The 1,041,533-nt window shown below is 47.4% G+C and overlaps 7 protein-coding genes, 1 long non-coding RNA gene and 1 pseudogene across 16 annotated transcripts; 4 read left to right on the top strand and 5 right to left on the bottom strand.

Annotated features, from left to right (window-relative positions):
- Positions 1-1,936: 1,936 nt before the first annotated feature.
- On the bottom strand, positions 1,937-20,613 carry LOC115499806 (adhesion G-protein coupled receptor D2). The gene is made up of 18 exons (XM_032595637.1): positions 20,532-20,613; positions 18,721-20,271; positions 17,864-17,998; positions 17,222-17,345; positions 16,665-16,770; positions 13,895-13,950; positions 13,116-13,242; positions 11,768-11,871; positions 11,406-11,508; positions 10,990-11,143; positions 10,321-10,454; positions 10,119-10,234; positions 9,137-9,257; positions 5,088-5,129; positions 4,916-4,969; positions 4,717-4,831; positions 4,086-4,144; positions 1,937-3,789 (listed from the first exon to the last, which is right to left on the bottom strand). Exons 2-18 carry the CDS (start codon positions 18,815-18,817, stop codon positions 3,652-3,654), a joined length of 1,785 nt encoding a protein of 594 aa, XP_032451528.1. The 5' UTR covers positions 18,818-20,271; positions 20,532-20,613; the 3' UTR covers positions 1,937-3,651.
- Positions 20,614-22,293: 1,680 nt separating this feature from the next.
- Positions 22,294-24,867, bottom strand: LOC116738422 (adhesion G-protein coupled receptor D2-like). Its single transcript, XM_032595526.1, has 5 exons — positions 24,804-24,867; positions 23,419-23,513; positions 22,986-23,049; positions 22,446-22,658; positions 22,294-22,313 (listed from the first exon to the last, which is right to left on the bottom strand). The coding sequence occupies exons 2-5, from the start codon at positions 23,452-23,454 to the stop codon at positions 22,294-22,296; spliced, it is 333 nt and encodes a 110-aa protein (XP_032451417.1). The 5' UTR covers positions 23,455-23,513; positions 24,804-24,867.
- A 28,487-nt stretch (positions 24,868-53,354) lies between these two features.
- On the top strand, positions 53,355-112,658 carry PSMB7 (proteasome 20S subunit beta 7). The gene is made up of 8 exons (XM_030294112.2): positions 53,355-53,442; positions 53,884-53,977; positions 54,705-54,802; positions 56,234-56,374; positions 62,518-62,633; positions 83,238-83,296; positions 109,325-109,476; positions 112,418-112,658. Exons 1-8 carry the CDS (start codon positions 53,381-53,383, stop codon positions 112,527-112,529), a joined length of 834 nt encoding a protein of 277 aa, XP_030149972.1. The 5' UTR covers positions 53,355-53,380; the 3' UTR covers positions 112,530-112,658.
- A 988-nt stretch (positions 112,659-113,646) lies between these two features.
- Positions 113,647-200,837, bottom strand: NEK6 (NIMA related kinase 6). 3 transcript variants are annotated; one of them, XM_030294111.1, is made up of 10 exons: positions 200,724-200,837; positions 160,003-160,120; positions 148,783-148,923; positions 147,415-147,477; positions 142,664-142,774; positions 138,189-138,297; positions 137,620-137,727; positions 126,936-127,030; positions 118,722-118,835; positions 115,149-115,259 (listed from the first exon to the last, which is right to left on the bottom strand). In XM_030294111.1, the coding sequence occupies exons 2-10, from the start codon at positions 160,090-160,092 to the stop codon at positions 115,149-115,151; spliced, it is 942 nt and encodes a 313-aa protein (XP_030149971.1). In that variant the 5' UTR covers positions 160,093-160,120; positions 200,724-200,837. The 3 variants fall into 3 exon arrangements, with proteins under 3 accessions (XP_030149969.1, XP_030149971.1, XP_030149970.1); XM_030294110.1 differs by lacking the exon at positions 200,724-200,837 and adding an exon at positions 167,457-167,555; XM_030294109.1 differs by lacking the exon at positions 200,724-200,837 and having other exon boundaries at positions 113,647-115,259.
- On the top strand, positions 129,572-132,848 carry LOC115499878. Its single transcript, XR_004344349.1, has 4 exons — positions 129,572-129,811; positions 130,216-130,438; positions 130,625-130,800; positions 131,026-132,848. It is a non-coding gene; the product is annotated as an uncharacterized LOC115499878 (long non-coding RNA).
- Positions 200,838-347,378: 146,541 nt separating the features above from the next.
- LHX2 (LIM homeobox 2) lies at positions 347,379-367,077 on the bottom strand. Its single transcript, XM_030294379.1, has 5 exons — positions 366,958-367,077; positions 365,246-365,448; positions 363,845-364,248; positions 357,985-358,190; positions 347,379-348,070 (listed from the first exon to the last, which is right to left on the bottom strand). The coding sequence occupies exons 1-5, from the start codon at positions 367,075-367,077 to the stop codon at positions 347,783-347,785; spliced, it is 1,221 nt and encodes a 406-aa protein (XP_030150239.1). The 3' UTR covers positions 347,379-347,782.
- Positions 367,078-439,486: 72,409 nt separating this feature from the next.
- Positions 439,487-951,586, top strand: DENND1A (DENN domain containing 1A). Of its 7 annotated transcripts, none has more exons than XM_030294533.1 (24): positions 439,487-439,536; positions 483,014-483,084; positions 570,088-570,132; positions 594,582-594,631; positions 606,074-606,193; positions 683,809-683,878; positions 688,997-689,077; positions 693,650-693,703; positions 709,127-709,237; positions 729,998-730,098; positions 746,674-746,719; positions 771,894-771,995; positions 797,306-797,431; positions 884,288-884,392; positions 884,771-884,858; positions 886,738-886,778; positions 889,065-889,136; positions 890,380-890,436; positions 899,237-899,368; positions 923,187-923,243; positions 929,896-929,984; positions 944,222-944,350; positions 947,093-947,351; positions 948,507-951,586. In XM_030294533.1, the coding sequence occupies exons 2-24, from the start codon at positions 483,043-483,045 to the stop codon at positions 949,698-949,700; spliced, it is 3,171 nt and encodes a 1,056-aa protein (XP_030150393.1). In that variant the 5' UTR covers positions 439,487-439,536; positions 483,014-483,042; the 3' UTR covers positions 949,701-951,586. The 7 variants fall into 7 exon arrangements, with proteins under 7 accessions (XP_030150393.1, XP_032451555.1, XP_032451556.1 ...); XM_030294532.2 differs by lacking the exon at positions 439,487-439,536 and adding an exon at positions 439,550-439,775; XM_032595664.2 differs by lacking the exons at positions 439,487-439,536; positions 923,187-923,243 and adding an exon at positions 439,544-439,775.
- On the top strand, positions 854,623-854,771 carry LOC115500218 (annotated as a pseudogene).
- Positions 951,587-952,918: 1,332 nt separating the features above from the next.
- On the bottom strand, positions 952,919-974,885 carry CRB2 (crumbs cell polarity complex component 2). Its single transcript, XM_030294446.1, is given in 24 exon segments — positions 952,919-954,163; positions 955,845-955,962; positions 956,510-956,629; positions 957,445-957,659; positions 957,661-957,861; positions 957,863-957,962; positions 957,964-958,222; positions 959,075-959,240; positions 959,773-959,855; positions 959,858-959,972; positions 959,974-960,281; positions 960,371-961,160; positions 961,162-961,247; positions 963,948-964,061; positions 964,259-964,444; positions 964,873-964,882; positions 964,884-964,932; positions 964,934-965,011; positions 965,128-965,215; positions 965,218-965,250; positions 965,253-965,321; positions 967,182-967,403; positions 967,406-967,504; positions 974,789-974,885. Coding segments are annotated over 24 exon segments (3,831 nt in total). The 3' UTR covers positions 952,919-953,938.
- Positions 974,886-1,041,533: the final 66,648 nt, after the last annotated feature.

Below are 1,041,533 nucleotides of genomic sequence, written 5' to 3'. Positions count from 1 at the left end.
CTCTGTGCACGTTAGAAAAAGATGCCGGGGCACACAGCTTGGCAGTGGCTTTTATGCAACGAAAGCATCCCTTTCCCTCCCGGCACCTTCAGAAGGGAAGTAGGTGCTCTTTTTCCTGCCTCTGGGGAGCATCAGGTCTTTTGGGAAGGCCCTCTTAGTCATCTCACGTTCCTGTGTGATCCATCGTGTCCCGGGGCCGGGTAAGATGGGGAAGTGAATGATTCTGCCCCTGGCGGGGACAGGAAGTGTTCACAGCAGCGGGGTCATCCATACTGGGTTTTGAAGGTTTTGAAGGTCCACCGGCTAGACAACAGTTGGGGGCAGTGTGGGCAGAGGCAAGAGTTGGAGCAAAGGGATGGAGGGGTGTCAGCCACGGGTGTCTGGGGACCTAAGCAAAGTTACTCTGGCTGGAGAGTAAAGAGAGTGGGTGGTGGGGAGGGAGGGTATGGAGCAGGAGGAGGGAAGACCCGAAAGGACTCCTGGGTGCCCACCCCTGGACCTCTCCTCCTGCCAGTGCATATGATTAGTTGGTGGGGAGGCAGGAACCTCCTGGAAGGCGGCAGAGGTCTCTGCAAAAGCAGGCTGTAGAGACCAAGTGCCTGCCCAACTCAGAGCCACCTCCTTGCTTCCCTGGCAACCCTGCTTCTGCACTGGGGCAGCAGGTGGCCGGGCTGAGCGCCCTGTTCTGTGGACCTTCGGTGGTGGTACCCAGCCTGCCCCGCCCCGCCCCTCCCCCCTGCAGCACCGCTGTGTCTTCCTGGAGCAGGCAGGACGGCCTCTGTCTCCCCCTCCCTCTGAGCCCGCCGTCTTTTATCTCTTTCTTTGCCTGGGGTGGGGGTGGGGGGTCCTTCAAGGGCTTAAACATCATCTCCATGCAGCAGGTTCTGCGGTCCCACGGTTCCCTGAACATCTCTGAAGACAGCTGACATTCCTGAGTGCCTACCGTGTGCTGGGCCCAGGGACTACCACACAGGACTGCATTTACCCCTCATGTCACCTGTGGGGTGGGCCTGATGTCCCCCATTCTGCAGATGATGGGCTTTGGAAGGTTCGACAGCCCCCCGTCCCCAGAATGAAATAACCAGACCTCTGGCCTTTCGTGGTGGGTCCACCACCCCTGGACAGACAACCCAGGTGGGGCCCCGAGCGGAAGTAGCACATAAGGTGGAGAGAGCAGGGAACAGCTTGTGCCTCCCTGGGTCTCAGGGCTTCTCACGCAGCCCTGCCCTGCCTCCACTCACATGCGTCTGGAGTGGCTTCCTGCCTCCTCCAGGGAGGCTGCTCTCCCCCGCTCCTCCCTCCTGGGCTGTGCCACATCCTCTGGCCCCAGGAGCATTTGAGCCAGGCTGAGGGCAGGAGGGCAGTGTTAGCAGCCCCTGGGCCCCTGCTTCACCTGGCTTCCAGCTCAGGGCCCGCCCTGGCACAAAGCCCTAACACATCATCACTGCTGCTCACCTCGGCCCCCAGCCCAGCTCTAAGAAGGGACCCGTGGCCCGTGGCCACAGAATCAGTGGTGGCAGGACCTGCTCCCACAGCCAGACTCCAAGTCCTCCTGCAGGATGACCCATCGTACCTGGAGCTGGTCCCACCTGCCCCCTGCCTTCTCCGAGCAGTCTGCCTGGGTGACTCCCACTCACAGTGACTGCCCCCGCCCCCTGACCCCCATGTTACCCAGCCGGGAGACTGTCTCTGGCCTCAGTTTCTTCCTCTGTACAATAGGGGTGATAGCGTTCATGGGGCTGAGGTGACGACTCACAGCTCTAAGGTGGTCAAGGGCTCAGTACCAGCCAGGTACACAGTAGGTGCTAATAGATGTTGGCTGCACCTACCCTGTTGAAGCTGGGGCTGTCTTGAGACCAAAAGACAAAGTGGCAGCTTCCCTTGTCCCACCCTTCTCCCAGGAAGCCTGGCAGGGTGACCCCCAGAGAGGAACAGGTCACAAGAGTACCCTTTATTGCTAGAGATACCACAGGGCTGTCAGAATTTCAAGGCAGGTGGGGAGGGTCAGAGCGGGTAACAATCTTGGACAGAAAGTTAGGGGGACTGAGCTGTGGGACCTGGCACAGCACCCGGGAGGGGTTGGGGGGGGGGCTCCTGAGGGAGAGGCAGTAGGTGGTGGCGGAGGCTGCTGTCTGTCCCCGGGGGGGCCCCCAGTTGGGCCTTTTAGAGGCTTGGAGTCAAGTCCGCATGCACTCTCTCTAGAAACCTGGGAGGAAAATGTTGGGCTGAGCTGGCAGATAATCACGGTGGGGACCCCTGGAGGGGAACTGAGGCTGGGGGAAGACCTTGGTGGGGATTCTGGACTGGGGAGACCCTGGGCAGTCTCCCGCAAGCCCTCTACGAGCCTCGGTTTCTCTAAAGAACACCTGATGCCCAGAGGGCTCCCTGGTTTCAGGAGGGGCGGTGGCCGGCAGGTATCGCGAGGGACACGGAGCTGGCAGCCTTCACTCCCCGGCACCTCGTGTTCAGGCCACCTGAGAAGGTCGCAGGGTGCGGGGTGGGGGTGGCGAGGGCGCCCGAAGGGCGGGGCAGGTTGGGGGTCCGGAGGAGGGCGGGGCCGGCCGCAGGGCGAGGTGGAAGCGGCTCCGTTGCTACGAGCGCCCTTAGCAACGCACCCATTCAGCAGAGACAAAGGCGCTGTCACTTGAGCGCAGAGGCGCCGCTGCCGCTCTTGTTCCCACCCGCGCCGCGCCTGCGAGGGTGGGGGGAGGGGCGGGATGGGGGCGCCGGCGGGCCCCGCGGAGGGCCTACCGCGCGCTGGCCTGCAGGGGGCGCCTCCTGCGCACTTTGCAGAAGGGGAGCTGAGACTCCAGGGGACGGGGACACCAGCTAAGGGTGGAGGCCCGCTGGGAGGCTGGGGTCCTAGAGACTTGGGTTTCAAATGTGCCTCCGCTGACACCTCTGTGACTGCCCCTGTGCCTCACTTTCCCCATCTGCGGGGTGGGGCCTGACCCCAGCTCTGACACTGCTCAATTTCCTCATCTGCACGGTGGGAGGATGGTTTCCCCGTGTCCCCGAATTAAAGGAGTCAGCAGATGCCGGGCTTTATAAAGCCCAGAACCCAGCTCTGGTTAGGGCTGCACGAACATGCCTCTTGCCCATGCCGGAAGGAATCCCTTGGTTGGTTTGAGGCTGGGCAGTGCCTGGCGGCCCCTCCTACCTATGTAGTCTTAAACCTATGTTTTAAGACTGAGGGAACTCAGGCTCAGAGAAGCTGACAGTGACCACAGGCCCCTCAGCTCGCCTAGGGCCAGGCTGAACTCCCCAGGCTCAGTCCTCTCTCCTTGAGCTGCGCCTGGGATGGGCCCAGCCTTGCCCCGCTGCCCCCAGGCCCCCCTCACCTGTCCAGCTGGGGAAACAACCCAGAAGGAAAGCGCTTGCCTCTCACCGGGTTTGGAAGTCATTTCAGGGCACAAGGCATCAGGACAGGGGCTCTGAGTGGGATGTGGCCAGGAGGCTGAGGGGGGTGGGGGAGGCAGACAGAGCGGGTGCACAGAGGAAGGCGGGCTCCTTGCGCACTGGCCCTCCTGCAGCACCAGCTCTGGGAAGGGTCCCAAACCCATTCCCTAAGTACACCTCTCCCAAAGAGCACCGTGTCTCCGGGCCAGGCCTACAGTGTGCTAATGGAAGACTTCAGGCTTCCACGAGGCGTCAGGTGTGGCTGCTTCTCAAATCCCTTCCATCCTGGTGCAGTGGGGCTGAGGGGGTGTCCGGGTGCCAAGGGGAGAGGGGGGACCCCCCTGAGATGGGAGCTGTACCTGATGCCTTGAATGCTGTCAGCTCCACAGCCTGAGGACAGAGGAGGCTGTCAGGGGGGTGGGCCCCTACTCCTTCTGCTCCCCCTTGCCCTGGGGGCCCTCGGCTCCCTTGGTGATGACTCCCCCACTACCCATGGCCTTGGCATTCAGGTTCTGCCAGTGTGCAGTGAGCACCTCCCATTGGCTCCCAGTGCCCTCGCACCTGCTGAGGAATGGGGCCCCTTGGATCCCCAGAGGAAGCCCCCCCACCCCCACCCTACCGTAGTCCCTGTGGGACATACTTGCTAGCCCCTTGGCAAAACCCTGCCACCCCTGTCCCAGCCTCACCGGTCTCTCAGGTTCTGCAATGGAGGAGAAGGTTGTGGAGATTCTGGGGCTGTGGGTCCCTAGCCGGGGAAAAACACTCGAGTAGGTGAACTTTTAGGAGGCTGAGGCAGGAAGCTCTTTCTCTGCTCTCCTGTCCTGGACAGGACCTCATTATCAAAGACTCTAAGGTTCCACTCAGACTTATTCCACAGATTAATGATGGAGAAACTAAGGCCCAGGGAGGGAAGGTAACTTGCCCAAGTGCACACAGCAGGTAAGCTAGGAAGCTCGTATTGAAACTCCTGGCCTGGCCTTACCCCCGTGCCCTGTCACAGGGCCCCAAACCTCATCCACCCACCTGACTTTGGGAACCCCTAAACCCCATCTGCGTGGAGACCCAAGGAAGACGACCCTGGGCAAACCCTGCCTCTGGGCTAGGAAGCAGGGGCCCCTGTTCCCTGGTGGTGTGGGAAAAAATAAGCCATTTCTAAGCTACCTTCCAGGCCCCGTGTTTGCAGAATTCCCTGGGCCTCAGTCTCCTTGTCTCTCAGATGGGTTGACAGGATCTGCCATTGCCTTCTCAGCTTTACCTGAGCACTGGGGAAACTGAGGCACTGGGTAGTACTCAGACTGGAGGGTGGTGTGGCCTTACCTCTAATAGCCAAGTGTCTTCGGGCTGGAGCCAAGGCTACAGGGTTGTTCTGAGAGACCTCCCAGGGACCAAGGGACCTAGGGTGGGACCCTGGGCCTATGGGGCTGGAGCAGACCTGAAAGAAAGGGGTGTCAGCACTGGAATCCTGGCTGTGAGTGGGACCTCCTGGCTCCCAGGATCCCCACCTGCCTGCACCCACCATAAATGCCTCTGTTGCCTTTTTCTCAGTCATCCTCTGCAGGGCATTCCGGACCTAGGGGATGGGAATTTGGGGTCAGTCCTGGGACCCTCCCCCTGACCCCCTGGCCACAGGTCCCCAGCAAGTAAGCCCTACCCACCTCACCCCCCGGCAGCCAGCGCCCTTGACTCACCTCCCCGTTGTAGGCAGCGTAGACCAGGAAAATGTATGGCCCCTGGGGACAGACCCAGGATGAGGGTGGGTGTCACTGCCTGGGACCCCCTCCCTCCCACCTGGCCTGGGGCCGCAACAGAAACACACCCAGAGATACCCCGAGACATTCAGAGATGCAGGCTGATGATCACAAACCCTGCTGACCCACTGTGCCCTCCTGCACTTGGGAGGGGGCATCTGTGACATTCTACAGCAGAGAGAACCAGAAGGGGGCTTGCCCCACTACCCCCCATACCTTCAGCCTCTGGCCATCAGGCAGCCTCTTGTCCTCTATGCCTCTGTCCCCTGCCACCTGCCCCATCCTCATGGCTGCAGGAGTGGGTGGTGGGAGGGGGCACACCTTCCTGTAATCAAGGCTAAATCAAGTCCTGGAACAGCAGACCTGTGAATGCATTCTGACTCGAGCCTCTAGCTGAGTGTCTCTCCCAACCTCCTCCGTGTCAGAGGCCTGGCCTCCCACTGTGTGTGAAGGACTCAACACAGTGGCCGAGTCATAGCTGGCTCTTACTCCCCACGCATGGGAGGACCAAGAGGTCTTGGCCACTCACAAAGTAACTTGGGGTTACAACCCTCATAGCAGCTCCATGATGGGGGTGGGGGTGGGGGTGGATTAATCCTATTTGATGGGGAGGGACCCTGGGGCCTGGGGCAGGAGACAGAGCAATGAGTCCCAGGCCCTGGAGTGTGGCTAAGCAGAATGGAATTTAGAGCCTGGGCCTTCCTGATTCTACCTGGATAGGCAACAGCCCCTGTCCTGAGGTCAGACTAGAGCACACGGGTTGGGGTCCAGGGAGCTCCTTGAGGCCTCAGACAGACCCTGGCATCTCCCCCCCACCCCCCACCGGCCCCCACAGCCAGCCTATCCTCTCACTGCAACTTCTGCACTGCCTTCCCCGTCCTGTCTCCTTTTACTGGCTCCTCATACCCAAAGGCATCTTTCCAGACTCCAGCCCAACCACACCCATGCCTGCCTAGCGTCCTCCCAGGCTCTCTGGTGCCCCCGGGATCATGTGTGAGCTCCTTACAACGGCTCAGGGGACCCTGTGCGGTCTGGCCCCCATGTCTCCTCCTGTCCCATTTCTCACCAGCTCACGTGACCCCCGCTCACGTCTCCATTGGATCTCCCCATGCTCCCCTGACTTCATTCTTTCCCCTCACCGTGTCTGGGTGTTAGCTGAGAATCATTCTCTCCAGGGAGCACCCTCTCCGCCTCCCCATGAGTGGCTCCTCTGTCCCCACACTGCCCCCACGTTCCTCTGGTCTCTCAGCCTCAATCATGCCAGGCTGTCGGAGTGTGGTTTTGGTGTTTGTCTCTCCCTCAGGCTGAGACCTCCAAGGATAGATTCTTTGATTCTGTGCACAACTATCCTCTTTAGTAAAGAACACAGAGCAGGTGCGGACTGGCTGAATGAAACCGATCCGCTCCCGTTCACGGTGCTCCCGGTGTGTGCCAGGTATTTGGCTTTGCCCTTTGCAAGTATCCTCTCAGTTGAACCCCACAATGACCCCATGAGGTGGAGAATATGATCCCCCTTATAGAGATGTGGAAACTGAGGCCTGTTTCAATGTGTCGGGGTCCTCTAACAAGACTCAGCCCAGGTAAGTGTGATCCAGAGCTGGTTAAAAGTGAGGCCCAGCTCTCCCACCACAAAACCCGACATGGGAGCCACAAAGAAACAAATCAGCCGTGAAGAGCAAACGAGGCCCGGCTGAGCTCAGTCCCTGTACCCCAGGCTGCTCCTTGCTCAACTCAGTAGGGAAGGAAGGCGGTCCTGAGGGCAGGTGCTGCCCGGTGTATGCCCCAGACAGAGAGAGGGACGGTGGCAGGTGGGCAGGGAGAGGAAGACAGGGAGGGAGAGCAGGTAGATGGAGGAGAGGGGAGAGGAAAGGCAGGCCTGGGGAGGGAAGCTGGGCAGGGACCTAGAGCCTGACCGGGGGACCTGCCAGCAGATGGTCACAGGACATCAGGGTGGGCCCAGGTCTCACGCCATCTGACCCCGCAAGGCAGCCTGTCCCCTCCTTCACCGGGAGACCTTGGTAAGGAAGGTCTGAGGCTGACTGGGAGGGGAAGAGAGGTCATGCTCAGAGGCAAAAGCTAGAAGGGTCAGGGGTCAACAAAAAGGGAGACAGCGAGAGGCCCACGGAGGGAGGGCCGGGTGGGATCCAGGCCAGAGGGGGAGGGGCTGTGATGGAGACAGCCTGAGACAGAGAAGGAACCTCAGAGAAAGTTCAGAGACGGAGACATGGCTCCGCCTCTGCCCACCTGAGGGCCACGCAGGGACGAAGCTACAGTGGTCGCCATGGCGATGGGCCGCTGCTGCCCTGGATGCCACTTGGGGGGCAGGGTGGAGGGCTAACCGGGCAGTGGCCCAAATTCGAACCGGGGGAGCTCCAGGAGCGTGGGGCTTGTTGTGTCAGGGAAGGGGTGTAGCACCGCCCCTGTCCCCTGGCCACTCAGGCCCACGCAGGTCTCTGGGAGCTGTGCTTCTTTGGGAATAACTGGAACCCCAGTTTTTCTTCACTTTCTGGGCCCCTCTCTTGGCATGGCCTCCATTCTCCCCCAGCAGTGGCCCCGTCTTTCCTCTCTCCACTCCCACACCTGGCCGAGAGTGACGAGTCCCCACGGCCCTGGGGGAGCCGACACCATGGACCGGGACCCTGGTAATCACCACCCTCTGCACCCTTCCTCGCTCCCTGCCCCCTCCCACCCTCCACACTTCACTCCCTGGCCTTGGCCATGGTCAGCTCCACAGGAGCATGGCATTTTGCTGCTTCCTTTCCTGCCCTGTCCCCTGTGCCTGGAACGGTGCCTGGCACCTGGTAGGCATTTGGCAAATACCACGTGGATGGAAGAAAAGCTGGGTCAGAGCCCTTCCTGACCTCAGCCCCACACCCTGCCCAATCTGGGCAGCTCTTCCAGGAACAGACCAGGCCCACGTGCAGAGGGCTGAGAACACAGACTCTGGACTTGGGCCCCAGCACTGCTCCTTCCTCCTGCGGGGCCCTGGAAATGACCTCATGGGGTCTCAGTTTCCCCATTTGTAAGGCTTATTCGGAGATAGAAGTACGAACCTGGCCCGGGGCCCGCAACACTGAGGCACCCCAAGTGGTTGCTGACAGCCTCGGGCCCCTTCTCCCAGGAGAGGACAGAGGATCCCCAGGATGAGCTCCAGGTCCCATGACTCTACAGAATTCGTACCCGATTTCCTGAGCTTGCTTTGTCTCTCCCTGGGTCACCCCACTTCTCAGCCCTGACAGGAGCTGGGAGGAGTAGGTGCAGACAACAGGGAGGGGTGCTGGGGGTGCAAGGGAGGCCGAGGGCAAGGGCAGGGGCAGGGGCAGGAAGGGCCCTGCTTGGACCCACCTCCCTCCCAGCACTCGGTCCCCCGGGCCGTGCCTGTCTGTGTCCATGTCTGGGTCGCCCACAGGGTTGCAAACCCCCTGAGGACAGGGACCCAGTCTGACCCCTCTCCGTGGTGGCTCCCGGACACGGGACCTGACAGGCACCCAGGAGGGTTCCTGCAGCCCCACTGTTACTGCCTCACCTAGGCGGGCTGGGCACTGTCCTCCTAACCAAACCCTTTTCTGAAGTGTCGTCCTCACCAATGCAGCAGCTGATACTGTCCCACAGCGGGCCACCCGCTGACCCCGAGGGGAGAGGTCACCAGTGTCCTGCACCCCTTCCTTGGCTTCTTGCCGAGACCCAAAGAGTCTCTAGTACCAGCCAGGGGGCTGGAACTTCTGCCGCATCCCTGAGTCTCTGGACCTCAGCTTCCTCAGCTGTGAAATGGGCCTCAAATCCTTCCCAAAGAGGCGCTGCCTCTTTGATTTGAGGCTTTGTTCCCACTCTTGCCCTCACCCTCTGGCCTCTTGACAATGCCCCTGGTTGCCGTGGTGACTCCCATGACGGAGAAGACACTCCTTCCCCCAACTCTTGACAAACCAGTCACTCTGAGCTCCACCGCGTGTCAGAGCCCTGGTCCCAGATGGTCCGGGGCCCGGAGGTACCTGGAAGGAATTGAGGCCCACGGCGGCGTAGGCCCAGGCTGGGCTGAGGTGCACCAGCGTGCCGACCAGCCAGGTCAGGCCCAGGACGGGCAGCAGGACCAGCACCGGCTTCACTGTGGCCCTGCAGGAGAGCGGTCGGGGCTGAGGGACGCCAGCGCGGCCCGGGGGCCCTGCAGGGTGCTGGGGAGGGCTGCAGCTGGGAGGTGCCTGGAGAGGAGCCGGAGCTACACATCAGGAGCCGCTCCTGACTTAGGTGTAGCTGGAAGCTTCGGCTGGACCTCCTGCCCCTTCTCAGACCCAGAAGTGGTATGAAGTAGGGTAGCGGCACTTGGGAGACGGGGTCCCGGTCCCAAACCTGGCTCAGAGGAAGGGCAGGGCAGCCGTCCCGAGGGACGGCTGAGGACTGGGCAGTGGATCCAGGGGGCGTGGAGTCTAAAGAAGTCTTCCCTCCTCAGGGGCCCCTGGGGCTCCCTGGGTTTTCGGGGACCTGCTGACTTAGGCCGCACTGCCTTTGGCAGAGAATGGGGGGAAGAGGAGGGTCAGGGGTGTCCTCCTTCCGGCAGGATGTGGCCCTGGAGAGTGAGGGGCATTCTTGGCAGGGGTAGGGACCTAAATCCTCACTCTGAACCTGAACTTCTGGGGACTGCCTGAACCCTGGGTCTCCCCTACCTTGTCCCTACTGGGTCATCAGTGCCATCGGTACAAGGTGAGCCTCCAGGACAGAGGCTTGTGTCTATATCCCCTCCCACTCACATACACTCAGGATTGATTACCATCCCCCCAGGGGACATGCATGGGCACGTGCTCACACGTGTCCACACGCATGAGTGTGCAGGTACGCACAAGCTGGGACACATGTGCACACACAGGCCCGTACATAGCCTTGCACACGTGGCCACGTGACCACGTACCGCCACCCTGGACTCACACATGCTCACACCCGACGAGCCTCACATCTGGCTGCCCCACTTCTGGCCCTCACCATATCTGGATCGTGATTTGCTGCCGCAGGCAGGGCTGGGGACTCAGCATGCGGGCGCGGCGGCGGGCACTGGACACAGTGACCATCACTACGCGGACCAGGATGCAGGTGTTGGCCTGGAGACCCGGTGTCAGTGGGTGAAACGGCTTCCCCCTTTCCCAGTATGACCCTCCCCTCCAGGCCCCCAGGCCTCCCTGCTCACAGTCAGCACGAAGAGCACGGGCCCCACAAAGGCCCAGATGGTGTCCGTGTGCACATTGAGCCAGCAGTGGCCAGCGGCCACATAGTCGTCAGGGGACATGGCCACCGTGATGGCCACGATGGCCACGGGCACGCCTAGGGGAAGAATAAATGCCCTCAGGACCTCGCCACGCATTCTGTCCTCTCCAGGACCTGGCCTCCAACCCAGAGCCGCAGCCCACAGCTGTCCCACGGGTAGCAGGTGCACTGGCGGGCACGGGGAGCTCTGGGAAGGGGGCTGGGTGGGCCCGATCCTTCTGGGGTGGCCTTGGAGCCCTGAGTAGCTGGGGAGCGGGAGAGCGAAACTGAGCTGAGGGCTCAGGCACGGGAGTCAGGGGGGATGGAGGGTGGTGACTGGCACGGGGGTCAGCGGGCCACAAATCGGGGAGACAGCGCTAGCAGTGGGGGGTTGAAGTGGTGGGAGTGGAGAGGGTTAAGAAGGGCTGGGGCTGGGTAAAGCTGGAGGGCGACTGGGCTGAGGAAACTGAGCTTGCGTCAGGGATGGGGGTGCTGGGCGCCAGGTGGAGATGGGGATCGGGTGGTGTTGGGCTGTGGTGGGGTGGGACAGCAACAGAGGCCATGCGAGGCAGAGTAGGGAACAGAGCAGGAGTGGGGAGCAGAGGGGCCTCACCCCAGCCCGTGGCGTAGTAGAGAGTCATCCTGGGGCCTGGGCGCATGCGCACGGCCACCACCTTGCTCCACAGCAATAGGCCCTCCACCAACATCCAGGAGAATGCGACCAAAAAGAGGAGATGCATTGCAGCTGTGACGGCCACACACGCCACCTGTGGGCGGGAGGGTGGCAGATCCCTACCAAGGCCAGCAGTGGCCGCAGCCCTGCCCTGGGTCCCATGCCCATGCCTGGCATTGCCAACCCAAAGAGGTACCGGCGGGGAACGTCTCGGGGAAGTGCCCTGGGCCCAGCTCCACCATTCTGGCCGTGTCCCCACCCACCCCAGGAAAATGGAGCCAAGTGACGATGCGGGGGCGACCCAGGAAAGATTGGCCCCCCCCCTGAACTCACAAGCACGCCTGCCGGGTGCCCACCTTGTTGGCCTTTGCCCACTCGCTGGCCATGAGGAAGCCCTCGGCAGAGGCCAGGGAGAAGGTGAGGTTCTTGTGGACCGTGGCTCGCTCTGACCTGGGGACCCTGGACAGGCAGGGGTCGGTTAACAAGGACACCACCACCAGCCCCCACGCCCCTACCAGCCCCTGCCTGCTGGGGTCCCTGGGGGTGGGCTAACCACGGGCAGAGACGGCAGCTCCACGGGAGGCCCACAGCCCTAAGGGGGGCCCTGGGGCAGGCTCTTCCGGGGCCAGGGGGAGACGTGCCCGGAGGAGGCCCACGGAGGCCCCCATGGGTGGGCTGGGCCCCGGGGTGCCGGGCTGCTGTGCTGAGCTCATCTCACCCAGCTGCCAGGAAGAGCAAGAAGGCGGTGGCCAAGGCGCAGAAGGACACTCCGCAGCCCACAAACGACAGCGTCCTCAGCAGCGACTCCTCCCCGGGGCTTCTCTGTGGGAGGGCCGGAGACCCCAAAGTACAGCGAGCCCGTCACGGCCCTGACCTGCCCAGACCAGGCCTCGCCCTGCCCTGGTCCGGCGAGGCTCCCCAAGGCTCCCCGTCTGCAGTGAAGCAGGGGTGGGGACAGCACCGGCCAGCCAGGCCAGGCCTGCACACGGCAGGCACTTAATAAGAGAGCGTTTGCATGGCCTCTCCTGCTGGCCCTCCCTAAACTGGCCCTCATGGGTCCGGCTTTCGGCTTTCGCTGCAGCCGCTAAGAGCCGGCTCGGAAGCGACAGACACACCCACTGGGAGCAGACTTCGTGTGACCGCCCCCCGCTGAGGAAGGGGCCTGGAGCTGACAGGCAAAAACGGCCATGCTCTGTTTCCACAGGGCAAATGTGTCGGCGAGCACGCTTCTCTGGCGTGCTCCCCAACACACCAAGTGACCCCCGCATTCCTGAGGCTCTGGCCCTGCCTCACTCAACCTCAGAGTCCCTTGGCGGCTCTAGTAATGCACCTCCCCCGCTCTCCTCCGGGGATTTGGGAATTTGTAAACGCTGGGCCCTCCCAGGGGCCTCCCCTGGGTCAGTCTCCTTTCACGTCTGAGGTCCGAGTTCGGCTCAGCCGTGGCTTTACCTACAGGCTCTTCGCCTCCAGCTGAGACCTCTTCAGCCCCGACACCCACCGGTCCCACGGCCCTGCACCCTGCGGCCTGTCTAAACCTGCTACCTGCCTGTGCCCTCTCCAAGATGACTCCCTTGTCCCCCAGCTGCCCAGGCCTTTGTGCTGGGCCACCCCCTCCTCCCCCAGTCTGCCCACTGTTCCCCAGTGCAGGGCCCCTGCCCTCTGCCTAGGCGACTGGCCCACAGACCCCTCTTTGCTCTTTGCTCTGCCAGCCCACTCCTGGCACCAGTGGGGCTCCCTCAGGGCCATCCAACACCTGCTTAACATGTCCACGTTCGTACTCTGCCCATCGGGTCTCCTCTAGGCTCTGTGCCACCTGACCCACGCCACCTTGCTCCTCCGCCTTCTTCTACTCCAGGACCTAGCACTGGAAGCTCCAGACAGTCAAAGTTCTAGAATGTGTCCAGCCTGCCTGTCAGTCTAGCCTCCTTGCCTTTGCTCAGACTGGCCCTCTGCTTGGAATGCCTTTCTGTTCAGTTCTTGGTCATCCTTTAAGACTTGGTTCTGACATCACCTTCGCCCACTCCACCCGCCCAGCCCTACCCGCCCCCCCTCCCCCCGGTACTCACCTGGACGTCATACACCTGCAACAGGACAGCAAAGTTGGTGCTGTGGTTGCAGAAGCACGCGGTAGAGTCCCGGTACAGGGTGGCCACAGAGCAGCCGGTAGTGGCCCAGGAGCCCCCTGTGTCTGGGCTGGGGGAGGGGAAGGAAGAGAAGGGCTCCTGAAATGGGGTGGACATGGGGCTGGGGGTAGGTGGCAAGCAGGGGAAAGCCTCTCTCCAAAGCGTGGGGCCCATCAATGCTCTGCCTCTAACCAGCTTTGTGACCTTGGGCACGCCTCTGCTCTTCCCCGGGCCTCAGTTTCCCATCTGTAAAGTGTACTTAACGCTCTCAGGGATGGTAGGGGGATAGGGCTAATACCGGCGATTACCACTGATTAACTGCATAACTTACTAAGCAACAGTGATTGATGTTCGGCTAAAGATACAGGGCAGGGAGCTGGGGCTAATCTCTGAACCCTCCTCTGCTCCTTCAAATGCCCAAGGGTCATGGCTTTGGATAGATGTCAAGTCTAATGCTTATTTGATGGATGAATCTCTTCCCAGGCATCCCACAGAGTGAGCCTGCATATCTCCTATGATGGAGTGCTCATTACCTCCTGGGTCACAGATTCTCTTGCTCCGGTTTGTCTGGAGCTGCTAGGTAAGAGGTTGAGGCCACCCCCATAAGAAAGGTGGCAAATGGAGACCAAAAACACACCTCACCTTCAAGAAGAATGGATGTCTTAAAAAAAAAAAACAAAACCCAATTGTCTTATTTAAAGAACTTGAAAATGGCAACTCACCTGCTGCTGAAGTTCCAGAAGGCACAGACAGGTTCCACCAGTTTCTGCGGGAAGGCCTAAGGGCAGGAAACAGGGGTAGAGCCGGTGTGTGTGTGTGTGTGTATGGAAGGGGGAGAGGGTCCAAGAGGATGCAGGGGGACATTGAGGCCTCTTTGAGTTTGAGGGTCCAGGGGTTTGCCCAACGTGGGTCATGGGTGAAGAGGTGGGAGAAAATGCCAGCAGGGAAGCAGAGGGGAGGAGGGGTGAGTAGGCTTTCATGCTAATATTGAAATGTTTCATGCATAATATTGAAATACTGGGAGCAAGCTAAATGTCCATCTTTTGGGGAGCGGTTAAACCGTGGTGACTCTTCCCTCTTGGGATGCTCTGCACCCAGCAAGAGGAACAAGCAGGTCTCAGTCTACTAGCAGGGAAAGAGCTCTGTTATACGTTGTTCAATAAAGACAAAAGCTGCACCTCGTTATACATGGTATGAGCTCATTTGCATAAAAAATACATATATCCGGTCTATATAATTGTGAAAACACACACACAAGGCCTGGGATTAAATGCACAGCTAATTTAACAATGGCTAGGTCTCAGTTTGAATGTGTTATGATGAACATGCCAGTTCTTTGGTAATTAAACAACGACAACAGTGTAGATTTTATGTCATTAAGCAGTGAGGAGACATCAGGCAACTGGTGGCAACAGCCCCAGTCCAGACAGGGAAAGCAGCCCGAGCTTAGGACTTGGGCTATTTGTCCCGACTGGAAAGAGTAACAGCAATGTCACCTTACTAGACTATGACACTGTGTGTCACATTCTTCATGTTTTTTATTGTGGGCGATCATCCTAGTAACCTAGGAGACAGGTATAAATTCATGTAATTTCCAACAAGGAAACAGCTTCAGAGAGGGAAATTAATCTGCTCAAGATCACACAGCACAGAGCTGAGGCTGGGTCCTGACTTGGTTATGCTCTTTCCAATAGTCCATGACGATGCCTCCAGGGAATGTAGTATTTCTTGGGTTGACTGAATTATCACCCCATGTATTCATTCGTCCATAATATTTTCCCCGGGGTCTCAGATACTATGTTGGGTGCTGGGAACACAAAGAAAACCTGCTGTTTGCTTTTGAAACGGATAATCATTACACTGCCGGTAGCATTTTCAAGTGGTATAAACGGAAAAAGCAGTGTGACTGTACAATCAAAAGCCAAAAAATTATGTATTTGTGTCCAGGAGCCCTATACCTGGCCACATATCCCCAGGAAACAGTCACCAGAATCAAAACGTATTATGAGTTGGAGTGCCCGGGTGGCTCAGTCTGTTAACCATCTGACTCTTGGTTTCAGCTCAGGTCATGATCTCACAGTTCATGAGCCCGAGTCTCACATCAGGCTCTGTGCTGACAGCACAGAGTCTGCTTGGTATCTCTCTCCCCCCCTCTCTCTCCCCCTCCCCCACTCATGCTGTCTCTGTCTCTCTCAAAATAAATCAATAAACTTAAAAAAAATTTTTTTAATGTATTATGAGTGAGGATTTTCACAGGGTTAGGCAGGGTTACTTGTTAGAAAAAAAAAAAAAAGCTGCAGATACTCAGGACTCATGACCAAGAGATGGGCATGTTCATTTTGGACCATCCCTGGGGAAGGTGGTGGAGCTGGACTTGACCTCAGTCAAGGCCTATACATGCTAGGACTAAACAGCAATGAGAAAGGATGTCTGTGACCAAGACAGTGCCAAAAACACCAGCAGGGAAAACAAGGGACATAAATGTTTACATGGCTCGGCTGAAAGAGGAAGGACTTTGATTTTGCAAAAGCAAAAAAAAAAAAAAAAAAAAAAAAAAAAATTATGGTTTTAGGAAAAATTTAAGAAAAATTGCAGGCATTAGGAAAAACAAATTATGGTACATCCATGTAGTGGAATCTTACTCAGCAGTACAGAGGAGCAAATTATTGAAACAGGCAATAATATAGATGATTCTCAAAAACACCAGCTGACAAATGAACCTTGAGCACAGCATGCACTATATGATTCCATTTATGCGAAACTTTGGAAAAGAGAGACATAATCTATAGTCACAAGAAGTAGATCACTGATTTGGGGAGAAGGCTGCCTGGGGAGGGGCCCAAACAAGCCCTTTGGGAATGTGGAAATGTTCTTTACCTTGACTGGGGCAGTGGTACCTAAGTGTGTATAATGCTCAAAACCCATCAGGTTGTCTAGTTAAAGTGGATGTTTTAGTGTCTGTAGATTTATCTACTTCAATCAAATTGGTTTTTAAAGTCTTGGGATGACATACAAAAGACTGATAAGATGTGGTGTGGTGTGTGTGTGTGTGTGTGTGTGTGTGTGTGTGTGAGTGTGTGTGTGTGTCCAGGATTAGTGGTTGTGGGCAAAGCAGACTTTGGCTTTCTCTGAAACTACTGTTTCAAAAGCAGGAAGGAATTTGTGTATTTCATGTAATGAAATTAAACATTTCTTGGCCATCTTTCCATGTCAGTTTATGGAAAAATACCTCATTCCTTATATGACTTCTGCTGACTGTTCCGCTGTGTAACCCCACATGACTTTTTGAGCCATCCCCTCTTGGTGGACATTTAGGCTATTTCCTCTCTTATGAGCACATTGCAGGGTCCTTGAGGACAATGGGATGGCTTGTGAGTTATTTTTCTTGAACATTTTTAGACTTTGGTTTAAATGAACAAATATTGGGGTATGGGAAGACCAAATCAGGATAAGTGTACCGGTGGTGGTGGTTCCCAGAAGCACCCCCAGTACCTGGGTCTGGTGTTGCAAGTGAAAGGTCACGGCCGTGCTGACCTCCCCGGTTTCATCCCATACCTCAGAGGAGATGATGGCTGACCCCACCTGGGTGCTTAGAAACCTGTGGGGAGAAGGGGAGCTTTTAAGGGCACCATATCAGTTGGCTGTGCGGCAGAGGTCATGGATGGCTGAGGTCATCTCATCAGGCCCCTGTGTGGGAGATGACACCCTCTGTGTCCAAAGAAACACCAGGAAATATCCTGTGCTTGAAATTTGGGCATCTGGGTTCCAGTCTTGCCTTGGGGACTTGGTGGTAAATTCAGTAAGCCCTGTCTTCTCTCTGAGTCTCAGCACTGACGCCAGGACCCTAGACAGTAGTTGAGCCAGGTTCCAGCAGCATATCTTTGGAAGGCCCAGAGATGTGCGTGTCTCGGGGATGGGGAGGGTTTGGCTCTGGTTGCTAAGGGCAGAATTACCTACCAGAATGATGGCTCTGGGATGGGATGGAGGCCTGGCCTTCCCTGGGGAGGGGATCCAGACCCTCAGCAGCCTACTGGGTAGGGCCCACTAACCTCTGCAATTTGCTTGCCTCTTCTGAGCTGTCAGGGGCCTGGGGCTCCAGGCCAGGCTCCCCTAGGGTTTGCCGGAAGACACTCGAGCTGAACCAGCTGTGGATCACGGTGACTCCAGAGAGGCCTGGCTGAGTGGGAGGAAGCCTAAGACCCCACCCTGTGACTGAGCAAGCACCACGGGTTGGCCCCGAGGGAGATGCTCTGCCCACCTTACGATCAGGGAAACTGAGGCTCAGAGAGATTAATTGACTTCCCAAAGATCACCCGGTTAATAAGTGGAGAAACGAGAATTCCAACCAGCAACAGGGCATGCACTTAACCTGGCAGCTCTAAAGCCCTTTGCCTCATGTCCTGATTCCCCAGCCCCGGGTGACAGCAAGGGTGGCGGCTCCCTCCACCACCCACTTCTAAGAGGAAATGGGTGGGGTTCAGCGGAGGAGACCAAGTGAACACCTACTATGTGATAAGCACTTTTAACCCCACAGCAGCTTACAAGGCAAGTACTAGCATGACAGTCTTCCAGATAAGGAAACAGGCTGTGAACAGTGAAGTGACTTATTCAAAACGGCAGAGTTAACCCAGGGCTAACTGGCGCTAACCCAGACCCCAGCAGGGCCCCACCACCCCCTCACCCTCACCCACCTTTCCCGAGGAGGCGCTCCACTTCACCTGCGGGGATGCGGATGTGGCCGGGCCCCTCCGGATGCCCACCGGGCACCGTGAACACATAGCCCTCCGTGCCAGCCTCCGTCAAGCGTAGACTCCGCACCTCCAGGCCTGGGATCAAATGGGGTTGGGCGGCTGGACCTTCCAAGGGAGGTCTTTCTGCAGAGCTGGCCTAGCCGGCAGGGGCTGCCCCCCCTCTCCCCACCACAGGCCTGGGCCACTATTCCAGCTCAGAGAGGTTCAGCGACTTGCCCAAGGGAGATCTGACTTCTTCAGGTCTAGGGGAGGGGATCACTAGAAGCAGGCCCCTGGGTGGGGGGGGCAGGACCTGACTATCAGAAACCACTGGGTGCCTGGAGGACACAAGTTTTGCCAAAGTTCCCCATAAATGATCTCCCCCAGTCAATCTACAAACACTCACTGAGTGTGTACTTGGGTCTGGCCTGAGATCCAGAAATGACTCAGAAATACCCCTGGCTTTCAGGGAGCTTTGGCAAAAACGAAGTAATTACCACAAAATGCAACAGGAGATATTTCCAAGACATAGGGGTAACAGCAAGAGGAGGAACTGTCAGGAGAGAGCTAAAACCAGGCAAGGCATCCTAGAGGAGCTGATGCCCAAACAAGGTTCTGAAGGCTATACGGGAGTTTGCTAAGAGGTCGAGGAAGAAAGGGCATTGTGGATGGAGGGCGCAGCACAGACAAAGGCAGGGGACAGAATGGAGTGTCTGCTGTGGTGCTGACAGCTCCCAGTGACCAAAGCTGAGAAGAAATGTCTGAGCCCGGGCCCCCCCAGGGCCCAGATGTATGGGACAGGTGCACAGCAGGCTCACCCACACAGCGACGCTGGATGTGCATTCGGGGCCGCCCAGGGGTCAGCGTGGTGCTCAGCAGGGGCGCCAAGCGCTGTAGACTTGCCACCAGGGCCATGGGTCCGCCAACCACCTGGGAGGAGCCACATCTCAGCCCCTCCTGCTTTGCACCTGCGGCTGCCAGCCGCGACCGCTGTAGTTAACACATTCTCAGAGATCTGTGAAGTGGCCTGCCTGCTCCAGACCCTCGGTGGCCCCGTAGGGCCTCCAGGATCAAGTCCTGGGTCCTCAGGCTGGTGTTTGAGGCCCTGCCCGATCGGCCTCCTCTGACGCCTCCAAGCCACGTCATCCTCCAGCCCAGGCGAAGGCCTGGTAGTCCTCTGTGCCTGCTGGCCGGTTGTTTGCTAGCTGGGCACACTCTGCAGGCAGGGCCGTGCCTCCCCCTCCTTTGATCTCACTCTGTGCTAGACCTATAGAAGGGACTCGACCTTTCGGTTCCAAAAGGGAAGCCATGTGGGGGTGAGGCCAGGTGGGGGCGGGGGGGGGGGGCTTGCAGTAATGGAACAGCTACTCTAGGCAGGGTGGGTATGATCACCTCTGTTCTTCAGGGAGGAACACCAGGGTTCAGAGTCCAGCTTTTCCTAGCCTACCACAGTGCCTCAGTCCCTCAGCCAAAAATGGGTTTATACCCTTCCCAGGTTGGGCGCTCGCTGCCCAAACAGGGGAACCGTTCTGTGGAGCCGGCCTCCCACACTGTGTCATCTCCACCCCGTCCCCAAGCCTAGGTCCCTGTTCTGTCCGCCGAGGCCACAGAGGCACCATCTCTGCTCCTTCTGCCCCAAAGGCTTTCAGGTGATGTCTATGATCCCTTGTTCTCTCCTTTCTCTAGGCCAATCACTCCCAAGCCTACAGCCACTTCTGCCAGGACGACGTTTCTAGCACCCATGCCATCTGGATAGCATCTCTCTATGCTCTCCTGAGCGTCTGGGCTGTTTTGGAAGACAAGATGGCTGGATACTCAGCATAGAGGACCTGCCTCTGAAGGTGGTCAGCAGAATCTTGGATATGGGGGGGATCCTTATGGATTCCTGGCTCTTATTTTCAACCACAGAAGCTATTATTCACGAACAGTTGTATGTGGAAGTTCAAGTTACATCATAGGTAAAAGAGGAGCTTCTCTCGAACGCAGAGACGGACCCAGCGATGGGTGCTGACTCACCCACGGCTACACAACAAGCTGGTGGCAAGGACGGCAAGCCCCCCTGCCCCACCCAGCCCTGCCAGCCTCACCTCGCTGATTGAGAGCCACGCGCCAGCCAGCTGCTCCTCCAGGACCAAGCTGGCCACAGACATGATGCCCTGGCCTAGCTGCTCCCAGGGCCCTGTTAAGGGCTCTGGCTCCCCAGCCCCGAGGGCTGTCACTCTCTTTAGGAAGTGCACGACAGCCAGCAGTGCAGCCGGCCCCAGTGGAGCTGACTCCTTTGCCAGGACCCTCTCCAGGATACCCAGGAAGCTGGAGGCCTCAGCCAGTGACAGGTGTCCAGGGGCTTCAGAGAGGGGGTCAGGAAGCAGCTGTGGGCAGAGGAACCACTTACTGCCGGCCTGGCTGTCAGGAAGAGATCTCCCAGGGATCACACTTGGGCCCCACTAGGGTCTTCTTAGTGGGCACGTGTCTAACCCAGCTCTCCAGAGCTCCAAAATAGGGAATACAAACAACCTTAATCCCTGAAGACACATTTGGTGGGTGTCCCCTTTATAGGTGAGGAAACTGGGCGGCAGGGAGGTGACCCATAGTGTCCCCAGACTCTTCAGCCCCCAGGAAGGGGGCTCACCACTACGGTCTTGGCCAAGGCATTGACTCTGCTGATAACATCCTGGCCAGGCCACGACTGGGCATCCTGCAGCCGCTGGTAAGTGTCTGCAAAGGAGGGGATGCCAGGCTGGGTCCTGAGCAACACCGCCCAGAGGTGCACCACCCACCATTTGCTGCCGAGGGAGGAAGAGCATGTCGATAGCTGTGCGTCCGGAGCCTTACACAGTGTTCTAGATGGGGAAACTGAGGCATACAATGGCAAAATCATTTGCCCAAGGACACACAGCTGGGGTTCGTCCCCAGGTCTGTCTGGCCCCGCTGTCCTGTGGTTTGAACTCCGTGGAGACCCTGAGACTTTGAGAAGATTCTAAATTCCCAGTTTGTGCCAAGTGCTCACTCCCTCTCACCCTACACTGGTCCATGCCCAGTTTCCCCTTCAGCAGAGCCCTGGGGACTGCCAGGGCGCACCTGTCCGGTAACAGCAAAGGAAGAAATGTGGTTGAAGGCAGAGCAAAGAGCCCTCGGTGCCGGATCCTGGGTTCCACGTAGGGCACTCTTCTGAGGGCACTGGCAGGGATGGGAGAAGTGTCAGCGCTTTATCCTGGTTCTCCAGCAGTCCCTGGAGTCACCTGTTCGGGCCTTGAAGGCACCTGCACACCTTAGGGGGCCAGGACGCGTAGCCCCGGAGTTAGGGGGCGACGCGGTAACCCGGGTGAAGGACGCTGCAGCCAACACAAGGCTGGGCAAGGCGGCCAAGGGTCGAGCCTACTCAGGCTACTGGGACTGAGCTTTTTGCCCGACGTCTGGGCGGCTTGGGGGAGCGTGACCAGAGCTGGGCGTGGCCAGGTTCACAAGTGGTGGGCTGGATCTTGAGCTCACAAGGAAGCGCGCAGAAGCCAGGGGGCGGGGCGTTGAGCCGAAAGGCGGGGCGGGGCCTACGAGCCAGAGGGCGGGGCGGGCCATACCTGGACAGAGCAGGCGCACCCGCAGGGGCGGCAACAGCGAGGGCGTGACGTCCAGGGCGCCCAGGTCCCAGCGGAAGAGCAGGCCGCCGGGTGGCGGCGCGCAGGCCCGTGCCCGACGCAGCTGCGCGGGGCTCAGGGCCCGAGCCCACAGGTGGAAGTCGGTGAGGTTGCCGCTGAAGGCATCGCGCGCCGAGAAGCCACCGCCCAGAGAGTCCTGATCCTGGCCCAGCACGAGGATGCCGCCCGCTGGCACCGGGTGGCCCGCGCCCAGTCCCCGCGCTCCGGCGCGCCGCCGCCCGTCGGCAAACAGCGCCCAGCGCCCGCCGCGCTGCTCCCACGTGGTGCACACGTGGTGCCAGCGGCCGTCGGCGCGGAAGGCGGCGCGGAAGGGCGCGTGGTGGCCGCGCACCACCAGCGCCGCGTGCACGGCGCCGCCCGGCTCGGCGAAGGCGCGCAGCTGCAGAGCGTTGGCGAGGGAGGGCGCGGCGAGGGAGAAGAGCGAGCTGGCGTCGTTCGAGACGCTGGAGGAGGTCCCACGCACGGCGCGGCACGCGGTCAGCGCCCCCAGCGCGGGCAGGGGCGTCCGCAGCCGCGCCGCCCTGTCCGCGGTCCGCTCGCGGAACACCAGCGCGGCCGTGGGGAGCGCGCCTGTGGGGACACGCGGGCCGGGACCTCAGTGTCCTCAATCTGCGCACTGCCTCTGACCACCCACTGGCGGAGCTCCGGGGCCCCTCCTGGGCTTTCGGGTGTCTCCCAAACTCGGGAAGGAAGAAATGGGGGCTCCAGTGCCCATACCCAGGCGGTCAACCCTGCGTTTCAGTTCTGGACGAGGGAACCTGAAGGTGCGACGGGGACTTCTGGGCTCCATTCGGTAGGACTGTCACTGTGAGCTCCGGTCTCTGGAGCCCCCCCCCCCCCCCCCCGCCACCTCCTCCTCCCCACTTCCCCGGCCCTGGGCCCACACTCACGCCTCTGGGGGGGTCTCCGCAGAGGGGCCTCCCTTTGGCCCACCCAGATGGGGTTGGGCAGCCATGGAGCAAGGACCTCAGCTGGGGGCGCCAGTGCCAGGTGGCCAAAACGCTGCTCACATGACTCTTGAGCCTGCCACCAGCTCAGCTGCTGCCCTGGGAACTTGCACACCCCGTCTGGGGTCTCCACCACCTCACCGGGGTCCACTGGAGCTGCAGGGTCAGAGGAGACACAGTGTGGGAGAGCAGTGTGTGGGCCTGTGACCCTTGGGGTGGGCTGGGCGTGGTGGATACTGAGCTAGGAGTCATTTGGGTCCGAATGCTCTATGACCTGGTGGGTCTAGTCCTTTTGTTTTGTCATCTGTATACTAGCAAGAATAAAATAGACACAAGTGAAACCTTCACCCCATGGCCGGGGATGGTGGGGCTGAACTAAATGGCATCTCCTCCCTTCCTTTGCCTTAGAGGCCAGTGCACCAGGTGGACCACAGGCTGGCGGAGCTGGGGAAAGGGGAGCCTCTCTGGGGCCCTCATACCAACCTGGGAGCCAAGAGCTCCTTGCTTCACCTGGGGAGTTGGAGGGTGTCCCAGAGAGACTCCTTATCTGAGAGAGAAGAAGACAGGTTGGGGCTGGGTTGGGTCCCCACCCCAGTGTGTGCAGTTAATGGGTGCTCTGGCAGGGTGCACTGGAAGCTGCAAGCTCTGCAGTCAGACCTGGGTTCAAGTCCCACCCAGAGTGTGATCTTGGGCAGGCGCTTCACTGCCTTGAACCTGTTTCTCCCGCGTGAGGAATAAACAAGCTGATGAGTGAATGCAAAAGGTGTCGCACCAGTGGATGCTTTTAGTCTGTTGTTATGCCAGGGGCTTATCCTGTGTGACCTTTGCAGTGGCCTCAGAGGTGGCCACTTGGAACCCAGCAGCTTTGAGTCTCCCTTGGCTTCCTCCCCCACATCCCCCCACCAAGTTCAGGTACCAGGAGGTAGAGGAGGCAGTAGCACCAGGAAGCCATTCTGGATCCAGCAGGGGCCAGTGAGGGACAGCAGGGGTCACAGGTGTGGCCAGTGTGGACTGAAAAGGAAAAACGCAAAGGAAAGTAGCTCAGCGTCCTGCCTTACTACCCGCTCTGTCCCCTACGGGGTCATATTCCCCATGTTTGGCTCCCAGACCTCACTGGGCTGGGAGCCCAGGATGGGCTGGGCACATCTATGTGACATTTACTTGTACAAAAGGATGGTCTCCAGGAGCCCCTTCTAGGACCACAGCTGGGAAACACTGTAGCCCTGGTGAGCTGGGAACGGCAGGGGGTCAGGGGGAGGGAAGGCCAGAGAATGGTGGGAACAGAGTGTAGGACCCTTGTAGGTCTCCTTGTGTTCTTTTGGGCTCATAGCTTGGCATTCAAGGTTCTGCTTAATGAGGCCTCTGCCAAGCTTTCTGGCCTCACCAGTCTCACTATCCGCCCCTGCAACCACCTTTCCCCCTACCCCCCAAGCTGCTCCCATTCCCCCATTTCTCCAGGCAGCAGCTCTTCTCCAGAGCTTTGACCATCCTGTAGCTCTTGCCCGGACTGGCCTTGCCCCCTCAGTGGCACCTCCTACAAGATCAGCTTGTGATCCCTTCATCTGCTCAGCACCCTGGCCAGGCGCTGTAGTGAGCTGAGGATACCCTAATTGTGGGTGGTTTGGGCATTACTCTTAAAAGTCTGGGGGGCTTCAGGCCTCCTGGGTCTCTGCTCCAGCAGTGGCCAAGCACAAATGGGTCTCAGAAAACACTGGAGATGAAATAATGCTCCACTGTGTCCTGCCAGCTGGCCTCATGCCATCTGGAAGTCTGAAGCCGTCACCAGTGATAATTCATACCCTTTCCCCCTTTCCAGATAAAGTGCCTAAATATGAAAATCAAACACATCCCAGCATGGGAAAACATGGGGGTTCACACTTTGGACTCTGAATAGCACCAATTTATTGTCGCTTTTCCCCTTTTTAAACAGCACCTATGTCCGCCCTCCTCCACCCCCCCAACCCCCACTTTAGTGGGTGGGAATGGTATGAGTCTGGTCCAAGACTGAGGCTTGGTGCCTAGTCTGTGCTGGGCACACAGTGCGGGCTCAATAAATGCTGATTGTCTCACTCCCCTGTTCACTCTGCCTGTATTTGCCCCCACATACTCCTGGCCCCCCCTTCCTTGCTCACCAAATACTCGTTGGCACCCAAAAGGGAGATGCGAGGTCTGGCCGCCGCCACTGCGTGTCCCTTCTCGGCAAGGGGCCAGTGGGGAATCCCTCTTGGGCTGATGGGCCAGGACCAGGGCCTCCCCTTCACCCGCGCTGATCCCTCTCCTCTTCAAAGCCCGGGTCCTCACCTGCTTCTTCTGGCCCGGCGCCTACGGTCGGCTCACTCGCTGCGAACTGTTTCTGGGACGGAAATCCAGCAGCGGAAATCTGCTAGCTCTCTGCCGTATGGTGGAAACCTCGGGTGCGGGGCGGGGCCGAGGCGGTGCGGGGGCGGTACTAGCAGACCCCGCCCCTCGACCCCAGCCCCGCAGTCAGGGACACCTGCCTTCTGGGCGCGCGGAGGGCAGGGCAGGCGCCCCAGCCGCGCGAGCAGTGGGAGGGCACGTGGGGCGGACCGCGGGGAGTTCCCCAGTTTCTGGACTGGACCCGCCGTGCCTCTCCCCCCTTGAGTAGAAGGGGCCACCTTGGGAGGCTTGGATCCCAAATAAATTTGTGGATCCTTTGAACCAATCCCATCTCAGGCTGGACCGTGGGAAAGGAGGGAGCGTTCAGTAGCCTGCGCTGGACCCCTGCAGGCCTCATTTCCTTTACCTTCAACCCACCGTGAGGAGGGGCCACCATGAGGACTGAGGGCTCTCCCCCAGGTTGGACAGCTAATGAGTCGCAGAGCCCAGCCTTGAACCTGGGTCTTTCGGTCTTCATCCAGGCCATTCAAAACGTAAGGGCAAGGTGACAGGAGAGGCCCTGTGTGTGTGTGTGTGTGTGTGTGTGTGTGTGTGTGTGAGGTGGGGGGAATTGAAAAGTTTTGGCCTCTGGGGGCAGAGCCTGGGACAAGTGGTGGGGCCAGGAGCAGGGAGAGAAGCTAAGGGGACGGGGGGAGGGACACAGAGGTGGAGCTCCCAGTAGGAATGATGTGCATCTGGGACCCGTGGCACTCTCCTGCCTCAGTAGCAGGGATTCCTGCTTGGGAGGGAGATCAGACAGATCCAAGATCACCTCGACTGACCTGAAGCACGTTGCCTAATTTCTCTGAGCCTCAGTTTCCCCATATGTAACATGTGGATAATAGTACACAAGTCATGGGGCTGCTGTGTGATTTAAGTGACTGACAAAGCCTGTGGCTTCTACCTGGTGCGAGGCATACAGTCCGTTTAATATCCTTGTCAAAACTTACCTTACAGTTGTTAAAGTAGCCTGTTGGCTGGGGTCCCTGGGTGGCTCAGTTGGTTGAGCATCGGGCTCTTTTTTTTAAACTTTTAAAAAAATGTTTATTTTTGAGAGAGACAGAGAGACAGAGCATGAGCAGGGGAGAGGCAGAAAGAGGGAGACACAGAATCTGAAGCAGGCTCCAGGCTCTGAGCTGTCAGCGCAGAGCCCGATGCGGGGCTTGAACTCACGAACCGTGAGATCATGACCTGAGCCGAAGTCGGACTCAACTGACTGAGCCACCCAGGCGCCCCAAGCATGGGACTCTTGATTTTGGCTCAGGTCATGATCTCAGGGTTTGTGATTTTATATTAAATATAAATATATATATTTATATAAATAAATAAATAAACTTAAAAAAATAGCTTGCTAGCAACATGATGGTTTATATTTTTCCAATTGTTTTTATTGTGGTAAAATACATATTAAAAAATTTACCATCTTATGATGATTTCTTTTTATTTGTTTTTTTTTTTTTTTACTTTTATTTTCTTAAGTAATCTCTACACCCAATGTGGGGCTTGAACTTACAGACCTGAGATCAAGCGTTGCATGCTCTACTGACTGAACCAGCCAGGCACCCCAATGGTTTCTTTTTAAAAGAATAGGGAAGGGAATCAAAATGGTGATATATTTGTCCAGTGTGCTCTTCCTCCAGCTTTCCCTAGGCTCGAGAATTTTCAAAATAAAAGTTGGAAGATAAGAGGTCCCCATTGGGGCAGAGTTCTGAGCACTTCCCAGGTTCCTGGGCCTGCAGACTGTCTGCAGAACTTGACTCTCTTGTGTCTTTGTGGCCCACTCACCACCCCCCTCCCCCACACACCCAGGGGAAGCGGAGATGGTGGGCCCTCCCACATTTGCCCTCTCTCATTCAAGGCAAAGACTCTTGGGGCCCCATTTCGCGTATGTGCAAACTGAGCCCAGAGAGAACACTGGGCTTCACGTAGCAAGGAAGAGGTGAACCCAAGGTCTGCCTCTTAAGTCCACCCTCGTTCTCTCGGTGGGTGCAGTGCGCTTTGTATCGACCCCAATTCTCCCAGCCTCCTTTGCATGCCTCCTGTGTCTCCTAACCTTCCTGTCACATCCCAAATCTCTCCCCATTGCCTAAGTTACCACCTTACCAGCATTGCTAACTCCCCTGCCCGGGGACTCTGAGCCAACTCCCTCCCTTCAGTGGGGTCACATTTCCTAGGAGTCACTCCTGGAGATGGCCAAGTACTAGGGGGCGAGAGTGGGCCTCCTTGGAGCCTGAGCTGTTGAGACCAGTTTGGGCCACATTCTAACCTAATCTCTCCTCCCCAGAGCCTGGGTATTGTCCGACTGGCAGCCTAGGGCCATTCATCGCCTTTACTGGCGGGTGGCTCTGACAGGCCTCTTGTCTCGGTAGACAGGGCCTGGAGGCTGTGAGTGAGTGAGAGCCACTGGAGTCCCTGGGCTCATTGTCTGTGTAGATGGGGTGAGGGGCAGTGGAGCTGCCGGAGGTGCTCATCCTGGGGCCTGGCCCTGCTTTGGCCCCTCAGCCAAACTGTCCATAGTCCACGCCTAGGAATTTTGGAGGGAGGAGCCAGCAGCCGGGACGTTTTCACTTCGGGGTTGCCACAAACCCAACAGAATTGGAGCTTAGCCATCAACCAGCTTTTCCGTGACCTGGGCAAGTCTCTGTACCCTGTATTTTCTCACACAGAATGTAGAGAATCACCCCTTCTTCTCAGGGACATAAAGGGTGGCTATGAGAAGAGAAGTGTGAGTATCAGAACTGGGGGAGCCCCACAACCTGCCCAACTGTCACTTTTCTCCAGGGGCGACTGGCTCCTGCTCTGTAGATAAAAGTGAGTCCCTTCCCCTGCCCCTATCCCCCTGCTAGCCTGGGTCCTGAGAAACCGGATGGGCCCAGGACCAGCCTTGCCTCCCCTCTTGCCCACTCCAGCCCCTTCTCCACTCAGCAGTCAGAGTGAGCTCTGCAAAATGTCCATCTGCTCCTGTCCCTCCCCTGCTCAAAACCTTTCTGTGGGTCCCTGATGCTCCAGGAGAAAGTCCAACCACCGCGTGTGGCTAACACTATCCATCTCTGCCCTCCGTCCTCCCTCACTGGGCCGCTGCCCTGTTACACTCCAGCCTGTAGCCAGAGTGAACATCTTTCTGTTCACACCACCAGACCTTCACACATCCTATTCCCTTTGCCCAGGAATGGGCAGGAGGGCCCCTCCTCCAAGGCCTTTGTAGCTCATTTCTACTCATCCTTCAGGTCTCAGACTTTCTAGGACGCTTTCCCTGCCCCCAACGTTAAACTGTTTCAGAAGCCCCCAGGTCCCGATAAATGCTGGGGAACTGACTGCCTGTCTGCTCCTCCTCACCACCTCCCCCTCCCCCGCCCCCCAGCACCCGGGCCAGAGCCTGCCAGAGTGAGTACTTTGTGTTTGTTGAAGGACTGGAGGAATGATCTAACAGATCTAGACACACCCAGACGGATGCCTTGTGACTCTAAGATTGGTGGGTGTGTGCTTGGGGGGTTGGTGTGGGGGGCAGTGGGAAGAGAATTCTGCTTTAGCGGACCCCCACGCCAGATACCCACACCACTCATTATGGCTGCTAGAGGGTGAAACAGCTATTTCTTGGCCAAGCTGTTTCCGGCCCATTCTCAGCCAGCGTGAAAAGACAAGCTCCTCCTAATCCTGTCCCACCTGTCCCCACTTGTCCCCACCTGTCACTGGGGTAGCTCCATAAGCCAGAGGCAGCTGATGAAGTGGCCTCGAGCAGGGAGTCAAGACCCCTCCTTGCCCCAACCTCCGTTCCAGGCCCCCCTCTGCCACTGACAAGCACGGGGACCCAAGTGACCATGTCTCTGCACTTGCTCTTGGTTTCCCTCTCTTGTAAAGTTGGGCTTCTTGCCCCAGCTTAGAATGCGCATGCATATCTGTGACATACTTGGTCTGGAGACTGGTATGCAGCAGGCGCTCCATAAATACCTGTACGTATTAGGGGAAACCAAGAACCAGAGACAGAAAGTGAGCTGTGGTCGCGTAGCAAATCCACGGCACAGCCTAGCCCTCCCCTTTCCTCACACAGCCCACCCCACCCCACCCATCTGTTTTCTCCAAGTGCAAAAATATTTTTACCTCTATCTGACGTGACAGTGCTCCAGCAGGTGCAGAGTTTCTTTTGGGGGTGATGAAGGATTCTAAAATTGACTCTGGTGACGGTGGCACAATTGTGTCAATGTACTAAAAACAATTAAATTGTGTACTTTAAGTGAGCGAATTGTGCGGCATGTGAATTATATCGCGATAAAATGTTATTTAAAAAAATATAATGTGCAAGAAAAAGTGGCAGACCAGGAGTCAGAAGACCTGGCTCCTAGTAGCTGCATGGATTCTTGGCCCCGTTCCCTTCCCCGGTGACTTGGATCCTATGCCCCACTCTGGCTTCCTGCCAGCAATTTGTAGGGTAAATTGGAAAGTTGAGTCGTAATATGAGCAGAGTTGAAACGAGCATCAACAGTGTGGCCATTTCTATAAAAATGAATCTCTTACTCTCCAAGATGACTGGCTAAAGAAATGAACAAATACTTTACCAAAGAGGAAAAAAGAAAGTGAAAAATACATGGGGAAAAATTTTCCTCCTCAGTTTTAAACAAAAGAGTGAAAACAAAAGCAACTTTAAGGTATCGTTTTAAAATGGTAAAATTGGGGGCACCTGGGTGGCTCAGTCGGTTGAACGTCCGACTCTTGATTTTGGCTCCTGTCATGACCCCAGTGTCGTGGGATCAATCCCCACGTTGAGCTCTGCACAGAGTGTGGAGCCTGCTTAAGATTCCCTCTCTCTCGGGGCGCCTGGATGGGTCAGTCGGTTAAGCGTCCGACTTTGGCCCAGGTCACAATCTCGCGGTTAGTGAGTTCGAGCCCTGTGTCGGGCTCTGTGTTGACAGCTCAGAGCCTGGAGCCTGCTTCAGATTCTGTGTCTTCCTCTCTCTCTGCCCCTCCCTAGCTCGCTCGCTCTCTCTCTCTCTCTCTCTCTCTCTGTCAAAAATAAATAAACTTTAAAAAAATAATTCTCTCTCTGTCTCTGCCTCTGCCCTCTCCCCTGCTTGTGCACACTCTCTCTAAACAAACAAACAGCAAAGCTAAAAAAATAAAAATGGTGAAACTCTGTGCTGGCACAGTTGTAGTGAAATCAATATCCAAATACTGTTACACCATGTAAAATAGCACACTCACTCTTGGAAAGTGATAGACTAATATATTAAGAGCACCAAAAATGTTAAAATCTTTGACCCAAGCAATTCAATTTACGTTTGGGAGAGACATCCAGCTAAATGAAAATGCTTCATGCATGAATATGTTCATCATAGTAGTACGTACAATATTGGAAACGTCGGCAGCTCGTGTCCAACAGATACATTATGGCTTATCCACTTGAAGAAATACTTATTGTCAAACCATTAAAAAGGAGAATTACAAAAACAGTGTACAGATAAGGAAATTACAAGTGACATAAATTAAAGGGGGAAAAGTAGGTGTTAACTTATGATAAAGGAGCCAAGAACATTCAAAAGGGAAAGGAGAGTCTCTTCAGTAAGTGGTGCTGAGAAAACTGGAAAACCACATGCCAGAGAATGAAACTGGACCACTATCTTATACCATATACAAAAATTAGCTCAAAATGAATTAAAGACTTGAACATAAGGCCTGAAACCATAAAACTCACGGAAGAAAACATAGGCAGTAAGCTGCTTGACATCGGTCTTCATGACGATTTTTTGGATTTTACACCAAAACCAAAAGCAACAAAGGCAAAAACGAACAAGTGGAACCATATCAAACTGAAAAGTGTCTACCCAGCGAGGGAAGACATCAACAACACGAAAAGGCAATCTGCTGAATGGCAGAAAATATTTGCAAACTGTATGTCTGATAGTTAATCCAAAATACATCAAGAACTCTTACAACTCAGTTGCAGAACAAACAAGCAAAAAGCAACCCAATTAAAAAATAGGCCGAAGATCTGAATAGACGTCTTTCCAAAGGCATACCGACAGGTGCAACAGACACGTGAAAAGACAGACGCTCAAATTCACGCATAATCAGGGAAACGCAAATCAAAACCACAATGAGATATCGCCTCGCACCTGTCAAAATGGCTATTACCAAAAAGACCAGAAATAAGAAGGGTTGGCGAGGGTATGGAGAAAAGGGGACCCTTGTGCACTGTTGGTGGGAATGCAACCTGGTGCAGCCACTGGGGAAAACAGTATGGGAGTTCCCCCCAAACATCAAAAATAGAACTACCATATGATCCAGCGTTTGAGTTCTGGGTATTTCACTGAAGAAAATGAAAACACGAACTTCAAAAGGTACCTGCATCCCCGTGTTCATTGCAGTGTTATTTGCAATATTACAAATCATGGAAACAACCTAAGGGTCCGTTGGTAGATGAGTGGATAATGAAGATGTGGTGTATGTATATATATGAAATATGATTCAGCCATAAAGAATGAAGTCTTGCCATTTGGGAACTTGAGAACATCATGCTAAATGAAATAAGTCAGATAGAGAAAGACAAATACTATGTAATTTCCCTTATATGTGGAATCTAAAAACCAAACTAAGCCAAACCACTGAGCTCACAGACAGAGACAACGGATTGGTGGTTGCCAGAGCTGGTGGGTGGGGGTGGGCAAAATGGGTGAAGGGAGTCAAAAGGTACAAACTTCCAGTTCAAAAATAAATAGTTCAGGGGCGCCTGGGTGGCGCAGTCGGTTAAGCGTCCGACTTCAGCCAGGTCACGATCTCACGGTCCGTGGGTTCGAGCCCCGCGTCGGGCTCTGGGCTGATGGCTCAGAGCCTGGAGCCTGTTTCCGATTCTGTGTCTCCCTCTCTCTCTGCCCCTCCCCCATTCATGCTCTGTCTCTCTCTGTCCCAAAAATAAATAAACGTTGAAAAAAAAATTAAAAAAAAAATAAAAAAATAAAAAAATAAATAGTTCATGGGGAGGTAATGTACAGTACAGTGACTCTGATAATATTGTAGTGCATATTTGAAAGTTGCTAAGAGGATAGATCTTAGAAGTCCTTATAAGAAAAAAAAATCTGTATGTACAGTAATAAATGTTAACTAGATTTATTGTGGTGATCATTCTGCAATATAGACAAATATTTTAAACCACTGTGTTGTACCCCTGAAACTAATATAATGTATGTCAATTTTACCTCAATTTTTAAAAAAAGGAAAGGAAAAAGTAGGAAGCAAAAATTATGTGTTGTATAATTGTAACCAAGTACAACTCTAAGTAAACTCGTAGATATTATTGGAGACCAACGTAGCATTTGTGTCCTCCTTTGTTTTCAACATGTTCTTTCTCCACCTCCCTTGCAGCCACAGATAGTCATGTTCCCATTAAGATATAAACCAAAGTCTCCTGGAGGAATTCAGAAAAATCTTTTGGCTTTTCTGATAAAAGGGATTATCACTGTTTTCACCATCCTCTCCTCCTATTCTCTTCTGTCTGGAATGCAGGTGAGGTGCCTGGAGCTGCAGCAGCCTTTTTGTGACCATGAGGCCCCAAGCAGTTGAAAAGCAACCTATCAAGGATGATAGGAACAGCAAGATTTAAAAATCCTGGGTCGATGGCATCATTGTGCTGCCTCCCAACCTAGAAACCACCTACTGTCAGTCTTTTGTTATACAAGGAAAATAGGCCACCATTTCTTTATTTTTTTTTAAATTTTAATGTTTATTTATTTTTGAGAGAGAGAGAGAGAGAGAGAGAGAGAGAAAGAGAAAGAGACAGAGCGTGAGCAGGAGAAGTGCAGAGAGAGAGGGAGACACAGAATTCAAAGCAGGCTCCAGGCTCCAAGCTGTCAGCACAGAGCCCGACACGGGGCTCGAACCCATGAACTGCGAGATCATAACCCGAGTTGAAGTCGGATGCCCAACCAGCTGAGCCACCCAGGAAGTCACCCAGGAAGCACCGTTGTTGTTAGTTGCAACTGAGAGCATTCTTAACTGATACGTGGACAAAGACGTGAAAATACACTGGATGGTGTATGAGATTTGCAGGTAGATAAACGGATTCAGATCCCACTTCTTCCATTCTGTTTTTGTATCTGTGAGTTCAGGCAAGCCACTTTGCCTCTGAGCCTCAATGTCCTCAGCAATGAAATGGAGCTAAGGACACCCACCTGTGGTCTTTTCAAGGCCTTAGCTATGACAAGGCAGATTTAGAAATGCTTAGTGATATCCATGTTTAGTCTTATCAAACCTAAAACGTCTGAACTGATACAAAAACAACAAATGAGCTCATTGTGGTAGGAAGCGGAATTTGTCATGAATTTTCTCCCTCTTCCTTCCTTCCTTTAAGGAAGGATGAAGGAAGGAAGGACGGAAGGAGGAAGGGAGGGAGGGAAAGAAAGAAGGAAGGAAGGAAGAGAGGCAGGGAAGAAAGGAAGGAAGGAGGAAGGAAAGAAGGAAGGAAGGGAAGGAAGGAAAGAAAGAAAGGAAGGAAGGAAGGAAGGAAGGAAGGAAGGAGGAAGGGAGGAGGGGAGAAAGGAAGGGAGGAAGGAAAAAAGGAAGAAGGAAGGAAGGAAGGAAGGAAGGAAGGAAGGAAGGAAGAAGGACGGAAGGAAGAAAGAAAGAAAAGAAGGAAGGAAGAAAAAAAGGAAGGAAGGAGAGGAAGGGAAGGAGGGAAGGAAAGAGGAAGGAAGGAGGGAAGGAAGGAGGAAGGAGGAAGGAAGAGAGGAGGGAAGAGGGAAGGAAGGAAGGAGGGAAGGAAGAGAGGAGGGAATGGAAGGAAGAAAGGAAGGAAGGAAGGAAGAAAGGAAGGAAGGGAAGGAAGGAAGGACGGAAGGAAGTGGAAGGCGAAGGGAAGAAAGAAGGAAAGGAAGGAGTGGAAGGAAGGAAGGAAGGAAGGAAGAGGAAGGAAGAGAGAGGGAGAGAGGAAGTAAGGAGGAGGGGAAGGACAAGAGGAGGAAGGAAGGAAGACACTCCTTCCTCCCTCCCTCCCTCCCTCCCCCCCTCCCCCTCCTTCCTTCCTTCCTTCCTTCCTTCTTCCTTCCTTCCTTCCTTCCTTCCTTCTTGTCCCAAATAATCTTTAAGGCTGCTCTTGCTCTCTGGTTTCCAGGCAGTGACCCCACCTTTGAGTGGAGTGTCTGGACCTGAGACAGAGGTCTGGCTTTCGGTCCTGTGTGAAGGTAGCGGTAGGTGGAGCTCGAGGCTCATGGCAGAGCTGGGCCGGGGCGCTGGGCTCTTCACCTGGTCCTGGCAGGCGGGCGGGCACTGGGGAGGCTGAGTATCACGGCTGTGACTCGAGGTAAAAATAATCAGGGAAGGACAGCTGCTTCCTTGTCAGCAACCAAGAGGGAAATAAAGCTCATGTCCCCTCCAGCGAAAACCTGCTCTCCGGGTCCCCTGGCTCCTGCCACCAACTGCTCGAAGTCTGCGTGCCAATCCAATTTGAACGCCTGCGATTCACCCCAGAGACGGCTTATTTTAACTTCATCAAGCACAGAGAAAAACATCCAGACTGGAGTAAGTGGGAGGGAGGAGAAGCCGCTTGGGGGCCTAGGCCGGGAACGGGGCCCAGCGCTTCTGCCCCTCCAGCGGGTAGACTTGGGGTCCCCTCCTCCTGACCTGGTTCAACAATTGCCCATGTGGTTAATTCAGCCGAGGCTCAGTGTGCGTGTCGTGGGTGTTCCCTGAAATCAAGGGGGTAAGTTAACCACACGGCCCAGCTCAGAAGTTCGTCTCTGATGTCCTCAACCTCCTGTCCTGTCCCCTCTCTTCTCCGGTGCCCTCTCTGGGGCTGTAGCGGAAAGCCCAGATGTGCCGTATTCTCTCAGGCCTCCGTGCCTTTGCACGGCCGCCGTGCCTTCCACCTGAACTGCCTTTCCTATTTCTCTGTCCACAAGTTCTAGAGAGTTCCCAGTCATTCCTTAAGACTCTGCTTGCTTGGTGTCACTGGCTGCTTCCACGCCCCTCCAGGCAGATTGAGCTGTTCTCTGTGGGTCCCCCCAGGATTCTGTTTTAGCAAGGAAGTGGGCTGTCTCCTCTCCTTCCTTCTTGTCCTTTTTATCCATCTCTCTTCTCCTTGTTTCCGGCAAACATACGCAGCCTCTCCTCTCCACCAGGCCCTCTGTTAGCTGCTTGGGACAGATGCGGATCCCAGCCAGTCCCTGCCCCCAGGTGGGGTCTCTGGAGACAGTTGTCAGCATGAGGAGAGGTGATCTGTGGGGGCAGCCACACAGCCGCCTCCAAATGACAAAGTGAAGGATAGTGTTTGCGTTTCTCGTTTTCCTCCTTTATTATTATTATTTTTAATCAAGGGATGGCACAAGCAACATTTCTGACTTCTGCTCTGATTACCAGGGACTCACATTTTAGTTTATTCATTACTCTCTTGTTTTTATGAGCATGCAGTGCCTTATTAATGAAAATAATAACAAAATAACAAATATTTAAATAACAAAGTTTAAATACTATGTATCAGAAAACCCAGTACATTAAATAAAAAATTAAAAATTGAGATAATAATAAAAGAACTGTAATTTAAAATTAAAATTTTTTTATGTTTATTTTGAGAGAGAGAGAGAGAGAGAGTAGGGGAGATGCAGAGAGAGTGAGAGACACAGAATCCGAAGCAGACTCCAGGCTCTGAGCTGTCAGCACAGAGCCCGACACGGGGCTCGAACCCGAGAACTGCGAGATCGTGACCTGAGCCGAAGTTGGACGCTTAACTGACAGAGCCACCCAGGCGCCCCTCAAATTAAAAAAAAATTTTTTTTTAAATGTTTATTTGTGAAGGAGAGAGAGAGACAGACAGAGCACAAGTGGGAGAGGGGCAGAGAGAGACAACGGAGACCCAGAATCCGAAGCAGTCTACAGGCTCCGAGTTGTCAGCACAGAGCCCGACACGGGACTTGAACCCACAAACCGAGAGATCATGACCCGAGCAGAAGTTGGACGCTTAACCAACTGAGCCACCCAGGTGCCCCCCAATCTTTTTTAATGTTTATTCATTTTTGAGAGAAAGAGGGAGAGCGTGAGTGGGGGTGGGGGGGGGGAGAGAGAGAGAGAGAGAGGATCCGGAGTGGGCTTTGCACTGACAGCAGAGAGCCCAATGTGGGGCTTGAACTCACGGACCATGAAATTACGACCTGAGCCCAAGTAGGACGCTTAACTAACTGAGCCATCCAGGTGCTCCTGAAAGTAATTTTAAAATTAAGGTTTACTTTTTTGCCTGGCTTAGTCTTGCTTGCCCTGCCTCCCCAGGGCGGCATTTAGTCTGCATGCATGGTTAGGTTAGGAAAACGCAGTGTCCTGGGCTCCAATGGGATGAAGAACTTACCTTCTGCCGCCTCCCTGCTCTGGGGTAGGAATCCGGGGCTTGTTGATCTGTGACCCCCCCACTGCTGAGCCTGGGGGGTCAGTCGTGCAGGGACAGGACTCGGGGCTGGACAGACGTTGTCTGTTCTGCAGGTCTGGTAATTTGGAATTTCTGGAAGTTGAATTGTTTCTCAGGCCGCATCGGAATGGCCTGGCATCCGGGAGAGAGTGTTAGCACAACCCAGGCTCAGTCTTGGGGGGTGTGGGGTGGGAGATAAGGGGATGGGGAGGGTAGGTGCTGCTGAGGCAGGCCTTTCGGAGGGTAGGTAGATGGGGTGAGAGGCAGAAGGTGGGATCCTAGGTGTGTGTGGGACTGGCAGGGAGGGAGCGATGACAGACTGGGAGATAGAAAAGAGGGAACTGGTGTGGTGGCTCAGAGAGGTAAAGCAAGTCACCCAAGGCCGCACAGCTGCAGTGGCTGAGGTGGGCTTTGACCTCAGCTCTGTCTGACTCCAACACCCACACTCACCTCCCGTGAGTAGTGGGCGGGGCCAGCTTGAGACACGATCCCTGGGGTTGACCTTGGAGTCCTCCACACCTTTGTCCTCTTGCCTCCACACACTGTGGCTTCCAGATGGACCTCCTTGCAAGAGGTCAGGCTGACCCCAGTGGGTTCCTTCAATGGTGTCCACACCTGAAAGGTTGGATAGGGAAGCTATCCCGTGAAGACCGCCACAGAGTAGGGTGGAGAGTGCCCAGCCTGGGGGTCAGGCCAACTGGGAGTCCCCACGTGCTAGCTGTAGTAGGCACCCATCGCTTCCCGGGTGCCAGCACACCCCCTTCTTCGGGGAAATCCCCCTCCCCCACCATTCATGTGACCCTGCTCTGGCTGCCTCTCCTCAAAAGCAAACAAATGAGGAACACAAAACACACCAACTGTAGGCTTGGGCCACGGTTTGTCCGTTTCTCTGGTCGTGTGTGGAGCTGTGGAGTGAAGAGAGCAGGGGCCCTGACTCGGAGTTTCTGAGTAGGAACAATGTGAAATCAGAACTGCTTGTGGCCAGGTATCACGGGGTTAAGTTTGGCTGCCTCTAACAAAAATTGCAAATAAAAGTAGTTTAAACATGCAAGGGTTTGTTTGTGTGTCATGTATAAGAAGCCTTGTGGTGTCCAGTCCAGGGCTCATATTACTGGCATGGACATCCAGCCTCATGTCATGGCCCCAAATGGTTGCCAGAGCTCCAGCCATTACACCCATGGTTTAGGCAACAAGAAGGAGAAAGTGGAGAAGGGCAAAAGAGGTGCTCCCTCCAGCGGAGTCAGCTTGTCTTCCCTTAGGCAACCTTCCCTTAAGTACCATAGAATACCTTCATTTACATATCGCTGGTCGTAAGGGAGAAATGTTATTTATCACCTGGACATTTTACTGTCCAAGTAAAACCAGGCTTTCATCTCTGCCAGTGGCTACATTTCTTGTCGTATCCATATGCAGGGGGAGGGCATAAAGCAAGCCAAGAGGAGGGCGCTCATGAGATGGGAGACAGAAAGGAACAACCACACAGAGAGGGAGGGAGGGTGGAAGGGAGAGAAAGGTAGAGAGACAGGCAGAGAGAGAGAGAGAAAGAGCGAGGCTGAGGGACTCACTGAGTCCCTGAAGGCAGCCCCCTCCTCGGGCTTCCTGGTCTCCTGCTCCAACACATGCTCCTTTTTCTCAAGTGAGGTTGTACTGAGTCTCTGTCACTTGTAACTGGAAGAGCGGGCAAGGATTTACCTTTTGTGAGCCTTGATTTTTTTTGTTCTGAGAAATGGGGATCCTATTGCCCACGAGGCGGAGCTGTGACAACGACTAATGGTGGCAGTGCCCACCAAGCACACAGCACAGGGAGCCCTGCCCGGGCATCCCGTGACCTGGAGCACCTGCCGTTTCTCCTGTTACTTCCTCCTGTCCAACTCCAGCGATCCTGCACCACCAGGGTTTACATGGAAACTGCATCATGTCTGACCCAGGGAGCTGGCCAGGCTCGGGTGAGTTTTCTGGACGCCTGCGTAGTGTGGGGTGAAAACTGAAGAAGCCAGGACAACGGAGAGAAGGGAGGGGCGGGGCTGGAGAAGTGCCAGGGGCAGAGAAAGCCACTGCCACCTTGTTGTAGGGGCATTGTCAGAGCCTGACACTGGGTGCCAGGGTGCCAGGCATCGGGGAGTCCACTCTGAGCTTGGACACTGTGGTGGACCCTGTCCAGGACCCTTTCCTGCTCCTTCTGGGAACAACACCTGATTTGGGGGGAGCCCCTCCCTTAAAGGTAAGCCTCTGTGCTGTTGGGAAGGGCTGATCCTGCTCGGTGCTCCGTGGGTGGTATATTTGTTTTCTAATTACTGCCATAGCGAATTACACAAATTTAGCTGCTCCGTATAACACAGATCGATGACCTCACCGTTTGGTGGGTCAGATCTCTAGGTTGGCTCAACTGGCTCCTCTGCTCTGGGTCTCACAAGGCCAAAATCAAGGTATTGGCTGGGCTGCGTGTGTTTCTGGAGGTTCTGTGGGTAAATCACTTGCAAGCCCATTCAGGGTGTCAGCCAGATTCTGTTCCTATGGTTGTGGGACTGAGGTCCTTCTTCCTTGCTGGCTGTCATTCAGAGGCTGGGCTTTGTCCTGGAGAATCATTGTGTGTGTGTGTGTGTGTGTGTGTGTGTGTGTGTGTGTGTGTGTATGTGTGTATATATATATATATACATATATAATATGTATATAAAATATATGTAAATATATAGAAAAAAATATACATCTAAAACATATAAAATGTGGAGAGAGAGATAGAGACAGAAGGACAGATTTACTTTAAGGAATTGGCTTGTAGAGGATTATTGAGGCTTGGTCAATCCAAAATCTACAGGGCAGGCTGGTGGGCTGGAGACCCAGGAAAGAGTCGTAGTTCAAATTCAAATGTAGTTGGCTGGCAGAATTCCTTCTTGCTCTGAGGAGGTCGGTCTTTAGTTCTATTAAGGCCTTCAACTGATTGGATGAGGCCCACCCACACTACAGAGGACAATCTGCTTTTTTTCAGGCTCCACTGCTTTACATGCGAATCTCATCCAAAAACACCTTTACAAAAACATCCCAAATAATGTTTTGCCCAACATCTGGGTAAAACTTGACACATAAAATTAACCCATCATAGAGCAGTACTTAGGTTAGTGCTTAGTTGAATAACCAACGATGGAAATCAGGCTGGGGAGGGCATCTTTAGAATTCTGCCTCCCACAGGGGGGCATATAACCCAGGTTTATCCAGTCAGGGTATGATTCTATGTCCCCGGCCCAGGAGATGGATTGTAGGACAGACACATGACCCAGGTAGCTCACTGGGTCTCCTACGAGAATTGCCGGAGGAGTCATTGCAACTGGGGCAGCCAGACTGGGAGAATGGTGCTCATCTCTGCCACGCTTTAGGGAAAAGTCAAGTGAACGCAAAGCCAAGCAAGAAGAGAGCAAAACCAAGAACAGGAAGAAGTTCTTGAGGCTATTATTTGTGTGCTGAATCCAGCCATCTCTGAAGTCGGCACTGATCAGTGTTGCTGAAAACCGATTCTCCCAAGCCAGTTCACCGCCAATCAATTAACAAATGATTACATCTCTAAAGAAACAGGCAATTGGCCAAATGAATCGAATGTGTCTGTTAAACAAAAATTATTTCTTTTCACTAGGGCTTAGAAGCACGTCCATGACCCCTGTAGCCAGAGAATTAGCTCCTGGCATCCTGCTGCCTCAGTAGATGGGACATCTGGTGACTACGGGATTGAGCTATGCATCACGAGCTGGCATTTCGCGTCCTCAAAGTCTTAGGTCCGGTGGGTGCAGTGGCACCACCTCATCATATATGAAAATTGTACATTAGTGTTTGGGCTCAACCAGGTTCAGAGGACAGAGCTCTGTGACTCTGAGGCCCGGGCCTGGGGCTCGCGAGGGCTGCTGTAGATACTCACCCTTCAGGCCTCAACTCCAAGCCTCCTGCCCCCCTCTCATAAGGACTCTATGACTACACTCCAGCCGCAGCTCCTTTCCACTTGACCTCGAGGCTTGGCCACTGCCCTACTCTGGATGCGGGCTCACGAGGGCAGGTCACTGGGCTCAGCCTCTCTCAGCTGGAGACCGAAATGAACAAGTCTGCCTCTGATCCAGCAACGCTCACAGAGCATCTGTTGTATGCCTGGCACTTCATTTGCTTTTGCCAATCTGGGGGGCAGGCTTCTCATCTCCTTTGTGGGCATGGAAGACTCAGAGAAGCCAAGCGGCTTGCCCAAGGTCACACAGAGTGGAAGTAGCAGGTTGGAAATGAGGTCCAGGGGACTCAGGCCCATAGACGGGCCTCAAGGATGTCAGCCTCTCCTCATCTCCGAGTCATTTTTCCAGGGCCCCCAATTTTAGAGTTCTAGCTCAGTTCCCTCTGAGTTCCGCAGGAGTCGGCTGGGGGCTCTTGGGAACAGAAGACATTAGGTTTCCTGTGCTGGGGGCCCCCTGCCACCCGGCCCCCAAACTACTGTCACCTTTTAATAGATTTCTCAGGGAATGAGTAATTTGTTGCTGGTGCCGGCTTGGCATTCGGCAGGAAGTCCCTGCAGGCCTGGAAGGTCAGCATGGAGCCACTCAAAGGCAACCGCTGGAGGAAGATAGTGGGTCAGTGCTGGCCGCTTAGCACAGCTGTGCCGCCAATTACTGCCCGGCCTGCTTCCTGCCGCAGACGTGCCCAGGGCCAGGGCTTTGAACCCTCGCAGGGAGGCCAGCTTCCAGTAAACAACCCAGGGCAGCGGGCAGATTGACAGCAGAAATGCGGGCGGCCGGCCGGCCACTGGTGCTGCTCACTGCTTCTGCTGGCAGATGGACAAGACCACAGTCCCCTGGGGGTCCCCCGGTCAGGGGCTCGGGGGCCGTCAGAGCGTCTGAGCCTCACTGCTGGGTAGACAGGCTCCTGCCACGTCCAGGGGGATTTCTAGGCCATAGTTTCTGGGCCACCGAAGATGAATTTTTTTCTGGGTCGGGAAAGGAGCCTGGTCTGGGACCCCTTCCCAGCCACCAGCCTGGGAGCAGGGATTTGGAGAAAGAACTTGCAGACGGACAGCAGCTTTCCTCTCTCCCCAGGAAAGCTCCAGAAAGATCTGGGGTGCAATGGTGGCACTGCCAGGCTCTCCAACACCATCTTATTTGGCAGCTAAAAGAAAGGAGGTGCGCTCACTGCACGACTCTGTTTATGTGAAGTTCTAGAATGTTTGGGTATTAGAAAGTGATGGTCTCTTTGAGGGACCGACTGGAGGTAGCAGGAGGGAACTTTCTGGGCGGGGAGTGGAAGTGTTCATATCCATCTTTGTACTCTAATTAACATCCTTCAATGCACAAGCAGTAAATAGATGGATGTGAAGTGATATATGTGGGCTGGTGCTTGTCGCTAAGCAGCCACCTCAAGGCAACTGGCCCTATCCCCGTGGGATGGGACCATTAACTAAAGCCCCGGCTGTTGACACTTCGGAGAGAGAACTTGGGGTGCCCACCAGCCCCCGATGCTTCACTCACTGTCTGCCATGCTCCTTCAGGGCTCCCACGGGTCCAGAGGTGAATGGCTGTTTCTGTGCCCATGAGGCTGGATGGACCTAGCACGTGCTCCGTTGAAACATTCCATTGTGCCAGAGAGCAGACAGGGACTAAAACTTGTGGGGAGCCGTTTTGAAAGGGCTCCAATGGCCAAATTTGGGGCAATGGAAGATCAAAATGATGAAGAACGTGAATGGGTTATGACATAGGATAAAAAATAAATCCTTGAATTTGAAAAAAAAAAAGAATTAAAAAAACCCCAAGGGATTCCTTACAAAAGAGGGTCAACTAAGGAGCGATGGAAACAGAAAATGGCATCTTATAGTGAACAAAATCTGGGCAGAAATCATCAGTGGGTGTTACCACCAGTGGGTGAAAGACTACTGGGAATAGGGTATGCACGCAGTTTTCAAAGAATTAACCCACAAATTGGCATTCTAATTATGTAGAGGAGAAAATCGTTTTACAAAAAGAGAAATCTGACAGATACCACCTCACCCAAATGGTTAAACCTCAGACCACTAATTTTGGGGGGCACCTGGGTGGCTCAGTTGGTTAAGCATCCAGCCCTTGATTTTGGCTCAGGTCGTGATTTCATGGTTCGTGGGATCAAGCTTCCCATTGGGCTCCATGCTGAGTGTGGAGCCTGCTCGGATTCTGTCTCTCTCCTCTCCTGCTGCTCCTCCCCACCCCCCTCAAAATAAATAAATAAATAAATAAATAAATAAATAAGCATTAAAAAAACCCACCAATACTGGGATAAGCCAATATCTTCTGCACCCTGAGAAAGGACACATCACTTACGAAGAACTCCTTCCAAAAAATGCTTACATGCCAAAATCATCAGACAAGTCTATGCCGAGGACCATCCTTCAGAACCACTGACCTGGCCTCTTCAAGAGAGAAGAACAAAAAGCCTGGAGACTGTTCCAGATTGAAGGAGGCTAAAGGGTCACAATGACCAATTCAATGGGGATCTCTGATTGGGTCCAGATCACAAAAGTCATAAAGGTGACACTGGGGAATATGCAGACTAAATATTAGATAATTATATTGAAACCTTATTAAATTGCCTGAACGTGACAATGGTAATACGGGGTTTTTCGGTCTTTTTTTTTTTTTTTTCTCTTCAAATCTTATTAGGGAATAAGTGACAAATATAATTGTGTATATCCAGAGTGTACAGCATGATAATTTCATTACATATGACAAAATGATTACCAGTATCAAGGAAATTAAACACATCCATCATCTCCCATAGTTAACTTATGTGTATGTGTGGGGGGGGCGGGGTCAGAGTGCTTACCATTTCCTCTCGGCAACTTTTAAGTATGCAAAAAATGTCTACATATGTATCCTTCCCCAAGGAATAATTACAATACTTAGCTTTCAATTCATCAATGTTTACTACCCATTGACAGTGTGCCCAGTGCTGTGCTGGGTGCCGAAATAGAAACAAAAAGAGAGTATCTGCTCTCAGCCCTCAGGGACCCCCAACCTCACCGGGAGACCACAGCTAGATTCCCAGGCTCCAAGCCAACCCCTGGTCCCAGATGAGATTAGGGTCCCCAGCGATCCAAAGCTATCTGCTCTGTTAGCGGGGGTTGAGACTAATCCACTGGTCTCTAAACTTCTTCTTCTTCCTTTTTTTAAAGGTGTGTGTGTGTGTGTGTGTGTGTGTATGTGTGTGTGTGTGTGTGTGTGTGTATGTGTGTGTGTGTGTGTGTAAGTAATCTCTACACCAAATGTGGGGCTTGAACTCACAACCCTGAGATCAAGTGTCACATGCTCCATTGACTGAGCCAGCCAGGTGCCCCATCCAAACTTCTTAATTTCTTGTTTCTTTATCTACAACATGATTTCCACTTGGGAAAATAAATATATATATATAAAGTATATATTTATATTTATATTTATATTTATATTTATATTTATATTTTATTTATTATATATATATTTTCATATAAAATTAAAAGCTAATGAGTGTATGACAACACATCTAATATTTACAAGGATGCATTTTTTCCCTTCCAGTTTTATTGAGATATAATTGACACGTAATATTGTACAAGTTTAAGGTATCCAAATAGTGATTTGAGATATACATATATTGAGAAATGATTCCCACAACTAGTTAACACCCATCACCTTATGTAGTCACAAATCTTTTTTATCTTGTGATGGGAACTTGTAAGATTTACTAAGTAGCTTTCAAAAATAGAATACAGTACTGCTACCCAGAACTCATTTATCTTTTTTTTTTTTTGATGCATCATTGACATACAATGTCATTCGCTCCAAATATTACTTTCAGGTGTACAACCTAGTGATCTGACAATTCTATACATTACTCAATGCTCACCAAGGTGTCCCCGTATGATATTATTACAGTATTATTGGCTTTATGCTCTATGCTAGACTTTTCATCTCTGTGACTTATTTATTTTATAACTGTAGGTTTGTGCCTCTTTATCCCCATCACCTATTTAACCTACCCTCCACACCCCTCCCCTCTGGGAACCATCAGTTTATTCTCTGTATTTAAGAGTCTGTTTGGTTTTTGTTTGTTTGTGTTTGTTTTGTTTTTTAGATTCCACATATAAGTGAAATCATAGGGTATTTGTCTTTCTCTCTCTGACTTGTTTCACCTCGCATAATGTCCTTTAGGCCCATCCATGTTGTCATAAATGGCAAGATTTCATTCTTTTTTATGGATGAGTGATATTCCATTGAGTATATATACTACACCTTCTTTATCCATTCATCATCTATCGCTGGACACTTTGGTTGCTTCTATATCTTGGCTATTATAAATAATGCTGCAGTAAATATACAGATGCATGTATCTTTTCAAATTAGTGTTTTTGTTTTCTCTGGGTAAATACCCAGTAGCAGAATTACTGGATCTTATGGTATTTGTAGGCATTGTGGTTTTGCAGGAGAATGCCCTCGTTTTGAGGAGAATCCTGTAGAAGTATTCTGGGGACAACTGAATTCAGTGTGTGATATTTGACTGGCTCCTGGATCACAAAAATCATAATGGATGGGTTGTTTTAATTAAAAAAAATTTTTAGGTGATCTCTATGCCCAACGTAAGACTCAGACTCATGACCCCAAGATCAAGGGTCATACACTCTACTAACTGAACCAGCCAGATACCTGCATAATGGTTGTTATTGAGATAACTGGGGAAATTTGAAAGTAGATTGAATAATAGAGAGCAATACTGCATCCACACAATGGTATTGTGGTTAGGTAGGAGTATGTCCTTGTTTTTAGGAGATTCATGCTCTAGTTTTTAGGGGTGGATCGTTGTGTAAAGTTGTGTAACTTTCAATTGGTTCATCGGAGAGACGGGGAGGGGGGATTGTTCATTGCATTACTCATGCAACTTTCTGAAGGTTTGAAAAATTCCAACATAAAAAGTTGGGGAAAAATAATGGCTATGTAGAGAATTTGAAAAAAAATGCAGAGAGGCACAAGGAGTAAAATGGGAATAGCCTGATATCCCACCAGTGAGGAATTATAGCTGTTAGTAACATGATTTTTTTTACATACATAATGTACATATACGTTATAAAGTTGGAACCACGTATACTCTGCTCACTTCTCACTCTTTCTTCTGTCATTAAACATGCATTGAAAACACATTTTTTAATGGCCTCTTATGTTCCATCAAAAAATATTCAGTTACTCTCCTGTTGTTTGACATTAAAGTGGTTTCCAGATTTTCTTTAGATTATTGCTATATATTATAATATAAAGAATCCAGTATAATATCTAATATGTGTAATCCACTATCTAATATATACCCAATATATAATACATTATAAAATTCAATATAATCCATTTTAAATAACGCCACAATGAACATCTTTGAGGATAAGAGTCCACATAAGAGTGGAATTTTGGGGTTAAATGCCCTGAACTTTTTCAAGGATCTTGAACTTAAAAAAAATCCAGCTTTCCTGAGGTACAATTGATACACCAGAAAAAAAAAACTGTATAGATTTAATACACACCGTTGGATGAGTTTGGACATGTGTATGCATACATCTGTGATGCCCTTAACACAATCAAGGCAATAAACGTATCCGTATACCTCCAATAGTTTCCTTTTTTTCTTATGGGGTGTGTGTGTGTCCCAAGGACACTCACCGTGAGCGCTACCCTCTTAACAAATTTTGAGGTGCACAATACCGTGTTGTGAATCGTAAGCGCTGTGTCATATAGGATTCTGAACTATTTGGCAAATGGCTTTTCAGGAAGCTTGTATCATTTTACACTCCCACTAACAAACTACAAAAGTTAGGCACATCATTGCTAACACTGAGTGTTATTATTAGAAAAAATGTCTTTGCTAGATTTGATAGTGACAACAGCACAGTCAGTGAGAATGGTCCGGTGGACACATTTTGGTCCTTCTCTTGCCTGACTGTCATCGGGACCCTCCCTCCATCTCCAGCCTTCTCTCCCGTCGTGGTGGCTGTGATGTCATTCTCCCCTGGTCCCCGCCTGCCTCCCTGCCTGTGCCTTCTCTCCCCACTTCACCTGTGCCTCATCTTTACTTGCCTGATAAATTACTGTCCCTGGCCTCTGTCCTTGGCTCCCCTCTCTCCCTCTGCCCACCCTCCTGTGGCATCGTATCTACACTCGGGACTTGCACCACTTTCTCGAGAACTCTTGTACCTCTCCCCAGCCCAGCCCTCCAAGGCAAGATGTCCTAAGGGAACCCACGTGGAAATTCCTGCCCCCCAAGTCAGAGCCCTGGAGAATGTCACTATCTCCAACCTCTGACCACATCCTGTCTATCCGACTTTCTGTAGTATGTCTTGAAACTGTTCCCTTCTTGCCAAGGTCACTGCCATCACTCAAGTTCAGGCCACCTTCGTCTCCTCCCTGCTCTCCTACTTCCGGCCTCTCCCTGTCCATCCATCTTCTGACCAGTTGCCAGGTTGATTTTCACAACACGCTGTGTGATCGCGTCATCCCCCTGATTAATACCAGAGGAGGGGCTCCCAGGTCCCGCCTGCCTTGGTTCCTGCCGAGTGTCCAACTCCCCTGCCCCCAACCCCTCTCATTTAATGCTTCCCCACATGCCCGGCTCTTTAATGCCTGCACAGGTCTGCTCAGCCTGTCCCTTCCTTCGGGAGTGCACATTCTCTTCCTCCTGCCACCCCAGCTAGCCAGCTCCTGCTCCTCCTCAAAGTTCTGTTCACACTCCCACGTTTTGTTTAAAGGACTCGCTGACGCCTTTCCTCCCCTGGGGGAGCTGCCCTCTCTTTCTTTGTACTTCTTTGTACCCTGTGCAGTCCCTATCAGAAACTTCTGGTCTTTTAACTCTCTTATTCATTTCTGTATTCATTTTTCTTGAGGGCAGAGTCTTTGTGTTCCTGTGCCCGGCACAGTGCCAGACACAGAAGTGAAGTTTGTTCAAGGAATGTCTGAATGAATGAATGAATGAATGGGGTAGCATTTGCCTCGCTGTGGAAAGGCACGGCAAGTCTAGGACCGTAGAGAAGATACAGAGGAGGATGTGCCTCGGAGACACATTCAGAGGTAGGCTTAGCTGGAGAAAGCATCCGTCAGCTGTGGTCCAGCAGCCCCAGGATGCCTTGTTTGGGTGACATGCTCTGCTCAAACTCTCTTTGTCAAGTAAGCAGCCCCTTCTCCCAAGAGAGGACGTGCTGCTTCTCTGCTCACAAGCCTGCCATGGCTCCCCAGGGCCCTCGGGACACGCCCAGGCTTCAGAGCCAGCCTACCTGTCCCGTATAGTTGGAGCCCACCCAGCTTACTATCCTCACCTCTCCACCTCACCCCTGCCCTGTGGCCACACCCACCTACCTGCTCTTCTGCAGACCTGGCAAGCCCTATAACCTGCCCCCCCCCCCATGCCTTCGTATGGGCTGTACTTCTCTTTGGAAAGCTCTTCCCTTCTCTCTACTCTCTTCCTCAAAGACCTGGTGTCAGCTTCACCTCCCCAAGGAGGCCTGCCCTCACTGACCAGGTACTCACATCTACCCGAATCTCCTCTGTGATGCAAACAATCCCACTTTCTGCAGCCCACACTCCAGGGACCCACGTCTCAGCCTTGACTCTCCCTCCCTGTGGTCATGGGCCTGTCCCTTGTCACTCTGAGTCTCAGTTGCTCTTTCTGTTCCTTCCCACTCAGGGCATCCCCCCTGTGATTCCCGCCCTCATGGTTTATTAAGAGAATCAGATATGTTGAAAGGAGAGGCCGGGACAAGCCTGGGTTCAAATTCTGGTTCCTTTGCTAACCAGCTACGTGACCTTGGGCCAGGCACCTCCTCTCTCTCAGCTTGCAGTTCCCCACCCTTGCGCTGGAAATCTAACAGCACCACCTGGGTAGCTGGGAGGATTAATGAGGTTGTGGCATGTAAAGTGCCTAACAGAACACCTGTCCTACATCTGGAAAGCTCTCAATGGGTGTTGACCATGATGATTAAACCAGGTAGAGAAAGGATTTATAATAAATTCTAACGTGCTACGGTAGCGGGAGGTATTCGCTGATTTCCCAGAGACTTGTACAAGCTCCAGATGGGAAAAGGGGGGGGGGGGTGGTGCCCACTCCTGCTCACCGTCAGCTGGGGGGTCACTCCACAAGGGCTCATTTCATTCTCTGGGGTTAGGTAGTGAAACACCCATCCCAGGCCTTGTTTACAGTGATTGGGATTTTGTGGGTCTCCTCAGGGCACCCCAAATCCACTAAGTGTCCCAGGGGAGTCTGGAGTGGGTGGCGGGAATCCACATGGCTGGGACACGGCCGTGGGCCCGCTGTGCCTTCCCACTGGGCGTCTGTGGCTGGGCAGCGAGGTTCGGCACCTGGGCGCTGTGCCAGGCGCCCTGAAGCCTGGAGCAGCTGCTCTAATTCATGCAAAGGAAGGCGCCCAGGTTTGCCCTGTCTATTTATGGCTTATTTATGAAGAAGGAAAAACAAGGGCCCAGTTGCCTTAGCAACCAGGAGCATCATGGGCTGCTTTCCCTGCAGTGGGAAATTGGCCAAGACTCCCGGTGGGGGGCACCCCCGGATGTGTGTGTATCCTGACAGAGGATGGGGGTGAACCTTCTAGGGCCTGTCCCACTCTGGATTCCTAGCAGCCTACAGGCCACCTCCAGAGGCCCCAAGACAGGGAGGGTGCTTGCCAGGCCCTTGGAAAACCCGGGGTGATGCAGGGGGCCACGCACAGCTGAACTCTCTGTGGAAAGGCACGCTCTGGTCTCTCGGTCTCGGTGCTGACTCCTGTCCTGTGGGTGCCCACCCTGCTGCCTCAGACCCTCTTGGGAACGTCTTCTGGCTGCGATCTGATGCCCCTAAAGGGCACTTAGTGCAGTGCACTGAAGGTGTAGTTCCCAGACCAGCACTCCTTAAGGCTGTGATCTGGCCAAGAGCCTGGCACCAAGGAGGGGCTTTAATAAATACTGAATGAACGCATAAATGAAGTGCTTTCATTCAAAGTGCATGGTCTTACTCAGGACGCATGAGGTAAGGGAAACATTGTAATGTTCTCTCATTTTACACATGGGGAAACTGAGATTCAGAGACATGAAGAGACCAGCCTGAGATCACACAGCTGGGAAATAGCTGGGCTGGATGAGAATCCTTGGGGAGGAAACCTTGCTTTTGCTCGGGCAAAGCCCCAGGGAACATGGGAACTTGGGTTCCAGCTGAGCCATAATCGAAGGGAGGTGTGGTTCTGTGTCTGGTCTGGGGCTGAGAGGCATGTGGTTTATATCTTGACTGCCAGTTGTCAGCTGTGCAGCCTTGAATCATTGGCTTCACCTCTCTGGGCCTCAGCTGTTTCATCTGTAAAGTGGGGCAGTGATGCCCGGTCCTTGGGGACCTCTAGCTCCCCGAGAGGGCAGGGACAGTATCTGTCTCCTAATCGTCTGTTTTTCCAGTGTTGGCACAGTCTCAGCGCCTGGGATGATCAGGAGAGATCCTGTGTACAAAGCAGATTGGGTGTTCTCAGGGAAGGTGGGTTGTTAACTATATTACTAGGGAACTGAGGCACAGAGAGCTTGATGGTTCCCCTGAGATCACACAGCCAAATCCAGAGCTTTACTGGTCTGTCAAGTTTTGGGGCCCTTGCTGGGGATTAAGTGGGACTGTGTCCACACCCTGGGGAGGGCATTCTGGACAGGGTTGCAGTCCCAGGGGACAGCAGTCATGTTGGACAGGGAGGCTGAAGCAGGGGTTTCTGAGTGCTGGGGACCGGGAGCTGCCCTTCAAACCACTGAAGGGACCGAGGCCCTGTCACAGGCTGAGTGGAGCTTGCCTGGCCTTGGGCTGAGCCTCTCAAAGGCCAGGCCCAGGCTGCCTGGAGGCTCTCTGTCGCCCTCTGCTGGCTCCAACTGTCTTTGCTGGGCCACCTCCAGAGGCCCCAAGACAGGCGATGCCTCCCCTCCAGCTGTCTGAGAGCGATAAAGGTACCTAAGAGATCCACGTAAGAGGAATGCCCCGGGACAAACCGAGATCACAAATCATTTCCATATCCTTTCCTGGCTCCTCTGGGTCGCACCCAGACTCTATGGCCACACAGGCGCCCTGCCACCGCCCTCTGGGGGCTGCGGGCTGCTGTGCTTCCTTTGCCGCAATCGCATTCGAGTCATCACTGTATCTGGTGATTGACTGCCCATCGTTGACGTTCCCTGGCGTGTAGAAGCATCGCACACTTCTGCCTTCAAGTCCACAAAGCTCTCCCTGTGTGAATGTCTGTCTGTAAACTCGCCCCACCTTTATTTATTTATTTATTTATTTATTTATTTAGAGACAATGCGAGTGGGGGAGGGGCAGAGAGAGAGAGAGAGAGAGAGGGAGAGAGAGAGAGAATCCCAAGCAGGCTCTGTGCCATCAGCACAGAGTCCGATGTGGGGCTTGAGCCCAAGAACCATGAGGTCATGACCTGAGTCAAAATCAAGAGTCGTCACTTAACCAACTAAGCCACCCAGGCGCCCATAAATTTCCCCTTGTTAATAGGACATCAGTCATACTGGGTTAGGAGCTACCCTAATGCCCTTTTTCTTGTTGTTTTTTTAATGGTTATTTTTGAGAGAGAGAGACAGAGAGAGAGTGCGAGAGGGGGAGGGGCAGAGAGAGAGGAAGACAGAAGTTCGGAAGCAGGGTCTGCGCTGATAGCAGAGAGCCAATGTGGGGCTCAAAACCCAATGTGTGTGTGTGTGTGTGTGTAGGGGGCCTGGGTGGCTCACTTGGTTGAGCGTCCAACTCCGGCTCGGACATGATCTCACAGTTCGTGAGTTTGAGCCCCATGCCGGGCTCTGTGCTGACAGCTCAGACCAGGCTTCGGATCTTCTCTCTCTCTCTCTCTCTCTCTCTGCTCCTCCGCTGCTCACGTTCCATCTGGCTCTCTCTCAAAAATAAATAAACATTAAAAAAATTAAATAAAAAAAAAGAAAAGAAACCAATGCGGGGTTCATAAGATCATGACCTGAACTGAAGTTGGATGCTTAACTGACTGAGCCACCCAGGCACCCCCCTAATGACCTCTGTAACTTAATTCCCTCTGTAAAGGCCCTGCATCCAAATTAGGTCACATTCTGAGGTATTGGGGGTTGGGACTTCAACATAAGAATCTAGGGATGACAGGGGCGCCTGGGTGGCTCAGTCAGTTGGGTGTCTGACTTTGGCTCAGGTCATGATCTCACAGTTCGTGGGTTCGAGCCCCACATTGGGCTCTGTGCTGACAGCTCAGAGCCTGGAACCTGCTTCGGATTCTGTGTCTCCCTCTCTGCCCCTGCTGATGCTCTGTCTCTCCCTCAAAAATAAAGAAACATTAAAAAAATAAAAAATATATATAAAAAATAATCTTGGGGTGACAAAATTCAGCCCCTAACATGCGGAGAGGAGGTACATCTGGTTCATCTTGTGTTCATTCCCTTGAGGCTGGGCCCAGGGCAGGAGTGAGAGAGTTTGATGGATATTGTAGAGGCGGTTCTAGGATTATTTCCTGACTCCCACGGCGTCCAGGGCATGTCAAACTGTCCTGTCTTGGTCTTATGGTGATGAGTCTCTGTCGTCAGGAAATGGACTTCTCTAGAGCGGAGCTCAGATCTTCTCATTTTTGACAATCACCAGGGGATACACTCAGACTTTTTCATCAGCAGATTCCTGTGGAGGTAGGTAGGTGAGGCTTCATTTTCCTAATTCCACACAAAGGGCCCAGAAAAGTAATGAAAGAGAATTCAATCTTTGACAAATATTTATTGAACACACAGTTGTGACAGACTATGTCACTTCATTCCACAGTTACCGAGGCTGTCGCTTACTTGCTATGAAATGAATGTATTAATATTAAGTACTATTTATTGAAAAGCTGCTATATGCCAGGGATACAAGCTATCCATGTACAATTTTCAATTCTTACAGCAGCCTTTTACAAATCAAAATAAAATTAATCTAACATAAAATGCACCGTGCAGTTCGGTGGTTTTTAGTATATTCACAATGTCATGTAATCATTCCCACAGCCTAATTCCAGAACACTGTCATCACTCCGAAAAGAGACTTTGTGCCTCTCAAACAGTCACTCCCCATTTTCTCCTCCCCCCATTTTCTAGCAACCACTAATCTAGTTTCTCACTGGAAACTAGTGATTTGCCTAGTATGGATTTCACAGAAATGGAACCATACTACATGTGATTTTTTTGTTTTTGTTTTTGTGCTGAGCTTCTCTCACTCAGTGTAGTATTTTCAAAGTTCATTCCTGTTGTAGTATTTACCAATGTTTCATTCCTCTTTATGGCCGAGCAATATTCTGTTGTATGGATGTACCACATTTTGTTTCCAAATGATGGGCATTTGGGTGGTTTCTATTATTTGGCTATTATGAATAATGCTGCTATGAATGTTTGTGTACACGTTTTTGTCAACATATGCTTTTGATTCTCTTGGGTATATACTTCAGAGACAAACTGCTCAGTCTATGTTTAACATTTTGGGCAACCGCTGAACTGCTTCCCACCAGGCGTGTATGAGGGTTCGGGGTTCCCCATAATCCTCGCCAACTTTTGTTATTTTCTGTCTTTTTAATTATAGCCATCCTAGCGGGTGTCCATGGTGGTTTTGGCTTGCATTTCCCTAATGACTGATGATGTTGAGCATCTTCTCATGTGCTTCTTGTTCATTTTCACAGCAGTCTCTTGAGATAACTGTTATTTCCATTTGGCAGCAGAGGAAAGAGATTCAGAACTGAGAGGACTCGCTCAGTGTAAGGAGGACGTGGCACTGTGCCTGGAACTCGCGTGTGTCTGTGTCCTAAGCCCCCACGGAGTCTGATCAACAGTAGACACAGCTCTTGTGTGGTCAGCAGGAGTCTGGTCTCCCGTGCCACCAACTTGGACAAGTCCTTTCCCGGCCCCCAGCGTTAGTTACTCCTCCGCGCCACTTGGGGCGAAATACGCCAAACACGTCCGGGCTCCTCTAGGAGTCCAGAACGCTAAGATCAATCGCCCAGGCGCGGAGTTTGCCCCGCCCCTTCAGGCCAGGTCGCCGCAGGCGCCGGAAGTGCCCTGCTCTTTTTTGCTAGTTCCAGCCCGTGTTCCGGAAATACTTTCTCGGGAAGATGGCGGCTGTGTCGGTCTATGAGTCCCCGGTCGGAGGTTTCTCTTTTGATAACTGTCGCAGGTGTGGCCATGCCCGGGGCCAGGTTCAGGGCGGGAGTGGGAGTGCGGTGCCGGGGTCGGAGCCGGGCCGCGGTCTGATCTGGGAAGTCCAAATGAAGGGTGAACGGCGGGGCCTGCGGCCTGCGCCCCGCGGCCCGTGTGACTCAGGGGAATGAGGGCCTGAGAGTGGGTTTCTCGTAAAGCCGAGTCTGACTTTCCGCTTGCCCAGCGCACCCGGCCAGTCCCCATCTCTGCCTCCTTGGGCGAGATGCGACCTCTCTCTGACGCTTTGCATGCCGAATAACGCGACACTAGTCCTGATCTTGAGAGGATTCGGTGAACAGAGGGATGGAAAGCGAATAGTAGCTTTTCTCTTCCTGAGTTCCCTATTAGACATTCTTCGTGCCAGTGCGGCGCAAGGTGGTCCTGCCCTTCGACGCTTTATTCTCTGCTTTGCTTTCAGAAATGCCGTCTTGGAAGCTGATTTTGCGAAGAAAGGGTACAAGCTTCCAACGGCCCGGAAGACTGGCACGACCATCGCGGGGGTGGTCTATAAGGTGAGCAGGGATAGGCCGGCAGCAGCAGCAGTGACAGCTGATTACGGGATGCAGGCCACTTGGCCTCCTTTCGCTTCTCTGGGCTCTGTCAAGAAGGGCGCATATTTCAGAGAACGTCAGGAAAAGGGCCTTTGGGATTTGTCGGGAGGTTTTGTGCTTTTATCAACAGTTTATATTCTTTTCTCACTTTGCAGAATTTTTGACAGGAGACCAATACTTTTCTGTCTTAACGTACTGCTTTGGGAAGCAGGGTGATATAATGGGAGAATACAAGATTTCTGGTCAGACAGGTGTATGTAGCCATTTAACTTTTATGCTGCTTCCAACTTTGGGCAAGTCACTTCTCACACCCACGCTTTCCTGCCCATCAAATGAACAGAGTAACTCCTGCCTTAAATTGTTGAAAGGGTCGAAAGAGAGAATGGTTATCGTGGTTAAAGATAAAGGGTGGCATATTTTATTTTATTTTATTTTTTTAACTTTATTTATTTTGAGAGAGAGAGAGCGAGCTTGCACACATGCGTGAGCAAGGGAGGGGCAGAGAGAGAAGGAGAGAATCCCAAGCAGGCTCCATGCTGTCAGTGCAGAGCCGGACTTGGGGCTCCATCTCACCAACCCCTCAAGGGTTTGGGGGAAGCAGGGGACGGCTAACATTGTTTTCCCTAGAGTAGAGAGGTGTGGGTTTGTATATGTGAACTTGTTTTAAAATATATGTTTTTAAAAATAGGATGGCATAGTTCTTGGAGCAGATACAAGGGCAACTGAAGGGATGGTTGTTGCTGACAAGAACTGTTCAAAAATACACTTCATATCTCCTAACATTTAGTAAGTATCAGTTAGTTTGAATAGCTCTTATATTTTCAAACTTGCCAGAGCCAACATGGAATTTACTGTGTTCCTTACTAAAACCTGTTGTTTAACTTGTATTTCCTTTTTATCTCCCTTAAATGGTATTTTCATCTGCCTGTCACCTGAGCTGGTTATCCTCACGTTCTCTCTTTGCTTTAGTCTTTAATTCGCTTGGTCCCAGTTCTGTTTCAGCTGTTCCGTCTGCTAAAGCTTTAGTTCATATGCTTGTTTCTCAGCTGGACTATTGCATTTGTCATTTATCTGTTTGTTTGTTTGTTTGTTTGTTTGTTTATAGCAGATTAAAATCCCCAAATCGTTTTTTACCTTGAGAGAGAGCTCAGGGGAGGGGCAGAGAGAGAGAATCCCAAGCAGGCTGTGCAGGGTCAGTGCAGAGCTTGTTGTAGGACTTGAACTCACAAACCATGAGATCATGACCTGAGCCGAAGTCAGCTGCTTAGCTGGCTGAGCCACCTGGGTGCCCCTGCATTTGTCATTTAAATGGCCTCTTTGCCTTTGGTCTCTTTATTATCTGTCCTTTTGCCATATTGAATTTTGTAAAACACAGATCTGATTATGTCCTTTTCTTCTTTACAAACATTTCAAGAGACTTTTCACATTTCCACACTGCTTTCAGAATAAAATTGAAACTCTGTAGCATGATATTTAAGATCTTGCACAATGTCACAAAAATTTACCTTTTCAGCGTATTTCGCTGTCATCGTCTTGTGTTCCAGTTACAGCCAGACCGTCCCTGTTCGCTTCATCTCTGAGCTCTTTCACCTTTGCTTTTGCCAGTCCCTCTGCTTAGAATTGCCCTTTCCTCTTGTTTTTGCAGTGTTTCTTATTTGATCCTTTCAAATCCAGCTCATATGAAACCTCTTCTCAAAGACCAGAATTAATCGCTCTCTCCTCCAGTTTCCCATAGCATTTGTGCTATATCGTATTATATAAGGTATTATAAATTTTGCCTACTTTTGTTTCCTGCACTCAACTTTGCAATCAAGTCCTAGGACTGTTTCATATTTTCTTTATTCTCAGCACTTTGTAATGGCTGGTACCTGGTGGTAAATGCTTGGTGAATGTTAAATTTTAAGGTTTTTAATATGTCTTGCTGTTTGGTACAACTCAGATATGTTTTCAGGAGTAGTAAAATGCTCAGTCTGGTAAGAGCACAGAAGCTAATGATTTGCAATGTTCTGTTGAGGCACAGAAAATATATTTGCATATAACAAGATGAGTGTTCTCAGTTTCACATTTATATAAGATTAGAGTAGTTAACAGTGCAGAATATGCGCAAAAACATCTCTCTGTGTACCTAAACTTGATGGAAGTTACCCAAGAAGCTCCACTTCTAATTGAGCCCTTTGGTAATTGAATTTCATCTAAGTTTCTGATTGTATTTTTTAGTTGTTGTGGTGCTGGGACAGCTGCAGACACAGACATGACAACCCAGCTCATTTCTTCCAATTTGGAGCTCCACTCTCTCTCCACTGGCCGCCTTCCCAGGGTTGTGACGGCCAATCGGATGCTGAAGCAGATGCTTTTCAGGTAAGATTCCAGGATAGGCATTTCTATAGCATCTTTTTCTTATGTCTTAGGTTTTTGGCATCTGGGAACCTAGAAACTACAGAAAAAGCATTCAGGTATACACATTTTATTCTAGAAATCAGTTGTTAACCATTTTAATTTCAGAAGGCTTTTGATGATGTATTTGAATTTATGGCGTCTGTTTTTTTCCCCCATGAAGGTAACACATGTGACCAACCAAGTCATTTCCTGAGGCATAGGGTATTACTGGATTACAAACAGTCCTCTTTTGTTTATAGAAAGAAAGTTACCTTTGAGTTCATCTTGTGAACACAGACACAGACAGTTGGTTTTTTTCTCTCTCTTGTAGGGACAAAGTAGCAGTGAAATAAAAAATTGTATTTGTAGTTGGCTGTGAGTGGGTATAATAACATTAATATTAACCCACATTTACCTGTCTCTTTGTGCTGGGTCTTATGCTTCGTGCTTTATGCACGATCTCCTTTTATCCTTGGAACTCTGAGATAGGGACTGTTAACATCAATATTTAAGTGAAACTGAGGCTTACAGAAGTATAGTCACTTGCCTGATCTGACCTTCATGCCATGCTGACTCCCACCCACAGCTCCTCTCAGTTTTGTCTCCTTTTTTTCCTTAATCACATCATCACTTTACGTTTGTGTAGGTCTCCTGGTTTTCAAATCCTAAGTCTCTTTTCTCATTTGCTTCTCATTTGCTTCTCGTAAAGAGAAGAGAGGCCGTGTATTAGAGCAGAGCTTGGAAACAGCCTGAGCATTTAGTCATGGGTTAGAATACCAGCTTCTCTTTTGGAGACCTGCATTACCTTTAATAGATTCTTTCTCTTTCTCTCTCTCTCTCTTTTTTTTTCTTTTTGAAGTTGATCAGAGGCCTTTATTATTCTGGTCCTCCTCATTCATTAAGCAGCTTACAAAAACCATTTTCTTTATCTCTGCTCCGAGCAGCAGCAGCTGTATCGAGGCCTGCAAGATTAAAGGGAAGCAGGAATAGAAAGCACAGATTGTAAGCTGCCAGCACACAGGCCATGTACTGCTTGTAGAGAAATTATATTTGGGTCACAGTGTCTTTAAAATTATAGTGGTCAATAAATCTAAATTGGGGAGATTGGAATTAAAAATCTGGATTTCTGGCTTTTTTAAAAAATGTTTTTATTTTTTCTGGCTTCTTTTGAAAAAATTCAGAAAGAGGGTGGGATGATAGGTGGCAGTAATCTTCTGGAACTGAGTGGCAGATGTTGCCTTTAGAAGTGGGAGAAGTGCTGTGGTCTGTCGGTCCTTGCCTGGTTTCACTTCCTGCTTGCCTGGCCCTTGTCTTTCTGTGAACTTGTGGGTCTTTGTCTGTGAGTCTAGCATGGCCCTGGGCTCTCAGCACGTGGCTGTGAGGCACAGCGTAGCTGTGTAGCAAGGGCTGTGGCATAGTTCCCATTTTACAGGTGGGAAGACCAGGACTTAGAAGTTTATGGGTAGGAAGTCTAGTCGTATCTACCTAATCCGTGCTCTGGCTGTACTGAGCCCTTATGTCAGTGATTTCCTGTTGTTTATGTCCATGGTCGTCGTTGTAATCCTGGAGAATTATCGCTTATCAAATAAATTTTCCCAGTACAGTGGTGAGAACTTGTTAAAGCACATCTGTTATCAAGAGTTCTGAAGACCTTTGTGATTTTGATTTTAAATTTAAAGCTCCCTCTGGTGGTTTGTGTGGTGCATTACATTTAAAACAATTTTTAAACTTGTAAAATTGCAGTTAATAGCAAATGTTCCAGATTCTTTCCAATCATCTCGCTAAACCTAGCAGATGTTTCTGTTAATCTCTTTAGAGTGTTTTAGGAATTCTAAATTCACTTTTTTCAATGTTTTAATGTTTTTAGTTACTTTGTAAAATTTGCAAAATTTTAGTTACTTTGCACAAATTAAATTTTACCAAAGTTTTGAGAGGAACATTTAAAAATTTAACCAGGATGCTTGTGGTTCATTATATCTTCTTACATTTTTGTTGCATTACATAAAATGAGTTACAAAAAATAAAGTGGTATAAGGGTATTTGACTTTAGAGGTTTTGGTTCAGGTCTCGTCTAAAGCACTTAGAGTTGTGTGACCTTGGGCTGTTCATCTGACCTTTCTTAACCTCATTTTCTTCCTCAGTAAAATGAGGATAATAGTTTCTGACTCTGACTTGAGGAGGAAATGAATAAAGAAGCAAGGCTTACAATAATGCCTAGTACAGGGCCTGATGCACAGTTAGATCCCCATAAAATTCAGAGGCTGAGAAAGAGAACAAGATGTAGTCAAGGTGCTATTACTGTTCTGTTTTTCCCAGAGTGACCCATTTCTGTGTAGGTGAGTTGGTGAAGAAAGGGGGTTTGATAAATAGAAGTGGACATCTTTTCCCTCATTTAAGCAGTTTTTTTATTTTACTTGTATGGTGGCTGGATGTATTACTGTTCCTTCTGAGCATGAGCCTCCTAGTTGAATCTAATAGAAGTCTTTGTGGTTCTGTATTCTAGAAACTCTTTGAATATATAGAGACTCTTTTATTTATTATATTAGTGGTGCTTTTTTTCTTAGGAAAGAATAAATATACATTGTAAAAAAGTTGGAAAATACTGAAAAGCCCAAAGGAAAAAATAAAGATTTTACAATTCAGGGAGAATCATGTTTTGGTTGGGTGTGTGTACTCCCACTCTTTTAAGTTGTTTGTTCACCCATTCATTTGTTCCTTCTTTGCTTCCTTCCTTATTACTAGTGTGTGTTCACAGTAAAACTTAAGACAGAAGATAAGAGATAAACTAGAAATACAAAAATTATCTGAGTTCCTACTACCCATAAGCAATTGGTGCTAGCAGGTTACTGTATGCCTTTCAAGCTTTTTTTCCATTTACTAATACATATTTTGTTCCATAAAAATGGGATCATAGTTGTATATTCTATCCTAGAATACAACCTAATCTTCCCATCTGCTGGTTCATGTTGCATAGTTTCCATTTGGAGCATTTCAAAATGAATATCACCTTTGAAACAATTTTTGTAAAAGTAACATGCGATGATTATAAAAAATTGCTACAGTGGAAATGTGAGAAGAAGGAAGTAAATGTCACGTGATGTTTCGTTACTGAGACACAGATATTGTAAACCTTTGAGAACTATTTCTTCCACACGTTTTATACTGTTGCTTATGTGCTCATTTATTACCAAAATGAAATCCTGTGTGTGGTTTTGTAACTGACCTGTTCTCATAATAGTATATGGTGATTGCTGTTCCCAGTAGTAGAAGGGTTTTTACCTTGAGCCCACAGAGGTGTTCTGGAGACCTGTAACCCTCCCAAAACAGTAGAACCTGTGTGTATATTGTTATGGGGTCAGGGTTCCACAATATGAATCCGTTTTTCAAAGGGGTCTATGACCCATCAGTATTAACTTTTGGTGGTATCGCAGTATTCCATTCTCTAGATGTGCCATAATTTAACCAGTTTTTGAATTTTAACAATATTGCTCGTTTTAAGGTAGTCCATGAACCTTTGAAACATAGAACCTTTAGGTACTTACTTGTGTGATTGATTTCTCAGGCTGTATTCTAAAGTAAATTCCTAGAAGTGGATTATTGAGTCAAAGGTATGCATGTTGAACATTTTGATACATACTGCCAAAACCACCCTTTGGAAAGGTTGTACTAAGTTGCACTACCATCAGTAGTGTAGGAGAAATAGCCAAACTATGGAAAGAGCCCAAATGTCCATTGACTGATGAATGGATAAAGAAGATGTGGTATATATGTTCAATGGAATATTACTCAGCCATCAAAAAGAATGAAACCTTGCCATTGAAATCTTGCAACCACGTGGATGGAGCTAGAATGTATTATGCTAAGTGAAATAAGTCGGTTAGAGAAAGGCGGATACCATATAATTTCACTTGTGGAATTTAAGAAACAAAACAGGTGAACATAAGGGAAGGGAGACAAAAGAAGAGAGTTGGAAGCAAACCTTAGGAGACTTTTTTTTTTTTTTTTTATGTTTGTTTGTTTTGGGGAGTGGGGAGGGACAGAGAGATGGAGACACAGAATCCAAATCAGGTTCCAGGCTCTGATCTGTCAGCACAGAGCCCGATGCGGGGCTCGAACTCACAGACTACGAGATCATAACCTGAGCCGAAGTCGGTCGCTTAACCAACTGAGCCACCCAGGCGCCCCAAGAGACTTTTAACTATAGAGAACAAACTGAAGGTTGGTGAAAGGAGATAGGTGGGGGATGGGCTAGATGGGTGATGGGTATTAAGGAGGGCACTTGTGATGGGCACTCGGTGTTATATGTAAGCGATGAATCACTAAATTGCACACCCTGAAACCAGTTTTACTGTATATGTTAACTAGAATTTAAATAAAAACTTGAAATTAACAAAAATAGTGTATGAGAAAACGTCACACAGATCTGGATCGTGTAGTGTTCTGTTGCATAGCTATATACATCCGTTTGTTTAGCTAGTTCTGTTTCTGCTTTTTTGGCATCATAAACTGTTGCAGTAAACATCCTTGTGCATTTATTTCTGTGTATCTGTCTTAGTATATCCTTAGAATTTGATTCCTGGAAGTAGCGTTTCTGGGTCAGTTTTTGAGGATTACAATAACTTGCCAAAGTATTTTAGATTCTTTTAAAGACATCAGACAGAGGTTATATTTAGCTTGGAAGGGAACTAACTGATTATTGTTGACTTTATGTAAACACTGTGTCTGGTAGGCAGTTGGGGTAGTGGGTCAGGCACTGGACCTTGCTGGGGGTGGTGGGTCTGGTAATTCCCCCTCCTTATCCCAGAGCCCAGAGAGCTAGTCTTGACCCTGCTATTACCTCATGTGGCTTAGGACTTGTTTCTTTTCCTCTGGCTGGGCCTCTGTTTTAAGACTGTTTTAAAATCCTTTCCTGCTCTGTAATTTTTCACTTCTAACTGGAAGATTCTTTTTTTTTTTTTTTTTTAGATTTTATTTCTTTAATTTCTATACCTAGTGATCAAGATCAAGATCAGGAGTCACACGCTATACCAGGCGCTCCTGGAAGATTCTTTCTGAAAGAACAGTTTGGTAGTCAGGCATGGGGGAAATATTGGACTTGACTATTCTGGTTACCTAGAGCACTTCGTGATGAGTAGTTATGTCTCAGACAGTCTATAGTTAGGGCTTTGATTGGTTCTTGTGTTTATTTGTATCAGTTTTAACAATTATATCATTAGGCAAATTCAGCATGTGCTCATTTCATTTTTCTTCCCAAAGAGCTAAAGGCACATAGTGGAGGGCTTTAAATCTAACACATTTATCTAGCATAGCAATTCTAATGGTAAAAAATGGAACAAATACAGGGAAAGCAATCTGTAGAGGTAGAAAACCAACCAGATAAAGGACACAGAGGAGGAGATAAGTGCACAATTACACGGAGGTAGGGTGGGGTGGGAAAGGTATCCCCTGCCATGTTCCTGAAGAGGCGTAGCTTCGTCCTGTGGGCAGCAGCAGTGGGTTTTATAGGGTATTGTGGAGTTATTCCGCCGTTCACTTCCATGTATGATGAAATATTTTTCTCTTACCCAATATGAGCTTATATCTATGATGATAATTTTGTGGGTTTATTCAAAAGAGAAGGTGTTTTGACATGAGCCATCTTCCTGTGAGGCTGCGGTGAGGTGAGGTTGAGAATTTGAACAGCTTGAGTTTAGCCGCTCCTCAGAGTTCACTTTGAAAGTAGCTTATCTGCTAATCACTGAGAGGTGTGATGGGAAGGGTGCCGATAAATTTTGGAGTAAGCCAAGCTTGGCTCTGAGAGATTGGGCTGGCACTTAAGGTCTTTGGGTTCGTTTTCTCTTCTCTAAAGTGAGAATGATCCTCTTTTAAAGGGAGTTCTGTGACTAAGGAAATAGGCACGTCGGAGGGCCTCACACAATTGAGTCTGTATGGGCTGATAGTGGTGTTCCAACTCATGTTCCTTCAGTCCACATTTTGTTCCCATCAAACAGTAACCACTTAATGAAACAGTAGCAGTGTAAGAAAGCCTTTTGTTGTCTGACTTCTCATACAGCTTTTGGGTAAGTTACAGTGATGCATTGTAGACTCATTTTTTTTTTTTTTCTTATACATACTCTGATCACCAGGTATCAAGGTTACATTGGTGCAGCCCTAGTTTTGGGGGGAGTAGATGTTACTGGACCTCACCTCTACAGCATCTATCCTCATGGATCAACTGATAAGTTGCCTTATGTCACGATGGGTGAGTGTAACATTTCCCTGATGTTTCAGAATCCTCTTATTTGCCAAGGTGGTCTCTTAAAGAGCTGGGCTATTTCCTATTAGAGGAGCCAGGGCAATATAGTGCTTTGATTCATTCTGCAACATTTATTGAGTTCCTCCTATGGGTTAGGCCCTGTTCTAGGTGCTTGGGATATAGCAGTGAACACAAGTTAAAGATTCTTGTTTGCAAGGAGTTTGTATTTTAGTGGGGGTAGACAGACAGTAACAACAACTGTTATGAATATATTAATATTTTAGAAAGTGATAAATACTAGGAGAAAAAGTTATGCAGGTGATTCTGTACTACAGTTACACAAGATACTACCTTTGGGGGAAACTGGGTCGAGGCCGTATAGAAACCCAGTGTATTATTTCTTATATCCGCATGTGAATTTACCATCATCTCAAAACAAAAGGTTAAAAAAATTAATGCAGGGTAAGGGGGCTTTGGAGTGTGGGAGTGGAAGTCAGAATATAGTATTAAATAGAACAAAGTAGGTCTCAGGGTCAGGTTCCAGCGGAGAGAAGTTAGAGTGGAAGCCTCGTGGTGGGAACACGTCTAGTACATGCATTGACTTTTTTTTTTAAGCGAGGGTGATTGGGGCCCCTCTTAATTTCTGAGAGATCAGAGGCATTTAATTCCTCTCTGAACCTTGATTTCCTCACCTGTGAAATGGTATCATTAATATCTGCCATATACACCAGGTTGTAAGGATTAGAAGTAATGTATATAAAGCATCTGGTCAAATGCCTGGTCTATAATAGTGGTTACTCTTTTCAGACTAGCTTTCTACATTTGTATTTAGCTCTAAAGGCTAGTCAAGAGTATTTTTTTTTTTTTTAACGTTTATTCATTTTTGAGAGACACAGAGCACTAGTGGGGGAGGAGCAGAGAGAGAGGGAGACACAGAATCCGAAGCAGGCTCCAGGCTCTGAGCTGTCAGCACAGAGCCCGACACAGGGCTTGAACCCACAAACTGTGAGATCATGACCTGAGCTGAAGTCAGACGCTTAACCGACTGAGCCACCCAGGCGCCCCGAGAGAAATTTTTGCTTTTAATGATCACACACATGTGCGTGCACACACTTACACACAAAGGAGTGATAAAATTGGGATTTTCAAATTACGACTTTTACGTTAAATTTCTGAGTCAATTTGTGTAGGTGCAGAAATTTGAACAGGTCATGTGTAGCTGGTATTTTTCCAGCTGTTGTTTACCTCTTATGTTTTTTGTCTTGGTATCTTGGCTCTGAAGGGCTAGGAGAACTGCCTTGAATAGTTTGGAAATTGCCAGTTTGAGACCTTGCTATTCCATCGTGCTCTCTAGCCTCTTAGAAGGTTTTTAGACAACAGATGTTCCCTGTTTGCTGGGGAGAATGATTTACCCCCAGATACCATCTGGGCGAGTCTTTGTAATTATTTTAAAATGAAGATACTTACAGTAATTTTAGAATTGTTCGGAACTGCTTTATTCAAATATATTTGTTATCTCTATCATAGTACTGTTTTTATTTCTCCCTGTTTGATTGATTCCCTTAAATGGAGGTAAAGATGAATTAGCTCTTTCTCTTAAGTAGTTGCTTTTCTTCTTTTTTTTAACTGTAAAAGAATTTCACACTTGCAGAAAAGTAACGGTAATGTACAATGGACAGTCATATGTACTCTTTACTCATATGTGTCAGTTAACACTTTAGGACACTTGTTCTCGCTTTCTCAGACCTTATTACCGTTAACTTTTTGTGTGGAATCATTTGAGAGTAAGTAGCAGACACCATTATCCATCTCTGAATCCTTTGCCTTGTTCTCTTACGTTACCTTGATAAAATCATCACATTCAGGAAATTTAACGTTGTTACAAAGCAGGTTCAGTTTTAAGCTGGGAAAATTGGTTTCTTTTGCTTTTGAACTGTAGTAATTTGTCTTCCGAGCCCAATCCCGAATTCAGGAAAAGTTGTTGAAAGTGAGCAGTCAGGCGGTTGTGCCGCATGTACTCTCCCTCCTGGTCGACAGTGAACTTGCTCTTCCACGTCTAGCGTGTCTCCAGGGTGATGCTCCTCAGCCTGAACTCAACGTGGCCTACTTCTGTTGAGAGATCTTTGCTCTACAGAGTCTGCTTTTGCTACCGTGAAAGACCAGATTAAGGAGCAGACATTTGTAACATCTGATGAATACACGAGTAAATGATTACTTTGAGCTGCAGTTTGTTCATCTGTTCATTTATGTGCCAACTATTTCTTGCCTTCTCTGTCTAGGCACTGTGGCTGGCTCCACAGATAGAGATGAACGTGTGGATCTTTGCCCTCGGTATAGTCGCAGTGTAGTGAGGGAACCAGATGTATGAACTGACAAGGGCAGTAGGTAGCAAGGCCAGTGGAGGCCCGAGGGAGAAGGGATCACATGGAAATGGGAGGATCTCAGGAAAAGCTTTGCTTCACATGAACAGAATCTTAAAAGAAGCATAAGTTACCTTCATTCATCTATCAGATACTTACTTAGCACTCAACGGTGTGCTGGGCACTGTGCTAGGTGCGGGTATACAGTGGTCAGCACAGCACCTGCCTTCAGAGCTTAGAGCCTCATGTGGGAGACAGGAATTTAAAAAGTAAGTACACATTCATCTGAAAGAATGCGCTGTGCTAAGTGCCCTGGAGGAAAAGAACAGTAATACGAGAAAGTAACAGGCAGGAATATGTGGATAATGGCTGTTTGGGAGGTCCTTACTGAGCAAGTGACATTAAAACATTTTCTAATGATAGTAATTTACGAACATGACAAAACATTCAAGTGGGAATATTACATGAAAAATAAGTGTGTTTCGTATTCCTCCTCCAAAGTAACCACGTTTAAGGTTTTTTTGGTGTTTTTTTCCAGATAATGTTTTTTTTAAAAAATTTTTTTTTTTCAACGTTTATTTATTTTTGGGACAGAGAGAGACAGAGCATGAACGGGGGAGGAGCAGAGAGAGAGGGAGACACAGAATCGGAAACAGGCTCCAGGCTCTGAGCCATCAGCCCAGAGCCTGACGCGGGGCTCGAACTCCCGGACCGCGAGATCGTGACCTGGCTGAAGTCGGACGCTTAACCGACTGCGCCACCCAGGCGCCCCATTTCCAGATAATGTTTTATGAAACCGCTTCATGTATCTGTATCAGTCTGTCACTATTAAAGATACACAAATGAAGTCATACCAAACACACTGTTCCCTTATTGTTAACTTGTTTTGGAGAGGTTCTTTATCAGCACAAAAGAAGTTCTTTGTCATGTAGATCTGTATCACAATGACAACTGCATAGAAATGCATTATATGGCTGTATCAGGACTTAACCTATTCTAATGATGCATATTTCTGCACTTCAGATCAATTCCTAGCAGTGGAATTTCAGGATGAGGGTATGTGTATGTATTGTTCCTGGTCCTCTGTGGCAAGCGACAGAATTACTGGATCATTTAAGGAAAAGAGAAATATGTTGGAAAGGATAGTAGGTGGCTCATGGAATAGCTGGGAGGGCAGGAGCTGGATGTGGGGCCGTGAGCAGTGTCAGAAATCCTTCTGTGGCATAGGCTGCCGCAGGCGAGCACAGAGTGCTCCAGACCATGCTGGGGCCACAGGTGCTGCTGGGGCCTGGCTCAGCCTCCCTGACTCTTCTGGAACGGATTCTTGCTGACATCCCTTTCACCACTGCCGGAGAGTTCCTTATTGGCTGGGGAGGGGGGGGGGGAGGACGGGGGGCAGGGATGCTTCTAATTGGTGAAGTTTGGTCACTCGCTCCTAACGGGGTGGGGTTCCCCAGAATAGGACGGGAGTCATACTATACACACTGCCACTGCTCAGCCCAGCAAAGTGGCAAAGGGCCATATAGCTCATTGTGCTTTTTGAGAGCTGTTGCCAAATTGCCCTCCGAAAAGATGGTACTAGTTTATATTCCCACCAAGAGAATGAGATTGCCGTTCTCTTAACAACCTTACCAACACTGGGTATTTGTGCCAGTCTGATGGGTGAAAGATGGGAAGACGTAGCACATAAGCAGAGACCTGAATGGTAAGTAGAAATTTGCCAGGAATTCCTGCCCTGCTCCTTGTCCCCAAGGAGAGACTTCAGGCCCTGTGTGCACTAGGGACCTGTACGGTAGAGGAACTAAAGGGCCAGAGTTTGCTGGACGGGTGAGGCAAGTGCTCTGGGTGGGGGGAGTGCTCAATGCAGGGGGCAGAGCTGAAGCTAAGACCTTCTGGAAGGTGGAGTAGAGGTATGACTAGAAAGCTAGGCCCGAGAGGGTCTCAGTGATAGAGGCCAAGTTGTTTGGCTTTTGTCCTGGAGGTTCCCATCTAAAGTTTTCACGCCAGAGAAGGATGGGATAAGGTTTGCTTGTTAGAGCAGTCTTACGGCTGTCGGAAGGAGGATTGGCATGAGGGAGTCTGAGGCAGAGATGGAGATTGTGTCTGGCCAGAAATATTGAGGGTGTGGCGGGGTTTGGTGACAGTAGCGGTGGCCACTGTCTTTACAGCGAGCCCTCGGTAACCAGCTGACCATTAGACCAGATCGCAGGCGTCTGGCTTCCATCCTCTCCTGACTTCTCAATGCCGGTTCCTTCCTGGTTCTTGACTGCAGTGGCGCAGTTAGCTCCTTCACCTGGGGTCACCTCCCTTCCAGTTGGGCTGTAGGCCCCTTTTCCTGTCTCGTTTCCTGTTCCTCCTCTACCTGTCCCCTAGGCCTTTGTTGTAACAGAGGCACCTTGTACCTCTCGCCCTCCCCTGGGCTGGCTCCTACACCCTGCTGTTGTAGTGCTGCCTTCCTTCCGAAAGGCCTTTTCTGCCCCCAGTGTTCCTGCTGCTCATCCGGGGTCTAGCCCAGAAGCCAGTCCCTCGTGACTGCGCCAGGCTGGGTTAGCAGGTCCCTCTCGGGGCATTCCAGGATTCCCGCCTTGTCTGCTCGGCCCAGCTCTTGTCCCTTCCGCGCATGCGAATGTTTGGCGAATGTTTGAAATCTCTCAGAGCATAGAATCTGTCTTGCCTCCAGTGTCTTGCCACCCAGAGTCCTGTGTGACTCAGTGAATATTTGATGGCGAAATAATTTTCTGATTCGCTAACTGGCTTGTGTCAAAGAGTATCTGAAACTTAGCGTTAGAAACCTTAGCTACTCGTTATTTTTGATGAACAGTTTCCAGTACCCTTGGAATGGAGTTGATTTATGATTTAGGTTGTGGTGCATATGGGGGGCCTGAGGTCCGCTGTGAGAGAATGGCACAAAGCATTGGGGTAAGGTTGTTTTTTTTTTTTTTTTTTTCCTTTAAAACTCAGTATCATTTCACATTTAAAGTGTCTTTGTGCCAGAGTCTCCTAGCGCTCTAGTGCTGTCACATTATTTTCAGTTAAAATTCTATGCGAGGGATGCTGCAATTGCTGTTTTATTGACGAGAGGCCTGAACTCAGATTAAGTGGTAACTTGCTTGTTATTGCGGCAAAGCTGGGATCTGGACTCTTCCGGCTCAGGCAGCCCTGGTACAACACGGCTGCTTTGATTTTACCTCTTACAGATGTTACTTCATTAAGCTATTAAGCCTTGCTTCTGAATACTGAAAATACCTCTACAGATTCCCAAAGGGCATTTATTTGTTTTGCCTATTTTCGACTGCCTGTGTGCGGATTTTCTATCCTGCATATTAAAAACGGTATTTGCTGAAACCACTTTGTAGCATCAAAGGAAAAATTTAAAAATTATACAGTTTTACCATCCAAGACAGCATGCTTTTTATTTTTTTGATTTTTATTTTTTCCAATCCAAGTCCGTTGTGAAGAGGAATGCTTTAGCAGAGAATACAAAATAAAACATAGTTTTTGTACTGCCCTGGCTTGGTGTTTGTCATTTTTTAAGTTGCTTTTAGCCATCGTTCCCTTTGGAGCAGGGCTGGCTCGCGTCTCTCCCTGTGGCGATGGCAGGTGCGGCACTGCCTTTCTTCCTAACCAGCCAGTTCTTCTGGCTTCCAGTCGTTGCTGTCGTCTTCCCTCCCTCCCTTCTCCTTTCCTTAGTTCTTTTTTTTTTTTTTTTTTTTTTTTTTGAGAGGGTAGGGAGCTGGATGTTGAGGGAAAAACCCCACAATGGCCAAAATTTGGTGGATCTTGTTTTAATTCATGTTACAGCAGGGGCAGGACATGGATTGAGGGTCCTGACACACTCCGCCCCCCACCCCCCAAACCCCGTCCTCCCCAGGCACAGTTGAAAAATTTGCATGCAACTTTTGTTTTTAATGTTTGTTGATTGCGTGAGAGAGAGAAGGAGTGAGAGAATCCCAAGCAGGCTCCACGCCATCAGTGTGGAGCCCGACACAGGACTTGAACTCGTGAACTGTGGGATCGTGACCTCAGCTTAACTGATTGAGCCACTGAGGTGCCCCTGAAAAATTTGTGTGTAACTTTTGACTCCCTCAACACTTAAGTACATAGTAGCCTATTGGTGACTGGGTAGCCTTGCTGATAACGTAAACAGTCCAGTAACACGTATTTTGTATGTATTATGTACTGTGTTCTTTTGATAGAGTAAGCTGGAGAAAATGTTATTAAGAAAATCTTAAAGAAGAGAAAATACATTTGAAGTGCTGCCCTGTATCAGAAAAAAATGCACGTCTAAGTGGACCCATGTGGTTCAAACCTGTTGTTATTGGGGGTGAGCTATAAACCAAACGTCAAACTACAGACACAATAGAAGGCCTTCCTGAACGAGATGTCCCACGCAGCATTAGCATCCACTGTGGAACTGAGGCTTTTCCTAAGTGTAGCTTAAGTGAGAAAATGAATATTTCATGGAAATTCCCATGTTTGAGTTAAGTTACGAGTTTTTTATTACGAGAAATAACAAAACTTTGTAATTAATCTTCTTTTTTTTTTTTTCCCCTGAATGATTTGACAGTAAGAGCTGGAAGCTACAAATTACCCGTAAGACAAGGGTGTCTAAATTTTGTCTACCCATGGGCTTGCATTGGCCACTAGCCAGGTGCCTGAAGGCTACTCTTAATTTACATGGAATAGAAGACACCTGTCTTGTCTTGTGCATCTTTAACATGTTGGCACAGCTTAGTGAGCACGGAGTCCAGGAGCTCCTCTCTGAGGTCTTGCTTTCCTCAGGATTTACTTGGGAGAAGAATGTATCCAATTCCTTGTGGTGTGGCCCTTGGACAGCTTCTGTCCTAAAACCTCTTGTGGACGTGATGTTGACCGTAATGACAGCAACGTTCAGTCAGCAGCTTACCCGTTGCATTGCCGGCAGCTGTCGTGAGATGCTTTACTGATTGAATCTTTGCGACATTGTGAAGCGGCTACGATCGTCCCTGTCTCACAGGTGCAGAAATCGAGGCTCAGAGAGGTGTGCTCACGGCAGACAGCCAGGGTGTGTGTGAACTGGGATGGGGACCCCAGCCTCTGTGACTTTTCTCCCTTGGCCGTATTATTGCTGTGAATGGTGTGTGGCATGTGGTCCAGACCAAATGTGATTTGGTGCATTCTCAAAGAAGAGGAGAGGGCCCCTTAGGTTTTGTTTAATTATTATTTTTTTTAAGAGAATAATTTGCAAGAGACTGCAGGTGATTGATTAGTGTGATTGTTGAAAGCCAGGCAGGATTCTTTGATTTTTCTTTATTAAGAAAGGGAAAAGGGTTTGGGTTGTATATTATTTTATAGACAAAATGGGGGCTCTTTTAATTCTCAGATTAATTAGCTTTTTCTTTTAACTTGCCAGCTTTTCTTTATTAGGCAAACTGAAGTACTGTCAGGAGAAGCTTGGGGACCATCTTTTGCTATTAGTTTGGCAGTGTTCCTTGTAACGGCATTGGCAAGGTATATAAAATTTTTATTTTTGCCCACTTATTCACATAAGAATTAATATGAATACAATTTCAAGCATGACATTCCTGGAAATGAGGCCCTTGGACAATTTAGGAATACTAACTTAAGGAATAAACATTGGTATGCACCATTAGGGAAGACTTGGGGTCACTGCCAAGGCCATCCAGGTAAAATTTGATCTCTAGGTAAACTGGTTGTAGGATTTCCTAATTACTGGAATGTACCTCTCAAGCCTCAGTTTACAGAGCCCCCTAGCAATTAAAAAGATTTGGGACAGGGTAGTAAACGTACTGGATGTCTCACCTTGTGGGCAAAAAAAAACGAGTCTTAGAATTAAGTTGGAACATCAGTAGGGAATTCAGACCTGCCATTTTCTCCGTATTTTTACACTAAAGTGCAACCTTTGTGCAGACATTTTGATATCTCTGCATGACTTGATTTTGAAAATTTTCCTGCTCTGGATCAAATTAGTGCACTGCAAGATGACAAATGTTTCTTCTTTTTTTTACTTTTTTTATTGAAAAGAATTTTTTTTTTCTTCTTAACGTTTATTTATTATTGAGAGAGCATGAGCATGGGAGGGGCAGAGAGAGGTGGAGGCACAGAATCTGAAGCAGGCTGCAGGCTCTGAGCTGTCAGCACAGAGCCCGACGCGGGGCTCGAACTCAAAAACCGTGAGATCACGACCTGAGCCGAAGTTGGACGCTCAACCGACTGAGCCACCCAGGTGCCCCTACTTTTTTAAATTTTTTAAACTTTATTTATTTTGAGAGTGAGAGAAAGTGCAAGTGAGGGAGGGGCAGAGAGATAGAATGAGAGAGAGAATCCCAAGCAAGCTCCACACTGTCAGCATGGAGCCTGATGTGGGGCCCGAACTCACAAACTGTGAGATCATGGCCTGAGTCGTAGTGGGATACTTAACCAACTGAGCCACCCAGGTGCCCCAGCAGTTGTTGCTTCTGTGTTCATTTTCAACTCTTAAATCAGGTGTGGACTGAGCATCACCGCATGTGGTTCATAGGCCTACGTAAAAGTCGTTTCGGAGGCCGTGTGGACTTCATGGCTCCAGCATTGCTGGGGAGTCTTTTCCTAATAGTGTGGGCTGAGTGACTGTAGGGGTTCCACAAACATGAGTCTCTGTCAGTTCTAGACTGATGCTCAGACCCTGCTTTCCGCAGGTCAGGGGCTCTGCAGTGGACGGCACCCCATGCTGTTGGGGGCTTTGTCAGACAGCTAGGGACTTCTCAGAGCGGCATTTCTGTAAACCACCTGAGGCATAAGCTAGAATCCTAGAGAAAGGCGGAGCCCCTGGCTCAGTCCTAGTCCTCCTTGTCCAGGGCTGCTCACCTAACCTTTCTGAACCCCAAGTCCCTCATTTCAAAAAAGAAACTGCATTTTTTTTTTTTTTTTTGACTTGGGAAGGTCCCAGGGTTATGGGGATGCTGCAGTGTCACGTTGTGTGTGAACACTCTGTAAGAAACCATGTATTTTTCTGTGCATCTGGTGCTCTTGACATTGTTTTTCGAGGTAGTGTGGGAGTCCAGTTGGGTTCAGATCTAAGTCCGACATTTACTAGCTTTTGACCATGAGCATTGATTTCATCTGTAGAATGGGGGTTAGAGGAGCTCTCCCATGGGAAACCATACATAAAACATTCTTCGTAGCCCAGTGAAGGTGTTCAGTGCACGATATCTTGATTATTTTAGTGCTAATACATTCCCTGTGTGCAGTTCTGTACACTAAGATTTCTCTGGCAGTTTTCCTTCGATTAAGTACGGTGCATTTCAGAGGATTTAAAATGTACAATGCATGGATTTTATATTTTAACATTTGTGCTGCTGTGGAATACCAGGAAACGAAACCACTGGAAACCAAAGATTCACGGAAGTGGGATCATGCATCTTGATTCCTGGTTACTGTGAAGGTGGTATATGAAGCCAATAGATGGTGCCGTTATGTAAGAAAAAGAGAAAAATGTTTACTTCTAAAATTCATCATGTTGTTGCAGGGGATGTTATCTAGCCAGCCCTCCGCAGCTCTTAATCTTTTCTAATTAAAGTGGACTTTGTTCTTGGTTCCGTGTAAAAAAATATTTAATGTCTCCTCTAGGTAAAATTGAATTAATACATAGGGTGCTATTCCACCTGTTTTTTTCCTGCTCTGACATTTTACCGTCAAAGTCTTTTCTGACTTGAGTTCAGTCCTTTGTCTACCCCCAAGTCAAAGCCCTTGCCGGCAGTACTCTTCAGAACAGTGAAATGCAGCCCTTGGAGTTTTAATTTCTTTGCTTTAAACCCTGCTGCAGAGAGAGTGAGGCTAACTAATTCATCTTTACCTGCTCTTGTTTCAGAAGTGGGCCAGAATTGGCCCTGCTACAGGAAAGGGCCTTTATTCTCTTATAACCTAGTGTTCGATGGTCTTTTACTTATGAGACAGACTAAGCGGAAAGTCATTTTATGCATCGGAACACTTTTCACTGTGGAGTTCATTAGAGCAGGGATTTGCTGTCAGCCGTATCTGTCGTGACTAGCTGTGTGACTTTGGGTAGGTTCCTTCACTTGTCTGGACTTAGTTTTTTTCAGTCTATAAAATGGAGGTAAAACCAGCTCGTCCCCAGATGGACTAAGTGAGAAAATACATGTAACCGTGCTTTGCACATTTTTCCACCCTGTAGGATTTCTTATTTGCGCACAGGCTCTGTGGACCAGATAAACCTTTCCTGGTGATTCAGGCCGGGTGTGTCTTACAAATGATTAAACTCTGTGGTCCTTGGTCCTTGAGGGTCTGAGGGACATGAAAACTTGAGAAAGGCCTGCAAAGTGGGACAACCTGTAATTTGGGAAGTTGTTTTGAAACGTGGACCAGAGTGAAGGATGCCTGTGAAAGACCTGTCCGTTCGGACTGCCTTGAGCTCCTCCAGCAGGAGGGAGGAGTGGGTGCCCCACACCCACGGTGCTGAGTGAGCTTCGGTGTCCTGAGGGGGGCCTAGTGCTGCGGGAGACGGAGTGAGAGAGGCCTGTTTTACGAGGATTTCATCCTCCGTCTTATCCCCGAAGCATAGAGTTAGGTGGCTCCTGTGTTGGAAGGAGAACCATTTCCATCCTCATACCGTGGCGTTTCTTAAAAATACATTAATGAAACTTTCACTTTTGAGGCCTGGATGCCCTGATTTTAGTCTTTTCTTTTTTTTTTTTTTTTTTAATTTTTTTTTCAACGTTTATTTATTTTTGGGACAGAGAGAGACAGAGCATGAACGGGGGAGGGGCAGAGAGAGAGGGAGACACAGCATCGGAAACAGGCTCCAGGCTCTGAGCCATCAGCCCAGAGCCCGACGCGGGGCTCGAACTCCTGGACCGCGAGATCGTGACCTGGCTGAAGTCGGACGCTTAACCGACTGCGCCACCCAGGCGCCCCGATTTTAGTCTTTTCTTAAGAATTCGTGTTTTTAGCCTGTCAGGTCAGTGAGATGTTGCAGTTGCAGTTATAAAAAAAAGTCCCTGTTTCCTTCAAGTGGCATTTTAAATTACTTACTTAGAGTAAAATTTAACTCCTTTTTGACTATATCTAGAAAAGGAACTGCATTTTTTTGGGACATTAGTTTTTGAGTGAAAATGTCATTGGATGCTTTAAAAATCTATTTCTAAGCATATTAAATGGAATAATATTTTTTTTTTTTATTCATTGGGAATAAAAGGTAGACTCTTTGACATTGAGGTACATTTGCTGATGAAAAGGAAGCATTCTTTCCCCTCACGAGGGGTTTAAATGTAATACTCAGTGCTTACTCAGGAGTGAAAAACATCAAATTAAACTGTTTATGCTGACAAAGGACAAATCTGGATTTCAGCAACCCATGCAAGATTGTCTGATTGCTTGGCCTGCCTCGCCTGGAAGCTTTTGGCCAGGACTTATAATGAAATGCACGCATACAATTAAACCCATTTCAAGTCCGTGTCTTGGGTTTTCCCGAGCGATGTGAGGTGCTCCACTGCTCTCTAGTGGCTGAATGTGGTCCCCTAGTGCCAACATTGCTTTATATTCATAAATCAGCTCTTCATACATTGGCAGTGTTGGCCTCCAGAGCAGGCACTAACACCGGGAGACTAGTCCTTGTAGACAGGAACGGAGTGAAAAATGATCCCAACCCATGGGTCTGCAGAAAGCACCGAATTCTACCCGGGACGAGTAGCCAGTTGACAAACAATGAGCAAGTGTGAGTAAGCACTCTGTCTGGGAGATCTGACACTGATGGATTAGAATGTTCTGTGTGTTACTCTCTTATCGCTGCATACATCTTACACCTTGGCAGGCCACGGTGGCAAACAGGTCCTTGGGCACTTAAAACAGACCGCTCCTTAGCAGAAGGAGCAGCATTTTTCCTGAAAAGCTCTGGTTAAATTGATTTGGGGGAAAAGCAGTAGAAATCCATTTCCGGCTGCCTGTCAGAACTTCATGACTTTGAGAAAAGAAATTTTGAAGACCTCTGTTTCCATTAAAACTGCCAACCCTGGAACTTGTTGAGGATGATTATATAAAATAGCTCCTGGAGGACGGGGACTTTGTCTTAGAGTAATTACAATAGCTAGTTTTTATTGGGCTTTTCCTGAGTGCCAGGCCTTCTGCTTTCTGTGTCCTTCAAGCTTCCCAGCCACGCAGTGAGGAAGATCCATTCTGCCGTCCTCTCCGTTGTACGTTGTACGGGGGTGGAAGCTAAGGCCGGGGCGGCGTGGCTGCCATACTTGCAGCTTTCGGGCGACAGTCGCACTGGGCTCCGAGTGATGGTGCGTCCTGGAGCAGCTTGGCCGCCTTGCGGGGCGGGGCTCTCAGCGCCTCAGTGATGTGCTGGGGCAGACGGTGAAGTGCCGGAATTGTGCCCCCTCCTGCACAGCAGTGTGCCCTCTGATCCCGCTGCCTGGCGGGCTCCTGGGATGGTTTGTTTGAAGGAAGGAGGGGAAGTCGCCCTTCTGAAACGTGGAGCCACGAGACCTGGGCTTGAATCTTGGCTCCACTTCTTATTGACTGTATTGCTTTTGCTAGTTGAGCCTGTTTCCTTGCCTATAAAGAGAGGAAATACCTACATCGCTTGAGTTCAGGGTCTGGGACCTAAAAGGCTCTCAGTAAATGCTTTCCCCTTTTCCCGTCTGGGATTTTGTGAGCATAGACCTTCTTAGAAAAAAGCAAATTCCGCCTGCTGGCTTTCAGTTCCTTCTAAGAGTTGGACTTAGAGCATTGGGTTTTAGAAAATTCTTTCAGTCTTTAATTTCTTCAGCATGTCTAAAAACATAGATTCTAGAATTGCTGAGTTTGATTTCGTGCTTTAAAGAACACTATGAAAATAACATCTCATGGCTTTTTAACAAAATTCTTCTGCCCTCAAGCTCTATCAGTTCAGGTGTTTTTGAATATACAGGACAGGTAAAAGTTATCGATAGTAAAATTTTCTTGATACCCTTCCTATTTTGTCCTGAATTCCTTCTGAAAAAGTGAAGGTCGCACTCACTGAAGTACTAATGCTGATAAGCTAAGATCAGAAATACCTTCAGAGGTTTCAGAAAATGGAGACTAATTTCATTGTTCTTTTTATTAAAAAATTTTTTTTGAATGGGCTTGTTTTAAAATAAATAGAACAGGTTCTTGAGTGGCATTGCTAAACAGTGAACGGCATCTGTTTAATCATTTAAAACATTTAACTAAAATTTCAATCCCATTTGAATTTCCAAGCAAAACTACACAAATTAACCATACCCAGATGTGTGCTAATCATTCTGCTGAAATCCGAAGAAAAAGCAATTTAGAAAGCATGCTTTTTTTGCAGTGGGGAGCTAAGAAAATATAGCTGTTTCCAGGCTTACTTGTTAATCTCGATTTCACGCGTTTGGTTTTGCTACGTAAGAGGCCACGTGGTGGAATGGAAGGAGCATCAGAACGATCCGGGTTCAGAATCCCAGATTTGCTAATCAGATTGGTTATGTGATGTGGGCAAGTTCCTCACCTCCTAGATTCTGTCTCCCCTTTTGTAAGATGGGACTGCTCTGATCTGCCGTGTCTGAAGAGCAGACAAAACCAACGGGACTGTGCTTTGAAATTTTTTAAACACTATGTGTACTGTGTTATTGTGGTCTGTTTAGTGATTTGTGTGCCACAGTGTAGACTTCTGGATAAGTGGGAGCTGGCTTGGGGCTGATCTGCTCAGAGGACTTCATGATAAAGATGCTTTTACCTTGAAGGCCGTACTGAGGAGGCCCTCCTCAGGACGGTGGTAGACACGGTGTGTATATTTGTTTGAGATGATTGATTGCTGTCGTTCCTTGGAAGTATTGACTCCTGCATGGATTGACCTTCAGGCCCCTGGACACAAATTTCAGGAATCAGCTGCATGCTGCTGCTCTTAGCGTGATGGTGGCAGCTGGCAAGATCTTGGGGTTTTTGCGTTTGCTTTTTGCTTTTTCCATCCCTGTACCATGTCACATTCTTACTTCCTCCAAGTTTATACCTTAAAAAAATTGTAAGTAATGTCTGGTCTTTTGAAGAAAAATAAGAAAAATATGAGTAAACAAAATAGTATCACTCAGATATAAGCATAATATTTCGACTTATATTTTTCTAGATTTGTGTAATATGTGTCATAGAAGCTTCTGTGTTAACATTGCTTTGGAACATGTTTTTCCCCTCTTGAATATTTTATCACGGACATCTTCTTATTGCCAAAAAAATATTGTGTTAATGACTGTATACATAATATTGTTTATTTTTTCCTATTGTCTGATTGTTTACCTCTAGTGTTTTGTTTTGTTTTTTGTTCTGCTAATCTAAACAGTGATCTTTTTATATGCATAGTTTGGGTACTTATCCATTTATTTCTTTAAAATAACTCTAGCAGTGGAATTGCTGGTGGAGATGTATAACTTTATCCTTTCTGATTGATGTTTCTAAGTTGCCTGATAAAAAAGTTCTGTTCATTTTTGCTTCTACGAGTGTGTTAGATTTGCCTGTTTCACAACACCTTTGTCAGCCCTGGGTATTATTTTTTTAATCTTTGTTAAATGTAAAAGTAAAAAAAATGATTATTTAATTTAAATTCATATTTCTTTGATTACTAGTGAACTTGAACAGTGTTTCTAAATGTACAGGCCTGTCACATTTTTTCTTTTTTTGTCAACTGCTGTGTCCTTTTTTCTGTTGGCGTATTGGTGTTCTTTATCTGTGAGCCCTTTTTATTTATTGATGCCCTACATGTTGCATATATTTTCCTGAGTTTCACAGCCTATATTTTACATTGTTTACAGAAGTTGGTCCCCCCCCCCCCCCCACGCCCCCAAACCAGTGGCCTGCTGTTAATAAGAGCAGATACTTCATTTTAAAAGATTGGCTGGAGGTGTGGCCCCTTGGCATTTTTGCCTGGGACCCCCTTCTCCTGGAGGTTAGCAGTGTGGATGGCCCCCACTGTCATCTTGAAGCGGGTTAGGCCCCGACAGTCAGAGATGGGGAGCAGACCTGCTTTCCGGGACCCCACAGGGCATCTGTGGTGGGAGGAATTCTTTTAATGGCCACCAAATGGGAGCAGCCGGGGTGCAGTGGTGCCCACCTGGTGGCTGCAGTGGATCAGGGAGCGCAGGGCAGTTCCTGGCCCCCTCAGGCGGAAGAGGGCTGCGTTCTGTATCCTTCCCCCATCCCTGTCTCCACAGCTTGGCTGCTGGGTGGTTTGGGAGTCCCAAGGGGTTGAGCAGGGAGGAGGTGGGAGGTGAACTAGGGACATATGGTGGGTGCAGGAGGTGAGTCAGTGGATAGGGAGCCACCACTATGTCTTGCACCATTCTCTTTTCTTTTTCTTTCTTTCTTTCTTTTATTATTTATTATTTATTTATTTGGAGAGAGAGAGAGGGGGAGAGAGAGAATCCCACGCAGACTCCTGCTTGTCCGCACAGAGCCCGAAGCGGGGCTCGATCTTACGACCGCAAGATCATGACTTCAGTCGCTGTCAAGAGTCGGACGCTTAACCAACTGAGCCACCCAGGTGCCCCGCACCATCGTCTTTCTAAAAGCTGGTCACTGATCGCACCTCGTTTTCTGTTTTTTGTTTTTTTTTTTTTAATTTTTTTTTTTTTAACGTTTATTTATTTTTGAGACAGAGAGACAGAGCATGAACGGGGGAGGGTCAGAGAGAAGGAGACACAGAATCTGAAACAGGCTCCAGGCTCTGAGCTGTCAGCACAGAGCCCGACGCGGGGCTCGAACTCACGGACCGCGAGATCATGACCTGAGCCGAAGTCGGCCGCCTAACCGACTGAGCCACCCAGGCGCCCCTCGTTTTTCTGTTTTAAAGAGCTTCGTTCTGGAAGCAACACTGGCTACTCAGCAACTGTGGGTGGGCTGCAAAAGGCAGCCTTGGTGGAGGTTGCTAAGGAGCAGCTACATGGAGACTACGAATGAGACAGGCTGTCTAGTAAAATGCAGGAGCCCACGGAAGGCATTTTACCCCTGTGGTATCACAGAGGTTTGGACCAGACCAGGACAGATAATATGACATGGTTTTGTGGGTGTAAAGCCTTTTTTTCCTTTTGAACACTGAACTTGCTTCACATCTGAGTTTGTCTTATATTCACCCCAGTATGGTAAATTAGGCAATAAATGTCTTTTCCACTTTATCAAGGCATTTATTGCTATCATCACTCCTTCAGGGCCAGCTCAGAGTTTTCCCCAGCTCCTTCATTTGGACAGGTGTCCTCAAATCAGCCTGGCTTAATTCAGCAGATTCTATTTAGTGCTTGCTGTGTGCCTGAGACTGCTAGGGATGGGGGTGCAGATACGAACCCTCGTGGTGGGGGTTGGTCAGGGAAAGCTTGTGGGAAGAAGCAGTCTCTCGGCTGGGGTTTGAAAGGTGACTAGGAATCCTGTAGACCGTCAAGGGGGCAAAGGGCATAGCATGTGCCAAGGTGGGATTGGCTTGAAGTGGTATAATTTAGGAAATTACTATCAGTTTTATGTTGGTGGGATGTCAAGTGTATGTGTCAGGGCTGAGGAGGGGGTCGAGGGAGACAGAGACCCGATCGTAGAAGGTCATGCACGTCTGCTCTGGCCAGTTGTGGTAGGAGAGGGTGACTGCCTCAGGTCACGCCTGAGACAGAGTCCTGCCGTGTGTTTATTCTGTAATGCCAGACAAGAAGCTTCACCGCTTTAGTGGGGTGACTGAATGGCATGACGTGATGCGTAGCCCATGGCGGGTGCTCAGTGTGCCCTGGTTTCTTCCTCCTTGGCTGCCTTCTCCTCCCTGCTGTTAGATAAGCTCTTTGAGGTCAGGCCTCACACCTCTTGCTCCTTGAACCCATCCTGCATTTGTGGAAAGCATCCTCCCTCTGACCTGTGTTTCCTTCACCTGACATGCCTGCTGTCTGAAGCAGAGGCCCTCGTCTCCTGGCCTTTCTGTTCATGCATTCCTGAACGGGAAGCCAGGTACTTCTGACTAATTGTCTAAGGTGACCTTGGTTTTGGAATAGAAAACCCGTGTAAATGCTCCTTAGAAGATCGTTTGCCTTGGTTTTGGATTTGGAAGTGCCACGTTTGGGTAGGTTGATGCTGAAATAATGGAATGTATCAGGGCGTTACTGTGGCTTAAAAATGGGATATAATATTTAAACGTTTTGTCGGTCCGTGGCTGCTATTCTAGTGTGGCATTAGGTGATTTACTGTATATGGTTTTAAGCGGCATGGAAGCAAGATCTAGGAAACCTGAGTGAAATTATTGAAGAATACTGGTCTCCTGGAGTTTAGCATCTGTTTTTTCTTTTGAATGGCCAGCTTCCGTTCCTTCCCCCAGTTGCATTGCCTTGAAATTATGTGAGGATTTGCATCTTGTTCTCTGGCCACTTTGGGCAATTGCAGTCATTTTTGAAATTCTGACTTCAGTTTTCTAAATAGCCGACACACGTTCAGGGTTTCCTAGAAACCTGTTGACAGAAAGTCCACGGCTCTCCGTCTCCGAGCGCTTCCACGGATTTCTGAAAAGGGGGCGCCAGAGTCCTCCTTTCCTAAAAAGCTGGGAGCAGGAGCCAATTTGCAAGTGATGTAGAAATTGTTTTTAATGTTGAATTTCCCTTTCTTCTCAAGTTTATTTGGAGTCTGCTTATCTTTGATCTCCGGAGCAGCAGAATCAGGCAGTTTAGCAAGCTTCTGCCTTCCAGAAGACTTCTCCATACCATGCCTGTGCTCTGTAGGTTGGAGTGTGTGTGTTGGGGGCGTGGTGTGAAAGGGGAAGTGGAAATACAGCGGGATAAATACCCCCGTGTCCTTTCTACATTGACCTCACCTGCAGCTTCCAGCTCTTGAAAAAAAAGTCATCCTCTCTGATAATGTGAGAAGCATCCCCACACTGAAGAGACTCTTATTTGGGCAACAGTTTAGACATAGTACATAATTTCTGCTTATAGAAATTTTGCCTGCAGCATTGTTCCCTAACAGGAAAAATAATATTTTTGATAAGGGAAGAATTACTACATTGAGAGGAAAGTACTTTTCATTCTTTAAAATATTAGATGAAGCTAAACAGAAGGAAATATATGTGCCCAGGAAAAATTAGAGTAAAATTAACCTGTTTATTATGGTGAACTGCCAAAGAAAGGGTGACCTGAGAGAAAAAGAACAGGGCTGGTAATTTTTAAGGAAAAATGTCTTTTAAGGTAAGCTTCAGCTTAGTTTTCTCTTATACAGTAATTGATTACAGTTTTCCACAAAGTTGTTAGCTTTTAGGTTCCCTGCCCTTCCCTGTCTTTTCCTAACGTTTATTTCAGGCCTCTGGTACATTTACCCGTAGCTCTTCAGAGGGAGATGCTTGAGCCAGATTGGATTAGGCAAGGCTGCTCTTGGGCACATTTGGTGTCTAGAAATGTTTTCTTCCGAGATTTTCTTATTTGCAGTTTTCTTGTTTCTTCATGAGAGCTGGCCTCTGTTTTCCGCACAGAACCAGCTTGTCTTTTTACTGAAGTCCAAGACTGGCTCTCACCTGGGCCTTAAAACTGGAGTTACTTTTTCTTCTTGATCCCTGAATCTCAGAGTAGACGAGTGACTCACAGAACGTTGGTGGACTTTGACTCTATTTTCAGGTTTTCAAGGACATGTTTATTAACGAAATTCAGAGGCTTGGCTTTGGTGAATTTGCTCTTGCTTATCTGCTGGTTTTATTTGGATGCACTGGTTTTATAGCTGTTTAATTTCTCTCCTTTCCAAAGGGCTTTTAATATCTCTTTAGATCCCCCCCCCTTTTTTTTAAGGAGAAAAAAAATGGTAAGAGGGGAGAATGGGGTTGCCTTTTGCTCCCAAGCCTAAATGAATAGTCATTGCTTGTAATACCGGTCTACACTTGACGCTTCCTACTGCTTTAGATGTGATGTATCCGGTGCTGGGAAGGTAATGATCCTCAACCACAGCAATATTCCATAACAGGAGTATCTGTCATATTCATCGGGATTACCATGTTCGTTGATTTGTGTCTGTAAATCTGCTGTTTCTACCCTTTAAATTTGATCTATAATTGGACCTCCTTAAATGGTTCAGATAAGGTAGTCTGTATTTTCTCAATGCAGCGTGGCTGTCAGCTTCTCCTTTTTCATTATACATTCAGCAGACTTGATAAAATCAGCAGGACACCTCATTTGAAACTGTTTAATCGCTGCCTTTTTCCTTTGCTAAAACCATTGAGGTGGTCAAGCGATGTACACAAATCATTTTAAATAGAAAATATGGTTTTCTCTGTGACCCAGCTAAATAGATAGTGTTATGCAAAACAAGTTAAAAAGTAATAAATGCCAAAAAAATCTTCTAATTGGAGTAAAAAATTGTGGGCAACTCTATCCTCTCTCCAAAAGTACAGTATCCTGAAATATTGCCAGGACTCTGTAAAGACAAGATGATGGTTTTCTAAAGATTCTCTGGTTTCTGAACAAAGCAAGTTTAAATTTTCAAATAGTGCTGAGCTGCCTTTTACATTCATTCAAAGGGGGCCCACGCTTATTTGTAATGCCTTTATATCCTACTTTTGTAGGGAGAATTTGCTGTCTGTTAATATCTATGCAGCATAACCTTTCAGCCATTTGCTATTGTGATAATAAATTTTTGTTTCTTTGTCTGTCATTTTGTCTACTCAGCTGTTACTCTTCAAAGTGCGAACTAAAAATAATAGCTCCAAATAAATGCCACATAATAAAGTGTTTTACAGTTGAAGCCGGAATAACCTGGTGGCTGCGGCTCGCAGGCCTATTACCATTGCCGGTGCTGTGGTTTCTTCCCCGTGTGTCAAGGTGACTCTACCAGGGCCAGCTCATTAAAACAATCTATTCTTTCTAACTGGCCTGGTATTTAGCGCTGTACCCAGCAGCCTGCCAAGGCACAGTTGTGGAGCACAGGTCTCAACAGCGTAGGATGTATGAAATTATGTGCCATTCACTTTTTTGAAAAAATACAAATTCCCCATAACCTCATTTTCATGCTTCAGCGTTTTATTGTGAATAATTTACAATTACTCCTGTCAGTGGTGGATGTTGGGCCAGTTGCGGGTTTACCCGAGATAGTGGTAAGTGTGACTTCAGGCTTTTGAAGAGCATTGTTTACCTGGTTTATGTGGCCCTGTAGGATTAATATTTACACCGCGCTTGAGTGGGACGCTGGGCGTATTTTGCCATTTTTGCTGCCCCAAAGTAAACTCGACGTGGAGAAGCTGGGAGTTGGTAAATACACTAAAAATGCATCTTTTTTCTTTCAGGTTCTGGTTCCTTGGCAGCAATGGCTGTGTTTGAAGATAAGTTTAGGCCAGATATGGAGGTATGTCGGTCCCTGCAGTTTTCTTCTCTTTCACGTGTTTTTCCAGTTGTATGTTGGACATTTACAGATCGATTGCCAATTCCTCCAGAGCTCCTATAGCACTGCTGTTAGCTGGAACGCTCTTCGGCGCAGATAAGCATATTTGCTGAGAAGACAGGTTGGTTGCGAGAGCCTCGTTTTGGAGTGGCCCTGCCGTGCCCTCCCTCAGGCTTGGGGAGCCAGCACCCCTCAGCTATTTGCTCTGGCCTCTGGGCTGTCCGGGAGTCTTCTTGGCTGTAGATGCTGCTGCACCGTGGAATGTTTTTGTGTGCACTCAGCTTTCTGTGTCACGGTATCTTAAAATGACAAGTTTTTTTGTTTGTTTGTTTGTTTGTCTTCTCACCGAGAACAGAGAAACCGTGTATATCTTTGCATGTCACACAGACCTGGTCTGAAAATGGAGGCCGCTTAAAAAGTCCCTATAGATGGTTCTGCATCTGGCAGAAGATGGGGACAAGATCGCGTGTGTAGTGGACCATGCTCAGAGGGTGATCAGGCTCTGGTGTCTCTAATATATTTTTAGGAGGTTCCGTATTATATTTTCTTTGGTGGTGGGGGAGGGTGGTACCTTCTGAATGGCATTCCACCTGTCTGCCTTAGTGATAGATGTACCCACCATTAAGCAACTTCCCTGTCTCCCAGACCTCCAAGAACAAACCCACAGGTCTTCCATTGTCCCTTTCGAAGGAGTGTTCCGTATGCTTGTGTGCATGGGAACGCATTATTCCTCCACTGTGCTTTGTCCCTGCCGCTCAGCCAGCTTGTGGGCACAGAGGTCCTGAAGGCAGCCTTCACTACCTGCTCTTGGTCTGTTGATAGTTGTTAATTTTGTGACAGGGAGTAGCAACTTGTTTTCGACAATTTAGTAGGCTCTTTATACCCTCTTCTTTAATAGGTAGGCATCTGCCGTTTCTGCCTTCGCAATATTGTTTTCTTTAGATACCAGAAGATGTCTCTGGGAGTTGCTTTTTGACAATGCTTTATGCCTAATCATCTTCGGAGAAGATTGCATGTTAGAACTTTTTGATTTTTCCACCAGCTCATTGTCATCAGAGCACCAGCTGTCATCGGAACCCTGAAGCTCTCTCTCTGCCCTTTAGGTTTGGGCCAAGTGCCCTGAGAGCCAGAGGATGTAGGGTTATGGATGCTGCCCAAGCAGGACAGGGGTCTCCTGCCAGAAGCTTTGTTGCCCTTGGTACGTGACGTTAGCACACACAAGTGACTTCGTCACAGATCGCTAGATTTCTCCCCTTTGTTGGACATCTGCTGGAATTGAAACATAATGACTAAAGATAGGATTTAGCTAGGTGTTTCGTAGTAAAGATAACAGAGTCTTGCTCCAATTAAGGATAGTAAGCAGGTCTAAGTATCAACTATAAATGAGATTAGGATTCTGTTCTCATTTCTCAATGTGAAAATTTATTCCCAGATCAGCATTATTTTCTGTTTGGGGTTCTTAAGTACTGAGAAAAAATAAGATGTACTAGGTCACTTAAAAAGAAAAAGAAAAAAAGGTCTCCCAGTCTCCAGACTAAAGGAGAGGACTTCCTGAGGCTTCACAAATCTATTAGAACTAACGAAGGTATGGGGAGAAAGACTCTGATGATTTTTGTTTAGAAAATCACCTCAGTAATGTCAAGCCCTCCTTTAAACCACATTAATCTTTTCAAATTTTCTTGAAAGCTTTGTCTATTTCCAATTGATTGGAACCTTCATATGTTAGAGAAAAATGGGAACCGCAGAAAAAGTTGAAAGCATGAGGTATATTAAAAGTGACTTTAACCCTCTGCTAAAGTAATTTTACATTATTTAGAGTTTGGATTTGAAGTGATTCAAAGGCCATGAATTTAATATTGATGTGATTCGAGGAAGTAAAGGGAAATGTGGTCATCCCTTCAATAAAATTTGTGCTATTATCACTCTGAAGAATGTGTTCCTTAGATCAATTTTGTATGCATCTCAGACCACTTAGTGTTCTGTATTAGCTATGAGACCTTCAAACAGCCTGACCAGATTCCCATTTCAGATTGATTAATTAATTTCCCAATTTCAGGTGACTGGTTTTGTTCACTGAAGTTGTTGAAACTTGACACAGATGGACAGTGAACAGAATCACTTCATTGTGAAGAAGGTAGTAACCTGTTTCCCCAGTGAAGTGGGTTTAAATGTAAATAGAAAGCAAATAATAGTATAACAACTGTCTGTGGATAGTATTTACTCTAACGGGACGTTAACAGATACCAAGAGAATTTATTATAGAGACTGAGCAGCTGACTGCTGGCCACCTTGCTTTGTTTTGATGGAGATTATGTGATGTGGTTTCAGCGGAGGCTGAGACTGCCAGTCAAGGTTGAGAGGATGAGTTTTAGTGACTTCTTTGCTATGAGAAAGAATTCAGCAAGGTGTCATTTCTGGTTTGCATAGAGCTCGTGGAAACATTTTGGTTTCAGATTTCCCAACTTTATTTTCCTTCTTTCCGGGAAGGCTTTCTGTCTCCGTGACAAGAAGCCTTCCGTGACTTTTCTTTCTTGCCTGTCTAGAGATTGCAGGCTCGGGTGGCTAAATCCGCTTATTTCCTTCCAGTATGAGAAAGGATTATGGACATGTCTCACGCAGAGGCCCAGGAGAGCGTTGCTGCCTCTCAGAGTGTACGTGGATTGCTAGGACGGTAGCTGTTCTACACGTCACAGAATTGCGTAGGGAAGGGGCCATTTTAGGCTAGCATAATTACGTATTTTTTGCCAGACAGTCGTTTTTAGTCCAGACTCATTGAACAAACTCTTGGCTTTTTTATTGTCAAAACAAATCAATAAGAGGTACTCCATAGCCCCCCTCTCCTTTTTTTCTTTTTTAAAACTACAGACCTGTGCCTCGGACAGTGCTGGTCCTAGACTATAGTATTTGTAGGCTGAAAGCCCCTGTCTCCTCAAAAACCTCGTGTTCTTATTGCCTTTTGCTACACGGTCCAGCGTGGTAGCCAGCAACCCCACATAGCTACTGAGCATTTGAATGTGGCTAGTCTGACTTGAGAACACACTGAGTGGAAAATACACACCAGATTTCAAAGACTTAGTATAAAAAGATTGGAAAATAAATTTCATTAATAATATTCTATTGATTACATATTGAAACAGTGCTACTTTAAGTATATTGGGTTAAATAACAAATTACTAAAACTTAATTTCACCTAATTTTACTTTTTTTAAAATGTAGCTAATAGAAAATATAAAACTACATAGGTGGTTCACATTATTTCTGTTGGACAGGGCTGGGATAGCATTGTTTCTTGAACTTGTCATTTGCACATCACATTTAAGGTTTCTGCCATATCCAGGTGCCACCTGTACTACTACTACTGTTATTATTTAAATATTTATTTTTTTAGAGACAGAGACAGAGTGTGAGTGGGGGAGGGGCAGAGAGAGAGAGAGAGAGGGAGAGAGGGAGGGAGACACAGGATCTGAAGCAGGCGACACAGGATCTGAGCTGTCAGCACAGAGCCCGATGAGGGGCTTGAACTCACAGACCACAAGATCATGACCTGAGCTGACGTTGGATGCTTAACTGACTGAGCCAGCCAGGTGCCCCTGTGCTATTATTTTTCTTGAAAAATATTTTAAAAATGAATTCACTGTTTTACAAATTGAGACATTACCATTTACATGTAACAAAATGCACAGATCTTAATTAAGTGTACAGTTAGAGAGGTTTTGGCATTTGGGTTTTTGTTGTTAAGGTTTGTTTATTTATTTTGAGAGAGAGCGTGAGCAGGAGAGGGTCAGAGAGAGAGAGGTAGAGAAAGAATCCCAAGCAGGCTCCACGCTGTCAGCATTGAGCCCGATGCGGGGCTCAATCTCATGAACCGTGAGATCATGACCTGAGTCAAGATCAAGAGTTTGGGATGCTTAACCGACTGCATTACCCAGGCACCCCAGATTTTGGCATTTGTGATTCATTTCGTTTCTTGTCAGTTCCCTTTCTCTTCTTCCCTACAACCACTTCAGTTCACCTTTTTAATATAAATTTAGTTTTTAAATATAGTTTGTATCTGTGAAATCCTGGGTTTGATGTGTTGGTTACTTTTCCCCCCAAAACACATGAAAGTGAGTGCACACTATTAATAGAAATTAAAAGTGTATTCGTGGCATCACCCATCGTGTGTCAGCCCAGGGGTATGAATATTAAACTTTGGGAAATGTAGGGCTACATTTCCACTCCACCACAGCCCGTCTTGGCAGCTTGCTGTTCTTTGAATTTTTTTTTTTTAATGTTTATTTATTTTTGAGAGAGCGAGCGCAAGCATGAGTGGGGGAGGGGCAGAGAGAGAGGGAGACACAGAATCTGAAACAGGCTCCAGGCTCTGAGCTGTCAGCGCCGAGCCTGACGCGGGCCTCGAACCCACGAACTGGGAGATGATGACCTGAGCCGAAGTCAGACGTTTTAACTGAGTGAGCCACCCAGGCACCCCGGCTTGCTGTTCTTTGAGTACAGGGTGTACATGCTTGTCATTGAATCTTCACTGCTGGTGTCAGCCAGCAATGCATGCCCTCAGTTGCTTCTTCCTTTATTTGTGTCCTTGTCCTCCGTTGTACACACCTGTCCCATTGTTTTATGGCTGTTTTCAGGGACATCTCCCTCACTTGCCCTTCATAGGGGGAGATCCTTGAGGGCAGAGGTCATGAAATCATCTCTGTTCTTCAGCTTCTTATGTTCAGTAGGTGTTTGTTGAGTTGAGACAGAATAACCCTGCACTAAAGTAAAATCTGAGTCATCAGAAACCACTTGGGAAATTGAGGGGACTTTCTCTTCTTCCGACCTGGAAAGTGCTGAACGTTTGTTTGAGATAACGGAGGAAGATAACTACTACAGTTCTCAAATAACATACAGCGTTGGGCAGAGTCAACAGAGCAAACACCCCATTAAGTACACAGGCGACACAAAGATGGAGCAAAGGGCAGATGCTCATTGGGAAATTATAGGCCAAAAAGCAGAGCAATGAAACCCAGCTGGGATTCATGAATGGCTAAGACAGGCCTCTGCTGTTTCAAGTTATCTGAGCCGATGATTTGCCTCAGGTAGAAGCCCTGGTTCGTGGTTGCACAGAAGCTGTCAGCTAACCATGTGAGTTTAAGGGACAAGTAGAGTCTTTAAAAACCTTCAAGGTACCTGGGTGGCTCAGTCAGATGAGCGTCTGACTTCAGCTCGGGTCATGATCTCACAGTTCCCGAGTTTGAGCCCCACGTCGGGCTCGCTGCTGTCAGCACAGAGCCCACTTTGAATTCTCTGTCCCCTTCTCTCTGCCCTTGCCCCACTTGTGTGCTCGCTGTCTCTCTCAAAAATAAATAAACATTTAAAAAATTAAAAAAAAAAAAATCCCCAACCCGGTTGTGACCCTGACACTGCTTTTAGTGGTCTTGCAATTTTCGTCTTCTCGTCCTTCTCCTTGCTGTTTGTCTGGAAGTCCTCTGAGGGCAGGAACTGTGCTTCTTCATTTCTCTTTCCTCACACCTAGCATGGTAACTGGTGCATGGTGGGCATTAAACCAGCATTTGCTGAGTGAGTGGTTCAAAAGGTGTCAAAAACTGCTTTACTTCATCGTTCCCAGATTAACCCTCCTTTGATGCGGTTTGATAACTTCACCTTTGGTGTTCGTAGTACTCAGCTGTGATAGAAATGAAAGCAGAAAAAAATTGAATTACTTGTGATAAATTCCCGCTTTATTTTTATCAGCAAAGGTGCTTATTTGCTCTGTATTAGCAGGGTAGTGGATCTTGAAATGTGTGAGTTGACCTAATGACAAGGGGTCAGTTACGTTAGAGGTTTTTTTGGTGATGATGAATTGCACGGAGCCGTTCCCCCAGATTTTTTTTTTTTTCTATTGTTAAAGCTGGGATAAGAATTAAGCCCCTGATCCTGGTTATTACCCAAGGCTGGCTAGACAGGAAAAATTGTGATAACCACACTGTGGCCTTTTAAGTCCATTTTCCAGTTAAGTATAAGGGATTTGACTGAAATACCTGGAAATAATGGTGTTAGCTTTGTGAGGGTATGTATCTTGAAAATTGTTACAATTGCTGAAATAAAAACATTTTATTTTAGGGCGGGGAAGGAATGAAAGGAATCCATCAGATAACTTGGGTTAGTTTTCTTTCCATCCCACTTCTTTGTAAGAAGGAATGTTTTCATTTTGCCCAGTGAGAAATTTAAACTCTTGAAGATTATAATTCATTAAAACGAGTAGAAGATTAATATTTAGTCTGTCAAGATCAATACTGTCCCCTCTTTGCACTAATTGTCAGAAGAGCGTGCGAGGGCCGCTGAAGGGTAGCGGTGTGCGGCAGGACCCTCACATCACAGGGAGATGATTCAAAGGCAAACTGTCCTGCACCCTCTGGTATCGACTTGCAAATTAGCATCTGGAATCTAATTAAACAAGCTTAATGAAAGTAGCAGCTGAATGCTGCTGGAAAAGACAATCAGCTTTTTTCCCCCTCTCTGATACATATTCTGTACTATTGAAGTTGGTCACCAAACACATCGTGTGAGCACAGTTAAAAAAAATTAGCATTTATTTGAAGAATAGAAACTGTTTTTCATTCTGTTATGCATTTGGCATGCTCTGGCGTCCCATGAGAGCCATGCCACAGCAGATAGTGCACAATATTTATAAATCCATGACAGGCAATAATAGCAACTTGAAAAATTCTTTTGCTAGAATCTCAAGTTGAGAGCTGCCAAAAGCGGAGAGGATCAGATCTGCAGTGGCAGCTGCTGTGCCCTACAGTTAGAATTCTAGACTTTGAAGATGCTCAGCTTAAAGAAATGAAGACTGCAGGCTTAGCCAATTTTTGCAGGTTTCTAGAGCTCTGGCGCTCTGCCTTTTGAAGATGAGTTGCTGAAGCTCCTACCACTGCCTGAGGCGTGCTAACACCAGCAGGATCTTTTTTTTTCCCCAGTCTTAGTGTGTCTTCAGTTTTAAGTAGCACATGCTTAGTCAGTGCCAATTCTGATGGTCCTTTCTCTGGTCACAATACCGAGGGATGAGCTCTTACCCTGTACCCTTCAGAGGGAAGCCGCGAAGATAGATGGTGACGTATACAAGTGCCACTTCAGCCGTCTGATTTATGGAGTCATATTTCATCGCTCGGCAAGTGCTGGCCTCTAGAGAAGCCCTTATAGATTGCTAAAGATGTGAGCAGCTATCGCCCTAAAGGCTTGTGGTTACCTCACAGACGTGATGCCAAACACCTAGCTACCGAAGAAACAGAATTAATCTGTCATTGCAGGCAGCTATAGATCCACTTTAAATAATGAAAGAGTTCATACCAGTATGGTGTCCTGACAGCAAATCTTGGAAGTAACTATAGTTGGGTTTTTTTTCTTTTTTAAGTCTGGTAGTAGAAAGATACTGAAGTTACAGATTCGTTTGTCCTTTGCAGATGGACAGTAGTGTAAGTGAGCTGCATTATTTTGATTAAAAAGAAGAATTTCTTCAGTTTGGCACATAGACGGGTCCCCAAGGAACACATGGAGGATGGGTTCAGTGTGGTCAGGTGGAAGGGGGCAGAGTTGCTTGGGAGCTAGAGGATTGGGCTGTGAGCCTGTCTCCACTGTCCTCAGGGCATGACTCTTGAGTAAGCCACAGCCCGAGACTGTTCATCTAGAAGATGGGGATCCAGAGACCTGCCTCGAGGTCGCTGTCAGGATTAGATGTGGTCTGTAAAACACCTTATATGGTGGCTCACACAAAATTGGCTCTAAAATATGGCAGCTGCTTCTGTCTTTTAGTTACTCAGTGGTAGGATACAAACCTCACATAGCAACGACTAGATACGATTATTTGTACTTGCATCAGGCTTGGAGATTATAGCAGAATATAGAGGCGATTTCTCTTTCCCATCTAGAAGCTTAAAATCCGAGACAGACTTATGGGGAGGTCATAATGACAGTAGAAGAAGCCTGCTCAACACATACCACGGGCTGTGGAAGGATTTGCCTTTCTGCGGTGACGGGGGAGGAGGTGATGAAGATCCAGTAATCACGGTAGCCGATGCTCGTTGAGTGTTGGCACACTGTGCCAGACTTTTCTAACCGCTTCCTCGGCATTCTCTCCTTTACTTTTCAATAACTGTGCGGGGTCTGTACTTTGTTAGCGCTGTTTTGTGGAGCGGAACATGAGGATGTGGGGAGGTCAGATACCTTGCCCCGGGTCACACAGCTAGTCAGCGGTGGAGTCACCATTTGAATCCCGGTCGGTCTGTCGGTCTGGCTTTAGAGCCCTCCGGCGCGATCCGTCACTGTGCCATTCTGCCTCTTTGCTAGGCTTGAGATTCTCTGACAACAGAGTGGGGAAGACATCTTACTCCAGGTGAGCAGAGGTCTGGGCTGCTCGGGCTGTTCCTTTTCTCTGATGAGGTCTTGTGAAGACGGCAGGAAGCCAAACAAATGTCAGTGGAGGTGCGTAAACCTCTTCGGTGAGCTCAGCGATTGGAAGGAGCCCAGGAACAGAAAGACGCAAGGAAGTTTAGAAATCCAGAGATATTGGGATCTATAAAAAAAAGTCACTTGGCTGTGAAAAATATATTTTCTTCCTCTTTGAATTCATCGGACTTTTTCATCTTTTAACCCTTCTTCACCCCAAATACCCCGTGACTGGCTTTCTTCCCCCGCAAGTTTTCAGATATTTACAAGGGAGCTGTTTTCTCTATATAGGTAGCGTTTAGCTGGCATAAGCCTCTTCAGATTTAGTAATGAGACCAAGAAGTCCTTAAATATTGGTGAATGGCATTTGTCCATTTGAGGCAAATCATGAATAACTTGAACAAAAATAAAAAAAAAATAAGCAAGAGTATCATATTTGAATAATGAGGTGCTCTTTTTTTTCCCAACTGCCAAAACTTTTTAATCTTCGTCAACAATTGTTCTGTCCTCCGTCTTATTTCGGTTGCATCTGTGCGACTCTGAGCTCAGGAGCCCTGACAAGCGGCATATGAATTCTGTATTCATTAGTGATCTTGATCCAAATGCCTCTGTCCCTGCCACGGGGGCTCAGGTGTGGAAGCTGCTGGCTAATCCCGCCAGCTGACATTCAGAGGTTTAATGACTCCATGGGTAGGTGACCACTCGCTGGGAGGGTTGCTGGCGGAACCCACACAGCAGACAATGGAGATCAAGGAAGACTATCAGTGTTTAGCCGAAGCACCTTCCTGTGCGACTTGAACCCTGTTGGCATCAAACAGAGTTTTAAGTAAATGCAAAATTAAAAAAAAAAAAAAATCTGACCTTCGCTAGCTCTTATAAACAATGGTTTTTCTGTCCTGTATTGATATTGATGGGGTTTAAGACTGTTTTTCTTGTTACACTTTAATGGGTGTCAGCTTAATGAGCTGAACTTGACGCACTTTTCCAGATTTTACGTTTGTCTGGTTGCTACATCTGTTTAGGGGTCTTATGTATGTCTGGGAAAAATATATATAGTTAGAGCCTAAATTCTTTCATATTAAATGCTTTTAAGGATCTGTGCTGACGTTTTTGTTTACTGTGATCTCTAGCTTTGAAAAAAAATACTATTAGAATGTGAGTTCTTTGACTTGTGATGTGTCACAGGATGTTTTGACTCTTCTTTATTAGGTCCTGTAGTCTAAAAATGTTGGATGCCGGGGTGCCTGGGTGGCTCAGTCGGTTGAACGTCCGATTCTTGATTTCAGCTCAGGCAGGTCGTGACCCCAGGGTGGTGGGATTGGGCCCTGCATTGGGCTCTGTGCTGAGATTGGAGCCTGCATGAGATTCTCTCTCTTTGTCCCTCTGCCCCTCTCCCCCACTCATGCTCTCGCTCTCTCTGAAATAAGTAAATGAGATAAAAATGTTGCAGGCCTTTTTTTAAATAGTAGCTTCTTCAAGACATAATTTACATCTGTACAGCTCAGCTACTGTAAGTGTACAGTTCCGTGATTTTTGGGCTGTTCACAGAGTTGCACAGCTATCACCACAGTCACTTTGGGAACATCTCCATCACCCGCAGAAGAAATCCCATCCTCATTAGTAGTCACTCCTCATTTACCCTCAACCTCCCCAGCCCTGGGCAATAACTAATCTACCTTTTGTCTCTATAGGCTTGCATTTTCTGGACATTTTGTATAATAGGAATTATACAACATGTGGTCTTTTGTGACTGGCTCCTGTAACTTCCAATGTTTTCATAATATTTCATCCATGTTGTAGCATGTATTGGTACTTCATTCCTTTTTATGGTTTAATACTATTCCATTGTGTGGACATAACCACATTTTATTTACCCATTCATTCGTTGATGGACATGTGGATTGATTTTACTTTTAGGCTATTATGAATAATGATGCTATGAATGTTTGTGTACAAGTTTTTGTGTGGGGCATCTACTGTCTTTTCTCTTGGGTATACATACCGTGGAGTGGGATTGCCGGGTTGTATGGTAACTCTACGTTTAACCTTTTGAGGAACCATCAGACTGGTTTCCAAAGTGGGCTGGGTCACTAGATGTGCATTAGTTGTGTCTTTATTGTTGAATAAAACATGTATTAATGTTCCTTAATAATTTTGTCTCTGGTTGTATTTAATGTAAAGCATTAGGTTTTTTTTTTTTTTAGAGATGTCAGAACCCAAAAATATAATCCCCAGGGCCCTGTGTAGAATTCTTAAGTAGCAATTTCCAGTGGAGTTAAACAGTTAATTTTAGAAATAAACAGATAGTGAAGTTGGCGTTAGATTCCATGGGTGATTAGGAGAATCACTATTAAACCTTTAGATGATAAGGAGACCCTACTGATGATTGTTAAAGCTTCTTACCAGATCAGATATGTTGAGTTGTCCCCCGTTTACAAAGTGAGTATGTTCTCTTAAGTTGGGGCACACTAGTGAATCTAATTTGCAGAGGCACAAAGGGACTTCTTGAGTTAAGGTTACTCCCTTGGATCTTTTCCTTTTGTGATGTTTTATAAGGCAGATGGAAGTTTGGTCTTACTCCTGATGATTCAAGAGCAGGACTTTGCTCCCTATGGTACAGAGTTTGGGATTTCACAAGTAAATGCTTCTCTCCCCCTGATTCTGTGGGATTCTTTAGTCTCCCTTGACTTAGGAATGGCCACTTCAGTGTCCATTCATCTGGCTGAGTCTGTTTGTCCTCCTCGCCTCTCTGTCTTCAGACCCTCAGTTAATGGTGGTGGCAGGCCATCATGTCCACCGTCACCGTTTTTCTTCTGTCTGTGATACAAGTTGAAGTTCAGAGTGGAATATTTCTGGGAAGGGGCAAAGGAAATTTTAGAAAGGGTGTCTTAATTTTTTCCCACTTAGTTTCAGGAAATAAAAGGGGATTGGATGGGAGGAGGCCCAGAAAGAAAGGTGTAGCTTACCAAAATCTCCGGCGTGCTGGGAATGGGCTCCTCTGGGGGTCAGGCCTCTAGGCTTCAGTAGTCCGCAGATCTTCAGGAAGTGATCCTGTGTAAAATGCAAAGTCCTCTACCTCCAGATCTTTGAGGCCGTGTGGAGAGTACTGCAGGTGCCACACTGCCACAGTCACTGGCTTGGAGAATTCTTTGTTGGTTTTCTGCCAAAAACATTTCTGTGCAAAAATTTTTCCCACTGTGCTTATGTACACTGAATTTCATTTTCTTGTAAAGTCAATATGTAATCAATCAGCAGGTACTTATTGGGCACCAGCTGAATGCGAGACATTACACGACACTTGGTGCTGCGATCCAGAGGTAGGATTGCAGGAGGCTGTTCTGTATGATGGTGGAACGTTCTTATACAGCTATGGGCAAAGTAGATTAAAAAGGAGGGATTATTTTACTCTGTGGTATATAGGTAATTATTTATGATGCATTTCTTTGGAGCAGGTGTTCCCATTTGAAATGTTTTCACTTTACATATTTCCTGTAACTGAGAAAGGCAGGGGGAAATATTCCATACAGGAGAAATATTTCAGAGTATATTGCTTGCTGCACCTGTGGCAAAGATCCAGCAGGCAAAATGTAACTTCTTTGTGACCAGCAACTCTTCAATCAGAGAGAGGCAAGAGCTAGTTTCTAATGTTGAATAGAAATAAATGTTTGGTGACTTTCAACTGCATGGGTAGAATTAATAGGAAGTTATTATTGTTAACACAGTATTCTGGATCATGTTATCAAAGAGAAAAAATGAACTTCTTTATCCGTCTCTTACCAAATTAAATGGTCTTTGCTAACTTGGGTCTCAGGGACATAATTTAAGACACTAAAAATGTCCCCTTTATCTGGGTTGTCTTTTTCTGTTACTCAAGCCAAGACTGGACTGCCATAGCTCCTTGGAAAAAGAAATAAACTCTTTTATTATTTTTATTATTCACTGATTTCTTTCCATCCTGGAACTCTTATTTTATAAAAATTTTGAATCGTAGCTACTTACTGAACAGTGGCTTTCAGGAGAAGAGGGGGAAACTCCCCTGAATTTCACTGTCAAGTAAGGCTGTGTGTCAGGAATCCAAGAGGCTGTCTGTGGTTAGAGGCTCGTGGCTCTTAAACAATGGATTTCCACTTTTCTTGTATATAAGTTAGAGGAATATAAGAAATGAAATATGGGACTGAGTGTTATTGGATGGTAGCTTAGAATCTTATAAGTTTTGCCTTGGCAGGTAATTTGGCATAAATTGTTAATGTAAATCTGGGTTAGTGGTGAAGACGTTATTTTAGTAAAAAAGATAAACTGCTGATTAATTCAGCATAGAACTCAATTACAAATTGAAAGTGTCTCTGCGGGACTCCCGGACCCTAAAGACAGCAGATGTTGAATTGATACTCCAGCATATTTCACAGTGGTATGAAATATTAACATGGTTTATTATACTTGTGTGGTGTGTGATATCAGACAGGGGGAGAGGTGGTGGGCTTGTGGGTGTGCAAAGCAGCCAAACATTACACATTCGCTCATATACACTCAGTGTGATTAAGAATTTTAGGAAAGTTTCATCTTTTTTTTTTTTTTTTAAATGAAATAGCTCTGTGGAAAAATGAAGTGTAAAAGAACATTTGGGGCTAAATATTTAAATGTGGTACCTGTGTACATTTACGTTATACATGTAAATGAACATAAAACAAAGATGGTAAACTTACACAAGATATTTAAATGTTTTTTAAATTTTTTTAATGTTTATTTATTTTTGAGAGACAGCATGCGAGAGGGGGAGGGGTGGAGAGAGAGGGAGACACAGAATCCTAAGCAGGCTGCAGGCTCTGAGCTGTTAGTACAGAGCCTGATGCGGGGCTCAAACTCACGAAGTGTGAGATCACGACCTGAGTTGGAGTCAGATGCTCGAGCAGCTGAGCCACCCAGGTGCCCCAGATACTTAAATGTTAAATGGGACCACTGTGCACAAGAGTAGGGGAACTTGAGCAGTTGATCTGTCAGCTTTCATGGGCTGGGAGGTTTTCATGGGCTGCTGTCCTAGTTTTACCTTCTGATCTAGAGTGGATGGGAATTTAATAATGCCCCTGTAATTTGCATGGGCACAGAAGTTTTGTTTCACACTCTTCATATATCTGTATCAACTCAAGGGGGAAAATCAGCAAATATTATGTATCGGAAGATCTGAATAAATGGAACTGCCAATATTTGAAGAGATTAGCAATTTTTAAGAGGCGTGAGAGTAAAGTTGGCTTAGATGAGATATCTCAAAGCCATTACTACAGTTATGACAGGTTTTTTGTTTGTTTTGTTTTTTTGCATCACAGCCTAGTCTAGGTTTTGCTAGCTGAAGTAAAAACTGTTCCAAAAATAGCCAGATGATTATGGTCAGAACGAATATACCCTGGATACCTTCTGTTGTTATGAAGGCTTTAAAAAATGGTGCTTTCTCAAAAACACCAAAATTGGCAAAGGCGGAAGGGTAGTGCGGGAAGAAACGAGAAGTTTCTGGGTACCTACGTCATCAGAAGGACCTCTTTTATATCCCCATTGAGTCACCGTGAGAAACCTTGGAAAGTATTGAGACGCGGGCCTCATTCAGAGATGCGAAGGGTGGCCTTATGTTCCGTTCACCTAAATCGTATTTTGATCTCCGAATGGGTGCCAAGCTCTGTGCCTGGGTATGAGCCATGGTCCCTTCCTTAGCGACATTTATAACTTAGTGGGGCGGACAGGCCTGCGAGCCACTACTGAAAGTAGGGCATGGAAAGCACAAGAATGCAACATCTAAGGGGGGCACAGAGGTAACACAGGAGGGGAATTGGTGGGATCTGTCTCGGTACTTTAAGATGACCTCAAAGCACATGTGACTCCTTGCTTGAATTTTTTCGTCTTGGGGTTTGAGGAAGAGGTGGGACAGGGAGCCTGCAGAAAAGGAGAGACCATCCAGCCAAGGGGCATCATGTCACGTACAAAGGTGCAGGGTAGGGAGAGGTTCCTGCTGTAACTTTTTCTCAGTTGTATAACCCCGGAAGTTTGGACAGCTGAAGATATTTGGAAATAGGAAAACGAAACTCCAGACGGTGTCCAGAGTTGTCTGGGCGGTCATTTCCTGAGTCAGTGTGGCCTTTTAATTAGCATCCGCTCTTCAGTGTGGGATAAGGCCGAGCCTAGCATCCCTGTCCCTGCGTGTGAATATTTAGTGTAGAAAGCTGCCACGTTCCATTAGAGGTGGTTGTGCTTCGGCAGTGGGTGCAGGAGCTGCGTAGACTTTTCAAATGTCCTTTGAGATTTACGTGGCAGTGTAATTGGGAGATGCTGGTACTTAGTGTGTTGTGCATGGTGGAATGTGAGATTACCTGCCGTAATGAGACCCCAGCAGCATACCTCAGGAAGGTAGTTAAAGTTTTAACCTTAACGGGTAATGTTACTTGTGGGTTTCTGTGAGGTAATTTATACTGCTCTCCCCTAACCCTGAAACTGTGTGGAAACAAAAATAAGAAAATGGTATGAAGTTGTGCTAAATTGATATTTTAAAATTCTACCCGGTAGTACAGATTTTGGAAACTGTTTGCGGCGGACAGCGTGTAGAGCAGAGTCGCGCTTGGAGTCGTTGTCACCCTGTCATAACGTTGGAATATGGTTTTTCTAAACTTGGAACTGCGGTGATACCAGAATATTGAAGAGATTTAAGGACTCACTGACTTTGATTCCTTGACAAGTACAGTGATTTCTTTTAACTGAGGTAAATTGAGTAGGGGTGACAGAGGAGCAAAAACGAGGCACGATGGAAAGTGCATGTCTGGGCGCGAAGATTGATTTTTGCCTCTTGTGTAACCCCTGGAACCCCAGTGTATGAAATCCAAAATCCAGGCTTGAAATGGGCTTAACTCAGTACTTGAGGGTACTCTTAGGAGGACCCTGGTTTGTAAATTGCACTCAGCTTAACAAAAGTTTGTTCTCTTATCCTCTGACTACTACTTGCCCTGAAATGTCAAAAGAAAATGAAACTGCGCTTGCCTTTCTTGATCAGTTTTGGTTAAGATTTATAATCAACCCGTGGCCTGATGGGAAAATAAAGTTAAATGCTATCTTTTTTTGATATACTGGGTGGTTGGAAAACAATTTGACTCATTCTGTTTGCTGAGAGGTTTTATCCATGTAGGCAAAGGAAAACCTTTGAATGTAGTACTGATGTGGTGAATCGATAGGCTGTTGTTTTGGAGTTTGAGGAGTGTACATTCTGTATTAGAGAAATTCATCAGGATTTTCTTAGTTTTACCAATTGTTAACAAGCACGATGAATTGCTGGAATGATTGAGTGGCATTATGTAAGCTTGCAGCTTTGAAGAATTTTAGAAGTGAACTATTTTAAAAAGGTGAACCCGTGAGCGGTCATCAGTTACACCTAAGGATTAGGCGAGCATCATTATTGATTTTGGAGACCAGTCGTTCTGAGGTTCTCGTCTTGAGTGAAAAAAAAACATGGGCTTGTGAGTCCGACAAAACTGTGTAGAATCTCAGACCTTCTGTTGTTGGCCATGTGCCTTTGGGTTAGTCCTTTTCCCGGTCTGAGCCTTTGTCTCCTGGATTTGTAAATTGGACGTAAGGATTGTTTCTACCTTAAAGGGTTATTCGGAATAGTAAGTGGAAGAATGCACTTGGCACGGTGCCTGCACACAGTAATGTAAGTTCTTTTACTGTTTTCTTTTAGGATATAATTTCTAATGAAATACAATAAGTGAAAATGTGCTACTTAGTACAGTTCTTATTGACATGGCAATAAATTCTGTATGGAAGGTGTTCATGTGAACACAGGGTTTTATGGCATCATTTTGAATTTCATTTTTAGTATAATGGTTACTCATAATTGATTTGCTCCGAACTGGGGGTTGAAAAAGCAGAGTACTGAGTTACGATCCGTTGCCCATTGCATCAGTAGTTCTGCACGAGTTAGGCTTTTGGTAGCGGTGTTTGTGAACATTAGAGAAAGGGGGAGAATTAGATCAGGTTAGCATCTATCATGGATTTCCTGCGTATCAGGCACTGTGCTAGCAGTTTCTCCTGTGCATAGAGTATGTTGGTTTAATCCTTATGACCACCCCGGTGCCAGATGGTTTTAGGCCTCTTTTGCAGATGAGGAAATTGGGACTTAAAAATGTTGACTTTACCACCAGGGTCACATAGTTCATAAGTAACAGGACTTGGATCTCCTGGGTCTTCATTTTCTTAAATTCTTTGCCGCGGCTCCTCCCTCCCTCCTAACAACCTTAAGTAACTGAGAGGGTATCTGAAGGCCGTGTGTGCCTGGGATCCCGGGAAAAGGTGATCAGCCGGGAGCCTCACGGAGGAGCGTCTGAGTTGGTAGCTCCGCACGATCTCCACCCACCTCTTGCCCCATAACTCCCCCCATCTGCTGTCTGCTTTACTTAGGTCTGTTCACTTTTACTTCCTTATAACTTTACTTTGCACACGGCCAAAACCTCATGACCACGATTTTCCCTTAGAACTTCACATTCTTTTGGCTCTTGCCCCCACAGTTGACGAACCCCCATACTTTTTCTGCCACACTCCAGAGGCCAGACAAGCATACTTGGAGAGCCCCTGCCACCAATGAAGTGGCATCTAAAAGTTGGCAAATGTTTTGTTTTTTTTTTCAGAACAATAGCTTTTACTGGCTCTACCATTATCTTGTCTGTTTTTGGTGACACCTGTTAGGGGTGCCTACCGCAGGAGCTTACTGGTGCCTAGAATATATAATTTAAGTTAATCATTGCCTCCCATCAACCTACCAGAAAAACGGCTGCCAGGAAGTTATAAAAGGCCTTTCTGTGGTGGCCGAGTTTGTTGAGAGTTGGGTCAGTGCCCGTGACTGATGCTGGAAGTCCGGGCGGCACCCTCCACTTCCTGTCTCCTGCACTCCCACCTGACCACCATTTCCTCTTCGCCATGCCAGCCTCCCAGTGCTGTTGATGGTCCCTCTCCCTGCCCCTGCCAGCCCACCGCCATCTCACTGAGAACGCTGTAATCACCTGCTCCACTTTCGCCTGCTTTGGCCTCTCCTCCCCTCCTGCTTCTGGGTTGCGGTTTCGTAAAGCTCAGACCTAACTACATCATTTGCCGGCTTAAAATTCTCCACTTCCTCTCACCACCTCACATGCAGGGCCCGTGAGGTTCTCTGGCATTCAGCCACACTGAACTACCTACCTGACCACACCTTTCTCCTCCTCCCCACTGTCATGGTTTTACTCCTTCCATCACTTCTGCCCCTTGGCTTGGCTATCATTTACTTGTATGTCAAGACTCAGCCCAGTCTTCATCACCTGAGCCCCATGACACCTCTGTACCTATAGCTCTCCCATCAGGCCTGCCTCTTAAGACTTCTTTACCACATTGTAGTGAGCTTATCTTCTTTTATAAAAATTTTTTAATATTTATGTATTTTTGAGACAGAGACAGAGTGTGAGTGGGGGAGGGGCAGAGACACACACACACACACACACACACACACACACACACACACACACAGAATCCGAAGCAGGCTCCAGGCTCTGAGCCGTCAGCACAGAGCCCAGCACGGAGCCCAAACTCACTAACTGCGAGATCATGACCTGAGTAGAAGTTGGATGCTTAACCGACTGAGCCATCCAGGCCTGTAGTGAGATTATCTTCTTGTTTCCCTTCTCAGCTCTACGCTTTGGGCAAGGTCTTTGCTCAGACCTTATTTCCAGTGTTTAGCACAGTGTCTGCGGAGCATAGGAGTGTCGGCGTTAGTAAATGTTTGCTGAACCAAGCTGACCCGTACATTTCTTTCAGAGGTTTTGCATCATTTGAAATTTGCTTCGTACGTGGTCATCTTTAAACTTCCTCAGACAAAGGTGCTCTGTATTACGATGGATCTCCTTCTAGTCCTTCATAATCCTTGTGAGACTCTAGAAGCAGGATTGTGCTATAACACAGGCCCTGTAATAACCTTCCCACATGTGCCCTGCACTCTGCAGTGCTTTCTGTCCTCCAGACTTTGGAGGTGGGAAAGGCTCAATGTGAGTGTGGCTCTTGTTTTTTATCTTTGTTGTGACCCAAGGAACAAATTCAGTTCATTTTCCCCCCTCTGTTTTCATCTGCAGGAATTTATTGGCAGAGTTATCACTGACCACTGGAGAGAGAGAAATATTATGAAGATCTTATTACTACCTGGGGCAACTTGGTTTTCATTTGGAGGATTGTTGAGCATATTTCTTACTCTTTCTTTAAATCCAGTCTTGTTTTTTTCTCTGATTATATTTGATTCACTGCAGCCTTGGAAATATATATTTGTATACACATATGCTGTGAACGCTGATTTCTTCTTCTTGCAGAAAGCAATATGTTCCTGTCTCTCTTGGTCCTTTTCCCTCTGGAAGCTTAGGTGTTTTTCCTTCCATTCACAGTCTCAGAATCCAGCAAGACCTCTTGCTCCCCACTGATTTTCCTGAGGCGGGATAGGAGCACCTAGGCTTTGGTGATGCAAGGCACTGACCTGGCACCCATCCCTGACTCCCAGTCAGACAAGGCCGTGTGCCATGAGTGCGTCAGCCAGCCTTTCTGGAGCCTCAGTTTCCTCTGCTCTCAGGCGACGATGAGGAGGATTAACTAAGTAACGTAAACATTTGGCTCAGACCCAGGGACTTGGTGGGTTCCCCTGTTTTCTCACACCCTGGCCTCTCCTTCTACCCTAGAACTTGCTAACAATTCTGTTTGTAAAGTCTGTGCGTCGGGGACGTTTCTGTCCCTTTATTCCTCCCAGCAGCCCCTGGACAGAGGCATTAACTCTGTTCTTCCAACAGGCACCCCGTGGCTCCCAGAGTTCAGTGCCGTGTCCGTCAGTGACCCAGCTGTCCTGGCTTTTCTCTTTCCGTAGTGGCAGCTTCTGCCCCATTTTGGCTCTGCAGCCTCAGACCTCTCTTCTCCTGGCCCTGAGTTGTGATCAGGCTCTTGCATCCTTCAGTGATCTGGGACAGGCCAGCTTGGCAGTGGCGTTGTTGGTAGTTCCTTGAATGTGAACACCCCTTCCCATCCCTGCTGAAAACCTCTGAAATCACTCCTGCACTCCCCGCAGGTTGGTCCTTCCCTGTTTGCATCACCCGGGTCCTGGGTGCCCAAACAGCTGTGGGGGAAAGAAGTGGCAGCACCCTGTAGACCTTAAAGACACAGTCACTGCCTCGCTCCCCACCAGCTGCACCTCAGTTATGCCTGACAACCCGCAGGATCACACCGGCGGGCCGGGCCCCGTGGACCCCAACAGCTCGAGCCACAACCAAAACTTGGACACCTTTGCTTTTGTCACATAGCCCAGTCTGAAAAAAAATTAACCTTTTCCACCGTAAAATATGTGGCTACACGTGGGGTACGTCACATCTGTTACACAGTGCGGGAAGCATTCTGCTTGTGAGGGGGGGACTGTTTTAAACACTTTTTTGAGCTCTTTAAATTTTATTCAGCCATCAGCCACAAATGACTCCTTCAGGCCGCATCAGTGGCATAGGCAGAACCCCGGCGTGTCCACAGGCCACTATGGAACGTTACGTTTCAACCTCTTCCTCTCACGTGTTTAAGGGTCTTTGAGTGCTCTTGTTCCCTGGTCCCCAGTTGGGACTGGTGCACTTCTGGAACTATCCCTTTTGGTCTGATCTGTCTCATAACTCATTTCATCTCTGAGTTTGGCAAAGCCACGAATGCGTTTGAAGTTGGTGTTTCATGTTTTCATTCGTCAACATCCGCACCAAGCCCCATGCTAGCAGCCTGGGATCCGGGGATGGAGACGGGGTGATTTTGGTCCTTTCGTTTGAACCCAGGCTCTCACCACACACCTGGACTTGTAATCTTTTCGGCTGCAGATCATCAGAGCAATAGCAGTTTTTGCCGTTTCGAGAAAATCGAAGTGACAAAAGATAATGCAGGTTTCCCAAGATGAATTTGGACTGCTTCAGTTCTCTTTGGCTAAAATTCTTAGTTTTTAGTAAAGGAGCAAACTGTCATGAACTAAATGGTCCTTGCAGATTTCCTAGCAAACAGGAAAAGTGATGGAAGCTGTGAGAGAGTTCAGCTGTGTCGCCATCCACAGCTCTCCCCGGAGCAGAGGTAGGACAGCCACTGTCCCCTGACTCCCGTGGGACGGTGGGGTGGAGGGCAAAGGGAGGCACCTGCGGTACCCCAAAGCCAGGAGAGCCAGGGCAGCCCTGTTCTTCGTGAAGAAGGCTGAGTGTTTCTTCCTTTTTCATTCAGTGCCTCAGTCACACAAACGGGCCAAGTTTCCCAGCAAATAACTCATTGCATTTCTTTCTTAATTCTTAAAAAAGTTCTAGGTCAAGTCAGCTGTTTCGGATGGCTTGCCATCACAGGTACTCTCACACTCCAAAGCCATATCTAAAAGTAGTGTGCCAGGGTTTCCATCAGATGCACATTTAATGTTTCGCCCGCCCCTAATGCATGTAAAACGCTGCTCAGCACGCGTAACTGAATGGTAGAACGTAGAGGGTTTATTTAAAGGGTAGTAATTTGATGCTGAACTGTCCAGGGTGCCCATTGGCTGGGGCACCTGCATTTTCCTCTGGCGACATTCCCAATCTAAAAATCACTTAAGTGAGAAGAGAAATTCAATTGTAGCCGTAGGCAAGGATAATGTGGAAAAGTTTCTTTGCAGTACTATTTTGGACCTGCACCATAGTGGATGCCGAGGTAATCTATCAGTTTGTGAGTGTCTACAAAATGCAACTCTCTAGATAACAGGTTTAAAGTAAAGATTTAATACAGTCTCCATCTCCTATGATGTTGCAGTGACAGTTTAAAACTCATTCTCTAAATCTCAGCAGACTTTATAGCTAGCAGTGGGCCAATATAAAGTTTAATGGCATTACAACACATAAATCATCTTTTAAAGATGCTACTAGTAGCTCCAATATTAAATGCAGACAATCGCCTGTGTTATAAATAATTTATCAAACACCATTTCAGATTAGCCTTCCATGCTGAGTTATTTATTTTAGCCTTTTCTGTACGATTCCTAAGGCACTTTTTGAAAGATCCATTACTGGTCAGTTTAATGAACTTGGGGGTCTGTTTTGTCCCCTCAAGCACTCGGGTACAGCTGTGGTGACCATTACATGGCCGACGTGGACCTCTTTGTGCCTTTTACAAGTGCTGCCCATTTGTCATGTAGCGGTAAATGGAGCTGCACATTGGAGTCGAGGGACACATTGCACGATGCAGTGATGGAGACAAACAGATAGCTCTATAAAGTGCTGCTTGTCACAGCTGACTTGTAGTACAGTACATCACTCTTATTGTAATCTCATTTAAGAAGCCGGGGTGGCCCGGGGGACTGATATTCCCAGTTAGTTTGGTCTTTGTAGCCATAAAGCAGGAAGTGCTCCTTTTATATTCTCTGAACTTTTAGGGAGTGTGCTTTTTGCTTGGATTAATTATTACAGGAACTTCTTCACAGAACTGGGTGCAGATTCGTCAGCAGGTTTGTTTGGACCTCCTTCTCCTGGCCTGGGGTCTGGTCCAGGCAGTTGCTGCTTAGAGATAAACGGTCTCTGTGCTTCCAGGAGCCCTCTGGCTTGCTTCATTAAATAAGTTACCTTTTATTAAGCAACAGCTATATGCCAGACACTATAATAGGTGCTTTCTATACCTGATTTCTAATTCTTGCAGAAGTCCTGTGGTAAATCCTAATTTGTCATCACCGTACTACAGGGAGGGGAGAGTAAACTCAGAGAGGTGAAGTGACTTGTCTATGTTTGCATAGCAGTAAGTAAGAAACGGGGTTCAGACCCAGTCTTTCTGCCTCCACCTCTGCCAGATTAACTTTTAATCACCAGGTGGTGGTGTTTTGGCCGAGGGTCTCAAAGTAAAAGGAAGCAGCCATTGGGCCAGAGGGCCATTTTTCCGGAAGCCAGGATGAGTCCTACTGGTTGGTGTGCACACTGAATCCAAGTTCCCCTGTGACTAGCAACGTAAATCCATGAGCAGCTGGCTGGGGGAGGACGCCGGCCTGGCAGTGGGAAAGAGCATGGCACCTGGGCCTGACCAGCTGGGGTCACGGGCTCTGCAGGGTCCTCGTCAGAGCCCCTCTGTAGCAGCTGTCCCTGGGCAGATGCTCCTCAGAACTCAGGTTACCCCATGGCTTCCAGAAAAGGGAGCTGCAATTTCTCTATGAAGAATGAATCCTAAAGGAAGAAACGGTGCTTCCTGCATTTATTGTGGGCCAGAGATGGATAAAAATGTGGTGTTTTCCCCAGCTCTTGCTTTTAGTTTGTGGTTCTTCTCGATGGTATTCTTAAATATTTGGTAGAACTTGTTAAAGACAAGAGTTGTTTAATTGTGAAACTCCACTATAAAGAAAACACAGTATGAATATGCCCAGTAGCATATTTGCATATGTGTCTAGAATTCTGAGTATGGAAATACAGTGGTAAAAGACAGTCTTCGACATACGAAGCATTTCCTGGAACATAGTAGGTGTCTTTTAAATATTTGTTGAAGACATTAACTGTGTAAGTATCGGGTAGACAACAAGTCCTTGGTAATTTTCACCCTGTTTGCCTTTTGACAGGTTTTGGTGGGGGTGGGGAACATGGGAAATAAGACATGGCTTCTTAGTACTGATCTCTACCATATTATTACAGTATAGAAACGTGTAAGGCGTGGTCTGTGGGCAAGGGAAACAGTGCTCCCCCACCAGTTGTGGAAATGACCACTGGAGGAACTGCTAGTTGGCCCAGAGATTAGTTGGCAGCCACCATCCTTCTCTTGAACATCCCCGGCTTCCAAAGATCCTAGGTGATTGAGGAGTGACATCCCCCGAGTCAGGGAACTGCTGTCCACTGTCCCTAAGTCACCAAGCAGTCCCCAGCCCCCAGCTGAGCAGGTTACTTGTGAGCTGGTGTGGTGCTGTGGCATTCTGGCTCTGAAGTCCAGTGGACCTGTTTTACTGGTTACTAGCTTGGTGACCGTGGGCAGGCCATTCACCCTCTCAGCTATAGTTTCTTTTCAGTACTAACTTCAGAAGAGGGTGAAGGGCAGAGGTAAAAACGATGATTGGCCTGACTCAGCACTTGACACGTTGTAGTTGGTGCTCAATAAAATGTAAGGTTCATTCCATTTCATGGCAGCTTCAATCCTGTGTACATGAGATGGGGGTGGGACTGGAAATAAGATTGCAGGCTTGTGAGATTTTCTTCCTTAAGGAATTATCTTCTCTAGAATTGGTGGGGAGGAGAAGAATTTAAAAGGCATATTTTCTCAATTTTTAAAAGCCTTTTATACTTAGACAATAGCACACACGATAATTTATCAATAAATCAAGCTATACATAGTACATTTTGTACATTTTTAAGTTCATCTATTTACATTACAGAATAGTTGCAGAATAGAGGCAGATTCACCTGTGATCTCTGCACTGTCGCATTCTGGTATCTGTGTGCCCAGTTTAATTCATGGATATTAGATATGCATGCCTGATATCATGGGTAGATCTCCGTTTCCTCGGAGTCTTCCCCCATCCCCGTCCCCAAAATCTGCATTCAGCCCTGAGTGCTGCCAGTAGGGTTTGTGACACCCACCGGGTGCTGTTGGCTGGCTCGAGGCACCGGCAGCAGTGACGAGAAAAGCCGTGATGACAGAGCAAAGGAAATCCTCAACAGAGAAGAGAAAGGAAGAGGAGAGGGTTGGTCAGGAGCAGGGGAATAAGGAAGGTGCCCTACACACACGCGCATGCGCACATGTGCAAATGTAGCCATTTAGTAAGAGAAACAAGTTGGAATGAGGCTTAACGAGCAAGTGCGTTAAGTTACTGGTTGGTTTTTGCTGTCTGTTTGGTAGCAGCAGCCATCTCCCTAAGATGCTTGCTTTGCTACCACTTTCACTGGCTTTTGGCGTGTTGGGAGCCCCAGGAGAGAATTCCTGGTTAGAGGATCCTCTGTGAACGGATTCTCACGGGGCCGTAAATGCACAAGAGATAAACCAGCTCCGTTGGTCCCACACGGGTGCCACTCAGGAAGTGAAAAAACCTGGTGGCGTAAAGATCCAAATAACCCCTCCGCTCCTCCTGCTGGGTTGCTGAGGATCCCACTTCCAGCAGAGCCCTCTCTATCCTTCTCCGAGTCTGTAGAGGGCGCTCATGTCACTGGAATCCCACTTCCTGGCCTAGGGCAGGCAGAGGAGCAGGAGCCCTGAGTGCCTCAGATCCTTTCGCAAGGGAAAGTCAGCAATCTGCCCTTCGGCGATCTCAGGACGCCTTTGGGGCAGGGAGTGATATTTCTCAAAGGGTGGTATTTAGATGAGCTCTTTAGTTCAGCTTGCACGCTTAGGCACTCACGTGCTGGTGGATTAGGAAGGGGCAGCACAGGTTAGAGTCCCTTCCTTGGGAGAATGGTTCGTTTTTGTCCTTCTTGCCTGAAGAACTTGTATTTGATGTTCTCCACGTCCCACTGTGCTGCCTCCATTACCTGCCTTCTGTTTTACTGCCTTGTTTTCTACATGCCAGGCACGTGGCCTTTCAGCCCTTCCCGAAGCTTTGCTGACCCGGCTGGTGTTCCCACGGCTCCTTCTCAGTTATCTGTTAGCCCATATCACACTTGCCTTGTAGTTACTTAGGTCTCATACCCCCACCGGACTCTAAACCCCTACAGGGCAGAGACCTTGGGGCTTCATCCATCTCTTCAGCCCTAGCTTCTAGCATAGGACCTGGCGTGTGAGAGGCCTTCTCGGGTAAGAAATGAATTAATCCACTTAAGTAACTGTTGGTGACTTAGACTTGCTTCTAAAATGAGTAGAAGAGAGAGTGATTCAAAGAAATGAGTCACTTCAGTGAATTCGTAGGCTCTTTATTAGAAGGCAGTAGATTTTCTTGGGTAAGAGGTCCTGCCCTTGGCTTTGCCACCATTTTTCTAGAACTATAATGTTTTGGTGTGTGTCCTACCACCCCCCCCTCCCCATGATACTGACTTCTTCATTATGTTACCTGGAGGCAGGTTCCAACCATTATTGCACACTTTTGACCAGGGGTTAGCAAACTACAACCCATGTGCTAAATCTGGCCCACCGCCTATTGTTAATAAAGTTTTATTGGCACGCAGCTACACACATTTGTTTATATATTGAGTGTGACTGTTTTGTGCTACCATGACTGAGTTGAGTAGTTATGACAGAGACCGTAGATCTACAAAACCTAAAATATTTACTTCCTGGCCTTTTACAAGAACAGTGTACTGACCCCTGTTTTAGATGACTCGTTGCTGTCTGCCAGCCCACAGTCCTCGGTTATGCAGGGATTATCTGATGTGAAGCAGCATGTTGAAGAAGGGGTACGTGCATAAAGGGTTTGAAACACCTGGTTCCAGCACTTGCCATTCGAGGAACATTCAGCACATTGTTGTGGTACTGTGAGATCTCTTCTTCATCTATAAAACGGGCATGGAAAATGTCTGCCTCACAGGTGATTCTGTGCCCTGCCTGTGAAAGCACTCTGTGGATGTCCGAGCAGGCCCTCAGAGCAACCGTGGACATTATTGCTGCTGTTCTCTTTCTCAGGAGGAGGAAGCCAAGAAACTGGTGAGTGAAGCCATTGCAGCTGGCATCTTCAATGACCTGGGGTCTGGAAGTAACATTGATCTCTGTGTCATCAGCAAGAGCAAGCTGGACTTTCTCCGCCCGTACTCCGTGCCCAACAAGAAGGGGACTAGGTGAGTGAAGGAGATGAAATTCTGCCTGTGGCCCTAACTTCCTTGGCCACTCTCAATCTCTCCGTGGCATTTCAACTGGGTTTTCTTGACTGTTAGCCACGTTAGGTTTAAGTAAATCCAGTGTCCCTGGGCCGGCCTTACACAACAGACCTGTGAGTCATTATTTGCTTTATTTGCTGTCAGGTGTAGAAAAGTGATTTAATTTGAAAATGTTGGTGGGAGAGGGAGAGCAGGGCCCAGGAAAGAGCCCTACCCTGGAGGGTTGTGGGGGAGAGGTTCGAATCGCCTGGTGTTCTTTCTCTGGTCTCTTAAAGAAGCCCCTGAATTCTGTATGAAATTCTGTGAGAAGCAATTTTTTGGGGAAACCAGCCCATAGCTTTTCTCAGAGTGGTCCAGGAGTCGCAAGCAGTTATAAACCATTCGTTAGGAGTCTCTGAAAGTCTTGGGAGCTGACTGGTGCCTCCTGCCCTCCAGGGAGCCCTGTCCTTTAGCCCGTGGCCGTGTGCCGAGCAGGCTCTGTGTGTCGGTGGTGCGGCCCGGGCTCGGACTGGGGGACAGGGTTCTAGACGATTTGCTGAATAGAAGTGGAAGGTTTCCAGCCCTCGTGGCTGGAGCATGCAGACGAGCTGCTCATTTGCGGTCTCCAGTGGCCGTCCGGCCGTCCTCTGGCTCCCGGCCTCTTCTGTGGCCTGCGTGGCTCACGACGTGGCTCCTGACCGCTGCTTCCAGCCGTGTCCGTGCGAATGCAGCACGGCAGGATTTATAAACTCGACCACTTCCGTTTCGCCCCACATCTAGCCCAGAGTGTGGCAAGCACCTTCTGGAATGCTTACTTTAACGCTCACTACTCATACCCAGATTCCAAATCGGGATTAATTCCAAGGAAAGAGTAGAACATTGAGAACCAGCACTGCGTTCGGCATTGTGGGAACTCCCGTGTGCTCATGGAGGGTAGGGCAGCTCAGCAGCAAGAAGTTCTCGCTCAGGGGTTGGAGAAATAGCGTTGCCTGGCGTGTGACTTTGGGCGTGTCAGTGTCCCAGTCTTTGAAATGATGGAGATAGATTAGGTGATCTCTAACGACCTGTGGGGTACCTGGCGCCGTACTGGGGGAGCTGGCTTTGCCAAGCTCCCTGATGGACTGCCTCCCCCATTATTTGCAAGATGCTTCGTGAGCTGAACAAGTCCATGGCGAAGAGTTCGGGGAGGGGGCGTGGTTACACTCCATCCAGACTGAACGGTGTCCTGGGTGAGGATTCCGGAAGCCATGTTTGAGCCACGGAAAAGTATTTGTGTTGGACAAGGAACCTGTGCTCAGCAGTAGCACATCTTAATTCTTGGAGACGCTGGCTTTCCTCTGGAAAGGAGACTGAACAAGAACAGAAACAAAATGATCCCGTCGGCTGGTGGTGAAGATTCAGTGAGGTGGTGTGAAAGGTGCTGGGCCCGTGGCAGGTGTGGGCAGCCTGCTCTCTAGACGGAGCTTGCCTGCTCTCTAGACGGAGCTTGCTCGCTCCTCGGTGCCTGGGCCCTGAGGCAGGTGCCATGTGGCGTCAGGCCCCGTGACGACAGTGTGTACTCTGGGATCTTCCCGTCACCTTTTCTGCCAGTGGCTGATTGCTGGGGCACTCCCTGGGGTAGGGGAACCTCTCCCAGAGTGGGCAGTCCGGGGGGAGAGCGCGGGGGCAGAGCCTCAGGCCTGAGCAGGTGCAGACCCGGCCCTGCACCTTCCTCTCGGCTCTGCCCCCAGCCCTCCGCAGCCCTGCTCCGGGAAGGAAGCCCTCTCTGCATGCCGACACCGGGCACCATGACCAGGGTGGCGGGGCGGCTCCCGCGGCCAGGCCTCCCACAGATGTTGTGCTTCGGAGGAGTTGGGCGCAGCAGCCACGTGGGGCTCTGGCTCCAAGAGGACAGGCTGCCAAGGGCCGGTCTGGGGGAGGGAGCCACGTCTTCACACCGGCACGGGCGGGTGGGACACATCTTTAAAAGGTGCTTCTGGTCCCTCCTTGGGACCCGAAGGTTTGGCAGAAACGCGGCCAGCCATTCTTTGCTGCTCAGGCTCCTCTGACGTCACCCACTTTTTTCTGCTTCCTGCTCCCTGTTTGAGCACAAGTGCCCATTCGAGGGGGTGATTTTCGAGGAGCACGTGGTCATGGCACAGCTAGCAGCCTTCTGTTAGTCCGTGCCAGATTGACAGAAATAATGTCCCAGCTGGGGACAGACCAGAGGAACAGTTGGATTTGTACTGTTTGACGATATTGTAATTCCTGGCCCCAGTGTGAGAATTAGCAGCTCAAATGTGGATCTCACAGACCGCTTGTGCTCAGAGAAACCGCTGTCGACTCAGAGAGAGGTGTGGGGAGTGTCGTCGCGGTGATCCGCCACGCCGCCACAGGCAGCAGGCCACCCTCCTCGTGGCTCAAGGGTGTCGTCCACAGTGACAAGCCCAGAGTGCGGCTGTGGGCCATTTTTATACTTAAAATGTTCTTGAAGTGTTCAAGAGAACATTTAAGTCATCCTTTTTTCTATACAAGAGAAGGGTGATGGCGGCTTAACAGATCTGCTTCCCGCTGATACTGAAAGGTGCTCTTGGGAGGTTGATGCTCGAAGGCAAATGACCAAGTGTTTTCCAGCATCTTCTGGGGATGGTAAGGTGGTGGGGAAGGAAACCTGAGTGCCCATTAAGTGCCAGGTGCGCTGCAGGAGTGCTTTTAATGCACATCTCTCCCAGGCGTCCCTATTTTGTGGCACTTGAGCACCGAGGAGAGCGAGCCTTGGGACGGCTGAATGAATCCCCCCCCAGGCTACAGAGCAGGGAGTCAGGAGAGCCAGCCTCTGCGTCCGGGCTGTTCGCCACCTTACCTGAGCGCGTGTCCCTCGCTCCGGCCCCGTGTGGGGCCCCTTGAGGAGATCCTAACTCGGCCTTTGTTTCTGTCCCGTTAGGTTTGGCCGGTACAGGTGTGAGAAAGGGACCACCGCAGTCCTCACGGAAAGGGTCACTAGCCTGGAAGTCGAGGTGCTGGAAGAAACCGTGCAGACGATGGACACTTCCTGAATGGTGTCCGTGGATTGGGGTGGCGGGGTTACTGCTCTACCGGATGGGGGGCAGTGGAGGCTCCCCCGTAAGACATTCATTTGGCAGTGTGTGCTGATGAAACCCAATAAAAAATGAAAACCAAACTGAGTGGCTGAGGTCTGGGGGTCGTGTGGTTTTTTTGGCCACCGAGGCTCAGTGACCTGGCCCGAGTGCCAGTCTGCGTTCAAGCAGGCGTGAGAGCAACGTAACCCTCCTGAAAGCGGATGAGGCCTCATCCGTTGCAGAAGTCAGATGGACCTTTCTCCCCACCCCTTGTGCTACTTCTCTTTCTTCAGGGCGGTCCCAGGTTTTTTTGTTTTGTTTTTTTAGGGTGAGGGCGGCACAGCCTTTTACCTCAGCAGCCAAATAGGAAGAAAGTAGAGACGATCAGTTCTAAGTACCCAGAAAATGCAGGTAGGTTAGGTGGACGGTTTGCTTCTCCGTGGCTGTGTACAACTGGGTGCGCTCCACTTGGGCCAGTTTCACGAAGTCAGAGGAACGCTTTGGGGCTGTCGGTAATGAGTAGGATGCCATCATTTCACAGGCACTCAGGCCTGCTGAATGGTTGAAATCTCACGCCTCCAGAGCGTTCTGGAGTAGGCGGTGTTGCTCTCATAGTGTTGGACGTAGATGGCATGCAGAAAGCAAGTTCATCTGGGTCTGAGGCGGATTCTGCCAAGGGTGACACAGTAGAGGCTCAGAGCCTTAAAGAGTAGGTGTTAAAAAAACCTGTGTGGAATCAGAAAAACCTTCAGTGGTAGAGGCGAGGCGGAAGATAGGGCTTCGACTCTCCCCTAGAGATGGCGTGCTGGGATACACAAGAAAGAGTCCCGGCACCAAGGTCTTCCAGGAGGAACCCACTCTCGGTCCAGTCCCCCCTTGTTAAAACTGCAGAGAGAGGGGTAGGGAGAACAATGCAGTTACTTAGGGCAGCGTTGTGGCTGACCATTGTCAGAATTATCTGGGGAGCTGAAGAAAATTCCAAGATTACTCAGAATGCCTGGGGTCGGAGAAATGTTTTTTAAAGGCGCCTCAAGAAATGCTGACACACGAAGCTGTTGTAAAATTACGAATCCATGAATTGTACACATTCACAGAAGTGACCCCTCTTACCCCATTTTATTTCAAACATGGAGAACAAGTACAAAGCAAAGGTTGCATCTGAAGAAAATGTCTCAAACCCGACAGTGTTACAGTAGAACAGAGTTCACACATGGAAACAGAGCAGTGGCCCAGCCCAAGTCCTTTATCCCCAGGGAGGCCTGGGCCCCTGGTCAGCAAGTTGGCTGCAAGCGGACCACCTGACCAGAACGCTAACAGAGCGGGCGGGCATGTCTCTATCTAGCTGGAGGGCTGAACTGTCACCAAGTCAGCGGGTGACAACTTAGACCATTTGAGGATTAACTTGAGTATAAGCAAACGATTTCCTTCAGAGCTTGAGTTTTCCTTAAGTTCACATTTATAAATTAGTCTTCACAGTTAATCCTATTTGGGAACAAATAAATGAACATAGTTCTGGTTTCCTACGCATAATACAGCTGTATGTTAACTCTTACATGGTCCGTGGGTCAGTTTTGTGAAGGGGGGAGTGGCAACCATTTTGGGATCGTCTGCAAGGCGATGATGCTAGGTAACTTGCAGATTTTATTTCAAATTCTGTCAGCAACGCTGAAGGTAGATAGTCTTAGTCCCAGTTTACAGATGAAGAAATTAAGGCTCAGGCTAAGGAAGATGCCCAGGGTCGCGGCAGGAAGTTGCAGAACCAGAACTTGCACAGAGAACAGCCCAAGGGCATGTTTTATATTTGTTTTTTTTTGTTTTGTTTTTTTTTTGTACCCCATGCTTCCTTCCCACAGAGGACAACGCTTAACACTGATTGTTAAGTGACCTGCCAGCACTGAAGCAGGTGACGGAAGTGCCTGCTACATGGCAGGTGTTCAGGAGAAGGCGGCTGAGCCGGACTGCATGGAAGGCACACGTGGCTTCCCAATATTATTTGCCTTCTGAAGCTCTGTGCCAGATGCTGAGTTCTCCTCATCGTCATTCATCGAGTTATAAACATAGATAAAATATTAGGAAAATCACTCTGCTTAAAAAAAAATTATTTCCACCTTATCCTTTTACAACAGAGCAAGCACACAGCTTGATTTTTTAAAAAAGATTCTAAGAGCTAAACCGAACTTGCTACTAACCATTTTGAAAGGCTCACTACAAATCACACGGTCTCCTGCAACCCCCCTGTTCTTACAAACCTTGACAGGTCACTGAAGGAATTATCCTCAAGATTCACATTACAGTCCAGACACATGGGGCGCGTCAGTGGCTCGCCCAACCACTCACCCTTGGTAACAACCCAGCTGAGATTGTCCACAAAAGTTTAAAGAAAGGACTTTCGAATTTGACCACCAGTTAACGTGTGACCAGTGCCCCTCCCCCCAGCTGCTCTGCGTTCGGCATCTGCTGTAAAGCCCGGCCCCCTCGGGGAACCCGCTGAACCCTCTTGTCTTAGTTGATCTAGGCTACCAGGCGGCCACTTTGGAGAGAAGACTCAAGTAAGGCAAAGTGGTGCGGCTCTGATAAGGCACGCCGCGTCCACGTTCAGGTGCTTGAAGTCCACACGTGCATCTGTTTGGCAACCTGGTGCACATATCCGATGTCCGGTCTCTGGTTGGGGTCGGGGTAGATGCACATACTGACCAGTTCTCGCAACTGTAAGAGAGAGAACGCTGCGTGTTATTTGTAAGGAAGCAGCAGCCTCTTGAGGCTCTGCCGGCACTTGACCTGTCTCGACTCCTTCAACCCTCGCGGCTCTGGGGGGGTGAGGGCTGGCACTTCCGGTAAGTGACGGGTGTGCAGGCACGGCCACCGCGGAGAGCCAGCCGAGACCAGTCCTGCGCCTGTCCGGCCCTGAAGGCCATGCTCCGAGACCTCGCAAGCGGGTATGTCCAGACAATCGTGAACTTCCAGCTGCCCATGCTACTGTGTGCGCGCGCGCGTGTGTGTGTGTGTGTGTGTGTGCGCGCGCGCGTGCTGTCGGTCATGCGGATACCCAAACCAGAGGACAAAACTCAAGGCGAGGGCTTATTGATGATAATAAATGCATTAACATGCAGCAGGGCTGCAGTCTGCCCACCCCCTGGCCTCTTTATTGTGCTCATGAAAGACAGAGCTTTTAATTATACAGACACCGAAGGCTGCTCCTGCCTCGGGGTGGGGGAGGGGCGCCTTGAGCCTCTGATCGCCTCGTTCTTCTGATAGCCAGAGTGCCAATTATTTTAATGGTAATTAAAATAATGACCTTAAAAAGCCTACGTCTCAACTTGCATCACTGGGCTCGCTGCAGTTTTAAATACCTAGTGCTGGAGGGGCTGGCCGGCCCTGGGGTCGGGGGCAACGGCGGAGAGACTCTTGGTTCTCAATAAGGGGGCTCGTGCGGACTCAGTGGCCACGCTGAGGGAGTCTGGGGAGGGTGGAGGGGTCACGCGGAGGCCCCGGGGCTACTGTACGTGCTCCACGTTTCACACCTGAGGTGTTTCGGGGTGCAGACGAGGTTTTTCCGGGTCAGGCATTGGGAGCATCTCCTCCGATCCGCGTGCCGCCGTTTTGGGGTTCCGCTGCTTTCTCGGCACCGGGAAGCCCCCCGGACAGGCGCTGAGGCCGAGTCTGCGGTCAGCCCAACACGCCTGGAGTCTGAGGCTGCCCACGACAAGCACGTACTTTTCAGAGCCCGACGGCAGTCAGGGGAAGGTGGCGGCTGGCCCCTGACAGCTTAACGTACCCAAGAAAAACACATCAGGGTAAAGTCATTGTGACTCCCAGTTACTCCTCTGTGAGTGGACTGTGAGGTTGGCAAGAAGAGCAAGTTTGGTAAACTTCAGAAATCAAGAGAAACAGACAATAAAGTGTCTTTATACCCATTTCTAAGAGGTGATGTAAACTTCAAAAGTGAGGTGTACTGAGTGACTCCGGTGCTAAGAAGCATCTCTCCTTAACACACTGCCTAGAAATGCTGGGTGTACGAGGTGAAAGCCAGATGCCCTGGGGAGTACGAGGTCACGGAGTTGGAATGATGGACTTGGGAGGGAAGGGTGCTGAGGGCTTTACTCAGCAGATTCATTCATTTCAGCTTCTGTCTGGAAGGCAGAGAGAAGTTGTGATCTCCAAATTGCAAGCCTAAGCTTCTAAATGGTACAGAGTTCCAAATTTGTTCATTTACTTATTTTTTAAAGTTTTGAAAATGCTATTTGTTTATTTATTTATTTGAGGGCGGGGGGGGGCGGGGGGGACAGAATCTGAAGCAGGCTCCAGGCTCTGAGCACAGAGCCCGACACGGGGCTGGAACTTGTGAACCGTGAAATCATGACCTGAACTGAAGTCGGATGCTTAACTGACTGAGCCATCCAGGCACCCCTCCCAATTTAAAACGGTAAGAAAAGAGGGGCCCCTGGGTGGCCCAGATGGTTAAGCATCCAACTCTTGATACTGGGTCAGGTCATGATCTCGCGGTCATGGGACTGAGCCCCTTGTCGGGCTCCATGCTGAGCATGGAGCCTGCATGGGATTCTCTCTCTGCCCCTCCCTCTCCCTCACACACACACACACACACACACGCACACACTCTCTCTCTCTCTCTCTCTCTCTCTCTCAAAAATAAACTTAAAAAAAAAAAAAGGTAAGAAAAGAAAAACCAAATGCAACTATTAACTTGGTTAAGAAATCTAATTTTTCCTTTCCTGCCAACTTCCACTCCAGAGCACTTTGACTTCTTCCAACGATACGTAGAAGAATTCTGTAAACCACTGAGGCAAAGGCCATGAGACTGTGTACTGAACAACCCAAGGAACGTGTACTCCTGGTCCTCTCTCTCTCCTCTGGGAGTGTGCAAAGCCAGTGAGCACGGCCTTAAGTACGAAGGCTGCCAAGAGAAGGGTGGCTGACGACCCTTTTGGCCGGCCTGCCTGGACATGGGGTTCAAGCACGTTGGGAGACCTGGTCTCTGCAGCTCAAGCCCCTGGGAGACCAGGGCTGCCCCTTTCAGAACCTTCGGGATGGGGATCGCAGCGAGCTGCACAGGTGGCACCTCATCCCAGCTGGACACCTGGGTACTGGAGACATGTGCCATCAAGATACGCTGGCACAGTGGTTGGGGGCGGAGTCTCTGGGTTCAAATCCTGCCTCCACCGCTCGCAAGTTACGTGACCTTGGGAAAGTTACTTTAACCTATCCGTGTCTCGGTTTCCTCAGTAAAATGGGAGTTGGGAAGCGGGGAGGACTCAACGGTAAGTCATAAACGTGGGCTGTTACCGTGACAGTAGCTTCCGGTCAGTGTTAGCCTGGTGCTAAAACTGAGTGCATCACGTGCATTACCCTCATCCCTACGCCGACCCTGTGAGGTAGAGTCTAGGATCGTCGCCACGTTACAGACGAGGAAACGGAGACTCAGAAGGGACTCCCCCGAGAGCGGTGAAGGGAGCGTGCAAGTGAACACATCTGTCTACGCCCTCAGCCAGGCTGTGTCGTAAACCTGCCCTTTCATCTTCACATTTGATTCACAAAGGTGAAATCTTAGCCCTATTTTCAAGAAGACAGACCTGAGAAAGGGGACACTCAGCCAGTAGCTGGCACGACCCAATGCCAGACCTGTCCGTCTGCACCCAGAGCAGAACGCTGACGGTAAGAACCCAAGGTGTGACTCAGGTCTGTGACAGCAGGGAGACCAGTCCGCTTGCCGTGGCTTCCGGTCGTGGGAGCAGAGTAGCAGCCGGCCGGCCGGGCTACGGGGCAAGCCAAGGCCCCGCCGCCTCCCGCCTCCGCATCTGGTTCCTGTTGTCCAACACCACGTGGAGCCCGTCTCCGCGACCCGCAGCAGCGAGCGTCCCACTCAAGCACCGGGCTGGGAGCCAAATGGGCAGAAGTGTGCCCACGGGGCCTCCCCGGCCAGCTCCTGCTGGATTCGGTGCCGGTGGGCAGGCCACAGACTGCTGCTGGGGGCCCACACTGGTGTCTATGAAACCTCTCCCGTAAAACTAATCTACTTTGCCCCCTCGCTGAGTCGCTTTCCCAGAAATGTCCACCCGGCGAGGTGAACCCCCGCTCAACCCCACAAGATGCCTCTGCTCGTGAGCCACTGCTGGCCATCGGAGTCCCCAGGTCTGGTGACAGCAAACCCACCTTCTCAGAGTAATGTTCTCCAGGGAGAGGTGGGTAGTCACATTGCTCGATCTTCTGGCAAAGGGAGAAGAGATTCATCTTATCTCCATAGAAGGGGCTCTGGAGAGCTGCCATCTGCAAGGGGAGAGGGTGAGAGGCATGAGTCTGCAGCCCTGAGGTCCGAGGACAAGAGGGACCGCTCCGGATGGCTGTACGGTCCTTCTCTGGTCCTTGCTGCGACTGTCGGGCAGGCTGTCTTCACAACCCCGACGAAGCTGGGGTTCAATAGAAAGCAGCAGTTTTAACGTGATCCTTGTCTTATAAGCAAAGCAAGCGGCACAAGGTTTCAGTGACAAAACCCGAAGGGCAACGAGGCGGGGGGAGCCGCGTGCAGGCACACCCCGCCTCACACCTCAGCTCCCAAGGCCTGAGTTTTGGCCGTGCGTGCCGCGCCGGCAGACGGAAAGAGGCTCTGCTCACCGGGATCGGGGCCCAGCAGGCCCGCTCTGGTACCCTGTCTCCTACTTCTAAGAAGCAATTCCAAAGACACCCATGGGAGGATGTCCGAGGAGTACATTCAGGGAATTACTTACCCGAGGACTAGCGTGTTGGGGGTGGGGGGTGGGGAGGTAAGGATTTGGTTTGCATGCTGGCTATTTCGCTAGCTGCGAGTTCAGGGTTCTCGCCCAGACATCATCAGGGAGGAGGGGCGGGAGGAAGAAGGCTGGCCGTTGGCCGCCGACGGCAGGGGCCTGGGACCCTCCGCTCGGCAGAAGCTCCAGGGTGGAAGCAAGTGCCCGGCTCTGTGCTCTGCCTGCTGCGTCTTCTGTCTTCTGCCCTCTGGTCTCTTCGTCCATAAGACGGAAAGACGCTCCACGCACAGGGCTGTGGTGAGGCGTAGCTGGCACCAGAGGTGCCAGGAGCTGAGGCTTCCCGGACTCCCCACCCCGACCGTTCAGGGCACTGCTGGCGGGGTGTCTTTAGAGGGGGTACGTGGGAGCTACAGGCGGCTCCGTCAGGCAGCCGCGTGGCGGCCCAGCGCAGGGCCCGCCGGCCCCATCTGCTGATTAATCCACGATGGGATTCAAGTGCTTCTTGTCACTCCCACTCACTGTCGCCTGCCGCCGAGAGACGGCCCAACGCCTCCCGCTGATGAAGTGCCCTTGGGTAATTGTGCCTGCCTGTCCGTTTGGCCTCGGTTCCCTTCGAGGAGCCGGGCTGCCAAGGCCACTCTGTGCAGACTCCTTGGCCGGGGCACTGGGCTACCCAAGGACTCCTCACTTGTCCTCGGGCCCCGGAGGACAGGCCAGCAAGCGCGATCTCAGGGCAGGAAGGAGCCCATGGGTGCTGGGTTTATGGGTGCCCACTAGCTTTAGTGTCCCGGTCTGCCCCCCATCCTCTGTTCACCCCCGTGAACAGGTCTGGCGGCCCCCAGGGCAGGGCGGCCTCCTTCAGGAGGGCCCAGGGGGCTTCAGACCCAGGCAGCATCCTTGGGTCTACACACGGCCTTTGGGGAAGCAGCCGAGCGTGACCTGGAGACTGGTTTCCTCTGACCCCGGTCCAGGCGTCCGCCCGGGACGGCACCTGTGCGCCCAAGTGCCTGGGCCACGCTCGAGCTTTCAATGGACGTTTAGGGCCGGCCTCACCCCTCCTCCCGTGACCAGGGACTCCGACCCCCCCTGAGGAGGGCTGCGGGGAGTGGCCCTGGTCCTCGGCAGGGAAGGCTGTGTACGTGGAGGCCCTGCCCGCCGCGGGCTCCGCCAGCCTGACGGGGAGCTGGCTTTACCACTGAGTGTGCAAAATGGCATCGCTCGGGTGATGCGTTTCTAATAGTTAAAATGAGAGCCTCGGGTGCAAAGGGTTAATTGGGCAGCTTCAAAAGGACATCTGTTGCCACAGCGGAGAGCAGCTGAGGCTCCGGGGCGGTCACTCGGGGTGATCTCCGTGCCCCGCGAGTCGTGGCTAGATGATTAAGACAGATTTTCCTGGAAAGTGTTTCTGCTCAGAGTAGAAAGGACATTTAAAATGTTGGTCCACTAACACAGGCCCTGGCTTTCCATGTGTTGGAGCTGGGAGGCTGGCGAAGCCCTTCGACGAGCCAACCTGGTCTGCACGAACCTTGCTGTTTAGGAGTCCAAAAGGGCCCCAGAAATTGGTGGCCTTCAGCGCAGCCCTGCCTCCTTTCCGGCGCCCTCCCACACAGGCCTGACCGGGGTCGGCAGCGGCTCCACCAGGGAAGCCCTCCCCCCTGGCCTCCCCGCTGACAGCGGCTTCTCCATCCACACAGGCAGATTCTAGTGGCAGCGACGTCCCCCCACCGCTGCCCCTCCAGCTGCGGGCCCTGGGCCTTCCACCCAGATCAGGGCACTGGGCTGTGAAGGAACCTCGGGCTGCCTGAAAGGCTGGGATTAGAACGATTACCCCGAACGACGAGATCCTCGCACCGGCGACCACCCACGTCTGCACGGGCGCCGCGGAGGAGGAATCGCCGTTTGGGGCCGATCCTGGGTGTCTGTCAGGGCTGCCGGAGCCGTGGCTCTCAGCGCTGCTCCTCAAATGCAGAACTGTCCCTCTGTGGCGTTATCGGGATGACACATGACCGGGGACCTGGGAGAGTGCCGGCACTCGCCCCCGCCGGGGGAGCTCGGAGAGACTGGTGTGCGATCTGAGATGTCACAGGAAGAAGGGCAGCTGCCTTTGACTCCTGCTCTGTCGGGGCCTCCGACACCCATCTTGTCACCTGGTGTCTCCCAGAGGCCAATCACCAAGCGGTCTGCGGCCCTGTTCCGCCACGAGGTAAAGGGCAGCCGGAGCGCGCTCTGGGTCAAGCCATGATTCCAAACGCGCCTCTGTGCCAGGGGCGGCTGATTCTTAGTCCGTTTCCCCGACTGCTTTCTTGCTGGGTCTCAGTCCCTTGAGGCTGCTGTGAGAAGGTCCCCCGCCGAAGATCCTGAGGCTGGCACCGGATGAGCCCATTCCTTCAGCTCGTGCTTCAGAGCTGAGCTCTCGTGTAAATAAATAAATTCCGCAGAGCCCGGGCAGTCCGCCGGACTGTAGTGAAAACAAAGCCCCGGGCCTTCTAACAAGGCCAAGCCCCAGCATCTCTGGGACAGAGGGGAGGCTGCTGAAGTCACCTGGGGCTCCTGGCTCCTCACAACCTGGTCTTTCGTCTCCCAGGGGCTCTGGGCAGAGGCCCGGGTCCCTTTCTCCACCAGGGGCGCCTACTCCAGAAGGCCTGCCCGTCCTGCGTGGCCAGGGCCTGGCTCCTGTCCACAGGGGAGTGGGCTCTGACAGGCAGCCTGGGGACAAGCGCCCATCCTGGCCACTTTCCTGCTGTGTGACCCTGGGAAGTCTCTCCACTTCTCCGAGCCTCAGTTTCCTCCCACAGAGCCAGGCAGGGACTGGCCTAGCGTGATTTCCCTGATTCACCCCAACGTCCCGGGCGGCGCTGGCCTGGCGGGGCTCCCCGCTGCTGAGCCGATTGGCCGGTCTCTCCTGGTGCCGACCTTTTCAAGACAGATCCCGGTTTGCGCCCACTCCTGGGGGACACAAGCCGGTGCTTTGTGGCAGCTCCTCACTAGCCACGGGTCAACATCAGCATCTTAAAGTGACCTCAGGCGTTCCTCCCTGGATACGGGGATGCCGTGAAAGGGGCATGGTGGGCTGAATAAAGGCTCCCAGAAACGTCTGTCTCTTAATCCTTGAAGCCTGTGAACGTGTTACCTTAAATTCCAAAAGGGAGTCAGCAGATGTGATCGAATTAAGTACCCCAGATGGCAGGTTCTTCTGGGTGGTCCAAGTGGGTCCTATATGTAACCACAAGTGTCCTTACGTGAGGGAGGCCGAGGGGGATTTGACTGCAGAGGAGGAGACGTGTCGCCAGAGTGCTATGAGGAGGGGGTCACGAGCCAAGGAATGCAGGTCACCTATTTTCCATGGAAAAGGCAAGGAAATGGGCTCTCCCTAGAACCTGGAGAAGGAACCAGCCTCACCAACACGTGCTGTCCACTGAAATCGATTCTGGATTTCCGGCCCCCAGAACGGTAAGCGGATAATGTTGTTTTCGACTTCGTGATAACCTGTTACAGCAGCCAGAGGAAACTCACACGGGGGGCTTTTGAGACTTCCGGTCCATGCTGGGGCTCCGGGAAGGGCAGGCCTGGCCGCATCGGGCAGGTTTTCTCTCGCTCTGTGCTGTCACCCCAGACCTCACGCGTCCCCCGCCCCCACCGGGCTCAGGTGTGTCCCTCCGGAGCCACGCCGAATCCTCAGATGTGGTCTGGAGGGGCTGCGTGGGCGCGGAGCCTCTGACAGCTCCTCTCGCCGGCGCTCCTGGAACCCACCACAGGCTGCTTAGCGGGAGCTCCAGCCGTGTCTGCGGGATGCTTCCTCCCAATTACCAAGCCCTGGGCACAGATGCATCTCCCTCCCTGTCTGCTGGGAAAACATCCGCTCCCCGCGGGGCCGGGGGTGTGGGGAGAGGGGTGGTGGCCCGCAGCAGAGCCCCTGCCGCCTGACATCCTCCGAGAGGCTGGCCACGGCTGGCCACATCAGCCACACTAGCCCTCTTCTGTGCGAGGCCCAGGTCCTTAGATCAGTGCCCGCTGTCCCCAAGGATGTCAATGCCCGAAGGACTTGACTGATTTCATTGACCTCCCACTGCCAACACGTCCCTCCCTGGCTGCCAGCTGTGCGCCGGCCCCCCATGCTGCCGACACGTAAATCAGCTCGGCCGAACGAGAGGCTGGTGCTGGTGAGCCACGAACGCGGACGCTGCCTTGTTTAGACGCGCGTTTAGGTGCCGCCGAGACCCAGAGGACCGCCTACCGGGAACCCACGGGCCGAGTGTGGCGGGCCTGGGTGGGCATCGGCCTCCAGAAGCCGAGACAAAGGCTCGGGCAGGGAGCAGGGCGGCTCTGTGCCCGGGGCTTGGCACAAGCACAGGGAGCCAGCTGCCACCCTCTGGCCCCGGGGAGATGAGCCTGCCGCCTGCCGCACCCACCCTGGGCTCACACCCTGGTCGGTGGCCTGCGTGTCTGTCTGTTTATGTTTGCAGACCCTCGGGGTTCACAGAGGCAGGAAGCGGCTTATGGAAATCCCAAGCCCGGAATGGACAAATAAGAGGACCAAACCATCTGGACCAGGGACAATATCCACGAGGGCAGGGGGATAAAGCTGAGTCCTCCATGGAAAAGGGGGCCAAGCTGCACTCTGGTTTCCTGCTGGCCAAAGCAAAAAGGGAAACGTGGCCAGTTGTGGGGTAGATACCAACTGATCGGCCCGCACTGGGTCAGCAGCTCCAGGCAGCGGGTGGGGGGGGGGGGGCAGGGGCGGGGGATAATGAACTTCAGTGACCTGCCTGCCATTGCCAGAGGGCTTTCTCTGAGCCACGCTCTGTTGGTGCCTCACAGCAAGGGACGGTGTGACCCCATTTTGTACTGGGGCGACGGAAGCTCCTGGAAGGAGACGCTGACTTGCCCCAGGGCCTTCATGGGGTGAGGGGGCAACTGAGCTCTGAACGCAGGTCCTTCTGCCCAAAGTGGCCCCACACCAGGATCCTGCGCGCTCTCACCCAAATTACCGTAGCCACGTGAGTTAGCTGCATGCACGCGTGCGCACAGCCGGATTCAAACTCGCACGCCCTGCCCCCTGCTACGCGGAGGGCATCTGCCTGGTCCTGGGGAGACCGGGAGCGGCAGCCCGGCCCTCTGAAGACTGACCCCGGGGTGGACGACGCCCGGTTAGTGGGGGGCTGGAACCCCCTCCTCAGAGGGGCAGGGGGGCAGGGCTGTGGGTACAGGAGCACGGAGCCCGGGGAGGGTGGGCTTGGCTTTGTCACTGGCCTTAGCCCTGGTGGCCCTGGTGTTCACCTGAAGAAGAGACTGTACTTGGAGAGATGGCTGGAGAGACCCCGAAGTCATGATTCATCTTGGGAGGCAGATACCGGTGCCAGAGATTCTGAGACTCCGGAGCTTTGCCCACCTGGCTTTCATTCATTGTAGGCAAAATGCAACCGAACAAGCCCTCTGGGGCCATTACGAGTGTGCAGGCACGTGGGGCACCCAGTAAAAGCGGGTTTCTTTCCTGTCCTGTCATCCTTGCTGAGGAGAGTTCCGACTTTCATCTCTTTTCTCTTGTTGCTAAAGACGCCAATTCCCCTCCACATTCCCTCCCGCACCCGCTGTCCTTCCCAAGGTCACCGCCCACCCCCCTGCTCAACCACTCTGACTCCCAAACCCCACGGCAGCCGGGCTGTGGAGGCAGACGGGGACGGGGAAGGATACAGAACGCAGCCCTCGTCCGCCTGAGGGGGCCAGGAACTGCCCTGCGCTCCCTGATCCACTGCGGCCACCAGGTGGGCACCACCGCACCCCGGCTGCTCCCGTTCGGTGGCCATTAAAAGAATTCCTCCCACCACAGATGCCCTGTGGGGTCCCGGAAAGCAGGTCTGCTCCCCATCTCTGACTGTCGGGGTCCGACTCCCCCTCAGACCTTCAAGATGACACCGTGGGTGGCCCACACTGCTGACCCCCGGGAGAAGGGGGTCCCAGGCACAAATGCCACCTGGCTTCCTCTTTAACCACTAGGTTGCTTATTTAAAATTTTTTTTTTTTTTTTTTCAACGTTTATTTATTTTTGGGACAGAGAGAGACAGAGCATGAACGGGGGAGGGGCAGAGAGAGAGGGAGACACAGAATCGGAAACAGGCTCCAGGCTCTGAGCCATCAGCCCAGAGCCCGACGCGGGGCTCGAACTCCCGGACCGCGAGATCGTGACCTGGCTGAAGTCGGACGCTTAACCGACTGCGCCACCCAGGCGCCCCTAGGTTGCTTATTTAAAATGAAATGTCTGCTCTTAAAAGCATTTGAGTGGCTGCGAAGTTTCAGCCTTGCAAAGGGATCAGTTGTGACCTCAGAGTCTCAATCGGCAACGTGGGGAGGGGGGCACCCTACTGCCAAAGGCCCTGACCACAGAGGCAGCCACGGTCCCCACGTGGATCAGCAGTGGGCAGCTTTTTCCTTAAGTTCACGCCCGAGGACTGTGAGGTCAGTTCCCAGAGGCAACAGTCCCAAGGAAGCCAAGAAACCAGTCTCCGGGACACCCACACGCTCCCGGTGGCCCCTGGCTGCTACCTTGAGCGTCGCCGCCCTGGCGGTCACGGGCCACGTCAGCGTGATAAGGGGCCTCTTCAGCTTCTCACTTCTGAGCCAGACCCCACATGTGCTCAAGTCAGCTCCGGGGAAAGCAGAAAAATAATCAAGGTTCCAATTTTGAAAGCAAACCGTGCTTCCTGGTCTCATGGCCCTTGGAGGATTGTCAAAGCCTTTCACATCTGTTGTTGCATTTATCTGGACGGTGACGGTGCAGGATGGGTACTATTCCCATTTTACAGATGGAGAGGCGGGCTCAGCAGGATGCACAGAATCCCAGAGCTGCCCAGCACGACGGGGCCAGGGCCACGGTGCTGGAGGGTGTGGCTGCCAGCGTGAAGACACGGGAGGGCTCAGGCCCCCTGCCCTCCCACTGGCGGCTGCAACAGCTTCATGGCTAAGAATGGCTTGTGCTCCCAGACCCCCGGGGTGGCTGGCCGGAATGAGCGGGAGCTTCTATTTGTTCATGGCGTCTCATGTCTGGGCCTGCCAAGACTCAGAAATACTCCCGTCCTTCCATCCAGATTGACCACCACATCTGGAAGTGGCCATTTGGTGGCTCCATTTCATGGCTCACGGGAGGGAACAGTGGTCTTTGGTGAGACCCATATTGCTGAGCCCGGGAGAGTGTGGACACCCTCTGTGGCGAGGGCTTCAGAAGCACGGGCCAGAGCTGACCCCTTCTGTCCCCAACAGAAGCCTGAGGCATGGGTGAATGTCAAACAGTGGACAGGAGCACCCTGGTTACCAGGGAAACTGGGGCAACCAGACCCCCTGCCTGTGCCACAAGCAGACGCTGGACTCTGTTTCTAGTCTGTCTCCCTCTGAGCTGCCCAAGGGTGGCATGGAACCCAGTCTGCCACTGGTCACACATCTAACAATGTCCTCCAGCCCAACGGTGTTACTCAGGCAGACGATGGGCTGAGTGGGGTGAAGGACAGGACCCAGATGGTGCCCATGTCACAGGTGGACACCGTACATCCCTGGGTTCCCACCTTGAGCTGGTCGGGGGAGCCCTGCCCCGGCTGGGTCCCTGACACGCATGCCTCCCTGAATGCCGCTGAGCCGTGAGGCAGACACTCACCTCATACAGCAAACAGCCCAGAGACCAGATGTCGGACTTGAAGTTGTAGCCATTCTCGTGGATCCTCTCCGGTGACATGTAGTACGGCGTCCCCACTGCAACACAGGAAGACGGAAGAGGGGTGGGTGCTTATGCTCTGTGCGGGGAAGGACGTAAGGGGGAGGGGAAGGTGTGGAGGCTGGGGAGAGATCCAGCCTTGGTCTCCCCGGGCGCCTGGGCAGCCCCCTCTCGCTCTCCGCCTGTCCCCCCTCAGCCAGAGGAGACGCTGGACAGGACTGGAGCTCCCACACCGGGTAGGGTGCTAAAGCCCCTGGGGACAGGGACCTCCTCAGACCTGAGAATCAGCCTGGGGGCTGGGCAGCTGGGGACAGTGTTTCTGCCAAGGGCCCGGGGGTGTGGGACGCAGTGGCCAGGCTCTGGAAAGCAAATGATCAAATGTCCTTTAGGGTGAGTGCTTGAATCCTAGAAGAGTCCAGATTTCTCAACAGTGGGAAGGAAAAAAAAAAAAAAAACAAACCCAAAACCTGTTAATGCTGACCTAACATTCGTGTTCCTAACAGTCCCCCAAGAGGCATACCCACTTTACAGATGGGGAAATGGAGGCTCAGAAAAGCGGCGGGACTACGGTTCAAACACAGATCTTTAGGCTCCAGGAAGTGAGCTCTTAGCCACTACCCTTGGCTGGCACCAAACGGCATGTCCAGACTTGGGGTTGGCCAAGATGTCTTAAATCAAACCGAGGACAGAAAAGATAGTAACCATAAAAGAAAAGACTGATAAATTGGACTTCACTAAAATTACGGACTTCAGTTCCCCAAAAGACCATTTAGAGAGTCAAGGCAAGCTGCAGGCTGGAAGAAAACAGCGCTTCCACACATATACCCAACAACGGCCCCATACACAGAATATTTTAAAGCATCTATAATTCAGTAAGTAGAAGACAAACAACCCCCTCTCTCAAGTTAGCAAACGACTTGAAAGGGCACTTCACAAAAGAGAATTTCCAAGCGGCCAATAAGCACACGAAATGGTATTTTTCTCATTACTCATCAAGGCAACACAGATTAAAAGCACAGCAAAGGGGCGCCTGGGTGGCGCAGTCGGTTAAGCGTCCGACTTCAGCCAGGTCACGATCTCGCGGTCCGTGAGTTCGAGCCCCGCGTCGGGCTCTGGGCTGACGGCTCGGAGCCTGGAGCCTGTTTCCGATTCTGTGTCTCCCTCTCTCTCTGCCCCTCGCCCGTTCATGCTCTGTCTCTCTCTGTCCCAAAAATAAATAAAAAAAAAAAAAGAAAAAAAAAAGCACAGCAAATTACCACCATCCACCCACCTGAGGTTAAAGTTAAAAAGACAGATATAAACCAAGCCTGATGATGTGGGGGGGCAACTGGAACCCTCGCGTATTGCCGATGGGGACAAAAAAATAGTACACCCACCTTGGAAAACCATCTATCGAGCCCCGCGTCGGGCTCTGGGCTGACGGCTCGGAGCCTGGAGCCTGCTTCCGATTCTGTGTCTCCCTCTCTCTCTGCCCCTCCCCCGTTCATGCTCTGTCTCTCTCTGTCCCAAAAATAAATAAAAAAAAAAAAAGAAAAAAAAAAAGCACAGCAAATTACCACCATCCACCCACCTGAGGTTAAAGTTAAAAAGACAGATATAAACCAAGCCTGATGATGTGGGGGGGCAACTGGAACCCTCGCGTATTGCCGATGGGGACAAAAAAATAGTACACCCACCTTGGAAAACCATCTATCGAGCTGAAAACGCTGCTGATGCCATAACCTGCCAGGTCTGTTCCCAGGTCAATGTCCAAGAAAAATGAGTGCTTCTGTCCATCAAGAGCCACGATCAAGAATGTGCGCAGTGGCTTTATTCACGATAGCCAGAAACTAGAAACAAAAGCCAATCGACGCTAGAATGGATAAACTGCTAACGTGGCCTGTTCACACAATGGAACAGTAAACATCAACAAACAGGAGCCACGAAACTGATCGATCTCGCAGACACGGTGTTGAGTGAAAGCACCCGTGACAGAAGGGCATGCGCTATCCGATTCCATTTTTATCAAGAACAGGATATGTATATACGTGAGAAGTCAGTTAAAAAGCAGAGGGGGCACACCCCTGACGATGCGGAATTAATTGTACAAAGATGAGAGGGTTTCCTGAGAGGAGGTGAGCTCCTCATCACCAGAGGCATGCAAACTGCAGCAGAGGGGCTGCTTTGGCGGGGCGGAGGAGGGGCCCAGAGTCAGGATTTGTAAACAGATCTGTGGTCTGAGACTCTGATCCCAGTCCATTCGGAGGATGACTGTCCTGGATGCTTTGCGATCAGACCTTAAAGGTTGCTACTCAGAGAACATTTCCACTGGCCTGCAGATGCCATCTGGACATGATGGTGGCTGCTGCTGCTGCAGCCAGAGTCTGTGTAAGGAGCCGGAGTCCAGGGGCGCCTGGGTGGCGCAGTCGGTTGAGCGTCCGACTTCAGCTCAGGTCACGATCTCGCAGTTTGTGAGTTCGAGCCCCGCGTCGGGCTCTGTGCGGAAGCTCGGAGCCTGGAGCCTGCTTCGGATTCTGTGTCTCCCTCTCTCTCTGCCCCTCCCCCCCCCCCGCCCCGTTCATTCTCTCTCTCTCTCAAAAATAAATAAACTTTAAAAAAAAAAAAAAAAAGGGAGCCGGAGTCCAGCTTGGCAGAGGCTGAGCCTGACATGTGGCTTGTGACCTGCGATGGAAGGATGTCCTGCGTCACAAAACATGCGCGACCCTGAGGAAGAACAGGCCTTTCAGTGAGCTGGAAAACGACAGGCGCCCTAAAGCAGGGGCCCAGGCTTCAGAAACTCATGGGCCAAAGACATCCTGGGGCAACTTTGATTTTGCCAGGTAAGGTGGTTTTAAAAGTACAAAACCCCAACTGCCAGTTAGTGGCACTATTATTATAAAAAGAGAAGGCGGTTTAACACTAGAATAAGTGGGAGAACTCACAATCTCAAACTCAAGGACGGTCCTTTACGTTGAAAAGTTTAGCTGTTTGAAAACTTGATTACCTTCTAGCGTTTTCTCAAGTCATTAGAGACGGATGAGGACTTACCATGGCCAACTTGTAAAGGCTGTGAACAGTGATGGGAAGCCCTGCTCTGGGCTTGAGCGCCCTGGGGCAGGACCTTGTTAACCAAAGGGTCCCGGTGCCCTGTGCAGGACCAGGCCCCGGGGGGCATCTTCTAAGTGCCTACTCACACAGTCAATGAATCCGTCCTCGCGTCACTGTTAACACCTTTTTCTTGCAGCCTAATGCACTGCCTGTTTAATGTACTGCCGTGGAGGAGCCTACTGGTTGGTGCTGTATGTGGACACCAACACCCTTGGATGGCAGCAGTCCTCAGCAAGGGCAGCAGCCATCACTTAAATGCATGTTGGAGAGATGGCGTCCTATATGCAACCTCTTCTGGTCACGAGGGAGCAAAATGAATGGGCAAATACGAAGTGGATGACAAGCTCTCAGGCCAGACGGTAAGGGACTCCGGCACCAGGAAGGCTGTGGATGGAGGTCAGGGGCCCTGTCCCTCAGCGAGGGACAGCAGTGTCCACTCCTGGCCACATTTCACCCCTACTCCTGACCCAGGCCCTGGACGCTGCGAGCACAGGCTGGTCCTGACGCCTCTTGCCACCCTCAGTCTTGTCCTCTGCTCATCTTAGACCCACCTGGGCCTCTACGGGAGCAACTTGGGACAGATGCCCTGCAGCGTGGCCAGGCCCACCTGAAAGAGAAGACTTCGAGTGCCCGGCCCCTGCTTGAGACCCTCATACTGCCACCCCAGCCCAACCCTACCTGCTCTTCAGTTCACCTCTGTGCCTTTGCACATGCTGTCCAGGTAAGCTGCCCCTCCCCCAGCCAGGGAAAGCTAGCTGCTCGGTGAGGCCTGGACTTCTGGGTTGTCCCTCTTTTCTGTCACCACTTTCTCCCTCCTCGGGCCTGCCTGTGGTGAAGGCCTTGGGGAACGTGGGGAAAGAAAGGTCAGGGAGCACCACTTCTCCCCCATGCTGCACCCAACCTCCAACCTCTCCATGGCTCCTTCTGTTTCTGCCCGTTTCCACAGTGTGGGGGAAAGGCAAACACCCAGATGAACCTGGACTTTCTTCTAAGATGCCAGTGCTGCAGATTCCATCCATCTGCCTGTCCGTCCATCCATCCATCCATCCATCCATCCATCCATCCATCCATAATCACCCATCTATTGTCTGCTTATCTACCCACCCATCAGTCTATCTATGGTCTGTTCATCTATCCATCAGTCCACCCATTCATCTGTCCTGCATCCAGTGTTAACTGAGCCTTGATGTTGTGCTGGGCCCTCCCAGGAGTGGGCCCATCAGGAAGTAGTGAGTTTCCAGTCCCCGAAAGTGTCCAGAAGGACACAGAGAAAGGCTGGGGTGACCAGGAGCTGCAGCTGAATCACTTGTAGAAACCTGTTAAAAATGTGGACCCCGGCCCATCCCCAGACCTGTGGGATCCGAATCTCTGGGGCCAGCGCTCGGGACACGGCATCTCTCCCTAGCTCCGCGGAGATGCTGACACATGTCACAGTCTGGGGGGCTGCCCCCCCCCCCCATGGTCATGCTTTCAGATGCCAAGACACCTGTGGAGCAACCAAGCTTACGAAGTGTTAACTTAGGGAAATCTGGCCTGTCCCCGCTGGGCACTGGGTCCTCGTGCCCCCACCCCTGGGCAGATTCTCCAGATCTCTTGACCCCACCTGTGAGCCTTAAAGTTGGGGTGCTCAGCTTGCGCCGGGTGAACACAGCACCTCTTCCTGTTTTGTCAGCTTTTCCTGGGAATAAGTCTGTAAGACCTGCTTTCTATACTGACAACAGATACTCAAACGGAACGAAGCATAATGCACAACTTGCATGAGTTTTAAAGATAAAATGAGACACTTCAAAGAAATCCCAAGCTTGCGGCTGGCCCTGGAGGATGCATCCCCAAGCCCCAAGGGAGTGGTGATTCTGGGGAAGACTGGGAGAAGCCGACAAGAGGAGGGGCCCTGAAGGCCACAGCCGACTGGGCCCCCAGTCCTGCCCCAGGGGCCCCTGGTCACTGCCAGCAAAGCAGCAGCGCAGACTCTGAGACACTCAGGCGGGCCCCAGCCCCTTTCCAGCAGCCTTCCCATTGGAGCCCCAGCCCCGCCAGATCCCAGCCAGCCCCCACCCTCACTCCTCGCAGTGGGGGACGGAGCTGGCGTATGAAACAGGAGCCTAACAAACCCCGACCTTCCCCGCGTCTTTGCCTAGAACTCCCGGATTTCAAACCGGGTGGATATCAGAGGAGAACGTGGGACCTCAAAGCGGAGGCTGATTAAAGGGGCCGCATCCCAGAGATGCGCCACTCCTGTCAAAACAAACTTTGCCGCGTCTGGAGATGCTTGCCGTGTTTGAAACGTGTTCATTAGATATGAAAAAGGCAAAGATTTCACATGAAGGAGACGCTGGCGTCTGTGGGCTGCACTTCTTCCCCACTCGGCAGTTTTGAAAATGGCTGGAGAGATGGGGGTCCCCGCCCGACACCCACCCGCCAGGTGTGACCGGGGGCTGGGACCCCGTGTGCAATCGTGGCGGCAGAGGTGGGGACCGCATGGACTCGAGGCGGCACGCGCTTCAACCCCTCAGCAGGAGGGAACTGAAATTCTCTCTCCCAGCCTCAGTTTCCCCAGTGGTGCAACAGAGGGGTTGCACTTGAGGGTCCCCGGAGGCCTCCGCTCCACCTCGTGGAGCCTTGGCTTCTCTCTCTGGAAAACGGGGACAGGACAACTGACCCACAGGGGCAGGTGGAGGGGCTCTGGGAGGCCCCCTCGGGCCCCAAGAAGGAGAGGTGGACTGCAGCCAGGAGGGCGGGGGAGGGGGCAAAGCGAGCGAGCAAGTGAGGGAGTGGGGGAAGAACACAGGAGGGAGTGAGGACCAGATTCCGGAACCCAAGGAGTGGCTGGCTCCCTCCGGGCTGGGCCCTGTGACCCCCATTTCCATCTCACTGTGACCTGTCTTGTGAAACTCCCTCCCCACCCCCAACATCCAACCAGGCCCCCACATCCTGAGAGTGCTCCCCTCCCCTCCACCCACCGACTGGCTTGGCCCTCCCTGTCCTGCCTATTCCCACCCTTCCTCTGCCCCAAGGCGGGGGCCCCTGCCCCCCATGCCTGGCTGGCTTCTTATCCCCTCAAGGGAGAAAGGCCAGGTCCTCAGCCTGGCATTCGAGGCCTCTCCAGACTGTCCCTGCTCCTCGCGACACTGGATCTTTGGGCAGCCACATAGGCACCTCCCTGCCACTCCGTGCAGCACCCTGTTATCCAGGTGTTAGGGTCTCACCCAAGACGGCCCGGGGGTGTCGGATGGGAAGGCGGGCGGCCGCGCTTCGGGCTCTGGCTGGAGCACCCTGTGGGCACCGCGAAGGTGCCCACCTGGCGGCACCCGGGCTTCCTCCTTTGTTAATGGACGGGGATGCTCCCCTCCCCCAGGGAGGCTGCAGCACTGTCGCCCGTAACACCCGGGGTACAATTATTAGAACTGCACTAGGACGGGGGAGACTCTAAGTGGATTCCGCAACCCGTCCCCCCTCCTGCCCCCAGGCTGTAAGTTCCAGAGAGCAGGGGCCTTCCTGGTGAACGGCCCGGGGCCGGCCTGGCACAGAGCCGGCCAGGTGAATGAGCGGACAAACAGGTGAGCTGCAGTTTGCTTCCCAGCCAGGATCGCGTCTTCCTGTGCTGTCCTCTTGAGACCCTCTCCTTCCCTCTCTGGTGTCAGCTCAACCAGGAACAGTCTGTGCCCTGAAAAATGCCAGGGTGTGACAGACAAGCCAGGTGCCCCTTGCCAGCCAGGTGTGATCTCCCGGGACCTCCACCAGATCAGAGTTCAGAAACCAGATGTACCTGCCGAAGCAGGTTCTCTAGGCCAGTTACTCCCAAGCGTCCTGGCTGCTGGAACGGGCAGGAGGTGGCCCAGGGGACGTATCTACACGAAGCGGGGTCCCCAGGGGCGCTTGGCTGTGAGGTCCGTGTGCCCACTCAGCAGCTGTTCCCCAGGGCCCACCCGGTGCCAAGCGTGGGCACGCTCACGGGACTGTCAGCATGGCAAGGACCGGAGGCCATCCTCCCTGCCTGCAGCCCTGCCGGGAGGGTAGATGAGCTTCTCCCCTGAGTGGCTGGGCACCCACTAAGCTCATCTGGACTCAAGCCCATTTCCCAGGATGCCGTGGCTGTGCCTGGAGAGGAGCGGACACCTCAAGGAGCTCTAGTCCCTGCGGGCCAGGTGACTACAGGGATGTGGTATCCCTCCCTCTGGGCCTCAGTTTCCTCATCTGTCAAATGGAGATAATAAACCTCGTTTGGGATGACTTTTTAAAAAGCCACACATGTTTCAGACACCTTTTAAGCCTTGTCTTCTTTGTTAACTCACGTCTTCAATGAGGTCGGTGACTACAGAAAACGGAAGCAAAGGGGAAGCCCTGGGAGGATCGGGCACGGCCCCGGACCCCCCCCCAGGGCTGGTCAGGGCACAGTTTAGAGACAGGAGCCCGGCACCCAGCCCGTACACAGGGGCCCTCAGGGGACAGTTTTGCCTGCCCCTTCCCACACCACCCTGGGACTGGCTGTGTCTGGGGGCCTCCTGAGAGCAGGGAAGGCTGCGGGATCCCATCTCCAGCACCCAGCCCTGGGCCAGGGCGGTCGGCCAGGAGAAGGGAGAAGGAAGGAAGTTCTGCCCTGTGGTCAGGCCAGGGGTTGACAGCCTGGGAAAGCCAGCGTGCCCTGACCGCTGTACCTGTCTGGGCTGCCCCCACTCGGACCCTGCGAGGTGGCTGAGGCCCGGCACGCGCCCTGGGCACAGACTGCCTCCCTGCCCACCCCTGATCCCAGCCTGCGGCCGCCCTGTCACTGCCGCCGAACAAGCAGGGCCTGCTCTCCCAGCCCTACAATTTGTCTTGCAGCTGCCGCCGTTGCTCGGAGCCAGACACTTGCTTGTAGCTTGTGAGCTGTGTATGGGCAAATCTTTCATTTTTCTTTCATTACGCCGGCGTGTACTGTCACTTAATTTTTATGTATGCAATCCTTCCTGACAAATATGATCTGCTGCCTGGTAATTCGTCTGACGCTCATTCTGTTCCGCGCTCTAATTACGGCTCCTACTCCTGACACCGAGGCAGCCGCTCTGCCACCGCTGGGTACCGCACCTGTCAGCCCGGCCATGGCATGACTAATGCCCTTTCATGCCAGCCTCGTGTTAGCAAATACAGAGGTGGGGAGGGGCCCGGGGGAGGGAGAGGCAGAAGGGGATGCGATTTGCATAAGCCTTGCCAGGGGGTCAGCAGCCTCAGGAGAGGAGGTAGTTGCCAGGGTAACGTGGCTCCCGCCACAGCATCCCCACATAGTAGGTGTGCAGGGACAGCGGATACATAATTCATACTCACGCGCGGGGCGTGAAGGAGCCCTGACCCCCGAGTCCCTTTCTGAGTCACGATGCAACGGCAATTAGTCTGATATCTTGCCGGAGCAAATGTGTGCAGGAGACTTAGCTGTGGCAGACCCGCACTGTGGAGAGGGGGCCTTTCTCCCACGTCGGGGGGGTGGGGGGACTTCGGGCCCTGGGTTTCAGCTCTGCGCCGTCTTGTGGTGGAGCCCAGCCCTCGGTTCTGAGAGTGGTCCTGGGGGCAGGGCCTCGCCAAGCCCCCTGCGGCCTCTCAGCTCCCAGGCGTCCCCTGGACACGGGCACAAGGCCCCAGGAGGGCTCCTTCCATCCACCACTGGGCCCAGTCGCTGCTCGGAGGCCTCGGGAAGACCCCGGCCTAGCAAGCAGCCTTTTCCCCAGTTCCAATTCCTTCTCATTAATATAATAAGTGCACCAGTCCGAGTCGATAAACTCACACTGTCGGAAGAGCCCGTATTTCTGCCCGTTCCTAATGATGTGATCTTAACTGGCTCTGACGAGCGCGCAGTCTCCTCCGTGGAGGGACCGAGAGGAGGGACCTGACTGACAGGGGACAGAGGCAGTGGCTTTAACTCTTCTCTTTGACAGTTGCCCTTGAATGTCTGGCCTTTTGAAGCTCTTAAACCAGAGAGGTAAACAGTCCCAAACTCACCGAAGCACTGATTTTCATAAGGAAGGGTCTGAGGGGGCCAGGGAACAAGGCTTCCTCTCGGCACGGCAGGCTGGGGGGCTCTGGAGGGAGAGCCAGCACGGCTTCCACGGCCCAGCCCTGGTCTTCTGGAGGAAGCGTGGGCTCCGGAGGAGAGGCCCGTGTTCGAGTCCTGGCTCTGCTGCTATGTGACTCAGAAGAATCCTTCAAGCTCCCAGGTTCCAGATTCCTTGTTGGCACAAAGGAAGGGTCCTGTGGACCCTCACGGCTATTGGAGGTGTGAGTAAAGTGTCATAAACGCAGGGGACGTCCTTTCAAGCCCTGCCCACACCCCACATTCAGACACACACACACACACACACACACACACACACACACACACACTCGCTCAGGTCGGAGCTGCTGATCTCTTAGTGCACTTCTCCTGATCGTGTGCTTTACCCCGAAAGCCTCTAAGCCATCGGGACCTGTATGAACAGTGACAGATTCCACCAGGAAAGTATGTCTCCGGGAGAACACCTCGCTGTCACCAGAAGCTGCTGTCTGTACTCACAGCATGCCGCAGGCACTCGGGGAGAGGGTGGGGGACACACGGGCTGGGGCCGCGGAGAAAAGAGTGGTTCCCAAGGGAGGGGGTCAGCCTTCACAGGGCAGGTAAGCGTCAGGAGCACCTTCCCCGGCAAACGCCACCTCCAAGAACCAGGGACAGGCTCGCTGGGACCAGGATGCCCCTGCCATATCTGCATCCTTCCCACCCAGCCCTGGTTAAATGCGGATATGCCCTGCTGTAAGGCACAGGGGACCCCCAAGTCTGTGTTCCACTGGGGGCCTCCCGGTTTCTCTTTCCTAATCAAATGAAAACTCCTCATCCTCCAACATTCCACGTTTCATACCCAGTCACATACTCGGTGTATGGATTCAGAACTGGCATTGCTTCATGGAACCCGAAACCCACGCATGCCCAAGTGTATCCCCAAGTCCAACCCTCAGGTGCTCTCCCAACTCCCGGAACGGTACCGGCCCAGCGAGCCTGGCGCTTAGGCGCCCCCGTCTGTGGCGCCCCCGTGCACCCCGCTCTCCGGCTCACCCGTCCCCTGCTCCCTGCACCACAAGCTCCCCTGTACCCTTCACAGTCCAGCGACAATGTCACCTCCGGCTGGGTGAGACCCTGGTAACCTGGTCCCTGTGGCTTCAAAACTGCCATGTAAAAGCCAAAACCTGAAAGAGCGCCAGTGTCCCCCACCAGGAGCACTGGACCGAGCGTGGGGCATCCATGGGACGCAACATGACGGGAGAAAGAGAAAGACGGGACCGCCGTCCCGGACGGGCTCTGCCGTCCTTTCCTGGAACGGGCGGCGAGGCAGCGTGAGGACGCAGGGGACCCCCAGCCGAGGCCTCTCAGTTCGCCCCGCTCTGGGTCACTGTGGTGAAGAGGTGAGTAAAGACTGGGGCTCAGGAAGGTATGTTCCTGCCTTAACGGACCAAAGGCCCTGTGGGGTGAACATTCGCATCTCCCCGCAGGGTCGCCCAGGACCGCCAGCCGCTGCTGGGATGTGTGCACAGGCCTCCTTACCTAGGGAGTGGGCTGCGGTGGTCTCGGAGCTGAAGAAGCGACCCAGGCCGAGGTCACCAAGCTTCACGACGCCCGTGGCCGTGATGAACACGTTGGCAGGCTTGATGTCTACAGAGGAAGAAGGCAGCTGGTGTGGGGGCAGAAGTTGGGGGGGTGGCGGGTAGGGCAGGACCCACAGTGTCGAGCATCTTGCGGGTCCTCGGGGGAATCAGAGAATGGGCACGTGCGAGGCCCTGGGCTGGACTCCCGGACTCCCCGAAGGCCAGGCAAGATGCTCACACGCCCCTGTCCGGGGAGTACAAAGTGGTCCAGCTTCCTCACGGATGTCCCCAGACCATTCTCCCCAGAGCAGGGAACGCTGCCTCCTGGGCCCCAGGGGTGCCCAGCACCCCACCCCCCCCCCCCCGCGGGCTCTGGGGGGAGTGGCGGTGCCCGGACCCCGCGGGCTCTGGGGGGAGTGGCGGTGCCCGCACCCCGCGGGCTCTGGGGGGGAGTGGCGGTGCCCGGACCCCGCGGGCTCTGGGGGGAGTGGCGGTGCCCGCACCCCGCGGGCTCTGGTAGACGCGTACCTCGGTGCATCACCCGGCGAGAATGCATGTGTTCCACGGCGCTGCACAGCTGTGCGAAGTACTTCCACACCGTCCTCTCGGGGATGAGCCGCTTCTGCTTCTTAAAGTACTGCAGTGGGGAAGACAGACAGGCCTGGGGGACGAGCCACAAGGGAGGTGGCCACGGGGCAGTGCCCCTGTCCTGTCCCCAGTGGTAGCTGGCACCTGGCACGGGGGCGGGTGGTCAGGCTGCTGAACAAACGATACATCTGGAACAGAGGGTGCTGTGCGCCCGTCTACACTTCAGCCCCAGACGGCCCTCCGTGGCCACCGGTCCGCCCCCACCCAGCGCTGACCTCCCTGCGGGTGGAGCAGGTCTGGCCCAGAGTGAAGGTCCTAGAGGACTTTGCAGAATGGATGCCTGGTCTGCATCTTGAAGGCTTCTCTCAACCACACTTTTTCTGGCATTTTCCGGACACATGCCCGCCTCCCACACAGCCTGATGGGGAAGCTCCTTGCTGGAGCAGACAGGCACGGAGTCTGTCTGCCCCTCGCCCCAGCTTGGCCCAGAATGGGGGTACCCGATGCCTGGTGGTTAAATCCCAGCTGCCCTGTCCCCGAGAACTGGCAAATCTCAGTGCAGCAAGGAAATGGCAGGGCATTCTTGAAAGGACCCCCCAGTTTCAACAGGCACTAATCTACTTCAAAAAACATATTTAATGCTCCAGAAAACAGAACGAAACCCAAAATGCCACCCAAGCTGCACTGAGTGAGCCGTAGGTAACCAAAGGTCCCGGAAGGAGCACACGGGGAAGAGGTCCTCACCCATGTCCCTCCGGGGAGTCTCCTGTGAGCCAGGCCTGAGGGGTGGGGCGGGGGATGGGGCAGTGACTCACGCACACCGGTAACCTGAGTACTGGGTTTTTGTCCAGAGGCTTTTTGCTTCAGAACAACCACCTTTTCCAAAGCAGCCAGAGGCGAAGCCATAGGCCCATTTGTTCGGGCAGCCGCTCGGGTGCAGGGAAGACAGTGGCCGCCCCAGGACACGCTCCCGGCCTAGGGAAGGGAGTTTGTGGCGGAAGACAGGACCTGGGCTCACACGGGTAAGCACCCGCCTTGTGCAGCCACTGTGCTGGGCCCTCGGCAGGGGTGACCGCACCCATCTTACACACGAGGAAACCAAGGGCCACACAATAGCTGGTAAGGGGCAGTCACGGCTCAACCCCAACCTCCCAGGGCCAAGCTCTTAACCCTAATTAACTCTGAATGACACCGGTAACCACCGGATGAGGGACGGAGCTCAGAGAGGTTCAGGAACTTGCCCAAGGTCACGCAGCTGGAGTGCCAGAGCTGGGACTTGATCTGGGCACCTCCGACAATGGGACGGTCATGGCCGAAAGCCCCTGGCCTGGCAGTAAAGCCCCATGAGTCTCTCCCGAGGCTCCATTCTGGGACAGGGACCTCACGGGTGAGCTGCCGAGGCTCCCAGCACAGACCGCTGGCACAGGACCCCACTCCCCTCCACGCTACCCCGGGTCTCCGTGGTGGGTTGGGCTGGAGCGTTGTTTATGCTGTGATGTTGGTTAATCCTCATTACAGCTTTTAAGCTCGGCTGAGAATGGTGCTTTTCTAAATGTCACGTCCTATAAGCGCCGTGTGACATTTAGCGGGAAGGCGCAGAGTCTCTGGTGGGTTTTGGGGTGGCGGCAACTCTCAGCTTCACTGTCCGTCATAAATAACGTCGGCGCTGTGGCGGTGGTGGCACTGCTTGGCCTGAGGCTGCGGGCCCTTGGGACACAGGGCCTAGGCCAGTAGCCTTCAGGCTAGCCCAATGGGGCGGCTGTGGTGCAGCCCGGCCTGGGGCCCCGGCAAGGTCCCCAGTTCCCCTCAGTACCCAGAGGCAGCCAGAGAGTGGGAAAGGCCGCTCGGGGAAACTGAGCTCCCACCAAGTCCCAGGCGTCGTGAAGAGCGTATTGCAGATGGGGAAACTGAGGCATAAGGCCCCCTTCCCGCCAAGGGAGGAGGGTCTAGCAGGTGTGTCTGCCTCCAGACCGAGGGTGTCTCTCCTGCCCTGCCTCTCCCGCTTGCTGGGGGCAGCACCCAGCCAGGGCCCTGCAGGGGAAGCGGCTGGCACTGCAGCAGAGGGAACAGGAACAGGCACGGGGGAGGGCCCTGTGACCGAGGGAGAGGAGGTACCGTGTCAGGAGGGGAGGGCTCCTGAGATGGGGCCGGGAGGCCGCCCCCCAGAAACCCGGCGGGTATGTGACCAACTTGATCTCTGGGCTGGTGTGGGCCCTGAGGAGGCCAGGGAGAAGGGGAGGGCAGCTGGGGAGGGGGCACCCCACCCCCCAGGCCAGGCACAAGGTGCCGGACACCCACATGCCTCCCTCCTCTCTTTCACCCGGAAGGAGCCTGCACCCAGCCCCGCACCCAGCACCCCCACCCCCCACCCCGCAGTCCCTCACGCACCCCCAGGACAGAGATGGAAACCGGGCTTTGTGGGCAAGGGGTTTGATTTGCCCAGTCGCCAACCCCCGGCTGTTTGATTCCAGCCCCGCTCTGCTGACTGAGACGCTGCAAGGGCCCTGGGGTCTGCAGGGGCTTCAGGGTGCAGCACCCTCGCCATGGGCCACGTCCCAGGGCCCTTCCTCTGTCTCCCCTCCACCTCCTGCTCACGGATTCCACTCCTACCCCCCACCCCACCTTCTGCTGGGCACCTAGTCTTTCTTCTAGAACACCATGCAAACCATGTCTACTCCCCACCATGAGTCCCGGGAAGCTCCCTGCTGACCTTGGGGCAAGGTCTCGAATCCTGGGCCCAGACGGTGAGGCCCTGGGCGGCCTGACTGCCCCACCTCCCCCCGCACTCCCTGCCTCCACCTCACCCAGTACTTTGTGGACTCTGGACTGCTCATCCCACTGGGTTCTTGCAAGCTGTTCTGCCACAACACCCCCCTCCCCCCTGCGCTGTCTCCTTCAGGTCTCAGCTCAGGCCACCTCCTCCAGGAAGCCTTCCTTGGCTCCCACAGGTCCTGAACTTGGCTCGTTCAAATGGACTTGTGACTTTTTGTTCATGGGTCTGCCCTCCTGTTAGAAGGCAAGCTCCCTGAGGGCAGCACCCACGCCTAGGTCTCGGCACCCAGCGGGTGCTGGATGCGTGCGTGTTCCGCAAGAGAACGACATGTTAAGGAGAAACACGGGGTGGGGGGGGTGGGGGGATGAAGGAAGAACTAAGACATGATAGAGCACATCTGTTCCCACCAGGGATCTGTGTGGAGATTAACATCCCGGCAAACACATTAATATGTCAACGAAAATATAAAAGCAGGTGATAACAGCTCAAGTAATGCCGCTTCCCAATGACGCCCGAATTCCTAGGAGCCAGATTTCAGAAGAGCAAGCGCTGAGCAATTGCTCAATCCCCGGCGCCTGGTGGGAAAGACGGAGAACCCATGTCTGGCCCCTTTTGCAAGTGTCGCCGGGAGCAAGGTGGGGGCTCCGGTGTAGCTGGCCTCGCTCAGAAGCAGATGGACTGGGCTGGGGGAAGGAGGCGGTGGGGGCCCATGGCCAACAGCCTGCAGGCTGGTCAAGCCAGCAGGGAAGTCAGGGCCTTGAGGGAGGAGCACAGAGCGGGGCGGGGGGCTGAGGGCTGGGGCTTGGGGGTCCCACAGAGAGGCTGTGTGGCCTCAGGCAGGCGACTAAACCTCTCTGAGCTCTGCTGAGGACGGTGTGTGCTTAGTGAGTGATGTGTGTGCTCAGCACGGTTGTGGCTCACAGGAGGCGCTCCAGCGATGGAGCTGTGATGGTTCCTGAGTCCAGACTCTCGGTGGGCCTGGGCCTGGGCCTGGGCCTCAGGATGGGGGGCAATGGGGGCAGGGCAGTATGGGGGCTGCCGTGGGACACAGAGCAAGAGCCAGACCTGGTAAGTCATTCAACCTCTCAGAGACCCCCGCCTCAGCCACTGCATGGAGTGAGGTGTCCCTCCAGCGCCGGAGCGGCCCCAGGGGGATCACTTGGGTGCTGATGCCTGGAGGCCCTGGCTAGGAAACAGAGAGCGGCGCCACACAGGCACGGCGCTATCCCCCGTGTTACTGGGTATCCTCGGGTAAGTCTCTTAGCCTTTCTGGGCTTAGTTTTCCCTTTGGAAAGTTGGACGCACAACACCTTTTCCCAGATTCTGTGAGCTGGGGTCTGACCTAACATGGGGTTCTATCCCTGTCTCTACCGTGAGGCAGCCTGTGGGCAGCCTGGGGCAGTGGGGACAGCCAGAGGCGTGCTTTCTGTCCACGGCTGACCCTCTCCCAGAGCCTGAGCGGGCACCCTCCAGGCCACGGCTGAGGCCTGTGAGGCACTGGCCAGGGAGGCTGAGTGGCCCTGGTGGACAGCCTCCACCCGAGGCCACAGCAGCAAAGACTCCAGGCCGAGGGGCTGCCTGATCCTGGGCTCCCTGTGTCTGGACGGCCCCCGGGGCCGGCCTGCCTGCCGGCCTCACTCACCTTGATCATCTGCGAGAGGTCACCCGCATCGGCCAGCTCCAGCACAATGTTCAGCTCGTTGTCCTCAATAAACGAGTCCAAATACTTGATGATGTTGGGATGGTTTAGTTGCTGTCCAAAGAGAGAGAAAGAGGGGGAGGCAGAACCAATGAGGGCCGGTCCAGCCTTGCGCCTGCCCCGTGCTGGCTCACAGCACGTATTCATTAGCAGGGCCCTGGCTTTGCTACACAGGGGAGTGTCTTGGGGGAAAGGCCTGTGCTTGGGGATCAGGCAGACCCAGGCAACACTGGGAATGCCCTTCTGCATCTCTGAGTCTCAGTTTCCCCATCTGTACAATGGGCATAATGTATTCATGAGTAGTAGTGAGCATTAGATGCGCCGAGGCCTCTAACACAATGTCTAACTTGGTGACTGCCCGGACCTGAGACTCCATGGACACCTGTGGACAGGATCCTCCTCCTCCTCCTCCTCCTCACCACCGTGACCCTCGGCAGCAGGGCCGGGCCCCCACCGCCCTATTGCTGTGCTCAGCAGGCCTGTGCTGGTGCTCCCAAGTGCGCCCATCTCCCTTCTTCCTCCCTCCTCTCATTTTGACACATCCTTGTGAAATCCTGAAAAAAAACCCAACAGTTCCTGGCGTGCTCCGTGCTGAAGCCCTGCCTCTGGCCTGACCACCATGGCCCACGTGCTTTCCAGACAGGACAGCTCCCCACCAGCTGGAAGTCAGCCCCCGCCTGGCTAAGAGGGGACAGACCTTGGCAACTTTTTATAACTCAGACTGACTGTTTCCACCAAATGATTCCAGAGTCTGGGAAAGCAGAGGGGACTCAAATATTCTGCCAGGGCTTGGTCGGCCAAGTCCACGGGGGCGGCTGTCAGCAGACAAGCAGAGGCCACCGTCGCACACATTTTCTAGAAGACCTGGTAGTTGCTGTGAGAGGGGTGTGGATTTGTGCTGTGTGCTGACCTGTGCCTGTCTTCGGATTCTAAAATGAGGGGGACCTTGGCAGACATCACATGGCTGTGCTATCTGCCATTCGTTCTTTTCCCAAGCCAGGTCTGGGTGCGCAGACACCCCTCAATCAGAAGTCACAGGTGGCCTCTGTCGCTGGCCATGTGTCTGCCCCTCCCTCAACTCCACTCTATCCTGATGTCCACTGCCTGTCCGAGCCCTCAGGCCCCCTGTCCTGGGCCTCACCCCCTTTGTCAGCACAGCAAACAGCATGATTATAGTCTTAGCCTCTACATTTAGGGCTATGATCCGTTTCAAATAAATTTTTATGTACAGTGTGAGGCAGCGGTCAAGGCTCACTTCTGTCCCTTTGGACGTCCAGTTTTCCCAGCACCTGGATTAAGAGTCTTTCCTTCGTCCACTGAACTGTTGTGGTGCCTTCGTCAAAAGTCACCTTTACCCGGATTTTGTTTTGAGGCCTTCCCGGAGCGAACGCTGGCCATCACATCAGCTGATATTTTCCATTTACCAAGAAAAAAATCAAAGCGAGTGGAATGCTGGCACTTGATCAAGTTGAAAACGCTTTGAAGTCTCGAATGCACCTTATGACGTGCCAGCGCTGTTGTTATTATAAACGAGAGTCCCCTGCTCTTTCAGCCCACTCTTGGAGCTCACCTCCCCACCTCCCCGGGGGAACCTTACATCCTCCCAGGGAGGCCTCCCCGACACCCACCAAGGTCATCAGCAGACTGGGCAGCACAGTTTTTCAAATGACTTGGAAAGACTGGAGGGGGTTTGGGTGGGAATGAAAGCTTCCGTCAAGGGGGCTGTTACCTCGAGGTGCTGGCTCCTGGGGGGAGGAGGGGGAGGCCTCTCTCCCTGCTCCCAGGGCAGGCCTGAGGAGGGCAGGTGACGTAAGGGCTCCCTCGAATACCCCGCCAGGCTACAAAGGTACAGGCTGGGGCGAAAAGGGACCCCCAGAGGTCAGCTGGGGGCAATCCCCGAGGCCTGGAGAGGGAAGGGACTGACTCTAGAGGACGAAGCTCGGTCCAGAACCTGGTCCAGTAACCGAGGACTGCTGTCCACCCAGAGTCCCCTTCTGAGCCTGCAGCCTGTTGGGGAGCTCAGGCGTGTCTCAAAGGGGACACACCTGGGCCAAGGATGTAGGAAGTGCTCCAAAGATGCGAGTGGTGGGGTTTCATGCTTTGTGAGCGGGGGAGGGGTAGCTGCTTTGGCTTCGTGTATCTAGGGTTCAGGTAATAACACCTCAAGATTCATCTCCAGTGCAACTCCTCCTGGCAGCATCGGCCACCCTCTCGCTCTCTGGCGTCCCGACAATCCACGCCCATGTCTCTCTCTCTCTCACAACCTGGAGCTCCACAGGGTGGGGCTGTCCCCGAGGTCCCGCGCCATGCCTGGCGGTCGTGCTGGCTGCCGAGGGATGGACGACGGACAGATGGCCAGACGGAAGGAAGGCAGAGGTGACAGTAAAGGGCTCAGGTCCCCCCCCTTGAATCTCTGCCGCCAGGGGCTTTGCTCCGTCCCACTCGTGGCCCCGCTGGGACATGACACGGCAGTCTGTGAGGATCTGTCTTCCCTGCTGGCTGCAACCTCGTGCCCAGCACTCAGTGCTGCTCAAAACTGTGCTGACTATATGAACACATGATCTCTGCCCGTGTTCCGACAGGGTCCGCCTTCCCGCCCCACGTCTGGGGGGGCCTCTGCACTGGGAGGTTTTGGGGTTCGGGTCCTGGCATGAATGACATGAATGATGTTGCCCAGTGGGCCCTCTGAGAACTGTGGTTCCCTTTGTTTTGCAGGAAACACCTCGCGCCCTGGCGCATCCTGTTGACTTCCTCTGGGCAGGCGGGGAGCTGGATCGGCGTTCTGGAAAAGGGCTGGCGGTGAGCGGCAGAGGTTGTGACCACGATGACAAGGGCTGCCTGTGACCGAGCACTTACACACAACAGATGCTACACTGAGCCCTTCCAACCCATTTTCTAATTCCCCCGGCACCTGAGGACAGTCCTGTTATCATCACTCCCTTCTACAGATGACAAAACGGAGGCCGCGAGTGGTCAACAGCTTGCCTACAGCCACACAGCTAGTGAGTAAGGGGTATGCCCATTTCCAGAGCCATGGTCAATGGCACACGGCCACACTGCAGCCTGAGGAAGCCCCCGGAATAGGCCCAGGTCGCACCAAGCCTCACCTATGACTTCACTGAAGCCCAGGGACCCAGAACAAGCCGGCTCAGGACGAGCACACGTACAATTCCTTACTCGTTGTGAATGGCACATGTGCATTCTTGGCCACAAGAGAGGAGAGAGGGTGGGTGACCATGACAGCAGGTCCCCAGGGCTGGGAAATCAGTCTGAGTCCTGAGACCACACCCGGGTCCCAAAGTCGACTGTTAACGTAAAACTTTAAAAAGGTTATCCGAAGGGGATTTTTGGACCTGTAACAGTTGGAGTTAAGGACACCTCCCTGTAAGCCTCCCTGGGACCCATCATAGGCAGGGTCACAAATCACATCAGGCCGCATCCCCCCCCTGCTCTCAGCCGCTTCAGGGGCCTCCCCGTTCCCACGTTCGAGTCCCACATCCCAAGGGTGGCGTCCGAGGCCGCCACCACCTGGCTCCCCAATTCCACACTGCGGGGATCCCCCAGCCTTCCAGAGTCTGGGACGGGACCCTGCCCTCCTTGGGCCCTGGGTCAGCCGGCATCCCTCGCACAGTCACACCGGCTGCCTGCCTGCTCCCTGCTGCCTGGAAGCGGCTGAGGGCAGCCAGGGACCAGGCCTGAGAGCCCAGGGCAGACCCGGCGATATAAACCGCTAACCAGAAATCCCGCAGTGGGGCTTCCGCATCGTTGCGACCAGCAGCCCCACTTTACCGGAAGGTGTGGAGCGAGCCCTCTGCCTCCTGAAAGGGGAGGACCTACTGTGTGCTCCACTGTGCTGGGCCCTCCTCGGATATTATTTTACCTCATCTTCTCCAACTGCCCGTATCCCGTGAGGCAGGTATTCTCACCACTGAGCAGATGGGCAAACTGAGGCTCCCGGAGGCTAAGGCAACTTGCTTAAGGTCACACAGCTTGTAAATGAAGACATTAGGATTTGAACCTAGGCTCCTGGGCCTCCGATACATGGAACATTCCTCCTCCTCCACCACCTGTGAGACCCCAGGCAGAATCCCAAGCCTGGGGAGTAGGGAGGGATCTCCAGGAGAAAGCAGCCCTAGTCTGGGGGTGAGTCTAGTCCAGAGAGTTCTGTTGTCTCTGACTCTGGGGAGACCAAGGAGGAAGCCAGCGGGGAGGAGAAAGGAAAGGACACAGATACCACCACCCCCGCTCCCCAGCCTCCTGTTTGGGTAGGTCTGGGAAGAGCTAATAGGATGAAAACCCTCCAGCACCAGGAGCCCCGGGCCAGACAACTGGCTGTGAATCCTCTCCTGCATCCCGGGCTGGCCTTGCTGAGTCACCCCGGGTGGGGGCATCTCCTGGGTGGCAGTGATTTGGTGCCCTCAGGGGAAGGACTTTGGTGCCAGGTGCTGGTGTCCATAAACAGAATCAACGTGGGGCAAGGACGGCCAGTCTGGGGGCGCCATGAGGCCTGGGCAGAGGTGAGGTGGGGCCCATGCCCGCCCAATCATGAGAAAACAAATGGACCACTAACCCTCAAAAGGGTGTTGTTTCTGAACCTAACCGGCTGCGGTCTGTGACAGCCAACAGGTGGCCCAGGGTGGGGACCAGGCCACCGCAAGGAAGCAAGGGGCTCCTGCTCAGCCCAGGGCACTCACCTTTAGGAGGCCAATCTCCTTGACGCAGTCCTGCCTGGCTTTGGCGTCCATCATCTCGAATATCTTGGGTGAGAGGAAAAAGAGAGAGAGTGGTCAAAACCAAGCTCCCGGGACCCCCACCGGGAGCCACAAGAATGGGAACTCCCACCCTGGCTCTCCCACCTCCTCGCCGAGGGACGCCATAAACACAACGGCTGTTTACCGGGTGCCCATCCTATGCTAGGCGCTCTGGGCTGAATCCTCCCGTGAGGCAGGGGTTACTGGTGCCGACTTATAAAGACCGAGAAATGCAGTGACTTGCTGAGGTCACCCACTGGTAAGTGGGAGGCCAGGAAACGTGCTTGGAGCCTCAGTCTTCACCTCTGGAAATGGGGCCAAGAGCCTGGCCTGACCTCCCAGGTGGTCACGTGGGCTGAGTGAGAGGGTGTATGCACAGCACCTGCCACCGCACACCCCCCCCCCCCCCCCCCGCCACCCCGGGGCCCGTTCAGTGCCCGTTCGCCGTGGGCCCTCAGAATACCTTCTGACTCCCGGCAACAAACAGAAGGTCCCCACTACAAAACCCGACATGGCACAGAAAAGCAGGACAAAGAGGGCCAGGCGAGCCCCTCCTTGGAAGACAAATCAGAGCAGAAAATGGGCCTTTTCTAAAGAGAGGAGCCCGCCTCTCCTCCAGCGACCCGGAGCCACATGTGCGGTTTACAGACCAGCAAAGAAACCATCTGTCGCCTGGGTCCCCACCCGTGGCTGCGTCTGCGTCCCCTCCTCTGCCCAGGCTGTTAGGCTCATTCTCGAAGGACAAATGAGCAAACTGAGGTGTCGGGAAACTCTGCTGGGGGATTTAAAGCCACCTTCTGTGGCAACGTGCTGTTCAAACGTGCCCAGTGGCTCTCACTGAAACGCATCCTGGCAGGACTCTGCGGCTGCCAACCCATCTGCTTGAGCCCCCTCCTCCATTTCGGGGGGACACGGAGGTCAGGAAAGGCTCTCAAACCCAGAGGCGACCAGCAAGTGCTGAGTCGGTGTGGGTCAGAGGCTGAGCTCCCCCTCAGCTCGCTCTGTGGGCTCGGTGAGATGGATACTCGCGCCTCTGCGGTTCTTCTGATCTGAGAAATGGGGTGACCGCCCTCACCCACAGGACTGTTCTCAAGACACGACCCGGTATACGGTGGTGCTCAATGCATGCTCATTTGCCTTTCCCTCTAAGGCTCACGATGAGCCTTCATCAACAGGAGCCCACCTAATCCTTCCCACAGCCCAGTGAGCTGGGTGCCGATTTCAGAGGAAGGGTCGAGGACTGGCCGAGGGCCACAATGTTTAGACACAAAAGCTGGCTCCCGTGATGTGGGTTTGACCCCATGGGCTCACCTGCACCTTCTTTAGAGCCACCGTCTTCCTGTCCAGCAGGCAGGTGGCCTTGTACACCTCGCTGAACTGTCCTCGGCCTATCTTCTTCTCGATCTGGAAGTCTGCCAGCGAGCAGCGAAAAGACAGGGTGTTCGGGTGCCTCTGGAGGAGACAGACAGAGGGGTATCAGTAGCCAGGCTGTGGTGAGAGGCCGGGCCCTGGGCAGCTGGGGCCCCTTCCAGAACCCGGCAACTCCAGCAGTGCTCCTCCAAGGCCACGGAGAGACTTTGAATGCCAACCTCACTGTCAGAGACTCCATCGGCCCCCTGGGTGCTGTCCACACCACAACACCCCCCACTCTGTAGATGAGAATCTGAGGCTGCTGGTTTCCCCCATGGCACTTAGCACCACCCCTCATTACCTGATCCCACGGTCATCTGCTTGTTTCTGTCCCGCACTCCCAGAAAGCTGACTCCCTGGGGCCAGGGCCTCGCCCACCTTGTTCACTCCTGAAGCCCTTGTGCCCAGGCTGGAGCCAGCAAGCAGAGCAGGTGTGAAGGAAGTGACCCACCAAGATCACAGCTAGGGCGAGGCCCCTCTGGGTCTCACTGGCCCCAAGGCCCTCCACGTGTCAGCCCCAACGCTAACCCTACAAGTCATTGTAAGATGTGACTTCCCCTCCCGGGGTAGCCAATCCCATCCAAGAGATGAGAAAACCAAGATTAAATCTGCAGTCTCACCATTCCGAGCCCCTTCTTTGAATAAACAGGCCCCTTTATGGCAACATGAGGGATCCAGACACTTCACGGTGACTCTCCAGGGGCCAGCACAGAAACCCACAACTGAGCAGTATGACCTGCCCAGGGATGGTGCTGCCCAGTGAGGCAGCAGTGGCCACGTAGCCCCTTGCCACCCCCCCCCCGCCCCCTGCAACACATGTGCAAAGTGCTCTGGGGAGGAGAGGAGGGGGTGCCTTCTTGGGCCCTGGAAAGGGGAAGAGGAGGGGAGGACGGCGAGGATGCCTTGGCTCTGGTCTGCCCCGCGCTGGCCTGCCAAAATACGTCCTCCTCCTGCTACCCGCCCCCTCGCGCCACTCTGGGACAGGGGGTCACCGCCACTGGGGACCCGCCCCGGCTGGGTGGCGGTGTGAGGACAGGGTCTCACATATAGAAGGGGGACAGAAACATCTGTGGAGTTCATTTTAGGGGGTGAGGGTGAGGCAAGAGGCACAGAGAGCCCCACCCAGGCAGGAAGGGACAAGTGTCTGAATTTTCTGATGCGAAAAGGCCTCTTCCAGACTTGGGCCGGAAGCATCCAAGAGGGTGGAAGATCAGGAACTTTATTGGGCTGCCTTCTGGAACTCTCCTTCACCCGAATACCAACTTTTAGACAAATAAGCCCCGGAAGGAGCCTGCGGAGCCCTGTGGGGCTGGCATCCGTTTCAGTACGTCTGCTCTCAATCAACCTCGAGTTTTTCCTTCTTTTTCTTTGCTACACGAATGTGTTCAGTTTGAACTGTGAAACAGGCGAAGACAAGGAGAGCACGCCATCACGGCGAGGTGAGTAGAGTTAGCAACCTGTTATGGTAACTCAAAGTCCTCGCCCGACAACCACCCACGAAGCCTTTAAGACCCCATGTGCTCTGCCCACCCACATCCTCACACCTCTGCGTCCTTGCTATTTTATGACTTTCTCTTGGTCACTTCACTCCTTCCACACTGACTATCCTTTTTTGTTCTCGCTGGGCCTTCTGCCTGGAATGTCCCTCGGACGCCTCACTGTTTCTCTCCCTTCCACACTTCCGACTCTTCCCCCTTTGTGTTCACCTTCCAGCATTCCAAATCCCATATTTTACTTAGTTATCTTCTTTGTGTCCCGACCACTAGAAGGTATGCCCCGCAAAACGATGTGACATGCTGTAGGCACTCAATAAATGTTTGTTCAGTGAACAAATATTCACATATATGGAGATGGTGTACTTTCGAAAAACACAAAATCGTGGGGTGCCTGGGTGGCTCAGTCGGTTAAGCATCCGACTCTTGATTTCGGCTCGGGTCATGATCTCACAGTTTGTGAGTTCGAGCCCCGCACAGGGTTCCTCGCGGAGAGTGCGGATCCCTGCTTGGGATTCTCCCTCTCTTTCTGCCCCTCCCCCACTCACACGTGTGTGTGTGTGTGTGTGTGTGTGTGTGTGTGTGTGTGTGTGCGCGCGCGCGCGCTCTCAAATAAACTTTAAAAAACTTGGGGCGCCTGGGTGGCGCAGTCGGTTAAGCGTCTGACTTCAGCCAGGTCACGATCTCGTGGTCCGTGAGTTTGAGCCCCGCGTCGGGCTCTGGGCTGATGGCTCAGAGCCTGGAGCCTGTTTCCGATTCTGTGTCTCCCTCTCTCTCTGCCCCTCCCCCATTCATGCTCTGTCTCTCTCTGTCCCAAAATAAATAAAAAACGTTGAAAAAAAAAAATTAAAAAAAAAAAAAACTCCACAAAATAGTGTGAACGTTTTACTCTAAGACTTGCTTTCCCCTCTCTCAGTAACTGATGGATATTGTTCACTGACAGTGATTTAAATAACTGCCAAATATAGTCCACAGTAGGCTTGTTTCTAGTCTCTCATCACTACAAATAACGTTGCGATAAACATCCTTATGTAGATCTCCTTATGCCTATTTTCTGGGTTGCTCACTGGTGACCTTGGGCAATTATACAAGCTGCTGGGTCTCAGTTGCCTTGTAAGGCAGAGGTATAGAAGCATGCCTGTCTTATAGGGTTGCTTTAAGGATCACGTGAGATTGCTGAGTACCACCCCCAGCACACAGTAGGTGCTCAGTGGTTTTTATTACTGACAAGTGGGGGTGGATCAGGAGAGAGGGGCCCTGAGCTGCTACTCCTCACCCTGGCCTTTCTGAACCTGCCCAGACCCAGCTCTGTGCCAAGGAAACCCTAACAGCACCCGCCTGCCAGGAGTGAGCGATGGAAGTCCGAGGCTCACAGCCTGCTGCCTCCTTCCCTCAGCAAGGTAACGGTGGGGCCAACCTTGGCTCTGAAGTCTTGAGGCATAATTACCTCTCCTGGTGAGAGATTTGAAGATGCTTCCTAGGGGGGCGCTGAGCAGAAGGCAGGGCTGGTGGAGGAGGAAGACCACAATCTTATCCACCATATGCCAGTGCCTGTCTAGTAAGTTGTTGAGTAACAATTAACCTACTTATATACAAAGTGCCCATGTAAGAAAGTACAAGCATTTATTCAGCACTTACTGTGTGCCAGGTACCGTGCAGAATACTGCCCACGACCCTGTGAGTAGGCATCACTGTTATCGCCATTTGAGGAAATTGAGGCTCAGAGGGGAGGCAGTGACCAGCTCCAGACCTCGCAGTGAGTAATGGGAGGGATTTGAACCTGGGACCCGAGACTCCAGAGTCCACGCCCTTTGCGCTATGCTGTGTGGCCTCCCAACTCAGATTCCTCCTCGGCTTTTCCTTCAAGATCCCGTGACTGGCCAGGTCTAGGCTTCTTGCTTCTTGCTTCCAGTCACCTGAGCCCCACCCGTCCCCCAAACAGGGGCCTCTCCAAAACTGTGCCCCTTAGTCCCCTCCATGTCCCCTGAGCTGAGGCCCTCACCTGCCCAGAGCAAGTGCTCAGGGCACGTGTGTCCAATGACACAATGGAACGGGCTCAAAGCAACCTGGTGCGCTGCGGGACTTGGTGATGCAGCCACTGTCACTTGTGAGTGCAGCTGAAATCACACACCCTCAGAAAAAGTCACCTACAATGCATCAGTTACTGTACTAGCTGCCTACACAGATTTTGTGACTTAAGTCTCCTCACAGCTGGTCAGTGGGGAGCTGAGACCTGAACTCCCTGACCACAGAGAGTCAGCTGCACTGAGAGGTGACATGGGCAGGGCCCCTCCCCTCTCCAGGCCTCAGTTTCCCCCCTGGGACAGCGAAGAGTTTGGAGGAGGTGATCTCCTAGGGTCCTTGCTCTGCAAACACTAGGTGAGAAGCCATCGCAAGTGGCTGGAGTCCCCAGCACTCTCTTGTCCACCCCAGAGATGTGCCCTGAAGGCCATGCTGCCCAGAGGAAACTCCCAGAGGACAGAGGTGACATCCCGGCTGGCATCCAGAGACTCCAGATGCACATCTGCATATGCGATGACCCAGATTTGCATTTCCTGTCACAACCCATTCGACCTAATTAGAGGAGTGAGCTCCTGTGTGGGGGTGGGGGAAGGGGTGGGGGGAGGGGGGTGGGGGGTGGGGGCAGGTTCCTCTGGCAGCAGCACAGCCTGTGAGGGGGACAGTCTGGGCAGGCTCAGGGCCACCACCATCCTTACAGGGGTGGGGATGGGGCCCTGTCCCCAGGGTGGCCTCTGTTCAGGTAGGGGACACCGCAGGCCACACGGTGCAGTGCCCGAGCCAGGAGAGCCCTGACTCAGATTTAACTCAGGGGATGTGAGCAGAAGAGGAAGAGGTGAAAGGAGTCGTGGCCCCATAAGGCCAGACCTCTCTCAGCCACCGCCAAGGCTTCCTCCCCTGCTGGGGCAGCCCTCAGCCAGCTTGCTCTTGCCCTACAGCTGAGGTCCTCCACAACAGGGGGACGTTAGCGATATCAGCCCCAAGATTCCTCGGAGGATTCCAGATGATGTTGGTGCCAACCATCCAGGGAGCTCTGAGCTGCTGGGCAGACCGGGGGGCAGACCGGGGGCTGGTGGCGAGCAGCTTGCACTATGGAGACGTCAAGGTAATACCCCAGCCCTGACGGCCTTTCTGAAAACTGCTCGTCTAATAATCCTCACTGCCCCCCGTTACATCTTGGACCCCACGCTGGCTCCTGGGGAAAACAGGCACCAGCCCTGGAGCACGGGTTGGCAGAGGGGTGACCCCTGCTCTGGCTCCATCAGCTGAGACACGGACACTAGGGTGCAGAGGCTGGAGTTCCCATCCCAGATCTGCCACTTCCTGGCCGGGGGCCTTGGAGAAGCCCTCTGGGCCTCAGTTTCCTCAACTGGACAATTAAGGTAATAATAGTGCCTCCTTTAGAGGGCTGCTAGGGGGTAAGAAAGTTACCGAATGAAGGCTCTTGGAAGAGCGCCTGGCACGTGGAAGATGCTATAGGGTTGTTAATGTCATTACTGGTATTGGCATTGCTCTGTCCGAGGTGTGGACCTCGGACAAGGTCGGCGCCTGCCTCCTAGGGGGCTGGGGACGAGCTGAGGCAGCGAGGTCGTGGCTGTTGTTATCACCATCACCATCACCATCATCCCCAACCCACGGAAGGTCTGCACTGGGCCTATTTCAAGCTGTGGGCTCTTTGGCTGTGAAAACTACAATGAATTTTAAAATAGGAGAATAAGATCAATGGTATGCCATTTCCTTAACACCCACCATGTCAGACGCCACGTTGGGGGTTTAAAGTATACCATCTTGGGGCGACTGGCTCAGTCGGTTAAGCATCCGACTTCCGCTCAGGTCGTGATCTCAGTTTGTGAGCTTGAGCCCCGCTTCGGGCTCCACACTCTCTCCCATTCTCACTGGTCCTCGCTCATTCATGCTCTCTCTCAAAAAAAAAAAATATATATATATCTATCTCTCTCTCTCTCTCTCTCTCTCTATATATATATATGCACACCATCTCAGTCTTCACGGCCCCATTTTACAGATGAGGAAACTGAGGCTCAGAGAGGTCACTTACCCATCGTCACCTGACTGCAGTAAAGCAGTGAGGTGGACGTGCCCCTGTAGCCTTCTGACTTCCTGGTCCCCTACACGGGTCGTCCAGGACTGTTTGCCAAGGGACTGAGCTAGACCACAGGCTCGCTCGCCTCCCTTTGGAGGGCTATTCTGTGAGCCACTCACTGGGAAAATGTGGCTGGAAATTCTGACTCCTCACCCCCCTTCCCCAGGGTGGGAGCCCCTTACTTCTCCCCCAGAGGAGGAGCAGATGGGCGGAGAGGCCAGGAGGCGGCGGCAGGGGTGCTGACCCGCTCTGGTGCTAGCTGCAGTGAGCCCGCGGGGGAAACACCATCTCAGAGAGAAGAGCCTCTGGGCGACTCCCTGGGCAGCAGGACGCTCGGCTGAACCAGGAGTCCCCTCTTTCCCTGATCCCATCCCTCCCCCAAGAAATACCACCAGCCTTCTCAGGCCAAGGCCAGAGCGGACACCCCAGGACAGCCCCTCCCCAGAAAGCTCAGAGAAACCCAGGCTCTCTTCTGCAAGTCAGATCAAATTAGGCCACAAACACCTCCCACCCTGCGCTCAGTTGAGTTTAAAATGTTTGAACCACAATAAGCCTCAGCCATCGACAAATCCTTAAAAAAAAAAAAAAAAAAGGAGCATAAAATTACACGTTAAAAGAATAAAAATGCATTCGCCCAATTAATTTTCTGAAATCTCATTAAAAAATTTAGCCTGACTAAGTCAGACTTCTGACCTGAATTTTAATCATCTTTACACTGAATGGGTCTTTTTTTTTCCCTGATATTTGCAATGCATCATTAATTTTAAGGCAACTGTTTCTGTGATTTTAAAAAGCATACTTCATCAGAATGACATTTCCTGTAAACGAATTTCACCTTTAAAGACATCTGACATTGTGTGTAGGGAACTTCTAATGGGTTCAGTATACGTGTATACGGTGATGTGTTTTAAATCTGTGTTACACAGAAGAGGGGCGTGATTTACAGAGAGTCCATATTGTCAGGCTCTTCACGAGGCCATCCCTGCTCAGCTCTTCACAATCTGGCTAATTTCAAGCCCAAAGCTCATCTTCCCTCTTGCAGATCTCGTGACGAGAAGAAGGGGTGCTGTGGGGCCCCAGGACCCGGGGTGACTCCTGGCTCTGCCCCTCAAGAGCAAAACGCACACGTTATTTACCTCGATTTCCTTCCCTGCGAAACAGAGTTCTGAATAAGACCTGGTTCTCTGAGTTGGGAGGAGGATGGAATGAGGTCAATGCCAGGTGTCACTACTGGCACCATGGCCACCATGACTGTCCCAACCTGAAAGTCTAGACTCTGCTCCAAGGGCCACAGGCGCGTGGGAACAGTGAGCAAGATGCCCAAAACTTGGAAGTCACCTGGTAACAAACCTAGAATCATCTCAGCTGCGGTGCGTCCCCCAGGACAATTCCCACTAACTGAGCTCAGAGAAAGCTGAGCTTAAACATACATAAAAGAATCTGGGAACCAGCCCCGATGACTAACGAGCCAAGACTTGAAAGGGGAAAGGCATAGAGAGCGTCAGTCATTCCACCACGAGGTTGGATACATCCTCGACTTCTCTCTCCCTCACCCCTTCAGTTACCAAGTGCAGTTGCCTTTCCCCCCCGGAAGTCTCTGGAATCTTTTCTCGCTGTGTTCAGCCGTTTAAGACCGAGACAGGGAAGGGAAGGGAAGGCAGGCTTCCTCCTATTTTCACCTTACTTGTGCCTTGAGCGCCAGCAACCGGTGTTCTTTCAAAAACGCAAACTCCCCTGTCCACCTAAGACCCTTAATGGGCTCATCATTCATTCACTATAGACTCAATTTCAGATGACACAGCCTTTCATCAACACCAGGAAGCATTGGCATTTAAACACCTGCCTAACCTGACTGGTCCTGCACCTTCAAGAGTGGCTCCTTCCTCCTCCTGGGACATCCTCTCCGTCCTGCCCCACACTCCTGATCTTTGTCAGCCCACACATCATCCCTCTAGAGCTCCCCCGTCCCACCCCACCCTCTGGGCTCCCTCAGCATCTGCCCATCCCTCCGTGGGGCCTTCCACCTCTCGTACGGACTGTCTCTACTTCTGTGTGGGGCTCCTTAGCAGACCCAAGGCAGAAATGAGACAGGTCCTTGCTGAATTTATGACACGTCGGCAAACACTTCTTGAATTTTAAAAGCTGTTAATATTTGGCCATTAAATCTTACCTAACTACCAACACTGCTTTGGGAAGATTTTTATAAAGATTTTGGCCTGTGTGATTCAGATCTAAGAGGCAGCAGTCTATCCATCCCGTGAAAAGTAACGCGCATTCCTCTTTCTCTGAATAGGGCCGAATGTAACTGAACTTGGCGTGCCCCAAGCAGGTTTGCAAAGACTTTCCAGATGGAAGACACATTAACCAGGGCTTTCTCAGACAAGAGCACCTTTCTCCTTCTTGGAAATTCACGTGGTTCTTAGTGGGTCAGCTATGTTTCATTCCTGACGAAAATGGTCTGCAGCACACTGGTAAAATCATAAAGCATCGGGACATTAAAGCTCTTTTTCTCAACTGCATTCATTCGTTCATTCATTCATTCACTCATTCATTCATTCATTCATCTGAAATCTCAATGATTTCACATGTGATTCCACTGGGTTCAGCAAACATATTTTCATAAGCTGACAGCTCTCACAGCTAGAAAGCTCCTTGAAATGACAAACCATTAGCCTGCAGCACAGAAAGTTAACGAAACCAGTTTGGAGTGTTGGTTAAGTTGTTCTTTTGACACTGTAGGTATTTCCAACTCTGGGCTCCTGAGTCGTGAAAACTAAAATGAATGTTAAAATATGAGAATAAAATCAGTGACAGGGGCGCCTGGGTGGCTCAGTGAGTTAAGGGGGGGGGGACTCTTGGTTTCAGCTCAGGTCGTGATCTCACGGTTTGTGAGATTGAGCCCCACACCAGGCTCTGTGCTGACAGTGAGGAGCCTGCTTGGGATTCTCTCTCTCCTTCTCTCTCTCTGCCCCTCCCCAACTCACACTCATGTTCTCTCAATAAGTCAACTTTCAAAAAAGAGTAAAATCAGCGACACACATCTCCTTGACACCCACAATGTCAGACGCCATGATGCTTTAAAGTATACCATCTCACAGCCCCATTTTCCAGATGCGGGAACTGAGGCTCAGACAGGTCTTTTACCCAATGTCACCTGGCTGGTGACGGATGGAGTTGGGAAGTGAGCCCCACCTGGTCTAGAGCACAGTATTTTTGTCACTGTGGGCCCTGGCTCCTTCCTCTAAGGATGATTTCAGGGAAACAGCAGGGTGTCCTGCCCCGAAGGAAAATGCCTCTGTGGTCAATTTGAGGAGTTTCTATGGCCCGAAACTGGCAAGATTCGGGCCATGATGTCTCCCCAGCTGGTGTTTAAATACCGGTGCTTCCTGAGTGGAGGAGAGAGGAAGCGTCTGTCTTCATTCCCGCCCGAACCTGCAACAGTGCCGGTGTGAACACGGCTGTGGACCCCAGTTCTGCAAACCCGGCCAGATGCTGGTGGGTGTGGGGGCACCTTCACCGACAGCCGCTGCCCAACGACGAGTAATCGCGTCTAATTACACTTAACTATGTCATTACCCACTCCAGCATGTGCGACGAGAGGCCCGGACGCTGCGGCCGCCGCAGCCCGCCGCCGCCTCGCCTTGTTCGTGAAATAATTACGGGGCTCTCTCCTCTGCCAAATGAGGCTGTAATTAACCCTAATTGCTCAAAATGCAACTGGCTAATTCTGGGAGATTAATCAAGGGGGACTCAATTGTTAGTGAATGACTTAATATGACAAATTGCTACATCACCCGAGGAGGCCCCACGGCCCCCAGCCATCAGTGAGATGTCCTGGTGGACTCTGGACCAGCCGTGTCCATAGGCCTTTGGGCTTTCTGGGATCTGCATCCCCAAATTCCACGTAGGAAATGGGCCCGCATCCCGTCCAGTAATGGGAACGAAGTACGAACAGTGTAGATGTGCTTGGACAGCCTGCGAGTGCAAGAGCATGGGTACACACACACACACACAGACACACACACACACACACACACACACAGCGTCTACCAGTTCACACATCTGGCCTCTGCGTGAACCTATAAAGGTGCTCCCTCCCTTGGGCTGACGCAGCTCTACCCTGGGAAGCATGGCTTGATGGGAGCTCGGGTGTAGAAGGATTTCAGACCCGTCTGCCTCCTTGGCCAGGCGCCTTTGTGCAGCGTGCACCTGTACAACTGCACATGGCAACCCTGGCCAAGCAGGTCAAACACCAGCCCACCTGAAGTCCTCTGACAAGAACTAGGCAGTTAGTAAAGGCTGGTACAAGCCTTCCGTGCCTCAAGGAGGTAGCTGTCTCCGAATCTCCCCCTGATTCAGGTCTCACGGCTTTGGGGAAAAAGCCAACCCTGGACCTGACTTTTCATCATTCCAGGCTGTGCACCAGACCCTACAGCACCTGGCCCTGGCTCTCTGTCCCCCCTAGGCCTTTGTATACCACTTCCTCAAGAAGCCTCTCTGGCCATCTAGTTTGGATCGTGTGCCTTTTTCGAGCTCCATGGGCCCCCGAGTTTCTTCTGCCTGGCTCATCTTTCTCCCCCAGGAGGCTGTGTGCTTTCTAGGAGCAGAACTGGGTCTGTCGCACACACTGCCAGGCAGGGCTATACTACACGTATCTGTAGTTCATTCAGTCAGCAGGCATCGAGGGGCTCCTCTGTGCCTGGCCTGGGATGATGTGACCAGTGATGCCTCGCCCCAGAAGGTCCTCTGTTTAGGAAGGGAGACAGACTCAAGAACCAGCTCCCCAGCGGGACGCCGTGGCCATAACCCAGCACCCGTGCGGCACAGAAGAAGGAGTGGGGTGGAGCCGGAAGGCTTCCTAGAAGCAGCAGCATTTGGACTGAGGCCTGGAGGAGTTGGGGAGGGCACTCAGGCCCAGGGAACAGTGTGCACAAAGGCACAGAGTGTGAGGGCGGCTCGGAACCCCAGAAACTGTCTTCAGGGAAGCTGCAGGTGGCTGCCTGGCTCTCCAAGGATCTACATCAAGGCCGAGGCAGGTGTGAGGAAACCAGCGTCCTGAAGCTCTGCTGCTTCTCGACAAAGAGGCCGAAGAGGGCCAGGGCACAGCTAAATCCAAAAGGAAGGCCGGCCTCAGCTCAGAGCGAGGAAGCACTTTCTGACCCCGCGCACAGGCTGCCCCAGAGCCCCTCACTCTCTCCTTGGGGCCTCCACAACATGGCCTTTCTACCCAGCGTGGATCCCACCGAAATAAAGCTGTTCCAGGCACACGGCAATCCCAGGGACAGACCAGAGTCCGGCACAGAGAAGGCTTCTCTGAGTGCTGCTGACTGAAACAAGGGCTGAGCTGGTGGGCAGTGAGCCCCACTCCCACCCCTGGATGCATTCGAGAAGCGACTCTGTCTAGTGGCTGCTGAGGGGCGTCCTCCAGTGCCCGGGATGAAGCAGCCTCAGGGATCTGTGTTCCTCGGTGAATCCCCAGTGCTCTGCAGACAAAGGAAGAGGCCTCACCTGTGGGTCAGGAGGGTGTGCGGGCCCCGGCGTGTGGCAGAGGTTGTTCGGGCTCCCTCCGTGGGGCATGTGGCTGGGCTGTCCGGCCATCCTGCATGCCAGCCTCACAAGACACAGGCTGCAAAAGAAAATGAGGGCTTTCTTAGACACACGCCTGTTTGCTTTCTCTGCCGGATGGCACTGGGATGAGGCGGGACTGTCAGATTTTACATTTTCCAGATAGACCAGCCCGGGTGCTGGGCGGCCATGCAGCCCAGCAGCGCCTGGGCTAAGACTAGATACCCGACGTGACACGCTTTCCCTCCATTATCCTGTCTGACTAGGTCGCTGGGGTTATCTCTCCCCACTGGATAGAGGAGGTGGAAACACGCTCTGTGCAGGGAAAAGTCTAAAGGTGGCCCCCCTGCCAGCCAAGGATGTGACAGATTCAACCCCACAAGTGCTAGGCTCCAAAGCCTTGTTCTTTCCACATTACTGTCCATCCCGTGTCTCCTGGCAGAAAGTTACAAAGCCCCGTCCCCCATTACCACCCCCACAAAAACCCAGGTTGGCAGCCTGGGTGGTCAGGAGAGAGACCGTGAGCCAGACTGCATGCAGCGGCTGCAAGAAGGACCCAACCTCTCCATCCTCGCTGGGCCCTGATGCACAAAGCACTGGGAAGGCCAAGGCCATGGGGGCCCCTCACAGTGCCGCATACACCTCGGGGCAGGCGCAGAGCCCTCTGTACAGGGGAACCGCCCCTTCTACCCCCAGGGGTTGGGCTGCCACGTCAGAGGCCCCCAGGAGAGTCAAGGACGCTAGCCACAGCAGCTGCTCCTGATTAAGCACCCACTAGGTGCCCAGGCCTGCGCTAAATGCCATCTAAGAATCACTCCCAATGTCCCTTCCACCCCCAGGGTCACAGGCAGCCTCTGCTGGCCTCCCTAGCAGAGGCCTGCCTCGGGGGCAGGGACCAAGGCTGAGGCACACAGAGGCAGCTGTACAGCCGGAGGGGAGAGCCAGCATCCGGCTACCATGAGCCTCCTGGATGCAAGGGAAAAAGCCCTCCTTGGGAGGGAAGCCTTTCCTCCACCCACAGGCATTTCTGCAGCGCCTTGTCTGTCCAGGGCCAGGCCTGCGGAGGATGAAAGGGGCTGACGCCCAGGAGGCACCCGTCACACTGCAGGCATAAGGTGAAGGCCCCCGAATCTGGCTGCCTCTACTTCTACCAGACCCCGCCCTGGCTGTCCCACCGACTCGACACATCCCAAATAGAGCCCCTGAGGACTGGCCCAGGCTATTGGAGCAGCTTCGTCTATATCCTCTGGAGAGCCAGAGTCCCTAGGAATCAATGACCTCAGTCAATGACCAAGGGGTCCAGATGAAAGTCAGTGCCCTTGCCTTGGGTCAGGATACTCTGAGGTGTAACCCACACTCCAGAGCCCTGGGTGGGGCCTCCCCCGCTCCCTTATGGTCTTCCTCACTCGGCCCTCTCCGGGTCTGCTACTGGGGAACCAACCTAAGACATCACTTTCTCCCCGGACACACTCTGCCTCTCTCAATCTTGAACCTGGTCATCTATACCAGCCAAATCCCAAACGGAGAGCCTTCCCCTGGTCTAGTGGCTCAGCAAGCTGCGGTACATACCTCCTAAGTAAACACATGCCCCCGTTAACAGGGGTGTCTGGGCTGCGGGAAGGGAATCTCTTCCTTCCTCCCCGCCGTAGGTTTTTCCAGCCACAGTGGGTGGCATCCAGTCCTCCCAGGCTCAGGGATGTCTGTGATGCCTTCTGATCTATCAAAGCATGTCCACCAAGCCCCAAATGACCCACGATGCTTGCCTCCCCAGCTCTGCCCCCGAAGGGACCCCCGGCCACTCTAGAGCCTGCACACTGGCATGATGGGGTCCAGTGCCCATGCTTCCTCTGCCCTCCAGACGGGCCCAGCTCCTCCCTCACACGTTTCCTCAGCTGTTTCGGGGGGAAAGCCGCTCTCCGGCACACCAAGTAGACGGCAGAAATCAAGGCACCCAACTCAGGCTAGCAGGGGGAGCCTCCGGCGGCGGAGAGGGCATGCAGGGTGGGGGCTGCGTCCCGCCAAAGCACAGTCCGTGCTGTCTCCTGTCCGTGAAGCTGCCAAGACGGAGCCAGTTTTGACCCACAAACATGGCATTTTATGTGATAGATGTCTTGCTCCCTTTTTTCTTTTATCTCGAATAGGCAGCAGGGGGAGGGCACCGTGGGGGTGTCTATACCTCTGAGGCCTCTCCCCCCATCAAACCCCTCCCTCTGTCCCAGCGCGGGACTCACCTCCCACCTGGGTCCCCGGGTCTCCCAGTGCCTGTGCCCCGCTCACTGAGCCCCGCTCCACGTGGGCCACGGAGGCTTCCGGAGATGGGACCACAGCCCCCTCGGCATCTCCCGGCCATCTGTGCCTGAGCTCCCACACCGGAGCGCACGCCCCCAGGGTGACAGGGTGAGGACCAGGAGGAAGAGCCCCAGGATAAACAGACAAACACGAGCAGCTTCCTGAGGCAGCGCTGTTACTCAGGGGGGTAAACGTGTGCAACAATAAACCGGATTTGGAGGGAACAGAATGTAAAATGCGCATGCATTTTAAGATAAAACCGGAGACTCCTGCAGGCTCTGCGGCTGCTCGGGGCTGCACCCCCAGACCCCTCAGGGTGACATGTTCACCGTCCTCTGCCCTTAGGGAGACCTCCAGGGAAAGGTTGGAGAAGAACTGTCTTCAGCAAGAAGGTTCTGTCTTTATCTTAGAAGGTGCCAGAGTGGCCTAGAGGCCAGGTGCACGCATGTACTTGCTCATCCGCCCACCTGCTGACTCCGGATGCCCCTTCCCTCATCACACCCCACCCAGCCTATGGGGGCCCGTGGGCCTGGGTTTGCATCTCAACACTGTCACTCACCAGCCAGGAGCCTGGGCGCCACACTGGGCAGACGCTTAGCAGGCGTTTGCCTGGGTCATTCCTGCCCGCCCCCGCCCCACCTCGTGTGGTATTAACAGCGCCCTCCCAACATCCGCACCCAGAGGCAGCAGACTGCACGCTCTCAGGGCTTCTCGGGAGACCCCAGACTTCACACGGGGCTCCGGGGGCACTGTCCAGGGGTCCCTGGCCTCATCAGAAATAAGAGTAATTAATAATGATCAGTCAACGATTATGTACCCTTCTTATGCTAGGCCTTGCTCTATACACTTCACCTCTTAGCCCACCTCATTTTAACAACTCCGTGAGATAGGGTCTATTATTGTCCCATTTTTCAGAAGAGGAAACCGAGGCACAAGAAGGTTAAGAGATTTTTCCCAGATCCACAGCAGTGCAGCCAGGACTGAAACCCACGGTGGCATCGTTGCCCAAAACCACCACGCTGCACTCCTCACAGGCTCTCAGTGGCAATTCATCATCTTTCTTTGTTACATACCAAGTTGAAAACTTCCTATGTCGTCCCCCCACCGAACAAACAGTCCCCTCAAAAACAGGACCTGTGCTGGGTGGGCAGGGGTGAGGGGCACGAGGGGCCATTTCCCCCACAGGGGCCCCACAGACAGGAGCCCCCAGGGTCCATGCCCTTTGGGACAGCACCGTGGTGACTCAGCTCTGCTGTCCCCGGTACCTTTTCTGCCAACCCCCTGGAGCTTTGGTAAATTACTGTGCCTCGGAGCGGTTCTGTCCAGAACCTAATGGAAGGGCGGCTCCATGTCCTCCCCAGTGAGGAAGAGGGGCCTTTGTTCTAGGAAAGAAGCAGCCAAGGGGGACTCTGCAAGCCACAGAGTCCCAAGTGTCAGAGAGGGACACTACACAGGGGAAGGAGGGAAGAGGGAACGCGGGAGGGGAGAGGTGGGGAGGAGAGGAGGAGGAGGAAGGGGGAGGAGAGAAGGAGTAGGAAGGGAGGGAGGGAGGTAGAGAAGGAAGAGGGGATGGTTGGGAGAAAGGCATGGAAGGTTCTCTGAAAAGAACCTTCAGTTTTTTCCGGTGGGCCAGATCTTTCCCTTGCATCCTGGGGCTGTTGGGAGACCCATTTTATAGATGAGGACACAGGCTCAGAGAGGGGAGGCTGGAGGTCATGTGGCCAGTAAGCTGCATGGGGAGATTTACTCTCACTGACTCCAAAGCCCTTCCTGGGTCCAAGATAGCCACTGCCTCTCGCTCTCCAGGCGTGCTGGATTTCAGAGATTTTGCATTCTGCCCGTCTATACCTCAGTGGAAACCCAACCCCTTCACCCTGGAAATTCCTGCCAAAAACTGCTTCTTAGGGAGTGTTGATGCAGAAAGGCCGAGGCACACAGACACAGAGAGCAGGGAAAGTCCCCCAGCACTCATGGGCATCTCATGGGCATCTCTGGGTAGCACAGGGAGCAAGCTGGCTGCCTGTGCCTGGTGGCTCCCGCCAAGTTGCAGAACAATGAGGCCCAGGCAGCCAAAGCCCAAGTCAGGGGCCAAAAATCCGTGGAATGTGAGACCCAGGCACAGACCACACTGAGGGCCACCTAAAAGAGGGCCTTTCTTCTACAGGAAGCAAGGGCCTTTCTTCTACAGGAAGCAAGGGCTCTGCATTTCCAAGGCAGGGGGGATGCACAGTGTGGCTCCCAGCCTGGGTTCTCAATGTGTGTGCGTCTATCAGGTGCCCGGGGACCGAATCAGGATGCATCTAAGGGTTTAAGCAAGGCCTGCTGGGGAGTCCAACTGCCTAGGTTCAAATCCTGGCCTGGCTTCATTTAACCACGCAGTGTCTCAGTTTCCTCATCTGGAAAATGGGGCTAATAAGTAAGATGTTCCTCTTAGGGTCACTGAGAGAATGAAACGTGTTACCAGATGTAAATGCTTACAGCAGAGCCCGACACAGGTGAAGGCCCTCTGAGATGCCAGTCGCTCCCAGCATGGTTATCGCTAACCCTCACTGGGCAACAGAGGGCTGAGTGATCACCTCCATGTGACAGACACGGGAACTGGTGCTCAGAGAGGGGTAGGGGCTCGCCCAGGGTCACGTAGCTGGTAAGTGACAGAGCTGGGGCTCTTGGCCCCCAGATCTTGCTCTTTCTGCCTCACTGCACGTCCTCCTTAGGACCACTCTGGAACAAATGCTTTTATCACTCACGTGAAGCGTGGCTACCTTCGCAAAGCCCCCCGAAACTCTCCTCCAAGCCCTGGCCTTTGGACAAGGCTCTTACTAATGTGGGGCCTGGGTTTCATCTGGGCGCTCCCTGGAAGGGATCGGCTTCTGGGCTGGGCAGTGAGGTTTCTCCAGTGGCCTCTCTGACCAGGACTGTCACCTGGACCTTGCCTCCCAACTTCTGGAAACTTCACCTAGAAGAGTCGTGTCCCTCCTTACCCTACTGACAAATGCCACGCCTCGCGAGGCTGGCAGCTCAGTGGGGCCCTTGCCCTCCCCGTGAAAGATGACTCAAGACTCCAGGTAGGCTCAGGAAGGCTCAGGGCGAGGCCCCGGCTTGGGGCGGGTTCAGGGGGGTCTGTGCACGTGAGGATCTGTGTGTTGGGGGTCTCATGGTGGTGCATTCCTACACTGTGTGGGCGCAAGTATGTGTTTATACCCCACTTTGTTCCCAGACCCTGAGGCAGAAACAGCGTGTCCTGCCTGCTCTTCTCAAAACGTGTGCACGCAGGTCGGGTCCTCCTGATGACCGCGAGACTTTGAGCCCGGCCACATTCTGGGTCTGTCAACTGAGGCAGGGGCGTCACTGCCCCTCATTCGGGGGTGGGAGTGGTGAAGGCCAACGCGGCTCCCCGGCTGCCAGGCTCGGCCAGGCCCTCAGCCTCCGAGGCTCAGCCTCCACCGGAAGCCAGCCCCCACGCCAGTTTCCCTGAGGAAGGCCCCTCTCGGACCTTCCAGCGGAGTGAACAGCTTTATGGGTTGTTTTCCCAATGCAGGAAAATATCGCTGTGACTTCCCACCCTCCCCTTTCCTCCCTGAACAAGTGACCCAACACCAGCGTGGGCACCAGGGACTTTCCGTCTGTCCAGCAGGCTCCCGGTGGCGGAAGCCCAGGATGGATGCCCACCGCCCGAAGCCGTCGGCCAACCCAGAGAGGAGAGACGCCACAGGCCAGCACTGCCTAACACACCCCTTCACTTACGGAGATCCGAGGCCCAGCCAGGAAACGCGGCAGCTCGCGGAGCCTGGCCGCTGGTGGGGTCAAGGCTAGACCAGCTTCAGCACCACAACACCCACTTCGAGCTCCTCCCCTGAGCTGAGTCACCTGAACAGCTCCCAAGAAGCCCAAGAGGTGCCATCACCCCCATTTTGCAGATGAGGAAACTGAGGCTCTGAGGAGAAACAGCCCTTGCCAGAATCTACACATCAGAGAATGCTGCCATTTAAACGTGCTCCTCAGACCAGCAAGGCCGTGAACAACCAAAGAAACTCCACTGACTTCATGTCCCAGGACGAGGCCTGGGGCCATAAGGAATGTCCTACCCACGCAGACCGGCTGGTGGGGAGAACATAACAGCCGCCACTAATGGAACATGTGCCGTGTTTGTACCCGGCCCGTGCCCAGTGCTGTGCGTACCCTGCTCCCTTACAGCAACCTTACGGCGGCTGCTATAATCTGCATTGTGCAGAAGAGGACACACAAGTTCAGACTGGTTAAGTGATGAGCCCAAGGTCACATAGCACACAACAGGCAGAACTGACCCTTGAAGCCAAGTCTGTGTGACTCCCCTGGTCCATACTGCCTTGGGAGAGTGAATGAATGAATGCGTGAGTGAGTGAGTGAGTGAGTGAGTGAGTGAGTGAGTGAATTCTGGCCCAGAGGTTTGGTTCTGGCTGCTGTGTCCTTCCCCCACCCTGGCCTCACTTCTCTTCTGGTCTCGGGATAAGCAGACATTACCCATTCATCATTTGACAGGAAGCAGCCAGATCTCAGGCCAGAGTCGTGGGGGCCTGGGAGCCATAGGGGATGAGCCACAGATGGTGTCTGGTTTCCTGACTGGTCCTATGTCCCCTCACTCCCCCCCCCCCCCAAAGCCACACATGCCGCTCCGATTCCTCAGCTCCAGGACCAGTAGAAGACTGTCTTCTCTAAGACACGGGACCGCGACCAGCCCCGTCCTTCCAGGATGGCAGGACCTCTGTACAGCGTGGGCCTGCAGAACCTAGAGGTCGGCAGCTGATCTCCTGCCTCGTAACCCAACCGCCAGCCCACAACAGGAAGGTTCCCTCCCCTGAACACACAAATCCCAATCTGCTGCTTCCCACCCACAGCTCCCCAGGCCAAGGCCCACGTGCCTGGACACGGCATTCCAAGTCCTGCCCGGCCGGCATGGGCCTGCCCTCCTGCATTTCCCAACTCCTCCACCCCACCCCAGGCCCCCGAACAGAAGGGCCTCCCCTTCCCGACCACATACCCGTGTGGCAAAGTCCCACCCGTACATCAGGACCAGATCCTGGGTCCTACTCAGACTTGACACTTCCTGGGAGGTCTTGGTAAAGTCTCACCTCAGATGTCTCCATCCATAGAGAAGCAACAGTCGAACCCTGAAGAGCGGGCACGCAGGGGCAGTGGGGCGCTACCAAGGCCCCCCTTCCCCATCTGCTGGCGTCTAACTGATTTCTTGGTCATTCTCTCTTCCTCCTCTGCTGGCCTCTCAAACAGGAAACCCATCTGTGTGGTCATCTCTAAACCATCAGTGTCTCGCCCAGGGCCTGGCGGAGGGAGCAGGCTAAATAAACTTCTGACCAGCCAGGGCGGGGAAGCCGGTGGTTCCTCCCACGCTCCTGAAACCCAAGCAAGAAACGTGCGCCTTGGTGCGCAGGGCCCCCCTGTCTCCGATCAGACAGAAATCACCGAGCCACTCAAAACAGACCTCTCCTCACACTGCAGGGCTTCCCAGAGCCTTTTTAAAATTGAGAAGGTTCCTAATCACCTTTCATTTCCTCCTGCTTGTTTAATCAAACTCGATTCTGGGGAGAAAAAAAATATATATAGGAGCGGGACACATCTCGTCCTTCAGTTAAAGGAGCAGTGAGGCAACTCGTTTCTGTCCAGGAAGGCCTTTGGCTCCAGGACCTGGTGAAGGCCATGCCTCATCCCACCCGCTGGGAAGAGGAAGACACTTGGCACTTCCTCTGGGCCAACGCGGCACCTCAGCACATCCCCGCTGTGAGGTCTGCAATGAACCCGTTTCACGGAAGGAGAAACCAAGGCACAGAGAAGTGCCCCACCAAGCCCCGGCCTCCAGCAGGATGGCAAGTCCTGTGTTTGAACCGAAACCTAACTCTCTCCAAAGTCTGGGCTTTAATCTCATTCGCTTGGGGCAATCCTTGGAGACCACCTCGGAGCTGGAGGAAGCTGGGATCTCACTCACTCACCCCTTGGGCAATCCCACCATCCCAAGGACCCCTGCCCTTTAGATAAATGACTTCAGTCTCTCCTCAAGGCCTTCGCAGACTCTGCTCCCCCTCCCTGGCATGAACTGCCTCCAGGCAAACCTGGCTCCTGCTTCAGAACCCAACCTGGGCTACCTCCTCCAGGTAGTTTTCCTGGACTCCCTCAGTCAGCTACTCCTTGGCTCCACAGCCTTTGTCCTCGTGTTGTCGCTGCCTGTTCACATGCTTTTCCCTCCCCAGGTGAAGATTTCCTTGAAGGCAGAGACCAAGCCACTCATCTCTGCAGCCCCAGCAGGCCACAAAGGGAGGGCCAGGTAAATGGCTCTCATCTAGTCCGTAAACGCCAGAGGCCAGAAAGGAGAAGCCTGAGGTCCTGGGGCCAGCTCATCCCAGGGGCCACTAGCAATGGATAATTTCAGGGAGAAATTCCTCTACCCCCATCTCCTGTCTCAGACCATAACTACTGCCCTGACAACCCATAACCCAAGGAAGAAACCCAGTGGAGCGGCCCCCAGCTTCGGTGTTTGGGAAAAGCGTGCCCTGGGAGCCACCATAATCCCACCCAGGGATTTCCACACGTGGGACGGTCTTGACCCCCTTGCCTTGCCTTATTTGGTTTCCTGCCCCCGTCTTAAGGTTTGAAGGGAGAGCTATCCCCGGTGGGAGCATCTTCTGCGGAGAACTCACTGCTCAGACATCAGACACGAGCCCAGGCAGCCGAACTTCACCCGGGAGAAATAAAAGAATTTTTTCTGCCTCCCTCATAACCTCAGGGCTTCTGGCAGAGCCCGCGAAGACGCAGTGTGAAACCTGGTATTGACAACTGCCCTCCCCCGCAAGCTGGGTGGTGGCACAGGTCATGCCGGGCTGGAGATGGTGCTGACCCCGCTGGCAGCCCCCACCAGGCGGACGATCAAGTGAGCAGCAGTGACAGAGGCACAGCCAGGTCGGGTGCCCCAGGAGTCCAGGCCCCAGAAGTCTCTCCTGCCTGCCTCCCTGCCACTTGCTGTGCACACCCTTGCGGCAAAGGTGGAAGCAGGAAAGAGTGAGGGCTTCCCCGTAGCTGGAGACAGGGCAGAGGCCAGTACCTTGCAAAGTGGCTCCTGAGAAGCTCGGGAGAAGTGCTGCTCAGCTCAGGGTCGAGGGTGGGTGTGTGCAGTGCAGGGGCCTCTGGGCATCTGGGAGGCCTCTCTGTGCCAGGGCGGGTGAGGGAAGAGGGGCCGGCCCTGTCTCGGTGTGGGACTTCCCCTGCCCGAGACTCCCATCCCCAGTCCCTGCCAAAAGGAAACTCCCCCACCACCCGCTGCTCCAGAAATAACTCCGCTGCCACCTCCGTGGTGAATGGAACTTGTCACAGCCACCGGGGAGCCCTATGCTCACCAGGGACTGGAATCTGATGGCAGCGGCCACCAGACAGTCGAGGAAAACACAAGCGTGCCCCAAACCAGCAGGCTGGGAATGCAATCAGAATGCACTCTGGGATCGCCCAGTCCTGCTCCCCTTTTACCTTCCAGGAAACTGAGGCTGGAGGACAAGAGGCTGGCTAGGGCTGTGAGCACAGCAGTGGCAGCATGTGGCCAGGACCTAGCCTCCCTAACCCCTTCCATACCCTACTATGCTCAGGCAAAGGGATGTGCTCTCCAGGCTCTTTATGAACCCCTTTCCCCCAACCCAGAAACAGGCACACTGCCAGCAGACGGCAGGATTAAACCAGCCTGGGCTTTGGGAAGGACAAGGTGTCCCTTCCCTTGTCCCTTGCACTCCATCCCCACCCGTCCCTGCTGGGGCCCAGCAAACACTAAGAAGTATAAAAGTTCTTGCTGTCCCTTGAAAAGCCTAACCCTTTCTAGTCTCTTCCTTTGTAAGCTGGGACAAAGATATTTGTTGCCTGAGAGAGGAGAGCTTTGGTAGGAGGTGGCCCTGCTTCGGAGTCCTGGGTCTGCCATGTCCCAGCTGCGGGTACCCCAGCGTTACCACCCTGGGCTGCTGGAGGGGGCCGTGATGTTACATGAATCAAAAGTACTTAGCCATGGGCCCGGCACATAATAGACACCCAATCAATGGAGTTACTATTGATTATTATTACATCCTTATTCAGGACCCATACTCTCCCACCAAGGCTGTGGATCCTGGAGCTGAGGACTCAGCTTGTCCCTGCCTTCCCTTCTTCCATACGTCTTCCCAGCTGCTCTGTGTGTGCAGGGTCTAGGCTGATGGCCGGTCACCCTGAGGTGACTCAGACAAAACCCTGCTGCCTTTATAGTCTCCACAGGAGAGAACCCCCGAAACACAGAAGCAGATCCAAAGGCCAGAAAAGAACATGAAAGGTACCTCCAGGAAAAAGACTGATGCATTCTCACTTTGGGCCAGGCAAGGTCACGGACAGCTTTCTACAACAGGTGGAGTATGAGGTGGCCTAGATGGATGGGCAGGTTTAGGAGCAGAGGGGAAGGGACACAGCGGGATCAAGGGCACGGAGGCTGGTGGACCTGAGCAGATGTGAACTTGGGAAGGCTCCAGGCCGGCCCCGGACCTCGGTCTCCAAAAAGCACCCCTGTGGCCAGCACCTGCCTCCTCCTCCAGAACAAGAGCCACCTCTACCCTGGGCAAACTACCCCCCCCCTCCCCCCACCAATGCCCCATCTGCAGCTCGACCGCTGGGACTGACACAGGCATATGGCAGCTGAGGCCCCAGAGGGCACACGGAGCCAGATCCTGGCACCATGGCTCGGCCACCTGCCAGCATACCTTCCCCGCCGGCCGGGCCCAACTGTCGGGCATATGCCAGGTGCTGGGCCCCTGGGTGGCCGCTGCTGGGTCCAGGCCAGCCTTCCACAGGCCTGTGGGGTAGACTCTGTGCCCAGGCCCTGATGCGTGCAGCACTCAAGGACCGTCCTCCATAACCTCGCTATGGGGGTGTCATCGGCCTTGACTCACAGAGGAAGCTCCAGACTGGCTGGACCAGGTCCCCGAGTTGGGCACTGTCTGATGTTTTTCTTCTGCTTCTGGGATCCTGTCTGCTGGAGAGGAATTCTCTCCAGGGCAGAGAGCTGCCTCTGAGGGGAGAGTGTGCTCCTGTCCCTCGGGACACAGCACAATGCCCAGGGAAAACAGATTCACACTGTGTGAGCCAACCCCAGGGAGCCTTCCTCTTCCTCCTGGGCCTGAGGTGGTGAGAGACCTCCAGAAGTCTAACTCAGCTCTGCTCAGCCCCTGTGCCCTCGAACACTCATGTTCACTGCTGGTCGCTCCCCACGCCTGTCCACCTGGGACACGGAAGAGGGGGCAGAGCGGTGCCGGGGGGCGCCGACGGGCGCCGACAGGTGCACCAGCCCCTCTGTCAGCTGCAGGGCCTCCTGAGCTACCACGTGCCTCCGGCACCATCTCCACAAGGCTGAGCTCCACTTCTCCATCCAGTCCTGCCACCCGGCATGGAGTTATTGGCCAAGAGACAATCACAGCTTCTGGGGCCATACATACCTTCTGGGACAGGTGAGGTCCCTGCGCCTTCCTGTGTCAGGATCCTCGCTGACCCAAGCAGGGCCTGGGAAACGCAAGGCCATTTGTGACCCATACAGGTGATTTCTGCTCGGAGCGGTGGCATGTGGCATGGTGGCTGGCCGGGGAGGGGGTGTCGGGGTGGGGGGAGGCTAGGGCCTGGGACTCTCCCAGGACTGCGTGGCCTTGGGGAAATCTCGGCCTGTGTCTGGGCCTCAGTTCCCCACCTACAACATAGTGGGTCGGCTCCACAGTCAAGGGGTTCTTTCTGTGCTGACGCTTTGTAGGAGGTTGACGGAGGCCTTGCTGGTGTCCCCGGCTGAGCTCAGGGATCCTGTATCTAATCATGTGTGTAGTGCTGGGAGGAAAACCAGATCTTCTGGGTCTGGAATTGCAGAGGGGACACCCTGTCTGGTTCGAGAAGACTTTCAGAAGCCCCCTGAACACTGCCCTTCCCCACTCACGACAAGCCACAGCATATGGGGCATGGCTCACACACCCTCCCCCCCCCCCCCCGCCCCGGGCTCCCAGACACACAACCACGGAGGTGAGTACGTATGTGGGAGGATCACACACAGAGTACCCCCTAAGTGCGGCGTGCTGGGCCTGGTCCTTCTGGAGTGAGAGCTGCACACACTCGAGCCACTCGTGTGCTCATAAAATAACCCTGCAAGGCAGACACTGCATCCATCTGACAGTTGGGAGAACTGAGGCTCAGAGGTCACGTGGCTTGCCGGAGGCATCCCAGCTGGAGAGATGCCGACCCTGGATGAAAAATGCAGGCCTGAATCCTCGCTCACCTGGACATCCCCTGCAGTGTATAGACTAGGTTCCTGCCCTCAGGGAAAAAGGCAAATGTGGTGGAGAGGGGACGAGAGCAAAGTGCTTATCTAACGTTGCAAAATCACAAAAGGGGCCACTGCTTCTAACTTGAGCCGATCAAGGGGGCTTCAGGGAGGTGGTGGCTCTTGGTCCACCTGGGACCAGAGGGCCAGGGAGTCAGGAGGCAGCCCGGCACAGGCTCTAGAGTCAGAGAGAGCGCCAAGTTCAAATCCTGTGCTGCCTCTGTCCAGCCACATGAGCTCCAGGCCAGTCCCGAAGTCACCTCGTTGTCGCTCCCTCCTCTGTAAACAGGGGGCTGGGGAGGACCCACTTCTTAGGGTTGTTAAATGAGGACATGCAGGCAAAATACCAGCCTAGGACTATCAGGACCCTGGAACACACAAGAGCTCAATAAACGTGGCTGTCGCTATTACGATTACTCGTTATCATCGTGAAAAGAACAGTGCTTGTTCAACAGCAAACCCTTCTGGCAACTCGCTCTGCAAACCAACTGTTCACAATAAGGCCAGTCTTCATTCTCCAGGGGACCCCAGTCTCATGGCCAACCGGGCCCCTGGGCCTGCGGATGTGGCTGGAGGCACCCGTGGTCTCTGGGGGATCCCCCCTTTCCGGAAACACGGGCGAGGCCACGCTAGCTCCTGCGGCATTCTCTCGGAAGCTGGGAAGTGATGGCAAAGCGTTTCACAAAGTTACCAGGACGAGGAACCTGAGCCGCCCCCCTCCCCCAACCGTCTCAATAAAATAAATCTTGGCCCGCGGCTGGCGAGAGACCCTATATATTTACATGACGATCGTGCCTCATGATCACAGGGCTCGTGGTTCCGGCAGGCGGCGTGTGGCAGGGACGCCGGCGGTCCTAGGAGACTCACTATTTTCCGGCGACTTTTATTGTCCATTATATCCTGGCGTTTACAGGGCTCTGCTCCGGGCCTGGCAGGAATATCGCACACAGTGGGGCCGGCAGGCCTTAATATTGCAGTCACCGCACAGCAGCTGTGTCTCCGGGGCTCATCCATCCCGCCCAAGTCTCTGGGTGACACCAAGACCCCCAGGAGCCGCAGGGGCTCTGGCGGGACAGGGCTGGGGATGTGTCCCAGGCACAGCTATCACCCCCCACACGCACCCCCAAGCCATCTGCTTGGCTCCAGTCTGGGGTCCCAGGCCGGGGACACTGCTAACTCTGTGGCCTTGGGCCTGCACAGGGGAGGGTGCAGAGGGGCGCTGGAGCCACTGCTGGCTCGTGAGGGCCGCTGGCTACATTCTCAGGGATTTCGGGAGACAGTTGCTATCACTTTGGTTGCTTGAAATCAAACACGGGAGGAAGATTTACACCGTGGAATTTGGCAAACACTAGGCGCCGGGACTCTGGACAAGTGCCTCCCTCCACCCGCTCCCAGGGAGCTGTTTGTTCAACACTTGGCAGCGGACTTGGGGAGGGAGTGACCCAGTGGGCCACTGTGGGGTACGGGAACTTCAGAGTCAGGTGTGGATCCTAATTTCCTCAACCACTTGCCGTGTGGCCGGAGAGGAGTTATTTCCCTTTCTGAACCTCAGCTTTCTTCTTGGTAAAATGGGGACATACCTAAGTTCCCAGGGCCGCTGCGAGGCTTAGAGCACCTTATGGGAAACCCCCCTGTGTCGTGCTTAATACGTATCAGGTGCTTAATAAACAGTAACTTTTGTCACTTATTCATTCAACACCTACCTGAGCACCTACTCTGTACCAGACACTGGGGTGGGGGTGGGGGATACGTAAATGCCCCGGGGGGGGGGGATAAATATTTAATTCTTCACATCCGGACAGTTCTTGAACGTCTGCACAGGGATTTATACCCACACCATCTTATGAAGCCGCATGACAACCTGGAGAGGTGGGCAGAGCGGCATTTCTGAGACAGGGGCTCAGGGGTGGGCATGATTTGCCTGAGGCCCCTGTGTGGGGGTAGCAAGGTGGGGCTCAGCCTTGAATCCCCCACCTCCTGCTGCAGGTCCACCGTGGCACCCATCTCCGAATTCCCAGGCTCAGCCGGGCTGGCCCCCCGATGGTGCCCGGCTGACCTCAGAGCGAACCCACACACAGAAGACAGGAGAACTAGGAGCGAGGCGACACCGGTCCAGCATCCTGGCCGCTAGTCTCGGCTCCACGGCCTCCCTGCTCCAGGCCCTCCCCTCTGGGCCCCAGGATCTCCATCAGAAGGTTGACAGGGCTGCACTCGGGATGCTGTTGGCCCTGACGGGCCAGCATCTGTCTCCAGGCTTCCTGGCTTGGCCAAGTGTCCCCTCCTGTCCACAGCCAGAGAGGACTCGGGCGTGTCAACACCTCTTATGCTCCAGCTGGGTCCCAGGTAAGCCAGGGCCTTGTGGGTGGGAAGAGAGAGTGGAGTGAGACGGCACAGGACTCCGACCCAGCTACCCTGGGTTTGCTAACTCACCCTGCTGGGCAGGGCTCGCCTACCCATTTCATAGGTGAGGAGAGTTAAGTTCGGAGGGGTGACCCCAGGCTGGCAGCATCCAGGGCTCAGGGCTGGGGTCCCCAGCAGAGATCAGGAGGCCGCCAAGCCCCCCGGTTCTGACGCCCTGGAGGCCTACGGGTGTGACGCTCCTGGCTACCCTGGACTCAGCCCAGAGGGACGGCAGAGCATTTTGCCGAAACAGGGGAGTGAGAAAAAACACAGGCAACACCGATGACTCAAAGAACCTTTGCAACAGGAGGTGGGCGGAGGTGGGTGGCATGCCTGGTGGGCTTCAGCTCACTTCCTAGAAGGATGTGTCACCAGCTTTTGCGCCCGTCACACGACGGTCAGCATGGACCTGCATTCGGGTGGTACCTCCTGGCCCGCCCGCCCCAGGGCCATCACAGGCTGGCAGGTGGGGGCCGTCCACCTGTCAAGGGACGGAAACTTCTCATTCCACAGATGGGGAAACTGAGGCCCGGGAAGCGGGGTGGGTGGGCTGGCTCAGGGATACACAGTAGGGACTGAAGTCTTTAAACTCCTTTACCAAAAGGGTAATTTTTCTATTTGGGGAAACAGGAAAGGAGAAATCCTCTGGAGCTTCAAAAGAAAAAAAAAAAAAAAAGGGAGAAAAAAGAACTAGCAGCCGAACAGAATTGCAGCAAGGCCCCCAGCCAGCCCAAAGAGGTTTCCGAAATTCTGTGCAGTCTGAAGTTTTGCGGGCTGAAGGGTCACGCGATTTCCTTTGCAAGAGGCAGAGTTGAAAAAGTCTGACTGAGGGTGAAGGGGGAGGAGGGAAACGTCCACGGGACTAGAAATCATGAGTTTCAGCCTGGCTGCCCCAGTGACTTGCTGGATGACCGCAGACGAGTCCCTTGCCCTTTCTGGGCCTCAGTTTACCCTTATTCATTTACCACGTGCCAAGCCTTGTTCTAACGCCGCTCAAGTGACGTGAATCACCCCTCATAGGTACATTATTATCTCCGTTTACAGAAGGGGAAAACTGAGGCATAAGAAGGTCAGGCACGCTTGCTGGTGAAGGGCTGGGATCTGGAGCAAGGTGATGTGGTTCCAGAACCCACGCTCCCAACGACAAGGCCCTCTCGCCTGCAGCATGCTGATCTCCAGCGGGCATCCTGCTTTTAGGGGCTTTGCATCTGGGGCTTGGATGCCAGCAGGCCTGTTTCTGAAGACACTGGGCCATCCTCCTCAATCTCGGCTGCCGTTCTGAGCTGCTGTCTTTTCTGTGACCTCTGATTGTGTCTGTTTGCTCAGCAGCCTTTATAACCACAGCCTGGGGCTTCGGGAGGCTCCCAGGTCACTGCAGCCATCGACTCATCTCTTTGAGCCTCCCTGGGTGCCGGGAGTCGGAGCAGGAATGGACGGCCCCGCTCTGATGTCCATTTTGGAGTTTTACACACAGGTCGGCCTCTGGGACCGCGGGAGGGAGACTTGCCATTCAGGCATCCAAGAAAGAGGGAAAAAACATCTATTCATAGCCAGACAGAGCCCGCTCTGTGGAAATGATGCTACCGACGTGACAGGCAGCCCAGCTGTGTAAGAGATTCCCGAAAAGCCTGACCTGGGAACGTCCACGTGGAAGGCTCAAAGGCTTGGGTGGTCACCGAGCTTATAAAATAACGCCTGGATGTTCAACCATGAAATTCCTGAGGGAATCAGGTTCTGACCCAAAACCTGTCTTCCAAAACAAAATTCTTCAGACGACAGACATTTTTTGGCTTAAGCAAGCAGACTGCTGATCTGTTTCACCCTGATCTCTAACGTAAGGAATACTCAGGCTACGAACAGCCACCGTATCATGTGATCCTACCCCAGGCCACACACCACGCCACATATTTCGTCCACTTGCTCATCCCCACAGGGCGGGAATTACTATCTCCATTTTGCAGGTAAGGAGACTGAGGCTCGGAGAGGAAGATGTTTGCACAGCTGGGAGACCGCGGAGGTGGAGGTTTGAAATCCGGTGCTAGCCTGGAGCGGAGGGAGCTGGGGACAGACCCAGCGGAACCTGCTGTATACATCACCAGGAGGCCTGGCACACGTGGAAGAGGAGAGAGAGAGTTCTCCACACCTCCATCCCTCCACAGGCCTGGGAATAAGTCCTGCAGAGGGAATGGGGCGGGAAGGGCCGCCGTGACTGCAGTTAAAACGACCAGCGAGGCTGCCTCAGTCCTGCCTTTTCAAAGACACCGGAATCCATTAACTGAGGACGTTGCGCTGAGTACCCAGAAAGTCCCCCATACCACGTTCAAACTGTTGCACGTCCGTGGCAACTGCTAGCCCAACGTGTGCTATTGCCACACTTCTGTTTATTCCTGGGAGCAGGAGAAACTCTGAATCCATTCGAGAGCTCATGTCTCATCAGAGACCTCAGAAGGGCCCCAAGGAAGCCAGCAGTCCACATCCTATATCTTCAAGACCGGAAACCAAGGAACCGAGCAGAGAAGTGTCCAAGGACGTTCAATCATTTGTTCACTCAATTTTCAAACATGTACTATGACCAGCCTCTGTCCTCAACGGGGCTCCTTGTTTACAGATAGGAGTCTCACAGCAACACCTACAGCCCAGCGACATCACTGTTGTGTGTGCCCAGGGTGTGGTGACCCAGGGAAAGGTATGTGCAGTCTGTGTGTCCCATCTCAGAATGGGAAGCAGCTCTGAGCAGAGGAGCAGGGGGAGGGCACTCCAGGCAGGGAGAACAGCAGGTGCAAAGGCCTGAGGGCTAGGCAAGTCTGGCATCAGCTGTGGGACAGAGGCCCAAATGACAGCAGTGGCCTCAGGTCCACAGCAGAAAGTCTAAAGCAGGACTGATGAGGGCCCGTGAGCATCTGCACACAGGGCTCATAAGGGCTGCAAAGCCAGACCCCCTTCCAGTGCTCTTCTGCACACCCCTCTGCCTCCCACGGCACCAAGCCCAGGTATAATTTTACTCAGTGCATCACGTGAGGAATCAAAGCCCCACATGTGGTTTAGCGGCACCTTCCCTCCGCCAATGCTACTGCACACACTTGACCTCCTCACGCCTACCATGGTTAGCTCAGGTAACTGTGTCCATCCCCAGGAGCCAGGAAATGCCTACAGAACCTTCCTCTCAAGGGACTATGTTGGGACCAGGTCTCAAGAGTGCTGTGAAGTGTACTTCAGGCCCCACAATACTCTCTCTTATCTGGCTTGTTTTTATTGAGCGCCTACTGTGCACCAGGCTCCGTGCGAGGCACTGGGAAGATTCACAAAAGGGGGTTACAAGCCACTAAGTCACACAGCCATCTCCTAATCGTTCGGGGCTAGAATCATTACTCCAATTTCACAGTGGGGGCGATGCAGAGCTCAGAGAGGCCCTGGGACTTGCTTGAGCGAGATCACTGGCGAGGAGGTGTCAGGGCTGGGATGCTAACCCAGAAACGTCTGACCACAGAGCCTGTGCCAAACTAGATAAGGGTCCCTGGAGGAAGAGAAGAGACTGGATCCCTCCTCCCTGCCACACAGGCAGCCTTTTATCCACAAAGCAGGCAGAGGCTTCGCTGGCGGTACTGCTGGGAGTGGCGGGGCCCTGTCATTGCCGGGAGGGGCCCCCTCCACGCCAAAAGCACAGCCAGGCTTATGCAGAGCACTGGGGGGGGGGGGGGCTCTCGGTGCCAAGGTGTCCTAGCAGGTGCCACTGAAAGACTAGATACTGATGGCCTGTCTTTCAAAAAGTTGAAGTGAACCGATCCACTCATGTGTGGTGCCTGCATTAAAGGACAGAAAGAAGTCTAGGACGCAGAGCACAGACTCTGGAGTCAGAGTGCAGAGTGGCTAGGTCCCCTCCCATGAGACTGTCCAGTAGGGAGGGTGTCACACGACCTGGCCCTGGCTGTGGCGACGGCGCTCCCTCCCTGGACCTGGGTCCTTGAGTGCATCTGTCCCCTCCGGCAAGCACGTCAGCAGGGACGCTGGGGCCACCTGGGTCCTGCAATCACAGGCGGCCCTAGAAGTCCATCTTGGGGACCCTGTTTTAACTCAAACAGCGGCAGACACTCCCAAGTATGAACACTTGGCAATGCCCTATCCAGAACAGGCCTTCCTCCTCACCCCCTCAAGTCCCTGTCCCAGGCTGAACAGTGTCCTCACAAAACTCGTGTCTACCTGGAATGTGGGAATATGGCCTCATCTGGGAATAGGGTCTTTGTGGATGTCATCAGTGGAAGATAAGGTCACACGGGATAGGGTGGCCCAAACCCAACGACCGGTGTCTTTATAAGAAGAGGGACACACAGGGAGAAGGGCATGTTATGACAGAGGAAGGGACTGGAGTGATGACTCTATGAGCCAAGGGGCGCCAAGCATCGCTGGCAACCACCAGCAGCCAGGAGAGAGACGTGAAACACTCTCTCCCTCGGAACCTCCAGAAGGAACCAACCCCTGCCAACACCTTGATTTTAGGCTTCTGGCCCCAGGACTGTGAGAGACTAAACTGCCGTTGTGATAAGCCCCCAGTCTGGGGTGATTTGTTATGGGGGCTCTGGGTAACTCACCCACTCCCGCCTCACCCCCAAGCATGGCCGCTGTTCACAGGCCACCAGCTCCCCAGCCTCCCCAAGCACTGAAGACTTCCTGGAAGACTCCAGGCTCAACTTCTGTTTCTCAGGCTGCAGAGGAAATAAATCAGTGGTTCCCAGGTCTGGGGATTTCACAGGCCTGTAGCGTTTCCCCTAAATTCTGAAGATGGACCTTAGAAGGTTGCCAACTTTTTTTCTGGCACCTACGATAAAATTCCCACCTATATTATCACCGTCCTGCGTGAAAGAGGACACCTGACATAAGAAAGTAGTTGATGCCAGGCCTGTCTTTAAGTTTTCTCATTTCCTATAGATGGGTGAGAATCTCACACAGCCCCGGGCCTGGCGTGGATCTGGCACTGGGGAACCGGCAAACTCAAGCCAGCATGCCCTCCCGAGTGATTATTTTTATTCAATCCTGGCCGAGGAGAAGTGCGGCTGGCCTCCCCCACTCTCCTCTGTGGACGAAAAAGGTTTTCTCCCTCTCAGAAATTTGCCCAATATACCCCAGTTAACCTGTGGGTCATTCCAGACTGGGTGATCTCCCAGCCCCAGGGAGGAGGCATTCCAGGCCAGTCAGTGAGGGAGGGTCCTAAGGAAAAGAAAATACAAAGGAAAAAGCAGGGGAAGGAGAAAGAAGCCCAGACCCTTCTTTTGAAAAGAAAAAAAAAACCAAAGCGTGAAATTACTCAATGTACAGACATCACGGGCCGGATGACTCCAGCTCTCTTCAAAGACACCTCGTAAACCCGCACCCGGCCTCAGAGGGAAAGGCCAGGTGCCAGGCACTCCAGAAGGAGCTTTTCGAAACATCTGGCCCTGGCGGCTTGATGACCCAATGGAAGCCAGTCACCCTGTGCTTCATGAACGTCGCACCCACGTGTGCCACGTGGTAACCCGTGAGGTGTGCTGGGAGAGCCGTCCAAGGGATAAAGCTTTGTATGAGCGTGAGGAATGCTTCTTTTCCAGTAACTCAAGAGCGCTAATTCCCCCGCAGAAGATGCCCCAGAAGTGGAGAAACTTTTGCCTGGAGTGCTAGGATTAACGGCCATGCAGGGGTGGCCTTGCCGGGACAGTCTCGGGCACAGGGCGGCCAACCTCAGATGATAAGGTCTGATGCTGTCGCTTTCCGGGCCGGAGCCCATCGCTCCCTCCCTCCCATTCTGCAAGCCCCAGCCAGGGGCAGGGTGGGCCCCAGTTCTCAGGAAGCCAGGAAACACACTCTCTTCTGGGCGAAAGGCCCAGATTCCTTGAGCGGTCACAGGACACGCTTTTTCAGAGCTGATCCAAAGCCACAAGCGCAGACTGGAAGTTTCTTTGGGCAGCGTGAACCTGTGGGGACACAGACAGGCACACCTGGAACTCCAGGCTGAGAGCCGGCCAGTGAGCAAGGCCCCAGCTGGCGGCGGACTGGCCGGGGCTCTACGGACCTCAGTTTCCTTTTCATCCCATTGTCATGCATCAAGCATTTCTTGAGAAGCCTACAAAGCCAAGTGCTGTCTGAGGCACAGACCCTACCCCCCCCCCCCCCCCCCCAGAGGGGTCAAGTGGTGGACACAGACATTGGACCGCAGTAAGCGCTACGGGGGAAGTGTAGCTGAGGAAGGGGTCAGGCCATGCAAATAAGGACATGTGGCTTCACACGGTCCCTGGCACAACTAATTCAGACTGGGTAGCAAACTGCTTAGCATGTAATCAGCACTCAGATAAGCCAGGTCCTCCCGTCCTCCCACTGCCCAGGTAGAGCACCCGAAGCCAGAAAGAGGTGGGCTGGTTGGGTGCTCGGGGACCAAGTGGGTTTGGGGCCCTATCTAGCCCCACATTTCCTGGGGAACCAAGGGGCCGCCCCCCTACCCTGCCCACCCTGGCAGACTCCCTGCTTTTTCTGCGTGGGAAAGTTCTGCCTCTGACATCATGCCCACAGTAACGGGTCAAAGCCAACCCTTCTCTAGCCAGCAGGTGACTGTCCTTCCTGAATTTGAACCTGGGCCCCATCACTTGTTTGCTGGGAAACCCTGGCCAAGTTTCATTCACCTCTCTGAGCCTCGCTTTCATGATCTGAAAATGGGGAGGAGACCTACCTAAAAGGCTCGCTTGTTCAATGACGTGGCGTAGATCAAGTCCGCAGGGTGTGACTGGCACACAGGAGGTGCACCTGCCCCATCTCCGCCCAGCACTGAGGGGAGGGGGTGCTTACAGGAGGGAGGGGCCCTAGGCCACGTCCAGCCCTGAGGGAGCTCGGTGTCCGGAAGGAAAGGCCAGACAGAGGGACCAGTGCTCTACTGGGAGCGGAAGTTCACACACGTGGGCAGACCAGCCTCAAGGCTTCTCTGCTGGGTGTCTTGGCCACAATCCTCACCTCCCTGAATCTCAGTCTCCCCAACTGAAATATGGCTTCTGGAGATAATAAAAATGAGACCCTAGATACATGAAGTCACCCAGTCAGTAAGTGACACATTTATCTCCTCACCCTCCTCTGTCCACTCAACATAAAAACACTCAGACTGCATCCCCAGCAGGTGCTAGGCCCTTTGGTGGGCGGGGGGGGGGGGGCTGAGCCCCTTAATGGTAGGCAGAACCCAGTCTCCTTTAGAACCACCTGGCTCCGTGGGATGATACCCAGCGGCTCCTGGGCTAGCCCGGGCTCACCCTCCTGGGAATCTTGCCTCCGTGGAAAACTACACCTGGACAGATCCCAGGAACAGCCAGCTTCTCCGCTGGGCGCGCCTACCGCACCACACTGCCTTACACCAAACCTGAGGCTGTGAGCGCCCCTCACTGCACGGCTGACGTCGGCTGCCAGACGGGCCGACTCCCAGCGGGCGGGGGGGAAGCTGTGGCCCCCAGCCCGCCCCTCAACACACACCACATGTCACAGAACGCAGAACTCAGGAGAACTTTGCCTCTTTCACGGCTTTGCCTCTGACTTCTCCAGATCAATCAACCGACCAAGCAATCAATCAATCAAGGGAGGGTCAGAATTCAATCACAGTGACAACACAACTCGATCCCTGGGAAACACGTTAGAACCAGGGATCCTGCAGATTAATGAGACGGCCTGGAAATCGGGAAACGAATGTAGTTAGGGACAGACAGCTCAAATGGGCCTGGCCCTTGGCTGATGCACTGGCATGAACTCCGACTTCTCTCATCCCCAAGAATCAGAACTGCTTCTCTGACGGGGAGGAAAGAAATGACAAGCAGAAACAGGATTTAGGGAAAATAACACACCCATGGCACCTTCCCCCCCCCCCTTCCCAGAGCAGTGCTGCAAGCTTTACATATTTTATCATTTATTCTCACGTTGTCCCCAGCAAGTCCTAGGCGTTGGCCTTGCCTTTCACAAGAAAGCTGTGAGGGAGGCTGGGGTGCGGAGGTGAGGGGCCTCCCGCCAGACACCCAGCAGGAAGGGTTGGGGTGGCGGGTGGGGAGGTGGGGGGCTGGGGTCGAGTCAAAGGGATGGGACTGCAGCCTCAGGCGGCTGAGAGGCTCGGAGACCATCCACACTGTCGTCCACGCCGGCGCCTCTTCACCCCCTCCTGGTCTTATCACCTACCCTCACCAAGCCATTTTCCACACACGCCGCCAACACCACCACCCCTCCCGTGTCAGCCTTCGAGGCAGCCAGGTAAAGCCATCACTCCAGAGCTTAGCATCGAAGGCCTCCTTGCCTGTCGGACCCCAATCCCAGGTGGCACCTGTCATCCACCACGTCGGCCCCAGAGAGCGTCTTCTGGTTTCCCGCAACCCCTGCTTCCCACCCCCAGTGCTCCACCCAGCATGCCCTCTCCACCCGTCTATCCCCTGAAGATCCTCCCAGGTTATCAGCACACGGGCTCCCAGAGGAAACAGATCTGGGTCCAAATCCTTGCTGTGTGACCTTGGAGAAGTCCCTCTACCTCTCTGAGCCTGGGATTCACTTACACAATGGAGCTGTTTAAAGGTGAAGACTAGCTGATGATAGCAATGTGAACCCCTGAGGGGTGCTCTGATGAAAAAGTACTAATAGCAATAAGAGGAGAAGCTGTTTAGGAAAAGATAGCTGATGATTCTATAGAAATAACACGCTGTTAAGAGAACTGGCACTGGCAGAGGAGGTGCTGGGCACAGGGTGGGGGGCCTCCACCCCTGGCTGGGTGGAGGCCTAGGGGCAGAACTTTCCCCCCTGAACACACCCCAGTGACACACAGGCCCCAAGCTCACTCTGAGCTAACCAGGGACCAAGAGATGCCTCAGTGTGCTGCAGGGTCATGACTGCTTTGTAATTCTTCTGCGTTCCCTCTGGCTGCTAGCCTTGCCCTATGGCTTTCGTGGGCCTTGGCCTCACCCCAAAGCCAGGTATCAAGGGCCAACCAAGGAGACTCAAAGGGCACAGAGCTCATGGTCCCTCCCTTTACTGATGAGAACAGAGAGACTGGCCCCCCTCCCCCCGCAGCTGCCCATCAGGAAGTCGCTCCTGACATCTTGAAGCAGCTCAAGCCACGGTGGAACATTATTTCTAACCTGCAGCCCCAACTGCTTTGCTCCCTGACACAGGGTCTCCAGGTAGGATCCCAGATTGCCGACCCCGGGCCCCATCACTTGTGCCGTCTGCTCTCCTCTGAGAGGCTCACGGCACTTCCTGCCCGGGAATGTGAGCAGGAAGCGGGGCTGAACCCGCCCGGCTGCCTCTTTCCTCCTGAGCCCAGGCTCTTAAGACCTAAGGAACCAGCCATTTGTGGGAGTTTGGTTTTTCTCTCTTTTTCTTTCCTTTCCCCTCTAAGCAAAACTGCGTGGCAGCCGCTCCTGCCTCTGTCCCCAAGGCAGTTCGAACGGGCCCATCTTGTCCTTGCAGCAGTGACGGCGGTAATTCCGTTAATGGGAAGCAAGACGGATGGTTCATGGTGCCCAAAGTGCAGGAGGCAAGGAATCGGGCCGCCCCCGGGGGGGAAGGAAAATGTTGCCGGAACACACCCTCCTTTGGGGCCTTATTAGGTCTTGAAAGAGCTGCCGCACTCGCTAAAACCTGCTTTTGCCAGCAGAAGCCTCATTTTACAAATACACAACAACAAAAAAACCCGTAAATGGGAAGAAAACCCTGCAGATTAGGCTCCCCTGCTGCAGTGAGGCGGCGCGCCCGCTCAGAGCTCAAGTCTTTAGCCTCGTCGTCTCCGGGTTTAAATAAATAGGTCTGATCGCCGGCTCACCATTTCGTGAATATGGAATATACGGCAGTTTCCTTGCTGTTTGAGGGCTGTCTGCTAATGGAGGAACGGGACAGTCCTGGAAGCATTTCCTTTGAAAAGGCCTGTCTGTCCCTGATGTCAGGAAACCCTATCGCCCTGGTTGTCAGTCCGGGGAGGACCCTTGACACCTTATCTTATCACCTACCCTCGCCTCCATTCCCCAGGCCCGGTCCCCAGGCCCACGCTTGCCAGGCCCTCATCAACTGCTATAATTTCTCTGGTCTTCTGCCCTGAGGGTCAGGGGCATCTCAAAAGCAATTTCACTGTGGAAAGGGTGTCCATTTCCAAAAGTTCGCCAGGACCCACCCTCCTCCAATTCAGAATCAAGCCGCTGAATTGTTCTTTGGGCTTCAGTTGGTCCAAGCGCAAAATGAGGGTGGAGGGTGACGCCGGCAGGAGACAGCGGCGGTTGATAACACGCTGAGCAAGTGGAGGCAGGCAGCTGGGGCTGTGTGACCTTGGCAAGCTGAGGAACCTCTCTGGGCCTCAGCCTCCTCATCCCTAACACGGGGCTAACACTACCCGCCTCACAGGCGTGGAGGAAAGAGTAACTGCGATCACTTCTCAGGCCAATCTGAGCGTTCTTCTCGACCACGCCCTCCTGCGGCAGCCAGCACGGCCTTGACACATAGTGGGTGCTTGCTGAACATCTGCTGCTCTGGGTGGAGCACGTGGTTTTTGACGCCCAGAGAAACAAAAACACCCGTCCGCACTAGAACACAGTGGTTTAGGATGTGTGCTCTGGGAGCCAAAGGCCTGGGTTCAAATCCTGACTTGGTAACAGACCCACTGTGTGCCCCTGGGCAAGTGACTCAGCTTCGCTTGGCTTCCCTCTCCCTGTCTGTAAAATGGGACCAAAGAGCCTGGCTCACAGGGTCACCAAGAGGAGTCAGTGCAATAATACGTGGCCAGCGCCTGCCCAGGTTGGCCCTGGTAACCAGCAGCCCTGAGACCGAGCAGTTCAAAGTCTTGGGAATGCCTGAGGGAAAGTTCCCACATTCTAGCTGGGAAAACCACTTTCTCAAAGCAAGCCCCGTGATGCCATCCCAGCACCTCCCGGGAGAGCTGGGACCTAGAACAACAGGCAGTATGTGAACTCTCAGGAGACTGCCCTTGGAGGGAAGAGAGAGGCTGCAGGAGCATCACCCCAGGAGGGAGCCTCATGGCGGGGATGGGGGGGCACCCTCACCCCTCCCCACACCACAACTCCCATTCATCTGCCTCCAACACTCGGAGGCAGTAACACTGGACATACTTGACTCATTTCTTGCTTGTGACGGCTCTCCCCAACCAGAACGCCAGCCCCGTTTTGTCTCTTTTGTTCATTATGCCCCTTAGAACAGTGCCTGGCTCTGTTGGATGGATGAATGACGAAACAAAGCAAGGAAGGGACGAATTCTTCCGGGAGGGCAGCTCTGGGCTGAGTGATGGCTAACGTGGTCCCCGTGTGCAGAGGAGCTCCTGAACATCACAGGTGACACCAAACTACAGTCCTCGCCCCACACAGGGTCGCTTATTGTCAATACAGTAACAGTCTCCAACTGCTGAATGGCTGTTATGTGCGTTGCTTACCTCACTGGGTCAGGAAAACTCCCCCAGGGACAGGAACTGAGATCTCCCCCTCGCTCTGCCACGTGAGAAAACTGACGCCCCCGGTGGGAAGCAACAAGTCAAGGAGAGTGGTGAACAAAAGGCGGGGGTGTGGCTCATATCCAGGGTGTCCAGGTTAACCCCCCCACCTCCCTCCTCCGTATCTGGACCTAAGACCGCCGCACGGCTGGCTGCTCTCGGAGGGGAAGAGCTGGAGCGAGAGCCTCGGGACCTGCTCCCTGCCAAGAAGGGTGTTTGCTCAGAGGCAGGAGCTGACAAGCAGCAGGGTCTGGCTCCTGTCCCGTCCCCGTGCACACGCAACGGATAGTGGAGGCAGAAGACTCAGCCAGGTGGTGGCCCCGGCCACCCAGCCGAAGAGCACTCACTGGCTTTAGGGGTCAGCCAGGCCTGGGTTCAAGTCTCAGTTTCCAAACCATGTGGCTTATAGCTTTAGATGGTGGCCTCAATCTCTGAACCTCAGTTATCCTCACCTGAAAAATGGGGCCAGCCCAAAGTTGTGGGGATTAACTAAGGTAACACGGATAAAGCGTTTGGCCACGCTGCCGGCACACAGTAGGTACTAAACGATAAGCAATAGTTAACTTTCCCAAGCCTCCCTCATTCGTGTTTTCAAGAGTGGCCAGATGTCCACATCTTGTAGCTGCCAGGCCCCCCAGTTTCAGGGCTGAGAACAGCGTGGGAAGCTGGTGGAATCTGAGCTCCCCACCCTCTCTGATCTCTGGGGCACCACCTGCTTGGCATTCTTCCTGAGCGAATGGGTCAGGACCTTGTCATTTGGTTTCTGACCCTTGTCACTCAAGGATAAGAAGGCGGAGGGGATGGGTTTGTCGGTACGATAACATCTGGCAACAACATGAGGAGTGAAATCGGGGAAGGGGGTGGCATTTCCAATTGGCTCGTGTCCATGTCTCTGGTGTGGGCTTGGCAAGAGAGGCCCAGGGTGAGGAGAGGGACCAGCTGGCCAGCTGATAGCACTCACATTGCAGGCCAGTGGTCTGCAGACAGCACCTCACAGGGGAGCTTCTCCCCCGGGTAAGATCCGGCCCCAAGCCCGTGCGGGGACGATACAGGGGCCGTGCTGTTGAAATTGGTGTCTCGGTGGGAGGAGGCTGCTGCCCTCCCACTGGGGCCAGCTTTGCACGCACTGCACGTGACCAGTGCAGTCTCGTCTTGCCCCGCCCTCGGAAGGGAGCCCCGTGCTTGGGAGTTTCATACTTGTGTCCGCTGCCTTTCAAGTCTTCACTTTACCTTTGAACTTGTGTTTTTTAAGTGAAGTCTGGTGGAATAGTGGTGCACGTCCTGGGGGCTTGGGGCCCGAGCCTACAAAGACTTCCGCTCCTGACCCCTAACTCATAACCCCTGCCACCCTCCACCCCTGGCAGGGGCCCGAGTGCAATCAGGGGGTCAGGTGTGCCACAGGGTAACTGCAAGGGTCTGTCCTTGCCCTGTGAGTGTCCCTGTGCCCAAGGAAGCACGGCATTTAACAGCCAATAAAAACCACCGTGACGGATGGAGAGAGACTGACAAGGAACGGGTTTTTTTCCTGCTTTTTAAACAAGAAGACCTGCATTTTCACTTTGTGCTGGGCTTCACAAATTATGTAGTTGACCCTACCTTCCATTTATACGAACTTCTGACTCCTATCCCCTAGCCTGGAGGCCCTTGGGGACATCCCTAGGCCTCCACAGAATTAGAAGACACCACGTGGTCTGCGACGATCACTGGCCCTTCCCTCACCCCTGCCCCCAGACCTTCTTTTTGGAACCCCTGTAGTTGGTCACTTACTGCTGTCTTGTGGACCAGGCCCAGTTTCCAGGGCTGGGGATGTGACGATCAACAGGATGCCGAGCAGTAACAAAAACAGGCAGGGCCGATGGTGGCACAGACAGGTGGAGGGAGCCTCGTCCAGCGGAGCCTCAGGGAGGCAGGGAAGGAATGGTCCGCACAGGCGCACTGCCTCCCGAGGTGGGGAGTGGCCTCTGGGAGATGGCAGGAGCCCCTCATCTGTAGGGTGGTGACCCAGGGCTTACCTCGCAGGGCTGTCGGGAGACCCAGGGGCTACTGTTTTTAGCGCCCCCGCGTCGCACTGCAGGGACAGGGTAAGGCTCAGGTAAAGGCTGGGGCCCAGGACGGACTGCAGACAGCCCCCTCCTGAATGACCACAAAGCCAACAGAGAAAAGCATGGCAGAGGGGCAGAACTGCCACTTCCTGCGTCCCCGCCTCGTGCCAGGCACTTGGCCTGGTGGCTCTGCTGGCACAGTCGCCCCTGCTGGGCTAGACATTTGTTCCCAGGGTTTCTACTCCGGCCCGACATGTCACAGACGTCATCTTTCTTTCTGTGATTCAGAAAGTCCAGTCGGTACCAGGTGGCAGTGGCAGCTTTTCCGACAGGACTGGTCACGGGCGGAGCAGAAGACACAGTGACTATGAGCTCAGACTGCAGCCAGCCTGGGTTTGGTCCTGGGCCCCTCCAGCTGTGGAGTCTAGGGCAGATCTGACCTGCCTGGGCCTCGGTGTCCCCTAGGTCACGTGGGATTATCAAGAGCCTCATCCTCGTGGGGTTGCTCTGAGGATCAAATGAAATGACATCGGTGAAGGGTATGGCTCACAGCAAGTGCTCAATAAATGTCAGCCACTGCTATTGTCACGAAACCCGAAAACATCAAATCAAAACCCTGAGCGTCGCGTGGTGCTTCCCAGGATCGCGTGAATCCGCTCCCTCCTTTCCAGCATCTGCCCCGACTCTGCTCCAAGACTACACTCTCCCCCCATTGTCATGGCGCATCAGTCCATAAATATTTAAACAACATGTCATCAGATTATTATAACATATGATCTATAGCACTGATGTGCTGCAGTTCTGCACATTTGGGCTTCGTTTTCAGAATATCGAGACATAAAATATTTATGTATTTAGCCAACCACGAGATCTCACATTCTGTCTCAAAATGCTGGGTGGCGGCAAGATGCGGAACTGAGACGCAACGTGTGAAGGAGATGCCTTGTTCTCACGTCGGTTCCTGGGGCATCTGGATTGTTTCTGGTTCATTCCAGGGCCTGTGAACGGTGGCTGGCTGGATTTGCCACAGGAAGCGGGGGGCCAGGACCAAAAGACCCCATCAAAAGGCAGTGAGAGTTCAAACCACAAGGCACTGGATCATTTTCATTCAGCATCTCTATGGGTCTGTGCATAGTAGGTGCTCAGTAAACGACCACAGGGAAATGAATTCACCTGTAGCCCACACCACCACCCAGTGGGCTGGCACCCAGTGGGGATTTGGTAACATTTGCTCTTCTGTTTCATTCTGTCCCCAGTGCCCAGCACCAGTCCAGGCACAGAGTGGGACCCGGCAAATGTTGCCAATGAACAGCAATGGAAAGAATAACTCGTGACCAGATAAATCACTTAATTAGCTAATAAATTAATGAGGGATAATGACTCCCTGTCTGCTGGTCCGGATTACACAGTGTGAGACCTTCCTCCTGAGAAATAAAGGCTCTCCAGTAACCCGTAGTGGATAGGCAAAGGGTTTTTTTCTGGGTAATTAAATATCTCGATTGCTAACATTAGCACATCACAGTGACCATATGTCCTAGAATTTTCAGCACCGTGCAATTTCAAAGATGCCGCCCCGTAAGCCATTCAAGCATCCATGAACTTCTTACATACTAGCGACCAAAGAGCATCTTCCACACTGCCTCTCTTGTCCCCAAATGTCACTAAAATGCTTGTACAGACCACTGCCCTTTTGAGAGTTTGGAAACTGTGCTCATCATGTGCCTAAGCTCTAGATGGGTGATATCTGAAGGCCTGGGATGCCACAAAAGCATGTGCAAACCAAAGTTGTTAGCTTGAAGTACAAGTATTTTCTGTGCATTAGTTCCCAGATGCTGTGCTGTCACCATTAAGAGTGGGCAGCCCTCACCCTTGTCCCCAGCCTCTCCACAGAGAAAAATCCAGTCTTCATTTCCTCTTGGGTTAGCTGAGGAGGCTGGCATTTAAAACAAACACAAAAGGCCACTAAAATTCCTGGGGGAGATGAACGAAGGAAATGCATACACACTGAGTCAGGCACACCAAGTCTGCACTTGAGATGCTAGTGTAACTAAATCCGGCTGGACTCAGCCGGACCCGCCAAATGTATGGGGGGGGCTCCCTCTTCCCCAGCTCCCTGTATGTCTGCCATGTGGTCCCCGGCGGTCCCGCAATCTGGGCACCCACCCTGGTGGCCTGCCAAGGCCACACCAGCTAGGGAATCACTTCCTCTTTCAACTCCCAACCCCCCGTTTTTTGGGCTGGGTGAACTGTGGACTCTGCTCATTTGCTGCACAGCAGTGTCTGTGCCCAGAGGTGGCTTGGTAAGGTTAAACACCTCCCTTTCCCTAAGCAAACCCCGAAAGATAAGTGCTCTGAGAAAAAGAAGTATGCCTGATAAAAAATGTAGCTTTGGGGCGCCTGGGTGGCTCAGTCGGTTAAGCGTCTGACTTCAGCCCAGGTCACGATCGCGCGGTCCGTGAGTTCGAGCCCCGCGTCGGGCTCTGGGCCGATGGCTCAGAGCCTGGAGCCTGCTTCCGATTCTGTTGTCTCCCTCTCTCTCTGACCCTCCCCCGTTCATGCTCTGTCTCTCTCTGTCTCAAAAATAAATAAACATTAAAAAAGAAATTTTAAAAAAATTTAGCTTTAAGACATGCACCCACTCAATCCAACCCAATGCTGCTCCTATACGGGCATCAAGAATGGCCCCTGCAGAGAAGGAGCAAAGAAAAAGACCCCAATAACTCTGGGAGGTACAAGCCCTCTATAAGTGTAGGTTTCTCCCTTGGAATAATTTGAGCCTTTCTCTAAGAAACCTTTTCTGAACAGAGAAGGGTCAGTTGGACACAATTCAGCCCTTGTCTGTCCACTGGGAGAAGCAAAGTTTGCTAACAGGTTTAGTAACTTCACACAGACACTCTTCAAGGATCCTGCCACTTGCTCACTTGAAACTTTCCATTCATTCAGTAAATATCCATTGAGCACCTAGCCAGGCCTAGTGCTGGGCACGGGGGATACAGTGGTGGTTCGCAGGTCAAGTCTTACCCTCATGGAGCTTACGTTCCAGTCTGGGAGGGAAACAACAAACACAGGAAATCAGGAAGGGGTAGGGGTCCCGAAGAAAAATAAGGCCAGGTCAGGGAAAGAGGAGTAAAGGAGCAAGGGACTCATTTTGACAGGATGGGGATAACAGGGTCACTTTGGAGAAGTGACTTTTGGGGCGTCCTCAATGAAGGCTAGGAGCAAGTCAGGGGAACACTGGGGCGGGGGGGGAGGGGGAGGATTTCAGGAAGGGGGGACAGAGGGCAGTATCTGCTTGACCCGTCTGAGGAAAGGTTTAAGGAGGCCACATGGCTGGAACATAGCAAGCAAAAGAAACACTGCTGAGCAGCGAGGCTCCAGAGGGAGCAGAGCCCCACTGCCCTTCCAATAAAGGCCACCCCCCCCCCCCCCCGCCAAGGTCCCGCAGGCCTCAGCAGTGTCTTTTCCCACCATTTGCTCCTTGCCACATGCTGTTCCTTCCAGCTGCCTAGGAGGCCCTCTCCCAGGCCCTGGACCTGGCCACCAACTCACAGCCCACATGACAGGCACTTCCAGATGGCAGCCTCTGCCCTCTGACTCTGCAGACCAGACCCCGATGCGGCCGGCTTCCATCCAGCACACATGCTGATGGTAATTAACTAAGCACATATATCCTGGATTCTCAGTGTCTGTTTCTTCGTTCACACAGTGGGCATAATGACATCTACATCAGAGAACTGCTGGGAGGACCAAATGAGTTAATCCTCGTAAAGGGTGGGGCGGGCACCTGGGTGGCTCAGTCAGTTAAGCGTCCGACTTTGGCTCAGGTCACAGTCTCGTGGTCCGTGGGTTCGAGCCCCATGTTGGGCTCTGTGCTGACAGCTCAGAGCCTGGAGCCTGTTTCGGATCCTGTGTCTCCCGCGCTCTCTGCCCCTCCCATGCTCATGCTCTCTCTCACTCTGCCTCTCAAAAATAAAATAAACATTTAAAAAAAAAATCCACGTAAAGGGTTAGAATGGAATGACACATACAGTAGGTGCCAGGCCTATGGAAGGGGTCAAGAGCTGGGGAAGTGGCAGAGGTCTCTGATTTCACACTGCTGGGGGTCTGCCCACAGCCCACGACCCCATCCCGCAGCCCACCCACCCACCCACTCACCCTGTGGTCTACCTGCCCTTCACCCCAGCCCTCTGAGACCTCCAGGCAAACCTCGAGTTTCCCTCAAGGCTGGCTCGGATGCCCTCCCTCCTGGAAAAGGGTTCCTGCTTCCCCAGAGAACGAGCCCCGGAAAGATGCCTACTGCAGATGTTCACCAGCACCCAGAGGAGCTCGTGACACAATCTCTGTCCTTACCAGGTTGTTAGAGGCTGTGGGGTGGGGCCCTGAGAGGGTCTCTGGGACCCAGCTCCCAGAATAAGGCCTGACCCAGACATTGGGATGTATGACTCGAATCAATGAGTGAACGGACGGCCGCATACCAGCCGGCACAGGCGGGTCTGGTTAACCAGAGTCCATTCCACCTGCACGACTGTGCACGGGTCTGTGTTTCTGCATCGGACTCCTCGCCCACAGCCCAGGCTCAAGCACCATGACCAGAGCCTTGGCCTGAGAAGCAGGACAGCGTCCATGACCTTGGGAACTGGTCACAGTCTCTCGGGGCCTCAGTCTCCCCATCTGTAAAATGAGAGGCTTTCATGCTTTTATTTTTAAGCATCGGAACCTTGTGAACATTTTTTCCACGTAACATAAAGTTGACCATTCTGAAGTGACCAATTCGGTGGCGTTTAGCACATTCACAGTGTTATGCAACCACCACCTCTCTCTGGTTCGGAAACATTGTCATCACGCAAAAGGAAACCCTGTACCCATTAAGTGGTAGTTCCCCATGCTCCCCTCCCTCAGCCCCTGGTAACCACCAATCTGCTTTCTGTCCCCACATGGACTTATAGATTATGGGTGTTTCATATGAGAATCTTTTCTTTTTTTTTTTTTTTAACGTTTATTTTTGAGACAGAGAAAGACAGAGCATGAACAGGGGAGGGTCAGAGAGAGGGAGACAGAGAATCTGAAACAGGCTCCAGGCTCTGAGCTGTCAGCACAGAGCCCGATGCGGGGCTCGAACTCACGGACCGTGAGATCATGACCTGAGCCAAAGTCGGACGCTTAACCGACTGAGCCACCCAGGCGCCCCGAGAATCTTTTCTTAAAATGACTCCTGTGCGAAGCCTCCTTATGTAAAACAGGTAACGGGGTTAGTGCTGTGGGAAGACAGGTCTGCCCTGCGCGACACCCCCCCCCCCCCCCAGCTAGAGTCCCTCTCCCTTGGTGACCCTTCAGGGAAGGCTCTGATCCCAGACCCCTTTCTTTTCACAATTCTGGTTCTAATGTTGGATTTCTTTTTTTTAAACTTTTTTTGGAAGTTTATTCATTTTTGAGAGACAGAGGCAGAGCATGAGCAGAGGAGGGGCAGAGAGAGAGAGGGAGACACAGAATCCGAAGCGGGCTCCAGGCTCTGAGCTGTCAGCACAGAGCCCGATGAGGGGCTCGAACTCAGGAACCTCGAGATCCTGACCTGAGCTGAGGTCAGACGCTTAACCGATGGAGTCACCCAGGTGTCCCTCTTTTTTTTTTTTTAAATGTTTATTTATTCATTTTTTGAGGGGGAGGAGGGGCAGAGAGAGCTGGAAACAGAGAGTCCCAAGCAGGCTCAGCACTGTCAGCGCAGAGCCCCATGCAGGGTTCGAAATCACAAACCGCGAGACGGTGACCTGAACCGAAATCAAGAGGGTGTCGTTTAACCGACTGAGCCACCCAGGCGCCCTAAAGTTGGATTTCTAAGGCAAGTCCCCCTTCACCCTCCTCCCTGCCAAACAGTGTCCAAGAATCAAGGGCCTCAAGCCTGGTGCTACTGGCCCATTTTCCCAATGAGGGAGTAGAGGTGCAATATTCCAAGGTGGCTCCGGAGTCCGCTGAGGCTCTCCCCTCCCCACACACAGTACGGCAAGGTCTCAGGTGTGAAGAGCGTTTGTGGCCCACGGAAGCTGCCTCAGGAGGGGCGGCCACTTCCGTGGGACAAGGACCCCCCCCCCTTTAGGGACAAGCCAGCCCGACAGAACCCCAAATGGCTTAGGAGGGAGCGCCAAACACGCACGGCCTCTCCCCGCCCCCACCCGGGGCCCGGCCTCGCTGTGCGGACCCTCCGCGAGGGCTCCCTGCCCCCGGGCCCGGGGCTGTGACAGCCGCTTCTGTCAGCACAGACCTCTGATGGGGCCCGACGCTGTGTAAATAATTAACAAAACATCTGCCTTGCTTAATAACACACTGTGGCTGACACAGCTCTCGGGGCCTCCCGAGACCCTCCGACTCCAAGAGGACGCGTCAAAACCTTATAAGGCTCCCTTTCCGAGCCTCGTGGGGGGGTGGACGGAGGGCAGCACAAGACACTGACTTCTACACGTTTTCCTGGGCCGCCCAGAGCACCCGGACTTAAAGCCCGCCTCGGTCCAAACCGCGCGTCTCTTCCCGGTCTATTTTGAGGGTCATGATCACGGGGAAGTGCTTCAGCGGCCCCTGACACTGCTTTCAGCCTCACTTAGGGCCTCAGTAGGCAGGGGCGCTGAAAATGCTCCGGACAGAGAAACAACCTTCCTGGCCCAGTGACCCCGGCCCGGTGACCCTAGGAAACAACTAGTTTCTCACCTCCCATAAAATCTCGGGGTAGCACTTCTGGGGTGCCACCCATGTGCTGAGGGGTTTATATCCATTGTTTCCTGTAGTTCTTCCCTCAAATGTTATGAGGGACAAATGTCCTGATATTGTCTCTGTTCCCCAGTTGGGGAAACTGAGGCTCCGGGAGGTGAATGGCTTGCTCTGGGACTCCCACCTCGCTCCATTTGGTGCCAAAGCTCAAGTCCTTAATGTGATCATGGGTTAGTGCCTTCCCCTCCTTGGGCCCCAGTCTTCATTCTGTAAAATGGGCGTGTGGTTCTTCTCTGGACTGCTCTGGACTCACCAGAGCTGAAGGTCATTTGCAAGGCAACGGGTACCCCTTTGCACGTCTCTTCCTGACAACTCCCAGTTTCAAAGACTTTGGGGACAACAAGGAACAAGGCAGGGCAGACCTTGGGGAGAGGGGTGGTGGACAAATTCCAAGTCTGCCACTCACCTGCAGTGACAAGGGCTCTGAGGCACCAACCCCATATCCTCAACTACAACTTGGGGGCTTTGGGGAGCTCTCCTCTAAGGCGCCAGCTCCGTTTCTCAAGGTCAAGCACCGCCCCACCCCCAGCCTAATTTTGAAGTGTGGGGCTTCAACAACTCGAGGAAATGCAGAACCGCAGGCTCTCAATGGCAGCTTCCCTCCCCCTTCCCCTGCAGAAATTCCTTCACACTCTATGGAATTCCTACATAAAGCCCCTTTTTCTCTTCTATGAGGTCACCATCACACAGATGTCTAAGAGAAAGAAAGATCGGCTCCATGCGGATCAAGGCGGTTGGAACTGAATGCATTTCAGATCCCGACTGCACCACCTTTCAATTCGGCTGGCCCCTCGCTCGTCCGTCCCCCAGAATCCAGCCAAAGCAACCAGTTGGGTTTGGGGTGCGGTGATCCTGCCGGTGGATGCCAAGAGGCCCAGCCAGAAGACCGGGCCTTTGCCACCAGACCACCCGAGCAGTCGTCTGTGGAAAAATCCAGAATTGGAGACAGCACAGCAGAGGCTGTATATGTGGGTCTGTTTCCACACAAGCAAGTCCGTTGGAAGGACAGATGTCAAACTGCTAGATCACACTCCACGTTCAAGTTCCCAAATTGAACGTCACAGGAAATTACACCACCAACTGATTTGCCCCAATGTCCGCTCCTGTCTGGAAGCTGAGTTTGAGAAGGCTGTTGGTTTAATTCAGTCTGGGCCAAAGGAAGAGACTGCGAGTATGTCACCCAGCTCAGACAAGAATGGGTGAAGCCACTGACCTGATTTTTTTCTTTTTAAAATAAAAATATTTTCGGGGCACATGGCTGGCTCAGTCGGTAGAACATCTGACTCTTGATCTCGGGGTCGTGAGTTCAAGCTCCACAATGGGCATATGGCTTAACTTAAAAAAATACAAGTCTAAAAAAAAAATAAACATAAAACATAAAACCTTTTCTCCAAAGGCCATCTTGTCACTACCCAAAAGTCAGACATTAGAAGATGGTCACATACCAAAAAGCCACTGAAGATCTTTGGCCAATCCTGGTCATCGTCTACCACCCACGCGTTTCGAAGCCATTTCCCAGACCCCCCGGGAGGTGCTTAGACCACCCCAGATGACGCCCCACACACATGCCAGGAGCAGCCTTGCTCCCCAAAGCTCCACATTCTGGTCACCAGCATTCTGGCAACCATCCGAAGTGACGGCCAAAAGAAAGGCCCGTGGTATGTGCACACCGCTTCCTAAGAATGACATCAGCAAAAATAAATAAATAAATAAATAAATAAATAAATAAATAAATAAATAAAGATAAAAATGTAGGAACAAGGACTATTTTTACCTCCCCAAATCGCAGGCCAGACGGGAGAGAAATCCATCAATGCCAGAAATGTGGCTGAGCCTTCGCACAAGATCTATTATTTCACACCTTAAATTAACGCATCTCAAAGCAATTTGCAAATGTTCATCAATGTGCAGAACACGCTCAGAAGGGAGAGGAATGCCTTTTCCTTCCCAACATCAAAGGACACTTGCAGGGGCCCCACACACCCCAAGCGGCACAGGTCCGCACGCACAACATTCCTTTCAAGAACAGCATAGTATAAACCGTGATAAAAAGGAAAACGAACAAGGAAGAGAGACAGGCACGGGGCTAAAATGGCAAGTGACAAGCAGCCTACACGGAAATGATCCTGTTGTCAGGTGTTCAGCATTGGGAGTCGGGGCCCTGGGGGTAACGCGCCATCACTGGGGGTCCAGCTCTGGGCTCTGCCTGAGGGCAGTGCCCCAGCTTGCTCCCTCCCCACACAGGCCCAGAGATGCCAACCCATGTTTAATCTCGGATGACTCACCAGGGTCCTCCACTCCCCACCCGCTAACTCCCTTGCTTGGTCTGACCCGAGAAGAGGAAGGGAATATTCTTCTCTTTTCGACAATTGTTTTGACACTTCCCTTCTGAAACCAATCTTTGGCACTTCATGAGCAAAGAAAAAAATGTGAACTGTAGACCTTTCTCTCTGACAGTCCTGGCCCTGGGCGTGGGTCATCCACAGCAGAAGGGCAAGAGTGGACAAGGAAGGAGGGCAGCACCTTCAGGAAGCCCTGTCCCGGAAGGCTGGAGCCGGCCGACGAACCCAGCCCTGAAGGAACCTGGAAGACAGTGACCATTACTTTCCAGGTCCAGTGGGAAGACTGCTGGCTCTGCTCAGACCAGCCTGAATTCAACTCCAGGGTCAATCGCATGGCAGTCCACGATCCTCGGCACGTTATTTAATCTGTGTCCCCAGTTTCCTGTAAAATGGGCATCAAGATAGTTCCCATCTAAGGGTGCCTGGGTGGCCCCGTCGATTGTGGGTCCAACTCTTGATTTCAGCTTAGGTCATGATCCCAGTGTCATGGGATTGAGCCTTGTGTTGTCAGGCTGCATGCTGAGCGTGGAGCCTGCCTAAGATTCTCTACGTCTCTCCCTCTGCCCCTCCCCTGCACAAATGCGTGTTCTCTCTCTCTCTCTCTTTCTCTCTCTCTCAAAAAAAAAAAAAAAAAAAAGTTTTAAGTATTCAAATAGTTCCCATCTCATAGTGTTGCTGAGTGGATTGAGGGAAATAAGCCTAAAGCTTTCAGTATCGTGCCTGGCACACAGGAGACCCTCAATAAATGGTGGCCCCTAATTGTAGCGCTACCTACAGAAAATTATGCACATCGTTTCATCTCTTTGAGCCTCAGTTACCTCATCTGTAAAATGGAGATAATAACCCCCTACATCCTCATGAAGGTTAAATGAATAGATGTGTGAAAACACCGAGCACCCCGTCCGCGCACCTTCAGAGGACAGGCCTGAAGTCAGGCAGGCGACAGGATCCTGCCTCCACCTCCTTTCAGCAGTCCCAGGACACAGGCTCGACCTCTCTGTGGCACAACTGTGATCAGGGCACCGTAGGGGGCTCCATGAGCATGGCTTCCTTTCCCCCTTCCCTGCCCCCTCCTTGCTCGGAGCCACTGGAAACGCCACCGGGCAAAACCAGGAGCTTTGATTCTTCAAACCCTCTTGAAACCCCAAGCCCAGACCAACCTGGGCCACCGCTTCAGTCTGAGACTTTGTTTTGTGAGGACAGAAACTACTTTTTAGTCATTTCCGAAGCAGACTGGGACGGCAGTGGCTGACAAACCACAGGGACCATTTTAAATCCTGGGCCTTTTCTTCTGGGAAGTTAGGCAAGAACCTTCCCAAATGTTTGCCCGTGGGGCTCTCTGCCAGGGAGTGACTCATCTACAGCTCCCCACAGGCATATTTTATTTGGGGGTGGGGGATGGAGGGAGGGCCTGGCCTTGAGGGGAGAAGGAGAGGCAGCATTTCCAGCAAACCCAGAAGGTGTTTTCTTCGTTTTTTGGGGTTTTTTTTTTTTAGGACAAAAAAGAAAAAGAATGTGGGTCTTTTTGTTTCCTTCCAGGTTTTGTTTGCTAAAAGAGACGTCCAAAGTTCACTCTGTAAGCTGCTGCTTGGAGAACGGGCGCTTCCAGCCGGCTCTACATCCCTTTCAATGAAATTCTTCTTCCATTAACACCACGGATTTTTAAATGTGCCTCCAAGATTTGCCTGCGCACGACATTTTCCCCTCAGAGAGGCAAGCTGAGTTCTGAAAACGCAGGGGAACTAGGGCGCTCCGGAGTTTCTGAAGTTGGCCTTGAAGCAATTGAGACCTTCAACTGCAGAGATTTTCAACATTTCTAAAGCCCCCCCAAAAAACCGTCCCTCAAAGCTGCAGGACAGACCTTGGAAACCAGCATCCCCAGCGTGCTGTGCTGTTTCTTACTGTCTTGGGGACTCACACTTGGAGCCCGGGCTCAACAAATGGATCAACTGGACGAGTATTCATCTACTTAGCAGAGTAAGCAGAGACAGAGAGACCCCCGGATACACAGACTAGTATCCTGGGACCCCTAGTCTCCCCAGGGTCAGGCCCCCCAGGCACGGGGGAAAGGTTAAAATCTGCCAGGGCCGGAGAGGGGCGAGAACAAAGCCAGGAGACCCAGAAAGAGTATTTAGGAAGAAGTGAACACACGTCCTCCGACACTAGGCCAAGTAGCTCTGCCAGACCCACCATAGCGCCAGCCCAGCCTGGGCACCCGGGGGCCCCATGCAGGGTCCCGACAGCGGGCCCCACCAAACGCCTGGCTCTGAGGCTTCCCTCTCTGCCAGGCCCAGCCTGGCTCCACCGGTCTGACCGCTGGCCCTCATTCACCACACAAGGCCCAGCACCCACCAGGTGCCCACCCCTGGCCTACTTCTCTCCATGGGCTCCCTGGCATCGGGGCCAGGGGATGACGCATCGTGCAAAACGCCTTGTGGGTGCCAAGGGGGGCCCTCGGCCTCCATAATAAACACACTCCCACACTCCTGGACACAAAATACACATCCACACGCACGTCTGTACACTTTAGTCCTCAAAGGCTCACAAATGCACACAGAAACCACTTGTGAACGCTCACACACGTGCGCGCACGTACTCCCCGAACCCACACAACTCCTTCACAAAAATGGGATCCCACGTGAAGCGCTTGGCACACTCCTTGGCAAACAGTAAACAATAAACGTCCAAAAGGGGGCCACGCGCGCGTCCCCCGCACTCCTTCACCGCAAACCCCACCACCCAGACCCTCCGCCGTGCACGCGCACACTCGGGCGCACACCCCGAGGGGCAGACGGACACACGCCGCCCACGCACGCTCGGACGCACGGCCGCCGACACACTCGGGCTCTCGCGTACACTCGCGTCCCGGCCTCCCGCGTACACCCCCGCCCGCCGTCCCCCGCCGAGTCGCGGCCGCGCGCGCGAGCACGCGCACCCCCCTCGGCCCGGCTGCGGGTGACTGCCCCGCCGCCCGGCCCCCGCCCCTTCCCCGGCCCGATCCCGCCGGGCCCCGGCCCCAGGCCACTCACCGGCGCGCGGGCGGCTCGGCTGCCGGCGGGAAGAGCGGCGCGCGGACCGGCGGGCGGCCGGCCGGAGCGGAGGGTCCCACACGAGTCGGCGGCGCCGCGGCCGCACGCCCGTCCGCTCGGTTCCGCCGCCGCCTGCGCGGGCCCGCGCGCGCTCCCGTCCCTCCCCACCGCGGGGCCGCGCCGCCCCCTGCGCTCGTGCGCGCTGCCGCCACGCTGGCCCGGGGGGCGCCCCGCGGCTACCGCCCGGCGCCGGGACCGCTCCGCGCCCCCGAGCCGTTTGGACCGCGGGTGATCCGCTCGGCCGAGCCGCACCCCGCGCCCTACTTCGAAGATGGGGAAACTGAGGCCCAAACTCTCGCAGCGAGTCAGGCCCAGCAGACTCCCCTCCACCCCTCCTCGGGTTCTAGACGTTTAGGATTAGGGTCCGCGATCAGAGGACTCGTGGACCCCTCCCATCCATTCTTGTGTACCCATCACCTAACGTTGCTCCCTTCACGGCCCTGGGCATACTGGCCAGTCAACCAGCGCTTATTGTGCGCCTACTGCATGTGGGCACTGAGGTAGGCTCCAAGGATATCTTGATGTGGCGAAGGTGCTGCTCCCTGCCCTCAAAGTGCCAACATCTCCTCATCTGGAGCTCCCCACTTCCTGTGGACCCCAGGACTAGTAAGAGTCCATGTGCAGAGCTTTCTGGGAGAAGGCTCTACTAATGAATGCTTAGGAGACAGAGTCTCCATGGGGTCCCAAAGGTTGCTGCTCAGTTCCCTGCTTCACTTCCTAAGGGAACCCGTCTCCCCCACCCCACCCCCCATCCCCAGAGGGGACGCTTCTAGCTTACACGGTTCCTGTTTCCACACTGGCTGCTTCTCCTCCACATGCAAAACTGTGCTATGTTCCCGAGGAGGACTGGAACCAGGGACTGACACTGACTGCCTGACTACTGTCCAGCTTGGTCACAACACAGTGCTGGGCACAGAGAGGATTCCCCAGTATTGCACCTGGCTGTGATCTGTAACAACAATGATACCAACCGAGTACCCACTGTGTGCCAGTCTTACGACCGCACCGCCATTCTGTGAAGGAGGCATGAGGCTGCTTTCGTGCCCATTTTACAGAAGGGATACATGAGGTTTAGAATAGAAGCTGAAAGAAACAAATTCTCTTGCTTAAAGTCACCCAGATGGTAAGCGGTTGAACAGGTAGCTGGGCCACAGATTGTCTAATTCCAGTGCCTGCTAATCTAGGCAATCCTACCGCGTGAACAACATAGCCCTGGGCTGCTGGTATAAGAGAGGACAGATGGGGAGGCAGCTGGCCCAGAGGACCCAGCTCAGTCCCAGCCCTTCCACAAACCAGCAGGAGCAGAGTGGATCATTCGGCACATTTGTTAGCCGTTTAGTTGGGGACCCATTTACAACCTCACTTCGCATGATATACGTGACAGTAAATATCAGGTAGATCGAAGAGGTAACTATAAGCAATAACATTGCAAAAAGTAATAGAAATAAATAGAAGTTCTGAGACCATGTGTTGCAGGGTTACTAGCAGATCAGTGGTATTGACCACATCCACTCAGCAAACAGTAATTGCTTCATTCAATCACCTGACGCCTATCTCTGCGCACCTGATACCGGTCAGGTACTATTCTAGGCCCTGGGATATGCTTGGGAACAAAATATAGCCCTGACTCTCCTGGGGCTTCAATCTGGGGGTGGGGCATGGGGAGAAGAAATTGCTAATATGCATGGTGTGGTTAATAAGTTTGGTGGAGAAAATAAAATAGGAAAGGGCTAGGAGAGCACAGGGGTGCTTTTTCATAGAAGGTGCTGGAAGAAGGCCTCTCTGATGAAGTGATACTTGAGCAGAGGGGAGGTGATGAGAGGTCTTCTGTATGTAGGACAGGCCCGAGGTTCCAAGAACAGTCCTGGTAGGCTACAGGACAACCTGAAATTTCCCTTGGAAGGAAACTTTGAGAGCAGTGTCAGACCGCCAGGAAGAGAAGCCCTGGTGTAGGATTTTGCAGTTTGTAAAGCCCTACCCCAGCCTCATGGAGCCCCTTTAACAGGTACTCCTAATAGCCTCATTTTCTAATTAGGAAACTGAGGCTCAGAGAGGTCAAGCAGCATGCCCCAGGTCACACAGCACACAGCCAGCTGCAATCAGCAGAGATGGTTCACACCTCCCGCGAGCTGACGCCAATGCAGAGTGTTAGGGGGATAAAGAAGGCTTGTGCACCTCCCCGCCCCCTTCCTGCCCTCTTGGACTATAATTCAGGAGCTGGCAGGGTGGAGCATTCACTGTTTTCCCGGCCTTTCTCCTCCTCACCCATTTCCTTCCCTCTGGCATGGTCCCAGCCCCAGGTGATAACGCTGAGGGCAAAAAAAGCAGGTCAAATTCAGCCCAGAGACCCTCCAGATTCCCTGCACTCCCCCCACTATGTTGGCCAGGGTAGGGGGTAGAGGGAAATGGGTGCAACCTGAGCCCCATTCGACTTTTGTTTTTAACTCAAAGGATTTTTCAGCGAGTCCCCAAATGAGTCACCGTGAAGAGGTGCTTCGCAAAATGACTCCCAGAATTAGAATCAGCATCTCCCTGCACACGCTGCCTGACACCTCCTCCCACGGTGGCATTTGTGAATCTAGTCTGGGAGAAAGCCTCTCTCTGTTCACCCCCGAGAGTTTCAGGATTAAGCCCATGTCGTTTCATTATTTCTGTGCATTAGGGGAAGAGAAGCTACCATTGCTGGCCCCTTCTCCACACCCAGCTCTGCATGAGGCATTTCATTCTCCCAGCGCGCCTCGAGATGGGGGCCGTGCTCTCTGTTTTACAAATGAAGAAACTGAGGCTCAGGGTAATAGAGTGGTTTGAACACAGCCAGGATTTGAACCCGGGTTTGCTGTTGTTGTCAGTATTTGGGGAGGGAGCAGTGGGGGACGAGAGAAGGCCTGAGAGACTAGAATCAGAACCAGGCCCTTTGGACACAAGGTTGTCTTGCCGGCTTCCCAACGATGGGAATTTTTGGTGGGGGGACAATCTCGGTTTTCCCAGGAAGTCTCAACTCTGCTTATTGTCTGGACGAGATTACTGTTAACAGCATCCCTTTTCAGTCCGAGAATGTCTCGGTTCGGGTGATCGACGTTAGGGTCACCTGGTTGTATGTAAACGTCACTGCATTGGGGGTTTCAGTTTTTACATTATATGCGGTGCAAAATGGGGGCCCCTTGTCTGCGGGGCCTTGTCCACATCCTGATGACTGCACTTCCGACGTGGGAACTTTCTAGGAGTAGCAAACCCAGCTGGCTGGCGAAGGAGTCAGGGCTGTGTGTCAGGACTCTGTCCCACCCCAGCTCTGCCACTTACTCTGTGTGTGACCCTGGGCCAGTTTCCCAGCTGGCAAAGTGAAGGGCGGATCTCCAAAAGCCCTGTAAACTTTGACCTTCTAGGGTTTCCCATTGCCCGGTGCATGCTGGGAAACCAACTAACAATTTTGGTAAGGACCAGGAATGCAGGGAGCTTCCTTCCCTTCCAGGCCATCATACGGTTCACTTTTTTTTTAAACAACGTACCTCATTTTTAGCTATTTTAAGTTTTAAAATAGTGTTCTAATTTATTTTTTGAATAGCTAATACCCACAGCTCGAAATTCAAAAGGTGCCGGAAAGGTACGCGGTGAAAAGTTTCCTTTCCTTTCCCCTCCAGCTACCTCCTTCTTTTCCCTGGAAGTAACCAGTATTGCCAAACACACTCTGTTCCCAGGCGGTGTGTTTTGTGTGGTTGTGTGTGTGTGTGTGTGTTTTCTCATTTTTCATACAAATGATAGTGTCTGGTCCACACTGCTGTATGCCTTGTGTTTTCTTCACTTCCTTGGAGACTGCTTGCTATCATTTCGCAAAGAGCTACTTCCTTGTTTATGACTGTGTAGTACTCCAAAATATTTGCATTTCATCCCCCTTACATTGGCATTTGCTCTGTGTACTGTTCTAAGCACGGTGGGAGATAACAGAAGTTTTGGTCATGGCTCCAGCTCCCAGGGACTTACAGTCTGGTTGGGAGACAAGAAAAACCGAAAATACTGGCGGACGAAGAAGCACAGGTTCTCTAATGATTCCCAAGTTCATTTGTGAGGTTTGGTTTTGGCGCTAATTTGTTTCCAGCTCCAGGTATGGATAGGGCTGTTGGAAGAGCCCCGACGTGGGTGCTTTAAGACTTGAAAACTCAGGAGTGCAGATTTAGGCATTCTGCTTCTTCATTCTGGGCCTCGGTGTGCTCATCTGTACAATGGGGGCAGTCGCCCTCTCTGCAGGACGGTGGTAGTCACGTGAGATCGTGTTCCTGAAAAGGCTTGATGAAGAGTGAAATGCTCCCGGGCCGGAGGGGCGGGGAGCCTGATGCAGCTGTAAGGAACTGAATATTAAGTGAGGCTAGCGTGCCTCTTCCTGGCCAGAGAGAAGCATCTGATTAAGCTTTTTGTGCTTTTCTGATCCTGTGATAGGAGCTGTTAAACAGTTATCTCCTTCCATCTTTGGCAGTGACATTCGCCAATTCCGGGTGTGCTACAGGCCAGTCCCGGAAGACCCCACACCCAGAAGAGGCCCTGGAACGTGGAAATGACATAAGCCAACAATCTTAAATTAAGGCATGGAGGGCTGTTGGGGATCACATCCCTACTCTCGTAACAGATGGGACTGGTTCAAAGCCACCCCAGCAAGAGGCAGAGTTGCACCCAGGGTTGTTGCCACACCCCTGCACCTCCCTGCAGTTTCCTCCACCACCTTCCGTTACTTGCCGTTTCAAGGAACAAATTCAAATGCTACTGACGAAGTGACAAGGGGCAACAATCCAGCACCATTAATACTAGTGTGTCCTTTAAAAAATTTTTTTTAATGTTTATTTATTTTTGAGAGAGTGGGGAGGGGCAGAGAGAGAGGGAGACACAGAATCCGAAGCAGGCTCCAGGCTCTGAGCTGTCAGCACCGAGCCCGACGTGGGGCTCCAACTCATGAACCATGAGATCGTGAGGTCATGACCTGAGCCAAAGTCAGATGGTTAATCAACCAAGCCACCCAGGCTACTAGTGTCCCCTTTGATTCTCCAAAGTGACTTAGATCAACAACCAAGTATATGGCCCCCTTGTTATTCAGCTCAAATGGGTCAATTACTGTCCAGGTGAGTAAATCAATCAACACCTGCAGCGGGTACAGAGTCAGGCACTGGTGTGGTCCACGCATCTGTTCTGTGACGTAGGTAACAGTGTCCCCAATGAGAAAGTTTACAGAAGAGAAAACTGATGACGTTCGCCAGTGTGTCTAAAACACGGTTTAAGGGGGCATCTGATGGTTGCACAGTCTGTGTTCCCACCCACTCGGCTTTGAACCCAGACAGCAGGTCCCAGGCTGGCCGTATGTCTCACCCAGGCATCCAGGCATCCAGTTGGCTCTGGGTGCCAAATGAGGGGTCCAACTATCCTTCTAAAAGCATGTGGCTAAGGTGAGCCTCCTCTGGGCCCTCCCCTGCATGCCTAGTTGTGCTGGCCACTCTCAGAGCAGACAGAGGCAAGGGGCCCTCTGGATTTAGGGCCGATGACACCAGCCATCCATCCATCAACCCCAGATCCCAGGCGTGTAGGGAGTGTTCCTAAGGAGGAGACGAGCATTCGGTTGTTGCATTTCTCAGCCCTGCCCCTCCCCACCCCCCAGTTTTCTGGGAACAGGTACAGTTTTTCCAGGCATCAGGACATGCCAGGCTTGTCTTGGGGACACAAAGAGGAGGAACCAGTGGAGACTGGAGACTGGCAACTGGGAGTGAGGACAAAAAGGGCAGGGCAGGGAATCAGAAAAGGGTTGATTGAGAAGGTGCTTGCCCGAGTCTGAACCTTGCCACTCCCTACCCACATCCTCAGACCGGCCCTCTGTACGAGGAATGGGGGCAGCAAGGGGCTAACCCGTCACTGGGAAAGAAAATCCATTTTCCCTCATCCGATGATATTCTGAGGGACTTGGTTTTGGGGTGGCCATTGCTGTTTGGGGGTGATTCCCCCGAGGCAGGATACATGGGTAGAGGAGCACACCAGTGGAAAAGCAGTCAGTCTGGGGATTCCAGAACCCCTGAAGAAAGAGACATATGTGGGCACTGCCTGGCTCAGGAATGCAGGCTTTGGGCACTGAAGGGAGTCGCTCTGGCAGACCCCCGGGATAGGCAGCCATGCTGACCCCACGCCTTCTGCCCGAAGCCGGTTGTCAAATAGCACGACCTGGTCTCATTTCTCAGCCCCCCCAGAACTGGGCTGGGGCCAAGGGGCTTGGCAGAAACCCAACCTCGGAGCCAGTCAGACCAGGGTTCGAAGCCTGGTTTGCCACCTGCTAGCCATATGGCCATGAGCAAGTCCCTCACTAACCAGAGCCTCAGTTTCCTCAGTGGGAGACTGGAAGTGATGACCTCTTTCTCATCAGGTCATGATTAGGCGAGGATACCAAGTCATCACGTGGCTGAAAATAATATTAACGTCAATGGTTTATCAGACTTAAGACCTAGCGCTTTACATTTTAATTTTTTTTTAACTTTTATTTATTTTTGAGAGGAAGAGAGAGAGAGTACGAGCAGGGAAGGGGCAGAGAGAGGGGGAGACAGAGAATCTAAAGCAGGCTCCACGCTGCCAGCGCAAAGCCCGACGTTGGGCTCGAACACATGAACCAAGAGATCGTGACCTGAACTGAAGCTGGGTGCTCCACTGACTGAGCCACCCAGGCGCCCTGTACTTTACCTTTTACATGTGTCATTTCATTTCATTATCCCAACAAGCCCTTGAAATGAGTGCCAGCGTTATCTCCTTTTCAGATATCCACACAGCTGGGGATTTACCTCAGTTTCTACACCAGACCAAAAAAAAAAAAAAAAAAAAAGGCTCAGAGAGGTAAAGTGACTTGCCCAAGGTCACACAGCCAGGGGGAAATAGTGAAGCTGCAACTTCTAATAGATATGCAGATATATTGAGCTGGCACAGCTAACCCCAGACTCTCATCTGTAAAATAAGCGTAATGATACCATGAATCACTTCCCACTTCTGGCAAATCCCATCCTATATGCCTTTATTAAAAAAAAAAAAAAAATCCCTGATTTGTAGCGCTTGCCAATTTCCATGGTGTAAATACTCCCACCATGGCTGATTTAAAGCTACCGACAACAGCCTTCGCAGTTCCCAAATACTGAGCCACCGGTTCTTAAGGATCAGCTCTCGCCAGCCAGTGCAAACCTGGCCAGCACATTGCTGGTCCGATATATCCCCCTCTCCAGGTTCTAAAGGGTGGCCCTGGTGTCAGTGCCTTAATATCCAATTTTCCTCTGTTAGGGAAGAAGGAAGGTAGCCAGCCTGTACTGAGTACCTACTGTGTGCCAGGAGCTATGCCCCTACATCCAAACCTAGGACCTCTTTTTATCTTTGCAACAACCCCTCAATGAAGGTATTAGGATCTCTGTTTAATAGATGGGAATGAGTGAAGCTCAAAAGAGTAACATCCACTGGCTAAGGTCACCCAGAAAGTAAATGGCAGAACCAGGATTCAAACCCAATTTGCCTGCCTGACCAGACTCTCCCTTCCATCCTTCCTTCCTTCCTTCCTTCCTTCCTTCCTTCCTTCCTTCCTTCTCCTCTCTCCCTTTCCTCCTTTCTTTCTCCCTTTTTTCCTCCCTTTCTTTTTTCTCCCTTTCTCTCTCTCTTCCTTCCTTCCTTCCTTCCTCCCTTCCTTTTCTTTCTTTCCCTTCTTTCCTTCTTTCTTTTTTTCTTTTTCAGACTCTCTCCCCTGAAGCAGGCTGTGTCCAAGTAGATCTGGGTCTGACGTGAACAGGTCATTGCCCCTTTCTGGGTCTCAGTTATTGTATCCATACGGAGAAGGAATTGGGTGGATCAATATCTAATGATCCTTTCTGGCTTCAGTGAGTCACAATTTTAAGATTCCAAGTGGGATCTCAGTGGGGATGGGTGCTCATATCAATGGGCTGAATGCATCCCTGAAGAATTGTTCCCGTTAACCAGGGAGAGACGCATGCAGGAAGGGCATAGTGCCAACACGTACCTGCGATACGTGTACTTGGGAATCAGGGTGGTGTTATACAACCAACTTGGATCTGAACCCCAACCCCTCCGCTTCCTGGCTATGTGATCCTGGGCTAACAGCTTCACCTCCTGGGTTGTTTTTGGTGCTGCTAGAAGCCTGCCCTGTTGTCCTGGAAGCCTAAAGGAGCCATGAAGGGTCCCAAAGTGGAATCCTTTGCTGCAGGTAAAAATGGCAAAAATCCTCCGTCTTTATAAACTACCACGACTCCTTCCCTTCTCCAGCCCCCGTCTCCCCAAGTGGATTTTAGCAAAAGCCAATGCTCTTTGCTCCCCAGTCTGGAAGCCCAAACCAGCTGAAAGCAGAGGGGAAGGCCTGAGGTTTCTGTTTCCAGCGAAGGCAGAAGCCAAGTCCCTCCCCCCTCCCCACCCCCGCCAGTCTGGGCCCACCTCCCTCTGGCCTGCACCGGCTGGCTGGTCTTCTCAGGTTTCTGAAAGCCTGTGTTCCCAGAGGAGGCATTAAGGATGGAGGAATGCAGACCCGGGTGTGACGGTTGAGGGGCTGTGCTGAGAAGCAGTCTGGAGAGAGAGCCCCCCCAACCCCGCCAGCTGCGCCCCAGCCCAGCCCCCACTGGAGAGGAGGAGAAAGGAAGCGGAAAGGAAGCCAATCCAGCAGGCTCTCAGAGGAGTTCCTGTGCTCTGGGTTAGGAATTCTTGTGTGGGGAGGGGTGGGGAGTCGGGAGGGCTCAGACCAGTCGGAGAGAATGAAGGAATTGGTTAATCAGGGGGCTTGAGACAAGAGCGGACAGGGTCCTGGTCAAAGGCGCTTGATGGTGAATATGAGAAGGGACGAATATTTACTGAGCAGCTATTGCTTTCCAGGCATCAGAAAGCCTCTTTACCCGGGTAACCCAGCTATAAAATTGGGCCCTCTTGCTCCCAGCCCACGACCCATCTCAGCAGGGAGTCACATCCAAGAAAAACACGAAGCAAGCAACCCGCAAGCAAATGCATAGGATTTAAAAAAAAGATTATCCAACCCAAATCCAATTCCCAAACTCTGCAAGGCAAAGCGGCTCTTTACTGAAGCCCTCTGGAGCACGGCGGGTGGAGACACACGGAATCAGCACGTCCTGCTGGGAGACTTCCTAAAGTCAGCTCCAGACAGCACGCCCTCTCTCCAAAGTTTGCTTCTCGGAGCTCCTGCGGATGTCTCTCTTCACCTCTGCCTCTCCCGGATTTCTACACTCCTCTGTCACCAGGGGGTCACGGATTCTGGTTTCCTCCGGACAGCCCTGGCTTAAGTCTGTTTATTACTAACAGCGCCCCCTTGCATGCTCAAAAGGGTCCTGGGAGAACAGTAAATACCCCGGCTTTCCTCCTCACTCCCTGCCGACCTCCGGTCAGCCAGGGCCCCTCTGCCTGGCAGGCTTGCAAGCAAAGGGCATACCTTAGAAGGCAAGGGAAGGAACGAGGTTCTTCTGCCAGCACTTTTATTGTCTTGTCTCCAGCACCTGAGTGTTTTCTCGTTTATTCCATACAGTAGTGACCTCGCCAATCAGTCTGCATTCTCTCGATGAGAAAATTTAAGGCCCAGAGCTTAACACTTGGTCAAAGTCAAACATCCAGTGTATCCCAAAGTGGAGACTCAGACTCAGCTCTGCGTGAGTCCAGACCCCTTATGTTTCCCATGAGATCAGGTAGAGTGACTGGAAGGAGAGGATCGGCGTGGCACATCCTTAATTTCCAAGAGAGGAATCAACAAGAAACCAACAAGCTCCCTCATGCTACATACAGAGACCCTAAGGCCCAGAGAGGGTTTGTGCCTTGCTCAAGATCACATAGCGCGTAACGACAGATCTTGAGCTAGAACCAGGCACACTTAATCCCAAAACATACCTGGTTTTTCCTGAGCAGACAAGAAGGATTGGTGCTACTCGAGGAGAAAGCCAGAGAAGCCTCAGTCACCAGTGTTTCCACCCCCACCCCCAACCCCCACCCTGTGTTGGTCCCACCCATACAACTAAGTATCTGTCTTAGTTTCCTTGTCCAACAGACCTTTCTGGAGTCACTTGAAGGAAGTCTTCTCCTGGCCTGCCCTTGACGGCCCCTCTCCCGGAGAAAGGAGCCTGCTCCCAGACCCCAAGCAACCCCACAGATCGGAGGAGATGTCATGAGGGTGGGAATAGTGTTCACACCCTGGAAGCTCTCACTGCAGTCCCCATTCGTCAAAGTCACCAGTGTGGAATGCCACATCAGAGGTGTCTTGGGTAACCATGTCACCCAAACTTAATATGGTATTTAAGACCCTCTCTCCCATATGTATTCTATGCTCCAGCAATTCAGTTCTAAGTGGACCCTGTTTTTTGTAGTCATCAGGCCTTAGCACATGCTGTTCCCTCTGCCTGGAGTGTCCTTTTCCTTACCTGTCTGAAGAACTCTTATTCATCCATCAGGATCCACATCAAATGCCCCTTCCTGGGGCATTAATAATCATACTGAGGGGTCCTATGGATTATTTACAACAAGTATCCTTCTGATTGGTCAGTGACCAGGACAAGTAGGTTTTTAAATATTAAGGATCTTTCCCAGCCTTTCCCTCTCTGAAGTCTTCCTTGACCCTAGACAGGGTCATCCTTCCATCTCCCAGGGTCCCTTGTACCTCCCTCTGCTGTAGCCCTTCTCCCCCTGGCTGGCGTGGTTGTATGTGCCTCCCCCCTACATGGTGAGCTCCCGAAGGGCAGGGACACTGACTGGTCATCGTGGTGTCTCCTTAGGTCATGCCAATGCCCAAGTGGCCACGCTAGCCCTTCGGGTGCAGGTGCTGATCCCTGGAGGTGACTGCCAGGAGCTGGAGGAGCACCAGGACACTTCGAATTGTCCCCGTTTTTGACAGGAGGTGCATCCTACGGGCTCTCACATCGTGTGTGCTCTCACATCAGCCCACCCCTTCTAGCTGACAGGAGTTGGTCCCACTTTACAGGTAGAGAAACCGAGGTATAAAGAGATGAAGAAACTTGGCTAAGTAAGTGATGGGCCTGGGATTTGAACCCTGGTCTCAACCTAAACTGTCTACTCTTTCCGTGCAGTTGCTGAGTCCCAAGCAACCTTGCGTGGAGAAGGGCATGCTCACAATGGGGAACTGAGGAGCATACACTCACTCTCCCCACCTGCAGCAGCCCCAGGCCAGGGGGGGTCACAGAAGTGGGACTGACCCTTTGCTGTGAGCCCCCCATCACAAGCCTCTAGGTCAAGCTGGCTTTGGCTGCCCTTAACATACATTCCAGACAAGGATTCTAGGAAACGGTTTTGCAGAAGCCGTGGGGCTTTCCAACGAACCAAAGGCACAAATGACCCTCCCACAGGGTCACATTTGCACGGAGCCCTTAGAAGATCTTCTTTGTCCCAGATGCCACCCACATGTTCAGCTCTGTGTTGCTTTCAAGGGGAGTTCAAGGTGGCTTGGTGGAAGCAGCCCCAAGCCTTGGGTCATGGCATCTGAGTTCAAATCCTCACTCCAGTGTTTAACTTGCCCTATAACCTTGGCAAGCCACTTGACCTTTCTGACCCTTACTGGCTTTGTAAGGTGAGGGGTTATTGGGAAAATTAAACGTGGTGATTAGTACCAAGTGCCTGGCATGGGGCTGACGTTTCCCCTACAATGGGGATTGACTGGGAGCCTAGAATATTCCCGTCTTTCCAGAGAGGGTCCCTAGTCTCCTTCCCTCCAGTCTCAGTAATCTACAAATTCCCCAGGTAAGAGCACCACACCCCCTTCCTTAACATAACCAGGTTTGACCTTCAGGCTTGTGGGTGGGGAAAGCACAGTCTTTTTCCCTCTGTCCAGAACACTCTCCTTTGAAGCCCATGTGGGAGGCCCCGGGCCTCTTTTAGATGAGATTTTGCTTGAGAGAAAGTCCCTGTACTCCAAGAAACAGAAAGCAGAGTCTTGTCACCTCCACCTCCATGTGGTTTGGACAAACTTTTCAGTATCTGGCTGAGCTGCAAACGCAATATATGAAAATTCCAATTTATTGAATACAAAAGTCACGCCTGGGGATTCACTGGTGGGTTCATTTAAGTAGTCGGCTCCCCTACTTACATTGTAAATGGGTCTCCCTTTATAGAATTGCAAACCACACACAACTTCTCAGATGCCTCCGTAGAGTCAAATAAAGTAGTCTTCCTGAAGTTCTACTGCATGCTGGAAGGTACCTGAGCAGGCATCTCAAGTGAACGCTTCTACCCTGAGCTTCACCGATGATGAAGCCAGCACACATCCAGCATCTCACCTAACTCACCAGAGGAACTATTATCTCCATTTTCTTTCTTCGCCTTCTCCTTCTCCTTTCTCCTCCTCCTCCTCCTCCTCCTCTTTCTTCTTTTAATGTTTATTTATTTTTGAGGGGGGAGGAGGGAGAGAGAGACAGGGAGACAGAGGATCTGAAGCGGGCTCTGTGCTGACAGCAGAAAGCCCAATGCGGGGCTCGAGCCCACAAAAACCATGAGCTCATGACCTGAGCAGAGGTCCAATGCTTCATGGACTGAGCCACCCAGGCGCCCCTATTATCTCCGTTTTCCAATCTGAAAAACCAAAGCCCGCACAGCGGAAGAAACTCACGTCAACTCCCACACAGAGTTAGGACCCAACAGGACTAGAGTGACCTCTCTCCTTTCCCTGTGAACTCGTCTCTTAAGGCAGAGTTTGCAACCTTTCCTCCAGCTCCCATAGAGTTGGTTTCTCTTCTCTGGGTTCCCTGCAACCAACAAGGTGAAGTCTCAACTCCTGAGAATGACAAGCTGCGTTCTGACATCTACCGGTTTCTCCAGCCCCAGCGTCATCTGTGTTCCAGCTTCACAGAACACCCCTCCTGGCCCCCAAAATGTGACTTAGAATTATCACCCATGTGAACACTTCAAAGCTGCTAATGTGGATGGGGAAGGGTGCCATGGGCATGAAGGTCATAGATGGGTGCGTGTGCACCAGGGCTGGGCTAGGATGTAGCAAGCTAGACGCCCAAGGCGCAAAATGTAAGGAAACGGTTTGTCGATAAGTTAAACACAGAATTAACATATGACCCAACAATTCCCCTCCTAGGTATGTACCCCCAAAGAACTGGTGTGCACAGCGGCTCTATTCACAATAGCCAAACGGTGAAAACAGTTAAAATGTCCATCAACAGATGAGTAGGTAAATGAAATATGCTATATCCATACAATGGAATATTATTCAGCCAGAGAAAGAAATAAAGCGCACCGATACAAGTGACCACACGAATGAACCTTCAAAACATTCTGCCAAATGAGAGAAGCCGGTCACAAATGGCCACATATTGTGTGACGTCCAGAACAGGCAAACTCATAGAGACACAAAGCAGATGAGTGGTTGCCGGGGGCCGTAGGAGGGGCGAGATGGGAGTTTCCTTTGGGAGTGATGAAAATTGTCTGGAACTAGATGGTTCCACAACAGTGTGAATGTAGTCAAAACCACTGACATGTACACTTTAAAATGGTTTCAGTGGTAAATTTTATGTCGTGTGTATTTCACCACAATAAAAAGAAAATGTAAGGAAGCAGTCACTCTTGGGTGCCGACCCGTCCCGCGTACCCTGTGCGCACACGTTTTGCGCCTGGGTGCCTCAGCCACCCATTCTCACCCTGGTCCTGGTGTCTGCAGTCTTCTCCGTGGAAGAGAGAATTCTGTGTTTGCTCTGTAAGTTCTCTGCCCACCACCGCCCCTGAGAATCCTTTCTTTGGCAGTCCCGTTCATGGGCTGATGCAGAATAAAAACATTTGGTAAGCAGACTCAGAGATAGGGAATTCAGAGCAGGGATTGCCTGGGAACAGCCAAGAAATAGTTATTGGAGAGAAAAAAGAAATTATAGAGAAAGAAAACAGAGAGGGGGAGGAAAGAGAAGAATTATGAGGCTCAGTTTTTAGAAGAGCTTTAGTGAGATATAATTTACATACCATACAGCTCACCCATTCAAAGCGTACAATTCAGGGGTGCCTGGGTGGCTCAGTCGGTTAAGCAGCTGACTTCAGCTCAGGTCATGATCTCACGGTTCGTGGGTTCGAGCCCCACGTCGGGCTCTGTGCTGGCAGCTCGGAGCCTGGAGGCTGCTTCAGATTCTGCTTCAGATTCCCTCTCTCTCTGCCCCTCCCCTGCTCACACTCTGTCTCTGTCTCTCTCTCAAAAATAAACATTTTAAAAAAGTGTACAATTCAATAACTTTTGTATATAAAAAGGGTACAAACTGCCAGTTATAAGATGGATGTCTGAAGTACAGTGTGGTACCTATAGATCATAATACTCTATTGTATACTTGAAAGTTGCTAAGAAAGTAGATCTTAAAAAGCTTTAACCTCCCTCCACACACACACACAGTAACCAAGTGAGGTGATGGATGTGTTAACTAACCTGACTGTGGTACTCCTTTTGCAATATATTCTTGTATCAAATCATTGTACCTTAAACTTACACGATGTTGTATGTCAATTACATGTCAATGCAGCCGGAAACAAAACAAATTTTAAAATGGTTTTTAGTGTAGTCACAGATAGGTCAGCTGTCACCAAGGTCAATTTTAGGACATTAAAATTTTTTTTTTAATGTTTACTTATTTTTCAAGGAGAGAGACAGAACGTGAGGGGTGGGGGGCAGAGAGAAAGAGAGACACTCAGAATCTGAAGCAGGGTCCAGGTTCCAAGCGGTCAACACAGCACCCGATGGCGGGACTTGAACTCACAAACCATGAGATCATGTCAGACGTTCAACTGACTGAGCCACCCAGGTGCCCCAATTTGAGGGCATTTTTTATTACCCGAAGAGAAACCATTTTTCTCTTCCTTCAACTCTTGGTTACTGCTTCAAGGGATCAGGGTCAATGTCTGCCTGTGGGAATGGGACATCTCTGGAAGGAGGAGCTGAGGCTAGAGCCGGGGTGGAGCATGGCAGCAAAAGGCCCTGAGCAGACACGAGGTACAGGGACACGTGGTTCAACCACTGAGGACAGCAACCTTAGGATCGTTAGCAAAGGCGAAGATTCACATGTCTAAAGACCTAGCTGTTCTACTCCCGGTTTAAAACCGAGGGGCTTTTGCATTTGTGCAAGAAAACGACGTAAGTGTGATGAAAGGAAAAGGAAACAACTTTAGTATCCCTCAGCAGAGCAAAGAATCCTTCTACTGTGGAACATGTGCACGGGGGCTGTTACATGACAAGAAAGTGCATGACTCCCTGTGCATGTAGCAACACTTTTCAAAAACATGGTGTCCCATGAAAAAAATCAAGTTGTGAAAGACCGTATGTAGTCTAAATACTATATGTGCATTTTGTCATACATTTTATCATACAAAAGCAATCATATATAATTTTTAACTTCTTTTAGACGGAGAGAGAGAGAAAGAGAGAGAGAATGTGGCCACACGCACACGTGAGCAGGGGAGGGGCAGAGAGAGGGGGAGAGAGAGAGTCCCAAGCAGCCTCCACACTCAGCACGAGCCTGATGCACAGCTCAATCAGTCCCATGACCCTGGATCATGGCCTGAGCCAAAACAAAAGTTAGATGCTTAACTGACTGAGCTACCCAGGCGGCCGTTAACTTTTTATTTTGAAACAATTTCAGACTTAGGAAAAGGCTGCAAAATAGAACAAAGAATGTCTGTATACTTTCAGATTCCCTAAGTGTTAACATTTTACCATGTTTTCTTTGTCAGCGTCTCCTCACTATATAAACACATATATGTGCTTTATCATTCTTACCCCTCTAATCTCTGTAGGGGTATAGATATAGATACATATATAGATATATACACATACATACATATATACATATACATGTAGGAGGCATGCACAAAGAAACACACAAGCATATTCTTTTCCTCTGAGCTATTTGTCTTTTGTCTTGTTTTTTAAAGATCTGATTTTTAAAATAATCTCTGCATCCAACGTGGGGCTCAAACTTACAGCCCCAAGATCAAGTGTCTCATGCTCTACTGACTGAACCAGCCAGGTGCCCCTCCTCTGAGCTATTTGAACGTCAGGTTTACTGAGATATAATTTACATATGATTAACGTATGCCTTCTAAGTGTAGGATTTGAAGACTCTTGAAAATAGAATATGGTCTTATAACTACCACCACAGTCAACACACAGAACATTTCTGTCACCCCCAAACTCTTCCATGCCCCCTTGTAGTCCTTCCCCCCCCAACTCCCCCTTATAGAAATTTTGAGTTTCGTTAAGTCTAGAAGTTCTAGAAGTTTTATAGTATTATATTTTATGTCACTCAAGGAATTTTCCTCTTTCATCTAAGTTGTCAAGTTTATGGTCATAAAGTTAGGCATAACATTCCCTGATTATCTTTTCAATATTCTTAGCATCTATAGGAATGTACTTGCTTCCTTTTTGATATTGCAACGTGTGTCTGTCTGTTCTTCCTGATCAGTTTGGCTAGAGGTTTATCAATTTGATTTACATTTTCAAAGAGCCAGTGTTTGGTTTCATTTACCTTCTCTATTGTTTTTCTGTTTTCTATTCAGTGATTTCTATTCTTATCTTTGCTTTTTCCTTCTTCTTGCTTGCTTTGGGTTTGATTTGCTCTGTTCTGTCTAGTTTCTTAGGATGAAAGCTTAGGTAATTGATTTTGGAACTTTCTTCTTCTTGAGTATATTCACTTTGGAGCACTTGGGTGGCTCAGTTGGTTAAGCATCAAACTCTTGATTTTGGCTCAGGTCATGATCTCATGATTCATGAGTTTGAGACCCATGATTCATGAGTTTGAGTTCTGTGCTAACAATGCAGAGCCCGCTTGGGATTCTCTCTCCCCCTTTCTCTGCCCCTCCCTCGTGTGTACCCTCTCTCTCACTCTCTCTCAAAATAAATAAACTTAAAAAAAAAAGAAAATGAGTATATTCATTTTTAATACTATAACTTTCCCTCTATTATGCGGCTTTAGCTGCATCACACAGACTTTGATATGTTGTGTTTCCACTGTCATTCTGTTCCAAATATTTTATAATTTTCTTTGTGATTTCTTTCCACCTATTATTTGCTTATGCATACAGGTATATTAAAAGTCAAAACAAAATCCGTAGACGAAAATGATACACAACAGCTTCCAGATGGGGCTTATCCCTGGGAGTTGAGTGACAGATGGAAATAGGATAGAAGAAGCGATAGATATTAACAAAGCTCACCAACATTTCAGTTCTTCTTCTGAGCACGTGAAATGATTACACTTCACTGACCCTTTGAAGTTGTACAGGGACATATGACTTGCTTTAGGCAATGAAACGTGAGCAGAAGTGACATATGCCGCTTCCAAATGGAAACATCTAAGAGCAAATGTGTGAGTCTTCGTGCTCCCTTCCCTGCATGGTGAGCCTTGGAGTCTCTTGTTGAGATCACAGCATCATAAAATGATAGAGCAGCCATCAGCCTGGGGTCCTGGGAGACTACAATAAATACAGCTCTCTCCAGGCAATCCTCACTGGATATAGAGAACAAGAGAGAAATAGACCTTTGTTAATTTAAAGCTACTGCGGTTTGGGGATTGTTTGCATAACCTAGTCTTTCCTGACTAATAAGGGAGCTTTGATGGGGTAGTTGGTGCGTGAGTGTTTGTCATAAAATCTTCTGTAATTTCTGCACATTTTAAATATTTAGTTTTTGAAAGGAAAGCAATATTAGGGAAAGAGGGGAAGTAGAAGAGGAGGAGGAGGCTACTGGGGTGTTGGGCTCCTTTGTTCTAGCTGTTTCTCTATCTCTAGCCTCTGGGTTTGGGCGAGTCGGGGGAGAGGGGCCTGACTGATTGTTTCTTCAACCAGATCATCATCAGGCCACTTGTCACATTATATACTTATTCGTACGTTTATTGTCTCTCACCCTGTAGAAAGTGAAGTCCTTAAGACCGGGGACTTGACGACCCCAGCATCTAGAACAGTGTCTGGCATCCAGAAGCAACTCAGTACCTGTTTGTTAAAAGAACTTATGCATAAGGTTGATTCCGCTGGTCATCTCTGCCCAGAGAGGACACAGAACTCGTCTTTACATTCCTTCTCACTTCCCTCAAAGCGAACATACAGTGGAGTTGATGGAAGTGTGAGCAGCTGTTTACTCAAAGGCTCGTATATAAGTTCCAAAGCCATGTTTCTGTGCAACGTGTGTGTGTGTGTGTGTGTGTGCGCACGCCTGCATCTGTCTGGGCTTGGGATGAGGGGGTTGTGTAGACATCTTCTTCTACTCCATCCCCTGGCCAGGAGGCAGGCACAGACAGGGCCTTCCCCACAACCTCAGGGAAGAGCCTGGAGCTTGGCTTTCTCCAGCGGTCGCAGGGAACGTGGGCCTCGCTCCCAGGGCTGTTGTGAGCTCCTCTGGCAGCCCCTGCCCTGGGACTCAGCTGAAGAAGTTCCCTGGCCACTTGGGCCCAGAGACGCTCCGGCTCCACCAGCCCACGCAGAAGCCTGAACTCGTGTAATTAGACATAATGACACATGGCGGGAGCTTCCAGCATCTCATGCTCTAATGACACATCAGCCTCCCAGCCCATCTCAGGGGCCAGCGAGGCTCTAATTAGGTCTGGCACCAGCAGGTGGGAGAGCCAAGGGGTGAGGGAGCAAGGAAAGAACCTTGGCCTCGGAGTTCATCAACCTGCGTGCCGAGTCCCGTCGGGCTACTTTTTGACTAGGAGGCGCTGGGCGAGCCAGTTCATTTTCCCAAGGTTTCATTTTCTCATCTGTAAGATGGGGCCGTAAATTCATACCACACAGGGCGGTGGTGAGGAGGGTGAGTCCTCCCCAGGGTGCTGCTGGGGGACTGGGGCTGGACTGCGGTGGGAATGGCCTGTGTTTTGGGGAGGGTCTGGGTGCAGGGGAAACCGCCAAACCTCCCAAGGCCAGTTTGGCCAAAGTTAGTCCTCCAAAGGCTCGTTGAGGGACCACTGCCCCATATTACCAAATCGTCCGGTTTCCCAAAAACTTGTTTAAGAGATATTCTTTTCAGTTGTGTTAAGCGTACGTTTTTCTGTTAAAAAAATTTTTTTTGAATGTTTTTATTTATTTTTGAGACAGAGAGAGACAGAGCATGAGCAGGGGAGGGGCAGAGGGAGAGGGAGACACAGAATCCGAAGCAGGCTCCAGGCTCCGAGCTGTCAGCACAGCGCCTGACGCGGGGCTCGAACGCATGGACTGTGAGATCATGACCTGAGGTGAAGTCAGAAGCGTACATTTTTCTAATGGATCTAGTCCCTTCCTGGCAGCGTGTCAGGGGTTATTCAATGTGACCAAAGCTAAGCATCGTAAGACCCACACTCTTCTAGTTTATTCTTCTTTTAAGATAATATCCTATGAATATTTTTTCATTGTATCACAGGGGAAATTTTCATTTTAGACTGATTTTGAAAAAATCCCTTAAGAAGTCCTTTTCTGTTTTCTCAGGCCTCTAGCATCTGGGGGATTCTCTTGCAGATTTTGCTAAATAGGCAACTCCACAAATTGTCCAACTGCATTGCTTTGCTCAAAACGTGTTTCTGTTCATTATATTTTTCGATTTTGATTTCAATTTTTATTAAAATTGTACATGCCCTGTGTTCTGCAAGACTTACAGTGCAGCGTCCTATCTAATCTCTTTGCCCTCGATTCCCAGCCACCAGAGGCAACCGCTTTCAACAAGACACAGCAGTTTCTGTTTCTTTTACTTTTGTGCTTCTAAATAACATGCTCATATTGGGTTTTTTTTTTTAATTTTATATGAATTCATTGTTTATTGTTGAAAAATCCTTTATCGAATTAAATGTATGAAATATCAATGTATATACAAAGGGATCTCACACATAATATATACCATCACCTTTAAAAAGGCGGGATGACGGGCACCTGGGTGGCTCAGTCAGTTAAGCGTCCGACTTCGGCTCAGGTCATGATCTCGCGGTCCGTGAGTTCGAGCCCCGCGTCGAGCTCTGTGCTGACAGCTCAGAGCCTGGAGCCTGTTTCAGATTCTGTGTCTCCCTCTCTCTCTGACCCTCCCCCATTCATGCTCTATCTCTCTCTGTCTCAAAAATAAATAAATATTAAAAAAAATTTTTTAAAGGCAGGATGTAAGTCATAATAATGGGTTCTTTCTATTCCCTTTTATTTCTTTTTCTTAGTCCTTTCTGTTTGCTTGTTTAAGTAAACTCTACACCCACTGTGGGGCTCAAACCCATGACCCTGAGATCAAGAGTTGCACATTCTACTGACTGAGCCAGACAGGTGCCCCTGTTCCCTTTTATTTCTTGATTTTCAGTTTTATTTATTTATTTTCATTTTTTTTAAAGAAGTTTACTTTTTAATATTTATTTATTTTTATTTTTGAGAGAAAGAGAGAGAAAGAGAGCAAGCAGGGGAGGGGCGGAAAGAGAGAGATACACAGAATCCAAAGCACGTTCCAGGCTCTGAGCTGTCAGTGCAGAGCCGGACGCGGGGCTGGAACTCACGAACTGTGAGATCACGACCTGACCTGAAGTCAGACACGTCACCACCTGAGCCACCCAGGTGCCCCTTGATTATCAGTTTTAGATTGAATTTACTGCATTTTCTACTTTAACAAATAAGAGTTTCCTTCCCATACGATCCCCTTCCCTGCTTCTCCTGGTAACATCTTCCTTATATGATCAGATCATAGTTTTGGGTTAGATAAATATTCACAGTTTATTTTGTGACAATGTAAATGTTATTGATAGCCCAGCCACGGAGAGTGCTATGATTGCATTTACTTTCTTGTACATGTTTCTGTTGCTCCTGGAGTTATTCATCGTCCTGGTTTTTGCTTGCTTGGTTTCAGGGTGTCCATCCCGATTAACCCCAAACTCTCTACCAGGAGATGCGATCATCACACAACCCTCAGCTTCCTCTTTTTCTCAGAGATATACACCAGCAGTCTCCTTTAGCACTTTTACAAAGTTGTGCTGCGTGGGATTAAAAAAGAATTTTAAGGGTGCTTGGGTGGCTTAGTGCATTGAGTGTCTAACTCTTGATTTCAACTCAGGTATGGCCCCAGGGTCATGGGATCGAGCCCTGCATTGGGTTCATAGCAGAACGTGGAGACTGTTTGATATTTTCTCTCTCTCCCTCTGACCCTCACCTGCTCTCTCTTTCTCTCTGTCTCTAAAATAAAAACAAAATAATTTTAAGATACTTCAAATTAAGGAAAAGATGCAACAATGATACTAAGAACTCCAAACGCCCACCCACGTTTCACCAGTTGCCCCATGATATGACTTATAGAAAGTGAACCAGCCCAGCGTCCTTTCCTCCATCCTGCCTTGGGTTTCACACTCTTGATGTTTTAAAGATAACAGGGCGGTCATTTTGCAGAACGTTGCTCGGTTTGGGTTTGTTTGTGTTTCCTGGTAATTACTCCAGGATTGTGCATTTCAGGGCAGGGCGCCACAGGAGAGACACTGTGCTATCTCACTGCCCCTGTCAGGTGCCACTCAATGTCACCTTGTTCACACTGGTGGTATTAACTTCAATCAATTCACCATTTGACCCGGTTTCTCCATTGCCGAGAGCTTGTGTTATTTTTGTATGAACGAGCTTCTGGGTGGGGATACTTTAGCACTATGTAAACATACCACTCCTGGGTCGCCTGGGTGGCTCAGTCGGTTGAGCATCTGACTGCGGCTCAGGTCATGATCTTGTGGTTCGTGAGTCTGAGCCCCACGTCAGGCTCTGTGCTGACAGGTCAGAGCCTGAAGCCTGCTTCAGATTTTGTCTCCCTCTCTCTCTGTCCCTCCCCTGCTCACACTTTGTCTGTCTCTCTCTCTCAAAAATAAATTTGAAACATTTTAAAAATTGAAAAAAGAACCCCACTCCTTATTTCACTTAGGCCCCTAGGTTTAGCTTTCCTTGTGGTCACTTACTTGAAATCATCATCACGATCATAGCTGCCAAGAGGTGATTTTTCTTCTTCTTTTATTGTTTGGTATTTTCTTGTAAGGAAAAGCCTTCTCTTCTGCCCATTTGTTCATTTGTTTGTTCACAGCCGTGTGGATTCGTGGATTCCTGTTTTGTTTGATGGGCTATGCTCTATCGCTCATTTGTTTTGATATTTGAATTATATGAGGTTTGGTCCCAGCTGGTTCTTGTGCCCTTTCAACCTGTCCCTTTGATCTCCGGGCACTCCTTCACTTTCTGACACCAGGCGCATCTTGTACTACTCTGGCCCCACCTCAGAGCCAGCCATTCCTCCAAAGGCTTGATTTCTGTCTAGGGGGAGGACGGTATTTGGAAAACAAGATCTCGGTGCTCAGTGTGCTTGTTACTGGAATGTTGCTTCTCCCAGACCTTTTTGGTGAACAAGCTGGAGAAAAACACATGCACACACATGTGGGCATACACACACACACGCACATATGCATACGCATGCACACACGTGTGCAGCCCACACCTGCACATATACACACGCACACATATGCACACACACACACACACACAAACACACACTTTAAAGGACACGTTCTTGCTAACAGCTCCAATTCCAATCCAACACCACAGGGTTCTTCAGTGTCCTCCTTTCCACATTCACGCCTCCCTTGTCAGCGAGAAACCTGCCTCCTTTAACCTGCGGTGGTTGACTCATCTGCTCCATCCCCTGTCTATACCCGTCCTCTGACCCTCCAGGCTGTGGTCCCACCCGATTTTAACTCTGGCCTCACCAGGGCCACCAGCACCTGCCCGGTGACTTTCAATGGGATGCACTGAGAGAGGAAGGCAGGCAGGAGGAAGAAAGAAAGAGAAAAATAGGCCGACAGGCATGGGATGGTTTTTATAGCTTTAGCAGATTGCAGGGATTTATAGGAATGTTCACATTGTCTCTACCCCACCTCCCCGATGGAAAGAACTAGAACAAAGACTCAGGGGAGAATGGGCCGCACCCCAGGCTGCGCGGCAGATCCCAGAGATGGAGGGTTCTGAGGGCCCCAGACCCTGGCTTCTGGTGGCCCTTTGAAGGCCTTGCCAATTCATCTCCTGCACATTGTTAAAGAAACAAATTTTAAGTCAGGCTAAGTGTGGCTAGCCCCAAGAATTGGTGATATGGCAAACCAATTCTCTGCTGAATTAACTCAGTCTAGGTGGGGGGTGGGGGGCGAAAGGTGGTCGTTCCTCACGCACTCTCGGGTCCCCCCCCCTTTCATCCAGAGTGCTTCTGTTCATCTGTGTTTAAACTATGGGGCCTCACTATGATCTTCTTAGGTTTAGAAAGAAGATTGAGCCTGGACGCAAGCCCCACTGGGCCTCCAGCTTGCTGTGTGACCCTGGGCAGGCTCCCTGCCTTCCCTGGGCCTCAGCTTCCCCTTTGGGAAAGGAGAGGTTGGGTTCTAAGTTCTGTGCATCTCTGCCTTGGCGTGTGGCACACACAGCTGGGGACCAGTGGAGTCCTCTTTGGCCATCAGTTCCCAGGGCAAAGGAGCCACCTTCCTTCCCATCCTCCTCCCCCCCTCCCCTCCCAGGAATAGGGTGGCTGGCTGGGCCTGGGCTTGTGGCCAAGGGGAAGCGCAGACAATAAGCCAGAGTCACCCTGACTGCCTGGGGCAGGTTGTGCAACTTCCCCCGGCAAATAAGACTTTGGCCCCAGGACTTTGAGCTCTGGGCAGCCCGCTCCCCTCCCCCAGGCCACCCAGCTTAGGGGACAAGGCTGGGGGAGTGGCCAGGGTGCTTTCGGAGTCCCAGGGGCAGCCAGGCGGCTCTGGGTTCGTGAAGAGGGTCTCAGCAAGAGGGGTCGGCCCACATGCTGTGGGAGCCGGAGGAGGAAGCCGGCCAAGGGGAGGCTCTGTGTGAGGGTGTGTGTGTGCATGTGTGTGTGGGCGGCAGCTCCTGCGGGCTGGGGGGAGGCCTTGCCTGTGATGTGGTGATCCCCATGGTCACGGTCATCAGGGGAGTTATACTAGAATGGTGGGCCCGGCTGGGTGCACGGGAGTAAACGCACCAGTCTGCATGTGTTTGAGGGCGCCTTGGTGAGCCGATGTACGCACGTGTTAGCTGTGGTGTGCGTGCACGTTGTGGGACATATGCTGCAGATTACATACATGTGAGATGACGCACACCGTCGTGATCCCACGGGGCCACGTGAGGGCTGCGTGGCTCTGAGTGTGTACTGATGAGTGCGCATGTGAGCGTGGATCCATGTATGTGTGCACGTGTGGGTGGTCGTGTCTGCCCGTTAGGGGTACACATGTGTGCGTGTGCTTATGCATGTGTTAAGTGCCCGGTTGCTGAGCCCGCGGTCTCTGGGGTGGGGGGTGACGGTCTGTAGACATGTGTGGCCTCTGGGGCACGTGTGTGCGTAGGAAGTCTGGACGCTCATGCGAGTGCTCGCGTAGGACACATGTCCCCGGGGTCTTGGTCCAGCTCCTCACCTGCTTCACCCCACCGCCTCCCACCAACCTGCCAAGGATGCTGTGTGCTTCCAGTGGGTCTGCATCCCGACCCCCAATTTCCCTCCCTGTACCATGGAGGGCGAGGTTGGACTAGAGCTATCAGGCTCTCCTTACTTTGGGGGGGTTTGTGTAATCACCCCAAGGAACACGCACAACATGAGGGCGTCGAGAGCCCAGGAATCCTGGGATTTACCTTGGCCCCTGGGTGAGGGGAAGGAGGCCTCAAAGGAATAGGTGAGGCCAAGGGCCCGGAGCCTGGGATGGGGCACTCCCAGAAAGGGCCTGAGGGGACCTGCTGGAGCCACCCTTCTGACCAGGCCCTGCTGTGGCCTAGAGGCAGGGGGCTGCCTGGAGGGACCTCTACCCCGGACTCCGGAAAGGAAGAAGGGAGTAGGGGGATCACGGCCAGGGGACCTCTGTGAGCAGCCCCCAATAGGAGCCTCAGGGGGCACTGGTTGGGAGGCAGGACTACACCCCTCCACTCACTCAAAAGAGTCTGGCCTGGCTTCTTTGCTCCTTGAGGAGCGGGCCCCTGGGTGGCTGTCCTTTCACAGAGAAAGCCTTCATTCCCCTCAGAGCTTTGGCCCGAGTTTTAAAATTCAAGGCTTTGGCCTGAGTCCCAGGGAGGATCCTGAAGCTGGAGGAAAAGTTACACTTGCTGATACACAGGTCTGTCCAGGCTCTCTGCAGGGGTGGCAGGACGGGGTGCTCTTTGCCTCCTTCACTGTTTTCTTTTCTACCCCGGCTCCCAGCCAGTCCTCCCAGCCTTCGTGCAGACGAGCCTTTGTGCAGGGCAGCAAAGAGGAAGCATCTCAGCATCCTGGCACACTCCGTCTGTCACACAAAGGGCAGGGGTACCACTAGAGAGTTCTGTTTGCTGGGAGCAGGTTCACTGCAAAGAGCTCAAGGGAGCTAGAGTCCTGTCCAGTCCTGGTGTGGCACGCCTGCCGGGCTCGGACCCTGACCCCAACCACCCAGGACAGGGACCCTGGGCTTGGACAAGAGGGAGGAGATTCCATGGGAAGGAAAGTCCTAGAGGTCTCCTGCAAAAGTCAGGTCCAGTGGGAGACAAAAAACAAAACAAAACAAAACAAAACAGAAACCACTCTAGGTATTTTGAACAGGGGAAATTTAATACGGGGGATTGATTCCACTGGAGAGGAAAGAGCTGAAAAGCCCTACAGCAAATGGGAAGGCAGTCTAGCTAGGGCACGAGCTACTACCACTCCAGGCCGGAGCAGCACAGGGAGGAGATGATGATTCCGCCCAGGGGTGGCTGAATCATGGCGGGGATCGCCGTGGGGCTGAGCCACAGGAGAATGGGTGGTTCTGCGGGAGCTGAAGACAAGGAGGCAGCAGTCAGCGCTGGAACCCTGGCTTCCCCCACCCTCCAGTCCCGTCCCAGCACTTCCCATTGGCCCGGCCTCGCAAGAAGCCAGTTGGCAAAGGAGCCTGGGAAAAGCAGGCTGCGGGAGACGGGCAGTCACGAGCGAGCGCAGACGGACAATGCCCAGTACTTCCCCATGTTGCGCTCTGCAGGGGCTGGGAACTCGGGAAAAGCAAAGACACAATTGGCACCGTCCCCGAGACTGGGGATATGACTAAGTTTTGATAAGAGTTCGATGGGCTTCGTGCGTGCACACACACGCACACGTACACACACCTGCCCTGGGCCGCATGCCCCCTGAACGTTGGATTCACGCTGTCCCCACCAGAGCCCAATGAACTCAGGACAAGGCCCTCACACCAAAGTCGAGGACACTGAGGCTTTCGGAAGGGAAGTGGCTTCTCTCGGGCCCCACGGCTGGAAAACGGCCGAGCCAGGGCTCACACCCACGTCAGTGTGACTCCAGGGACCCAGGGCCTAGGAGGAAAGTGGTAAGTCTGCCGTCCGGTGCTATTGTTGGGAGCAGATGCTGACAGACAACCAGCCTGGGTTGGAGGCACTGGGTAAAATTCTCAGGAGGAGAGAGGCGTTGAACCGGGTGAGACGGGCTGGGGAGAGAGCCACGGATGGCCGATTGGGGAGCATCACGTGAGTGGCAAAGAGCAGGACTTGGGGACCCAACAGGCTGGGTCAGATCTGCCCTGCCACATACCAGTTGTGTGACTGGATCTCTGTGCCTCGGTTTCCTCATCGGTAAAATGGGCATAATAGTGATAGTCCCTGCTCCACGGGGCTGTGTTAGAGCTGAAAGTTGGAGAAGTGTTTGCTCCTACTATGTGTTATTCTTATTTCTGTTTTATAGGTGAGGAAATTGAGGCTCTGAGAGGTAAATCAGATGGCACCACTAGGAAGTAGAATATGACTCAAGTCTGTGCTGAGTCTGTGTCACCCTCTCCCACCCCTTCCTTCCCTGCCTGGTCCCCCAGACTGCTTGCTCACCCCCTGTGAGCACAACCCATCCCCGCCGTGATGTGAAGTGCCCTTCTCCTCGTGTCTCCCTCTGATCAGTCACCTCCTCCCTTTGGCCTCCAGGCTTGGAGGTGCCACCAGCTTCCCGCTGTCGCTCATCTGTGGGTAGCAGCACTATCCCCCGCTGGGTTTCTTCTAACCTTCTTGCCAGTCCCTGTATTGACTTCCTTCTGTTAGAAACCTAGTGTTTCAAGAGCACCTGGATGGTTCAGTCGGTTAAGCGTCTGACTTCAGTTAAGCGTCTGACTTCGGCTCAGGTCATGATCTCACGGGTCGTGAGTTCGAGTCCTGCTTCGGGCTCTGTGCTGACAGCTCGGAGCCTGGAGCCTGCTTCGGATTCTGTGTCTCCCTCTCTCCCTGCCCCTCCCCTGCTCACGCTCTGTCTCTCAAAAGTAAGTAAATGTTGAAAATAATTTAGAAACCGAGTGTTTTGGTTTTCCTGCAGAGACCCTGCCTGGTACAGTAGTCGCTGTTTGTTGCGGTTTCCTTGGACCAGGGACGCTTCCAGGTGCCTTTCAGAGGCTAATGTCCAGGTTAGGGACCCTCACCACTTGACGGAAGAGGAAGCAGGGCAAAGGAGAGAGGAAGCCGTGTGCCTGCGGTCACGAAGCTAGTGAGAGGCAGGACCGGGGCCCCGAGTCAGGAGGTTGAGATCCAGAGCCCACGGCCTGCCCACTTCCCTGCCTGCCAGTGGCCACCCTAACTGCTAGGTGACTGCCTAGGTCACCTCTGTGACCTCCCTGTCTGGCTGCTCTGCCCCACGCCAGCCCTCAGAGACACGACTGTGGATGGTATCTCTGCACGTCCTCTCCCGCTAAAGACCACCAGGGTCTGCAGGTGATTTCACGTCCTTCACGTTCGGTGGCCTCCTAGCTCTCCCTCCTCGTGGTGGCACCCCTTCCTGCCAGGCTCTTCTCCCCGCCCCGTGCCACTCCCGGCAGGCCCCTCCAGGCCAGGACCCTCGATGACTCACCCACGCAGGGCTTTCACTTCCTCCTCGGATGAGGCTCTTGACCTGCTGCAGCTGCAGAAAGGAGGTGCCTCCTTGGAGGCTTGAAGGCCAGGAGGACGAGTCATGGGCCCTGTTGAGAGCTCTGGGCCCAGGCCTGAGGGGCTGGAGGGCTGTCTCTGCAGAGGGCAAGGTGGCAGGAGGGCTCCTGGGGCTCCCTGTCTGGCGCTGGGCTGGGCGAACTCTCTCCAAATGACCAGTCTTCTACACAGGCTGGCACACAGGGAGATTGGTCTAAGAACGTTTAAGCTGGAATTACGCCTCTCATCCTTACTGATGGCATTCAGTATACCCATAAACAGAAAGCCCAGTACCGTAGGGAAGCCTTGGAAATACTTCTGGGATCTCTTCACACAGTTTACCAAAAGTGTTTACACAGAAATACTTCCTCATTACCACCTGGCTTCCTCTCTCCCTTTAAAGCACTCTCTAACTCCCAGCTGCTCCAAGGAGTGGGGAAGGGCAAGGCTGAAAAGTAAGCCTCCTCGGTGCAGGTGCGTTATCCAACTTCCGGGGCCCCCATTCCTATCCTGGTTAAATGACCCTGCTGTGGAGTCAGACCTCCATTACACTCCTGGTCATTTTCTGACCGTGTGACCTTAAGGAAGATGGTCATCTTCTCTGAGCCTTGGTTTACTCATCTGTAAAATGCAGCTATTGATAACAACTACAGCATCGTGTTTCTGTAAGAATTCGATGAGCTCAGCCAGGCAGAGCACCCGGCACATTGTCAACATTGAAACGCTCGGTAAATGCCAGCTGTCACAATAAATACTCCTGTTTACGATGAGGGTCTACGGGCGCCTGATCCCGTCTGTGCTCGCGTGTTTGGGCCTGTGTCTGTCTACGGGGTGGTCAGGGAAGGCTTCCCAGAAGAGGTGACACTGGCCTTGTGTCTTACAGGAGAAAGTAGGGGAAAGGGTAAGGCCAGACGCCGTTAGAGTGTGGGGAGTGCGTTGGGGCAGGAGAAGGGACCGGGCCGAGAGTGGCCTGGAGGGGAGGCCTGAGCTCCTGGGGCCTCCACGCTGCAGCCTGGCTGGAACCGACTGTTGGATCTGGGTGGGTGGGGGCTGCCCCAGCTCGGTCTCTGAAATGCTGGCAGCTCTCACCCTTCTGCCCCCTCCCGTTTCTGGGCCTCCACTTCCTTCCCCTGCACAGACCACAGAGGCGTTTCAGAGGAAGCTGCTACTTATTTTAGCAGTGATCCCTGGACACCCCCACCCGCAGCTGCCCCTGCCCCTCTGGGCCCCTGAAGAGGCACCAGGCTATTCTTCTGAGTCACAGCCCAAAGCACTTATGGGTGAGGGTCAGGTCCCACCCCTTCCCCGCTGCAAACTGGGCACTGGAAGACATGGGTTCAAGCCCCGCTCTGACGCTAACTTACTGGACGATGTCCCGGTCCCTTTATCTTCCAAGCCCCAGGTCCCCATCGGGGCTCTGGGACCTGCGGCGGGGGGCGGGCACTGACTTCTGGGCAGAAAGGGGGGTGGGGCTGGATATGCCCTGGAAGAAGCAGAGAGAGGGTCTCAGGCAGGTCAGGTTTGGGGAGCCAGAGCTTATATTTTGGGGGTCTGTCTTTAAGAAAAACAGAATCACAGGGGCGCCTGGGTGGCTCAGTTAAGTGTCCGACCTCGGCTCAGGTCATGCTCTCACGGCTCGTGGGTTCCAGCCCCGCCGTTGGGGTCTGTGCTGACAGCTCAGAGCCTGGAGCCTGCTTTGGATTCTGTGCGTGTGTGTCTCTCTTTCTCTCTGCCCTTCTTTGCTCACATTCTGGCTCTCTCTCTCTCTCTTAAATTTACATAAACGTCAAAAAAATTAAAAAAGAGAGAAAAACAGAATCACAAACACAGATTTGCTTATGAAAGTGAATTTCTATTTAGTGAAGAGGAGCCCGAAGTTTTTTTTTTTTTTTTCAGCATCCTGCAAATCTGCCTTTGGAAAGGCTCCTCCAAATCCTCAGGAGACAGTGGGGAGGGAAACTGAGGCAGAGAGAGAGGACGTCACAGGCTCTGCACAGCCACACAGCTGGGGAGTGGAAGGCTAGCCTTTGAACCCAGATTTGTCAAAAATCAATACCCACATTTTACCCCCTACCCTCAGCAGCCCCTCGTAGCGCCACTGAGGTGAGGAGGGCATTAGGGAGGAAGGATGAGAGACTGACAGACTGACAGACTGACAGCCAGGGCAGGGCAGTGCTGGAGAGAACACAGGGCTGTGGTCGAACAGACTCTGACCCAAGTCCCAGCTCTGCCCCTTTCTAGCCATGTGACCTTTCTGGAGTCTCTGTGTCCTCACGTGTAAAATGGGGTGACAGAAAAGCAGTTGTGGGTCCCGCACAAGGCAGTTCTATTTCTGTCTTCACCTGGATCTCGTAAGTTCAGCCTGAACCACGCTGATAATGCCAATGGCTAAAGCTTGTCTAGCGCTCACCTTGTACCAGACGTGGCTCTGAGTACAGCTACTGAACTTCACAACAGCATGATGAGGTAGGTGCCGTGATCACTCCCATGTTCCAGATGAGGAAACTGAGGCCCTGAATCCATACCAGGCTCTGGGCTGGGCGCCAGGCATGCTGTTGTGACGCGGGGATGGTCTTTGTTCCTCAGGACCCCAGAACTCCAGAAGGATGCCGGTAAGTGTAACATTTGGGATCTAAGGGAAGTCTCGAGGGAGCAGAAGGGAAGGAGACGTTCCTTGGGACCAGAGGCTTCGTGCAGGACCTGGCATTTGAGCAGAGCCCTATGGATTGCTAAAGGAGTTTTCCACATTGATCATAGTGGGGGGGCATTGCGGGCAGAGGGAACAGCACATGCGAAGTCAAGAGGCAGAAGGATGTTGGTGGGGAGGGGACAGGAAGCAGGAGCTTGTGGATCTGGGGGGAGTTTGTGGGCCAGGAGCAGTACGGAGGAGGCTGAAGAATTAGCTCCCTGGTTTCTGGTTTTCTTCTTGGGTTCCAGCCCCCGAGCGGCAGCTTCAGTCCTGCGGGACAAGTGTCTGCAAGGGGCAGCCCTGTGCGTGTGCAGGGCAAGTGTAGGACATAGAGTCTCAGTCGGGGGGCAGTCCCTGACATCAGTCTTTGGGTTGGGAAAGCCCGTGGCAATGACCCTTTGCTGCCTTCCCTCCTGTTCTTCTAGCTTTGACAATTCAGAAGCCTTCACCGGTGAAATGAAGCAGGAGAAGATGTGGTCCTTAGGGTCACCCCACTGACCAGCTCCTCTCTTCCCAGCTCCCTGACCCCTTGTCCAGCCATGAGTCCACACGTGCGATGTTTACCCGGAGCAGATGCTGTTCATGCATTGCCCCTATTCTCTCGTTCTGAGGTCCCCTGCTCCGTAATGACTGTCCCCACTGCAAAGGGGGATACCCCCTATCCCGTCCCCAGCCGTCACGTCTCCACTTCCCCGCCTGGAACTTTCTCTGGCACCGCAGGAACCAACTTCCCACAGGGTACCCAGAAACGCCAGGGCCGGAATGTCCACGGGGGCAGCCTTGACCCAGTGATGGATGGTGGCCAGTGACCAAACACTCCAGCCTACCGGTCACCGGGTAGGACGGCTCTAGGCACACTGCTCACAGTCGCTCAGTGGACCCCCGGGGGGGCCGAGCCCCAGGTGCCCACTGGGTAGCCTGCTCCCTTTTCCCCCTTTTTGACTTTCCCCTCTTCCCCGTCACACTTTCCCACTCACCCCTCCTTCCCTAGATTAGCGCCTCCCGGAGAAGCCACGTGCTCCCATCGTCTGCCCCATGTCCCCCCACCCCGCTCACCTGCTCTCGCGCTTGTCCAGACAGCAAATATGCACGGTACCCACTCTGCCGGACCCTCATGAGATAAGGGAGGCACAGCCCTGCCCTCGAGAGCCCGCTAACTTGTGTAGATGGACACGGGCTCCTGGGGGCCACGACCTGTCCGCCAGGTGGGCTGGGACAAGAGGAGGGTAAGTGGTGAGCTAAGCCACTTCCTCATCCAGTCATGGGTCCCCACCCTTGGCTCTCTCCTGTGTGTAACTTTCCAAGGAAGCTTCCGGCAGCCTGGGCTGTGCGCGGCAGGCAGGCAGGAAGAACAATAGTTAACATTTGTGCTCACCTCACTCGAACTGCTTCACACATATTAAGCCCATTCATCTTCCCCTCCGCCCTGGGACGGATACTCTTAATCTGAACTCCATTTTGCAGATGGGGAAAGTGAGGGACCAAGAGGCTCCCCCGAAGTGGTACAGGTAAGAAGTAGAGATTTTGGTCCAGGCAGCATGACCTCGAGAGCCTGTGGTTCGGCTTCTGTGCTCTACTCTTTGCGGAAGGAGGGAAGGCAGGACGGGTGTCGGTTTGATGCAGAAGGGAGGATTCAAATGCACGTGAGGGCCTAGGCAGAGAAGGCAGGTCAGCACCCCCCAAAAATGCCTGGACCCCCCCCACTTCCACACCAGTGTGCTTTAGCATGAATGCCACGTACACGCAAAGACAAGTCTACACAAAAGTGTGTGTTTCGCTAAATGCCGCCGTAGCCACCCAAGTGTGTAAATATGTGCACGCCCTCCGCACCCAGAGGCTTGTTCACACACACGTGCATGCATCTGGGCGTCCAGAGGCCACCACACACACACACACACGCACACACACACACACACACACAGGTTTGCACGTGTGCACAGGCATCGGCACGCATGCACATCCACACACATCGGCACACGCGAATACAAATTAGCGGTCGCTTCGAATTCTTTGCTTAAAGAAAACTTGTGACTGTATTAAAAATGTAGGACACATTGGCCAAATAATTAAAGCGAGGAGCGAGGCAGTGGGACTTCTCACCACTCTCTCGGGGCCGCCTGTGCTGGGCTGTGCTCAGCGTGGCTTCGTCCTATATATTTGAGGAAGAGGCACTTTATTACAGTAATTTATCACCCCCATAAATGTGGCTCCTCTGTAACGCGGAATAATTTGGGAAGAAATATGTGTTAAAAATTAAAAATGCAGTCGGCATGCGCCCCGGCGGGTCTGCAGGGAGACATCGCCGCACCTCCGGTAACTGCCCGTGTAGCTCTAATACCTACAACTTCCATTATTTAAAGTGTGATTATATTTTTCCTGCTTGGAGCTTTGTCAGCTATAAATAAAAGATAAGGGTGAATTGTTGCGGGGCCTAGTAAGCACTTCCATTATTGGTACTTAAGGGGGCTTGGGGATGGAGGGAGCGAGCAGGGGGTGGGGAAGGATGGGAGGCCACCTGGGGGGTACCGCCTGGGTCTGGAAGGCGAGTTGTGGGCATGGGTGGGCCCAGTCCTTTCTCTGGTTGAGTTTTCCACTGGGTCCAGAGCGACGTGACCCCACGAACCTGGGTTCTGTTGTCCACCGTGGACCACGGTGAAAGCCATCCACAGAGGTTGCCGCCTGCTGTGGCTCCCTACGTGCCGACCCGCTCCTGTTCTCCCCAGGGACCCCACGACCATGGGACACCCAGGGGAGAAGGATGTCACCCACTTGAAGAGAAAGGGATTCATCCACTTGAACGTGTTTGTTTTTTCACAACCAAGAGTTGTTGCTTTGAAGTGAGTCCAGACCGTGGCCGTGAGAGAAAAAGGATTCACAAGAGAGTATACGTGTGGGGGATGCCTTTATTAGCCAAAGCAGGTCCTTGGCCTCTGAGCCAGAGAGCTGTTCTAATTAAAAAGAGAGAATGGGGCGCCTGGGTGGCGCAGTCGGTTAAGCGTCCGACTTCAGCCAGGTCACGATCTCGCGGTCCGCGAGTTCGAGCCCCGCGTCAGGCTCTGGGCTGATGGCTCAGAGCCTGGAGCCTGTTTCCGATTCTGTGTCTCCCTCTCTCTCTGCCCCTCCCCCGTTCATGCTCTGTCTCTCTCTGTCCCAAAAATAAATAAACGTTGAAAAAAAAAAAATTTAAAAAGAGAGAATGGGGCGCCTGGGTGGCGCAGTCGGTTAAGCGTCCGACTTCAGCCAGGTCACGATCTCGCGGTCCGGGAGTTCGAGCCCCGCGTCAGGCTCTGGGCTGATGGCTCAGAGCCTGGAGCCTGTTTCCAATTCTGTGTCTCCCTCTCTCTCTGCCCCTCCCCCGTTCATGCTCTGTCTCTCTCTGTCCCAAAAATAAATAAACGTTGAAAAAAAAATTAAAAAAAAATAAACAGAGAGTAACACGCCTCTAACAACAATCAGATGGGAAAACAAATGTGTTCGTTTTGTCACAAGGAGAAAGGGAGCAAAATAAAGCTAAATGAAAAAGAAAAAACTGGAAATCATCTCTTTGTCCCGTTTCCCCAAGTCTTGCACGTTTCTCTAAAGTTTTCTCACTTCCCTAAGCCTCTGTTTGCTCGTCTGTAAATTGGGGATGACAGCACCCATCTATCTCCAGGGTTATTGTGGCAATTAAATAAGGTAACATCTGTACAGCATTGGGACCGGCTGTCGCCATACCCCAGTTAGAGCTCCGGCCGTCACACTCTTTGGTATTTACCAAAACGATTTGAAAACTTCGCTCCGCACAAAACTTTATAGCAGCTTTATTCATGACGGCCCAAACCTGGAAGCGACCAAGATATCCTTCAGGAAGGGAAACGGATAACCAAACTGTGGCCTAACCAGACAGCAGACTATTACTTGCAGATAAAAGGAAATGAGCTACAGGAATGGCACATTATTGTCTTATGGGTATGGAGTTTCATCTTGGGAAAGCGAAAACAGTTCTGGAGGCAGTGGGGAGGCTTGCACAACACTGTGACTGTGCTTACGGCCACTGACCCGTACACTTAAAAAGAGTTCAAATGGAAACGTTTAATGCTACGTATATATTTTTTAAAAATTTTAGCATTTATTTATTTTTGAGAGAGAGAGAGAGAGAGAGACAGAGCATGAGTGGGGGAGGGGCAGAGAGAGAGGCAGACACAGAATCCGAAGCAGGCTCCAGGCTCCGAGCTGTCAGCACAGAGCCCGACGCCCCACGGACCACGAGATTGTGACCTGAGCCGAAGTTGGACACTCAACTGACTGAGCCACCTAGGCGCCCGTTATGTTATTTATATTTTACCACAAAAAAAAAAAAAAGAAAAGAAAAAGAAAAAAGAAATGGGCTGTCAGGCTATGAAAAGACCTGGAGGAATCTTAAATGTATGTTGCTAAATGGAAGAAGCCAGTCTGCAAAGGCTACATGCTCTATGATTTCGGCTGTAGGACATTCTGGAAAAGACAAAATGGCGGAGACAGTTTGGGACGGGGAGGAGAGGGAGGGTTGAAGAGCCTAAGTTCAGAGGATTTGGGGGCAGTGTCACGGTACTGCAAGATTCTGCAGTGATAGATGCACGTCATTACACATTTGCCAAAACCCGTAGGGTGCACAACACAAGGGGTGAGCCCCTACATAAACTACGGACTTCAGTTGATAATGATAATGCATTGATACTGGCTCATCAGTGGTGGCAAATGTACCACAGTGAGGTTAATATCAGGGGAAGCGGGTGGGGGGATTATAGGAGAACTCTGTGTACTTCCTGCTCCGTCTTAAACCCCAAACGGCTCTGAAAATCGAAATCTAAATATTTAAAATTCAAATGAAAAATAGGGGTGCCCAGATGGCTCAGTCGCTTAGGTCTCCGACTCTTGATGTTGGCTCAGGTCATGATCTCGAAGACGTGAGATGGAGCCCGTGTCCAGTTCCATGTTGGGCGCTTGGGATTCTCTCTCTCTCTCTCTCTCTCTTTCTACCCCTCCCCCACTCCTGCTTGCGTTCTCTCGCTCTCAAAATAAATAAATAAACTTAAAAGAATAAAATTCAAATAAAAAATAAAAACTTAGGATTAAGGGGCACCCGGGTGGCTCAGTTGTTTGAACGTCAGACTTCGACTCGGGTCCCGATCTCACAATTTGTGAGCTTGAGCCCCACATCGGGCTGAGTGCTGTCAGCTCGGAGCCTGGAGCCTGCTTCGGATTCTGTGTCTCCCTCTCTCTCTGCCCCTCCCCTGCTCCCACTCGTGCTCTCTTTCTCTCAAAAATAAAATAGAACCTTAAAGCAAACAAGCAACAACAACAAAAAACCCTAAACACTTAAGATTAACCTTAAAGCTCTAAAAATTAATTTTAGTAATTGGACGGAAGTCATTTTCTCAGTTCTCAACACCACGGAAAGCAGCCTGGAAGCCATCTTAGCAATCATTCCGCCCGGTGACTTCCAAACGCTTTGTTTCTTTTTCCATCCCAACATTTACAGGGCCCCCCAATACACTTACAAAGCCTACCGTGACCAGAGCACGTTGGATGGGAGCAGCAAACAGGTTTGGACTGGCTCAAGCCACATCCTGCCTGCTGGGGCTCCCTGACAGTAACTGTCCACAAGCCCTCGAGTTGGCCTGCGTCAGCCAGGCCGGATCAGGGGAATTCGTCTGAGCTCCACAAACGGAAGCAGCTGATTCAGACCCTTTGGAGCTGGTCCTGGCTGGTTGCATTTGTCCTAAACCAGCTCAAACCACTTGCAATTGGCTGAAATTAGCCCCCAACCTAGAGCCAAGGGGTATGCCCCCAAAAGGAGCCCCAAAGGGAAGAGAAGCTGAGATTCCACTTGGGGTGATCAAACAGGAGTCTGGGCGCAGGTCAGGCTGCATCAGACCTGTCGGGACTGATGAGCCCATTGCTGCTGAGGCCGAAGGGAGAGGCTCTGGCGGACACAGAGTTCCTCGCCTCCCTCCCCAGCCCCTGGAGCACCTCCCTGGGTGAGTGGCTCTGAGGAACAGAGGCCGGTTGGGTTGGGCTGGGGAGAAGATCAGGCAGGTGAGGAGGAGAAAGAGACTCTTCTGAGAAGATGGGGGGAGAGGAGGTGCAGTGGGGCCCAAGGGAAGGCTTTGTAAAGAAGCAAGACCCTGGAGCTGATCTGTGCGCGGATGGGCATGGACTGGCAGGGAGGAAGGTGCTGCTGATGGAAGGGAAAGGGAGATAATGAAGGGTTCCAGTCCTTGAAAAGGTGAGAAGCAACAGGACCGGGGGCACAAGTGGCAAGATCAGCCTCTGAGAGGAGAAGGGTCACAGCCTTTAGGTGTCAGGAGGGAGGCAGCAAAGACCAAGGCAGATACAATAGGTCCACGGGATGGGGCGGGGGAGACTAGGGTGGCAGTCACATCTCGTGGCACCTGTTCCTTCAATGACATTTGGGACAAGGTCACCTACTGAGAGCTAGGTGGGTGGCAAGGGGGTGGCGAGTTTGAAAGGAGAGAAGATAGGGCATGGTCATCCCAGAGAAGCAAAACACAGGGGGCTCTGGGGGGCAGCTTGAAGGGCCCATTGGAGGTCTGTGGTCACGAATCTAGAGCGAAACCCGGCAGCTCGGGGTGTGATTTTCTCCTACAATATTCACTGACATGCAATAGCACAGGTCTCCAGAGTCACAGGTCTCCAGAGTACCCAGTAATGCGATGGTTGGGCTGAATAAGACCAGAAATGCCAGGAGGGAACCACTGGACGGAACCAATGGCAAATGGCAAGGGAGCCAATCGAATGGATGGCAGTCCCCACAAGAATCCCAGAACCATGATGGGGTGGTGCTTGAGCAGTGAGGCAAGTGTCGGTGTGGGGTGTTTATAGAGTGGGAAACTGAGGCCAGGCTGGAGAGGAGACTTATCCGAGGTCACACCGTTATCTGTGGCTGCGGAAGAAACTTCCGGTTTTTATTTTTTTTTTTATTATTTTTTTTTTTAATTTTTTTTTCAACGTTTATTTATTTTTGGGACAGAGAGAGACAGAGCATGAACAGGGGAGGGGCAGAGAGAGAGGGAGACACAGAATCGGAAGCAGGCTCCAGGCTCCGAGCCATCAGCCCAGAGCCCGACGCGGGGCTCGAACTCAGGGACCGCGAGATCGTGACCTGGCTGAAGTCGGACGCTTAACCGACTGCGCCATCCAGGCGCCCCAGAAACTTCCGGTTTTTAATCACGTCTTACGTCATTCACTTGTTTAATCGCTAAATTCCCGTTGAGTGCCAACTATGGGCTAGATGCTCTCCACACTGAGGCCAAAAGATCTGATTCCCACTCTCAAATGACTCACTGGATGTAAATATGAAATTAATTCATCATTTTCTTTTTTTTTTTTTTTAATTTTTTTTTTTTTCAACGTTTATTTATTTTTGGGACAGAGAGAGACAGAGCATGAACCGGGGAGGGGCAGAGAGAGAGGGAGACACAGAATCGGAAACAGGCTCCAGGCTCTGAGCCATCAGCCCGGAGCCTGACGCGGGGCTCGAACTCACGGACCGTGAGATCGTGACCTGGCTGAAGTCGGACGCTTAACCGACTGCGCCACCCAGGCGCCCCTATCATTTTCTTAATGTAGTATGTCTATCATTAAATAGTAACATGCACATTGTTAAACAAAACCCAGCACCGTTATGGCTTGTGTGGAGCTTGACGTATAGTGACTTACTAGTGGGATGTTGGGCCAGGATCTTGGCTTCATATCTTTGTGTCTCAGTTTCCTCATCTGTAAAATGGGGATCTTAATAGTAGTCGCCCCACCAGTGGAGATGGAATGAGTTAATAGTATATAAAGGGCTTCAACATAGTATGCTCTCAGTAATGTAGCTATTTTTGCTCTGTGGTAATTTGAATACACGTATATCCTAGATTCTCAAAAGACCTGTTGCGGCAGCCATTGTGGGTGTTGAACCCATATCCCCTGTGCACTCTCTTTTCCCAGACGTGGTGATGGTGTCCGACACAAGCCTGAGCCCTTCCTCTTGAACCCGGTGCAGAGTTGGTGAACGTGGGCCAGAGGCACTGAGTGGTTAACACCTCCAGGAGCACCCTTTAGCCAAGGGTGCGTGGGAATGGGACACCCTTGGGTGTGCCCCTTGGGTCAGACATTTCTTGGGCATGTTCTATTCTGCCAGTCCCCAGTGAGTCTGAGGCTCAGCTGCCCACAGTGGGCATCTGTTCATTAATACACACATTATCGGCCTTCCTTCTCTGTGTCCCTTCCCCATTCTTTATTGCTATTTCTGGGGATCAGCTTTAATTTTTTTTTTAATGTTTATTCATTTTTGAGAGAAAGAGAGAGAGAGAGAGAGAGGGAGAGGCAGAGAGAGAGACACACACAGAACTTGAAGACAGCTCCAGGCTCCACACTGTCAGCACAGAGCTCGATGCGGGGTTCAAACCCACAAACCATGAGATCATGACCTGAGCCGAAGTCCGACACTTGACTGACTAAGCCACCAAGGCTCCCCTGGGGATCAGCTTTAAAACAAGCTAGCTGCTTTACTCCATCCTTGTCTCAGATCTGCTCCTGAGCTCAACCAAAGACAGTTGTGATACAAATGGTCCTAGGAAGTAGACTCTCGGGATGGGCCCCTGGGACTGAATCAGTCACCAGCCAGTTGGCACCAAGGACCACATTGCTGGTAGGGGCAGAGTGGTTCCAGCCCCTGGTGTGCAGATTCTCTCACCTGACTGGGTGAGGAAGAGGTGCGGGTGGGAGAGAATGCCCTGGTTTATCTCGCGGCCCTAGCACCTGAGAGGAGGGGAGCCGGGGGGGGCCGCTGGTAACTCAGGACTGCAGAGTTGTTTAGGTGAGGTTAACTGCCGTGAAAGCCCTGAAGGAGGAAAGTGTTGGTCAGCCCGCTATCAACCTAGGACCCGGTGCGAAAGCCAGAAGCCTGGGCGCTCAACTAGACCTTTCATTCCCAAAGCTGGAGGGCAGACTGTGCCGAAAATCAGACCCAAGATCTGAACCGGAGGAGTAGAGAAGGCACGTGGGGGGCTAAATTCTCAGCCCGGCGGGCCTTCTGTGTTGAAGTCAGCGAGCTGATAGAGAGAAGCGGGGGCCGTGAGATCTCGGATGGGAATGTTCGTGTGGATATGCTTGATAAACCTGAGCCTTGGGGCTGGGAGAAGCGGCTCCTCCTCTTTGCTAGAGCTTCCCGTGGGTGAGACACAATGCCGAGGCCTCACCTGCACCTGCGCTGGACGGTGTGGGCCCCTCCACAACACCCCCGCCCCGGCTTCTCCTCCTTGTGGTCCACACCAATAACTAGGTCTCAGCGTGGCCTGAGGGGGTTGGGATTGTCTCTTTAGGAGGAGGAAATGGACTCTACCAAAAGAACGGCCAGACCTGGCTGATGCGTAGTGGCGGGAACCAGGAGACCACCCCCAGGAGTGGGTCCTGAAGGTCCTGTACCAGGGCAGCGAGGCTGTCAGGCTGAATGGGGAGATGACTGATATGGGAGCACTCTCCCGTGACTCAGCGCATGAGCCCATCTCCTGGTGCCGCCGGGATGGCTTCCAATGGCTTAGATACGAAGTCAGTCCACAGTACATGAGATGGAGATGATGAAACTGTGGTGGCAGAGCACCAAGGGGGGACCAAAAGGCTCCGAGAGGTGGACGTATCACAATGGGCATAGTACGACATAAGACCAGCGAATTCACCAATGTGCTATGCTGGGCGTACCGAGGCAACGCGTGGAGTGCTGGCCTAAGTCCATCTCGCAGCGGGCCTCGTGGGTCCGCAGACCCACCCGTGGTCATTTCCCCAGTCCCTGCGTGGGGCATTGGCTTGGACACGCTCAACGGCTGGCAGAGCCCTCAGTGTGGTTCCTTACCCTGTGGTGTAAAAGGCCTCCTCATAGGGAACGTGGAGTGGAGGCCCCTAAAACTGTCCCCACCCCAGCCAAGATAGTAAATCAGAGCCATACCACATTCTGGGAGGCTGGCCGAGATTAGAGCCGCTCTCAAGGACGTAAAGAATGCGGGAGTGCTGGTTCCTATCAGATCCCCATTTTGTTCGGGCGTACAGCCCCTGTAAAACCTGAAGGATCACAGGAGATGATGGGGAATTAGCACAATCTCAACTACGTGCGGGAGCCTCGATCTCACTGCCTGCCGGTCGCGTCGCCTCGGGCACTTAGTACGCGCCTACTGATCTGCGGAATGTTACCTTCCACCCCCACGGGACACACGGGAGGGGCAGAAGCACTTCAGAGTCACCTGGGGCAGAGGGCGGTGCGCATTCAGTGTCTTACCCTTGCTTGCTCTCCCTGTCACCGAGGTTATGGGAACTCTCCTGCTCTGTCACCACAGAATCCGAAGGGATCCTGATCATCTGAACCGGGCTCGCTTGGCGCCTGCGTCAGCCTAACTAAGTGGAATCCACGTTTCCCAGAATTCCGCTTCCTGCATCTCTGGGGTAGCTCGGGTCGCGAGAAGGACGGTTTGAGAGGTTTAGCTAAGATGGGACTGAAGCCACGGACATGTTCATTTCACGCCTGGAAGGTGATGGCTCAGCGTGAGACGCGGCTGCGACCCCGTCTGTGGTCACTTAGCCGCTGATTTATGTTGTCAGGGGGTAGCAGCCGTGTCTCCAGCTTTGCCACCTCTTGCCACTACGTGTGCCAGCCCTACTTCAGGTGCTGGGGATGTGGCAAGACAGGACACGTTCCTGCTCTTACTGAGCGCACAGTCTCTCCGAGGTCAGTGAAGGGGGTGGAAAGTGCTTCAAAAACCGGTTCTTTGCAGCAACCCTGTGCTCTTAACCCTCCTAGGATCTAAATGACCTCCCGGGACAGTATGATCCTACCGTTGGGGTTACGATGACCAAGGTCATCCCAGCCTTTCCATCTCTCCCTCTCGGTTTCTATCTTTCTCTCTCTTCTGGGTTTGCATCTTGAAAGAGAAGAGTCTGCAAAGACACCCTCTGAACCGTTAGCAGGGGTCACTTTGGAGAAGTGATTTTGGGAACAGGGTTTTCCTGCTCCTTTAACACACCATGGAGGCAGAGAAATTACATAATGTGCCCGAGATCACACGGCTGGCAGTTACAGAGCAGAGCGGAGGCCTTGTCCCCCTGACTGCTTCACACATCCCAGTTCCTCCCATGACCAAAGACAGTCCTTTGCGCCTCTCATCCCTTCCGGCTCAACTCGGCCTCCAGACTTCCAACTCGGACTTTCCCCTGAAATCCCCTTGTGCCCTCACTGCCTTTGCCGAGGCTCTGCGGTAGAGGGACAGAATTAGAACTTGCCTCGTGGTGGGAGGTGGTAGCAATGGCTGCAGAAGAGAAGTGACTTTCAACTTCTAGGAATTGACTCTGACAATCAGATCGGGCAAGGGGCTGAGTCACCGGCAGGCCCCTCCGGCTGGGTTTTAATCAGGTCAGATGGTGCAGGGCGTGGGGGCGGGTGGGGGTGCAGACGGCTCGGTTCCGCTTCCTCCCGTAGAGGCCCAGGCCCTTTCTTGCAGTTTCTGTCTCTTTGATGGGGAGGACTTGCCCAGCAGGTGTCAATCCAGGCCACCTGGGTGGGCTAAATTTAGGTCCTAAGATGTCAAAGCTGTGAGGACCCAGTATCTTGTTTTGCAGGTGAAGAAGCTGAAATGGAGAGAGGTCAAGAGACCTGCCCCAGGCCCCACAGCTGGACTCACAGCTGGAACTCAAACCCAGGCCTCTCCAAAAGTCACCACACCAACTCCAGAATGAGTGCCCTTTCCAAACACCCACCAACCTGGGCTACCGTCCTGAGGCCAGCCCTGCCTTGGGGTTGAGGGTAGGGAATGGAGCACTGCTCTGTGTCTGAGACCAAACACTGTTTTGGGGGCAGACATCTGGTTTCTAATTCTGGTTCTGCAATTTACTGTATGACCTTAGGCAGCTTCTTCATTTCTCTTGAAAGTAGGCATCATGGATATTGTTGGATTCAAGACACAACTGCAACCCAATTGCCTCGGACATAGTAGATAGGCAATGAATGTGAATTCCGTTTTCTTTATGGAATGATTTCCTAAGTGACTTTGGTGGAATCCTGGGGCTCTTTGACAATATCTCAGGGGTCCTGGCTGGGTGGGACCAAACAAACGGTCCCCACCCCCATCTTTCTTCCCTACCCCCACTGCCACGAATGTATGTCCCCCATGAACCAGAGTATTTCTGTCTTTATCTGTCATATGGTTTGAGTTATGCCTGAAATTTTTTAAATGAGTCTGCTACTAAAAATCTGGCCATCCTCCACGGCCTTAAGTTTGCAAACTCAGAGAGGACCTAGTGGAATCGCAGAGAAATAAGAATCACAGCGCTATTTTAACGTTCATGCATTTGGAACCTGCATTAAGGAATGTTGTGTTTGATTGTTGGTTTCCTGGGGCGGCAGGAGGCTGTGGCCACCTTGTGGGTTCCCACTCAAGTGCTATGGCCCACTTCCTTTCATGCTAATGGAACCCACATTTCAGTTGACCACCGGGTGCCCCTATGATTCACAGAACCCCTTCCCCACCACAAGGAGGGAGGAAACGTGCATTAATATGAACAAATCACAGTGGTTCCATCCTTCTTGCCAGTGATCAACTAGGGTGTGGGTGACAGGCCTGTGACAAGACTCTGCCCATGAGACAGGAGGAGATGTTTATGGGGGAGGAGGCTTCTGGAAAAAGATGTCCCTTTTGATTAAAAACAAAAAGCTACGTGGAGAAAAGCTGTCCCCTTCTTCTGCCTGCCCATGTAGCTGTGTGGCCACCTGACCTTCAGCACCCATCTGAGACTTGAGGGCACAGGCCCGAGGACAAAGTGAACCCCCAAGAGCATCTGTACTAATCCCCAATTGCTACAAGAATGCCACAAAACAACCATTCCCCAAACCCAGTGACTGACAATAGGCATGTGTTTGCGTGCTCACAGGTCACAGGTCAGCAGGTTCACCACGGTTCAGCTAATTTAGGCTGGGCTGGGCTGGGCCACTCTGCTTCAGGCTGTGGGTCAAGTTCCAGTCTGTTCCGCATGTGTTTATTCTGGGGCCCTATGGAAGGGGCCGCAGCAAAACCAGGGACAGCTCTTCCCCCAGCAGATCACAGGAGCTCAAGGCCAAACCAACTGGCACAAGCACATTTAAGGCCTTGGCTCATGTCATGCCTGCTACATTCCAGTGACTAAAGAAAGCCACAGGCTGGGCCCAACATAGCGGGTCGGGATGTACATTCTCCCCGGGGGAAAGAAGGCCAGTAAATACTTGCTGACCAATACTACTCCAGCCTATCACAGAGGCATGCACCTGAAAATGGCCCTGTCTCCCTGCGGCTTCCTCCTCTGTGACACAGGAAATTCTGCCAGCTGAGAATGGCCAATGGAAGCCAGGGTGCAGGGAGCAGCTGTGTGGCCTCCTAGGGAGAATTAATTGTGAGAAAACGTGGATTCTGGAATAAGTGACGGGGCCTGAGCACAAAGCAGAGTCCCAGAGTTGAGGCAGTGCCTGGAAAATGGAAGCCCCCTAATTCCACTCTCCTAGCGAGGTATGTGCTACACCCAAGGGAGAAAGACATCGTGTGGGTTTGAACTAACAGAACAGCTTCGCTGGGGTGCCTTGCTGGCTCAGTCAGCGGAGTATGTGATTCTTTTTTTTTTTTAATGTTTATTTTTTGAGAGAGAGAGTGGGAGAGGGGTGGAGACAGTGGGAAACAGGATCAGAAGCGCTGACAGCACAGAGCCCGACGTGGGGCTCAAACTCACAAACCGCAAGATCCCAACCTGAGCCAAAGTCAGATGCTTAACCAGCTGAGCCATCCAGGCACCCTAAGCATGTGGCTCTTGATTATGGGGTTATGACTCCAAGCCCCAACTGGGTATATACAGCTTACTTAAAAAAATAAAAATCATCATCTCTTTCTCTGTGAAAGAACAACTTCATCAACTTATGCATCGCGTTAGGACTTAAGCACTTTTACTCCGGGGACTTCCTGACTGACCAGAGTGTTTGTCACAGACCTGGGAGCTGCCTGGGCCTCAGGCCCTGGAACCTTCGGTAAGGGTCTGAAGCTGGTCCAAGACCAAGGCAGAGTCTAGGTGGAGCAGAGCCTGGTGTGGGAGACTGAGCGCCTCAGAGGACGGCCAAGGTGCCCAGCAGGCCCTGAGAGGTCCACCACACAAACAGAGGGGCGGAGGCCAACTGAGGCCGATGCCGCCCGGTCAGATTCGTGGGCCCGTGGAAGGCCCCACTGGAGGACAGCCAGAACTACCCAGGGGAAGTAGCAGGCAGGGGTTTGTGCTGGACCAGAGGTCTGGGCAAGGATGTGGGCCTGGGGGGGCTGGGTGTGATCTCTTTGTACCCATAGGCTGGTGAGACCTGGACAGACTTATGTCTTGGGCTGAGGATCCCGGGTTCAGTACCCACGTCTGCTGTGTCTCTAGATCCCCTGTGTCCAGCCCCGGGTCAGAAGAGAGCGGGCAGTGGGGAAGTCTGCTCAACGGGCAAGAAAATAATAACACGAACAACAAGAAACTTAACAACAGCAGCTGCTTCTGTCCACAGGGTGTGGACGGTGTCCCAGGAGACCCTAAAAAACACCTGGGCCACTTGATGTCTTACAGGCCCAGGTGTTTCCCTGCCTCCCTCCCCGCGCTGCCTGGGGTGCCCCACTGATTCCAGGCGGGGCTCCGGGGGACTGGCTGGTCCACAGGGAGCTCAGCCAGTCCGACCGCGAGGCTCAGTGACAGAGAATGTGGTCAAGTTTGTGGCTTCAGTGGCCAATCACAGGCACTCTGGTGCGTGCCCCAAATTAGTGAGATGTGTGTGGTGGAAGGGGTGGGCGGCATGTCTCGCTGGGCGTGATCGGGCACCCAGGGGCCACACCGGCAGAGGTGAAGCCTGGTGGTGGCAAGAGAAGAAGGGAGGAGGGTGGTGGCTGGTGAGGAGCGGGGGACCTTTGGGGACTTTAGGGAAGTCAAATGTGTCATGGTCTACTGTGACCAGCCGGGCCCTGGGCACTCTGCCCACGTGATCTCATAACCGCCCTGCTTTGCAGGCTGTCCCCGTTTCGCAGATGAGGAAGCTGAGACTCGAGGAGGGAAGTAGCTTGTACTGGAATTCAGAGAATGCTGATCGGCCAATCATTCAAATTTCAAGCCAATCTCTGAGAGGGTCTAGCTGGGTGGGCAGGTGTGGCAGACACCCTCTGTGGCCCTCCAGCCTCTATCTCCTTTTCTGAGACCTGCACCTTCCCCGGGATGGCACCCCACAGGCCCTGTTAGCTGCCCACTTCTCTGGCCCCCTGATGACACCAGGGGTGAACGCTGACTCAGGCTGGGCCAATCAGCTTCTCTCTTTTGCAACTTAGCACTGAGGGTCAGTGATGCTGGGCTGCCTTTTGGTTAGCTGTTCGAAATGAAACATAAGGCAGGGTCAGACTGGCTGTATTTGGCCACGCGTTCATAAAATGGCAGAGAAAAGACACGATCGTAGAGAATCTGAAAGCTGCTTAGGGGAGAGAAAGGGAGACAGGGAGGTTGGGGAGGGTACCTGAAACAGAGGAGCCAGGCAAACGGGGGGGGGGGGGCCAGAACCCAGACGTTAAAGCCCAAAGAGTTAGAGCAAGCACCGAGCTGCCGTCAGCCTAGAATCCACAGATGCTCTGTAAACCCGCCCTCTTGTCAACTACAACCAAGCATTTGTTGGCAGTTTGTAGCATTTGCCAATTTCCGTGGTGTAAATATTCCCCCCGTGGTTGATTTCAAGCTACCGACAGATGTCCCGGGGAAGAGACAGCTGGAAAGACAGCCAACTCCATCCAGCACAGCCAACCAGGAAATGGGGATGAGGACTAGGAGCCCTGGCAGGTGGCCTGGAGAGACCTGGGGCAGGAAGGGAGGGGAGGGGGTCAAGGTAATACTCCCAAAGTATCACTGCAGGAACTTGGCAGGGGTGGCAGTTCCGTTTAAAGGAGCCAGAAAAGACAGCAATACCTGGTTTGCCGTGGGCCTGTGTTTGTGCCCCAGGGGACCACACTCGTGAGGCCTCTGTCTGGCAAACAAGGAGACAGTCCATTTCTCAGAACTCTGGGCTGAAAGCAGAGCTACACTAGCAGCAAAGGTGGGGGAGGTTTCATTCATTCATTCATTCATTCATTCAACAAGCAGTTAATGAGCTCTGACTATGCACCGGGCACCAGAGTTATAGCAGAGAACAGGACAAACACTGATTTTCCCTTCCCTCAGGGAATTTGGAGTCAGATAGAGGATGTGGGCATAGAAATAGGCAGAGAAAATGCACTGTGAGAAGGGCTGGAGGGGGTGCACAGAGCCCTGGGGAGCCCTAAGAAGCAGCATCGAACCCCCAGTGGGGAGGGAGCATCAAGAGAGGCTGTCTAGGGGAAGGGTCTGTAAGCTGAGGGCTGCAGGAAGCATGGAGGAAGGGGCCCAGGGCAGGAGAAGGGAGAGGATTCTAGGCAAGGAAACAGCCTGTGCCAAGACCCCAGAGGCGGGAGGAATGAGTGCCATTCAGTCTGGTGGGAGGGTGGGGAGAAAATGACAGAGTCAGCAGGGGCCTGAAGGAGTGGTCGAAAGGCGTCAGGGGCTTTCGAGCTGAGGGCTGCTGTATCAGATACCCCTTCCCCTCAAGATTCTGGCTGCTCTGGAGGCAAAAGAGGGTCAGGGAGACTACTTACTAATGTCCCAGCAAGAGCCAGCTGGGGCTTGAGCTGAAGAGAAGGGAGACTGACTCAAAACATATTTTGGAGGTACATGGGTGAATGTAGGGGATGAGAAATAAGTCATCAAGGATCCCGGCAAGATGGTTGGTCTGAAAAATGGAGCGATGGTGGCACCATTTACCAAAGTGTGTGTGTGTGGGTGGCGGAGGGTGGGGGGACCTGGGAGAGGAATGAGTTGGGGTGAGAAGCTTATTATGGGGGTGTTTTACCATTTTTTACACTAAGCTTTTTCCTTCCTTTGGAGAGCTTTTCACCTTGGGAGTCTTGATGGGAGCAGAGACTTCTACCAATGCAAATGCAGACAGAGTCCCTTGTTCAAAAATTATGAATTTCAAAAGATGGCAAGAGCAGACCAGTAAACCAAGCACAAGGCTGTATAGGCCACATGTCCTTGGAGTTGGCCTGACAGAGGCACTGATTTTCCCAGCATGACTTGCAGCTCAGGATGATATTTCAATAGATGGTTTTAGACGAACCATGGAATCAGGTGAAGACACCTAGGGATAGAGGGCCACAGAGAACCCAACACAGCCGTGGGCATTCAAACATTCAGAGGTCCGGGGAAGACAAGAATCAAGGAAAAAAATGAGAAGGAGCCAGAAATGTAGAAAACAGAAGGGTGTGGCATGATGGAAGGCGAGGGAGGGAGTTTTTCAAGCCTGAACTATTCAACAACATTGAATGCCTGCTGAGAGGCTGAGGGATGCTACCATTGAGGGATGCTCCATCAAGGGGTGGAGTTGAGGGTAAGAGGATGAGGTCCTTGGGGGCACCGTTTATCAAATGCTAATGTGCACAGACTTGTCTTGGGGTCTTGTCAAAATGTGAATTCTGAGCCCTCAGTTCCAGGGAGGGGCCTGAGATTCCACACGTCTAGCTCCCAGGGGGTGTTGGTCTTGGACCACACTTTGAGTAGCAAGTCCTTAGGGTAGCGGTTTGGCTGCATAGGAGAGACATCTGGAGAACTTGACCAGCATGGAGCACACCCTAGATTCAGAATCAAAGTCTCCAGGTGTGGGGCCAAGGCACTGGGAATTTCTAAAGTTCCACAGATGATTCTAATGTGTAGCTGGAGTTCCAAGACTCATACTTAGGAGTTCAGAGCATAAGGCAGTGTTTGAGGCTTAAGCTAGCTCTTCTTTGAATCCTTCCAAGTATATTATTATTATATATTTATATTATGTATATAATTATTATCATTATTATTATTTAATACTATTGTTCTTAAAGTTACCATTTATTGCCCATTCATTGAGCTGAACACTTTACATTCATTACCAACATCATTATTATTTTTGTGATTTCATTTTATTTATTTATTTTTTTTTTTAATTTTTTTTTTCAACGTTTATTTATTTTTGGGACAGAGAGAGACAGAGCATGAACGGGGGAGGGGCAGAGAGAGAGGGAGACACAGAATCGGAAACAGGCTCCAGGCTCTGAGCCATCAGCCCAGAGCCCGACGCGGGGCTCGAACTCACGGACCGCGAGATCGTGACCTGGCTGAAGTCGGACGCTTAACCGACTGCGCCACCCAGGCGCCCCTATTTATTTATTTTTAATGTTTATTTATTTTTGAGAGAGAGGGAGAGAGAGAACGTGAGCAGGGGAAGGGGAGAGAGAGACAGGGAGACACAGAATCTGAAGCAGGCTCCAGGCTCCGAGCTGTCAGCACAGAGCCCAATGTGGGATTCAAACCCATGAACCATGAGATCATGACCTGAACCAAAGTTGGATGCTTAACCAACTGAGCCACCCAGGCACCCATATTGTTGTTATTTTAAAAATAGGAAGAGTTAATGTTTATTGCAGGCCTGTCCTAGACCAGACACTACGCTAAGCGATTTGCATACATTATCTTATTTCACAAATGAAGAAACTGAGGTTCGGAGAGGTTAAAATACTTGCCCATGATTCCATAGCTAATACATGGTGGAGACAGTTTGCAATCTCAGATCTGTCTGAATCAAGCCTATGATATTATCCATGATTGTATAAAACTGCATTTCTCAAATGTTCCTGATAATAAAGATGATCATCTGACATTTGTTAAAAAATACAGATTTCCGGGGCCCTCCCTTGGAGAACCTGGTTTATTAGCTCTGAATTAAGACTCAGGTCTTTATATTTATTTTATTTTATTTTTTAATTTTTAAAAAATATTTATTTTTGAGGGGGGGGGTGGGAGGGGCAGAGAGAGAGGGAGACACAGAATCCGAAGCAAGCTCAAGGCTCCGAGCCGTCAGCGCAGAGCCCGACGCGGGGCTCAAACTCACGGACCCTGAGGTCATGACCTGAGCAGAGATCAAGAGTCAGACACTTAACTGACTGAACCACCCAGGCACCTCTCAGGTCTCTATATTTTGATCCCCAGGAGATTTTTATTGTCAGGCAAGCTTGGGAAACCCTGCTATCACACCTAGTGATAGGACTGTAATGAATTCTTTTATTGTTGACAATTATTTGTTCCCTTCCTGATAAGAGGATGGTATAGCCACACCCTGGCCCTACCCCCTGGTAGGCTGGAACATAGTTCTTGGCACCACTGCCAGGCTTGGCAGTGTGAATTACTTTGACCACCGGAAAGTAAGCAGTATGGCCTCTAAATGTCTAGCACAAGCTTTGAATACGGTTGTATGGTTCAGCTTGCTCTCTTGCACTTTTGTCCTCTGCCATGAAAATGACCTGTCCCAGAGAAGGGGCTATTTCTTCAGCCTGGCTTCCAGAACAAGAAGTCATATGAGGCAATGCTAACTTGCAGTCCCCATGAGAAATAAAGATTTGTTATTGTGACCCTTTGAGATTTGGGGGGAGTTTGTTACACAGCACCGCTGACTAATACGGTATTTATTTATAATACTATACAATAATAGTGGCATCTGTTGAGGACTTCTTATGTGTGAAGCACTTTATTTATGTATTTCATCTCTAATCACAGCAAAAGCAAATTGTAAGCTAGGGATTATTGTCTCCACTTTAGACACGAGGAAACTAAACTCAAAGAGGTGAGGTGACTTGTCCAAAGTTGGGAGCAGCAAAGCCACTGCTTCCAGGGCTCTTTGCCCATAGTGAGTCTTCTTGCCCCCTCCCCGTCCCCCTCTTTTCCACCTCTCCCCTCTGCTTTCCACCATCATCAGTCTCAAGTGCAACCTGTTGGCAGAAACAGACATGTGCAATATGTAATTCACTTTAATTAAAATATATTTTAGTGGATTTTTTTTTCCTCTGGGACATAACTAATTTTGATGGGAACCCATTGGATTTTAATGGGAAACCTATTAGAGGAACATATTGTGATCTTTAATGAAGCTGGGTTGTGTGGAGAACCACCTACAGGTAATTAGAAACCCTTCAGGCCCTTGGGGAATAAGGTGAAACGAACTTCGGTTTGTTTAAGACAATTAATGCAGACAATGATCTGGGAACGAATTAAATGGTCCTTGATTAGGAGCAGCTGTGCAGGTGACGTCCTCAGGAAAATGGGACACGCAAGTGGGGCTTTTAAGAAAGAGTGATTATTGGGGCGCCTGGGTGGCGCAGTCGGTTAGGCGTCCGACTTCAGCCAGGTCACGATCTCGCGGTCCGGGAGTTCGGGCCCCGCGTCGGGCTCTGGGCTGATGGCTCGGAGCCTGGAGCCTGTTTCCGATTCTGTGTCTCCCTCTCTCTCTGCCCCTCCCCTGTTCATGCTCTGTCTCTCTCTGTCCCAAAAAAAAAAAAAAAAAAAAAAAAAAAAAAAAAGAAAGAGTGATTATTAATGCTTATCTGTTTATATTGGCAGCCAACTTCACCAGGCTGTCAGTTTGATCAAGTGGCTCCATCTCGCCCACCCCACCTCTTCACGCTACCTCCCCTCATTGATAACTTCTGGGTCTGCCAGTGTCTCAAGGGAACTGCCTGCCTCCGGTAGCAGATGGGTGCGTCCACGTCGGCAGGCTGGGAGCTCCCACTCTCCCGCCGGTAGATGCTTCCATACTGATGGGCACTTCTACATCGGTGGGATTGGGAACCTCTGTATCCTCAAGGATGGCTATTTCTACAGTAGTTAGAATGAGGACTTCTATGCCTATTTGCATGAATGTTTTGTATTTGCAGCTCTAGGATACTTTGTACCCCAAAAGGACTTTTTGTACTCCAAAAAGGAGGCATTGCTCCAAGTCTGGGATGGGCTCGTTCCTGCTGGAATACTGAAGAAATCCACATTGGAGGAAATAATAAACAGTGGTTTGTACTGCAGAGAGGAGCATGTTTCCCCTTTGCCTTGGCTGAGGGCCCCTCTGCACATGCAGGGAGGATGCATCTTCACTGGAAGAATGGGAAGGCTGTCTGGAAGAAGAGACATCTAAATTGGGTCCGGGTGGGAGTTAGCAAGAGGGCACTTCTATATTGACAGGAATGGAGCTCACAGCTGTGGGTGCTTCTATGTACATCAAAAGTATCTGCAGTGATTGGGTGGGAGTGTCCCCATGGACGGGAATGGGTATGATTATCTTGAAAGAAAGAACCGGTGAGTCTATACTGGCAGGGAAGGGTGCCTCACACAGGTAGATGGGGCACGTCGACACTCACGTGAATAGGAATCCCTACATTTGCTAGAATGAGCGCTTATATAGATGCGCACGTCTACATTAGCAAGGATGGGCCCTTCTATGCTGACAGGGCTAAATCCCAGAAAAGAATGGAGATTTCGTACTGGAAGAGATGGTTGTCTCTTCATCGGTGAGCATGAGCACTCCCACACTGCTCTCTGACATTTCCTGGCCCCTGACCAGTACAACCAGAGCGATTCCACTGACTTCTCCGAAGTCCCAGACCATTCCCTCAACTTAAGGCAACTCAGCTCACAGTCCAGGGCCACTTTGTCCAGAGGTAGAGGAAGTGGCCACACTGTGGGTGGCACAGGACGGGGAGAGATAATGGAGAGAGGAAGCAGGACCACTGGTCACCTACCTGCCCAGGAGTGGGTTAGGAAGGGAAGAGCCCAGAGTGGATTCCAAGCAACTTTCTGGTACTCAGAACTGATGAGGCCGGGAGGGTGGCAGCCAGGACCCCCCACCAACACCAATCAGCCCCAAGCCCCTTCCCCAATCCCCTCACAGCTCAAGCTTCTGGCAGGGGCTGCTGTGAGATTCCCCATGCAACCCTGACACGGGGCTGTAGCTAAAACATTGGTCTGGCAGTTTTCCCTCTTTAAGTTGAAGTGTGATGTTGGCAGGCAGTGAGCTGTGGTGGCAGGCTGCCAGAGGGAGCATGTGTTGGAAATCCTTGTTCCACGTTGCAGCAATCTGGGGCTCCCCCACCCACAAACTGCTCCAGAGCCAGCCAGCCATGGGGGCCAGAGCCTTTCCCTGATGGGGAGCAGCCACCGAGGATAGGGAGGATGAGACACAGGATTAGAGAAACCAGGAAGAGAGGAAGACGTGAATAGAAATGGAGCCACAGAGAGACACAGAAACAGAACCACAGCCAGAGACAGACATAGAGAGACACATGGAGACCCAAGGTCAGAGCGATCCAAGGAGGACAGAATTGAAACAAAATAAGACGCTTGGGAGATTGGATAAAAATGATAGACTGGGTCCAGTCCACTCTCCTCAAATCTCCAGTTACAACAGAAAAAATATATGTATTGATGTAAGTGTATATACTATTGTAACAGTTGCAGAAAACAAGAAAGCCCTCAGTGGATCAGAAACTCTGTGCAATTCCTGAAAGATGGAAAGTAGACAGGCCTCGATTGACAGAAGAGCCCATAGCCCCAAACGCACAAGGATAGCATTACTGTGCAAAGTGGGGCTGGTTCCAGGAATGCTCCGAGCTCAAAGTCAACAGGAACACAGGCTATCCAGAGCAACAGGGGAGCCAGTGCAATAATCAAAATGAGCAACTGAGAGCTGCATTTGGAGCAGACAGGCTGGCCTATTCCTGCCCAACTGCCCCCCCCACACGCCCCCCGCCATTGCTCGTGCTGAGCAGCTGACAGCAGGGGAGTTTACCCATAAGCCAAAGCAGCGAGTGGACATATTTAGCTCTGAGAGTCAGGGACATGCCCTGGGGAATCTAGTGACACACTGGGAAGTGGGAAGAAGACCAACTTCCATCACATACCACTGACAACACTCAGCCACAGTGATCACCAGAGACAAGCTCTTGTGCAAAACTATCCTTCAGAGAGAGCAAATAGAGCAAATCACCACAAGGGAATAGACTTAAGGGGGCAAACACACAAAAAAGAAGACTTTAAAGTAGTATAATTACCATCCCTGGGGAGATTGGAGAAGATATCATATCCATAAATTGAGAACAGGCTGTTACTAAAATGAAGCACTGAGATCTTGGAATTTTAAAATAATTGTTCAAATTTAAAACTCAGTAGGTTGGCTGAATAGTACAAAATACAGCTAAAGGGAAAACTGGAATAAATTCAAAGACATGCAGCCCCTATACCACTTCTAGGTGTATGCTTAGAAAAACTTTTACATGTATGTAAGGAAATATGTGAGTGTTTACTGTCGAATTGTTTGTATTAGCAAAAAATTGGAAACAATCCATAATCTAACAGAGAATGGATAAGTAAATTGTGGCTTGTTCACACTACAGAATCCTATGCAACAGGTTAAATAAATTACCTGGAGCTACATGACTCCACAGGGATCAGTTTCTTTCTTTTTTTTAATGTTTTATTTATTTTTGAGAGAGGGAGAGGCAGAGAGAGGGGGCCAGGGACAGAGGATCTGAAGCGGGCTCTGTGCTGACAGCAGTGAGCCTGATGTGGGGCTTGAACTCAGGAACTGCAAGATCATGACCTGAGCCAAAGTCAGATGCTCAACCTACTAAGCCACCCAGGTGTCCCAGAGATCAATTTCAAAAATATAATGCAAAGTGAATAAAAAGTAATTTCAGAATGATAGATTGGTACACTGTCATATAAAGTTAAAATATGAAAACAATAGTATATGCCTTTTCTATGAATTCAGTATAACATTGATGGTCATATTTCAAGAAAATGTACATTAAAATTGGAACATGTGTATCTAAAATATATAAAGAACTGTTACAATGTGATAGTAAGACAAACAATCCAATAACAATGGACAAAAGATTTGAATTCCACAAAGGAAGATAAATAAATGGCAATAATCACATTAAAAATCCCTAGCTTCATTAGTCATTACAGAAATACGAATTAAAATAGTAATGAAGCACCACACACACTATAGTTAAAAAGACTGGCAATACCAAGTGTTGGCAAGAATATGGAGGAACTGAAACTCTCGTAGGTTGCTGGTGGGAATGATGCAAAATGGCACAGCCACTTTGGAAAACAGTATGTTAGCATCTTATAAAGTTAAACACGCACTTACCCCATAATGTAGCAATTCCACTTTCGTGTATTTACCTACAGAAATTAAAACATATGTTACACAAAGATCTGAACACAAATGTTCATAGTTGCATTATTCAGAATAGTCCCAAACTGGAAGTAATTAGAATGTTCATCAACTGGTGAATGGATAAATGAATTGTTGTACAGACATACTACTCAGCAATAAAAAGTAATTAAACATGAATAATGCATGCAAAAATGTGGCTGAATCTCAGAAATATTATGTTAAGTGAAATAAACTGAACATAAAAGAGTATGCACTATCTGATCCCATATATGAAATTCTGAAAAAGGAAAAGCTATAGTGACAGAAAGTGGTTGTTGTCTAGGGCCAGGGTAGAAGCAGGCAATCAACTGCCAAGGGGCACAAGAAAACTTTTTTGGGTGATGGAATTGTTTTATATCTTGACTGTGATGGTGGTTACACAATTTCATACAAATATCAAAATTCATCAAATGGCACACTTAAAAATAAGTGAATTGTATAGTATATAAATATACCTTAATATAAAGGTAATTTAAAAATCATAAAGACAAAATTCAACATAGTTGTTACCTATGGGGAGAGAAGAAGAAGAAAGGAATTGGGAAGAGAACACAAAAGAACTTCAACTTTATTGATAATATTTTATTTCTTAGAAATAGAAATGTAAAGCAAATATGGCAAAATGTTAAGATCTGACAAATCTGGTGTGTACTAATGTGTACTAGTTTGTTATATTGTTTATTCTTTATACTTTTCTATATTATTGAAATATTTCAAAATTGTTTTTGAAATAATGGATTAGTGAGTTAAAAATAAGCTGAGGAATTCACTAAGACAGTGGTGTAGAATGGCCAAGAGATATGGAGAATGAAAAAAATAGTTAAATGACATAGAAACTAGATACTGAAGTGTCAACATTTTTCTAGTACTTAGTAGGAGTTTCATAAGCAGAAGGTGGGGTTGGGGAAGATAATCAATCAATAGGAGATCATTTCCCAAAGCTGAAGACAGGCAAGAGACTTGAAGTTGAGAGGATCAATCAAATGCTAAGCAAGATAAAGGGAGGGAGAAAGACTCATTCCTGACACACAGTTGGTAAAATTTCAGAAGGAAAAGTCTTAAAAGACAGAGGAGGGACGGAGGGCACTGCTTATTCTCAGAGGAATAAGATTCAGACTGGCAAATGATTTCTATTTGGCAACACTGGAAAACAATGGAAAAAGAGCTTCAAATTTCTGGAGAAAATTGTTTTGATCCTAAGATTCTGTGCATAACTCAACTGGCCTTCAAGAGCGAGGGAGGATCAAAGATATTTTGGACAGAGTGTCTCTGAACAAATATATTATTCACAGACTCTCTAAAAGAATTACTCAAGGATGTACTGCCATAAAAGAAAAATAAAATGAATACAAGACCAAAAAAGACATGGGGTATGGGAAACAGCGATTAAAAAAAAAAAAAAGCAGTATAAGCTAACTAACTTGGATGCAAATTAAATAAATAAAAATATTTTAAAAAGCAGTAAAACTTTGTAGTCAAGTCTAAATTTTTATGCTTAATATAACAGCAGTAGCAGCATCAACAGAATAACAGCAATAACAACCCAGGAACTTGCACTCCAGGTGATCTCAATGTAAGGTGTACTCAGGAGTGGGGGTGGGGATTGAAAGTGTTTTTAACTTGTTCAAGGAGAGGATATAGATCTAGACATATATAGAAAAGTGCAAGTTTAAATACGTGTTAAGAGAAGGAGATTTCTCTTTCTGAGTAGGGTATAGTGGCTAAGGCAAGTCAGCCTCTCACTACATTAGCTAGGAAAAAAAAGATAGATTACAAAATCAGACTATTAAAAACATCACAAAGCTGTGGGAATGAAGACTAGATGAGCTAAAACCCAGAGCAGGAGGAGCCCTTTCTAGAGGAGTTGGTGATCAGCCTTGGGAATATTTCCCAATTCTATGCTTGTCTGAGGATCCTGTTTGGCTCAGGCTGAGAGGCTTTACTGAAGCAAAGAGAAAACAGCAAAGCTTTTGGTGGTCTTGTACCACCAGTGTGGTAGGTGGAAACTGTCGAAGCCCACAATGCACTGTCCCCACAGAACATTTCTTGAGGTCTGGGCTGTGTGGGAGGCTGACTGGCTAGACCAGAATCTTCTTAAGAATTATGTGAAATCTGTGGTTTCACAGTACTTGGTCCCAATAGAGAGAGGAGACTGCCTCAAACACTAGTGTTCTATCAAGAGGTCAAACCTCCAGAGAGAAGAATAGGATCTCTCAGGCATGTAGGGATGAGGAGACAGACCTTCCAGTCTCTCAATCAGAAGCTCAGGAGGCCATACCCAAAAAACAGAAATAAATCAGAGATAGGCTGAGACTTTCTAAACTCAGGGGGCACCTGGGTGGCTCAGGCGGTTGAGCATCCGACTTTGGCTCGGGTCATGATCTCACGGTCCGTGAGTTCGAGCCCCGCATCCAGCTCTGTGCTGACAGCTCGGAGCCTGGAGCCTGCTTCAGATTCTGTGTCTCCCTCTCTCTCTGACCCTCCCCCATTCATGCTCTGTCTTTCTCTGTCTCAAAAATAAATAAACATTAAAAAAATTTTTTAAGTCAACTCAGCCCTCATCCAACTCAATTCCTCATTGTATTGAACTGATCAGCTTCCATCTTGTCTAACAGGGGGATGGGTAAGCCTTCATCTGGAGCATCTGTGATTGTTTTATACACAGTGTGTGGCATAACATTTTTAAAACAATTGTTAAACATGTATAAGGGCAGGGAAATGTGACCAATAATCAATGGAAAATATAAACAATAGAAAAAAACTCATAGATGAATGAAATATTGGAATTATCAGACAAAGACTTAATAACTATGATTAATATGTTAAATTAAATCATTGAAAAAATGGGAAATATGAATGAGAAGATGGAGAACTTCAAGATATTTGAAATTAATAAAAATAATCAAATGAGGGGCGCCTGGGTGGCGCAGTCGGTTAAGCGTCCGACTTCAGCCAGGTCACGATCTCGCGGTCCGTGAGTTCGAGCCCCGCGTCAGGCTCTGGGCTGATGGCTCAGAGCCTGGAGCCTGTTTCCGATTCTGTGTCTCCCTCTCTCTCTGCCCCTCGCCCGTTCATGCTCTGTCTCTCTCTGTCCCAAAAATAAATAAACGTTGAAAAAAATAATAATAATCAAATGAGCATTCTAAAATAAAAATATGAAAACTGAAATGAAAAACTCATTAAGAGATGCATGTGGCTCAGTCAGTTAAGTGTCTGACTTAGGCTCAGGTCATGATCTCACAGTTCATGGTTCGAGCCCCATATCAGGCTCTGTGCTGATAGCTCAGAGCATGGAACCTGCTTTGGATTCCGTGTCTTCCTCTCTCTCTCTATTCCTCCCCCACTCATGCTCTGTCTCTCAAAAATAAATACACATTAAAAAATATTTTTTAAATAAAAACTCATTAAATGGGCTTAACAGCAGTTTAGACACAGCTAATGAGGCAATTAGTGAAGTGGAGAATAGGTCAGAAGAAAATATTCAGATAGGTTAGAGGTATGGAGAGAGGCAAAGAATGCAATACACAGAAAAGAGACAAAGACACATGAGATACAATGAAAACAGGGAGTCTATCTCCCTTTTCTCTATTTTTTAAAAATATTTTCTTAAAGTTTTTATTTATTTTTGAGACAGAGAGAGACAGAGCATGAGTAGGGGAGGGGCAGAGAGAGAGGGAGACACAGAATCTGAAGCAAGTTCCAGGCTCTGAGCTGTCAGCACAGAGCCTGACATGGGGCTTGAACTCACAGACTGTGAGATCATGACCTGAGCTGAAGTCGGATGCTTAACCGACTGAGCCACCCAGGTGCCCCTCCCTTTTCTCTATTATAACTGTAGTTCAAGAAGGAGAGAAAAGAGGAAATGAGGGAGAAAAGATATCCAGAGAGATAATGCCTAAGAACTTTTCAAGACTGGAAAGTTAGTAGCCCCCAAATACAGGAAGTTCAGCAAACTACAAGGAGATTAAAACAGGTAAACCACATGTAAGGGCATTGATATCATCTCAAAAACAGAAAGAGACACAGAAGGGGAAGACACACATTACTACATTTCCATCAAAGAATTACAGTAAGACAGCTGACTTCTCAATGGAAACCACAGAAGCCAGAAGGCAATGGAACGAAAATTTTAAAGTATAGAAGAAAAAAGAACCTGTCAACATAGAATGCTATCACAACAAAAATAGCCTTCAAAACTGACATTTAAAATAAATAAAAGTAAAAAAATTCATTGCCAGACCATTTGTACTATAAGAACTACTGAAGAAAACTTTTCAGACTGAAGAAAGCTTTCTCAGACTAGGAAAGTAAGCTCAGATGTGTGTATGAAACTACAGGAAAGAATGAAGAATGAAGAAAATAGATAAACATAAGGCTAAAAACTCTTTATAACAACAATGAGGTAAATGTGTTTTGACCTTAGAAACTATATAAGGTAAAATATATGACAACAGTACCAAAAAGATCAGGAAGAGGTAAATAGAGTTAAACTGCTATAATTTTCTTACATCCTTCAGAAAATGATAAAAGGATATAAGAAAACTACAGCAGTTTGACTCTATTTACCACTTCCTGATCTTTTTGGTATTATTGTCATATATCTTACCTTTACATAGGACTAACCTAAGACCTGAAGCTATGGAACAATATCAAATGGTCTAATATACATGTAACTGAAATTCCAGAAGTAAAAGAGAGAGGAAAACCAGGTCAGAAGACATATTTGAAATGATAACAACTGAGAATTTCCCAAAATTAATAAAAGACAACAAACCACAGATCCAAGAAGCTCAGAACACAACAAGGAGGATAACATTTTTTAAAAGAGAGTTACATCATATTCACACTGCTGAAAATTAAAGATGAACTGAAAAACCTTAAATCTTAAAGGCAGCCAGAGAAAAAATCACATTACATACAAAGGAACAAAGATGGGAATCTAGCAGACTTCTCGCAGAAGCCACATAAGCCAGTAGCGCTTAGAATGTCATCATTAATGTTTTAAAGAAAAATAACTAGCAACCTGGAATTACCTACCTAGTGAAAATATTTTTCAAATATTCCAGATAAATTAAAACTATCCTTCTCTGAAGACAATAAAAGTAGAGAATCCAACAGGAACATAATGAAAAACTATTATAAACTGATAAGAGAATTCAGTAAAGAGGCAGATATAAAAACAACACACAAAAACCCATAGCTTTCTGAGCCATTGGTACTAACCAATTACAACACTTCCCAGGGAAAACCCCACTCACAATAGTATCAAAAAATAATAAGTGTCTAGGAGTATAAAGCGCCTGGGTGGCTCAGTTCGTTGAGCATCTAACTCTTGGTTTTGGCTCAGGTCATGATGCCAGGGTCATGGAATTGAGCTTCGTGTCAGGCTCCACACTCAGCATGGAACCTGCTTAAGATTCTCTCTCTCGCTTTCTCTCTCTCTCTCTCTCTCTCTCTCTCCCTCTCTCTCTCTCCCTCCCCCCCCCCCTCTCTCCCTCTGCTCACACACACACACTCTCTCTATCTCTCTCAAATAAAATTTTAAAAAATTCCCAGGAGTAAACTTAACAGGGAATTTGTTCACATCTATGAAGAAATGTACACAACTTTATTGATGTAAATAAAGGAAGACTTAAAGAAAGACACACAGCATTCCTAAAGGGGAAGGCTTTATGTCACCAAAAAAAAAAAAAAAAAACAATAAACAACAACTCCATTTCCCTAAGTTAGTTTATAAATTCAATGCAATCCCAATTAAAATTCTACTGGAATTTTTCCAACTGATTCTAAGGTTTATTGAAGGAGGAAACATGTACAAGGATAGTAAAGAAACTTTGTAAACTTTATAAAGAGAACAACAATGGAATCTTTAAGTATAAACTATACAAATATAAAGTTATAGTTATTAAAACATTATGGTATTGATGAGGGAAGATATGAATGAACCAACAAAACACACGGGATTTAAAAAATAATCATAAAAGTTTTAGAAGAAAAAGCAAAAGAATATTTTCAAAATCTTATGGCAGGAAAACCCTCATTAAAAACCAAACCAAAACCAAAACCAAAAGTAAACCTAAAAGAAAAAGATAGATATGGCAAAACATATATAAAATTCTATATGTACCCTAGGGCTCATCTAGAATACGCAAATAGCAAACATCTCATGGCTTACTGATTTTCCACTTGTGGCAGACATCATTAATCAATCTCAGAACAATTTCCTGCTGAACCTATACAAGTTTTCACAGTTCTGTCCAAAAGAGTACATTGGGCAGCTATTACCAGTTCCTTATACTTGGCATAAAAAGTGAAGCCATCTGACACCCCAGGGTTATATAATTCTTCCCTATGGATGTGACTTATAGGGGTATTCATGAACTTCTCAGGATAAAAGCCTTTTGTCCCCAGATCATCCAGGAGTACAGCTCCCTCAGAGCTCTCCTTGGTGCTGAAAAGTAGTCTCCATTTGCCTGTAGGTCCCTGGATCTTGCCACTTCCTACCCTGCCATCACTGTTCACATGGTCCAAATTTCCTATAGCTGCCAGAGATGTACCTTGTAAATAAACAGGACCCAGACTATATTAAAGGATGAGTAAAGAACAGTTTTGAAATAACTAATTCTGAAAGGGAAGTGTTAGAATTTGTTACAAGGTATGATCTAACAAAACCAGAACCCAGGTAATTGTGGCAGTCAGAATCAGAGAAACTTTGGTGAACATTAGAGCATCCTACAAACTATGAGTGACGGTGTGCATGTGGGGGAGTGAGAATCTAATGTTTTCAACCTGAAGCACACCTGAGACAGAGTGAAGATGAAGCAGATCTCAGACACAGGAAATCAGAACCAAATTCAGGCACTGGGAAAGGTGAGTGACAAAGAATTATATGGACATTGATTAAATTCAATTGAAACGATCCTTATTGGCTAATGGATACTTATTTCTTCATGATTACTTCTTTATCATGTGGCTCAAAGACCCAACCCTCTAATCACATGGCTTGACTTTCTGGAATGCTCAGTGCCCATCCTAAGTCTTCTCATTAGCATAAACTTTCTTGGGGTCTATAAGTCACCTCATTAGCGTAAGCCATCAGGTGATTTCTGAGGGGCCCATCATGAATAACAAAGATACTCCTATTACCCAGAAAATTCCAAGGATTTGGTGGTACCTCCCAGGAACGAGGGACAAAGACCAGCCAAATTCTTTATTACACTCTGCCTGTACTTTTGTAATTATCCTTATATTTAGCTCCCTTTAATTTACCTGATTTGAGGGTGCCATCTCTTTCCTACTGGGACCTTGACTAGTACCATAAATGAAACTAAAGTTAAACACATCCCTTCCAGCACTTCCATTGGCAAGAATTTAGTGACATGGCCATACCTAGCTGCAAAGCAGCCTGGGAAATATAGTCTACAGCTGTGAGTCCATGTGCCCACCTGTAACTCTGCTACAATGGCAGAAAAAAAGGATGTGTTTGAAGGAATAAATAGCAGTCTGTCACATTGCCTAAGCATTTTAAACATCTCAAAATCTTTGCCTGTTTGATAAGCAAAAAATGGTATTTTGTCATTTTATTTTATTTTATTTTATTTTTTATTTTAGAGGGAGAGTGGTAGTGGGGAAGAGGGGCAGAGGGAGGGAGAGAGGGAGGGAGGGAGGGAGGGAGAGAGAGAGAGAGAGAGAGAGAGAGAGAGAGAGAGAGAACGTTAAGGCAGACTCCAAGCTCAGTGTGAAGCCCAACGCAGGGCTTGATTCCATGACCATGGGATCATGACCTGAGTCCAAATCAAGAGTTGGATGCTGAACTGACTGAGCAACACAGGTGCCCCATATTTTGTCATTTTAATTTTCATTTTTTGTTCACTAGAAAGGAAAAACATGTTTTCATTTCCTATTGACCATTTGTCTTTATTGTACAATGATTTAGTTTTCAGGTCTTTGGTCCATTTTCCATTGACTTTTTAGAGAGTTTTATTGATCAAATGAGCTCTTTAAAGTTTAAAGATAACTCTTTTTCTTGTCAAAGGAACTTTAAAAAAATGTTAGTTCAAAACCGAAATGAAGAAAGTAATAGACAAATCACAAAAAAGACAAAGTTCACTAAGCCTCACATAAGGTAACTTCTTCCTGGTGACTTATTCCTCATGGATTCATACACACTTTGTCTTCGTCTCTCTCTCTGCTAGTTCAGGTCTCCACGTGGCCATTCTAAGTGCCATCACCTTGGAGCAAGCAAATTAAAAATATTGCTATGGGGGCGCCTGGGTGGCTCAGTCGGTTAAGCATCCGACTTCAGCTCAGGTCACGATCTCGCGGTCCGTGTGTTCGAGCCCCACGTCGGGCTCTGGGCTGATGGCTCAGAGCCTGGAGCCTGCTTCCGATTCTGTGTCTCCCTCTCTCTCTGCCCCTCCCCCATTCATGCTCTGTCTCTCTCTGTCTCAAAAATAAATAAACGTTAAAAAAATTAAAATTAAAAATAAAAATAAAAATAAAAATATTGCTATGTTCCCTTCTTTCCAGAAGGTACAAATCTCCTCCTGTTCAGATTGCACCTAACTTGCAGCCTATTTCTCAAGCCCAGGAGACTGTCTTTACTGTAGAGGTCCAGTGAGTGTTAGCTCTTTCGGGGGTTTTCAAGCTGACCACTTCTGGAGAATTCTGGTTAGCCCAGTCACCAGGCTGGGACTTCACAAAATATGATTCTAATGTCTTAATTTGTATTCCTCCCTAAAGTAGAGCCAGAGTCAAGGACTTGGGAACCAAGAGTTTCATGCTGAGGTAATATCACAAAACTGGAGTAATGGAGAAGGGGAGTGGGAAAGGGGTAGGAAACGCCAGGGAGGGGTTGCATTAGACTGGACAAGTGACAGAGTTTTCTGGGAAATCTCTAAGGAAATATGTAGAATACACACTTGCAAATGGTCTCTCTAAAAGACAGTAGAGACATTTGTCCACTGGCTTCCCTCCCCCTATTGGCAGAAGCTGACCGCAAGACTGTTAACTCCCCTAGACTTCCCAGCTGCCTTGGAAAATCCCTAAGTGGCCACCATAGCTGCATTTGAACTTAGAGTTGGGTCAAGCGGATATGGTGTGGGCCACAAATAGCATGGCTCTGTTGCATTTTTTTTCAATATGTAAATACTTCAACCACATACTATGAAAAATACACTTGTTATATTTTGGGTGGGCCCATTCCCAAAGTGGCTGGGACCTCAGCAATATGGCGGTGGAAGGGCTAGAAGCTGGACCACATGGAGAGGGTCTCCAGGTGGCACCCAGTGAATCAAACTCAGACAGGGAGTGGGATGCAGAGTGCGAAGACATGTAGCTCCAGGCAGTAGTTTGACAGGCTGAGGCTGCTGATACAGCCCTCAAGGGCTGGACGGCCTGGCCCAAAGGTGAGACCGGTGTCCCAACCATGCCCTATCAGAGCAAGGTATCCACAGGCAGGCAAGGGAGTGTGTGCAAGGATGTTCCTCGTAGCGTGGCTAATTATAGCATTTCAAAAAGATATGCTGGGCAAGCAGAAGGCACTGGTTACAAATTACGATGCAACCATTAAAAATAAAGCCAATTTGCATGAATTGCAGAAGACAAGGGACAAATTGAATTTCACTGGACAAAACCCAGACTGTGGGAAACTCTATAGGCCAAACAGCCAGCGTTTCTTAACAGTCAGATTTTAAAGAGAAGGACAGGGAGGAGGCAAACCTGTAGGTGAAAAGAACTTCAACGACATATCAATTTTTTTTTAAATGGCCAACTTAACTACAGTGTCTAAGTATTTCCACTTGGGTGACAAAACCACAGAGAAATGCAAAGGAGTGATTGACATAAAATAAGGACAGTGGTTATTTTGGGGTGTAAGGAACAGTTGTGGCCCAGCAGGGCACAGGGAGGCATTAGGGAGGCTGGCCAAGTCCTCTGTCTTGAACCAGGTGGTGGTCACAATGGTGTTGATCATAATTCATTAAGCTATACATTCATCTTACTGTGGCTTCTGTCTCTATGTTTTATTTTTATAATAAAAAGGTGGGCTTTTTCTGACCTGTGTTTTCTTTTACCTTTCTGTATTACCTGACTCTTACACAGTGAATCTTTTTGTTTGCATTGAATCATTTAAATAACTATTACTTTTATTTCTTTAAAGCCAATTTTATTTTAGGGGGAAAAAAAGAATAAAGCACAGACAGTCACCATGCCAAGCCCGTGCCACCTGTCCCCAAGTCCCAACCAGCCCTGTCCTCCTGCCCTCATCTCAGCTGTGTGGTTCTGGCAGGCACATCCTCACTCCCCGGCACTTCATAGTGGCCCATGTTCATGGAACACTCACTCAGAGCCTCACCCTCTGGCACTGGCTTCTTCACTCTTCATGTCTCCAGTGACAGGACCTCCAAGGTGTCAAGAGAATGGCACACCTAGAGCATGGAAGCTGTGTGCCCCCTCCACCTCACACCTGCAAACACAAGTAAAGTATTTTTCCGTCAGGGGTTATAGGTGCACTCAATATGGATTTCTTCCAGGAGTCCAGTAAGGACCTGGAAGAGTCTCTGAGACTGGAGCGAGAACCTGGGATCCCGTGGAGGCAACAGCCTCTGGTAAGACCTGGCCAGGTCCCTAGACTCTGTCAGGGACATGAAGCTCTCCCTGGAGGCTCAGCTCGGAGTGGGACTTTATCTGGTGAGAGTCAAAGGTGGGAGGAAGCCCATGGGTCTCCTCCCAGGCTGCAGGACAGGTGGGGACTGGAGGCTGGGGATAGGGGGGGCTCACAGGAGCCACAGACTCAGCATCCTCCCCAAACCTGCTCAGCCTGCAGGTCCCCCAAATAAGTGGGCAGAACTGTCGCCCTCCCAGGCCCCACCCCCACCAGGACAGAGTGAGGATATATCTTTGACTCTTCCTTTCCCATCCTTTCCCTCTCCATGGTCTCACCCATTCCACCCCCCTACATCTCTCGAGTTCCCCATTTCTCTCCACCCCTGAGCTACTTTCCACATCCAGGCCTCTTTGCTACATTGAGGGTTAACTGCTGTGACTCCATGATGGAAGGCATGTGCTCCCCCAGGACACTATGACATAGTGACAGTGCCCTGCCTGCAGGCACCTTGCCAAGCACTTTGTTCTCACAACCCCACGAGGTGATGCTATTATTAACCCCACTTTACATATGAGGACACTGAGGCCCAGACCTGTTATGTCAGTTGCCACATTATGTCAGATGTCACATGCTGCAGTAAGGATGGGATTCAAATCCAGGCAGCCTGGATCCAGGCTTGGAGACTGAGAGTGAGGGCTCTGGTATCTGTTAGGTCTGGACTGGAATCTCCCAGTTTCTTGCCTAGAATCTTCCAGGTCAGTTGGGTTCTTGCCAAGCTCCCAGGAGCTTGCAAGTTGTGTAGCCATAGGAAATTCACTTCATCTCTTGAGTCCCAGTTTTTCCATCTGTAAAATGGAGATGCTGATCTTACCTCGGGTTGTGGAGAAGGTAGGAGGAAGCCATGCACGTAAGGCTCAATGGACGGTACCTACTATCTCATTGCTGATGGTGCGTCCTACTTCCCACCTCCCCTGCTCAGTCCCACCCACCACCCAGCAGGCAGAGTAGTCTTTCTAAAAAAAAAATCAATTCTTAAAAAAATAAAAGCCATCTTGATCCCATTATTCCCTGGTTAAAACATTCTACATTTCCCCAAGTCTCCTCCTTGTTGCCAGACAAATCCTCTCTCTTTCCCCCAGAATTCAAGGCCTCCCTGATAATGCCTCTGATGTTCTGTCCCTGGCAAATCTCCTCCTCTGCCCCTCCTGCCCTGGGTTCTCCCTCTCACATCCCACACTCCATTCCCTGGCCTTTTTCTTTACCTACCAGGCTCCTCACACACCCTCTCCTCTGCACATGCAGTTCCTGCCTCCTAGGACACAATTCCCCACCACGTCCACTTGGCACTCTCCAGCTCAGACCTTAAGACTCAAGTTCAATTTCACCACCTCTGTGGCTCCCCTTCTCTGCCAAGGTGAATTAGCCAACACTCTCCCCTCCACCCTTGCCTTGCAACGCCTTTATCCTTTATCCTTACTCTTACAATGCAAGGTGGAGTTATGGCATCTGTCTCCTTTACTAGAATATACGCTCTTCGAGGCAGAGACCATATGCAGACGAGCCACACCCAACTTGAGGTTGGGAATGCCAAGTGGCCCTCCTCCTGGGTCCCGAGATCCTCTTTAGCCTTTCCATCTGCCTCCCTGGAGGACAGAGAAGCACCTGCTGTGGGAGGAAGCCCTGGCACCCAGGGTCAGGAGTGCCCCTTATTGGAAGATGCCTTTTGGAGGGCTCTGCCCAGCTCACAAGGCCTTCTCCTCCAGACTTCTCTCCCGTCCAGTGGTGGACCAGCTCCCTTGGACACATCTGATCAGATTGTAGGCAGTGGCCCCGAATGTCCAGTCTCAGCACAGAATCAGATGCAAAGACATAAACCACAGCCATCAAATAGGGAATTAAAAAGAATTCCAGCCTTCACCTGAATGTCAAGAACCATGAAGGAATCCAGACTAGAACTCACAGAAGCACTTCCTGCCTGTCCTTCCCTCTTCCCCGCCCCCGCTAGCACCTGCTCCACTGCCTTTCACACACCAAATCCCCAAGATCCCCCTTAGGTTTCTGTTTTTCTCTCCTTCCTTCTTCCCAGTTCTTTATCACGTAGATTGTCTTAACCTCTCACCTGTCTCCTTCCTTCTTTCTGCTCCTATCCCCTATGCCCATTCTTCCGATTCTTCACAACCGGGGAACCAGGTTGGCAAATGATGGTTGGAGAACAGGGCAGGGGTAGGGAATGTACCTGACCTTGGCACATTGATAAATATCATCCCCACCACGTACACAGGGAACCGGGCACTTTCTGTTAGTCTTTTATTCCTGACACTGGTCTTGTGCACAATTTGCATATCATTACCATATTTATCCTCAGGTCTTGCAGCAATCCTGTGACACCTGTCTTTTCCCATGACTTGTCTGCCTTTTATAGTTTACAAAGCCCTTTTGTATTCCCTGTCTCACTAGAACTTCATGATAACCCTGGGAAGGTGGAGACTAATATAGTCCCCATTGTACAGATGGAAAAACTGAAAGAAACGAGATCACCTGCTTAAGGTGCCACAGGCAGGATTTGAACCCAGATCTTCCTGAGTCCAGGGTATGGCTCTTTTGTTCGTTTGTTTGTTTTTAATGTTTATTTTTGAGAGAGAGAGAGAGAGGAGGAGGAGGGGCAGAGAGAGAGGGAGACACAGAATCTGAAGCAGTCAGGGTACAGCTCTTAAACACTACTCTCTCTCTTTTTTTTTTTTTTTTTTTTAGAGAGAGAGAGAGAGACAGAGAGGCAGGGGGAGAGGGAAGAGAGAGAATCTTAAACAGGCTTCACATGACCGACCATAAGATCATGACCTGAGCTGAATCAAGAGTCAGATGCTTAACCAACTGAGCCACCCAGGAACCCCAGCTCTCCTGTCTTTTAAACTAAATCTTCTTTCAGCCAATGCTGAGACCACTGTATTCATATTAAGATACACACACATATACACGCAGAATCATATGCATCCACACAGAAACAAATCTAGATTCACACACATCTATACACTCCAACATGCAGAATAACCTGTGGATGCCAAGTGGTGCACGCGTCCACAGGGGCGAGCACAACACCCGGGCACACGTGTCCATACACAGTATAGTCTCCAGCAACCCACGTGTGCATCCTCTACTAGAAAAGCTTCATTAATATGGACAAGAGTGAGGCTAACCCCACTGCTCCCCCTGTGGTCCTCCAAGGCCCTGAACTCCTCCCAGGCCCCCCAGTACTGGGGCCTGCCCCTGCCTGAGACCCTCCACCCCCTTTCCCCCCTGCACATTTCTTTCGTTGTGCCCTTTCCTGAACTCAGCTCTGCCACCAGGCTCTGCTGGGACCTTGTTATTTTTACAGCTGCAGGGAGCAAACTCTCAGAGAGAAGGGAAGGCTTTGCTAAGAGGGTGGGTACCTAATGTTCTGAGTCACTGTCAGCCCAGCCTAGAGGGGCAAAGTTTTCCCCTGTTCAGCTGGGATGGTGGCTGTGGTCAGCCTGCACCAGCTCCGAGGCCTGCCGGAGGGACCTTCCCTGGCAAGCTGGCTCAGTACCTCTGCCAAGTCTCCCCTCGGGGCTGGGGACAGTCTGGGTTGGCTCTGGGCTCTGCGCCCAGAAAGGTCTCTAGACCAGCAGCCAGAAGAAGGGGATTCTGCATCAGTGAGGATGTGAGCAGAGCCCTGGAATTCTCCCTGTTTCACTTCCCCTTGCAGGGTGGGGAGCTCCAGGGCTCTATCCCTTTGTGTGGGTCAGAGAACCTATTGGGTGGTTCACAGCGTCAGGAGACAGGAGGGGAGGGCTGGTTCTGGGAATCTACATGAGGGAAGAAAAGCGTGGGGGAGAGAGGAAGGGAGAGGCTTGGGGACAAAAGGAGGGAAGAAGAGAGCATATTATGGGTAGGGTCTCCTGTTGGATGTAGAAGCCAGAGACGACCACCTCCTGAAGACACGTGCATGTTGCCATCTTGCTCCCACCTCCGTGAATCTGCCAAGAGAGCAGAAGGACTCTGGATTCTTACCGCTAACTTCCATCCCACTCACTGCGATCACTTTAGCTAAAGCGGCATCTTCCCTCCCTGACATCTGGCTGTAAAGACCCAGTGTGACATCAGATGTTCTCCTTCCAAACCTCCCCTCTTGCTGCCCTGCCTCTCAGACCCACATCCAGCCTCCTAGGCCCCAGAGTCTCTGCCAAGAATTGTCCGTGAGATTGGACACCTCTGAGTCCCTGGCTGTGCAAGGAGTGGCCCCTGGGACAGCCTGGAGGCCCCATCCTGGCACAGGGTCTGGGAGAGGCCTCTGAGGGCTCCCCCAAAGATGCTCTGCATCTTTCTGCTGCAGAGCAAGGATGTTGTTGATTTTAGCGCAAAGAACTCATTATTTCGTTTTCCAGCCCAGAAAGCCCCACGCATGGAGTTAATTCCCCATCCTGACTTAGGGCTAGTGCCAGCCAGAATTGAGAGTTTTACTAAATACCCACTGGGCACCACTGTTTCCATCACAGGGTTAATTGGTCCCCACGAGCCTCAGCCAAGGAAGGCTGCTTGGGCTGGGAGTCCAGAGACCCGGCTGTCGAATCTACATTTGCCAACGCCTGTCAGCTCTATCAGACAAGGCCCTTCCCCTCTCTCGGCCTCAGTTTTCCTATCTGCAAAATGAGCAGCTGAACCTGGACAATTCCCAGAGTCCCTTCCAGCCGGCTCAAACTTTCCATGACATTCTGTGATGCTGACATTTCTATAATAGCCAACCACACGGTCTAGGATGACGTTCTAAGTCATTCTGTGACATTACAGCCATCTACAGCCTTCTCGGATGACATGGAAGGTTGGTCCTTGACATCTGATGACACTTACAACCATCTACAGCATTCTATGACATGTCTTGACATTTACAACAATCTGTGACATTTACAAGAATTCACGATATCCTGTGACATTGACATTCCAGAGCATTTTACGACATTCCTTGACATTCAACAGCACTCTGGCATTCTAGCCGTGATATTCTGTGGCATTCTGTGACATTCTAAATTTATACCTCTCTTCCGAGGGGCCCCCTGGTGTAGCCAGAGAAGCCTCATGCCCCCTCAAGAGCCTCCCCCAAATCTCCTCCCCAAGGTACACGATCCCTCTGTGGCCAGAGGTCATTGAACTTGGGCCTCTTGCGCCATCTGGCCACAATCCTGATGTGGGCTTTGGGGTTGGAGGGGACAATCTCTCCAGTCATCTCCTCAGGAGGCTTTGCTCCCAAAGAGATTCCCCCTCTCACCCCGCCACCAGAATGTTCCAATTAATGACTCCTTCCTTCAGGATAAGGGAGTCCCCTTGTCATAGCATTAAACTTAAGCATACCAGATATTTGTAAAACTTTGACCTATGGGAATGGCAAGTTTATATAGTTCAGCCTAATGCAACAGAAAGAATGTGGGTTCGGGAATCAGTCCTGGGACAAATACCCGTGCTACCATTGCTTATAGCTGTGAAACCCAGGCAACCTCACCAGGTCTCACTTTCCTTATCCATAAATACAAATAAGAACTTTTTATTTAAGGGATTGGTGTAGGGGTCGATGGAATAATGCAGGTATAGAGTAAGGCCAAAGATCCAGAACAGAATAAGAAGGCCTCAAAGATCATCTTCCTTCTCCTTTGTTCCCTTCCCCTAAAACAATAGGAAAACAATGCATGTGTGAGGTAGCACAAGTCAAAAAAGAAGACCTACGTTTTGGTCTTGGTCCAGCTACGTCCCCACAGTGTGCCCTTGAGACAATGATTCTGTTCTGTGGACCTCAGCTTTCCCATCTGTAAAATGGGATGGGAAACACATCAATTCGAAGACCTTCTGGCTCTGATGGCCTGGGCTTCTTTGGCTGGGGAGGCAAGGGTGATAGAACACGGAATCCTGAAGTCTGGTGGGGCAAGCACTGGGGAGCAATGGGCCACCATAGTCTGTGAGGACAGGACACTGGCAAACGGGAGGAGGAAGACCTGAAGAAGTGCTTCCTTCTAACCACTGTGAGATGACAGGCTTGGTTGGAATGCTGCTCCTCCAGTGTTTTAGGAGAATGGCCCCAGTCTCCAGCTGAGGGGGTTGACAGGTACCCCACCTGGTGGGTGCTGCGGGTTCCAGCCTTGCAGGCCCTGAGTGGTGGGAAGGATTCGGGACCGGCGCTGAAACCTTAAGAGACTGCGCCCCCTGGTGGCCAGACTCTGTCACTGCAGCACAGGGCTCCAGGCCCAGGAGGCTGACTCACCCCCCTGACCGCTGGCTTGGTCTTAGCAGGGCAAATTTCTTTTTGAGGGGACACTGGGATCAGGGCTTGGAAAGACGTGACTCAAGTGGGGGCAAGCCTATAGGGTGGAAGTCTGGTAAACACCCTTAGTCTTTTCAACAAAGTTTAGTGAGCACCTACTGTGTGCCAAGCAGTGTATTGAGCTCTCCTGCTAGTGTTGAACAAGACAAGGCCCTTGCTTTGCTTGGAGCTCACACAGTCCAGGGCTCCTAGACTGGCTGAGGACCTACTATGGACCCAGTTCTTATCTCTGGACTCTTCACAGTAGTCCTGGGAGGTGAGAATTATCCTCCCCATTTTACAGGCAAGGAAACTGAGGCCTGAGAGGCCCACATAGCTGTAGGGGGCAGAGCTGGGATTCATTCTTAGGTGTAGATGATTCCAAAGCTTCCCATCACCTGAGGTTTGTGTGGCAGGAAGAGCCCATCCCGGGCAAGCCTCTCATCCCAGGTAGCCTCCTTTGGGAAATGGGGTCTGTGAGGTGCCAGTGGGTTCAGCAAGGGAGGGAGTGTCCTGACGCTCACACCCTGTGCCCAGTGGGACCTCCTTCCAGAGTGGGGGGTGCTCCAGGGAAGCAGGCGTCCGGGAGGCTGGGCGTTGTTCTCATTGTCTCGGCCTTCTCTTTGTCTGAGGAGTATCCGGGGCTCGCTCCTCCCCTGGCGGAGATGGGGGCCAGCTGCCTGGAGGGTCTGCTGCTGCTCATTAGAGCCCTCACAGATGCCTCTCTCACGGGACTCCCCACCCCAGGGTCTGAGGGAGAGTTTGACACGAAGCTAAAAATAGCTGCTGTTTTGTTCCTTTGTTGGGGGGGAGGGGCTGGCAGAGGGCTCTGGCTCCCCTTAATGACCTGCCCACAAAGAACAAAGCCTTTGCTCTGGATTTGCTCTGCTTCTGCAGTGCCCCCGCCTCCCCAGCTCCTGGAGATGGACAGCGAATGGTGGTCCGGCTGGCAGGGACAGGGCCGGGGCCCAGGACGCTGAGTCAGACAACCTGGGCCCCAACAGCACACAATGTGCGGTGACACCTGTGGGCAGGGCTCTGTGGGGGGAGGGGTCCGCCCATGCCATGTGACATAGCGTGTGATGTCATATCCCCGGCACCACTGATAGAGTAAGGGACAACAGATCACTGTGTGAGGCTCGTTGTAGGACTCTGTGGGATTGTGTGCAACTGAGCTGGAGACACCGTGTGGCTGTGTGCAGGTGACACCATGAGTGAGTGATGGCTGTTCATAGTGAGCTTCACGACGTGCAGGTGACACTGTGTGTGACTATTGGTGACATTGGGAGGTGGGGCTAGCTGCGCAGGTGACATAGCAAGTGGCCCTGTGACTGTGCAGGTGACAGTGACTAACCAAAGGTCAGGAAGCCACAGCAGCCCCCATAGTCTGTCACAAGCTTGACCCAGCTTCTAATTCCCTGTCTCTCTGGGCAGCTCATGGGGCCTCCTTCTTAGGGTTTCTCTTGCCCGTGGCTCCTGTTCTGTTCTGCTCACTTCCTGTTGCTTTGCTCCCCTGGCATCTCTCTGCATCTGTGCTTGACTCTCGGGGGTCCCACAGATGTGGCCATCCATCACTCACTGTTGGGAGAAAAGCTGGACCAGAAGTAAGTATACCACACTCCTGCCGAGGCTTGTCCAGGGAAAGGAGGCAGCAGTGGGACTTGGGGACAGGCCGGGAGGCTCTCAGCTTCACCTGTAATGTTTGGGTTACTTCCCAAGGGGACAATACGTACATATATTACTGCATATAAAAAGAATTGAAGCAGATGTGACAAAAAAAAGTAATTTGTTGTTAATCTGGTTGGTGTGATTAAGAGTGATTATTACACTATTCTTTTGACCTCTCTGAATTTTTAATCTCTCAAAATAATTAAACAAAAGCAATACATGCATGTGATAGAGTTTATTATACATAAAAGTAAACATTGATGTCAGGCATTGTGCTGCGTGCTTTATGTGGATTATCTCATTGGATGTTTGCCACAGTCCTAGAAAGGGCTATTACTAGCATCCTCCGTTTTATAGATGGGGAAACTGAGGCTCTAAGGCCCTGTGACAGGTCTGCTGGCTTTGACATCAACTTCCACACTGCATGGGAGCTCAGGAAAGCCCTGAGTTTCCCTTTGCTGGATAACGTGGCACAGGGGGGAATGAGACCTGTGTCCTACGTATTAGTTATCTATTCCATACAAAAATCGTCCCCAACTGCAATGGCTTACAACAACAGTAATAATTTGATATCTCTCACAGTTTCTCTTAAGTCAGGAATCTGGGGCTGGGCTGGGCTGGGCAGTCTTGCTTATTGATCTTGAGTTTTCAATAAGATGTTGAGGGGCTGCACTCATCTGAAGGTTGGACTGGGACTGGAGCGTCTACTTGCAAGTTGGTTGACTCACGTGTCTGACAAACTGGCAAGACTTATCAATCCCTCTCCATGTGGGCCTCTCCTCAAGGCATCTGGAACCTCCTCACAGCATGGGTACTGGGACCCAAGAGTGAACACCCCAAGAGAACCAGGCAGAAGCTATCTTGTCTTTTATGACTTGGTCTTGAAGTAACATAGCAGCACTTCCTTGGTATTCTACTGGCTGCAAAGGAAGGACTGTCAAGGACTGTGCAGAGTTTGAAATTTTACCCTAATTGCATGCTAATAAGTTAGCCTGCCTCTGCTTCTTGGGTGCTGGCCGAGGACGTGAAACAGACCAGAAGTTTGATACTCACAACAATAGCCGTAGTCAGGATTATAACAGAGGAACCCTGATTCCCACAAATCAGTATGAAGGGGGCTAGAAATCACCTGTACACACAGTGGGTTGTGTTACAGGAGCAAATCTGAGCTTAGGGGACCCAAATCTTCTATCACAGGCAGTAGCACGCTTGCTCTTTGCCCCAGATGGGGGCACTATGTCTTCTAGGGGGTTTGCCACACAAACGTCCATGACAAGAGAGCCCAGAACAGAGGATAGTCAGTGCCTGGCTCACAAGTCATGCCAAATGTGAGAGCTCTGTCTTAGTCAACTGGGGCTGCTGTCACATAATACCACATTAGGGGGCTTAAACAGCAGAACTTGATTTCTCAGTTTCAGAGACTGGAAAGTCCAAGATCAAGGCACTGGTCAATTTGGTTCCTGGTGAGAGTTCTCCCATTGGCTCGCAGATGGCCACCTTCTCACTGTGTCCTCACATAGCAAAGAGACAGAGAGATCTCTTACGAGGCCATCAGTCTAAGGGATTAGGGCTAAATTAACTCCCAAAAGCCCTATTTCCAAATATAGTCACATTGGGGGTTGGGACTCTTACATAAAAATTTTGGAGGCACACAATTCAGTCCATATCTAGCTCCAGGTGAATTGTCTCCCAACAGGCACTGCCCAGGAAGGTGAAACATCATCTTGGAGGCTGGCTATCACAGCTCAAGTTCTGTAGCAGCATCCTTAGGTAATCTCTTCTTTGTGCAACAAGTGGGGAATGGAGCCATAGCCTCTTTGTTGTTAGTGATAACATCCTTTGACTAACACCCTTAACTAACTGATAACCCTCCTCCAAGCCCAGGTCCCAAAAGGTAGGAACTAGGGCCCTCATCTCTCACTGTGTCTCTGCCTTCTCTGCCTTTCTTTCTCTCCCACTTTTATCTCTGGGGCAGGCTTTCCTCAATGTCACATCCCTTCTCCTGGCTCTATCCATATGGTTATATATTTAATTGATAAATAGGACCAACAAGAAGTTGACTATTGTGTGGCCACAAAATCCTATTTTTGAATGTCCAAAGCTGAAATTTGTCTTTCTCTTATTTCTTCTGGAACATTCCTAATTCCCCCAAGGCAGATGGATGTTCCCTAATGAACAATTGCCAAGATCAGAAAATTTTTAAAAATTACATTGATCATTTTTAAAACCATTAAGTCAGTTTGCACACAGAATGGTTCAGAAACACAAGTGGGATTATCTAATACACACTATTTAAAAATGTACTTTTTACATTAGAAAGCATATTATAGATTCTATGTTAGTAATACAGATCTGTTTTTTTTTTTTTTTTTTTTTTTTTTTTTTTTTTTTTTTTTTCAACGTTTATTTATTTTTGGGACAGAGAGAGACAGAGCATGAACGGGCGAGGGGCAGAGAGAGAGGGGGACACAGAATCGGAAACAGGCTCCAGGCTCTGAGCCATCAGCCCAGAGCCCGACGCGGGGCTCGAACTCACGGACCGCGAGATCGTGACCTGGCTGAAGTCGGACGCTTAACCGACTGCGCCACCCAGGCGCCCCCAGATCTGTTTTTAAATTTATTTTTAATTTATTTTTTACATTTTTAAAGTTTATTTATTTATTTATTTAGAGAGAGCATGAGGGAGAGCAGGGGAGGGGCAGAGAGAGAGGGAGAGAGAGGACGCATCCCAAACAGGCTCCATGCACAGCTCCATGCGGGACTCGGTCCCACGAACCGTGAGATCATGACCTGAGCCAAAACCAAGAGTTAGACGCTCAACTGAGCCACCCAGCTTCCCCAGATCTACATTTTTTTAAAAAACAGTGCTCTCCTGTTCCAGAGTATAGATACACCACAGTTTATTCAACCATAATTCTTCTGAAGGACATTTAAGTTGTTTCTAAATATTTCTGTATTACTGCAATGCTGTAGGGAATAACCTTACAAATATATCTTTGCCTGCATGTGCTAGTAGTTTTGTAGGATGGATTTTTACAAGTGGAATTGCTGGGATTTAGAATATACATATTTTATATTTTGATAGACATTTGAGTGTGCTCACTTCTCCACACCCACTCCATCACTGAATATCATCAAGCTTCTTAGTTTAGTAAATCTGTTGGGCAAAAAGTGGTTTCCTCACACATTTTAGTTTTAATTGCTGTTAGTGAGCTTAAGCTTTCTTCATCATTTACTGGCCATTTGTGATATTTCTTTCTGAAATACTTGACCATGTATCTAGCCCATTGTACTATTGGATTGCCGCTATTTTCTTATTTGTTTACAGCAACTCTTTATATGTTATAGATATTACTCTTTGTCTATAATATACATTTTAGAGGCTTATTTCCAGTCAATTTGTTTATCCTTTAAATTTCCTTGATTCCTTTCACTGCACAAAAAAATATTTTTATAGAGTTGGATCTCTTTATCATTTGCTTTATAACTTCTGGGCTTCCTGTTTTTCTTCCACAAGCCCTTTATGAAATAAAGGCATTAACTCTGTCAGTAAGGCTGGATCTTGCTCTCTGAACATCGTCTGATGCTGCCATCTGAGGTCCTGAGACTGCAGCCAAAAGAGGTTACTTCCCCCTAGCCTGGCACTGAAAAGGGGGGCATCCCAGAGGATGATGATGGAGGCAGTGAGGGCCCCCCAGTGGTGTTTGTTGAACAAAACAAGCTGAACTCCCAGGAGCAGGTCTCTCTGGAAGGGCCAAGCTTTTTAAGAGGCCCCAGGGGGAGTCTGGGAGGGGCAACTCTGGATCCTCGCTGCCTGGGAGGCTGTAGGAGGAGACTGCACCTGACACCATCAAGCTTCCTCCCTGTTGTGCCTCTGCCAGCACACACTCATAGCCACTCACAATCGGTGTCACCCAAGAACAGCGAACACAGCTGAAATACACACCCAGGGAGGGACAGCAGAAATTCAATAAAAAATGCACGTGTGTGTGTGTACGCTCATGGACATACATGTTATGTGGCCCTATTGATACAAGGTAACACGTGCACATATAAGCATGCTCACATATACAAAGCACATGTACATGTGTGCACAAATATATAGAAACGTGTACACAGGTCCTTCCATGTACAGCTCTACTAAAAGATGCAGTATGTATCCAATGTATGCGTATCCAAACGTATGCACCTGCTGTCTCAGAATTCCAGCAAGAAATAGTTGGAACACTCAAATAAGGTGAACAGAATTTAATAAAGGGGCCATTCACAAAGGTGAGGGTAGGGTAAAGGGAAACTGGAAGCAATAGTGATGCACCTGGGGGCTGGCAATAGCAAGGAGCCAGATTGCCAAGCCTAAACCTGGAGGGTCAGGGGAAGGAGCCATGTGGGAGTCGGGGAGAGCTGTCGCTTTGCAGTGGACTGCCCAGTAGAAATTGTGGTAGTCAGACCATCAGATCACAGCCACTACTGAGCCACAGCCTGATGGGGAAGGAGCCAACCTGTCCAGCCCCCTGCCCTGCGATCTGTTGGCCAGGTTTCCCATTGACCAAACCCAACTAGAAGCCAGACAAGTGTCTGATTGATGTGTTCCCAGGGTTGGGGTCTTGGGGGGCATGACACAGGGCGGAGAGCAAGTCTGAGGGGGACAGAGTATGTCTAACATCCATGCATATGTGGTGATGCCCACACTCAGGGCACTAGGGTACACACACACACACACACACACACACACAGAAAGATACACAATGCACACATGTTCACACGTGTACGTCTGCCTGCATGCAGTTTAGAGCTCTGTGTACGCAAGCTCAAACAGGCACAGACCCACACTGGCCTGTAAGGAAGGCTGAAAGCAACACTCTGGGCCTGGCCTAGGCCAGAGGCTAGCCCCTCCCCCTTTGCCTCCCCCCCCTTCCCTACCCCTCCCTCCAAGCCCAGAGCCAGCTCTTTGCTGAGCTCTTTGTTACTCTTGGCAAAGACCGAATCCCAGCGGGACAATGGGCCAGCCAGGCCTGCACAAATCACCAGCTCTTTGGGGGCCTTTCAAGGCCTGGCCTGCCTGAGTGACAGCTGAATCAGGTCCAGAAAGGGCAGTGGGGAGGCACTCCTGGAGTCAGGCCCTATAGCCACAGAGCTTGGTGGTGTCCAGGCTCCTGCCTGACTCCACCCCCAACAAGTTCCCTTGTTGACTCCCGTACAGGGGCATCTGGCCTAAGTCAGGGAAATTGGAGCCCCTCTCAAAGCCTTACTCCCCCCTCACATCTGGCCCATCCCCAAATCCTATCCATTTTACCTTCTGAGCCCCACCAATGCCACCCCCAGTCCGAGTCCTGGTTTCCTCATGGCCTGGGCCGAGGAGCTCCCTGCCTCCAGGGAGCTGCTACTCTTCAGCCAGAGGAACTTTTTTGAAATGTAAATCAAATCGTTTTCCTCTCCTGCTTAAGATCCTTCAATGACTCCCATTTGTCCCTCCAGATGAAGTGCCATCTCAGCCTCCTCGTACACTGTCTGGCCCCTGACCCCATACCAGCCTCTTGGCTCACTAGCTGCCCCCCTCCCTCACCCTGGGCTCCCAGTTCTCCCCAGGCCTTTGCACATGTTGTTCTCTCTGCCAAAAAGCCTTTACCCCAAGTACTTCCTACTGACTCCTCCCAGAGGAAAACTCCTCAAACTAACTGTGGGATGGGATCAAGTTGGGGTTTTTCCCTTTCAGCCCATCATGAAGAAGTGCTGTTGTAAAACACAATAAAATTAGGGGGGGAATTGGAAAACAAAGTAAGGAAAAACCACCTTGGAAAATAACAGTTTCTTGTAAAGTTAAATATTCACTTACCATGTGACCCAGCAATCCCCACTCCTAGGCACATACCTAAGAGAAATGAAAACATATGCCCACACAAATCCTGTACAAGAACACATACAGTGGTTTTATCACGATCACGCCCAACTGGAAACAACTGAAATGCCCCTCACTGGTGACTGGATAAATAAACTGTGATACATCTATATACATTGGACTACCACTCGGTAACAAATGGAAAGAACTACTGATTCTCACAACATAGATGAATTTCAGATACGTTACGCGAAATGAAAGAAGGTTGCATTCTGCATGAGCTGGTCTATATGACATTCTGGAAGAAACAAACTATAAACACAGAAAACAGGTAACTGGTTGCAAGAGCTGGGTTATTGCAGGGGGGCGGGGGTGAGCACTGATGACAAAGGAGCATGAAGGGACTTTTGGGGATGAAGGAAATGTTCCGTATCTTGATTGCGGTGGAAGTAACACGACTATACATATTTGCCAAAACTCACAGAACTATACAGTCGAAAGGGTGAATTTCACTGTGTGTACATTAGCTCCAATAGATCCAACTCTTAAAAAAATGCAAACTCCAACTCCATTTTTCTTACTGTGCTAAGATTGGCACAATGTAAAATTTACCATTTTAACCCTTTTCGAGTGTAAAATTGAGTAGCATTAAGTTGATTCACAATGTACAGTCATGTTGTACAACCATCACCACCTTGCATCTCCAGAACATTTTTCATCTTGCAAAACTGAATCTTTGTACCCATAAATTACAACTCCCGTTTCCCTCTCCCTCAGTCCTTGGCAGCCATCATGGTGCTTCTGTGTCTATGAATTTGACTATTCTAGGTGCCTCACGTAAGTGGAATCACACAGTATTTGTCTCTTGTGACTGGCTTATTTCACTCAGCACAATGTCCTCAAGGTTCATCCATGTTGTAGCAGATGACAGAATTTCTTTCCTTTTTAAGGTTGAATAATATTTCATTGTTATACCACATTTTGTCCATTCATCCGTCGATGGACGTTTGGGTTGGCTCCACCTTTTGGCTGTTGTGAATAATTCCATTATGAACATTGGTGTGCAAATGCAAGACCTATTTTTATTTTATTTTATTTTATTTTTTTCTATTCTATTTTATTTCATTTATTATTTTTGAGAGAGAGAGAGAGACAGAACATGAGCAGGGGAGGGGCAGAGAGAGAGGGAGACACAGAATCCGAAGCAGGCTCCAGACTCCAAGCTCCAAGCTGTCAGCACAGAGCCCGATGCAGGGCTCGAACCCATGAACCACGAGATCATGACCTGAGCCGAAGTTGGACGCTTACCGACTGAGCCACCCAGGCGCCCCTCAAGACCTATTTTGAAAAACTATTAGACTTAACACACAGAAAACTATTTTGTCCATTTGCTAAGCACTTACTCTCAATTTTATTATCCATCTCCCTAATCTGCCTTTTTGGTAGCAAAGTTGGCCCATTCCCTGGGCTGGCTAGATCCTACCCTTCCTGAGCCCCCAGTTATCTCCCACAACTCCCTGGCTATGTCACACCCACTGAAGTGTCCTGTTTGGGATGCAGGGCTCTCTGAGGTAGCACTAGGCTTGAGTCTTTTCTAATTGCAGCCCCTAACTATCCCCTAACTGGGGTTGGGGGAAGGCCCAGGCAAGGGACTCAGTGCAATCCTGTCTGGGGACTATTGGGGAAGCAGGGGTCTGAACCCACATCTGTCTGGCTCCAGGTTTGTATTCTTTGCTGTAAGATACACACAGTAACAATAGCCCTGAGTTAGAGACAGAACTCAAGGCCTGCCTCTCTCTAGCTGTCATGCTCAGGATTTTTATGGCTTGCAGAGACTTCTACTCATTTCCAAATTCAAGGTGGGGCCACTGGTCAAGAAGTATTAGTTGTTGTCTGCCTTGTGTTGATGTTACCTGAAACTGGGTTCTCTTGGTGGGTGTTGAGCCAAAAGACACAACCAAGCCAAGGAATAGGAAAAGGAAAGGTTTCGCTTACAACAAGTGAAAAAGAATACTGCGGATATTTGCCAAAGCAGTGTCTCCTCGAACAGAAAATTCAGCATGGAATTGGAACAAAAGTCATCTTAAGGTGACAGAGTCCAGGTCAATTCTCTGGCTTTAGTAGGTCAGGTATCTGAGTGCTCAAAGGGGTTTAGATCCTGCAGAGATAGGTCAAGAATGTGCATCAGGTCAATCTTTACTTTTGAATCAGCCTTGGGAGTTTTACCACTGACTTATTGTTCCTGATGTGATTGAGCTATCTCCCGGCCTGATAGTGGCTGTTTGTTCTTACATTCTTTTGTTCCCTTAAAAGCATTATCCACTGAGGTCTATTCTTCTGCAATTTCAACATATTCCAGGAAGTTCTGCAAGAAAGGCGCTTTGGGTAAGTAGTGCTGGTCGGGCATATCACAGATGGGCAGGAGCCTGAAATGACTTTTCTTGTGTCTTTTTTTTTTTTTCAGGGGACCACAAACTCTTTCTGCTTATACTGGCTCCCGGGCTGTGGGCTGGGATGTACTACTAATATGCGTGGGCACACGCGTGTACCACAAATATGTTACCTAGGTCTGGGGGTTCAAAACGTGTGTGTCTGAGTTTCAGATGACTCAATTTTTGATTCTTTTTGAAAGAACAGTCATCTCTTTTCAAAGTCCTAGGGTCAGGGAAGGAGCTTTTAAGGGGTGATAGGAGCATAAATCTCTTTTCTAGTGGTTTCCTTGGCACTTGAGCTCTCAGAGGATCATAGGAAGTTTTTTTTTTAAGCTGCAATATACATACAGCATCATGCTGACATACATGCTTACACATAAACATACAATACTATGTGTTTAACCACAGACTGGCCCCTAAACACCTGCTTAGACGGATACATAAATCCAAAGACAACCATATACCCATAAATACACATAAAACAAATAATTGCCAGTATTCATTAACTGTTTCCTACAATCCAGGTATGGTGCTAAGTATTTTACATGCACTGCTTTACTAATCCCTTTGCAAAAATCAACCAATATGGGCATTCTAATTTTCACCCCTGTTTTACAGATGAGGAAAATAAAGCTCAGAAAAATCACTTCACTTCCCAAGGTCACGGAGCTAGGAAGTGGCTGAGCTGAGATTTGAACGTCCGTGGGCGAAAGTCTGAAACCAGAGTGCATAATCATTAGACAATTTACGAACACAACTGCATACATCACATACTTGTGAATTCACACATAGATCACATGTACTGACACATTGATTCACACCTATAGGCATACACACGCACATGGACCCCCACATATGGCATACTTGTGCACAGAGACACATATACACACAGACATACAGTCAGATACCAGCAGACTCATAGCCACACATTTAAATGTAGACCACATGCATTCATACACACTGAGCTTATGGACATGAGTCCGTACGGAGCTGAATCTAAGACTTAGATCTAGGTTCTGGCATAGACTTCCTGCCCCTTGTTGCCTGCCCTGCTCCCTCCTGGCAGGTAAGTGCTTGCAGGGTTGGGCAGGGCTGCATTGAGCCCTGCCAGCTGGTGGGCATCCTCTGGGGACAGGCTCCTGCCTCCTGCTCCCATCCATCAGGTAAGCAGAACCACCCTTGGGGCCAGCATCACAAAGCGCCACACCTGGCCCCCACCCAGGAGAGTCTGAACTCAAGAAAACTTCCAGGTGGCTGCCACAGTGGCTCTCCCCAGACTCAGCCCACAGCTCCTGCTGCTTTGCAGCACCTTCTGCAGTCGCAGGTGTGGATTATGGAGGCAATGACCTCCTACCTCTTGTGTCTCACCTTCCATTCATCCCCCCAAGACCCCCCCACACCCTGGTGCACGTGGGGCCCCAGGGAACACAGAGCAGCAATACCTAGCCAGACTGGAAGTCAAGGAAAGCTTCCTGAAGAAAGAGGCATCTAAGCTGAATTCTTAACCTGAAGGTAGAATGGGAATGAGTGCATGAGTCAGAGCAGAGGAGAACTTTAGGCAGAGGGCAGCATGTGCAAAGTCCCAGAAGTGAGAGAAAATAACACCTTCGGGGACTTGCAATTGATTCATCATGACTGACAGGAATGAAGAGGATTCCAGAATGATCAAAAGCTTTGCTTTGTGTGCAGGGAGGCTGGGCCTTCCCTGGGGGACAGAGGTGAGCTCAAAACTACAAAGGCCTTGGGCAACTGCCAGAGCGGCCACTAATTCAGGCCTCCATGAATGCTCTCAGACCCAGAGCAGTGGCTCACTGTCCTAGGGCCACCTGGCAGCCCAGGACTTGCTCAGATGACTCAATGGTCATGTCTCACCTTCATGAGCCAAGCTAGTGACACTTCTGGGTGGGTATTAGTAGTCTCATTTTACAAGTGAGGGAATTGAGCCTTGAAGAGGTGAATTTGTAAAGCAAGAGCATGATCTGTCCAGAGCTAGCCATGAGGAGAAAGATCCCTCTGGGTGTGGTTGGGAAAGCAGCCTAGGAAGCCTGTGCTGTTATCTGGGTGGGGGTGAGGGGAGTGACAGGAGAGAATTAGTGGGGCTGAGGGGCCTAGAGAAAGGGGCCTCAGAGACCAGAGACCGAAGCTGGACTTCCTGGGTGGGAGTGGGTCTCCCATCCTTGGTGTGACCTAAAAGGCACTCCTTTGCTTTGCTTCATGCCATACCCAGCTTCAACCCCCTCCCTGAGAGTCCAGAGACTACCCACCCCCATGTCCATGTTGACAGTCTTAAATAAAACTTTCTAAGAATCCTAGAAAATTCCATTAATTTGTATGGTTCCCAAGTAATTTCCCTGTGAGTTGGGTTTATGACTGTAACTGTGGTGACTACACTCCTAATGAGACAGACGCTGCAGTTCCCTCTGCCCAGCCTCCAGCTCAGGCCTTCTCCTGAGCCAGGCCCTTGGCCTATAGAGAGTCAATGACCCTTGGCCATGAGAGGAAGGACTGGGAGGTACAAAAACCAGAGTTTTCATCCTGGTTCTGCCCCAGAACCAGCTTTGTGACCTCGGACAAGTCCCTTCCCTCCTCTGTGCCTTAGTTTCGTCACCTGGAAGAAAGGGGATGATTATAACTATCTCAAGGTAATTCATTACAAAACTGTAGTGAGGATTTAATTAGAAAATGTATGGAAATGGCCAAACCCTATGCCTGGTTCTTAGTAGAGTCTCTATGGATGGTGATTTTTTTTAAGGGGGCTCCATATTTTCCATGGGAAATAATGTAATATTCTATAGTTCATAATTCAAAACTCTTCTAAAGTGGACCTCAGTCAAGCTTCTCCACCTTATCTTTCCCACAGAACATGGCAGAGCTCAGCAGTAAGGCTCAGAGAGCAGGAGGTGGTAGATATCAATGGAGCAGCACCCACTAGGGGAGGGTACTAGTGCGGTCTCAACCTCTGTTAGTCTGAAAGGGCTCTGGGATGGGGGATCCAAGCCTGTGGGTGGAGATCTCTGTGCCTCCTTCTTAGGTGACCTGCATAGCACCTCATCCACTTTATTGACTAGGGCTGCCATAATCTCCCACTGACCAAAACCTTGGCTCTGGGTGGAAGACAGGTGGGTGGTTGGGAATGAATAGGACAGTCCATTTCCCAGATACTCCTAGGACAAAAAGACTCACAAATCAACCCTTCACCAGCGTGGACCCAAGGCCACCAGTGTTTGATGATTTGCCTGATGATGAAATCCGGGGTGGACTCCCCGGATGGGGAGGATGGGGAGTGGGAGGTCTCTGAGATCTGTGGCAGCAGCATGAAAGAGGGACTAGATCACTAGCCAAATCATTTTAGATTCAAATGCTAGTTCTATTACTTGCTGTGTACACATAGACAAGGTGCTCTGTGTCACTGATCTTCAGTCTTTGCACCTGCAAAATGGGGGAAATGACATCTACATCTCAAGTCCATTGGGCATATTAAATGAGATGACATATGTACACCATTGGAATGGTGCCTGGCACTTAGTCGATATGATAAATGTCCTCTTCTCCCAGCTGTTAGCACTAGTACCCGGGACAGCTCCCCACCCTTGCCTGCTTGGCTGCTGTCCACGGTTCTGATAAAAGATTACAATCTGCTATTCTCTACCCCTCGCTTCATGTCATTGACCACTGTAGCATTTGCAGAGGTCTTGGAGATCAAGACTTGAAAAATTCTTGTCTCCTCTTCTTTTCCAGTCATGATAATCTGTAGAAAAAAAGCACCTGTCCTCCTGGATCTCTCAGTCCCAGTACTGTAGTCAGGGATGTAGTCAAACCCTTGATGATTCTGTCAGCACATCTTCTAGCAGGATGAACCACAGGTACACACACAACAGAGTATAGGATTTGGACTCTGCCAGACCTGGGTTTGAGTCCCAGCTGTGTTACCTCACCAGCTCTATGACTTTGGCAACTTCTCTGAGCCACAGATTTCTCATCTACACAGTGAAGTTAGTAACTGTACCTCCTCCTTAGGGCTATTGGGAGGACCAACAGGAGATGTTGTTCCTAAAATGATTAGTAGTGTCTCAATAAATTCTCAATTAATTGGTAGCTATCATTACTTCAGACATCTGACTCTGAATCTCTCAATGAGGCAACACCAATCACCATGTGTCCTTTCCAGTAAAGTCAGCTGCAGACCCCTTAATATTGGGGACTGTCATGGAGGCCTGGCTTTCCTTCTACTAGCATGGGCTGTTGTACCTCCCAGGATACTAGTTCCTTTCTTTTTATTTATCTGTTCAGGATAACACCTGCCCACTCTCACTCCCTGTCTTTATCAATTCTTGTTTGGTTCAAGTCCATCCTGTACAGAGTTTGGTTAATATCTATTTGAGAAAGACAGGCAAACTTGGGTTTGAATTCTGGCTCTGCACCTGCTAGCTGGCTCTGAATTCGGGCAAGTCACCTAGGCTCTCTAGCCTCAGCTTCCTCATCTATAAAATGGTGATGGCTACATCCCCTTCCTCATGAGATTGTTGCAAGGAGCAAAGGGAAAATGCATTAAAGGTCTTAGCACAAATGTACATGGCAAGTGCCCAATACCTATTGTCCTTATTATCGTTCTTCTTGACTCCCTGATTTTTGCTTCTACCACTCTTTCCTCAGGATGTTCTGCCTTCTCTATGACAAGCTGGAGAGTAGAGAATCATATCTCCAGCTGCTGTCCTCTCTTCAGAAGCAAAGTGAACACCTGTATTTGGAGCTCATCTGGTGTACTTTCATCTCTGGAGGGGAAGACATGCACGGAGCACATCCTCAGTCCTCTGGGACCTTTATCTCTTACCTAGGGTTGCGATCTTATAGGGGAATGTTCAGCCTTTGTGGTTGTTTTTGCTTTGGGGTGTGTGTGTGCGTGTGTATGTGTGTCTGTGTCTGCGCACAAACATACGCAAGATTATGAGTATGTATATCTGAGTGTAGAAATAGGTATGTCATGTGATTGTAGGTAACTTTTTATGGAATTACATGTAATATGGCACGTAAGAACATGTGCAAATGAGGAACAATAGTGTGTGTGAGGTTGTGCACATGTGTGTGTGTATGTGTGTGTGGGTGTAGCTGTTAGACATGGTGCCAGCTCTTTAGCCATCTGCAGGCTTGAGGCATCTGGGGCCATTCACGAAGTTGCTGGTTGCCAGCACCTGCCACTCTGAGGAGCATTCCCAGCCCGTTGTTTTGGGAATAGCCATGCTTCGATGACTCACAATCCTGCTTACTCAGAATTTTTCACAATCTGACCTAGGCAAGGGATTGTGAAAAGATTTGCCAAGCACATAAGTGGTACTGGGAATATGGTTAGCTTTGTAAAGACAAAGTTCCCCAGTACTTTTAAAACCACCCAGATTGAAACCCCTTGCTTACAGTGAGTGCTTAATTACCCGAGATTCTTATCTGTTCATTAAAGCAACTCTCCTGAGGGACCTTTTTTTGACAATACAATGTTAGCCATTCGTTCGCATTAATTTAAAAGTAATAAAAATTTTGCAATGTTCTATAATTCAGACTTATCACTAATTCACCAACACCCTCCCTCCAATTATTCCAAATCAGGAAAGTTCTATTATTTAACAGCAATATATCCAATACTCAAGGGAAATAATTTCTATGTCACCATTTAGAATTCAATAGCAATAACCTAACTATAGAATCCCTTCATCTGGACAGAGCAGAAAATTTCCAAACCCTTAACCACACATTGTTTTCTCTGATTTTCACAACAGGTCAGGGGGTATAGTGCCCGTTTATCAGGGAACTGATGCTCACAGTGGTGAAGTGAGCGGCAGCCCAGGGCTCACAAAGCTGATTAGTGAAGGCAGTGAGAATTGGATCCAAGGGGTCTCAGTGGCCTCAGTTTCTCAACACACAATTGCCCCCAGAAAAAGCCAGACTGAACTCTCGTCCTTGGCTATAGGCTCAGGAAAGATGTAGTTTTTGGCAGTTTGTCGTTTCACTTACCCCAGGGTATTGTTTCAGGAAATAGTAAGAAGCAGAGAGATTTTAGCAACAGGGAGAAATTCCTCAAAAACCTATTTCTTCCCTGCCTCCTCCAGCTTATCCTCAGACCCATCCTAAATATCCACTGTGTGCATAACCTTGTGCTAGGGCCAAAGACTGGCTCCCAGGTGGGTCTGTTAGCTGAACCCAAGGACCTCAAGGTCCGATAAGGAGAGATGGAGACAGAAAAAAACAACTATTCCAACCCAGAATGACCTGTGGGGGCAGGGTGGGCAGGGCAAGGGACCGTGGAAGTGCAGAGAAGGGTGGCCAATGCACCCTGCGGGGTGGAGAGTCAGGGAAGCGGAATAACGTGGAGTTGAGTCAGCCAGGCAAAGTATTATGGGCTGAATTGTGTCCCCCAGGAATTCACATTAAGGTCCTAACCCCCCAGTACCTCAGAATGTGACTGTATTTGGAGAAAGGGTCTTTGAGGAGGTAATTAAGGTAAAATGAGGTCATATGAATAGACACTAATCCAATATGACTGGTGTCCTTATAAGAAAAAGATATTAGGACACAGCCACGTACAGAGGGAAGATGATATGAAGACGGGGAGAAGATGGCCATTTATACGCCAAGAAGAGAGAACAGATCCTTCCTTTACCATTGCCAACACCATGATCTTGCACTTCGAGCCTCGGGAACTGTGGGAAACTAAATCTCTGTTGTCTAAGCCATCCGGTCTGAGGTACCATGTTCTGGCAGGCCTAAGGCAAGCGTGAGGAGTTGCAAGTGCTTGGCTGCTGTGGGCTGTCCTGGGCAGGGGGGCGGGGGCAAGACTAGAGAGGGAGCCAGAACCAGAAGATGGGGGAACTGCGCATGCCAGGCTCAAGGTTTTAGATTTTTCCAAAGGCCGTGCAGTGCCATGGAAATTTTTAAGCAAGAGAGAAACAGTTCTCTAACTACAGGTACCCAAAAGGAAAAAAACAAAACAAAACACCTAACAAGACGATGACAGAACAAACAAATCTTGGAAATGGCCCCCTGAGGCCTCTGGCTCATGGAAACAGCTCCAAAGCAGGCCATAGAGGAGAGGGAAGTACACAGGCTTTTAAGTCAAACAGATCCAGGTATGAATTTTAGCTCCACTATTTTGTTCATGCCTTTATCGATTTGCTTGGCTAGCAAATATTTACTGAGCACCTACTATGTGTTCTAGGCACTGGGAATACGTCAGTGATCCAAACACAAAGTCTTTGCTCTTTTGGAGCGAGCCTCCGTTCTGCCATACACAATAAACAAATTCATCACTAAATATGGACATGGCAGGTTGTGATAAGAGCTGTGGACGGAAGTCAAGCAGGGGAAAGGACACAGATGGAGAGAAGGATACTTTTTTTTTTTTTTAGATCAGGTGGTTAGGGAAATGACATTGAAGCAGACACCTGGAGGAAAGGAAGGGATTGAGTCAAGCAAAAATCTGGGCAAGTACACTCCAAGTGGTGGGAACAGCAGGAGCAAAGGGTTGGCAGGGGTGACAGGCTGACTTATAGCTGCTTCCTAACCCCCTCCAGAGGGCAGAGGCCAAGGATCCAGAAGCCACAGTTCCTGGACTTTGGTGTCTTGACCAGAGTGTCCTCAGGAGGGGTAGGGATGAAGGTCTGACCTGGAAAGCTGAGGAGTGAATGGAAGAGGGAATGGAGACCGCAGCTCCAGGTAGCTCTGGCAAGAAGTTTTGCTCCAAAGGAGGTCAGAGGAGTAGGGTGGTGCCTGGAGGGGATGTGGAGTCACGGGAAGGTTTTCTTCCGGGGGATATCAGACGTGTTTGTGTGATGGGTGTGATGCAGTGGAGGGGGAGAGCGAGGGCTCAGGAAGCAGGGGTGGTCACTGCAGAGGTCAGATCCTTGCTGGCGAGACGGGAGGGTCCGGGGGCATTTCCACGCGGGTCCTGGCCCCACCAAGGAACAGGGAAGGTGGAAAAGCGAGTGAAGGGTGGAAGAAGGTTGGGGAGACTGGGGCGTGTCGACCCAGCCCTGTGCTGCACTGGTGCCGACTCAGAAGAACAGATGGTTATATTTAAGGACTTTTCATGAACTGGTTATTAAGCCATCGGCAGCTGGAAGTAGGCTGTAGTGGGAACATTTACACCACGGAAATCAGCAGGCGCTACAAATCAGGGCCTTCTGTTTTTAAATTTTTAATACTTATTTACTTATTAAAAATTGTTAATGTTTATTTATTTATTTTTAATGTTTATTTATTTATTTTTAATGTTTATTTTTGAGAGAGAGAGGGGAGACAGAGCACGAGTGGGGGAGGGACAGAGGGAGAAGGAGACACAGAATCCGAAGCAGGCTCCAGGTTCTGAGCTGTCAGTGCAGAGCCAGATGCGGGGCTCAGACTCACAGACGGCGACATCATGACCTGAGCCGAAGGTCATGCTCAACTGACTGAGCCACCCGGATGCCCCTAACGCTTATTTACTTTTGAGAGAGAGAGAGAGCACGCAAGTAGGGCAGGGGCAGAGAGAGGGAGACACAGAATCTGAAGCAGACTCCATGTTCCAAGCTGTCAGCACAGAGCCCAACGCAGGGCTCAAACTCACAAACCACGAGATCGTGACCTTAACCAACTGAGCCACCCAGGCGTCCCTATTTATTTTTTGAAAGAGAGATTGAGAGCAAGCCAGGGAGGGGCAGAGAGAGAGAGAGACAGAGAGGGAGAGAGAGAGAGAAATCCCAAGCAGTCTCTGTGCTGTCAGCACAGAGCCCAGCTCGGGGCTCAGTCTCACAGACCATGAGATCATGACCTGAGCTGAAACCAGGAGTCAGACACTTAACAGACTGAGCCAGCCAGCTGCCCCAGAAATCAGGGCCGCCTTATCCAACAGCCGGTCGCTGAACCTTTTCCAACACATCCAATCCAAAGAGGCAGTTGTCTTCCGATCGCCTCATGCTCTCAGTGAAACGAGAAGGTGAGGTGGTGAGCTGACCAGGAGGAGGGGGAAAGGGAGCCAGAGAGGCGAGGAGAAAGACAGAGATATACAGCAATCGTCTTGGAGTCAGAAAATCGTCATCTCGCCCAGGAAACTTTCTGGACGGTGTAACCCACTTCTTCCCACTTCCCACTTCCGAGAGCCCACTTCCTGGCCACGTGCCCCTGGGAAATTTGCTCAGTCACTTTGAGCCTCGGTTTGCACATCTGGAAGCGTGGAGTCCCGATTCCAAGGTGATCGGGAGCACGAAGTGAGGTAAGGCACACAAAACATCTGCCCAGGAGAAGAGGGCAGTGGACTGGTTGAATGGCCAGTGATCTGGGTCTCAGGTTTGCAGACGAAGAAAAAGCTGGGGATAGTTCTCGCTTTTGGCCACTGCAGGAGGTGGCTGACGCCCCCTGCCCACCTCCAGCCGACCTCCTCTGTGGACCGGGATAGATGGAGTCCAGCTTCAGGCTCAGAACGTATTACCCCAACTTCCCCTGATCTATATATTTATCACAATACAGCAACTGCATAATTTAAAGTGGGTGTTAAAAAATATTCCAATGTGTTATGTGATTTTGCATTCCTGGGTGAAGAAAAATTGCTACAAGAAGGTGGTTAATTATTTCAAAAGACAAATTCCATGCAATAAAATAAAAATAGACTCCTTGTCCAGAGGGAAAGTGAGAAAAAAAAAGGCGGGGGGGGGAGACATGAGGAATGGTCCTCTCTAAATAGAATGTGGATGTTTCCTCAAGTAGTGAGAGGGTCCGTGGGACGGAGGCGGACTCTGGGCACCTGTCACTGGCCAGGAGAGGAGAGGACAAGGGGCAGCGAGAGTGCCAGTGTGGAGACCCGTGAGGAGGCTGTGATTGCTCCGGACGTGGGACGCGGCGATGCCCTAGTCAAGGGGAGGGCGTGGTGGTGGAGTGAAATGGTGAGGTCCAAGAGAACGTGCTGGCAGGCATTGGAAAACAAGGCCCATGGGCCCCCTGGGAAGTGTTGAAGTGGGGAGCCTGCCCAGGAGGCTCTGGTGGCCCAGAGGGGGAGCAGATGAGACCTCCCGCTCCCTGTGGTCAGCTTGCTCCCAGGGATAAAAGGAAAGCACCAGATCCAGTTTATCCTCCCTACGTGAATCAGTCGGAACCGCCACTCCGCCTCCTCTGGGACAGAAGAGTGGAGGGAGGGAGAGAGCCTGGAGTTACACCCACTCAGCCACATGCAAGGTGGCCTCCGGCATCACCCCAGAACCCCTGCACAGAAATGAGGCAGCAGAGGACAAGCAGGCTTCAGGGAGGGTGATGGGCTCCGCGTCGGCTGGGAGACACCCGGCACCGTACGACCAGTTCATTAGCCATCGGACACATCATCCCGGAGCGCGCGAGAGACCCCGAGACATTTGTGTCCAGCACGGTGAGCTCCCCCTCACCTGCCTTCTCGTGTGGTTTCTTGAGCAGGAGGGGAAGAAGGGGCTTCGGGACAAGTGCCAGGAACCTTGCAGAAATCCTCTGTGCTCAGTCTGCACACATCTGTGAAGCCTTCTGGGTCCCCACTGCTCGGTCTCCTCCATGCCTCGTGGCTTCTGGGTCTTCTCTTCCCGCCTCTCCCGGACAGAGGACTCCCAGAGGGTTTGCTGAATGAAGGAAGCGAGTTGACCATCAGCAGAGAGGGAGAGGCGAGCCCTTCTCTCTATGGCGGCGGGAATTTTCCTTCTGAGCACAGACCTGCTTGGCCTCCCTGCACTTCGGGGTGTGGGTTCATGCCCCAGTTTCTTCTCCAGCTCCCAACACAGCCTCAGTCGAGCGAGGTGTGGCCTCAGCCAGGTGACTTAGCTCAGCATTTCTTCACGGCATGATTGTTGAGGGGCAAGTCGTGTGCTGATGTGATGAGAGCAGAGAAACTACTTTTATGAAAGGTGGCAGGAGCTGTGAGCCGGCTGGATTGGGAGGGTGCAGAGCCCTTCTTGGGGGAACCCTGCTCCCTTATTAAGGCAAAACACCCCCGCGGGCCAGTTTGGTCAGGTAGGGCTCAGGGGGGAGGAGGTCAGGCAGTGAGGAGTCAGTGGTTCTGCCCATAGCTGCTCGTGGGCACTGAGAGGGAGGGGCCCTGGGGGAGAAGGGTCTGGAGAGGGGACAAATGCAATCCAGCAGGCTGAACAGGGCCGAGTCGAGGGCAGTTCCCGTGGTGGGAGGGCCTGATCTCAGCCGGCAGGGACCATGTCTGACTTCCAGACGAAGGCGCTTCCTCTTGCACTCAACAACAAGTTGGGTGGGTAGGTCTTTGGGGAATGAGGAAGAGGGAGAGCAGTGCCAAGGTTCCACGCTGTGCTCACAGCCTGGGGTGCAGTGGCCTGAGAGGGAGCGGGGCATCAGGGAAACAGGCTGCCGCGCGGTCTTGAGACAACCCCTTTCCCCAAAGAAAGAAAGTGACAAGGTGACCTTTAGGGGCAGGGCTAATGTGAGAACGAGGCAGGAAGGGGGCTAGGTCCTGCTGTTCATGGGATGAGGGTGGTCGTTTTGTTTCAATATTGAGGCTAAGGGTGACCCCGGGGTTGCAAAGGCCTTAGAGGTCCACGGGCAGCACTAATGGCGAGTTACGTGCCCCGTGGCTTAGGGTCATCTCCGTGAGGACATCCCACCCCCTCTCTGGCTTTCTGTTTGACTTCTTGAGTGGGAGAGAAGGGGTGGGCATTTCAGCTGGTGCCTGCATGTGCCAGGGAGTGAGTGAGTGGCTCACATGAATGTCACATGTCACATTGGTGACGTGGGAGAAAAGGTCTCATCTCACCGGCACGGGTGTAGATAACGGGCTGGATTGGTGATGGACGGTGGACGGGTTCAGCCATCTCTGGGGCCGAGAGGCACTGGCCTCCTCCAGCCCCCGCAGACCGGCAGTGGTGGGAGTCTCAAAAGTTCAGCTGGCCCACCACGGGCCTCTGTGGGCTGCACACCGTGGGCGCACAAAGAAGCAAACACAGCTTCTGCCCTCAGTGAGCGGGTTGGGGGGGTGCGGATCTGTGGGGGAACTTCCATGGTCTGTGTTAAGAATTGTAAGATGTCAGCCTGTGGGGAGTTTGGAGATTGCAGTCACGTCTGGGCACACATCCTTCACCACGCTTGGGCTTAGTTCGAGCAGCTGGGTACCTGTTGTGAGGCTTTTTGCGGGGGGGGGGGAGGGGATGTGGCATATTTGTGTTTGAGCGTGAATGGGGGGTAAGGGGGGGATACACGCGTGTGCTTGAAGGTACACATTTGCGTGTGTAACTGGGTGTGTGCACGTGCGAGGATCGGTCGGTGCGTGTGAGCACCGGTTGGGAGGGGGGGCAAGCATTTGATTGTTTCTGGGAAATGTCCCTGAGTGTCTGCGAGTGTCAGAGGGTGGAGCTTAACTGGGGGACGCAGACATACGCACGTCTCCGTGTGTGGGTGCGTGTCTGCGGGTCGCCGTGGCTGTGCGTTATCCACCGGGAGACCTTGGGCGAGTTACCCAACCCCTCTGTGCCTTAGTTTCCCCGGGGGTGAAATGAGGATCCTTAGTAGCCACCTCGTAGCTTGCGGCGAGGGCTCCGTGAGATGGTTGGCGCGGACCCAAGAGAGCGCCTGGCAAGCGTTAAGCGCCGTGTCCACGTTTGCTATTGTTATTACTGAAGTGTGAGTTCGCCTACGTGAGTACCCATGTGTGAGCATGAGCGTGTGTGTGTCACGCCCTCGTGAAGGGGCGGGAGTCCCCGGTCTCAGGTAGGGGACTCCCGGCACAAGGAATTCGGGGACAGATGGACCGGAGGCCTGAGGCCTGCAGCCGGCATTGAAGCCAACGCCCGAGGCGAGACCCAGGCCCGGCTCCTCTCCCGGAGGCATCGAGCCCCTTCCCGCTGCCTCCTGGGAGGACGGAGGACCTGAGCCAGACCGGGGTTCCCAGGGCCCTCCTGCCCTCCTGGGCCCGCTGCCTGCCCAAAGATCTGACAGAAGGTGGGGGGCTGGGGACAGACAAGCCAAGGGACCAACCCCTCCTGCTCGGCAACCTGACAGCTGTGGCCCAATTAAAATCAACAGTTCACAGGTGTTCCTGGTAATGACTCACGCGCAGAAAGCTCGGCTCCCTTTAGGGCTCTTCTAAAAAAATTTAGAGCTCTTTAAATTTTATTCACCCACGACATCAAACCCAGGGAGGAAGTCATAAACGTGGGGGGGGGGCACTGCACACACGTGTGTGCACGCACACACTCACTCATAGGTACACGCGTGAACTAGCACACCCTTGCCAACACACACACACACGAACACACGCCATCCAAATCCCTACCCACTGTTGCACACCCACCACGTGAGACACACTCACCCATGCCCCAACTGTTCTGGTGCTCTCTTGCTGCTCAGCAAATGACCTGTTGGCTTAAAGCAACACATATTTATTACCTCGCGGTTTCCGCGGGTCAGCGGTCTGGCCGTGGCTCGGCTGGGCCCTCAGCTCTGGGTCTCCCGACGCCGCAGTCAGCGTGGTGGCTGGGCTGTATTCTTACCTGATGCTCGGCTGCCAGAAAATCCCCACCTAAACTCATTCAGGTTGTCGGCAGAATGAGGTTCCTTTTGGACTGTGACTAAGGGCCCGGCTCCCTGCTGGCTGCTGGCTGAAGATACCCGTGGTTCTTTGTCCCGCGGGCCTCCTCGGCGTGGCCACTAAGCTCATCGAGCCGGCCGGGAAGATTTCCCTAGTCCGGGCTAGCCAGCCAGAGCTCTGTGCGTGTGCGTGTGCGCGTGTGTGTGTGTGGTACCTAATCACAGGAGTGACATCCCATCACCTTTGCCATGTTCTGTCGGTTAGAAGTAAGTCAGAGACGCCACGACACTTAAAGTGAAGAGATTATACAGGTGTGAATGTCGGCCACCCTTGGGTCTGTTCACACCTGCTCACATTCGTTTACCCACCGTTGGATGCGCGCACTCAGAGATCACACACCACACCAGCCCATTCACCAACCCCTTTTGCCGGCCCTTGTATACACACTCAGCAGCCTTCAGGCCATCCGGGAGGTTCTGCCTAGCCTGGTCAGACAGGTGAGGCCTTGACACTAAAATCGCTCTGGTGGGGGCACCTGGGTGGCTCATTCGGTTAGGCATCTGCCTTCGGCTTAGGTCACGATCTCACGTTCGTGAGATCAAGTCCCACATCGGGCTCCGTGCTGACAGTGTAAAGCCTGCTTGGGATTCTCTCTCTCCCTCTCTCTGCCCCTCCCCCAGTCAGACTTTCTCAAAATAAGTAAACTTAAAAAAAAAATAAAGGTAGCCAAACACCTTCAGAAACTGGAAGCAAACACACTGGCCAGCACCTGTTCCCAGTGTCACTGCCGCTGAAGTCCTTTCCTGATTGCCCAGCTCTTGATCTCGCTCAGTCCTACCTCTTCTCCACATGTTCACATTCCCAGCGTCCACAGGGGCTTGGTCCCCAGACTCCACCCTTGGATCCTGGACTCAGTCTAACACCCACCCGGTGAACTGCCAATTCCTTTTGTTTTCTTTTAAAATTGTATTAAATGTTTATTTATTTTTGAGAGAGAGACAGAGACAGAGAGACAGAGTGTGAGCGGGGGAGAGGCACAGAGAGAAAGACACAGAATCCGAAGCAGGCTCCAGGCTCCGAGCTGTCAGCACAGAGCCCGACGCAGGGCTCGAATTTATGGACTGTGAGATTATGACCTGAGCTGAAGTGAGATGCTCAACCGACTGAACCACCCAGGAGCCCTTGACAATTCCTTTTTTCAATTTATTTTATTTTTAATTTTTGTAATGATTATTTATTTTTGAGAGGGAAAGAGACTGAGCAGGGGAGGGGCAGAGAGAGGGAGACACAGAATCCGAGGCAGGCTCCAAGCTGCATCAGTGCAGAGCCTGATGCAGGGGTTGAACCCACAGACCATGAGATCATGACCTGAGTCAAAGTCAGATGCTTAACTGACTGAGCCACCCAGGCGCCCTGTGACAATGATTTTTTAAAGTGAAATCCATGACACTTTTTAAAGTCCCAACACTTGCACCATTCCTCCCAACTTCAGATCAGCACAGATCAATTTTCCAGGTGTCTTTGACAAGTTTATTCAATTGTCTGAAAATGTTAAATTAAATTACAGAGCCTTATGCACACCACTGGAGACTTCTCCGAAGGCCAATACCGTGGGAGGGCATGGTGGAGGTTTTGGAGCCCAGGAACTGGACAAAATCTTCTGACTCTCCATCCTTTTGTTTATAAAATGTAAGAATTGTTCCTAATCAGTATCAACTACAGTTAAATCTATACCTATCCTATGACCAGTAACTCCACTCCTAAGTGTAGACCACAGAAATACGTACAAATGTCCATCAAAGCACAATTATAGAATGTTCACAGCAGAGCTATTCATAACAGCCCCCAAAATGGAAACCACACAAATGTTCATCAGAATAGAATGGATTCTCTCTCTCCTTCATTTTGCTCTCTCAATGTGTGTGTGTGTGTGCGTGCGTGCGTGCATATACACACACGCACGCACACACATTTTTTAATGCAAGGACATTCTCTTACATACCTTTTCTTACTCAAGAAATCTAATCCTGATTGAATGTGGACTGTATAGTAAAGGCAGAAAAAAAGAAAGAAAAGAATTGGGTTGGGGCTCCTGGGTGGCTCCGTCGGTTAAGCGTCTGACTTTGGCTCAGGTCATGATCTCACAGTTCATGGGTTCGAGCCCCGTGTTGGGCTCTGTGCTGACAGCTCAGAGCCTGGAGCCTGCTTTGGAGTCTGTGTCTCCCTCTCTCTCTGTCCCTCCCCTGCTTGTGCTCTGTCTCTGCCTCCCTCAAAAATAAACATTAAAAAAAAGAAGAATTGAGTGGATACACACATTGTGCGTACACAAAACAGCAATGAAAAAGAGCCGACCACAGCCACGTGCACCCGTAGGCGTGAATCTCCCAACAGTGAGCAAAAGAAGCCTGACACAGAGGTGAACATACCTCGTGATTCCACTTGTGGGAAGTTCAGAAAGGAGCCAAACCAACCTACAGTGTCAGGAATCAGGGCAGTAGCTGTCCTTGGGGGAGATGGTGCCTGGAAAGGGGACACAAGAGGTGCAGGCTGTGTGGGTGAAAAGTCACTGAGCTGTGCACCTGTTTGTGCAATTTTTCGTATGCGTGTGTTACCGCCACAAAAAAACGTAAAAATAACAGAAGACTGCCTACTGCCTGATTTGCACCTGGTACATCATAGCGACTCCCATTAAGACTAGCTCCTCCTTCTCCTTTGTGAAGAATGTTCTTCTTCGTGAGGGGGCAGGAAGAAAACCAGAATGTTCTGTCTTTCTGTTAGCATTACATTCCCAACAAGCAGTGAGTCTGTATCTTGTGTCTCTCTCCCCAGACACACCCCCGAAGCACCTTCGGTTTGTTGCAAACATTTTTCACAAGCTTTGACTTTTCCCCAGCCTTCAAACCTTCAAAACCCTCTTGCGCTCCCCTGGATCCTTCTTAATTACGCTCCTCCTGCCACCCTGGGTAGCGCACTGGGGTTGTTCCCACTGATGTCCCCTTCCTCATGGGCCCCCTCGCGGTTAGATTGTCAGAATTTCCTCTCTGCTCTCTCATTCTGCAACTTAATAACCAGCCTTGGCCTTCCTGCAAATTCTTTGACATCCACTCTCCAAAGAAAGTGGAAAGCCAGGGAGCAGTCTGATGTGGGGCCTGGCAGGATGCGGGGACAGCTGGGAACACCCGGGCATCCTATTTGCATGAGGACTCACCAGGCTTCCAGGGAGATAACCTGGTAATGACTTTGGAACTGACAGGTGGGTCCAGGAAAAACCAGGACTCAGTGTTTCGAATTAAAAATGGAGATCGTTATCTGTTAATCTCGGGGGCTGTCCGCGTCCCACTCTGTGGAAGTCGTTGTTTTCTGGGGCTGGGTGACAATGGCGATGCGAAGGAGCTGGGGCCAAATCGGTGTGGAACAAGAGTCTGAAAACTTTCTCCGTAGAAAGCAAAATCAATATTTTAGGCTTTGCAGGCAAAACAATACATAAATGAATGAGCGGGTTGTGTTCGAATCAACTGTATTTACAAGACAGGCATGATTTGTGGATACAGAAGATCGTCTGTCCTTTAAGAAATTCCTTGAGCCTCTTGGCAAAGGTAGCCGTGCAAACATCAGTCTCGGGGGCCCTTTGCGAGATTAACAGAATCAAACTCACTGCCGTGCGATGAGAATTGATCTCAGGCCCTCTTCTCTCTTCAGCCACCCTGGGAAGGGACTCAGGTGGATTCCAGATGGGAAGCCTCATTCCCATCACCCCACGCAGTATTGAATGGGCCCCGCATCACCGGAACCATAGACCGGATCCGTCCCAACTGCTTCCTACCACGCATTCCCCACTGTTTACCTGCATCCCACTCCTCTTCTGCCTGCTTTGTTAGCCCTAATGCTGGTCCCCGTCACTTCCCTCCTGGAAAACTGTAGTGGCCTCTGCTGGTTTCCCCGTCTCCTCCCTTCGTCCTCTGCACCCCTAGGGGAATAATCCCTCCTAACTCTGATCATGCTGTGCCTCCGAAACCTTCCATGGCTTCCACGGCCTGTTTAACAAATCCCACATTCCCTAACGTAGTGTAGTGGAAACTTATTATTTCTGGGTTTCCTGCCCTCTTTCTGGAAACTTCTTCATCTCCCATCCCTAACAGACACATCCGTGCATTCCATCCACAGGATTCTGGCATGAGCAGTTGTGTCAGTCAGCATGACCCTTCCTTGAGCCACAATCGGTTGGTCAAGGTGTGGGCAAATGACTCAAGCTGCATCAATCAGAGGACTTGCCTGGAAATTTAGACCTGGAGCTGAAATGAAAGGTCAGGCTCTTTGGATGGCTGAACCTTAAGACACAGAAACCTAACAGCCTTGTTGGCTATGCCCTGCCATGACCCAGGAGAAGAAAAGGCCAGGTGTCAGAGGGAAGAAAGCAGACTGGAAGTCTAGAGGGAAGTGGGGTGTAAGACAGAGAGCATTTCCTGGGTTGGTTATTGGAGATGTCAGGCCCTGGTTCTGTCTGCACCCAACGCGTGCCCTCAGGGAACTGGCCAGGCCCTCCAATTCTCCTTCTCTTGGACTTGAGTCTCCTAGAGGTGCCCCCCGTTACTAGCAACCAGAAGCGAGATTCCAAATATCACGATTGGGCCATGTGACCCTGACAATCAGAGGCATTGGTTCCTGGAGCAGGGTCCCAAGGTCCTCTGGTCTTCCTTCAGGACATTAACCTTTTAATTGAGAATGGAGAGATCTAGCAGTTCCGGAAAGAGCCAGGGTGGCCTGGTATCAGAGCGGGCAAGGGTTGCTGCCAGGGATTTGGGCCAGCAACTAGTTACCAACCAAACAGGTGTCATAATATCTAAAGATGCCAGCTGCTACCTGCCAGCAGAACTGACCAAGCCGATACAGCCGGAGCCTTTACACTCAGACTCCACCTCTTAGCCAGCTCAGGTGGCCACACACACTGAATGGCTAAAGCCACAGAAATGTATTTTCTTGCAGTTCTGGAGGCTGGGATCATGGTGCCAATTGATTTGGTTCCTGGACCTCTCTTCCTGACTTACGTGGCCTTCCTAGTGTGTCCTCCCATGGCTAAGGGAGAGAAAGAGACCGCAAGCTCGCTGAGGTCTCTTCTTATAAGAGCACTAATCCCATCATGAGAGCCCCACCCTCATGACCTCATATAATCCTAATCATCTCCCAAAGGCCCCACCTCCAAATACTGCAGTGGGGTTTAGGGGCTCCATATGTGGATATTGAGGGGACACAAACATTCAGTCCATAATACCACCTTACTATCAGCATTCACTCAACAAACATTTGTGGAACGCCAACTTTGTGCAAGGTGCTGGGATCAATAGTGTTGAAGACAGTGCTGGGCCCGCCCTCTTACTCCTTAATAGGTTGTGCATTCTCCCAGGGCCTCCTGTGGGCTTCCCTCTGGAATGCCCTTGCCCTTCTTCTCTGACCTCATACCAGCCTCCAGCCAGCCTCCTCCTCATAGAAGTCCTCTCAGAATCTCCAGTCTACATGGGCTTCCCCCTTCTGTCCCTTTTATTCCCAGCATGCTTCATGCTGCCAGAATCTTCTGGAATCCACCTCATGTTCACGTTCTCTCTGTGGATCTCCCACCACCCCACACCTCCAAACACACGAAGGTTGAGGGCTTTTAGAGGAAAGGGATGGGGTCAGGGTTATCTCCGTGTTGCCCAGCAGCAGCTAGACTTGAGCTCTGCACGTAGTAGGGACTTTAACTGTCCTCCTCATTGATTGCTGATAATCCAGTTTTATTCTGCAGATATGCTCTGCTGATGGGGCTTGGTGAGAAGCAGGAGTGAACGGATGCTGACAATTCCATAAGGTCACACTGATTACATCTCTCCCCTCTCTGAGCTTTTCACTGCTTTCCCCATCTATTTCCTTTTGGATAAAGGTCAAGCCCCTTAATGTTAAGGGCTGATGAGTTGCTACCTGATCTGAGCCCTGCTTACAGCTCCAGCTCACCTGGAAACTCCAATCACCCTGAACCACTAGCCTTTGCTCCCCTCTCTTGCCTCTGGGCCTTTGCACATGATATGCTGTCTGCCTGCATCAGTCTCCCCGGGATCCCTCCTCTTTCTCTTGGCTAACACTTAGCTTGCTCCAGGAAGTCGTTCATGATCCTTCCACCCTCACTCCCAAAGCCTGGTCCAATGGTCCCCCACACACTCTTCCCTTGTCATAACATTTGTCATTGTCATCACCTATTGAATTGCCCGTACTCTTTGTAAGATTTATGCGGGCAGTAACTACCTCTGCCCAGCCTAACTCGGTACCCAAGCCCCTAACAGAGTGCCCAGAGCCTTGCTATTCAGAGTGTGGTCCTCAGACCAGCAGCATCACCGTCACCCAGGCACTTGTTAGAAATGCAGCTCTTGGGGCACCTGGGTGGCTCAGTCAGTTAAGCGTCCAACTTTGGCTCAGGTCATGATCCTGCAGTCCATGAGTTCAAGCCCCACATCTGGCTGTGTGCCGACAGCTCAGAGCCTGGAGCCTGCTCCAAGTTCTATGTCTCCCTCTCTCTCCACCCCTCACCCCACTCGTACTCTGTCTCTGTCTCTCAAAAAATAAACATAAAAAAAATGCAGCTCTTAGCAACCCTGCCCCACCCCCTGACCTAGTCTACTATATTCTGTGTTTTAACAAATCCTAGGGAACTCCTGTGCACATACAAGTCTGAGAAGCCCTCATTCAGGTCGGTTATTCTCAAACATTGGTAAGTCCTGGGGAATCTTTTAAACTACTGAGGCCCCCTCAACCTGAGAATCTGATGTACTTGCTCTGAGGTGGGGCCTGCAGACCTGGAGCGTTAAAACTCCCCACGTGATCCTAATGTACAACAGAGCTTATGAACCCCTGGTATGCTCAGTAGACACCCCTTGAATGAATGAACGAACATCTATTGAGCATTTCATACAATCTTCACAACGACCCTGTGAGGTATGAAATAATACTGTTCCCATTTCACAGACAAGGCAGGTGAGGCTCAGTCAGGAGAAGAATTGCCGAAAGCAGTGGCAGAGTCCAAAGCCCACGATCTTTGTCCTGCTCCAAGCTGCTTCCTGGGACAAGGACGAGGATAGTCCTCAGGAATGAAACTTGGCTGCATCCTGGCTCTTCCTCCCTGCACGCAGCAGCCCCTGTAGGCACACGGGAAAACAAGCCCCTTGGGGCACCAGGAGGCAAAAACACACATAAATAAAACTTGAACCCCTGTGCCCGCTGCGAAGATTAGGCATATATTTATAAAAATCACCAGAGCCACTGTTCCTCGGTTTCGTGTTTCATTTACGGCGAACACAAATAGCTTCAGCACGAATATCTGGGATCAAAACAGAGCTTCAGGTTCCGGAGCATCTGTGCTATAGGAGGTGCAGTATGCGCTGAGATAATTTTAGCCAAATGTGTTATAAACAAGATCTGCAGAACTGCGCGGCGGGCTGAGTTTTGAAAACTTAGGATTCTAAATGTATAAATTGTTTGGAACATTTAACATCTAGTCATTAAGCAGTCACCCCCCTGCCCTCCGCTTTCAGTGAGAAGCCTGCCGCACGGCAGCCTCCAGCTGACACCCCCTTCCCAAGTATTAAATAGGGACCACTAGGCTGTGATGCACACACACATGCACACACACACACACACGTGCGCGCGCACATACGCACACGCACACAGGCACGCGCGCACACACACCAGCTGGTCCAGACCGTTCCTTGGAAGGCTGTAGCAGCACGGAGGCAAAACATCCATTCACCGCTGTGCTGCAAAGACCGTTTCTCAGACACTGAGGCCTCTTTTTTTTTTTCTATTGAATTTTTAAAGGCAGTCTTACACCTCAGGTTCCAAACAGCCCCCTTGGATGGTGGAGAGGGAGGCAGAGAGGCAGGGAGGGAAGGAGGGAGGCACTGGGATGTTTATATCTCATCATGTAGTCTGTGCTACTTTGACCAGGTAAGGATATCGTTCCCTCTTTACCAGGGATAAAACTGAGGCAGAGAGAAGTGACATGCCCAAATCAGAGAACTGTCAGGAAGCAAAGCTGGGATTTCAACAGAAGGGGAAATTGTCTAAATGGCAGCCATATGGCAGACAGGGAGTGTTGATACCCACTTGAGTTGTTTCTTTTAGAATACCTGAAATCGTTCTTTCCCCGATTAAACAATCCTTTTTGAACCATAGCACTATGTGCACACACACAGCAACAAATCAAATGGTAGAGAAATGGTTGTGATCAAAAGCAAGTCTTCCACTCCTTCCTACCCCTCCCACCTGCCAATTCCACCGGGGAAAAACAACTTAAAAAAAAATAGTTTGTCTTTCTAACTCTCTCTAGCTAATTTGTTTTTCTTTCTCTTTCTTGGTTTATCATCTTTGTACAATATCAACTCCATGATCTAAAAGATGGGAATTCGGCTCACTTAGTTTATCTCTTTTTTTCTTTTTCTCCCAATATGTGGTGCTTAATTATTTTTAAACCCCCTATTTGTTACCTTTGAAACTAAATGATATGTGAATAATTTACTTAAAACCATTGTGCCTTGTTCACAACACATAACCTACTTTTTAAAAAAATATTTCTTGACTCCTCACTTTGAAAGTAACTATTTTGCACTCCTGCCCTTTGCTTCTCCTTTCTGTCAGACTCTGTTTTATATTTACATTGTCACTAGCATTTACATTCTGATCTTCAACCACAACTAATACCTCTGTGCTTGGTCCACAGTTTGACTGTAGGTCGAGAGTCAAGAAATAGCATTTAAATTATTAACATGGTATAGATATTACTTACTGATGAGTCAAGTGATATCTTAGGATCTCACTGCTCTTAAAATCAAATTTCAGGACCTTTGGTTCACTGGTGGGAAACTTTTCCTAACATCATAGTCAAATCGATTTTCTTTTCATATGATCTATCAAACACTAAAAACATTGCCACAGTTTAGTGTACTTTGTATTTGGACCATGACTTTCTTACAAATGTTTGCTTCTCCTGGAGTTTATAATTGCCTTTCTTTTCTTTTTTATGCTTCATTACATCTTCCATTTTTTTTCAAATTTTCTATTATATATTTCTATTTATTTCTATTATATATTCTATTTCTATTTCTATCCACTAATCTGTTGAATTAATCCCCACTCCTTCAGATACTTCTCTTTCTAACCCACCCATTCTCCTCTTCTCCTTTCTAACCCTAGAACCGCACTGTCATTCTTCTGTTTTGCGATTGGACTCACTGTTCCTAATTTTCATGCCTTTTTCTCTCTGGGTTTATTTCCTTATTAATACTAGAAGACATCTTCAAATAACCTCCTGAAAAAGGGTGCATGGAAAGTAAAATTTTGTGAGTCATTGCATGCCTAAAAATAGTCTCTCCCTCACATTTGACTGGTAAATAATGATGGGCACTGCATCTAAGTTGAAAATAATTTTCTTTCAGAATGTTAAAAAATATTTCTTTCATCTTTTTGAACCCAGTGTTGCTGATGAAATGGCTAGTGCTAATCTGACTCCATTCTTTTGTTGGTGGACTGCTTTTTCTCTCTGAAAATTTTTAGGACTTCTCCTTTACCTTGATATTTCACAAAGATGTGCCTAGGTGCAGGTATTTTCTGATCCTTTGTGCTGGGCACCTGGTGGTCCTTTCAATGTAAAGATTATCTGCAAAATTGTGTGCTCCTATTTCTTTGGCTGCTTCCAACCCCTTCTGTTTTCTGTCCACTCTTTCTAAGGCTCAAACTGGTCCATAGATTTATCTTTCTAAGACATACATACCTATGTGTTTCAGGGTCTCGTGAATTTTTTTTATAATCATAATTTTAATCCTTCAGAGTTATTTCTTATCCTCTGTTAATTTTTTTCATGACAACTTGTCTTGGTTTTATGGGCATAATACTTTATAACCTGAGTATATTAGAGGATATTTTAAAAATTTCTTCTGTTCTCAGAATTAGTTCTATTTCCTCTCAGGTCAGTTTTTCTGTTTAGCTTGATCTTTTCTGAAAATTTAATAATGTTGGTTCCCTTCATATGCTTGCTGCTCCTTGGGTGTCTGTTAATATTTATAAAAGGACAGTGGGTTTCCTCTGCTTTTTTGTAATAAGTTTAGTTTTCTACTGGGACTCCCACCAACTGAAGATTTTGACTGCATGTTCTGCAAATGGTAGGGTGCAGTGTGTGACTGGCAAGGCTTTGTTTTAAGGCAAGTATGCCAAGAGTCAGCCCCCAAATGTTATAATGAGAAAACTTTCACTCTAGGTCACTAAAACGCATACCAGGAGACTTAGCTTTCCCAGACAACTTTCTTAGCTCTTTATAAAAGAGTCTTCCAGAGGTGCCTGGGTGGCTCAGTTGGTTGAGTGTCCAGCTCTTGATTTTAGCTCAGGTCATGATCCCAGGATCGCAGGATGGAGCCCTGCATCAAGCCCTGCATTGAGCTCCACACTGAACGTGAAGCCTGTTTAAGTTTCTCTCTCTCTCTCTCTCTCTCTCTCTGCCTCTCTCCCCCATTCATGGTCTCTCTCAAATCAATCAATCAATCAATCTTCTGTTTTTTGGCCTGGGGTAAATGCTGCAGCCTGCTTTCTATGCAAGGTAAAAGACAGGGCTGAAGAGACATACATGTAATCCCATGTACAGGCCTACAGGTAACATGCTGCCTTTAGCCCCTTCTTCTCTTTTGTCCTCCACCAAACCTGCTGACTCTAGGACTGAATGTGCCCATGGACCTCCACTGCCATCTTCTCTGTGACCCTCTAGGAGTGTATTCTATGTTGGGCCCACTCTACCCACCAACCCTCTCCTATCTGTTTTCTACCTTTCACACATTTGCTGAATCTGTTGTTTTAAGAGAAAGATGGTGAGCCTCCCCAACCCCAGCATTTGCTATTGTGGACATATTCTTTCTTTAACTTAACTCTTCTTCTTTTATTTCTGTGGTATGTCAGGATCAAAGATAGGGGACAAAGGCATGGGTCCAGTGGTTCATCTTAAACTTGAAGTACTGAATGCCTGGATTCTGCTAGGAATGACCAATGGGTACCACATTTTACAGGTTCTAAACAGTAAGAGTAATGACTTTGCATTAAATAAAGTAAGTTTGTAGAATAAGATAATTCAGTATCTACAATTTACATTAAGTAAATGACTGTCCACCAAATGGTAACACTTTTACAAACTTGAAGTAGGTTTAAGGCAGATTCTAATTGTAATGGCTGTTGGGTACTCTGTTTTCCAGATGGCTTTCATTTCCTCACCATGTCCAGTTCTCCCAATGACCCAGTGAAGCAGGCATTTTTGCCTACCCTTTGCAGGTAAAGAAACTGAAGCTCAGAGAGGCTGAGTTGCTTGTTCAAGGTCACACAGTCAAAAAGGAACATTTCCCATGGATTTAGCAGAGCTGAGATCAGAGCAGCATCTGGAATGAGAGACTCCAACTTAAGAGAGAAGGAACCCATAAGTGGGAGGAAATATTTGCAAATCATATATCTGAGAAAAGATTTGTATCCAGAAGATACAAAGAATACTTACAACTCAATAATAAAAAGACAAATAACCCAATTAGAAATTGGGCAAAGGATCTAAATAGACATTTCTTCAAAGAATTTATCCAGTAGCCAGTGTGTGAATTATATCTCAATAGAGCTGTGTAAAAAAAGAAAGAAGAAAACAGATGGGAAATAAAGAAGGAATGAAGCCAGAATATCATCTTTTCATTCATGATGCAGTGACAGGATGAAGCCAGGAGGACCCAGGCTGAAGTAGGGGTGGGTGACAAGTGGGACCTTATCAGGAGTATGGAGGCACAAGCAGGAGACTAGACAAAGATGGCAAGTCAGTGAGATCTTTTAACAGTTAGTTACCCTTGTCCCATTGGGTGGCTGTGCCTGTCTTAAAATGACACTTGCATTATAATGATACTCCCAACTCCCTCAACTGCAGCAGGGTGGGGTCCTCTTATGAAAAAGCTCCTCCCACTCTCGCCCACCTCCGCCTCACCCCTGCCTTCTAAGAACAGGCTTCACTTATAATAATAGCTACATTAGTGGCAGGGAACTGGGATAAACTCTTTAAAAACATTTTTTACTATAGAAGATTTCAAACATGTACAAAAATAGGATGGTATAATGAACCCCCATGTACTCATGCTTCAGCTTCAACAGCTATTGATGTTTTGCTAATCTTGTTTCATTTATGCACCCCACCACCACCATATGCTAAGCTCTCTACTTATGCATATATTATCTTGTTGAATCCTCACAGCAAGCCCATGATGTAGGTGCTCTGATTATCCCCACTTTTCAAACTAAGGCCCAGAGAGGTGAAGTCACTTGCCCAAGGAAGTGGCAATGTTGGAATTCGAACCCAGGACCATCTGATTTCAGACCCTGTGTTTTTATGCTATCCCCAGCTGTGTGCAGCAGAAGGATAGAGAAGGATATCCCCATCCCCGCCACCAGCAACCCTCAATCCAACACCTGCTCTCTTTGACCCACCTTGCAATGAGCACTGACCCAGGGAGCGCTTATTTTTTCCCCACCTTTATTGAGATATAATGGACATAGAACCTTGTGTAAGTTTAAGGTGTCCAACACGATAATGTGATACATGTGTATGTTGTTAGCCTCGTGAGCGTGTGTGGTGAGAACATCTAAGATCTACTCCCTTAGCAACTTTCAAGTGCACAACACAGTTATTATGGTTAACTGTAGTCGCTGGGCTGTACATTAGATCCCCAGAATCTCTTGATCTTTTAACTGGAAGTCTGTACTCTTTGACCACTTTCACCATTTCTCCCACACCCCTGCCCCTGGCCACCATGAACCTACTCTCTTTTTCTATGAGTTCAGGTTTTTTAACATTCCACATATAAGTGAGATCACACAGTATTTGTCTTTCTCTGTCTGGCTTATTTCAGTGAGCATAATGTACTCAAGGCCCATCCACATTGTTTCAAATGGTAGGATTTTTTCTTTCCTATGGCTGAATAATATTCCATTATATGTGTAATAGATGTGTATATACACATATATATCACATTTTCATGTATATATACATATATTAACACATTTTTTTTATTGGCTCATCCATCAATGGACACTTAGGTTGTTTCCATGTCTTGGCTATAGTAAATAATACTGCAATGAACATGAAGATGTTCTCGTTGAGATAGTAATTTCATTTCCTTTGGATATACACATAAAGTGGGATTGCTGGATCATAAGGTGGTTCCATTTTTTTTTAATTTTTTTAAAAAAAATTTTATTTATTATTGAGAGACAGAGACAGTGCATGAGCATGGGAGGGGCAGAAAGAGAGGGAGACACAGAATCTGAAGCAGGCTCCAGGCTCTGAGCTGTCAGCACAGAGCCCAACTCGGGGCTCAAACCCATGAACTGTGAGATCATGACCTGAGCTGAAGTTGGATGCTTAACTGACTGAGCCACCAAGGAGCCCCAGTTCCATTTTTTAAAAGTTTATTTATTGAGAGAGAGAGAGAGGCAGAGAAAGGGGGAGAGAGAGAATCCCAAACAGGCTGCACACTAAGAGTGGAGCCCAACACAGAGCTTGAACTCACAAACCACAAGATCATGATCTGAGCCAAAATCAAGAGTCAGACGTTCAACCAACTGAGCCACCCAGGAACCCCAGAGTAGTTTCATTTTTAATTATTTGAGGACTCTCCATACTGTTTTCCATAGGAGCTGTACCATTTGTACTGGTTTTCCTTTTCTCTGCATCCTCACCAACACTTGTTATCTCTTGTCTTTTTATAACCGCCATTCTAACAGGTGTGAGGTGATATACCTCATTGTGTTTTGGTTTGCATTTCCCTGATGGTTAATGATGGTGAGCACCTTTTCTTTAGGAAAATGTCTGTCCAGATCTTTTGCCCATCTTGAGATTGGATTATTTGCTTTGTTGCCATTGAGTTGTATGAATTCCTTATATATTTTGGATATTGACATCTTATCAGACATATATTTTGCAAATATTTTCTATCATTCCACAGGTTGCCTTTTCATTTTGTTGATTGTTTTTTTCACTGTGCAGAGGCTTTTAGATTTGATGTAGCCCCATTTGTTTGTATTTGCTTTTCTTGCTCGTGCTTTTGATATCATATCCAAAAAATCATTGCCAAGACCAATGTCAAGGAGCTTTTCTCCTATGTTTTATTTTCTAGCAGTTTTATGGTTTCAGGTCTTTAATCTATTTCAAGTTAATTTGGGGGACTGGTGTAAGGTGGGAGTCTGATTTCATTCTTCTGTATGTGAATATCCAGTTTTTCCAACACCATTTATTGAAGAGACTATCCTTTCCCCATTGAGTATTCTTAGCTCCCTTGTCAAATACTCGTTGACCATAGATTGTTGGGTTTATTTCTGAGCTCTCAACTCTGTTCCATTCGTCTATTTTTATGCCGGTACCATACTGTTTTGATTATAGTTTTGTAACATACTTTGAAAGCAGGCAGCATGATGCCTACAGCTTTGCTCTTCTTTTCCAGAATTGTTTTTGGGTTTTCAGGGTCTTCTGTGGTTCCATATGAATTTGAGGATTGTTTTTTCTATTTCTTTAAAAAAAAGTCATTAGAATCTTGATAGGGACTGCATTGTATCTACAGGTTGCTTTGGATAGTATGGACGTTGTAACAATATTAATTCTTCCAATCCCTGAGCATGGAATACCTTTCCATTTGTTTGTGTCTTCTTCAATTTCTTCCATCAGTGTCTTACAGTTTCTGTTGTACAGATCTTTCACCTCCTTGGTTAAATGTATTCCTCAGCATTTTATTGTTTGTAATGCTATTGTGAGGGGGATTATTTTCTTTATTTCTTTTTCAAAGAGTTTGTTGTCAGTGTATAGAAATGCAACCGATGTTTCTGTGTTGATTTTGTTCCCGGCAACTTTGCTGGATTTGTTTATTCTAACAGTTTTTTTTTTTTTTCTGGAGACTTTAAGGCTTTCTGGGCATCCCATTTTTCAAAACATCCCATGTTAATGATGTAGAAACTGAGACTCAGAGTAGTTAAATAACACACCCGGGGTCACAGCTAGAATTCACAATCTGGGCTCCATTCAAAGTCTGCCTAACTCCAAAGCCTGGGATCTTCCTAGCACAAGATATTGCTTCTGCTGTTCAGCCCCTGAAACAGCCCTAAGCATTGGATGGTGCAATACCTAATAGAGAAGAAACAGAGAAGGAAAAGAAAGATCAGATTATGCACTTCAGCGCCTATAGCTTCTTCCCCACTTTAACTGCTATGCCCCCACCTGAGTGCATATGTGATGTGCAGCTGCCTATATGGAGGTGGGGAGTGACCATGGGCATCTGCGTGTGTCTCTGGATGTTTGTGTGTCTGTGAACATGTGGTACGTGCTATCATTGTAGCATGTGCTGATATGTCTGTGTGATATGTGTGTGTATATGGGGGTATGTGTAGCGTAAGTCCTGTGTTGGTATGTGTTTGTGTGTGTGTGTGAGGGGTTGCGATATATATGGAGATCTGTTTGTGTGGAGTGGCATGGGTTTGTGAGCCATGATGTGTGCTGTGTGTATGGGGGGGGGGGCATGATGTGTAGCATAGCGTGTGTTCCAGGAGAGGAGATCCAGGGACTGGTCTCGGGCGTGTTTTCCCTCCTCGAGCATCCCAGCATCTTGCTGACACTGATCTGGGTCTGAGAACGTCTTTCCTGAATAAACATGATGTCATTTCCATTCCATTCAGCCTGTGCCGGGACAGCTGCTGTCAGCATCACTGAGGGAAATGCCACCTCGGCCCTGACAGCTGCCACTTGGCACACTTTGTAGAGAGCTTCTCCGGGAAGAAAAAAACCAGCCAGTCATGCAGATGCTATTTAAAGTATGTTGCATCTTGATGAGAAATGTAGAGGAAGCTAAAGTGTGCTGCAGGGATGGCTCGGGAGCCCGGGCTGGGGGGAGGGGGAGACTTGGGTGTCTATTGCACAGGTTCCATGTATCTCGAGCTAAGTCTAGCCTTACATCCCATTTTACAGATGACGAAACTGAGGCCCAGAAAGGGGAAGGGGCTTGTCCAAGATCAAAGAGCAAGTCAGAGTCACAGAACATGAGAGCTAGAAGTCACAGTCAAAATTTTCAAATGTAACTCCTGCAATGCATCAATGGGGAAACTTTGGCCCAGACAAGAGAAGAAATGTGCCCCAGTTCATGCAGCGAATCAACGGCAGAATAGAATCCAGTTCTCAGGGATGAGTATTTGACCTTTGGCTGGAACACACCGAGAGCTTCTGTCTTGCATACAGTAGGAGCTAAACAAATACTTGCTAAATGAGACTTGCGTTACTTTGGATGACTTGGAAATGCATTGAATTGTCCTTATCCCATCCCTGCCTTTCACACTCAGGAATATCACATTGCTTGCTATGCAGCTGCCTCTAGACCTTCCAACATCCTGGAATTGTTTTCTACTCCATCAGGGAGTATATATGATGTGCCTGCTCAGGTCAGGGGACTTCTTACTCCTTTAACTGAGTGTTATGCCAACCATGGCTTGAGTTTGACTCCACCTGGCTGACTTCTCCTCCCCGTTCAAACTCCTTTCAATGACATTCAAAGCTTTTCATCACCTGGTCTCTTTTCACTTTCCATGCTTTTCCCATTAATCCTATAATTTCTCATTCTCCCAGAGTAAACTATGGTCTTTCATACTTCCATATGCTTCTGCATATACTTTTGCCTAGAAGGACCTTTCCCTGCTTGTCAAACTCCTACTCATCCTTCAAGGCCCCACTCTAATATCATGGAACAGGTAAGGGAGATGTTCTTGGACTCACAGCCTCATGGACATCCCTTGGTCACAAACCTCACCACAATGAGTTATATTTGATGATCTGACTCCTTTATAAGATCAAGAGCCATCAGGCAGTAACAGAGGCTGAGCAGTGTCTGTATCTCCAGCATCCAACTCAGAGCCTGAAGTAGAAAGGTCTTGAAGAAATGTTTATTGAGTGAATATTGTGCACAACGACTTACTGATGGACCATGGCAGAAACTCTGGCCCAAAAGGCTAGGATAGCCCTGAAGAAGTGAAAGGAAAGAATGACACCAGCATGGCATTGTATTCCAGGTCAAATGAAGAGGTCAACCTCTAGCAATTCATAAAATTCAGCCAATTGTGTCTTTGAGATCTTACTTCTCCCCTTTCATGGCCCCCGTCTGACTCCATTCTCACACTTGTCTTGCACCTCACCGATACCTAGAACATCTACCAGGCTGCTTGTCTCTTGATGGAGCAAGGCTCTAGAGTGACCTCTTATTTCTCCCTTAGCTTCCAGAAAAATTCCATTACTCTCATTGAGATGGATTGTCTTGGATGTTGGGAAAGCAATCTGACTTATAATTCAAATATAACAAAATAGAAATAGAATACGATCAAAACTTGAGCATTCAAGTGAAAACCGAGTTTGACAACCGCCTTATACTTAAAGACTAACGAGATGTCATCAAGTGCAGCTTTCTGATGTTGTATATCAAGATGTGTCAATATTTGGAAGCTCTGCACAGTACAGTCAACCAATATTTTCCAAATGACAATGAGTTATAATACAAAATTATGCAAAAGCTCCATTCAAGATGCAAGATATCAACTGTACTCAAATTTTCAAAATCGAAATTAAAAAAATAGACGTATTTTATTTTAAAAATGCAAAATAGACCAGTGGATTTTTATGAAGCAGAATATGAAAAACTCACTGCTATGATTCAGAGTAAACATTGCAATGAGCTTTTTAGAAACTACTACTTCTCGGGGCGCCTGGGTGCCTCAGTCAGTTAAGCAGCTGCGTCTTGATTTCTGCTCAGGTCATGATCTCGCAGTTCGTGAGTCTGAGCTCCGCATTGGGCTCTGTGTTGATCTTGTGGAGCCTGCTTGGGATTGTCTCTCTCTCCCTCTCTCTCTGCCCCTCCCCTTCTCTCTCGCTCGCTCAAAATAAACAAATAAACTTTTAAAAAACTACTACTTCTCAAGTTTTAGTGTAGTATCGTAGAATATATCTATAGTTATCTGAAAAAACTATTAAAATTCTCCTCCTTTTCCCAACAACTATTTGCATGAGATCAGAGTTTTCTTACATACTTCAACCAAAACAACATATCACAATAGATAGAATGCCAAGAACAAATGTAAGAATCTAATTTTTTTCTATTTTTTTAATGTTTATTTATTTTCGAGAGAGAGAGAGAGAGAGAGAGAGAGAGTATGAATGGGGGGAGGGGCAGAGAGAGAGACACACACACACACAGAATCCCAAGAGACTCAGAGAAATGCAGTGTCTTTGCCCAAGGTTCCAGCGGGAATGTGCAAAGCTGGGATTTGAGCCAGTCTTATTCAGTTACAGAATTTGCCTTCTTTCTGCCCCTCTCTGGTGAGCCAGTGTGTACGTCCATCCACACATACAATCCTCATGCAATCACTCGTTGGAAGTGCTTTATTTGTTTCAAGTCACCCTGTGATAGTTACTTGAGATGCACTTTATAATTTGGAGTGAGGCTTGTTCAGATTTCTTAGATACAGAAAATTTCTAATGCATTTAGAGGGCAGGGGGGAAATTATGAATGCCAGGATAAAATACCAGGACTATTTTTGGTCTCTCGAGCAATGGATTGATTCAGAAGGACTCAAATAAATTAGCTTTCTTACATTGAGTGATTCATTTGCTGAAAGACAAAATTTTCATACTATTTATCTTAGTTTGGAGTCTTCGAGACAACTATTTGGGTGCAAATAGCTTATTTGAGAGATGGTCCCAAGGAGGATGGTGAAGGAGCAGGGAAGCAGGTCAGAGAAAGGAACAAAGCCGGTAACGGTGCATTACTGCAGGGGTGACCACCGTGGGCAGTCTGGGCTTAGTCCACCTGGGGATCTTCAAGCAAGGGCATGGAACATGCCTCAAAGCGTCAGCTGAGGGGCAAGAAGCTGGGGGATTCATCCACCAGTTCCATCCCCTCATTGCTGAGGTTTGCTGCTAGGGCAGTAACTCTCCAGCATTTCCCCGTGCCCACAGGTGGGCAGAGCATGACCAGAGAACAGCCTCAGGTAGAGAGAGCAGGCTCCCAGCTTGTAGGGAATTGTCTGCCTGTGACCTTGGGATAAGCTGAAGGGACATGGAGAGGCCGCCGATAGCATGTGCCCAACAGCCACACCTTTCATCCCTTTATTCAATAAATCCTTACAGGAGCCTCTGTGTGTGTGCCAGGTCTTGTCCCAGGCCCTGGAGCTACAGAGACGATCGACCAGCACAAGCCCCACCCTCATGAAGTTACCCATGGGCTGGCCCTTCACACCCACACTCCCCTCAAGCAGGAGAGTAGATCGGGAGGCTTTCTTAGTAGAAACAGATACTGTTAAATAGCTGGATAACAAGCATATAGAAGCAGAAAGACTCTTCTTTCCTTTTGTCTTTTTTTTTTTTTAAGAGAGAACGCAAGTAGGACAGAGGCAGAGGAAGAGGGAGAGAGAGAATCTCAAGCAGGCTCTATGCCTAGCACAGAGCCTGACTCGGGGCTTGATCTCACGACTGTGAGTTCATGACCCAAGCTGAAATCAGGAGTCGGACGCTGAACCTACTGAGACACCCAGGTGCCTCTTTTTTCTTTCTTTCTTTCTTTCTTTCTTTCTTTCTTTCTTTCTTTCTCTCTTTCTTATGATGCCACCATGGGCCTCTGACTGGCATATAAAAGCAATGAGTACCATTTTTGCTGTCCCTGTTTTGGGACAGTTTATGCTTTGCTGTCCCTGTTATAGGACACTTTGCACACATTATGTCATTTAATTCAAACAACCCTGCTGGTCGGGAACTGTGAGCCCCATTTTAAAGATGGAAAATTGAGGATCAGAGAGATGCAGTGACTTTATCAAAGACATAGCAGCTTAAAACCAAAGTCAATATCAATCCACCATCCTGGTTCTTTCTCCCCGCCACACCGTGGAAGGGAAGAGTGAAGAGGGGAACAGTGAGCAGGAGTGGGGAGAAGAGAGAAAGTGGGGAAAGGAAGAAGAAGGAAAGGAGAGAAACAGGGGTAGAAGAGGGAGAGCCTGTGGGGACAGAGCTTCGTGTTACCTAACACGTGTCTTCGTCCATATTAGGGAAAGTCACCCCTCTGAGCCATCGCAGCCCTACGAGCTTAGCTGCAAGGAACACATTGTGTGTAAAAAAAAAAAAAAAAAAGAAAGAAAAAAAAGATGTCCCTTCCTACTGATGGATGAAGCTCTTCCCAGGGCATGAGGTTTGGCAAGAAGAATGAGGGATGGATTTCGGGCCTTCTTTTCCCCTTGCTTGGTCCCCCTGAGCAGGAAGGTGAATCAGAAGAGCACAAAGGCCAGTTTGTATTGATTCAAGAGAAGCAGGAGAGCTCCTAACAGAGGCAATCTTTGCAGGTCCCACAGGCAGAATCGTGAAGACACTCAGTGTCTAGAGGTGATAGGAGAGCACTCAACAGAGTGCTCTCCTGACTTCCTCCTATCATTCACACTTCCGTCTTTCGCCCATCTTGTTCATCTACCCAACCTTCCACCACTCCTTCATGCTTCTGCCTCCTTCCATCTGCACATCCATCCACGCATCAATTCAGTCACTGCAAAAACCCTTTGAATCCACTCTGTACAAAAGTCTGCGTTGGATTCTGGGCAGAGGTAGTCAAGCAGGCACATCTTCCGGACCTTCGACGAGATGCAAACAATAGACACTAGGAACCAAAGGAGAAAAGTAGAGAGAGGAGGTATGGGGGTGGGGAAGAGAGAGGACGAGGGAGAGGGAAGGGGAAAGAGAGAGAGGTCACAGTCGAAGAGGAATTGTGTGAAAACAGGAAGAGAGGGGAAAACTACATGGAGGAGGTAACTGGTCTAGGCTTTGAAGACGGGGTAGAATTTATCAGGGAAATGCAAGTCATCAAAACCACAACGAGATACCACCTCAAATGCATCCCCTTATGATAGCTACTATGCAAAAAAATAAAATAAAATAACAACTATTGGAGATGATGTGGAGAAATCGGAACCCTTGTGCACCGTTTGTGGGAATATAAAATGGCACAGTCACAATGGGAAACAGTAGGCAAGTTCCTCAAAAAAATTAAAAATAGAATTAGCATATGACCCAGCAGTCCCACTTCTGGCTGTATACCCCAAGTAATTGAAAGCAGGCTCTTAAAAATATATTTTAACACTCATGTTCATAGCAGCATTGCTAACGGTAGCCCAAATGGGGAAGCAACCCAAGTGTCCACTGAGGGATGAATGGATAAAGAAAGTGTGTTATGTGCATACAATGAAATATTATGCAGCCTTAGAAAGGAAGGAAATTGAGACACGTGCCACGAAATGGGTGAACCTTAAGGACATTAAGGAAAGCAAATAATCCAGTCCCCCCCCCAAAAATACTGTATGATTCCACTCGACATGATGTATTACAGCAGTCAAATTCTTGGAGACAGATAGTAGAATGGTGTTGCCAGGGGCTGTGGGGGGAGAAAGGAACGGTGAATTGTTGTTTAACGAGCACAGAGTTTGGGATGTACAAGATGCAAAGAGTTCCGGGGATTGGTGGCACAGAGATGTGAATGTATTTAACACCTACTGAATGTACACGTATCCATGGTTAAGAGAGCGACTAAGGAAACAGGAAGGGCACCTGTGGCTGCTCCTCCCTGAGTGATTGGCAAATGACCACGTGGCACCTGGAACTGAAGGATGCATTCTGAGCACTTGCCAGTCCCCCCCATCCCTGGGGACAAATCAAACAAGTGGAGAGGCTGATGGCACAGCTGAAGCCTTGCAAGCAACGAGGCAGAGACCAGGACCAGCTGGGACTTGGGGGCTAATGTCGATGACATAGCCTTCGTCTTTATAGACTAGTGAAGTCCAAGGTGGCCAGGCTGCCCTTACACTTCTGATCCAAATATATCTATTAAAATTAAAAATGTGTATGCTCTTTGACCTAGCGGTGCCGCTTTTAGGTATTCATCCTACAGAAATACAAGAGACCAAACATATATGTTTATAAGGATGTTCATTGCAGTGTTGCTTATAACTTGGCAAGACTAGAAACAACTTAAATGTCCCTCAGTAAGGGGAGGGGGTGAAATTTATTCTGAGACATCAGTGCCATGGAATACTGTGCAGCAATTTTGTTTAAATGAAGTCGTTACAGATAGGGTACAATGATCATGGCATATCGTTATACGAAAACAAGAAAGTTGCAAAAGAGTGTGCATGGAATGATGACGCCATTTTTTGAAAAAGTCATTACTACTGCAGATCTTCATTTTGCATAGAAAAAGCTGTCTAGAAGATTAGACAGCAAAATACTCACAGAGATTTCTCTTGCCAGGCAAAGCCATGGGGAAACATTTGCTTACTATATTAGTGTCCGTAGGCAGTCTATGCAGTGGGTAATAAGAACCAACACTACAGTCTCACTGCCCAGGATGGGACAGCGCCCCGTTGCAACACCAACGAGCAGAGTGACCTCTGCAAGGCGTTCGACAGTCGTCCATCCCCTTCTCTGTAAAGTGGGAATGATGGTTACTTATCTCAGGGAGGGGTGAGGACTAAATGAGCCGGTGGACCCAGAGGCTGCAAAGCGTAGAGGTTCAACATTGAGGGTTTGTGCCAGGCAGACCCAACAGGTTGGATCCCCTGTTCCACTGCTCAGAAGCCTTGGGCAAGTCACTTAACCTCTGTATCTCGATTGTCTCATGCATCAGATGAGAATGAACTTAACTACCTTAGTATAACAGCCCTTAAATACAACTACCTTGTAAACTACGGTTTATATAGTTTATATATATAAACTGACATATAGTAAGTACCCAACACACGTTGTTTGGTGTATGGTTGTGTGATATTTGCATTTTTATGATGTATATGCATTTTATCTTTTTCAACACCTCTATTGAGACATATTTTTACATATTATAAAATTCACACATTTCAAGTGTATAATACAACAATTTTTAGCAACTTTACCGACCAGTGTAAACATCACCATAGATCAGTTTTCAGACAATTTCCTTCTCCATGAGGTTCCTCGTGCCTGTTTGCCGCTGATCCCCATTCACAGCACTCTGACCACAGGCATCCACTCTTCCTTCTGTCTCTATATTTTTGCCCTTTCTGGTCATTTCATATCAACGGAATCGTACAATATGTGGTTTCTTATATCTGGCATGTTTCACTCAACATCGTGTTTCTAAGGTTTGTCCATAATATATTATGTGCCTGTCATTTGTTCCCTTATTTGATGAATACTATTCCATTGTACGGATATACGACATTCCGTCTGTCTGCTCACCAGTGAATGAACATTTCAGTTGGCTACAATTTTGGGCTATTATGAATAGCGCTGCTAGGAGCATTCATGTATGAGTCTTTGTGTAGACATCATACATTTTCATTTCTCTTGGGTAGAAGATGCCTAGGTGTGAATTTGCCAGGTCTTATAGTAAGTGCATATTTAACTTTTTGAGAGACTGCCAAACTATTTTCCAAAGTGGCTGCACCATTTTACACTCCCCCCAGTGCTATATGAGCATTCCCGCTGCTCCACATCTTCGCCAACACTTGCTATTATCTGTTTTGTTTATTTTAGCCATTCGAGTAGGTGTGAAGTGGCATCTCCTTGTGGCTTTAGTTTGCATTTCCCTAATGACTAGACTGCATTTTACTTTTGTAGTCAGAAAACAGGGGCGCCCAGGTGGCTCAGGCGGTTAAGCGTCCGACTTCGTCTCAGGTCATGATCTCACGGTTCGTGAGTTCGAGCCCCGCGTCGGGCTCTGTGCTGACAGCTTCGGAGCCTGCTTCGGATTCTGTGTCTCCCTCTCTCCCTGCCCCTCTCCCCTCTCAAAAATAAATAAACATTATAAAAAATAAGAAAACAAAAAGAGTTTGGATGAGTAACCATTCCTCTTTAGTGAGTGAAAGCTCTCCCTGCCCCTTTCCTGCCTCTCTCATTCCTGTCCCACCTCAACATGAACAAACACCCCCCCCCGCATCTGCCTGGGGGAGGAGGCCAGAGCAGACCCAGCGATATCAGCACCTGTTCTCCAGCAAAGGAACCCTGGCAGCTAGGCTGTTGAACATAATGGGACCCTCTGTCCTGCCCCAGACTATCTCCTCCCCGTGCGCACCTGCCCAGACTTACCCAGGGGGAGCCTAGGGCATGCCATCTTAGAAGGTCGCAGGAAAGGAACAAACCACAGGGACTACGCGGGGTGTCCAGATGGAGGGTTTAGCCCACCTGCCTCCCGCCCTCCACTCAGGGCCAGGAACAATCTCTAGACGTGAGAGCAGGTCAACCCACAGCTGCCTGGGCCCAACCTGAGTTGCAGGGCTCTCCACAGGGCGCTCACGAGGGACCTGGAAACTGGGTGATAAAGGCTGGGTCCTTCCCTGGTGTCCGGAAGGATGCCTGGCACTGAATAGTGGCACTGTGCCCCAGCACCTGTGTGCACATGCAGCGTATGGTTTAGCGGTCAAGGGCACAAGTTTTGGAGGCAGACACCATATCAAACCCCAGCACTGGGCTCTAAGGAAACCGAGAAGCCCCCACAGTGTAAGGAGTCAGTCACTAACCCTCACAAGCCAGGGTGACGAGTGCCGTGACAGGACGTACAAGGGACCTGGGGTCCAGGGGAGCGGCCAGAACAACAGTTTGCCGAGGGCCCTCCCATGCTGGGCAGAGGCCTGAATGTTCCCGATCCTCCCTGGGGCCTTGTGACGTATGCGAGGTAGAAGTTATCTAAACCGACCTGCACGTAACCGATTTGCGGGACTGGTGGCTTCCCTCCCTTCCCTGGTTGAAACACACTGACACTGCCCACCAAGGCTGGCGGCTCAACCTTCTGCAGCCTTCTCCAGCCTGCCTGAGCTCTGCTCCCCCTGGCTGAGCTGTGAGCTACCAGAATCTGCAGAGTTTGCCTCCAGAAAGGATTGGCCAATTTGCGTTGATCGTTATAATTATGTAATTTAGCTAAATAAAACAAGAAGTGAAATCTGACTGTGAGAGAGAGAGAGAGAGAGAGAGGAAGTAACGTTTTGAGAACAACTAAGTCCGATGCTTTGGAAATAGGCAATAAAGACGGATTGCTAAAATTAGATCTGTTGCTGTAGTTTGGGGGAAGATGTAGGGTGGGTGGGAGGGAATAATAACAATGTAGAATTACAAACTCAGACGGCTTCACAAGGGTTCTAACGATCCATTTAGAAAGAAGAAGGGGCTGGAAATCTTTCGCAGGGCTCTGTGGCCACAGGCAAACAGGCACAGGAGAACTCCAGCCAGAGGATTCGAACCCGGGGCAGCAGCTCCAGCCCCCTGTGATTATTTTATGTTACAATAAAGTGTTTAAAGTATTTGTAAATCCATTATAGTGACTACCTTTCTCAGCCGACCTTTCGATTACGTAATCAACTGTTTCGTTTTGTTTTTGATGTTTATTTATTTTGAGAGAGAGAGCACGCGAGAGCACACTCGAGCAGGGAGGGGCAGTGGGAGAGAGAGAGAGAGAGAGAGAGAGAGAGAGAGAGAATTTCAAGCAGGCTCCACGCTGTCAGTGCAGAGCCCCACTTGCAGCTCGATCCCACAAGCCACGAGATCAGCACCCGAGCCGAAATCAAGAGTCAGACACTTAACTGACTGAGCCACCCGGATGCCCCGCTAATCAACTACTTGTTAGCTGAGAGGTTTCTACTGGGTTATTATTATGCCCATTTCACAGACGAGGAGAGTAACGCAGGAGAAGCGAAGTACACTGTTTAAGGTCACACGGCCAAGAAATGCTGGTATTGGAACCCGGGCCCCAGCAGCTCCTGAGCCAAGATCCTCCCGCCCCTCCCACGGCCTCTGGTGGGTGGGGGCACTGAGTGTGAAGCGGAGACTGTGTGAGTGTGGGTGTGAGAATGGGTGTGTGGAGGGTGGTGTGGTGACAATGTCTGTAGGTGACAGTGTGACAGTGTAAGTCCTGGGCATATGTGTATGTGTGGAGATGAGTGTGTGTGTGTGTGTGTGTGCGTGCGCATGCACATGTTCCTGACACGGTCTCGGTGCCAGCCTGGCCCACCTCCTCAAGTTTCCTCTGATAACTACACTCAGAAGCCAGTCCGGGTCCCAGCAGCATGGCCTCCAGAGGGGCGCCTGCCCCGTGCAGAGACGCGTCTAAATAACCCTGGCAGAGGGAGCCTCAGGGACCTGGGACCCAAGGAGAACGCTTGGACATAAGTGATCAGGGCACAGCCCAGAAATGGCCCCACCTCATCTGCCCTCCTGGCCCCAAGGGGTCAGAGGGTGGTCGGCCCTGCCCAGTCCTACACCCCAAGGAGGGCCCAGCCGAATTGGTAATGTCAAGCCCTGCCCCCTCCTCAGCCCAAAGAGGCTGCCCACCTGGGCCTGCCGGGGACCTCCACCTTTCCAGCCGGCAGCCTCACCCTTTTCCAGGGGCAGTGGGCCTGGCTTCTTCATGGGAAACCTGAGGGCTCAAAGGACCCCCAATTTGGAGCCCCTACGCTGTGCCATTTTTCCTGGGGGTATGTGGGTTCCAGGGCACATCAGGATGGTGCAGGAGAAAAGCCAGGCAGCCTGGGTTGAAATCAGCGCTACTCACTCAGGGAGGCCTGGGCAACCCGGGCACTTGCCCTTCCCACAGCTCGTTCTCTGCATCTGTTCAGTGGGAGCGGGGGCACCCCCTTGTGAAAGGCAGGGAAAGGCTCACACTCAGGACTCTCTAGGTCCGAGCTCTTGTTCTCACACTTGCTCGCTGTGTCAGCTTGGGCAAGTGACTTAACCACCCTGTGCTTCAGTTTTTCTCATGTATAAGAAGGGACTGATAATAGTACCTATTTATTCGTAGTTATGAAGGTAAAATGAATTAATGTATGTAAAAATTTAGAATAAACATGCAAGACACATAAATCTATAGCTGTTTGTTATTATGATTGTCATCATTATAATCATTATGTTTAACATTGCAGAGTTTAGGTGAACGTGAAATTAAATGCACTCAGCACAGTGCCCATAGGAGCCCGGGACATCTTGGCTGCCCCTCCCAGCCTAGGGAGAAGGGAAGGCGGGGGAAGACACATGAGGAGAGACCTGGGAACGTCCCAGTTTGTACCAGCCTCTCCTATACTTTCTAGGACACGAACGTCCTTCCCACATGCTCAGTACTGTCCGCTATGCGCGTATTTCCTGTCTCCTACCTCGTTTAGGCTAATAGCAGACTTCAGCGGGGTTCTCGCCCCCATTTTCGAGACGAGATAACTGAGAAAGCTTCCAGGGTGTTTTACTGCCACCCAGAGGTCAGGATCCCAGAACATTCGAGTCAGAAAGAGCCTCAAGGCTCCCCGACCCCAGGAGTGGTTTCATCTCCCATGCAGCTGGGGCGGACTGGCCCTGGAGGCCTGCTTGAGGCTATGTGGGACCTCAGACAGAAAAGGTGCTGTGAGGGGCGCCTGGGTGGCGCAGTCGGTTAGGCGCCCGACTTCAGCCAGGTCACGATCTCGCGGTCCGTGAGTTCGAGCCCCGCGTCAGGCTCTGGGCTGATGGCTCGGAGCCTGGAGCCTGTTTCCGATTCTGTGTCTCCCTCTCTCTGCCCCTCCCCCGTTCATGCTCTGTCTCTCTCTGTCCCCAAAATAAATAAACATTGAAAAAAAAAATTTAAAAAAAAAAAAAAAAGAAAAAAGAAAAGGTGCTGTGATTGATCAACGAGGTGTTCCATGAACACAGAAGTGTTATTGGTCATCCCGTTCTCACCCGTCCCCCTAACTTAGTGTATGACTTAGAGATGGGAGCCACTTGCCCATGGTCTCAAAGGACATAGATGGTGCCCAGTGGAGACAGACACTGCCCAGGCCAGATTCTTTCCCCCATCTGGCACTGGATCATTCCTGCTTTCTCGGGGAGAAATTTTCTTGGTGCTTCCTTCCCCATCTGTGAGTTTTCTAGGAATTAACTTATGCAGAGTGGACTGAGAAGCTTGTGGGAGGCTGCCCCTGCCTCTGCCCAGGCTCCTGCCGGATCCCGATGAGCCTCATGCCCCTGTAGCCTCCCACTCTGGGGCTGTTGGTTATCCGGAAACTTCAGGAGCGGTATGAACAAAGTAGGTCTCTGATATACCATCAAGCTGTCCTTGTCACCCAAGTCACTGGGTGCAGACCCAGCAAGCCTGCCCCCACCATGCCACAAGAATGTGTACAGCAGCAGAAGATGCCAGCAAGGCAGCCAGAGCAAACAGGAACATGGGAAATACACAGAGATGCGCATAGCCCTTAAGCAAAGATGCGAAATTCACATATGTGCATGATACATATATGGTCACACATACACAGTCAGGAGTAACAGAGAACCCAGAGAATATAGCGTAACAAAACCCACACACACCTGCTACCTTGAGTTAAGACGTGGATGCAATGAATCATTTTTGCTTTAGACGGTTTTTATGAAAGAAACCGATGTTGAAGACCTTTAAATTTTTTTTTTCAACGTTTATTTATTTTTGGGACAGAGAGAGACAGAGCACGAACGGGGGAGGGGCAGAGAGAGAGGGAGACACAGAATCGGAAACAGGCTCCAGGCTCTGAGCCATCAGCCCAGAGCCCGATGCGGGGCTTGAACTCACGGACCGCGAGATCGTGACCTGGCTGAAGTCGGACGCTTAACCGACTGTGCCACCCAGGCGCCCCTAACCCCGATGTTGAAGACTTTTAAATTGAAGTCCTTTATGATACCCCTCCTCAGCCCTATTTCCCTTCCTTATGCAGAAGCAACTACCATCAAGAATTTGGTATGTCTTTTCCCCAGGCCGTTTTTTAAAACCCACAAACAACACATAGTATTGTGTGAGTTTTAAAATTTTGCACAGATGATGTCATGTTATACTTAGCATTTTCCAACTTACTTTCTGTATGAGTTTCCTAGGGCTGCTCTAACAAAGTACCACAAGCCAGGCGGCTCGAAACAACAGAAGTTTATTCTCTTGCAGTTTCGGAGGCAAGAAGTCTGAAATCAAGTGTTGGCAGGACTGTGCTCCTCTGAGGTTCTGGCCTCTTGTGATGTCCAGTGGTTGGCTGTCAGTCCTTGGCTTCCCGCTGCATTTCTCCAGCCTCTGCTTTTGTCATTATGTGGCCATCTCCCTCTGTGTCTCCGCCTTCACCTGGCATTCTCCCTTTTGAGCGTGTCTGTGTCCAAATATCCCTCTTCTTATAAGGTCACCGGTGATGTTGGATTAGGGCTCACCCTAATGACCTCACTTTAGCTTGATTGTATCCGCAGACACCCTGTTTCCAAATAAGGCCACGCTCATAGGTAGGACCTCAACATATCTTTCAGGGCGACACAACTCAATCCATAACACTTTTATTTATTTTTTTTCAACGTTTTTTATTTATTTTTGGGACAGAGAGAGACAGAGCATGAACGGGGGAGGGGCAGAGAGAGAGGGAGACACAGAATCGGAAACAGGCTCCAGGCTCCGAGCCATCAGCCCAGAGCCTGACTCGGGGCTCGAACTCACGGACCGCGAGATCGTGACCTGGCTGAAGTCGGACGCTTAACCAACTGCGTCACCCAGGCGCCCCTCCATAACACTTTTAAAAATCAAAATTATACTCTTTAATATTTATCCAGTGTTGATAAATGTAAGGCGAGGCCCTTTGGTGTATGGTATGATGTTCTCTTTTATAAATAGGTAATACCGATTTATTTAATTACTCTATTGAGAGATACGCGAGTTGTGTCCTAGTTTAATATCCATGACATTTCCTTGACCACCGTGCAGGGATTTCTCTGGGGTGCATTCTGGGGAGCAGAACGGCTGGCCACTTGGTATGCGTATTTCCAACTTGCGTAAGTTACTGCCAAATTGCAGTATTTGAGAGTTCACATTTTCCCACATCTTCACCAACACTTAATAGCGTCAAGCTTTGAACCTTTGCCAATCGATGGGTGTGAAATGGAATCTCTGCTGTTTAATGTGCATCGCTTTGAAGCAGTGAGGTTAAGTGTCTTTCGTATGCTTATTCACCATTCCTGCTTCCTTTTTTGTGAATCGTTCATAGCCTTTACCCGTTTTTCTATTGGTTTGTCTTTCTCTTATTGATTTATGAGAGTTCTTTACATATGTGGACATTAATCCTACGTATGCTGCAAATGTCTTCCCACAGACTCTTGCTCAGATTTTTAACTTTGCAAAGGGCCTTTTATTGCACTACAGTATTGGATTCGGTTGAGCCTAAAGCAAATAATATTTTCCTTTATGATTTCTGGCTTTTATAATTTACTCCTTTCCTATCCCAAGTCATAAAGAAATTCTCCTATTCATTCTCTACAAACTTTTAAGATTGTTTTTCACATCTAAGGCCTTAATTCATGTTGCTTATTTTGCGTACACTGTGAGATAGGGCCTGATTTCATTTTTTCCCATACAGAAAGCTTCTCCAACCCCCATTTTTTTATAGTCTGTCCCTTCCCCTCACAGATTTGTGATGCCTTTTGAACTTACACTATGGTCCCATATAAGTTGGGTCTGTTTCTGGGATTTCTCTTCTGTTCCATTGATTTATTAGTCCACTCCTGTGCTAATCACCAGGATACATTCTTATCAAAGCTTTGTAATAAATCTGGATACGTTTAGGAGAAGAGCCCTACCTTGTTCTTCCTCAGATTTATCCTCAGATTTTTATTTGTGATCTTAGCTATTCATGCACTTTTACCTTTCTGGGTGGATTTTAGAATCAGCTTAACAAGTTTGATGAGAAATGCTGTTGGAATTTTAAATCGAGATTACGTAGATTTTATGAATTAATTGTGGAAGAGTTAAAGTAGTTAGGAAGTTGAGTCTTCCTTTCTGTAAACATGGTACATATCTTCATTTCTGTGTGTGTGCCTGTGTGTGTATGTGTGTGTGTTCTCCAATAATATTTTGTATTTTCTTCACTAAGTTATTACACATTCTTTGTTCGTTCATTACTAGACCATTTAAAATCCTATCTTTTTTTTCTGTTACATTTGCAGTCTCATTGGTTCCTGGTAGATAAGCACATGATGGATTTTCTATGTTAACCTCATATCCAGCAACCTCAATCCCTTTCTTTCTAGTTCCAGCAGGAAAGATGGGGAGCTTTGGACTTGCTGACTTACAGAACCCAAGTCAGGACACAGTGTAGGCTATGTGTTTCGAGCACGGATTTTGCCATCTGACAGGTGAACCTGGGTTTGAGTCTTGGATTTACCACTTACTAGCTGGATAAATTACTTAGTCTCTCTGAACTAATGATCACATCCATCCCCTGAGTTATTTCGAGAAATCAGGGAGATAAAGTGCATAAAAGGGCCTAGCACAGTGCCGGGCACAGAGAAAATGTTTAACAGATGCTGGCTCTTATAATGTTTACCGAGTGGCTTCCCCTGCTTAGCTGGGGAGATAATAACCCATAGTAAAATAAATCACTACCTGCCTCTATTTATCATGAAACAGCTATACAGAGTTCCCAGCATTTGAAGCAGCTTGATTATAGATTAACACCCACAATCAGTGACTTCCCTAGTGACTGCTGATTTGGAATTCATGTTTAAACCCCAGTTGTTCTCTCTGCCATTTTAATACACGTGGCCTCCCAATCAGCAAGCAATGGATTGTCAATAACCATTGATGTGAGAAGCCTTGGAGGACAAGGATGGGTAATGCCCATCTCTCTGACCCTGCCCCATGCCCCCCGTCCTAAACCACTCTTGAGTGATGTGGTGGACATCAAGTGCTTTAGACTGGATGTATCCACCTGTCCAAATACGTATGTTGAAATCCTAACCCCCAATGTGATGGTATTTGAAGATGGGGCCTTGAGGAGGCCATAAGGTCATTCCTGATGAATGGGATGAGTGTCCATATAAAAGAGATCCAGGGAGCTCCCCCACCTCTTTTACCATGTGAGAACACAACAAGAAATGGCTGCCTATGACCCGGGAAGAGGTCCTCACCAGACACGCAATCTTCCACCTCCTTATTCTTGGACTTCTGGGTCTCCAGAACCATAAGAAATAAATTTGTGTTGTCTATTAACCACCCGGGCTATGGTATTTTTGTTGTAGCAGCCCAAACAGACAAAGACACCCAGTCAGACCATCCCAAACATACCCTCCAAACAATTCATGTGGCTACTTCTTCATAATGTGGAAAAAGATAAAAGGGGAGAATTCTATCAATTATATTGATATTATTAGTAGTGTCACTACAACTCCTAATACACTGTAATCAACCATGTACACAGGGCTCAAATCCAATAGCTCTGAAGCCAGAGCCCAGAAAAAACTAGATGGTGGCTGTTGTTGATAAAGAAAGAGAAATGGATCTGGGTAGGGGTCAGGGCTTTCTAAGACACAGTCAAAGGAAAACCAGAAAGTACACCTGAAAAGATACCCTGAAGGGTCGCATGATGTTTCAAGCGGTGTGTAATGCTCACGTGTTTTGTTCAAAGAAGCCATCCCATGGGGCTCCTGGGTGGCTCAGTCAATTAAGCCTCCGACTCCGGCTCAGGTCATGATCTCATGGTTTGTGGGTTCAAGCCCCATGTTGGGCTTTGTGCTGACAGCTCGGAACCTGGAGCCTGCTTCAGATTGTGTGTCTCCCTCTCTCTCTACTCCTCAACCACTTCCATTGTGTCTCTCTCTGCCTCTCAAAAATAAATAAATGTAAACACACACACACACACACACACACACGGAGTGAATATCCCTACAGAAGAAGTTTAGCTCAGGAAGGGGCAGGGCCAGGACGTGAACCCAGAGCCAGTCCAATGTTTCTAGTTTTTGTTGCTTTCCAAGACAGCGAGTGCTTGTGGATGCATCCGCACCACTCCAGGCTTAGTGAGTGTCTTCAGCCGCCTGTGAGTGGTGTCACTGGGCTGCAGAGTCATTTCAACGCGCTGCTGACTCTGGTCGCCAGGCCGAGGAGTATTTGATCACACTGGTAAGCACTTCTGCCCAGCGGCCGGGTATGGGTGCAAGTCCTAAGCTCATCCGGGGGTGAACTGAGCACACAGCCGTGGCCAGGGCCCTGTCTCTGGCACCTCCCTTGGGTGCCCCCCTGGCAGGATGGCTTCCCAAAGTACACAGCAGCTGTTCTGACTCCATGGAAATAGTTGAGGCTGGCACACCTTACTCCTTCTCCCCCTGTCTCCCCCAGACCCCCCACTCCCACTTGCCAGGGAGCCTGAGGCACAGCTGAGGCCAGGTTGAGGGTAGGAGGAAGCCTCTGGGGCCCAGTTCCACAGAGCCTACCCTGGCAGAACTTTGGGGCCCAGGGCATTGCCCCACCCCTTAAAACCAGCCAGAGTCAGTACTGCCGCAGGCAGCAGCCTAGGGGGTCGGAGGAGAGGGGCTAAAAGAGAAGGCCACCAGAAGACTGCCAAGACCCCAAAGCCTCAGAAGTCACTGAGTCCACCACTTTCCGGCCCATTGCACAGGTAGGGAGAGTGAGGCCCCAAATCGGACTCTACAGGAATGCCCATCAGATCTGCCCATTGGAGAAAACATATAGGCAGACCCTGTCCTCTCTTCCCTGGAAGGGGACCTGAGAGGGCCCAGGCACAGCTAATTATCTCCCAGCCCACCCCCAAATAACTGTGCTTGACCTTCCCCTCCCAGAAGCTGGAACTGGGGCCCCTGAAGGTTGCGGGCTCACTTTCCATATGGCACTCTCTATGTGCTCCTTCTAAAGTGACATTAAATCACTTGTCGACTCTTCCAAATTTCTTTTATAACAAAGGTGGTACATGCTTTGCTAAATAAATACACACCGACTCTACGGCCCAGCAATTCCACTCCTACTCGTGTATGCAGACATGAGTGCGTATGGCCACGAAAGGACCTGACGCACATGTTCACAGCAGCCTTGTTTGGAATGGCTCCAAACCAGAGACAAGTCAATGCCATCAAGGGATAAATGAGTTGTGTGTTTGCACGGTGAGGTATTGCACAGCAGTAAGAAGGGGATGAGCCACCGACATGTGCAGCAACACGGATGACTCACACCTTTATTATGCTGAACCAAGAAAGCCAGACAGACAAGAGGACTTTCTGTATTATGCCATACACATGAAGTTCAAGAACAGGTAAAACTATTACAGACAACAGAAGACAGGACAGCGCTTACCTCTGGGGGCAGATACATACTGCGTAGGGGCACTTTCTGGGGTGTTGGAAATGCCTACACCTTGACCTGGGTGGTTACATGGGTGTACATACATAAGTAAAAAGATTACCAAACCATACATTTTTACACACGTTACTGCATGTAATGCCACTTTCAAAAATAAAAATGTTTTCAGTGTATATAAGCTATAAAAGTACATGGGGGTGCCTGGCTGGCTCAGTCAGGAGAACATGTGACTCTTAATCTCAGGGTCGTGAATTCGAGCCCGGTGCTGGGTGTAGAGATTACTTAACATAAAGAAGAAATAAGCTCACGGTCACTGATAGGAGTTGACAAATGCAAAGTTCTTTAAAGAAATTCTAGGGGCGCCTGGGTGGCGCAGTCGGTTAAGCGTCTGACTTCAGCCAGGTCACGATCTCGTGGTCCGTGAGTTCGAGCCCCGCGTCGGGCTCTGGGCTGATGGCTCGGAGCCTGGAGCCTGTTTCCGATTCTGTGTCTCCCTCTCTCTCTGCCCCTCCCCCGTTCATGCTCTGTCTCTCTCTGTCCCAAAAATAAATAAACGTTGAAAAAAAAAATTAAAAAAAAAAAGAAATTCTAGCTCTCCTTCTCCCAACACCAACCACTTTTCCCTGCTGAGTGTCAGATTCCATTGTGGGTCTTGGAGTCCGTCTGGAGGAACATTCTTGGGAGATGAACCAGGAGGACTTCCCTGCCTTCAGAAACCCACCACTCATTTTTAAAAATATTTTTATTTCTTTTTGAGGGAGAGAACGAGAGCGGGAGAGGGGCAGAGAGAGAGGGGGACAGAGGATCCAAAGCAGGCTCTGTGCTGAGAGCAGACAGCCCAATGTGGGGCTCGAACTCACGGACCGTGAGCTCATGACCTGAGCCAAAGTCAGATGGTCAACCAACTGAGCCACCCAGGCGCCCCCAGAAACCCACCATTCATTTGATGGAGGCAGGAGACGAGTTGCAGCCCACCTCCATACCCACCCTGCCAAGGCCCAGTTTTCTCAGATTGTTGTCCCCCTTTCTGGGGCCCTTTCTGCAGGAAGGGTAGGAGGAGGAGGACCCCCCCCCCCGGGCTTGGCGGGAGCACCACTAGCCACATGACATATAGGCCAACTCTGCCCACTCATGCTCCTCCTAAGCCATACAGAGGAACATTCAGCCACCAGTTAGCAACTGAGCCTTCGGCTTGTCTCTGTCTTCTCCAGGGACCCTGGAACTTGGAACAAAGCAACGATCCCACCCCTCCACCCAAGATAAGATCACTCAAGAATCCCAAAGAGTTAGGGAGAAAAATAGGAAAGTTAAGGAGTCTCCACCTCCTGCTTTTACATCTCCCATGATGGGGAGCTTACTACCTTCCAAGGTACCTCTCCTCTCCCTAACTGGTCCTAACTAAACAAGTCCTTGCTCTCAAGGAGAGGAAATCCGTGGCTTGTAGCTCCATCACTAGGGTGACCAACTTGTCCCAGTTTGGCCGGGTCTTTCCCAATTCGGGTACTGCAAGTCCAGTGTCCCAGGAAAGCCCTCAATCTGGAGCAAACCAGGAGGTTCGTCGCCCCGTTCCTAGCTCCACCCTCTGGGCCGGTTAGGAGACATCGCCTCAGGGATCCTCTCCCTGGGGTACCACGTCCAGGCCCAGCCGCCACCCCAGGCCTGATAGCGTAGCATTTCTTCATTCATACATTTACGTATAGCCCTTCAGAATGGCCTAGAGACGTTCAGGCCTGGGCGCTGCTTCGGGACAAACCTGGGTTCACATTCTGGCCGTGTGACTTTGTACTTGTTACGTAGCCTCTCAGTGCTTCTACTTGGTCTTCTCAAAGTGGAGATAATAAGCATCTACCTCCCAGGAGTTTTGCACATATTAAATGAGATAATGAATGGGAAATGTTTCACACAAGGTCTGGCATCTAGTAACTACTCATAGACTGTTAGCTTTTATTCTAGTATTCACTCATTCAAAAACATTTATCGTATATTTAGTCTGTTTGGGCCCCAGTTTAGGCACTGAGGACACACAAATAACCCAGACATGCTCCCCCTCCCCGCCCCACACACACCAAGCTGCTCACAGGCTGGTGTGGAGAGCAGAGGAAGACACAGGCAGTTATAGTCCAGCATGAAACAGGCTGTGAGGAGACAAGACAGAGGGAAAGACCTGGGAAGTTTCCCAGAGGAAGTGACTTCATTCTGGGCCTGAGAGAAGCCAGGGCGAAAGGTGTTCCGTGAAAGACGGACTAGTTTGGGGGCAAGGACTAGAAAGCATGAAACAACAGAGCTGCTCAGGGATTAACGAGGGATTCTGTACCACAGAGTCTAGGCTGTACGTGGAAGAGGCCAGAGAAGGAGGCAGTTTAGAAAGAATTTTTTTCTTGATAAAATAGGAAAATATTTAAATGCAATAGAATATATTTATTTTAGTTTTATTTTTAGAGAGAGCAGGTGAGAGGGGCAGAGGGAGAGAGAGAGAATTTTAAGCAGGCTCCAGGCTCAGCCCAGAGCCCAACGTGGGGCTCTATCCCACAATCTTGGGATCATGACCTGAGCCAAAATCAAGAGTTGGACTCTCAGATGACTGAGCCAGCAAGACACCCCTAGAATATATTTATTTTAACCCAAAAGCCAGTGTCATGTTTTTAGGGGAAATCCTTAAAGGCATTCCCATTACGATGAAAAATAAGAAAAGCGTGTCTATTTTCAACACTATTATTTAAATTTTTTTTCAACGTTTTTTATTTATTTTTGGGACAGAGAGAGACAGAGCATGAACGGGGGAGGGGCAGAGAGAGAGGGAGACACAGAATCAGAAACAGGCTCCAGGCTCTGAGCCATCAGCCCAGAGCCTGACGCGGGGCTCGAACTCACGGACCGCGAGATCGTGACCTGGCTGAAGTCGGACACTTAACCGACTGCGCCACCCAGGCGCCCCCAACACTATTATTTAAAATAGTCTGAAGATACCAACCCTTATGATTAGACAAGAAAAAGAAACGAAAGGTATAAAAATCAAAAAGGAGGAAAATTGATCATTACTTACAGTATCAACGGAAAAACCTTTATAAATAATAAGGGAATTCAGTAAGATGGCTGGGCGCAAAATTAATATACTGAAATGAAAAGCCTTCATAAAAATAAAACAGTCAGTGAGAAGAGATAATGAAAGAGAAGTCCCTGTTTACAACAGAAGCAAAAACGATAGAATATTTAGAAATAAATTTAACAAAAATAAAATATACAAGATTATTAGGAATGTACGTTACACCTGAAACTAATATAACGCTGTGTAGTTACTGGAATTAAATTTTATTTTATTTTATTTTTGGAAATAAAATTTAAAACAAGAAAGAAAGAAAGAAAGAAAGAAAGAAAGGGACTTTAATAAATTGCTGAGGGGCTTAGAAGAAAGCTTGAACACGTCGAATGGTTTTAGATTAGATGACTCAACATTACAAATATATACCAAATCTTTCCTAGTTTACATATTATATATTTGTATATAATATATATATGTACATATATATATTCTGAATATATGTATTATGTTCTGGATACATATAATACATATATTCTGGTAAAAGGCTAATAGGAAGCTCCTTCTAAAGTCCTTATGGCAATGTGAATAAAAGGAAATTCTGAAAAATTCTGAAAAAAGAAGAATATGAGTGGGGACCAGTCTTAGATATTAGAACATAATATAAAACTACAATATTTTAAGGGGCGCCTGGGTGGCTCAGTTGGTTAAGCATCCGACTTCAGCTCAGGTCATGATCTCATGGTCCGTGAGTTCGAGCCCCGCCTTGGGCTCTGTGCTGACAGCTCAGAGCCTGGAGCCTGCTTTGGATTCTGTCTCCCTCTCTCTCTCTGCCCCTCCCCTGCTCACACTCTGTCTCTCTCAGAAATAAATAAACGTTAAAAAAATTTTTTTAACTACAATATTTTAAACAGTGTGCTAATTTTAGATAGATGGACCAACAGAACAGAATAAGACATTTGAAAGCATACTTGTAGTGGATAAAATTGTGTCCCCCCAAAAGTTATGATCAAGTCTTAACCTAGTGAATATGACCTAACTGAAAATGGGTCTTTGCAGATATAATCAAATTAAGATGAGGCCATATTGAATTCAAGTCATATTGGATTAGGCTGTCATCCAATGGCTGGCGTCCTTAGGAGAAGAAGGAAATTTGGACACTGACATAAACTCACAGGAGAGGCCATATGAACACTGAGGCAGATATTGGAGTTACACTGCAACAACCCATGCAATGGCAAGGGTTGTTGGAAGTCACCAGAAGCTAGGACAGTCCAATTGCATGATGTGACCCACCAGAGGCACCACAGGGAGTCTGGCTTTGCTGACATCTTGGTTTCAGGCTTCTGGCCTCCAGAACTTTGAGAGAAGACATTTCGGTTGTTATATGCTACCCAGTTTGTGTGCTAATTTGTTACAGCAACCCTGGGAAATTAATACAGTAGCTAAATGTGTATAGGAATTTAGTTAGAACAAAAGTGATACTGCTAATCAGTACCAAAAAGATGGATTATTCCATAAAGATGTTGAGACAACTCGGTAGCCAACCAGAGAAAGAGCTGAACCCCTACCTCACACCTTACACCAAAACAAATTCTAGAGTGAGTAAGACCTGGTAGTAATTTCAAAAGTGTTCTTAGACTAAGGAAGGCCTTATGAAATATAAAACAATTTAATGAATCCATAAGTGAAAAGATTGATAAAGCTGGCTACACAAAATTATGTTTAATTCTTTATGAAAAATAATATAAACAAAGTCAAAAGGCACATATTATAGACATATCACATGTTCCTGACAAAGGGCTGATAGCCTTGCTATTTTAAGAGCTCCTACATAATCAGGAAGAAAAAAAAAAACAACCTAATTAAAAGATAGGCAAAGGATATAAACAAACAGTTCCCAGGAAAGGAAATGTAAATGATTCTTAGTCATACGAATACATGGTCAACCTCCCTTGTAGCAGGAGAAATGAAATGACAGCTACGAGATATCATTTTCTATCTAACAGATTGACAAAGATCCAAAAGTTTGATAACATGCTGTGCTGGCAAGGCTGTGGGAAACAGACTCTGTCATTCATTGCAAGTGGGAGGGCAAATTGGTCCGATCTCCCTGAAGTGCGGATTTGGCAATATCTAAGTAAATTAGAAATCTACATACCCTTCCACCAACAACCCCATTTCTAGGAATTTACCATACAAAATACATGCGCATGGCAAGTTGACTATGGATATGGATATTTATTGCAGCTTGTAATGTAGCAGTAGATTGGAAATAGACTAATTTTCCATCAGGAGGGGACTGGCCAAATAAGTTCTGGAACATCCATTCTGTGGAATACTATGGACCGTTTTGAAAATGGAGCAGTTTCCTATTTCTGACGTGGAAAAAATCTCTGATATGTAGTTAAAAGCAGGGAGTGGGGGGCGGGGAGCAAAGCTCAGAACCACACGGACAGTATAATACCATTTGTGTAAGACCTACACAAATGGACGTGTTTTCATAGGCACAGAACGTCTCCCCAAAGATACAGAAAACACGAATAACAGAGACCGCCTTTAATTAAGGAACCAGGACGCTGGATCAAGGTGACTACATACTTAAAACCTTCCTATTTTACATACAGGTGTTCCTCATCCAAAAAGAACTCGAATATATTAAACAAACAACAACAACAAATCCTGAAGAAAGCCCCAAAAAGTGAACGTTTTCATCTGAGATCCGAGTTTAACTGTTAGCGCCACCATTTCCTTGGACACGTTTTTTTTCAGCTCTTAAACTTCAGCTTCCCCAGCTGTAAAGTGAGAATGGTAACACTGCCCACCTAAGGATGGAGAGAAGGCACACAAGTGGCGAAGGTTAACAACTGGTGAATCTCCAAAGGGGTTCATGGAGTTATTGTATTATCGCCTTCTCGGCAATTTTGAAATTTTTCCCAAATAAAGTGTTTTGGTGGGTTTTTTTTGTTTGTTTAAAAGTTGCTGATTCCTGTGTCCCCGCCCGACCTCTTAAGTCAGAACCCCTGGAGGTAAGGCTGGCAAACCGACTTTTTCTCCCAAGCACCCTTGTACTCTGAGCACCACCGGACCAGGACGTAGGTGGGGCGAGAAGCCAGGTGACCGCGCCTGGTGACTGGGCCACCCCAGCATCTCACTGCTGGCCGCTTCCCTCCAGGGCGCAGGTAAAGAGGGCCCTGTTCCCTTCGGGCACCTGCCTGACAGGGGACTGGGAACCGGGCTTTGGGGACGGAGACTGGGGAAGGGGACCCTGCGCTTTCTGCCTCGGGATTGAGAGAGAGAAGCAGAGCCCCAGGCGCCAAACCCCGCCCCCCACCCACCGCCAGGGCTCCCTTCGCGGGGCCTGTGCCGGGACACGCAGGGAACCCCGGCCCTGGCCCAGCCCCCATCAGATAAGGCCGCCTCCCCCGCGCTGGCAGCCCTCGGAGCCGGCGAGGAGTTTACGTAAGCCTGTTGTTGATGGAAAAACAAATGCACCAGCAGGCGTTTCCTGGCCTGCTTGGAGCCGCGGGCCCCAGACGCTGGCTCACCCCGGAGAGGCTCCGTCCAGACAGCTCCCCGGGGGGCTCAGGCGAAACTCTGGGGGTCCCCTGTGCCGGAAGACTGGCTCTTAGGGGGCCACCCAGAGCCCCACCGCCAAGCCCAGGCCGCCTCGCCCTTGAGCCCAGCATGCAGGAGGCGGTTAATCAGTGAGGGTCTTCACCCCTCTCCCTCCGGCCCTAGCACCGGCCTGGGCCTCCCGGGGAGGCGGCTCTGGCCCTCCTCTCCCCGCCCCAGCCTGGAGCCCAGGAGGGGCCGCTTCAGGCATCCGTCAGCACCGCTTCACCCGGCGCTCGCTGCATGCCCGGCCCTGCTCCGGGGGGCGGCGGCGATGGAGGTATGGGAACCGGGAAAGAGCCGAGAATGAGCCTGTGCTAGGAGAACCTTAGCGGGGAATCGCAGCCGTCCGCGGGGCCTCCTTTCTTGCTTTTCAGAATGAAGGAGAGCCGAGGCAGACCTTCACGGAGCTGTCAAAGGCAGAAAGGAGACAACCAACCGAGGAGGACGTCCCCCCTCCCCAGCCCATACCCATCTTTGCCAGGAGGGAGGCAGATGACCAGGGTTCAGATCCCAGCTCTGCCAGCGGCACGACCTCATCATCACCTTATGCCCGAGTCTCTTTATCTATAAAATGAAGCCGATTCTTGTACCAACCTCAAGTTTTGAGACCGTAACCAGACATTTTGAGGATTAAATGTGATAATGAATACGAAACCCTTAAAGTATGCCTATCATAATGTCTGGCGCAGAATATCACACAGGAGCATGTCCCCATAGATGTAAATATCCGCCTTTCCATCTTAGCACGGACATCTGCCTTTCAGGGTGGCCTTTCCTGACCCCCGCCATAGGTCAGGTGCCCCACTTATACTCCCTCCCAAGTCCCCCTTCTCCACTCCTCCTGGAAACCCTCTTTGCCCACGTAACCACCCCAGACCTGTGTCTTCTCCATCAGACTCTGCACCCGCTGTGTGCCAGGCTTCGTGCTGGCCCTGGGCATCCAGAGACAAATCACATTCTGGCCCTGTCCTCCAGGGGTTCCTAGCCTGGTGGGGTAAAGATGGGTACACAGAGCAAGGGGCAATGAGGAGACCCAGTGGATTTGGACATCACTAAGAATGTTATGGGAATTACAACGAAATCACGTGCACAGAGCACTGGCACGCAGCAGGACACACAGTAGGTACACCCCAAAACCTTAATTACATAAAGCGATACTATTTAATAGTGGAAAGGCCTAGAATGAAACACTGACTCTGCCGCTTACTTGCTGTGTAAGCTCTAGCGAAGTACTCTTTCTCGGGGCCTCGGTTTCTCTGATTATCAAGGGAGATGCTATTATTAATGACCCATTGGGAGGCTCCAGTGGGATTCAAACAAGTCGATGCAGGTGGAAGCACTTTCTAGGCTCTCAGAGGGTTCATTCTATCAGCTACAAACTATCCTATCAAGGCCAGTCGGGCGAATACAGCCGCGGACAAGGCTTTGGTATCAGACCTGGTCTCAGGACCCAGCCTGGACACCTTTTTGTTTTGTGACCTACGGCTAATGGCTCAGCCTCAGTTTCCTCATCTGTAAAGTGGGGATAACAATATCTCCCAGGGTGACGTGAGGGGCCAAGAAAATCAGAGTAAGAGATCGTACTTGTTGCACACTTATTCAATGCCAGACAGGGCTTTAAAGTGATTTTTATTTATGAATTTGTCCACTGTTATTTTACGGCTGGGAAAATTGAGGCAGAGGGATTTTAAGCAACCTACCCAAGGTCACACAGCTGGGAAGTGTTGCCAGGAAACAATCCTGGCAGTCTGGCTGGCACTGGAGTCCAAGGTCCTGGCCACCCTGCCTCCCTGCCTCCCCGAAGCTGCGTAAAGCACTTAGAAATGGCACATGGTCCAGCCTCAGCGAACAGTAGCCGTTATTATGATTTTATTAATATATGTGTTGATATCATCACGATCTTAATTACTCATCAGTCCCTTCTTCGAGCAGGGCAAGCTGGAGCTCTCCGGCCCTGGGTGGGTGCCAGCTGAGAGCTGGTGCCAGGAGCCTAAACTGTGGGCAAAGTTTTATTTCCTGGTCACACCCAATGACAGCCCATGGGGTGGTGAGGCTAGTGGGTCCAGTGCTGGGCTGGCTCCCAGGGGAGCATGAATGTCACAAGTGGCCATCTTTGCCCAGTCTGTCACTGGACACCCACTCGGCTCTTGGAGCAGGGCAGGGCCAGGAAGGGGAGGCGAGGGCAGACACTGGGCCTTTTGTGTCCTGCTCCCCACGCGGCCCAGCCCCGAAACCTGTCCCCACCCCTGCCCCGGGCTGGGCAAAGGGTGTGCAGTGCCCTTCTGGGAGAGGAAAAACTTCAGGCGGGAGTCAAGAGTCTGACCAATACCCTGGCTCCACTGCTTTCTGGTGGAGGGTCCTTGGGCCCGTCCCTCCCGGCTCTAAGCCCGGTTTCCTCATCTCCAAAATGAGGCTTAGAGAGCTGGACTCAGGTACAGGTGAGGGTTAGGAAGGGAGAGGAAAAGAAGATAGTGGTCCTGAGAGGGCTGCAGCAAAGGGACAGGGCGGGGGCCTGGCCACCTCTCTGTTGGGTGGAAATGTGGTTAGGGTTTTTCACCCCCTCCACGGACAGGCCCCGATCGCCCTTGAACCCCAACACACACTTCCCAACCTGCAGTACACAGCAACCACCTTGAACGCCTGTGTGCACCCGAACACACAGAGGCACACTAACACACACACCTGAATACAGACACACCCCTGATCTCACACACACACACACACACACACACACACCCTTGATCACAGGCATACGTAGACCCATATCGACACACTCCTAGTAAGAGACACACATAGACACACCCCCGGAATACACACACACACACACACACACACACACACACACATCTGATCACAGACACACACATCTCAACAATACAAAGGCGCCCCCAAATTAACACCCACACCAACATGATCGCACACACCCCCTTACACCCACCACACCTCAATGCAAGCTACATCTCCGACCCCCGCCCCACAACCCGCCCCCATCACACACGGGCTCCAGTGCTCAAGGAGGCCACTGGAGGGCAGAGTGAGCCCCTCGGGGAGCCCAGGGTGAGTGCCTGGAACTGCACCTCCTCACCCCTTCCCGTACTTGGGGAGCTCTTCAGGCTTGAGCCCAACACTGCTGCCCATAGGAGCACAGGAATGAACCTAAAAGGAGGGCAATGGGGGGACCTACTGTGTGCCAGTCTCTGCGCTGTGGGCTTCCATATGCTGTCACAGCCACTAGACCGGACACACACGTTAAGGGGCTCAAAATTATCACTCCCGTTTTGAAACTGAGGAGAGAGTGCGGAGCCCGGAATAGATCTCAGGTCTCTGATTCTCTCCTGCGAGTTTTCTTTAGTGTAGACACCTCCCGGGCCAGGAGTGTCTGGGGCGGGCGAGGGGGTTGGAAACCCCAGGGCTATGCCGCGGTGCACCGCCAGGGGGCGCCCTCCGCCCGGCCCCTGCGGGGGCTCAGTCGCCTCGCGTCCGGCGTCCCTCTTCCCAGCCCCTCGGTGCCCGCGGTGCCCCCGCGGCTCCCCTGGGAGCTTCCCTAGGTCCTGGCGGGCGCCCCCGCAGGATGTCTCGGCTCCCCACCCCGCCGGATCCGACCTCGGCTCCGGCTGCCGCCCCCTCCCTGGTCCCCAGGGGCCATCTCCAACAGCTCCGGGCCCGCGGCCACCCCCTCGGCCCGGAACCGCCCCAAGCCCACCCCCACCCCGGGCTCTGAGAACCTCGGAGACCATCCCACAGCGCACGCAGAGACTCCTAGAGGTGCCTGAGCTGAGAGACCGCGCCGTTTCCCACGAGCAGCGCATCCCTGCGTGCGTGCCAGGCACCCTGCTCGACGCTGCGGCTGCCTGAGTTCTAACAGTGTTCACAACACCCTGGGAAGCGGGTGTTACCGTTACCCGTGTTGCAGATTTAAAACGCTAGAAGCTCAGAGAGGTTAAGTATTTTGCACAGGATCCTTGGAGCATGAGGTGGCAGGACAGGGTCTAGGGCCAAATTTCTAAGGATTAGACAGACCCTCAACCACAGTGATTGCCCCTACTGACATTTCTTCTCTGCAGGAGTTAGAAAGTATTTAAGGACCCACCCCGTACCTGCCAGGCATCGTCTGGGTGTAATATAAAGACAGACGCACTGAGTCATGGAACTTACAGTGGCAGGAAAAATAGTAAAATAGTCCCAGAATACGTACCTACAGTTCATCATTAATTGGCTCACTTACTAAAGATGTGTTACTAGGAGCTAGGTGCTGGCCGTGGCAGGGAGGGCCCACCTGCCATGTAAAGCCTGGATGAATTTGGTGCACTTGGCCGACTTTGAGCCCAGAGACAGGTGGGTCCCAAGTCCTGCCGGAGAGGTGGGCAGGGACCAGCTTGTGCCCAAGTCTCAAACACCAGCTTAAGGACCAACTTGCTCAGGAGGGATGGGAAACTCAAAGAAGAGAAGCAATGGGCAAATGTCCCAGGTCTCTTTTGTGCCTTTCTCATGTGGCTTGGAGGCCCCAAAGGGAAGAACCAGCTAGCGCTATGATGTCTTAAGGCATCAAAAATTCAGCAAGTCCCAACCCCAAATCCTTAATTCTCGTCCCTCCACCACCCCCCCAACATCCTTTTCCCCAGTGACTTCTCCCATTGCAGTGAAGGGCATCACCATCTACCCAGTTATGGCTCTGTCCCCCGCTTCCCTCCTTCCCCCTCATAGCCAGTCTGCCTTCTCTCCACCCAGTCAGATGCCTCATCATCTGACTGATCTCAAGAGCCTCCTCTCATCCATCCCTGTCCCCTCCTGCCTTGATTCATCATTCCCAACTTCCTGGTGCTACCAGAATGAATACCTAATCATGCTGCCAGGAAAGCCCATGGCTGTGTCTTCAGCCACCACCCCGCCACCACCACCATTCTGGCCCTTCCTCTGAGAGCCCCAGCCACACTGGAGGGGTACACCTTTTAATGCCTTGGACCAGCTGGGCTCAGGGCCTTTGCACACACCGTTACTCCTTTTTCTCCACCTCCCCGTCCCACCTGCTAAGTTAATTGCCACTCGCTTGTCTGATTTCTCAGTGATACCTTTCTCCAGGAAGCTGTCCTTTTCCTCATGTGTGTATACGCGGTCACGGTCCCCCATGTGCCTTATCACAGACATCATTAAGAAGTTACTCTCGAGGCTGTTGGACATTTGTATTCTCCACTAGTCTCGGAGTTGCCCTACTAGGAGGGCAAGGACCATCTCATTCACTGGTATCCCCAGTGACCGACACAGGACCTGCCACTCAATAAGGGTCCTTACACAGGATAAACCCAGTTCTGCTGCTTCCTGACCGGGCGCCCTTAGCTAAGTCCCTTCCCCTCTGTGAGCTTACACTGCTCTTCCCTAAAACGAAGGCGCTAGGTCCCCAAGTGGCGCTGCCTATCAGAATCCCTGAGGGACTTTCCAAAACCGCCCAGGTGACCACCATCGACATCATCGAATTGGGAGTGGTGGGTGCATGGAGGGACAGTCGTTACAAGACTGAGTGAATGTTGATACCTCCGGAAGCCGGGCAGTGAGTGCACGGGCGGGCGTTCAGTACACTCTTCTGTTTACTTTGTATATGTTTGAAATTGTTCAAAATAAAAAGCTTTTTATAGGATACGCCAGCCAGGGCTCCTCCCCAGTGAGTGGTGGAGAGCTAGTAAGGGTATTTGGGAGAAGCTGCTGGAACGGTTCGGAAGCACGTCTCTGGCTAGAGGCTCTCTGAGGCTGCTTCCAAAAATTGGCAGTGATTCTCTCCTGCCCACGTGAGTGCCGTTCACTGGTGGAAAAATACCACACCCTGAGCGCACGCTTCTGTCCTCTCCCTTAATCCCCCTGTGGCCCCAAACACTTCTAGGTCAGTCGCCTGATCTTCCAACTCAAAAAGTCCCCCCACCCCAACATCAGTCTCTGCCAGGAGCCTCTTCTGGGCTTCCCCCGCATCTGGAACCCCCAGTCCCAGCTACACTCGCACCCGGTCTGCTTCTGTAAGATCCTAGCCTGGGCCTGAAATGTCAAGGTCCCCCCCCGCCACAGTGCCTGGCATGGCGGGGGAATTGATACGGGTCAACTGGATTGGCTGAATTGCGATGAAGGTATCTTTGGGGCCCCCAAACTGTGTGATCCTGGGCAAAACGCTTCTCCTTGGCTTCTCACTCTGTGAAGTGGATGATAATCCCTGTCTCGTAAAGCTGTGGGGAGGACTCAGTGAGATCATGACTATAAAGGTGTGGCAAGTTGTGTGGCAAGATGGTCACCCCATGCAGAGCTAGCCTCTCCCTCCTGGGGGCGGGGCGGGGGGTCCTGTAACCCCCTGGGATTCCCTCATGTTGGGAAGTGGCTGGCTGTTGACACGTCCGTCTCCCAGAGAGCCCCGGGAGCCAGAGGGAGGGGCTGTTGGCCAGATAATCTCCATGTCCCCGGTCCCCAATGCCCAGCACTGGGCCAAGGAGGGGGGGGGAGGGGGCAGAAGAAGGGCAAGGTGGAAAGGGAGAAATGAAGGGCCTACTGGCACGCTTACAGTCCCCAGGGGCCAGAGGGTCCAGGTGGCCCTCCCTGGGGCTTCCGCTGGCAGATGAAGCCTGACAGCCTCCACTCTTAAAGCAGGACACATAGGTCACAGCAGCAAACACTTCCTCTCCAGAAAGTCCCATGTGGGACTCCAGCCTGAACACACGGTGGGAAAGGGGGCCTGTCGGGCCCGCAGCCTAGGAGAGAAGAGGGGTGTCAGAGGCAGCTACCCGTAGCCCCCAGGACGAAGTTCCCGGTGTTCAAGGTTATCTGTGCTGAAATTTCACCCACCTGTCCAGGGGCACCCCCACCGTTAAATCACTCTCCACTCCTGAATGTGTTCTGTGGCCTCTCGGCTGTGCCCTGGCTGTTTCCCCAGCCAGGAGTGCTCCCCTGCTCCCCTCCTCCACCCAGTCACATTTGGTTCATCCAAGTTTCCAGCTCAAATACCATCTCCTCCTTGGAGTCTCCCCACTTCGCAGGACGCTTCCTCACATCTCCTCCATGGCTCCCCCCCTGTATTTGGTCAAATACAACATGTACACAAATACAGCACGTACACATGGGTCCTGACAATGCCCCTGTCAAGTGGATACCCTTGGCCCCATCTTACGGATTAAGACACTGGAGTTCAGAGTGGCCAAGTACCTTGCCAAAATTATTTCAAAGCAGAGAAGACTCTGGAAGATCTGCCCCAGGCCTCCCCACTATGGGGAAAAGGAGACTCGGTAGGCTGGGACAGGACGGGGGGAACGTCACGGCCGAGACCTCAGCTCCTGTAGAGTGCCTAACGACGATCTTGGGCATGCGTCCCAAGAACCAAGAGACTCCCCATATTCACAACAAGTGGGGAGCCCAGAGGGTCTTGGAGACGGTCCCTCGGTCTCCTCTGTGGCAGCATGAGGGGAGGTGGGGACAGTGCCCCAGAGCCACAGATGGCAGTGCTGAGAGGACCTCCTCCTTCGATCCCAGCACAGGTAGACCGAGCTGGACTGGCAGCCTCAGCGCCTTCCCCACTAAGCACCTGCCCTCCTATGTCTGTCTCTCCCTCGGCCTGGGACTCTGTCTCCCTTCGCCCTCTCTGAGAGTCTCCCTTTATCAGTCTCTAAGCGCCCTTCACTGTTTCTCTGGCTCTCTCTGTCTTGGCCTCTCTCAGCCTCCGAATCTGTCCCGGGGTCTGCCTTTATCTCTGAGGCTTCTCTTCTCAGTCTCTTTGTCCTGTCATCTGTCCTCTGTGCCTTGACACTCTGAATCTTGGCCCCCGTCTTTGTCTGTCTGCCTCTCTGCCTCTTCACTACTCTGCTGCTGTTTCTCTCTTTTCAAAAGTCGGTCTATTGTTGATCCGTCTGTCTCTGCCTCCTGCCCCCTGTATGTTTGTCACTGTCCCTTTCTTTCTCTGTCACCCAGACTCTGCACTGTCTCTCTGCCACCCTCCCTATCTCCCTGTCTCGAGCACTATCTTTCCGAGTCTCTGTGTGTGTGTCTCTCCCAGTCTCTGACTCTGGGGAAAGCAGTGTCTCCTCCACAGCGCCCCCATCCCTGGCCTGACAGCAGCTTCTAAAGCTGCTCCCGTGCAGGGGGAGGGGGACCCCCGGGCATCATTCCAGGGTCTGCTCCATCTGGGTGGCAGTGCTGACAGACGAGATAGGGATCGGACTCGGCTCTGTCCGGGCCTGAGCAAGGGGGCACAACCAGGCTATGCGGGGGCGCCTGGGTGCCTGCAAACGTTTGCACGTGTGCACATCTGGGTTTGTGTGCGGGTCTCCCTGTGTGGGGTGGTCTGGGTGTCTGTCTAGATGTATTTGTGAGTGTCTGGGCCTGTTTATGTCTGTCTGCGAGCTTGTATGTGTGTCTGTATGTAGGGCTGTCTGGGTGTAAGCAGCCTCCATGAGCGTCTCCAGAGCGGACACGTGCGCTTGTCTGTGGGCACGTGTACAAGCCCCCGGGAATACCTGGACTTGTATCCTGTGCTCATCCAACACGCCAGGCCCCCTGCTCGCGTTCTCTCATGCAGCCATCCGTGCGGTGCAGATCCTATTACCCTGTCTGACAGAACTTGGGGTCTGGAGACAGATCTGGTTCAAATCCGGGCTTCGTCACCACTGGCCGCCTGACCTCAGGCAAGTTGGCTAATCCTGAACAATCCTGAATTCATTCAGCAGAAATGTATCGATCGAAACCACATAAAACGAATCCATGGTGCTAGAAGTCAGGATAGGAGCTACCTTGGGAGGGGTTCACAGGGAGGAGGCCCAAGGGAGCCTTTTGGGTGCTGTCGATGTCCTAGATCTTGATCTGGGTGGTGTTTCCATGGTGGTTGTTCTTTTAGAAACCATTAATCAAGCTGTTCGTTTCAGATGTGGGCACTTTATGTACATTATACATGAATAGAATAGTTTACAAAAACTTACTGAGCTCCTGCCGTTTTCCAGGCACTCAACAGCAATAACCGCAGTAGTGTTTGTGAGTGTGTGTTTTTAACATTTCGGGAAGTGAGTCAGTCCAGGCTTTAAGCACTCCCAACCCATTCCTCCCCAATCCTGTCCCAACCAGGATGGCACAGGGAGGACAGGGGAGTCCCCAGTCCTGGGCTGGATTGTTCCCCTGCCCAATCTCTCCTGGCTGTTTTCTCCTGAGGGCAGCTCTGATTTTCCCTCTGGATTTTCACATTGGCAGGCCACTAAGGGACATTTTGCTAGGTAACTGCTGGCATTCGATGAAGCTGGGAACAAGATGCTCTGCAGGAGGGCTCAGAGCAAGAAATCAGGGATGTAAGATGCCCAGTGGACAGATACCACACCCGCTTGATGCATCCGGCAATGGCAGGCGATGCCTGGATACACACATGCCTGCTCTCCACCTGCAACATCCTCATGAGTCATGTCTGTGACCCAGTAAGAGATAGTGGGCCTCTACTATAGGCCAGGCCCTTTGCTGGGCCCTTCAACACACCTTGCCTCGTCCTCACTAGAGCTGTTCATAAAGGTCACTATCTTCATCTTCCAGCTGAGGAAATGGAGGCCCACAGAGGTAAAGTGACTTCCCTCAGCTCACACTGCAACAGGAGAGACTCCAACCTCATTCCGCCTGTCGCTAATCCTCTGTCCTCCCTGGATGTGTCTTTTCTGTGGGTTTCTGAGGTTGCCTGAAGCCTTAATAAAGGAGCTAAATTCATTTGCTTCTGCCCTCTAGGCAAATGATTTATTGACTTAATGAATTATTTTTTTATTCATTAGGAAAACTGGAGTTTAAGCTGCCCTTTGGTGACAGGCTTCACTCCTAATAGGGATAGGCCTTCCTTGTTGCCTGAACCACCCTCCCAGCCCAAAGAAGAGCAGAAAAGGCAGATGTGATGACCTTTGACTTCTATATTCAGCAGGATGTACTTAATATTTGAAATGAATGAACTAATGATATACTTTGTGGACATACTCTCCACTCGGCACCTATGGCACCATGTTAAGATGATCTCTTCTGGGGCGCCTGGGTGGCTCAGTCGGTTAAGCATCTGATTCTTGGTTTTGGCTCAGGTCGCGATCTCATGGTTCGTGAGTTTGAGCCCCACACAGGGCTCCACTCTGACAGCACGGAGTCTGCTTGGGATTCTCTCTCTCTCTCTGCCCTTCCCCTGCTCGCTTTCTCTCAAAAATGAATAAATAAATAAACTTAAAAAAAAAAAAAGATGATCTCTTCTGTCTCTGCCTCCACTCTAAATTCCTTGATGGCAGGGCCTGTAGGGACTTCGTCTCTGGATCCAAATTTCTGGCATTCCAAAGCCTGGCACAGAAGAAGGGACCCCATGCACATTAAAAATAAATATTATAAATAAGGGTAGACCCGAGATATACGTCTGGACTTTAGTAAGACAGTTAAGTCCTGTGAATTTCGCGCCCAACTAAACGGCAGTGACACCGACTAGTTTCAATAAGTGGTTTTATTACTGGTTAGATTTTACAAATTCTGATATTCGAACAGACTTCCACCTTAAAATTCTAAAACAACAAAGCGACCGTTGGAGGGGGTTTGATTTTTCTTTTTTTTTTTTTCTTTTTTTAGGACTATTCAAAGTAACAAACTTTTTTTTTGGTTTTTTTTTTTTTGTTTTTGTTTTTGTTTTTTTTTTTTTTTGCATTTTTGCTCTGGTCATAAATATACAGAGAGAAAAAGAGGGAGAGAAAAATGAACAAGTCATCCAAAGTATGGACATAAAACAGTATTCCTAAGGCACGTGGCAGTCTTTGAAAATACAGAAGCTCTAGCCAACTTAAATTATTTGTTGTTTTTCCTCGCTCAGTCCACAAAACTGTACAGTGACACAAATGTTGTGTTGCAGATAGATTTTCCAAGTAACTCCTCAATCCACACCGCTGCATTAGCCGGACGCACAATTTTTTCTTCCTCTGTTTCCAGGCGAGATCCTAAAATGTGGTTAGTTAGTTGCTCAAAGCCTCTATTTTAAAATACACTTGGAATTCAACTAAAGATAATTTCTTTTTTAAAGAAATTGTGGGGCGGGGGGTGGGGTGGGGAGGGCGTGAGTCACTAGAAAAGGTTGGTGAGAGTCGTTTGTGAGGGGCTGTGAGGCTCGTGGCCCTCCAGGTTGCCAGGCACAGAAGTTAAGACTGACGTCACAGTTGGCAGGGCGGGGCTAGTCAAGTCTGTGAGGGTGGTGGGCGTGCTGGAGGGGCTGAGCGAGGCATTGGAGAGCTCCGAGGCTGGCCCCGAAGGCGTCCCGGTCTGCAACGCTGCCTCCGTAGACTTGTCCACACCCGTGTTTTCCTGCCGTAAGAGGTTGCGCCTGAACTTGGCCCTGGCGTTCTGAAACCAGACCTGCGTGGGGCAAGAGAGAGAGAGAAAAGAAGGACTGGTTAGGGGAAGAGAGGCAGGGACTGGAGAGTAGCAGAGCATTCCCCAGGGATGCTAATCTGGGTTTTCGGGGGGGGGGGGATAAAAAATTGGGCTGGCAATATTTTGCTCTTCATAAAATAAAATTTGCCTTTGCCCTAATTGGCTATTACTGGGTTTCCCTTTCTGTTAGAAGGTTCTAGAGCTAAACAACATGGTAGGCACTAGCCATAGGTGGCTGAGGACTTGAAATATATATGACTAGGGGGCGTCTGGGTGGTGCAGTCGGTTAAATGTTCAGACTCTTGATCTCGGCTTGGGTCATGATCTCATGGTTCTGTGGGTTCGAGTCCCACATAGGGCTCTGTGCTGATGGCGGGGAGCCTGCTTGGGATTCTATCTCTCCTTCTCTCTGTCCCTCCCCTGCTTGTGCTCGCTCTCTCTCTCTCAAAATAAATAAATAAACTTGAAAAAAAAAAAAAGTATGACTAGCCAAAAAGTGGCTCCTTGTAGATGAAAACACAGAATTACACTGGAAGATTCAGTATGAAAAAAAGAAGGTAGGATATCTCAATAATAATGTTTCTACCTGTTATATGCTGAAATGATAATATTTTGGATATATTGGGCTAAATGAAATATATTCTTAAAATTAATTTTATCAGCTTATTTTTGTGTTTTGAATGTAGCTGCTAAAAAAATTTAACAATTTTTTTTAACATTTATTTATTTTTGAGAGAGAGAGAGCATGAGCAGAGGAGGGGAACAGAGAGAGGGAGACACAGAATCTGAAGCAGCCTCCAGGCTCTGAGCTGTCAGCCCAGAGCCTGACGTGGGGCTCGAACCCACAAACCATGAGATCATGACCTGAGCTGAAGTTGGCCACTTACCCGACTGAGCCACCCAGACGACCCCCTTTTTTTTTTCAATTTTTTTTTTATAAAAAATTTTTAAATGGAAAATTACATACGTGGCTCACGTTGCATTTCTATTTGACAGCACTGTTCTGGAAGATGTGCACAAATCAAATCTTGATCATTGTTCACAATGGTTGAGAGATTTTTTTCTTCCCCCTTGAAAGTCACCTTTAAGCAGGCAACAGAGGGGCACCTGGGTGGCTCAGTGGGTTAAGCATCTGACTCTTGTTTTCTGCTCCGGTCATGATCTCATGGTTTGTGGACTGTAGCCCCACATGGCACTACCAGTGCCGAGCCTGCTTGGGATTCTCTCTCTCCCTGCCCCTTCCCTGCTTGCGCTTGCTCTCTCTCTCTCTCTCTCTCTGCCCCTCCTCCGCTCTCTTTCTCTTGCAAAAATAAATAAACATTAAAAAATTTTTTAAAAAAGAACTGAGCTTGGTATGAAAAGAATACCAAAGAGAAAGAATAAGGGTTTATTTTCATTTTTCCTTGGGCACAGACACACACACACAGACACAGACACACACACACACACCCATCCACGCCCATACCTTTGCACACAAGCCTGTTCGCTCTCAGGAAGACATGTGTGGAAACTCATCTCCACGGCACCCCCTCCCCCAACTATGACCACCTGTCTAACTGCACAGAGAGATCTAGCTGTACCCAGAGGTCCTCAGAGTACTTTGAGAGAGGCCTAGGAAATCCAGGCCACCATGGGGCTGGTTGGAAGGGGGGGGGGGTTGTGTCTCCTAAAGAAAAAAGCCTGAAAGGCAGGGCCCCTTCACTTCCCTTTGCATGAGAAAAACACCCGCCAGAAGCCTCCCCATAAAACAAAGGGCCTTAGAGAATTCTACGGATTCTGGGGTGTCCAGTTGCATATTTCCAGATGTGCCTGCATCTGCCTGTCTTCCCAGTGTCTCAGGCAGGGGTGGGAAGACCTCACCCCTGGCCCCACCTTCCCCTGGAGACCACCCCACGACTTGGGCCTATGGTGTCAAACTAGCCTTTCTAGTTGCCTGATAAGATTTGTGCTCATTTAAAAAGCACATCCAGGAGAATCCTGGGGTAAGGAGAGAGACTTGGACCCTGTGAAGTCAGGAAATAAAGCTCTTTCCCCAGCATGCTGGATCTTCCCGGGAAGAAAGCACATTTTCCCCTGGCCTTCTGCCCAAAGCAAGCCCATCACCTCTTCTGGAGGTTTGCAGATAAGTATAGTGCTTCTAAGACCACCCTCAACGTGCTCCTCTTAGGGTAGGGAATCCTTCCCTGCCCAGCCTGCAGAAGTCTGCAGGGGTGAGACTGTCTCGCTGGCCCCGGGAATGGCTGATGGTAAAATGGATAAAGTCTGCAGAGGCCCTCAGGGACAGGAAGCGACTTCCCCAAAGTCTCACGGCCTCCGACAAGGCGAGAGCCTTGGGGCCACCCTTTGCCTCTGTCCTGGCCTGTGTGTCTCTCTCCAAGCAGTAGCTGGAGCAGGGAGCCCCGGGGGTGGGGTGCATGGCTCCCAGGTCCAGGGCTCTAAGCCCTCGGGAAGGGCTGGAACCAGTTAGCTGCCAGCTGTTTGCTCTTTCTCCTGCGTTGCCCCTAACAGTGATTTGTAAACAATGACACCATCTTCCACAACCGCCCTCTCTGCTTTACTGAATCTGAGGCGCTGGAAATCTGGCGGGTGAAAATCAACAACTCAACTAGAAGCCGGGTTGCTGTGGGGTTTGGTGTTGTGTTTTTCACCTGAAGCAGGGCTTCGCCAGAATTCTCTCCTGACCATTTTACAAAGTCCCCTCCTGAGCGTTTTGCTGGGGCAGGGCCCCCTGTCTAAGTCCACTTCATGTCCTTGGGATGTGGTACAGGGACCGGCAAAGACTAAGATTCAATAATATGCATTGAATTAATAGCAATGATGATAGATAACATTTGTGGACCACCATGTCCCAGGCACCATGCCACCCTCTAACGTGCAGTCGTAGGTTATCTTCAAGATAAGCCAAGCATCCCCACTTTATAGATTTGAAACCAGACAGGCTCAGAGAGGTGAAGTCACTTGCCCAAGGTCACACAGAGGCCAAGCTGAGACTGGAATCCAGGAATATCTGCCATTAAGTCCATACGCTCCCTACCACATGATCCTGAGTCAGCAAATAAATGAATGAATGAATGGGTGAGTGAATGAGTGAATGAGCACAAAAGCAACTGTGGTGAGGTGGACAGAGCACCAGCTGCAGTTTCCAGTTCTGGTTCTGCTACTGACCAGTCCAGTGACCTTGTGCTAGTCCCTTACCTCTGGGACTGCCTCAGTTTCCCTACCTGCACAACAAGAGGGCCAGACCACCCCCGCATGACCTCTATGGCCCTTGGGGTTCTGACAGTCTGGGATTTCCAGCAGGCGCGAGATGATCTGCCCCACCCACCCGTCTTCTTAAACTGGCAGCCCCTTTTCTTCATCCACGAGGAGTGCCTTCGCCTGGTGCCCAGGGGACCCCCAGTAAGTCCTGGGTGAATGAAGAAGCCCACACTACCGCATGCCCCTCCTCAGGCACCCACTGGCCCTGCACGCTGTGTTTTGACTCACAAATTCCCTTCCTTAAGATTCTTTCATCAAGGGGACCAAGGGAGTAAGTGGAAAACCCATTTTGCCTCACAAATCCCTTTCTGGGTCACTAAGGGAACCAGCCCAACGACAAAAGCTTTATGCCCAAAGATGTCCATTGTGGCATTAAAAAAAAAAAAAAAAAAAAAAGATTTTATTTTTAAGTAATCTCCACACCCAACATGGGGCTCAAACCCACAACTCGGAGATCAAGAGTTGTGTGCTCCACTGACCGAGCCAGCCGGGCACCGTTCCCCCTCCCACCCACCCCCCCCCCGGCTTTATTAACATTTCATTTTTCCATTGTGGTATTTTTAAATAACATCAACTAATGGCCGCGTGCAAAGTGTCCAACCAGATGGGGCAAGTGGAAATCATGACACAGACACTCCATGCAGTTGCAGGGGTAATGTCTTATGATGAATATTATATGAGAAAAAAAAAGAATAAAGAGGCTATGTCTTGGGGAGCCCGGCTGGCTGGCTCGGTCGGTGAAGTGTGCGACTCTTGATCTCGGGGTTGAGAGTTCAAGCCTCGCTTTGGGTGTAGAGATTACTTAAAAACAAAAGCTTAAATAAAAGAGAGAGAGAATTTGTCCTCTGGTACAGCAACTTCATAAAGAAAGTAATGACGACAAATAATATTCACTCACTAAGTAGCAGGCATTGTCTAAGGAGAGTTTTAAGCATTTCACACATAGTAACTCATTAGTGCTTTACAAGGTGAGCGCTAACATTATTTTTTTTTTAAGTTTATTTACTTTGATGGGTGCTTCAGTAGCTCAGTCAGTTGAACGTCCGACTTTGGCTCAAGTCATGATCTTGCGGCTCATGTGTTTGAGCCCCGTGTTGGGCTCTGTGCTGACAACTCAGAGCCTGGAGCCTGCTTTGGATTCTGTGTCTCCCTCTCTCTCTGCCCCTCCCCTGCTCATGCTCTGTCTCTCTCTGTCTCTCAAAAATTAAAATAAAAAACCTGAGAGAATCCCAAGTAGGCTCCTCGCTGTCAGCACAGAGCCCGAGGCGGGTTCAAACTCACAGAACCGAGAGATCATGACCTGAGCCGAAATCAGGAGTCAGACACTTAAACGACTGAGCCACGCAGGCGCCCCACAAGTGAGCGCTAACATGATTGCCATTTGCAATTCTTTGTTGCACATCTGTCTCCCTTCTGGATTGGAGTTCCAGCTCCAGCGGGTCCCATTCACTGTCTGGGTCACACCCCATCCAGAACATGGCGGAAGGTCAGCGTATTTGTTGAACAAATGGGTGGCCAGAGAAAAGCTAGCATTCTCGGTTCCTGTGTTCTCACACAAGTCAGTGACCACTAACCAGTCATCTGAAGAATGTTTTTAAGCTGCTGGTGGCTAAAATATATTTTCTGCCAAAGTCACACCGGGAAGCCCTAAGGAGACTTTCAGCCACCCAAATCGGTCAGCTCACCTCCCCTGTCCCGAAGCCTGGCCTACTCTGCCTTCCTGACCCTTCCCCAGGAAGGAAGAGGGACTGCTCAGACGGGCATCTATGTGCTGCGGGAAGGTCTGCAAGCATTTACAAAGCTTAAGGCCTTCGTGGACCTCTGTCCAAGGGACAATTCTCTCTCTCCCCGTGACCTCACCCGCTGGTAGAATGTGAGAATTGTGGTGGCCGTGCCGTGATGACAATTTTGAGCACTTTTTATGCATTTACGGCTTTACAGCAGGATCCATGCTTTGCTACCAAGACATGGCATCTATGACCCGCCCCTTCCCTTCCCTTCTCTCCACCTGTACCACTGCATTCTACAGCTAGACCCAAGGCGGGAGGGCCACAGCCCTACACTGGGCGATGCTGGAAATAGCTGTGGAATCAGACCGATCTAGGCTCGACTCCTGGCTTCCTCACTTACTAGCTGTGGGACTTAGGGCTAGGGTCCTAGTCTCTCTGAACCTCAGTTTCTTCATCTGCAAAATAAAGATAATTAAATTTTTTTATTGTGTATGAGAGGTAGGTTGACTGAACCCTACTGTATAAAAGTGTGTGTGAGGTACATGTGCATTGAGTCCCTAATCTGTAAATTTTTTTAAAATTTTTTATTTATTTATTTTTTAACATTTATTCATTTTTTGATATAGAGAGACAGAGTATGAGTAGGGGAGAGGCAGAGAGAGAGAGGGAGATGCAGAATCTGAAGCAGGATCCAGGCTCTGAACTGACAGCACAGAGCCCGACGTGGGGCTAGAACTCACGGACTGTGAGATCATGATCTGAGCTGAAGTTGGATGCTTAACCAACTGAGCCACCCAGGCGCCCCATGTTTTTATTTATTTTTGACACAGAGAGAGAGACAGAGCATGAGTGGGGTAGGGGCAGAGAGAGGGGGAGACAGAATTTGAAGCAGGCTCCAGGCTCCGAGCTGTCAGCACAGAGCCTGACGCGGGTCTCAAACTCACGAGCTGTGAGATGATGACCTGAGCCGAAGTCAGACACTCAACCAACTGAGCCACCCAGGCGCCCCCCTAATCTGTACTTTATACATTACACTTGAAGTCATCTCATTGGCTCCTTGCAAACACCCAGTGAGTATTAGTATCGTCTCCATTTTATAGCTGAGGCTGCTGGGGCCCAGAGAGGTTAAGTCACTTGCTCAATATTGCTCAGAAAGTAGGTGAGACAGCTGAGGCTGGACCTCACATCAACTGACTCCAAATTCCAGCAGGGTTACTGCATCCCAGGCCTCCCATATTGATGGTGCTTCTGCATTACAGATCCAGGAGCAGCCCAGAAAACCTACACACACACACACACACACACACACACACACACACACACACACACCTTATATCACCGACCTCTGGGAACACAGCCTCAATCTCAACCTGTCCCTGCCACACAGACTCTCTCCAAAGGGTGGAGGTAGACCACCACCTCCGCGGGGCTCCCAAGGCCTAGTACCATTAAGCTGGTGCAGACAAGTGATGAGGAACCATTTCATGGGCACCTACTTTGTAGCAGGCAGCACGCTGCCAACGCCTTCTCAATCCTCAGTTCTCAAGATACAAACTATTATTACCTTTGTTTCATAGATAAGTAATCAGGCTCCAGGAGGAGATGTTAAAGTGCCTAAATCACACTGCTGGTAAGTCCAAAAGGATCTGAACCACTCTGTTACCTTCCAAAGCCACACCACCACCTGCCTGGCCCCAAACTGCCCTCACCCCGTCTCCCCCAGCTGGCCCAGCAGCAGTTAGGACCCCTGGGAGAGAGCCCCACCCTGCCAATGCCTGGCTCCTGAGACCTCCAGCAAATCACTTCATCTCGCTACTTCTTAAGCTTCTCATCTGTAACATGGGCAGGAAAACATTAAGGGAAGGTAGATGAGTGGCTGGAAAGATAATGTTTTGCAAACTGCTGCATAATCATGAACAGTTGTGCTTTAGGGACTATTAAGGATCAGTGCAAGAGACCTGGATGTCTGAGAAGAGGGAGAAAAGTGGTCTAGTACGCCCCCACTCCCAGCAACATACAGGCCCTACATGATCCTCCCACTCAGGAGCGGGCACTGCCGGGTTGGCTTAGTGGAGAAAGAGCTACATCCATGGACCAGACAGGCCTGGATTTGGGTCCAGCTCTGCTACTTACTAGCAAAGTATGACTTGGGGCAAGTGGAAAGCATTTGGGCCTCAATGTTCTCATCTGTGCAGTGGGGAGGAGGTTATCATGATGCCTACCAGTGAGAACTCAATGAGCAAATGTATTTCACAGGCCTTTCAAAGTGCCTGACACACAGTAGTGCACTCAAACATTCATTGATCGGTAGACCCACCATGACTGTCCGTGCTCTTCTCTCTCAGCTAGTTCCATGTCCCTGGCTTTTCTGAGTCCCCATGGTAGAGGGGACACACAGGTGTGAGCAGGCCTGGCTTGGGATTGTAGGGGAGGAAGGCTCAGGGCAAGCATTCACCCAGGTCCCTCTGGTGAACCTTCCCTTAAACAAAGAACAGTTAGTTCTTCCTCTGGTCTCCAACAGAACGCCCCTCCCAACTGATCACACTACGGAAAAACCGAATGTGGGTCTGTCTCTAAAGCTAATAGGTGAGTTTCTTCTGGGCCAGGACTGTGGTTCATTCATCTCTGTGTCTCCAAGGCCAATAGATATTGGCACCCCAAGGTGCCAATAGATATTTGGCCAGATGAAAGAATGAGAGACAACGATACTGGAAATCCGATTTGTTCCTAAATCAGGTAACCAAGCCTCTTGCCTCAAAGGCCAGCAGAGTGTGGCTCCTTATGCGGATTCAGACTCAACAATGGACACTTAGTCTCTATCATTTAGTCAGGATAACAGGGAGAGGTATATGTCCTAATGGTGCCCATTATATAGGTGAGAAAGCTATGGCTCAGAGAGGGTAACTAATTTGTTTAAAATGCACAGCCAGCGAGTGAGTAGAGGGACAGAACTGAACCGAGGCCCTCCTGAACCGAGCTCTCTGCTTGACTCCAAGTGCCTGCTCCTGTCCTGGCCTGATTCACCAAATGGCCCCCACCAACATGCCATAAGGGGCTCTAGAGAGGGGAAGGGACAAAGTATCCTAATAACCAGAGAAGAGGCTGATGACCAGATTCGCCCAGGGCTGAGGAATGGCGGTGTGTGTGGGGGGGGGGGGTTGCCAAGAAGGGTCCCCAGACTTAACCCAAGAAGGTCAAGTCCAAGGGAAATGGACAAGGGGAATCTGAGACCCAGTCAGGCGCAGCAACGTCCTCACCCCTTCTCAAGCCCAGGCCAGAGGGACCCCTCAGACAAAAGGGACGCAAGGAGGGGAGCGTCCCACAAGGAGCGGAGCCCCGGGGGTAGGGGGCGGGCCCAGAGAGGCGCATCGGCGCCCCATTGGCCAGCACTCAACTCCCTCAGCTACGTCATTGAGCCCTCCAGAGAGGGGCTCCCCTCGCGTTGCGCAGGGGTGCAGGCCCGACTACAGGAATCAACCAACCAGCGCCCCAGTCACAGTCCATCCCGCCGCCGCCATCACACCCAAAACGCTTCCCCCTCCCCATGACATACTCGCAGGAGATCTTAGGGTGACTGCGCAGCCCTTGGTTTCCATTATCGTCATTCTCACTCCCCCCCCCCGCCCCCCCCCTGCAGTGTTGCAGTCCCCCAGCCCTAAGTCCCCAACCACCTGGGGCTGGAGGGGGAGATCAGACTGGCCTGGACCTGAATCTCAGTACCTCCCCTCCAGTTGTGAGACTCTGGTCAGATCTTCCTCTCTCGATTTCCTCCCCCCCCCCCAAATGTAAATTGCTCTCCCCACAGCCACAGGTTCTAAAGAATAAACTGGTTACATTGTGCTATAAAGAAAGATGCTGTCCCACCTTATCGCTGTACAGATGGGGAAACTGAAGTCCAGTGACCAGAAGAATCGCTCCTACTACTTAATACCAGTTGACTTCTTAACCTAGCTCATGTTATTCTTAGCTACCACCACTGAGCAGATACGTGTCAGCTACCGTGGTGGACACCTCCTCATCTCAATGGCTCCTCAAATAAGCCTGCAGCAAGATAATTTCTTGCGTCTGTTTCACATATGAGGGAACTGAGGCCCAGAGGGGTTAAATGATTTGCCCAGGACTGTGAAACGAGTAACAGGGAGAGCTAAAGATTTGAGAAGTGCTACTCCAAATCCCTGCCATGAATCTGGGTCAAACAGGAGCCTGGGACTCCCCAAACTGGGCTTCTTAACGTCTCTGAGGTAGGGACAGGACCTTCAAAGTCTAGGGAAAGCTCTGGATCCTCTATCCAGAAAGCGCCCTCACATACAAGTGCAATTCTGCGCAGTTTCAGAGGTGCCCATCGGCCTCCAGCTCCCTGCAGGCAGATGAGCTTCCCGGGCCCACCCAGGGGATCAGCCCACAACCCCCCCCAACCTTGCTTCTGGGAGAGTCTAAGAAACAACAAAGAGACAGAAGAAAAATCTAGAGAAAGAAAGAGAAACTGGAGACGGCAAGTCAGGAAAAGAAGCAGAAGGAGGAAAGAGCTAACAGCAATTAGCTTGTATCTGAAATGCTTGAACCTTTTACTACGTGAACATATTTGAGTGTCACTCTAGTAATAAAGAGCAACTAAGAAGTGTTTACAAGAAAGAAAGAGGCTGAGTGTAGAGACAAAGAGGAAGAGGGACACACATACACAAAATAGAAAGATTAGACAAAAATTGGAAGAGGAAAAGTTAGAAAGAAAAAAAATCCCTGAAATACAGCTAGAGTCTGAGGAGGTAGAGAAAGGGTAGAGAATGACAAAGAGAAGGGCACACATAGAATGGAAGGTCCTTCCAAAGCCCATGGCAGCTAGGGGTTCGGCCGCAGGCCCGGCAGGCCCCGGGTGCCCCCGCCCTCAGCCCCTGTCCCGGCCCAGCTGACCTGGAGGACCCGTTTGGTGAGGCCCGTCTTTTGCGCAAGCTGCTTCAAGTCCTTGGCGTCGGGGTTGTGGTTAATGGCAAAGTAAGACTTCATGGTCCGAAGCTGGTGGTGCTTGAAGGAGGTGCGCATGCGCTTTGTCTTCTGGCTGCTCGGGTAGGGCTGGTCGCGGTCCAGGTGCTCCGCGTCGTTCTCGTTGCAGCTCAGCGCTGGGGAGGGGACGCAGAGGCGGCGGGTGAACCTCCTGACCTGCCCCCTACACCGCCCCACCTGCCACCAAATGTTTCTAGCCTCAGGACCACACAGCGGGAACTGCACCGCGCTGAGGTGAAAATATTATCCCCATCTTCTAGATCTATAGGAGAATCTGAGGCTCCCCGAGAGCCACCTGCCTGAGTCACTCAGCTAGGAAATGGCGGGATTCAAACCCAGCTCTAAGAGAATCCAAAAACCATTCTGTGCCATCGTGTCAGAATAATAACAACCAACAGCTACAACTTGTTGATGGCTATTCGACTCCAGATGGATGATGTGCGTAAAGGCTTTATATATTTTCACCGAATCCTTAAAACAACTCTAAGAGCCTAGCATTATTTCCTCCTTTTTACAAACTTTTTACAAACTGAGGATTGAAACTGAGGATTAGAAACGGGAGTCACTTGACTTGAATACAGAGCAGTGTTCAGGACTCCTGGACCCACACTCTTCCTGTTTCCCCCTGCACTCTCTAAGGAGGCAGGCTGTCTCCCCCCGACAGTGTCGGCACCCGGCACCTGAAAGTGGATGACTGACTGACATCTCTCCACTCACTTTGATTTCACCCTCATCGGTTCCCCAAACCAGAAGTTCTGGATGACACTGGGCCGCCGGCACTGGGCTAAGGTCGGAAATTGTATCTTGCAGTTTAATCCTCATCCTCACCACTGCCCTGGGAAGTACTTGTTTTCCAGTTACACAAATGGGCTGAAGGGGCCAGAGAGGTTAAGCGATCTCTAGAAATCTCACGGAGTGGTAGGATTCTAACCCGAAAGAGAAGGAAGTTGGAGGAAGAAATTGACATGTATCTGACACCGAGGGTATGCTTTTGGCTTTACATACATCATAGGGCCTTCACTACTGCTCCAAGAGGTGGCTACTGCTTTTCATCCCATTTTTGAGATGAGGAAACTCCTGCGAAGGGAAATGAAGCCATGTGTACACAGCCACACCACTGGTAAGGGCTGAGCCTAGATTCAGTATTGCAGTCCTTGCCCGTTTCCTTCCACCACGCCACAAAGGCAGGCAAAGATGACGCACGACTCTTTGGGGAGCCGGTCCCCATCCAGAAGGGGCCCAGCCGGGGCCTGGCTGCCAATGCCTGGAAGGCAATGGGGGTGAGGGACAGGGGTGGAAACCTAAGGCCTCAGAAAGTTGCTTGGTAACCTGGTGCCTGATGGGGACATCAGGAACTCCAAGATTCCTTCATCACATCCCCAGCCATCCTACATGTAAAGTCTTAGTTTGGGGAAAACCTCAGAGGAGATCAATTCAGTCCCCTTAAAGCGGACAACTGGGAATATGTCTTGTGCCCCATCACATGCCCGTAACAGAGCTGCTAGATTTAGCAAATAAAAATGCAGGACATCCAGTTAAATCTGAATTTCAGATAAACAACGAACAGTTTTTTAGTACGGCTTTAATTTTGCATGGGACATACCTATACTGAAAAATTAATTTGCTGTTTACCTAAAATCCAAATATTGTATTGGATACAATTACACTAAAAAATTACTCATGTATTTAAAATTCAAATACTGCACTGGATACTCACACTAAAAAATGTATTTGTTGTTTACCTGAAATTCAAGTGTAATTGGATGTCCTGCATTTTATCTGGCAAAACCACTTCAGAAGTACTCCCGATCTCCTGGTGACCTACTCCACCCACTGCTCAGGTGGGGAACAGTCCCTTGCAGAAAGAATTTGCAAGATGCTGGTCTTGTCACAAATCTTGAAGCTGTCAGCAAGTGGCTACACTTCCTAAGCGTCCCTTCCCACATGCACCCAGGCACCCAAGTCCCCCACCAGGGCTGTACTCCCACTGAGAGCGCCCAGGGTGAAGAACGGGGGTCCAGCAATTTAAAAGGGATCAGAAAATGACTCCAAACAGAATCCATGGAAACTGCCCTGCCCCCACTGCAGGGAGCGACCCTCTCCTTGCCCCCAGTCCCCAGCTCCACGGGGGGGTGGGGCAGGCCTCCCCACGGGGGATCTCTGGGCCCATCCCTCTGCCCAGTCCCCGCCTGGGCCTTGCTGCTCTTAATGAGCTCCGTGGGGACCCCGGCGCCCCATTCACCCAAGGGACGTGCCCTGAGTGCGGCCTAGATGGGAGGAGGTGGTTTGGGGGAGGGAGACAGAAAGGGCACAGAAAGGAGAGAAAGACACAGAGGTAGAAAGACAGACAGAAGGGAGAGAGAGTAAAGGAGAGGGGGGAGGGAGGGGAGGTGGACAGGGCTAGGAAGAAAGAGAGGAGAGACGGAGGAAAAGGAAACAGTGGAGATGGGGAGAACCGGAGAGAGACAGCTACAAAGACAGAAAAAAAATCAGGAAAAGACACAGAGAGAGCCTGAGGGGACAGCGAGGCCTGGAAAAAAAGGAGGACTGTGTGGTGGAGGGCCCAGGTTAAGGAACAGAATCCCGGATCTCAAGGAAACCAGGTCCCTTCGGGGAAGCGTATTCCAGAGCCGTTACTGGCCGGGGAGTGGCGAAAGGGGAGAGAGGGGAAAAGAGGGGAGGGCAGAAAAGGAGCTGGCCCAAGATTGGGAGGCCGAGGTGGCCAGTGGCCCGGGCAGGGGGGCTGCGCTGGGGGAGTGAAAGCAGCCGGGAAGCAGCCGTTGAGTCCAGATTTGTCCGGTACCCCAGGCACCCTCACTCCCGCCTCCCTCCCCACGCCCCGGCCGGGTCGAGATTCCCCAAGATCGGATCCGGGGAGGAGCGAGGGGCTGAGGGGAGGGGGAGAAACAGGCTTTCTCTCTCCTTTTTTTTTTTTTTTCCTCTCAATTAGGCCGATTCAATGGAGCTAAAGAGCTCGTAAAATCATGAATAATTTACTCGTGATCTGTTATTAACCCATCGGGTTTCGAGCTCTTGTCGCTGGGACTGAACCTGTAATCAAATCTGACTTCGCCTCATTTTACTAAAGACGAGATTGTAGGTTCAATTGTCTAAATAATGGATTGGAATCAAATCAGTAATTACGCCGCCAGGCACACACACAAAAAGCTGGGGCTGGGGGAGGCCCGGGCGTCCGGCCGGTCCGCGCGGGACTCCCGCGGCCGTGGCTTACAAACCCCGGCGCAAAGTGCGCGGCCCGGGCCTCGTCCGCGCCCCGGCCCGCTGGCAACCCCGCTCAGGGGTTTCCTTCTGCCTCTGGGACCGGGGCTGCGCTCTCGGACCCGAGGGGCAGCCGGAGCAGGGCTGCCGCGGCCACCGCCCCGGAAGGACTTTCCGACCCTGCGGCCCCGCCGCTTTGGCTGCCCTTCCCCAGGCGGCGGGCTGGGCGCACCGACGGCCGTCCCTCCCCAGTCTGCCCGAGCTCGCCGCCCTGGAATGAGGTGCCGCCGCTCCGCCACCGGACTGGCCCACGGAGCGAAGGGCTTTGCAAGGGGTCGGTGTAGCTGGGCTCCCGGGTGTGGGACACTCACACCAGCAAGCTCGTGTCCTCAACGGTCAGAAACACGCACACACGCTCTTGCCCATACACACGACCCGCAGTGCACCCTCCACCCTCCACGGTGCCCTTTCCAGCCGCCCCACGGCCCACACTGCGGCCATTTCTCTCCTGCCCGGTGCGGGGAGAGGAGGAGAACGGCAGCCAGACCCAGGGAGGCCTGGCTGGGCCCGGCGCGGCCAGGGAGGCGCCCCCTTTTCCCAACCCGGCCCCGGGAGCCCCGAATACGCGAGCGGCGCGGCCACCGCCGCCGGCGCGCCGTGTGCGGTTTCTTCCGCCTGAGTCAAGGCCAGAGACGCGCGCCGGGAGAGAGAAAAAGACCGGAACAGAGAAACCCAGACAAAAACACACAGAGGGAGAGAGACAGAGAGAAAGGGGGATCGAGAGAGTTGAAAGGTAAAAAAGAGAGAAGGGTCAAAGAAAAACAAAAAACAAAAACCGAGGAGATGGCATGGGTGGGGAATGCCTTGTAGTGGTGCCAGATCCCTTGAAACTCAGCCTCCAGCCACATCTTCTCGCTCGGTGCCGCCGGACCTCGCCAGCGAAGGCGGCAGAGCAGCAAGAAACACAAATAAATTTCTGAAACTCTTCTGCCTTTCAATTCCAAACCCAGTTGCAAACCTGCCCACGTAGAAAAACATGATCCCACTCCCCACGCGCTCTGCGGCCGAGTCAGCCTGCTGCTTCCTACTGGGGGCCGACCCCATTTGATAAATAGAGGTGGCTTTGTTTGGGGGGGGGGACCCGGCCTGGACCCGATTTAGTTTATTTTCAGGGTGCTGAGAGATGAAGGATGGAAGTTTTTGAGAGCCGGCATCTCCGGCAGAACCTTCGACAAATCTTTAATCTGCCGCCACAGACCTGTCTGCGGCCACTTCACCATTTACCAGACTGGGGGCTGCATTTTCCTCCCGACTCCACACACTGAGACACATACACCCATCCATCTTCCAACAAGCAACTTCGTTGGATCGAACAGGGGACAACCCCCACCCCACCCTGCCCCTGGCTGAATTTTCCTCCCCAGCCAGCTCAGATTTTTAAAGATCAAAATAACCCTGACTTCTTCCCCCACGCTGCCCTCTCCCCCCAATCCTGGGTTTTTGTTTTGTTTTGTTTCCACTTGCGCATTAGACTAAGGGGAAAAGGAGGAAGAAAACAAAATCCCGGAATCCGATTCTGTCGCAAACGAAAGAAAGAAAATAATTGCAAATAAACTCTATCTAGTTCAGAAGCCCGGGGAGTCATAAACCTTTCCCGGCCTTGCAGACGTCGGGCAGATGTTGACGGTTCAATCTGCCGGGCCCCAGAACCTCCACAGCTGTCCAGAGCGGGGAGGGGTGCGGGAGGGGGCAGAGCCTCTCCTGGAAAGGCTTGGGGTTCTGAGATGCCGGAAATGTGAAACGAGCCCTCCACCCAACTCCGTGAGAGGCCGGGCCTACTCCGGTCTTCTCATCCCCGGGCGCCGGCCTCCAAGGGTCGCCGCTCTCATCCCAGCACCCCGCTGGCGCCCAGAACTCCGAGGAAGGAGCTGGGGGAAAATCAAGACCTGGTGGAGCAAGAGGATCCGCGGGGCACAGTGACCCGCTCTTGTTCATAAGGGTCCTGGGCCCAAGTTTCCGGAGCCTGCTGCCCTCAGTACATTTCACCTGACAGGCCCAACGCCAGGCCCAGCAAGTTACCCCAGGCCACCACCAGTCCTTTCTCTTGGGACCGTCGCCGCCCTGCCTCCTTCATCCATCGCCACAGCTCCCTGTCCTCAGCCCCGCCAACCCAGAGCCTGTTTGGTGCCGGCTCCTCCTTGCTTTCTCTATCCTCACGCTTTCTGACCAACAAAGTGGGGGAGAGGCCCAAACCAAAAAACTGCCTCTAAAAATTCTCTCAGCGACGAGGCCCTGCACCGGGGTCAGCAAGACTCGAATGCACCTTCTCCTTCCACCCCAGCCAAGTGCGCGGAGGCTGGAGCCGAGGAGCCTAAACGTCCCTTCTGCTAGGTCCTGTGGCACCTAGGGTGTGGGGGAATCTAAGGACTAGAGCACCCAGAGTGATATATACATATGCGTATCACACTGAGATTCACTCCGGCTTCAGGCGGTGGTCAGCCACGCACTTTCCCCCAACCCGACGGGGGCGCTCGGTGCGCCTCGAACTCACCAGCGTTGTAGGCTGCCAGATCCGCCCCGGGGCCGGGGCTCTTGCGCTTCCTCGGCCGCCCCTTCTGCACCGTGCCCACGCCATTGTAGTAGGGAAGACCCAGCGGATTGGCCCCGGCTGCGCCCAGCCCGGCGCTCTTGGCCGCCGCCGCTGCGGCTGCCGCTGCCGCCACATCGGCGTGGTTGAAGTGCGCGGGGTACTCGCCCTGCAGCAGCGCTTCGAAGTGCAAGCGGCAGTAGACCAGGCTGTCCTTCATGCCGAAGTGGTCACCCGTGGTCAGCATCTTGTTACACGTGGTGCATGTGAAGCAGTTGAGGTGATAAACCAAGTCCCGAGCGCGCATCACCATCTCCGAGGCCGAGATGCCCAGGTGGCAGCGGGCGCAGCGCTGCACAGAGAACCGCCTGTAGGGACCATGGAGGGAGGGACTGTGGGGACACACGGTTGGGTACCCCCCATATCCCTCCTCCAGGTGCCGCTGCTGCCACGGGGGGAGATCTACTCCTTAAAATGGGAACCAGTCTTAAGTTGGAGGATGGGGAAAGAGGGAACTAGATTTTGGCCCAGGTCTTGTCCTACCCTAAAATACAGTTTCCCTTAAGCATATGTATGTCCACAATGCTTCGACCTTACCCAGAGTCTGGGCAAGCCCCAGGAAAGCCTTTGCTTGGGAACGCAGGGAGAGGGGGGCTACCCACTTACCCTTTCTCAACCTTTACCCCTGCCCTCCATACCGGTACCTGACAATCCTACAGACTTTTGTAATTTGGCAGGGGGGAGGGGGGAACAGAGACAGGGAAAAAGAGAGAGGGGAAGGGAGAAAGAGAGAGAGAGAGAGAGAGAGAGAGAGAGAGAGAGAGAGAAGGAATATAAACAGACCCTAACCCTAAACCAGAGGGGAGAAACAAGAAACTTGTAGCCTGTTAGTGACTCTGGCTCTTTAACCCCACAGGCAGCTTTCACCCCCATCTCCACGAAAGACCCGGAAACGCACCCAACTGATCCCCCAGCTCTCCCTCCAACTTTGTCGCACACCAGCCCAGGCTGCCTGGGCTTGGTATGGGGTGGGGGAGGTGGTGCTGCCTGTTTCTGTTCCCTCTGCTTGACCCAAGAAACTTCAAAGGGAGAGGGGTGCAAAGACCCCCCCCCTCCAACCCAAGCTTATTTATGGTCTAAGCTCAGAAGAGAGCCCTTTACTCTGGGTCCCTATAGTTCTCAGACCTTTCCAGGAGTTCCCTCAAATTCCTGTTTGAAAAGGTTGTCACCCCATTTGTACTGGCTTGGAGAAGGGGGGACCCAGGTGGGGAACCCTCCCTTGGGACTGGAGGCCAAGAAGACCGGGTCAGATTGTGTCTGAGATCAGGGGGTCCTGGGGGGCAGAGGGTCCTGAGTTGGGGGTACCTGTAGTAGTCTTCCTTGCAGTAGATGCTCCCATCCTTGCTGAAACAGGTGAGCTCCGACTCCAGGTTGAGCTTGCACTCGCAGCACTTGAGGCAGCGCATGTGCCACTGCTTGTCCACCGCCAGCAGGTAGTAGCGGTCTGAGATCTTGCCCCCGCAGCCAGCGCACAGCGCGGCTCGGTCACTGCTGATGGACGGCATGGTCTGCGGAGGGAGGGAGGCGGGAGACCGCAGCGCCTGCGTCAGCCTGCGACTTCACCACCGCTTGGAAACGGGCACCCTCAGCTCCCCCCCGGTTGCTCGGGCTAGCCCTAAACCCAGAGAGGGCCGCCGGGGTGTGCGGTGGCTTCCTCGTCCCCAAAAGGCCCATAGTGAGGAGGCTCAGAACCCAGGCCCGCCCACACAGCCCAAGCCGGCCACAGGCCCAGGCCTGGCTGCTGGCCTGGACGGATCTCCCTCCTTAGTTCTCCCCCTTCCTGCCCCCTCTGCCCTTTTCCCAGAAAGGCTTGGGCTGTGTTTGAGGGCTGGGGCAGCAGTGGCTACTCCAGTCAAGCCCTCCAAAAGCTCTCTCAAAACTGTTTCTTAAAGGAGCCACTCTGCTGGGCCCCAGGAAAAGGGGTAAGATGACCATTAAAAGTCCCCCTCTCTCTACACAGACTCCTCTCCTCTCGGGAGACACACAGAGTTCCTGGCCCCGAGCCCCAGTGATCTCTGGATCCGTATGCCAAAGGTTTAGGCCAGGACAGGTCGCAGCCACGTCTGCCCCTCCACTACCTTGGCCACACTGGCTGGGGCCCTCTTGGGTTCTGGGAGATGGTGAGTGGAGTGCAGAGGCACCCTCAAAGTCTCCGAGTACAGGACAGAATGAGAGTTTAATCCAGGAAGAAGAACTCAGAAGCCGGAGGCACTGAGGCTGCTGCCCTTGCTTTCCAAGTGGAGAGGCTTCCCTCCTGCTCCCCACCTCCTCGGCCTGGCCTCTAAAGGTCACTTCTGGGCCCAACTTGGATAGCGACTGCTTGCCTGGCCCTCTGGGAGGTCTGAGGTGAGGAACTGGCTATTTGGAGCTGGGCTGGCAAAGCCAGGTGTGGAGATCCAAATGGACTCCCCTTCCACAAGAGCCAGGCCAGGGCCTGAAGTCCCAGCCCTGGCCTGGCCTGGCCAGGTCGGCCGGCCAGGAGGCCAGGGGCGTGATCAACGAAAAGCACTGGCCCAGAAGACTTGGACCCCTGAAATTGTGTTGGGGAGGGAACTCCGATTGCCAGGAGGCGGGACGCGAGCGGCCCACACCGGCTGGAGCCCCAGTGCTCCCGTTTGGTTCGCCTTTCCCAGCGCCGCAGGCGGCGCCGCCAGCAGCTACAGCCGAGTAGTGGAGGGGAACGCGGAGCTGGCGACCAGAGGGGCCCGGTGTAGTGAGAAGAGGGCCATCCCGGGACGCGGGTAGGACTTCGCTCCCACTTCGGGAGAAATGCTCTCTTGCACCCTCGGGGTCTGAAATTTCGGTTTAAACCTTGTTTCCCTCCTCCGCCCCAGCAGCCGGGTTTCCCCCGAGCCGGGAGCTACGGGCCTTGCATCCTGTCCGCGGATCCCCAGCGCCCAGTCCCGTGCGGCACGAAGGACGCTCCCCAAAGTGCCCCCAAACTTCGGAGAGCAGAAGCGCGGACCGACCCGGCCCCGTCCCAGCTTTCAGCCCCGACCCCGCAGCCGTGCGCCTACCGTCTCCGTGTCGCCGCGGTCGATGGCGGAGCTGATGGCGGGAGCCTCGCTCTTGGCCCTGCGGTCCATCTCGTCGATGACCCCGTGCACCTCGGGGCCCGACAGACTGTGGAACAGCATCGCGGCGGGACCGGCGGGGCCGGGGGCGCGGCTCCTCCGCGGGAGGGCTTGCCCCCCGCCTCAGCTGCCTGGCGCTCCCGGCGCTAACGGGCCCGGTGCATCGCCACCGCGGCCCCGGCCCCGCCCGAGCTCGGCTGCGCCCCCAGGCCGGGCTCCGGCCCCGGGCGCCCGCGGGCCAGGACGCCTCCCGCCGAGGCGCAGGGGCAGCTACATCGCGGGGCGCCTGGGCGGCGGCGCCAAAGCCAGGGTCACAAGGGCAAGGGGCGGGGGGGGGGCGGGAAGGGGGAAGCCGAGGGCAGAGGTCGGCGCCCGCCGCGGGCGCTTTCACGCCGCGGGCATCGCCCGCCCGGCTTCAGCGCCCCGGGCGCAAAGCAGGAGCGCAAACTCTGCCCGAGGCGGCGACGGCTGCGGTCGGGGCTCACTCGGGAACGGCTAGGTGCCCGCGGCGGCCCAGCTGCCTGGACCTCTCCCCTCCCTGGGGTGTGCCCCCAGCCCTAGGAGACCCGCTTAGGCGCTGGGTCGGCGACTGTAGTACGGGTTTCTCCGAAGCCAGCGAGCCGAGCCGAGACACCGAGAGAATTGAAGAGGAGGAGGAAGAGGAGGAGGAGGAGGTGGTGGTGGTGATGGTGGTGGTGGTGGTGGTGGTGGTGGTGGTGGTGGTGGTGGTGGAGGAGGAGGAGGAGGAGGAGGAGGAGGAGGAGGAGGAGAAAAAGGAGGAGGAGCAGAGTGGGAGGTGGAGCCGCCGACCGCGGGCCCAGCCGCGCGCAATGCTCTCCAAGAGCGCGCCGAGCCCAGCCCCGGCTCTGCAGTCCGCGCCAGCCAAGCGTCCGCGCCTTTTCTACAGCCGCGCCTTACATCACGTCCTGCCGCCGCGCCATTGGCCGCCCAGCACCCCGGGCCCTGGCAGCGCGTGCTCCGGGAAGGCGGGAGACCCGAGAGGGAGGGGAGAAGCAGGAGGAGGAGAGGAGCGACGAGATGGTGGGAGCTGGTGGGCAAGGCTGGAGGGAGGGGGCGGGAGGAAGGGAGGGAGGAGGGAGAGCGCGGGGTTTGGAGTTTTTAAGCTACGAACAGTTTCCTGCGATTCTTTGGGACGGAAAATTAAACCCTCTCTCCCCGCCGTCTCCATCCTAAGAAGGCGCAGCCAGAGGATGCTTGAAGAGCTCTCGCTCGGGTCTCCCCTCGGCCCAGAGCCGCCGCCTCGGGCACCGGCTGGGGAGGCTTGGGAAGGCAAGCCTGGGGCAGAGCTGCGGGAGCCTTCGGCTGCTTCCCGCGGAGCTCAGCCTTCGGCCCAGGCTCCGCGCTGCGGGTTGCGGGCGGCCGCGCAGGCCTCCTGAGGACCGGGCTGAGCCAGAGCGGCAAGAGCCAGCGGGAGCTGTTAAGACTCCGGGGAGAGGAGGGCCAGCCGGAATAGCCTCGCTCCAAGCAAGCTAGGGCCCACTTTATGGGAGCGTGTAGCTCATTCCTGCACTTCCCTGTCCCTCTGCAGCCTGGAAGAGTGGACGGGCGCATGGCTTTAGGGACTAGGAAAGGAATAGGTTCGAATCCCAGTTCTGCCATTTACGTGCAATGTAACCTTAGGCAAGTGACTTAACTTCCTTTAGCCTGTTTCTGATCTTTCCACCGAGGGCCAAGACAGCACCCTCCACACAGATGTAATGAAGAAAAAAAGATCATGGATTTAAAGTACCTAGAATACAGTAGGCGCTCACCAAACTTTCATCACTCCCTCTTTTCTTTTTCCATCTCCCCCTATTAAAAACTTTCCTACTGCAACATACATTCAGCGTTCCTGAGGTTCCTAAAGACCACAGGCCCATCCTCTGCTGGCTGGTTGCATCATGCCACAGACCCAGCTGTTGACAGACGTCCACCCTGCCGCCTGACTGCACCACTTCTCCAAGATCAACAACCCGGCCTGTGGGTAAATCTCAACTGCCACCCCAGCCCCCAGACTTCAGGCTCAACCTAGTCTCTTGGGGACTCAAGGATGACACCTAGGTGTGTGGTGAAGCTGAGATTTAGGAGATAAAAAGTGACTGTGGGGAAAAACTCAGTGAGCAAGTCAGTGACAGAGTCCCATTTTCTGGGTCTGCTTTGGAGGCGGGTCAGTCTGATCTGTGCGGTTCATCTTAGAGGGCAGAGCTTGGGGGGGGGCACAAAGTCCTACCTTCTACCTACCGGACGTAACTTTCAAACATAAATATATGTGTGCTTGTACTGCCCAAGCACATGCACTAGTGTTCGTGTGTGCAAACACACATGTTCATCTCTGTTGGCATAAAATACGACCAGCATCGATGTAGAGCTAGGGTCTACACAGACACATCATGTGTAAGTGTCCAGTGCCAGGCGGGAGGATGCACTTGTAAACGGGTAAATTGCATGTTATACATGCAATTGCATGTTCAGACAATACTACCTAAATCACTGCGTGCGCTTCTCCGAGGCCACGTTTTGCGTATTTGAAAAAACTCCTTAAGTTACAAGTATGTGTGTACACGCTGCACATGCACAGATGCCCCAATGCGACGGAAGGACCATCAACCCAAAGACGCGCGCGTGCGCGAGTGTTCACACAGACGTGTGCCTTGGCGCCTGCACACGGCCCGCGCCCAGGCACGCGGACGCCTACACGTATACACAGGCATGTTTTACCGACGCATCTGGGGCACTTTCTTTCAAAGAAAGTAAGGAATGAAAACCTAATCTGGGAGTCACCGGGGTTCATCTGGAGGTCGCCCAAAGGGTAGAAAAAATTGTAACAACGCTGGAGAGGGTGTCCTTGGTGCAGCTCCGCGCCCAGGCTAGATGGATACAATACGCTTTCGAGAATTCTAGGGGCTGCTTTAGGAGGAGGGGGGCGGGTGGGGGAGGACGAGCACTCGGCAACTCTTGCCGCGGGCTTCTCAAGAAACAGGGAAACGCACCCTGCGGCTCTTCACTCCCCCCCCCACCCTCACAAATGTAAGTACACGATTTTATCGCCTGTCCGACCCGCAGCCCACGCCCATCCCTGACCGACCCCAAATTCCCTGGCAGTCAAGATTCCCGCCGGTGCGCCCGCTTAAGCATCCCTAGGTGTCAGGCTGGGACGCGCCCGGGTCCGCTAGAGACTCAAAAGCATCTCCCGCCGCGGGGCGGGATCTGGGTGCCCTAGCCCTGGGCTCAGAGGCGGGTAACTTTGCTAATCTCCCCCAGCGGCGGGGCGGGGGTGGGGGGTGGGGGGGACGTCGCACAACCGCTGAGCCCTGTCCGTGAAGACTAAACAAGGAAAGGAACAGGCTGTAAACACACATCCTGACACGTGAGTGACATTTACACGGTGCGAGAAGCCGCAGCCGAGGGGAAGGCAGGGGGTAGGGGGAGCAGGTAAAAGTAATATTCCGAGGCGTCGGAAACGGCGGCCCCTCGGCGCCCCTCCCCCAGATAGGGAAAAAGAATCCCGAAATCCCCAGAACCTGCCTTTTGTGGGAGGTGACAGGTGAACGGGATTCAGGTCTGGCTACTCACGCCGCTGCCTACCTCCCCACCATCTGCTTCCTCGCAGACAAGCAGACCCGGCGCATAATGAGGTAGCAGCCTCCAGCCGGCCACCGTGACTAACTCAGAACAAAAGCGCTCCCTCCACGCCTCTTCCAACAAAGGGGCCACCAGCCCCGGCGCTCCCCGAAGGCTGCGGGGCTCCCGGCTGCCGGCTGCGGAGCTGCCGCGCGCAAACTTCCCGGGGCTCCCGGGGCTGCCGGCGCCACGGAGCCTGGGCCGCGGAGGGAGGAAGCACACGCGGCCCAGAGAAAGTGAGGCCGGGCGGGGCGGGGGACGAGGGGGTGGGATCCGGGGAGCCGCGGAAGGAGGGTGATTGATCAGTGCGCTGTTCCCGGTGCTCGGTCCCGTTATTAGAGGCGGCCAAAGCAGGGCCACGCAATAACCTCCGAATCGCCAACTAATTGACGCTGCAGGCAACTACTTCATTGTGCGCGCTGGTTTTATGTCTTCATAGCCGGTGATTGACAAGGTGTAATTAGTCATCTCACTCGGTGATAAACATGGGCACCCTCCTCCCGCGGCATCAGGCCGTGTGTACCAGCAGAGGAAGCGATAGTTGACGCTGATATACCATTAAATCAAAATGAAGACGTTCAGAAGTGTGTGTTTGCTGTGACGCTCTGATGGTTTATTTCTCAAATACGGCACCAACAGATTTACTTGATTTGCAAGTTAACTACAACATTAACTGGTTTTATTTATTTTGCCTCTTCCTTCCTCTTCCTAGGCAGGGATGTTGCTCTTGGAGAATGTGAAGACAGTTTGCTTCTTGACAAGCGAGCGAGCGGGCGCCCAGATTTTTGCAGCCTCTCCGAGAGTCTCCCCCGAGGGAAAGGCAGGCAGAGAAATCGCCGGATTTGGGAGTCACTAGGGAAGGATTCCGCGCGGAGGGAGCCGCCCTCCTTGGCCCCAGACCGGCTGCCTAGGGCCCCCCCTTTGGGCACTGCCAGTGGATGACCTGAAACTCTGAGGATGGTCTTGGGGATTGGGGTCGGGGAAGCCTCTCGGATAATAACTGCAAATAGAAAAAGAGGCAAAAACAATTTCTTCTCTGCCTTGAAGCAGAAAGGACTGTGTTCTTAAAGCCGCTGGTTGCAGTCACAAGGCCAGTTGCCTGCCTCCGTTGCCTGCGTAAAGTGTAATGTCGCCGGTTTTTCCAGTAGCACCATTCAACAAATTATATTCCTTGCTCCCGGGAGTGGGTCCTGCTTAGGGGAGTGTGTGTGTGTGTGTGTGTGTGTGTGTGTGTGTGTGTGTCCCTCTACAGTGAGGCTGCTACTAGAAGTGCTGGTTACTCCTTCCAGAAACCTGAAGGTTTAAATTTTAAAAGAAGAGGGAGCATTGCTCCCTGGGATTGCTATAGTCTGTCTTGACCCTAATTCTGGTTAGAGAATGGCAGGGACTGAACAAAGCCACCAACATCTGAAAGTCCACTTCGAAGGTATCACACTAGCCCCCAGGATCCGCCCCCCCCCCCCCCCCCGCCGCCCTCCAGTGGGGTAGGCTTCCTGCACTTTCCCCTTTCTAACCTCTGTCTCCTGTTTATACAGCAGAGGGATTAATGGTGGTTCTTTGCCACTGCGCAGGAATGTGGGGTTGTGGACATCTTCAAGAAAAGATGGGGTGAGGCCAAGTCACAGGGATGGCAGAAAAGCCCCGTATCTTCAACAAGGATTCCCCCCTCCCTTCCCAGGCCTGTGGGCCTCCTTCAGCAAAGAGGGGGAGTGTTTTATATTGATGTGAGAGGCTGTCAGTCAGCAGCAAATCAGCTCAGGCATGGCTACCTCTTTATGAAATCAGCTCATTGCCTTGGTCACACCTTAGAGAAAATCCGGTGGTCGCCGCTATCGATAATAAAAACTGGTGGGGCCTTAGTTGTTTCCAAGAAGAACCTCATGTCTGTGGACAGATAAATGCCCATCTCAGGCAGAGAAAGCCCAATTCTTCCTTCTCTTCTCCCTGCAGCGATCTGAACAATTCCGAAACCGCCTCCCTGGGCGTCAGCTGAGCAGGTTGGGGGAACTAACCAGGGCCCTCTCTCTAGGGCCCTGTTAAATGCACAGAACTTAAAATGAAACACGAAGTGTGAATTTCAGGTTTGAACATGATGCATCAGGATACGTGGAGGCTGGCAGCCCCTTTCCTCCCTCCTGCATTTCGGTAGCAGGTATTAATATTGTATTAAATGTTATGAGGAAGTAAGGGCTGCGGAGAGGAATATGCTCAGATGCAATTTTGTCAAGGTTTTTATCTGTGATTATGATTCCAGATGTAGAAACTCCCGGAGGAGGGAAATGAGGGGCTGCTGGCGTGTGACATGTGTTTTAAGGTGTTTGGCAGTGTTTCTCAAAGTGGTGACAAAATGTTCAATTTTATTACAGCGAATCGGTAAAAAAAAAATATGAATACTAGGTCAGAGACGGTTCACCCCAGCAAACGGATTTACCCTTATTGATTTGGGTGGGGAAAGTTTGTATCTGGGTCCTGCTTAAATCACATTGTCAACAATGTAAATCTGTCCTATCAGATTATTCTTAAAGAACACTTGTAACAAAATACACAATAGCTGATTGTATCTCCCCCACCTACTAATTTCCATGCAAAGATGTAGATTGCCCTGGGCTGGGGCACACATACATACACACACACACACAGTAAATATTGCAACAAGATGGTCAATTTTTTTTTTTCAGCCGGTATAACTACAGCCATTCCTTGAGGGTAATTTCTTTTTAATCTAACCCAGAATACGACCCAGTCCTAGAGGGGCCATTTTGCTAATCTCACTGCCTTTTAGGTTGAAACACAAATAAACGGCAATAAATTTCTTCACACAGGGAACCACGTTTCGCTGAAAGGAAAATCAGGAAGACTTTGTGTGAAAAAAAGGGGGATGGGGGAGGAAGAAGCTGAACTCTCGACTAGCTGGCAACTCTTGTATCTACATGCATGCCCTGGAGACTGGGAGTATTTCCCACCACAGTCTTTTTTAATTTAGAGGCATCTCTGCCATCCCTCTCTGACAGCAGGATACCCCTAAACTCTTTCTAAGCGAAGGTTTCCCCATAAACATTTTATGAGCTTTACATACACTAATCGACATGGGTGCCCAGCCAGCACTGACCATACCAGGGAATGGGTTTGGTAAACATTTCCAGAGAACAAAAAGAGGGGTTTTTGGCTAAAGATGCTGGACCAGGCTCCTCCTTGGGTCCCCAGTCATAGGATGAGAGTCTCTACACACTTGCTGTAGGCATTGTTGTATAGATCACCCTGTGTCTAGCAGACCCAGTACGTTTCTCAGCCCAGTTCACGAAGAAACCCACACATAGCGCCAGCGTCTACTTAATTTAGGCTAAAGAATGTTGATTTTGGCTTCCCAGCCACTGGCACTATTTTACCATCACAAAACACTCTAGGCTCCTAGAAGAAATTGCACCTTCCTTCGAGGTAAGAAGGTTCCTCTTCTGTGAGGTGATGTAGGATGTACATTTCTGAGGGGAGCAGTAAGGTTGCAGGAAGGGAAAATGCTCACTGTGGCCACCATCTCTCACCCTGAACTTCCGGCAGAACCATTCCCCTACCCCAGCCCAACTTCCCACTGGACCCATTAGCAAATCTCTACTGCTATTTGGGAAGCTGGCATTGTCTCTTTAGGCGAGGAACAGTCATTTCCCACATGTTTCAGCTGAAGCCCAGCCCCTCATGCCTTCCCCCCCCCCATTTTTATTCTTCCATTAATTAAAACAACTAATGTCCCATCGATTATCTTTGCGTGAATGAAAATCATTATGGGCCCTTGCAGGTATACCGGAAATTCTGTTTGCTTAAGTATTCACACTTTGATTTCCAATAGACTCATTTTCTCAGGCATAAAGAAATTCAAACAAAACAAAACAAAACAAAACCAAAAACAAAATCTCCTGACACTTTGCAATAAAGCAGGAAGACTAGTAGTAACGAGCTTGTGCTGATCTCTTACTAGAAGTGTTCAGATGGCCCCCGTTTTAGAGCTGAATTATACTACCTGGTAAAGGATTCTAGACAGTTAAAGCAAACATTGATAGGTCATCAGACACAGGTTTTGAATTTGTGCTTGTGTTGAGTCAGATGAGCTGATCCAAATTCACTTTTACATTACTGTGCTAGTCCTCGAAAGAAAAAAAAAAAAAAAAAAAAAAAAAAAAAAAGGCAGGGGACAATCAGCTCTATTTGGAATTTCTCAGCTACTTGGCCATTTCAGCTTGTATCTCCATTTCTGGGGGCTGCCATAATTAGAGCAATCTATTTTGCATTTACTTCTCTTTGCAAGCACTACATTATTCACTCTTTCCTGTGCTTATTAAACAGTGCCACCTGCACCAAATTCAACAAAGCTCTTCCATCAGTCAACCCAGCTAAGGATCCCGGACCATATATTATCATTAATTGAGGCTCAATTGAATAGTTGACGATAGAGGCATGAGTAAAAGCAACACATTTTCTAGGACCTGTTTATAAAAATATTTTAAGCAAAAAGCAAAAAACAAAAAACCCCCACACATTTATTCTCCAAATTGTTATCTTTTATAAACTCATTTCATTCTCTCTGTACAGTAATTCAAGTAGCAATTAGCAAGTCTTTTAATTAATGAACTATTCCCTGTAAGTCACCAAGGTGCCTCCAGTACAAATGTCCTCCTTCACAAGGTACTAGCAAATGCAGTCAATATTTTGTCACCCAAAGCCTTCGAAGCTGACCGCCTCGATTGTCCTAAAGCTATAAAAAGGATCTGAAGACTCAGAGACAAGGCTGGGAAGCAGAAGACAATTTTCAGTAAACCAACCATGGATAGTCTGAATCCAGAGAAGGAGTGGCAGAAGGAAGGGGACCATCAGAGAGGAGAGGCAGAAAATGAATGTAGGTAGGTATCAGTGGTTAAAGAAAGACACAGAAAGTTTTGTGCAGAGATGGGACCACCTCGGCTCCAGCTATGTTATAACAAACTCTCCATCTAAATGCTGATGATTTACACATTTTTAAGAGCCTCAAACCTCACTATGCCTTGTTCTTTAAAAAGCGTCCTGCTTTGTTCAAAATACTGCTTATCTTTGGCATTGTCAACAGCTCTGCATCTGGGAGAGATTAATTAAGTGATAGGTCAGACACAATGAGGTGAAAGGGCATGTCCACCCAATCAGGACTGATTCATCCATTTCTTGGTGGATCAACTTTTTTGAGGGATGCCAATTTCAGTTCTATTTCCAGGGAGGATTTATCAATAGGAATGCCTGAGCTCCCCCAGTGAGCGGCTCTTAGCTGGAAAAGATTTTTCTGCAGATAGAGAAATCTAAAATCTACACCCTGTCTTTTTAAGATGTGAAACCAAAACCTAACTATAAATTGTATGCTTAAGTTTCACTGATCTGGGTGAAGGCTGATTTTCTTGAACATGATCCTTCTATAAAATAGCTAATTGGATGATTGCAAATAAGATTGCCAAGCAACTCAATCAAAAAAATGAAAAGTTTGCTCTCTCTCCTCCCCCTTCCCAACTATTTCTTATTACCCCTTCCTTCCAAAGTCCACTTTTAACTTCTAGAAGGCAAAAGGAGAGAAAGAGATGTGAAAGAGAGTAGGAGAGGAGGTGAGAGGGGAAAAGAATGAAAGGGAAAGGTTTTCTAGATGTCGACTGATTTTTTTTAGACCAATTAGAGGTTATCTTTAAATCTCTATCCCTCCACCCCTTCCACACCTTTCTAAATAGATCTTTAGATTAGCGAGAAATTAGTTAATTGGAAAGGACTTGTGGCCAGTTCACCCTGTTCCTAACCAAAAAGGTCTTAAGGACCTTAGACTCCACTCCCAGAAATGACACCTTCTTCTCCATCTCTTTAATAGCACATCAGTCTGGAGCAAAATTGTGGCTACCAGTGTGTGTGTGTGTGTGTGTGTGTGTGTGTGTGTGTGTGTGTGTGAGAGAGAGAGAGAGAGAGAGAGAGAGAGAGAAAACGAGACAGAGAGAAGGAAGTATACTCCCAGTCTGTGAATAAGCCTCAAATAAAGTGACTGTTTTGGGTAGACTCCCCCCAAAAACCCTTGGAATATCGTTACCCTATTTGTGAACACCATTTCAAATGAAGTTCACATTTTCCAAAGCACTTGGTGGTGGGGGGGCAGTTAAACAATGGTTTGTGTTTTTTGTAACTGACCAGCTATTTCTACTTCTCCAAAGAAATGCAGAATGCCAGTTTTTGTAACTATCCAATTCTTTAAATCATCTGGGATCCATCTATATTTATAAAACCGAGCAGAAATACTTAACAGCCTGATCAATAGCCATTGACCGTCAGTGAACCCCACACCCTAACATGCACAGCTTGATCATGTATATTTGATCATCAAAAAATTCAAAGCATCTTGCAGCACTGTATCAAGCTTCCCATAAAATAGCCTGCCTTTTTCTGTGGTCTTGAAAAGAGTGTGAGCTTCTCTCTCTTCTGCATTCATCTATCTATCTATCCATCTATTTACTCACACACACACACACACACACACACACACACACACACACACGCCCCTCCCTTCTGGAGAATTTATTGCTCATATATTTGATGAAGAACAAGGTAATTAACTGCGAGGCTGTACATCTGGGTGGCACTTCATATCCATTGCAATAATAAAACACTTTTTTCCCATTTTAGCAGAAGAAAGGCTAGTCCTGCCCACAGATTCAGAGGACCCCAGAGTCTCCGTCTGCAAAGCCTCCTTGTTATAAATCCTGCCTCCCTCTTAAGTGATGGCACGCACAATTGCACCAAGGGGCACTAAGTTTATCTGTGCAAAAGCATCATTGGGGAAGCTTGTCCCTTCTCAGACCTTCAGCATCAGCTTGTGAGGGTTTGAAATAGACGTGGCTGGCTCCTCTGTCCTCAGTCTGCTTGCCAGCAAACAGGGACAAGAGTCCAAAGGGTCTGTCTTGCAAAGGGCCACAAGTAGAAGAGGTGTATTTTGGGATCTCAAGGGCTGATGTCCTGCGCATGTGCCAGTAACCTCCAGTACCCCCCAAAAGGACCTAGCCCTGCAGACTCTTCTGATATTCAGGGGTCAGAAGGCTGGTTCTAAGTTTCTCCATAAGGTATGCCCGATCTGTCCAAGCTGCTCCAAGGGTCCAGCCCAGGAATACCAGCTGGCAAGCCTGCTCCAAGGCTACAGCACAGTCATCTAACCCCAGCTCCAGAGATCACCCTCACCCCCCTCTCCCAGCCAGTGAAACATATTACCTGCAGAACCTCCCATTTCGGGAGTCCCCTGCTCTGTATTCCGAACCGTGCCCGGGACAAATTTCTTGGGGCCCTTCCTTCTAAAAGCAGCAGCATCTGGGCTGAGGCTCCCTCCTTTATATGGGGGGGGGAGACTTCATATGATAATACGTGTAATATGATATGGAATGACAGAATGCATGACAGTTGCCCATAATACGGAGAAGTCAGTCAAAGGACAGAGGGGACATTTGGATAATTACCATCCATTGGCTAGTCAATCACGCGAACAGAGAGAAACTGCACAAAACCCACAATGGAGTTGGGAAACAAAAGAGACCCGAGCCAGACTCAGGATTAACCGGTCTAAAGCGATCTAAATGCTTTTGTATCTGAAGAACTGAGGCTCCCCGGTTACCCCCCCTTCCCAATCCCAGGGAACTAATTGCGGGGATCAGAGTTAAAGCTCTCTCTCTCCTTTCCCCATTCTCTTTGTAGACTGCTCACCACGCAGAAAAAAAAAAAAAATGATTTCTCTCTCTGTGTTCATTAAACTATTTTAAAGTTAAAGGGATGGGGGAGGGAGGCTCGATGTGGCCCCTCAGCCCAGAGGCTGGGATTCTTCAGCCTTCGAAGGGGCTGGGACAGTCTCCTTGCCCTCAATTCTTTGTTTCGGGGTAAAGTCTTCCCTCCCTGCCCCTGGAAACAAATGCCCTGTTCACTGGGGAAGTTGCCCTTTGCCTGGAGGCTAACATGGATGGCTGGTACCCTGCTTTGGGTGATGAGTCCCCATAACTGGCCCCTGCACCAGAAAAACACAAGGTCCAACCCCTGGCCGAAACCTCAAATTGAGTCTGCACACTCAGAATTAAGTGGGCTAAAAAGGTGACAGAGAAGGGGATCTAGGCTTCAAAATGGGAGAGTGAGACAGAAGACGGTTGTAAATTGTAAGGAGAGAGAACTTCCTTATAAACTGGGGAGTGAGAAAGAGGAAGAAAATCCTAAATCGGAGCAGGGAGAGAATACGCTTAATTGGGGAAAGAAATGAGAAGAGTCTCTTTCTGCCGGAGAAAGAGAGAGGCAAAGAGTTGAATCCTCAAAAGAGACACAGGAAAACGGTCCCATAAATTTTTAGAGACACAGAGATGAAGGCGAGAGAGGATGAGGATTCCTTGAAAGATAAACGACAAGAACAGAGATCTCTGTCCCCGAGAGCAAGACCCCCCCACCCCCACCCCCTCGCCCCCGATCCCAGGACGGAAGGACGGGTAACTACCTCACCCATTTCCCACCAGGTCCTCCCTGTGCAATTCTAACTCGCCCAAAGCCCTCCCGGCCCCGGCGGGGCTCTCGCGCGTCCCCGGCTCGGTGGCAGAGGTAGCTCCGGGTCAGAGTCGGCGGGTGCCCTCTGGGCCCCTGCGCGCGCCGCCCCCACCCCCACCCCCGCGCAGCCCCCAGACTCCTGGGGCGAGCCTCGGCGCCTCCTTACCTTTCCGAGTCCTCCGCAGCGGGTGTGGCCGGCTCTGCGGGCGGCCCCGGGCCGGGGCCGGGGGGCAGGGGGCGGGAGCGCCGGGCTGGGGGGGAGCGGCAGGGTGAGAGCTGGGGGGGCTGGCACGGTGCCCAGGGGGGGCGACGGGGCAGTTGGCAGCCCCGGGGCGTGGGGACGAGCCCGGCCCAGCCGGAGGAGGTGCGAGATGGGGGAGGCCGAGGAGGGGCGCCGGGGCCCGGGCCGGGGGGCGGGGGGCTCCAGCCTGCGGGACCGGCCCGGGAGCCGGCCGAGGCGCCGGGGAGGGAGGCCCGGCGCCCGGGCGGCCGAGGACCGGGCGCGCGGATCAGAGGGGCTGTTTTGTCGCCTCGGCTGACAAATCAATCAGGGCCCGCCGAGCCGGGGGACTGGCACCGTGTCTGCGGCGCTCTCGGCTCCCCGGCCGGCCCCGCGCCGCCAGCTGCCGGCCGCCTCGAGTGGGCGCGGGCCGCGCGTCTCCGGCTGGGTTGCGGTCATTGGGCTGCGGGCGCGTGCGGCCGGGGGCGGGGGCGGGGGCGGCGGCGCGGCGCCGGGAGGGGGCGGGAGGAGGCGGCCCCGCGGCGCACCCTCCCCGGCCTCCCCCGCCCCGCCCGCCGCCGTCCCGCGCCCGCTCCGCGCGCTCTTGGGCCCCCAAGCCCCCGGTCGCTGTCACTAGCTCTGGCTGTTGGATCTGGCCGTCCCTGCCGTCCTCCCTCTGTCTCTCTTCATCTCCCGGTCTCTGTCGCGTCTCTCTGTCTGCCCTCCTCTGCCGGTCTCTCACTGTGTCCCCAGCGGTCCTGCTCACTGCGCCTCTCTTTTTCGCTTTGGATGGTGGTGCTGTCTTACCCCTCTCCCCTCGGTCGTTCCCACCATCTTCTCCCTCTCTTCCTTCTTGCTACCTCTCCTCACTCTCCACCCTTCTCTCCCTTTGCTAGGAGGACTCGCTGTCCCTCCCTCTATCCCTTCTTGGAACGGCAGCCCGGGAATGCAGCTTAAGTCATTTCTCCGCTGAGACTTCGGACAAGTCACTTCCTCCCAGCTGCAGTGTCCTTTTCTCTAAAAGGCGTTAAGCGGCTCTTGGTGGTGAGGCTGGGAGGGGCACTGGGTGGGGGGCACGCAGGAGGTGCTCAGTGACTCTGGTTTCCCCTCTCGGAGTTCATACTTACCCGGAGGCAGCAGTCACTGTGGTAGCCGCCTGGAACCAGGGCTCCTGGGGTGCCACGTGTGCCCCGCAAAACCCTTGTCGCCAGCCTTGAGGGCCAGGACGAGTACCAGAAAGCCAGTTGAGCAGAGAGAGTCAAGGGCTTTTTAGGGTCCCCAAAGTCCTCTCTCCACCTCCCCAGAGCTGGAACCGACATTTCAGCCTCTGTCACCTGCTGGTTCTCCCTCACTGACATCAAGCAGAGGGGCAGTACTCTCCTGTCCTTAGACCCAAGCAGGAGAAAACCTATTTCTCCTGACTTTACACCCGCATACGTGCGCGCACGGGCGCGCGCTCACACACACACACACACACACACACACACACACACACACACCATGAGTGACTTTAAGTTTCAAAGATGTTTCCTGGATAGAGTGTGATTTCAGAGTCAGACAGATTCGGTGTCAAGACCACTTACCTAGTGCATGGCCTTGGGCTAGTCCTACCACTCTAAGCTTCAGTGTCCTCATCTGTAAATGGGAACAATAACTACCTCCTTTCTAGGATTATTTTAGGATTATCCGTAGTATGCATAAAGTGCCCTGCCTATAGAAGGTTATTCATTCTGTTCAGCTTTTCTTCAACAAATACTTATTAAGTATTTTTGCTTGGCACTGAGGACACAGCAATTCGCAAAGCAGGCGTGGTCTCTGCCTTCGTGCAATTTGCAGTCTAGCTAGGGAGACAGACTGTGAACAGCAATTCCATAATTATTTCACGACAGTTGTACAAGTGCCATGGGGGAATACAGAGTGCAGTGAGACCTAACATCAGGGAAACTGCCCTGGGTGGGGGCTCAGGAAGGGTTTTCTCAAGGTGCCATAGAAGCTGAGACCTGAAGACAGGTGTGGGGCGAGGGTTGCAGTTGGCAGGAAGTGGAAAGGAGCTGCTAAAGGGAGACTGTTCTTGGCAGAGTGACCAGCATGTGACAGGGCTGGGAGGCAGGAGGGAGCCTGGCGGGTGGTAGGAAGGCCAGTGTAGCTGGACCAGAAGGAAGGAGGGGCATGAGGCTAAAACGGGTGCGGATGAGGCTGGAAAGGTGGGCAGAGCCAGGCATGGAGGGGGCGGGGCTTGTAGATTCTGAGGAGGAGGCTGTACCAAGGTACAGGGGAACCCCAGGAGTCCTGATTTCTCCTGTTCTGAAGTGGAAGGAAGACTGAAGCCAGACCCACTTCGCATATACATCCTTTGCCTTTGGTCCTTCTTGGGGATGTCATCTCTTGTCCCCTCCTCTGCTCTGTCCCAGCACTGTCCACTCCACAGTGTCATCGCCTGCTTTGGCACCTATGTCCCTGGGACCTATGTCCCCACCCCCTGGGCACACACCCAGGCTTGGTTCCTCTCTGGGCCCTTACAGTCAGTCCCACAGGAGGTGCCCACAGCCGGCATTTGATATTTGAACAATCAGTAGCTACCAAGTGCCTGATGTGTGCCGGGCTCTATGCTGGGCATTGCCCCTGCCATCACAAAGTGCTCGTTTTGTGGGGACGACACTTCGGAACAGACAGGACTAGGACGGCCATCAGGAAGGAGTCCCACAGGAACTTGGGATGTGGGATTGGAAGCTCTTTGATGGCAGGCCCATCCCAGGTTTACTCGCCTGGTGTGGTCTTAAGGGTGTGGCACAAGGTGGGCACTCGGTGACATGTGTTGAGAGGATGAGAAAGAAAACTAAGGTTTAAATGATCCTATAGTTAAACTAAGGGTGAAGGACAAGTAGGAGTTCAGTGAGCCAAGCGAGGATAAGGAGACTTGCCCGTGGAGATCTGGTTAGTAGAAATACACAGACGGGAGGAGACCCAAGAGTCTGTATACAGGGAGGGAGATAATGCTTACTGAGCTTCTCCAGGCCAGGCGGGTACTGGGCACTTTCGTGCAGTTACCTTAGCTGACCTCCACAGTGCCCCTGCCTCATCAGCACTATTGACCTCGATTTTCTGAATAAGCGCTGGGGCCCAGAGACGTGAAGTCACTGGGCTCAGGTTGCACAGCTAGTAAGAGACTGCATATGCACTTGAACCCAGGTCCGCCCGCTCTCCTTCACTAAAGAAGAAAGCAAAAGAGGAGGGAAAAGGCAGAGGAAAGAGACAACCGAGAACAAAAGAAGAGCTGTGGCAAAGGAGTGAGCTCCACGAGTAATTTTTCCGCTTAAAAACAATTCCCATTTCCCAGCCCTGCAGAGGCTGGCGCAGCGGATCTGAGGCGAGGCCGGCCCTCTGACTCGCAGGAGCCTGCCGAGGGGCCCCGGCAAGCTGCTTCAAAGCCAGCCTCCTCAGCACAAGCGCTTTTCAACTTCACACGGGAAACTTTCCAGGGCTGACTTCTTGCACTTTGTTTCCAAATCAAGAGATGGGGAAGTCCCTCTCAGCCCAGCAGGGAGGAGATCGCACTGAGAGACTTGCCCTGGGGTTCCCCACTTGGCACCGGGCTCCCCCACCTCCCAAGGCAACCTCCCAAGGCAGGGAGCCTCCCAAGGCAACCTCAGTGGGGTGAGGGCAAACTGCCCCCTGCCCTAAGTGGGTCCCCAGGGAGGATTCAGGATGTGGGCTTGACAGCAGCTTCCTCCTGGACGGATAAGGCCTCTCTTCCTGTGTCCTCCCAAGCCTGGTCTCTGCCAGGGTTCCCGGTGGTATTTGCTGACCAGGTGCGACCGTCTCCCAAGGCTTATTATAAAAATACACCTTGCTCTTCTCTGGGCAGCGGCTTCAAAACCAAACCACACTCACTGTCATCTCGTGATCACCATCTCGAGCGGCGGCGAAGGGTTTTCCTAACCCTCGGCTCCCTCTGATTTTTGGAATTCAGATTTGGATTTTGGATGTACATCAAGAGGCTGGCTCCATGCATTTTAATTAAGCTGTCTTTTTTCATTTATTACTAATACGCTCCTCTTAACTATGATTTATTTGTTAAACAAAGCACCATAAGCCGTCACTTATTCATCTTAATTTCAACAAAATTAAAGTAGTCGCTGTTAGATTGCACCTAATTGCTCTTGCAATGAAAAGAACGGAGATGTTAATCAAAATAAATTGAAGATAAACAATAAAATCATTACATCTTTGCAGCGGTAAGTGTAACTAATCAGTTTTGACTCTCAGCGACCAAACAGGAATAATGAATGTGTCACTGAAGGCGCGCTCATTAAGGAAAGCCGCTGCGGCCTGGGTCCTCAGGGCAGCAGACGGCCACCCTGCCCATGTGGCCCTGAGGGTTCTTGCCTCTTGGGTTGGGCAGAGGGGCCTGTAGCAACAGAGAGAGCAGGGAGGAAGCTCGTAGAATGGGAGACAGTCCTGAGTGAGGGATCCTGAGGTTGCCCTGCTACAGAGGGGTTCTCTCACTCTGATGCGAAAGCAAGAGGTCCCAGGTCTATTTCCAGACATCCCAACTAACCAAGGACGGGGAGAGAGACAGGCAGAGATCCAGGGGACACAGACAGCTGGACACACACTGGGGGACATAGTAGAGAAGAGTCCAGGAGAAAGAGACAGGAGAAAGAGACATAGGCCGACAGAAAGAGACCGGGACAAGAGACAAAGGAAGAGGGGCAGAGCAAGGACAGGAATGGATGGTCAGACAGGACCTGTGAGGAAGAGGCAGCTGGGATAGGGTGGTGGAGAAGGGATGGAGAATGAGCCCAGTAGGGAGACGGAGACAAAGAGACAGAACCAGAAGGGTCTGCAGAGGTGGATGCTTGTTAATATTGAGCCAGTTAAAGCTCAGGAGGTCTCAGGCTAGGATTCCGGAGACAGAAGCCATCCTCGAGAGTCTGTTCAGGCAAGTGACCATCAGGTTGGGACCCCAGGACTGGGCTCTTGGAACACAGAAGGGTGGGGACACTGAGACAGATGAGGAAGAAGACCACCCTGGGGAGTCTCCTGGGCTCATCCTCTAATTACAGGGATTTGCTGGGCCTAAAGGGTCCAGACTGTAGTCCCTTCCACATTTCATAGGCTGCTTCTTCTTCTTCTTCTTCTTCTTCTTCTTTTTTAATGTTTTATTTATTTTTGAGAGAACACAAGTGGGGGAGGGACAGAGAGAGGAGACAGAGGATTCGAAAAGGGCTCTGTGCTGATAGGCTGACAGCAGCAAGCCCAGTGTGGGGCTCGAACTCACGAACTGCGAGATCATGACCTGAGCTGAAGTTGGATACTCAACCAACTGAGCCACCCAGGTGCCCCTCACGTTTCATAGACTTCTGTACCAGCCCTTGGGTCGCTAGCCTGGGCACCAGATGCTTAGCCAGAGAGATACAGCTCAGGGTGTTCTGGCTGAGGCTGCCTCAGCAACGCCCCTTTCCAGGCTGGGAAGACCCAGAATGCGGGCCACTTTGGGTAATGGGGCAATGCGAGGATATGGCTATTGTGGTAAGATTGGACAACCAGGAGAGACAACCTAGAAGACATATTTTTTGAATGCCAACCATGTATCTTGCCCTGAGCTGGGCCCAGGAAATAGAGATGAATCAGATATGATCTTCCTGTATCAATTTCCTTATCTTTAAGCTGAGGTTAATAATTGAGCCTACTTTCTGTGTTTATTATGAGGATTAACTGAGTTAATATTTGTAAAGAGCTTAGAATGGTGGTTGGCCCCGGATAGGGCCGTGTATGTGTGTGTGTGTGTGTGTGTGTGTGTGTGTGTGTGTGTTAAATAAAATAAAAATTAAAAAATAAAATAAAATAAATCTCTGCCCTCATGGAGAACAGAGTTCGAAAGAAGAGATACATTCATTAGCAGTCAAGTTTACTCCAGTGGAGTAAGGGTCCGTACAGACGCACTTCAGGATGCTGTGGGGGATCCAGAGTGGAGGTAAAGCCTCCAGCTGAGCAATCTTGAAGGAGGAGTAGAAATCAGTCAGATGAAGAGTGTGGGGAAGGGGAAAAGAATCTTCCGAGTAAAGGGGACCATGAGCAAAACCATGTGGGCAAGACACGGCAGGATACATCTGGGATGTCAAGGGAATCGGAATTGAGGTCAGGCAGGAGACCAGGGGCTCGAATCTTGATGCGTCTTGGCATAACCATTGACGAGCACCAGGGCGGGCATTTACGGTCTGTTTGTTTGTGCCTGTTCAGCATGCACTTGCTATCCTCGGACTGGCACTTTTCTTTGGGAATTGTCTTCCCTGCCTTTTTCTCCTTCTTCCTTTCCAGTCCACCTGGTTCTGGTAGAAGCAACGCCACCAAGACGCCAACGGAGGGAGCACGTGACCTAGGCCCAAGCCAATCAGCACATTCCATTCCTGTGGCCACAGTGATTGGCTGAGGGATGGACAATGGGGGAGAGCCGCTCCTGGGCTCAGGCTCGAGGGCCTGGGGGAGGTCTTTGAGTTTTGTGTCCCTCTCTAATATAGCAGGATGTAGGGCCCAGGGCTGCTGCCACCCTCCCGCTGCCACGCAGAGCTCGACACCGAAGCCAACAGAGCAGAAGGCGGCACCACACATCAAAAGGAGTTCCAGTAACATCGTTTGGCCTTCAAGCCCAGCCAAGATGAAGCTAGCTAGCCCTAGCCCCCCGTTTCGTGAGCCAATAAATTCCTTTTTGTGTAAGCCAGTTTGGGTTGGGTTTTCCGTCACTTGGAACGGGAAATTCTAGCTGATAGGCTTCAAACGGGAATGTGACACCATGTGTATTTTAGTAACATCACTCTGTCCGTCACGGTGTAGCCGAGTGACGGAAGGGGGTGAGCTTGGAGGCAAGGAGGCCAGAGGGGAGGCTGGCTTATGATGAAGCCACCCAAGACGGCTTATGAGGAAGAGCAGGCAGACCTAGGAGCTCTGGTCGCCACCAGTACGCGAGTTTCTTGCTGCTGTTGTAACAGATCACCGCAAGCTGGGTGGCTGAAAACGAGGAAGGTGTATTCCCTCACAACCCTGGAGGCTGGAGGTCGGATTCGAGACTCAGCAGGGTCGGACTCCCTCTGAAGGCTGTAGGGGAGGATGTTTCTTTCCCTCTCCCAGCTTTGGCTGGTTCTAGGTGTTCCTTGGCTGGTGACTAATTCCCATCTCCGCTTCCGTCTTCACGTGGCTTTTTTCTCCTCCGTGTCTTCTCTTCTGTCTCTTAGAAGGACACCTGCCATTGATTGGATATAGGCCCCACCTGTGTAATACAAGATGCTCTCATCTCAAGACCCTTAATTATGTCTCCCAAGACCCCTTTTCACGAATATGTTCACGTTCATAGGTTCCAGGACATGGACGTGACTTTTTGGGGTCAACCCACTGCAACCAGCAAGGAAAATGATCCCCAGACCCCGAGAGACCTGAATGAATATTGCTGATTAGAATCAGGAGGCCAGGAAAGATGAGGCCGTGGTGAGAGGGCACCAGGGGGCACAGAATTTAATATATCCCGGCTGGGAGGAGTTCATTCCAGGGCAACAAGAGAATTTGCACACAGGATTGCCAAGCCACTGTTCTGGTTTCCCAGGGAATCTGGGAGAACCAGAGAAGGCTCAAGACCCTAAGAAGTGGACAAGGGTGGTTTGCATTTTCAAAGTCTGCAGGCCAAGAGATTCAACAAACACAGTGGTGGTGAGCTTGACATTACTCTGAGCAGTTTTCCAGAAAACTCAGGGCTTGCAAGAGCACTTAAAAGAGAAGGCAGTGATTCTCAGGACTGCACACTGATTCCCTAAGAACAAGGTGTGCCAGATCAGTCTCATTTCTTTCTTTGCCGGAGTCACTGGATGGGTAGATCATGAAGGATGTGGTGAATGGAGTGAGCCCAGCCTCTCACTGTGTTCTTACGAACAAGACAGAGAGACGTATGATGGATTTGAAGATGACTAGGAAGTTGACTACCCATAATCAAAGGGTGTTGACAGGTCTCTGTTTCATGGAAAAAGAACTCTAGTGGGGTACCTTAGCTCCTCTATACTAGGCCCTGTTCTGTCCACCCAAGTCACATGTGATGGTGCCGATCATTGGACAGCCTGCTTGTCCCACTGGCAGATGGTTTCCGGAAGGAAGAACCAGAGATTGCTGAATGATAACACTCTTTTTTTTTTGATGGGGGAGTAGTAGAGGGGTGCCTACTATGCCAGGACCTGAACTAGGCTCTGGTAGAATAATGAAGAATCAGACAGAGAGACAGACAGGTACCTGCCCTTATAGAGCTCACTGTTCAGTGGAGAAATCATACAAGCACATTTAGTGTGGTAAGCATCCAAAATGATCTCAACAGGATGGGGTTTACAAGATGAGGGGAGGCAGGGGAAAACATGAACACCTGCCCCTGGCTCCAAAGCACCAACAGCATCAGCTCAGAAGGGAGACCTGGCCAACAGCAGCCCAAGTGAAGTGGAGAGGGCACTGATGGGGGGGGGGGGGTCCTCCGGCCCTGCCATGCTTGGACCTTGGCTGACCTGCACTCTCTAATTTCATGTAGAGCCTTTCCGCTTCTATAGAGTAGCATAGAAGAGGGTTTGAAAGTGGGCACAAGGAGTGGTAAAGATTCTAAGGACAACCGGAGGCAAGAATAGGAAGGTTCAGAATCATACTGTTGATTATTGTGGGACCTGGAAAACCAACGGCTGGGGCAGGGGTGGTTGGGAGGGAGGCAGTGTGGTGTCCTCCTCCCTCACCCCAGGCCAAGATACAGTTGACCGTGACTTAGGAGCCCTAGAAGCCACCCCAGAGCAGCATGGGTTGAGGGGGGCAAGGAGGGTTGGAGATACAGAGCCACTGACTCTTTTAGGAAACTTGTCTACTCCCAGGCCAAGGACAGAAGAAATCCTGTTACATGGGAGGGAGGGAGAGACGCACACCCACATCATCACCATCTCCCAGGCCCTGCGCCTAGCTCAGTGCCTGGCACACGACACGGACTTAGTGAGGGTGGCCTGAAATAGAGCAATTTCCAACTCCGGTTCTCTGTGGCGCCCATCTCAGAAGCTCATTTTTACCATCTGTAAAGTGGGCCAAGATGACCAACGCACCATGTGACAGAATTGTGTGAAAATTGAACAGAAAAACTGAACAGAAAGCCCTGTTCAAATACAAGGAATTAAAGAAATATAAGAAAGCAACCTCCGTATGACTGCCTCATGCCCTTTTAGTCATATTTTAGTGGCAAAAAACAGGACCAATTTTCTGATAAAAATTTTTCTCTTCAATTAAAGAAGGATAAATTAAGTTGTAGGGACTGACACTTTTTCTGTGAGACACAAGGCATACTAGTGATATTCCATAAATGTGTGTTTGCTTCCCCACCATCGGTTTATATTAAGGAAGGGGAATTTAAATGGAGATAGGCCCAGAATGCCCGCTTGGCTGTCAGTCGAGCGTCCAACTTCGGCTTAGGTCATGATCTCATGGTTTCATGGGTTCGAGCCCCGCTTCGGGCTCTGTGCTGACAGCTCAGAGCCTGCAGCCTGCTTTGGATTCTGTGTCTCCCTCTCTCTCTGCCCCTCCCCTGCTCGTGCCGTCTGTCTTTCTCAAAAATAAACATTTGACAAAAATTAAATGGAGATAGATAGACCTGTGCAGAGGAGAGAGGTTTGGCCAACCTGAGATCTGCTTCCAAATGTCCTCAGCTGGGACCCTGAAGTGTCTCACCATGTTAGCTCCCTTCCATCTGGAAGCTTCACCTCCTTCAGTCTGGTGACCAGATGATGGCCTTGGTCATGAAAGTTCCATTTATGGTACCAGGCAGAGGGCTTAGGGATTTCACTGGATTGGCTCACTTTTCTTATTAACAGAGCCTATCACTGTCCCCTTTTATAGGTGAGGAAACCGAGGCTCAGAGGGAGAAGTGACTTTCTCCAAGTCACACGGCCAGCAACTGGCAGAACTATGTGTCAAGCCCAAATTTGTCTGGTCCCGGAGCCTATGACTGTAACTAGGACACTAAGCTGCTTGGGTGCACACTCTGGAGAGCCGGTGGGGCTGGAAGACAATGATGCCCTGGGAGTGGGGTTCCCTGGGCTGTCAGCAGGAAGAGGTAATCTTCCCAGTCGGTGGCGCTTTAAGGCAATTGGACTCCGTGGTGTCTATGCTTCAGCCTCATCTAGGGATTTCCACGAAACAGGGGGTGGCTCCTAAATTCCCCTTTGAAGTGAGAGCAAGAAGCAGGAGCTCCTGACGCGGGATGGCTGGATGGCGTGTGTCAGCGGAGGGCCAGGAACACACAACGACACCATCATAGTGGAGGTCAGCATGGCCCAGAGGAGCCTTGGGTTGGGTGCAAAGCCTGGTGGTGGGGAGAACCTGCATTAACTCTGTGCCAGGCCTGGGGAAGGTGGAGAAGAGCCCCGATTTGGCCATCGTGTCTCTGTTTAAGCTGAAGAAATGGAGACTTCAAAACACCCTATATAGGGTCGCCTGGGTGGTTCAGTCGGTTGAACGTCCAACTCTTGATCTTGGCTTGGGTCATGATCTCACAGTGTGTGAGTTCAAAACCCGCATCAGGCTCTGTGCTGACAGCATGGAGCCTGCTTGGAATTATTTGTCTCCCTCTTTCTCTGCCCCCGCCCCCCCGGGCTCGCTCATGCTCTCTCTCTCTCTCTCTCTCTCTCAAAATAAATAAATAAACATGAAAAAACACACACTGTAAAAATGAAACATGGAATTATCACAGGATCAGGGTGACTGGGTAGCTCCGTGGGTTAAGCATCTGACTTTTGATTTCAGCCCAGCTCAAGATCTCACATTGTGGGATTGAGCCTCACATCGGGCTCTGTGCTAACAGCATAGAGCCTGCTCGGAATTCTCTCTTTCTCCCTCTCTCTCTGTCCCTCCCCCACTTGTGCTCATGCTCTCTCTCTCTCTCTCTCCTAAAAATAAATAAATAAACTTGGAAAAAAAAGAATTTTCACATGATCTAGCAATTTCTCTCCTAGATATATGCGTTCAAAAGAATTGAAAGCAGAGACTCTAACACCCATGTTCATACAATATTATTTACAATAACCAAAAGGTAAAAGCAACTCAAGTGTCCATTGACAGCCGAAAGGACAAACAAGATATGGTCTCTGCATACAGTGGATTATTATCCAGCCTTAAAAAGGAAAGAAATTCTGACCCCTGCTGCAACACGGATGAGCCTCGAGGACATTGTGCTGACATTCAGCCGTCACACAAAAGGATGAATGCTGTACGGACCCACTTATATAAGGTACCTCGAATGGGCAAGTTCCCAGGGATGGAAAACAGAATGGTGGTTGCCAGGGGCTGGGGACTGGGGAATGGGGAGTCCTCATGTTCATGAGGACGGAGTTGAAGATTGGGAAGATGAGAGGAACACCTGGGTGGCCCCATCGTCGGTTAAGCGTCTGACTCTTGATCTCAGCTCAGGTCTCGATCTCAGGGTCGTGAGTTCGAGCCCCATTTTGGGCTCCACACTGGGCATGAAGCCCACTTAAAAAAAAAAAGATTAGGAAGATGAGAAAGTGGAACATGGATGGTGGTGAGGGTTGCACAACAGTGTGAATGCGCTTAATGGCACTGAAAACTTAAAATGGTTAAAATGATAAATTCTAAATTATGAATATTTTAACACCATTAAAAAAACCAAAGCTGACATTGTCCCTACTTCTTTTTTTTTAAAGATCTAATTTTTAAGTAGTCTCTACACCCAATGCAGGGCTCGAACTCACAACCCCAAGATCAAGAGTTGCATGCTCTACCGACTGAGCCACCCAGTCACTCCGCCCCCATTTCTAATAAAATGTCTTCCCAGATGAAAAGGTAAAAACAAAAATCAAGAACAATGTGCTATGTAATCTTTTTTTAAAAAAAATTATTTATTTATTTTGAGAGCAAGAGGGCAAGAACAGGGGAGGGGTAGAGAGAGGGACAGAAGGAGGATCCCAAGCAGGCTCTGCGATGTCAGCACAGAGCCCAGCGTGTGGCTCGAACTCGTGAATCTCGAGATCCTGACCTGAGCCGAAATCGAGAGTTGGATGCTTGGGGCTCCCGGGTGGCTCAGTTGGTTAAGTATTCAACTTCGCCTCATGTCACGGTCTCACGGTTCATGGGTTTGAGCCCCACGTCGGGCTCTGTGCTGACAGCTCGGAGCCCGGAGCCGGCTTGGGATTCTGTGTCTCCCTCTCTCTCTCTGCCCCTCCCCCAGCTCGTGCTCTATCTCTCTTTCTCTCAAAAAGCAAATAAACATTAAAAAACAAACAAACAAAAACTTGGATGCTTACCTGACTGAACCACCCAGGGACCCCTGTGCAGTGTGATCTTTAGTGAGGGCTCACAGCATGCTGGGTACCGTGGCAACTGAGTTCCATGCATCATCTGTTTAGTCCTTTGGAACCGTCACAGCGGTACCCGTTTTCCACGTGAGGAGGCTGAGTATCACAGAGATACACCCCAGGCCTTACAGCTAGGAAGTAACTAAAGCCTGTGCTCTTTTGTTTTGTTTTGTTTTGTGACTTTTTAATTTAATTTAATTTAATTTAATTTAATTTTATTTTATTTTATTTTATTTTATTTTATTTTATTTTATTTTATTTTTTAAAATATTTATTTATTTTTTGAGAGAGAGAGCGCACGAGCAGGCCAGGGGCAGAGAGAGGGGGACAGAGGATCCAAAGTGGGCTCTGTGCTGACAGCACAGAGCCCAATGTGGGGCTCGAGCTCATGAACTGTGAGATCAAGACCTGAGCTGAAGTCAGACCTGAGCTGCTTAACGGACGGAGCCACCCAGACTCCCTTTTTTGTGTGTGATTTTAAATGTGTGTTTATTTATTTTTATTTGCTTCAACAGTTTTTTTTAAATGTTTATTTGTTTTAGAGAGAGAGACAGAGAGACAGAGCCTGAGTGGGGGAGGAACAGAGAGAGACAGGGACACAGAATCTGAAGCAGGTTCCAGGCCCTGAGCTGTCAGCACAGAGCCCCACACGGGGCTCAGACTTACGAAGTGCAAGATCAAGGCCTGAGCCGATGTGGGACGCTTAACCCACTGAGCCACCTAGGTGCCCCTAAATGTTTATTTATTTTAGAAAGACAGAGAGAGAGAGAGAGAGAGAGAGAGAGAGAGAGAGAGCGCATGAACAGGGGAGGGGCAGAAGGAGGGAGGGACAGAGGATCTGAAGCACGTTCTGTGTTGATTGATAGCAGACAGCCGGACATGGGGCTCAAACTCGCAAATTGCAAGATCATGACTGGAGCCGATGTGGGACACTTAACCGACTGAGCCACCCAGGTGCCCGGAGCCCATGTGCTGACACAGGGAACTTGCCCAAAGGAGCACAGCCTAAAGTGGCAGCCCTGTTTGTCAGACTCTTTTTGGTGCAGAGGCAGAGTGAAAAGCGGGGAGAAGTCAAAGTCCTTGGCATACTTGACCTCTAGGCAGGGTGGACAGGCAGCCCAGGGGCTGGCAAAGAGGGTCTATGAGAGGCCGGTAGGGAGCCCTTCCTGTGGCGGACACCCTTTTTGTATCTTAGAAAAGTCCTTGGGGCAGCTTCTCCTCCCCGTGTTTTATTGCCTGCTGGGAATTGCAAGGAATCAGAGCATGTCCAATAAATGTTTTATTCTATCCTGAGCTGGCTCTCTTGGGCAAAATAAGCTCCTTTCTCCGGGAGGAAATGAAGGGGAAAGCATTTTTTAGGGCACCTATGTGGCAAGTTGTCTCTTTATTTCACCTGGAATAACTTTTGACTCCGAGAGGTAAAGCAACTTGCCTAGGCCCACACAGCTGGTCAGTTCCCAAGGCCCAAAACCAGCTTCTGGCTTCTGGCCCAGGACCCAGCAGATATTACCCTCCACTCTGGAGCTTTCTGAGAGCTGAGGCTGCTTCCCTCCCAGCCTCTGGGGGCCCCCTGTCTGGTTGTCCAGCAAGAGGAACACCCAGCAGGGCTGTGGGCCCAGGAAATCTCTTGGCATTGAAACTACAGAAATCCTCTTCCGGCCCCAAAGGGCACTGGACTGATTAAGTCATTAAAGACCTGTGAAGGTGACTTTTCTTGGGATGGCCCTCCACGCACAGATCCCTGCCTGCTTCTGCAGCCTCATTTGTCACCAGCCTCTGTCTTCCCTCCTCCCAGCTCCCCCAAGCCACTGCGCTCTTTCTCTCCCCAGGCCTTTGCCCCTGCTGTTCCCTTCCCACAGGCACCCTCACACCCCCTCTCTGCTGATCTAATCACTTCTCATTCCTAGGTCTCCCTCAGCTTACGCATCACTTCTTCCGGGAAGCCCTCCCCGATTCTCGCCTGCAGCCTGCACCACACATATGTTCCTAGGTACTTGTATATATACACTCACTCTCACACACACACACGCTCACACTTACATACTCTCACGTGCTCACACACTCACACGCACGCTCACACAGACCTTCTCTAGTGTTCACGGTTGCGTCCCCAGTGCCTACAACAACACCTGGCCCAGAGCAGGCCCTCAGTACATTTTGGTTAATTGAAAAAAATACATTCAGACTTTGTTAACAATCTGGGATTTGCCACTAAGCAGCTGGAGAGGCCTTGGGCAAGATGCTCAAGCTCTCCAGGACTCAGTTTTCTCATGGGTAAAATGGGTATGATAAAAGGCCCTACCTCACAAGGGGTGTGGAGTCGATGGGAGGTTCTACATAAAGTGCCTGGCACACTCACTCATTGTGAGGCCTTAGCAAATTGTAGGTACCATATGCTGGGGTAAATGTGCCCTCATCATAGCCCTCAAGCTTCCTTTACTGAGGGGAAAATAGTATGTGCAGAGATTAATATCTGCTTAAGAAGCCTATGAACTCCAGGGGCGCCTGGGCGGCTCAGTCAGTTAAGTGTCCAACTCCCGATTTCGGCTCAGGTCACGATCTCACAGTTGATGAGATTGAGCCCTGTGCTGACAGCAAGGAGTCTGCTTGGGAATCTCTCTCTCCCTTTCTCTCTCTGCCCCTTCCCTCTGTCAAAATAAATAAATAAACTTAAAAAAAAAAAAAGAAATCTTATGAGCTCCAGAATTAGAAGTTTGAGGCATAAGTACCTTGACCTTCAAGGAGTTTATGGTGCCATGGGGGAGAAAGGCCCTTCATAGACAGTGACAGAGAGGGCTGTGGTAGGGGGGTCCTGGATGGTTTCTGGGGCCTGGAAGGCCCCAAGGATGGCTTTCCGGATGAGGCAATGCTGGAGCTTTACCAGGAGAGAAAAGGCAGAGATTTAGGGGGAGGGACATCCTGCAGGCAGCGGAAGAGGCGTGGGCAAAGGTATGGGGGCACCACTGAGGAACGGTGAATCGATCAGAAGGACTGGGCACTTGCTGGGGCTGGAGGAGGCTGGGGGAGGGTGGGCACTGGCCAGTGAAGGGTGGAGGGAGCCGCCATCTTAAGGAAGCTTTGAGCTGTAGGCCAAGAGGGCCATGACAAGTTTCCGAGCGACTGAAGGTGAGGTTGAGAAGGTGGCATCACCAGATTCACTCTCTGGAAAGAGCATGGCCGGGGCTGAGACTGACAGAAGAGATTCCGTAGGGGGCACATAAAACATGATCCCCCTAAGTTCATAGAAATAAGTCACTGGGTTTGGGGTCAGATAGGCCTTGCTTCCTCTCTGGCTCTTCTTAAAGCTGTGTGGCAGGTGGCTGGCCCTTTCTGAGCTTATAGTTCTCACTGTGAGTCAGGGACAAGGAGACTGACCTGCAAGGGTGCTGAGGGGATTGGGTGGGATTCTGGATGTGCGAGCGCCCGTGGGTGTGGTGGGCACCACACCAAGGCTCACTCCTTCCTCTCTGGGCCTAAGGGGGACATGATCCCAATTAGCCAAAGGACTTGGGTGTAAGCAAAGCTCCAGGTCTGTTTTGTGCCCATGTTAACCAGGTTCCTTCCAGAAGCAGCCTTCGGGACTTTCTGGAACACACCCAGCATCTCCAACACCCCTTATTAAAGACACCCTCCAAAATGGCTGGAGTGTCATCACCTCAGGAATGGGCAGGTGGACCTTTGTAGCCGCACATCAAAGCTGCCCATCCCTGGTTGCAGAGTTTATAACCAGAGTGACGCAGACACAAGATCTTGTGCTCAGGGAGATGTCCCTGATGCAGACCTCCCATCCACCTCGCTAGTCTGCCCCCCAAGACACGGGGAAGTGAGGGAACTTCAGGAGATTCAAGGCATACTGGATGCAAGCTATGAGTCCCAAAGGCTCACCAAGTAGCTGAGAATATGTCATATTCCTTCCCTCTCAGCTCTGCACACACATTAAATGTCACTCTTGTCCCCTACGATGTCGCCCTTTGTTAATAATAATCACATCTCTCATTTCTTGACCCTGACTGCGTGCCAGGCACCTTGCTAAGTTCTTTCCTTGGACAAATTCTCTTTACAACATCAAGAGATGTATAATTGCTAGTCCCACTTTACAGATGAAGAAACTGAGGCTCCCAGAGGTTACTTCACTTGCCGAAGTTATCGAGCTGAGAACTGGTAGGCTAGGGCTCAAATCTGGGTCTGTGAGCTCTAGATCCTTTACTTATCGCTGTTGCACTCTTCAGTTCGTTTAAAAAGACCCTGTTTAGGAGTACCTGGGTGGCTCAGTTGTTTGGTCGTTGGACTCTTGGTTTCGGCTCAGGTCATGATCTCGCGGTTCGTGAGTTCGAGCTCTGCGTCAGGGTCCGCGCTGAGAGTGTGGAGCCTGCTTGGGATTCTCTGTCTCTCCCTCTCTCTCTGTCCCTCCCCTGCTCCTGCTCACTCTCTGTCTGTCAAAATACATAAATAAACTTTAAAAAAAGCTCCTGGCTAGACAAGGGGATGGGGGCAAAGATCCTATCAGTTGGGCCAAGGCCGGGCTTTGTTGCAATCTGAAAGGCAGGTAGTGGAGTCTACAGGAGGTTGCTAAGTCTCACTAAGGAGAGACTGGAAACAGAGCAGGGACTGGTCTCTTTGGGGCTGCACTGCCGGAGACCAAGGTGGAAACAGGGGGCTGGAGGACCCCACTGGGTGCTTCTCACAGCCAAACGCAGCTCTTACCTAGTCCCTCACCCCAAAGACCCTTGCTGGCTCCCTGTTGATGCTGGGACAAAGTACAACCCCCTGTCTGGCACGCAAGGCTTTTCCTAAGCTCTCCACGTCTAACCCTGTACCCCCCAGCCCTACTCCCTGCCACTCGGCCCCTCCCGAGAGCCTCACCACTCTTCCATAGCCCTGTGCCCTTGTACATGCTGACCCAGCTGCCTGAGATCCCCTTCCTGCTTTTCCCATTCGGCGAACTCCTGTCCATTCTTCAGCACCGAGCTCAGACATCAGGGAAACCAACTCAATCTTTCCTGCTGGGACATCTCCTCTCTCTCTCTTAATATCTGTCTCTCTCTCTACCTCTATTCCTGCCTTTATCTCTTTTTGAATGTTTATTTATTTGTTTTGAGAGAGAGAGAGAGAGAGCACAGAGGGGGAGGGGCAGAGAGAATCCCAAGCAGGCTCCACACTGTCAGTGCAGAGCCCAATGCAGGGCTCGATCTCCTGAACTGTGAGATCATGACCTGGGCCGAAATCAAGAGTTGGACTCTTAGCCGACTGAGCCGCTCAGGCCCCGGCCTCTCTCTCTTATTTCTACCTCCACTTCTAGCTCTCTGTCCCTAGCACAGGGTGCAGTACAGACGAGGCATGTGAGATGCTTGGAAAAGAACAGATGAGCCAAGGGGATAGACGAAGGTTATGGATGTGGTCACGGGAGGCTCAAAATGCTGTCCCTGGGAAAGGAGAGAAGCAAAAGCCTGAGGGAGAGGTCAGCGTGGCTGGAGGGAGATTCCAGTTTCTTTTGACTGGCTAAATGAAAAGCGACGCCCCAAGATTCTTTTTCAAGAAATATTTTTAATGGGCTTTAGGACAACTAATTCTTTGACAGCTTCATTACACTCATAACTTCTTCTTTTTGTTAATTTTTTAAATGTTTATTTATTCCTGAGACAGAGAGACAGAGTGTGAGCGGGGGAAGGCCAGAGAGAGCGGGAGACACAGAATCCAAAGCAGCCTCCAGGCTCTGAGCTGTCAGCACAGAACCCGACGCGGGTTTGAACCCATGGACCGTGAGATCATGACCTGAGCCGAAGTCGGATGTTCAACCGACTGAGCCACCCAGGCACCCCATACACTCATAACTTCTGAAGGGGCCTCGTGCCCCTGTCCAAACCCAGAAACCTTCCCTTAGTTCCGCTCCATTTCCTTACTGATTCCAGAAGTCAGAATAGGATAAGATCTGCTGCGGTAACAACCACCCCAGAATTTCAGTGGCTCCTTCTGTGTGCACATTGCGGGGTGGCCAGGGACCTCTTCTCTACATTGTTCTCCCTCAGGGAACCAAGCTCAGGAAGGCTCCTCCTCTGTGCCCCTATGATTGCTGAGGCAGAGAAAAGCCAACACCACAAATCGCTCGCTAGCTCTTAAAGCTTCTGTTCAGAGGTGACTCGCGTCATTTCTGCTCATATTTCACTGGCCAAGACAAGTCACGTAACCTAATTTTACAAATTGGCAGAGAAGTGCAATCCTAGCATGTGCCTTGAAAGCAGAGCAACGGAAATATTTAGCAAGTAGCAAGTAGTACAACCGCACGCATCAACATTTACTGTGCACCTACTATGTGGCATGCGTGGTAGGAGTTCCGGAATGGGAGGTGGGAAGTGCTCTGCCCCCGCGTTACCCCTGGGGTGTCCCTGGGGACTCCTGCCGGGCTCAGTTACCCCTTCTTCACACTGTGACGTTGCCAAAACTCTGCACACATAGTTCCTTCTGCTTCGAATGCCCTTTCTCTCTTTAGCACTTGGCAAATTCCCATCCTTCCTTCTTCCTTCTCTTCCTCCCTCCCTTCCTTCTTTCATTTCATAAATATATACTGAGCACCTCGGTGTGCCAGCACAGTGCGTGGTGTTTCAAGATTCAGTACAAATATATCATGTGTTCTTGGAGATTTTCCCTGATTCTCTCACTTGAGTAACAAATGCTTTCTGCTCTGGGTTCCCAGCACTTTGGATAGTCCTCTGCTTATCCTCTTGGCCTCCAGGTATCTGTGTCCACACTGTATTTGCTCACTAGGCTATAAGCTTTGCAAGGGCGAGGACTGTCTCTCATTCATCTCCATATTCTCATTCCCTGTGCTTGTGTTCAGAAAAGGATTGTTGACTGACCAGTCAACTGGCTGAGTGAATGAATGAGCTAATGAATGAATGTCCGATAATAAGTTGCATACAACTTATGGACATGACTTCCCACTGCATTTATTTTTTATTTTTATTAAAAAATTTTTTTAATGTTTGTTTTTGAAAGAGAGAGAGTGAGCAGGGGAGGGGCAGAGAGAGAGAGAGGGAGGCACAGAATCTGAAACAGGCTCCTGGTCTCTGAGCCATCAGCACAGAGCCTGACACGGGGCTTGAACCCATGAGCCATGAGATCATGACCTGAGCTGAAGTCAGACGCTTAACCAGCTGAGCCACCCAGGTGCCCCTGGATTTTATTTTAAATGCAGTGGGATGGGACACCTGGGTGGCTCAGTCAGTTAAGCATCCGACTTTGGCTCAAGTCATGATCTCATGGCTCATGGGTTCAAGCCCCGTGTCAGGCTCTGTGCTGACGGCTCAGAGACCAGGAGCCTGTTTTGGATTCTGTGTCTCCCCCCCCCCCCCCCCCCCCCCCCGCCCCTTCCCTGCTCACTCTGGCTCTCTCTCAAGAATAAATAAACATTAAAACAATTTTAAATAAAATAAAATAAAACCCAGGGGTGCCTGGCTAGCTCAGTCAGTAGAGTAAGTGACTCTTGATCTCAGGGTTGAGAGTTCAAGCCCCACGGTGGGTGTAGAGATTGTTTAAAAATAAAATCTTTAGAAAAGGCAAAATAAAATCCAACCCCCTTTCCACAGCCTCCCAGGCCCTGCCTGATCGGACCCTGGCCCACCATGTTCGGTTCTATTCATCTTGCAGACAACCAAAAGAGCAAGTTCATTCTTGCATCAGGGCCTTGGCGCCTGTCATGCCCTCCTCCTGAAACACTGTATTTCCAGGTCATCGCTGGGCTGGCTCCCTCTTCTCATTCTAGCCCCAGCTCGATCGCTGCCTCTTCGGGGAGGACTTCCCTGACCACCCAGTCTAAAGCAACTTTCCACTGCTCTCGTTTGCGCACTCTCTGTTTTATTCCATTCAAAACACTTCCTCTGAAGTTATTTAGTTTCTTTATTTGCCTCTGCTCCTCTGTTCTGCGCCCTCCTAAAACACAAAGTTTATGAGAGCAGAGACCTTATCTGACCTCTTCCTACTGCTGTCACTGGGGCGCTGAGTGGTGCCTGGCACGTAATAGGTGCTCAGTTCTTATCTGTTGGATGAATGAGGGAAAGGTACAATGTGAGCCATTATCTAAGAGTGGGGCAGCCTAAACAAGGCGGGGGGGTTCCGTTGCTCCCCGTCTGCCAGCAAAGCCACAGGCCAATCAAGCCACAGGCCTTGAACCTCCTGGCTCCCCCCCCTCCCCACTGCTTCCTTAAAGGTGGGTGAGCCGCAGAGCAGTCCGTGAGATGTCTGCACATCGAGGACATTGACATTCTCAACAGGCACACGCCTGAAACCCCACCGGGCCATCCCTCCAGTCAGAAGCAAGAACTTGACTCGGAGCAGAGAGGTCCCATGGGCCATCTCCTCGCTCACCTCACTCCTGGCCCCCGGGCCGCGTCGCTGCCTGCTGCCCGAGCTCCCGGCCCCCGAGCAGCTGTGGCGCAGTCCCGGGCTTTAAAGCCAGACTGGGTTTTGCTGCTGTTCTTCCTCAGAGGACAGGGCACAGGGCAGCCATAGCCCGGCTGGCAAGGCAGACATAGACTTCAAAGTCCGCTTCTTTAACCGCTCGTTGCCAGGCAGCCGGAGGCCAAGGGGCTGCGGGCAGGGTGGGGTGCGGCCTGCATCGGGCAGTGCTGCACGTGCTGGGGTCGGGGAGGGGGCCGTCTCCCCTGCTGGGGCCAAGCAGGTTCGTATTTGCTTTCTTCTCTCGGTAGCAGGTGAGAGCGCCACGAGGAAGCATCGGGAAGATTCATGGCTGGCTTCCCCGTGTCCTGTATGGGACTAAGTGGAACACACTATACTCTCTCGAACGCTCCAAGTGTCTTCCTTGCGGTGTGGAGATCAGCCCTCTCATTCCCCCACGTTGGTTCACTTTTTCCAGAGGGCAACTTTGCAACCCGTGAACATGCTCTGAAAATGCATACCCTGGGACCTGGTGGGTCTCCTGAGGACTGTGCCCTGTAGAAGCTAATACAAGTATGCGTTGATTCGTACGGGAAGTTGTTCCTTTACTGTTCACATAAAATGAACTGTTGGGGTCCTATTAGGTGCAAGGCACTGAACTAGGTACTAAGAATGTGTTCATGAACACACAGACGTGATCCCTTAGGATGCCTTAAAAATCTCAGAGCTTAGGGGCGCCTGGGTGGCGCAGTCGGTTAAGCGTCCGACTTCGGCCAGGTCACGATCTCGCGGTCCGTGAGTTCGAGCCCCGCGTCAGGCTCTGGGCTGATGGCTCAGAGCCTGGAGCCTGTTTCCGATTCTGTGTCTCCCTCTCTCTCTGCCCCTCCCCCGTTCATGCTCTGTCTCTCTCTGTCCCAAAAATAAATAAACGTTGAAAAAAAAAATTAAAAAAAAAATCTCAGAGCTTAGTGGGGGAGAGAAAAGTCGAACAGCCATTCACAGAGCTCCTTAGTTGAGATTATACCAAGTCCTTTAAGTGAGCAACGCAAGGCATGGTGGGACAAGGTACAAGCAATGCTTTTGCAAGTGAAGAAAGGCAGCAGCCCAGGTATCTATCCACGGGTTAGCGGCAAGGGAAGTTGGGGTGCATCCATACTTGGGATTCCCGTGCACCTATGTCTTGGTCCGTGAGCACTGCCATAACCAAAAAGTCCCATAGACTGGGTGACTTATGAGCGGCAAACATTCATTTCTCACGGTTCTGAAGGCTGAGAAGTCCAAGGCCGAGGCGCTAGAACCTTTGGTGTCTGGTGAGGGCCCACTTTCTGATTCACAGATGACTGTCTTTTTGCTGTGTCCTCGCATGGCAGAAGGGCTGAGGGAGCTCTCCGGGGTCCCTTTTATAAGGGCACTAATCCCACTTATTAGGGCCCTGTCCTCATGACCTAATCACCTCTCAAACCTTTACCTCTCAGTACCCTCACAGTGGGGATTAGCTTCAGCCTACAAATTTGGCGGTGGGGTGGGGGGTGGGGGGTGGGGGGTGGGGGGTGGGGGGGACAAACATTGGGTCTATAGCAATCTGTTAAAAAGAATGAGGCACATTAAATGCGCTGACAGTAAAAGATGTTCTCGATGTAGTGTTAAATTTTTTTTTAAGGTGTATGGTGTGCTTAATTTCTGTAACACTAACAATTATTATGTTATTTGTGTGTGTTATTAATATTTGCATGGGAAGAGACTGGGAGAATATGTTCCATGTTGTTAACAGCTGTCATTTGGGGGGAGGGGAATACCTGTGACTTTCACTTTTTAAACATTCCGATAATGTTTGAATTGTTAAAAATAGACACGCAATACCTTGGTAAAAAGAAAAAATAAAGATGGGGGGGGGGTGGAATCTGATGCCGACCATTCTTGTGACTATCCAACCATCCAGAATCAAGGCTTATTCAGAGAGTGGAATCTTCCTTCTGGGAGACATAGTTCCTTCCACCCAGGCCAAGAATCACAGTAATTAGGGAGTGGAAAGGTCTGTAAATGTCAGTATGGTGCAGTGAACAGAGCGTGAACTTCAAAGTTGGGGAGAAGCGGGTTCTAATCCTGGCTCTGCCACTCTCGAGCTGGCGATCTGCATGGATTGTTGGGTCTCAGTTTCCTCCTCTGTGGGAAGGATCTAATAATCTCTCCCTCACAGGGTCGTCTGCAAATGCTACCTTAGAGTTTTCTCGGAAAGCTACTAACTCGGTGGTTTTAAATGGAGGGAGTGCCTTTGCCAGACCTGGAAGCATCATATGGAATCGTTGGAAGAGGAGAAACAATTTTGCTCTTGGGTTTTCTTGCAGGGAAGTGGAGTTTGCTTACATCATCCACCTGGGAAAATCCAGGAACCCGCCTGCTTGCTGATAAGAAGTGGTGATTTCAGGGTGCTTTGCTCAGCATCCCTCTCTGCCACAGAGAAGGTATCGGAGTTTGTTGACCGAATACATGAGCGAACTACTCGAACCTAGAAGTGACTTGCGGTTGTCACCCAGTGTGGAAATCAGCTGGACAGTTCACCGAACAAAACCCACATCTCACTGCCCAAAGAGTCTGGATTGTGAAACGTCTTAGGCATAATCCCACCAGGCGCACTTCCTCATCCAATACGAGCCTGGGGGATGCTCGGACTCAAGCTGGCTCTCAGGGGTCTTGGCTTCAGTAGCCAGCTCCAAACCGGAGAAAATAGTACAATTCAGGCAGGAAACTCCAGTAAGAAGATAATATTCTGAGTTGATTATGTAGCAGACACTGTTGTAAGCCCTACACCCGGATTGACTCATAAGTCCCTACAGGACATGATACCACTACCCAGATCCTTCTGTGGCCTGATGTTGAGGTGTTCCTACCAAGTCAACCCTCAGCCAGCAGGTGGGTGGGCAAGAGCTGAGCCCAGGGTGCACCTGGGGCCTCAGAGTTTCCCCCAGACACATGGGTACCAGATGGGTGATGGCCAGACTGCTCCTGGGCTCCACCTGCCCAAAGGGCAGGTGTCTGTGCCCTCCCTCCACCGCCCCGCCCTGGTCAAGACAAGTCCAGAAGCCTGGTGCGCTGTGGGCCAAGGCTATGCCTGGGGTCAGGACAGCCCTGTGTGGGATGGCCCCTCCTGGCCAGTCCTGCAGGCCTTCTTGGAGAAGGGAGTGTGGTCACCTCGTAATGAGCTAGTCTCTGGCACACCAAGCCCAAGGTGGAGGCAGAGGGTGATGGAAGACGGCCCACGGTCCTCACTGGAAGGCCAGGGGCACTAGAGAGAGGCAGAGGCTCCTCTCTGCTCTCCCTGCTTCCCACTCCTCTTGTACCCCGAAGCCGTGGGGGTCTTTTGAAAACACAAACCCGACTCTACCATTCATTCTCTGTTAATGGCCCTCAGAATAAAGTGGTGGCTGTTTATCTTGGCGTTCAAGGTCCTCTGACCTGGCCTTTGCCTTCCTCTCTAGGATCATTTCTGACCATATCCTCCACCCCCACTCTAAACACACACTCAAACACACACACACACACACACACACACACACACTGCCATTCTGAACAGTTTCCTGGAAGCTCTCTTAAGCTTCTATGACTTTCCATCTGCTGTTTCTTTTGCCTAGAATGTTCTGTCCCCCTTCCTCACCCAGCTAGCTCCTACTTCTCCTTCACGTTGACCTTCACGACTCAGCTCTGGCAACATCTCCTCCAGAAAGACTCACTGACCCCCAAACTGGGTTAGGTGCCCTCCCTGGTGTCTCGTGCCCCCTCCCTCCGTCACTGTGCGTATCAGGCTGGAGTTGAACCGTTTTTCTGTGTGTCTCCCTCCTTAGACCATGAGTGGCTCCTCTCTCAGGCTGGACTGGGGGTGTCTCACCGCCGTCCCCCCCGAGCCTCGCCAGGCCCCGTGGAGGGCAGGTCACCGTTCGGGCGATGGTTGCTGAGTGAATGAATGGATAATAGACAAGAGACCCTCAAAGTCTCTCCCTTCTGCCTCTTTTCCTTCAAGATTGTGAGACTGGCAGCAAGAGGGTTAAAGCATGGAGATGCTCCAACATTGTTAGCAGCGTGAGGACCAGGTGAAACCAAATGGTTACCAGGCTGCCAGGCCACATCCGCCAGGCTCTGCTTGTTCCTGGCACCACATATGGTCTGCACGCCTGCCCGCCTGCCCAGGAGAAGGGCTGAGCCGGGAGGGCTCTGGGGGCTGCAGGGCTCAAAGTGTGCGTGCCTGGTGCGGGGAGGAGGAGGGGAGAACCGAGGGGATGCAGGGGAGATAAATGAGGAGGGAAAGGAGGAGGAGAGAGAAAAAGAGAGCGATCGAGGATGAAAGAAGAAAGAGAAGGTGGGATGGAGAGGAGAAGGCGGGGTGGGGGTGGGGGAAGTAGGCAACATTTACCCAAAAGAGAAATGGACATGACGCTGTGATTCTTGGGAGCTAGACAGCGAGTGGACCAAGAACTCAGCTGGCCCACGGGACTTTCAGGTGACACGGAAGCCAGGGGAAAGTGAGCAGGAGAGAGAAACGGAACTGTGAAGGTTTGATCAGGAAAGGCCTACCAGGGGACCCTGTTGGCACTCTGGTGTGACCCAGAACGGCACATGCTTTGGGGTGTCTTGACATTTTCTGGGCCCCCTTCTCACGGCTGGCACTGGCTAAGGTCGCTGTGTCATCTGCCTGGGACACCCTGAGCTCGGGCTAGAAATTTGTGGACCACAGAAACCATTTCTTCCCCTCAGTCCGATGCCTGGAGAGTTTCAAGTCTTGTGCTTGTGCGGGCTGGCCAGACTCCAGTTCTAGGAAGGTGGCCTGGCAAGCCAGTCATTCCTGGTGGCTAATGCAGAATTTTGCAGAATCTTGTGACATTAGGCCACCAAAATGATGCTGACTTGCTGGTTTTGAGGGACCCAGACTGTTCACATAGGACCTGCAAGAAATCTACGCCCAGTGCTCCGCCAACCTTAGGAGGACCCACCGGGTTGGAAGGGGAAAGGAGTGTCTGTTTGAGGAAGGGCAGCCTTGGCTTCCCTGCTGAGCTGAAAACGGGCGGCAGGTGCAGCGCGTGCAGCTGTGACAGTTGCCGGTCCAGCCAGCATCTCTCTCCCCGCTATGTCCGCCAACCGGGGTCCTGAGTTTCTTCGCCCACCTGGAGAGGAGGACATCCTCTCTCTCCTCCTCCATCAGCCAGGACAAGGTAAGGAGGGAAGGTGGTGGAGGATGTTGCGGGGAAAGAGAGGGGACGTGGGCACAGAGGAGTCAGAAAGCTCACAGAGGAAAGTAGCTTTTATTCAGCTCTAAATGTGAAAGCTGAAACACAGGCTTCCCCAAGAAAACAAAGGCGACTATCTTCATGACCTTGGGTTCGCGAAGATTTTTTTTAAAACCGGACACACAAAAACCTTCCACCGTAAAGAAAAATATTGATAAATTGAACTTCACTAAAAGTTCTGTTCATCAAAACCCATCATGAAGAGAGTAAAAAGCAAGCCACGAACTGAGAGTCTTTGCAATGTGTTTATCCAACAAAGAACTTCTACCTAGTATATACAAAGAGCTCTACAAATCAATACCAAAAAACTCCCCGGATAATCCAATAGAAAACTGGACCAAAACCTTAACAAGACACTTAACAAAATCAGGAATCCAAATGTCCAGTAAACGTAGGATAAAATACTCAGCATCATTAGAAATCACAGAGGTGGAGGGGTGCCTGGTTGGCTCAGTCGGTGGAGTGTGCAACTCTTGATCTTGGGGCTATGAGTTCAAGCCCCACATTGATCATAGAGATTTTTTTAAAAAATTTTTAAATCTGGGGCACCTGGGTGGCTCGGTCAGTCGAGCATCGACTTCGGTTCAGGTCATGATCTCACGGTCCGTGGGTTCGAGCCCCGTGTCGGGCTCTGTGCTGACAGCTCAGAGCCTGGAGCCTGCTTCGGATTCTGTGTCTCCCTCTCTCTCTGCCCTTCCCCCGCTCGCACTCTGTCTCTCTCTCTCTCTCTCTCTCTCTCTCTCTCAAAAATAAATTTTTTTTGCTTTCATGTTTTCTATTTGAATTATTTACATTTTATTTTTTTTCAAAAATGAATTTAAAAAAAATTAAGCAAATTTTTTAAAAATTTTAAAATCTTAAAAAAAAAAGAGGAAATCACGGAGGTGGAAGTCACCATCACAGTGAGATATCACCCCACACCTTGAATGGCTAAGATTTAAAAATCTGACACTCTTGGGGCACCTGGGTGGCTCAGTCAGTTGAGTGTCTGACTTCAGTTCAGGTCATTATCTCATTGTTCGTGAGTTTGAGCCCCGCATCGGGCTCTCTGCTGTCAGAGCTGAGCCCGCTTCAGATCCTCTGCCCTCCTCTCTCTCTGCCCCTCCCCTGCTTGTGCTCTCTCTCTTAAAGATAAATAAAACATTTAAAAAATGTTTAAAAATTAAAAAAATAAAATAAAAATCTGACACTCTCAAGTCTTGGTGAGGATGTACAGCAACAGAATTCTGTACTCTGCCGGTGGGAATGTGAATTTGCACAACCATTTTGGGAAACTGGCATTATCTTCAAAGGCTGATCACATGCACACTTAACATAGCCATTATTAAGTATTTAGTAATAGAAGCGAGAGCGCAGATGCACCAAAATGTATGTACAACAATGTTCATAGATTCAGAGACAGAAAGTAGAATGTGGTTACCAGGGGCTGGGGAGGTGAGAGTGGGGAACTATCTTTTAACGGGTACAGATTTTCAGTTTGGGAAGATAAAAACATTCCGGGAATGAATACCATGATGGTTGCACAACGACGTGCATGTACTTAATGACCTAAACTGTGCACTGAAACCTGGCAGAAATGGTCACTATGATGTCCATTTTGCCACAGTAAAAGAAAAGAATATTCAGAGCGACTTTTTTCATATTCATCCACCTAGAAATGACCTAAATATCCATTCAGGATAGAACGGATCAGAAACAAAAGGGAATAGGATGGATAATAAATTGTGATAACTCTGTATAAGGGACTACCACTCTACAGCAATAAGGACGAATAAATCATTACTACAAGCAACCACAGGAATAAATCTTACAGACAGAATGTTGAGTGAAGGAAGCCGGTTTCCATCTACGTAGAGTTCAAAAACAAGCAAAATGAACCTATGGTGTTAGAGGTCAGAAAAATGGTCATCTTAGGGGAGCAGGTAGGGAGCAGTGAGGATGTTTTGATGTGCTGGTAATGTTTGGTTATCTTCTTGTGAATGATGGTTACACTGGGGTGCTTATTTGAGAAAATTCATCAAGCTTATGATTTGTAAATTGTGAATATTTCTGTGTTCCTGTTGTATTTCAGTAAAAAGTTTAGGGGCGCCTGGTGGCTCAGTCGGCTGAGCTCCGACTTCAGCTCAGGTCATGATCTCACAGTCTGTGAGTTCAAGCCCCGTGTCGGGCTCCGTGCTGACAGCTCAGAGCCTGGAGCCTGTTTCGGATTCCGTGTCTCCCCCTCTCTCTGCCCCTCCCCTGTTTAAATAAATAAACATTAAAAAAAATTTTTTTTAAGTTTAGTTAAAAAAGAAAAAAAAACTAACCTTGTTGTTGGGGAGACATGCATAAATGACTCTCATGCCACCAATAATCTATTCTGTGCCTGACACCTTCTGTATTAGTCAGGGCTGTCCAGGGAAACAGAAACAACAAGAGATATATATTTATTATAAGGAATAGGCTCACATGATTATGGACGCTGACAAGTCCCAAAATCTGCCGTGGGCGAGCTAAATCCCCAGGAGAGCCAACGGTGTAGTTTGAGTCCGAAGGCTGGCAGGCTCAGACCCAGGAAGAGCCATGTTTCACGTCAAGTCAGAAGACAGGGAAAGACTGAAGTCCAAGCTCAAAGGCAGTCAGGCAGAAGGAGTTGCCGCTAACTCAGCTTTTTTGTTCTATTCAGACCTTCAACTGACAAGATGCGGCCCACCAACATTAAGGAGGGCCATCTGCTTTATTCTGTCTACTGAGTCAAATTGATCTCATCTCATCCAGATACACGTAGAATAATGTTTGACCAAATATCTGGGCACCTTGTGGCTCAGTCAAGTTGACCCGTAACATTAACCATCACACCTTCCCTGCATCAGCTCAGTTAGTCCTCCCAGAAGCACTAGAGAAGAGCTTAGGCTTTAAGGCACCCTATACACTTCCTCAGTGTCTATCGGCCTCCAATTTCTGCCATATGCATAAGCTTGGGCTAACTTGTTGGAAGAGGAGAGAGCTCATGTAGAAGACCGCTGAGTCACCTAGCCACAGCCACCCAAGACCACCAGCCCCCAGTGCACCCACAGGCTGACCTCATAGCCACTGGAGAGCTTTACAAAGTTCAGCCAAGGCTGGCTTGAAGCAGTAGAACTGCCCAGCTCATCTATAGGCTCATAAGCTAAAGAAATTGTTTTAAGTCTAAGGTTTGGGATGATGTGTTAGGCAAAAACACCTAATGGATACATCCCCGAGGCCCTGTGTGATCCCCAGTGGCATTGGCGCTCCAGCCTTGAGTTCCCAGTGAGGATGTTCCTCAATCTTATGTTACAGTGGCACAGAGATGCATCCCGTCTCTCCTCTTAGACTGTGAACCCCTTGAAGGGAAGGACTCTGGCTTGGCTTCTTTGCCCGACTCTAGGACCCTTAGCAGTCAGGTGCGCGATCCTTGTTGGTGCGTGAACACGTGGGCGGCACCATCCCACTCATTAACATGTGACACAGTCAGGCAAGGGAGTCCTATCAAGCTCACAGCATTTCACCACCCTGTGCATATGAATTCCATTCATTCATTCACAGGCAGAGATGGCTCAGCTCCAGTCCCCACAGTTGAGGAGCTCACAGCCAAGTTGGAGAGAGAAACTCATGAAGAATGAACTGCAGCAAGGAACTGAGCACCCTGATGTCAAGTGCAGCAAGGAACGGCAGTTCAGGTGGGGCCGAGAGGGTGGGCCGTGGCATCAGAAAGGCTGTGAGTTCAAGTCTCAGCTGTTAACTTACTAGGACAAGTTACTGAGACTTTTCATCCCTCCTGGTGCCATAAGGATGAGATCATTTATGGCAACTGCTTTGCATAATTCTTAGTGAATAGCAAGCCATTGTATTCATCCTAAAGATCGTTATTATTACACCGGGAGAACCAAAGATGGAATCATCACCATCATCATCCAGGCCCCCAATTCAAAAATCCTAAATGCCCTGAAAAACAGCACCAACACACCAACGTTTTCTTTCAGAACTGACTAAAACCTCACCTGACCTGACACGAAGCTATTTTAGTCCTCATTTAGCGTGTGAATATTCATGCAGTCACTGCAGACACATTAATGAGTTTTGTTATGGGGACCTGCTCCATATTCTGTTTAAGCTCTTGTATACAATATGGTATATGAGCTTTATATATTTTGCAAGATCGAGAAAATTCCGAATTTCGAGGCCCACCCAGCCCTGATGCTTACTGTCCTAAGCATTTTATGTGAAGTGGGTGATTTAGTGGATATGTCGATTGGGGGGAGCAGGAGACAGGGAAAGGCCTGGGAAGTTTTGTGGGGAATCATCGCTTCAGCTGAGCCTGAAACGGAGCGCAGATTAACCATGGCAACAAGGCAGAGAAGGTGCAGCGGGCAGCGGCAGCCTCTGTAAGATGTTGGAGGAATAGAAGTGAGGATGTTCTGTGGAACCGCAGTTCTTTAGTGTAGCTGACAAGGGGAGGGCCGGGGAGAGCACCAGGGTAGGAGGCCGGGAGGTGTGGTAGAGACCGGATCATTGAAGGTCTTACACGCACAGCTGAGGAGTTCGCTATCTATCCTACAGGCAATGTGGAGTTGTGGGTTCTAGCAGAGGAGGGCCAGGTCAGACTTGTGTTTTAGGGAGTTCCAGGTAGGCGAGACCCTCCTTCGAGCGGCTTGCTGAAATCCAGACTCACTCTGCCTACAGCCTCCCCCAATCCACCCCGACCACACATGGAAATGAGGCTGCTTTGGCATGGTTTGCCTGGCACAACTCGACTTCTAGAAAACATATCTGTAAGAATCGATCATGTTGTGGCAGGAAACCAACAAAGAAGCAGGCAAGTGTGGCTTTGAGAAGTCGATAAGCAAGGTTCTGTGGGCAACCTCCAACCACGACTTCCTCAGCTGCCCCCTCCCCTGCCCCCCTCCCGGCTTCTATGCCATCGGGGCCGACCTGGCCTGCGGGCCAGGCCCAGCCGGAGAAGGGCTCACAGCTCCGCTGCTTACTGGTCTCCGCTCCGTGACGCTGTCACACACACTCAACAGCACCCATTTGCAGCCCAAACAGACACTGTTCACTTCTCAAGTTGGTTTTAAATTTTGCTCTTTTTGTTCCTGTTTTTCATTTAGATTTTTGGCTGGTTCAAGTTCGACAGGCAATTTCAACACTGAGATCGAGGGGAGAGAACATAGCCTGTAAAAGAGCAGACGACGTGCGTGTCTTGTGATGTTACTGATTTTAGAGGGACCCTAAGAAGGTACATACGTGCATTGAGTCCGTTCGGCCAGGTCCCCAGATTCGTGGCATCCCACTGTCTTCATCTAGTATGACCCCCGCCCCTAGTTTTTTGGTCCACTACCTTTCTTTCATAACCTTGACCCTGCCCCCAAGGCATCCACCTTTGCGTATCGGGTGTGTGTTCTTTCAGCCCATCTTCCGTATCTTTATTCACATGTACGTAAATATATAGCATTGCTTTGCGTGCACTTTTAAAATTCTACAGAGGTGATATCGGCGTACATCTAATCCTGTTTCTTACTTTCTTCTTTTGACATTATCTGTAAGTGGATGTAAGTCATTCCCTTTGACAGGTGTCGTATTTCATCCCATGCATTTCCCACATTTGACTTACTCATCTCCTTGCTGACGGACATACAGGTTGCTTCCGGTCCTTTGCCATTTTAAACGAAACTGTGATGAGCATCTTTATGCCCGGCTAGGACAGAAGCTACGCAATCCTGGAAGGAGTTCAACGTGTACCACCCATTCATTGCATGAACGTAAGCGTCAATTTCATCATCTGTTAAAAAAAGGGGGGGTAGGTGAAATAATAGCAATCCTCCCTAATAAGGTGCTCCATCCCCAAGCTCTCAGAGCCTGGCACAAAGTAGTTACTCAATAAATGTATATTGACTGGAACGACTCTTGTAAGGATCAGCTGAGATACTGCATACGAAAGGCCCTTGGAAATGCTGAATATATATATACACAAATGGGAGTTCTTATTACTTTTACTAAATAACCATTACTCATGGTTATTTAAGTGAAATTAACCAGCAATGTATAATCCCAATAAAATGAAACTTACTTATTTTAAAAATTAAGGTTTTAGATTTATTTTACATTTTTTTTTAACGTTTATTTATTTTTGAGAGAGAGACAGACGGTGAGTGGGGTTGGGGCAGAGAGAGAGGGAGACACAGAATCCGAAGCAGGCTCCAGGCTCTGAGCTGTCAGCACAGAGCCCGACCCGCGGCTCGAACTCACGAACTGCGAGATCATGACCTGAGCCGAAGTCGGACGCTCAGCCGACTGAGCCACCCAGGCGCCCCTTTACATTTATTTATTTTAAGAGAGAAAGAGAGAGCGGGGGAGGGGCAGAGAGCGAGGGAGAGAGAGAATCCCAAGCAAGTTCCGCACTGCCAGGGTGGAGCCCAACGTGGGGCTCGAACTCACAAACAGTGAGATCATGACCTGAACTGAAACCAAGAGTCAGACGCTCAATCGACTGAGCCACCCAGGTGTCCTAAAATGAAACATATTTAAATGACGACAACACCAGGACTTACATTCTGCATGTGTCCCCAGTTTTTCTGCCTCTTCTTCCTATCCACCTTTCTTCACATCAGGAAACATTTTCTGAAGATTAATCGAGTGGGCCTGGCTTGGGATTGGGAAATCTGAGACTGGCCTGCCAGACCATCCAAAGGCCTCCCCTGGGCCACCTTGGCCTATAAAACCCGGGTAATGCCATGCACCCACCTCACTAAGGTGTTGCAAAGATTAATTATGGCTTGTAAAGGGCTTTGAAGATGAAACGTGCTTGTTATGGAAATAAATGGCTTGAGACGCAAAGCTTTCTTCAAGTCTTCCTTCGTGCCCTCTCTCTTGCTGTTCTTGCCTTTAAAGAGCCCCGGATGAGTTCAGAGGTGAGGGTGACCTCCCCATGACTCCTGTGGCAAGCCAGGGTTGAACGCAGACTTCCCTGAACAACATATAGATGTGACCCCTCGCTGCCACTTTCAAATTGAAACTCCTACTCCATTTCCTAACCAGCCGAGCTAGGCTGGTTCAAATGCATTAAACAGATTCAGCAATCGGGTGGCGAAATGTATTTCCGATACCAAGCTTTCTGCTGCCAAATGTAATTATTCAAATTGGTAATTAAAAAAAAATGGGGTTTCTTCCCCCACCATGTCCTCCTAGATTTAGAGATATCAGAAGTGGAGAAAATGTGGGCCAAATGTCTTCCAGTGGCAAAGTGGAGAAAGCATGGGTGTTAATGTCTGACAGACCTGAGTTCAGATCTCGACACGACACAGCCTCTCACCTGCCATGAGCAAGTTATATAACCTCTTTGAACTTCAGTTTCCTAACCTGTCAAATGGGGATAAGAATCACCCTTATAAGAGTTATTGTCAGCGTTAATTGAGTGGATTCAGGAAATGTACATAAAGGGCACTCAATAAATGTTAGCCATTCATAATAACACAACCAAAACCTGGTGAGAAAGGTGTTATCATTCCCATTTCACAAATAAGGAATCTGAGCTCAGAGAGGTGATGTGTCTTGTCATAACTTGCAGAGGGAAAGTGGGGTGCCAGGATTCAAACCTTGATCTTCCTGACTCCAGGGCCCTGGGGTCACCCACACGTGACCTCATCCCTGCACGGAAGCTTGTTTTCCAGAACTGGAACGTGCAGTAACTGCCAATGCAAGCGGAGAGAGAAAGAGGGAGCCCAGCAGAGTGTTGGAGCCTGGAGGGTGGCTGTTCCCATGCCACTGAGTTGTTTAATCCCACGTTTCTGTATTACATTGGCATTCCATATGTTCACTCCTCATTTCTCGCTTCTCATGTTAACCCTTGCTTACCCAAGTAGGGAGTGCTGGCTAGAAGCATGTTTTCTGAGGCACCCTGGTGGGGCCAAGAATGTCCTGGTAGCTTTGAGGGCTCCTGACCCCTGAGCGGCGCTTCTGCTGTGGAAAATCTAGAGGCTGCTCAGCCTTTCCTGGGTCTAGGCCCGTGGGCCTCATCTTAGCGCATGTGGAAGTCAGTGTGGCCAGATCCCTAATGGAAAACCAGGATCTTTGTTCGTATTAACTCGTGTGCATTCAACGCTCTTCATTCTTTTCCTCAACAGACGTTAATAGAACTTCTACTGGTTCTGAACGCTGCTTAATTACAATGGTCCTGTTTGATATTTCCCATCTGTCAGCCACTGCACTTTCAAGGCATCATCTCATTTAAACCTTACAAAAGATGGGGCGCCTGGGTGGTTCAGTCAGTTAAATGTCCGACCTCGGCTCAGGTCATGATCTCACAGTTTGTGGGTTCGAGCCCCACGTTGGGCTCTGTGCTGACAGCTCAGAGCCTGGAGCCTGCTTCAGATTCTGTGCCTCCCTCTCTCTTTGCCCCTCCCCCACTCATGCTCTGTCTCTCTCTCTCTCTCTCTCAAAAATAAGTAAAAACATTAAAAAAAACTTAAAAAAAACTTACAAAAGGGCTTTGGGTTAAATATTAATATCATCATCATTTTGCAGTTGAAGAAAAAGGACTCAGGGCAAAAATGAGTGCCGAATAAGGAACAGAACCCAGGTTTTTTTGTCTCTACCATCTGTGCTCTTAGCCACGACAACATACTTCCTCCTTGAGGGCATGCATGGCATCTCATTCATTTCTTCTCTCCAGCCCCCCAGCACTGTATACAGTAGGTGCTCAATAAGTGTTTGCTGTTGAATAAATACATAAAGTGCTAGATAATCACTAAGATGTGTATAGTGCTCTACAGAGTTTGCAGAATGCCTGTCTTTTGTATCAGACGGAGGAGGTAGGTTTCATGATCCCATTTCACAGATGAAGCTTGTGCGGTAACTGAACTAGGGCCACAGGAAGAATAAGAGGCTGGAGCTTGGGCGAGACTCCAAAATAAACTCACAGGGAAGACACAACATCCAACGGAGGTGCAGAGTGGAGAAGTATCCGTCTGGCTGAAAAAATACGGATGTTACAAAGCACTAGAATTTAAGCCGAAATCATATGCCCAGCACATGTTTTCTGAAAACATTCACATCACTTAACGTGGCTGGTGTGAGGTTTCAGATATTAAAATTATGAAAGAGCAAAGCAAGATGTGAAAGGCAGAGATGGAAAGAGAACAAAGTAAACTTCAGCCTAGTCACCACCTTCCAGAAACTTCTCAAGGATCCAAGTTTCTGACCCAAATTCACCTTCAATGGTATAGCTTGTGGGTGGGAACCATGCTGTAAATAGACAGATTTGAAGATTTGAAGCTGGGTTCCAACTCAGACTCAGTTACTTTCCAGCTATGTGGCCTTGGTCAAGTGTCCTTGACCTCCATGTCTGAGTCTGTATAGTGGAGATCAATCATGGCTTATTGGAATAATGACATGTTTTGTAAATTATTATGCATGTTATTTTTTTACTTCCTTTTTAGAATTGTAGGAGGTAAAAATTATAATAGTCATTTAATATAACAGCAATACAGGTTGGAATAAGCTAGATTTTGCTATAATAAGAAGCAACCCCAAAAACTCACTGGCTTAACACAACAAATGTTTATTTCTTTTTTCTTAATGTTCATTTTATATTCTAAAGAGAAAGAGAGAGAGGAAGAGAGAGAATGAGCAGGGGAGGGGCAGAAAGAGAGGGAGACAGAGGATCTGAAGTGGGCTCCCGATGACAGCCGAGAGCCCAATGCAGGGCTCAAACTCGTGAACAGGGAGATCATGACCTGAGTCAGAATCAAGAGTCACATGCTTAACTAAGCCACCAAGGCACCCCAACAAATGTTTATTTCTCACTCATGTTTCGTGTTCATCATGGGTCAACATGAGAACATGCTGTTCATTGCGGTCACAGAGGGAGTCAGGATAAGCCACCGTCTTGTTTATGATTATTGTATCCAAGGGGAAAAAGGGATTTAGGGGGTCTCCGAGGGTTAATGAACTGCGTTAGCCTGGAAGTGACACATGTCACTTTTTGTTCACAATTCTGTGGGCCAGAACATGTCACATGGCCCAAGCAATCACCAGTGGGTCAAGGTGAGCCTATTGTGTGCCTGTTAGTGGAGAGAATCAGAAACATTTGTTGGGGCTCCTGGGTGACTCAGTCGGTTAAGCGTCCGACTTCGGCTCAGGTCATGATCTCGCAGTCTGTGAGTTTGAGCCCCGCATCGGGCTCTGCGCTGACAGCTCAGAGCCTGGAGCCTGTTTCGGATTCCGTGTCTCCCTCTCTCTCTGCCCCTCTCCCTCTCACGCTCTGTCTCTCTCTCAAAAATAAATAAACATTTTAAAAATTAAAAAAAAAAAAAGAAATATTTGTCAAATGGTATCCACCATTCATTGAGTACTTATCACACGCCAGGCATTGTGCTGAGGGTTTTTCGGATGTATCTGTTCATGCCTTCAACAATCCTCCGAAGCAGGGACTTCTATCTTCAGTTAATCCTGGAGCAAGCTGGCACTCAGAGACGTGAAGTAGCTTGCTCCAGGCTGCACGATGAGTAAATAGCAGAGTCAGACCTGACAGTCAGGTAAGAGCGCCTGCCCCTTCCCCTGCGTGTGCTCCTACAGCCAGGCAGGTGTCCAAACCAGGTGGTCAAGTATTTTCTTGTTCCAAGAGCTGATATTAACAGAGCTCCTCCTCTGTATTAATCCCTTTACTACCCTCTCAGGTTATACCTGAGAGTTCATTTCCATGTGAATGATAAAGGATCGGAGGTTCAGAAAGATGAAACAACTTGCCTTGGAGAGGTAGCTCTTGAACCCAAGCCTTTCTGGGTCTAAAACCTATGCTTGTTTTATACCCGCTCTTCTCTACTCCTCCTCATTATTTGTCATCATTTACTATAGTAATGATAGTACGGAGGAGTGGGAGGCAGAGAGGGTAAAAGCATGGATGTTAGAGCTAGATTGCAGCTGCATTTGAATTTGGGCTCTGCCATTTCCTGGCCGCGTGACCTTGGGTGAGGATATCACCTCTCTGGGTTTCCGAGTCCGCAACATGGGCCGATAACCGTACCTACCTCATAGGCTTGCTGTGAGGAATAAATGAGATTGCCATTGTGGTGAAAATAATAACTAATATTTTTCAAGAACTTACTGGGTCCAGGTACTGTGCTCAGGGCTTTATCTGTGTTGCTTTATAACTTTTTATTTGGGAATAATTTTAGATTTATAAAAAAGTTGCAAGGATAGTACAAAGTGCTCCTGTATCGCCTTCACTCCACTTTCCCCTAATGTTAACTAACGTCTTACGTAATCAAAGCACCTTTGTCAAAATAAGTTAATATTCGTATGACACTATTAAGTAAATGATAGACTTTATTCAGATATTATGAGCTTTCCTACTAATGTCCTTTTTCTGTCCTACAGTTCAATCCGGGACACGACATTGCACTTAGTCATGTCTCCTTAGTCTCTGCAAATCTTTAAGTGCATTCTTTTATTCTCATTTTCTGTTGAGGAAACCGAGGGTCAGGTAATTAAGTCCCTGGCCAAGGTCACAGAGCCAGTAGGGGGTGGAGTTAGAATTCCACCCCAGGTCTGTCTGACTCAAAGCCCAAGTCTTTACCATTCATAAAGAAATTATCGGAAAGAAGTCCAATGTTCCGAATCACATCAGCACACAGAGAATAAGAAGCTCAGAGGGAGAAAAAAAGACTAAAGCACAGAGAACTGGCTTTACAGCTTTAGAATACTAACTCAGCATGATCTACTCGAAACACAGCCAAAGTCCGGGTAATCTGTTCAGTAAGGAAGAGACTCAGGCTGGTGAGTGTGCACCTTGGGAGTCATGCAAAGCCATCAAGCTAAGCTCTGGCTTAGCCACTGGCAGAGGGGGTCCCTCCAAGGGCCAGACTGCTCACACCCTGGCAGCAAAGCCTGTTGCAGAGCACCCTGGTAGAGGCAGGAAGTCAGCAGGACGAGGGCCAGAGACAGGACCACAGAATTCCTTTAATAGGTGCTTCCCGGGGGCTCCTGCTGTCCAGTGCACACGATGGAGTGACTGCACCCAAACCACCTACCGCAAATTTGACCTGGTGAATACCTACTATAAATCGTCCCTGCTTGCCTGGCATTTTATGTGTCTAAGCTCCAGGGAGGGGGAAACAAGAGGAGGGTCCTGACATTCTGTGTCTTCAAGGAAAGAGAAAGGATCGGATGGATCGGACAGTCAGTGCGTGGAAAACTGAGGGAGGGCGCCCCGATCCTTCCTGGACCCCTAAACCCTGGATGTTGAGCCGGGGCGTGGCTGCTCTGGCACAGAGTTGGGCAAAGAGCAGGTACCAGTGATTACCTGTTGAGCGTGTGAGCAAGTGAATTAATTAATTTGCACGTATTCCAGTACCCGGCATCAAGCATGGCACCTGCTAGGAACTCAAGAAAAGATGAAATAAATTAATCAGACCACTTAGATCTGGGCCAACGTGCACAACTCTGGCTGGCACTTAGGAGCTCTTTAAATGTTTTTTGACCCAGTTGGTGGGCCATGGCTAGGGTCTCCGGGGAGAGATTTCTACCTTGTGGTTTGCAGTCTATTCGCATGGAGACACAGTATGCCATAGCTGCTGGGAGTCTGGGGCCTGGCTTCTCAGGTTTGAATCTTAGGTTTGTTACCTACTGATTGCCTGACCTTGGACAGATCACTTAAACTTGTCTATAAAATGGGGGATGAAGATGATGATATTATGTACTTTAAGAGCTGGTATGAAGATTGAGTCAACACACACACGAATATATGTGTGTGTGTTTTAATCTGTTCACATAAAATTTAGCTCGATTTTATAACAGAGGCTGACCCATAGTAAGTACCTCCCAGGGTTAGTTATTATACGAAAACTTCCCAGCCTCCTCCCTGCCCCAGCCCCAATTCCGATTTAAATGCCTCTCTAAATCTGACTTATCTGTAATCTATTACAGAATCTGTTTAAGTTAGCTAATATTAAGTGAATTCTGCAATCAATATTTATAATGTCAAATAAAACAGAAGTTAGAGTGCGTCACACAGAATAGGGAAATGTCCTATTTGATGTTTCTGCTGTAATACATACGCATGTGTGTGCTCAGGGTTGCAATGTTAAAGAAATTTCTTCCAGTGGGTCACAGTAAAAAGCCAATGCCTCCAGAGGCAAATGGTGAATGGCTTTCAGCAGAGAGGGAGGAGGAGCAGAGGAGAGGGCTGGCTAGCCCCCCAAATGAGCTTCGCAGCCTACCTCTTCCTTCTGGCCTCTGTTGCCAAATGACCTCTGGGAAGACGCCTCTCCTATTTGGCCAGCCCCCTGTCACACTGGCCCACATAGCTCTGTGGTTTCTACAGAGAACTTACTGAGCACTGCACCGGGCCTTGCATACACCTTAGCTCACAGAATTGGCCCCATCAGGCCACGGAAGTGGCTCTCAAAGTGTGGTCTCCCTGTGAGCTTGTTAGAAATGCAAATTCAAGCCGCAGCCCAGACCTACCCCATCAGAAACTCCAGGGCTCAGCAACCTGTGCTTTACCTCCAAGTGATTCCAATGTAATCTGAAGTTGGCAAGCCACTCCCCTTTGAGGAAACTGTTTTCCTTTGGGACAACTGAGGCTTCGAAAGAGGAAGTGACATCCCCAAGACCACTTAGGGAGGAAACAATTGGGCCAGGATTCTAACGCTATTAGCACACAGCAGTGCAATTTCTTACGTGTCTATCCCTCCACTGGATAGTGAGTCCTTCCCGGAAGAGACCAAGACTGACTGATGTGTTCCTTTTTTCTCATCTTTATAAACGAGTGGGCCTGAAACACAAGTGCTGTGTGACCTCTGATGGCTGGGTGAAAAATCACACACATCCTTTAAAAAGACAGTCCCGGTGAATGCTCGCATCACGTTCAAATGGACATAACCATCTCAGATTGGAAGAGAAGATACACACGGGATTGAGGAGTTCTTGATTAGCAAAATTCCCCAGAGCCCCTCATGCAAATCATAGCCCAGAGCTGAGTCATACTCAACTTTGACTCCTCTCTTAAAAGGGTGTCAGTTCCAAGTGGAGCTGTGTGGGGGCGGGAGGGGATGGGAGCCAGAAAATGGTTAACAGTTTGATAAAGTTAAAAAAAAAAATCCTCTACTGGTTGTGAGACTTTGCAATAATGAGAAGTCAACACAATTAGACAAGGCACTAAATTTTTGTGCAGAATGCCAGCTGTCACTCTTCTTGACTAGCTCAGATCAAAGAAACGTATTTTATCTCCTAAGTTATTAGACATGATGGGGCCATTAAGTGGAGATATTGTCATAAGAAATGTAAGAACATAAGAAAAATGTTGCTTGCTTTGAAAATAAACATCTCACCTTTGCTTCTTTTTCCCTGTGAAAAGCTGAGAGCCATCAAACTATTAGCTTGGGCCTTTCCAAAATGGTTGCATCCTGCCATCTTTTCCGGCAGTGAGACCTGGGGTTTCAGTCCTTCCTCTCGGTCCCTAATGTCTGTGGGTCGGAACCATGACACTGAGAACCCAGCAGAGGTTCCTGTTAGCTGTAGCCCATCCCTGCTTTCACCAGTCATAACACAACCTACCGCTGATCCAAAGCTCTACGTGCTTTGAAAGGAGCTCATCCTTAGATGTCTTTCCAAGTGCCTCACCTTACTTAACCTTTCTTCATCTCTAACTTGGATCGGAAAGAGCTCCCTCTTCATTTCTTTAAGGAACACGGCCACTTGTCTGGCCCGAGAATGGGCCCTGGGTTGGTGACGTTTACTTATATTCGCTGATTGCAGGGGAGCTGGGGAGCTCCGGGGAAAAGACTTCATATCACTCAGGGGCCAGGATGGGAAGAAGGGACGCGTTCAAAAGGGAATGCTTAAGAAGAGTTTGGTGTGAAGGGACTATTTCCAAGGACGGGCAGCATTGAGGATGGTGAAACACCACAGGGGCAACACCAGGGCGACATTACTCTCCTTGGTGTGAGGAGGCAAGGAGAAGGGGAAGTTACTGGAATTTGATGAGAGTAGTAGCTGAGGACAGATGTCACCGATAGAACCTGTGGCCCTGGAGACCAGAGGCAGCCTCTGCCAAACCACATGCAGCCCCATCCCTCCCCCTCCATCCCCTCCCCCTCCCCCTCCTGCCCTCCAATCTGCTGCTGGTGTTTCCCATTGGCTGGACCTGACCGGAAGCCAGACTATAAGGGAGCCTGGCGGACTCAGTCTGTATGCTCAGCCTCCAGGGCCTAGAGCAGAGTGGAGACCGGATCTGGGGAGTACACGGAGAATTCCCAGCACGCACTGAATCCCAAGCACCACGGAGGTTTGGACATATCCAGACAAGATAGGGTTGGGTGATGGAGACCCTGCAAAAGCCACACTGCAGGGTAAGGATGAGGGCTCGAGAGACTTTAACATCAAGTGGTTTGGCATAATGAGTGAGACTTTACCAGGAAGGTGAACACAGGCACTAACAAAACTCGTCCTGTGGTTGCCCCAGGGAGCAAAGGGCTTTGTTCCCGCCCGAATGGAAAGAACTTCAATACCTCGCTGACTTCTGTGACTCTCAGGGCTCAAACAGCCTTGCTCTGGGGACCCGCTGTCACCAACTGAGCACACAGGAGGCATGTTCTCCTCACCTGATAAGGGTCATGAGGGGGGCTTCCAGCTTTCCAGCTTCCTGGTCCCTAGATGGTGACTCAAACATAGGCCCAGAGGCACCTGAAGTGCCCCTCTGTGCAGGTGTGGGTCGCAGCAGGGATGGGTGTGGGTCCCACCCTGCCGGGTGATATAGCGAGCAACGTCCAGGTCTGTGATGCAGACACACGTAGGCGCGCTGAGAATCCCAGAACCGCTTTGCAACCGCGAAAGCCTGGACTTCTTAACGAGAGAGAGAAGACTTTGGTGTACTAATTAATGCATTGTCCTCAAGGCCATCGAAGCCAAAGATCTTTTCCCACCCTTGTGGCTGATCTTCAAGGTAGGAATTTTGGCCCCAGTTTTATTAATTTTTTTTTAAGTTTATTTATTTATTTTGGTGGGGGAAGGGGCAGAGAGAGAGACAGAGACAGAATCCCAAGCAGGCTCCACGCTGTCAGAGCAGAGCCCAACGTGGGGCTCGAACTCACCACCCGTGAGATCACGATGTGAGCTGAAGTCAAGAGATGCTTAACCAACTAAGCCACCCAGACGCCCCATCAGAAATGAGGATTCGATCCAGAGAAGACAGCCTCGGCAGACCGTGGGCACCCCTCCCAGGCTCTTCCTCTTCCCTCTGCTTCCATAACACCAGCCTCCTTGCTCAGCTAGAACTTGCCAGGCTCATCCTTGTTCTAGCACATTCATGCCTGCCCTTCCCTCTGCCTGGAAATTTCTTCCCCCCAGATAGCCACATCCCCTACTCCTTCACCTCATTTAGATCTTTGTTAAGTGACACCTCTCCAGAAAGCCTGAGTGTTGACCTAGAACACCCCCCTCCCCATCCAGTTTTTTCTAGCTCCTTACCTTGCTTTGCATTGCCATCACCTTGTTTTTGTTTTGTTTTGTTTGCTTGTTTGTTGACAGCCTGTCCTAGGCTCCATGGAAGCAGGGCTTTGTCTCATTCTTAGAACAAGCGCCTAAATGCCTAAGCCCCTAAAAATCACATAAGGATTTTATTATTTTATTTTATTTTATTTTATTTTATTTTATTTATTTTATTTTTTTAATTTGAGAGAGAACAAAAGCAAGCAGGGGAGAGGGGCCGAGGGAGGGAGAGAGAATCTTAAGCAGGCTCCCCACTCAGCACGGAGCCTGATGGGGCCTCAATCCCACCACCCTGGGATCACGACCTGAGCCGAAATCAAGAGTCAGATGCTCAACCGACTGAGCCACCCAGATGTCCCTAGGATTTTTTTCCTTTAAAGTTTTTTCTTAAGTTTATTTATTTTAAGAGAGAGAGAGAGAGAGAGAGAGAGAGAGAGCAAGAGTGGGGAAGGGAAAGAGAGAGAGGGAGAGAGAGAGAATTCCAAGTAGGGTCTGCACTGACAGTGCAGTTTGATGTGGGGCTCAAACTCATAAACCACGAGACCATGCCCTGAGCCGAAATCAAGAGTCAGACACCTCACTGAGCCAACCCGGTGGCCCGGATTTTATTTTTTGAGATGAAATTCACATAACATAAAATTAACCATTTTTTTTAAATTTTTTTTTCAACGTTTATTTATTTTTGGGACAGAGAGAGACAGAGCATGAACGGGGGAGGGGCAGAGAGAGAGGGAGACACAGAATCGGAAACAGGCTCCAGGCTCCGAGCCATCAGCCCAGAGCCCGACTCGGGGCTCGAACTCACGGACCGCGAGATCGTGACCTGGCTGAAGTCGGACGCTTAACCGACTACGCCACCCAGGTGCCCCGTAGTCTCAAAACATTTTTATCACCCCAGGAGCGTCCCTTGTGCCCACTAAGTAGTCGCTCCCCATTCCCTCCTGCCTTCAACCCCTGATAACCACCAGTCAGCTTTCTGTCTCTATGGATTTGCCTATTCTGGGCATTTCATAAAAGATGTGGCCTTTGTGACCAGCTTCTTTCACTTAGTATCATGTTTTCAAGGTTCTTCCCTATTGTAGCACCATCAGTCCTTCATTCCTTTTCATGGCTGAATAATATTCTATTGTATGGATATACCACAATTTGTGTATCCATTGGCCAGTGGATGGATCTTTTTGTTGTTTCTACCTTTTGCTATTATGAATAATACTGATAAGAACATGCATAAGTGTTTGCTTGAATACCTGTTTTCAATTAGTTTGGTTATCTACCTAGTAGAATTGCGAGGTCGATGGTAATTCCATGTCTACATGTGGGGGCTTTTCATAAATATTTATGGAATGAATTAGCAAATGAAAGAAAGAAAGAAAGAAAGAAAGAAAGAAAGAAAGAAAGAAAGAACTAGAAATCCAGGTTTTTGCAATTCCCGAGTGCCCTCTAATCTGCCACATTACCTTCCAGAGGAGGGGACTGATGACTGTGGGTACCCTGAGGCCTAATCAACCTTAGGACAGTATCATGCATTAGCTGACATATAATAGGTGCTCAACTAAACTAAAAAAATGAGACAAATAAATGCTGCCGTGACCATTTTTATGCATTTATTTTGTCTACAGCATTGATTGTTAATGTCAGACAGATTCTGAGAGGGAAATTACTATATCAAAGAGAATTAACTTTTAAAAGTCTTTTGATGTGTACACGAAACTGCTTTCTGAAAAGGCTGAAAAATTTTCATTACCCGTCTCAAGAATGTTTAGGCTCATTTAGATGGTTCTACCTGGTGGGTGCTTCCTGTTGGAGGAGAGTTTTCTGGAACTGTCTCTACCATCCTCTTCAGCTAGGTAAACAGAAGCTAGGCTGATTGTTATTGTTGCTTTGCTTTTCCGTATGGTTTCTCCACCTGTATGATGCACTCCAGCCAACGCGTGCTTCTTGAAGTCGATAGCCTTCTTTCTCTTGAACACTGGCCCCCGCCTGAGCCCCGGATGCACCCAGCCAGTTGGAATTTCTGGACTTAGGGACCTCAGGAATGCAGCCTGATGGAAATGAGGCTAAATTAGTTCTTCCAAAGAAAATGCCCATTTGGAAAATGACTTCCCGTGTCTGTGCAGCCACAGGCTTGCCATTCTGGAGAGACGTGTCAGGATACGTTGTGCTTGGCGGCAAATGAAAGCTGAGGGGTTTATTGCCACTATTAGTGATTATTTGTATGGGGCCGTAGGTGTATACAGCCCCTCACAATGCCCAGAGGAAACTGGAACAGAGGGCAAAGTTTCCGCCCTCGAGGGACATCCTGCCTTGGCTGGTGGTGAGAATGGGTGCCCATAGGAACTGAATGGACTGGCACAAACCAGGACTGTCTGAATGACTGGGAAGAACAAACTGGGAGAAGGAGCAAAGAAGGATTCCTCAAGCGCCTCTGTGTGCCCGGTATTTTAAGAGACATGTCTTGTTTAATCTGGTAAATAATCCTAGGATTTAGGGATTTTTATTTCCATTTTCAAGTGACGGGATTGAAGGTTAGCCTCCTTCTCCCACATTGTCTTAGCATTTCCCAACTGTGTGAAGGGTGATGATACCACCGTGGATATACTACTAGGGTGAGAATTGCAGGAGGCAGCAGAATGGGTAAAAGTGGGGCTAGAAAGAAAGGACTGAGACGTTTTTTATGGATTCTGTGCTCTTTGCACTAGAATCTGCCTGACTTGGGAGTTTGTGTGAGCATCCGGGGTTCAGAATCCAGCAGACCTGGGTTCAAGATCTGCTCTAACCCAGGAGCCTGGGATGCATCGCTTCTCTTTCTGAGCTTCCATTTTCTCCTCTGTACGTGGAGGTAAGGACCTCTGCCCACCCAGTGGTTCATGTGAGGATTAAACAAAGCAGTGTATGAATATTGGTGCACAGATGTCAACAGTTGTTGACCTACCACCAGAAAGAGTTGAGGAGGAACAAGCGGTGGGGAGGTACGATGGGTGCTGTCACTCACATGTTGCTTAATAGCTTGATGCCTCAGTTTCCTCATCTGTAAAAGAGGAATGATCAGGCGTCTTCCTCATCAGGTGAATGGGAGGATTAAAGGAATTAATACAGGTAACAGACTTTGAACAGTGCCTGCTACAGGGTAAGCTCTCAATACATCTCCACTGTTAATATTATCTAATTCCAAGGGGCGCCTGGGTGGCTCAGTCGGTTAAGCGTGTGACTTCGGCTCAGGTCATGATCTCGCAGTTTGTGAGTTCGAGCCCTGCGTCAAGCTCTGTGCTGAGAGCTCAGAGCCTGGAGCCTGCTTCGGATTCTGTGTCTCCTCCTCTCTCTGCCCCTCCCCCGCTTGTGCTCTGTCTCTATCAAAAATAGATAAATGTAAAAAGAAAATTTTTTTTAAATATTATCTTATTCCTCTTGACTTTAGGTTGGATCAGGAGGCCATACAAAATGAATCAGTCATTTGCTGGGGCGGTGGGGAGAGTAGAAGTCACAATGAGGATCACTTGATCCCCTAGCAGGGAGGGGAAGGACCCAGTGTTGTCTGTTCTACCTCTGGGTGTGGGGGTCTGGTCTGATACCTGGCATCACCCAATCCTGAGAGAAGAGCTGTGTCAAGAACCTAGTCTGCCAAGGTCAAGTGGGACATGAGTGAATGGTGACTTATCATAATGGAAGAATGGAAGAACTCGGAATTTGGGATTTCCCTAGCTCTGAAGATGGTGCCTAACCTCACTGAATGTTGTGAGTTTGAACTCTGATTTTATATATATATATATATATATATATATATATATATATATGTGTGTGTGTGTGTCCAAAAGAGACACACACACACACGTATGTATATATACAGGTGCATGTTAAATAGCATTATTTTTTAAATGTTTATTTATTTTGAGAGAGAGAGAGAGCACTATCAGGGGAGGGGCAGAGGGAGAGAGAATCCAAAGCAGGCTCTACACTCAGCGTGGAGCCTGATGTGGGGCTCTAACCTACAAACCGTGAGATCATGACCTGAGCTGAAATCAAGAGTCAGATGCTTAACTGACTGAGCCACCCAGGCATCCCTAAACAGTATTATTTATTGATTTCTTACTAATGTTCACAAGAGAGGAGAAGAGGGGTGGGCACATATTGAGCCTTTGCACATGCTGTTCCTTGCATGGAATCCCCAACCCCCATGCCAGCCCTGCTATTTTCTTTGTCAATTAACAAATATGCATGTATGTGTACTATAGGCCGGACACCGATGTTGAGTGGGTCCTTGCTTCCTAAAGCTTAGCTCAAATAGTAAGGCAGGTACCATTGACTTCCCAGGTGCCATAGAAGCTTTCCCTCAGACAGAAGAGAAAACCAAAGACTTTCTTTGATGTCTTGATGAAACCTGAAAGCAACCACTTAGGTCCATTGCCCCCTGCTGCTCTTTGGCTGGGTAACTTCTCCTATTAATTGGGATGTCAGCTTAAAGTTCACTTTTTCTAAAAGATGCCATTGATGGCCCATGCCAGAGGTCAGGTCCCCTGTTTCCTTAACATCGTGGACTTCTCCCTCATCCTACTCATCATGATTTGCCATTATTTGTCACGTAATTTAACATCACTACTACTCCGTCCCCCCCCCCCCCGCTAGACTGCCAAGTCTGGGAGGGGCAGGGGTGGCGTCTCTTCTCAGGTCCATATCCCTGGGCAACAATTGCATAGCAATCAGTGAGGTCTCTATAGAACCCTATCGAGTGAGGAAATGAACAGAAGAGAAAGCATTCCGAGGGCAATAATATGAAATAAATGAACACACACATTAAAAACCCTTGTCTTTCCTCCTGCTTGTGCAGCAGAGATGAGAAAGCGGTGCTTTGGCAAACCAGGCTGAACTCAGCCTTTTGGGGCCAAACCAAGTAGAGGGATAATTATTTTTTATTTTTCTCATCCGCTTCTTGTTGCCATAGGTGTTGAAGGCCGATGAACTGTGGGCTTTGCTGAGTCCACAAGGAAAGCCCCTCAGGGTCTCTCTGCTGGAGGCCTGCCTCCCCCCCTGCCAGATCTGTACCTCTGCCTGGGGTTTCATCCACTCTTTCATGTCTGGCTCCTCCCCTTTACTTGAAAATCCGTCTCCTTGTTTTCTGGAAAGTGCCTCATTTCTCCCAGGAGGCCCAGGGCTGTCTCCACTCAGGGGCTGGAGACCTTGGGCTGGACTTGCCGGTGGGCCCCAGCCAGCCCCCCCCCCCCCTCCCGCTGCCAGACCCCAGCGTGGCCTTGATTTCTTTCCTCAGAAGCTGTGCAGGCTGGGCTGGGTGGGATCCGGCGACGGTTCCCACCAAACTCCCAAGCTGACTGCAGACATTTGTGCTGTCAACAGAATTGCAAAAAATGCAATTCGTGTTGTTAATGAGCAGCTTGTTTGGGTAAACAAACCAGGTGAGGTGAAAAAAGCGATGCTCTCCAGTAGGAAACACAAGTGAACATTAGCCAGATGGAGAGCCGTGCTTCCCCACGCTTCCTTTTCGGCAAGGCTCTGGGTGGCTGGAAAGGACGTTGCCTGCGCTGCATGGTAGCTGGGACCGTGCACACCTCCCACCTGGCCTGGATTTCCTCCTGAGGGAGAAGAGCCACCTTGTACCCAGCACAATCCTGAGCCTGGCACTGTGCCTCATGTCCCGCCAGGCCTTTATCTGCTTTATTACTAGTTCTCAAGCACCGCGTAAGATGGCTGTTATGAAACCAGTTTCACAGCTGGGGAAACCGAGGCTCTGACATGAGAAAGAGGCTTGCCCAAAGTCATAGTGGTGGGTTTGAACCCCGTTCCACCGGACTCTTCAGGTCTCTGATCCCCCCCACTCTCCCACATAATTCCCCCTGCCCTCATTCCTGCCTACCCAGTTCCTTAGTCTAATGGAGGTGTCTGCAGCTGCCACTAACGACCTCCTCTCTCAGCCTGTGAGGCTAAAGAAAGTTTTAACTTCCCTTAGTGGGGGCCCCCCATCTGCCTAGTGAGGGTGGCATGGCTCTCTGAAATTCGTGCGGGTGGATCTTGGACCAGCTTCCCCATGACAACAAAGAGAGTGTGTGCATGTGTGTGTGCATGCATGAATATGTACATTTACCCATCCATTCCGAGAGGAAATGCTTGCCCCTGGAAAGTCAATAACTTAGGGGCATTCACAGTCCTGTGTGTATAAACTGACTGCATATTCTGTTTTGTTGGCCTCAGATCATTCCAGAAAACACAAGCACAAAAACACACACACACGCACATACACACACACACACACGGATATGGCTATACTTTACAAACGTGAATGGTTTGGGTGATTGCAGTGGCTAAATCTTCTCCTTGTATAGACAGGGCCGGGACGAGGGAGATTCAGAGTATAGGCTCAAGTCCACATATGTTTCTGAATTTCTCTCCACATTGCTCAAGAGAAAAACCCCATATTACATTCATATGTTATAATGCCATGAGTTATTTTCTCCTTAGCATTCAAGGGTAAAGAGTCCATTAAGCTGTCATCGGCCACATTACCAGCAGGAGAAGCCAGGGCAGACAGTTCGGCTTTAGCTGCCCGGAGCACGTGTGCTCCGCCCCAGGATGAACACTCTGTGGTGTCCGTGTATGCGTTGCCCTAGAAGCAGAAATCAATTACTCCCACTGCTATTAGAGAGATGATCTGGTTGGGAAGGCTTGCTGTGAATGCAGCCACCGTTCATTATCGAGCTCTTTATATGTATTATATCTTTTTTACTCTAGGAAAACCGAGGCTTGGGGAGAGAAAGAAACTGTCACAGAACCAGAGCATGCTATGTGCTGGGGTCTGATCCAGCCCCCTCCTGTGCACTTAACCACGAAGCTATCCTGCCTCTCCTCCGAGTGTTGGTGATTTACTCCACGCACATGGCCTGTATCACAGAAGCTCCCAGCTTTTGACGGACCACATATTACATGTCAGGCTCCATGGATTATCGTTACTCAATCTTCACCAGAACTCTGAGGCAAGTGCTTCTATGAGCTCAGTGTAACAGCCAGGGAGACTGGCTCTTGAGAAATGAGTAGGGACTTGCCCAAATGTGGTGGGAATGTGTGAATGATGGGGGGTTGTTTTCCACTCTGCTATGCTGCCATCCAGCTAGAGACACAAGCCTGGAAGTGGCGGGGGGGGCGGGGGGGGGGCTCAACAGGCAGCTTCCTTTTCTGAATTCAGATGAGTTTTCACTCAAGGAAAGGAAAAGCTCAGCTCCTTCCTTCATGTTGGTGGGAGCCTTTTCTTTGAATGAACTGATTATGTTCAAAAAAGCAAAAAATAATGTATGCATATTAGCTGATGAGGATGCTGTTCTAGATATTTTTAGCTGAGCTGAGAGAGAGGGTGAGAGAATGGAGCTTGGTAGAAGTTGTTTTGGAAGAAGAGGCAGCTTGGGAATCAGACAGCCCTTTAACATTACTATCAGTTCTCACTGCTTTTGGCTGGGTGACCGTGGGCAAATCACCTTCCCTTTTGGAAAATGTGTATCACTGTACCAACCTTTCTGGGGTGTTGTAAAAACTGAGGATAATGTGAATAAAGCATGTGGTCACTGGTTACCCATTGTACCTATGATAATTATTCATTTATCAAATACTCATTGTCACTGGGTTCTCGGTGTTTATGGATATAATCATCTTATCCTCATCACCATACCATGAAGCAAGTACTGACAGTACTTTCATTTTCCAGATGAGGAAACTAAATTAAGGTTGAGTAATTTGCTCTTGCAGGGCCACGATGCAACCCCAGGCAACCTGTGCCCTAACCACCATTCAATGCTGCCTGCATCACTCCTAAAGAGATTGGACTTTCACTACTGGAAGCAGAGCTCACAGGAGGGTCATTGTTTTTAGGGGGAAGAATCTCCTTTGAGAACCTCACAAAGCTCCCTACAAACTAGGAACAACACTGTCACAGAACTGGGTCAGAAGATCTCTCTAATACCATGGCCACTCTGACCAGTGGAAGCTCTGCTCAGGCCAAGAGGTCAGAGAACAGGGGTCTTAATCTCCACTCGGATGCTAGGCAGGCCACCACTGTCACTCATTTTGTGTGCCCGGATGTGGGAAATGGGAGGAATGCTAGGACTGAAACTTGAGAATTCAGCGGATTTTTTGCTCACAACCAAAATACTAAAACGTTTAGTTTAGGAGAAAGGGTAGTTGAAATCAAGAGGGAAAAATAACATATAATACCTATAGTAATTATATATATATATATATATATATATATATGCATGCATATGGGGTGGAAAAGTATAAAATAAAGGAAAACTGGCAAGAGAGTCCAAGAGTACAATGGGGCAGAGTCCTGCAAACTCTATGGTTTACTTCCAAAAGGGTAGAGGCCCGTGGTTACCATCTTCAACGTGGAAAGGAGGAACAGGGCTGTGCCTCTGGAGTTCAGGCCTGAGTCTTGCCTAGAAGACTGGGTTAAACAGATGGAAACGGGAGCAGCCCTAGGACAAAGGGTCAGGGCTGGGAAGACAATGGGCGTCGAATCCCAGAGTTGCAGAGAGGAGGATGTGGAATAACACATTGTAAGAGAGTGAGCCAGAGAGCTCAGAGGTCTGAGGACCGGGACAGGGGTAAGGGTCTTGGAAGCAAGTTCCAGAACACAGAGGTCCTTTTGCAAGGTGTCCAGCATGAGACACCAGGAGGAAGCAAGGTGACTGTAGGGATCACACCAGGCCAGACCCTGTACTGTGTCTAATCTACTGACCATCTCATTTGTAGCTGTATCCTTAGCACAGGCATGGGGATCAACCACACAGTAATCTCACAGGGAATGTTTGCTGAAGGCTACACCACAGGGGTGGGGAGAGGGATGGGTCTCAGCTGGGAGCGAGAAATAGTCCTCAGCACCGGACCTGGCACGAAGGAGGAATTTGGTGCATGAGTGAATTGTTTGTTGATGACACCTCCCTTGGGTCTCCGAGTACTAACGAGGCTCAGCCCAATGCACTGACTGTCTTAGGAAGCCAGCAGGTGGAATGCAGGATCTAGAGCTGGTGAATCTTGGGAGAGGAGCAGGTGTCTTGCTGAGCTCTGTAGGTACTAATAGGAATTCAATTCTTATTGGCATCTGGGTAAGGCTTAAATCAGTGATTCCCTACCTGGTTGTGGATCTGCATTACTTGTGGAACTTGTTAAAATACAGAGGCTCTGATCTTGCTTCTGAATCAGAGTTTCCTGGACCAGAACTCCGGACTCCACATTACAAACAGGCTTCACCAGTGGTGCTGATGCACAGAGCTCATTATGGGAAGCAAAGCCTTAAATCATCAATTCTCATTGGCCTTTCTTAAAATTTGTCTTTTAGGGGCGCCTGGGTGGCGCAGTCGGTTAAGCGTCCGACTTCAGCCAGGTCACGATCTCGCGGTCCGTGAGTTCGAGCCCCGCGTCAGGCTCTGGGCTGATGGCTCAGAGCCTGGAGCCTGCTTCGGATTCTGTGTCTCCCTCTCTCTCTGCCCCTCCCCCGTTCATGCTCTGTCTCTCTCTGTCCCAAAAATAAATAAACGTTGAAAAAAAAATTTTTAAAAAATAAAATTTGTCTTTTAGAGTTTGTTGTTAAGAAGACACTATATAACAGCACGCATTGAGCCATTACTAAATTCAAGGCTGATCTATGTGGTTCATATATATTCACACATTTAATTCTCACAACGACCCCACGAGGAAGGTACTATTATCCCCACTTTACAGATGAGGAAACTGAGTCTGAGAGAGGTTAGTAATTTGTCCGAGTTCACACACATAGCCAGGCAGTCTGGCTCCAGAGTCCATGCTTCTTAGCTTCAACCAGAAAAGACTTAAGTACATAATTTCAAATTCATGTAGAGCCAGGAAAGGACTGCAAAGGGATTGTATGTGCTATTTATTCTTTTTAAAAATTTTTTAATAATTTAAAATGATTAATATCACTAAGAAAAATAATATTTGATGAATTAATGAATAAATCAACGAAGGAAAGCAGAGGGAGATAAAACACTGTATCCTAGGGAACTAACAAATAAACCCACAAGTGGGAGCTGGGGAAGTTGAGTTGAGTCCTGGCTTCTCTTTTCTAGCTGTTTGATTTCAGTGAAGTCGCTTAGGCCAGCTGTGTATCAGCAAGCAAGGATAACAGTTCTTCCCAGTTATTGAGCAGTTAGAAAAATTGAAACCATTAAGTATTTACAAGGTGATATTATTAAACACTAGAAAAAGAATGAACCTTGTACTCAGAGAGCAGGTGAGCTTTCTTGCTGGGGTTACTAATCACATGAGAGGGAGGGTTCAATCCGTTTGCCCTCAAAAGAAGGTAAAGACCTTTACACTACATACGAACATTAGCTCTAAATGCATTAAAGACCTGGATGTAAGAGCTGAAAGTATAAAACTCATAGAAAAGAAGCACAGGAGAAAACTTTATGGCATTGGCTTTGCAATAATTTCTTGGACATGACACCAGAGATACATGCAACAAAAGGAAAAATAGATAAATTGGATTACATCAAAATTTAAAACTTTTCTGCATCAAAGGACTCTATCACCAGAGTGAAAAGGCAACCCACAGAATGGGAGAATATATTTGCAAATCATATATCTGTCAAGAGGTTAAAAATCCACAATATATGGGGCGCCTGGGTGGCTCAGTCGGTTAAGCGTCCAACTTCGACTCAGGTCACGATCTCGTGGTCCTTGAGTTCGAGCCCCGCGTCGGCTCTGGGCTGATGGCTCGGAGCCTAGAGCCTGCTTCCGATTCTGTGTCTCCCTGTCTCTGCCCCTCCCCCATTCATGCTCTGTCTCTCTCTGTCTCAAAAATAAATAAACGTTAAAAAAATTAAAAAAAAATCCACAATATATAAATAACTCCTGTAACTCAATGACAACAACAAAAAACAACCCATTTAAAAAAAGGAACAGGGCCCCTGGGCGGCTCGGTCGGTTGGGCGGCCGACTTGGGCTCAGGTCATGATCTCGTGGTCTGTGAGTTCGAGCCCCGCGTCAAGCTCTGTGCTGACAGCCCAGAGCCTGGAGCCTGCTTTGGATTCTGTGTCCCCTCCTCCCTCTGCCCCTCCCCCACTAGTGCTCTCTCTCTCAAAAACAAATAAATGTTAAAAAAAATTTTTTTTTCTAAAAATGAACACAGAACTGGAATCAACATTTCTCCAAAGAAGATATGCAAACAGCCAGCAAGTATGTAAAAAGATGTTTAGCTTTGCTATCTTTAAGAAAATGCAAATCAAAACCACAGTGAGATACCACCTCCCACCCATTAGGATGGCTACCGTGAAAAAAACGAAAACAGCAAGTGGTGGTGAGGATGTGGAGAAATTGGAACTCGTGTGCCCTGCTGGTGGGAATGTACAATGGTGCAGGCCCTGTGGAAAACAGTATGGGGGTTCCTCAAAAAATTGAAAATAGAATTACCATATGATCTGGCAACTCCACTTCTGCATTAAAAAACAGTGGCCGAAAAGGTGGAAGCAAACCCAAGTGTCCATTGACGGATGAATAGATAAACAAAATGTGGTATACACATGAAATGGAAAGGAAGAGAATTCTGACATATGCTTCAACATGGATGAACCTTGAGGACATTATGCTAAATGAAATAAACCAGCCACAGGAGGATAAATACTGTATGATTCCACTTACGTGAGGTTCCTAAAGTAGTCAAATTCATAGAGACAGAAAGTAGCATGGTGGTTGCCAGGGGCTGGAGGAGGGAGGAATGGGGAGTTATTGCTTAATGGGTACAGAGTTTCAGTTTGGGGAGGTTTTAAAAAAAGTTCTGGAGATGGATGGTGGTGATGGTAGGAAAACATTCTGAATATCTTTAATGCCACTAAATTGTATACTTAAACATGGTGAAAGTGGTAAATATGTATATTTTTCTTTTTTTAAAAATTTTTTAACATTTATTTATTTATTTATTTATTTATTTATTTATTTTTTATTTTTTTTCAATATATGAAATTTATTGTCAAATTGGTTTCCATACAACACCCAGTGCTCATCCCAAAAGGTGCCCTCCTCAATACCCATCACCCACCCTCCCCTCCCTCCCACCTCCCATCAACCCTCAGTTTGTTCTCAGTTTTTAACAGTCTCCTATGCTTTGGCTCTCTCCCACTCTAACCTTTTTAACGTTTATTTATTTTTGAGACAGAGAGAGACAGAGCATGAACAGGGGAGGGGCAGAGAGAGAGGGAGACACAGAATCTGAAACAGGCTCCAGGCTCTGAGCAGTCAGCACAGAGCCCGAGGCGGGGCTCGAACTCACGTACCGTGAGATCATGACCTGAGCCGAAGTCGGACGCTTAACCGACCGAGCCACCCAGGCGCCCCAACATGTTATGTATATTTTATCACAATTTTAAAAAGAAAAGATAAGGGGTGCCTGGGTGGCTCAGTTGAGCATCCGACACTTGATTTCAGCTCAGGTCATGATCTCATGGTTTGTGGGTTTGAGCCTCGCATTGAGCTCTGTGCTGACAGCATGGAGCCTGCTTGGGATTCTCTCTCTACCTCTCTCTCTGCTCCTCCCCCCGCCAAAGTAAATAAATTAACTTAAAAAAATAGAAAGTAAAGAAATATATTAATTTAATACACTAAGTTCAAATTTAAGAAAGAAAGCATTTCCCAAATCTTATTCTGTGGCTTATTATTTCTAGGAGATGAGCCTCAAAATGAAGGTTTTGAGGTCATTTATTTATTCAGTAAATATTTGTTGGTCACTGCACACATGCCAGGCTCTGTACTATATACTGAGGTCTAGGTATGAATGAGCCTGATGTGGTTTCTGTCTTTATCAATCTGGCATTTACGACAATAATATTTCCATTTATCGAATACCAAATATATATACAGTAGGAATCCTACATTATTTATTTCATTTCATCTTCATGAGGTGGGTATTATCATCCCCTTATAAAAAACGAGAAAATTAAGGCTCAAAGAGTTTAAGTAACTTTCTCTAAATTCACTCAACTAGCAAGCTGGGTCTCCTTGATTCCGGTGTCCATTCTCTTAACTACTGGGAGTGCCTGTGCTCCCCTCTTAGGAGATCCCCAATACACTTTGCCACATGAACGTCCATGAGATGTTCAGGGAAAAAAAAAAACTAACTTGATATGGTTCTGTATATCCCAAACTTACTTCATTATATAATGTCTTCTTTTTTGGGTGAAGGGAGCAGTACCCCCTATTAATGAGCTGTGGATTCTCTCCAAAGAATATAACCACAACACCCAAGAGAATTATAAACATATGTCTGCACAAAAGCTTATATGTGAATGTTCATAGCAGCACTATTTATAATAGCCAAAAAGTGGAAACAACCTAAATGTCCATCAATAACAAAATGTGGTCTAGTCACACAATAGAATATTATACGACAATAAAAAAGAATGATGTATTGAGAGGTAGTACAAGATGCATAAACTTTGAAAACATTATGATTCAAGGCCAGGGGCTGGAAGGAGGGCAGGAAAAGTGAGTGTGTGCTGATGGGTACAGACTTTTCTGGGGCGTGATGAAGTGTTACAAAGTTAAGGTGATGATAGCTGTCCAACTTTGTGACTATACTAACAACCATTGACTTATACACATTAAAATGGTGAATTAAAAAAAAATTAATGTTTATTTTTGAGAGAGAGAGAGAGAGAGAGCGCGAGCAGGGGAGGGGCAAAGACAGGAGACACAGAATCCGAAGCAGGTTCCAGGCGCTGGGCTGTCAGCACACAGCCCGATGCAGGGCTCAAACCCACGAACCATGAGATCATGACCTGAGCTAAAGTTGGATGCTTAACTGACTGAGCCACCCAGGCGCCCCTAAAATGGTGAATTTTATAGCATGGGAATTCTATCTCCATTTTTAAAAAAATATATAGGGGCGCCTGGGTGGCTCAGTTGGTTGAGCGTCCGACTTCGGCTCAGGTCATGATCTCACGGTTCGGGAGTTCGAGCCCCGCGTCAGGCTCTGTGCTGATGGCTCGGAGCCTGGAGCCTGCTTCAGATTCTGTGTCTCCCTCTCTCTTCCCCGCTCATGCTCTCAAAAATGAATAAACGTTAAAAAAAAATTAAAAAAAATATATATATATAATCACAACTAAGTGTGCTAGGAACAACATGTCACCGACCCATTGGTCCCGGTGTTTCATACTGTATTGTTGATGAGGTATTAGAAATCTTTGGGGTTGCAGGTCCTTCCCTAAGTAGATACAGATCTCAAAATCCTAAGCAGCAAAACCCAAACAGGTACAGAGAGTGGGGGCAAGCTTGGAAACAGGAGCATCAAAGTGTCTGTGCAGGTGGTATCACACACACCGTTGGACTATTTATCTGCCAGGTACGCTTAGCCTATTTTGACAACAGTCCAGAAGGCAAAGTTCCCAAGCCCTTCCTCATCACCGGAAGGTTTCAATTCCAACAATTGATTATGCCATGTACTTGGCAGAGAGGCCTCCTTTTATTTGAATAACATCAGATTTACCTAGGTTTATAAAACAATAAGCCAATGAATTATAGACTTTTAGAACTGGTAAGGACTTTGAAGAGCGGTCGTCTGGCTTATTTCTCCTACTTTGGATATAGGGAAACTAAGGCCCAGAGAAACACGGTGACTTGCCCAAGGTCATATAGCCACACCCAGCTTGGCTGAGACTGCTGGTTGTCTTGCACTGTCTGTTCTCCCTTTCTTCCCTGGAAATGACCCCCTTCAGCTATGCACATGATTGTCTGAAAAAAAGGGCTATATTTCTTAACGAGATGTGGTTGTATTAAGTTCCGGCCAATAGAACGTACATGGAAGTGGTGGGAGGAACTACAGGGAAGTGTACTTAAAGATGGGTTGGGATGGGCATGACCTCCTTTCTTCCTGCTGGCTGGGTTGCGGATTAGATGGCCAGAGTTCAAGCAGCTTTCCTGGACCACGAGGTAGAAGATTGGGAGAACAGGGGAGCAATATGATAGATTTCCGGGTCACCCAAAGAGTCTGACACAGACAGAGGACAGGTACACAAGCTAATGCAGAGTAAACACTACCACAGCACCAAATCAGCTGCCCTGTCCTGTTTCTGTGCCTTCAAATCCTAGAGTATGCTTTGTAGAACTGCCATGCCAGCTCTGGAATGTGCAGCTCCAGACCTTAGGTGAAAGAGAAATTTCTTTTTTTTTTTTTTTTTTTTCTGTCACTGTTATTTGAGTCTTCCATCATTTACAGTTGAACTAAATTGTGCTTCAGAATATAAACAATTGCATTCTGGGTTGGAAACTCAGGTCTCCCGAATCCAAGTACAGGACTATTTATTATGAAGATTATTACTGTTAATCATGAAAGCAAAACTGGGCCGAGTTGTGCATATAATAGTTGCTGATAACTTTTGTGTGCTTTTCATAAGCGATTCCCTGTTTAAATACTTTATAGGTGTCATGTATTCATTTAAATCTCAGGTCAACTCAGCAAGATCTATGACCATCATTTCCATTTTACAGGCAGAGAAACTGAGGCACAGAGAGAGTGAATACCTTCTCAAGGGTACACATTTAGTGAGAGGTAGAGCTGCGATCTGAACCCAGGTAGCCTGGCTCCAGATCTTGGGCTCTTAACTCCTACATTATACTCTCTCTTATGATGTGAGCTCCTCCTCATCCTCTATAGCCATTTTACCGAGGAGGAAACTGAAGCAGGCAATTTTCTGATCATTTGCTTTAAATTGCTCTGCTAGAGAGCGGTGCAGTTAGCATTAGAAGCCAGAGTCCTAACTCCCAGTTCAATGCTCTCTCCCTAGACCACCCTGTAGTCTCAGAGGCCACCTGGACAGATACATAACCCCCCAAGCCCACTTCCAGTCTTCCCCTCCAACACACATACACACACACACACCACCCAGCAGGCACCCAGACATTTTTGTGGCCAGGATGGCTACAACCTCCTTTGAAAGGCAGCCAGCTTTGCCCTCCACCAAATAACTTTGTTTTATTTATAGTCTCCTGCTCAGAGCTTTTGAACTGGCTGCTCATTCCAGGGAAGATCTTGATAACAACTGTTCTTTGGAGAGGGTCCATAAGAAACAAGGTGAATAAACACCACAGAGGCCCTGCCCGTCTAGCAGAGTTTTGCTCCTGGGGGTGTTTATAAGTCGGTGTTGGTGTCTGGGTGCAGAAGACTTGGAATTCAAAATGGCGGTTTGGATTTTCAATTTCTTTCTTTTTTCTTTTTTGCTTTAATTCAAAAAAGTTTATTCTTTTAACAATCTCAAGGCATAGGTCAAAGAGAGAGATTACCTTTATACTGAATACAACTCCAAAAGAAGCAGTTCTTCTTGCTTTCTTTGCTCCCTGCCTGGCTGGGACCTAGGGCCAGTTACTGTAGTGATTGAGGGGTGGGGGGACACTTCACAAATTTACAAGAGCCAAAACGGCAGAAAGAATGAATGGCATCTTAGGACAGAAGACTGTAAAAGAAAAAGAAGTGGAGGAAGAAGGAGAAGAAAGAAAAGACTAATTTCAAAAGTGAACCATGAACCTGGCATGTTTTCTGACGTGTGGCCAAAGGTGCCATCCTAAAGCATAACTGTGTCACATGTGTTTGGAATTATTCAGCCTGGATGCTAATCTCCGGTCCACCAGTTGCTAGTTATGTAACCTTTCCTCTTTGAGAGATGGAGGTGGGGGGGGGGGCTGTAAACTCACTAGATTATCGTGAGATGCTAACCATGTAGGGGAAATATAGTGCCCGGTTCAGTGAGAACACTCACTCACCCACTCAGCCAACAGTAGCTATTGGTAGCTGTCTTTATTACTCCCTCTGTGATTCCTCCAGGCTTAGAGGGAAGGATACTGAGGTGTTCATGAAAGTAGCCCCAAGGGGGAAAGGAGGCAGGCAGCATGTTGGTGCTTGACTCAAATACGTTCATTGGCGTTGTTACTCTTTGTCAGGGGCCGTTACGGTGACACGACCTTCCTGCATGGGAACCTCCCAAATGGCTTATAAAGGGAGGCAGAGGTCCTCATGGGTAGGGCGGAGCAGAGCCACTACACGGGTAGTACAAAGCCCCCAGGTGGCGTTCCTGCGGGTATGTGAGGTCTCCTTACAGATCTAAGGGGAGAGGAAGGGGCTTCCATCAAGCACCATGCTGGGGAAGTGGATAGTGTGCTAGAGGAGAGGGTCTGCGGTTCCCTTAAGGAACTTACTGGAAGGTATGGCATTTAAAAAAGGGAAAACTTGTGCTTTCACGGAAGCCTGATTGGGAGACATGATCTCAACGCCAAAGCTACTGAGCGGGAGGACTCCAAGGGGAGGAATGGGTGCAGGCTTCTTCAGGTGAGCTCGGGAGTCTCTAAGGGACGAGGGTCTCTCTTCAGGGGACTGTAAGGTCTCTACCGGAGCGCAGTCGGAGTGGGGGAGGCCCTCGGGAACACCGCGCCCCCAGCTCCGCGAGGCCGGCGGACAGACGCGCCCTTCCCGCCCCCCACCGCCCTCAGGCGGCCCCGCCCCCCGGCAGCGGACTACACTTCCCGGCAGCCCCCGCGGGTGGCGGCGGCGGCGGCGGCGGCGGCGCGGACAGGAGGAGGCGGCTGTGTGAGAGGCGGAGGGGGCGGTGCGCGCCGGGTACGCGCGCCGGCGACCATGGCGTTCGCCGGGCTGGAGCGAGTACATTAACCCCGGGAGGCGGCGGCGGCGACGAGGGAGCGAGCTGCGAGCGGGCGGGCCCAGCCTGAGGGAAGGGAGGAAGGGGCGGGGAGAGCGCCGGAGGGAGGCCGGTCGGCCGCGGGCGGGCGGGCAGCGCAGCGCCGAGCGGGGCCCGCGGGCCCATGAGGAGGCCCGGGGACCATGGGCTCCAGGATCAAGTGAGTGCGGCCGGGCGGAGCCGGGCCGGGCGCGGGGCGGCGAGGCCGGGCGAGGGCTGCAGGCCGCGGGCGGCGCGGGGGACTTGTTGCTGGGGCCTGAGGGGCGCCCCGCGTGCCGGCGTCACGCGGGGAGGGGGACGGTTGCCATGACGATCCAGGGAGGCGCGAGGGCGGGGTACGCGGGGGGGGTGGTGGTGGTGGTGGAAGGGCTCTGGTGGTCAGGTGTCCCCTGTTCACCTGAGGGCGGGAGCCGCAGAGATTACGAGGTGGCCCCTTTCCTGGGGTAACAGAATCTCTGAAAATGCTCATACAACTGTTGGGGGGGGGGAGGGCGAGAAACCTCCGGAAGCAACTCCCCAAATGGGCGTGTTTGGGGCTCCCCTGAGAGTTGGGCAGGTCTTGAGAGGTCTGCTTAGGGCCTGCGGTTCTCGGAGGGGCCACTCGTGGATTTAAGGTCTGGATGGCCCGAGGGAGGAGGGCCCTTTTCTCTTTCCTCCTTTAAAAGCCCTGTTATCTGTGAAAGTCTCCACAAAGCAAGGGCCAAAGGCTATGAAGATGCCTCTGTGTCGTAATTGAGCACCTGATCCTGATGGTGGTTGGAAAGGCTTTGTAATCCAATCTGGCAAATTCCTCCACTCATTCATTCACCTGGAATCCTCAGTGGGGGATTCGTTTTCCGGGGATGTTGTTGATACATGGAACTTCAGAACCCGTGGAAACATTGTTGCCTTTGCTTCTAGACCTAGAAGTTGACTTTGGAAAGTGCAAACTTTTATGCAGTCCAATTTGGGTGTGTTGCTTTGGGCTCTATCTCCCCTCCCAGCCGGGTCCTTTTTCGGCCTCTCCCTTCCTCAGCTCCAGAGCATGAGATGCCTTATCTCTAATCACTAACAAATGTTCAGTTTTCTCTATGAGTAATAGAATTGTTTGAGGGCACTTAAAGTGGACAGCATAGGCTTTTCCCTAAACGGCTTTCATAGGACACTTGAAACCTGCTTACAAGAAAGTCTGCTGAATGTGTTTATTTCAGCGCTTTGAGAATGTTGCTTGGGAAGTTTGAAAGGGGAAGGAAGGGCCTTGAGGATGAACTCTCCTACTTATTCAAATGCTGCCTCTCAGGTGCAGTCAGTGTCCTTGTAGCGTGACCCTTGCCCATCCTTGTAGTCCCCTGATTGACTCAGGCTTCCCATTCACTAAATGTCTCCTGTGCTGCCGCAGCCCTGAGACATGCGCTAAGTGAAGCTGCGAAAGTTTGCTTATGATAATGAAAACGGAAGAGGTGCGGGAGCCCACTGTTCATTCTTGACTTTGTGGAAAGGAGGGGAGAAAGTTACAAGTGTGCTCCAAACAAGAGCTTAAGGGGTTTGGGAGGTAAAAAGACGTGGTGTGTGAAGCCTCGGGATTAAGGAGGTACTCCAAGTTCAACTCCTGCTTCCAAGTAAGAGTTGTGAACTTGGATTTCGATAGCACTTAGAAACACTTCCCAAAAAGCCACCTTACGGTCGCAGAGTATGCTTGTGAGGATGCTTACCCTTGTTACAGAGACGTTCGGAAACTTGGCCGACCTGAGGCGGTCATTGTCACAACTAGCGTGAAAATCCAACAAGTGGAAGGTCAGATGACGGGGCATCTAGGTCTCTCTCTTGATCTTGAAGGTTGTAGGTTAACGTGCATCTCAGGCGCGTTTTGTGGAACCCATAAGTGTTCTGAGCACTTGGGCAAGGGAACTTACTAAGGTGTGAAATTAGCATAAAGAATAACCTTCTTGGTCTTGAAACTAGACTGCTCTGGGGTAAAAAACTTAGGCTTGGGGAAATATGTTTGCTTTACCTGTGGTGAGACTGGAAGAGGAGCTGTGAAAAGTAGTTGTAACTTACGGTGACTTCTGACTAAGCAGCGTCTGTGTGCAGCTGGGAATGGGGATGGACAGGTGGCTTGGGACCATCTACTTCGATGCTGCCCTAGTCTTTGGAGGAAACAGAGCTTTGGCCACCACTGCCTGTCGCACCCTGACAGGAAAGAACAGACTTCGCTCAAGGTGTTGAGCTGCCTGAGTTGAAATCTAAGTGTACAGGCTCTGTTGTGTAGGGACAGTGGGGGGGGGGGGGGTGCGGATTTGTAGGGGGAGTGTGGAACAGAGAGCACTGTGGGGCCCCTCTGGGCAGGAGAGCATTGTGGCTGCCAGGCTTCCCACTTTTTGCTGCCGTGTGGCCCAGTCAGGCTGACGATGTGGAATCAGATCTGGGTTCAAATTCCAGCTCTTTTGTCTACTGACTGTGAAACTTGGCACAAACTACTTCTTTCACCCTCAGTTTCCCTGACGGTAAAATGGGGGAGACTATAATGCTGCAGAGTCATAATGAACAAATAAATGCAGTGTCCACGTGATTGCTGGGCCCAGATTAAAAATTCAGTAACTGTTAGTTTTCTTTTATACCTTCTCTATCAAACAAACCTAAGAAAACCAGTCTGTTTTATGCCAGGAACGTCAGGGAATGGCATGCTATGAGAAATGGAAGAAAGTTTTGATGATCAAGGAATTAGACTGTTAATGCGAAGAGCAGGACTTAACACTCTCATTATTAAAAAATAAAAGTTGATTAAAAACAATGTGTGTAATTGTGCAGCTGGTGTCTCTTGTATCATCAGTAAAGCAGGTGAGTTGCCAGGCACAGGTGCTGAGATTTAGTGCTTGATCAGACTTTGAGGCTAAGGCTGGTTGAGCACAATCTCTGTGTCAGGCGTGGTGGTATTGCCTTGTGCGAACCATTTTATCAGATCCCACAACTGTCCAATGATGTAGGTACTACTAACCACATTTTTCAAATGAGAGAATGGGAATTTATTGCCTGAGATTAGATGCCATCCCCAGGAAGCCTGCCCTGATGCTGGTTCTGCACCCTGAGTCTCCTCCCCAGCCTAGGCCAGCTGCCCTCCTCTCTGCATCCCCCTCCCCAGCCTAGGCTGGGTGCCCCTCAGCTGTGTGTCCTCTCTTCAGCCTAGGACAGGTGCCCTTTATCTGTGCACCCCTTGCCCCGCCGAGGCCACGTGCCCCTTGTGTTTATCGCCATCACAGCACTAAAGTTAGTTCCTTGACCGTCTTCCACATTAAGCCAGGCATACTTGAGAGCAGGGACTCTCTTTGTCTTTGAGTTCTCTGTGTCAGACCCAGTACCTGCCATATAAGGTTGTTTAGGAAGAATTTGTGGAATGATTTAAGAAGTCTGCTAGGATCTGAGTTAAGATCCTAACTAAGGCTCTGGGTTGAGTACACGTAGAGTTAAAAGAATAGTTTGCTACCTAAACTCTTGAGGACAAGAGTTTTTATGTTTTTAAGTCAAGTTGCCCTGGTCTATGCAGAGAATTACTTATTTTTTTCTGAAGAGTGTTTTTTAGTTCATGTTCACTTAAGGAATATCGTCTGGCTTCAGACCAAACATTTACTTTGACCAGGGAAGGAAAATGTCACCAGTATGCAGGTAGCACCCTGGAAAGCAGACCTTTATCTAGAGGGATGAAAGGAGCAGGGGTAACTGGCAGTCTTCGACAGGTATGTTTAAATCTTATTTAGTGTTCGAGTGATCCCGGTGGACTAGAATGTGGTTAATGTGAAGCAATTTAACTGATAATGCAGACATATAGCAGGAAACTGTGTGGCAGTTTAATATTGCTTGTGGTGACATCTTAGAAATTGTTTCCAGGCACCGAGGGCAGGAAGTGGATTGTAAGTAATCGAAGGAAGTATTCTAAGTGAGTTTGAGGAAACCTGACATTTATGGATGCAGAGAAGAGCATACTCTAAGATTTGAAGGCATAGGGACAGGGCAGAGCAGCTCATTTGGCCTTGTGGTGGTATTTATTTTGCATTAGCCTGTGTACCTGTCTTCTGTCCCTGTCAGACTGTGACCTCTTTGAGGTTGGTGACCCAGAAGCGTATCCGTTTATTCATTCACTCACTGTGGAACTAAGTGTGAAGCACATATTGAACATTCACCCACAAAATGTTGGTGATTATTATGTTAGTATTGTCGTAATTAGTAGTACTATATCATGTGCCTGGTAGTGGGCTGAGTGCCCGGGACACAAAAATAAAGGTTTTTCTTAAAAAAAAAAAAATAAACTAAATAAAAAATAAAGGTTTTCCTTCACGTTAAGGTTTTCCAAAATAGTAGTGAGACAGAAATGCAAAATAAAACAAACTCCCTCTGGGGCCCCGCCCCACCAAAAAACCCGAGTATGATACAGTACGAGCAGTGCTATGGTAGAGATGCAGCTTGTGCTGAGTAGGTGAAGGGATGGAGAGGCTGTCTGCCAAGGTGGCTTCATAGAGCTTTTTAGCTGAGACAGGAGAGGTGATAAGGGTGTGAAAAGGGCAAGTGGTGGCAGTAGTCCCCACCGAGGGAGCAGTATGTGTGAAGATGTGGCATACTAAGAAAATAAAAACGTTAATTACCATTTTTAGGCACATGCCAGGAATTGTGTTAGACACTGAGAATTACGGTGCTGAATAATGCATATTCATTCCTACTCTCATGGAGCTTATAGTCTGGTGGACCCAACAGATGAAAAATCACAGATCAATTCCCATAAAGCTATGTGGATGTGCTAGAAAGGAAACAAGATGCTGAGTGACCATGCAGGGTGGCTGTCCTGTTTTAAAGCAGTGAGGGAGGGTTTACTGTAGAGCTGACATTTGAGCTGAGACTTCAAGGATGAGAAATCATTAGTCCTGTAAAGAGACTGGGCAAGACTTTCCATTCCGGACAGAGTTGAGCATATACAAAGGCCTCGAGGCAAGACAATCCTAGACCCGTTTCAGGATCTGCTAGAAGTCCACAGGTTTGGGTAGTGACTGATGGGACAGAGCCTTGTTGTAAGGTCTGAGATCAAGACTGGGGCCTGAGTAGGGCCTTGTAGGCCATGGCAGTCAGAAAACAACTTGAGATGTAATTCACACAACTATAACATTTGTTGTTTTTTTTTTTTAACGTATAATTAAATGATTTTTAGCTTGCTCACAAAAGTGTGGTCAATAACTACTATCCAACTTAACATTTTCATCCACCCCAGAAGGAAACCTCATGCCCATTAGCATTTGTTTCTCATTCCCCCCAAACCCTCTCAGCCCTGAGCAATCACTAATCTACTTATAGTTGCTGTAGATTTATACTGGGCATTTCGTATAAGTGGAATCATACAATAATTGCTGAATAATATTTCATTGTATTGAGAAACCACATTTTCATCCTCTCATCAGTTGTTAGGTATTTGGGTTGTTTCCACTTTTCCACTGTTATGAATAATGTTGCTGTGAACATTTTGTGTGGGCATATGTTTTCCTTTCTCTTGGGTATATACCTAGGAGTGGAATTGCTGGATCATATGGTAACTCTGTTTAAGAAACCGTTAAACTGTTTTCCGAAGCAATTGTACCACTTTGTGTAAAGTGGTTATCTCCTTGTGGTTTTGATTTGGCCCAGATGAGTTGCGTGGAAAACAAAAGATCAGCGTAGAAAGAGATAGGTTTCTCAGCAGAGGTTGGAACTTGAACTGAAAGAAAGGTGATGTTTGTCTCTTTTCCTCCCAGACTCTTGGGGTTCAAAGTCCTTTGGCTTCAGCCCTTGTTTGTTTGGGAGACGCGGGAAGTACGAATCCCCCTACTTCTCCGCCATGTTGGCCTTCTCGTAGAAAGGTGATATTTGGAGAAGGGAGGAGGCATTCTTAGAGGAAGAACAGCGGAAGTTTTATGACTTGGGAGTGGGCGAACCCCTTCTTATTGTTTTCTGGTACAGAGAAGCAGCTTTGGTTTCTTAGGATAGCTCGGCTCCAGTCTTGTTTTCAGACTGCTCCTCAAAGGATCCCATTACCAAAATACACTACAGACTTCCTTCTTTGTGAGGCCTGTGTGTAGCATGGCTGACATGTCTCCCTAGTGTGGGATGAGAGCAGAAGTTGATATGTGCCTTCCTCCAGGGCTTCTCCCACTATTGTCTCTTCTATTTCCTCTCGCCACCACAGTGCTCCCCTGCCAGCCCCCGTGGAAGATGGTACGAAGGGTGGCGGAATGAGAGTCTTGTTGCAGACCGTGCTCCCCATTGTCAGTGCCCAGAATCAGTCACTTGAATTGTCATGACTTTTCTGAACAGTGTATTGGGTGCCACTCTGTCATTCTCGTCTTAGCCCATTGCAGTCAACTTCAAGGGTTTTGCACAGCAGCTAGGAAGGTTGAAACAGGGAATGTAAAACCTGGAATGTTGCTTTAGGAAAATATGTTTCAGACTGTTACATCTGCGTGTAAGCTCCTAGCTGGAATTCTAGTTGTGGGTTGCAAAGATTCAGCCTTTTTCCTGGCCCTAGAGGGAACTAATCTCTGGATTTACAACATCCTTTTGCTTAAAAGGATTTTGTTGGGAAATGGAAAGATAAACAAGGAAGAAAAATAAACCAAAGAAAACAAAAACAAAGTTGGTCTCCTTGACTTTTATTGGAATCCATACCCATTCTTTCCAAGTATTTAGGACTTGAAAAGGAGCCAAATAAAGGAAGTAACAAAAGGTATGTTCAAAACATTTGACTTCCTATAGAAAAGATAGGTTACCTTCCCAAAATTCATTTGTAAATTGGTTACAGTATTTAGAATGTATTTTTTTTTCTTAGAGACCTGTTACTATATATGAATCAGTGGTTGTCAAAGATAAAGACTTTGTAGGCAGAAGGAACTGTGTAAAAGACAGGTATAGCTGAAATATAGGATATGTGAATAAAGGTTAGGGGTGAAATTGAAAAAGTAAGCTTATGCCACCGGGACATGATGCCATTGAAAGATTGAGTTGGGAATGTGATACGATCAGATTTGGGTTTTTAGGAAGATTACTGTGGCAGCAGTAGTTTAGAACAGTGATATCTCAGGCTTGTACAAGATGATGCACTGGGGTGTGAAAAGAATATGTTAGAACTTATCTTTGTTTTTATTCTTATTTTTCTTAAAGTAGGCTTCACACCCAGTGTGGAGCCCAACGTGGGGCTTAAACTCATGACTCTGAGATCAGGACCTGAGTTGAGATCAAGAGTTGGGGGCTTAACTAACTGAGCCACCCAGGTACCCCTTCTATATGTATGTTTTTTATCAACCTTCAAAATTTTCTTTTGTGTTTTCAAGTGTATATATTAGTATAGTAAGACATTCTTATAATTTATAAATCGTTGTATCAAATGTATGCTTAAATTTTTTGATAGGGAAGGAGTACGTGGAAAAAAAAATTGGAGACCACTGGTTCATGGAACTGCATTACAGATGCTGTAGAAGATCAAGGCCTGATGTGAGGTTTTAGTTGTCAAAAGAAAAAGGACAGATTTGAGAGAGATTTTGGGTAGAATTGACAGGACTTGGTGACAAATTACATGTAAGGGGTGAGAGAAGAATCAAAGATGATTTGCCGAGGTTAGCAAAGTTACATTAGAAATGAGTGTTTGGAAGGTGAGGGCCAGTTATGTAACGTGTTTGCTTTTCTGAGGAAAAGTGGAAAGTTATAATTGGGAGAAGGCGTTTTAGTCTGCAGCGAGAAGGGAAGAAATCTTTTAAGGGCCTCGTAGTGAATGTGCTTCATTTGATGAGTAAGACTTTAAGTGGCCTGAGCCAAGTTGCTGAAGGGAAATCTGTCCATGTTAGATGTTAGAGAAGAAATAAACTTTTGAACTCACTTGAGCCACAGGAAAGGTTTCAGGGATGTTTCATTGATCTCGCTTAGGCTGTATGAATAAATAGGAGGAAGGAAACTAATGTAGAGAAAGATGCTGTTTGACTCCGAGCAAACAGTTCTTGTACTCCAGGGTGTGAGAGGAGCTGGGGAATGTGGGCCTTGGAGACCCGTGCAGTCCCCATCTGAGTCCTGAAGCTAACAGATTCACCTGTAAGGTGGTTGTGAGGGCTAGAAGTGACCTTGCATCTCGCCTTCAGTGGAGAAAGGATTGTTGAGTAAATGGCAGCTGTCACTACTACTGCTTGGAGAGGTCGAGCACGCCTGTCTGAACCACCTGGAGTCAAAGCAAGTGTTCTTTTTTATAGGCTTTTTTTTTTTTTTTTAAAGCCAGAGAGAAAGTATTTGCTTGCTCTCCGTGAGTATGCTAGGATGGTGTGTTTTACATTTTACTGAATTTATTTGAAGGTTTGTGATCCTATGCAAGGCACTGTTCCTCTTGCTGGTTGGGAGAAAAGAAGCTCAAAGTCCACTGAGAGAGATAAGAGAAGCATGCAAATAATTAGAACAATAGTGATTAACATCATGTCTCTTCTCTCACAAACTATTTGAAGATTTTATTCACCTTTACATAAGATTTATACCTTCTTATATTTATCTTTGTGTAGCTGGTGCTGTTGTTCACGTCTAGCCTTTTTTTTTAATTAAAAAAAATTTTTTTTTTAATTTACATCCGAGTTAGCATATAGTGCAATAATGATTTCAGGAGTAGAATCCAGTAACTTATCCCCTACATGTGACACCCAGTGCTTATCCCAACAAGTGTCCTTAATGCCTCTTACCTATTTAGCCCATCCCCCCAACCACAACCCCTCCAGCAACCCTGTTTGTTCTCTATATTTGGGTCTCTTATGTTTTGTCCCCCACCCTGTTTTTCTATTTTTTTTGCTTCCCTTAGCTTCATCTGTTTTGTATCTTAAATTCCACATATGAGTGAAATCATATTTGTTTTTTTTCTAATTTCAATTAAATAATACACTAGTTCCATCCAGATTGTTGCAAATGGCAAGATTTCATTCTTTTTGATTGCCAAGTAATACCCCACTGTGTGTATATACCACATCTTTTTTTTTTTTTTTTTTTTAATATGATGTATTGTCAAATTGTCTATCATAACAGTGTGTAAAGTGTGCTTTTGGTTTTTGGGGTAGATTCCCATGGTTCATCGTTTACATACAACACCCAGTGCTCATCCCAAAGTGCCCTCTTCAATGCCCATCACTCATTTTCCCCTCTCCCCCACTCCCCCATTCACCCTCAGTTTGTTCTCTGTATGAGTCTCTTATGGTTTGCCTCCCTCCGTCTCTGTTTGTAACTTTTTTCCCCCTTCTCTTCCCCCGTGGTCTTTTGTTAAGTTTCTCAAGATACACATACGAGTGAAAACATATCTGTCCTCTGACTTATTTCACTCAGCATAATACCTTCCACTTCCATTCACATTGCTGCAAATGGCATGATTTCATCCTTTCTTATTGCCAAGTAGTATTCCATTGTATATATAAACCACATCTTTATCCATTCATCAGTTGGTGGGCATTTAGGGTCTTTCTGTAATTTGGCTATTGTTGACAGTGCTGCTATAAACATTGGGGTACATGTGCCCCTATGTATCAGCACTCCTGGATCCCTTGGATAAATTCCTAGTAGTGCTATTGCTGGGTCGTAGGTACCATATATCCTTTATCCATTCATCTATCGATGGACATTTGGGCTCTTTCCATACTTTGGCTATTGTTGATAGCACTGCTATAAACATTGGGGTGCATGTGCCCTTTTGAAACAACACAGCTGTATCCTTTGGACAAATACCTTGTAGTGCAATTGCTGGGTTGTAGGGTAGTTCTATTTTTAGTTTTTTGAGGAACCTTCATACTGTTTTCCAGAGTGGCTGCACCAGGTTGCCTTCCCACCAGCAGTGCAAAAGAGATCCTCTTTCTCCACATCGCCCACATCTGTTGTTGCCTGAGTTGTTAATGTTTGCCATTTTGACAGGTGTGAGGTGGTATCTCATGGTTTTGATTTGTATTTCCTGGGTGATGAGTGATGTTGAGCATTTTTTCATGTGTCAATTGGCCATCTGGATGTCTTCCTTGGAGAAGTGTCTATTCATGTCTTTCGCCCATTTCTTCACTGGGTTATTTGTTTTTTGGGTGTTGAGTTTGGTAAGTTCTTTATAGATTGACTACTAACGCTTTATCCAATATGTTATTTGCAAATATCTTCTCCCATTCCATAGGTTGCCTTTTAGTTTTGCTGATTGTTTTCTTCACCGTGCGGAAGCTTTTTATCTTGATGAGATCCCAGTAGTTATTTTTGCTTTTGTTTCCCTTGCCTTCAGAGACCTGTTAAGAAGTTGCTGCAGCCAGGGTCAAAGAGGTTGTTGCCTGCATTCTCCTCTAGGATTTTGAAGCTTCCTGTCTTACGTTTAGGTCTTTCATCCATTTTGAGTTTATTTTTTGTGTATGGTGTAAGAAAGTGGTCCAGGTTCATTCTCCTGCATGTCGCTGTTCAGTTGTCCCAACACCATTTGCTGAAGAGACCGTATTTGCTCCATCGGATATTTTTTCCTGCTTTGTCAAAGATTAGTTGGCTATACATTTGTGTCCATTTCTGGGTTCTCTATTCTGTTGATCTGAGTGTTTTTGTGCGAGTACCATACTGTCTTGATGATTACAGCTTTGTAATACATCTTGAAGTCTGGAATTGTGATGCCTCCAGCTTTGATTTTCTTTTTAAGGATTGCTTTGGCTATTTGGGGTCTTTTCTGGCTCCATATAAATTTTAGGATTGTTCTAGCTTTGTGAAGAATGCTGATGTTATTTTGATAGGGATTGCATTGAATATATAGATTGCTTTGGGTAGTATCAATATTTTAATATTCTTCCAATCCAAGAGCTTGGAATATTTTTCCATGTGTATGTGTGTGTGGTCTTCAATTTCTTTCATAAGCTTTGTATAGTTTTCATTGTATAGATTTTTCACCTCTTTGGTTAGGTTTATTCCTAGGTATTTTATGGTTGTTCACTTCTACTCTTTAACTGCTGATTTCTTTTTCCTGGGTGCTTAAAATGATTGTTTGTAAAACTTTTTTTAGGGAAATTTTAAACATCTACAAAAGTAGAGAGAATAGTATAATGAGCCCTCAAATGACCATCACTGTTTCAACACTTACTAATTTATGGCGTATCTAGTTCCATTTATAGGTAACTACCCATAACTCCTTCTGCCCTCCAGTTCTGAATTATTTTGAAGCGAATCCCAACTGTCATATCTCATTCTTAAATATTTCCATATGTGTCTCTAAAAGAGAGACATTATTTTTAAAAAGGTGACATCACACCTAAAAAAAATTCCTTTGTGTCATCAAATATCTATAGTCACTAAAAAGTTTTCTAGTTACATCTCTTTTTAAGGGTTGATTTATTTAAATCAAGTAAGATCATACTTTTCAATTGGTTGATGTGTATCTTTTTTTTGCAATTTATTTATTGAAGTGTGTTATTTATGCTATGTAGTTTACACTGCATCCTGTTTAATATGTTCTGTCCCCTTTATTTCCTACAAATTGGTAGTTAGATTTAGTTACTTGATCAGATTCAAGTTCATTTTCTTGGCAAGCATACTTAAAATGTGATAGGTACTTCCATCAGGAGGCACATGATGTCTGATTATCTCTCTTTTTGGTCCATTAATTTATTAGGAGCTATTAAATGGTGATATTTTGCTTCTATCATTGCTTCATATTAGCTAGAATACTTCTATATAGAAAAAGTTTACCATATCCACTATTTGGTTACCCTGAGGTATAGTTTATCTAGGAAAAGCAGGATAAATATTTGTTTCTTTTAATGATTTTTCAAACTGAGTTAATTGGCTAGTGTTTTCCAGAGGGGACTGTTTTTTGTTTTTGTTTTTTTCCCAAGGGTCACTTTAAACACATGAATTTAAACCTATTTATTATATTTGAGTCTACTGTAGTTCTCAATGATGTTTAATTTGTCCTTTGTCTAGTGACTGCTTCAAGTTAACTTCCAGAATCCTTTTGACAGGATCCAAGTAGTTTTTTTTTTTTTTTTTTTAATGTTTATTTTTGAGAGAGGCAGTGTGAGCAGGGGAGGAGCAGAAAGAGAGGGAGACACAGAATCTGAAGCAGGCTCCAGGCTTGGCACCATTAGCACAGAGCCCGACTCAGGGCTTGAACCCATGAACCGTGAGATCATGACCTGAGCTAAAGTCAGAAGTTCAACCGATGAGCTACCCAGGCAACCCTCCCAGTAGTTTTTAATATCTCCCTTGCTTTTTGGTATGACAAGATGTTCTAGGCTTATCTTGTATTTTTCCTGCTCCAGACCTGTATTCCTGTTTCTTTAAGGAGTCTTGTTTCCTTTTAGTGGGAAATGGTATTAGAGATTTCACTTTGGGTTTTAGGACTCTTGTTTTTGTTTTTGTTTTTGTTTTGAATGACTACTGTTGTCAGTCATTATTCTAGACTTTTCCAGGGATCAGCACTAGGAAGTTGTGTGTGTGTGTGTGTGTGTGTGTGTGTGTGTGTGTGTGTGTTAAAGGTAAACTTCATATTGATATTTCCAGTTCAAGTCTATAGCATTGTTATTTAACTTTATCACTCTTGTATCTGAATCTCCTGTCATTCGTACCAAAAAGTGCTGATTTCCAGTGACACCAACATAAGTATCTTTGCTTTATCACACAAGACCCACATAACTCCAACATTACTATAAACAACACCAACATTATAAAGCAACACCAACATTACTATAAACAATATGATTACTGAAAACTGGTTGGTTTTGTTTTTAATTTGGCAATTCTTTCAAGCCTTGCGTTGGGTTCTGTGCTGACAGCTCAGAGCCTGGAGCCTGTGGATTCCAGGTCTCCCTTTCTCTCTGCCCCTCCCCCTACATGCTATCTGTCTCTGTCTCTGTCTCTGTCTCTCTCTCTCAAAAATAAACATAGTATAAACAAGGTTTTAATGTAGCGTTTAAAACAAAAAACAAAAAAAAATGTTTAACTTCTATACCTCCCTCATCACTCTGTTCCTTCCCTCCTTCGTAGGTAGTTTTTAAAAAAATGTTAATTTGTCATTAAGAAAAAAAAGGTAAATACATATGTGTATTCACACCTTCTCCCACCAGTCCTTCAGGTAATGATAGCATTCTGAATGTGCTTTTCTCTCTTTTTCTCATTTTATACCTTGTAAAGAAGTCCCTTCTAGCAGTGTCTAGGGGTCATCCTCATTTCCTTTTTTTTTTTTTTTTCCTTTTTATTTTAGAGAGGGAGTGTGAATGGGAGAGAGGGGCAGAAGGACAGAGGGACAGAGAGTGAGAATCTTAAGCGGGCAATATTTGTTAACTCCCTGAAGTGAAAGACGATGAGCACCTTTATAGTAATTATCTTTTCCTCTTCTAGTGTTTTAGATACTTCTATTATTTCGAATTCTTAGAATGGTTTTATTTTGACATAATTACTTAATCCTTTTTATTCCATTAACTTTCAATAATGTCTCTTAATTCCTTACTCTCTAAGGGAAGGATACCTTTTTTCTAGTTTCTTCTAAGCTATACTTTTATGTGGTTATTTTAGTTCTGATCCATGGCCAGAACCAAGTCTTTTATTTTTTTTCTTTATTTTTTTAAATCTTTATTTATTTTTGAGAGAGAGAAACAGAGCATGAGTGGGGGAGGAGCAGAGAGAAAGGGAGACACAGAATCTGAAGCAGGCTTCAGGCTCTGAGCCACCAGCACAGAGCCTGACATGGGGCTCGAACCCACGAACTGTGAGATCATGACCTGAGCCGAAGTCAAGAGCTTAACCAACTGAGCTACCCAGGTACCCCTCCAAGTTCTTTTATTATATATCCTTAGGTTAAGCTTAAAAATTAAATGTTATTGGGGTACCAGGATGGCCCAATCAGTTAAGTGCCAAAGTCTTGATTTTGGCTCAGGTCACGATCTCACGGTTCATAGGTTCGATCCTTGCACTGGGCTCCGTGCTGATGGTGTGGAGCCTGCTTGGGATTCTGTTTCCCTTTCTCTCTGCTCCTCTCCTGCTTGCTCTCCGTCTCTCTCTCTCTCTCTCTCTCTCTCTCTCTCTCTCTCTCAAAATAAACATTATTTTAAAGCATTAAAAAAAATTAAATGTTATTATGAGTATTTAAATACTATTCAACATAGGCCAGGTAGGGTGCTGGAATAACCTTTTCTTTCTTCTTGGTGCATTACCGTCCCGTTTGAGGCAGAATGTGCTTAACATCAGGGTCACAGAAACTTTTTTCCATATAATCCATCTAGAATAAAAAAATTATGCTCTATATGCTAATACATACATTAGTGTTGCATTTATTTGCACAAAAAACACAGGGGGACACCTCCCCTGTATAGAGAGCAGCACAAGGTGTCATGTGAGTACTGCCATCCTCATGTTGGCAGACAGAAGCCTCTACTTTGCAGTCCTTGTGGGGGCTGGGGCACTTTTGGGAGCATGAGCCTTGGCTTTGATTTTGACCTTGTTGGTAGTCTCAGTCCAGCAGAGAGAGGCTGGCACCCTGGCAGTGTTGTAATAAGCTTGTTTCTTAAGCTTGGGGCGCATGCCTTTCAGAACATTGAACTTGACAAAGGCCTTGATGGTCTTAGTGTTTTTTTTTTTTTTTTAATTTTGTTTTAATGTTTGTTTATTTTTGAGAGAGAGAGTCTCTCTCTGCGGGGGAGGGGCAGAGAGAGGGAGACAGAATCCACAGCAGGCTCCAGGCTCTGAGCTGTTAGCACAGAGCCCGAAGTAGGGCTTGAACCCATGAGCAGTGAGATCATGACCTGAGCTGAAGTCGGAGGCTCAACTGACTGAGCCACTCAGGTGCCCTGATGGTCTTAGTTTTATTTTATTGTTCTGCATCTTCATTAGATCCTTCGTGTGTTTTCTTGACAAAGTTTGAGGTTCTCAGGAACTTGACAAAGTGTATCTTTATGATTAGGGCTTCCTGTTTCTGACCCATTTTGCAACTGATTATGTGTGGTGTGGTTCTTGGACTTGGCTGTGTCTGCATTGCTGCCCGCAGTCCAGAAAGTGCTTGAGACTGGAAAAGAACGAGCTATATCTGGATTTTGATTTTTTAAAATCGTAAGTCTCTTCCTCCCCTTCTCCCTGAGTTTCTAGTCTTTTTTCTCTTCTTGCATTATTTGCTTTATCACGTCGTTAATTTTTTCAAACTTGAGATCATACTTGCAGTTTTATTAAGGCTCTTTTTTTTTTTTCCTTCTTGGTTTCTTCCCATCTTCCTGTTGTGATCTGTGCAAAGCTAGCTATTTTGTTGTAATCCTGGAATGTCCCTATTTCATTATTTCCTGGCCCCTGTGTTCTTTTAATTTATTTGCTGGGGTACATATTCAAGTTTTTTGTTTTGTTTTTTTAAATTTTGGAGAGAGCAGGGGACGGGTAGAGGGAAAGAATCTTTTTTAATGTTTATTTAAAAAATTTTTTTTATGTTTATTTCTGAGAGAGAGAGAGAGAGGGCATGAGTGGGGGAGGGTTAGAGAGAGGGAGACACAGAATCTGAAACAGGCTTCAGTCTCTGAGCTATCAGCACAGAACCTGACATGGAGCTCAAACTTGTGAACTGTGAGATCATGACCTGAGCTGAAGTCAAACACTTAACTGACTGAGCCACCCAGGCACCCCTTAAATGTTTATTTTTGAGAGAGAAAGAGACAGCATGAGTGGGGATGGGGCAGAGAGAGAAGACACAGAATGTGAAGCAGGCTCCAGGCTCTGAGCTGTCAGCACAGAGCCTGACATGGGGCTCAAACTTGTGAACTGTGAGATCATGACCTGAGCCGAAGTGGGCTGCTTAACCGACTGAGCCACCCAGGCACCCCTTAAATGTTTATTTTTGAGAGAAATAGAGATGGAGACAGAGACAAACAGCATGAGTGGGGAAGGGGCAGAGAGAGAGGGAGACACAGAATCCAAAGCAGGCTCCAGACTCTGAGCTGTCAGCACAGAGCTCGATGTGGGGTTTGAACTTGCGAACTGCGAGATCATGACCTGAGCCGAAGCTGGACACTTAACCAACTGAGCCACCCAGGCACTCCAAAAGAGAGAATCTTAAGCAGATTCCACGCTCCGCTTGGAGCCTGATGCGAGGCTAGATTCCACAACCTAGGATCATGACCTGAGCTGAAATCAAGAGTCTGATGCTCAACCAACTGAGCCACCCAGGAGCCCCTCAAGTTCTTGTAAGAGACAGCCACACCAGTGGACTTGCAGGAAGGATGCATTTGAGTTTTTGCATGTCTGAAAAATGTCTACTCCCTTACACCTGATCAGTAGTTTGTATGGTTGCTAGAGTTCTGGGCTGAAAAAATTGCCCACAGAACTTGAAGAAAGTTTCCCGCTTTCACCTGACTTCCTTTGACACTGCTTCGGAAGGGGAAGGGAGTACTTGCCCTCCTGTTGACTGTTAGGGTATATGTGTAGGTTCCCTGTTGAGGCTTTGTTAACACTCGGGGTAGGGAATTCCCTTTACCTAGGGAGTAGGTGGGAGTTCTGATTCCCCAAGAGGCTTCTGCTGACACCTCTCTGGCTGGGTAGAGTGGTGCCTTTTTGCTGCTCTCCCCATGGCCTCAGTGACTGCCACGGGTGAGCGGATGTCCAGGTTTTCCAGTTTCCACCGAAGCCACATCGAGGGGCTCCTCATTACTGCTGGGGATGATGAAAGTCCCAACCCCCTACTTGACTTTCTTGGCAGTGGTGGGTGGATGGGATTCTTGATGACAGCCCCGCCAAGGTAGAAATTTGGTTTCTTCCCTGTTTGTCCTTCGCTGACCTGAGCGAAGGTGAGGCTGAACAAGTTTTTCTGGGGTGCTTGGCTGGTGTTTGGTGGTGGGTTTTTGTCTTTGTTTTTCTTTTCCTAAAAGGTTTCTGACTTGTTAGGCTGGCCCTTTGGCAGACTTTTGTTGGAGTTTTTTTGTTCTGCGTCAATGGGGATTTATGGGTTGCCAGCTTTAGTCATGAATGGAGGTTGAATTTTATCAAATGCTTTTTCTACATCTATTGAGATGATCATAGGATTTCTTTCCCATGTGTTAATGTAAGTGATGTTTATTTTCAAATGTTAAACTAACTCTGCATCCCTGGGACAAACCCATTTGGTCGTGATGTATTATTCTTTTTATATATACTGCTGGATTCAATTTACTGATATTTATTTTATGGTCACATCTATATTCATAAGAGATTTTGGCTGTAATTTTCCTTTATTGTAATGGTCTTGTTAGTTTTTGGTATCAAGGTCATTCTGGCATCACAAAAAGGATAGGAAATATTTTAAAAAACTGTTACAGAAGTGGTGTGGTTTTAGTATAATAAATTATTGGTGATTGTAGATTTTTGGATGAGCATTGAATTTAGGAAAATTAAACATTACTCATAAGCATTTCCTTAACCCCAGTGGTTATTTGTGTTTCCCTATAATATGAGGGGATAAGTAATCCCTTCTCCCACCCTCCTTATATACACATATTTATTTTACTTTTTTTGGCTGGATAATTCCATGTCAGGTGAAGGCCATCATTATGTTTCATCTGTTCGTATTTTGGTGCATGTCTCTTAAGAACACCTGTATTTTTCTATATAATGAGTGTACTTTTGTCACCATCAAGAAATTTCATACACCACATTATCCAATAAACAATCCAAGGTTACATCTTCCCATTTGTGCCAGTGATGTCTTTTGCAGCTGTTTATTTTTGAACCTGGGTCCAGTTAGGGATCATATGTTGCATTTAGTTGTCATGTCTCTTATTCCCTTTTACTTAGAAAGTTCTGGGGTGCCTGGGTGGCTCAGTCGGTTGAGCGTCCGACTTTGGCTCAGGTCATGATCTCACCGTCCGTGAGTTCGAGCCCTGCGTCGGGCTCTGTGCTGACAGCTCAGAGCCTGGAGCCTGTTTCAGATTCTGTGTCTCCCTCTCTCTCTGACCCTCCCCTGTTCATGCTCTGTCTCAAAAATGAATAAAATGTTAAAAAAAATTAAAAAAAGAACAGTTCTTCTGCCCTCCACCTTTTGCCTCTAAAACAGACTTAAAATTTTTTTTTTCTAAGTTTATTTATTTTGAGAGAGAGTGTGAGCAGGGGAGGGACAGAAAGAGAGGGAGAGAGAGAATCCCAAGCAGGCTCTGTGCTGCCAGCGTGGAGCCAGATACGGGCTTGATCTCACAAAACCATGAGATCACAACCTGAGCTGAAATCAAGAGTTGGACACTTAGCCCCCCTAGGCATCCAGGCGCCCCTGAAGTTGACTTTTTAAAGCATCCAGACCAGTTGTTTTATAGAATGTCTCTGATTTAGAATTTGTGTCATTGTTTCCTCATGCTTAAGTTCATGTTAAAACATTTTGGCAACAAAACAATAGGTAATGTGTCTAATGCCATGCATTTATTTTTTTTTATTTTTTATTATTTTTTTTTTAAATTTTTTTTTTCAACGTTTATTTATTTTTGGGACAGAGAGAGACAGAGCATGAACGGGGGAGGGGCAGAGAGAGAGGGAGACACAGAATCAGAAACAGGCTCCAGGCTCTGAGCCATCAGCCCAGAGCCCGACGCGGGGCTCGAACTCACGGACCGCGAGATCGTGACCTGGCTGAAGTCGGACGCTTAACCGACTGCGCCACCCAGGCGCCCCTATTTTTTTTTTAAAGTAGGCTTCACGTCCAACATGGGGCTCAAACTCACAACCCTGAGATCAAGACCTGAGCTGAGATCAAGAGTCGGGTGCTTAACCGACTGAGCTACTCACGTGCCCATAATGCATTTTTATTCTCTTTGGAGTTACTCTGTTACTCTTTTTTCTTCCATCCCCCCCCCCCTTTTTTAAAGGCTTTTATTTGTCATCTTTTTTATCCTCTTGTAGCTTTCTGTTCCTGTTTTGTAAAACTCATGTTTTTTTTTTTCTGTTCTATTTAAGGATACCAGTTTCCTGAAACGTATTTCTTAATCATTTTCAGAGATATATTCTTCTTCCAAGAGATGATGTTCCCTTTCCTCCATTTTTAAAAGGTCTTTTATTTTCCACATGGCCTTGAGCTAGGTGAGCCCTATCTAGATCTGCTGTTTGCCATAAGCGGGGTGAATGGGTTACCATGGGCACTGTTTTTTTGTGCCCTGGGTGACTATCCGGTCCCCTTCTCAGATCTTGCAGCTGAAAAACTGGTTCATGTTCGCTGTTCCTGTTGAATTCCTAGTGACTAGCAGGCATTTATGCCACTGAGGTAGAATTTTATTCCCTCACTGCCTGATACTCTCCTATTTTAAACTTAATGATATACAGAAAAACTACAGTTCCCAAAGTATACTCCTTTAGAGTTGTTCTTGTCTCTGTTCTCACCGTACTTTTTGTGTGCAATTATTATAACCAGTGTAACTCATTTTAAAAGTAATTCAAGAGATAAGTGACTCTACCTACCTATTAAAGTGTGTGTGTGTGTGTGTGTGTGTGTGTGTGTGTGTGTGTGTACGATCCATGACTATAACCAGGATTGAAGGGCACGGTGAATAAAGGTAACCCATTATAATAGAAGAGCCGTAATGAGGACTGATATTTGGGTATTTCCTTTTGGTTTACATCACATTGTCTTCAAGAGTCCAGCTATCAGTGACGGTTGTCAAGAGGTAATATCAGAAGAGGAGAAAGTCTTCACAGCTAGATGGATGATGACTCAAAGGTTTGTCACTTGGGTGACCAAGAAAAAGGTGACAGAACTTGCTTTAAGAAGAGGGAAATTGAGATTTTCTGGGTTTTGATTTTTTATTGGTTTGATTTGGGTTCTATGGAGTGTGAGGTTACTGTCCGTGTGGAGCTCTCCAGTGACAGTTATAATCTTGGACCTGAAGGTCACTGGAAAGGTGGGAGCTAAAGATAGAGTTTGCGAGTTGGCTACAGAGTGGTGAGCAGGAAGAACTAAAGACATTTCATGAATCTTTAGCAGGCAGATAGAGGGCCGGAGGAAGGGAAGGGTAAGACCTCTTACCTCCTAAATCCAAACATCAAGTCGTGTGTGTGTGTGTGTGTACTTTCCTCCTTCTCTATTGCTGTCCTCTTGGTCCTGGCCACCATCTCTCACCATAGTGGCTGTAATCCCTCCCGACTGGGTTGTTTACCACTCTTGCCTCTCTCCAGTCTATCTCTGCAGTATCCACAGTGAGCCTTCCAGAGGGCAAATCTGATCCTGTCAACTCAGTGATTAAAATCTTTTAGTTGTTCCCCACGCTTCCAGATTAAAGTCCACACACCTGACATGGCTTATGAGGCCCTTTGAGATCTTGACTCTGTTATTATACAAATAGCGACTAACATTTATTGAAGTCTTTTGAATGTTAGTATTTATTCTAAGTACTTGATATGTGTTATCTCCCTGAATCTTCACACTTAATCTTTCAATTTACTCTTAACAACATGATGGAGAAGGTACTGCTATGATCCACATTTTGCAGATGAGACAGACACAGAGAGATTTCCAGTTGCCTAAGGTGACAGAGCTGACCAGGGGCATCTACTGTATATTATGTAGTCCTTACCATAAATCTAGGAGGTAAGTATTGCTACCCTCTTTTACAAATGAAGTAATTCCAGTCAGAGGTGATGTTTGCCCAGATGACACAGATTATGGGTGGTGGAATTGGGATTGAATCCCAGATCTGTGTGACCCTGAGCGTGTTTTCTCCTCCATTCTGTCTGACCCTGGCCTGATCTCTAGTACCCCTTATGTCCTACTTCTAAGCACACATGCATGTACCCTTGGTTCACTTCCAATCATTCTTCAGGTTTTAGCTCAGATAGAGCTCTGGAGAAACCTCTGAGCATCCCCTTTACCTTTCCTGCTGCACTTGGAGGAGCTTTGCCCATCAGCCCTAGTTGTTACTGTTGTTGATTTTCCCCAGAGTGTACAAACTTCATGAAGTCAGGTACTGTGAGAGCCTTGCTCACTATTAAACTTTGAAGGACTTGCACAGTACATGGCACATAGTGAGTACTCAGTTAATACAGATTGAAAAATTAATGTTTAATACAGCGTAGAAGTTTGGTGTTGACCAGGTTTCATCTTTAAAGAGTATATAATCAGTAGTCTTTTCGTATCTTTAACTCCCAACTATTTATGATTTTTCCAAATAACTGATGATCCTCAAATCATGTGGTTTTTGGCAGATTCCCTTCGGGATTGTAAATATTTACTTTTTGGAGACTAATATTGTTATGCTTTATTCCTGGAGCAGAGAAAGTCCAGAAAGTGCTGATTTAACTGGAGGATGCAGCCTGGATGTGCCTCACTTGTGGTGACTACAGTATAAATTCATTTATTCTTATACTGATCATTGAAGGTTGTTTCTACTCTACTTGTAAGATGGTTATTCTCTTTGGTGCCAGAGGATGGGCATTCACAGCCTGGAATTAAAGAGGAAGAAATTTATAGAGTGTTCTGATGGCCTACTTCTTAATCTTTTCTCAGGCAAATTGGTCTCACCTTTCCCATCTTGGACTGACTTCCTCATTGGAAAAGTTTCACATTGCGTAGGAAAGAACAATCTAGCAGGAATATGAGTTGCACATTATTAGCTCAGTGGTGCTCAAACGTGTTCAGGTGATCGAGTGCCTGAAAGTCATGGTATTGTGTGGAATACTCTGAAATATTTATACATTAAATGTCAAACTACATTTCCCCTCCCTAAATCTGATACTATTTTATATTCTATTTTAGAAGAGACAGGGAATAGCAGGTGAGAAAGGTTTAAGAAAAACTTATGGTAGGAAAACTTAAAATTAGATTACATTATTTTTCTCATGCAAATTGAGAAGAGGCCATTTTTGGCCTCTTAGTCTAGTTCCCAAACCTCCAGTGTTTTAAGTAGCATAGCTGAAGAACTATTAAATTCATTGAATATGGGGGAGAGAAGAGAGAACTAAAATAGAAGGTGACAATGTCAAGGTTTTCAATTTGGGAGCATCAAAACACCCCTGACAGAAACTGGTGAGTCAGGAGGGAGAACTGGCAGTGAGGTCAAGAAGAATGACTTCGGTTGACGGTAAACTTAATGACAGGTCAACGAGAAAAATGCAACAGGCAGTTAGAAGGTAGCTTTAGCACCTATCACATAGTGTGGCCTTCAGAAAAATACTGGATAGCACTGTTACCAGGAAGAGACTGTAGAGCTTTGGAAACTATTGGCACGGATGAGAAACATGAAGCTATGAGCGTTGTTTTCAGACTGAATATAGCAAAGCACAGTTCAGGGTTTGAACCTAAGAGGAAAGAGGAGAGACCAAGATAAGCAGCATAGCATGCTGTTGGGATCGCAGTGGAAATGGAAATCCAGAGAAGATGATTTGGTTTAACAGTGGGTTGTGGATGTCCTTTGAGAAAATGGTCTCAGGGTGGTGTTCCACTAATTCACTCCCACAAGGCAGAAATCTAGGAGTTGTCCTTGATTATCTCCCATATCATTTGTCCCTTCAGTACAGTGAGGGAGTGCTGTCAAATTCACCCTCCTAAGCAGGACACAAAAGTGAAACTATACAAGAGTAGTGGATACGTTAGACTTTTTCAAAATTAAAATATTTTGCTCATCGAAAGACACTCTTCAGGGAAATGAAAAGACAAGCCATCAAGTTCTGAAAACTCAATTTGTAAACTCTTGCTACTCAATAAGAAAATCCAGTAAAGAAAAATGGGCAAAAGATTTGAACACTTTATCAAAGATGATCTACAGATGGCAAATAAGCTTATGAAAAGATGCTTAGCATCATCAGTCGTTAGGAACATGCAAATTAAAACTACCTTTGGAAGGCTCTGTACAACCAGAAGAGTGGCTAAAATTAAAAAGACTTACACTATGAAGGGTTAGTAAGGATGTGGAGCAGTTGGCATCCTCATGCATTGCTGACAGACTCAGATGAGCCTTGGTCGTCAAAACCCACTTCATGGGGTCATTTTCCTGAGCTCCTCTCCTTCTCTTATCTCCCTGTTTCCCTGGGCCTCTCCGTTTGTTCTGCAGGTCAGAAAACTGGGGCTTTGTTTATCCTGTTCTGGGCACTTCCCACGACTACATCTGTAGTCCAGACCTAGCAGTGGGAGGACACAGAGGAAAAGAAAGTAATTGGGATTTGCCCCATTCTCTTAAGGTTGCACTACTCATTGGAGAGGAAGGTTCTTCACACACTGCTTTAGGTACCTGTTGATCCCCCTGCTTCTTTTCCACTCCTTGAGCCTGAACTAGAGTGCTTTTCCTGGAACTCTGTCTATGCTGTTGTCAACTCCAGTTTTTATGCTGCCTACATCCATGCTGAGTGATGCCAGAGGAAAGAAAGCGGTAAATGTATGGTTTATCACTGGGTTGGTGAAACTGAATTCTAGTTTTCTACCCCAATCCATATACTATTATTTCCCTTCTTGATTCCTCAGACAGGTGCTCCATGAATTTTGCCCTGGTTGTAGAGAGGTGTAGCTATGGGAGACCAGGTAGAGTATGCCTACTATATTTTTACTTGGAACCAGAACTTCTACATTTCTTTTTATCTTGCTCTGCATTGATTGGACTTCTTGAATGTGTATCTGTTGTCAGTTTTGGAACATTGTCAGCTTTTTTTCAGACCGAGAACTAAGTGAAGATGGGAACCCAGAAAAGGTAAATAGAGCATTAAAACCAGTTTGGGTTGTACCCCATTTTCTTTACCTCGTCTGGAGTATTAATTAGTCTCATAATTTCTGTGTCTACCTTTGTCTTTTGCTTTAATAATTTCTGTCTCTGAACACTGTTCTAAATAATTTCTGTAAATTCTTGAACTCATTTTGGTTGTATCTCTAATTCATGTTGGTTGTGACCTTTCTGCTCTTAACCAACCATAGAGTTATTCTTATTTTGAGAAATGCTTTGTTCTTCTTCAGTTTTGCTTGGTCATGTCATAGTTTATTACTCTTTACTAATTTTCAATCCTTTTTTTTCCTTTAAGCTTATTGAACATTTATTCCATATCCTGTCTTTTGTAATTGTAATATCTGAAATCTTCAAAAGTCGGATTCTGCCATCTTTTATTTCTGAGGTTCTTGTTTATGGGCTTTGTTTCCCTGAGGATTCTAATTTTTGCCCACGAATGCGTATTTCTTAGAGCTGTGTATGTGTGTGTATTTGTGTGTGTGTGTGTGTGTGTGTGTGTGTGTGTGTGTTTAGGCCAAGGTTGAAGTGAATTTTTCCAGAGAAGATTTACATACTTTTTGTTAGTGTTCTGCAGCCACTTTCAGTTTGTGACCACTTCAACTTGAATTCCTGGGCTGAGGTTTTTGACCATTCAGTAGCAGCCCCTTGTGAGGGCCAGCTTGTGGTTGAACTTGCAGGAAGATTGCCAAGTTTTGAGAGTAGTGGTTTTCATTATAGTTCTTGATGTGTATGTGTGTGGATGGGTTTCTATCTTGACCACCTTTGTAGTCCAAGTTTAAATTATGAGGTGGGGAGCATATGTTATTCTTTCTGCCTCAGGCTGGATGTTACTTTTGTCTTGTATTCCTTGAGCCCCTTTTAAATGGGAGAATGAATTTTGCATTGAACTATGCAAATGCCTTCAAGGGGAAAGCTAGTTTTTGTGTTTTGCTTACCCTGTTGGGTTTCTCTCGGCACTTAGTTCTTCTTCATCTGAATCTTCCTGATTTTCTTCCAGGCTCATTAATGTATTTATTGGAGAAGATAAAAACATCCATTATTTGTAATTATTTTCAGTAGAGGATCAGAAAGTTACTTAGCTTGTCATATTGCCAGAAATAGAATTCACAGCTGCAATTTTTCCAAGTTTCAGCCTGATTTAGTTACTATCCTTCAAACTTTACAGGAATACTTATGCCTCAGTACTTTGATCAGGCTGTTTCCCCTGCTTAAAATCTCCTGTTTTCCCCACCTAGCCAAATCCTGTTCACTATCCAGTGTTCACTTCAAGTTCTACCTCTTCAGGAGAAGCATCACAGAATGCCCTAGCTCAGTACTTCCCAACTGTTTGGAATGCTTGTACCAGTAAAATCTCAAAAACAAGTTTTGTGGAACCACATGGAAATGATTATCTCCCATCATTATTTTTGAAAAGAAATGACATTTTTACAGCAAAGAGCAGGAAGAACATGTCAGATTAAGGACGGTTTTAAAAATTGAATTAAACACTTTTATATGGAGACCACACTGCAAAGTCCCTGCTCTCCCCCTCATTTTGCTTCTGACTGTAAATAGCCTCATTGCAGACTGTCCACAGGTAATTGGACCCATTGCCTTCAGCCAGGATGAGGTCTTCAACTTGCAAGCCCACAGCATTTTATTACCAATTATGTGGCATACATGTAGTCATGTATTTTCTCATGGCAGTTCATGTTTGACTGTTTACATTTTGTTAAAAAAATTTTTTTTAATGTTTAATGTTTTTGAGAGAGAGTTGGAGCATAAGCAGGGGAGGGGCAGAGAGAGAGGGAGACACAGAATCTGAAGCGGGTTCCACGCCCTGAGCTGTCAGCACAGAGCCCAACACGGGGCTTGAATTCACGAACCGCGAGATCATGACCTGACCCTAAGTCGGACGCCTGAGCCACCAGGCACCCCATACCTTTACATTTTATTATAGTTTATCTCCTTGAGTGGGTTGTAAGCTCCTTAAGAGCCATTATATGTATGTATTTAGATTATTCATAAATATGTGTTGAATGAGTTAAATTTAGATGCCTCTGATGATAGTTGAAACCTAGAAATATTTATAGAGCACACATTTGAGTATATCACAGCTTTGAATGTTGTTTATTTCTTGAGGAAAAAGAAGTTCTAATATGAATCATGAGTCTCTTACTCATCTCCCTTCTCCTCAGGGAAATTCATTCAATTAACAAACTTACTGAGTGCTTGTTAAAAGCCAGGCCTTTTGTTAGAGGCTGAGAATACAAAGATGAAGTGAAACAAGGTTCCAGTCTAGTGGGTAATATGTACATAAAAGTAGAAAGCATGGAATACCACCTGGGAAGCCTTTTAATAGAGCTTTGAAACCGGTCTTGTGACAATGTGGAGAGAGCAACTGAGTTTTGTAAGGGAGTCAGGCCTCCAGAGAGGAGGAGAAGGCATTTGTTCATTTATTCATTGATTCAGCAAATAATCTCAAGTCCCTATTATTTGCCAAGCACTGTTCTAGATGCATCTTGAATAAACAGGATGTTTGGAGGTAGAGCACATTTTAGGAAGGAAAATTGTGATCAAGAACATACCCTTTGAAGGAACAACAGACCTGGGTCTGAGTTCATACACTGCTACTTACTAGATATTTGTCCTTGGGGCAAGTTATTTAATTTCTACAAGGCATTTATTTATGTATGTACGTGTGTATGTATGTACGTGTGTATGAGAAAGAGCTTGAGCAGGGGGAGAGGGAGAGGGAGAATCCCAGGCCCATGCCCAGTGCAGAGCCCAACTCAGGGCTTGATCTCATGGCTGTGAGATCATCACCTGAGCTGAAATCTCAAGTCAGATGCTTAACTGACTGAGCCACACAGGCGCCCCATCTACAAGACTGGTTTGTAAAATCCACAGACACTCCCTACATCACAGGATCGTCATGTGGATAAAATGAGGTGTGGTATATAAAATACTTAGCACAGTTCCCTGCCCTTCTGAAACAGCTCAATAAAAAGTAAGTGTACATACAAGGCATGGGCGATTGAGGCCTGATGAGAAGCTGAATGTGACTGTAACATGGGAGGTGTGTGTGTGTGTGTGCGTGTGTGTGTTGGTAGTGAGTAGTGGCAGAAGCTGAAGGGTCTGGCTGGGGCTCAATTGGAAACGGCCTTGCTTGTCATGTTAATTAGTATCTTTATTATTAAAAAAATTTTTTTTTAAATGTTTATTTTTGAGAGAGAGAGAGAGAGAGAGATACAGAGTGCAAGCTGGGGAGGGGCAGAGCGAGAGGGAGGCCCAGAATCCCAAGCAGGCTCCAGGCTCTGAGCTGTCAGCACAGAGTTCGACTGAGGCTGGAAGTCAGGAACCGTGAGATCGTGACCTGAGCTGAAGTCAACTGCTTAACTGACTGAGCCACTCAGGCACCCTTCTTTTTTTTTTTTTTTTTTTTTTAAGTTTATTTATTTTGAGAGTGAAAGAGAACAGGCATACAAGTTGGGGAGGAGCCAAGAAAGAGGGAGAGAGAGAATGCCAAACAGGTTGCACACTGTCAGAACATAGCCTGATGTGGGGCTCCATCCCATGAACTGTGAGATCATGACCTGAGCTGAAATAAAGAGTCGGATGTTTAACCGACTGAGCCAGCCAGGTGCTCCAGTATCTTTATTTTGAATGCATTTGGGAGTCTTGGAGATTTATGTTTTTGTCTTTATTGACTAAACCGTGTTGTGACATGTAGAGCTTAGGACAGTAGTTAGGAGCGTGGACTCTGACGCCAAAATGCCTGGGTTCTGGGTCCCAGCTTCCTCATTTCCTAATTGTGTGACTTCAGACAGGTACTTGAACCTATCTGTACCTTAGTTTCTTCACTGGTAAACTGGATTGTAAATTAACCTATCTTACATGTTTGTTTTGTTTGCATATATGCTTTTTGAGCTACTTTTTTTTTAAAGGTGTCAGAAGAAATATTTAAAATTTAGAATAAAAAGCAGTAAAAGTAGATCTATATGATGGGTCTCTTCCCTTCCCCCTAAGGCCTCTGAGACATGTCTGCCCTACACTGAAAACCACTGCCCTAGAAAAGTGACCATCTTTCACTTGTTCGTTGAATTGATATTCAGGACAAATAACTTATGAAAGTTGGGAAGTTAGCATTTGTATTAATCTAAATATTTTGATAAAAAATCATGAGCCTTCATATTAATTAAAACATAACTTTGTATTTTACAAAAAAAAGATTTTGCAAAATCTTTTTTTTTTTTAATTTATTTATTTTGAGAGAGGGGGAGAGAGCATGAGCAGGGGAGGGACAGAAAGGGAGAGAGAGAATCCCAAGTAGGCTCCACACTGCTGGCAAAGAGCCCCGTGCAGGGCTCAAACCCATGAACCTGAGATCATGATATGAACCAAAGTCGGATGCAAATCTTTTTGACTTAGAATGCTAGAGCTACAAGATGTCAGAACTAGAAAAGATCTTAGTGATCTGTTTATAGATAGGGAAATTGGATTCTACAGAGGGAGGTCTTTAAAGCTGTGCTATAGCCAGTCCCCATGTGCTCGTGTTTTAGACCTTTTGGCCCAGTGTTGTCTCATTTCTTGCCCAGAGTGGCATAGCCAGTTCATTGCCAGAAGCAGGGCAAGCAGACAGTTTTCACCATTCTAGGAGTCCTGCTGCTTCTACCTCTTGCTGTTTTGCAGTATGTATTCTTGGCTTTAATGTTGACTTTGCTCTGAAAGTTTACTCGGTGAGACTATGGGTTGTTTTTTGTTCTCCTGATTGATCTTAGAGCTCTTGGAGAGTACCTAAGGATTGGGACTTGGGCTGATTAGGTATTCCAAGATGCCTTTCCTATATTGTTAAGTTTTAATAGCTGTGATTAATAACCGTCTATCCATAAATCTAGGATGTAGGTAAACTATGAAAAATAAAGATGTTCTAAATTAAAAGTGGGTATTATTATTTACCTGGGTGAGTAAGCAGACCCACCATAGCTGAAAATCATAAGGAAAATTAAAGTTGTTTTCCTCTCTGTTAATAGTCTTTATATTAAGGAAATGGCAGACCCTTGAGTGGGTGTCCATGACTGGTCACACAGAGCCTGCACGCTCCTGAACATTCACTCGGGAACTAAGGTTCTGCAATTAGGCTGTCAAAACATTCTGACAGTGTTTAGGCTTTTCTAGTCTCTCAGGGACCATACAGACTCTTGTGTTGGATTTTCTGTCTTTCTTAGTCTTTCATTTTTAAGCACTGTTATTTAAGTGGGTCCTAAACCTGGCTGGCTATGCACCAGAATCACCTGGGGAACTTAAAAAATTTTTTTGGGGGGGAGGGCCACTGTAGATCCTCTGAACCAGAACCTCTGGGACACCTGGGAATCTGTATTTTCAAAAAGTTTCCTCAGGTGATTTTCTTCAAACAGTTCACTGACCGAAGTTCTAGAACAGTTGTATAACTGACATCAGCTCTGAGGTTTCATTCTGGATTCTTAGGAGAGAGAATCTGACTCAACTTATTCTCAATCCTTGTCCATGTATTTTTTCTAATTGAATAGTCCTATATTTTGCTTCTTAGTGATGGATGAATTTATAGCAGTTTTCAAGCTATATTCCCATAGAACTTTGGTTTTCCATGAGTTGCTGTTAAAATTGAATGATGCTGGATATTTTTCCCCAGGTCTGTCTCTTTCTGCCCCCCCCCCCATAAATGGACAGAATATTTCCATTTAAAGTAAAAATTTCTGTTGGACAGAAACTCTTAATTTTTATATAATCAAACCTCTTCATTTTTCACATATGGTTCTTTTTAAAAAAGTTTATTTTCATTATTAGTAATCTATACATATCACGTGGAGCTTGAACTCACGACCCCAATATCAAGAGTCATGTGCTCTTCTGACTGAGCCAGCCAGGTGCCCCACTGGTTTGTGCTTTTGAAGTCTCCTATCCTTTGCTATCCAGATCTATGGTTTGGACTTTGAACACTATCAGAGAAGGAGTTCAAAGAGAAGGAGATTAGATGGAAATGGAAGAGTTGTAGATGGAAGAGAGAGAATGAAATTATCTTGATTTCAGTTCCAAATTCCTTTCTACATAGATGGTCCTGTTGTCTGCGTGACAACATGACCTTTTCAGTCCATATGCCTTTAATTTTTCTTGCCTTATTTCCCTGGCTGGACTGTCTAGGACAATGGTGAAGTGGTGTTGGTGGACATCCTTGGCTTGTTTCCAATCCTGGAAGGAAGGTATTCAGTATTTTACCATCAAGTATAAGGTTAACTGTAGGTTTTTCATAGAAGTTCTTTATTAGGTTGAGGAAGATCTCCTCTATCCCTGGTTTTCTGAATTTTTTTTTATCATGAATGCGTATTAAATTTTATGAAATGCTTTTTGTGGATTGATTGATAGAATTGTGATTTTTCTTCTTTAGCCTATTAAGATGGGATAGACTGTATTGACTGATTTATCGATATTGAGCCAGCCTTACATCGTTGGAATAAACTCCACTTGGTCATGGTGTATCTTGTTGAATTCTATTTGCTATTTGCTACTATTTTGGTAAGGAGTTTTTTTGTCTGTATTTGGGAAGGATATTGACCTATTGTGTGTATGTGTGGAAGTTATATTTTTGGTAGTGTCTTTGTCTGGTTTTGGTATTAGAATAATACTGGCTTCATAAAATGAGTTGAAATGATTCCTCTTCTGTCTTCTGGAAGATACTGTAAAGAATTGTTTGTTTGTTTTTACATTGAAGTATCTCTATGTACAGTGAGTTATTAAGGTAGGTATCTTGGGTGTCTGCAGTTAAGGTATCTGGGGTATCTGTAGTAAGGGAGGCATCTTGGAAGACCCATTCAGGCAGTTCATTTAACCCAACTTAATGAAGCTTATATCCTTCGTGTACTGACGGAAACACTGGCAGCACACAATGAGGCCCTATTTCCGGATCAGACTGTGCCAATTTGAGTAGATGCGGCAAGGATGAGAACCCTCGTCAGATTTCCTCGGATGGCTCCAGGAGAGCTGCTGGTGACGTCTTGCTCTCTTGGGTGCAACGAGGCAAAAGGTAGAATTGGTATTCTTTAAATGTTGGGTAGATTTCTCCAGTGAAACCATCTGCATCTATTGAGATGATCATTTGACTTTTTTTATATAGTTCTTGTAGTACCATTTCTGATGCTCTTTATTTCTTGGTATAGATCCATATTTCCATCTGGCATCATTTGTTTCTGCTTGAAGGACTTCTAACATTTCTTGTAGTGTAGGTCTGCTGCTGATGAATTCTTTCAGCATTTGTGATGTCTGAAAAATCTTTATTTTGCCTTCACTTTTGAGATATTCTCTGGGAATAGAATTTGAGGTTGTCAATTTCTTTCTTTCTGTACTTAAAAGATGTTGCTCTACTGTTCACTCATTTGCCTTGCTTCTGACAAGAAATCTGTCATTCTAATCTTTGTTCTTGTGAATGTAACATGTGTTTTTTGTTCTGCTTTTAAGATTTTCTCTTTATTACTGATTTTGAACAATTTGATTATGATGTGCCTTAGATTTCTTCCTGTTTCTTGTGCTTGAGGTTTGTTGAGCTTTTCGGATTTGTGCTTTTATAGTTTTCATCAAATTTAGAAAGTTCTTGGTCATTATTTACTTAAAATAGGTTTTCTGCCTCTTCTCCACCTTTGGGGATTCCAATTACTGATATATTAGGCTGTGTGATGTTGTTCCATAGGTCAGTGATGCTTTGGGTTTGTTAGTTTGTTCCCCATTCCCCTTGTGTGTTTCATCTTGGGTATATTCTAAAGATCTTCAAGTTCACTAATCTTTTCCTTTGCAGTGTTTACTCTGCAGTTAATCTCATTTGGTGGATTTTTCATTGTAGTTTTTATCTCTAGAAATTCAGTTGGGTCTTTTTTGAATCTCCTGTGTCTCTTAATTTTGTGAACACTTGGAATACAGTTAGAACAATGGTTTGAATGTCCTGTCTTCTGATTCTAACATCTGTGTCAGTTCTAGGATGTCTTCAGTTGATTTTTCTCCTTGTTATGGGTCATATTTTCCTGATTCTATGCATGTCTGGTAATTTTTTATGGACTGCTAGCCATTGTGTATTTAATTTTGTCGGGTGTGGGGTATTTTTGTATTTTTCTGAATAATCTTGGCCTTAAGGCAGTGATTGGAGGCAATTGAAGGGTCTTCTCATTTGTTTTGCATCTCTCAAGGGATTGCTGTGCTTTGCTGCCTGATATCTTGAAAAACATTGTTTCATACATTACATTAGTTGAGTTTGAAAGAGTTTGATCCTTCTGGGTCTTGCCTTTAAGATTTGCTAGGTGGGACTGAAGCAATAATCAACCTACGGACAGTTATTCCCCATTCCTAAGGTAATACCCTTTTCTATCCAATGCACTATGAATTGTGAGTTTTTCCGCCTTGGCTTGGTTTTTTAAGTTTTTTATTTGGTTTTAAACAACCAAAATCTTAACAGAAAGTTGGTAATACAATGTGAAGAACTTAAAAAAAAAAAAACCAAATCAAAACAATTTTAAGTGAGGTGATGATCTGATGCCCCCTTAAAAATTCAGTGGGCTTTTCCTACAAATAAGGACATTCTCCTATGAAACCACAATCTAAACCTCAAAATCAGGAAATTAACATCAATGCATTACAACTCTAATCCTTAGACCCCATCCACATTTCAGTAATTCCAAAAACATTTTTTTTATTATAGCAAAAAAAAAAAAAAAAAAATCCAGGTCAGAATCACACATTGCATTTAGTTGTCATGTCTCTTTGGTTTCCATCAGTCTGGAAGAACTCTTAGTCTTTTCTTGATTTTCATGACTTTGCTACTTTTAAAGATTACAGGCCAAATATTTTTTAGAAGATCCCTCAATTTGAATTTGATTGAGGTTTCTTAAGATTAGATGCTGGTCAAGCATCTTTGGCAGGAATATCACGGAAACGATGCTAGTTTTCCCATTGCTTTCTAACAGGTTGTCTCATTACTTAAGTTGATCACTTTAACGAGTTAATTAAGGTAGGTTTTGCTGAACTTCTACGCTGAAAAGGTACTGTTTTCCCTCTTGCAATTAGTATTTTGTGGGAAGGTACTTTGAAACTATGTGTTTTGTTTCTCATTCAGTTTTCAACTTATTCATTTACTTATGCCAATGTGGACTCATTTTCCTATTTTATTTGGTGGGTTAGTAATCTGTTAATGTCATTATTGAACTTGATGCTCAAATGACCCCAGATCTGGCCAGCGGGAACCTTTTCAAGCTTGTCTTTTTGACAGTTCCCATCATTCTTTGAGCACTTCTTTGCTTTCTGACACAATAAGATGTTCCAAACTTATCTTGTACTTTCTCTGCCCCAGCCCTGCAATCGGCTATTTCCCCAAGGAGTTCTGGTTCCTTTTAGAGAAGAATTGTATTTAGAACTTAATGTCTGGGTACTAGGTATATTCATTGCTATTGCGTGTTGCTGCTTCCAGCTGAGCCAGGAAATATGTGTATGTTCAAAAGTCACATTACAGGGCTCTTGGGTGGCTCAGTTGGTTAAACATCCTACTTCAGCTCAGGTGATGATCTCACTGTTCGTGAGTTGAGTCCCGCATTGGGCTCCGTGCGGACAGCCCGGAGCCTGGAGCCTGCCTCAGATTCTGTGTCTCCTTTTCTCTCTCTGCCCCTCCCCTGCTCTTGTTCTGTCTCTCTCAAAAATAAACATTAAAAGAAACTTCCCTTATAAAAAAAAAGATTACATTTACATTTTATTTCCTTATGGATATATTTATTGAAAACTTTGAGTTCATAGTAATACTTCCAATTCAAACCTAACTCTACAGAATTCTGGTTTCTTGTTAACTTCGCTTGTAAGAAAGCAGGCCCTCCTTACTGGTCTTGGGCTCCAATTAGGCACATTGCCCCTTCACCCCTACCCCATGTGGATGCTCTCCTCTTTCACCTTGCTTTCCTGGGATCACAGCACCTACTCTGGTGGTTTGAAATGCCACTGCCGTCCCTGCTGCCCTTGCTTGGACTCTGATACCTTGCTCTGGTACCTTGCTTGGACTCTGATGCTCCATCATGCTGAGCAAGCCTGACCCAGCCCCACATGGCCAACCTCTTTATACCTACCCAGGCTTCCACACCCCACTCTAGGGTGCCCTTGTGCTTGGACATGCTCCTCACCCTCTTGGGTTCTGACACCCATGTACCTCTGTGCAGCACACTCCTCATTCCACTTATGTTTCAATATCCTTGGCCCGGCTGCCCCTGTGTGTGAACACACTTCTCCCTCCACTCAAGTTCTGGCTCCCCCTGAGTGAATGTCTTCCTTATCCACTTGGGTTTTGCATTGTATTGCGAGGCCATCCCTTAGGATGGATGTCCTCCTACCCTGCTCATGTTCTGACATGCCTTGTCAGGGTCTTTGAGGGACATTTTCCTCACCGTGTTCAGGTTCTGACACCCCACACTGGGCCATTGTCCGCATGGACATCTACCTTGCTTTGCCTATGTAATAACTAGCACTAAACTGTTCAGAAAGAGCAGAGGAAACATTAGGGAAAGGGAGGCTTTTAAGTATTTTTTAAGAACAAAAGTTTATCAGTTGTGAAATAGATATGATCTTTGCACATGTTATAAATATGGTTGAAGACTATTTCACACTGCAGCTCAGCACGGCAGAGAATTTCTTAAAACTGTATGGAGTATTGTACATGGCTGAGGGGTGTGCAGGCACTGTTTTTCTTGAAATCCAGCTAAATTTCTTCCATTTGCTTGCTTTGCTCATAGTGGCATGAGAATCTTTCCATAGACATATATGGAAAAGTGAAACTTTGAAAGTCCTCGCACAGCAGGATCTGTGTATCTTTATTAATCTGATCCTGAGAGCATTATTAGAAATGAAAAGTTAAGTGTAAAATCTTGAAACGACTTGTTTGTATAATTACACAACTAAGTTAATCATTTTCTAACAAGTCTCAACAATGACTGCATTCTTCTATGGAGGTGTTAACTTGTTATGGGTTAGAAAGCACCCTTTGATACAGCATTTTCGGCCTGGAAAACGGCTTTAATTTCAGAGTTCACTGAAACAAATGGAGACTTGTTGGAAATATTAACACTACTCTTTTGCTTGTTTGTCTGGCTTAGAGGAATCAATGTTCAGTAGGTGATGTTTGCTAGCATGTTCTGAGGCGTATACAGTTTCTCTTGACTATGTTGTCAACTTGAAGACAGTTCAACTGGTATGAATTTTGAAATATACCTTAGCCTCCTCAGCATGTAAGTCTGTAACTAAAGAAACAGTGTGGTAAAGTCAGATCATTAGACTAGGTTGCTATTTTGCTTGATAGATAGTAGCTATCTAGTGTGTGAAGATTTGATGCTGTGAAATGGGCGAGGGGTCCTAACACTGTGTTGCAGTTTGTAGCTCAAAGTAACACTTGAAGGGATGAGGGCCTAGCATTATAGCATGGTTACCATATGCGGGGAAGATTCATTTTGTGAGGAGTTAGTGTTCTATTTTTCTCCTAATCTCATAATATGTTGTAATTGAAGAAAAGTAGATCCTAATTGAAAGCTGATGATCCAGCAGGGTGATCAATAGCATGATGCTCTAAAACAACAACAACAAAAAAACCCATTAAGCTTTCCTGCTGCCTGAATATTGTCAAAGCCTTTGTCTGTTTCATGACTTCAAGCTGAGTGTACTTAATCATTTTGAGAACATGGCCCTGAGCACTGAGCATGGCCCTTCCAGTGAATCACTGAGAATTGTGTTCAGAAGAGTGGTATTGAATAGAAATGCTCTCTTGGCTTACTTTCAGGCTTCATTCTCCCAGAAGCAAGAACTGAACAGACCTCCCTTCTTTCAAACACATTTTAGCTGTTTGTGTGTCATTTTTCTGTATTTAAGAGCCAAGACTGTTGTCAGCAGGTGTGACTTATTGATACCTTTGACTCCAAAGAAAAATATCTCTAAAGAGTAACAGTCGTGTGTAAGCAGTGTGTTCAGTAAGTTACCTCTTGTCAGAGAGAGAAACAATTATTGGGAGTTGGAAACCACATGTCAGGTGTTGGAGGAAGACTCATTCGTCAAACACTTAGTATGCCAGGTGTCAGACTAGGGTTATGAGAAGACAGTCGGTGCCCTCGTGGAGCTGCCAGTCTAGTGGGGAAGATGGATATTTAATTAGAGGTACATGGGTGGTTCTCCACTGGTTGCCCATTAGGATAAGTTGGGGGAGCTTTAGACAAATACTGATGCCCGGAGATTCTGATTTAATTGTTCTGGGGTGTGGCCTGGGCATTAGGACTTCTAAAAGCTCCTCGTGTGGGGCTCCTGGAAGCATCCAACTCTTGATCTTGCCTCAGGTCATGATCTCACGGTTTTTGAGTTTGAGTCCCACGTTGGGCTCTGTGTTGATGGCGTGGAGCCTGCTTGGGATTCTGCCCCTTACCTGCTTGTGTGCATGCGCACGCGCGTGCGCTCTCTCAAAATAATCTTTGAAAAAAAGCCCCTCGGGTAATTGTAATTGCATCAGAGTGGGATGTGGTAAGGACAGCAAGAGTGGGGGAAGCACAGGGAGCCCTGGGAAGGTAGAGGAGGGGCTCTTAACCCAGTCTGGGTTATGGGTATGGGGCATTGAGGAAGCCTTCCCAGAAAAGAGGAAGTGCTGAGCCGAGGCTTGATGAGTGCATTTGTCAAGGGCAAAAGACCGGGAAGACTATTCCTCCCAGAAGAGCACCTGAATAATGTCGAATGGTAAAGTGGTTCGATCATCCTTTGGCTGCTCTGTGTTGATTCAGCTGCTCCCTTGCTTTGACTGTGGTTAGTTTATCCTCTGAGTGTCAGTACCTCCTCTTTAAATGGGACAACAACACGTACAGGGTGGTTGAAGGTTAACTGAGATAATGCACGCAAAGTGCTTAGCATCACGCCTGGCACATAGAAACAGTCACTAGTGGAAGTGTGCAGTGACGATGTTATTAGAGAACCAGAGCATGGTTTGTTCAGATGGCTGCAAGTAGTTCTGTCCAGCTGGATGTTCGGGTACAAGACTGCAGGAGATCAGGGTTGGTGGCAAAAATATTGGTTGGCAGGTGGGCAGGGTTCCAGATCATTGAGGTATACGAATGTAAGGCAATTAGTAGTGGGATATCATGGCAGAACCAGGACATTTCCATGGTAATATGTTAAGCTAGATCATGAAGTGTTCTGGGAAAACTTGGGTCCATATTGGAAAATTGGCTCCGAATATGGTATTCTCAGCATCATTACGTGTACTGAATTAGCAGTGAGTGTTAATAGGACAGAAATAGGATTTTCGGTTCCTTTAGCCAAGTAGTTAAAAATATTGAGCATCTTGAAGAGTAATGGAGGAAATAAGCAGTCTCAAGGTAGTCCCAGAGACTCTCTGGAAAGTGTTATAGGCTTAGTTGTTTATAGACTTAATGAAAATATTAAGAGTCTCTTGGCCATTTGCATTTAGAAGAGACACTTTTAAATTTGTTTTTTTTTTTTTTTTTTTTTTTTTTTTTTTTTTTTTTGATTTGCAGAGAAATAGAAAATGCTTCCATCTGCATTGGCTTCACTGGCCCTTAAAATAACTTATGTATATTTGTTGGTATGTTATATAACTTGTCACAACATTAGTCACCACTTCTTCCATAAGGCAACATGTAAGTGATCATGGATAAGCATGACTATAACTTATAATTATAGTCCAATTTGTTCTTAGTGTTTTTAGTCAGCTTTTTGCTTTTTTTTTTTTTAAAGAAACTGTCATAATCTTTGGCTCCATGTAATAAGAACTCTGGCAGCTATTTGAACTGAGTGAAAAACTTAGGTAGTTTTATTATTACTCATTAGGATGAGGCAGTAACCATGGATAGCAAGAGAAGAGGAGTAAGCTTCAGTGCTTCTACAAATGCTGCTTTTCTTTGAAATCATTTTATTGCAAAAGCGCTGTGGAAATGATGGATTCTTGAGGTATACCTTAGGATTATTTTATGTTGTATGTACTAAATTATTTGGAAGAAGAGTTCCATTTAACTAGATCAATGGTTCATTCTTAGAGTGAGATCACTAGTCCAGCAGCGTCGCTGTTACCTGTTAGAAACAAATACTTGGGTACTTGTTAGAAATGCTTATGCTTGGGTCCTACCCTGCCCCCCCCCCCCCCCCCTCAGCCCCCAAACTCTGGAGGGGGCTGGAAATCTCTCTTTTCACATTTTGAGAATCATGGAAGTGTATAATCATTTCCGTCATTTATTGAAATCTTTCAGACCCCAGGAAGGCTAGTCTGTACTTCCTTTATTCCTTCTACTTAATGGTTGATTCTGATTATGTGCCAGGCACTGTTTAGGTACCTGGGAAACACTAGTGGGTATGATCAATGAAATCCTTGCTCTCCTGCAGTTTACATTCAAAGGAGGGAAACTGACAATGATCCAGATTATGACAGGTATGCTGTGGAAAATTAAAATTAGATGGTAGAGAATGTGTTGGGGAAGGCCTTTCTGAGGAGGTCAAGTAGAAGCTGAGTTTTGAATGGCAGGAAGGGTCACCCGTGTGAAGATCGATGCAAAGACTGTAGATAGGAATGAGTTCGGTGTGTTTGAGGAGCTGGAAGAAGGCCAGTGTGGCTGGAGTGCAGTGAGCACAGGGGAAATGTATGAAATGAAGTTGGAGAGATAGAGGCCAGATCATGTAGACTCTTGTAAGGACTTTTTTCCCCCTCCTCAGTTTTTAAAAATTTTTTTCTATTAGAGTGAGTGTGCGTGTGCACACATGTGCACGTAAGTGGGGAAGGAGGAGGGGGAGAGAATCTTAAGCAGACTCCATGTGCAATGCAACACATAGCTTGATCCCAGGACCCTTGGGATCATGACCTGAGCTGGAATCAGGAATTGGACACTCAAAAGACTGAGTCACCAGATGCCCCAGTTTTGTTTGATTTTTTTTTTTTAATTTTAACTTGTTTTATTTTTTATTTTTTTTTAAATTTACATCCGAATTGGTTAGCATATAGTGCAACATATGCTACATGATTTCAGGGGTAGATTCCTTAGTGCCCCTTACCCATTCAGCCCATCCCCCCTCCCACAACCCCTCCCATAACCCTCAGTTCTCCATATTTATGAGTCTCTCCTGTTTTGTCCCCCTCCCTGTTTTTATATTATTTTTGTTTCCCTTCCTTATGTTCATCTGTTTTGTCTCTTAAAATCCTCGTATGAGTGAAGTCATATGATTTTGTCTTTCTCTAATTTCGCTTAGTATAATACCCTCCAGTTCCATCCACGTAGTTGCAAATGGCACGATTTCATTCTTTTTGATTGCTGAGTAATACTCCATCATATATATGTGCCACATCTTCTTTATCCATTTCATCCATCGATGGACATTTGGGCTCTTTCCATACTGTGGCTATTGACGATAGTGCTGCTATAAACATGGGGGTGCATGTGTATCTTTGAAACAGCACACCTGTATCCCGTGGAGAAATGCCTAGTAGTGCAATTGCTGGGTTGTAGGTTTGTTTTGTTTTGTTTTTAATTAGGATAAAATACATATAAAATTGACCATCTTAACCATTTCTGTAGTGTACAATTCAGTAGTTTGAAATATGTGCATCTTGTTGTGCAAACATCCCCATCATCCATCTCCAGAACTAAGACTTGACTTTGACTTTGTGTGATATGGAACACTTTGGGGAGGTTTTGAGCAGAGGCCTAACATAAACTGACCTTTACAATAAATGGATTACTGGCCACTAAGGTGAAATCTGACTGAAGGAGGGCAAGAGAGGAAGCAAGATCAGTCAGGAGAGTATTATAGTCATCGAGGTGAGATGATGGTGACATGGCAAGGATAGTAGGGTTGGGATGCTGAGAAGCATTCAGATTCTGGATATATTTTGAAGATCAAACCAACGGTATTGGCTGCTTATGACATGTAAATGATTGTGGTATATTGAACAGAGGAGTCAAAGATGATAGCAAGTTTTTTTTTTGGTCTGAATAATTGGTGGATTTCAGGTGATGCGGATTTAAGGAAGAAAAGCACCATTTGTTAAATTAGAAATGCTTCTAATGTCTATCCAAGTGGGGATGTTGAGTAGGCAGTTGAATAAGGGAGTCTGGAGTCGGGGAAGGTTGGAGACATGATTTGGGGGCTTGTCAGTATTTGCATGGTAATTAAAGCCATGAGGCTGAATGAGATCATCTTAAGTAATGAGTGGAGACCAGGAGAGGTCCAGGACTAAATTCGAGCTTACCCTCTCTTGCCTTACCCTAATGCAAGGGGATTAGTAACGGAGCAGCCAGTAAGGTAGGAAGAGAACCAATAGAGAGAGTGATATCTTGGAAGGCAAGAGAAGAAAGTGTTTCAAGTAGGGAAAAATCGATCACCTGTGTCAAATGCTGCTGAGAGATTAAGACAAACCCCGAGAATTGGTCATTTTAGCACATTTTAGCAATGTGGAGGTCATTGGTAATCGTGACAAGTTGTTGCAGTGTTGTGGTGGGTTCAGAAGCCTGGTTGAAGTGGATTAGAGAAAGGGAGGAGAAGCAGCAGAGACAGTATAGACAACGTTAGGACACTCTTCACTTAGTAGGTCTGTACAAAATGCCTCAAGCTAGTGGCACAGGTTAGTGTATCAGAGCTCCGGTGTTTAAAACTTTGGTATGTAACACCTTTCTATGTGCATTATTTGTTATTTTAATTTTCCAAATGAAATTTTGAGATGAAATAAAGCCAGTTGCAAAATAGGCTTACGAAAGCTTTGTTTAGGTCTTAGAAGGAATCTTCCTGATGTTCTTTAGATGACCTAAGAACATTCCTTTTCTTTCATCAAACACTCCACTTTGAGATCCTTTGAATGAAAGACATGTTTCCATATGACATTTTCCACAAATATTTGGTGGCCGTAGGATGCTGACCTGGTAGAGCTTTTTTTTTTTTAAATTTTTTTTTTTCAACGTTTATTTATTTTTTGGGACAGAGAGAGACAGAGCATGAACGGGGGAGGGGCAGAGAGAGAGGGAGACACAGAATCGGAAACAGGCTCCAGGCTCTGAGCCATCAGCCCAGAGCCTGACGCGGGGCTCGAACTCCCGGACCGCGAGATCGTGACCTGGCTGAAGTCGGACGCTTAACCGACTGCGCCACCCAGGCGCCCCTGGTAGAGCTTTTTGTACCCTCCTGCAGGGAAAAAAGCACAAAAAATTTTAAGGCTCTTTTTAAAAAATTTTTTTAATGTTTGTTTATTTTTGAGAGAGAGAGAGAGCATGAGCAGGGGAGGGGCAGAGAGAGAGGGAGACACAGAATCTGAAGCAGGCTCCAGGCTCTGAGCTGTCAGCAGAGGGGCTCGAACTCCTTGACCACAAGATCATGACCTGAGCCAAAGTGGGAAGCTTAACTGACTGAACCACCCAGGCGCCCCTTCAGGCTCTTTTAAAACTTCAGTTTACTTTGTTTTATTCTGCTTTTCAAATAAAATAGTCTGCTTTACTATCTGCTTTTAAAATTATGTTTGACAATGTGTATTTAAATACCTTGAACTTTAGAGCAGCCAACTCTTTTCACTGTAGGTACTTATTTAAAGCAAAATCTTAAAGTTTCTCTTCAGTGAAGGAGTGATGATCTTCACAAGACAACTAAATAGACCCTTGATCGACAAAACAGAGTTCTCTTACTTCTAAGAAGAGGGAGTATTAACATATTTTATTGAATCTAAGATGCCATTATTTGTAAAATGCAGTTATATGTATTACTAAGAAAGAAAAAAAATGCTGCCATTTAGCATTGTAAGATGCAATAGATTGTAAGAGGTGTGGAAATGTGGGGGAAAAAGTTCATCTTAGAATCAGTGGAGCACAGAATTTGTGCACCAGGAGGGTGAATTCTGACCACTGGCAGGCCACGTAGAATCTTTTTGCCTCAGGTTCCTCACCTGTATGTTGAGAATAATAATAACTGATCCACCTGCCCTCATAGGATTATAGTGAGGTTGAAATGACATGAATGAGAGTTATTTTGAAACGTGGAGTATACTGAGCAAATTCAAAGTATTTATTTGATTGAAATTAACCCTTAGAACTGACCAGGTGACTCAGTTTCTTCTCTGAGCCTTGTCAGGTTTAGAATACAATTCAGTTACAGACATTTAAAAGTATAACATTTTTGGGGCTCCTGGGTGCGCCTGGGTATAACATTTTGGTTAAGTGTCCGGCTTTGGCTCAGGTCATGATCTCACGGTTTGTGAGTTTGAGCCCCACGTCGGGCTCTGTGCTGACAGCTCGGAGCCTGGAGCCTGCTTCGGATTCTGTGTCTCCCTCTCTCTCTGCCCCTCCCCCCACTCACGCTCTGTCTCTCAAAAATAAATAAACATTAAAAATTAAAAGTATAACATTTTCTTCTGAATGCTTTTCAGTCAATCTGGAATTTAGTCAATCTGAATTTCATTTAATCATTTTTTTAAATGTTTATTTTTGAGACAGCAAGTGAGAACAGGCTCCAGGCTCTGCTGTCAGCACAAAGCCTGATGTGGGACTCTAACTCAGACCTCACAGACCTGGAGATCATGACCTGAGCTTAAGTCGGATGTTCCACCTACTGAGCCACCCAGGCGCCCCTTAAATGTTTGTTTATTTTGACAGAGGGAGGGGGTCGGGGAGGGAGAGAGAAGAGTGCGAGTGGGGGAGGGGCAGGGAGAGAGAATCCCAAGCAGCTCGGAGGCTTTATCTCTCGAACTGTGAGAGAACATGATCTGAGCCAAAATCAAGAGTGGACACTTAACTGAGCAACCCAAGTGTCCCAATCTGGAAATACCTTTTTACTATAGTTTCAGAATCAAAGAGAAAATTCAAAGATAATATAACCCAATGTTCTCATCACTCAGAATTAACAACTGTTAATATTCTGTTAGTGCTGTGATCTTTTTCAAACTTATTATGAAATATTTATGACATAAAGAGGTAAAAGGATATAATAATGAACACTCATATGCTTGCCATTGCCGATACTGGTGAAGCCCCCTTGGTGGGAATGTTATGTTAAGAAAATTTTTTTTTCTAGTGTTTGTTTATTTTTGAGAGAGAGAGAGCATGAGCAGGGGGAGGGGTAGAGAGAGGGGGAGATACAGAATCCGAAGCAGGCTCCAGGCTCCGAGCTATCAGCACAGAGCCCGATGTGGGTCTCAAGCCCACGAACCGCGAGATCATGACCTGAGCCGAAGTCGGACGCTTAACCGACTGAGCCACACAGGTGCCCCAGGAATGGTATCTTTTATTTAGATTAGCATCTTGTCTTCGTAATAGCCTAGTGGTGTAGGGTACTGTTTCTCTTGTTTCAGTCTTTAAGTGAAAATAAGCAAGCTGACTTCATCATATGTATTGTATCCTGGAATATGTGGGAAAGCTACTTTGTGCTAGTGTTGCCTGGGTTTGAATTTCCTCAGAATTCTACCTGTGGCTTTGGAGATACAGCTGTGTAAATTCACAATACGACACCTATGGAATCATAGTAACGGCTAGCCTGTTATTTGCCTGGCATTGAACCTAGACAGTTTTTGTGTGTCTTAAGTTTCACAATAATTCTTCTGGTTAGGTATTTTCATTTTAGAAATGAGGAAGGGCATGGCTCAGAGAAGTTGAGGACCTTGGCCAAAGCTATTAAGTTGTGGAGCTAATGATTTTGATGAAGGTCTGCTTTATACCATAGCCCACATGTTCTGTACCACGCTGCCTCAATCCTTGTCAGTAATCACGATCTGTTTCTTTTGTAGGCAGAACCCAGAGACCACGTTTGAAGTGTATGTTGAAGTGGCCTATCCTAGGACAGGTGGCACTCTTTCAGGTATTTGCATGTTCCATTATGATACGTTTATTGTGTGAGATAGCTGTGCATGTGGGGTATGCAGATATTTCAAACAGTGGTTTATCTTTATGTTTAATTGTTTTTCCTTTTATATGTGCCTGCATCATCCCAAGGAATGGAGAATAAGCACAGTGAACAATTTAGAGTCACTGCTATAAGAGGCTTGAAACATGGCTCTTTTCATTGTAACCATTGGGTTTCGGTTTGTATCTTTCACAGATGCCTGGAAGTCAGCTGTTCAGTATGAACTATTGTCACCTTGCTAATGAGGAAGGCTAAGAATTAGGTTACAAAATAATATAAAGGGCAATCGCGGCCACTAAACTGGAAGATGTTTGAAATGGATTTAATGTAGTATAAGTTTTATGTCTGCAGGTAAAAGAAGGTTGGAAATTAGTTGAAGGAAGTACCTCCTCTGGCTTTAGTTTTTGGAATAATTTGGACATGTATTCCTGGACAAACAGGGTCTTGATAAAGGAAGAGTATCTTGCAGAGGCTGAGTATATTATTTCTTAACCTAAAATCTTTCTTGGTTAATGAGAAAAAAATAACCCTCTAACCTAGTGCTCTTTTTCTTGGTGAGTAAGAGAGTGATGCATTTGCCAGAGGTAGTCAGGGAGCAACTCTTGGTCCACACACACAGACAATTGTGTTGTATTACTTGGTGTTTTAAGGGGAGTGAATTTACTTGGATTAGAAACTTGGAATAATCAGGATTCCAGTGATAGTTATGCTCTTAATTGGCTATGCAAGATTTTCAATTTCATTATGTTAGACTGTAACACTCCTGACGTAGCTGCCTTTCGTTCAGTCTCTGTTGTTCTGTTGTCCTATGTGCTTGACGTACATAGTCCATCCTTACAACAGCCCTCTAAAGGTAGCTGGGTGGCATCTTCATTATACCTACGAGAAAATGGAATCTCTGGTCAAATAACATCCCAAGATCACATAGCTACTGTGTGGGATAACCAAGATTTTTGGTTCAAGTCTTCTTTACTCTGCTAAGTTGAGGGCGGTGACCATGTTGGGCACGTCTCTTCATGTCACCTGCAGGGCTTTGCAGAAGGTCACTAATATTAAAATGCATGAATTTCTCTTAATATCAAAAGTGAGATAACTGTGTGCTTCACTTTCTGGATTATGGAACGAAGGCTGTGAAACATGTTACAAATTTGTGGTCATTCCAGAAGTAGAATGTTAATATCCATGTCAAGTTATGCCTCTTATTCTGCATCTGCTATTAGGTATGCCCCTGCAGCAGCTTCTCGGTAGGCTGACTTTACAGAGTGACCATTTGATGATGGCTATGATTTGACAGATTTAAGGACAAACCTTTTCTTATTTCTACAGTTGCTAATATTTCCTCTTGCAATGTTCTAGGATTTCTTCCCCCCCACCCCTGAAGTTAAGATGAAATTTTTTTCGAATATGAACAAAATGCGAAATGTACCAATATGATGGAAAAATAGGCAAAATGCAAAGTCTTTATCATAATTCTCTTACCCAGTCACCTAGTTCCTCTTCCCATAGACAACGTCTTTCTTGTTTAACCCTTTATTGTATTTTGAGAACTTACTATGAAAATATTAAAAAAAAAATGAAAGTTATAAGAATGGTCAAGTGCGTATGCCCTTTCCTTGGATTCATCAGTTGTTACCATTTTGTCATATTTGCTTTAACACGCTGTATGTGTATACATATTATTTTTGCTGAGCCATCTGAGAATAAGTTGCAGACATAGTGACCCTCTACCCCTAACTACTTCACCATATATCTCCTAAGAATTTTCTTACATAACTCTAGTACAATTACTGAAATCAGAGAATTAATGTTGACATAATGTCAGTTGTCCATATTTAAATGTAATCAGTTGTCCCAGTAGTATCCTTTATAGCATTTTCCTTTCTGATCCAGAATCCGATTCAGGATCATGCAGTCCATTCAGTTTCACATGTATTTAGTTTCTTTCAGTAAAGAATAGTTTTGCAGTCTTTCTTTACCTTTTACGACAGACACATTTTGAAGAAGTTAGGTCTGTTGTTTTGCAGAAAGTCCCTAGGTTTGGATCTGATCATCTCATGATTAGATTCAGGTTATGGATTTTTGGCAGGGGTCTCTTTGTGATATTGTGTATCAGATCAGCATGCACATGATGTCTATCCCATTATTTGTGGCAAGAAGTACATGAAACTTATAGGTACATTTTAACAAACAATTAGCAAGTCAGTGCCCATGTTACTGCTGTCCAGGCTAAGAAATAGAATGTTGCATGGGTCCAAGGAAATATTGTTCCTGGCAAGAGGATTTCTTCCCTGGCCCTGTGCTTCAGTGGGCCTTGCTTCGGCCATCTTCTGTGGGGCAGAGAGTCTGCGGAGCCCATGGGACATGCCCACTTAGAGCCTGAACCCTTCCATGGTAGACCACACTTAAGTACCTAGGATCTCAGAATTTCTTGCCCACATGGCTCTGAGCCTGTTTCCAGAGCCTGTGTGAGTCCCTTTCCTAGGGTCCGTCCTTCTGAGGGTGGACTAGGCTGCTGGTGTAGACAAGAGATGGCCTAAGTGTGGCTGTTTGTGGAGAGTAGGGTATGGGGTGGAGCTTGGACTTGTGAGTGGAGGTGCGAGGTCCTTGGCAGTGTGGGATGGAGAAGGGGGTGATGAGCAGTGGGCCAGTGGCTGTTTCTCTCTGTACCACCATGTTTCTGCATGGAATGCTAAGGAATCCAAAAAGTCTCTGTATGAGTCTGTCTTTCCAGGCAATTATAAAGGTATGTTTGTCATGATAGGAGGATAGATCAGATTTTATGTAATAGTTTGTAAGCTTGCTTCATATCTTTTAAATATTTACCCATGGGGTATGTGGGCCTCTATTCGTACTCTTGCTGAGGCCCTGTAAATGTTGGAGGTGGGTTTGGTTGGCACCCCAGAGGTACCTCCTTTGCTTTCTCCAGAGGTAACAACTATCCTGACTTTTAGGATAATCATTTCTTTGTTTTTCTTTCCAGTTTTACAACATAAGGATACCTCCTTGAAAAATATAACTTAGTGCCTGTTTCTGAATTTTGTAGAAATAGGATGATTTTTTGTGGAGTTTTGCTTTTTTGCTCAAGACTATGTTTGTAGGGTCCTTCATGTTGTGTGTAGCACAACATTCATTTTCATTACTGTCAATGCACGTTAGGATTATATCCATTTTATCCATTCCACTGTTGAAAACACTTGCTGTTATTTGCCGAAGCAATACTTCTGTGATCTTTCCTTGTACATGAATCCTGGCACACTTAAACATATATTTCCTTAGGATGGATACCATACTTAATTACTGGATCATACTAAACTGTTTTTCAGAATTGTGCTAGTCTATACGTCCTCCAGCAGTGTTTGAGACTCCTTATGGGCCTACAACTTTGTCAGTCCTTCGTACGATTAGATGTGTTGATTTTTGCCAAGCTGATGGTTCTTTAGCAGTATCTCCTTGTTGTTTTTACTTGCAGTTTCCTGATGACTAATGAAACCAAGCACCTTTTGTTTATTGGCCTCTTGAATAGCTTCTTTTTTTAAAGTGCCTGTTCAAGTCTCTTGCTAATTTTTCTTACTGAGTTTTCTGCCTTTTCCTCATTGATTTATAAGATTATCTTTGTCTTATGGATGCCGATTATCTGGTTGTATGTATTAGGAATGTCCTCTTCCACTGTATGGTTTTTCACTCTCTTTATGTTACCTTTGATCAGAACGTCTAGATTTTAATGTAGTAGAGTTGATCAATATTTTCCTACCCTCCAGATATGAAGGTGTTTTCCTCTAAGAAATTTATAGTTTTGCCTTTAAGTCTTTATTAAGGATTTTAGTTTTCTATTAGGTGACTAGCCGATTTAAAAATTGGGAAACTGGGGGTGTCTGGGTGGCTCAGTCAGTTAAGTGTCTGATTCTTGATTTCGGCTCAGGTCACGATCTCAAGGTTGTAAGATGGAGTCCCACGTAGGGCTCAGGCTCGCGCTGGACGTGGAGCCTGCTTAAGATTCTGTCTCCCTCTCTCTGACTCACCCCCACTCACGAGCGCACATGTGTGTGTGTGTGTGTGTGTGGTCACTGTTTTTCTCAAAAATAACCATAAAAAAAAAGATTTTCTCCCTTCCTCTCATTCTGCTCCCCCCTGCTTCAAAAAAAAAAAAAAAAAAAATTGGGAAACTATAGGGACACCTGGCTGGTTTAGTCAGTAGAGCATGCAGCTCTTGTTCTCAGAGTTGTGAGTTCAAGCCCCACACTGGGCATGGAGCCTACTTAAAATTTTTTTTTTTAAATGTTTTTGTTTATTTTTGAGACAGAGACAGTGCATGAGCAGGGGAGGGGCAGAGAGAGAGGGAGACACAGAATCTGAAGCAGGCCCCACGCTCTGAGCTGTCAGCACAGAGCCCGACGCGGGGCTCAAACCCACAGACTGTGAGATCATGACCTGAGCTGAAGTCGGATGCCCAACCGACTGAGCCACCCAGGCGCCCCAAGCCTACTTTAAAAAAAAATTGGGAAACTAAATAAGGATGAATTACTGGGATCTGCTACTCCTTTACTTAAAACATCTTAAGGAAATGATCAGGTACTTACTTCTAGGAGTGCCTGGTTGGGTAGAGTGTGTAACTCTTGATCTTGGGGTTGTAAGTTTGAGCCCCATGCTGGGTGTAGAGACTACTCAAAAATAAAATCATAGAAAAAAAAATGATCAGGTACTTCAAAATCATACCTAAAAAAAAAAAAAATTCCCCCACAAAAATGACAGATGTGAGAAAGGCCAGTAAGAAAAATTACTAAACTTTAAAAACAGTTCTTTTCCCCTCGATTACATGTCTACATTACAAAAGACATGTATCGTTAGCTCTCTGTGTGCTGTGCTCTGAAGAGCATCCCATGACATCCATGGAAGGGACATGTGATCTGTCAGTTTCACTTAGTGCATCAAGACCCATGACACTGAATGGGACACCTTGGAAACATTGTGCCAGTAAGGTTTGGGAACACAAACCAAACTCACGGTGCCGCTCGCTTTCTTTGGGAGTTTGTAAGACTTCTTAGTTGCTATTACCAGGAACTAAGCTGTCACTTAGTATTTGATTTAAGGTACCTTTTGTCTATTTCTACAATCTTCTTGTTTTTAATAAAACTTACTATGTTTGCCTTTTTCTGATGTTATTGAGTGTATTATTGTCTGCCACTTTAAATGATTACAAGGAATCTCCCTTAAGATTAGTCTTTGTTCCTTGGATCTGCATCTCTGATGTCTGCCAAAGTATCTGAGCAAACTTAGGTATAAACCTTATGCTCTACAGTACTGGTGTCTGGGCATAATCTTCTCTTTGAAGTTTGTTTGCATCCCCCAGAGGGATTAATTCCCTGCTGTGAGAAGGTGGGTTAGAAAGCACTGAAACTACTTTACGGGCCTTTAATTGGAGGATTTAGTATACATTTTGTTCTATAAACTTCTGTGGGAGTTTCATTCTTACAATTTTTCTTATACTGTGGTATGTTATATCCTCATTGTAAATAAAAAAAAACCTAAAAATTTTCTCAGGTTATTTGAGTACATATTGACTGATTATCCTAGCTTGTGTGGTTGTTGTTTTTTTTTTTCTTTCTCTTTAAATTTTTAGTAGTTTTCTGATTGGGTTTTGAATATGCGTACAATTTAGACATTTTTGAAAAATTAGAGAAAAATCCTCACTCAGTGGGTAAACACTGTTAATGTTTTGGTATACTTATTTCCTTGTAGTCTTCTTTTGTGGGTGGGTGTGTATAAATAACACCTATAAACTTTTTCCCCGAACTCCTGCTGTATGTGTGTTTTCCTTGCCATCTCCCCCAAATCATTAAGCTTTTTCTGAAATTATTTGTATAGTTTTGTGAAAATCCTTTCAGTTGCTGTGAATTATTATATCATGTTAATGAGCAATATTAAATTATAATTGGATCTTTAGACTGTTTCCAGAGTTCTCTTTTTGTGAATAATGCCGGCAGACATCTCTGTACAGTGCTCGCTACTTAGGTGTGTGATTTTAAAAAGAAGCTGGAACATTTCGAGTAGAGATTTGATCTACTTTGCTCTTCATTTTTATGCTTCTTTGGCCGTGTCCCATTTTGTGTACTCCCAATTTATGCATTTCTTCAAGAGCCCACCTTTACCCAGGGATCCCGGAAAACGAACAGAGCCATCTCGAGCCGTGAAAGCTGCCGAAGCTGAGTTCAGCCTGTCTGACAGAAGGTCTCGGAAGAGGGTGCTCTTGCAAGAGGGATGGCCGGTCCCATGATCAGATGGTTCTGGCCATGCCGAAACTCTGGAATGCATTCCAGACACAAGTGTCTCCTTACAGCTGGCATCCCTGGGCCACTGCGTGGGCAGCCGCTTGGCCCCGGAGACTGGCAGCAGCATCAGGTTCTCCAAGGCTGTTCGTGCCCCCACCGGCTTCCTGCGGTGTCGGCTCCCCGCCCAGTGTCCTAAGGCAGTAGCCCAGGGGCCGGTTGGTAAAGAGAAGTGGACGGCCCAGTTGAGACACTTGTGGGAACTCGGAAGGAGGTTAGCTGAGGTTTGCAGCTCTAATCCGTTAACGTTAAACCAACAAAAACCCTGGCTTTACAATGTCCCTTGAATATCTGTTCCCATTTCTGGATCAGCAGTATCCTGAAGAAAACTGAGTCTCATCCAACTGAAGGGATTGAATGAGCCTGATTTGTTATATTCTGAATTTGAGCTCTCACTTTGCAGGACTCCTAATTCTACGAACTTCGCCTAGATCTGTGACCCCAGTGGACACTCAACTTTGTTAGATGTTTTTAAAAATTTTTTTTTTCAACGTTTATTTATTTTTTTGGGGACAGAGAGAGACAGAGCATGAACGGGGGAGGGGCAGAGAGAGAGGGAGACGCAGAATCGGAAACAGGCTCCAGGCTCCGAGCCATCAGCCCAGAGCCCGACGCGGGGCTCGAACTCACGGACCGCGAGATCGTGACCTGGCTGAAGTCGGACGCTTAACCGACTGCGCCACCCAGGCGCCCCATCAACTTTGTTAGATGTTTTTAAAAAATGGATTTAGAAAAATAACAATTTACGCTGTCTCTTTAGAAGTGGAGCGGAAGGAAAAAAAGAAAAGCCCTTTGAGAGTTGTTTTACTTCAGATTAAAATACTATTAGAGGTACTAGCTAAATTTATTATCTTCTTTTCAGTAATAAGGTAATCATAGCAAGCTTTTGAAGAGTGGTGATAAAGTAAGCTGACTTTTACTGACTTTTCATAGTATTGACTTTTCATAGTATTTGACTTTTCATAGTCAAAAGTTGACTTTTCATAGTATTACTTTGTTACACCTTAACCCTATAAGATGGCTCTTATTTTTTGAGGAAACTGAGGCTCAGAAAGGTTAATTTGCTTGCCTGGATTGGACAACCACCAAGTTGTAAAATCAGGATTTTAACTTCATTCTTGTAGCATCGTCCCAAAAAGTACTGGCTAAGAATACCTGCATATGCAGTAATTAGAAACATCAGATATTGGGAGGGAAGAAAAATCAGGCTTGTACAGAAAATCAGGGGAAGGGCAGTTTTCATTCATGAGCTGTACAAGGATTTCTTTCTTTTTGTTGTTTTTTTTAAATGAGTCAGCATGATTACTTTAGCTTTTCTTTCTTGTTCTTCTCTTGAATTTTCCGGTGAAAGTGAGTCCATTTTTATGGAGTATTAAGGTATGAACCATGATTAGCAGTAATGTAGGGACAGATTACCACTCACTCAAAAGATATGGATTCCCTAAAAGTCTTTGTAATTTTTCCTGACTCCTAAGTACTTGACATGCCTGTTGGAAAACCTCTTACTTGGGCTAGAGATGTGGAACCTCATCTCACTGTACTTTTTTTTTTTTTTTTTTAGTTTTTTAATGGTTTTTTGTATTTATGTTTGAGAGGCAGAGAGAGGCAGAACACGAGCAGGGGAGGAGTAGAGAGAGAGGGAGACACAGAATCTGAAGCAGGCTCCAGGCTCTGAGCTGTCAGCAGGGAGCCTGACTAACATGGGGCTTGAACTCACGGACTTCAAGATCATGACCTGAGCTGAAGTCGGATGCTTAACCAAATGAGTCACCCAGGCGCCCCTCAGTGTACTTTTGAAGCTGATTTTCAAAAGGGGTACCTTTGAGAATTGTAATGTGCCTATGTTTTAGTATTGTTGGAATATTTCTTTAAACTATAGTTGAGCCTAGTTGAGCTCATTGTGTTAAAGCTTTTGCCTACCACCTAATGAAGTAAAAAGTATTAGCTGAATTATATAGGTAAGAAAAGTAGCATTCCATGTGGGCAGAAATTACTTTCTTGTATCTGTATATTCCAGCAGATAGAACAGTACCTGGCATATAGTAGGCCCTCAATAAGTATTGGGTAATTAAAGCGTAGAAATAAGAAGTGACTTGTCCAAAGGACAGAGTTGGAATGGGTGTGTGTGTATTTTTAAGCTTATTTATTTATTATGAGAGAGCTCACGCGTGTGTAAGTGGGGGAGGGATAGAGAGAGAGAGAGAGAGAGAGAGAGAGCGCGCGCGCGCGAGGGAGAGAGAACCTCAAGCAGGCTCTGCACTGTGAGCATGGAGTGGGGTTCAAACTCCCAAACCGTGAGATCGTGACCTGAGCCGAAATCGAGTCAGAGGCTCAACTGAACTGAGCCACCCAGATGCACCCCCAAGAGTTGGGATTTGAAGTCTAGTCTGACTGTGTTCTTTACACAAGTTTATGAAAACTGTCATGCAAATTATATGTGTGAGTACAGCTTAAAGAATAAACAAAAATGTACATACCACCACTCAATTTAGGAAATAGAACATTTTGTATCTTTGAATCCCTTGTCAAGTTGCCTTTCTTTACTGAGATTACATTTTGAGTTTTACCTTAATTATGTATGCTTGCTTGAAGCTTATGCTTTTTTTTTTTTTTTTTTTTTTTACACTATGCTGATGCTCTAAATTGGTGAGGTAGAGTGACTTTGAATTGCCGTTCTTAAAAAGTCACAGAAATTGAGCCACATATTTTCTTAATATTTAGTTATTTGAAGCTGATTCCAGATTTCATCCTAAAGTGTGCAATTTAGGGGCCATCTGGGTGTAAATTACAGCGTAGGAGAGTTTCAGGATTTTTGGTAATTCGTGGCAGTATGATTTGTGCTGCGTTTGTGGTTCACAGTGTAAGGCCTTTGGCCCTCTAGGTGGAACAGCAGTTCATTGATCTACTAAACCATAAAATGCGTGTGAGCAGCAAGTTTGTTGATACAGATTTTAGTTCCCTCAAAATACAGTTTGAGTCTCATTTTGTCAACTATAAAATGGAAGCCTTAATAGTACCTGCTTCATTTAGTTGAAAGGTCAAATGGGAGTGCACCGAGCAGGAGACATGGAAAATTCTTAGTAAATGAGAGCTATTATTTATCATTTGTTTTAAAAGTTATTTTAGAGAAGGTTTAGGTTTACTGCAAAACTGAGAGGCAGTTGCAGAGGTTTCCGTATTCCCCACTCCAGGCTTCCACAGCCTCACCCATTGTCAACATGCCCCACCGAAGCAGGACATTTGTTAACTATCCAAGAACCTACACTGACATGTCGTAACCACCCCAAGTCCATTGTTTATGTCCTGGTTTACTCGTGGTGTTGTATATTCTGTGGTTTTAGAGAAATGTATAGTAACATGGGCCCATCATTACAGTATCATCCAGAGTATTTTCAGTGCCCCCCAAATCCTCTGTGCTCTGCCTGTTTATCCCTTCATGCACCCCCAACCCTGGCAACCACTGACCTTTTTTATTGTCTCCGTGATTTGGCCTTTTCCAGAATGTCATATAGCTAGAATTATACAGTATGTAGCCTTTTCAGATGGGCTTCTGTCCCTCAATAGTACACATTTAAGGTGACTCCATGTCTTTTCATGGCTTCCTAGCTCATTTCTATATAGTGCTTAATCACACTGCATCGTCTGGATGTGCTACAGAGTATTTATCCACTCACCTACTGAAAGACATCTTGGTTCTCTCGGGTTTTGACAATTATGAATGAAGGTGCTCTAAACATTCACGTGCAAGTGTTTGGGTGGACGTAAATTTTCAACTTCTTTGGGCAAATACCAGTGTGACTGCTGGATGGCAAAAGTATGTTTAGTTTTGTTTTTGTTTTTGTTTTTTTAAGAAACCACCACAGCCGTCTTTCAAAGTAGCTGGACCCTTTTGTATTCTGCCAGCAGTGAATAAGAGTTTCTACTTTTCCATATCCTCACCGGCATTCGGTTTTGTCGGTGTTCCAGATTTTGGGCATTCTAATACATGTGTAGTGGTATCTTGTTTTGTTTTATTTTTTAAAAAAATTTTAATGTGTATTCATTTTTGAGAGAGAGAGAAAGCAAGCAACCAAACAAGCAAGTAGGGGAGGGGCAGAGAGAGAACGAGGGAGACACAGAAACCGAAGCAGGCTCCAGGCTCAGAGCTGTCAGCACAGAGCCTGATGTGGGACTTGAACTCCCAAACTGTGAGATCATGACCTGAGCCGAAGTCAGACGCCCAACTGACTGAGCCACCCGGGCTCTCTGGTATCTTGTTTGAATTTGCGTCTCCTGATGACATATATGGAACTTTCACATGCTGATTTGCCATCTATATATCTTTTTTAGTGAGGTGTCTGTTAAGGTGTTGGGCTCACTTTAAAAAATTGGGTTGTTTTCCTACTGAGTTTTTTTTTTTTTGTTGTTTTTTTTTAAGAGAATGAGCATGTGCATGAGTAGGGGAGGGGAAGAGAGAGGGAGAGAGAGAGAGAATCTGAAGCAGGCTCCATGCACATCATGGAGCCTGATGCAGGGCTCGATGGTCATGACTCTGAGATCATGACCTGAGCCAAAATGAAGAGTCAGTCACTTACCCGACTGAGCTACCCAGGTGCCCCTCTTATTGAGTTTTAAGAGTTCTTTGTATATTTTGGATAACAGTTCATTATCAGATGTGTCTTTTGCAAATATTTGCTCCAAGTTTGTGGCTTGTTTTTTCATTCTCTTGGCAGTGTCTTTGGTAGAGCAGAAGTTTCTAATTTTATTTTTATTTTTATTTTTATTTTTGAAGTTTCTAATTTTAATAGAAGTCTAGATTATCAGTTATTTTTTTCATGGAGCATGTCTGTGGTGGTATATCTAAAATTCCTTGACCCGGAGTCATCTAGATTTTTGCCTGTGTTATCTCTAGTAGTTTTATACTTGTGTGTTTTGTTTTGATCTATGAATGATTTTTTAAAAAATATTTTCGTTTTTATGTTTATTTTTGATAGAGACAGAGCACAAGTGGGGGAGGGGCAGAGAGAGACAGAGACACAGAATCCGAAGCAGGCTCCAGGCTCCCAGCTGTCAGCACAGAGCCCAACGCGGGGCTTGAACTCACAGACTGCGACTGTGAGATCATGACTTGAGAGGAAGTCGGACCCTTAACCTATTGAGCCACCCAGGCGCCCCATGAACGATTTTTTTAAGGAAAACTTTCAAAAGTTTTTTAGAGAGCACGCATGCACAAAAAGGGGAGGGGCAGAAAGAGAGGGAGAGAATCCCAAGCAGGCTCTGTGCTGTCAGTGCAGAACCCGACACAGGGCTTGATCCCACAAACTGTGAGATCATGACCTTAGCCAAAATCAAGAGTTGGACACTTAGCTGGCTGAGCCACCCAGGTGCCTCGATCTAGGATTCATTTTGAGTTAATTTTTGTGAAGGGCGTAAGGAAGGTCTGTGTGTAGATTCAGTTGATTGCATGTGGATGTTCACCTGTTCCAGCATCATTTGTGGACTAACTTGCTCCTTTGGCAAAGATCAGTTACTATATGTGGGTCTCTTTCTGGGTTCTCTCTTGATCTATTGTTTCGCCAATACCGTCTTGTGTTGGTGACTGTAGCTTCATAGTAAGTCTTGAAGCCAGTCAGTGTCAGTCTTCCAACTTTGTTCTCCCTAATATTGTGTTCACTCTTCTGGGTCTTTTACCTCTCCATGTAAACTTTCAAGTCAGTTTGTCAGTATCCAGAAAGTAACTTGCTGATATTTTGATTGTGATTGCGTTGAGTCTAAGATCAAATTACAAAGAGCTGACATCTTGACATTGAGTTGTCTTATCTATGGACGTGCAGTCTCTCTCCATTTATTTAGTTCTTTGATTTCATTCATCAGAGTTTCATAGTTTTCCTCATGTAGTTCTTGTACATGTGTTAGATGTATACCTAAGTAACTTATTTTAAAATACTACTTTTAAGTCAAGAGTTCATGTCTGCATAGAACTGTTATTCAGCAATTGTTAATCAAGCTAACACAGCTGAAAAATGGGAAGTAAATAAAAGTGATGAGCCAAAGTAGATTTCTCAGAATCCATGCATTTAAACTTAAATCTTTTATTCACGGAAAAGTCCTTTACTTACGCCCTATGTGCTTTGGTTTGCCCTGAGGACTTTTCTTTCTTTTTTTTAAACTTTTTAAAATGTTTGTTTATTTTTGAGACAGAGAGAGACAAAGCATGAGTGGGGGGAGGGTCAGAGAGAGAGGGAGACACAGAATCTGAAGCAGGCTCCAGGCTCCGAGCTGTCAGCACAGAGCCCGACGCGGAGCTCGAACGCACAGACCGTGAGATCATGACCTGAGCCGAAGTCGGAAGCTCAACAGACTGAGCCACCCAGGTGCCCCAAGGATTTTTCTATTATATTGATTGCTCAGCAGGGTTATTGATCACGTTGATGACATTGTATCATTGTATTAGTCAGGATTCTTTTTGTTTAAGTGGCAGAAACCCAGTGAAATCTGGCTCGAGCAAAGGAGGGGATTTTTTGCTTCTCAGTACCTCGAAGCGTAGTGGTAAAGCTGGCTTTCGGTTTTGGTACATCTAGGTCATCTACTTGCATTTTCAGAGATTTGTCACCTCTTTATCTCTTGGTTTTCTGTCTAGTGTGTTGGGTTCATTTCTGGGCAAGTGCTTCCCATACAGTGCCAGAGATGGCTACTGGCAAATCCAAGTTTATATTCTATCAGTCTAGTCACCCAAGTGGAAAAAGAGGGTCTTACATTATTTTGTGCCATAGTCCCAGGGCTGACTGTGACAGGCCCAGTTTGGATCATAGGCTGATCTGTGAACCAATCACCAAGAGATTGGGTGGGGACTCTGAAATATTGGTTGGGTGTTGAGGGAGTACGTCTGTGGGGGCCTGTTCAGTGCCACCTGGATTCTGTAGCCTGATAGTGGGGCAGGGGAGTTCTGCAGAGAAAATCTGGTGCTGTTAGCAGAAGAAGGGAGAATGGATGCTAGGCAGCCAAAACAGATGTCCATTGCAGTCATCAAGAAAATGTTTTATTCAAAATATTCTTTTCAGAAAAGCAGTGAGATGTATAATCTAGCTTGGAAAGATTTACAACCAAAATGTTTCAGTGCTTAAAAGTATAGGTCTTCAGCTTTTTCAAAAATTGCCATATAAGCCTGATTCCCCAGGAGTCTGTGACTGGGATCTTATCATCATCCATCTAATTTTTAGAGTTCTTTAATCACTTATTCTTTGAGCACTCACATTTAGGTTCAGCACTGTGCTAGACTCTCTGGAAAGTGGAGTGTAAGCTCTATAAAACAGGAACTAGACCTCATATTTTAAATGCTTAAGAGACTTTTTTTTTTTTTTTTTTTTTTTTAAACCTTTAGGAAATTGTATTCCAGCTTTTGAACTTCTCTGGTATTATTTCACAACACATTTTGCATTTCCTTCTTTATGTTACATTGAAAGCATGCGGTGTGCTCAGAGGCTTTCATTAGAAAAAGAAAGCTTTACTGAAGATTTCACTATGAGCTTGCTTTGCCCAGCAGGAAACTGTAATAAGTTGCTTGATTTAAAGACAGTTTTCTTACCTTTAATGTGTTCACAGGCATTAGAATTTTATGCTATCACAAAGCCTTATTTGAAGAGAAAATAGATGCAGATGAATTGCTGTCTAGATTATAACAATGTCATTAAGTATCTTCATGGATAATTTGTAATAAAAACAATGTAATGGGAAAGACTGTAGGCTTTGAAATCAGATTTCTTCTGCCACTCACTAATTGTTTGACCTCGGGGAAGTTATTAAACTGAATTCTAACTTGGCCATTGTTTAAATGGGACTTATATCTATTTGGCAGGTTGTTTTGTAAAGTAGAAACAATATGTATTTAAATGTCTAACGTAGACACTTGTACAAATTAGGCATTCTTGGAGTGACTTAATTCAACATTATACTTAAATGAAAAACAAAAAACCTAAACTCCAAACCAAAACCAAACAACAAAACTTCCTGCAATTGTGATTTTGTTAAGAGATTAAATCTTCCTTCTGATAGAATTAATTTAAATTCCTTTTTGAAAGGGTTCAAGGGGCGCCTGGGTGGCTTAGTCAGTTAAGTGTCTGACTCTTGATTTCTGCTCAGGTCATGATCTCATGGTTTGTGAGTTTGAGCCCTGAATCAGGCTCTGTGCTCACAGCACGGAGCCTGCTTGGTATTCTCTCTCTCCCTCTCTCTCCCCCTCTCTCTGCCTCTCTCTCCCTCCCTCTCTCTCTCTCTCTCAAAAATAGACATTAAAAAAAAAAAAAAAAAGCATTCAAATACCAGAATAATAGTATGATGAAGATTGAAACTTGATGAAAAGAAAACTGAATGATAGTTTTCTCTTTCAGAAAATGTAGGATTTACTCTGGGTTTCCAGAAAAGCATACTCTGGATAATTTCAAATGATTATTATATATATTTCCCCTCTACTTACATGTTAAACTTTAACAAAAACAATGATCAATTTTAGTTACCAGAGTTTCTTATTTGAACTGGCTTTTTGTGAGGCAAGTCAGATATCAAGAAAATAAACTGGTATCAGGGACTTAATAATTAACAGCCCATTTCTGAAATTTGGTGTATAGTTCATGTATATGCAGCTCAATTCTCTGCCCTTAGCAGTAATCATCACTGATATTCAGAATGATGGAATTGGGTTCTAAAACACGAAAGGAAAGAGTTTTATTAGTTAGATTGTGCTTCTATGAAAGGAAAATTGACAAAAGAATTTGGGAAAGATTTTCTATAAAGACTGGAGTGAAGGATGTTTTCATCGTGGCTGTCAGTGAGGTAGAAAATCAACTAAGCAAAACATTTACCTTATTCCCTCTTCCTACCAAATATTTTGGTTAATAAGAGTTTCTTCCCTGCCTCCCCCTGCCCCCCTTCCCCGCCCCAAATTTCAAACATATAATCAGCAAAATCTAGCTAAGAGCATGGTTTTTAGAATCAGATCATCTGGATTCAGATTTCAGTTACACCACTTATGACTTCCATCCCTATGTGATTTGGGGCAAATTACGTAATCTCTCTCTTTGTTTTAGTTTCCTAAACCATAAAATGGGGTGACGATAATAGTATCTCCTAGTGTTGTTGTAAAGGTCAAATGAGAAATAAAAGTTGAAGAATTAAACATAGGATGAGTACTTCTCAGTTTGAGCTTTCATTAAAGAAAAATAGGTTGGGTTTGTTTTGATTCTTCGAACTAAAAGTTGAGGATCATTGCGGGGCTGAACTGGGGTAATGTCACTTGCTCTTGTTGTAGGTTCTTTCCTTCTGTATTCGGGATGGAAGGGCATTAAGACTGGATCTAAGGAAGGCCCAGGCCCAGGGCCTTTGGGAGGCTTGACTAGGTTTCTCTGTTGCCTCCAGCCGCCCCTGCAAGTCCGGTTTAGGTTTTTAAAAAATTCTTAATCCCTGGGGTGGACCCTGGAACAAGCTGACCTATTTTCTCTTGCTGAATGGAGATTGAGTTGACTCAGGTTTTATTTGGGCTTCTCTGGATCTGATGCAGGATAAAAGCTCAGGTCTAGACCAATTTAAATTGAGATTTAAGGCTGACCACTGTTATATTTCCTCCTTTTTGTTTAGGGAGATCTTTTTATATCACCCTACATTCCTCCAGCAATATTGGTTACAAGCCTGTGGTGTGATAGGTGGTGGGGTGGGGGTGGGGAGGGGATTCCAGACAGAAGGCAAAGCATTTGCAAAGCTATGGAGGGATACTTTTTTTTAATTAATAAAAATACGATTTTTAGCCAGATGATCAATTTGAGGAGACCCTGTACAATCACACTCAGCCTGGCAGTTCTACAAGACCAGAGATCTTTATTTGGTTCACTGATACGTCCCAACACCTAGAACAGTGAGTGCTGCATAGTAGTAGCTATCTATATCTGTTGGAAAAATGAATTAACACAATTCCAAGTTGAGGATGATCGGATCCTTTGATTGCTGTGAACCTTGATATTTTGATGAATCTCTGCGGTTTCATTGCAGACTAATAGGTCATGTCCAGTAAGCTAATGGCTGTTCAATTCACTATATTCTGTTTTTTAATGGAAATTCTTGGACAGCACTAGGGGAGGGTATTTATGGTAGAAGCAAGAGTTGTCTTAGTTTCGTCCAGCAGTTTTTTGGAAGAGCTCTTTCTGCCTTTTCTGTGAGCAGATGTGCTCAGGATGAAAAGTTTAAAGGAAGGCGCACTCACATTCGGCTCACTAGGCGAGGAATGCCTTTTCCTCTTCATTTAGTAAGTGTCCATCAGACTTCCCAGAGTACAATGAGGCATTTACCCAAGGCCTCAGCGGCAGCCCGTACTTTCTGCATTTTAGGCTTTTTCTGCCACCCCTGGGAAACTGCCTGGTGGTCTGGCATCATGGGAATTTGTCTCACTGAAAGCTCTTTCTCCACCCTTTCCTTCTGGAGAGGCAGCGGGTGTAGTGGCAGGAGCTCTGGCCTTGGCATATGAATTTTGGCCACAACTAATAATAGCATTCTGGCCTTCAGGAAGTTCTTCATCATTTTTGCTGAGTCTCCTCGATTGCAAATATGAGTTCGATAATGCTTAAGATTGCTGTGCGGACTGAATCAAACACTAACAGCAAAATAATGAACAGTGCCTTGTTAGTTTTCTTTCTTCTGTCACATCAAATCATTGTTTTCCACTCTTCTCCTACTGACACAAAAGGACACCCATATTTTTCCTCGCTTGGACAACTTAGTCTTTGGAACACTCAGTGAGAATTTTCTGTGTGTGTGTGTGTGTATTTGGTGAAGCAATGTGGAGTTTTGTTAATGTATTTCCAAAAACATGGAGAAGCTACGTTAAAAAAAAAAAAAAACAAAACGACAACGACAAAACCGCCTCGTATACTTAATTTAGAAGTTTTCCACAATGTGGCCTTTAAAGTAAGGATCTTCCAAGGCCGATCCTATGCCCATACTCTGCTTCCTATAGAGGGCATAGCATGTTTTCGTGTTTATGTGTTGGTGAGTGAGTGAGCGTGTGTATGTGAGAGAGAGAAAGAGAGAGAGAGAGGGAGAGAGAATGAAAATATGTGTGGTGAAAGAGATATTTTAGCCTGCTTTTGTAACTTTAGCTTTCTGAGCAATGTGCCAAAAGTTATTTCTCCCTAGGGAGTGTCTCTTTCAACAGTTTTTGAAGGCAGCATAAATTCTCACTTGGTGTTCAAGGAAGATGGTAATACAATTTAGTACAGCCAGAGTATTTTTCTTTAACTTGTTAGGAACCAAAATGTGATTGCCGTGGCAAAGTTGTCAGCCCACTCAAGTTTAACAAGCGTTGGAAGGATTAGTAAAGGAAATGTAGTTTACTCTGCAGCTTTTATGACAAAGAATTTAAAAGGTTTTGCTTTAAGCCCCTCCGTGTGTTTCTTCCTTTTCTCCAAAACATACCTCTAAGTTGAAAAGAGAGATGAATCTCTTAGGGAGAAACTATTAACTCTGAGGGAATTTATCATTGTTTGAGAGGAAGCAGAACATTTACATTTGAATCAGCGCTGAGTGTAGCTTGTGCCCTAATCTCGTTCCTCCTAGAAGTTGGTGAAGAGTTTAAGTACTTCCTACTTTGTGTTCTGGTCCTTGTAGTGCCATCCTAATTTTCTCCGGGATCATAAATTTCCTAATTCAAAGTAAGCAAACTTCGGAGACAATGTGCATTGGCATTGCTTGGAAATGCTTTCTGTGGTTGTCACAGCTCTCTGAGCAGGGCCGCTGGCCAGAATGGTCCTTGTTTTCACAGCACGGATTACCACACTAAAAAATACCATAAAAAAGGGCAGAATATTAAAGGAAGTGTGAAATAGAGCAGATAAAATCACCTCTGTCACATTCCCACCCCAGAGTTTTGAATATTCCAGTTGACGTTGTTGCGACTGGTGTATAATTTTAAATGGGAAAGTAACACCTTATTTGTCATGAACATTTTGATCAGTGTTTGAAGGCTCTCTCAAAGTCTTCCAGTTTGTTAATCAGTTCTCTATTATTACACATACAAATTCGGCCCCCTTTACGACAGTACTACTCACAAGTTTATGGACTTTTGGGACCAAATCTTTGGTATTGCCTTTTTTTTTTTTTTTTTTTTTTTTTTTTTTTTTTAAAGCTGTGTGGGACAGAGAAGGGTTGGGGACATGGAGAGGCAGGTAGAGGAACAGAGAGCTGACGAGGACTTTGCCAAAGATTAACTGTTACAGATGGAAATGTTTTCCTAACTCTACATCTTGTAAAAAGCCTTAAATTGAGCCATTTTCTGAGATTAAAAAAAATACTTCTGTTTTGCTCTATCATGGATTAAAGTACAAATTCTTTTAAAAAATTAGACTTTAGGGATTCTTGGGTTATTTTTAATGCATGCTTCTATCACTGATTTTTATTTTCTTATTTTACTTGAGGACCATTGGTGGATTTAGGTCATTTTAGCTTAAAGAGAATAGGAACCATCTACCTAAAAGACTGGTTGGTGGGAGAAATTCTTTGTATTTGCTCTTATGTCTTGTTAAGACAGCTGTGTCCTGGACTGGAGTTAGCTTTTGTAGCAGCTGTGAAGTCCTCACCTTACATAAAATGTTCCCAGTGAACGGTTGTTTCTATAACTTGGGACCGTCATTCAAACCCACCCCAAAGAAACAGCGTATGTATAATACTTCCTAGGTGTCAGATGAAGAAATCTCGTTGGAACTATAGTTTAATTAAACCCAGTTGTGTGTGTGTGTGTGTGTGTGTGTGTGTGTGTGTGTGTGTGTGTATTTTTTTTTTTTTCCTTAAAGGAATTTAGTCAGGGTTTGGGGAGGTAACCTGTGTTCATTCCTTAGAGATTGGGACAAGAATTTTGCCTTTGCTGAAAGAGCTTATGTAGTTAGGGACTAGCCTGAAAATGATTTGCCTGGCATTTGCACTGGGCATATTTGGAAAGGAAAGCCTCTTTGCATTGTGCATTTAGAAAAGTGTCTGTAAGCGTGCTTAGAAAATGGCAGCATTTGCTGGTCTTGGCTGTCAATGTCTTGCTGCTACTGACTGTGTTTAGCCAGAAAGGGAAACTCAGAGTAGAAAAAGTCTCACTCCCAAGACTTTACAAGAAAACCCCTCTTTGTTGATTTATATATATATATTTTAAAGGAGCTTGACATCTTCATCAAGTTCACAGTGGGCTTGCTTTGTTTGCTTTCTCTTGAATGCTTGATAAGATTTTTCTTCTATTGTTTTGTGCAGCAAGAACAGATCTTTCCATGGCTGGGGTGGGTTTTTTGTAAATCCACAATATGGTCATTGTCTGGTGGTGAATAATTGTGGCTGCTTTTTGTACAACCAGAACTAAGGCTTTGGCTGTGAACAGATTCCTTCTTAGCGTGAAAAGGGACTAATCCATGTAAATACAGCCCCAAAATAAAGCTTTACAGAAAAAGGGGAAGGCCGCTAAGCAGGAGGGCACAGGTCAGCAATTTAACCTTTAACCTAACAAATAAGAAGCATGAAAGTTCCAGAATTGGTTTACAAAAGAAAGCTCCTGTGATCTGTCAGTTTTTCTTTTCAGGAGGGAGCTGGGTGAGAGATCTGACTGACAGCTAGTGCCTTTTAACTGCAGACTGAAATTAACTGCCAAATCGAAACTTGAATATGTGAAGGAGATTTTTTCTTAAATAAATTGAGGTAGCAGAATAGGCTAACATAAGCGTTGGTCAGGCCGGGTCTCCCAGGAGGGTTTTACCCTTGGAGCTGGGGCATAGGCATTTGACTGGACTACCTTTAAGGTCCCTTCCAAGTTTAATAAAGAGTCTGTGGTCTGCCGCTTACCAAAGTAGACATGAACTTAGCAGTTTAAGGCCAGATGAAACTCCTTCCTCTTTTGTTACTATCATTGATCCCTTTGTAGACTTTTCATGGCTCCATAAATTAATTGCAGCCTTTACTAAAGATTGGTTAAGAGCTTTTTGTAAATATAATTGATGCGTTTGTCACAAAATAGCTATCTAGAGATTTCATACTATGTACAACTTTTACGACCTGATGCACTATTAGAAACTCTATTGAGCCACGTGAGCACTGTAAAGCAGAGGACACGGGCTTTCTTTCATGTGCTGCTGCTTTGTTCAACATGCTTAGGCATTATTAGCAGATACAATTGAGGAAGTTAAAGCTGCAGAGAGTGAAGTAGAGGTGTTTATTAGGCAATGCAGCGGGGGGAAATGGTAAGCTGTGAAAAATGAGGGAACTGCCCTGTTTCGTACATGGGCTTGAAGAGTTAACAAAGTAAGGTTTTGTGCTAAGTGGTAAGTTTTACTTTTATGCTGTTGTTGTACTCATTTACAAACTTTGTAAACAGTTTGTATTTATTTAATCACAACAGGTAATCTTGTTAATGAGTGTTATTTTTTGCTTAAAGCGTAATACATCTGAAGTCAGCTGTTCTGTTTCACTATAGAGAATTCTGTAACTGATAAAAAAAACTTTAATTAATGAGAATCATTCTGATTAAAAAGAAACAATGAACTAATGACTTTAAAGTAGGCTCCCTGTAGATTAATAAGAATGGTAATTATGCTGTGTGATTCATTGTGGAAACAAAATCCCAGGGATGATTGTTTTAGTTTTGCAGGTGTCCACAGTATGACTGTATAGGTTGTTTAAAACTTGCTTTTTCTGAGGGCCTCCCAGGCTGCCTCAGTTTCCCCAAGGGTGTTAGAGACCAGAGACAACATAATGTTGCGGATTAAAATTAGCATGAAGTTAAGTGGCCACCTTCGGTTTAGCTTAGGCATCTACACTCTTTTTCCCAGCTTATTATGATAGCCTCCTCACTGGCCTTTATGCTTTCCTTCACATCCGTATTTAATGCTGTCATCTGAGAGCTCTTTCGGAAGCACAGCTGAGACCACAGGACTCCCATTCTTAGAGCTTTCCGTGTCCTCTTATCCCCACAAGCTCAAGTCAGGCTCGTTAGTCGGGCCAATGAGGTCTTCAGTGATCTATCCCCTGCCTATCCCAGCATCATCTTGGCTAGCTCATTCCCTGCTAAATAGGCATCTTCCAGTATGTCCCAGGCAAAGTGCATGCATGTTTTCTATTTCTGTGTCCTATCTGGTTTCCCCAAAATGTAAGAAGGCTGGTATCTTTAAAGGGGGGATCTGATGCTGATGCTTTGAAAACAGCTAACGTGTATAGGCTTCACCCTGTAAACAGCGCCGTGTTCTTTTCTTTGCTTCTCACAGCAGCAATACAGAATAGGCCATGTTTTCTGAGAGGTACTTAATATTTGAATGGATGGATGAATAAACGAATGAGCGAACTGTGGAGTCAGAAAACAGGAGCGACAGTCCAAATTCTTCTAATTAGCCATGTAATTTTAGATTAAGTAATTTGACCTCTCAGCCGATTTGCTGATCTGTAAAATTAGGTGTGTACTGGTGTTCCTTGTCACGCTAGACGGTGTGAGGTCTGAGCGAAAGAATGCGCAGTAAATAAAAATGCTTCTCAAACTATAAACCCCATGCAAATGTTGGTTTCTGCTGCGAATATCCTTACTGTATTCCAGGTCCTATAAAGGAAGAGCAAGCATTCACGGATATAGATAGATTTGTGTTTTAATGACTGAAAGAACATCAGAACTGTTTTATTCATATCGTGTGAAAATATAAGCCCACTTTGATAGCAAACAGAAAACAGTATACCCTTGTTTTCTTTCATGAAGAAAATGTCAGGTTTATACTGTTAGTAAATGCTAACAAAGGAAGCACACACTCTGTGGTAAACTGGTGTTCACATGTAGCATTTAGAGGCTTGTCTTTGCTCTGCCTTCTCCTTGGGTTGCTGCTCAGGAACCTTAGAGCCTTTCTTGCCTTCCAGTTCTGTGAACTACATGCAGCTCTTTGGGTAAGCTGTTATTTTTGTATGCATTTTTTTTGACATTATGCATTTTTGTATGCTGTTATGATCTCCGGCTTGATGTGTCCTCCTTTTATTCTTAGCCTCTTGGTTTACACGTGTATTTTTTATCCTTTGAACTATATATATTTTTGTAAGATACCTCAAATTGTTTCTAGAATGTGGCAGAGTGTAAACTCTTCCAGCGTGATCTTAGTCCTACCTTGGTTTCTCCTGTCACCTGCAGACCGATAGATAGTTGCCCAGTCTGTGTCTTTGGCCCAGACTCTTGAGTGACAGGCTTGGATCCTTTGCCAGTGCTGCTTCTAGATGTGCCACAGGTAACTCACATTGAATTTAACAACCCCCCCCCCCACCCCCGCCCCAACACATCTGTCCTCCCAGGCTTCTACCCCCCCACCCCTCTCCCCGCGGCCACCCAGCAAAGCAAAACTGAAAAGCCAGTCCTAAACTGTTCCTTCTGTTCTGGGGTCTTGTTGAATGGTATTAATACCCATTCACTCGCTCATGCCAGAAACCTGAAAGTCATCCTGTTCATCCAATTAAATCTCAATATTTTTTTTTCATGTTTTTAAAAGCCTTTAAAAGTATTTTAAATAATCTCAGAGTTGGAGAAAAGCTACAATTACACTGCAAGGAACTTGTTTTCTCCTGCACCGTTTGTGAATGAGTTGCAGACTTCACCCTCAGATAATTCAGTGAGTGTTTGCCACGAACCGGGTGACTCTCCTGTATTACCACAGTATACCCATCAAAATGAGGACACGAACACTGATCCAGTCCTGCCACTTAATTCTCACAGTTTTGTCGGTTGTCCCAGTAATGTTCTTTAAAGCAAAAGGACTCCGTTCAGGACCACATACTGCATTTCGTTTTATGTGTCTTTGGTCTCTCTCGGTCTCAGCTTGGAAGAGTGCTCAAGCTCTCCTTGATTTTCGTAACCTTGATATCTGAAGATTCTCAGGCCTCCTGTTTTTGTCGGTCTGATGTTTTCTTATGGTTAGATATAGGTCAATAAGGATCTTTGGCAGAAAAATCATAGAAGTGACGTTGTGCTGTTCTCGTATCGGATAATGGGACAATTTCAACTTGTCCCATTACTGATGATGATCATTTGATTAAAATCGCGTTTGCCAGCCTTCTATATTGAAAAGTTACTCTTTACTGCTTTGTAATTAACAAATGTTTTGAGGACAGTACTTTGAAATTATACAGATGTTCCACGACACTTTCAATTTGTTTGACTTTGGACTCATTTCCTTTTTTAATTCAAGGCTCTTATTGAATTACTCACATTATTATTTGAATACATTGCATTATTCAGTCTGTTCCAGCTTTGACCAGCAGGAGCCAGCTTGAAGGAGCTCTTATGCTCTTTTGACATGTCCTCCTCATTCTTTGCTTTCTGGCATAAGATGTTCTGTGGTCATCTTTTACTTTCCTTTTCTTAGACCTGACCTCTGCCATTTCTCCAAGGAGTTCCAGTTCCTTTTAGTGGAGGAGGCTATTTAAGAGCCAAAGTCTGGATGGTAGGTGTGCTCATTGCTGTTTGGGTCTTGCTGCCCGTAGGCCTTCTTAGTGGACAGAGCTAGAGAGTATGTGACGTGTATGTGCGCACACATTTACATTTGTATGTATTTCTGTACCCATCTGTGTATATTGAAAAGTGTGAGTTCGTGCCAGTACTTCCAATTTCAATCTAACACCACGAGATTCATTCTAGTTTTCTCCCTTTGCATATTTGTAACTTCCTCCTTTGGCAGCAAGCAGCCTGGTTCCCGTTATACTTAATACATCTACTTATTTTGTCAATCTCTGGTATGTGACGATCATGGCTGCCACCACCCCCTTCCCAGCACGAATGCCCTTATCCACAAGGGTTCTGATACTGAATGCTACTCTGCCTCAGCTGCTTGGATGCCCACCTCATCCAGCTTGGGCTTTGACAACCCATGACGGGCTGGTCCTTCCTTATGCATGCTTTCTTCTTCTTGGGTTTTGAGACCCCGTACATGACTGCCACTTCCCTCCATGTTGCCCTCTTCATCCTGTTTGGGATTTGACCCCCTATATTAAGCGGACTGTGCATGGATGGCCCTTTAGCTTACTCAGGTGCTCTGACACCTCACATCAGGCAGCTGCTCCCTGTGGATGCCTTGTCCCTCCTTGTGCTCTGACTTCCGGCACTGGGCAGCTCCCCCTGTATGGACACCTTTGTTACTCTTCTTGGGTTCTGACACCCTGTGCCTACAACAAGGATACCCTCCTCATATTGCTTGGACTCTGTCTCCCCATGTTAGGTGCCTTCCGTTGTAGGTACCGTCCTTAACCTGTTTTGGACCCCTATGGCTACTCTTGCAAGTGTGGATGTGTCCCTTGCCCTTAGAATTAAATAGTCAACTAGGAAGAGGGGAAGGGAAAGGGGAAGTTGAATGTCTTGATCTCGTTCCTGTCTTCTTTTTTGTCATCCTACTCCATTGTCTTAGTTCTGGCCCTTCTTATTCTTTCTTGGATTTTTGCCACTTAATTGGTTTTCTTGGCTGGAGTCTTTGCCATTTCTGTCTATCTTCCATCTTGCAGTTAGTGAGAAGTGTGTATTAAAGAGATATGATCATGCTCGTGCCTTGCTTAAACTCTGTAACGCCTTTCCATTACTTACCGGGCAATACTCCTGAGTATGACATACAAAGCCCTTCATGACTTGGCTGACCTCTTCTCCCTCATTTCTCACCAACCCCTGGCATTGACCTGTGCTCTAGCTGAATCACTTTAATTTCTTCTACCTCCATGCCTTGGCACTTGCTTTCTCCTTTGTGTACCATTGTCTTTCTCCTTATTTTCCTGATATACTTACATTGTCCTTTAGGACTCAGTTCTGGTACCCCCTCTTCTAGAAGGCTGCCCTTAATTGTCTCTCTTACTTCTCCCTCTCCCTTACCCCATGCAGACTTGGTAAGATGACTTTCCTCTTGGTACCCTGCATATTGTATTATAACTGTCTTTTCCTATTATACTTAGGGGCAGGAACCATATTGTCCAAATTCTTTTCCAAAGGATTACCCTATTCAGTAAGTAGCTTGCTAAATGAAGAGATATTTAAAAATACTTGTTTTAGAGTATCTCTCAGTTAGTGGGATTTGTTTTGTCCAAATAAGCAAGGCAATATTAGTATCAGTTGTTTGTGAAGCTTTTGAAATAGCCCCATTTACATAGGACTGGACACTGTAATTGTATTTCTTTAGACTGGGGTTTTACCTATAGTTACATTTACTTCTAGAATATCTCCATGGATTTATCCTTTTTTCTCCTAGCAGGGTGAAAAAGAGATTTAGAATGTAGCAAAGATTGGCTCATTACCTTCTGTTTCTCATCCATTGCATTTATTATCACTATGCATGCAGTAGGCCACTATCTAGGTAGCTGATAAAGATATGCTTGACTGAGAGAAGAGGGGAGACAGACTTCACCTAGATTGTTAACCATTTGCCTAATTGGTGAAATTGTTCAATTCGTTGTTTTTTGGTTTATTTTGCTTTCTGGATCAGTTTGAATTTAGTTTTTTGCTCTTAGGCAAAGTTGTAACCTCAAGGGTCCTATAATTGACAATAATTGTTTGTTTATTTATTTTTGAGAGAGAGAGAGACAGCGCGCGCAGGGATGGGGCAGAGAGAGAGAGAGGGAGAGAGAATATTTAGCAAGCTCTATGCTCAGCACAGAGCCTGACATGGGGCTCCATCTCACAAACCATGAGCAGAAATTAAAATTCAGATGCTCAACTGACTGAGCCACTCAGGCACCCTGCAGTAGTTCTTTAGAAAGGTTGTGATTGGGATCAAGAAATAGTCTCAGGTTCACGGGCAGGAGAGTTAGCCCAGGGCTGGAATGAATGTTCACTACTTAACATTTTGTTCAGAGAGACTAGGAGGGCTGATTGTCAGAAGAAAAGTACTATGAATGATCAGGCTTAAAATGAGATAATGTAACAAATTCAAAACTGATTTGTAAATACTTCCACCTGCCTGAGTTATTGCTGCCCAATACTTGTGTCCCCGTGGGTTTCCTTTTTCCTGCAGATTGTACGCTCAGATAATACAAGTGACTTGAAGTTGAAGGTGTATACTTAATTTTTATTTCAGAAGTAGCTCATTCAGGTGTATTGTAATAAGTATCTGAAAGAGGTGATTCTTAACCTGAGAAATTTTCCAGCCCAGTGAGAGAGGAACAGTAGCCTTGTGGAGAAGCGGACATCTCCAGACAGAAAGCTGTCTCTAAGTGCTGCCATAGAGTGATACTGAGTGGTTTCTTTACTCTGTCATTAGCCCTTATTGTGTCATGAAAGAAATCTCTTAGAAACCCTCACGGAAGAATTTGTTCCTGAAAACCTGAGTATTAGCAGAGTAAACTAGCTAGAACTCATAATTTCAGTATCTTCCATTCAGGGCCTTTCATGAAAGTGTTGTTTTAAGTGAGATATTTCCTTCTATCCCTCCCTTTTCTCTTACACAACATCTGGGGGAGTCATCTCTACCCTGCCCTGTGCATAATCTATCACTGGTTGTTTATAGTCAAATTTAAAATGAAGATAATCATCTATCTTTGGGACTTTTTTTCTTAACCAATTGTATTCTGATCAGACAATATTTTTGAGTATGTCAGGCTATTAAGATACAGTTCATAGGGCAATGTTTTCAGGATGTTCTTGAGACTCAGTCCTGTGTTTCAATATTCCGTATGCTGCTGTGGTCCACAAAGTGACCCTTCTTGTTTTTAATCGCTTAGTGATCCTAAAAATGTTTTACTGGGGACTCACAAGTGCACTCACGATGTGGTGTCATTGCCGTCAGCATGGATTTGCATGGTCTGACTCCCTGACGGTCTGGGCTTTCTTCGTATACTGACTGATGTAATTCAAACAGGTATTTGAGGGACCAGTAAGTGTGGGGGATATAAATAAAACACTTTGTTTTTAAGGAGTTTAAATCTGGTGAGGAAAACAAACATTAAACCAGTAACTATAGATATTTGGGATAAGTATATTAGAAGTAGGCCCAGGGGTGCCTGGGTGGCTCAGTTGGTTAGGTGGTTAGGTGTCTGACTCTTTTTTTAATTTCTTTTTTCTAATGTTTATTTATTTTTGAGACAGAGTGTGAGCAGGGGAGGGGCAGAGAGAGAGGGAGACACAGAATCTGAAGCAGGCTCCAGGCTCTGAGCTGTCAGCACAGAGCCTGAGATGGGGCTCGAACTCAGGAACAGTGAGATCATGATATGAGCCCAAGTCAGATGCTTAACCGACTGAGCCACCCAGGCACCCTGGTGTCTGACTCTTGATTTCAGCTCAGGTCATGATCTCACAGTCATGAGATTGATCCTCCCATTGGGCTCAGTGCTGACAGCTTGGGATTCTCTCTCTCTCCCTCTCGCTGCCCCTTCCCTCCTCAAAATAAATAAACATTAAAAAAAAAGGAAATAGGCTAGAGTGCTGTGGGAGCTTAATAGAGGGAGCAGGGAGCAAACAATTGTCCACCCTATTGTGATGGAAATCTGTGTACCCCCAGCATCTCTCAAGCCCCTCCCCTCTTTCATTCCATTACAGCCTCAACTCAGAGCCCTCTATCCCCTGAACTAGATCAGGCCTAGATGGGGATGAGGCACCTTAGATACAGTTCCTGAAGTACAGCTTCTCAAGCACAGGTCCTTCTAACTTTTTTTAAAAAAAAATTTATTTATTTATTTTTTCAATATTTGTTTATTTTTGAGAGAGGGAGAGAGAGAGCCAGAGACAAAACACAAGTGGAAGAGGGGCAGAGAGAGAGGGAGACACAGAATCCGAAGCAGGCGCCAGGCTCTGAGCCATCAGCACAGAGCCCGATGTAGGGCTTGAGATCTCAAGAACTGTGAGATCATGACCTGAGCTGAAGTCAGAAGCTCAACCAACTGAGCTGCCCAGGTGCCCCCTAACTTGTAAACTAAGAGAAAGTTATCTGTTCCCCCACCCCAACATATAATGATGAGACAGTCATAGGATGACTACTGTAGACACCTTTCTTCTAGAAGTGGGATAGTGGAAGGCACACAGGAGCACTCAGAAGGCCCTGCTCCATAGCAGTCCTGAAATAAGGTTTGGCAAATATCAGAAATGTCTTGATGGAGACTCAGTCCTACTCCTGAGAATGATTCTTCAGGGCTCTTAGTCCCACCTTCTAGGCTTTTGGATTCTGAGTTATCTTTTTATATTTTATTTTATTTTTTAATTAAAAGGGAATGTTTGTAACTCAGTTTTTGCAGCCTGTTTCTTGCCTGTAGAGTTTGGTGATTCCAATGCCTGTTTTGTTTTTTCTTCATTTTGTGTTGTGTTTGTTAGTTTTAGTTGGCAGTGTCTTTCCCAACACACTTCTGTGAAGTCCTTGGTTCTCCTCTGAATCTTTGGAATTTACTCCTTCACGTTATATTCATATCCACAAATGTCTTTTGAGATTAGCCTGTTTCTGCTTTGGGTTTCTGATGAGGCCACTGAGGGAATTATACTCTTAATCTTATAAAAAGCCCTCTTGTTTGACTGAATGGTTCTCTGTAATAGCACCTTGGATCTTTCACTGGTCTTACAAAGACTTTAGAATTTTTTCCTTCAGCTTCATCTTTAGACAGTGTTTTCCTAGGAATGCCCTGGATTTGATCTTTGCTCAGAGGCCATTTCTTTAAATTTAACATCATTTGTCATCTGGAGAGGCTAGAAATGGGTAAAGAAATTGACTTATATGCATATGTGATAGAATACTAGTAAGTAATAAAAAGGAACAAAGTATCGATATGCTCAGCAACATGAATGGATCTCAACCTGGTGATGCTGAGTGAAAGAAACCAGACAAGAAAGAATATGTACTTTCTGATTCCGTTTATATAATCTGGTTGAAAGTGCAAACTAATCTACAATCAGTGGTCTTCTAGGGATGGGTAGTGCGGAGTAGAGGGGAGGGGTAGATTACAAAAGAGCAGGAGGAAATTTGGGGGAGTGATTGATGTGGCCATGACTTCATCAGTGAAAAAATAGGTTAAAACTCATCAAATTGTACACTTCTGTCCTTTTATTTTCTTATTTTTTCAATCTTGTGTTGAAATGTGTCTCTTATTTTTTTTTTTTTTTTAATTTTTTTTTCAACGTTTATTTATTTTTGGGACAGAGAGAGACAGAGCATGAACGGGGGAGGGGCAGAGAGAGAGGGAGACACAGAATCGGAAACAGGCTCCAGGCTCTGAGCCATCAGCCCAGAGCCCGACGCGGGGCTCGAACCCACGGACCGCGAGATCGTGACCTGGCTGAAGTCGGACGCTTAACCGACTGCGCCACCCAGGCGCCCCAAAATGTGTCTCTTATAGTAACATTTAGCTGGATCTTCTTTTTAAAAAAAAATTTTTTTTTAAGTTTATTTATTTTTGACACAGAGCGAGCGTGAGCTAGAGAGGGGCAGAGAGAGAGGGAGACACAGAATCTGAAGCAGGCTCCAGGCTCCAGGCTCTGAGCTGTCAGCACGGAGCCGGATGTGGGGCCTTAACTCACGAACCGTGAGATCATGACCTGGGCCAAAGTCGGATGCTTAACCGAGTGAGCCACCCAGGCGCCCCTAGCTGGATCTTCTTCAATTCAGTCTGATTATCTGTATCTTTCACTGAGAGAATGCTTTTTTACGTTTCATATTTTCTTCTTTTTTTGCTTTCTTTTGGATTAATCAAGCATTTTTATTGTTTTGTTTGTTCTCTCTCATAGTTTCAACTTAAATAGTGTTTTTTTTAATGTTTTATTTATTTTTGAGAGAGGGGCAGAGTGCGAGTGGGGGAGTGGCAGAAAGAGAGGGAGACAGAGAATCTGAAGCAGGCTGTAGGCTCTGAGCTGTCAGCACAGAGCCTGACACGGGCTCGAACCCACGCACAGTGAGATCATGACCTGGAGGCAAAGTCGGATGCTTAACCCACTGAGCCACCCAGGCACCCCTCTATATTTTTAACAGTTACACTAAAAATAATAGCAGCTATTATTCTGTGTGTTCAATGTGTAAAACACATTGTTCTATGCGTTTTACATGTATGTAGCTCATTTAATCCTCATTAAAATGCCGTCAGACAGATAGTATCATTGTCTCGATTTTATAGGTGGGGAAACAGTTGGCATGGAGAGGTTATGTAATCTGCACAAGGCCACACAGCTATCAAGTAGTAGATCTACTCTAGTACTACACTACTCACATAGCATGCCTTTAGAATCCATGGTGTTCGTTAAAATAAATATGTAGTCTCTGAGCAATTTTAGCTTGCTTATGTAACTTAGCAAGTTAATTAGCATATTCTCCTTCCTCCTGAAAAATGTAAAGGACCTGATGTTGTTTAAACTTTAATCCCTCCTCTCCAGCTTGTATGCTTTTATTGTGGTGTATTTTACTTTAAACCTATATGACATTAATTTTTATATAGCCGATTATTTAGATCTACTTGGTATACTTTTATTCTAGCTTGAATAATATTCCTTTGTTGCTGGCAAATCTCTCAGTTTTTGTTTACCTGAAAAGTTTATTGTTGTGTTTGTCCCCCCCCCCCCCCCCCCAAGATTGATAGTTACCCTCTTTAAGCACGTTGGAGATATCCTTTAATTGTCTTCTGGCTTCTCTTGGTGCTATCGAAGTCACTTTGCATTCTACTTATCCAGTTTAGCAATCACCTATGTCTGGCAGTGGATTTTTCTTCTAAATATCCTGATTAAAATTTAGCTCTTTGAATCTGAGGACTGAGACCTTTTTAATATTTGATTCTCATTTCTTTCCCCGCTCTCTCCTTCCTTCTCACTTTTTTCCTTCACAATTTTTTTTTAATTTATTATTTATTTTAAGGAGGCTTCACTCCCAGCATGGAGCCCAATGTGAGGCCCAATGTGAACTGAAGGCGCTGAGATCAAGAGTTGGATGCTAATGACAAAGCCCCCCAGGCACCCCTTCCTTCATAATTTTAAACCATGTTATTTTGTGTTTTCTATCACTTCCAGTCTTTTTTTTTTTCCTTTTTCCAGTTTCCTAGTTCTCTTTTCAGCTGTGTCTAATTGCTGTTAAAGCCATCAATTTAGTGTTTAATTATTTTTTAACAGCTTTGTGGGGATATATAATTCACATATCATTCAGTTCTTCTGTGTAAGGAGTACCGTTCAGTGGTGTTTGGTGTATTACATTAATCTATTTAAATTGTGGCAATATCTATCCTAAAATTTGCCATGTCAGCCATTTTAAGTGTACAATTCAGTGGCTTTAATTATATTCACCCTGTTGTGCAAGCATCATCACTATTATTACCAAAACCTTTCCATCACCCCAAACACAAACTCTGTAACCATGAAGCAGTACCTCATTATTCTCCCTCTCACCAGCCCCTGATAACCCCTAATCTACTCTGTCTCTGAATCTGCTTATTCTAGGTTATTCAGATGAGCAGACTTACACGATGTTTATCCTTTGTGGCTGGCTTATTTCACTTACCATGATGTTTTCAAGATTTGTCTGTGTCGTAGCATGTATCGGAACTTCGTTTTTTGTTTTTTTTTATGGCTGAGTAATATTCCATTGTATGTCCATACCACATGTTGTTTATCCATTCATTTGTTGATGGATACCTGGGTTTCTGCCTTTCGGCAGTTGTGAATTGTGTTGCAATGAATAATGACATATAGGTATCTGAGTCCTTGCTTTCAATTCCTTTGGGTATTGCTGTGGAATTATTGGATCTTATGGTAATTCTATTTTCAGCCTTTTGAGAAACTGCCAAAATTTTTTCAAAAGCAGATGCACCGTTTTCCATTCTTCGAAATAATAAGAAATAATACATATTGGTCTCTGCCTCTGGTCCCTGTCACAGGCCTCCTAAAAGTTTTGTAAGTAGAGATACTAGGAGAATCTTTTGTTCTCATGTTTCGTCTTTGACCATAGTTCTCAGCACAGACCTCCTACAACCTTTGTAATTTCCTAAGTGATAAGAGCACTAGGAGCATGTTTTATTTTATTATGTGGATTTGACCCCAGTTCCTGACACAGGGCTTTCAAATCCTTTGGAATTCCCTAGGGAATAGGAGTGTCTTTTATTTTAATGAGATGACTCTGAGTGAGCTCCTGGGTGGCTCCTGGATGGGGGCTGGTCTGAGACCAAGCCATGATTAGAAGCTTGGAATCTTCAGCCCTAACTTCCATTCTCTAGAGAGGAGAATGAGGTTGGATATGGAGTTAGTAATTGATGGAGCGTAGGTGATGAAACCTCTGCAAAAATAGTATGGGAGCCTCCAGTTTATGAAGACATCTATGTTCTGGGAGGGTTACATACCCTAACTTCATGGGAATGGAAGGTACTGTGCTCGGGACTCTCATAGACCTTGCCCTATGTCTCTATTTCACTGTCTCCATTATCATACCTTTTATTTTATAATAAACTGGTAAACGTATTTCCCTGAGTTCTGTGAGCTGCTCTAGCAAATAATCCAGTTCAAAGGGGAGGAGGTCAAGGGAACCTTTGCTTTTGGCCAAGCCAGACAGAAGTTGTGGGTAATCTGGGGACAACTATTTCCCCCGCCACCTACCTCCCCTCTGATAACCATCAGTCATCTCTAGTTATGAGTCTGTTTCTTGGTTTGTCTCACTCTTTTTTCCCCGTTATTCATTTGTTTTGTTTCTTAAATTCCACATATGAGTGAAATCATGTGGTATTTGTCTTCTCGCTGACTTATTTCACTTAGCATTATACTCTCTAGTGTCATCCATGTTGTTACAAATGGCAAGATTTCATGCTTTTTTATGGCTAAGTAATATTCCATTATATATATACACCACATCTTCTTTATCCATTCAGCTATTGAAGGACACTTGGGCTGCTTCCATAATTTGGCTATTGCAAATCATGCTGCAATAAATAAACATAAGGGTGCATACATCTTTTCAAATTAGTGTTTTTGTATTTTGGGGGGTAAATACCCAGTAGTGTGATTACTGGATCATACAGTAGTTCTATTTGTAACTTTTTGAGGAACCTCCATACTGTTTTCCACAGTGACTGCACCAGTTTGCATTCCCACCAATAGTGCCTTTCCTCCACATCTTTGCCAACACCTGTTGTTTCTTGTGTTAATTGATTTTAGCCATTCTGACAGGTGTGAGGTGATACCTCATTGTATTTTTGATTTGTGTCCCTGATGACGAGTGATGTTGAGCATCTTTTAATGTGTCTGTTGGCCATCTGTATGTCTTCTTTGGAGAAATGTCTGTTCATGTGAAGCAGAGAGGGATAGAGAGGGAGAATCCCAAGCAGGCACTGCGCTGACAGCGCTGAGGGACTAGATCTCACAAACTGTGAGATCACGACCTGAGTCATAAACCATGAGTTGGACGCTCAACTTACTGAGCCACCCAGGTGCCCTCTGAAGCACAGAAGTTTTTAATTTTGATGATGCCTTATCTATTTTTTGTTTTGTTGTTTGTGCTTTGGTGTTGTATCTAAGAAACCATTTTCCATCCTAAGGTTTCAAGGATTTATTCCTATGTTTTCTTCTAAGATTTTTATAGTTATATTTCTTACATTTGAGTCCATAATCAATTTTGGGTTCGTTTTTGAGTATGGTATAAAGAGCACGTCTAACTTCATTCTTTTGCATGTGGCTATCCAGTTGTCTTAGAACTATTTGTTGAGAAGCACTGGGGTGGCTCAGTCTTTTAAGTGTCCAACTCTTGGTTTTGGCTCAGGTCGTGATTTTGCGGTTTCATGAGTTCAAGCCCAGCATTGGGCTCTGTGTTGGTCATGCAGAGCATACTTGGGATTCTCTGTCTCCTCTCTATCTGCCCCTCCCTCACTTTGCACTATCTCTGTCTCTCTCAAAGTAAATAAACTTAAAAAAGAAAAAACTATCTATTGAGAAGACTGTTCTTTTTCTGATTGAATTGTCTTGGCTCCTTTGTTAAAAATTGGCAGTTACAGTGCACAATTGTAAATATTTATTTTTAGACTCTTCCATTCACGTCCTTATGCAAATACTATGCTGTCTTGATTGCTGTAGCCTTAAATGTTGAAATTGAGAAGTGTGAATCTTCCAAGTTTGTTCTTTTCTAAGGTGGTTTTGGCCATTTTGGGTTCCCCGCATTTCCATATGAACTTTAGGGTCAGTTTATCAATTTCTGCAAGAAACAAACAGCTGGGTTTTTGATAAGGATTAAGTTGAATCTTAACATCACCATCTCAACATCAAGTCTTTCAGTCCATGAACATAGAATGTCTTTCAATTTGTTTTGATAATGTTATTTTTTCCTATAATGTTTTGTAGTTTTCAGAGTAGAAGTTTTGCAAATTCTCTTGTTAAATTTATTCCCATGTATCTTACTCTTTTTGATGTTATTGTAAGTGGAAATTTCTTAATTTCATTTTCATACTGTTCATTGGTAGTGTATAGAAAAAATTGAGTTTTGTATATTGATCTTTATCCTACTGCAATTTTGCTGAGCTAGTTTACTAGTTCTAATAGTTTTTAGTGAATTTCTTAGGATTTTCTTTATATAAAATCATGTCATCTGTGAATAGAGATAATTTTACTTTTTTTTTTTTTGAGAGAGAGAGAGAAACAGGGCACAAGCAGGGAGACACAGAATTCAAAGCAGTCTCCAGACTCTGGGCTGTCAGCACAGAACTCAAGAACTGTGACATTCTTGACCTGAGCTGAGTCAAAGTTGGATACTTAACCGACTGAACCACCCAGCTGCCCCTAGATAATTTTACTTCTTGCTTTCCAGTCTTGATGACTTTTATTTCTTCCTTAATTGCCCTGACTGGAACCTCCAATACAATATTGAATAGAAGTTGCAGGAGTGAATATACTTGTCTTTTTATCCTAAAGGGAAATATTCAATCTTTTACCCTAAAGTATGATATTAGCTGTAGGTTTTTTGAAGATGCCCTTTATCAGGTTAACCCCATTGAAGATCTGGTCCCCTTCTGGTGACCAACACTTTTTTTTTTTTTTTTTTTTTTTTAATCCAGTGTATAATTGGCTAGAAACCTGTTAGCTTTGTCCTGGTCGCCTATCTTCTCACTCATCCTCCATATTCAATATATAAGAAAAGTTTGATTTACCTAAATGTCTTAAAAAAAATTTTTTTTAATGTTTATTTTTGAGACAGAGACAGAGTGTGAGCAGGGGAGGGGCAGAGAGAGAGGGAGACACAGAATTTGAAACAGGCTCCAGGCTCTGAGCTGTCAGCACAGAGCCCGATGAGGGGCTCGAACCCACAAACTGTGAGCTCATGACCTGAGCCTAAGTCGGATGCTTAACCAACTGAGCCACCCAGGCGCCCCTACCTAAATGTCTTTAAAAGCGAGGTATTTCTTTCTTCCTTTTTTTTTTTTTTAAGTTTATTTATTTTGAGAGAGACAGAGACAGCGCCAGTGGGGGAGAGGCAGAGAGAGACAGGAAGAGAGAGAATCCCAAGCAGGCCCCTCATTACTAGTGCAGAACCCGGCACGGGGCTCGAACTCACATAAACACAAGGTCATGACCTGCGCCAAAACCAAGAGTTGGACACTTAACCTACTGAGCCACCCAGACACCCCCAAAACTAGGTATTTCGTTGTCTCAACTATCATTATCCTTAAGTCCCCCCCCCCTTTTTTTTTCTCACTGGGTGACTCCCATTCCTTCAGATCATACTTCATACATTACATCTTCAGGGAAACCTTTTCAGATCACCAAAGTAAACTTGTTCCTTACACTGTATGCTCTTGTAGCACTTCTCATAGCTTGCAGTTAAGCTGCTACAAGTCTGTAAGGGTAGGATTACCTTCTGTTTTCTTTACTGCTGTATGGCCAGTGTTGAATACTAAGAAGATTTAATAAATACAGAATGAATGAACCAGTGAAAATGAGCTAACTTATGTGGAAATACTTTTAAGATGAACATTGCTAGAGAAACACATATTATTTTGATGATCTCAACATTTAGAATAACTGTGATTACTTTATTGAATTTACAGTATTTTGCTTGGGTGTAGAGAAATTCCAAGGTCTGGTGGTACTTCACGGTGGATCATCTTGGATAGACTCACTTATTACTGATTAGATTTTGTTTACTTGGATTATGGAGTTAGTATGACAGTAACAAAGGGTATGGAAAGGTCTCTCTAGAAAACACTATAAGACTTCCTAAATGACACCTTCTTGGTAATAATCACATTTGGTTTAAGATTTCACTTAGCACAAAATGGGTTGCAGAAAGCCAAACCTTCGTATATATTCAAGTAAAGGTGATGACTTTCTTCACAATAGAGCAGAGATGAGAAAGCTCCCGCATTTGTTATTCTGAATGGAGCCTTGGGATGAAATTCCAAGCAGCAGAATGCCACTTAACATTCTGCATGCTATTTTGCTCTTTAGTAGTATAATTGTAAAATGAGGCAATAAAACCAGAGAGGATATAATATTTATACCTGTGCAGGCACTTCACATGATAAAATGTCACACGGGACTGTTTACTCCATGCTGGTTATTTGGATAATGCCCCACCTGCCTACTGACAGGAGGTGCTGAGTCTTGCATAAATCTTGAAAAGAAGGTTAGGGTTAATATAGTGAATTTTTCAGCAGGAAAAAAGAATACATCATATGTGATAATAATAATGGCTACTCTTTGAGCACTGTTTTTGTGCCAGCACTGTACTGGGTCTTTGGGGACCAGAGAGGGACAAAAGGGGAGAGAATTAATAACAGTGAATACCTTCCATGTGTCAGTTACTCTGCTACACACTTCACTTAAAATCTAAACCTTAACAACTCTCCCAGGTAGGTGGTGTTATCCCCATGTATATGTGACTGACTCGTGTTTATGTCATAAAAAAAAATTCTAATGACCTCACTAGAGTTCTGTTATAATTATCATGTTTAAACTTTGGGGTGTGTGTGTGTGTGTGTGTGTGTGTAATTTTTTTTTTTTTTTTTTAGTTTAAATAGCCTTTTTTTTTTTGAGACAAAAAAAAAATTAATGAGAAGAGACAAAGAAACATCAAAGAGCTTTTTCCTCTGATTGCTGTGTTAGAACTTTTGCCTGAAAATAGGTTACATTCCTTCTGTTTTCAGCTGAATCCTCATTAACTTTACATTTTAATGATGTCCAGGGCAAATTACACCATTTATGGTCAGTGCCTTAAAGGGATGCTTAACAGGGACTTAAAAAAATTTTTTTTTCTTAAAATGGTGGATGCATTTACCCTGGGAATATAAATTGATGCAGAATTCTTTAAAAAAATAAATAACAAAAAACTCTTGAAGTGGGGGGTTGAATTCCTGTTTCCAACTATTCTGACAACTTAATTCAGAGGAAATTATTTTCAGCTTAAAGTAAAATGAATCATTGAAGAGTGTATTTATAATATTTGGGAGTATGTAACTGAAACCAAGGTCCTCCATTTATTTTTGAAAATAGTTTCAGTTTCTCATTTACTTGGATTTAAATTCAATTTTACTGCTTAGCTTTAGAAATAATTCATAGGAGGTAGATGCTCCATAGGAATAAATGAAGACAGCTTCTCCCAGTTATGAAAAAAAGCAAGGGTGATTGAAATGCTAATATGTTGATAGACAGATTGTATTTGCACAAGAATGAGGGAATATGCTGTAAGGTGGAACTCTTCACAGGATTCCAAATTATTCAATTTAAAAGAACAATATGAACTACGGAGCTGTGCTTTCATTGTAAGCTTTGAATGCTTAATTATTATTAGATGATAAGTTAGAATAAAGTGTCATGTTGTGTCAAATACTGTTTATTTCCTTAACAATTATTTGATAAGTGGATTAAGGGAAATTGGCCTGTCGAGGGAACTGTAATTATAGGAATACCCACCTAACATCAGGTATTTGGTAAGGTTTGTGCTTCTGTTTTTTAAATGCGTTTAACTGAATCCCTTCTGTGTGCTAGGCTGTGGGCTGATGTCCTTGTGAAGGCTTTTTTGAATGCAAGGAGAGGAATTTCACTAAAACTAGCTCATGAAGGGCAGGGATGGAAATGGAGGGATCTGTTGTAGAGGGAAGAACAGGAAGCCAAATACGGCTGGGGTTCCTGAGGACAGACTAGGACTGGAAAGTCATGGACCAAGTGACTTTCTCTCTTTCTTTGTGGCTTTCCTCATTCTCATCCCCCACCCCCACCGGCTTCCTTGGTTACTGTCACGACATGGTTCACATTGATGCACGCAGACTATATGATCTTTCAGACCTGGCTTCCCATGGCTAACAGACATTTTTGTGTTTGTTCCCAGCACAGAGCATGTGGCTCAGCTCAGGCCCTGGATGATCCCTGTGGTCACCCAGGTGTCATGCTGCATGCCTTTCCATGCCTCACCTGTGGGTGAGCGGAGAGTGAAATGTAACCGGATGGTTAAGACATGGCCTTTGCCTGTGGGCAGCCTTTTGTGAGGATGATGATGCACATAAAAACGATAGTCTCTACTTAATGTGCTGAGGACTTCCCTGTAAATAAAAACGGATGGACTGTCGTAGTCATCTGTGATGTTTGGAGACTGAGGAAATGGTGGCAGGGCTTGGGGGGTTACCATTGAGGGCAGATGGAATGATTTTCTTTTGGAATGACATTTCCGAGGTAGGACTCCTCAAGGGTCCAGATCCTTAATTGGATCCTGCCTGCAATTGTGCAAAGAAACCGACTTTAGAAAGAAAAGTAAAACTTCTTAGTTGGGTTTTCCTTTCAGGTGTGTGCAGCACTGAACGGTTGGCCGAAGTACCTGATACAGTTCAAGGAAGTTTTGCAGTGTTGGAGTTGGGTCCATTGCGGCTAATGACTCTTGATATGGCTCTTTCCCTACTTGTCAACATTTCAGTTTTCTAATGACCTAATTAAAGTACTAGTAGATTTTTGCATTTGCTTTTCAACCATCCTCTCCTCATCTTTCTTCTTTTATAACTGAGCCTTGAAATGGAGCAAACTCCAGGGGGGTAGTAAAGATTGTGGATATTGATGTGGGAAACAGAGGCAAAAGAAAAAATTAAATTTCCTTAGTACCTACAACCCATTGACAAGTCCTTGAAACAGGCAGAGTGACCTTCCTTTTGGGAGCTCGGCTGCCTCCATGTTGACACTTTGCTAAGGGCAAAAGGCAATCTTAGCTTAACATTATCCCTACCCCCTAGGATCCTGTAAGTGTGCTTTAACATAAAGAAATTCCTTTGGCAACTTCCTTTATCTCTACCCCCAAGATATATGTTAGCATTCGTCCTCTAGGCATAGGGCGCACTAATAAACATCTGAAGGGTCTCCTGACTGAAGGTTTACTAAACAGTAATAAATGACCTTTTCCTAACAATAGCTAGCCTACCCCCTCTCCCCCCAGGGGCCTGGAAATCTTGTTTCCTAAATTCCCTGGAGGCTTGTGCTGTCCCTAACCCACTCCCAACCTGAAAGTATATATGATAATCTGTCAACCCTCACAGCCCCTGTACAGCCCTTTTCTGCCCACAGGTCCGGTCCCTGTGCTTTAATAAAAACACCATTTTGCACTCAAGAGGTCTCAATTCTTTCTTGACCATTTGCTCCAAACCCCAGCATTTCCACATCAGATACGACATTTGTTGAGTTTCTATTTGCTGTATATATATACACACACATACATGCGCACACACATGTGTGTATTTTATTCTTCCTAGAGCCCATAAGGTATGAATTCTTGTCTCCCTTTTACAGCTGTTGCAAACAAAGCCACAGAGAGATTAAGTAACTTGTCCTAAGGTAATCGAGCCACTAAGTAGTGGATTGGTGATTTGATTCTAGATCTATTTTTTCCCCACTCTACCATGCTGCCTCCAAAAATATACACCAATGTCTGTGATGTCTCTGTTTAAGGATCGCGGTTCAGGGGCGCCTGGGTGGCTCAGTCGGTTAAGGATAGTGGTTCATTTGTGTTCTGGAATGTTCAGCTTCTCTGATGGAGCAAGGTGTTTTGTTTTGTTTTTTTCCAGTATAGTTCAGCTATAAAAGCATAAGTTCAAGTATAGCCATTTATAAGCTGTGTGATGATAGGCTGTGTGAGTTAGCTCTTTATTTTTTAATTTGTAAAATGCAGTTATTAATGGGCCTGTCCTAGAGGCTTGGTATGAAGAATAAAGGATCTAGTACAGTTTTTGTCAACATGTGTTTCTGTCATGCAAATTCACTCATAGCCAATTGGTAAAGAGAGGAGTGTTAAGTAATGTAGAAGTTGCATCGGTTTGTATATTTTATACTTCCAAGTTACATTAGGTGAATTCAAAGTAGATTAATGCTGTTTTTCTTGGTCTTTACCTTTGAGCAGATTTTCCACTTTAAGTTCTGCCTTTTTTGGGGGGAGGTCTTTAGGAAGAGAGGTTTTGACCTTGAGGTTTAGGATGGGATTGGCACTGATAGGGTAAGGCCTCCTGAATTAATGCTTGTTGCCTTTCTTTGTAGAAATTACATAGTTTTGAAAAATAATTTAAAAATAGTTTTGTATTTCAGTTTTCAGAAAAGCTATATATGTATGTATGTTTTTATCCATATTTTTACTCCCCGGACAGGAGAATGTAGTCGCTTCGGGGTTGTGGTGATCTAACAAGACTATTTTGAAGTTTTGTTTTCTCCTCCTTTAACTTCACCTGGTTTGTTGAAAAACACTCAGTCCTTTCAGGGGCAAGCAAGGGGGTGCTAATTGTGGACTGTTTGAGTGATGAGACACTGGTGTCTGAATGCTTTGGGGCAGTGTATTGCTTTGCTTATTTTAATTACAAAAACATAGTAATACGGGAAGAAAACAGCATGCACTGTGTAAAAGGCACAGGCTCTGTTCTCAGCTTGGAATTTAAATCCTGGCCCTTCAGTGGCCAGTAAACTGACTTGAACAAGGCACTTAATCTTTTTGAATCTCCGTTTTTTCACCAATAATACAGAATTATCCTCGTCTGCCTCACATAGTTCTCTTGAGAATTTCATGACATTAGAAATTTAATGATATGATGTATTCAGAGTGCCTCACTCATAGTAGGTATTTAATAAATGTTTAGTAAGGGAACTAGAGAAGATCACAGAGATACACTTGTAATGTGTTTTGTGCAATAAATACTCCAAATAATTTCACATTGTTACTGTTTTTGTAATAAGTCACTGTCAAGTGAAAAAGAAATGGAACTTCTTTTGAAAAAGTCTGGCGAATCTTATATGTGAATAACCACTTGTAAGACAGCCTTAAAAGTTATTTTTAAAAAAGCAATGTACACCTGTATAAAAATTTGTTATACTGCAGTAGTATTTTCTCAAAGTTGAAATGAATTGATTATGTCAAATCAGTTCAAAAAATCCTGTAATATGAAATATTTAAAAGCTTAGACTCAAAGTAGAATATATTTTACCTTTTGGGTCACTTTTCTTTGGAAATTGTACTTTAGATTCTCCCCCTTTAATAAAAAAAAACAAACAAACCACAAAACTATATTAGCTCTTTTTCTTAAGCCACCTTTTTCTTCTTTATAATTTTATTTGAAAAAATAAATTTGTATTACTTTCTTTTCTCTCACAGGCGGCCAAGGCTAGTGAGTGAAACACCCATAGTCCGCTAATTTGCATGAGCTGGGTTACACCGTTAACTCCCGGGTTTCCTCCAGTCCTGTTATTTCATATGTGAGTGAACCCAGGGCTATCATTGCCCATTAGCCTTTCCTCACAGTTATTTTGTGAAAGTCAGAATTGATGTGTGAGAGTTGTGAACTCTTTGGAGACACAGTGCCTTGGACCTACTGGGGTAAATTTTGTTCACAGTTGGCACCTAACAAAGTACCATAATCTGCCGGTGCCGTGTTTATGTCAGTAAAATTTCTGGTTCAGCAAAGACTTTTTATTATCCTTGAAACTTAACCTATAGTGTGCCACAAGTCCAGAAGAAATCATGATCGTAACTGCTACACACCTACTGTGTGTCAGACACACTGCTGGATACTTTACAGATAGGATCTTCAATCCTCATCACAGCAATATGGAACATATTTGTCATTTGATGGAGGCGAAGAAAACTGCCCCAGCCACACTGCTTTTGCCAGGCTTCATAGCTGGAGCTCTCCCCACTTTTATATTCTGTATTCATAGCAACCCCAATGGAGCTAATGGAAATCAGAATGTATTTTGATGGAAAGTTAGTGATTCTCTTCTGCTTAGTTTTTTGTTTTGTGTTTTCCATTGGAGTACATGAAGTGTGTTGTGGAGGAACGGGAGAAAGGTACTTAGATTTTCTCTCATGTCTTATGAAAATGAAGAGGAAAACATTGATATCCAAGACAAAAGAGTGAGGGAAGTTAGTAGTTTGTGGGCAGAGTTTAGATTAACCAGACTTCTGGAAGGGCCGTTGGATTTTTGAGTTTATTATTATTATGCTTGGATATTTGTGTGGTGGGGCTGGGGGAGTGGTCCTGTGTGTGCTTGGCCCTCATAAACCAGAGGGACAACAGATTTTTTTGTTTTCCTTCCATGACTGTATAGTTGAAAGCTTTCTTTTATCATTTTGCTGCCATATGTGTTTGTGAAAATCAGTTGCGCTGTAAAAATTCTTACTTCCTGGAAACCAGAAACCCATTCAGTAAGTGTCCCTGCCTTGACCACTTCCTCTTCGTTATTTCTAAATGATAGTGCTGCTCTGGAGCATTCCAGACATTCAGCTAGCTAGGATTCCTTTTTCACGTTTGCTATTTGGTGCATTTTCTCCTGTCTTATTTCACTTCTTTGTCCTGATGAGTTCACCAAGTATAATAGAGGAGACATTTTCTTTGTTTTTTTTTCTAAAGCAAGTTATTTTAGAGAGAGAGTTTACTAGTGATAAGAGCTGTTTATGTCCTAAGCGATTGATTTGTAATTAATGTTGCCTGGGCTCTCACATGTTGGCAGAATTGGTAACAGCTTGCAGAATTTTTTTAATTCACTTTTCTTTTTGGTATTTTGACAATGTCATTCATATCTCATGAAAAAGTACCTCAGACAGGTTAAATGTGTTAAAACATGGAATGAAAAGGATGGAAGGAGACCCAGTGCTGCCTAGAAACCTTGATCTTTTGCCAAAGTATTTAAACAATTTAGTGTTTTGGTTTCCTAGCTCCAAGCTGCTTCTCAAATCCCTTGCTAATTAATCCAGTTAATGCTTTGTGGACTTACTATATGCAGTGCTTTGGCTTGCTCGGCTATCATTGAGAAGTCCGTTTTGTTTCTTGGAGCAAACCTAAGCTCTGTTCGGGTGCAGTGATACACAGGAGATTTGCAGACGTGAGTATAGTTTTTTGTCTTTAAAACCATCGTTAAGTGTGTATATCTGTACGTGTATGTGCAGTTCCCTGCTCTACACAGTACTTAAGGCTTACAAATCTCAAGATAAAAAAAAATTGACACAAAGCAGAAAATATAGATAGAAAACATCTTTCACACCAAACTAGAGAACTGATTAACTGTGTGAATTATGCAAATTGTTTGACTTCTCTATGCCTCAGTGTTCTCATCTGCAAAATGGGGAAAGTGATCTTTCTTGTAGTGCTGTTGTTATAATAAAGTGAATATCTTAAATGCTTAGCCAGTGCCTAGCACTTGGTGAGACTCAGTAAATAATGACTACTTTCATTATCATGTTATGTTGAACAAATTCTTAGGGTGCTTTGCTAAAATTTGGAGTAGGTAGATTCCTTTCATCTGTTTTTCTTTTGGCAAAGGAATTTTGAAGGTCTCGGTTTGTGTCAAGGATATAAAATTCAAGCACTCATTCTTTTAAGAAGGATAATAAGAAACAAACAACTGTATTTTGCTTCAAACTGTGGTTTTAAGACCCACTGATGTGGATTGTCAGTACAAGTGGTTTCTTAAAACATTTTGAAAGGTAAATTTCTCTCATTCGCTCACTTGAAAGCTTAGGTGCAAAAAAATACATGAGCTGTTCCCCTGCCCCCTCTGCATCCCGCCCTGCCAGTTAAATCAAACATGGATGCAAATTCGGGAATCTTCACTGCTGGTGAAGCTGATGGTGGCTTTCAGCCACTCCATTTCTGAAATCCTATATTACGCCTTTTAACCTCATGGTGTGTCCTAGTGATTCAGAATGAATCGGGTCCTCATTTGATCATTAGGGGAAATACTCCCCCTTCCCTGAGGATTTCAGAAAAGAAATTGGCTGACAAAACATGTTACGTTCCAATTTTTTTCTCCCTGCATACTTTAACAACTTGATGAACTATCGCAGAGTCAAAAGATCCATGTAACTCCCATCCAGGCCAAGAAATAGAACATTGCTTAGGTCTTACAAACCATTCTTACATGTCATTCCAATCACTACCCTTCCATTCTCTCTAAAGAGAAACATTATCTTCTAAGAGCATTGATCATTTTTGCCCAGTTTTGAACATCTGTAAGTGGAATCATTAAATAGTCATGAGTGAATTTTGTTTTCTTTTGCTAAACGTTAAATTTGTGAGATTATCTTTGCTGTGTGGTCCTGTGATTTGCTCGTTTCATTCATTGCTATACGGTGTTCCATTATATGAATATGCCATAATCGATCCATTCCACTATCAACAGACGTTAATATTTCTTTCTTGTTTGGGCTATTTCGAGTAATGTAGCCATATGTCATTATTGTGACTATATCTGGTGCTTACGTACTCACATTTCTGTTCTGCTAATATAATTAGGAGTGAAATTGCTAGGCCGTGGTATATGTGTGTGTGTTTAACGTTAGCATAAAATGCAGCAGTTTTCCAATGTGGTTGAACCAGTTTGCATCCCATCTATGTGTGAGAGTTTCTATTGTTCCATATCTTCACCAACACTTAATATAAAGTATCTGTCCAATTTTAACTTTTCTGGGTAGTGTATAATGTATTTCATTTTGGTTTTAGTTTGCATTTTCCTGATTAGCAATAACATTGAACATCTTTTAATATATTGATTGGTTATTTGGCTATCTTTTTTTTTTTCTTTGTGTATTCTGGTTATAAGCCCTTTGATGGTTATATACATTATAGTCCTCTTGTATTCTGTGGCTTATATTTCCACTTTTTAAAACATTTTTCATTTTTTATTTTTTTAAAAAAAAATTTTTTTTTTTTCAACGTTTATTTATTTTGGGACAGAGAGAGACAGAGCATGAACAACGGGGGAGGGGCAGAGAGAGAGGGAGACACAGAATCGGAAACAGGCTCCAGGCTCCGAGCCATCAGCCCAGAGCCCGACGCGGGGCTCGAACTCACAGACCGCGAGATCGTGACCTGGCTGAAGTCGGACGCTTAACCGACTGCGCCACCCAGGCGCCCCATTTTTCATTTTTTAAAATTAAAACAGATATATTTTATTTTTATATTTTTGAGTGAGAGTGCATGCTGGGGAGAAGGACAGAGGGGGAGAGAGAGAATCTTAAGTGGGCTCTACCCTCAGCATGGAGCCTGACAGGGGGCTGGATCTCACAACCATGAGACGACCTGAGTTGAAATCAAGACTCAGACACTTAACTGACTGAGCCACCCAGGCGCCCTCTATCTTTCCACTTAAAAAAAAAAAAAATTATTTATTTTGAGCCAGAGAGAAAAGCGCAAATGGAGGAGGGGTAGAGAGAGAGGGAGTGAGAAAGAATCCCAAGCAAGCTCTGCACCATCAGCGTGGAGCCCGATATGGGGCCTAAACTCATGAACTGTGAGATCGTGACCTGAGCCGAAGCCGGATGGTTAACCAACTGAGTCACCCAGGTGCTCCGTGTCTTTCCACTTTTGATGAAATCTTTTGCTCAACAGAAATTTTTACTTTTCATGAAATCCAATTTATTAATAATTTTCTTTATGCTTAGTGTTTTGTGTCCTGTTTTAAAACTCTTTCCCTATTCCAGGGATTTAAAAGATTTTCTCCTATATTATATTCTTGAGGTTTTAACATTTAATTTTACCTTTCACATATAGTCTGTAATTCACCTGGAATTGTGTGTGTGTGTGTGTGTGTGTGTGTGTGTGTGTGTGTGTGTGTGTGTGTGTATACACATCTACACGATGAGGTATAGGGTGATAGGGCGGCAGGGGCAAAGAAAAGTGTTGCCGATCCCCTGCTCTATATTACTTAATTCTGTGAAATTTGTTGAGACTTGCTTTTCGGCTCAGAATTTGGTACATTCTTCTAAATGTTCCATGTGTACTTTAAAGTATATTGTGTGGTTGTGGTTACAGTGTTCTATCTACATCAGATCAGGTGTTTTTCCATTTATCTATGCCCTGACCAATTTTTTGTCGTCTTGTTCTTTCAGTTGCTTGCAGAAGATACGTGTATTAAAATTTTATTCTGTGATTATGGTTGTTTTTCATTTATGCTTGTAGTTCTGTTAACTTTCTTTTTTTTTTAATGGTTGTCTATTTTGAGAGAGAGAGAGAGCATGTACATGCTGGGGGGGGAGGGAAAGAAAATTCCAAGTAGGCTCCATGCTCAACATGGAGCCAGATGCGAGGCTTGATCTCACAATTGTGAGATCATGACCTGAGCTGAAATCAAGAGTTGGACGTTTAACCAACCGAACCACCCAGGCACTCCCAATTTTTGTTTTTTATATTTTATGTGGTATTGGCATTGTACACTTAGAATTATTTCTTCCTAGTAAGTTGATCCTTTTATTATGAAATGAATTTTATATTAACGGTTTTTGCCTTAAGGTTTACCTCATCTGATATTTTAAAAATCGAGATACAATTTATATACTATAAAATTCACCATTAAAAAAAATTTTTTTTAATGTTTGTTTATTTTTGAGAGACAGAGAGACAGATCGTGAGCAGGGGAGGGGCAGAGAGAGAGGAAGACACAGAATCCGAAGCAAGCTCCGGGCTCTTAGCTGTCAGCACAGAGCCTGACACGGGGCTTGAACTCACGGACCATGAGATCATGACCTGAGCCACTGTCGGACACTTAACCTACTGAGCCACCCGGATGCCGCAAAATTCACCATTTTAAAGTGTACTAGTCAGTGCTTTCGCAGTATATTCACAAGTTGTACAATCATCACCACTATCTAATTCTAGAATATTTTTATCTTTGAAAAAGTAACCCCATGCCCATTAGCAATTACTCCCCATTCCCTTTCTCCTCATCCCTTGGTAACTATTAGTCTACTTTTTGTCTTTATGGATTCACCTACTCTGGACATTTCATGGAAATGGAATCATACGGTATGTGGCCTTTTGTGTCTGTCCGCTTTCACTTAGCATAATGTTTTCAAGGTTCATCCATGTTATAGCATTTATCACCACTGCATTCCTTTTTATGACTGAAGAACATTTCATATGGCCCACCCTAATCTTCATTCCTTCTCTTAAAATAATCACTATCATAACTCTACAGTAATCACTTTCTGTGTTTCTTTATCATTTTATCACTTGAATGTACCTCCTAGGCAGCATAGTTTAATCTTGCGCATTTAAAGATTTTTAATGTGTCCCTTTAAATTTCTTCTACATTAGAAACTTACCTTTCATTGCTTTGTTTTTATTGATATTTATCTGTTGATGAATGAATACCAGTCATGTGACTAATAGAGTTTCCCATAGTCTCTATTTTGCTGATTGTGTACTCAGGGTGCACTTTAACATGTTCCTTTCTCTTTGTATTTTCTACAAATTGGCTGTTGGGTCCATAAGCTTGATTGGAATTATGTTTGATCTCATTGTCAAGGCATAGGTGGTGGCATGTTTTTTCATGCAGAGACATCTAGTGTCTAGTGACCTCTGTTTTTATGTTAACAGCTGTTGTTGCCCACTGTCTAGATCTACTTATTAGTAGGACTACTTTTATAAGGAGACACTATCCCTTGTTTACTATTTGCTAAATGTGTTACTCTTCATGATAAAGGTTGGATAATGGTGGTTTCTTTCCCTTTACCAGTTTTCAGGATAATGAATTAATTTGTATTTTTCTGCTTCTTTGCATGGCCTGATAATCTTTAATTTGATGCCAGAAATAGTGAATTTACCTTGTCGAGTGCTGGATATTTTTGTATTCCTATAAATATTAGTGATCTTTGTTCTGGGACATAGGTAATTTACTGTTCGAATGGGAAGCAATTTGATCCTTTTGGGTCTTACTCTTAAGATTTGTTAGGGCCAAAGCACCATTTAATCTGGGACTGAGGCTAGACCCTTCTTTGTACCCTACCTGGTGCCCAGTGAATCATGAGTATTTTTCCAGCCTCACTGGAAGAGCAGTCACTATTCTTGACCTTGTATTAGTATGGGCACTGTTCCCTCCAATTCTCTTGGGTGATTCTTTCCTCATCTTTGGGTAGTTTCCTCATGTGCACGTGTAGATCAGCAGGGTTCTGAATACTTAAGGGAGCCTTCAAAGATTTCTAGAGTTCTCTGTGCAGTTGTTTCCTTTTTGATATACTTCCATGCTAACTCTAATCACTTTTGAGTTCCCTTTACACCCTTAGCTGTGTCTTTTCAACTCAAGGTATCTGATGGGATCCTCCTGTGCATTGGCCTGGAAACCTTCTATAGGCAGCAAGCTGGTGCAGTTGTAGGCTTACTTCATTTGTTTGCCATTTTAAGGGGCCACTTTTGTTCATTTCCTGAAAACTCTTGTTTCATGTTTTTGTTTTTGTGTTATTGTTGTGGTTGTTGTTGCTCCGGCAGGAGGTGAATCCTATCTCTTGTTATTCCGTCTTGAGCCAAAGCCAAGTAATTTTACTAGACTATGTGATGGTTGGTTGTTCTAGGTCAGTATTATCCGGGACTAGGTGTGCTTTTTCAATATGTAATTTCAAGTCTTTTTTTGTTGTTGTTAATTTTGAGAAGTTTTCTTGAATTGTTTTAGTATTTCCTTGTTTTTGTTCTTTTTGTCTTTTATTATGCATGCGTTTGATTTTCTTTGCCTCTCTTCAGTATTTGCTACTTTATTTTGAATTCTTTTCATCTGTTTCTTCACTTACTTTGGCAATGACTCCCCTTTCCCCTTACCTTCTGTTTCTCTTCAGGTTGTGTTTGTTTGGTTTTTGTGTTTCCTCTGATTCATTTTCCTTTCCTTTTTTCCTAATTCTGATTCTTTCCTGAGTTTATTACCTCATTTGTACATTTTTACAGTTCTGTCTTCTTTCATGTCTATACAGTTTTCTTAATGTATTTTAACTAGTTTGAAATAGAAAGTTACAGTTTTGATTCTCATGGTCCTGTTTTCTGGCTGTAGGGATATCGGTCTGAATCTTATTCTGATTTGTCTTATTATAACTTCCTATCTATTCAATTTTGGTTCCACTGCAGCAGTTTCCCTTTAGTGGAGGGCCGTATCCTGGAAGAGAGCCCTATATGAGGACTCAGAGTTTCAAAAATTAAGCTGCTGTCCTCCAGCCTCCTCCCCAGAATATCCTCTTCATCTGTAATATTTTAATTGGCTATAAAAATCTAGTTATCTGCAGTTATTTTCCCCCCAGAATCTTAAAACTATTATCTCATTGTCTTCTGGCTTCCGTTGTTTCTACTGGAAAGTCAGCCTTAAGTCTTGTTGTTGTTCCTTCAGTGGTAATTGTCTTTCTTTTTTCTGGCTGCTCTTAAGGTTTTCCTCTTCATGTTTTTTTTGTTTTGTTTTATTTTAAAGAGAGCACAAGCAGGAGAGAGGGGCAGAGAGAAGAGGGGCAGAGGGAAGAGAGAGAGAATGCCAAGCAGCCTCTAAGCTTAGCACGGAGTCTGATGCAGGACTTGATCCCGTGACCTGGGGATCATGACTTGAGCCAAGATCAAGAGTTGGACGCTCAACCAACCGAGCAACCCAGAAACCCTCATCTTTTGTCTTCAACAGTTGTGCTATGTTGTGTTGCTTTATATTTGTCCTGCTTGAAGTCTGGAGTATTTCTTGAATCTAGGATTGGATTTTTCTCAACTGTTTTGGGCCTTTCTCACCATTATTTGCCTAACTATTGCTTGTAATCCTAGTCTCTCCTCACGCTGCACCCCCCCTGCCCCCAACCCGGTGGTCCAATTACAATTTAGACTTATTTATAGTAATTCATATATTTTTTTATTCTCTATTTTTTATTTTCCAGTCTTGTCTATTTTGGCCTAATCTGGAGATTTTCTTCTGGTTTATCTACCAATTGACTAACTTTTCACCTTATTTGACTTTCTGTTAAAATTTGTCCAGAGGGGCACCTGGGTGGCTCAGTTGGTTGAGTGTCTGACTCTATTTTGGCTCAGGTCTTGTCCATTGAGTTTTTAATTATGTTTCCAGTTCTCAAATCTGTTTTTTATTGTTTCTAATTCTATGCAGAATCCTTCCATCTTTCCTTCCTTCCTCCCTTCACCCTTAGGCAACATTATTTTAGTGTCTGTGTCTTTTAACACCATTATTTGAATCTTTTATGAGTCTGTTTTTCTTGCCTCTGGGACCCTCTAGTTTTCAGTCATTTTGCTTTTCTTGTTTTCTTGGTTATTTTTTGAGTACCAGTTATTAGCTATTCAAAAGTGTAGATCTATTTTAAGGCCTAGGGTAAGGATTTACATTTATTTTTGGCATTGAGGCTAGGAGCATTAGCAGTCTGCCATCTTTCTTTCTCTCCCAATCAGGGATTTAGATCTGTGAGGGTTCACCTATTTCCTTTTTACTTTCTCATGAGAAGTTCTAATTATCTAAGGTCCCAAACCAAAACCTGACCTGCTTCCTGGGACCTTTTCCCCTTTATAGGCTCTGAATTCCAGTTTTGTCCTCTTAACCTGTTGGTGATTTGAAAACTCTGATCAGTTTTTAGCCTCCTACTCTCCTGGAATCAGTCTGTATCTTTAGGCGAAATGTGGCCTCAAACGCTAGAATAATTTTTTTTTTTTTTTTTTTTGAAGATTTCTTCTCCGGGATCTCGGCTCAGTGTAATTTGCTACTTTTTTGGTAATTCTTTGATGCCTTTGAACAGTTGCTCTTTTTTTATATTTTATTCATCTGTTCTATTTTTTCTGAATAGGAACATTGATCTAAATCCTAATTCACCTTAACTGGAGTGGAAATCCAGCTCGCTTTTTAAAAAGGAGCCCTTTTTATTCGGGCAGTGGTTTAAGTTTGTTATAATGTATCCTAATCCTAACATTTGCTCTTTGAGGAAGATGGTATTTATCCCCATTTTCCTTATGAGGAAACCTATGCCTGAATAGGTTAATGAAGTTGTCTAAGGTCACAACAAAATTGTTACCTTGAGACACTAAGTAATTCTGTTCCAGACCTACTTCTCTTTCAGACTTTGAACTTTAGAATAGCAAGTACCTCGATATTGTATGGCAGGTACACAGGAAATCTAAGTGATAGAGAAACGAGTCCAAAGAAGATGAGTGTTATGTGGGTGTATATATGTAATGTAGACTATAGAAAACCTATAATTAATTTCATATGCATGAATAATTGGGTGTGAATCCTCCCACACAATCAGTTGAGTAGTATTTAGCTATTTTTCAATGTAAAAATCATCTTCCAAGTATTTGTCATACATTACAAGCTTTGATTCCTTGTTGAATCTCTCTGTGTATAATTTTCAGTCCATACTGTGTGATTAATCCTGGGTGTGTTAGAATTACAGAAATTATTTTCCAGCTTTCAGTCGCATTTAAATTATTTCTAGAGTTGTACTTTGTACTTTGTTGTCTGTTTCCATACTGCTTGGGATCACATTCAGTTTGAGAGAGGAACTTTTAATTTTTTTTTCAGAAACATTGTATTTTATTTCGTTTCATTTTTAATTTATTTAAATTCAAGTTAGTTAACATACAGTGTAGTACTTGGTTTCAGGAGTAGAACCCAGTGATTCATAACTTACATACAACACCAAGTGCTCATTTTAACAAGTGCCCTCCTTAATGCCCATCACCCACCTCCCCTCCAGCAACCCTCAGTTTGTTCTCTGTATTTAAGAGTCTCTTATGGGACCTGGGTGGCTCAGTGGTTAATAAGCATCCGATTTCGGCTCAGGACATGAACTCGCGGTTTGTGAGTTCAAGTTCCGCATCCGGCTCTGTGCTGACAGCTCAGAGCCTGGAGCCTGCTTCGGATTCTGTGTCTCCCTCTCTCTGTTCCTCCCCCACTCTCTCTCTCTCTCTCAAAAATAAATAAAGATTAAAAATAAGAAAGAGTCTCTTATGGTTTGGTTCACTCTCTGTTTTTATCTTATTTTTCCTTTCCTTCCCTGTGTTCATCTGTTTTGTTTGCTAAATTCCACATATGAGTGAAATCATATGATATTTTTCTCTGACTTATTTTGCTTAGCAAAGTACACTCTGGTTCCATCCACGTTGTTGCAGATGGCACGATTTCATTCTTTTTGATCACCGAGTAATATTCAAGAGAGGAATTTTTAAAGTACTTTTTGGTAGATCTCCAGCTAAGAGAATCTAGTTGTTGTTTGGACCTTATGTCTGATGCAAAATCTGCATTCACATTTCTTTGGCCACGACTTCCACAGAGAAGGCCACGCAAGTTATGTGCCAACAGGCAGGGATGCAGAATTCTCTCCAGGAAGGAGCAGTGAAAAACCGGGTACAAAATTTACAATCAGCCACATCTTCTTTTCCAGATGAGACTTTCATATGATAAATGGATGATCTTGTAGAATTCAAGCCAGTTTACCTTACTGGTTCTAGGATGGCTTTTCTCCCATAGTTTAATGTCTGAAATCATGATGCGTCTACAGTAGACGGGATCTTATAATCGCTGCAAGCCTGACAGCTGTTGTGATGTTATTGCGTAGGCATGGAAGAACTTGGCTGTGAGTCCTGGTGGTACGATCGGACACCTGCAACTACTGACCTTTCAGGATCATTTGAGAAAGTAATATGAGGTGTGATTTTAATCTGAAAACTTTCTCTTGACGTCCTTTTGCAAGATCAGCATCTATTAGAGATGAGTGTCAGCAACTTGGGAAAAAGGTCTCAGAGGCCATAGAGAAACATTTAATTTTGTTTTAGAAAAGCTGCATTATCAAGTGCTCCTGGCAACAAGGGATCATACTGTGTGGAAAACCTGGATGGAGGACCCTGAGTTGAAAAGTGATTCAGAAGAGTTGCGCTCTGAATGTGGAAACATTTTAGGAATACTTTCATTAATTTATCATGCTTATATTTTATGTTTTATGTATGCACAGTAGTGTCTGATTAAAAACTCTGTTCTAAAAAACTGAAGAAGTTATTTTTACTTAAGAAACCATTGCGCCGTAATTTAATTTTCCCTCCTTTCTTTTGGGATAGTGATAGACTGGTGCATCTTACTCTCAGTGGTTTCTGAGATTCTCTGAAGTACAATAACTTGTTTCTTGCATACTTAAAAAATGTTCAGTATTTATTGGGTAAATGGGGCCGAAGTTTCTTTCTTAGAAGGCATTTTTATAGTACATGCCTTGAGATTAATTTTGAACTAACTTCATTCTAGTTTTAAGTAAGATATATAAAAGATGGATTAGTTATACCAGTGTTCTTTTTTTTTTTTTTTTTAACATTTACTTATTTTTGAGAGACTGGCACAAGTGCAGGAGGGGCAGAGAGAGAAGGAGACACAGAATCCGAAGCAGGCTCCAGGCTCTGAGCTGTCAGCACAGAGCCTGACGCGGGGCTTGAACTCACAAACCACGAGTTCATGACCTGAGCCAAAGTCAGACACTCAACCGACTGAGCCACCCAGGCACCCCTGTTTTATTTTTCTAGTTTAATCTTATATTGGGGTAGGTGGCTAAAACCTTCTCTTTTGAAATGAAATAAGTTTATAGTAGTAGATTGGGGGGGTATGCTGGTATCAGAAAACAATTGTATGATACATGTAAGAACACATCTGGAAGAATATTTTTGACATCTTTTTTATTTCATTTTGTAGCCCTCTCGGTTTTGAAGTTACCTTTATGTTTTGAATTTAAATTACATACATTATTTATAAAAGTTAATGATATGCCATCTCTTGGTGATTTTCCAAATCTAAAACTTGATTTAACAGCAAATCGAGGGAATGTGCCTTCTTGACATTCCATTCAGCAAACCATTAATGATGCATTGTGGTAGAATTTACAGAGCCAAGCTGAGCACTGTTCTGCCTTCAAAGAACTTTATTTATTATTAAAAAAATTTTTTTTAATGTTTGTTTATTTTAGAGAGAGAGAGAGCACGAGGAGGGGAGGGGCAGAGAGACAGGGAGACACAGAATCTGAAGCAGGCTCCGGGCTCTGAGCTCTCAGCACAGAGCCTGATGCAGGGCCCGAACTCATGAACCGTGAGATCACGACCTGAGCCGAAGTCAGACGCTTAACCAACTGAGCTGCTTAGGCGCCCCTGCCTTCATAGAACTTTAAATCTCTTGTTGGCAGGTGGTTGGGAGTTAAAGGTCTTGGCGGTCCCACTCTGGATTTCAGCGTCATTGTGGTTTAGAGGTTAGGAACATAACTTCTGCAGTATGTCTAGATCTGAGTTTAAATCCTAGTATTGCTCCTTTGTCAGCTTCTTCAACGTTCCTCACCGCTCCAAGCATGGTTGTGGTTGTGAGTACCTAGCACACTGTAGAAGTTCAGTAACTGTTGATGCTGTATCGTATTCCTCATTATCACCGTCATAATTCTCATCTGCATTTCAGTGTAGTGAGAGAACTTTGATGTCAGGTAGACCTGGCAGGATTCCAGTCTGTCTCTGACATTTATTAGGTGTGTGGTATCACACCGTCTACTTGAAGGCTCCTCTTGAATTTCTCCTTATGGACATCTTAGACCGAGCTTAGGATCTTTCCCTCAAACTTGGCTCCTTCTACAGCTTTCCCATCTTAGAGTTGTTTGTATCAGAAACCTGGGAGTCATTCTCTCTGTCTTCATCTCTCCTCTCGCTCACTCATTCATCTTTCGTGTCCAGTTCTGTCTCTCATCTCAAGTCTGCTAACTTGTCTTCCATTGCCATCCCCTGCATCAAAGCCCCTCCCATTTCTCACTCCAACGATTGCTGTGGCCGCCTACCTAAACTTACTTCAGGCTTTGCCTATTTACAGTTAATTCTCCACAGAACAGCTAGAGTACTCTTTGGGAAACATATCTGATCCTGTTCCCTACCTCCCAGTCCTTGTCCTAAACTTTTCAGTGGCTTCCTTGTACACCTGAATAAAGTCCAAAGCCCTTAATGTGCCCCGTGAAACCCTGCATGGCTTGGCACCAGGCTCTTCTGGTTTCGTTTCCCTTGTGCTCAGCGATTGTTACACTGGCCTTCTTTCATTTCTTCTCTTGACCCAAATTCCTTCCTGTCTCAAGCGTGCTTCTCGTCAACACTGTTCCTTCCTTCCACCCGTACCACGTTTCCCTACTTTTGTCTGCCTGATTCCTTTGCATCCTTGAAGTCTGTGCTCTTGTGATGATTCTTTTGGGAACCTTTTAAAATCTCTCCTTCTAAGTTGGATCTCTCTGTTAGGTACCGTCATAGCATGCCATGCTTTTCTCTGTAACACTTACCTCCCATTTAAGGTTTTCCTTCCATGGAATCTAGTTTTTTGAGGGCAAAGACTGTATGGGTTTGTTCATTGCTCGGTTATTCCCAGATTTTTAGCACTAGTACCTAACACAGAATAAGCGATCAGTCAACATTTGTTGAAAGGAAGTTACGTTTGTTGAAATGACTAAACGTGACCTGACTTATTGGGTTGGTGTAAGAATTAGGACACAAATTGTATCTTATTGCATATTATTAGGTGGCACATAGTGGGTCTGTGGTATTATTCTTTTTTCCCCTTCGTCCTAAGCATCACAAAAGGCCTGCTGGTAGTTTTTAAATGAACTAGGTTGTGACCCACTCGTGGGTAATGAAATCAATTCAGTGGATCTTAAACGAAAAAAAAAATTAAATAGCAGTTCTCAGAGAAAATAACATCTAGTAAGGAAAAGCATTGTTTCCTGAAACTTTTGTTCTGTGGGCATAATGTGTGTACAAGTGGAGATATAACATATTTCTTAATGTGGGTAATTAATGGGCAAAAGAAGTTTGGAAGCCACTATTACAGCTGTAACACAATATAGTATATAGCTTCTGAGCAACTCAGTGTTTACGTTAGGGCAGCTAAATGTGAATTTATCCAGTTCTTAAAGAAAGGTAATTCCATATACTCTTGCTGACTTGTTAGTATTGCTGAAGTCCCTGGAATCTTTTTTAGGCATCAATGTTACCACCAAAACTTCTGGGATTTCTAATTTTTCCCTTTTATATAGAACCTGTAACTATCTATCTCTAACCTGCATATTTTTTGAAAGTAATTTTTACTTCTGTATGTTATGCACCATGACCTCGTCCAGGGTATTGAAAAGATAGCTCCAGTATTGTTAGTATTTATTACGGTGACATCTGTCTTATATAAACCATATAGTGATGATGATAACATTATGTTATAATGGCATTCTCTAATAGCTCAAAGTATTGCTCTTATTAAATTTTATTGCCTTAGTGACTTTATAGGCTAGTATTACTAGTTTGATAAAATCAAGCGCTGTACAGATAAATAAAAACCCAGATTATATGTATGGTCATAGAAACACCCAGACGAAAGGAGACCAAAGCATTTCAAGATTAAGACCGTAATAGTTATGACTGTGGTAGCTTGGTAAGTGATTTCATTTTTCAGTGAATTTTTAAAATACAGGTTCGATAAGCATTTGTGTAACTGAACTACGATTTTCTTCTTTAAGGCCAGTGGTCACTTCCAAACCTTTGATGCTGTTGGCTTCCTCAGCATTAATCATTGTTTTATACTCAGGTCTCCAAGGATGCATAAATTATGATAATGGAAGCAAGAGGAGGGCTGAAGCTTGTGGTTGCTGCTGCCTTATTGTGTCCACTGGGATGGTGTATTCTGTGTGCTTGTCCTCTGCAGATTGTTGGGCTGAGAACTGGATCCCGTTCCCTGCAAAGCTAGAGACAACAATGAATTTTAAAAGGCACGAGAGTAGTCCTATTCATCTGTTTGGAACTCTTATAGACTTGATGGACCAAAATTATTCTGGGGATCTTAGGAAATCTGACGCAAGCGTAGATTGTCTCCTTCCTCACAGTTAATCTGTTTTGTAGGGATTAGTGGCAAATGCTCAAATAATTCACATTGTTACCTCTAACCCCCCATAAGGAAAGATTGCAGTCAAGCCACAGAGTTTAGTTTTCAGGTTTTCTCATGACTGGTCTCTGTCAGCCATTGCAGACTGTTGAGCTCGGTGTGGTCCTGTTCTCCGAGCAGGAGCCAGACAGTGGTTCCTTGTTTACTCTTCACATTTTTCATTTTAAAAGTGTGCCACTTGTTTTGGGAAATTTGAGAAATAGGATATTTAAAATGCAATATAAAATTTTCCCAACACTCAGGTAAATTCCTGTTATTTTATAACGTATATTTTTCAGTCTGTTGTCTGTTTACATATGAGAGAATACTGCGTGTATTTTTTTCTGATAAATTTGAGATGAAATGAATATTTTTAGGGAAAATACATTACCAAAGTAGATGAAGAAGAGGTAGAACACTTACCTGGAGTGATGTGCATGGAGGAATTTGATAAAGTTGTCAAAACACTATTCGTAAAAAGTTGCTAGTTCCAGATGGCTTAGCTAGTCAGTATTCACATCTTTGTGTAGAGGATGCCTGTGTTATTTAAATTGTTCTAAAATATGCTTTCCGATGTCTTGCTTCTTCATCTTGCTAAGTTGCTGTAACCCAAATACAAAAATGCTGGACAAAAAGATAAGATCAGTCTGTACTTTTCTTTTTGGTCTTATGACAAGGAAAACTGACATTGGATAATCCGCAATCGTGGTGGTGTTCCAGCCATGTGTTTGAAATCCCACAAGAAAATAAACTTCGTTATATTTTGAATATAAAATGCTATTACATTATTCACTTTAGATATAAATAACTTATACATTAAAGCTTTTATCCTACAAAAGATGATTTATCATCTCTAAGATACCAAAAACAGCAATAAAAAATTTATTTTCCGTTCTCTGTGGCTGCCTCTCAAAATCACCTCGAAATTGCCTTACGTGATGCAGTACTGACTTACTATTTCTCACACTTCTGTGGGTTGGCTGGGCTCTCACCTCAGCGTTTCTGCTCCATGCGTTGTTGGCTGGAGCCACTCATTCAGCTCGGAGCTCCGATGTCCAAGATGGCTTCACAACTGTGTCTCATGCTTCACCTGGGTGGCTGGAACAGCTGGGTCCAAACTGGGCCTTTCTCTGTCTCCATGGCCCCTCTCCTTTCGGGAGCCCAGACTGAGATACATGGCGGCCAGATTCCAAAAGGATGCAAACAGCTCCAAGCTGCCAAGCCTGCAGAGGCCCAGGTCCCAAAGTGGATCCGTGTAATTTCTGCTGCGTTGGGTTGTTCAGAGCAAGTCACTAAGGCAGCCTGACTGAAGGAGACGGCAGCAGGCTCCATGGCTGGGGGGGGGGGGGGGGTGGCGTGTGCCAGAGGCGAGGGACATGTCTGAGGATAGTCTACCATATTAGTTTAAACAGAGCATTGCTAAGATCTGCAAGCCCTCTGTGTGCTCCTTCCCTGAATTTACCCTCCTCTTGTCCCTCACTCCCGTCCCGCATAACCTCTGCTCCTCCCCCCACTGTTTTCATTGTCTTGCTTTTCATGATCGCTTACCACATATGTAGGTATCTCTAAATAATGTATTATTTAGTTTGCATAGTTGACATATATATTTCTTCGAGTGATCTCTGAAGTTTCAATTTAGAGTACCTACATTGAAGATTATTTACAAAACTCAGAGAAGCAACCAGAACAAAACTAAATTAGCTTCTGCTCCCAATTCTTAGGTATAATCATTGGTAACATTCTGGTATATGTTAACACGTGTGTATACCCCCAAATTTATATCAAACATCTCTTGTTCTCTGAATCTATTTCCTGAGTTAGAGTGGTAAGGACTTCTGCTTTATCTGATTTTGTAATAACTGGTTCCTGAATTTTGTATGACAAATGGCAAGAACTTGGATTTACTGGAGATTCATTTAAACATTATTTGACTCTGTTAGGATGGTTAGAGTTTGCATAGTGAAGGATGAGATACGTGTGTGTGTGTGTGTTTGTATGGTGTGTAACTTTAAGCAAAGGAGGCAGAGGATCATATAGAAATGCTGCTCTTTAAAATTTAGGATGGGGAGGGGTGCCTGGGTGGCTCAGTTGGTTAAGCATATGACTTCAGCTCAGATCATGATCTCGTGGTTCGTGAGTTCGAGTACCGCATCAGGCTCTGTGCTCACTACTCAGAGCCTGGAACCTGTTTTGGATTCTGTGTCTCCCTCTTTCTGCACCACCCCCCCCACCCCCACCCCAAATAAGTAAACATTAAAAAAAAAAAACATTTTAAAGTTTAGGATGAAGAAATGGTCTTAGTAAGTAGGTGACAAATGTTATTCTGTCACAGTCCTTAAATTTTAGTGTGCATGACAGTCACTTGGAGAGCTCGTGAAAGCACAGCTTGCTGGACCTCAAGCCCAAAATTTAAGTAGGTGTGGTGTAGGCCTGAGAACTTGTATTTTTAAATTTCTAAGTTACAATTCTGCTGGGCCGGGGACCATACTCTGAGAACTTCTGTTCTACAATATGATTTTTTTTTTTTTTAACGTTTATTTATTTTTGAGACAGAGACAGAGCATGAATGGGGGAGGGTCAGAGAGAGGGAGACACAGAATCTGAAACAGGCTCCAGGCTTTGAGCTGTCAGCACAGAGCCCAACGCGGGGCTCGAACTCACGGACCGCGAGATCATGACCTGAGCCGAAGTCGGCCGCTCAACCGACTGAGCCACCCAGGCGCCCCTCTACAATATGATTTTTAATGGAGGTATTGTATTTCATTACATAAATGTGTCATACTTTATTTAGTCAATCCCATATAAGCCAGGTATCTAGTGTTGTCATTATAAACAATATGGTAATGATCATCATGTACATTTATTAGCATTTCATTTGAATATATTTCTAGAAGTTGAATTACCTGGTCAAAGGGTTGGCACATTCTTTTTTTTAAAAAATTTTTTTTTTTATTACGTTTCTTTATTTTTGAGAGGCCGAGACAGAGCATGAGTGGGGGAGGGGCAGAGAGAGAGAGAGGGAGACACAGAATCCGAAGCAGGCTCCAGGCTCTGAGCTGTCAGCCCAGAGCCCGATGCGGGGCTCGGACCCACACACCGTGAGATCATGATCTGAGCCGAAGTCGGACGCTCAACCGACTGAGCCACCCAGGTGCCCCAAAGGGTTGTTACATTCTTAAGGCCTTTAGTATGTAAATCCTAATCATATGCCAGAAGACTGTATTCATTATATTCCCAACTAGGAAAATATGAGAGATGTAAATGAACATTCCAAAGTCTCTGAGGGACGTTTCCAAATGGGACTCTCAAAATAATTTAACTGAAATAAACGTACTGCCAACATAAGGTTATTATTTTGTGAGGGTAGTACTCCTTTGGATGTAAAAATTCCAATATATTAAAAAGCACTGCACATAGATTTTAAATATGTCTTCCTCAACCCTCCCAACATGTGGACCAACATGCCGTTTATCGTTTATAATCTTACAGTGAAATCTCTGTAATTTTCATTTCCTGTTGTAATTTGACACAAAGATATCTTTCAAAGCAGTTCTTCCGGGGATAATAATTTCTAATCTTGAAGGCTAAAGATTGGATCTGAATCTCACGTCTGCCACTTACTTTGTGACTACATTAATAATCTAAGCTCTGGGGCACCAGGGTAGCTCAGTCGGTTAAGTGTCCGACTTCGGCTCGGGTCATGATCTTACTGCCTATGGGTTCGAGCCCCATGTTGGGCTCTGTGCCGACAGCTCAGAGCCTGGAGCTACTTCGGATTCTGGGTCTCCCTCTCTCTCTCTCTGCCCCTCCCCTGCTTGCACTCTGTCTCTCTCACTCTCTCAAAAAGAAATAAACGTTAAAAAAAAAATCTAAGCTCTGATTGTCATTTCTGAAATGACAGTAACCCTTGGAGTTGTTTATGTAGAGAGAGTGGGTATTTATGGAACAGGGCCATATTCTCTTGCTATAGCCCATGGAGTTCTGCCTGAAGTCACCTCCTTGTGTGAGCCTCAAGGGAGGATCACAGTGAGAGACCAGTTGGTGGATTACTGCACTTTTTATTCTGGTGGCCATGTTTTTGCCTTGAGAGGGTGTGGGGGATAGAGTTAGCTTGGGACTGATGACTACTCTTGCCTGTGTTTAGAATACCTCTCTTTATTTTCCTGTTTAGGTATCCGCTATATTCCTTTAATCTTTTCACTGGATTGTTTCGAGGATTTTATGAATGCTAAAACATGTGAAAGCTCTTTGAAAACTATAGTCTTTTTTGAACTCAAAGTAACATGATGTTTGGCTCTATTCAGAGACTAATGGAAGGAATCACTTAATGGTCCCCGAGGATAGTTAGTATTAGAGAGCCAGGTAATTATTTATATTCCTCTAAATTGTTTTCTGATATTTGTTACAGATTTTTGTTACAGATCTTTGTCATGGATTTTTGATGTATCAAATGTTCCCAACTTAAGAGGGGGTCATTTAAATAAGTTTATAAAATATGTGTTTGGAATTATAAGTCTCCTTAGACACAACTTCATCCACAGCATTTAATTTCTCAGACCAGTCCATACAGGCCATTTCATCCTTTGTTTGTTTGTTTGTTTGTTTGTTTGTTTTTGGTGAGGAGAACTTGGTGCAAATGACAGTTTGGACTTTAAAGTCATACAGACTTGAGGTTCAATCTCGGTTTTGTCCCTTAGCTGCGTAACCTTGGGGAAGTCTGTTAACTTCTGAGATGTGCTTTCTTCTTCCATAAAGAATGATTGTGCCTATTTCATAGGATGGCTGTGAAGATTGAAAAAGGAAAATGTGAAGTCAGTTTGGGGCCCATTGGCAAACAGGTCCTCAATAATCATTTTCTTTCTTCTTACCCTCTGAATATATTGTTGTAAGTTTTCCTATTCTTTTTGAGTTACTACAATACCTTTGGGTGTTGTTTGTTTGTTTTTTGTTTTTTTGGTACAGATTGCTAGATTGCCCTGAACGACTAAATTATAGATATATTTTAGCCTCTTCATATTGGTAGATGTTATGTAATAAAGGAGAATAAAGTCAGTTTGGAAAATTAGGTAGGTCATAATAATGTGTATCTTTAGGAATTTTCTTAGAAAACATGCTTTTAATTAATTAAACAGTTACCCCATTTTAGGTACTAGAAGTTATTCCTGATCTGCCGCACAATGGCTGTTTGCAATAACTGACTTTTTGATCCTTTTATGAATTAGATTTGTTCAGTGTGTGCAGTTTATAGTCACGCAAATTTATTGAAGCAGTTCTGTGGTCAAATGTGTATTTGGGAGGGGGGATGTCAGACTTTACACATTTGCTGATTATCTAGTTAGGAATACTGCTTATGCTGGTCAATGGTTCCTGCTGATTTAAAAACAGAAGGTGCATCTGTAGACAGTGCTTAGATGGTATAAAATTGGTTGCATTAGCATCTGACACTGCAGGAGAGCAAATTATATCTTGAACGAATAATTTTAAAGAATACAGCTGTTTGTGATATCTTTGTAATGAAGGTACCATTTTATCTCCATCGTTTTACTTTCAATAAGATTTTAATTTCCTACCTAACCACATCACTTCTTTTCTAGTGGGATTTAGTCTTTATGGGTTGAATCGTTTCTAGTTTTATATTTTTAATGAAGAAGATTGTCAGCATTAGGAATTCCTGTAAGGCATTTTAATTCATTTGTTTTCAGCTGAAGTTGGAACTGTTGCTAACCTCACACAAATATCAGTGAATAAGACTGTAACTGATTGGCTTTAAACATATTTTATTAGTATTAATATTATTCCAATTATTGCATCTTTGGTTTTTCTTGTTTAATATCTTTTAGGTAGCATCACTTGGACACAGGAAACTAACGTGCATTGTTCTCTTAATAAAGACGTGGTTGTTCTCTGATTTGATTGTTTGAATTGTGTGAATTGGAGAGTAATGTTTTTTTAGCATGACACTTTGGGAACTGCTACTTGGTTAGGATACTTTTGTTCCAAGGTCTCTTTGAGTCAGTTCCTATTAAAAGTGAAATGTGACAACCTGTATAACAATGAGAATATTTGAACAATACAAACTTGTATTATTATTGTATGGCTTTGAGGAAAACCTCATACTGTGTCTAATTGAATTGATAATGCTTAATGAATTTTTAAGCCAAAGAGTACCTTTTTTGTTTCCTTGACCATTGAGTTTACGTTTTTAAGTATATGTAAAATATACTATAAAGTAGGTAGAATGCTGAAAATTTGCAGCCTAAAAGATAATTATACAGCAGTTGCATTATAGCATTTCCAAAGAAATACTGCTAAAAATTGTATTCTCAATAAGTTCTAATAGATGGCAGAAGGAAGGGGTAAAGAATATTAAATTAACATTTGCTTTCATTAATAGTTCCTGTGAATTTTTATAAAAGAATTGATCACAGTGAATTTATTTGGTAAATTATCAATCTCCGTATTACATATCTTTGTAAGAATGCCTTGGAGTGTCATATTCAGAAACATATCATTAACTTAAAATGGTGTTCTTTCCCTTTTTCAAGAGAACAAGGAATTTACATTTAACTGCTTGATACTAGCTATATTATGTAAATTATTATGGTAAATGTAAAATTATGTAAAAGCCTCCCAAGTAGTTATAAAGTAGTAGTAGTTATGAGGATTTCTATCCAGTGAAATAATTTTTGTTATTTAAGAATATCACTGTGAATGAAGTTTAGTGATGATTACAGCAGTAGCAAGTAAGCATTTCTCTTTTCTTCATGCTGTAACTATTGAAATAAACATTACTTAAGTGACCCTTTTCTAAATCTAAGCTTTGGAAAAGAAAGGAAAGCCATGAGAGTATGAATTTTGAGGGCTAGGTAAAAGTTGGGGTTTGTGTCCCCATGAAACTCTTAAAATTTGGTATTTCGTGACTGTTAAAGAAAGCTGGTAGGAATGTCTGACCACTTTGCTCATTGCCCAGTATTTTCACTTGCTAGATGGTTTTGTATCTGGATTCCTTGTGCTTTTATTGGATAAAGACATATTGGTCTTTTTTTCTTGGGTCTAAGAAAAGTTGACCCAGTATGTTCTGTTCTACCAAATATCCCTAGCTATGGCTTGCCATGTTGAAGGGATATTAAAAAATACCCAACCCTTTCTTTAAACATTTTTTTTTTTTTTTTTTTTGATGAGGAGGGCTTTGCCAAGAGCCCTTAGGAATTAGGAGTAAATGGCTGTGATCAGACTGTTCTGCTATTTTGGAGAAACAACTGACTATCCACTTAAAAACAGTTGCCTGCTCATAGCCTTCATAAAAATAAATTTCAGTTGGATTAAAGACCTACATTAAAAAAGGAAAAGTTCATAATATTTGAAGAAAATGTGAGAATAGTTTTAGAGTTATAGATAGGAAAGAATTTCTTGAGTAAGATATGAAAAAGCACAAATCCTGATGGAAAGGACTTGATGTAACCACACCTAAAATTTAAAACCTTGGTATGGCAAAAGAAACTATAAACAAAATAAAAATTTCAGATTAAAGGGAAATTTTTGCAAGGCTTGGGACCCAAATACATAAGGGAACATATGCAAGAAAGAAATAGGAAAACAGGCAAAAAGTATTAAACAGGTCACAGAAGAAGAAACCCAAATGGTTGATAATCCTATAAAAAGATTGCATCATTAAAAATCAGGGAAATACCAATCAATGCCAAGAGATACCATTTCTTACATGAGAGTGGCAGAAAAATTTAAAAGTTGAATAATACCAAGTATTGGTGAAAATGTGGGCGGACAAAAACTCGTAACTCTTTTGGTAATACCTAGTAGAGTGAAAGGTGCTCATACCCTAGGAACCAGCAGTTTCACTTTTGAGTAGATAATGTAAGGAAATTCTCACATATGCACAAGGAGGTATAATCAGTATGTTCATAGCATCATTTTTTAAATAGAAAAATATTGAAAACTTAAATGGCCACCAGTAGAGGAAATGGATAAACTATGACTTATGTGTAATCAGAGAATTTTATAGCCATTAAAACGAATGAATCCAAATCGGACAAATCTCAAAAAATATAATTGAGTGAAAAAGCAAGCTGAAAAGGCAGTATCCAGATATGTCAATGTTAAAACCGCAAAACAACTCTATATTTTTGCCATGCGTGCATTCATGTGTATTAACAGTGTACAAGCAAGGCTTGTACAAGGAAGGCTGCACACTAACCTCAAGATGATGGTGATTCTCTAGAAGGAGGAGAATGGGATGAGTGTAGGAGGCAGTGCTTTAGCTAGATTTGTAAATAGAAATGTTGCAGAAGTTAATGTTTCTGCCCATCGGTTGGTGAATTAATAGATAAAATGTGTTAGACTCGTATAATGGGAAAGTATTCAGCTATATAAAGAAACTACTGATATATGCCACGGCGTGGATGCACTTCCCAAACATTACTCCAAGTGAAAGAAACAAGACACAAGAGGCCAGGTATTGTACGATCGTATTTAGGTGAATGTCCAGAAAAAGCAAAGCTAGAAGGATAGAGTAGATTAAGGGTAGGAAAATAGGTTAATGGTAAAGGGGCATGAGGATTTCATTGGGGTGATAAAAATGTTCTAAAACTGATTTATGGTGATGGTTGCACAAGTTGGTAAATTTACTAATAATCATCGAAGTATACAGTTCAAACTGGTGAATTATGCCATGCGTAAAATGCACTGAAGTCACCCCATAAAAAGTTAATATTAAATCTTTGTAGCAGTCAATATGAAAGTATTTCCGGGTCCAATTAAAAATTATTAAGGGGTGCCTGGGTGACTCAGTTGGTTGGGTGTCCTGACTCTTGGTTTCAGCTCAGGTCATGAACTCATGGTCTGTGGGATCAAGCCCTGCATTGGGCTTCAAACTGACAGCACGGAAACTGCTTGGGATTCTGTCTCTCTCACCCTCGTTCTGCCCCTCCCCTGCTTGTGCACATGCATGCACGCTCTCTCTCTTTCTCTCTGAAATAAACTGTAAAAAAAATTATTAAAAAGGACACTTTTTCATGTCATTTACAGTTCCAGATCACTTTATTATTTTTAAAAATGTATTGAGATTTAGAAAGAGGTTAAATCCACGAAAGTAAGTATATAGCTTCATGAATGTATATAGTCCTGTAACCCTTACCCAGATCAAGATCATTTGGAGTACAGCAATGTGATTATAGTTAACAACACTGAATTATGTACTTGAAATTTGCTAAGAGGGTACATCTTCAGTAAGTGTTCTCTCCACACACAAAAAACGGTAACTGTGCGAAGTGATGGATATGTTGTCCAGCTGGATTGTGGTGATCATATAAGAATATCAAAACATCAAATTGTACACCTTAAATATATACAGTTTTTTGTTTGTCAATTATACCTCACTAAAGATTGGGTGAAACATCCTGTGTGGCATCCCAGAAGGGTCTGTTGTGTTTCCTCTTAGCGTCCTCCCTTCTCCTGCCCCCAAAGACAACTACTGATTTGATTTTTATTGCCAAGTATTAGTCTTATTTTTGAACTTCATAGAAGTGGGCTTATATAGTTTTATTCAAAAATATGTCTATGAGATTCACCCATGTTGCATATAGTTCATTCTTTCTCATTGCTATACAGTCTTCCACTGTAAATATACTACAGTTCATCCCTCTGTTGATTGACACTTTTGTTTTCTAATAAAGCTACAATAAGCAATAAAGCTACAGTGAATATTCTTGTACATGTCTTTTGGTATACATATACATTTGGTTCTCCTGGGTATATATCTAAGAGGGAATTGCTAGGTCACGAGGTGGGTGTATGTGACTTTCACTAAATATTGTCAAATTTCTAAAGTGGTTGTCGAACTTATTCTCCCTCTAGCAGTGTATGAGTTCTGGTTGCTCCACATCGTCCTAAACCACTCTTTTTTTTTTTTTAATTTTTTTTCAACGTTTTTTATTTATTTTTGGGACAGAGAGAGACAGAGCATGAACGGGGGAGGGGCAGAGAGAGAGGGAGACACAGAATCGGAAACAGGCTCCAGGCTCCGAGCCATCAGCCCAGAGCCCGACGCGGGGCTCGAACTCACGGACCGCGAGATCATGACCTGGCTGAAGTCGGACGCTTAACCGACTGCGCCACCCAGGCGCCCCCTAAACCACTCTTAATGGCTCCATTGCGTGGGTTTACCATAATTTATTTACCCATTTCCCTGTTGATTGATATTTGGGTGGTTTCATAGTTACAGTATTTTGAAAAACACTCTAATGAACTTTTTTGTAGAAGGCACTGGCTTCCATGAGTTCTATAAATGCTTTCCTAGAAGTAAAATTGGTGATTTGAAAGGCATGGGCATTTAAAATTGATTCTATTTGTGCTTCTGAAAAATTACAATTAATTACTTTCCATCCAACCACATTCTCTGTTGCTGACTGCGTGAGAGTGCTTCTTTCCCCAGATGCTTCGGCCTCCAGAAGTTTTCCATACTTTTAACCTTTGCTTACCTGATGAGGGGAAGACAATGACAGGACTTATGGGACTGTAAAATTTCAGCACCTCTTTCCACCCCTTTTCTGGCATCTTGCAGAGTGGTAAGGTATGGGGCCTGGTGTCCCATCTCCTTTGGAAATGCTTTCAGTTTTGGAGTCTGCGAGGGGAAGGAAGGCCAGGTCGATCGCTTAACAGGATCTAGTCAAGGCTTCGTGCAAGAAAGGTGAACAAATTCAAGCTCAAATGGAAATATTGGCTACCTAGATAACTGTGGACTATGTTGGTGTGGGATAGGGAGCAGATACATTTCTTTGGCAGAGGCTGCCACCTCTCTTCCCTCATCTGAGTAGGAATGAGAGTCCTTGTTGACCCTTTCTTTCAAAACTCTCCTAATTTCTGTTGTACTTGAGCAACTTTGGCAGAGTATTTGTTACCTCTTATGAGGGAGAGAACACAGGTCATGTCTCTTGATGCCCTCTTAGTGCCTAACATGCTGCTTACCAGTAGTGGGTGTATAAAAAATAATTTTTCAGTGAATGACTCCTTCACTGAAAGACTCTTTTTTATCACCTTGGAAAGGCAATAATAGGATAGTTTGACAACCTCGTATTACTGCTCAAGATTAGACCTTCTTGGAGAGGGCCAATTGTGATCAACTGAGGGCAAGGACAGGCTAGGAGCCCAGTGTGGGTTAGCAAAGGCTCCTGTCTGGCTGAACCAGGATAATAGGACAAATGTAAAAGATCAAATGTCTTACCAGGAAAGGAAGGGGAGCACTAAGACAGCAGGGCTGACCAGGAAGGGTCAGGATTTTAAGTAGAGCTCAGAAATAGAGCTGAGATGAAGACTCCAATCATATGTAAGCAGACGGTCGCAGAGAGGAACTGAATCATTGGCTACTTTGGAAGCTGTTTAGTGTCTTTTTTTTTTTTTAAGTTTATTAATTTTGAGAGAGAGAAAGAGAGGCAGTGCAAGTGAGGGAGGGGCAGAGAGAGAGACACACACAGAGAGAGAGAGAGAGAGAGAGAATATGAATCCCAAGCAGGCTCCGCACTGAGCCCAATGTGGGGCTCGAACCCCTGAACTGTGAGATCATGACCTGAGCCAAAAATCAAGAGTCGGACACCTAACTGACTGAGCCACTCAGGCACCCCAAAGCTTCTTAGTGTTTTTATCTGCCTTATGCATAATGGGGGCCTTGGGAGGAAAACGAGTATTAAGCATCTGCTAGGTGCCAGCTACTGTTCAAAGTGCTTCACATCCACTATTAATCTTGAAAAATCTGTGAGGCAGATAATTATTATGCCCAATTTATATATAGATCAGGGCCCTGGGGCTCAGAAAAACAGGTTTGTGCAGGATCACACAGCTGATAAGTAGTTGAATCAAGATTCTAATTTAGGACTGAGTTCAGTGCTCATTTTCTTTTTTGCTTGCCACACGATTATGAAAAATATTAAAAATGATAGTAATGCCTAATATATACTGGTAGCTTACACATGCCGGCCCTTAGTTCAACTTCTTTAAGTGCATTATTTCATTTATTATGTCATAGCAGCCCTATAAAACAGATACTGTCTTAATCCCCATTTTACAGATGAGGAAGCGAAGCCCAGAGAGGTTAAGTAGCCAACACAAAGTCACACAGCTGATTACTAGAAGAGTAAGTGTCGAAATCCAGTTCACGCCAGCTTCTCGGGTTGTAGTCTGGAGTGATCTTGCCCAGATGGTGTCCAAACAACTTCATTAGCCTTGAGGGTCTGCAGCTTTCTCCTGTCAGGCACGGGGATCACCTTACTGTTCACCGTTTGCATAATCCTGCAGGTGCCAGGGGCTTCCAGAAGAAATAAACCTAGAGTTGGCTGTGTATGTTGAGCTAACCCATATAAGCTACTTATATGGGTTGTCTTCCATCAGGTGAGATGGACTGTGTAAGTCCTAGGAGAGGGCCATGGTGTTGTGGGGCAGGTTCGTCCTGACTAGGATGTGTAGAGAGAAAGGCCTGATCAATGCCCTGAGATAACACTCCACAGCCAGGGTTTACTGCATCCTGTGAACTCAGTTGCTCACCCCCGCCCCCTGTTGCATCTGGGAAGAGTCAACCCTGACAAAGTCCCATTCCTATTCTTGGGGGATGATTTGCTTGTTTATACAAAGGTATCTACGTGAGGGACTGTGTGAGCAAGTCTGAGAGCAGAGCCATAACTGTCTTTGCTACACCTTTATCTCAATGTGCCCCGAGCACAGACTAATTCTCTGAGAACCCTAGTTTATTTGGTCTTGAAGAGCTTGAAGAACTTACTGGAATTTTGACAGTGGTTAGCTTTAGGCACTATAGGGTTTGCATAGGGTCTGTTTTGTGTACCAGCCTTCTGCTGCCCTCTTAACTGCTCCCTTCTCTCCCCTGCCGGCCCACAATTCCTGTGGGTCCTGTTTCTCCAGTCCTGGCTCCTCACCTGGCTCTACAGAGCTTGCCTTCCCTTGTGATTCAGCATGGATGCAGAGTCCAGAGCGTAGGGAAACCCTGAGTGAACTTCATCCAGAAGAGAGTTGTGCTTTTAAGACTGTTGAGGAAATGCAAGTGGAGGAGGAGAGATCTCACAGCGTTATTCCAAGCCAAGAATTCTTGTGTTATCTCCTACAAAGTGTTATTGGTTGAAATGGAGGCTGGGCCTTTATAGAATGCAGGTTTTATAGTAATGGAAGGAGGGAGGAAACCCCTCCAGATAATGAGGCGAAACCACAGAAGCAAAGTCGTGGAACCAAGCAGAGGACGAAAGGGGTCTTTAAAATTCTCATTGTTATGTCAAGTGTATCGGTCTAGTTTAGGACAGTTATTGAATTAATTGTTTCTTTTCTTTCTTTTCTTTTAAGTTTATTTATTTACTAGAGAGACAGTGCAAGCGGGGGAGGGACAGAAAGGAAGAGGGAGACACAGAATCCAAGACAGGCTCCAGGCTCTGAGCTGTCAGTGCAGAGCCTGGCACGGGTCTCGAACTCACGAGCAGTGAGATCATGCCCTGAGCCGAAGTCAGACGCTCAACCAACTGAGCTACCCAGGTGCCCTGAGTTAATTGCTTCTTAATGGAAAATAAATATTTCAGTGTGCAGACTTCCTAAATCCTTAAAAAGGGCCTATATAGAATGGTATTTCAGTATTAGCCACTACTGCTTAAATTTAAAATTTCACTTCATTGAAAGGACTTTATTTTGTTTTCTGTCTTTTATGAGAGTCTTGTTAACTCGGTAGGATGGTTGGCCACAGGGAAAACCAGAAAGAAGTGCTTTCCTCAGGGCCATTTTCCTTTAAAGGATACTTGTAGATATGGATGTTTTACCAAAGCAGTGAGTTGTCTGAGGATTTTAGATCATAGGATGACAGAATTTTAGAGCACAAAACACTCTTTTAGTCAACACTTCCAGTTTATATTTCAGAGAATTCACATTCAAAGACTTACTTATGATCACATAGTGGCAGAATCTAGGCCTGCTGATTCCCAATCTGATACTTTAGTATTCGTGCTAAATCTTTTTCATGTTATAATGGTTATTGCAATTTTCTGAAAGCTTACTGAAAATGATTGTGTGTTAAGAGTCAGATATTGTTCTAGGTGCAGAAGACACAAAGATAAATAAAAGTGGTTCTACGTTCAAGAAGGGTAGGGTTAGGTAGGGAAAGTCAGCAAGTACATGGAAGATTGTCCAGTGTGATAATAGCACAGAGGTATGCACAGGAAGCGTATCAGTCAAGGTCTAGTTGAAGATAAGAGAAACCACTCTATCAGAAAAGGAGTGAATACAGAGAATTCAGTCTTACGGAATCATTAGAAATCCTGAGTGTAGGAATACGCTTTGAGTCGAGTCTCCAGGAATGACTTTCAGAGTCACACTGTAGAGGTAGCTGGAAGATTCTGGAAGCTGCTATCCCAAATGTCAGCCCCAGGGTATTCCCACCTTTGACCACTTGGGCTTAGGAAGTGTCTAACAAATTTGTTGCCTCCAGAGCCACCATGCCATTCCTGCTAGTTCTGCATTAGAAAAAAAAAAAAATCTTTTTGTTCCCTCCTGGCTCTCTTCTTGCCTGTGCTCTGATTTCAGGTCTCACCAAGTGGATCTGATTGGTGGAGCCCAAATCATAGCTGGTACCCTAGTGTCAGGGGCCTTAGAGAAATAAAATTTTTAGCTTTCCAGCCTTTATAATACTAGAGGACCCATAGAAGGAGATTATAGTAGGGGTCTTACTAGTAATAGTGTTAGTAATAGTAACGGGGCGCCTGGGGGCCCAGTCGGTTAAGCATCTGACTCCTGATTTCGCCTCGGGTCATGATCTCACAATTTATGAGTTCGAGCCCTGCATCAGGCCCTGTGCAGTTAGCACAGAGCCTGCTTGAGGTTCTCTCTCTCTCTGCCCCTCCCCTGTTGGTGCTTGCTCTCTCTCTGTCTCTCAAAACAAACAAAACATAGTAATAGTAACAATGTAATATATACATATAACAACATAATATATACGTATAATATATAGAACACATGATTTATATAATACATTGTGTACGCACGTAATGTAATTGTAACATAATGCTCAAAGTAGAGTGAGCCACTCTATAGTTAACTGGGATCAAGGCCTGAGAGGGGCAATCAACCTGCTAGTGGTGGGAAAGAAAGGCCAGAGAATTTTCACGGAAAGGAGTACCTGACCTGAGACTCAAAGATGGAATTGAAGCTGTCTCACCTTTTCTGAGGAACGTTGTACCCGTTGCTGGTATTCATCAAGTCTGTAAAATAGCTATCCTCAGAGCTCTGTCCTCAGACGAGCAACATCAGTACGACTTTGGGACTTGTTAGAAATGGAATTTCTTGGGTGCCACCCAGACTTACTGAGACAGAAGCTGAATGAAGCCGTTCAGGTGATTTTGATGCACACCCAAGTTTCATAACCTCTGCTGTATTAGTCCAGTGAGTAAGACCTATAGTCAGCGGTAGTAGATTCCTGGAAGAGGCCGGTGGGGGGCATAATAAGCTATATATGCACCGTGATTAAAATCTATAGATTTTTGAGTTAAATCTATGGGTTTGAATCTTGGCTTTTACATTTGCCCATCTGTGTGATTAAGAGCCAGTGACGTCACCTCTCCTGGTCTTCTGGGGATAACAATACTTGCAGAATTGTTGAGCTTCAGTGACACGGGTCTGTGCCTCTCACAGATGGGATGCAGGATGGGCATAAAGTCTTTTGGAGGAGACTTGATGAGAAACACCCTTAAATTAATCTTTCTTGGGAAATTTTATAAAGGCATTTCAGAGTAGAGTTCAATTCAGAAAGCATTTATGGCAGGCAGTCTGCTCTGTGTTTGGCACTGTGCTTGAATGCCATGGTGCCTTGATTCTTGGGAAGAGTACAGATGGTAGAGAGATGTGGGTCCCGGCCTTGGGAACTGCTTATTTTATTAAGAAGGCAAGTACTTAGACAAGGGAAGTAACAGTCTAAGATAGTAAGATAATTAGATGCACAGTCAGGTGTTAATAATTTATGATGCTACGAAAACAGTAAATATTACAGAAGCTCAGAGGAAATCAGTCATTGTGAATTGAAGTAATCAGGGGTAGATTCCTGGAAGAGGCAGATGGGGACGTTATATGTGGGCCGTTTAAGTCAAATTTCTCAGGAGCATATTCCTTTATTTACAGAGTTTTTTTCCTCCTTTTTTCTTTTTCTTTTTAAATTATGAACGTTGTTTAAAAATGTGAAAAATTCAGGAAATAAGGCAAAAAAAAAAAAAAAAAAAACAACCCCATAATTCCACAACTCAGACACATAGCTAGAAGTTTTGCTGGGTTTCCATTTTGTGTCTTCCGAAAAAAAAATTTTTTTTAATAGCAGTTGTTGTTACGGTGTGATGCATCTTTATATTCCATTGTGAGTTAATTCTTCTTAATGCAGTGATGTTAGCATTCTCCCATGTTATTATAGACAAAACCTAATTTTGATGGTGGCATATAGGTGTTGGGTCACTTGAGTTTATTAACACTCCCAATTTTGGAAATGATGTTTGAAAAAACATAAAAGCAATTGTATTTCCTTGGGATAGATGCTGAGAAGTGGAATTACGAGGGTATGGATTGTGGGCTCAGGAAACATGTTGCCAAATTATTTGCTGGAAGGAGTGGTTGAATTTATGCTCCCTTTCTTCCTTCATTCTCTTTGACTCATTCAGTATTTATGTGCTAGGCCCTATTCCAGGTTCTGGGGATATAGTAGTGAATGAAATAGGCAAAATTCCCTGCCATCAGAAAGCATACACACTAGTAGGGGGAAACAGATAATAAGAAAGTATGTAGTATGTTGGATGATAAAATGTGCTAAGGAGAAAAATAAGACCGGGAGAGAGAACAAGGAATTGTGGGGAGAGGGAAATTATAATTTTAAATAAGGTGATTGGGCAAGGCAGCGCTGGGAAAGGAACTTGTGAATGAAGACAGATAACACATGCTTCATTCCTGGGTATTTATCTCACAGAGCGAACGGTGAGGGAAAGGGCCGCGAAGTGGAAGCATGGCTTGCGTGTTTGCAGAAAGGCAAGGAGACCTGTACGGCTGGAACAGAGTCAGGGGGCAGGCTAGTAAGAAGCGAGGTCAGAGCGTTGCTGGTGAAGGACGACCTGACTTAAGTGATAGGATTAATCAGGCTGCTGTGTCGAGAACAGTCTGTAGGGAATCAGAGGCAGGAGCAAGAGAAACCCTTGTTAGGACACTGTTGTAGTGGAATGATGGTGACTTAGACCAGAGTGATAGTGGTGGGGATGGAGAGAAATGGTCAGAACTTGAGTTTATTTTGAAGATTCAGTTGACAGGATTGGCTGACAGATTGGATCTGAAATGTGGGAGAAAGATCAGGAGTTTGGCATTGGACATGTTAAATTTGAGATGTCTGCTAAGGCATCCAAGTGGAGATGTTGAGTAGACAGTGAGATAAATGAGACTGGAGTTGGAAGAGGCCTGAGCTGGAGAAATAAGTGTAAGGTTGACAGTGCATGTTTGTATTTGTCGTGATGAGACTGAAAGAGACTGGCGAAGGAGGACATCAAGAAAGAAAAGTGAAGTCCAAGGACTGAGGTCTGGGGCCCTTCAGCAGGGAGAGGTTAGCAAGGAGCTTAAAAGAGAAGCCGTGAGTCAGAGGGACGCTCTGGAAGAGTGTCGAGTGGTGCTTATAGGCCAGGTAAGATGAGGAAGGAGGACTGATAATTGATGTTAGGAGTGAGAAGTGAGTTGGTGTGGTCATTAGTACGGGAGCAGTTTTACAGAAGTGCTGGGCATAGAAGCTTGGTTGCCATGGGTTGGAAGAGAGTGAGAAGAGAGGAATTGGCAAGCGCGAGTATACTCTTGAAGTATATGGCTGTAAAGACAGTGAAAGAAATGGGGTGGTACGCTATGGGGGGCTTGCCCTTTTAACTTTTTTTTTTTACGTTCATTTATTTGTTTTGAGAGAGACAATGTGAGTGGGGGGAGGGGCAGAGAGAGAGAGGGAGAGAGAGAATCCCAAGCAGACTCCACACCAGCAGCACAGAGTCCAAAGTGGGGTCTGAACTCATGAAACCGTGAGATCATGACCTGTAACTGAGACTAAGAGTTGGACACTTAACTGATTGAGCCACCCAGGCGCCCCAGGGGCTTGACCTTTTAAAGAAGCATAGCAGAAATAACTTGCATGTTGGCATGCTGATGGGAAAGATCCAGTAGAGAGGTAAAATTAATAACATAGAATTGGTAGAGCAATGTCTGAGTTGGCGAGAGGGGATGGGGTCCTGGTGCACAAGTGGAAGAAGGGCCTTTGCAAGGGCACAGACAGTTCATCGTATCAGTAGGACAAAGGCGGAGTCTGTGGGTCAGTGATCTCAAGTGGCTAGAAGACGTGGCGGAGGCTTGTGGGAGTTCTCTTCTGATTAATTTTCTCAGTGAAGGGGCAAACGAGGTAATTAGTGGCAATTGAGGATGGAGAAGGTTTGAGGGGAGAGAAGAAAGTATGAAATCCTCACCGTGGAGAACAAGAGAGTGAATGAATTAAGGAGAACGTGGTATAATTACCTAAGCTCACTTAGAGCAAAGAATCCAAATTTAAAGCTAGATTAGTCAGCAGAGTTGGATGTTTTTCTCTAGCCGGTACCGGGGTGCAGGTGGATCATTGGATTTTTGCCAAGTAAGGTTGACAAAGTAAGGGAGGCATAAAGATGTTGAAGTATGGAAAAGAATGATTATAAAATAGAATTTAAACTCGGTGAGGAGGATAGTGTGGACCTGAGGTAGATGAAGGGGAGTGAAAGATTAGTAGAGTGTCCCTGTGGGGTTGAAGAATGAAGACAATACTGTAGGGACTGAACTTAGAAGGGAGGGTCTGGTTGGAGGCTTAGGTGCTGGAAACTGATTATTGAGGGATTTTCCGTTTTTGGTAACTGCAGAGTTTGGGTATGACCATGGGAGTGAGTAGCTGAGATTGGGTAGAGGATCAGATCCTTGGCAGGGAGGAGGCCAAGGAATCAAGAATTCAGGGATTCGGAAGGATTGTCTGTGTGCATAGTGGAATCACTAAGACTTGTGGTGGGAGTGGCAGTGGAGTCAGTGTCCGTGCACCAGGATCCGTGTGACTCAAGGAACGAGGAGTAACCCCGGGATTGGTAGATGAGAACAGAGTGGGGGTTGGGGAGTGTAGTTGGAGAGTAGTTTGGTGACCTCAGGTTAAAATCTGGAATTTTGGACGATGAGGGAGAAAGGTCCAGAAGTGGAAACAAGGAACAGAGGCTTCCAGGATGGAGAGGAAGCATTCGGCAGTGGAGAGGGCTCCAGAGGAAGTCAGCAATAGGGTCAGGGTGAGAACGTAAGAGTGGGAAGGGAGCTTAGTGCGAAGAGATTGAGAATTCTACTGATCACTGACCAGGAGTGCCAGAAGGCGAGGTGAAAGGAGTTTCAGTGAGTGTGCCAGTTTTGTTGTTCCTTTGCCAGCTACACTTCAAATTCATTGCACTTGTGATGGAGGACATGGTACTCTGTCTTTTTAATTTTTTGAAGTGCCAGTGTAATTGAATGTTAATTCATAGAAGAATATACAGTTGGCCATGTTTTGTAGATTGTGCTGCCTGACAGCATGACCGGAAGGGTCTGATTTGGATGTGGGAGGAGGAGAAAGATGAGCAGAGCATGTCCCGTTTTGTGGCAAAGCCAATTGATCAGGCTGGCTAGGTTTGGAGATTGATTTTTAAGAAACAGAGATGAAATTGGGTGGTTTGGTGTTAATGGCCAGGCCAAGGATTCTAGACAAGTCTAGCTTTACAGCACAAAGGTCTTGAAAGATGTTAAAAGTGGAAAAGGTCCTCAAAAAAATGGAGTGTAGAATCGTCAAATGATGCAGCCATTCCAATTTTGGACATATATCCAGAAGAAGTGAAAACAGGGACTTGCACAAATATTTGTACACTGCTGTTCATAGCAGCATTATTTACGATAGCCAGAGCTAGAAGAAACTCAAGTGTCCACAGATAGATGAATGGGTAAATAAAATGTATACCCATTCAGTGGAGTATTATTCATCCTTAAAAAGGAGGGAGGGGCGCCTGGGTGACTCAATCGGTTAAGCATCTGACTCTTGGTTTCTGCTCAGGTCATGATCTCAGTTCGTGAGTTCGAGCGGGGTTGTCTCTGTCTCCCTTCTCTGTCTGCCCTCCCTGGCTCACGCCATCTCTGTCTCTCTCAAATAAATATATAAACTCAGGGGGAAAACGGGGAAATTCTGACACTTGGCCACAACATGGATGAGCCTTGAAGACCTTGTGCTGAGTGAAATAAGCCAGTCACACAAGGATACATACTGTATAATTCCACTTATATGAGGCACCTAAGACGGAAAGTAGAATGGTGATTGCTAGGGGTTTTGGGGAGGGGGGGAAAATTGGAAGTTACTTAGTGGGTTCAGAGTTTTAGTTAGAGAAATATGAGAAAGTTTTGGCAGTAGATGATAGTGATGGTTGTACAGTAATTCAGTAGCTGGATTGTGTACTTAAAAATGTTAAAATGGCAAATTATATATATATTTTACTCTCTGCTACCCTCCCACCCCCCACAAGTGGTATAGGATATATAGGTGCTGCTTCTTTAATGGTACAGACAAGGACTAGGCAGCAATAGCTTGTTTCCAGGGAAAGAGAGGCAGAGTTCTGTCTATAAGAAAGTCTTCTGGTTGACAGGCACAGTATATATCCCTTGCTGAGGTGTCAGCTCTATCAGTACTAATGTGGTAGTTTGGCCTTAGCATTGGGGTTCTCAGTATGGTTTAGAGGCAGTGGAAACACATTTCCCAAGTAGGAAAACATTTTCTCTGTGTTCTTATTCATTCGGTTTAGCAAATAATTTCTTTCGTAGATAATCCAAGGATAACCTCTACTCTATAAAAATACTCAAAGTTCATCGGAATTCATCTTTTCATTCTTTTTTTTTTTTTTAATGTTATTTATTTTGAGAGCTAGGGAGAGCGAGTGCCAGCAAGTTTGAGCAGGGGAGGGGCAGATCCCTCCCTCGAGATCATGACCTGAGCCAAAATCAAGAGTCGGACGCTTAACCGACTGAGCCATCCAGGCGCCCCTTGGAATTCATCTTTTAATTATCATATTTACTAGTTGAATTGAGTGCTAGTTACTTGGAGTCATTTATTTATATCCTCAACTTGGCAAAGGAGTTTAAATCGAGAAATTGGAAGCTCTCATTCATAATCTGCTAAGGCCTATTTCATGACAACATGTTTGGTTATTTGTCCAGATGTATTCTTATTGTTGAGTCACAATAATAACTAGAAGACAGATCCACGAGAGGACATACATAAATAAAGCCAAAAAAGAAAGCCACTGTTGGATTCTTGGGAGTCTGATGGATCCATGCTGAATCCCAGCTCTGTTTCTTAACTGAATTTGTTCTTAGCCTCACTTCTCTTATTTATAAAACAGGGATACATGTACTTACCTGGCAGAGTTGTTGTTATGATTAATTAAGATAATAAAATAAACCATCTCTGGCAACAACTGGGATACATAGGCATTCAGTAAATGGTAGCTGGTAGGTAATATTGTAATTATTACTGCAAAAATGTTTAACGGAACTGTTTCTGAACCCCGGAATGCAAACTTAGAACGCAAAGAAATTAGCAGAAAGGTCCTTCCATTTATACAGAGATTCACCTCAGGGTTTCTGTAAATCTGGGAGAGTCCCTAGTGCATTTGATGTTTACAGATCATTAGCAAACAGATGCCAGGAGGCAAATAAACTGTAGCTTAAGGATTTTCGAACCACTGACGATGAAGAGAAAAGCAGTTTCTGATAAAGTTATAACATCTCTAGGTACGTAGTGGCAGGCAATGGGAAAATTTTAATTGGGTTTATAAAAGTTTATTTCAGGACACATGTACTTCCAATTTGAGGCATACCTATACATCTGTAGCCATCTAATTTATAGTGCTTGCTTATTTCTCCACTGGGGTTAATAATAAAACAACAACTAATATTTATTGTGTGCTTACTTATATGCCAATGTGTCTTTAGGAAGGAAGCCTGTAGTGTTCAGAGGCTTGTTTTCAATGGGATGTTTTAAAATTGGCCTTTTATCCATTTAGAGAGGCGGGTATTTAAGGAGTGTGTTCTGTTTATTCTATTTTGCCAAAATATGTGTTGAGGCAGTTGTAACAGGGCAGACCTTTGCAGGAGACCAAGCTAAATAGAACACGGGCCCTGGCCTCACCAGATACTGACTCCCTGTCCCCTGGACTGTTCACAAGGGGGCCTGTGGTAGCACGAGATGAACCACGCATGGCCTGGTCCTAGATTCCACGTCTGGCTCTGTCACTTCTTCCCTGAAGCTTTTCTGTCCTTGTGAAAATTGGGTTCGATGCCCTTCTTCTAATCCTGGCACAGCACTTGGCAAGCTCTGTGGTTATTGTTTAATTCTGCGGATTCTCCGCTAGGGTTACACTGTAGACTCCTTGAGAGAGCAAGGACTGGCCCCTTCCTCATCTGGGCCAGTCACTTCTGCATATTTATGCCGTGAATAAATACTGATTTTCTAATTTTGGACAAATGGTAACCTATTGCTTTCTTTAACGATGATGCACTTATGATAGTCCTAATGTCATAGCTTTGTTATGAAGATAAAATTAGAAATTTTATTTTAAATTCCTATCACAGAGCCTGGCACATAGTGGGTACATGGTCAGTCGTTGTATTTGAATAACTGATGAAGTTCTCTCTTCCCCCCTGGATCTGATAGAGGTGTTTTATCTATTTGTGAAAAGACTGTATGCAGTGATGTTACATTTCTAGTACACAAAGGACACAGCTTCATTTAGGTTGAGTCTGAAATAGTTATTCACATTGGTATAAAAGTCGGACACTTATGGTACACATTCAAAAGAGGGGCTAAAACAAATCCTAACTTACAGGGAAGTTAAATGGAAACCTGGGATTTTAACCGTTAAAAAAAAACAAAAAAGGACCTTCATCAATATGTATCAGTTTGATAGATTTTAGCAATTAGTTCCAAACTTAGAACTGATTTTTAAGAACCTAAATATTAAATAACAATGAAAGTTGAAAACTAGGATGTTCAGCAGGCAAAAAAAGAGAAGTATAAGTGCACATATTCTCTTGACTTTTTTCGTCTCTCCAGTACACCCCTTTTTCCATTTTAAAGCTCCCTTTGGGGGGCGCCTAGTGACTCAGTTGGTTAAGTGTCTGACTCTGGATTTCAGCTCAGGTCATGATCTCTCACAGTTTATCGGTTCGAGCCCCACATTGGGCTCTGTACTGACAGTGCAGAGCCTGCTTGGGATTCTCTGTCTCCCTCTCTCTCTGCTTCTCTGCCTTTCTCTCTTTCCATCTCTGTCTGTGTCTCTCTCTCTCACATACATACATACACACACACACAAACATTAAAAAAAATAAAGCCCCCTCTGGAATTCGACTTGTGTTTGATTTTGGGGTTCATGTGGCATAAGTTTGATTGAGAATCAGGTTTTCCTAGACCTTTGTGGATGGAATTAATTATGAAAATATTTCAAATGATTGGTAAGTAGCGGCATTTGCTAGTCAAAATCTATCACCCTTCCCTAGAAAGAGAGATGAAACTCCCAAGATTTTACTGCGTAATGTCAGTGGACTTATTATTTGTAGAACATTGATGCATTTAGGACTTGCTGATTCACTTAATTGGTAACTGTACTACATTCATAAGTCCAACAACTGAAAACAATAGGTCAGTGTCTGCTGTTTATGCATAAATAGTCACATCAGAGCGGGATATGTCTGAAAGGCAGAATCTGTTAGTTTGAGGAGGAATCTGGCACGTGAATGGTTCCATTGCTTACCCTTCTGAGGTGGGTCGTGCTCTCCTTCCCTGAATAATGTTGTTTGGGTTTTTGTTGTAGGTGTAGACGGTGACCTGTTCTTGTGTTATCCAGCTGGCTGCTGTTAAGTAGTATTTGAATGTGTTTTAAATGCCAGTGTTGAGGGAAAAGGCTAGACTGGATACATAGTTTTAAAACCAGTGATGACTCAAAGTTTTCTGTTTTACCGCCTTTATGTTTTAGAGCAAAAAGTTAAAACCTACATAATTTTTGTTTAAGAAATTCCACTTTTACATGGAAACCAAATGTTCATTTAAAGGACTTTGAAATGCCTTTTTATAATAGTGAATTATATTCCTTTGTAATTTCAGGGTAAAACCTGCATTTTGAAATCAATAATTTTTTGAGAAGAAGTAATTTTTAATTTAAAAACATTTTTAAAGGAAAGACAACATAAATTATTTTGTTCCACTGTTAAGAAGAAAGAAATCATGTTGATGTTTTTTTTAACTATGTACAACATTTGTAATATTCCTTTCAAAAATACATTATTTTTAATAAGTAAATTTTAACTATGATAAGTGGAATAGTTTAGTAGAATAATTGTATTTAGTTAAAATGCTATACTAATGATTTAGGTATTTTGTAATATAAAGTAAGTGAAACTGACTCTTTATAACAGTAATGAGTTTAATAGGTAGTGTCCTTAAAGCTATGTTTTAGTGCAGTCCAATTTGCATTCATACTGTCCAGAAACTTTAATGCTACATTATACAAAAAAAAAAAAAGAACTTTTCTTCATGAAGATTAAAAAAAAAGTTTATTTCTGAGTGCGTTTTGGGGAAGATTGAGCTCGTCCTCAAAATATACGACTTCTCAGACTACTTTCTGAGAGTGACCATTTCAGTGTATAAAATTTGAAAATGTCATTAGGGAAAGAGCAGGGTAATGGACTATTTACCCGTTTGCAGCATATTCTCATCTTCTCATCTGGAAAATTAAATCTGATTACAGCTTGGATTAACATTTACGGTTGTGGGAGAGAGGAAGATGGTCCCTTAAACAACATGGAATTGAACAATGAGATTATATCGTTTATAGCTAATTTTAAAGGCTAGCTTTTGAAGGGAAGATTTTTATAATTGTAAGCTTTAATATGTTCACTGTTTTGTTTCTTACTGACTGAAATATCCTAGAGGTAATAACTGGATAACTGAGAGGGCATTAAATGTAATGCTTTCTGTCTTGATGCCTACCATGTTAAAAGTGAAAGCAATGTAGATTCCCGTGTTAACGGCTACATTTGCAGTTTCTCTGAAATTTCCTAAAAGAGCTCCAGCTCTAGAAGATTGTGACATTTGGTTAGTGTGCCGTTGTTACACATTTCGTAGAAAAATGAAGTCAGTGTATTTTTCGATAGTCAGTTAAAGTGTCACGCCTTGACCCTTCAAATGGAGTCCTTGGTGTGACAGAGAAAAACAGGCAAATAACTTGGTAAGGTGTGAGTGTGTGCACACATACTGGTTCCTGATCTACAAATGAGCCCTCATACATAACCACAGTACTTTTATGAATTATTTTGCATTTCTGTTGTAAAAGATCTGTCTACCACGTTTTCTAGGAACTTGAAGCCTAAGGCAGAACTCAAGGTTTTGGAGCCTGTGTAAAATAATTTATAGCACCGTTCCAGCAAGTCTTGCCCAAACTCTTATTCTATTAATTAAACATCCTGTGGCAATCTGGTATATCTTAAAGATTTAAAGTATGTTATGGTAGAAGACTCGAAAACATGAACAATTGAGGTTGAAGAAAATTAACCTTTCTTTTAAAAAAAAAAATCAAGACATATTTGTTCTGAGACTCCCCCCCCCGCTGTGAAGACATAGGCCTCTTAAGCATGGTCATGTTCGGTGCCTGAATCAGATCGTGCTGTTGGGATTCCCGTGCTGTGAAATGTCCTAAGTATGGAAATGCTTCTGGTGGCTTCCAGTGGAAGTGGTGCCCATGTGTCTTTGTGGAGACCTCCTCTTGCAGGGCCACGGTGCTGGAAGCAGGGAGTAGCCCATCACATGGACATAATGCAAAGCCTTGTCCCAGAGCCAGCTGCCTCTTTGAGGTGTATGTAGTTAAGAGATGTATGGATTCTACCATACCATGCGTCTTGTGGCGAGATATTTTTAATATATTTTTGTCGAAAAGTATTTTCCTGAGAGATGATGAATTAGTTTTTAATTTTGTTAAGAATCAGCCACTTAAATCTGGAGAAAGTTGCCGAGAGAGAAGGAAAAGGAATGTTCTTAATTTTCCTTCAGGGGGACAATTCTTAGAGAAAAAGCTTGACATATGCCCATGCTTCTCTTCTTACTGCCAATTGCCTAAGCAAATTGTTGCTTTTTTCCTTGGTAGTTCTCTGATCTGCAGATTTTGTGTTGAAAGTTAGCTGTTTGGTGACACTGCATTTGGCGGTGAGGGTATGAATGTGAGAAGGTGTTTTGGAACATTAGCAATTACAGTATTGGATGGTGGATAAAGAAATAGATATATAAATATTAGACCGATGCACAGTTTTCCAGTGTATGTTATTTTCCATATAAAGATATAGAACATTCATAAAATGTTCCCAGACCATTTAAAACTCAAAGAAATGCAGCTGATGCAATGAAATACATAGAGTCCTTGTAAAAACATACAGACACGCAAGTGGATTGCTGCCAGACAGAAAATTTAAAGGCGGTTTGCTTAACTGCAGGGTGCTACGTTTTGCACAATGTGCCATGCTGAAAACTGTTAGTAAGGCGGGTGTTGTGTTGCTTGAGAAAAGCAGATTGTATTTGGACCTTTTAAACTCAGATGTTTCCAATGTCGATATTTTGGTGACATTATGGCATTATGATCGACTCAATGTGAAAAAAGAGGATTTCACTCTACTGTGCAAAATAGACGTTTAAGGAAACTCAAATCAATTATTTTCGTCTTTTTGTTAATTTTTACAAAATTCCTTTCATAGTGTTTTATCAGATCGGATCTTTAGCTAATTGAATGGGACTTAGTAGGTTGGGCTTTGGGTTTTAAAAAGCATTGCCCTCCCTATCTGCCCCCATTCCGCTTTAAAAAAAAAATATTGCTTTAGAGAATGTTAAGAACCCATGAAGTTTGCTTTTGTGACCGTCAAGGCCCTAAAGGAAAGCACAAGCTTTATGCTTGGATCGTAGTAAATAATAATCCATGTATTCTCTTGGAACGTGATTCTGTAAAACTCTGGGCATCTCACTTTGGGGTTAGTCTGAGGACAGTTGAAGGAATTTGATGATGATGGTGATTATGCCTACCACTGAGGCAGTGTTGAGGATGGCATGATTTGAATGAGTTCCATCTTGGCATTCCATGGTCATCTTTACCATTAGTATATTAAAATAAGTTGTTTTCTTTTATCCATGCTTTCTTCTCGTTTTAAAGTTCTAGACTGCATATATGAATAAAATACATTTCTAATTATTAATGTAGTTTCTTATTAACGTAGTTGACCAAGGATGTAAGAACCTTCCTTCTCCCACCCATGAGTAGGAAACTTATTTTTTAACTTGAAGAATAGATCACAAATTTGGTTTTTGACATTGTCCCCTCAGAGAATGGTGATAAAAAGATAAGTCTTTGTGTTTTTTGCCATCTTTATTTCATGAGTATTTTTGTGGTTCCTGAGAAGCATCAACTACTGCAAGAAAGAGGACATGATATTAAAGATGTATATGTGAGTCATTTCTATATGAGGTTTTCTGGTTAAAGAGTGTTAATCACATGACAGTTGGAAGAAAAAGAAGCCTTAGATTATTTTGTGGCTTTCTGAACTTGTTTTTCACCATTTCCCTCAGCGGCTTGCTTACAAGTGCATTTTTGTTCAGTCTTGGGCGCAAATTTTAAATCCTAATATGCCAGTTTTTTTCTGCACCAGGGTGACGTACGTATGTTTTAGGAATTGGAACCACTGCCTCTTACGGAGGCTCTCCCCACCCCCACCCCAGCAGCACACTTTGAGAGGTTGATGGCCTCTGGCTGTATCTTTGCATCCTGCTGACTAATTCTTCCCTGTAGACCTAGTGCTGCTCAGCCCACACCGTTAGCGCCCTCTGGCCTCCTGTCCCAAGAGGGCCAAGTTCTTGAGTGATTTCAGCCCTTCCGGCCAGAGAGAAGCAACAGCTTCTTCCTCAGGCTTACTGGGGCAGCCGTGCACAGTACCTCAGAGGGGGGTCACTCCAGAATTCTGCTGGTCACAGTCTACACGGTCCTTTGTCCCATCTACTACTTGCAGATGAAGGTTAAGAAGGAAATTGGTCCCCAGTTTGTAAGTCAACCAGAAGATCCTTCAAGAAGAGTTGAAATGGTCTACAAATAGTTTCAGCTTTTTTGCATCAACCCATTGGTGGAAGCTTTGTTTTTTTTGGTATGCCTTTTGGAATATTCCTGCTTTTGTTACTAGTCTTGGGTTTTGAAAAAATAACATCCATTGACTTGAATGACTTGAAAACTGGTATTTCTAGGGTTTAAATGTAGTATGTGAATAGGCTCTTTGTTTTCTCCCTTTTTGATTCTTTGCTGCAGAAAGGTTCTTGGCTGCATTGTTGTGTTGTGATTTGGAGGGTTTTAACTTTTAATGTGGATTCACTCATCGAGAAGTAAATTGATGTTTTAAAAGGTAGTTATGAAAAAAAAAGATAGCTATGAAAACCGAGTAGTGTATTTTGTGATCGGTGTGCGAGGGGACCCTCAAATATTATGCTTTTCCACAAGCCTTTGCACTGATATGTGATTTCTCAAATATGTAATAATATTATCACTCCCCCATAATGTGTCTCTGAGGAACCAAGTCTTACTCTATTAGAAAAGATTGAATGTTTTCCTAATCATAGCAAATGGAGTGCTAATAGCTTTTAATTAGTACACTTCTGTATTGACTTAAAGACGATGGCATTGGATTATCCTGCAATTATGATTGAGGAATCAAGTGAACCCTTTGGTAATTCCATTTTAAACAGATGGTCATAAAAGGTGTTTTCACCTATGTTTTATAGTTTCTATGCAAGTCTTGTTATGTTCAGTAGAACATAATATCTCATTTCATGATATTTTGTCTGCACTGCCAAGCCAAAAGTCTCTTGTTTGGTTCTGTTTTGAAGAAAACTTCATCTGGTTTTATCTGTATTTTCAAGAGTTCATGAGTGTTTGCTAAGGGTATATTTTATTTTGAAAAGCAAAGAGTTTTGCATTTGTTCCTTGAAAGAATTCTTCTCTTACTCCCCCCACCCCGCCAACACACACACACACACACACTCACACACGCATGCAATCTGAAACTGGTGTTTAAGGTGGTTTATCAAGCCCACATCTGTAACTGTGAAAAGGAGGCTTCTGATTAGAGAAAAAAAAAGTCAAGCCAGGTTTAAGACTCATTTTCTTTGGAAAAAGTATTGAGTGCAATTTGCAGCGGGCAAGATTTTTGCATTAGGTAATAGTCTAAAGTTAACAGTAGCATCAGGTCTTCAGAAATTTTTCTTTTTTATATTTCTGGAGGAGGGTAATGGGAGTGCCTTGCCGAGTCCGTCCTTGTGCTCATCAACATAGCAGCCTCAGCTGCCCCCTTGGATCCCCTGCCAGGGCTGCTATCATCTTCTGATCAAATATTAATGTGTGATCCTCTGCTTGCTCACTAATCCAAAGCCAATTAATATGATCTGTCAATTATTTACAGATCCTGAGGTGCAAGAGGCAATTCCCGGAGGACTACAGTGACCAGGTTCGGAATGCGTATTAATTTTTTACATGACAAAATTTATTTCAGAGTTGTTCAACATATTATTACTGTTCTTTTTACTGAAAGAGATAAATGAATTTTTAGAGGGAAGAGAAATAGCAATTAGGAACCCAAGACAAAAAGTAAAAACAGATGAGGTATCGGATTGACAATATTGGTGCTAGATTTGGGGTGTTAACCTTCAGGAAACAAATGCACAAAAAGTAAGGAAGAAAATCTATCACAAATTTTTACTTTTTACTTTGAGGTATGCTGTAGTCTGCAGTTCGTTAGGAAATCCTTTTTGGGCTGCCTGTGAAATTATTTATTTATTTATTTATTATTTATTTATTTATTTATTTAAATGCTAGTAAGCAGTCAAGAACCAGCATAACAAAAAAGAGAGGATGTGGAGGGAAGTTTATAACATTTCCTGGAATTGAAATAGATTATGAAGCTGTGTGTTATGGTAGTACTCCAAGAAGAAGATACGCATTCAGGAACGGTGAGGTTTGTTCTAACGATGGTAGTGAAAGTTGAGGTTGGTTGGTTGGCCCTGCCATCTCGAATTTTCCTGTATCCCGCAAGCATGGAGTGAGTGAAAGGAAATATTTTAGTCACAGAATAGCGCTGAAGTTGTGATGTTGCTCTACTCTTGATAATTAGATCCGGGTTATACATTCTGGATTCCAGTGTCTATCTTAAGAAATATTAGAGATGTTTTATAGCTCTTTGGGGGCATCTTACATTTTAGTTCAAATAAGCAATTTGGGATGCTTTTTAAAGCCATTTCAAGATAGAAGCATCCTTGATTACACTGAGTAAAAACAATTATAAGGTCTTTCACATGTAGAATATTGTACACAATAAAAACATGTTTCTGAAGTACCTCCATTGAATTTTGTCTATTAAAAAATGTCCTTGAATGAGGATAAGTACAATGGAATGGAAATATCCAGTACAATAGTCGTAACACCTTTGCAATGTGGCCTGTTATATAGAGGGCAAGGTATCTGAGACATCTTTATGAATACAGGGGACATAATGTGACCAGGAATATAACTGGATAATCAGTATAATGAGATGCTTTGTAATGAGATTTTATTGTACAAGAACCCAGGAGAACTGGTATGGTTTGCTTTGTGTGTGATCTCAAGACTCTTGAATGAGATTTAAAAATACTAATCTTCTCTAACCCTTGCTTCGTCTTCCAACAGGAGAGTTACATTTTATCTTGCCTTAAATTGCTGTGTGATTGATTGAAACCCATTGGATTTAAACTACACAATCCAAAGATTATAAGACCTCATTATTAATAATTTTTTTCATCAAACATGTCTAAAGAGTGAAAAATCTCAAAGTGTGGTTCTGAATAGACTTGAGTCCATAGCTCTTAAGAAAATCATTATTCTAAAATCTTTTGTCTAGGTAAATAACCTTTGTGGTCCCAGGTTCTGAATTAGCCAACAAGAGAAAATTTGTGGACAAACCTGAAAATAACATGGTTAACATCTGCATCTATTTCCTTTAAACATAGTTTCTTGCTATATCTGAAACTTTTGACCAGAATGACTATTTCCTCTTTTTGGTGTAACTTTTAAAAATCACATGGTAGTATGTTCATGACAAAATACTTAGGAAATATGGATAAATCAGCAATAAGTTTAAAAAGAATGAAAAGAAAGCAAACATAATTCATCTATAGTTTTTACTCAGAGATAACCACTATGACAATTTGGTATTTACCTTCCTATGTTTGTTTTTCTGAGTATATGTTGTATGTTTGGGAGGCACATATGTGTATATACACATATGTATGTACAGTCCCCATATATATAATATGTGTGTGTATATAGAGAAATACTCTTCTGTTGCATGTGAAACTCAGTTTAGAGATTAAATATTATGTTATGAACTTAGTTCCCTTTACTTTGGTTATGGATGTTATCACAAGTATTTCATATGTTGAGTTGGAATAATTTAAAATTCCGGTAAGAACCTAAAAAAATGATGATTTTCAGCTGTTTTAAAGTATTCACAGGATAGTTACTTGTTTTCTTTGTTTAGATCTGTTTAACATAATGTTAAAATTTGGAGGACGGTACTCATGGGCTAGATGCAGACTTAGGAGAGTCTTATTTAACATTTCTTCCAACTCGGCATACGTGGTTTCCCTTCCTTATCACATATAACTCGAGAACGAAGGGTGAATGAAAGGTCTGCTTTGCTTTTGGGGAAGTTACCTCCACGTTCCCTGAAATGATTTGACAGTTGATTGGATGGTCAAGGGAATGAGACCTGCATGTTTCTTATTTACCTTTTTATCAGTTGGGTGCCAATCTTCTATTTTTTTCCTCCTCTTCTCAGCATTTTTTGGATTAACCAAATTATCTTTCCCCTTGGTGTGCTATATTAAAGTGTTCTTAGAATGTTTTATTCCATAGAAACCTTAAATGCTGGATATGTGCTTGATCTAGACAACATTTCTAGTATTAAACATTTATGATGTAATCCGTAAGGAATTGGGAGCTAATTCACCACAAAGGCATAGTGCTTTTACGACATACGCACGCACACAAAATTCCCTCCTCCAGTTTTCCTCCTCATTCGCCTAACCTACCAGTGCTTGTTTTTACATATAGTGTATTTCCCATGTACCAGCACACTTGATCAGAGACACTTGCTGCTGCTAGATGTTTTATTCTGTGTGTTCTTTGTACCTTACAGTAAAAGAATCTGTCACAAATTATTGTGGCTCACTGCTTTAGAAACTGAGAAAAAAGGGAGGTTAGATTGACATCTGTGACTGAATAATGATGACCAGCCTTTTGGCTCTCCTTGAGCCACAAAGCTAGCACTGCCTTTAGAGTGGAAAAAGAAGTAAGAAGAAAGGGGAGGGATAAAAGAGAGTTACAAATCTGTGGTCCCGGAGATGTATTACTGTTGGGCCAGTTGTCTGCGTGGTATGATAATCCATTTTGATCTTCTCTGTCTTAATTGTCTGCTAAAGACAAATGGGCAGTAAAAGTTCATCAGTTTCATCTTTTTGCTTCTCGTTTAGAAGCAGAATAAATGATCCACATACAGAAGTAGCCTTTCTTTCTGACACGGAAGTAATGCAGACCCAACACGTTTTATTAAAATGTTTTCCCCTCATTATTTCGCTCCTCTCAGCTCTGATAGATCTTACTGTTTCATAAAAAATGTAATCTGAAATGTAAATAAGGGTCTCGATTCAGAAAGAAGAAGTAATGAGCAGCCTGAGCCACATCTTAGGACTCTTGATTGTAATTACTGACAAAGTGATTTCTCTGTGCCCCATTTTTTTTCTTCCTTAAGTTGTCTGTGACACCCTCAGACCACAACGACATTTATGGTTTAAAACCATTAAATCACTGTAGCACTCAATATTTCATTTAAAATCTGGTAAGCCTGCTATCTTGAAACCTGAAAGTATAGGCTTTGTTAATTCCGGAAAGACATGCAATTCCTGTATTTTTGAAAATAGAGGAACAAACCAAAAAGGCAAAAGCAAGGGCTTCTCAGAGTTCACATTATTTATTCATCTGCTTTTGTTTAATGCTTAGCTGGTTTAAGTACTAAAACATCAACATTGATAGGATCCTGACTTGAATCCTGCATTTAAAAAAATAAATCTTGTAACAACGTATTTAAGAAATTTAAAAAATTGTGTCCCTAAGCGTAATATGAAGTAGTCTAAATTTTTTTGGTGGGGGGCGAGTGGTGTTAAGATTCCGAAATCACGGATATGATTTTTTGGTTACTTTGGTTTTGGTAGCTTAAACCACATTCTTTTCAATCTCTCACTCCAGGTTTAGATAATGAAGTTCTTAATAAAGCCTGGACCATAGAAAAATTTGTTTAAAAAGACCAGAATCGCAATAAGATTATTTTTCCTCTCTAGAAATGGTTCTCAAAGATATCAGCATGTCAATCTAGCATTAAAAATAAATACAAAACATGAATACCTTTTTTTGTTGGAAACAGCCTGTAGTTAATTAAGTAGATTTATAATTATTCTGTTTACTGTATTCATTCATAATTATGGAAATAATTGGTAAAACTTTATTCATTGTGATTAGTGTAGTTTTAATGAATACTAATTGATTAAGGGAGGAAAGGATAGTTAACATGTTAGCAAATTATGGTCAACCATTCTCATCAAAATCCCATCTTTGGTTTCAAAACATTATATGCTTTCTAGATTAAAAAGGGCCTTTAGTAATTATAACATGTACTATAATTTGGAGTAAAGCTATGGTAACCTATCAGAAGATTTCCATAAATAGCCTTGTAATATGTCAAGGGTAATAGGCATTACACTACCTTTTAAAACATGTTAGTTATAATACGATTACCTCTTGTCCTAAAACATGAAGAATTAATAATTTGTTCTCACAGTTGCACTTTTTACAGCCTGTTTGTTCCAAGAGTAGTGCTTAGAGGGGGTATGCGAGAAGTTGTTTCTCCAGTGTGCTCATCTATATTTTGGTGAAATATAGCCAGTGTCTTAGGGTTTTGAATAGAGGTCTGAGCACCCTTACTCACCCTATTTATATAGTTCTCTGTTTAGAGTTGCAGGTAATTTTTCTTTCCACTGGCACTGAAACAGAGGTTATAATGAAACAACAAATTTTATGCATTTATAGAAACTATAAAAATTTTATGGAAATCTTTATATAGAAACTAACAGTGTTTCTTGTACAAGCTCTATAAGCAATGTAGAAACATGGGACACTGGGAAAAATAAAAAGGTACCCTTTCTTTTATGGTTTTATATGGTCTGTGTGATTTTAAAATTTCACTATAGGCAGTTAAGCAAATTATAAAAACATACATCACCTATATACAAAAGGAACAAAAATATGTTGCATAACTTAGGCTAATTGTGATGGAAATTGGCATTTGTGAGTTGCGTGTAATTGCTTAAATATGGAGTTTTCATCTGTTCATACTTCAGGTATGCTCTAAAGAAAACATTTTTTAAGCTCACGGTTATTCATAGCGTAACCTATGTAAATGGTTTGGAAGATTCTGATTAGAAAGACAACAGAGATAATATTTACTCAAGACTTAAACTACCTGTATGTTGGTGATGGCCTCAGTTCTTTTGGTGAGCTCCTGTTTAAAAACTTTTGTGTTATTTTTTTTTCTAAATCTTGATAAGCCAGAGACTAAACATTTCTATTCAAAACTTGTTCATGCCCTGATTCATTGAAAGAATACAGATATAGTAACAATATAATATAAATACAGAAAATTACAGATATAGTCCACAGCTCCTAAGTTTTCTGTTACTGTGAAAGGAAGTCTCATACTGACGTTATATATGACATACGTGTGTAATATTCACACAAGATTTAAAACAAATGACACAATTCGATTTTTCTCATTATTGTTAGGTGGAGAACCACACTGCTGTGCGCCTGGTTTGCATAAAATGTGACGTTGATTCCAGAAGGATTCTGCCAGTCTTTCTATAGTGACTTATCTAAGCTGTAGAATCTTCAAATTGGAATTGAGACTTTGGGCCTTGCTTTCACCAAACTCACAAAGAGTAGAATCAGACCTGGGTATATCCCATTTCTCTTGGAAACTTGAGCTTCCTTCCCCCACCCCCATTCTTCTCCAAGGTGTGGGTGCTGTCATACTTCCAATATGCTCATATAATCTGCTCAGATATGCCACTTTAAATGGTGAGGTCACGTTTGGTCCTGGAAACCATATACATGGGAACAGAATATATTGATTCATTTGAATCTCAGCCAAAGGGTCAAATAGATCACACTTTAAAATGGCTCTAACAGGGGCACCTGGGTGGCTCAGTCGGTTAAGCATCCAACTTCGGCTCAGGTCATGATCTTGCAGTCTGTGAGTTGGAGCCCTGGTCAGGCTCTGTGCTGACAGCTCAGAGCCTGGAGCCCATTTCAGATTCTGTGTCTCCCTCTCTCTCTGACCCTCCTCTGTTCATTTTCTGATTCTGGCTGCATTTTCTGATTTTTTTTCCCCCTTGTGCCTTTGATGGCAGAAACTGGGAGACTAGATTTGATTTTATGCATTAATTGAATGAGAGATTGATAAGTGTAGTGTTTGCACACTGTAAGCCAGATACCGTATCAGGTAAAGAAGAGAGAAGTAGTAGATTCCATCCTTCCCCTGAAGGACCTTAGTGTCTAGTAGGCTACAGGGGTAATGGGGTCTAGTAGGGGTCTAGACCTTACGGTCTAGTAGGCTACAGGGGTTGTTTTGTTGGACTGTTAGAACAATGGCATGACCAGAAATTGGGGATGTCTCTGAAAACTAGGACCTTTGGGTAGGGATGCCACCATGTAATCACATTCCTCCAATTTCTTGTCCTTTGTGTTATGACGCTGTAGAAGGTAATAAAGTTAATCAGAGTAGTACAGAGAAACCCAAGTGGAAAGTCCTGAAGCTGCCCTTAAAGATCATCTTTTAAGTTTGTTTTAGATGTGTGCTTTTTCCAAGAGTCACTGTTGATTTATGGATTTTTTCCACCTCTTGCTCAAAAAGGTCCGTTTCCATATTTCTTAGTAACTTGGCAGTCTGGGACTGTAGATGGAAACATAATTTTCTCATCCACAGATATAAACTCTCAATCTCTTTAGACCCTAGGAGGTGATTGTTTAGCATAATAGCAACAGAGCACCCCGCTGAAGCAGCTTTCTTCAAGTAGTGCGTCAGTATCCACGATTGCCATCCAGTGTAGCCATTTTGATGGACCACATTACAGATTTTGAAAAGATTCATTGATAGATTGCAGATGTATAAATGCAATCCAGATTAAACATCTGCTTCCTTGTATATGTTTAAGAGTGTCCTGTTCTTGATGATTGTCTTGGTTTTAATGTTTTTTCGAGTATAGGTTCACGGATGGGTAAACAATAATCCTAAAAAAAAAAAAAAAAAAAAAAAATCTGTCACGTGTTGCTTTTATTTCTCCCAGTGTGTTACAAGTCAAATTTATCACCTTGGATGAATGTCAAAATTCATGCTTGTTAAAGTGTGTGCTGAAGAGAAAGCCACCTTGTATATAAGAGCAGCTATCCTGTCATATCTATATCATGAGTTTCCCCCCTCCCCCATTTCCAGAAAAGGGTGAATTTAAGAATGGGATAGGGTTGGGCTGACTTCTTAATGAAAACTGTATTTCAAAACCTTAAATATGTAGCTGAACTCAATTGAAAAATTGATACATTTTCTGACTTAAGGCTTTTCTTTAAGTTGAAGATTTCTTCCCAATTTGGTCACTCCCCAGCTGTTACAGTTATATAGAAGGAACTCATTAAAAAGACAAATTCTTTCTGAGCTATTCTTTCTGAAAGCGCGCCAGGCTATGCAGCTACGTTGTACTACTACTTACTTGAATCTAACGCCAGGAAATGGTAATTATGCAATCCTTACTTACACATTCTTATTAGAAGTGTTCTTCTGGTTTTATTCTGGCTCCAAAAAAGCCCCACTAAATTTTAGACATCTGTGAATACTATTGGATGGTCTTGTTTCTGGTGAGTTACTCCATGATTATGACTAAATGGACTGTGGCTGTTTTTGAGAGTTGTAGTCTGAGTCTTAACTTTAGCCTCACGTAACCAGTCTGTTACACATAGGGCAAGTCTGTAGTCATCCAGTCTCATTCATTATCCCTCCTAAGGTGCTCTCCAGTCTCCCTAGTGTGCCATTTCTCTCTGCATTCAACTCTCAACTTCTCTCATGTGGACCCTTCCTGATGGCCTACAACCCAATGTCCTTATAATCACTACCTTCCATAAGATGGCCAAAGATAATTTTCTAAAACCTACGTCAAATCACACCATTTCTCTTTAGTCAAAACTCTTGATGGTTCCCTGGTGCCTTCAAGATTGACACCAAATTTCTTAACTTGGATTTAAGGCCCTTCACAGCCTGACCTTGACTCAGCCTCCAGCCTGCTGTCCTACCACTTTTCACTTTATAAGCAGACATAGAACACCTCACTTTCCCAACATGGTTTGCTTTCTCCCACTTCTGTTTTTGTCCAAGCTGTTTTTATGGTTGAAATGCCTTCCTCAAGCTCCCACCAGGTATCCCCCAGGTATACTTCTGTTCAGCATTAATTGCCCTGCTTTATATCACTTCCTCTGTGGAATTTGCCCTGACTGATCAGTTATTCCATCTCAGCACTTGGAGAGCACTTGGAACATTGACTCCTTACACCGTATTATTGTCTGTCAATCTGAATTCTTCAAGTATAGGAATGACTGTAGTCCATGTTAGAGACTCTTTTCAACAGATAGGATAAATTACAGGCCCGTGAATAATTGTGAATATGAAGTATGTAATACACAGACATAATTGTTAAGGAGTCCAGGTTCCAGAAAGGAGACTACAGGTGTATGACAGTGGTAATCAAGAACATGGACTTTGGAGCTAGACTGATTGGGTTTGAATCCCAGCTCTGTCATTTAGTGAGATTTACCTCTTTGGGATGTCATTTCCTTCTCTATGAACTAGAGATAATCAGAGTAAAGACCTCCTAGGACTTTTGTGAGGGTTAAGTGATTTTGAAATGTGTAAGAGTGCTCAGAATGAGAACAGGCATCTAATAACCAATAGTTATGTAGTGCCTCCTCCTTCTAGGGGGCAGATTTAAGGTAGCAGTTACCCCAGTTTGGGTACTTTTGTTTTGTCAGGTATTAGGGTTATATGATGAGCTTTGCCTCTAGAATTCGACAGGTCCTAAGAAGAATTCTCGAAAACCTTTCCTTCATAAGCCTGCGCTATTCCAGAGCAAAATTTAGAGAAGTCGTAAAAGGAAGAGAGAGTACTTTGTCAAGTAGAGATGAAGAGATATAATCAGAAACCGTTTCTGAGTATTTATGTTCTAAAACGTACTGAAAATGTGGAAACTCTTGTAATGGTGATGAAGGGGTTTCAAATAACTAATTATTTTTCATTTATTTCATTTCCATCGTGAAATCTGTTTTGAGACTTTCCGTGTTCAAAACCCCAGAAATTTAGTAACGGGGCCCACAGTCCTTGTGAATTAGCCCTTTTTGTTGCATATAGTGATTTGTACTATTGTGTTAGCTTTCATCTTTTAAGTACTTACATGCAGCAGAGTTAAGAGTCTTGTGGCTACCATAATTTCAAACTGTCACCTTTGGTCAGTTTCAGATTTCAAATGTGAACTAGCATGAAGCCCAGACTGTTGGACTACTCTGTGGTGTGTGCCTGTGTGTGTATTTGCAAGTGGGGATTGGTGGGTAGAAATGAAATGGTATTTATGAAAGAATTAAGATTGTCTTTGAAAGAGCAATGAGTTGACCAGAGTCACTTGCTTATATATCAACCTTGTGAAATGTGTGATATAATACTGTTTCACGTTGCTTTTATTCCTGGAACATTCTTACCCAGCACTTTGTCTAATAAATACTGACTCATCTCTCAAAAGTCAGGTCACATGTCACCACCTCTGAGGAGTCTTCCACATCCCCTTGGTAGAACCTGATAGTACCTTCCTTATTCCTTGACCATACTTTCTGTCAGAAAACCCAGCACACTTTATTGCATGTATCTTCATGCATGTATCTTCTTCCTCCCCTAGGCAGGAAGTCAGGGAATCTTACTTGCTTCCTATCCATATCTCTAGGACCTGGTACTGTGTATGGGTATATGTATTCCAAATATTTGCTATATAATAAAATGATTGTTTGAATAATGTTCCCACTGTGATCTTGGGCTCAGAATTTGAATGAGGTAGGACAAACCAAAACCCACATTTATTGAATCCTATCTTACCTAGCAGAGGCTTTTAAGGTTCTTGTATTTGAATGTATTTCAAACAGGATGCCTCTTTAGTAACATCTAATTTTAGAAGTGTAAACTGTAAATTGTTGAGAGCATCATTTTTATCAGAGAACTCTTCCAACCTCCCAGATACTTCTCATCTCTAGAGCTCTAAACCGCTGGTAAATTGAGTGTTTCTAAATTTCTAAAATATATCTGTTATAATAAACAGATTTAATGGCAGCTAAAATCTTTGCATTATTCATGTCTCACTTCTTCTTTTTAAAATTATACTTATTTATTTTGAGAGTGAGTGAGCGTGAGGGGGGAGGGGCTTAGAGAGAGGGAGAGTGAGAATCCCAAGTGGGCTCTGAGCTATCAGCAGAGACCCCATCACAGGGTTCGATTTGATGACCTGTGAGATCATGACCTGAGCCAAAATCAAGAGCCGGATGCTTAATTGACTGAGCCCCACCCAGGTGCACCCCATCTTAACAATAATCCCCCTACAAATTTTAAGTGCCCCCCTTTTTGTGTGTACATTTGGCCCAAAGAAAAGTAGAAGGCAAGTATGCCCATGTTATATGAGGTCTGGCTTTGTAAAGGTCACGTTGGGCAAAGGCTTTAGTTTTTCAGCCTATTTTTTTTTTCATCTTTAAAACGGGAAGTGTAGTAATTTTGTAGAACTGACAGGAGAAGTGGGCATGATATATACACAACACCTGGATTAGTCTGGTTTGATAAAGATTATCTGATGTAGCATGAGGAGAATGAAGCAAAGAGAAGATTTTCCTGTTTCCATGTAATTGATGATGTCTGGTATTGTATTAAGTCCTAGAATATAGATAAGTTTTTAATGTGGATAAAGAGCCTAGAGTCAAGTGATAAAAACTATTCTAACCTCTCTCCCCAGTTTCCCATCACAAGGCAGATAGAACAGCTGTGTGTTCTTTCACTACCCTCTCGACAAGCCATGGGTTTCTCTCTAAGACTCTGATGACCATAGCATCTAGGGCACTTTCGAGAGTGAAATGGGCACCATGATAACACAGAAATCATGAGCAGACCAGGATGTCTTGGGCAGGCTGGCACATGAGACTCCCCTACCTAAGAGCCTGTGACCCAACAACATGAATCTTTCACTCCACTGCTGCAATTGGAAAGTGAGGTGGGAGAGAGGCTTTAGCTTCATTTGGCGTGGAGGGCTACCACTGCAAAGGTGTAGCTGTGTGAGTGTTTGTAACTGTGGAGACAGAATCCTAATCAAGTAGGGACCAAGAATGAGACTCTCCTTTGTAGTCAGCAAAGCAGCAAGCTGAGAATTGTGGGAAGAGCTTAAGCTCCAGGGGTAGATGAACTTGGGTTTGAATGTTGGCTTGTCCATTCACTGTCTACTTGCAGTTAGGCAAGTTATTTCACTCTTCTATCTGAAACTAATGTTATTCTGCTTTCAAAGTTCAGTTCACGCGTAAGAAGTTGATAATCGTTATAATACATAAGATTACTGGCAGGATCGTTGAGCATCTGTACTTCTAGCACAGGTTGTGCAATGTATTAGCTGCTTTGTCAGTCTCCTTCCGCTGGTCACTTTACCCCCTCCAGAGAGCAGATGACCATTGGTATATGAGGAACATAATGAAGGCTGGATCAAAAGAGACTTACATAGGTCAATTAGATACTTTAAATTATATACATAATTCTTTTTTCTTAATGTTTATTTTTGAGAGAGAGAGAGAGAGAATGAATGAATCCCAAGCAGGCTCCACACTACCAGTGAGAGCCAGATGCGGGGCTTGAACTCTTAAAAGGTGAGATCATGTCCTGAGCCGAAACCAAGAGTCGGCCACTTAACTGACTGAGCCACCAGGTGCCCCTAAATTATATACATAATTCTTATGTTTATTGGGCACAGATGGTAAGCTTTTGACAGAAATGACTGATACTACATTTATACCAACTTTAATCATTTCTTCCATTCCTTTCATTTTCTATATCAAAAATAATATTGATTCTCTGGTAAATTCCGGTCTCCTGTGGCCCATTTGGTCTCATGGTTTCCTATGAAAGTTAAACAAGAAGACATGTAGGCTGTTAGCACAGTGCTTGGTAGTAACAAGTGCTCAGTTAATGCTATGTTTTTTCTTCTAAATCCCCTTAGTATCGCCCAATCATTTTTCAGCACCATCTTTCACTGGAAGTTTCCTCTGTGCTGGGTACTCCACTGGACACTGGCAGTGGGTGTAATCCCTAGCATTCTTAGCTCAGTCTAGTGGGAAAGACATGTAAATAAATGTATTCCATCAATTCTAAGAGGCACACATTTTCACATCTTAACATCTTAACGTCTCTGAAATTGGGATGCATCTTAGAGTCGATGGTAGATCATTTATGGCCATTTTTTCCCCTAGTGGTACTGAAAGATAATAGTCTTATAATCAGTGGCTTCTTAGATGCAATGATATATAACAGGTTACCTCAGTAAGAAGTCTGCTTTCTTTGTATATGGGAAAATGGACTTTGGGAATCTCAGAAGAAATAACAGATTATCAGGAGCATGTTCTGAAGAGAGATTTAAGCTGATCCTGTGTTCAAATTTGTTACACGTCTTTTGTTCTCTTCAACTACAATCCCTCTCCATGCTGCTGGGTTATTATTAAGGCTCCTGTGTGAGGCCCCTCTTCCTTCTCAGGGGCCTGGCAGGCACCCAATTGCGTGTCTTTACCGTCCTGAAAGAATGTAGGGTCCTAAGATTATGGTCAGTGTAATCCTAGGAATGATAGCAGTAGGATTGGCGTGGGAGCTCAGGTGAAGAGCTCACTGAGGGTAGCTTCTGAACCCCTCACAATCTGGAAGACTTTGCGGGTGGCAGCAAAGTTAGAAAGCGGCATGCAAATGGATGTAAAGGATTCAAACCCTCTTCGTGACTTCCAGTGCTCTAGAATAACGTCCAGACTCCTTAACATGCCCTGTAAGGCCCCTCATGATTTGGCCCCTGCCACCTTGTCCAACCTCATCTTCTTGCGTTCTCTTTCCCTGCTGCCTCTGCTTCAACATGCTAGGCTGACTTCAGTTCTTTGAACGTGCCCAGGTTCTTGTTCAGTGGCTCCTGCTCATGCTTTTACTTTTTTTTTTTTTTTTTTTTTTTTTGCCTTGCCTCTCCCTGTTCCTCTTCCAATCTTTGGTGAACACCTCCTTGTTCCTAACATCCCAGCTGAGAATGCCACTTCCTGAGATGCCTTTTGTGACCCTTCCATCTAATTTCAGGCCCTGTCATTCTGTCGTAGAGCACTCTCTTCTGTCGTAGCTCCTGCCACGGTCACCTTCTACCTTTGCGAGGCATCCATCTCTCCAACCAGATCACGAGCTCCGCACAGACGGGGCCTTTAGCACATCGGTTTGAAAAGATTATCTTGCTTAGGGAAAAATAACCCTCTTCATCTTCTAAGATGACTGAAATATTTCTTCTAAAATACATCTTCTAAAAATATTCCTCTTCTAAGATGACTGAAATGCTCTTGATTCCAGGGGCTCCCTTGTGTCTCCTTTCTTGTTTGTTAACATTGGAGAAGCTTTTAAGGAGTTGGAAGCTTCTCTTCACGGATTTATTTCAAAATTCAACAACCATGGCAAATAAGTTGAATCTAAGTCACACAAATGGATCGTCTGTCCCCCAGTGAGTAATAGTGGTGCCCTGAGTTCTGTTCTTGTTTCAATGGGGTGAAAGAGCTGAATGAGGTGGGGTTCCAGGAACCTAGATGATACATCTGGATTTTCAACATGTTAAGCTTGAGGTACTTAAGAGACATGGGGCAGTAATGTCCAAAAGGCGGGGCGCCTGGGTGGCTCGGTCAGTTGCGCGGCCCACTACAGCTCAGGTCATGATCTCGCGGTCTGTGGGTTTGAGCCCCACATTGGGCTCTGTGCTAACAGCTCAGAGCCTGGAGCCTGCTTCCGATTCTGTGTTTTTCTCTCTGCCCCTTCCCTGCTTGCTCTCTCTTTCTCTCTCAAGATAATAAACATTAAAAAAAATTTTTTTTTAATTAAAAAAAAAACAGAAAAAGAAATGTCCAAAAGGCAGTTGGAATAGAGCCTGGTGCTAGATGTAGTCTAGGAAGTGAAGATTTGAATCGGACTCTCTTACAAAGCAATGATAATTGGAATTAAAGGGTAAATAGACTATGAATGGAGGAGAGTGCAGAGTTAGAAGAAAGAAGATAATATCCTGGAAAACACACTTAAGGGGAAGAAGTTGAAAGAAGGGCCAGAAATTAAGTAGTGAGAAGGCCCTGGTACATTCTACATCTAATAGCACGTTGGGTCCGTAACATGTTGTTCGCATGAGTGGTGAGTAAAGCGCTAGAAAAGACTTTTCTTTTAATACTGCTTTTTGTGATACTGTAAACAAAATAATTCTCAAATTGAAGAGCTGCCCATGATCCGGAGAACATCAGTCTATCTGTTAAGAAAACCCTGAACCTTACCTGTAGTAATAGTGAACTGTTAATTTAAGAAGTTGTTTCTCTGAAGGGTTTGTGCCAAAAAACAGTTGTGAATTTTGAATAGTGAAATATGGTTGGTTTGTAATTCTTTTTTTTATTTTTGACAATTTTTTTTAAGTTTATTTTGTTTAGAGAGAGAGCATGAGCAGGGGAGGGCAGAGAGAGAGAGAGAGAGAAAGAGAGAGATTCAGAAGCAGAGCCCGATGTGGGGCTTAAACCCATGAACCATGAGATCATGACCTGAGATGAAACCAAGAGTCGGACACTTAAGTGATTGAGCCACCCAGGTGCCCCTGTTTCTGTTTCTGTATTTTAAATAATTTTCTAAAAAGAGAGCATGTTGGAATGCAGTAGATATTTGGCCATTTAGCAATATCCATGTGTGAATTGTTGGCTCACCATAGAGCCAATACGATTGGCATGGCCATTTGACCTTTCAGAAATTTCTGGATTGGGGGCTGGCACACTACAGCCACCTGGCCAAGTACTGCCTCGGAGTGGCTCTTATGTGTGTCCTTTGAGCTAAGGTGGTTTTTACTTTTATGAAGAGGTTTTTTTTTTAATTTTTAATTTAATTTTTATTTTAGAGAGAGAGTGCAAGGCAGGGAGAGAGGCAGAGGGAAAGAGAGAATCTTGAGCAGGCTCCAAGCTCAGCATGGAGCCCGATGTGGGGCTTAATCTCATGACTGAGATAGTGACCGGAGCCTAATTCAAGAGTCAGTCACTCAACCGACTGATCCACCCCAGGTGCTCCTATGAAGAGTTATTAAAAAAAAAAAAAAAAAAAAAAAAAAGCCCTAGAAGAATCTTTGATGGAGTCCATAAATGTCCTGCAAAGCCTTCAAATATTTACTATCTGGCCCTTTAGAGAAAAAGTTTGCCAACTCCGTCTTTACTTGGTAAGTTGTAAGTGAAATGAACCAAAAATTCCTTAGGAAAACCTCAAATTGATGATTGTTGTTCCAGAATGTCTTGCATGTCATAAAGCTTTTCTTTTAAATAGTGACTTAGCTGTTGAATTACGAGAACATGTTTTCGTTGGTCAATCAATCAACACTTGACTGATGGATAACTGTGTGACTTGATAGTGTGGTCAGAGGGTGGAGGCTTTCAAGATTGTATGGTATCTTCTAGAATTGATCTGAAAAGTGTTTAAATCTATTCAGATACTGTTGTTGTGTTTACAGTTTATCCCAGCCTCAGGTAAACACTGGCATCCACATGTTAGAGCAAGATATGTAAAGTAAAATAAAACATATATGTGGAATTATTTTCTTTGTTTACATTTTGCTGGCCCTCTGAAGAGCTGTCTCTAGCTTCAAAAGAAAGAAATCCTTGAGTATTAGATTCTGGAGAATTATTTAAATTGCATACATTTTTTTATTTCAATACTGTTTCATATCACCTGCCTTCTGTCTGTATAGTGGGATGTCATTGATCTGTTCTGAGTATAAATTTCCTCAGTTCTCGAGTCCTCCTGATACCATTTTATTAGGATCTGCAAGTTGTGGGAAATAAAAGTTGATTTGAAACCGTTCTGTAATTGGAGATGACTGTTCAGTGATGCCCTGTCTAATCAATTGCTAAATAATTCTCTCTCAAAAGCAGATTTGATATTTACATTTTGATCTTCATAGTCTGTTCCCAGTGTTTGTTGATGGCGTCTGACATCTCCTGCCACTGGATAAATAAAGCCTATTATTTCCTTTTCAACGTTTTAAGCGATTACTCTCATACAAGAGCTGAGAAGCAGAAGGTTAGATATATTATCAAACTATGATCCTGCCTATCCAAAGAAGCTGGGAACCTTGATTAATATGCCTTGTTAACTGATGATTTCAGTTCCATACTGGTAGTGCTAGAATAATTTGTATAAACCAAGCAGTACAGATTCCTTATTTTAGCACTAAGACTTACAAAGGCTTCTTTTAGCAGCCTTTAATTTTGTACTTATGTATGTGACATAGCCTGTGGCTGTGATAGCTACTGTGAATCTCCAGTTGTTTGGGGATGAAAGGAGGAGGCAGCTGGAAACTCGGTAGCTACATCTAGCTGTCTACCTAGAGAAGGCCTTGATTTCAAGTTTATCTAAACAAGCTCGACTAATCCCAACTATCTAGGGGGATCCACTGTCAAAACAAGCAGCGTGGCCCTGAGGCAAACACAGCTATACAGAAATGAAGGCTGGGGCTTCCAATACTCCGATGACTGCATACTGGAGGCTTTTTTTCCCCCCTGAAAGAGGGTAAGAGAGGTAGAATTTGCATAATGCCTTTTCATTGGAAACTTTTGGAAAGCTGACAGACCTCCAGCTTATAGATCTGCAGCCACAATACAGAGTCTATAGGAGAATCCTTGAATGACCTAACCATATTGAAAGAAAATATAAAAGCGTCCAAGTATAGCCAAGTGAGAGAGGGAAAGAGGCTGATGCATTGTCTAACATCTGCTGTACTTCTCGTTAGTTTTGTTCTTTGCTATTCTGTGTGGACTTTGGAGAAGCCTAAGACAGCCTAACACGAATCCTATAATCTTCCTTCTGAATATTTATGTAGTGTGCCAGCTTCTAAGCTGTCCTTTGCGTTTCCCTACTTCCCCCTCATTTTCATGCTCTCAAATGAGGCCAACATTTCAAAAGCTAAATAAATGTTTGTGAATGTTTATAAAAGATTTGCATAAATTTGTCCTTGTCTGACAGAGATCACTTTTTTCTTATGCCAGTTCTGAAAAAAATTTTTTTAAGGTTTTGGTGCTTGTCTGGACAACAAAGTCCTGCATCCCAGAACAATGATTGCTGATTAAGTGGGTATGCAATTGTGACTGAATAGGCTTTCAAGATACTGGGTAAAAAGGCCTATCATCTGAAGGCCGAATCATAGCATTTAGAAAATGTTATCAGAAGTACACATTTAAATCTATTTTTTTGGTACCGTGTCATTAGGTAAGACAAAGAGTGCTTACAAGTTTAAAAGTATAGCTGCCCACCGGTTTTAACAATTCTTCTGTATACATTTTAATAATCAGAACGTTTCAGTAACTCAGAATATCACTGGTCTTTCCTATGGTTGGGCACATTTAAAAATAATTTTTAGACCTGGAGGCACTCTTTGGAAACTGTAAGTCTACCAGTTGTGCGTGTTTAACACGGTTACTGGGGTGGTGATCAGAGGAAATCAGACCCTCCTTCAAGACATCTGAATGCACAATCATACCTTGAGAAAATATAAACTACACGAAATATGTGTTAGGGCTTAATTATAGGACACACACACACACACGCACACACACACAGCCCAGACACTTGTGCCGCCGACGTGTTTTGCTGAATTCATTTATCTTTTAAAATTAGAATAGATTTTGTGGGGTGGCAGGGGATGTTGTGGGTAGAGGTGCTAATTCAGTTCAGAGATATTCAAAGATTGGCAGGAGAGAGAGGTAACAGCCAGTTCTGTTAGTCCTTTGGTTGTATTGGTTTAGAGGCTTAAGTTGTCATTAAGGCACAAACTAGAGCCACTTCTCTGACACAGTTTTTATCACATCTGCTAGGCTTGTGTCCCAAGAGGAGACGTGGAGAGCAGTGAATTCAGCATGGGCCCATTATCGACTGCTTTTTCGTGTGTTGTAAAAGGAGTGAGACCTCAGGGAGGCTTGGAGCCTCCTCCCGTGTAATGTCCAAGTCAGATTTGAAGGACTGGTGGCAGGAAAGCTTTGGCCTTTGGGTGTGAATTCTTAGAAATAGAGGCACAATTAAGTTTAAAAAATTCAAGGACTTTGAGCTTGATAATGAAAGTTTTTTTTTTCTAGACTAATGTGAGCAGAAAAGTTGCCCATCTGTGCACATTTTTGTGTGCATTTAAAATATTTAAAAGCTGACAGCTTTTAATATGCTTACAAAATACTATTTCTATCAGTGCTCTTTTTTTTTTTTTTTTTTTTTTTTAATAGCATCTTCCTGAGGGCCAGTTACTTCTTCAGTGAAATCACGTTTGCACGTTTTACTGTTGGGACCCTATTCCTTTGGTAGGTGTTGACTTGTATTCCCTCCTCGCCCATTTTCCCTATTCTTTCTTCCTTTTAGGTATATTGATAACATAAATGTTCAGATGACAGGACTTAAAATGTTTAAGGAAATGAAACAAGGCAAAATATTTTATAGTAATAATGTTAGGGCCAACCAGTGCCACCAAATGCTAACTGTAAGAGATTCTAACCAAATCATTTGTCCATCTTCTAAGTATTTGAAACAAGTGTCAAGAAGTTTATTGGTGTTTAATACTGACCTTAAAAATATAGCTCTCTCATTTTCACCTCTTTGCTATAAGCTTTTACGTTAATAAAATGAAATGTTAGAACAGAGGATTTTACATAACACTAATTTGGGAACGACTTTAAGTAATTTTTTTGAAGAAAAAGAGGGATAGAAAGAGAAATTTTGTTAGTTTTTTTTTTTTTTTTAAATAAGATCCAGTATTTTACTTTTGGACTTCACTTCCTGAAGCTCTGTACTTAAAAGTAGTTCTAGAAGAGAGGTGGCTCTCCTGCTGTTGTTAGCATTCCACCGATGTACTTACTATCCATGATAATTTAGATATAAAATTTATATGATACATGTTACAGAATATAATGAATTTCTGTACTCTTTTGTAATTTTATCTTTGAATGACAACAGCGAATGTGTATATTAGGTATTGCACAAATTAGCATGATAACATAGGTAGAACTCAAAATTAACATTTATATTTAAAAAAAGAGTAAGGTAGGAGTAAACATTGAAATATACCAAGGAAAGGAAGCAGATTCTGTAGCATTGGAGCAGCACTGTTAGAAATTTGACCTGGCTTTTATGTTTAGGTTGAAAGGCCTTTCTATAAAATCCCTTATGCAAAGATTTTTCTCACTGAATAACATTTTTTTAAAGTTTGGTTGTAAGTATAATATGGATCTTGGACTTAATTTGACACTTACATAGAAAGAAAAAAATTGTATTTCCTCTTTTCATATTTAGAAATTTCTGACCAACATTCTTGAACTTGGTGCTAATTAGGCCTCTAAAAACTTGTTACCATTCTGCTTTACCCTTCTCAGTCGTACGCATTAAAACCTCTGGTAGCTTTTACTTGGAGTCCCTGGTTTTAACCTGAAATGGTTTAAAATAGAAATTTTGTTAGCTTTTTGCGTGTTTGGATTTTGTGTGTGTTCTGTTTTTAACTTTCAACTTGAGTTTTAAGATCATCAATCAAAGGCTTTTCTTTCAAGTCAGTGCCACTCATCTCAATTGCAGGACTTGGACGGTCAGCATTTCCCTCATGCTATTAAAAACAAAAAATTAAACATTGAAATAGAGTATTTTAGGAATTTAAGCTCCACTGATCTTTTCATCACAGTCTACATTTTGAAATGAACAAATAAATTGGATATAAAAAAACTCAGGAAACGTTCTCCCACTCTGTTTCCCTGTCTGTCCCTCCTTAACTCTTTTTGGACAAAGGTAAATTATCGACCGCTGTATGAGCTTTCAGCAAGCTACAAGAGGGGCTGATTATAGCTCTCCGTGTTTTAAAATATACATTCATTTACTCAAGCTGTCTGCTTCCTTTATTTGAATGTTTGCCTGCACACATTTCCTTTTTCCTTTTGAACTATTGAAAATGTGTCTCATCTCCCAGCATTCTATAACCCCAGTGGACATTATAGTCAGCCTGCACTTTTGTCTTTCAGATGGCATTTATTTGTGGGGTGTGTATGTCTGTGTCTGACTGTCGGTGGTTTTCATCTGCTGAATACAACTAATTTTTGTTTATGGGTTTCAGTGAAGCAATGAAAACAAAGTATTGACATCCAAATTGATGGCCGTTGCAGGATCTCGTACATCTCCCCACCCACACCCCAAATTCAGAGTGAACTGGTTAGCCTCATTATTCATAATCTCAGTTGACTGCATCAAATGTAGTCTTCGAAGTTTTGCTTCCAGATAGAATTCTATGATGAATAATATTATAAATTAAAAACTTTACCGTTTTTTTTTTTTTTTTTACATTTATTTATTTTTGAGAGACAGAGACAGAGCATGAGCAGGGGAGGGGCAGAGAGAGAGGGGGAGACACAGAACCCGAAGCAGGCTCCAGGCTCCGAGCTGTCAGCACAGAGCCCAGCACAGGGCTCGAACCCACGAACCATGAGATCATGACCTGAGCCGAAGTCGGACGCTTAACCGACTGAGCCACCCAGGCACCCCGTAAACTTTACCAGGTTTTTAAGAGCACATCTCAGTTTCAGTGAAAATTCAATTTACTTTATCCAGATTGGAGCAAGTCCCCTCGATGGGCCTTCTCACCAGATGAGAATTCACACTGGGGGAAACGAATCCAAAGGAGACTGACGTGAATCTCGAGTTCTTTTCTGATTTCCATTTGCAAGTGAATCCAGTGTTAGGTGTGTTGATTTCGTGTTTGGTTCATACTCTGAGGCTTGGTATCTCCTTGTGGGCAGAGCTTTGTAGCTGTTGTTTCTCTCCTATACTGTGCAATCTGCTGTTTGATATATGCATAACTGAAGGTTTGTGCAACTGTCTGTCCTCCATGCATCTCCCCACCCCCTCTGCTCTGCTTTCCTCCCACATGAAGTATCGTTGATTTCGTTAGGAAGAAAAGCCCTTTTAGAAATCGCCTATTTCATAAATTGTCTGGTGACACAAGGGGTTGAATGCTGCATTCTTGTCTCATTTATTTTGAAAACTTTGCTACTGAACTCACCTTAATCAATGAGCTCGGTGTTGTCTCCAATAAGTTATGTGTTGGATATATTGATTGGGAAGGATTTTAGAAAACCCGTCTGGGGTTTATAATGTCAGCAGTGTTTTGATTATGAAAAGAGTTGGAACCTGGGGACATGGAACCAGGTGGCGAATGTCCTAAAGCCAGCGGTGACATGGTGGACTGGTTCTCTCCTGGGATCTAGTTCATGCCCTGCACTTTAACTGTGGTGACTGGCTACTATAGATGCACTTTTTTTGCTCATTAAAATGTTAAGAAATCAAACTGTACATAAAAAGATTTGTGAAAATATAAACTTGGGAATTGATCTGGAGAGCTGGCACGATTTTCCCCACCCCCTGCCTTAGCAATGAGGTCATTTACATTTCATCAGCCGTACTACATCTTGAAGACCTGATTTATGTGGCAGTAGTTGAGGTTGTACTGAGGCTGGTTGTCTGAAACAGCTTGTGTAGGCGAGAGAAAAAGGGGAGAAAACAGGAAGATTACCATTTACAAAGAAAGTTCCCAGCCAAAGACACAGAGAGGGCAAAAAGGGGTTGCTAACTGCCTAGTGACTTTGGCCAGTAGAGTTACCATTGAAAGACACTCTGCCATAAATATATGCTCAAAATATATTTATATCAGGGTTTTGAAGTCCCCTCTATTAGGGAGTGGTACTTTTCCTATCCAGGTAATTGTGTTTTTTCCTTTGGAAAAGGACGATACGGTAGTTAGATGTGTATATATAGGGAAAAATCAGTATTAAGAAAACTGGTCTATTTCAGCAGTTTTTACGTATAAGATACATTGCTTGTTTCCCCCTTCCCAAACTAAGACGTAGATTTTTCAGTTCTGATTGAGATAATGTGTGAATATGCCTAACACAGAGTAGATGCTCATTTTTGTTTTCTCCTCTGACAGCACACCACTGTCTTGTTTGACTTAAATTGGAATATCAAGCTCTTGTAATATCACAAACATGAAGAAACATATTGTAATGCACAAACATGTGCCTACATTTGCCTATATTCCCTTCCCTCCTCCCCTTCTCCTGCCCTATTGCTTAATTAGACTTATCACTGCTTTCTTGGGTAAAAGGAAAGCTCTTGGGAGGTGGGTTATACCCAGCCCACATTGGGTATTTTGATATTTGTTCTAATATTATCTGACAGACAAGTTCACGGTTGGTTATTACTCTTGACATTAGAAAGTGGTAAGTAGTTTCTATATTGTAGTGAGTAATAAGTTGGGCATATTAGATTCCTTTGACTCTGCTGTAGAGCACAATGCTTCCTCGGAGCCATGGGGGTCCTTTCTTTCAAAAATCTTGAGGCCTTTTGGCAGCTCCACTCCAGCATAGAGTAGAGAAGCACTTCTGCACCTGTCACTTCTGAGGGGAGAGGATAACTGTCTTTGTAGCTGATGTTGGCAGTGAGTGAGCACCGGGTACTGAGTTTTAAAGGATGCTCAGTACATATACTGAAGTCAGGAGATGCTTTGTGGTATCTGGAACTTGATGGGAAAGGAATTTGTAAGGATTTCTTTTTTGCATGTAAATCATAAGAGTTTTGTATTCGTGGGTTAGAGTATGTTTTAGAATTAAGACTGCAGATGTTGAATGTTTTCTGTGACCGTTTTCCCAATATTTGCCTGATACTGACATTATGCACTAAGAAATGGCTCATTTTTTCTGATTCTCAATTAGCTTTTGCAATTCATTTAAACATGACTGGTTTTAAAACAATACGTATGGACTTCTGAATGCCACATTATGGAATTAACTGATGTGTCAGTGATGCCTCATAGAACATGCTGAAGTATTCTTATCCACTCTTTTTCATTTTTTAGTTTCCTCTGCCTTCACTCTTTCATGACATGCCTTAACAGTACTGCGATATACACAGTAGCAGTCCAAGATGATGTTAAAAAATAGGATATGCTCAATTGAATTATGTAGGCGGAACATGCCTGGCAGAGCAAGTCAGTGTGCTTTCTGCTTCATTGAGTGGGTTATTAGATTGATGTGGTTTATTTCTTGAATGATAGAACTGGTTTTAAAAATAAATGAAGCGAGAAGCATCAATTCAGTTAGCATTGATAATTCATTATTATTGGTTAGAAAAGTGCTACATTTGTAAACTGATCTATAATTTATCACTTGGATTAGGATTTGCAATGGGCAGGTTTGTTTTAATTTGAACCAGCTTCTCAATGGGCGAACAATGTGTTCTTCATTTTGTCTTGAGGTTGGGATTTTAAATAGTTAAAGAGCAAATCAAATGCATGAGAGGAATACTTTTTTAAAATTTATAACGTTGGTCTGTGAACTTATGATAAGCACCAACTGTGGGCTGTCCAAGTCTGCAGTTAAATTAAGCTAGAGAAAATTTTATGAAGGAAGTAATAATTAATTACTTGTATATGTGTTTAGCTATGTGTATATATGCCATATATGTGGAAATGTGTCTCTTGGGAAAAGACACACACACACACACACACACACACACGCACGCACGCACGCACACACACACACACACATAGTGTATTGTGTCTTATGTAGTGGTGGTCTTAATGTCAGAAGCCTCTCCTTTATGAATCTTCACAATGTTGCTCTGCTTTTTATTCCCTTTTTGTACACTTCCCTTAAATGTTATGTTTGGTTTTATGTACACGTTTGTAAAAAGGTATCTAATCTGGTAGTTTGCTTCGGATTTTCACAAATTACAAGCAGGTAAGTGTGCCCAACTATAATGACATTTAACTGAAAATAGTGCATACTTAAAATTGCTGGTGTTGTGATTACAAAATAAATCTATGCCAGAGACGGCAGCTTCTTTATAAAGTAAGTAAAGGAAGTTTTAAACTCTAAAAAATGTAGTTGACAATGTTCAGGGACAATTACCGTCAAGTTGGCTTTCTCTTCTGCTTGCGATTTGGCCTATTGATGTAGGGAAGCGTTGTCTAATCCCGGCCCCCTCTGTTCCTAGGTAACAGGCAAAAACGGTGCCAGCAACAGCGGCCCTGCCAGGCCAAACCCATGTGGCTCGGTGTTATTCACTCTGATCCATATGGTCAGGCTGGAGATGGTCCCTGGAGGGGTGTTAACACTCAGCAACCCAACCGCCTCCCTCCCTTCAGAGCTTTCCTGCACGGCTCCTGCTGCTCGCCCATGTGTGATTCTTGATTAATTTTTCATTTTTAATGAAGTTTGATCATGTTTATTATTTCTCATGATTGACTGCCTGTACTCCTCCCATGTAATTGATAAAGCCCATATTTCTTCATCTGTCTCCTCTTTCTTTAGGGTAAAGTTGCTAGATTGTGTGCCGTGGTTAATGCTAGATTTATTGGTCCCATTAGATGTATAAATTATCTCTCTTTCTCTCCACAGGAAGTTCTACAGACTTTGACCAAGTTTTGTTTCCCCTTCTATGTGGACAGGTAGTGTCAGATTTTCAAACTTTACTAGAAAAAAAAGTGTCAATAAACCTGCTATGGAAAATAAAAACCACACCATTCTTAACATTCTGTCTGTTTAACCAAGATTTAAAACATCTATGTTTGAAGGAGAGTTGCAATATTCTCCTTTCCTGGGGATTTTATTGACACTATCAAAAAGTTTAAAGCTTAGAGCTTTGCATTGGTCAGTCTGTGAGATGTTTTTCACACGGCATTAAATTTTTGATTTTGGTTATCAGTCTCAAACCATGATTAAGAATGGTTGGTATTTATTCCAATGCTATTTAATTTTACTTAAATATGAATATATTTAACTTAAGCAAGCAATGTTGCATTATTCCATGGCCTTACGAATATTATATAGACTTTGTTTTTCTTTGATTCAACTTAAAATTTAAATGATCACAGGCCTATCTTGTTTAAAGGTGTTTAGCTATTTAAAAGACATGTTGTTAAATAGCATCTTGCGTTTTAGGTGGCTAAGAATGGCATCTATGGGCATATAAGCATTTTCTGTAGCTTTCTAGACTAAAAACATACAAAACTATCTGAATATTACCTTAGATTTTGCGTTCTGGTAAGCTGTTGGAAAGGTATCGATATAAGAACTCCAAGATAATTAAAATAGTCCGAGGGTTAAGAAAAAAAAAAAAACATTAGTTAATGCTAACAATTTTGGAAGAACTTTTTTTTTAACTGTATAAAAACTATACTTGACTAACAATATTAATAAAGTGTCGAAGCAGTCTTCTTAATCTTATTTTCAAGAAATGTCTCCTGTGTGTTTCATTACAGTTTAAGCATTATTTTTGCAACCTACATTGTGCCTTAAAAAGCCCACTTTTAGTGACAGGGCTTTTAGAAAATATCATTATAAGTAATAGCTGCCATAATGTGTTCTAAGGAAACTATACAATGGCCCATCTTCAGGAAGGTTCTGTCTTGTATTTTAGTGTGCCCAAACCAGGCAGGTCTGAAGGGTTTTGGTGGTTTAGAGAGCACGTGGGGAGTGTGCTGTTTGGTCTTCTCTACACTTGGTAGGAGGGGCGTTCCGCTTTGTTTGGCAGCAACCTGAAAATGGTGTGAGATGAGAATTGGTAGCCAAAGGAGTTTAAAAGAGTATTAAAAGGAAAAAGAGTACTAAAAAGCAGCACTGGAATGTTGCCAACTACTTATAATCACTATTTTCCCTGGTTCTAACATGTTATTTTTAAGCCAATCAGCCATTGTAGTATTTCCAGACTTGGGCCTTTTTAAATCCTGGTACCCATGTTGTTTTAGCAGTGGATTCATGCTCAAAACAGAATAGCCTTAGTTTTAAGAGGGTCAGTCTTTGTAATGAGAGTCCTCTTGTCTCTTCTTTATCCTGTTCCTTCTTAAAATAGCAAGGAGGTAGGGTTTTCTTGAGAGACATTTAATGCAAACTTCACATTTATATGTATGAATTAGCGATGCATGAAATTTCCTCCAGTCGCCTATAAAATGTATTACAAATTATGGCAAGGGCATATTTATAAATTAATAAAGCTGAGATGTTTTTAAGTTTTTTTTTATTTTGTTTTTTAAGTTTTTAAAGTTTTTTTTTTTTTTTTTTTGAAGTAATCTCTACACCCAACATGGGGCTTGAACTCACGACCCTGAGATCAAGAGTTGCACGCTTTGGTGACTGAACCAGCCAGGCCTGGAGCCCTAAAGCTGAAATGTTTTAAAATGTGGTTAGGAATCTAACAAAGAAAATGAGAGAGCACGTTTTTACATGACTTCTTGTAGTGGTGATCAGTTTGGGAGAGGTATTCCTTAACTGACTTTAAAATCGAACTTTGGAAGAAATGCACAATGTGATTAGATCCAGCCTAGTTCGCCCCTCTTTTCCTCTCATGGCAACCACACCCCTCTACTTACCTACCTGTCTGGGTGATTACATTCTTGAAAGAAAGCAGAGTCTTTAAATAGTTCTAAAGGTTTTTTGTTTTGGTCACCAAATCCCCTGATACCTTTTTTTCTGTTGTTAGAAAATTTTTTTCTTCTAAAATGCTTCTCTTTAGATCACTCTTCCCTAATCAGGTTTCTCATATTTTTAAACAGAATGATTTGGGACAGACATGTCCCTTTATGGATCTGCTTTAACCCTTGCCTTGTATAATGGATCTTCTTTTTTTAATGTTTGTAAATTTATTTTGAGAGAGAGAGAGAGAGAGAAAAAGCATGAGTGGGGGAGGGGCAGAGAGAGGGAAAGAAATTATCCCAAGTAGGCTCCACACTGTCAGCCCAGAGCCCAATGCAGGCTCAGTCTCATGAACTGTTAGATCATGGCCTGAGCTAAAATGAAGAGTTGGACGTTCAGTCGACTGAGCCACCCACGTGCCCCTATGATGGTTCTTTCTTACATTTCGTTATGTTCCACAGCCTGTAAGTGTTGATAACTTTTATTGATAAAAAAAAAACCCACCTCACTTTATTTTGGGGACTGTATTTTTTTCTCTTTCCCCACTTGTAACCTTTGCATACTTTAATGCCGAAGAGATAATAATGATGGAGTTTACTTACAATAAACACAAAGGTTTTAATGTTACTATTTTTTTTTTATTACTTTGCAGTTGGCCCTGTCGAATGGATATGCCCAGATTCTGAGGCCCACAACCCCCCACCCCCAATGTATTTATGATATCGTTTGCTTTAGAAAATATGTCAGCATGAGAGATGAGTAATGCCCTAGGTGATTACGTTCAAAAAGAAAGCTTCCTAATCTTTTTAGTATTTGTACTTTTCTACCCCAAGGAACAGTAATACAACTTTCCGACACTTCTAGTCTATATCAAGAGTGGGATTTTCACAGTCATCATCAAATCACCCGTTAACATTGACATCTTACTGTCTCTTGTGTTGTTTTAAGATTTTTCTTTCTGAAACTAGGACTTATGAAAAAAATAATGCCAGTGGCTCTTCAAAAGAAAGTGCTTTCTCATGTGTTACCTCACTTTATCCTCCTATCCTAAGAGATGAGAACGGGTGCTATTATCCTCATTTGAACAAACTCTAAGCTGCAGAGAAGTTAGGATTTGCCCACAGCCCCCTTAGGCTGCTGGCACAACGTAGATGTCCATCTCCCATATGAATACATTTTTCTAGAACATTGTTGTGGGAGCATCAGTCACCAAACAGAGCAGAAAGGAAGGAAATTTGTAGTTGAGCCCTTAATTGACTCTAGTCAGCGTGCTGGACACGTCCACATGGTACTTCATTTGTTTCTTCTAAAAGATGGATGATGGTGGTATCTCTTTTACAAAAGAGCAAAGGAAGTTTCCAAATGTGTAGCCCTCTGTCGGGCGGCACGGAAATGGTATTGGACTTGGGGTCCCGCCCACCATGTGTTTCTGAGTGTAGTTCAGGAAGTATTACAAGCACGCATTAAAGAGTATCTCTCCAAATGGACAGTGAGGTTAGAGAAGACTGAGATGGTCAGAGAAAACTTCTCACGGTGGGGGAGACGTGGGTTGAGTCTGCAAGGACAGTAAGAAGGGGGTAAGTGGAAGGGAGAGCCTCCCTCCCCATCTGTGCTGAAGAGCAAAGCAGAGGAGAAACCACGAGTGAGCCTAGAGCTTGCTCAGCCAGAGCAGATGGAGCCTGTTGGGGAGAGGGTGACGTGTACCGTGATAGCTTGGGCTCTGGCTACAGGAGGCCTTGAAAGTGTGTGGGAGCAAGATGAAATTCATCTGGTTCAGACGTCCCATTTTACAGAAGGGAAACCAGGATTTGTAGAGGTGAAATGATTTGCTTATGGTCACAACGAAGTAATCACAGCTGGGAAAGAAACACATACTCTTACTCCTAGTGCAGAGTTATTTCCACCCTATGCTGTACTTGAGGCTCTTGGTGGAAAGGAGTCTTGACGTGACCTGTTGAATGGCTCAGTCGGTTAAACGTTGGGCTTCGGCTCAGGTCATGATCTTGCGGTTCGTGAGTTCGAGCCCCATGTCAGGCTCTGTGCTGACAGCTCAGAGCCTGGAGCCTGTTTCGGATTCTGTGTCTCCCCCTCTCTCTTTCTCTCTCACAAATAAACATTAAAAAAATTTTTTTTAAAAAAAGGGAAGAAAAAAGCTTTATGTGCCATTTCATACCGTGGTGCTACTTGCTTGCCCTTGGTAGCTGGCAACCTGCTTCAATCGGAGCACTCAGGAGACTCGCTGGAGGATAGAAAAGCTCTTCCTTCTTCCAGGTTTGTGCTTCTCCTCTTTCAGAACCCAGCAAGTCAGCTACTGTTCGATTGCCCTATAAATCATCCTGTACCCCAGTACACACAGATGACATGAGCAAGGATGAAATGACATGATCTTTTAAGGGTCAAGGGAAGGTGCAGTTTGTTGGTTTAGGATGTAACCAGGGATGCAGATGGGATTCACACGCTGTTTGCTGTTTTGTTATGTATCTGTTATGTGCCAGGCAGTGTGCTGTGTTCTCCTGCACTAAAGGTTTACACATTTGACAGCTTACCATCACCATAATGCCAAATATGAGGAAACGGGCTCAGAGAGCTTCAAAACCTTGCCTGAGGTCCCACTCCTAGTAAGTGGTAGAGCAGCTCTCAGAACCCACATTTATCTGACTTCCAGTTCCACCTTATTTTCTATATCACCACCTCCATTAGATCCATCACACCAGAAATAAAGTAACCAGGGGCACCTGGGTGGCTCAGTCGGGTAAGTGTCTGCCTCTTGGTTTTGGCTCAGGTCACAATCTTACAGTTTGTGGATTCGGGCTCCGCATCAGACTCTCTGCTGACAGCACAGAGCCTGCTTGGGATACTGTCTCCCTCTTTTCTGCCCCTCCCCTGTGTGCACGCGTGCACGCGTGCACGCGTCCTCTCTGTCTCTCAAAATAAACATTACAAAAATTAAAAGAAATAAAGAAATACCAAAACAAAAAAAAAATCAAAGTTTCTTTCAAAGCAATGTATATTTGTTGTAGAAAAGCAGAAAATTCTAATAACGGAAGAGAACGAAACCTAAGGCAGAAAATGAAACTAATGTGCATGATTAGTGTGTCAGTCTCTGCCTGCCCAGACCTGCGTCTATACATTCATCATATTCTGCTTTGTGAAACCGGATTCGTTTGGCCCACTTTCATCCCTGTCTGTCTTTGGTTTTGTCCCATGACTTTTCTTACCAAGGTCATCTGCAACCTCTGTTTTGCTCCTCGCGCCTTTGGTCACTGTCCACGGCATTTGACAACAGTGAAGCAGCGGGGCTTTAGTGGGCAGATCATTGGGGGTAGCAACCTGGAGGACCTAGGTTTTATTTTTTGTTCTGCCACTGACTTGGTCCCTGATGTGTGGCAAGTGACGTTTCCCCTAAGGGCCTTAGTTTTCTTCATGGGTAAAATGAGGGGACTGGATTAGATCTCTCCTGTTCCTTCTGGTTTTGATACTGTTTTGATTTGCCAGTTTAGGATTCAGTTTTGCTTTGTCAGGTTCATGTAGGCGAAGGAGTGGAGAGATCTCTCTAAATCATCTGGTGAGTTTCTCAAGCAGATAGGTATTGCCCTGTATCTGGCAGTGTGTAACCTACTCTAGGTCCCCAGACATTTTGGGTCAATGCCATTCTTGCCACTTGGATCTTTGAGCTTGGAATGTGAGAAACTTGAGTCTTAGGCAGATGAAAGGTTTATGGAAGGAAGCTTTGAGGCTCATGTAACTTAAGGTTGAGATGTGGTAGTATGATAAAACTTGATCCCTGCCCGATGTCCTGTATGCACAGAAGGAAAGGAAAAGCAGCACTAGGGGGGCCCTGCAGTGGTGCTTGACAGGTAATTGTTAGTGAGCCATATTAAATTGAGGATGACAGAACGTTAGGTTCCATGTCTCAAATTTTATAATTTCATAACGATTATTTTCACTTTGTATCTATATGCTAGTTACTTTGCATACATTGTTTCTACTCCCCAAAACCACTCTGCAAAGTATTTTCATTTTGTAGGTGAGGGTCAGAGAGGTATAAACTTGCCTGCCCTCCCAGAGCTAATGACCAGCATATCTGGGATTCGAATCCAAAGGCCTGTTTCTTCCCGCTCCTGCGTCATGAATCTCTGCCTCTGTTGAATCATCAAGAGCAGCTTAAAAACCAGTTCTGCTATTTCTCTATCCTCTTGTTCCCGTTCATTGTCCTTCTTGGAAGAGTTAGCTACACACTCCAGCTTACCCCTCAGCCCTCTTCAGTCTTTCTTCTGCCTCTGTCATTCACCTCGAGCTTTTCTTATCAAGGACATCTGCAGCCTGTATATCACTCACTTCAATTTTTCTGTCCCATCTTGATTCATGGGTACAGTTGACCATTCCTTCCTGCCTGTTCTCCACTTTTCCTTTGATGGTCTTTTATCTATGGGTAATCTCGTCCTGATCCTCTTTTGTTCTCTGAATGCTCTCGCTAAGTGACCTTGTATTTTACTGTGACATTAAATACATCTGGGTGTAGACAACATCAATTTATAGCTCCAACCCAAACCTTCCCTCTGATTTCCTAGGTAGTATGTTCAACCACGTACTTGACATTTCTATCTCAGGGTTTCTCAGACTTACCATATCCTGAATGGAACTCTTAGCTCTCCCCCCAAACTGGCGTTTTGTATCATGAAAGAGTAATTTGCTGTCTTTTTACTCTCCGTACATCTGCAAGCCTGTCATTACGCACGCCAGCTGACTGTAATTTGGAACTCTCCACCCGGACCCCACCTTCGCTCTTCCCACCGTGAGTTAAGCCTCTACCTTGTCTCACCTGGACTAGTCCAGTAGCCTCCTGATTATTTCTCTGCCTCTACTTCTGCCTTCTCCTAAACTATTCTCCACATAACATTTACAATTGGATTAGACTGTTATTCCCTTGATGAAAACCTGTCAGTGGCTTTCCATCACCTTTACAAAAAAAAAAAAAAAAAAAAAAAAATCCCAAATTTTTACCATGACCGACGCGGCTTTCTGTATGATCTGGCTTTTGCTTTTATCTAGCAACTTCCTATCATGCCACTTTCCCTTTAGCTCCTGTATCTTAGCTGCACTGGTGTCCTTTGAGATCCTTGAACATGCCTAGCTCTTTCCCACCTGAGAATCTTTGCGCTGCTCATTCCTCTGCCTGAAACACCCAGTCCCCTGTTTCTGAAGTCGTTGCTCCGGCTCGTCCTTTGTCATCTTTGAGAAGCTGTCTCTAACCTCCTTGTCTGAATAGGGCTTTGCCTTTTCTTGCATTTTCTTCCCTCCTTGTTCTTACTTTGGTTTCATAAAACACTGGTACAAGCTGTATGCTTTGTGGTACACTTGTTTATTCCTTTCCAGCTAGCTGGGAATCTCTGTAGCAGGACAGATGGTGAGCACTTTTTACGGGATAGCAGTCTAGTAGTTGCTCATGTAAGATGGACAGCTAAACTGAAAGTGAGATAATACGGAAAATCCCCTCTCTCCCTGGAAGGTTGAAATCATCCTGTCTGTTGACATGCTTCCTGTCATTTATACACTGAACCTGTAAATAACTTCGAGATTAAGCAAATGCTGCTGGAGGAGCCTTGAATGGTTCACAGGCATTTCCAAGTCAGCCTGAATGTTAACATCTGGTTTGAATATTTGTTGCTTTTCTCCCTTGTTTTCCATATTCATCTAGGCTTGGGAAGTGCAGTGAAGGGTGGTGTTGGCCCTGGTCTCCTGGGCTTATTTCTGGAAATACTCAAATTTGGTTTCCCTTGCTCAGTGGGCAGTGGGTCTGTTTGAGAAGACAACTATCTGGATCCCTCACATACCTGAGTTCCTTCAGTGGAGTTGAACGCTGGAGGTGAGGGAAGGGTTTCATCGTGTTTAGTGGAGGCTGGCAGGATGGAGAGGGCTTTGAAGCAGAATGGGGCTTGGAATTTCGTTTTAGTCCTGATACCTTGAGAAAACAAAACCAACAAAACAAAAAGACCATGTGCCTCAGTTTTCCCATCTTATAAAGCAAGAGACTCGAGCCAGATGGTTTCTGCAGTTCCTCCCCGTTTTAATCATTGTGAAATCTCTGATCCCTGGTAAAAAGTTCTGGATTCTGATACTGGAGGTAGACACAAACCCTGCAGCATCTAACGAAGTAGACCCTTTCCCCAAAGTCATTTTTATGGAGAAAGAGTGAACACTCTCCCAGAGTACAGCAGCAAGCGGAGAGGGAATGACAAGATTCCTCAGAGATTGAGAACCCTTCAACTTAACCTCTGAGCACCCTTGCCTAACTTTTAGTTTATTGCAGATGGTCCAAGGAGAAGAGATTTGATTGCTGCTTTAGGACCCCTTTTGCTTGTTTGTTTAAGTGGCTTGTACTTTATTAGTGTTTAAACTTTTTTTTTTTATCTTTTTTATTTTTGAGAGAGAGTACGCACGATTGGGGGAGGGGCGGAGAGAGGGAGACACAGAATCCGAAGCAGAATCTGAGCTATGAGCACAGAGCCTGATGAAGGGCTCAAACCCACAAACCACGATAGCGTGACCTGAGCTGAAGCTGGATGCCTAACTGAATGAGCTACTACTACCCAGGCGCCCCTACCCTGTTAGGATTTAAAAACGGTGAATCAACTGAGAATAACAAACGTTGTCTCCTAAGCTGTGTCCCTTTACTCGTTTACATTACTGTAAGCATGAGCAGCTCCCTTGGTCTCCCAAAGGACTGTCCTTTACTGAAAAGATGCAACTGAGAAGAGAGAAAGGCAGGCTTCCTTTCTCCACTTGTAAGGATTACAAAAATGAGTCCGTCAGGAAGATGCTGAGCAAATGCATGATTTTAATATGAATTTTTGTTTTCCTTCCGACAGTAACTTGACAGCTTGAGTCTCTCTTATTAATTGTTTTTATTATGGACTGGCCTTTATGGTAAATGCTTACCTCACTTATTCCCAAAACCTCCTTTGGGTTGAGCAGTGGTCTCTCATTGTTATTCCAGGTAAAGAACTGAGGTGCTTAGAGGTTAAGTAACTTGCTAAATGAAGGCCCCGTTAGCAAGTGATTGAGTTGGGATTTGAACCAAGTAAATGAGTAATGAATCTTTCTTTGAGCCTAGGATGTCGCTAAAAGCATTTTCAGCATTTTTAATGGTGGTGAAAAGATAAATAGGGAAATTAATGACACTCACTTCACAAACCAAGTTGTGTTCATTCTGTGTCCTTTTCCTAAGGATCCCGGGTGTTTTTTTTCATTCAGTCCTATCAATACCCTTTCCTTCTCAGATGCCTACAAACATTCTAGAAGTGAAATCACACCCTGAGTTAAAATAATGAACAGTCATATTTTATATGATCACATAATAGTATGTCACAAAAGCATGACCTTATTTGTAATTTAGAAATCATTGTGACCTGTTGCTTTAAATATTTTAATAATTCAAGTTTTTTCTCTTCCCCCCAGTGAGGCCCACTTTCTCCCCAATCACTTTAATTATGTGAGCTAGAATCCTGCTCACACATCTTCAGTTCTCAACCTTGTTAAATTAATCATATAATCCCCCTTTAAAACATAGTATTAAATCACCATAGTAACACAGTATCCAAGCTTTATTGATAAAACATAACAGCCATAGGAAGGTAGAGTTTGGTGTCCCCTGGACAGCTCTATAACTTTTATAGAAATGTGTTCCTTCTCCTGGCTTGTGTAAGGTGGAGGGGTAGCATTACTTACACCTGTTTTATTACACGTTGCTTTTAAATTGCCACCTTGTTTTCGCTCACCTTCCTAGTTAAGAAGGGAGAGTGGAACACTTTCTTTTCTTTCTGAATTATTTTCTTGTACTCTGTAACCACCCTCTAGGGGATGGAATTGTTTCCTTAAACATGACCAGGTAGGGTCCATTGACCCTGTTGTACTGGGATACCTTGAAAGTCTCTTTCATTTTAATTTTCTTGTGTGGTTTGTATAAGGAAGTGTTAGAAATGAAGGCTATCCATATTTGAAAAATTAACTACATATCCTATTCCAAAGACTCAGTAAATCTGTCTGCCTTTGGAAGGGGCTTGGTGAATGATTTTTCATTTCTGCTGGCAACTTATAAAGTAAATTACAGGTGAGAGCATTGATTTGAATATTTATCAATTTGAGTATATTTGTAAAATACATATATGTAAAATACAATGTAAGTTAATGAGTTAGTTTAATAATTCAATGTCAAATTCTAAAATATTATGGTAGCATAGATTTGTGTATTAGAATTTGGAATATTTAAGTTTTTAAAAAGGAATCCAAGCTAAGTGGTAAACTGATTTTAAAAAGGGGGTTTTAAAAACATTTTGCAAATGCCAGAAACATTTCTAGATTAATCTGATTAGTAACACGCTTTTTATTTTTTATTATTTTTTTATTTTTTTATTTTTTTTTTTTAATAACACGCTTTTTAATCTCTTGAAACATATTTCCTATTTTATGTTTTATGCGTGGCTTGCTGATTTTTGTGTCGATGCAGGAATTTTTGGCTTTTTTTCTTTACTGTTTGTCTTTAAAGCCTGTTTCCATTTCTTAGCACCTTGCATTATTAAGACATTTGGTATTTCTGTCCTGTGACATACATGTTCCTCCGGAACCCCATGTTGTGAAAGACAAGAATTCAGGACAGTAGTAACTAACCTTGCCCTCTTGAATTCCACTCCTCCCTGGAAGCTCTGTAGCATGATTCGCTTACATGCCTATTCCGTCCTGTAGTTGCCTTTCCTGTAAAATGGGAACATCATCTAAATTCCAGGGTTGTTTGGAGAGTAAATGAGATGGAATGTATCAAGTGTCCAGCTTGGTGACTGGCACACAGTAGACGCTTAAGTTCTGTTGCCATTTTGTTTTCTGAACTAGAGGAATGGTCAGGTGAACATCGTTAACAGCAAGCTGGCAGGGTAGGCTTTGGCGTCACAAAGGCCTAGGTTTAAAACCCAGCTTTTTGCAGCTAACCAGCTGGCACCTTAGGCAGTGCTGCCCTAGGCTGTTGCCTTGTCTATAAAATGAGGTTAATAGAATGCTCCTTTCAGGATTCGGTGGAATGATTAACAGGGCTACCTGCCTGAACTCAATCTGTGGAAGGCATGGGAGCTCCAATGAGGTGATGAGGCGGTCACTATGTATAAAATGAGGTTAATAGGATGTATCTTCAGGATTTGATGAGATGATTAACAGGGCTACCTGCCTGAACTCCGTAAATGGAAGGTTTGGTAGCTACTTTGGTAGTGAGGTGGTCACTAGAATGGGCTGCTTGCGGTCTTTTTTGTTTGTTTGTTTGTTTTTTACTAGCTCACAGTCTGTTCCCTTCAAGTGTGTAAATTTTGAGTTCATTTGTAAAGAGTTTCACTGAGAAAGGAAATGTTACAGGTTCAACGACTTGTCGTGATTAGATACTTTATCAAGAAACTCACTGCACATTCGTTTTTCCCTTTGTTCTGTCTTTGCCGCAGCCTCACAGTTAGCCAAGTTGGCCAGAACTTCACGTTCGTGCTCACTGACATTGACAGCAAACAGAGATTCGGGTTCTGCCGCTTATCTTCAGGGGCGAAGAGCTGCTTCTGTATCTTAAGGTAAGGGAGAGTGGCTTTGGCTCTTGGCTACTTCCGTGAAACAATGTCAGCCTCCACGTTGTTCCTCTGCAATTAAATTTTCCAGCTGTTCTCCTTATTTTCCTATCTGTTTCCCACAAGTCACTGCATTCGGGGAGAAGGACTCCACAGCGTTGTTCTTGCACTCTAAGTTCTGCAGATAATTGTATTTATTTATTTGCATCACGTCCCTTGGGTGGGAAAGGGATCATGGCTTCTGTGGAGTTTGTGGAAGCTGGGGAGTCAGCATGGCTTCGGTTTGTCCCGCTGTTATCTGGAGCTGTCAGAAATTCGCCTGTTAGGCTTTCCCTTGGACATTTTGTGTATGTAAGATTATTAATAAAGTATGTGTCTGCAGCTCAGGACGTCTTGCAGACACTGATTGTGTCCTCCTCAAAGTAACACCCTTGCCCTCTCTGGGTCAGTGAGGGAGTAACTGTTTCCCCAACTGGGCTACTTCTCTAGAGGTTTGAAAAAAGTATGGGATCCTGGAAGAAGGCTTCTTTAGGTCTTCCAAACCCCTTTGTACACCAGAACCACACTTGGCCTAATGCTCTGTTTCCTCCTGCCAGAGGGCCAAGGTGTGTTCCGAGGAGGCGAGGAGGGGGAGGATGTGTGGAAATCCGATTTTGGAGCTGCTGGCTCTGTGGGCTCCTGCTGGGCGCCTCCTAAGGGGGAAGTAAAGGCATCCCACACACTCTCCTCTCCATCTGCCTCGGTTAAGTAGGTGTCAGAGGGGCCTGCCTCCTGTCTCTCTCTGCTCGTGTGGAGCAGCCCCGGGCAGGACAGCAGGGAGGCGCCCCTGACAAAACCCGGGTCCCCAGTCTTGGGCTTGCGCCCAGGGATAAAAGGCCAGACTCTATGAATTCCAGAAAGAGTGGTTCTCTGGTACATTAGTTTTTGCACTTTCTTCCTCTCCTCACCAAGAAAAGACCTCCCATCCCAGCCCCCCAAACACATACACACTCCTACCATAGGAGAAAGAGGGGCTGACTTTTGAAGTACCTTTGTTCAATAACTGTCAGTCTGGTTTACATTTCTCCGCACAAATGTTGTTATTGTTGTTGTTAATCAGCAAAGTCAGCTCTCTTCTTCACCAAGCATAAGGTCTGTAATTCGGCCCTAGAGGGCAACCGCTGGAAAGACCACGGGAAGGAGGGACAGTGCGGATGCTCTGTGAGATTAAATGTGTGTAACTGCTCTCAAGCTGGCTCAGGAGCCCAGGCCCAAGGGTAACCCACTTGGAGCATTAGCGTCTGATGTAAATGATGATTTACATTTTGATTCAGCAATGTTGGATTATTTTTTTCTTTTTAAACAAAGTTTTCTCTTCCATTTTGCCTAATGTTGCATTTTAGACTTGGCTAGGGCGCTGATATTTATATAGTCATTTAGAGGAGATGGGGGTTTAAGACAAGTTCTTAAAGTTTTGCAGAAAGGCTTTTTTGTTGTTGTTTTTTGTTTTTGCGTAATGTTTTGGTTTACAATGTTTCTTCCTTTCAACGCTGGGATGTGCATGTTTGGGGGGCGGGGGGGACTCTGAACTGGCACTATCTCATTCACTCAAGAAATTTCTGAGAGTGGAAAACTGTTGATGTAAAAACATCAACAGTGTGTATTTGACTTTGCGTGTCTGTGCGTAGGGTCATGGATGGCATGCTTACAAGAAGCTGGTTGATTAGCCTTCATGCTGCCATCATTTAGAATGAAAAAAAACAGCAATTGGACTGTTTTCTCTCTGTTATCCCAGCTTGGAACTGTGGGAAGAATTTGGTGGGTTAATTCATTCACTTGTTCGTCAGCCCTTACTTGAGTGCCTAGTATTAGCTGGTCCCTGCCCTAGAGGAGTTCCCAGAACAAACGGGAGAAGTATGATCATGCTGTAGTATGCTATATATAAAGCATAGGACGGTTCCGTGGCACAATGTCTCCTTACTATTGATGTTCTAGGGCCAGAGGATAGTGATTGTGGTTAAAAATAGAGTCCAGATGAAGTCTGGGACACGCGTTTCACGGGTATTCAGCATGGCGGGCGGAAAGCTCACTTCCCTTGCCCAGGTTGTACGTATGCAAAAAGCATGCACAGGGCCACTTCCCCCTGTGGCTTCGTTTAGGAACATTGCTGAATTGAGACTGGCATTTGAATGGAAGGGTCTGCTGTTCACCTTGGGTGACCAGTTGGCAGCATGTTCAGTGGAGAGTGGAGAGGTCTGCCGGGAGAATGCAGGTGCGATTTAGGCCTAGGTTCTATTATTAGCATTTTCAGTCTCCTTGCTTTTTCGAGATGCTTCATCTCCTTGCTTTTTTTTCAGATGCTTTTCCTTTATTATTATTATTTTCTAATGTAATTTATTGTCAAATTGGCTAACATACAGTGTGTAAAGTGTGCTCTTGGTTTCTGGGGTAGGTTCCCGTGGTTCAGTCACCTTACATATAACACCCAGTGTTCATCCCAACAAGTGCCGTCCTCAATGCCCATCACCCATTTTCCCTTCTCCCCCAGCCCTCCATCCACCCTCAGTTTGTTCTCTGTATCTAAGAGGCTTTTATGTTTTGCCTCCCTCCCTCCATTTTTTTCCCCTTCCTCTCCCCCATGATCTTCTGTTAAGTTTCTCAAGATCCACATATAAGTGAAAACATATGATATCTGTCCTCCTCTGACTGACTTATTTCACTTAGCATAATAGTCTCTAGTTCCATCCACGTTGCTACAAAAGGCCATATTTCATTCTTTCTCATTGCCATGTAGTATTCCATTGTATATATAAACCACATCTTCTTTACCTTTTCATCAGTTGATAGACATTTGGGCTCTTTCCATAATTTGGCCACTGTTGAAAGCACTGCTATAAACATTGGGATACAAGTGCCCCTATGTATCAGCGCTCCTGTATCCTTGGATAAATTCCTAGCAGTGCAATTGCTGGGTCATAGGGTAGTTCTATTTTTAACTTTTTGAGGAACCTCCACACTGTTTTCCAGAGAGGCTTCCCCAGTTTTTATTCCCACCAACAGTGCAAGAGGGTTCCTGTTTTTCCACATCCTCACCAGCAATAGATGCTTTCCCTTTAGTTCACCAGTGCCTTGAGGTCCAGTGTCTGTTTGCAGTGTGCCCGGTGCTCTAGCTCGTGTGCTCATGAGCCGCCTCTACTTGTGCTCTCCATTTCTTCTCATGGTGGGGAGGGCTGGGTAGCTCCCAGTGATTGTGTCTTGTGCAGACATAGTCTCCACTGTTCTAGGATTTGGCTTCTTAGGACCGCTCCCTCTCTGACTGCTCTCCCAAGCTCATGTGCTTCCTGGCCCATATGAGTCTCTGGGCCTTTCTGCCTTCACACCTTTATCCATCCACCCACAGCAGCCTTTTCCAGGCAGAAGTCATCATCCTCACCTCTGGGGGCACCTAGCATGCTTTGCATACTTCAGTTACATGCTCATAAGCCTGGATCATCCTTTTACCTCTTCCTCCTCTTCCTCTAAAATGAACTCATTAAGGGTAAAGATAGTGTCTTAAGCAACTTTGTATCTCCAGCACTTAGTGCAGTCCTTGGCCAACATACTGTGTGCATGGCCTTCAGACACGGAGATGTATTCCATTTGAATGCAAGAATAGGACACTGAAGGCTCTGAGTGACAGGACAGGCCTCATGGGACACCAGTTCAAGAGAAAGTGTGAAATACAGTAGTAGAGAGATGTGGTTCATACTCCCAGACTTATTTCTGTTAGTTACAAGAGGTACTCTTGAATCTCACTGTGGAGATCTAGTGTTGAATGACAGGCATTGTGTCCATAAAGTCCGTAAAGGACTGGGCCATCAGTATTAGAAACTTTAAACTTAATTTCACAATGAAAGGTTCTTAGAGACCTGTCATAGAATATAAGTTATTGGGTCCATTGTTAGAAGTGTTGTCTGTTCCTTCCCCCTAGAATATAAGCTCCATGAAGCCTGGGAATTTTTATCTGTTTTGTTCCCAAATATACCCAACGTATAGAGTAATGGCTATGCATAGTAGGCACTTAGTAATACTTGTTTCATGAAGGAAAGAATTCCTGATGAATAAGCCCTGTGTTTATTTTTAACACAGGTTTAATTCTGTCACCAGCTAACCTTGACAGAAATGTAGTTGTGCTAGGGTATGAACAAGTCTCATTAACACAAATACCATGGTTTGTAAAGTTCAAATGCATTATTTTGTCCCACGGTTGACTAGTTCTTTATATTTAGGCATTTTACTTTTCCTTGAGATTTGCCATAATATTATTTAACTATTTGCTGGATGGTAGTCAATACTGGATTAAAAACACAGCTGGGGATGGGGGTACCTGGGTGGCTCAGTCGGTTAAGCATCTGACTTTGGCTCACGTCATGATCTCATGGCTCGTGAGTTCAAGCCCTGCATCGGGCTCTGTGCTGACCGCTCAGAGCCTGGAGCCTGTTTCGGATTGTGTCTCCCTCTCTCTCTGTCCCTCCCTTGCTCCCCCTCTGTCTCTCTGTCACTCTCTCTCTCTTTGTCTCTCTCTCAAAAATAAACAAACATTAAAAGAATTAAAAAAGCACAGCTAGAGAGCAACAGATATGGGTAAGTTCATCCTTCTTCATTATAAACCCAGGAATGTGAGACAGAATTAGCATTTTCAGGTAGCACCAGCTGAGTCTGTTATGGTATAAGCATTTACCTCTGAAATCCTTCAAGTATCATAAAGTGACCTAGAACCATACTTTTTTCATGACTTCCGACTTGTCCAAATGGCACATGTTTCATCAAGGCTAAAACTGTAATGAAATATGTTATTTATAGCCAACTTCTGGTTGTGGAGAAACAGAAGGAGCGTAAGAGTTCAAAGCCATAACTGTGTTGTTTGTGGGTGTGGATTATGGGAGATATGTCACATAATAATTAAATTTTTTACTTTTTATAAAGGAGCCTTTTAAATTTTTTTCGAATCTTTATTTATTTTTGAGAGAGAGACAGAGTGCAAGTGGGGGAGGAACAGAGGGAGAGGGAGACATAGAATCCAAATCAGGCTCCAGGCTCCAAGCTGTCAGCACAGAGCCTGACTCAAGGCTTGAACTCATGAACCGTGAGATTGTGACCTGAGCTGAAGCTGGTCGCTTAACCAACTGAGCCACCCAGAAGCCCCAAAAGGAGCTTTTTAACAAACATTTTTTATTTAATTAATTATTTTTTAATTTACATCCAAGTTAGTTACCATATAGTGCAACAATGATTTCAGGAGTAGATTCCTTAATGCCCCTTACCTGTTTAGCCCATCCCCCCTCCCACCACCCCTCCAGTAACCCTCTGTTTGTTCTCCATATTTAAGAGTCTCTTATGTTTTTGTCCCCCTTCCCGTTTTTATATCATTTTTGCTTCCCTTCCCTTATGTTCATCTGTTTTGTATCTTAAAGTCCTCATATGAGTGAAGTCATATGATATTTGTCTTTCTCTGACTAATTTCGCTTAGCATAATACCCTCTAGTTCCATCCATGTAGTTGCAAATGACAGGATTTCATTCTTGTTGATTGTTGAGTAATACTGTATTGTGTGTGTGTGTATATATATATATATATATACACACATATATATATATATAAGATGTGGTGTGTGTATATATATATATATACACACACCACATCTTCTTTATCCATTCGTCCATCGATGGACATTTGGGCTCTTTCCATCCTTTGGCTATTGTCGATAGTGCTGCTATAAACATGGGGGTGCATGTGCCCCTTCGAAACAACATACCTGCATCCCTTGGATAAATACCTAGTAGTGCAATTGTTGTGTTGTAGGGTAGTTCTATTTTTAATTTTTTGAGGAACCTCTGTACTGTTTTCCAGAGTGGCTGCACCAGCTTGCATTCCCACCAACAATGCAAAAGAGATCCTCTTTCTCCACATCCTCGCCAACATCTGTTGTTGCCTGAGTTGTTAATGTTAGCCATTCTGACAGGGGTGAGGTGGTATCTCATTGCGGTTTTGATTTGTATTTTCCTGATGATGAGTGATATTGAGCATCTTTTCATGTGTCGCTTGGCCATCTGGATGTCTTCTTTGGAGAAGTGTCTATTCATGTCTTTTGCCCATTTCTTCACTGGATTATTTGTTTTTCGGGTGTTGAGTTTGATAAGTTCTTTATAGATTTTGGATACTAACCCTTTATCTGATATTTCCTTTGCAAGTATCTTCTCCCATTCCGTCAGTTGCCTTTTAGTTTTGCTGTTTGTTGCCTTCGCTGTGCAGAAGCCTTTTATTTTGATGAGTTTATTTTTGCTTTTGTTTCCCTTGCCTCTGGAGGCATGTTGAGTAAGAAGTTGCTGCGGCCGAGGTCAAAGAGGTTTTTGCCTGCTTTCTCCTCGAGGCTTTTGATGGCTTCCTGTCTTACATTTAGGTCTTTCATCCATTTTGAGTTTATTTTTGTATATGGTGTAAGAAAGTGGTCCAGGTTCATATTTGTGTTCTACAATTTTCTTATGTATGGGAATCTTATTTAAGCTCTTGAGAAAGTTTGAGTAGCTTTTTTTTTTTTTTTAATGTTTGTTTATTTTGAGAGAGACAGAGCCAGTGGAGGAGGGACAGAGAGAGAGGGAGACACAGAATCCAAAGCAGGCTCTAGGCTCTGAGCTGTTATCACAGAGCCCGACGTAGGGCTTGAACCCATGAACTATAAGATCATGACCTGAGCCAAAGTTGGGCATTTAACAGACTGAGCCACCCAGACGCCCCTGAGTAACTGCCTTAGTACCTATATCAAACTGTTCAGTCCCTATTATACATTTTGGGAAGAAATTACTTGTTTCATCAAGACAGGATCTAAATTTTTTTTTAGTTTAACATGTAAGATTTTTCTTCAATTAATGAGTATCTTAGTAGGTAGTATAAACCAGGAGTGAACAATGTGTAACACTTGGTCTTTGGCTTTTTATTCACTTCAAGTTCCCTTGATACAGAGGTAAAGATCTCTCCCCAGTTCTCTATAAGAACCTTTCAGATATCATGTTCAGATATCATTCAAGATTTTGATGAGCTGAACTTTTAAAGTTGGTCTTACAAACTGAAAACAATATATACTTTTGGTCCTTTACCAAATTTAAAACTTAATATGCTTCTGGGTGCACCGTTCCCAGACCACCTCTGATTTTGTTACTTCCCCTCCTGTTTCAGTTCGGCTACGCTTACTGTCCTAGGAGCCACTAAGTCTTTGGGAAGGGACTATGTAAACAAGGAAAATATGATGTGATAAGTGCTATTTAAATCAAAAATATGTATGTGCGAGGTTCTTTGGGGTCACTGATTAGGCAGTGCCCATCTCTGGCTTGGAATCAGAGAAAGTGTTGCTGACGGTTTCCAGTTAAACTAGGTCTTACAGAATCACTGGGGGTTGGTCTGGAGGAGAATTGGAGAAGAGCTTTCTAGGCAGTGAGAACTGACATGTAAGGCCCAGAGAAATGAAGGATATAGCAAGATGGAATACTGATGTGATGGTAGGGGATGATACCATAAATGTCTTGGGGCCAGGTTGGGAAAGCCCTTGTGGGACATGCTCTAGAATTTGGATTTACCCCATAGCAAATGGAGCATGCTCAGATGATAGGGCAGGCGTTAGAAATATGGATGTTTATAGACCAAAAGGAAAGTGGCTTTTTATACATGTAACTGGTATTTACACATGCTTGGGATTTTCTGGATAGTGTTAGAAGGGTTGCTGCACATCACCTTGGGGGTAGCACTCTGATTTAGATGAGAAGTTTTAAGCCTCAACTTTAGTTGTTTGTTTGTTTTAAACTATAACAACGAAATACATTTCTGGGACCTTGCTGGGGAATTACTGTCCTTTCCATGCAGATTGGCATATGGGCTTGTGTTTCAACATTAATTGTGTTAAGTGATAACCCATCTTCCTTCTGGAATACTTTCTGACTTAATGGCAGGAACAACTATTGCGTCCTTTTTCATCTGAATTGTACTCATTTCTACTATAAACACAGAAGAGCTCAGTTTTCACAGAGAAAAAAGAAGCTAGAAGTAATAAAATAGTGTGGTTTTAAGAACTTTGGTTTCTCCCCCTAACTGTTCTAGTGTTTTTAAAACAAGACATATAGTTCAGGAGAAAAATCAAAGGACTCTTTCCTTAAGCAGGTGCGGTGGCAGAGCCCTTTTGGATGGATTGTGTGTTAGCTGCTTTGGTTTAAAATAAGTGTATGGGGGGTGGGGAAGGGAGTCGGGAAGGAAGGCAGTGGGGACGGCTCCCAGATTTTTACCTTGAAAGCAGGTGCTGCTGAAATATTCCAGAAACAGATGGAATCTCCTATTCTTGTTTTAAGCTATTTATGGTTGTCTCGCCTGAGGGTACCCTGCTATACAAAACTACACAGCCTGATGTTTGAGGGCAGTTTGGGCATCAAAGCTGGGGCCCCTCTGGGAGAAATCAGCCTTTCTTCCCAATGCCTTAAATACCATTTGGGAAACCTGGATCTTTCATACTATTTAACAGAGAACTTTCCTCTGCTTTTCAAGTGTTTCCATCTCTCTGGAGCTGTTTGATTTCTTCTTAATTTCTCCCCCTTCAAAGTATGGTAGGGTACAGTGTTGTCTTCTGAATGGTCAGCTGGGAGAAGACCCAGTTGCTATGGCAGATTATAATTCCACCCGTTGTGGATCTGTCAGGAATTGAACCCATGGCTTGGGTCCTGTGAAGGCTCTGGTTTAGTAGCCTCAGGACCCTTTCTGACATCTTCAGTATTTTGAAAGGCCTGCACGGGGAATGTGTTCATCAGGACATCATTTGGTGGGATGTGATAACTTTTTTTTTTTCTTAATTAAAGAAAATGTACTCATTGGGGAATGTTGCACCTTTTATTGCCACACAGATGCCTCCATGCTTAGAAACGTATAATCCTCTGGGGAGCCACAATTCAACAATAGTAACAAGCTGTACAGTTTTAAAAAAAAGTCACCTTTGAAGAGAAGAAAGGGACATAAACGAAACTGCTCTTACTGTCCAAGCAGAGCCTGCTGTTTGAGGGCTGGGAAGCTGGGCATTTGGAAGGGCAGGTGTATCTTCTGTAGCAGCGGCCGGCCTCAGGGCTGTCCACTGTAGGAGGAAGCTTCTTTTCTCCTCCTGGTCCTTTTCAAAGGACCCCAGCCTGGCTCAGCCTTCCCTCAAGCAACCTGAGCCCAGCATTGTGGGTATTTGAAATTTCAAGACTTTGGCTACAAGAAATTTCTCCTTTTGGGACTGAATGAGTTGGAAATGACAAGAGACACGGTATTTTGTTGATCTGAATTTTTTTTTTCTTTTCTTTTTCTTTTTTTCAACGTTTTTATTTATTTTTGGGACAGAGAGAGACAGAGCATGAACAGGGGAGGGGCAGAGAGAGAGGGAGACACAGAATCGGAAACAGGCTCCAGGCTCTGAGCCATCAGCCCAGAGCCCGACGCGGGGCTTGAACTCACGGACCGCGAGATCGTGACCTGGCTGAAGTCGGACGCTTAACCGACTGCGCCACCCAGGCGCCCCTGAATTTTTTTTTTTTAACGTTTATTTATTTTTGAGACAGAGAGAGACAGAGCATGAACGGGGGAGGGTCAGAGAGAGGGAGACACAGAATCTGAAACAGGCTCCAGGCTCTGAGCTGTCAGCACAGAGCCCGATGCAGGCGGGGCTCGAACTCACGGACTGCGAGATCATGATCTGAGCCGAAGTCGGCCGCTTAACCAACTGAGCCACCCAGGCGCCCCTTGTTGATCTGTTTTGAAAGCAGAACATTTCCTTGTCTTTTTTTTTTTTTTTTTTTTTAATTTTTTTTTTCAACGTTTATTTATTTTTGGGACAGAGAGAGACAGAGCATGAACGGGGGAGGGGCAGAGAGAGAGGGAGACACAGAATCGGAAACAGGCTCCAGGCTCTGAGCCATCAGCCCAGAGCCTGACGCGGGGCTCGAACTCAGGGACCGCGAGATCGTGACCTGGCTGAAGTCGGACGCTTAACCGACTGCGCCACCCAGGCGCCCCCATTTCCTTGTCTTAATGATCACAAAGCTTACCATAGGGCAGCAAGTGAAACCACCCTAAGTAGGAACTCCAGGAGTGCACTTTGGTTCTTTCGTTAGTTTCCCCCATATGTCACTCATCTTGCCACCTCCACCAGCTACTGCTGACGGTTAATGTTGTTATACCATTTCGTAGATGGATAGACTAAGTCAGGAGAACTCATTACAGAGGATTTGGAAAGGAGCAGGGGTGGCGGTGGGAATGATCATTTGTTAGCATTTATTTAATAAGGCAGGTGGCTTATATAATTCTCATTCTTATTGCAACTTGATGAAATTATGTCCATTATAGAGAAGTAGGGATTGAGACCGAAAGAGTTGCTGTGTGACTTGGCCAAGCTCTCACCAGGAAGGAGTAAGTGAGGGAATTTGGTTTGGAACCCAGAATCCAACCCAAAGCTCATGCGCTCAACAGCTTTGGGCTTATTTCTCATAACTTCCTTTTGGCTCTGAGTCAAAGTTTCAAATTTTATTTTCTTGCCACCAGAGCAACCATTATGAGTTTCAAAAGTTTTTTGTCTGTGTATATTTAGTTAAAAGAGCCATGATGGGTAGTTTGCCACTGCTCCAGGATTTCAGAGGTGAGCTTGCAAAAATCAGTATACTACATACAGCCCACCCTCATTTTATAAATAATGAAACTGAGACCTGAAGAGAGATTGTTGTGCCAAGTTCTTTAGCTGGCTAATAGCAATCTTTTGCCCCCCACTCCCACTCCAGTCCAGAGTTTGTCCAGGATATGGCAATGATTCTTCCAACTCAGGAGAATAAGGCCAAGGCCACCTGGACCTAAAGTTTTTTTAAGGCTCCGTAACCTCCAGTTAGCATCAAGGAGTCACGTTGCCTTTTGGCCAGCATCATTGCAGTCTATGTGAACAATCCAACCATATGATTACAGAGTAAAGAAAATGATCCGCTCTGTTTAAATCTGATGCAAAGTCTGTTTGAATGGAAAACCAGTAAAACTGAGCCTGCCTTCTGAAAGAAAGAGTCTTAAGAATTCCACATGAGGGACTCTTTTTGGGAGTTGGAAAACATTCTATAGGAGAAGCCAATTGATGCTTTTTGGTGGAGTTTGAGTGTCAGCAATTTTTTTGGACCCCCACCCCCAACCCCCTCCCCTTGCAAGCAAACCACTTTCCTATAACAGCAACAACAAGCAGAAGGCATTTATTTGAGCCTTATCTTTGCTTTTCACTGGGCAGGAAGTGGAAAGGAAAATAACTCAATATGCTTCACACCTAAAATTGCCCTTTGGATCTAAGCTGCACTCTTATTTTAAGAGCAAGTTAGATTTGTGAATACAAAGAGGAGTCTGAATTTAGGTTGTCTGGCCCTTCCAGTGATCAGTTTAGAAGCAGTGGGAAGCCTAGCATTTGTCCCTCGTGGAGAAGCTCCAGAAGACTGAGATAATTGTGTACCTCTTTATATCATGTCAAACCGAAAAATCATTGTGCCATCTAAAGTTTGAAGATGCCACAATTCTCGTAATCACTTATGAGCCATTGATTTTTAGGATGTTGTTTTATGAGACTGTGAAGATATACTTCCTCATTAGAGGAATTTAGAAAACCTTACAGAAGTAAGAGAAGGAGTTTATCATCCCATGGCTCTAATAGTGACTAGAGGTGTTTTGTTCCTTGCATGGGATCATGCTGTAGGTGGAGCTTTGTACCTAGCCTTTTCACTTAGTATATTGTAAGCATCTTTGCATATCGTTAAATGTTCTTTCCTGGGAATGTTTTTGACTGTGTACTTTGTGTGAGGCTGATTTACAAGGGAAGAAAGCTCTTAGTAAAATCTGAGAAAGTATTTTTTGTCAAGACTTATGTTCTTTTAAAAAATGCATTTGCTGTAGTGAATTTGTCATTGCGCTAATTACTTTGGTAATTCCATAAAAACAACCCAAACAACCCAAAAGCCCTCAACTACTTTTTGCCTTCACATGTGAGATATTACCAGATTCTCGATAGGGAAGATAGTTCTTAGCTTCTGAAAACAATGAACATAAAAGTATGGAAATAGTATCAAAGTGTTCATTAAATCAGGTGGTAAATATTATGTACTTAGTTTACTTTTCCTTTCCATATTTCACTTTGTACATTTACGTCTTTAATCCTTTTCATCAGTATGAGTTGTATTGTGAATGGCAAAAACAGTAATGTGGCATAAAGGGAATACTTTTAAAGTTAGATAGCAATACATTCTGAATGAGAACTAATTACACATATCTCAAGACTTTATGTAAAACTGTACGGAAGTTTTAAACATTGTAGGCAAAATTAAGTTCTGCATTCTAGTATGCAGTGGAAATTGCCTGGATTTTTATTTCCTAGACATGGGTCATGAAACTATTGGCAATCTTCAGTACAGCCAAGGTCAGTTGCCCTTTAACTCAGTTCACAGGTGTTAGGCTGCTACTCTGGAGCTTTTTAATCCCTTATCTATAACACAAAGCAATATATATTATAAAATTAATTCTGAGAGGCATCGTTTAGGGTTTCTAATCCATTCTATTTCAGATGCCTTTGAAGTAAAGTGGGTGGAGCTTTGTATGTGGGGTTAATTGTCCCATTGTTCATTTATTCAGTCTGGTATTTTAACTAGCTCTTTATTTGTATTAATGAGTCCAAAATGCGGCAAAAAAATCCTTGGCTCTAAAAAACTTGAGATTAAAAAAAAAACCTTATTTAAAAAGTGTGATGGAAAACGGAGTTGGGTGAAATTTAGTGCCCTGTACTTTTTTGCCTGAGCTCTTAATGACTGGTTTCCTTTTTTTTTCTTTTTTTAAAATATAGTCCCATAGGAAAGCAAGAAGTCTTTGGGGGAAAAAAAGCAAAAAACAGAAAGCCACTGCAAGCAAAAACAACTCCAAGCCCAAAGACTCTAGGAAAATATATTTCCTAGTGTCTAGTTAGGATTCTGCTAAGTTAGGATTTTTATGGTCCCCTCTGCTTAAAAAAAAAAAATGAATTTTGGATACCAATTTTAGAGAAATTTTTAGTTTGTACTTTCTCTTTTTTATTAGTATAAGAAAGTATACTAGAGGCGCCTGTGTGGCTCAATCTGTTAAGCGTCTGACTTCAGCTCAGGTCATGATCTTGCGGTTTGTGGGTTCAAGCCCCGCATTGGGTTCTGCACTGACAGCTCGGAGCCTGGACCCTGCTTCAGATTCTGTGTCTCCCTCTCTCTGTTCCTCTGTTGCTTGTGCTTTGTCTCTCAAAAATAAATAAACATTAAAAAAATTAAAAAGAAGTATACCAAATGTTGATCATCCTCATTAAAGATAACCAATGTTTCCTGACCACTGGAGACTATACTTGTTTTTTTACTTGTTTTTTTTTTTTTTTTACTATTCACTAATATTTCCCAGTTATATATATCCCAAGTATTATAATTTTAGATCTTTTTATTGAAGAGGTAGTTTAACTTTCATATGGTGGAGCTCCTCCCTGAACCGTCCTTTCCTTGATTTCAGTCCCTGTGTTGTGATAGAAAACACTTGCGCTGCATGAGTTAAAAAAAAAAAAAAGAATTGCATTTAATAAACATGTTTTTTACTTATCTGTCACTCATTTTGTCTCTGTTACTTTAGTGGTGAATTAGGATAATACTAACTCAGAATATTGTGGTAGGAGATTAAATAGTGAACACTTGATAAAGCTCTTTATATATTGTATTTACTATTTTAATTACAACCTTGTGCCTTCTTTTGTAAGTGAAATAAACCGCAAATAGAAAGTGCATTGAGTTTACATACGCACACACACACACACACCACACACATAAATATACATATATATAATGCACACACATACACTAAGACCACTAATAATTATATAGCAAATATCCATGTAATCCTCCTGTAAGAAATCTGCACCCAGAATAATTTTTTCAGCTGCGTATGTATTCCTAAATAATGTTGGTATAGTTTTGTCTGGTTTTTGAAATCTGTATGAATGAATTCTACAGTTTGGAATTGGTAAGTCTTATTTCTTTTGCTGAACACTTTTGAGATTCAACCATGCTGTTGCTTATAGTTGTAGCTTGTTTTCTTTGCTATCTAGCATTCCGCATTGTGTTTGAGCATGCAATTATAAGTGTCCATTTGGGCTGTTTCCGGTTCATGGCTTTAATGAACATTCTTGAACAGGTAGCTCGCTGTGTACAGACACTAGGTTTTTTGGCGTGTAAACCTAGGAGCCGAATGGCTATGTCATAGGGTACGTGTATCTTCAATTTTATTGGATAATGCCAAATTGTTTTCTAAAGCGGCATTAGAATCTTATGGTTCTGTCAGCTGTGTATGAGAGTCGCCATAGTCCCACGCTGCTGCTTACATCCTGCTTTTTAAAGACGTGCAACATGCTCTTTCCTTTCTCAAAGCCTGTGAGATCCAGGGACTGTCCTTCTTCATTGACCTCATTGTCTAAAGAGGCGTTTCTAGAGAAGGAGGCAGTCCCTGGGGAGGTGAGAGGAAGGTCAACCGTCCCTGAAAGGTAAAATGAGCTATGAGGTGGCAGGGCCTAAAGAGCATGGTCAGCGGTCTGTACAGGGCTTAAATCCTAGTGCTGCCAGTGTGGATGTGGGCTTTTGGGTGCCCCATTTACTCTTTTTGAGTCTTAATTTCCTCCTATCCACTCTTTTGGTGAGGATTAGAGCTAATATAAGCAAAGATGTTGGCAGGGCAGTTGTTGGCACCTTCCAGTATTACACAGTGCTAGAGTTATTGCTAGAAGGTTAGGCCAGTTGTAACATACATGTCTTTGGCATAGGTGTGGTTTGTGTGGGCATGTACACGACCAAGTCTACATGAACCTGGTCATGTCAACATAAAGATGACACTTGGTGGCCATGAGGTAGGCATTTACAAACTTGTGGCTGAGGGTATAAAAAGGTTCGGCATTCTTAGAAAACAGTTGGCAGTATATATTCAAAACCCTTCAATTATTCCCACTTTTGAGATTCTGTTCCTAAGGAAAACTCAGGAATATATGTACAGAAACATGCATGAGGATGCTTATTAGCATGTAGAATGAAAAATTAGAAACCATTTGTGGAGAGGGGATAGCTACAATATAGCCATTAAAATGATGTTTTTTGGTGATTAATGACTTAGAGAACATTTTGGACATAATGTTATGCAGGAGAAGCAAGAGATGAATTATGGTATGATCTGTGTTTTGTAAGAAATTTTTAGAAAAGTGATGGGTTGATTTGGTAACAAAGTATTAACAATAAGATTAGGTAATAGAATTATGAGGATTCTAATTTTCTTCTTTTTTTGTCTTTAAAAAATTTTCTTCTTTTATGTCTCTCTTGTCATACCCAATCCAAATGTTCTTCGTACCACAGTTTACAGATTTTTTTTAACTTGGAAAAATGATATCTACCATCATATAGCACATGATTTCAAATACAGAATGCTAAAAACAGTAGTGCTTTAAGTACCCAATGGATGACTAATGCTGTAGTGGGTTTTTCTCCCCCTGAGTTTTTGGTATAGACTTGAGCCCTAGGAAGACCTGTGTTCAAATGTTGATTCTACCACTTACTAGATCAGAATGTAAGCAGGTCATATCACCTTTTTGAGCCTGTTTCCTGGTCTGCAGAGTAGAAGATAGTTCCCATGGCAGCGTGAGGATTAAGTGAGATTTTTGATGTTCAATCCAAAGTCATTATTCCTGTGTTGCCTTGCAAGATTTAAAATACCACCATCAAGGGACACCTGGGTGGGTGGCTCAGTTGGTTAAGCTTCTGACGTTGGCTCAGGTCATGATCACACGGTTCCTGAGTTTGAGCCCCACATAGGGCTCTGCGATGACAGCTCAGAGCCTGGAGCCCACCATGGATTCTGTGTCTCCCTCTCTCTCTGCCCCTCCCCCACTCATGCTCTGTCTCTATCTGTCTCAGAAATAAACAAACATTAAATAAATAAATAAATGGATGTTAAAAAATTAAAAAATAATGACCATCAGTTATGAAATGTACCATTGATGTGAAAATGGCTTTTCCTTGCTTTCAAGAAGCATCTTGATTCAAAAATGTTAAAAGTGAGTTAGAGTTCATCTTAACTGAGAAATGATTGTATTAATTTCACAGCGGGATATTTAGCATCTGTCCCATAGATTATTGCTATTCTCCAGTCACCTAGTTGACCTTTTAATTTTCTCAGAAATTTCTATCTTATTTGTGTAAAGGGACTAGGAGCCTATTCCCAATGCGTGCCTCAAACCTGCTTTTTATGGCCTCAGGATCTCTGTCATAACCCGTTTTATTCTTTCACAAACTGAGCCCCTGGGGAGCTGTCTGCACTTTTCAGTGTGATCCAGCTGAATTCCTTCCCTTCCCCACTCGAGCCCTTTGATTTGCCAGGTTTTTGTTCATCTACCCTAAGGATGGACTGAGATCGCTGAGCTCGGCCTCTCTTGTGGTGCAAAGTGAGAATTGTTTTTAATTGGGCAGAAACATGTGGAAGGATCAGGAATATCTCAAGGGATTACAGAGAAATTCCAAATTTGTACTACTTACAGCTTGTGTTTAGAACAGGGTCTGCTGGGAATAAATGTTAGTTAGTGTGGCCTGTGACCTTAAAAACTGTTGACATGGACTTCAGCCAGAAACTAGCCACAGACCTCCTTTGTTAAACTCATTCATAGCTCCTTGAAAACTCTAGTCAGTGAAAGTTGCCAGCTCCAATCTAAGCAGAGCGCCTTTTTTTTTTTTTTTTTCCCATGCTTTGGAAACAGAGGACGCCCCTTAACCAGCAAGGCTTCTTTAATAGGACTACATGGCCTTAAACGCAATTGGAATTGACAACTTCCTGGCTTGGGTTTGCCAACTGGCAGGCCTCTGAGGCCGAGGGGACAAACAGCGTTGGGGCGCTGTGCACTTGTGTTTGTGTATGTGCAGGGGAGACTGAACTCCAGAGCGCTGCGATACCCCTTTACTCCAAAAGCCACACTCTGGCCTGAATTGGACATGTCTTCCTAGTGTTCTGGCTGGGACAACTCTGGATTCTCTCTCCATATGAGGGAGGAAAAGAAAACTGCCCTTTCTTTTCAGTGGTGTTAGGCCTAGCGTTTCCCTTCTCCCCCTCCAAACCCTTGATTTAATCTTCTTTTCATCTGTGTTGTGTTGCTCAGATACAGAGTAAGAGTTTGCAACTGAGATTGGAGAATTGTTAGTGCTGAGCGGTACCCCTCCCCCACTCAGGAGCTTTACGTGACAGATTTTAGTTTCTAAAACTGAAGCTGAAGGGGCAGCCAGAGTATCTCTTCATTTTACTTATTGAGGAAACTGAGGCATGGAGAGGTTAAGCTCTCTATCAAAAAGGATCCTAAAAACAGGCCTTACACAATTGGCTGCCTCTGCAAACCAGCATCTTAATTAAACAAAAAACCAGTATTTTTCCTAGTTCTTGTCTTTAATCCAAAGACTACATTATCTGAATTTGAAGACAGGGAGGCAAATAAAATGCATTGAAAAATGAGTAAGTTAATCCTACTAAAAAGAGGAAACAGTTATTCTGCTTACAAAGTTTATTTATTTTAATACTGCAACATGTTGATGGTGGGTAGGGAATCTATCTTAGTTATCAGCTGTCATCCTGAGATACAGTCATATCCATCGGTCTCTCTCTCTCTCTCTCTCTCTCTCTACTTAACCATTTGTTAAATTTTGGTGGTTGGGAAATAATACTTCTTTTCCGTTAAGCTGTGGAAATTGTTATTTTTAACATAAATGCTCTAGCAAACCCCATCACTTCTAAAAGCTGCTGAGGTTTGGTGTGATTTCAGCCAGGCATGTGTGAGGGGAATAAAGGGGATGTCATGTTGGCCTAGGAATCAATGGCACATAGGCCTTAGGAACATGACAACTCTGGAAAGAGAAATTATATGATTTCCTAGAGACTTCACAAGAGTTTAGATGTAATTAAGAGAGAACACTCACATGTACCTGATCTGAAGACGCTGTGTAAGTATTTGTTGAATGAATAAAGTGGGTGAAATAAGTTATTTCCCAGTCTCAGTTTCCCTTCCTCACCACCCTTACCTTAGAGCATTTATTCCTCCCACAGAAGATAGATGATGCTCTCATGTTGAGTCACCTAAAGTTCTAAAGAAAAGCTTTTAGATTTAGTCAGAACTAGACTCAAGTTCTGACTTCTTAGCCATGTGACAAATCAGAACACTTTTCTGATCCTCATTTCCCATATCTATAAAATAAAGATAATGAGACCTACTTTGTAAAGTTGTTAACATACAGGTAAAAATGTTATATAAAACATCTAATTTGGGAGTTAGTAATGTGGATTTTTTTTTCCAGAAAGGAACTTATATTTTCATCATCTGCTTCTCTTTTCCTTCTATCAAAGGGAATCCAATGAAAAGGTCTCAAATACTTTGCTGCCTCTGTGACTCTCACTGCTCATTCAGGGAATGTAGTTACTCTGTAGACCAGCTAAGAATGATTGAAAGTGTCCCAGACTCTACATAGAAAATCGTTACAGAGCCCCTTTTCATGACATTACTGATTGCATCTTTGTCTGTGTTTCATACTTTGTATTGGAAAATTTAAATGCTGCGATTTGTGTAGATTTCCGTACCAAAGACAGAAGTAGATGGTTTTTCCATATACTTTCTTGCCTTATGCAGCTCTTGTGTAATACGGTGAATCAGAGTGATATTTCACTTTGTAGTATTTTATAAACATGTCAATACAACAAATAGTTATTACTTGCATTAAATTGAAAAAAAGTCTTTAGTGGGCTGTGGAAATTGTTTAATGGTTGCTTACCATACTAAGAATAGATTATGTTGTTAGACAAGATATTTAGATAGATTAATAGGTGATTAAGAAAGCCAGATTCTATGTTTGATTGCTTTTTTGACAAAAAAATGATAGTCATCTCAGAACATTAAGCAGTACAGAGAATTATGTAGAATTCTTCAAATTTGTGTTGAGTTCCCCTTCGTATGGGAATTCACTATAAATTATCTCTTTCTTAAACACACTTAAAAGTTGCTTTATAAGAATTCTAAAAGTCTCCTCCATTTGAGCTGATGAATCCATTGGGTTTCATAACCTCTGTATTATTGTGTGAGTCTCACTCTTGGTGTTTTGCGTGAATAGCAAATTATAGGAAGCCCATTTTCTGTCTCCTACATACCAGGGGATTAAGAATGTGCTCTGGACAAGGTGGAGGAGGGTGAGGAATTCTGGTGTGTAGAGAAGGGAAGATTATTTTTCAGATTTCATTTTACTGGAATATTCCCTCTCCCCCTGCCCCCCGCCCAAGTTCATAAGATGAGAGTATGTCATCTTTTTTTCTAAAGATTTGCCCCTCTAATGCTACCTCATTTTCTAAACTTTCATTAATAGCTCTTTGCAGCTGAAGCAAATATTTTAGATCTTTCTTGTACTCTCCTCCAGCTGGGAGTGTCTTTCACACATCAAAGGCAGATATGAGCCTCTCATTAAAAATGATAGTATGAGTTCATCATCTCAGAAGAGTAGGACCTGAAAACTTGAGATAACTTTCAGCTACAAGTCAGATCTAAGCCAGACTGAGATTTTTCCTTGGGTTACCACATTTCTTTTCTCAATTTGTCACTCCAGATGCTTTAAAGTCTGCCCCCCCCCCTTAGCTTTATTATATCTGAAGATTATCTTTATTTAGTATAGGAAGTTAGTTGTAGAGCTTAGGAATGATAAATGCCTTAGAATTTATTCTTAATGAGAAAATAAGGAATCCCGAAGCTTAGGAAGAAAGCCTAGGGTGTTTTTTTCCCTCCCTCTTCTCCTAGTTTTGGGCTAGGCTGTCATACTCCCTAACTGCACTGCCTGGCCTAGTGTCTGCAAGATAATTACTTAAAACTTAAGTCAGCTCTGAAAATTCACAAATTCCTTTTCTCCTACCTTTTGCTAGTGAAAAGCAACACTAAAGTCAGAGTGGTTGGCAGTGTTTTTGAGAGTATGGGAGGACAACAGATTGGGTCCTTTAGATTTTATTTTTGAAAACATTTGTAGACTGAGGTAAAGGCTGGAATGTTAGATTCTAGCTAAAAGCCATACTAAGTATCTTTAGGTGCTTTTGTACATATGTGTGTGCGCACACACACATGAACATGTTATAACAAAGTCTTATGGGTTCTATCATTTCCATCAATAGCCACAGCAAATCCAGATTAAGCCTTTTCCATGGTATTTACTTTCCTTACTTTGGTCAATTTCAAGCTCTGTGTTAGTATTTTCTAGCCAAAGGTGAAGGTTGTCCCCAGATAAATATTAGGATGGCCTGCCAGCCAAATCCCAGGCAACCCACTGAATTGCTCTCTTTGATAGCAGAAAGGTCCATCCAGTTCAAGTTGCTCTGAATGGTATTTAACTATAAAACAATAGCCTTAACAAAAGTTACTGGTGTCCTTCAAATGGTTTCTGAGCCAGGAGCCAATTCTTTTGGCATTTTAGCATATGAGGCTTGTTCCATAATAAATCAGAGTACAAGTTTTCAGAGTATTACGTAGCCAACAAATGGTGGGGCAGCGGGGGTAGGGGGGTTGGGAGAGAAAAGTACATAGATATATTGCAAATGCATGAAGCAAAAAATGAAAAGCAAGCAAGCAAACAAAAACATCACCCCCCGCTCACTCACACGCACATGCACGTGTACGCACACACAAACCCAGAAGCTGTTGACTCGGCAGATTTTCATTCTTTATGGCTCTAGGGACAGGTTTAAATTGGGAAAAAATTTTTTATTCTCTTGCGCTATGTTGAACAGAAATGCAGTGTTTGATGTAATCTGGCCCAGATGTCAGCAATGCGCAGTTTTGTGATGATTATTTATCTTCAGGTTTTTACTCTGTAAAAGGAGAATCTGCAGACAGTTGTTTAGGGTTGTAAGTTCCATTTAGTGACTGTTTTTGAAATCCTGTGTAACAAATAAACATATAGATTAGGTTAAATATGTATTAAATTTCATTTCATTTTAGCTATTAATCTTAAAATCCTCTTTAACAAATGCTGTTTACGAGTCCCCTGATAAATGTTAATATGTTCAGCGCTTTTCATTCTGGGTATTGTTCCTCTTACTTCAATTTCTTATAGGAAGTTTTCTCAGCTAAGATCATTAAACTCATGGACTCTTTTATATGGTCTTTGAAAGAATTTTCTCATGTAAATTTCCCAGAGGGATATTTGTGTTTTTGGTTACATAATAGCTTCAAGTGTAAATGGTGATTTTCAATAACAGCTACCAAATGGCAGTCTATTTACTTACTTGGAAGTCAGGTGTATTTAAGACTATTGTTTTCAAAATATTTTCAAAGGATGGGAATTGCTCATAATTTACACCAATCCATTGTTGGCCCCCTTGGCCCCCTTTGAAGTGCTCCAATGGCTGCTAAGTCCCCTGAAGAGAGTAGGGTTAGAAATTTGTTTTCAGAGGTTGGAGAGAGGATGTCCTGTTGTCACATACTCCTATTTTAAAGATCAAGGGATGCACACAAAAATCTTTGCTTCTGTTATGTTTCTTCCAAACACAACTAGGTTTTCTTAGGAAATTTCATTCAAATTACTCAATTATATGGTGGGCTGCCCTTTCAGGACTGAGTTCAATTCAAGGTTAAATTAAAAATTTTTTAAATGTTTTCCATATTAGATGCCAACACTAATTCAAACCTAATATAATTATAATCCTAACTCAGGCAGGATTAACTACTGTGCTCCTTTAGGTCTCTCATTGGCTTTAACAAAATTGTCTTAAAAATGCTGAATAAACTATATTGACATTCTGTAACTTTAAGTGCCAATGTGGGGCTACTGATCTAATCAATTAAGGCAGTCTTCGTTGGCAGCATTTAATCACCCAGCATCTTTCGTGGTCAGCATTCTGTATGTATGAGAAAAGATTAGGTTTAATATCCAGGTTCAAGTTTCATACATGTAGCACTAATAGGCCAGGTGACATGGGACCAGTATCATCCTCAACTGTGAAATGAAGGAGTTGGACTACATAGTTGTCATCATCCCTTAAGACTCAAATATTCTATAACTTTAAAAAAATTTATTTGTTTTTGATAGAGCACGTGAATGCGCATGGGGAGGGGGCAGAGAGAGAGACTCTCAAGCAGGGTGTGCACTGTAGCATGGAACCGATGTGGGGCTCGGTCTCATGAACCCTAGATCATGACTTGAGCCAAAATCAAGAGTCAGTCGCTTAACTGACCGAGCCACCCAGGTGCCCCTGTGATCTTTTTTTTTTTTAAATCACACCATCTTATTAAGTTCCAATGAGCTTATTAGAGCTTTATTGCCGCGATGCACATTTCCTGGATGATTTCCTTATTCCCATGAATGTGTTTGAGATACATGATCAGAGGGATTATAGAAATTTTAGTACATTCTTGCTAATGTGTGGCAGTGTTTAAAACTTTTAAAGTTGCATTTGATTATTAGCATTTTCGTAACTTTTAAAAAAATTTTTTTTTTCAATGTTTATTTTATTTTTGGGACAGAGAGAGACAGAGCATGAACGGGGGAGGGGCAGAGAGAGAGGGAGACACAGAATCGGAAACAGGCTCCAGGCTCTGAGCCATCAGCCCAGAGCCTGACGCGGGGCTCGAACTCCCGGACCGCGAGATCGTGACCTGGCTGAAGTCGGACGCTTAACCGACTGCGCCACCCAGGCGCCCCGTATTTTCGTAACTTTTAGATGGAACATTAAATATGAGACCTCATCCATTTTTTTTTAAAGCAGGTAGAAACAGTGGCTTTATGTTGTCATCATCTTTCCCCACCCCGACAGCTCTCCCTGGGGAAACGAAGAGAGCAAGGGACTTTCTCCTTGCAACAACATAACATGACCTAGCCTGAAACCCTGATGTAGTAAGAGAAGACCACTGCATAAGAACAGTCAAGACCTTTGATCTAGACTCTGCTTAGACTCATGGGCTGTGTGACTTTGGTTAAGATGCTGGATTTTTCTCCCTCTGTTAAATGGAAATGATAATGTTAGCCCTTCCAAGCTCACAGGTCCTGTTCTCAAACACTTACTGAAGACCTTCTTTTCATTTATTCATGCCGTCAGCCTCAATTAAGACAAAATTGCTATTGGTGTGTTTACTTATTGTGAGGAATTTTGCCTCTCAATAGAACTGCATGTCTAGGTCTGAGTACCTATGGAGAAGGTGCAGTCTAACTGCCTTCAGTGATTTTTCTAAAAGGTAGATGTTGCTTTGGCAATTCTGAATTCTTGGTTAATAATAAAAACTTCTCTAAAGGAAATACATCTCAACGCTTACTATTTTGAAAGGATAATTTCTAGATGTTCAGGCGAATATTCAGTGCTTGTGTATGCAGTGAGGGTGATGTAAGGAAATCATGAAGTTGGCCCCTTTGGAAATTTAAAAATCATAATAGCATCCTAAAGCTTCCGGAAGTGAGCACTGTGGTATAGTGGGCAGAACAGGAGCTTTGGAATCAGATGGGTTTGTGTTTGCTTCCCAGCCCCCCACTTGACAGCTTATGATCTTTGTTAAGTTATCTAACCGCTTGAAACCATTTTCCTCCATCTCTGAAATTCAGACATAAAGATTTGCCTCAAGGTGTTGTTGTTTGAGACGGTATTTGCATATCAGCAGAGTGCCTGGTAAATAGTAGGGACTCTGAATGGTAACTATGCATGCCTCCCTGGATTGACAGGTGTAGAGCATTGAGAAGTGATCATAGTAGCAATTGGACTATTTTAATTTTCATCAACTGGTTAATACTGGGAAGGTCACTGAGCCTTTAGATGGCTGTATTTTTTATTTGTTCCTTGATTCTCCTGGGTTGAAAAGCCCAGAATAGGGGTGCCTGGCTAACTTGTTGGTTGAGTGTCCAACTTCGGCTCAGGTCATGATCTCACGGTTCGTGAGTTCAAACCCCACGTTGGGCTCTGTGCTGACATCTCAGAGCCTGGAGCCTGCTTGGGATTCTGTAACTCCCTCTCTCTCTGTCCCTCCCCTACTCATATGTATGCGTGCTCCTCTCTCTCAAAATAAAATAAACATTAAAAAAAAAAGCCAAGAATATAAACTCAGAAGGTTCAAGTCCCAGCTTTTGTTTTTTTAAGCTACATCTCCATAAGCATATCCTCACTTTTCTGGACTCTTTTCCTCATCTATATAATGAGAACAGTCATAAGTCCTTCAAAGGATTGTTATGAGTATCAAAAAAATAACATGATACAACTTTGTAGTATTGATCCCTATACAAGTTTACCTGGTGACCGACTAGAAATCTAATATGGCTTTTAATTTTTATTACTTAAAAATTTTTCCCACGCCGTGTTTTGGATGTGTTAATATAAGAGAATGAAATAGAAATTTGCCAAAGAGGTAGAAGCCATTACATTTGGGGAACTGAGTGCTTGGTATGGTGATGAACATGATCCCATTCTGTCTTCACGACAGTCTGGCAAGGGAAACTGTATTTTCATTTTATAGAAGAGGAAAAGGAGCCTTGGACATTAGTTATTAGCTAATAAGTTAATATTAGTTATTAACTAATAGTGTCAGTATTTGAACCTAGCTCATCTGATTCTAAAACCTGTATGCATTTGACTCTTCTCTGCTGCCCCATCCCATACTTTCTGTCTTATCGGAGTTAGGTTAAGGAGACAATTATTAGGTGTCTATAGGTCTGGATATGCCACTGGAGGCCCAGGGGTCTGACTGGAAGACACATAACCAATCAGTTGTAATGTTGAACACTGCTAAGAAAAACACAGAATATTAGATGATTGTGTAAATGGTTGTCATCTGTGTATTTTAAACAATTTCCTCTGAAAAACTGACTTCTTTTGGTTTTTCAGGTATCATATTATATAGCCTTATAACCTTAAAGTAGTTCTGGTTTTTGAGTGAATGCAACATCCTTTATTTCCATAACTTAAAAAACTTGCTAAAATATGCATACAAATTCAATAACAGCTCATATTTATTAAATACTTGATATTTGCTGAATGCTTTCCATGCACTTGCCACTTCTCATTTAATCCTTATAAGGACCTTAGGAGAGGGTGCTATGGTCTCCATTGCACAGATGAAGAAACTGAGACTTGGAGAGACTAAGTAGTTTTGCCTAAAGTGATACAACTAAAAAAATGACAGGATTCTTCTGATTCTAGAACCTGCATTTCTTTTTAAAAATTTTTAATGTTTATTTATTTTTGAGACGAGACCAAGAGAGCACAAGTAGGGGAGGGGCAGAGAAAGATGGAGACACAGAATCCGAAGCAGGCTCCAGGCTCTGATCTGTTGGCACAGAGCCCGGCTCGGGGCTTGAACTCACAAACCACCGCTAGATCATGACCTGAGCCGAAGTTGGATGCTTAACCGATGAGCCACCCATGTGCCCCTAGAGCCTGCATTTCTAAACAAACTTGATCAAATAAGGATATTAGAGAAGTTTAAATCTATTTCCTTTTAAAATTAAGAGATACTGCAATCCCTATCAAACTAACACCAGCATTCTTTACAGAGCTAGAATAAACAATCCTAAAATTTGTATGGAACCAGAAAAGACCTGAATAGCCAAAGCAATCCTGAAAAAGAAAACCAAGGCTGGAGGAATCACAACCCTGGACGTCAAGCTGTATTACAAAGCTGTAATCATCAAGACAGTATGGTATTGGCACAAAAACAGACACTCAGATCAGTGAAACAGAATAAAGAACCCAAAATGGACCCACAAAAGGATGTTCAACTAATCTTTGACAAAGCAGGAAAGAATATCTAATGGAATAAAGACAGTCTCTTCAGCAAATGGTGCTGGGAAAACTGGACAGCAACATGCAGAAAATGAACCTGTACCACTTTCTTACACCAATACACAAAAATAAACTCAAAATGGATGAAAGACCTAAACGTTAAGACAGGAAGCCATCAAATCGTAGAGGAGAAAGAAGGCAAAAACCTCTTTGACCTTGGCCGCCAGCAACTTCTTACTTAACACACCTCCAGAGGCAAGGGAAAAAGCAAAAATGAACTATTGGGACCTCATCAAGATAAAATCTTCTGCACAGCGAAGGAAACAATCAGCAAAACTAAAAGGCAACCGATGGAATGGGAGAAGATGTTTGCAAACGACATATCAGATAAAGGGTTAGTATCCAAAATCTATAAAGAACTTAATCAAATTCAACACCCAAAAGCAAATAACCCAGTGAAGAAATGGACAAAAGACATGAATAGACACTTCTCCAAAGAAGACATCCAGATGGCCAACTGACATGTGAAAAAAATGCTCCACATCATTCATTATCAGGGAAATACAAATCAAAACCACACTGAGATAGCACCTCATGCCTGTCAGAATGGCCTAACATTAACAACTTCAGACAACAACAGATGTTGGGAGGATGTGAAGAAAGAGAATCTCTTTTGCACCACTGGTGGGAGTGCAAACTGGTGTAGCCCCTTTGAAAAATAGTATGGAGGTTCCTCAAAAAAGTAAAAATAGAACTACCCTATGACCCAGCAATTGCACTAGGAGGTATTTTTCCACAGGATACAGGTGTGCTGTTTCAAAGTGGCACATGCACCCCAATGTTTATAGCAGTGTTATTGACAATAGCCAAAGTATGGAAAGAGCCCAAATGTTCATTGATGGATGAATGGATAAAGAAGATGTGGTAGGGGTGTGCATGTGTGTGCGCGCACACGTGTGCATGTGTGTACATACATACATGTATGTATACATGTATGTATGTACACACATGCACACACACTATATATACATGTATACACACATGCATACATACACACAATGGAGTATTACTTGGCAATCAAAAATAATGAAATCTTGTCATTTGTGGCTACATGGATGGAACTAGAGGGTATTATGCTAAACGAAATTAGTCAGAGAAAGACAAATATCATATGACTTCACTCATATGAGGACTTTAATGTATAAAACAGATGAACATAAGGGAAGGGAAGCAAAAGTAATATAAAAGCAGGGAGAGGGACAAAATGTAAGAGACTCTTAAATATAGAAAACAAACAGGGTTGCTGGAGGGGTTATGGGAGGGGGGGATAGGCTAAATGGGTAAGGGACACTAAGGAATCTACTCCTGAAATCATTGTTGCTATATGTTAACTAACTTGGTTGTAAATTTAGAAATAATAATAATAATAAAATTAAAAAGTAGATACTATGACTAATTTAAAAATTGTTCAGTTTACATATAATAAAATTCACTTCTTTAATGTACAGTTTTAAAGTTTGACAAGTGCATAGGCCTATATCTAAACTGCAGTCAAGATGCAGACAATTCCAAATTCCCTCCCAAATTTCCTTGTGTTGCCTGTTATAGTCAAATCCTCCTCCTGTTGCTAACCCCTGATGATGACTGATCTGTTCTCCATCCTGATTTTTGCTTTTTCTGAAGTGCCACTAAAACGTAATCATATGATCTGTTTCTTTTGGGGACTGGTTTCTTTCACATAGCAAAATGCATTTGAGATACATCTATGTGGTGCATATCAGTGACTCATTCCTTTTTATCATTGAATAGGCATTCCATTTATGGATGTAACCACAGTTTGTTTATCCATTCATTATTGAAGGGCTTTTGGGTTGTTTCCAGTTTTTGTGATTATGAATAAGACTGTTACATACATTTACATACAGATTTCTGTGTGAACACAAGTTTTTGTTTCTCTTGGGTAAACATCTAGGAGTGGGATTGCTGGGTCATATGCTGACTGTATGTTCCACCTTACAAGAAACTGCCAAACTGTTTCCCCGAAATGGCTGCATCATTTTGCATTTCTACCAGCAACATATGAGAGTTCCAGTTGCTCCACATCTTCACCAGCATTTGGTATTGTCACTTTTTTTTTCCTTTTATTCTGTAGGTGTTAGTGGGATCTGTTGTGGCTTTCATTTGCATTTCCTTAATGACTAGTGATTTTCAGCATCTTTTTATGGCTTATTTGCCATCTGTGTATCATTTTTGGTAGCGTCTATTCAAATGTCTTGCCCATTTAAAAAAATTGGTTCGTTCATCTATTGTTAAGTTTTAAGAGTTTTTAAAGTGTTCTTGATACAAACCTTTTGTCAGTTACAATTTGCAAATATTTTCTTTCTGTGGCTTGTCTATTCATTCTCTCAGGGTTATTTCACAAAGCAAAGGATTATCATCTTGGGAAGGTTTATTAACACATCAGTCTTTTATGGATCATGCTTTTAGTGTCACATCTAAGAACTATTGGCCTTCCTCAAGGCCACAAAGATTTTCTCCTGTGTTATATTTTTGGGAATTTTGTGTGGTTTTATAGTTTACATTTGGATCTGTGATCCATTTTGAGTTTTTTTTTTTTTTTTTTTTTAGGGTATGAGGTTGAGATTTTTTGGTGTTTTTGATTTTTGCATCTGGATGTCTAGTTGTTACAGCACCATTTTTTGAAAAGTTCATCTTTATTGAATTACCTTTCTGCCTTTGTCAAAATGAACTATATTTGGATGGGGTTGTTTATGAACTCTATCCTGTTTCACTGGTCATTGTGTCTGTCAATACCATACTGTCTTGATTACTGTAGCTTTATAGTAAGTCTTGAAATCAGCACGGTTCTTCTAGTTGTGTTTTTTTTTTAAAATTGTGCTTGGGGCGCCTGGGTGGCGCAGTCGGTTAAGCGTCCGACTTCAGCCAGGTCACGATCTCGCGGTCCGTGAGTTCGAGCCCCGCGTCAGGCTCTGGGCTGATGGCTCAGAGCCTGGAGCCTGCTTCGGATTCTGTGTCTCCCTCTCTCTCTGCCCCTCCCCCGTTCATGCTCTGTCTCTCTCTGTCCCAAAAATAAATAAACGTTCAAAAAAACAAAACAAAAAAAAAAAAAGAAAAAAAAATTGTGCTTGCTATTCTAGTTCCTTTGCCTTATTGCATAAATCCACTGGGATTTGGATTAATATTGAGTTGAATGTACAAATCAGTTTGTGAGATTTGGCATTTTAACAATGTTTGAGTCTTCCATGAACACGGTACATCTCTCCATCTATTTAGGACTGAATGAATTTCTTTCTTTGGTATTTGGAGATTTTCAGCATTCAATTCCCATACAGATTTTCTTACATTTATACCTAAATGTTTCTTTCCTGTTTTTGTTGTTGTTGTTGGCTTTTTTGAGGGAGGAGGTGCTAATGCAAATGGTATAGTTAAAAATTAAATACTACTTTTTCATTAATTTCACTCTAACTTAGAATCTTTGTTTCCTGAAGGTATTTTCCTATCATTAAGGTCTTTAGCGAGGTAAAAGATTGTTTCTGGATGTTTGTTCTCTGATTCTTCATCTGTTTGTGACTTCATGGCCCTTAAACCATTTCGTAATTATGATGTCAAAGCAGAAACTTCAGAGGATACATCTGGGAGGATCCGAAAAGGGTTCTCTGTGGACTAGTTTTGAGACAATCCATGTTTCCTTCTTTCAGTTGGTGTCATAGCATTTTAGAATTTCTTTTGTTTTGCTATGCCTATGAAAATACAATTCAACTTCTTTTACCTCAATATCTTGTCTAAAGTATGTGTATTAACTTTTAGCTTGATTTAGAATGAGGCTTTGTAGTATACGCTCTGGAAAAAGAGGGTGTTTTCCGGATCTTTCCTCTTAGATGACTTAAGAAGAGAATAGTTTCAGGGAAAATAACAGCAGCTGTTACCTCAATTGTATTTCCTTCAGTGGTTCTGTACCATCTCCTGTTCATGGTTTATTGTTGTATAGCATACGCACTTGGTGTGCGACCAGGTAGAGAGGACGTATCCTGCCTTAATGCTTTCAACACTCATTGTCTGATTTAGTTCTTTTGGCAACTATGTAAATTACAGATGACAGCACTGACCTGAAGGTCAGCAGTGACATGACCAATGTGGAGTGGCTGCCGGAGGGCATGACTTGAACACAGGCCCCCCCCCCCCCCCCCCCCCGAGCACCAGGATTCCTGGTCTTCCCTACTCTGCTCTCTCAAGATATATCTTCTCCAATTTTAATACTTTGTGGGGCTAACCTTTGGGGTGATGGGAATCCTTTGAAAATCTGCTGAAAGCTCCGGGAACTATTTTCAACAAAGTGTTTTAGGGATGTCCTTATAAAGTTTCACGGGGTTTTCACAGAACCCCTTCTATGGTCTTGAATCCTAGGATGAAAATCCATATTCAGGACTTCCTCTTTGCACACTAATTTCTTTTTTCCAGTTACCAAGAGCCACCCAAGTGCTGTATTCTCTCCTGTGACACTTGGATGCTCATTGACCCTCCCCAGCACGGATGCTTGCTTGTGGGCAAGGGGGAAAGGCCTCAGGCGCCTCTTCCTACTCTTCACTTCCTTCTACTCGCTCCATTCATTTTGGTTTTTTTTTTTTCTTCATTCGTTCTCGGTCTGTGCTGGCCCTGGGGATTCAGCTGTGAATAAAACCCTATCCCTGTCCTCAAGGGCTTCATGGTCTAGTGCATTTCAGAAATAGTCATGCTTAGAATGGCTAAAGTTTGTTCCAATGATGCAGAGAGGCAGCATGGAGGAGTGGAAGAATCTGGATTTGTAGTCAGCCCCTGGGTTAAATCTTAGGCAGGTTATTATTGAGTTATTCTAGGCCTTTGTGTGAAGGGAATAATGATCATGGCACCTACCTTACGTCATTTCTAAATGAGAGCTTTTCCTGGTAAAAAAAAAAAAAGACTTTTTCTAGAAATTTAATACACATAAAGTCTTCAGAAGAATGACTGTTGCAGACTTAGCCTTTATTAATGTTTCATCGTTATTAGCAATTAAGACTTTTTATTCTAAAATGTTTGAGGGTGAGTCAATGCTGTGAGTCGGGACCTGTTAATGGAGACAGAGCAGTAGCCTAGCGCAACAGAAACTTTGATATTTAAGGTCTGTATTTGCTAACATCCGGCCAGATTTTACTGACAATGGGTTTAGACAGTGAGGAGAAGTTCTATTTGGCTGTGCAGTTTTTCTTCCTTGCTAAAAGCTGCCCTCGGTTTTCTTTTGTCGTGTGCCGTTTGACCTGTGAGAATCCAGTTTTTAAGTGACCACACAGGTATTTCCTCGGGTACGAACACTGCCTCAAGATTTCCATGGCATAATTTGTGACAGGATTAAGTTATGCCACCTTTGAAGTCAGTCACAGCCTGAGAGCACAAGAAGTTGTTTACAAAAGGAGCCCATCGATTCTCCCTCTTTCTCTGGAAGCATCCGAGCAGTGAGACTCGCACAGTCTGTTTGGCACAGTGGCCGCTCTCAGCTGGCCTGGGGCCCTCCTGCCGCTGGGCAGAGAGAGAGGAGGCACCAGGGCCCTGCTTGTGGCTGAGCAGAGCCCGCCTGCCGGTCTGCGCGAGCTTAGCTGGGACCTTGCAACTGTGTGCCGCAGCCTGCTGGTTTCGTTGCAATATCTTTTCCTTAATATTTTCCATCTGGCCAACAATGACCTATACAAAGACAGACACAAACCAGGATTTGAATTATGAGGAGTGTGATGCTAAAATGCTTCCAAATCACACTCTAGAACCTGGAGTCACGGGCGGCTGACTTTGCATACTGGAGCGAAGGAAACTTTTCCCAAGTTGGTTTGTAAAGCATTCAGTCACATCAAAGACCTGAGCCATTCAGCTTTTAAGTGTCTTAAAAGGCTTTGTAAGTTGTCTCTGAACGTCACTGAATTTTTGCATTTAATTCACAATTATGCACTAATATTGGGAACTTTTTGAGCAAAAATATAATGAGGGTCATGAGCCAGTTTCATATGCAGCAGCTACATTTTTAGCTAAATCTAAAGCTTTAATAGTTAGTGAGGCCTGGGGCATAATTGGTTATCATTGCGGTCTGAATGGCATTACAGTTGCCGGGATGATATACTATAAACTTGGAACTCCTTGAAAATGAGATTTCGGAACCGAATGAAGAGTTGCCTTTGAGTTTCTCTTTGCTGAGAATTTTCCCGATGATGCGTTTGTTAATGGCTTTTGAACCAGACTGAAATGGTTATAGAGTTAAAGCCAGTTTCATGGTCTTGAGTCATTAGAAACCAATTTAGAATATAGGCAAAATTAGAAGGCACGTTTACATTTTGACAATTTTGTATCCACTCTCAGAACACTTAGGGATCGTTTGTAATTTTTTTTACAGCTTGGTTCTTTGAAGAATTGCTAATCCTCTCAGTCTTTTTGTTCTTAGAGCGTCCTGTAGACGAACAGAGGTGAGTTGCTCCTTCCTTTTTCAGAGGACAGACATGTGCTCAGAGAGGTTATGATCCGGCGTCTGTGGCCCAGCCTTGAAGGAGAGGCTGGGTGGGGAGGCCTGGCCAGGCATTTTGATGCTCAGACCTCAAGTCCATGCTGCCACCTCCTGTCTGCATCCTAGCTTTCATTTGAAATCAACCCGGCTTTTCTTCTGAAGTTTGCTCCATGAATATATATATATATATATATTTTGCCATTTTGTGCTCCTCCGGCTTCTCCTCACTTTTCTCTTCTCCTCCCCTCTCCTCCCCCTCACTCCAGGTGGTTAACTCTCAGTGCCAAAGTTGAAGACAGATTTGGCCTGGAGCCAGCATTGGGAAGGCAGTGTTTATTTTTCAGTACCACTAAAGGATGAAATTCATGCTAAAGTCTTATGAGGGAAGTTGAGGTGTGTGTGGTTTTAGAACCTGACTGGATGCTCCACATCTGTGACCCTGGCCCTCCCTCTTTCCAGTCTGCCCTGATGAGTGGTGCTGGTTTTATATTGTGGCTCTCAGTTTCCAACTCTGGGAGTTAGGATGAGAAATGCAGGTTAATTGGAGCAACCTCAATTGACTTTAAAAATGGGGAGCGGAGCGTCCGAGCTGGAGACTACAAAGGTTAGACTAGTCAGTGCCTTTGAGAAGAATAAGGAAGGAAGGGAAATCTGGAATTTCTCTCTCTCTCTCTCTCTTCTCTCTCTCTTTACTTCCTCTATTTCATCCTCTTTCTTTCCTTCCTTTCTTTCTTTCTGTCTTTCTTTCTTTTCTTTATTTCTTAGCTTGTCTTTCGTACTCTCTCCTCTCTCTCTCTCTTCCTCTCTCTCTCTCTCTTTCTTTCTTTCTTTCTTTCTTTCTTTCTTTCTTCAATCAGGGCAGCAGGCACAAAGGATCATACCAGAATATGGTTAGCGTTACAGTCTATTCCTTCATTCAATAAACGTCAGTTCAGTAAACATTTACTGGTTCTACACGAAGCAGCAGTGCGGAGACGGAGGTGTTCTTGTGGGAGAATGTGGTCAAGCCAACAGTTTCAACGTGGGTGAGTGCGTGAAAGAGGAGAGCCCCGGGGGAAGGTGGGAAGTAAACTGAGACTGACAGGGCAAGTGCGCATGTTTAACCCAGGGAGTTGGGGAGCAGGGGTAGGAATGGGGAATAGAAAGAGCATTAGAGGCAGGACTGAATCACACAGCAGAGAGGCCAGGCAGCAAGGGGCTAGGCACGGCCAGGTGCCTCTGCCTAGTGGCAAGTCATTAACTGTGCCTCCAGCAGAGTGCCTCTGGCAGGGGGAGCCTGAGAGCAAGGACCTCACATGCCACGTCGTGGTTTTTGGACTTGAACCTGAAGTCAGTGAAGAGTGACCTGGGGAATCTTAAGTAAGGGAGTGACATAATCGGATTTGTGTCTGAGAAAATCCTTTTCACTCCAGTGTGGAGATGCTGATGTGGGTCCCAAGCCTCGCTTCCTGACCTGTGTTAGTGCCGAGGGGTAGAGGAGAGCGAGGAAGCAAGCTTGCGGTCGAAGGTGAGAGACAGGCCGTCACTTCCACACTTGGAAAAGACTATCATTTATGATCTAGAAACCTTGAAGGCTAATAATTGAAAAGTCCTGTTTTGTATACCTAAATTCCTAGCGTTTTGTCTCTTAAATGCCCATGAGATGTTTGTTGGAAGAATGAACGCCATTTCTTTTGGGCAAAGGTGGCCGATTTAGTCTTCTCATTCCATTTTGCTTGAACTCTCCTATCTTGTGTTTCCCAGGTGTACGCTCACAAACCACAGAACTGAAATAACGCACACAGATCCTGGGTGGCAGCAGGAAGCCAATCTTGGCTTCCGAAACTTGCCAATGATAAGTAAGAGTGAGTTGTAAATTATCGTGGACCAAACCATGAAGGAATGGTAAAGTTAATTCTGCTAAGATTAGTCAGAAAATAGTTTGAATGTGTTTTGAATCGTCCTGACAGAAAGGTGAGCATGTGTCTGTACTGTTTGCTGGGCCTGGTCAAAAGACCGTATTTTGCTGAATGAAAGGATCGGAGGGGCAATTCTTCTGATCTTTTGCTAGGCTGAACTGAGTCCTCCACTTGATGACATTTGAAGTTGCAGGCCCATTAATGAGAACACTTTAGCTGGTCTCAGACCAATCTTTCTTCCTCTTCTCTTTACCTTTGTTCATTTGGGGCCCCCCTCTTGGTCCCTCAGCATGGGCAGACCTTCTTCCATTAAAGAATAAGAGCATTTTCCCCTGGAGCTCAGGCCATCTGAGACAGCTGCCCCTTCTCTCTGCCCCCCCCCCCCCCCCCCAGCCCCAGCCCCTCTTGTTTTCTGTCTTCTTTAAGACTTAGCTGAGGGGGTGAAGAAAACCTTTTTTCCTCTCGCCAATCCATTACACTGCTCTCAGGGACCTTCCCCTGTTTGAGTACATGGTGATTTTGAGTTACATTTTGATGTAGAAGGTGCAGTCTTTAAAGAAGAGTTCACATATTTAATTGATGATCATGGCATGGAGGGAATAGAGTAATTGAGTATATTGTCCATTTTCAGGATGGAAATTAAATTAGAGCCAGCCTTTAATTAAGAGCTGCGGTAGTTACTGAGGCAGTGCGCCATGGTGAAAAGGGGGAAGGCTTTGACTCCACAGACTTGAGTTCAAGTGTTGGTTTCCTCATTGACCAGATTTGTGACGTTGGGCAAATACTTAACTTGGCTTCACTCTCCTTCTCTTTAGAATGGGAATTAATAACACCAGCAGAATCTCGGTTGTTGAAAAGGATGAAGGTCAAATAAAATAATAGATATTGAGTACCAGCTCTGTTTTTGACACCTAGTGAGAACTCTCTGTAGGACAGTTGTCCTCATGATTGTCATCCACAGCGGTGGCAGCATAGTGCCCTGTGGAGCGAGTGGACCCGGGGTCAGGACAGGGTGTGTGTCCTAACCCGAAGCCACATTCTGGCGGTGGGTGTGATGCTGAGGAGGGGACACTTCGCCTCCCAGAGCCTTAGCTTATACAGCGAGGGCTGCGATTTCTACCCTAAAGGGCTGTGGAAACTGAGATGGTGAACGTCCAGCACTAGTCCAGACCTTGGCAAGTCATGGGCATCCCAAACGCAGACCTTTGTCAATGTCATCTGGACTCTCCTTTGAAAACATTTTTTTTTTTTCCAACAAAGCCCCTAATTCAAATTCAACGTTGGCCTCAAATTTTGATTACTCTCAACGTTGCTGCAACAGAAGCACGCCCAGAAAATAATCATTCCAGTGTTCCTCTGAACCTGGAATGTACGAGGAATCAAATGCAAACATATAATCCTTGATATGAATCTTGGTAGGAGACTCTCGTTTCAACTGCCTTGAGAAATTGCACTGAGTATGGAAAGGATGTCAGAACTTTAGCCAGAGCTGCAACTATAATCACATTATTTTGCTGCTGCTCAGTGGAGCTAAGAAAGCTTAAGAGTATTACCATCTGGGCAAAGCCAACCAATGGTGAACTGTGAACTGCTTACCAACTTAACAGAAACTCTTGCTACCTCATTCATTAATTAGGCCTTTATGGCACACCTTCTCTTGGTTGCCTGGCAACCATAATAGCAGTCATTAAATTCTGTCATTTTGTATTAACCCTTTGGCCCTGGGTGGATTGGGAGCCCCCACCTTAACACTAATGCATTTTACATTAGTACATCTACCTGGGAAATCCCATTCCCTTGACACATAAGCCGTAAAGAGCAAATAGCCAGAGTCCAAAACCAGAAAAATTTCCTTTTTTTCCTTCACATTAGTGTATGTGCTTTTAAGGCTTTACAAAATGTATCTGTCAGGATGGAGGCCATTTCCCAATTTGCTGACAGACAGACATAACATACACCCAGCAAGATGAAAAGACTGCTGGTTTCCCAGAAAACAGGAGCTGACTGTGACTTCTGTGGGCTTATGGAGGAAGGAGCCCGTGTGAAAACCAGATGGGAGAGCTGTGAAGAGTTGTATGTTTCCAAAATTGCCTTTGTAGCTGCTTTACAAAAATTTGGACCATGCATGCTGGAGGGATAGGGGCCATTCCAACGACACACTGCTTGGCATCTCAGCGATGGATTAGCATGGTAGAGAATAAACTCACAGCAAAAGCTGTGAGGAAATGGAGTGGCCAAAAGGCAGCCTCTAGGAGACGGTCAAGGGCTCCCACAGTGTTCCGTCCCCTATTACTCACAATTCCGTAAATGTAAACACGGGGTAAAAGTCCTAAATTAAAATAGGGTTTAGGAATTTAAAATGATATATTCTCTTTTCTTGAATGGACTGAAATAATTTGGGGCATGTGTGGTGTAAGTAAAATAAAATAATTCAGTTTCAAGGAAGTAGTATTTTTCTCTCACCGAAAGGAAGTTAGGTTTTGGTTACACAAACCTAGGTTCAAATCCCCACTCTACCCGGTGGCTGTGTGATTTTACACAGCTGGCTTGCTTTCTTTTTGAACTCCCTTTCCTTATCTATGAAGTGGGGGTAATCCTTTCCCCCATAGGATTGTTGCAGGGGTTGAATGAATTATATACATCTATGGTCAGAACTTGGCCCATGATATGTATTCCATACATTTTTTCAGCAAACGAGTACTGGGACTACCGTGGTGAGCCAGACACTCTGCGTTTCTCAGGAAATTTTACCGCCACAGTTGGTGTCAGATCCCCCTTTTCCCCCAGTTTACCAGTAAGTCCCAGAGAAGGTGTCGCCTGCCTAGATTATTTGACCAGATCTGAGAGTCGTATTTGGGTCACCTGACTAATCTGGCGGCTTCTCGATTAATTTTGTAAGAAGTGAAAAGCAGCCACGTGCATTCACTCACTAAGCCGGAGTTGTTTTATCAGACGTAAAAACTAGATGGTGCATTTGTGGCTCGTGTGATTACAGTGGGGTGGCCCTGTCTTAAAGTTGTTGGCATGGTTTATTGAGAAGTTAACATAAAAATGTATTCTTCATGCCTCCATCCCGCCAAGAATGCATGTGATACTAAGAGCATCTGGGATTTTAAGTGGCTACTGTTTGTTAACAAAGCAGTAACTTCCCCAAAGGAGTTTTGCGAGTTGGGAGAACTCACAAAGGCAATTAATTTTGTTCTTCGGAGCAGTGCCTCCACTGCATTCGTTTGCACTTCATGCAAGCTTAAATTATAACCCAGGAGCCAGTCCTACCATGATCCGATTTGATATTTAGTTTTGATTTTATTAGTAGTTGTCTTTAATAGATGTCTTGTCATGTAGGTTTCCTGATTATTAGTAATTTAAATTGACTCTGAGAATGAAAGGAAACCGCAGGCAAGAAACTGATGGGCTGTGACCACAGCGGTCCTCCAGCTCTCACGGCAGCTGTGACGCCTCGGCCCCCCCACCCAACCCCCTCCAAGGCTTTGAACAGTCTTGCAGCTAATGCTGAAAATGAGAGCTTAATACCGTTAGTGTATGGGAACCTGTAAAAACAAGTGAGCATCGTAAGTGTTTTTTCCTCTTTGAAGGTAAGTGTTGTCCATGGGTCCCCTCTCTACTTGATCAGATCGAATTTGACCCAGGAGTAGCGATCTGGGAGGATGCTGACTGAAAAACAGTGATCGCAGGAGAAGTAATTTCCCTTGTTCTTATGCAGGGCCTTTCCACCACCCTCTGGAATTGCTTATGGCGTCTTTGTGAAGGGAATAGATGAACACTTGCTTTTCTCTGCTGTGCTTTAGGTAGTGGCCAGATGCACATGTATACTAAAGAGGCTGTCCCTGGAGTGGTCCAGGGCAGTGCAAGTCATGCTCTTCAGGGCATTTCTTGTGGGCTTTAAGATCCAGTGCTTTAGCACTAATTTCCCTGAGCTCCAGTCCTACGGTTGATGACCCTGGAATCTCGTACCTTAGGGTAGATTTAGCTTACTTTAAATCCAGAGATTTGAAAGCCAACTCTAGGTCATTTGCTAAATAATTCTACTCATTAACCAAGCATGTATTAAGTACCTGCTTATTCAGGCATTTATGTGAAGGAAGGAGGGAAGGACATTATTTGGGTGAGTCACTTTCTGTCTTGAGGTAGCTCCCAGTCCCTCAAAGGATGGTCTGACCAAGGCAGTTTTTTATAGGAGTTCTGGAACCTCATGTGATATGGCCCCACCCCAGGGTCTCTAAGCCACAGAGTTACTTTTTTGCAATAATTTTGTATTCTCATTTTCTTGCCGATCCAGAAGTTAATTGTGAACAAAATATATTTTAGAAGTGAGTGAAAAAAAAGAATTTTTAAGAAGTCAGTGAAATCTGTTACGGAGAAATGTTTGTTCCTGGCAACCAACCTGAAGACTTTTCTTACGGAGCTAGAGCCTAGAAGGGAATCCATTTTCAACTTATCTGTCCCTCCCCTTCTCCCCCCTACCCCAGCCCAGTTTTCACCGTTTTTATAGTGGTGGTAACATACAGGCATGTGGTAGTGTGTGAAAGCATGCTGCTTTTCTCCTGCCACAGCACTCCTGGCTCCCTCTCCAAGAAGGGCTGGCTCTGAGAGGTTTTGTCCTCCCAGCCTGCTGGTAAACAAGGTGGCCCAGAGGAAGTCACCAGCACAGCCTCCCACACCTCTGGGGCTGATGTCTGTGACTGAAGCAGGCTCAGTGAAAATTTAAGAGGACACCAGTCCCAGCCTGCCAGAATGACTTTTTTGGAATATTCGAGGGTGGGCACTAGTTACCGCCGCCCAGGCTGATCCCACTATAAATGTACGTTTTCCAGCATATGATAATGCCCGTACTTTGCCTTTTGCTTACTTGATCAATTCTAACATGCCTGCTATAGGCAAAGAATGCTTTTAATTATACACATTAATTTTTAAGCAATTTCAGAAGTAAATTTCAATTTCTGGATAGCTTTTGTTTGTAAGCCATAGGTCTAGCTTTAAAAAGGGACATCATCTTACGATTTATTTTTAACCTCCCCTCCCTATATGAAAAAGTAGAGCGCCAAAGTCATGTCTAGACTCAAACCTCAGCTCATCTTTTATGAACTAGGTGTCCCTGGGCAAGATATTTCACTTCCAAACTCCAGTTTCGAGAGAAAACCAATTAATTAATTAACAAATTAATCCCCTCTCATTGTTGCTAGAATTAAATATAATGTATATATGAAATATCGGCAGATTGTGATGCTTAGGAGAGTCCAGCCTTTTCATGTTCTCATTCTCTTTAGTTTAAATTTTAAAATGTATTCATTGTCTTTACCGTGATTTGTGGGAAAACTGTGTAGTTTGAAATGCCATAATAAGGAGTTTGTGCAAAGCCGTGATGAAAAGCCTGAAGTCCCATTGCCCTGCTCCTATGAACAGTTGCTGTGAAGAAATGGAAATGCTATTCTGAATTGACCTGAGCCAGTGGTCCTGTGCTCTAGTCTCTGATTCCCAGATGATAACAGATGTCTCTTAAGTGATTCCAGGTGTTCTGAACATTGTGAAATCTCTTATCTGCCACCTCCACGGTTACTCCTTAAAGTTCTTTTATATCGCCTCTTTAATAGTATTTGAAGGATCGGGGTTCCTTGACAGCTGTTGGAACTCTAACTCCCTACTTGAAGGGACGCTGCTTTTAGTCCTCAGGTGATCTCCAGACTTTCATGCTATACTGTTTGATTCGAGCCCACATGCCAAATAGTTTTTAATATGTTCTCCTTTTTTATTAAACAGATTTTGTCATGTCCAGGAGATTTCCTGCCGGTAGCAGCTCTAACTTTTTCTCACCATCAAGGCATTCCCTGCCCCTTGTTAACTCTCGGCCTGGGATTTTCTGCATACTTCTGTTCACAGTATTCCTGTTGGCATCCCGTGGGCTAGGAAACCTTCCCTGACCACCTTCAGAATCCAGTCCTCCCTCTCCCATAATTTAGAGTGTTTTATGCATACTTGTAGGTTCAAGCCTTTCAAAGCCCACATTCACTTTGGGGGAAGTTCTCGTGTGTCACATCTGAGCTTCACTTCTGTAGCAGGAGTTGAGGTATTTCGGTAGAACATTCTGTCAGATTAAATACGATGGGAAGTATTTAAGTATGTAAGTATGTAAGTCCGTTACAGAGTTGGACTTGATGTCTAAGTTAAGCTGTACATCTTAACAGCTTTATGACCTTGGCCTAGTATTTTGGCTTCTGAGGCTTCTTGCATTAGGCTGTTGCAGTGGTTTTGTTTTCATTCTGCCCCAAACCCAGTGAAAAGAAGGGGAGTGGAGGTATTGGCTTGAGATGGAAGGAGACGTAGACAATTTCCTATGTTTTAGCAGAAGGGAAGGAAGACGAGGTGAACGTACATTTGCATGTACATCCCATGTCTGGCCATGTAGCTGTCGTCCTGTGGTGGTAATGGCTGATATTTATGGCATGCTTACTCTGTGCCACCCACCATTCTAAATGCTCCAAATATGTTATTTGACTTTCCTGCAGTCCTGTGAGGTCGGTGCTACTCTTATCACCCATTTAGAAATGAATAAATAGCACAAAAAGGTTGACTTACCCAAAAGACAAGGGAGAGAATAAGGGCCTCGGTGACCTGGTTCCAGAGCCCAGCCATCCAGTGGCATTTAATAAATATTTATTGAATGAATGTGTTTTTGGAAAGTTGAGGCAATTCCTGTCTGTTAGCTTCTATTTTCTTGATGAAGTAGGTGGTGAGATGAGACACTGAGAGTGAAGAAGAGTGTGTGTGGAGAGGAGATGTTTGAGTGGAGAATGGAGGAGATGTAAAATAGTTATGTAGGCTGACTGGTGAAAACAGAATTGCTGGATGGTGTTGAAGGCTTAGTTGGTACTGTAGACTCTGGAAGTGTGGAATTTTTAGAGGCACAATATGTTTGTGGGGAATTTTTTTCCCCGACCATGCTTATCAGCCCAAATGTAGGCACAGAGAAGGTAACTAGCTGTATTCATTCAGGAATTAGGTGTTTCCATGCATATGTAATGAAACGGAAAGAAACATGATAGACCACAGAACTCAGCTAGGTGAGGCAGCAGTGAAGAATGAAGGGTCTAACACATGGGGAGGTGTATGGTCTGGTAACAGTTGTGAGATGAGTAAGCACCAGGGACAGGAAACTGGTTTCAGAATTGGGGATTCTGAATTGGTGACTTCAGAGGCAGAAGAGGTTTGGGAGTGGCAAGGTCAGAGGAACACTAAAGGAGAAGGTACAGTACAGAAGATGTACAGAAGGTGCAGTACAGAAGGTGGCCGAGGTACAGTACAGAAGATGGTCAGAAAGATGACAGGTCATTGAAACTCCTGAGAGGCCAGGGTATTGGACACAGTCAAATATGCACTTCTGTTTTTAGGTAATATTTCCCAATAGCAGGGGAATCATTAATACTGATGTATATTTGTTTATTCCCTTTTGTATGAACATTCTCAGGTACATATTACTCATCCCAGTAGGTGAGGGAGACGAATGGAAACAACCTCTTCCAAGGTGTTTTAGTTATATTATAATTTTCAAGGAGGTGGGATGTCCCTAGCAACATTTAAAGATTATCAGAACTTTCTAAAAGTGCAAACCAGGGACGCCTGGGTAGCTCAGTCAGTTAAGCATCCGACTCTTGATTTCAGCTCAGGTCATGGTCTCACGGTTCGTGAGTTCAAGCCCCATGTCTGGGTCTGCACTGACTGCCGAGCCTGCTTGGGATACTCCCTCCTGCTTCCCCACCTACCCACCCACCCCCCACCCCCTTGCCCCTCCCCTGCACCTGCTCTCTTGGTCTCTCTCAAAATAAATAAATAAAAACTTTAAAAAGTGCAAACCAAATTTTTATAATACTGAATTTTTAAAAAAATAAGGTACTTTTAGATGCAGGGCAGTTGCACTTTGGGGTTATCTTTCATTGGCTGGTGAGTGACCAGAAAATATTCCCTAGAGCAATAGTTTTGTTGAACCTTGCACATTTGGCTTTCAAACTCGATAATGATATCCCGATTGTTTGTTGCTTGGAACTGAAAAAAAGGCTGTTGAAACTCATGATACGTGGTGCCTTGTTAGAAAATTTGGTTGGTGGTATAAAAAACAGAACAGGACAAACAAAAGACTCTTGCATCAGAATGCTCTGTAATTACTTTATCTTAGTTTTTATAACTTTAAATGCATGCTTTTTGATTAGCGAATATAAAATGTTTATAAATCTGAGTATTATTTACATAGGTAGGTAAGGAACTTGCAAATGCTTTGGTAGCTCATAAGTATGTTGGTTTGATGAAAAGAGCATTAACTTGAAATCAGAAAGACCTGAGTTCAAAACTTGCTCTACCCAGTGCTATGGGTTCTTTAATGGTAATTGTTAATTCATTGAGTTGTGACAAGGATTAAATAGCTTGTGTAGGTAAATGTTTGGCAGGTAGTAGTTGCTGAACAAATATTAATTTTCCCCATTATTCCAGTGATTTTTAGATCATTTGGCTTGAGGAAACTTTGGCTTTTCAAGTTCCTTAGAAATCCTAAGTGGAGGGGCACCAGGGTGGCTCAGTCAGTTAAGCATCCGACTCTTGATTTTGGCCCAGGTCATGATCTCATGGTTGGTGAGATCGAGCCACAGTCCAGCCACTGCGCTGACAGTGCAGAGTCTGCTTGGGATTCTCTCCTTCTCTCTCTCTGCCTCTCCCTTGCTCACGTACTTGCACACTCTCTCAAACTTAAAAAAAAAAATTCTAAGTGGAAAGTTTGTCATACATTTTCCAGCTTTCATGAGTGTGGCCAAGTTTTAGGAGAAATTTCAGTAGGTACTATCAGAAATACAGTTCATAATGTAGGGATATTTGCCAGAATTGACCCTCGTAGAGATTGACCTATATGGGTGGATAGTGGCCATTGTTGAGGCGGCCATGCACCAAGGGGGTAGAAATAAGCCTTGATGCTAGAGGAAGGTGGGTATTTGCAGAACGCTTAACAGGACTAAGGAAGTGCCCAGGGGAGAGGTGTAGGGAGTAAGAGGCCTCTGACATTTGTCCTCTGAGGTCAAGTTCAGGAGTTAGCAAAGCAGAGGCAGTGCCAGGCCAAGCATAGAGACTCCAGGGAAATCACTTTGGGGAGAATGAGACAGAGAAGGCTTTAGAGCAGAGTTGATCCCAATGTGAGTCAGTTCTTGATCATTACAACAATTCCATCCAAAAGGCATGAGAACAAAGAACATACCTTCTCACCTGGAAACGGGGGCACTGGTGCTCAGAGAGGGGCCAGAGGCAGGGGCAGGGCTGGGAAAGAGAAGTCCCTGGAATTAAGGAGACCTCATACAGAGGGGCCGCTGAGCTGACAGGAGACTTGTCTACTCCACTTAGGCCTTCCCCCCTGATAGGGTTGCATAATGCTTGGCATCTCCACTTTTAGACAGAGAACAGACCTGACCATTTTCCATCCTGCTGGGTTGTGGAACGACAGCTCTTGATATGCTGACCAGCTGCCTCAAGGTTGATTCCAGGGGAACAGTGGGAAACTTACTGATAGCCAAAAGAGGCTGAGACAGAAGTAGTTATCACAAAACTGTAAATGAAATTCAAGTCATATGTTTAACCCAGGGTCACGTATTTATTATGTAATACCTGAGAATGAAGGGTCAAAACCAATGACATCACAAAGAAATCAAGTGATCATTTATTAAGAGATTAGAATCCAGTTAAAAACAAAACTCAGTTTTGGGTATGTTAAAAGAGGTGGAAAGAAGCAGAAGGCTCTAGGAGTTTTGTTTTGTTTTAATTTTACTCCTGATTATATAATCAATATACGCTCATTGCTCAGCCTACTCCCCTAGCAAATTGAAGGTGCTATAAGAAAATAGAAGAAAAAAACCCACACAACCCTACCATCTGCATGCAACAATTATGACATATTCTTTTAGTGTTTTTCATGTACTTATATTTTATATATGGTTATTTAAAATTTATTTTTTCTGTCATGAATATAGTTAGGCTCTCGCGTAAACGTAGAGCATACCAAAATTGAAGAAAGTGACCCATAATCCCCTCTACCCTGAGAATGTAGATGTCCAAAACTATTAAGCAAGCACTATATCAACATTTTCTTGGTAAATCGTTAATATAGAAATATGTAATTGAGATAATACAGGTTAATAAAAGGGTACAGTTGACAACCCTTCAATTCCACTTCTCTATCCAGAATATCACTTTTATGCATAGTTATTACATGTGTTATGTGATGCATATGAAAGAACAGAACATGTATAAGGTGTCATAAATTGAATACCTGAGAATCTGCTGCCCTAAGAATATGACCACTGGCATTAAAACTATTCCTGTGGGACACGTGGACTGGTTCCAGTTGTTTTTCACTTGTTTGTTGTTATTTTGCTGTAACAAACACTATTATGGACGGTCAGAAGAGAAAGCCTGGAAGCTGCTACCACATCTTCTGACCCATCTGTACATTTGTCTGTGAGTTCTGCTTTTTCTCCTGCTCTCATGGATGTACTGTCCAGATTCTTGGCAAGAGGAGAACCCGCATCTGCTAGGTTCCATCCGCTCTCGCCTACTCAAGATGTGATTCCATCACCTCTCCCCTTTCTATTCTATATTATCGCTTCCCTCGCTCTGTACTCTCTCTTTCCCCTCATTGTACAAGCGTGTGGCTGTTTTCCCCCATCTTAGAGGGGGTGTGAGAAATCACTCTGTTGGATCAAATTTTTTTTTTTAATGTTTATTTTTGAGAGAGAGAGAGAGAGCACGCGCACACATGCAAGTGGGGAAGGGGCAAAGAGAGAAAGGAGGACGCAGGATCCAAAGCGGGCTCTGTGCTGACAGCAGACAGCCCGATGTGGGGCTCCACCTCCCCAACTGTGAGATCATGACCCGAGCCGAAGTCGGAGGCTTAACCGACTAAGCCACCCAGGCACCCCTGAACCAAGTTCTGATACCTTTCATCATCTGATCTCCAAGGAACCCTATTTTCCTGTTTTCTTCCTACTTTCCAGGCTTTTCTGTCTCCTTTGCTGATTCTTGTATGGTCTCCCAAATCTTTCAACATCTGCGTGCCCCAGGGCTCAGTCCTTGGACTTCTTTCTCTTTGAAATGTATTTAATCTGCTGATTACATCCAGTGTCATGTGATGGCTCTAAGTACCATCTGACAGCTCTTAAAATTAAACATCAATCTTAAGCCTGGACTTCCCTGTGAATTCCAGTTGTCTACAGCTCTGCTTGGCTGTTTGACAGGCAGTTTTTTATAGCATATCCAAAATTCAGCTTCTGATTCTCTCAGTCTTCCCCATTTTACTTAATAGTAATGCCATCTTGCCTTGTGATCATGCCAGAAACCTTAGAGCTGTCCTTGACCTCCCTCTTGCTCACACATTCTGTATCTAGTCTCCTGGTCAGCTTTCGCTTGTATTCAAGTATATCTTAAGGATGTAATCACTTCTCTTCACCTTACTGCTACCACCCTGGCCCAAGCCATAACCATTTCTTGCTGGATTACTACAAGTGGCTTCCTGGTTTTCAGTTTTAACCTCTTAAATATTTTTATATTTTATTTTATTTTATTTTATTTTATTTTATTTTATTTTATTTTATTTTATTTTATTATTTTATTTTATTTTAGAGAGAGAGAGAGAGAGAGAGAGACTATGAGTTGGGGAGAGGGACAGACTGGGAGAGAGAGAGAGAAAGAATCCCAAGCAAGCTCCACTTTCAGCGTGGAGTCCACCTCAGGGCTCGATCCCATGGCCCTGGGATCATGACCTGAACTGAAATCAAGAATTGGATGCTCAACCAGCTGAGCTACCCAGGCACCTCCAGTTTAAAAAAAAAAAAAAAAAAATTAATGTTTTTATTTATTTTTGAGACAGAGAGCATGAGCAGGGGAGGGGCAGAGAGAGAGAGGGACACTGAATCCGAAGCAGGCTCCAGGCTCCGAGCTGTCAGCACAGAGCCTGACGCGGGGCTCGAACTCATGGATTGTGAGATCATGACCTGAGCCAAAGTCGAACTCTCAACCAACTGTGCCACCCAGGCGCCCGGGGCACCCCCAGTCTTAACCTCTTAGCTGCAACTTTTCTCAAAAAGCATTCCTCGGGGCGCCTGGGTGGCGCAGTCGGTTAAGCGTCCGACTTCAGCCAGGTCACGATCTCGCGGTCCGTGAGTTAGAGCCCCGCGTCGGGCTCTGGGCTGATGGCTCGGAGCCTGGAGCCTGTTTCCGATTCTGTGTCTCCCTCTCTCTCTGCCCCTACCCCGTTCATGCTCTGTCTCTCTCTGTCCCAAAAAAAAAAAAAAAAAAGTTGAAAAAAAAAAAAAAAGCATTCCTCATCTGATCCCACAATGCAGAAAAGGGTTTGAATGACTATTTTCTCAATTCTCTCAAGGAGGGAACATAAATAGTATCATTCTTGATCTATAGAAGTGTAGTTAATCCTTTACATACAAAGGAATACTTAAGGCATTAAGCGTCCCCCCACCCCAGTTTCACTGACATACAACATTGTATTAAGGCACACAATACAATGATATATGCATATATTATAAAATGATTACCACAGTGCATTAAGGCTTAATTCTTTCCTTAGAATTTTGAGAAGAGAATGACAGTGTCTACAGTAGGCACAGCACCTGGAGGGATTTTAAAAAAATTGTCAGACCACTCCTTGGCCCCATCCTCCAGTGGTTTTGTTTTGTAGGCCATGTCTTTACAGTACAAGGCCCAAGGTAATGTGGTCCCCTATTTACCTCTCCTTATTTTCATTCCATTTCACGCTTCCTCTCACCCACTCTGCTCCAAACATATTGTCCCCTGCATTGTTTCGTCTGGTCAGTGTTCTTCCAGATAACGACATGATTTGCTCTCACCTCTGATTCACGTCACCTGCTTAGTGAGACCTTCTCCAACCCCTGTGTTTAAAATCACCCCTTTATATACCTCATCCCCCTTCCTTGACTTACTTGTTTCATGCTATTTCAGTTCTCTTTTTCTCATCCTTCCGTTTGCTCTCATTATCCTAGGAAACTTGATTTTCCTGTTATCATTTCCCACTTCATTTTGTGCTTTTTTCTTCAACTTTTAACATTCATATATTCATCACCTAGATTTTAAAATTAACATTTTACTATACTTGCTCTACCACATGTCTATCCATCCATCAATACATCTTTTTTATGCATTTCAGAGGAAGTTGCAGACATTAGTACACTTCACCTCTAAACACTTCTGCTTATGTATTACTAACTAGAATTCAGTATTTGTTTATCATTCTTTCCCCACCCTTCCTAGAGACAAGTTATGTACAATGAAATGTATAAATCTTAAGTCAACTATTTGGTGAGTTTTGACAAATGCATACACCTGTGTGGTCCAAGCTCTTCTCAAAATATGGAGCATTCTCATTACCCCAGAAAGTTCCCTCATGGTTTTTCACAGCCAAACCCTGCACCTGTCCCCCAAAGGAAGCTACTATTATTATTTGCTTCCATAGGCGAGTTTTCCCTGTTCTAAAACTTCATGTACTCTTTTGTGTAAGGATTCTTTCCTCATTGTGATGTTTTTGATATCCATGGTGGTGTTGGTTTATCAACAGTTCTTTGCTATCTATTGCTGAATATTTGTCCATTATATGATTATGTCCCAGTTTGTTTATCCTTGCTCCTATTGATGGACGGCTGGGTCATTCTAGTGTTTGACTATTGTGAGCAACGTTGCTATGAACACTCATAGAAGTCTTTCTGTGATCACATATTTTCATTTCCCTTCGGAAATACAAGAAGTAAAAGTGTTGGGTCATAAGATAGTTGTGTATTTAGTTTTATAAGAAATTGCCAGGCCTTTTCTTAAGGTGGTTGTACCATTTTGTACTCCCCCCATGTATGAGAGTTCCAGTTTGGCATCTGCACCAATATTTTGTGTTGTCAGTCTCTTTATTTTCAGTTATTCTGGTAGGTGTATCTCACTGTGGTTTTAATTTGCATTTCCCTGGGGACTAATAAGCCCTTAATGTGCTTATTGGCACGTGCAGAAAGTTGGTTAAACCTTTGACTTTTTCTTTATTGAGTTGTAGAAATTCTTTATATATTTTAATACCAATCCTTTGTCAGATATATATATTTCACAGGTATTTTCTCCCAGTCTAGAGCTTGCTTTCTTAATAGGCTCTTTTGATAAACGGTTTTTTTTTATGTTGATGAAGTTTATGAATACTTTCCCTTTATGATCAATATTTGCTCTGCTTTACAAAACTTCTGCCTGCCCTCAAGTTGCTCTTATGTTTTCTCTTATGCGTTCGTCTAGAAACTTTATAATTTTTGCATTTAAATTTGTTCTCTATCCTAAATTAATTTCTGTACCCGGAATGAGGTGGGGATTTGGTGTTCATTTTTTTTCTTTCCATATGTTTATCCAGTCTTTCCACATCATTTGTTGTGAAGAGTATTTTCTCTGTTGGGTTGCTCTGGTGCCTTAATGATTGTATAAGTGTGAGTCTATTCTGTGCCATTGTTGGATTTATTTATCTTTATGCCACAGTCTTGAGTACTATAGTTTTGAAGTGACTATTGAAGACCGATAGTATATATGCTCCAACTGTGGTATCTAGATTGCTTTAGATATTCTAGATCATTTGCATTTCCATGTATATTTTAGAATCAGTGTGGCAGTTTCTACAAAAACATCTGATTGCAACTGTATTGAATCTATTGCTCAGTTTAGAGAGAAGACATCATAACAGTATTGAATCTTTTAATCCATGAACATGGCCTATCTCTCCATTTATACATATCTTTAATTTCTTTCAGCAGTATTTTTTACTTTTCAGTTTCAAGGTCTTACATGTCTTTCGTTACATTTATTCCTAGGTATTTTAGGGTGTTTTGTTTTGTTTCATTTTACAATGCTGTAAACAGAATTGTTTATTTTATTGTATTAGCCAGTTGTTTGATATACATGTAATTGATTTTTTTGTATATTGACACTGTATCCTGTGACCTTGTTGATTTTAGTTATTAGCTGTTATAGTACTTTATTAGATTCTCTAGGTCATATAAACAATCATGTATCCTGCATATATAGAGAGACAGTTTTACTTCTTCCTTTTGGATTTTTATGCCTTTAACTTTTGTTTCCTTCCTTATTGCACTGGGTAGGACCTCCAGTGCCATGTGGAATGTTGAACACAAGTGGTGAGAGCAAATATCTTTATCTTGTTTTCAGTGTTTTACTATAATGTATAACAAAGAACTGTAGATTTTTTTTAGAGATACCCTTAAAGGGAGGAAGTTTCCTTCTATTCCGAGTTAACAGAGGTGTTTGTTGTTGTTGTTGTTGTTGTTGTTGTTGTTGTTGTTGTTTATCATGGATGGGTATTGACCTTTGTTTTTTACTCTGCATCTATTGCTATGAACACCTGTCTTTCTCCTATATTCTTCTAAAATGGTAAATTACAGGGGCACCTAGGTGGCTCAGTTGGTAAAGCATCTGATTCTTGATTTTTGGCTCAGGTCATGATCTCACAGTTTGTGGGATTGAGCCCTGAATTGGGCTCTGCACTGACAGCGCAGAGCCTGCTTGGGATTCTCTCTCTCCCTCTGTCTCTCTGCCCCTCCCCTGCTCATTCTCTCTTTCTTTCTCTCTCTCAAAATAAATAAAACACTTAAAGATTGAAAAAAGTAATCTTAAAAAAATAAAATGGTAAATTATAATCAATTGCTTTTAAATGTTCTAAACCACTTGATAATATTTTATCCTTTTTATATATTACTGGACTTTGTTGAATATTTAGTGTAGAAATTTTGTCTCTGTTCATGAGAGATATTAGGTTATATTTTTTAAATATCTTTGTTCAGTATTATTATTGGGGTTATTTTTCTTTTGGATGTTTGAAGTTTCTGCCTTTCACATTTAAATTTTTAATCTACCTGGAATTGCTTTTTATGGGTATTGTGCAGTTGAATTCCAATTTCATTTTTTTTTTCTCCATTTGGAAATCTAGTTGCCCCTGTAATGTGCTTTGAATAGCCATTCTTTCCCCTAGGGGTTTGCATTGTCCACCTCATCATATATCTATATCAAGTTTTCCTTTATCTACAGGTCTTATTTCGGGTTTTTCATTCTGTTAGCTACTTTGTCTATCCCTATGCTAATATTTTGTTGTGTTGGTTACTGTAGTCTTAATATTTGTCGATAAGGTTTCCTCACCTTCTTTTCTTCAAAAATGTCTTGCTTTTCTTAGTCCATATACATTTTAGCCTTGTGTTACTAAGTTTCATAAAAGCCATGTTGAGATTTTGATTAGACTTTCATTGAATATGTAGATCGGTCTGTGGTGGATTAACATCTTTATGTTAATGAATCTATCCAATTTCGAATGTGATGTCGGTTTTTTTAGGTCACGTTTTAATATCTTCTAATAACATCTAAACATATCTTCCATAGTGGTCCTGCACATCTTTGAGTCATTTTTTCCAGAAGAACTTATTTTTTGTGTGTGTGAGTTTATCAATGGCATGTATCTTTAATTTTCTGTTGTTTAGCAATTCAGTTTTTAATATCTTGATCTTTGGCCCATGTGCCTAATTAACTCTAGTTATTTATTACGTGTTCTTTTGGGTTTCAGATGGAAATTCATGTAATTTATAAATGACTATTTTGTCTTCTTTCCCTTTTTAAAAATGTTTATTTATTTTGAGAGAGAGCGAGCGAATGCGCACATGGGTGCCCAAGTGCATGTGAGTTGGGGAAGGGCAGACAGAGAGGGAGAGCGAGAATCCCAAGCAGGCCCTGTGCTGTCGGTGCAGAGCCTGACCTGGGGCTCAGTCTCAGGAGCTGTGTGATCAAGACCTGAGCCGAAATCAAAAGTCAGATGCTAAAGCGACTGAGCCACCTAGGCGCCCCTCTTTCCTCTTCTTTATACCCTTTATTTCATTTTTTTTTTTTTTGTCCAGTTGTGCTGTCCAGTATCTCTAATACAGTGTTGAGTAGAATTAAAGATAGTGGATTTTTTTTACTGTGTCTGATCTTAAAGAGTATTTTAACATTCCTCCAGTAAGATAGGTCTTAATTAGTTATTTATTAGGTTAAAGAGGTTCTTTTGTGTTTCTGATTTGCTTTTACTTGTTTGTTTCATTTACTTGCCACAAATTAGTGTGTCTAATTGTTGATCTTAAATGAATTTGCTTATTCCATCTTCCTGATTTGTCTTTGGAGTTCTGTAATTTCACAATGCTTTATCTCTGATATGGATTTCTTTTATTTCTCTTGCTTGGGATATCTGGACCAGAAGTTCTGGAATGTTATCAGCCATTATTTCTTTGACTTTTGCCTCTTCTCCATTCTTTTTATTACATTCTTTTAGAAATCTGATTAGAATGTGTTAGGCTTTTTCACTCTCTCTTCTTAGTTGCATATCTTTTGCAGACTTTCAGGGTGGTATGGCCATAGACTATCTTCTTTTTCACATGTAATTTTTTTCTCTTTGTCTATTTAGACCGTATTATGGGTAACATATCTGGGTTTATTTTTCAGTTCACTAATTTTACCTTTACATGTGTCTAATTTTTTCGATTTGTGAAATTCCATTTTATTCTTTTATAGATCTGCTTGGCTATTTATCGTCTTTTGTACTCATTTTCAGTCTTTTATTTTTTAAACATATTGAACAGTTTTTAATATTGTTTCTGATTGTTTTAGTTGCCTATAAAGTGATATTTGTAGGACATTTTTGAGGCCTTGGTTAAATTTTGAGTCCCTCTACACTAGATCTGTATTTCACTTATGCTTCTGTCACCTAGATGTACTGATAATTAATTATGCTGTCCTATAAATTATCTGTTTGCCATTTTATGAGACCATAGTAGGTGAATTTGGGTTACAAATCCATGTGAGAGCATATTTTAGTTTGAAATTCTCAGTGGAGATGTTTGTTTCCACCCTGCAAGAGCATCCAGAATAGAACATTTTCTGCTGGCAGAATTTATGCAGATTTAAAAATTTTTACACTAAAGATGTAGCCCTCAAGCACCTAAATTTAGGCTGTAGTATACTTAGGAGGTTTCTAGGCTTTACCTCTTTTCACTTCTGCCTTGTATCTCCATCATTTGGGAACTCAAAATGCCCACAGCTTGGTAAAGGGTTTCAGGGTAAAAGCCAGCTTTGTTGCTAATTTACCGGAGTTCCTGTTTCCATTTCATCTTCTGCTCTCTGGAGTATTTGCTTTTTGCCAGATTAGCAATTTGTTTTTCCGAATATCTAATCTTCCGTACGCCAAAATGGAAGACCTAACAATATGCAAACACACACAAGCACAAATTCGCCGATTTTAAGTGTACAGTTCAGCAAATTTGACAAAAGTATACAGTTGTGTAACTACTACCATAGTCAAGATACACAACATTTGTTACCCTGAAAAGTTCCTCGTTCCCCTTCTCAGTCATCCCCTCCCAACTTTGGCCCTAGGCAACTGAAGACCTGTTTTCCTTCACTAGAGATTAGCTTTGTCTGTCCTGGGATTTCATGTGACTGGAATCATATATTATGTACTCTTTTATGTCCATCTTCTTTTGTGCATCTTAACATTTTTGTGATTCATCCATGTTGTTATGTATATGAATAGTTTGTTCCTTTTTATTGCAGAGTGGTATTCCATTGTATGGATATATCTCCGTTTATTCCCTCGTTGGTGGCCATTTGGGTTGTTTCCAGATTTTGGTTACCCTAAATAAAAGTGATATGTTTAAGCTTTTGTATGAATGTATGATTTCTGGGTCTTGCGGTATAATAACTTCATAGGAAACTGTCAAATTTTTCAACAATATATAATCGTTCAATTGCTCCTTGACTTCATCAACTGTTGATATTATCTTTTTCATTTTAGCCAGTCTATTAAAATCATGGTAGTGTCTCATTGTGGTTTTCATTTGCATTTCCTTGATGACTTACAATGTTGAAAGTCTTTTCATGTGCTTATTTCCTAGAAGATAACTATATCATGTATTTCCTTTGGTGAAATGTCTATTCAAATCTATTGACTATTTATTAGTTGGGTTCTTTGTCTTACTGTTACTCAGTTGTAGGGGTTCTTTATATACTTCAGCTACAAACCTTTTATTAGATATGTGGTTTGCAAATATTTTCTCTTAATCTGTGGCTTTTCTTAAATTTCCATAACATTTTCTTAATTTCAGAGTCCAGTTTTTCCCCAATTGTTTCTTTAATGGTTCGTGTTTGTTTTGTGTATTTTATGAAATCTCTGCATGACCCAAGAACACAAACATTTTCTCCTATATTATAGATGTTTCATAGATTTTTTCTCTTATACTTAGAGATCTATTTCAATTACTTTTATATTTGATGTGAGGTAAGGAAATTGATATTAAAAATTATGAATTGAAATTAATAACATACTATTTTCTAGTAGCATTGAAATATGAAATACTTACACCTGAAATTAATATATTCTCTGTCAACCTTAATTTTTAAAAAAATGAAATAGGGGTAAATTGAACAAAATAGTTGCATTCCCTGGACACCGGAAGGTGTGAAGCCTTTCTGAGAAATGTTCACAGAAGATCTACATAAATGAAGTGATAAGCCATGTTCATGGATTCTAGAACTCAATGTTGTCAGGATGTTGTGATGGTTTATTGTACATATCAATTGCGCTATGCTGTGGTGCCCGGTTGTTGGGGCAGACACTAGTCTTAGGTGGTGCTGTGATTAACATTTATAATCTGTTGACTTGAAATAAAGGAGATAATGCTCCAGTACTTGGTTGGGCCTCATCCAATTAAAGTCCTTAAAAGCAAAAACTGAGCTTTCTTTGAGAAAAAGGGATTTTTGCCTCAGGACTAAAACATAGAAATCCTGTCTGAGTTTACAGCCCGCTGGCCCACCCTACACATTTTGGACTCAAGAATGCAATATCTCCTCTTACCTGAGTTTCTAGCCTGCTGCCTGCCCTAGAGATTTTGAACCAGTTCCTTAAAATAAATCTTTCCGTGTGTGTGTGTGTGTGTGTGTGTGTGTGTGTGTGTGTGTGTGTGTGTACACCCCCTATCGATACGGTTTTTCCCCTGGAGTACTGTTACAAAGATGTCAGTTCTTCCCAGGTTGACCTATGGAGTGCAATGCAATACCACTAGGCTTTTTTTCTAGAATTCAGTAAGCTGATTCTAAAATTTGTATGGAGATTTATATGGCAAAGGATTTAGCTAAAATAAGTTTGAAAAGGAAGAATGAAGTTGGAAGAACCACATTACCTGATTTTAGGTCTTATTGTAAAGCTGTCGTAATCAAGACATTGTGATATTGGCACAAAGATGGACATACAGATCAGTAGAACAGAATAGAGAATTTGTTTGTTTGTTTGTTTGTTTGTTTTTGACAAAGGTGCCAGAGTCATTCATGGGTGGGGAGGGGAAAGGATAGTCCATTTTAAAAAATGTCAATGGAACAATTGGAGATCTACAGAGGAAAAATGAAAGTGACTTTTGAATGAATGAATGTACTTCTTTTCAGCACAGAACCAAAAAATAATTAACACCATCCTAAAATAGAAATTGTTGTGTATTTCCTTTTCGATCTTTTCTAATGATACATGTAATATACATATGGTACACATGTACGTATTTGAAAATTTACATATTTGAGATCATGTACCTTTTTTATCGTACTCTCTTTTTACATATTTTTGTAATATTAAAGTGTCCTCTCTGAAGGACATTTTTTTCCTGAAGGACATTTTAATGGCCACATAATGCTAAATCATGAAGGTGTTTCCATACCTCACTGATCCTTCACTGTCGAAATTAATAATAGTAATAGTAGCTGCTATTTATTGGTTACTCGCTACCTAGGAACTGTTAAGCATGTTACATGAATGTTACTGTTGAATCCTTATGACAACTTTAAGATATTTAGCTCCATTTTAAAGAAAAAGAGGGACACCTGGGTGGCTCAGTCAGTTGAGCGTCCGACTTTGGCTCAAGTCATGATCTCACAGTCTGTGAGTTCGAGCCCCGTGTCAGGCTCTGTGCTGACAGCTCAGAGCCTGGAGCCTGCTTCGGATTCTATGTCTCCCTCTCTCTCTGCCCCTCCCCCCGCTCATGCTCTGTCTCTCTCTGTCAAAAATAAATAAACATTAAAAAATTTTTTAAAGAAAAAGAAACCAAGGGTTTAAGTAACTTGCCTGTCTCTAATGTGTGAAGCTTGGATTTATAATCAAATTTCTTTTATTCCAGTCCCTGAGAAAAGCAGACTGCCAATTTTTATTCTCTTTACAATTTTTTGCCATCATAAGAAGCTCCGAGCTGGGTATGTTTGTGTTTAAATCATTGTCTACATTTCAGGGGCGCTCGGGTGGCTCAGTTGGTTAAGCGTCTGACTTCAGAGCATGTCATGATCTCACAGCTTGTGAGTTTGAGCCCCGTGTCCGGCTCTGTGCTGACAGCCTGGACCCTGCTTCAGATTCTGTGTCTCCCTCTCTTTCTGCCCCTCCCCTGCTCATGCTCTCTTTCTCCTTCGAAATAAATAAACATTAAAAAAAAATTTTTAATGGAATTACATCATGCTGGTCAAGTCACTTAACTCTTCTCTGACTTGTTTTCTGTTTGTGAGAAGGTCACTAGGTTTATAGCTTTATGACCAAGTGAAGTGTCCTAAGGAGGGAGTGTTTCCCAGTGAGCAAAACCTTACCAATTCTTGATTGGGAAGACACTAAGGAGGCAACATGGTGTTTTGGCTTTGGATCCAAAGAGAGCTGGATTCAAATATAGCCCTAACATTTATCAAGTGATCTCACACACATTTCCTGAGGCTCAGCCCCACTTTTCTAATATCTCAGAATGTAGAACAAACACATGCTGATCTTCTAAACAAAAGGATCTCAAGAGTCCTTGATTTGTTCTCCAGTGCACACACTGCCGCCCTCCCCCCTCACGTCCTACCCCCCCATTAGGGTACAAGAAGCAGGGTAATCCCGCTTTCATATGATGCCAGTCTTTCTTCCTCTGAGGAGTTACTCATTTCAGCCTCTTCCATATGACATGGTAATGGTGGAGTTAAATCTTCTTGGTTCTTGACTTCTGTCATCTGCAGGTCTGTTATCCTTTGCATTCTCTTAACCTGTTGTTTGAGATCATAAGACCCAAGTGAGATAGGAGGTCACGTCTAAGTTTATGGAAAAGATTGTTTTTAAGCAGCTGAGGATTGTGTTTACATTTAGAATATCCTTTCATTTTCATTTCCAAGTTTAAGGCTTAAGTACCCACCCTTGGTGTTAGGGGAGGAAAGATAAAGACAACTCTAACTGTCCATTACACCTGGTGTCAGTCTATAACTCCTTCTGCAGTTGCCGGGATTTGCACTAAGGCGCCAAGAATCTCAGAAACCCACCACAGAAGAGGAGGAGGAGGAGAAAGGCTGATAAATTAAAAGTTGGAGAAGATTAGCTAGTAGGTAGAATAATGCCCATCCACTTGTACTCACTTCTGCTGATGGGAGCATGCACTTTTATTTTTTTTTTTTTTTTAATTTTTTTTTTTCAACGTTTATTTATTTTTGGGACAGAGAGAGACAGAGCATGAACGGGCGAGGGGCAGAGAGAGAGGGAGACACAGAATCGGAAACAGGCTCCAGGCTCTGAGCCATCAGCCCAGAGCCCGACGCGGGGCTCGAACTCACGGACCGCGAGATCGTGACCTGGCTGAAGTCGGACGCTTAACCGACTGCGCCACCCAGGCACCCCGCATGCACTTTTAAATTTTGTCGATATTAATAGAGCCGTGGTGATTTTTGCTTAGAGAAACCTCTGTTAAAGATGATTGTTTTTAAGTGCAAGAAGAGAGGAATACGGAACCTAGGTGGAGATTAAATAATTATGCATGTGTGCATGTTTATAAATATGCATGCTTTCTTCCTTTTCTCTTCCTAAAATGGCAAGAAGGATATCTGGGGAACAGAATGTACTTCTTCTACAAGCAGATCTTTACCTTGTTGGAATTTGGGGATTCCTCTTAATGCATAAGGCATGCCTCTTTCACTGTTTAGCTCTGATTTCCATTTTAAATTTAATGGGCTTGGTTAAATTAGTGTAGTGGCAGGTATTTGGTAAGGCATACTGTTAGGTAGCATCTTAAAAAGTTTGTTTAGAGTGAGCCACAAAGGGTCCTGGTGAGCTTTGTGGTTTTTATTTCTTGTTTTCATATGCCTTAAGTAACCTTAAGAGGACATGATATGTATAAAATAGCCATCGTAATTTAGAAAGGAACATGCTCGATCCCTGTCTTTCTCCGTCTAATGAGTTCATGTAAAAAATATATCAAAAGAAGGACTCGTAGCAGAATCCTCACATTTCAAAGGGGAGTATATTTATTATAAGAACTGCTGATTCATTAGGAATGCTTCCTAATTCGAACAGCAGCAGCTGCTTCTGGTTAGAATAAACTTCATCTCTTCTGTGCCCTCTCTCTCCAAGGGGATGTTAAATTTTGGTTTAAGACTTTTCTCCTGCTTTAGCTTTTTCTCTCCCTTCCTCACCCTTTCCTCAATTAGGATGCTTTATCCTTTTCAGTGTTCGCACGATTTGAACAACCCCCACCTTTAAAGAATGACTTTTGCTAAGATTACAGATGCTAATAAAACCCTTCTGATAATGTGTTTTGTTTGTATTCACAGTGGCAGTGGAGTGCACTGTGCAGCAGAAAGAAAAAAAGTTGAGACATGTTGTAGTCGTGAATTCTAAGTGCAATAATTTAAAATACAGAGAGCATTTGAGAAACTGCCATTGTCCGTTAAATGAAACCACCGTATTAACGTATCATAGCATGCTGTTCTAATCACTTTTCTCCAAATACCAGCTTTTGAAAGAAACATGGTGGTATTTTTCGTACAAAATCTGAAATCGTGTAATTGAATGGCTTGGCAGAATAGGTAAATGAATGTAGCAACATGCATTCAAATATGTCTCTTTGGTTTGTAATGAGCTGATTGAAGTTCACAGTTGTAAGACTCGCCATTTTATTTCCTGATTTTACATTCTCAACCCAGACAAAGGTGCCAGTTTTTTATATTAACAGAAAAAGGAAGAAGAAAATTGTTCATAAAAATCAGGTGAGCTCTTTTTGGGGGTCACTATTGGATTCTGTGCGCCAGTAGCTTTTACTCAACTGTCCTTCTATAAAATAAAGAATCCTCTAGTGTGACCATTTCTGTTTGATTTTAGGATTATTAACAACCCCTCCTAGGGCTTAAGGAAATTCTGTCACATCTGATGGAGTTGGTCATCTGCCACGTGTGTGTGTGTGCTCTCATGAGAAAGATAATTGGTGCCTGTGCATACTTCTCTCACAGCACTTATCTTGGTAATTACACTTGTTGATTTATGCATCTGATTCTCCCTCTGGACACTGAGCTCCTTAAAATTAGAGACTGTTTGTGGTACCTGTTAGCCCCAGGACCCAGCAAAGAGCCTCCCAGTCAATGAATGTTTGATGACCAAATGAGCCATGGAATACTAAAGGCAAATGGGGGTCAGAGTAGATGTCAAAATACACAGTAGACGGAAAGATCATCGTGTTTGGAGCTAAACAGGCATTATTTTAAATCCTGGTTAGTAAAGGACTCTGGGAATACCATGTGGAATCCAACTAAATTTTTGATGTTTCAGGACAATTCTAAGTATTGAAGACCACAGCTGCTCTACGTTCTCTCAGACAAGAGAATCCATGGGGTTTTTTTTTGTTTTGTTTTTTGTTTTGTTTTGTTTTTTGTTTTTTCACTCTTCTTGGTAGGAGGTACAGCAGAAAAAAGAGAATAATACCAGGGGGTTGCAGGGCCATGCATTAGGGACAGGGATAACTACTTCTGGGTTTGTCGGGATGTCCTTTTGGCTGTGCAAATGTGTGGCTCTGGGTTTTGACTCCCATTCTTGCTACAAAATAAGAGTGTTGAGTAGTTCAGAACGGCTGGCTGCTCTTATACCTCCTTTGTCTCACATACATGGGTCAGGTGGCAGAGAACTTTTGTTATACCTTTTCTGATCATGGAGCAACCCCTTGCCACCGCCCATAGTACTATAGTTAAACCTCTGGACCGGGCATGGTTTCTTAACTAGGAGAAGACATGATACAATACGGAGGTACAATACATTACCACCCCAGTGTAGACAGACTGGTTTATTTCATTCACCTGTGAGATGCATCTCAAGTAATCTGTTAACGTTAAGTTACATAGCTAATGAAGCTTGTGAATGTTACACTGTTTTAGTACATTAGGTGGACTGGAGGTATTCCTGTAATATCTCCTCACGTGGGATAGAGTGACAGCTCACACCATGAAATTGTGATACACGGGCATGCCCACGGGGATATGTTACTATTAAAATGTGTCCTTCATTGGTCAGCACTGGGGACAAGGCTAAAGTATATGGTGTGGCTTAAGAGATCATATATAGAATTATAGGACTACATACCCAAAAGAGTGAATTTTAATTGATATTTAAAAGATACGAACTTTAAAAAGGTAGACGGTGGTCAGAAGAGGTGGTAAACAGATGATCTCAATATAGTGTTGTAGGAACTGGGAAACATTAGTGGACACCCCTTACGGGGTGAGGAGGGTTGACTTAGATGGGGCAAAAGGAAACATTTTGGGGTCCTGGAAATGTTCTATGTGTTGATTGTGGTGGTGCACACAGCTGTGTGCAGAGTTATCAAAACTCCTCTAAGTGCACACGTGGAATGGATGGGTTTTATTATATGTAAACCATAATTCAAAGTTGATTTATAAAAAAAAAAAAAGAGGATTATGAGCTCTGGAACAGGAAGACCTTACTTCAAATCCTGACTGCTACTTAACTACCTTGGTGATTGCTACGCATCTTTGAACCTCCATTTCTTAATCTGTCAGTCGCAGCTGAAGATACCTATGTCATGTAGCTGAGGTGAGGAGAGATAATGGCCTTGAAACTGTGTAGTCCGATGCCTAACATAGCTGAGGTGTACTAGATATTTTCACTCCCATCCCACAAACGGCTCAGTATGCTGAACTGGTCTTTAGCTGAAGCTGCTTTATTTTATACCCATAAAAGTTAAGTTCAAACATTTGTGAAAGGTAAAAATGTTAACATCCATATGTTTGTTTAATGATAGCTCTTATAGACTTTACTGTTGCTATCTTTTATATCACCATAGCATACTAAATCTTATAGGGTTAAGTCTTATTTAATTAGGAACAATATATGGTATTCCTTTAGTCAGGAAAGCACAAGGAATTATTTGCAGTGTTATTTTGAAAAGAGTCATTCATTGAAGAATGATTGAAAAAAAAATACTGGTGATACAGTTATGATCCCTACCTTTTTTTCTTTTGCTTTCATTCTGTCTTTGAAATGAAATCTTTATCTTGCATCAAGTAGAGAAATATTAATAAAATCCCTATTGACCTAGCCCATTCTTTTGTGACAAATACAATCTTAAAAGTAACTGTGAAGAATATACATAGGCCTGTGGCACCTTAGCATTTTAAAGGCATTTAGAATAATCCAGAATATGGCTTAGAACCACTCCGTGGCCTGAGAGAGCAAGTAGACCTCTTCTACCCAATAATCGTAACAGGAGTTACCTATTTTGAGTACCTGATATGGTCTGTGAACTGTAGTGGGCACTTGGTATTATTTATGTTACTTTGTTATTGAGTTGCTTAATTTGTTCTGCCTTGTTGGGTCAATAGGAAGTGGCATCCTTTTGTAGAAGAAAGTGGGCTTGGAGAGGTGAAGAACAACTCGGGGGGCCCTTTGGTAGGTGGGGGAACCACACCTGTTGCTCTGGGCTGTCCACATCAACCTCTTCTCCCACCGTGTCATACAGCAATGCTCCCTCTTTAGGCCATCCTTTGCCTAAAAGGAGCTCATTTTTTTTTTAGCTCTTCTCCTAGAGCCAAATCCTAGGATTTAATTGCATTTAGTAATTTCTTTAAGTAATTAAAAGGGCGCTGACAAAAGCCTTTACTTTCAGAAACTTCCTTCTTCCTTGAGGACTTAGGCCAGCTACATGGGTCTTAAGACCTTTGAGTTTATCTGCTTCCAGACTTCCACTCTGTTAAAGTGATACCCTATAAAAAGATAAATCTGATCAAATTCCTCCTCTGCTTAAAACTCTGCTTTCAGGAAAAGAACTAAACTCCCTAGTCTCACACATAAAACCCATAAGCTGGTCTCTCTGGACTTCTCTGGGTCATCTTCTGCCAGGATTTCCCTGCCCCTCCCCCACTTCACAAAACATTACATAGAGAACCCTCTCACCCCACCGGTAGGTGGGATCCAACCACCTCAAGTCATTTATGGTTCCTTGTCTCTGCCTCTGAAAAATTTTGTTCCCTTCAGACGGAAGCGCTCCTTTGGCTTTCCTCGTTTGGCTGACACCCTGGTCTAGTCAAGATGCTCTCTCCTTCCACGTTCCCATAATGCTTGGTGCCCACCTGTATCACAGCATCCTCATGTCGCATTGTGATGAACTGTTTACATGTCTGTCTTCTCCTCAGAGACCTATGTCCCTTGGGGACAGGCAGCACTGTGTCATGTATTTATCCTGGCTGTTGAGCACAGGGCTGGCATGTATTGATGCTTACTAAATGTTCATATAAATGCCCTGGTGTTAAAGATTTGGCCTCACGATCTAACTCTTCTTTCCTTTCTCAACTTAGGGTAGCCTTGGATAAGTGAGGGGGTCTCACTTTCTGAGGCCCACTAGAGTTTATTGAGACTAACTGTTCCCACATGAAGGAAGGTCACTGAAAACCTTATTAGCCAACCACCCCTTCCCTTGAACTGAGATCTATGATAAACATGATGCAGTGGAAAGAGCACAGACTCTGGCATGACCAGTAAAGAGTGCAAACTTCCATTTCATCCAGAGAGCCCGTTGGGGAACTGGGTCATCATAGTTATTAAGCATGCTTAAGGAAATAAGGTAGGCTTTTGATTCCACTCCCTGAACAATTCGTTTCCCTACCACCAAGCAAGATGACTTGGAAGTTGGTAGGCAGAGAGGAATTGAACATGTGGCTATTTTTTAATTTAAAAGTTAATAACAGTAGGGGTGCCTGGGTGGCTCAGTTGGTTGGGCATCTGACTCCTGAAAGTTAATAAAAGTAATATGTAATTGATTGTAGAAAGTTTGGAGAATATAGGAAAACACAAAAATGAAAAATTATTTGTACATATTACAGAGCCTGCTTTTATATCTAAATCTATTGCAAATATTTTTCTGTTAAAATATTTTCCTGTAGTCTGATTTTAATGAATATATAACTCCATCATTTGGATAGTTCATAATTTATTGTAAACTACTGTACATTTAGCTTGCTTCCAAGTATTTGCACTTATTTAAAATTTTTTTTTAATGTTTATTTTTGAGAGAGTGAGAGAGAGAGAGAGAGAGCGAGTGAGCATGAGCAGGGGAGGGACAGAGAGAGAGGGAGACACAAACTCCAACACAGGATCCAGGCTCCGAGCTGTCAGCACAGACCCCGACGTGGGGCTTGAACCCATGAATTGTGAGATCATGACCTGAGCTGAAGTCGGATATTTAACCGACTGAGCCACCCAGGCGCCCCAGTACTTGCCCTTACGAACAGTACAGAGTACTAAAAGATGAAACAACCTTTTCCTAATTTTTAATAGATTTTTTTAAGTTTACTTATTTTGAGAGAGAAAGAGCAAGGGAGGGGCAGAGGGAGAGGGAGAGAGAGAGAGAATCCCAATCAAGTTCCACACTGTCAGCACAGAGCCTGACGTGGGGCTTGATCTCATGAACCATGAGATCATGACCTGAGCCAAAATCAAGAGTTGGAGGCTTAACTGACTGAGCCATCCAAGTGCCCCGACTTTTTTTTTCTAATTTTTAAGACACTGCATGTTTAGTACATAAGCCATAGAAATTGGAGAAAAGAATGTAAAAGGAAACAAAAATTGTCTACAAATTCCATAACCTGGAAATAACCACTGTTAATTTATCTTCTAGTCTTCCTATGAATGTATATGATTACCTATGAAACATAGTTGTGGACATTGCTTCTTTTCAATCTATATTATGTCATGGATATCTTCCTGTATCATTAAGGATTTTATTTATTTATTTATTTATTTATTTATTTATTTATTTATTTAATATGAAATTTATTGTCAAGTTGGTTTCCATACAACACCCAGTGCTCATCCCAACAGGTGCCATCCTCAATGCCCATCACCCACTTTCCCCACCCTCCCACCCCCATCAACCCTCAGTTTATTCTCAGTTTTTAAGAGTCTCTTACGATTTGCCTCCTTCCCTCTCTGTAACTTTTTTTTTTTCTCCTTCCCCACCCCCATGGTCTTCTGTTAAGTTTCTCAGGATCCACATAAGAGTGAAAACATATGGTATCTGTCTTTCTCTGTATGACTTATTTTACTTAGCATAACATTCTCCAGTTCCATCCATGTTGCTACAAAAGGCCATATTTCGTTCTTTCTCATTGCCAAGTAGTATTCCATTATATATATAAACCACAACTTCTTTATCCATTCATTAGTTGATGGACATTTAGGCTCTTTTCATTAAGGACATTTTAAAACCTCATTTTCTGTTTCTTGGATTTAACCTAATTTAACCATTCTCTTAGCACATGTTTAGGTGTGTGTATGAATGTATTGCTATTATACATAATAAAGAACTACCGTTTAAAATATATTCCCCCCAAAATTAAGCCACAACATTTAATGCTGGTGAAAATACAGTAAAAATAATTCATGTGTACATTTTTGGACCTTCATTTTAATGTTCTGCTTTTAGTAGTTACTCATTGAAGGACAACTTTACTGCTGTCTTTCAAACTATGTGAGTTTAAGAATTTATATCCAAGAAACCTGTTTCTGCCAGGTTTGCTGTTTGAGCCTCCTTTCTCTAAAGATTAGTTTTTAGGGACTCTTTTGAGGAAGACTCACAACTGGTACTGTCACTGGGGATTTAAGACTTACGCCTTTTTTAACCAAACACTTCACCTCCCTCTAAGCTACCATGTTTTGAGTGAGTTTAACATCACCAGTTTTAGGCTTTTGTAACATTGCCGACTGCTCTTCTAGGTTTATAATAAATCAGTCAGTCATAGGCACCAATATTATTTAAAAAATAAGGAGTGGCTGGGAGGTGTAGGGTTGTTTTTGTATTTATTATTGTTTTTAAATCAGGGCAACAAAACAGAGAGTGATTGATGGCATGTTGTTTCAACTCAGTCTCCCTGTTAGTGGATCCTCAGCTCCTCCTCGGCTCAGGATGGGGTCTGCCCAGCCTGTTGAAGGGCTCACCTGAGGAAACTGGTTCGTGCTATGGCTGTGTTACGTGGTTATGAGGAAATGCACACCTCACCTCTTCTCAGGGGGGCCCAACCGCTACTCATAAATTTCAAGTTGTGTTTTTATTGCCTCTGTCAGATCATTCCTAACGCCATAGTGGTTTCACATACAAATCTAACCCAGGGACCTGCATGCGTGGAGGCTACCCTTTATTCGCCTCTACCCAGTGCTTGGCTTATATTAGGCAGTGACTGGATGAATGAGAGCTAGCTACAGAGCAGATGAGTTTAATGGTTGTTCTGTTGCGACAATTTGAAAACACCTAATCAAATGTCAAGTGCGCATGTCATCTATGGCATTTCACTGATGCCATTTCATTGATACCATTCCCTGAGAGATTTTTTTTCAGTAAAGAACCTGCTGGTGTAGTAAAGCACACACACCTACCTGAATTTAACCCTGATCTGCTTTGTGGCTGCGGGACTCTGAGCAGGTTACTTACCGTGTCTGTGCTTCAGTTTTCTTATTTGTTACTGGGGAGATTTAATGGTACCTGTTTAATAGAATTACTATGAGGAATAAATAGGCAAATGCATCTAAAGCTCTTGACACATGGAGATTTCGGAATATTGGTGGTCTCTACCATTATTACTTTTATGTTTGGTGCACGATAAGGAGCACAGCAGTAAAGTTTCTTGGATCTAGATGGGTCTTGCAGTTGGATAGATGATGCTACCCTGTTCGGGGTGGCTGTGTCTCTGTGTGATTAATTTTGTATAAAGAAATCTGCTTCCCTCAGCCTGGCCCATGTGCGCTAAATGAGATCGCGGTAGAGGTTTTCTCCAGGGTAAGAGAATCCCATGAGCAAGACAGAGGCCTGTGGCAGAATGAAGCAGGGGAAGGGCTGCTGGGCTTGCACAAATTCCTTTTTCCTTCCCTCAAAACCTTTAGCCTCATTTCCAAGAACATCTTGGGAGAGACCTCTTGGTGAGAGAGTTGCTCTGTCACAAAAGGTAACTTGAGAGCAGTTTCCTGTCTGTCCTTGTTGCTAGCTCTTAGTAAGGTCCTGCTTTGTACCCAAAGGAGGCTTTGAACATCAGTTGTCTCGAACAATCCCTAGTCTTATCACTTATTTTAATGTTCCTTGCACAGGTCACTCTTGGATGTGGTGCTCTGGGCAATCTCACCCCAGAATGCTTCCCTTCCTTTATTTAACCTCTGACCTGTGAAAACAAGAGTTAATCAAGAGTTCTAAGGTAGCTAAGAGGAAGGGGAAGTGTTTGGTTACAAATTAAATATGAACAAGTCATAAGTCATAAATCCCCAGTAGCGCTACCAGTTGTGTGTCTCAAGTTGCATATGGTACAGGGTGTTTGGGTTATAAATTCAAGTTCAGGGCTCTCTGATCACTTGAGGTTAGATGCCCGGTTGGTTTTCTTTGGGCCTAAAATCTCTGCCTTTTAAAACATTACTTTTATTGGACCGGCTACCTTCACATCCTACTTTCTCTCCGTGTGCCTGTCTGTCCTTCTTCCTTTCTTTACCTGCCTGCCTGCTTGTCGTGATTGGTGTGCTGTTCTGTGAATTGAGACAGAACTGCCCTGAAAGAAGTGAAGCATATGGAAAAAGTTGCCAAGGAAAGGCATTGAAGCATAGAGCGTAAATGGGTTTAAGAGACAGCCAGACACTTTTATAGAGAGATTTGCGATGGAATGATACAGCATTCGAGCAGAGATCAGGGGCGGACCTGAGCTCAAATGAGTGCTACTCGTGGAAAACTGATGCCCTGTCTAATCCAGCATTCCCTTAATTGTCACCATAAGCATACATTTAAAGCTTTATACTCTAAATTTAAAAAGGCAACACACCCTGTTTAAGAATCTGTGACCCGGGCCATGATTTGTCTAGATAAATTCTTAGAAATCCAGATCTAAGGTAGCAGAGGCATTGGGTCTTGGCATGAAGCTCTGGAAACTTAAACACTGAAAACACCGAAGACATTTTAAATCCAGCCATTTATATTTGTGTTTCTGGATCTAACATGTACACTGATACCTAAAGCAATAAAGAGCTGACACATGACTAGTGTCCCTGGAGCTGGCAGAGTAAGAAAACATGCTGAATGGCTGGGAGGAAGCCAAAGTTGGATTGCTCAGAACACTTCCAGCAGAGGGACTTTTGGAGGCAGGCTTTCATTTATCAGGGCATCACAGTGAGAACCACAGGTAAGAATTCTAAATCCTAATTTCAGGATTGATCATTGCATGGGATCGTGCTGTGCAATTAATAATGTGTTGCATGGAGCGGGTAGGGCAGAAATCCTACGGGACTAGTTTTGTGTCTTGCGTTGTGCTTTTAGTAGCTATGTTGTCCCAGGTAGGTCACTTCACTTCTCCGTGACTCCGTTTTTCTCACCTGTAAAATGGGATGATGATCCATCTTCTAGAGTTGTAAAGAACGATACTTCAGAGCTCCTGAAGCTTGGTAAATGTTTTCCCTCTTTCTCCACTTCTTCGCTCTGAAACGAGAATATCATCAAACGGTGTCTCAGTGGGTTCATTAATTTTGTTGTTTACTCCTGAAAGTAGGACAGGATTTCTTGTGTAGCCATTTCTTCTCCTTGCTGTGGCTTTTTTTTTTTTTTCAGTAGAGACAATGTATTTCTCTTTTAGTCTATGAAAGATTCTGTAAGGTGGGCCTTGGTTAGAACCGCCCTAACCCATTATATTATATTATGGTAGTAATTTAAAACCATAGAATAAGATGCTCTGAATGGGGGGAAAAAACTTGTAGGTGTGTGAATACAGGAGCGGGCTGCATCATAAGCTCTCTTAGGAAAATGATGAAAGGCCTGTGCGCTCGCCCTCTCTGGGCTCAATGGAAAATATCTGAGAATTACACTCAATTGTCAGTGCAGGTGTCATTACTCCAAAGATCTTCTGTTACCAACACTTCACCGGTGATAACAGAAAAGTGCCTCTGTGCTTTCCTCCTGAGCAATCTCCCTCAATCACAGCGACGCTGTCATCGAGAAGACGACAGCAGATCTGCTCTCTAAAAGCAACAATTATTGAATACCCATCAGGAGAGAAAAGAGCCTTCTTACCAAAGTCAAATCCAAGTGTGTGTTTGGGTAGATTTATGTAAGCACAGATGTTTTATGGGAACTTTTTGTGTTTTTTCCTAATGCAAATTAATATTTCTACTCATTCAGTACATGCGATATATTTTCCTGCATAGATGTAGTAGGTATCACAATGGGATGCTAATTATGGACATAAATCAGAGATTTTTGAGCTTAACTGGCTACCGTAATAAATTTACAGTTTGACGTTAGCAGCTGTGAGCAAAGCAGAATGCTCACATTGAGTGAGACTAGCTTTGATCTCCCAAAGGGGCTTGTTTGTTGCCCTAGTCAAGTTCCTCTGACTTCTGATCTTCCTAGCACTGCGAGTATGGTCTTGGCAGGGAAAAACATTGATTACTGCGTTCCAGGCACAGTGGTAGGCACCCTCACATATGTCACCCTCACAACAGTTGTGTGAGTGTAGGTAGTGTATCCCCATTTTATACATGGAGGGGGGAAAATGCCTCAGGCCACAGCTAGGGACAGAAGTGATACTCAGACCCAGGTCAGTCTTCTGACTTTGTACTCTGTGTAAAAGAGATCAGCAAGGTCATTTCTGTGGGAAGCCTTCCCAGAACTTCTCCTCTGTTCCCTTTATGCACCTCTGCCCTCACACAGGCCCTGTGTTGCTGACGTCATCTGCCCATGTGTCTGCTTTTCCCTCCTTAGACTGTGGGTTCCCCAAATGCTGAGACCTTGGTCTCTTTCCCCGTGTACCTGATACAATGCCAGGCATTTACTGGATGGGCCTCAGTAAGTGTGGAGAAATGTGTGGTTTGACGGACGATTGACTGTCACATTTGCAGAATGAATGATCTGGAAACGTGTGATGTTTGGACTGTAAACGTCACTTCGGTTTTAAATTCCAGAAAAGCATTTATTGAAGCTTAATGTGGTTAGCTCAGGAGGATGTGGTGTGCTTTTCTCTTAAGGATGAATGTGGACTCTTTGGTGCTAAAGCTGTAGTTTGAAAACTGTGGACCGGCACACATGGGTGGTTTTGTTACATGTACAGATGGGAGTGCTAAGAAGATAGGTCTTCTAGAAGGCAGTGTAGTTGGGATCTAGGGTCTTCTCTACTTCCCAGCTCCTGTTAGGAGGGCAGGCATGAAAAGTCTAGAAGTGGAAGAGAGGAAAACTCATGGTGGAGCTTTTCTCTGCAGGTAAGTGTGGAGACCAGAGTATCTTCTGAAGAGCCGGAGAAATGGGTTAGAGATGGTAGAAGGGAAAGTTTAGAGCAGACTCTCTTGGGGAACTTGGCCTGACAGAGGATTCTTGAGTAATTCTAAAGGCTCACCTGTGCTTGAAAAATTAAGTGGCCCAATTAAAACAATCAGCTTGGTTTTGTGACATTTTCCCCACAGTGCTTGAAGTTGGAACAAAAAAAAGTAGGTGCTGGTGTTCACTTGTATTGGATGGGTGGGCTAAGGGCAAGAAACGTAACTTTGTGGGTCCTTCATGATCTACTTTGACTTTTACTCCAATTATTTGTCACAGACTCCAGCAGTCCACTGGCAGGGGTCATTTTTGGTTCTGGATCATTTTCCTAACCCAAATGCCCTGCCTTCCAGTAAGGGTTGATTGACTGTTAACTCTAGTGGCAGTGGCCTTAGTAGAAACTGCAGTCATGAGTTACAACTGTCAAGGGAACTTCTGACTTACTGAATGTCTAACATGTGCCAGGCACACCTTAGAGATTAAATAGTCAACACACAGCCGTGATGCCTGCTCTCATGGAATTGACACTAATGGAGAAGACAAAGAAAAGAAAGCATACATTATAAACCATGGTGACTCTGCATGTAGGGTGAGCCCAGAGGGCCTAACGTTCTGGGAATAAAATCTCTATTTAAGTGGCGACCAAAATTTTATACTAAAAATTAGGGGAAACTTCCTTTAGGATTTTATCTAGAAAGAAATGAAACGCAAATTTTGGAAATAAATTGAGTTTGGCAAAACCTAGCTTTTATACCAATGATACATTCTTTCTTAGAAAGAGTAACTAATGAGTCCACAATGGTTTTTTTTGTTTTGTTTTTTTAGGGGAGAGGTTGTGATTTTTCTGACAAAATGATACTCTATGTTTGACTTTCTCAGCATAGTCATAAAAAGCCATTTTTCCAAAAGTACTTGAAGACTTTATCAATTTCCCCAAGGCCTCTCTTAATCTTTTGATATTGAATTCATCTTCTTTTGATGTGACTGTGGTGCCGCCATCCTTGCTTTTCTTGACTTTTCTCTTTGTCCCTGTTATCTGGTCTGAAGCTCCCACGTCTTCATTTGTGGGTTACTTTCCTCAAATCCAAGCACGTGGCCAGCATCTTAAACCAGGGCTTCATGAAATCCTGCATCCTTTGCAATGGTTGTGGTTTTATTTACATTTTATCGTAGATGTTTGGCCACCAAGACCCTGACGGAGGAGCAGGGATAGATACTATGTCAAACCAGAAGGGGCGAGTGGGGACTTACTGGTTTAAGTGGCCACATCATTGGTTTTTCCTCTCGTAACGGCTCATGCTCTCCTATTCACTCTCGTGACTGCAGGGCATGAGGATTTCCTGTACAGAGTCCTGAAGGCACCTCTGTCCCAGACAGAATCAAAAAGAGCTTCTCAAAGCTGAGATTGGCGAGAACGTTAGGTAGAGATTCCAGGCACCAGACTTGGGTGCGTCTGCATCCCTCAGTTACATTCGTTAGGTGGTGTATATCTTCTTATGGAAGAAGAAACCGAGTCTTCAAGAGATTGCTTTCCTGAGGTGGCACAGCTAGAAAGTTTCAGAACTGAGATTGACCCAGGGTTATTTCTCTTCAGCACATGCCGCGCTGCTCTGCATTTTTTTTTTTTTTTCTTAATTGTGGGCCGGGGGTGGTTTTTTGAAAACTTTAGATACTGAATGCCAGATAGCCTTAACCAAAGGATGCTTTGTCATCCGATGAATCTTGGCAACATCTGACAGGAAACAGGGAAAAGAGGGATACGTCTCTTCTCTTCAAGTACCCAACGTGGAGTTTTACGAACTCCTTAGGCAGTGGAAATCACTGAGAAAAATTGAAGAGCGTATTCAATTCAATTGTGTCACTCTCTTTAGCGTTAAGTTCATTCCAGACGTCAGTTAAAAGCAGCTGTAGAGTGCTCAGGGAGGTGCTACTTCATTGTATTTCTAATATAATGGTGTCTCAGTGTTTAAATGTTAAAATTTTATTATAAAGTACTTTTTATTATTTATATTAGAGCCCAAACATCCTCTTGATTGTCTTAAAAATTAGGTATATAACTAGATTATCAAAGACTTTCGGGTAACAAAGTGGACATGATCTGGGCAGGCTGAGCTCCACTGGACCGTGCTGAGGGGGAAACCGTCACTCTCCACCTAGTTCTAAATACTCATCCTCAGACTGTTACTTCTCTTTAATTGTCGCTTTGGTTTCCCAGTGATAACAGAATGAAGGGATGAAGGGGAGGCCCATCAGTTCGGCATGTGACAGGCCCTCTGGAGTCTGGCTTTTTTGACCCCTACCTTGCCTTGGGTCCTGCAGCCAGCACCCCCTTCTCTCTGGCTCCTCCAGCTGCGCACAGGTCTCCAATCGGGCCCTGAGGGACAAGCCTGTGAGTCATTGCTCTTGAGATTTTTTTTCTGTCTCTAATGCTCTTTATCCCTGCCCCTGCCAGCCTTCCTCCCATACATGGAGAACGACTTCTTGAAAACTTAGCTGTTGCTCAACCTTCTCTGTGCCCTGGGGATTGACTTCCCCCATTGCAAGCAGCTGTTCTCTCTATTGCATGCCCCTCCCGATAGCCATGGTTTTAGATTTTTTATTTTCCTTGCTCATATTATTATTCTGTATGCTCTAATTGGTCTACGTACGCTATTTTTTTTAAAAAGTTTGTTTATTTATTTTGAGAGAGAGAGAAAGAAAGAAGGAAAGAAGGAATGGAAGGATGGAAGGATGGATATCCCAGGCAGGCTTCACACTGTCAGTGCAGAGCCTGATGCGGGGCTTGAACTCACCAACCCTGAGATCATGTCCTGAACTGAAACTGGACACTTAACCAGCAGAGCCACCCAGGTGCCCCTACTTACAGTATTTCCGATGATACAAAAGACCTTTTCGATTCTCTCCTCTCCATTTTATTACAATTTTGAAACAATAACATACAGAAAAGTTGTGAATACAGCACAAATGCTCCATTTGAGAGATGTTGCCAAAATAATACCCAGTAGCCCCCAAATACCTTAGTGTATTTTTTAAAAAGGACACATTCTTTTACATAACTACATTATAATCATCACCATCAGAAAATTAGTATTGGTTTTGATACAGTGCTGCCATGTAATACTTGGACCACCTGTATACGTGGAGACGCAAGCTGTAGTTAGAATCACGTGTTGCATTTAGTTTCGTGCCTCTCTCGTTGTCTTACTCTGGAAGAGCTCCTCAACATTTCCTACACTTCTTTTTTAAAAAATTTTTTTTTTCAACGTTTATTTATTTTTGGGACAGAGAGAGACAGAGCATGAACGGGGGAGGGGCAGAGAGAGAGGGAGACACAGAATCGGAAACAGGCTCCAGGCTCTGAGCCATCAGCCCAGAGCCCGACGCGGGGCTCGAACTCACGGACTGCGAGATCGTGACCTGGCTGAAGTCAGACGCTTAACCGACTGCGCCACCCAGGCGCCCCAACATTTCCTACACTTCTGTGAACTTGACATTTGGCTGTTAGCTTGTAGAAGGTCCCTCAATTTGGATTTATCTGATTTTTCTTCCTTCCATGCCTAGAACGCGATGGAAGTATTCTGTCCTGTTTCATTGCATTCTGCCAGTCAATATACCAGTTCAGTTCGTCCCGTTACTTGATTGAGGTCATGTCTCCCAGGCTTTTTCCTTCTTTTTCCCTTTGTAGTTCAAAAGTGTATTGTGCATATCCTCATCTTCTCTCATCCTCATCACACTTTCAATTCATTTATTCCTGTTAGCCCAGACTCACGATTTCCTAATTTATTTATTGTTCTATTATCTCTTTCTATCATAATTTGTTTTGGTGCTCAGATTGTCACAGATTTTGTCAGCCAGAACCCCCCTCCCCCAACTGGCTTTTGTGTCCTGTCGGCATGCCCTGATCATGTGTTGAGCACTGCCTTTTTTCTAGTACAACAAGATATTTCCCAGCCCCAGCCTTGGAATCAGACATTTCTTCAAGGAGCTCTGGTTCCTTTTTGTGGCAGATGGTCCTTAGAAACCAAGACCTGGACACGAAGCATGCTCATCGTAATTGGGGTGTCTCTGCTTCCAAGCCCCTTCAGTGGCTAGAGCTAGAGAATCTATGTACATATAAGGTGTATATGCACATTATGTACACATATACATTTGTCTTTCTGCTCATTTTATCTGTCTCCATGATTTCACACAGTTTCATCGAGTTCCAACGTGACACCATAGGTTCATTCTTGTTTTTTCCTGGTCCATATTTGTAACTCTCTTCTCTGATAGTAGTAATGGTTTCCATTATGCATTTACATACTTGATCGGACTCGCTCCGCTGCAGGTCCTTTCCTCCGTGGCCGCCCTCCTCACCCCACTTGGACTCTGACATCTTAGGCAGGGATATTCTGTTTGGACTCTGACCTCTGAGGCTCTGCCGCCTCCTCCTACCGTAGACCTTCTTCTCGACTGCTTGGACTCTGCCTCACCACCCTTCATGGAAGCCCTCCTACCCAGTCAGGCTCTGACACCCCACACTGAACTGCCTTCCAGATGCTTTTTTCGCTCCTCTTAGGTTTCAATACCAGTCTAGCCAACCTCTTTCTCTTGACCTAGATGCTTTCCTACCAGTACCAGGCCTTTGCCCCTCCTTAAATCTTTACCCCCTCTTGAGTGCTGGCATTCCAAGCCAGGCCACCTTCTGTGTGGGTGCTCTTCTTATCTTGCTGGAGCCCTGGCTTTCCCTTGCCAGGGAACCCTCCTCACCCCACTCAGACCCCAGCACTCTGTGCCGGGTTGCCCCTGAAGGAGGCTCTCCTCCCCCCCCCCCTCCTCCTCACGCTTGAACTCTGACCTCCTGCTCACAGCTTTTGCTCTCTCAGGTGGCCACCTTCCTCAGCTTGGTCAGTGGCTGCCTCTGTTGCTCCCTATCACGCACACCCCTGCCTTGTTTGGGCTCGTCTGATGTCTCTGAACTGAACTATTAGCAAGAGATGTGGGGAGAGCTTTTTCAAATTTGTAGTGGCTTTCTGTCTAAATGCTTAACGACACTGGCGTGGAATCCCATCACACATACACTTACACAAGGTCACTTAGACACGTGTACACACACAAAACAGTGGGAACGATTATCCTGACAGTCCATTCAGTGGAGCGAGATTAGAAAAGTAAGTCATCTGTCCTCAGTTGGACTTGGTTCCTGAGTTCAGCCGGAGGGTAAGCAGCTCTCCAAGCTGACAGATTGGAACAGAGTTTTCATTCACCGTGTCCCCCAAACTCAGGCCGGCTACTTGGTGTCTACAAAACCATGTCTGCTCTATGTTGGGGGTAATTTAAGGACCTTTTACAGGTGATTTTTACTGTGGGCCATTTGACTCTAAGCACGGTCTCTGGAACCTACCCCTGCACATCCTACCAGGGCCTGTGATGGCCCCATGTCAGTGAGGCCGTGTATGTAGGAATACTCGGCTACTACCTGAGTTCTCAAGTTTAAGGCTCTGTATTGCTTCACACAAAACAAGAGCCTGTTGTCCATTTGACTGTTAGGCCAGGGAGTGACGGCAGAGCCTCAGGGACAAAGTTACCTGAGCCACAGTTTGGTGAGAGAAGCATGGATCATGGCCAGTGCCTTGGAAGCGAGCTTGTCCTGTTTTGGCTTTGTCCCATCGAGGCTCTGCTGGTTGGTTATGATAGCTTTATAAATTGATCCAAAGTGGGAGCTAAATAAAGCCCTGGGAAAAGAATTCCAGCTCCCCCTACCCAAACTATTTTGTTGTGTACGTCTCTCTTCCCTACCAGGACCATGGCCTTCCTGAATGCAGGGACCCTTTGTCCTCTGGCGATTGTGCCCTGGCCTTGGACTGAGCCCACCGCACAGTGATGCTCTGCATCGCAGACTCGAGCAGTTGCATAAAGGTAGCGAGCAGAGCAGGCCCAGGGATGTTTGGAACTGCTTTAGATGTCTAGGGACGAACAGTGTAATGGAGTGTTTGTTTCCTGTCTCTGGACCGGGAAGTAGTGTTTACTCCATGATGACAGACACGCACAGAATGGAGTGGAGGGTCTCCATATCCTCACCTGCAACCTCGCAGGCCATGCAAAGCCGTTGTGCCAGCACTAATGAAGCGATACAGGAAACGCCACTGGATAAAGTTCAGCTGTGAACCCTGGCCTCCCAACAGGGGAAAAGAGGGATCCTTTGAAGAAGAAGACAGCTGGGTTTTGGTTTCAAGACCTTAACACTGCCATCACTGGATATTCATCTGTCAGTGAACAGGGGACAACATGTGGGGAACAGTTGTGTCCGGTCAGGCCAGAGGGAGAAAGAAATGGCTGATCTCCAGGGTAACTGCAAAACCTCCCAGGACTGAGGGTTCTGCTTAGTGTAGCCAAGAAGAATTGATTCGGTGAGGTGGAGGCCCAGCGTGAGAAGCTGGGTGCTGCCTGGCCACGTCCCCTAGCAGCGGAGCACGTAGAGGCTTGAGGGTCAGGGCCCGTGCTAGTTGATCAGCTGAACCTAGTGGCAAAAGCCTCCTGCACGAATACTGCAGTCCTGACTTCCCAGAGAATCCGGCCTGCCCCATCACTTCATCAAGCATTCCTAAAATGACTTCAGCTTTTCTCTCATTTACTTGAGGCCGTGGTTTCCTTGCGAGAAAATATTTTCTCTTCTTCCTTTCCTACCCACCCCCCCTCCTCCCCTCCTTCCTTCCTGACTTGGAGTTGCTGGATTTAACTAGTGGCATTTTTTCTTTCAAGGGATAAAAAAAAAAAAAAAAAATTGTAAGCCTTGGTTGAATTTGTTTACTAAGAGTCCTCTAATCTGGGCAAGAGTTTTCGTCTGAGGGGATTTATTGTTCCCACTATAATGGCTTTTAACTCAGCCGAGGTTTATTTAACAGAATAGGAAGGGAGAAACTTATCTCCTCCCTAATCCCTCTTGAATGTTTACATTGCTCTGCCAAAGTAAATGCTGCGTAAAGTGGCAGCAGTCATTTGCTGTGTAATAGTCAATATGCAGCTGCCAGGGCTGATTGAAACATATTAACAGAAGTGATAATACTGTCATAGAAGTGAAAAGTTAAGTTGCTTATCAGTATATTTTGATAAGCTACTTAAATTTTACAGTAGCATGTGCTGGCTTCAGACAGACGTTAATGATGGAGAACTGTGCACTTTATCTGTCCCCTGGATTGCCTCTCACTTCATCTATTACCCTCGGCCGTACAGCTGGTAATCTGTACGGGGTGCTGAGTTCCCTCCGCCGGCAGGATCAGCGCTCTCTGCGCGTCCAGCTCTATCAGGAACAGACCCTGTGAGCTCAGCAGGGCGGACGTGAGCAGGACAGCAAGAGCTTGCCTGGTACGCCACTCTCCTCATTTGACTCTCTGTCGCTTTGGAAAAGTCTCTTATGGAAAACAAAGCCATTTCAATGAAGTGACAATACTTCTTGGGAGGCAGGGCCGGCGGGGGGGGGGAGATCGTTCAACAACAATTCTGTAACATTAACGTGCTTTTTGCTCGTAGTCTTTGTATAGTTCTGTTTGTTCAGTCAACACCAAGCGCTGGGCCCCATGCTTGGCCCTGGAAAGACAAAGTGAAGAAAGATGTGATCCTTCCTGTCTGTTTGTGCACAGTGTGTTAGCAAGACAGACAGGCCATTGAGTGCCACATGGCGTGTGGAATGTTATAACGGGAATATGCATGTGACCGGGGCAGCACAGAGAAGAGGGAATTAGGGCATCAGGGGTGGGAACGGGACGTGCAAGGGGGAACATCAGGAGGGTGAATGGAAACCCGCTAGAGTAGACCATGAAGGTCAGAGGGAGGGAAGGGCCAAGTGTCTGCAAGGTCGGGCAGGTTTCAGGATGCCTGGCCATTCTCAGAGGGAGGCTGCAGTGAGAGAAGAGTGCATGTGGGGAGGTGGAGAGGGCAGCCAGAGAGCAGTCGAGGACCTGACAGTGAAGAGTCTCCAACATCAATCTAAAAAGTCCGGTAGTGATGGGGCACCACTGCAGGAGCTGGGTCGGTCAGCGTGCCGCTTAGATGTGCATTTTGGAAGGAGCATTCTTGAAGCCCCACAGAGGGTAGAGTCAGGTCAGGACCAGACTGTCCTCAGAGTGAAGGAGCAGCATGGTGAGGACCCAGCGGAGGCCAGTGGGGACAGAATTAGAACTGGTCCTGCAGTAAGTATGGAGGGCGTGCGGTACAGGTGGGACGTCTGATTGAATGTTATGACTGGTTTCGGGCTCGTGGGGCCTTTGGGACACCAAAGTGCTGTGTGTTTGCTTGTGTGTCCGTGTGTGTCCAGTCACGGGCACTTGATTAGAGGCTTTCCTGGAAAGGGCGAGTGTGGTGGGAGAGGCCTGGGGGCCTATTCAGAGATGGTTCCCGATAGCAGAGTCTGCTTTGAATTTCTTCTCTGTGAACCTGTTCTAGCTCTGAGGCATGGGAATAATTTATAATGGACATTCAATCCTCTACCTTACATAGACAATTTTTTTTAATCCCGGAAATAATTAGCATTCTACTAGTCTGTGTTTCCAGGAGCCTATGACGGGAAGCCTCTTTCAGGATGTAGAAGAAAATCTGAAACCTGCCAGTCTTGCATTAGCTCCTGGTTAAAGTTTTTGACCTGCATACTAATAGTTCGTGTTTCTGCCCTTCTTTCCACAGCTATCTCCCCTGGTTCGAAGTATTTTATAAGCTGCTTAACATCTTGGCGGATTACACGACAAAAGGCCAGGTATTTACCTTATATTTTATTCTTTTTAGCAAGTAACTCTAACATTTTGATTATTAAAGTAATACATGCCTTATGTGTCACCAAAATGTTTACCAAAAAGTAATGCATGCCCATTATAGAACGTTTGGGAAATTCGGGAACTAGGAAGGAAGAGAAAATCACTCCTAATATGTCCCCCTAACCGCCCTCCCTAAAATAAGAATCGCTAGTATTTGGAGATGTTTCTTCCTTTGCTTTTTGAGTTAAAAAATAAATAGACCTTTAGCATTCAGAGTTAATATTCACAATATCTGATATTCCCAAGCAGCCCTGAAAGTTCATGACATGTATTAAATTATAATTTTGCTGAATTTGAATTGCTCATGTCATGCTTGCAGGGCTCGGATCTGTGAATAAAACACTTAACTGGCAAGTGACCTAGCCACCTGTCCCAAGTTCCCATTTCCATAAGGCTTTGTTGTGCTCTTTCAGTAACTTCTCTAAGGGTCTTGGAATTACTTAAAAAGTTATCTGTACCTTATTGTACTTCTGGAAGAAATGATAGGCTGAAGGTCTTCTGTGGATGTGAAGGGTCGACGGGAGCTGTGTTTAGACTTTCATAGCTCACAGTTTTCAGGTGCAATAGCGACAGAAGCATTTCCCCATGCTAGTAAAAACATTGTGAATATTTTTCATGGCTGCATGGCATTTTATTATGGACCTTGGAAGCATTTCCCTACTGTTGGGAGTTTTTATTACTTGGGATTCCCCCCCCCCCCTTGTAAGCCATTAGCATCTTTGAATGTAAGGCATTTCCTTCATTTTGGATTATTTACTTAAGAGGAGAATCTCAGATGGGCCCTTTTAAGGGCAGTGCACATAAACATTTAAAAACGATTTGCCAAACTGTTTTCCAAAAGAATTGTACCAGTTTCTTAAAAGATACCCTTTGCTGCCAACATACAGGAATGCCTGGTCACCAAGTTCTCACCAGTATCGTTGGTTGAATTCACTGTTTATCTGATAAGTGAATAGTCCCACTGTTTTCATTGCATTTCTTTGATTATTAGTGAGTTGGATGTTTGTCCATATATCTAACCTCTTATATATTCCTTTTTGTAAGTGGCGTTAGATTTTTTAATTGGTGATACGTTATTATTCAATGCTACAGAAATTTTTTTCCCCTCATACTTTCTACAGAACATTAGTTCTGACAAATGCTCCATGCAAAAAGGTGCCGTAGTTCAGTAATACTGCGGTTGGGGAGAGGGAACGTTGTGTTTCATTTTTGTCTCCTTAAGATTCATGTCCTGGTGGTTCTAAGAAGGTCCTGCAGTGGAGAAATGTACTCAGTGCTTCCCATCCTGTTTGGCCCCAAACCCTTTTTATTCCATGACAAATAATAATATTCTGAGATACTAGTGTTGCCTGGAACATACTTTAGGAAATGCTGTTTTGGAGAAAAAGTGGAAATTGTGTGTGTAATCAAATCTTTCCTTCAAGTTAGATTTACTCGCCAGCAATATATTCCAGAGACCACAGTAAACAGAAGGAATAACCAATAGAAATGACTCTGAAAGGGTGCTTAGGTATCAGGGAATTCTGTCACACAGGAAGTGATTTATTCTTTAATGAATGAATTCAGAGGCCATCTTGGGTCTCTTCATCGATTTCTGTTCACAATTCACTTCACTCAAACATTCAGGTTTTCACTCAAATTTGAAAGATGTCTTTAGTAAATAGAATGGCAGCACATGTAAGCTCTTAACAGTCTTAGAATTGGAGACTGACTCATGTAATTTTTTTTCTTCCATATTCATGCTCCAGTCAGTTAAAACATAATGGACTTTTAAAAACATGTCTTGTGATACAGGAAAGATTGGGTGTGCACAACCCATGCGTAGGAGAAGATAGGATTATTGCCCTGTAAAATTGGTGTACCAGTCCTCTGGGCCATTGCCCCAGGAAGGACCCGGCCTCTTGGAGTGAAGAGTTGAGATCAGTGATATGTTTTAGTGGAGTCTCTTTCCACTGTACCCAATACTCTTTCTGTTAAATTCTTTCTGGTTAAAGGAGTTATGACGCAGATGAAAGGGAATCTGTGTACAATTGGCTTACTTGTCGGCAAGCCATGGGTTATCAGATTAGAACGGGGAGGAAGAGCTTTTATTAAAAGAACAGAATCCCCTCCCCAAATCCAAAAGTCACTAGGAAGTTAGGCTTCAGCTGGGGGGCTTAGGTGTGGCTGGTGACCATGATGGCTCAGAGTGGAGTGTTGGAACCTAAGCTACATGATGAGGGTGTCTGTCTGGGTCGCTGACCCTTTTTGGTTATTTTTGGTTATCAGACTGTGGATGGGGCATGGAGGGCATCCCTGTGGAAGAGTTGGCAGGGGTTGAAGAGGGCATCTGAGCCAGAGAGCAGCCTGGTTGAGGGTGTTGGAGCCTGAGGGATGAAACGGTTCATTACGTGGGATAGTGGTGGCAGTGGCTTGGCAGCAGATATCCGAATGCTGGGAGGATCTAGAGGGATCCACAAAGGAAAGGAGACGGCAGTGGCCCAGCACTGGAGGGTTGGAACCCAGGGTGGGGAGGGCTTTTTTGTTGGGAAAGAGTGAACAGTGGTGGCCTAGCACTGGATAGCCATATTCAAGCAGGGCAAGAAGGGCCCCTGGGTGGATAGGGTCAGCCGTAAAAGATAGGTTACATACAAATTAGTAAGTATATTAAGAAAATAGGATCGGTTGTTCACTTCTGTGGAATTTAGTTACAAATATGAAAAGGAAGGAAACTAGAAGGATTCCTATGTTGGATTGGAATTAGACCCATTAGTATGAACCCTATGGCTTTTGATATATGTGGTAGATATAGAAATCAATAAAGATGTGTATATTGTGCATCTCTCTGTGTGTGGTATATTCTCTGGCTCTAACCACTAAGAGAGTCTGGGATCAGCAATACCCAAGTAGCAGTGAGCACATCTAGTGTGTAAATTGTGGTTTCTAAATAACATTTTCCACTAAAAGGAGCCAGAACTCTGAAGAAATGTCTAATTCCAGGGCTGGAGCAGGGAAAGTATAAAATGAGCCTGGAATATCTTTTTGTGCCAAAAAGTGCACAAAGGAAATGCTCAAAACATGATGGGGACATGTCAGAAAGACCAAAACAGTGAGCTTGAAAGACATAATAGGTTCCCACTGGTCCGATCTGGGACAATTTCAAGCATCAAAACAAATAGCAATAGCAAAGGATTGCAGTCATTGAGTAAAATAGGAAACTGTGTGTCCTTACGTGTGTGTGTGTGTGTGTGTGTGTGTGTGTGTGTGTGTGTACAGACAAATTAAAAGTTTGATGAGGAATGGGATATTTACCTAAAGTATCACTCCACAAAATGCTTGCTAAACACAGAGGGAAAATGAGTACCTTCATAATAGAGACTTCAGATGAATTAATGAAATGATCAAAGTGGAACATCATCAATCATGGAACAAATTGAAGTCTGAATCAATAGAAAACATCAAACAATTGAGAGTTATTCCACAGAATGACTGGACTCACTGTCAAGTGCCTATGAATCTAAGAAAGACTCAAACTGTTCCAGACTGATGAAGACCAGAGAATCCTAACAACTAAAGGCAACATGTGATTCTGAATTGGATTATTTTGCTAACCAAGGACATTATGGGCACATTTATAAAACTTGATGAGATCTGAGGATTAGATGGGAATGTTCTATCAATATTAATTTCCTGATTTTGATGATTAATTGTGGTTGTACAGGAGAATGTCCTTTGTATATATGGATGATGGGGCATAATGTCAGCAACTCACTTGTACATAGTTCAGGAAATAAAAAATTGCTGTCTTACAATTACTCTGTAAATTCGAGATTTTTTGCAGACCAGAAGTAAACGTGTGCATGTGCACACATTCATTTATCTGTGAGAGACTGGAACGATTTATCAGAGTTCGGAATGAAACAGGTTTTTTTTTTTTAATTTTTTAAAAACATTTATTCATTTTTGAGAGACAGAGTGTGAGTCGGGGAGGGGCAGAGAGAGAGGGAGACACAGAATCCGAAGCAGGCTCCAGGTGAGCTGTCAGCACAGAGCCTGACATGGGGCTTGAACTCACGGACCGCGAGATCATGACCTGAGCCGAAGTCAGACGCTTAACCAACTGAGCCACCCAGGTGCCCCTGAAACAGGTTTTTGATCTGGACTCATCCTCTTTTCCCTCTCCTTTAAGTTTATTCCAAAGACTGCCATAGAGCAGCAGAGAGGCCTCTGGGCTTGAACACAGAAAACTTGCATGCGGCTCCTGGCTGTGCAACTTACTAACTGGCTGACTTGAGCCAAGTTGTTGCACCCTCCGGAGCCTCAGTTTTCAATCTGTGAAGTGGGGTAGTTGTGAGGATCAAACAGGTAACAAACGGATAGAACTGCAAGCTTAATACTATTCTGTCAGCACAGAGAATTCCACAGAGTGGGAGAAATGGCTTTTGCATAATTCTATAAGCAGTGTTCTTTTGAGCATTTTAAAAGTGAATCTGTTCTCAATCGAATAATTTGTACTGCTTTGTATTTCATTCTGTGGCTCAATTTCACTAATTAAAATGCACAGCCACCATACTATATTGCATGCTGTTGTATGTAGTTCATTTTAACTTTCCATAATTGGATGCTGCTGTGTACATCCAGCGAGCACTCAATAAAATTAATTGAGGGTAATGATGATGAAGACAAGATCTATAGTGTCGTCGTTGTTTCTCCCAACCACCCCCGCCCTGTAAGCTGGGATTGTTTGCATTTAAAAGTTGTTGCTATGGAGTTGAGAGGGTAGGTTTGCTGAGAGCTTATGGTATATGATCCATAAAAGGCGGTCATGGTAGGTGTCTTACTCAGTAGAAAATGTCAAACTTGGTGTAGGAGGATCTGTTTGGCTCTTATATTGAGCCATAAAGCAGTGTCTTTTGTCCAACCTACTTGAATATCAAGCCTGTTTCTATGCTGCGGCCACTACCTCCCCAGCCCCCTCTGTCAGGAGGGCCTCCAGCTCGCTGTGTGCCCAGACCTCCCTGCTGGCCTCTGACTGAGGGCTCAGCCTTGCTTTTGTTACTTAGGCCTTTTATTTCTTTCAGGAAAATCAGTGGAATGAGCTTCTTGAAACTCTGCACAAACTTCCCATTCCTGACCCAGGAGTGTCTGTTCATCTCAGTGTGGTAAGTGGGGGCAGAAAATTAATGATCGCCGAGAAACCATTTCATCATTAACAGTAAGATGGAGTTAGCCAAACAGGATCGTCTTTTGTTGTCTGCACCTTCCCCAGCCCTGCCTCTGAAGCCTCTGGACTCAAGACAGGCCAGAGAGTTAAAGTTCTTCCCTTTCTTTGGGATTCCATGAGGAATGGATCCCAAGTGTCCCCAGGCTCCCCTCTTCCTGGTTGGCATCCCATCACTAGCATCTCCTGGATGGCAGGTGCTGGGCTTGGGATGTGATGGCTGGCCCCTTCCCGCCTCCTCAGCCCCCTGCCTCATGCTTTCCTTCCCTTCTCATCCCTTCCCCTCTCATTGCTGTGCATGCCCCTTTGCTGAAGCCCATGCTGTCGCCCCTGAGCCCTCAACACTGCCTCTCTCCTCCTAACTAAGGTAACCCACATTTATCCTTCAGAACTCACCTTGGATTTTATTTATAGAGAAATCCTCCCCTTGCCTCCCTTCTCTCCACAAGGCTTAGACAAGGTTTTCTTCTTTGCCCTGAGCATCTTGTACGCTTTGCAGTGTTTAGTCACACCACATCTGTTCTCTGGTCTCGGCCACTAGCCCCTCAAGGACAGGAATGGAGAGAGCCTAGCATGGTTCCTGGCCCACAGGAATGATTGTGTCTTTGAACTCTTTTAAGTACACGCTACGTGATGTGTGGTGCGCTCAGCTGAAAACCCTCCACACTGGGAAGTTTCAGTCTAGCTGTAGTTTTGCCGGTGACCTCGGTGATCTTAAAACCTTTAGCCTGTGGGTCCCAAGCTCCTCATTGATCGGATAAGATGTCAGAAGAGGTGTAGGGGATCTTTTTCATATTTCAGTTACTGGAGTTCTCTGATTCTCCAGGTCAAACCTTTGCCACCACCTTCATCAGAATTCTCAGATGGACACCCATTGGCCAGCTATTGACTGATTACCCAGGGGCTATTTTCCCTATGTTGTGGGATCTGAATGTTTAAAAAATTGTGTTGGATGTGTGATGTGACATCTGTCACCCCGCTTGATCACAGAATCCAGCTGATTTTGCCCATCCCCTTCCTCCCTCACCTCTCCATGTGTGTCCCTCCCAAAGCTGTGCCTTTGGTCGAAGAGCACGACCTTCCCCTGATAGAGGAGGATCGTTCTTTAGTCAAGGGCATAGGAGTAGCTGTGCTCTCCTGCTAGAATCTCCAAACAAGCTCTCAAGGTCCATTTGTAGGAGAAGATAGGGTAGTCAAGCTTCCAAGGCTCTAGGTACATCCAAATGAGGTGTTGCATGTGGCAGTCTGCCTTTCTTTAGATAGATAGATAGACAGACAGACAGACAGACAGACAGACAGACAGACTGACCGACCAGTCTGGTAGATAAAAAGATTTATTTTTGAAATAATAGAAAGTTTTGTTGTTCAGCTTCACTAGGACCAGGTGCAACATTGGTATTCAGTGGTTAGTGTATTTGCCCTCATAAAGAAAACATATCTCACAGGGTTTTTTTTAATGATCAAATTGAAAGCAGTATTACTACCAATAACTAATAATAGATCTTCTATTTCGTTAAGTTCTTAATTTCTGCCAAGTATGCATCTCTAATGCTCAAAACAACTCTACAGAACAGATAGTAGCATTCTCGTCTCATAGATGAGGCTTAGAGAGAAAAAGGTACTTGCTCACCCAAGGCTGTGTGGTTAATAAGTGAGAAGACTGGGGTTTTCAAACCCAGGGCTAACTTCCAAGCCCATGTTCTTTCCACTAGGCCATGAGTGTTGAAAGAAAGGGAGCAAAGAAGAAACTGGTCTGATAGAGGTTTTTGTTCATTCTAATAGAAGAGAGGAAGGAAAGGAACCTTGTTAGAGAAATTCTTGAAGGGAAGACTGCACGGAAAAGATGATGAAGAAATGAGCTTTAAACCTGTTCGGGTCATTGCCAGATAGCTAAGCAACCTTGCCTTTGTCCCTGTCCCTTTTCCTCAAGCAGCTTGATCTCTCCGCTTCAGTCTGTAATGACATCCGACAGGTAGCTGTGGAGTAGCCTGGCTGGGTCACCAGCTGCTGGGGAGGAAGGGCCACTCCTTCCCCTGAGTGGCTGCCAGACCTCAAGGACAAGCCATCCCAGGGGCAGGAGAAACTGTTGGGGGGAGGAGGTGCAGCTGTTTCGTGCCAGTGGTTCCTAGGAATGTTTCTGACCTCCTCTGGTTGCTGCATTTCATGGGTGATGGAGCAAGACAGAATCTCAAAGGACAGCCTGGGGACTACTTGGTTTTGGAATTGCGTTGCCTCACTGTTTACAATCCATTGCATCTGTAAAGGCAGATATTTGTTTCTTTCCTATTCGGGAGGAATTCTCTCCATGTTGCATTTCAGATTTTGAAGGGCTAGTCACATTCAGCTTATAAAACCTGAAATGTGGGAAAATGGCAATCCTAGACTTTGTGTCTTTGGCCAGAAGAGACTACTTCTGTGTGTCTGGTAGAGACAATTGAGAAAAAATACAAATGCAAATTAGCAGTCGAGAAGTAATAATTTTCTATTAAAATATAATGTATGGAATGCTAGGCACTTCACATGTATAATGTTTATTCTTCAGAACAGTTTTGAAGGAGACCTCAGGTTTCCCATTTACAGGTTCAAAAACTGAAGTTCTGAGCTATCAAGCGAAGTTGACTAAGTTCACGTAACTATTAAATGGTGACTCTGTGGTCCTTGTTCCTTCTCCCTTGCTGTGCCGGCCACTATTTTGTCACTCCATCACCATGTGGACATCCATTACTGAACATTTCCTGGGACTCCCCCTAGCCGTTTGTGATAGAAGTTGGTATCTCATAGCATCAAATTTAACCTTGTATTTTACAACTCATTGTTAAATTGAATCGGATGTTAACTAGCGTTTTTTTTAAATGTTTATTTATTTATTTTTGAGAGAGAGAGATTGTGAGCAGGGGAGGGGCAGAGAGAGAGGGAGAGAGAGAATCCTAAGAGCCTGACAGTTCGAGGGGCTCGAACTCACAAATGTGGGATCATGACCTGAGCCAAGATCAAGAGTTGGACAGTTAACTGACTGAGCCACCCAGGTGCCCCAATTGTTAACTAGTTTTCATGCTGCATAGTCTCTATTATAAGACTTCATAGGTGGTATTTTGGCACAGACATGCAGCTTTTGGAATGATGCTTTGCAGAGAGGGTTTTTTTTTTTAAGTGGTCTTTTCATAATTTTTGTTTCTGCCTTTTAGTTTACTTTAATTCAAGAGGCTTTAGCTATAATTTGTTCATAAAAAGTGTAGGTATAGCAATCTGTTTCAGTGGGAAGAGAATAGCTCTCGTTCTCTGGACCTGGTTTCAGTTCCTGGTTCTGTTACCTGCTAGCTGTGTGCCCTTAGCCTTAATTTACCCATTTATACTATGGAGATAATATCATCTTAAAATTTGTTATGGAAATTAGAGATAACATTTGTACAACTCCCTGACATAAAGCCTCCCATGTAGCAGTATCCATCAGTCAGTATCTGTTGAATATCAGGCAAGTAGCTTATACTATTACTGTTGTTGTTGTCATTATTGCAGTTGTCACCCAGCCTTTCATTTCAGGAAGTCTATACAACCCATTCTTCTTGAGACCTACTTATTTTGCAATTATCCAAGAATGGAGGGGAGGGACTTCCTGAAATGTCACTTGGGGGTCCAGGTTTGAACTTTGGCCGTGGCTAAGCTGACCTTCTCTGCTGCGACCTTTCCTGCCCTTTGCACAATCCCATTTTTAATTGGCTAGCACCAGCCTCTCCCGTCCTGCTTGCCATTGTCCTCCTTGTCTTTAGTAGCACAGAAGAGGTGTCATCAGTTCAGCCTGTTGTCATTTAACTCAGGGACATATGCTCGTTACATACATGGGGATGCCTCCTTGAAAGTTCTTTGAACAGGTCAGGCTTTCAGCTCCATTGAGTCTCCCACTCCCTTCACTGGAGATTACACTGGAAGTCAGGAGGCTTATTTGCAGAGCCTGCATAGGGGACAGAATTCTCCACTGTTAGCCATCTGTAGTGATCTCAGTGCAGCAGACCTTCAGTTAGAGCTGTCCTTAACGTCACTTGGGCCTTCGGGGCAGATTTTGCCCGCAGCTTGTATATGGATATAACCTCAGATGCTAAAATGAAATGGCAGGTTTGGTTGGTAAGACCATTGCTGAGTGAACCTAGTGATACTTGGTCCCTTGAGTCCACTTGCCTCATTGAACAATAAATTATGAAGCCTGCAGCTTTCATGTGTTCAGAAATGTGCAAACATTGTAGGGGAATTTAGCCTTTAACCTCGTTGAGCTGTTCATTTATATCTCCTAAAGATGTTCATCTCTCATAGAAAAGAATTCCGTCTACCAAACTGATGATTTAACATGTCTGGCTGTAATCCAACATTATCCAAAGAAAATATTCTGTGGTCGTTTCCTATGAGTGAAACTTTCCTCAATTGAGTAAGGAACTATCTTCAGATCCCTTACTGGATTTCTGAGTAATGTGCTTGTGGCATATGTTTACAAAAATAAATAGCATTTGCTTTTCTTTTCCAGCATTCTTATTTTACTGTGCCTGATACCAGAGAACTTCCCAGCATACCTGAAAATGTGAGTACTTGGGGAGAAAAGTTAAGTTTTTCGTCTTGTTTTTTACTTAATTTATTTTATTTTTGTTAATGTTTATTTAATTTTGAGAGAAGGAGAGACAGAGCACAAGTAGGTGAAGGGCAGAGAGAGAGGGAGATGCAGAATCCAAAGCAGACTCCAGGCTCTGAGCTGTCAGCACAGAGCCCGACACAGGGCTCGAACTCACAAACCATGAGATTATGACCTGAGCCAAAGTTGGACACTTAACTGACTGAGCCACCCAGGCGCCCCTACTTAGTTTTAAAATAAAGTGAAAGGATACATTTTCCCATTATAAAAATAATGCATTACAAAAGCAAAGGCAAATAGAGACTATTTGAAAGGAAGAGAAAGTGTAAAGACAAGGAGGGATCATTCCTCATACTTCTCAAAGGTAATCCCCTATTAACATGTTGATGTCTCATTCTATTCTTTTGGGAATGTATGTTTCACATAGTTAAAATCACCTATCACATAAACATTTGTCTATCTTATTCATAAAAATCATATTTGGTGGTTGCATAGTATTTCATTTGCTATGTGGTTTACTTAGCTCTTCCCTTAGTGTTGTGAATTTAGATGGTTTTTAGTTTTTCTCTTATAAAGAAAATGCTTCTATATGAAGAACTTTCCTGTAAAGATTTTTTTATTCGGGTAGGTTTACTCAAGTACAATTTTACTATGGTTCTATATTCGCTTTTAAGAGAGTAAAAGAAAATATTTGTGGGTATGAGTGTGAGGCCCCTCCAGTCCCACCTCTTAAAGAGTTTGGAGCAGTGAACTTGAGTCTGAGGGAGCAGAGGTTAATGTTTGCCCTCTGAACAAGATGAATTATGTATCTAGCCTTAAGACATATTTCCAAAATGTTTTACTTCGATTATAAATAGTACTATGTAGGGGCACCTGGGTGCCTCAGTCGTTTGGGTGTCTGACTCTTAATTTTGGCTTAGGTTGTGGTCTCATGGTTCATGGGATCGAGCCCTGCATCAGGTTCCACATTGGAACCTGCCTGGAATTCATTCATTCATTCATTCATTCTCTCTCTCTCTCAAAATAAATAAATACATAAACACATAAATAAATAAACATTTAAAAATAAATAAATAATACTATGTTGAATTAAATATAGATTCACCACCATGTAGGCACTTGATTACTTTTTTAAAATTGTATCAAAATATAATATCTAATTTACCATTTTAACCATCTTTGTGTATACATTTCATTAGTGTATATATATTCACATCGTTGTGCAGTCATCATCAGCATTCATCTCCAGGACTTTTTCATCTTTCCCAACTGAAACTGTGTACCCATTAAAAATCAACTCCCCATTTACCCTCTCCTCTCATCCCCTGGCAACCACTATTTTTTCTGTCTCTCTCTCTCTCTCTCTATGAATTTGATTAGGTATCTTCTTTAAGTAGAACCATAGAATATTTGTCCTTTTGTGTTTTACTTATTTCATTTAGCATCACGCCTTTGTGGTTCATCCATGTTGTAGCATGTATCAGAACTTCCTTCTTTAAGACTGAGTAATATTCCACTGTAGGCATAACAGCCCTCTCCATTTTGTTTATCCATTGATGGACACTTGAGTTGTTTCTACATTTTGGCCATTGTGAATAATGCTGCCGTGAACATTGGTGTACAAACATCTAGATGTTCAAGTCCCTGCTTTTCATTCTTTTGGGTATATATTTGATTATTAAAGTACTGGAATAAGTGGTATATTTCTTTATAACTACTACAGATGCACAGAAAGGAAATTCGTTTAAATGTCTGTAAAACAGATAAATTATAAGTGTCAAGTAACCATGCTTTATTAATGAAGTTATTAGACTGTAGAATTGTCCTTAGGTAAACATCTTAGTCAGTTGGGACTATCAAATATATCCATAAAATTTATTATCTATATGATCAGGCTCTGGTGTAAAACACTGTTTCCTTTTTGTTTGACATTAAGTAGTAAAAAGTTTGGACTGTCAGTCCCATTTCAGCAACAATAGCTAATATTACTGGGTACTACTGCTTGTCAAATGATGTATTCAGTGATTACCTGCATTTTTTCATTTACCACTCTTAATAAGCTTAGTTGCTAACTATCATAATTATTATTTTATATATGGAAACAGAGGCCCTGAAAATTTAAGTAACGTGTTCAAGATTCTACGGCCAAGAAGTAGTAGGATTAGAGTTCAAACATTGGTCTTTCTGATTCTAGAGATGAGCCTTCATATGCTATGCTACACTTCGAGCCCACAATTTTACCTTTCACCTCTCAAAAAATTCCATGGAAATGACAAAAGAACTATAAAATATAGTTCCAGAGGGAGCTGCCATGCACCAGGAAATTTCAGGAATTTCCACAACATAAAGGAGATGATTATGGATACTTAGCAGTCAGTAAGTAGACAATGGAAGAACCCAAAAAAGAACTAGAAAAATCCTGTGGAAGAGAAGAAGCAGGGTCTTACTGTGGACAAATAGCAAAAGGCTGTTTGTCGCAGGATTATTTTCAAATGCTATGAAACATTTATAAAAATTGATTATGTCCCAGATCACACTGAAAACTTTTAAAGAGAGAAACTCAAAGTCTTACAGACCAGTCTCTTTTATGGCAATGCATACGACTAGAAATTAATGATAAATAAAAATTTAAAAATAATCATCTACTTGAAATAGTGATGGGTCAAAGAGGATAAAACATTAAAGTTGTGTATTATTTAGATATTAATGGTAACAACACAAACAACAAAAAGCCAACGGATGCAGCTAAAACTACCCTCAGGGGGAAACTGATAGCTTCTAATGCTTTATTATAAATGAGAAACTTAGAAAGTAATGAACTTGACTTTTAGCTCAAAAAGCTGGAAAATGAATAGCAATAAAAAAGCCAAAGTAGAAAAATGAATTACGGTTTAGGTAAAAAATTTTGTTAAAGTAGAATTGAAAAATAAGACTTTTTAAAAACTGAATTTTTGAAAAGAAAACTAAAGTAAAATTAAAATTATGCAATAAATTTGGAACAGGCAGTAGAAAATTTTCTAGAAAAATATAAGTGATTGAAGTCAACCTAAGAAACAGGAAATATGAATATAGAACCAGAACTTGAAAAGATTAATGAAGATTTTTTGGCCATCTCTACACCCTGCTGTTACAAATGTGCCAGCTTTAGGTGGTTGTATAGGCATGTTAAGGAACAGATATTATGTAAACTGTTCCAAATCATAGGAAAGGTATGTACGTATATGTATTATACAAAAGCAAAAGAAAAAATCACTTGTAATCCCATATCTCAGAGAAAGTCACGTTCCAAATTTTTCTTCCCTTCCTCTTTACAATAGTACTAGTTTTCACACTATGCAGGCTAGAGCCCCAAGGTTGCTATAGGACCCTGGATGGCCGGGGGAAGATAGGTGTCTGGCTGGCCAGAGCACAGGTCACTGCTCCTGCTTTATTCATAGCAAGTTTATTTCTAGCCACTTAAGTTGGGAATTAGATAATACTTTGAGATTAAAGTGTCCTCTTGATTTAAAAAAAAAAAAAAACAGTTTTAGAAGCTACGTTTTAAAAAACATAGTGGGGAGGGGTACCTGGGTGGCTTAGTCGGCTAAGCGTCCGACTTTGGCTCAGGTCATGATCTTACAGTTCTTGAGTTCAAGTTCCGCGTTAGGCTCTGGCTGACAGCTCAGGGCCTGGAGCCTGCTTCAATTCTGTGTGTGTGTGTCTGTCTGTCTGTCTCTCTCTCTCTCTCTCAAAAATAAATGTACATTAAAAAAAATAAACACAGTGGGGATCATACCAAATATATACCTTTATGTCAACTTTTTTTTAATGACAGTGTATTATGGACATCTACCCTTGTCATTAAAATTTGTTATAGAATATCTTTGTTATAAAAAACATTGAACAAGTAAGAAGTACATATAGAAAATGAATTACCATTGTCCGTCCCCTACCCCTAGTCCCATTCTCCCTCAAGTTTGTATGTCCTTCCAGACCTTTTAGGCCTTTCTCTATGTATGTGCAGTGTCTGTCGTATGTGTGAGTACCTGCGTGTGTTGTAGACATTTTTTAAAGACATAAATGTGATACTATTCATATTGTTTTACAACTCACTTTTTTAGTTTAGTGTATTCTTTTTTTTTTTTTCAATGTTTATTTATTTTTCGGACAGAGAGAGACAGAGCATGAACGGGGGAAGAGCAGAGAGAGAGGGAGACACAGAATCGGAAACAGGCTCCAGGCTCCGAGCCATCAGCCCAGAGCCTGACACAGGGCTCGAACTCACGGACCGCGAGATCGTGACCTGGCTGAAGTCGGACGCTTAACCGACTGCGCCACCCAGGCGCCCCTTTAGTTTAGTGTATTCTAAAACCTGTTTATATTTACTTCATCCTTTTTTAATGATTTTTAAATTTAATGGTATTACTATTATGAAAATTATGCCTATTAATGCCTTAAAAAATCATATAGTACCACATAATTGTTGATGAAAATTTCAAATTCTCCTTACTTTCCACTTCTCAGAGGCAGCTACTTTCAAGTTTTTAGCAATTGCAGTATTTCTGTCCGTGTTTTAAACCAATGTGTATATATGGCTACCTCTTAATTTTTCTGTCTCAGATATCACCTGTTAATTTTCTTATGGAAATTGAGAGTTTAGGTCTTTTACCGTCTCTGAGCCCCTCTCTCCCCAGAAAAAAAAACTTTTTATCACTTGCATGTTTTCCCTCCCCCATTTTTCCTCTATCTTCAGGAAAAATTTTAAATCCATAATGTTTATAAATAAGCATGTGGAAGGAGACATTCGATTATGATTGCGTTTCCTTTCTTGTACAACTTTTTGTCAATTAAGAGTTTCTGGATTTCACATCTTCCTGTTTATTTTATTCCCTTCTGGTGAAACATTCTCCAGTAGTTTCCTCAGAAAGTATTGTGTTGGGGGCAACATTTTGAAACTTTCCATCACTGAGAATGATTATCCTACTCCGGAATGAATTGGAAGTTTGCCTTCAGAATTTTGAAGATGGAACTGTGTTGACTTCTAGTTTTCCTGTTAAAACTTGGAAGTTGTAAGCCTTTCTGATTCCTGATTTATTTTTTAGGATCCTTTATTTGTCTCTGGTATTCTGAAATTGTATAACGATTTGCTTTGCTCTGGCTCATTTTCATCTGCTGTGCTGGGCACTTGGTAGGTTCATTCAGTCTAGAAACTCATGTCCTTTAGAGCTGGGAAGTGTTGTCACATTATTTCTTTGAAAAAATTGTTCTTTATTTTTCTCTTTTCTCTGGGTCCTCTATGGTAGGATGTTCAACTTTTGTGTTGATCCTCTAATTTTCTTTTCTGGTTTCTGTCATTCCCTTTTAATTTTCCTTTTCCTTTTTCCAATGAATCTTTCCTCCCTGATGAATTTCTTCTGCTGTCATTGTTGATATCATGAAGAATTGATTACAAAGTTTCAAGTTCAATGTTTGGTCTAAGAGAGATACGGCTTTTGATGGTCCTTTTCTTTCCCTTCTTATTGAAGAGTCTTTTGGTTCTGTTCAATAACTTGTTGTTTAATGGCATCTTGTTTTAGGAGTGCAATATTTTTTTTTCTCGTCTCTTTGAGACTATTGTGTATAGATTTAAAAAATTGTTCTTCTTCCATGTTTTTTTCTTCAATGTTTTCTCTCTTCTGTTTCGTTCTGTATCTTTGATTGTAGAGGCTTTCTTCAAGTGGCTGTCCAGCCCTGTTTAGACTGAGGCACTAAAAAGCTAAGTGGAAGGTCTGTGTTCATGAATGGGGCTTGTTACCTGGGGCCTTTATTGTAGATGATGGATCAGAGGTCTGGTTACTTAGGGGGTTTACGGGGGAGCTCTCAAATGTCAGTATCAGAATCTTTTCTTTAGATCTAGTAAGTTTTGTTTGTGTCTGTGAGCATAAGCTTCACCTACCAGCATTCTGGAAGCTGAGGAGGGTGGTGAGTTATGGGATATCAACATTCAGGATGTGTTCTTTAAGTCCCCCTCCCATTTTTTATTTAGTGCTTTATCCTCTGTCCTTAACTATACCTGGTGTCCCCAAGATTTTCTGGTTCAGTGCCTCCAGAAAGGTTCAGTGCCTTTCTGCTGGAGGGGTGTCAGAGTGAGCCTCTTGAGAGAGAAGAATCTTATTTTCACTGGCACCTTTTTTCCAACCTTCAGAGGTTCTGGGTGTCTTTGATTCCTGAGCCTTTTTGGAGTTCTGTGGCCTGAATTGGGCTTGAGCTTGCGCCCTGTCCCTCTGTCCCAGCTTTCGTGTTCAGCCCTTTGTCAGCTTCCAAGTCACCCTCCATGAGTTTTTCAACCTCAGTTGGTGCTGTGATTGGTGTTGTGGGCACGTTGGGCCAGATAATTCTTTGTTGTGTGGGATGGTCTTGTGTGTTGTGGGGTGTTAGCAGCATTCCTGAGATCATGTAGTGATATGATGGTAGCACACACCTCTCCAGCTGTGACAGCTGAAATGTCTCCAGACATTGCCACATGTCTCTTGGGATGAATGACCCAGCCTGAGAACCGTTTCTTTAGTAACATCTGCTTTCTGGCTTCTAAAAATTTGACCTCTCTCTTCCAGTAATGTCTTTTCTCTTGTTCTTTGGGGTATACGTCTTTTAAAATTCTTTCAGTGTGACTTTTCCTGGGGGGTTATTGGGGAGGGATGGTATCAGAAAGTAAAGACAAATATGTGTGTTTAGTCTGCCATATTTTACTGGAAGTCCCTCTAGTGTTTTAACTGTACCTCTCCTACTAATAGACGTTTAGATGGTCTCTAATGTCTTGCTATTATAAATAATGTTATAACAATTATTGCCTAGGTGAGGTTCATTATTTTAGTTTTTTTTAATTTTAAGGACTGAGAATTCCTTAAGAACTTAAATTTAAGGTACTTGAAAGTTCTGATAATTTCTTAATTTTCAAAACTGCTATAACTAAGGTTAGAAATAGGTTAGGAGGAAAAAACAAACCTGTCTTCTTCATAGCCTCAGCTCCAATTCCTGTCTGCACTGCCCCCACCATTAAAAAATTTTTTTTTTTTTTTTTTTTTTTTTTTTTGCATTCCCTCTGCTGGTTTTGCCACTAATGAACCAATTCCCTGTGTATGACCCATTGTCCCCTAAATCCTCCTTTGCAAATCGGTAAAAGGCTGGCCTTGTTTGTTTCTAAGCGGGAATAATAAAAACAATCTGCCAGACTCCTAACATACATGGTTCCATTTAAATCCTTACAGCTCCTCTGTGAGAGGTAGACGTGAGCCCCATTTTATATGTAGGGACCCGGGGCTCACAGACCTGAGGTTACCAGCCCAAGGTCTGTACCTAAGTGGGGTGTAGTGACTGAGGTTGGTAAGGAAACCAAGCATTTTGTTTTCATTACGCCAGCCTGCCTCCCTGCAGTTGGCTTTTGATATTCATGAGGAAAGAGAAAAAAATTATTTTTCATGTCTCAAATATGAAGTGAAGCAGGAACGCTTTTCCTCTAAGGAGAATCTGAACTTTTGTAGGACCAATTTGTGTGATTTTTGACATAGAGTCAGTACTGAGCTCTAGCCATGTTGAAATTTGCATTTTAATCTCTTGGTGATTTTTCAAGGATTAATTTAAAATGACTAAATTGGTGCATTGCAGATTGAAACAAGCAGTAACCACGGGGTTGTTAATATGACATAGTCTGCGGTAGTGGAAGGAACATGAGTTGTGGACACAGCCAGACACTGGGCTCCACCACTTGGGGACCTTGGACTACTTACATATATTTTCAGAGCCTCAGTGTCCTTATGTAATTAAAAAAAAAAAAAGGGAGGAACAAATGAAGCATTGAATGTAAAGTTCCAAGTTCAATGCTTGGTGCAAGAGAGATACGGCTTTTGATGGTCCTTTTCTTTCCCTTCTCTTTGCTTTCCTACAATCCTAGTCTTAACCTCTTTTGAGGTCTATGTTGTGGCTACGGGCTAGGGCACATTACTTCTGGGGGCTTGTCTCTCTCTGGGTTTTTGCTAACATTCTGGGTCGTGAAGATCATTTCCTTTCATGGAGTGTGTGTCTGACCACACAAGTCTCTTAGCAGCTTCCACTGACACCGTAGTTTTTGAAGCTTAGAAATGGTGCCAGGAATGAAGTCCAGGACTCCAGTGCCTACCACATGGGGGGTTCTGTAAACATTTATTGACTATCTCCTCTAAGGGCCATACTGAACTTAAGAGAATAAGCAAAGAAAAGGATGGAAGGACTTTGGCACACGGAACTTAATTCTGCCGCCAGAGAATCCTGCTGCTCTGGACAGCTTCAGAGAACGGTTAATGGAAGAAAGAGATAACACCTACCATGGATCAGTTCAGGCAGTATTTGTTATGTCATGGGATCTTCACAGCAGCTTGTGGTGTGGTTGCTCTCCCTGCTCTGAAGAAGAAATGAAGCCCAGAGACCTGAAGTAACTTGCCCCTAGTCAGCCGGCCAATGAATGCTAAAACCGGGCATCACACGCAGGTCAATCTGATCCCAGTGCTGAGATGCTGCTGAGCCCTGGGCCTTAGGCTCCATGGCTTCCTACGCCCTTCTAAGAAATTGCTCATCGGCAGTTTCAGTTCTGTCATTAATTTTGTGAACAAGTTTAATGTCATTTCTCCTTCCAGAATGAGAGGGATTAGTATTTTTTCGTCGCTGCATCTCTGTAATTAGCACTTTACCTAGAACATAGTAGATTGTCAATATATATTTATAGAATGACTGAATGGTTGGCTGGCTGGCTGAGTGAATGAGTGAGCAATGCAGCCACCCCGCGGAAAGGGGAAAATAACAATTCTTCTCACTTGGCTTTTGGGTCAGTGTGTCTGCAAGACATTAATGAAAAGCAAACATAGAAAATTCTTTCCACTTTTAGATCGCTGTTGAAGTTAATTCTCATTAATCCTGCAATTTCTGCGTCGAAATATTTTCTTCCTTTTCACTGAAAAAGCATCACTAGGTAATTGTTCATCAGGGTTTTTCTCCATCAAGATAACACATGTAGGAGTGAATTTTATACAGGCAATAGTCAAATGAGCATAAATCTTTATAAATTTTAAACAATTGACCTGCACTAAAAAGAAATCCCAGATCAGGAACAATAATAATAGGTATGGGTAGTAATAATAACATTGTAAACTGGCTGTATAAGGGACTTTTTTTTTTTTAAGCACCCAGGTTTTGAAGTTTACTTTTGATTAATGGATAATCATATAGACCTTCATTTGGGATATTAAACAAACCTGTCTTAATTATCTGGTCAGTGTCATACCAAGTGGTTAATGATGCAGGAAAAGCATTTAGAATGGACAGTTACATATAACATTGCCCAGGCTCCACTTTGTCAAAAGATGTACCATGATATAGAAAAGATTTATGAACTCATCGTGACTTTGAAAAATAAACAAAGTTGAGGTGGTACTAGAAGGCCTATTATCAAGTACTGAGATTGTAGAGAATTCCATTGTTGCTCTTAAGGGTTGTCAGGTAATTGTTTATTCTAATGGTTTTTCCATTCACATAGGAGGGATAAAAGTTGACCTCTGGGTAAACCCTGCCTTCTTTCCTATAATATACTTCTCTGATGTGATTGCTTAAGTGAGTTTGTGGAATTCTTAGACAGATTATTTTAGAATGCAAATTTATAATTCCCTTTTAAGAATCCCACACAACTAAAGTAACCTAAATTCTTAAAAAAAAAAAAAAAATCAATTGAGGATTCTAAAGTTTTACGTTATGGGAAAATAATCTGAGCAAGAGTTATTTCAGGAAATAAGACCCATTGGCAAAACCAAGCCTCTTGCCTTAGAAGCCTCCTCCAGACACAGTACAGTAAGTCTTTATCATGTGTACTGTGTATGAAGCTGAAAGTCACAAAGACTAATAAAATGACAGACCGTGGGGCGGATTAGCATCTGTTTCGAAGGCTCCAAGGAGTACCCAGCTTAGAGTCGGTTCTTTGGTTTGGGGATTATCTCATTTCCCCAAGGTATTGAACCTAAGACGCTTTTTCTCTAAGCCCCACTATATCCCCTCCCATCCTTGGCCCATCCCCCCAAACCCCCACCTGCTTCCTAACCCCGGGCATGGATCACAGTGAGCCTGAAGTCCCCAGCCACCTGGATCGGCACAGGAGCCAGCAGGGATGGCTAGAAGTAAGCAGCTATTATGGGGCTTCTCCTGGGGGAAATGAGGTTTGTCAGGTGCCTTCCCCTCCTCTTTGTCTGGATTTAGAGCCACAGAGGGTTAGAGCTGGAAGGGACCTTTACCGTCATTTCTTTGTAGAGATGAGAAACGGGAGCCTGGAGAGGCTAAGGAGCTTGTGCAGCACACGCCTTTTCCGAAACTCACCTTCAAGGCTGTTTTGGCCCTGTTGACTAGAAACCTTCCTTGGACCTGAGCCCTTCCCAGCCCAAGTAGTGGTCAGTTTCATATCCCTGCTACCCAGCCCTACAGAGTAGGCCCATAATACATGCTAGGCAGATAGGAGAATGCTCACAAGGTACATCATTGATATGTAACTGAAATAATGCTTGAGCTCTGTGAATGGAAACAGAATGTCCTTAAACCTAAAAACGTACTGGCACTGAGAAAACTGAACCCTTCTGAGTCTGGACACTGGAAATAGTCCCTCTAAGCAAGATTTTCCTTCCCAGTAGGTGAGTCACACAGAGAATTCATTGTCAGGGAATAAAGGGAATGGTGATTTAGACTTAGCCTTGGTGGCATTATAATCCAGGACACTAGGCCCAAGACCAGGTGAGCGGCAACACCTTGCTTGACAGGATTGGTGGTTCTTTAGAAGGAGGACTGATCTCACATTAAATGAGTGGACTCTCCCTCTAAAAAACCAGGCAAGTGGACAAGTGTGGTACTCCGTAACCTGGAAGTCCTGAGCGTTGTTTGAGATTCTTCCTCCCCCCTCCACTTCTCAGGTCTAATTCATTATCAAGTCCTGTGATTCCACTTTACAGAGATCTGTTGCATCCATATCCAAAGCTTTCATCTCAATAGTTTTTTTGCTGTAGTCATTCATTCTGGGAGTATGGCGCCAGCCTGTTAACTGATTGTGCTGCCTCCTGCTTGCCCTCTCCTGTGCGTCCTCCATAGGACCTCCAGGAAGATCTTTCCGAAACACATATGTGATTATATCATGATCCTTCAGCAACTCTCTCTGACCCACAAGGGAAGTCTAGGCTCTCACAGAATCTGCACCCAGTTCCCCTGCCCCAGCATGTCCCCTGCTCTAAACCCTGCTCTTCATTTTACTGAACTGCTAAGAGCTCTTCTCTCCTCCTTGCCTCTGTCTCTGCCTGGAATACGCTTCTTCCTGTGTCCACTGAGTGAACCGTTGGTGGGAGGCCCAGACATAATATCTTCTCCTCTGTCAAGCCTTCCTCCCGTATCGGTCCAGCAAAGTTGAATCTGCCCTTCTCAGGCGGCCCTGGAGTGTGTGCGGCCTGGACCACAGTACTTTGCACACCATACTGATGCCATTGCCATCCCCAGGCTAAATTCCTGGAAAATGGGGATCATCTTTTCTTTAATCTCTGCAGGCCCAGCTCCCAGGTTGGTACTAAACACATAGTAGGAGTTAAATACGTTTGTTGATTGACTGATTACAGGAGACAGAAATGGGAGGTTGAAGATTTAGTCCCACTGAAGGAAAGTGCTAGGAGAGTGGTATACCTTGTGTCCTTTATAAATATAAGCTCACAGTATATTCTGGCTGCAGTCTTGACCTAGGACAACTTGCTATGGAAGTCGTCTCTTCTCGTTATTCCCTACACTCTTGTCTTACCCATCAGACATACGTGATTGAGCTGGCTGTGAAATAAACACCTGCTTCTGCATGCAGCCCCTCTCCCATTACCTGATGAACAAACCACCTATTTCTTTACACTTTTAATAAATAGAGCCGCACACACCTTAAACAAGTCCCAATCCCACCCCCCTGCCATTTTATCTGACTTTGTGAGTTGCTAGTGTCAATTTTGTTTTCCATGAGCCCTTCACCATTGATCACTTCATCCAACCCAGACCCAGGTTTTCTGACGTCAATGCTGTGTTCTTCCTAATACACCACCTTGTCTGTCTTCCAGGCTGGTGTGTTCCTCTTAGTCCAGCTAAGGAGTCTTAGTCACTGCTTTCTCTACTTAGTGATTCTTTCATCAAACTGCTAGGTGATGGGATATGTCATTATACCCAGAGGGACCTCAGTGAAGTGACAGAAACCTACTTGTAACTGAGTGGTTATAAGATAGAGACCAATCACCATGCCTGCTCAAAGTGGAGGAGCTTGACAAATGAGGAATCTAGGAAGACTTCCAGGGGGAGGTGACATCTCAGCTGGGTCTTGGAAAGTAAATGGGTGTCCTCAAGGAGGAGAAGAGCATTCTAGGAGGAGGAAACAACAGAAGTAAAGACCTGAGGGTAAGAAAAGGCATGGCAGGTTTGAGAAATTGGGGATTGGTGGGGCTCAAGCCACTGGATCCTTTAAGGCACAAGGGAGAAAACCCCTTTCTCCAAGGGGTGTTCTTCGGAGATGAAGCATGGTGGAAACTGTAAATGTTCCCTGCAGCTGCTCCCAAGGCCTGCTGTGCCCCACAGGTGCTCCCATGGCCTGCTCTGCCCCACAGGTGCTCCCAAGGCTGAGTGAAGTTCCTGGGGCTGTCGCCACTCCCACCCACTCCCACCCGCCTGGGCGGGTGGCTTCCCAGAAGGAAAGAGGCAGGGGAGGAAGCAGATAAGAAAGACAGCTTCTGTTTAGACACAAATATCTTGGTAATCAGCACAGATGGGATGAGAAATACCAAAAAAAGTACATGACAGTTTAGAGAGAATTTGGCTAAATGTTACATATTTTTAACATACCTGTGTAGAGTTTTTGGAACAAGCACCTGAATCCCTCCGAACCCGATTGGGCCTGGGGGTTATGCCTCAACCAAGTGGTGTTTTTATTTCAGAAATGTTTCCTTCCCCATCCACAAAAGTATCCTTATGATTTTTTTTTTTTTCTCCCACCAAAATAAGGTGCAGGATTTGTCTCTGACGCTGTGTCTCCTTATTTGGACGGCAAGCTGTGTAACATATTTCTACCCAGCGTGAAGCTTCTTGGCAGACTCTTGAGGCCACGTTTTGGTGGCTTCAGAGTTATCTTTGGATCTGTCAAAAGTGCTAATGGGCTTTCTGGCCTTCTTTAAGCTCCTCATTTCTATTTTCTTTTTACTTCCATCCTCTCCTAAAAGAAAAATTTATGTAATTCATCAGCAGTTAAGCATTTTACTGAAATGCTCAGCTGAGGGCCTTGTATTTTTGTTTGCGAGAATAGCTCTGCCATGTCACGGTCTTCAGAACAAACCCCACCCTGACATCATCAGCTCAGCACTCCTCAGTCCACCGGGCAAGAGATCCACTTGTTGACTCATTGAGACTGCCTTTCTTGTTTTTGGTTTTCAAGTTTGTTAAGAGGCAAGTCGGCGTGGTGGTTAGAGCAAGGGTTTCAGATTCAGGAGACCTGGTTTTGAAACTGGGCTCTGCCTTTTCTAGCTGGGTGACCTTTGCAGACTACTTACCCCTCCTGAGCCTCAGTTTCTACATCTGTAAAATGGAAATGAAACTGCCTTTTTCAGCGTTGTTGAGAAAGATTAGAGAGAACACAGGTAAAGTACCTGTTGTCCAGCACATAAGGATTACTCAGTAAACGGGATAACAGTTCTTAACAGCAGTGTTTCTCTTTCAGCAGGCATACTTTGATCCTGCTTTGTTCCTGTGCTGTGCTTTCTTTCCTGAATACAACTTTTACCTACAATTTTTAGTGATATAAACAATGAGCACAGGCTTCATTTCACCCAAGACTGAATATGTACATAGTGTGTAACCTTGGTCATATTACTTCATTTTCTCTGTTGCCTCTGTTTTCTTATCTGTATGTAGAGACAATAATACCTGTTCAAGGAGTGGTTTCAAGATCAAATGAAATAACATATGTAAAGCTGTGTGTATTGTAGATGTTTAAAAATGTTTAAGTGGGTCAATGTAACGTAAGGGAAAATATATGGGCTCCGGAGTTGGATCTGAGTCCAAATTCTGACTCGACCAGCTACTGAATCTCTCTCAGACTTACTTTATATATTGGGGGAGAAATGCCTCATTGGAGTTTTGTGGAAAGTGCGTAAGATCACACATACAAAGTATCTGCTATAGTACCTGGTACTTGGTAGGTAGTCAGTATATGGAACTGTTAATTCACTCACTATAAAGGTCACTGGTTAACCTGGTATTCCAATCAAACAACAATAAATCATAAGATAAGTGCCCATTCTTTTTCCCAACCCGTAATATTGTTGAAAAGCACTTTATGCTATTTTGCATGGAAAATCCACCTGGTTTTCTTGAATTTATGGGTTATGGCTCTTTCATCATTATACATTGCAACCCCTTGGCAGTAGTGTTCCCTCCCTGACCCCTTTCATTTTCAGAGGATTATATTGTGTGGCATTGAAAACCTGTAACATGGAGGAAATTAACATATTCATGTATATTATTAAAGTCAGGTGGGTATAGAAAGGATTGCAGAAATGAAACACATTGTATTTTTTCTGAAACCTAAAGAGGGCCAATCTAGAGTACTAATTAAAGAAATGAAGTCCCGGCTACAGACAAAAGCTGGTTAAAACACTGCTTTGTCACCACTTGCTGCTTGTCTGCAATTTTTTTTTTTTTTTTTGCCTTTTGAGTGAAATACCTGGAAATTGTAAATCTTCGAAATTGCTCCAATTCCTGCCGAGTCCTTTCAGAGAGTGTAAACTGTGGAGGAGGGGGACGCCAGCAGTGATGACAAGAGAGGAGCGTGCCCAGCCTTTGCGGGTGGGATCTGTTGGACAGAAACGGGCTCTGTGCCAAAAGCATTTTGGTCCTTGGGTACTTTCTCTTGACTACGCGTATGGTGCAGTGCATTGGGAAAGTCTTAGGATCTGGGGTCAGAAGATCGGAGCTGCAGTCCTGTCTTTATTGCTCATGAGACTCTTTGATCTTGGCATCCCTCTCTGAGCCTCGGTTTCCTCATTTGTAAGGTTGCAGACTTCCTGTCCTGCTCACCCTTTGGAACTGATAAGAAAAGCAACACAGTGCTGCCTGTGACCTCACGTAAACTGTAGTCACCACACACAAGTGCTTCATCTCTAAAGTCTCTTCCAACTTTGCATTTCATGATTTTACACACAGTGGGATTCAGCCTCCCAGGTGGAAAGGATAGGACAGGGGCAGAGGAGAGTATACTTTCTGATGATTTTTTGCTTCACATGCTTTTTTAGATACCGCCTGTAACAAGAGCAAACAAAATAAGCTACGATCTCCCCTTCTTGTTTCTCCTAGAGAAATCTGACAGAATATTTTGTGGCTGTGGATGTAAACAACATGTTACATCTGTATGCCAGTATGCTGTATGAACGCCGGATTCTCATCATCTGCAGCAAACTCAGCACTGTGAGTAGACTCATGAGATGGGCTTTTTAATTGCTGTAATTGAAAGATGGATCAGAAAGATTAAAGACAATTTTAGAAAAAAATCAGCCACAATCCCCTCAACATGTCATTTTCATTAATTATTCATGTTTCTTTACAGTGCATGTTTCATTTATTCTTATAGCTTCACAATCAGTTATAAATAGTCTTCCATTTGGTCGTGTCATGAACACTTTGCATATTTTCACATAAGCTTCCGTCATTGTCATTTTCTTTACATGTCTGCATCATATTCCATTGTATTGATGTGTCATCATTCCCTAGATCTTTCTTCTCTCGATGGCCATTTAGGTTGTTCATAGTTTAATCCTTTAGTAGATAATACTGCAGTGAACATCTTGTGGCTGCTTTGGACGGATGCAGTTCGTATTTGAATGAGTTAGACCATCAGGTCAAAGCACTTGATGAACACTGTGACTTAGGGACCGCCAGACCACTTCCCAAACAGGCTGTATTTGTTTATAGTGAATGCTGCCAGCTGTATATGAGTTACCATTTCTGCTGCAGCCTTGCCAGAATTGTGTGTGTGTTCATGCATTTGTGTGTTAATTTTGCTAATAAAATAGGTATAAAATGGTATTGCAGGTTTGCTTTATTTCTCTTTGGTTACAGGTTACTGAATATTTTCCATGGGTTTGTTTTCTGTTTATATTTTGTTAATGTCTTTTCCCATTTATCATATAGGACTCTTGTTTTTTGTTTTTTAATAAATTGGAATGAGGTCTTTTATATTGTAATAGCTTTTGCCATATGTATAATATAAACATTTTTTCATATTTTTATTTTAGTTTTTTGTTTTTAACTTGCCAAGTATAGGAGTTTGTATCATTCCCTATATTTCATAAGGAAAATTCTCAAAGACAGAAAGTAGAAATCATTTTACAGTAAACACCCACAGAATTCAATCTAGGTTTTTCCATTAACACCTGACTGTGCTTGTTTTGGCACATATTTATTTATCTGCCCATCCCACATGCTATCCATCAATCCATCATATTTTATGACGCATTTTAAAGTAAATCACAGACATCAGTATACATCCGCCTAAATAATTGAGCATGTTTATTATTAACTGAAGTTCAATATCTCTTTATAGTATTATTTTTCTTTTGAGGTTAAACTTACATACAGAAATTGACTGGGAGTGGAATGCCTAACAGGTACCTCTCTGTTAGAGAGGGTAGAAAGACCTTCTTATAGTGAGAGTTTCCCTAATGAAGGGTCTATGGATAAAATCAGTTGAGTGTTTACATATTACTATAAGGCACCTAATAATGAAAACTTTGTGAGGCTATTAGAGTTTTCTTTATGATTTTCACCATAACTTCATTATTTTATTATTTCTTTGGTGTTGTTTGCTTGTCAAGAACTCACAGTTTTTTCATTGTGCCAGGCCCATAGCATATGCTTGGTGATAAAAGCATGGCCCTTGCCCTCAAGGGGAAAACATCCCACAGTAGACCTCTTGCTTTGTTTTGCATTTTATTTTAAAGTAGGAGTGCAGTTCATAATCTTAGGACCTGAACACCCGGACTGAGTTTCAGAACTAGAGGATTGCCGCTGTGTCTTTATGAGGCCAATGAGAATAAAAGTACGGTCAGGGAGCACCTGGCTGGGTCAGTCGGAGGAGCGTGTGACTGTTGCTCTCGGGGTCGTGAGTTCAAGCCCCGTGTTGGGTATAGAAATTACTTAAATAAAACTTTGGGAAAAAAATGAAAAAAGAATAGAAGTACAGTTGAAAGAGTCTAGTCCAGAGGTGCCTGTCTGGCTCAGTCGGTTTGGCATCTGATTCTTGATTTCGGCTCAGGTCGTGATCTCATGGTTTGTGGGTTCGAGCCCCGCATTGGGCTGGCTCTGCGTTGGCAGTGCAGACCCTATTCAGGATTCTCTGTCTTCCTCTTTCTATGTCCCTGCCCTGCTCCCTCTCTCTCAAAAATAAAGAAACATTAGGGGTGGCTGGGTGACTCAGTCGGTTAAGTGTCCGACTTCAGCTCAGGTCACGATCTCACAGTTCATGGGTTCGAGCCCTGTGCTGACAGCTCAGAGCCTAGAGCCTGCTTTGGATTCTGTGTTTCCCTCTCTCTCTGGCCCTCCCCCCCACCCCGACCACGTGCTCTGTCTCTGTCTCTCTCAAAAATAAATAAACACTAAAAATTTTTTTTGAAGTGTAGTCCATAACCAGTTAGTTATATTGGAGTATTAAATTTCAGTAGAACAAAAAGACATCATATTGGTTTAATTTAAATGCCCTATAATAAAATTATGATATTTTGAACTCTTAATATGTGCCAGGCACTGTGCTAAGCACTTTGCAATTACTAACTCATTTAATCCTCACTAAAACAGTGTGTGGTAGGTTCTGGTATTGCCTCCTTTTTATAGATAAGGAAGAATGTACCTTCTGTGTGATTTTTTGTTTAGGTAAATGTAATAGATTAAACACACAAAACTATTTCTGTTCTTTCCCAAAACTAAAATGAATTCAACAATAAATCAACAAGCACAAAGAGCAGATGAAGCAGAGATTTTTAAAAATAATAAGAAAATACTATTATCAGTGTTATGCCCGTATTTAAAAACTAAGGTGCAATGGACAGTAAAACATAATTTATCAAAATTGAATCAAGAAAGAAAAATTGAATAGGTCATTTACTTTATAGAAGTTGAGTCAGTATATAATTTCTTTTTTTCTGAAACACTCAGATGGTTTTACAGATATGTTTTGTCAAACATCTCAAGGAACAGATAGATCCCTGCAGTCTTAGACAAACTTCTTGAGAGTCTAGAAAGAAAGAATACACTCCACCTTTTCTTGTGATAATTGTGTAACCTCAACATTCAGCCACACAGGAGATAATACAGGAAAGAAAGTTTATCAGCCAATCTCAGTCATAAACATAATAGTTTTAAAGAAACTGGTAGCAAATGTATGAAAAATATAATTCATAATAACTAAGTTGGGTTTATTCCGGAAATGTAAGGTTGATAATATTAGAAAAGTCTGTTCGTATAGCTTACCACATTAACATATTAAAAGGGAAGATTCATAGGGTCACCAATAGACCGAGAAGCATGGTAAGTTCATGAATAGGAAGACAATGTATTTAAGATGCCATTCCACTCTAAAATGATCTATATAGATTGCATACAGTTCCATTGAAAATCCCATTAGGATTTTACACAGTGCTTGGCAAACTGATTCTAAAATTAATGCAGAAAAGTCCAAGGAAGAGCGAAGACATACTTGAAGAAAAAGAATGGGTCATGGAAACTTGCTTTACCCGCTATCAACATTTTTTGTAGGGCTGTAGTAATTAAGATGCTAGTAATGCACAGGAATACACAAACCATCTTGACGGAACAGGATCGACATTGCAGAAACAGGCCATGTGTGTGGGGCTCTCGATAGACAACTGAAGTGGCATTGTAAAATCTGAGGGAACGGATGGAGCTTTCAATAATTGATTATCCACATGGGGAAGAAAAGGGAGACGATTTCTATCTTACACTCTCTGCAAAACCGAATCTCAAATAAAATGCGTCAAGGACTTAAGTGTGAAGGGCAAAGTTTTAAAACTTCTAGAAGACAAAATAGAATAATATCTGTGATCTTGGAGTAGGGAGAAATTTAACCAAATAATCCAAAATGTACTTTGTATAAAGGAAAAGATTAAAATTGGGGAAGTTTGTTCATTAAAAAATATTCAGAGAATGAAAAGACACATCACAAGCTGGAGTTGAGATATTTGCCATATGTAACAACTGACAGAGTATTAATATCTGAAATATATAAAGAACTACTGCAGTTGAAAAGCAGAAGACAAGTCTATCAATGGAAACATTGGCCAAAAGCACAAATCGGCATTTCACAGAAGAAAATGGCTAATAAAATATGTGGAAAGATGCTCAACTGCCTTAGTAATCATAGACAAGCAAATTAAAATTACAATGATTAAAATACTAGGTTTGCAAAAATGCGATGTCTGATAAAGTCAAGTGTTCTATCAAAATTGCATTGGGGAAATTCATGAACTACTCTGAAAAGTATGTGGCACAATTATTTGCATACACTCAAAACTCAGCACTTCCATCCCTGGGTAGAATTGTGTGTGTTTGTGTGTGTGTATATGTGCATGCATGTGTGTGTGCATACACCTACCTACACACGCTCATTGGTCATTTATAGTGGGGTTCGTGTACAAGTATGTTCATAGCAGCATTGGGTCTTTTGCTTTTGTTTTTTAAACCTGGACAGAGGCTGCATGACCACCAACAGAGAACAGATAAATTATGGTATAGTCATACAATGGAGTCCTGTTATCACTGAAAAAGAACTAACCTACCAACATGATTAGGTCTTTAATACAGACTTTTGAGTGAAAGAAGCTACTGAAGAATATACAGTATGGTTTCATTCACATAAAATTCAAGTAAGAGAAATTAAAAGGGATATTACTTACGGATACATACAAACTGCATGGGGGCAAAAGATATGACAACACAAAATTTAGGTAGCAGTTTCCTCAAAAGGAGTGAAAACAGTATAGTCGGAAAGAGGCATACAAGGGACATCAACAGTATTGTTTTCTGTCTTGAGCTTGGTTAGGGAATCAGCAAACTATTCTGTCAGGCGTCCAATAGTAAATATGGCTTTGTAATCCAAACGGTCTTGTAATTACTGGACTACAACCTTATAGTTTACAATCCGTAAACTAGTGGGAGAGCCTGTGTTCCAGCAAAACTTTATTTACAAAAATAGGCAGGACAGACTTGGCCTTCAGGCTGTAGTTTGCCAACCATGAAGCCAGGGTGCTGGATTTCAGATTCTTAAGTTTTTTTTTTTGTTTTAAAAGTTGATCATATGGGAGCACCTGAGTGGCTCAGTCGATTAAGCGTCCAACTTTGGCTCAGGTCATGATCTCACAGTTCATGGGTTTGAGCCCTGCGTTGAGCTCTGTGCTGACAGCTGGGAGTCTGGAGCCTGCTTTGGTTTCTGTGTCTCCCTCTCTCTGCCTCTCCCCCACTTGCACTCTGTCTCTCAAAAGCGAATAAACTTAAAAAAAATTTTGTTTTACATTGATTATATGATATACATAATTTTATATGTATATATATTTCAGAATTTTTGAAAAGTTGGAAAAGAAGATACCAAGCCCCTTCATCGTGAAATGTTACAACACAGAGATAGAGACAAAGCAGTTCTTATGCAAAGGTTAAGAATTAAAATTGCATGAGATTTGGCAGGGGCAGTTCTAGAACCCAGAAGATGGTGCAGCAGTATCTGGTGCTTCTCGGGGAAAAATGATTTCTCACCCGAAATTCCATGTGTGTCTAATGGAAGCCGCTACCGTACCTCATCAACCTCCCGAGGTCCCTGTTCCTCCACTCTGCCTTCTCGGTTGTGGATACACCATCAGTTCTCTTGAGGGCCAACCACTCTGCTGATCCACCTGACTTCATTCAACTGGTATTTTTCCTGGCCCCATTTTATTTTATTTTTTTATTTTTTTTTTAATTTTTTTTTTTTCAACGTTTATTTATTTTTGGGACAGAGAGAGACAGAGCATGAACGGGGGAGGGGCAGAGAGAGAGGGAGACACAGAATCGGAAACAGGCTCCAGGCTCCGAGCCGTCGGCACAGAGCCCGACGCGGGGCTCGAACTCACGGACCGCGAGATCGTGACCTGGCTGAAGTCGGACGCTTAACCGACTGCGCCACCCAGGCGCCCCAATTCCTGGCCCCATTTTAAGGCAGTGGGGATACAACAGGCAAAAATCCCTGTCCTCACGAAGCTTACGTTCTAGTAGGTAGACCTTCAGTAAACTAAGTTAAATATATAGTACGGTAGCTAATGATTAATACTAAGGAGTATAATAAAATGAAGAAGGAGACTGAATGGGAAGGGTAAGGCATTGCATTTTTAGGTCGATGGTCAAAGAATGCCTTATTCGGAAGGTGATGCTACAGGTTCCTTCTTACTGCCTTAAGAGAATTCCTCTGACATTGAGCTCCTCTCTGATGTGTCTGTTTGCTTCTCTATTGGCTATTCTTAGGAGCTTGCTGATATGGTGGAATAGCTCCCAAACCTCAAAACAAAACTTCCACATCCCCTTTATCCCATTTTTATTCTCCTTTTTAGAACAAAATTCCTTGAGAGTTACTTCTATTAAGTGTCTAGCTCTTCCCCTCCCCTCTCCCCAGTCTGCTGTTAGGATTTAGCCCCATCCTTTCCACTGAAACCACTTTGTTCAGGGCACCGATGACCTCATATCAAGTAAAATTGAAATGAATTAGTGCTTACAGAGTCCTTAGAATGGAGTCTGGCCTATAGTGTGTGTGTGTGTGTGTGTGTGTGTGTGTGTGTGTGTGTGTGTGTGTAAATATATATTATATATATAAATATATGTATTTATAAGAAGTTAATAACATCTATAATGGTAAGTATGGAGTCTGGCCTATAGTGTGTGTGTGTGTGTGTGTGTGTGTAAATATATATTATATATATAAATATATGTATTTATAAGAAGTTAATAACATCTATAATGGTAAGTAAAATACTGTTTAAAATTAGGAAATATTTATTTAGAAATAAATACTGTGTTGAATGTGAATACTAGGAATTAAGGTTAAGGACTTTTTTTTTGAGCTTTTTGTAGTTTTGTTTTAAGGCTATACACATGTATCACTTTGACTTAAACTTTTTGTTTAAAAACAGTTGATTTTTAAATAACTTCTGAATTTTAATGATTCATAGTAGAAACCTCTTTAGGAAGCAGGGGGTGGTGGTTCTTATATCTCACATGTGGTCAACAGCGTCCCGATGTGTAATTTCTCCAGGGATACAGTAGGTGAGCAGACATCAATTTTATCCAAGCCTTTGTACTTCTCCAACTTAAGAATTTAAAGTGTTTTTTTATTTTTTTAAGTTTTATTTACTTAAGTAATCTCTGTGCCCAACGTAGGGCTTGAACTCATGACCCTGAGACCAAGAGTTGCCTGCTGTTCCAGCTGAGCCAGCCAGGTGCCCCTAAAGTTTTCTAATTGTTGCCTTTTATTTCCTTAGTAGTGACTTTTCATTGTCTTTTCAATGACACGGGGAATGCAAAGGTTGTTTTAATAGCCTGAGGTTTCTTCTTCTTCTTTTTTTTTTTTTTTTTAATGTTTATTTGTTTTTGAGAGAGAGACACAGAGCATGAGCAGGAGAGGGGTAGAGAGAGGGAGACACAGAATCTGAAGCAGGCTCCAGGCTCTGAGCTGTCAGCACAGAGTCCGACACGGGGCTCGAACTCACAGACCATGAGATCATGACCTGAGTCCAAGCGGGATGCTTAACCAACTGAGCCACCCAGGTGCCCCTCTTGCCTGAGGTTTCTGATGGCCCTCTCTTGATAAACCAAGATGTGGCCTATCATTACCTTGGCAAACCACATTTTCCTCAATTTTGTTTGATAAGATGTAGGCTTGATCCTCCTCAGGACCATCAAGCATCTGAAAGATGAAAACTGTCGAACACTCCAGAGTGCCATTTTCTATATAGATGACTGTGTCAATAGAGATGAACCCAGCAATATTTAGTTCAGAGTCAAGTAATACTCATTTCGGGCTTTTCTTGGTCAATAATGTGATACTCTATATAAGAAAAATGTGAGTTTTTGTTCTCTTTGCTCAGTTAATGCATATTGATTGTTTTCCTTTATAAATGATAAATAGGGAAGGCTTACCTAAATCTTGTTCTCTAATGTAAATACTTCAGTGTGATCTCTTCTGGCACAAAGGCCCCATTTTTCTTCCAGATTTTTATATCTGAATTTAACTCCTGGTGCTTTTTTTTTTATTATTTTTTGTAAGTCTTATGGATAGCAGGTCGGTCTAAGACAAGACCTTTATGGACATGGTGTCCTGTAATTCCAAGAAGAGTCCTGGAAGATCAGTATTATCCCCATTTCACAGAATGGTTCATCCCCTCAGAGAGATGAAGTAAACTGACCAAGGTTAGGTCCTAGGACCTTAGGGCCTTAGGATGCTGTGTGGCTTCAGGAAAGGGAGAAACAGCCAGGACGATGACACATACAAATGACTCATAGTCCCTTCACAGCGCTTGCCTTGGGGATCAGGTATGTTTATTGGGTGTCACCTCAAACTATTATCAGAACCCTAGCCGTGGGAACTGTCAAAGGAGCCAGAGGCACATTGTTAAAATATCCTCCCACTGAGGGAATTTGAGAATTCTCCTAGAGAGCCAAAGAAATAGTCTGAGCCCAGTCCGAAGGATAAGGTGGCTGATGGAGCTGGTTAATACTGGTTTGGGTAAAAAATAAGTCCCTGATTGTATAGTAATTAGAGGAACTTCTTGTGTAGCTTGTAAATCGTTCCAAGACTGCCAAAGAGGTGTGTTGACCGCATCAGTGGACTAAGTGTGTAGAACGCCCTCATTCAGATTCATACCCCTGTGTTTTATAAGGGAGGTCCCCAGTTTCTCCCTCACACCCTGTTAAAATTCTTCTAAGTTAACCTTTTTCAACCACCTACGATGTGCCGGGCATTGTGCTAATCCTGTGTGTATGTGTTCATTAGTTTTTGCAGCAACCCTAGGAGCTAGTTGGTTGGTTCTCTTCTCCCTTTGCAGATGAGAGTATCTGGCCCTGGGAAGGTTGCAGTGTCTTGTCTAAGGTGCTTGTCTCTGCCAGCAGAGGTGGGATGGAAACCCATCACCTTAGAATGCACATTCAGAACATTTTATTTCAGATTTTTTAAGCACTTGCTATATGCCCGGCCCCACCCAGCACCAGGGAAAAAGAAGGGCGATACGTGAATTTCTAACTGACACACTCGCCCATGAGCACTGCTCAGATTGAACCCACTGTGTCTGTGGTTGTTACATTCACCCGTCCCCTAGCCTCACCCCAGCCATGAACGTGGCCTTGGTGGGTCCCTGGGCGGTATCTTCCCCAATTCACTGTGGCTTCAGGCCTCTATTACTGCAGTTCCTGTCAGCCCCTGGGCATCTTGGCCCTAATCGCTCCTTCTATAATTTAGGGGTAGTGCAAGAAGTTTTGTAAACCGAGAATATCCAGTAAATGATGACAAAGGCATATTTACTTTCTAAAGGAAAGTATTTTATTTGTTTTAATTAATTAATTAATTTGTTTTATTCAGTGGACTTGTTTTTAATGTTTATTTTTGGGAGAGAGAGAGAGAGAGAGAGAGAGAGAGAACGTGAGCAGGGGAAGGTCAGAGAGGGAGGGAGACACAGAATCCAAAGCAGGCTCCAGGCTCCAAGCTATCAACACAGAGCCCAGTGCGGGGCTCGAACTCACGAAACGTGAGATCATGACCTGAGCTGAAGTCAGGCGCTTAACCGACTGAGCCACCCAGGCGCCCCTCAGCGGACGTTTTTTAAAACAATTTCTGAGGAAGGAAGCACAGTTGAGTGACAAGACCATCACCTAATTAATTGAGCCTCCACATCTAATTATTTGTGTAGTACTCACAACTATGAAAAGAATGGTTACTTTTCTGATAGTACCTCATTTAGGGGAGAAAAACCGCCAAATGTCTTCTCCCTGTCAGTTTCTTCCTAAGTGTAGTGGTGGAGGACGTGGGTGAGTGATACTGAGTGTCGTAGGTGTGCAGAGACGGGTACCTTCCCAACCTTGCCCCAGTCCCACCCCACCCACTCCCGCTAACAGCATCCATTTACCTTGGTGCCGCCTGGTCTCGTCACCTAAGAGGGCCAGTTTGTGCACGAAGCTGTTTTTTCAGACCTGGCTTCATTTTCGCTCCTTTCCTGATGAACTCCACCTGTTCCTGACTATGCCAGCCTGTGTCATGGGACGGGTACCCGAATGATGTGTGTAAAGCTTTCCTAGCTCTCCTGGCCTAGAAATAACTAATCCTGTTTGCTTATCTGCAGCTCTTGAAGCAGAGAGGAGAGTGGCAGTTTAAGAAGGTTGGAAATACTGGACCGGAGCCAGGCCCTCTCTGCCTGCACACTCCACTCTGCATGTTCCAGCCGTAGGAACAAACTGCATTATTTTGTTTCAAACTGTGCTCAAGGGAAGCCAAGACCTTGTAACTGGAAACTTACCAAACAGAGAATTCTAAGACTAAATTTAGTGTTCTATTTAAAAAATAAAATAAAATCGAACATTTTGTTTGTTCATCTTTTATATGTTAAAAAAAGAGAGATTAACCTAGTTCACACTAACAACCTAAGAAGAGTATTCAAAGAAGTGAGAAGAAAACTAATCCTCTTGGTGAAGAGGGAAATCCTTGACAAAATGTAATGAAGTGGCGTGAAATACAGACTCTGCAGCCAAACTCTCAAACAGCGTAGCCTCTCTAATCTTCATCACATAAAATTTTATTGTGGCTCAGAGAATATTAAAAACTTAGAAAGAAATGAAAGGAACTTCCACTGGCAGGAAGTAGGAGAGAAAAGATTGGTATGTTTTCTTTATGTGGGTTTTTCTCTGGTTTTGAAACGTAAATACAATTACCTGCTTTTTGAACTGTGTTCTTCATTTAATTACGTGTGCATTGGTTTTCTCCTGTTCATGTTGAGCTGTAACTAGAAAGAAGAACCTGGAGATGTTACAGCGGCTACGTAATATAGAATCAACCGTTTAATTTGTGAGACTTGAAAAATTGCTGTGATTCCGGGGCGCCGGGGTGGCTCAGTCGGTTAAGCGTCTGACTTGGCTTCAGGTCATGATCTCACGGCTCTTGAGTTCAAGCCCTGCTTCAGGCTCTGTGCTGACAGCTCAGAGCCTGGAGCCTGCTGGATTCTGTGTCTCCCTCTCTCTCTGCCCCTCCCTGGCTCACGCTCTCTTTTTCAAAAATAAGAAAATATTTTAAAAAAAAATTGCTGTGATTCAACCAACCCTGGTATCCCTGACTAGTTTTTGCTGCACCTCTCCTGCTTCTGCTCCCATTGCTTCGGTAAGCATCAAGCACCTGCTTTGGACGAGATACAGGATTCAGATTGCTAGTGATTCCCAAATGCTCATCCGTGGGTTATTTGTGTTAAAATGGCCCAGAGTACTCATCTAAAAATTCAGTTTTTTGGCCACCATCTCCAGACATTCTGGTTCGTAAGGTCTAGCATGAAATCACAAAAGTCTATTTTTTTTTTTTTTAACGTTCCTTAAATGATTGATACACAGCCAGATTCGGAAACAGTGAATAGACTGTTCTCTAAGACAAAAACAATATTTTTTCTTTGAATACTGTTATTTTGCCTCATTAGACTAATTTTCATTTTGAGACTGCATAATGGAGGCCGATTAAGTTTGTTTAGAAGATGTGAGTATAGACTAGCACTAAAAAATTCTTTGTTTCCATGTTTCTCTTTAGGAGAGCTTTGATTTTGGCACTAGTGAGTCTAGGATAGGACACAGCTAAGTATAACCTATTTAAGCTGTCGGTAATGTTGGTTGCTGATGCATTCCACGGTTGTAATTTGGGGTGCATGTGTATAAAGGAGACCTAGAGAGGTGATATTTCTTTCCAGCCATTGCATTGAGAGCACAGCAGAGAATTTTATTTATTATTTTAGTGGTGTGGTCAATTTGTGAAAATAGTATATTCTTTAGGTTATAGGACTGATTATAGCTTATTTTTTATTATGCCTCTTCTGAACCAAATCTCTACCCCAAAGCACTAATGGGTAATGTATTCAAGTCATTGGTATCTTAATATGCTTGAAAAGCCCTAAATGGCACCGATGTTGGCAGATGTCATATTGATGTTGTTAAAGAAATTTGAGCACCTACCAGGTGCTAAGTCAGCAAGAACAAGGAGTCCTGATTTCCTGCGGTGTCTGTAGGCTGGAAGTGTGGTCACTTTGAGCTAGAGCCTGATGCGAGATTAGGCTGTGCTGTTGGGTTGCTACAGATCTTATGAAAACTCACATTTTTTCTCTTTTGCTATCTTGATAGCTATGTAGTCTGCCAGCTAGATGATTCAGCCAGCGTGCTGGTGATCTTTTCCCAAGAAAAAGGACAGCAGGGCTGGATGAGAGAGTACCAGACTTCAAATCAGGATGGTGATGTTCAGTTCCTACCTGTGTACTTAATCCTGCCTACCCATCTGGTCTTGGGCCACTTACTTGATTTTTCTGAATCTTTCTGTCCTTTTCTTTTAAAAATGGGGATAGTATTGGGGCGCCTGGGTGGCTTATTCAGTTGAGTGTTTAACTCTTGATCTCGGCCCAGGTCATGATCTCATGGTTTGTGGGTTTGAGCCCCACATCAGGCTTTGTGCACTGACCACACAGACAGAGCATTCTCCCTCTCTCCCTGTCTCTGCCCTTGCCCCCACCCTGAGCTCTCTCTGTCTCTCTCAAATAAAATTTAAAGAGATAAAATAAAAATGGGGACAGTAGTAACACCCACGTTAGGGTTGTGGAAAGAATTCAGTGGTCGTAGATATGAAAGCACGCTGCCCAGTGCTGGCTACATACTGCCCAGTCAGCAGAAGTAAGTGGGCTCCAAAGGGCAGCCAACTCTGATTTGACTTTTAGAAGTAAAGAAGGCTGTAGAGATCCTGGAAGTGTTGTGAGGATTTAATTTGTATAAACGGTAATAGTAGATGTTGAATGAATCTAGGCAACAGAGGATAGTCATGGCAACTCATGAAGTTTTCCATATCTACCCACTTCTCATTAGTCACTTAGTCATTGACTAAATTGTCATTTCTTGTTCAAGTCTCCACAGTCATGACTACATAGAGATTGAGTGGCCTAAAAAGTTGCTCTATTTACTTGACCCAGTGTTACCACATGACCAGGCTCCCAGGGAGAGGTCTAGCAGCTTCCTGTCTGCACCCTACCAGGCTCTGATTTCTCTGTCTCTCTCTGTCTCTCTGTCTCTGTCTCTGTCTCTGTCTCTCTCTCTCTCTCTCTGAAGTAGACCTGATTCTTGCCCCAGGCAGAATTAATGATTCCTTCTTCATAGGCTAACACACTTGAACCTCTATCATAGCACCTCTTTCATAATGCCTTTGTGTTGAAGTTGATTGTTGGCATTTTGATCTTTCTCTCTCTATTTTGAATTGCTTGAGGGCATGGCTTGTACACATAGTGGATTCTCAGTAATTGTCAGATTAATACAGATCCTAGCACAGAGGCAGTTTCCTGTGAGCTAAGAGCACAGGCTCCAGAGCTAGACTCCCTAAGTTCATATCCTAGCTCTGGCACTAGCTCTGTGACCTTGCACAAGCTCCTTAAGTATGTAGTCACCTTAGTTTCCTCATCTGTAAAGTGGGGACACTGCGGCTACCCACCTTGCAGTGGTATTATGAAGATGAGATGAGTATATAGAAACACTTAGTACAGCGCTTGGCGGTAGTGAATACAGAGGAAGTGGTCGTGGTGGCTAGAGCATGGCTTCAATCTATCTGAGTTGACTGGTACTTTCTAAGGTTGGATTTGCCTGAAAAAATGCTACAGGGGCGATTCTCCCCACCGCCTCATGCCTTCATATCTAGTAACTCCCACCACCTGAGGTTTCCTCAGTTTCTTCACGTATGGCTACCTGAGAGGTGGGTACTCATGATTCCATGTTCAGTTACACCATCTTTCTTTTTAAAAAAATGTGATCCTTTATTAGAGCATTAGTGTAAATTGGCTAAACATAAATGAAGAGCTTAGGAATATTTTCAAAGAACTGTTAATATCCACTTACCCAAGAATTGAGGCGGCACATTTCTTCTTGAGTGCCAGCTTGGATCCATTGGCGATGGTTGCGTGGTTGGAGGAATCTTCAGGCCGTGGCCTGACTCCGTACTCATGTCCATCAGGCACAGAATGGAAGACAGCACCTTGCTGTCCCTGTATTTAAATGAATTATCAATCCCCATGTAACTTTGCCTTTTTCTCTTTCACTTTCCTCACTCTTGGTACTAGGGGCCTATTGGCATAATAGTTTCCCATACCATAGCTTCTGCCCCTGCTTTGGAAGCTAGAGCTTTACTCTGGCAGTTTCAGCTGCTTTGCTATTTTGAAGTGTCAAATCTTGACACAAAAGCTTATCGTCCTGGCTAATAACTTACTCTAATTACTTTACCTAGTAGATAGCTTTAAAAAAAAAAAAAAAAAAAAAAAAAAGGGAGCCAGAAGTAGTTAAGCAGGGCATCGCCTGAGAAAGCTTCCTCTTGACTGGCTGCTCCTGCTCTCAGAGGAACGCACTCTGCTTGATTCCATGTTGGTGGGTTGGATTTTTTTTTTCCCTTTCCCCAGAGGATAGTGGAGAAACAAGAGGTAGGATGAGTTCCATCCAACTAAAAGAGAAACTACTGGAAAAAGGATTGTCTCCACCCCCTGCAAAAAAATAAAGAAGCATTACATTTTGGCTTCTAAGAAAAGCAGGACTTTCTTTGCTCTTTTCCCTCTTTCCACGTACATGTCTGGCATCTGTCTAGACCAGCTGAAGGTCTTTGATTTCTGAGGCCTTATAAGTTGTCTTTATGTTAAAGCATCTTTGATAGTTTCTTAAAAGCCAACTCTTCCCTCACTAAATATAGTAAACACAATGTGATCATAGCTGAACCGTTTGTAATGAAAGGTTTTTCTTATACCCTTGGAAGGGTTGAGTAGATTAACTTTCATAGTCCCTGCAAAAAACCTTTTTGTTGATTTCATTGTGGGTTTTCTATTTGAGAATAAGTAAAAATCAAAACCAAACGAAATCCACAACACTATTTGATTCACGGCACCGTTTATTTCCTGATGACTACAAAGGTGGTTTATAATTAAACAGAAGAATCTAGTTCTCAAACTGAGAGAGCTGACAACTTCTACAAGGCATACAACATTTTCTGCAACTGTCCTGCTTTGGAAAGTTCTTGGTTGAAATGAGTCGACTTAAAAATGACCTATCTTTAAAGTTAGAAATCTGGTATTCTTTCTGTACTCTGTGTTTGTTCGTTTGTAATCAATTTCCTGGTGTTTGGCTTCAGAGGGGAGATCCAGATGCTGCCTCTGACTAACCCCGTGATGAAGCAGGTGTCAGTTTGATCTTTCCTGAGTTCTAGGCTGTGAAGAGTGACTGTGCCCATCTGATTGTCTGTCAGCCGTTGGAACTCAGAATCTCAATACCTTTTAGAGATGTGCAGCTTCAATTGTGATCTCTTAAGCAATTACAATTTGTTAAATGTCTGGTAATTTTGCCTGCCGTTCCTCATGATGTGAAGCTGAAGGCATCCTAACATTCCCCAGCATTTGCTCAGCACCTGCTCTGTGTCCAGCATAGTAAGAGAAGAGGAAGGGAAATCCAATGTGGTCTCTGCCCTTGAGGAACTCACATCTTTGGTTTCACGCCCCTGGTCTCCTAAGATCATCTACCTCTGAGATATCCAGAGTGTTGGGGGTCAAGCACAGAGGAAGGGTGTGCCCTCCACAGTCAGGTGATAAGGCTGCAGTGGTTCTGACGTAGCACGTGAATTCCAGGTGGACCTCTATAACTGTAGACACGAAAAAGCAAGACTAGCTTTGAGACAGACCCTGTTTTACTTAGTCAGTCATAGCTTAGTATAGCTGAGGAAGGTGAGCTGGGGCAAAGGAGGCACATTCTTCACGTCAAAGGATGGCAGTTCCTCTAGATCAGAAATTGTCAGAGCTGGAAGAGGGCACAGAGATTACAGAGTCCAACTTCTCGTTTTCCATGTAGGTGAAATTGAGACCCAGGAGAAGAAGCAGCTTGCTCAGATCAAAAAGAGTTAATGGAAGCTCCATGGAAGTATATGAAAGGGAACATGACAGAAAGCCGGGCTTTCAAATAGGTGTGCCAGACTGGGGTATAAGCCTTTCCATTTGACCAACAATCATTATGCCACTGTCTAGAATTTCCAGTGGATTGAAGACCGTATAACACTTTAGTTAAGTATCACTAATCCCCAGGAAATTATCACATCTGTGTTTGTTTTAAAAATGATTATTTTCTGTTAATTGGCACTTTACCAGATGATTTGGTCATCTAACAGCACGGCAAATGTATTTCTACATAACGTAGCCATACTGATAGGAACAGTATCTTGCCTAACTCAGAATCCTCCGTATGATGTGTAGACACAGGGTAGACACTCAGAAATTTTTTTAGTTAACTTACATGTTGTGGAAACACAGCGGCTATTATAGCCTGACAGACCTGGATGTGAGTCCCAGTTCTGTCACTTATGAGCGGTGTGGCTTTGGGCAAGCTATTTCACCTTTGAGGCTGTTTCTGTATCTGAAATGTGGTGATGACTGTATATGTATGTAAACTTGCACACTTCTTAAACAATACTTTGCAATATCCTAAAATCCTCAGCATGGTACCTGGCACATAACACTGTTGGGATTCCTTTTTTTTTTTTTTTTTTCTTTCCATGGAGAGAGTCTTACTTTTGTTTCATGTTGAACTGCCGAGCTGCCATTAGGAATCTTTACACACACACACACACACACACACACACACACTCTCACTCTCTCTCTCTCTCTCTCTCTCTCTCTCTCTCTCTCTCTCTGTGATTTTTCCAGCTCTATCATTGATCACTCTCCATGTCCTATTCCTATTGCCTTCTTTCTTTCTCTCCCTTTGCCTCAGAGAAAACTAATGGAGCCATACAGAAAGCTCCAAGATAGAACTGACCTTGTGCACCTTTAATTGAGGACAGAATTTACTAAAAGTGCGTCTAGAAACCCACCAGTGGTTTACTTTACAATCTGTGTCCTGGCTAGACTGGCTGTTGGCTGTATAATTTGTCTAGTTTTGTCTGGAGTCTTAGACTATTCAGCTGCTTCAGGGCAAAATCTTTTGGGGTGTCATTAAATGGGATTGATAATTGGCTTCTGATGAATATTCATTGTGACTAATGACTTTGGGCAAATTTTACACATACTATCTTTCTATTCTCCCACTGAGTGAGATTTTGATAGGATCATTTTCTTCAACTTGCACTTCAATTAAATATTCACAATGCCCCTTTGTTGCCTATAATCCAAATTGTATACTTCCATTACTTTAAAATTTTGTATTCTGTAAGGAATGAGCATAGGCTTTTAGGAACCTTAGTTTTAAAAATGGAGTTGGCCTTAGAGGTGTTTTTAAATTAAGTGGCTGATGATAATTTATGGGATATAATGTTATTTCTGATGAAGCTCTGATAAATCCCAGCACTTTTCTTGTGGTTGCCTCACCACTATTCCTAAGTAACGATGTACATTGTTTTGTCACTTAGTGTTTTGGAAAAGAGTCAAACAGTTTTCCTGTTTGTTTGTTTTCGTAATCAAATGGGTAAATGCATTTTACTTCAATTGCAGAGATTTGGCCTTTAGAAAACTCCCAATGAAGATGATGATGAAACACCGTAAAAGTTTGATTTTTATGAGAGATAGGTAATTTTAAAATCTTGACATTTAACTTTTAGGGTTTTTGTTTTTTGTTTTTTTAAGGAAAAGGAGACATGAAAAGAACATTGTCTGGAACTAAGATCTCTGCCACTTTATTGCTTGAAGTAGGATTTTGACTCAAACCAACTTAAGCTAAAGAGAGGCAGGGAATCAAGTTCTATCTCAACCAGGAACATTCTATTGAATGACTTTTTCAAAGAGAATTACAAGTGAATTCGTGTGATGAGGACATCTTATGTTTGTATGTCACCTTATAGATTTTGAAGGGCTTTTACTTACTTATTTGATGTGTTGCAGAGTTATAGAATAGACATTTGTTGAATGAATGGATGAATGAATCCATCGACACGATTTCCCAAAAGTGGCATATTTGTGTGTCTGGGCTTGCCCTTATTGTTTTGGAATTTGAGTCATGTACCCCAGTCTGTGAGACTCATGGAAATGTTGGTCCGATAGTTGAAAGCCAGGCCACTATCTTTATATTGTGAATATATTTTAAGTTGGAATTGTTTTTTTATTTATGGAAGAAACATTGCATTAACTTCCACCTACATCTGTGCTGTGCCACTGAGAGAACATGGGGAAGAAGAGAGACATGGTCTTTCTGGGCCTTACAGTGAGAGGACAAATATGCAGACAGGTCTAGTCCCATTAATAATGGGGGCTTACACCCAGGAGAGCCGTGAGGGGAATGTAGTGCTTTCGCAGAGACCCAGAAGAGGAGGAGTTTGCTAGGGGCACAGATCCAGGAAAGGAGTACATAGCTACTCGTAAGTCTGAAATGATTTATTCAAAGGATGAAGTTGGAGAAGGCAGTAAAGACCATGGAGCTGCTCTACAGGTACACTGAAAGTTGATGGAGACAGGCCTGCTCCAGACGTGCCCCCAAAGACTCCAAGTAGGATGTTACATGACCGGACCTGCATTTTAGGATGAGTACTTTGGCAGCTGGTTAAAGTATGGGCAGGAAGAGCTGGGGCCCAAAGCCAGGGTAGCCCTCCGGCCTGACTTCAGGGTGCAGTTGGAGTGAAGTTTGTTCATTTTCCATTCATACGACACCAGCAAAGATTTTTCATCTCTTCTAACCCTGAAGAGATTAGTCATGTAAAATGTGACAGCCTTCTTTATATGGAATCCTACTGAAATGGGTTGAGAAGGGATGGATTAAACCTACAAGCCTTGGCGGAGTCGCTGGGAACAGCTCTTGAGAGCTTGCTGGATCAGCTCCTGTTCATGACATGTACCTGATTTAAAGAACAGGGTCTGGAGGGAAGAGGAGGCGGGGGAGAAAGTAGCGGCCCTGGATTTAATACACAGCTCTCACAACTGTGAAACATCAGCAGAATATCCAATTTAAAGCTGTTCATGTTACACTAACCTCTGGGATTCTTTTAACTGGGCCTTGGCACGTCACTCTTTCGCCACGTAAATGTCCTTCTGTCAGCAAAGGCCAGTTAACAGCTTCCAAAAGAAGCAAAGTCCTCATGGGAACAGGCTTCCCAGAAACCAAAGAAACATTAAAGAAGAAAGGCAGAAAGAAACATGTGTTGTTGGCTTTTGTCGCTTCATAGCCGTATCTCCAAAGGTGTTGGGTTTTTTCCTTCTATATTGAATTTTGTAGCAATTTTATTCCATTATATCTTTGTCCCTAATTTTTAATTCTCTCAAATCCTCAGATGATGTGTCTAGCTCTTAAGAAAAAGAAGGAATATGTCAAAAGAAGACGGAGCGGAAGGATTAGTCAATAAACAGTGTTGGGGCAATTGATTAACTATGTGGAAAAAATAAATTCTCACCTCCGTCCTTAAACCTAAATTAATTCCAGATGGATCAAAGAGTTAAATACTGGGGAAGAATTTGGAGGACTTTCTTAGTATAACAGCAGTAGAAACCATCATGAAGGAAAAGATTTGTCTGTGTAATTATTTAAGCCTTCTCTTCCCCCAGAAGTGCAAAGGAAATTACAGAAGGATAAATTATTTTCAGGAATGTTACAAAGGATTAGCATCCTTTGTATATCCAGTGTTTGCTTGTAAATTACTTTTTCAAAATACTAATGCTCAAAATACTAAGAATGCGAACAGACCATTTACCTAAGAAATATTACCAAGAACAGTGACAAGAGGTTAAGCCTTAGTCATGATCAGAGGAATAAGAAGAAAATCCAGATAGATACACTTTCAAAGCTACTAACTTGACTACGTTCTTAGTGCTGGTGAAGTATGGAGAGAACATTCTAGTACATGGCTGTGGGAGTGCAAAGAGACTCCATTCTTTATTATATTATTACATTTATTATATTATAGTTATTAAGTGCCTTAAAATATTTATAACCTTTGTCTCTGAATCCTATATTTAGGAACCGTGCATAAAAAGTATTGACATGGGGCAGACTGAGTGGCTCAATCTGTTAAGCGTCTGACGCTTGATTCAGCTCAGGTCATGATCTCATTGGTTCGTGGGATTGAGCCCTGCATCAGGCTCTGTGCTAACAGCATGGAGTCTGCTTGGGATTCTCTCTCTCCCTCTCTCTCTCTCTGCCCCTCCCCTGCTCAGGCTCTCTGTCTCAAATAAATAAATTAAAAAAAAAAAAGTATGGACATGATCTGATTATATAACATAATGGTGGGAGAGTAGTTAAATGTAGTTTGGGAAATTCACTGAGTGTCATTAGAAGATAATGTTTCCTAAGAATATTTGAGGACGTGGGAAAATGCCAGCAAATAAACATAAACTTAAAAAAAGGTAAACGAGCACTGTATTTACAGTAATCCTAATTTTATTAGAAAAGGAAATAAAAGTGCCAATGTATGTAATACCCCAAAATGTCAAGTTATTTTCAGATGGTGAAGACTTTTATTTTCTTTTATCCCTTTTCTCCATTTTCTAAAACTTTTACTGTCCATTGTGCATTAGCCTCATAATCGGGGCAGGTGGGGGATTTCTTTTGAAAAGCAAGCTCACTAAATTTGAATTAGAGTGATTGGATTAGCTTACGATTTTAAATATGTTGAAAATTGTGTATTTAATTTTATTGCTCAACTCCAGTGACAGCATCTCCTTACTTTGATTTTCTTTAAATGTTTGAGAAAGACACACACACACACACACACACACACACACACACAGGAAGAGAGAATGAGTGGGGGAGGGGAAGAGGGGGGTGGACAAAGTATCCGTGCTGATAGCAGAGAGCCCGATGCGGGGCTCGGACTCAAGAACCACAAGATCGTGACCCGAGCTGAAGTCGGATACTTAAAAGACTGAGCCGCCCGGGTGCCTCCTCACTGTGATTTTTTAGCTCTGATTCTTTGATTTGCTTCTGTTGCAGTTGACTGCCTGCATCCACGGGTCTGCCGCGATGCTCTACCCCATGTTCTGGCAGCACGTGTACATCCCCGTCCTTCCTCCACACCTGTTGGACTACTGCTGGTAAGGCTGCTACTCCCCCTGTCCTCTGCTGTTCCTTCTCTAGGAACTGATGAGGATGTTAGGTCTGTAACTTGTGATGCAGCTGGTGACTAAACTAGAAATAGTAACTGGAAAATGACATGGATTTTCGACCACGCGATTACATGGCCCTTTTGTTTCCAAACTGTTCTCATCTATGTGATGGCATTCTTAAAAGTTCAAGGCAGTAGATCATACTTCCCATTTCTCACTTTGGGGAAACCAAAGCACCAAGTAGTGGTGTGATTTCTTCCCCCCAAGATGGACTGGGGACTGGTGAGAAGAACACTTGAGGTACCCAAGGTCTTCACGTTTCGGCCATACCCTGGCACATTCTGTAGGAGTCGCTCTGGCTGTGGTTGGGGAGCACAAGCCAGACCTCAAAGCCCTCTGCTTTGACGGGAGTTTCGCTGTTCAGGGGAAATGTATTTTAGTGGAAGGCACGCGGCCTTAGAGTCCGCTCTGCCACCTTGGGCGAGTCGCTCAGCCTAAGACTTTGTCTCCTCATCTGTAAAATGAAGTTGTGCCATAAATAATATATGAAGATAAATGATACAGCAGAATAAAGGACATGATGTAGAAAACCTGACTCATGGTAGGCACTCACAAAATGTTTCTGCAGATACATTGTCACTATCTGTCCTCCACGGATTACCAAAAAAGAGTGTGTCTGTAACTGACTTGGATCTGTTTTTCTTCTGAATAATTTCTTTCTCTGGTGTTACTAAAGACATTGTCTCCAGACAGCTCAAGTCAGCAGACGTTGATAAGGGAGCACTGTACACGTATAGGAAAAAGTACCGCCTGAGAGAAATTAAGAGCTTCAGGAGGAAAGGACCCATTGAGGGATCACAGCCCTGTCACTTAAGAACAGATGATTTAGGGGGCACCCGGGTGGCTCAGTTGGTTGAGTGTCTGACTTCAGCCCAGGTCATGATCTCCTGGTTTGTGAGTTCAAGCCCGCGTCAGGCTCGCTAATGTCAGCGCAGAGCCTGCTTTGGATCCTCGGTACTCCCCTAACCTCTCTCTACCCCTCTCCTGCTCACGTGTGCACACGCTCTCTCTGTCAAAAATAAATAAACATTAAAAAAAAAAAAAAGATGATTTAGGATACTTGCCATCAGTTCAGATTGAGTCCAGGTCATAATTCTTGCTGGGTTCTTCCAGCCCATTTTGCAATCCTGTCACTGAAAAGGTTCATCGAGGTAGTCAAATTGTCCTGGGAGCTTAAAGGTATTCCACAGGACTCCTAATCTGAATGTGTTGTGCTCGCTCTCATCCCAACAAGTCATGTGTACAACCAAGATGTAACTCAGGGCCATCAAGTAAAAATCAGTCACCCTCTCCAGGGCAGTGCAGGGCATTAAGTACCTTATCAAGGTAGGTGTTTTTATCTGTGCCTTTCTCCCACCTCTTAAGAAATTAAGGGACTGTCCCTCTGCTTAGACTTGCCACTTCCTCTTGAGCTTCTAAACCAACTCTCTTGGTTTTTCCATTCTGCCACATATCTCAGAGGAGAGGACTGTGTTTGCTGTTTAGTAGTTTGTTGTTGTTTGAGTCAAAGACTGGGAGGTTGGGTGGAGGAGGACCATGACGCTCTGAAAGGAAGAAAGAGGTAGGGGGAGTGAGAGGGGGGAAGAGGACAAGACACAGAGCCAGGGGAGGTGGAGGAGGATGATGAGGGGAGTAGATGGAAAAGGTAGAAAGGGGACATGTGTTCCCTAAGACTCACACAGTGAGTCCCAGTTTCCTTAGCACACCTCCTGCCCCCCACCATGTAATAGTGTCACAGGCACCTACTCCCACACAGACAGGGGGCCCCCTGTACCCATACATACACACTGACATGGGTCCCTTCCCTATGCCTGTGTCTCTGGTCCCACCCACCCGCAGACTCCCCCTGCACACCTCAGCCCAGGCATGTGCTCTAAGAAGAAGCCTTCAGGTTATCCCTGGAAGAGACTCCCCCGTGTGTCTTGATGCTGAGCCTCAGATAGGAGCACTGGTGGGCTTCTGAGTGACGGTATTGGTAGGAGGGGGCAGAGTCATTGCAGTTCCTCTGCCTCCCAAATAGTACAACTTTTTTTTTCCCATTATTTGGGAAGCTTTGGTGGCTAAATTGTCAGCTAGCTTAAAACTAGCAGCTTACGTTCCCAGAACCGTGCAGAGAAAAATGCTTTGTCAGTTACAGCGATAACAGTAGCTGCCATTGTTGAACGTCTCCTGTGCCCCAGTCTGTGATGTCACTTAATTCTTCTAGCAACCCCATAAGGCAGGTATTATTAGCTCCATTTCACAGATAGGTAAACCAAGGCCCCAAGAGGTTTAGTAACTTGCTCCAATATAGATAGAGTGTACTGTATGATTCCATTTTTATAAAAACAAACATGTGTGCATATAAAACACAAAAATGTGGATATATGTACATATGTAGATGTATGAATGTGGATATATGTAGACACACACAGATACACATAGGCAGAAATCAAAGAGGACATACACCACGGTGTTAGCAGGGATTGGTGATGGGGAAGAGGGAGAAGAATGCTGCATGATTTTTGTTTTATTTTATTCTGTTTCTCCAGTGAAAAGTATGGTTTCCATAGCTTACAAGTTTCCCTTTAAGAAAATCATTTAGGGGCGCCTGGGTGGCGCAGTCGGTTAAGCGTCCGACTTCAGCCAGGTCACGATCTCGCGGTCCGGGAGTTCGAGCCCCGCGTCAGGCTCTGGGCTGATGGCTCAGAGCCTGGAGCCTGTTTCCGATTCTGTGTCTCCCTCTCTCTCTGCCCCTCCCCCGTTCATGCTCTGTCTCTCTCTGTCCCAAAAATAAATAAACGTTGAAAAAAAAAATTTTTAAAAAAAAGAAAATCATTTATTCTAGCCAGTTGTTATTTCCAGCCCTCCATTCTTGTTTGCTTAAAGGATTTATCGGCTGTATTGCTCTTTGCTGTGGAAGGTGATCCCAGATCCTCTTTCCAACTTCCTCTCTCAACGCCAGCCCTCTCATGAGCTGTGGTAGCGGCCTGTCCGAGAGCGGTGATGCCGACAGGTCTTCCTTAAGAGGGAGACTTGACAATGAAAACTATTAAGCCCTTGTCTCTCCCCCACCTTGCACTCCAAAAAATCCAAGTGAAGACTTGTCTTTTTCAGAGCCTGAGTGGGTTTTTTGATTAGGCTCCATCTTAGAGGTTTCTGTGTATGTGATCGCGGTCCCTCTCCTGGTCTCTTGTTTTCACAGTAGAACTTTTTTTGACATTTGACCAGAGGATGATTGCAGGCCAGTGGGGGTTGGTATCTGTTTATTAACTACAAGATGTAAGAATGATGAAATAAAAGACCCCAAGAGGAGAAACAGATCCTCCATTCAAGGCTTGATTTGATCACCTTCAGCCTGCTACCAACTGCTTTGGTCAGAAACTACAAATGTCCTGAAATTTGAGTCAATGCTAATAACTTTATTCTATTGTGCTCGGTGACTTTCACCACTGTTGAGTTTAATCCTTGGTGGTAAGAGCCAGCAGGGATAACTAGCATTTTGAGTAAAGTGCTAGGAGCTTGAAACATGTAAATTTGAAGGAGGTTTGTTCCTCTGCAGATGATTTAAATGTTAAGTACGTCCCCATGCAGGGGATACACGAAATGGAATCTGAAAACTATTATCTCCTGTAGAAATGAACTCTCAATTTACTCACTGCACAGGAAGGGCAGATTCTAGTCATTTTCACTGCCAGCAGGTGCCCTTTCTATGCATAATAGACTTCGAAAGTGTAATTAACACATGAGGACCACTGCTGCCAGTTTTTCTTCAGGTACATGCTGCTCGGGGTTTTCAGGACAACAGTGTAGGCTGTAAGAGCTTTTTACATGGCACTTGAAGATGAGGTGTTCATTGACTTCTGGACAAAGACATGTTAAATGAGGCTGAGTCCAGATCCTGCTGTTGGTATCGCAAGTCATGGTGCTTGGGCCCAGAGCCCCCAAGAGCTCTAATGCAGCCTAGTGTAGAACAGAGGCCAGGAGCCCAAAGCTCTGGGATGCGGTGAATGTGTGGAAAGTATGATGCTGAAATCCCCGCAATTATGTGGACTAATTGCACATTCACAAATACAGCAACCAATTATCTGAGTTAACTTTAATTAGAGGTATAATCACAGATTTTAATTATCTGAATAAATCAGTTTAGTACAAATAGTCTGCCCTGAATATTTCCCAAATTAAAATTTTCAGCTCCCTTCCCATTTTTGGAGAGGGTGGTAAAGAAAGTGCTGAGGCTTTGGATTCGGACAGACCTGGGTTCAAATCTCAATTTCATCTCTTATTAGCTGTGTCACCATTAAAAATCTATTTTATCTCTCTGATCTGCAATATTTTTTTTCTGTAAAGTGGGTTTAATTTACCTACTTTGAAGAGCAGCTTTAGGAATCAGAGATGTTGGTCATCCAGTGGTACACAGGCCATTTAGTAAATGGTGGTTGTTCTTATCATGGTTATTATAAACATGGGACATGGATTTTTGGTTTCCAGAAGGTTTAACTCACATCAAACATTCTTGCTTCTGCTGCTTTGTGAGCTCAGGGGAAAACTTTATAATTCATCTTTTCTTTTTACCCCTCAGATTGTTTTTATTTTGATTTTTTTTTTTATTTAACTTGAGTTATTGTATGGTTGTTTTCATTTGCAGCTGTGGCATAAGAATGAAAAGAAAAGAAACAAAAGCAGATGGCAGAGAAAACGAAAGGAGTAAGACATTTCCAGCCCTTATGAATATTTAAAAACATGTGCTGCTGGTTCCTTTCTACTTTAGATCTGTACCATTTTCTTGACTTTGAAAGTGAAAATGAGAATGTTCCCCTACCTTGGCTGATGGCAGCCCTGACCTTGGCCAGTGTTGGGAGAGCCTGCCCATTTCTGGGACAGAAGGACTAACTTGCTGATGAGAATCTGCATTTCCTTTCATTATAATAATCACCATCTCTTGAGTAGTGTGTACCAAACTCTTTATAAACACTATTGCAGATCTTCAAAATCAGGCCATAAAGTAAATAGTACTGGCTCCACTGTATGGATTAGGAAATTGAACCTCAGGGAGGTTTAGTGATTTCAACCACTGTGACACAGCTAAGAAATGGTAGAGCTTGCCCTTGAAATGTAAGGCCTCCTCATGTTAAAGCTTTCCTTATTAATATCCTCCAAAGTTTTAGAGAATAAGTTGCACCCATCACCAAGATTTGGTGAAAAATTTTTTCATGTAGGCTCCTTGATAACTTGCTAATTATAGACTTACGTTGTTCATTCAGAAAACATTTATAGGGCCCTTACTGTGTACTGGGCACTATGCTAATTAAATGTTGCTAATAAAAGGTCCCAATAGAAACCACATGGTATTTCCCACATAAATTCCTTTTTCTGCCTTATTCTTTCAGAAGTAGTCCTAAATAAGGACTCCAGTCAGTTCCCAAATTGAATCGTGTCTTTGGGTTATTCTGGACACTTGTGGACCCACCTTTTTGACAAAATATTTCCAGGGCAGATCAGGGCAAGTTCACATTGTCCCCCAGGGACCAGCCAGATCAAGAGCCACGTTAGTAGCTAATTCTGATGCTCTCTGAGGACACGGTTGAACCAAAAAGTTATATCCTATGTGTACAATTAAGGTGTGAATTTTGCATTTGTCTTTGTAAAATGCATTCTATTTCCTGACATTTCTAGAGGATTCTGTAAGCCGTTTTTCCACTCAGCTTGGGCATGCTCAGATTCTCTGTGAGAGATACCAGTTCTAGATCCTTTATCCATGCTGCCTGTCATGTTCTGAATCGGTCCCCACATGCTGCATCATGCATTCCGTCTAGAATTTTTAGCAAACGGTCTGAAATGTGCCAGGGTGCACGGCCCATGTGGGTGGAGGGCATCAGTCTGGACACAGCTATGAAGTGACTTCTGGATAACCGGAGCTAGGTCCAGTCGAATCTCTGTCTTCATTGATGCCATGAGATTTTGCATAGGGAGTAAATTGATTCTCAAGTTAGTGGGATTCTTGATATTCTTAGTGACAGAATAAAAATCAATGAAGTGTGGTGTGGTGGAAACAGAAAAACCTGGCTTTGTTCTGGCTTCCCCAGTCACTAGCTTGAACCTCTCTGAGCCTCCTTTCTCTTCTGTCAAACATGGATAGTAATTACTACTGACACAAAGCAGGTGTTCTATAAATAGTACGTACTATTTTTTGTTATTAATAACTACATATACGTATTTATAGTTCTATTAATACGAATGTATATAAATGGCCCAAGAAAATCCAGTCGAAATACACAACCCCCAGGTAGAATGGGAGTAGGTTAGGTAGACAGGTGTGGCTAAAATTCTCCTATATATACCAAACCCTGGGATAGGTAGGTTTTGTTAAAGATTGAATTCTAGAGGCTCCTGGGTGGCTCAAGTTGGTTAGGCGTCCAAGTTCGGCTCAGGTCATGATCTCGAGGTCCGTGAGTTCGAGCTCTGCGTTGGGCTCTGTGCTGACAGCTCAGAGCCTGGAGCCTGTTTCGGATTCTGTGTCTTCCCTCTCTCTCCGCCCCTCCCCCATTCATGCTCTGTCTCTGCCTTTCAAAAATAAATGTTAAAAAAAAAGATTTTAAAGATTGAATTCCAATAAGTGAACAAAAACTGTCATTTCTATTGTACAGCAAGTATTTATGAGTGCCTACTACAACCCATTGGGTTGGCATTGGGCATAGAAAGGTAGGAGAAAACAGTCCTTCAAAAAGAACTCAGGTCTCCAGGCAAGAATGGGAGAACAGATTTTTTTAAGCTAAGAAGCAACAAGTCACCAAGACAGGGTGGAACACCACACCAGGAGCTCCTCTGGGAGCAGGAGGATGGGATAAGGGCCAGGGTTTCAGTCCCAGGTAGAAGAAGCAGGGAAATGCACCGTGTGTGTTGGTTGAATAAAAGGAAATTACAGATTTCCAGATAAATCTCTTAGTAAGAATTGGCTAAACTTGACCCTGACATTTGAACAGAGAGGCTGAGTAGGAGACAAGTTAAGTTTTGGGTCCAAATCCTGGCTCTGGTCCCACTGAATACATGTCTTTGGGTGAATCACATAACGTCTCCAAGCCTCAGTTTCCTCATCCACCAAAGTATAGCTAAAAATATGGTTGTCCGTGAAAAGCCTGACAACCAGAAAATTTGTTTGCTGTCCACCATCAGAGCCCTACGTCAAGATGCACGTGCATTTCCTGCAGCAGCACCCAAGACTGAGAATGCTGAGAGCCTTTGGAGGAAGTTTTGGACAATTTATGAGTAAAGTGTCTTCCTGGTGGAAAAAATGGCAGAGAGAAGAGACTGGGCTCTTTGTATTATCGATGCTATAGATTCTGTAGGAAGGTAGGGTTCTGTAGGTTCTATAGGTTCAAGTTCTCCATTTGATGTAAACAAAATTTTTTAATATTTATTTATTTATTTATTTGAAAGAGAAAGCACAAGCAGGGGAAGGGCAGAGAGAGAGGGAGATACAGAATCCGAAGCAGGCCCCAGGCTCCGAGCTGTCAGCACAGAGCCTGACACGGGGCTCGAACTCACAAACTGTGAGATCATGATCTGAGCCGAAGTTGGACACTTAACCAACTGAGCCACCCAGGCGCCCCCCATTTGATTTTTTTAATTAAAATGTAATTCATATACTGCAAAAATTACCCTTTTTAAAACTCTACAATTCAGTGGGTTTATGTGTATTCCCAAGGTTGTGCAACCATCACCACTATTTCCAGGTCCATTAGATTTTTTTTAATAAATATTTTTTAATGTTTGTTTATTTTTGAGAGAGCACAAGTGGGGGAGGGGTAGAGAGGGAGACACAGAATCTGAAGCAGGCTCCAGGCTCTGAGCTGTCAGCGCGGAGCCCGACACGGGGCTCAAACTGACGAACCAAGATCATGAAACGAGGTCATGACCTGAGCTCAGTGATCAATGGATCCTGACCTGGATCCATTAGAAATTTGATACATTCTTTATTGTTAATAAGGTAATTCATCCTTATTTTAAAACATACATTTTTTTTTAACCTTCCACAAACATATCCAGCAGAAAGCAAATGTCCTGTGAAAATGAGCAATCCATGTAGGTGGTTGGCATCAGACCCTTTACTTGGTCCCTCCAAGGTGCCCCTGTTGGCCCAGATGCTAGGGATGCAGCGGAACAGCTTATCCGGCCTCAGCATCTCGTGCCCGCAACGGGGCAGAGACTTGCAGGGTTAGAGAAGACATCGTGCCCCTTTACCACGGGATTGGCCCTTCCGAAGTTGGAGGTGGGGATTGTCGGCTCACCCACCCGCCCTGCGGCCCTCCATCTCCTCTGCTGCCACATATACCTCTGAGCGGCAGAACCCGCCCTGCTGGGCCCACCTTGCCAGTCCCCACCCTGCTGCCTGATGTGTTACAGGGCAGCACGGCTTGCCTCCCTTGCCCCGGTGTCTGACTGGCCTCCCTGGAACACAGCTGGCCCTGACCTCTGCTTATACGACCAAGCCTTGGCCTGGCTTTCCATTTCTTGAGACACATTCTGTGTCTGATTCCTCACTCCTCCCTGACATGGAGCCTGTCTTAGACCCAGTACTTAGAAGACTGTGGCACTTCTGTGGCACAGCATAGCGGTCTCTATAGCCAAAAGATTCTAGACACGTTCCTGGACACCAATAGAGCAGGAGCCACAGTAGTGCCGTCGTGCCTCAGCAGTGGAGGAAGTTACCTCATGGCAGGACTCTGGGGACAAGTGCCCCTGCCTCTCTCCATTGTTGGGACAAGGGAGAGTCCGTGGGGCCACCAGCACAGTGCTAGGCTCAGCATAATCTCTCAACCAAAGTGGGTTTGTGATCGCCCTTAAATATTTGAAAGACTGAGAGGCCAGGCTAAGAAGTAATTGGATGCCGTGCATCTTGACACGTGACATATCTTAGTCCTGGAAAGACAAAAAGAAGAAATTTTCCCCACTTGCTAGTTGCATTCTGAATTTTTACATTGACGAGAGGGGCTTGCTTTCTTTTGATTTATCCATAAACCTCTTTCACGCTCTCTCTTTCTCTCCTCATTTCTTTCAAACCTCCCTCATTCATTCCTGCATTTCTATGAGAGTCTCACGAGCTGTTGGTGGATCCCAACTTGAGATTTCCCTTTGCATCTGGCTCCGGCTGTTATGGTTCTCATTGAACTCTCTGGGGCAATAGAGAGCCCTGTCTCCTGACCTTTTTTTTTCTGTGATTAACTTCTCCTGCTGCAGCGGTCTTAGCCATGGAGCCCTGCTTGATGTTTTCCAAGTATGTCTCCTTCCGGTAGACTGAGGAGGCACAAAAGGGCGGACCACTTCAGGCTTTGATGTTGACCTTTCCAGGTTTTCACCCAGGCGTTATCTTTGTAGCTCACGTATTCGTTTAGGTTGGGTTCGGGGGGCTTAAAGCTCTGAAAGCCATCTCCCCCCCCTTCCAGGGTTACCCCAGGAAGCCACAGGGCCCCACTCAGAAGGGCACTGTCCCCTCTCCCCCCTTTCATGCATCAGCTGCAGCGATAGACATGTGTCCCATTAGCAAACCATCTCTAGCGCCCGAACCATGCACACCCAGCTCCCCCACTGTTGTGAGCCCTGTGCTCTGGCTACCCAAGCACACATGAAAGTGGACGGTCTGTGCCTCCTCTCCCGGTCTGGGATTGCTCTTGTCCTCTCACGGGTCCTCATCCTGGGCTATTGCTCATAAATCAGGGACAGCGGGGTGGAAACCAGGCATGAAGTTAAATACCTTTTTCCCCTAAGAGAACCTTGATTAACTCATGGCATTTGTGCCCCTTCCACTTTTCAAGCCATATTTTCTGCCTCTTACCAGCTGTGACCTTTGTCGAGTCACTTAATCTGTTTGAGCCATAGATTCCTCTGTAAATTATGGAGATCAGCCTTTCAAGATTGCTGCCACGATGAAGTGAGGTCATCTGAGGTCTGCCCCACCACGCCTTGTATGTTTCCTTATAGCACTTTATACACATACTCTAATACGCTTATTTAATGCCTACTCTTAACTGTAAATTCCAGATAGGCAGGGACCAGAACTGTTCTCTCCTGTGTCCCCAGCCCGATGTGATGCCTGACACCTAGTAATATTTGTTGGTTGACTGACCAGCATATGAAAGACACTGAGCACATAATAAATGTGCCATCAGATGTTAGTTTTCTCTTTTCTGTCCCCAGTTGCCTTTTTAAAATTCAAGCTCCTGAGCGGCTAGTTTATTTTTCTCTACGGACGCCGTGAATCCTGTTACGATCTTATTTTCCTGGGTGGGTGTCGGCAGCTGGAGTGTCACAGCCAAATTTGTGGCCCTCCCAGCCAGTGTGCGAAACCTCACCCCAGCTTGCGATTTTTCCCTTTGCCCCTGTTTCCTTTCCTGCTTTTGTTGCTGTGTTAACCTGCTTTAAAGCTTGTTTAGAACAAAAAAAAAAAAAAGAGTATCAATTCATTTAAGGGAGTAAGGCTAACGGATTTATTCTGTGGAGTATCTACTTGCTGTTTTATTTTTCAATTACAGTTGTCAAATGACTTTTTTTTCTTTAAGTTAGCATAATGGTTAAGGGAGGTTCATATTTAGCAGGAGTAGTATAAAAGACTTTGCAGTAGAGGGATTTGAGCTGGAATCACCATTAACTGTGACCATGGGCAGGTTTCTGAGAATCCTTTTTTTAATCCGTAAAATGGATGGTATAAATTGGATTCTTTGGGGGATTAAATGAGATAAGGTAGCTAAAGCCTCCTGCACAGCCCTCTGACTCCGGGAAACAGGAAACAGTTGGGTTCTCCTGTGGCTGACCATCTAGAATAACTGTGCAAATTAACCTGTGCTTTATGCCAAGTGGGCAACCCACACAGAAGCCTCTAAGAAGGGAGGTGTTTGCAACCACTGGGGTTCTGTGAGAAGTGGTGCTTAATGGGCACGCAGGTTCAGGAGGACCTGAAGGAAGAGGGCTTGAGGCCCAGGGGACACCGTATGACTAAGGGCTCAGAGGCAGGCTGGGAACAAGAGGATTCCTCTGGTGAGGGGAGGTGGGGATTGGTGTTGACGGGACATGATGTGACACGGTTGAGACCTGGTCCAGCTGCTGACCGGCCCTCAGAAAGCAGATTAGAGGAGATCTAATCTCCTTCTCCTCCTCCTTCCACTGGCCTCGCCGAGCCTGGGCTTCTGGGAAACGTCTTGTCTCAGCAGAGCAGACTTGGGTTCTGGTCTGTTCTGTCATTTTGCCAGCTGTGTGACCTGCATGACCTTCACGTCTTCACCTTTATGGTGGCAGTAGCAGTAGTGCCTGCCTCACACTGCTGCCGTGAGGGGCCGCCGAGAAAATGCCTGGTGAGCCCCTAGCCTGATGCTGGCTGGCTCTTGGTGGGCGTGCGGTGAACGGTGGCCGCTGTTGTCGACTCCCTGTGCACACTGGCCCTTATACCGGCCTGCACGCCATCCGTCGGAGACCAGAACTACGATCGTGTGCGCTCTCTGACAAGATGTGCTGTGAGGTCTTCGCTCGAGCCCTTTCTCCCACCTCTTGTCCTTTAACCTGCCCACCCATGCCGGGCCCTGCTGTTTCAGAGCAGAATTGGAAACCATTTGGCAAGCTGTAGTTGCGCTTTTGTTTCTTTTCCAAAGAAGAAAGAGAAGCTCAAATGATTAAGACTTCTTTCAGAGTTTGCCTTTCCTTTGAAAGTAGTGGACTGAGGAAAGACTCCTGGGCTCCCCGTAGCCGGTCCGTCCGGGATGTGATTGAGGAGGTGTGTGCCTCGGAGAGGTCCACTGGGCCCTGCAGCATGCGAACTCCAGTGCTGACTTTGCATTTTTATGGGGATGAGCAAAGCAGTGGACCTTCCATCCCCCCTCCCCGCCCCCTCCAGCCCCAGGGGCTAGTAGCTGATTCCTTCCTGAGGTCGAAGAAGAGGTGTCTCTCACCTGGGGGTGGGGGGGGCCCCCACCTCTCCGCGGGTCCTCCCGCCCCTCCCCCTTTGTCCTGGGAAGCTTTGTTTTGTGTCTTGAGCAGCCAACCTTCTTTTATTAAACCTCACTCTTTTCCAATTAGTAGCCACTCACCTCAGGGGAACATAATTAAAAGGGCTCTAGTTGTCTGGAGAAGGGAATGAAACAAATTGTGGAAGTGCAGTAATCGTGAACGGGGCTGCAGCACCATTCCTAAGTCTGCGGGAGCCATAGCGGTGTGGTGAATGAGCTCCTGCGTAGAACTCAGCTGTAAGAAAGGCCTGAGTTCATAGGAGGATTGGGTGAGTAGCCCCCTTGGGACATCAGCACTTCTTTTGGCTTAAGTACCAAGTGTGTTTCGGGAGACAGCATGGGCACAGCCATCCGACAGCCCCAGGTTGGAACTGTGGTTCCAGGTTCACCGTTTACTAGCTGTGTGACGTTGGACAAATTACTTCACCTTTCTGAGCCCGTTTCCCAGACTGAAAATGTGGATAATAGTGCTACCTTGCAGTGTTGTCTTGAGAACTGTGTGTAAATAACGCCTAAAAGCAGCTGGGTTGTAGTAGCTCAATAAATATTAGTTCTTTTTCCCCTTAGTAGGATTCAAATTAAACATACCTCTCAGGTAAAGGTCACTGCCTTGACACCAGCTTCCCTTTGCAGGGAAGAAGGAAGGAAGAATAGTTTTTATTCTTCCAGAATGTAACTGATGAAGTCAGATACTGCAGTAATTCCCAGAGAACAAAGGCCTAATAGAGGTGTACCCTGTTATGCTATTCGGAGAAGCACGATGCATCCCCCAGTTGCCATCGGCCATAGGGTCGTTGTGACACAGTTGTCATGGCCTGCCTCTGTGTGAACTTGGTCATAGCTGTTAACATTATCACCGCTTTAATTATGTGCATTATTGGTTCTGCACATGTTGCGTCTAAATGCCATTTAAAATGGCTTCAACATCACACTTAGAATCGCCATTAAAATGTAAAGTCCCTGCGAATGCTGAAAGGCACCAACAGCAGATAAGCATGCTGTTCATTTGCTGTTGAGCAGGTGTTTGCATTGCTGTGTTCTTGAGAAGCAACGGACAAGTTCTTTTGGGGACCTAATAAAGGAAGACAGGTTCTAGATGAGGATTGATTGTACCTTGTTCCTGAGATACAATCAAACCATTCTTTGGGCGCTCAGAGAATGGGTCCAGTGGGACCTGCCATGTCAGGGACTCAAAGAGAACCCATCTGGACTTGATAGGTTACCGAGCCTACCACGTGCTGTTCCTGTGCCTGGCACTTCGTGCGTTATTGCAGTAGTCCTGAAGGATTCCCACCTTAACAGAGCCTGCCTATTTATTTATTTATTTATTTATTTAAAAATTGTTTTCCTTTTTAATGTTTGTTTATTTCTGAGAGAGAGAGAGAGAAATTATATGCACTCTAGAATTTCAAAGATAGAAATATGTTCCTTATTGTGGGCCAATGTTGGGTGAGGAAAACGTGAAAACAAAAGTACCGTTCAGGTGATGTGATCCCCTCTCCTCTAAATTTCTCCTTACCATCAAAAGACAAAGAAAAGAAGATTTCCAAAGAAAACGAGTCAGTATCTGCAGTAACTACTGAGGTTTATGGAGAACAGAAACTTTCAAGACCCACCTAGGATTACCCAGTTACATATTTGCCACATTGAGATGTTAAGCGGACTCTGGGTTTCTTTTTTCTTTTCTTTTCTGTTCTCTTTCTTTTTCCTTTTTTTTTTCTTCCATTTTCCTCTCCCCACTTGGAATTTGTAATTAGTATCTTTGCCTAGTGAAAATGCAGTCAATTCAGGGAAGTATTTGAGGCTCTGTAAGCAAATGATGACAGTGTAAAAGGTATTTGTCCAAATTTGCATTTATACAAAAGCTGGGGCTGCTGTGATTTCAGAGTAAGTGTGCTTTCAATATTTTCTAAATACAGAGCTGCCGCAGCCCTAGCAATACTTGGCTAAGAAATTGCACTTCTATGATAGGCCGTGATTACTCTTTGGAAAATTATTGGGCTTAAAAAAAAATGCCTACCTAATGATACCTGAATGGTGAGTCTCACTTTGTCCCTCTTTGCACGTGCAGTCACTTCTGCAAGACTACTGTTCCCGTCTTTCAAAATATCGTTGACTTTTATTGCAGGACAAAAGGGCATGGCATTAAAACCTATGCATTTAAAATTCTAGAAAACATTTCTTTTTCAGGGAAGAGACTTGAGGTAGACGGAGACTTGCTCCGTATTTGTTTTCACCTTTTCCTCACAGTTGTTTGAATGGTCTTTTTCTGTACATTAACTCACCGGCTAGAATTTCAATTCTGAAATTCTGATGAAAACCCCACGTCATTTGTCAATTGCATGAGTCAATGCAGGAGCTGGAAAAGTTGCTAAGATTCGGTTAAATGTTACAGATTGGAGTTTTTCCTCCCTTCTATGTGTTAGGCTGTGCGGCTGGACAAATTAATAAGTGGCCATTTTTCTGGAATTCTCTCTTCCTGCTTCCTTTCATTACATTAGGCAAGGTTCCACGAGATGAGACATTTGCAGTCTTAAGACTTCCTGCCAGGGTTCAGACTTTGTATTTTTGACATTGAAGCTGTCGTGTTCCTGAAGCTACTTAATTAGAAACACATTCATTTCAGCGTACCCTGGAGAAAGCTTGGACAGCAGAGCCCGGCACACTGGGAAGTTCGAGTATTTGTGTAACTGGCAGCTAAACTAATGGTTTACAGTTTAAGGGGAAAAAATATCGCAGGGCATTTCCTTGCCCCTAGAAGCGAAGAGAAGCTGAATGTGCACAGCAGATACCTTTTTTAAAAAGGAGAGAGGAAGAAGAAGAAGAAAGCACAGAAAAGACAACTCCACTTTCAGTGCAGTTGTGTGCATAATTCTTTCTTTGGCTATTATCAAACACAAAAAGTCTTCTAGAAGAATAGTTCCCAAACTGTGCTGCTAATATTCAAGTCTGTTTTACAGGCTCCCAAGATCTATTACTGCTGAGATCTGTAGTGAGGAGGACATTTTATATTCTGGGGAAGGATTTTTGCTTGAAGAATTTTATTTGTTGAATGGTAATGAGGGAATTGTGCCCTCTCTTATTTTTAAATGTTTGAGCAATTTTAAAATGCACATCTGATGTTTAAAAACCTTCATTCCCTATCGATTGCTTTCAGAATAAAGCCTAAACTCCTTAGTATTCAAGTGGATGCACCCCTCTCCTTTCTCATTTCTACCCTTGTGGTTCTCCCAACGCTGTCCCCAAGAAAGCCATCCTTGTGGGTGCACTTCCGCTCTCCTGGCTGCCCCAGAGGGAAGGTGCCTGGTCACCTTGGTTGGAGCCAGGTACCTTTCCTCTACGCCCACAGAACACCCTTGACCTTTCATAGGATGTGTCGCATACTGGAGAGACACTCCGTTCCTCCTCCTCCTTGACTGCCGTCCCCTATTCCCCAGGAAATACATGCATGAGAGGTGGGTCCCGGGGTTTTACGTTCAGTATTATGAAGTCAGCATGGCCCAGAAGGAGGAAATTCAGAGCCACGCCAGGTTTGCTGCTTCCTGTGTTTTGTGGCATTAGACAAGTGATTTCAGCTCTCTGGGGGCTATTCTTTCCTCTGTCAACTGGGGATAAAGCCTACCTGATGCCATTGTTGGTGTGGATTAGGAAAGATGAATTTGCAGTTCCTCACATAACGCCTAGCACATTTATTATTGGTAAGTAGCATCATAATGTGATGCACACAATGTGTGCGAGCATGCTTGCACACACACACACACACACACGCACGCGCACACACACACGCGCTCCTGAAACCAAAGAAGATCAATCCATAGTGCCCAGGTTTTAAGAGCTTTGGAGTTGGGTTCTCATCTTCTGCTCATTTGATGACTTAGGGAACCATTGCGCTGTGAATGAAGCAGTCGGAAGGGGCTTTCTGAATTGGGTGGTGTGTGTGCAGTCGGGGAGGGGAGCCTTGCTCGAAGTTCCCCATGTACTTAGGCCAGTCAGAATGGACAGTTAGATCACATCTCTTGAGGTCAGAAGGAAACATCAAATAAAAAAAAAAAAAATCAGTCTTCTTTGAAACCTATTATACCTTGCGTCCAACCTTGTTAACTGCTTTTTCTGTTGTAACTGTGGCGATTTGTTGTCACTAGTGTCCATTTGTGCCACGAACTCTACTAACCGCTTTACGTGTATGTTCTCTCGTTCTGATCACAAGCTGCCAGTTTGATTCCGGTATCCCATTTTAAAGATAAGGCAACTGAGGCTGTGTGCTCACATGGGGCTACTTAGGGATTGACACCAAGGTCAGTGCTCTTCCCACACCGCCCATGCTGCCTCTAATGCTGCCCACGTTTTGAAATTCTTCTGAAGTTTCTAGGCTTGGGAACAAAATGTCACATTAAGATTTTTGTTGTGAAAGGAAATGTAACTGTGCATACGTTTATTAAAACAGTTTTTCTCCAAATAGTGAACCATCTGTAATTTTCTGTCGGAAGCAACAGACATTAAAGCAGCTGTGTGTCTCTGTTTCTCTTCACAGTGCTCCCATGCCCTACCTCATAGGAATCCATTTAAGTTTAATGGAGGTAAGTTGGCGCCTTTCCTCCCCAGATCTCTCTACTCGCGGCTTTGTTTTGCTATGCGGCAGTGGAAAAGACACAGTCTCGGGATTCACAGCTCTGCACATGGGAGCGTGTCGAACCAACACCTCATGCTCAGCCCCCTCGCAGGTGCACAGAGCTGAGCATCCGGCGGAGGCCCTTTCCACTGGGCTCTGCTTTCCAGTGTTTTTCCGCTTTGCTTGGAGGTTGTCAGTTTTCATGGGTGAGGGAGAGAGGTTCAGAGAGGCAGGAGGAAAGGGAAGGGAAATTGTCTGCTTTTCAAAATGATGTTTATTATAAATCACTGTAACAGTACAACATTTTTCATTGTCAAAAACATGGTATAAAAAAGTAGGTAGGTATATAAAGAAGAAAGTTGAAAAGTGTCCACGATACCATTATTTCAGACTCAACTACTATTAGCATTTTATTATTCTTCCTCCTAGTCTATATTCTGTGAATATATATTTTGTATAAATATGCATAACTGGTATATATATATGTATACATATTATATATATAGTTTTAGGTCTGTTTCACTTAATATTATGGCATGGAGATTTCTACATATTTTAATCCACTCTCAATATGAATAATTTTTAATTTGTTGCCTGTCCATCCACTGTTTGGATATACCACAACCTAACCATTTTCCTATAATTGTTGGACACTTGGGTTGTTTATCATTTTTCACTATTATAAATAGCATTTCAGTGAACATCTTTATGCATAAGGCTCTCTCCGCACCCTGACTTATTTCTTTAGCACAGAACCCCCCCACCCCCCGCCCCAAAGTAGAAATGCTTGGTCAAAGCTAGGAATCTGGTGCCAGATTGCTTTCTGCATGGCTGTACCAATTAGATAGCAGTTCTTTTAAAGGGCTTTTGTGTGCTTTTGTAAGTGCCATTGGTTTGTAGACATGAACCTTAAGCTTTTCCCTCCTCGAGAGAGAGAGCTTAAATTTGTACTAGAGCAAAATGGGGTGGGAGGTGGGGGCTTGCCTGTTTTGCACAGGAGATAAGCTCCCAGAGGGAAAATCTAGAGCCCTGTCCGTCTGTGATGATGCTTTGCATGTCTTAAAGGAAGTGCTACTTCTCTTCTTCTGTTGCCTTCATTTCACGTCGACGAGGACCACCTGCTTCTTCACTAACTGTTGCACACTGTGCTATTGTGCTTACGAAAATGAAACAAGTTGGTTATCGAAAAACCTGTTTGTTTGACATTGAGAATCTTGATCAAAATAGACCACAGAAATCTGCTCAAATTTCTAATTTGACAGGACGGCCATGTGGCTCCTACATTCTGTTAACAGTTCCTCCTTGTCGTCACCCAGCCCTGAGCACATACAGTACACAGTTTATGGACGATCTCGGGTGGTGTATTTAGATCAGATTGAAGAGATTTCTTCTCTGTTTTACCTTTGTTTGTCAAGTTTAGGGGTGTATTCAAGGCTTCTGTGTGAAAAATTGAAAGTGAATACTTTTCTAACTGACCTTTCTTGCCAGTCGCTGCAGAGTTTGAGACACAAATGTAAAGACCATTTGGTCTATCAGAGTCCACAGCTCTTTCCGGCCCCTCCTCCTGCCTTCCAGGCTGTTCTAGTACAGGCTTTTTCAGACTCTTTTTCATGTCCCTTTACCTTCAGCATTGTCCACGTTTCTAGTCTTAGCTTGCTTTTCTTCTCCACATGCCCTCTAGTCATCTCTCGTAAGGCTTTTGCTTCAGCTACCAACGTGATATTTGTGACTCTCAGCTCTGAACTTCCTCTGGCTTCTCTTTCTCTGAACTTCAGATGCCAAGTTTCAAGTGCTGATGGATTGTCACCTAATGGACTACAGATGTCTCAGACTCAGTCTTCCCCAGACAATGCGTTACGTACGCGCGTGCGCGCGCGCACACACACGCACGCACACACACACACACACAACCTTCTGGTGTTCCCGGTCTGTGAGTGGCACCATTGCCCACAGAGGCACCAAAGTGGGACACACCAAGCATGGCTGAGTTCTCCTCTCTTCCTCATTCTTTCTCTCGAAATAGTCACCAGGTTTCTGACATCTCTCTCCACCTGTTCCTTCCTCACTGCCTTCGATGACCTTTTTCTTTGCTTTCTTGGATTCCTGTGAAGCCTTATTCATTCCTTTGATAAGCAAAATGAAGGCCTCTGTGTTCTGAACAGTTTGCTAGGCCGTAGAGAGAGGGAGACGGACATGAACTCAGGCCAAAGTCCCGACACGTGGTGGGGTGCCTTCCGCCTCGTTGCCGTACCTCCGTAGCCCGCCTTCCAGCCTCTCTCTGCCCTCCCCCATGTCCTGCTGTCTCCACTGCTGTCCTCTCACTGTCCCTTGCTAGCCAGTGCTCTCCCTGATCCGTAAGCACACCCACATCCCTCCTCAACACCCCCTCCCTCCGGCTAAGCTTGCCCTTCTCCACCTCTTCCCAGAAGTCCCCAGTTGTCATCTTTCACGTACTGTACTTCTTGCCCCGGATGATAGCTGTCTGCTGCTCTGTCCTCTCCGTCATCCCTAGAAGTATGAGTTCTTTGAGAACAAAGACTGTGCTGCATTCATGTGGTGGCCTCAGCACCTAGCAGGACGCCGAGCACGTACTTTCTGAAAAGAAGGATTGAGTGCGTGCTTGGAAAACTGGATTCCAGGACACATTCAGAGCCTCACTGTTTCCGGGGAACCAGCACCATAAGTTTACTTAAAGGTGGAGTAAATTTTTTACTTTTTATATGATCGTAAGGAATTTTTGAAAAGACCTCTAGTAGTAAAACATGTAATGCAAAATATACGTAAATTCTGAAGCTGAAACTTGAGACAGTTTTGCCTTTAGGTGAATGGGTGCAAATCCACTCTCCTTCCTCAGCCTTTGAGGGATTTTACGTGAGAAGGTTCAGGAAGCATTGGGCAAGATCAGTCTTAGACCTGTTTGACTGAAGTTGGGGAGGGGTTTGCCATGCCAAATTCTTGTGTGATCAGCAGTAAAAGAAAAGCCAGATCAGTCGTTGCCCCATTCCTGAGGCCAGCTAAACCACTTTTCCAAGCAAAGTCGTGTTTCCCGGGTGTGTTGGGTAGCCGTGAACTACCAAATCGTGGAATTTAGTCTCTTAATCTCCTCCCGTGGATTTCAGCTCAGACTCGGAGTGCTCTAGTCATTCTTTTTGATTGGGTTTATCTGGTTCTGTTATACTCTTCAAGGGAGAGAAATGCTTCCCTGAGATTTCTTCCAGGCACCATGGGCTGTAACGCTTGGGGAGGAGCTCGTACCTGGGGCCAAAGGAAAGCTCTTTAAGGAAGGAGCTTGGGAAGGCCCATCTCCTCTCGCACACTAGTTTTCTTACTGGCAATTCAGCAAAAGGCTTATTTTTGACTGTCTTGTTATTTTTTCTTGAAAGCTATAGGCACCTTATTATGCCTTTGCATATGTGCCAGAATTTTTTAAACTTCAAATGAATGTGGCAGATGTTCATAAAAGTTTAGAAAAAGCTACCATAGGAAGACTTTTTAACCATTTTTATGACACTCAAATTTGTTGCACAAAAGGAAATATAAATTATAACCTAGTGTTCTCATTTGAAAAAAAGGTTATTTTGGGGAAAGACCTCATTCTGGTCTTCCGTTCTAACAGGGTGCCCCTGCTATTTGTTGAACGGTAACCCAGTCACCTTCGAGAGTCTGCCTTCCTTCTGAAGTGACAAGTTTATAGTCGATCCGGATTCTTACCCCTCCTTCCGCCTTTTTATATTCTTTCTCTCATTTAAGCAAACATTAATTTGAGGCTAGTGGTAAGTTAGCAGGATAGCCAAGGGTATTGGCATGGACCTAGTTTCTTCTTGGAGAGAGTGATCTTGTTAGCTGGCAGCTAGGAAATACCGAAACGTGGCCAGATTCCACAGGGCCTGTTTCCTTTCATTCTCTCCACCTCGGTTCAGTTCAGGAGACGTTTCTGCCGCCCCTCTTCTGTGCCTGGTCTGGTGGCAGGTGCCAGGTTACATCTGGTGGATGGTGCTTCTCCGTTTTGATAAATGAAGACTTTCCTCTCCAAGCCTCACAAACAATGCTTTGTGTCCAGGCCTCAGAGTGCTACGAGGGAGGTCGGCAGAGTATCGTATGCGTGTATCCCGGTGGTCAGGAGGGAGGAAGGAGAAGCGATAGCTGTGGCACAGTTGCAGACAGAGGCTCGGGTTAGCCTGTGTATCATACCCCACCTGTACACAGAGGCGGTGAAGTGCAGTGGTTAGAACGTGGACTCTGGATTTTAGCCCTCCGAACCTCCTGCTTACGCGATCCTGGGGAAGGTAATGACCTCTTAACGTCTGTTGTCTTACCTATGAAACGAGGACAGTGGCCACATCTCCCTTACAGGATTGTTGGGAGATCCAGTGAGCTAATGCTTGTTGGGTGCCTCACATAGTGCCTGGCACATAAAGAGTTCAACAGAGATCAACAACCGTTGATGTTTTTATTTCCTCAGTGGGTTTAAAGCCATTTACGTTGTTAAGTCGGTAGCTTTGGGAGCACGTTTCAGAGACTCTTAGGTTACCAGGGCCATCGTCCTCATTACCTAGGGAAGGAGAGTTTGTGGTCGCCCTATTTTCTCCTGGTCTGCAGTGCTAGAGACACTTTTTCGGGGATGGGAACGGTCCTTTTGTAGAATTTGAATGCACTCTCGACCCTCTGCTTGACCACTGTCCTGCTGTAGTAATTTCGGGCAAGATATGTTGTCTCTCTGCCTCTCCCTTTCTTCATCTGTAATAGCGGTTAGCACCCATCTTTTAGAATCACGGGAAGGATTAAATAAATACATGAGTCCTGTGTGTGTCCAGCATACGTGAGTGCCTGGTCTGTGCCGGGCACACGGTCCACGTCCCCTTCTACGGTGATGTTTTGAGAGCCTTCTGAGTACCAACTACGGCATCCTGCTAGGGGTTCTGTACGAAATGGTGAGCGTCACATAATCCCTGCCTTCACAGGGTTTCGTCTAGAGCAGATGCAGGCAAGTAGAAAGTAATTTAAGTGAATTTGGGAGGCCATGGGTCCGGTAGGGGAAACACCAAATCTAGCCTCGAGGGCTGTGCCTCTGACAGGAAGGGAACACCTAAGCTGAAGCCAGGGAAACCGGGAACAGCATCTGCAAAGACTTAAAATGACCACCATGGAGCTTTCCAGGAAGTAGGAGTAGTTCAGTGTGTGACGGGAGCACAGAGCTGAGGTAGGCAGGCAAGGACCAGGCCATCCAGGGCCTTGTAAGCCTTGTTAAAGAGTTTGAACTTTATAGGGCAATGGAGAGCCATTGAAGTGTGTAAATAGGGGAGGGACATGGTCAGGCCTTCTCCTTCTGGGCCATTAGAAACACAGTCCTTCCATATAAAATGCTTGGAAACTGCTTAACCATGTTAATAAAGTAAATTGATATTTATAAAGATCAAGGTAATTCTTAAGTAAATTACACACCACAACCATATATATAAAATTCAGATGTGTTGGCATCCCAAACCCAAGCTTCCGAACGGCTCCCTTGCTACCATGCTGTGGCCGAGGTGTTTGCAGCGATGACTTTCTTCGAGGGTTTAAGCACCGCTTTTACTAGATTTTGTCTTTTCCTCTCTGTTTCTAAGTACTTTTCATGAATTAGATATTCTTTCTACAGCCCAGTTTGAGGATATAAATTTATTTTTTAATCCATGAAATGTTTGTTTATTTGAGAGAGAGAGAGCATGCGTGCGTGTGATGAGCGGGGGAGGGGCAGAGAGAGAGAGAGAGAGAGGGAGAGAGCGAGAGCAAGAGAGAGAGAGAGAGAGAGAGCGAGCGAGCGAGAGAGAGAGGGAGGGAGACAGAGAATCCCAAGCAAGCTCCCAGCTGTCAGCACAGAGCCCGACGTGGGGCTCGAACTCCCCAACCTGGAGATCATGACCTGAGCCGAAGTTGGACGCTCAACCAACTGGGCCACCCAGGTGCCCAGAGGATAGACATCTAGACTGGCAGTCGGAACAGGGGGAATGCGACCCAGAAACCAAATTCCCCGGCCCCTTGCTACCTCTGCCACCGTTGCAATTTCAAGAGGCATGTGATGGGTTCACGAGGGCAGGAGACCAGGCTTCCAGCATTCTGTTCTCTTTCTCGCCATCCTCTCCCTGGGGAGGCTTGGCGGGAGCTCCTAGAAAGACACCTGATTTTGCAGATGCACCAGGTGCTTGGCACAGCCCTGAGGCACCGCTCCTGAGGCCATACCCGGGTGCCAAGGCAGAGCTCCTTTCAGTCTCTGGGAGCCAGAGGGGCTCCTGGTGTAAGTAGCGGCTTTTTACACAAAATAACAGGATTTACTTATTTACAGAAAAGAAAAATAACCCTTCCCCCCTGCCTTTGCATCTCAAAGAATCTGAATTTCTGTCAAATGAGTAGGCACAATTTTAACTAGTTCTTTCTTTTCCCTTTTTCCCTCAGCAGAGAAAGCTTTTAATCCTTTATTCATTTTTTTAATAGATATATATTTATCTTTAAACAGTTTCATATGAGTGGGGAGTGTTTCCTGTTCACCATCGTGCCATTTGCTTCTTCGCAGGACTCCACAGGTAGAGGGTAATGAGATGTAGTTCACCCTTGTTAAAGCTGAGACTGGTGCAGAGCTTGGAGCCACAATTCTATTCTAGATGGGAGTGGGGACCTGTATATGTATCCTCACAGGAGTCGAGAAATCCCGGGTGAGGTTTGTTAGTGCTGAGTAGTCTTCGTCCTGCTTTGTAAGAAGGTGATATTTGCCTGAAACATTCCACCTGGGAGTTTCAGTCGCAGGCTTGCGGGGAGAGCTCTGGCAAGAAAGGCCAAGGGTTGGGACATCTTCTGAGTCCTTGCTCAACACCGGACACGGTGCCAGGTACTTTACCCATTTTCACTTTGGAGCATTCCTCGGAATCTCTCCGCCAGGAAGGGGTATCCACATTTGCAAATGGGGAAGCTGAGGCTCAGGTAAAATAATTTCTGTCTAGTCCCTCGGCCACGATGGGGTTGTGAGGACCCAGAGACTCTGCCCTGTGCGCCGTCTACTCAGGCTGTGTGGATCATGCCTAACCCCGCCTCAGTCTTGAGCAGAGGCCCAGCTTCACCTGAGGTTTTCCTTCTCGGGTGGCCTCCATGCCGTGCACGGACGGGGGATGGTGGCCAAGGGACCCGGGAGTTCGTGTCTGGCGGTCTCATTTGTGTCCAGAGAAGGGCTCTGACTATACTTGTAACTGGGGCTGGGTTACTTAGCCTCTTCACGACGTCATTCTCTCGTCAGTAAAATTAGGATTGTATTTGCTCCCTCAAGGAGTTGTGAGAATTCAGTAATATAACAGATGTGAAGGGCTTTTTAAAAATACTACACCAATAAATTATATGTAAAAAAAAAAAAAAAAATACCACGCCAAACACGATTCTTTATAGTTAAGAGCAAAGTTTAGGGCACTTGCTGGCACTTGCTTTATTATATAAAGAAAAAAAGTAATCAGACAGTAGCTCAGCTTTGCTGGAATTTCCTCAGCATACTGTTTGTTATCCGGCAGAATCGTCACACGTGAGTCTGTCACACGCACAGCGTTCAGGGTGACCATTCAGAAGCTCCGTTCAACTTGGGGCCCGAAGGAGGTCCTGGACTGTGCCTGATGAGTTTCCCCCAGAAGCTCTCTCCTCTTCACAGCGGCTTCTACATTTACAATAAGTGGGATTTGTTTTGTTTCTGAATTGTTTTAGGTTTTAAAGAATTTTTTATTTTAGAGAGCATGGGCTGGGGGGAGGGGCAGAGGGAGAGGGAGAGAGGATCTTAAGCAGGCTCGGTGCTCAGCACTGAGCCCAACACAGGGCTCAATCCCACAACTGTGAAATCATGACCTGAGCCGAAATCAAGAGTCGGATGCTTAACTGCCTGAGCCGCCCAGGCGCCCCTGAATGCGATTCTTAAATGTCGCTTATCCTGATGTTGAATTAGTTAATACAAAACAATTTAAAGCTCTAGTAGTAATTTATGTAATCAAAGGGAACAAGTAATTCTGGCTGATTTAAGTATCTCTTGCAGTCAGTACATTTTCAGTCTAATTTGTTGTGACTGAAATGTTCTCTTGTGAGATGAGATAAGCCTCTGTTATAGATTAGAAAAACTGAGTAATTTATGAGGGAGAATCCCAGTAGAAAATGTGAAACCATCGTTGATGCTCTTGTTTGCCAATTTTCCTATCATCACTTAGCCAGTCATTATATGTAAGTTCCGCTTAGCAATGTGAAAACCGACTTCAAAGAAAATTTAGTTTATAAACTGTTACTAAGAGAAAGCTTGAACTAATCAAAATCCTATCAGGTTAAGAGAAAGAGCTGCACGCAGGGGGGCGTGTGGCGGAGTGAAAAGGACTCTTGGGCTCTAGAGTTAGATGGCCCTGGATTCAAATTCTAGCCCTAGTTAACGTCTGGTTAAAGTCCAGATGACTTTAAACAACCTCCTTTGTTGAGCTGAGAGGTCAGTTTGGCAGGCGGGGAGGGTGTTGTCATTGCATCACACAGTTGGACCACTCTGTGCAAAAGGATTATTGTGTTATCTTCTTAAGAGATGCGTGTTGGAAGTACTCAGTGATATCAACCATTGAGTGAAGGTCTGCCAGTATACGTGGCACTTGAGCCCTGTCGTTTCTAGTTGTCACCCCCGTGAAGGAAGTGTAGATTTTGCAGGAGGTCGGGTGCTTCTTTGAGCCTTAGACACGTCGCTCATAAAATGGGTACGTTCCCCACGTCGTGGGAGTTTTTAATGAGGAGCAAGTGAGGGAATTGGTACCTGACGCATGGTAGGTGCCAAATAAATGGAAGGGGCTATATGTGTATCGATATTTGTGTAGAACCGAGAAATCTTCTTTAAAGCTAGTTAAAAGGCATCTACCTAAGTTTGACTCTGCCCTCTTTTTCAGCTTCCTTTTGTATTTTTTAGTGAGTGACTTTTTCTAAATTGACATTAACTCAAAGGCACTTTTAACTGAGCAGAGCCACATGGGACTGGTGACTTCTTAAAGTCCTTGGAAGTGAATAGGGGCGGGGCTGTTGTGGGAGCTCAGAGACCAGTCTCGTGATGATTGAAGAGCCGTACCCTTGGCCTAGGCAGATCCCACTTGGAATCCGGGCACATGTGGTTTTGTTTAACACCATGCTCCACAGACTCACAGTCCGAGTTTGTGACCATCAGACATTTGTTGTTGATATGTGAGGTCACCCCAGTAGGGGTGTTTGTCAACCAAATTAAACTTCCTCTTAATGACCTAAAATAATTGATTCGGAAGGCCTTTAAATGGGCCGTGGCAATAGGTGAGCAGGCTGGAATCTGGCATTTTCTGCACAGATTATTGCGTGTTATTCTTTTGCTTTTAGGGGGAAGACATGGGTGGACCATGGGCTTTTGGGGTAGGCAGTGAACCTAAGTTTGAATCCCAGCTCCACCATTTATCTAAGTGTGACACGGGCAAGTCACTGAACTCCTGTGCGTGTGTGCCTTAACACCTCCATCTGTGAAATGGGACACCTGCCTTAAAGTGATGACAGCTAGAAGTAACATGGCTGACGTTCCATGCATGTTAGTAGACCCTCACTGGATGGTAGATACTATTATTAATAAAGTGTTTCTAGTAGGCATCTGTGAAGAAGATAGCTTAGTACTAATTTTGTGCAAAGCGGTCAAACTCTGATGTAGTAACCGTACCTTTTTTTTCCCCCCTGCTAAACTGATTTCTCCATAAACTGCTTTCTGTACTAAACTTAAACGCCCATAGAGAAAAGTGTGACTAAAATTGGAGTCTGTAAACCTCTCTTTACATATTGTTTGATTCTCAGCTGATTTCAAAATGCATTTAAAGTTGAATATTTAAGATCTACGCCATGTGGGCTACACAAGGAGTTTTTTCTTTGCCTTTGGATTCGGACGTTAATGACCTAAGCTCTGGCCTTTGCAGGTAGAGTGGGGCCACCGCATTATATTTGTTAGAAGTAAAACACTGGCTCAGAGCTCTTCCTGATCAACAGTGGCGCTAAAGTTTCCTTGTGTGTTTGGAAGTTATCAGTATCCCACAGAGTGGTTTATGTGTCCTGCGTAAAATTCTTCCCTCCATAGACACAAATATCTGACAGAAACTAAAAGCCGCAGGCTGGGGCTGCCCAGGGGCCTGGACATGGCTTTAACCAAATATAATACCTGTTAAGCTTTGGCATCTATCGTTTTTAAATGATTCGATGGTAATAAATTTATATCCCGCCTCTTCAGCATTTTATTGCAGATATTTTGTACTGACCGAATGGGTTAAATTATGAAGCTTGATAAGTACATATGCACATTACCCATCCCTAGCTTTAGAAGAAAAAAAAAAAAAAGGAAGAAAAAGATAGCTATGAGTTTGGAAGTCATCCCAATTTTTAAAAATAAGAGAATTTGGACATTTTGGCATATGGGGCTTTTTAAATGAAATTTCATGGAACTGAAAACAGTCAATTTTAGGTTTCCAAAAATTGTTTTGATTTTCATTGGTATAAATTTGCTGCACATGGTTTTAGGGAAGTTCTGAGAGATGCATTTGGGACTTCGGGGTTGATTTTCTTTTTTTTTTTTTTTTTTTTTTTTGAGATTTGTGATTTATTTTTAAAAGGTGATTTTTTTTTTTTCTCCCCTAACTCAAAGTATAAATCGGAGGAGAGAGAGTTCCATTTCTAGGACAGCTTTTTTGTAATGACATCGTTAAGCATTGCCAAACAACTGGACTCGGGGCAGAATTATCGAGCATCATTTTGGCACCCACCGTTTGGACACTGAGCAGCCGACTCTTCTCTCCCCCCGTCTCGGAGCTAGAATCTCGAGGCCAAATGATTTGGGCCATTCCATTAGCAGCAGCTGCTGGTGATAAGCACCGTGAGAGTCACCTGTGTAGGGTCAGGCTTATTGCACATCAAGGTTCGGCAGTGTCGGAAGAGAGGGAAGATGCCCAGGAGGGGGCTCTAGGCCACCTGCTGTGTGAGGATCAAAGGGTTGAAAGGTCAGAGGGCGCAGCTCCCTTAACCATATCTGTCTGTGCAATAGCTATTTCAGATTGTAAATCTTGGCGATTTCATTAAGTCCTCCTGGCTGCTACTGGGGCATTGAAATAATAAAATTTTATATCTGTTGCCTTTCCTGCCTCTGGCAGCCAGGCTGATACATTCTCTGCAAAATGGGGCGTCTTTATGAAAAGCTTTCCTGGAATGATCAGAGCAGCCCTGGTGAAGCTTCACATTGGGAAGTTGGGGTTCACAGAACCTCATCCTCTGGAATGGTTTAAATGCACGCACGCACAGACCGGTTAGCAGCCTTTGTGATTTATGTAACACCTCTTTTCCGAAAAGCAGGTCACCAAAGTATTACGTATTGCTGAATGCTTAATCTTACACGTAGGAGGAAAACTTTGCTTTCTCAGTGCTGTGTTAAATAGCCCCTGTTCTAATGACTCCGGGGTCCGTCCTCTTGGGCCATCCCGAGCCTCTCTACAGGCATTACTTCCCACTCGGCAGACCATTTGGGTGTTTTTAGAGACGTGTCTCCTGAATATGATTTTCCAAACACTTTTCCTAGATCTTAAAGTTGTTATGGACCTTTAGGGCTCCTTGGCTCTTGGGCAAGACAAATCACAGTAATGGCTGCCCCTTTACTGCCCATATGTTTAAGACCCCCTGTAGTTTGTTTGAAAAGTTAAGAGATTTTCACAGTGAAGGTGCCATTTCTGAAATTTAAAGTGTTCCTTTTCACCGGGAGATAAGTTCACTCTGATTAAGTCCGTAATTCTCACTAAGCCATGTTTATGGGGGCAATAAACAATGTTTCAGCGTGCTTGTTAAATTGGGTTTCCAACCTCTCCACTCTTTAAAAATTGACATTTCAAATAAAAGGCAGGTGGAGATGGGAGTCCAGGTTTTCTGTGCCTAGTGATGAATGAATGATGGCAAGTGGCAGTTGTGTGGGAGGAATGAGGTCCTGTTTTATGGGAGGGTGACCCCAAACCATTTTGGGACTAGGGAATCAACGTCCCCTTATACCCCCAGTGAAACTCTTAAATTCAAGTTTCACGGTTTCAAATTGGACGGATGCTGTTTTTGAAATACTGCCAGCCACATTGCACACATTATTTAATTTCACAGCAAGCCTGTGTTCCAATAGTGGTGGCCCCCTTTTACAGATGATGAAATTTGGGCACAGAGAGGTTAAGTGACCCGTCCAAAGTCACATTGCTAAAAATGACAGGACCAGAATCCAAACCCAGTTATTTCATTGTGTGAAGTGGTTTAGTGTATACAAAAGAAGAACACGATACTGGTCCAACTTTTAGGGTCTGTTTGCTGTTAGGTGTCTGGCCTCTGGTAAGTCTATCCACGAAGGTTACAAAATAAATATGTGACCTCGTCACTGTCCGGTCTTTGCTAAGCCAGGAAAGTGGAAGGGACTGCACAGACTGGAGAAGGAGACCACTGGGCTTTGGGGTCGGACAACCCCAAGCTCTAGTCGTGGCTCTGTTGTTACCCCGGGGCCTGGTGCAAGAGTTTCAGTCTTCTGTGCTATAAAATGGGAATAATCATGCCTGTTCCATGGGACTGCTCTGAGGATCAGATGAAATAAGGTATCTTAAAATAATAGTGTTTATATTATACTTTATAGATGACAGTAGTAAGCCTTAGTGCAGTATCTGTGGATATAGTAAGGTTGAAACAGTTATTTAAAAAATTTTTTTTAATGTTTACTTGTTTTTGAGAGAGAGAGAGAGAGAGAGAGACAGAGAGTGGGCGGGGGAGGGGCAGAGAGAGAGGGGGAGACACAGAATCCGAAGCAGGCTCCAGGCTCCGAGCTGTCAGCACAGAGCCCGATCTGGGGCTCGAACTCAGGAACTGTGAGATCATGACCTGAGCCGAAGTCGGATGCTTCACCGACTGAGCCACCCAGGCGCCCCAAAACAGTTATTTTAAAGGCAGAGTGCTCTCTCTCCCTCCGCCCCTCTCCCCCACTTGGTTTCTCTCTCTCTTTCTGAAATAAATAAAATGGAAAAAATAAAAAATAAATAAAATCTAAAAAGAAGAGGCACCTAGGTGGCTCAGTTACTTGAGCGTCTGACTCTTGATCTGGGCTCAGATCATGATCCCAGGGTCCTGGGATTGAGCCCCGTGTCGGGCTCCACGATGAACATGGAGCTCGCTTAAGATTCTCCCCACATATACACACTCCCGCTCCCTCTCCCTGTCCCATGCCCTTCTTCCCCACTCCCCTTCTTGCTCTCTAAAATAAATAAAATAAGTTAATGAAAATAAAGGAAAAGTGATAGGGGCAGCATGAAACGGAGACGTCACTAAACAAGTTTTATTTTCGTTTTCGTTTTTTGAGGGCCCAGCCCCGTATTGTCCACCGTGCTTGGCGCTTAGGCCTTTGAGAAGGCAGTGTGCTGTGGGACAGGAACAATCAGGAAGGTTTTGTGGAAGAGCAGGGCCTCGTGGGACGGAGATGATGACAGCGACCTTCGGGCCGTCTTCGCGTCTCACCCAGGGCTCCACACTTCGTCTCTCGTTCGTGCTTTGCAACAGGCCTTCCTCGTCTTCTGTTCACAGATGAGAAAGCGGAGTCTCCAGCATAGGGAGGGTGCTTCAGTTGGAGGCAAAACACCACCAGCCCAAGGGCGGACTTGTCCAGTGCGCTGCCGGGAGAACTGGCAGAACCGGGCTCTCACAGAGGCTGCTGGCACCTACCTGCCTTCTAGCTGGCCCTCTGTGAGATACGTGCCCTGCTTAACCTTTAGTCTTCTCGACAGTCCTGAGGCTAAGGACAGTGACTCCCGTGTCACACGGAAGAAAACTGATACCCAGGGAGGTGAAGTGCCGCGCCCGCAGCTACCTGGCTAGTGAGCGAAAGAGCCAGGACACCAACCTCGTGACTTTTTGACCTTGGGCCCTGGACCATCCAGCAGAGGAAATCGAGCAAGTTCCGTGTGAATAGAGATGCTCTCTTCCCCTGTACATTGCTGTGCCTTTTCTTTTCTTTTCTTTTCTTTTCTTTTTTTCTTTTCTTTTCTTTTCTTTTCTTTTCTTTTCTTTTCTTTTCTTTTTTCTTTTCTTTTCTTTTCTTTCTCTTTTTCCTTTCTTTCTTCTTTCTTTCTTTCTCTCTCTCTCTCTCTCTCTCTCTTTCAAATTCTTTAATGTTTATCTTTGAGAGACAGAGCACGAGCGGGGGAGGGGCAGAGAGAGCGGGAGACACAGAATCGGAAGCAGGCTCCAGGCTCCGAGCTGTCAGCACAGAGCCCGACATGGGGCTCTGACTCTCACACCTCGAGATCGTGACCTGAGCCGAAGTCAGACACTTAACTGACTGAGCCACCCAGGCACCCCGGCTGTGCCTTTTCTTAGGTCATTTGGTTATAGTTTACCTCACCACTCTTTATCCAGGCCGTCTCGTAGGTAGGCTGAGGGCCTCTTCAGTTCAGAGATCATGCTTTATTATCTCTCTGTCCTTAACACCTAGCATGGAGTTGACGTGAATGACCGACTGACATATGACTGACTGAATGAGTGAATGAATGGGTGAGTGAGTGAATGAATGCTCAGGAGATGTATGGTCAAGAAAGGAAAAATGGCCCATTGGAGAAAAAGCTCTGTGCTGACCCGGGTTGAAAATCCTTGGACTTGTTAATGAGAGTCAGTGCTTATTACCTTGTGAGGAGTGGATTTGGCCTGACCTGTGAGGGGCTTACACCACTTCCCTCCCCTGTCAAGCTTCTGTTTCTGTTTAAAGCACACTGGGAAATTCCAGCGGTGTTTTCAGGGGTCCTCTGAACTGTCGGGCTTAGATTTTTAATTTTGTGGAGCAGGAAGGAGCAAATCAGTGACTCCTGGCTCCAAAGAAAAACCACTGCGTTTATCAACCGCTTGGCAGTTCAGTGACCTTTGGGGCCTGAGGAAGGGAAGGAAAATGTCACTCTTGCCTCTGTGTATATCTGAGATTTCAGGAGGGAATAAAGAGTTTAGAGTACCTGAAGGTTTGCCTTTCCTCTTCTTGTCCTTTCCACTTTCCCTTTTATTTCTCTTTCCTTTCTTCCTAGGAGGCCACCAGCTCCCATGCTGTTCTTTGTTATGTGCTCATATATATGCGCATGCATTTGAGCACATTTTATATGTGCTGTATAGTGGAAAGAACATTGGCACGTGGAACCCAGATTCAAATCCTTTCTCTGACACACACCACGTTGTAAGAACATGGGCAAACCATTTACTCTCTTTAGGCTCAGTTTCTTCATCCATCAAATGGGTATGATATTCTGCAGAAAACCCTCTCCCTGGGGAATTTTAATGGAGTCTGGGCCAACCCTCGAGCTATGAAGGGCTTGATTCTTCTGCTACGTGCTTGACAAACTTCCGCTAAGTTACAGTTGCTCAATATGCTTGTTGGTTGAAACAGTGGCAGAACAATTAATAAGATGCACTGGGTAACTGGGCGTTGGTGTTCAGCTGCTTGCAGTGTGTAACACCACTGCCTCTAAGCCCTACGACTTTGGACCAGCTATTTTTCCTCCCTGAGCCTCAATTTCCTTCTCTCCACGGGGGTGTCATGAGCATTGCATTGTATGGTACTCAGAAAGGTTTGGGACGTGGGAGGACCACACCAGCTAACAGCTCTCACGTCGTTGTTGTAAGAGCCCGTACGATGATGGAGGCAGAGCGTGTGCCCCAGTCCCCGGCCCGTGCCGGCCCTCTGTCAGCCTAGCTGTGGCTTGGCCTGTCAGGCACATGGTTGGCCTAAGAGGGGACTGCACGAACCCAGCATCGATCATGTGGTATAACGTTTGGATTAACACCCTATTAAGATGGAAGAGCCATATTCGCTACCTTCCAAAATTAAAACAGTGGCTGAGCAGTCAGGCTTAAGGGAGACATAGTGTCAGAAGCCATATCAGTTTGCCTCCCTCCCGGAGGGACAAAGACTAGACTTTCTTGGAGCCAAAGCAGAGCATTTTGTGTTCTGATCCGGGAAGATGCTGCGTCATCTTGAAACAAGACGTCCTTGCAGGAAGGACCTTGTCTGGACCTGTCCCCTTTGCTTGGTGCTCTAGTTGCTGGTCTCAGAGGTGCTGCCTCAGCCTTGGGGAGAGGCGACTAGGCTTGCAGACCTCAGAGGTCACTGCAGCAGGGGTTAGGCCTGCCTGTGGTCAAGGCCAGTGCCCAGGTCAGATGGGAACATGGACATGCTGTTGCCAAACAAATATTTCTTTTCTTTTTTTTTCCTGGTTATTTAATCTTCTCACAACGCTAAGTATGTGGTGATAACCACATTTTATAAACGAAGAACCTGAGGTTCAACGAGATTTAAATTCCCTGCCCTGGGTCCCATTTGCAGTAATTAAAGAAGATAAAACCCAAAGCCCAGTCCACATGACTCCTGCTTCTTCCACTTGGTCCTGCTGCTCCCCCAAACCGAGCTGTCACAGGACCACGGGGGTCTCTCGGAAGGTACGCAGATAACGTTGCTGCTTCGATCCTCACTGGAGAAGCAACAGGACAGATTGAAGAAGTAACATGTACCCTGGAGGTGTCGACTTCTACAGATAGATTTTCTTTTTTTAATTTTTTAAGAAACGTTTATTTATTTTGAGAGAGAGAAAGTGTGAGTAGGGGAGGGGTAGAGAGAGAGGGAGAGTGAGAATCCCAAGCAGGCTCCGTGCTGTCAGCGCAGAGCCCCACGCACGGCCTGATCCCACGAGCCAGGAGATCATGACCTGAGCTGAAATCCAGAGTCAGACGCTCAACCTACTGAGCCACCCAGGCGCCCCTACGGATAGATTTTTCTGACAGTGAAATACATTCTAGAGTGAATCCTTTTTATCAAAATAATTACTGTTACTTTGTTTTTCATAATAATAATAACCACCCGGTGTTTATTATATACCAAACATTATCCTAAGTACTTATACATATTTTAACTCGTTTAATCACCATAACAATCCAGTGAAGTCCATGTTATTTGCTTTTTGTCTACATACTATTGAAATATGAAATGGATAGGGCAAAGCACGCTCATCCGAAGTGCACAGCGAGATTTGTGTTTACAAGGCAGGTACACCCGTGCGACCACCACCAGATTGAGAAACAACGTTACCAGTCCCCCAGAGGCTCCTCTTGTGTCCTCTTGTAGTCATTCTCCCTCTGACCCAAAGGTAACCATTATTCCCGGTGTCCTGTTTGAATCGCATTGAACAGATGAGTAAACTGAGGCACAGGGAGCTTAAGGGGTTTGCATGCGGTAGCACAGCTGTAACTGGCAGAGTTGGGAATTCAGCCTGAGGCAGACGCTCCAGAGAATGTGCTCATATCCCTGAGACCAAGCCAGGAAAAGAACACTAGATTGGTGGTGGTTTGAATTGTAATAGCACAAAATCATCAGACTGAAATCTTACTAGCTTCTGCCTTTGGTCTGAAAATCAGTTTACATTCTTACAGTCTTGGGGCACCTGGGTGGCTCCGTTGGCCGAGCGTCCGACTCTTGATCTCGGCGCAGGTCATGATCTCACAGTTGGTGAGCTCGAGCCCCACATGGGGCTCTGTGCTGACAGCACAGGGACTGCTTGGGATTTCTCTCACCCTCTGTCTCTGCTCCTCCTCAGCTTGCTCTCTCTCGCTGTCTCTCAAAAAATAAATATATAAACATGCTTTAAAAAATTAAATTCTTACAGTCTTGCAGCTCTAATCTATTTTATTGGCATAACTTTGAAATTGCAAGGATGGAAACTCACTTCTGTTCCTCCCCACCCCCCATGTATTGCTCACCCACTGCAGTCAGGTGCTGTGTTAATTCTTTACACACGTTGTATCACTTAACCCTCACAGGTCGTCTGTGCGGTAGGTAGTATTCCCATCTTAAAGATACGAACACTGAGACTCAGAGGTAAAGAGCTTGCTGGAGGTTACACAGTCACAGAGACAAGGCTTGAATCTGACCGTCTCATTCCGGAGCCCACGGTTTTAACCACCGTGTTAACTCCTATCTTACTTCCTGTGTCAACTATGAGTTAATTCTACACTAATTAATCATGATAATTTCACATAATTATTGTCATTGCCATCATTATTCTTATTCCCCTCTCACTTCCCTGAGCAAATTCCATTTTGCTTACTTTGGGCTTACGTTGTCCATTTGGGCTTTACACTGACATCTGCTTCCAGGCTGCCTCCCAGCAGAGTGGGTCCAGCCACAGTATTAGTTTACTCTCCGGTTCACGAGCATTTGCCCTGCGTCAGGCACCGCGCTGGGCACTGGAGAGGCAGAGACATATATGCCCCGGCTCTGCCCTGGCGATGGTCCTACTGGAAGGACAAGAATAAAAATGCACTGCATGCTGGTTCGCCGACCTCCACCCTAGATAGGGAGCCAGCCCAACGCTCAGCTGAAGAGGCTGAGTGGAGCTGGGCCCCTGCTCCTCAATGTCTAGGACCAGCTTTCCTCCACATCCTGCTCCTAGCTTCCTCAGCCAGGGAAGTATCACATTCTCCTGACCACTCTTTGAATCCCCTGGATTACACTGCCAGTGCAAACCCTTGCTTTTCATCTTACAGGCTTCTGTTGGGTCCTAACTTTTGTCACTAGTTGTCCAATCCCTTCCTTGGACAGGCAGGATCATCCCCATCTGTGGGGGGTATTGGTGTGGTTTGAACTAGTGTCACTACTTTCTATGTTAGGGGAGGAAATCCATTGTTTTCAGACCACCAGTTTTAGAAAGTGAGGCTCAATAAAGTCTTGGTTGCAGGGGAAACACCAAAGGTAGAGTGTTTCTCAAATAGATTCCACTTTAATGTAGAGAAGTATACTAGAATCTCTAGGGGCATTGGATTTTTATGTTTATCCTAAGAGGTCATGAGTGGAAAAGCAAAGTTAAAAAAAAAAAATTCCTGAGCTAGACAAAAGAAAAGAAGGAACAGGGAGCCAAACTCAGCTGCAAATCTGAATGTAGCAGGGACAAATGACCTTGTCAGATGGCATTCATTCACCATTCGTGCATTATTAATTTTTTGCCATCTTTTCTGATTTTATTCTCTGTTCTGGACATAGTACTAATGTTTTTATCAACTTCATTGGGTTACAGTTTATGTGCAGACCATCTATTTAAAGCATGCAATTTAATGAATTTTGACAGTTTCATACATTTGTGAAATCACCACCACCACAGTAAAGATATAGAATATTCCCACCACCCTCAAAAGGTTGTTGTTGTTGTTGTTGTTGTTTTAAAGATTTTATTTTTAAGTAAACTCTATACCCAACATGGGGATTGAACTCACAACCCTGAGATCAAGAGTCGCATGCTCTTCCGGCTGGGCCAGCCAGGTGCCCCAAGTGATTGTTCATTTTTATTTAACAAAATAAACCACAGTAAAGATATAGAATATTCCCACCACCCTCAAAAGATTGTTGTTGTTGTTGTTGTTTTAAAGATTTTATTTTTAAGTAAACTCTATACCCAACATGGGGATTGAACTCACAACCCTGAGATCAAGAGTCACATGCTCTTCCAGCTGGGCCAGCCAGGTGCCCCAAGTGATTGTTCATTTTTATTTAACAAAATAAAGCTCACTTATCTTGAGCTTCTCGTGTGCCAGGTGCCACTGTACCACTTTAAAAATGTTGGGGCGCCTGGGTGGCTCAGTCGGTTAAGCGTCCGACTTTGGCTCAGGTCACGATCTCGTGGTCCGTGGGTTCAAGCCCCGCGTCGGGCTCTGTGCTGACAGCTCAGAGCCTGGAGCCTGTTTCAGATTCTGTGTCTCCCTCTCTCTCTGCCCCTCCCCCATTCATGCTCTGTCTCAAAAATAAGTAAACGTTAAAAAAAAAAAAATGTTAACCCGTTTAATCCTTACCACATTCTTATGAGGGAGGCACTGTTGTCACCTGCAGTATATAGAGGATGACACAGGGGGCACAGAGAGAGTGAAATGCCCACATTTGTACAGCTGGTGAGTGTTAAAGCTGGGTTGGAACTCACAGACTGGCTTCCAGATCCTGTGTTCACCTCTCGCCTCTGGTGCCTCCCGTTTGTTCATTCATTCATTCATTCATTCGTTCGTTCAGGAATTGCCTCCTGTGGGCCAAGTGCTGGAGTAGGAGCTGCCAGTGTAGAGCTCTCTGTCTTATTACCCTAAGAAGCCCGTGGACTAGGGGAGGAATTGAATACTTCTATAAATAACTCTAGGTTGGCATATTATTCTGGTTGTAGGAATGACCTCAGGGCAGCACAGGGAAAGGCAAACTTACTGCCAGCCGGGGCCCTCTGCAGTGAGGCTGGCCAGGCTTTGCTGAGTTCTCAGGAACCATCAAAGGAAAGGGAACAGACAGGCAGGAGAGCCACTGTTTGATGAATGCCTGTTCGGGTGTCCCTGGAATCCTGCCGACTCTTCCACGTACATTCGCTTATCCAATCCTCCCAGCAGATCTGTGAGGGGTACTATCTTGAACCCCATTTCACAGATGAAAACCTGGAGGATTTTGGAGGTTGAGTGAATTGCCTTAAGGCAGCCCTGGAGGTAGGGGGCAATCCTTAAGTGAAGCCTGTGTGTTAGAACCCAACCCCTCTGCTGCCCCCACCACCTCCCGACTATGATGTTCCCCTCCCCTGTCCTGAAAGGCCGGGGTCAGGCTGAGTCTGTCTGTGACAAAGCATAAAGAGAAAGACATTTTTGATTAACAATATTTATGGGAGGATGCCATTTTTGTGTGTTTCTCTGTGCAAGAAATGCCATTTGGAAAGTCGGTGTGCATGTCAGTATTTTTTTTTTTTCATTCTGAGAAAAAGCCTATAGAGTCTGGTGGGGGGAGGGTTTGCAGCTGGCAGGAGCTTTGGCATATGTTGTAACTAAAAAGAGAGGGAACGTGTTGGTGGGACAAGCTACCGGAGAGCTGTCTCGGTGTGCCGCGGTACTCGTAAGTGTTTTAATTGGGTAGGGTTTTTGGAGGACTATTTTGACATCTGCTCGTGTCTTTGCTGATTTTTCTTCACTTAGAGTAGGAAACACAAGCTGTGGATAAAATGACTTTAAAATAATTGGAAGTAAAGATATCTCCCTCAAAGTCGAATTTGAGAGGGACACTTTTTAAGAAGTGGAAAGGAAATTCCACTTCTAGGAACCTGTCCTAAAGCCCAAGGCGTTATGCCTACAAATTTCATGACAATATCCTATATAAAAATTATTTAAAAACCGGCGGTAACGGCCAACGGGAGGGGCTTGGTCGAGTTTGTTTCCACGAAGTGGAACATTTTGTAGCAATTAGCGGTGATCTTTACAAAGTTTTTAATGAAGTGGAGCATTCCTATATTGTAATGAGAGAGAATCGGGAAGAAATATTAAGAACTATTTTAACTATGTTTTTGAAGTAGGGATTGAGGTGAAAGGATATGGAAGGAGACATCAAAACACGATCTCCAAATGGAGGGATGAGCGTCACTGTACTTTCCTTCTTTGAAATTTTTTGTCTGTCCCTTTTTTTTTGAACAGGCCCATGTGATTTTTATGATACAAAAGGCAAGTGGTTTTTTTGTGTGTAAGAGCAAGCTCGGCCCTGAGAGGATCCATATAGCTTCATGCCCTACAGGTACTCGTTCTGAGGTCTGAGCGATTGGATTTGGGACGTCTTCAGAAATAACGAGGCTTTCGTGTCAGAGCGGGTTCGAACGTCAGCTCTGCCACTCACCAGCCGTGTGATTTGGGGCAGTTTATTTGACGTCTCCAAGCCTTATTTTCTCATCCCTACCACGGAGATGGTAGTATCTGCCTCCTGGCGTGGTCGGGATTCAGTGAGATTCAGTGAGCTGGCTCCCAGTAATGGTCTAGCTTCCTCCTCCACCAGCTCTTCCCACCCCCACCCCAGTGTGAAGGGTTTTGTGGGGTTGGTTTTGTGTGTGTGTGTGTTGACGAGGGAGGGTTTGGCCTTTCTTCATTGCTCTTGTTTCCTTGAGCCTTTCAGGGATAAGGCACCATCCGGCTGAGCTGGCCTCCGATTCTTTCCTTGGGAACACTGAGCTTCAGGAAGGCCCTTGAGTCTACGCCAGCCTCTTTGGAAGAGGCCTTGTTGCCAGGAGGGCAGCTTTGTCCTGTAAGAGGAAACTGTGCCGACCCAGCTCCTTGCCTGGAGCCTGGTGCTTGGGCATTTTGGTTACTAAGGGGACCCTGGCCTGCTAAGTCAGAAAAAAGGGCCAGGTTTTTTCCTCTTCTTCAGCCTGCTGCCATTGTTGAAAAAGTAAACACTCCACACAGCTTAACCGGCAGGCCCTCCAGTCAGGAGTGGGAAGAAATCAAAAGCCTGTTCCAGCCCAGGCCGCGGAGAGCCCACAAGGGCTGGTCTGTGCTGCTGGGGCCCCTCTGGGAACACAGAAACAACGCCCAATTCTGGTCCAGAATCAACATCCCTCTTGCTGGGCCTTTCAGCCCCCGAGGCTTCTCTCCAGTGGCCAAGCCCCCTGCCCCCTTCTGTTTGGGACTATTTTAGAAGGTCAGATGAGACAGAAGAGGTAGTTCTGGGGTGCAGTGGCCCTCAGCGCAGTCCTCCAGGCCTGGAGTCCCCTGCTGAGTTTTGGGGTTCCTTGTGGCCTCTTCTCCAGTTCTATTTCTGGTGTTTCAGCTTTTGAGGTGAGAGCCCATTAGCCTCCAAGAAGGGGCCAGACGGTTTTTGCCCTTAGGCCATTGGCACTACGGCTTTCAGACTTGCTGTAGCAGATGTGTGAATTATGAAAGTAATAATAACAACCACTATTTATAAATCCTGTGTGCCTGGCACTGTGCACGTATTACCTCTACTCCCTCACAGCAGCCCGGGGGGCAGGGGTTAGAGGACGGTGGTCACAGTCATTGGACCAGTTTTACGGATGAGGTAGCCAAACTGTAGCCACATAATCCGGGGCGAGCCACTCCACCTCTCTGAGCCTCAGTTTCTCATTCCTGCAAACGGGAATGGTGATACTTTGCCTCCAGCTACGTTGTTGACAATGAAAGAATGTGTGTGAGCTCCACGGGTGATATGAGTGAAAGAGATTGTTGTTGAGGCTATTTCTGTAACTTCCTGCCAGCACACTGCTAGGTCTTAAACTTTTTGGACTGAAAAATGAGGTGGCAGTGGAGCCCCGGACAGTTCACCAGGAGTCTTAACGTTCTCATCTGAAAAACGGGGGTTGTGCTTTATGAAACCCTGGTGATTTGTATTATTATCAAGGCTGTTTGCTGCCAAGTTTTTACTCTGTAAAAGTTTTACTCTGTAATTAATGTTTGGAGGGGAGAATAAACTTGTAAGTAGGCAGGGAATCTTGTCTCTCCTCTGCGGTTCTTAGCCCATAGTGAGCACTTAGGAAATGTTGACGAATGGATTGAAAGGCTTGCGGGCTAGCCCCTGGTGGCGTGGAAAACTCAATAGCAAAAGGAGTTTGAGGCTCTTAGGTGTGTTAAGTGGAAGGGTTCCCGGACTCTGCCACCTGGGACCATTTTTCAACCCTAGGAGGCTTCTGACCAGCTCAGCTCCACCCTCCTGCTGGGAGGAATCTCAAAACGTTTACTTAGGTACAGGCTATGTCCTAGAGACTGGGGTTTAGCAGCCATCGGGATGGTCCAGGCCCATCACTAGGCTGTGCAGTTCTCTTCGATGAATTAGGAAAAGGCGTAGGGGCGCGTGGGTGGCGCAGTCGGTTAAGCGTCCGACTTCAGCCAGGTCACGATCTCGCGGTCCGTGGGTTCGAGCCCCGCGTCGGGCTCTGGGCTGATGGCTCAGAGCCTGGAGCCTGTTTCCGATTCTGTGTCTCCCTCTCTCTCTGCCCCTCCCCCGTTCATGCTCTGTCTCTCTCTGTCCCCAAAATAAATAAAAAACGTTGAAAAAAAAAGAAAAAAAAAAAAAAAAAAAAGGAAAAGGCGTCTATCTCCTCTCTTCCACGGCCACCACCCCTGACCCAGACACACGGCTTAGCTGATTTCAGCCCCAGGTGGCTGGTGGGACGTCCCTGGGCAGTACATACCTGCACGGATATATTCAGTGCCTCAGAGAGTAGCTAATAAATTGATCGCTTATATATGTAAGGTGACTGTACGTCCCGTTGGATGTCTTCTGCCCTAGCATAATATGCCCTCTTTCACACCAACAAGCGTTCCAGTTTTGACCACAAATGATAGGGTCTTCCTAATTAACTGGGGCCAAGTGAGATAAAGACAACAGTTGTGAAGTTCTAGACTCTAAAGGAATGAGCTTTGATATTGGACAGGAGAAGAGGGTTGAATGAGATTGGGAGCGGTGGGTAGGCGGGAGAAAAATGGAGGAGGATTCTAGCAGTGGGTGAATAGTGTGATTAAAAATTAAGAACTCAAGCTACACATAATCTTGTACTTCTGCAGACTGTGGAGAGCTGCTCCCAGAGGGTGGGCCTTTCCTTTCTCCATATTTTACCCATCCCTTCTTCCCCGCACAAACATGCGCACCTAATAAGCACGTCTCCCTTATCTTTTCCATTACTGCGCCAGTAGAGTAATGGCTCATGGCCAGAGCCTCTGAGCCTTGACTGACTTGCTAGGTTTCTGTGGAAAATGGGACCCAACTGAAAGCGTGACCTCCCTACTCCATGTTTAAGGGAAATGTTGACATGGTAACACCAGTCCATCTACCATATTCCATCCCAAGAATGGTAAGATCCAAAAGAGAGATGGGCAAGTGGCTTTTGGTAAGTGAGTGGGGACAGATTGAAGGGTGTCATTTGGGCTTAGCTGTACATCAGAATTCCTGCAGCCAGAGTTTTAGACTATAGCTCCAAGTGTTAAAAAAAGAAAAGATAAGAAAAAAAGTTGAGGTGTAAAGATCTCTCTTCCTAACCGTGTGACCTGAGCATATTAACTTAGTCATCTTCATTCTTGTGAAACCCTTTCCCCTGCTGGGACTTGGGGGGGACTGTAGAGCCCCCAGAGTTTTTGTGACAGTTAAAAGGCCTAAGAGATGTGACCCACCTAGCATTGGGCCTGCCACAAAATGAGCCTTGGCAAATGTCACTGTTCTTCCTTATTCCGCTTCCCCGGAGAGGGCCAGTGGAAATATCCGTGTCCTCATGGTGCTTCAATTATTTTTTCTTTCGGAATTTTTTTATTTGCAGAAAGTCAGAAACATGGCCCTGGATGATGTCGTGATCCTCAACGTGGACACCAACACCCTGGAAACTCCCTTTGATGACCTCCAGAGCCTCCCAAATGATGTGGTGGGTAATGAGCTCTTGAGGTCTGACTCCCGTGAGTTCGGGCAGTGGACATGAACATGACTTTCGAGAACGGAAAGGAGGGGAGACTTTCGTGGTTTTCCTCTGGCCTAAGAACTACAGTTTGTTTCTCTGCTGCGTCTGCCACCTTTGTCTCAGTGAAGGAAAGTTGGAGGGTGGTTCATTTTGTTTAGTTGCTTTGCTCTCATAACATGCATCTGGGGGGCTGTGTAGTGATCCCAGCGTCTAGTCAGCTCCTCTTTGTGTGGGAGCCTCGGGGACTTGCCGTCCCCTCTCCAGCATATTGCCGCGTCCCGAGGACAGCACAGCTTCCCCTGAGCAACCCCGGAGGGCTTTCTATGTGAGCGATATGGGACACTTCAGATCTGTATGTCTTTCCTGGACCATCATCAAGCAGCCATTTTCCCATGTAGCAAGATATCTGCTGACAGTGCTCTGAATGTGGCTCTCCGTCCCATAAATCTTAAATACCTAACGTCTAGACAGATAGTGGGCTCTCTTTAGCAAAAGCAACCGGCTGCCACATTTGCCATGCCGACACCTGACCACCTACCTGTCTCAACGTTGCTACTCAGGCTGCCTCATGGGCAGCTGTGCGAAGCAGACCCAATCTCCCCCATCGTCCACAGGAATGAGGAGGACTGGGGCTCACTGGGAAATAGGGTTTTGACGTTTCTGGTGTGACCTCCATGGCTCTGTCTGCTGGAGGAACTATAAAGTTATTCTGACTTCCAGGCTGAAGGGGGTAGATGTTCCCGGCCCCATGTGCTGACGTGGGATCGGGTCTGTGCTGCTGGGTTTGTGTCATGGGAAGTGGAGCTCCATTCCTGCCGGAGGTCCCCGTGGCACTTTGGGGTTAGCTGTCTGGAAGAGATGCTGCTGTTTGTTGATGAACAACTTGCAACGTGGTTTCAAACTCCTCTACTCTTAACTCAGTGTAAGATTTGGCGAAGTCATTTGTGCTACATAAAGATATTCTGGGGCACCTGGGTGGCTCAGTCAGTTGAGCGTCTGACTCTTGATTTTGGCTCAGGTCATGATTCCGACAGGAATTGAGCCCTGTGTCCAGCTCTGCGCTGTGCGTGGAGCCTGCTTAAGAGTCTGTCTTCCCCACCTCCCGCGCCCACTCTGCTCCACTCCCCTGCTCTTGTGCATGCATGCTCTCTCTCTCTCTCAAATAAAACTTAAAAAAAACACAAAATTTAAAGATGTTCCATTTGTAGTCTAATTAAACAATGGCTACCATTCATTGACTTCCTATGTGCTAAGCTCTATGCTAAGAGCTCGTACTGACCCCTCATTTCCTCTTCACACTGCCCTGAGGAAGGCATTTTCCTTATTCCTGCTTCATGCCCAGAGCTAGAAAGAGGAGGAGCGAGGAAGTGAACCCAACTCTGTCTCTCCTGAGAGCTGCCAAGCCCCACATCCTCTCTAGGGGCCGTCTGCATTCAGGGATCGCATGCAGTTAGCATTATAGCCCAGTGGAGTAGGTGTTCTCTCCTTTACATAGGGCAGGTGAGCCTCAGAGAGCACATGCCCTGCTATAGGTCATATGACTGGCTAGGGCAGAGCTGAGATTGGACGGCACCAAAGCCCACACTGCCTCCTCTCCTTGTACCCTGCCCCCAGCCCCCTTCTGAGGCAAACAGATGGCAGAAACAGGAAAAAGGAAAGGACCAGACACCATGAGGCTACCTATTCGTGTCAGGACAAGGTATGGGCTTGGGATCTCAGGGCCTCCTGACCATAGTTTGAATCATTGGTCCAAAGAATATGTGGCTTCCACCTTGGTTCCTTCCTAGGGAAAAGCTTTCCCCTTAATCCATGGGTGCCATATGTATGGACCTGTCAGTTCCTGAGTGAATTTTGTAAGTGAGCCTGAGGTATCAGATGCTAAGAATGGCCAGGGGCCTGGGTCAGCCCAGAATGACTGGCTGATAGCTAGGAAACAGTGGGGTAGACTGGTCCCATCTGCCGTGTGCGGGCCCAGTGCTGGGCATCAAACAGCAGAGATGAAATAGATCTAGTCCTTTCCTTCAAAGAGGAAAGTAGGGGAAACAGATATGTTAAAAAAAAAAAAAAAAAAAAAAAATATATATATATATATATATATATATATATATATATATATATATCACGATGTAGCATAATAGGGGTCACAAGGGAAATAGGAATCAGGCACAGAAGGGCCCAGGGATGACAAAATTTGGGAGATGGAAATAGAGGCTTCCTGAAGATGGCACATTCCAAGATGCTTTTTAAATGATCGTTGCAGTGGTCTCGGGGAACCAAAGGAATGTAGGCAAGTTATTTTTCTCTCTCTGAGCTCAGGCTCCCATGTTGGAAGGAGGAGTGTGAGCCCTGTAGTTAGGATTGCTGTAGCAAATAAACAAGATGGTTATGTTCCTCAAATGCTTAGAACAGTGCTCACGTATTGTTAGTGTTCAATAAATGGTACCTGCATTTGTTTTTCATAAAATTGTTGTTAATCATTGCAGCCAGAGTTGGAGGACAGTTATGTTCCCTAAAAGTCCTCTGCCTACACAAAAACGAGGTCTGTGGCAGGGTTGAGAACGTTCTACAACAGTGTTCAGCATGGGGCTCCAGAGCCATGAAAGACTCCAAATAATGGATAGGGAATGTGGTCCGTAAGGCATTTGTGTTTCCGGGGAATGCATCGGTTTGCTCCCATAAGGCTGTGTGAACTGTCACATCCTCGAGAGAAGAAACCACATGCTGTGCATCTTCGTGTCCCTTGCCTTCAGCACAGAGCCGGGACTTGCAGGGCACTGCCATGTCCACAGCTGACCTCACAATTTCCCCTTTGGTTGGAGGTGCTTGTTTGTGGCATCTGACAGATTCTGCTTCTTCAGCCGTTTGTCAAATTCTCTTCTCCCGTTCTCCCTCCACCACCTAATCCAGGCTCTTCGTTTTCTCCCCACACCATTAGCCACCAACCTGTGAACTTGCTCCTCTGACTCCAGCCTGTCCTCCTCTTGCACCAGAGCAGCCTTTCCAAAAATAAATTTAACTGTATTTCCCTCTTAAAACTACTCCATTAATGAACATAATTAAAAAACAGAAACAAACAAGCAAAAAAACAAAACGAAACAAAAACCCATTACCTCCCAGTGCCTATAGCTTAGAGGCGAATTCCTTTTGTTGGCTTTGAAATCAGACAGACGCGTGTTTCAATCCTGGCTTCTCCACGTACTAACCGTGTGATCTTGATCAAAATTACTTAGACTCTCTGAGCCTTAGTTTCCTCATAGGTTGTTGTGCGAATTGAAGGTAATGTATATAATATATGTAAAACATACATCCTATGAGTGTGATAGATGGTAGTTAGTGATGATGATTATGGATGATGATTTATGGATATTTACGATGAGCATGGCATTCAGGGTCCTCTTTCATATTCTGACTCTCCTGGGTGTTTTTCTGATAGCTTTAGCTCTCTCCCCTCCCAGCTCCAAACTCCGTGCATAATTGGAACTGTTACTAGTTCTGCAAACCTTGCATGTTATTTTATAACTTCAAACTTTGCATATAGTCCCCCACCCCCCGCCCCAAATGTCCTGCCCCACCCGCCAATCTCCTACTCAATCTTCAAGACTTACTGTAAATGTAAAACTATAAAAATCTTCCCTGGAGCACTTGGCTGGCTCAGTTGGTAGACCCTTAATCTCAGGGTCGTGAGTTCAAGCCTCACATGGGATGTGGAGCCTACTTAAATAAATAAAGAAGTAAGTAAGTAAGTAAATAAATAAATAAATAAATAAATAAATAAAACCTTTCGTCACCTCTACAGGTCATTTCACTATATCTTTCTCTTTGTGTTCATAGCCCCTTGTATAATTGTGTAATTATACTTGTGTAATTCTACTTCTCACCCAACAGTATAATTGAGTATATACTTCTGGCTTTTCCTGTGAATTGTGACTTCTTTAAAGGCAGGAGTCAGGTTTTATTCATCTTTGTTTCCCAGAGATGCAGCAGCCACTGAATAGATAGATAGAAGGGCAGAAGGGACACATGGATTGGGTTATTTTGGTAGATGAAATCTTGCAAAATGTGGCACCCGTGCTGGAAATTTTACTGAAGGAGGCCTCTGTCCCGCTTCTAGCCATGATGGAATAATTGGAACTGGCTTTATCTTCCCACCATTAACAGCTACAACTCTGGACAATTTTAAAAAACAGTAGTTTTCACATATTAGACAACAGGCCGCGCAGGACTTCGATTCCGGAGAGAAAGGAAGCAAGTGAGGTGAGGCCTGCCATTCCCCTGGCTTTTTGCCTTGAGGCATTTCTGGACCATGGTGCCAGGAGGGGGTCCCCAGCAAAGCACACCAGTTTTGCTGAGTCGAGGGGTCAGAAAGCTGAGCTTAAGGGCGAGATGGTTTAAATTTGTGGGTCAGAGTACCGGACTGGAAGAAGGCGCTCATCACAAGAGCTCTAGAAATCTGACTCAAGTCCTCTTGACTAATGTGCTAAAGACTGACCTGCCCCTGTGTAGGGTGGAGCTCATACAGACTCTCGCTCACACAAGCTCTGACCAGCCAGAGGGAGATCTTGCTGTTCAAGGAGGACAGTCGTTAGAGACCCCCGGAGACCATGCCTTGGTAGGACTCTAAGTTCACTCTAGGGTAAGGATTCTTTTAGCCTGGCCCTAACCGAGGTTAAGAGCAAGCCTCGAGAAGCATAATCTCTCTTGTTTAATCTGAGTACCAGTTACGTGGGCAGGAATTCATTCATCAAGCTGAACACCAATGTTATGTGTGTGTTGTATATTTCAACTTCAGTAAAAGTTTTAAAACTATTTCTTTAAAAAGAAAAGGCCTTGGGGCGCCTGGGTGGCGCAGTCGGTTAAGCGTCCGACTTCGGCCAGGTCACGATCTCGCGGTCCGGGAGTTCGAGCCCCGCGTCGGGCTCTGGGCTGATGGCTCGGAGCCTGGAGCCTGCTTCCGATTCTGTGTCTCCCTCTCTCTCTGCCCCTCCCCCGTTCATGCTCTGTCTCTCTCTGTCCCAAAAATAAATAAAAACGTTAAAAAAAAAATTAAAAAAAAAAAAAGAAAAGGCCTTGAGAGGTTCAACCTCATATGCAGGGAATTTAACTTCCCCTCAAAATAAACTACAACTCTCTTTAAAAGAAGACAGTAGGGGCACCTGGCTGACTCAGTCACTGGAGCATCCACTCTTGATCTCAGGTTTGTGAGTTCAGACTCTATGTTGGGTGTAGAGATTACTTTAAAGAAAAAAAAGCCAATAAAATCCATACACAACAGTGTAACATTCACAGTATCTGGCAACCTATTTTAAATATATGAGAAGTGTTGAGATCAGAAGAAATGTAGCCCATAACAAAGAGAAAAATCAGTAAAGAAGCTCAGAAATGGTGGAATTAGACAAAGGTCTTGAGATGTAAAGGATTAAAATCAATATGCTCGTGAATTTAAAGGAAGACCTGAACTATTTGAGAAGAGAAATAGAAAACATAAAAAGAATGAAAAGGAACTTGTAGAGGTGAAAAACAGAATACCTGGAGTGAAAATTTCATTGATAGGATTAAGAGGATATTAGACACCACAGCATAAAAGATCAATGAACTTAAAAACATAGGAATAAAAACTACCCACTGTGAGGCAGAGGAAGGGAAAACACTGGAAAAGATTAATAGACCCTCTAGGACCCATAGCACAATATCAGGAGGATTAAAATGCTTATCATCCTAGAAGGAGAGGAAGGTGGGGAAAGACAGAAGAAAAAATATTTAAAGAAATTATAGCATTTTTCTTTACTTTTGATGAACATTGTAAATTCAGAGTTCCAAGAAGCTCAAGGAACCTCAAGCATAGTAGATCCACACAAAACCAGAGCCCAGAATGATAATTACTCAGAACCAGTGATAAAAACAAAGGCTTAACAGTAGCTGGAGAAAAAAGACACATTACTACGTAAAAGGAAGAAGTAATGACTGAAGACTTCTTATAAGAAACCACATAAGCCAGAAGGTAATGGAATGACATTTGTAAAGTAATGAAGGGAAATTTTTATCAACCTAGAAATCTATATCCTTCAAGAGGATGAAAATATCCTCCAAAATTGAAGACAAAATTTAAGACCTTTTCAGATGAAAAAAGTGAGAGAAAAATCACTGTCAGCAAACACTACGAGAAATATTAAAGGAAGTTCTTCAGATAAAAGAAAAGTGAAACCATTAAGAAACTTCAACAATAAAGGAGGGAAGAGTGCCAGAAATAGTTAATATGTGGGTAAATATAAGAGACTTCTTTCATCATTTTTTGTATCCAAAAAAAAATTTTTTTGACGTTTATTCATTTTTGAGAGACAGAATGCAAGCAGGGGCGGTGAAAAGAGAGAGGGAGACACAGAATCCAAAGCAGGCTCCAGGCTCTGAGGTGTCAGCACAGAGCCCGACACGGGGGCTCGAACCCACAGACCGCGAGATCACGACCTGAGCCGAAGTCGGACGCTTAACCAACTGAGCCACCTAAGTGCCCCTAGACTTCTTTCTTCATTTTTAATTTCTATAAATGATAACTTGAGTATTTAAATTAAAAAAAAACTAACGTATTGTGTGTTGTAACATGGGTAGAAGTGAAATGAAATGTATGGCAGCGGTAACAACAGAGGACAGTGTGTAGATGGAGAAAGGGAAGCATACAGTTTTCAGATTCTTAAATTCTATGTAAAATGGTATAACATTGTTTGAAGGTAGCCTCTTCAGTTAAAGATGTATACCGTAAACCTTAGAGGAGCCGCTAAGGGGGAAAACAAGATGTATAGGCAATAAGCCAATATTGAAGATCCAAACCATTTAGAGGGAGGGGGAAGGATGACAGAACCAAACACAGAGGGAACAAGTAGAAAAGTTAGCAAGATGAGAGATTGACCCACTATATTGATTATTGCATTAAATGTACATGGTCTAAATATTCCAATTAAAGGAGAGTAATTATATAAATAATCAGGACCCAGTGGGATGCTGTCCACAAGAATTTCATCTCAAAGAGTCAGCCAGATGAAAAGGAAAAGCATGGGAAAGGTACATCATGCAAATACCAGCCAATAGAGAGTTGGTGGGAGATGAGAGGCAAATGTTGCTCATAGAAGAGTTCCAAATATCTGTAGATACTGTCCTCTCAGGAGAAGGAGCTTAATCGTCCCCACCCCACCCCACCCCACCCCCTGCAACACACATACACTTGAGTGGGGCTGGACTTACTTCCAAGAAACAGAGTCTGTAAAGGGAGAAAGTGTAACTTGAATGGACAGATGTCAAGCACTTCTTCAAGTGATCAAGTTTAATGTCACCAGTGATGTTGTGTGAAGATTATGTAACCTTGATATGATGAGAAGGATACATGACCTCTCAGGCATTCTTTCCAAAAACCCAAATAATGACAAAAAACTTCAGTTAACCGAAAATTGAGGGACATCTTATAACATACCTGACTAGCACTTTTCAAAACTGTCAAGGCCAGGGGCACCTTGGGTGACTCAGTTGGTTGAGTGTCTGACTCTTAGTTTCGGCTCAGGTCATGATCCCAGGGTCGTAGGTTTGAGTGTGGAGCCCGCCTAAGTTTCACTCTCTCTTTCCCTCTCCCCCATTCATGTGTGTCTCTCTCTTTCCCTAAAATAAAATTTGAAAAGCTGTCAAGGTCATAAAAAACATAGGAAAGCCTGAGGAACTGTCACAGACCAGAGAGGACTGAAGAGAAATGACAAACTAAATACAAGGTGAAATTCTGGATTGGATACTGGGATAGAAAAAGAACACTACTGGAAAAATTGGTGAAATCACAATGAGGTTTAGAGTTTAGTTAATAATGTGCCGGTGTTGGTGTTAGTTTTGACAAATGTGCTCTCGTAATATAAGATCTACTAGGGAAACAAACCGTGGAGTGTATAGGTACTCCCTGTAGTATCTTTGCAACTTTTCTGGAAGTATAAAAATATTGCAAAATAAAAAGGATATTTAAAAAAATTTTTTTTAACGTTTATTCATTTTGTGAGAGAGAGAGAGAGAGAGAGAGAGAGAGCGAGCGAGCATGAGTGGGGGAGAGGCAGAGAGAGAGGGAGACACAGAATCCGAAGCAGGCTCCAGGCTCTGAGCTGTCAGCACAGAGCCTGACGCAGGGCTTGACCCCACAGACCGTGAGATCATGACCTGAACCTAAGTTGGATGCTTAACTGACTGAGTCACCCAGGTGCCCCAAAAGGATATTTTTTAAAAAGGAAATAAGAGAGTTTTATAAAGAACTCTGTGCCTATGATTTTGATAAATTAGATAATCAAATTCTTTGAATACACAAAGTACCGAAAGTTACTCAATAAGAAATAGAAAACAGAAAAAGTAGCACTATTTCTATTAAATAAATTTGAATTTGTAATTAAAACTTTCCCACAGAGAAAATTCCAGTGCCAGATAGTTTGGTTAATTCTATCATGCATTTAAGGAAGAACAAATAGCAACCTTACACTAACCTTTTTGAGAAAATAAAGGGGAAAGGAACAGCTCCCACCTTATTTTCGGAGGTTAGCATTACTCTGACATGAAAAGCACATGAAGAATCTACAAGAAAAGAAAAGTGCTGGCCAATATGCCTCATAAATACAGATGTAAAAATCTTTAACAAAATTTTGACGAATTGAATACAATCTATAAAAAGGCTAATACCTCATAGAACCACATATTTTAGGAAAAATTCAACCCCTCTCATGTTAAGAGCTCTTTACAAACGAGGTTTCCTCATTGTGATCAAGAGCATCTTGGAAAAACCTACAGCTAACATCTTACTGATGAAAGAATGAATGCTTTTTCCTCTCAGAATGACAACCAAAAGAATGTCTGCTCTTCCCATTTCTATTCAGCAATGTACTAGTGGTTCTAACCAGCTTGCTAAGACAAGAAAGAAAAAAAGGATGAAGTAAAATTGTCTTTTTTTCAGATATGATCATGTGTATGGAAGATCCTAAGGAGTCTTGTAAATTAATTTAGCAAGCACGTAGGATAAGGTCAGTATACAAAAGCTAAATATATTTCTATATAGTGGTGATAAGCAGTTGAAAAGTGAAAAATTTTAAGTGCCATTTAAAATGGCACACAAAATATTTAGGAATAAATTTAACAAAACATGTGAGATTTGTATACTAAAAGCTATAAAATATTTCTGAGAAAAAAACCTAAAAGACCTAAACAAATGGAGAGATATTCCATATTTTCGATTGGAAGACTCCACATTTTAAAGATGTTAATTTTCCCTGAATTGATCTATAGATTCAATATATTCCCAACCCAAATTCCAGATGGCTTAAAAAAAAAAAAAAAAACTTGACAAGCTAATTCTAAAATGTATATGAATATGCGAAAGATCTAGAATAGCCAAAACAATGTTGAAAAAGAACAAAGTTGTAGGACTTACATTGCCTACTTTCGAGACTTACTATAAAATTACAGTAAGTGTACATATATATAGTTCGATAGGACAGAATAAATATTTCAGAATTAGGCCCAACTGATCTCCAACAAATATGCCAAAGTAATTTAATAGAGAGATGTTAGGTTTTTTTCAACAAATGTTACCCGAGCAACTGGATATCCACACAGAAACAAAATGAATCTACTTTTACCTCACGTAAATTCTAGTTCAAAATGGATTCTGGACGTAAATATAGAAGCAAAAACTATAAAATGAGCAGAAGAAAATAGAGGAGAAAATCTTTATGAGCTTGGGGTAGGCAAAGATTTCGTAGACATAGAAGGCACACATCATAAAAGCAAAAGCAATCAATCAAACCTAATAAAAGTAAAAACTTACCCTCTTCAAAAGACACCATTGAAAAAATGAAGAGGCAAACCATAGCCTGAGAGAAAATATTCTCCCTACCTATATATGAAAATGGGTTTTTATCCAGGTTATATGAAGAAGTCTTAAACCCTGTAATAAGGAGACAGCCCAGTTAAACTTGACACTTAACAGTAAAAGATCTTCAAATGGCCAATGAATATGCAAAAACATGCTCCTTGAAGGAGCAGGTTAATATTACAATGAGTGTACCACCATATACCCACTGGTATAACCCAAATAAAATGACTACAGTTCTTATAAATGTGTATGTTAAACATATGTTTACTATTTGACCAACTATTTCATTCCTAAGTATTCACCCAAGAAAATTAAAACTTATGTGCACACAAATATCTGCGTGTACATGTTTTCAGCGGCTTTGTTCATAATCGCCAAAAACTGAAACAACCCAGCTGTCCTTCACCTGGTGATTGTATAAACAGTGATATACTTATAAAATGGAATACTACTCAGCAACAAAAAGAAACAACTGATCTGCCCGACAACATAGATGAATCTGAAATACCTAACACTGAGTAAAAGAAGTCAGATGTAAGAGAATATACTATATGATTTTATTTATATAGAATTCTAGAAGAGCAAAAGCTAGTCCTTGGTGGATGAAAGCAGATCAGTGGTTGCCTTGGGCTGGGTTGGAGAAGGCAAGGAGTGACTGACAAGGGTACCAGGGCACATTTTGGGGTGAAGAAAGCATTCTGTGTCTTGATTTTGGTGGTGGTTACACGGGTCCATACATTTGTCAGAACTCCTCCAGCTGTACTTTCTATGCATTCTATCATACATCAGTTATGACTTATGTTCATTTTTAAAAATGAGAGGACTTGGAAATAAATTTAAAAAGGAGGCTCCATGGGGCGCCTGGGTGGCTTGGTCGGTTAAGCGTCCGACTTCGACTCAGGTCATGATCTCACGGCCCATGAGTTCAAGCCCCACGTCGGGCTCTGTGCTGACTGCTCAGAGCCTGGAGCCTGTTTCAGATTCCGTGTCTCCCTCTCTCTCTACCCCATCCCCACTCATGCTCTGTCTCTCTCTGTCTCAAAAATAAATAAACGTTAAAAAAAATTAAAAAAAAAAGGCTCCAATATCGAGTTGCTTTCAGAACATCACTCTTGATTTTCATGTGATTTATGAACATGGGGAAAGGGGTAACTTGGGAGGTAGGGTGGTTCTGGCTTTCTAGTAAGTACCTAGATAGTTTGGTCTCAACTTCTGTAATCTTACGTCAGCTATCTTTTTCTACCTTAAAAAAAAAAAAGAAAAGAAAAAACAGATTGACCAGGTTAATGCTATTGTATTTTGCTGGGTTCCATGAGACTTGCAGATTTGCTGGGTTCCATGAGACTTGCAGATTTGCCGTTCTCACTGACAATATTGTATTGTTCCCCAGCTGTGGATTTTAGAGGAGGAATGTTGCAAAGATAGTACGTCTCTTATTGATTTCCACGCCTGTTTATAGACTTCATGTTTATCTCAAGCCCATGTGGATGCTGAGAACAGAAACATAATGTCCCCTCCCTCTGCAGCCATTTAACGAAACACTCTTCATCTGTTTCTCTCCTAAATTTTAAATAAAATCTCTTGTTCCTTCAAGAGCATTAAGTAAGTATAGGCTCCTTGGCCAGTACATAGTTTGGAGAGCTTTTAAAAAGCTTGATAAAAGGGAACTCAAATTCTTCCAGGCTTCCAGTGATGTGGACGTACCACATTTTATTACTGGGGAACAAGATTTCCCATGGCTCAGTTAGGGCCCTTTTTTTTAATATTCTTTGGCCTGAAATTTGTAGGCTTTTGTGTAAGCACATGTATGTGGAGGCCTTTACTGTCTGCTTACTCTTTTCCTTTTTTCACTCCATGCTTTTTGTAGCCTGAGTGATGCTCTTTTATAACAGGCTTTGTTATATCATGATATATTTAAATAGGACGTTAAGATGTGTATTCTTTTTTTGACTCAATAATTCGACTTCTAAGATTTTTTTTCTGGTAAATACTTCTAAATGGAGAAAGCCACCTAACCAAATAGCATTGTTGATGTTTTGTTAACCAAAGGTGGAAGCAACCTTAATATCCAAAATTAGGAGGAGTAATTAAGGTAATGTATCCGTTTGCCATTCAGTGGAGTGCACCCTACAAGTCATTAAAAATGATGGTTATGAAGACTGTGGGCAACACAGGGAATGCTAAAGATGCAACTTAGTGAAAAAAAAGCAGAATAAATGACACATCCACTATGAGACAATGAAGAAAAATAGCCATATACACAGAAGTAAAAGATTTTTAAAAGATCTCCCAAATTGCCAGCAGTAGGGTGTTAAGATAGTAAAGCTGTGGGGCACCTGGGTGGCTCAGTCGGTTAAGCGTCCGACTTCGGCTCAGGTCATGATCTCACAGTTTGTGAGTTCGAGCCCCGCATTGGGCTCTTGCTGACAGCTTGGAGCCCGGAGCCTGCTTCGGATTCCTTGTCTCCCTCGCTCTCTGCTCCTCCCCTGTTCATGCTCTGTTTCTCTCCCCTTCAAAAATAAATAAACATTTAAAAAAAAAAAAAAAAAGATAGTAAAGCTATGAGTTAACATTTTCCTCCTCTATTTTTCTAAATTTTCTATAATATTATCACCAGGTTTATGATAGGAAAATCATCTTTCTTCCCCTCATCTGAAACACTTGAATGTTTGGGCTTTGGGCTTCCTGGTTTGTATGTCTTCAGGTGTCTACCTGTCACCATTCATCCCTCATGCTTTTAAGTCCTTGTCTGTAGGACTCTGTTCTGTGTTGGCCACTCTCCTTGACGGTGTCCACTCCATGACTTGTAAATTTCATGCAGCGAGGGCAGGAGCATCCTGACCCAGTGGGCCTTGCCCTGAGTGTGTGCGTACGATTTGTCAACAATCAAGTATTTTATGGGGGTTTATGGGACTTCATTAAAGATGCTGGAGCAGGAGCACTGTGGGACATCAGAAGAGACCTCGGCAATAAACCGCAACTCCAAGCTTTGGAATGCAGTAAATGTTTAAAAGACTTCCTTCCTTTCATTACTGAATTTTACTTTACTTTTATACCAGTAAAGAGTTGTGTTTTATTGGTTGAAATTTCTTGATTCCGTTTCCCCAGGTCTGTTTAAAAGCTACATTTTATCTTTGAGGATGTTTGGCTCGTGGTAGAGGAAGGGCTGCCAGCGGATTCAATTAACTGGCAGAGCTCACAGATATTGTACACGGGTTTCTTTTTTTCTCCTTTTTCACAACTGCTACATAAACACAGCTGGGTTTAATATTTGTCGTAACAAAGATTTAACTTGAATCCTTGTACTCCGGGTAATTAACGCTTGGAATCTCGGCTACTTTTTCGTTCGTCCGTTTGTAATCCTCTGCATTTCTTTACTCTGGCTATCCAGATAATGAAGTGCGCTCCTCTAGGTCTTTGCCCTGCCTTAAAACTGCTTAATATTTGGCCGTTCCCACTAGAGAGCAGATGCTTTTCTTTGCAAGAATTGAATTTCTGTCAGCTCTTTTATGCATCATGTGTTTGGAACTGTAAGTGGATCAAGTTGTTCATCACAGCAGGGACACTGTGAAACACATCTATTATACACACTTCCCACCCCCCCCCTTCCTGTTTTTTTTCTCCCCCGAGGAGGTGGAGATGCCCAGATCCCATTGGAAGATAGCTCACTCTGTGGGGATGTATCCATGTGATCCACCATGGATCCAGCCTGGCTGCATCCCTGAGCATGGAAATCTACATCCATCCAGCCCAGGATTGTTGCTGAGACAAATCCCGCTTTTATCTTTGTAAACACCGTGCACTTCATTAACTCCCAAATACACACCGAGTTTGGGTCACTAAATAAACCCACCGGGTTTAGCATAGCATAATGAGTGACATTTCAGTAATTGATGCCCTAGAAAATGTTAATTGTGAGTCCGCTATTTTATCTTTATGCTACAGTAGTGGCTAGGGTTGTTTTGGCTTTGGAGTGGAGTTGTACGGAAAAATAGTCACCATCTATGAGGCTCCTACTCTGTGCCAGGCACTGTGCTAGAGGCTCAGAAAATGTTGACATTTAATCTGCGTAACAGTTCTGAAACAAATGTGGTGGGGGTGGGTACTTTACCCCTTTTTTATAGATGAAGAGAAGAGGTTAAGTCACCAGCAAATAGCCAGCATCTAAAGCAGAATTTGACCCCAGACTAAATCAACACACTTTTGGGTATGGTACCTTCATGCTCAGGGTTTGCTAGACATACATTCATTTATTGGTCAATCAACGCACTGATTCATTACACGTGCATGTTACATGCTGCGGTCCTTCCATTTGAGTTGCCTCATTCTTCCTCAAGTCCAAAAGCCAGTTGGCTTTTAGCAACCAAGCACCTTTGTATCCATCCATCTAAATCTGAGCTACTGGTGGTACTTGGAATTGTTTATTTAATTTTGCTTTTTCCATCAGAGCTCAGTGTGAATATGATCCAACTTCCCCAAGCAACGGCACCGTGTTCTTACAGTTTTCATTTTGAGAATTTCCATCCCTAGATTTAGCTTTGAACTGATGGCTAAAGATTCCCAGTCCGAGTAGTTTCGTTTGTCAACATCGCTTTGAAAGGCAGGAGTCTTGATGATGTTCCTGCTGTGATATACTCATCTTTTAGGTCTCAGATAGTGGTGGTGAGGGCAAAAGTGCCTTTTGGTACATTTTTAATAGATATCATTCAATTTGCGGGAGTCATTCTGAGACGTTCACATGTCTGACTGAAATACCGCTGATCTATAGAATTAATTATAGTTAAATGGATAGATGGCTTTTGCCCATGAAGAACGTCATTAATCTCTTGATCAACATTTTTAGTTATGATTAACTTTAGTCTTCCTGCAAATACTTCAAATTAGAACCAGGCATTAGTGTCCTGGTTCATTAAAAATAGACCAACCCCTTTATTTTTGATTTGCAGTCCATTTTGTTGTTGAAAGATGTTGGCATTTAAAAAAAAATCGGCAGAGAATATGTTGTAAAAAAAAAAAAAAACGTATAACTTCCCTTTTGCAAGTGTGTATCTGTTTTTTCAAAGGTAACTTACATTTGTATTTTGTGCCTTGTGTTTGCAAGAGAATGGTTCTTGGTTTATTCATGTTGACAACTGAAAAGCCTTAGACCTAATTAAAAGAATTTCCACGAGCACCTTTACTGAACCATTTCATTACGCGGCACTGCACAGATTGCATTGTGAAACATGGTGATAGTTTAAATCTGACCTTTAAACCTAAACTGCCAGAAGTATGGGGGAGAAAACCCTTCTTTTAAAATACTCCCCGGATGCATGTATATATATAGGCATACTCGCATGCACATATTTGGTTAGAAATCATCCCTTTATTGAATGACCACCTAATAATATAAATACACATTTACTCAGAGCTCAGCTCTTGCTTGTAGCCTCCTTTAGCTTGGGCAGGATTTTCAGCTGCATTAATTGTGTGTGTGTGTGTGTGTGTGTGTGTGTGTGTGTGTGTGTGTGTGTTAAAGCTAAATTGTTTTATAGGGAAAACAAAGACAATTTCACTTCCTCTGGGCAAAAAAAAAGGGGGGGGCTTTTGGAAGAAGAAGAAGATTACAAATAGGTAGAAGAATGCAAAGTTGTTGCTTCTGTGTTTCAGTTTAAAATGCCAGGGTACTTAGATTAAATGCATGAGGTTGGGGGGCTGGAGGGCTCTAGTCTGTGGCGCACTATTGTTAGGCAGATAGTGGAAATGGGCCTTTTTGTTTCGAAATTCTACTTTTTTACTCCAAGAGTGGCATTTTAAGGACTTGATAGTTCTTAAGATGCTCAACAAAGCCATTATAGCGTATAGTGAAGTAGCCATTCACATAATGAAAATTGATCCTTTTGTCTAACAAAAACTGCTTAGATTGTAAGGCTTGCCTCCAACTGTCGGACTTAATGCTCAACCAGTGAGATGTCAGGAGAGAGACAGAGGGGAGCAGCAGCCTGGGCCCCGAGGGTCCTAGCCAGCTCCTGCTTGGAGCTCCACGTAACTAGCACGGTCTCCACTCCCCCATGGAGAACCAGGATCTTTGAGGGGAAAATGGGATGCAGAAGAAGCAATTAAAGCCAACTGAGGTCAAGGTACAACCATGTTCTCAAGAAAGAAACAGAAAAACAAGGAATGAGAGGAAGCAATAATGGAGATAGATTTAAGTTGGGGAAGAAATAAACCAGTATCAAGGGCACATCTAATTTGCTGGTCTTAAGAAATCCTGGCAGCAGTGAGAATCCATGAAGTTGCACAGACTTGGAGTAAGACAGACCTGGGCTTGACTTTGGTCTGGCCATGTGACATGGGGCTGTGGCTCACTTTCCTTATCTATATAGTGGGGATAACCATGCCTGTCTAGCCCAGTTGTAACGTGTTTTTTTTTTTAATTTTTTTTAACGTTTATTTATTTTTGAGACAGAGAGAGACAGAGTATGAACAGGGGAGGGGCAGAGAGAGAGGGAGACACACAATCTGAAACAGGCTCCAGGCTCTGAGCTGTCAGCACAGAGCCCGACGTGGGGCTCGAACTCACGGACTGTGAGATCATGCCCTGAGCCGAAGTCGGACGCTTAACCGACCAAGCCACCCAGGCGCCCCCAGTTGTAACGTTTTTAATACAATGCTGGGTATGAAAACACCTGCCATGGTGTTTGGTACCTAGTCAGGGGCTTGATAAATACTAATTCCTCTTCCTTTCTCCTAATGAATTCCTGATTTCAGACAGTCGGGTGGGATTGCCTTTACACATCAAGACTTTGTGCTTCAAATTTGAGGCAAGAACGAAGGCATTGGTAGATACACTGCCATTTTTCATTGCTCACGTGAAGGTAGTAGAGGGAGCCAACGTATCTGTGTCCCTGAAAATAGGAAAACAAGGCAATAGTTCCTTCTCTCCTCTCCAGACCCAGACATTGCGCGGGGGATCTCATAGCAGCCTTGATATCTAGTCTGTTCAGGAAAGGAAAAATCAATGTGGCTTGGTCCTTACAGGCCATTTAAAAAAAAAAATTTGTTTTTTAATGTTTATTTGTTTTTGAGAGAGAGAAACAGAGTGTGAGCAAGGGAGGAGCGGAGAGAGAGGGAGACACAGAATCTGAAGCAAGCTCCAGGCTCTGAGCTGTCAGCGCAGAGCCCGATATGGGGCTCAAACTCCTGAACCAGGAGATCATGACCTGAGCTGAAGTCAGACGCTTAACCAACTGAGCCACCCAGGAGCCCCCTTACAGGCCATTTTTAAAAGGAGAAAGAAAGTGTGATTCTAGTGCCTCTTTCCAGGTGCTGCTGGATGTCTGGGCAAAACAAAAAAATCTTTTAACTTCATTTCTTTTTTTTTTCTTTTTTTTTTTTTTAACGTTTATTTATTTTTGAGACAGAGAGACAGAGCACGAACAGGGGAGGGTCAGAGAGAGAGGGAGACACAGAATCTGAAACAGGCTCCAGGCCCTGAGCTGTCAGCACAGAGCCCAACGTGGGGCTTGAACTCACAGACCACAAGATCATGACCTGAGCCAAAGTCAGACGCCTAACTGACTGAGCCACCCAGGTACCCCCTTTTGACTTCATTTCTAACACTGGGCAGTTAAGGCGAGAAGTGGGGCCCCTTGCACAGGCTACCTGAGTCAGACTTTTTAAAACTCTCTGCTTGAAGTGTTGTGCCAGCCCTGAGGATGGTCATGGTTCTTGCCTTCCTAGAACGTCCAGCCTAATAGAAAAGAGACATTTATGGGATTGTTGCAACATGCACCATTTCACATTGAAGGAACGGTACAAGGAGAGTATGTGACAGGGAACCTTGGTCTACTCTGAGGGGTCAGACCCAGGAAGGGATTATATTTGAGCTGAGACCTGGAGGATGACGGGTCGTTGTTTAGTACGGCAGCCACTATTCGCATGTGGCTATTTAAATTTTAATTGATTACAATGGAATAAAATAAAAACTTCAGTTCCTCAGTCACACCAGGCGCATTTCGAGCACTCAGTTGCAGCTACCACAGCAGACAACACAGGCAATAAATTATTGGCAGACGGGCCTATTGGACAGCGCTGGGTTGTGGGCAAGGGGGTCATGGTGTTGGGAGCACTCCGGAGGACCAGGCCCACCAGAGGTCTTGGGGTGCACGGGAGGCCAGTGTGACTGGAGTCCAGAGGGTGGACGCCATGGAGGGGATGCAGAGCCTCGAATCTGAGAGAGGCTGAGGCCAATCACCCCGGGCCTTACAGGCCAGGCTAGGACTTTAGTCTTTATCCTCCAAGCAGTGGGGATGCTACTGAAAGATCCTAACAATCAGAAGTGCATAAAATAGACAGTGAAAGCATCCCTGCATAGTTCATGCTTGATACGTGGCGATTTCGATTTTTGCCATATATACTGCTCAGCAACTTGCGTTTTTCCCCGTCTGGCAGTATTTTGTAGATCCCTTTTCCTGTCAGAAGTGGACAGGAGCGTCTTAGAGGGGGATAGGTGAATCGTGGGCCGTCTTTATCTCCACCTTCCTGCCTCCCCGCCCACAAGTTGCAACCGAGTAATAACAAAATAAATCCGGGGCGCCTGGGTGGGTCCGTTGATTAAGCGTCCGACTTCGGCTCAGGTCATGATCTCACAGTTCGTGAGTTCGAGCCCCGCGTTGGGTTCTGTGCTGACAGCGCGGAGCCTGGAGCCCACTTCGAGTTCTGTGTCTCCTCCTTTCTCTGCCCTTCCCCCGCTCCCACACTGTCTGTCTGTCTGTCTGTCTGTCTGTCTGTCTGTCTCTCTCTCTCTCTCTCCCAAAAATAAGTAAACATTAAAAAAAGTAAAATAAAGTAAAAAGAAACCTGTATCTGTTGAGCGCTGATAAGTTATCTTCATTCTGGTGGGGAAGAAGATATGTAAAAATACTGGTTATTCAGAAAGCTGAATACGAGGATGATGATATATACCACCCGAGAGCCCCTTTTGGAGTAGTAGCAAGCTGCCTGTGGCTCTTCTGGGGGAGCCTGACTACAGACAGCTCTCCTGCACTGGGTCCTGGCCATCCGCACCTGTTCCCGGCACATCTCCAGCATGGGGCCTGCGAAGATTAGGATCAATGGAAGGAGTAAGCTACTGTGCCCTAAGAACGAGTTATTTGTTCTGACAGAGGGTGTCACAGAAAGGGGCTTTTTTTTTTTTTTTAATGAAAGGATTTTGTTCAAGAACAGGATAAAGAATATCCCAGGCTTAGGGGTGGTTTGGAGACCTCTGAAATTCAGTAGAAGGCAGTGTTGGAAATGGAGCTTGAGCCGAGCCCATAGAGGGCCTTGAATATTGTGCTAAGAAATTTGGACTTTGATTATGTGAGCACTATAGAGCCACCAAAAATTAAAAAATTGTTTTCAACGTTTATTTATTTTTGAGAGAGAGAGACTGAGAGCGCAAACACAGGAGAGTCAGAGAGAGAGGGAGACACAGAATCTGAAGCAGGCTCCGGGCTCCGAGCTGTCAGCACAGAACCCAACATGGGGCTCGAACCCAAGAACCACAAGATCATGACCTGAGCCGAAGTCAGAGGCTTAACTGACTGAGCCACCCAGCACCACTGGAGCCATCAAAAATTTTAGAGGAAGGGAGTGATATGATGTAGCCTCTTGTTTTAGAAAGGCAAGTTCACGCAAAGGTTGTCTTAGACCAGGGTGAAAATAGAAGGGCCACCAATTGAAAGATGGTCGCAATAGTCCAGGTAAGAGGAAGCGTGAATACCAAAGCAAATTAGGCTATGCGCTACATCCGCTATCCATTTTACGCCCATTGTATTGTAATCTTCACAACGTAAGTAGGTTGCAGATACGTCATTTTACAGCAAAGGAAATGGAAGCTCAGAAAGGTTAAGAAAGTAGGAAAGCCAGGTTTCTGATCTTAAAATTCGGTGAGTCAGGCTACCCTGCCACCTGAGGAGTGCATGGGGACAGAGAAGCAGGTGAAATCAAGATCTGTGAGGTAGAGCCTTCAGTGACCAAGTGAAGCAAGAACACGGTACAGGGGTGGGGGGTGGGGTGGGGTGGGAAATACTGCTTTTGTCATTGCACATGTTGCATTTACAGTGTTAAGACTGGGCTGGCTGTCCGCCTCAACTGCTTCAGCATCCGGAGGTTCGTTTTCCCTGCAGTTCTGGTTGCGTCTAAGTGGTGGCTTTCTGCAGAAGGGGAATGGGTGGGTATCTGTTTCTCCCCCAGTCCTTCCCAACTGAGACCAGGTTCTTGTAGTGATCAGTCTGCTTGAAGAATGTGATCCTAGACTTTCCTCCAAGCAGAATGGCTCAGCCCCTGGAAATGCCACTTAGGGTATCAAAACATTCTTTTGCCTGTTCCTTCGTGTAGCAGCAAGGGCGGAATGGTTACACCAGCCAAGCACTGCTGGCCCTTCTGGGAACTCAGTCGAGCAGGAGACGTGGTAGCCCCAGTTCACCTTTGCGGTCCAAGCGGCCTCAGCAGGGTGTCATTAACCCTGTTTTCGGGGTCAGGGAAGGCTTTGCAGATGAGGGGACATCTGGATTCCCTCTTTCCCCTTAACCCAGGGCAATCTTTCATTTGACCATTAAGGAAAAATACCTCATTTAAATTCTTTATTATAAAAGGAACATATGCTTTTTAATAAAGGATAATCAAAACAATCAAAAGTGCATAAAACGGAAAACAAAAGCATCCCTGCATACTTAAAGTTTGATACATGGCATTTTAGATTTTTACTACATATATAAGCATATATGTATGTATATGCATATATAAATTTTTAAATGATTCATGCTGTATATATTGCTCTGCAACTTTCATTTTTCCTCCGACTTGGCAGTATTTGGTGGACATCTTTTCACATCAGTTCAACTACTATCACATACTTCTTAGCAGTTATGCAACATTTCATTGTGAGGATGTGGTATAATTTACTTCCTTGGCCCCATTTATGGGCATCTGGATGCTCTCTCAGAGGGTGCATAGATGTTCACAAAAAGGACAGGAAGGGACAAGACAGACCACGCTGTCTGAGTAGTCACCATGTGTATGGGCTGGAGAGTGGTGTAGGCTCCTGGATAGTAATTCACCACCCGTCCAGTATACGTTAAGTGGGGCTGAGGGAAGTGAGGCCAGTTGAGCAGAGTGTCAACAACGACTCTTGCGACATTGCGATGTTTCTCTGCAGGTGGTGATGGCCAAGGGTGGGGGCGTTGAAGGATTTTGACGGAGGGATTGAAGTGACTGGATTCGTAGGTTTCTGACATTACTGGGACAGCTGTGGGTGGGTGGCACTGAGGGGACACTGGAGACCGAGAGCTCGTCTAGGAAGCTACTCCACCAGTCTGGGCCAGAGAGGGTGGATGGAGCTGGATGGCATAGTGCCATGGTCATGGGCACGGAGAGGAGAGGGCGGATTTGGGACCTGTTTGGGGTGGTGGAGGATGGTAGTGGGTGAGGAAGGAGAAGTGTGCAATCTAACATCTGCCTCTGGCCCTGGAAAAGAGGAGCTGGGTGACACTGCAGTGACCAAGATGGGATGGGGGGGGGGGGGGAGAGAAGCTGATGCATTCGATTTAGTATCCTCTTCTGTTTGTTTCTGTCTTCCTCCCGATACCTCATTAAAGGAGGAAGCCATCCTCATCAGCATTTCCATCGCCCCCAGATTATGCCCAGCGAACCCCAATGTTAATGATTTGACCAGAACCCCCGCGAGTACTCCCGGCAAGTTCAGTTTTAGATGTATGACTGTGGGTTATGTTAAGCCTTCGTCGGCCCTCGCTTTTATTTAAAGGACAAAATGCTATCACCGGTTATCAGATGCACATATGCTTGAAGTTTCCAAGTTGGAAGTGCTGACAGAAGCTTCTCCATGTTGCCGGGTGAGGAGAGGTCTTCCGAAGTCTTGGCCTAAGTGGTCACGGGGGCAGCGAGAGCCCAGGACCACTTGGCTGGTTTCAGACCAGCTGGGGCAGGCGGGAAGGCACACACTTGTATTTGCTCAGTTACAATCAGCAACGACTTCTTTGTGTAAAATGATAATGAGGCCATTAGGAGAGGCTCACCTGAAGTGCAGCGTTGTGAATCCAAGGTAATTAAACACCTCCCGAATGAAAGGGAAAGGCCGGGGAAGGTTAAGTGAGGAATAATCTGCAGCACAGGTGGCCCAAGGCCTTTGAGGAGCTAGGAGAGTGACAGTGGTGTGCACCATTTCAAAGGATGGAAATGTCACCCTCCTCCCTGGGAGAGGCAGCATTTCTGTTACTGGGAGGGTGGGAAGTGGGCCATATATATATATATATATTTTTTTTTTTTTAAACATTTTAATAAAGCATGTTTCTTTTTCACATTGCTGTTTCAAGTTGAAAGTCCGTGACAGAGTCTGCCTGGGTGCCGAGTGGCCTGCCTTGCTCTTCATGGGCTCTCACGACTGGCGCGGGGCTTATGTGTCCCAGAACAGGAGAGGTCACCATCAATGGGATATTTACTCCCAGGTGTTGAGACATACTCAGAACTCCTTCTAGAGGAAAACTGTTTCCCTTGGCCTACTTCCAAGCAGAGAGAGGGTAACCACCCCCCTCTGTGAATATTCCCATCGCTTCTGACTTCCCAGAGAAGGACATCAGCCGTAGCCCTACCTTCGCTCAGTTTACTGCTCAAACACATAGCACGCCCCATTAGCAACAGCACGGGATTTTTTTTCCCTTGGCTCGGTAAGCCCTCCATGGTGACTTACTGTGTGCCAAGCACAGCGCTCCATGACTTCGTGTGCCCTTCCAGCTCATCTTCATAGGCTCTGGCAACAGAGGATTTTTTTTATCCCTTCAGTTTCTTCAAAATCTCTGCTGTCTCCATAGCGTTATTCGTAATGGCCAAAATGCGGAGACAACCCAGGTGCCCATTCCTTAGATAAATACATAGGATAGAGAAGATGTGGTATGTCCGTATGGCAGAATATTATTCACCTGTGAAAGAGAATGAAGTATTGATAAGTGCTACGACATGGAGTAACCTTGTTTATAATGAGCGTGATGTGAAGTGAAGGGAGCCAGTCACAAAAGACCGCATATTGTATGATTCCGTTGATGTGAAATGTCCAGAATAGGCAAATCCATAGAGAAAGAAGGGGGATTACTGGGTACGTAGGACAGGGTGAAGGAGGGAGGTGGGGGAGACTGGTCGGGAATGAGAAGTAACTGACGGTAAGATGAGTTTCTTTTGGGGGTGATAAAAATATTTGGGGATTAGATAATAGCGATAGTTCTACAACCTTGTCATTATACTAAAAACGGCTGAACTATATACTTCAAATGAGTGCATTTTATGGTATGTAAAATATATCTTCATAAACCACTAAAAAATCCCTTATCAGAAGCTTGTTAATAAGAAATAATGTCCTAGGAGCATTTCTAAAGTCTATGTAATCTATCCCAGATCTGGGATCCTTAATATTTTTAGGTTCACAGGCACCTTTAGGGATCTGAGGAAAACTGTGGAGCCTATGCCCAGAAAAATGATCATCACTCGTTCATATTAAAATTTGTAGATGATTCATGGGCCACCTGTGTCTAATTTTTCTATTTTATTCTTGAATAATGTCAGGCCGTTACATAGTCCTACATCTAAGCCCATACACCTTCCTGAAATGTCACCTGTGTGCTTAAAAACCGTCATTAGGTTTACATTTCCCTCAAGAAGAAGGAAAAAACTCCTTAATGTACTCACAGCACCTCTGACCTCTGCCTCCCTCCCGCCCCCCCACCTCATTTTAAGCCATACTCTCCACCATTCTCTCCATGGAACCCACAGTCCTTTCTATTCGCTGAACTCCTTCTCACCATCGGGTTTTTTCCCCCTGTGTTTGGTACTGTTCCTTCCCCTCTTTGCCAAGTTATACTTCCCCCTCCAGATTTCTTTCTTTCTTTTTTTTTAGAATTTTTAAAAAATGTTTATTTATTTTTGAGAGAGAGGGAGACCCAGAATCCGAAGCAGTCTCCAGCCTCTGAGCTGTCAGCACAGAGCCTGATGTGGGGCTGGAACCCACGAACTGTGAGATCGTAACCTGAGCCAAAGTTGGATGCTCAACCGACTGAGCCACCCAGGCGCCCCCACCCTCTAGATTTCTGTTCAAGCCTGATTCCCTCTAGGAAGCCTTCTTTGACCTCCTTAGTGAGCTCTGTCATACACACATCACAGTAGAAAGGTCACACGGATTGGTATTTTCCTTACTGGAATGTCAGCTTCATGAGGGCAGGGCCCATGTCTGGTCCTGCTCACCATTGACTCAAGGCTACCACATTGCCATGTTCCCGGGGTACTTTTCATATGGAACACAGTGTGAATGGTGTGCCCGGAAGTTGTGCAGTGTGGCATCCTGAGGGGGACGGAAAGCATGTTCAAAACAGACCAGGAAGCTTGATGTTGTCTCTGTCATTGGCGGCAACAGCCACCATGTTACACAGTCTTTCCCGCATTGAGGATTCACAGGGAAAAATCTCTTTTAGTTCCCACTTCCAGGAAAACGTGTTTTCATTTGTTCGGCTGGTTTGTTTGTAATACATGGATGCAAAGAATCTCACAACTCGTGTTTCTCTTTTTGCTTTGACCACGAGGAGGCCCTTAAGTCAAATTTGCAATGTAGTTAAGACCTTATAGCTTACATTTATATACTAAGTATTTCTGGCGGCTTTTCCCAGTTCCATGGCTTTCTTGTCTATTTTTTAAAATCTCTTGAGGAAATATCTACAAGCTGCTACTGTTTCTTCAGAGTATGAAGTATATAGTAATTTATATTATACATATATTTGTATACATTTGATAAACAATTTTTAATATACTTATTTAACATATAGAGTATGAGGTGTGAGATATATATTGTATGTTCTAAATAAGCCATTTATTTCTAATATATAAGTAAGTAATAATATGTAAGTAATTTGAAGAGGAAGTAGAATTGGCACCAAGATAATGTGTGTGTTTTGGGCTCAGATTCTAAGACTTTCAATTCATATTCCAATTAACCACTTCTTGGATTTGTTCCTAGACCTGTATTCTAACCTCTCTGAGACTCTTTCCCCCTTGTGAGACAGGAACACTAATCTCTTCCTTGCAAGATTGTTGACAGAATTAAATTAGAAAATTGATGTGAAAGCACTTACCTGGTACATTGAAACTACTTAGAAAGTGGTTTTGTTTTTGTTCTTATCTGATACCCTCTAATAGGAACGACCTTCTATTCCAGTTGGAAAACCTACCCTAATACTGAATGCAATTTTGTCCTCCCAGCAGCGGCGATATGAAAGCCATCCCCCGCCCGGGGAATTGCTGGAGCTCCGTGCGTGTTGGGCTTAGCTGGCCATGCTCCCACCCTGCCCTCAACCTGTGTCTCCTCTCTCTCTGTCACCAGATCTCTTCACTGAAGAACCGGCTGAAGAAGGTCTCCACAACTACGGGGGATGGTGTGGCCAGGGCCTTCCTCAAAGCCCAGGCCGCTTTCTTTGGCAGCTACCGAAACGCTCTGAAAATTGAGCCGGTGAGTAGCTTCTTGGCATTTCCAAATCCATGTTTGGTCAGGGCTAAGAAATGTACCGCAGGGGTCACAAGAAGCCAGCTCTTCATCTGGTTGTTGAATTCACCTAGAAGAGTGCGTGCGTGCGTGCGTGTGTGTGTGTGTGTGTGAGTGGTGAGGCCAGGAGGGCGCCCTCTCCTCACCCTACCTCTTGGCATAAAGAGGTCGTACTGCCCCTGTGACTGTTAAGATCCCTCCCCTCCCGGGTAGCCCCAGCTGCATGTAAATACGGTGCCCAGACCTCACACTCACCTGCTCTCACCGTGGATCCTCTCCACTTAACAAATGGGGAAACTGAGGCTCAGAGAAGCAACACGACTTGCTAACCAGTGGAGGAGCCGGATAGTCCCAAAGCCTGTGCTTTCCCTCTCTGTCCCAGTGCCCTTTTCCTTTAAAGGGGCCTCTACTCCACCCTTGAGAAAGCAAGGTGTCCTGGGGATTCACTTCTTAGGTGCGGCCAAGGTGGAGTGTGCAGAGGACTGGGAAACAGTGTTACCCGCCTCCATGGCCCTTCAGCCTTCCTGAACCTCAGTTGCCTCATCCATGTCCCCAGCCTGCCCTGTGAGGTGAGAAGTTATTGTGGAGATCTCAAGACATCGGGTCAAACCAAAGAAAGTACCCACTGTCCCAGCTTCAGTGGGAAGCTTTCATCTAATACCCCTCTACCCGGCCCACTCCTGGCCAAGGAGAACGGAGAAGTTGGCTTGGGGACCTGGGTCACTCTGTATAGGAGAGAACGTGGAGGGCAACCTTGCCGACAGCCCTTTTCTGTCAGGAGCACAGAGTTCCCTTCATCCTGAGCCGGCGGGTGATGGCAGCCGACCCCGGTCGGAGTGGGGATGAGGGACCAGCTTAGGCTGCTCTGTCTGTCGGCCAGGCCTGTTTGTTTCTGTCTTTTGTTTTAACTTGTAGCATTTTATTGTCTTAAATGACAGCAGGTGAGTATATGTCAGACGGTACATTTCGTGTGCAAACTCTGATAGTGACTCTCAGTTATGCTTCCCCATGAGCCACAGTTATATGTTAAGATTTTTATTTTTTTTACCACTTTGATTCGGTCATGTGTCTCAGTGAGACCCAGAATAGGAGCAAACACCTGCTTTCCCTTCACCCAGGACATACTGTCCGCAAAGTGGGGGTCAGGGAGCGGCGGCCTCGTGCCACCAGCCTCCTGTTCCTTGTCTCCCGTCTCGCACTGAGGCCTCACTTGCTGAGCTGCCTCAGCCTCAGGCAGTGTCATGGTCACGTAACAAAAGGGATGCACTCTCTTCGTGCTTCCTGTGAACGACTTCCTTGAGGTCCTCTAAAGCCCTTAGTTAAAGCACATTCTCTGGGTCTGCCTCCTGGTCTCCAAGCGAGGCAGCTCTCGTTCTGTGTCCTGACCTCAGGCCCAGCCAAACCAGTCACGTTTAGGGCTGATTTGAGCGCCCGTATAATTCAAGAAAAATTTGGCTGTCTTCCCATCCTTAGAAGGAGAATGGGATAACTGGCCCGCTCCTTCCCCTGTGTTGCTGGGAACTGACAGACGTGCGGTGTCTCCACTTTTAAAACGATCTCGTTATCGTCGTGTATGTGTCGAGAATCCGAAGGCTGTTGGATCTTGGTAGGCATTGCTGGATATATGATCTGGGCACAAGTTGCTCCTCAGAAGAAGTTTATGGTTGTACTTTGCACTTGGCTCTAAAAGGCATTGGGTTTAAGGACGGAAGCCCTGGAGTTCAAAGCCTGGCTGTGTACTTCCAAGCGGTACGACCTTGAACAAGCCACTTAATCTCTTTAAACTTCAGTGTCTTCACCTGTGAAATGAGGATTAGGCTACCTATCATTCTGCATCCCCAGATGGTTATAAGGATCAAATAAGCCATAAAACGTTTCATAGGGAAGGTGAAACTTGACCTGGGTCTGATGGTTTAGGTTTGGAAAAAGAAAGAGCCTCCGTTGGTGAGGTGGCTGTGGAGTTAACTGAGCGAGCAAAGGCTTGGAGGCAGTACCCCTCACGGACACTTTGTCTGGGGCCGTGAGTTTGGGTAAGGAGAGGGGGCTGCAGGAGAGAGGTTGGAGCCAAATTTGACAGAGCCTGGGATGCTAGACTAGAAGTGTAAACTTCACCCCATAGGGAATGTTAGTTTTTCAGCACAGATATGTTTGAACAGTAAATACAGGAAGCAGGACCAGGAGACCGTCAGGGGGACTCAGAAGAGAGCCCTCTGGTGGTGACACCGGGAAGAGGTACCATGAAGAAGAAATGTCTAGATGGGTCTACAAAGGTAAAAAATAAAGGGCAAAGATAAAAAATTATGGGGCAAGAAACGTCAAAATGCTTCCCAAGACTTCTGGGAGAAGATGATGATGCCCATAAGTAGAAAAAGAAAAAACTTAATGCAAAGGTGTTCCCAGTAGCTGTATTTATCATGGTAAAATCATAAACAGACTAAGTGTTCCGAATAGGCAACTGGTTAAATAAATTTAAAAATATCCATCTGCTAGAATATTACATAGTCGCTAAAAGTAGCGTTTTGAGGATAGGATAACGAGTTTGGTTGTAAACATGGTACCTTTCGTGGAGTCTCAGCTGCCATTCGATCGTAAAATGCACCCTTACTTTAGGTACCATTACGAAACAGGAAAGGGTGCTGCCGATGACAATTGGATGCCATCAGTTGTAAGACACATCCAGATTCCAGAGATGTGTGTGTCTGTGTGAAGAAATCTGCGTCCTAGAATCAGTGAGATAGGGCAGATTTGTCGTGCTTTCTGTCCCATTCATCTGCTCCCAAAGAGGTTTTTTCTGGAAGGCCGGGAGGGAAGCCAGAGGGCCTAAAATTTTCTGGCCAAGAATCATCACCATGTTACCTGGATGGTTTTTGAACCATAGATTTAATTCTAGGCAGTTCCTCACATCCGAAAGATGGGATAACAACACTTTCAATGCAAGATTGTTTGGTGGATTAATTAAAATATTGACTGCAAAGCACATGTGAGCCCAAGAAGGGATGACGGATAGGGAGCACTGGCCACATGGGGGTGGCGTGGGGAATGGTGCCTTGGGTGGCAGTCAGCACAGTGCTGAGAGGGAGGTTAGGATGACCTCCCCGGGGCCACTTGTCTTTTAGTTGTTTCTCTGGTTATAAAAATAGCACCTGTTCTTGGTTTAAAAAAAAAAAAAAAAAAAGTTTAACAGAGAACTAGAAATGAGAAAACACCCGTGATCCCATCATCTGGAATTAAGACATGTCAGCATGTTTCTACCTAGGCTTTAGGGTTTGGGGGTCCTTTTTGTTTCATTCTGATTGTTTTTTTGGTTTTTCACTTTCAGACAGTTGAGATATTCCTGGCAAGGCTGTCCAGTTCCCAGTTAATTTGGTTATGCCTTTAGTATATTGCAAGCATTTTTTCACATTATATAAAAACTCTTCTTAAACATCATTTGTAATGGTGGCACATATCTCATCAGATGACCCCAGTGGTTCTCAACCCTGGTGTGGATCAGAATCACCTGTGGGGCTCTTTAAAAAGGCAAGTGTCTGAGGTTTGTGTCAAGTTCCCACAGGCTGCCATCCGTTCCGAGGCCCACCACATTATCCTAACGCTGGTTCTTTCGATCGTCGGTAACCTTTCACCATTTTAAATCACACTGTGATGAACATCTTTATATAAATCTTCGTGCACGGGCTGAATCATTTCCTCAGGCAGAATCCCTGACGTGGATTCACTCGGTCAAAGGACCGGGGTACACTGAAGCCTTTGATACATAAGGGGAGGGGAGAAAGCTGGTGGCCAGAAGCAGGCGGTAGCCTGGAGGGGAGAGCCTCTGAGGCAGACTGCAGCACAGGGCCCAAGCAGCAGCCTTGTGTGCGGAGAACATTCCATGGCTGATGGCAGAGGAGAGCCCGCGGGACGGAGGGCACAGCCAGCTGCTGGGAGCTCCTGTGGCTTGTCTGCTATGGCCACTTTGTCGCATGCCCACGGTGACCACCACGCTGCTACGGTGTGGCGGCCTCCCACCCTGGGCCGACCCGCGTAGTCGTGGGACTTGGGTCACCGCAAAGTCACAGCGTTTGGGTTTTCTAAAACACGAGACATGACAGACTAGACTTGTGCTCCTTTCTACTCTGCTTGGCGGCCAGCTCCTGCTGTGCCCCTTGGTGCCCCTCTGGCTTCGGGAGGAGGGCGAGCCCCAGGCTGAGGGGCCCAGAGCTCACTGGAGACTTTTAACTCTTTGGCCTTTTTTTTTTTTTTTTTTTTGTCTCTCCTACTGGAAAAATTTCAAAATGCAGCTGGCTGGGGAATCTCGAGCTTCGTTTTCTTTCCCCTGCCCGGAAGGGAAGAGGGAGGCAGCCCCCTGCTGAGGCCGGCCACATGCCAGAGCTAGGCTGCTCCCGTCCATGCCTTCTGCCGTGTGCTTGTGCCCGGCCAGGAGGGCCTGCGTTGGCTCCCTGGCGGTGTCTCTTCAGGGCCCCCGTGAAGTCTTTCTCCCAAGGGTCAGAGACTGAGACACCAAGGGTGTCCAGTTAGAGCCAAGTCTACCTGCTCGGCGGCCTCCCACGAGGCTGGAGCCCGGTTCATCTCCAAGTCGGTCCACATCTGTGATGTCAACAGTTCCCTACAAATGCCCCCTTACTATCCGTTTTACAGGGCGGGGGTGGGGGGTGGGGGTGCGGGAACAAAGGCCCAGCTGGCCGGTGACTTCCTGGTGAGCAGTAGAGCCAGGAGGCAGCCTCAGGTCGGCCTGACTCCAAAACTCAGGTTCCTTCCACCACACCCTCTTGCCTGTCTTTGTTCTGGTTTCCTCATGCTCCGTGTTAACGACTCTGTCTCTGCATTTCCAGCGCCGGGCCGGGGCATGACACAGTGCAGGCATCAATGAGTATGTTCTGGAATAGCAGGTGGCAGGACGGTTGAAAGAAAGTAAGAAACAGAGAAGTGTATGAGGCCAGGATTGTGCTCAGGGTGTTCAACACAAACCCGCCGCATCCTGCCTTGTCTCTGAGGCTTTGGAGGTTGGTGCTACCTGGCAGAGGGGAGGGTGTCTGCAGATCACGGAACCCATTTTTCAGTCACCCAGAGGATATGAGGCGCAAGGCCCAAGATATTTAACAGTATCGGCCACGCCAACTTGCTCTCTTCCACTTAAAGGACAGAACCACAAGCAGCGAGGTAGCCCCGTTCGGAAAAACCCCCTTTATCCATGTCAAGCGGGCGGCCCAGGCTCCAGCTCATTTATTTAGGCCTTTCTTGCTCTCTGACACGCCTCCTAGCAGTTGCCAGGCAACTCTGGGAGGAGCAGTGTGTGTTAGGGATTAACTAGTTAGGGCTGGGGTCCTTTTTGGCAAGAAGGGGATGAAAGACAAATGATTTTAATTGCTGGCCCAAGGATCCTTTCTGGATCCTGGTGGAAGATTGCAACTTTTCAAGGATAGGTGATAGCAGTGTGGTTCTTGAATTTGCCTCGAACGAATGAGGCAACGAATTTTAAGACTCTTACTTTTGCCACACTCCTTTGTTCAAAATTATATCATCGCGAAATCTGAACGAGACTAACCCTCCCTGTGGAAGACGAACCACAGTGGCCTCAGTTTTAAAGAACTTTCCAACAGAGAATTGGGTGCTTTCATTTCATCCCTTTTCCTGTTCAGAGTTTCTCGCAGCTCACACGTGGAGTCATCTTAAGGCAGTGCATTTGAAAGTAGCCGTTCCCCCCTCCGGCCCGCTGCGCGTCTTGGTAAATGTTAGAGAGCAAAACTGACGCCTCCTGTTCTGGGCCGGTCATCTGCCGAAAGGCCGGTATAGATGGAGCGCCATGAGAGTTGTTGACTCGGCAAGCCGGTGCGGCTCTCTCTGGGCCAGCCTGCCAGCCAGAGCCCCCCCGCACCCCCTCCCCATGAATGGAGCACAGCCCCTGCCCTCAGGGAGCCGGCGCTGGGGTGGAGGCGGTGAACCGAGCGAGCATCACTGTTGTATGTTCTGCAGGAGGCCATGCGGGCGGCATCCTGCTCACTTCGTCTAGCCCAAGAGGCCCAGCTTCCAGATCAGCTGTGGGTATGCTGGCATCATCCACCTTACAGCCCCTGATTTTGCACGTGATTCTGCTGAGTCATATTTATCCACCTAAAAAACCCCTTAAAGACGGAGAAGTTAAGATGAAAGCAGATTGATAGCCTGGCTTTCAAGCATGAGCGGGTGAGGCTGTGTCGGAACGGGTCGGAAAAACACCACGTATATCTGTGTCCTGGTTGAGTGACACCATTGATCTCCTGGTTTCGAAAAAGCGCAACTGTGTGTGTGTGTTTATTTTCAGCGTGCCAGAAAATAGAAGAATGTTTAGACACCGGAAAAATTAAAACATCACGACCGTCCCACTGAACTAGCCCAACTACCTCAACCACCTTTCGTAATATTCTCTTAAATTATTTTTTCATTTTGCAAAGCGTCTACATAGCTGCTGTCAAATCTAAGTGAGAAGTCTGTTTCCCTTCCGTTTAACATCACCTCCCACGCATTTCTGGATAGCTGCAGAGCATTCCCTCAGGTATAGCTACCATAATTTCTGGAACTACTCACATCGGACCTCTAGGTCGTTTCCAGTCTTGTAGCGCTATAGTTAATACTGCGCCGAACATCTTTGTGAATAAAGCTCTGAAACACCATTTCGAGGGCTCCCGAGTAGAAGAAATACAAGTGAGATGCAGGGACCTGATGGGGTGCCAGTGGGTCACCACGTGGGAAGGAGCAGATTTGCACTGACCCCGTCTAACAGCTTGGGGCGGGGGGGGGGGGGGGGGCATGAAGAGCGCTTTGTGGTGTGAGCGGCCTGCTCTCCACATAGGCGAGCGGGGGGCACCCAGAACATATATAAGGGTGTTACTAAGTTATGCCTCCATCTTGTGCTAAAAAAAGGTTTGAGGACCCTTCAAAACAATGTGTACTGCAAGACAAGAGTCAGGATGTGAGGGAAGCGGGGGTGGTGGGGGGAGGAGAAAGCCCGGAAGAGGCCGGTGTGTGCGCCTCTGTGCTGACTCTCAGATTCTCCACACAGCTTGGGAGTATAGGGCTGGATGTGGAACCCATGTCTGTCTTCCAAGCCCATGCTTTTCTCTTTTCTTCCTTTTTTTTTTTTTTTTTTGGTGGTAAAACGTAACATAAATTTTTTAACTTTAACCATCGCTAATGCCATTCGGTGGCGGTAGGGACAGTCCCAATACCGTACAACCACCATCACTATGTGTTTACAACATTTTTCATTACCCCAAACAGGAACTCTGAGCCCTGGAAGCAATAGCTCCCCATTCCCCCAAACCACCAGCCCTCGCTAACCTCTCGTCTACTTTTTATGAATTTCCCTATTCTAGATACATCATGTAAGTGAAATTAGATCGTATTTGTCCTCCTGTGTATGGCTTATTTCACTCAGCGTAACATTTTCAGGGTTCGTCCACGTTGTAACGCGTGTCAGCCCTTCATCCCTTTTTAAGGCTAAGTGATATTCCACCGTATATATGTACATAGCCCATTTTGCTTATCCATCCTTCTGTTGATAGACACTTGGGTGGCTACCACCTTTTGGCTATGGTGAATACTGCTGTGAACATTCCTGTGCATCTATCTGCGGGCGCCCCTGTTTTCAGTTCTTCTGGGTATATACCTAGGAGTGGAATTGTTGGGTCATATGGTAATTTTATTTTTGAGGAGCCACCAAATTGTTTTCCACACAGAGCCCATGCTGTCTTTAAGCAGACAGTGGTGTGTTTGTGAAGCATGGATATGTACCCATGAATATTCTGTAGGAAAAGTTGGTGAAAGATTTTATTTTTCCAGTTTATTTTAGGCAAGCAGATAGGGAATTAAAGCCAAAACCTACAGTCCTGAGCTACACAGATGCATTGACGAGAGGAACCTTGAGTGGACTAGAGAAGGGGCTAGTGACTTACTGGTCACCGTTTTTTCTCCGTGTAGTGTTCATCCCAGGTCGAGGTCACAACCCTGGGAATGAAGCAGGGAGAGGAGAGGTGTGACCACCTCCGGGACCCCAGGGACCACCACCGTAGCTCCGTGGGTCTGAGCAGCTGAGGAGGCAGAGTGGGATGGACAGAAGATGTCTTGAGCCACCTGGGTTTTTGTCCTGGCTCTGTCATCTGCCAGAAGATGACCTTGGAAACCACTGAACTTCTCTGAGCCTCAGTTTTCTCATCTGTAAAATGCAAATAATGCCTACCTTACAGGACTGCTGAGAAAAACAGCAGTAATGTATGTCAAGCACAGCACAGTGTTTCTGCTGACAGTAGATATTAACTAAATGATAGTGACGACCATTCCTGGGTCAAGGGAGTACAGGAGGAAGAGGAGAATGCCATCTTCTGGAACAGTGGGGTCCATTCTTGCTTAAGTGTCAGATTACCTGAAACCAGTCACAACACAGTGAGATCCTGACCCATTTATTCCTGTCTTTTGAAGTAACTGAAAGTTTGGCTTTTATCTCAAATGCTGCATAAAGGATGTGTAAGAAGACACATAATATCAAATAAATACTGAAGGAAATAATTATTAATGGTATTGCTCACCGGCACTTACAGGCAAATACGGGGGTGGTAGGTACCAAGGGTTCAAAATTAAGAAATACATTAGAGTTGATTTTCTTTAAATGTGCAAGAGAAAATATAGTTAATATTTTTTCTGTTTCATTCAAACGTTTCTTGCCTCTTGGGAGAAGATGACCATCATTCGATATTGGCCCCAATCTCCACGGTCCACCTCCCAGGGCGGGGACCCCTATGTTGCTGGCATCTTGAAGCCACACCACAAATGCTCACTGGCCTGAGAGCCATTGCTCTAGACTGCCCAAGGACAACGTAGGTCCTTACGTTAAAGAAGATGAGAACTGGAAGGAAATCCTCTTAAACACGATGACCGAGCTTATCTGAATGAGTTCGAAAAGCATCACTGAATATAACCAAAATGAAATTCCTGTATGTCCTAAAATACTTGAAAAAATAAACCACAGCGAGTGTATCTTAGACCATCCAGGAGGAGTTCTGTGCTTCCACTTGATCTCCTATCATAATCCTGGCTCCTTTCTTACTTTGTTCCTATAGGACGGGACCACATTTTGTACTCCTTGGGGTCCCTCACATAGTCTGATATTTAGCAGGTGCTCATTAAATATTTGTTGAATGTGTAGATGGACAAATGAATGAATGGTACCTGCTTTCCCATGCTGTGCATCGGAAAGACTAGTGGTCATATTCCAGAGTTACATAATAGAGATACTTGGTTTAAAAAGCAACACAAAACGCAGCTCCATTAGAGTGTGAGAAGAAGAATGTGATACAAACACCATATTGTGAATGTATAAATGTAAAACAAAGGCACAACCCAGCAGCTACCTGGTAGCTAACCACAGGCAGTTAGGGTCTGCAGAAGATCCCCCTGCATGAAATCGCCACGTGCAGTAAATGCTCAGTTCGAGAGGTGAGTGTGTTAATGGAATAAACACAGTTTTCAATACTGTATCTTTGCGGAAGCAGCAGCAAAGAGAAGTGGTTGCTATTATTGGAGTTTTAAGTCAAATGATCTCACTTTAGGGTCTTTTACTTTTTTATGGAGACACTGAAAAGGAAACCTTTCTGATCCATTTCCAAGCAGTGATAACATTTGACAATTTAGAGCCTGCAACAGTGAGCTGTGGCTCCATGAACTAGGCAGACTGTGAGCTTAAGAACAGGATTCTGTCTTATTCTTTCTTCTACCCCTGGCACACAGTAGTGGCTCAGTAACCTAAGACAGAGTGATGGTGGATTTGTTCTCTGGAGGACGTTATGGTGTTTGTGATGATTAGAAGATAACATTGTGGATTTATTTCCCTCTCCCCACCTCCCAGACATGCATCCACGCTAACTTTCTGTGGCATGTGGGTATTCTCAGAAATACCCGGCTGTATCACATTCAGTCTTGTATTGCCCTTTCACAAAGAAATAGAAACCTCTGGAAGGCAGCAGAGTGTCATGATTACTCGTGTATCCCTGGCACAGAGCCTGATACACAGAAGGGGCTTAATAATTATCTGTGGAGGGAGTGACATTATAATAGTCCTTACCTATAATGTCCTTAGTTGTTTGGGAGCTGAAACATAGCTTTGTTAAGTAAATCATTAAGACCTGAAGTCTTAAAAGAAAACAGTATAAAGCATTTGTTATATGCTAGACTGTCCGTTATTTGATTTTTACAGCCCCCATATGGAGAGAGTGTCCCCATTTTACTGATAAGAAACCAAGGCTAAGAAAGGTCATGTCACTTTTTCAAGAAGTGGCAGAGCCAGGATTCGGACCGTCCATCTGTCTGATTCTAGCAACCGTGCTCTTTCCTCTGACCACTTGCCGCAACGGTGATTACCATATGGTCCATGTTACGTACAGTTTGAGGGCATTTCAGAAGCAAACTGAGCTGGTTCCCTCTTAGGAGTCAATGTCTCCAATCTGTGCAAATGTTTCTTGAAAAATACAGGTTAAACTAACACCATTTATAAATTCTTTTGCGAAGGGGAAATGTCAAAATTTTAGACGTCTTTTAAAAAAACATTCCTTTAATAGATAATTTTAATTGCCTAATATTTTGTTGTTTAAATATTTGATACTTGTGGTGATAATTGGATGAAAAAGTAAAACATTTGAAAGGGCAGCCCGCCCTCCTCTTTTCCTGGGCTGACACCTAGTGGTGAGTTTTGTCATGGCAGTGTTAATCCGGGTGCTGAACTTTCTTGATAGTCCGTTGATTTTAGGATTTTTAAAAAATCAGTTATTTACATCATAAAAGTAGCTGCATTCATATAAATTTAACTTATGAGGGAGCATCATAACAATGGAACTTTTATTTGATTTAATGTGAGATTTAATTATAAATCCAGCCTTGCTAGCTGAAAATGATACAAGTATTTAAAATCTTGGTGTAGTGGGGGTGCCTAGCTAGTTCAGTTGGTAGAGCATTGCAGCCCTTAATCTCAGGTTTGTGAGTTTGAGCCCCACACTGGGCATAGAGATAAATTAAGTAAATAAAAAAAGAAATATAAATTCTTGGGACAAACAACGCTTCCCTGCCCCCCCACAAACTTGGCCAGTAACCACCCTGCCCTGGGCACTGGCTCGCACACACCGTGCCTAAGACTCGATCGCTGTGCTTAAAGACAGTGCGGGGCAGAGAGAGAGTTGCATTGAGGCGTGGTAACTGCGACGGTAGAATGTCGTATGAGGTGGTAGGCACCCGAATGCAAGGCGAATCGCTCCGCCCGGGTGCAAAGGGGAAGTTTCCGAGGAACGGACGCATGTATGTGGCACTACGAGAGGAGGAGCAGTTAGTTCCCCAGGAGCAGGGCAGAGAGTAGGTCACGCAAAGGCGAGGAGCTTTGGAACTCCACGGCATGGTTGAGTGCTGAGGACTGTCACCTGACTGGAGCATGGACAGGAGAGTTAACCCAGGGTAAAGTGGAGAAGGGGTCAGGTCCAGTCCATGAAAGACCTAGATGGTCACAAAAGAGCCTTTGCACCAATACCATAGACCAGCATTTCTAGAACAATGTTCCTGGAAATATTAGATCCACAAGATATTATGTTTTCTGATCACATAAAATTTGGGATTGTCGCACAACGCATACTGTAACTCTTTTTTTTTTCTTTAAGATATTTGCTATGCACGTTACTGAAGCCTTGCTGTAAAGAAATCTGGTTAACTTTGTTTAACCTAGCATTTTTCCAAAACCCTTTCCCCGACCAAAATACCTATTAGCATTCCACGCATCTACTATCCTCACCACAGTTTGGGAAACACTTCTGTAGCTAATGATTGGTGATGAATTTTTCTCACTCTGAGGTCATGGAATTAGGATGCCAACTGTGGTCATTTTGCCCCTGTCTCTTTGCTGTGAACCTCAGAGAAAAGCGTGCTCCTTTTCCAAAGCATTTTTTGTCTGGCCAGACAGAGGTTTGTGGCCAACATGTGGCCTTGAGACATAGAGCCCAGCCATCACTAGACTCTCTCAGTTCAGGATCACAGGCTGCCAGCTGGTCCCCTCAGTCCAGCACCTCGATCAGGGTGTGAGTCAAGATCTATCCAGGACGACAAAAACCCCTTCAGATGTTTACAAGAGGGAAAATAATTCAAAGGAATGGTCATCCAGCTGATAGAGGAGATGAGACTCAGGGCAGGGAGGTAATCCAGAGATCAGCAACAACGGAGGTGGTGTACCTGAGTTCCAGCGTGAGGGTCAGGGTCACCGGACTAAAGCTGGACCCTCTGGGTGTGTGCACTGGGCGCCTGAGTCAGAGAGGAGGCGAACCACTGCTGGATGACCCACCCAGGCAGAGAGAGAGGAGAAAAGCTCAGCTTCTCCCTCCTGTCCTCCTCCCCCTCCTCATCACTCCTCACAGGCCCTCTCATGGGCCCAACCGGGCAGGAAGCCAGCCGACCTGGGCGCCCGGGTATCAGCCTTCCTTCTTCTACACAGAACCGAAGAGCGGAGAGTTGGTCCGAGGTCAGACAGGGAGCAACCAGAACCCAGATAATCTATGTAGTAGCACGCTCCCCACCCCCACCCCTGGCAAATAATGTACAACCTGGTAAAGTTAAAAACCCCTGATTTCTAGTTGGACTTGATGCCAACCTGGACCCTGCCTCTTCTCAGCTGTGCGACTCTGGGCCAATTATTCTGCCCCTCTGAACCTTAGTTCTTCAGTTGTGAAATAGGAAGAAGAATCTCCACTGAAACGATACCTTCACAGGGCCTCCTTGAATATTCGTGGCCGGTTCCTGTTTTATGATGAAATACGAACAAGGTATTTACAGCTTTTCGAGCTTAGCGTGAAACTAACGGGAGTGTTTTGCAAGTCATGTATGTCGGTTGACCACTCTGAACTTCAGTGAATTGGCTGAAGTTTTATTAGCTAGCAGTCATTACCTAGTAGGTGTTTTATTTCTTATCTTAATGTATTCACATCCCGGGGACATTGGGGGGAAGCTTGAAAAATGTGCCCTGGAACGTTCACGTGCTGGAGGGGTTCTCTGCGTGTATTATTGTTACCAGTTCAGTACGAGCTAAAGAAAATTGAGATTCCAGGAGAAGGACCACTGAAGAGATGTTGCACCTTGGGAATCACTTCCTTCTTGAACCACAGATTTTTTATTTTGTGAGCAGAAAAATGCTATCCTCATAAAACTATTTAAAAAATGTTTTTAAGCATTTATTTATTTTTGAGAGAGAGAGAACACGCAGGGGAGGGGCAGAGAGAGAGGGAGACCCAGAATCCGAAGCAGGCTCCAGGCTCTGAGCTGTCAGCACAGAGCCCGATGCGGAGCTCGAACTCACGAACCGTGAGGTCATGACCTGAACCAATGTCGGACACAACCGACTGAGCCCCCCAGGCGCCCCTATAATTACTTTAAGAATTAAATGAGATGGCACATGTAAAGTACTTGTTCTCTGCCCTCCGCAACAAACTGTGGAGGCAGCTTCCACTTTATCCAGCGAATGTCCAATTCACCAGCAGCCACATTGCACGTTGGTGTGGCAGGATTTGGGGGAAGCCTTAATGGGAGATTATTTGTGTTTGGTTTGCTGTCCCTGTTAGTGATGTGACCTGGCAGGCCTCCGCTCCCGCTCTTCTCGTCGGTCACAGCTCACTGGCATTATTCATAAGCCATTTGCTTAAGACTTTCTTTGCCCATATTCCCACTGTGATGCATTTTTAGTCTCCTCTTCTCCTCCTTTCAAAATGGTCTGTAGGTTTTGAGACTGTCCTGAGCAAGTCATTTGTCAGCTTAAAAGGTCATTATCCTTTGAAGGGGAACTTTTATCCTGAGTTCATTAGTTTTATCCTCGTTTGATGAGTGTTAAGCAAAAAAAAAAAAAGTGGGGGGGGAAGCCCATCTATTGAACACGTGCTTCTTGCCTTTTATTTTTATCTTCTTGGTTAAACGTGTATGGTATTATCCCCAAATTGATAGCTAAGGAACTTAAAGCAGAGAGACTTGAAATAATTTACATCAGCAACTTGGAACAAACATTACCGAGACCCTACTCTCCCAGACGCATTCTAGATGCTTGGAGATAGAGCAGTGAACAAAATAAAGTCCCAGCCCCTGAATCCCTTATATTCTAGGCAGACACAGGAAACAAAGATGAAAGTGTGTAATGTGTCGGGTGGCAATAAGTGTGCATAAAAGGAAAGCCGTGGAAGGGGATAGAGAGCCCCGGATGAGGTAGATGCTATAATAAGAGAGAGAGAGCTGGATTGGGGGCCAGGTCTGTCTGCCTGTAGAACTCATGTTTTTGCCACTGGTCCCAGTCTGCTGCTGGTCCTCTTTGGTGATGGCTTCAGTGAAGCACCATAAACTCGGACATTTTGCTTCTCAGTCTGGACTTGACAATTCAGTGTTTCGGGGCGGTGACATTGCATTCCAAGGGTACAAAAGACATTTTTGCTGCACTCCCTGCTGTCAGCCGCATGTAGCCTTTTCCTTCATCTCTCTGGTTTCCCAAACACATTTCATCTTGGTGCAGAAAGCATCTTGCCAGCTTGGACTCAAGCCCTAGTTCTGAGCAGACCAGTCTGTCCTAGAGGAGGGTCCCTGTGACTGCTGGCTCAAAGGAACTCATTGCCTCTTTTCTCTCTACTTCCAAAAAGTGATGTCACAGGTAGTAGCTTATGTAGTCTTAATTTCTGTTTCCTGATCTTTAGTATTCAGTAAGGCAGTTGAATTCCATGAGTAGGTACTGGGCAGCAAGAGATGGACCAAGTATGGAACCTGCCCACAGGATTCAGCTGGACCTGGGTTCCACTTTTCTATTTATGTAACTTTGAACAAGTTAATTAAGCCCTCTGTGCTTCAGTTTCCTCGTCTGTAAAAGGGCAGAACAAATGTTATTTGCCCCAGAGGATTAGAAGATTCAGTGAAGTAATACAGCATGGTGCCTGGCATATGAAAGGAACTTCATATTAGTTGGGCTTTTTAAAAAGTAAACTATATTTCAGAACAGTTTTATGTTCACAGAAAAATTAAGTGGAAGGTATTGAGGTTTCCCAAATCCCTCCTGTTCCCACGCATGCATAGCCTCCTCCATTAATAATACTCATTTTTATATAAAAATAACTCTTTAATTTATAGCTGAGTTCTCTCTACTTTCTATCCTATGAGGAAACAGTAGAGTAGATAGGAAGTATCCTTTTTCATAGTGAAGACCATATACGTGTTTTAATGAAAACGATGGTAAAAATTCTCATCATGATGACAGTTTATAAAGAAATGTTGATATCCAATCTTTACAATTCTTCCCACTGGATTGATATTATACGCTTAAAAAAAAAAGTACTGTATTGTAAAATAGATCGAGAAAACTGCCTTAATCACGCAAACAGCTTAACCAATTTTTATAAGACTAACATTGCCTGAGATGAGAAATAAGGTTTTACTACCCATCACAGAAACCCCCTTCCCTGAATGCCCTTTCCCCCTTGCCAAAAGTAACCACCATCCTAAATTTCCTATTTTTTAAAAATAGTTTTATTACCCAAATGTTTATTCCTAGATTCTATAGTTTAGTATTGGCCATTTAAAAAAAAAGTATGGTTTTTGATTCCCTTTTATATGTTCCTCCTCCACCCCTTTCATTTCATTACAATTTATCTGTTGAAGACCCCTGACCTACAGATTTCCAGGGTGGGTTTTGCCAGTTGTATAATCATGGTGCTGTTCACCATGTTCCTCTGTCTTTTGTATTTCTTGCTAATTGGCAACTGGATCCTGAGATTGGATACACTATGGTTCACTCCCTTTGTCAAGACTGTGGATGGTATTTAGCAAGACGATCAGAAGCATGTCAAAGTCTGGTTGTGTCTCTTGTAGTGTTTTTAGTAGCCAGTGATGCTTAAGCCTACCTCTGTTTATTCGTTGGGAGTTGCAAAATGGTGATTGATGTTCTAAGTTTATCACTTAATTTTCATTTATTGGTTGGAATATTTTTATAAAGAGACATTTTCCCTCATTTACTATTTTGTTACCCAGTGGTACAGTTCATATGGCAAAGGTAAGATAAATACTTGGTTCTTTCCCTTTATGTGCCAGTTTTAATGTAATGAATTAGTTCTCTAACACCCTCAAAATGGGCCAGTTCTTTTTTATGTGTAGATTATGACCTGGTGGATTTAAACATTTGATGGTTTGGGGTCTCTTACAATTGTTATTATTAATAAAATTCAAACTCAGGTTTGTGCCTGAGTACTTTTTTTTTTTTTTTAAACGTGATCCTAGTAGTCTTTGATAGCTCCCTTGTTATCTGATATTACAAGACATTCCAGGGCTTATCGTGGACATTTCCCACCCCCAAACCTGGAATCATACATTTCTTCAGGTAGCCCTGGGTTTGTTTTAGTGGGAAAGAATATCTCAAGACTAAAACCTGGGTGCTAAGTATACTTGCTGCTCCTTGACTGGTCAGTTTCCAGGCCTCTTCAGTGGAAGAGTTAGGACACACACACACACACACACACACACACACACACACGCACGCATGCACATGCACACGTGTATATATATTGATGCTTCCAATCCAAATTCAAGACTATAGAACTTTTGCCTAACCTCTTCTCTGTTAGGTTTGTATTTCCTTTCTTCCATACTGAGAATTCTGGTTCTCAAAAGGACACAGTGGATAATAGAATTAGAATATCCCATAATTACTAATTTGTTTTCATACACAGCAGCCTCAGTAAACAATACTAACGCTAGCAGCAGCACGATTACAGAAAACCTTTTAATCCTTGTTTGCGTATTCTGTCCCTATTCTCCCCAGCTTTTGGCTAGTTGTACTGTTTTTCCACTGCTGCAATGTTCAGCCTTTACTTGCCCTTCTCTCTCCCTCTCAGCCCTCCTGGTCTTAGTCTTCAGGTCATAGTAACCAGTTTGAATGGTGATGTCTCTTCAGTCATTTTTGGTTATATCAGACGCTCACTCCCTGGTGGATTCCTCAGGAGAGGCTCATGAGAACAGTACTCCCTCTTGTTATTAAAGGTTGATCATTTTCCTGTGCCCTTTCCACATGAGTCAGTTTGGCTGGATATAAAATCCTTGGCTCATACTTTCTTACCTCAAGGATCTTAAATATGTTATTCCATTTTCTTCTGACAGAAAGTGTTGCTGTCAAAGTCTGATGATAATCCTAACATTCGTTAAGTTACATGTTCTTGGGGGGCCTGGGTGGCTCAGTCGGTTAAGTGTCCAACTTCGGCTCAGGTCATGATCTCACGGTTCATGAGCTGGCGCTGTGCGTCAGACTCTGAGTTGACAGCCTGGAGTCTGCTTCGGATTCTGTGTCTCCCTCTCTCTCTACCCCTCCCCCATTCACACTCTGTTTCTGGGTCTTCTTCCACTGGCTTCCACTGTACCTGGCTCAGAATCCAAACTCTTTCCCGAGCCCAAAAGGACGGCGATTCCTTCACGATCTGGCCCTGGCTGCCTCTCTGGCTTTGTCTCCTGGGACTCTGCCCGTGTTTGCTCCACGTCAGCCACACTGCCGTGGCTGGGCAGTGGTCATTCTGGGTCTTACAGGGATATAATGTCTTACAATGTATGTGAAGCAGATAGTTTCAAGTTGTTTTTTTTTCTTTTTTAATTTCAAGAAAATTGTTCTCGAATGATAGGCTTTAGCTTCTGTTCTTTGCTTAATTTTTCTTCTTGAGGGGTTTCAATTATTCTTATATTTGATCATACTTGCCTATCTTCAGTATTTTTCACTTAAAAATTTTCTCTCTTTATTTCTTTAACTTCTTATATTATTATTGAAATAGAATTTTTCTTTAATTTTTATTTTTAACATTTTTCTCTTTTGTTAAAACATGATCTGGCCAGTTGATTTGCCCTTATATCCCCTCTAAGGTTGTTTCTAATCCTTTTCTGCATTCTGTCTTCTCATTTCTAAGTTTTTATGATTCAGATGTATGTTGCTCTTTGAGGCTTTGTATATTTTCTTAATGTCTTTAGCACATTTGGACACCGCAGATTTCAGTTTGAATCTATTTTGTAGACATGTTCAGGATATATTTTTGTGGACATTTCTTTCTTTTTTTCGTGTAACTTTCTGTAGGACTTGACCTCAGTGCCTTTATGTTATTAATTTTTACGTGAACTTCGTTTTCCTGACTTGAGAATGAGATGGAGTTCAAGAACGCTTTCCTAACTTCATAGAGCTCCCTCTTCTGTCATTTTTGGTAGCGTTCAAAAATTCTGCAGCTGCTTTCTGAACTTTTCTGGCTGTGTTCCCTTCTCCCACTTTGATGTAGCTCTTCTTTTCCCTTCCTCTCTCGTGTCTCCGTCCTGCTCAGTTTTGCTCACTCTTGATTCCACTCCCAGAAGCTTCTTTCCCCAGCGTGGATCCCTTTCTTGAAACGGGGTCCTGACACATTTTGTCCAATATCCACAGGGGCTTCTAAGACTTGTTGGGGCGGACCCATCCAACCCTCAGTCCTTCTTCCTGTCGGCCCCTTGTGCTCGCTGCTGTCGCAGAGGTCAGAACCATCCCAGTTTCACCGACTTTTCTCAGACTGGCCCACCGAGCTTTCTGCAAGATCCTGTCAGCTGTTCTCGTGTCTGTCTGTCAGCGACGATGCTGGCACCGAGCAGGTCTGTAGATTCGCGGTGTTGATGGTTTGCACTCACCTGCCTGCATTCTGGGACCCACTGTTCATCTCGTTTTGTCGTCAGTGTTGCACCTTTGAGGTTTTACTACCTAGTTGTACCTTAGTTTTAAAGGTGGGGATTTGAAGACACTAAAAAAACAAAACAAGCAAACAAACAAAAAACCTGTGCTGCTGCCATTATCACCACCACTAAATTTCCAGAATTCCCCTTTCCGATTTCCCATTTCTTCCTGAGAAGTCCGGGGGAGGTAATGTGTCCCCACAAGTGTAGGACGTGCCCTTGTGGAACTTACGTTGCACTGGAGGAGGACCAGTAGTAAACATGAACAAAAGATGGAAGCATATGATCTCAGACAGCGAAGGAAAGAAAACACCAGAACAGGTAGCGAGTGATCAGTGTGAGGGGTGTAGGGGTGGTGCTCTCCTTTTCGGTGCTTTTCTCCAAGGAGCGGGCATCTGCACTAAAACATGAATGATAGGAGGTAACGGGTATACAGGCGCCCGGGATGAGAGTGTTCTGGGCAGAACAAACAACCAGGACAGGGACTGGAGGTAGGAGTGGGTTTGGCCCATTTGAGGCTCAGAGTGCAAGGCAGTGTGGCTGACGTGGAGCAAACACGGGCAGAGTCCCAGGAGACAAAGCCAGAGAGGCAGCCAGGGCCAGATTGTGAAGGAATCGCCGTCCTTTTGGGCTCGGGAAAGAGTTTGGATTCTGAGCCAGGTACAGTGGAAGCCAGTGGAAGAACTTTAAGCAGAAACGTAGCATGACCGGTTCAAGGTTCAAGAAGCTTGTTTGGGCCGCTGCGTGGAGAAAGTGCTGTGGGCACTCCAGAGTAGAAGTCAGGGAACGGTCAAGGAGTCCGACCGTTGGGGAGAGACCCTGTGGCCAAGTGGAGATGGAGAGGAGTAGTCAGATTTGGGGTATAATTTGGTGACAGGACTTGCTAATGGGTTGGATGAGGGTAAGAGAAAAATCAGGGATTCTTCTAGGTTCTTGGTCTACTTCCAGTTTTTTGTCTTTTTTTTTTTTTTAATTTGTTTTAACATTTATTTATTTTTTGAGAGACAGAGACAGAATGTGAGCAGGGGAGGGCTAGAGAGAGAGGGAGTCACAGATTCCGAAGCAGGCTCCGGGCTCTGAGCTGTCATCACAGAGCCCGACGCGGGGCTCAAACTCATAAACCGTGAGATCAACGCTGAGCCGGCCAGGTGCCCAACCAACTGAGCCACCCAGGCACCCCCAGTTTTTTGTGTTTTTGAATCTTATTTCTCTGAGAAGATCCAACAGAACTTTGCTCCTGAACAAATAAATACATAATACTGTAAAGCAAGTGAAAAATAACAAGCCACAGACTGAAAGAAGATATTTGCAACTGAACAGAGCCTTGGTAGAGTATATAAAGAATTTCTGTAAACCAGGAAACATTAAAACAGGGCAAAGGTATGAGCAGACATTATACAGGAGAATTAACATCAGTGGTCCATAAACTTACTGAAAATATACTCAACTTTATAATAATAAATCAAGGAAACTGAAATTAAGACCACCATCACTTTTTGCACCTACTGAACTGGCGAAAATTAGGAAGTCTGTGACTATGTGGAGCCATGGGAGCTCTTATTTTGCTGGTTGAAGCATAAAATCGGTACCTGAATTTTATAAAACTGAAACTCTGGCTCATTTAGGCTAAGAGACACGCACAAAAATTGCCACAGCGACAAAAAAACTGGAAACAATTCAAACGCCATTGAAGGATAGTAGGCAAAGTACAGTATGTTTATTTGATGCAGGGTTTTTTCCCCAATTTTGTAAAATGTTTGTTTATTTTTGAGAGAGAGAGAGGGGGGGACAGAATGTGTGAGAGAGAGACACACAGAATCCAAAGCAAGCTCCAGGCTCTGAGCTGTCAGCACAGGGCCTGATGCGGGTCTCAAACCCACGAACCACCAAGATCATGACCAGAGCTGAAGTCAGACACTTAACTGACTGAGACACCCAGGCGCCCCTATATGGTGCAGTATTTATTATACCACCATGAAAAACAGTGAGTTAGTGAAGCAGCAACGTGGATGAATCTTAGCAACTTGCAATGTGATACCAATTTTTAAGGCTCAATAGTAAGTAGAACTAATTATTATTTAGGCCACATAATGTGTGCTAAAACTTTTTTTTTTTTAATGAGAATGGGAATGAGAAACATAGAATTGAGGATAGGAATTTGTGGAGTATGGGGAGAGGGACAAGAGGAGGCAGTGGAGGGGATTCCAAGACAAGGCAATGATAACATCAGTCTGTTAATCTCAGCCGTGGGTTCACAGATGCTCATTTTATTGTTATGCTGCACAACTCAGTATAGGTTACATATAGTCTTTTGTGCATAAATATAAATTGCATGATAAATAAAATTCAGTGGAATTACAAAGTAGGTAAAGTATTAATGATTTCCAAATACCATAATCTCATACCATGATGTTTAATATCCAGCTCAGAGTCTGTGAGATCTGGGCCCTTGTAGTATAACACGTTTCAGACCTCTTAAAGGATCTCAAAATGTGGCCTCCCCCCCCCCGCCCCCGGTATGTTGAGGTTGTGGATCTCCTTCGTGGCTGTGAAAGAGGGGGTGGCCCAACCTGAACGTGAGTACACGTTCTCTCCCAGGTTTTCGGTGACCAAACACAGAAAAGCCAAAAGCAAGAAAGAATTCAGAAATACTTTCAGCAGATGAATTGCTCCCTGCAGCTTTGAACAGAAAGTCTCAGAATGATCTGCCGGGTCCCTCTCCGTAGCGGCCTCGTCATGTCTCCTATCCTAAGACTACGTGACTCACTGGAAGACTCTTCTCAAGTTGCCAACACTTCAGACACCCCACAGGACGCATCCATGCAAATCATGGTCACCAGCCTCAAAACTCCAAGAAGTCTATCTTTCTGAACCCATTTATAGCACAGAGAACGGCAAGTCAACTTTAGAATCTGAGAAAGTCAGACTCCAGTGTGGCACCAGCTAGAGGAATTCGCTGTTGTAGAGAAGTTACAGTATTATTACACCATTTCTTTTTATCTATTATTTAAAACTGTCCTCTCCTAAACCTCAGAATGCCAAGGATAGTGGCTCAGTCGGTTAAGCATCCAACTTCGGCTCAGGTCATGACCTCATGGTTTGTGAGTTTGAGCCCCCACATCGGGCTCTGTGCTGACAGCTCAGAGCCTGGAGCCTGCTTGGGATTCTGTGTCTCCCTTTCTCTCTGTCCCTCCCCTGTTTGCGCTCTCTCTCAAAAAAAAAAAAAAAAAATGCCAAAGGATAGCAGAATGTTCCTATAGATTCCTTAGCCTTGTTCTTGGAGTGCTAAGGAAAGTGAGTGAATTGGTGGATGGATGGATAGATGGATTTGTTCCATTTTCTTTTTAGTCAAGCTAAGAATCCCATTGGGGGAAAAAAAGCCCACCACTAAAATGAGTAAAAGCATTAAAAAAAAATTTTTTAACATTTATTTATTATTGAGAGACAGACACAGAGCATGAACAGGGGAGGAGCCGAGAGATGGAGAGACACAGAATCTGAAACAGGCTCCAGGCTCTGAGCTGTCAGCACAGAGCCCGATGCGGGGCTCGAACTCACAAACCGCAAGATCATGACCTGAGCCGAAGTCAGATGCTTAACCGACTGAGCCACCCAGGCGCCCCAAAAAGCATTTTTAATGCTTTTTTTTTTTTTTACAACATCTGTTCAGTACCTACTGTGTGCTCGACACAGAGCTCAGCACTTTGCAGCCACATGGCACGTTAGAGGTAGAACTGTGATCCAGATACGGGACTTGGCTCTGAAGAAAATGTGCTCTTCCTTTTGCCGGAGAAACACATTGCAACAGCAGAAACCGAGGAAGCCGACATGAGAGAATTCACCCAAACATTAACTTGTAGCCCTGCAATTTCCACATAAAATGCCCTAGACGTACTCGTGCGTGGGTGAGTGCCACCTCTGGGTAAAGCAGTGGCCGCCACTCCCTGTTACTTATCCATATCTCACATGCTGCTTCTCTGATTCATTTTCCGCCCTAGACTGCAACCTTACTGGTTCCTTTTCTGTTGACTAATACACAGAAGAACCTTGCAATTCTTAGAAGATACAGTGAGAGTGCAAGATTTAGAGAACAGACAGGAGTCCATCCTGGCTGAGTCTCCTTATCTATCAAAGTGGAACCTTACCAGCAATTTCAGAAGCTGTTATGAAGGATGAGGTGCATATTACCGTAACGTGTATAATCACCACATTGTAGATGCTCGGAAAATGTCAGTTTCCAGTCTTCCTTCCCCAGTCAGTCACCACAGCCTTCCTGGAATGTTAATCCGAATGTCAGATTTAGGAAAATGGCCAGTGGAGAATAGGTACTTCCTACATGTTGGGTGATGCTAAGCCAATGACTTTCTAGCGTGAGCAGGTTTTCTGTGTGTCTTTTAGTTTTTAATTCTCTTAAAAGAAGGGATTTTTATTTTCAGGGCAGTTATTTTATTTTAGCTGCTATTTTCTAGGTTCCCCGATGCAGATTTCACATGAGTTTTCAAAGAGAGCTATGATAGAAGCTACAGACCCCACCTCTGCACTTGAATCACATTCAGAAGATTTTAGGCATTCCTAGTGCTTTAGCCAACAGTGATAGTTTGAGGTAAGAGTAGAGGGTTTGACCTGAGTTGAGGAACGTTCTACAAGATAGCTAGCCAGTACTCTTCAATACTGTTAATGTCTTGCAACAAAGAAAGACCCAAGAATTATTCTAGATAAAAGGAAAGTGAGAGGAGAGCTGCATGTAGTGTATGATCCAGGATTTTCTTTTGCTATGGAAAGACATCATTGGGACAATTGGTGAATTCCAAATAAAGTCTGTAGATGAGATTTTTACTGTATCAATGTCAAATTTCCTGATTTTGATCATTATACTGTGGATATGTTCTTGATTTTAGGAAATAGAGTCAGTTTGCTATAATGCCTGTTTTGACAACACAAGATTGTTCTAATACAACTGGTAGATTTGGGAACAGTTGCAGCATAATGTGAATTTCATGTTTGGTTATGCACGATCTCATCCATGAGAAATACCAGGTGAATGCAGAAAACTATGCCCAGATTAACCAAGATGTGTAGGAATACACAGAACGCACACCGGCACACACCCCTCGTATCTGCTGGCTGCCTCAGTTTACCGCATGTGTTATGAGCCACACGTTCTGTCCACAGCAGTGTTATATCCCTCCATCCTTTTCCCACCACGCCACAGTCTGCCCATATGCTGCGGTCCTCCTGACACACACTTCCACAGTGAACTTCAGGTCTTTTTCTAACGTGTCACCAATGAAGTTTTTGAGCAGTATGCCCCTAAGCATGGTGCTTTTTAGGAGCATGTATGTTACACTGTAGCATAACTGATTCTACTCAAGTATATAGGGGTAGGATATCATGTCTTAAATTTATTCTCAAATGGTTCAAAAAAATACTTTATGCAGATAAAATGTATTTATAATATATAATTGTACGTATATGTTCACATGCACATGCAAGGGAAAGGAGGAAGGATAAAGCCATTATGGTAAAATGTTAATATTTGGGGAATCTAGGTGAAGGGTAAATGGGAATTCTGTATACTATTCTTGCAACTTCTCTATAAATCTGAAATTGTGTCAAAATAATGTTAAATAAAAGGTTCAAAGGGGAAAAAAGAGTAGAGTATTGGGGAATGTTTTTTAATTTAATTTTAGAGACAGAGCACTTGGGAAGAGGGGCAGAGGAAGAGAGAATCTTTTTTAAGTTTATTAGAGAAAGAGAGAGAGAGCATGGGGGAGGGGCAGAGAGAGAGAGAGAAAGAGAGAGTGTCCCAAGAAGGCTCCACGTTGTCAGTGGAAAGCCCAGTGCGGGGCTCAAACTCACAAACTGTGAGATCATGACCTGAGTGGAAACCAAGAGTCAAACACTAAATGACTAAGCCACCCAGGTGCCCCAGAGAGAGAGAGAATTTTAAGCAGGCTCCACACTCAGCACAGAACTGGACATGGGGCTCGATCCCATGACCCTGGGATCACAACCTGAGCTGAAATCAAGAGTCAGACACCCAACGGACTGAGCCACCCAGGCACCCCAGGAAATTTTTTTTTAATTGAAGTTCAGATGTGAAAAGGAAGGAAATTAAAAGGGAAGGGAAAAGGACTCATCTGGGGAAAAGAGCAAAGCAGATGGGGGGAGAGGATCCTAAACACACCTTCCACAGAGTAGATTAAAACATGAGCTGAGTTTGAAGCAAGCATTTATAAAATATTATAGGAAGAGTACATCTACAAAATGGAAAAGAGAGACATTTTGCTTTTCCAGGAAGATTTTTTTTGGGAGTCTAGCCCAGAATACTGAAAAACAGAATAAACTTACATATATGGAAATCACATAAATTAACAATTCTAAATTAGCATCTTTATTCTCTTCCTAAATAATACAGAATTCCTGTATTACTAGACTTATTTGGACACCCCCATGTACAAATCTTATCATTATTAGAATATTAGTTTCACTTTTTAAAAGAACATTACCAATAAAACTGTAATTAGTTTTATAATTTATCAGTGTGTCCACTACTGTTTCTCCTTGGGGTGATTTTTGTCTTTGCAGGTCTGAAAATATATTTTGCTATGACTTTTGAAAGGGTAGTTTATCTGGGTATGAAACTATATATTAATAGCTTTCCTGCTGCCCTTTAAAGTTTAGTCTTATCTATTTTTATTGGCGAAAAGTCTGTTATCAATACAACTATTATTTCTTTTTATAAAAATATCATCTTTTCTCTCTAGGAACTTTTTCATCTTATATTCTGCAATTTTACTATACTATATCTAGGAACGGGTTTATTTTTATTAATCTACTTGGTACTAATAGTGTCTTTTCAATCCGAGAGCTCATGTATTTTCTCAATTCTGGAATATTTGTAGCCACGATCTCTTCAAATATTACTTCTCTGCCAAGCCTAGGGTTTCTTTGTTTTTGTTTTTTATTCTGGAGACTCTTATATAAATATGTTGGAGCTTCCCAACCTGTTAGCCATGCCTTCAAGTGTTCTTCTTTTCCTCTTGATCTGTTTTGTTCGACTGAACTCTTCAGAGGTATCTTCCAAAATAGGTGATCATTTTCTAATTCTGTGACTTAAAAAATCCTGAGATTGTAAAATATCTAGTAATATAGAGAACCTGGATTTGACCCCAGGTCTGCCTAACTTCTGACCTAGGCTCTATCATCTGTGACTTAATAAGTTCATCCCCAAAAGTTAAAACCCCAGAACAGTGAAATCGCTTCAGATCACTGTGTTATCCTGTCATGTGAGTGGATGTAATTGGGAGGATGAATGTGACTTCAGCCCAGACTGAGCAGGATGCCACGTGCTGGAAGACCTGGGAGGTGGTTAAGAGTTTTATTTGGCCTCTTTCCCATCGTCACCCTCAGTTGTTTCTGAGAAAGAGAACTTTAATTCCTCTTTGTCTTTTATGATACACAAATTTCCATCTTTCCCATTCTTTTGGCCATCTAAATAGATTGTTTACCAAGATTTGTTTGTATACCACTTGTCTCTTCTCAGTGGCAGAATTTTGGTTTTGTTTTATTGGGCAGATGTTGTTAAACTTAGAATTTTTCAACCACAGGGAAGTGATGAAATGTTTACAATGTTATTCTATAAATATAAAAGAGTCCATTGTTGTTATTATTCAACATTTGTTAAGCGCCCACAGAGTGCTGGGTGTTGAATATCACTGGGGGGGGGGGTGGCGGGGAAGAAGGGTCCAAGCTCACAAATTTTTTTTCTGTGCAAATCACATCCCTTAAAATTTCTTGTAATATTATATCTGTTGTTTATTTCAAGTCGTTCAGTAACATTTTGAAGGAGCTCACACCACCCAGCTTGGGCATTACAGCCAAAGAGGAGGGTGACACATATATTAATTTGTCATTCACTCATTTAAAAAAAATATTATATTGATCATCTGTTACTTGACAGGGGAACTCACGGTCCCATAAGGAAAACAAACACGAAAAGCAGTTGCAGTGCAGCATAATGAAACGTGCTAGATAAGAGAGCAGCACAAAAGAAGACGTGATGAGCTCTGCTCAGATAGGTTAGGGGTGGCTTCCCACAGGGGGAGATACTCACTCGAAATGGGTCGTTTCCCAAAAGCAAAATATTACTTTAAATTGAGAGGACAGCAAAGCAACCCTTTAGAAAAAACTCCAGCTGTTCTGCATGGCTGGATTATACGGCTGTCTTTGAAAGTCGTCTCCAAGAGGTAGGGGCCAGTCTGTGGAATTCTCTGCTTCGTGGGAAATTTGGGTGTCTTTCTGTGGGCAGTGACAGCGGAGGATTTTAAGCAGGGAGCATTTGCATTTCTGGGGGCATCAAGGAAGCTGGCTGGAAGGAGGGGAGACCCTGGCAGAGACCGGTGAGAAGGCTGTTGTCATCGCTTTGGGAAGAAAAACAACCCAGAACTCTAAAACAGTGGAAATGGAGCAAAGAGAACACATGTGAGGAGAGTGAGAAGAGGTGGAGTCAATCTGTCAAAAACGAGGGGCCAGCTGGAACGCGAGTGGGCTAGGATGCTCTCGAGGACTCCGGCTTGGGACATCCATCCTGATGGAGGGCACCATCAGCCTCCAGCAGGAAATCCAACAGGTATTTCTTTGCACCTTGGCTTCTGACGAGCGATCCCCGGTCCTGGAGGGAACCAACAATATCGCTTTCCCACAAGAACAGCGTCCTGGAGAGGCCGCCCAAGGGAAAAAAATGGCTTCACTTTCTCAGCTGCTTGCTAAGAAAGTAATGAGAACAACGTGTGGAAACTTAGTTCTTCTGATTTAACGTCTTTGGAGGAATCCTCTCCTTTGCACAGAAGAGCTTTGATATTGAGTTCGTGACTCCTGCCTTTAGCTTTCTTTCATCATTGCAGATGGAGTGCTGGTCATGTGTCTTACCAGCCAGCTCTATTCTCATGTGCCTCAAAATGTTCTTTTTGAATAATTAGACTTTTTCACTTAATTTAAAAAAAACACACATCTCTGATGCCTATTATGCACTCTGCATGGTGGCAGGAGTTTTCATGTGCCATCTCATTTAATACTGCAACCCGAGAGATAGGTAGTGACACCAGTTTTACAGATGAGGAGCTGAGATTCCAAGACATTAAATAATCAATCCCAGGTCACAAAGTCAATCAGTTGCAGAATCAAGGTTGGAAGCTGATTCATACCACAAATCTGTGGATTTTTTTTTCTACCGGTCTGTGGCTGTCCACTCAGGACTCGAACTTCTTTTCATTATCAGATGCATCTTTGGGATTTCTCTCATTCGTCCATTCATTGTTGTAACCACAGATAGCCCCTCTTAGGTGTCAGTAAGCAGATTGGGCACTGGATAGGCAACAAGGAATGAGACAGACCAGTGGAGAGAATGACAAGCAAATAGGCAATTATAATATGGTCTAGTGAGTGCTCTGGAGGGGAAACAGTGGATGATGTGGGAGATCTTAGGAGGGGTGCCCAACCAGGAACCGGGGTTGAGGGAAGGTGCCCCAGAGGAAGTGATACCCAGGCTGAGACCTGAGGAGTGAGTGAGAGGTAGCCAGGAGTGGGAGGGAAAGCAGCTCCCAGGACAGGGAGTAGCGGACACTGGCCCAGGGAGGGCATGGCAGGGGATGGAATTTAAAGATAGATTTGGGTCAGATCAGGGAGGACCTTATAAGCCAAATCAGGAAGCTTCAGATGAATTCTAATGTCAGTTGGGGCAGCTCTGGAAGAGTTTTGAAGCAGGAAAGTTAACATGAATATGTAGGCATTTTCAGCGGTGGCTGTGGTGGTAGTGTCCAAAGGGAAACGACAAGCATGAAGGCAGAGACCACCCGGGAGGTGGTTACCGTGTGATCCAGGGGTGAGAGGATGGTGACCTGGCCTGCAGAAGCGACCACAGGCATAGAAGAAGTGAATGGGCTTGAGAGACGTGACGGGCGGAATCCACCGGTCTTGGTGCCCGAGGGGACAGAGAGGAGACAGAAAAGTAAAGCAAGACCAGCCCTCAAGACTAAGTGGGGCCATTCACTGGGATGAAGGAGGAAGAACCGGCTTGGGAAGGACAAGGAGTTCAATTTTATTCATGTTGAGTGTGTCAGTGGACATCTGACCAAGAAACGCCCTGTGAGGCAGCTTTGGATATGATTCCATGAGGTCAGGAGAGAGGGGTGGGATGGAGACACAGTTTTAAGAGATGTCAGCATACGGATGGTAAATAATTAACCGGGGAAAGGGTATAAAGTAGGAAGTAAAGAGAACGTAAGCCAGAGAACATCCGTATCTAAAATACCAAAGACAGAGGAGGCAGTAGAGGAACCAGGAAAGGTCCATCCAGAGAGAGGGGTTAAAACCAGGATAACATACCAAAGCCAAGGGATGAGAGTGCTTATGTGTGTCCAGCCACTGAGAAGAGGCTAATTAGATAAAGACAGAGAATCTCCTGTGGGCTTTAGCCACAAGGTCTTGGGAACCTTGGGTGAAATTAGATAGCTTCTGTGGGCAGTTTGACTGGTAGGAGGCAGAGAGAAAGATGGTGAGACCCATGTGGTTTTATAGGGATGAGGGAAAACTTGGGGGAGGAGGGTTGGTGTGTGTGTGTTGCTTTAACATCGGAAGAAACTCGAGCACAGCGAAAGGCAATGAGAACGAAGCAAGGCGCTGAGATGGAAGGGGTTTGGCAAAGCAGAGTGGTGGGTTGGCCTTGGAGCAGGGGAGAGGCCCTCTGCCTGAGCATCACTGGGGAAGGAAGCCTGGGGGTGGAGATCCAGGAAGGACAGGGGTGGAGGGGGGAGGGGCTTTCATCTGATGGCTCTAGTTTGTGACACCCAGGTGAAGAGTGTGTGTGTGTGTGTGTGTGTGTGTGTGTGTGTGTGTGTTGGGCAGTGGTTGAGGACGAAGAGGAACAGGGGTCAGCGGCTGGGGAGAGTGGAGCAGGTTTCAACAGAGAATGGTGGAGAACACTAGGCGAGTGAACCTGGAAGGTTCATGGTTTTCTTTGACCTAATGCTGGGGGGTTTACCCACTTGTGGAGAGGAAGTGGACTTTCCATGGTCTGCCTCGTTTTGTCCGGTTTGCAACACGGTCTCAAATTTTTTTCCCCTGTGGCTCCTGTGGAGAAGGGTCGTAATGCCGGCTGATTATTGTTCAGTGAGTTATCAATCAGAGAGAGAAGGATCCAGTTAAAGCAGTCTTCTCTCTGCCCTCTGGCGTGTGGCATTTGCCTGCCACCTACGTTAGTACACAGGGGTTGAGGTGAACTCTTGAATCGTGTCTTCTCTCTTGGAGTTTAAACAGTTAGCACATATATCAGGGATGCCCTCAAAATGGGAGGCCGCAATTCTTGCTCTGCTCCTTCCTTCGGCCAACCCCCCACTCCCCCAGCAAGGGTCAGTTTAACCCAGGAGGCCAGGTCGTACGTAATGACAGGCCCTGGGCATAGGGGAAGAGCCCTTCCTACAGAGACCTCTCCCGGAAGAGGGCTTCTCTCCTGGGCCGGGTTCCTGCACCGACATCTCCAGTCTCCCTGTAGAAATAAAACACGTGTTTAAAAGGAAGCCTTGCCTAATTTCAGATCCTGGCTCTGAGGCTCATTCACAGTGTGACCTTGAATGTGTCTCCCCCTTTCCTGAGTCTCAGTATTATCATCTGTAAAATGGAGTGATTATACCTACTTCCCAGCATGCTTCAGGGAAATTCATGACTGTTCCCTGTCCTTTCCCCACTTCCAGTTATTGAAATAAAGAGTAATCCCCAGCTTTGCAGAGGTGGGCACATACTGAGTTGAAGCCCCATCTGCCTCCTGCTAGGTGGCTAAGTCAGAGATAAGCATTTGGTTATGCGCCTCACTTACCGTAATGAGGTTGCACACCGCCATCCACTCGTCTGAGCACTGAAGGACCCAAAGGTACAAATGCTTCATCAGTACGACAGAGTGACGGCCCTTCAGACTCCCTCTCTGAGACGAGGCCCCTGTCCGTGGCCAGTCTGAGACATTAATCGCAGAGGCATTTTTGATGGGAAGACAAATGTGGTCCATCCACTCCTCTGTCAGAGGTCAAAACTGGCAGCCTGTGGGCCACATTCAACAAACCCACTTATGGGTGGTAGTTTGTCAAGTGGTATTTTATATTTTAACCTTTATGGGGGGATGCTTGCAAATAGGAGGACACGGAGACGGGGCGTGACGGCTCTGTCTACACCACTCGCTGCTGTCTTACGCCCTGCTCCATCACTCATCTCGTTTATTATGCTCCTTGTGGGTCCGTGAGGACGTTTTGAGTTTGCAGCCTTTATTTCTAGATTGACTCTAGTTTCAGTCCTGAAGTAAGCCTGACCATTAACCCCACAGACACCACTGAGTTTTTTTTTAATCTTCTTGTTGTATTTGCCGAAGGGTATTGTTGGGGATGTTATTCACTTATTCATTCAAAGTCTGTTTATTGGATGAATGCCTACTATGTGCCAAGTATGATATATACCCTGTTCTCAGCATCTCTGTGCCCTCTGTCGGAAGCCCAGCATAAGTGGCCTCTTTCAGATAGGTGCAATTCATTGCCAAGTCAACTTCCCCATTTACATATCTTTTCATCCCCAGGACGCCACCGGATCCTTCTCTCTTTCTCTCTCAGACTGCATGCTCAGATCACCCGTTCTGTCACCATGCTGTTTCTACAGGTGCAAAGGGCCTGCTCTGTCATTTCCTTAGTTTTTAGGGAGTCTCGGGCTCCTGCTTTCATCACCTCCCAGAAGCTCCAGCTTGTGGCCTAAATTTCTAATTTGTCGAATGCAAAGTTGATTCCATAGAGCAGACCCAGATAGTTTCTACAAGTATCCCATACACTGAAGTACTTCCAGGTAAATTCATTCTAAACTCTGACCCCGGGGTGCAGTTCGCCTTTTCCGGGTCAAGGCAGGCTGAGGAGCAGAGCCCTTGGCGCCCAGCCACTTAGCATCTCTGGTATGAGATCTCTTCCACTCTTTTGAGTTGCCACTCTTTCCCCCCCCACCCACCATTTAACTAGTCCTCCTTTTCATTAGAAGTAGGTTAATTTAATGGTATGAGGTATCTTTCAGTTTCAGCTCAACTATTCCAAGAACAAGCTGTGACCTTTTCAATGAGTGACGTGTCAGCCTGAAATCCTTTCAGCCTACCAAATAAACACTACGGGTGTTCTACCAAGACGTCTTGGGTTCACTACTCTGTAACTTCTTAGGTGTATGACCCTGAAAGCAAGTCACAACTTAGTTAGCCTTGGTTCCATATCCCGTTGTTCACATGGAATAAGAACTATCACTTCCCATGGTTCTGGTGAGAAAGGCCTCAACAGGATGAGGAACATGAAGTGTTGAGCAGACCATGTGGCCTGCGGCTGGGGACTAGCCTACTGGTGCCGTAACACGTACAGGAGGTATACTGTCGTCCTGAAATCTGTTTTGTTAAGGAAATTACCGATTGTGGTCTCCTGACTCCATATGTTACCAATTAGATGTGGCCTCACATGTTTTCTCCATGTTTCTTCCCTCCGCCCCGCCCCGGAACACATACTATACTGTGAGTTTTCTGAAGGAAAAGGAAGTTTCTTATTCATCTTGGTGGATGCCCACTGAGTGTTCATTCAAGACTTGGCTCAGATGCCGCCCCCTCCCCTAAGCAGATTTGCTTATGGCTTTCTCTCACTAGACTTCAGGCTCCTTGCAGGTGGGGACAGCATCCGGGATGTCTCATGTCCCCAGAGCAGATAGAGTTTGCACTCAGTAGATGCCAGCTGATGGAATGAAGTGAAGTCATCAGCGCAAGGCCCAGGACATAGTAGGAGCTCATTAAAAGGTAGCTGCTGTTATCATTATTAGGACCAAAAGAGAGAGAGAGAGAGAGAGAGAGAGAAGAGAAGAAGAAGAAGGAAAAGAAGGTAGGCATCTATCTAGTCACCCACTTTGGCATGAAGCGTGGACATTGATTGCAAGACTATTTTAGAGAAACAAAATGGCCCTTTATTCATTTTTGGGGAGGGGAGGGGGCTTAACAAGAGAGTCTTTTTCAAGTGTTTGCTCCATCTTGCTGCCACTTTACTATGTGTGGCTGCTGTTGCTATGGCAATTCTTTAAGCAGTTGAATAGAACAGCACTGAGTTGTTGCAAACCAGCTCTAATTGCTCCCATGCACCAGGCCTGCCCACACGACCACTCTCTGCACAGCAATCCCTTTTTCAGATGCATATTTTCATAACTCTCTGGGCATTGTGCAGCTCCCTTGCTCTCGTGACACTGCCATCCTCGGGCAGAGGGCACGAGCAGCAGCTCCGAGTAGGGGAGAGGGGTCTGCCAATTTTCTCTGTGTGAGCGAGAGGCGCAGACCCCCACGTTCAAGGGGGTGGCAGGATGCAGGCACAGCAGGGCCTTGAAACCAAAGAAAACATTTGTGGGATAGGTTTATTATATGTAGTTGCCATTGTTGGGCAATTTAGTCATCTTTTTCAAGCCACCGGTACCATTCCTGTGCCCTCCTGCCAGGGGACCCAGTTCACTGTGTAGTGAGAGCTTCTGGTTTTAACCCGAACGTGATTGGGAAGAACGGAGGCAGGAGTTAGCAGGTTCTGTGGCTCTCCTGTGTGCCAGGCACTGTCCCAGACACTTGTACGCTGTTACTCAGTCCACTGATACGTTGGGCTGGGGGTGGGGGCCGTATGATCCCCGTCACGGATGAAGAAACTGAAGAGCAGAGATTTGGTGTCAAACCCAAGGTCACAGCCATTGAGTGTACGGCTGGGATAAGACCCCCAACTCTGACTGACTCCAAGGCCTATGCCCTTTTCACTGGGCCACGCCGTCTCCCAGGAGGAAGGCCAGCTTTGGGCAACACCGGGAATCCAGATCTCACCTGCCTTGTGGCACGTGACATTCTGCTAACGCCCCTGTCCTTCAACCTGTAAGGCCCTTCTTTAAGGAATCGTGACACTTAAAGATTGCCCTAGGAGCAGCTTCACTGTAACTAAAGCTTTTTTTGAGAATTAGCAATATACCAAGCTCAGTACCATATGAGTACCACAGTTAACCTTACGCCTCCCCAAAAATCTATGAATTTGATATCGTTCCCATTTTATAGACGGAGAAGCTGAGGCTCACAGAAGACAAGTCACTTGCCCAAAGTCACAGCAACTAGGGGTGACAAAGCCAGGATTCAAATCCAGGTCTGACTGCAAAGCCATGAAACCAAGAGGCGGCCTCCCTCAGGGCTGATTCGGAAACGGATACTCACTCCGTATCCACTGAAAACTTTTCCTGTGAATATTCCGGGAAGCTTAATCACCAAGGGGAAATTTTTCTTCCTGTTCCTGAGCTATGTGTAAAGTTACTTGAAACTTAGACTGCACACAGAGGGACTGCCAGTACCCCCCAGGAAACTGCATTTTGTAAGCTGCCGCAGTGCATGGGGTCTGTGTTTCCAGAAGAACCTTCACTTTAACAGCTCAGTTCTGCACTACATTAGGATGGTGGAACTGTGCTTACAGTTTTTTTTTCCTTTTTCTTTTAATGAAGTTGGTGTCATAAAAAGGAGGAACAAAAATTGAATACGTATCTCACAGAAATGGTATGACTCCTACTTTAGCAGCAGGATTTTTTTTTCCTAAATTGTTTTTTTTTTTTTTAATGTTTATTTTTGAGACAGAGAGAGACAGAGCATGAGCAGGGAAGGGGCAGAGAGAGAGAGGGAGACACAGAGTCCAAAGCAGGCTCCAGGCTCCGAGCTGTCAGCACAGAGCCCAACGCGGGGCTCGAACTCATCAACTGCGAGATCATGACCTGAGCTGAAGTCGGACGCTTAACCCACTGAGCCACCCAGGCGCCCCAGGATTGTTTTTTCTTAATACTCTACAGTGAACACTGATTCATTCATTCAAATAAGTTTTATTGAGCCTACTATGTGTTAGACCCTACACCAGATGGAGGAACAGAATACTGTACCAAGAAGCTTTCAGCTGCAAGTGTGACTAAAAGAATGTGGCCTTTATGATCAATCATGGGAGGGTCAGAGGTAGGCAGTTCAGTGATTGGCTGCTTTAGTAATTGACTGATGATATCAAGAACTCTGTTCTTTTATTCTTGAGTCTCGTAACTTCAGCCTGTTGGTCATGCCATCAGGCAGTCTTCCTTCCTGGTCTCAAGATGACTATGTCACTTCAATGCATTACTTCCTCACAACAATCTTTCAAGGCCGGGAAAGGATGGGTATCTCTTAAGATCAGAAAACCTTTGCCCGAAACTCTCCTGGTGACTTCTCATGTGTCATTGACCAGAATTGAGTCCCATGCACATACCCTGACCAATCACTGGTAAGGGCATGAGACCACTGGGATTGGCTGTGAGGACCCACCCCCTGCCTCTGGGATGGGACCTAAATGACTTGTCCTCATAGAGGGGGATGGCGGCATGAACGAACTGGGGGTTGTGTTAGGAAAGAGAGGGGAGAGAATGAGGGTTGGGGAGGCAGCCAACAGTAGGGACTAGAAACAGTACATTCTGGTAAAATAGGTACAGAAAACAGGGAGACAGACGCATCATTTGAAACGTGTCATCCGAGTTCTTCCATGATTCTACTTCAGACGGGGCGGTCAAGGAAGTCTTTTTGGAGCTGACATCTCACCCAAGAGGTGAAGGATGAATTGGGTGAGGGGAGAAAATGTTCCAGGCAGAGGGAAGGAGGTAACCCAGCACCTTAGAAGGACTAAAGGGAACTGGGGAGCCCAGGATGGAGCGAGCAAAGAGGCATGTGGCCTGAGTTGAAGTTAGAGATCTAGGCAGGGCTGGATGACATAAGGTCTTACAGGCCACACAGAGTTGGGACTTTATTCTCAGTCAGTGAAAAGCCGTGAGGGTTTTTAAAACAGGTGTAACACGATCAATTGTATGCTTTCTAAAAAAAAAAAAAAAAATCACGCTGGCTGCTGGGAGGCGGGGGCCTTCATGGAAGCACGGAGAGCAATTAGAAGCTGCCTGTGATCACCCAGGCAGGAGATGAGGGTTCCTGGACTCTCATGGCGAGAGTGGGAACGGAGGGAAAAGTTCTTCGGGAGATGGGGTCCCTAAGACTCGCCAGGCACTGTGCTAAGTGCATCCCCATGCCTCTCTCGTCCAGTCTTCTCTGTGCTCGTGTACAGAGTTTTCTTTTTGTAAATTAGTATGCCCACTTTATAAATAAGAAAGTTCCAAGAAGTGGCCTGCACTGGGTCATAGCATGCAGACCAAGCCCGGGGAGGAGAGGAGCTGGGTTCCCGGAGAGGTGGGCGGGACCACTCAATCGGTGTTGCACTGGGCTCATTTGCCTGGGTGGAGTTTTTGTTTCCAAGGGTGATTTTCAGCACTGCTGTCTCCGTGGGAATCTTCGTTGGGTACAGCAGAACCATGTCTGTGTCTGCATTTCCTTGTGTAACACACGGCTGTCTTTATAATGAGTGCCTTCTTCGGTATGGGGTTATCAGAGTAACTCTGAATCTGTTCTACAACTAAATTAATGATATCCAGGAAACATTTATTTGGCTCCTTTTCTACTTATAATATTGTTACCAACTAATTGCCTTTGAGTGTTCCTACTTAGAGGGTCCTTTCTGCTAGTTAAAATCCGTCCCACGTAGGTGTAGCCCTAATACCACGCAGGGCTACCCAGTCAGTTGCGAAGTTTATCTTCTTGGTATAATAACAGGAGCAATCATAGAAATTTACACCAGGGCGAAGGGCCAGGTTGAGACAACATCTGAAAAATCATGATGTGTATTGTTTTTTCTGATTATAAAAGTAATATGTTTTCACTGCAGAAATTTTAAAAAGGCAGAAGAACGTGTGAAAAAAGGTCACTCACGTTCCCACTACCCCGAGGCAACCAGCATTAAATTTTGGTGCATCTTTTCACATGTTTTTATGCCTCTTTACATAATTGAGCTTACATATAGTCCGTACAGTTTTCTTCTCTTTTCATGTGGCCCTCTTCATACGGATTTTCCTCCGACCTAGAGACAGTGTCTTTATGAACAGTTGTATAATTCCTTTGACTAGTTGTGAAACAATGTACCTAACTGTGCTCCTCCCGAGGAAAATTTAAATTTTTGTTGTTGTTTTGCTTGAACAATTTTGTATACAGAGACTCCTTAGCATTTGAGTTTTTCCTTAAACTAAACCCCCAGCAGTTCCAATACTAGATTAAAAGACCAGCATACTTTTAAGGTTCTTAATATACTTGCCAAATTATTTTGCATAACTGTTACTACCGTCTGTAATTTTTTTTTTTTTCCTATTGAGACAGCAGAAGCAGGGGAGGATCAGAGAGAGAGGGAGAGAGGATCCCAAGCCGACTCCATGCTGTCCGCACAGAGCCCATTGTGGGGCCTGATCCCATGACCGTGAGATCATGACCTGAGCTGAAATCAAGGGTCAGACTGAGCCACCCAGGCGCCCCTGCCATCCATTCTTATCTACATTTCCATTTACAGTGCCCCTGGGCTACAACTAGGAGTCCTTGATCTTGTGAACATTTTACATGATTTTTTTTTAATGTTTATTTATTTATTTTTGAGAGGGAGAGAGCATGCGCACCAGTGGGGTAGGAGCGGAGAGAGAGAGAGGGAAAGAGAGAATCCCAAGCAGGCTCCACACTGTCAGCGCAGAGCCCTATGTGGGGCTTCAACTCACGAACTGTGAGATCATGGCCTGAGCTGAAATCAAGAGTCAGATGCTCAACCAGCTGAGCCACCCAGGCGCCCCAACATGATTTTAAATATATAACAAAGTTCATTCAAACCAGGCTTTCATCCCACTTCCCTCTACCCCAGATCTTCACTCCCTCCTAACCCCTCTCCATTACTTACACACACACACACACACGCGCGCGCGCGCAAACACACACACACAAGGTAGCTACTACATATAATCATTTTCTATTTTCCTAAGTATACGTTTGGGGTAGGTCAGATTGCTGGGTCAGAGGGCAACTGCATATATAACTCTGCTGGATGTTGCCAAATCCCCCTCCACAGGGTTGCATCTTCTTTCATTCTGTCCTTTTATCCCGCGGCTTTACCGGTAAAGTGTGTTGCTAAATTTATGGATCATTTCCAATCTGATGGGTACAAAGTGATGTCTCAGGGAAATTTCATATAGCTCTATTACTGCAAGCGGGGCTGAATCTCTTTTCTTACACTTAAGGGTAATTTGTGTTTCTTGTGCTGTGAACTATAGGATTCTCTTGTCCATTTTTCTATGGAGTATTTATTCTTTTTCTCGATTTTTAGGAACTTTTTACGTATTGGGTTAATACGCCTTTGTTTACGATACAGATGACAAATATTTTTTTCAGGCTGGGAATTCATAAAACGACTGTTGACCTTGCATTTCTCGAGTATTATACGTATACATATATATACATATATACGTATATATACGTATATACATATACATATATGTAGACACATATATATATATATACATGTATATATATAGCTTCTGTTTGACCCCCACTCTTTCCTTCCTATCTTTTTCATCCTACAGAATAGAGGCTTTGGGGGTAGGTGTTGGGCAAGGCCACAGAGAGGAGGTGTGGAAGGTTCTGAGTTCTCATCCAGGATCTATCTCAAGCAGACACTATAGCAGGCAGTGCAGGAAATCCTTAGCGGGGAGATGTTTCTCTGTTCTGCACAGCCATTAGCCTTCTAGGCAGCAGTAAGCCTGGCTGTACTGATCACCCCATCCTGTCCATGAAGCAGCAAACTAGCCCCTTCCTACCAGTGGTCAAGGGCAAGGCTCTGTATGTTGTCTTTAGAGGCAGAGCAGGGCAGCACCAACCCCAACCCCAACCAGTACTTCCAGTTCCTTGTGTAACCTGGGAGTAAATTGCCTGACCCTCTGGGCTTCCCTTGCTCCAACAGTAAAAGAAAGAGATGGACTTGATGAAATCCAGAGACTCTTCCAGCTCTGACATCCTTAGACCCTGGGCCTTATTGGCTTCCTAGCAACCAGGAAAAGAGGTAGAGATCTTGACTGAGAAACTTATCGTGTAGCACTGGAGTCTATAGAGTATCTTCTGGTTGTATCAGTTTTGTTGGATCTCCTCTGTCCAGTAGGACTCACCCTAAAAAAAAAAAAAGTATTTCCTGCTTGAAATTTCTGGTACCACATGCATGCAATGTGTGTAGAGAAACAACCTCTACCACAGCGAGCCAGGGGTAGTTTTGGGCCTCTAACCAGAGTCTCTGACCCCAAAGCCTGAACTCCTTCCCCTGTGCCAGGCTGACTCTTGTTGTGGCTGTGGAGTAAACAAGGAACCCCGGGCTGCACTGAGAATAGGAGTCGACAGAGAGACTTGCCCTGAGCTCTCCATCCGGAGCTCAGTCCAGGGCCGCCTCATAGGGCGCTGGAGAAGAAAGGCCAAAAGGTAAACAGACCTCAGAATGACATTCCAATGGTAATAAACCTGAAAGATCCAAGTTCCTGTAGCCCATTCAGAAAAGAGCCACAAGTGATGCAGCTCGTTCTCTAGTTTCCAGAAATACCAGACATGTTTTCAAATATGGCAGCATGACTTCTTCAGATTGCCTAGACCGAACAACTGTGAGGCAGACACCCTGCCGGGCATCTTCCCATCTCATTTAGCTTCACCCCCACAGCAGCTCTTGAGGTGTGTGTCATTATCCCCATTTTCCGGTTTAGGAAACCGAGACTCAGAGGGATGAGATAATTTTAGCCAAGATCACATAACCATTATTGGCAAAGCTGGTATTAGAACCAACATCTGCTGGCTCCGAATCGACTCCTCCTTCCACTGTTCCAAGCTGCCCACAGGTCTTTATTGTTGCCAACCCAGTTTACGTACACCCTTTCTGGGGCCACCCCGCAGATTTGGGAGTCTCCCAGTTGTATTGCTTCTGGTAAGTTTCTGCCTGCGGCTTTGTTGAGCCGTGCGGCACTCTGTCGTCGCCGGCTGCTGCGACAGCCAGGGGGCCGTGCAGCAAGGAAGGCCGCTGAAAAGAGGAGCGAAGGAACTCTAGTCCCCGTGATGCCGAGGACACTCACCTCTCGTCATTTGAATCTATAAGTCCACGTCCCAGGATGCTGTTCTTGCCTGAGATCTGTATGTATAGAGGCCTCTGAGCTTTCAAGTGAAGTGAGCCAAGTGCCGGCCCATTCACTCGCACCCCACTCCCGTGGCCAGGGGCCACGCTCCCCCCCGAAGCTAGCACAAGGCGAGGTCTTCATGGGGCCTGGCCCTCGGCGTTCACAGAGGAAAAATGAAAGTTGCTTTATTCCCCGGCCTCTTCATAGCTCCCATTATGACGAGAGGGCTCCACAGTGAGGAGCCGGGGCTGTGATATTTCTGCTTCAGCATGAGAGATTCATATGTTTGACTAATCAATTCTTTGGCACTGACTTCCCGTCCTGCATTTTGTTCTCCTGCTTTTGATCGTCTGTTTGCCTTTTTGCCATTCTGCTGGTTCTTGTTTGGAGCTTTTATTTTCCAGGAACACTTTGACCTACTGGATCCTCTATACTCTTCTCTCTCTCTCCCTTTGTCATTTTCCTCTCTGATTTTGGTTTCCCGTGTGATTGACCGCACACAGCTTCCACATACAAGCGAAGTGGAGACCCTCCAGTCACGAGGCCCTGATAACTGCGGGGTTTTGTTTTGAGAGCCCAGGGACCCTGGACTGCAGCCAGCCCCGAGCCGCCCAGCCAAGCTGGGCGGCAGCTTTTCTGTCCCCCATCCCAGCCTCGCCCTGCGTCATGCAGTCGCCGATGGCTTGGCGCTCTGTGGTCCACAAAGCCCGCTGTTAAGGGGGGAGGTGCACAGAACTAGTTTTTGGTCCCGTTTCTCAACGGAAAGAACTGGGGCTTGGAAGGATGAGGTGACTTTCCCAGCGTTTCAAGCCCGTAAAGTGGCCAACCTAGGAGCAGACCCAGGTCTGCTGAGAAGCCAGGCTGTGTTCTGCGGTGCCACCGCTGCTGTCATCGGTCGATTGTCAGTGTCTTCCATTGTCGGCCGACGTTGGCCGAGCAGCTGCTTTGTCCCCAGCATGAGCTTGTCCGGCGAAGCTGCCCATGCCGGGACGGCTGCCACTTCCTGAGCACTTGCTCCATGCCAGGCACGGGGCCGACTTCTTCGCCTACCTTAGTTCTCAGACCCTCGCGGCAACCTGAGCTCAGAGCGGCAGAGGAGCTTTGCTGAGGCCACCCTACTAATGCCACAGCCGGGACTGGGGCCAGGTCTGGCTCCCCCTGACATCTGGGCTCTTAGCAGAGAGCCAGAAGCATAGCAGAGGGGGCGCCTGGGTGACCCAGTCGTTTAAGCGTCTCTTGGCTTTGGGCTCCGGCCATGATCTCATGCTTTGTGAGTTCGAGCCCCATGTGGGGCTTTGCACTGACGGTGCAGAGCCTACTTGAGATTCTCTCTCACTCTCCCCCTCTCTCTCTGCCCCTCTCCTGCTTGCACACACACACTCTCTCTCTCTCTCTCAAATAAGTAAACTAAAAAAACAAAACAAAAACAAAAAAAGAAACAAAGCATAGCAGAGGGATTCTTGCCTTGCGAAGGAGTCTGGGAAGTCTCTCTAGAGGCAGGGATATTCGAATGGGTCCTTCGGGCTGAGTAGGAGTTCGGCAGTCACAGGAAGAAGATGACTTCTTTGCGTCCTGCTTCCTGACCTGTTCTGGGCTCACCTTGTTTTCCTAATCTGTATTTTGCGTTTGAGGATCTTAAGACTAGAGGGATCTTATCACCTGTTCCACACTTGAGTCTCTTCCACGACAATCCTCCACAGCCCGCCCCCAACCCCACCATGAGGCCTTCCAGCCTCTGCTTGCACACCTCCCGTGCCAGGAAGCTCGCTTTCTTCTGACGCAACTGTTCCGTCTTTAAAATGCTCCTATTGTTAGGAAGCTTTGCTTATTTTAGTGAAAAGGACCCAGGCTCTCCCCCCCCACACACCCCCACCCCCTCCGGGTCGGAGAATGCCTCAGGGCCACGACGCTCCTTGGAAGCAGTTGACAGCAGTAGCTGGAATGTGAGCTGGAGGTGAGGTGTGTGCATTTCTGGCTGCGGGGAGGGAAATACGGAAAGGCCAGCCAAGTGGAGTCCCAAGCCCTGGGTCGCATCTCACTCTGTCAGTTTTGCTGTGTGACCTCACATGGGTTACTCTCCTCCCCTTAACTTCCTCCCCTGTCGGATGGGAATAACAACCCCCCCCACTCTACCCATCTCAGGTGGCCGCCGTTCACTAACACGGCAGGCAGACGCGTGCTTAATAAGGCAGGAAGTGCCGCGGAATGATGCAGTGCCGGGGTAGATGCAGGGAACATGAGGAGCTCTCAGTGTGGCAGGAGGCACGAGAGTGAAACTCTGGGACGCTCAGGGCCTCAGGCAGTGCTGCTGGGGCTGTGGGGAAGACAGCGGTGCTTGGCACGTTTGTCTGGACTTGTGAGCTGTCCTTGAAGAGGCCGACTCTGCTGACCCGAGACGGGGAGGAAAAAGGAGCGAGGAGGCAGGGACAGCTGGAGATACTTTGCAGGTGGTTTCATCCGAAGTAGGTGGCTTCTCAGAAGTGGAGGAGGAGCAGAGACGGGCAAGTTGGAGATGGGGCCGAACACAGAACCCAGCGAGTGAATGAGTGGAGATTTCTTGGCCGAGGCCCGGAACGCCTACAGGCTGAGTGGCGGGGCAGAGACTTCAGTGACGGGAGTGCCAGGTTTGAGGACCACGTGGGTCATCCCAGGGGTGGCGCTCAGCGTGCTGGGAAGACAGGCCTTGGAGTTTCAGAGGAAAGTCAGGCCTGGAGCTGGAGAATCAGAAGGCTTTTATCCCTTGTCAGTTCATCTAACATTGTAGAGGCCTGTTTGGTGCCACCCAGGAGTACTGAAGGCACCCTTGTGCGCTCCCTGGGAGTGTGCCATCCGTCGGCAGCCCTGGGGGAAGGCTGGGAAGAAGGTGGTGAAGATGGGGTGGTCCCTGCCAGGTCCCTTTGTGGAGCGAGCACCTCCGCGTGTGAGATGCTGCGCTGCAGCGCCCCTAATCCGCCTCCCCCCCAGCCCTTCCCAGTGAGTGTTGCCATCCCCACTTTACAGATAAGGAAACTGAGGTCCAGACGAGTTTAGGCAGCCGACTGGTGCCTAGAAGACACCCCCCACCCCGTGCCGCTGTACTTGCTTGTGCGCTGTCTAGCGGTGAGCGCCTTCGACAGACTGAAGCTCCTGACGTTTGCTCAGAGCCGAGCCCATCCGCGATTCCGTGTGTGTATTCGTTATCCAGCGGGCACCTTCTTTTTGCAAATTATCTCCATGTGCTGGTGTGTGCGTGAGCGTGAAGATCATCAGGCGAACCATCCCCTGCTCACCTTTGAAACAGTATCCCTACTGCACAGCCCAACAGACGCACAACGGTCTTCCCCCATCTGTTTCCTTCCTTCATTTCCTGTCCGGTTCTTTCGCTGCGCCTTCTGAGGGCTAATGGTAGATCGTGACGTCAATATGCGTTATGTAAGTCGTAATTCTGCTTTATATTTAAATGAACTGTGTGCACACGGAGCGTAAGATGTATGCAGGCCACAGTCGGGGGTCCCCGACTCTGAATTCCTCTGGCTTCTGTGGGTTTTTTTTCAAGTTTGAAAATGTGTTAGGAAGAAGGCAACATTATGATAATTGGAAGTTCAGTATATCTGTCTTTTTCCTCTATTCTTTTATACTTTTTTAGATACAATTAACACTTCACACTTCACCTGGTCCCTCCTTGGTTACCTTTGACACTTCCTTGATATTTATTTAGATGTTCATGGCACCTTCGCTTTGAACTCTGGTTAAGAAAATCAATAACTTTAACATAAGCATTTTTTCTTCACTGAAGAAATGCAATTAGTGAATTACATACATGTGGACATCCCTTTACCTTTTTTTCAACGTGTCAAAGGATCACGGCACAATTATGTGAAAATAGTAAAGAAAAGTGATTTACCATCAAATCAGAATACCTGCTGTGAAGTTGCAAGAAACAGCTCATTTTATTACATTTCCCAGAACAGAGCCTCTCACGGAAGATGGGAAAATGTAGAGCGAGAACTTCATGGGTGTCGTCTTGGAATTTACAAACCATGAATGACGCATTTATTTGAAAATGGCTCTCTCTTCTGTAAGCGTGTGTGAATGCAAATTTCAAGACATACTGGGATTCAACTCTTTCCTATCAGGTGCAGATAATATAATCTATCGTCCTCACTGAGAATGAAAGTAAAAAAATGTGCCTTTTGCCAAAACTTTTGCTACTTTCCCAGTTTCATTTTAGGAGGCTTGTCTTGTGTAACGTTGGCTCTGGGTTTGCCAAGTCTAACTGAGGCAATGTTTTTCTTGATTAGTTCCATCCCTCTTTGCCTCTGCTGTTTGGGAACTGTCAGATAATGTCATCATTAACCCGTTGCCGACGCGCTTGACAAAAAATTCTGAAACTCTAGATGGATTTTGATGTTAGAACTTGAAAGATAAAAAGAGAGCTGTTTTCTGAGTGAACGCAGTTTAAGGGAAACCAAACAAAATGGAACGAGATTTCACTGTAGAAATGGAAAACTGTCTTTTGACTCTCTGAACACTAGTTATTTTAAGACAAAAAAAAATTATTTTCCTATGTTAATATTTCCCTGCTTTCATCCATTTGGGAGAGAAGATCCTAATCTCACAGAATCAACTTGCGTGGCTCTCAGCCTAGAGCCTTGCCCACAAACGCACAGTGAAGGAGTTAATACACTTAATCGTAACTATTGTTCTTCTCCGTTATAATAAAGAGGCCAGTTTTTGTGTTTGAATCATTTGCTACATCAGATGACTTAGGTCATCTTTTTGGAGATCATAAAATCTACTGGAATTTCCTTTTGGACAGAAGTTATGGATCTCGCAAGAGAAAATGGTAGTGATTACACTTACTCCTCTCTGCCCAGTTACCCAGACAAAAATATTATAAGCGTTTCAGCATATGTGGAAATTTGGAGCCATCTCTGGGTTCTGAAGTTTCAATAGGTGTTTATTCCGTTTTATGCCAGAAGCGACATCTCTTAGTGGAAAAGAGCCTGAACTGAAGACAAGTCTGGGTTGAAATGGCTGTGTGAACAGATAACTCACCCTCTCTGAGCCTATTTCTTCATTTGTGAAAGGGCTGTACTCACCCGTACCTCAGTAAACTGTTGTGAGGACAAATGTGGAAATATTTATTAAAAACAATAGTGGTCACAACGCTTACTCGGTGCCGAGCACTCTTCAAAGCACTTGACATGTTACCCATCTAGCTTCACACCAACCCTGTGAAGTGGACACTATTATTTTTCCTATTGTACGGATGAGAGAACCACAGCAGAAGCAGAAAATGACTTGCCCAAGGTCGCACCGATGGTAAGCGTTAGGGTTGTCATTCTGGCGCAGAGGGTCTAGCTCCAGAGTCCTTGCCCTTGGTCACCATACTACGTCGTCTTTCAGAGCCTGGCATGCAGGAGGTGTTTGATAAGTGCCTGTCGTATCTGGAACCTTCCAGCTCAGGCATTTACAGGGGGCATACTCCTGCCTGCTGAGGGGCAGTAGCACGATAGATGGCATTTCTAGCCCACTCTTGGTGACCACAAGGCGCTCGTCCAAGGGAAGCCACGTTGCTGAATAGAAGAAATAGCACCTCTGACCCAAGGCTATCTGGGATCATCATGTCACTGGGGAGTCTCTAAATATGCTATTTCTAAATTTCAAAGCTAGTTTGAGCTATATTTACAGCGTTTAGCATATGAAAAAGCATTGGGAAAGTGGGCTTTTAAGTGGAACGGTTGTGTAATGGAATATTTCACGTTCCGGTTCAGCCATAAAGCTCAGGGCTGATAAACAAAGCATCTGAAACCAAATGGCTCCTCGTCTGACCCCAATTAAAATAAAGATTTCATTCCATTCTGTCCTGACAGAGAGGAACATATTGTTGCCTTTAAGGGAGTTTGGTTTAGTTAATGAAAGAATTTTATTTCATTTTTTCCCCCCAAATACAATATCTAATTAAATAAGATTCAATTTGTTAGGACTTCTGGTAGGGATATGTTAACTCTTTTAAAGCTGTGTTGCCCACGTGCCTCAAGATGTAGAGGGTACTTGTAAAGCCCACCTCACAATCTATTGTTTAGAGAAGAAATAAGTTCAAGTCATTTTAAAGACAAACATCTTCAAGGCTTATCTGTTGATACATCTATCACGGCAACCTGTGTATGTAGGTAGCATGGGTTCTATATAAAATATCACATATTTACATAAAGCCCCGTTTCTTAGAAGCATTTGTACTTGTACATATTGTAATTTACCAATCACCATAGATCTGTCCATATAGAATATCTCACACAGGGAGTTGTAGCTGCTAAAATATGTTAGGTAACATAAGTTGGATATTGATGCCAAATTATCACCGAGTTCCTTCAGAGTTATCTTGAAGAAATATGTGACTGTCTAAAGAATTCATCATTTAACATTAAGAGTGAACACCAGCCAACTCTTCTGGGGGGGGTGGGTGGCGGAGGGGGGGTGGTTCTGGTGTCATGCTGTCACTTTTTTGTAGCCTTTTCTATATGTGCTGCAGCCCATCATGACTGTTGAGTTCCTAATTACCAAGCAGAACATTTCAGTGTCATTGTGGGAAGTTCTCTTCACTCAGCTGGGCATGAGGGAGGCATCTGGCTTACAAGACCCCGATGGGTCATCTCTACACCTCTGAAGACTTGACTGTGTAGTTCATGACGCTAAAGGGAAAGAGGGTGACCTGGGCATCAGGGCACCCGCCCCCGGGCAAGCCCCTCCCATCTCGGGGCTTCCGTTTCTTCATCTTTAAAATCACTGAGCAGGGTCAGTGGATCCCTGAAAAGCCCCTTGGCTCTGCCTTGTTCAGATTCTGCATTCAGTAGAGCAGAAAGTACAAGACGCTTTAAATCCACTAAGAATTTATAGTCAGATGCTAAGGATTTATGTTCTGAGAAATAAAAAGTCTTTAAGACTATAAAACCTAAGGCATTTAAACCACGTTAAATAAAAAAAAATCTATGACTTTGCGTGCAATGGCTCCTTCTGACATTCAGTGGGCATTGACTCAGCGTAATCGAGCACCTATTCTGTGCACGCCCAGTGCAAGGTGTACAGAGGCAAATTATTCACGGCCCTGCCTTCCACGAGCTTATCTGCTGGGCAGAGGACAGGGGAGTGAGAAGCAAGTAAAGAGGTCAGCCCTTTATTAAAAGTGTACTCTGGAACCGAAGGAGTGGGATGTGAGATGGGACGAGGGGCAGGTGTCACAGAGGTGGGGATATTTTGGCTGGACCTTGAAGGGTGAGTGCAGTTTTTCCAGTTGGAGATGGGTGTTCACTGTAGGCAGAGATACACAGAAATGTGGGGGCAAAGCAGTAAGTTCTGCACTATCGGAACATGGGCTTGGGCCGAGGGAGGAATAAAACTAGAAAGGAAGGCTTTGTGAAAAATCTTAAACTCTTACAAGTTCCATTCTAAGGTGTGTGCTCAATGTTTTTCAAACTGGTAGTAATGAGCGTTCTTTGAATATAAAGGATTCTGTGGCTTGGAGATTCTGGGAATGCAGTTGAATTAGTTCCCCTTTTAGAAGTAGACAGTGTACGATAAATACGTACACCTCAGCAGTCATGTGTGCTAAACTTGGTTTAACCAGTGTTGCTCAGTCTTTCGGCTGCTGAACCCTTCTGAAGCAGAAGACCTCTTGATGCCGTGGGGCCAACTTTAGGACCGAGAGCTTGAGATGGGGAGTTCCTCTGGAGAGCTGTGGTCAGTGGAAATACAAGATCCGGTCTGCATTTTAGAAAGATCATTCTGGCCTGGAAGAGAAGTGGAGCTGGGGGAGAATGGCAGGGACAGTGGCACGGATATCAGGAAGGTGACTAGACCCCTGGTTACGCTTGGAGTTGTTTGAGGTGCATTTCAAGGAGAACCCCGTCCCGATACAAGCCACGCCTTCTCCACGCTGATTTGTGAGCCTTGCAGGAGTCCTACCAACAGGAGCTCTCCAGATGCTGACGTTTAAAGTCATCTCCCTGGCAGCCTTTCGGGAGCGCACAGATAACGTTGGTGACTGGCACAGGAATGAACTTGGTGTTGGGATGTTGGAGGCAGCAGGTGAAAACGGATGCTGAAGTCTCCGTGGCTCCCTGAAGCCATTTTTGAGGGCCTACTACGCGCAAGGACTGTGCTAGGTACTTGTACGGACACTCCCAATTATTCCTTGAAACCATCTAAAGGCGCTGCTGCTGTTCCACCTGGATGAGGAAAGAGAAGCGTGGAGAGGGTGGTTGACTCTCCCAATGTACCATGGCTGACAGGCCTTAAACCCATCTGACTAACCTAAGTTCATGGCCTTTACAACTGAGCTATCCTGCCTCCCCTAAATAGCCTCCATTTAAAAGCACTGACCATCTAGCGGGCACTGTGCAAAGCGTTGTGTGTTGTTTAATTTACTCTCCCCAGCAGCCCACAGGCAAACTAAGGCTTTTGTCAAGTAGCCAAAGTCATAGCTGGACATTGCAAAGCCAGGAATTGAACTTCAGTGTGGCTGCTCTCTTCTCCCCCCGAATAATTCTGAGGAGGTTGTTCAAGAAATTGCTCAGAAATGTTTCTCTGTGGAAATACTAGGGGGGTCACCTGGGTGGCTCAGTCGGTTAAGCGTCTGACTTCAGCTCAGGTTATGATCTCACGGTTCAGGAGTTCGAGCCCTGCGTCGAGCTCTGTGCTGACAGCTTAGAGCCTTGGAGCCTGCTTCAGATTCTGTGTCGGCCTTTCTCTCTGCCCCTCCCCCATTCACGCTCTGTCTCTCTGTCTCTCTCTCTCTCAAAAACAAACATTAAAAAAAATATATTAGGAAATGGGTGGGCATTATTTTTGGTGCAACAAAATTCCAGCTCTGGGCTAAGAGCTGAGCCCGATGGTTCGATCCTTGCCTTGACACTGGCGATGCAAAACCCAGATTTGAGTGAAGCAGTTGTTGCGTTAAATTCATCGCACGTTATCAAGCCCCTACTCCAGGCCTTTCGCCGGGCTCACAGCTGGAGACCCAGGCTTGAGCAGAACCCTGCCTCTGCCCTTGCTGTCAGCTGGGATACCCATACAGAGAACTCTCAGTGCCATGTGTTAAGTGCAATTACAGAAACCTGTTGAAGTAACCCAGGAGAGCGAGAAATTAACTCCATCTGGGACATAAGGGCAGGCTTAATGGGAGGTATGCCTGCCATGGGTTTTAAAGGATGAATAGGAGTTTGCCAAACAGCGAAGGGGGAAATGCCCAAGCTTATTTTTCGCTCTTGGATTGGATGTTGATGATCCACTTAAGAACAGCAGCAGCATGCCTACAGAGCTTGAAATCAGTGCCCTCGTTGTCTTGATTTGCTGTTAAGAAAAATCTAATCCCACCCTGTCTGCCAGCCTGACATGATTGGAATCCTGAGATGTGGTGACCTGTGGAGGCCTTTTACGTCTGTCTTCTCTGAGCGGCGTTTACAAATGTTTGTTCATTTAGAGACCCTAGTGTATCCAGGTGACATGCTTCACTTAAAATCGTTCAAATGATGAAACCTAGGGAAAAAGTAAGTAAATTATTAGACTTTCTGCTTTTTAATTAAACCCGCCCGCCCTCCTCCCCCTACGTGGGCTGACTGGCTGGAGTGAATGCGGGGGGGGGGGGGGGGGGGGGGTTGTTTGCCCGGGTGTGAAGGGATCGCATGCTTCCTTGCTCATCCATTCATTCGGTGGTGGCAGGATGCTTGCTCTGGGCTGGGCTCCGAGGGTACAAGGACGGGGGCACAGGGCCCGCTTGCCAAGTGCTCACAGATGAGTAGAGGAGTCAGAGGTGTTTGTGGGTAAGAAGTACTGTGGGAGCAGCCAGCTTAGCCAGAGGAGAGGTTGCTTAGCAGCATTTGCCTAAAGCAGTGACTGAGCTGAGCCTTGAAGGATGAATGAACCACCATCGCCATCAACCTGTAAGCAGGAGGAGGTGGTGGGGAAGCATGTGGGCTTGGGAGGCAAACTGCAGGGTCCCGGTGCCAGCTCTGAGTGCCCTTGGCAAGTCCTTAATCTCCGTGTGCATTGTCTCCTCATCTGTAAGACGCGACTCGCTAATAGGCTCTCCCCTCTTAGGGTTGTTGTAAGCATGAATTGAGTCATTATTTGTAAAGAGAGAACTCTGCCTGGTACCTTGTGAGAGCAGTAAACAACCATTGCCTTGTACCTGATGCCGGATTATAAGTACTTCGGCTCCTCCCCACAAGCCTTCCTGGTGTGTGGTTTTATCCCCGTCATCCAGATGAGGAAACCGGGTGTTGAAAATGGCTAGTGATTTACCTAAAACCATGCGCCTCGTACGTGGCTGAGCCAGGAGTTGAATGTCAGCGTCCCAGGCCCCGAAGCCCTGACTCCCTCCGTTCCTCTGTGCTCACATCTTTACTATGTACCTCCTTCCAAGCTCCGGGATTTTGTGAATGGTGTTTTTGCTTCATTGATAGTTAAAGCTCTCTTCCTCAGAGGAAAATTGTTGACCTTTGTCAGAGTATGGTAGAGAGAGAAAGGATGGGCTCGGAACAAGAAAGACCTGACTCTCACTTCCCAGCCCCACTCCTGCCCGGCATGCTGGTGATCTCGGACTCTGCTCTGGCCCAGTGCACTGGTGATCTTGCCCAAGTCCCCTTACTTCCTGAGCCCCTTCAGGGACACTAATTCCTGCCTCACAGGAACGGTCGTGGAGGCGAACGAGAAATGTGTGTAAAGCTAGTGTGTGCCGAGTGCACAGAGTAAGGACTCTGCAAATGTCAAGTGTCCCTTTGTCTTTCCCTACCCTTCCGTGTTGTACAAAACCCTTCTTTATAATTAGAATTCCCCCGCGGTGATTGCATTCAAGGCTGGACATACTTAAACCATTTCTTAGCGTCAGCATGTAAATTCTTCTATTATAAGTGTCTTTCTGACACGAACCCTAAAATCACACCCATCTTTTTTCCGTAGCGCGTCCGTCTCCACGTACATTCTTCAGACTCCTTGCCCAGTAATTACGGCCTTTCCCTCTCCCAGCGTGGGGTCTGGCTTGAGGAGGCAACTGCTACTTCTGTGGTTCTGCTCATAAAATCCGTGTCCCATTTCCCAAGGTTTGGGATGTAACTTGAGGAGTGGAGTTTTTGTTTTTTGGTTTTGGGTTTTTTGTTTTTGTTTTTGTTTTTTTAGGTGGGAGGGATATGGGTCTGTGGAACTAAAACTCAAAACAGACAATATTTGTGTGGCTAGCCACAGAAGATGGATTCAGCGTACTGTTTTTATGATCGGAATAATGCCCGTAGGCCCTCGTCTAGGGAAGCAGGGTAGCAGATTGCATCAAGAGCCTCCAAAACACTCATGCCAGCGGACTCAGCGAGCTTTCCTCGAGTCCCTGCCGCGTGCCGAGCCCCGCGTTAGCAGTCACCCCTCTGCTCTGGCTGCGCACGTTCGAGTAAAGGGGGTCAGCCTCCCCAAAACGCTTCCAAAACGGCATCAGGAGCTGCCCAGTAAAGGGGAGCACGGAAGTTATGGAGTCCCGCGGAGGGCGTGCCAAATCCAGCCCAAAAAGGGGCTGCAGGGACTCAGTGTTGAACATTGTCACCCCAGGAAAGTTGTCACTCCACCTGTCATGGAGGCGAGCTGCACGGGTGGCCGTGTAGCTAGAACAGCCCAGAAGAGGTCGGGAGACTGCACGGAACAAGCAAACGGGGTCCAGATCCTGGGAAACCGAGGGATGCACGTTCTGGTCCTGGACCCGAAATGAGTTGGATTTCAGCCCCGCGTGAGCGGCCTCACCGAAATGGTGCCCCCCAGCACGCGAAGGACAACGTCCTAATAGCGGCTTCTAATGAAAATGTGATCGTGGTCCTGGATGCACCGCTGACCTGCGCGCACTTGCAAGTGGGGCTGATTCATAGGACGTTTGCGCGGCTCTGCACATTTCCTGAGGAGGTATTTTGTCTCATTGTTGCTTCCTGGTCCGGCAGAAGGTCTAGTTTGTGTGAGGCGGCTTCGGTAATTAACCAAGTGTGTTCTGTGGAGGGAAGCGGGAGGACTCAGGGCCCGGCCGTCTCGCTCGGCGTGTTCATGTGCTTAGTTGTAAATACCGGTGAAATCCTCAACAAGGACGACCTGGCTGTGTGAAAAATAAAAAAGAACCCGCGCCGAACGTGTCCTGTTCAGAATCACTTGATGAAGCGGAGTTTTTTGAACTCTGACTGGAACTTAATTTTAGCTACTTTTTTTGGGTAAAGCTCCAGAGGAAAGCAGCGAGACTTTGAGATCTTTAAATTTCCTTTTTTGGGAGCGATGACAGTGCTCCTCTAAAGTTTGTTTCTTACCTTTCCACCTTTGAGCAATTGATTTTGATTAGAAACATTACACCCAGCATTTACTTTGACGTCCCTGAGTACAAACAGTCATTTTAATGGTTTTTTTAAAAACAAAATCATGACAGGGACATCAATCCTTTGCCTGGTGTATGAAGGCCTGGTATATTAATTGGCTGTCAGATTCTGAAGAAATAATGGATTAATGTGCTTGATCGTAACGCTGTGTTCAGAGACTGAAGTTTGATCCTGATGTCCCCAGTCTCTCTGCTTAATGCAATTACAGATATGCATTCAGGACATTTGAGTGGATTGCATTTCATTAATATGATTTGAGCGGACAACATTAGGCTGCTGTCGGGTCCTCTCTGACAGCTAATTACTAGAATGAAGCGTGTATACCGCTAAGGAACAATGGTGCCCTTATTGGGGCCATTAAAACAATAGAAAAATAGTGCTTTAAAACACTCGGAGAGTTACATTCCATACTAGTCATGAGCCATGAAGACCGCTCAGAGGGGGATGTTGGAACGAAAGACATGGACAAACACTGGAGGAGTCTCTAAGAGCAGGACTCTCTTGTCTTTCAACGAATCCAAAAGTTTAACCAATAGGTTAGATCCTTCCAAAGGAATTTGGGGCATCGCTGGCTCAGTATTGATCTGGGGGTGCTTTCAGGAAGTATCATAATCTCTGACCATTCAGACCTCATATCTTGCCTCCTCCCCACCCGCCCACCCACCCTAAAAGGTCTTTCACAATGGAGAAAGTGGCAATGTGGAATACCCACGGTTTATTACATTTTTCCTTTGAGGAGAAAAAGTGGCCTTTGTCTCGTGGGGTTATAACTCAGCCATATGGGCTATCTGAATGTCTACCCATGGAGGGAAGAGGTGCTGGTGGTAATGAAAGTTTGTCATCCTGGGGGTATCTCTAGCTCTCCGAACCCCCTGAGTCTTACGAAGCATTCACCTGGCTCCCATCGTGTGTCCGGCACTGCTGATAGCTGGTGACAAAAAGATGAATCAGGCACAGTCCCTCATCCCTGAGCTCCTCAAGTCCTGTGAGGGACAGACATAAAGAAAGAAAGGGAGGGGGAAAGGAAGGGAAAGGAAAGAATGAGGCGGTGCTGGATTGGAACAGATGGATGTTTAAGAGAAGGGAAGCCTAAGGGCTTCTCAGAAGAGAACCTAAGAGGCTGATCTTGAAAGACGAGTAGGAGTTTGCTACAAAGTTAGGAAGTGAGTGGGGGCTTCTAGACAGAGGCTGCCGTGCAGGGTGGTCTGAACTCCAGGGAGGAGCTGCCTTAATGATCCATCTAGGACCAAACTGGAATGGAATTCTTAGCTGCACTCTCGGGGGTGTGTTCTGCGACCTTGAGGCACCTTTGGCCAATGCTCCCGAGAGGCTGTGGACAAATCTTGAACTCAGCAATAAGGTTCCTGGATTCTAGCCCTAGATTTACTCCCTAAAAGCCATGTAAATCCCCCAAAAGTCATTTGGCCTCATTTTTCTCATCTGTGAAATGGAGGTAGCACCCGCTCTGTCTGTCAGCCTCACGACGGGTCAGGTTTGATTTAAGAGGATGCCGTTGTTACGTATGCCCAGGTTCCCCTGGCTGCTGGTAGGTGTCAGAATCCAGAGTCAGACTCAAGTTAGGCCAACTCCGTGGCCTGTATGCCACACTGCTTCTGGTTCCTTTGGAGAACGAGTGTGAGAATCAGCTAAGTGGGAAAGCTCGGGGGAGATCCAGTCTCCTCTTTGGAACCTCCTCTAGCAATACAAGGTGACATGAAAATCCCTGCCACACTACCAGGAAATGTGACGAGCCTCCGGCCACCTGCCCGGTTCTGTATCCCTAGGAGGTAGCACCTCTGGTGGAGGGCACCTCCCCAGAAACCGGGGCGGGCTGTTCCTAGAGTCCCAGAGACAGATCACCACCCTCCTTCCCCCTGAGATGTCTGCTTTTTATCCAAACTGCCACCAGGAGAGAGGGTCAGAAGCTGTTCGTGAAGTGATGGTGGTACAAGCTGTCAGCCTCTGGTCTCCTGGCCTCTACTGTCTCCTCTGTCGCTCTCCACACCCTGTCCCTTCCCACCTGTAACTCAGGCAGCTCTTCATCACCCGGGTGCACTTCTCAGATGCCCTGAAGGCAGTGTGTCCAACTCTGACCCCCAGAAATCAGGTCCTTGGCCAAGCTACATTTCTTCAAGTATGCATACCCCGGTTAGAAATGCCAGCCCCAACGGGACAGCTTAGGGCACAGGCTGTGATTACTCCTCTGTGTTCCCTAGCTCCTGGCCTAAGGTAGGCGCCCTGGGAGACTCTTGGATAAGGGGGTACCGGAAGCCAGAGAGAGTTGCTGATGTGATAGCCCCACTCCCTGGGTAACCCCCATCTGCCATAACGGCAGTTCCCAAGTCCTCGGTTTTCATTCTGACCGGTGAGTCGCCTCTCCTCTTATGCTCTTGATCTCCTGAACGATTGCAATGACAAGAGGACCCTGGTGTAAGTCAAGTAGCAGGGAATGGGTGTGTGAATAAACGGCATCCCTCCCCGCCATGGCCCAGAGTTATGGGATGGGGATGACGAGGCGAGGCCCGCCCTGCCTCTCTCCAGGCTCGGATACCACCACATCAGGGAGTGTGAGCTTCCTGGGGACCAAGTGGTGCCTTAGTCGTCACGCATGCCCGGTGCATCACCCGGTGCCTGGAAGAGGGCCTCAGGGGTGATGGGCCTGGGGACCACGGCCCTGCCTGGGAAGGACGCTCTGCTCACCCGAAGCCCGTCACAGAATGTCGGACACGTCTGCTGCCTCATCAAGGGTTCCTCAGGTGGGAGCCACATGTGCCATTATTCCCCAGGAGCCCCACGGGGTGAGCCCAGAAGCCCCCGCTTTCTTCTCTGAATTTTATTTGCTAATTTCTCCATGGGAAACACAGCCCTGCCAAGACCTGTTTCCCTCCTATTACCTGGCTGGCGTTTTTCTAATGGTTCCCTTCCTAATGATCCTCAAACAAAGAGACGATGGTGGAGGGTAATGCATCACTCCTGCCTCTCGCTCCCTGGTCATTCTTGCTAACAGGCTTAGCCGTGCTTCACAGTCATTATCACATGTCGCACTGTCTTTGGGATGCAGAAATGATTTGCCAGCCCCATAATGCTTCATTTTTACTAAAATGAAGGCAGGACAAAAAAATTCTTATAATAAAAAAGTGTACACTTACTCCTGACAGATCTGATCTTAAAACCCTCCTCTGTCCCCTGGTCCATACAGGATAGTGTCTCAACTCCTTGGCCGGGCATCCGAGACCTTCACGACCTGGTCAGCGATCTCTTTTCACTTCGCAGTCTCCTCTCGTCACCCTCAGGCCCCTTGTGGAGACACTTGTTCCCAAAGGCCCCAGCTCTTCCTCTTGCATTCCTGCTCATCTCTGTAGGCGAGACGCCCCGCGGGGTCTGCAGAACCGGGCTTTCCAAGCTTAGTACCAGTGTCACCACCCTCTGTTCCTCTGTGACACTTATCCTGACAGCCCAGGTAGGATGGGCACCTTCTTTCCGGCCTCCTTTACTACCCAGGCAAGCCTCTACCTAATGTCCAAGCCCCTCAGTGACAGGAGCCCCATCCCCATTAGCGTCCTTGGTGGTCCCTGGTGCCCAGCACAGAGCCTGACACACAGCGACCCGTATGAACATCTGGGAAAGGAAAGGAAGTCCTTCCCCGAGAGGTCCCCCACGTGAGGGTTTTGAGGTCCAGCACCCAGGTCAGAGAGGGCCGACTAGCTTAATGGTGAGCTCCCCCAAATCTGGACTCAGAGGAACAAGTTGAGGATTGGGGTAACAGAGAAGGAGCCGCGTCTGGGACATGTTACTGTTGTTGTGTCCATGGCACATTCAGGTAGAGATGACCAATGGGTACTGAGACCTTCAAAGCAGAGCTCTGGGCTTCCCAGGATCTTTGATGAGCCAGAGGCCCCTCCAGCCTGGAAATCCATAAGGGCAACTGAAGTGTTCTTTTTCCGTGAGATGGCAAGAGGGGCACTCACACAGAGTCTTATGTGGAGAGGGCCTCAGAGACCCTTCTAGTACTTTCTGCTCACCATAGTCAGCTGAGGGCCAGCATGCTGACAACATTACTCTGGGAATGTTCACTGCAGACACTCGCTTGCAAGCTCCTTGAGGGCTGGAACTATACAAACTAAGGCCCTACGATCCCTATTTCCCACAACCAGAATTATACAGGCAGCCTGTGAGGTTTGGCCAGAATAGACCTGTCCCCTCCCAAGAAGACTACTTGAAGGAGAAGACATCTTTGGGTGTGTATGTTCTGGTCTGTTGGCTAGACAGTCATTTTACTTGACGGTCGTACTTAGTGTCTCCAAGCCTTGAATCCCAGAGTTGGTAGGCAACTTTGATGCGTGTATCACTCTCTTGTGGGTCAGCTGGCTTCTGCTGGCACACCTTTGATGTTGGGGAAACTTACTCTTACAGAGCCAAAATCTTCCTACAGTTTTCATCCACTGGTCCTAGTTTTTTTGTTTTTGTTTTTGTTTTTTTCCCTTGGTAGTCACGTAACGTCACGTCAGTATCGTTGGTGATTTTTCTACTGGTACTAGAGGGGCACAGTCCTTTTGGACTGAGCCTTCTCATCCAGTTCTTCACCTGGTCTCTGGAGGGCTATGCTTTGCCATTGTCCAACCTTAAATGTCTGGAACACCAGATGCTCCAGGTGTGGCTGACAAGAACAGAACTCAGTGGACCCCTCAACCTTACTTTAGCTGTACGATGTCCAATACAGGAGCCGCCGTCTGTGTCTGGCCTCTGAGCGCGTGAAATGTGGCTAGTGCGGGTGGAGATGTGCCGTAAGGGTAAAATATACACCAGATGTCTAAGACTTAGTATGAATAAAAGAATGTAAAACTCATTAATAATTTCCTATATAGATTACAGGTTGGAATTATACTTGTTGTATACGCTGGGTAAAATATAATATATTAGAATTTCCCTATTGCTTCTCGGCCTTTTGGCCAAGATCAAGTGTAGAATTTCCCACGTTTCTTTTTACTTTCCACACGTGCTACTTAGTAAACTTAAAATTACGTATGTGACTCGCATTATTGTTCAATTAGACTCCACTGCCCTTGAGTGCAGTCTGAGATTGTCTACTTCTGTGAATGGTTACGGGTTGCCTTATTCTTTTTTTGAACCGTATCACACGTGGGCCATTGCTGAACACATACCAAACATAAAATTCTGCCTCTTTTACACCTACCATATAAACTGCTTTTAAAACAGGTCAGCCTTGACTAGTATATCTAGAGTTGATTTTTTTGAACCTAAGTGTAGAAATTTACATTTGTCCCAAATACATCTCAACTTGTTAGTTTCAGCCCATGGTTCCAGTCTCCTGAGAATTTTTTTAATCCTTACTGTCACCAGCTCCTTTACAGATCTGATCAGCATTTTCTATGTTTCTAAGTCACTATCGATGATGTTGGTCGAGATTAGAACAAAGTAGAGAGTTCTACTGCCCGCCAAGCACATTGGCCAGCAGTTTTAACAACAGCTACAAACCCATTATCCAGCTGTGGTTGTTCAGCCCATGTTTGTCCATTCTGCCCACACGAAGACTGGGTTTTTCCAGATGTCTGATGAACACCAGCCTGTGTTGTATCTAAAGTAGCCTCCTCTTCTCCCACCCAGTCTCACCCCCAAGCTGACTTACCCCCTATTAAGAATGGGAACACAAAATATGGTATGACTTCTTCTGGTTTTAGACACCAAATGGATGGACTCCTTTTCACTAAAGTGTTAATGACTGGTAAGGTCTGAACTTCACCTTTGTGTTAAAAAATAATAATAATACATGATTTAACCGGGGCCTTCGGTACCACAGGCAGGTGGAGAACTTTATTTGGAGCTCATGCCGCTAAGGCAGAGTCAACAGGGAAGAAGTCTTGAGACTTAGTGGAGGAGGAATAGGGGCCTCAAGTCTTTCGTATAGTTGATGATGAAGACCCAGTCAGTGTAATCCAGCAAGTGCCAGGATTCGTCCATGGGAGCATGTCCTTTGTGTACCCACCGCGGTGCTGGCAGTTCAATGAGCACTTCTACCCACACTGTGTGTCTTTTTTTTTTTTTAAGTTTATTTATTTTGAGAGAGTGAGAGCAGGGGAGGGGCAGAGAGAGGGAGGAAGAATCCCAAGCAGGCTCTGCACTGTCAGCGTGGAGCCCGAGGTGGGGCTCCATCCCATGAACCATGAGATCATGACCTGAGCCAAATTCAAGAGCGGTACACTTAGCCGACTGAGCCACCCAGGTGCCCCCCACGCCCTCTGTCTTAATCTCCTTTAGTCTTCATATTTTTTGGAACTAGGAATTGAGCCTCTGACTTTAGATCACATGGTTTGGCGTGACCTTCATCTGCAGTCTCAAGCCCAGTCCCCTCCTTTTTAGCTAGGCGTGTACTTTTGGTTCTCTTCTGCAGCTGTGTGCACGTGGTTTGTGTGTGCGTGTGTGTGTGTGTGCGCGCGCGCGTGTGCACTCGCACGCATGCATCGCAGAGGGAACAGAAAGATATTCTCTCAGCTGTTATAGGGCAGAGGGAAAATCTTTTTCCCATTTCTACCTTTGAAGCCTTTACTCTAACAAATGTTTTGAGTGTGGGAGGCCAGAGGGGAGCATTTGCAGACCTCCTGCCTGGCCGAATTGTAAGCATTAGCTGTTTTTCCTGGGTGGCTTGGCAGGCCCTTTCTCCCTTTCTTTGGGGCTGAAGAAAAAGAAGGCAGGCACCACACAAAGGTGCCTGTTTTCAAGTGCACTGCATGAGGGACACTCACTTTATTTCTAGTTTATGAAGCATCCCCCCCCTCCGGGAGGACAGAACTTACTTTGTGTAAGCAGACATCTCTCGGTAACACCGTCTCTTTAAGAAAACTACATCCTCTGCTTTAAAGATTTTGAAGTTCTTGGGGTGCCCAGGTGGCTCAGTCGATTGGGTGTCCAACTTCAGCTCAGGTCATGATCTCGCAGGTTCGTGAGTTCGAGCCCTGCATCGGGCTCTGTGCTGACGGCTCAGAGCCTGGAGCCTGCTTCAGATTCTGTGTCTCCCTCTCTCTCTGCCCTTCCCTCGCTGGTGCTCTGTCTCAAAAATACATAAACCCTAAAATAAATAAATAAAAGATTTTGAAGTTCTTGCCACGAGGGTCACTAGTCCAGCACCATCAGGGGACAAGGCCTCTCCAGGACCACAGGGAGGGTCCCTTAGAGAACTAAAACTGAGGCAGGCTTGTGGGGGGTGGGGGGTGGTGGATGGAGAGCCTTGTGAATATCTTGCCCAGCAAGAAGAGCGTGATTTCTTGAGTCGGACCAAACAATTCTGGTCCACTCTTCAAACCGCTGCAAACCAGACTCCTTCATTGGGGTCCGTCTCAGAAGACGTGGTGTCCTTTGCATTTAGAATTAGCTGGATGTAATGAATTCTGGGTTTTACATATTTATTACCATTGTCCGTGCTCCCTCTGGTCTTGTAACCACTTCTACTACCCAGCCTGACTCCCTCCGGGGAGAACAAGAGGGAGGCTCAGAGGTGCTGGCAGTCACGGAGGCAGCTGGGGGAGGGGAAGCCCTTGCTGGCTTACATTTGAACCAGCAGGGTTCAGATCACGACTCCCTCATCCATTTCTTTCCTCCAGCAAACATTCATTGCAACCCTGCCCTGGGCCAAGCCCCGTGCTGGTGGATAGAATGTGGAGATGAGTGAAATCCAGCCTCTGCCTTGAGATCTTGTCTAATGGTAGAGGCGCACCTGTAACCGACGGGAGGGATACCCTGTGGTAACCACCGGATGGAGGAATTGGGGGCTTTGCTGGAATTCCAGGACAGAGGCTTTAGTTCACGTGGGAGACACTACTGGAGCTGGGCCTCGAGAGGGGAGAAGGACGCATTTGCCAAGAAGCGTGATAGAAAGCAACTTACTTAACACTCTTCAAGCCTCAGTTTCTACATCTGTAAAAGGGGGTTATAATACATCCGTTACAACATAAAGGCTGCAAACATATCAGCATTTGCTTTCAGAGTGCTTCATACTGTTCAATGGGCAGATCTTTGGTTCCCCCTCCCTCCTCTTTTTCCCAATTATTTGAAAGCTATTGATATTATAGGATATTGTGTATATATATGTTTTTGTGATTTTTGTTGTTCAGACCAAGAAAATGATGGAAAACATTCTAAGGGATCTTTGGGCAAAAACAAACAAACAAACTTTGAGAAACAAACAGGGGACTTTATAAGGAGCATGTGGGGCCAGAAAGTGTCCACAGGACATCTGCACCCAGGAGAGCCATTTGGGGGCCACAGGCATTGATCTGAAAGCAGCCTTGGGCCCTGCCATGTCCTTGTTTGCCTCATATCAAGAACTGAGACTTTGGCTTATAACGAAAAGACAGGAGGGGGGTAGAAATGACCATGGAGACTGTTCTAATTTAGGACAGTAGCAGCAGTGAGATTGAGGAGGGAAGAAAAACATACCTGCGGGCGGACTGAAACGGCCCTAGACCTGGTTAAACTCTGGCTTGGCCTCTCTCGGTTGTAGATGATAGAAGTCCAGCCTAACTTGGGCAGAAAAGGCAGGAGGGAGAATTTCTTGGCTCATGTGACTGAGAAGTCCCAGGCTTCTCTTACTACGAGCAGGCTGGATTCAGGAGCTCCCGTGATGTTGGCTAATCTCTCACTGACCACTGTTTGGCTCTTCTTTTCCCGTCAGTTTTTATTTTCAAACATTCTCTTGCTTTTTGATAGAGGCATGAGGGCCCGTGTGGTCCGTAGAGCTTGAAGTGAGGCATGCACATTCATAGGAGCCTGCTTGGCCCAGCTTGGCCACATCTGGGCCCCCCTGAACCAATCACTGTGACCAGAGGATGGGGTCCTTATATTGGTCAGGCCAGGGTCACGTGCCCACCCGTTGGCTGGGTGTGGGTTGGCAAGATGAACCCCGGCCAGGAAAGGGGATTTTGCTACTTTCTGTTCACATGGGAATGAAGAGACAAATGTGGGAACGAAGCATCCGGACAGCAGGTCAGTGGTGGGGCGGAGGGAGAAGTGGTTATCATGGAGGGCTTCACCGAGGTACTTGCGTCGGAGCTGAGGCTCTAAGGACAAGGAGGACATCACCAGCAGAGTGACCCTCAGAGTTTGTTAGCTGGACCCTTGCGGCTCAGTTGGTAGGACTTTCTGAGAGCTCCCGTTGGACACGGCTGCAGGTGTAGAAGATCAGTGGGGTGTGCTCTGTGGAGTGGATCTCATGGGGGAGACAGGTTGCCAAGCTGCCTCCTTCCCTGCCTCCCAGGAGTCTCTGAGGGCATGTTGCTGAGATGTGAAGCCTCCTGGGCAGGCTGGTGGCAGGGCCCAAAGTCATGGCAAGTGAACTCTGTAAACAGTGCAGACATAGGGGCGCCTGGGTGGCTCAGTCGGTTAAACGTCCAGCTTCAGCTCAGGTCATGATCTCGCGGTTCGTGAGTTCAAGCCCTGCATCGGGCTCTGTGCTGACAGCTCAGAGCCTGGAGCCTGCCTTGGGATCTGTGTCTCCACTCTCTCTCTGCCCTTCCCCTACCCACACTCTGTTTTTCTCTTTCTCAAAAATAACATTAAAAAAATAAATAAATAAAATTAAAAAAACAAAAACAAAAACAGTGCAGACCCTCCCCGGCGCCAGCATCCAGATTCCGGTTTCCCAGGTGTAAGTCTCTCCGCTCCTGTGACCTTGCCCGAGGACGCCCTGCCCTTTGGCTAACTCAAGCCCAGTGTGGGGGCTGTATTGGAATTATTTTCCCCCTTCCGTCATGATCCGCCCCTCTCTCCTTTTACGGGAGTTTTAAACACGCGATAATTGTAAGTGAACCACTTTTACAAACGGTTTATTTATTATTTTTTTAAAATGCTCTTGGGCCATGATTTTCTTATGCTCCTTTTACAGATGAGGGAATTAGGGCCCGTTTGTGACTTGACCAAAGCCACCACAGAGCTGAGAAAAGAGGCAGTGCCGGAACCCCTCCATCCCTTCTCTCCCTGCCTCCCCGCGCACATCCACCGTATTGATGATTTCTTGGGAGGCCGGTCACTGAAGATCCCAGGGGGAATCACTCCCCTGTCCGCGGGTCACTGAGCTCACAGGCCAGGGAGGAGGTAGATCCAGAAAGAGAAATGTGCCCAGTGCTAGCTAAACGTTCGTGGTGCCTAGAAAATCTGGAAATCGAGGCATGAGGGTTTTATCTTCCACATGTGGAAGCCAAGAAGGAGATCCTTTGATCCATTCCTTAGGTTTAGGAAAGCTTGTGGTAAAAACCCAACGCGCAGCTTCCGGTACATGCTCCTCAAAGATAAGTGAACACTAAGAGGGAGGCATCTCCTTGGATGGTCTGGCTCCTTTCCCTGGAAGCTGACCCCATGCTGTCTGTGTGTGTGTGTGTGTGTCTGTGTGTGTGTGTGTCTGTGTCTGTGGTGCGTCTGTGGTGCGTCTCCTGGCGGAGCATGGCGGGGGGAGAGCTAAGGCCCTTCAGCCTCTCCAAAGCCTGTGGTCAGGTACTCAGGTGTGGGAGCCCTGCTCGCAGCCCCTGAGCCTGATCTGCTTGTGTTCAGTGGAGATTACAGAGCTTAATGATTAGCTCCTCCAAGCTGCAGCTGATGCCAGCCTCTACCCCCTTTACACCTAATTAGTCTCATTAATGAGCTCCTCTGCTCTCCATAGAGAGAGTTTCCTCTTTGGAATAAGAGGCAAAAATACCTTGCCCAGGTAGATTGCTGAAGCCTTTAATTATTGCCCACACCTGCTAAGCCTTGTGACTCACACCCAGTGATAGTGCTGAGCGGAGATGGGGCTTGTTTATAAGCATGAGCAGATTTTAACTCTCTCCACACCAAGAAGCCTTTTGATTTAAAGAGACACATTTCCCCAAGACCTCACAGCTGCTCATTTCAAGCACACCAGGCTCCGCCACTCACATGGGTCGTCTCTAGATGGCGGAGGCACAGCTTTTGCCCTCAGGGAGCTCACAGTCTAGTGAGACGACAGGCAGGAAACTACGTGGACAGTTGTTCTGACCTCTATGGCCAGTGTACTCCCCACTCTCACCCAGGGCCTCCGTTTCATGCCACGCCACGCCGTGGGGGCCACGGTGGACGCGAGCTCGTGCTGTGAGCCTGGGACCGGGCAGGAGTTACGGGCAGGTGGATGACCATCGAAGGACTACACAAGCAGAAAGAACCCGAGCAAGACTCAGAAGTGAGAGCACGCCCCGTGCACCCACAGACCTGCCAGCCTTTAGTACGACCTAAGTCGAGGGTTTGGGGGGGGTGGTTGGGCTATGGGGCAGCAAAGCAGGAAGGGGAGACCGGGACCAGAGCAGGAGGCCCTGCGATGCAGGGTGAAGACTTTGGACTTCCTGTCCGTGTCCCCGCACCCTCCCCAGGACCTAGCATGGCTTTTAAAGTAGGTTTGCGGTCAATGTTGGCAAACAGAGGGACGCCCAGCCTGAAGGTAGGACATCCACTGAAAGATTTAAGGCAGCGGAGGGACAGTGCGTGAGGGCTGGCTGGAGGGATCCCTGGGTGGGTCTCCCTCTGCTCGTGCTCTGATGGAGGAGAGGACGCTGGGATTTGAGGGTCAAGTCCTCGCCACAGCCCTTTGCCCCCGAGTGAGAGGGTTGCCCTGGGCTGCCCCACCCTGGGTAGTGGGGGGTGGGATTCAAACCCAGACCCATGGGCCCTCAGAGTCCAACTGTCTGTCTTCACTGTGTGGCCTGCTAGATGGGGGCTTACTAAATGTCTTGGAGTGCAAACAGAGAGTTTCCTGGCATGGGCTCTTTGGATGCTGAGTAAGAAACTCTGAGGACAGGCACATAGGCTTCCCAAAAACCAGAGCAGCCAACTCAGCACAGCCAAGTCACTCTAACCAATTTAGACGAACTTTAAGATGAATAAAGAGAACATCTAACAGCTTACATGCAGTGAGCACATGCACTAGGCGACACTAACCAGTTTGCTGTATAGTCCCAGGAGAGAGAGAATGAACCTTTTTTTATAAAAACAAAGCCATGTCTCAAGGACAGTAGTGACAGCCCCCAACCACCGAGCCTCTATTACATGTCTGGCCCCGAGTCAGGTGCTTTGCATAAAATCTGCCCCGCACGACAACTCTGTGAGGTAGGTTGTGTTATCCCCATTTTACAAACGCCAAGCTGAGGCTGGGAGAGCTAAAAACTTTCCCACGGTCCCACGGAGAGTGAACGGCAGAAATCCTCAGCCCAGCCCGTCCCGCCTCAGAGCCCGAGCCACCCCAGAATGCCCTCCTTCGGCCGCCCGGAACGTGACGCCGATCAACTCGGGGCGCCTGCTTCGTGACAGATGGAGTGCGGGACAGACTCTGGCAAACTGAGTGTGCAAGCATTCGGTCAGACAAGAACCGGGGCGCCTGGCAGCACCCCCGGGACCGGGCTGGCAATCCTTTCCGGACAGAGATGGTCTGCACACAGAGGCAAGCATGCAAGGCACACGCTTTGCTCTACTTGGAGCTTGTTCCCTGGGTCCCTGGGGGATGCCGTGAGGGGTCATCAGGCAGCTGGGCAGAAGGGCCCAGCTGCTAGCCTTGGAGCGGCTCGCTAGCCCCTGGTCCGTACAGTGAGCAGTGCGAGAGCACTTTCTGCGTGCCAGGCCCTGCCCTCAGGGTCGGGGATTTAGCAGTGAGCACGACAGCCCCTGCTCGGGGCCTCTGCTGGGCTCTCGGGAAGGAGGGGAGCGCCGGGGCTCTCACCTGGTCCCACCCGCCTCTCCAGGGCCCTCGGCCTGGTAGGGGGGATGGTCCGTCTGCCGGATCTAGGCCGTGCCAGTCCGTGTCAACTCTGACCTCCTGAAATAGCTCTTGAGTCCCTCCGTTTCCATTCCTGCCCCCTCGCTTCCGCATCTCTCACCTGCGTTCCCCTGGCGGCATCTCAGCGGGCGCCTTGCTTCCACTGTGCCTCTTTGGCAGACACATTCCGGGGATCAGAATGACCTGAAGTGCAAATATCTACTTCGCCCCCAAGCTTTAGGGCTTCCCCGTTGCTTTAGAACATCTTGGCCTAGAAGGGCCTGCGTGATGTGGGCCCAGCCTGCCTCCCCGCCCTGACTCACGCCCTTGCCCCTCGGTTTCTGTATTCCAGCTGGTTTGGCCCTGTTCTCGGCTCCTTTGCACCCCTCCACCCCACCGAGGCTGGGGGAGGTCCTGCGTGCCTTCCTCTGTCAGCACACCCGTCACTCCCCCGGGAGCATCTTCTGCTGCCTCCGGGCCAGACCGGATCTTGGCACCCTGGCATATGCTCTGCCAGCGGCAGGAACTCCTTCAAAGCCATTACCCCAGGTGGGAATTGCACCACGCGAGGTTGCTTGACTACTACCCTCAGGTAGCTGACCGTGAGAGCCCAGCAGGACCCTGGCAACTCCTGGCTGAATCGATGAGCGAAAGGCAAGGACCACCCGGCAAACTTGGGAAGGCAGAGTCCTTTGAGTCGGGTCCTGAAGGATGAGTACACATTTGCCAGACCAAGGGAATGAGCTACCATGCGTAGAACGTACAACGTACATAACGGTGACCTACATACTGAGCCGATGCCACACACCAGCGCTTTCAGTCCCGGCGGCGTCCCCCTGAGGTTGGCGGCATCAGCTCCAGTTGCCAGGGGAGATAGCTAGGTTCAGACAGGCCCAAGCTCGCTTTGCTCACAGGTGCCGGCCACACTGGTTCAGTAGGGGCACAGAATCCGCCATGGAGGACAGGCGTGTTCAAAACCTCATGACACCGGGGGCGGGGGGGGGGGGGGGCGGTCGGCTCATGAGGCTTTGCTGAGATGAGACCCACTTTCTTAAAAGCTAACAACTCTTTTCTGAGCAGGGACAGAGGAGCGTAATCAGATTCAGTTCAAGCATTCCTCCTCCAGGAAGCCTTCCTTGATCCCCCCACATATGGCAAATAGCCGGGACAGCGATGCCTACGGCAAACCCTTTCTGGGTCACTAGCTGGTGGCAGCATGGCTGGCAGAACCTGACCTACCGTTTCCTTATTTGGGTTTCTTAACTTCTCAGACACACAGTGTCTTCACCTTCACGGTGGGAATAATGACACCTAGGGGGGCAGAGGCTACATGCGTGAAGCCGTCTTCTGTAGCACCCGGCACAGGCAGGCATTCGGTAAACGTGTGCTTCCTGTGGCTGAGGCTTCTCCCCGCCATTTCGTTCCCCCCTCCCCCACTGCCACTTCTTCCTGTGCATCGTCGCTGCTCCTGTAGGTTTCTAGGTAGCTGCCACCCTGCCTTCACTGTCTCCACCAACTAATAACTGCTGTTTAGCTCACCCATGCATATTTTAGCCTCATAATTTTTCCTTCTGAATCAGCCTCTGCAGATTCTAATCACCTCGCTTTCTCTTCCCTGAATTCCCTCCAATTTGGAGATTCAAAAGAGGCGCTTCTCTGCATGAACATGCTGTGATTCAATTTGAAAATAAATTTCTCCTGGCAGCAGCCATCTCTCTGAAAAGTGACATTTAAGACTGACAGTGGACAAGATTGTAAACAGGTTTCCAATAGGAAAAAAAAGTCAGTGTTAAGTGCATTCTATGAATTTTTTTAAACAATGTGTGCATGTGTGTGCACACGTCTATAATTGCAGCCTTGCTGTGACACCGTCTGCTTCAGGAAGAATTCTGGGATAGCGCAGGTCTGTTTCGAACTATCTTGGTATTCTTTTACTTCTCAGAAATCAACTTCATTTCCTGGGACTCACTCCCATACAGGATTGTGGATGCTTAGTTCATTCAGTCATTCAACACGCAGGTAGTCAGTGCCGCTGTGTGTGAGGCCGTGTGCTCAGAAAGGTATCGCAAACCGATATTCTCTATCCGTAAAGAGCTTACGTCCTCGGGGCGCCTGGGTGGCGCAGTCGGTTAAGCGTCCGACTTCAGCCAGGTCACGATCTCGCGGTCCGTGAGTTCGAGCCCCGCGTCGGGCTCTGGGCTGATGGCTCAGAGCCTGGAGCCTGTTTCCGATTCTGTGTCTCCCTCTCTCTCTGCCCCTCCCCCGTTCATGCTCTGTCTCTCTCTGTCCCCAAAATAAATAAACGTTGAGAAAAAAAAAAAAAAAAAGAGCTTACATCCTCAAGAGGGAGGCCAGTGGATAAGCAGGTAACTATATGTCATGTGGTAGAGACAGGCTCGGGTTTCACGGGAGCCCAGAGGATGTTCCACAGTGGGGAGGCCGTGGGGACAGGGACGGCTTGGGGGGTTAGTCTTGTGAAGGGAGGAAAGGACATTCTAGGCAAAGGGAGAAGCAGGAAGGTCTGAAACGGTGTCCAGTACCCGAAGCTGTAGGCAATGTGCGGTGACTGAGATGTCTGGGTCTGGTTTGCAGGGGGAGGTGTTAGGAAATATGGCTGGAGAGGCCTCTGGGGGGCTCGCAGGCCAACCAAGAGCCTTGGAGCCCCCACAAAGACAGCAAGGAACAGTGTGGGCTTTAGGCATGTGTGATGTGATCAGGGGGTCAGAGGGGCCCTTTGGGAAGATCCCTCGGGGTAGCGCTGCAACAACATTGGGTGGAGAGAGCCTAGAAGCAAAGTCCGGGGTTGATGAGGAGACCCTCGAACCAACCGGGGCGGCCTGACAAGGTCAGAGGGAGGGCTCAGGAGATCAGAGCTTTTAGAAGGTAAAGAAGGTGGCCCTGAAGCAGAAAATCTCTTATCTTGTGTTTCTCTTAAAACAGCTTTGTTCCTAATAGCCAAGTTACCAGCTGGCTTTTATTGTTGCTGTATTGTGTTGCGTTGGTCTATCCCGACACAGGGAATGAATTGCTAGTAAGACGAGTTCAGCTGACACTTGCCTTCTCCTCATCATTACTAGGTAAAATCTCTTTCCGAGGGTTCTTGAAATGGTTTTGACTCTTGAAGTGTTTGGCCGGACCACAGATTACCCTGCAGTTACTTTCTAAAGGAAGAAGTGGGAGGCTCCCGATGTACGACCAGAGCAAGAGGGAGAATCCTTTGGTCCCTGTAGAGAAGTTATTGGCAAGAGGCCGTTGGGGTCCTGGTGGGGCAGACAGACCCAGTGGGCAGTGAAAGGCCTGGAACTGTCGGGCCAGCTCTCATCCAGATGCTCCAGACTGACCAGCCCCCAGGAGCCCTGGGGCAGAGGGAAGTGGAGGCCTGAGCAGACAGCCTGTCACAGTTCAAATGGGTTGCTAACTACCACGGGAATTCCAGAGCCATCTTTTAGGGTCACGTGAGGATTAAATGCGGTAATGATTGGGAAGCCACCTTAAAAGCCGAAAGGTTTCCCTTTGGGTGAAAGGGAAAAGAATGCAAACTGTTAATTGCTGGTGTGCTGGGACTTAGTCTGATGAGGGGCAAGGTTGAAAAGAAGGACTGGCAATTTGGCAGTGACCTTGGGATGCTGCTCTTCCCTGTAGCTCCTCTCATCAAGAGCAAATGAGATTTGTGGTGCCTGGGTGGCTCAGTTGGTTAAGCATCCGACTTCTCAGGTCAGGATCTTGTGGTTTGTAGGTTCAAGCCCCACATCGGGCTCTCTACTGTCATTGCAGAGCCCACTTTAGATCCTCTGTCCCCCCCCCCCACCCCATGTACACACTCTCTCTCAGAAATAGAAAATAAATATTAAAAAAAAAAAAAAAGCGAATGAGATTTGATGATGGTAGTGGCCTTTTGAAAGGTAGCAGGCAACAGTAAAGAACCCAGACCTTAGACTCAGACGTGCCTAGATGTGAACCCCACACCCCCCACCTCCTCATTACATGGTCTTGGGCAAGTCCCTTGACCTTTCAGAGCTTTGTTTCTGGAGCTGTAAAAAGAGAGTAGATGCCTCCATGTGCTTGTCACATGTACATTTGTGTATGTGCCCACGTGAGAGAGCGAGAGAGATCTCCCCACCTCTTTCAGGGGAGGGACCCTGACTGGTTTAGCCATTACTAGCCCGGTGCTTAAACAGTGCGCGGCTCACAGTAGATGTACGATAGTTTGTTTTTCATTTATAACTCACTTGTAATACCTCCTGTCACTAGATGAGCAGTAAATTAGATGACACGATGTCATGGTTGAAGTCTCGTCAGGACAAGTTGACTATAGAACAGCACATCCTGCTACCACCCTCGCCCCTCCAAAGTCTGATATTCCGTGTCCCCTTGTGGGAGTTTTACAGTGAACGTTCTCATGCCTACCATCTAGACTGTACCATTAACATTTTACTACGCTCACTTTGTATAGACTTATCTGTCCATTAATCACTGCATTTTAAAGTTAGTTCAGATATCAGCCCTTTACTCTAAACAATTGAACATGTATATCTCTAATTATAATAAATACTTTTTATGAATAGCAGACACACTCAGTAAATTGTTGCTATCATCATCATCATCATCATCATCAAGGAAAGGAGGACAGTCGTGGTGATTTGATATTCCCAAAGACAAGACACCTGCTAGCCTTGTTGTTAGGACGAGCCCGCCATTTCCTGGGAACCAGGCTGTCCTTATTTCAAGGACTAGCCTCAGGCAAGGAAATGGCTGGAAGTCACAGCCACCGTGGTGCCCCCAGGCACAGACTTCAGACTTCAGCCCATCCCCTGGATGCACATCCCGTTGACGATGTCCAAAAGCCTTGGCAAGACTCAATAATGCAACTGTAAAAGGGAGGTTTGGGTTTTCACAATGGATTTCTGCAGAGCTAGTTGGAGTTTGGTTATCTGGGCTTGGGCTGTCCCAAGTTCTGCTGGGTCAGATACAGTCCCACCCTCCTCTCTTAACATTGTCTATCACAGAAGGGACCTGGGGCACAGAGGTCAGGAGCTGAAAGGTCATGAGTACAGGTTCTAGTAAGTCAGCATCTGGGGCACTGACCGGTGGCCTTGGCCTCACCTAGGACTGTTATTGTCCACATGTCCCAGTGAAAGAGCCCAGGATATAAAAGACTCTGAGAACCTGCTCTTTCCCAAGAACGATGTGGGGTCATAGTCACAATTGGTATGTTTATAGTCAGTTAACAAATGTTCATTGAGCCCCCTTGTCTTTGAAGCTAACCACCTTGGGAGAAACCGAGGCCATCAATCAGAAGGATTTGAAAAGCAATTTAGTCTATAACGGCGTCTCATGTCCATTTAATCCTTACATCCATCTCATGGAGCCAGGAATTTGCTACCATGTCCCACTAGGCTATGGCAGGAGATGAAGGAGTGAGCCAGGCTTGGCCTCAAATCCCAGTCCCGCCCTCACTGTGAAATGGCCTCAAGTTGCTTAATGTGCTGTCCAGCCCTCGATTTCATCTGAAAATGCAGGGATGTGATCCCAGCTTCCTTGGGATAGTGTGTGATACGGCCTATGTAAAAGTGCCTACGTGTTTAATGAATATGTCCACTACCTACTCCAGAAGATTCTGCCCTGGGCACCGGGGATATGGTGACGAAAAAGAGGAGCAGAGCCCCTGCCCTTGTGGTGCTTACAGTCTAGGTCAGGCACAGACCAGAGCCAGACTACCCCGGGGTGAATCCTGCCTGTGTGAACCCAGGGAGGTCGCCTTACATTTCTGTGCCTCAGTCTCCCATTTGTAAAGTGGGACAGCAGCATTATCTACATCGCGGGGTTGTTAACGAGGATTACATGAGTGGGTGTATGTAAAAGGCTTAGGTACCTGGCACAGAGAACGCACAGGCGTTTGTTACTCTTATTACTGTTATACCTACCACCCCCACCCCCCAGGTTCCCAAACGCATTAGAACCATCTAAGCAGCTTTGCAAAGGTCTGAACCGGGGCCCAGGAATCTGCATTAAAAACCTCCCTAGGTGAGTCTCCTTGTGATACCAGATGTAGGAACCACTGATCAAAGTTAGCTTCCCATACAGGTGTGGAAACTGAGACTCAGGGACGGAGGGGAGCATGCCCAAGGGGTCACGGCTAGCAAGCCCTAGACCCAGAACACCGTCTCGGACTGCTGGACCTTGAACCACATCTGGGTTCTGCATTCCATTGTGACAAGTTCTCATGTAAAGGGTCCAGCAGACCTGAATCAGCTATTTGGTCTGGAGAAGATCATCTCTCAAATAAGGGAATCCCTATATCAGGCACATCAAGACCCTGCCCAGATAGTTTAACCAAGCCGCCCCCAAATATGTAGAGTCCACCAGCCATGAAATAACTCCTTGGAGGAGGTGTACAAGAAGTTGTCTCCCCCAAATGGTCTCTTCATCTGCATATGTAGATGCGGGAATATTTACACAACTCCAGCACTCTATCTGGGTGACTCTTATAATTAATATTTACTTAAAACAATCATTAGTCTCTGCTGGGCGACATTAAACCCACGTTAGCAGTATTTTTAGCTGGGCCTTCCCCACACCTGTGATGGCAGGCGAGCACGCGGCAGCGGGAAGCCCTGCGTGCTTTATAAATAAGCCTCCCTGCACCTGCACGAGCCTGCTGCACGGTACTCGGGCAGCAGGCCAGGGGGCCTGGGTGGACAGCTGTCCCGATGTGCGCCCAGGGCCACCCACACCTCCGCTCGGGGTCCTTCCTTCACTCTGCTTCCCCAACATCGGAAATGAAATGCATTTCTCTTGCGACCGTGTGGCATCCGTGCCCCGGGCCGGACCCACATAAAAGACATGATTTTTCCCAAAAGGGTGGAGGATTTCTCCAGTACGGGTGAGGGGGGATCACAGCAACAGTCGCTTGCTGGATGCTCACGGCTGGTTTTATGTTCATTCTTCCCTTTAAGCCACACAACAGCAACATGACAAGGTAGGTCCTCTTGCCCTCCTCTTCCGGAAGAGGACACCGAGGCTCAGAAAAGACTACACAGCCAATAGAGAAGGAAAATGGAACTGACATTTACCGAGTGCCTACTACGTGCTGGGCAGTTTGCATATATCGTCCCAATTAATTCTCGCAGGTGGAATTCGCTCACGGGAGATGAGAATGATTATTCCCATTTTGTAGATGAAGAAACTGAGGCTGTACAGAGTTTTAAGTTACATGCTCAAGATCACATCGCTAAGTGTCAGAGCCAGAATTCAAAGCCAGCTTGACTCTCCAACACGAGGCGTTTTCTCACCTCAGCGGAGACCTTAATGAGAGACATTTGCCACACATGTGGGCAAAAAAGTATGGTTTCATACGGAGCCTAAGATTTTGTCATTTTCCTAGGACTCTGCTGGTAAGTCTTTCTACTTAAAATTTTTGAGGTTTGTAAAGAAATTTTATCCCAGTAAAAAAATGTATATAGAGTTTAATAATTTTCAGGGATCTTCTGTAATTATTTAATCCTTGTAATAATCTTCTGAAAGTAGGTGTTACAGAGGCCCGTTTCACAGAGAAGTAAACTGAGCTCAGAGGGACCGAGTGCATACCCAAGGTGAATACCTGGCCGGCCAGTGCTCCGCCTCAAAGCTCGTGTTTTCTGCACACTCACACAACATTGCTCCCAGGTCTGGATCTGTTCTGTAGGGCCCAAAGAGTGAGGAACTTAGACCCTTTTCATCGAGAAAGAGATAGGGGTGGGGGAGTGGAGCCGATGGCAAGTGGAGCCCAGCCGCCGAGCATCCCCCCCGTTAAAGGCGGTGACATTTCCTCACCCATAGGAGCAGGCCGGAAGTTGTGATGGTCGGAGAACTACAAAAATAGCAGCTTTCACACTGATTCCTACATGGGCGGAACTGGTGGTTCCAGGGCAGATGAGAATGACTTTACAAGATGAAAATGATCAGTGAGGGCACGCAGGTCTGGAGGGGAGCGGAGTTGGCATTTTTTGGCCCTGCAAATAGCTGCCCATCTGCTCTCTGTCAGAATATGTTACGAGTGCATCTGGATTGCTGCCCCTGAGTCTCCGCTCCAGGCTGGTCATGTGGTTGTCTCCACGACAACTCCAGGAGCGGTGGAAACTGCTGTGCTTTGAGCCAGATGCTGTTCTGCACATGTGGTCTAATTAGACGGTGTTCCCGGCCTCCCGCCTCCCTCCTCGGCCCCTCCTCGCGCACACACCGCGCTCTCTCTTCTCCCTTCCACCCTCCCGCCAGCCCTCTTCTTCCCGTCCTCAGTCTGTCTGTCTTGCTCTCCACCCCGTTGGCCTCTTCCTCAGAAATGCTCCTGTTGCCTTGTCTGTGGTGAATAATTCATCCAACAAGCACGGGATTGTCTGCGCTGACCCGGGCCCCGTGCTAGGAACCGGCGATGGCAGACACAAATAAGCCGCTGCCCGCACCGTCGAGGAGCCCGCCATCTAGCGAGGGAACTGACGGGCAGACGGGCAGTGCAGATACGGCTGCGAGTCCCAGGGTGGAGGTGAGCACAGGAGCTGTGGACCCCGGAGCAGGGACACCTAAACCCGAGCCCAGGCAGGAGGGAGGCGAGGCGGTGCGTCCGGGGCAGCCGTCCCCAAGTTAAGGCTTGAAGGATGAGGGGGACTTCTGCAGCCTGAGAAAGCAGGAGGCCCTCCTGGCAGAGGGCACAGCGCGTGCGGAGGCGGGAGCCACCGACCAGTCTGGACGGCCGGCTCTGTGTTGCGGGAGTGCAGGGCATTTGAGGAGGCTTGGAGCCGCACAGGGCCACGCTGCTCGGAGCGCGTCTCTCCAACTCCGCACCCCGCCTGGACGCGCAGGCGCTGGGAGCTGGGAAGGGGGCGTGACGTGGTGGCCGTTGCAGCGGCCAGGCCTACAGGGGGTGCTTTCAGGGGCGAGGCTCCGAATAAACGAAGCCCCTTCGGCAGTCGTCCCTGTGGATGAGGTCTGCTCTTTGGACACAGGAGGCTCGGTTCAGGGCCGGGTGGGTCGCTCAGGCAGCAGCTTCCGGCATATGCCGAGCGTGTGTGTGTTCCGGGGTCCGGCATCCCCCGCTTCTCAGTGAAGATGCCCCCAAGTGAAGAAGGAGAGTGTCAGGATCTCACTTGTCCCACCTGTGATGTGCCCCTCCAGCCCCGAGGACACCAGCTCCTCACTGTGCCCCGTCACGGGGCCTTGTCACAGCCCCACTCCTGCTCACGCTGTCCTCTGCTTTTCCATCTAGTGAGTCCCTGCTCCCCAATTTTTACGGCACCTCTTTCCCCGTGTGGCCTTTCTTGGACACCCCCCACCCCCGCCCAACAGAGCCACCTGGCAGTGCTGTCTCAGCACCCCTGTCACAAGTTTTTGTCGAGTGAAAGGTACAGAAGGTCCCGACAAGAGGCAGCTGGATGGCTCAGTCGGGTAAGCGTCCAACTTTGGCTCAGGTCATGATCTCATGTTTTGTGAGTTTGAGCCCCACATCAAGCACTGTGCCATGAGCATGGAGCCTGCTTCGGGTTGTCTCTCTCTCCCTGTCTCTCTGCCCCTCCCCTACTCTCTCTCTCTCTCTCTCTCTCTCTCTCTCCTCTCTCTCTCTCTCAAAAAAATAAATAAACCTAAAAAAAAAAAAAAAGGTCCCAACAAATGTAACACCCAGCTCTCACAGGGCATCTGAAAGAGCTGTTAGGACTTCAACCTCCATTAAGCGCCTGCTGTGTGCTTCTCAGTAGTCTCACCTTGACAAATACTGCATCATTTCAAAACTCTCAATAGGACGTAGGTAATATCCCCAATTTACAGATGAGGAAAGTGATGCTCACAGAGGCTCACTGGCTTCCCCATTCGTGGAGCTCTGGGCTGCACTGAGCCTCTTTTGAGTCCCCCGACCACACATAGTCCCCACCTAGAGACACCGGACTCCTTGGACTGGAGCTGCACTATGTGGAAAAGGACATTTTTGTGTGGGAAATCAGCTGTATCTTGAAATCCCCAGAAACCCGAAGGAGAAAAAAAAAATATGTTTGGGGAACTGAGCATGCTCAGAGTGCCTTGGGGTGTCATGGGAAGAGTGTGCCTGGACTTTGGGGTCAGACAGAATTGACTTCAACTACAGTTCTGGCTCTGCCCAGCTCTGTGGCCTTGGGCAAGTCACATCCCCTCTCTCTGTAAGATGAGGGATAAAAGAGCCTCTCTTAATAGGGTTATTCAGGTCCAACCCTCAACCACAGTTAGCCTGTGCCTGCTGGGCCCGGTCGGTGGCAGACGGCAGCTTTGGTGGTGGTGCCTCTTCTCCTTGCTCTGAGTCATGGTCTTGACTCCAGCGACCCCCACACGTGTCCTGGGCAGGCAGTGCACGTCCCATGACCTGAAACGAGGCTGAAAGCGTGTTTTGGGCGGAGAACCGTCATTATTTGGGGCAGAAGACTGATAAATGTTCAGCCCCTCTAGAGGTCAAGCCCCGAGCCAAGCAGTTTATGTGAATCACCTGCTGATCCCACGCAGCCCTGCGGGGAAGTATCTCCTCCATTTTATGAATGAGAAAACGGCCTCAGAGGGTTTAGGCTATCCACCACATTCCAGATGCAGTAAGTAGAGCCGTCCTTCCCACTCGAGTTCGTTCTCCGTTCCCAGCTCTGTACCTTCCCATTTTACAGATGAAGACACTGAGGCCTGAGCAAAGAAAAGGAATCAAGGCTGAGTTGGGTGTTTTGACGCCTCTTGGGTTATTTCGCCTTCACATTGCTGCCACCCGTTCATGGCTAAAAGCTCGCTGCCGAGGCCGCCTGGGCATGAGCCCCCACCAGGCACCAGAGATCGGGCCTGGATCAGTGACCTTCGGGAGAGGGGTGATCCTGAGTAAAGCAGCGAGTGAGCCCGAGAACTCAGAGTGCCAACAGTGCTGCTCCGGAGGACCACCCGGAGGGCCTTGGGGACCTGGCGGGCAGCACTCACCTCAGAGGCTTGGGATTTTTCCTTCCCACAGACTTATTTGTGCTTCCTCAGTTTTATCTCCATGTCCTTTAGCCTCATGACCCATGAGTCCCCCATTTTCCTGCGTCTACAACTACTGTTAGCCTTCCTGCCGGTCACTTTCAGGCCCACTGTCTTCTGTCCCAGGGACCCAGCAGGCCTTCAAGGCCACCGTCTCTGCAGTAAGCTCCCTGAAGTCATCTTCTCCTCGCTCTCAGGAAGCCGAAACCCTCTTCTCCAATCAGTTTAGCACCTCCTTTCCTGGGACTTAGGGATGTGACCGTCACTGTGTTAAACCCAGAATCTGGCTCTCAGTGACAGGCAAAGTCTGGTGTGGCCAAGATGGCTGAGCGAACAGGAGTTGGACACCATGATCTCGGCATGTCCGGTGCAGGGTCCGTACCGGGGAGGGGAGCTTTCGCTCTCCTGCAGCATGGGGACGGCCACCAGCTTTCTCTCACTTCCAGCCGGGCACCGTTCTTGGACCTGCCACCATAATGGGACTGGGTGGTTAGAGCGCGTGGCAGGTATCATTCCCCGCGTATCGGGAAGCAGACAGGGGCTCCAGGTGGTGAGATGGCTTCCGCAAGCCCATCGTGGAGCCAGAACACGCTCGATTCTCCGAAGCCCACTCTCTTCCTCGCCGCCCTCCGATCTATCTCTTTAAACTGCTAGAGCACCCCCCGCGGGCGGCTGCTTGGTCAAATGCCATCGTGTGACTTTGCTTCCCACTCTGGCTCTGCCCTCGGCTACGGGAGCCTCAATATCCTTGTCTGTAAAATGGAGATCATACCTCCACCTAACCTCGCGGGCTTGCCGGGAACAGTAAGTGAGATAATGCATGTGAAACCACCTAGCACGGGGGGCAGCGCTCAGTAAGCGGGAGCTGGTTTTAATCACTGCACCTGCTTTCCTAGTAGAGCCGATTCCCATCTGCATTTCTTACGGAAAGCAAATCTTAAGCCAGTATGCACGGAGACCCTCTTCATTGTGCCTCAGCTTCCACAGGCCTCCCCGCTCATCTGCCGTTCCCGTGCTAATCAGAATTTCCTGACTTCTCCCTGTTTGTCTCGGTTAATGCAGAAGGAAGGGGCTGCTGGCACAGAGGAGCCAGGCGTGGGCCGACGCGCCTGTGATTTGAATGTCTTTACTGTAATCTAGCGAGTGTGTGTGGGGGGGGGCTTCTGTCAATACCGGAGCGGCTGGCCGGGACGGGCAAATGCTGTCATCCCGGCAGCCCCTGCCCCGTGCAAATCAGCAGAGGAGCTCTTGTTGGGCACCCACATTCCCCCTGACTTAAATCATCCGAACGGCGAGGCGGCCTCCCAGGGACACATTGATTCTTTGTTTAGGGCTTGTTACAGTGACAGGGGCCCAGGCTGGGAGTCTGCCCCTGGCGTGCCTGGACCGCCGCACAAATGGTTCACAAAGCTATCTCGGTCCCGTCACCCCAGACCGTGGCTCAGCCCGGGCCAGCCTGAGCCGTCCGACTGTAGCCGTGTCGCACCCACCCTGCCAGGCCCACCTTGGTGAGGGGAGAGCGTGTGTGGACTTGGGAGTCGTTCGGACCCACCCACCCCGAGAGGACCTCAAGCAAAAACACTTCTCCCGCGTGGGCGTCCGTTCCTCATCTGTGGAACGGGAGGCCTGTATAAACGTTTGTGAGCTCTGGTGAGGATTCGGTCAGGGTGAGGGTCAGGTAGGCCCACGGCGAGAGCTCGGCCGACCTGGGCCCCTTTCTCCCGGACTCGTGGCTACTGTGGCTAACCTGAAATTATCGTACTCTAACCCTGCCGCCCCACCCCTCCTCCTCTGCCTCCAGGAAGGGTTCGGCATTCTCTAGGCGAGACACCACGCTAAGCCTTTCCTGTGTTGGCTGGGAACTCACCCTGGTTTCTTGGCAGCCGCCACAGCGGACCGTGTGAAGAACGGCCCCTGGGACCCAGCTCTGGGAGCGGCACCATGGCCCTGGGCAGGGGGCTCAGCGTGAGATTCCCAGCGTGGCCTGTGGGGTAGTACTAGCTACCCGCCAGGGGCTGTGGAAGCCCCCTTTGCACACTTCAGAACAAGGTTCCTGGCTGTGCTGCACTTTAGCCAGGGACTCGGGTGTTTTATTAGGAACGTGGAGGTATTGAAACAAGATGCAACCACGTTGGGACTGCTGGTGATAGATGGGGCCAGATTTTCCGATTTTCCTCATTTGTACATTTTAAAAACTGAATGTTGATTGGGCTAGGCGCTGTGCTAGTCTCTTGTACCTACAGCAGTGATTATCCGCCTCGAGTACGTTGGAGTCCTGGAGAGTTTTAGGAACTGCGGCCTCGTAATGGTGCCTGGGTGACTCACTTAAGCGTCTGACTTCGGCTCAGGTCATGATCTCACGGTTTGTGGGTTTGAGCCCCACGTCGGGCTCTGTGCTGACAGCTCAGAACCTGCAGCCTGCTTCAGATTCTGCGTCTCCCTCTCTCTTTGCCCCTCCCCCACTCACACTCTGTCTCTCTCTCTCAAAAATAAATAAACATTAAAAAGTTGTTTAAAAACAAACAAACCGTGGCCCTGTGGCATGGGGATTTGAAAGGCACCCCTGGTGATTCCAGTGCGTGGCCAGGGTCGAGCACAACTGACCACAGCACTGCATCCTTCCCGGTGTAACCCCCGGCACCCCCCTGAGGCTGGCGGGAGAGTGAGGATCTGAGAGCTGCTGTCATCTGCGTCATTTGCACACAGGGCAGAGCCGGGACTGGAACCCGGCTCCGCGTCCCACTCCCCTGCCTGCCTCTTCGTGCAGCTGACGCCGCATGCCCGGTCCTGAGGGTAGCCCGCCCTCCGGGGAGCCTGCAGCGCGTTGGGGGTGTCGGCTGGCCCAGGTGGCGTTGGTGTGGAGGCGGCGGGTGGAACTGAGGGCTTCTCTCCCCCTGAAGGCATCAGGCAAGGTTCTCAGAGGACCCAAAGTGAAGAAGGAAGCCAGAGGAGTGCGTGTGCGGGGAGAGGTTGGGTGTAGCGGGCAGTCCAGAGTCTCTGGGGCAGGAGATGAGTGTGTGGATGAAGGAGACAGGATGTCGTAGCAAGAAAACCCAGCTGGGGAAGCGTCCTGCGCACGAGTTTAGAAACCCCACCTCCATGGGCCCACAAACTTGCTTGAAGCTATTCTAGGCTGCTGTTACTAAGTCAGATGGCAAACAGAGGTCAACCTCCAGAGCCCCTACTGAGTATTTATCCCGTAAAGGGAAAGGGGAGAAGTGTCAGGCCTGTGCCCACTTTTATGCTTTTCTGCCGTCTTGAAATTCTTAATTTTACCTTCAAACTTGTGTTCGGTAAAAGTAGCCCGAGGGGGCATCCATCCAGGATGGAGCATGTGCATGAGCAGAGAAGGCCTGCACAGATTTCCTCCCCGGAGTCTTGCCATCCCAGCCACATAGAACTTCTCGGAGCCCCACGCACACAGTCCCAGTGGACCCACAGGGTCTGGGGGTTCGGCGAGACTCAAAGCGCTGACAAGGTAAAGCTGTCATGTCCACAACTGAGAAAGAGGGGCGCCGGCAGCCCCAAGAGAGCCACGTTCTATGTTAGAACTAAAACTTGTTTCAATGCCAGCAGAAGGCAGTGCTGTTGTAAGAACCTCAAACGAGCGCGTTTCCCATTCACGCGGTATTAGCCGCCTACTTACCGTGAAAATGACCAAGAAGGAAAGGAAAAGATGGAGCAACCATAGTTCCTCTTCCTTTCTCATCAGTCAGCGGAAGGCAGAGAGTGTTAGTAGGACGTGTGTATATCAGGAATTGAAATAAAAACATTTAATTAGTTTTGTGCAGCATTTCCACTGGCTGATAAGAACAAAACACAAATGCATTTGTGAGTTATGAAATACGATCCCACATGTTAGCATTTAAAACTGGCACATTGCACAGTATAAAGTTGAGCAATAATGCTAATAATTAGCTATATTATTAGCTAATAATTGCTAATATTAGCAATCATACTAATAATTTAAATTTTTATTTTTTCTTTACATAGAATGACATTAAATAGTAAACTTAAAAAGCACCATTATGGGCCTGGAAAGAAACCATGAAAGAAAGAAAAAGCCTTATATTTTAGCATGGCACTTATAGACTTAACAGCACTTTTTTTTTCCTGCATATTCTTGTTGCACTGTGTCCCCCACATTATGTTGCCAGCCCTGGTAAAACCCAATCTCTGCCCTTAAGAAAATGGTTATTGGGGTGCCTGGGTGGCTCAGTCGGTTGAGCGTCTGACTTCAGCTCAGGTCATGATCTCACAGTTCATGAGTTCGAGCCCCGCATGGGGGTCTGTGCTAATGGCTTGGAGCCTGGAGCCTGCTTCGGATTCTGTGTCTCCCTCTCTCTCTGTCCATCCCCTACTCACGCTCTGTCTCTGTCTCAAAAATTAAACATTAAAAAAGAAAGAAAGAAAATGGTTATTTGTGGAAAACCTACTTGCTGTAATTTGTTGTCACCTTCCACATTGATGGACCAGGCTTGATTAAGTGTCACAGGTGAGGGATGAAAGTCCCCTGACATCACGTAACTAGTGTGGTCAGAGTCACAGATCGAGACCAGGTCTTTCTGATTCCAAGACACGTTCTCTCTCCACTGTGTTGTGTTACATTAACTGGATCAAAAAAAAAATTTTTTTTTAAGGTTTGTTTTTTTTTTAAGTGCCTTTACCCCCTGCCCGCCCCGCAGTATTCAAAAATAACCAGCCCTCAGGTACGCCAGTTTTTGCACTGTATTGTGGTTTTTAGTTGCCTGAACTAGACGGAATTCCTTGATAATAGGAACTTTTCTTTTGGACTTTTTATTATGGAAAACTTCAAATTTATGCAAAGTAAATGAACTCCCACATACCCATTACCCAGCTTCCACAATTATAAACATTCTGTCTTTTTTATAGATTAAAAAAATTCTAATTATAGTAAAACACACATAACATAAAATTCACCACAATAACCATTGTTAAATGTACAGTTCAGTGGCATTAAGCACATTCATATTGTTGTGCCGCCATCACCACCATCCATTTCTGGAACTTTTTTCATCTTGCAAAGAGGAAAGTCCTGTTAACCAGCCCCCCATCCCTCCCCATCCAGCCTCCGGCAACCACCTTTCTACTTTAGAAAGGAAGTTGACTACTCTAGATATACGTAGAATCAGACAGTATTTGTCCGTTTGTTCTTGGCTTATTTTATTTAACATGATGTTTTAAAGGTTCAAACATATTATGGAATGTGCCAGAAATTCTTTCCCTTTTAAGGCTGAATGATACTTCGTTGTACATATATCCATTCACCTGCAGACCTTTGGGTTGCTTCTGGCTTTTTGGCTACTTTGAGTAATGTCTGTAAACATAACATCCTGCCATTCTTGGATCATCTCCACCTTCAGCTACTCCCCACCCCTCAACTGATAGTAGTATTACTTACAGGAAATGTGTTTTATTCATATTTATATTCCTCTAATATAGATCCTGGCACATAGTGGGTGTTTTTTAAATGTTTGAATGGCTCAATCTTGCAAAATTACTGTTTATATATTTTTAAGCAAGGGCCATAAAGGAGTGCCTCGTTTTTTCCCCTTAGAATTGCAGAGTAAATGTGCACATAAAATTTTGATAAATCGGGGTGCCTGGGTGGCTCAGTCGGTTGAGCGTCCAACTTCGGCCCAGGTCATGATCTTGCGGTCCGTGGGTTCGAGCCCCGCATCGGGCTCTGTGCTGACAGCTTGGAGCCCGGAGCCTGTTTCAGATTCTGTGTCTCCCTCTCTCTGACCCTCCCCTGTTCATGCTCTGTCTCTCTCTGTCTCAAAAATAAATAAACATTAAAAAAAAATTTTTTTTTTAATTTTTAATAAATTTGTGCAGGAAAATAAGGAGTGTAGTACTTTAAGTATGGACCAGCAGAACGAGGAAAGTTGTCTCCTCAGAAGACTGTAAGAGGAGATTTTATTTTTATGCCAGTACCCACAAAGCTGTGGATAAAAGCCATTTATTTCTAGGAGTCTCAAAAACCTCTGGAATCACCAACTTCACCTGTTAACAAAGATTGATTCATTAGTAATGAAGTTTTCAATTGGTTCCATATGTCAAGAAGATAATCCAGGAGTAAAACTTGTCTGTTGGTACCAAAGTCCTCGATAGGGTTAAGCAGCTGCGTTTTACTGTCCTCCGGGTCATAGATGGAAAACTCTACTAATGTGATCTAAGCTTGAACACTCACGATCTGACTTGCCTGCGTTCACGTAGCTGTCCGCCAGTGGTCCCATCGCTAAATGTCGCCTAAGAAGACAAAAGGTTTAATCAGCATAACAGGAGAACTAAATCAGCAATTCTTACAAAGGAGGGTTTCAGGAGACACCCACCCTTACTCCTCTCCGCTGCAGGGAGTGGAGTGGGGTGGCCTTTTCAACCACAGGAGGGAGAACCGAATAGCTGGGGCAAATGGTCAGCTTCCTTGGTCTGGACCTGTGGCAGAAAGCCTTCACGGTCGGTTGCTTACCCCTGGGAGTGTTCATCTCTGTGGGGCTGGTGCGTGGGACATCTGCAGCAACCAGGGTCAAGCTCATGACCCTGAAAACATGAGGGGTCCCAACCTGAAGGAGTCCCATGCTCTCTTACAGATGACCAAACAAAACTGGGGCCTCAGAGACAACCTGGGCCTGGAGTGGACCTCATGCGTGATGGCTGGGCTTTGAAGGCCATTGCCATTTATGGGTCTCGTGACCTTGGGCAAGTGACCCTCCCTGTTATTCTGTAAAGATTTAGGTGAACTGTGGTGATTGCCATTTCCTTAGATGGTGAGTAGCTCCAGGGAAGTGAGCCCTCTGTGCCTGTGGTCAGCCAGACCCCTATACGTGACAAGGGGTGACAGTGTCCCTGTTCTTCACCAGGATTAGAATTAAACAGTTGCTCTACATAGATGGGATTTGCTTACCTGACTTCTGTTCACGCTTTCAGGATCCGCCAAGATGTGCCCACTTTCTCGCACAGTTTCTGGCCTGCTATCCTGGGAGGATTAGCCTTTTCGTCTCCTGGCTCCTGTGGACATTTTGCCGCCCACCCCACTCCAGTAGCTCTACACTGTATGTTAGCATTTGTCCCCGTGTCTAACTGACACTGCTGATGCTGTCCTTTAAGCTTTTTACAGAAAAAGCCCCCATTGTCACATTTTCCCTGAATCTTTCCCATCCGTGCCCTTTTGTCCATTTTTATGGCGCAGACATCTGATCCAGGGGGGATGTCACCTCCAGTAAGTAGGCAACAGGCCCAAAGTGTTCATGTCTCCCTAAAGCTGAGATTCTTTCTGCTCTCCTACAACTAAATTCTGCCTCAGGCTACCCTTACATACAAATCCGGTTGCAAACTCTCTCTCGAATTTATTGGTCCCTCAGCAGACTTCTTCCTGGCAATGCTGGGCCACAGCTCTAGGAGTGAATGCTAACAGCTCCAATGAGCATTTCCTCCAAGGAGCTCTAAGCTCCCTGGACACCAGTGTCACTCGCCTGGCATCGTGATCGGAGACCTCTTTACCATCAGGCCAAATGGTGTCTCAGCCACACCAAGACCACGGGGCTCCTGGGGCAGGAACCAGGGTCAGGCTCATCCTGTGGTTCTTTAAGCAACATTCCTGAGCTTCTAGCAGCGGCGGGCGTGGAGGTGGGGATATAGAGGGGGGCTCTGCACTGTGTCTGGGCAGTGTAGCCCGAAGTCCAGCAGGACCTCTGCCCTCTTTAGCTCCTGGTCATAGGGACACCAGTGAAGATTACTCAGCACCCAGGGAGTATGCCAGGCAGGGTGGGAGCATTGAGCAGGGGTGAGTGACTGCCACACAGAGGCCTGTGTTTAAGAGGAAGATAGTCCAGGGGCGCCTGGGTGGCTCAGTCGGTTGAGCATCTGACTTCGGCTCAGGTCATGATCTCACAGTTTGTGGGTTCAAGCCCTGTGTCGGGCTCTGCTGACAGCTCGGAGCCTGGAGCCTGCTTCGGATTCTGTGTCCCCCTCTCTCTCTGCTCCTCCCCTGCTCATGCTCTGTCTCTCTCTCTCCTTCAAAAATAAATAAAAACATTTTTAAAAATTTAAAAATTAAAAAAAAAAAGAGGAAAATAGTCCAGGTGCAAGGAACAGAACTGGCAAATGCAAGGAAGCAAGTGGAAAAGGACATGCCATGTGATCAGGAGAAATGCACTTAGAGCAGAAGGTACCTGCCGGGGGGTACCTGCTGGGGGGTACCTGCCGGGGGTATGGGGAAGAATAAGGGACACAAAAGGACTCTGGAAAAGAAAGCTGGGCTCAGCTTAGGAAGGATTTACCTGCCCAGCTAAGGAGCTAGGACCGTTTCTCTCCTCTCCCACACGGGACCCTGTGTCCATAATTCCCGAGCTGCTAAGTGTGCGATGTTGAGTGAAACAGGTGCCCTCTTGCCAGCGTGAGGCTGATAGTCTGGTGGAAGAAGTGAACATTAACCAGATCATCATGAAGTTTAACCCCTCTGCAGTCACAGTTCCTGATTAGGCTAGTAGCATGATCTAACGTGCATTTTAGAAATCCTGAAGAACTGGAGTAGACAGGAGGGGACATAGAATTCAGTCTCCACCATGGTGAGCAGGCCTGTGCCAGGCAGTGATGGCAAATAGGGACAAACATGAGACCTTTCCCTGGCAAACCAAGGAGGACTTGGGCAGTGTGATAGGTTCATGGGTAGCTGTGGACAGTGCCAGCTTAAGAAAGAAACATGGAGCGCCTGGGTGGCTTAGTCACTTGAACGTTCTACTTCAGCTCAGGTCATGATCTCACGGCTTATGGGTTCAGGCCCCTCATCAGGCTCTGTGCTGACAGCTCAGAGCCTGGTGCCTGCTACAGATTCTGTGTCTCCCTCTCTCTGCCTCTCCTTGCTCACGTGCGCGCTCTCTCTCTCTCTCTCTCTCTCTCTCTCAAAAGTAAAGATTAAAAAAAGTTTGTTTTAGAAAGAAACAGATTTGGGGTAAAGTCTGGGTGGGATTATAATTGAGAGTTTTGGCCATTTTGAGTTTAAGGTGCTAAAGGACCATCCAGATGGGGATTGAGACAGATATGGTTTTAGAGCGAAGGATGCCAAGCTACAGTATTATCAGGAGTCATCCGTGTATGGGTGACACTGCTCATGGATGAGATGGCCTGGAGAGGGACTTCGTTGCCCTGCTGTGGTTCCCAGGATGGGAAGCAGAACTTGCAGGCCACAAGGATGGGATGTTAGGTGGGCCTTTGCTATCACTAGCCCATCTCAGCTGTTCAGCAAGGAAGGTGTAGATACATGTCAGAGTAGCAAGTGTCATGAAAAGCTCTTTTTCCTGAGGAACCACTACGCTTTTTGTCCTCATGGACAATTGTAAAGTTTGCACATTTCCCTTCTTGCTTTTGCAGCCAGGAAACTCAGAGCTAATTTTGTAACTTTGTTTTAGGAACCATAGGTACAGGACGTGCATATCCAGATACTCTTTTCCTAAGTAAACACATTTTATATATTTACGTATTCTTCAGCTCTGATTTTTTTCTTTGTTTCAGGTGTCGGTGTAGGCTGTCTCCGATCCTTTGTAAAATTAGGTGGGGTTTAACTGTATAAAAATAAGCACTCCCCCCACCCTAATTGGGGGGGGGGGCATCCTGGCACCTTTTGTAGAATGTCTGCCCAATTGCTGAGCTAATATTGGCTTAGACTGAAGCAGGAGGAACCCTTGGAATTTACAGCAACCAGACAGTAAATTTAACACTCACACAACTCATTAAAACAGGATAAAAGTGCAGCTTCAAACATCTCTGTTTGCCACCAAGTCTGTGAAGGGAGGAGTCCCTTTAATTCAGTTCAAGGTAGAAAAGTCTGATCTTTCAGAATTGAGGCTCCACCACTGGAATTAAAGACTTGTCTGAGTAGATGAGCACTCCAGATACCTTCAAAGAAGGATCGAGGTGTTGACTACAAGGATGGGCTGTGTCTTCCGCTTAGGGTGTTATTTTCTTCACTCATAAAGTGTAGTTGGGTTAAAGCGTACCTTCCTCGTCAAACGTCATAAGCACACAGTTGACTGGATGGTAAATCTTATTTTTCATCATCCCCGCTTTTTAATATAAGTAATCATTTTAGGGGCGCCTGGGTGGCTCCGTTGATTAAGCATCCAGCTCTTGGTTTTTGCTCAGGTGGCGATCTCGAGGTCGTGAGATCGAGCCTACCTCTGGCTCCGTGCTGAGCACGGAGTGTGCTTGGGATATTCGTTCTCTCTCCCTCATAAACGTTGTCAAAGTAAATAAGTAAATATTTTAAATTTATAATTTGCTAATGGTTGAGAGCCCTGTGTAAATGGTTTCCAAACTGTGTTCCACGGCCGAGGCCTCAGGGACTGCAAAGGTACTGGGGTGAGAGAGGAGGCCCAGCAAGGAGAGCCCAGCCACCACCACCCCTGCCCCTTGCTTCCCAAAGAGCATCTGGGCAGTTTTACTATCAGGGCTCTATCTGTACAAGGTGCTACCCGAAGAAAGGATTCTCTTCAAAGTGAAGAGAAAAGCTTGGAAATTAATCGCGTTGGAAGGCACATCCCACTGGCTTGCTGTCGGTGGGATGCAAGCTCCTGTGGAAGGGGCCAGGGGTGGGGTTCAGAAGCTCCGCCTCCCACCAGCTCTGGGACTTTGGGGGGTGGCTTTTCCTCTCTGAAACCGCCTCCTCTTCCACAGAATAGAATGCCTTCAATGACGGTAGCCACTTCGCCAGGTAAACGGGGATTAAATAAATTAGCAGATGGAGAAGTGCCGTCTAACTGAGTCTAAGAACTGACCGCCTTCGCCCCGTGCCTCCAACCCTCCTCTCCCATCTCCATTTCTCAGGAGGAGCCAATCACCTTCTGTGAAGAAGCCTTTGTGTCCCATTATCGCTCGGGAGCCATGAGGCAATTCCTGCAGAATGCCATCCAGCTACAGCTCTTCAAACAGGTACCGGCCCTCCTGAGGGTGGCCCGTGTCTGGACCCCCGATGGGGCTGTCTGCAGCTGTCATGTTGGATGGACCGAGGCTCAGCCTGAAGGGGCTCAGGGTCTGGGGAGGGGGAGTGGGCGCAGAGGGTGGTCAGCGACCAGACGGACCCTTCACAAATGTGCCATTCGATTTCACAAGTTATCATAAACATGCAGCCAGTATTTTGAAAACTCACTTTAAAAAACAAAACAAAACAAAAACCTCACGGTTCCAAAGGCCCTTTCCTGTCTTGGGAAACGTAGCGGTTCTTTGGTTGTACCCTCAGGTGCCCAGCTGAATGGCTTTCCCTCTGTTTCTTTGCATAAGCTGTTGCGCTTTTGTTCTTTCTTTATATAGTTTATCGATGGTAGACTGGATCTTCTCAATTCTGGCGAAGGTTTCAGTGACGTTTTTGAAGAGGAGATCAGCATGGGCGAGTATGCTGGTGAGAAAGCGTTTTATTTTCCTTTCCGTGCTGTGGGCCGTTATGTGGGACTAGAGTGTGCGTGGCAAGGAGTGACATTAGCTTCTTTGTCCCTTCAGTGGGGGTTAGGGAGAGACTGATTTCACCCTTGAAATGCTTGAGGAATCCCTCTTCATTTTCTGATACGACAGAGGTACCTTGGCCTGTCTGAGATCTTCTGTCCTGAGGTCACCTGCTTCCCCTGGGTGGCCAAAGTCTAGTTAAATGTAGTGGCCAGCATGCTACAGCACAAAGCACTCAGGATGTCGAGTTAGAAGAGCTGGCTTCAAATCGGGGCCCCCACTTCCAGCAAAGTGGTGAGAACTTGGTCAGGCCATGTCCCCTCTTCAGCTGAAGCGTCCCCGTCTAAGCACCGAGGAGAACGCTGCCCACCTCACAGGAATCCTGTGGAGATTAACTCAGAGTCCATGAGGAAAGGCCCGTGCAGCCATCAGGACAGGATGCTAGCACAGGTTCACTGCTAAGTGGGCATTTCTTTAAAAGGTGACAGTCATCACAGCGTGCCCGGTCGCCACAGACTATTAGACCTGGAGAGGTCGGCCTCTCCTCTTTCGGAGGAGGCATCTGAGGCCCAGAGAGGTGTTAGTGACTCTCCAATCCCAATCTGGCCTTCTTTCCGAGTCCCAAAGCCTTAGTCTTTGGCAGTGAAGCCAAAACCAAGTGCAAAATCATAATACTCATGCTGTCAGCCCCCTCATTGCTGGGTGTGTGTCTGGTCTGGACTGACTTTATAATCCAACTCCTAGAGTCGGGCAGAATCTCACCTATAAAACCCCATTTATAGGCCTGACCAGCCTGTGCTGCACGGGGAGCGCAAGTCCCCAATAAACCGAGTCTGTGGACAGTGACAGCGGGTCACTGATAGACATTTCCAGAGCCCCATGGAGTAAGAACCCGAGGACCCGGTTTTGCCCTCGAGGAGCTTTTACTGGTGGCAGAAAGAGATGCATAACTAAAGACAAACACAGATTAAACCAGTGCAGGAAAAAAGAGCAGAAATAGGCTCTCATGCAGTTAGACTAGGACTCCACTAATCCTCATGCTAACGTGAGAGCTTCACAAAGGAGACCGCACTGTCAGAGTTGAATGCCAATTCTGAGGACAAGACGGGGCTTCCTGTGTTATTAAACTCAGTCCAGTCATTCAGAGCTTCTAGAAAAGCTGTCCGGTGATAAGACCTCCTTATTCCCCCAGATAAAATGAGTAAGTTCCCCAACAGCGCCTCCCTTTCCTTTCCCTGTCACTGCCCCGGTGTGTTGGGGGCTGAGTGTGTGTCCAGCAGTGTGGGGACACGCAGCCCTGTGGTTCCTGCCCTGGGCTGGCTCACAGAACTTCAGAGAATGTGGACTTCTGAGTGAGTGTTGCCTGTTTTAGAGGGCTGGTCAGAGGAAGGGGAGGGAGAGGCTTAGCGAGGAAATGACATCGGAGCCGGTCCCTCAGCACAGAGAGTGGGGAATGGCGGCCGCCAAGGGAACAGCATTGGTGAGGGAATGGAGAAAGCGGGGAATGCAAGTACGGGATGGAAAAGCTGAATGTGGGAGGGGCCCAGACGAGACTGGAGAAGAGAGGGCTGCTAAGGGGTTGCACCCGAACTCTATCCAGTCGGCAGTGGGGGAGGAGGATTTGGGTTGGCGCTCAGGGCACTGATAGGATCAGATCTCAGTTTGAGAAAGAAAACTCGCGGCAGCAACGCACGGCTGCCTCCTGCAGGGAGTAGAGCACGGGAGCCTCACGTGTTTCTCTAGATTTTGAACTTTCCAAGTCCTGCTCGCTGTAAGCAATTGGAGGAACTCCTGAGGGCACATGACATTAACCCGTTCTCTGATTCCTCTTTCCCCAGGCAGCGATAAACTCTACCATCAGTGGCTCTCCACAGTCCGGGTGAGTGTGCACCCCCTCAGAGCTACCAGGGCCCCTCTGAGCCTCCTGGTAGCCCTCTGCCTCCCCTGCCACCCACAGGGTGGTCATCCCGCCTGGGGCCCTCCATTCTTCCAGCTGAAGATGCTTCTGTTTGTAAAGCCAGGCCATCGAGTGCCAGGTGGAGGCTTGCAGGAGGAGTCTGTCCGAAGCATCCTTCTGTGAGGGCAAGGAGAGCCAGGAGAAGCTTCCTCGTCTCAGGAAGCTGGCCCAGGAGTGTTGAGTGGATGTTGTCATCCTAGAGTGTTTTCTGGGGCGTCTCCTTCCAGACCAGCACGATTGGGACATTTTCGTGGGAAAACCAAAAATGTGTCCCTCTTGCCGCCCTGCAGTGTTTTTCACAGCAAAGGCTCCCAGGAGGGTAGAGAACAAATCACTGGTTTTTTTATTTTATTTTTTTTTTTTTATCCCCTCGCTGTGGTTATGAACAGTTTCTGGCTGTGTTAGAAGCCAGGTGCCTAGGTCTTCAGAAGCCACTAAAGAATTCAACTTCTCGCCTTTGCCCGGGTTTATCAGTGTGCATGTGCTGAAGGCTTCCTGTGTACCGGGGGCCATGCTGGGGACACAGTGGGGAGCAGAAAGACACAGGCCCTGCCCTGGGGAGCTTGCTGTCTTCTTGGGGAGGCACACGTAAACAGGCAACTGCAACATAATGTGATAAGTGTTCTTTTCTGCTTACGAGCCAAGCACACCACTGCCAAGTCAGGTCCCTTGGAAGTGGCTGCATTTGGCCGAGAGTAAGGAATTCCTCAATGAAAGACCTCTTTTGTTCTTCTTGTATGGCCAAACACTGCACTTGGCAAATCACAGACCAGCAATAAGGACTTGCTGATTGATTGATAAAAGGAGTTTTAATATTCCAAAGGACCATTGAAATAGGATACTGAGTAATTTTGGAAAGCAGTATGGAATAAATGAGCAGGTCAAAATTTCATATTGTCCTATGACACAGAATGCTTTCTGGGTCAGACTGCAATGTTTTTTAATTAAAGCTCAAAATTTCTAATACGGGCTGTTACCAAAAATTGTGCTAAGTGTTAATCCTAATAATTACATTACTGTATCTTATTCTTTTATATGCCCACTTGATCCAGTCTCTTTGTTCGAATCAGTTAGAATTATCTTTCCAAACCAGCACAAATCAGATTATGTGATACATTTGATTAAAAATCCTCTGGAGTGCCGGCTCCATATCCTGGCCCTTCGTGAGCTGACCTCATCTGGCCTCAGCCCCGCTGGCCATTCCTCCCATGATGCACTGACCACTTCCTAGGATCGCATGGCTTTTCAGCCTCTGCACTTTTTTTAATGTGCTCTTCCCTATCTCTCGAATGCCCTTACCCATCCTATCCCCCTGTGTGAACTCCTCATCATCCCTCATGGACCAGGCCAAATGCTTCATCCTCTTAACTCCTTCTCTGACCTTGCAGACCACGAGCTGCCTCCACGCGCCTTGCGCACACAGGTAGTGCGGCCCTCAGGACCTTCAGCTGTGGCTATTTACCCTGGGCCCCCCCCCCCCCCCCCCATACTGGAGGTCCTTGACGGCTAAGGCCAGCCTTCCCGTGACTCCATATCCTGCAAGGCTAACACAGGTGCCTCCGCAGTGAGGGCTCACAAAATACCTAGAGCCTGTGCACTACGTTTCCATCCCTTGGCCTCCTTTGTGTCCTGGGAAAGCCATCTTTCCTCCTCTTCTCCCCGCTCTCCCAGAGAACCTAAACCAAGAAATTGGTATGTCGGATGTGTACGAGAGCCATGATTAATGTTGATGGCTACTCATTCTTTCCTTTTCTCAAGATATCAATGTTAAGGGAGGCAGCCTGCCAGAGTGATTAAAACTAACAACACAGAAAACCAAGGTGAGGAAAGGAAGGCACATGATTCCGGGTAGCCAAATAAACTAGAATTTCTTGAGAAGTCATAGATTGCCGTGGGGAAAGCTTGTCTCAGAGAGCCTGGGAAGAGCTTTTCTTCCAGCCAGCAGACTGGTGCCAACCAAAATACTGGGCCCCCCTGCGCCTAGTTATCAGTGTCTGGATCCGCACCCTGCTCTCCCAGAACCACCCATAGTGATTCTACCATGGCCGTAACTACTTGCCCAGGACCAGTTACCATCTAGGCCTGTTTCTCTAATTAAATTACATGCTCTTGGAATGTTGCTTAACTTGTTTAAAGGGAAGAGGTTTCTGTTGGTGTTGGCCTACTGTTCTCTGCAGTCCAAGTTGCCAATTGATGTTTTTATTATAGAAAGGAAGCGGAGCCATTCTGAATACCGTGAAAACAAAGGCGAACCCAGCTATGAAGACTGTCTATAAGTTTGTGAGTACGGGTCTTGCACTCAGGATCCAAACAGATCTGTCCCTTAGCATGACTAAACCCTTCTTTACACCTGACCCTGCCTTGCAGAGGTGAATCAGGGGCTGGCTGTATCCTAAAGCTTCCGAGGCTCTTAGAATCATGTAGTGTTGATATTTTGTGACCAGGTCGGTGTTGTTTTTCATTGAAACTGTTTGTGCTCACAGTTGCTGCCCTCAAGAAATGGGAAGCTACTGGTTTTAGCTTGTACTAAAATAGAGACTGGGTGGCTTAAGATGCTGGCTGTTCTGTGCCGGTGTCCCTGGGACCTGGAGGCGTGGTCTGCGGAATGTTCTGGTAAAACCTTTCCTGTGGGTATCCCCATTATCACGTCAAAATAAAGCAGCTCCTTTGCTGGTTACTGAAGACCGTTCACGGTGGGACACACTCCCTGATTTTTGTCCCAAATTCTTCATCAGTCTCTCTCACCACTGCCCTATAGGACGTGCATTGTTTGTGAAACCCATGCCCACAAGCAGAGAGAAAATAGGAGAACACGTCAGTTCCCGATCCGATGTGCCATCTTTTACAAGCCTCAAGTATTTTTTTTTTTCTCATGGTTTCTCTTGCTTGCTAATTTGACTGTGAGCCACTTAACTGGGGTGGTTTTGTTTTATTTCCATTTTTAATTTTGTTAGTCCTTTCCGTGCTTAAACTGTAGTTATTTTAACCGGGCGGGTGGCCTGCCAAGAGAACCACACAGGTCTGAAACGACAGAAAATAAAAGCTAGGGTGTGTGCCGAAATGAGATTTAAGGAACGGCACTAGGGGCACCCAGCAACGTGTCTGCTCAGGCCATTCAGCCCCGGCAGAAAATTGGTCCTGAGGCCCTGCCCTGGTGAAATGTAATAGATATTCCGATTCTGGCAGCCTCAAAAGCTGCTGCTCGACACTTACTGGTGGCTATCACCGGGCTGCTGAGATAAATAATCATAGAGAGCAGATGAAGGGCTTTGGAAGGGGGGGGGGGGAATCAGTGCCATCAAAATGCAGAAAATAAAATCTCCATAGCCTCTTTAAGGGATTTTTTTTTTAACCTCTTAACGTTGTATTTGTTTTCATAGCCATTATGTTTTCAACTTGATGATCCCATTTTTCCTTCCTTTTTCTAGTAATCAGAGAAGGTGATTCACGACGGATTGAAATCAAGCATAGTCCCTGCTGGAAACAGAGAGGGAATCTTAACTTAAATTAATTTTTCATGCAGGCAAAAGATCATGCAAAAATGGGAATAAAAGAGGTGAAAAACCGCTTGAAGCAAAAGGTACTTGAAGTTCTTATTCAAAATGTATAAGCACCGTGTATGAAATGCGTGGCCACAAAAAAGTATGATGTGATCAATAGAGGGCTGTTTGATACAGTGTTGTTAGCACACTTCAAAATGCATTACCAGCTGTCCGGGAGTTTTCACACTGTTATAAATATTCACAGACAAAAAAACTGTCTTCAAATAACATTAAGACTGGCTTAAACCCACAAAGGCAAGCAAGTTCAGAGTCCCCACTGCCAATCTGCCCCTTGCCCACCCCACCAGGCCTGGGGTTCACCGGGCTGTATCGAAATTGGCTCAGCGCCACCCCCACCCCCCGCCCCCCATCTGGGCACCACAGCCGACCTCTGCCCTGGGGCTGCTTATGACCAAAACCCAGAAGCATCTCCAGGGAAATGACTGCCATGATCCCGGCAGGCACCTGGCCACCATGCAGACATAGGGTACAAAGGGTGGGTTTCTGGAGGACGCCGCGGGCTCTCCTCACGGTGGTGGGTTCACCAAGAGGAGCCCAGCAGTTCCCATTTCAGACTCTCGGGAGACAGGGAGAGGACTTTGATTATCTTCCTGGACCATCAGTAAAATGGTATGAAACCTACAGCTGCACGCTGGCCCGGAGTCCCCTGCCTGATTCTCTAGCCTTGTACAGGGAGGTGAACGTAGCAGAGGGCATTTTTATATTATGATGAATGTCATCAGTATTACTGTTGTCACCCTTCAGTCACCACTTCCTAAGGATGGTCCGTGCTGGGGGCTTTTACATTTAAGCCTTAGAACAGCCCCGGGGCGGGGTATTATTCCTATTTTGTGTGTAAAGAGACTAGACTGTGGTTCGGAGGTGAAGGAATTTGCCCAAGGACACACTGCTGGAGCCTACAGAAGTGGGATCAGGTTCCAGACCCGTCCATTTCTAGCATCCATGCTCTTACGACAACAGCATTTCTTACTGCCCGTCTAAAACAAGTGTTTGCTTTTCCAAAAGATGTTTGGGAGCACTTGACTTCGTTATCCCACACCCCCCAGTGTGCAACTCGAACAAGGGCCTTTGTCTATCTTGGCAGTTTTTAAAAAATTGAAAGCAGTTTTAATTTTATGAAGTCAGAAAGGACCTCTCATTAACTTGCAATGGTCAAAGGAATTGATTCCTTTCTTTTAATTGCAAAATAATTTGTTCTGACTAAGCATTTAAATTCCTAGTTTCAGCTGAGAGTGAATTTTTAACGGCCAAGATTCAAGTCCCGAAATAAAACTCCTGTCATGTAAATCCAGATAGACCTTAACTGTGGTCTGTTGCACCCTGCCAGAGGCCGGCAGGTGGAATTCTTGGATGTTAAGTCCTATACAATACTTTTTTATCTCCTACCCCAGCCGCGTGTAACTGAGTGGGATAAAATACAGAGTGACAGGGAGGGGGGAGTTCTCTCACCAAATTTTCCCTCCTTGATGACCTGATCTCGGCTCAGCTGGTGTTAGAATACTACTGGAAGTAAGTAAAGAAAGGGGTCCCTCCTCAGGCGGAGGACAGATGTTCCTTATTGGTCGGATCTGCTCTCTGCAGGCCATCGCCTCCCTCCTGGTACACGGAAGCGCTGGGCCTTCCGAAAATCCTCTTTTTATGATACGTAGCATTTCTGCAAATAACCGGTTCCGCTCCGGTTTTGTGATGTTGTTGTTCAAAGCTTCACTTAAACAATCCAGATCGCGCTCCTTCCACGCCGCTCCCCCCCCCCCCCTTCCTCTCCTTGATAGTATCTAAAGCAGATTTTTCCCTCCCCTTCTCCTCTTCCCCCTGCCAGTCTTTTCAAGAATAGCTTCAGGAGATAATGTTCTATAGAAAGTGTCAGTACATTTCAGGTGACACAAATGGTGAAGGCATTTTATAGAAATGTGGCTTGTCACCATCGGACTGTTGACAGATCTATTAGTGCACCTTTTTCAATTTTCACTTTTCCCCCCTTCGGTCTTACAGATTTCTACAGGCTTGATATTTTGCAGTTGTTCTTGGAAGAGCTATTTTGTAATTGAAACTCTAGCATTGTTCAGTGCAGACAGGACTTGGTCTTCAGTGATGTGCTCTCCTGCTCCCTTTCTTGAGCTAATTTAGGATTTGGCTTCATCTGACCTCTCTCACTGCGGCAGAAAATATTTCCTTGGCTTTTTTTTTGTTCCCCTCCCCCCCCACCCCCCACCCCCCTTCACACAGCAACATATCCGTGTGGCTCCCCAGATGCGTCTAATACAGACATCTCAAGTTTGGTTCCTGCTATGAAATTGAGGCAGTTCCCAACAAAGATCCAATTTTCAAATGTACTGGGTTGCCACCTGGCCTCCTCTAACTCTGCATAGTGATGGTGACCTCGCAGATATAATCAAGAACCCAATCTTGCCCTCTGCGCTCCCGCCTTGGGTTTGAATTGCAAATAGAAAATGTGGGGCCGACCTGCGGAGAGGTCACCATGGTGTGTGGAGGGTCCATCTCTAATATGACTGCACAGGGCCCCTTTTCCATCCCTTGTTCATTTGTGCAGCAGATTTTCAAAGCATCTGAAAGAGGAGCTTTCACGGTATCCGTGTGACCATTGGCAAATAATTGTTAATAGATACTATAGTGTGGCTTTATTCCGTACCTGCTCTGCTTCAGCCCAACAACAAAAAAAAAAAAAAAAAAAGAAGAAGAAGAAGAAGAAGGATGGATAATAACATGTTTCTCTGGACAAATGCAGCAAGGTGGTCAAGTTCTTCTGTAGCTTGGCCTTCTTTGAAGTCAAGCTCAAAATTAGGAAGAAGAAGAAATGGCCAAGATGCTTCCCGGCTGTCGCTTTCTAAACAGAGTGTAGTGCTTTCCTCCAGAGCATCTCCCCCCCCCCACCACCACCAGACCTGGCCTCCAGAAGAGCGCCGCCGTGTGGCTGGGCTTGTGACTGTCAACAGATTGCACTCCTACAGCGTCGCACGAGGGTGGCATCGGAGTGCTGTTTGGAAAACAGTGGCCGCACACACACTCCTTCTCACCTGCAAGGAGCATTAAGATATTCACATCAGAATGTCATTTTGTCGTCTCCTGGGAAACCCCTGAAGAATTACCTTTTTTCTTCCATATTAGAGTGACTGAATCGAATGGGCCCATTTCACAGCCCTTTATAAAGTTTTAAATCTTTGATCTTGGAGACACAAATCGAGCTTGTTGATAAAGAGCTTTTGATGGAAAGGAGCAAATTCACAGCTGGGTTAGCGAAGCCTCGAGTTTCTGGCCAAACATCTCCTAGTGTACTGAAGGGAGTAAGTGCGTGTGGGGCAGGCAGATCTAGGTAGACTCGCGTAGAACAGACATTTTCACACCTTATCACACAACTGTCAGCTCCCTGTCTCCAACACATTAAAATAACGGCGCAGCCTCATTCACAGAAATTTCCAACTTTGGATATTGTTTCGATATCAATATCCACATTTTAATTTTCATTTGCCGCGGCGTGAGGTAGCCTGGAAAAGAAGGGTGCTGCACGAATCTGAACTTGGAGACCAGTAATCTGAGTCGCCGATATTAAGGGCTCAGCCTCACACCTGCCTTTAAACCCCTGGCGCCACGCCACGGGGTGGCAGTTGAGCTCCTGAGGTAGATGAGCCGGTTGTGTAGGATATTAACTGTGTGACCTTGAGTAAGTTACTAGACCTCTCTGAACCCAGTTCTTTCTCATCTATAACTAGGAGAAGGATCCATTTTTATTGGATTGTTGTAAGGATTAGAAGAGGTAATGCCTTGCAACAGCAACACTTAGTAGCCACTCATTAAGTGGGAATTTTCATCCTATTCGTTTCCTCATGTCCCACATCGGGGCAGCCGATCTGCCCAGACACCCACGTGTGCATATACCCTGAGAGCATGGCTGACATGGGGTCACCGTCCTTTTGGTCATCCACACAGCCACCAGAGCAGTTTTTCTAGGCCACAGCTCTGAGTCACTCTCTTGATTAAAACCTTTCAGACTTTTCAAACCTTCCTCCACCTCAGCCAGGGGGTTCTTGAAATGCCCCAGCCGCTGGGTCACCTGCCCTTCCTTAACCGGGCTGTGCTCTCTACATACCCCTGGGCCAGGAAGTCTCTACCTACATCTCTGCCTCATGAAGTCCTGTCCTCAGCTCCTTCTGGGTCCAGCCCCCTCCCTAGCTTGTACCCAAGGCCACTCAGCGCCCCCCGCCTCCCCTAGGTTTCTGCCTTCTGCCTTCTCAGAGGTACTCTGTCCGGTGACTTACTGTACGTGTCCCTGCCTCTTCCACGGACAGGTGGAGGTTAGACCCTAGTCATGCTGTTTGATTCCAGCAAACCCTTAGGGAAGGTGATGGGAATTGAATTATTTTCTGACTCCTTGGCTTTACCAAGAGATGGGAACTGGTAGGGCCCCCAGGGCTCCTGGTAAGAGATTCGCCACCGTGCCGTGGCCTCCGATCTACAGCTGTGTCTAGTGCCTCCCTCCCCTGTGACCCTTCGGGAAGGAAGGAACAGATTTACCCTTCCTGTCAGCTTCTTGGTTTTGCTTTTTCAAAATGACATTTCCATAGTCTTTTTTTTTCCCCTTCTGTTTACAAACAAACAAACAACAACAACAACAAAAAACATGTTTATTGGAGACAATTCAACAAATCAGACAAGCAAAAAGAAAATGACCTTGTTTTATAACCTGCATTTTCACTTACTATATTCTGAGCATTTCCCAGACCACTAAAGGTCTCTCTCTTCCGCTCGTCCTTGTTTTGCGTGGCTGCGGAAAATTTTATCTGATGGGCATATATACATTAGTCAGTCCCTTTGTTGGATACTTAAGTTAGTTCCAGTTTCTTCTAGGCAGGTATTCTCATAAGTAAAACGTTGCAGGAATTCTTAATTGTTTCATTAGGATAAATTTCTAGGAATGTAATTAATGGGCCAGAGGGCATGCACCTCTTTTAAGGTTTTGATATAAATTGCCAATTTGTATTCCCTCCAGATGGGTTTGGGAGAGCCTGTTTTCCCAAACCCTTTGCTGACAGCTTCTCAGTTCTTAGACCACAATTTCTTTAATCACAGGATCTCTACTATGTGTGAGATCTCTGCCAGTAGGTACAACAGAGTTGGCCGCATTTCTTTCTTTACCAGGGCTCCTCCCAGCTCTGCTCTCCCTGGGAGGAAGCAGTGAGGTGTCCTTCCCCAGCTGCAGGAAAGAGTGAAGAAGTTAGTAAGTTAGCGGGGCAAGCCACGGGACTGTGAGAAGTCTTATGCACTTCAGGATCTTCTAACTGAAGAAAATTAACGTGCAGCATTGTTTTTTGATACACAAGCACATTTGTATATTGGACACGTTTGCTTTCCAAATGTTCAATTCGATTTACAAAGATTTGTTAGAGAGCACGTACTACTATATATTGCAGGCTCTAGGGCAGAGAACCCAAACCCCAAGGAAGGCAGTCTTTAGGGACAAGCAGATAAGTGCAAAGAGACCGTGAGGCACGGCAGCATAAGGTCAGTGTTAACAGTAGGGATTTCCAGGGATCACACCTCACGGTCTCTTGAGCACCTCCTCAGCTCAGGATGTCTTCACGCATGCTGCTGTTATGAGTTGATGTCAGTATAAGTGCCAGAAATCCTGTAGTTCTTGGTTCCTCCACTTTCTAGCTTGTGTGGCTTTGGGTGAGTTGCCCTCTTTAAGCCTTGTTTCCTCACCTATAAAAGAGCCATCATCCTGTTTACCTCATGGTTGCTGTGGAAACTAAGTACGTTGGTGAAGGTCAAGGGTCTGGAAAAGTGCCTGCCAATAGTGGGCGCTCAACACAACGAAGGGAGCTCCTCTTAGATAGCGCTCTTTCCATCCCCCCCCCCCCCCCCCCCCCCCCCGGGGATACAGATCGAAGGTTCCGTTTGCACGGGAATGTAACATTTTTCAAGCTCCCTTGTGTTCTGTCTCCTTTAATTCATTCTTCCCGTAGCTTTGAAGTTCACCAGGCGGGTGGTGGTCTCCCGGTTGTACAAATGAATAGGTACAAAAAGGTTGGAAAGATCAGCTAGTTGATGGTAAAAACAAAACTAGAAGACAGTGCTTACTTACAAGCTTAAACTAAGACACTTTGCCCCAAACCACCACATATATTTTTTTAAAAGGCTATCATCTTATAATTTTATTACTGTGAATATTTTCTTACCATGTAACCTTACTGCTTCTTATAGCCAGTCACTCACACACACGCACAATATTTTTCCTGAACTAAAAGTGGATTTATTTTTTCTTTTTCTCTCTCTCTCTTTTTTTTTTTTTTTTACTCTTTGGCTTTACCCAACCTTTGTGTCTGTCTTCTCAGTAACCCCACCTGGATCCAGAATGCCCCCTTTGCCCTTTGTTACTTTCTGGTGCAGATGGAGCCCCTCCCCCTCTTTGTTCCACTTGACCTGAGCACCTTAGGGCAGCCCCTTTCCAAAAGAGCCCTTTCTAATTGGCTGTCGGCAGCCTCTCATCACGCAGCCTCAGCCAAGCTAAGACTTGGGGGCCACTTAATGCAAGCCCTTCCTGTGAAACCAAGAGGCCATCACCTCCCTGTGTTGTCACCAGGCAGGACCAGAGTCTGCAGCTGAGTGTGTGGGGTTGAATATAGATAGATAGATCCCTAGAGTTTATTATAATAAAGTCTATACCTTATTATTAGTAAGCACTCCATTATTATTAAGTGCTGTACATAGGACATTATTGAGCAATAATGTTCTAGACGCACTTATGTTGTTTTATCTCCTTTACTCCTCCTACCTACCATATCCCCATTTTACAGATGAGGAGATTGAGGCTCACAAATGTTATGTGTGTTTCTTCCTTAACGCATTATTATCCGAGAGAGGACCACTTTGTTCCATTGGCCACCATTCTCTTTATTTGGCTAGGTTAAAAGCAACCAGTTGTCAAGTCTTTTGTGTGCAGAATTTAATGAGTACTAAAGGCGTGTGTCTTGACCGAAATATGTCTTTGTTTTAGCAATGAAAAGAATTGGAAATTTCCTTTATTATTTCATTCTTTAAAAAAAAATTTTTTTAATGTTTATTTATTTTTGAGAGAGCGAGAGACAGAGTATGAGCGGGTGAGGGGCAGAGAGAGGAGGAGAGACAGAATCCGAAGCAGGATCCAGGCTCCAAGCTGTCAGCACAGAGCCTGATGCGGGGCTCGAACTCACAAGCTGTGAGATCATGACTTGAGCGAAGTTGGATACCCAACCAACTGAACCACCCAGGCGCCCTTCCTTTATTATTTCATTCTGACTGGGAGTTATTTTTACTTGGTAAAAAAAAAAAAATTATTATCATTTATTTTTTTTTAAATTTTTTTTTCAACGTTTTTTATTTTTTATTTTTGGGACAGAGAGAGACAGAGCATGAACGGGGGAGGGGCAGAGAGAGAGGGAGACACAGAATCGGAAACAGGCTCCAGGCTCCGAGCCGTCAGCCCAGAGCCTGACGCGGGGCTCGAACTCACGGACCGCGAGATCGTGACCTGGCTGAAGTCGGACGTTTAACCGACTGTGCCACCCAGGCGCCCCAAAATTATTATCATTTAAATGGGGTTTTTAAAAATTTTTTATTTGTACATTTATTCTCTGCCTTGTTCCAATGAGAATCTAAGCAACGTTCATGACTTGAGTAAAACACGTGGTCCACAGAGCACAAGTGGGCACCATCATCCTCCCAAAGAACCAAAGGAACCATTCCCTGCCTTTTGCACAGTGGGGTTTTTCTTTTCTTTATACTTTGACTTCACCAGAAGTCCAAATTCAGTGTAAATTTCTGAATTTAAAAATATTACTTTTTGGTTCCGTAAGTGTTCTCCAAGTCATAAAATCCTAACTCAGACCCGGGTCTCGGTCTCGTCATTCTTTGCCAGAAAGATAAAGGCTAAGAAAGATAGAGCATAAACACCTCATTCTCACAGACAGTAACATCATCAGGAAGCAAGTGTGGAGAAAGTGTCCACACTCACAAATAACAAAGTATGCAAATTAAAACAACAATGAGGTCTAATTTTGCACCTCTTAAATTAGCAATACATTTTTTTAAATGATAAGGCTAACAAGTACCATGAAGCTGATAACTCATCCGTTGTCAGTAGTTGGTGTAAATTGCAAGGCAATTTGGTAGAATGAATAAAAAGGCTTAGAATGTTTATATCTTTTGACTTAGTAATTTTATTCCTAGGGATTTCTATAAAAGAAGTAATCCAAAAGAAAGAAAAACTGCAATGTTTATCACTATGGTGTTTAGAAAGACACACACACACACACGGAATAGCCTAAATGCCCAATAACAGTAGAGTGGGTTATTAAGTTATTATATAGCCACTCAATGAAATATTATGCATCTATTAAAATTATCATTAAAATGACTAGTACTGTGGAAATGCTTATAATATAGTAGGAGAAAATAGAATGTAAAATTATGCATGAGCTGTGATTGCAAGTAATTTTTAAATGTCTGCATGTGGACAAAGTGAATATGTAAAAATGGAAATAGCTGTGCAAGGTAATAGAACAAAAAGACTTTCCCCCCACTGTTACGAATTGTTACCTGGTTTTTGTAATTTAACGTGTATGATTTGGGTTTCTCTAATCCTTAAAAGTCAAAGAGCCAAGTTAGCCTTCTGCTTCCTCCATCGCCCGGAGGAGAACGGGCTCTGAACATCCCAGAGGGTGTGTTCCGGGGCAGGCCCCTTGGCCATGGGCCTGGAGGGAGCATCTGCACACAGCAGGTGCCGCGACCCCAACACCAACCTCCACTGGCTTCTCTCTGCAGGACATCACCGAGAATGGCTGTGCCCCCACCATGGAAGAGCAGCCGCCAAAGACTGTGCCGTCCCCACTGGTGGAGGCCAAGGACCCTAAGCTCCGAGAAGACCGGAGGCCAATCACTGTCCACTTCGGACAGGTACGTACCCTGCCCTTTGGTTTTTTAGCAGAAGCTATATATAGCACCTGCAGCAGACAGGCTTTCCACTGCCGCTCTCGTTGGCAAAACAACTCCGTGGAGTTTTGCACACCTTTGAACGTTTATTTGGTTACAAGCGTGTTTTGAAGGTGAACTCTCAAAAATTTTGAGACAGCGTGGCTCTGCTCGTAAACTAGCTCAACTCTTGAATGAAGTCATTAAATGCAGCTACCGCCTCCCCCACTCCAAGGCACTCCGTTTAAGGTGCCTCCGTTAGCTAAGCATCTCATTAGAACACTTTAGCATCCCAGGCCCTTCTTTGCACCTTCAAATAAAAGGCAACAAGCGAAGTCTTAAAAAAAAAATCAATTAGGAGTTCTTTATTAATGTACTTCCTGAAAATCAATATCGGGAGTGGTGCTTCTCAGAGTAAACACCCACACTACTATTCTAGAGATCTGATTCTTTCTCCAACTATTTTTGATGACCTGAGCATTTGAAAAATTGTCTTATTTGTTTGATTTTTTTCCCCCTTAAGTAAAACATTGTATTCTGTAGAAAAACGGAATTTTTAAATCTATTTCCAAGCGGTGGCTGTATTTTAGTTGAAATAGATTGTGCACTCTCCCTTATTTCTCTTCAATTGACTCTCCTGATGAGCAAAAGTCATAATTATTTGGTTTGTGAAAAATGGCTGTCAGCGAGATGTGACTGTAACAAGAATTCGCAAGGTTATGTATTTTTAAATCGCTTGACTCTTTAGCCATTTATCAGATGGAGCATAATTAAAATAGCCTCTTTTATTTTATCTTAAATATGATTGCTTTTCCGTCACGTAAAGGATCTAGATACATTTTTAAATGCCCTGTTTTTAACAGACATTTATTTATCAAGTGCCTACTGTGTACCGGCATTGAGCTATTTAGGAATGAAGAGAATTAATGAAATGGTTGCTTTGGGTTATTATTGTAAGGGGTGAGTTTGTTGACACATAAGAATCTTCCTGTGTAATCAGTATTTTCAGATAATACGTTCATATGTCGTAAAGTTGTGGGGGGTCACCCCTTTTCCTGATTTTACACTTAAAAGGGACGTGATAAAAATGGAAATGTAGTACAAGACAGAGGCATTCTTGGGGGCAGTGCTCCCTTGGTTGAATGCTTATCTTCAGATTGTGTTTGTTGCTTTTGCACCCTCAAGAGCGGCCTCCTCCGGGGCTCAGGCCCTGCTGGAGACATCTGCACCCCATTTCCCTGGCGGTGTTTGCTGAAAGCACAGCCCCCATTGTAGCCAGCGTGGCATTCTAGAGCCAGCTTCCTGCTTTCCTTTGTCCTCATTCCTGCACACACTAACCTTCCCATGAAAAGAGCCCCTCGCTGGAGTTTGAAGCCCATTACAGAGAAAGAGGGGGCGGGGGAGAGGGATTTCATGGTGTTAAACATTCCATTTTCGAAACACAAAAAAGGAGGCCCTATTTGAAATGGAGAAAAACCTTCTTTCCATTTCAGCAAGAAGTGGAGACGCTTTAATGTCATTCCCAGCTAAATGCAGAATAAGAGTGTATGTGTGCGGGTGGGGGATAAACAATTAAAAAAGCCACCCCAAACTCTGTTGAAATAAGAACTGTCTGTGCCTTCACAGGTCTGTAAACTGGAGAGGATGAAAGTGGCTTTTTCTCCCCGTTTGTCACTTCCCTCACGTGGCTGCCAGCATTATGCAAGTGTACAGGAAGGCAGGATTTTTTTTTTCTTAATGCATGCATGCGGATTAAGGTCAAGCCCCAAGTATCAGCCATGCAGCGGGCTCTCCCTTACAGCTGCAGCCACAGAGCCTACCCGCAGCCGCGAGATGCCTTAATTGAGACGTGCTGTCAAAGTGACAAACACATTTGCATACAGTCTACACTCTATTTATTTTCTCTGGAAAGGTCTACAGTCTGCTGTTGGTTGAACATTCTTAATCAGTTTGCCGTAAGTGAACTGCCAGCCAGCTCACTGCTGCCGGCCGCTTCTTCATTAGGTGACAGATTAGCTGCGGGGGGGATGGGCCGGGGAAACCGCAGACCCCTTTCTTTTAACTCTTTCCGGCTTTGCCCCTCACCCCCCCCCCCCAGGCTGGGGTGTCCTTCCGTGCTTTTCCAGGCACCCCGGTTTGGTGGGCCGCTGACCGGAACCCGCGGTGTTTCTAGAGCGCCTACTACTGGCAAGCAGGAATTTTAGGGACTTTCTATTCTCAAAGAACAGGCTTTCGAGTTCCACTTCAAAAATTTTGGCCACACCCTCCTACCATCTGTGCTATTCTTGTACTTGCTGTGTTTCTTTAAATAGGCTCAGACCTGACGTCGGTACCAGCTTTAGCCTCGTCCTAAGTAATGACGTTGACAGAATCACAGGTCTGACGTCTCAGTCCAGTTTTTTTCTCTAAGGCATATCAAAAAAATCTTGTTAAGTGTCCGTCCATATGTCACCTGAAATACTCATGCGACCCCGACAGTACACATTCTGTTTTTGGAAAATGTGTCATCTGTGCCCTCGCCCTTTGAGGAAGGGATCGTTAGGCACATTTTAAGGATCCGGCACTAAATCCCGGGGACCCAGGGGGACCTGGCTGGGGCCACAGTGCCAGCACCTAGGACAGTCCACCTGCGAAGCCCACTCCGGCTCCCTCACCAGGCAGGGATTTCAGCTGTTTGATGTGTCTGTTAAAGCGAATGTGTCCCAGCGAAAGAATTTGAACTAGCCAGACAGTACAGGCGAACCTCAGAAAGAGTTGGCCTTGGCTGTGCGTTTCTGTGGATCTCATTCTTTAAGGACGCTTAGCTTTCCGTCTGGGCCAGAGACTGTAGAGACGGTTATCACATTCGAGGAGTACGTGTGGCCAGCCAGGGGAGGTCGGTGGGGACACTGCGGGGGGAGGGGGGTGGTTGTGCCCGGGAGCTGGCAGAGGGAGGCCTTCGAGGAGCCGGGCGGGGCCAGAGCCGACTCTGCGGGGGGAGAGGAGGTGCTCTCTGCCTCTGTGCCTCCCTGCAGCTTCCTCCTCTGAGGCTCTGACCAGCCCTCCATTTATTTATGCATCTATCTGTTCATCCGTGTCTTGAGACCTACCATGTACAAAAAACAATAATAAGTCCTTGTGGGGCGTAATGAGGGAGACCGACTAGCAAATGGACAGTCCGGCCCTGAGTGAGGAGCACCGATGTGGGGTGAGCTTGGGGCACTCTCAGAGGCAACCCCTTCCCCCCGAGGACCGCTCCCCACAGTCCCAAGTTGGGCCCTATAATTAAAAAATGTTTTGTCAACAAACTGACCTCACAAAGGATTCGACTGTTTCCTAAAGCAGACACACGTATGGCCGTATGGCCGCTCCCGAGGAGCCGTGTCGATGGTTCCAGACAAGAGCGAAGTAAATGGATCCTCAGTTAGCCCCTGCATCCTGATCATGCGTGCTTTCTCTTAAAGAGTTCAAAAACCTCAAAGAACTTGACAATGCCCGTTCCTACCTTGGAAAGTATTTAGGTTTAGAGAGGCTTTAAATACCTCTTTCTTCCCCTCCCAAGTTCGGAATAGTTGAGAAATAAGGCCCAGGAGATAGTCAAATGAGATAAGAATGCCAGCTTTTTTACTGATAAGGCTGAAAGGAGAATACTGTTTTAGACCTGAGGCCAGATGGGCTTGCTAAAACTTCACTTCAGAATTAAAAAGACCGAGCTACCCCGCACAGGAGAAGGGGGACAGTTGCGGGCAGCGCCTGCGACTGGCTGCTCCGCAGGAGGGAGGCGCCAGGGTGCAGGGAGCGAAGCGCATGGGCAATTCTCCCACACCCCCGCCCCCGGGGAAGCACTCCTCCCCCCTGGCAGGGGTGCAGAGAGAAGCTAAGGGGTCCCCCCCCCGGCTTTTCTCTCCTGGGAGGGGGAATGGACATTCCCTCCTCTCCGTGGCGGTGGAGGGGTGAAGAAGCCGCATCCTCCGCTCACCCTTCAGCCAGAACACCTTGCCTTGACCCCTTCTTTGGAGAAGTCCTCAGAGGTAGCACCACCCTGGAAACCACTTTGTTCCCTGTGTCTAATAAGGTGGACAGGCCACTAGGTGCTCTCACCTCTGTGCTGGTAAGGAAGAAAAGCACAACACCCGTTGTACAAATGAGGAAAGAGGCTCAGGAGACGCATGCTTGAGTAGCTGATTCACACCGAGCAGCCAACAGCACCTCTGTTTCTCAGCCCCCACCCTGGCTGGCGGGACCCGACTGGCCGCACGAGCCTAGTGACTGGGTTCTAGTCCTGCTTACGTGCTGGCCACGCTATGCGTCTCAGAAGTAGGACAGCACCCCCCGCCCCACCAGCAAAAACATCATGGTAAACCCCCTCCAGGGCCCCATTCGTGTGTTTCCTCCAGATGATTGGTCCTGCAAACTACACGATCGCCTGCCTTCCAACCTGGAGATCCCCAAAAGCGCATCGAAAGGTGCTCTGCTCTCCCACTTGAGCAGAGGCTTCTAAATCTCTTTAACATAAAGTTTGAAAAGCTGGCTAAACCGAAGCCCAAACTAGGCACTAGCGTGTCTTCCAGAGATCTGGGACAGAGTGGTTTGGATACACCCCCGGGAGCAAATCTTGGAATATGGTTGCCTGCTCGTCTGTGCATATGGAGAGCTCTTGCTTGACAAGCATGAGCTGGGCCATTTAGTGCCAGTCTCGCACTAGGCTGGAAAAGCTGCCCAGCCCGTGACTGCCTTCTCAGCACCGTTGGCTCTGAGTGCCCTGAGAAACCCCTTCTGCCCCATTGAGCTTGGAAGTCACCCGCGATTCCTTTCAAGTTAGCCATTGCCTCCCAACCACCTCCCACAGACGTTCCCGTAATCCCCGGGCACCTCAAACCACAAGCCTGCAGTCTGAACACACACATTCCCCGCCAAACTCACTCCTCGACCTCCGTCTCCACCTCAGTGAATGGCCGCTCTCTCTCCAGAAGCCTGGGTCCACTCACCCCCTCCTCAGAGCCTCTCCCTTCTGCCTCCCGGGCACTGCTCAGTCCCTCTCCTCTCCATGGCCTCCATCACAGCTTTGGTTCAAGCTGTGTCATCACTCAGATGGACTGGCCCACTGTCTCCTGACTGGCGTCTGGCCTCCAGACTTACCCCCCGACTACATACCCCACATGGCCTCTCAGGGTCCACTTGAAGCGTGTACAAGTGGCCTTGTCACCTCCCTGCTCCTCCCCAGCCCCAAACATTCCCCCTTCTCCCTTGGCTTAGCACACAAGGCCCCTCATGGTCTACCTGTCTGCCCTCACAGCAGGGCCCTTTTGTAAATCCTCTCCTGGGAAGAGTTAGCCGCTCCTGTCTCTGTGCTACCCTAGAACTTGGCACACGCCGTGCGTCTCGCACAGCCTTGTAATTATTTCTTTGATGCGCGTCCTCCCCTGTGAGAATGTGAGCCTCTGGAAAGTCTACCACAAGACCTGGCGCTGAACTGGCGTGCCGTAAACATCTTAAGGTTTTATTATTGATGTGGATTTTTAAATTGATTAATAATTGATTGATTATTGTTTAAGTACTTGCGGTGTGTCCAGCCAGTCATTTGGTTTTATTGCAGTTGCTCTGCTTATAATTCTGTTCACGTGAAGAAGAAAAATGAATATTCCATTAGTGGCCAAAAACTACTTCCAAATCACTTTCCATAAATAAGGGGTTTATTTCCAAGTGGAAACAGCTTTGTATTATAGGAATTTAGATCCTCTTATTTTGTGTTTTTATGAGCTCCCAAGTCTAGTCCCGTGTGCCTGGGGAAAGGAAGGGAGGGGAAAGAGGCAGAGGAATGGGGGTACCCCCTGTTCCCAGGGTGGGTTGAGCCAAGGAGGAGGGGAGCCAGGGAGAGCAGTCAAGGGAAGGAAAAGTCTGGCATCCCTTGAATTACATAAAGCAAAGATTTTGTCTATAAAAGAGACTAAACTGCATGACCAAATGCAAAGGAAGAACTTAACTTGGATTATGGTGGGGTTTGTTTTTTTTTTTTTAAGCTTTAAAGACATTCTTGGGGAAGTTGGCAGATTTGAAGATGGACTAGGATGTTAGTTGATATGATGGAATTATTGCTAATATCATGGTTGGTGGGGGGCTATCTTTATTCCTAGGAGATGCATACTGAAACATTTAGGGGCAAAGGACCATGATGTCTAAAACTTGCTTTCAAGTCGCGTGGTCAAAATATTATGCGTGCACACACACGCGTATATACCATCCATTCACAGAGGCAGAAGAAGCAAACACAGCCCGCGTCCCCCCCACCCCTCAAAATGTAACTACTGAAAAGGCAGATGCTGATCGGTTGCTGGGGGACAGGGTAGTAGAGAGAACAAAGCACAGGTTTTAGCATCAGGCGGCTCTGGAATTAAATTTCAGCTCTGTTACTAACTAGCTGTTCCTAACTAACCTCAGTGAAATGAGTTTCCCCATCTTGGGCGTGGGGATGGTAGTACCCCTGTCCCAGGTTGTTGTAAGGATTTAGTGCGATATTATCTGTCCAGCTAAGTGCTGCACATAGGCCCTCGGTAAATACGTGTATTTCTCCAGTGGGGAAGCAAGAGCCAGCTGGTGGTCACCCACTGACACGGCCCCCCAGCCAGCCTGGCTGCCCAGGCCCTGACCATCATCGTGGCTCTCAGAACCCATACCCCTCAATGGCAGCCTTCCTGCCTGTGTGCGCTGGTGACTGACCTGTGTCCCCACAGCTCTTTGTGGGAAAGCCGACACCTCGACTGAGCAGGGGTTGCCTCATGGGAGAGAGGGCGAGGGGCTGGCGGCATGGCCAGGAGATGGCGCCGGAAGGAGCAGATGTGACTAGGACAGCAAGCACAAGAGGCCGTGGGGCAGGTTGGGGCACCAGACGGGAGGGAGCCGATGAGCATCGTGGTCTGTAGTCCAAAGTCATTTTCGTGCTCTGATTCGTCAGCCGTGTTTTCACAGTCCACAGAGTCCCCGTTGTTTCCAAATCCTGGTTCCCCTTTTTCCATCGCCCCTCTTCCTGCTCTCTCAGCCATGTCTGTGCGTGAGAAGGCCGATGCTACTGTGGTGGTCCCCCACTCCGGCCCCTCTGGCTCCGCTCCAGCTTTTGTGCCAGCTGCAGCCTGACCACAGCCTACTCTGCCTTCCGTCCTGGTGGGGTGGCTGTCCAGAGTTGCTGGGACTCATTCACTGCCATTCCAAAAGCAGCGAGGCCCCTAATTGCTGGTGGGTCTGTCAGGTCTGCCCGGAGAGGGTGGCTGGCAGGCCTGTCTTTCCACGCGGACTCACTTTTTCAGGAGCCCAGGCTAGCCCAGAGACAGCTTTCCAATGGAAGGTTAACAAGGCCAGGGTTTGCTCCTCTGGGCACACACGTTCGATTTGGGAGGGGAACCTTGCCAATCAAAGAGAGAACTCAGATTCTGGAAATTCATAACAAGTGGGAAACTCAGGAGAATTCTGATTAAGCCTTCTCAGATGCTGTTCGTCTCGTCACCGGGAGCTTGAGAAGGCCAGAGAGTTCAGCACTGCGGGGTGAATTTCCTGATGCGCCCTGGAAGGGCCGGGAAGTGTCAGCAGCCAGGAGAAAATCCGGGTTCGGACAGCAATGTAGCTGGCTAAGCTACAGCACCTGGTCTCCACTCAGCACACGTGAGGATGGTCAGCTCCCTCCCTGACCACCCACCTTCCAGAACTTTTGAGCAGTTTACCAACAGTTTGAGCACCTCTTGTATGCGAGGCATTGGATGGTCTCAGGGCAGTTGTGGGAGGGGCTTGAGGACGAATTGCTCATGTCGCGCCGGGCACTGAGCGGAGACCCGGAGAACTGTGTTCCAACCCCAGGTACGGTGCTCGGCAGTACCCACAGGTTAGCCCACAATCCTTTCAGCCACCTGGGGGAGTTCCAGGTATTCTCTCCCCTTGCAGAGGGGAAGACGGGCCAGACAGAGCGAGGATGGAGACTTAGCCAGGGTGTACAGCTTAGAAGCAACAGTCAGGATTCCAAGCCATGTCGTTTGTGACTAGAGCTTGGGTTTGTACCCCAGCTCTGTGCTGAGAACACGGCATCTTTGTTCTGGTCGCCCCGGTATCTGCTTTTACCTCATCCCTGTTTCGTGAGCTTCTCTCACTGCCCTTGGCCTCCCCCAAACCTGCCCACCCCAGTTCTACCAGGACGCCAGCCCACTGTACCCATACATCCCTCTATTTCTGGGGTCACATGTTGCTCTCCTCAACTGGTCTGTGAGGCACAGGGACATCAGAAAACATCAGCAAGCAATGAGATAGGCAGCCCCTTTGGCCCTCCAGAATATGGGACCCTCCCCAGGATTTCCCTCCCCGATCACAGACTCACCTGGTGGTCAGAGAACTTACCCAGTCTTCAGGGCTCTGCCAGAATGACCCCCCTCTCAAGCTCCCCTGCCCACCGCTGAGCCTGTTGGGCTGGAAGTACCTGCCATCCTCCACGTCAGGCCAGTGCTTCTCCCCCTGTGAGGCTCTGCTAAGTGCCCTCCAACCTGGACAGGGTCCCATCCTTTCCTCTTGTCCCCAGCACACAATTTGTACTCGTTCATTCCACTGCTCTTCCTGGGTATCTTCTCCAGGCCAGATCCCATGCTGGGTGCCGGGGGGAGCCCCTCGGTGAACCAGCTCCTACTTTGTCCACTGCCAGGAAGGAATGTCCTTCCTCCTCTGTTCCTCCTGACAAAAGCCCATCAACGTTTCAGGGCCCCCCTCAAGCCCCTCTTTCCCGAGGAGCCCTCCCTGACTCCTCCAAGCAGAGCTCTTCCCTCCCTGCTCTGGATCGGCCCCATCCCCATGCCTGACACACTGTCCCGAGACGGGGACGGTATCAGCTTCAGCTCTGTGACCTTGGCAGCCTCACGGGGCCCGGCACAGAGGACTTGTCCAGGCAGAGTTTGGGGAATGACCGAGTGCTGAGTGAGTACGTGAAAGGTGGAGAATTGCAGGAAAAGGTGGGAGTAGCTCCGTGCACGCCTCGAGCAGCCGCTCAGTTCGGCAGAGCAGGAGAAACTGAAAACAGGGGTGGCTGGTATTCTGAAGGGCCTGTGTTCCCTTTGAAACCCCCGTGCGTGAGCGACAGGCCTCCTGCGTCCCCCGAATCTGTGCACGCTCCGCAGCGTGACAGCGGGGCCTCTTTGCCAGAGGACTGACCAGAGCCTAAAAACAGCATTTCTTTTAAGGTCTGTGCTGGAGCAGCTCCGAATCCAGCTCCCTGCCAGCGAGATATTGAGCCCAGCAGGACAAGAGCAGGAAATCTGATTCAGCGAGACCAGAGGAGGCATTTTCTCAGATTAGAATTCTCTGTGCCAAAGGTGGGGAGTTTATCACGGTAGGGAAGGGGAAATAAAACATAAAATATTGAAAATAAGTTATTTCCCACAAGCAAGATCCTCTGGGAGAATGGGCTCGAATGGTGTCAGGGGCCATGCCGGGAGTCCCCACCCCATGGCTATAAGCGTGCTATACCAGGAGCCGCCTGTCATGTTGTCCCCTGTCCATCCCTAAGCACATCTGTGAACTAGGTAAATTATTAACCTGGCCATGCCGAGAAGGAAGGGATGACAGACTGAGCAGTGGCACCATAAGGACGGGTCAGGTGGACTGGGTTGGTTTTCATTATAACGTGGACCTACTCTGTGGGATTTGGGCCTCTCACCGGCAAATCACCTCACTTAATCTTCTCAACAACCGTGTAAGATTGATACAGTTATTATTATTTTTAGAAAGCCAGTCCCAGAGAGGTTAAGTGACTTGCCCAAGGTCACACAGTAAGTGGCAGAGCAAGAATTCCACACCAGGTCTGTCTGACGCCGGAGACCAGGCTCTCCCCTCGCTCTGAGCCTCTCGTCAAACTCTCGTCGTCATTTCTGCCTGGTTTCCTGAGGCATCTGGTGGTAGCTGCCAGCGGCGTGGGGCCTGTTTAGACTCCAGCAGTGTGGACAGGATGGCCGTGGAGGTCAAGGGCACTTTGTTCTGCCTCTGCTCATGGCTGCTGCCTGAATTTGGGACCTGGCTTTCTCCCCAGAATAAACCTACAGAGTCCCGGATTCCTTACCACCACGGAGTGAGGAGTGTACAAGGGACAGTGATGTTGCCCTTCTGAATGCCTGGGTACTGGGTGCTTGCCTTTTCTCACATTATCTTACCCAGACTGATGCAGTGGGGTCTAGACCGCCCTCCTCTTCAGTAGGGTCAAGGGCCTCACCCTAATCCCCCGGCTGGTATGACGGTTTCAGACTCAGAGCCCCAGCTGCTTTTCCCTTTACCTCCAGGCCCCCTGACCTTGGGGCACCTTGGCAGCAAAGGCTGCGTGCCAGCCTCCTGCACGCTGGATCTGGGATCGCCCTGACCGTGTCCCTCATTTGAGCTATTGCTTTGCCACGTTGGTTTTATCATCAGTCTGCTTGGTTCCGCGTCTTCTGCAGTGTTGCGGTGCGTTTGTTTGTTGATACTGCAGAGAATTTTAAAATGTAATCAAAGTACGAAAACAGAACGTATAAAAGGGACTGCTCCCAAGGGATCGTTGATTCTATCCCACTTGAAATGCAAAGTGTGGTAGGGGATTATCATTGCCTGGGAGCCGTTGAAACTGAGTTTCTGAGGTGTTGCTCCCCATCAGCCATCCGGTTCCATGGTTACGGGTACATCCCGGCCCTCCCTGGGATGCCCCGGTCCCAAACTCCTTCTAGGTGGATCCCTGTTTGCACTCTCTTTCCAGAGAAGAGACAGTAAAATCTTTGCAGAGGGCCAGTAGGTGGGGTCTTGGCAAGATGGCGCCTTGAGGCCGGCTGGAATAAAGCAGTCAGGAAGCCCAGGAGACTGTCACTTCCCAGGCCTGCTAACCAAGGGGTTGTTCTTTCTACAGATGGGGGAAGCAGGGTGGGAGGGAAGCTTCTGCCCCAGGGCTATGTCCCAGACACCTTCAGTTGCCCAAGCCATGATGACCAGCTAAGAATTCTTCTTCCCCTGCCGCCCTTCTGTCTTTGGGGGTAAAAATCCTGAAGACTTGGAGTGTTTTTTTTTGCCAGGCAGAACTCTGAGTTATTCTTTTATGTCCTCATTAATGCCTTCCTTCACTTATCCAACATATAACGAGGCGTATCGGCTGCAAGCCCTGTCCAAGGCCCCAGGGTCACAGAGGAATAAGATATGGTCCTGCCTTCATGGCATTCTTTCCAAACCATATGGAGAGAGAAATGCTAATGGACGTAGTGCACTGGCTGGAGAGGGGCCCTAAGATGTTTGGCCGAACCAGGGCAGGCTTCTCAGAAGAGGTGACATTTCTGCTGCATCTTGAAAGATAAGTTGTATATTAGGTGGAGGCGGAGGAGGAGGGCATTCCAGGGAAGCAGAGTGACCTATGTAAGGATAGGAGAAGCTGACTCTTCAGAGGAGAGGGAGGCTAACACGGGGAAGCAAGAGGCCAGGAAGCAATTGGCAGGGCTGGGAGCCAAACCGCGTAGGTGGGCAGTGCCCAGGTCTCCGGGGAGCTTGAAATGCGTCTTGTGGGTGTCAGGGAGCCAGTGAAGATTGTATTTGAGGGAGTGGCATCCGGGAACTTTCTAGGCCACATGGGAAGGGGTGGGAGGTGGGTGAAGCAGGGAGGCTGCCGACGAGGCCGCTAACTCACAGTCAAGAGCTAGTGGGAGTCTGACCTAGGACCCCGCTTATGGGGGTGAAGAGGAGGGAAAGGTTTGAGAGAGATCCGGGAGACACAACCTGGTGGTGGGCTGGCTGCCCTCCGCGGGAGCTATTGAAGTTCACCTTAGAATGACCCAAGGCTAGACACAGGCTGAGCTTCTCTTCCGCCCGCCAACGTGCTCTCATGAGATTTGAGGCACAGCCCATGAGAGCGGGAGTATCTGTCGGGGTGTGCAGACCCAATGGACATCCCCCTCCGTAGCCCAGTGTGAAAGGTTCTGCCGAGGGACAGAACGGCCAGCTTGGGGGAAATAGGGTACAGTGACCTCCACCCTCTCTGTCCCGCTTTTGCCCCAAGGCTGTCTACCAGCCGCCTTTCTTCTTCCGCTCTCTCTGGGTCCTGTTACCCATACCTTATTCCACCCTCTCCCCCTTCCCGGGGTGTGGAGTGTTACGGCTCCTGCTCTCTGGGTTGCCAGCTTTCCGGTGTCCCAGGTCATCTCTGCCAAGGATGATGGACGGTATTATGCTAAACTTTACGGGCAGCCCCTTAAAATGCAAGCCTCTGCCCGTGATGGATGGAGAACATCCGGTTGTTTAGCCGACCACTTAAGGTTTGTTGCAAACCTGCAAGAACCACGCACGGGCGTCTTGTTAGGCCCGTCGCGACAAGGACCCCATAAATAAATAGCAGAGCGTGCCTTGGTGCGTCAGGGCTGGAGTATGGAAATAGAGGCACCGTATAAATAATACATATTTACAAAATAAATACATCAGTATGTTAGTATATGCAGCCATAACCAAATCACCCAGCGTAACAACCCGAAAAGCTCCGAGGGTCGGCCACGTGATTGACTTCCATCCATCAGTGTGTATCAGTGGAAGGGAGGGGGTCCTCCTGCCCGCTGACCTCGAGGCCTTTGTATTGAGGCAAGTGGTGAGGATGCAGGTGGGCATCCTGACACGCAGCTTTCCTGCCAGGGTCTGAAACCTGCCGCGGCCGTGTGTTCCTACAGATGTCTTAAGGTCTGCCACCAAACAGAAGGCTGATTAGCACCAAGTTGCAGGATGTAATGGGTTGTGCCTACAGGAAGATGGCTGGCTGGGGTGGGGGGTGGGGGTGGAGAGGGGAGCGGATTTTCAAATTCTGCAGATTCGCTTCAGCTTACGAAGAGAACCCGTGGGTCGACGTTCCGAGTGACGCGTGGCCGAGGCCTGTAACCTTCAGCCTTTCGCCCTGAAGGTAGGGCTGGGCTTTTCAGAAGGTCGGCTCCCCATCTCTGCTGCCCCTTTCCGAGCCGTGAACCCCACTGGGCATCTGGCTCCAGCATCTGGAGCTCCGAAGAAGCGGCTGACAGAATGGCCACTGGAGCGAGCGCCCCTCCCCTCGCTCGTAATGGCACAATGCTGGATTTCAGTATTTTAAATGAAAAGTATATGCAGTTAGCTGTGCGCTGACAATGTCCTTGAGGATTTGACAGTGAGATTTTCCAGTAGTTGGTCTTCGTTAGGATCCTGGCGGTGTTTAATAAGGCAGTCGAACTGCTGGCACCTTGGGTTCCTGTTTGTTCTCCGAGGGCTCTGGGGCTGCTGCGGTAAGCACATCGACCAGAGCTGATCATTACAAGGGCGTACGCCACCATGAATAAAAATGTCACACGTTTTCCCATCTCACAGCGGTACAAAATGTCAGTCCTGTCAAACACACATTGCAGGGAGCTGTGTGCAGTCCGTACAAATTGGAGAGCCGCATATTCCCCCGGCCTTCTGATATTCTCCATTTGAAGCTGAAGAAAAACAGTTGTTAACCTATTAGCTAGGATTTTAAACTCTGCTGAGGCGGTGGAGGGGTAGACTTTGACACAGATAGAAATGTATTCCAGGGTCCAGGAATTTTAAAACCAGGTCCTCCATCCATTTGTTCCGAGGGAGGGAAAAAAAAAAAAAACCCTCTGTCTCCTGAACCTGACTGTCTTTCTTTAACAGACACACTGGGGAAACTTGGGGATGTTTCACATCTGGGCATCGTATTGCTTCTCACTTTCGCATTCCTCTCAAAAAGTCTCCAGCTTTTCGGCATGGCCCTGGGGCTCAACCTGTTGGACCGGGATACCTCTCGGTTGGGAGTTTTTCCTGATCAAAAGCATGCCGGAGATGCCGCCGGCCTTCTGGGCATAGCGGCTGGGGTCCGGGGACAATGACTAGTTGGTCTGGGTGAGTCAAATGCTGGGCGATGGCCTCCCTGATCATTTGGTCCCGGTTCCACAGTCTTGGGCAAGCAAGTACTTTGCACTTAACCACGCGCCGGCCTTATGCCCAGAGCCGGTGGTCCAGGTGTGAACAGGACGCGGTGCCACCTGTGAGGGGCCCAGTGTCATCAGCAGAGGGACAGAAGAAAGAAGCCCGGCCCCGTAGAGCCAGGAAGAGACAGGTGGCTTCCAGGGAAGGGGCAGGGGCCTGAGGGATGAGAAGGATCTATCGGGGAGGCAAGAGCAAGACGGGCACACAAGATGAGCATTTGACCGCGAAGACGGGTGGCACAGGAGGGACAGGGCGGGGTCTGTTTGGGGCTAGACAGAAGGGGCTGCTTGTTGTGGGGTGAGTCATGGGGCTGGTGGGGGCAGGGCTGGCCTCGGACAGCCTGCTAAGGACAGTCTGTGGGGCTGAGCCCAGCTCCTCTAGGCGGCGAGCGGACCAGGGAGAGCAGTGGAGAGGCTTTCGTGACATCAGGCTGTCTATCCAGAGGATGCCATGCAGTTCTAGCTGTACAACTGCAAAATCAGGAGAAGATTTTTATTTTAATTTGCTAGTGGCGTACTGCTTGGGGTGGACATCATTCCGGAGATGATAAATTAGCCTCGGTTTTGCTGAGCTGGCCCTGGCCCTTAAATGCACTGAGCAAACCCTCACCGAGTCAGGACACAGGCCCAGTGAAATGCAGGTGGCTGCAGAGGTGAACACTTCTGTGTGGTCAGAACAGACGTAGCAGGGCCGAAAGCTCAAAGGATAGTGTGGGAGATCTCCCCAGGGAGAGGAGAGCACCCTCGGCCTTGAGGGGATACGTTTCTGCATCTTCCTTCTGCTAGTTGGATGTCAGGTCTGATGGAAGGAATGTGGGCTTCTTTGGAGTCAGACATACCTACCTGGGCTTGGATCCTGGCTCTGCCACCTGTTAGCTGTGAGGTCTGGCCTGGGCAAGTCACCGAGCCATGCGGCCTCAGTTTCTTCATCTACCAAATGGGGATTTTTCCCCATTTTTCCCTTCTCTGCAGGGTTGTTGATGTCATTAGAGGCCTTACGTGTAACACTCCTAGCACAGGCCCCGGTATGTAGCAAGGGCCAAGAAAACAGTAGCCCGTGTTGATATCACGGGACTTTTGTCTCCCGACATCTGGAAGCCCCTCCCCATGACCCCCCCACCTCCTGGGAATGTCACCCAGGCACCCTCGATGGCATCCCCGATGGCTACCCTGGTGTAGGTAGCAGCGAAGCACCCGCCTCCTGCTTCTGTCTGGGCAGAGAATGGTACGCGTCAGCAAAGCTCCCTGCCCAGCCACCAGCCGCATCTGGTGCCCGACCTCCGGCCACCAATGGGATGCCACCTATTCAGACCGAGCAGCTGCACCTGACTAAAAACAAAAGGCACCCCTCCCCCACCCCACTGCCGGCCCTCCTCTCTACCCCCGCCTCTGTCCCCCAAGCGGCTGGGGTCACCCGGCCCCCTTGCAGCCTTCCTCACAGCTGCCTCGCCGCTTTTGTTCAGCATGTGAACTTCCCCATCAGCCAAGCTCCTTGCACGGGAGGTAATCAGGGATCTTGACAAGGCTTCAAACCACAAATGCCACTACAAATTAACCAGCACCACTACAAAATACTACTCCTGTCAACATCAGGGAGGAACGCACCGCTCTTCGGGACCGGGCTGAGATGTCTTTCAGCTCCACACTCACTGCGGAGAAAGTGCCCAGGACCAACCTGAGAGAATGGCCTCGCAAGGTGACCTGTTGAGGGGACCGTAACCTAAGCATCCCCTTTCCGGAGATGATGGCTTACAGACCTAGTGGCAGGTGCCACGGCTTCTCTCAGAGGACCACCTTTGGTCCTGAGTGTCCCCTCACAGATGATGCCTCGGGACAGCAAGTCACGGCATGTCGAGACCCTCCTCTGCCCGACAGCCAGCCTCACTGACTTCCTAACTATGCTGTGTGAGTTTCAGCAAGAGACTTCAGTTTCTACGTCTATAGAACAGGGATCATGATGGAGCCTCTGTCCAGAGTTTTAGGACTGACTGGGATATTTGGAGTAACACTGGCCCATCCAGGGTGCTCCAAGATAAGAGCCCCCCACCAGCCTCCCTTTCCCATGTACAAGCACCTCCTTGCCACCTGCTGTGGGCAGGTTGGAAACTTCATCCTCGGCCGTGATGTAGAAAGTCCACCCTGTGCCGCATCTTGTAAGGAGCGTCCCTCCAAGATTACAGCCTGGAGCATGGAGGTAACTCTGCAGGTGCTCAGGGCTGGAAGGTTCCGGAATCCTGTCTAGGGGCCCAGGGCCCTGCCCAGCGCTGTCGGCACAGAGCGAGTACGCCGGGACACCAGCGCCCAGCCCCTCCAGCTGTCCTTGCTGAAACGCTGAAGCAGAGGCAGGCATTTGATCCTCCCACAGGCAGGACCAGCTCTCAAGGGTGGACGAGAGGACTGCAGGTAATGACAGGAGTTAGGAAACAGGTAGGAGCTGTGCCCAAAAGAGCTGGTTGGGCATGTCAAAGGCGACGCTCTCCGCAAAATATAGCCCCAGTACGGTCCTTTTTGGAGGCATATCAAAAGGAACCTTCTTTTATTTCCATATCTTGCATAATAGCAGCTTTCCAGTCCCGAGGAGTAGAGGAGGCCTACTCTCAGCCCAGAGGCCCTTTGTAAAGCCACAGAACGCTTTGCCTTCCTCTCCTAACCAGGGCCGTCTCATGCACAGGTCAGAGAATTGATGTGGCTACAAGCCAGGAAAATTAACCAGGTGAACTCCTTCCTCCTTAAACAGTGACAGAGTTTAATTGTGAATTTTCTCTTTCTCCCTCTCCTTCCTGGCAACATACCTGGTTGGGGCACATCCCTAGGATAGAGAAATCCCAGGCATCTATCCAGCCTCCCCTTTGGGGACGCTGGGGCAGCTTCCTTATGGGCTACACAGAGTCTGATGGGGAAGAGGCAGCTCCGAGCACCATTCGGACATAGGACCCGAGACCTCCGGCTGCCATCAGGCACATCCACTATCTCCAGCCCTCAGAAGGGGGAAGTGCGAGGGCCCTGGCTGCCTCCACACCCCAAGCTTTGTATGCACAGCCTTCTGCTTTCAACAAAGCTCATCGATCGCGTGGGCCTCCGGCATCTCTGTTCTTATGCCTCCCTTGCCATGCCACCAGTCTCTGATTGGGGTCTGGCCTATCTCCCCACTGACTTTGACATTTCACCTTCTGTGTGGCCTTAGGTAGCACCTGTCCCTCCACTCCCTCCTGCCCCTCCATTCCCAGCAGCCAAATGGCGATGCTGATTGTGACCTCGAAGCATGTTGAAGGGATAGTCCAAGATGTGTCCCGCTTGGGGACTGAGTAAATCCATGCTTTGCTTCCTAAACAGCCAGCCCCTCCCACTTAGATCACAGAACCCCGCCCCGACCCACAATTGACTTCAGATGAGCTCTTTGACCCTCTTCCGGAGGCCTGTCATCCACTGCCCTATGTGGCCCTGGGCAAGTCTTTGCTTCCCCTCATCTGTGAAATGGGGTAACGACCCTCGTTTCCATCCAGAGGATTCCCCCGGCAAGCAAGCAAGCTGGTTAGACGCCATACCACACAGGCAGGCCGTGCTCTGGCTGTGCCTACTGTGCAGGCTGCCCCCCCCACCCCGACCCCCACCAAGCACGCACTGCACCCTCTGCTCTAGGGCCGTGCCTCCAGTCAAGCATTTGCCACCCGGAGCCTTGTGCAGGGCACCCGCTCATCCATGCCGCCCAGGTAATTAAGTTGATATTCCAACACGGCTTCCCCTCCTGACCTTTTGGAAACAATGTGTTTTGCTGCATCAACAAATTAACTGCAAATCAGATGCTGTCCTCATAAATGTGGGCTTCGTAGCCAATGAGCATACTCACCTGGCTCACACGGCTGACAGATACAAACGCCAAGGGCCGGGCAGAGGCCAAAGAGTTCCTCTCTTCTCTGGGACTTCCGTGTCAATCACACTTTCGGGCTTACTCTCTCACGTTTACATCGCGCAGTAGTCAGGTGGCCGGGAGCAGTGAGTTCACAACATGGAGGCCTGGGCAGGGCCCTGTGGCTGGCGGTGGGCAGAGGGGGGGAATGCCTGTCCTTAGAAGCCCACCCATCCTCCTCCTCCCATCCAACTTCTACACCAAGGCTTTGATATGTCCCCCCAACCCCTTACCTAAATCCCTCCCAACTCCCAAGAGAAAAGCCACACTCCTTAGCCTGATATTCAAGGACCTATATTATGTGACCCCACCGGCCCATCCAGGGTCCTGGCCTGACCTGTCCTCACATTTATCCTTGCTCTATCCATGTTGGGCCACCATAGTTCCCCTGTACTGTGCACTTGAACTCTCTACCACCCCTATCCAGTAGAGAAGCTCCCCCTGTGGACCTCCACAACCTCCACACCCCTCTATCCCCCCTGCATCATCACCCATTCTATCAGAGTGGGAGGCCTTGGAGGACAGGACTGTGTCGTCTTCACTGATGTGCACTGTTTGTTAAATGAATGAACAAATGAATTCATACCTCCTTTGGAAGGCACTGGAAAGACATGCTCAAGGAAGGAAGGGGGAAGATGTGAGTCACTCTCTCATGCACGTTTTCTCCTAGGCACAGATCTCTAACAACAGATTCTGTCTGCAGACGGATTAGAAAAACCATATCAGAAGGGATTCCAGAGGACTTTGGAAATTTGGGTTGACAAGGGTAGTGCGATGCACTAAGAATACCTGCTTGTTTAGTTCCTGCTACTAGCTGTGTGACCTCATACTAGTCCCTTAACCTCTCTGGGCCTCCTGTTTCCTGCCACTATAGCAGAGAAATGATCTTTAACTTGCCTCACTGAGGGATATGAGTCTCAGAGGAAAGAGGAGAAGCAGAAATGCTTTGAAAGGAAAACACATCGTATAAATAAGAGAGATTATTATTAAAATCCAGTCACTTTCAACAGTGCCTTGCTGACAGTACACTCCCTTGGAAAACCAAGGTCTTCACATCCACGGGACCTTTCTGGGAAGACTTGTCAGTCCAACAGGGGAAGAGGGGATCGGCTGGTCCTGTTCATCATCAGGCGCTGGGCCAAAGCCCCCAAGGCCACAACTGCACTCCTGTTGTAGCATCCTTACACCAGTGCATGTGACTCAAGAGTTATTTCCATTTTGCGGAAGAGTGAACTGGGACTTGGGTTAAATAACTCACCAAAGTGGCAGAACCAGTATTGAACTCAACTGGAAAACGGCAGAGCTGACACACGAACCCACGTCTTTCTAACTCGAAGTATATCTCTTGGTTTTAGCCCAAATACTCTTTATAAACTAAGAAAGGTGTTTTTCTACGATAGGTCAAATGCCACCAGACCATACATTTCTTAAGGACGGGAACTGTATCTTACTCTCCTGAGTCTCTGGGCCTGGCCCCAAGCAGTTGTTCCACAAACATACGTAGGAGGAATGCTTCCGCTCTGTGCGCATGAATCTGCTTCCCTGATTGGACACGACCTTCAGGAAAACAGGTGTATGTGTTGATGATCAAAACCTCCAGCCCCACCATCCCTCCTACCCTAGCCCAGCTCAGGAAGTGCCAGATGAAATGCTGAATGGAACTCTTCTTAGCAAAAGATTGCCAAAGGCCCAGCCTTTTGAACTCACTTAAGAAACAGCAGTCAGTGTAGCCGCATTTTGATCCAGCCAGGGAATTGAGGGCCGCGTACAACGTGATTTCTGTGCACAGGTGCCCGGACCTGGCTTTCTCAGTGCTCTGCTCCTTCTGATTTAAGGCTCTTCTAGTTTTGTCTCCACATACGCCAGCGGTGGGAAGCACATCGGTTCCAGAGTTGAGGCCCGAGACCCACTCCCAGGACTCCCCAGTACCAGTTGGGGCCACGAGCGGGTCACTTTGCCTCGCTGCAGTCTGTTTCCTTGCTCACAGATAGATATGCTCCTCATACTAGGGCCATGCAAAGAGAAGAACAAGCCGGTAGCGGCCCTGGACTGGGGACTGCGGTGCAGAGAAGAATGTGAGCGGGTCTCTGCCCTTGGGGAGTAGGGGACGGGGCTCCTGGCCAGCTCTGCAGCCTCCCTGGGCCCCCGCTCACACTACCAGAGCCCCCGTTTTCTTTTTTTTCTTTTTAATGTTTATTTCCTTATCAGAGCGTGGCCAAAAGAGAGGCAGAGAGAGAACCCCAAGCAGGCTGCGCACCCTCAACGCAGAGCCCAGCACAGGGCCCGATCCTGCGAACTAGGAGATCGTGACTTGAGCCAAAACCAAGAGTCAGATGTTTAACCAACTGAGCCACCCAGGCCACCCTGCCCCCACGTTCAGTTAGTCCCCGAATCAGCTTCCACGCACTGGGGCCACGTACTGCAAAGTGGTGTGTTGAGTTTATCCTTACCCGACTTCTTTCTTCACTCCCTCTTCCCACCCAAGTCACCACCACTCACCCTTGTGGCCTCTTCCGATTGTCCCAGGGCACTCAGCTCTCCCCAGCCTGTGTCCCCAGCTGCCATCCCACCCCAGCAGACTTGGGAAGTTCTCGGAGTGGTGTGTCCGCTGGTGCGTGGCCCTGTGGGAAGTGCCATATACCCCAGCAGTGGGGCCCTAACATAGGTACCACATCACCCTTTTATAGTGACTTTAAATCCCCCTGACTTACTCTGCTGGCTTCTGGGTCGGGTGTGATCGAGAGTCTACGTTCTCCCCACCATGTATAAATTCAGTTGCAAAAGGACCAGCACTTCCTGGTGACAGTCAAAGGGAAAGAAGTTAAATACAAATTCTGGAGAACGAACATTTGTCAAATCTCTGCACGTGCCAGAAACTTTAAGCCAAGGATCTTTTGCTGAGCGCCTATTATGTACCAGCACTCAACTAGATCCCAGGATAAACAGAGAAATGACACCCTGTGTGCTGTGAATACACTGGTAGCAGGGAAGTGCAGGGAGGGACTCCTGGGGGCAGTGACACCTGAGCCAGGCATCAGAGGACAAATACGAGGCGCCCAGGATGAGACGCAAGGAAATGAAAAGGTGCTTCAGGCAAGGGGACCAGTATTGAAGCACTCAGGGAGAACAGGAGGGTAAGCCGAGTGGGATGGGGTAGAGGGGCTGGGGAGGGATGGGGCAGTGTGTGGGGGGGGTGGGAAACACCAGGGAGGAGACAGCAGAGGTCTGTGGGTGGCGCCCAGTGCCTGGAGGGCTTTGAACGCTGCAGGTAGCGTTTTCCAGGGAAGATTAACAGCTGTTATAGGGAAAGTGAGTCTGTGTTCAAATAAATTGGGAGAAATAGGACATACAAGAAAAAAGTTAATAGGGATTTGCCTGTTTAAGGTGGGTTTTTTACTGCAAGCCTTGGCAGCCTTTGCTGTGCTAACTGGCATTGTGAATCTCCAAAAGGAGCAAGGCGGTAGGCAGCATTTCCCGGACGTGTCAGGCTAGGGAACCCCCTTTTCTTCCTTCATACAATGCATCTCCCGGGATGCACTGGGAGATGCCTTGGGAGACGCTGGCCTTCCGCTGAGATGATTTAAGCTGGCAAATGACACGATTGGGCATATATATATATATATATATATATTTTTTTTTTTTTTTTTTAAGTCCACTCTGGAACAAGCGTGGAGATGGATGGGGGGGGGGGGGAGAGGCTGGAGGGGGAGAGACCTGCTAACAGTGATGGTTGCTAAAGTCTGCTGGCGGCACGGTGGGAAGATCTTGGCGAACATGTCTCACTGAATCTCCCTAACAGCCCCCTGGGGTGGGTAATCCACTACCTGCTTTTACAGATGAGGAAAGTGAGGCACAGGTGGTTATATCATGGGCCTGTGGAAATCCAAATGGTGGGGTGGGGGGCTGGGGTTCAGCCCAAGACTCTCTGACCCCAGAGGCCGCCTCCTGGGGGTTCTGCCACCCCCGCCAGCAGGGTGGCAATGACTCGGTCAGAGGCGATGAGCCGCAAGGACTGTGGGCTGGAGAACTGATCATCCAGAAGTAGAGTGGCCAAAAACAAGTGAAGCGGGGCTTGGGGGGGGGGGGGCGCGGGGTGACGAGGAGAGGCGGGGGAGGGATGAGGCGGCAGCCTGTGCACACTGCAGGAGGCACCCCTCTCCCTGTCCTTTTACTTTCCCTTGATCAGTGTGGGCTGAGGGGCTCCATTCCCTTTTGCCCCACACTTTTCCTGTAAACATGATGGAGAAGAAATAGGGTGCAGTGGGCTGCCGGGCTCATTTCACTGGCATTTCCACCTGGGTGGCATTTCCAACCCCCGGGTGGGCTCCAGCCAAGGACAGGTCTGTGAGCACGGTTGGGCCCATGCTGCCAGCTAAACAGCACAGGGCCCAGAAAGCCTCAGTGTATCTCCAGTGTGTCTCCATCCAGACATGCTCTGGACGTGCTACAGGGGGCCCAATTCTCTACCGAGTGCCTCTGCCGTCTCTCCCCTTGGGCCACTCTGACAGACCCTGTGCCGGGACCCAGGGACCCAGGGACCCCCGAGACATGGCCCCTACTCTCCAGGAGTTGGGTCCAGAGAGTGAGCTCCAAGGCAGGTCTGGTATCCAAAGAATTTCTACAACCAAATGAGCTTTAACACACCATCCAGGAGAAACCTAGCGGGAGCCTCCCATGCAAGTCACACGTGGAATTCTAAAAATGTTTTAGTAACTACATCGAAAGAGTAGAAAGGAACACGAAATTAATCGTAATGATATTTAACCAAATAGCCAAAATACTTTCATTTCAACACGTAATAAATATAAAAAATTGTTTAGATGCTTTACATACTTGTTTCTAACTGAGTATCTGAAAGCCAGTGTGTATTTTATACGTACGGCACATCTTAATTCAGACCTGCCCCCCATGGCCATCGGCTGCCGAAGGGAGCAGTGCAGGTATAGACTTTGTGAACCTCCTGGGTGAAGGGGGAGAAACCAACCGGAAGCTTCCCAGGATTTGCGGAGGGTCGTGGTTTGGTCTAGTGTGAAGGCTTCCTTTCCTTCCTCTGCCTGCCCACCCCCCACACCTGTCTGGGGCATCTACGCACGCAGGCCATTGAAAGGACAAAGCTTGACTTTCAAAATAAAGGGTCGGAGGAGACAGCCAACAAGCCTGTGCTCTCTTGGTTTTTATTCAAATCCTGATTTCAAAAGCCAAGCGTTTTGTTCCATTTTATTTGTTCATCAGACATTTATTTTGCAGATATTCCCCCCCCCCCCCCCCAGGGAACAGGGATGAATCCCTCAAGGAAATGAACATTTGAAAGATAGTGCAGGGGAGGGGGCGCTGGGAGGGAGACACCGGGTGATAAGTCCCAGGTAGCAGGGAGCACCGGGCAGGGGGAGCATTGAAGGCAGCCTGTGACCCACTATCTTGAATGACAAGTAGACATTTATTTGCCAGGCAGATCAGGATGGGGTGGGTCATTCGACCCTAAGGGGCAGGCAGGAAACGAGGCATGAGAGTCCAGGGCCATTTGAGGGTCTGCCCTGGTGAGCAAGGATGAAGATTGGGAGGGGTCTGTATGGGGCACAAGAGAGCCCAGGTCTTGGAGTGCCAGCCCACGGCCTTGCTGAGCTGTCCCCCAAGGAGGCAGGAAGGGCAGCAGAGGTCTCGAGGTTGGGGTGCAACAAGGTCGTATTGCATTTTAGAAGATCCCCCCGGGCCCGTGTGGAGAATGGCTGGAGGAGATCCTGTTGGGAGATGATTACAGTGATCCAGGCCTCAGAAATGCATGCGCAGGGTCCGGCGACCAGTTGACATGGGCGTGAGAGAGCGGGAGGCATCGAGGACGCTTCTTGGGGTCTGGCTTGGGCGACTGGATGCGTCCTCTCGTGTGCCGTGTGTGGAAATGCATCAAACCGTCTCCATGTGTACTGATGTTTTAAGTTTCGCTTTAATGCAGCCACAAAGACTCCGTCCCACTCGCCCGCCGCCTCCCAAGATACAGCGCTCGAGGCCCGTGAGTAGCCAGTGGTTCTGCCCTCCGCCTAACACTGCCTGAGCCGTCCTCCCCGCCTGACTAAACCTCGGGAGTTTGAACTCAGCTGCCTTGCAAAACAAAACCGGGAATTGGGATTTTCAGCTTCCCTCTCTGCGTGGCATGAACCCAAACTTGCATTTTCTGGGCTTCTGTCTCCTTTTCCCCGAACCAGTTTGACGACTTGTAGGCCAGAGCTGTAGGTAGCCGTGGGCCACCGTGTGGTGTGTTTGCCGTGTGTGCGTGTGTGCGTCACTTGAGCACATCTCCTAGGTTGACTCCTACTTCTAGCCAGTGAGCTTTAAAGCCCGGCTCCAACTGCCTTTCCTCACAAAGGAAGCAGAAGTCTGGCAGCAGGGGTCTCATTCCTGCCTGCTCTTGGTTTGGAAATGCGTTTGATGTCCCTTTGCGAGGGCAGAGGCTACGCCCAGAGAATCTCGAGCTAGCTCGGATGGAGACAGGGCCTCCGGTTCCAGGCCTCACGTGGAGCTCCACCTTGCCCAGTGAAGTCCCAGGTCAGGGCGACAAACCCACCGACACCTTGGAATAGGGTGGGCGAAGCAGAGAGACCTATCCGAGTTGTTTTTGTTCTTGTTTTTAAGTTTATTTATTTGGGGTGGGGGGAGCACGATCAGGGGAGGGGCAGAGAGAGAGGAGAGAGCAAGAATCCCAAGCAGGCTCTGCACTGCCAGCGTGGACCCCAATGCAGGGCTCTAGCTCGCAAACCATGTGATCATGACCTGAGCTGAAGTCAGACGCTTAACCGACCGAGCCACCCAGGTGCCCCCCATCCAAGGTTTTTAAAGACAAAAGCCATGGAAAAGTATTGGGTGTGGGGCCCCGTTTTCCTTAGAAGCTCAGACTTGGGCTGTGCTGAGGCGTAACCACTTCAACGGGTTCCTTCAAAGTGGAAACTTGCCAGGACCGTTTGGTGAGGCCTGTTTACCGAGAGAAGAGTTTCTATGTCTCAAAGCAGACTCAAAGCAGCAGTCTCTATGTTCAAAGCAGCCACCGCTCCTGCAGCCCAGCAAGAGGTCAGGTTCCCATCCAACTACGACCAGAGTGCCCCACAAACCCACATCCCAACCCCTGCTCCCCCTTTTCCAATGCACACATCCAAATTGATCTTGTGACACGTGGCAGCTGAGGGGTGCAGGTGGCCAGGCCCTACCGTGTCTGTTTTTAATCCTTGGTGCACACGCCCAGTATCGATTGGGTGGCTGCTCTCTGTGCGGATGTTGGAAAATTCTGTGGTGCTCTTTTCCTTCCCTTCCCTCCTGTGTGTAAGAGTTAGAGGGCAGGGGTGGAGGTGGGGGGGGCGAGGGCGAGGGCGGTGGGGACTTAGATACCTTCACCTAAAGCACGTTCAACCAACTGAGCCACCCAGGCACCCCACCTCTCTCCCTTTAACACACTTTCTGGGGGCGCCTGGGTGGCTCAGTTGGTTGAGTGTCCAACTTCGGCTCGGGTCATGATCTCACGGTCCATGAGTTCGAGCCCCGCATCAGGCTCTGTGCTGACAGCTCAGAGCTTGGAGCCTGCTTCAGATTCTGTGTCTCCCTCTCACTCTGACCCTCCCCCGTTCATGCTCTGTCTCTCTCTGTCTCAAAAATAAATAAACATTAAAAAAAAAAAAACAAAAACACCTTCTGTCTAACATGCCCTCATTCCCCAGAGGCCTTGAGAGAGAAAACATAGATGGTCCTTGTAAAGCACCGAGCACAGTGCCTGCCACACAGCAGTGGCTCGTACTCTTAACAGGCTTTTAAACCTTAGAACTTCCTTTTTTTTAAATGTTTGTTTGTTTGTTTATTTATTTTTGAGAGAGAAAGAGAGAAACAGAGTGTGAGCAGGGGAGGGGCAGAGAGAGGGAGAGACACAGAATCTGAAATGGGTTCCCGGCTCTGAGCTGTCAGCACAGGGCCAGACGCAGGGCTCAAACCCACAAGCCGGGAGATCATGACCTGAGCCGAAGTCGGTCGCTTAACCGACTGAGCCACCCCGGTGCCCCTGAACCTCAGAAGTTCTAAGGAGTGACTCAGTTTCTTAGTGACTATCATTTGCCGAGGATTTTTTATAGTCAGCAAGTAATCCTAGCTGGGCCTCACAGTAACTCTGTGAAGTAGACATCATCTCCACCCATTTTAGAGATGAGAAAACTGATGCTTGGTAACCTAACCCAAGTCCCTCAAATGCAGAAAGGGGTCACCAGACTCCAGAACCCATGGTCTTTCTGGCATACTGAGCTCTCCCAGGACCCTCCACCTGCAGTTCCGTGGAATCTGCCTTAGTGTGAAATACTGGGCCAGAGCCTTTGATGGAGAAAAAGTAATCATTAGCAGTGAGCTGGGCTTTCTGTGGAATCTCTGGGGCAGTGTTGGGGCTTGGCAAGACACAGAGGTGAAGAGAATTAACAATTATGCACTGAGCGCCTTTTCCGTGCCTAGGACTGTGCTGGTCGCTCGTGTGATTATGGTCTCATGTGTCCCCACCACAGCCTGGAGGAGGCAGAGCTATTTATCCAGCAGGCAGCCGAGACCACAGAGATGCTAAGAGGCCAAGCTGGCCGCGGAGCCCGGGCCTGCCTCTCCACACTCCTCACCAAGCAGCCTCTCCTTCAGCCAGCCCTACAGAGGGCTGCTCTCAGAATTCCCTGTAGAGACCTGGGATCCAAGGCAGGCAGGGACTCTCTTGCAAAGCGTGATCCGGGACAGGACTGCTTCTGCTGGAAAAGCTCAGGTATTGGAGACAGCTCCTGTGGATTCCGTGCGGTCTCACCAGCGTGGGGATCCGTGTGGACTGGGGGAGGCCCAGCCACACCCACCGGCAACTGAGGACTTGGGAAGGCAAACGTTACCCCAAGAAACACTCGAGTAGTACCCTCCTGTGCCACTGCTCTGGTGTAGGAAGCGAGCGGATCGGTACCCTGGCCTCTGCCCACCCTGCGTTATGGTACCCTCGGGGCAATGTGCCTGGCAGAACCATTTCTCCTGAGCTTGGAAGTCGAAGAGGCCTGACCTGATTTGAATCACAGGTTGGCAATTCCTGACTGTATAACTTCAGGCAAGACGTTTAATTCTCGGACCCTTAGTTTGATCATCTATAAAATAGGCTCAGCAGCCCCCGGCCTGGTGAGGGTAGTGAGATCACATGTGTGTGGTGCCTGGCATGAGGTGGGCATGTATACCACACTTCTGCCACCCCACACACCCTCTGCCAAGCAGGGTCACTATGGGACTAAATTGGGGGTCCTGGAAGGCTCGTGCTTTCTGGGCCCGGCAGCCCCCCGTGCCCCGGAATCTGCCCGCTGAGTGTACTCGTGTAAGCCTTTCCAGTATGCACCGCTGTCCGCTCCGGGTGACCCTGGGAGACACGGGGCCCCTCGAGGGCCTCGAAAAGAATGGCCCGACCGGCTCTCCTGTCAGGAGCCTCTGGCCCCCAGCCGGGCTTTACCGCGTACTTGGCCACAAACGTCTGGTTAGCAGTGCGGCCGTTGGCCCCGGGGTGGCAGGAGCATGGGGGCTAGCCGTTCAGCCCTTCTGGAAGAAGCTTTGTAGCCAGGCACCTGTGGCTGGAGTTCAGATGTTACCAGAGGATTTAGATTTTCTTTTTAACAAGAAGAGAAAGGAAAGAGCAGAAGAAAGCCTTGCCAGTGTCTGGTGGACTAGGGGGAGTGGGCTGGGGCGTGCAGGGGAGAGGCAGGCTGTGCCCGGCCGCATGTGAAGCGCTTTATAAGCTCTGTATTTATTATTTCTTGCTCACCATTAAAATCAAATGTACTCGGTGCTTTTGTATTCAATACACATTTAACCCTGCCGACTTAGATTTCTCAGGTTTTAAATCCAGTGGGGAATTGGCTGGTTTCCCAACTTTCCCCACAAGTCCCCCTTGAACAGAGCTCAAAATCCCTGTTTAGCATTTTCTCCCCTGGCGCTGCTGGGATCCCAACACCGGAGGGGCCGGTGGCTGTGGTGCGTGCATGTGTTTTCTTCCCCCTCCCCCAGCCCCCGCCCCTGCTAAGCACCCCCCAAAGACAATGTGATCGCTGAAATCTGACGGGCCAGTAGTCGGCATCGTCTTGTGATTCGGGCTTCATTAAACCATTTTGTCTGTGTGTGTGTGTGTGTGTGTGTACGTGCGCGTGTGTGTGCCTGGTTGCGGCTCTAGTTGAACGTCTGTGGCCGTGTGTGTGCACGCAAGTGTGTGATTCGTGCACGTACCTTCGACTCTCGTGAGTGTGTATTTGTGAGGCTGAATGCCGGCGCCTGGAGGCCTCTGTGCGTGTCTCTGGATGGTTGTCTGTGAGTGTAATTTGTGTCTGGCTTTGTCCACACCAGTCAGGTGTGTGTGACTCTGGGTGTGTCTGTAGCTGTGCAGGTGACTGACTGTCTCCGGGTCTGTTGTGCCTTCCTCTCCCTCCCCCGCCTCCCTGCCTCCCCGCTCCCCTCCCCCACCCCCTCTCCCTGCTCTGTCTGTTTTATCATCCCTAATGAAGCAGTCTTCTCCATCGATCCTGCTGATTGCCAACCCATTCCTTTTGTTTGTTGGCGCTGAGCCATTCGGCGGCACTCTGACAGCTCAGCTCGTCTAATTAGCTCTGTTGTTCTTTTTCCCCATGTTTCACCACGTTGCAAGTTCAGTTGAAGTTGCCACAAACTTAATCCCCCCATTTCAGCCACAAGTTCACATTCCAAACCCGCCTTTATTGTAGCGAGGAGCAGCCGTGTGCGAAGAGGACAGGCTGACAGGCCTTAATATCTGACCTTTCCCGAAACCCCCACCCCGGGACCTCTGGGGCAGGGCAGAACTGCTCCGTCAGCCCACGCTGCACATCCGCCTTTGTGCTGAAAAGTCTGGGGGAGCGTTCCAACCCCGTGATCCTGCTGAGCAGCAGCGAGAGGGAGAGGAGTCTGGCTCTGTGCTGGGAAACCAGTTCAGAGTTTGAGCGGACGTAGCCTGGACGTCTGCTTCGGAGCAGACACGGTTCTGATAACCGTGGTAACGATAGTAGCAACGTTATTATGCGCTTCTTAGATTCCAAGCAGCAACGTTCACCTGTTCCTCAAAGTCTTGCTGAGTGACCACTGTAACACTACACACGGAGCAGGATGCTAGGCAAGGGTCATCCTGGATGGCATCTTCGAATTCAGAGATAGCCCACCCTCCTCCTCTTTTTTGTTATTGATAAGGTCACGGGGAAGCCCGGCTGGTGCCAGACTCCTTGCTGGTGCTTTCCCGCGACCATCTCATTGGATCCTCATTCAGAGTAACCCTGGTGGGGGGGGTGGGGGGGGGTAATGGGGTGGGGGGAAGACCACAAGTGTCGTGGAATGCACTTGGCTGTTACCGTGTGTCTGATTTGCCAAACAAGGCTGAGATCAGACTGGCCACTCCACAGGAAAAACTTCGGTTAGATCAGACATGCAGAGACCTGAGGGCTTGATGAGACTCTATAAAGACTTGTCTTTCATGCAGCCAACTTCTGTAATCTGTGTTCCTCAGCCATTGTGCTGTGTTGCCCACAAATTGCTGGGGGGTGGAGAGCAGGGGGCTCAGGAAAGGGGGGCCAATAAACGGAGTATGTGTGTGCTCTTCCTTGTCTTGTCTGAGGACCTCAGCAAATTGTGGCATTGTATCCACTTTGGCCCTTCATCTGCAGAGAGAGAGCCAGCCCTCTGCATGGGGACGTCCAGGCATTTTTATTGGCAACAAAAGTCACAGATAGACTTTCTTGGTCTAGCTGTCTCCAGTCCCTCTCTGGCACTGGAAATGTTCAGAGATGATGGGGCCAAAATTAAAGCCACGTAACGTGGACTGGAACAGACGAGGATCCTTCTAAGGACACCTAGAAATTCTTAGCCTAACTCCCATCACAGGCTCTGGTGGGGGAGGAGGGAGGTGGCCTTTTCTGTGGGCCCACATCTTGTTGCCACAGGCCAGCTGTGGATTAGGAAGCCGTATGCTTCCCCGTCACGCACCCCCACCACCGACCCTCAAGCTAGGTCCCCGTGAATGTAGGAGCCCCACGGGGTGTGTGGCATCCAGGCCGAGCCGTGCTCAGGAGGACTGCACGGACACAACCTGGGGAACAGAAAAATGATTTTTATTGGTGCTCGGTGATGGCTATCACTTGCTTTATTCCCCGTTCCTCCTCAGGAAAATAAGCATCCTGTAATTCAGTTGTAAAAAGAAGGAAATAAGCACGTGTACCCTAGAAATAAAGCCCGAGTGAAACCTTTTCATTGTACCAAACCAGTTTCAGAGTTCTAGAAGAAGGCGAGGGGGGACTTACCATCAAGGAGGGCCTCCGCATCCCGGTCCCGCGTGGACGGTGTCTGGTCGAACTCCCACGGCAGCCCCGCAAGGAGGGGGCAGGTGGAGCCGTCCCCTCCTTGCAGATGAGGAGACCAAGCTCTTCAGAAGAACCTTTCCCACTTAAATAGGCCACGGATTTCCCGTGCGGGTATCTGCTGCACACTCAGTGCCACGTTCTCACGAGAAGCAGAGGCTTTGTAGCCTGTACTATGCAAATGCCTCCACGTTTATTTTGGGGCTGCTCATCTAGATGTGTGGAATGTCCCTGTGTGGCTTTTCCAACTCACTCCTCGGGGACTTCCCTCTGTGCCCGCTGCAGGTGCGCCCTCCCCGTCCCCATGTGGTAAAGAGACCAAAGAGCAACATCACGGTGGAAGGCCGGAGGACGTCCGTCTCAAGCCCCGAGCAGTGAGTACCCCGTCGCTCGCCTCCCCTCTGTCTGCCAGAGCCCAGTGGGCCAGGCCTTTGCGGGGTCCACGCTGCAACCCTGGCCTTTGAAAGGCTTCCTGGAGCCCTGAGCGGGTGTTTCAACAAAGAGGTCAGTCGGGGAGCTAGGCTTGATCTTCCGCGTCGGTGTTTGCTCGCAGTTCTCATGCCGGCGGGAGGCCCCAGAGGCCTCCAGCCAGGCGTCTGGGCTGGGTTTTGAGTGGTGACACCCAAAGCGTACTCAAACAGGCTCAGAAGAAGGTTCCGGGCCTTTTCTTATGCCAAAGGTATAAGGTCAACAGGAGAGAGCTAGGAACCTGGTCAAGGAGCTGACCCATTTAACAAGGGCCACCACCCTCCTAGGCCTGGGGTGCTCGAGGTCTCTAAAGCTTGGCTTTACACCCAGGACAGTCCTTATCCGTCGCCCCACACCCGTCCGTACTTTTGCTCACCTGTGCCATAGCATTTATTTTACTAGGGCTTGGCTTTTCCACTTTCCCTCGGGCCCAGAGTTCTGCAGGCAGGCACTGGGTGTTCTGCCCGGAAGCCAGCAGAGGGCCCGACTCGGAATCGATGCAGGACAGACGCTGGATAGACAAGGGAGACGACAGGTGGGCAAGCAACGCCTGAGATTGAGCTGCCCGGATGATGTGAGGCTTAAAGCGGCACACGGCCCCAAGTCCCGAACTGTCTGGAGTGCTTCCCTTTGTCCCCAAGGCCCACAGCCCTGGGGCTCTCCCCAAACAACTCAGCAGCTACACACCAGCTTCCTGCGATGCTTTGAAAAAGTCCACGAAAGCCTCTCGGTCTAGGGTTTGTTAGGGGAACCAAAACTGTTGCCCCGGGGACCCTGAAGTCCCTTGGCTGAGGCGAGGAACGCGCCTCCTGTCTGCTCTACCTTCAGAAAAGTTGTCAGGAAACAAGCTAAAGGAAATGGCAGGCCCTAGCCAGAAAAGGAGCCAAAAGGAAGAAGAAATTCTGAAATGGCCACTTGTGGCCTAACCCAGGTTGCAGCACACTTGAGCTCTTCCAGGATTTCTGGTTTACAGTATGACATTGCTGGAGGCCACCGTGTTGTTACAGAACCAGCTGACCTAGGCCTACACAACCTTGCCCAGAAAGCAATGGGAGATGGTGTGTGTGTGTGTGTGTGTGTGTGTGTGTGTGTATGTATGTGTGCGCGCACAAGCACGCACATCTTGAGAGATGCTTGGTTATGCGAACTGTGGAAGAGAGGAGTCCTGAAGTTGGTTGTAGGTACAACTTGTCCTCTGCACAATAGGACGGTGGGAATCTTAAGGAGTAGTTTTGGCCCTGACTGGCATGGATTATGACTGCCCCCGTGTGGAGAAAGTCCTCCATGGCTCCAGAGTTCCTCAGACCCTGAAGATTTCTCCTTAGGAAGAGATGAAATTAGTTTACTTTCCTTTAAAACCACGTCTTTAAAACCGGGCTAAACCTTTTAGACACCGTGCTGGGATAGAGAGTTGTGAGTCTGTAGATACTGAAATGCAAGCCTAGAGTCGCCGTGCATGCCCAAGAGCACCCAGAGCCAGCAACACTCCACGTTTTACTGAAAACCATTTCCTATTTTGTGGCCAGGGCACCAATTAGAGGTTAGAATTCCTGATTTCGTTCATTTATGCCGCTGCTGTCCCAGCCCAGTGATAGGGGAAGCCTCTTCAGTCCATGCCCCAGAGCCAGCGTCTGGCCATCCCATCATCCTGGTCGTTAGCCCAACTGCGCCGGTATCACTTCTCATTTCTTTGTGCAATACGCCTTGTTTTAGGTTTCTGTTCCGGAAACATTTGGGTTGAAATGAACCAGTGGGAACACGGGCGCTAGTTCACTGGCAGTGATAGAACGCAAATGGCAGGTTCTCTGTCCGCCACGGCAGCTCCAGCCCTGCAGGTGGTAGAGAAGTACATTTGGGGATGTTACTCCAAGAGTTTCTGTTCGTATTTTTTTAGTGGGGGGAGGGGTGCTGTTGTCCCCTAATACCAGCGACATTTCTGGTGCACCCGGGGTATTTTCCTGCATCTCTTCCCATGCTGCCTACCCATCCCCCCCCCCGCCTCCCCACCCCCACCCCCCCACCCCCGTTGTGCTCCTCCACTTGCAAATGCCATGTCACAACAGCACTTGGATGTGTTTTTCTCAACTGTCATCAGCTCCAGCTGGCAAGACCAAGTTCTTGAAACACAGGAAGCATCCAGCGGAAAATATTTTAATAAAACAGACTCCTCATAAAATATTGTTCTGGGGGGGAAAGAAAGCAGCTCCACCAATCTGTCAGCATTGTGTTGGGAGACACGAGAAGACAAGCCGGCAGGCAGGAGCCAGATCCTAATGGGCCTTTGTTGCCGGTGGTTCCGTGTGGGGCACGTGGACTCGGTGCCTGGCCCTTTAATCTGGCCTGGATTTTCTGGACTCACGGATCTTTGTCTCCGCTGGGAATATCAACGTGCATCGGCAACTTAGAGGGTTCGGACGGCAGCAAGAGACAGGAGATCTTTGAAGTGGAGCGAGAGGTTCCGTCCTCCCGGCTTCGGCCCCAACTCTCACTTCCAAATAGACCATTAAATAATTAACTTTGTGGACGGCAAGATGGAGCTGATTAACAATAAGACAGTCTCCTTGGCCTCCCGCAGCAGCTCGGAGTCTGGAATTCATCAAGGCCAGGAATATCGGCTGCCAGCTCTCTGGCTGGCCCACCCGTTGGACTCTAGTTCTTTCTTTCCAGATGATGTCCATCTGTCCATTCATGCATCCGTTCATTCAGCAAATAGCTTCAAAACCCTACCAGGTGTGAGCTATTTGGGACCTTTTAAAGACGGCCTTTAAAGAGAATCCCCGTGCCGATTCTTTTTTGACTTGCGTTTCCCCAAAATGAAATTTTCTCCTATGTCAAATGCTCTTTCCGAATCAAAGGTGGGTGTCCCAGCCCCTGACAACCGTCTGATGACAACTGGAGGAACACTTCAGAAAGATTTCTGGGGAAAACATTCCCTCTGTTTTTCAGTTAACACCAGCTAATTAATATTCAGTGACTATTTCTTCTCCAGAAGTACTAGCTACTTCCATTATTATTCAGAACGGGCTGCCGGAATGCCCTGAGGATTCCCCAGGGTGAGAGCCAGGGCTGGGAGGGGTCAGGCAGTGCGGGCTGGGGGTCAGAGACCAGTTAGCGGCAAGCACAGCCCAGCGCCTGTTGTGTTCTAGGCCCTCTTCAGCGGGTATTTGTTTCTTCTTCCACCGAATGGGAACTAGGGCTCAGAAAATGCATCTGACCGGTGTTCCCGGGGTCATCTGGTCAGAAGGTGGCGGGGCCAGGACTCCACATGCTACTTGATTTCATTCTCTCCGCTACACTCTGCCGCCCACGGGGTCCCCTCGTCATTTTGGTGATTCTGTGTCCTAAGATGAGTTGCCCCACGCGCTACCCTTTCTGTCTGGCTCCTTGAAGTTGGGATCTAGAGCCGTTCAGTCGTCTTTCTGGCAAAGAAGCAGTGTCCCCTGGTGCCTGAGTGCTTCTGCCTACGACCTTTACTGAACCATCCCTTAAGCTTGAGAAAGGTAGGTGGTGGCTTTCCCCTCTCACAGAGAAACTGAGGCTCAGAGAGAGATCTTCTAGAACTGGCTGAAGGTCTCTGGGCTAGAAAATGGTGCGATCGACCGTCTGATAACACAGGCCTACCCCTTCTTCGATACCATCAAGCTTTTTGGTTACGAACCTAAGTATGACCATGAGTTACTGTGAGTAATGAGGACAGTGGGGGTTGCGGTGGGCACAAGGAGTTTCCCATCTCCCGCCTGTTAAAGGCTATTTCGGCCGCAGTGTGCATGGCTGTCAGGCCCCAACTTATTTTCCCTTTGGCCTGCCAGGGATCGGAGAATTTCTCATCCAACGTGACGCTTAGAAGGAGCCGGCGGCAAACTCTCAAAGGCAGCGCTGGGCTCAGTACCACCCGCCCCTCAGGATGGCACGCGGTGTGCAGACAGAGGAGTGGCCTGCTGGTCCCCAGGTGCCTCTGGCGGGCCGGGCTGCTCGTCATCTGTTCCCCGTGGTGGGGGCCGGGCAGTGGCCCTCGCAGAGTTGCTGAGGGTACAGACAGAGTCACGTACAGCCTCCACCTCACTTAATCTTCACGACAACCCAGAAGGGTAGGGCTGTCTTCTGAGCCTTAATGGCGAAGAGGCTTGCAGTCAGTGTAGATCAGAGACGAGCCCCGTGCCGACCAGCTGCAGAGCCTGAACCCTTTTGACGGCACACCTTTGTCTCCCCTCCAGCAGGCGAGCCAGGCACCACCCCCACAGGAGTCCTGACTGGCTGCAGGCCGCTTATTTGAAGTTTCATTGTACTAAGTGGGAATGGTCAGGATTCAGGCACCGAGGGCCCACCAGCCATTGCCCTGCTCACCTCACTGGCCAGATCTGTACAGCCTCTGCTCTTTTCAAGTGATTTTGTTTGTCTATAAAAATAACCCCATAGGGGCGCCTGGGTGGCGCAGTCGGTTAAGCGTCCGACTTCAGCCAGGTCACGATCTCGCGGTCCGTGAGTTCGAGCCCCGCGTCGGGCTCTGGGCTGATGGCTCAGAGCCTGGAGCCTGTTTCCGATTCTGTGTCTCCCTCTCTCTCTGCCCCTCCCCTGTTCATGCTCTGTCTCTCTCTGTCCCAAAAATAAATAAACGTTGAAAAAAAAAAAAAAAATAACCCCATAACCTTACAATCCAGAAGTTGGGCAAAAGAGACAAGATCATTCTGAACCTCCCTGCCTACCAGCATTTCTGCAGGTTCCCCTCCGGTCTTTTTCCTATATATATCTTGTAGAGCTGCAGCGCCCTTGCAGTATTCCGTCCTGTGGACTTGCCCGTGTCCTTGTAACCCCTGCCGTGCGTGACTGTGCCAAGATCGCATTTTGCGTCCATGCGTGGGCCGCCTCACCACGCCCCCTCCTATTGGATCTGTACACTGCTCTAGATTGGATCTGTAGACACGAAACGGCGGAAAAAAATGCCCCTGTTCTTAAAGCTTTTCTCATCTGATATCGTCATAAGGAATGGAATGATTAACAACTACCATTAATGCTGGCCAAGCACTTTATATACACCGTTTCATTTAATCCTCGCAAGAAATCTTGGGAGTGAGGGTAAGGTATCATTGGCTCTATATTATAGAAGAAGTAGCTGAGACCCTGAGAGGTTGTCACTGCCCTGTACCCTTATCCAGTCATAGAGGCAAATTGCTAAATAACTTGCTGAAAGATTTGTAACACTTTGCACTCCCACCAAAACTCTGGACTGCCTGCGAATCTGAGTCTGGGGGGACCCAGAGGAGCATGTGGCTGCATTAGGAATCCTTTTTTTAAGTTTGTTTGTTTGTTTATTTACTTATTAATTAGAGAGTGCAAGTGAGTGAGGAAGGGGCAGAGAGAGAGAGAGAATGAATCCCAAGCAGGTCCACACTGTTAGCACAGAGCCCCACGCGGGGCTTGAACTTACGAACCACGAGATCATGACCCGAGCCGAAACCAAGAGTCGGATGCTTAACCGACTGAGCCACCCAGGTGCCCCAGGAATCCTTCTGACCAAGGAGAAATTCGGCAGGCTGTCCTGGCTGGGCTCATAGTCTGTGCACCAAATGGCCAGCCCCCGCTGCTTAGGAATTTGTAGAGTCTGATCATCCAAATTGCACTGCGTGACCCCAGCACCCAAAGCCCCAGAAGATTAAAATAAGATCAGAGGAAGCTGCCAGAAGCATTTAGTGAGAGCTCTACCCACAGATGAGGTCTCAGAACACTGCAGTTGTATCTCTTTGGGCCAGGTGCACACGTGCTCTGGCCAAAGACGATGTTCCACGCCCTGCCATGTCCTCAAGACCAGGGCTCAGCACAGCCCTGGTGGTGCTGGCCACAGAGCACGGCGGGTTAGAGCCCCGTTCCCTCCTACCCAGGCCCAGAGCTGCCCCAGGGGTGTGGTTGGTGAACTGTTGCCAGGGCAGTGGCCTAGGACTCTGGTGCCAGGGACAGACCTGGGTCAGCATCTTGCCCACTAGCTGCCAGCCAGAGACCCTGGGCAAGACTTTTTGCCTTTTTTTTCTTTTTTTTTTTTTTAGAGAGCATGAGCTGAGGGGCAGAGGGGGAGAGAGAGAGAGGGAGAGAGGGAATGACAGAGAACGAACGAACCCCAAACAGGCTCCACACTTAAGACCAGGGACCCTGGGATCATAACCTGAGCCGAAACCAAGAGTCGGATGCTCAGCCAACTGAGCCGCCCAGGCGCCCCTGCCCCCCCCCCCCCTTTTTTTTTTTTAAACACAGTGCCTGTTCACATCCCAAAGAACATGATTTGGGAAACTGCCCACAGGAGCCACACTGGCATGCTAGGTTGGCGGGGCACAGCGGTCTCCCCTCCTGCAGGGACTGCTGCTGTCAACAATCTGATGCCCACCCTGTTGCCCTCCCCCATCAGCTGCCCCTCCCTCCCATGCCCACAGCCCCCTGGCTGCCCCCCCCCCATACCACACTGACCTGCCCCTTGTATTCTCTTTACGTCACACACACAGGGGTCTAGGAGCCCCTCCAGGGCAAGGGCCATGTGCCCTTTGGCTTTGACTCTTCAACTCCCAGACCGGAGCCTGGCTTAGGGCTCTGCTCGGGGACATTTACTGAATGAATGGACAAGGGAATCACTGAAGGCTTATAGCTCATAGCACCCTGGAGATGGGGAAGGGATGTCAGTTAACCACAAATGTGGAAAGAGTGCCTACTGTGTGCCAAATATGATTGGGTGTGACTGTGAAGCTACCAGCACCTGTCCCGCCCAGGCCATCTAAGAGCCAGAAACTGCCATCAGCCCCAGGAGCAAGTCTCCAAGATGCCAGCTGGGCCCTGGGCCCCAGGGGTAGGGACAGCTGTCTCGGTACTGACCCCCTGGCAGCCTGCCAGGACCCACTCCCTGAGCAGCCAAGAGTTCAAACACTGGAGCAGAGGGTCCCAGACCCAATTAGCAATGTGAGAGAGGCCCCTGACCCCACTCAGGCCCCCCTCCCCTCTCCAGCAGTAGGTTCTGGGCCCTGGAGACAGAGCCACACAGCAGAAGCCAGACGTGGAGCCTGAGCCCAGACCGGAAAAGAAGGAACTGCTGAGGAGACCCCAAGGATGCGTAGCGGCCCAGGCAAACACAGGTCTCCCTTGTCCCCAGCCACTTCTGCCTACCGCTCAGAGGGAAGGAGCCCTCCCAGGAGCTTTCATGACAGGGAGAGTTAGTTCCAGCTGAGAACCCAAGCCTTTAGCGCACCCCCGGGAGAGAAGGTGCCCCACCCCCAAGACCTGCTGCTTTCAGCCTCCTTTGAAAGTTTTGCCACCTCTCCTGAGCCCCTCCCTCTTCCAGGAGTCTCGTCACCCTTTCTCAGGGCCTGTTTCAGGCCCAGCACTTCTACATGTCACCTTGGTTAACCTACTCTCCCCCCCCCACCTGCCCCCAAAAGTCATCACGGCTCAGGTGTGTTCACCTGTTCAGCCAGTGAAGGAACCAAGGCTCTAACAGGCGGAATGGTGGCCTTAGATCCAGGATGTGCACCTGGGTCTGCAGGGTCCCATGGCCACGTCCACTGCTTTCTCACCAGACACCCTGTCCTCCACCACTGCTCCCAGGGCCCCCACAGGAGACTCAGGCTCAGGGCAGGCAGAGGCGGTCCTTGGGGTGAGGGCTACTTGTTGTTTACAGTCTACACAGTTTCTCTTCTGGGTAGGAAACGTGTAGACGGTGTCCCCACCCCCATCTTCTCTCTACCAAAGAGCCTGAAGAATGGGAAGGTGAAGCCCGGGTCCTGTGTTCGGGCTTCTCTGCCTATGAGAAGAACTGGGAAGGAGGACTTCTCAGGGCGTCTCGGGGATGGGTATGGAACATGTGAAGTTGACACTAATGATTTTTCAAAAGAAGGGATGAATGAATGAACATAAACGTTGACAGACAGATGGAATGATGAAGATTGGAAAGATAAAGGGTACAGCCAACCCTCTCAAGACAGAAAGAGATGAAGCCAAGCCAGTAAGGCCCCCTCCCCAGTCCTCACATCACCCCCCAATCTGGCACGTCACCTCAGCCCTCCTGTGGGTTCAAGGCCCTCCTCCACCACCTGGTCCCTACCAACCCTGCCAGTCTTTTCTTGAAACTCCCGCCCTGACCTCAAGCCCCTTGTGCCCACTCCTCCCAGAGACCCCTCCAGGCCATCCTGCAGCATCCATACTCAGCATTGGAAGCCCAGCTCCCACATCACCTCCCGAATGGAGCCTCAACCAAGAGCCCCTGAACCAGGGGTACCCCCCCCCCACTGCCCTCTGGCAGGGCACGTTCTCAGTGGGGTGAGAAGAAGTTGATCTCACACCCACCCATCCCCACCAGACCAGTTGACCTGACAGGAAGAACACCCGCTGCTGGTGATCTTGACTCATGACAGCAGTGATTCAGTCTTCCTGTTTTAGAGTAGATCATCACGTACAACTGAGTGCAAAGATCCAGTGTCCAGCAGGTTCTGTATCTGTCTCCAGTTCTTCCTCCCTGAGAATGGTCCCAGCTCTTAACCCAGGTCACACAGAGAATAGCTCCAATGCAGTTCTGGAGCTTCCCTTGGGGGCTGTGCACCAACTTGTTTCCCCCAAAGACCCTCTGGCTTGCTTCAGGGCTCTGTTCTATTGTTTTCATCTATGCGTATGCCCGGGTGTGGTCTGGAGTCTTGGTCCTGTGTTATGGTGATGGAGAGATGGCGTGGGAGTTCTGGAAGGCAGCTACACTCACCCCTATACCACCAACACATGGCGTGGGAATTGTGATGTGCTACCACAGGCCCAACTGACCCGAACCCTCTAGGTTAGGGGACCTAACCCTGACCTAACCAGTTAGGGGACCACTAACCCTGACCAGGAAAGTCTTTGAAAGCAGGAGCCACCTTATATTCGTCCTTGAACACCTAGGGAAGACCCTACACCAGATGAAAATGCCCAGACTCTGTCTGTTAGCAGGTGAATGTGGCATATGGATAGTAATTGAGTATGTACTATCCCTGGGCATGAGGCCAAGCCCTTTACGAATAATTTCATTCAACTTTGTGACAACACCCTCAGGAGGGCTGTAGAACCCCCATTTTGCAGATAAGATATTGAGGTGCAGGGAGGTAAAATGACTTTCCCAAGGTCATCTGGCTGGGAAGTGGGGGGTGATGGGAAGCTGCACAGAATGGCACATCTACTGGGCAGGCAGGACCTGGCCTTGTCCTGGGGCCTGTCCCCGCTCATCGGCCCAACAGGAGCCTTGTAATCAAAGGATGCCAGGGCGGCCATTTACAAAGTGAAGATCCTTTGTGCTGGAGTGAAATGATCCTTTAAAAAATGATCACCGGCTCCCCTCGTTACCTCTGGAGACCAAGTCCTTGCTGATTTTTCCCTTCCTTATCTCAAGTACATTTAAATGTCAATTAAATTTGAAATATCTACATTTGTCAGCATTTCATTTTGGGCCAGCGTGACGTGCTGCTGATTTGTCCACGCGATGTGACACATGAAAAAAACTCTCGAGATGCAGATCTTCCTCATTAAAAAATAAGCCCATGCGATCCCGGCACGGCGGAGAGCCACAGAGCACGTCCCCGCTTCCTGACGCCGTGTCTCTGACATGGTATTTAAAAAGGAACAGCCGCGCCTGTCACCACTGTCACACGCGTGCGCTAACCGGCGACACGTTAAACCAAACATTAGAAAGGGTTCGGGAAGTCATCTGCATGGGAACTCCGAGATGAGGTGGGCAGAGGCGGGAGCAGCCGTGGGAGATGATGGGGTCTGAATGGTGATGGACAGCGGGCCTTTCTTTCTCGCCAAGACTCTGGCAGCCCCTCGCTGGGTAGCCAAGTTCACCACGACCTGCCTTTTCACAGACAGCTCTTTGTGTGTAATCAAATCCAGGCGAGTGGTGGGTGGCAGACTGCAGGCTACTAGCTGAATTGGGTTAATGAGGGAAGAGGTACGCTTTTTTTTTCCCCCCGTATTCTGCCTTAAGCTAATAAAAAATTTAAACCTGGACATTTTCAACGATTCATCCTTTATCTCTGACAAATATCTGACTCTGTGTTTCAGAGGAGGACATGAGCAGCTGAATTTAAATCAGTTTATTTTGAAATCTCACCTTTTATTAAAAGTGGAAGGGGGCACACCCTGCCCCTTATCGCGTTGTTTCAGATACACAGAACTGAAGAGGCGGGATCACAAAGTGGTTTGGAGTCAAACAGATCCAGACTCCTGGCTCCACCTATGGCTGCTGTGTGACGCTGGGCAAGCGACTGGCCCTCTCTGAGCCTTGGCGTTCTCTGCCAAGTGAGCACGTGATGAAGGAATTAAGGAAACTGTACGGCCAGCGTTTAGCTTGCGTCGTCATCATCATCCATGTGGCCCGAAGCCTGAAAACACTCTGATCTGACCAAACCACCTGGCAAGGGTTTTCATCACTCTCGAGAGACAGACGGCATGTTCCGGAGATACCCTGGGCCTCTTGTGGAAGCCACTGTCCAGCCCGCCTGGCCTGGCCAGGCCAGGAGAGCTGACTGGAGAGGGAAAGCGGTTCCCTCCTGCCCCTCTCACCCCGCAGGCCTGCTACGCGACCACACCAATGTGGGGAGGCCCTGGCCTCTGACGGGTGTGAACTGCGGCAGCCGGGTTGAGTGAAGCCAAGGTCGAGTCCAGCACAAAGGCTGCTTGCTCTTCTGTGAATCCAGACCTTCCTGGCATTCGGCTCACGTGCCAAGCTGTGATTGCTGCTTTCTGGTCGAAGGCAGAGGAGGAGACCATACTTGGATGGGTGTTGGAAGGGCACTCAGGATGGGTTTGAGGGACACCAAAGAGCTTCATTCGGGTTGACCTAAGCAGAGGTGTGTGTCCCCTCGTACGCCTCTACCAGCAGCCCGGCTGACGGGACAGTGAGGGCCCTGGCCTAGAATCTCTGCTTGTCACTCCCTGGCCAGGTCACGTGGTTGCCCCTCTCTCCTTCACAGCGATGCCCAGTGCTCACCTAGCACTCGGGAAGTGCCTCTACCTGGAAGTGTGGGTGGGTGGGTGGGTGGATGGATGGATGGATGGATGGTTGGATGGTTGGATGGACAGACAGACGGACGGACGGACTAATGACAGTCCCATCCTCTGTAAAATCAGCACAGTGATACACCTCCCTGCTAGGCTGTTGGGAGGGGTGGAAATAATCCATGTAAAGCCCCTGGCACAGGGGATATTATTTTACACATTTTTCCAAGACTCCTGCCTGCTCCTATGTACCCAACACCCTCACCCCCAAATGTGGTCCCACTCTGCAGCCTCAACGTCTCAGAGGATAGATGGGGAACCTCAGGGGACACTTTTATACCGTAGCCCCAAGCTGATGAAAGGGACAGGTGCTGTGCTGGGGCTCCAGAAAGGTGGGTGACATGGATGGGGGCTGCCTCATCTCCCCAGCACACTGGCTTCCAGACATTTGACTGCAAACCTCCATCGCACTAATGTTGTGCCCCATGTGGGGATAAAGAGAAGAAGGAGCCAGGCCCCTGCCCTTGAGGAACTCGACTTAGAAACAGAATTGCAAGAGGTTAAATGGTATGGATGAAGTGCTAAAACATTCAGCCCCAGGGGAAGCTAGCTTCATCTAAGGGGAAAGCTCCAGCTGGGGATTCCAGGGAGACTTTCTAGAGGGCCCATTGAGCCAAGTCTTCAAGACCTCAGTCAGTGCAGGAGGCAGAGCAGGAAAAGATGTCAGGGAGGTCTGCGGGGCGTGTAGGGGGGCGGCAGGAGGAGGCTGCAGGGGTGGACAGGCTCAGGCGGACAGCGTGGTGTCTATCCTGCCTGCAGCTGGCGCTGGGCACTTCCTCCCTGCAGCCCTCACCCCTGCCCACCCAGCACATTCCAGAGCTCCCCAGAGTGGAGCAGGAGGCCACCCTCCTCTCCACCCTCCACCCCTCCTCACCTGCTCAGGAGAGCCGTCCAGTGCTGGATTTAAACAGTTGAGTAAATCATCCTGTGAATACCTGGATGTTATTATTCTTAACACTTACTGGGTCTACTCACCACACAACCAGCTGCCTCAGAATTGCTCTGCAGTGTCGTAGATTTGCAGGTGTCCAGCAGGAGAGTGACAAGGTTGAGTTGGTGAATCAGAGCAGGATTCCAGTGGCTGTGTGGGGTGGCCCGTCTGTGCCTTGTTTTATGTCCCAGTGGGTGTGACAGGAGCTGGGTGGCCTCGTTTCTGTGAATCACATCTTCTTGCCCTCTGTCCTGAGTCCGGAGAACACCCCACCTAGGCTGATGCTATCTCTGGTCTAGGAAGGACAAGTCCCTGACACCCAGGCAGGCAGCCTGGGCAAGGGGAAGAGCCCAGCTACCCGCCACCTCCCTGCGTGTGGCCCTGGGCAAGTGGCTTCCCCTCTGGGAGCCTCGGTCTCCACCTCAGTATGAGGACAAACCGCTTAGCCTGCCTAACTTCCAAGGATGACGCAAGGAATGAGGGGGTTTGGGTATGCGAGTGCCGGGGAGCTCTGCAGCTCTGGGAGCCAGCCCCGGGTTCTCCTTTTAAAAGAATAGCATATTCTTGGTGACAACTGCCTTAGCACTGGCGATGGCAAATCACAGCCCAGCCTGCTCTCCTGGTCCACCAGGAATAGCTGCTGTCCGTCACGGACCCTCCGGTGTGGTTCCCATTCACTCTTATGGACACGGTGCCCTTTTATGAAAGGAAAGCTGGAAAGAAGTGCATCAGAAAGCAGAGAAAGGAGGGGTGCCTAGGCGGCTCAGTCCGTTAAGCCTCCGACTTCGGCTCAGGTCATGATCTCGTGGTTTACGGGTTCGAGCCTCGCGTCGGGCTCTGTGCTGACAGCTCAGAGCCTAGAGCCTGCTTCAGATTCTGTGTCTCCCTCTCTCTCTGCCCCTCCCCTGCTCATGCTCTGGCTCTGGCTCAAAAATAAATAAACATCAAAAAAAATTTAAAAAAAAAAAAAAGAGAAAGGAGCCAGCTCTGGCTGGGGGTGTTGGAGAGGAGACTGCCCCCCACCCAGGCACCCCTATGCTTCCTGCTCCATCGTCCCCCGAACTTCACCTCTGCCCCCCTCACTGATATCTGAGCATGCCCAGCCCGGTGTGTAGGCCCGAGCAGCAGCTGTGGGGCCCAGATGTGACCCCGGGTCTGTCCGGCCCAGCTCCCCTTCTCCCAGGCCCGCACCTCTCCCGGGCCCTGGTCAGTGTATAATTCATGGCAGCCACGCGGACTTTCTCGGGGCTGCGTAGTGTTTGTGTTTATAGAGGTAGAGCTCACAGGTGGCTGACAAGGGAGATGTATTTTTTATAACAATGAATATTTAATTTCCACATCACAGATGAAAAAGACTCTCTGAAGAGGCATGTGAGGGAGACTCCAGAGAGCAGCCGCTAATCAGAAAAGGGCCTTCTAGCCAGTGCCCCTCCACGTGGCTCACTTTCTTCTTTAACTTTCTATTTTTATTTTTCCCTGATTATTGAAGTAGGTATGCACATTGAAGAAAGTGTAGAAGACACAGAAAAATAAAAAGAGGCAGTGTGTGTGTGTGGGGGGGGGGGATTCGCCCCTAATCCCGCTACATTTTGTGGACATTTAGGTACATCCCTTTCCAGTCTGTTTTCTGTGCGTTTTCCTGTAAGTAGCTGCGAGAGAACGCAGTGCAATTACAATTCTGCATCCTGGCTTTTAGATTCTTCTTTCTTAGACACACTATAGTTGATGGGTGGGTAATATTCAGCCAAATGTACCATAATTCACTCCAGCAGACTCCTGTTGCTGGAAGTTTAAGATGTCCCGTGTTTTGATATCCTCAACATGGCAGCAGTGAATGTCTTTGTGTGTCCTTCTTTGCTACATTTAGGGTTTTCTAGACAGACGTGGGGTTGCGAGGTCATAGGTGGCTGGATCCGTGTTTAAGGCTCTCGACACCTATGGCAAACTCATGGTTTCTTTTCTGTTCGGGACCAGCTTCCTCACCTTGGGGGACCGGTCAGGCCTCCAGCGCCCTCTGGCCTTCTCCAGGGAGCCTCTACCTCAGGTTGGCAGGGGGAGGCGGGGGCCAGGCGCCGAACGCAGACGCCCCCCTCCCACCGGCCACATGGGAGTTCTGAGGGTGCCTCCTAACTGCCTCTTCTCTCTTGTCTTCCTCTGCCCCAGCCTGGTAAAGCCCTTGCGACACTATGCGGTCTTCCTCTCCGAAGACTCCTCTGACGATGAATGCCAGCGGGAAGAGGGCCCGAGCTCTGGCTTCACCGAAAGCTTTTTCTTCTCCGCTCCCTTTGAATGGTCTCTCCTTCCTTCTTCCATTTCCCTGAGCTCTGCTTGGTGACTCTCCTGGGCCGCGTGGGGGAGGGGGCCGGTGCTGCTTGCCCTTGTGTGCGGGGAGGGCTGTCTGGAGCCACTGCCTTCCGGTGCCCCTGTGCCACCGCGCGGGGTGAGTGAGGGTCCCCCGTGTGTGCCTCTGCCCAGGGTGTTCATTCTGCCAGCCCCGTGGGCTCTGTGGTGAGGAGTGAGGTGACGGGGGGGTGGGGGGGTGGCAGGGCCGACAGGTGTGAGACGGGAGCATGAGTCTCTGTCCCTTACCCAGGAGACTGCACTTGACCGTTAATGGAAGTGGTTGTGGATGCCTGGGTCCTCCTCCAGCTCAGCACATCTCGGAAAACTACAGAGACGGAGGGTCAGATTTTAACCTTAAAAGAAAAAACACGTATTGATATGGAGCGTATATGTTATTGCTGACAGATCCAAATGTTGTATCGATCTGCCTGACTTTAAGATAATTTATATCATCGCTGCTTATCGCCTGTGCCTCATGCTAATTATAAATTGCAACTTAGAAAGAAAAAAGAAGGTTCGCCCACAATCCAGCCACCACCCAATGTTAAGCTTTGGTAGTTACCCCTTCTTTACCAGTTCTTGCCCTTCTACCCACAAGTTTTTCCCAGCTGGGCTCAAGCAGAGGGACAGCTTTTGTCTGCGTTTGTTAACGAAGTTGTAATGTTTTTAATGGGAGCCTTTTAGAGAAGGGAGCTGCCCTTTGCTGAACACCCACGGGGCCACAACCAGCCTCTAGGGAGTGAGCTATTAAAACCATCTTAGGGAAGAGGGGATTCTTCCCCTCCACCCCGTCCCAGCCCCTTCCCCTGAGCCAGGCCTGTGAGCTGCTCAGGGCACCTGATAAACCCATCACTTCTGCTCCTACCATCGCCCCCTGGGGTAGCAGGGTTCTGCCACCAGCTCACCTGTGACCACAGGCAAGTCAGTCCCCTCCTGTTATCCTCACTTAGAAAGTGGTGGCCTAAGTCAGTGTTGCCCGAGTTTCACAGGCCACCTTTTCTGTACCTTGAATCTTTTTCTTTAAAATTTTTCTGTCAAAACTTCAAAAAATTAACCTTCTCCTCAGCAATAATATCTCTAATATCATAGGCCTAATGTGTCAATTATTATCTCTACTGTTAGTTAAAATAAAGGTAGAACCATTGGAATAAGACCTGTTCATCCACATAATCATCTCAAAATCACCTTGCAGATAAAAACGCCCTGCCTGAGTGATGTCCAAGGACCCCCCACCACAGAGTGCGGGGGTCTCGTTCTTTTTAAATTAATTGATGCCTTAATTACTTAAATAGTGAATAGCGCTCACTCCTTTGGCCATGACCTAAGAAAAGTAGAGGTTCTTGTGTGTGGTGTGTGTTATTAAACAGGAACTGGCTCATAAGTTAACTATACTGGAGTAAAAATAAATAAAAATAAGTCACACAGGAAAGGCAAGGAACTGGCCCATCGCAAGTCCAAATACAGTGGTTTCTTTTTAAAGAATACTATTTCCTTCCTTAAGTGTAAGGAGCACATTGACTTTTCTTTACCCCTTGGTTGTGTTCAAGCTTGGTTAAAAGGTCTTTAATTCCTTGGTCAGATGGCTCAGAGTCAGTGGAAACTTTTGAAGTCTCTCCAACTCGGCATCCATTGCTACCTTTTGCTCTGTGACCTAGGGTGAGTTACTTAGCCTCTCTGAACTTCAGCAAGATACTAAAGGCTGATGGAGTCCTGACTGCTGAGCCCTCTCTCTGCTGTCCTCGGTTCCCTACCCTGGTTCCTGCAAGTGTGACTTTGGGACCAGCAGGTGGCGCCCTTCCCCCACTTTACCAGAGCCGTGAGCAGTTTCTGCTAGACACAGGGGACAGAGCCAGCCCTAGCCTCTGTCCTGGTCTTCACTAGAGTCAAGTCAGGGTTTATCCAGGCACCATTCTCCATGTACCCAGTGGTGCCCTGGGGGCTGAGGCTTGTGAAAAAGGAAAGTTAGAGAAACCTTTCGTCACCTATGCCTGAGTCAAACGTACAGAAGGCTGTTAACAGCCTCTGTGCCTGCCATTTGCCAGGCACCGTGGTAGGTAGTTCACATAACCACCACCACCTCCAGCAAGGGAGATACACTCTGGAATGGGGAAGAGGCTGAGGTTCAGAGAGGTTAAGAGACTTGCCCAAGGTCCCACAGCAAGTGATGGCAAGACCAGAGCTAGAACAGAGGTCAGCACAGGCTGAGACCCAGACAGTTATTCCTGAGGGTCCTGAGGCATGCTGGGTAGTTACGCGGGGGGAGAATTTCTCCCAGCTCAGTTCCCCATGAGCCACGGGGAGGTGGGAGGGCAGAGACTGGGCTCAGGAATGGGCAGGCTGTCTGTTCCCTTTCTAATCACGTCCCGTTCCTCATGCCTCATCTGGATGGCTTGCAAGCCCCCTCCCCAGTCCTATGGTGGGTCCTGTGGTTTTCAGAGGAACTAAGTGGATCCCCTTAGTGCAAATTAGAGCCAAAGCAATTTGCCCAGGGTCCCACAATAAACAACAGAACCCAAATTCAGCCCCAGGTCTGTCAGATTGCCAGTGCCCAGACTCCGGCACTCACGGGGACCCCAGGACACTCACCTGTCCCCAGGCCTCCCGGGTGTACTCTTCCTGGGGGTGGGGGCCGCTGGCTCCTCCCGTGGAGGCTCTGGGCGGGAGGATCCAGCCTGCTCTGCCTCCTCCCAGGCCTCAGCCATATCGGACACTCAAGGAGTCAGACAGCGCAGAAGGTGACGAGGCAGAGAGCCCAGAGCAGCGAGTGCGGGAGCCCACAGGCCCTGCCCCAGCTCCACCTGACCGAGCCGCCAGCATCGACCTCCTGGAAGACGTCTTCAACAACCTGGACATGGATGTCCCACTGCAGCCACTGGGCCAGGCCAAGAGCTTGGAGGACCTTCGGACCCCCAAAGACCTGAGGGAGCAGCCAGGAACCTTTGACTATCAGGTATGATACCGGGGTGGGGTGGGTACCTGTCAGGGCCAGTGCCTTCCACACACGAGGCAGATACCCCCGTGTGACAGCGGAGGAGACCAAGGGAGAAACAGTGACTTTTCCAGGGTCCTCGGCCGATGCTCAGGGTCAGTCTGACTGCAAACCCTGCCGGGCGGGCCAACAGCCCGGCCAACAGCCAGACAGTGAGCCAGCCTCACAGCGATCACCGTAGAAGTTGCTACGCCTGGTGGAAATCCACCCCTCACTTCCATTTGTGCATCAGACAGGGGTGTGCTGGTGCTCCACTCTCCCAGGACCCCAGCCCCACCCCCAGGCGGGGCTTTGACCCCTGATCCAAGTGGGCGTGCTCCCGTGCCCATCGAGTCTCCTTGGAGAACCTTTGGATCAGAATTCCTGGATTCCGGATTATTTGCATGGGACCGCTGATCCGCCGTCGCGACTTCCGATCTGTCTCATCCCCTCTCTGCGCCTGTCTCCCCACTTGCAAGCGGAGGCTGCTGAGTCTCTGGGTCTGTGGAACTGACAAGAGCTCCCGTGGGTCCAGTGATTCGAGCGCACCCTCCTGCAGGGAGTCCCCTGTTCCCCTGCCGCTGAGGACCAAGTCCGGGCCAAGAGAGGGGAAGTGGCGCCCAGGTAGTGTCGCTTGCGAGTGGCAGAGCCGGGACATGAGCCCAGTCCTGTTTTCCTGCCAGCCAGGGAAGAAACCTTTGCTCAGACCCCGTGCCTCACTCACCTTCAAGCTCACAGGTGATTAAAAGTGCCCACATGCTTTGAAAAGTAAAAAAGGCCCAGCCAGTAGACGGTCAATAAATGGAGTCATTTTCCTAAAACTGCTTGGCGACACTGACGTAAGAGGACAAGGGCTTTCTCTGGAATCCCTTTGTGCGGTGAGAAAAAAAGCCTGACTTGGAGTCGGAAAAGAAGAAAACAGAGAAGCCTGGGCTTGGCGTCCGGACAGACCCGGGCTGTCTGCTGGTGCCCTGGGCCCGGCTGCTCTGAGTCCCAGGGACCCGATCGGCCACACGCCTGGGATCCCAGTCTCGGCGCCCACCCGGCACACGGGAGGGGCACGGGGATGGATATGTGCTGCCTTCCAGTCTGTCCAGGTCAGTCTCTGGTCACTGCCTCCCTCTTTCTCTCCAACAGAGGCTGGATCTGAGCAGGAGCGACAGGAGCCGCGGGATGCCAGTGGCCTTGAAGCTCACCCACCCGTACAACAAGCTCTGGAGCCTGGGCCAGGACGACATGGCCATCCCCAGCAAGCTCCCGGCCAGCTCCCCTGAGAAGCCCTCGTCCCTGCTTGGGAGCTCCCTGGCTCTGCCCCGCAGGCCACCGGCCCAGGACAGCATCCTGAACCCCAGTGACAAGGAGGAGGCGCCCACCCCCACTCCGGGCAGCATTACCATCCCCCGGCCTCAGGGCAGGAAGACCCCGGAGTTGGGCATCGTGCCTCCGCCCCCCACTGCCCGCCCGGCCAAACTTCAGGCGGCCAGCGCCGCCCTCGGGGACTTCTCAGAGCGGCCGCAGGCTGAGTGGGAAAGGCGAGCCCCTCTGAGTCCAGCCCCGTTCCCCGGGCTCCTCCCCAGCGCCGCCCGCCAAGGACCCACCGAACCACTGCAGCCGCTCAGCCTGGCCCCAGGGGCTGCAGGCACAAGTGGTGACGCCCTGCTGGCCCTCCTGGACCCACTTAACACAGCCTGGCCAGGCAGTACCCTTCCACCAGGACCTTCAGCCCCAAATGTAGCCACCTCATTCACACCCCAGTTCAGCTTCCCCCCAACAGGGACCCCCACCCCATTTCCACAGCCATCGCTCAATCCCTTTGTGCCAACCGTGCCAGCGGCTCTGCCCGCCATGCCCCTGGTCTCCACACCAGCCGGGCCTTTTGGGGCCCCTCCTGCTCCCCTGGGGCCAGCTTTTGCCCCCAGCCTCCTGCTGTCCAGTTCTGGCTTCTGTGTCCCACATAGATCTCAGCCCAACCTGTCTGCCCTCTCCATGCCTAACCTCTTCGGCCAGATGCCCATGGGTGCCCACACCAGTCCCCTGCAGCCCCTGGGCCCCCCGATGGTCGCCCCTTCGAGGATCCGAACATTGCCCCTGGCCCGCTCAAGTGCCAGGGCCGCTGAGGCCAAGCAGGGGCTGGCCCTGAGGCCCGGAGAAGCCCCCCTCCTTCCTCCCAGACCCCCGCAGGGCCTGGAGCCAGCACTGCAGCCCTCTGCTCCTCAAGAGGCCAGAGACCCCTTTGAGGATTTGTTACGGAAAACCAAGCAAGATGTGAGCCCGGCCCCGGCCCCAGGCTCAGTAGAGCAGCTCAGGAAGCAGTGGGAGACCTTCGAGTGAGCCAGGCGCCGAGAGCGGGGGCAAGCCGGGCCACGCGCTGTGCCGCCTGCCGCTGTGCTCCGAGGCTGGCCGGCTCCGCTTCCCCTGCTGTTCTGTTTCCGCCCAGGTTCTGCCGGTGGGAAGGGATGGGTCCCCTCTCTGCCGCCCCTCTTTCCCCTCCACGCCACCCATCTCTGAGGTCTGGCCGCTAGCAGATGGTGCCAGTTCTGGCCTGGGAATGGACCCAGCTCCTGGGCGCCCTCCCCAGTAGCCCTGCCATCACCCCTCCCCTGCACCCTTGATTAGGTTTTGCACTAAAGAGGTCAGCTGGGCGAATGATTGCCCCAGACCAAGTCCTACCCACCGTCCCCCTGGAAACCTCCCGCCGGGAGCCCCAGGGCTCCACAAGGCCTCCCCTCCCCAGCTCTGTTCTCTTGCCCCAGCCCGGCCCTGCACACCCCCGCAGGAACCAGCACAGGCATCGGTGGTGGCCTCGATGTGAGCTCGTCTATACCAGACACATGTGGTCTGGAGTTTGGAGTAAGGAGCCCCCCTCCCGGGCTGGAGAGCCTGCCTACCTGGAAGGGCATTTACAACCCTCTCTAGCAATACCCTCACTCGTTCTTTCTTTCTTGAGTCTTCACCCAACCCCAACCTTCAGTTGTTTCTGGCTTGGGAGGGATTTGGGGCTGAGGGATCCTTGGGAACCCTCTGACAGCCAAACACAGTCGCAGCCAGCCCTGCGTGGGGGCTGGGAGCACCAGCAACTCTTGATTCGTAGAAGAGAAAATAGCAACAGGTAAACTGAGTGCATCCGGAGGAGTGGGGCTGCCGTCCTGTGCCCTGCCTCTAGTATGTACTGAAATGGGGCCCAGCTTCTTGTCGCGTGGGACCTCGGGGGAAGAGCTGAGAAGCAGGCACCCAGATCCCAACTGGGAAACCAAGCTGAATGCCACAGACTGATGCAAGAGCCCCAGCTGCTGTTCAGGAATGGGCAGGGGCTCTGAGCCCTTCTCCAGGCCCTGGGGGAGTGCATGAACTTGGCTTCTTGCAGCTTGGAGGCCGGAGAAGGGCCAGGAGCCACCCCCTCCCCCGCCCACATAGCGTAGAAATTCCTGAGGCCAACGTCACCAAAGCTAAATTGAAATGTTTTGTTATTGTTTCTTTTATCTATCTTTTCCTTTCTACTTTATTGATTTGACGATTCTTAAAATTGACTAGTTTCAATAAACCGAGTTAAAATATGGCCCAACCATTTAAGAAAACAACCATCTGAGACATGCAGGAAATTGTGAGCATTTTGACCTGATTTCTCATTTCCTATTTGTGAATGGTCAGACACACAGTCTCAGAGGTGTCTGACAGGGCCAGGGGGCTCCTGGAGGCCCCCGGAACCCCAAGGAGCCTTGTCATCGTCTGAGGGACCCTGTGTGGGTCCGTGAGGCCGGGAGGGCTGGCCCGGAGTTTCTCGGACACCAGGTGTGAGATGCTGCTGGCGCACAGCCCCTTCCAGAGCCGGTCACGGCCCCTTGGGCAAGCCCTCTCTCTCTCTCTCTCTCTCAATCTCTGCGTGTTCTCGGCCCACTGAGGTGGCAAGGGAGCCACATGGTGTCTGGGCACATGGGCCCCTCCAGGATTCTCAGGTGTTTCCGCACCGGTTCCAGATCCGCCCACCCACCCCGGGCGGCCCCCCCAAGCCCCGTCGGAGACAAAGTGTGAGATGAGGGATGCTGTGGGGCCCCAGGGAAGCAGAGCCCACCCCGTGGTCGGTCTCCCCGGCTGTGCTGGGGGCTGGTGGCGAGCACTCCGTGTTCTCGAGAGCATTGTTGTCTCTTCACTGGCTGGATTGAATTTGCACCCAAGGGTGAATGTTGTGTGTGCGTTCAATAAAATCTTCTTGGGGAGAAGGTTGGTATCCCTGTGTCCTGAGGAAGCTCTGGGGGAAAGGGAGGGCTCAGAGCAGTCAGGGAAGAATCTGACCCCTGGCCCACTCCCCAGCCTCTGTTCCATTTGAGCCTCTGAGACCAGGTCCTTCTCCCTCTGGAGTAGGGCATGGGCGGGGGGTAGTCACAGGCATGCCCAGGCCTGGCCAGTCCTTGGAGCAGGGCTGCAGGTCACCGGTGGTGTTGAAAGTGCCCACGCTCCAGGGAACAAGTTCAAGGGAACAGCAGGAAATTCAGCCCCATAGATAGGTCATTAGCAAGGGCAGAGCCTTAAAAACCAACACCTCTGTTGTGTTGGGGAAGATTGGGACCGAGCACCCAGAGTAGGTATTAAACACACCCAGTCACCCTTCATGTGCCCATCATCCGGTCGTGTCCCCGTCCCTGGGCTGTCCTTGAAAAGGACAAGAGAGGAGGACAACATAGGGCTCCCCAAAAAGTGGCACTTTTATTTATTGGGGTTCCGTGTGTCTTAGGAGTCTGCAAGGACACAGGTTTGTCAAATCCCTGATTTAATAAAGTAAATAACCAAAGCACCAGCTGTGGCTAAGGTGCTGGTACCAGATGTTTCCTCCCCCACCTTCCCAGGAGTCCTAGTGGAGAAGGTTGGGGGAAAGGTCCCACCTCCTACAGGATAAGGACTCATCAAGCCCCTTACCTTAGCGTTCAGGGCCCTTCCTGTCCCAGCCTCAGCTGAACCCCTCAGTCTGAGCCGCCCACATGCTCCCTTACCCCTCATCACCACGTGGTTCTCCCACAGATTTGATCCTGTGCCTCTGGAAGCTGCCTGAGACCCCGAGGGGAGCCGGGGAAAGTCAACCGCCAATCTAAAACTGGGAAGGGGTCCCCTGGCCTTGGCACAGGAGGTGCTGGCCAAGGAAACAGGAGGGACAGAAGGGCATGTCTCCAGGTCAGGGACAAAGGGATTCCGTGGGGCTGGGAGGAGGCCCGGCACTGGGTGCCGGGAGGGCGGGTGCTCCTCTGGGATCAGTGTGATGGCATTACCAGGGAAGGGACCGACTGGAAGGAAAGCAGCACATTCTTCCTCTGTGTCTGTGTCTGTGTCTGCAGGACCAGCCCCGACACAAAGAGGCCATGCCAACATTTGCTGAGTTCAGCAAACAACTCGGAGGACTTCCTGTGAGTCCTGAATCCACCTCCCCCCTGCCCCCCAGCCATTTAGAGAGATGACTGGTCTGTAGGTGAAGGAGTGGCCTCGCCAGGCAGCTGTGACTGGGGAGTGCTGGCCCTGGAGAACCAGAGGTGGTCAGGCGGGACGTGGCGGGGGGAGGGGGGGTGGTGCGGGGGGGGGGAGGCAGAAATTTTGCTCCTTTATCCTCTGGCCCGCTTGCAGGCCCCCGGGAAAGCCCACCCCCAACTTTCTCTCGGCTCCAGCCAGAGGGACAACCCTTCCCGAAAGCTAAAAGGGTGACCCAAACAACCCAGCAGTGCACACCGTCCCGGGCTCTTTCCCCGCTGTCATCCACTGATCCTCACCACAGCGCCGTGAGGTAGGCGGAGGCCGCAAGGTGGGCCGCAAGGTGGGACGGCTGGGGGCAGCCCGTCCTCTGCTCCCGCAGATCCGCCCTGGCTGTGGTCCGACTCTGCCACACAGCCGCCGGAAGGAGCATTTGTCCTGGGAGCCAGGGGCCGCTGGCTGATGACCACCCTCCTTCCGGTTTCCCAGTTGCCTCCAGGTTGGGGACAGCCTCAGACATGGGAGAAGACGCCAGAGCTGGGGGGGTCTCGGTCCCTGGGCAAGCCTTGGCCTGGCCTCCCAGAGAACACGTACTGCCCCTGCCCCAGGGCTGCGAAGGGTATCCCCGCTGCCCAGCCGCACCTCTGTGGGGCCTGCACCCACTACACGGTCCTGCGCGCCCACAGCAAAGGCACGGACAGGCCCACGAGCCCCATCCGGAACACTCTCACTGGCATCTGCAGATCAGCAGTCCCCAGGTACGTGCCCACACGCACTTCTGAACGCACCGTGTGCACCTGCGTGTGCCCCTCCCCGGCACAGCAGTCCGCCTGCCGGGGCAAGAGCTGGCAGGTCCGATGGAGACGTCCACGGCCTTGCCAGGCCCCGGTCTGCTTCCCTGAGTGCTTCCCGCGGTGCTCCCCTCTCCCGTCCACAAATGGGGCGCAGGCAGGGGCTGCCGGCAAAGGTGACACTTGCCCAGCAGGTCTCCCAGGCTCTCCGGCAGCTCCCCAAGGCTGGTAAGAGGCCAGCCACTTCCCCGAAGGCTCCTGGAAGCGGCTTCCTTGGGTCCTCGGTGGACGCACCTCGCAGGTGCCAGAGCCCGCAGCCAGGCAGGCCTAGATGAGTCTCTCCTCGGGCGGCACCTTGAGGACACTGTCCATCTCCAGCCGGGCCCCAGCCACCTCCTGCTGGCTCGGGCTGTAGGTGCCCTCTGATTGGCGGCGCTTCCTGGCCGCCAGGATCCCTGAGAGGAGGCCCAGGAGGAGGAGGAGGAGGCAGGCGCAGGCCGCGGGCACCGCCACCTCCAGCAGCGGGAACGGCAGTGGCAGCGGCAGGCTCTTCTGCAAGAGACCAAGTCACCAGGCCTGAGACCGGGGAGCAGGAGGGTGCGAGCCTGTGCGTGGGGTTTTACGTGACACTTACAGCGGTCTAACGGAGGGGGAGTGAGGACACTCCCTCCTGTCCCTAAGGACAGGAATCTTTGCTTTATTTTGTTCACCGGTAAATTCCAAGTGCCCAGAGCAAGGCCTGCGTGGTAGCTCTTGGTAAGTACTGAAGGAGAAAACAGGGGCTTTGCCCAGATTCCCCCACACGACTAGCAAGCCAGGACGGCAGTCCCCTCCGTCTGCCCCCAGTGCCCATGCCGTGGCCACACCACCGTCCTTCAGTCTTGAATTCCAGCTGCAGGCCCTTCCTTTAGTGGCCAGAGATGGCCCCTGCCACCCAGCCTCCCAACTCGGCCTCCCCCGCCCTGCAGTAAACTCTTCCAATCTGAGGCCACGGGGACTTGATCCCTCCCCATGCCAAAGGGTGGTCTGGTTTTTTAGTGTCTGTGGAGACCATGCTTAACTCTAAAGTGGGAGGCCTCTCGGGAAGCAGTAAGAGAGGCTCCCCGGCCAGGTGGCCTGTGCAGGGCAGGAAGGGGGGGGGCAGGCCGACCTAGCTGATGGGGAGCTCAGAATCCACCAGGGTCTGCCAGCTAGGGAGACTGAGCTTTAGGGAGCCCAGAAGACCTCTCCATCTCCAGTCACAGATTGCCAGGATGCCACCATCAAAGATTCTACGGGCCTGGAATTGTTAAGCACCCCCCCACACACACACCTCCCACTAAATCACCGAATTCCTGGATTCTGGAGCCTAAGAGTCTCAGACTCCCTGGCCCTCCCTCTGTCCCGTGAAGCCTCTCAGCCCACTGTGACCTGCATCCCAAGTCCCAGTACCCAGCCCTGAATGAGAAAAGACATCCAAGGCTGTAGAGAAAAATTCATAGCAGCCCCGAGTGGGTCCTCACCAGCCTCCACCCCTGGGCACTTCTTGGGGAGCTGTAAAGCCATCTCCTCCCTTGGCCCCCGGGAGGAGGGTAGGTGGAGGAGACAGAGGCCGTAAAGCTCAACTTGAAAGGAAACATTCCCCAGAAGCAGAGGGGATTTGCGGGTTTATGACCCGGGCTGCCAGAAGCCTGTGGAGATCAAGGCTCCTCCCCAGGCCTCCCGGCCTACGTCTCTCCCATTAGCACCCACTGTGGGCTCACTGCCCACTGGGCCTGTGGCACCTGTTCCACCCCTCGGTGGGGAGGGGGTTTAAGCTCAAGCGGCCTGCTGGGCCCCATCTATTGGGCCCCTCCTCAGCTGAGCCGCCCTGCGGTCACGGGCTGCCTTGGGCAGCAGAGGCTGCTCTGGCTCAGAATCCTGCGCTCTCCAAATCGTCCTGCTCTAGAATTCTGGCACACAAACCACTGGAGATTACAGGCTCGCGTATCGGCCAACTGAAATCCCAGAATTCCAAGATCCTGTGGGTCCCGAATCCTGATCCCCAATAGGACTTGGCCGCGCCCGGCCGTTTCCCTGCCAGTCCCCAGAGGGAGGGCGGGCCCCCCAGGCTCTCCCCACTAGTCCGTACCCCAGGACAGGGTTGGTCCAGGAACAGTGGGCCGTACATGCTCTCCGCACCACCCCCCATCCCCCCATCATCTCGCTAACGTCCAAGACAGGACACCCCCCAAGCCCCTGTAGCATCACTCACCACCACTTCACAGAACTGGCCTGAGAACCTCGCACTGCAGATACATTCATACACCCCACCGGCTGCCCGGCAGGTGCCCCCGTTCAAGCAGGGGTTGGCTTCACAGGGGATCTGACATCTGGGAAGCAGAGAAGGTAAAGGCTGAGGAAGCTGCCTTCTTCCCCCATCTGCTTTAGCTTCTCAACACTCCCCCCACCCCCAACCAATACACAGGTGTCCATCCGCTGTCCCCATGGGCTGTCCCCGGCAGGTGACTGAAGCATACTGGGACCTCCACCACCCCCCTCTGCCCCAGCTCATGGCTGAGGATGACTGGCTCCATCGGAAGCACAGGGCGGCTGCCCAGGTGTGCTGATGCCCTCTCTGCGGAGTGGGCCCAGAACTTGCACCTGTCCAGTCTCCCTGGGCGACCCGAGGCAGGCGGGCTGAGGACGAGGCTCTAAGAAACACCACCAGGCAACTACTTCCCCAGGTGACAGCATACAGAGGACGGCCTTGGAAAGCCCAGAGAGAAAAGCACTTGAGTGGCAGAGGTAGGCTGTCTGGCACTGTGATCACAGTGAGGGGTGGGATGGTGAGCAAGGATCCACACCCACTTTGCCTGCCCTGGTTGGAGGGCATCCAGGGCCCACCGTGCCCAGCTCCCAGGCCCCCGGCCCCCAGACCCACTCTGGCCAGCAAAGCCCTCCTGGCAGCTGCAGTTGGCAGCCCGGGGCCCACCCTCACAGGGGCCACCATTGAGGCAGGTGAAGTTCAAGCTGCACGCCTCTGGCAGGACAGGCAGTCTGGGGAGAAAACACAATGTCTACGCTGGGGGCGGCATGCGGGGGACCTGGCCCCAGCCCCTGAGGCTACAACAGGCCACTGGAGCTCTGTGTTCTGAGCTGTGGAATTTGGGGGCCCACCTGCCACAGACTTAGTGGTGTCTGAGGTGGAAGGGATGGGACATAGGGTGGTCCCCACCCCCAACATAGTGCACAACCTTCAGACCCTGGATGGGAACCTCTCCCCACAGAGAGAGTCCTTTGAGAAGCTGATGAAATGTCAGGACTCTCCTTGGAACAAAAACCATGTTCCTAAACGTAAAATTTGAGCCTGGGGAAGGAGGAAGTCAGGCCAGACAACCCTCCCTAAGCTTGCTTCCAAACGGAGTAGGGAGTCAAAACCAGACTGAGGGGAAGTGTCAAAACTTCCAACCATCTCCTTCTGCCCCTGTCATCATCCTCAGGGGACTAATGGGCATGAACGTGAATGGTGGGCGGCTAGGCAGGAAAGCCTCCAGGTGTTCTTCCAAACCTAGCCCTGTGTTCCCCCTGCACCCCCAGACGAGACCGTTATTTATCTCAAATTCAAACTGTTCTGGGTCTTAGCTGGCAACCCTAGGGGCCTGCTGTTCCCATTTCACAGATGAGGGCACGGAGGCTCCGAGAAGGGAAGCGGCTGGCCCCCACGGAACGAGAGCATCGGCTGCGGGGGGAGGGGGGGAGAAGGGGGGAGCTTCGGCGCCCCACCCCCCACCCCTGAGGGCCGCACCCCCACCCCCACCCGCCCGGACAACCCACAGGGCCCCTTGAGCCCAGGCCGCACCGGCCCTCCGCACCTGCAGCGCGGGCCCACGAAGCCAGGCGGGCAGCGGCACTCGAAACTGCCGTCGGGGCGAGAGTGGCAGCGGCCTCGAGCACAGGGCGCCGAGCGACACGGGTCGGCGCGGGCCTCGCAGCGCGGGCCCTCCCAGCCCGGGCTGCAGGCGCAGGCGAAGGCGTCGAAGAGGTCCCGGCAGCCGCCGCCGTGCAGGCAGGGCGAGGGACACACACCGCGTGCCGTGGCAGCCGAGGCGCGGGGCCCGCCCCGGCCAGGCCGAGAAGTGCTCCCGCGAGCCGGGGGCCGCGCTGGGCCGCGGAGACGCCAGGTGCAGCGGGAGCCGCCACGTCCACCGACCGCCGCCGGTGAAGTTCTCGGCCAGCTGGACGAGCCGCGGCGCCCGACCGCGCAGGCAGCCCAGGTCGCCGGCCAGGCCGGCGCAGCGCCACGGGCGTCGCCGCACCGTCCAGCCACAGCAGCCAGCGCGACGCGGCGGCCTCCGGGCGCTCCATGGCCAGGCGCACGCGGTGCCAGGCCACGGGGGCCAACGCGCGGAACACGACGCAGCCCAGCAAAAGCAAAGGGCAGGCGCGGAAGAGGCGCACAGGACAGCGCCAGGGAGCGTTGCGCACAAGGCCAGAAGACGGTGTGGGCGCCCGCGGCGGCGCGCAGCAGCCCGGCCTCGGAGTCGCGCGTGCGGAAGGCCAGCGAGAGGCCGCTGAGCGAGCGCCCGGACGACGCGTTGTGCCCGCTGAAAGCGACGGCGGGGCCCTCGCGGAACGTGGCTTCGGCCACACCTGCGGGGAGAGGGAGCGTCAGGGAATGGCCCAGCGGCCTCCACCCGGGCCCAAGCACCCGGGCCCAAGCACCCGGGTGAGACACCTGCCGTCCCCACTGCCCCTGCCCATCTCGAGGGGTCACACACACGGGCCTGTCATCTAATCCCAGGAACTACTCTTCCCCCCCCCCCCCCCCCGGCTGTGGCTTCCACCCACTCATAATTCTGTACCTCGGAGAACCAGCTTCCGGCCGTGCTGGGGACACCTGCCCCTACCCTACCATGGCCCACCCTACCCTCCAGGTCACAGACCAGGCAATAGTTATGCCTCAAAAAATCTGCCCCCTTCCCTGCTCAGTGTACTGGCTCTGTCTCATCACTGAGGCTATTCACTGCAGCATCTTTTTTAAACGCAGATTTTTAAATGCTGATCATGCATTTTAATAAAATGCAGTCATCTCTTTAAAATGCTGATCATGTCCTTCTCCTGCTTAAAACGGCCCCATGGCTCCCCACGACCCTTGGGAACAAGTCCTGAGCTGCCTGGCCTAGTTTTCAAGGCCCCTCCTGGCAATAGCTCCACCCCAACACCTGTAACTATGTTTCACTTGTTCTTATAAACCCCGGGGCCTTTGCTGGTGCTATTGTCCTTCCCTAAAATGTCCTCCCCTATGCCCAGTCTTGGCCTTGGAAACCTGGTCAATGCTGTCTTCCTCCAGAAAACCTGTCCCTCTGCATGCAGCGGCCTAACCATGCTGGGCTGGGGGTGTTGGCATCCTGGTCCACTATGTGCCCTCAGGGTAAGAGTGGGCTCTAACTCAGCTTGGGTGTCCAGGATCCAGCATGTGGGCTGCCCACGGTACACACTCACAGACAAAGCCATCGGGGACTTCCTCGCAGGTAGCAGGCGGGAGGCAGGGTTGGCCAGGACACCACAGCCGCTGGGCACATGTTGGCCCCGTGAAGTTGACAGGGCAGGTGCAGTGGAAGTCATTCCAGGTGACGAGACACATTCCACCATTGAGACAGGGGTCAGGCTGCAGAAGAATCAGGGCAGGGATTGGCTCAGGCCTGGGGGCTATCACCACCCCTCCATAACCACTACAGACACATTAACTCCTCACAGACAATTAGAGAGGATGTCACCATTGTCCCTATTTTACAGATCAAGAGACTGAGGCTCAGAGAGGAGAAGCCACTTGCCTGACTCACCCAGCCAGTAAATAGAGGAGCCAGAGTCCAAACTCCCGTCTATTCCAAGGCTGGTGCTTTGTTCATGGACCCAGGAATGTCCCTGTCCCCCAGGTAGCTCCTACAGAAAGGCTCAGCCAGCCCTCTGCCTGGGCCCGGGTGTCTGTCTCAGACCAAGACTGGGGAGGGAGATATGGGGACCACCAGAGGGCAAGAGCAGCTGGGCCAGAGAGAATAATGTGAATCCAGTCTCTAGCAGTGGTGACCTGGTGCTTCACCTCCTGCCATTTTCCTCACCAGTAGAAGGGGATGCTAACCCCCCGTGATGCACGACAGACCCTGGAGAAAGGGACCCACCCCTTTCCCCAGGGAACTCACACTGCATGTGTCCTCGGAGACGCAGCCCATGGTGAGGTTCCAGGACTGCCTGCTGCCCAGCTCACCGGGCTGGCTTGAGTTCCCGGCAGCGGCGGAAAGAATGGGAGGTGGAGGTCATTGAGTCGCAGGTCCTGGAGGCAGCCTCGGAAGGGCCCACCCCAGGGCTGGGCGTCCGCAGGGAGGAGCCTCCCACCCACGTGCCACCTCCTGCCCCAAGCCCTGCAGCTGGCCAGGCCCGAAGCTGAGCGTCACCAGGTGGCGGAGCCCATCATCCCAGCGCCCAGGGAGCACCAGAGCGGGCCCGCCCAGCACCTCAGCCTGGATCTGGCCCTTGCTCAGGAATACTGTTAGCCCAGCTACTGAGTCATTGGCAAGTTGGAGCAGCAGGCCAGCAGGTTCCCGAGTACGGAGGAGGAAGGACACGGTGAGGTTGGGGCCTGGCGGCTGGTGGAGCAAGAAGGAGGCAGAGCTCAGGGTGCCCCCCAAGCCAAAGGTGGCAGCAGGAACCTCTGCGGGGAGAGAGGGTATCAGGTGAGAGGCCTGTGAGCGAGGGGAAGGCATACTCTCTGCCCCAGGGTCCCCCGGGCTTATTCCTCACCATCAGCACATGTAGGACCACTGTAGGGCCGGGGGCATTTGCAGTGGAAGTGAGTCCACAGGTCCACGCAGGCCCCTCCATGGGCACAAGGCGGAGGCTGACACTGTTCACGGCGCTCGCAGCCCAGGAGGACATTCTTGCCGAGATCCTCAGGCAGCAGGAGGTGACCGTCCACACGCACGTCCTGGAGGCAGCCTTCGAAGGCTGCGCCACCCAGCTGGACGGAGCAGAACCTGGTAGGCGTCGGGGCCGCGGAAGCCACGGGAGCTGGGGCCACAGGACTGGAAGCCACACACAGCCGGGCAGGGCAGTCCTCATGCCAGAGCCGCAGCTCCAGGACCCCCGGGCGGAGCGAAATCTCGGCTTGGTGCCAGTGGCCATCATTTAGGGCCAGGTCCAGCAGCCCCAGGGGAAGCACGGTGGCGTTGCCATGGCTCCAGAGTGTGGCCTGAAGCGTGCCCCCCGCCAGTGCCAGCTCCAAGCTGTCCTGAGTGTCAGTGCGAGTGGCCAAGGCACCGGCAGGTAGTGTGGTGCGAAACCTCAGTGCCAGACCCGGGGGACCTCCAGCTGGCACCGAGGCCCGCACAGGGCTCCCCGCCACCACAGAGAAGGTGGTGTTCTGGCCACAAAAAGGTCCGTGGGTACCAGGTGGGCAGCGGCAGGCATAGCTATGGAGCCCAGACTTGAAGATGGGGATGCAGGTGGCAGCGGGTGGGCAAGTGTGGCCCTGGCAGCCGGTGAGCCGCACAGAGCAGTCGTGCCCGCCCCAGGTCTCCGGGCACCAGCAGGTTATAGCCTGCCACGGTGTTATCACAGGTCCCGCCATGGAGGCAGGGCTCCGACAGGCATTCGTCCACATCTTCCTGACACGTCAGGCCTTCAGGAGAGACCAGGCCAAGGTTCAGCACTCAAGGCAAGAACCACAATCTTGATGCAGAACTTACACACCTTTGGGACAGGGATCTCAGCACCTGTCAACCAAACCAATTCCTAATTCCCAAAAGATTTCTCATGGTCTCCTGAAGTCCCTGGAGGCGGTATCTAGATGCCCCTTCCCTTACCATGTCTGGTGGGCCTCCATGCCCCGTGGATTCAATCCCCTAAGCACTCTCTGTTCCCCACCCCCCCCCCCCCGCCTTTCCCCTACTCCACCCGTCTGCCTCATCAGCTCTGAGGGCCACAGTCTAGTGTCCTCTACTTTGCCTGCCTTCAAACCCACCCCCTACCATCCATCTCCTGGCCTGGCCAGATTCCCCTGCTGCTTAAGGTTCACTCACTCACCTTGGCATTCCACATCCCTCGGGGGCTGGGCCCTCCCAGGCCCTCAAGTCTCAACCCTGCTCCCCCACACACTCAACTGCCTGTTCCTCCAGGCATTTCCTGGACAGCATTTCTCTGGGGGCTTTGCTCATACTGTTCCCTGGAATGCCTCCGCCTCCTCCTCACTGACCTGCCTTCAAACTCCTATTCACCCTGCAAAGCCCAAATTCAAAGGGTCAGTCCCCTAAGGGGCTTTTTCTCTGATTCCCAAGCTATTGTGTCACTCCCGACTCCTTGCCCACCCCCAGACACAGCTCCCCAGAACCCTGTACTGAAAGTATCTGGTTTACTCGCTGGGATCTCCTCCAGGGACCTGAATACGTCCTTGGTGCCCAGCAAGGGGTCTGGCACAGCTTTTGTGGACAGAGTGCCAGATGGAGGAGGGAGCGGGGGTGGGCATATGGCATCCAGTCTTCATTCCCCCAGTCCCTCTGCCCCCAGGGCCCCATGCTGAAGGGGCTACATCACCCTCCCCTCCAAGAGCTCCACACGAGGTGCCCTGGTCCCAGTTTGGGTCGAGAGACCACAGCCCAAACCCCAACTCAGTCAGAGCCTCCATAAAACAACCAAGGCTGGCCCTTGACCCGACCCATATCCCAGCTGGAGGGGCCCAGGCCCAGAAAAGCCACCAGGATTTGAATCCTGGTCCCAGTCAGCCCACAGACACCACAGCCTCCTGGGGACAGCCGGCCACACCCTCACCCTGTCCAAGGCCCTGGCATACTGCCAGGAGCCACAGGCCCCCCAGGAAGGTCCACAGAGCCCGCGGCCCCATTGCATTTTCCCATGGATGGCCGAGACTGGTGGGTGGGTGCTGAGCCCAGGGAGCAGAGCTCCCCGCCTGGCCAGCCGCCTCCTTCAGAACCGCCTCAGGAATGCCAGGCACTGGCCTCCCCCAGGCCAGCACGACCCAAAGGGAGGATGGGGGTGGACAGTGGCAAGCAGCACAGCCCTGCAGAGGGGTTCCCCCGCCCCGTCCCTGACCTCAGACCTGACCTCCCTGTCACCCGTCCGCTGAGCTCAGCTTGGGGAGGAGCTGGGCTTTGGCTGACGCTGGTGAACCTCAGGAAATGACACCCCCTCTCTCAAGCATCCATTACTTCATGTGTAAGAACCCTACCTCACGGGGGTGGGGTGACAAGGAGGGAACGAAATGCACAGAAACGCTCTTCGGAGGCAGCGTGTGCTGCGGGGGGGGCCCAGTGTATGCCAGGGGCCTGCAAGGCCACTGCTCCCGGGCAGGACTTGGGAATCTTGGCCCGCGGGGCACAGAAGACGGGCTTTCAGGGCACCCGGGGGTGGTGGCCACCCCGGGGGTAGGGGACACCGAGCCCAGCATCTCTGGGCAGCTGAGGTGGGAGGGACGGTAATCACCACCTCGTTCCCCTGGGCAGGGGAGCCAGTGCCCAGGAAACCTGCCAGCGAGAGGAGGCAGTGTGCCCAGGCAGGAATGTGGGCCGGTGTGGGGGAAGTGTCACAGGCATTCCAGAGGGGGCAGGGACACTCAGAGAGCGTGTGAGTTCTTCGGGTTCACCAGTATCTGCGCAAGGGTAACTGTGTGTCTACGCATCTGCTGTACCAAAGGCAGGGAGAGGCTCTCTGCAGCCCAACTCCTGCCCCATAGGCAGCAGCTCCCCAGAGGTCAAGTGGTGATGCCCCCCTTCACCTCTTCTGTCCTGGCCAAACTGCCGTCCTCTCCCTGCAGGCCCGTCGGCTTCTGCCCAGCCCTTGGATGCCAGGTGCCTAGAGTTCTCTCTGCGCATGACTGCACACATTCTCCCGGACAGCCTTGGCCACCCGTGGCCCCAGCTGCCACAGTTGTACTCCTGACCCTCAGTCTCTGGCTTTTCCCGGGCCCCAGTCCCAGGACTGCCAACCCCCACCCAGGCTCCTCCCTATGGGTGCTCCACAGACACCCAGACTCAGAACGGACAAGGCTCACCCAACATTACCCAGGGCAGAAGCAGCCAGCATTCCTGACATCTCCCACTCACACCTGGACTAACCCCTAGGGCCGGAAGAGTGTCCCTCCTAAGGGTTCTCAGTCTAATTAGTTTCCTCCGCTTTCACCTCCAAAGCCCGGTCAGTCCCCACTCAGCCCCTCTTAGCTGTCACCTGGACCCCCACACCCGCCTCCTTCCTGATCTCCTCATCCCCATCAATCCAGCCTCCACATATCAGCCAGAGGAACCTTCTCATCCCAGGCCCACCAACTCTGCCCTGGCTCTGCCCGGGAGCCCAGCCCACCCCCAGGCACCTGTGTAGCCATCCGGACAGTGGCACTGGAAGCCATTGGGCAGGTCCTGGCAGCGGCCTCCACTGAGGCATGGCCGTGAGGCACACTCGTCCACATCCACGTCACATTCGTCCCCTGCAAGAGGGCCAGCCGCGGTTCCCACCTGTGCCCTCAGAACCAGACTAGAGTTGGAAGGGCCCATTTTAGAGCTATGGAGACTGAGACCCGGCAAGAAGTGCGGACTCAGGCAGGTGGCACCCTGTGTGGCAGGGCCAGGCCTGCATCCGGACACCGAGGGACCTGCTTCCCTGGAAGGGTGTAGGGGGACTCACCCTCAAAGCCCGGAGGGCAGCGGCATAGGAAACCCTCAGCGTGACGGAAGCTGAAGGTGCCGGGGAAGGCAGCCTGGACGCCTCCGTAGAGGGCTGGGTCTGAGCGCTGCAGGCACTGTCCCCCATGCTGGCAGGGGCCCGACGCACACTCGTCCTCGTCCACCTCGCACCGCTGGCCACTGTAGCCTGGAGGCACACGTGCGCGGGCAGCCCGTCACACGGTGTCACCGGGCCGCACCCCACCACTGGTGCCAGGCCAACCCGGGGCCAGGCTGGGACGACAACTCAGAATAGGGGCACCAACGGCGAGGGAGGGATGCAATGAGGAGGGTAGGCACGACCGTGGCAGCCCTCAACAGGGTCCTGTTACCACTATTAGCAGCACTAGTGAGCACTTTGCACCTGTCGAGGCTCCACGCGCATTACACCTTTCCCTACCTCGCAACAATGCTAGGAGCAGGTGCTGTGATGAGCCCTATTTGGCAGATTACTGCAAACCTTGACTCAGAGAAGCTGCAGTCACCCGCACACCCTCGGAGGACAGCGTGAGCGCAAGGAGAAAACCGGACCCACGGCCCGGGGCCGCGCCCGTGCGCCCCAGCACGCGCACGCACCTGGCCAGCAGCAGGCAGCGGAAGGTCCCGAGGCCCTCGAGGCAGACGCGTTGTTCGCGCAGGAGCCGACGCGCACTCCAGCACCTCCTGCTCGCAGCGCGCGCCCTCGTAGCCCGTGTCCGCGCAGTCGCACCGGAACCTGGAGCGGGGAGCGAGGCCCGGCCGGCCCGGACTGAGCACTACGGCACCTGGGCCCACCTGCCTCCACCGCCTTCCCGCCCCGCGCAGCCCCCTCCCACGCCTCCGTCCGCTCACCCGTTGACCAGGTCGTGGCACCGGCCCCCGTGCGCGCACGGCTGGCTCTGGCACTCGTCCAGTCAGCTGGCAGCTCGCGCCCCCGTTAGCCCGGCGCGCACACGCAGCGGTAGGAGCCCACGCGTCCAGGCACGAGCCCCCGTGCAGGCAGGGCCCCGAGGCACACTCGTCCACCTCCGTCTCGCAGGTCACCCCTGGACAGGGCCGAAGACACAGACAGACGGATGGACTCCCAGAGGGAGGTCGAAAGAGGCCCAGGCAGGCCGCCCTGAAACCAGCTCCAGACAGTTACAAGGAGCGGAAACTTGAGGCTCCGAAGAGAAGCCGTTGGTCCGCTCATCTAGAGCAGGTATTTCTTGAGCCAGCAGTGGCAATGGGGTAGAAACCAGACAGACGTCCCTGTCTCCTGAGCCCACAGCGGTCTAGCCGGGGAGACGGTGATTGGGCCAGTATTACATAGATGAGGACTTTTAATTGTGATAAACTCAGCAATGGGAGAATGCTGGATCCCAAAAAAGCAAGAGCCAGGGTTTTGGCCTTGGGTATTGGGAGTCAGGGAAGGCTTCTTGGAAGAAGAGCCTTTTGAAAGATGAGTGGCACGCACTACATTGGGATGGGGCTGTGATGGCAGCTGGATTCCAGGGTGGGGAACTGGTCAGGAGTAGCTAAGGGCTGGGGCATGATGCCCTCAGGAAGGGGAGGATGGAGGGGCAGGAGCAAAGGAGAGAGGGGAAGAGGCGAGGCAGGGGTGGAGGTATTGGGTCATTGGGGGCCCCAATCTGGGCTTATCCTAAAAGTTGGAAGCAGCTGAATCACCCGGTGCTGTGGACACTGTAGAAGGCTCACTCTGCTGGCTTTGAAGAGCGTGTAGAGAGAGGGCCTCCATGGTGGAGGGACCAGCCTCTCCTGGCTCCCCCTGTACCGTCTTGCTTCGAAAACTGCAAGTCCTGGGTCCTGGGAACCCCCTCAGTCCGAGCCAAAACTGAAGACAGTTGGCCAGGGACCGGGGATGTGTGGAGATAGAGGGAGATGGAGAATTTCAGGGTCTGGGGATGTGCCGCCTGAGTTCATCCGGGAGTCCACATGTCATGGTAGACTCCGGAGGCCCTGCCCCCTGCCCCCTGCCCCCTAAGCGGGGTTGATTCTGGGGGGCCAGGAGCCGAGCTGGTTCCAGCTGGAAACGTCCCCCCTTCCCAGCTCAGTGAGCACAAAGCATGGCCCCTCCTTCCCGTGACCCCCTCACTCCTCCCACCCCAGTCCTAGTCCCACCCTCCCTGTGCCAGGGGGAGCCAGGCCCTGGCCGCCTGGAATCCCAGCCTCCCCCGCCTGGCTTGGAACGGAAGGAGGAGGAGAGAAATGAGTCATGGCAGACTCTGCCCCCACTCACATCCACAACTCAGCCAGAAAGTGTTCCCCCAAAGCGCCCAAGCACCGCACATCTGGCACACGCACACCTGCTAACACACCTACGTTTCCCACAAATACTTTCAGGGAGCCCAGACACCCCGCAGGTGCTGGCAAACACACAGGCCCTTGGCGTGACCTCCCTCCACACACACAACTGATACTCCAGACACCGAGACTCTCAAGTGGTGAGAAAGACACATGGGACCCGTTTTCCAAAGTGCCGAGATCCATCTCCCCTGGAACCCAGTCCCTCCGGCCTGTACCCCTTGCTCCGGGGTGACCTGAAACTGCCTTCTGCCCTCAAGAGCACAGTTGTCTGAACTCAGGGCTGACCTAGAACCAGCAGTGTCTATACTGCAGGCTCCCCACTGCGGTATAGACTGCAGCACCAAACTGAACTCTAGAAGGGACTGAAATAACATTTGTGCAGTGTCTGTTAAATGTCAGGCAACATGCGCACTCACGGTTCGTACTCTCATCCCGAGCTGCCAGGTGAGCCCGAGAAGCATCAGTTCTGTAGCAAGACCCAGAGTGGATGTCTCTACACTAAAGTCGGAGCTGAATTCATGATTTGACACCCTGAGCCGCTGACGAGATGGACAGGATGGACATTGCAGACCTCCTCCCTGGGCGGCTGAGGCTGTTACCTGCATAGCCAAGGGGGCAGTGGCACTCATAGCGATCAGCCAGGTTGCGACAGGTGGCCCCGTGGTGGCAGGGCCGGGATGCACACTCGTCAATGTCCAGCTCACAGCGTGGGCCCTGGAATCCGGGCACGCAGTAGCAGCGGAAGCCATCGGGATCTGGGCCCTGGGGCATACACAGAGCGCCATGGTGGCATGGCTGGCTGGCACAGCCCCGGGGCTCGTGGGCCCACAGGTGTAGCCACCATTCTCCATAGCCTGGCACTCGGCCCCTGGAGCGCACGGGTCTGAGGCACAGACACTTGGGGTCTCCGATGGCACCGTTCCTGCAAAGAGAGAAAGTTGGCTGGGTGGGGGGAGCCAGGACGTTCCCCTCCCCACAACTCAGGCGCACCCCAGAGCCGGAAAGCAGCATGGCTCTGTCTGTTTTCAGGAGGATAGAGGGAGGGCCAGGGACTCTACAGGCCACGCGCATCAGGAGGGTCTCCGTAGCAGAGAAATGGGACCCGGATGCCTGGCTACCCACCCCCACCCGGGCAGGATTAGAGGGCAGACACCCTCTGACTCTGGGAGCTTTGCGCTCCACTGTCTGACCCCCTCCTTGCCTGGGCCCTTTGGGGCAGGCTCTGTCATGCCCATTTTACAAAAGAACAAATTGAGGCTCAAGAGAAAGCAAAGACTCTTGCCTGAGGTCTCACGGCAAGTTAGCACTGGGACGACCTTCAAGCCTGTCACATGTTTCAGCCCCCTGGGGGGAGGGGAGTCTGCTCTGGGTCTCCCTTCGGTGGCTCCTCCGTTTCCTGGGGGGGGGGGGGGCTGTCCTCCCACTGTCCCCTCCACCTCTCTTGCTAGGGGTCTGGCAGCTCCATCCCCGTGTGAAACCGGAGATGAAGGACTTCAAAGGCAGGGACTGTGAGCTGGGCCCCCTCCCTGTCCCTCCTTCCCACCCTCTTCTTTCCCCTCGGGCCTAGAAACCTCTCAGGGGATCCCTGGCCCTCACTGTATCTCCCCTCAGCAACTGCCTGACCCCTGGCATGGCCAAGGTCACAGGGTACAGGACAGGTATTGAGACCTGCTGACAGACACCTGGCTCAGGCCACTGTGCTGCCTCCACCGTGTTAGAGGGTCACCTGCTGATCTAGAAGCCAAGTTACTGAGAGAGCCAGCTCCCCGCCCCCTGCCCCACCTGCCTGAGAGCCTGTAGTGCTGGATTAAGAGTTTAGTCTTTGACATGATTTCACTCATATGAGGAATTTAAGAAAAAAACAGATGAACATATGGAAAGGGGGGGTGGGGGGAGAGGGAAACAAACCATAAGAGACTCTTAATGATAGAGAACAAACTGAGGGGTGGTGGAGGGAGGTGGGTGGGGGAGGAGCTAGTTTGGGGATGGGTATTGAGGGTACTTGTTGGGATGAGCACTGGGTGTTGTATGTAATTGACAAATCACTGAGTTCTATTCGTGAAACTGATATCGCACTGTAGAATTACATAAAATTTGGAAGAAAAAAAAAAGAACTTAGGCTTTAAGTAAAACTGCCCTGGGTTCAGATCCCAGCTCAATTACTAGCTCTAAGACCTTGAGCAAGTCATTTCTCCTACTGAGCTTCTGTCTCCCATCAGAAAAGAGATGATAATAGGGCATGCCTCATAGAATGTGGGAGGATTCAAAGCCTCAGGTATGCAGTTGCCCGCTTGTGGGAACTCAGTAAGTGATGGGGGAGAGGAACACCCACGAGCAGGAGCCCCCCCCCCCCAACCTGGGGCTCTGAGAGGTGCTCCTCCTCTGCCCAGGTTGTCATCCAGACACTAACCAGGCCTGGAACAGCTTCAGGCCCTGTGCCTCCCTTCCCCCACCTTGGTGAAGACCCCCCCCCCCACCCCCAGATAAGGCTCAACAGCCTCTCCAGAGCCATCCACATTCCACCAGGCAGGGCCGTCCACTGGCCGACCCCCACCCTTCCCAGCCAGGGCCCAGCAGGATGGGGGACAGGGATATGGAGATGTGGACCATGGCGCCAGGGAGAGAACCTGGCTGTCAGCCCCACCCCCGAGTGCCCAGAGCACCTGGTACAGCTCAACACGGGCTCCCTCACTCCCTGACCAGGGCTCTCGTGCCCACCAGGGCTAAGCGCGTTGCAAGGGCAGGGGACATACCCTGTAGGACTCCTGCGTCCACAGGCCCCTCCCCAGCTCGAGTGCATCAGTCCCAGCCCCCCTCCCAAGCCAGGTCACGTAGGTGAGGGCCAGCGTGTCTGTCTCTCTCTGAGGGGCTTCTGGGAAGCTCATCCTTCTTTTTCCCACCCCCAGCCACTGTGGCTGATCAGTTTAGAGCCATGTCCTTTAGGGCTAGATTGTCTGATGGGGGTGGGAAGATGGTCTGATGGGGGTGGAAAGATGGTCTGAGGGAGGTGGAAAGATGGTCTGAGGGAGGTGGGAAGATGCCCGGATGGGGGTGGGGTGAATCAAGCTCCTTGAGGAAAGGACACAAGTTTGGGCATCAGACAGGCCCGGCTTATGGGGTTCTAACAGTGCCACCTCATGGGGTGTCGTGAGGAAGCCACTGAGGTGACCTGCGTGAAGCCTGGTGCCTGGTGAGGGCTGTGGCCATTCTGACGAGGGTCCGTCAACCCAGCACAGCCCAGGACTGGGAGACAGTAACCATAGCGCCCACTCTGAGGAGCCCTAGCTTCCGGGTCCTGCACCAGCAGGCCCTTCATTTAATGCCAACAAGGCGCTGCTCCTTACCGTGTGGCCTAAGGGACCCCCACCCAGATCTGGGGCTTTGCCCCCAGTTCAGAGCCTTCCATTTCAGAGCAGATGGGACCAGGATGGGGAGACAGTATGTGAGGGAAATGGGGCGGGTGCTGCATCACCGTGGGGCAGGTGGCCCATGACCCCAGGAGACACAGTCCAGCCACAGGGGAGGAAGGAGCTCCTCCAGTGAGAGCCAGGTGGAGAGGGAGGGAGCTTGCCTGTCCCAAAAGGCATGCAGTAGCCCCGAAAGCCTGCCTGTGAGAGGACAGCCGTCTTTCTTGTGCATTCCCATTGATCTTAATTAATGTTCACCTTAGGAGATAGATGGTGCTGTTATTCTGTTCTACGGCTAAGGAAAGTGAGGCTTGAGATGAAGTGACTTCACCGTCCCACAGCCCATAAGAGGCTGGAATCCAAACGCAGGTCTTCACCCCAGGGGTTTCCAGACCCTCCGGCCTGTGTTAAGAATACAGATTTCTGACCCCTGCTCCAGACCTGGAGATTCAGAGCTCTGGGGCCTGGGGCCTGGGAATCTGCACTGCAGCATGCTTCCTGGGAATCCTCTGCACGTCGAGGCACGGAACCGCTGACCTTAGGTCCTCTGTGTTGCAGGAGTGAGACCATAAAGCCAGACTGGCCCTGGGCTGAGAGGCAGAGAGGTGAGGGCAGTGGGGCAAAGGGGGGCCGTCCCTGAGCCAGCCTGGGGGGGGGCGTGGCCTGTCGCCAGGGCAACGAGGGGCCTGTGCTTATCTTTACAAATCCTTCCTGACCTCTCAGGCTGCCTGGGACGACCTGGCAGGGGAGGGATTAACTGACACTTGCCCCTCCCCTTTGACCCGCTGCCCTGTCCCCCGGAAGGCCCAGATCCCGACACCAGGAAGGGAATTCTCTCCCCAGAGAGAACGACCATAATAATATAACGGCAATCATTTACTGAGCTCGTACTATATGCTCCAGGCTGTGGTGCACGTGTTGCATCTATAATTACATTATTACATTTGATTCAAACCAGGAAAGGTGGGCCCGGGTGAGAAAACCGTCTTCCCACTCAGAGAGGTTATAAACCTGCCCCAAATTATCCCTCAAAAAACTAAGTAGATTGCCATCTCCAGACTTCTGAAAGGTCCACATCTCCCAAAGCCTGTGAAATTCCCACTTTGCAAATGCCAAATCACCAGCCATGTATTGTCATTTTAGTGCATTCCAGCCCCGCCTTCCCCAGACACTGGAAAAAGTCTCTAAAGGCTGGAGCAGGCGCGGAGTTTCCAGGATCAGCCTGGGCAGAGCGAGCTGTCCTTCACTCAGTGCTTAGTAACTCCTACTTTACGTGCACTTGTAACAGGCCTAGTGATCACTGCTGACAACTCATGGGAAGTGTTTACTCATGGGTGGATTTTGAGAAGCTTCTTGTCTTGACAAGGCAAGAAAGAGGAAATTTCTTTCTCTTCTATTTTCTTTTTTAAAATTTTAATGCTTAAAAAAATGTTTACTTTTGAGAGAGAGGGAGGGCACCGTCACGTTGGGGAGGGGCAGAGAGAGAGGGAGACAGAGGATACAGAGGATCTGAAGCGGGCTCCGTGCTGACGGCAGAGAGCCCGATGCGGGGCTTGAACTCACGAACTGTGAGATCATGCCCTTAAGCCGAAGTCAGACGCTTAACCGACTGAGCCATCCAGGCACTCCAAGAAAGAGGATATTTCTAAGAAGTGGCCCAAGATCTTGTAAGATGTGGGAGCTTCTGACACAGGGGCAAAAACTGTCCATCTAATAATATCACTAGGCCGCGAGGACAGGACTGAATAACAGTACCATATGATGCAAATACTGCCTGAGAGCCATCAGGAGAGGGCTAAGTTACTCTAACAAGACAGGAGAGTTTGGAGTACTCTTTTACAAAAAGGTTTACCCCCCAAGGCTAAAAGGGGGCAGGGGGTAAATATTTATAATTTTGGTAACAGTTATGGCAACAATGGCTGTCAGGACTCACTGCCTCCCTGCTGCCTGGCACTGGCTTTGGTCTCAGAGCCCTAGGGCCGTGGAGACACTGCCCCTGTGAGGGCCAGACGGACTTGGTGAGGTTCTGCCGCCCAAACAGGCCACTGTTAACTATTAGTGTCTCCATCTAAAATGTGCTTAGAAACTGGGACTTCCACGCCAAACCTAAGTTGGGGAACCACTGTGTTTTCTCATCAAATTCTTGTGATGGCCCTCAGAGCTACATGGCTTGCCCTCTCTCAGCAGAAGCACGGAGAAGGGGCGTGACTTTGCACAGGCTAGCACTGAAGCCAGCTGTGAAATGCAGGCCCTGCCACACACTAGCTTTGTGACTCTGGGCAAGTTCCTGACCCTCTCTGGGCCTCATTTCCTCCTCTGTAAACTGGGGGTGTGAGAGCCGACCTCACAGGGCAATGGTGAGATTCAAAGTCCATCCTGTGGCGCGCCTGGCTGGCTCCGTCGGTAGAGCATGCGACTCTTGATCTCAGGGTTGTGAGTTCGAGCCCCACGCTGGGTGTAGAGGTTACTTAAAAATAATAAGTAAGTAAGTAAGTAAATAAATAAATAAATAAATAAATAAATAAATAAATAAAATCTTTAACAAAAACAAAAACAACAAAGCCCATCATGTTAGTTCATTAGCACAGCATCTTCCAGGTGGCGGTCAGTGGTAATATTTATTCGTTGACCAACGAACCTTTACCTGGAGCAGAGGCTGTCTATCCAGCCAGTCTTGAGGTTGGTTCACATGCGTGTGGTGCCCCGTTCCACCCCTGCCTCTGTCCCACAGTCCGCCCGCCGGCCCCCCCTGGTTGGAGGCGGGGCCAGACTTGGGGGACTGAACTGCTGTCCCTTTGTCAGCAGGCTCCCAGGGTGTGGGGAGGGATGTGAGAGCCCAGCACGCCCCATTGTACTCCAAGATGCTTGGCCCTCTCCACAGCAACCAGCCAGGCTTTTGTGGCAGCGTGGGCCCAGGGTGGAGGGGCTCGGCTCCGGGCCTGGCAAGCAAGAGCAGCGGAGCCAGGGGCCCAAGGGCTTCCAGAAACCCCCATCCCCTCTGGGATAGAAACTCCTTTTCAGGTGGCACAATCCCCAGCCCCTCTCCTGGCACTCAGGCCTCGGGTGCTGGTATCCAGAAACGCTCATGCCCACGGTGCCCTCACCCCAGCCTTTGGGGATCCCAGAGGAGGCCCCCCGCACAGCAATCACAGTGGGAAAGGCCGCCCCTGGGCACCCCAGCAGGGTTGTGCGGAGGTGAGCACGTACATCAGTGTCCATTTTTTCTGTAGCACCCATCTACTTTGTGTCGACTCTGCGTCGGGGTTCGCGTGAACGTACATTTCAGCATGAATGCACACGTCGACACACGCACACTGGTGCGTGCAGGCGTGTGCCTGTGGACACCTGTTCATGTGGTGCTGTGTGCCCTTGTGCATGCCACACCAGTGTGCAGGTGTGTGTGTGTGTGTGCATGCATGTGTGTGATTTGTGTGTTCACGTGTGCATGTGTTTGCAGGTAGTCTGTCGTTTTTCTGTGTGCACATGCATATGCGAGTGCAGACATTGGAGGGCAGGGACGGATAGCAGATCCACAGACCAGGATTTCATGCCCCTCACGTGCAGACAGCAGAGAGCAGACCCTCACCTCCTCTCATGAGCCCAGATTTGCCTCAGGGGCCCAGCTCGTAAGCCCCCATCCCTGCCAGAGCCTCAGTGCCCTCCACTACAAAATGGGGTCCTCGTCCTCCCCAAGGGCCCTGCAGAGAGGAGGAGATGAAGCCTTTGTGAGGCAGGCCCCGTGAATGGGGAGGAAGCCCCCAGGGGCCCGGGAGGCTTGACCTCCCACCCTGAGAGTCCGAGGGGTGAGTCCCCTCACCGCCTCCCCTCCCACTGCAGTGAGGCCCAGGCCACCCGCCCAGGTTGGCTCCCCCTCCCTCCTCCAGCACTGGAGGCGGGGTCAGGGGACTTCCCAGGCCTGGCCCTGTAGCTATAGTGACCGAGACAAAGCGTCCCCCAGACCCCCCAGGAAGAAGTCCAGGCGTGCACACGTGAATCCATGAATCTGCTCGGACAAAAGCAAAACCGTTTGGCGAATGGGGTCGGGCTTCAGGAAGCCCTTTCAGCTTGGCGTGGGGGTGCCAAAGAGGGGACAGCGGTGGGCACACATGCTCCTGAGTGCCTGGCCACCCCCAGGGGCCCCAGAGCACCCCCAGCCCCCCAGTGCAGGCAAGGCTAATACACAAATGGAGGGATGCAGGTAGCTGCCGGGTTTCCCTGATCTCCTCCTCCCCCTTCACTGCAATCCACTGGGCTGGGGTCTGCTGCCCCCACCCCACGTCCCCATGTCCCCATGTCCAGAGCTAAGACACAGTTCAACCCACTTGACAGCTTATGTCCCACAAGTTGTGCTCGGACACAGCACACCTCACCCAGAAAGCCTCAGACAACGGCTCACCGCTCACCCGGGACAGCTCACAACTTTAACACACCCACGGCTCGCACCCCACAGCCCAGCGCATGCTCACAGCAGACCCTGGGGTGAGGCTCACACTACCTGCAACCCCCCACACTCACAGCCCAGGACTTCCCAGCCCCAGCACCCCTCCCAAGCCGCACAGCCCATCCCAGGATCCCTTCACAAAGCCCCCCCACCACCCCACACAGCAACAAAGTCCCAGGACGCACTCTCTTCCACACAAGTTCCGGCAGCAGCGCACCTCTCTGCACCCACATCTTGGCCTGAGCCCAGCCCTGCAGTCCATCCTGGCACCCACACAGAGAGCCCCGGGGCCTGGCGTGTCTGCTTTGGGAGACAGACCCCCAGCCCCCCACCCCCCAAGGCTTGTGCCCCAACTCACCACCCAGGAGGGCCAGGGCAGGACTCAAGAGCAGCAGCTGCAGCAGAAGAGGGGCCGGGGGCCTGGGGGCCAGGGTCCCCGGCCTGGCCAGCGCCATGGCAGCACGCTCAGCTCGCGGCTGTGGGAACAGGCGGCCTGGCTGGCTCCACACCCCCCTCTCCCTCCAACCAGCACTAATGCCGTGGACAGAGGCCCGGCCCCTCCCTCCCTCTCCTCCCGCCTCCTCCCCCACCCCAGGCCCTCCCAGGCTGCTCCACTGGGGACAGACTGGAGAGGAGGGGTCTGACCCACCCTGTGTCCCCAAGCCCCGGGGCTCCAGACAGTCCTCAGGGGCCCCTGCAGTCGGATCTGATCTCCGTGCCCCCCCCCAGCCCCCCCTCCTCCCACCTCTCAGGTCCCGCTGCCTCAGCTTCTAGGGGAAGGGGGGGTTTCTGTTTTCCCCAGATGATGCCAGCTACTCCCAAGTCCTAGGTTATCCCACCCTGCTGGGCCCCCGTTCCAGTCTCCTCTCAGCCTGAGCCTCCCTCCCCAGCCTAGGCCTGAGCATCCGGCAGCCTCTCACACCTCTTCTCTGCTCAGAAGCCCCAGCCCCTCCCACCCAGCCCATTCCCTCCCGGTGCTCCCCACCTGAACAAGGCCTCGGCCACCCTGCGGCCAAAGCCCCCTTCCCCTCCCCACACTCAGTCCACCAGCTCCTGGGGGCTCTTCTTCTCACTGTCTCTTAATCCCATCCCTCCCCTTCACTCCCTGGGGCCCCACGCTGCCACACACAGCCCCTCATACCATAGCCCTCAGGATAAGGCCCCTGACTCCCTCACCAACCAAACTGAACTTTTTCTGTCTCTCCGCCTTGGCCTAAATCTTTGCCTCTGCTGTTTGCAACTCGGGAAACCTCACTGCAATCCAAGGCAGCCCATTCTACTGAATGGCAGCTCTAGCTAAGCAAACTTTCCTTCTCCCCTGCTGGGAAGTCCTTCTTGTTGTCTGACCTTACCATCTCTTGCTGCATTTGATGTTTGCTTGCTGCCGGCTGGAGAAGGGAATGTTGTTTGCATGGAGAGGAGAGGTTCTTTGGGGGACCTGGCCCCGGGAATCCAAGCCATCTCTAAGGCACCACAACATCAAAAAGCAGCCCATTCTTTCCTCCCCTGCACTCAGCTCCGGGAGAGGAAGAAACTGTTGCTGAAAGGACTTTCTGAACCTAGCCACTGGCCTCTGCTAGTGCACCCCATTTGGTTCAATTCAACGACCATGGACTCTGGCCACCCAGACCTTGTGCTGGGCTGTGGGATGTGACCTGACACCCAGGAGGGCACAGTCCTGGAGAGACAGACCGACTGACTGATTGACTGATTGATTGATTGATTGACTGGGGGAGCTCAGGCTGTGCTCGCAGGTCCACAGAAGAGCAGGGAGAAGAGTGGTGGCATCACATGCCACATGCGTGGCCTATGGCCCCGCTGGTCCTCCAACCCTGGCAAAGTGCTCAGAGAGGGAGCCGAGGGCCTGGGTGGACCCCTCATCCACATCCTGCCCCATCCCCACCCTGGAGTCTTGTTCCCTCTGGGGTGGGAGGTGCTCCTTGGTCTCTGGGACCCTCCTCACTCCCAAACCACCTTTATTTAAATTCCCTGCCTCTCACAGATACCAGGAGCTCCCCACCAGCACCAAGCCCCTCTCAACTCTGCAGGGAAAAGCACAGGCCCTACAGCTGGATAGATCCCAGTTTGCACCCAGCTCTACCAGTGATTAGCAGAGTGACCTCGGCATATGTCTTCCTTCCCTGGGACTCAGTTTCCTAATCTGTGAAACAGAAATAAGTTCCCACCCTGTAAAGCTCTTTAATGAGCTGCAGCGGCAGAGCAACGTCTGTTTGTTCTGTGTCTCAGAGGTTCCTAAGAGATCCAAGCAGCCGGGGAGGAGACGGACAGGAGGACAGCAAGGCTCCCACAGCCCCCTGGGGCTCTGGATACGCAGACACAAACATCCACGCTTTTACAATGAGCCCTGAGGTCAGGACGCCAGCCCAAACTCCTGTTCGCGCCCCAGCCCGCGTCCTGCAGCCGCTGGGCACCACCTTGTGGCCAGACCTGGAAGTGCCCTGCGAAGTCTGGAGGACGGGTGGATGTGGACGGGGAGGGAGGGATGCAGAAAATGAACAGCCTGGGCCAGGGAGCCCCACGTGAGCGAGGAGGAGGAGGCCAGGAGCCACGGCATGGCAGGCGGGCGGAGGTTAGACAGGGCAAACCGCTCCCTGTCCGGGTCTGGAGAAGAGACAGTGAGAGTAGGCCAGCCCCTCTGCAGAGACGGGCCCTTAGGAGAATCCGTTTCCCCATCCTCCCTGCCTGGGGGGCAGGTGTGAGGAGGGGGAAAGGGAACCAGCATAACCTCATTTCACCCCCTCAACAGCACTGCAAGGTGAGCATTGTCCCCATTTTGCAGATGAGAAAACGGAGGCTCCAAGAGGTGAGATTGGCTGCTGGGGTCCCACAGCTAGCTAGTCAGTGCAGGGGTGGGATTTGAACTCGGGGTGGCCTGACACCAGCCCTTTCCACTCCTTGAATCCTTGACTCAAGGCTGAGTAGCTGCACTCCACTCTGCTCAGGAATTACTTGCTGGCTTCTCCCTGGTTGAGGGCACCCACCCCCTCTGGAGCCTAGGGAGATATGCCGGAAAAGCCCCAGCTTCGGCATCCCCCCTGCTTCGTATGAATCCTGGTTCTACCCTGTGGCCTTAGGCAAGTTTTGTTGGTCTGTTTTACTCTTCTGGACCCCAGTTTTCCCATCTGTAAGTTGGGATAATTGTATCTACCTCAGGGTACAGTGAGGAGGGGGCGGCTGCCACCAGGGACTGGATGGGGGAGGGGATGGTGCCCGGGGCTGCTCCCCACTGAGGCGATCTCCAAGGTGACATCTGCCCTGGATCCCCCCACTTGGGTCCTGCATCTCCCTTCTCCAGGGGCCGTGTCCACTCTTCCGTCTCCCACTCTCTACACAGATCCCTCCTCTCCTCCCCTCCACCCCACTGGTCCCGAGGACTGCCTTCTGCTCTGGCTTCTGGGAGGGGGCCAGTGGAGGCACAGCAGGAGAGAAGAGGGAGGGAGGAGGGGGAGCGGGGCATTTCCTCCTCCTCCTCCTCCTCCTCCTCCTCCTCCTCCTCCTCCTCTGCCTCAGCTCAAACCAGCTTAGGTAACCCTGCTCCTTTGAGCAAACCTGCTCAAAGGTAACCCTTTGTGGCCACATGGGGCCACCTTCAGCCCTGACCTCTCTGATCTCTCAGAGGCCTTCCCCACTCTTACCTACTCCCCCATCCTTGGAGTCTCCCCCGTCTCCCCTGGCTTCCCTTCTGCCTTCCTGGCCTTCTCTTGCTCTCTTTCCTCCCAAAATGTTGGGGTGCATTGGGATCTGTTCCCAGCCCCCTACCCTTCTCACACCTCCCTCCCTGGGTGAGCCTGTTTATACCTGTGAGCTCTCCGCCAGTGGGTCTTAACCATTTCAGTGCCCCCTGGACAGATATCTTGTATCACCCTTTATTCCCTTGAAATGAAATGGCATATGTTTGTATATAGTTCCCCAAGGAGAACCATCCCAATGCCCTAACTGAAATATCAGAATGAGCCATTAGAGGCTAGTGGTGAAATGCACAGATGCTGGTTCAAATCGTGGCTTCTACACTTTCCAGCTGTGTGACCTTGGGTAAGTCACTTCACCTCTCTGTGCCTCAGTTAACCCTCCAGTAAAAAAAGAAGGGGGGGGAGGGATCTTTTTTTCTTCTGTGCAGCACTTTGCTGCATAGAATATTATGAGGATTACTAATTATTCATGAAGCACTTAGAACAGTGCCTGGCACACATTAAGAGCTAAGCAAGTTTTGGTTAAACTAATAAGGAAAGTAATTTAAGAGGATGTGTATTGCAAGTTGTAAATACTTTTATCGACTACGCTAGAAGACATGGTAAAGTAACGAGACACTTCTGCCTATACATAGAGCCCCTCCGAATGTGACAGCCACAAGTGTGGACTGTTAAGGAGAATGTCAAGTTGGCAACTCAAATACCATAAGTAGTGTTGACATTAAGTATGTAATTTTTTCGAAATGGTGACAACTCAGGGTAAGGTTCTGAACAGGATAAAGAGCAATCTTCCCTCAATTTACATGGGAGTTGTATTTCTGGCAATTTCAGTGTATGTCGAAATTCAGAATATTCATACAAAAATGCTCTGTATTTATTTGCAAGACTTGGGCTCTTGCTCCGACACAAACAGGTGTTTTTTCCTCTACTTAGATGTCTGGTAGAACGTTCCGAAGTCAAAGGGCATGTGGGACATTCTTCATGGTGTGGACTCTTCTGCATGTCACAGGGTGTCCAGAACCCCGGGCCCCACCCACTAAATGCCGGTGGTGGCCCCCAGTCATAATGAAAGCAGACAGCACCCCCAAAATCCCCCCAGTAAAGCACCTAGGAGTTCCCCGAGTTCTATAGCAACTGTCAGAAGGACTTTGTCAAATCCCTAATTGTGTCTCCTGCTTGTTGACTTCCGATTACCTCAGGCCAAGTTCAAATTCCTGAGCCTGATGCCCAAAGTCCTCATAATTCAGCTCCCTGCTTACCTTCCCCCAGATGCGGATCCATACCAGTAACCCCCACCCTCTCCCCTACCCCCTGCTCCTTGCTGCCAACTGAACACACACACACACACACACACACACACACACACCAAGTTGGCTTTTTGCTGGCAAGTCTTTGCTCCCAGGGTCTGCTCCCTGGAAATCCCACCACTCCTCCCTCCACCTGGTTCAATGCTGTGCTGAGGCCTTGCTAATCCTTTAAGACCTGGTTCTGGCACCCCTCCAGGCTGGGCTGGGTTCCGGGTCACCTCCAGGCTTGGTTGGGGCCTCTCCTGTGCTCCCACAGAACTCTGGGCTTCCCCGGAAGACCTCAGCACTGACCATAACCTGTTTTAGTTGCCAGTCTAGTCTTAGGTCCGCACCATCCTAAGGCAGAACACATAGCGGGTGAGAGCCATTCAGCCCTCGGCCTTCAGGAACTCACATCTAGCGGAAGGACAGACACATGGACAATGCCAGGAGACACTCGCTCAGAGCCTGCTGGGAGCCCCAAGGACAGAGAGGCCAGCCGCCAAAGGGCAGTTTCCCAGAGGAGGTGGAACCTTGGGGTGTGGATAGTTTTCCAGGTAGAGAGGAGGCAGAAGGCTTACCTGGCTGAAGGCTCGGTGGGGGCAAAGGTCAGGTGTGAGAGAGGGCACCGTGCCACCGTGCCCTCAGGGACTGCAGGCAGGTGAGTGTGGCCTGAGGTCAGGAGCTGAGGGGCTGTGATCGGAGGTGAGGCTGGTGCATCAGCAGAGGACAGTTCATGTAGAGCTTATAAGGTGCCAAGGAGGTTGGGCTTTGTCCTTGGGGGCACTGGGGAGCCATGGGAGGGGTTGAAGCACGGGAATGAGACGATCGGTCTGCAACCTCTGGGAGGAGTGTAGAAGATGCACTATAGGAGGGTGAGAGTAGAAATAATCCAGGGAAAGGTCACAAGTCTAATTAGGACAGGGACGAGGGTGGAGAGAAGGGAGGGCATTTGTGTGGCAGAAACAACAGACCTTCGGGTCTGCTGGGGCTGAGAAAGAGAGAGAAGGCCAGAGTGTACTGCAGCATTCCCGCTTGGTGAACCCCGCGATGATCAGGGTGGAGATGGGAAGAGTCAGGATGGCTTGGGGAGGGTGGTCGCCCAAAACTCAGTCCTCCCCAGCCTACAGGATTGGCTGCAGGCCCCTCTGGAGTCACTAGAGGGAGCTCCAGGATAGGCCAGGCTCCCCTCTCTAGCCAGCTGCCAGTTTCCACCCCTTCCCCAGGGGATAGGACACCACACTGCTCAGATGTGGGCTTTGGGGGGCCCGCCAGGGCCTGGCCCGAGTGCAGCTGCTTACAGACTTGGGTCGCCCCATCCTCCAGCCACTGGGTTTGCTGGAGGGGAAGGGCACTTCTTGAGCTGAGAGCAGGTGGCGGGCAGAGGTTGGGGACTGGCAAGCAGCAGTGACACCCTGTCCTGTCTTACCTTGCGCCTCCCCCTCTATTCTCACGGGGTGAAGGGGAGCAACCCAGTCGAGTTCACATCACTGTCAGAGGCAACACCAATCACCAATGCCAGCCAGAACTGCTGTCCTCAGCTGGGGATGGAAATGGGCCAGAGCTCCCCAAGTCAGAGCGGCTCTTGAACTAGGACAGTGCAAGTGACCTTGACGAGACCCCCTGACTCTTCCTAAAAGAACCTGGGGTGAGGGGAAGATCCCTTGAGCCACCTCCTGCATCCTCTGGGACCCCCAGGCATGGGGAAGATAGCATTCCAGGTGGGGCGGGGCAGGGTGGGGGGGAGCCTCTGTCCATAGGCAAAGGCCTGGAGGCAGGGAAAGCCTGGCAGGTTTAAGGAATGGGGCAGAGGGCAAGTTGGCTGGAGTACAGGCAGCAGGGAAGTGGCCCAGAGGCTGCTGGGAGAATGGGGGCACCATTAGGGAGTCCAGATGCTGCCTGAGAGCAAGGGTGGGGGGGCTTCAGCAGGCCTCTTGCGAGGCAGTGCCAGGAGAGCTCAACGCCAGAACAACCTGGCATCTGCAAAGGATCACTCCAGCTGCAGAGAGGGGGGTGGCAGAACAGTTTTTGGAAAAGTGGCCTCTCTACTTGAGTCTAAATGGTACAATCTCTTAAAGTTTTATGAAAACAAAAAATGAATAACGAATGGAGATCCTGAAAGAGGAAATCCATTTCCTTTTAAATCTGATGGAAAGAGCACATCCACCCCAAAATAATACCAGCAGGATTTTAATAATCTGTAGCAAAACACGCAATGCCATCAGAACTCACTCCAAGCTGCCTCCTCAGCTGAACCAAGAACCCTGAACCTGAAGTCTGTTTCGACAACATAGCGCTCATTGCCCACATGGAGAAATTGAGGCTTGGGTGGGGTCAGGGACTAACCCAAGGTCATATGGCAAAGTTGGAACTGGAACAGAGACTCCTGACTCTCAAGTTTGGGTCTCCTCTCTCTGTACAAGGCTGCTTGTCTGCACACATTTCACACACACACCCACACACACACCTCACACCGCTGCACAACACACAGGAAATGCTTTCCAAACTCATATATGCAAGGGCGCCTGGATGGCTCAGTTGGTTAAGCGTCTGACTTTGGCTCAGGTCATGCTGTCTCGGTTGGTGGGTTCAAACCCCGTTTCAGGCTCTGTGCTGACAGCTCAGAGCCTAGAGCTTGCTTTGGATTCTGTGTCTCCCTCTCTCTCTGCCCTTTCCCCACGTGTGCTCTGTCTCCTTCTCAAAAATAATAAAATTGAAAGAAAACTCATACGTGCAAATATCTGCATACATATGAGATCCACAAACTCACAGATATGCTCACATAGAAGTATGCGGACATCCACACAGTTCCCCCCCCAGAAAACCCAAACACCTAAACAGACATACTCACATTCACACACACAGGGGCTTGTGCACACAACTATCTGATCAGTCCAAATCTGAATCCTCGAATGTATCCAGGTACCTACACAGGGCACACATGCATATATCTGCAGAAAGACATAAGATGCAAAAACATCCCTCGGGGGCCCCTGGGTGGCTGGCTGTTGAGCGTCTGACTCTTGATTTCAGCTCAGGTCATGATCCCAGGGTCGTGGGATCAAGCCCCGCGTCAGGCTCCACCCACCTAAGATTCTCTCTCTCCCTCTGCCCCACTTCCCTGCCCCCACCTCCCTGCTCACACGTGCTCTTTTTTTTTTCTAAAATTAAAAAGTAAAAACCCACCAACACATCCCTCAGTACACATCTACAAACACAGCACTCACGCATCAACAGACACAGAGACTCCTAAAACTTTCACAGACATGCTCACACATACAGCATACCTCTCACCCCGTGAGACCCACAGGCCAACACTCCGGCCTAAACAGCCATATCCTCTTGTTCACCCCCAGGCTGTGCTGGCACCAAGGTCAGCGTGGAGTGTCCCAGAGACCCTGTCATGCCTCTGCAAGGGCCTGGGAATCTGAGACGGACAAGGGCCTGTAAGAGACCAAGGACACCACGCCCTCTGGAAAGAGCTGGCAGTGATTCAGAGCAAGTGTCCAGGCAGCTGGGGGCCGGGAGCTCAGCCCCCACATTCTCCCCACCCAACAGGAATAAGTGGGTGGGTGTTCCTTAATGGGGGGGGGGCACAGGGGCAGAGTAAAGATGGAGGAGTTCAGCTACTATGTGGGTTTAGGATTCCTTCTTTCATTCATTCATCTGATACTTAACATTTTCTGAATCGGGCAAAACGAAGACAAATAGACAAAGCCTCTGCCCCCAGGAGTGCAGTCTAAGGGGTGAGCAGGCACACCCAGAGCTGTGCTGTTGTTTTACACATTGTGAGAATGTCTACGAGGCCTCCAGAGATCTGGGTTGCATCTGAGGCCTTGGGCCACTGAGCAATTCACATTCTTCTCTGAGCCTCAGTTTCCTCATCTGAGAAATAGGGACCACAATCTCCCTGACCACCTGCCGGGTTTGTTGTTAGAATCAAATTCGATGATGGATGTGGCAGCGCTTTGGGGGGAATGGGAAAGTTTTAGTAAAATAAGACATTGATTAGGCACCGGCTGTGTGCCAGATCTATGGTATAGGACTGTGGGTAGGTGCATGGGCCCTGGAGTCAGAGAAACCCAGCTGGGTTCTAATCTCTGCTTTGCCAGGACTAGCTGTGTGAGCTTGAGCAGGTTCCTTAACCTCTCTGAGCTTCTACTTTCTCATCCATAATTGTTGTGTAATAATAATACTCACTTTATATGAATGCAGTGGGATAGTGCACCTAAAAGCATGGGGCCTGCCACAAAGCAGATGTGCAAGTAAGTCAGTTCCTATATTTATGTATAAGCTTTCTCTTATTCATTCACCAAACTCTTGCTGAGCATTTACCATGAACCAGGCATGATTCTAAGGGCTCTCCAAATTCTGACTCATTTAATCCTTCTAGCAACTCTACTGTTATCCCTGTTTTACAGCCAAGGAAACTGAGGCCCAGAGAGGTCCCGGTCACTTATTTGAGGTCACACAGCTGCTAGAAGTCAGAGATGGAATTGGAACCCAGGTCTGTCGGTGTCTCTAAGCCCATCTATAAGACATGCATTTCCCTCTCAGGGCTCAAAGTCCTCCCCTCTCCCAAGCAGCAAGCAACCCCTATTAAATAAATCATCCAGTAACGGTTTCTAATTCCCAGACTTGGTTGCAAATGAATTATTCACATTGTAGGGCCTGCAAACGGCCGGCTGGGCCTCATTACCCAAGAAGGTCTCCCCGCCCGCAAGATGCTACTCCCTCCCCTGGGCATGGGTCCTGGTGGGCCAGCCAGAGGCTGCCAGAGTGTTGGCGGGTGCCGGGGCTGCTCAGGGAACTAGGGGGAGGGACTCTCCTCCTCCCGTTCGCAGCCTTTGCTTTCTAATAAGCTCACGGCCTGGCATTGTTAAGAGAACGTAAGCTCTGGACTCCGCCAGTTCTGGGTTCCCATCCTGGCTCTGCCCTGAGCAGCTGTGTGGCCTCAGCTAGGTGGCCTACCCTCTCTGGGCCTCTGGAGAGGCTGACCGGCCCACCCCACTTCACACGTTCCCTTCTTCTTCCATTTGTGGGCTGAGGCTTGTGCTGCCCAGCCAGGCCCTGTGCTGGAAGCTGGGGACAGAGGTCCTGTCCTGCGGGGATGCTCAGTCTCCTGTGTCTCGTCTTCTATCCCCGGTATCCGGCTGAAAGCCAGGTCTGAGCCAGAGCCCGGGGCTGGTTGTAGGGGATCCTGGGTGCTCCAGGGCCAGTTACCCACCCCAGCTGCTCAGAACACCGACTGCTGATGGCTCACTGGGTTACCCCCACTGCCAGGGCAGCAGGAACCAGTGCCTGACCCATGTGAAGGTACCAAGGCCCAGCTCTCTTGCCCCAATTGGGACAACCTGAAGGACTGTCCCAGCCCCAGGGGTCTCCACAGGGGCCTCGGCTGCAGCCTCACTGTGGGTCAGCCTCTCCCTCTGCCCAGTCCTGCCTTCCTCCTTCCTTCCGTGGTATCTCCCCAGGGCATGCCCTGACAAACCTGTGTGTAACCCTCCAGCTCAGCGGGTTTCCAGGAACTCCGCATAACGTACCTGTCACAGACAGGGCCCAATCTCAGCCTCAAATGGGACTCAGTCCAGGTCACCAGTACTCAGTACCGCTTATGGGCCGAGCCTACATTCTGCCCCAGTCCGAGCTCCGCTTCTCGTCCCACACTGAGCCCAGGTATCCCATGGGAAGCAGAGGATTGCCGAAGGCAGAAGTAAGAGATAATAAATGGAAGGTTGAAGGAGATTGGAGCCTGGCGTAGACTGAGAACAGGACCAGAGCAGACCTCCCTGGAGAAGATGAACCGACAGCCCAGTCAGCCAGGAGGTGGGGGGGGTCACAGAATCTCACTTCCCAGAGAGGGCTTTTTCAGAGACAACTGAACAGGATCTTCTTTATGGAAAAACCAAATCTGAACCGAGAATGATAAGAATGATCCTAATAGCTGCCATTTCTCGAGCAAGGAGTGTGTGTCCTGGGCACCGTGCCATGGGGTCTACATGATGGTCTTACTGCCTCCTCAGAACAGCCTCATGAGGTTCCATTATGACCCACTTTACAGATGAGGAAGCTGAGGCTCAGAGAGCTGAAATGACTTGCCTTGTGCCTCAGACATGGCAGAGCCAGCATTCGAACCCTGGACCATTCTGTGCTTCTGTGGGATCTAGACTCAAGCAGAGACTGGTCTCCCAAAGCAAGATCCAGAAGGGGCTTCTAGGCCCCATGGGTCATCTGAACAAGCTGTTCACCAAGTCCCTGCAAGTGCCCAGGGCTGCAGAGGAGTCAGGAAGAGAGTGGTGGGCAATCCTCGGGCCTGTGTAAGGTGACCTGGCCCCAGCTTCAGGCAGCCCGCCGTTCTCAGGGCCCTCCAGTTCCCATTATTTGATTCCTACAGCCATGCACATATCCATCCACCCATGCTTCCATGCATTCTCCATCCGCAACTGTGCAGTGAGCGTTCTCTGTGGATCAGGGCTGGCCTGGGTGCTTGGGACAGAGCGGGCACAGCCCGCCCTCGTGGAGTGTACAGGCTGGCAGGGGAGCCACATGTTAAACAAACAGCCCACGAAGCCCGGATGCATCACCACTGTGCTAAGTGCTGGGAAGAGGCAGCTCAGGATGTCGTGAGTGGATGTAACAAGGACGTCTCTCTTGGGAGTGTTCTCTGGGCCCCAGGGAACTAGTGGGCGGGAAACCTGCTGAGACAGCCCCATGGGCTTGGCCTCAGGGGACAGAAGCTGTGAGAAAAGGGTGAATAATGCCCCAGCGGAGCCAACTGGCCCGGTGAGGCCGCAGCCAGCCCACCTTCAGATGGGGGTTCCTTGGCTGCAGCAGGAGGTAAGTCGGGAGGTAAGTGAGGGTTGGGGGTCTTTTGAAAATCTCCCTCCAGATTTCCTTTGTGAGCCTTCCCAGCTGGAGCCTGAAGCCTCCAAGAACTGTATCAGAGTTTTAGGAAACACAAGAGAAGTTATTTCAGGAGAAGGGAACAGCATGAGCATACGTGTGGAGGTGGGGATAGTAGACAGACTCAGGAAGGTAGAGCAAGGAGAGAAGGGAGGAGAAACTGAGCTGTGGTCCTCAGGGGTTTCATTAGCACCCTGGGGGTTCGGTCCCCACCCTACACCAGTAGTAGTGATTACTGTAGAAAGCTGTGTGCCCCAAGAAGGTCATGTGTGACCCCCCGCTTCGTCCTCACCAGATCCAGTAAGGTTTTTACAGCTGGACCCCATTTTACAGACAGCAAAACCAAAGCCAGGGGAGGTTAACTGTGTCACCCAAGAGCACAGAGTTAGCAAGTAAAGGGTCAGGATTCAGTCCCAGCCCGTGATCTTTTTTTTTTTTTTTTTTTTCAAATCCCAGCCCATATTCTTAACAACTCCCCTAGTGTGCTCAGCAAACAGTGGGAGGAAATCCGGATATATGCTGGGCAGCGCCCATGTTCACTCCACTGTGGTCTTGTCTGGCCCTCCCACTAAACAGAGTTTATTTACCTCTGTCACCGCACGACACTGCACCCACAACTGGTGCTTAGAAAATATCGTGAATAAATAACCATCCTAAGTGCTCACCATGTGCCACATCAGCACAGCCCTACGAGGTTGATATGATTATTAGCCCCATTTCACAGGTGGGGAAACTGAGACTCGGCTAGTAGGGGGTAAGGCCGTGATTCACTAAGCAGCAGGTAAATAAATCAGCAAACTCATTGATAAGCGTGAGTAACGACCAGTGAATGGATAAGAGCAAAGGTAAATAAGTAAGTAAGGAGTTAAAGGAGGGACAGAGGGAGCCAAGGTGAGATGTAGGTCTCAGTGGCGTGCAGGAGAGGTGAAGGCCATTACACCTGTCCCACCTCCAGCTCCCAAGAAAAGGGCTTTTTCTGCTCCCAGGATGGCCTGGGGTCTTTCCAGGCTGTTGCCTAGCAACAGTGCCCTCCCCCCGGCCCCTCCCCCTTTGACTGGCCAGAGCTGGGGCACAAGCAGCCAGCCCCAAGCCCCCCATGGGAATGGGGACCCTGGGCTCTCAGGCTGGGGGCACGAAGGCCAGGGCCAGAGAGGTGGGCCTGGCTGGGCTCCAAGGCTGAGAGAAATGCCCCAAGACCTACCCGAGGGAAGGGCTGCTTCCATTTATTCTGCAGACTGTGCATCTGGCACTGGGTTCATTGCTGCCCAGAGCAGTGACCTGGGGCCCTGAGTTCAAAGCCCTGGGCTGGAGATCTTGTATGAGTCACTTCCCTTCCTGAATCCATTTCCTCGTCTGTAGAATGGGGACACGGTGCCCACTCGTCGGGGGGGACAGTGTGGGAATAGAGCGGGGCCAGGCAAGCCTTCACGCCAGGAGTATGCCGGCCACTTCTAGAGGAGAAAGATCTGGGGTGAAGACCTGTCACAGCCCCCTCCAAGAGAGGATAGCATGCCCTGCGTGGGAGTGGAGTCCTCGAGGGCTCCCTGAGGAGGTGGGCCTGTGGGACCTCCCTCAGTGGGGATGGCAGAGGAAGCAAACATCCTTTCTAAGGCCCTGAGGCCAGAGACGGGAGCCCACCCAGTAGCAGTGACTATTTGCCCACGGCCAGGCACATTTACATTTAGTCCTTACTGCAGCTCCAGAGTTTGGAAGTTGTGCCCCCGGCTCAGAGGAAACCACGGGTTGGCTCAGAAAGGTAAAGAGACTTGCTCTGGGTCACACAGCTGGTGAGCCGAGTGGCAGTGAAGTCCAGCTCCCTTTCCCCCGCTCGGACGGGTGGAGCCGAGAGCAAGTGGCAAAACAATGCCACCGTGGAGTCCTGAGGGGCCCCTCCCGGCCCCGTGAGGGAGTCTGGACTTTGTGCAGAGGGCAGTGGGGAGCCACTGATGGTTTCTGAGCTGGGAGAGAAATGACCCAGGCTGGGTCCTCAGGTCCCTAGGTGCTGTCCTGGGCCATCTGTCTCCACCTCCCACCCCTGCCACCCTCTGCATCCACCCACCCCCCCGCTTCTCAACCACACCGAGAAGCCATGTGTGACGGAGGAGAATGTAAAAATATATGTGTAACTGAACAACAACGTGCTGACAGAACACAGCTATAAATACTCTGACGGTGCAGCACCATTCCGCGGATCCTGCTTCCTGCTGCCTGAGGAGTGGGGGCACGGGGTTTGACAGGTGGGGTGGGAACTCGGAAGGGAAAGGAAAGGGGACGACCACTTGTGGCCCCACTTTGTGCCAAAAGCTTCACGAGTAGTACGTCTCTGATTCTTCCTCCAAACCCCAAAACCCCCTCAGAGAATCACTACTGTCGTCCCCAGTTCACAGGTGAGGAAGCTCAAATTCAGAGAGGGAGGTCGTCTGGTCAAGGTCACACAGCGAGGAGGCAGTGGAGCTGGGATTCCCGCAAGCCCTGCCACGGGCCAGCCCCAGCCGTCCAAAGAACAGCAAGCGGGCTTCAGGCTCTGCTTCCCTCACTCCCCGTCGGGGGCCAGAGAGAGCTTTAGGCTTCCAGGCACTCCCCTGCTTCCATGCCTTCCATGGCTCCCCAGTGCCCTCTAGATAAAGACCAAACTCAGTGAGGCCCTTAAGATCCTGTGCTCTGGCCTCTGACCATCTCTGGAGCCCACCTCCCGCCATGTCCTGCTCTCTGTGCCACAGAGATCTGTGCCTCCGTACCTCCCGTTCCCTTTGCCAGGCATGCTGTCCCTCTACCTAGGGGCTTCAGCTCAAGTGCCACCTCCCCCGACCTCCCACCACAGCTGAGGCCCTCTCGTGCTTTCCCTGCGATTTGTGAAGCCCCATTGTGACCCGGTGGGTCGTTAGGGGTGGCGGCCACAGCCGGTGAGGGCGGAGACGGGGCGGGTGCCCCCAAGTGCTCGGCCCCTCAGGAGGTGCCATGTCACATAAATGCCCCTCTCTGATGCACGGGCGGGGCCGGGCAATGACCGCACCAGGTGAAGTGGCCTTCGATCTGTCAGAGACAATCTGGGGTGGCGTGAGACAGACGTGGAAGGGAGCTGGCCTCTGGGCTCCGGGGTGAGCAGGGAAGGAAATGGAGGAGGAAGAGAGGCAAGGGGGCTCCCGGGGCCCCTGCAGAGGGCACTGGATACCCACTGAGAAGTCTTGGGAGTAAGTTGGCCCCGTCTCTCGGACCCTCGCTGTGTCCGGACCAGCCTTCCACACGCGGTCTGAACCTGTCTGCACCTCTGGCCAGCGTGGGGGCAAAGGTAAGGCCGCCAGCAGGTTCCCTGTTCGTCTTCAGACCTTCCCAACGGACCGGCGCTGCCCCATACAATGCCCCACCTACGGCATTTTTACTTTGCATTTTCTAGTAGCCACTTAAAAAAAAAAAAAAAAAAGCAGCTGAAGTTAATTTTAATGTTTTATTTTTTTAGTGTTTATTTTTGAGAGAGAGAGAGAGAGAGTTTGAGCAGGGGAGGGGCAAGGACAGAGGGGGACAGAGGAGCCAAAGCAGGCTCTGTGCTGACAGCAGTGAGCCCAGTGATGGGACTTGAACTCAGGAATTGTGAAATCATGACCTGAGCCAAAGTCGGACGTGTCACCGACTGAGCCACCCAGGTGCCCCAAATTTTAATGTTCTATTTAACCCAGTAGACTCCAATATCATTTCATGTAATCCAGCTTTTTTAAATTGTTGAGATTTTTTTTTAACTTTTTTTTCTTACTAAGTGTTCAAAATCCAGCGTGTGTTATATACTTACAACACATCTCAGGTTGGAGTAGACACATTTCAAGTTCTCAACGGCTACATGCGGCTACTGCACTGGCCACTGGGAAGCACTGCTCTAGACGATGCCCTGACAAGAGCCAGGACCATGACTGTATTCACCACAATTATCTCTAGGGTCTGGCATGTAACACATACTCAGGAAATGTTTGTTGAATGACTGGCTGACCGACTGGGTAAGTGGAAGAATGAATGAATGAATAAATGAACAAACGATCTGAGACGTTGTTAGATCAAAAGCCAGATTCCCAGCATGTGCCATGAGAAGAGCCTAGAAATAAATTCTAGTCCCACTTTTGCATCTAAGCCTTTGCGTGACCATAAGTGAGTCCCTCCCCTCTCTGGATCTCAGTTTCCCCATCTGTACGATGGGTTGTGGGTTGGACTGCATGATTTTTTTCTCTGCCTTTCACTAGAGGTGCTCAAGGGGAGGCTGCTGTCCTCTCTGCAGCTCCCTTCCCTATGTCAGGCCCCCGGGGAAGTTCCCTGCCCCATTGCCCCAACTACCCCACTCTCCCTCCTCCTGTGTGTGAGACAGGAGGTCTCAGGAGAGGCCTCCAGGTGACCTTCTGTGCAGAACAGAGCCAGGCTTCAGTGGACTCCTGCCAAAAATAGCCGTGGCACAGGGAATGAGGCTACCATGTATCCTCGGGCTTGGCCCTCCTCCTTGGTCACTTCCATATCTCACATTTGTTCAGAGCTAGGAAGAGAGCAGGGCAGCGCTTATCCCTTTGATTCTGTAGAGAAGGAAAAGGGAGGCCAAGAGATGTGCGCAGTCCTGTCCAAGGTCACACAGTGAACAGGGCAGAAGTGGGCCTCTATTTGCCTCATCTGAAAAATGGGCACAAAACCTGCCTTCCTCCCATCGAATGTCAGTGCCTCAAACCCAGCCTCTGCTGCCTACAGCCCTGTGATACTGTCTCGCTGTACCTCTGGAACTCCTTCTTTGTCAATGGGGATAACAATCATCCGATTGCCGTGCCACTGCAATGTGTTAACATAGGTAAAGTGCTTCGAAAGTGATAGATATTATTATTAGCCTTCACAGGGGAGCGGTCCGCAGTTCAAATGAGGCGAGGGGTGCGACTGGGACTTACAAACTGTAAAGTCCTCTCTTGAGAGGCGGGCACTTTTTGGCTGCAAACGAGGTTGCAAACTGTACTCCACACAGTGACTTGCAAAGTGTTTTGTGAACGTTGCCGCATTAAGGAGGCTGTTGCAGATTAGCTTTTTATAATCTGAAAGGCACTTCATAAATCACTTTGGAGACCTTAGGGCTCTTTGTAAGGGCTTTCTAGACTGTCGAGTGCAAGTCTGAAACGAGTGGCCTTTCAAAGCCATGGGCAAGAAGCAGGGTGGGAGCGGGTAGAGGAAGAAACTAGAACCAGAGAATCACGACAGCAGCCCATTTCCCCTCTGATCTCGGCACCATCGCCACCCATGCCAGCCGGTGCGGAGAAATTCCAGCGCATCTGCAGATTCCTGCTATTCTCCTCTGAGGCCAGGGAGGCCTCGCTGCATTGCTGACTCAGCCAAACGGGATGAGTTAAGCAGGAATTGGGCCCCATCTTCCTTGCACTTCTGCCTCGTCTTTTTTCTTTTTCCTACCACAAAGGCAATGAACCTGACACCATTTAAAGATTTCCCTGTGGGCTGGGAAGGTGGTGAGCTCCTGGGCTGCCCGATGACCTTGCTCTGAGGCCCAGACTTGGGCCTGCTCTAGAGACCCAGCCCAGACTGCCTGCTACCCCCGAGTTGACAGAGTAGCAGGGGTTCAAGGGCTGGGGGCAGGTGGAGGCCACTGCCTTCAAACAGATGTGGGGGGCGGTGCAAAGGCCCCAGGTTCTTGGGTTCCAATCCCAGCCCTGCATGTTTCTCACCTACGACCTTGGGCAAGTTCCCTTACTCTGAGCCGGGAGTCCCTCAGCTGTAACTTAGACTGATAATGCTCTTTTTTTTTTTTTAATTTTCTTTTAATGTTTATTCATTTTTTGAGAGACAGAGACAGAGTGCAAGCAGGGGTGGGGCAGAGAGAGAGGGAGACACAGAATCTGAAGTAGGCTCCAGGTTCTGAGCTGTCAGCACAGAGTCCAAGGCAGGGCTCGAGCTCATGAACCATGAGATCATGACCTGAGCTGAAGTGGGGTGCTTAACCGACTGAGCCACCCAGGCGCCCCGATAATGCACATTTGCTTGCAGGCTTTGGGTGGCCTGGTGTGCATGCAAATTCTGTCCCTTCTGCTATCCATAGGCCTGTGGGCTTTCCAATAAGGGAGAAATAGAAGGTGAGGCAGCCTTTACAGCTTCGGGGTCATGAGCATGGCATTTCAAGTCCTAAAGACCTGGATTCAAATCCTGGCTCTGTGACACACAGCTTTGTGTCTTTAGGCGAGTCACATCAACCCCTTGAGCCTTCATTTCCTCAGCTATAAAATGGGTGTAATAATAGTTGCTACCTTGCAAAAAGCTGGTGAGTATTTGTGTGGCACAAAATGGCACCTAAGGACTGTTCCATCAATGGTAACTGTGATCTGCCTCTCCCCAAACCATGTGGGGAACCCCAGTGTACTTCCTAAGGCCATGCAATTCCCCTTCCTGTGCCTCCTCACATTTGGGCAATTCCTTGATAAAAAGCCTGCCTTACCATGTGACCCAGATGACATCTGGGGCCCTGAGCCCTCTTCATCCAGCTAGAGTCTTCTGCCCCTGCCGTTTCTGCAGAAACCTTTTCTTTTTTTTTCCACAGCCCCATCTCCTTATGGTCCCTGGACTGCATGATGTTGGCCCCAGAGTGGAAGCTCCTCTGAGCTCCTTATACAAACCAGGCACAAGCAACGCACCCTTTGCTGTAGGTGTCGCAAAGGAGGGTCTACCGGAATCTGCTCCAGAGCCGTCTCCCTGAGCTCACCCCAGGCTTTCTCCACCTGCTGGCTTCTGCCTCTGTCCCTCCTGCCCTGCCTTCTCTTCCTCTCCTCCCTTTTCAGGAGCAAGACATCAACATTTTGCCTTCTGCCTCCCGCAGCGTACCTCATTTTTTTGAACCAAGCCAGGCTCTTCCCGGGATTGTAGTGAATGCGAGTTTGCTTCATCTAGTTGCATCCATGGGTCTGTGTGATATTTCAGGGCTGGTACCATGTCCCTGCGCACTGTTGTATCCCCAGCCCCCAGCCCAGTATTTGGCCCCCACTAGGCATTTGGTAAATACGTAGCAAGTAAAAATGAGTGGGACAGGGGCTACCGAGGAAGGGGACCGAGAAAGTTGCCTTCTGTGGCCGTCTGGGGCCTCTTGCTCTTGGAGGTCAGTTCTGTGGCAGAGGGACTAATTCAGGACGAGGCTGAAGCTGATGTGTGTCCGTCTCAGGCCCCAGAAACGACACAGTGCTAACACATTCTTGGCTCCTCCGAGGGCCGTGTGAACAGTAACACTCGGGGGTCCTTCTTTAGGGTCTAACACATCGGCCTGTCCTGAGGGGTACAAAGGGCAACAAAGAAACAGGGCAGGGGCTCCCAGGACAGGCTTCCCATCGGACTCCCTGGGACTTTACTCCCCGTAAAGTATTTAACCACCAGAGCCACCTGGGCCTCACACCTCCTTCCCAAGACCTGATTCAAATGTCTGATGTGGGACGTGGTGATTGATTTATTAAAAGTCCTAGGTGATTCCAATATACCTCCCTGACACAGAGAAAAGAACTGTTTCTTTTTTTGTTTTTAAACTAATCTGTCTGTAATGCCTGTGGGGTTTCCACATCGGGCCCCCTGAGGAGCAGGCTGTCGGTAGGCCGGTGGTTCAGGGTGAGGGCCTGGCCAGATGGGAGAGAGGAAGGGACATGGGCTTTGCAGGCATTGGAGAACCTGGGTTTGAACCCTGTCCTCCAGCATCCCAGCTCTGTGGCCTTGGGCAAGTCACTTCAGCTGTGTGCATGTCGGTGTCCTCTGTTAATTGACAGAATTCCTACTGCACAGGTTGGCTGGGATCAATCGCCTAACACAGGGTCCAGCCTAGAGCCGGTGCTCCATAAAGTGTGGTTCCGTTACCTTCCTGACCAAGCTACGGGGTGGGAGGGGAGGTCACGTGGGGCCTCCAGCCTGGCTCAGATCCTGACGGGAAGAACCCCGGCCTGGGAGAATGTTCTAGTGCTGACCCATCATGATATGTGACCTTGGCCAAGTCCGCCTCGGTGACCCCATTCAGCTCTGACCCGGGAGACAGGTGAGGGCTGACATTTAAGGGGGTGAATAGATCTGTTTCAGCCAATTCTCTGGGGCAGATCACTCAACCTCTCTGAGCCTCAGTTTCCTCACCTGTGAACAGACATCCAGCAGTGTGCACATCTCACTGCAACTCTGTTTGGTGACGTCATGTCGCTAGCTTGGAGTGGGCCATGGTGGGAGTATTGACACCACGTAAATTGGCAAACATTACAAATCGGGATTTCCCCGGCCTCCCCTTCCATCCCCACTCTGCCCCTGACAGTCAGTTCACCAGCACATCGGCCACCGGGACTCCGATAAATCAACTTTCACCATGGTTGTTGGGAGATTCAGAGAACTACTGCCTGTTAAGCAATTAGCACAGCACCTGGGACTTAGCACAGCACCTGGGCATTAATATGTGCTAGTCACACACACTTAAAATTTATCAGCTATCACTTTGTCTCCGGCCTGATAAATGGTGATCACATGTGTGATCTCATATAGCTTTAACAACCCTAGGAAATATCTAGAAGAGGAAATTCAGGCTCAGATGGGCTCGCTGACTTCAAATGCAATTAGATTTTGCAGGCCTACTATGTGCTGAGTTTATTTTTATATACCCATCTCAGTTCAGCCTCACCAATCCCTTTTTCTCACTACAGTGGAAAGGCCCAGAATGGGCAAGCGACCCGCCCAAGGTCCCACATTGCGCACGGGGCCTTGTATCTGTCTTGAACCTACATGCACGGGTCTCCGCTTCTGCCCGGCTCCCTCCGAACCACATCCAGCTGCATTCTCTTCTGAATCAGGGTAAGCTTTGCCGATATGATCTCTCTGGCCCTTTCTAGCTCTGACATCCTCGGTATTTAAATCAGCACATGAATATTTCACAAGCATCCCCGGCGAAAATAACCCCCTGCCTGGTTATGTCAGGCCGAGGCCCCAGTGGCTGCCGGGCGCTTCAGCTATTTGCGAGACCTGCAATTCCACGAGGCCGCCCGGCAGCAGCCAAGGAATCGATAGCCTTTAAATAAGTAATTAGAGGAGCTGAGGACGTCGGCACAGCCAGGAGTGAGCAGGGGAATATAAACTCATAACTCTCCCAGACTCACTGTGGAAGGCCGGGCTCTGTTTCTTGCTCAAGACATGTGGCGGGGCCTGGGGCAGGGCGAGGGGTGGGGGAAGCACAGGGAAGCGGAAGATGAGGCATTTATTGAGCCCTCCCCATGTGTCAGGGCTTGCTTTCATCATTGCCATGCCCGGTGTTCTCCAAAGATGTTAAGGCTCAGAGAGGGGAAGTCAGTTGCCCAGGGCCACACAGCTAGGAAATGGCAGAGGCTGCAGGCCTGTCTGACTTGAGCACAGATTTCTCTCAGCTTTGGCACTATTGACATCTTTTTGGCCAGGTAATTCTTTGTTTTGGGGGTGGGGGGCCCTCCTGTGCATTATAGGATGTCTTAGCCCTGGCCTCTACCCTCTAGATGCTGGTAGCACGTCCTCCTCACTTGTGACACTCGAAAATGTCTCTGAACATTGCCATATGTCCCCTCGGGGGCAAAATCCCCCTCCGCCCCGGTGAGAGCCCCTGCTTTAGAGTCTGTGTTTACTAGGCTGTTCCTCTCCTCTGCTGCCGGTGGCTCTTAGGATAAGGATCAAAATCTTTCTCCCCACCGAGAGAGGCAGTTCTGGAACCAAAGCCAGGCCAGGTGAGAGCACACCAGCTGTGTGACCTTGGGCTAGTTCTCAACCTCTCCGTGCCCTGGTTTCCCTATCTGTAAAATGAGCCCTCGCCCCCACAAAAGGTGATCGTGAGGTTTAAATGAGTTAGCGTATGTGAAGCATTCAGAGCAGTGCCTGGCACACACAGCGTGAGCCATCACGACAGTCCAAGGGCCTGCGTGACCAAGTCCCAGCCCATGCCTGTTCTCCCCATCAGAAAGGGGAGAAGGACCCCAGCTCCTGCTAGGGAGCTCCACAACAACTTCTGCTGTTCCTCGTCCTCCCCTCGCACTCCCCCTCCTGCCAGCCTTGGAGATGCTGGAGAAAACAGCGACAAGGACGGCCACATAGTCCCACAGGATCACAAGGCACTAAGAACAAAAACTGCCTCTTCCTCTTTCCCTGCAGTGCTGGTGGTGCATAGAGAGGCGTGTGGAGGCCCGCACCTGATTTACAAAAGCATCCGATTAAAATACAATTCCTTTTATTATCCAGTAAACTATAAAAATACATATAAACAAACACATTTTGTCACTGGAGTTGGTCAGCACATTTTACTGGTCTATAGCGTGTGTTTTTGTTACACTGACATCTGTTAAAAACAAGGTTCCAGAATGCTGTCCTCCTTTGGGTGCTTGGGAGAAATAGTATCTAGAAAGGCATTCCAGGGTGTCCTTACAGGAACAGCTCCCAGTGCAGGAGCATATGTGGGCGTGGCTTAAATCTTCCCTTTCTTTAGAAGGAAGGGTCCCTAGACATTACCAGGTCTAGTCTTCTCCTAGTGGAGGAATCTGAGGCCCAGGACTGTCCTTTGTCCAAGATCAGAGAACAACTTGTTCAGCAACCGTTTTCTGAGTGTATTAGTGAGCCCCAGCTGCTGTAATAGATAGGCCCTCAACCTCAGTGGCACAATGGAGTTGTCTTTCTTGCTCACATGGCAGGTGTTCTGGTTAATGAATGAGCCTTCTAGATGGTGACTCATGGACCCAGGTTCCTTACTTGTGGCTGCACCCTCCTCTAGGGCCTCAGAATCATCCGCTTTCAGCTGGATGGGGAAAGAATTCTGAAGATTGCACATTTTTACAGATTTTTACAGGTTTTTTTTTTAATTAAAAAAAATTTTTAATGCTTATCTATTTTGGGGAGAGAGAGAGACAGAGTGTGAGTGGAAGAGGGGCAGAGAGAGAGGAAGACAGAGAATCTGAAGCAGGCTCCAGGCTCCAAGCTGTCAACACAGAGCCCGACACGGGGCTTGAACTCATGAACCATGAGATCATGACCTGAGTCATGTTTAACCATGGATGTTTAACCAACTGAGCCACCCAAGTGCCTGGAGTCTTTTTTTTTGTTTTAATTAATGTCAGGCTGGGGAGTGGCCCATGTTGCATCTATGCATGTTCCATTGGCCATTCCTAAGTCATATTCCATACCTAACTGCAAATGAGGTTGGGAAGTGTAGTCTGGCTGTGTGTTCAGAAGGAAGAAGACACAGGCTGGTGGGTAGTGGACCAGGTCTCAGTGTCTGGCCCTGGGCTAGAAGCTGCCTGGGCAGGGATGGCTAAGAAGGCAGACCTGCCCTCTTGGGGCTCACAGTGTGGAGGCGGTGGGGTGTGGTAGCAGGTGCAGGCAGCTAATGTCCTCAGCCTGAGGTTCAGAATAAGGACTTGTCTTTTTGAGCCCTCCCTCCCATTGATCACTGGAAGTCTATTTACTTCTCTCTAGAGAGACCCCATCCCACGATAAGTCTGAGACTGCTGGGGTCCTTGCCAACTCAGTCCAAAAGGAGTCAGCGATCCCCGTTTCTAAAAGACTGCAGAGAAGAAACTGGAACGCCTGGTTCATTTTCTGAAAGGCCCTATTCTCTGCAGTCTTTCCTTTTCGGGGGAGGTGGAGGGAGCCTCTCTCCCCAGGTCACCTGTCACTTCACACTGCCACAGGCCTGGGCTCTCAATAGAACAGCTCTGGAGAGATGGCCTGGCTCCTCAGTTCACCTGCACGTGTGTGCACACGCACATGCACACATGCATGTATGCACACGTCCCTCAGAGCCACCTATAGCAGGGCATCTGGGTGGCTCAGCTGGTTAAGTGTCCGACTTCAGCTCGTGTCATGATCTTGGAGTTCGTGGGTTTAAGCCCCGCATTGTTGGGCTCCATGCGGGCAGCACAGAGCCTGCTTGGGATTCTCTCTGCCCCTCCCCAGCTCACACACACACACACACACACACACTCTCTCTCTCTCTCTCTCTCTCTCTCTCTCTCTCTCTCAAAATACGTGTATGAACTTTAAAAAAAAGAAAAGAGCTAGCTATAGCACACATTTGCCACTTTAGTTAACCAGTATCTATTTGGGGGATCCCAAGATGGTGAGAGGACCTCCCATTACAGAAGCTGATCGGGGCAGATATCTGCACCCCCATCAGCTAGAATAGGGACATGTGGCCCAGAGTGTGGCCAAATGGACGTGCCCTCCCAGGACTTTGTTTTGTTTTGTTTTGTATTTTAATTTTTTTCAACATTTATTATGTTTGAGAGACAGAGAAAGAGCACAAGCGGCGGCGGGGGGGGGGGGGGCAGAGAGAGAGGGAGACGCAGAATCCGAAGCAGGCTCCAGGCTCTGAGCTGTCAGCACAGAGCCTGACTCGGGGCTGGAACTCAGGAACGGCGAGATAGTGACCTGAGCCAAAGTCGGATGCTCAACGGACCAAGACACCCAGGCGCACCCCAAGGACTTTGAATCTTTACAGTGACACAGGCACAGGGCCAGTCGAACTTTAAAGGCCACTGCAGCAGAATGGCATCTAGTGATGTGTGATACATCATCTCCATGGCCCAAGGTGCCAGCAGGAGCCCCAGGGACCAGCTGGCAGATGGCACCTTGGCTGGGCCTTAACTCTCTGGGTTCCTGTTAAGCCTGTTTCTCCAGTTCCCTTGCATGCACCACCTGACACTTTTCCAGACAATTCCTTTAGGTTAACTGGAGTCAGTTTTTACTAACTGCAGCCGAGAACCCTTCTTATGCAGCCCGTGCTGGAGCCAGGCCACCAACCCACACCCTCCAGGATTTCCTTTGCTGCCAGCTTCACCCAGGGCCATCCCAGATCCCACCCCCCCCCCCCCACACACACACAGGACTAACAGCTTCCACACTCAAGGGAGAAGCCAAGGCTCCTGGCTCTTTCCTCCAGGAGATTCTGAGCAAATCTCTAATTAACCTGTCTGTTCACACTCCTTCGACATCCAAAGTTCTCAAGAGGGCTGTGGGCAGAACCAACATAATTGGTTTTCTTTGCAATCCTGTGTATTTTATGCATTTAAAACTGTTATTCTGAGAAGAGATCCATCGTCTTCACTCAGTGCCAAAGGGGTCTGGGGTGCCAGAAAGGTGAGGATCCCCCTGGACTGCTGGTAACAGGATTCCCTCCTCCATGATGCAAGGCCCCTTTGCTTTATGAGACCCCTAATGGGTTAGAGAACCACCCCATCCTCCCAGGGCCGTTCTCTCTGGAAAGAGATCCCTACTTCCTTCTGGGGCCAGCTCCTCTCCCCACCCTAGAGGTAGGTGGTCCCAGCAGAGGCCGCCATGTTGTCACATAACCCCACTCTCCAGCTTCAGCTGACTGGTTAGGGAGGGCTGGGCTCTGGACCCAAGCCAGGCCAGACAGGCCCTTCTCTGCAGTTGCTTTTTCTTTTGCTTCTTCTTTCTCTTTCTCTTTTTTTCTTTTCCTTTCCTTTCTTTTGAGAGAGAGAGCATGAGCAGGGGAGAGGGGCAGAGGGAGAGAGAGAGAGACTCTCAAGTAGGCTTCATACTCAGCATGGAGCGGGACATGTGGCTTGATCCCATGACCCAGGGATCACGACTTAAACCAAAATCAAGAGTTGGACACTCAACTGACTGAGCCACCCAGGTGCCCCTCTGCAGTTGGTTTTCTAAAGTGGAACTCGGGGTCACCAGTTACACTCTTCCCTGTGGGGGCTCAGAGTCGAGAGTGGTCAAGTTTCCCACAAAGTAAGGGAAGCCAATTGAGTAGGACAGAGAGGCTGAAGAGAGAGAGACAGAGAGAGAAGAAAGGAAGAAAGAGAAGGGGGGGATGCGGGGAGGGGAGGGGAAAGGGAAGGAGAGGGAGCTGGCTGCATCCTGGCCCATGATTTGTTTAGTTGTGACCCTGCTGGTTTGGTATTCATTTAGGTATGGTTATTCATTGCTTCCTTAAGTTCCCCATTTTTGGCCTCAGCTAGTTGGAAATGTAGTTTGTCACTGTCTGTCTTATTCCCACTGAATCCCCAGGGTCTGCACAGAGACTGGCACATAGTAGGTGTGCAGCCAGCACCCGTGAATGAAGGAATGAATGAATGAACAAGGTACGGAGGAGAGGGTGAGTGTGTCTACGTGGGGAGATGTCAGGAATCATATGGGGCGGGAGGTGATATTCAAAGTGGGATTTAAAGGGTTAATAGGAGCTTTCTGGATGACAGCTGTGGGGGAAGAGGCTGGAAAAGACAGCAGAGACTAGGTTGAAAAAGGCTTAACTATCAGACTAAAAATTGGGATTTTTAAATTATTTCTCATGCCTCTGTATTTCGAGAGAGAGGGAGAGAGAGAAAGTGTGAGCAGGAAAGGGGCAGAGAGAGATGTGGATGTAAAATCCAAAGCAGGCTCTGTGCTGACAGCAGCAAGCCCGGTGTGGGGCTCAAACTCATGAACCGAAACACAAGAACGTGACCTGAGCTGAAGCCAGATACTCAACCAACTGAGTTACCCAGAGCCCCAGGGTTTTGGGGGTTTTTTTAAATTGTATTTAAATCCAAGTTAGTTAATATATAGTGTAATAATGGTTTCAGGAGTAGAATTTAGTGATTAAACATTAGGATTTTTAGGGGCACCTGGGTGGCTCAGTCAGTCAAGGTTAAGCGTCTGCCTTCAGCTCAGGCCATGATCTCACGGGTCCATGGGTTTGAGCCCCACATTGGGCTCTGTGCTGTCAGTGTAGAGCCTGCTTTGGATCATCTGTCCCCTTCTCTCTCTGCCCCTCCCCCCCATGCTCTCTGTTTCTCTCAAAAAATAAACATCAAAAAAATAAACATCATTTTTTTAATTGGGATTTTTACAAGTAGTGGCTTATCTAGGTCTAAATTCTAAGTGTTCCTAATGATGCCTGAGCTCCATCTATATGAGCAAACGTGTGGGTGCGCTTAGGCTCCCCTCATGGCCCTGCCTCTAGAGACCCTGCTAATAGGAAAATCAGGCTCTCTTTCCATCCCATCCAACACCCTCTCTCATCCCCGACTGCCCCCACAGCGGTCCCTGCTAAGCCTTCTTGTGGCTCCATCCAGCAGGTCCTGACCTTCACCGACCTCTGGGCAGCCTTCCACCTTCTGACCTTCACCCCCACTGCTTCTCCCCTGCAGCTCCTTGTCTGTCCCTCTCGAGGTCTCTTCTTCCTGGACCCACAGCCATTCCTTAAATATCAGTGGCCTTCAGTGCCTGTACTGCTTCCTTCCCTCGCTCTGCACTCCCCCCTGGATGGCCCCTTCCCCTCCTGTGGCTTCAGGGACCACTTCAAGCTGCACATTCCCATCGGCTCCAGACGCAATTATCCGGAGACTGGACCTTCTCCTCCGGGCTCTGCCGTGGGCACTTTGGACGCAAACACATCCCAAATCAGACTCATCATCTTCCCCTCCTGCCCACTGTTTGCACCCTCCTCCTGATGTACATACCGCCTCCTGTTCTGTGAAGAGCCTGTGAGGAGAGGGAAGGAAACAGGCTCGGAGGAGGGCAGGACTGAGCACATGGAGTGTCTGCCTGACTCCGGTCATGCTGCTCGATTAGGACTCAGGATGGGGCAGTATTTCTCACCTCTGACCCCCAGGCCTCCGGGGGCCCGGCCAGTAAACGTTGACCAGATCGATTTCCACCGTGTTGGGAAGTCAGCGGTCAGCTGCTGACCACACTGTCAATTATTCAGGCTCCCTGGGATTCCACCAAGAGCAACGATTTAACTAAAGCATGACTCCATTGTCCTCACGCACCCAACTTTCCCTCAGAGGCCTGGGCGGGGGGGCTGCCTCTTGGAGCAGCCAGGCTCCAAGGTCTGACCCAGCCCCTGCTCCCACTCCCCAACCCATATGTCCATCCAGGACTTGAGAGCATCTTCATCATGCGGTGTCTTGGAGGTTTTCCTGGGCCAAGGCGGGGGAGGGGGCTGAGGCCTTGAAGGCATAGCTGGGACCAATGGCCGGAAGTTACCTGAGGCAGGTCCCGGCAGGTGTAAGCTAGCGGGCAGCAGACCACCATCCGGAGGCACAGCTATCACACGGAGAGACTGGACTGTCAAGGAGAAATAACGATCATTTTCAGGGTGCTTTAAATTTGCAAACTTTTCATGACATGCATCATCATGTGGCCTCCAGCCTTTTTTGGGAACCAGGTGATACATAAATAAAAACACGTTCATTTGATAGTTGCTTATTGAACAGGCCAGGCACTTTGCTAGGTGCTGTGGATGAGATAAGAATATCAATTTGGCCCCGCCCTTGAGTAATACTAGCACTAATGCTAATAATAAGGGGAACTCTGATGTGTCACGGAAGGTTCTAAACACTCGACATGCTTCAAGGCACACTACCCTCATAACAACCCAGTGAGGTGGCTGCTGGAGCTGTCTCCATTTTACAGGCAAGGCAAGATTTTACAGGTGAGGCACAGAGAGGTACAAAACGTGCCCAAGGTCACACAGCCTCTGCAAATGATGCAGCTGGAATTAGAGCCCAGGTGCCTGATTTTGAGCCCCTGCTCTCAGCCTCTCTGATCAAAGTTGTGTGTGTGTGTGGGGGGGGGTGGTTCGTTGGGGTTAGGTAGATGATCACATATGTAATGATCTAACAGAGCTGTGGAGGAGAGATCAGAACTAATCTATCCAGGTTGCAGGGAGGAGGTGACGAGTCAGTGAAGGCTTTCTAGAAGTGTCCTTTAAGCCAAGAACTTTGGGAAGAAGAGTTGGATGGAGGAAGAGTCCAGGGAAGGAGGAACACTTACAGCGGTAGCACTTCCAGCTGGAAGACCCTGCAGCCCCAGTGCCCTGGGAGGACCCCCTCTGGGCCTGGGCAAAGGGGAGCAGGCAGACGGGGCCACGGCTGCGCTTCAGCCTCCCCCTCACTGTGCCCACTTCCTCTCTGTCTGCCAGCTGTATTTTTAGAACTCTTACTTTCCGATGGCTGGTGGGCTGGCAGTATCTGGGCCTTCCTCGGGACTTTTATAGTCTCCTACCGCGGGTGTCTCCATCACAGCCCTCCCCTCGGAGACCTGAGCTGCTGGGCTGATCGGAAGCCCCTGAAGCCCTGACTGCTTCACCGACACAGTCGGGAACCGGTCCCCTGGGGTCAAGGGGCCCACACTCAATTGCCAGTTGACACTGGCCACCTCTTTCCCCTCTGTCTGCTTTCTCTCTTTCTTCCTGCCAGTTCAGTGCCACTCCGCTCCACGGTCCCGATCTGTGTCAGACACCGGACTGCTGGGCGCCGACAAGACAGACCTAAAACTGACTTGGGTGCCTTTAGCATTGCCTGTGCTAGAGGCAGGGTGAGTGTACACGATTCATATCCCAAACTGGGACATGCGTGAAAGCAAAGGGGCGCTGTTAACAGTTCTGCTGGAAGCACAGCATCAACCCAAGCAAACGGAGATGGGAGGTCACCGCAGTTCAACAGAAGGATGGAAAAGTGAGGAGAGACTTGATGAATGCAGGGGCAGGTAGAAGGGAGTCTTGGTCAGGGTAATGGCACTTGCAAGGATGCAGCAAGTTTGGGGATAAGTGGAGAGTTTATGGTGGCCATAACCCGGTACCTGGACCATGGAGAGGGGGCGGGAGGAGAGCCCAGGGTGGACTCCTGGTGGGAAAAGGTGGACAGTTCGGTACAAGTGGAATAGAGTGGCAAGACCTGTCACCCCTGGGCCCATGGCAGGCATCACCAATTGATCATTGCACTCTCCTTCCCATGGATTCAACCTGCCAGCCCTCAGCACAATGCTGGGGCTGGTCACTTCCAGCTGTCAAGCTGTGCACTAGAGGAAACCTATTTGCCACAAGGGGCTCAGCAATGGGCACAGGGTGTACTTAGCCGGAGAAAAGGCTGGAGTTCAAATAGAGAGAGGCCCAGAATGCGGGACCAAGGAGCTGGAATCTTCTCCAGGTGTTAGGGAGTCGTGTTAGGGGGAGGGATGTACCAAAGACTAACATTTCAGGAGTCTTGGGAAGGTTGCCGAGGTGGCAGGGAAGCCAGTGAGGGGGTGCCGACATCCAGGTGAGAGAGGAAGACCTTCCCCTCCCCTGAACTGGGAGCAGAGAAGGTTGTCTGATGACTGAGCAGATGCTGTGGGGCAGGAAGAGAAGAAGAAGGCATTGAGGATGCCTCCCAGGCTTCCCCGGAGCCTGACTTGGAGTCTGGGAGCGCACTGTCTGCCAGGCAGGTGTGTCAGCACTGTGGGGGTTCCTGATGGGCAGCTTTGCTCCAGAGGTCACCAAACAGTGCAGGATCTCCGAGGAGAGGGCCACCCTGGACTCGGTGCCCCCAGGATGGGGGTGGGGCAAACTGGTTCAGCAGGTGTTACCAGAGAGCACCGGGGCCTGGAGAAATTTGCCTTTTGAGGGAATGAACCATCACAAAGATCTCATCCCTGCCCCTCAGGACCCTACAGAGGAGAAGGGGGGCCTGCAGTGGTTCCCGCCCCATCTCTGAGCAATGGGAGCCCAAGGGAGCTGCTTGCAAAGTTTCAGGGTGACTTCCACAAAGGGAAACTGACGCTTCATTCCCTGGTTGGATGTCCGCTTAGCCATGGGCTGCCACCTGCCCCAGGGTCACCAGAGTGGGACATGGACACACGGCCAGGGTAAGGCCCTGGGGTCTGGTTCTGGAGAGGAGCAGGGACCGAGCCGAGTAGAGTCTGTGGAGGGCCAAAGGGAGCGGGGGCTGCAGACTCCCCGGCGACCTCTCGGCAGGGGGGGCAATGTGGCTGCGGAGCCAGCTGACAGGTGCCGACTTGTCTGGAGAGGGACCCCCGGTGCCTGGGGGAGGGCCCGGGAATTCAGTCTCTGGTCAGTGGGATCTTTGGGAGCCTCCACCCACTATCACCAGACCTACAGGCTTTGAGCTAAGTCCGCCCCAGCCCTGACTCCCAACAAGGGAACCAGAGCCTGGCCAGATGTCACTAGAGGAACGGCCATTTCCCTCTTCCTTCTCCCCCAACCTCCACCCTAGAGGTGAACCTGGAGGTGTGTTCATGTGCGTGTGTGTGTGACAGAGACCACCCTGCCCTCTCCAGCCCTCCCCCAAGTGCATGTGCTCTTGTGCGTGCGCGCACACACACACACACACACACACACACACAATTTGAGGCCCTAGCTTAGCTTACCTTGAACTCCCAGCTTAGCTTACCTTGTGGAAAAAGAAGAAAGTTTGTTTTGGGTCAAATCTGAACCTGAAGTTTTAAAATGACCAGGTGTTTTTTTTTTCTTTTTTAAGTAGGCTCCACACCCAACATGGGGCTGGAACTCATGATCCTGAGATCGAGTTACTTGCTCTACTGACTGAGCCAGCCAGATGCCCCTAAAAATGATCAGGTGTTAACCAGAATGAGGCTTTTTTTTTTTTTTAAGTTTGAGAGAGAGAGAGAGGGAGAGGGAGAGAGAGAAAAGGATAGAGGGAATCCCAAGCAGTCTCCCCACTGTCAGTGCAGAGCCTGATTCGGGGATTGAACGCACAAACTGAGTTTATGACCTGAGCCTAAGTCGCATGCTTAACCGACTGAGCAGCCCAGGCACCCCTGATCCTTCTTTTATAACCAAAAGGTCTAAAAGCTAAAAAATGGACCAAAGCACTGTCAAAGGTGCATGTCTCCCAACTGGTAGGAGAGTTCACAGGGCCCGGTTGGTAGCCATTATTAGAAAAATAACTGTAACCTAATGAGCTGAAAGTCCTTAACAAGCTGTTTACAAAGGGAACCCCAAAAGGGAATTGGATTTGAAGGGAGAAAGATGATTAGACATAAGGATGGAGTGAGGTGTTGTTGAATGAACTAGGCAGAGGGACCCAGGAAGGTTGGATACCTGCCTCTGCACTCACCCCTCCCTACAAGGTCTGGGGGAGCCGTATTTATGGGAAACGGGGTCACTGTGTTATTGGTTGGGCTTCTGCTCCCAGGCCTGACTCCGAGCCCTCCCTAGGCCAGCTTCCTCCAAAGCCAGACCCAAATCTCAGGATCCCTTTGTTAAGTGGGCCCAGTGGGATGGGTGTGAGGCAGGGGATCATGCAAATGACCTTCCAGGGGGGAAGGAGCCAACAGAAGCAAGCCTCTGGCCCCCACTTAGCCCACCACTTCTACAGCATGGCTGGGAAGGTAGCAGAGGTGGAGCACAGGGTCCAGAAGGAAGGAGGGGAGAACACCAGCATGAGGCATCGGGTTCCTCCTGGCACCCACCTGCTGGTAAACATGGCTCAGTCCAGGGATCTGACTCCTGAGGTCTAGTTCCTTGTGGGTGGAGGTGAGGAAAGGGAAGCAAGGGGGTGAAGGAGGGAGCTCTTGCCTCCCCCAGCTCCCCATGCCTAGGGCTGTAGAGAGGGGTTCAGCCTGGGCCCTGAATTTGGGGGGGCCTGTGGCATATCCAGGAGTGAAGGATAAGAGGCATATCCAGGCTCTCAGGAGAGAACTTGGGTAGAAGACAGAAATCTGGGAGTCATCGGGGGATGCCTCCAACCTCGGTGCAAACGTGCAAACGCAGAGAGGAGGAGAAGAGGCAGCGAGGAGAAGGGAGCCTGGGGGAAGCCAACTTTTGGAAACCGGAGGAAGAGCTGCAGGAACTCGCCTAAGAGCCTGCAGCTGCCAGATCCTGGCCACCCTCCGGGCCAGACCCCCTCTGGCAGCTGCCAAGACGCATCTCTGCTGCTCTGGGAAACCTAATGGCCTGCGTCTGCCCAGGTGGGCAGCGGGACAAGTTCACCTCCCCGCTTCCTGCCTCCCCCTCCTCCAGCGTCGGCTACTGCTCTGGGCCGCTCTCCGGGGCCAGCCAGCGCTGCCCTCCCCCTCAGGCCCCACGTTCCAGACTTTCTCCTCATCAGTTTACCAGCCTGGTCTCATTCCCTCTCCGGAGCCTCTCGCCAAGTTCTGCCTGGCTCCCTGCCCCTCTCTTCTCCTCTCCTTAGAGCAGGAGCCAGTTGGGGCCCCTTCTGCAGACGCAGCCTCGTGCCAGGCCCGGGGACCCCTCCCACCAAGCTAGCACTCTCAGCCTTCCAAGCGCGTCTGCGTCTGTCTTCACACCCAGTTCTGACAAGAGGGTTTATGCTCCGTGTCTGAGACTGCGCCCCCGGCACTGGTCTCTGTCCCATGTTTGTCACATATGCCCAACCTGGGCCACACAGACTGGAGTCAGGATCTTCAAACCCTAGCCCCAGGCTGCAGCCACAGGGGTGCAGACGGGAGCTGATATTCTCAGGGTTCAGGGCCTCTCTAAGCCTCAGTCGGCCATCTGCAGGCAACCCATTTGTCAGCTGGGGTCCCCCAGTCCCGTACGATTTTAAAAATACCGGTTCAGATCCATATTCCACAGCCTGTGGAAATGCAAAAATATCTTTAATATCCTTTGGAGAATTCTGGAATGGTTTGTTTTTTCACACTCCCCTCTGCATCAGATCTGTGGCTTCTGGTAAATTCGTTTAGTGTCTGGATTGGGCCGCTGACCCAGGCCTGCTGTTTCGTTTTTACACAGCTCTGGCCGAGACAGGGAATGCAGTGGCCACCTTCCGCTATTTCCACCAGAAACCCATGGAGGAAGGTATCTGTGTGTAAGGCAGGCAGGCACAGGGAGATTTAGGGAAGTGGGGTGGATGGTTCCAAGTGCTACAATTAAATCAACTTCAAACGGAACACTGGACATCCTGTTCTTAAAAGTTCTCGGGTCACCCCACCCCTGGGAAGTTTCACGAGCCCTTTGACCTCACTCAGTTCCCCAGCCAGTCCTGGCTCTTTATCTTCCTTGTTTGCATGTCTCTTCCTTGAAAGGCAAAATAGTGCAGTGGTTCAATGCAAGGGCCTGTCTCTGTAAGCTTGGCTGTGCGTCTTATCAGCTGTGTGATCATAGGAGAATTACTTAACCTCTCTGAACCTCAAGCTTATCTTTTATGAGAATCGTAAAAGTTGAAGGTAACAGGATTTGTGGTGAGGATTTCATAAAGCAATTCATGGGAAGCCCTTAGCACAGTGTTAGCTCAATGATGTTAGTCATTACTACTACTACCATTATTATTGTTATTAAGTGTTTATTTTTGAGAGAGAGAGAGAGAGAGAGAGAAAGAACACAAGTGGGGGAGGGGCAGAGAGAGAAAGGGAGACAGAATCTGAAGCAGGCTCCAGGCTCTGAGCTGTCAGCACAGAGCCTGACATGGCACTTGAACCCATAAACCATGAGATCATGACCTGAGCCGAAATCAAGAGTCAGACGCTCAACCAACTGAGCCACCCAGGCGCCCCTTTTACTACGATTATTATTAACCCCTCCAAATTCTCTTCTTACTCTCCTCCGCAGAACAATTCATCCTTCTTGGGCATTATCCCAAATACTGCACATCTGTACATATGTAAGCCCAGGAAGGGCTGAGGCACAGAAAAGACTTATTCTTTGAACAGGATTGACCCTCCTTTGAAAGGGGGCCAGCTGAGACTGTGAATGGGCCTAACAGTGACCCCGCGGTGGTGGTAAATACTAAACAAACATATGCCCTTCCTTCCTCTTTCTCTATCTCCCCACCCTGCTCCCCATTAGGCTGAAAGTGTATAGCCGTGACCAGCAGTGGCAGATCCGGGGCCTCATGGGAATTAGCTCGATTTTCCTGAAGTATTGAGAAAGAGGTGCCCTTTTGCAGGGGTTCCTACACAGCCTGGAGTTGCTGTGGGACCGTTTTTTCTACCTCATGGGAAATCCTAAGAATGAAGCCAACATAAACAAAAAGACAGTTTCTGGGTGATCTCATTTGAGTTCCTGTAACCTACCACACTTAGATTCAGCTCTTGAGTTTTCTTTCCAATCATATAAGCCCAGAAATCCCCCTTTTCTTTTTTAAGCTGGTTTGATTTGAGCTTCTGTCATGTAAAATTGGATGAATCTTGACTAAAGATTATTGAATCTTGAATTTCAACTACAAATGGGGTATATTATAAAGCAAGGGGGGATAGCATGGAATTCACTGCAGGAAGTATAACCAGAAATCACAGGAATGGAAAGGTTCCTCTGACTCCATTTCTCTCTCTCTCTCTCAGGCCAACACATACAATCTCCCATTTCTGCTTTTTCTCTGCATATCTGCTTGTTTTTTAGTTCTGCTGAGCTGTGTTTTTGCTGGCTCATCCAGGTAAAGGTCCCAGGGCTAATGTTCATTGGCCCAGATTTGGATCATGTGACCACCCTGAACCATTCATTGTGATTGGTCAAACAGTGAGCCGTTACCTCTGGATCTGGGGATTAGGATCAGGCCCACCTAAACCAAACAAACTAAGAGGATGAAGAATGGTTTAAAAAAAAATCAAAGTATTGTTTCCAGACCCATGGGGAATGAATGCCCCCCCCCCTCACACACACACTCAGCATCTCTAACATGGAGTTAAGTGAATTTCTGTTTGACCAACCAGTCAAGCCCTGAATAAGCTCAGGGCCAGCCTCTTGTCCCAGAAGAACACCTCTAATGGAAACTTCCACCTGTGACAATAGCTTCTGGAGATCTGGTTTTGCTTGGGCTTTCTTTAATCTCTTTTCAAATCTTACCACATGCTAGAGGGGAGCTGGTTCTGACTCTGGCCCCTGCATGAGGCTCTGGCATGGCGTCACTTGAATTTTAACTGCCCCATCACATGGAATGATGATGGGGAGGTGGGGAGCTCCAAAGGAAGACGCCAGGGAGCGAGGAAGGGATCACTGCAGAGGGACCCTCTGAGTGAGGCCTTCAAGGATGGACAGCAAGAACTCAGGGCTAGAATCAAGAAAACAAATGATCACAAGTGTAAGTGAGGGTGCAGAGAACTTGGAGCCCTCATACATTGCTGATGGGAATACAAAATGGTACAGCCACTTTGGAAAACAACCTGGCAGGTCCTCAAAAAGTTGAACACAGAGCTACAGTATGACCCAGCGACTCCACTCCTAGCCATACACCCAGGAGAAATGAAGACTCATGTCCACACAAAACCTTGTACATGAATCTTCATAGCAGCATTAGTCATAATTTCCCAGAGTAGAGACAATCCAAATGTCCATCAACTGGTGAATGGATAAATAAAATGTGGTACATCCATTCATCAGGATATGATTCCCCCATGAGAAGAAATAAACTGGTACCTGTTACCACATGGTTGAACCTTGAAAGTCTTTTTTCCTTCTTTCTTTTGGCAGATCATCAAACCTTTTCTATTTTAAAGCTAGAAGGATTCTTAGGGTTGGCAAACTATGGTCCACAGGCCACATTGGCCTGGTTCCTATTTTAATACATTTAGGGTTTTTTAATTGATTTATTTTTTAAATTCCAGTATGGTTAACATATAGTGTTACATTAGTTTCAGGTGTACAATATAGTGATTTACCAATTCTATACATTATTCAGTGCCCATCACAGTAATTGTACTCTTAATCCCCTTCACCTATTTCACCCATCCCCCCACCCACCTCCCCTCTGGTTTTCAGTTCTTTATAGTTAAGAGTCTCTGGGGGATTTTTGTCTCTTTTTTCCTTCGTTTTGTTTTGTTTCTTAAATTACACATGTGAGTGAAATCATATGGTATTTGTCTTTCTCTGACTGGTTTATTTCATTTAGCATTATACCTTCTAGATCTATCCATGTTCTGCAAATTGCAAGATTTCATTTTTCTATGGCTGAGTAATATTCCATGATACACACACACACACACACACACACACACACACTACATCTTCTTTATTCATCTATCGGTGGACACTTGGGTGGCTTCCATACTTTGGCTATTGTAAATAATGCTGCAATAAATGTAGGGGTGCATATATCTTTTCAAATTCGTGTTTTTTGTATTCTTTGGGTTAATACCCAGTAGTGCAATTGCTGGGTTGTAGGGTAGTTCTATTTTTAATTTTTTGAGGAACTTCCATACTGTTTTCCAGAGCGGCTGCACCAGTTTGTGTTCCCACCCACAGTGCACGAGAGTTCCTTTTTCTCCACATCCTTGCCAACATTTGTTGTTTCTTGTGTTTTTGATTTTAGCCATTCTGATGGGTGTGAGGTGATAGCTTACTGTGGTTTTGATTTGCAATTCCGTGATGATGAGTGATGTTGAGCATCTCTTCATGTGTCTATTGGCCAGAACCTTGAAAATCTTCTTAAGTGAAAGAAGCCAATCATAAAACATCATATATTATGAGATTCCACTTGAATGAAATGTCCAGCATAGGCAAATACATAGAGACAGAATGTAGAGGAGGGGTAGTCTATGGCTGGGCAGAGGTGGGGGTATTAGGGGGAGAAAGTGACACGAATGGGGATTGGTGGGGGGGAATGTTGGAAAGTGATTGTTGAGAATACACAAAAAAACATTGAATTGTACACTTTAAATGAGTGAATTGTATGGTATGTGAATTATATCTCAGTAAAGCTATTACCAAAAAAGAAGTATTATGTATATAGATATAAATATAGATATATCTACATATACATATATAGACATATCTACATATATCTATATCTATCTATTTATCTATATTTTTTAGGAGGTAGGAGAGGAGGAGCCTATGGCACATATCAGCCTGGGAACTCTGGGGGCCAAAGGTCTGATAAGCTGGCCCCCTCCCCACCTTTCATTCCTTGGATTCCAAAGCAATTAAAAGGAATTTGGGGCCTGAGAATCCAGCTCTGGGGCATAAAGGAAAAGTGCTCAGATGAAAAAAGGGGAGAGGAGAAAGGCTGTCTCCGACAACCCGAGGTGGGCAGGAAGCTCCATAAGGAAGCAGAGCATCGCCAGCGTGGGTCATCAGTTCAATGTTGAGGAGAGAGCTGTAGGCACAGTGCAGCTTCTGATGGATGCCAGTGTCCTTGGTGTGGAGGACCTCTAGCTGGTACCATTAGTGGTGTCCGCTTGGCTCTCAACAACCCCCCCCCTCCGCTGTTGCCCACTCTCTAGCCACAGAGGTGGGCTCCTGGCAGCCAAGTTTGTGCTGCGGGGCCCTCGGCTATAGCAGACTGTCCCGGTGTGAACATCTGACCCAAGCTGAATCAGTCATGGTCAAGTTGGGGTCTTGACAGAGGAAGAGGACTTTTCTCCCAATGGCTAGAATATGTGAACTAGGGGGCTTTAAGACAGCCACACCTCCTTCCCCAAAGTCCCTGTGGGCAGGGCTGAAAAGACTAGAAAGCTGATTCCCCAGCCCATTGGAATATTCTAGGTTCCCAGTGGAAGGAGCTCTAAAGTGAAAGCACCTGGGGACCCTTTGGGAGCCTGAAGGAGAGCTGTGAGCCCTGAGCTGCCAGAGCTGTAGCGGTGAAGTGGGGAAGCAGGTACGGAGGATTCTAGATGAACAGCACTGATGGGAGAAGGCGGGGAGAGGCTGGGTGTCCTAGCAACTTCCCCAGAGAGGGTTTGGGCATCAAAGACCATGGCCATTGGTAACCACGGCTCCTGGCCAACAAGTACCAGGGAAGCAAAACTTCCACAAATAGCGACCTAATGGCCTTGTTAGTGTTATCAATAATTAATATTTTGAGCCAGTACAGCCCATTATACTTTTCAAAAGCATATCCACCTTCACAACCTCATTTGCTCCTTCTCCATCTGTACTGGGGAGAGATGTGTTATGCTCTGAGAGTTCCCATGCCCACTGCCCCTTCTAGAATAAAGCTACCTGTGTGACCCATCCCTCGCACACTGGATTAAGGTTTGTGCCTGACATAAAGGTAGCCCCTCCACGGTGGCAGCAGCTTTGGAGGTGGCACAGCAAGAGACCAGTCCCCAGCTCAGATCACAGTGACCACTGGAGCCAACACAACCTTTCTCTTGGGGTTTGACAGTGAGCCTCCAGAGAGAGGCAGCGCTCTGTTTTTGCAAGGGCAGAAGCCAAGAGACACAGAGAAGGCAGTGACTAGAAGCCAAGAATGAATAAGAAGTGACGGTGGTAGCCAGGAGATGAAATGAAGGTACGGGAGAGACGTTCACGGGCAGGGGAAGCAACAGGCTGGCCGAGGTGGAGGAGACAAGGGAAGGGCCCTAAACAGAGAACAGTTTTGGCAGATGGCAGCCCGTGGCCTGGGCGCTAGAACAACAATGGACCCTGAAGAACATTCAGGGTTTTGTCGCCACAAAACACAGTCAGGTGGCATAGATTCCCATCTCCCTTATTGTCACAGGTACCCTCAATGGAATCCCTAAACAGTAACCACCTGAGTCCCCTATTCCTTAAGGCAGCCTTACAGCACCATTTCAGCCCCAGCCCCGCCAGGCGCCAGGCGGAGGTGATTTCTGGCCAGTGTCAGCACAGCTCAGCAGGAGCCTTCCTCTTGTCTGCTTTTGAACCTTCTCTTCCCCAGAGGGGTGCCTGTTGGGGGCGGGGCAGACTACAGGAAGAACCCTGCTGTGATGTGGTGACATCAGTCAGGATGTCACCTGCCTTCAGCCTGAGTAGTTCAGAGGTATATCTCATCAGAGATGACCAACTCCTTGATTAATAGCTGACCAAATTGAATCAAGATATGATAAAGAAATCCTTTTTTCCTCCCTCCCTCCCCTTCTCCCTTGTTCTCTCCCTCCTTGTTTCATCAAGCAAACTTGACTCTCAAATGAGTCACTTGCTGTCTCAAGCACCCAGCAGAGTCTGACTGGTATCTGTCCCAATTCTAAATTCAGTCTGGCCCAGTTTGGGTCAGGTGACCACCTCTGGTTCAACTACAGCCAAGGGAACAGGGTTGTGCAGTATTCATATGGCTACTGTGGCTTCTCAGGGGGAAAAGGGAGGACAATGCAGACCAAGACCTAAAATGTGTGCACGAAACAGAACTAAGATCGGGGGACAGGAATTAACATTTTTAAAAATTGACATATTGATTGCTTCAGAAACAGTCCATACAATTTTAAATTGATTTCGATCTTCACAACTCTGTGAGATAAGCATTAATAACATGCTTTTGCAAATGAGGGAAGCTAGACTTGTGAAGTTAAGGCACTTGCTCAAGACACTAGTAAGGGGTGCAGCTGGCTAAGAATCCAGAACCGTCGAACTCCAGGGATTATGTCCTTTCCGCTAGCACACTGCCTGCCATGGACTTGAAACGGTGTTTCTGCCCTGGCTTTGCTGATGGCTCAGACTCCACCGACTCAGCCTCACAGAAGGGCCTTTGAAGCTTTCTAGGTCACACTCATCAACATATAGCCGAGGAAGTAAAAAAGAGACAGTTAGTGACCAGCCCGTGGTCACACAGGAATTCAAAGAAAGGGGGACAAGCACCCAGGTCTCCCAAGTCCCAGGCTGGGACTCTTCCCTGCACAGCGTGCTGCCTTGGAGGTGTCCTGAGAGCCTGTTCCAGGGCTGCTTTTCTCCCTGCAGAGCTAAGGGGCGAGGGTACCCCATGCTGCTTCCTGTTCTATGTCTCTGACTCTGCTCTTTCTCTGGTTCCTCTGTTCTTCTCTTGAATGTAACATTGGTCCCTCTCACCTGAAGTCCCCCCAGCAGCAGAGTAATTTGGCTTCGCAACTGACCCCTTTGTTCTGCCCTTGGGACTCTCTCTCTCCAAATAGACTGCAAATGTCTTCTTTGACATTCCCTAAATTCCTAACATGACCCAAACATCCAGAAAGTGCTTCATAAGGGCTAAGATAAGTGTTAGATAAGATCATTGGAGTATGTGTCCCTCTGTGGTCACTGCATCCATTCACCCACTGTCCATCCATCCATCTGCCCATTCATCTATCTGTCAGTCATCTGTCAAGCCTTGGGTCCAGGCAGACTGGGTTTAGGAGGGGATCTCTGGGATGCCATACTTATTCACCCCTCCATGTCTTTGTTTTTTTAGTTTATTTATTTATTTTGAGAGAGAGAGAGAGAGCTAGTGGGACAAGGGCAGAGAGAGAGAGAGAGGGAGAGAGAGAATCCTAAGAAGGCTCCACACTGTCAGCAGCACAGAGCCCAACACAGGACTCGAACCCATGAACTTCAAGATCATGACCTGAGCTGAAATCAAGAGTTGTATGCTTAACTGACTGAGCCACCCAGGCACCCCACCCCTCCATGTCTTTATCCATGCTGTTCCTTCTGCATGGAATGCCCTTCCCATCTTCCACCGTCTGACACGCATTGTCCAGCCGTGGCCATAACATCATCTCTACTGAAGAGTTTTTCCCAAAGCCCACGCTTGACTAAGATCTCTTCTGTGTCCCAAAACACCTTTTACACTTTTGAAAGGAACACTTTTACATTTTTGAAAGGAACAGCTTTAATAAGATATAATGCATATAACACAAAATTCACCCTCTTGAATTATACAATTCAGTGGTACATTCAGAACTGTGCAACAATAACAATCACAATCAGAATAATCTGAAATTCTAATTTCAGAATATTTTCAGCACCCCCTGAAGGAACCCATACCTATAGTAGTCCCTCATCATTCTCCCTCAATTCCTCCAGCCCCTGGCAATCATGAATCGGCTCTCTGTCTCTATAGATTTGCCTATTCTGGAGATTTCATATACATGGAATCAAACCATATGTAGCTTTTTGTGACTGGCTTCTTTCACTTGGCATGTTTTTAAGGTTCATCCATGTTGTTCCATGTATCAGGACACTTAAGGGTTGTGACAACCTGGAGCCCCATTTGGTTGCTTTCGCCCTTTTTGGTCCTGGGGTGAGTTGAGTGAAAAAGAGACCCATAGACTTAGAGTCCTATTAGATCCAAAGTGGTCATCCTGGAAGGCTTATTAAAATCAAAAGGCAAAGAACAGAACTTCTCCATTCCAACTGTTCATAACCCTTCCTCCCCAAAATTCAGCTCCCCCTCCAAACTGTAACAATATCTAATGACAGGCGTTATCTGTCAGCTTTGCACTGTATCTTTGTCCTGAACTCAGAGTTGTTCATCCTGACATGTGTTGTACTATCTCAACAGCTCTTGGCATCCTGAGACCCTCTACTCACAAATATGAAAGAATCCAGACTTTATAGACATCTCTGTCTCTGGTACAAGCTCTGTCCCCCGGGGTCTTTCCCCCATGTCCGTCACCAATAGATGAGGCAATTACCAAAATCACTTATATCCTGGATATTAACCAGTGGGGGAGAAGTGGCAAAACCCTAAGATACTGGGATTGTAGGTTGTCGTTGACAAGACTGTTTCATGAATAAGGTGGTGTAAGAGTCCTAGAAAAGAACAGGTGAAATTATTAGCTTGAGTAGCTTTGATTTCAGGCCATAGGAACCCAGCACATTCTCCTTCTACTAAGACCCTCCCCCCACCCTCAGATGAAAGGATTTATATCTATGCCAGTCACCCTATCCAACCCCTGAGCTACCTGTGGTAGGCAGAATAATAGCCTCTAAAGATGTTAATGTCCTAATTCTGGAACCAGTGAGCATATTAGGTTACATAGCAGAGGAGAATTAAGGTAGTGCATGGAATTAAGTTTGTTAATCAACTGATTTTATGATAGAGAGATTATCCTGGATTATCTGGAGGTACCCAATGGGACCACAAGGGTCCTTCCTTATAACTGAACAAAGGAGGTGAGAGAGAAGTTAAAATGAAACATGGGAGAAAGACTCAAGCAGCCGTTGCTGGCTTTAAAGATGGAGGAAGGAGCCATACGCAGAGGAATGCAGGTGACTTCTAGAGGTTGGAGAAGATGAGAAAGTGGATTTTCCCCCAGAGCCTCCAGAAAGAATGCAGCCCTGCTGACATCTTTATTTTAGCCTAGTAAGACCCAGTGGGGACTCTGCCCTCCAGAACTATAAGATAATACATCTGTGTTGTTTTAAGTCCCGAAGTTTTGTTAACTTGTTATAGCAGCAATAGGAAACTGATGCAGATTATGGTATCTGGAAGTGGGGTGCCAGACCATACCTAATTCATCGCAGAAGCACAGGGAGACACTACACACCAATGAAGCATTCGGATTCTGCCTCGGATAATCCAGGATTTGTATTCCAATATTGGCATGCTGTGTGCCTTGAGCAATGACTTGTCCTTTCTCTAGAATTTCCTCATCAGTAAAATGGGAGTAACTATACTTCCTCATGAGATTGCTGTAAAGGTTAACAAAGAGCATATGTGTAATTGCTTAGCCTAGTGCCAGGCCCATAGTAAGCACTGAGTAAATAAATGTTACCCAATATTATTATTATCACCATGCATCATTACCTGTTTTTTGGGACAACTCAAATCAGAGCTAACTCCTCCTTCCCTGTTGTATCTAAAAGGACAGTACCCAAAGGGTACTTGGGCTCAATGTGGATTGGACTTGGTAGCCAAGAACATTAGTTCCTAAGAGCTGAGGCTCCAGATAGCAGGCGTGCTCTTCATACAGGTGGCCTTACATGGTTCTAGATGTTTGTCTAGTTTGGAGTGGGGCAATCACAATGGTACAAAGAGACAAAGGTGTCTCCACGCATAGGAAGGTGAGGGATAGAACCAGGGGAAGGATGTGGGTTGCTAGGTGGAAACAAGTATGAGGTCTAGAGTCAAAGATGGGCCAGTGTGGTCAAAGATGGGCAACAGGGAAGCTGGGTGGACTCTTGAACCCAGAATGTACACTAGACCGAACAATTAATATTAAGTGCTACTCCCACTAGAATGACTACAACAAAGAAGACAGAAAATGCCAAGTGTTGATGAGAATGTGGAGAAATTAGGACCCTCCCACATTGCTGGTGAGAAGGTAAAATGCTACAACCACGCTGGAAGTTTGGCATTTCTTCAGATAGTTAAATACACGGTTGCCACATGACTCAGCATTTCCATTACTAGGTATTTACCCATGTCCACATGTACGTCTACCCGAAAATTTGTACATAAATACTCACAGAAGCATTTTTATAATCACCCAAAGCAGAAACAACCCAAATGTCCATCAAATGAGGAATGGATAAATAAAATGTGACATATCCACTTAATGGAACATTATCTGGCAATAAGAAAATGAATTATTGATGCATATGCTAGAACATGGATGAACCTTGAAAACATTATGGTAAAGAAGACGGACATGAAAGACCACAATTTGTCTGATTCTCTTCATATGAAATTTCCAGAATAGGCAAATCCATATAGACAGAAGGTGGATCCATGGTTATCAAGGACTAGAGAAGTGGGGGTATGGGGAGGGGCTCCTGATGGGTACAGGGTTTTTAGGGGGTGATGAAAATGTTTTGAAAATAGATAAGAATGATAGTTGCACAACTCTGAAGAGATCACTGAATCGTGCACTTTAAAGGGGTAAATTTCGGGGTATCCATGTGGCTCAGTTGGTTGAGCATCCAACTCTTGGTTTTGGCTCAGGTCATGATCCGAGGGTTCAAGCCCCACGTCCGGCTCTGTGCTAGCAGTGCAGAGCCCTCTTGGGATTCTCTCTCTCTCCCTCTCTCTCTGCTCCTCCCCACTCACACTGTCTCTGTCTCTCTCAAAATAAATAAATAAATTTTTTAAAATTTTTAAAAAAATAATAAAAGCAAAAGGAGTGAATTTCATGGTATGTGAATTACAATCTCAAAAAAGCAGTTGTGGGGGCGCCTGGGTGGCTCAGTCGGTTAAGTGTCCGACTTCGGCTCAGGTCATGATCTTGCAGTTTGTGAGTTCGAGCCCCGCATCAGGCTCTGTGCTGACAACTCGGAGCCTGTAGACTGCTTCAGATTCTGTGTCTCCGTTGTCTCTCTCTGCCCCTCTCCCACTTGTGCTCTGTCTCTCTATCAAAAATAAATAAAATGTAAAAAAATAAAAATAAAAAAAAAAGCAGTTGTGAAGCAAATTTAGGTAGTACCAGTCTTTGAGTGCCTACAGTGTGCCAGCAAGTGAGCTGAGCGTATGCCTGAGTTTGTTACCAGGCTGTAGGGACAGGGATGATCTACTTGGTGAGCCTGAGCTGGTATGGCTTCCTGGAGGAAGGTGAGGAGGAAAGGGGGCAAGTGGTCCAGCTTGGCTGACAGGTGCTCAAGATCTCCATGGGGATCTCCCACCCAAGGGGGTGATGCTAGAGAGTGAGCCGGCCTGAGACATGTGGTCACCTGGAGACAAATCAGATCACCTAAGTCATACAGGGGTTCTGAAAGTGTCTCCATCTGTGGCCGCCTGCTGTCAGGTGCTCAAGAACAGGGAGCCTGGACATCTCTCACTATACGACCTTCTGTAGCCCACAGGAAACCTTCAGGACTTTAAGCAGGAGAAGGACATGCCCAGTTTGTGGGAAATGGTACAGGAAGAGGCGAAAGGAGAACCAGACAGACGAAGGAGGAGGCTGGAGGCATCATCAGGAAGTGAGGCAAGTGGGAGAGCTCACACTTCAGTAGGGAGATGGGCAATGTGTCAGGGTTCTCCAGAGAAACAGAACCAACAGGATCTATCTACACCGATATTTATATCTAGATCTGTATCTATATATCTATATCAAGAGATTTATTCTAAGGAATTAGCTCATGCAGTTATGGAGGCTAAGAAGTCCCAGGATCTGAGTTTGGCAAGCTGGAAGCCCAGGAAAGCCAGTGATCTAATTGCAGCCTGAGTCCAAAGACCCGAAAACCAGGGCAGCCCACGGTGCATGTTCCAGATTGAGGGTAGGAAGAATCCAATGTCCCAGCTCAATAGTCAGGAGGGTAAAGTTCCCTCTTCTTCAGTACTTTTGTTCTACTCATCTCCTTAATGATTGGAAAAGGGCCACCCACCTTAGGGAGAGCAATCTGCTTTACTAAGTCTATTGAATCAAATGTTAATCTTATCCAAAAACACTGTCACAGCCACCCCCAGAATAACGTTTGACCAAACGTCTAGCCACCTTTGAGCCCAGTTCAAGTTGACACACAAAATTGACCACCACAGGCAATAAGCAAGTAAACAATACACTTACAATATTTGTTCCGGTAGCAGTAAACAAGTAAGAGAAAAAATGAAGCAGGATGAGGGACTAGAGAAGGGTGGGGACAGAATGACAGGCATGGAGCGTCAAAAACAAATATTTGTGGAATGAATGGCTGGATCTTGCACTTCTGTAAATGTGACTTCTTTCTTTCTGTCCCAAATTACTTTGCCTTATGTTAGGTTTCAGTTGCGGTGAATGCTATTTTTGCTGGGGACGAGGTATTTTTTTTTTTTTTTTCAAAGAATCAGCAGCTTGAAAGATGCCATGTTCACACGTTCATTAGGAATGTCACAATTGATATGGCCACTGGACACGCTTGACTTCTTTACTTACGATTACTGGCGCTTTTCCTTTGAGGCCGCTCAGAATAGCTTCTGACCCTGCTCACTCACAGAAACGGTGAGATCAAATCTTCCTGCACTAACCCCATCGTAAGTGACTTTGCTTTCGCAAGCTTCCTCTGCCCTCAGCGAGTAACCGGATGGTTAGAGCAGATTTCAAATGTGGCTCTCTACACATAGCCATCCTTGATTTGCCTGCTATCTTCTGGTAAAGCGCATTTGTTTCCAGAAATCTCGCTGCAATCAGTAGAAGTTGTGTGCCCACTACTGAAGGCCAAGTTTGGGCCATTTGGTGTGGGTCTTGAACCCACGAGCTGTGAGATCAGGACCTGAGCCGAAGTCGAACCCTTAGTCGACTGAGTCACCCACGTGCTGCTATAGCATGATGCATATATGTATGAATGTCTCTGCTTGAGTGTGAGTATATGGAGCCTAATACAGTTGCAAGAACTCAGAATTCGAACTCAAACAGATCAAGGTTAAAGGGGCAGTTCGACCATGTTCTAGCTGGTACCTTCAGGCACGTCACCTCATGAGGCCTGTTTCCGCGCCTGTAAAACAGAAATATAGGCAGATAGCCAAGAGAAACGAAAATCTGTATCCACACAAAAACTTGTACATGAATGTTCACAGCAGCGTTTTTCATATAATGGGGAATGAAACCCAAGTGTCCTTCAACTAATGACAGATACATAAAAAATGTGGTATATTCATATGATGTAATCCATACAATGGACTATTATTTGGTCATAAACAGGCAGTAAGGTACTGCTACCTACTATAATATGGGTGAACCTTGAAACACGCTAGGTGAAGGAGGCCAGTCACAAAAGACCATGTGTGTTAGTCCACTGCCGTAACAAAGTACCACAATATGGGTGGCTTAAATAACAGAAATGTATTGTGTCACGGTTATGGAGGCTGGAAGTCCAAGATCAAGGAATCAGCAATGTTGATTTCTTCTCAGGGCCACGAGGGAGAACCTGTTGGATGCCCCTCACCTAGCTTCTGGTGGTTTGCTGCAATCACTGCTCCAACTCCTTGACTTGCCCTCAGCCTTACCCTCACCTTCACATAGTGTTTCCCCCCATGTCCAAATCTCCCCTTTTTATAAGGACATCAGTCATGTTGGATTAAGGCCTACACTAATGATCTCATCTTAACTAATTGCATCTGCAACGACCCCATTTCCAAGTAAGGTCGCATTCTAAGGTACTGGGGGCTCTGACTTTTGAGGGGAAATTTTGAGGGAACACAGTACAACCTGTAACACTACATATTATAGGATTCTGTTTGTATGAAATATCTAGAATAGGTAAATCCATCGAGACAGAAATAGATTAGTGGTTGCCAGGGACCGGGGAAAAGAAGGAATTTGGAATGACTGCTAAAGGGTACAGGGTTTATTTTCAAAAATGTTCTGGAATTAGATAGTGGTGATGTTTGCACAAGTCTGTGAATGTACCGGAAGCCAATGGATTGTGCACTTTAAATGGGTGAGCTACATGGTATGCGAATCATATCTCAAACAAAAAAGCTATTTTAAAAAATAAAAAGTGTAGGGGCACCTGGGTGGTGCAGTCGGTTGAGCGTCCAACTTGGGCTCAGGTCATGATCTCACTGCTCACGGGTTTGAGCCCCACGTTGGACTCTGTGCTGACAGCTCAGAGCCTGGAGCCTGTTTCAGATTCTGTCTCCGTCTCTCTGTCCCTCCCCTGCTCATGCTCTGTCTGTCTGTCTCTCTCTCAAATATAAAATAAAACATTAAAAAAAATGTTTTAATGAAAATAAAAAGTGTAATGCTGCCTACTCTTCTGCCATATTAGGGTTATGCAGATCATGTGATATCATAAAAATTGAGTGGGTTTGGGAAACGCTGTGAAGACAAAAAACACTTGCGACTTTTGGTGTTTATTTTTTTTATTTTTATTTTAATTATTATTATTATTTTTTATTATGAAATGTATTGTCAAATTGGTTTCCATACAACACCCAGTGTTCATCCCAACAGGTGCCCTCCTCAATACCCATCACCAACCCACCCCTCCCTCCCACCCCCATAAACCCTCAGTTTGTTCTCAGTTTTTAGGAGTCTCTTATGTTTTGGCTCCCTCCCTCTCTAACCATTTTTTTCTTCCCCTCCCCCATGGTCTTCTGTTAAGTTTCTCAGGATCCACATAGGAGTGAAAACATATGGAATCTGTCCTTCTCTGTATGACTTATTTCACTTAGTATAACACTCTCCAGTTCCATCCACGTTGCTACAAAAGGCCATATTTCATTCTTTCGCATTGCCACATAGTATTCCATTGTGTATATAAACCACGATTTCTTTATCCATTCGTCAGTTGATGGACATTTAGGCTCTTTCCATAATTTGGCTATTGTTGAGAGTGATGCTGTAAACATTGGGGTACAAGTGCCCCTATGCATCAGCACTCCTGTATCCCTTGGGTAAATTCCTAGCAGTGCTACTGCTGGGTCATAGGGTAGGTCTATTTTTAATTTTTTGAGGAAACTCCACATTGTTTTCCAGAGCGGCTGCACCAGTTTGCATTCCAGTGTTTATTTTTTTTAATGCTTTTTTGGTAACATTTACTTTTGAGAGAGAGAGAGAGAGCAAATGCGAGCAGGAGAGGTGCAGAGAGAGAGGGGACAGAGGATCCGAAGCAGGCTCTGCGCTGACAGCAGAGAGCCCCATGTGGGGCCTGAACCCATGAATTGTGAGATCATGACCTGAGCTTAAGTTGGACACTCAACCAACTGAGCCACCCAGGCAATTTTTTTTAAGTTTATTTATTTATTTTGAGAGAGAGAGAGAGAGCGAGCGAGCACGTACATGCTTGGGGAAGGGGCAGAGAGAGAGAGAGAAAAAGAGAATCCCAAGAAGGCTTCTAACTGTCAGCACGGAGCCCGATGAGAGGCTGAAACTCATGAACCATGAGATCATGCATGACCTGAGCTGAAGTCAGACACTTAACCAGCTGAGCCACCCAGCCGCCCCTTGGTGTTTAATTTTTAAATACCTTTGGTTTTTGTTATGTGCATTCCACCCTAACTACATGCTGAATTCCCTATTGATCCCAAACCCATGTAATGTAATAAAGAGAAGCCTAGCATTCCTTAAAAGCTAACTTTGTTGCTCAAAGTCTCACTCATAATACTTAGAAGACTGTCTTCTCTAAACCTGCCCTGTGATTCCCATGAAATGTTCATCCTTTCTGAACGGATGTCTGCCGGAGACTGGCAATGAGTTGCCAGTCTCTGGCAGGCTGTCTCCTGTGCGGGATCTCTGGGTATGAGGAATATGGATCAGTAGATTGTAGGTAAACAGTCCAGTGTCAAATCCATCTCGGCAAAACCCATTCTACAATCCCTTCAATGCCCTCTTCTTCTATCTACCTGCTAGGCTTTATCTTTGGGGCCTAATTGTACTGGGACCCCATCTTTGCTGTGTATCTTTGGCTGAGTTGCTTGACCTCTCCGAGCCTTAGTTTCTTTAATGGTGAAAGAGGTCACCATTTTCTTCTAAGGTTGTGATGAGAAAGCACTGAGATTTTTCTGGTATGGTCTGGGAGCCCTACTTAATGTTGGTACTCTGTCTCCCCTTCCCTCCCCACCAGCCTTCAAGGAAAGCCTGATCCCCCAGGTCTATCTTGACTGAGAACTAGGGACAGTGGAAGGAGCATGGCCTTCGGGGTCAGATACACCTAATTTCCAGTCCCAGCTTTGGTTGTGACCTTGGGCAGACTCATTTAACCCATGCCATGGCGTTGGGGTGAGGTGAGAAGCACATGGGAAGTCTCTAGGGGGCTGTGTGGCTACAAGCACCTCTTGTTGCCACTGCCCTCTGACCTGACACCCTCACGGCCTGACCCCGGCTGCTCCTCATGGGACCCCACACTCTGATCCTCTGTAACTCACTCATCTACGACCTGGTGAGGTTCCCCGGCTCCAGGTCCCTCTCTGCAGCCCTGTGTGTTTTCCTCGCTCACCATCCTCCCAGCAGACCTTTTATTAGCCCGAGACAGCTTCCAGGAGCCCTGGGTCAGCTGCCAGTCTCCAGTCCTGGCCTTGCTCCTGGTGGGTGTGGAGCACCCGAGGGACCGGGAGGGGCCCCTCAGTCATCCCTCACTCTGTCCCTAGAGTTGTGGGGCCTTGGGCAAGTTCCTCAAGTCCTCTGTGCTTCAGATGCCTCCTCTGTAAGTTGGTGATGGTAACAGCACCTCCCTCTAGGGTAGGTGGCTGTGTAGACTAAGTAAGTCATCCTGAGTGAAGAATTTAGATCACAGTCTGGCACACAGTAAGTACTCAGTAACTATCTGATATTACTGTTGCCTATTCATTCAATTATTCACTCACTGCTGTGCTCTAGGGACACAGATGAACCAGATGAGACCCTCCCCTCATGGAGTTCTCAGTCCAGATGGGCAGGCAGGCAGGCCATTACCGTACATGGTGACAACACAGGGCCGGTGCCATGAGAGCTGGTAGGAGAGAGGCACTGACTCCTCCACGGTGGGTCAGAAGAAGCCTCCTGGAGAGAGACCATCTGGCTGGGCCGTGAAGGAGGTGTCCTAGTTCACCGGGTGGTGGAGAAGAGGCCCAGAAGAGGGCAGTTCAGGGATGGGAACAGCATAAGCAAAGTCACAGAGGCTGGGAGAATGGGCCCACATTTGAGACGAAGACTAACAAACTTAGCAGCCCCTGTAGCTGTCCCCTCCACCCCCTCCCACTCATCTGGAGCCTGCCTTCGGGGCTCCAGATCCACAGATGCCCAGGAGTAAACGCTCGGGGGGATCTGCCCTCACCCAAGACAAACGGAAGATGGCAGGTAAATACCCCCAGTGTCCCTTGCCCCTTGGAGTGGAACAACTCTAAGCCATGTTTCACCCCATTTCCCAGAAGTTTCTGGGGAGATGGGGCCTCAGGCGCTCAGAATGACACCTGCTCATGAACGAACCCTATGTGGGTGCTCACCGCCCAAATGCCTCATTTGGACCCCAGTTGTTTTCTCTGGGTCTGCTTGCTGGGGCACCCCACCTAATACATCAGGTTACGTCAGAGCCTACCAGACAGGTTCATTGTCCGGAATCCTGTTATCCACTGGTTGGTGACTCGGTTAGTTCTTGCTGCAATTAGTGAGCATTCGCGCCATAGCCAGCACCAGCTAGACACGGAGGGCGACTCAAAGTGGAGAAGACAGTCCCTCAAGGAATTGAGAAGGCACAATATATCTGAAAAGGAAAAAAAAAAAATGGGAAAGGCAGAGTTCATTTAGGGAAGAGCAAGAGGCAGTACCACAGAGCGAGGTGGGAAGGGAGGCAGAAGAGACACGAAGACTGGGCCAGCACGTGGACACAGAGGCCTGGAAGGCGTTATATGGAGGGGGTCTCTGAACTATAGGAAATGGGGCATTGTGGGAGGGTTTTGAGCAGCGGAGGGATGGTGCAATCTGTATGAGAGAAGGACACCTTGGTGGAGGGGGAAGGCTGGAGTCAGGGAGGCCCAGGAGGAGGCTGTGGGAGTAGTTTCAGCCGGACCTCTGTGGTTCGGATCCCTGTTCAGCTGACCCAGGCTCCTGGGGGCTCCTCCCAAAGCTCAGGAGGGCCATCTTTTCATAAAAGTGTGGAAAACTTCCTGCCTTCCCACCCTTCCTCTCGGACCGGCTTCCTGCTTGGCCTCCAAACCTGTTCCCGTTCCTCCTACCTTCTCTCATTATCTCTGGTTTCAGAATGTTTGCTTTGGCTCCCACTGTCTCCCGTCTGCTCTCTCCTGCGGTTAGTGGTGGATGCTCAGCAAAAAAAAAAACCCTCCTTCCTGCAAGCTGGCTCGGACTCACGGGGCAGGGATCGTCTTCTTTCTACTTTAAGTAAGCGGAATTGGAGCAACCTTGGCCTTGGAAGACAGACTTTGTCTTCTAACGACTTTCCTCCAAAACCACAAATGCATTTTGTCTCGATTTGAGGTGGTTCTTGCCTCTGTCTCAGCAACCTCAGGGTGAGTGTGAAGCAGCACCTGGCAGCCTTAAGATGTCACAGCGGATGCTGTGCTTTTGTGAAAAGTCGATTTCTCTGCAAACCGGCCGAGAGGGCAAAGATAGCACCAGACTCCGTCCATTCAGTAAATGACTGTGATCCAGGCCTTGAGCAGGGAGTCATCAGATAAGACGTCTGCTCCCCAGGCCTCCATGGACAGTGAGACTGGTCATGTGAAAAGGTGCCAAGTGCCGGGTGTGGGCTCTCAGAGGCGGCGTGTGCAGTCTCCAATGAACTTGCACGTGCCTAGCACCATAGCTGTGCTACCTCTCGCAAGTTATTGAACCTCTCTCTGCTTCAATTCCTTGTCTACAGGTATAAGAAAGTTCTTCCCTGGTAGTCTTGTTGTAAGGATTAAATAAAGTAATATAGGAGGAGCTTAATGCAGAGCTTGGAGGAATAAACACCAAGTAAATGCTAGCTATCCTTTTTTTCTTTTTCTTTAATTCTCATGCCAGAAAGTTCTCTCTTTTAAAGGGTACAATTTAGGGGCACCTGGGTGGCTCAGTTGGTTAAGCGTCCGGCTTTGGTTCAGGTTATGATCTCATGGCTCTGAGTTCGAGCCCTGCATCGGGCTCTGTGCTGACAGCTCGGAGCCTGGAGCCTGCTTTGAATTCTGTGTCTCCCTCTCTCTCTGCCCCTCCCCTGCTCATGCTCTGTCTCTCTCTCAAAAATAAACAAACAAATAAATAAATGAAGTGTACAATTTCATGGTTTTTAGTATATTCATAAGGTTGTGCACCCATCACCACTGTTTCCAGAACATTTTTATTACCCCAAAAGAGACTTCTGTACCTGTTAGCAGTCACTCTCCCCAACTTCCCCTGCCCCAGGCAATCACTGATATACTTTCTGTCTCTATGGATTTGCCAATCCCAGACATTTTATAGGAATGTAATGATACAGGGGCGCCTGGGTGGCTCCATCGATTAAGCGTCTGACTCTTGATTTTCTCTCAGGTCATGATCTCACAGTTTGTGAGTTCGAGCCCCACACAAGGCTCCCACTGTCAGCAGTGCAGAACCTGCTTGGGATTCTCTCTCTGTCCATCTCTCTCTGCCCCTCTCCTGCTCTCTCTCTCTCCCTCAAAATAAATAAATAAACATTAAAAAATGTAATCATACATATATGTGTGGCTTTTTATGCCTGGTTTCTTTCACTGAGCATAAAGTTTTCAAGGTTCATACATGTTGTAGTATGGAAGCAGTACTTGATTCTTTTTTTTTTTTTAATGATTTTTTTTTAAAGTTTACTTATTCATTTTGAAAGGGAGAGAGACAGAGAGAGGGAGAGAGTATCCCAAACAGGCTCCACACCAGCAGCGCAAAGCCTGATGTGGGGCTCGAACTCATGAACCGTGAGATCGTGACCTGAGCTGAAACCAAGAGTTGGACGCTTAACCCACTGAGCCACCCAGGCTCCCCTTGATTCATTTTTAAGGCTGAATCACGTTCTACTATTGTAAGGATATTTTGTTCATTCATTCGTCAGCTGATGGACATTTGGGTTGTTTCCACTTTGGGGCTATTCTGAGCATACTGTCATGAACATTCGGGTACGCGTTTTTGTGTGAACATATGCTTTCATTTCTTTGGGTAGATACCTAGGAGTGCAATTGCTGGGTCACGCGGGAACTCTGTGTTTCACTTTTTGAGGAGCCGCCAGACTGTTTTCCAAAGCGGCTGCACCAGCTGTTCTTGACTGTAGCTCTCAAAACACTTTCCCACACACATCATTGCACAGCCCCAAGCACCGGGAGGGAAAGTGATATGCCAGAGTCCCAGGGACAATTAGTGGCAGAGCCAGGACCTGAGCCAAGAACTTTGGGGCCCAGATTTATTATGTCACTTGAGGCACCCAGGCAGGATCAATCACCTGGGTTTTACATTGTGCCCCCAATGGATGAGAAGTGGTATGAGTTGTTGCTTCTGCTCACGGCAGCTCACTTTCCAGCAGGTATACACGGTGATAGCTCTAGCTTTTTCGACCCCCACCCCAGACACAAGAAGGCCCTGAGCCCCCCATTTCCACCCTTGTCAGCAGACATAGCCCCACCTGGTTCCTGAGCCCAAAACCAAGGGGAACGGTGGCAGGTATGATCTAGAAATGGCTGTGCCGTGCCAGACAGGTGGGTGGTGTTTTGGATGGGAGGAAGCCCTGGGAAGCTTCCTTTCCCAGCTTTCACTTCTCCTGCCTTGATTGGAGGCCAGCCCTGCTTCTCTGCCTTCCTGGTGGGGCCCCTGTCCCATTCCTGACCTACACCAGACTCTCCTCTTTTGTGACCCTCCCGTTTATCCAGTGCCTCACCCAGACCAGGATCTGCTCACAGCTGAGTTCCCAGGCCTCTCTGATGCTCTGCTGAAATGACCTTGAACTATGACTTGACCTGGCCCAAACTCCGTTTTCTCATCTCTCACACCTATTCCATCGGGTGGTGTAGGAGCAGCATAGAGCACTGGTGAAGGGGATGGAGTTGACACTGAGACAAGGGCTTTTAGATACCTAAATACCTGCTGGGTAAGCAGCCAGATCTATTTAAAGGACCAGGGATTGAGCAGTTGCTTTGGAGATGACTTAAGCTTCCTAGGCTGATGAGCCACATCCCAGCATGTTTGATAGCATCGCATGACACTTGTATCTCATGCAAGTGGGACAGAAAACCGAATGTGAGCTAGAGAGCCCAGAAGCCTGCTGAGATCATGGCAGGCTTCCTGGAGGAGCAGGCCTTGCAGGATGGGCGGGGTTCGCAGGGAATCTAGAGAGAGGGCAGGAATCTGGGAGGGAGAGAGGCACAAAGGCAGGACAACAAAAGTTGCTTCAGGGGGAAAGAGCAAGGAGATGAATCTCCTTTTTAAAGTGTAATACAGGGCCACCTGGGTGGTTCAGTTGGTTAAGCGTCCGACACTTGATTTTGGCTCAGGTCATGATCTCACAGTTGGTGGGACTGAGTCCTACCTCGGGCTCTGCTTTGACAGCATGGAACTTGCTTGGGATTCTCTCTCTCCCTCTCTCTCTGTCCCTTCCGCTCTCTCTCTCTCTCTCCCCCTCTCTCTCTGTCTCCGCCCCCCCCCCCCGCTCTCAAAATAAATAAACATTAAAAAAATAAAATCTAATACAATGTTGTCTTATTCAAAGTGATGCACTTTGGTTGTAAGACATTTAGCAGGGAGGGGGAATTGTAAAAATACAATTAAGGAAAGGAGGTAGTCTTGGGGATCCTCACTCCCCAGAGGTAACTAGTTCTAACATTTTGGTGTGGTTTCCTCCTCCTCTTTTAATGAGCATATGTTCATCATACCTGTTCTTTTTCTTTTTTAAAAAAGCAAAAATGGACTCATGTACTATATACTGTCTGTGACCTACTTTTAAAAATGCAGCATGAACTGCGTTCCCTGTCACTAGATATTCTTCTTCACCACTATTTAATGACTTTATAGTATTCTCTCATATGAATGGCACATAATTTATTTAAGTAATTTTCTATTCTTGGATATTTAAGTGGTTCCCAATTTTTCAGTATCATAAGCATCTTCTACATGAACATCCTTGTGGCTGAAACTCGGTGTACATCCTTAATTATGTCCTTGGGATAAGTTTCTAGTAAAGGAAGTGCTAGGATACCACGATGCAGACTTTAAAGAATCTTAATACATATTGTCAAATTGCCCCCCGGAAGACTTGGACTTGTTTATATTCCGACCAGCAGAACATAGGGTGCCCGTTCTAGTGTTTCCACGAACATGGGGTGCGATTTTTGTCTTCGTGAATTTTATAAATTCAAAGCCAGCACTCATGAACCCAAGTTTCCTGAGATGGAAACGGAGGGGCTAATAATGGTATCTATCACAGATTTGTGGTGACAATCAAAACACATAGGGTGCATTGTCGGCTTTAAACACACACACACAATTTACAGTTGTTAGTGATTATTCTAACTCGATCATCCCTGGAATGAGGAGGCCCTATGAGTCAAGGTTGAAAAGATAGTTGGAAGCCAGCTTTGTAAAGGGCTTTGTTTATCTTCCTCTGAACTATAAAATTAATACATGCTTGTTAAAATTGAAACAGCCCACAGCTTTGACGGTGAAAGTGAAAGCACTCCTTCACCTCCCCACGGTTCTCCCCCAAGAGATTAGATGTGTAACCTGCTAATCTTCTCCCCTACCTTTACAAACTGTGTGTGTGTGTGTGCACACCTGTGGTTGTAATCTATTGTTGCTGTTTTGTAGAATGGAATCCTGTATAGGATTTTGCTGCCATCTCATAACAAAACACCTACCTTATTCTTTTGAACATCTGCTTGGATGCTAGCACTGGATAAAGCATAATTTTTTTTAATGTTTAAAATGTTTCTTTATTTTTGAGAGAGAGAGAGAGAGAGCGCGCCAGGGAGGGGCAGAGGGAGAGAGGGAGACACAGAATCTGAAGCAGGTTCCAGGCTCTGAGCTGTCAGCACAGAGCCCGATGTGGGACTCAAACCCACAAACCGCGAGATCGTGACCTGAGCCGAAGTCGGATGCTTAACTGGCTGCGCCACCTAGGCGCCCCTGGATAAAGCATCATTTGCTTATTCTTTCCCTGAACAACACAGTGACAGCTCCTCCTCAGATGCAGACCCTGATGCACTTGAGCTGGTATTGCTATAGTGTGGGTTCCTTGCAGTAGGATGCGAGGTCAGAGTGGTTAGACATTGTCACGCTGTCCAATTGCTCTCTGAGGAGATTGTACCAATTAATTTATTCTCCGGCCAATCCTCCAGGAGTGTGTGGAAGGCTGGGGATGCCAAACTCAGGAGAATTAGGGCAGCCCTTCTGTGGCTTGGTCTAGGTTAGAAACAGCACCTGGCTCCCCTGTAAGTATCTTAACTCTAAAAGTTCTGAGAGGATGCAGAAGCGGGCCAAGATCCGTCTCTGGCACAAGCTTCTTGCTGTCCTCCGCTGCGAAGCAAACCACAAAGGAATCTTTTTCTTGTTAATTAACTAGGGTTTTATTAAACACCTTAGCAGCTAGCCAACTGCTCTGACCCAGCTGTTCCTAGGAGACATTTTGATGAGAAGTTTTGTGTTTTAATTTATACATCTTCAGTGACAGTTTTTGTGTCAGGGTGTGTGCTCTATAATCAAATATTAAATTATCTGAGAGACTCAGTATGAAGCCTTTACTCTCTGCCAGGCACTAGTCTGAGCACTGGAGAGGTAGACGTGAGCACAAAGTTCCTGCCTGTAAGGACGCAGAGTGTAGTGGAGGAACCACGAGTGACAAGGTATAAACCTTGCATTATGGGGGCACAGGGGTGGGACCAAAGCTCTCTCTCTTTGGGGAATCAGGAATGTGGACAGTGTCTGGATCTCAAAGGCCCAGGAGGCCTTTGTCAGTTGAAGAAGGGAGAAGGATTCTAGACAGGGGGAACAGTATGGGTAATATATCTGAATGGGAAATAGCAAGTTGGGGTCTGGTGTGGCTAAGAGATTAGTTGTGGGTCAAAGAGGTGAAGTCTGGGGGATATGCACAGGAGAGGAGGCTGGAAAGAAAGGCTGAGGCAAAACCATGAAGGCCCTCAAATGTCAGGCTAAGGAGCTTGGTCTCTATCCTCTAGGCGATAGTGAGTCATTGAAGGCTTTAGACTGAAGTATGACACAATCAGAGCTCTGGTCTAGAAAGATCACTCATGCTATTTGGAGAGTGATTTGCAAGAGGGCAAAGCTGGAGGCAGAAAAGACTAGTAGGTTTTTAAATAAAGCTATTAATGTTACTAGAAGTATTTTAAAATTCTAAGTAAGTAACAAAGATGGCTTGAAAACATCACTGGCCATAGCTCTATGGCCAGTGGCAGAGGAAGATACTGAGCATAGAGAACATACTTTCTCCACCTCAACACCGTCAGCTGGACTGGAGAAGGAAGACTCATGATCAGTTCATTCTCAGTCTCGTTTCTTTGTTTTAATTTTTTTTTTTTTTTTATCGTGAGAAGTGTACTCTTCAATCCCCACCCCCTCTCTCACCCATCCCTCCACTCCCTCCTCTCTGGCAACCACCAGTTTGTTCTCTAGAGTTAAGGGCCTGTTTCTTGGTTTCTCTCTCTCTCTCTCCCTTTGCTCATTTTTGTTTCTTAAATTCCACATATGAGTGAAATCATATGGCATTTGTCTTTCTCTGACTGGCTGACTTACTTTGCTTAGCATTACACCCTCTAGCTCCATCCATGTTGTTGCAAATGGCAAGATTTCATTCTTTTTTACAGCTAAGTAATATTCCACTGTACATATGTATGTACCACATCTTCTTTATCCATTCTTCTGTCGATGGACACTTGAGCTGCTTCCATAATTTGGCTAGTGTAGATAATGACTACAATAAACATAAGGGTGCATATATCCCTTTGAATTAGTGTTTTTGTATTTTTGGGTAAATATCCAGTAATGCAATTACTGGGTAGTAGGGTAGTTCTATTTTTAATTTTTTGAGGAACTTCTATATTGTTTTCCACAATGGCTGTACCGATTTGCATTCCCACCAACAGTGCATGAGGGTTCCTTTTTCTCCACATCCTCACCAACACTTGTGCCTTGTGTTTTTGATTTTAGCCATTCTAATAAGTGTGAGGTAATATCTTATTGCAGTTTTGATTTGCATTTCCCTGATGATGAGCGATGCTGAACATCTTTTCATGTGTCTCTTGACCATCTGTATGTCTTCTTTGGAGAATGCCTGTTCATGTTCTTTTGCCCATTTTTTAATTGAAGGATTTGTTTTTTGGGTGTTGAGTTGTATCTGTTCTTTATAGATTTGGATACTAACCCTTTATCAGATTATGTTATTTGCAAATATCTTCTCCCACTCCATAGGTTGCCTTTTAGTTTTGTTGGTTGTTTCCTTTGCTGTGCAGAAGCTTTTTATTTTTATGTAGTCTCAACAGTTTATTTTTGCTTTTATTTCCCTTGCCTCAGGAAAAATATCTTGAAAAATGTTGCTATGACCAATGTCAGAGAAATTACTGCCTGTGCTCTCATCAAGGATGTTTATGGTTTTAGGTCTCACCTCTGTAGGTCTTTTATCCATTTTGAGTTTATTTTTGTGTATGGTGTAAGAAAGTGTTCCAGTTTCAATCTTTTACAAGCGGGTGTCCAATTTTCCCAACACTATTTGTTGAAGAGACTGTCTTTTGCCATTGTATATTCATTCCTCCTTTGTCAAAGATTAATTGACCATATAAATTGTGGGTTTATTTCTGGGATTTCTATCCTATTCCATTGATCTATGTGTCTGTTTTTATGCCAGAACCACACTATTTTGATTACTGCCACTTTGTAATATAACTGAAAATCTAGAATTGTGATACTTCCAGCTTTGTTTTTCTTTTTCAAGATATTTTGGACATTTGGGGTCATCTGTGGTTCCATACAAATTTTAGGATGGTTTTTTCTAGTTCTGTGAAAAATTTTGTGAGAATTTGATAGGGATTGTATTAAATCTGTAGATTGCTTTGGGTAATATAGACATTTTAACAATATTTGTTCTTGCAACCCATGAGCATGGAATGTCTTTCCATTTCTTTGTGTTGCCTTGAATTTCTTTAATCAGTGTTTTATAGTTTACAGAGTACAGGTCTCTTACCTCTTTGGTTAAGTTTATTTCTAGATATTTTACTGTTTTTGGTGCAATTGTGAGTGGGATTATTTTCTTGATTTCACTTTCTGCTTCTTCATTATTAGTGTGTAGAAATGCAACAGATTTCCTCACATTGATTTTGTATCCTGCAACTATACTGAGTTCATTTATCAGTTCTACTTTTTTGTTTTGTTTTTTATTCTTTTTTGTGGAGTCTTTAGGGTTTTCTATATATAGCATCATGTCATCTGCAAATGGTGAGAGTGTTACTTCTTCCTTACCAATTTGGATGCCTTTTATTTCTTCATGTTGTCTATTTGCTGTGGCTAGCTTTTCCAGTACTATGTTGAATAAAAGTGGTAAGAGTGGACATCCCCATCTTGTTTCTTTCAGTCTCATTTCCAATCAAAGAACAAGACTGAAATTAACAACGAGACACCTTATTTCACTAATATTTTGAAACCCACTTGCACAAGAGGGTCAGTAAACAGGCACTTTTTTAATATGGTAACGGCAGTGTGCATCAGAACAGAGTTTGACAGGATGTATGGCAAACTTTTAAATAATTCTTTGCATCTTTCTATCTAAACATTTTTCCTCCAGGAATTTATGCTAAAGGTAATAAAAAATGAAAAAAGAAAAACCATTGAGGATAAAGATGTTTATCATTCTGTTATTTATGAAAGCAAAAAAGTGGAAGAGAGTATATGTCTAAATTAGGGCAGTTTTTAAGTTAATTGTGGTCAAACTGTATTTTTGCACATATTAAATCCAGTTTTTAAAATAATCCTAATAACATAGGAAAAGTACTGTTCTGCAATACATTCAAAAGCAGTATATAATGCTATACAGAACATGATCCTATTTTGGTTTTCTAAATAGTGATCTGTTTCCAACCCTCTCTATCTGGAAAAAAAAAAATCCACAGTAGGGTTAACTGTGGCTATCTCACTAAATTTTGTTTTCTTCCCTATATTTATTATTCTCTAAATTGTCTACAGTGAGGATGTAGCGTTCTAATAATTAGAAAAAGCAATGAAATTATTTTTTGTGTTAAAAAAAAGGCAAAGGGGGCGCCTGGGTGGCGCAGTCGGTTAAGCGTCCGACTTCGGCCAGGTCACGATCTCGCGGTCCGTGAGTTCGAGCCCCGCGTCGGGCTCTGGGCTGATGGCTCAGAGCCTGGAGCCTGTTTCCGATTCTGTGTCTCCCTCTCTCTCTGCCCCTCGCCCGTTCATGCTCTGTCTCTCTCTGTCCCAAAAATAAATAAACGTTGAAAAAAAAATTAAAAAAAAAAAAGGCAAAGGAAATCCATGAAAATGGAAATGACACAACTAATAAACCCACAAAAGGCTCAACCTTGCTAATTCTTAAAAATGCAAATTAAAGCATTGTTGTGATCCTATGTTTTAAAGGACCGACTTTAGAAGAAGAGCCTGCTAGTTACACAGTCTGCATTGGCAACAGCGTGAAGAGAAGCACTTGTATGCTTCAGATCTGGGTATAATTTGGTTCAGGCTTCTTGAAGAACAATTTGCCAGTCTACCTCAGAATCCTTCCAAATGTGTAATTTCTCTATAAAGTGGGTTTTATTTTTTTTTAATTTATTTATTTATCTTGAGAGAGATAGAGGGAGCAAGCAGGGGAGAGGCAGAGAGAGAGAGGGAGAGAGAGACAATCCCAAGCAAGCTCTGTGCTGCCAGCAGATCATGACCTGAGCCAAAATCAGGAGTCAGATGCTTAACCGACTGAGCCACCCAGGCGCCCCTGTAAAGTTCATTAAAAAAGATTTTTTTTAATGTTTATTTGTTTATTTTTCAGGGGAGGGGTAGAGAGAGAGGGAAACACAGAACTTGAAGTCGGCCCCAGGCCCAAGGTGGGGCTCAAACCCATGAACTGTGAGATCATGACCTGAGCCGAAGTCAGTTGCTTAGCCAACTGAGCCACCCAAGAGCCCCTGATTTTACAGATGTGTAGAGATGCCTGAGTGACTCAGTCGGTTAAGTGTCCAACTTCACCTCAGGTCATGATCTCGCGCTTCCTGAATTCGAGCCCCACGTCAGGCTCTGTGCAGACAGCTCAGAGCCTGGAGCCTGTTTCAGATTCTGTGCCTCCCTCTCTCTCTGCCCCTCCTCTGTTCATACTCCGTCTCTCTCTGTCCCAAAAAAAATAAATAGGGGTGCCTGATTGGCTCAGTCGGTTGAGCGTCCGACTTCGGCTCAGGTCATGATCACACTCTGTGAGTTGGAGCCCCACGTTGGGCTCTGTGCTGACAGCTCAGAGCCTGGAGCCTGCTTCAGATTCTGTGTCCCCCTGTCTCTCTGCCCTTCCCCTACTCATGCTCTGTCTCTCCCTGTCTTTCTCTCTCTCAAAAATAAACACTTAAAAAAATTATAAAAGAAGATTGTATTGTAATTGTATTCCTCAGATAACTTAAAGACATAGTTAAGGAATTGTATACAAGTTTATGAGCAGGAAAGCCTTTCACAGCATTAAAAAAATACTAGTAAAGAGTATTTACAGTAATGTTATAGACTATATTTATGGATGTGGAAATGTGTATTACATATTTAAAATTTTTCAATATAGATCAAAACCTTCCCTTGGTGTGATCCCTTTAAAAAAAAAAAAAAACAAATTTTAGGTAGCTCAGTTGGTTAAGCATCTGACTCTTGATTTTGGCTCAAGTCATGATCTCATGGTTTGTGGGATCGAGCCCCCATGTCAGGCTCCACACTCACAGCATAGAGCCTGCTGGGGATTCTTTCTCTCCCTCTCTCTCTGCCCCTCGTCTCCTCTCAAAATAAATAAGGACTAAGTTTTATATATATGATATATAAATGCATATAAATATATATTTCTGTATTATATATATTATATTTATAGATATATGTTGTGTATATAAAGGATCTGGAAGAAGAAGAATATACACCTGAATGCTAATATTGGTCATATCTGGGTAGGTGGGGATTATGGCTATTTTAAAATATCTTCAAAATAATAATTTTCAAAACAAGTGTAAAAAATCTTTACAGATTTTGAAATAGATTATGGGTATTAAAACCCACCAGTTAACTGCCGTCCTGAAGGCTCAAAGCTAAGAGCGAGTGCTACCATGGGTTCTGCAAGGTTAGTCTCCAGAAATAGGCTACAGAAGCAGCAACCTGGTCCCTGGATGAGCAAGAACCCTGCTCGTCTGATCCATGGAAGAAACACTTCCAGTTCGCCTTTTCCTGAGGACCAGGCTGACACGTAGTAGGACAGGGAGGCTGGAGAAGCCTAGACACCAAGGGTGGGATCCTGGGCAGGCTTGCTGTCATCTGACTCCTGGAACTGCTCCTGCCCCCCTTTTGTCGGACCTCCTTACCCACCCACCCCCAACACTGCATTTCAGCAATTCAGATTTTCTTTCATTCTCTCACCTGAAATTTCCTTTTTCTTTCCATAGAAACTTTAGCTGGAATGGTCCCTTCGCCCTGAAACATTTTCTTTCCCACTCCTCTGTCACCTGGGCAACTTGTACTTCATGTTTAATTTTTTTAATGCTTATTTGAGAGAGAGAAAGAGAGAGAGACAGAGAGTGAGCAGGGGAAGGGCAGAGAGAGAGGGACACAGAGAATCCCAAGCAGGCTCCACAGGGTCAGCACAGGGCCCTACGCAGGGCTTGAACCCACGAACCGTGAGACCATGACCTGAGCTGAGATCAAGAGTCAGACGCTTAACTGACTGAGCCACCCGGGCGCCCCTCATGTTTTATCTTAAAAGTCGTTTTCTACTTTTGAAGATGATGGTTAGGTTTATTATTTTGATTGTAGTGATGGTTTATGGGTATAATATATATCAAAATGTACCAAAACATGTATTTTCAATATATGTTCAGTTTATTGAGTATGAATTATACTTCAAGAAAATTGTAAAAAAAGAAGTCACTTTCTCAGGGAGACAGACAGATCCTGAACTCCCCCAGTCCCCACCTCCAATTCCAAGCTGTATAAGCCTTCTTTGGTATATGTGATGAGTATGAGTAAATGATTCATGTCCTATGGTGATGAATGAATGAGTGAGGGCACAGGCTCAGCCTGTGCCCAGAGGGCTAAGGAGTGGCAGAGACCCCAGGAGTGAGGAGGGGGCAAGGGAGTCTGGAGATGGCATTAAAACAAGTTAAGAGGGGTGCACAGAAGTTGGAGTCAAGCCAGAAGCTGGGCCGGGCAGGTACTGTGCCTCAGTTTCCCCAGGCTGGAAATTAAAGAGGATAGTAATACTATTAATAGCTATCTTATAATTGCTGTGGTCTATTTTTGTTGAGGATTAAATGAGTTAATCCGCATGCAGGGTTTGGAACAGTGCCTGATGCCTGACTCCATTGGAGGTACTAAGTGTTCATATCAAGCCTTATTTGGTTGTGAACAGCCATCAATAAGTCTGGGAGCCCCTGCTGCAAACCTGTGATTGATTTGGATTCAGGTTAACGGTGGGTGACTTCAGGGGTCATGTCCTTTCCCTAAGAGACCCCTCTTGTCCTCCGTCTCCCTTCACCCAGCTGCTGGATAACCTCTATCCCTTCAACCTTCCTGCCGGTACTTGGAAACCCCTGCCAGTGTCTCTACCTTATTTTGCAAAGCTGTGTTTCTGAAGCCTCCTCTCTCCAAATGGCAGGAAGGCACATATGCTGCAGCTTATGCTTCTATTTAGAGGTGGGGATTTGAAAAGAGAGTGTACACACGTGGATAAGCATTTGTGTGCTTGCTCGTGTGGTCTTATAGTTGTGAACGTGCGTGTGCCTGAGCTTGCATGAACCCACATGGTTGTGCATTTGCACATGTTCACAGGCATGTGAACTTGTGAATGACTGCCTGAGCATGTAGATGAGAATGCACTTGGGTGCATGCACATGCATTTGTGAGCATGCATGTGTGCCCATGACCGTGTGTGTGTGTGTGTGTGTGTGTGTGTGTGTGTGTGTGTAGTGTTGTAGGGTGTATTTCATGTGCATCTCGGTTTGTGTGCATGTTTGCACATGCGTGCTTTTGTGTATCTGTGTGCATATGGTGTAAGCTTGCCTCTCTTCACGCCCCAGGAGGCATCAAGGCAAGTGCAAACCACAAGGAACAAAGGAATAATCTGCATAATTTAGCCTTTGATCTCAGGCCACCCCCAATCCTCCCTAGCTCTCACTCCAGCTGCCAAGCTATTTCCCCAGCCCTGTGGAACCCGTCTTCGAGCTTTGTCTTATAGAAACCCCAGCCTCTCCTTGCTACCGCAGCAGAGGAATCGGGCTAGACAGGGCAATGAACATTTATTGAGTACCTATGGTGCATCAGGCATCTGTACAAGATGCCTCACAGACATTCTCAAATCTTCCCATCAATCCCACAAAGTGTAACAATTCTTCCCATTTGGTGTTCGAGGAAGCTGAGGATCAGAGGGATTAAGCTATTTGTGTAAGTGGTGGATCTGGATTTGAACTCAAGACTGTGTAGGCAGAGAGCCTCCGCTGTTTCATGAAGTTGTCCTCCGGGAGCATGTCCAGCCAGCGGTACGGAGAAGATGAAGCGCAGCCAGAGCTCCTGGGGAGGGAGATGTCCTGGGAGACACAGATGTGAGGGGAAAGGGATGCGAGCAGGAATCAGTAGGGAGTGCAAAAGTTGCCCTTCCTCTGTTTTCATAAGAAGGGCTGGATGGAGAAATCCCCGGTGTGCAAATGGTCCACAGAAGGAGCAGGGAAAGCAAGGGATGGTCCGAGAGCAGAAACAGCAAAGGTGAAAAAGCATCATTGTTGCCACCCCTATCTTCAGGACCCTGAGAATGCCACATCAAATCTCTCCGTTTTCTCAACTGGAAAATCTGCCTGGGAGATGGGTTTTATAAGCTCTTGCTAAAACTAGCATTTGTTGATCTACTGTGCTAAGTCATGGAGCCTTATAATCAATTTGTAAAATAGTTACTACTGTTGTTCCCATGTTACAGATGAGAACACCAGGGCTCTGAGAGGTCATATTGCTTGCCCAAGTGGCAGAGCAGGACACAAACCTGAGGGTTGTCTGACCCCCAAAACCCAATTAGGCTTCCCTGTTTCAAAGTTTATTTTTTTAATGTTTATTTATTTATTTTTGAGAGAGAGAGAGAGAGAGAGAGAGAGAGAGAGAGAGAGAGAGAGAAAGGGACAAAGAGAGAGGGAGACAGAGAACCCCAAGCAGACTCCATGCTGCCGGCACAGAGTCTGATGTGGGGCTTGAACCCACGAACCGTGAGATCATGACCTGTGCTGAAACCAAGAGTTGGACGCTCAACTGACTGAGCCACCCAGGCACCCATCTGTTTTAGAGTTTAAAACAGGTAGTATATAAAATACCACAGACATAGTAGGCACTCAACAAATGGTAGCTGATAATAATGATAATGATGATAAAGAATGTGGAGGAGGAGGAGGAGGAGGAGGAGGAGGAGGAGGGGAAGGAGGAAGAAGAAAGGGTATTTTGCTGAGAGTTGAGGTGGCATTAGGTTCCTCAGGTGTCAAAATTTCTGGAAAATCCCACACCATTAGCAATCATTTTTAGAACAATGAGTTGCTTTCCTTAGAGAGCACAGTGATGTCTGTTCCTGTGACAGCTAGGCCAGACCCAAAGCCCAGCTACCACTTTTTAGCTCTGTGGCCCTGAATACCCTAACATCTCTGGCCATTATTTCCTGATCTATAATGTGATGATAATAATAGCCCTGCCAGGTTCCTCAAAAGGGTAAACATACAGTTACCACATGACCCAGTAATTCCACTCCTAGGTGTTTACCCAAGAGAAAGGAAAACAGATGTCCACACAAAAACTTGTACACAAATATTTATAGTGCCATTATTCATTAACAGCTAAAAAGTGGAAACAGCCCCAATATCTATCGGCGAGTGGAAGGATAAGCAAAATGTGGTAGACCCCTATAATGGGCTAGTATTCAGCAATAAAGGGGAGTAAAGTGCCGAGATGAGCTACATCATGAATACGACGTGAATGACCCTTGAAAACATAATACCGAGTGGAAGGAGCCAGTCACCAATGCTCGCGTGGTGTAGGATTCCACTTGTATGAGATGTCCAGAATAGGCGGGCCCGTAGAGATGGAGGGTAGCTAGGTGGTGGCCCAAGGGAAGATGGAGAATGGCTGTTAAGGAGTAGGGGGTTTTCTTTTTGGAGTGACAAACATGTTCTGAAAGTAGAGAGTGGCTCTGAGTGCACAACTCTGTGAATATACCAAAAACCAGTGAATCGTATACCTAAAGAGAGTGAATTTTGGGGCACCTGGGTTGCTCAGTTGGTTAAGTGTCTGACTCTTGATATTGGCTCAGGTCGTGATCTCATGGTTTGTGAGTTCAAATCCCACGTCGTCGGGCTGA

This window comes from Lynx canadensis, chromosome D4 (genome assembly GCF_007474595.2).
Source record: "Lynx canadensis isolate LIC74 chromosome D4, mLynCan4.pri.v2, whole genome shotgun sequence".
In the NCBI taxonomy this organism is placed as follows: domain Eukaryota; kingdom Metazoa; phylum Chordata; class Mammalia; order Carnivora; family Felidae; genus Lynx; species Lynx canadensis.
The sequence above is the reverse complement of the archived record's forward strand: the minus strand, read 5'-3'. Positions and strand labels throughout refer to the sequence as shown.

Bases quoted from the DNA above. Each gene is read 5' to 3' on its own strand.
- LHX2 (XM_030294379.1), bottom strand. From the start codon at position 367,077: ATGCTGTTCCACAGTCTGTCGGGCCCCGAGGTGCACGGGGTCATCGAC. The intron at 358,191-363,844 runs GTGAGTTCGAGG...TCCCCTCCCCAG, and splicing joins TCTGGCAGCCTACAACGCTG to CGCTGAGCTGCAACGAGAAC. The intron at 348,071-357,984 runs GTCAGCTGGGCC...TGCCCCACGCAG, and splicing joins TCACCAAACGGGTCCTCCAG to GTCTGGTTTCAGAACGCCAG.
- LOC116738422 (XM_032595526.1), bottom strand. From the start codon at position 23,454: ATGGCTTCCTGGTGCTACTGCCTCCTCTACCTCCTG. The intron at 23,050-23,418 runs GTACCTGAACTT...CTTCTCTCTCAG, and splicing joins ACTGCCTCCTCTACCTCCTG to ATAAGGAGTCTCTCTGGGAC. The intron at 22,659-22,985 runs GTTGGTATGAGG...CTGACCCTGCAG, and splicing joins AAGGAGCTCTTGGCTCCCAG to CTCCAGTGGACCCCGGTGAG.
- NEK6 (XM_030294111.1), bottom strand. From the start codon at position 160,092: ATGGCCGGACAGCCCAGCCACATGCCCCACGGAGGGAGCCCGAACAAC. The intron at 138,298-142,663 runs GTGAGTGAGGCC...TCCCCACTGCAG, and splicing joins ACCTCTCGCAGATGATCAAG to TACTTTAAGAAGCAGAAGCG. The intron at 127,031-137,619 runs GTAAGGAGGCCT...CCTGTGTTGCAG, and splicing joins CACCGCAGCCCACTCCCTAG to TGGGGACGCCGTACTACATG.
- PSMB7 (XM_030294112.2), top strand. From the start codon at position 53,381: ATGGCGGCTGTGTCGGTCTATGAGTCCCCGGTCGGAGGTTTCTCTTTT. The intron at 54,803-56,233 runs GTAAGTATCAGT...TGTATTTTTTAG, and splicing joins TTCATATCTCCTAACATTTA to TTGTTGTGGTGCTGGGACAG. The intron at 83,297-109,324 runs GTATGTCGGTCC...TCTCTTTCTCAG, and splicing joins AGTTTAGGCCAGATATGGAG to GAGGAGGAAGCCAAGAAACT.
- LOC115499806 (XM_032595637.1), bottom strand. From the start codon at position 18,817: ATGGCCCTGGTGGCAAGTCTACAGCGCTTGGCGCCCCTGCTGAGCACC. The intron at 13,951-16,664 runs GTACTGGGGGTG...TCCTGCCCTTAG, and splicing joins ACTTGCAACACCAGACCCAG to GCCTTCCCGCAGAAACTGGT. The intron at 5,130-9,136 runs GTACCTCCGGGC...GTCTGTCCCCAG, and splicing joins TGGGCCTCAATTCCTTCCAG to GGGCCATACATTTTCCTGGT.
- DENND1A (XM_030294533.1), top strand. From the start codon at position 483,043: ATGTTGAAGTGGCCTATCCTAGGACAGGTGGCACTCTTTCAG. The intron at 683,879-688,996 runs GTATTTACCTTA...TATTTCTTTCAG, and splicing joins ATTACACGACAAAAGGCCAG to GAAAATCAGTGGAATGAGCT. The intron at 890,437-899,236 runs GTACTTGAAGTT...TTCTCTCTGCAG, and splicing joins AAAACCGCTTGAAGCAAAAG to GACATCACCGAGAATGGCTG.